The sequence below is a fragment of the Macaca thibetana genome, chromosome 4 (genome assembly GCF_024542745.1).
Source record: "Macaca thibetana thibetana isolate TM-01 chromosome 4, ASM2454274v1, whole genome shotgun sequence".
NCBI classification, from domain to species: domain Eukaryota; kingdom Metazoa; phylum Chordata; class Mammalia; order Primates; family Cercopithecidae; genus Macaca; species Macaca thibetana.
This window is the reverse complement of record NC_065581.1, coordinates 36,846,285-37,859,816: the sequence shown is the minus strand read 5'-3', so window position 1 is coordinate 37,859,816 and position 1,013,532 is coordinate 36,846,285. Positions and strand designations below refer to the sequence as shown.

Here is a 1,013,532-nt window from a genome sequence, read left to right as displayed (position 1 = left end):
CCTCCCGCCTCAGCCCCCCAAAGTGTTGGGATTACAGGCGTGAGCCACTGCGCCCAGCCTGTCTCTTCTTTTTCTTATAATGATACCAGTCATGTTGGATTAAGGCCCTCATGACCTCCTTTAATCTTAATTACCTCTTTAAAGGCCCTATCTCCAAATATAATCACACTGGGGACTAGGGCATCACCATATAGATTTTAGGGGGACACAGTTCAGTCTATAGCAGCACCTTTACTGATTTGCTGAGTAATCTTGGGACAGTCACATATCTCTCTGAGCCTCAGTTTTCTTATCTGTTTAATGGAGATATACAACATTTCCTCTTCCTCTTTCTCAACGGGTTGTCATGACAAATTAGATAGAACCTGTGGAACTGAGCGTGGTGGCTCATGACTGTAATCCTAGCACTTTTCAAGGCCGAGGCAGGAGGATTGCTTGAGCCCAGGAATTTGAGAATAAACTGGGCAACATGGTGCAATCTCATCTCTACAAAAAAATTTTAAAAAGTTAGCCAGGCATGGTGGCATGTTTCTGTGGTTCCAGCTACTCAGGAGACTGAGGTGGAAGGATTACTTGATCCCAGAGGGTCAAGGCTGCAGTGAGCCACGATCATGCCACTATACTCCAGCCTGGGCTACAGAGCAAGACCCTGTCTCAAAAAAATAAAAGGAACATGTGAAAGGGTTCTGGAGAATATAATTATTAACACATAAAATGCTCACAATTTAGGTCTCAATTCTGAGTTTGCACGACATGAGATACCCTTTGTTGACCTGAGTGGTACATTGATAGTGTAGATGGATGTGTCAGTTATGTAATGCTGTGTAACAAACTATTCCTAAACTTAGTGACTTAGAACAGCTGTTTATTATTTCTTGCAATTCTGTGGGTTGGCTAGATGGTTCCCCTGCTGTTTTCATTCACATAGCAACAGTCTGCTAATGGCTTGGCTGGGTTAGGTAGCCTAGACTGGCTGGGGTGCCTGGGCCTCTCTCTTCCTGTGGTCTTTCAGGCCAGGTTCCTCACGTAATTATGAAAGCACTCCAAAAGCCCAAAAGCAGAAGCCCAGCCTCAGAAACTGCCCAGCATCACTTTTTTTTTTTTTTTTTTTTTTTTTTTTTTTTTGAGATGGAGTCTCACTCTGTCGCCAAGGCATGCAATGGTGTGCTCACAGCTCACTGCAATCTTGGCCACCTGGGCTCAAGTGATCTTCCCACCTCAGCCTCCAGAGTAGCTGGGACTACAGGACCATGCCTGGCTAAATTAAAAAAAAAATTTTTTTTTTGGCCAGGTGTGGTGGCTCACGCCTGTAATCCCAGCACTTTGGGAGGCTGAGGCGGGTGGATCACCTAAGGTCGGGAGTTCAAGACCAGCCTGACCAACATGGAGAAACCCCGTCTCTACTAAAAATACAAAATTAGCCAGGCATGGTGGCGCATGCCTGCAATCCCAGCTACTCAGGAGGCTGAGGCAGGAGAATCGCTTGAACCCGGGAGGAGGAGGTTGCGGTGAGCCGAGTTTGCGCTATTGTACTCCAGCCTGGGCAAAAAGAGCGAAACTCCGTCTCAAAAAAAAAAATTTTTTTTTTGTAGAGGCTGGGTTTTACCATTGCCCAGGCTGATCTCAAACTCTTGGCCTCAAGCGATCCACCCAGCTCTGCCTCCCAAAGTGCTGGGATTTCAGGCATTAGCCACCATGCCCGGCCTACTCAGCATCACTTCGGCCACATCCTATTGGTCACAGCAAGTCACAAGGCCAACTCAGATTCAAGGGGAGGTGAAATAGATTCCACCTTGTGGTAGCGGAAGCAACAAAGTTACATTGCAAAACAGCATGGACACAGGGAACTTGATTCTGTTTGGGGCTATTATTGTTACAATTCTCCATGGGGACCCTTTGCAAAGCCCATATGCATCAGTCCCCATACTGAGTCAGCATGCCCCACACGTTCTCCCAGAGACTAGTGGAATTTGCCCTGCCCTTATTCTCTCTCTCTTTTTTTTTTTCTTGCTCTGTTGCCCAGGCTGTGGTGCAGGGATGCAGTCTCGGCTCCCTGCAACCTCCACCTCCCTGGTTCAAGCGATTCTTCTGCCTCAGCCTCCCAAGTAGCTGGGACTACAGGCGTGCACCACCATGCCCGGCTAATTTTTGTGTTTTTAGTAGGGATGAGGTTTCACCATATTGGCCAGGCTGGTCTCGAACTCCTGACCTCCTGATCCACCCGCCTCAGCCTCCCAAAGTGCTACGATTACAGGGGTGAGCCACCGCGCCCAGCCAGACTTTGCCCTTATTCTTGGCAATGATCCAGTGTCTCCCAATTTGCATCTAAGCCCATTCTCAGCCAGTCCAGCTCCAGAGCCCTGCCCACTGGCTGTGGCTCTGGTTGGGGGCTCTGTTTATACCCTCTGGCCTTGCTGATGTACCTGGGGATTTGAATTTGCATCACCTTGCTAGCCCTCCCACTCCTGACTAGCCCCTACTCTGTTTCCTGGAACTCAGCCCAGCCCAGCTCTCTCAGCTGCCTTCTGGCAGGGCCAGACCTGCTCTTCCCAAGAAGTTCATACACCACCAGTGGATTCTCTTGACCAATTTCCTAGGAAAACTGCTTAATACATCTAAAAGGGCAAAATAGTTCTTTCCACTTTGATTCACCTCAACCTAATAAGTTCCAATAATTCAGGCCTTTGAGAAATTCCACAATTTATGCTCCAAATTTCAGTCATATTTTTGTGTGTGTCTTACACATGTTCTTTAGAACTCATGAGTTATTGCTAATATAAATCTGTGTGGTTATTATTGATAAGAGCTATAAAGGAAGAGGTAATACCAAGACGGCAGCATCTCACAGCACAGTTTATTGGGAGGACTGCCGAAAAGTTAACATGAATCACGTTTTCCTAATTGAATTGCATTTTCTGATGTAGCAGCAGGGCTTGCTGCCTAAGGACCTTCGGAGGGCTGTAAAGCCAAGCATCATCGAAGTGTTTGGTAATGAAGGTTTCAATTTTTACAGACCAACTCTTTTGTAAGGGGCACTTTTTGGTAAATTTATTAATTCGCTAATTATTGAAATGATTCTAGCATTGTAAGTTGTATTGTTAAGTACACAATTGACTAGTTACATATCTTTTGTGTAAAAAGGTGAGAAAATTAATATAGTATAATATGATATGATATAATATAATATATAAAGTGTGTGAGGCCGGGCGCAGTGGCTCAAGCCTGTAATCCCAGCACTTTGGGAGGCCGAGACGGGCGGATCACGAGGTCAGGAGATCGAGACCATCCTGGCTAACATGGTGAAACCCCGTCTCTACTAAAAAATACAAAAAAACTAGCCGGGCGAGGTGGCGGGCACCTATAGTCCCGGCTACTTGGGAGGCTGAGGCAGGAGAATGGCGTAAACCCGGGAGACGGAGCTTGCAGTGAGCTGAGATCCGTCCACTGCACTCCAGCCTGGGTGACAGAGCGAGACTCTGTCTCAAAAATAAAATAAAATAAAATAAAATAATAATAAAGTATGTGTATCTCCTTTCTTTGGAGGTGTCTGCAAGAAACCAGTAACATGTTCTCATGGAAGAAAAAATGAGGCTGGACGCAGTGGCTCATGCCTGTGATCTCAACACTTTGGGAGGCTGAGTTGGGCAGATGGGTTGAGCCCAGGAGTTTGAGACAAGCCTGGACAACATGGTGAGACTCTGTATCTACAAAAAATACAAACAATTCGCCAGGTAAGGCTGAGCTGTAGTCTCAGCTACTCAGGAGGTTGAGGTGGGAGGATCACTTAAGCCTGGGAAGTTAAGGCTATAGTGAGCCGTGATTGTGCCACTGCACTCCAGTTTGGGTGACACAGCAAGACTGTCTCTCCCCAACCACTCCAAAAAATGGGTGTCTGGCAGCAGGATGGGAGGGAGATTTTCTAGTTTACCTTTTGTACTTTTCGAATTGTACCATGTGAATGTATTGCCTATCCAAAATTAAATCGCTGCTGTGGGAGTGGGTACTGACTGGGAGGGGGCACAAGGGAGCCGTCCGGGGCCCTGCACATCTTCTGAGCCTTTGTCCTGGATCTTGATGGTTACGTGGGTGAACACATGTGAAAAGTCATCAATCCATACACTTCAGTTCTGTGCACTTTATTTTAAATTATGCTTCACAAAAAGTGATGTATTTTAATGAAATGATAAAATACAGCCAGCCCTCCATATCTGTGGGTTCCATATCCATGGATTTAACCAACCACGAATCAAAAATATTTTTTAAAATGGATGTTTGCATCTGTACTGAATACATACAGACTTTAAAAAGAATCATTATTCTCCCAGCCTGAGGAACATGATGAAACCCCATATCTACCAAAAATACAAAAAATTAGCCGAGTGTGGTGGCAGTGTCTGTAGTCCCAGCTATTCAGGAGACTGAGGTGGGAGGATTGCTTGAGCCTGGGAGATGGAGACTGCAGTAAGCCGAGATCATGCCATTGCACTCCAACCTGGGTGAGGGTGTGAGACCCTGTCTCAAAAAAAAAAAAAAAAAAAAAAAAAATTCTCTAAACAATATAACCTAACAACTATTTACATACAAAAACACACACACACACACACACACACACACACACACATATATATACACACTTTTTTTTTTTTGAAACAGAGTCTCACTCTTTGTCACCCTGGCTGGAGTGCAATGGTGTGATCTCGGCTCACTGCAACCTCTGCCTCCCAGGTTCAAGTGATTCTCCTGCCTCAGCCTCTTGAGTAGCTGTGATTACATGTGCCTGCCACCACACTCGGCTAATTTTTTTTTTTTTTTTTTTAATGGAGTCTTGCTCTGTCACCCAGCCTGGAGTGCAGTGGCGTGATCTCAGCTCACTGCAACCTCCCCCTCTTGGGTTCAACCATCCTTCTGCCTCAGCTTCCCCAGTAGCTGGGATTACAGGAGGGCACCACCACACTGAGCTTATTTTTATATTTTTGGTAGAGATGGGGTTTTGCTATATTGGCCAGGCTGGTCTCGAACTCCTGACCTTAAGTGGTCCACCCACCTCGGCCTCCCAAAATGCTGGGATTACAGGCGTGAGCCACCATGCCCAGCCTATTTGCATATTTTTTACAGTATATTAGACATTATAAGTAATCTAGAGATGATTTAAAGCAGCAGTCCCCAAACTTTTTGACACCAGGGACTGGTTTTGTGGAAGACAATTTTTCCATGGACGGGGGCATAAAACTGTTCCACCTCAGATCATCAGGCGTTATAGTCTCAAAAAGAGTGCACAGCTGAGATCCCTCGAATGCTCAGTTTGCAGTAGGGTTTGCGCTCCTCTGAGAATCTAATGCCCCTACTGATCTGACAGGAGGGGGAGCTCATGTGGTCATGCTAGCTTGCCAGATGCTTGCCTCCTGCTATGTGGCTCCATTCCTAACAGGTACAGGCTGGTACCGGTCCACGATCTGGGATTTGGGGACCCTCCCGATTTAAAGTATATGGAAGGATAGGCATAGGTTACATGCAAATACGATACCGTTTTATATCAGGGACTTGAGCACCCGAAGATTTTGGTATCCGCGGTGGGGAGTGGGGGTCCCAGAACCAATCTCCCATGGATAGCAAGGGATTATTGTATATTACAAATAATTTTATTTATTTATTTATTTATTTATGTGCCATGGTGGTTTGCTGCACCTATCACCCGGTCATCTAGGTTTTAAGCCCTGTATGCATTAGCTATTTGTCCTAATGCTCTCCCTTTCCTTACCTCCACCCCCCCAAAATAATTTTAAAAATAAAGTCAGACCAGTATATATTGCCTTGCTCCACAAAAATAAATGTGTTTCTAAAAAGTTTACTCAAGCCCGTTTCTAGAAAGCGAAGCATAACTTCCAACTGGCTTCCATTGTAATGTCTAAGATGTATTCATGTACTGACTTCATTCAAGGAGTGCCAGTACTGGTGCTGGTCTGAGCACTAGGAGCCTGCTGGGGTGAACCCACCCACTCTCTGAGTCTGGGTTTGGTGATGGAAAGGGAAAAGGAGAGGTGAATTGAGTCTCCTTGAAAGACTTGAGAAATTAGAGCCCAGCACCAGGCGCAGTGGCTCATGCTTGTAATCCCAGCACTTTGGGAGGCCAAGGCGGGAGGATCACCTGAGTTCAGGAGTTCGAGACCAGCCTGGCCAACATGGTGAGACCCTGTCTCTACAAAAATACAAACATTAGCTGGGCATGGTGGCATGTGCCTGTAATCCCAGCTACTTGGGAGGCTGAGGCGAAGAATCACTTGAACCCAGGAGGTGGAGGTTGCAGTGAGCCAAGATTGTGCCATTGCACTCCAGCCGGGGTGACAGCAAAACTCCATCTCAAAAAAAAAAAAAAAAAAAAAAAAAAAGAGAAATTAGAGCCCAGCAGAGAACACAGGAAGAGAAGTCAGCACTGCCTGATCGCTTCCACATCTGGGAGCTCGCTGGGCACTGTGCATGCTGGTACAACAGAAGTGACAAAGAATTCTTCCGAGAGGCAAGAGAGGAATTCAAAATTGGAAAACAGAACCATATACTAATAATCCACTCATTTGCTGAGCACTTTACCATTTTCTTTTCCTTTTCTTTCTTTCTTTTTTTTTAAATTTTTAAGATGGAGTCTTGCTCTGTCGCCCAGGCTGGAGTGCAGTGGCATGATCTTGGCTCACTGCAACCTCTGCCTCCCCAGTTCAAGTGATTCTCCTGCCTCAGACTCCTAAATAGCTAGGATTACAGGCATGCACCAGCACACCTGGCTAATTTTTGTATTTTTTAGTAGAGACAAGGTTTCGCCATGTTGGCCAGGCTGGTCTCAAATTTCTGGCCTCAAGTGATCTGCCCACCTCAGCCTCCCAAAGTGCTGGGATTACAGGTGTGAGCCACCGTGTCCAGCCCACTTTACTATTTGCTATATCCTTTTACACCTGTTACATAATTTGACTTTGAGATCACCCTATGAACGGATGAGGTGCATGTTCATCATCCCACCTTGTGAATGAGGAAGGAAGCTGAGACCTAGAGAGCAAAGTCACAGGAGGTGACAGAGCCGGTATTCAAACCCATGTTTTACAATTCTAAGTCTGACGTGCTCATTGCTGCTTTCCAGAGAGGTCTCAGATCATCTACACTGAGTTCTGGCTTCCCTATTTACCAGCTGTGTGATTTTAGGCAAGTTGCTGAACCTCTCTGTGCCTCCCTGTTCTCATTCTGTACAATGGAGCTGGTATAAGGATTACATGAGCCAATAAAAAGAAAGCACATGGTAAATGTTCATCAAAAATTAGCTTTTGTTTTTATTCCTAGAAAAAAAGAAAGTGAGACATGATGAGAATGGCAAAGATAAGAAATCTGAGAATCATAGAAGAGGGTGAGAAGAACAGTTCTAGCATGTCAGTGCTCAGTTCCCCCAGGCGTAAGAGTAGGAATAGGGTGACCAGGCAGAGGCCAGGGCAGGCCAGCAGTACCAATAGGAAGATGCCCTCATCCCCACCTTGGCCTTCAACCTGAAGAAGCTTATTGTTTCCCTAGGCCCAAATCTAGCTGGCAGCCAGCCCAGGACAAAGATTGAGGACAGGAGTGGGGAAAAGAGATGGATAAGGCATCTTGGCCACCCTCGAGGGGCTCATGGTCTGGTTGTACGATCAAGACAAGGCTATGTGAGCAAAGATGGCTTCTCTCAGTCTCGCCTGAATGCCAGGTTCCCTGTCCAGTGAGGTGCTGGTAAAAATGGAACAACTAACTCTTTGTTGGGGGATGAGAGGTCAGAGGGGCTGATATGCCGATTTTCATGTTTGCCAATTTCCATGGTGTAAATACTCTTATTGTGGCCATCTTCAAAAAGAAACAGGTCCTGGCATCAAGCCATGAGGGCGGGACAGGCAGTAAGGTGAGGACAAAAGTGTGGGGTCACGGTGAGAAGTTGGAGACCCGCATCCTGGTCCCTAAGAGAGTACACAGAGATGCTACATGCCTTGGACACATCATTTTACCTCTTTGACCTCCAGTCACCTCAAGGAAGAAAATGAAAACATACCGTGTTGGAGGGTGGACAGAGCTGGTGTGAATCCAGGCCAGAGGGTATTTTTCAAGCACTTGCTATGTGCTAAGCCCTGGGATACAGAGATGAATAACAGACGGTAGTGCTGGGGAAGTGGGAAGATGTGAAAGTCCCATGACCTCATCGACACAGTGGTGGCGATGATTAGTAAGTACGAGGTGATGGGCTTGTCGTGTCTGAGTCACACAATTCATTCTGTCAGTCCCCAGATCTTTTGTTTTGTTTTGTTTGAGACAGAGTCTCACTCTGTCACTGAGGCTGGAGTGCAGTGGTGCCATCTTGGCTCACTGCAACCTCTGCCTCCCAGGTTCAAGGGATTCTCCTGCCTCAGCCTCCCATGTAGCTGGTACTACAGGCATGCACCACCATGCCCGGCTAATTTTTATATTTTTTGGTAGTGACAGGGTTTCACCATGTTGCCCAGGATGGTCTCAAACTCCTTACCTCATGTGATCCTCCCGTCTTGGCCTCCCAAAATGCTGGGATTACAGATGTGAGCCTGTATGTATTTCTTTATATCAGAAACTTTTAAAAGGTCATGAGCCCTATACACTCACCAGAATGTCTAAAATTATTAATTAAAAAAAAACAAACTTCAAACCTGACTACACCAAATGCATGAGCAGGGGGAACTGTCAAACATTGCTGGTAGGAATGCAAAATGGTACAACTGATAATGGAAAAGAGCATGGTAGTTTCTGATAAAGTTAGACACTTACTCAGTGACCCAATATTAGGTATTTACCTGAGAGAAAAGAAAATGCGTGCTCACACAAACACTGAACATGAATGTTTATAGTTCATAGAAGTATTATTCATAATTGTCCCAAACTGGAAATAACCCAAGTGTACTTCACCTGGTAAAGAGATGAACAACTGTGATATGCCCATGCAATGGAATACTACTCAGCAATGAAAAAGGAATGAACTACTGACATGGGGAACAAAGTGAATGAATCTCAAATATATAATGCTGAGTAAAGGAAGCCAGGCTCAAAAAGCTGTGGTTCCATTTAAAGGACATTTGGAAAAGGCAAAATTATCAGTCAGAAACAGATCAATGGTTACCAGAGGCAAGGAGTAGGGGTGTGTGTTGACTACAAAGGGTGGCATGGGGACACTTACAGGGGGATTGTGGTGGTGGCTGTATGACTGTACTCTTCTGCCAAAACTTAGAAAATATACCAACAAGGGTGGATTTTACAGTCTGTAAATTACACCTCAATAAACCTAACAATGACAACACAAAGGTTGTGTGCCCCGCTTCCCTCTTCTGACAGCTACCTCATTTTGTTCCACGGTGAAGCCACTCCCTATACTCCCACTCAGACTAACCCCCTGGAAAAGCTTAGGTACCAGTGCCGCAGTTTGACTCTGCTGTCACTGAGCCAGCTGCCTTCAGCATCATTGGCGAGTTTTAAAATGCTGATGCAGGGGCCGGGCGCGGTGGCTCACGCCTGTAATCCCAGCACTTTGGGAGGCCAAGGCGGGCGGATCACGAAGTCAGGGATTGACACCATCCTGGCTAACACGGTGAAACCCTATCTCTACTAAAAATACAAAAAATTAACTGGGCGTGGTGGCGGGCGCCCGTAGTCCCAGCTATTCAGGAGGCTGAGGCAGGAGAATGGTGTGAATCCGGGAGGCGGAGCTTGCAGTGAGCTGAGGTCGCGCCACTGCACTCCAGCCTGGGCGACAGAGCGAGACTCCGTCTCAAAAAAAAAAAAAAAAAAAAGAAGAAGAAGATCCAAAACTTCAGTCAATTCAGTGCTTTCTAACAAATGGATACCAGGCCGAGCGCAGTGGCTCACGCCTGTAATCCCAGCATTTTGGGAGGCCGAGGCGGGCGGATCACGAGGTCAGGAGACGGAGACCATCCTGGCTAACACGGTGAAACCCTGTCTGTACTAAAAATACAAAAAAATTAGCTGGGCGTGGTGGGCGCCTGAAGTCCCAGCTACTCAGGAGGCTGAGGCAGGAGAATGGCGTGAACCGAGGAGGCGGAGCTTGCAGTGAGCCGAGATGGCGCCACCGCACTCCAGCCTGGGCGACAGAGCGAGACTCCTTCTCAAAAAAAAAAAAAGAAAGAAAAAAAAGAAAAAAAAATGCTGATGCAGGCTGTGCGCAGTGGCTCATGCCTGTAATCCCAGCACTTTGGGAGGCCGAGGCGGGTGGATCACCTGAGGTCAGGAATTTGAGACCAGCCTGGCCAACATGGTGAAATCCCGTCTCTACTAAAAATACAAAAATTAGCCAGCCATGGTAGTGCACGCCTGTAATCCCAGTTACTTGAACCTAGGAGGCAGAGGTTGCAGTGAGCCGAGATGGAGCCAGCCTGGGCGACAGAGCAAGAGACTCCATCTCAAAAAATAAAAATGAAAATAAAAAAGAAAATAAATAAAATGCTGACGCTGTCCGGGAGCGGTGGCTCATGTCTATAATCCCAATATTTAGGAGGCCATGGCAGGAGGATGCTTGAGCCCAGGAGCTTGAGGTCAGTCTGGGCAACATAGTGAGACCCCATCTCTACAAAAATTTCAAAAATTAGCTGGGCGTGGTGGCGTGTGCCTGTGGTTCCAGACATTCAGGAGGCTGAGGAAGGAGGATGGCTTAAATCCAGGAGGTCAAGGTTCTGGTGGGCTCTGATCACACCACTGCACTCCAGCCTGGGTGACAGAGCAAAACCCTGTCTCAAATAAACAAACACTCTACAAGAGGGAAGTGGCCTCAGGTTGGAGGCAGGCAAGCTGTTGAGCCTGTGATGGGACAAAAACCTGTGACTCATCCATGCTTCCTCCTTTCAGGGCAGAGCCCAGAAATGGCTGGACCTGCTGAGAGCAGCTGAGGGTGTTCTGGCCACTGCTGGGGCCACTCCATGTGACCTGCTGACCACTGCCACCCCCTGGTGGTCTGTTATGAAAAAGCATCCTCACCCACCAGCGAGGTGGGGATGAGGGAACAGGGATGCTCCTCCCATCCCCCTTCTTCCCACCATTCACCTTTCCCTCTTGTCTTCCCAGCGTTCTTCACTCTCTTTCCCTCTCCTTTCCTTCTCACTCTCCTCCCCTCTCTGCTTGTCTTATTGTTCTGCTACGTAATGGAAAGAGCTTTGACCTTAGTTCACTGGGTTAAAACCTGGCTCTCGCATCTATGAGTTACATGACCAATTGAACCAATTACTAAACGTCTCTGAGTCGGTGTTCTCATCTGGAAATGGGGATAACTATGGATGGTAAAATGACATAATCCACATAAAACACCTTGCACAGAGCCTGGCCAATAGATGTTTATTATTTTTATTATTATTACTACTATCATGACTGGCACTTGATAGGGGCTCAACCATCGGTTGTGGTAGTTTGCTTTCTTTATTCTTCATCCCAGGTAACCCAGGCTGTATATCAGACTCCAGTGTGTACTCTTAAAAAGTACACATGCGTCTGCACACGTATGTTTATTGCGGCACTATTCACAATAGCAAAGACTTGGAATCAACCCAAATGTCCATCAGTGACAGACTGGATTAAGAAAATGTGGCACATACACACCATGGAATACTATGCAGCAGTAAAAAAGGATGAGTTTGTGTCCTTTGTAGGGACATGGATGCAGCTGGAAACCATAATTCTCAGCAAACTATCGCAAGAACAGAAAACCAAACACCGCATGTTCTCACTCATAGGTGGGAACTGAACAATGAGATCACTTGGACTCGGGAAGGGGAACATCACACACCGGGGCCTATCATGGGGAGCGGGAAGTGGGGAGGGATTGCATTGGGAGTTATACCTGATGTAAATGACGAGTTGATGGGTGCTGGCGAGTTGATGGGTGCAGCACACCAACATGGCACAAGTATACATATGTAACAAACCTGCACGTTATGCACATGTACCCTAGAACTTAAAGTATAATAATAAAAAAAAAAAGTATGCATGCGTCAGGTACAGTGGCTCACACCTGTAATCCCAACACTTTGGGAAGTGGAGGTGGGAGCATCACTTGAGGCCAGGAGTTTGAGACCAGCCTGGGTAACATGGTGAAATCCCATCTCTACAAAAAATAAAAAAATTAGCTAGGCACAGTGGCACACACCTATAGTCCCAGCTACGTGGGAGGCTGAGGTGGGAGGATCGCCTGAGCCTGGGAGATGGAGACTGTAGTGAGCCATGTTTGTGCACTCCAGCCTAGGCAACAGAGTAAGACTCTATCTCAAAAAAAAAAAAAAAAAAAAAAAAGACCCCGTGCCTCCCCCATCGCAGACCAATTAACTGGTTGGTGGTGCTTCAGTACAGGCATTGTTTTCTACATTTTAAAATTAATTTACTATGTGTTTTTCACCAGTACTCTTTAAAAGCTCCCCGGGAGACACAAATGAGCAGCCCCGGTTGAAAACCACACTCTGGTACCACCAGTCCGGGGTTACCTGGGGCTTTCCCAGTTTCAGCACTGGAAGTCCCATGGCCCAGGAGCCCCCTCCCTGCAAGGCAAACTGAGACACTTGGTTGTCCCCTTTCTAGAAAGGAATGGACCCATATTTTCTGCATCCCAGATCGGGACACATGGCCTGAGCGCAGATGGCTGAATCAATTCTGTGAAAGCACCCCTTGGGGCAGTGGGTCCTGAGGCCACAGGGTCAGTCTGTGGCAGGAGCTGGGTTCAGGGTGGGGAGAGGTGGGCAGGATAGTGGCTGGCAGTGGCTCAGTCGGACAGGTCCCCATCGTTGGGCCAGCTGGGACTCCATCCACTGGCCGCCCGCTCCATGGCCTTCACCCAGCGGCCCTTCAGCTCCTCCGTCTCGGCCTTGAAAGTGTAGAGTTGGCCTGACTGCTGTAGCTGGAAGACCCGAGGGTCCCCCTGGGGCCCAACGGTCACCTGGTAGCCCAGCAGGGGGATGGAGGTGTGAGCCCTCATGTCCTGGGGGGAGGAGAGAGCAGTGGGCCACTATCCTCTCTCAGTCCTACTGCCCCAGATGGCCATTGTGAAGGTAACAGCCACTCACGCACAGCTCACACCTCAAACCCCCATGGGTTGGGGGTGGGCTGGTGAAGGCCATTGAGGAAGAGGAGAGAAGAAATGGCTGCCTCTGAGGGCAAAGCAGTGGTGACCTAGAGTCAGGGCCCAATTCTGAAACTTACTAACCTTGAGACTCCAGGATACCACATCCTCATTGGGCCTCAGTTTCCCTACCTGACATATGGAGCTAGCAATATTCACCGCTGACCCCCACCATACACATGCTGTGGGAAGGCCAGGGCCTGGTGGGGGATGGGTAGGTGGTGGCCTTACCTGAGGGGCAGCGTAGACATAGAGCACAAGGGGGTCATCTCGAGGGATCACACACCAGCCCCGGGGGCCACTCTTGCCCCACTTGTCCCCGATGAGCTGCAGGAAGCTGCACATCAGGCTCTGGTCAGGCGTGGCTGAGGACCCTTTCTAAAACCAGAAGGAGGGACTTTCAGGGAACAGAGCAGCCGCAAGTGCCAGATGTTGGTCTGGGGGCTTGACAATTACTATCTCCAATCCTTACAGCAGTACTGAATGGAGAGGTCCTTGGTCCTTGAGACTCAGAAAGTCCCATCAAGTGCCTGTGGTCACACAGCTAGCTGGCCAGTGGCAGAGCTGCGGCCAAACGCCAGCCTGCCTGAACCTGTCGTGTGTGTGCCCACAAGGGGCAGGTGCCGGGAGGGTGCCTGGAGCTGCTCCAGGAAACAGAATTGGGCCTCGAGAAGGGGCTGAGCATCTCCAGCAGCAGGCTGTGTTGCCTGTCGGTCAGGGGGGTCCTGGGCCTGGAAGAATGAGGAGGATTGGAAAGGGGGCAGATGCTCATGGAAAGAGGCCAACTTTTTTTTTTTTTGAGATGGAGTTCCGCTCTTGTTGCTCAGGCTGGAGTGCAATCGTGCAATCTCGACTCATTGCAACCTCCACCTCCCGGGTTCAAGAGATTCTCCTGCCTCAGCCTCCTGAGTAGCTGGGATTACATGCATGCACCACCATGCCCGGATGATTTTTTTTTTTTGTATTTTTAGTAGAGACGGGGCTTCACCATGTTGGCCAGGCTGGTCTCGAACTCCTGATCTCAGGTGATCCATCCACCTTGGCCTCCCAAAGTGCTGGGATTACAGGTATGAGCCATCCCACCTGGCCAAAAGAGGCCAACTTGAACCTGGGAGTGAATCTCAGCTGGCACAGGCTGGACCTTCTCCCACCTCCCAGGGACAGTAGGATATCAACCTGGCCTTCATGAGGGAGGGGCAGTGGATGGTGGTACCGATGCTGGGCTGGGTGACATTGTATTTGTGGTGCTTAGCTGAGCACAGTTGTACCCCCACAAGGGAGCACCTGTGGGGGCAAGTGTGGCTCAGTGAGGCCCCCAGGGCAACAGAAAGAACATCTGTGGCTGAGATCAGAGAGCTGGCTCCTAACTTGCTGTGTGATCTTGGGCAAGTCACTTCTCCAGCCCTGGGTCTCCATGGGATAAGACTGACTGGCTCCTGGAGTCCCTTCCAGTTAGAATGGTGTCTCCAATCTGTCTGACCTGAAGCCTCAGTGTTCCCATCTGTAAAATGGAATTAGTGACCAGCTCTTGTCACCCTGGGACTGTTGGGGCAGGACGTGGGGATGTGAACAGGAACTGTCCAGAGGGGGCGTACTATTGGATGAGGACATAGAGGAAGCGCAGAAGAATGTGGGTGACAGCCTGCAGCCAAAGGGTACCTCCATTTGGTGACAGGCTCCGCACTGCCTGGGCTGTGGGGAGAGACCCGGGTCTGTGGGCAGAGAGAGGAGGAGGGAGTGGAGGGAGGGTGTGACCACAGCTGGCTTATTCCTCAGCACTGGACAGTGTCAGCCCAGGGTGGTTACTGGGCACACATTCCCTGAAAAGAGGACGGATGGTGAGCATGGGGACAGTGGCCCTCACCTCCAGGATGCCCCGCCTCTTGTCCTCCTTGGCCTCAGGGAGCACGTTTCCAGTGAGGAACGTGTAGCAGTGGAGGCAGACTCGGTTTGGCCTATTGTCGTTATATTTCAGCTCGGCCCGGTAGTCGGAGCACCTGGCACACACCACCTGAGGAGGACACACACACGGGGGCGTGGGGCTGAGACCAGGCACCGGAGGGCTGGGCTCCTGCCTTGGCGGGCAGGTGGGGGCATGAGAGCAACCAGGGACTGGGGGAGGAAAAGGAAGCTTCGAGAGTGGAATGGAGGCAGAGCGGGAATGGTGCCCGATGCTGGTGAGGCCCAACTGCCTGGAGGCTGCAGTGCATGGGGGAGCTCAGACTCGGTGCTCTTAGGCTGAGAGTTCAAGACCCGGCCCCCATCGCAAGGGCCATAACTTCTCTCTCCTCCAGGTTCCCTCCGAGTGAGGGTAACCGTGAACCCAAGGGCTTGCCCCAGACAGACCTCTGCATCTGATTCACTTTTCCAAGTGCTGTCCTCTCTGCCATCTCACCTGACTCTCCCAAAGACCCCCCCAGGTAAGCAGGGCCCAGCTTTTGTCCTCTCCTGACCCTGAGAGCCACACTGTTAACTGGCAGACAGGCCCTCCACAAACAGGGTGTGTCTTTCAAGACCCACAGTTTAGCTTTAAGACTCAGGTGGACTTTGTATTCTGCGCCATCATGGAGTCAAGTGTATGTTCATCTAAAAATGATAGGCTGGTTGTTTTTACATGGGTACTCTGTGGAGCGGGGCCCACCCTCAGTTCACCACGAAGACATCCCCCCAAGGCTGACATGGATCATGCTGGGAGACCAGGTAAAAGGGGCCTGGGAAGACTCAGAGAGGAACTCTGGGTGCCTCAAGGCATGACTGCAAGGAAGACTTGGCACCACGGGGAGCCCAGATGTGGGCTTGGAGATGGAGCGCAGGAGAAAGGGGCAGAGCAGGGAGTGTTGTTCGTCAGGCAGCCCCAGCCCTCAGGGAGCTCCTCTGTGTGCCTAGCACAGAGCATGGCCTGGCAGGGATGTGGAGAAGAAGGCCTGGCCCTGCCCCACCCTGACAAGGATTCCCGTCTGGCAGGCAGGGGAGACAGAAACTGGCACCCGAACCACCGAAAGGATGACTCACTGGCTCAGCAGGCACGAAGGTCTGCACAGGCACGAGAAACCCACGGTCAGGGCACAGCCCCACACGGGCTTTGGTTACCTTAGGAGCATTTTATTTTTTTATTGAGAGATTTCAATGTTTAAATATAATTAGTAATTTTTTTTCCTCTAACAACTTTTAATTTTGAAAAATTTCAAACCGACAAATTGAACAAATAATACAATGATACCACCCACTGAATTCACTAATTATTAACATTTGTGCCACATTTGCTCTCTGTCTCTCTCTATGTGTGTGTATTTTATTTTTTTCTGATCCGTTTGAGGATAAATTACAGTCATCATGACACCTCACCCTTATATATGTAGCTGGTGTCTCCTAAGAACAAGCCATTCTTCTACCTATCACAGTGTCATGGTCACACTCAGGAAATTTCACATTGATACAGTATTATTATTTTTATTTTTTTGAGATGGAGTTTTGCTCTTGTTGCCCAGGCTGGAGTACAGTGGCGCGATCTGGGTTCACTGCAACCTCCACCTCCTGGGTTCAAGCGATTCTCCTGCCTCAACCTCCCGAGTTGCTGGGATTACAAGTGTACACCACCACACCCGGCTAATTTTTGTATTTTTAGTAGAGATGGGGCTGTTGGCCAGGCTGTTCTTGAACTCCTGGCCTCAGGTGATCTGCTCACCTTGGTCTCCCAAAGTGCTGGGATTACCGGTGTGAGCCACTGCACCCAGCTGATATAATATTATTATCTAGATATGTTACAAAATCAAATATCTCCCAATGGTCCCAAGAGCGACCTTGATGGCTTTATTTTACCCCAGAAAGAATCCAAGCAAGGATCATACCTTTAGTTTAGTTGTGAGAATGTTTTCTATCTTAAGCTGGAAGGCAGCTACATGGGTGTTGTTATTCTTTGTGCCTCTTTGTAGTTCACTATTTTAAGTAATTTTTAAAGAACTACTTTCAGTCACATGTGTGAATCAGTTCAACTCTTATTTACAGATGTGAATCACCAGGAACAGTAGCCAATCCCCACATCCTTTCTATTTGGCTTCGGGATGTAACTCATCACGGACATCTGAATGCAGGTGTGTTCCCAGTCCTAGAAATGGACTGTGTCCTGATTGCAGTTTAACACGTTTTGGGGACACCTCCCTGACTGGCCCCAACCTGTCCAGCTAGACTCCTCCTGTCCTCTAGAGGTCATCAAAGACTGAGGTTGCAAAGGGCTTCTCTGTTTGCAGAGTAAACAGAGGGGGTTGTGATGTCAACAGAGTACAGCTTAAGTACAGCAGATGCTTAAAAAGCAAAGCGAGATCTGCCTCTGATAACGGGGCCTGGGTTGATAAGAGGAGGAACTGGAGGGACACAAGAAGCTGGTAGCTCACCTGCACTGGATGCCCTACCTGAGCTATGGAGGAGGGGGAAAGAGAAAGAGAAGGAGAGAGAAGGGAGAGAATGTTTTTTGGTTGAATCCTCACTGCCACACTGGAGGTGGGTTTCATGATCCCCATGGTGGAGGTAAGGAAACTGAGGCCTGAACCAGTAGGCAGAGTTGGCAACAGAATCCATCAGGTGCCAGGGTGCTGAGGGCTTGCAGAGAAGAGAGGACAGTTAGCCAAAGCAGGTAGAGAAGAGAGGATGACAGGGGTGGGTGGGTGCACAGTGGGCATGGGCCTGGTGTGGTGGTGGGGCAAGGCCTGAGGGGGTACGGGGCTGGATGACCCTCCACTGGAACTGGAGACCATTTCCTAGCTCTGGGTCTCAGGGTGATGGAAAATGATGATAAGAAGGCAGATAAATTCATAGGATCAGCTTTAGAGGTGCCTTGAACAAGTAATTAAATCCTCAATGGGTCTCATTTTCCCATTTATAAAACGGGAGCATAGCAGCCCCCTGAGGTGTGCTGTGAGGGCCAGATGAGCTAGTGCCCAACGCCACTGGGCTGCACTGGTTGAAGCCAGCAGATTTGGCCAGGATGGGGACAGCAGGGCCTGAGCTGGGAGTGTAGAGGCCCAGGTGGGGCAGGTAGAGGCCTAAATGGGATAGGTGGAGGCCTGGGTGACACAGGTAAAAGCCTAAGTGGGACAGGTGGAGGCCTGGGTGACACAGGTGGAGGCCTAGGTGGGACAGGTGGAGGCCTAGGTGGGGCAGGTGGAGGCCTGGGTGACACAGGTAGAGGTCTAGGTGGGACAGGTAGAGGCCTAGGTGGGACAGGTAGAGGCCTAGGTAGGGCAGGTGGAGGCCTAGGTGGGGCAGGTGGAGGCTGAGGTAGGGCAGGTAGAGGCCTAGGTGGGACAGGTAGAGGCCTAGGTGGGGCAGGTGGAGGCCTAGGTGGGGAAGGTGGAGGCCTAGGTGGGACAGGTAGAGGCCTAGGTGGGGAAGGTGGAGGCCTGGGTGACATAGGTAGAGGTCTAGGTGGGACAGGTAGAGGCCTAGGTAGGGAAGGTGGAGGCCTAGGTGGGGCAGGTGGAGGCTGAGGTGGGGCAGGTGGAGGCCTAGGTGGGACAGGTAGAGGCCTAGGTGGGGCAGGTGGAGGCCTAGGTAGGACAGGTGGAAGCTGAGGTGGGACAGGTGGAGGCCTAGGTGGGACAGGTGGAGGCCTAGGTGGGGCAGGTGGAGGCTCAGGTGGGAAAGGTGGAGGCCTGGGTGGGACAGGTGGAGGCCAAGGTGGGGCAGGTGGAGGCCTGGGTGACACAGGTGGAGTCCTGGGTGGTGCAGGTGGAGGCTGAGGTGGGACAGGTAGAGGCCTAGGTGGGACAGGTGGAGGCCAAGGTGGGGCAGGTGGAGGCCTACGTGGGACAGGTAGAGGCTGAGGTGACACAGGTGGAGTCCTAGGTGGGACAGGTGAGGCCTAAGTGGATCAAGGGGAGGCCTAGGTAGGAAAGGTGGAGGCCTGGGTGGGGCAGGTGGAGGCAGGAGTGCTGGCAGGAGTACTCACATAGCCGCAGGCCCGGCAGTGGTGGCGACGGCGCGTCAGAGCGTTGAAGGGCTCCTGGCAGCGCATGCACATGGTCACCATTTTGTCCCGGACCCACTGTGGTGCTCGGAGGCCCAGCTCCTCAGACTGCAGCTGTGGGTTAAGGGGAGTTGGGCAGGAATGGGCCCTTGGTGACCCTCTTCTGCCCATCCTCCGAGGACCGGAGGCCCTGTGTCCACCTGCTGTGGCAGGGATTCTGTGTGTTGGGCTTCCCTGGGGCTTTCACAGGAGGCTGACTGACCTGATCAAGGCCTTATGATAGATTAGTTACCATTATTCCCATTGTATAAGTGAGGAAACTGAGACCCAGAGAGGTCAAATGACTCAGCAGTCACCCAGCAAGCCAGAGTTGAGCTCAAATCTGAACTCAAACCACAGATATCCTCCCCAGCCCCTACCCCACTCACCTTCCATCTTCCCTGAGACTTTACATTTGTCAGATACTTTCAAACCCAAAACCCTGCTGCCCCCTGCGGCTACAGAGACATGAAACCCTTCCCCATGACAGCCGTACAGAGAGGCTCCCAAAGGAAGCGTTGCTAACGGGGAATGCTCAGGCACTGAGTCGGGGGATGCGCTGTGAGGGCTTCCCCTGGTCCCTTCAGTCTCTCCTGGCAGGTGACACTCCCTGTCCCTCCAAGCTGGTACAAGTAGAACAGAGAGGGAACAAGCTCTGTTTGGGTTGGTGGCTCCAGCAACGGATGAAAAAGCTTTCATTTACCTCCTGCTCCTGGGTGTCTCCCTCAGGCCCCTGGGCCGCCGCCTTGAAGGTTTCATTCCGCTTCTCAATTTGGTCAACAGCTGCTTGGAAGGCCTGGGGTGCAGGGAGAGGGAGGGTTGGGGCTTGAGGTGTGGGAGGGAGGGGTTGCTCCTCGGTCCATCCAGCCACACATGCAACAGACAGGGCTGAAAGCCCACTGGGTGCCAGACGCTGGATTCTACACACACACAGGCCACCTTATCAGAGGAGAAACTACCAACCCCAGGTTACAAATGTACAAACTGAGGCTCAGAGAGGGTAAGTGACTGGCCCTGGACTGCCCAGCTGGGCAATGAGAAGCAGCAAGATAGGAACCCAGATCTGTCTCCAAACTACCACAGAGCAGCTCCTTAGGAAGAGCAGGGAGCAGCTGGGCACACGCAGGTGTGGGAGCGTGCACACACACACGCACACACACACAAACACAGACACACAAACGTATACACACAAAGACACATACACACATGCATGTACACACACATACACACACATACACACAAACACATGTACACACATGCATGCACAGAAACACACATATACATAAACACACACATACACACATGCATGCACACACACAAACACACACAGACATGCACACACGGATGCACAAACATGCATACACACATGCACACACACACATGCATACACACACCACTCCCTGCCCCTCAGCCCGAATAGGCTAGGGAGAATCCCAGGAGCTTCATCAAGATAACCCATTACTGCGAAAGAAAAAAAAAAAAAAAAGAGAAAGGAAAAAGACTCCCGGAAGGCCTGGAGCGTTCCCATACCTGCATCCAGGAAATCTTTTCCTCCTGGGACCTGCTCGGAAAGTGAACACAGGTGTTGAGGAGATCAGCCCCTCCCAGTTTTCCCGCCTGGCCCTGGGCTGCCACCCAGCTGCTTTACCGGGCTTGCAGCTCCAGAGTGCGCTGCTTCCCAGACACCAGGAAGGAGTGGGGGAACTCAGCGTCCATCAGCTCCCGCACCTGCCAAGAGGAGGGAGGCAACCGGCTCAGACTCGCCATCCCCCGGGTCCCAGGCGCAGCACTGGAGAGGGGAGGGAGGTGGATTGTGCCCAAGGGACAATTCATATTCGAGAGACAGGGATGCAGAGCTTGTTCGCCACCTCCCTAATCCTGTTGAGCCAAGCAAATGCTCCTACAACTGGGCCTCCCTCCAAGCAAATGGACCTATGGCTCCTGGAATTTTAGCAGCAGCTAAGTTGACCCAGTGTGAGGTGGAGATGACAATTTCTGACAATAGATTCAACAAAAAAGGGGCAAAAGAAGGATTCCACCCCAGGTTTTCAGCCCCCAAAGGTAAGATGGAAGAACATCTATTTCCATCCTACCCCCAGAGTCCTGTAAGCGCACTTCCTCCAGACAGCATGGAGAGAGATTTGCAAAGAGAACCGAAGACACAGGCCGAGAGCACAAGAGCCTCTGTGCGGGGGAACTTCGTTGCCATTCAATTCCTCGAACACTTGAACTCCTCTGCTGCCTCCCATGCGGTGGCCAGGTCTTTGCACACTTCCAGGGCGGCTCACCATAACCCAGACAGCACTGAGTACAAGCACATCCTTCCCCAGCTTAGTCCTAGTCTGCAGCCTCACTCCCCAGTCTTTGCCTTAGAGGGGGCTGATGTGATTTGGTATTCGATGCCCTTGGCACTGGGGAGGTGGTCATGTGGAAAGAGGTATTTGGGAAAGAGCCAAATACCTCTTTGTGTGCAAGGGATGAGGGGCTGGATCTGGCCAAAATGGGACAGACCTGTGGCTCACAGGCCAGTTAGGAAGTGACATCATAGACGGCCCCGGCCTGCCCAGGCGCACTGGAGAGACAAAAGAGGTTTCTAATTGAGTCAGGGAGAGGGGAAAGGGAAAAGAAGGAGAAATCCCAGGTTTGCAGTCCAGAAATAGGAAGAAATATCATGCTTTTGACAGAAAAAAGGGAACTGGGAGCTCCTGACCTGAGGGTCTAGGCTGCCCCAGGGATGTTCATACAGAGGCTTCCAGCTCCCCAGCAGGTTTCGAGAGGAGTTTCCCAAGCTCTGCTAAGCTGAGCCTCAACCACTCTCCCCAGGGCTGGGTCAATTCAATCCCCTGCTAGTCCATACTGTACCTTTGTAATAATTAGAAAAGGACAGCCTTCCTCAAAACACTTTACTGACATCTGTTGGCAAACTGGCATAATACCTAGATATTGTTGGAACAAGACATTTGACTGCCATCTGCCGGACAATTCTCACCATAAATATACCATCTATGATATTGTATCAAAATCTGCTAATCTGCAGTTGGCTGCAGAAGACAACCTCTTAGATGAGGTATCCTTGTGCAGTGTACAACCTGCACAACTGTACATGGAGCCTCTGGATATGTGTGCCCACACCCCTTCCTTCTTCCCAGGCTGGTCCTGTGTGGGATGGCAAAACTGCTAAGACCAAGTCAGACCTTGGGGAGAATCAGCTGCTGTGAACTAGGCCTCCCTGACACCTAGGAAGGAGGAGGCCAGGGAGTCATGGGCCAATAGGAACCATCATGATGGTCAAAGGCGAGATTTGCCTCCAAATCTTAGACTCAGAAAATAGTTCCTGCACAGAAGTAGGGTGAGTGGACAGCTCTGCGCTTGCCAAGCCCATGCCATCCAGGAGAGGGTGCTCTGCGGCTGCTGGAGTATCAGACATGCTAGCCAAGACTAGCAGACTCCAGAAACCCAGCACACACAGGGCCGGTGAGCTCTCAACACACACCCAAAGCATCTGATGCTCTCAGGCTCGGCTCTCTCTGTTTTCTCTCTATGACTCTGTTTTGGTTTCTATATTTCTTAGCCTTCCTATCTGTCGATCTCTATTTTTCTATGCCTGGGCCTCTGACAGTCCTTTGGCAGGGCCACCTGTCTCCATTTCTCTGTCTGTAGCTCTCCATAAACCTGCCTTTCTCAGCCTCATTCACCAAGGACTCCAGACATACAAGCCTGCACACGCCCTGGTCTATGGGACATTCTGGTCCCTTTAGGATGGAAAGCTAGATGCCAGGGCCAGGGCTGCACTGGTAAAAGACTTCAGTCAGCTCAGGTGTGGGGGTGAGCTGTGAACCCATGTTCCCTCATCAGCCTTCATCATTCCCAGGCTGCACGCCACCCCCAGGCCCTGGATTGCTCCAAATGCCAAGCAACCCCAGTCAGGAGCAGGGAACGGGCTCTTTTGCTGGGGTCTCTGGAGGCCCCAGGGGCTCTAGAGGGTAGAGCATTCTGGTTCAACTCCTGCCTGCAGCTCCCTTCTGGGGCTGAAGCAGGTAGGGGTGATGGTGGATGAGAGAGTGCCAAAATGGGCCACACCAGACCTCTGCTTCTTCCAGCCCCAGCCCTCAGGACACACCAGGACTCAGGAGCCAGCAGAGACGGGTGGTTAGGAAGCTTCTCTGACCATGTCCTCCATGATGCCAGAAATCCCATCAGAGGCTTTAACCCTCTGGATTGAAGCCTTAATAGGCGACAGCAGAGCGTGGTGCAGAAGCGCCAGCCTTTGTTACACCTGCATCTAAATCCTGGCTTGGTCACTCAAACTAGCATTTGCGATATGACCTTGAAGCAAGTTACTTAAGTTAGAAAGGTTTTCTAGGGCCTTGGTTTTCTCATGTTTAAAAATGGGATTAACTACAGATACACTCACACACAGGCAGGCTGTACCAGGCTATTCACTGCAGCCTCATTTGCAGCTGCTGACAACTGAAAACAATCGAAGTGTCTCTCAGCAGAAGACTGAAGAAATTCCGGTGCATCCGCACGGTGGGACGCAATGCAGCTGGGCAGAAGGATGAGGAAGCTCTCAAGTACAGGGACACCTCAGTCTCCAGCATTTGCAGTTAGTTAAAACAAGCAAAGTGCAGAAAAATGTGTAGAGTATACCACTGCTTCTGGTATAAATGAGGAAACAAGCCTATTATATATTATTTGTTTGCTAGGCGAAGGCCACCTCTGGAGGGCCTCACAAGAAGCAAGGGTTGCCTTCAGGAAGGGGACCTAAGGATAGAGTGGGAGGAGACTTTTTTTTTTTTTTTTTTTTTTTTTGAGACGGAGTCTCGCTCTGTCGCCCAGGCTGGAGTGCAGTGGCGCGATATCGGCTCACTGCAAGCTCCACCTTCCAGGTTCACGCCATTCTCCCGCCTCAGCCTCCGCGTAGCTGGGACTACAGGCGCCCGCCACCACGCCCGGCTAGTTTTTTGTATTTTTAGTAGAGACGGGGTTTCATCATGTTAGCCAGGATGGTCTCGATCTCCTGACCTCGTGATCCACCCGCCTCGGCCTCCCAAAGTGCTGGGATTACAGGCTTGAGCCACCGTGCCCGGCCGAGACTTTCATTGTATATATTTTTTATATTATTTGACTTTAGAATGTGTATAATCTGTATTTTTTAAGTAGTAAAATTAAAATATTTTTAAAAGATAAAAAACAGGCTGGGTGTGGTGACTCACACCTGTAATCCCAGCACTTTGGCTAAGGCAGGTGGATCACTTGAGGTCAGGAATTTGAGACCAGCCTGGGCAATGTGGTGAAACCCCATCTCTCCTACCAAAAATACCAAAATTGGCCGGGCATGCTGGCTTGCACCTGTAGTCCCAGCTACTTGGGAGGCTGAGGCAGGAGAATCACTTGAACCCAGGAGGCGGAGGTTGCAGTGAGCCCAGATTGTGCCATTGCACTCCAGCCTGGGCAACAGAGTGAGACTCCATCTAAAAAAAAAAAAAATCCAAAAGATTCTAACAGCCCCTGCATCATGAGGCTGCTAGGAGGATCTGGTGGTCCCCCATGGGGACACCCAGTCAATGGGCTCCATGACGAACTACTGGCCCTGCTCATTTGCCATTATCTCTGGATGAAGTAGATGGGGACACACATAAGCCAGCCGCTGAGCTGACACTGGAGACCTTTCCTACTGAAAACGTGGTCTGTGCTCCTACAGTATCAGCGTACACTGCCCAGGACAAGTCTCATTTCACTTAATTCCCACAATCCTGCAGGTGGGGTCAGTTGTCTGTCCATCTTAACTGGGAGCTGGTTAGAAATGCAGGATCTCAGGCCCCCCACCACCTAGACCTCCTGACTCAGAACCTGCATTTTCACAAGATGCCCAGAGCATTCTCACATACATGAAAGTTTTCGAAGCAGTGGTATAAACAGTAGGGAAAGCAGAGAAAGGCCCAGCTGGCTCATGCAGTGCCCCAAAGGGAGGGCCAGGCCTGTCGGAAGCTGGGAAGGACGGGGCAGGAGGGCTAGGAGCCCAGAGGGGAGAGCTCTAGCCCCACACTCTTCCATCTCCACATTTGTCCAGGCCCTGCAGGGGTTTGGTTCTCTGATTGAGAACCTGGTTGGCCCCTCCTATTACTCCCTGTACTCAGTCCCACCTTTGAGGTGGAGCCTCTTACCTTCATCCCGGCCACGTCGATGCGGGTCCTCACCTGGAACTGGGCACCCACCTGGATCACCCTGGGCACGCAGTAGAGCAGCATGTTGTTGAACTGCAGGAGACACAGGTGTGAGTGGCCCGTGGCAGGGGCAGGGAGGACGGCTAGGTGGGGCCTCTCCGAGGGTGGGCTGAGCACCACTGGACCCCCTCCCCTTTGACCACACTCTGGCCAGCTCACAGGACGTCACAGGTGATGATGCGGGTGATGAGGAAGGGGCTGTCAAGCTCCTAGTTCCCCTAGGATGGTTACTGGAGGGTCACCCTACAAGGGACCCTAGCAGACCTTCAGAAACCTACAAGGCCTTTCTCAACAGGGGCTCAGGCTGGTAGGGGTTTACAAGAGGTTTTAGCTCCATCCCCCAGACCTCCAGGCAGGACCACCTTTCCAGATCGCAGGAGATCCCCCCAGCTTCTTCCATGCAAACCCAGGGCAGTTCTTCCTAGTAGCTAACCTTACTCCCTCCTGCTGTACACTCTCTAGAGCACAGTTTAATACCACAGGCTTTGGAGCCAGACCAGGTTCAAACTCTGACTCTGTTGCTTCCTAGGACATGTCTGGGAAACCTGTAGGTTGGAAATCTCTGAGGCTTGGAGGCAGCAGGTGACCTGTCCAAAGTCATCTGGGTGCCAAAGCAAAAAAGGACAGAGAAGCGGTGTCTTCCCTGTCCCCCTGCAGTGCCAGGTAGAGGCCAGGCAGCATGACTCAGGCCAGAGTGGCTCCACTTCCCTCCCTGGTGTGGAGAGGAGCTCCCAGCACCCTCCTACCAAGAAAAGGTAGCGCTCCATGGGATCGTTGCGGCGGAAGGAGATCTTGAAGACCGGGCCCTCACGGAGCAGGGTGTTAGAAGGGTCTACTATGTCGTCCTCGAGGCCCAGGCGCTGGTACACCTCCCACAGGTCCTGCAGCCGCTCCTGGGGGGTTGGGGTGCATCCTCAGTCAAGTCTGGGCAGGGCTCACCTGCTTCTGGAAGGCTTGCCTTGTGGGGACGGGGATTGGGGTGTGAGAGCAAGGGCAGCAGTGGGATAGGTGTCATGGGTGGGACCAGGCTGAGACTTGCAGGGACGGGGACAGGGCTCCAGGGGAGGGCGGGCTGCTCACCATCTCAGTGATGGCTGCATTGGAGTGCTGGGCAGCTGAGAAGATCATGTCCAGGGCTTCTGAAAGGGGCATGGCCAGAGTTTATTCCCTGAAAATCGGGGCTGGTGGCTGGGGCAGGAGGTCCTTGAAGTTCCACAAAGGGCCCTCAGGACCTGCCATGACAGCCCCCAGGAGCAGCCCTGCCTGTGCAGCCCAGCCATGGGGTGTCTGAATGGTGGCAGCCCCCCAGGACTGAGAGACTAGAAGCCACTGAACGTTAGTCATTAGGTGTTTGGCTTTGGTGACTCTCACTGCTCCCCAAAACAAGCCAGACCTAGAGGGTATAATGGAAGGAATATGGGCTTTGGCATCATATAGGCATGGGTTCAAATTCCAGTTCTGCTACTTTCTGGCTGTGTGACCTTGAGCAAGCCACTAAACCTCTCTGGGTCTTAGTGTCCTCATCTGTGAAAAATGGCTAATGCTACGGATAATGTGTATGAAGTGCCAGCACTTGATGTTGATGACTGATGGTTGTCGTAACTATTTTAGCAGGAGCTCAATAAGTATATGGGAATGACTTAGGCCTCCCCAGCCCTCTGGAACCCCTGGGGGTGTCCTCACTCTGAGCATCGGCCCGGTCTGGGGCCTGGGCTGGCAGCTTCTGGACGTACTCCTTGAGCAGCAGCTCGTAGCGTGGAATTCTCTGCACTGGTTCCAGCATGTGGTGCTGCAGGGTCAGGCTGCCCGAAGCCTCACCGCTCTTGGGGAGGGATGTGGGGAACAACAGGGAGAGGGTGAGAGAAGGGAGGTGGGTCAGGCTGCCCCTGAGGGCCAGACAAGTGGGCAGGGACCTGTGGAAGCACCTGAGCCTGGGAGAGGCCCTAAATCACTCAAGGCAACCTGAGCCACTGCACGCTGGGAGTGGCAATGCTGACTCCAGCCCTCCTGCAGCCTCACCTGGATGCGAGTGAGAACCTCCTGGAAGAGTGGAGACTTCTCGGTCCAGGTGGCCAGCAGCTCAGCCGCTCGCTCAAAGTTCTTGACATACTCACCGTACATCTTCAGGAAGGGGGCCAGCTTCTGTATCACGTCGCCGATGCGGGGGTTGGCTGTCCTGCAGGGGGGGCACAGGGATTGCCCTCAGGCTAGAGACCTCCTCTCGACTCTAGGTAGGGCCAGGCGAGGCCAGGTTCCCTGAATCCCCCAAAGCAAGCTTTTCATGGCAATTCTGGGTGTGGGCGGGGCACAGGGGTGTCATCTTTACAAGCATGTGCCCCTCTACTCCTTAGACTATAAGCCTCCTGAGGCCAAAGGCTGTTCTGGTCCCAGGTTGGCCTCATCCACAAGGCCCAGCACAGTGTTGGGCCCACAGCAGGTGTTCAGTAATTGCTCAATGCTTCATTATGTAACAATAACAAGGGCCACCTGCCAAGCACTACCCAGAACATGCTGCATGTCTCATTCCATGTAATTCTCAAAACCCTGCAGGTGGGGACGGCCACTAGCCCATCTTAGAAGTGAGGAAGTGGAGGCTCAGAGGCGCAAGAACTTCTCCAGGATTGGCCGGCCACAGTGGCTTACACCTGTACTCCCAGCACTCTGGGAGACCTGAGGCAGGCAGATAGCTTGAGCCCAGGAGTTCAAGACCAGCCTGGGCAGCGTGGTGAAATCTCATTCCTTGCCCCCGACGCTAAAAAAAAATATATATATATAAAATATATATATATTAAAAATAATATATATATAAAATATACAAAAAACATAAAATAAAATAAAATATATAAACATAAAATGTTTTTATAAAACATTTATTTTATAAAAATAAATATAAAAAATATAAAAATATATTGAAATATATAAATATATATCAAAATATCAAAATATATAAATATATAATACATAAAAAATAATTATAAAAATGTATTATATACAAATATATACATATAAAATATATAATATATAAATACATTAAATATATAAAAATATATAAATATGCATATATGAACATATACATATATAAATATGTATATATGTAAACATGTGTATTTAATATATAAATATATAAATATGTATATATTTACATATACATGTGTAAATATAAATAAGTAAATATGTATATTTATATGTTTATATATAAGTATATATAAATACGCATATATAAAAAGATATATAATATATTATATATTAAGTATATATTATATTATATATTTATACATATAAATATATTATATATAACATATAATATACTATATGTATATAATATACTATATGTTATATATAATATAAATATATAATATATATTTATACATATTATAGATGTATATATAAAATATATATTATATATTAAATATATTTATAGTATAAATATATAAATATGTATTATATATTAAATATATTTATACATATAAATATATAAATATGTATTATATATTAAATATATTTATACATATAAATATGTAAATATGTATTTTATATTAAATATATTTATACATATAAATATATAAATATATATTTTATATAACATTATATAATATATTTATATATTAAATATATTGTATGTAGTATATAATGTATATATTTATATACTTATATATAAATAAGTAGATATACATATTTATATATTTATATATACATGTTTATATATTTATATCTATATTTAATGCATTTATATAATGTATATTATATATAATATATATTTTATATATATAATATATTATATATAATGTATTATAGATAATACATGTATTATATATATATTATATACACACACACACACACACACACACACAGAGAACTTTTCCAGGATCATCCCATGGCAGGACTTGCTAGAGCAGAGCAGCAAGGAGCCATGGCCTGGGAGTGAGGCTTCCTGAGCCTGATTCCTGAGATGCACAAATCATGCTAGCTGTGTTCCCGGGCAAGTCACTTAACCTCTTTGTACCCTAATTTTCTCATTGAAAAAAATTGGAATGATGACAGGCGATCTTATAGGGTTTTTCTTTTCTTTTCTCTTTTCATGTCTTTTTCTTTTCTTTTTTTTTTTTTAAGACAGGTCTTATTCTGTCTTACAGGCTGGAGTACAGTGACGCGATTTTGGCTCACTGCAACCTCTGCCTGCTGGGTTCAAGTGATTCTCCTGCCTCAGCCTCCCCAGCAGCTAGGATTACAGGCACATGCCAAAGTGCCCGGCTAATTTTTTTGTATTTTTAGTAGAGACAGGGTTTCACCATGTTGACCAGACTAGTCTCGAACTCCTGACCTCAAGTGATCCACTCACCTCGGCCACCCAAAGTGCTGGGATTACAGGCGTGAGCCACCACGCCCGGCCTTTTCTTTTCTTTCTTTTCTTTTTCTTTTTTTTTTTGAAACGGAGTCTCGCTCTGTCGCCCAGGCTGGAGTGCAGTGGTGCGATCTCGGCTCACTGCAAGCTCCGCCTCCTGGGTTCACGCCATTCTCCTGCCTCAGCCTCCTGAGGAGCTGGGACTACAGGCGCCCGCCACCTCGCCCAGCTAGTTTTTTTTGTATTTTTTTTTTTTTTTTAGTAGAGACGGGGGGGTTTCACCATGTTAGCCAGGATGGTCTCGATCTCCTGACCTCGTGATCCACCCGCCTCGGCCTCCCAAGCTGGGATTACAGGCTTGAGCCACCGCGCCCGGCCTTCTTCCTTTTCTTTTCTTTTCTTTTCTTTTTTTTTTTAAGTCAGGGTCTCTCTTTGTCACCCAGACTGGAGTGCAGTGGGACGATCATGGCTCACTGCAGCCTCGACTTTCTGGGCTGTAGCAATCCTCCAACCTCAGCCTCCTGAGCAGCTGGGACTACAGGTGTCTGCTACCACGCCTGGTTAAGTTTTGTATTTTTGGTAGAGATGGGGTTTTACCATGTTGCCCAGACTGGTCTCAAACTCTTGAGCCCAAGTGATCCACCCTCCTTGGCCTCCCAAAGTGTTGGGATTACAGGCGTGAGCCACTAAACCCGGCTATTCTTTTCTTAAAAAAAAAGAAAAAAAAGAGTTTATTATAAATGTTTTAAGCAATCAATATATCACTAGGTTTAACCATTACTAACATTCTTCTTTGCCAAAGATCTTAAAGGACATCCTAGACTCCGTGGCAAACTATATAATGCAAGTAACTTCACTGCTAAATGCTTTAGTAGCCGTCTCTGAAAACAAGACGGTTTCTTGCACAACCATGATGCCATCATCACACAGCAGGCTGATATGAAGATTGAGTGAGTTAATAGGTGGAAAGCCCAAGGTCAGGCCTGTAGGAAGCCCTCAGTTAGCACTGGCTATTTTCACTGTTCCCAAAGTCACTTGGTCACTTGACTTGGCCACGTCCTGATCCACCCCTTTCCCCAGGAAGCAGTCTGTACACATACAGCCTCTCAGGGCGCGTTCACCCAAGCCCCTCGCTGTGCAGACAGACCAAGCCCCGCGGAGGAGACTGTCACGGCCACACAACAAGGGCCTGGCCCTAGGAGCTGAACCCAGTGCCCTGGGGGCTCTCCCCACCTCCACCTGGCCAGGGCTTTGTCTGAGACCTCAGGGGCTCCCAGAGGACCTCACCAGTCATCCAGGCGCCGCTGCAGCTCTGGGAGGAAGAACTGAGAATGGAACTGATAGATGGAGGAGATGTTGGAGAAGATGACCCTGACCACGTCCTCGGGGAAGGCCTTGCTCCTGCGGGCCGCCCTCAGCAGCTCCTGGAAAAACACCTGTAGCCGCCACCACTGGTCACTCACTGCAGTGACAGGGAGCCACCCACACACCAGCTTGGGGGAACTAGGGTCCCACCCAGCCTACTGCATGCTTCCACCTTCCTGATCTCCTGGCATCCTCACAGCAACCGCAGGAAGAGAAGGCAGGGGAGGCTGTGTTCTGGCCACTTTACAGAGGGGCAAGGCAAAGCCTAGAGATGCAGGGACTTGGCCAAAGACTGGAAGCTGATGAATGCCATAAACAGGCCCAACCTGGGTCTATGGAGGTCTTGGACTTCATCAGAATAGAGCTCCCTGCGACGATGAATAACCCTCTAGCCTTAGGGGTCCTTAAAAACTATGAAAGGTAAGGTCGTTGTGAAGTTGTGGGCATTGAGATGACAGATGAGGATACTGTGCGGGCCTGCAAGGGCCAGATGGTGTGTTCTCTGCTATACAGGGGCCAGCCTGGGCACCACGGGCAGAATAGGGAGTGCTGTTAACAAGACCTCCTGATTCTACCCCAACCCCAGTCGTTGAGGTTAAAGGGCTAAGGCTTCCTGGAAGCCTTAGCCAGGGGTCCTGACTCAGCTCTGGTGAGTGGGGTGGGAAGGCTGAGAAGGGGTCGGGTGAGGAGACCCAGGGCTGGGGCTCTGGAGGGGGGTGTCCTGGCCACTGGCCTGGTCTAGCAGGTGGAGGCGTGCCACGTAGGCCTGCTCTGTCTCCAGCAGCTCCTGGACGATCTTCTTCTCTGGCTCCTGCGGATGATTGGAGGGGAGAAAAGAAGAAAAAGGGGAAAGACAGCTTTGGTCTCCTCTGATGGGGACCTCAGTTCAGTCTCCAAAGTTGCTGCAGTGAAGCACACCTCCCGGGATTCATGCCCTCCCGCAGTGCATCTGGGCCGGCCCTGGGATGGCTTTCACAGAGAATGCAGCTGAGTAAGGCTGTGCCAGTTCTCAGCCTTAGCCTTAAGAGGCCCGGAAGCTTCCACCTGTGCTGTCTTAGGAGCTGTGAACACTACATCAAGGGGTCTGGCACCTCTGATAGGGAGACCTCATGGACAGGCCACGTGGAGAGGAGAGGCCTGGAGAATACACGGAGAAAGAGCCCAGCCCTGCCAGCATCCCAGCTGAGCCCAGTCTTCTGGCTGTCCCTGCCCAGATGCCAGACTAGCGAGCTGAGCTGTCTTGGGCATTCCAGCCTCAGCCGCCCTCTGACTGCAGCTACTTGAGAGACCCTGTTAGGAACTAAACTGTGTCCCCCAACCAAATCCCTGTGTTGAAGCCCTAACCCCCAATGTAAGTGTATTTGGAGATGAGGCCTTGAATGAGGTAATTGAGGTTAAATGGGATGATAAGAGTAGGGAACTAAACTGGTAGGATTAATGTCAGAAGAGGAAGGCACACCAGGGATGACAAAGAAATGGCCATGTAAAGACACACTGAAAAAGTGGCAGTCTTCAAGCCAAGAACAGAGACCTGCCCAGAAATCAAACCTGCTAGCACCTTGAACTTGGCCTTCCAGCCTCTAGAACTGTGAGAAAATAAATGTCTGGTGTTGAAGTCTGGGGTATTTTGTTACGGCAGCCCAAGCAGAATCATACAGACCCCCAAGTGAGGCCAGTAGAGAAACCTCCCGGCAGCATCCCAGGCAACTCACAAAATGTGAGAAATAATAAAGTTACACTCAGCCCCTACATTTTTTCTGTTTTTTTTTTTTTTTTTTTTTTTTTTTTTTTTTTTTTTTTTTTTTTAGACAGAATCTTGCTCTGTCACCCAGGCTGGAGTGTAGTGGCATGATCTCAGCTCACTGCAACCTCCACCTCCTGGATTCAAGTGATTCTCCTGTCTCAGCCTCCTGAGTAGCTGGGATTACAGGTGCCCGCCACCATGCCCAACTAATTTTTGTATTTTTAGTAGAGACAGGGTTTCCCTGTATTGGCCAGGCTGGTCTTGAACTACTGACCTCAGGTGATCCACCCACCTCGGCCTTCCAAAGTGCTGGCATTACAGGCATGAGCTACTGTGCCCGGCCAGCTGCTACATTTTTGAGAGGTTTATTCAGCAGTGACTGAAAACCAGGACACATCACTACAACCACCATCCCCATTTTACAAATGAGGAAACGGGCACAAAGAGACTCAAGTGACTTGACCCAGGACACACAGTTAGTAAGCAGAAGTGCTGGGATGTGACTCCAGGGAATTTGGGTGCACAGTATTTGCATGTCAACCCTTGAACTCTACAGATGAGAAAACTGCAAGCCACAGAAGAAATCAGACCGGGCTTTAGTCTAAGGGCAGGACAATTCACACTCAGACCTCTATTTCTAGGTTGAGATTGTTGTCTCCTCCAGTGGGTAAACTGAGGTCCCACCTGAGAAGAGTATCAGGTTCACAAGCTGGAGACTGTTCCAAGCTGTGTGGCCTTGAATAAGTTCCTTAAAACCGTCTGTGTTTCAACTTCCTTGTCCAAAAACCTCCTACACGAGGGACTCGCGAAGTGATCCAGCACAGTCCGTAGCAGGCAGTCAGTGAATCAAAGACCATTAAGCATGGGGAAATCTAGCTCCCAGCTGACCTCTGGTCACACAAGATCCCCACCTGGGGAACAGCTGGCTCTGGCTAGGGAAGAATGTGTGGAGGAGAGGTCAGGGAGAGCTCCCCACCACAGCACCCCACACCTCTACCTCAGCCCTCAGGCACCTGCATCCCCGATCCTGAGAGGGTCACAGGCTGGCAAGATTTCCTCCAGGCTCCACTGGACAGCTTGTTCTTCAGGGAGTTCAGGTACCTCCCGCTGACTGTCCTGGGCTCAGACCCCATGGCCTCCCCAACATTCAGCTTCTCCCACGGTCCTGGGGACCTGGGAGGCCTGCACTCAGGGTGGTGATGCGCGTCCTCTAGCCTGTGGCCTCTGGGTGCTGCTTCTGGAGTCCTGAGGAGAAGAGACAGACCTGAGGGTTTCCTCCCTGGAGAACAGGGAAAATACCAGCAAGTCCCTGGTGTGGATGTGGTTGCCTGGTGCAAATCTCCAGTGCAGGGAACCCTGGGTGCCTGGCTTTCTTTGGAAACATGCTAAGTAAGACTTTCACTTCTCTCCCAACACATTCTTGGGAGGAACTCAGTGTTCAAAATGAGTCAGGGTGGACTGTATTTTATTTTCTGGGGAACTACATACTTCCTTGTTTAAAATGAAACCACAGTGTCCAGGAATCCTTTCTGTATATAGGGGTTTTTAAGCGGTACCCCCTGGATCATCCTCACCTTTGGACCTCACCTCTGTTTTCAGTTTCCACATCGGTAACCTATACATCAAGGGAAGGTGGGAGCCACAGAACAATCTAAAGTGAGAGAAGGCCTGCAAAAGCTGGGGCTTTTCAATGGGATCAACACTCTCCACATGTACAGAAGCAGGAAGACCCAGCCCAGCAGCAGATTCTCTGTTCTCCCAGGGATGGGCCTTCATAGGGCACCTTTATTGCCCTGTGTACTGGGTTCTGCAAGCCAGTCAAATTCTTTAGGTAACAGAGCCCACCCTTGCTGAATATACCCAGCGTTGCCCTCAGTGTGGAAAGGCTCATGATGACAGCACAGGGCGGGCATCCTTATGAGAAAGACAGGCCAGGAAATGGAAGGCCAAACAAATGCGAAATCTCCAAAACTCCACGAGAAAGGTTTTCATTACCCATGTTTTGCAGTCAAGGAAACTGAGGTCTTGACAGGATAAGTAACATGCGGCTCGGAAGTGGCAGAGGTGGGATTCAAATCAGGCAACTGCTTCCTGAGCCTTCACCCTAACCTGCCCCTCCCCATTTGAGTAAAGGAGAAACAGGTCCGCAGAGTCAAAGTAACTTGCCCCAACTGACACATTTGGGTTTGTGGCAGTGAGAGCATTGGGACCTAGTGCTGTGTGGCTACTCCAAGGCTCTCCCACCCCTCCCTGGCACCCCAGTCCCTGGTTCCTCAGCCTATGGGTCTGCAGCTCATGGGCGTTGCTGGTTCTCAGGCTTTCTGTTCTACATGTGGTTTCAGGTTCTGCATTTCTGTTCTAGTGCCCCTGGCCAGCTTCTGTTTCCTCTTAGACCCCTCAGTTTCAGATCAGCTGAGGTGCTGGAGACCTCATAAAGAAGCCCAGGCCAAGGCAGTTGGCATGGGTCCCCTCACTCAGTAAGGAGTGGCTCTCACCCTCTGGGACCTAACTCCCGTCTAAGGGCTGCCTGCTCCTGCAGGGGTGTCGCCTGGGCAGAGCAGAGCATGCTGAGGGGCTCCACCCAAGTGTGCCTAGTCCACATCAAGCATGTTGAGTGAGGTGGTGCCATCCACTCACACCCAAGGGGGTGGTGGGCAAGGTGGCTCCCAAGAGCTGTCCTTGGTGCTGAACAGGACGAGCTTGGCAAAGACCCCGGGAAAAGCAGGGGAGAATCACCCACCTCAGGAAGTTGAAGACTTCTAGGTCTACATCTATGCCACCTCCACCCTGAAGCCTACAGGAAACATTGCCTGCTATGAGTGCCCTCAGTACAGCATCCGGGTCATTCCTAGGACATCTATTGTCTTGCATCGATTGACCTTGCATCATGGTTATTGGATGAGTTCAGCATCCAAATATACAGAAACGCTTCTTCATCCTCTACAGTTCCTGTAGGATGCTGTCCTGTGCCTCCCATGTCCCTCCTTCAGGAGTGAGGGCTCCCCACACCATCCCCACCAGCTGCTGGTAGTACTGGGGGCTGACGGGTAATTTATTGGCTGAGTCCCTCTCTGGTAATCACTCTCTGGAAGAAAGAGCTGCCTCACCCAGAGTCTCTTGTCCAGTTCACATGGAGATACAAATATGCAGCCCTCTGCCTCAGTTGGAACAACCAAGAGGCGTCCCAGCTCCAGAGCTCCCTGGGACAGGCTGAGGCCTCTGTGGCAGGTGCACTGCAGTTCAGAATCTCCCCCTGCCCAGCCCTGCTTCCCTCACACCCACAGCTGTTGTTCCCAAAGCTCTCCCTGATAAACCACCTGTGGCAAACCTCCGTCTGAGTCTATATCCAGAAAACCCTACCTGGGATAGCCCCTAACACAGTCCTGAGCTTAAGAAATGCCTGCAGAATGGATCGATGCCGCGTATAACATACAACACACACACACACACGCGCACACACACAAACACACATGCTCCCAGGGCTACCAATGACTCCACGCATTTGGCCCAGCCTTTTCCCTCCAGACAGACAGCCCAGCATTGCCCCAGATACTTAACTTAAAGCACTTGGCATCCTCACCTCTCTGTGTCTCCATTTCCTCATCTACAAGATGGGAACAGACATAGAATCTACCCCTGTTAGGCTCAATGATTAAATTAAATGAGTAGGGACATGAGCCTAGAGTAGGGAGTACCCTATCAGTAGGCTGCCCATACATTCTGGTTTGCCTCATATGGTCCCAGCTTTGCCTGTAATGCCTCCCCTGCAACCACCACATTTTATTGGCATTTACTTTCAGTTTCAATTGTGTGCTGAGTGACAAATTATATGGCTATCCTAATCATAGGGAGTGAATGCTTGGTGAATAGCCACTTTTTCTGCGAGGTGCTGGCAGGCATTGGGTGAGGTCCTGTGCCCACACACAGGCTTTGATCTGCCCGTGCTTGCTCGTAACCACGCCTGTCTGGACTCTCCCAACACATACTGGCACTCTCACACCTGCCTGGCTCCTGGTGTCCCACCAACACTCTCCCATGCTCCAAGGAATCTGTGACCGAGGAACGTGGGGCTGCCCCAGCAGGAGGAGGGTCCAGGGCACGGCCCAGGGAGAGAGCTGCCAGAAAGGTTGGAGGGTGGCTGCCAGCCCACCATGGTGACCCTCCCAGCCCAGCCGCCCATACCTGCTATTCTCAAACACAGTGACCAGGTTGGACACAGACGCCAGCTTCTCCTCACTTGCCTCCTTCATCCTGCCGGTTTCCGGGGTGGATCTCAGCTACCCTTGAAGCAGAGAGAGAGGCCTCCAGCTAGCACATGCAGCCACCTTGGCCTGGGACAGATAGGCTAAATCACCCGTGAATCTGTTCTCATCTTTCTTGAGGCTCAGCAGGTCTGCTCTTGGCTTCAGAGTGAAGAAAGAGGAAGTGGTCCCAGAGCCACAGCCCTGCAGGGGAAAGGCCAGCGCTCCCGCAGTGGGAGGAGCCTACTCGGGCCCCACCTCTCCCTCATGGGGGCTGACCTTTCACGCCTGTAGACCCCAGTTCCAGAAGCCACCTAAGAGGTGGCAACAGGGCCCAGAGGTAGTTTCTGGAGCCCAGTCTGGGCTGGTGCAGTGGCTCGCACCTGTAATTCCAGTGCTTTGGAAGGCCGAAGCAGGAGAATTGCTTGAGCCTAGGAGTTCAAGACCAACCTGGGCAACATAGTGAGACACCGTCTCTAAAAAAAAAAAAAAAGTCCACCTGGAGCCAGACCCTTGGCTGGTTTCTTGGCCTAGTGGTTCCAGCCAACCACACTTTCTCCCTCGGGGGTCCAGTGGCTTTTACTTGATCTCTTTCTCAACACCTTTTCTGCATCTGCCCCTGCTCACAGCTGTAAGGAAACAGCGTCTTTTTTATTCTTTAGAGACGAAGTGCAGTGGTGGGATCTCAGCTCACTGCAGCTTCTGCCTCCCAGGTTCAAGCTATTCTCCTGCCTCAACCTCCCAAGTAGCTGGGATCATAGGCGCCCACCACCATGTCTGGCTAATTTTTTGTATTTTTAGTAGAGATGGGGTTTCACCATGTTGGTCAGGCTGGTCTTGAACTCCTGACCTCAGGTGATCCTTCTGCCTCGGCCTCCCAAAGTGCTGGGATTACAGACGTGAGCCACCGTGCCTGGCCAGGAAACAGCTTCTTTTATTTAAAATAATCGCAAACCTGGTAAGGGTGGCAGGGAGTACTGTGATGTTCCCACCTCCCCACCGGGGTTCTCTCGTTTTAGTTGTTGCTGTCATCACCTCGTTACCCCAAGGGAGGGCGGTTTCCTCCCTGAAACTCAGAGGATAATAACAGCTAACATACACTCTTTTTTGTGCTTTATGAGTATTTTCTTATTTAATCCTATAACGACCTCATGAGGTAGGTACTACTCCTATCCCTGTAGCAGGACGAGCCGTAGACAAAACTCCTCAGACACCGGATTAAAGAAGGAAGTGATTTATTCGGCCGGGAGCATCGGCAGATTCGCATCTTATGAGTCGAGTTCCCTGGAAAAGAAATTCTTGGCCTTTTTAAAGGCTTACAACTTTAAGGGGTCCACGTGAAAGGGTCGTGATAAATCGAGCAAGCGTGGGAAACGTGACTAGGGGCTACATGCATCAGCTAACAGAACAAAAAGTTTTACAATGCTTTTTTCATACAGTGTCTGGAATTTACAGATAACACAAGTAGTTTAGGTCAGGGGTTGATGTTATTATTATTACTTTTTTTTAACTCCTAGGGCCGGGTGGTGGTGCCAAGGTTGTCTGGCTATTTATCTTACTTTTGTTTTTTTCCAACTTTTTGCTTTCTCTCTCCTCCTGTCTTGTGAACTAGGCAAGGTGGGGGAAGGAGGGCAGCAGTAGTAGTAATGGTCTCCTTTCTTATCCCCACTTTACATAGGAAGAAACAGAATCAGAGAGGTTAAGTAACTTGTCCAAGGTCACCCAGGAAGAACAGAGAAGCTGGATTTCCAAAGCAAAGGTGGGTGTCCTACAGTTCCAGCAAAGGTTCACTGGGAGCCTGGATGACCATGTTCTTGCTGCTCCATCCCCAGGCCTCCCTGCTCCTAGGACATTGGGTTGTCTTTGCCTGAGGCCTCCTGTACCACCTGGTCTCCCGACCTTTGCAGAACAAATGGCCGCTGCCTCTGTTCCCCTCCTTCAAGCCCCACAGTCCATTCAGGGCCCTCCCACTGGGCTCTGGTCCAGCCAGGGCTCTCCATTGAGCCTGGTATTTGTCCTGAAATGCAGGGCCTGAGCCTCGGTGTTCTTGGTACGTGAAGCTCTGGCACAGCTTCGCGCTCCAGCAACTGTGAACCCCTGGGGCTTCACATGCCCAACAGCTGCCCTCACCCCGAGCTTTGCCTGAGTGGTTTCTCTCACCAGATACCGGGCTCCTGCCCCAAACCCTAAGTCTCACTAATCCTCTGTTTTTATTTTTTACTTTTTATTATGGAGAATTTAGAACATATGCAAAACTAGACAGAATTGTATAATGCATCCCATGAACCCCTAATCCAGACCATACAAACCTCAACTCACAGCCAGTCCCCTGTCCCTGCTGCAGTCACATCAACTCTGCCTTCTCATGTCATTGTGAAGAAAATCCCAGATGTCAGATGACATTACCCATAAACATTTTAGTGTGTTTCTAAAAGATAAGAACTCTTTTTTTTTTTTTTTTTTTTTTGAAACTGAGTCTTGCTCTGTTGCCAGGCTGGAGTGCAGCGGCGCGATCTTGGCTCACCGCAACCTTCACCCCCCTGGGTTCAAGCGATTCTCCTGCCTCAGCCTCCTGAGTAGCTGGGACTACAGGCGTGAGCCACTACACCCAGCTAATTTTTGTATTTTTAGTAGAGAAGGAGTTTCACCGTGTTGGCCAGGCTGGTCTCGAACTCCCAACCTCAGGTGATCCACCCGCCTTGGCCTCCCAAAGTAGTGGGATTACAGGCGTGAGCCACCGTGCCCAGCCAAGAACCCTTTAAATAACTAAATATACACACACACAAATGTATACGCATATATACACCTGTATAATAGTAATATTGTTTTATACAGACATACATGTTTTACATGATATAGCCATGTGTATACACATATGAAATAATATTACCATTATCATACCCCAAGAAATATTTAGCAGTAATTCCTCAATATAATTAAATATCCAGGAAACATTCCAAGTGCCAATTCCTCATAAATGTTAAATTAAAAAAAAAAAATCAGAATCCAAATAAGGTCCACACATTCCCTGAGCTGTTACATGGATGAATTCACTTTTCATCCACAGGTTTCCCTGGTTCTCTCTGTTTTCCCACACAGTATAGTGGAGGGGACACTGGGTTGTTTGTCCTATAGATCCCACAGCCAGGACTTTGCCCACTGCAGCGCCATAGCCTGGATTTCCTGTCGATGGTAGTTAGGTCTAGAGGCTCGGTCAGAATCACCCTTAAATGCCACTTCCCTGGCTGGGGGTGCCTCCCTCCCTGGTGTTCCTCTCCCGGGTTTCCTCCTCTGCCTCCCACCAGTCTGTCTGCTCACTGCCTGGCTTGCTCCCTCCAAGCAGGCATACCTTAGCATGTGCACTTCCTGGTGGGTCCCCAACCCCAGCGCCCTTCCTGCATACAGGGGCGCCTCAGAAGGCATGTGGAATGGACAGACATCACCCCCCAAGCCTCAGAGGATTGTCTTACCCCTCAGCTGCCAGTGCTTTGAGCCTGAACAATGGGTCCTGCCCCTCCCATGGGGGCTGGAGGGTGGGTAGGTGGGTCTTCAAGAGGCCTCCAATACCCCAACCCTGAAGACGGCACAGGCACCATCAGAGCTGCTTCCATCCAAGAGAAAGAGGCCAAGATGTCTACACCCCCAAAACAACCTTCCCTCATCATCCAGGGCTCTGCCTCCCCTGTCCCCTGCCACTCTGACTTGGGCCCCTTACAGTCTGCCAGCCTTTCTGCCTGTGCCTGCAGGCATCACCTGAAGCTCAGCTGCGGCCTTCTGGTCTCCTCATTCACACACACCTCCCATCCAATTCAGAATTTACCCTGGAGGTCCCACTGGTACCTTTTCCTGCCCTTCTACCCAGCAGATATGTCCAACACCTTCAGGATATCACCAGGTAGATGCCTACCTTTGCTTCCAACTCAACACACAACTCTCTAAAGCCGGCACCATTATTGCACTGAAGTCATCCCAAACTCACTGGGCAGCCATCAAGATCCTACCGGTTGACACTCTCAGCTACTTCTTCCCTACACACACCCAATCTGGGTTGGGATCCAGACCTGCCAGGTACTGTGACTGAACTAAGCTGAGCCACAGCCCCAGAATCCCCTTCCCTGCATGGTGTGGACTACTGTTAGCCATGGATGCAAGAGGGGATATAGCAGCCCTGTTCGGTTCCTGAGTTGGTGCAGGGCTCCAGCCCTGTTGCAGCTCACGCATGTTGATGTAGGTCTGTTTCTTCTCCACTGATCTTCTTCCTTTTCAGCTGTCCAGCTCCTGGGCCAGGTGCATGCTTAGCTACAGGACAAAGATAACCTGTGTCATCAAAGTTGATGGCTTGCAGGTGGCCGCCTGTCCATCCTCCACAGTCCCAGCTCTTCCTCACTAGTTTACTTCCTCTTTGCTCCCCCTGCCTCACTGCCAGCTTCTCCTCCCCACTGCCTGCCCTGCTTACTTTAGACTCAGAAGCATTAACTCTTTAAGCAGCTCCCACACTGTATAAGGTCAAATTCTGTATCCTGTATTGGATCCCTGCAGTTCTGGCTTGGGTATCCCTCCATCACACTCTTTCCCTTCCACCTTTCCCCATCTGAGCTGCAGGGAACTGAGCTCTTCCATCTTCTGTATTGTGTCACTCCCGGTCCTTCTGCTTCTCTGTAACACCTGGGACCAGTAACAGAACGTCCCTTTCCTCTTCTGCCACATGGGATTAATTATACTGCCAACCTCCTGTGGCTGTTATGAAGATTAAATGGGTTAATAATATGTAGAAGAGCTTAGAGTAAGGCCTGGTACTGAGTAGGCACTCGGTGACTGTTGGCTACAAGCATTCTTACTCTTACTCTTGAGAGAAGCCTTTGCTATAGCTCCGCTCTGCCTTGACCAATCAGTTCCCTTTGCCTGGAGCACTGGTCCTCAACCTTTTTGGCAGGAGGGACTGGTTTCTGGGGTTGCGGGGGCGGTGGGGGGGGGGGGAGACGGTTTTGGGATGAAATTGTTCCACTCAGATAATCAGGAATTAGTTAGATTCTCATAAAGATGGAGCAACCTAGATCCCTCACATGCACAGTTCACAACAGGATTCGGGCTCTTATGAGAATCTAATGCCACTGCTGATGGGACATGAGGCAGAGCTTAGGCGGTAATGCTCACCTGCCACTCACCTCCTGCAGTACGGCCCAGTTCCTAACAGGCTACGGGGACCCTGGCTAGAATGTCTTCAGTCTGTCAACAGCCTGTTCACTTCCTCCAGGGAGCCTTCCTTGATACCTACTGCTGGAATTTCCTTTTCCTCCTCAGAGACTTCGTGTTCGTCTCTTTAATTTTGTCTTTTCTGCCCTATTCATTAAGTCGCGCATTCAGTAGATAACTGTTTCTTGAGCACCTACTATGTGTCAATACTATAGTAGAGGTTGTAGATTAAACACATTCCCTGGCCCTTTAGCTCAAACTCTAATAAGGAAGATGGGCCTGTTAACCACTAAAATAGGATGTGATGAAAGCTTTGAACAAGGGAGTTATGAACATTCAAAGAAGGGTCATCAGAAGGCTTTGTGGCAGAGGTGACCTTGAATGATGAAAGATGAAGGATGGGCTGTGTGCGGTGGCTTACACCTGTAATCTCAGCACTTTGGGAGGCTGAGGCGGGCGGATCACGAGGTTAGGAGTTTGAGACCAGCCAGGCCAATATGGTGAAACCCCGTCTCTATTAATAAAAAAAAAAAAAAAGAAAAAGCCAGGCATGGTGGCAGGTGCCTGTAGTCCCAACTACTCAGGAGGCTGAGGCAGGAGAATTGCTTGAACCTGTGAAGCGGAGGTTGCAGTAAGCCGAGATCGCGCCACTGCACTCCAGCCTGGGTGACAGAGTCTCAAAAAAAAAAAAAAAAAAAAAAAAAAAAAAAAGATGAAGGATGAAGAATGAGTTAACTCTGTGTGGACAAGACAGGAAGGGGCATTCAAAGCAGAAGGAACAGCGTGTGCAAAGGGATATAAGCTTGAGAGACCATGGCTAGACTGGGAAGAACACAGGGCCTCACACACATGGGTGTCCAGGGCCTGGGAAATGGTGGAACCTGTGGCTGAAGGGGTCCTGGAAGCCGGGCCTACTAGGCTTTGTCTGCCAAACGGAGGTGCTTATAAGGTTAGGGGGTGAGTATAGCGTTTTCAGCAGAGTAGCCCTTGATCCAGTCTACAGACCTCCCTCTGGGCAGGGGCAACGTCTCCATTTCAGGGATCTTGGGGTCTTTGGCATGAATAAACTTCTTGCTTTTTTCTCCTCTTCTCTGCTGCTTTCAAGCCCAAGGGAAGATGGAAGAGCTCAGTTCCCTATAGCTCAGATGGGGGCAGGTGGCAGGGAGGGTGAGGGAGGGATGCCCAAGCAGAACGGCAGGGCTGGGCGGGGCCACAGCTGGCAGAGCTCTACCCTGGGGCGCAGAGCGGCTTTGTGCGCAGATTGGAGGCGCCCAAACGACTTCTTGGGGCAACTTTGGGAAAGCAGAAGGGGCATTTGGAGGCTACCAGGGAGGAAGTGTCACAACTTAGGATCAGGAAGCTATGAGTATATACGTGTGTATTTGTGGGGTGTGTGACACATGTGTGTATCTGGTGTGTGTGTAGGTTGTGTGTGTGCATGTGCATGTATGTATGTGTGCATTGTGTGTATGAACGGTGTGTGTGTAGCAAATCTCCAGGGGTTCACAAGGTGTAGCCTTTTCAGGAGACAGTGAGGACTTCCCAGAGGAGCATTTATCCTCAGGCTGACAAGGCCTGGGAGGGGACAGGCTGGTGTGTTCCCAGGCTCCCCCTTGCCCACCATCCCACCTCCAGCCTCGGTCAAGCACAGAGCACCTGCCGAGGGCTTAATGGCCCGTGACAGACAGGCCTGTGAGCTGGATGATGTGGCTCCAGGGACCTGTGCCAGAGGCTGCTGCAGCCCTTGCCACCCCTCCCAGTCTCCGCCTCACCTCCTCCTCCTGCCCACTCCCGCCCCTGCTTTTGGGAGGCCCTGGTGAGGGCGCTGTCTGGGTAGTCACATGGTGGGCGGAGGCCACACCGCCAATAGGAGGGATGGACACCAAGGGCCTCTGATGCCTGGCTTGGAGGGAGGCAGGTGAACAAAGCTGGGCTCCCTTGGAGACTCGTCTCATCTGTCCCCTCCCCCAAGCAGCCAGAATTGTTCCACTCTGTCCCTCTGCCGGAAATTCCACCCTTTGACGAGGCTTTCTTCTGGGAGGGTGCTGGCCCCTTCTGTGGAAAGCCGGCCGGCCTTCCTGCTTTCACTTTTTCCAGGAACCTCGCTATATTTTGCCTGCTATATGCCCCTGACCCTCTGTGGCCTGGGTGCTCCTAAATGTTATTGTCAACCTGAGGAGTGGAATTATTCCGAGTTGGTTCAGTCCTGTGAGGAATACAGGGAGGCAAAACCCACCTCTGTCAATACAGGCTCCTTGCGGCTCACTGCCCAGGAGGATCTGCTCTGAGAGCACAGCCCAGATAGCAAAGGGGTGTCAGGCCTGACGTGGGTGGCAGATGGGTGTCAGGCCTGACGTGGGTGGCCAGAGGATGTCAGTGACGAACATAAACAGCTCTTTCTTCTTCAGCGTGTGAACTATCTAGTTTCAAAGTTGGCATTCTCAAGGATTGGGCAGGGCTTGTGCCAGGCCCTGGCACCCACCCTGCTATTCAGGAAGGACTCAAGGTCACCAGCAGCAGAGATCAGGTGGGGCCCAGGAGGGAAACCAAGAGTGAAATTGCAGGCGGGCTGAACCCACAGTGAATGTGCAGGCTGGCAGGAGATACGCCCCCGGGACACTGGGAGATGTCAGAGGCAAGGATTGTGTTTCTAGGGGAGGAGAGGGGGCCTGGCAGAGCCCCCTCTGCCAGGGGGTCTGGGCATGAGGCGCCAGAAGGGAGCCAGTTAAGCAAGGCCAGAGCCCAGCAGTGGTGCCAGGCTGTGCCCGAGAAGGCACCCGGAGTACAAGCACTCGGCCGCCACACAGGGGCCTCACACCCGGCGACAGCCTCCTTCTCTATCCAAATAGGTGTGGGCTTTTCTCGGGGCCCTGACTGCTTGGTTCTTCACAGCAGCTCACAAAGAAACATGAGTGGCTTGGAGAGAACTGACAGGTTTCCAAGTGGAGAAAGGGAACAAATTGTTCCTGCACAGCCAGCCCGCTGCCCTCCCCACTCACAACCTTTCTCCCACGACCCATTTCCCCACCTGCACTACCTCTCTGCTATCTTCCCACACAATAGCATGACTTATTCTCTGCCTGTGATTCCAGCGTGAATGCATCTTGTTACTAGGCTCCTCTTGTACCTTCTTCCAGGGAGCTGTTATGTAACAACCACACAGAAGCCCACTAACAGACCATCGCTCCCATCAAAGAGCTGCCGAGTTCCCGCCCCTCCTCCCACCAGGTCCCTTCCTTCTTTGCTCTCAGCAAATAGCCCCTGTGCTGGGACCTTGGGAAACAAGGAGAAATGAAACCTAAATCCCATCCGAGGCCTCAGTCCTCACAAGACCCAGAAGAGGCAGGACCTTGGCTCATTTGTCTCTGGGTCCCCAGAAGTCAGCACAGTGCGTGCCACACAGGAGGCCCTCCACACCTCTTTTCTTGGGGGGAGCAGGATGTTCCAGCATGCGGGACGGGGTTGCAGAAGGTTCTCTTTCCTCCACCTCTTGCCTTCCCTGAGTTTGGCTTTTGGTCTTTCCTTGGACCAGCTCCCATCAAGCCAAGCCCCGGACCTGTCCCCCACCCCCACCCAGGGCCTGGGCCTCTGGCTTGACAAATGCATCTCAGTTTCCCACCAGCTCTGGCCTCAGGGCTCCAACGTGAGTGAGCCACCTTTCCTTCTGTCACGCTCCTATTCCCTCTGTCTGATTCCTAGGAAACAGAAGAAAAAACAAAACAAAAAACCCCCAAACATTCCCAGTCCTCTGCAGGGCAACTCAGGAAGAAAGCTGGCTGGATGGCCCTACTCTAGCCTCAGTTTCCCCACTCTTTTCAAGGGTCCCTTCCTCTGGTCTACATTAGTGATATATCTTTTTTTTTTTTTTTTTTTTTTTTTGAGACAGAGTCTCGCTCTGTCGCCCAGGCTGGAGTGCAGTGGCGCAATCTCTGCTCACTGCAACCTCCGCCTCCCAGGTTCAGCCTCAAAAGTGGCAGTCGCCTGTAATCCTAAGTTTTGTATTTTTAGTAGAGGCAGGGTTTCACCACGTTGGCCAGGCTGGTCTTGAACTCCTGACCTCAGGTGATCCACCTGCCTCGGCCTCCCAAAGTGCTGGGATTACAGGACATTAGGGATAGTCTGAATCAGGATAGTCTGATTGCTGTCTCACTGGGTGTGACTGCCATGTCCACAGCCAATGGCCTGCAAAGTCCAACTCCCTGACCTCAACTAGGTCACTCTCCCCTTTCTCTTGGCTCCAGGACCTTGGCTTTCTCTCTGCCCTCCACCCTGCCAAACTCCCACCTCAGGGCCTTTGCTCTTGTCCTTCCTCCTATCTAGAACTGTCTTCCTGCAGGCACAGTGGCTCACACCTGTAATTCCAGCACCTTGAGAAGCCAAGGCAGGAAGATCACTTGAGACCAAGAGTTCGAGACCAGCCTGGGCAACATAGTGAGACATCTTTACACAAAATTTAAAAATTAGCTGGGTGTGGTGGTCAGCACCTGGAGTCCAAGCTACTTAGCCAGGTAGGAGATCGCTTGAGCTCAGGAGTTTGAGGCTGCAGTGAGCTACGATGGTGCCGTTGCATTTCAGCCTCGGTAACAGAGTGAGATTCTATCTCAAAACACCCCAAAACAAGGAACTCTCTTCCACCAGATATCTGCGTGGCTCACCCTCTGGTCACCTTCAAATCTTTACTTAAATGTCACCATCTCACTGGCCTTTCCTTTCCTCTGGAGACTCCCTGAGCTGCAGCAGCACCGCACCTTCCCAGTGTCCCTCCTGCTTAATTTTTCTGATGTATCACTTTCTGAGATACTGATTTATTTATTATATTTGTTGTCTGTCTCCCCACTAGAATATCAGCTCCATGAGGGCAGGCACTTTTGTCTATTTCGTTCTCTGCTGTTTCCCCAGCATCTACAACAGTGCTTGGCACGTGGTAGGTGCACAGTGAATATGGGTCAAAGAATTGTGGGAGAATTCTTGCTTTCTATCTCTCCTGAGCTCTCACAGGACAGAGGCTCCAGGACACCCAGCTTCACTGCGAGTCAAAGCTCATGCTGCCTCTGGCCTCTGCTGGAACCGCAGGCCCAAGTCTCCCATACAGGATGCAGCTTCCACCTGGTACCCAGTAGGGGTTGAGGTGTGGCAAGCCACACTTCCCTTCCTGCCCTGCCCCTTTATTAGAGGTAGGAATGACAACCTAGCTAGGGAAATTAACTTAAAACTGGATGCTACATGTGACTTTTCCCTTAATCTAAAGGAAAAAGCGCCTTAAATGGTGCCTTCCTAAAATGGGGAGGGCCTTCCTTGGTCTCTCTTTGAAAGTGTCATCTTCTGTGCATCTATGACTCCTCCAACCTGGGAGGCATCACTCTCAGGTTGCAAGATGCCAGCCAGATGCAAGCCAGCATCCTGGCCACTGCAGCCCTTGCCTCTGAGCACGCCATTGTTTTTCGTCTGGAACAGCGGGTCCCAACCCTCCAGCACACTGGAATCATCCAGAGAGTCTTACTCAAATATTTTAGTTTCAGACCTCATCCCCAGAGATTCTTAGTCACCTCTGGGCTGAGGAGTGGGCTTATTTAATATTAAAAACAATAACAACAACAACCAACCACCCAACTCCTTTGGTGATTCTAATGCTCAGCCAGGGTTGGGAATCCGGTGTCCAGGCAATTCCTTGGCTGGATGGTGGCGACCTTTTGTGTACCAAGTCCCACGGAGCACCCAGAGTGAGCATGAGTACCCCAAGATGCCAAGTCTGGTTCCTCCAACTGGGGAAATTGTGGGTATGCATGGGTATTCTTCAGCTCACCCAAAAGTTAACTGTTGACACAGACACACCCAGCCAGGATTTACAAACTCAAATGATGACTAGAATCACACAGATAATGTATCAGGTTGCAGCAGGTGCATTGTTAAGACGCAGATATTATGGGTGGAGAATCCACGCCCTTCTCACGGGGCAGGTTTTTACCCTGTTATAACCTGTTGTTACCAAGAGGGGATGCAGACACTGTGGTGCCTGATTTTGCTCTTTGCTCTCCCCAAGAGAAATCAGGATTCAGGAATTTTAAATGAAATAACCCATATTTTTTTCTTAAAAATCCTGATCTTATGAATGGGTTGCTAACTTCATCCAAACTGCCACACCTTGCAAGGCTGACCCCACAGTGGGGTATTTCATATTATCACTTTATTTCTTTATTCTTTTTTTAGATGGAGTCTCGCTCTGTCATCCAGGCTGGAGTGCAGTGGTGTGATCTCAGCTCACTGAAACCTCCACCTCCCAGGCTCAAGTGATTCTCCTGCCTCAGCCTCCCAAGTAGCTAGGATTACAGGCATGCACCATCATGCCCAGCTAAGTTTTGTATTTTTAGCAGCGGCAGGGTTTCACCATGTTGGCCAGGCTGGTCTCAAACTCCTGACCTCAAGTGATCTGCCCACCTCAGCCTCCCAAAGTACTGGGATTACAGGCGTGAGCCACCACGCCTGGCCTCATATTATCACTTGAGGACAATGTCAGTTTCTTTACATCATCCTTAGCATTCAGACTAATAGGAAATGGTTATTTGCTCCAGAGTAAGACGCTGTTTAATGTATTCTCAGCTCCACCAAGAATCCCTGAACCTTCAAAATAAAGGGTTGTTGCAGTGATGTGCCACAGTTGGCTCACACTGGCTTGCGAAATTCATTTGTGCCCAGCTCTTCCTAACTTCATGCTCAGTGACATCACATCGGCAGCTTGAAATCAGCCATGGCCAGAGTATTTATATCAGATGAATTGGTAAGTGCTATAAACCAGAACTTTTTTCCCCCCTAGATAGCCAGTTGTTAAATGCTTGCCAGCACAGCACTGCTTATAAAGATTCAGACTCTTTGCCAAAGAGTTGTGGAGAAGCAGTAAAGAGAGTCGTCCATTTTTCTGATTACATTAGGATTTACATGAGTGTGTGCAGTCCCTTCCCTTTAAAATCTCCAGATGCCCACTAAAATGTGAAAATGTATTCTTAAACTTTAACAATTTTAAGAATACATTAAAATATATTCTTCCTTAATTAAAGAATAATGTTTGCACAATAAGATGCCCAGATTTGGCTGGGCGTGGTGGCTCAAGCCTGTAATCCCAGCACTTGGGGAGGCCGAGGCAGGCAGATCACGAGGTCAGGAGATCAAGACCATCATCCTGGCCAACATGGTGAAACTTCGTCTCTACTAAAAATACAAAAATTAGCTGGGTGTGGTGGCGCATGCCCATAATCCCAGCTACTCAGGAGTCTGAGGCAGGAGAATCAGTTGAACCAGGTAATCAGAAGTTCCAGTGAAGGCCGGGCGCGGTGGCTCAAGCCTGTAATCCCAGCACTTTGGGAGGCCGAGACGGGTGGATCACGAGGTCAGGAGATCAAGACCATCCTGGCTAACACGGTGAAACCCCGTCTCTACTAAAAAATACAAAAAACTAGCCAGGCGAGGTGGCGGGTGCCTGTAGTCCCAGCTACTTGGGAGGCTGAGGCAGGAGAATGGCGTGAACCCGGGAGGCGGAGCTTGCAATGAGCTGAGATCCGGCCACTGCACTCCAGCCTGGGCCACAGAGCGAGACTCTGTCTCAAAAAAAAAAAAAAAAAGAAGTTCCAGTGAGCACAGATTGCACCATTGCACTCCAGCCTGGTGACAGAGAGAGACTCCATTTCAAAACAAAAAAGCCCGGATTTTAAGAGTACTGTCTAACGGACTTCCACTATTACATATACCATGTAACCACCACGTTGATAAAGATGAAGAACATTTCCATTCTTCCAGAAAGTTGTTCATGGTCCTCTCCAGTCAGTCCTCCACCATGGGCAAGCACTGTTCTGATTTTATCCTGATAGATTCATTTTGCCTGTTTTAGAATTTTATATAAATGGAATCACACAGCAAGTCCTCTTTTGTGTCTAGATTTTTTTTGCTCAGAATAATGTTGTTGCCTATATCAATAGTTCATTCCTTTTTATTGCTGAATAGTCTCCCTTTGAATTAACGGTCCTGATAAAATCTTAATCCTGAAACTCACCCAAATGCTACGCAAGAGCCCATTAAAATTTGATTTTTACTGATTGCCGCAAAAGAAGAAAACTTCTTTCCACCTCTTAGGATAAATAGACTGGGTCACAGATGATTTAGGTGAACTTGCCTTTTTCCACCAAGAGAATGACAGAGCAAAACACAAACCAGGGATTTGATCCTTTCTGACATGGGGACAGTATTGGACTCATTGCAATGTACCACATCTCCCTGGAGTTTAAAGGCCTTCACTTCCTTTCTTTGCTTTTGTAAGTTTCATCCCAAAGTCTCTGGGCCTCTCAGTACCAAGTTGTCTTCTGTGTTTCCTCATTAAAACTTGGCAAGCCAAGCGCGGTGGCTCATGCCTGTAATCCCAGCACTCTGGGAGGCTGAGGCGGGTGGATCACCTAAAGTCAGGAGTTCAAGACCAGCCTGGCCAACATGGTGAAACCTGTCTCTACTAAAAATACAAAAATTAGGCAGATGTGGTGGTGGGCACCTATAATCCCATCTACTCAGGAGGCTGAGGCAGGATAATCACTTAAACCCGGCGGGTGGAAGTTGCAGTGAGCCAAGATTGCGCCACTGCATTCCAGCCTGGGCGACCGAGGGAAACTCCATCTCAAAAATAAGTAAATAAATAAATAAATAAAAACTCTGCAATTATTTGGCTTAGCAATTCCTCATGCCAATACACTTCTGGTGACCTGCATGGTATGCCAGAATTCCTGAGATGACTGTAATTCTAATGTATCTTCTTTTAGCGTAATAAGGATAAGAGGTATTTTTTTAATTGAATGGCTCGATCTCATAATAATTTTCTCCTTCTTTATTTCAGAGTGTCCCCTTAGAACTCCCGGGGCTGGGCCAGGTGCAGTGGCTCACGCTTGTTATCCCAGCATTTTGGGAGGCTGAGGTAGGCAGATTATGAGGTCAGGAGTTTGAGACCAACCCATCCAACATGGTGAATCTCCGTCTGTACTAAAAAATTAGCCAGGCGTGGTGGTGGGCACCTGTAATCCCAGCTACTTGGGAGGCTGAGGCAGGAGAATTGCTTGAACCTGGGAGGTGGAGGTTGCAGTGAGCCGAGATTGCGCCACTGCACTCCAGCCTGGGTGACAAAGCAAGACTTTGTCTCCGTGGCAGCGGAGGGGGAGGAGCTGCCAGGGCTGTCACCAGCTAGTAAGAAGCCCCCTATTACTCTTTGGGTAGAAGTGGTCCCACACCACCAAGTTAACCAACCTGCTTTGTGCAGAAAAGGGCTGTGTTGTACAAATAAAGAACCATCCACAAACAAGGGAGTGATGGGAGGCTGGGGAAATATTTAAAACAATTTACAGAGAAAATTCTTAAATCCAAAGACGAGGCATTCCCCCTGGATGTTTTTGCAGCATTTTAGACGCATGTATTGAGTGGTGGCTTTGCCACTCTGTAGCATCCCTTATCCCCACTGCTTACAGCACATCTGAGGAAAGAGAGGCTCAGAGAGGCTCTCAGGGCCACACAGCTGTGAGCAGCAATGCCAGGATTCAGAGCAAGCTGCCATTGACTCCCATTCCCATGTTTCCTTCACCAGGTAGGTTGTTTCTAGAGAAGTGAGCAACTGCAGAGCTCCCAAGGCCAGACATGGATGCAGAGTATAATTTCAGAGGGAAAGTAATGACCCTTTAAGAAGGGGCTGTCTCAGGCCAGGTGCGGTGGCTCATGCCTGTGACCCCAGCACTTTGGGAGACTGAGGCAGCCAGATCACCTGAGGTCAAGAGTTTGAGACCAGCCTGGCCAACATGGTGAAACCCTGTCTCTATTAAAAATACAAAAATTAGCCAGTCGTGGCAGTGTGAGCCTGTAAACCCAGCTACTCGGGAGGCTGAGGCAAGAGAATCACTTGAACCCGGGAGGTGGAGATTTCAGTGAGCTGAGACCGCACCATTGCACTCCAGCCAGGGCAACAAGACTGAAATTCCATTCCCTCCCCCGACCCCCCCCAAAAAAAACAAACAAAAAAAGAAGGTGCTGTCTCCACAGGTGGTATGATGACATGAATGAGCAAGATCAGAGTGAGGCTGTCCTCTGGCTCGCATATACATGGTACCCACTTTGAGTGTCGTTAGTACATGTGAGCCACCAGGGTGTGTGTCTCAAATGCCGAAATCTTGCTCTCTTCACAGCCTGTACATCCAAAAGACCTTTGTGTCAGCAACACCCTTGAAGTCACTGGACTGCCTGGCAGCAGCAGCTGGAGGTCCAGGGTCATCACTCTGCATGCTTGTCCATTTTCTGTCTTTGCCCTCCATTCAAGAGCGTAGGGCATCAGATTCAGGCAGAGCTGGACTCAAACCCTGGCTCCACCTCTTATTAGCTGTGTGATCCTGAGGAAGTTACTTAACCTCTCTGGATCTCAGTTTCCTCATCTGTGGAATGAGGATAATCATCATAGCCCTGGCCCCATACTGTAATAGTAAGAGGAGTTAATACTTGAAAAGCAAACAACAGTGTCAGGCACAGAGTTGAACACCTGTGCAGGCTGCCTCACTTCATTTAGTAGAAGAATCCTTGACTATAAGATAATTACTTGAATTTATGTATTAAAATTTTTCAGGCTGGGCACGGTGGCTCTTGCCTATAATCACAGCACTTTGGGAGGCCAAGGCGGGTGGATCACTTGAGCTCAGGAGTTTGAGATCACCCTGGCCAACAGGATGAAACCTTGTCTCTACTAAAAATACAAAAATCAGCCAGGCGTGCTGGTAGCCACTTGTAATCCCAGCTACTCGAGAGGCTGACGCACAAAAATTGCTTGAACTGGGAGGCGGAGGTTGCAGTGCACCGAGATCTTGCCACTGCACTCCAGCCTGGGCAACAGAGTAAGACTCTCTCATAAACACATAAATACATACATAGTTGTTCAGTATAATCCTATGTTGTTGTTGTTTTCTTTTTAAGAGGGTGGGGAGAGGCAGAGGCAAGTGGAATTGGAACCAGGACCTAAAGTTGGCTCCTTTTGCAGCTTGGCTTCTGGGGGGAGGTTGATGTCTGAGTGTGGGACTCCAGGGATCCAAAGGCAGAAGAAAAGCCAGTGTTCCCACTCCCAACTTGCCCTCACCCCAGACAAGCAAGATCAGAGGCAGCAACCAGAACTAGTTCTCACCCAGAACTAGTAACAGGAATCCTACATCGAAATGAGCCCATCTTCTTTACACCAAGGTGGATTCTCCTCACACCTTGTGCACCTTCCCAGGAGCTATGGTTTAAATATTCCTGCCAAAACTCTTGTTGAAATTTAACTGTCAATATAATGGTATTAACGATGGGAACTTTAAGAGGAGATTAATGTTCCTATCTCAGGAGTGGATTAGTTATCTCAAGAATGGGCTTCAGAAAAAAGGACAAGTTCAGCCCCCATTTGATCTCTCTGTCTAGTGTGCTCACTCCGCCTTCCACCTTCTGCCATGGGATGACCCTCACCAGACAGTGGTGCCACGTTTTTGGACTTCTCCACCTCCAGAACTGTGAGAAATAAGTTTCTTTTTTTTTAATAACTTACCCAGTCTGTAGTATTCCGTTAATAGCAGAAAACATCAGGTGAGGCCAGAACACTCATGCTGCCCTTGACATCACCTCAGTTCCCTCCTGACTGGATCAGTATGATGTCAAATTAATTGCAATGGTGGGTACTTACTATTTTGCATTTACTTTTCATTACAACATATCCCACAGGATTCCAGGGACCTGGGATGGTCTATATTGGCAATTCTCAAGATTTACAAGAGTCTTATTTCTTGTTGACTTTTTTTCTTTTGCTTGATCCTATTGGGCACATGGATCTTCCTAAAGTTTTGATTCTGTAATTAGTGCTACCATAAAAAACTGTACAATTTTGGAGAGTGTCTCTGCTTAGTCATTCATTTTCTAGTAATATTTGTTGTGTTCCTATCATGTGCCCGGCATTGAGCCAGACTTGGGGTTCAACCATGAATAGAACAGTCCTGGCTGTCAAAGAGCTTACAGTCTAACAAGGAAGACTGACAAGAAAACAGGCAGTCACAGTGCAGTGTGGTCAGCACTGTCAGGTGGCATATGCAGAGGGTGGTGGCACCAAAGTGGGGGGCATTACCCAAGCCCAGAGCTAACAACTTTTTTGTTGTTCTTGAGATGGAGTTTCACTCTTACCGTCCAGGCTGGAGTGCAGTGGTGCGATCTCGGCTCACTGCAACCTCTGCCTCCCAGGTTCAACTGATTCTACTGCCTCAGCCTCCCGAGTAGCTGGGACTGCAGGCATGCGCCACCATGCCCAGCTAATTTTTGTATTTTTAGGGGTTTCACCATGTTGGCCAGGCTGGTCTTGACCTCAGGTGATCCACCCACCTCAGCCTCCCAAAGTGCTGAGATTACAGGTGTGAGCCACCGTGCCTGGCAGAGCTAACTCCTTTATAGCTCTAAAGATTTACTGCCAGACTGCTCACTAGCTTGATTGCTGAGGAAGATTTTCTTTCATTAAATCATTTCAGTGAGTATACTTTTCATTTCTAGACGTTCTGTTTGGCTCTTTTTCAAATACACCTGTTTTGTTGTTGTTGTTGTTTCCTTTACAATTCCTATTCTTTTTACTAGTACTTCCTATTATCTTTGCCTTCATTTGAAACCTGCTTTTTTCCTTTTAATGTTGAGATGGTACCGTTACCTCAAGTTCTTCCTGTTTTGTCCATTCTGTCCCATGATGGCATGTTTCTTTGAGTGGCTCATACTTTTATTGTGAGGATTCTTTTTTTCTTCTATAGAATGAGACCACCACTTCTCCTGTTGTCTTTCCGGGCTTTTCCCCGTCTCCCCTTTTCCCTAGTTTATAAAACAGGAGAAGGGGAAGAAAGCAAAAAGTTGGAAAGAAACAGAAGTAAGATAAATAGCTAGACGACCTTGGCACCACCACCTGGCCCTGGTGGTTAAAATAATAATGATAATATTAACCCCTGACCAAAACTACTAGTGTTATCTGTAAATTCCAGACGTTGTATGAGAAAGCACTGTAAAACTTTTTGTTCTGTTAGCTGATGCATGTAGCCCCCCGTCACGTTTTCCATGCTTGCTTGATTTATCATGACCCTTTTACATGGATCCCTTAAAGTTGTAAGCCTTTAAAAAGGCCAAGGGAGCTCGGCTCTTAAGACGCGAGTCTGCCGACGCTCCCGGCCGAATAAAAAACGTCTTCCTTCTTTAATCCAGTGTCTGAGGAGTTTTATCTGCGGCTTATCCTGCTACACTTTCTCTTGGAGTCTCTGTGAGCCCTGAGTTGTAGAAATACAGTCATCGTGCAGTTTAACATTTGCTTCTGCTTGGTACCCTGTGGGTCTAACTGGTTTAGCTGATCTATTTTCCTTCAGTTTCTTCACTTGGAGAAATTGTTAGATCATTTAGAAATACTTTACTGAACTTGTACTATGTGTATAGTCCTATATCTGGTGCTGTGGAAGATACAAAACAATGCAAGACAACACACAAGTTGCTGCTTCACATGAAACTACAGTCTGAAAGGGCCAAATACAGTATAGGCCCAAAGTTAGGTGACCATGTAAGGCACAGTAAAAGGCTCAACGGTGAACAGCCAAGTTCAGAAGGAAAAACAGACAGCTGGAGAAAAACCGGGACGAAAAGCCCAAAGAAGGAAAAGGTTCCTGTGAGGAAGTTTCAGAAGGATGGGGAAGTAAATCATCCTCCCCTACTCCCACCCCCAAACTAAAACCTATCGCCTCTTCTTGGTAGAGAGTTAGTGTGGCACTAGGAATTTGACTTTCAGGTCCTTATTGAGAAAGCTAAATCAGAACCTAGGCAAAAGGAAGTCATTTAAGGTGCTCCTGGGGGATGTTCGATGAAAATTGTGTTTGATGGAGAAAACACAGCAAGTTGAAAGGGCAGGCTTTGCAAGTGATTTCACTAGGACAAGCCTGGGTTAGGGAGGCCAAGGCGAGGGAGACAGGGAGTGTGGCATGCTTTGAACGTGGAAAGTGCATAGTGTTCATTATCAAGAGTGGGAAAAGGGGAGGTAGCTTTTTAGGAGGTAAGGCAGGGAGTCAGAAAGGACAGACTGGGAAACCTGGACTAACAGTAAAAGTGGCCAGAAGGCAGGTGTCTCACAATAAACTGGCTATAGGGTAAGTACAGACAAAGGGACCAGGTCTTCCATTGCTGTGTCCCTGCACACTCTAGGATTCATTCAAACAGAAACTTTTATTGCGAACCCCCACAACTATCAAGGTTCTGTTGTAGGTATTGTTGCAGGGTGTAATGCACGCTTACAAACAGGAACAGGGCACTTGCTGTCCTATCTTCCTCGCAGGGTTCTTGTGAGGATTACACTTGAATCAACACGTGTAAAGCATTTTAAAAAGTGCCTGTCACACAGTTCCTGCAAATTAAGGTCTAGTTATGATTATTCACTTGTATTAACTAAGAATCAACTACAGGCGCCCAGTAGTGCCTGCGTGTGCTCACACCGAGGGACTCACTAAAACCCTCAGGATCTAGTGAGGGAGACACTCAAATACTTTAGAGAAAAACAAATTTTACAACCACGGACTCTGAGGAAGGCGTGCGAAGGCTCCACAGTTGGGGAGGGTGCCCACAGTCGCCGAGGGGACATCTGGATTTGCTCTGGTGGGGAGAGCATTCCTGGCAGGGGAGATGGGAAAGGGGTCGGACAAAGAGGCTGGGGCCGCGGAGGGGCTCGGGTTCGGGCTCGGGGTCGTTCTGCAGCAGGAGATTCAGCTCGCGCAGAGTTCCACGCAGGCCGCGGCGACTGGGATCTGGGCCGCAAAGGGGCGGGCAGAGAACTACAGAGAAAAATCCCGAAGCCAGGGAGGGAGCTTGGAAGCGCCTCAGACCATATTGGGGACGTCTGGCAGCCGGAGGCACCGAACCCCGCCCCCGCGTGCTCTGGGCCTCCCGGGGGAGCGCCCCGGCCTGCGACAGCCGCCACAGCTCCCGCGCCCGGGGACCCGGCTGCCCGCCACCATTGATCCCCGGCCCGCAACCCAGTGTCCTGCTAGGCCCCCACCGGCCCGGGGGCCACATCCGGCGTGTCCCACCCGCCGCGCCACGCTCCCGAGCTCCCCCGCGGCCGAGAGTGGTGCGCCCCGGCCCTGCCCCCTGACGCCGGCGAGGGGCGCGGCCTCCGTCACGTGACAGGGAGTGACCTCGCCGCCGGGTGCCATGGGAGCTTTGGACCCGGAAGTGGCGCCCTGGGCTCGCGGCGGTGCCGCGGGGATGGCGGGAGCCGGAGCTGGAGCCGGAGCTCGCGGCGGAGCGGCGGCGGGGGTCGAGGCCCGAGCTCGCGATCCACCGCCCGCGCACCGCGCACATCCTCGCCACCCTCGGCCTGCGGCTCAGCCCTCGGCCCGCAGGATGGACGGCGGGTCAGGGGGCCTGGGGTCTGGGGACAACGCCCCGACCACTGAGGCTCTTTTCGTGGCACTGGGCGCGGGCGTGACGGCGCTCAGTCATCCCCTGCTCTACGTGAAGCTGCTCATCCAGGTGGGGGACCAGAGGCGCCGTAGGGAGATGAGAGACTGATGTGAAGGTGACAGGCCAGGATTTGGAGGATTGGGGCGGGGAGTCAATGGCGACGGATTTGGGGAGAGGGGTGGGGACGGCGGGTTTGGGGCGCCGAAGTGGGTGGGAGGGGAGGGAAGCCGTGTGGGAACGCAGAGGTCACGGGTTTTAGAATGCAGAAAGGGTTAAAGTAATAGCGGATTTGGGAGAGGGTGGAAGGAACAAGCGATTTGGGGGGTGCCAAGGAGGGGGCGATGGTCTGGAAAAACATATTTGGGAAGTAAAGGAGTGGGGACGATGGACTTGGGATAGGGAAGGGAACGAATTTGGGATGAGGGAAGAAGCAACATAATTGGGGGAGGGGCGAGAAGTTTGGGTGAAGAGATGGGGAGGAAGGTTGGGGGCCCGGGCGAAGTGTTTAGAGGCTGAGGAGCACATATTTGGGGTAGAGGGGAACGGGGGCTCTGGATTTGGTAGAGATGGATGTAAAACGTCGTGGGGTGGGGACAAAGTGGGCACCAGGGCCAGAAATTTAGGAGGGAAAGAAGGACACCAGACTGGGGGTGGACAGAGAAGACAGGTCTTGGGTTTCATTGTGATTTAATTTGGTGGGAGAGTGCGAAGGCAAAGAATTTTGCAGGGGAATGCTATCGGTTTACCGGAGATGGGGGCTCTGGATTTGATGGCGACGACAGATTTGGTAGGAGGAGGGGACAGGGTGACGCGTATGGGGGGAGGGGAACAGATAGGGCCAGCATTGGGGGAGGGGCGTGGCAGCGATTTGTCTAGAGAGGGAAGCTAGGAGCAGGCTTTAAGCGGGGAAGGGGATGACGCATTTGGAGGAGGAAATGGAAGTCAATAGTTGGGGTCAGAGAGGAATCACAGTGCTTGTATCTGGGCAGATGAGGAGAAGGAGGACGGGAGTATTGAAATTGGGCAGAAGGGACAGTGGAGACATAGGTGGCAGGATAGGTAGGGATTACCAGAAATTGAGACCGAGGTAGGGATGTCTCTAGAACGGAGGGATGCATGGGCACTTGGCAGATTTGGTGGTGGCCAGCAATGCGGAACAGATGAAGTGTGCTGCTTGAGAGGAGTGAGCTGGAATGAAGGGCGTGTGGAGGTGTGAGAATTAGGTGGGTGTGGCTGGGATGGGTACAGTTTTGATGGGGGTCATTAGGCCAGAATGTTCCAGTTAAGAAGAGTGGGAGGAGGAAGGTTAAAAATTGAAGTGGAGACCCATCCAAGATTTCAGTTGAGGCAGGTGGGTGTCAGATTTTACCATCTCTATAATTGAACTGAGAGAATGCAAAATACAACTGGAATGAGAAGGCCTTGAGAATGAGAGTAGTTGAAATCTGGGATCTGAGGAATGGTAATAGATTTGTGGGTGTGACCAGGAATATGACAAGGAATGAGGAGATTCAGTCAGGGGCATCAAGGTGCCTGACTAGACCCTAATTGTGACAGATTTGAAAACTGTTGATGGCGGAAGGTGTAGACCAAGACTGGCATTTGGTTGTGATTTGGAAATGAGGGCTGTCTTACAGGGGTAAGATTGTATTTACAGCAGTTGAACTCGAAGTTTGGGAGATAAATTGGTGCTTTGGAACTGGTGGGACCTGAGAAGTGAGGGTTCTGGAAACTGATGGAATGAGACTGAGGGCTAGGAGTTTAGGGTACAGGTGGGAGAGTCTGTGGAGTGAAGGATGCTAGAGCACAAGGGCTCAATGTGAGGGAAATGAAGTGTCTTCATCATTTGGACAACGGCGGATCTGGTTTGAAGGAACATTGAAATAAGGGTGGTTTGGGAAGGGAATGGGGTAATGAAGGACTCTAAAGCATGAGAAGAACTAGATGGTGGGCAGGTAAGGATGGATGAGCCCCATTGAAGGACCAGAGAGGTGCCTGTCTGATTTGGACCCCGTTGGTGTTGAGTGTAACATATATTAAGGTAAGATCTTCAATGGGTATAGCTTGGGAATCAGAGTAATATCTTGCAGAAAGGCAAATTACTGGGAGTGGAGGTGTCAGGAGTGGAGTGACAGATTGGGGATTAGGTACATAAGAATGCAGTGCCTTACATCAGGGCATGTGGCTGTCAGTTGGGAGCTGAAGATTTTAAGATGACAGACTGTCCCTGCTGGTATCTGATACAGGGCCACAGCATTTGCCATAGTTAGGACTGGGTTAACAGATTTGAGGATGGAATTGGGTTTAATGACTTGGGAACAAATAATTAAAACTTGAAGGCGAGAGGAATGCGGATGAGATACAGCCAGCGTGCCTATGATAACCCAATAGAAGTGAAGAAAGTAGATTCAACAGATTTGGGAGCCATGGGGATATGGGATAATGTTACAGATTTAAGGATGAAATTGGGGTCAGTGGGATTCCCAAATAGTGTTGACTAAACTGGGTAAGGACGGCAAAAGAGCAGTGATGGCGATTTGGAGTGGAGGTATAAAGGAGTACCATCTGTATTTAAGAGAACACAGATCAAGACAGAACTTAACTCAGAACTACCGTGGAGCTTTTAACCTAGAAGGGAAAAGGTCTAGAAGGAAAGTACTCACTGCCTGGGTCAGCTGACTCACCCCTTTCCTCCTTTAGCTCCACTAGGTCAAAATTTTTTTCTTTTAAAGACAGTCCCCATCATAGAGGAGTTTTTACATTTACAATCATTGATCTGTTAGGCATCTCAGAATCACATCCATAGGAGATAGCCTGAACTTTCAAAAGCACTTGCTTGATAAAGGCAAAAGGGGACAGGGGTGATCCCAGAAAGCGTTGGAAGCATACCTAATCCAGTTTACAAGGTAGCGCTTTCAAACCTGCCACTTCTAGCGCCTCCCACAGCTGCAGGTCAAATCCCCTCCCACATCTCAGAGGAATCACTCTGGTCCATGGGCCCAGCTGGCCTGCTTAGATGGCACAGGGCTGGTATCCTGGCCCCTTGCCAAGGGAGGAAGGGGCCTTCTCACTCCCCACCTAGGTGCTGGTCTCCTTGGCACCTTGCCTCCTCCCTGGCATCAGGGGCTCTCACCCCTCGACAGGGACTTCCTCCTCCTCCTCACATGGATATGGATGGTCCTTCACCCACCCATGGGTTTAATAAATATTGCAGGCCAGGCACAGTGGCTCACACCTGTAATCCCAGCACTTAGGGAGGCCAAGGCAAGTGGATCACCTGAGGTCGGGAGTTCGAGACCAGCCTGACCAACATGGAGAAACCCCGTCTGTACTAAAAATATAAAAAATTAGCCGGATATGGTGGCGGGTGCCTGTAATCCCAGCTACTTGGGAGGCTGAGGTAGGAGAATCATTTGAAACCGGGAGGCGGAGGTTGTGGTGAGGCGAGAGCATGCCATTGCACTCCAGCCTAGGCAACAAGAGCTAAACTCTGTCTCAAAAATAAATAAACAAATACATAAATAAACATTTCAGATATAAGAAGCATCTGTACAGCAAGAACTGTCATAGCCCTTCAGAAATGAGGGGGTCATTTTTTCACAGGGATGTAGGGTGATTGAGGAGAGAACGCAGCTGAGGATGTGTTTGAGGAGCACCTGGAATTTGAGGTAATAGTTTGCTAAGCCTGGGAATGGGAGGAATAGACGTGGAGGTGTCTGCAGTAGATTTGGTAAGAAATTTGAGTTTGGCGTGCACTTTGGAATGGACGACTTAATGGCTGACCTGTCTGAGGTTTGGGTATGATGTGTTTTCTTATTGCCACATTTGGAATTGAGGTTGGGGTGAAGTTTTTCATTGGGAGATGAGAATAACTGAGATTTGTTCTGAGATGGGAGTAGCGTTTGAAGTACATACAGATGTTTCTACTGGGAATATCTGGGATTTGAATATAAGAATGTTGGGGTGTGGGTGTGACTTGGACTGTGGTTGGGCAGTGTCTGGGACCAGGCATTTCTGTTCATTGGGAGATTACGTGCTGCCTGTGGTTAGAGACACTGACGAGCTTTCTGGTGTTTTGATGGGGAAAACACGAACAAGAGCCACATTAGAATTTGTGGGAGAAGAGGGCAAAGGGGACAGGAGGTGTGAGGAGAGGTGGTGAGGCTGAACGTCCCTTTGTCTTTGTTCATTCTGAAGGTGGGTCATGAGCCGATGCCCCCCACCCTTGGGACCAATGTGCTGGGGAGGAAGGTCCTCTATCTGCCGAGCTTCTTCACCTACGGTGAGTGTGCCTCCCGAGCAGGAAAGCCCACGCCAACAGAAAAGAGGCCTCAAGTGGGGAGCAGGACCAGCTGGCCCTGGGGAACCCACCGCGCAGCACGGCATGCAGAGTCGAGCTGGCATAGAGGAGGGGATCTAAGCATGTCCAGAGAGGGCATGGTGTCGGGGTGGGAGCAGGTGAACCATACAGCTTTCGTCCAGCTCCTCTGCCGGTACTGCCAGCTGCCAGCCCAGACAGTAGGAGGGGACAGACACAGGTGCCTGAGAGAGGACACTGGTCCCTGTTATTTCTGTTGCCCCGGGTTGTGCCTGGAACAGGCGTGGGGGTGATTTCCTTTTGCCCTGTGAGCAGCCTGGCCCTGCTACTCCAGTAGAAGGCCTGTGGGGCTCCTCCTGCGTTCTTTTCTTTCATCCCACCTGGGTGTCTTGTTTCCCCTGCATTCCTCAGGCAGTGAGTGGTGCTCACTCGCTCTGGTGTCTCCATCTGTTGGTTACAGAATGGTGTGCAGTGAATTGCAGCTTCACTTCTGTGTGCTGCGTGAGCTTTGGCGGGCCACTTACCTGCTGTGGCCCGGCTGCACCCCTTGTCTGCAAAGTAAGGTCAGCTTCTCCTGCCCAGGCCTTCCTGCAGGCTCCCCATCTGTCATCAAGAAGCCCACCTTGCTGCCTCTGCTGCCCATCCCCTGGCCCACAGGTGCCGGCTGGCCAGGGCCTTGTCATGTTCCTCTCCCAGTCCCCACCCTCACCAGATGACCATGATGAGGACCTTCTTTAAACGTGCCCTTTCTCTCCATGTTCACAGCTGGAGTTCCATTCCAGGCGAGTCCCCTCAAGTTTCCTGCACCTCTGCTCTTACCTGAGAATGTTCTCCAGAATCTATCTTTCTGTTGAGTAACTTGGGGCTTGGCCTCTGTGTTACCTTTTCCACTTCACATGCTGTTGGCAGAATTGGGTGTCATATTTCTCTTCCAGTTTTGTCCCTGTGTTGTTGAGTGCAGAGTCTAGGGCCAGGTGGAATGTGTCATCTTGTGAGGAAATGTGTTTGTGTTGTTTTTTACTTAAAACTTGTCAGCGTAGTGGAGTGGGGAATGACAGAAGTAGGAAGGCACCCTACCATTGCGTAGTGAGGCAGTATACAGAGAGGTAAGGCAGCCCAGGTGGAGGGCTGCGGCCCTGCACGGGGCCTTCTCTGGATCTGGTTGCACCTGCTATGTTCTGAGAGGTGAGATTAGAGCCCAGATCATCTCTATTCATGTGACACAGCCATTCCCAAAAGGACACAGAGCAGAGGGAACTTGACCCTCATCTTACTGCCTCTTGTGAGGATGAGCAGAGTTCTGAGGTGTGCCCCCAGCCTTGTTTATATAAGTGTAGCTTTAATCTAGGGGTGAGCAGATGTCCGTTGGGGATCTCCGGACACTAGGCCTACTTTGGAGTCAGGGAGGGGACCCGCCATTTGGCTCTCTGGTACAGCGTGGACAGTGTCTGCTCCTCTACTTGTCATGGCTGAAAGTACTGCAGCTGTCGTGACATTCTCTGGTATAGAAGAAAGAACTTCCCAGAGGGTTTCCAGGCACTGCAGAAAGACCCGGAATGAGGGGGGCCCTGGCCAGCCTGAGGCCTTAGGACCCACAGAGGCCCCTGCAGGCGTTTCAGCACGCCTCTCTCCGCTCTCCCTTGTTCCCCAGGCCCCTCGGAAATGGAGAGAAATGAAGGTCCTTATTCCATTTTTTTACAGGTGGCCAGATGGAAGAGGGTAGATGTTTTGCTCAGGATCACACACAGAGGTCCTGAGGCTCCCTCTCCTCTCTAGGATCCACCCTCCCCCAAAGCAAATTTTCCTCTGTCTGTTCAGTCTGTGAAGTAGGGCACCTTGCCAAGTCACCCAGCATCCCCTCCCTTCCTCCTCCTCTCTTTCCAGCCCACCCCCATCTCAGGAAATCACATATACAGGTAACAGGTGTTCTCAGCTCGTGAAAAACCCATGCTAGCTGTGACATTGAATTGCTGGGCTGGCAGACATCTGGGAGGAGCAAAAGGCAGATTTGCTTCTTCCTGCCTCTGCGCGGTGCCAGAGAGCTAAAGTCATGGTCTAAAAGAGGGAGCATGCTGTCTGAGAGAATGTTCTGCTAGCTTCCAGATGCACAGGTTTATAAAAATACCACCCTGCCATTTAAAACATGTTTAAAGTGTTGATAGAAAACAATGAATCGTATCCTTAGAAAGAGAGACCCTAGTGAAAGAAACACTAACTCACACAGGTAGGGTCTAGCTTCCATAACATTTAAGTTTATTCTGTGGAATTGTTCATTGGTACTTCTGTTTTAGTTACTTCTCCATAGACTTGTTTTTCCCTTGACTAATAAATGCCAACAGGTGCCAGGTGGTATCCTGGTTGTAGCACAGTAACAGGGTGGAGACTACCCGGGCCGTCGCGTGTGCAGGGGGCGTTCTTGAGCCTGCCTTCCGGGAGCCCTTCCTTTTCCTTTTTCCCTCCTTTAGGTTGCAGACTTCATCATTCCCTGTGGGCAGTTTCTCTGTGTTTCCTATTTTCTTTTCGTCAAGAAAAACATAACTTTTAAGCAACAGAATTGTTTTCTGTGTTGCGGCATTTAAGTTGCTGAGTTGAGAAATCACGACTGAGTTTGCCAAGTAGAGTTTTTAAAGCAAAAAGAGAAAGAAAGAAAAGAGAGAGAGAGAGAGGGAGAGAGGAAGGGGGAGGGAGAGAAAATGGAAGGAAGGAAAGGAAAGGAAAGGGAAAAGAAAGGGAAGGGAAGGAAGGAAAATGTATGAACTTGTTTGTTAGAAATAGATTTTGAGGCTTTTACTAAAAGAAATGGGCTAGAAGACATTTGGGGGTTAGGGCCTGACCGCTTCCAGGTCCTGGACAGATGCTCCCTTCTGTGCCTGTAGTCAGCAGTTACCTGAGGGACAAGCCGAGCCTGGTCTGGGTGTGTGTGACCCAGGAGTGGGTGCCCCTGAACTGGGTGTAACTCCTCTTCCACCTCTGTTTTCTTACAGCCAAGTACATTGTGCAAGTGGATGGTAAGATAGGGCTGTTCCGAGGCCTGAGTCCCCGGCTGATGTCCAACGCCCTTTCCACTGTGACTCGGGGTAGCATGAAGAAGGTGAGCCCACACAAAACCAGGAACAGTGGCCCGAGGTTTCCTCATACTCCCAACCACTCCTGCAGCAGCCAGTTACCCTGGTCCTGCCTCCTTCTTCCCAGACCGTTGGAAGCCCCATGGGAGAGCTCCCACCCCACAGGTCTGCTTTCCCACAGCTGTGACACCAGATGGTGGCTTTCTTTTTCCCCCACGCTCCAGACCTGACCTGGAGGTCACCTGAGGTGGGCTCAGCCAATAGACACTGCAGAGGAAATATTTGGAGCTGGTTCCTGCCGCCCGAGTCCCCGAAGAGTTCCATGGAAGAGGTGTAGCTGAACTTGGTTCTTTCCCTTCCCTGTTTCAGGTTTTCCCTCCAGATGAGATTGAGCAGGTTTCCAACAAGGATGATATGAAGACTTCCCTGAAGAAAGTTGTGAAGGAGGTGGGTGTTGAGAGTTGGAGAGGGAGAGGCGTGTGGCGGGGAGCCTAATGATTTCTCACCCCCAAGTTGGGCAGGTCATTGACAAGTGGAAGAGTTGGGTCCTCGTGCATGCATGGGTGGGATGCTAAGGGAAGGAGCCCTGGCCTGGGTGTGCAGGGAACCCCGGAAAGCCTTCTCAGCCATTGTTGGGCCTAGCCTGGGACCCGGCAGCACTCCTGGGTGGGGGACTGGGGAGTGGGGCAACAGGTGGAGCCATCCTTGGCAGACCGACCCCACGTGCAGTCCCTGGGACGGGTTTCTCCCTCCCAAGCACTTGTAGCTCCCCTCGAGGGCCAGTTCCAGAGACAGGCCGCGGGTGGCGAGTCCCCACCCCATGCTCTCTTCCAGACCTCCTACGAGATGATGATGCAGTGTGTGTCCCGCATGTTGGCCCACCCCCTGCACGGTAAGCCCCCCCTTCCCCGAGACTCTCTAAGCCGGGGTGGGGACGTGGGGTGGGGGCGCCCCCTCGTGGACTGTAGATAGACAGTCTTAGACCGGTTGGGAAGTGGTAGTGGGGTGGGAGGTATTCTACTGGAACCCACCCCACTGAGGAGAGATTGGAATTCTTTCCAAAGGGAGGTGGGGCTCTTCCCAGGCAGAAGAAATGGGGCGCTGTGGTCATGGGATGTGACAGGGAACCCCAAAGTCCCTCTTCCTCTCCTGCTGTCTGAACAGGCCATGTTGTTCAGTGGCCACTCTGCACCCGGCACCCGGCGGCTGGGGCATCATGAGGTTTGGCCCACCACATCACCTGTGTGTGTTTTGTTTTTCCTCAGTCATCTCAATGCGCTGCATGGTCCAGTTTGTGGGACGGGAGGCCAAGTACAGGTGGGTAACTCTTGGGACAGGCAGAGTGGCCCTGTTACCTTTTCAGAGTCTGCCAGGGCAGGCTGTGCTGGGGTTGGTTGCTGCACCTTTTCTGCTCTAGTCCTGTGTGAGTTCAGCCTGCTGCCTGGCTTCTGAGGAATGCTGCAGTGGCTTCCATAGTCTGTCCAGGGGCATTTGCTCTTCTCCATCTCTTATCAAGGGCAGCCCTGGATGAGCCTAGATGTCTTTGCAGAGGGGTGAGTGGGATTGTAGTCAGCTTGGATTAGGATTTCTGGCACCAGAGCTGATTCTGCCACTTAGGACTGAGCTGGGGTCTCCTCTTGGACTCCCAAGGTAATGCTGTAATGATTTTTCCGGCCGTCATAGGCTGATAGCTCTTTTTATCCCCTGTGAAGAAGCCATCCACCCCATGGGCTTGGGGCTCATTCCTTCAACTGTGTACCAGACCTTCACCTAGATCTGCTGTGTGCAGCCCTGGGCAGGTGCCAGGGGCATATGTGTTGACAGAGGTGGGTCCTGGAGGCATGTGGCAGAAGGACACACCTGGGTTGCCCTTCCTCGCTTAAGATTCTCATTTCCTGGGGTCAGCGTTTTTTGCAGCCGTCCTTTGGGGCCACCACCCCAGGAAGCTCAGCTGCCATGGTGCCTCATTTTGGGGTCATTAATGGGAAATTGGCCCATTCCCCTAGACTGAAGTATGAGGTCAGTAGTTGGGACCAGGCGGGTATAATCTGGCAACCACTGTTTTGAGAGGTGGGGCCGGGCCTGACAGGGCTGGGATGATCTGGGTCCAGGGCTACCCAGGGCTTTGCCTTCCACTGGCTTCCTCTGTTAGGTTGCCCCTTCCACCTGGGCTTTGTGCAGCCTCCATTCAGGACAAGCCAATTGTCATTTCCAGCCATAGGTCACAAAGGTTGTTATTGAGCTTCCTTGGCATTTCACGCCTAAGAACCCGCAGCCTGTCCTCTCATCTCTAACAGGGTGCAGTGGCCAGGGCATGAATCCCCGGCTCCCTGCTCAGGAGTGCCAGATGTCTTCTCCTAGGCTGGTTCCAGTGCCTCCTCCTGCAGGGCCCTGTATTCTTTCTCTGCCCTCTGGGAAAGTAATTCTCTCGGCTCACTACCGCCTTCTACTCTTACTCTCTTGGGCAGGCCTGTGGGCTCCTCTGGTGGAGTGTTGTTTAACCAGAGATAAGTGTGAGGGCCAGGTAAGAGAAGGGCCTGCCATCTCCGCAGCAGTGGCCGAAGTCGGGAGATGCATTCCTAAACTCCGACCTCACAGAAAACACCAGTATAGGACTGCTAGTGGGCTGCTCTCGTGGGTGGTTGGGCTTCCCCAGTCTCCGTGAACTGTGTAAACTCCTCCTCACCCCGACCAAGCGCTCTCTGTGCCTTTCTACTTGGTTCTTCCTGGTAATAATCCTCCCCACCCCACCAGGACTGGCTGGATCTGAGCAGAGCTCGGGGGCTCAGCCCCACACCAAGGGGTGGGCTTCCGGTAGGTGACTGCATGACCCTGTATCTCTGTCTTGTCTTCTTCACAGTGGTGTGCTGAGCTCCATTGGGAAAATTTTCAAAGAGGAAGGGCTGCTGGGATTCTTTGTGTACGTGAGTCTATATACCCCATAACTGGCTACGGGTCTGGCTCTGTTAACACGTGTGTCCTCAACCTCTCAGACCACAGCTGCTGGCCTGGGACTAACCACGTGGCCCTGCCCTAGCCCAAGTGCTGTGGCCAGCTCTCTAGAGCTCCATGGCGTGTCCAGACTGCTTAGCCCTTTTCAGGCCACGGCTCATGTAAAAGTGGAACTGTGTGTCTAGTACATGGGGGAGATGAACTGATCAGCCCCACTGGGCCTCATCCAGCTGCGGTGGGTGTGGGGCTGGTCTTCGTGAGCTAAGTCACTGCATAGTCCTTGGCCTCACTGCTAAAACATGACTGAATATCTGACTTGGACTGAGGGTGGAGCTCTGGAAGCTCACAGGCTGACCACAGCCAGTGGATTCTGTTTGACATTGCTTTTCTGATAAATTAGTTGTTGACGTTGACGTTTAAGGTATGTTGCACAAAATTCCACATTTCTAGCATCTCTTTGAAAAGTCAGAAAATCTTGTCCTGCTGGGTAGTTCTTTCTGTAGAGCAGCCATTGGCCAGGACCCAGGACCTGGTCCTTTGGCAGGGCACATGGTCTCCAAGGGCCACAGACACTCTGCACTTCGTCACCTCACGTCCAGTTTATTTCACCTCTAAATAAAGCGCATACTGAAAAGACTATGTTCAGAAAGAATAAAGCACAGACAGAACCCAGAAGCCAGGCTTGATGGCTGTTTTTTGATTTGCTGTTCTAAGGTCTAGGCAATGACGTATATGCTGACAGGTACGTCACAAATGTGGTAGACACATGGTATACAGCAGTGTCCGCTGTACTAGACACAGGGCTCCATATTATTCGTACGAAGTCTTTATATCATGGTTTTCCAGTTTGTCAGATGTTTTTTATTTATGGCCCCTTGTTTAACCAAGAAATGACTACTTGTAGGTGCATGTGCATGTATGTGTATATAATACAGAAATATATATACAGTTCTCAGCAGGAGATGATTTTGCTCCCCAGGGAACACTGGCAGTGTCCGGAGACATCTTGTAGTTGTCACAACTGGCATCTAGTGGGTAGAGGCCAGAGACGCTGCTAAACATCCTACAGTACACAGGACAACCCCGCAACAAAGACTGATTCAGCCTGGTGTGGTTGCTTGCATCTGTGATCCCAGTTACTCAGGATTAGTCTCAGTGGTTTCTGCAGCTGTCCGGAGGCCAAGGCAGGGGGATTACTTGAGGCCAGAAGTTCAAGACCAGCCTGAGCAACATAGCAAGACTTCTGTCTCTATAAAAATGTTTTTAAAAGTTAGCTGGGCATGGAAGCACTCACCTGTAGTCCTAGCTACCTGGGAGGCTGAGATGGGAGGATGGCTTGAGCCCCGGAGTTGGAGACTGCAGTGAGCTATGATTGCACCACTGCACTCCAGCCTGGGTGACAGAGTGAGACCCTGTCTCTTGGGGAGAAAAAAAAAATTATTCAGCCCAAAATGTCAATAGTGCCAAGGTTGAGAAACTCTGATTTATATTCATGCACACATATATGTATGTATAAATATTTATACATATATATATTTGCGCATGTACCTGGTAACAAACCAACATTCGTGACATGCCTATCAGCATGTATGTCACTATCTAGACCTTAAAACGGCAAATCAAAAAACGACTCACCAAGCCTGGCTTCTGGGTTCTGTCTGTGCTTTATTCTTTCTGAACATAGTCTTTTCAGTATGCGCTTTCTTTAGAGGTGAAGAAAGTTGGATGTGAGGTGACAAAGTGCAGGGCATCTGTGGCCCTCAGAGACCGTGTGCCCTGCCAAAGGGGTAGCCCCTGGGCCCCGGCCAATGGCTGCTCTACAGAAACAGCCACCCATCTTGAAACACTGCACATGACCACCTCTGGCATTTTTCACACTGCGTAGTTCTCTTCTGGTGTGTGAATAGGATTCCCACACAACAGATGCCTACTCTTTGGGTTCTTTTTCGCCATGTGATTTTGGAACAGGTGATATGCATACATGTTACAGTGCATAGAAAGCACCAAAGGGTATATAGCACATAGTCAATCTGAGCACAAGCAGGAATGACAAGATTAGAAATTGCATTCACAGAGGTTCATTTTATTAATACTCCTTATGGATGTATTACATATATTCTTTTGAGTTTTTCATATATTTTATAAGATTTTTTTTTTAATTCAAAAATAATAATTCTGCTTTTCCTCCCAGGAGACAGCCATCCTTCTCCTGGAGAGCCTCCCAGGGCACTCCGTACCTAAACAAGCAAATACACTGAAAAACACACAAGAGGCATGTGGGACCCACTGACCTCAAACTGGCCTTTTACCCTCAGCGCTGCATCTTGGGGAACCTTCCTTAGCAGTTTAAAGGCCATCACTTAAAAAGTTAGCCCTCATTGTAAATGCTTGCATAGAATCTTTTTGATAGAATATTTTCAGGGGCGAAGAGAACAGATGCATTGAGCAATGTGTCTTCTGGGAGTTGGTTAGGTAAAGAGGCCAGGAAAAAATTACCAACACGTCGACACTGTTGTTATCTGTATTTGGAAATTGCAAATTTGGCAGTATTCACATCTTGATCCCTGGCTTCTGTGGTTTGAAAACTGCTTGAGACTGTTAACTAATTTGTGGCATCCAAAGTGCCATAGAACACCTCCCCATGGGAAAGGAGCACTACCTTCCCAGTGTGCGAAGCTGCTGGCCCCTGCAGGCTTCCTTTCTAAGGCTGTGCCATTGGATATGCTAAGATTTTGAACTTGGAACATCCCTGCCTGCTTCCTGGGTGTGGAGCCCCCAGGGACTGCTCCTCTCCCTCTCCTGCTCATCTCTGCTTACCTTGTTTTTTAGTGGATTAATCCCTCACCTCCTGGGCGATGTGGTTTTCTTGTGGGGCTGTAACCTGCTGGCCCACTTCATCAATGCCTACCTGGTGGATGACAGCGTGAGTGACACCCCAGGGGGGCTGGGAAACGACCAGAATCCAGGTTCCCAGGTTGGTTGGAACAAGGACTTGTCCTTCTTTCCGTGTACTGCTGATGCCCAGGGTCTGGGACAAAGTCGAGGATTCTGGGGTTCTGAGCATCAGGCCCGGAGGGTGAGAGAGGACCTCTCATTGTCCCTGGGGTCATCTTTGTCTAAGGGGAGTATGGCCATGAGAGGCGAGATTCCAGATTAGTACCCAGACCTGGGAGGAATTAATGGAATGCTTGTCCCTGGGAAGCCTTAGAAACCAACCCCAGCTTATCTAAGGCTGCTCCGAGGCAGTGACCCAACTAGGGCTCAGGAAGTCAGAAGATAGACCAGCTAATAGTGAGCACCCTTTGACCATTGCATCACGTCTTTTGCTTTTCAAAACCCTTTTGTGAACATTGTGGCCTTTGATCTGACGGCATCCTAGTTGTGAAGGGAACAGGTCAGGTATAATGTTCCGTTTACCAACACAGAAATTGAGACCCAGAGATCACAAATTCTGGAGAACTCTGGGCTCTCCAGAGTCACTCAGCTAGAACTGACAGGGCTGGAATTAGATCCCTGGCCAGGCTAAGGGTACATTCCTCTGAGTTTTTTCAGATCGGCTAGGGAGTATACAGCCCAGGCCCACCCTCCTATTTTGTTAGCTGTGGTCTACACAGCCTAGTATACATAGACCTTTCAGCAGGTCAGGTCAGGCATAGGAAGGCCTGGTCCTTCTACACAGCACTAGTTGAAGAAGGCCGTCCAGGTACCTGAGGGGTGGACTGGTTCTGCCTGAACCAAGATAAGAGGTGGGGAGCAGCGATGGCTGGGGATCGCAGTGTCCAGACATTCTCACAGTGGGGATCGCCAGGCCCAGGAGGCTAGGAGGGCCTGGGGACCTGTCCGCCAGAATCGCCTGGGTGGGAAGGGGTTCATGTTCCACGTGTGTGTGTCTGGCACCTGTCTGTTCTGTGTGGTGAGGAGTGCCCCATCCCAGATGGGAGCCTCTGCTTGCAGGGAGACTGGCCACTTGACCTGGGCAGGTGAGTCTTAACTGGCCTTTCAGTGTAAGCAAATTAAAGTGGCTCCATAGAGACCCACCCCATCTACAATCACAGTGGCACATTCCTGCAGTTCTGCCTTTCTTGGGGGCCTTGTGGGTGGGTAAGCTGTGCTGTCACATACAGAGCAAGGGTGGCCGGGAGTGCACAGCTCAATGTTTCTCATCTAGGTGGGCAGCTGTCTGACCAGAGGCTGCTGTGCTTACATCAGCAATAACAGCAGTCAACAGATTTGTTTAAAGTGTGTTTAGAGTGCTTTTCTGTGTGTGGCTTAAAGGCTGAGATGAGGCTGCCGGGCTATCAAAGCCACTCAAGCAGACCTCTGAGCAAATCTCTGCCCAAGGCCCCAGGGCATCGATCTGGTGGGATGGCCGCTCCACAGGAAGCTGAGGCTGGGGGAGCCACCTTTCCTCACTAGGAGCTGTTTGCTTCAGCAAAGCAGGATTTGAGGAGTTGGGGTCTGAAGGGGGAAAAGCTTGCCGAGGTGGAGGTGGCAGTAAGCCTGGAGTTGCCCTCACCTCACCCCACAGGCCAGGATTTGCCTTTGGGTGTCAGGGTGCATGTGTGTCTTAGCGCCGACTGCGTGCCAAGCCCTGGATGTTGATCAGGCAGACACAGGTTCAGCCCTTGAGGCTCACAGTCTGGTGGGGTTGCACAGGCAGCGGCAGCTGATCCCTCTTACCGGGTGTCCTTCTCAGGACTCCCTTCAGTCCACTTAGCCTGCTTCTGCCCCCAGGCCTTCTCTGGGCAGTGACTGTGAGGCCCGACAGGAAAGGCATGTGTGGCGTGCTTGCGAGGAGCTGAGCGCAGAGGGTGGGGTGAGGGCATGTGGATCTGAAGTCTGCGTCCTGAGGTGCCTGTGGCAAACCGCTCCTCCTTTCTGTCTCCTCAGTTCAGCCAGGCCCTGGCCATCCGGAGCTATACCAAGTTCGTGATGGGGGTAAGTCAAGCCAGCTGCCCTTCCTTCCCACTGCTTTGCGGACCCAAGTGGGGTCTAGGAGGCCAACCCTGGTAATGGCTGGAGGCAAGTCTTGGTACAGGGTGTTGGTGTGGTGTGTCTCTGCTCGCCAGGCTGGGGTGGGTTACTGGCACTCAGGCCTCTCTGGGTTTCAGATTGCAGTGAGCATGCTGACCTACCCCTTCCTGCTAGTCGGCGACCTCATGGCTGTGAACAACTGTGGGTAGGTGTGCGCCCTTCTACTTGTCACTCTACCTACCAAGGCTGTGGGGTGGGGGAGACCCAGCAAGCCCTTGCAGCACTCTGCCCCCTCCCACCTGCTCTGCGTATAGGCTCAGCCTGCCAGGCACCCTGGCTTCCGCTGGGATTTCCCAGCACCCCCTGGGGTGAACTATGGTGTCAGGGTGTGGACGGGTGGTAGCCCGAAGGCGTTCCTTCTTGAAGTGGCTTTCCCATGGCTGTCTCCCACTGTTCTCTGCATCTACACTCTCCTTCCTGGGCAGGCTGCAGGCTGGGCTTCCCCCTTACTCCCCGGTGTTCAAATCCTGGATTCACTGCTGGAAGTACCTGAGTGTGCAGGTGAGCAGGCACTGGACGGAGGAGGCCTTTCCTGTTCTTTGCCACATCCTTCAGCTGAAATGATTTTGTGGATGCTTCATTGCATGCAAAGATAAGTGGTTTCATGGAATCTAATATTGTGAGGAGACACTTGGTGTCTATAAGGCATTTAAGTTTTCATCTTACCTAATTTCAGAAAGGATTTGAGGTGGCTAAGTGTGGGTTTATTTTAAGATTAAACATCATACAAGACCTTTTCTTCTTTGAGTCTTAAAGACTCTTAGGATAAGGATAAGAGAACTCTGGCCCAGGTGGCAGGTGGCAAAGCCCAAGAACTGCTTCTCCTTCAAGTAACATGGGCTGAAAATTCGAGGGCTGTAACCAGTTGAGCTGAGTTCCTGGGTTGTTAGGGCAGCTGGCATTGGAGACCAACTCCTCCCTCCTGCAGGACATTCCTGGGCCCAGGGAAGCCTGTGGGTGGAGCTGGGCCACGGGGGGACCTGGCAGCAGTACCAGCCTTGGGTTCTCATGTTCTGTGCCGAAGCTACCTCTCCCTGGCTGGAGATCTTGGGCCCAGCAGTCAGGTCCAGGCTCTGGTCAAGGGCAGAACCTTGCCTTTTCCTGGCCTTGGTTTGCCTCGCAGTGAAATGGGGCAGTGGCCTGGAGGGAGCCAGAGCGCTGACTGGCCTCAAGGCTGAGAAGAGGACAGATGGGAGGGAAGCAGGGAGGAGAGCCACAGTTCTTCCCAGCGGCCCTGGTCAGTGTCAGTGTGTCTCGTCCTCCCTGTGAGCATTGAAAGAGTCCCAGACCACTTGGGCTCTGAAGCAAGAGGGGCAATGAGCCTCGTCTCTGGGCTCTCCTACAGAGTAGCCCCAAAGACACCCCTGGGCAGGACATGAACCGCTCCCGTCTGCTTCAACACAGGCAGATTCTGCCCTCCAGGGATGTAGGCCGAGGCTGTCCACCCCAGAGCTAGGTCTTTGAGCTCCTGGACCCTTCTTTGCCTGACACTGGCCTTCCTCTCGGAGGGACAAGGACGCGTGGCCTCCCTTTCACTCACCCTCTTTTTCCTTCTGGTCCAGGGCCAGCTCTTCCGAGGCTCCAGCCTGCTTTTCCGCCGGGTTTCATCAGGATCATGCTTTGCCGTGGAGTAACCTGAATCATCTAAAAAACACGGTCTCAACCTGGCCACCGTGGGTGAGGCCTGACCACCTTGGGACACCTGCAAGACGACTCCAAACCAACAACAACCAGATGTGCTCCAGCCCAGCCGGGCTTCAGTTTCCATATTTGCCATGTGTCTGTCCAGATGTGGGGTTGGGCGGGGATGGGGCTGTACCCAGTGGATTGGGTCACCTGGCAGACCTGGGGAAGATGAGGCGAGGTGGGGAGTTGGGAGAATCCCCATACCTCCCAGATTTGCTGAGTCTGTCTTGTGCAAAGGGCCAGAGAATGGCTTATGGGGGCCCAGGTTGGATGGGGAAAGGCTAATGGGGTCAGACCCCACCCCCTCTACCCCTCCAGTCAGCCCAGCGCCCATCCTGCAGCTCAGCTGGGAGCATCATTCTCCTGCTTTGTACATAGGGCGTGATCCCCTGGCACATGGCCACCATCATGTCTAGGCCTATGCTAGGAGGCAAATGCCAGGCTCTGCCTGCGTTTTTCTCAACACTACTTTTCTGATATGAGGGCAGCACCTGCCTCTGAATGGGAAATCATGCGACGACTCGGAATGTGTCCTCCTCATCGAATGCTCACATGTTTAATGGTGATGCCTCGCGTACAGGATCTGGTTCCCTGTGCAGTTGTGAATACCCAGAGGTTGGGCAGATCAGTGTCTCCAGTCCCACCCAGTTTTAAAGTTCATGGTAAGATTTGACCCCATCTCCCGCAAATAAATGTATTGGTGATTTGGAGTTTTGTGGGGAGTCTCTTATTTTTGTAAGCTTAAAAATCTATCTATAGAGTCTGTCTTTCCAAGTCCTTCCTGTTGGTGTGAGAAGGGGCTGTAAAGAGGCAGGGCAGGGGGCTGCCCGATTGGAGATGTAGGTACCAGAGCTTGGTGTAGCTCAGTCTCCGGGGAGACACTGGGTGATGAGGCTGGGGTGTCAGTTTCCACAGCAGCAACCAGTGCGCAGGTCTGTTGCCAGGGAGACAGGCCTTTCAGAAAGTGTTCCACCCACACCCCTGACTGTCATATCTTAGCACTGTTCAAGGATGACGTATCTTCAGGTTTTACAAAGTGTCACTTGGTATAGTGGCCACGGTTACATCAGAACGGGCAGACCTCCCTTCCATTGAATGGTTTTTGCCCAGCACTGGGGTCTGTAAGCAGACAAAGCTTACACATATTTTGAGGCCCAGCTAGGTTCCCCCAGGTATTTCTCTGCCCTTGCTCAAGGTATCCTGGCTTTTGAGAGCTGGGTTCTGGTAGCTTTTAACAGTGGACTCACGGACAGTTTCACTTCACATGTCCTCGTTTCCCAGGAACACAGAAGTGTGCCTGTGTGGGTGTTATGTAAATGTACACTGATTGAGGCCACCAAGGTCTCATAACTTTGTCACCCATATTAACTTTTCTAGGGAAACACCCCAGAGGGCTAAGGTAGTGGGAGGAACACATGTGGGGGTGGGCAGGGCAAGCCTGTAGAGGAGGACCTTGGGTTCCCAGGTCCTTCAGAGGGGAGTCTGCCCCGTGGCCTTTCTCCAGCCCGGTGTGCTTTTCCAGAGACAGACCACTGTTCTGGGGTGTCTTTTCTTCCTGTTGCTCCACCCTCAGATCCTGTTTTTGCATGGATTAATTCCTAAGGCCCCCCCTAGATTGAGGGGCACCTGTATCTCTGGAGCCTGAGCTAAGCTGGATCTGAAGAGCTCCTCCCAGAAGTTCAGAGAGGCTGCCCGGAGTACAGAGCAAGGTTTTGATGGCCTTGGCCAGTCACCTCAGGGAGGGCTGCTGTTGTCTCCCAAGTAATTTCCTGAATTTGGGGGTTTCAACTTCATTTCCCAAGCCATCTTCCACACCCAGAGATGGCATGAAAATGTCTTTTGATACTGTGTCCCAGTTACTGGTTGAGCAAAGTACAGATTTTTAATAAAACAGGAAGTTTTCAGTTCATTCAAATTCTTGTGTGTGTGAAATGCTTCTAGACCCTTTGATGTTTGGGGGCTGAGGCCCTGTTCATCTGCCTTCCTAGCACTTGGCATGTTTCCTGTTGACTAGTCCTAGAAACTAGGATGCTGGGTCCTCATCTGAGAAAGGAGATTGGGTGGGATTGGGCAGGAGGAGAGCTCAGCTGCTGGCAAAGGGAGGGGTGACGGGAGGAGGAGTGTCCTGTGGAGAGCTGATGACCTCCACTCCTGGGAAATCTCATCCAATGGGCAAAGCTAAAAGGCCTCTGACAGGCCTTTGGGGACTTCCTTATCTATACCCCTAGGTATATACCCAAGATAATTGGAAACTTACGTTCACACAAAAGCTGGTACATGAATGCTTAGAGTAGCATTATTCATAGTAGCTCAGGAGTGGAAACAGCCTGAGTGTCCGATGACAAATAAAATGGAAATGTTCTATAGAATGTAACAAATATTCCATAGAATGGAATATGACTTGGCAATAAAAATGAAGAAGTTCCAATTCATGCTACGACATGGATGAACCTTGAAAGTATGTTGGCTGAGAGCAGCGACTCACAACCATAATCTCAGTCCTTTGGGAGGATTGCTTGAAGCCAGGAGTTCAAGACCAGCCTGGGCAACATAGTGAGAACTTGTCTCTACAAAAAATTTAAAAATTAGCTGGACATGGTGGCATGCACCTATAGTCCCAGCTGCTCAAGAGGCTGAAATGGGAGAATCACTTGAGCCCAGGAGTTGGAGGCTGCAGTGAGCTATAATCCTGGGTGTCAGAGCAAGACCTGGTCTAAAACAAATTATATGTATTTATATGGTAAGTGAAATAAGCAGTCACAAAAGACCATAACATATATGATATGTCAAGAATTTATATGGGATGTTAAGAACAGGCAAATCCATGTAGACAGATTAGTGGTTGATGGGGGCTGGGGAGGTTGGAGGGAAATAGGGAGTGACTGCTAATGGGTATGGGTTTTTTTTGGGGGGGTGATGAAAATGTTCTAAAATTGTGATGGTTACACAACCTTGTGAATATAGTAAAAACCATTGAGTTGCATACTTTAAATGGGTGAATTTTATGTTATGAGTTATATCTGAATAGAACTGGAAAAAACATACTAAGTAGGCTAGGTGTGGTGGCTCACGCCTGTAATCCTAGCACTTTGGGAAGCTGAGGTGGGTGGATCACCTGAGGTCAGGAGTTCAAGACCAGCTGTTGACCAAACTCTGTCTCTACTAAAAATACAAAAATTAGCCAGGTGTGTTGGCGGGCGCCTATAATCCCAGCTACTTGGGAGGCTGAGGCAGGAGAATCACTTGAACCTGGGGGGCGGCGGTTGCAGTGAGCCCAGATTGCGCCACTTCACCCTAGCCTGGGTGACAGAGCAAAACTCTCTCTCAAAAAAAAAAAAAAAAAAAAGTAAAAGAGGGAAGTGTCCTCCTTGGTTACAGGTTGGTTCCCAGCCCTGCCCTGACTTGGGTGGTGTCCTGTTTGACTGCTCACCCTCCAGTGGTGGTCTGGAGACTTGCCCTGCCCCTCCCTACCATCCAAGCCACCCTCAGTCACCCACCACTGCTACTCCAACATATGTGTGCCTTTCTGATCCTCAGCACCTCTGGACAGTCCTCCTGTGCTCCCCTGGGGAGGGTCTGGGACTCCAGATCCCTTTCTTAGGACTCTTCCAAGCACCTGGGGCTAGCAGAGCCTTGCCTGACGTACATTTCTGACCTTGTGTCCCAGACAGGCCTGGGCAGCAGCACCCTTGTGAAGAGGCTGCATGCCATGCTTTGATCCCGGGCTCCAAACCCGTCTAGGCCCCGCTGGTGACTCCTGAAGCTGGGAGAGTCAGTCCAGCACCCTTGGCCTTCCTTTGGCTCTTCCCCTTCCTGGCGGCCGCCTGTGATTAGGGGGAGGGGAGAGTTATAGGAAGGAAAAGAAGGGTGCGTCCCAAAGAGGAGACACTAAATGGAGTGTTTTAGAGGAGGGGGATGTGAAAGAGAAAGAACAGTTGCACAGGTTGGACTGGTTTTTATTGGAGAGTCAGGAGTTGCTTTCCTTCCCTTGTCCCTGCCTCCCCACCCACAGAACCCCACTCCAGTGGGGCTTGTCCTTCATCTGCCCCTTGCAATCCCCGTCCCCAGCTACACAGGCACTCAGGGAGAGCACTCATACCGTGTGGGCAAGACAGCCCCAGGCCAGGTAGGCAGTGAGCTCCCTCAAATCCTCCCACCCCCAGGACTCAGGAGGGAGGGGCAGGAGAGGTGTGGGCCTGGTGTGCAGTCCTCAGGCGGCCCCATGCGCTCGCAGTCAGCCAGGCCTTGTGCCTCCAGGATGGTGTGATGAGGCACATGCCCCGTAGCCTTTCCCTTCCAGAGGGCCTTAACCAAGAAGCATCTTGTTTAGGGGCTGGGGACAGGGTGGGGAAGATGACAGGAGGACAGCTGACCTCTTCACCCTGAGAAGGCAAGAGGCACTTCTGGGGAACAGTCCTGGATTCAGATGGCTCAAGGAAGAGGCCAGGGGACTGGAAGGGGCCCAGGAGTTCCTGGGAAGCCTGAGATCCTCTGTCTAGGAGAGAAGCTAATAGCCACAGGACAACCTGAGAGTGGGTACGTGTGAATACCACTCAGAACAGTCTGCAGCCAGCTGAGGGATGGGCCTACCCAGATCCAAGGCACTCCTGGGGCAGTGCCAGGGGCTGCCCCTGTAGACGCCTCCCAGGAGGATAAGAGTGCTAGCCTGGAATCTGGCCAGAAGTTGGGGTGAAGGGGGGCTGCTGGGCCACAGAGCAGGACCTGCCCAGGAAGCTGTGGCCACTTACTTGGAGGAAGACAATCTAGGTGGACATGAGGCCAGGGCCCCCCGCACCAGGCCTTGCCTTTGAGTGGTATCCCCTTCAGAAGATTCCAGCCAACATCAGGGGAAGCAGGAGCAGTAGTCCCAGGAGAGGGCCCCACACATGACCAGGGCCTGGGTTCAGCCCTGACACAACGCTAGGCTTGTCAGGGCCCTCTGCACCTGTGGGAAGAAAGAGGCTTTGCCTCAGCCTAGAGATGGCTGTGCCTGCCGTCCCACCCACCCCACCATGCAAGGAGGTGGGGCAGCAGCCAGGGCGGAAGCTCCTACTCACAGGGCGCATGCCCCACCGTGCTCATACCACCTACAGCTGGGGCAGGACACTGCCATTCCAGAGCCAGGAGGGGAGTGGGACCGATGCCATGGGCCTTACCTGGCAAGGACGACTGCAGAGCCAGGGCACGCCCACCCATGGCATTAGCGGTGGCAGAGGTATTGGGGAAATTGGGCAGGGACTTGGAGGAGGTGTGCCCCGTGTGGTCCAGTGTGGCCTGCAGCTCACCTGGCTTGTCCTGGGCTGGAAAAACTGAGGCCAAGACCTCACTGGAAGGAGGCAACTCAGCCTCAGCCTCTCCCTCAGCCTCAGCCTCAGCCTCCTCCTGGGCATGGGGTAGGAGCTCCCTTGCCCCTGTCAGGGACATCTTGGGGTCCAGAGAGTTCTCTGGGCTCCTGAAGGGCACTTTTGTTTTGTCTGTCACTTTGTCTGCTGATTTTGGGATAGGAACATGGGTCGATTCCGGGAAGGTAACTGGCTCCTCATCCAAGGAGGGCAGGCTGTGGGCTGCCAAAATGGAAGGCACCTCAGTTGTTACAGAAGGTGGAGCCTCTGTTGCCATGGAGGGCGGGTCTTTTGTTGCTAAGGAAGTTGGGGCCTGGGTTTCCACAGCAGGCAGAGCCTTGGTTGCCAGGGAACCTGAGACCTCTGTTACCAAGAAAGCCGGAATCCCCGTTGCTAGGGAAGGAGTACCCATTTTCCTAGAGTCTGAGGCTTCAGTTGCCAGGAAGGATGGGGCCTCAGTTACCAGGTAAGGCAAATCCTGGGCGTCTTCCGGGCTTCCGATGGGTTCTGATAAGACAGAGGAGAACTGGCCTGAGTGCTGCAAGCAGGACCTCACATCTCTCACTACACCGCAAACCAAGCGACCCGATCAAATGTCCTACTAGGACACACAAACACACACACTTCTCCAGCGGATATGCCCCTCATTGAAAATAAAAGTTACAAGCCAGGCGCAGTGGTTCACGCCTGTAATCCCAGTACTTTGGGAGGCTGAGGCAGGCGGATCACCTGAGGTCAGGAGTTTGAGACCAGCCTGACCAATATGGAGAAACCCCATCTCTACTAAAAGTACAAAATTAGCCGGGTGTGGTGGCGGGCGCTTGTAATCCCAGCTACTTGGGAGGCTGAGGCAGGAGAATTGCTTGAACCCGGGAGGCAGAGGTTGCAGGTGAGCAGAGATCGAGCCATTGCACTCCAGTCTGGGCAACAAGAGCAAAACTCTGTTAAAAAGAAAAAAAAAAAATAGAAAAGAAAAGAAAAGAAAAGAAACGAAACGCTACTTCTGGTGATTGACACAGTTGCTCCTCTCTCCACCTCCTGGTCCAAGTCTCTCTACATTCGTACTTGCCCTTTTTCAGGGTACTTCTCCAGCGGGATCCCGGTCCCTCCCACGGCTCCGGCAAGGCCGGCCCCGCCCTCTTGAAGCCCTCTGACCATGCCCCCCGGCCTGGCCCCGCCCGCTCCTCAAGACCCTAACGATTGGCCACGTCCACCTCACGCGGGTCCCCCGAAGCCGCCAGGCTTTCTAACATCCTCCCTTTGAAGGGTTGAAATCCGGCCACTTGGAACGACAGGGCGCCAAAGTGGCTGCGTGTGGAGGGCTAAGGGAGCTGCCAGGGACCCCCGGTGGTCGCATCCCGCCCGGCCCCTCCCCTGCCCACGTCCCGCTCAGTCCAGGGAGGCTCTTAGACCATCCAGTCTGCATCGCATCCCTTCCACACTCCCCGCCCCTACCCATCCACCCGTGGACTCACCACAGAGGGAGTTCTTGCAGCGATAGCCAGAGGGACATTGGGAGCACGGAGTCCCCTCCTGGTAGGGCCGTTTCCCCTTCACGTTCCCCCTACAGGAGGTCAGGAGGATGCTGAGGGGAGGGGGTCGACCTCTCCCAACCCTCTCCCCAACTCCTATACACACATCTACTCTGGACGTGCCCTTGGGTCTCCTGACTGCCAGCCACTGACTTGCTAGGCGATCTTGGGCTCCTCCTGGCCCTCTCTGGCAGATGAGAGCAGACCACCATCGGAGCCTTCACAGCTCCCTGGATGGTATAGCTGCAGACTGACCCCTCTTCTCCCACTCCCTCAGGCTGTGGCCAACTCTGCCCTCCCCTGGGCTCTGCCTGTGCCTTCCCCCTCTCCATCTCCAGGGTTCCCCCCAGCACTCACGGGGGCTCATAGTTGCACACCAGTAATTCGATGTTGGTTTCCTCAACACCCTGGAGCTTCTCACAGAAGTGGGAACCGCAGCCGATCCTCTCTGTCTTGGCCCAAACCACCTGAAGGAGGGCAAACCTAGCAGCTCAGCCCCATGCGAGGTGGCATGGTGCCTTCCTGGCATCCCACTACACCCCTTACAGGGGTGGGGAGAAGAGGCACCCTATAGCCTGTGACGTTCATGTTCCCAAAGCCATGCAGGTTCAGGACAAAACTCTGACCAGGGGGAGGGATGGGGGAGTTTGTCCCTAACGGTCTACTCTCCTCTGCTAACCACACATACCACTTTGCCAGGCCTCTTTTCCTCTCAGAACCTTCCCTCAGCTCCAGGACTGTGATACACCCTCATTAATTTTTTCTGTGGGCTCTTCCTGGAGGCCCTTGCATTTTAAATGAAGGGTATATGCAAAGGAAAGAATCTCAAATGGTAGAATTTTAGACCTCAGCAACAAGGAAAGTCCAAGGTGGGGAGCAGGAGGAGCCATTTTGAAAGTGGAACTTCCCCCAAATCACAGGTGAGCAGGACCTGTTCTGGTTGTTTCTCAGTGTGGGTCTCTTAGCTGCTAGAATGACTTCTGTCTTTATCAAACAAAAAATCCAACAACATTTGTGTGCTGCCATGGGGTGAGACCAGCAGCCTTTCCTTGCTGGTTCTAGGCCCAATCTGCCCAGGAATCTCTGCTGAAATCAGCTGAAGGTCTCCTCAGTGTTGAACACCTTCTGGGCAGAAACAACTCCAGAGTACATGCACCCTCAGCCCCAGAGAAAGCTGGGGTGGAGCTGCGCTGACTTACTCCCTGCTGGGTCCTGATAACAATCCCTGCACAAGCAAGTGGGTGAGGGTGGAGGGAGAGGGAGGGGTGGCAGGATCCAGAGGGAAAGGGCCAGGAAGGGTGCTGGGCCCTCACAACTTTCTGACCTGGGTGGGTGCTGCTGGGATTTCCTCCCTAAAGATGAAGACTAAAAAAAAAAAAAAAAAGATGAAGACTAAAAATACCATGAAAAAGAAATGGAATTGGTGGGTGTGGGTGGGAAGATGGTTGGTTCCTTTTCTTTTCTTTTAATTGTTTGTCATGTTACTATTTGTACAACACATAAGCACTGGGAGGAGAAAAAATAATTCAGTTACACTAATGTTAATTCCCCTACACACACACACACACACACACACACACACACACACACACACACATATCTTATCTGCAAGCCCAAACTTTCAAAATGCAGTGAGAATCCAGACAGGAGCAAAGTGTGATTGGGGAGCAGGAAATTCTATCAGAAATCTCCCTGAAGCCTTCATTCAGCCACAATTTGCTGTTCATCGTTACGTATAATTGTTAAATGCAAAAGAAAAACTAGACAAAATTGTCTATTTGCTTTATTAGTCCCTGGCAGATGACAAGTAGCAAATTAGACACCATAATAAATGCGAAGGAGCCACAGAGAGAAGTTAAGGGACTATCTGCTGCTGGGGCAAACAGCCCTGCACTATCTGGGGCAAGAGGGGCAGGACCACTTGGAGCACCGTACAGTATTGCCTAGGTCAATAACCACGATCCATAAAACTGGCTCTGTGACACCTAACATGTCCCACCGCCCCCACCCCTTTTTATTTATTTTATTTTTTTTGAGACAGGGCCTCCCTCTGTTGCCCTGGCTGGAGCGTAGGGGCGTGATCACGACTCACTGCAGCCTCAGTCTCCCGGGCTGAAGTGATCCTTCCACCTCAGCCTCCAGAGTAGCTGGTGCGCGCCACCGCGCCCAGCAAAGTTTTTTGTATTTTTTTGTAGGGACAGGGATCTCGCCATGTTGCCCAGGCTGGTCTCCAACTCCTGGCCTCAAGCGATCCTCCCAGCTCGGCCTCCCAAATTGCTGGGATTACAAGCGTGAGCTACCGCGCCTGGCCTAGCGGCCTAGGTTTTCAAAAGACTGTAGAGAAGCCGACTCCGTCAGAGGCTTAGACAGCATATTAGCTGCAGTGAGAGGACAAGATTTGCAAAGTATCTGAGGGGACTTGGAGTGAGGCCCGCCTCTTGTAGCGAGGACGCTTAGGAACGGTGAAGGCAGAGGTGGCCCCGCCCACGGAGCACGTGGCCCCACCCTCACGCCGCGAGGCTCCGCCCTGCCCCGCCCGCCTTGCCCACACCTGCGTGTAGTGGCCGCACATCTGGCCCGGGCTGCAGGTGGCGGCGCTGAGGTTGTAGTGCTCGCGCTCGTGGTGCCACTCCTCCATGGCCAGCGGCACGTCCAGGCCCTCGTCGGTGATGGCGAACAGATTCTCGCCGCGCCGCCCGCGGTCCTTGTTGTGGCCCCACACGCACTGCTGTGCGTAGGCCTTGGCGAAGGCGGCCAGCTCCTCGTCCCATCTCTGCAGGGCAGGTGAGAGAAGGGAGGTGAGGATGCCCACAGATGCTGTGGGGACCAAGCAAAAGGTCGAGGAAGTCGTGGGGAAAGCCTTCCGGCACCTCCTTAGCGGGGTGACTCTTGGGCATGGCCTGGAACAGGTCTCAGCTCTGGGTGGGCTTCTGTGGGGAGGTGGAGGCCGCCACCCCAGGCCGTGGAGCCGGACCGTTCACCAGCTGTGTGACTGCACGGATTGTCTAACCTTTCTGCACCCTCAGAGGGCTGAGCAGAGTGGATGAGATGGTGTTGGTGACAGTGTCACATAAAAAGCCTCATGTGAAAAAAGTGGCCACACATGCCCCTGCCTACCTCCCAGGCCTCCTTGAACTTCTCTGAAGAGCACAGGATGTCTGGTGAGATCGATGTTGAGGGGCTGGGTTGTTTATTCAGCCCATTTCACCCCCACTCAACCAGGAACCTGACTTGAGGGCTGGCACCTTCCTCTCCCTCTAAGCCCCCACCCTCCCCTTGGGACACCCAGCCCCCATGCCTTTACCCTCTGCAGGCTCCCTCCCCAGTGCTGTTCCTAACTGCTCCCAACCCTTGTCAATGGCAACCCCCTTTCTCCAAGAAAATTAAGTGACTGTAGGTGACACTGAATGTCACAGGCCTTTCACCAAGGGGCCTACTTTCAGAGCCTTGGTAACCCACCGTCAACCCCAGTGACAGTGTTCTCCAGTGGGGACCTCAGGTGAGATGGTGGGAGGGGAAATTTTAGGTTCAGGGCCTCTGAGATTGTGTCCCTGGCTGAGAGGCAGGCCGAGTGTGGGTGGGAAGAGGGATTAACAAGGCATCCAACCCAAAGGATTGAGGAGGGGAAGCCTGGATCCCATTAAATGCTGTCCTTGGCTTCTCCTGGAAATCCATGGCCTGGAGGCAGCTTTTGCTCCACCCTATGGGGGCCCAGCCAGCTGTGGGAGCCAGACAGCCCATAAAGCGCCAAGAGCTTGGGTGACCCTGAGGGGAGGTGGCTGTGTGGCCACACCCACTCCCCACCCGCTCAAGGCTTTCAGGAGCCGCTGCCTGGCATGGGGATGGGTGCACCTGGCTGGGATGGCTCCACAGCTGTGACCTTGGGTGAGTATCTTTCCCTCTCTGGACATTTTTGTCCTGAATCACTGGTCCCTGAGATTCTCTCAACTCTGGCAACAGTGGGAGATTGGGAGTGGGAAAGGGGCAGGGTGCTGGCGACCAGAGTCAGGGTGTCTGAGATGACCTGTGAGGTGCCAGGCTGGACTGTAAGTGCTGTCAGGATAGGGTATGGATGGATCTCCAGTGTCTGGTGCAGTACTAGCACATAGTAGGTGCTCAACAGATACTTGTCAACTATTGATGACTGAGATAGGGCCCTGCTTAAAGCAGTCTCCCCCTACAGAGTCTGCCTGTAATTTCCATTCTGACAAAATACCTGGAGCCCCACCATTAGCGTCATTGGTTTGGTCTTAAGGATTCTCAGTCAGTCATCCAGAGCCCCCTGTGGAGTTGTAAGACTCTCAGCATCCACCCACATTGGCCACATGGTCACCATCTAGAAGCAAGCCCATTCATTCATTCATTCATTCATTCATTCACTCGTTCATTCATTCATTCAACAGTCCTGGGCATTGTGTCAGCCCTGGGACAACAGCAGGAACCAAGAAGCCCAAGCTTCCATTGACAGAAAAATCATTTGGGCCACCACATGGTAAATGACAGATGTGCAACAAGTACTATAGGGGCACCAAAGAGGTCCATCTAGCCCAGCCAAAGGTGGAGAGGGAGACACCAAGCTAAGTGTTAAAAGATGAGGCATTAGCCAGCTGTGGGGAGAGGCGTCCTAATCAGAAGGCACACATCAGCAAAGGCATGAAGCTGGGAAACATTTTGGCTGGAAAAAGACAAGCTGTTCAGGTTACAGAAGAACAAAGGGCAAGCGGGAGAGGAGGATGGAGCGATAGGCAGGGGCCAGAACACACAGAGCCTTCTCAGTTAGGAGCCGGAGCTTTATCCTGAGGCAGTAGGGAGCTGTGGGAGCCACTGAAGGATTTTGAGCAGGGTCAGGCCCATGTGTTGGATTATTCATTCTGACAGCAGAGGCCAGAAGCTGGGGAACAGGTAGGGGCTATCCTAGGAGTCCTTGGGTTCAAGAATGAAAGAACCCTGAACCAGGGTTGTGCCAAAAAGAGAAGGGGGTAGGAGGAAGGGTTAGATTTCAAGGACAATTGAACCTTCAAGGGGGCAAAACTGGTACTGATTAGACCTGGAGGCTGAGAGAGAAGCGTTCATGATAACCCCCACCTGGCTCACCCTGGATCCATTCCCTCTTTTGTGTTAATCAGACACTTATTGAGCACTTACTGTGTGCCAGGCATTCTTCTGAGTGCTTTACACATATTCACTCATTTAACCCTACAACTACCATAGCTACAAGGGAATTATTCCACTGTTATCATCCCCATTTTACAGATGAGGAGACCGAGGCACCGAGAGTTTAGCCAAGGTCACAAAGCTAATAAGTAACAAAGGCAAGATTTGAACTCAGGCCATTTGGCTGCAGAGTCCCTGCCCTCGTCACTACTGAGGTTGAACCTGAGTCTTCTCCTGAATGTTTCCTGGCATCCCAGCCCCAGCCTCATCTCCTCCTCCTCAAAACACTCCCCATTAGGCAGCAGCATATCCCCTCAGTATCCCAACTGCCTCCCAGAATGTTGGCCCGCTCCAAGGTGCACCTCTGTCTGAGAAGTGGCTCCCAGCCTGTGTGGCCCCCATCTCAGCCAGCAAGACTGTAGGCATCAGGGATCTACAGGTGGGGAAACTGAAGCCCAACCATGAGTCACAGGCCTCAATCAGCGCGCTGTTGACAGAGCTGCGTCTGCGACTCCTGGTTTGTTGTCTACCTTTCCTGGATGCCCAGGCTGGCACAGCTGTGAACGGCAGTGCTGGGTGTGTGTGCAGAGCTCTTCCTAGATCTTTCTCACATGTCATCCTGTCTGACACCCAGGACAGGGATCGCCAGCCCATGTTTCCATCCGGAAACAGAGGCCTTTGAAGGGAAAGGGGTCCACCCAGAGTTAATTCAGTCAGATCACATGGGACTGAGGTTAGAACTTAGGTTTGGGGCCCCAGGCTCACTGTTGTGTTCCCCAAGGAGCATCTGTTCTCTCAGGCACCAGCTCCAGGGGTCCCTGATCCCTAAACACTGCCCAGCAACCTCCCCAGCCATCTGAGGGTGGGTGGAGGGGACAGGCTAGTTCAGCCCTCAGGGAGGGCAGGAAGGGGGTGAATTTCTCACTTTATCTCCTTTAATCCTGCATATAGACAGCCCGCCTCTCACCCTGCCATAAATAGCTCTTCCTAAGAGAAGTAACCAGCCCTAAATCTGGCTCTGTCTCCTGTGTGCATGCACATGTATGTTTACTACATCTGCGTGTTTCACCGGACATAAATAGTATTTTTACATGTCTTCAGACTTCATGTAAAGAGACCCTACTGTGTATTTTTTAGAGATTTTATTTCCTCCCCATTCAGTATGATATCTGTGAGATTCAGTCCGCACTGGTATATACATAGCTCTAATTCTGACCGCCTTTTACAGATGAGACACGGGATCGGCAAGGTTACAGGACTTGCCTCGAATCACAGGTTTTGTAGGCGACCAAGACAGAATTCGGACTGTGTGATCCAGAGCCCTCTCTGCTTCTGGATCCTGCTGTCACCTACCTCCTTAGCACCTGCATCCTACCCCAGGTGCCCATGCCCATCCTGCTGCCCTGCTTCCTCTTGTCCTCTTCTTGGCAGGCATATGAAAGACCGTTTTCACAAAGGTGTTAAGAACTTCCCGGGTTCCCCCACCGAGGGCACATGCATTTGAGGAAGTGCTGGGGAAAGGTCATTGGAGTGGGAAGCCAGGGTTTTGGGTCTGGCTCTACCAGCTGTGTGACCCCAGCAAGTCCCTCTGAGCCTCACTTTCCTCATCTGTATTATGAGGTTGCTTATAGGGGCCTGTGAATTTTGTTAGGCGGGTGCAAAAGTAATTGTGGTTTTTGCCATTAAAAGTAATGTAACATAATGTCAGGGACTCAGGGACTCTGTCACTGACCAGAGAAAGGAGAAGAATTCTGAAATAGCTTCAGCATGTGGAGCAGGGTAAGAGGGCCTGGTGACAGACCCTGGCCAGCACCCCTTCTATCCCAGCCAGCAAGCGCCGTGGCCACACTTACCATGTGCAGCATGTCTGAGGCTGGTGGGGATACCTGGGCCCGGTAGAGGTTGTGCAGCTCCAGCATCAGACGTTTCTCCTCATCTGTGAGGGCTCCAGCGGGGCCTGTGGTGGCCACCAGCACTAGCAGCAGCGGCAGCAGAAGCATCAGGAAACTGCAGGAGCCGTGCATGGTGGCCAGCCGTCTCTCCTTCTCCCGTGCAGGGGTCTGGCAGCTGGATTTAAAGTCCTTCCCACACAAGCACCACCCTGGCTGGGGTGGGGCAGTGGGGGCTGTGTCTGAGGCCCAGCCCGACTCACACAATGTCTCAGGGAGGGCTGGGTGCCTTGGGTCCCGACCAGCATCAAGTGCACTCCCCTTGGAGTCCTTGGCAAAAAGCTCCTTTCTCTCGGTAACGGGGGCTCAGGCCAAAAGCTGTTAGAGTTCCTAAGTTGTGGACAGATCCTTCAGGGGCAAAATCATAGTAACCTCTGCAGAGCTGTGACTGGTTGCACCCAGGTCACACCCACTGTGTGTTGAGGATAGATAAGAGAAAGGAAACCACAGACCCTACCCGCAGAGGAGTGGACAAGATGAGGAAGCTATAGGCTTTTGAAAGGACAGAGGAAGACTACATGTATTTGATAAAAGGCTGAGCCAACCTGAATCAGAATCCTGGTTCTGCCCCTTGTTATCTGTGTTTTGGCAGCTTTCTCAAGTGAATCAGCGACAATAATAGTACCTACCTCATAGGACTGGAGGGAAGATTCAATGACATATAATGTATGTAAAGTACCTAGTATGGTATATGGCACAGAGTAGGCCCTCAGTAACAGTAGACAACCCACCCATGTGGCTTGGGCCTTAGCAGGCTACCAGCCCCATGGGGAGGCAACACTCTTGCCTGTGTGGGAAGGGGCCAAGGTCTTCCCCACTCTACCTGTATTCGGGAATAAGGCCTTTCACTATGGCAATATTTTGGCTTCCAGGTGTCTTCTCTGAATGCAGGTGCTTGACATGCTCATTTGGAAGTGGGATGCTGGGACTCCTGTGCTCTGAATACGTAGAAATATAATGTGTCTGTTTCTTAAATCAAGAGACAGCAGAAAAGCAGGAGGTTGAACGAGCTGATGCACCAGGAGCTCTGAGGGGAGCGTATTGGAAGGGAAATAGGCTTAGCAGCCAGGTGCTGGCATTATAATGACCTTGACCTTGCAGGGGCCATGACCTAGGCCTTGGCCTTCATGAAGCAGGAAGCTGAAACCAGTACTCTTGAAGACAGCTGGGATCCTTGAAGCCTGCTTCCTCAATGAATAGGGAGCTAGAAAAAGCCTACCCACTGGCTTTGGAAGATGACAAGAAAACCTGTCCCTGCCTGAGTCTCCAAGTAAAAGTAAACATAAAACCAAGATGGATTACACACACACACACACACACACACACACACACACACACACACACTTATTAGAATTAATAAAGTCAGCAAAGTTGCAGGATACAAAATTAACACATAGAAATTAGTTGTTTCTATACACTAATAATGAAAAATCCAAAAAGGAAACTAAGAAAACAATTTCATTTATAAAAGCAATTAAAAAGAATAAAAGTATTACCAATAAACTTTTTTTTTTTTTGAGACGGGGTCTGGCTGTGTTGCCCAGGCTGGAGTGCAGTGGCGCGATCTCGGCTCACTGCAACCTCCACCTTCTGGGTTCAGGTGATTCTCCTGCTTCAGCCTCCCGAGCAGCTGGGACTACAGGTTCCTGCCAATATGCCCAGCTAATTTTTGTATTTTTAGTAGAGACGGGGTTTCACCATGTTGGCCAGATGGTCTTGATCTCTTGACCTCGTGATCCGTCTGCCTCGGCCTCCCAAAGTGCTGGGATTACAGGTGTAAGCCACTGCGCCTGGCCCTTAGCAATAAACTTAACCAAGGAAGCAAAAGACTTGTACACTGAAAATCACAAAATGTTGCCAAAGTGAAAGAAGACACAAATAAATGGAAAGACATCCTATATTCATGGATTAGAAGACTTGATATTGCTAAGGTGTCAATGTTGCCTGATGCAATCTACAGATTCAATGCAATCCCTATTGAAATGCAAATCATAATATTTTTATAGAAACAGAAAAATCCATCCTAAAATTTATATGGAATCTCAAAGGACCCCAAATAGTCAAAACAATCTTGAAAAAGAACAAAATTGGAAGTCTTACAGTTTCTGATTTTAATATGTAACCACAAATCTACAATAATTAAAATAGTGTGGTATTAGTATAAAGACAGACATTTAGACTAATGGAATAGAATAGCCCAGAAATAAACTCTTACACATATGGTCAAATGATTTTAGAGAAGGGTCCCAAGACCATTCAGTGAGGGAAAGGCAAGTCTTTTCAAGAAGACTTAGAAAACTGGACTTCTACACGCAAAATACTGAAGTAGAATCTTTACCTTAAGTATATATAAAAAAATATACTTTACCTTAAGTATATTAAAAAATTAACTCCAAAACGGATTAAAGACAGAAACATAAAAGCTAAAACTACAAAACTCTTAGAAGAAAATATAAGAGGGACTTCCTGGCATTGGATGTGGCAAGGATTTCTTGGACATGACACCAAAAGTATAGGCAACAAAACAAAAAATAAACTGGACTTCATTACAATTAAGAACTTTCGGGGGCCGAGCGTGGTGGCTCACGCCTGTAATCCCAGCACTTCGAGAGGCCAAGGTGGGTGAATCACTTAAGGTCAAGAGTTTGAGACCAGCTGGGCCAACATGGTGAAACCCCATCTCTACTAAGTATACAAAAATTAGCTGGGTGTGGTGGCGGGCACCTGTAAGCCCAGCTACTCGGGAGGCTGAGGCAGGAGAATTGCTTGAACCTGGGAGGCAGAGGTTGCAGTGAGCCGAGATCCAGCCACTGCATTCCAGCCTAGATGACAGAGTCTCAAAAAAAAAAAAAAAAAAAAAAAAAAAAAAAAGGACACAATTTCCCAAGAAATGGGAAAAAATTTTTGAGACAGGGTCTCGCTCTGTCACCCAGGTTGGAGTGCAGTCACGTGATCTTGGCTACTGCAACCTCTGCCTCCCGGGTTCAAGTGGTTCTCCCACCTCAGCCTCCCAAGTAGCTGAGACTGCAGATGTGCGCCACACACCTGGCTAAGTTTTGTATTTTTAGTAGAGACAGGGTTTTGCCATGTTGGCAAGGCTGGTCTTGAACTCCTGACCTCAAGTGATCTGCCCGCCTCGGCCTCCCAAAGTGCTGGGATTATAGGCATGAACCACCACACCTGGCCAATATATAGGATATATTTTTAAAATATAAAATATATTTTAAAACAACAACAACAAAAACAATTTGAAGTTGATTCAGTGGCTCAGCACTTTGTAATCCCAGCAGTTTGGGAGGCTGAGGCGGGCCGATCGCTTGAGACCAGGAGTTCAAGATCAGCCTGGGCAACAAGGTGAAACCTCATCTCTACAAAAAATACAAAAATCAGCTGGGCATGGTGGCATGCACCTGTAGACCCAGCTACTAGGGAGGCTGAGGTGGGAAAATTGCTTTGGCCCAGGAGGTCAAGTCTGCAGAGAGCCGAGATCGCACCACTGCACTCCATCCTGGGCAATAGCGGGAGAGCCTGTCTCAAGAAAAAAAAAAATTGATTAAATAGGCAAAGGACTTGAAAATTCACTGTTTACTTTTTCAATTATTCATGCAGTTATTCATTGTTGAAAGACATTTTTCCAAAGAAGATATACAAGTGGCCAATTAGCACATGAAAAGATGATCAACATCACTTACCATTAGGGAAATGCAAATCAAACCACAGTGAAATACCACTTCACACTCATTAGGATGGCTATTATTAAGAAACAAAACAAAACAGAAAATAGCAAGTGTTGACAAGGATATGGAGAAACTGAAACCCTCGTACATTGCTTCTGGGAATATAAAAGGTGCAGCCACTGTGGAAGACAGTGTGATGGTGTCTCAAAAAATTAAACACAGACTTACTATATGAGGTAGAAATTTCACTTCTGGGTATATACCCAAAAGACTCAACCAGGCACGGTGGCTCACGCCTGTAATCCCAGCATTTTGGGAACCCGAGGCGGGCGGATCACCTGAGGTTGGGAGTTCGAGACCAGCCTGACCAACATGGATTTACTAAAAACACAAAATTAGCTGGGCGTGGTGACACATGCCTGTAATCCCAGCTACTCGGGAGGCTGAGGCAGGAGAGTCGCTTGAACCCAGCAGGCGGAGGTTGCGGTGAGCCGAGATTGTGCCATTGCACTTCAGCCTGGGCAACAAGAACGAAACTCCGTCTTAAAAAAAAAAAAAAAAAAAAAAAAAAGCAGAGACTCAAACAAATATATTTCTACACCAGTGTTGATGGTAGCATTAGTCACAATAGACAAAAGGTGGAAACAACCCAAATGTTCATCAATGAATGAATGAATAGAGTAGTATACACAAAATGTACGATCACATATACAATGGACTATTATTTTGTCTTAAAAAGGAAGGACATTCTGACACATATTACAACATGGATGAACTTTGAAGACATTAGGCTAAGTGAACTAAGCCAGACACGAAATAACAAATCTTACATGATCCCACTTATATGCAGTACCTAGAGTAGGCAAATTTATAGAGACAGAAAATAGAATGGTGATTGCCGGGGGCTGGAGGAAGGAGAGAATAGGGAGTTAGTGTTTAGTGGGTGTAGAGGTTTGGTTTCGGAAGAGGAACAAGTTCTGTTGATGGATGGTGGTGATGGTGACAACACTTTGAATATTCATACTTAATACCACTGAACTGGACACTTAAACATGGGTAAGATGGTAAATTTTATGTTCTATATTTTACCACAGTAACGACCATCACCACAAAAACAGGATTTCTTAAATTGGCCCGGAGTACAGTGACAAAGGAAAAATCGTGTCTGGAGGGAGCCTTCACAACCCAGGCCACTTGAGCCACCGTGAGAAAAAAAAAAATCCGACTTTAGCTCACAATCAGAAAGTATCAAACGCATCAGGAACTGAGTCACCATGAGCAACAGACAGACAGCATACATCACAATAGGAGAATTTCTGTTCCCGAAACTTGAGATAATAGAACAATCTGGAAAAGACTTCGAATAACTGTATTTACAATGAATATGGAAATAAATGGGTAGCTGAAAAGGGGAGAAGAAAGACTTGGGGGTAGAGAGGAACAAGGTGTGGAAGAGAATCAGAAGAATTCAGGAAAATGGATTAGTCTGGGGAGAAAGGGACGTTATTTGAGAAAAATCCGAGTGGAAGAAAGAAGACTGACCAGATTAGACTACAGCCCAGACCCCTGGGCAGCTGTCCCAGGGTGTTCAGGTGGCAGAACCATGAGATGGATCTCTTTCCTCCATAGATGGGAGAACTCAGTGAGTTCCTGACAACTTGGGCTTGAGATAGAAATAAGGGGACTTAGTGGCCGGGCGCGGTGGCTCATGCCTGTAATCCTAGCACTTTGGGAGGCCAAGGTGGGCGGATCACCTGAGGTCAGGAATTGGAAACCAGCCTGGCCAACATGACGAAACCCCGTCTTCACAAAAAATACAAAAATTAGCCAGGCGTGGTGGTGTGTGCCTGTGGGCCCAGTTACTCAGCAGGCTGAGGCAGGAGAATCACTTGAACCCGGGAGGCGGAGGTTGCAGAGATCACACCACTGCATTCCAGCCTGGGCAATAGAGCAAGACTCCAGTGAGAAGAAAGAAAGAAAGAGAGAGAGAGAGAGAGAGAAGAGAGAAGAGAGGAGAGAGAGAGAAAGAAAAGAAGGCCGAGCGTGGTGGCTCACACCTGTAATCCCAGTACTTTGGGGGAGGACACGAGCTCAAGAGATCGAGACCATCCTGGCCAACCAACATGGTGAAACCCTGTGTCTACTAAAAATACAAAAATTAGCTGGGCGTAGTGGCACACACCTGTAGTCCCAGCTACTCGGGAAGCTGAGGCAGGAGAATCGCTTGAGTCCAGGAGGCGGAGGTTGCAGTGAGCCTGGGCGACAGAGTGAGACTCTATCTCAAAAACAAAAAAAAGAAAGGAAGGAAGAAAGGGAGGGCGGGAAGGAAGGGGAGAGAGAGAGAGAGAAAGGGAGACAAGAAGGGAGGGAGGGAGAGAGGGAGGAAGGAAGGAGGGAAGGAAGGAGAGAGGAAGGGAAGGAAGGGAGGAAGGGAAGAAAGAAAAAGAAACACAGGGCTGGGTGTGGTGGCTCAGGCTTGTAATCCTAGCACTTTGGAAGGTAGAGGTGGGCGATGGCTTGAGCCCAGAACTTCGAGACCAGCCTGGGCAACGAAGTGAGACCCTTTCTCTGTTTCTAAAAACTTTAAAAAATTACAATGAATAAAATAAAATAAACACAGACTTCCTAAGGAGTTAAAGTGCTGACCTGACCTGGGAAGTGCTGGACTCAGGAGTGGAAGGACACAGTTCTCAGATGCTCCCTGGGTGGAACCAGGCGCTGGTACTACAGGTTGCCCTGGTGTGGTCACCTCTGTGGCCTCTGCCTCCAGCCATGCCCCTTCAATAGCAGGGAAAGCAGCTCTGCAGGTGCAGGACAATGGGCAGCATTCGTTCACTCAACAAACACTTACAGAGCTTCTCACTGTGCCAGGCGCTGAGCTGGGTGAACAAGAGCAGGAAACCCACCAGCAACCATGGGCAGTGTTGTGGACGAGAGTGTGGGGCTTACCGGCGGGTGGCCTGGGGCAGGTGATTTCTCTGTTCACTGGCCTGTTTCCACATCTGTACACTGGGGAACAGAACCTACCTCCTAGGATGGTTGTGAGCATTAAATGAGTTAGTATATGGGTAGGGCCTGTGATCACCCCCGGAACATAGTAAGTGCTCATTGAGTTAGCCAGTATTCACATACAGCAGGTCCTTGAATAACGTCATTTCGTTCCATGTCTTTTCGTCATGACATTGGTAAGAAAAAAATTCGATTCCTGCAGGGGCCACTGTCTGCGTGGTGTTTGCATTCTCCCCACATCTGTGTGGGCTTTGTCCCACGTCCCAAAGCTGTGCACGCTAGGCTCATTGGCGAGTCTGCATGGTCCCAGTGCGAGTGAGTATGGGTGTGTGAGCACCGTGACCTGTCCAGTGTAGGTTCCCACCTGGCGTCCTGAGCTGCCAGAATGGGCTCCAGCCACCCACGACCCTGAACTGGAATAATTGGGTAAATAATTACCTTACCTGCCTTTCTTTCTTCCTCTTTCTTTCTTTCTCTTCCTTCCTTCCTTCCTTTCTGTCTTTCTTTCTCTCTCTTTCTTTCTTCTTCTTTTTTTTTTTTTGAGATGGTGTCTTGCTCTGTCGCCCAGGCTGGAGTGCAGTGGCACGATCTCAGCTCACTGCAATCTCCACCTCCCGGGTTCTAGTGATTCTTGTGCCTCAGCCTCCTGAGTAGCTGGGATTACAAGTGCCTGCCACCACACCCAGCTAATTCTGTATTTTTAGTAGAGATGAGGTTTCACCAAGATGGCCAGGCCGGTCTTGAACTCCTGACCTCAGTTGATCTTCCCTCCTGGGCCTCCCAAAGTGCTGGGATTATAGGCTTAAGTCAGTGCACCTGGCCTAATTATCTTGTTTTTCTTAATTTTTCTCAAATGTATATATAGCTCACATTCATTTCAGTGTTTAATATTAGAAGTGTTTGATCTTTAGAAGTCTGGTGATGTTTTTGTCACCAGAAATATATCACAGGAATTCTATTCATTTATATCAATTAGCCTAAGGTAAAAATGGTTTTCTCTTAAAGTTGCAGTTTCCAAGAATCTCTCAGCAACTTAAGTGAGAACTTACTGTATTCGTTACTACATATCTTCCACCCACAGGTGGAAAAGTTTTCATAGCCTGAGGCTATAGCAAAGAAAAACAAATACAGCAACCTGACTTGGCCTTTCCCCTGGGGAGGAGCTGCCTTGGCCTGGGGGAGCTCCTAGGAAGGGAGGACACACCCCACTCTGAGGGGCAGGGGCACAGGTGTAAGTGGTGCCAAGATGTGGGCTGGGGAGGCCTCCTGGGAAGGGCATTTATGTGGAGGCAGAGACACCTGGCTTGCCTGAGATGGGAGGGTGAGATGGGAATGAAGACTGGGAGGCTGACCAGAGCCAGCCAACGCATGTGGGGACCCAGGTGTGCAGACAGAGTCCACTCTGCGTGTGCATACGTATACCTGGCTCACAGAGCTTCTCCCGCCTGAGTGACCTCACCCACTCCTCACAGGATGGCTCTCCGAGGTGGGTCTCACTGTCACCTGCATAAGGAAACTGATGCTCAGAAAGGTAAGGTGATTTCCCCAGTATAGGTCGGGGAGGATCTGGAGCAGTGACAAAGTGGTGGGACCAGAGCCAGGGACCTGCCACTAGGAAAAGAGAGCGGTTAAGGCAAGCAGGTGGAGGAGAGAGAGGAATGGAGGAGGTGAAGTTAGGTGAGGGTGAGAGGGAGCAAGAGAAGACAGCATCAGGGTAGATGGTGTGTTTTATCCATAAATCCAGACTTGGGGAAAATAGATTTTCTTCTGTATTATTATTTCTGTATATTTTAAATCAAGTTTTATTTCGAACAGCAGTATAACTCCATAATAAAAAAATAAGCCAAAGAGGAAAAAAAAATAATTCCACTTCTGGCATTTGCTTCTAGTCTTTGAGCAGGTGGTCCACAGCCACTCAAAGTGCGGTCCACGGCCCGGTGCTGGTCTGCCGGGGATTCACCACTGGTTTTCAGTACAACAGGCCCAGAAAATGGGAGTGAATGTTTAGAAACTCTTACAGTTTCTAATTGTAACATGGTTGTTTTCTGCCTGTTGAATCTATGATTTAAAAGTTGGGCTTGTATTTCATGTATCCACTTTTCATTTCATTTTTATTTTTTATTTATTTTATTTTATTATATTTTTTGAGACAGGGTCTCGCTCTGTCACCCAGGCTAGAGTGCAGTGGCACAATCTCTGCTCACTGCCACCTCCACCTCCCAGGTTCAAGTGATTCTCCTGCCTCAGCCTCCCAAGTAGCTAGGATTACAGGGATGTATCACCACACCCAGCTAATTTTTGTGTTTTTAGTAGAGACGGAGTTTCACCATGTTGGCCAGGCTGTTCTCGAACTCCTGACCTCAGGTGATCTGCACCTGCACTGTCTTGGCCTCCCAAAGTGCTGGGAATACAGGCGTGAGCCACTAAGCCTGGCCTGATAACTTTTTATTTTGAGATAATAATAGACTCACAGAAAATCATGAAAAAAGTACCTAAAATCCCATGAGCCCTTTACCCAGATTCTTCCAATGGTGACATCTTATATAACAATAATACAGTACACAAACCAGGAAATGGACATTCATTTTCCTAATGGGTAATGATATTGAATATCTTTTCCTGTGTTTTCTGCAACCCACATATCTTCTTTGGTGGAGTATCTGTTCATGTCTTCTAGTTCTATTTGGATTTTTTTCTGTTGAGTTTTGAGAGAGAGTTCTTTACGTATTTTAGATACAAGTCCTTTGATGGATATGCATTTAATCATTTATTTTTATGATATTTTATAAAACTTTACATTTGAGATGGACTGGAAATTTTACGAAATCAAACTGGTCAATCAATCACCGCTGGTGGTTTGAGAAGCAGTCTTAGCGTCTTCTTACCTTAATGAAATAACCGCACCTGCACCATATTGGGTCCTGACTTTTTTCCCCAGATAATTTATTATAAATAATTTCTCCAGCTTGCTCCATATCTTTATAACCACCACTTACAAGGTTTGCAAACCTTCCATAGAGCAGCTGTACTGAGATTTACTCAGCTAATTCCCAAGGTTAGACATGATGTTATCACCCATTTCAGGGTCTTACAGAAACTCTGAGTCACTCCCTTTGTCACAAGGCTTTTTCAAACATTTTGGATAGAATGTTCTTAGTTTCCATTCTCACCATGGTAGTTCAACTTGCTCTTTCGTTAGAATTTAGGCATCAAGGTCAGACCAGATTGCTGGTTGGCCACATTCTGTGTTCTCACGGAAACCAAAGGTCAGCGGCACTGAATCCAAACCACCCGAGCAACCCGGCATTTCCAGTCCCAGATGCTTGACCGCACGGCAACAGTGGAGTCACTAAGAGATTTTCCTTTGGTTCTATCACAGCAAACTCCAAACCAGGGGTAGCAGTCATTTGAAAAATGCAGAGACTATTTTAAAGGACAGACAAGTGCCTCAGATAGCATCAGAGAACAATGCCTAAGGGCCATGGATGGAAGCCAGTCTGCACAAAATGCTGAAAATAGGTCGTTCTGAGCAAGGGGGTCATGGAGAAGAAAGTGCCAGCCCTCCATTCCTTACACCCACTAGGCAGGTGCTTCTTCCCTTGCACCCAGGCTGACCCCTCACCTGGAAACTACCTCCCTCTCGGGTTTTCACACCTGTCTTGTCCTTTTGTCCTTCCCCTTCTCCTTCCCTCCCTTCCCTCCCTCACTCCTTTCTTTCTTTCCTTTCTTTCTTTTTCTTTCTTTCTTTCTTTTCCTTTCCTTTTTTCTTTCCTTTCTTTTTCTTTCTTTTTCTTTCTCTTTCTTTTCCTTCCTTCCTTTTCTCTTTCTTTCTTTCTTTTCTTTTTCTTTCTTTCTCTCTCTTTCTCTTTCTTCTTTTCCTTCCTTCCTCCCTTTCTCTTTCATTCTTTCCTTCTTTTTCTCCTCTTTCTCTCTCACTCTTTCTTTCTCTCTGGTTTCTCTTTTTTTCTTTCTCTCTCTTTCTTTCTTCGGTTTGTTCTTTTGACAGAATTTTGTGCTGTCACCTGGGCTGAAGTGCTTTCATGCAGTCTCAGCTCACTGCAGCCTTGTCCTCCCCGGCTCAAGCAATTCTCCTGCCTGAGCCTCCCAAATGGCTGGGACTACAGGTGTGTACCACACTCAACCAATTTTTGTATTTTTTGAAGAGATGGGGTTTTGCAGATTGATCTGGAACTCCTGGGTTTAAGTGATTCTCCCACCTCGGGCTCCCAAAGTGCTGGGATTACAGGTGTGAGCCACCATGCCTGGCCTCACACCTGTATTTCTGAGACAGCTGCGCCCACCCTGCCTCCTTTTCTTTTCCCTCTCTCCTGAATTGTGGTATTGCTCCTGCTCTGGTTTCTCTGCTCCTGCTTCTCTGCCCTTCTCCTTAGCCCTCACTTTGAGGCAAGCCCTAGATGTGAGGTCTGCAGCTTGTCGTGCACCAACCACCTGGGCAGGTCTGACCCTTCCCAAGACTCCTTTTGTCCAGCCTTGTTGGGAAGTAACCATGAGGGGAACAATTTGGGAATGGCCCCACCTAAAGGCTAGTCTTTGCTGTCATTACAGGGCTTATGTCTGGGATCCTTACAGAGACTAGAAGCGTCTCCCATCCCCCTCACGGTGGCACTTCCTGGATTGTTGAGCTGCCTCTGCCTTTTTGTATTCAGAGCTACAGCCTTGCCTCCCCTGTTCCCATCACCCTGACAACCCCTCAGCACCTCCCTCCTGTCAGCTCCACAGCCAACTGAGGTGACACCTGTTCATGGAAACTCTGTGAGCCTCTTCCATATCCATATACATTATGTAATGTTGCTTTGCATGTTTCAAAACATCAGTGCTGTCCAACAGAACTCTCTGTGATGCTGGAGATGTTCTCTGTCTGTGCCGTCCAGTGTAGCAGCCACAGACCCACAGGCGGCACATGGCTTTTGAGCACTTGAAATGTAGCTAGTGTGACTGAAGAATTGCCTTTTGAATTTTGTTAAACTTTAAATAGCCACATGTAGCTAGTGGCTACCACACTGAACAGCACAGCCTAGATACTTCTAAACCTTGTTTTTTTTTCTTCATTTTTGAGATTTGTTGATGTCAAGGCATGCAGATGTACACCACTCATTCTCCTGCTGTGTGGTCCATCGTCTCAATATACGGCCGTCTATTTATCCATTTTCCTACTGATGGACATGGGGCTCTTTTCTTTGTTTCTGTTTTTTTTTTTTTTTTTTTTTTTTTTTTTGCTGATACAAATGATGCTGCAGCGATCTTTTTGTATATGTCTCCATGCGCCTTTCCTAATATCTTCATTTCCCCCGACGGTGGTTGGTCCCATGACCCCATGCCCAGGTGACTCAGCAGCCTCCTACGTGCCTACCCAGCCCAGGTCTCTTGTGCCACCACCCCCGACCCCCCACCCACTCCTCCACTGGCACTCGTCAGCCCAGTCAGCTGGGGTGATGACTCTGGAGTATCACTTTCATCCTGTGCCTTTCCTGCTCAGGAACCCAGCACAGCTCCCATTGCCTGAAGCATCAGACCTCAGCCCTTTGCTTGGCCTCGGGCCCCCACCATCAGGTCCTACCTTATGACTCCCTGAGTTTCCCAGCATCCTCCCTCAGCCTCCACTGAGCCAACCTCCTTCTGGTCCTCTGCACACATCCTACTCTTCCTACCTCTGTGCCTTCATTTTTGACGGGAATCCCCCATGCCCTCATTCTGGAATGTTTTGCTTCCTGCCCCTCCTCCACCTACTTCAATCCACTCAGATCCTTCAGGGCCCAGCTCAGGCCTGGCCTCCTCTGGGGTAGATTTTCATTCTGCAGCATTCATTCAGGAAGCACCCATGAAGAGCCTACCAGGTGCCGGCCCTGGTCTGGGGCTGGGACTAGAGCCGGGGCAGGATGGCCACAGCATCTGCTCCATGCAGCTCACAGCCCGGCCTTGGCTGGAAACTCCAGTCTGCCCCAGTTTCCAGCTCTCTGCATTCCCCTTGCAGCTCAGCATGGATTAAGCTTTGGAATCCAGAGAAGATCAGGGTTGGGATTATGGCTAGGGTTCAACAGGAGTGGGGGGCTGGGCGTGGCTGGTTTCCAGGAGACCTGAAAAGGGGGCCTGGAAGTGGGAAGATCAACCCCAGTGCAGGACCGGCCCTTACATCACAGGATCACTGCCGAGAGCCTGGAGGTGCGTGATCCTGTCAGCACCACCAAGCAAGAGACTGACTCCATGCGCAGGAATGTCAGGGTGCAGATGACACTTCTTTCCCAGAGGCACACTACGCGGGAAGCCAACTGCTATAGTCTAAATGTTTGCTTCCCTCCAGAATTCGTATGTTGAAACCCCATCTCCAAGGTGATGGTACTAAGACGAGGGGCCCCTGGGAGGTGATTAGGTCATGAGGGCAGAGCCCCTATAGACGAGATTTGTGCCCTTATAAAAGAGACCCCAGAGAGCTGCCCCTCCCCTTCTGCCATGTTGGGACACAGTGAGGACACTGCCATCTATGAACCAGAACGCAGGCCCTCACCAGACATTGCATCCGCTGGTGCCTGGATCTCTGGCCTCCAGAACTGTGAGAAATAAATTTATGTTGTTTATAAGTAATTAGTTTACGGAATTTTGTTATAGCAGCCCAAACAGACAAAATACCAATTTATTAGAAGGTTGCCTGGTGAGCAGGAAGGCAGAGGAAAGTGCTGCTTGCTATAGAATCTGAAGCTTGTTGAATCTGAGGCTTGCTATAGAATCTGAGGCATCGCCACCTGTGACACCATCCATGCAACAAGAGTAGGCCTGGCCAGGGCCAGGACACTGATGCCAGCCACCCAGGGGCACTGTGTCTCCTGATCAGATGGCCACTGCCAGCCTCTGTCCATGAGGTTTCCCCTTTCTGAGCTTCCATTGGTGGCCACCGTCCCCCTCTTCTGATGGGCACCGTCTTTTTTTTTTTTTGAGACGGAGTCTCACTCTGTCACCCAGGCTGGAGTGCAGTGGCACGATCTCAGCTCACTGCAAGCTCCGCCTCCCAGTTTCACACCATTCTCCTGTCTCAGCCCTCTGAGTAGCTGGGACTACAGGTGCCCGCCACCACACCCGGCTAATTTTTTGTATTTTTAATACAGACGGGGTTTCACCGTGTTAGCCAGGATGGTCTCGATCTCCTGACCTTGTGATCTGCCTGCCTCGCCCTCCCAAAGTGCTGGGAGTACAGGCATGAGCCACCACGCCCGGCCCTGATGGGCATCATCTTTAACATTCCTCTGTGCTGTAGCTCCATTCTGACCACTTGAATCTGGAAATCATATCTTAAGGTGACTTTGTATATCTCTGTTCTGATTCATTTTGTATTGTTTTATGGTTTAATTCTTAGACAGCATCTTACTTCCCAATGTGTAGCTCTTACAATGCACCTTACACTTGCCCCTGTGTCTCAACAAGATTATAAAACCTTAGGGGGCCAGGACCATCTTCCTTTCTGGCCCAAAGTTGGACATCTGGACAAGAGCCCAACACACACAGCCCTTGATGCTTTGCTCTGCTCTGGACTTGGGATGCCTAGAGACTGGCAAGCACAGAGGGTGTGGGGTGGCTGGGAGCTGAGCAGTATCTTCTGGGCCAGGATAGTTCTCCCCGAGGCCTCCTGAGCATGCAGTCAGGGCTGTACAGCCTCAGTTTTGTCCTCAGCCAAAAAGGGATCTGTGTTGGTGGAAGGCGAATGTGGCTGTCTCCACTCCTGTGAGCTGCCTGAGGGAACAAGAGGGCAGGAGGGAAACAGAGCACCTCCGAAGAGTACCTCAGGGCCCAGCCCCTAGAAGGAACTAGGCATGGGCGCAACCGAATGAATGAGCTTTGTCCTCACCCCTCAAACCTAGGCCAGACAGGTGAAGAAAAGCATTGAATGCTGGGAGTCATCAGCAAAGAGGATAAGAGTTAAGCTTGGGGCTGTGGGGAGACTGGATATCCTCTGGGTGATATCCAGAGAGTATATCATCCTGAACAGAGGCTTCAGGATGGAATGGGGCAAGGAGAGAACTATGAGGGGGTCAGAGAGCAGACACGGACGGTGTTTCCACACACTGAGGAGAACTGGGTGAGTTCTGCTCCTCATTCAGCCACCAGCTATGGGCCTCAGCTTCTTCCCTATTCATAAGGAAGGAAGGGGTGGTCAGAGAATCTTCTGGGTCTAGTCCAGCTCTGCCATTGGTGGCTTGGAGGAGGGCTGTCCACAGAGGAGGGCAGAAGCAAACACTGGGGGATATAGGCTGATAAGAGGGAAAGGGTATTTGTCTGGGCGCCGTGGTTCATGCCTGTAATCCTAGCATTTTGAGAGGCCGAGGTGGGCAGATCACGAGGTCAGGAGATCAAGACCATCCTGGCCAACACAGTGAAACCCTGTCTCTACTAAAAATACAAAAAATTAGCTGGGTGTGGTGGCGGGCACCTGTAGTCTCAGTTACTCGGGAGGCTGAGGCAGGAGAATGGCGTGAACCCGGAAGGTGGAGCTTGCAGTGAGCTGAGATCGCACCACTGCACTCCAGCCTGGGTGACAGAGCGAGACTCCATTTCAAAAAAAAAAAAGAGGGAAAGTGGACAGCAGCCTGGCGTCAAGTACCTGCTCTGTGCTGGGACACAGCTGGGCACTTTGCACACACTGTCTTGGGTATTTTTGTGCTGACCCCTTGAAAATGGCATTTATTTGCTGCATTGATTTAGGGGTGAGGAAACCAAGGAGCAGAGGGATTGGCAGAACCCTCCAAAGTCACTCTCCTGGTAAGCCAGAGCTAGGATTTGTACTGAGGCCTCTGGTCCCCAAGTCCCCAGGCCTCCACATTGGTGGGTGGGCTCCTGAAGGGTAAGTGGCCCTGTGTCTGGGTATGTGCCTGAGTGGCTGAAAAGGAAGGGGTTATTGAGTTGGTTTTTAGATTAGTGCTTTGTTTCTTATATTTGCTAGGCTTTTTTTTTTTTTTTTGAGAAGGAGTTTCGCTCTTGTTACCCAGGCTGGAGTGCAATGGCACGATCTCGGCTCACCACAAACTCTGCCTCCCAGGTTCACACAATTCTCCTGCCTCAGCCTCCCGAGTATCTGGGATTACAGGCATGCACCACCACACCTGGCTAATTTTGTATTTTCAGTAGAGACGGGGTTTCTCCATGTTGGACAGGCTGGTCTCAAACTCCCAGCCTCAGGTGATCCGCCTGCCTCAGCCTCCCAAAGTGCTGGGATTACAGGCGTGAGCCACCGAGCCCAGCCTATTTGCTAGGTTTTTGCTAACTTGGTTCTCAGTAATTTTCCTTAGTGGGGGTGAAAAATAAGGATTTTTCTTTTTTTAATGAACAGATATGAGCCACCGTGGCTGGCCCTCAATCAAGAGTTTAAAAACCACAACTCAGAAATGAAGAAGTGATGGCAAAAACACTGGTGGTGAGCCACAAAATCATTTAAAAAACAAAAACAAAAACAAGTGAAGATAGAAAATGGTAGGCAGTGAAGAAAATCTTACCTCCTGATTAGGACAAAGTGAAGAAAGGGAAGGTCAACTGGAGGTCAGGAAGGGAAGTACAGTTTCAGTTGTTTACCTGCTGAGGAGGTGCCTCAGTTACAAAAGAGTAAAAACAGGGTGGGGTGGGGGATGGGGGTGGGCATTTCATGGCAAGTACTCAATGGGTTGCCTAAAGCAATACTTTTTTTTTTTTTTTTTTTTTTTTTTTTTTTGAGACAGAGTCTTGCGCTGTCGCTCAGGCTGGGGTGCAGTGGCCGGATCTCAGCTCACTGCAAGCTCCACCTCCCGGGTTTACGCTATTCTCCTGCCTCAGCCTCCTGAGTAGCTGGGACTACAGGTGCCCGCCACCTCGCCTGGCTAGTTTTTTGCATTTTTTAGTAGAGATGGGGTTTCACCATGTTAGCCAGGATGGTCTCGATCTCCTGACCTCGTGATCCGCCCGTCTCGGCCTCCCAAAGTGCTGGGATTACAGGCTTGAGCCACCGCACCCGGTCGCAATACTTTTAAAATACAGTAAAATGTTAACATTTGTTAAATCTAAGTAGTGGCTACAGATACTTTTGTTGAATTAGGAATGTACCCATATTTTACAGAAGCAAACAAAACGTCTGGCCAGAGCCAGAAGCATGAGACATATAAAAGAAATGACATAGCAGATACACAAACATATGAAAGGAAAACAGTGAAAGGAAGGAACATGCATGTGATTGATGAGAGCCAAGTCCAGAAGAAAATGTAATCCAAGGAACAGGAAAAAAAAATTCCCAGTAGTAGTCTGAGCTATAGAAAAATGTAAAAAAACATGAATTCAAGAAAGTAGGCACTCAAAGCTGAAACAGATGAAATAACAAGAAACTGATAGCACTTCTTCAAAACTCATACATGAGAAATAGCAAGAAAAGGAACAGATATGGCTAAAAATCAATCTGATACTGAGGAAAGGCCTCAGATAATCATGGTGAATGAAAAGAAAGAAGACATGCATTAAAAAGAGAGATAGCTGTGAAAGGTATAAAAAAGATCAAAACAATGAAAAAAAAGAATAAAAATAGAATTTAAAACAGAAAAACACACACATGGAAAAGAAAAGTATTCATAAAGAAAATACAAGACATCTTCCCTAGAATGAAGAATAGAATTGCAACTCTAAAAAGCACACTTTGTTCCAGGAAAAACTGATAAAGAACAAGAAAGAATTATTAAGACATATAGATTTAAAAAGAGAAAGAGAAAGGAAGAAAAGAAAGAAAAAGCCAAGGGAATATCTCATTAGAGGATATCCTCTTAGAGGGGATTCTTTGGCTGGCGTCAGTATTGTCCCTACCAACAGTCAATGCCAGATGACAATGGAGAAATGTATCCAAATTCTGAGCAAAAGAAGGTGTCATGCAAGAATATTTACTCAGCCAAGGTGTACGCAACTATAAAGACCACAGAAACATTCCCTAATGCAGAAAATACAGAATTCGTGAGCCATCACTGAGTCATTCTTAATGGTGCAATTCAGTCAATCAAGAGTTTGTTTGATTGTTTGTTTATTGAGACGGAGTCTTGCTCTGTTGCCCAGGCTGGAGTGCAGTGGTGTGATCTCTGCTCTCTGCAACTTCTGTCTCCTAGGTTCAAGCTATTCTCCTGCCTCAGTCTCCCAAGTAGCTGGGATTACAGGCGCCCACCATCATGCCCAGCTATTTTTTGTATTTTTTGTAGAGACATGGTTTCGCCACGTTGGCCAGGTTGGTCTTGAACTCCTGAACTCAAATGATCTGCCCACCCAGACCTCCCAAAGTGCTGGGATTATAGGCATGAGCCACTGTGGCTGGCTCTCAATCAACAGTTTAAAAATGACAACTCAGAAATGAAGAAGCAATGGCAAAAATACTGGTGGTGAGCCACAAAATCAGTTTAAATATAAAATGAAGACCGGGTGGGGTGACTCATGCCTATAATCCCAGCACTTTGGGAGGCTGATGGGGGCAGATTACTTGAGCTCAGGAGTTTGAGACCAGCCTGGCCAACAGGGTGAAACCCCATCTCTACTAAAAATACAAAAATTAGCCAGGTGCGATGGTGTTTGCCTGTAATCCCAGCTACTCAGGAGACTGAGGCATGAGAATCACTCAAACCCAGGCGGCGGAAGCTGCAGTGAGTTGAGACTGCGTCACTGCACTCCAGCCTAGGCGACAAAGTGTGATTCTACCTCAACAAAATAAATAAAAATAAAATAAAATGAAATAAAATGAAGTCCCAGCTACTTGAGAAACTAAGGCTGGAGGATTCTTTGAGGCTGGCATGAACAACAGAGTGAGATCTTGTTTAAAAAAAAAAAAAGACTAACTATGGTGAGAATTAAGGTTTCAGAGCAGAAAGAAATGCATAGACTTTAAAAACTATCAATACAGGAATAAACAAATAGAGGAGAAAGAGCAAGCTATTTCCTCATCTTCAGAGCCTTGAATTATGCCATCTAAAAAGGAAACCTTATTAAGAACAAGTCTAGTTTCTTAATGTTTCTCATAATATTAACTTCAGGGAGATCTTTTAGGAACTATTAATTTTTGTGGGGAAGAAACACCTACTTCAGTTTCTTTTTCTCTTGTTAGATTCACATAAAATTAGATTCAGATTTTTTTTTTTAAATAGCATTTTAATATAAGCATTTCTATTTAGCCTTCTACCTAGAAATACCTTAGATATACCTAGAATGCTGTTCACCTAATGTTAGTAGTTATCTCTGGGTGGTTTTTGGTTTTTTAAGAGACAAGGTCTCGCTCTGTTGCCTGGGCTGGAGTGCAGTGTTTCTATCATGGCTCACCGCCTGAGTTCAAGCGATGAGGCTGAGGCTGGGACTTCAGGTGTGCATCACCACACCCGGCTAATTACATTTTGTTTGTTTTTTTTTTTTTTTTTGTACAGACAGGGTTTTACTATGTTGCCCAGGTGGGTCTTGAACTCTTGGTCTCTCACTTTGGCCTCCCAAAGCATTGGGATTACAGCTGTAAGCCACTGCGCCCGGCACTGAGTGGAGGTTTCCATAAGATCACCCAAATTGTCTTCAGTTCTTTATAATAAGAATGTATCATTTTTACAAAAATAATAGAGTCATTATTCTGAAAAAAAACAAGATTGGTGAAACGTCTGTCTTCAGCATGGTGTCTAGAGGCTTGTCAGTTTGATTTAGTAAGAAAGCCTAAAGGACGTGTGTCATGTCACAGGAATGTGCAGTAATAAGATGGAATTCAAACTAAGCACAAAAAGGACATACTGAATTTCAAAAACATCATGGACTAGGAATTATAACTTCTAATTAAAACAGCCTGGGTGCAACTTGATCTATAGATTCAATGCAATGCCAATCAAAATCAAACACAAGCTATTCTGTGGATATCAACAAGCTGATTCTAACATTTAAATGAAGAAGCAAAAGACTCAGAATATCCAACTCAATATTGAAGAAGAAGAACAAGGTAGAAGACTGACACCACTCTGTCTTCAAGACTCAAAGCTATAGTGATTGAGACAGCGTCCTATCAGCAAAAGAATAGACAAATATATCAAAAGACCACGAGAGAGAGAGAGCCTAGAAACAGATCCACATAAAGATACTGATTTTTTTTTTCTTTTTTGAGATGGAGTCTCGCCATGTTGCCCAGTCTGGAGTGCAATGGCTCGATCTCAGCTCACTGAAACCTCTGCCTCCTGAGTTCAAATGACTCTCCTGCCTCGGCCACCCAAGTAGCTGGGATTACAGGTGCCTGCCACCATGCCCAGCTAATTTTTGTATTTTTAGTAGAGATGGGATTTCACCATGTTGGCCAGGCTGGTCTCGAACTCCTGACCTCGTGATCTGCCCACTTCGGCCTCCCAAAGCACTAGGATTGCAGGCATGAGCCACCGCACCCGGCCAAAGATACTGATTTTTGACAGAGGAGCAAAGGCAATACGATGGAGCAAAGATGGTCTTTTCAACAATGATGCTAGAACAGCGGGACATTAACATGCAAAAAATGAATCTATACCTTCCACAAAAATTCACTCAGAATGAATCTAAATGTAAATATAAAATGTAAAAGTATAAAACTCTTAGAAGTTAACACAGGAGAAGGCCCTAGATGACCTTGGTTATAGAGGTGACCTTTTAGATACAACACCAGAGGCATCATCCATGAAGAAATCAATGATAAGCTGCACTTTGCTGAAATTAAAAACTTCTGCTCTGGAAAAGACAATGTCAAGAAATGAGAAGACAAGTCACAGAACTCTTGTAACTCAACAGTAAGAAAACAACCAACCAGATTATAATTTAAAATGAGCAAAAGATCTGGAATCCTCACCAAAATAGATACATAGATGGTAAATAAGAAAACATGTTCAACATCGTATATCATTAGGAAATTGCAAATTAAAGCAGTAAGGTGTTACAAACCTATTAGAATGGCCCAAACCCGAAACACTGACACATGCTTGTGAGGCTGCAGAGCAACAGGAACTCTCGTTGCTGGTAGGACTGCAAAATGGTACAGCCACTATGGAAGACAATTCAATGGTTTCATAAAAAGCTAAACATACTTAGGCCAGGCGCGGTGGCTCACACCTGTAATCCCAGCACTTTGGGAGGCCGAGGTGGGCAGATCACGAAGTCAGGCGATCGAGACCATCCTGGCTAACACGGTGAAACCCCGTCTCTACTAAAAATACAAAAAATTTGCTGGGCGTGGTGGCGGGCAACTGTAGTCCCAGCTACTCAGGAGGCTGAGGCAGGAGAATGGTGTGAACCTGGGAGGCGGAGGTTGCAGTGAGCCGAGATCGCACCACTGCACTCCAGCCTGGGGGACAGAGTGAGACTCCGTCTCAAAAAAAAAAAAAAAAAAAAAAAGCTAAACATACTGTTACCATATGATCCTATTATTGTACTCCTTTGTATTTACCTATATGAACTGAAAACGTATGTCCACACAAAAGCCTGCAAGTGAATGTTTTTAGTAGCTTTATTTACAATTGCCAAAACTTGGGAAGCAAACAAGATGTCCTTCAGTAGATGGATACATAAATTCTGGTATATCCAGACCATGGACTATTATTTGGCACTAAAAAGAAATGAACTATTGAGCCAGAAAAGATGGTGAGGAAACGTATGTGCCTATTACTAAGTAGAAGAAGCCAGTCTAAAACAGCTATAGGCTGTATGATTCCGACTATTTGACATTCTGGAAAAGGCAAAACTATGGAGACAGTAAAAGATCTGTGGTTGCCAGGGGTTAGCAGGGACAGAGGGATGATCAGATAGAGCTTAGAGGATTTTTAGGGCAGTGAAACTACTCTGTATGATACTATAATGGCAGACATATTATTATACATTTGTCCAAACCCATATAGGATGTAAAACACCAAGAGTGAAGTGAACCTAATATAAACTATGGACTTTGGGTGGTAATGACCTGTCAACATAGGTTCATTGACTGTAACAAATGCACCACTCTGGTAGGGATGCTGATGGTGGGGGAGGCTGTGCAGATGTGGGAACAGGGGATATATGGGAACTTGCCATACTTTCCATTCAGTTTTGCTGTGAACCTAAAACTGCTCCAAAAATTAAAAAACAAACAATAAAAACCCCAGCCTGTACGTTTCCAGGAATTAGGATGGTCCAGTAGAGGAGGGGTACAGGAGATGAGAAGGGGAAGCAAAGGAGTGAGATGAGGGAGGAGTGGTGGCCAGGACTTCTCCTGTGGGCGACGGAGAGTCACTGAGGAGCAAGGAAGGGAGGTGACCAGACATCGGGGCAGCTACATGGACGGTGAACTGGGATAGGGAATGTGTGGCAAGAAACCAATGAGGTAATTACTGGCAGAGTCCAAAAGTGAAGCAAGCTCCTAGATGGAGACAGCAGCAGTGGAGCTCGATATGTGATAAGGTGGCAGGACTGTCCTGAGCTTGGTCCTGGTCAGAAGTAGAGGCTGAGAAAAAAGAGAAGAACCCCTTGCAGCTGCCACGGACGTTTTAGACATGGTGATATAGAGGTGATTTGGAGTTGGCAGAGATGACCTCCCGACACGTGGATGCACAGGGCTACTGCTCAGGTGAGAGGTGTGGGCCGAGCATAGACTGGAGGTGATCTGCCCATGGCTGGAAGATGAAGCATGGAGTTGAGATACCCCAGGAAGAAACCGCGGGCAGAACCGTCGGAGAGACCAAAGTTTCAGAGACAGGCAGAAGACGACGATCCTACAGAGGAGACAGAGTGGGAAGAAGAGGCCTACGAAGGGGAGTGAGCATCACAGAGGCCAAGGGAGGGAGGGAGGGGTTCTCTACAAGTCAGTGTCAAATGCTGCAGTCGGGTGGAGAAAGAAGGGGATTGAAAACAGGCTATCTCACCACGTTTTAACAGGGAATCCAGCCCTTACTCCCTGCCCCTTTTTTAGGGAGGGCTGAATTCTGGTTTGCAAGCAGGTAAATGAACAGAATTGTGGAAAGGGATGATTCCTAAAGAAGATGTATTAGGGTTGGAACAAACAAGAATGGACATTCTGTAAAAACAAGTATTTTAAAGTGGACTCCAGACTTCTTGACTTACAACCCGAATAATCATTTAACAGGATGTGACATACCATCAATAAGACAACAGCAGAATAAATGACAGCACAGCCACGCCACGGAGTATTAACCATTAAGAAGAAGGGACTGGAGCTCTACCAGCTGACCTGAAGAGAACTCTGTGAGGTGTTGAGTAAGAAAAGCAGGACACGGAAAGGGCCTGTAATATGATCCCATTTTTGGTACAGCAGTAACAAAACCTTGTTTATGATTAGACAGCATGGAGGAAATTATGGAAAAACACACAGCAGGCTATGGCTGTGTATATATCACAGTTACCCGACTAGGAAAAGGGGTGGGGTAACATGGGGGAAGAGGTAGGGGCAGCAAGTAATAGAGAAAAATTAAACAGGAGGACACTTAACAGCATATAAGAAATGGTCGTATTTATGCATTTATATGAAACTGTATATATATATACACACACACATAAACATATACACATATAAAATGGTAAAAAAATGCACACACACACACAGTCTTGACTCATATCCACCGAGTTAACTGAGTGCTGAGAGCAGCCTGTCATCTGGGGGCAGCTGGGGTGAGCCAGCAAGGAGCCTGGAGTCCTGTACATGTGCCTGGCTGTCCCGCAAGAACCAAGGACGCCGTGGGTGAGGCATCACTGGGAGGGCATCTGGGCTGTGTGCAGCAAGCTAGTGAAAAAGAAAAAGGTGTCCAGGGGCTCACCTGCATTCTGGGTGAAGTGCATGGACAGGGGAGCGGGAGGGTATTAACCCTCAGGGGAGGACTGAGATTTGAGAATTCATGGGAACAGCAGATGAGAAGCCGCTGTGGGTAAGGGCTGGGGTGGGGAGAAAGTGGAGGCTGTGAATGCAAGGACAGTGCTGGGTGCAAATGTTAGAGATCAAAGGCAGGCGGGCACAGAGGAGCCCCACAGGCCGGCCTCACGAGCAGGATATGGCTAGAAGTCTCTCATGTCATGGGAGAAGAGGAAACAAGAGAAAACTGGAAATTAAAGAATGACACCAACAAGAGGAAAGTTCTTATCAACCAACACTTTTAATGGCAAAAAGTAAAAACCTTCATTACATGAAACTTTAATTTACATACATTCTTCACACGGTGGACATCTTTACCAGTTTGCAGTATCCTGCACTAGAACACATAGTAAAAGCTCAAGCCATTCGGAGCCCCTGTGGCTGGGACGGCTGCCTGCTTCCCTCTGCTCCCTGGGACAATCCAGGCCCACCACACCCTGCTCCCTGAAGGAGCTGCAGCTGACCCTGGCACCTGCCCCTGATGATGGTGGGGAGCACTGTGCTGAGTCCCTAGCTTGCCTGTGCCTCCTCTGTCCCTGGCCCTCAGCATTGGTTACTGAGCCCCCACCTGGGGTGGGGGTGAAGGAAGGGAAGACTGCAGACAGCATTTTTTTTTTTTTTTTTTTTTTTTTTTGAGACGGAGTCTCGCTCTGTCACCCAGGGTGGAGTGCAGTGGCCGGATCTCAGCTCACTGCAAGCTCCTCCTCCCGGGTTTATGCCATTCTCCTGCCTCAGCCTCCCAAGTAGCTGGGACTACAGGCGCCTGCCACCTCGCCCGGCTAGTTTTTTGTATTTTTTTTAGGAGAGACGGGGTTTCACCGTGGTAGCCAGGATGGTCTCGATCTCCTGACCTCGTGATCCGCCCGTCTCGGCCTCCCAAAGTGCTGGGATTACAGGCTTGAGCCACCGCGCCCGGCCTGGACAGCATTTTTCTGAGGGTAAAACTGTGGAAACAAGTATGGAGGGAAGGCTGTCTATGATAAGATGGGGCTCTCTGGGAATGCCATGTGTCTGCTGGCTCCTGTCACCTTCCTGGAAGGGTCCACAGTGCTGAGGGGTTGCAGTGTGAAGAATGGAATGCTACTGTGAGTAACGGTGGCTGCACAGGTGACCACCCTGCCCCAAGGAGCTGCTGTGGGGAGTGATGGTGTCAATGAAGCCCGGCACAGAGATGTCCCAACTCCCCAGTTTCTGTCTGAAACTCATAACTCAGCTGGGTTCCCTTCTCCACACGGTGCTTGCCGCCGTGGCTCATTCTTGGACTGATGGCTGCTGCCTGCCTGACAGACACACTAGGTAGAGGCGGAAGGGTCTCTGGTCCAGCTCTATCAAGTCCTGACAGTTCCAGGCCTCCACTTAATTACGTAACATTCCTTCCCTCCACTAGTCTGAAAAAGTCTGGACATTTCACGGTCTCCAGGGAGAGGAAAATGACAGATGTATTTAGCACTAATGCTCAAATTATGCAGGGCAGGGAAACCAGAGATACTGAGGGACCTGGACAACAGACAAGCTGGCTAGACGGTTTCTCTTCAAGGCCAGCATTTAGTCATACTGTGTCCACGGTGGGTGGACTTGGATGTGGTGCACGAGAGAGACAGCACCTGTCTGTCTCCCTGACATGCTTCTGGAAGAGGCCGCTCGGGATGTGGAGACTGGGGGTGGGGAGGACAGGGAAATGCCTGCTGCTGGTGACACAAGCACATTCCCGGAGGCTCCCGTGTTTCATTCGCCACAGGGCCGTCTCCATAAGCGCCTTCACCCTCCTAGCTTCCTGACCCTGACACGCGTCGGTTCTGTACACAACATCTGTAGGTCCAAACATGGAGAGAATGTCTGCCTAAAGTACAATTTTAAAGCACATCTCTGACACTCCCTTCCTTCAACGAATTCTAGTGGGTGATGGCTCACCACTGAAAGGTAATGAGTGTGGGACTTGTATACTCAAGAGAGCTTTTCCTTCATTGTTAGGAGAGCTCAAAATCCTAAGAGGTCCTTCTGTTTAATAACTGATTCTTGAAAGGTAGACAAAATTGCCTCTCTCTGTGCAAACAGACACGCACCTTTCCCTCTCTTTCTCCTATAACCCAGCTTTCTCCTTTATGGACAAGGAGATGCAAATATTTGCTTTGGGGTTTGAACATTCACTGTGAAAGTGATTGGGTAATGAGCAAACTCATTCCAGGCTGTATTAAAATGACTGAGGCCATCACCTGCAGCTAAGAAACGTGAGTTTTTGTTTTAACATAAGTGTACACCGAGGCCTATGCTGGGTTTTGGTAGACAGGAACAGAAAATCAAGAATTGAAAAACAAGTGATGTAAACTCCAAGGGGACCCACAACTGGAATGGGGCAGAATCCCTCCCCTGTCACACATCTGGAAGAATGTGGAGACAGGAAAATGGCTGGACACAGTGTGTTTCAGCTACATTTACTCTTAAAAAGAGTTTTCAAATGGGGAGGGGAAAAGTGAAAGGATTTTTATAAAAGTCATATGGTTAGATTCTTTCCTCCTCCACTTCTGCCCAGCAGTTTTAAAAACAAACCCTGCGGAGTTCCTGGCTTGCTGTTCCCCATCCCTGGGTTCTCCCACTCCAACGGGGACACATGTGAGTCAACGACATCCACCGCTCTCTTCCTGGGCACCATGCTGTGATGCAGCAGGAAAATGATGAGCTGTGGAACCAGCTACCCACCTGCCAGCAGTTGACTGCTCTCAGCCTCCACTTATTTCCTTGTAAACTGAGGATCTAACACCTACTTTACAGGATTGGGTGAAGATTAAAGGAGATCATGTATATCAGGCACTTTGTATACTGGAATGTACTAGACAAGTGTTATTACTCCTTTCTCTCAGAAAGCGAGCCCCCCAATCTTCCCATTTCATAGACTGTTTTGTATTTCACTGAATAGTGGATTTCTGTTTTCATAAACCACTATTATTATTTTTTGAAACAGGGTCTCACCCAGGCTGGAGTGCAGTGGTACAATCACAGCTCACTACAGCCTCCACCTCCCAGGGGGGTAAGTGATCCTCCCACCTCAGCCTCCTGAGTAACTAGAACCACAGGAGTGTGACACCACACCTGGCTAATTAAAAAATTTTTTTTTGTAGAGACGGGGTTTCGCTATGTTACCCAGGCTGGTCTTCAACTCCTGAGCTCAAGCAATCTGCCTGCCTCAGTCTCCCAAAGTGTTGGTGTTACGGGTGTGAGCCACCACACCTGGCACAACTACTTTTTTTTTTTTTTTTTTTGAGACAGAGTTTCGCTCTGTTGCCCAGGCTGGAGTACAGTGGTGCGATCTTGGCTCACTGCAATCTCCACCTCCCGGGTTCAAGCAATTTTCCTGCCTCAGCTTCCCGAGTAGCTGGGATTACAGGCGCCACCATCATGCCCAGGTAATTTTTGTATTTTTAAGAGAGACAGGTTTCACCCTGTTGGCTAGGCTGGTCTTGAACTCCTGACCTCAAGTGATCTGCCTGCCTCAGCCTCCTAAAGTGCTGGGCTCACAGGTGTGAGCCACCGTGCCCAGCTTGAATCACTTTTATTTTATTCCCTCTCTTCCCTAAAAAAACTGGAGGACAAGCTCTGCCTCCTTTCATCAACCATAGTAAGTATGGTATCCATTCACTACTTGACTGCTGGAGAGCTCAGGACATTTGGACAGAAATGCTTCAAACTGGGGCCACAGTAGCCTGTCTCCTCAGAGAGCTGACTTCTGGGCACAGGCGTCTCTATGGCGGGAGCCTACAAGAAAGTGAACCTAACTCATGCGCAGAGGTCATCGCCATGTCACCTCCTAGTAAATGCTCAATAAACTTATAAACCACCCCCTCTCTTTAGAGCCCTACAGTTTTGTTCTTATTGTGGTGGTGGAGGTGGGGAATTGGTGAGGTGGTCCTGTCGTCACCCTGCAAGCTTGCTTTCTCATCCTGACAACCCTCTTTCCCACACCAGTCATGCAGAGGGACTTCCGCTGCTTCCAGCTAGATGGCAGGGGCATCCTGTGGCATCCTGCTGCTCAGGGCCTTGATCATTAGAAAGGGACTGGCTGGCAACCCCTAGCTACTCCCGTCGCTCTGGCCACTAGTAGATTCTGTTTATCAAAATTAACTTGAGAAGCTGAACTGCCTCTGTCTATCTAGAAAACCCTCTTTGGAGAATTCTCTCCTAATACAAGTTTACATTCAAGTCTGAACTGGGTAGATTGTAAGTAAAATGAGTAGCGTATGCATGAAAGTCTCTACTTTTCTTCAGCTACAGTCATTTTTTTGTTGAAGTACAAAATGGGGCTGGCTTAGGAGACTTTCCCGGGGGATGCCTCAGAATATCAACACATGCAAGGGTTTCTTCGTTTTCAAAGTTTTGAGCTGAAGTGGGTATTTTATGGACATTTAAGATGTGAAGGGCAGGAGTGAAATGCGGAAAGGAACACAGAGTAACTCACAGAAACAAAACAGAGATCTCAATAATCAAAACAGTTGCTTTGTTCCTAAGAAACCCTCTTTTTTGTTAACAGGTCTAATTTTTAAAAACTCTCAGAGGCCTCTAAAGCACTTGTTTACATACAGCCCTTCCCCATGTGCGGCCAGGGTAAGGACACTGCAGAAGGCTGTAAAAGCTTACGCAAAGCCGGCCTCTACATGATCCCTCTGACTTAAAACCTCTTAAATCATAGCTGCTTAACAGCATGACTTTTATATGTATACAAGTTTTGTTTTTCCTGTATTCATCCACACAAGGGGTTGATTAAGAAAAAATTCCCTCAGGTACAGTTCATCCTAGTTTCACTGAAGCCCGTGGAGGAGGCTCTGATGTTTCCACCCTGAGCTCTGTGAACTCTGCTTGTCCTCTGTAAGCCCGCAGACAAACAGGTCATTCAAGTGCGCAGTGCTCCCCACTGCTGGGCATGAGACCCACAGAGAAAGAGGGCCTGGGAGATGAGATGCAGGCTCCTCCAGGAATGAAGAGGGCTTCACAACCATCTTCACTCATCACTGTCTGCCTCTGATCCATAATTCTGACATCGACACGTAATGTATCCATTTGATTTCTGCAATTCAGAACCAGAGGTCAAAGTGTAGATTGCTTTTTCTTCATCCTGGCATTGGCATGACCAATGGCCAGGTATCTAGCGGTGTCAGTAAAAGAATAATAGAGAAAAAAAAAAAAAGGAACAGGAAAAGAACATCCTTATTTACACCATTTGATTGCTATATACCGAAAGCACTTGGGAGAAAACAATGCACATAGTGAATCATCCAATCAGAAACACACAGCTTTATATTATTACAAAAAAGAAAAATACCTCACCTTGTTTTTGTTTCCCAGCACAGACAGAAATCATTTTAAGACAGAGGATCACACAGTCATTTGTACACCCAGCTGACAAACACTTTGGGTCTGGATTTCCTCCCCCAACCACATTACAACATCAGCTTTGACACATCTGTAAAACATCTTCTCTGCAGAAAGTCAGACCCTAAAGATCAAACCCAGGGAGGCACCCTCTCCCCCGGCCAGCTACTCTAACTCATAACCCTCTGAAGACACTTGGTAAAGGCAACACAGCTGACAAGAGCAGTGCTGCCTCAGCAGTAGTGGGCTCTGGCCCTGCCAAGGCAGGGAGGACTAGAGCCAAGCTTCCAAGAAGCCATTCAGACAGGCAAGGGAGAAGGGGAGGGAGTGCAGTGGGGATATAAGAACCTGATGAAATGGAAGAAAGCATTACCTTGGGAGTTACCACTTTGAATTATTATATGATCAGACTCTAGCCTGGCATCATAGAGACTCCAAGTGCCACGGACAATGGGAAAGAAGTGTACTTCTTGAATGCAATTCAAAGTTATCTGACCTTTTTTCACTGCTTTTAGATTCCATTTCGTTTGGGAAACTACAAGAACTTCTTTAATCAGCCATGGCTTTCCAAAAAGTAGAGTGATGTGGCCAGGAAGATGGGGACGAGCAGGCCCACCTGGTAAAGGATGGCTCTGACATCAGAACCTGTTGGCTGCCCTCTCCACTGCCAGGGAAGGAAGCTGGCAATACAGGCGAAGGCAGGCACCAGCCCTGTTTCCTGCCTAAGGGGCAGCATCAAGGTCTTAGTGCCCAAAGGCCCGGAAGAGGTCAGTCTCAGATGGGTGCTGGCAGAGTCCTAGCCAAGTGGCCAGGCTGAATCCTTCCTGAGCCATCTGCAGGAAGAGTCAGGAGGGCTAGGCCCTGGCCACTGCCTTGCAGCTCACAGCTGGTTCACACATGCATGCAAAGGGCAGGTAACTAAGTAACCAACCCCTGGAAAGCAGTTTCATAGTTTTTTATTTTTCCCCTTTCAACCTGGTTTTCGGCTCTGGAAGCTGTTCCTGTGCACAGTTCTATTTCCTACAGTTCTGAGAAAGTGGTTCCATCGCAGATGACCAAAGGCTGGACCCCTCTGGCTATAATGTAGACCTTCCAGTGAGTGGTGCTGGCATAGCCTTGAGGGGAAATAGCAAGAGGAAAACATGTAAATGTTAGCGGGTGGACACACCTGCGGGCAGGGCAAGGCGGGTCTGCCAGAGCTGGCCCTCAGGGCGCACTGCAGAGCCAAAGACAAATCTTTTTCTATTTAATTTAGTTTCTTTTTTTCTTTTTCTTTTCTTTTTAAGAGATGGGGTCTCACTATATTACCCAGGCTGGTCTTGAACTCCTGGGCTCAAGTGATCCTCCTGCCTCTCACTCCCAGAGTGCTGGGATTACAGGTGTGGACCACCACTCCTGGCTTAAAGACAAATTGCTCTGAAAGTCTTTTGGCACTTCCTAGTTATTATCAGTCCTCTTTAAATGCTTTATCACCGCCCCTCACCCAGGGAACTATGAATCACAATTCAGCAGGCTTACAACGGCAGGATGCTCTACATGAGGCTGGTGTTGGGCATCAAGTCTCAGCTTTTACAGCAAGAAGACAGAATGGATTCTGAGGGGGCATAAGACCTACTAGCCAATTTTCCTGTGTCTTTCTATAATGCGGTTTCATTACACAACATCCAGATTAACCTAAACCTAAACCAGCATTGCCCAAATTGGGTTCAGCAAACAGTAGAGTTCTGTAAGATATTCCAAAGAAAATAGGTTCTAGAGTACTATGGGCCCTGCTCATCTTTAAACGAAGAGCACTGAGTAGAATTCAACTTTTACTTGGCGACTCCGGAAGGGTCATGATGGGCAATGACTGTCCTGTACAGTGACTGCAGATATTGTACCTGACCCCCGAAAGGTTTTCTGGTGATCTGGAACCCTTCTTTCCTCCATCTCCACAGAACAATGTATGTTTTGTCAAAAATCATAGAACTTGCATGTTGTGGTGCCATTCTTAAGGGTCCCTAAGGTAGAGGAACCGCCGTCTGTCCTGCAACACTAAATGATTCTTCTTGGCCAGGGTCTGCTTTCCTGTCCTTACTGTTAACCGTGGCAGCTACAGTCATCACGCCCATTTCTGTCACTGCTTCAGGTGCTCGCTGGCTTCCCCACCCCTCCCTGCCCCCATTCTTCTCCCGGGCTTGCTCTCCTATTCTTCTTCTCTTCAGTCACCATCCCTCTCTATGTTCTGTCATGTGACTGGCCTTTTATAGACACTGCCAACTACAGGGATCCTTTCTTTCTAGTCAACAAACCAGTCAGGCACAGCACAGCAGGTATCACGCACTGGATGTTAGGCTAATCTGGACTATCTGCACCAGCATTTGATGCTCAAGCTTTCTTGATTACTGCCAGACATTTCTTTTTTTTTTGCCCCCTAATTCTGTAATTGGTATTCCGGTTGCTCGTGGGAGCCGGAAGTCTGGAATTCAGATAACTAAGGTGTTTCTGTAGTTGTCTGAATTGTTAGGCATTTGTAAAATATAAGACAGAAACTTGTTCAAGCACAACCACATGCTCCAAACCTAAATATGCCAGAGAGATTTTCGCAATAGTCATCTCTTGTGTTAAGAGTCACTCCATTACAGGAAAAAGGTTCAGAACAATTTCCATACAAGAATCTTCCTTTTTGTAGGAAGTGTCCCAAGAGCCAGGCCAGCTGTGCTCCATTATTAGTTAATGCTTGATTTGCACATTATTTTTATTTTTCATTTCTAAATTGAAATAAAAGTTATGTAATTTAAATTAAAACTTGGCATAGCTTGCAGTCCAATTCCTACCCTCATATAAGATGCAAGGTTTCTAGGGATTTGGGGGTCTTCTGAATGGGTAAAATTAAAGAAATCAATTGGAAAACCCAGTCTGGGCTCTGCCAGAGACTCCAGGTCTTGCCTAGGTTTTGTGAGGCAGGAAAAGCAAGGAGGTCAATGGTGACACTTGCTGATTTATTTGTTTCTTCCAAGAAAACTCGGCTGTCAAACTGATTGCTACTGACAGCAGTGGATTCAAACCTGTTTCTTTGGAACAGATTTTTAGGATATAAGGCACAGGACAAGTCACATTTGGGAAAACACTGAGCCAGGGCCAAGGGTGAGTCATCAATGTGAGGCTGTGACTTGGCTGTGGCAGCCACACAGAAGGTAATATTTCCTTGTGTGACCATTGCCCTTATATACTGCTTGGTATTGGTTTATTTGCAACATGGGTGTATATTCCTGTAGTCCTGGATTGTCCCTCTCCTGGCTTGACTGTGTCCAAGCAGGCACTTAAGACCTGATGCTCTGCTCAACAGATAGTGGGGCCTTGGGGTGGTCACCTCTCCTCTCTGGGTCTCAACCTTTTCATCTATAAAACGAGGGATTGGTCTAAATACTTTCCAGAATCCTTCCTAACCTGAAGTTTCTACGGTCAACAGACACATGCATTCTATATGTTGTACGTACAAGACATTTCTTTCTGCTATGTTTTCTCATTAAGTTGTTTCATTTCTAAGCATAAATATTGAGCCTGTTAATAGGAGAATGTTATTTTTGATTCTACTAAATAAAACTTCTGTGAAGGCAGTACACGATTCTTAAAATAGCTTTTGAATTAAAAACTAAAAAGACTCATGGCTGACCCTGCCCTCCTGGGGCCCTCCATACCGATATCTCCCGGCTCTATTGGCATGGCCACAGACTGACAATGTTTTCGGCACTGGAAGGGAGGGATAAGCTGCAACATGGCCTCGCCGCTGCCCATGATAAATAGGTCACGCATCTCATGCATCTGGAGGAAAGAACGAGGAGGGGAGGAAAAGGAAGGCAAAGAAAACAAAATAAAACCAGGGGCTTTAGTAAATAAAAATGCTTTCACATATGGCTCTGAGTTTTCTAGCCTGAGCAAAGAGGAAATAGAACCAATAACAAAAATTTGCAATTATGTCCAAAAGACAAAAACAAACGACTTCTCCTAACAATGGCATCTCTTGGCACTAAGACCAGAGTACAATCTCTTCCATGGGTCTCCTAAAGAGGCACTGTGTGATTTAGTGGGCAATCCCCTCAGCGAGAGCCCCAGAGCAGATCCTGCATGAGCTTCATAATTTGCAACTGGTTTTAGCCACAGCTTCAAAGTAAGCCAAAGGAAAATACCTAATTGCAATTTAACAAAGGTAGTTCTAGCAGAAACCAACAAATGGTGGCTGAAGTATACAACATTCTGAGATTCTGGGTTTGATGAAAACTTTTTAGATAAATAGATAATCGGGACATCGGTTCGGCACTCTTCCATGGAATGTTATTTCTTACTACCAGGGCTCTGATAAGTATTGCACAGCAGGAAGTTTAAGTTTATATTGCCTGGCAAGACCCAGGGGAGCAGGCAGGCCATGCTACTGATTAAAAACTAATGACACTAAGACTGGCCTCTGATTCTGAAAACTAAGGAGACAACCAGCATATGCACCTGCACAGGTAACTACTGCCCCTCTGAGGGCATGCTACTGCCGGCAACGGGCATTAAATGCAACCTGCTATGTGCCAGGGAAGGAGCTGTGAACCCTGGGGATGGGGCTGGGACCAGGGCAGGGAATAGGGATAAAGAGATGGGTCTTGCTGGGACATTTCTCCTTACCTTGATGATGACAGAAAACCCCTAGGGTCTCTTCTCTCATCTCTTCCTCCTATCTCCTGCCCTTCAGAGAAACCCTTTATACGCCCATATAAAGTGGGAGCCAGAAGTCTGACTCCCTGGGCCATGTCTTGGTTTTTCTCTTCACCATTCACGGCCTCCAGAGTCTTGGGTTTTGGCCCCGTCTTCCCCTGTCCCCAGCCCTGGTCTCTCTGCTGCTGCCACAGGCCTTGCCCATAATGTTTTCATGGCAACACTAGAGCCATTTCACCTGCTAATGTGGTGACAGGGACAAGCCTGGTCTTCCGCCAGCCTGCAGTTGACTGGCACTCACATTGGCGGAGGCCTTACCATCTGTAGTCCTCACAACAATCTCAGAAGGACCAAAACAAGTGGCTGTATCCTTCTTCACACAGGCCTGAAGCGGGTAGGGTCACAGTCATCCATTCCCAGGATGGGAAGAAACAGACAACAGGGCGGCACAGGTCAGCCCTAGGCCACACTGTGGAGTGGGTGAAGTGGGCCTTGGAGCCCCTCACCATCTCCCCGAGTGCCACTTAACAATCAGCTTCCCACTTCTGTCTTAAGGCTGCCTTTGGATACTGGGCCCACAGACACGTGACTTTAACAGGGCCCAGGGATGTGGACAACAGGGTGGGGTTACAAGGCTGCAGGGAAAGGAGAGCTTGGGCCAGGGTGGGGAAACAGATTCTCTAAGAAATCAGGCTCTCAGGAGTTTTGCCTGTTTGGCCACTGCCCTTCCCAAAACATCCTCGAGAACCACAGTATGACTTTGGTAAGCATTTGAGTAACTCTGTATTTACTCCTTTGGCTGGGCTCCTTGATGTTGCACAGGCTGGAGAAATTAACTCTGGTATTCAAGTGGTAAAACCAAGAGAAAGATAAAGGCCGTGTCCCAGAATTATATTTATGAAGATGAAATCATACAAGGGCCTGGAATTCTAGCCGGCGACAGCAGGATAAACTTCTTTAAAATCTGAGGCAAGAGCCCAGCATCTCCACCCCAGTGCTGGCAGACAGAACTTCTTACTTCTAGACAAAATGATTGTTTTTATAGACTTTTAAATTCCTTTAACACAATTCAGCAAATTTGGAGCCAAGCAATAGTATGAGGAGGTGGAAGCCACGGTCCAGAGTTGGTAGGGGGCCACAGTTTGGGAAATTTTTTTTTTTTTTTTTTACCAAGGAAAATGCATGCTTTTAATTCTCCCAAACCAATCCAGGCTCAAAAACCTTCCTTAGGAATGAGACTTAACAAAAGGAGCAATTCAGAGAAAAGTAAACAGACACAAATGCAGAACAGCTTCTCCCAGTCCACTGGCCCCAGAGAGGCAACTTTGGCTCTGAGCACTTGGCCCCAGACTGAAGTGGGAAATGATGGGAGCAGAGTGGGCTTTTCCACCCCAGCTGGGCTGCCTGCCTATCAAATCTTTCCCAGGCTCCCACACTTTTTGCCTTTCAAGTTCTCTACCTGAAATCTCTTAATTGTTTATTTCTGGCAAAAACCACCCTGGGGGTTAGAGGGTAAAGGGTGTGTCCTTGGGCAACTCACTTAATCTCTCTGGGGCTCAGTTTCCTTATCCACAAAATGAAGAAGTTATTCCGTTCTTCAAAATGAAGAAGTAAAGCTATTCCTTTATAGCTTTCTTTTCTTTTAAAAAAAAAATAGGGACAGGGTCTTGCTATATTGCCCAGGCTGGTCTGAAACTCCTAGGCTCAAGCAATCCTCTTGCCTCAGCCCCGCCAAGTGCTGGATTACAGGCATGAGCGACCACCATTCATGGCTGCTTGCCGACTTTCTAATTTAAGGTAGGAATTTAAGGTAGGAAAGCCAGACTAATTGTACACTGAAGTCCTTCAAATTTTAAGATTTTACTTCTTTTAATATAGAAAAGTAGCTTGCCTTAGGTGTTAAGCGCAGGAGGCAGATTTGCAAGGTAACTAGACTTTCTGGAAACCTGCCTTCATGACAAGGTGTGCCCCTGCAAGTCTCCTGGCTAGCAGCAGGAGGGGAGAACTAGACTGTGTGGGCGTCCCCTCAATTCACCCTCTAAGCCAATATGCAGGGAAGGCCTTGGTTATGACATCAGTCCAGATCCCAAGTAAAGAAAATTCTAGATCCAAGTCCTCTCAAAATTTCCTACCTTACTCCCCACAACAGGTTCCGGGTGAAGAAGGAAGCACTTGTTTAAAGAGGCATCTTTTGGAAATGGCAGGTGAGTGAAAACAGGAAAAAGCTCACGTAACATTTGTGATCTGTTCAGAGGTCTTCTCCTATAGAAGTTTGAAATAGAAAAAAAGTAATTAAACTGGTCAAGCCAGTCCATGACTAAGAGAGAGCCAAGTAAGGGTGGGAAAACCGTGGGCGGTGGGTAAAGGAGGGAAAAATATGAGTACAGTATCTTAAGTATTAGGTCCCTGAAGAATAGTTGCACCGAGTCAATGAAGTATAACATGGACACAAACAGGCATTAACTCTACAGCCATGATTTGAACATGTGGGTGGAGTGTTTTTAAACTGCAGCTAAAACAATATATAGAGGAAGGAAAGAAACAATCTATTCATTCTATCTTGGAGAAGACTGAAGTAACAGCAGGCCAGGAGGGGGAAGGGAAGAAGAGAGAAGGAGGAAGGGACAAAAAGCATGACCCTTCTTCCGAGGCAGAGGGAGACGCAGGGGAAGCCTGCTCAGCTTGTTCAACTGGGCACTCTAGCACGCAAACAAACAGCACATTTAAAGAAAGATAGAAGCATTAAGACATTAACAAAAAGCCCGAAAAAGCCATTTTAATTATTTTGGAACAGTTCTAAGATGGAAACTGGCTTTCTTTTCTTACTAGGCAGCAACTTTAACCACAAGGAATGAACCATGTCTTCCGCTGGGCACAGGAAGGAACAGCAGGACAAACTGGGGTTTCGATCGTGGCTGGGTAATCTTAGGCAAGTTACTTAACCTCTCTGTTTCCCATTTTTCTTTCTTTCTCCCCCTTCCTTTTTTTTTTGAGACAGGGTCTCACTTTGTCACCTAGGCTGGAGGGCAGTGGTGTGATCATGGTTCACTGCAGCCTTAACCTCCCAGGCTCAAGCCATCCTCCCAACTCAGCCTTCCAAATAGCTTGGATATTTTTTGTAGAGATGGGGTCTCCCTATGTTGCCCAGGCTGGTCTCGAACTCCTGGGCCCAAGTAATCTACCTGCCTCAGACTCCCAAAGTGTTGGGATTATAGGCATGAGCCACCACGCCTGGCTACTGATTCCCACTTGTCTGATCTGAAAAATGACAACAATCATTCCTACTTTCCAGAGTTATTATCAGTGTCTCCAGTGAGCCACAGACACTAAGCACCAACGCACACTGCCTGGCAGAAACAAGTGCCAAAAAATGCAATTCTCCTTCTAATATTTGCACTCTCTCTTCAGCCCCCTGCATGAGGCCACATTCTACATATAATGCTAAACGCATACTTACAAATAAATTATGACTCTATTAGACAAACTTGCTGTCTCCCGCTGGTGGCGCCCCTCCTTCTGACACACCTCTTCATCCATCCCCTTTCTCTCTCATCATTGGTTTATCAGTGGGATCCCAGCATTGGATTTGTAAAATGCTGGGCCTGTGGTAGTGGCTCAGTGATAGCTATTACTGTTTTGCGAGTATTTCTGGTCTGCCCCTTTCCTACTCACAAGCTAAGTGCCCCCATAGCCCACCCCCCACCCATTTTTTTCTGAGACACAGCCTCATTCTGTTACCCAAGCTGGAGTGCAACAGCGCGATCTCAGCTCACAGCAACCTCTGCCTCCCAGGTTCAAGTGATTCTCGTGCCTCAGCCTCTAGAGTAGCTAGGATTACAGGCACGCACCACCACACGTGGCTAATTTTTGTATTTTTAGTAGAGATGGGGTTTTGCCATGTTGGGCAGGCTGGTCTCCAACTCCTAGGCTCAAGTGATCTGCCTGCCTCGGCCTCCCAAAGTGCTGGGATCACAGGCGTGAGCCACCATGCCCGGCCCTTTTCACACTCACCATGGGTAAGGAAATGGGAACCACCGTTCAGGAAAGCAGCGCCACCACTTGGCGAAAAACCCTTCAGTGAAGCCTTCTATCACCTCAGGGTACTGGCACAAAAAATGCTGAATCTCCTCCGACGACAGGGGCTTTCCCGTCTTGGCAAGGCAGGAAACAAAGTAAAACAAAACAACACAGAGTTACTTGTCAGAAATTTCCTAGAGCTTGACCTAGCCTTTAAGCAAGCAGCCAATCAGTGGGAGACTCAGGCTTCTGCTCACCTTGATCACCAGTGGATGGAGCCTCTCAAATTTCCTTGGGGCATCTTCCAGGAGCATCACCTTCAGGGGTTTTTGGGCACAGCCAGTGCAGTTGGCAGGAATGGGCTCTGACTCATTCTGCTCACAGTCCTTTGTCCACCAGGGGTCAAAGTCTGAGAGAGGAAGGCATATGGAGAAAGCAGATACTGAAAGAGCAGAAAGCAGATACTGAAAGAGCACAGCCGGTACATCCAGTAGCTCCAGCAACGAAACAAGAAAGGAAAGACATCAGAATGACCTTTATTTATTTATTTATTTATTTTGAGACAGAGTCTCACTCTGTCGCCCAGGCTGGAGTGCAGTGGCACTGTCCAGCTCACTGTAACCCCTGCCTCCTGGGTTCAAGAGATTTTACTGCCACAGCCTTCCGAGTAGCTGGAACTACAGATGCATGCCATCACACCTGGCTAATTTTTGTATTTTTAGTTAGAGCGGAGTCTTGCCCTGTTGCCCCGGCTGGTCTTGAATTCTTGGGCTCAAGTGATCTGCCCAAACATCGGCCTCCCAAAGTGCTGGGATTACAGGCGCAAGCCACCGCATCCAGCCCATAATAATTTTTAAAACACACAATGATAAGCCCTGGAGACCGCCGAAAAGGTAAGGTCCACATGAAGCAGCCTCTGAGGAGGGAGTAGAGGAGAGGGGCAGGAAGGAGAGGTACTCTTCTCTGTATACCTTTTTACACTTTGTGGAAAATATCTTTTAACCTGTACATGCATTTCCTAAATCAAATCAACAAATAAAGCGTAACAGCTAGGAAAAACTATCAGCAGCGTGGAGCTAAAAATGTAGTTCTCCCAACATTTTCTAACCTATGACCCATAGGGCCGAAATGTCTACAGCACAGGGGGTATGGTGTGGATAGAAGGGTGACCCCATCATCGCTGTGCCCTAATGCACTTCTCACACATGCTGGATATGTGCCTAGACCCTTGGTTCACAAGTACACATGGGAGCCAGGACTCTGGGAAGGAAGAGTGAGAAAAGGGCATAGAAGAGGGAAGGGATGGAGAGGGTAGACAGGACTTTTCTGGAGCCATCTTTGGAATAAAGTGAATTGCATCTGTCCATAAGACAGCCCTCTATACCAGCTCAGGACGGGGTGGGACCGCCGGCCATAGTTTCCAGCCCCACATGCTGGTCAGAAATGGAAGACTCCCAACCCAGACCCTGCTGTGAGTGACAGCGGCTCCCTGACACGCCTGTCTGGTTTGGCTCCTTCTCTGAGGGGCTCTTGTTTCTGCACAGCCTTTCCCAGCTTCCCTCTGTTGCCATGCTGTTTATAATGTTATTTCATTATTTCTTGTTTACTTTCTGTTCCATTTTGGATTTCATCTGTGTTCTCTGAGAGATGTGTTTGTTTTAAACTCTGCTTTGAATCTAAAATGTTTCAGAAGATGGTTCTGATTAAAACCCAAAGGAAACCAAATCAGGAGAGAGCCTACAACAAATGATAACAGACAACCAAATGTGGCTGAAACGAAGTCAAGTTTTTAAACCAATAAACATACTTGGAAACTGACTCTTAACCACAAAACATTTTCTGTGGTTGGCAGTAAGCACTTTATCCTTGTTTTCTCTGAGGCAGTAGTAGTGGGGCATAGGAAATCCTTGTCAGGCAAGGACCGTGTTTGTTCTTGGCTGGTCTCCTGAGCATCCTCCATCTCTTGCAGATAGTATCTGTGTTTCCGGGAGGCAACTGCCACCTACCTTTCTCAGCCAGTCCCAACCTGCAGGAAGATTATTAGCCAGAGGATTACTGATACAGTCTGCTCCTCGGAGGGCACCTCTCCTCCCACAGTGCTCCGGGGGTAGCTGACAACCCTTTAGTGCCACCTGTTTCAGTGGCACACTGAGGCTGCAAAGTTGCATTTTTCTTCTCTAATATTTTCAAATGTTTCCTATTCAGGGTCAAATACAATAAATTCTTGCCAATATGCAAAAATTCTGGGTAATGGACACACCATGAGGCATAATCATAACAACATGTTACAATTATATAGCATTTCAATTTCCAAAGTACTTGCAAGGAAGGGGAAGGAGAAAGAAAGCTAACGCACTGAGTGCTTGCCCTATGGTAATCACTTTCCCATGTTATAGCATTTAATTTTCACTGTGTAATTACTGAGTAGGAATCACTATTCTCATTCTGTGGATGAACAAACTGAAAGTCAGAGGTGATAGGAAGTTCCCGAGGTGCCAGAGTGCGGCAGGAAGAACACAGGAGATGCTGGGCGTGCAGTGGGGGTTTGGGTAAGGAAACAGGCTGCAGAGGGAGATGTGGTGAGGGCTTCCAGGGCTTGAAGCATGTCTGACTCCACTCAGAACAAAAAGAGGAACTGTTGGAGGCTTCTGAGCAGGAATTTCTCCATGTTCTAGGAAGATTATTCTGGATTGTGATTAGGGTGCCCTAGAAGAGAGAGGCTGGGAAAAGAAAGACCTGGTTATATTTTAGTTTTGCCTGTTTTTAGGGAAAAGTGGGGGGGGTTCCACTGTGATGAGAAGTGAAATATAATGAATGAGGCAGTGAGAATGGAAAAAAGGGGTGGATTCTAGAAGCAGTGAGGATGAAACCTACAGCCCCAAGCAGCACTACTGTGAATGTCTGCACTACGCTGTCCTCTTGGTCAGTGTCATCATAAACCTGCAGATCTCTGCTATCGCCCATGTCTAGTGCTCATCTAGGGAACGTCATCTCCAGATTTATTATGACACTTTTCTGTAGTAGTGTGTCATATTCCAACAGAATCAGTTAATTATGACAATCTTCCCAGGAGATGAGAGTAAAGCACCAGGAGAAAGGGGCACCTTCCTCGAATTTGTACAAAGGTGCTGCATGGGCTAGCAGCGAACAGCTCTTAACCTAAGAGTTAGGATAATTATTTTAACTACAACTTATTATTTATTTTTTTTTTTGAGATAGAGTCTCGCTCTGTCACCCAGGCTGGAGTGCAGTGGCACGATCTCTGCTCACTGCAACCTCCGCCTCCTGGGGTCAAGCGATTCTCCTGCCTCAGCCTCCCAAGTAGCTGGGATTACGGGTGCCTGCCACCAAGCCCGGCTCATTTTTGTATTTTTAGTAGAGACGGGGTTTCACCATGTTGGCCAGGCTGGTCTCAAACTCTGGACCTCAGATGATCCACCAACCTCAGCCTCCCAAAGTGCTGGGATTACAAGCGTGAGCCACTGCACCCAGTCTAGCCTAATTTATTTAATTTTAATTTTATTCTGAGCTTTAGATATTCTTGGGATTTCCAGGTGGAGATGCCTTTAAAAAGCAGGTAGAAGAAAACCCAGTAAAGGGAAATCAAGAAAGAAAAAGAAAGTAGGAATAGCAAACTGAAAGAAAAACTTGGAGGTGGTGTTCCTTGAGGGTCTAAGAACACAAGTAAAAAACTGTTAGTACTAAAAAGAGAATTTAGTAAGGTGACAGAATACAAGATACAGATTTTCAGATACAGATTTTTATAAGAAACAGATTTTCTGTCTGTTTTGTTCACCGCTTTGTTGAGAACAGTGCCTGGCATATAGAGCAAGGTCTCAATAAACATTTATTGAATGAGTGAATGAAGTTGGGGAGAGGGAAGAAGGGATGGAAGGAGGAAGAGAAGGAGGGAGGAAGGCAGGAAGGCAGGTAGGAAGGCTGATTTTTCAGAAGTTTTAACAATAGAATCAAGTCCATGGGGAGAAAAATCAAATGAGCAATCTGGATTCACAGAAACCTCAAAATAAAGATTAAATAAATATAACCTCATGATTTCTTACATTATAAATGCACCCAAGAAAAAGCTACAAAGCCCATGACCAAGTTCCCATGACGTTAACTAGTGTGTCCTCAGTATTTAATCAGGCGGTTCTCCGGAAGCTTGTTTTTGCATAGCACCTCTTCTAGCACCCTGGGCATGAGGCAGGGGTGAAGCCTTGACAGTGAAGGAGGCTTTTGCCAGGTCCCTGCATGTGTGGCACCATGCCCAGAGCCATTTTCACACACTGCAGAGAGGGAAAGAGCCCAAGAAATCATTTCACCAACAGCCTTGCCTCCAGGAAGCAATGCATTTGAACCACTCCAAACCATAGACAGAGTCTATTTTCATGAGTTCTCACTTGTACAAAAATTTGTTTCTAAATGTGAAAATTTATTATCAAAAATACAGCAAAGGAAAAAATTAAAAATAAATAAACAAATGTAAGACTTTAGATAAGTCAGCCAATCCCCTTGCACATTAGTTTCCTCATCTTTGAAATGAACATAAAAACAGTATCTACCTTATGTGACTGCTATGAAGACTGAGAAATACATATAAAGTACACGGCACAGTACCTGGTATACAGAAAGTGCTTGACAGAGCCATTATTATCACAGAAGGTAAGCTTATTTTGCAAACAAAAGAGTAAGGTTTTCCTTGAGGTCTAAGCAGTTCATCTTTGAGCACAGGTCTGGACTCTCTAAGTCTCACTAGGTTCTTAGTTTGAGGCCAATAAATGATCTGTTATTTCCAAAACTTCTTGATGTTGCTGGATCTACTTCATCCTTCCTTTGAAGGTCACTGGATGCATCAAGTTCCAAATGTGTGCCTTTTCACTGTATGTGAGAACTATCCCAGGCTTCCTCAGTAAAAATGAATGTGTTATTTTTAAATTGGCCAGAAAATGACCAAAGTAAACAAAATAATTGGCCGAACATGCTGGTGCTTGGCTTGACTGAGGGCAGAGATGGCAGGCAGTAAGTGTGGTATCTTGGACAGAATGCTAGAGGGGGTTAAGAAACTAGGGTTCAAGTGTGATTTTGTCACTTTTAGCTGGGTAAGCAAGCTCTTTTACCCCTCCTGGCCTCAGTTACCTCTTTTATAAAATGGGGTATGTACCAGATTAAATCTAAAATTCTTTTTCAGCTTTAAGACTCAATGATTCCATGGAAATGGTAAAAACCAAGGGGATGGTTGGCAGGAGTAAAGGGACTATAAAGATATGAGTCCAGGAGGGGAGAAAAAAACTAAGAATGTGAATGTAAAGAGAAAACTCTGGGTAAGAGGAAGGATTAAGTCAGTCAAATATTATCCATAAGGGTGCAGACTAGGAGGATGAGCTGGACTGAATGTCTAAGACAAGACCAGGTCAGGAAAATTCTAAAGGGTCCATAGCTTGAAAGACCACTTATCTTTGGAACAGCCAGAAAGAACATTGTCTCTTCAGGGACTAGGGAGTTAAGAGAAAGTAACTGATGATCTGAGAGAGAGAGAGAGAGTGTAGAACTCCAACATCAGACTTAAAGCTAGACTCTTCAGGTCTACCGCATGGCTACAGACTACTCACATCAGAGGTGAAGGGCTCAGACTCTGAAGACTGGCTGCCTGGGTTCAAATCATGGCTCCATGACTAGACTTGGGACCTTGAGCAAGTGACCTAACCGTACTGTGCCTCAGTGTCCTCATCTGTAAAATGGGCATAAAACCTGAAGCTACCCTATAGGGATGTTGTCAAGATTAAATAAGCTGATATATGGAAAGTCCCCTGAACAGGGTCTGGCATCTGGTAAGTAATAAACAAGTATCAGTTTTTTTTTTTTTTTTTTTTTTTTGAGACGGAGTCTTGCTCTGTCGCCCAAGCTGGAGTGCAGTGGCGCGATCCTGGCTCACTGCAAGCTCCGCCTCCTGGGTTCACGCCATTCTCCTGCCCCAGCCTCCCGAGTAGCTGGGACTACAGGCGCCCGCCACTGCGCCCGGCTCATTTTTTGTATTTTTAGTAGAGACGGGGTTTCACCGTGGTCTCGATCTCCTGACCTTGTGATCCGCCCGCCTCGGCCTCCCAAAGTGCTGGGATTACAGGCGTGAGCCACCGCGCCCGGCCACAAGTATCAGTTTATTCACTTATTTTTTGCTGCAGAGTGGGATGTTTCCATGACTCGCTACGAAGTCACTTCATTCTTCTTATTGAGAGCATTTAGGGGCAGGATTTCCTATCTAAGGCTGAAATCTAGAAAAAGAACCCCACTTCTGTCACCTTTTTGTTCCCTGGGTGGGGTCGGGGGAAACTTCTAGTCACTGGTGGTGGTGCCTCTTATATATCACCAAGGCTGCAGCTGCCCTCCATCATTCCTGAGGTGCCACTGCAAGGAGCACCAGATGACCCTGGGAGGGTGAGACAGGCCAGCACTTCAGGAAACCATATGGGGTTTCCTTTGGGGAATCTGCCACACCATTCTCCCCTTGCATTTACTTTAAAAGTACAGCTAAGTAATCCTAACTTGAAGGTAGTTGTTTTCTAACACCAGGACATTAAAAATGATCTATTTTTACTTTTCCTGCCCTCTTACAGGCCCAGATTAAGTTGCACTTAATTCTCCCTCATGTGTTTCTGTTGACCCTTCATATAATTATGCATTTTTAACTTTTCTTCCAAATGCTATGCAAAATGCTGTTAGTTTCACATGTCTACAACTTCCCAGAATTATCATACATAGGAAAATATGGTGCTTCCACGTCCACATTTACAAGTAAAAACAGCACTTTAATAGAATCAACAACATTAAAGAGCTAAAGCCACACCCTTCCAACGCTCACTCGCTCTCTCTGCAACTGAGCTCCAAGGACTTGTTTTATTTCCATCTGCAAGGCAAAATATTGATTTGAAGTGGTCCAAATCATCCAGCTTGTTGACAAGACACTAATGTTTCTGGAATGTTTAAACTATGATTTAGAGAAGGAGCAAGCAGTGTTCATTGACGATGCCCCATTTCTCAATTCAACCGTGTATGGAGATGTACTTCACAGGACCAGGGAAGAAGATAATGCCATCAACCAGATCGGGAAAACTCATCAGGAGTTGCCGTTAGGGAGGTTGTCGGGGGAAGACAGTCAGGAAAGGAGACTGGTATGTCTGAGGAAGAGGCACAGACTGGCCCAACTGACAAGTTTCTCTCGCTGTTTCCTCCAAATGCTCTGAACCGTTCTGATAGGAGTTTGAGACTGCATTTTTTTTTTTTCAGCTCTGTTGATGACATTTCAAAAACAACCTTCCCAATAAATTCAAGGAAGTTATATCTGGAATTTTCAAATGAAATATCTGAGCTGTTGATTTTTAAAAAAACAAAAACTCATGAGGTAGAGTTCTTGTCTTACAATGTTCCCTTCCTCTGAGTTTGATACAATTTTGGAAACCTTTCCATGACTTCCTCAAGTGTACAAAAATAGCTTTCAATGGAGACCCAATCCAAGGGATGATTTTTATGACTGATTAGGTCTTAAAGAATGACATTATGATTATAAAGCTTAAATACATTTTTTCTGAAAGCATTTTTCCTAAAAGTTATGACACATTCTAAAAGTTTCAGAACATGGTTACACAATAAATTCTATAATCCATTTGTGATATTAATATACATATTATTCTACATTGCCAAATAAGATAAACATCACCAAAAAAATCCCAAAATAGGCCGGGCGCGGTGGCTCATGCCTATAATCCCAGCACTTTGGTAGGCCAAGACAGGCAGATCACGAGGTCAGGAGATCAAGACCATCCTGGCTAACACGGTGAAACACTGTCTCTATTAAAAATACAAAAAAATTAGCCGGGCGTGGTGGTGGGCGCCTGTAGTGCCAGCTATTTGGGAGGCTGAGGCAGGAGAATGGCGTGAATCCGGGAGGCGGAGCTTGCAGTGAGCTGAGATCACACCACTACACTCTAGCCTGGGTGACAGAGCGAGACTTGGTCAAAAAAAAAAAAAAAAAAAAAAAAACCCAAAATAATATCCCCCTTTCTCAAAAAGTAAATTTCTTTTCACACACACACACACACACACACACACACACACATACACACACAATTGGAGGCAGGGTCTCGCTATGTTGCCCAGGTTGGTCTTAAACTCCTGGACTCACTCAATCCTTTTGCCTTAGCTTCCCAAATTGCTAGGATCATAGTTGTAAACCACCGCATCCAGCCCGAAAAAGTAAATTTCGACTCGTATTACATGTTACACTATTCTCAAAAGGAAACCCCTCAAATAGTCTGTCAAACTATGAATTCTTACGCCACTGATGCACTGTTACTAAATTTATGTGTTTTTAAAATTCTATTTACTGGCAAAATTGATACACTTTTGAGCACTAAATTAAATGAGCTGTGACAGACAGAAGGACTAAACTGAAAGAGTGGGATATACTTAGGCAAAAACCTAGCCCAATAGGCCAAGGACTGTTAGAGGACCTTTAGAAGCAAGCTGAACTCAGTTGCTTTCAATAAACCAATACCTATGTACTAAATATGCATTATGGACAGGAATCACAGGAGAGAAAAGGATGAGATACAATCAAATCCTTTTTATGGGCAACATATTCATCCCCATCATGTGTGTTCTGGCATTTGGGGGTGTGAATTTGGCTCTACCAGATGTTCCTCTAGCAAGTTTCTTAATCTCTCTGAGTCTTGGTTTCTTAATCTGTAAAATGGGGATAATAAACCCCATCTCACAGAGTTTTAGTGGAGACTGAATTAAAGGAGACAATATAGGAAGGGTGCCTCTCATTAGGTATCAATAAATGTTACTTCCTTTCCTATCACATACTGTCAAGAAAACTGTATCTAATAAGCAGTAAATGTTGCATTTTACCTGGAAAGGGTCTGTCTTCATCACCCCCATGCAGAGGAACTCCCTTGTTTTCTGACATGTACTTCTTCGTAATGGGCAAGGACATCAGTCTAATGTGATGGATGAGTGAGCGCCAGGTGTGAGCTCCAGAAAGCACTGGCTCAGGTGCTAATGGGCTGAAAGGTTGAATCACAAAGTAGGCAGTGAGCAAGATTAATCCCAAGGTTGCGAGAACCTACAAGGAAAGGTAGAAAAGGCATTAATAATCATCCCAGCAAACAAATACCTTAATACCAAGAAAAACAAAACAAAACAAAATAGGCCTCTTCTGCTATTTCCAATGTGCCTTAAGAACCAACCCATTTTCATAAACAAATCACTTATGTTTACTTCTGGAAGAATTTAGAATTTGAGAACTATGGAGACTGCAAGGCTCACCAAGCTGCTACCATATAATCAGTGTATTTTTAAATCCACCATTTAAAAATACACAAAGGGGGCTGGGCGCAGTGGCTCACACCAGTAATCCCAGCACTTTGGGAGGCTGAGGCAGGTGGATCACGAGGTCAGGAGATCAAGACCATCCTGGCTAACACAGTGAAACCCCGTCTCTACTAAAAATACAAAAAATTAGCCAGGTGTGGTGGTGGGCGTAGTCCCACCTACTTGGGAGGCTGAGGCAGGAGAATCACTTGAACCTGGGAGGCAAAGCTTGCAGTGAGCCAAGATCACACCACTGCACTCCAGCCGGGGTGACAGAGCAAGACTCCATCTCAAAAACAACAACAACAACAACAAAAGCACAAAGGGGCTGGGCGCAGTGGCTCACACCTGTAATCCCAGTACTTTGGGAGGCCAAGGCGGGTGGACCACCTGAGGTCAGGAGTTTGAGACCAGCTTGGCCAACATGGTGAAACCCCACCTCTACTAAAAATACAAATATTAGGCCGGGCACAGTGGCTCATGCCTGTAATCCTAGCACTTCGGGAGGCTGAGGTGGGTGGATCACCTGAGGTCAGGAGTTCGAGACCAGCCTGACCAACATAGTGAAACTCCCATCTCTACTAAAAATACAAAATCAGCCAGGCATGGTTGCGCATGCCTGTAATCCCCGCTACTCGGGAGGCTGAGGCAGGGCAATTGCTTGAACCTGGGAGGCAGAGGTTGCAGTGGGCCAAGATCATGCCATTGCACTCTAGCCTGGGCAACAAGAGTGAAACTCTATCTCAAAAAACTAATAAATATATACATAAAGGCTGGGTGCAGTGGCTCACGCCTGTTACCCTAGCACTTTGGGAGACTGAGGCGGGCAGATCACTTGAGTCCAGGAGTTTGAGACCAGTCTGGGAAACATGGAAAAACCCCACCTCTACAAAAAATAGAAAAATTAGCCAGGTGTGGTGGCGCATGCCTGTGATCCCAGGTACTTGGGAGGCTGAGATGGGAGGATCACCTGAGTCTGGGAGTTTGAGGCTGCAGTGAGCCATGATGGCACCATGGCACTCCAGCCTGGGCAACAGAGTGTGACCTTGACTAGAAAAATAAAAATTTGGCCAGGCGCAATGGCTCAGGCCTGTAATCCTAGCACCTTGGGAAGCTGAAGCAGGCAGATCACTTGAGATCGGGAGTTCAGGACCAGCCTGACCAACATGGAGAAACCCTGTCTCTACTAAATTTTGAACCTGGGAGGCGGAGGTTGCAGTGAGCTGAGATCATGCCACTGCACTTCAGCCTTGGCAACAGAGCGAGATTCGGTCTTAAAAAAGAAAAAAAAAAAAAAACACAACGAGGACAGGTGTGGTGGTTCATGCCTGTAATCCAAGCACTTTGGGAGGCTGAGGCAGGTGGATCACCTGAGGTCAGGAGTTCAAGACCAGACTGACCACCATGGAGAAACTCTGTCTCTACTAAAAATACAAAATTAGCCCAGTGTGGTGGTGCATGCCTGTAATCCCAGCTACTGGGGAGGCTGAGGCAGGAGAATCACTTGAACCCAGGAGGTAGAGGTTGCGGCGAGCCGAGATCGCGCCATTGCACTCCAGCCTAGGCATCAAGAGTGAGACTCTGTCTCAAAAAAAACCACACGCACACACAACAAACAAACAAACAATAATAATAATAAAATAAATAATAATAATATGCAAATATAATTTAACTATAAATATGCAGCTTTCATCTAGGACCTTTAACAACACAGTCAAATTTCCTAGTAACACACAGTAACAAGAGCAAAGGCTAATTCATTCACAGAAAAACCAAGGCTCAGTGGTGGGATCAGTCAACAATAGCATTTGTGAAGAATGTTGAAGAGTTTGTGCTCTGTTGAAGCAATTACCAACTCAGGAAACATTTTACCTTATACACAACTATAAGGAGAGGATGTTGTGGGGGGGGCCTCTGAGGTTCATTCTTTTCCAGCAGTTGTCTGATAAATTTTTCAATTGCCTTCTCTGACATGCCACACTGATGGCCTGTCTGTCTCACCAAATCAACAGTCTCTGAAAGTTTGTCATAAATGCTGACCTCGTTGGCAGCAAGATCCATGTCTTTCAATATAAAATCCCTGAGAGAGACGGAGAGAAAATAAATGTAAAAAGAAAGGTGGTTTATTTAGGTACTTCCTCTTCAAAGCTACTTGACCATCTGTAGAGAAGGACCTGTTTTGTGTTTTCTGCAATCCTCTACAGACCAATACTTTTATAAAACACAATGAATACGTAGAGACAATGTCAAATTGCCAAACAAGTTTTAAAATACTAGTTAACTGTGGGCCAGGAACAGTTTACAGACCTGCACTAGTTCCCAAACACTGAGGAGCACTGGTCTAGAGCACAATATATCCTAATGGGACTCTGAAGCACTAACGACATCCAAAAAAGATTTCTGACACCAATGATGGGAGATCTGCTACTGGTGATTTCCTAAAATAAAAAAAATGGATTATGCATAGTGTTGTTATCAATTATTTCTTTCCAATTATACCAGACAGACTTTTAGCAACACAAGAGGAAGAACTGATCACTGAAGATTACTGAAGGTGACTGCAGAGCAAAGATTTCAGACAACACAAAAACCATGGCATGCGGCTTGCAGTCCTCACACTTTTCTTTCTACTTTTTTTTTTTAAATTTCTTCTAGAGCAAACAGAGTCCTCATGCTTTTCTACAAATACAATTTTAGAAAATAAAGGGCATATTTTATTTGTATTTTATATACTTAAAAGACTTAAGATTTTTAACTAATTTAAAAATTCAATTTGTGTTCTTATAGTTATTTTAAAGCCAGATTGTTTCATCATGTCCAGAGAACAAAAGGTAAAAACTAATGGGGCAAAGTAGAGTTCTCTCTGTATCATTTGTAAAATGAAATTAAATAGTTCCAAGGCTGGGCGCAATAGCTCATGTCTGTAATCCCAGCACTTTGGGAGGCCAGGGCAGGAGGATCGTTTGAGACCTGAAGTTTAAGACCAGCCTGGGCAATATAATGAGACTTCGCCTCTACAAAAAAAGAAAAGAGGCCAGGCGCGGTGGCTCATGCCTATAATCCCAGCACTTTGGGAGGCCGAGGCAGGTGGATCACCTGAGGTCAGGAGTTTAAGACCAGCCTGACTAACATGGAGAAACCCTGTCTCTACTAAAAATACTAAATTAGCTGGGTGTGGTAGCGGGTGCCTGTAATCCCAGCTACTCGGGAGGCTGAGGCAGGAGAATCTCTTGAACTCGGGAGGTGGAGGTTGCGGTGAGCCGAGATCACGCCATTGCACTCCAGTGTGGGCAACAAGAGCGAAACTCCATCTCAAAAAAAAAAAAAGAAAGAAAGAAAAAGAAAAGAAAAACAAATTTCAAAAATCAGCTTTGCCTGGTGGCACACACCTGTAGTCCCAGCTACTTGGGAGGCTGGGGTGGGAGGATTGCTTGAGACTAGGAGTTTGAGGCTGCAGTGAGCTATGATCATACTACTGCACTCCAGCCTGGGAGACAGAACGAGATCCCATCTCTGGAGAAATACAATAAGATAAAATAATTAAATAGCTATTTTAAAAAGTGTTTATGTTACAGAACAATAATATTTTTCTTCATTTACAGGAGGAAGAAGAGTGCTTCTTTGGGTTTGTGCTCTCTTCTACTGGGCTTTATGTATTTATTTATTTTTAATACAGAGGGTCCTTTTATATTACATACTTCATTCCTACAGTGCTTCTAGCCTCAAAAAGTACTGGCATAGTACATGTGTATTCTCTCAGTAAGGAGATGCTGCCACCTGTAGGGTGGAGGACATAGTCACGTTGTTACAACACAACCCAGCACACACCAGCACATCTCCTCTTCCAGCAGTGTGCCTCCCAATCACTCCTTTCTGGTCCTCTTTATGACTATTAAGTGTTTAGTTCATTAGGTCTTAACCTGGCTTGCACATGAGAATCACCTAGAAAGCATTTCATAAATGCTCATATCTGGGCATCAACTCAGACCAATTAAATCAGAAGACTTCTAATGGTGGATTAAAAGGCATGCAATCTAGACTTTGAGGAACTGAGGGAATGAGAGAAGAGCCCACCACACTATACCCCCCACATTCAGATAAAAAGCCAGTAGAAACTACAGTTGAGACTTCAACAACATGGGTTTGAACTATGTGGGTACACTTAAAAGCTGTTTTTTCCTACCAACCCAGGATTGAAAATACACTATTTTCAGGATGCAAAAACTGCATATACATATACAGAGAGATGACTTTTTGTATAAACAGGTTCTGCAGAATTGATTGTGAAACTTGAATATGCAAGGATTTGGTGTATGTGGAGATCCTGGAACAAATACCCCACATATACCAAGGGACAGCTATATATTTTTTAATGTATTATTTTCAATACATGATGCTAGGACCACTGGATATCCACACATGAAAAAATGAAGTTAGACCTTTCTTTTCTTTTCTTTTTTTTTTTTGAGACAGAGTCTTGCTCTGGTCACCCAGGCTGGAGTTCAGTGACGCAATCTTTGCTCACTGCCACTTCTGCCTCCCAGGTTCAAGTGATTCTCCTGCCTCAGCCTCCCAAGTAGCTGGGATTACAGGTACCCGCCACCACGCCTGGCAAATTTTTTTGTATTTTTAGTAGAGAAGGGGTTTCACCATGTTGGCCAGGCTGGTCTCGAACTCCTGACCTCAGGCAATCCACCCACCTCAGCCTCCCAAAGTGCTGGGATTACAGGTGTGAGCCACCATGCCCAGCCCTTTCTTTATACTATACATAAAAATTAACTCAAAATGGATCAACTACCTAAATTTATAAGCTAAAACGATAAAACTTCAAAGAAAACACAGGGAGGGAGGCTTCATGATTCTGGGATTCAGCAATGGTTTCTTAGATATGACACCAAAAGAACAAGCAACAAAAAAAATAAATTGGACTTCATCAAAATTAAAAACTTTTTGTAGAAGACAAGGGAAGGGGAAAAACTTTAAAAATTCTGTGTCTCAATACCATCAAGAAAGTAAAATGACAACCCACAGAATGGGAGAAAAATTTTGCAAATTATGTATCTGATAAGGGGGTGGTCTATATAGAATACATCAAGAATTATTACAAATCAGTAATAAAAAGACAACCAAATAAAAAAATAGACAAAGGATTTGAATAGCCATTTCTCCAGAAAAGATATAGAAATGGGCTGGGCGCAGTGGCTCACATGTGTAATCCCAGCGCTTTGGGAGGCCAAAGTGGCAGGATCACTTGAGGTCAGGAGTTCGAGACCAGCCTGGTCAACATGGTGAAACCCTGTCTCTACTAAAAACACAAAAATTAGCTGGGTGTGGTGGCGGGCACCTGTAATCCCAGCTACTTTGGAGGCTAAGGCAGAAGAATCACTTGAATCTGGGAGGCAGAGGTTGCAATAAGCCGAGATTATACCACTGCACTCCAGCCTGGGTGACAGAGTGAGACTCCATCTCAAAAAAAGATATACAAATGACCAATAAACACACAAAAAGATACTCAACATTATTAACCATCAGAGAAATGCAGATCAAAATCACAATGAGATACCATTTCACATCCACTGGGATAGCTACAATCAAGAAGTCAGACAAAAAGTGTTGGTAAGGACATGGAGGAATTGAAACTCTTGTAGACTGCCAGTAGGAACATAAAATGGTACAGCCACTATGGAAAACAGTCTGGCAGTTCCACAAAAAGTTAGGCACAGTTACCATATGACCCAGCAGTTCCACCCCTAGGTATGTACCTAAGAGAACTGAAAACATATGTCCACACAAAAACTTGTGCACAAACGTGAATAACACTATTCATAACAGCCCCCAAATGGAAGCAATCCAAATGTCCATGAACTGATGAAAGGATAATCACAATGTGGTAGATCCATATAATGCAAAATCACTGGACGATAAAAATGAATGCAGTACTGATATATGATACAATATGGATGAACCTTGAAAACACTGTGCTAGGTGAAAGAAGACAGTCACAAAAAACTACAGATTATATAGTTGCATTTAGATGAGAAGTCAGGAATAGACACGTCTTTTTTTTCTTAATACCTTTTTAACAAACCTGCAAGGAACAGGCAAATCTATAGAGATATAAAGTAGATTTCCAGATGGGAAGTGACTTATCTGAGACCACCCAGTCAGTGTCACCTGAGCCTCATCTGGACCTCACATTCTTTTCACTAAGCCATTTTTGATTAGCAGCCAGGAGGATGGATTAGAAAGCATTAAGAGCCATACTAACAATAACACCAAAAAACCCCCAGAAATTAAGATGCAGCATTTCCAATTAAAAATAAGTCAGGAGTAGACGATCTCTGGAAAATGAGATCACCGCTGATTTTTAATTTCTTTGTGATTTTCACATTTCTCAAACTTTTCCTGCATCAATTTTGTAATCACAAAATTCTCATGGTCACTTCTAAGGAACATCATTGGGCACAAAATGAGTCAGAGATGTACAGCAATGCATGACCATGGCACTACAGGGAAGAAGCAAGGCATGATTTGCCATGCCAATGACTTTTTGGTTCTCCATAGAGTTGTATTCAAATATTACAGCTGGAAAAATGAAACAGCACTGAACTTGGAGACAAGCTTTGCCAATTGCTAGTGAGATGATTTCAGTTAAATTACTTGGTCTATTTCTGCATCCAAAAAATAAGAGGATTGGATCACAAATTTTAGAGTCTCACTCTAAAATTCTAAGAATCTATGAACACTTCAGGAAGGAGAAAAATTCAATTCATTAGAAACTAAAGATTCATGTTCAATTGCATTCCTATTCCTATTCCCACCCTATATGCCAGGTGCTTTGCTAAACACTCTAGAAACATTATCTCAGTGAAACCACTGTGATCCCATAAGGTAGCTGTGATCGATTCCATTTCATACATGTTCAAGGCTCGGAAAGGTTTCATAACTTGCCAGGATATGAACCCAAGTGTCCTGAATTCAGGGTTGGTGCATGCTGCCTCCCTTACCAAGTATTTTCCTATTCTGAGCTGGCAGTTCGGAAACCATGTGTCTCTTGATCACAACCGAGCGGCTGAGAACTGGAAAATGATTGACTACAATGATTCCTGCAAATAAAGCAAAGTGATAACTTATCATTATAATATTTTTCACATCTTGGTTTTGTGATTAGTGATTCTGAGATGCCATTTTCCTGTTTAAATTAACAAAGACATTCTATGAAAGCAAGCAGGAATAATATTCATTTAAATACATTACAATTCATTATCTAACAATACCCAGTCAAAACCCATTAAAACTCAGTAGAGGACCAGAATGGAAAGGATCTAGAAAGGACTTCTAGAAAAAAAATTCCAGTGAAAAACTAGTGTGCATGTTGGGAGGTGGGGTCACATGCAGGTATCCCTCAGGCAGAAGAGAACATCACATTGGTGTGCCGGTAGGAGAATCCTGAAGCGGACTGAAGTACAGGTGAGGAAAACAGGGTTAATCATCATCATTTTTGATGGCTGTTTTGCAACCTTTGTAAGCCCCCTCACGTCTTTTTTTTTTTTTTTTTTTTTTTTTTGAGACTGTGTTGCCCAGGTTGGAGTGCAGTGGTGCAATCTCGGCTCACTGCAAGCTCCGCCTCCTGGGTTCAAGTGATTCTCATGCCCCAACCTCCTAAGCAGCTGGAATTACAGGCTGGGATTAAAGGGATGATATTTTTTGTTGTTTAATTACTATCATATCCAACCAAATGCCAACAGTATCCCTCTAGCAAGACAATACAAAATGGCACATGCCACCATACCTAGCTAATTTTTGTCTTTTTTGGAGAGACAGGGTTTCACCATATTGGCTAGGCTGCTCTCAAACTCCTGGCCTAAAGTGATCCACTCACCTTGGCCTCCCAAAGTGCTGGGATTACAGGCATGAGCTACTGCGCCTGGCCTGTAAGCCCTTTCCATATACATAAAAATCTTTTTTTTTTTTTTTTTTTTTTTGAGATGGAGTCTCGCTCTGTTGCCCAGGCTGGAGTGCAGTAGCCGGACCTCAGCTCACTGCAAGCTCTGCCTCCTGGGTTCACACCATTCTCCTGCCTCAGCCTCCCCAGTAGCTGGGACTACAGGCACCCGCCACCACGCCCGGCTAGTTTTTTGTATTTTTAGTAGAGACGGGATTTCACCGTGTTAGCCAGGATGGTCTCGATCTCCTGACCTCGTGATCTGCCCGCCTCGGCCTCCCAAAGTGCTGAGATTACAGGCTTGAGCCACCGCACCCGGCCTAAAATTCTTATTAAACTCCCAGTTTGTATCACAAGAAAAAAAAAAAAAAAGGTTTCTTTTCTTGTTGGGTAATTCAAGTTAGAATGATATTACAACACTGAGTATATTTTTGCAAGCCGTGCATCCTTCTTTCCAGAGATTGTGACACATTTCTCAAATTATCAGAAAGGTAGTTAATGGCAACTTGACAACGTTTCTAAGAACAACTGTGGATTTTGATGATAAGCCCTCTTTCTGGCTTTGGTTATATCAGTAGTCCTAAACTGGAAAAGATTCTGTCCCCAGGGATGCCCGGAGACATTTTTTACTGTCTTGCTAGAGGGACACTATTGGGATTTGGTTGGATACGATGGTAATTAAACAACAACAAAAAATCTCATCCCTTAAAAAAAAAAAAAAAAAAAATCAAGGCCAGGCGTGGTGGCTCACACCTGTAATCCCAGCACTTTGGGAGGCTGAGGCGGGCAGATCATGAGGTCAGGAGATCAAGACCATCCTGGCTAACACACTGAAACCCTGTCTTTACTAAAAATACAAAAAATTAGCCGGGCATGGTGGCGGGCGCCTGTAATCCCAGCTACTCAGGAGGCTGAGGCAGGAGAATGCAGTGAACCCAGGAGATAGAACTTGCAGTGAGCCGAGATCGCACCACTGCACTCCAGCCTGGGTGACACAGCGAGACTCCATCCCCACCCCCCCCCAAAAAAAAAATCAAACACAAGGTCATTGCTATGCGTCAAGCATGAGAGGATTGAGTGAAATCAGCTGAGGCTTGATGGCAATCCATTTACCTGCAGAAAGTAATTCCAATTCTGGTTGAAGTGAGCTTTGCCACGGGGGAAATTCTGACGAGTTAGCCTGATTCTAACACTGGCATAGACCTGCAAGGGCACAGGCAGGATCACTAGAGGACACTACTTTAGAATAATAGTTCTCAGGGTAATTCTGCTCCAAAGGGGACATTTGGCAATGTCTGAAGACATTTTTGATTATCAAAACTGGACAGGAGTTGGGCACAGCAGCACATATCTATAGTCCCAGCTACTCAGGGGGCTGAGGCAGGAGGATCACCTGAGGCCAGCAGTTAGAGGCTGCAGTGAGTTATGATCACGCCTGTGAACAGCAACTGCACTCCAGCCTGGGCAACATAGGAAGGCTCCAGGTTTAAAAAAAAAATCATAAAAAAAATAAAAATCAACAAACTGGAGGAGTACTATTAGCATCTGGTGGACAAAGACTAAACATCCTGCAATGCACAGGACAGCCTCCTCCCACCCCTCCTCAAAACGAGGTTGAGAAACCTTGCTTTCAAGAGAGGCCTGTGGGACGTAAGCCCGAGAGTTGTTTCACTTCTGGAGTACTTCAGAAATAGGAGAAGACGAGTGAGAGCTCTGATGAGATGTTCTCCACAATTCCTTCTGGGTCTCTGTCTATGAAGAAACAGGGTAGAGGCATATATGACAGAAAAACTCGGATAGAACTTACCAATACAAATGTTTGTTTAAAGCAGAAAGCAAGTTAAGAGAAATGTAAACTTCTCTTTTGCCCTGTGTAACAGACAACTAATTCCTCTATAGAGATAAGTAAGTTCTGAACACTCATATGTCATTACCCTGGAGTCTCTGTTTTCTGAAAAGCTATGCCAGCGAGGCAACTCTAAGATAGAAAACTGATTCATCTAGTTAAAGCACAAAAGGGGAAACAGTACGGTTCAAAAGAAAGTTTCAAAAGTCCATCAAGATATGTCCAATCTTCAACACTAGGAGCTATATTCAGAGTAAATTAAATTTTCTTTTTTCCCTACTTGGCTCTTTAATATTACACTACCCATGTAGTATGGTATCCATTCTTTAGTGTTATGAATATATTCCATTCTATTTTATCCAGTGATTCCCATTAATTTAAGATATGTTCTAGTAAAGAAAAAGTGCTCCTTCAACCATTGTGGAAGACAGTGTGGCGATTCCTCAAGGATCTAGAACTAGAAATACCATTTGACACAGCCATCCCATTACTGGGTATATACCCAAAGGATTATAAATCATGCTGCTATAAAGACACATGCACATGTATGTTTATTGCAGCACTATTCACAATAGCAAAGACTTGGAACCAACCCAAATGTCCATTGATGATAGACTGGATTAAGAAAATGTGGCACATATACACCATGGAATACTATGCAGCCATAAAAAAGGATGAGCTCATGTCCTTTGTAGGGACATGGATGAAGCTGGAAACCATCATTCTGAGCAAACTATCACAAGGACAGAAAACCAAACACCAGGTGTTCTCACTCATAGGTGGGAACTGAACAATGAGAACACTTGGACACAGGGTGGGGAACATCACACACCGGGGCCTGTAGGGGGGTGGGGGGAAGGCGGGAGGGATAGCATTAGGAGATATATACCTAATGTAAATGACTAATTAATGGGTGCAGCACACCAACATGGCACATGTATACATACATAACAAACCTGCACGTTGTGCGCATGTACCCTAGAACTTAAAGTACAATTGAAAAAAAAGAAAAAGTGCTCCTTAGATTATAATAAGAACCACTACGAAGAAACAAACATCAATTAAAAGGAAAAATAACTGATAAAACATTAAAATGATTAATATGATTTAAAATAGTAACTTAAAACTATAATAAATGCTTAAAATTTACAATCAAGGTACAGGCAGAGCACAGTGGCTCACACTTGTAATCCCAATACTTTGGGAGGCTGAGGCGGGTGGATCACTTGGGGCCAGGAGTTCGAGATCAGCCTGGCCAACATAACATAGCGAAACCCTGTCTCTACTAAAAATACAAAAATTAGCCAGGCATGGTGACGCATGCCTGTAATCCCAGCTACTTGGGAAGCTGAGGCATGAGAATCGCTTGAAGCTGGGAGGTGGAGGTTGCAGTGAGCAGAGATCACACCATGGCACTCCAGTCTGAGCAACAGAGTGAGACTCTGTCTCAAAAGAATAAAAAATTTAAAAAGAAATGTCGTATATACATACAATGGAATATTATTCAGCCTTAAAAAAGAAAGAAATCCAGATATTTGAAACAACATGGATAGACCTGGAGGACATTATGCTAAGTGAAATAAGCCAGACACAGAAGGATAAATACTACATGATACCACTTGTACAATTAATCTAAAATAGCTAAACTCATAGAAGCAAAGAACAGAATGGTGGTTACAGGAGGCTGCAGGCAGGGGGAAACAGGGAGGTACTGGGCAAAGAATACAAAGTTTCAGTTATACAATATGAATAACTCCTAGAGACCTACTATACAGCACAGTGCCTAGAGTTAACAATACTGTATTGTATATTTAAAAATATGCTAAGAAGGCAGGTCTTACGTTAAGTGTTTTTATTGCTAACAGTAATAATAAATAAGAAGGCAGGAGGAAACTTGGAGGTTGATGGATAGGTTGATGGCACAGATTGTGGTGATGGTTTCACAAGGGTATGCTTATGTCCAAATTCATCAAGTTGTACACATTAAATATGTACAGCTTTTTGTACAAAAATAGTACAATGAACATCTGGACATCCTTCACTTAGATTCACCAGTTATCTCCATTTGGCTATATTTTCTTTCTGTTTTTACCAGAACTACTTGAAAGTTACTTGCAACACATTATGAAATCATTTCTAAATATTTCAACATGCATCTCCTAAGAATAAGGACGTTATTCCGTACAACCATTGGCATTATTACCATACCCATTAAAATGAGTAATTCTCTTAATATTACCTAATACTCAGTCTATAGTCAAATTTCTTTAACTACCAAATTTTTTAGAAAGACCACATAGCTATTTAAAAATCCAGGATCCAACCAATGACCACACATTGAATTTGGCTGCCGCGCCTCTCTTTAATCTACTCAAATCCAGAACAAGTCCCCAGCATTTTTTTTTTTTTTTTGCCTTTTATGACATTGACCTATTTGAAGCAGAAGTCTCCACATTTTAAGCTTACCTTTACTTGCTTCCATCCTCACCTTTTCCAGTTTCTACTATTAGAAAAATGCCATAATCCTTCCTTTCTAAGTTTCTGGTACTCTTTCCCTCCCTCCCTCCCTTCAGAGGCAAGTTCCTTTGGGGGTTGGGGGAGAAAGTCACTCACTTTCTTGTTTCTCAGGTTTCCATTATTAACCTGTTGAAGTCATTTCTGCCTCCTCACTCCAACAACATTGCTTTCACTGAGGCCACAAATGGCTTTCTAAACGCCAAGATCGAAGGACTTTTTTTCAGTTATTACCTTATCTGAACTCTCTGCAGCAGCTGCTGTTGCTACCCCATTATCTCCCACAAGTGTACTCAAACCTTAACGTAATTCTCTCGTTCTCTTCCCAAGTGCTGGTATCCACCACAGTTATCCTTGACCTTCTTATTCCCTCCAACGCTTTGACCACCAGCTATTAGTGATTCCCAAATCTCTTCTCCAGCCTACGACTCTCTCCAGGGTTCAAGACCCATTTATTTACCTGCCTACCAGACACAATGATCCAAGTTTCCCATAGCTCCCTATATGTAATGTGTCAATAACCGAACTTACTGTTTTTCTCCTTTAACCCATTTCTCCTACTGCACTCCTTTTCTTAATGGAAACACTAATCCTCCAAATTTAAAAACTATTCTCCTCCTACCTCATTCCCACCAATGAAACTATCACTAAGTCCTCTCGATTCAGCTTCCTATATAATTCTCACATTCATCCCCTCCTCTCTACCTCTACATTAACGGCACAGTTAAGGCCCTCAACGTCTTTCCTAGGGACCAACACAAAGGGTAGTTAATTTCTATACTTCCAGTTCTCCTCTTCCCCAATCCATCCTCTACCTTGTCCAGTTTTTTATTTTTTACTTTATTTTTATTTTTCGAGACAGGATCTCACTCTTCGCTCAGGTTGGAGTGCAGTTACACAATCTCAGCTCACTGTAACCTCTGTCTCCTGACTTCAAGAGATTCTCGTGCCTCAGCCTCCCGAGCAGCTGGGAGTACAGGCGCATGCCACCACACCCAGCTAAATTTTGTATTTTTTTGGTAGACACTGGGTTTCACCATGTTGGTGAGACTCCTGACCTCAAGTGATCCGCTCACCTTAGCCTCCCAAAGTGTTGGCATTAGAGGCGTGAGCCACCACACTCGGACACTTATTTTTTTGAAACACAAATTGGTTCATGCTAAGCACCTTCCAACACTCCCCATCCTCTGCAGGAGCAGTTTAGCATGGCGACTAAGAACACAGATACTGGAGTTGGAAAAAGCTGGATGCAAATTCTAGATTTTACCACTTAGTGTGTGGCCAGGAGACACTACTTATCCTCTCTAAGCCTCAGAGTTCTCATGTATAAAATGGGGATAATTATTTCTACCCCACAATGTTTTAAGAGAATTATAAAATGATGTAACACCTTTGTTCCAATAGCCAGACAAATTAAATACCTAATAACAATTATTTTAAGATAAAGTCCCAAGTCAAGCATGGTGGCTCATGCCTGTAATCCTGACACCAGGAGGCTGAGATGGGAGGACTGCTTGAGCCCAGGAGTTCAAGACCAGCCTGGGCAACATAGCAAGACTTTGACTCTACAAAAAAAAATAAAAATAAAAATTGGCCGAGTGTGGTGGTGCACGCCTGCAGACCCAGCTACTCGGGAAGCAGAGGTGGGAGGGTAGCTTGAGCCCAGGAGTTCAAGGCTGCAGTGAACCATAATCGCACCACTGCACTCCAACCTGGGTGATGGAGTGAGATTCTTTTTAAAGATAAAGTCCAAATTACTTACCATGGCCCTTTATGATCTGGTCACTGCCTACCTGTTCAGTTTCATTTCCCATCAATCCTTCTTCACATTCTACACTGTTACATGGTTTCATATCTTTTTGCTTTTGCATACACAATTTCCTCTGCCTAAAAAGCCTAATCTCCAGTGCTTTGTCCAATAAGTGAACTCTTTAAGACGCTGACCTCAGTTTTTGTCCTATGAACCTCTAGGGCTTTGTATTACATCTATTTTCCTGTCTACCTCCCACCCTAAATAGTGTTTCTTGAAAGCAGAGATAAATGGAGAAAACACAAAAAACTAAGAACAGACATGGGAATTCACCTCAGATGTCGAATCAGATCAATGTTGAACAAATTTATAGAAAGGACCTAAAGTTATCATTCCGAACTAACTGAATGTAACTCATGGTTCATGGTTTATTCACGTTTTATTCTTTTATTCTTTTTTAAAAATGCAGAGGTCGGGAGGCTGAGGCAGGAGAATGGGGTGAACCGGGGAGGCGGAGCTTGCAGTGAGCCGAGGTCGCCACTTCACTCCAGCCTGGGCGACAGTGCGAGACTCCGTCTCAAAAAAAAAAAACAAAAACGCAGAGGTAGCATCAATGTGATGAGGGTTTAACGTTAGCAGGTTAGCAATCTAGCATTTGGACATTGTTTTTGGTTTGTGGAGTAGCTGTCGAGGAACACGTATTCAAAGCAGGTCTTGAAAAATGCTTCAGTCCAAGGCAGAAAAGGTCTGACAGAGAAACAGGACCTCTTTCTGGTACGCAAGTTGGGCTATTTGAACCTTTAGTCAACACTTTAATGTAGCAGAATTGGATTTATTAGTTTTTATTTTAAAGGCATGTTGTTCCCTAGAGGGAAATTTTGACAACTCAAATTCAAATAAACGAATTTGTTAAGGGAGAGACGTCTATAGAAGATTCCACCACAGGAACTACCAAATGAGCAATCAGAAAAGCCAGAATACTAAGTATCTGGAAGTAGTCTCCGTTATAAAGTGATTGATGGCTAAATACTTTAAAAGAAACATATTTGCGAATACTATGGCTATGAGGGCTCTGAGACTAGAAAAAGTGTGGCCTGCACAGTTAACAGTCATAAAATACTACAAAACATGACGCAGGCAAATTTCCTTCTACTAAGAGGTGATTACAAACAACTATTTTACTGGTGTCAATAAACCAAGTCATATTTCTTTCTGAAATCCAAGATGCCAGGTTTATCACATACCAAGTACACGCTTGAAGGAAAAAAAAAAAAATCCCCCTAAAAATTATTAGAAAAACATCTTTCAGAAGGGGGTGGGGAATCTACTCTTAATTTCTTAAAAATTCCGTCAAAAGGGCAGAAATCTGGACTTCATTAGCAACGCTCAAGTTTTGGACACTGCTGTGATGCCTGAGAAGCAAGTGCAAGCAAGGTCGACCTCGTTTTGCTCTCCCCGGCGTGGTCAAGGAAAGTGACAGATGTCTTAAGGGAGTCGACCCCGCGGGAGCTGCCAGGGGATGCTGTCAGTCTACAAAACTGGAGAGGCTCAGAAAAGGGATCAGCGCTGGGATAGAGGGTGGTAGCAGCGGCGAGGAGCGGCTGCGCGAGGATGTCAGAGACGGGCGCGGCGGCGAGGCTGTCACAGGGCGGCCTCCCCCCACCCAGCCTCGGGCCCCAGTCACTCACATGCGGGGCTCGCGCCCCCTCGGGCTCCTCCCGCCTCGCGGACAGCTGCCGCCGGGCAAGGAGGATGGGCAACTTCCTGTTTCCGGGAGCGCGACCCGGAAGCAACCCCCACTCCATGGGCGAGGCCTTGTCCCTATAGTAGTTTCTCCTCTCGTCCAGCGCTTCCGCCCAAAACGGAACACTCAACGTCGTGGCGAGCGCGGGAGCTCTCGCGATATCTGGAGAGTGCAGGTTATTGCTCCCCCTGGCGTCCTTCTCCCGATCGGGCTCTTTTCGCCCTAGTCCTAAATCCTTGTCTCCCTTATTTACCTGGACTGACACACAGACTTCATAGCTGAACTGACCCATTGAACGAGCATTTACTGAGTCCCGTACTATGTGCCAGGCAGTGTGTTAGGCATTAAGGGATGGGAGTGGAAGGGAAACGTAAATGAAGAGCAGCCCCTTCCTTCCGGAAGTTCCTACTCTTGAGAAAGACAAACAAATCCCTCCAATTTACACTCAGCCCATTCATTACTGAGAGCTTACTCTGTTGGTGAAAACTTCAGGCGAATTAAGTTTAAAGGAGTTTAATTGAGCAATGAAAAATTCGCGAATCAGGCAACTCCCAGAATTGCAGCAGATTCACAGACTACCAGGGTGCCTCATGGTCAGAACAAATTTATAGACAAAAAAAGGCAAAGGGAGGTACAGGAATCGGAAGTAGGGTACAGAAACAGTGAGGTTGGTTACAGCTCAGTGTTTGCCTTCTTTGAACGCAGTTTGAATATTCAGCAGGCTGTGAGTGGTTGAAGTATGGCCACTGGGATTGGCCACTACTCAGTTATTATTACAGATGTATGCTATTAGGTTAGGTTTTCAATTTTGTTTGACTATTAAGCTACATTACAGTTCATCTACAAGGACTTAAATATAGAAGGACAGAGTCCTTCTTAGGCCATACTTAGTTTGCCTTAACAATTCCCCTGTTTTGGTCATTTTCTCAATTTTGAGAGATTGACCAAAACCTTAGTCACTGATGTTATCACTGTCATAAGTGTACCTATATGGTTTTGAAACTCACTAGGAAACAGTAGAACAGTGGGTTTTGCAGGGAGAGAATAAGGACTGAGTAGAGGATACCTCCTTATGCTGGAACATCCTGTTTACAGGAGAAAAACAAAACCTGGTCTGTTTTAGCATTTATGTGTTTTTTTAAAGCCTTAGTTTGATTATGTCACATTTAGCATGAGTGACTCCATTTTAGTTTGGTTTGTTGGGGCCTAGTGCATGAGCTCAGTCCAAAATAATGGCCTCCCATAATTTTGTTTAAAAAAAATTTCCCACTTTTGGCCAGGTTCTTACTTAGGTGACAGTGTGACCAGAACTTAGGGCCTTAGCACCACTCTCAGTTACCACCATTTTGGGTTTCTGGTCTCAGCATGTCATTCATAGGTTACGGTGCCCTCATGGTCACACATTTCTTTCAGTTTTCGTTATTCCAGTTGAAGAGAGACCATTTGACATTCTAGAGATGGCTGCATGGAAGCATTTAAAACCTTTGAAAGAATACAGTGCACCAGGGAGACTATTATGATTATTGGGTGGATAATAGCAAGAGTTAGGAGTATGTTCCTTACCCAGGGTCCCCATAAGCCAAACCACCTAAAATTAAATAGATAAAAGAATGAGCTAGATGAAGAGTCTACTTCCTTGACTAACAGGTCTTTTCACTAATCCCCTACAACTGAATATTTATTTTTATTGTATTTACTTTTTGAGAGGGAGTCTCGCTCTGTCACCAAGGGTGGAATGCAGCAGTGCGATCTCAGCTCACTGCAACCTCCGCCTCCTGGGTTCAAGTGATTCTTCCACCTCAGCCTCTTGAGTAGCTGAGATTACAGGCACCTGCCACCACGCCAGGCTAATTTTTGTATTTTTAGTAGAGACAGGGTTTTGCCATGTTGGCCAGACTGGTCTTGAACTCCTGACCTCAGGGGATCCACCCACCTCTGCCTCCCAAAGTGCTGAGGTTACGGGCATGAGCCATCATGCCTGGCCAGAATTGTTTATAATTTACATTTGCTTTTTTCTCCATAGGCCACAAGTGTCAGCAGCTGCACAGGTACTTCTCTGTTTAGCCAATTCTATTATTTAGTATAACTTTCACAGGAGAATTTAAAATCTGTTGTATAATGATAGCCTTTAAAGTAGAATTTGCTGTAGAGCCTATTATGAGGGAGACATTTCAAATTATTGCCTCTTTTATTCTAAACCATGGAAAAAGGACCTAACAAATGATGTCTTTCTAGAAGAGTGAAGGCCTATTGTCAATGTTCTCTTTAATTCATGATGTGGGTTAAGAGGAGTTTTGACTGGTTATGAGGCAATATATGTACCACTAAAGTTTGTTACCTACTTGGGCCTTCATCTTTTATCTATTGAAGTATAAGGTTATTCATGTTTAAGGCTGGTTGCAAAATCCTTCACAAATAAAAGTATACCCTATAAGTGCATATAATAGACCCCCTTTTAATTTCTATTGTTCATAGAGGCATAAACAAGGAAAAAATATTCAAAGATAAGAGTCTTGTGATAGTAGAAGTTTTGATCTATGATCTTGGAAAAGCTCTTCACATCAAGGATGCCATCTTCTTCTGGGGAGAAACTTTTCTGGTTAGTTTTACCTTAAGGGTTCCAATGGGTGTACAGTTCCAGGAGTGTGGAGGGACCCTCCTCAGTTGTGAGATTATGAACCCAAGGTTTAAAGCTCCAAAGTTTTGCTGTAGTGTGGATGGCAAGGACAGTCTTTCTCTTTCTCTGGTGTTCTCAGACGATCCAATCTGCAGGTTCTAGATTGTGAAGGGATTGTCCTCAGTGAATCATAAAAAGTTTTCTTTGCCTGGTGAAAATACACTATAATCTACATCAGCCCTGTTGCATGGGAAAGCTTTTATACAACCAGAAAACATGCATTGAAAATGACAATTGAATGAAATCCCTTTATAAATGTTTAAATGGCCCATCAGGTAGCCAAATGCATCTAAAGCTTTGATTGTCTTTCCAGGAATATGGAACCAAACACTGGATTTAAACTATTTCTGCAATGTATAAGTCACCACATCAATATATTAAATTTGGATTATTTTATCTTTTCCAGAACCTTTAATAAAAGCTTTAAGGACTCAAGAAGGACAAGGTGGCTGTCCTGGTTCTTCATGAGTCCATGCTTAACACTGGACTTATGTCCTCTTGAATACCAGTTGTTTCTCCAATTTAGGTGTATAGCACTGATAAGTAATGGGTTATCATAGGTAATTTGACTTAGATCATGGAGTTCATTCAAATTGTATATTTAAACAATTTTAGTATTGGCTGATTTAGCACGATAATCTAGAGCTTGATTTTGAAAGGTCTGTTAAATACCAAAGGTTTAAAACACTGGATATTACAAAATAGAATCTTAGGTTACCGGCCAGGCGTGGTGCCTCACGCCTGTAATCCCAGCACTTTGGGAGCCCGAGGCGGGCGGATCACGAGGTCAGGAGATCGAGACCATCCTGGCTAACACGGTGAAACCCCGTCTCTCCTAAAAATACAAAAAAATTAGCCAGGCATGGTGGCGGGCGCCTGTAGTCCCAGCTACTTGGGAGGCTGAGGCAGGAGACTGGCGTGAACCCAGGAGGCAGAGCTTGCAGTGAGCCGAGATTGCGCCACTGCACTCCAGCCTGGGCGACAGAGTGAGACTCCATCTCAAAAAAAAAAAAAAAAAAAAAAAAAAATCTTAGGTTACCATAAGTCATTCATTTAGCCAAAATGATAACCTAAAAATAGGAAGGAGACTTAGCTTTCCAAACAAGATCCAATGAGGATAGCATGAGGCCAACTGACTGTCTCCTTTCTTTCCTTCCCCCACCAATATTTTTTTTTGTAGTTTACTTAAAAGGTAAACAAAAACCTTTCATTATCTTTTAATATTAAATAAAAATCCTTTCTAAAAGAGAAAACCAAATTTTATGTTTCCTTTAGTGTATTTTTAATGTTAAAGCTAGTTTTTAATAACATTTTATAAATCTATTCAGTTTTAGTTAGTTTGACCATAAGGTAAGATTTTTATAAACCTTTTATAATCCTGTACTATTTTTTTTCTCAGAGCAGAAAAATCTTCTAAGAAAACTCTCTTGTGCTTTTATTCCAATGTCCAATTTATGGAAAAAAAACCTGAATAATGCCATTTTAACTTTAGCCAATATGTTCACACATAGAATCCTTATAATTAATTTTTTTTTTTTTTTTTTTTTTTTTTTTTTTTTGAGATGGAGTTTCGCTCTTGTTGCCCAAGCTGGAGTGCAATGGCGTGATCTTGGCTCGTTGCATCCTCCGCCTCCTGGGTTCAAGTGATTCTCCTGCTTCAGCCTCCCCAGTAGCTGGGATTACAGGTGTGCAATACCACACCTGGCTAATTTTTTGTATTTTTAGTAGAAACAGCATTTCACCATGTTAGCCAGGCTGGTCTTGAACTCCTGACCTCAGGTGATCCGCCCGCCTCGGCCTCCCAAAGTGCTGGGATCAGAGGCATGAGTCACTGTGCCCGGCCTCTGTAATTAATTTTTATAAACCTTCCACAACTTGTTCAAACCTTTAGCTTTATTTAATTTAAAACAATCCTTTAACCCTCCAACCTAGGCAAAAATTTACATTCCTATATTTTCTTATAATCTCTTACAAAAAACACATTTCATTCTCCTTATACACCTTGCATGTAAACCTATTTTTTCAGTAGTCTCAATTACATATTACAATGTTAACTCTTAGCAACTTTTACTTTTGGCGAAAACCTTGGTAAGTAAGGGATTTTAATTATGTACTCGGTGTGGAGCCCAGGACCCAGACAGAAATGCAGATAAAGGTCCGACTTTTTCCAGCATCTAACTCCAGGTGTCCCAGGCCTTAACTAGCTGTGAAGCAGGCAGGCTGTACAGTTAAGAGTCATGGTGACATTTTATGAAGCATTTAGGAAGCCTAATCACCTTTAAATTGTACAACATTTCTGGCATAAATTCCTTTTCATCAATTATTTCACAAGTTACACAAACTATGTATGACATGTTTAGACTTTCTGACTTGCCCTAAACATCCCTTTTTTTAAACAACTAGTCATTTTACTTTAGGACAAGAATTTACCATACAACATCCTTTCTTATATAAAACCTGTTTTCTTTATATTCTTTGTATAACTAGGGGGCATGGCTAATTCCATATATCCCCAGGCCTTATTTAGAATTTAACGTCTCCAAAATAAGTCGAACGATTTTCAAAAGTCAAAGCAGTTTATGACCTTAAAGCATATAGCAAAGCTAATATCTGACCTGCATAATTTAGACAAAATGTCTTTATTTTATCAATAATATTTAAAACTGTTTTTATTTCCCAAAGATTACTAAAGTTACATGAACTAAAAGGCATTACAGTTTTTGCTTTCAAAATATTTAAGTGCTTCTTTTTTGTTTAAGCCAATTAATTAGAGCTCTTTTATATGAACATTACACACAACACATATATAGCTAGACAGACAGACAGAAGAAGATTACTATAGTAGTTTTAAGATTTTTCATTTGCCAGTTTTTAAGTTTCTTAATTGGGTAGTGGTTTTATGGTGGAGTCCTTGGAAGAACAGGGCCAGGAAAAGGGTTTCTGGTGCCTCCTGTTTTTCCCATGGATTCCAGGCCATTAGAGCCTGAATATCCACTTTTAGTTAACCTGACTTTTAACCATAGCACTCTTTAATAAAGTCCTTTTAAAATTTCTTTTTTTTTTTTGAGACGGAGTCTCGCTCTGTGGCCCAGGCTGGAGTGCAGTGGCCGGATCTCAGCTCACTGCAAGCTCCGCCTCCCGGGTTCACGCCATTCTCCTGCCTCAGCCTCCTGAGTAGCTGGGACTACGGACGCCCGCCACCTCGCCCGGCTAATTTTTTTGTATTTTTTAATAGAGACGGGGTTTCACCATGTTAGCCAGGATGGTCTCGATCTCCTGACCTCGTGATCTGCCCGTCTCGGCCTCCCAAAGTGCTGGGATTACAGGCTTGAGCCACCGCGCCTGGCCTTAAAATTTCTTATTACTGATTTTACTCAGGCCAAATGGTTGATATTTCTGGCTTTTGAACTTTACCAAAGGTAACCTCCTAGGTGCTCAAGGAAGGAAAATTTAAGATAGTCTGTGGAGGAGAAAAGACTAGACAAGGTTATGCAGATATTAAACCAGAAAGGACTTACTTCCTAAGCAGGGAATGAAACTGGAACTGCCAGTGTGAAAGGTCAGTGAGCCACAGCACAGAGCAGTCTCTACTGCCCTTCCCAGAAGGAGTCTAGAGTAGTTGATTTTGAGCTTGCAGAGGCTTTAATTTTTAGAGCTAACTATGCATAAACCGTAAAATTCCTGTTCCCTGGGAAGTGGAGACCAAGAGAAAGTACTGCCATGTGGTTACAAGGTCAAGGTCCCAAGGACATAAAACAAGATGGAGACCCCATCCAGTTTTTTTGTTTGTTTGTTTCAGGGACCTGCCGGAAAGTTTGTTATTGACCAGCGAGCTTATGGGGTCCTAAGCCCATGTTTTATCCTAAGGTACCCCTTGACCCAGAAAAACAAATTCATAGCACAAATACATCAGTTTAAGACTAGTCTGAGAATTTTTTTCACGTTACTCAAAACCTTACAGAAGAGATAGGTAAATAAACAGTGATTGTTACCATTCATTCAACCATTTGCACAGAGAGAGAGAAGCCAAAAATCCGGTAAGAAATTCTTATCCTTTTGCCGGCATGCCAGGCTTCTGGGTTCCCTTTCCCTCAGTGGCCCCAGTGTCCCAACTTGCTACACCATCGCACTGGGGGCCAAGCCGCATCATAAAGGAAAAAAAATTTTTTTTTCTGACCAGAGCAAAATACATGTGATAAAACATAGACATCAGCCACTCTGCTTAGCACCCAGTATCATACTGGCAAGGTTTATATTTGCCTTCAGATGGGCCCCATCATCTTTAATCCAGTCTCTGACTAGGGGTTTCAACACGTGGTCTCTGGGCAAGCTGGTTGCCCTGAGTAATAGAAAAGATAAAAAAGGGAAAGGAAAGAGAGATCCGAGAGGAAGCTTACCTGTGATCCCCAGGTGCTGTGAGAGATCGATGGACACAAGTGGGTCCTGCAGGTACCTTGCATCTTCACTCAGTGCTCCTGGCGGTCGCTAGAAGCTCCACTTTGGATCCCACTCCTGACACCATCTGATAAAAGAAAAACTTTGGCCAAATTAAGTTTAAAGGAGTTTAATTGAGCAATGAATGATTCGCAAATCGGGCAACTCCCAGAATCACAGCAGACTCACAGAGACACCAGGGGTGACTCGTGATCAGAATAAATTTACAGACAAAAAGATAAAGTAAGGTACAGCAATCGGAAGTGAGGTACAGAAACAGCGAGATTGGTTAAAGCTCAGTGTTTGCCTTATTTGAACATAGTTTGAACATTCAGCAGTCTATGAGTTATTGAAGTATGGCCGCTGGGATTGGCCAACATTCAGCTATTGTTACAGGTATATACTATTAAGTTAGGTTTTCAAATTTGTCTGACTATAAAGCTAGGTTACAGTTCATCCACAAGGACTCAAATATAGAAGGACAGAGCCCTTCTCAGGCCATATTTAGTTTTCTTTAACAGTGTGACAGACTGTACTAAGCACTTTCAATTCATGGAGCCACTTCATCAACTCTATGGCATAAATAGCCCCATAACATCCTCATACAAACAAAACTGAAGTTTATGGAGAGGTTAACTCGCTCAAGATTTTACAGATAAGGAGTGGAAGGATCAGCATTTGAACCTAGACTCCTTATTCTGCCCTGTGTGTAGCGCCAAAGCTCTTAACTGCTTTCTACAAGAAATCTGCAAACAAAATACTACTGGGTTCAGACTAATGCTATAGCTACAGAGGTAGTGTGACAGTGATGTAAATGTATGAAACCAATGAAACAGAATAGAGAGACCAAAACCAGAAAACACATACATGGACACTTGATTTATGACAAAGAGGTGAAATAGAGGAGTGAGGAAAGGATAATGCTTTCAATCAATGGTGATGGGTCAATTGTATATCCATATAGAAAAAAATGAAACTTGGCTCCTACCTCATACCATACACCAGAATAAGTTCTAGATGCATTGCAGATCTATATGATAAAAACAAGGCCAGGCACCGTGGCTCATGCCTGTAATCCCAGCACTTTGGGAGGCCGAGACGGTCAGATCACGTGGTCAGGAGATCGAGACCATCCTGGCTAACACAGTGAAACCCCATCTCTACTAAATATATAAAAATTAGCCAGTCGCAGTGGCGGGTGCCTGTAGTCGCAGCTACACGGGAGGCTGAGGCAGGAGAATGGCTTGAACCTGGGAGGCGGAGCTTGCAGTGAGTGGAGATCACGCCACTGCACTCCAGCCTGGGGGACAGAGTGAGACTCCGTCTCAAAACAAAACAAAACAAAACGGAATTATAAAGCTATAATATTGAGATGTGCAATAATGTCTGTCCAACACTGAGATGTTCTGCAAGAGAGAAAATGCATATGTTGGACTACATTAAAATTAGAAACTTTCCAGTGTTATATTCTGTCCAGGATACATAAGGAACTTTACAAATAAGAAAACATAGCCAAATAGAAAAATAGGTAGAAGATTTGAACACAAAAAGATATCACAAAGAGGATATCTAAATGGCACACATATGGAAAAATAATTCAACTTCATTAGTCATTAGTTGTTAGTGAAATTACTACTGAGATATTGTTGTAGAGGCTTCAGGATTCCTTAAACGAAAAAGACTGGCAATACTAAGAGTTGGCTCAGAAGCAGAGCAACAGCAATTCTCACAGGCTGCTGGTGCATACATAAATTGCTACAGCCACTGGCCGGGCGTGGTGGCTCATGCCTGTAATCCCAGCACTTTGGGAGGCCGAGGTGGGCAGATCACAAGGTCAAGAGATCGAGACCATCCTGGCCAACATGGTGAAACCCTGTCTCTAGTAAAAATACAAAAGTTAGCTGGATGTGGTGGCGTGTGCCTATAGTCCCAGCTACTTGGGAGGCTGAGGCAGGAGAATCGCTTGAACCCAGGAGGTGGAGGTTGCAGTGAGCCGAGATCGTGCCACTGCACTCCAGCCTGGCGACAGAGTGAGACTGTGTCTAAAAAAAAAAAAAATTGCTACAGTCACTTTGGAACAGTCTAGTGTTAACTACTAAATTATACATGTTACCTATGACCCAGCAATTCTGCTTCTAGGTATATACTCCCAAAAATTCATGCACAAGTGCACTAAGATACATACACAAATATCCATCACAGCACCATTATACATTGTGGTATGTTTGTACAACAGAATACTACACAGCAAGGAAAAATGAAAAATGGCCACTACATACAACATGAATACATCTCACAAACATATTGCTAAGGAAAGGAAGCCAGGCACAAAAAAATACGTACTTTATAACTCCATTTATATAAAATTCAAAAACAGGGAAAACCAATCTATGATATTAGAAGGCAGAAAGTGATTTACCCTTTGGGAGGAAGGATTGGGTAATGATTGGTAGGGGGGCTTCTGAGGAATTGGAGACATTTTATTTCGTGATTTGATTTGACCCCTCATGGCTTCTGGCTAACTCCAATTTATTTTCTGGATCTCAACCCAGGCTATCACTCCAGGGGAAATTTTTGACTGTTCAAACCTACTCTGGAGTAACCAGAGCTCAGGGAAAACTGTGTGTTTCTTTTTCTTTTTTTTTTTTTTTTTTTTTTTTTGAGACGGAGTTTCACTCTTGTTGTCCAGGGTGGAATGCAATGGCAAAATCTCTGCTCACTGCAGCCTCCTCCTCCCGTGTTCAAGTGATTCTCCTGCCTCAGCCTCCCAAGTAGCAGGGATTACAGGCATGCACCACCATGCCCAGCTTATTTTGTATTTTTAGTAGAGACAGGGTTTCACCATGTTGGTCAGGGTGGTCTTGAAATCCTGACCTCAGATGATCTGCCCGCCTCGGCCTCCCAAAGTGCCGGATTACAGGTGTGAGCCACTGCACCCAACTTACTGTGTGCTTCTTATTACAGTCCTCATTCCACGCTCCTTTAGCTACGTATTTATTTGCCTATCTCTCCTAGAATGTGAGTTTCTTTAGGGCAGGGCACTGTGTGTGTGAGACTCATCCCTGTCTCCTCAGTGCCAAGTGACTGGTAGGAGCTGCAGTAAAAGATTTAGGAAGAAAGTGATCATGATCTTGGGGGTGGCTTTTCAATATTCAGACATTGGAGCCTGGGAATGGCACATGCCTCCCAGGATATACAGTAAGGAACTACATAACGTCCAGAGAAGGGCAACTCAAATTAACAACAGACTAAACAGACCAAGGATTAAGACTTTTTCATCCAGCTCAAGGGCCACAAGGTGGGCATGAACTTCAGATTGCAGGAGGTGTAAAAATTATACTTTAGCATTTATCAGTTTAAAATGTAGTGTTCCGTTCATTATTCATTCAACAAAAGCTGAGCACCCTGTGCTCAGTACTGTGCAAGAAGAGCACAAAGATGAAGGATGCCCAGCTCCTCTCTCAAGGAACTGTCTAGTTTATCTTTACAACCTTGTACATCCTTATTCCTTGTTGACAATTAGGGACACTACAGTTGAACTGTCGTTAAGAGCACAAGTGCACCAGCTGTAGTACTTTAAGCAAGTTATTTAATCTGTAAGGCTCAGCTTCCTCAAAGTAAAATGGGAATAGTAATATCTACCTTGTGGGGTTTTGAAGATTAAGCGTGAAAATACGCAATAAAATGCTTAGCTTGATGCCTGGCACATAGTAAACATTCAACCATCATTATTAAGTGGTGTGCAAAGCATTTACAGCATAAGTTTAGTTACTCTATTTCATTCTTGTCTTCCCTCCAAACATTATAGCTCCTCTAATTTGCTTCTCTTCCTCGGGCCCTGCGCAAACCCTCCTAACAACTTTCAGGTACCATCTATCCCAACCAATGATGTTAAGCCTTGTTCTTGCTCTGATCCCTTTGTCCTGCTTTCTCCTGTGTCTTCCTTTCTTTATCTCCCATTTTCTTCCTGCCCTTTCCCTCTCTCTTCTCCTCAGACTCCTTGTCTTTGGATTCTGCAGGCTCAGATTTGCTTTATGCCTATGTAAAAACAAGTATTTAACTGCCGAGTCTGTTTTCAGATCTGAAAAATGGGAATAATACTATCTACTTACAGAATTGTTTTGTGGAGTAGATGAGATAAGAAAGTGCAAGCACCGTGTACATCGTACAGCGCCTTACAAAAATTCTTTACTGGCATCTCTAAACTGTTCCCTTTCATTCTCTGCCTCCCCTTCCCGTCCCTGCCCAATTGTGAGGCTAAGAAATTCTTCGAATTTAATGTTAGGACATAACTCCAACCAGAGCCTAGCCTTTCTGGTTGTTCCCGCCTTCCATGCCTAAACGAACCAATCAGATCGCCCAGAGTGGCGCCACTTGGAGACCACCGCGAATGAAGTTTGCATTTTTCTCTGTTCTCGCGCCCAGCTTCTTCTCGCCTCCCACCTCAGCTTCCCGGCATTGGAAGAAGGGACCGTCCTCTTCCTCGTCCTGGCCACCCAAATCCTGGTATCGAAAGGGTTGAACGGCGGGGACCGGAAGTGTGCAGCAGCGGCGGGTCCCCAGCTAATCGACGCCGGAAGTAGCCATTGCTAGAGAAGCATTCCGCCGCCGGCTTCGCTATGGCGGCAATTCCCCCAGATTCCTGGCAGCCACCCAACGTTTACTTGGAGACCAGGTGAGGGGGTTCGGGCCTCTGGGGCTGGCAGAGGAGACACGGAGCCCGGGCCTCACCACGGGTCTCCGTTCCTGGCGCGTTCCTCCGGGAGCCCGGCCTCCACGTGGAGGGGCGTGGAGCAGCGGCCGAGACGGCCCCCAGAGGGTTGAGAGGGGACCGCCATCGCCCGCGTCCAAGCTCCGCGCGGTTTTCTGCTGAGGTCTCAGCAACAGCTGCCTCATTGTCCTCCTTCCTCCAGTCCACTCATTCATTCATTCATTCATTCGTTCATTCATTCATTCATTCAACAAGCGTGTAATGAGGCCGCAAGCCAGGCACATAGGATATAAATTCTGAGGAGATAGCGGTAGATAAAAAACACACAGCCCTGCCTTTAGGAGCTTACGGTATAATGAAAGAGACAGACATGTAAACATTACGTGATAAGTAGTACAGTTGTAGAAACAAATTCCAATAAAATACAGGAAGAAGCACATTTTCCCCACTATCAAAGGGTGATGTGGTAACCAGCCTGCTAGCGCCATGCCCCGCTGTATGTCATCTCATTTAGTTTAATCTTAGCAACCCAAATCATGAAGGTATTATTTAACTTTCTCCCTTTCAATATTAGCAGGAGGAAACGCCGAATTTACAGATTAAAGCCTTGACCAAAGCCACACAGCTAGTAACTGGAAGAACCTCGTTTGGAGCCTGGTGTGCCCGTCTCACCTTGCAAGTTCTTTAGCTCTATTCATTTCATTGCCTCTTTGGAAAAAGCTCAAAGTGATCTTTACAAAATAGGACAAGGAAGGGATCCTGCTCAAAAACCTTTAATAATGTCTTGCTGCTTTAACAGTATAAAGTAAAAACGTATTAATCCTGGCATTCAAGGTGATTTTTTTCATCTGGCCCTTGTCTACCTGCCATGCCCCCTTCAGCGGCCAGAGACCAGCTAAGGTCCTCTGCCTTTCTGTTCTTGCCCATTGCTGCTTTCAGCCAAAGCAGAGTTCTGTCAGTCCTCTCTATATTTGCTCATGCTGTTCATGCTCCCTGGCCATCTTCCCCACCTTCTTTTATGGTAAAATTCTACATCTTCAGGCTCCAACCTGTAGTTTCTGAATTCTCCTGTTGGTATTTTTTAAAGTTGCAAAATAAATTGTTAAATCCAAGCAATGTGGACATACAGAGTAAGAAGTGAAAGCCACCTCCTTCCTGAAAACACTATCAACGGTTTGTTGGATAATTGTCCAGACCTTTTTCTATGTACACATAAACCTCTTTTTTATGCTTTTTTTAACATAAAAAAATGGGATCATATGATCATACTCTATGTATGTTTTTTCTGTAACTTGGTTTTCTTTCACTCAGTAATTCAGCTAGCTGCCCATAGGATGGATAGTTGATATTTTAGGTATTTCCTATTTCAAGGACATTTAAGTTGCTTCCTTTTTTTTTTTTTTTTTTTTGGCTATGACAAATACTGAGATGAACATCCTTGCACATATTGTATCCTTAGGCAGTTTTGTATATTTTCCTAGAGGATACTTGGAAGTTGAAATTGCTGAGGTATGCACATTTCAGAAGTGTATATGTACTTCCTGATTGTCTTTCCAAATGGCTACTTCCTGTATGTTGAAAATATCCACCAGAATGTAAGCTTCATGAGGGAAACAGTGCCTAAAATAGTGCCACGCACAGAGTAACTGTTAGTCTGTGTTGAATGGGAGCAGTGTGAAAGATGAATTGCAGGCAGGAAGGCTGTTAGCTATTTTCTAGCACATTCCTCATATACTAATAGAGTGTTTACACTGTGCAAGTCACCGGGCATTCAGACTATACAGAGATACAGAGTTGACTCAATTCTCACATCTGGCCTGGTGCCGTAACTCACATCTGTAATCCAGCACTTTGGGAGGCCAAGGCAGGTAGATTGCTTGAGCCCAGGAGTTCAAGACAAGCCCGGGCAACATGGCAAAACCCCATCTCTACAAAAAAATACAAAAAATTAGCTGAGCTTGGTGATGCGTGCCTGTAGTCCCAGCTACTCAGGAGGCTGAGGTGAGGGGATCACTTGAGCCCGGGAGGCAGAGGTTGCGATTAGCTGAGATTGTGCCACTGCACTGTAACCTGGGTGACAGAGGAGACCCTTTCTCAAAAAAAAAAAAAAAAAAAAAATTGTCACATCCTTGGAGCTTAAAGTCTAGGTATGTGTTGGAGTAGAGGGGAAGGCACCTGTCCTTTCTCTTGCCTGTTCCTTATCTTTTAGTAGTACTGGGGAGGAAAAGCACTCATCCTATTGGGAGGTGCAAAGATTCAAAGTTATCAGGTTTTGCCTTTGTTATACTCTCTCCCAAACAAACACAAACTATACCTTTTATTAAAATTTTTTGAATAAGTAATATACTTACTTGGATCAAAAATACAAAAGTTTTTAAAAGGTATTCATTAAACATCTTCCTATTTTCCATCTACCCAGTCCCTACCCCCACCCAGAAACTTCTAAATAAATATGAACTCCTGATATTTTAATGTCTCTTTTTTAAAAAAATTAAAAATTAAGTGTAATAATTTTTTTCCTAATTTAGGGGTTGGTTATATGGTTTCAGATAATCAGATATATATAGAGAGAGAGAGTATTAGAATTTTGAGTTCTCCATGCTTGTAATTTTGCTGAAAAGAAGTACCCAGAACACCTGCATGTTTTACTCAAAAAAGATAATTGGTGTTTATGTTACTTGCATTGTGGTGTTTTCCTTTGCTGAGCATGAAATCCAGTGGTTATCACAATTTCATGACTTACAAGCTTGAAAAGCAAGAGTCCTGGAGCAGTCCCGTAATATTCCTGTCTGCCCTGACCTTGTTCTTTACTGGAGCTGTTGTCCTCTCCCTCTGCAGCATGGGAATCATTGTGCTGGAGCTGTACTGGAAGCATGCTCCAAAGACCTGTAAGAACTTTGCTGAGTTGGCTCGTCGAGGTTACTACAATGGCACAAAATTCCACAGAATTATCAAAGACTTCATGATCCAAGGAGGTGACCCAACAGGGACAGGTACAGTTAAGCCAACATTAGTTTATGTTTTCTTTTTTTTTTTTTTTTCCTTTTTGTCTTTTTTTTCTAAAGCCAACATTAGTTTCTGAAGTCTCATAAATAGGCGATAAGGCAGCCAGAGCTCTCTTTTCCACTGACTAAGGTCTGTGTTGGTTGATTCTGGTGACAACTCCTTCCTTCATCAAACACACATGTGTGGAATTGACCAGAAACCAACCTTTATTCCTAGGCTTGGTAGAGATTTTCGTAACTTACATGTACTGCTTACTAAGGACAAATAATATTTGTCTGAATTATAGTGATGCAAGTAGTCTGATCAATAAAAAGGAAAGACTTTATAATATTTTGAGAATAATAAAATCCTGGGTTCTTTTATCGATTCATTCATTTAACAAATGAGTGTCTGTTTTGTGTCAGATACTTTTTTAAGCTCTAGGGAGATACCTATAAAGAAAGAGACAGAATTCTTGCTCTCTATAAAGCAGGAAAAGGGTGTGGGGATGGAATTTTAGTAGAAAAGTCAAGGAACTCCTCTCTGACATTATTGGAGAAGAGATCTGAAAGAAGTAAGAAAGTGAACCTTGTAACTCGGGGGAAAACATTTTGGATGGAGGGAAGAGCAAACACAGAGGTCCTGAGGCAGGAACCTGTGCTGGAAATCATAAGGTATGATACCTTACAGGGCATGGTAGAGACTGGGTTTTACTCTGAGTAAGATGTGAGCCTTTGGAGAGTTTTGAGCAAAGGAATGCTGTGATCTGATCTATGCTTTAAAAGGATCACTCTAGGCTGGGCACAGTGACTCACGCCTGTAATCCCAGCTCTTTGGGAGCCCGAGGCAGTTGCATCATTTGAGGTCAGGAGTTCAAGACCAGCCTGACCAACATGGTGAAATGCTGTGTTTACTAAAACACAAAAATTAGCCAGGCAGGGTGGTGGGCACCTGTAATCTCAGCTACTCGGGAGGCTGAGGCAGGAGAATTGCTTGAACCCAGGAGATGGAGGTTGCAGTGAGCAAAGATCGTACCACTGCAGTCCAGCCTGGGTAACGGATCAAGACTCCCTCTCAAATAAATAAATAAATAAATAAATAAAAGGATCACTCTAGCTGCTGTTTAGAGAATAGATGTAGGGGCAAGATGTGACCACTATGTAAATAGTTGTACTGTATTGTTTGGGGAGTAATGACAAGAAAAATAGTTCTATACATGTTCAGTACAGATGCTTGATATTTTCAATCGTGGTTAGTTGAATCCATGAATGTAGAATCCACATGTAGGGAGGGCCAACTATGCTCGTGAGTAAGTAGTTGGATAGGAATATGGGGTTCAGGGAAAGACCTGGTATGGAGGTATTAATTTGGGAGTTACTGGCATTTATATGGGGTTTATTAGTGAACTGGTGGAACACTTACTCATTTCAAGGGCCCTTGCTTCTCAGTCTGCTTTTTCTCTGCTAATATCTGCTCGTTTGCCTTTAAACAAGTTTGGTTTTCTCTGTGGCAGAGTCTTTTCTCAGTCTTGTTCTTTTTTGTCATTCTCAATTGTCTCATGATTTATCTAAACTATGGCCAGAAGCATTCAGGTGTTTTTTTGTTTTTTGTTTTTTGTTTTAATGTATATGGATGCATTTCAAAATACAGAATATATAAGCAAAGAAAAGGGGAAAAATCATTCATAAGCATAGCTCCTAAAGATTTCTAACCATCATTAACTAATCCCTCAATATCCCACCTTTCAGAAAGGAACAGTGTTAACTTTTGGTGCCCATCATTCTAGACGTGTTTCTTTTCAGATGTCTGGTTTTTTTTTTTTTTTGAGACGGAGTCTCACTGTGTCTCCCAGGCTGGAGTGCAGTGGCGTGATCTCGGCTCACTGCAAGCTCCGCCTCCCGGGTTCACACCATTCTCCCGCCTCAGCCTCCCAAGTAGCTGAGACTACAGGCGCCCGCCACCACGCCCGGCTAGTTTTTTGTATTTTTAGTAGAGACGGGGTTTCACCATGTTAGCCAGGATAGTCTCGATCTCCTGACCTCGTGATCCACCCGCCTCGGCCTCCCAAAGTGCTGGGATTACAGGCTTGAGCCGCGCCCGGCCAGATGTCTGGTTTAAAGGATAACAAGATAAATGGAAATAGTTTCAAAAAATAGGATATATTATATATGCTATTGTTTTTAAAGCAGAACATACTACATTTAATTTCATATACAGAGAACAGAATATTTGACTTCCTACAGTGAAAGATGAGGCAATTAGTACTTAAATTTCTACCCATTCTTATCTTTCCCCGACCTTAATTTTTGTTGTTAGTCTTATTATTATCTGTTCTGCACTCATCATTCCTTCAGCTACAGTGGGGGTCCTACATTTCAGTGTATTTCGTGTTCACAACTTACTTCGCTTTCACCTTCGCAAGTGCTGGAGGGCAGGATTTCTTGTGTGGTGGTTTTTTGTGTTTTGTTTCAGAATGCTCAAGGATCACAATTGTCCAGTGGTTTTTTATTATTAGAGCTGGAATGTGTTGTATTTTTAAGCTCATTTATGTTTGAGAATTTCTGCCTGTTACCTTTATACTTGAAAAGAGATAGCATGCTGGCATGCTCAGCCCCCTCACTGTGCGATACACTGTGCCGCCTTGGGACTTCACAGAGTCCCCACCAGCAAGAAGGCTCTCACCACATGTGGCCCCTTGACCTTGGACTTCTCAGCCTCCACAACTGTAAGAGATAAATTCCTTTTTTAAAATAAATTTTTTAGGCCAGGTGTGGTGGCTCACACCTGTAATCCCAGCACTTTGGAGGCTGACGTGGGAGGATCACTTGAGTTCAGGAGTTCAAGACCAGCCTGGGCAACATAGTGAGACCCCATCTCTACAAAAAACAAAAAATTAGCCGGGCATGGTGGCATATGCCTGTAATCCTAGCTACTTGGAAGACTGAGGTAGGAGGATCACTGGAACCTGGGAGGTTGAGATTGCGGTGAGCCATGATTTTGCCCACTGCACTCCAGCCTGAGTGACAAAGTGAGACCCTATCTCTAAATACATAAATTAATTAAAAGTGTTTAAAGGGAAGAAAAAAAGACCATAACTGGGTATACTGAGATCTTTTTAGACATTTCTGATCAATTGCCTTCTGGTTTGGTTTTTTATTGTTGTTTGTTTTTGTTGTTGTTTGGTTTTTTTGGAGACAGGGTTTTGCTCTGTCACCCAGGCCCGGGTTCGAGTACAGTGGTACAATCATGGCTCACTGTAATCTCCATCCCCTGGGATCAAGCATTTCTCCCACATCAGCCTCCCAGGTAGCTAGGACTACAGGCATTCACCACCATGCCTTGCTAATTTTTAAATTTTTTATAGAGTTGAGGTCTAATTGTGTTGCTGAGGCTGGTCTCAAACTCCTGGGCCTAAGTATCCCTCCTGCTTCGGCCGCCCAAAGTGTTGGGATTATAGGCATGAGCCATCATGCCTGACTGCCTTCTGGTTTTTGAATATGGTTTTGGAGAATACTGAGGCCAGATTTACTCTTTCCTTCAAATCAGGGATAATTTTTTGATTTCTATTTCTGAGTATTTTCTCTGTTATACTTACTGGATTTTCTATTTCAGGAAATTAGTTATTTGTTTCATCACCTTTGCCTTCCATATTTATCACATTTCTTTTGATTGTGTGATAGGATTTTTTTTCTTTTTTCCCTGTATTCACTAAAATAATTTCAGACCTTTACTCTATGCCTTACTCAATTTTCAGTCATGTCTATTTTGTTCTTTACTGCTCTAGTTTATCTACTAGCTCATTACGGGTGCCATTTGGATCTAAATTTGTTTCCTTCGCTCTGCAATCTTTTCATCTTATTCTGTGGCATATTATCTTGTCTTTGAGCTTTTGTTATATTAGATTTTTACTTCTCTTGAATCATCCATAGCTTGAGATAGCCATGGAGAAGCCACTTTCTCCCAGACTGAGTTCCTGGGTTTTCTTTTCCTTCCTCCCCTCCTTCTTTCTGTCCTTCTGTTGGTTGTGGTATGTTTGCCTAGTTTCCATGCCATTTGTTTTCATCTTATCCATGCTTGATGTCAGTACCTACATTATCCCCACCTTTTACTTGCTCAGATACAGTGTGTGGAGTCTCCTTGTCATTCTCCCCACTTACGTGGAACTGGTTGTCTTCCCCACTTCAAATGTTAGGTTGCTTTCTCTCTATTCTATTCTACCCTGAAGAGGTGCAGGAGAGAACCGGAGCTCAGCTCATGCTGAGTGAGCCCCTTGTCGGAGGGCTAGCCTCTGTTCTGTCTTCCCAGACTCCATTAAAGTCTTGTCCCAGAGCCCCCTCCACCAGCCAGTGGTGTCCCTCTGTCACCACTCCAGGATCTGGGTAGTCCTCAAGGATGGCCCAGCACCCTGGAAGGTGGCCTGCCCTGCTTGCCTGCCCTGCCACTCTCGAGCATCTGTGATATGCATGGGCTTCTGCCCTCAAGGGCTTTCCTTAACTTTTTCAGAGCTGCTCACCCATTCCCCTGTTGGCTTCTCACAATTGGAGGGTATTTATGAGAATCTCAGCATGACATTTCTTTCCTGGTTATTAGTTTCAGGGAATACAGGTGGAAGAATTTTCTATTTTTTCCTCTTGGCTGACTCTTTTTACAATTTTAGCATGTTTGTTTCCCTTATTTCATTGATGCTGGTGAACTTTTGGCTTTTTAATTTTTAATTTTTGTGTCTTCACTTTATTGGGTGTTGGGAGCATGTGGTAAACGTGCCTGATAGCAATAACTGAAGCATACATACCCTTAGAATGACCCTGTATAGCAGACGCATCTGAATGTGTGTTCTGAGCTAGGGAATCCAGGAGTAGCCAACCTGGAGGTTCCTTCCTTGTCTATAAAGGGACATCTGAGCCCCTGGCTCGTCCTTTGAAACATGGGCCGCACACAGGTTGAGGCCCTGAGTTTTGGGTTGAGTGAAGTTTGCCAGGTAGATATTGTTAGGGAGAAGGTGCTAAGTGGAAATGCTATGTAAACTGCATGCTTTTTGCAAGCCATTGTGGTTCTCCCGTCCAGCCCGCCACCACTGGGCTCTCTCCCCTGTATGTAAGTCCCCAATAAAACCCCATGTCTCATTTGCTGGCATTAGGTCTCTTCGGCCTATTAAACCTGGTGCCATCCCCATTGGAGTCGATAGGGGTTCAGCACAACAGGGAGGCAGAGTCTAGTCCTGCTTCATTCTACTTTCTTTGTCTGAAAGGGTTCCATCGATATGTCGATGTACTTCTTTCCTGTCTTCTTCCTCTCTCCCCGTCATGTTGTTATGAAATAAATTTTAATTCTTAATACCAGTGAACCGAGAGTCCATGATTAGGGTACAAGTATTGGAAGTGACTCAGGTGTGAGTTGCTCATGCCAGAGCTTTTCTATATTTCTGTAGTTGGTTCATGATCCTTCATAATGTCACATTTCCATGCTGTAATTTTAATGAAATTGAATCACTCAAAAGATCTTCAAATAACTGCACCCAGCCTCAAGTAAAATGAATGATTGAGCAGCCCACTGGCAAGTCTGTGGTGGAAGGCAAACAGGAGTTAGGCTCTCCTGGGTCACTAGTTCATATTTTCTAGCTGATTAGGTGACGCATTTTTTGCTAAACATCTCAGATGGGCAGCAAATGACATCCTGGGCTCTTCAGCAAGTTGATGTAGCACTTCCATTCCTCAGTCTGACTACTGTGGAACCATTCTTTCCACATGCTTTCTTGTAATACATCTTTGCCAGATGCTTTGTCAGTTCAAATACCCTTTGACTTCCTGCTTCATTTCATTTTAAACCATTTTTCTACCTTCAATTTTCCCATATTATAATAACTATAGAAGCTCTTTCCTCAGCCCTCTGAGTGTCTTTTATCTGTTTCTACTAACCTTTCTCTCCTCTCTGTAAGACATAACATCCTGGCAAGCTCTTCCTTTAGCTCTTCCTGCTCTGCACTTGGCCTCACAGTGCTCACCAGCTGCTGTGATTGCTGTGATTAATTATATGCTGATTATCCTGTGCGTCACTCTCACTTTGATTTCATCTCTCCTCTTAGTAGCCCCAGGAACACCTGAAATTTACCGTGTTGAACAGCAAGCTCTGTTAATTTTATTCATTTGATGAGTATTTGCCAAGAGTCTGCTGGGTATCCTGTGCTATTCTAAGGCCTATGAGAAGCACTTAAGCATTAAAAGCCAAGGCATTTTCTTTTTCCTTGCAGTTCCCTGCCCTGCCAGGAAACAAACTATTCATTATAAGAAACAACTAGAATGGGGTAATATAAATATGCAAATGTATGATAGTATGATGTGGATTATGTGTATAATATAGGTTGGAGTAATTCATAATAAGGGGAAAAGTACAATGGAGTGAGATTAGGATGGGAAGGAGGCATATGCGAGATGGGTCTTGGGAAGTAGAGGGAAGGGCATTTTGGATTTAGGAAGAAGAGTGGGTACAGGGCAGGAGTGACAGAGGCAGGGGGAGGGAGGGAGCCCGCCACCCCAGGTGTCACATCTTCCACTCCAGACTGGCTCTTGTGACATCACCCAGCCACCTCTCCACACCTAGAACAAATGCATCAAATGTGATTCTAAGGCCTCTACCAAATTTATAGATCTCCAAACTGCCTGTTTAGGGGACAGTAAAGAGCAGTTAGGGGGCCGGTTAATGGAGACTCCTAGACAGAAGAGCTCAGATTTGATTGAGCATGACTCAGGGACCATTTGGGACTCTTGAGCCCAGCTAGGATAAGACATATCTGAGGAAATTTCATCCAGCTGTGGACTATGGCAAGACAGTGTGGTGCAGGGTGGAGAGCAGGACTGTGGAGCTTGGGCTTGCCTTGTGCTTCACATGAACACTTACTAAATGTAGAGGAGTTGCGTTACCCTGCTGAGCCAGCTCACCTGTCTGGAGTGTGGTTACATGCACCTCCTAGGCTGGCTGTGAGTAGTAAATGAGCTGATGTTGGTACAGTGGTTAGCATGGGCTTGACACAAAGTGGGAGCTCCAACGAATGTGACTTTTATTTATTTTGATTGTTAATTCATTTAGCAAATACCTATTAGACTCCTTCTGTAGGCCAGGCACTCTTCTAAAAGCTGGGGATATAACAGTGAATAAGAAAGCCCTTGCGGAACTCTCATTCTGGTGAGAGACGGAGAATGAAAAAGTACATAATGAACTGTCAGGGATGGCAGATGATATGGAAAAAAGAAGGTACTGCTGGGATGGAACAGGATTTCTCAACCTAGGCACTATTGACATTTAGAGCTGGATGATTCTTTGTTGGAGGGGGTGCAGTCCTGCACATTGAAGGATGGTTAGCTTCACGCTGGCTTCTACCTACTCGATACTGATAGAACCACTCAGTGTGACAACCAAAATTGTCTCCAGACATTGCCCACTGTCGCCAGGGGTCAAAATCACTCCCTGTTGAGAACCACTAGGCTAGAGGGTGAGGGAGGGGCTGGTTTGGTGAGTGTGGTTAGGGAAACCTCTCTGACAAATAGAGAGCATTTGAACATAGTTGTGAAGGAAATGAAGTGGTGATCCATGAGACTGTCCAGGCCAAGGGCGCTCCGAAGAGAACAGCAGCCAGAGGCCTTAGACCAGAGTGTGCCTGGCAGGAAACGGCACAGGGGCCAGTGTAGCTGGAACACCTGAGAGAGTGGCGGGAGAGAGCTCAGAGAGTAGCAGAGTGCCCGACTGTGGGGCGTCTTGTAAGCTGTGGTGAGGATTGTGGATTTTGTTCTAAGAGTGATGCAGTGTTGATGGAGGGTTTCAAGCAGGGGAGTGCTGCGATTAGGCTTGTTTGAAAAGGATCCCTCTGGCTACCTTGTGAAGAATAGAGGGAGGCAAGGCTGGAAGCAAGGAGACCAGTGGGAAGATTTTACTCCTATTCAAGCTGGAGATGGTTGTCGTTTGAACTAGGGTGATAGCAGCTGTGTTAGTTCTGGTCCTCTGGGAAGCAGACACCAAGATAGAAGTTTATTGGGCTAACACCTGTGAAAGATAAAGGGGTGGGGAGCCAGGGTTGGAAGGCAAGGGCTTCACACAGCAGCGCAGGCCTGACTAACACCTGTGAAAGCAGAGGGGCGCAGGAGGAGCAGCTGCCAGTGAGCAGCGAGGAACACCAGGAGAATGTGGAGCCGTGGAAGCCAAGGGAAGGCAGCAGCTCAAGCAGAAGGGTGACATCGAGTGTGGATCAAGTAAAGTGAGCGCTGAGGATTGACGACTGGGTATAGCCACGTGGAGGTCACTGGCGACCTTGACAAGAGCAGTTTCAGTGGAGCAGTGAGGGGCAAAAGTCTGAATGGAGCATGTTCCAGTGAGAATGGGGAGAAGTGGAGACAGTGGGTGTTGACAGCTTTTTCAAGGAGTTTTTCTGTGAAGGGATGTAGAGAAATAGGATACTTGGAAATAGAGTTTCGTTTTTTAAAATAGGAAATATCAATAACATGTTTAAATGCTGACAGGAATGCTCCATTAGAAAGAGAAAAATTGGTCTACTAGAGGGGGAGGTTGTAGTTGCTGAGTTCTTTAAAGGTGAGCAGGATTGGGTACGTGGTGGTGGGATAGTCATGGACAGTTTATTCACACAGTGTTTTAGGGAAGGGAGGTGGGTAGAGGTGTAGGAAGGGAAGGGGCTTTGGTAGTGAGAGCACGTGAAAGTTCTCTTGTGAAAATTCCTTCTTCTCAGTGAAATAAGAAGTAAGGTTCTCCTCAAAGAGTGAGAAGCAGCGAGGGAGTGGTGGAAATTGGAGAACAGAGGAACTGAATAAACCCAGGCAGGCTGGCTCCTGAGGTGGCAGTTTGAATCTTGACCAGCAGCTGCTTCTCAGGGACCATGCTCGGGTTACCTCAGTTAAAGGGGCTCTTCATCACTGACACTACTGTGTGTTTGCCTCATGTTATACATTCAATGGCTTCCATATGCTGTCTCATTTACTTCTCATAACAAGCCTGTGAGACGTAAGTGTTACTGCTACTCCCATTTTGCAGACGGGGGAACTGAGGCTTGGAGAAAAGTGTCTTGGTTAAGGTTAAACAGTAATTGCTGGAGGCAGAACTGGAATCCAGATCTCTCTGACCCCAAAGGCAAGTGAGAAAGAGAAGACCGCATCTTTAGAACCACAAAGCCCCTTAGAGGACTGGGGCATTGTTCCCGTCTGGTATATTAACAAAGTGATTGTGTCAAGTAGCAGTGCTTTTGGCTACAACTAACAGAAAAGCTAATCCCATGGGCTGTTTTTTCTTACACAACAGAACGTCTGGAAGTGAGCAGTTACTGTCATCTCTTCACCTGCCCAGAAGAGTTGTCAGGGATCTGGGCTTGCCGTATCTTTCCACTTCATTCATAATGTGTTGGCCTTTGGTCTTGAACTTGTTAGTCTTATGGTTGCAAGATGACTGCTGCTGTTCTGGCGTCACCCTACTTTCAAAGAAGGAAGATGGGGAAAGAGCTGTAGATGAAAGACAAAAGAGTATGTTTGTCTGTTTTTATCAGGAAAGCTGTAGCTTTCTCAGAAGCTTGACTCAGCGACTTCTGTTTATATCAGTAAGTCTGAACTGGGTCATCTGGCCACGCCTGTCTGCAAAATGGACTTGTCAGCACCTGCGTTTTTTTCTCTGAGGTTGAGGCAGGCTGTGGAGGAGGAGGTTGGGGGTGCTCAGGAGACTGCCGACGGACAGTGTCTGTTAGAGGCTCTCTTGCCAGAAGAGAGGCTTTGATTGGTCAGTTACCCTCTGGTGTCAAGTGCCCCACTGGATCTCCTTATAGGCCACTGCCCATCTGTGGGACTGGATATTAATCTATTATCCCATCAACTGTGGCGTGGGAGAGGCAGGGACAAGTAGCACCAAGTATGGTCATCTTGGTGTAAGACACTGCATCATGTCGCATGCCTTAGACATCATTTTGACAGGTTTCCACAGTGACTAAGAGGAGGAGGAAGGGACATCACAGGAGTCATGGGGACAAGAAAAGGGTTTTTTTGCATTTTGTTTTTAAGAAACAACACAGGCCGGGCACGGTGGCTCACGCCTGTAATTCCAGCACTTTGGGAGGCCGAGGCTGGCAGATCACCTGAGGTCAGGAGTTTGAGACCAGCCTGACCTCAACATGGTGAAACCCCATCTCTCCTAAAAATACAAAATTAGCCAGGCATGGTGGCGAGTGCCTGTAACACCAGCTACTCGGGAGGCCGAGGCAGGAGAATCATTTGAACCCGGGAGGCAGAGGTTGTGGTGAGCCAAGATGGCGCCATTGGACTCCAGCCTGGGCCACAAGAGCAAAACTCTGTCTTAAAAAAAAAAAAAAAAAAAAAAAAGGAAAAGGAAAAAAACACACACACACAGATCATAAAGAAGTTAAGGAATTTTAACTGCAAAGGTTCTGTGCACTGGAAGGTCCCATTAAAAGAATGAAAAAAGTTAACTGGGAAAAGGTATTTGCAAAACATTCACTGACAGAGGATTACTATCCATAATATACAATTGAGCCTTGACCAACATGGGTTTGAGCCATGCGGGTCCATACAGGTTTCGCAGGGCCCGCAGCGGGACTTGAGAAATGCAGGGATTTTGGTGTCACAGGGATCCTGGAACCAATGCCCTGAGTATACCAAGAGATGACTGTATGTATCAATTCCAAAATGTCATACCACTGAGTGGCCGTTCACAGAGGGGACAAGCTAAGTAAGCCAGTGAACATGAAATTATGCCAAACTTCAGAGAAATGCAGCTTAAAACACCACAAGAGGTCTCACACTTCTCAGACTGACAGAACGACCTAGAGCAGTAAGAGTGAGAGTGCTGCGGGGAGGGGTGCACATTGGTTCATCCTTTTCAATAAGGCATTTAGAAAAATCTAGCAATGATGAAATACTCAAACTATGACCCCATGTATCCCCTGTGAGGTATTGGCCCCCGAGAGCTCTTGCACTTGTGTTTCAGAGACAGTATAAGACTAGTTTTTATAGCATGGTCGATAATAGCCAAAACATTGGAAAGATCCTCGATATTAACACCAGAAAAGATAAGACAGAGCATTATGGTCATGCAGTGAGGTGAACACGACAGAGACCCGCCTGGAACAAAGTACGTGAGTCTCTCAAACAGTGGTGAGCAAAAAGCTAATTGCAGAAGAATATATAAAGTGTAATACCACTTATGTAAACTTAAAAACATGCAAAACAGCAATACTTTTTTTTTTTTAGGGATACATATATGTGTAGTAAAGAAGAAAATGCATGGAAATGCCAAATTCTTGTCAGACTAGTGGTTACCTGAGAGGAAAATGTGATTCTTTGAATCAGCTGTTAGCTCTTAGGAAAATGAGTGCTGGGGAGGGCTGCAGTGGCGTGTGTGCATGGAGTCTTAGCTGGATTTGCAATACTTTATTTCTTGGGGGCAGAGGTGGTCATAGATGTTGGTCATATTATTCTTTGTATGTTTGCGTGTCTGAAATAAATACATTGAATAAATGATCCCAAGAGAGGACAGAGGTCAGCAGAGGAAAAAAATCTTTTTTTTTGGAGACAGACGGGAGAGCAATGGCGCAATCACAGCTCACTGTAGCCTCAACCTCCTGGGCTTGAGTGATCCTCCTACCTCAGTCTCCTGAGTAGCTGTAGCTGGGACTACAGGCACGCGCCACCATGCCTGGCTAATTTTTGTAGAGACGGGTTTCACCATGTTTTCTAGGCTGGTCTCAACTCCTGGGCTCAAGAGATCCGCCCCCTTTAGCCTCCCAAACTGTTGGGATTACAGGTGTGAGCCACTTGCACCTGGCCAGAAAAGAATCTTGAACGTTCTTTTCTAACCTGTAATCAAAGGTTAGAAAACAGGTCTTGGCCAGGCGCGGTGACTCACGCCTGTAATCTCAGTACTTTGAGAGGCCGAGGCTGGCAGATCACAAGGTCAAGAGATTGAAACCATCCTGGCCAACATGGTGAAACCCCGTCTCTACTAAAAATACAAAAATTAACTGGGTGTGGTGGTGCACGCCTGTAGTCCCAGCTACTCAGGAGGCTGAGGCAGGAGAATCGCTTGAACCCGGGAGGCAGAAGTTGCAGTGAGCCGAGATCACACTACTGCACTCCAGCCTGGTGACAGAGCGAGATTCCGTCTCAAACACACACACACACACACACACACACACACAAAAAAATAGAAAACAGGTCTGTGCCTATCTTCATTGTGTCTGTGCTAGACCAGGCACAGAACCTGCAAAGCTTCCAAATTGTTGACTTTCTAACTGATAACTGACATCTGCGTAGCATGCTGTGCACTGGAGAGCTCTTTAATCATTCTCTGTACCTCTGCCACCTCTCACCTATTCCACGTGCCCAGAGGAACGTTTGAATTGGAATGATTTGTCTTTCTGACATTTTGCTGCAAACCCTACTGAGTTGAATTGGGTTATGAAAAGATAACGTATTATGAGTAAGATATTATGAAAACTCTGCCTATTGAGTAAAGGGGGTCTCCATGTTCTTTCCTCCTGTCTCCTCTGATTCCCACTTCATCTGTGACTTTTTTTTTTTTTTTTTTTTTTTTTTTTTTTTTTTTTTTTGAGACAGAATCTCACTCTGTCGCCCAGGCTGGAGTGCAGTGGCGCAATCTCGGCTCAGTGCAACCTCCACCTCCTGGGTTCAAGTGATTCTCCTGCCTCAGCCTCCCAAGTAGCTGAGATTACAGGTGTGTGCCACCACGCCTGGCTAATTTTTGTATTTTTAGTAGAGACGGGGTTTCACCATGTTGGTCAGGCTGGTCTCAAACTCCTGACCTCATGATCCACCTGTCTCAGCCTCCCAAAGTGCTGGAATTACCACGCCCGGCCCATCTGTGACTCTTGACCGACCTATTCCTTAATGTACTTCTTGTTTGTGGTGATGTTTATGTGATGGTTTTCCATTCCTAGAGGGCAGAGCCCTGGGGGTTTTGTTCTGGCAGCCCTCAGGTTGCAGGGATCACACTTTGAAGGCTCAGGCCACAGATTGACAGTGTACTACTGAACTGAATCCTTAACTTGCTCACTCAAGTCCTGCACGCAGAGCCTGGCCTGTGTGGCGTCTGGCCCCACACCCTCTCCCTCTCTCTAGTCTCTGGTAACCCCAGCCAGGAACCTTGACTCTAGTGGTTGCCAAAGGACCAAGCAAAGGGGAGGATCAAGTCAGAGGGAATGTATTGGTTATATAATTGCTGTTTGGAAGTATACTGACAGGTTGGAATTTTTGGAATGAGTTTTACACAGTTTAGTATGGTTCAGTATTTTTCCAGAAGCATAGGTAGCCTGGGCCAAGTGGGAGGTTTCCCCTAGTCTGTTAGGATTCACCCCCATTCTTGTTTGCATGAGAACATCATTTTCTTCCGGAAAGGAAACGGGGGCTGTGACAGGCTCCCTGTGGTGAAGCCGACTAAAAGGTAAAGCAAAAGATTTTTACCATGGAAACACCTTAGCCATGCCCAGGGGCCTTGGGGGTGGACTTGGTGCTACTTTTATAGCAGGCAGTAGAGGAAGTGAGCTGCCAGCACTGGGCTGTGGGGCAAGCAGAGTACCCGTTGATCAATCCAGTGTTTACTTTGTTCTAGGCTGTTTTGTCATGACCGTTCAACTTGGAGAAACCAATGTAGTTCAGTAAGGCATATGATTGACTACATAATTGATTAGTATTCGTTAAGAAAGTTACCTCCTGTTATGACATGTTTTCCTGTGAGGAAACCATGTTTAACTTACATCCTTTTTTTTTTTTTTTTTTTTTGAGACAGTCTTGCTCTGTCACCCAGGCTGGAGTGCGATGGTGTGATCTCAGCTCACTGCAACCTCCACCTACTGGGTTCAAGCAGTTCTCCTGCCTCAGCCTCCCAAGTAGCTGGGACAACAGGTGTGTGCCACCTTGCCTGGCTAATTTTTTTTTTTGTATTTTTAGTAGAGACGGGGTTTCACTACGTTGGCCAGGCTGTTCTGGAACTCCTGATCTCGTGATCCGCCTGCCTCGGTCTCCCAAAGTGTTGGGATTACAGGCGTGAGCCACCGTGCCTGGCCTAACTTACATCCTTTTGCTCTTAGAACAAAACCTGCCTGAGCTTAGGGTATCCAGTCCAGCACCCTGCTCTTGTGGACATAATATAAATAACATTTGGTGATGATGCTGCTAGCAAATAATTCCCAATCCCATGTTTCTTCATTTTCTCTGTATTCATTTATTTAGAGTCAAGGTTTTGCCTCTTGCCTAGACTGGAGTACAGTGATGTGATCATAGCTCATTGTAACCTCAAATTCCTGGGCTCAAAGCAATCCTCCTGTTTCATCCTCCCAAAGAGCTAGGTAGGCATGTGCCACCCACCACATCTGGCTGAATTTTAAAATTTTTTTGTCAGTCAGGTGCAGTGGTTCATGCCTATAATCCCAGCACATGGGAAGCTGAGGAAGGAGGATTGCTTGATGCCAGGAGTTTGAGACCAGCCTGAGCAACATAGTGAGACCCCATCTCTTAAAAAAAAAATCTGTGGAGTCAGTGTCTCGCTCTGTTGCCCAGCTCAAACTCCTGGCCTCAAGCAGTCCTCCCACCTCGGCCTCCCAAAGTGCTGAGATTTTAGATGTGAGCCACCACACCTGGCCCTGTTTTCTCTTTATGATGTACTGCCTCACCTCTCGGTGACTCTGCCTACTGTAATGTCCCTTTCTGCCATGTTGCCACTTACCACTGTCCCTATTTCTCCTTCAGCTGGATAGCTTTAACTTAAATGAATTTTATTTTCCATCATCTAGGTTAAGGGTGGCAAATAGGTTTCAACTCTTGGGCTATTACTGATTAATTAATAATGGCTGCCTGAGTTCTGGGTTGGTAACGTTCAGAGGCAAATCTATCTGAGCAGGGAAGAATACTGATTGATTAGCAATGTCTGTGATGGGCACAGGGTTGGGACTTGGGGCACTCATGTCTAAAATACTCATAAAAATGTTAAAAATCAAGAAACCTCTTAACACATCAGATTATGAATGGTGGTTATCTCTAGATGGTTAGGTTACAGGGGATTTTAGTGTTCTTTTGATAATGTTCTATGTTTTCTACCTTTTTGATAGTGAACATGTATTATTTTAATGTGCAGGAAAAAATAGCATTATTTTGAAAAGGAAAGTCTTATTGGAATGAAACCAATGATTTGAATATGCTATTTGTGCTAGATTCTGTAGTTGCAATATGCCTAGCAGTGGGGTAGGTGTCACTGCCTTTTCCTTTCCTCCACTCTGAGAAATCCTTTGACCCTGGGCCATCATTCTTGCTGTGAGATAGAATGTGTGACTGGCTGATTCATGTATCATCTTCTAATCGGGCAGGTCGAGGTGGTGCATCTATCTATGGCAAACAGTTTGAAGATGAACTTCATCCTGACTTGAAATTCACGGGTAAGTGTATAATTTGGCTGGACTGGTTAGGAACGGGGATTTTAAAAGCTCACTCTTTTGGCCATGATTCAAGGTGAATGCCTGACACCGTGGCATGGTGCCAGATAACTGCCCAGCCATGGCGCCATGAAGTGCCCTGGTGGATTAGAGAAAGCGGCGCCTCTCACAAAGTTCTGAGCAATTCTGAGTGCTGGTCGGGGTGTTCTAGACTCTAACTATTTGTTAAAGGTCATAGGATATCAAAAGTGTCCTCAAAGAAACAGGAAACCTTGCTGGGTTTTTGAGGGCAGTCAGGAACATGGTCCACAGTTAGTGAGGAGCATCAGGGGTCAAGGCTGGGGAATAGGTGAGGACAAGGAAGATGAAGTCGTCAGAGTAGTGTAGTGATGGCCTTTGAACAGGGCAGAAAGCCTGCCTTGAGTGGTTGTCCGGGTCTGGACAGAGGCCAGAACAAAGTCCTGGCTTCTTTTTCATCCCTAGGCTGGGGCAGCAGCTCTACACTGGACCTGTGGGGTTATTTATACTCTTTCCTTTCTTCCCTTTTCCCACCAGGGGCTGGAATTCTCGCAATGGCCAATGCGGGGCCAGACACCAATGGCAGCCAGTTCTTTGTGACCCTCGCCCCCACCCAGTGGCTCGACGGCAAACACACCATTTTTGGCCGAGTGTGCCAGGGCATAGGAATGGTGAATCGCGTGGGAATGGTAGAAACAAACTCCCAGGACCGCCCTGTGGATGATGTGAAGATCATTAAGGCATACCCTTCTGGGTAGACTTGCTACCCTCTTGAGCAGCTCTTCTGAGATGGCCCCAGTGGACCAGCTTCCAGATGACATAGAATGACATGTAATGCTAAATTTCATTTTGGCTTTGCAAATCATGAAGCTTAGGAGGCCTGGGGTCTTGGGAGAGTTAGAGATGGAAGTACATTTTAATAGGATGCTTCTTTTCTCTTCCCCCAGTGCCTAGGTTGCCAGAGCATTTGCACAAATGCCCCTGTTTATCGATAGGTGACTACTTACTACACATGACTCATAATGCTGTGTCTTGTGCATGTCTGCTCTGATATACTTCGAACAATGTAGCAGACACTGTCTTTTCTCAGTGGTTTTGCCTAACCAAACTTCTTCCTAAGGAGATTTGTATTCTGGCCTACACTGCAGTCCTTGATTGTTGACAGTCACAGAATTCCAAACCAAGTAGTGTCTATCAGCCCTTTTAACTCTGTGCACACCCTATTTACCCTATTTCAGTCTTACATTTGTTCTTCTAGGGAATGTATGCATCTCTATATATACTTTCCCTCTCAAAACCAGAACATCAACACTGCTGTTTCTGACACTTCAGACATCCCACGCAAAGCCACATTGAATTTTTGCCAAATGAAAAATGCATCCAACAATCAAGTTTCTAAGAAGGTGTCAAGTGGGGAATAATAATGTATAATAATCAAGAAATTAATTTATTAAAAGGAAGCAGAAACATTGACCATCTTTTTCCCAGAGAAGAGGAGAAATCTGTAGTAAGCAAAGGACAGACCATGAATCCTCCTTAAGAAGTAGTCCTCTCAGAAAGGAGAAGCGCCACTCAAGTTCTTTTAACCCAAGACTTTAGAGAAATTAGTCCGAGATTTTTATATGTTCAGTTGTTTATGTACAAAAATAACTTTCTGGATTTTGTGGGGAGGAGGAGGAGAGGAAGGAAGTTAATACCTATGTAATACATAGAAACTTCCAAAATAAAATGCCATTGATGGTTGAAATTGCTGCTGTGGTCTGATTCTAAATATTGTATGAGGTTCCAATAGTCATTTTAATCCCAGTCATTTTAAGTAGTATTGCAGAGATCGTATGTTCAAGATTTCACATCATTTTAGGCTTGTGGATCTCCAGTAGACTTAAGAGCAATTGTAACTTAAAAAGGGCAGAACCAGAGAAAGAAGTTAAATGACAGAAATTGAGATTTCTGAATAAGGGGTGTATTAGTCCGTTTTCACATTGCTATAAAGACACTACCTGAGAATGGGTCATTTATAAACGAGAGGTTTAATTGACTCACAGTTCCACATGGCTAGGGAGACCTCAGGAAACTTACAATAATGGTGGAAGGCAAAGGAGAAGCAAGCACCTTCTTTACAAGGTGGCAGGAGAGAGAGTGAGCACAGGGGAAACCACCATATTTAAACCATCAGATCTCGTGAGATCTCCTTCACTATCATGAGAACAGCATGCAGGGGGAAAATGCCCCATGATCCAGTCACCTCCCACCAGATCCCTCCCTCAACACAGAGGATTACAATTCGAGATGAGATTTGGGTGGGGATACAGAGCCAAACCATGTCGGGGGGATTGCCTGTAAGTGAACCGGGTGGATGTGCTAAGAGACCTGCACCATCCCTGGAATTTGCAGAGGGCCCACCTGTACATTGTTGTGGGACCAAGGGCAGTATGTGTTGTGGTGTTTGCTTCCTTAAGCTGGTAGCTCCTTGAAGAGGGGATTATAACTTTAATGTTTCTTACTACTCTATCAATTTTGGAAATGGTGATTTACTTTATGGAATGGCCAAACAAGGTTCTGTTCCCCAAGCCTTCCCTACCTTCAACCTCTTTCTCTACCTTTCTCTTTTCTCTCAGTAGCAAAAAAGCAAAACCCAACAACAAACTATATAAATGACTTTGTAACTTCCCAGAGATGATTTTTGTATGCAAAGTAATGTTCTACACTCTGGAAAAAATAGAAATATATTTCTTTCAGCCTGAACTGGGTGGACATAATTGGATCTGCCTCTGAGAGCAAGGAATAGCACCTGTTCACTAACCTCCCAGATTCGTAATCCTGAAAATCTCCACTTTCATCCAGGGCACAGGGGTGGTGGAAACATATCATGGCTACTCTGAAGCAAAGAAGGTTCTGCATGCCTTGGGAGGAGAGCCACACAGGCACAGTTCCTTTTTTTGGAAAGGGACACCAAATACATGTCAAGGCAGTCATGTGGGCCTGTGCCAGTTTTCATAGAGGATATGACCTCAAAGAGTGAAGCTTGAATTGCTTCACAATTTGTGGTTCTGCCAATTAGCCAGAGTTGTAGAAGTTCCTGTTTCCTTATAAGGGAAGCTTGTCTAAAAGGAATCCTGCTTAATTCTTTGGTCGTATGAGTGTTTACATCCTGTCAGGATTAGTACCATTGAGACAGGTCTCATAAAAGTGGGGTGTACTAGGGATAGCTCATTTTTGTTATATCTCGTCAGAGTGAGGATGGCTTATCAGGAGAAAGCAAGGATAGGTTTAAAACTTGGATAGAGATTATCGAAGATAGGTATGGAGGACCACTGAGGGCTCATCAAGGCACAGGAGAGAGACAGCTCTCTGCTGCTTCTCATGTGGGAAGAGAAAGAGATTCTAGACATTTGGAGAATGCGTAAAGTTGGAAGTAGATAAACCAGTGGAAAAGGCTTTCAAACAGGTGCCCCTGGGATGATGGATAAGAGAAGCTTGGCACTCAGACTATAAAGAATATGGTCCAAGGGCCCTAGCCCAGGGCTTCCCACACTTGACTACATGCAGGAATCACTGAGGGAGTCTGTTAGGAAGCAGCTTCTGACTCAGCACTCAGCCAGAGTCTGCAGTTCTTGCCAGCTCCCAGGAGATGGTGACTGCCGGTCCAGACAACACCCTTTGAGTAGTGAGGTCCTAGAGGTCACATTTGTCCAACATGAAACTGGGGAGGGGGATTTTCCTAAGAGCAAGGGCAGTCAGGACCATGAGCCAATCTTCTGCCTCTTGGAGCAGAGCTCTCCACCTCATCCTGGTGATCTTGGAAGAGTGAAGAGGTTCAAGGCACAGGATGAGCTTCAACAGCTGCTGGCTTTCGCTACTAGGATTGAGCTTTATGAAAGTGTTCTGTTCCCACGACAGTACAACATGGACTTCAGACCCTGGTATGTGGCACTGAGATACCCTGTGTGGACACCAGGGTGGGTAAGATTGTGTGGTCAGTAGACATCACAGAAAATGCAGGGAAAAGAGCATCAACAATGATGACATTGAGGGAAAGAGCTCTGGAACTTGACTGTCGGGGTTCAGATCCCAGCTCCACCACTTACCAGCAGCATGAACTTAAGTTTCTTAATTTCTCTGTATTTTACTTTCTTCCACTATAAAATGAGAATAATGGGCCAAACCTCAAGGGCTAATGTGAAGATTAAATGAGCTAGAACAGGTATTTAGAACAGGAACTGGCATTTAGAAAACACCCCCAAAATGCTAGTTGTTATTACCAGTGGCCCTGGAAGCCACCACACACCTCTCCTGCCTCTTCATCTCAACATGTCCACAGCCTGACCTGTCTCAGCCTCTCACCTCACAGTCTCTCCCTCCCACTGGGCTAACCTCTGAGAACAAGGACCTTGTCTAACTCCCATCTGTGAGTCTTCCCAACACCTTGTGTAGTGCTTTGAGGTTATTGCTGAATGCATCAAATAAAATGTTCTCCATCAGAAAAAGATTGAGATCCTCTTATAGAAATCACTGTACCCCAACTCTCCAAATCCAGGCTTCAGCTGGTATGGCAGCCAAGCCTTTCCACTGAGCTCTCTGGAAGTCCTCAGCCTGATGTATTTTTGGATTGTGTCTCCAGAATATGTCAAAATAGCGTTCCCCACACAAACACGATTGCTACCCCCAGATCCTCGAGCCAGTCAGAGCCGTCACTGGGGCCCCTTTTGGCACCACATTCTTGCAACATGTGGAGGAGGGAGCATTGAAAAGCACGGTAAAGCGGTGGAGTTTACTGCCTACAAAGAAGCACTTTGTGGTCTCAGAGTCCTGTCACCTAAAGAGTGAGCTACTACTTTTTAGGTAAATGCCAAGATAGGGGAATCTTCCAGCAACACTCTTACAGATGAGAGAGAAGCAAAGTGGGAAGAAAACATGTTAGGGTCTTACCCTAAGGTTGGCTTGGCCTGATTTGGGAATTGGGTTCCCGATTGTCCTTCCAAACGGATAACTCAAGATACTTAATTGCATCTGAAACCACAACCTTGCCAGTTGTGGGCAAGGTTTATGGACCGAGGGCTGTGAGGCCTTTTTGTGACCTTGGATGAATCACTTTACCTCTGGAACTTGGAGTGCTCATTCATTAAGGGAAGATTTGAACTAGCCCCCAGTTTGGGAATCTAGGTCATTCTGAGAAGATTCCTCCAGCTGCCAAGTTTCCATTTAGCATGCTATTTTGGAAATTTGCCACTAGAGGCCACTGTGAATATAGTTTAGCCTTGCAGCTTTTTCTAAAGGCAGAAGCCTGCGGAAGCCTTTCGTGAGTTACTAAGACATGCCTGCTATTTCTTGGTTGTGGAAAGCCAGCAACTGATCAGATTGTGAGAGGGTAGAGTTGAGACGTCCGCCTGGCACAGAATGATCCTGTAAATGTGCTCTGTTGGCACAGGCCGACCAACCTTCTTTATTGTCTGCGGGGCTGGATGGAGGAGCCCTCTGTGCATGGAAAGGTTGGCTGAGTCCTGTGACTGGGTGCTGGTTCTGTAGCGTACCTTCTAAAGGGCTAGTTCCCTCTTGGCTGCTTAATATTCTGCTTTACAGTTGAATTCATTCAGTCAACAAGTAATTTTGGAGCTCCTCTTGTACATCCACCACCAGTAAATATTTTCATAGAATCAGAGAAAGTCAACGAAAAGGAACCTTAGAGGAAAGCAAAATGTTATTGTCCCTTCTGTGTTTCATGGTCTGTGGATGCTCCTTGTACGTATTTTTCTCTCAATCCCCCAAACCAGCCTCCCGAAGTTGATATCATTATGCCCAATTCCTGGATGAGCAAACTGAAGACCAAAGGCAAGTAGCACAAAGCCTTGTACAGACTGAATGGATGGAATAAAGGGCCGGACCTTGCAAGGCTAATAAAAGGCAGGGTTGGGGCTTGAATATGGGAATTTGGATCCCAAATTCTGCTCTTTTCCTATGATCTCCACCTTTGACATACAGAGGAGGAAGATGAGGTGCAGGAAAAGAATAATTTGGTGGCAGGACAGAGGTTAAAACCTGAATCTCCTGCCTTACAGGCTGGGGGTGTTCAACTGACTTCTCCATCCTAGAGTGTCCCCAGTCCAAGCTGGCTGGCTGGCCCTAGCCTTAGCTGTCTCCACGCTCCTTCCAAGCAGAGCCTGAACCAGGCCTGTGGAGACGCAGCAGGAGGGAGGGCACACAAATGACCCTCATCAGGATGTTTATTGGACCATAACTGTATTATCGTCACCACTCAGCTAATCTCATAGAAATCACTTTCCTCTCCGTGAGGATCTGGCCACAACTCCATTAAGAGCTGCTGCCCTGCATACCTGTGAGGAAGCTCTTGTACAGCAGAAATAGTGGAGAGGAGGGAGAAATCATATTTCTACTTCCTCATTACACTGACGGGAGCAAGTGGCAATTTCACATTCACTGTATAAGAAAGGCCCTCAAAGGAAAGGGAGTTCGAAGTTCATGATTTTGGGGGCAACATTCGGCTCTGAAGGAAATGTTTCCTTTGTGCTTCCCTTTTTTTTTTTTTAAGACAGAGTCTCGCTCTGTCGCCCAGGCTGGAGTGCAGTGGCGCGATCTTGGCTCACTGCCAGCTCTGCTTTCCAGGTTCACACCATTCTCCTGCCTTAGCCTCCCGAGTAGCTGGGACTACAGGCGCCCACCACCACGCCCGGCTAATTTTTTGTATTTTTAGTAGAGAAGGGGTTTCACCGTGTTAGCCAGGATGGTCTTGATCTCCTGACCTCGTGATCCGCCCGCCTTGGCCTCCCAAAGTGCTGGCATTACAGGCTTGAGCCACCGCGCCCGGCCTGTGCTTCCCTTTTTGAAAGCATTTGTGTTGCTGTTTAAGATCAAATAAGAGAAGGGAAGGAATTTGTGTTTGAGGAACTCACGATATAATAACTCATGTTATTCCATTGATCCTCTCTGAAGAGCTGTGGACCCGGCATCACAATGCCCCTCTCATAGATGAGTCCATCTCATAGATGAAGGCACTGCCTTAGTTGGCTGGGCCTTGGCAGGGCTGAGCTAGGAGTCTATTCTCTCCCTCTATTGCACTCTCACTTCACACAGGGATGGTTTCCCTTCCATTCTTTTTCCCCTTCTCACTCCAGCTGAAAAAATATGGAAACTAGTTTTCAGGCCAGGACTAGTCACTGTCTGACTTTGGTAACTTCCTTTCCCAAGCCTTAGTTTTTCCATCTGTAGAATGAGAGGCCCAGACTCTCATTCTAACTGCATCTAGTTTAAACCTCTATGATTTTATAATGGTATTTTTCTCCCAGAGAGCTCCCAGCACATCCTCATCTAATTGGAATCTTATGCCAACTCTGGAAGGAATGGTAGTATGGTTATATTGTTAACCCCATTTTTAAGCTGGAGGAAGAGACCAGAGAACCCGGCACTCTGTTGCGAACTCCCCCCTGGCCCCCGCCTCAGCAGGCCCATTATCTCTAAGGAGCTGTCAGCAGCAGCTCCCGAGCCTGACACCTGAGCCTCACCCAGGCTCCTGACAGAATTATCAGAGAACTGGGGAACAAATACTTCCCGTCATCAGGGCAACGGTTCTTAGCCAGAGGTGGAGGAAGCAAGATGTGAAGTGTGTCTGATGAGTTCCTCTCCCAGTGTAGGGTCAGAGCTAATAAAACCCAAGGAAATCTCGGCGGACTGCTGGAGATGCGAGCAGGCGAGCGCTGGGGGCAGGGCTACCGGGACTTAAGCTTCCACACAAAGCCAGGCTTGTGGCATTTTGTGCATGTTTCAGTTACCTTCGGCAGCCAGGCAGGAAAATACAAGCAGCTTGGCATGAAAATGAATTTAGAGCTTAAAAGAAAAAAAGCGTTTCACCCTCAGTGGCTTCTCAGGCTGCCTGGGACAGGTACAGCCAGGGGAGGCAGTTCCCAAGGAGCAATGGTGACAAAGAATCTAAGGGCTGGAGTGAAATGTCAGTTCCCTTCCCCTCCCACACACATGGCCTGAGGGAGGGAGGGGTGGAGTCCTGCAGCTTGAGCCGAAGACCCTCACAGGCTGGAGCAGGAGAGAAAATCAGCTGCTCCGTCTCCGCCCTTGATGCCAATCGGGAAAGCATCAAGTGTTGGGAGGCTGAGACTTCAGGGTGGGACCTAGTTTGCTTTTAAGCATCCGAAGAAATGTGAGGACTCATTTTCCATTTCCCAAGATGCTCAAACAAGAGGAAATGAGTTTACATTGAATGGAGAGAGAGAGTTCAGGAGGCCTAAGAGTAGACTGGCTGGCTGTGGGGGTAATGTACTTAAATGAAATTAAACCCAGCACAAAGAAAGAGAAGGAGGCTGAGGCTGAGGCTGGGAAAGGCCAGGCTGTGGAGTACGAGGGTTAGAAGGCCCAGTCCCTGCCTTCAGGGCACATCCCCTGCCAAAGGAGAAAGGGGGAACAGGTCCACCAAAGTGAAGAGTTTGGGTGTTCAGTGGAAAAAGAAACTTGGTTAGACTGGGAGAATCCAGGCTAGCTTCTTGGAAGAGATGGTACTTGAAACATGGGTAGGATTTGGGCCGGGCAGAGAGGAAATGGCAGGAAGAAAGGCCCAGGGGCAACCATATGGGACTGGTTCCAGTTGGATATACCTGGTAGTGAGGGTGGGGCAATGAAAGGTCACTTTGGTCTTCCTTGTGCCAAATGGCACAGATGGCACATCCCTGCTTATCAATCAACAGAAAGTCAAGGCAACCCATCCCCCTTTGAAGGAGCTGAGGTGAAGGAAGAAAGGATCCAGGAGACCAATTCCAATCAGGGTGTCTATGAGCTCTTGGCTCTAATTGCTGCTTTTAACCAAACAAACAACGTTGGTTGAATTTCTTTCCTTCTCTAGACCTCAGTTTCCAGATCTGTAAAATCTAGGTGAGTTGGATTATCTTTAAAGTCCTTTGCAGGACTGAGGCCTCTAATCCCATGACTGACAATATTAAGCTAAACATTGGGTTAAATGTGTATGAGGTTGGGGGTGGATGAGGTTACAGACTGGGATGTCTACACTTGGACATAGTGAAGAGTGGAAGGGTCACGGCCTGGGCACAGATACTGTGGCGCTGGGCTAGGCACTGCAGATGTGTGAGGGGCTCAGATCTGGGCCTGGGCCATGGCAGAGGCTGAGGCTTCTAGACAGGCCCCTGAGCCAGGCCGGGGAGCAGAGGCACTGCCCTAAGGAGCAAAGACAGCAGCTTTGGACACACATCGTTCTAGGTTTGCACCCTGTCTCTGCCGCTGACCTGTGTGAGCTTGGGCAAATTAAATTACTGAACTACTTTGGGCCTTAGTGTCCTTATCTGAAAAGATGAAGCAAGTAATGCCTATTATTCTCCTACAGATTTCCTAGAACATAAACTCAAAATTCATGCTGTAACCCCACTGGACCGAGCTTCTGAGGAGACTGTGTCTCCCTCATCTTTCTCTCCCTCATGGTGAACTATGCACAGCACATGGTACAGAGGAGCACAGTTTTGTTAAGTGGGACAATGAGCTTATTGTGAGAATTAAATATGTGATGGAGGCCAGGCGCAGTGACTCACACCTGTAATCCCAGTACTTTGGGAGGCCGAGATAGGAGGATTGCTTGAGGCCAGGAGTTTAAGACCAACCTGGGCAACACAGTGAGATCTTGTCTTTAAAACATTAAATTTAATTTAAAAAATAAGGTTGGGTGCGGTGGCTCATGCCTGTAATCCCAGCACTTTGGGAGGCCAATGTGGGTGGATCATGAGGTCAGGAGATCGAGACCAGCCTGGCTAACATGGTGAAACCACTTCTCTACTAAAAATACAAAAAATTAGCTGGGCGTGGTGGCGGGCGCCTGTAGTCCCAGCTACCCGGGAGGCTGAGGCAAGAGAATTGCTTGAACCTGGGAGGCGTAGGTTGCAGTGAGCCGAGATCATGCCACTGCATTCTAGCCTGGGCGAGAGAGCAAGACTCCATCTCAATAAATAAATAAATTTTTAAAATAAAAAATAAATGTGTGATGGATGTTAAATTCGTACATGCTTATTGCATGGTGGGTCCTTAGTAAACACATAAGAATCCCTTCCCTTCTCTGTGGTGTTGGTCACAATGTGATAGTTGTTAAACAACAAGTAAACAGCTGAATTCATGACAGATGCTGAATAAATGCTTGGGGGTGGGGAGATAGAGAAGATGTGTGTGGTGGGGGAGATTCAGGCCCTGTCTGAGACTGACACATGGTCACCAGGGGTCCTCATGAAGGAGTCACTGTTTTGAAAGCCAACAGTGGACTTGGATATAGTCACCTCACAAACTGGGCACCTACCATGTGTCAGGCCCTGCCCTAGGAGCTTGGGATGCAACAGTGAACAAGACAAAGTCCTTGCCTGCAGAAAGCTTCTATCCTAGTGGGGGAAACAGACAAGGATCATGCTATGAAAAAAAAATAAAGGTGTTTAAGGGAAATGAGAGCAACACGGTACTATGTTGGGTAGTGTGGCCAGGAAAGCCTCTTCAAGGAGAGGGCATTGAGGCAGAGACCTGAGGGGCCTGAGCGACCCAGAGGAGAGTGGTCTGGGCTGAGGGAGTAGCAAATAGAAAGGCCCTGAGGCAGGTGCCTGCAGGGCCAGTGAGGGGCCAGTGTGGCTGGAATGGAGTCAGTGTCAGGGAGAAAGCAGAGATGAAGTCAGGTCACGAGCAGAGCCCAAAGTCCAGCAAGTCCTTTTTCCGCAGAATGAGATGGGAGCCAGGGGAGGGTCTTAAGCAGAGGAGCGACATGACCTGACTTTGGTTCTAAGTGGATACCCTGGTTGCTGTGAAGGTTCTGGTTTCTAGATTGTAAGCACGGGGGCCTCCCTCACTTGGAAAAGCAGGAGTGGCTGGAAGGAAGAGGAGGCTAAGAGAAGTGAGCAGGGAGCTGGTGCCCACCAGGTTGCAGACAGATGCCAGGGCCAGGCAGGGTGGAGGGGTGGATCCTGGGGGCAGAAAGGGCTACTGGGCTGGCAGCAGGAGGGCCATGGGGCTTCTTGCCCAGATAGAACATGGACTGAGCTAGCTGACACTGTGACACAGGGAGAGGCGGAAGGGAGGGGCTGCATGGGCTCTGGTTGGGATGGTGGGTCATTAAGCAGGGAGGCTGCCACCCTTCCAGCAGGAATGAGGGACTGGAGACATGGAGAGCCCCGTGGCTGGCCTCTTGCCACACCTTCGGAGACAGGTCCTCATTGCTCTTCAGAACCTGGCCTCGCTGTTATTCATGGAGTTTCTTATCAAGGGAAGAGTCGGATGACCTTGAGTCCATCACTCATCCTCTTTAAGCTTTTCAGTAAAAGAAGGAGTTTAACCTGGATGGTCTCCAACCAAGTCCCTTCTAGGATTTCTATTAATGGGTGGAATCAGACACTGCATCTCCCCTGCCTCTCTAGTGCGATGATGGTTTCAGTTCCCGCCATGCCCTGTCTTTCCTTCTCTCCCTGGGGCTACCATGAATAGTGGTGCAGGGTGTTTAGTGCACAAGGGCACCCAGCCGAGGGCGTGAGTGAAGGCTCAATCCAGCCCACGTTCTGCCCAGCAAACCGTGTGCCCTGCCTGACTCAACGTTGCATTTACCCAAAGTAAAGAATGCCTTTTTCTAGTTTGTTCTAGGTGCAGCTGGGCAGCCCCACTTTCCTGTCCCCTGCACAACCCCGCTTCTGCTCTTCTGTGCCCTTTTCTCCCACCATCCCCAGCCTCAAACAGGGGAGAGGAGGGCAGCATTTATAAGTAGTGCTTCGGGAGGGGTGAGGGACAGCAGCTGTCTCTTCTGTGAGGAGCTCTGCCCCCTAAGCCCGGTGGTGCTTTTCCTCTCCTTATCAATGCTGTGAGTTGCCTCTCAAAATTGCTCTGCCGTCATTAACACCGTGGATTAGGTCAGATGAGAGCATGTTTGCAGTCTTGGATGGCAAAGGCAAAACGCTGATGCTGATTATTCCAGATCTTCTGGGCATGGCCCATTCCGTGCTTGACGTTCTTAATCAGAGGGACGAGCGGTAGTTACGTGGCGGGTGGGCCAGGGCCATGGTTGTTTCTAATCTGGCTGCCGGGCGCAGACGGCACGTCTGCAGCACCTGCCAGCCCACGCACTGGCCTGCCTGGACATCACAAGTGACCAGGGTTACTCGGCACTATCGTATCTCTCAAAGAAGAAACAGCTCCTCCAATGGCAACATCTGTGGAGCTGCTTTTGAACCATCAGCAATTCATTTGAGCAAGAGCTGGGAGCATTTCTCCCCTGGGCCTGATCAGTAAGTTTTTTTCTTTTTTTTTTTTCTTCTTGAGGCAGAGTTTCGCTTTGTCGCCCAGGCTAGAGTGCACTGGCGTGATCTCAGCTCACTGCAACCTCCACTTCCCAGGTTCAAGCAATTCTCCTGCCTCAGCCTCCTAAGTAGCTGGGATTACAGGCATGCGCCACCACGCCAGGCTAATTTTTTTGTATTTTTAGTAGAGAGAGGGTTTTGCCATATTGGTCAGGCTGGTCTCAAACTCCTGACCTCAGGTGATCCATCTGCCTCAGCCTCCCAAAGTGCTGGGATTACAGACGTGAGCCTCTGTGCCCAGCTTCTGATCAGTAAGTTTTATGTTCTGGTTGGCCACACAGCAGCAGGGTGTCTTTCAGACCGCCCCTCCTCCAGTGTCCCCTTCTGAAAAGGCTCTGTGCCCAGCGGAGGTTGTGGCCTTGCATCACGGCCCCTCACCTCCTAGCCTCATATTCTACCTCCACCAACCCTGACCCTGTGCTTCAGCCACACTCCAGCCCCCAATCACAGATCTCTGGCCCTTCCTCATGCTGGTCCCCTGCCAGGAATGCCTGCACAGCCTTGTCCTCCAGGCAGAAGTTCATCATCTGTAGCAGCCGCTGCCTTGCCAGTGCCCACCGCAGCCCCTAACTTTTCCCACTGCAGTGTGCTTCAGTCCCACGCCAGACTGCATTTCTTTGCCTGAGGCTTTCTCTGGCTTCTGGAACCTGCATTGCCCCTGTGCTGGTTAGGCCAGAAATGCCAGGAAATTAATATCCTCCAGAAGCAGCCCTCAGCCACTGAGCCAATGACTGGCAGAAGTTGATATAAACATATCCCAGCTTCCTCACCCCTCTGCAGCCTAAGTTTGAAGTGTGTCCTACAGTCTCTCAGAGTTCTGCAGCAGGACTATACTCTAGTTGCCTAGAGCGATGACTGGCTTGATAAAGCACCTTTTATTGTCTACCTTCCCTTCCCCGTCTCACTTCTGCCCTCATGAATGGATTAATGCCCTTATTAAAGGCATTATCCCTGAGCTAGGCCCTTTTTTGCCGTTCTGCCTTCCACCATGTGAGGAAGTGTTTGCCCCTCTGGAGGACACAGCAACAAGGACCATCTTGGAAGCAGAGACCTGGCCCTCACCAGACGCCATACCTGCCGGCACCTTGATCTTAAACTTCTCAGCCTCCAGAAGTGTGAGAAATACATTTCTATTATTATATAAATAATATTTATGATTATAAAGTATTTTGTTACAGCAGCAGGAAGAGACCAAGACACCTCCCGAATGTACTACTCACATACAAATCTTTGTCTCAGGGTCTGCTTCTAGGGGAAACAAACTTCTAAGACATCATCTCAATGTCCATCTCAGTATCACTTCCTTTTTGCAGTTTCCCCTGACCCTGACCCTCCCATCTTCCCATTCCTGGGGCAGAACCATTTGGTCGGTCACTCTTCTCTGTTCCCAGAGCACATATTTTTTTTTTTTTTTTTTTTTGAGACGGAGTCTCGCTCTGTCGCCTAGACTGGAGTGCAGTGATGCAATCTAGGCTCACTGCAACCTCTGCCTCCCAGGTTCAAGCAATTCCCCTGCCTCAGCCTCCCAAGTAACTGGGATTACAGGCGCCTGCCACATACCCGGCTAATTTTTTTGTATTTTTGGTAGAGACGGGGTTTCACCATGTTGGCCAGGCTGGTCTCAAACTCCTCACCTCGAGTGATCCATTCACCTCAGCCTCCCAAAGTACTGGGATTACAGGCGTGAGCCACTGTGCTGGGCCTCCCAGAGCCCTTTCTACCTACCTCAACAGCATTCCTCATGCTGCATTGCAGTTTCTCCCTCTTCATGTCCTGGGGCCCCCAGTAGCCTGGGAACTCTTTGGGGATAGATACTGTGTCCTTTTTGCCTTTTTATTATCTGAGCCTAGGACTGCACCTAGCACACAGCATGTGTCATATACTTACATATTTTTCTTTCTTTCTTTTTTCTTTTTTTTTTTTGGCCAAATAGCCACCAGTGAAAGTGCAATGACTTAAAGGGAATGGAGTGACACAGACAAGTGTCTACATTTTTCTAGAAAGAGACCCTGGGGCTGCTACTCCAAATGCTGTCACTTTGCAAGGTTACTGGATAGAACTTCCATCTTACTACTCATTTGCTCAACAACCTGCAATGGCTTCATTTCATGGATGACTTTCCATTGTCTGGCCCTATCCTAAGAGAGAGTGAAACCTCTTGCTCAGAGTCAGGCTTTGGTCTCAACTGCCTTGTTTCGCATTCTCACTATGCCAATCCCCAGCTGGGTGATGATGAGTAAGTTACTTAGCCTCTCTGGGCACTGGCTTCCTTACTTATTAAATGTAGACAATATTAGGTTGGTGGAAGTAACTGCAGCTTTTCCCATTAAAAGTAGTAATATCTCACTTATAAAATTATTTTGAGAATTTAAAATCATGCGCGGTCCCTGTGAATATGCTATAAACCACTGATTTATACAGTTTAAAATGGTAATTTTATGGTATGTGACTAATATCTCAAAAAAAAATTAAGCATGGTGTCTGGCCCAGATCTTTGAAAATTAAACGATGCTAATTATTGTTATGAACAAGGTTTCCCAAAGGCCCTATCACTGGGCCAGGCACACAGCAGATGCTCAGTAAATACTCCTGGAATGAATGGAGAAAATATTCCACAAGTATGCTTTGATCATTGTTTATGCCAGGTATGTGGGGGATGGGGAACATAGAGATTCCGAGTTCAGTTTTGCATCCTCAGGAAGGGAAGACAGAATTATTATCCGTGGAGTGGGGCCTCCTGACCCAGCCGTGCCAGGCTGTCAGAGGAATTACAGCCTCTGCCCCTTGCTGCCTGTTCCAGGAGGCAGAACCCAGTCCAGCTGATTCTGAGCCATGGGTAAATTGTCCTAGGCAGAGGAATGTGTTCTTGTATTTATCTTTGACTGACAGTATATGATGTTCTGGGAATTGAGTTCAAACAGAATCCGGAGGAGCCCCTTATAGTCCCGCTGCCACAGACAAGGCCCAGAGGGCGCAGCTCTGCCCAGCCCAGCACCAGGTTTTTGGCCTCCGCGCCAGCCCGAGGCACATCGGCTTCGATGTGCCAGGAGGTGGATGAGGAAGTGGACGCTCCAGCTCTGCAAAGCTTAAGCTGAGGCTGAGGATGGGCTAGAGTCAAGTCTAGGTGTGCAGCCTTACTCAGGGAGACGCCTCTGCGCTGCAACCTCAGGCCCGGGAGGGCAAGGCTGGGCTAGGGAGGGGGATCGCGAGGGGCTTGGCTGGGAAGAGGACTGCAGGAGAGGTGTCCCAACTCTCCCCTCGCTCCCCAAGCACACAGCACGCGCCTACTCGGTGCTGGTTGCATAGAAGCCCAGGGAGCTCGGGCCGATCTCCCAGTCTGGTTGCCACCAGACTGGGTGGCAGGAGCTTCTAGACCTGGAGGCTGGCTCAGTCGTGTGGTCACGACGGGCGGGGGAGTGGAAGGGCGCTGGCGCGTGGTTTCGGCAGCCGACTTGGCGAGGCCGCGGCTGGCGGGAACCACGGATGGGGGAGGCGCCCATGCACCGACCCCACCTGGGCCACTGGGAAACCGAGGTAGTCCCTCCTGGCACCGGGGTCGCCCCCACACACCTCCCCAGAAGGAGATGTAGGGTCTGTTTCTGGACTGAGACCTGCCCCCGAGTAGGGCGCACACTTAGCAGAGACCCTCCTCCCCAAGCCCCTGGGAAGGGATCTTTTTTGCACACCTCCCTCCCACTTATGCCCCCTCTCCGCCTTGCATAGACCTTTCTCAAAAAAAAGAGACCTCTCCCTCCCCCAGGATGGAGTCCCCTGATGGGAGATAGGGGTGGTGAGTGGGGGCGGGAGCACACGAAGGCGCGCGCGACCAGGACCACTTCTTGCTGTCACCACGTCCCCAGCATCTGGACCGCGTCCCCCGGCCCGCCACGCGCGCACACACACACACACACACACGCGCACACACACACGCTCACACTCACCCTGCGCGCAGACCCCGCCCGCGGCCCCGCCCCGGCCCCTGCGGGCGCCCCCTCTGGCGCTCCCGGGTGGCGGGAGGCTGCGGCTTCGGGCAGATTTGATTTTCCCGCAGCCCGGGCGCCCAGGAGCCGAAGCCCGAGCCGAGGAGGTGGCGCTCGCAGCCGCGTCCCAGCCCCGTCGCCGCCGGCGCCGAGACCCAGGGAGAGGCGGCGCAGCCCGGGCGCCCCGGGCTCCGCGCTGCCGGCGCCCCGCCACCCCCGCTGCCAGCGCCCCATCCGGCGCCTCCCGCCCCTGACGCCCCTCTCCCTGTCTCCTGCATCCCCTCTACCGCTGCCCACAGACGCGCGTCCCTCTCCTGGTGCCCCTCTCCACGACTCCGCGCGTCCCTCCCGGTGCCCTCTCCCCGCGCCCCTCTGCCCGCGCCCCTCTCTGCCTTCCCCGCTGTGGCCCCGCTCCCTGGGCTCCTTGCCCTTCCCCGCTGGGCACCTAGCCTTCTCGCAGCGTCACCCGAGCCCCCACCTCGATCCGCGGCCCCCGCTCCCTCCGCCCTCTTCCCTCTCTCACTTCCCACGCCCCCTCTTCGCGCTCCTCTCTCCTCCCCTTGCCGCCCAGCCCTGGCTCTGGAGTTGGGGGAGAGCCCAGGGCTCCAGTCGCTCCGGAGGAGGCGTGAATCGCGCAGGGATTGACTAATTTGGGGTGGGGGGTGCGGTGGGCGATGGAGCAGCCTGAGGACATGGCGTCGCTGAGCGAGTTCGACTCCTTGGCGGGCAGCATCCCGGCCACCAAGGTGGAGATCACCGTGTCCTGCAGGTGAGCCTCCCGCTGGCCGGGTCCCCTTGCCCCCGGCTCTGGTCGCAGAGCCCCGAGGCCCCTGCCGCTTCGATCCTAAACCTCCGCGCGCCCCCTTGCCAGAGTGTCCTGGTCTCCAGGACTGCCCCCCTGCCGATCTGCCAAGAGCCCCTGTCCAGCTGCGGGTGGCGACCGCAGAATAGGAAGCCAGGCTGGGGTCATATCCCAGAAAGTTTGCGCTCCAGGCTGTTGCTTCGAGGAGCTATCAAGATACAGGAACAGGGGGTCCAGGCACCCAAGTGGGGAGAGGCAGTTGGTAAAAGGCTGTACTATGGTCTCTGCTCAGGCTATCTCTGATCACCTCATCCTCAAATCACGAAGTGAGTGATATACTCTCATCCCTCCCAGGCTTCTCCAGCCTCTCCCTTCTATGCCCTCCTCTCTTCTCTCTTTGCCCCTTTGCCCCAGCATCCCGATCTCCCCTCACCACTCTCCCCCACCCCACTGTCCTAGACTCTAGGATTTTAAAGCCTTCCTTCATCTCCCTCAACAATGAAATTGACTCCTGGAAAAAGATCAGATTGACTCGTTCATACTGAGGTGTGGATACATGATAACAACTTAAAGTGGCATCATTAAAAAAATAACTTGGGTCAAAAATGTTAAGCCAAAGGAATAGAACACTGATTGTGAAATTGTAGAGTCCAACAGAGGAGGAGGGGGAATATTTTTGTGGGCTACCACGCCCAAATTCTCACTCATGTCACACAGGGTTTGGGGGTAACTTCTTTGTCTAAGAACTGGGTCTGCCCCAGGTTCTCCTAGCTCGGGGGAAGGCTGCCCCAGGCAGTAAGAGGGTATGGGTGGCAAAGGGGGATTTTTCCCTAGTTCACTCTCTGTGGTTGGCCTAGGATCATGTGCTACAACGCAAGCATCACCCACTTTGAGTTTCCCCCACAGATGCCATGCCCCCTGCCCCAAATAACTGGCAGCCTTTCTGGAGCCCTGGCTGTGCCCTTGTTCCAAATCACCCATCTCATCCTCTTCCAGACTGCTCCCTGGTCAGACCCTTCATGAGAGGTAACCTTGTTGCCCCCAAGCCTGTATTACAAAGTTGTGGCATTGATGAGGTGTAGGTAGAGCCAGAGAGGCTGGGCAGGGGCATGAAAGAGGGAAGGACTCAGGGTGACTTTCTCTTGAAGACTTGGAGGTAAGTGAGAGTGAAGGCTGATCTGGTTGAACGTAGCTGCCCTCCTAAGCCAGGCCCTCCGGGGGCTCCTGTAATAGCTCCCAGGTCCCATATACCATGTCCTCAGGATCATCTCCCAACACCATTTGCATCTTGTCATTACTCTGCTGGGCGATTCCTGATGGCCCATTAGCTCCAGTCTCACCTCCTCAGCCGTCAAAAGTAGCACGGCCTCCCCTCCCTTATCCTGCACGCATATCCCTGCGCCTGGGGCTCCCTCCCAGCCTTCAATCATGCCTGTCCTCTTCAGTTGTCTTGGGATCCTTCCCACCTCCAAGCCTCTGAACAGCCCATTCCCCAACCAGATTTCACTCTTCCTTTATCTCTGCAAGTTCATGACCCCCTTCCCCCGAAAAGCCTGGCCTCATGCTCCCCACTTCCAGGCATCCTCTCAACCATGAGGCACACAGCTCAAATCACTGTCTTCTGGGTCCCCTGGGCCCTAGGTACTCAGCCTGGGCCACAAGGTCACTCACATACTGAGGATGAAACCTCTTGAGACATCTCAGGTGTGCAGACGTCATCCCTCCCCTCTCAAAGCAACTGTGTAAGCATTTGAGGGCAGGGATTCCCACCCTGAGACAGACCCATGCACCCTCTACTCCAGTGGAGAGGAAAGGAGATGGAGGGCAGATATTGTGGCTTTGGAGTCAGACACCTTGAAACAGAATCTCTGCTTCACCACTTGGGGCAAACTTTAAGCCTCAGTTTCCCCCACTTGTCAGGTACAAACAATAAGCAGCATGTACTCATGGAGAAGCCTTGTTCACCAAGGTAGCTTGTGTGTTTAGAGCAGTGCCTGGCACTGTGCCAAATACTGTTGGAGGAATTAACTTGCAGAAGTGGAGGAGCATGAAGCACCTAGCAAGCTACTTTGCACTTGCTTGGCACACAGTAGGTGCTCAATAAGTAGCTACAATGATCACCAGAAGGCGGTAGCACCTGGCCCCTCCTGTCTGCTTTCTGAAAGTAAAGATGTCCAAAGGACTCAAACCTCTTGCATAAGAGGCCTTCCCGGGGGATGTGGTTCTGGGGCTGACCCTGGGTCAGTTCCCTTTCGGGGGACATGATCCATGAGCTGAGGAAGACCCTGAGCTGGGCCCTACTCATGTTCTCCAGAAAACCAGAGGTGGGGGGAAGTGGGTTTTGGTGGGGAGGGATGAGGAGGGAACAGTCACTTAGAACAGAGGGGAGGTGAGAAAACAGTCTGGGTGGCCTTGAAATTGTAGATGCATCTCTTTGCCTCAGCCTGGCCCAACTATTCAGGTTCCAGAACAGAGAGAGAGGAGGAGGAGGAAAAGGAGGAGGAGAGGAGCACAGGGAGGAGGAAGAGATGCAGAGAGTGGCTTTCTCCAGCATATTCTTCACTCCACGGTCACCAGTTAAGAGTCAAGTACCTCCCCCCTGCACTCTGTGGTCAGTGCTGTCGGGGACCCAGGAGAGGCTGCTCTGGGATGCTCTGCCTTGAGCATCTAAGTGACACCTGCTGGTGGGCACAGAACAGTAGGGCAGGCAGAGGGGCTGGCAGGGTGAGAACTCCAGAGGGTTTCAGGATAGGCAGCTGGGGTAGAAGGGCCAATATTTCAGGGAAGATTATGAGTTCCTACCTCTGGCTCCCAGGAACACTTGTTTCCACTTGCCTTCCTCCGCATGAAGGGGCCTACCATTTCCTGCAGCCCCAGGAGCCTTCTGCTCTGTGCCTAGGGGAGGATCTGGCACCTGCTGTGCCCATCCTAGGGCTCAGCTAGCTAAGCAAAGCTGCCTGGCACAGGGGCACATCTGAGTCAGAGCACAGGGCCACCATGGGGCCAAGTCTCCACTGAAGGCAAATGACACTGTGGGATGGACAGTTTCAGGCCCCTGATTCAGGTAGAGTATACGATACTCCCAAACAATTATTTTTACTGACTATAGTAAACTCAGGCCCCAAGATTAGAAAGCCTTTGGTTATTTGGCACAATGGTTATGAATGTGAGCCCTGGAATCTGTCTCCTTGGTTTCAAATCCCAGCTGTCTTCCTATGACCTTGGGTAAGCTACTTAAGCTGTCTATGCCTCAGTTTCCTCATCTGTAAAGGAAGCATAATGATCCTTATCAGTTATGAGGCTTAAATGAATTAATCCATGAATAGCGATTGATGTTGTTGCTTATTTGACACCTGGAAGTTAATAAAAATTTGCCTCTATAGCTGGCTCCCAGGGTCTCTGTGTGTCCTGGAAATCTGATCAATCTAGAGATTTTTTTTTTTTTTTGAGATGGAGTTTTTGCTCTGTTGCCCAGGCTGGAGTGCTAGAGCGCAAAGGCGCAATCTCAGCTCACTGCAACCTTGCCTTCTGGGTTCAAGCAATTCTCCTACCTCAGTCTCCTGAGTAACTGGAATTACAGGTGCCTGCCTCTACACAGGGCTAACTTTTGTATTTTTAGTAGAGACAAGGTTTCACCACATTGGCCAGGCTGGTCTCGAACTCTTGACCTCAGGTTATCCACCCGCCTCAGCCTCCCAAAGTGCTAGGATTACAGGCGTGAGCCACTGTGTCCTGCCAATTTAGAGATTCTTAAGGGTTGTTTTGGGAGTGAGTAGGGCAGATGGTTTGTGGAACTAGATACCAGTAGACATTGTAAAAAATGTGACTTTAAAGACCCTCCTCCCTTGAGCCAAGAGCTCTTCCTTCCTCTGATGGCCTGTTCTAGACCCTTCCTGACTGTGCAAGCCATCCTGCAGTGTCAATCAAAACTTACCTGTCCGACGTTCCATTATCCAAAGGCCCCACTATTTTTCAGCTCTCCATGCAGGAATCTGGCCCAGCATGTTGGTTAGAAAGAATGATTTGCATTTTTTACATAACAAGAAACCTTTGCACTTGCGCAGGGTCCTGCTGGAGAAGCGATGCACATTTCCACATCGTGGGTTCCCAAGACCCAGGGAAGATGGGGCGGGGCAAGCTGGAAGCAGCCGATTGCTTAGCCCTGCTGGCTGCCCTCTCCCCACCAGCTGGTATGGGGCTGGTGGGCAGCTGTTGTTCTGCCCCAGAGATATTGTTTTCTGCTCTCTGTTCGGGTTGGCGTTTTGCTGCCCTGGAGCCCGAGAGGCAGCCCGGCTCAGGAGCTGTGCCCTGGGCCTCTCAGGAGGGGTGTGAATAGCTCTGAGCGCTTTCTTCTGACAGGCAGGGAGAGGGTGGTTTGGGGGAGGGAGGAGCCTGGGGGAGTGCGGCAGCTGTCAAAGCCAGTGCTAGGAAAAGAAGTCCACTTAGCCACTGAATACACCAAGGTACTCAGGTCAGTGGAGCTAGGGGAATAATAACAGTGGCATTTGCTGAGTGCCTACTGCATGCTAGGCACTTTACATTGTATTAGGCTGAACCGTATGCAATTTCTACACTCAACTTTTTAATTTTATTTAATTTAATTAATTTATTTATTTTTTTGAGATGGAGTCTTGTTCTGTCACCCAGAGTACAGTGTTCTGTCAGCTAGAGTACAGTGGCCCAATCTCTGCTCACTGCAACCTCTGCCTACCGGGTTCAAGCAATTCTCCTGCCTCAGCCTCTTGAGTAGCTGGGATTATAGGCATGCACCATCATGCCCGGCTGATTTTTATATTTTTACTGGAGACAGGGTTTCACCACTTTGGTCAGGTTGGTCTCAAACTGCTGACCTCAGGTAATCCGCCTGCCTCGGCCTTCCAAAGTGCTGGGATTACAGGCATGAGCCACCACACCCAGTTGATCTGCTTTTAACCTATTCAAATAAATAGCACCACTTGTTTTTCTTTTCTTTTCTTTCCTTCCTTCCTTCTTTTTTTTTTTTTTTTTTAAGATAGAGTCTCTGTCGCCCAAGCTAGAATGCAGTGGTAGTGGTAGAGTCATAGCTCAATGCAGTCTCCAACTCCTGGGCTCAAGCGATCCTCCTGCCTTAGCCTCCTGAGTTGCCAGGACTACAGGCACACACACCACCACACCTAGCTAATTTTTAATTTAAAAATTTATTTTTATTTTTTAATTTTTTTGTAGATGTGAGGTCATACTCAATTGCCCAGGCTGATTGGCTGATCTCAAACTCCTGATCTGAAGCAGTCCTCCAGCCTGTGCCTCTCAAGTGCTGGGATTAGGTGTGAGCCACTGCACCTGGCCTCATATAATACTTTTACATAATTCAAACTAAGATTATTATATTAGTTCTCAATTGCTACGTGACAAATTACCACAAACCTAGTGGCTTCGATCTACAGCCATTTCTCATTTCCTAGTTTCTGTAGGTCAGAAATCCAGGCATGACATAAAGTGGCTTTTGTCATGTGGCTCAGGGTCTCACTAGGCTGGAATCAAGGCATTGGCAGGGCTGTGGTCTTATCCAAGGCTCTGAGTCCTCTTCCAAGCTCACTAGTGGGTGTCAGAATTCAATTTTTTTTTTTTTTTTTTTTTTTTTTTTGAGACGGAGTCTCGCTGTGTCTCCCAGGCTGGAGTGCAGTGGCGTGATCTCGGCTCACTGCAAGCTCCGCCTCCCGGGGTCACGCCATTCTCCCGCCTCAGCCTTCCCAAGTAGCTGAGACTACAGGCGCCCGCCACCACGCCCGGCTAGTTTTTTTGTATTTTTAGTAGAGACGGGGTTTCACCATGTTAGCCAGGATAGTCTCGATCTCCTGACCTCGTGATCCACCCGCCTCAGCCTCCCAAAGTGCTGGGATTACAGGCTTGAGCCACCGCGCCCGGCCCAGAATTCAATTTCTTGCAGCAGAGAGATTAAAGTTCTGTTTTCTTTCTGGTTATTGGACCAGAGTAACTCTCGGCTCCTAGAGGCTGCCCCCAGGCCCTTGCCACATGGCCCCCTCACAGTATGGCAGCTCACTTCTTCAAGGCCAGCAGGAGAATCTCTCCCTAAACTGCTATGACAGAGTCTTATGTAAAGTAACTGTAATCACAAGAGTGAATATCTGATCACCTTTGTTATACAGCATAACCCAATCACCTGAGTGACTAACCTATCATACTCCCAGGTCCCGCCCACTCTCAAGGGGAGGAGATTATACAGACATGTGTGCCAGGAGACTGGAATCTTGGAGGCCATCTTACATTTCTGCCAATCACCATTGCTATGTCTTTTAAACTAGGATAGATAGATAGTAGTATTTTCTCTTTTTGTTGATTAGGAATTTGAGGCTCAGAGAGGTTAAGAGATCTGCCCAAGGTTACACAGTGAGTACATTTTAGAGAGAGGGATCCAAATCCTATTCCCTCAGACTTCAAGGCCTTGAGGGCTTCTTGAGATTGGAGGTTGGGTTCTCCAGGAGGATGGTGGTGGAGGCCTGAGTACCAACTGTGGTAGGTGTGACCAAAAGGTAGGCACTCTCTCCCCAGGGATGGGAGAGGCTTCCTTGCTAACAGATGCCTCTGGTTCTGAGCAGCAAACCAGAGAGAGTCACAGGACGGAAGTCAGCCTTCAATGCCATCCAGACCACACAGTAGTAGCTTACCATCCCTCCTCTCCCAGCTCACAGTTCACCCTGTTCAGACTCAAGGCGATCACTGGAGATGTTCTACCATTGGGAAGAAAGGGTAGGGAGGAGGCTGGGGAATTAGGCTGGAAAGCTCTGGGGCAAAGAAGAATCAGGCTTGGGTAGGAATGATTCAGATGTAGGTAACAGAAAATCTGACTAATGGTGGCTTAAACCTGAAAGGCATTTATTTTTCTCAGATCACAGTGAGTCTGGAGGTAGGTTATATCAGGGCTACTTTGTCAGCTCACTTTATCATCAAGGACCCTGTTGTCTTTCTGTTTTGCTATCATCTTAGCAGTAGGCCTCATTGTTACAAAATGGCTGCGTCTGCTTCAGGCATCACAACTGCATCCAAAGACAGGAAGCTAGGCACGAGGCCAGAGTCCTTGCTCTGAAAAGTTCTTTTTACGGGGAAAGTACAATCCTTTCCAAAATCTCTCAGTAAACTTTCCTTTCTATTTCAGAGGCCAAAGCTGGGTCTCATGTGTACTCCTAGACTAGGGACAGGGGCCATCTTCCTGGATTTCAGGGAGTCGTCATCGGATCTAAACACTGTAGATTCTGTCAGCAGGAAGAGAGTGGGCAATGTTTGCTGGATGGGCAACCATGGCATCTATGGGGCCATTTGGAAAGCAAGGAGGCTTTCCAAGAGCCTAGAATTTGCATCTCTGAGGCCTGCTCCTCAGGGTTTCCTATAGTCAATGGACGGTGGACAGTATTAGGTGACTGACTCTCCAAGCACCGCTTGGCTGGACCCATGACTGCCTCTCTTTCTGCCAGTTTGCCAGCCAAGAATAAAAAGGCTTAGTGTGATTTCAAAACATTGCAAGGTTCCCTAAGGTCTCTTCTGCTGGCCTCACAGACACCTCACAGTAGCAACAGGACAGCTTTATACCTTAGGGTATGCAAGAATCCTGACCAGGACACTGAAAGTCAGTGCCACTCCTGGCTTATCTTCTCTGGGATCCCGGCCAGACCGTTTAAGTTCTCCAACCTCAGTTTCTCCATTTGTAAACTGGTGAAAAATACTGGTCCTGTCCACATCCTCTGTCTTCATTGTTCTCAAGACTAAAGAGATTAAGTCTGTGACATTCTATATAAACTGCAATGTGCTAAATCAGCTTAATTGTGGTAATAGGTACCAATAACTGAACACTACTGACACATTCATTTATTTGATAATTGATATTGATCTTCATTTGCTATTGAGAAGCTTTTTTTTTTTTTTTTTGAGATGGAGTCTTGCTCTGTCACCTCTCCCTGGCCAACATGGTGAAACCCCGTTTCTACTAAAAATACAAAAATTAGCCGGGCGTGGTGGCGGGTGCCTGTAATCCCAGCTACTCGAGAGGCTGAGGCAGGAGAATTGCTTGAACCTGGGAGGCGGAGGTTGCAGTGAGCTGAGATTGCACCACTGCACTCCAGCCTGGGTGACAGAGCAAGACTCTGTCTCAAAATAAAAAATAAAAAGAGTCCGGGTGTGGTGGCTCTAGCCTGTAATCCCAGCACTTTGGGAGGCCAGGGTGGGCAGATCACTTGAGGTCAGGAGTTCCAGACCAGCCTGGCCAACATGGTGAAACTCCATCTCTACAAAAAATACAAAAATTAGCCGGGTGTGGTGACACATGCCTATAATCCCAGCAACTCTGGAGGCTGAGGCAGGAGAATAGCTTGAACCCAGGAGGCAGAGGTTGCAGTGAGCTGAGATTGCACCACTGCACTCCAGCCTGGGCAACAGAGTGAGATTCCATCTCAAAATAAATAAATAAATAAATAGAATTCTGGTCATCATGAAGAGAAGGGGCTGGTGAAGGGTAGAGAGAGGCAGGCATGGAAGCGCATTGCTAGGCAGAAGACTACTGAGGCCTCCAAGTGAGAGATGATACTGATGGTGGCATGGGGAGGAGTGAACAGATTTGGGGTATATTTTGAAGTAGAAATATTTAAGACTTGATGATGGGACAGGAGGGGGAATAAGGGAAAGAGAGGAATTGAGTGTGTTTCCTACGTTTCTGTTTGAAGCTGTTGACTTTACAGCAACTCCACAGGCAGGTATGTGACCCCATGCCCAGATGAAGAAACTGAGATGAAGTAGTTTGTCAGGGCCACATGTGGCCATGTGGGGACTCCAGTTCAGATGCATCTGAGGCCAGAGCTCCTGCTCCCTTCCCTTGGCCATGTAGTGTGAGAGGGACAATTATTACAATAATTAATAACAATAAAAAAGCAAATTGCCCCAGGAAGGAGAGCTCTTTAAGCCATGTGAAAATTGCTTTTTAGACCTTGGTGAGGTTGCTTGGCAGGGAAACAGAGCACACGGGTGAGAACGGGATCTGAAAGGGGAGATGGGTAAATGCCAGGGGCTACGTGCCAAGGCCTCTCTCCTCCCAGCTCCCGCCCTGCTTTCCTCGGATTACTTCTGCCTTTTAGGTCTGGGAGCCGGGCGGGAGGAGATGGGAAACCCTCCAATTCTCCTCCTCAGTCATTTGTTTGGGAGCAGCTCTGAGAGGCTGAGGATGGGAAGCAGGACAGTGAGGATAAGAGGGAGCATTGCTGGCCCAGATGGTGCTTTGGGAGACCTTGGCTTTGGTAGTGCAAGCACTCCCCAGGGCACCTTTAAATGAGCTTGAGTTTCAGAGTTCAGAGTTCAAATTTCTGCATGCCTTTTGACAAGCCGGTGACACCAGGCACATCACTCAGCCTCAGTGGCCTTGCCTATAGAATGGGAGCAAAGTCTACTTTCTGGTATTGATATGGAATGTAAATAGAACGTCACAGGCTAGGTACATAACAAAGGAATTGGCACAGATTATATACCTGATGGGTGTCATCTGTCTCCCACCCCATTTGCCAGATGTTTATGGTGAATTGCTCTATCCAGAAATGGGGTGATGCTGGTCGGTACCTCAGGGGCCTCTGTGGGACCATCAGGATTCCTGTTTTTGTTGTTGTTGTTGTTGTTGTTGTTTTTTGTTTTCGCAATTCCTACACTCAACTTTCTCAACTTTTTTTTTTTTTTTTTTTTTTTTTGAGACGGAGCCTCACTCTGTCGTCCAGGCTGGAATGCAGTGGTGTGGTCTCGGCTCACTACAACCTCTGCTTCCCGGGTTCAAGTGATTCTCCTGCCTCAGCCTCCCAAATAGCTGGGACTACAGGTGTCCACCACCATGCCTGGCTAATTTTTGTATTTTTAGGAGAGACTGGGTTTCACCATATTGGTCAGGCTGGTCTCGAACTCCTGACCTCAGGTGATCCACCTGCCTCGGCCTCCCAAAGTGCTGGGATTACAAGTGTGAGCCACCGTGCCCAGCCTTCTGTTTCTTTTATTTATGTATTTATTTATTTTTGAGACAGGGTCTCGCTCTGTCACCCAGGCTGGAGTGCAGCGGTGTGATCACGGCTCACTGCAGCCTCGACCTCCTGGGCTCAAGAGATCCTCCCACCCCAGCCTCTTGAGTAGCTGGGACTACAGATGCACACCACCACACCCGGCTAATTTTGTTTATTTTTTGTAGAGACAGGGTCTCCCCTATATTGCCCACGCTGGTCTCAAACTCCTGGCCTCAAGCGATCCTCCTGCCTCAGCCTCCCAAAGTGTTGGGATTACAGGCGTGAGCCACCAGGCCCAGCCAGGATTCCTGTTTCTACCTGACCTTGGCTCTCCTGTCCCCACTCTCTCCTCAAGGAAGGCTGTACAACCAGTGGGCAGTGATGGGCAAGGGTAGTAGGGCTTGGGTCCTGCTAAAGCCAGGCTTTAGGGAGCAGAGAGGGGAGAATGTGGAGCATTCTTAGGTGCCATCTTCATTCTCCACAGGCCTTTATTGAGCACTTATTGTACACCAGGCACTGCATTGCAACTTACTATGTGAGTTTAATCTCAGAAAACTCCTGGGAGGGTGGGACTGTTATTACCCCTTCTTTACACATGGGAATACTGATGCGCAGAGAAGCTAAGTGACATGCCAGAGGCCATACAGCAAGTAAGGGACAGAGTTGGGTGTTGGATCCAGAGAGGAAGCTTGAAGTCTATGCTCTCAATGCCCCCACTTTTCACCCAGGGTTGGAGGGATGCTTAGGGTGAGTTGTTGGGAGGAAGATAAACCATCTTTTCTTGACCTTTTTAGACTCATGAATGTCTTTGGGTATCTAATGAAAGCTCTCCATATGTATGGTATCCATATATACCAATATGCCATACTTTGCTTATTGGGGACCCATGATCTCCATTAGGGGTCTTGCTGCAGGAAAATGTTTCTGTCTATGCTGCAGCCAAAGCCTTTGCTCAGTGCATTGATGCAGCACTAATGGGCTTTGTTTAGAGACAACCAGGGATGGTCAGTTCACCCAGCATCTCAGCTCAAGAGCACACATGTCTCCTCTCTGGCTGAGGAGTCCCTGAGGCAGAGGCTATGTCTCCCGGTCAGACTGGGCTCCCTGAGGGCAGGGTTGTATCTCCCTCTCAGACGGGTACACCCCAGCCCCTACTGATACCTTTCTATTTTTTTTTTTTTTTTTGGTTTGTTGTTGTTTTAGAGATGAGTTCTCACTGTGTTGCCCAGGCTAGTCTCGAACTCCTGAGCTCAAGTGATCCTCCCTCCTTGGCCTCCCGAGTAGCTAAGACTATATGTGCCCAGCTTCTTTATTAAGCCCCCCCAGATGGGAGGTGTTACCCTGTGGCCCCCCTTTTAGCACCTGCCAGGGGCTCTCATTTTGCCCTTCCAGTGCTTTCTGTCCTTGCTGGGGCCTTAGAGACTTCTGACCTCACAGTCCAGTGAATGACCGTTTTCTCACTGCCAGTGAATTGGAAATGGTTCCTCAAGGGTAAGCGGGGAGGAAAGGGGCTCTTGGCTCTGCTTCCTTGGCCTTGATTTAAGGGACAAAAGAAGCCAGGCTCCAGGCTGCTGTGCAGACAGCGGAAGGGTTGTATGCTCTTAAAAAAAATAATACGTTTTTCCTGTTAAAAAAAATTTCTCTTTGTGCTCTCCAAAGACAGAAAGTGGAGAAAAAGTACTTGTGGTCTGTTCTTGTCTGTGCCCTGGTGTCTCGGGCCTTTCCTCAGGGCGGAAGACCCGGTTTCCTCCCCCAGGCTTTTGGCTGTGTGCCTGTGGGCAAGTGACTCGCTGCCCCTGGGCCTGGAAGTCCTCAGTGGATCAGGGTGAGGATCAGTGGGGGAAGGTGCTTTACCTTGAAGAACCTTCGCTGCACATGTGTGTGGTGTTGTCTGTGACTTTGCAGCGGGGGAAACTGAGGCCCTAAGAGATGGTGTCTCAACATGTGGTATTTGGACGGCTGTCATCAGAGACATAATAGTGGGATATCTGGGGGGCACTTGTGTAAACATAGCTTCTGGAGCCCTGCTTCAGACCTACACAACCAGACTCTGGGAACAGAGCCAAAGAACTGCCATTTTATACCTGAGGGCAGGGGTGAGCCCCAGAAGTGCGAGGCCCATTGTTCATGGGGAGAAGCCACCTGTCCAAAGCCAAGAGAGGAGGTTTGGCAGGCCCTGAGGCTTCTGTCTGGACAGGCAGTTAGGGAGAGGGATGGATGGAGGCACGTGTGGACGAGGTGTGGGATTAGAGAGAGTGTAGGGTGCAGGGACCTAGGTGAGAGGCAGAAGGCCCTCGAGGCTGAGAGTGGGGAATGGAAGGGAGGCTGAAGAGGGGCTGAGTTGGGGAAGGGACTCAGAAGGGAGCCCTGGAAGTGTGTTGAGGCGGGCTTCTTCCTTGGACCTGCGAGGGTGGAGGTTGCTTGTGCTGTGCTTGTTACCAAGTGTGCCTGAGCATCCACTGGGAGAGTGACGGCTCCGCTCAGCACTGGGCCGAGGACGGCTGACCTCTCTGACAAGGCTGATGAGGCCCCAGGTGCTCCACATATCGAATCTCCACAGCAGCCCTGAACTATTTTTACTTCCCCCACCCCGCTTTACAGATAGGGAAACTGAGGCACAAGGTGAGCAAACCCAGCTTGTCTACCTGCAGAGCCCATGCACTTAACTACTACATGCCACCACTGAGAAGAAGTGCAAGGGGCTGTCCCTGAGCTTGACCGTGCGCCACCCAGGTGGGCCACCCAGGTGGCCACCCATCTGGCCATTCTTTTTGGTCGTCCTTCATCCATCCAGCTTGCCAGGCCACTACTCTGACTCAGGTGCTAGGCTGGCCTGTGGTAGGGTGGAGAACCCTGCCGTGGGAGGCATGCACAGCCTGTGTGAGAGACAGATACACCCATGATTTTGCAACCGAGCGTGTACAGAGTATGTAATGGGGTCCCACAAGTCACAGGGCTGCACACTACAGTCCAGAGAGCGCTCAGGGGAGAGAGAGGAAGTAGCTGTCCATCAGTGTCCAGGAAAGGCAAAACTGAGGAAGGATAGGAATAGTCTGGAAGGATGACAAGAATAATTTCAGGAGAGTGGAGGAAACAGGGTTTGCTTTATCCTTGGGTGCTGGTTGCCAGGGTGACCCACGTCACAGGACTCAGTGAGGGTCTTGAGGTCATCGGGCAAGGAGCCAGGTGGTTAGACTGTTTCTTAGTCTAGCTGTGTGCCTCTAGCCCACCTGGGAAGTGGGCAGGACCAGGAAAAGCCCCATCTACTTGTCTGATAAGACCTCCCCCTCCCACCCCCCATAACATAACACACACGCGCACGCACACACACACGCACATACACACACGCGCACGCACACACACACGCACATACACACACGCGCACGCACACACACGCGCGCACACACACGTGCACGCACACACACACACAAACACACACGTATCTAGGCTGACGTCCAGGGTCTCACTCTCTCCCTAGCCTGGATACGACCAGACCCGAGTTCTAGAACCACACTTGGAGGAGACCCAGACCTTGGAGGAGTCAAGTGTTGCCCCTCGGAGTCTCACAGTCCTGATTTGTAAAGGAGTTGGGAAAGGTGACCTCTGAGGTCCTCTCCAGCTTGAACATTCGAGGATTTTATGTCATTGCTGAATTTCATTATAGAATTCAAAGATAAACCTAAAGCGCTTGCTTTAGTAGAGAAGTCCCCCTCCTCCTTATCACTTTCAGTTCCTCACTGTGCCTCAGGTTCCACTACTGCAGAGTCATGTTTGGTCTCAAGGCATTTGTCCTTTGTTTAAATCAGGATAGACACCCCTATCCCCAAATTTAGCACACTTCAGGATGAGAATGTAGGCCCAGGGATGTCAGCCCGCCTCGGTGTGAATGATTGTATGTAGAAGTGGTGTCTTCAGAGAGACTGTGGTGACTTCGGAGAGACTGTAGAGTAGAGCTGTCTCCAGGGTGAGTGAAGTAGCAGCCCCTGCTGCCTACTTCTCAGAGCTGCCTTGTGTGTCGTTCATCTGATGCTGTCTGTGGAGGGCTGGGAGGTTTATCAGATGGTTTCCAGAGTGACAGCTGACTGGGAGCAGGTCTGATCTGGTGGAGGGGCTGGTTGGGGCCAGGAGAGAGGTGGTTGCCTGTGGGGTCAGGGAGGCCTAGCTTGGGGCGGCTGCCTTGGGGGAGTGGCCCCTGGATGTAGAGACTGGAGTCGGGGAGGGGTGAGAGTTCTCCAGGGACTGGTTTCCTGAAGCTGTTTGGGAATTCCTCTCTTGGGGGCATCTGTGGAAATGTGCTCAGGGACTGGAGCTGGGGGGATTCATGAATGCGATCTGGGGCTTCCCCAGGCACCAGAGGATGCCATGTGTAGGCCTCAGGTTACTGCTGCGTCTGTCTGTCTGTTGGTTGATCTTTGGCTCCCACCTTAGGGTGCGGGGCATGAGTGGTAGGGTTGATTACGGGGTCAAGTTGCCCAACAGACTGTCACTGCTGAGGGCTTTGGTGACAGTGACTCAGGGTAAGGCCTCCTTCTAGACCTTTCTGTCTCTACCACTGCTTGCCATGGGCCATGGCTGCCCTTTGCCCCTCCCTGGTCTTTCGTGTCCCCATCATGGAGGAGAAAGAGGAACAGATCCTCCTCAGGGCCTCATCTAGCTCTGACATTTGTTTGTTTTGTTTTGTTGTTGTTGCTGCTGCTGCTGCTGTTTTGAGAAAGGCTAGAGTGCAGTGGTGTGGTCTCAGCTCACTGCAACCTCCATCTCCCCGGTTCAAGTGATCCTCCTGCCTCAGGCTCCTGAGTAGCTGGGATTACAGGTGCACACCACCATGCCGGGCTAATTTTGTATTTTTAGTAGAGATGGGTTTCATCATGTTGGCCAGGCTGGTCTCGAACTCCTAACCTCAAGTGATCCACCTGCCTCAGCCTCCCAAAGTGCTGGGATTACAGGCGTGAGCCACCGTGCCCGGCCTAGCTCTGATATTTGAAGTTGGCTTTCACGAAGCAACACAGACAAGTGTTGACTGTTTCTTTTCTCTGGAAAAGCAGTTCAAGTGGCAGAGGCACCTGTGAGGGGTTTGGGAGTGGAGAAGGAAGGTGACAAGATCCCTTGGGACCTCTGGAAGGGAGGCAGGACAAGGCTGACATGGTTGGGAAAAGAACCAAGACTTGAGGGCAGTGTTGGCAGGAGCGGCCACACAGGCAGGAAGGGCTTGCCTGGCAGCTCACCAGGGGAGCAGGGAAGGGGAGACCTGGTCAGCATGGGACACATTCATGGGTAGGTCTCCTGGCGGCCCCTGGGGCTCAGTCCTTCTGGGACTTCAGAGAGACTGTAGGGCAGAGCTGTCTCCGGGGTGAGTGAAGAAGCTGAGCAGTTCGTCCTCTAGCACCTTCCTGTTGGTTGAGTGCTGCCCTTTGGGAGCATAAACTTTCCAGCTCTTTTGGACAGCCTGCCCGAGAAAGCCCTCAGGAGAGAAATAGACACAAGAGGAAACCATGGGTGTGTACAGGAACTGTGAGGGCTAAGGGGATCCAGGCAGGGCATCAACAGCCTTCAAGACTGATACTACCGTCTTGTTGCACTGATGAGGAAACAGGCTGAGAGAGGTTGAATGACTTCCCGGCCAAAGACTGCGTTTCCACTGGGATGTGTTGCTTCCTGATAGCAACAGGTCACTGTGAAACGAGGGATACCAGATGTGCAGGATATAGGCGCTTCCCCTCCACTTCCACATCTTTAAGATGGGACAACGCCTGCCCAGGACCAACCTTGAAGGGCAGCATGAGAATCGGGGAGCTCATGTTTGTAAAACAGCACACTGCCTGACCCGTCACTGGGGCTCAGTAAGTGGGAGCCTTTATTGCATGGAGGCAGGACAATGGGAGCTTAGCACCTGTTGAAAGACAGTTCTGTCCCCAAATGTTGTGTCCATCATCTTGCTGCTGTGTCGTCCAGTCTGATTATCAGGGCCATGTATTAGCCTTAGCCCTGGTCTTGACCACAGAAGGACGTTATCCAAATGAGTCTCCTTCCCCTGGGAGGTGTAATTCATTAATCCATCAGCACAGATGAGACCATCGAATAAACTGACTGTAAGTAGAGCCTTGAGAAAATGGGAGACTAGATGGATATGTTCTGATTGCTTTATTTTATTTTTTTGAGAAGCAGAGAAGTAATTAAAGGAGAGCTTCCAGAAAAGGCTAAGACATTGGGCAGTTTGGGAAATCGCCCGATGGTGAGGGGCTGTGTGACACAGGGCACCAGGGCCAGGGCACCTACCTGGAGTGCTTGTGGTGATGATGGAGGTGGGAGGTAGGGAGCTCTGCACACCTTAGGCAGGTGGGCTGAGGAACCTCCAGGGCCTGCCCAGTGCCTGGCTTTTAATGAAGTCTAATAAACGATTGTGGAACTCTTTTGCTTGAGGCAGGCCAGAGGCAGCCTCCAGGTCTCAGTAACAGCCTGAATCCCCTGAGGTCGCCTCCTCTCAGCTGGCCGTGCTAACCCCTCCTCTCTCCTCCTCTTTCAGGAACCTCTTGGACAAAGACATGTTTTCCAAGTCCGACCCACGTAAGTCCTGCTCTGACAGTAAGAACGGTAACAATAATAGTGACAACGCTATGACTAATTACAGTGGCAATGCTTGAGCCTTTACTGAGTGCTAACCATGTGCCAGGCGCCGTTCAAAGTGTGTCAAGCCTGTTTAATGTTTCGCCCATAGTGTCTGAGAAAGATTACTGCGGAGATTTGACCATTCCCAGCCCACAGGCTTGTGAAGCCTCAACACAACAGAGCAGGCTGGGAGGAGCTGGAGGTCTGGGGCCACAGGGTCCCAGAGAAACCAGTATGCCTAAGAGCTCCAATTGGCTGGCAGGTGATCTGGTGGGATGAGCACTGACTTTGGAGTTTCCAGGTTCAAGCCTTGAGCAGTGCCACCCAAGTGTGTGACCTGGATGGGTCTTTGGCCACCTCTGAGCCTCAGTTTTCCCGTCTGTAAAGTGGGACTGATGATAATCAGAGGCCTCATGAAACTGCCCTGGGCTGTAAAGGAGCAATGCGGGTTTCTGATGCTCTCCCCCACCACACCTCTGCCTGTCCTCCATCATGCCCACCTGTCTACCTGCCTCACACTTCAGACCCTTGCTGTGGCCTAGAAGCCAATGGCCCTGAGCCTCCTCCTAAAGGTTGCCCCTTCCAGGCACACCTAGTCTCCCTTCTCCAATGCAACCCCTCTGAATTGGTGTATCTAGAACCCTGTCCAGGCTTGGGGGGCCAGATTCCTAGACTCACTCACCAAGATCTCAGCCACCCCAGGAGACACCCTCTACCCCTACCCAGATCCAACAGTGCTACCCAGGCTGGGTCTGCTGAGGCGCCTGCCCATCCAGGATCCTTTTCATCTGGGACCCCTCCTTCCTCTTGGCCTGAGGTATTAATCCATTGTTTCTCCTCTCCCTACAGTGTGCGTCATGTATACCCAAGGGATGGAGAACAAGCAGTGGCGGGAGGTAGGTGCAGTCCCTTCCCACACCAGAAACACCAGCTTGTTCCTGTCTGTCTGCCTGTCTGACTCTAATTTGGGAGCAATTTCCCTGACGTGTTTCTAACTGCAGCATCTAAGCCCTGCTGAAGGCTAGCAAGGTATGCAAACCACGGAGTCCCATCCCTGTTGTTGCATGAAGAGACTGAAGATGGAGGGGATGGTTCCTGCCCTCAGGAAGCCCCAGTCTGAGGGGAGACATAGCCATGTCCTCAGGGAGTCCCAGTCTCAGGGAGATGCAAAAGGAGTCCGTGCCCATTAAGACCTTGTCTGCTGGCTGGAGGCATGAGTGCAGCTTCTAGCACCAGGCCTCATCCACAGCAACCTTCCTTCCCACGGTTTCTGACTACGGTGAGCGTGGCTTCAGTGAGGTGACTTCCCTGCTCAGAAAACTTTGTTGACTCCCTTCTGCATTGAATCAAGTCCCAGCTCCAAACCCCACCCTGGCTTCCAAAACCCACCCCAACCCAGGATGACGCCCTTTTCCAGCCTCATCTCATTTCCAATTCCCTCCCCACCCCCACTCCATGTGCCTTTTGTCCCTTGTAACAGGGAGTAGGGGGAGAGGGCTGACTTAAAGGGCCCACTCCCAAGAATGGCAGGGACATTTGTGAGGTGAGTGGGGTCTCCTAGATACCCTCACTCTATTCCCCACCCCGCGGCCAGAGGAATCCTATTAAAATCCAGGTCAAATTCTGTCTCTTTTCTGCTCAGAGCCTTCCTGTGGCTCCCATCATGCAAAACCACTGTGCCTTCATGGCCTCCAGTCCCCACACGTTGTGACTTCCTTTCCCTGCCGACCTAATCTCCTGACGCTGAGCCCCTCCCCACTTCAGTCACACGGCCCCTCCCGCCTCAGGGCCTTTTCACCTGCTCTTCCTTTTTCCTGGAGTGCTCTTTTCCCGCATGGCTTAGTGGCCCTTCCATGCTTCCCTAAGGTTTTAACTCAGATGTCACCCTGTGGAGGCCTCCTCTGGCCACCCTGTCTGACGTTCCAACCTTCCAACACTTCTTATTCCTCTTCACTGGTTTTTATTTGAGACAGGGTCTTCCTCTGTCGCCTAGGCTGGAGTGCAGTGGTGTGATCACGACTCACTGCAGCTTCAAACTCCTGGGCTCAAACGATCCTCCGGCCTCAGCTTCAGGTATTTAGGACTGCAGGCACATGCCACCATACCTGGCTAATTAAAAAAAAATTTTTTTTTTTCTTTTGTAGATATGAGGTCTTAGCATGTGTCCAGGCTGGTCTGGAACTCCTGGACTCAAGCAATCCTCCTGCCTTTGCCTCCCAAACTGCTGGGATTACAGACATATGCCACCCTGCCAGGCTGCTTATTTATCTTGTTTATCATGTTGTCATGTGTCAGCTCCATGAGGGCAGAGATTTTCATCTGCAGTATTCACTACTACATTCGGAGCACCTAGAACAGTCCAGCACACAGTAGGTGCTTAATACATGGTTGTTTAAAAAATGAATGGATTAGGAATTAGCCAGGCGTGGTGGCGCATGCCTGTAGTCCCAGCTCTTTGGGAAGCTGAGGCAGGAGAATTGCTTGGACCTGGGAGGCGGAGGTTGCAGTGAGCCAAGATTGAACCACTGCACTCCAGCCTGGGCGACAGAGCGAGACTCCATCTCAAAAAAAAAAAAAAAAAAAAAGAATGGATTAGGAAAGGGAGCTGGGCCTACAGAGGCTGACAAGGCCATGGTGGCTGTTGCCACATTGCTACCTCTGCCTCCTCCCTCCCTCACTGAGTTCTCGCGGGAGAATGTTTTCAGGTGAAAAGAGGAAACAGAGGAAGGGGAACTGGGTGAGGATGCGGGGTCATGGGAGCCTCTAGCTCCTGTTTGAACAACAAAACCTCCCTCCTTTCTCTTGGAGAAGAGGATCTGGCTGAGCAAGGACAAGGTTGAAGTCCAGGAGGTGAGGGGCCGAGGGAGGAATGTTGTTTTCTTCCACGGTGGGAGGTGGGGTGCGCTTGCTGGGCGGCAGAGCTGAAGCTGGCTTGCAGGGGCCTTCATGGCTGCCTGAGCTGGCTGGAGATTGCACTTGCTCCAGGTGATCAGAAGAGGCACCAGAATGGGGGGAAGAGGTGATTTACCCAAAGGTGTGGCCCTATTGGCCTTGGCAGCCCCACCCCATGCCCATCTCCACTGACTCCTGGGAGGGAGGCTGGTGGGCTCCTGATAGAGACTCTGCCTGGGGTCTCCACTAAGAGATGGGTAGGAGGCAGCTGTGAAGAACAGAAGGATGCAGGCTTGTCCCCAGGGTCCAAGGAAAGGGGAAGGGAGGGGGACAGTGCACAAAATGACCGATGCCGAGAGCCTGAGGGTGAGGAGGCCTTCCCAGACTTAATAAAGGCTTAATAAAGTCTTAAATCAAGTCTGAGTGACACTTCAGTAACCCAGGCTTTGTTAATGAATTTCCCTTCTTCGTTGGTGGACTGGCCGGAACTGTCTCCCTCTGCCCCCGGTCCCCAGACTTGGTGGGACCAAGAGGTTGAAAGGGGTGAATTTTATTCATGAAACATGTGGGAAGTTCATCTGTAAAACAAATACAAAAAAGAAAGAAAGAAAACATGTGGGGGCCGGGCTCAGTGGCTCACACCTGTAATCCTAGCACTGTGGGAGGCAGAGGTGGGCGCATCACTTGAGGTCAGGAATTCAGGACTCGCCTGGACAACATGGAGAAAGCCCATCTCTACTAAAAATACAAAAATTAGCTGGGTGTGGCCCATGCCTGTAGTTCCAGCTACTTGGGAGGCTGAAGCAGGAGAATTGCTTGAACCCGGGAGGCGGAGGTTGCAGTGAGCTGAGATCGCGCCACTGCACTCCAGCCTGGGTGACAGAGCAAGATCCTTCTCAAAGCAAAAACATTGCCATTGCACCTGTAATCCCAGCTACTCCGGAGACTGAGACACGAGAATCGCTTGAACCCAAGAGGCAGAGGTTGCAGTGAGACAAGATCGCGCCACTGCACTCCAGCCTGGGTGACAGAGCGAGATCCTGTCTCAGAAAAAACAAAAACAAAAACAAAAAAATGTGGCAAATATTTCCACAGGGGCTGGGCTAAAGTTTACTATTCCACCCTGTCCAAGAGTCTATGCCAATTTAAGCATAAACCAGATTGCTAGGGAAACATTTAGCCTGCTTAAGTGAACTACTTACTTTTGAGGCCTTTTGGCTGCGCTTCATAGAAACGAGGAATGTGTTAATGTCTTCGTGATTCTTGAAGGAAAGTCTGGAAGGGCTCTTCAGAAGGGCACTCTTTGGCGAGCCATTAATTACATTCTGTAATTGAGAGTTGTCTCCATTTGGTTGAGGGTTTCTAATTATTCAAGTCACATCTTGTTACTACACCCGCCGCAGGGTGGAGTAGAGGCAAGACCGGTGGCCTTGGTGTGCAATACACCTGTGCTTGCTCCTGACTCCAGCCCTTTCTGGAGGTGGGACCTAGAGCAAGTTACTTAACCTCTCTGCACCTCAGTTTCCACATCTGGCATCAGAGGGTAACTCCTGCCTTATAGGCCTATAGTGAGGGTGAAACGAGATGACGGAAGTAAAGTGCCTTGGTGCATGGTCAGTGCTTAGTAAATATTCATTATACAGCATCATCCAAAGTGTTTGGGGCCTTGCTAGTTGCTCTTCCCATCTCAGTTAATATTTGCAACAGAAAGCATTTATGAAGTGCCAGGCAATATACCAGGGGCTGGGGAAGATAGGGAGATGGGTCAAAAGAACAGAGCATCACCAAATGTATGAATTGGAACTAGATATGCAGCCTGGGAGGGGAGATGCATGTGGATGAACAATCCTAATAGGAAATGATGAGAAGGGAAGTATGGATGGAAGAAAATGGGAATTCAGGGAGGGAAAGTCGCAGCCGGAAGGCCACGTTCAACTAAGGCATTTTGACAGGTCATTTGGATTTTTTTTAATGGAATTTGAGCCCAAATACAAGCCATTTGCCTGGGGTGCATGATGTGGAGCAGAGGAGGTATGGGTTGGAAGGAACTTTCAGGATCATCTGGCTCAACCTCCTCATTCTACAGATGGGGCAGGACTGGCCTCAGTCTGTGGAGAAGCTGAGTTGAGCTGGGTTTCAGGTTTCAGTGATGTGTGAAAACCCAGGGGCCCAGTAGCATCCTGCACTGTTGAGGGATGTAATAAAGGGGTGGATAGGGTTCAAGGAAATCAATGAAAGACGGTGAGTCTCAAGGGTAGCAATAGGAGGGAGCCATTACTACTCCAGGCCTGGGGAGGAAGGGGAATCCTGGTTTCTGGAACCCCAAGGGACTTCCAAACAGGACCAGGAGCCCCAGTGGAGGGACGTAGTCAACTCAGGCAACCTCATTCTCTTCCTGCCCTCCTATCTCCTGCTGGTGCCTCCCATTGGTGGAACCTCACTAGGAGACCTAGGGCCAACAGATCACTGGGGCAGTCAACTTGGGTCAGCCTTCCTGGGCACAGAGCAGTGTGGGGAAAGGCCGGGAGTGGAACCAGAGGGGCCAACGGAGGCCGTCCAGCACAGACAGAGGAGCATGGCTGGTGTTCAGGGTGTGAGGCTTGCAAGATAGAGGAAGAGTCAATACAGGGAGTTCATGGATGTCAGGCTGAGGACAGCTGGAGTTGTAGAGTGAGAATATCAGAACAGAAGGGTCTGTAAAAATCAAGGAGGCTGACCTCATTTATGAGAGGTGAGCAGGACCCATGCCCAGACTCCAGGAGTGAAGATGGCAGAGCTCAGCCACATGGGCCACCCCTAGGGCACATGCTGTTTCACACAGCTTTATTTATTTATTTATTTTTGAGTGAAGTTTCATTCCTTTTGCCCAGGCTGGAGTGCAATAGCATGATCTCGGCTCACTGCAACCTCTGCCTCCCAGGTTCAAATGATTCTCCTGCCTCAGCCTCCTGGGTAGCTGGGATTACAGCTGTGCACCACCATGCTCAGCTAATTTTGTATTTTTAGTAGAGACAGGGTTTCACCATATTGGCTGGGCTGGTCTTGAAATACTGACCTCAGATGATCCATCCACCTCAGCCTCCCAAAGTGCTGGGATTACAGGTGTAAGCCACCACACTCGGCCTTCACACAGCTTTTTGTGGAGAAAGGAAGATGCATTTAAACATACTGGGGAGAGCCTAGCCAACATGGCAAAACCCCATCCCTACTGAAAATATAAAAATTAGACGGGCATGGTGACGCACACTTGTGGTCCCAGCTACTTGGGAGGCTGAGTCAGGAGAATCGCTTGAACCCAGGAGACAGAGGTTGCAGTAATCCTAGATTGCACCACTGCTCTCCAGCCTGGGCAACAGAACGCGACCCTGTCTTGAAAGCAAACAAACATACTGGGGATGGCAGAGGGGCTGTAATTCCTTGCTTGATTCTCTGTGCGACCCACAGAGGAAAGTATCAGAAATGGAGAATGAAAGAAAAGTCCAGATTGTATCTATGGAGCTGCCCCTGGATGGAAGACTGCCCTTGCAAATAAACAGGAACCATTCCCGCCACTCCTCCATCTAGTTCATTGCCCTTCAGGAACAAATCACCTCTCTGTTACCAGAATCTTGGCCGAGATATAATAATCCTGTGATCGGTGGTGGGGGGAGTCAAGTGCAGGCACAGCACTTTCTCTGTAGCGGGGTTTGCATGAGGCTGCAGATAAGCCAGTCCCGGGAGGGATGAAATCTGCTCTCGTGGCCCCTGGCTGCTGGCTTTCAGCTGGTTTTAACCATTTGGATCATTTTTATGCCTTCTGAGAAAGCTCCATCTTCCCAGCACCTAAATATGTCACCGCATTTCATGAAAATTGACTCAAGATGTAATTTTAGCCTAGAAAATCAAGCACTGTTTGCATCGAGGCGGGCCAGGGCCTGCTGCATGTCCTGGGGAAGGTGGGATGGCCGGGTGGGAAGAGTCCCAGAAATGCTCTCACTGGGAAGAGGGACACGAGAGGGAACCTTTCTAGGCTCCCCATTTGAAAAGTGGGTATGGAGATACCTACCCCTCCCTTACCAGGCCGCTGTCTTGGCTGAGGGCCTGTTGGAAAAAGAAATGGGAGTCACAGAATCTTAGGGTGTCCGGCAGATCGCCCCATACCACTGCAGTCATGTGGCCCCAGCCACCACACCCACATGTCCCTGCCAAAGCGCTCAGTCTCTTTTTTGAGCAAAATTATCCTGTTTAACTTTTCACCAGCAGCTGAGATTGATGGTTCATCTCTAAATATTCTGAACCATCTTCCTCGGGGCAACTTGACGTGTGTCTTCGAGCATGTGTTGGGCACCGTCTCAGTCTTTTCAGGCTGCTATAACAAAAATACCATAAACTGGGTAGCTTATGACCAACAGAAATTTATTTGCACAGTTCTGGAGGCCAGTAAGTCCAATATCAAGGCACCAGCAAATTCAATGTCTGGTGAGGGCCGGTTCCATCTTGCTGTGTCCTCACATGGTAGGAGGGACGAACACACTCTAATCCCATTCATGAGGGCTCTGCCCTCCTGACCTAATCACTTCCCCAAAGCCTCACCTCTGAATACCATCACAATGAGGTAAGAATTTCAACATGGATTTCAGAGGGACACAAACATTCAGACTACAGCAGGCACCTACTATGTGCCGGGGAATGAATGTTGGGGGTGCAAAGGGGGACCAGACACTGCCTACAACCGGAGGAGCTCACTTTCAACCCAGGGAGATGATACCAACAACAGTAATGATAATGGCAAACATGCGACAGTAATGTGCCGGACACTGTTCTGTTCTTTTTGAGATGGCGTCTTGCTATGTTGCCCAGGCTGGAGTACAATGGCACAATCACTGCGCACTGCAACCTCCACCTCCCGGGTTCAAGCGAGTCTCCTGCCTCAGCCTCCTGAGTAGCTGGGATTACAGGTGTGCACCACCACGCCCGACTAATTTTGTATTTTTAGTAGAGATGGGGTTGGTTTCAGGCTGGTCTTGAACTCCTGACCTTCAGTGATCCACCTGCCTCGGCCTCCCAAAGTGCTGGAATTGCAGGCGTGAGCCATCGTGCCCGACCATAGACACTGTTCTAAGTACTTTATCTGCATTAACTCAATGAATCCTCACAACAATCCTATGAAGGAGGTATTATTATTATTGGCCCCGTTTAACAGAGGAGGAAACTGAAGCTTTTTATATCACTGTTTCCTGTCCCTTTACCAACCTGAGCACTCCTCCTGGACAGCATGTGTCCCCGCCATCCCCTTCTGCAGCCCAGAGCATCATGGGCTGGCTCCCTCCACACAGGGGCTCGCCCTAGATCCTCACTGTCCTCCCTGCTGGCCTCTGCATGTTATGTGTCTGCTTCTGAGGATTGCACATCTAGCGACACTATCTGGTATCCCGCTGATCTTTTGGCAGGTGTTTTTGACTTAATTCCTATTGAGTTTGGGGACTTCTGTGTCTTTCTCCATGAGTTGCTGTCCAAATAGCATTGCCAAGTTCCCTACCTCGGACTTGGCAATGAGTTTTTGAACCTAAATCTGTGATTTCACATTTATTGCCTCATGTGTCGTTTGTTGGATTCAGTCCGTTGTTACAGTTTATGGAGACCAAGGTGGATTACGATTGTTCATTCAGCATCTTGGTCATGCCTCTTGGTCCTGGGTCAGCTGTAGTCCTCACCCACACAGATGACAAGGAATTGAATGGGATGGAGTGCTGGGTTCCTCCACTAGAGACCTTTTCCCAGATTGACCTCAGTTTTTTAATTGACCTTTGGGGTGGGTCGTTCAGTTACCTATGTGTGTATTTTCCCATTTGGTCCCTAAAGACATCATGAATAACAGTCAAATGCATTTGTCAGATGAGGCCTGAACTTGATGTCCAAAACCCTGGGTTTTCATACCAGCTCTGACATTTACTAACTGTGTGACCTAGGTGAGTTATTTATCTTCTCAAGTCTCAGCTTACTAATCTATAAAATGAGGCTGAGAGACCTTCGTGGGTAGACTAAGGTAATGCTTGTGAAAATGCCTGGAAATATTAACTGCAATCTACCATTGACCTGGGCTCTCCATCACAGTGGGAAAGGCCACCCTTGGAGGTCCTGTGAACTAAGCCAACCCTGGTGGCACTGGAGCTGCGGCCTGAGTGGTGCCATGCATCATTCTGAGGGGCAGGGTGCTCTAGGTGGAGGGAACAGCGAGTGCAAAGGCCCTGAGGCGGGAGCAAGCTTACAGCATTTCAAGGACAAAAACAAGGCTGGTGTAGTTTGAGTGGTATGAACAATGAAGACAGTGGGCAATACAGTCACAGAGGTCATCAGTTTCAGATCCTGTAGAGGCCATAGAAAGAGTTCCAATACTGATCTAAGTGTGATGCTAAGCTATTTGAAGGTTTTATTTTGTTTTGTTTGAGATGGAGTCTTGCTCTGTTGCCCAGGCTGGAGTGCAGTGGCTCGATCTCGGCTCACTGAAACCTCTTCCTCCCGGGTTCAAGTGATTCTCCTGCCTCAGCCTCCCAAGTAGCTGGGACTATAGGCATGCGCCACCATGCCCGGCTAATTTTTGTATTTTTAGTAGAGGCGGAGTTTCACCATGTTGGGCAGGCTGGTCTTAAACTCCTGACCTCAGGTGACCCTCCCACCTCAGTATCCCAAAGTGCTGGGATTACAGGTGTGAGCCACCACGCCTGGCCTATTTAAGGGTTTTAAGCAGGGGAGTGATGCAGCCTGGTTTATGGTTCAGAAAGACAGCCCTGGCCACTGTGTGCAGAGTGGACTGCAGGGGAAAGGGCAGAAGCAGGAAGATAATTTGCAGTCTTGTGGAGGTTTTGGAATAAGACTGTGGTGGGCAAGGACACTGGGGATCCAGTTTGTTGAATGCCAAGAGTTTAAATCTGAAATGAAATAGCCCTCTGCCTGCCAGGCCTTGAGCCCAATTTAGGCTCCCTGTTGACCTGGCCTTGGTCATTCCACATAGACCATAATCTAAAGATATAAAGGAATGAGTGGACCATCAGCATTGCTAAGGCACAAAGCGGAAGGCAGGCCTCTCAAAGAGGTGGACTCCAAGGCAAGCTTGGGGTTGTCTTTCTGGACTCTCCGCTTTTTGCAGAGAAGTCTGCCTCTGCAAAGAGAGGTCCCTCCTGAGCCTTAGGTCACTTGGAAAGCCTTTAGTGGCCTTCGCTTTTGTCATGCAGCTGAATTTTCAGGGCTCTGACTCCCTGTGATCGGGGTTAGGCAGTCTAAGACCAAAGCTTTACTTTAGGGACTAGATGGGTCTATGGGCACCAACTCACAGTCTTAGGGTTAGGGCTTTAAAACCTGCTTTGGCACAGTGAGGTGCTGTCTGGGATGTCCCTTCGAATCCTGACTTTGCCACTTTCTCCTTAACCTCTCTCTGAGCCTTGGTTTTTTTCATCAGTAAAATGGGATCCCAATGCCTGCTTAGTGGACTGTGGTAGGGACCACATGGCAGAATCACTTAGCAGTGCCTGCCTGTGCTCAGGACTTGTAAACATTCTTTTTATTATTATACAGTACCATCAGGCAAGCTGTAAAGAGGCTGTATCCCCTTTCCTGCCCCTCCTTAAATAAGAGGGTGACTGACATGCCTTCTACCCTGTACAGTCTCCACATCAGCAGCACCCCATTGTCTCCCTTGGCCCTCACCACACCCAGATGAGGAAGCAGAGCTCAGAGGGATCCTGGCTTCGCCCAGCAACTCAGCTAGAAAGTGGCAGAGCCAGGATGTGAATGTGGTTTTCCAAGTCGGGGTCCCTGGTTTTCTCCTCTGCCCAGGCCACTGACTTTCAAAGTGGGCTTCTCTTGTTTGTTTGTTTGTTTTTGAGACGGAGTCTCACTCTGTCGCCCAGGCCGGAGTGCAGTGACACAATCTCGGCTCACTGCAACCTCCACCTCCTGGGTCCAAGCAATTCTCCTGCCTCAGCCTCCCGAGTCGCTGGGATTACAGGCACACACCGCTACCCCTCGGCTAATTTTTGTATTTTTAGTAGAGACGGAGTTTCACCATGTTGGCCAGGCTGGTCTCGAACTCCTGAGCTCAGGAGATCCACCTGCCTTGGCCTCCCAAAGTGCTGGGATTACAGGCATGAGCCACTGCACCTAGCCCAAAGTGTGCTTTTCTATCCCCAGGATTTGAGGGTGGCAGCTCCAGGACCAACTGTGAATGTGTGTGTAGCTCCTGCCTCCCTTTCCTCCTTCAAGCAGAGGTGTTCATTATTTCTGGGTAATACATTAGACATGAGCCTGAGATTTCATTTGAAGAAAGGAGTTGGCTTTTCTAGTAAACCCTGAGTTCTAGGCCAGGTCCCCTGGTGGCTGATAGATCTGCTTGCTTTTCAGTGTTAGTGTCCAGGTGCACTTTAGAGTTGTGGCTGAGCTGTTGAAAGTGTGCACTCCAAAGTCAAGTTTAAAAATGGGCCTGCCACCTGCCCAGCTGGGGGATCTCGGCTGGTGCTTAGGCTCACAAGCCTGCTGTGAGGAGTAAATAAGCTAATTCGTGTAAAGTGCCTGGCCTGCAGAAAAAGCTCAATAATGGCTCTTCTTATAAGAAGCCCTAAGTGAGAAACCAGTGCTTTATCTGGAGGAAGGAACCATTGACAGTATCATTTCAGACATCGTGATGCCATTGGGCAGGAGCTATCAATGTTTTGGGGTGAGCTGGGGGACAAGTCCCAGGACCCCCTCGATGATGCTTGCCTTCCTTTAGGGTGGGGACTGCTCAGGCCTCCCACCCTCTACAGTCAGACCCGGGGCTAGAAGGCTGGGGGTGGGGACAGGGCGGTGGAGAGTTTTGTCGGTAGCTTGGCAGCCAGGCTCATTGGCAAAGGGTCATTCCCCCAGGAGCTGGGATGATTGAACAGATTATCTGAAACAATGGCTAATTAGGAACTAAGCTTCTTGGCAGGAAGTCTTTCATTCTAAGCTTGGTAAAGTTTCACAACCTACCCTGGTCGCTGGGCAAGATACCGAGATATGGAGGCTTCTCTGTCCAGGCCTGAGAACAGGGAGGCCTTTAGAGCCTGGGCTCCCCTAACTCAGGGTCCCTGTCTCCACCTCTGCCCTGCCTTACCTGGAAGCCATAACAAAACAGGCAGCCATTTGGGAGGTCACCGGGCCAAATAAAGGAAAGGTGCCAAGGTCATGGCTCACTCCCTGTGATTTTAGGCAAGCCCCATCTCTCTCTGGACCTGGTTTTCCTCACTGCAACAAGGAGGGGTGGCCACAGAATTCTGGACTCCTTCAGTGACAGAACCAGAGAGAACCTTCCAGACCCAAGATGGTGGCCCGCCTGGCATGGCCAGATCCTCCGTGCTCCTCCAAATCCCCAGGCCCTCCTTTCCTGTCCCCAGATCTCAAGCCACTCTTCCCAGCCCCTGGGCTCCCCCACCTGGCTCCTGTTCCCAGGGCCAGCCTTGGAAAGCACATTCCCTTTTTCCGTTTCTATTTGAGTCAGGTAGCTTTCTGGCCTCTAATTTTAATCCTGGTGAACATGATTCATGAGGGGCCAGGGCTGGGCTCTGCAGCCAGGCTTTTAGAATCCCCAATTAAGGAGCCATCAATAATATATGAAAAGATCACAGGGAGTTACAGCTGGGGAAAGGTGAGAAGCTTGTGAGGTGGAGAGCAGTCTGTCAGCTCCAGCCTCCTATCCCACTGGCACAGCCCCTGGGGGCTTTGCAGCTGGGGGATGGCTCCGAAGCTCCATCCAGTTGTAATTTGTAAAAAGGCAAGAGCTGCCTAAATCCAGGCCTGTGAAGATTGTTCAGGCTTGCGGTGAGCCACCAATGCAGGCCTGAGGTAGGGGCTGTGGTGAGCACGAGGGATGCTCTGCCTTTCTCACTCCTGCGAGTCCTGGCCCTTCCTCACCCACCATGGGTTGCCTCTGGGAGGGCTTCTCTGGCCTCCAAGAGCTCTGTTCCTTCATCGGTCAAGTGTGGATGATAATAATTTCATCTCCACGGGGTCATTGGAGGGGTTAAATGAGATCGTGGATGTGTGGAAGTGTTTTGAAGCTGAGAAGTCAGGATACCAAGTGGAAGGAGGAGGAGGAGGAGCGGGAGGAAGAAAGAAACCTGAGCAGGAGTGTCCCCAGACTTCTGGGTGAACCAGGGCTCCACTTAGCGCTGGGAGCCCCACCGGCTGGGTTACTGTCAGCATCCGTTTTCTAATGAGCTGTGTGACCTGGTCAGAGCAGCCCCCCGCCCACCCTTTCTGCCTTTGTTTTCTTTTTCTTTTTTTTTTTTTTTTTGAGACGGAGTCTCGCGCTGTTGCCCAGGCTGGAGTGCCGTGGCCGGATCTCAGCTCACTGCAAGCTCCGCCTCCCGGGTTTATGCCATTCTCCTGCCTCAGCCTCCCGAGTAACTGGGATTACAGGCGCCCGCCAACTCACCCGGCTAGTTTTTTGTATTTTTTTAGTAGAGACGGGGTTTCACCGTGTTCGCCAGGATGGTCTCGATCTCCTGACCTCGTGATCCACCCGCCTCGGCCTCCCAAAGTGCTGGGATTACAGGCTTGAGCCACCGCGCCCGGCCTTGCCTTTGTTTTCTTTATGTTCATTGAGAGGATTTGGTTCCTTCCAGCTCTAAAATCAGGTCCTAGGTCAATTTGGGGGTTTTTTTTTTTTGGTTGTTGTTTTGGTTGTTTTTTATTGTTGTTGTTTATTTGTTTGTTTGTTTTTGAGACAGGGTCTTGCTCTGTCGCCCAGGCTGGAGTGCAGTGGCATGATCACGGCTTACTGCAGCCTCAGTCTCCTGGGCTCAATTGACCCTTCTGCCTCAGCCTCCCAAGTAGCTGGGACTACAGACGTGTGCTTCCATGCCTGGCTAGTTTTCTTATTTTTTGTAGAGATGGGGTCTCACTGTGTTGCCCAGGTTGGTCTCGAACTCCTAGGTTCAAGCGATCCTCTTGCCTCCCAAAGTGCTGGCCCAACTTGTTAATATTTTTAAAAGGAAATTGCAGGAGAGTGGAGGACTATCTCTCTCCTCTCTCTCTCTGTCAATCTCTCTCTCTCTCTCTCCTCCCCCCTCCCCTCTCTCTCTCCTGTCTCTCTGTGTGTGGGGGCTGCAGGGAAAGGGATAGAGGTTGGGCAGGGTATTAGGTCAGGGACACTCACATTATCACCTGATCTATGGGTCCACCCAGACCCACAGGAAGTGTTAACAAGGGAGCTGGCACAGTAATCCCAGAAGTTCAGAGACTGCGCTAGGGAGTAGAGAAACTACAGGGAGGAAAACTGTCAGACCTAGTCCCAGCCTCCATTCACAGCATAAGCCTCTTACAGGTTAGTTAGCACCCAGGCTTGCATGGCGATGGGAGAAGGCAGTGCTGCTCTCTGAGAGGGAGGTAGAGGGCCTGCCTCGTGGGGTCTGTGGTCCTCGAGGGAAGCAGCCCCTCCTAGAACCATGGAGCTGAGGCTGGGCAGGAGTGGGAAGAAATACCCCAACCTCTGTCTCTTCCGTCTCCCATCTGCCAGTGCCTCCCACTGGCCAAACCCCACTGGAAGCCACAGGGTGAGGAAACAATAGTGATCCTGTTCAAAGGAAAGCAATCTCCTGGAGGATGAAGATGGGAGCTGGGGTGGGCAGCAGGCAGCAGCACGAGACTCTCAGCCTCCAAATCAGCCCAGGCCCGACTGCCAGCCCCAAGAGCTCCCTGCGGGCTGGGCGCCTATGTCTCGACAGAGGCTGGCCCCTCCTGGCCCCATAGTTGGATGTGGGGCAGGAAGACCTTGCTTGCCCCACCTGGGTTCTCAACCTCAGCCCTGCTCTGGGCTTCCCTCTGAGGGCGGTCTGGTGACACAGCTGCCTACCTGCCCCATACCTCCCAGCTCTCCTGTGTGGCAGAGTCCCAGGGAGTCACCTAATTTAGTCTCCAAAGAAGTTTCAAGTCTGCCCCCACTTTGAGGGTCTCGCTAGAACTGATGGTATGTAATTAATGCTGCTTCATTGATATTCATGGAGCTTAGTCATAGAGGTTTTAGGAGCATCTTTTGGGGCATGTCAGCTTTTTCCACTGAGTTTTGTTGCCAGGGAGAGAGCCTTTCAGAAGGCAAACTCCCTCATTTCCAGGCTTCCTTCTCATTTGTACTTTTTCTTTCCTTCTGCCCAGTAAGAGGCCATCCCAGCCCCGGGAGTCAGGGAGGTCCCCTGTCACCTCCCCTGTCACTCAACCTCCTGCCTAGTTTTCATCCCTCAACCTCCCCAGTGCACACTTGCCCGCCTTCCCTAACAATTCTCTAGGGCTCTCTGCATCACATCCTGCATGCAGATCTCTGGGTATCCTTCAGCCTTTTTCATCAGAATTCCTGTGCTTACCAGTGTTTGGTGGTCTGTGAGCAAAGTGAGGATCCCTCACTCCCAGTATCCTCAGAGCCCAAAGTGTGGACAGAGGGCTCAGAAAGGCTTGGAAGCATGGACAGGCACGCCCAGGGAGCTGGCAGAATGAACAGGGCTGGCTGCGCTCCGTATTACAGGTGGTGAGGGGTTAACCCCCCTGCTCCTTCCCTAAGCAGGATTTGCTGTACAGCAGTTAGATTGCATGCCTTCCTGTGGTTCCCAATGCTCGGGTGCTAATATCTCATCTCTCCAAGTCCCTTCTGGCTTGAAAACTCTATAAGTCTATGTAGAATGAAATACAGCCGCCAAATTGATTTTTTTTCAATGTCTCTTCAGTTGTGTTTCTGCCATCATTAATGGGGTGTACATTGGGCCTGACGGGACCTGGTGGCTTCTCAGATTTTAAAATCCAAGTTTTAGCATTTTTTTCCCCTTTGTTATTCATCCAAGTAATGAAGGCTATAAAACATCTCCAGTAAGTCCCCAGATTGTGGATTTGGCGGTTGTTTGTGATCTGCATGTCTTAACTACCTCTGAGGCTTAGTAATCTTTCACTGTCCAGCCTAGCTCGTGTGCCCCTTTCCTGCTCTAGGAGATATTGGGAATGGGCTTGCAGTGTCCTGTTTCCGGGGGAACTCCATTTTCTTCTTAGGCAGAATCAATCTCTAGGGTATTCCCCTCTATTGAAGCTGCAAGTGCCATTTTAAAAGCAGCCTTGTCATCTTCCTTAATGGGTGTTTTCCTTGGAGCCTATGCTGGGGGTGGGGCGGGGTGGGGAGGGAAACTGCGTAAAGGATGCCTGCTCCTTCTGGGCTGGGGCTTATCTAAAATCCTGCTAGAGGGATGCTTTGAGGTTGTTGAAGGAGGAGGGCAAGTGTACTGAGAGGAAGGAAGGAAGTCCCTTCCTTAAAGGAGGATTTTCTCAAACCTGGGTGTTTACCTGGAATATTTTGCAGGAAAGCCATTAAGAGACATGTTCCTTTTGTCTGAAGGCAGGAGGTATTCATCAAGAAGAAGAGCAGGAGAGGAGAATGCAGGAACTCTTTTGGAACGGGGTTATGCATTGTAAGATTGTTACTGAATTTAGGGGGTGGGAAAGGAACCCAGTCTTATTCAATCTGATGTCCTCTCCATTGCTTGACACACACTGGGACTGGGATAAATGCTTGTGAAGGAAACCTCATCTTTATTTGATTTTCATAATGCTTGATGACTCCTCACAGTTAGATGCAGTAGAAATATAATGGGCTTTGGAGTTAGATATACCCGGGTTTAGGTCCCAGCTCTGCCTTGCTGTGTGATCTTGGGCAAGTTACGTAACCTCTCTGATTTTTAGTTTCCTCGTGTGTAAAATACCTCACAAGATTTTTGTGAGAATTGAATGAGATAACTTAATGATCCACTTAACCTGGTGAGCATTTAGTAGGGGCTCAGTAAATGTTAGTTTCCTTCCCTCCTCCTGCTATATTCTCATTTGTTAGTGATTCTCAACTCCATCTGCACATTATGATCAGATGGATCACATTATGATCCCTTTTTTAAAGGAAACTTTAAAAAAGCAGTTGTTCAGGCCCCACCCACTGAGATCTGGATTTAATTGGTCTGTGGTGGGGCTTGAGCATGAGCTTTAAAAAGCACCTGTTAAAGCATATATTTTTTAAAAAGATAAAATCATGACTACCATACAAGTATAAAATTAGCATGACAAGTATTTATTATCAAAGCTTGTTAATTAATGAGGAAACCAGTAAGATGTTGCAACCAGTTCAAATAATTCAAACAACACACACATATAGATGATCAGGAATGCTGAAATGAATTTACACATAGATGCAAAATTGGTCAATATCCATATGGCACAAAATGTTTAAAACCGCTCCTCGTGCATTGTATATATTCAATAAACAGCAGCTGTTATGATCTAAACTTGCGACTGTGTATTAAATGCTGTTAGGTCCTGGGCTGCAAAGATGAGGAGAACTTGGATTCTCCTGCTGCTTGAGAAGCTCACAACCTAGAGGGGTAGAAAGAGACTCAAAAAACTCAGTAGATCATTATCAGGCCACGCAGTAAGTGCAGCCTTAGAGATGCAGGAGGACAGTGGGCGCGCACAGGAGGGGTGGGGAGTTGGAAAACAGGATGGCCAGGGAGCTAAGGCTCCAAGCATTAGGAATTGGCACATGTGGGGCCCCTTAGGAGGCTGCCATGGTAGTCAAGGTGACAAGGTGAGAAAGTGATGAGGCCGGACCAAGGCCACAGCAGAGGAAGAGATTTAGCAGATGAGATTGATTGGAACATGAGATTGACTCGCCAAGGGAGTGAGGGACCACAAGATGCCAAATCTAGTGTTCCATGTTACCTGGAGTGGGAGCTTCCCTCTCTAGTGAGATGGAGTCTTTCTCTGTCACCCAGGCTGGAGTGCAGTGGTGTCATCTCAGCTCAGTGCAATCTCCACCTTACACTGGGTTTAAGTGATTCCCCTGCCTCAGCCTCCCAAATATCTGGCACTATAGGTGTGTGCCATCACGCCTGGCTCATTTTTGTGTGTGTGTGTTTTTAGTAGAGATGGAGTTTCACCATGTTGGCCAGGGTGGTCTCAAACTCCTGACCTCAAGTGATCCGCCCGCCTCAGCCTCCCAAAGTGCTGGGATTACAGGTGTGAGCCACCATGCCTAGCCCCTTTGGAAGTTTCTAACTTAATTCAGGGTAGAAGGGACACTCAGGGTAAGCCCCAGGTAACCCAGGGCCTCATCTACCACATGTGTGAGGGACCCATGTGCTGGTGTTTTCCTGGACTGCAGAGCCCCATCAAGGAAGACTGACACTCTGACACTCAGGATTATTAAAAAGAATTAACAGCCCATTTAAAATATTTTGCTTTGCACCTGCCTGTCTTACTGTTTTGAGACTCTGGTAAATATTGTAACGAACAGCACCCCTGCCTTCATGTAGCATACAATGTGGTGGGTTTTTCGTTCATTTGCTTTTGTTTTGGGAGACAGGGTCTCTCTCTATTGCCCATGCTGGAGTGCAGTGGTGTGATCATAGCTCACTACAGCGTCACCCTCCTGGGCTCAACCATCCCCTCACCTTAGCCTCCTGAGTAGCTGGGACCCCAAGTGCATGCTACTATGCCTAGCTAATGTTTTTCATTTTTTAATTGTGGGAAATAAAAGCACATAGCATAAAATTTTCCATCATAACCTTTTTTTTTTTTTTCTGTTTTTGAGATGGAGTCTCGCTCCGTTGCCAGGCTGGAGTGCAGTGGCATGATCTCGGCTCACTGCAACCTCCACCTCCTGGGTTCAAGCAATTCTGCTTCAGCCTCCCAAGCAGCTGGGTCTACAGGCATGCGCCAACACACCCAGCTAGTTTTTGTATTTTTAGTAGAGACGGGGTTTCACCATGTTGGCCAGGATGGTCTTGATCTCTTGACCTCGTGATCCGCCCGCCTCAGCCTCCCAAAATGCTGGGATTACAGGCATGAGCCACCGCGCCCAGCCACATCATAACCATTTTTAAGTGTACAGTTCAGTAGAGTTACAAATTTGCATTGTTGTGAAACAGGTCTCTAGAACGTTTTCATCTTGCAAAACTGAAACCCTTAACCCATTAAACAACTCCCCCTATACCCCTCCACCCTGCCCCGATCACTGCCATTCTACTTTCTGTGTCAATGAATTTGGCCACTTTAGATACCTCCTGTAAGTGGACACATACATTATTTGTCCTACTGTGACTGGCTTATTTCACTAGCACAATCTCCTCAAGGTGCACCATGTTGTAGCACATGACAGGATTTCCTTCCTTTTTTAAGGCTGAATGATAGTCTATTGTAAATGCAGTGGTTTTGAACTTTACCTCTTAGCCCCCACCCCTTTTTTGAAACAAAAATTTTGCTCAAAATGTCTACTGTATTGAGCAGATACAAAAGAGAGCTGCTTTGATGGGATGGTTGGCCTGGACTCATGCCCACTCTGCCCTCCTCTAAGGCCTATGGAGCCTGCAGGAGACTTGGATCCCAGTGGACCACCACCTAGCCCAGTGGTTCTCAAAGTGGAGTCCCCAGACCCACAGCATCAGCATCACCTGAGGACTTCTAAAATGCAGATTCCCAGGCTCCATGCTAGACCTACTGAGTGACAGCTTCTGGAGTGAGGCCCTCCACAATCTGTATTTTACCAAGTTCTCTAGGTGATTCTGATGCCCAAAGATGGAGAGTGACTTGGCCTAAAGTCATTTGCGAAACTGATTGGGGTTCAATTATTGACTGCCTATTATGTACAAAATTCTAGAATATCAGCTGCAAGGGCAACCAAGACAATTCAGTCTCTGAATTAGTTAGCTATTGCTGAGTAATAAATCACCTCAGAATTTGGTGGTTTAAACAGCAGGCAGGAATCTGAGTGCAGCTTTGATGTGTCCTCTGGCTCAGGGTCTCTCACAAGATCACAGTGAAGGTGTGGGCCGAGGCCTCAATCATCTCAAGGTTCAACTGGGCAAGATTTGCTTGCAAGCTCACCCAGTGGTTGTGGGCAGGATTTCAATTCTTACGGATGGGCAGATTGACAGCCGCTGTTCCTCACTGGTGTTAGCCTGGGGCCTCCTCCTTTCCTTGCCGCCCTCTTCATAAGGCAGCTCACAACATGGCAGCTGGTTTTATTAAGTGGGCAAGCAAGACAGAGCAAGAGAGGGTGCCCAGACGGAAGTCATAGTTGTTTATAACATAACCTTGGAGGAGACGTTCTATGACTTGTGCGATACTCTGTTCAGTACAAGTGTGTCACTAGGTCCAGCTCACATTCGAGAAGAGGTGATTATGCAAGGGCATGAATACCAAAAGGTGGGGATCTTTTAGGAGGTGGTCTCCTACGGTCCCTGCCTCTGCCCTTGTGTTTGCAACTGGGGAATCCAATAAGTACACACCTAATTGTGGAATCAATTCTCAGTCATGGAGTGGGCACCAGTCAGAGAAATAAAATTCTCTGGCTGGAGGAATCAGGAAGGCTTCCTGGAGGAGGTGGTATTTACATCAGGCCTTGAGGGAATGAGGATATGCCACTGGCAGAGACGGGGAGGCCAGGTGAAGGGAAGGGCCTGCTCAGGTATTAAGACCATCAGCTTGCATGGAGATGGGGAGAAGCCATGTGGGTTGGAGCCATACTGTACGTGGCTTCCACTGTCAGATGCAAGAACTCATGCTTTGATTGGGAGGGGATGGATGTCAGGAGCCTGGAGAGACAGGGCTTTCATAACTGCCAGAACCAGGACTAAGGGGCTCTGAGCCCAGTGCTCTCCCCGGCCCTACCAGCCCAGCCCTGAGGTTTACCCTCCAACTTCTCTTGCAGTTCGGGCGCACTGAAGTCATTGACAACACGCTCAATCCCGACTTCGTGCGCAAGTTCATTGTGGATTACTTTTTCGAGGAGAAGCAGAACCTCCGTTTTGATTTGTAAGTGGAAGATGGTGCTGAAGATGCAGCCAGGTGGGGAGGAAGATTGCTGGGAGGTAGGACCACAGGCCTGTGGTTGGGGGAGGTGGGAGGAGCTGAGATATTAGCGGGAGCCCAGGTTGGCCTGGGATAGAAATGGCAATTAGCTGAAGTCTGCCTGCACCCTTACCAGGAGAGACAAATTTAACAGTTTGTCTCAGTTAAGTTGGGAATGGCATCAGGCAAGCTTCTTGGTGCCGGGGAATGTCCGCTGAGGAAAGATCCTGAAGGCAACTCTTGGCTGTGCCTCTGGGAGCCCTTTTCTCCCCTGGTAACCAGGAGGGAGCCACTGGCTGCTTCCTCTGTCTAAGCGTGTTCTGGGAGAGGGTCCCTGCAGCCTCCCCTCCCGCAGAGGTGGCCTGGCTGGTGGGGCTCAGGCATCCAGCAGCCACTGGAAGATGAGAGTGCCTTTCTCCTGACATTAAAGATCAGGGTGGGATTTCAGGCTTGGTAAACAGGCCGGGGAGTTTGTGATGTTGTTTTTATGGGGTATGGGATGGTTTGAAAAGTCTTTGCCCCACAGAAGAGTGGTCAGAGTGGGAAAGAAGGGGGTTTGGGACCTTAGGGAGCAAAGGAAAGAATGCAGTGGAAGGAAATAACTTTGGAGGGAATGATGGGAGGTATTGAGGCTGAGGAGAGTCAGCACAGCCCATCGTAGAGAAGTCACCTGGTGACATTTTGGAGAGGGCTGATAAGAGAGTGACCATCCCTCAGCAGGAGTCATCTGGGCCTGGCATGGCTGTTTGGCCACAGAGATGCCAGTGGGTGGGTGGGAGACACTGGGGGAAGGTGGCAGGTGAGGCTCCAGGTGAGCAGACCCCAGGTGAGGGGAGGAGGCCAGCTGCAGCATCACGCTGCCTGTAGATGGCTGAGGTGAAGGTGTTAATGCCTCCCTCCTTCTTGAGTGACCAGGCCCGTGGGCAAGCTCGGCAGGCCTGGGTAGGGTGAAGCCATAAGGGAAGGTCAGAAGCAAGGTATTAGCACCACGGGCAGCCAAGGCTTGGCTGCGAAGATCAAAGATGGGAAACTCTGTAAGTGAGGGGAATGAAAGGTAAGGTGGCTCAGCCACCTGTGAACCAGCCGGGCCAACAGAGCTCATTGATTTAATTTTTTCCATTTTTAATGAGGTGTAACATACACATAGTGAAGTGCGTAAATCTTAGCGCCTACTCCACGATGCATTTTTACATCCATTTCCACCCCTCTGACCATCACCCAGCTCAAGGACAGAACATGTCCAGCACCCAGAAGGCTCCCTTTCATGCCTTCCAACAATTACTCCTGGAAATATTCACTGCGTTGGGACCTGTTTTTGGGGGACAGGGGCCCTGACTCAACTTGAGAACCCAGGCAGGATTAGGCAGAACATCCGCAGCTGCCTTCATCATTTCTCTGTGTTCCCTGCAGATACGACGTTGACTCTAAGAGTCCCGATTTATCCAAACACGTGAGTTCTGCCAGTGACTGCTCGGCAATTCCACGGTTTCTGAAATGCCATCCTTCGGGTGGGCCTGGGGCTTTGCTGGGACGGAATGTGTGTCTGAGGCTGCGCCCTGTCATTTGAGGGCTCTCACGCTTCCAGGAATTGTGCGATGGGGGAGGTGGGATAGCTGTGAGCAGAGTGGGTGACACTGGTCTCTTCTGTTCCCTGGACATGCAGGATTTCCTGGGCCAGGCCTTCTGCACCCTTGGAGAGATTGTGGGGTCCCCTGGGAGCCGCCTGGAGAAGCCCCTCACGTGAGTGTCTAGGTTGCTTTCCCGGTGGTGGGCCAACTTCCTGCCCATTCTGCTGGGAGCTGGCTCAGGGCGGGGGCAAAGCAGTCAGCTGGCTATGACTGACATCTGCAGGTTGTTAGGAATAAAGAGACCCCATGCATCACTGCTGTCACGGGGCTTCTAATCCAGGTATTTCAGGGGAACCCAGGCTGGGTTATTAGAGCCCCATCTCCCGGGAAGGCTCAGGAGGGAATAGACTAGACACCATATAATCTATTCCCACCCTGACCCCTATCATAGTGTGGAAGAAGAAACTGAAGCCCAGAGAGGGGAAGTGACTTGCCCAAGGACACACAGCTAGAAAGAGGGACAGCTGGGATTTGAACCCAGGGCTCTACACACATAGCATATTCCTAAGACTGTTCACAGTTTATAGGCCAGAGCTGGCTACAGTGAGGCCCCTCCCATCCCATCCTGTCCCTGGCAGTCCCTGAACTTAATTTGCTTTTAGGGAAAAACTGTTGCTCTGAAGCAGGCTCTGGGATGAGGAATCCCAAGGCTTCTCATAGTGCAGCCTGAGGATGTCTTCAGGGACAGCCAGGGCTGGCCAGGTGGTAAGGGTGACCTCTCTTGTCCCTATTACTCAGGAAGTCCCAGGGGCAGGACCTGTGCCTGTATAAACAATTCTTACCTTTCCCCACACTGGGGAACACTGGTCACCATTTTTTGGTGTCCATGTTTCTCTGGACGGCCACCCTCACACTTTGCATTTAAACAAACTAATTTAACTGGATCCCGAGCCTTTTGAATATTTTAGGTTGACACTCATGGGCAGGGCCCAGGAAAGAGAGGGCAGACTGGGACGGGCATCCAGGCCACAGGGCAAAGAGCCCAGGAAAGGGAGATCATTAGCCCCCCGCTTGCTTCTGCCAAGTTCCCACTGGATGCTGTCCCCTCACCATGATCAATCATTGCAGTGTGAACCGGGCATGGTGGCTCACACCTGTAATCCCAGGGCTTTGGGAGGCCAAGGCAGGTGGATAGCCTGAGCTTAGGAGTTCGAGACCAGCCTGGCCAACATGGTGCAACCCTCTCTCTACTAAAAATACGGAAAAATTAGCTGGGCATGGTGGTGCACACCTGTAGTCCCAGCTACTCGGGAGGCTGAGGCACGAGAATCTCTTGAACCCAGGAGGTTGCAGTGAGCTGAGATTGCACTACTGTACTCTAGCCTGAGCAACAGAGCAAGACTCTGTCTCAAAATAATAATAATAATAACTGCAGTGTGTGTGTGTGTGGTCTCTCTTCCAGATCCTTGCCCGGGACCCCCAGTAACTCATGGTCCCAGGGCTCCTGGAAATGTTTCCTTGGCTCCCAAAAGGTCTCATCTCTGGGTTCCTAGAAAACAATGAAAATAGCTATCATTTATTGAGAACAGGGGGAAAACCCCTGTTTTGGGGGCCTCTGTAGCTTATAGAATTTGAGGGCCTCTTGAAAAAAAGGATACAAAATTCACATTCATATTTGGTAGGCCCCTCCCTCTTAGGACATATTTCTAACAGGTTTTATTCATGATTTCATATTCTTTCTCTAGGGACATCTGCCCCTGTGCCCACTTCAGTGTTAACATGTGCTAAGTGTAGCACACCCATTAGCATCTGCTCTTTCCAGCAGCACCCCCACCCATGACTTTACCTGGGTTGCCAGGTTGGAGATGCCCTACCAGGGAGGGTGTCTGTGCTTCCCAACTCCCAGCTACCTGGGTCCAAAACCACTAGTCATTTGGGTCTGTTTCCTGCCTGCTGTCACCTGGTCCACCGTTGATGACAGGGAACTCTTTCTGGGGGTGGGGGAGTATTGAGGGAGACTTCCTATGGAGATGGCTTTTGAAACTGAGCCTTAAAGGACATGCAAGATCTAAAATATAGAGGTTGGCGGGGCACAGTAGCTCACGCCTGTAATCCCAGCACTGTGGGAGGCCAAGGGGGGCGCAGATCACCTGAGGTTGGGAGTTCGAGACCAGCCTGACTAACATGGAGAAACTTCATCTCTACTAAAAAATACAAAAATTAGCCCGGTGTGGTGGTGCGTGCCTGTAGTCCCAACTACTAGGGAAGCTGAGGCAGGAGAATCGCTTGAACCTAAGAGGCAGAGGTTGCAATGAGCTGAGATCATACCACTGCACTCTACCCTGGGTGACAGAATGAGACTCCCTCTCAAAAATAAAATAAAATAAAATAAGATAAAATAAGATAAAATAAAATAAAATACAGAGGTTGATGGCAATATTGGAGGAGGAGGTGGACCTTTTACCTCATCAAAGATTTTATGTGTCTTAGTGTAGTTGTCTTCCTGACTAAACCCTGTGAAAATCTCCTGTTTACTGGACATATATTTTGGGCCAGGCATGAGGGTCAGTATTTTGTTTGTGAAATCTGTGTTAGTTCACTGGGGCCGTTGTGGCAAATGCCACAAACTGAGTGGCTTAAAAAACGAAAATGAATTTTCTCACAATTCTGGAGGCTAGACATCAGAGATTAAGATGTCAACAGAGTTCACTTCTTGTGAGGATGGCTGTCTTCCTTCTCATCTCTGTGTCTTCACGTTGTCATCTCTCTGTGCACCTCTGTGTCCTAGTCACCTCTTCTTATGAGGACACCAGCCATTGGATTAGGACCCACTGCCATGACCTCATTTTACCTTAATTTCCTCCTTAAAGACCCTATCTCCAGGCCGGGCATGATGGCTCATGCCTGTAATCCCAGCACTTTGGGAGGCCAAGGTGGGCGGACCACCTGAGGTCAAGAGTTCAAGACCAGCCTGGCCAACATGGTGAAACCTTGTCTCTACTAAAAATACAAAAATTAGCCCAGTGTAGTAGTGCGTGCCCGTGGTCCCAGCTACCCAGGAGAATCACTTGAACCCTGCAGGTGGAGGTTGCAGTGAGCCGAGATTGCGCCACTGCACTCTAGCCCAGGTGACAGAGCGATACTCTGTTTCAAATAAAACATAAAAAAATAAAAAGAAAAAGAAAGACTCTATCTCCAAATATAGTCCCATTCTGAGGTCCTGGAGATAAAGATTTTAATACATGAATTTTGGGGGATACAGTTCAGCCCATGTCATGATCTCATGTGATTCTTCCAGCAGTCTCCCCATCTCGCAGTCTGGATGCGGAGGCTAGAAAGGGAGAACAGGGGTTCCCAAACTGCAGCAGGCACCAGTGTCACCACAGATTGCTGGGTTCCACCCCGCAGAGTTCCTAATCCCGCGGGTATGGGCTGGGCCTGGGAATTTACATTCCTATTAATAACGTTCCCAGGACACGCTGGTGCTGCTGGTCTGGGCATCCCACCTTGAGAACCACTGAGGGAGAGGAATTTGCCCAGAAGAAGGGCTCTGCTTGCTCTGGCCTGTGACTTTGATCCTGTTTTAATGACTTCCGGAGCAGTCGCTTGTCTCCAAGCATCTGGATGCCAAGTGTGCTGGCCTGTCTGGATGGGGGTACTCAGCTCATGGCATGCTCTCTCTTCCCCTCTCTCCACAGGATAGGTGCATTCAGCCTGAATTCCAGGACGGGCAAACCCATGCCAGCCGTGTCCAACGGGTAGGTCACCAGACATCTCTGGCCCTGGAGTCCTTAGACATTCAACCAGCTCTGCAAAGGGGGCCTCAGAGTCTGGGCCTCGTCCCTGCTCCCATCCCTGTGAATCTGGCCCTGATCCAGGGGACAGAGAGTCCTAGGTTCCTCCTTAGGCACCCAGGCTCTTTGGGCCCTGAACAGAAGCCCCGACTTGGCAGCGAGCCGCTCCCCCATCCAAACTAGAGCTTGGGCATCTCAAGCCCCGGTGGCTCCTGGGACTTCAGGGAGAGGGTGGGGCTTACAGGTGAGGGATGTTGTCTAGGAATAGCGGGGCTGGGCACTCTCTGTTCCCTTCCTCTCTCCCTGGCCTGGTTTCTCTCGGCCCCCAATCCCCACCCTTCTCTCCCCCTCTTTCCTCCCCTCTCTTTATCCTTTCCCCCCTGTTCCCCTTCCTTGTTTTGGCTGCTGGATGTCCGCCTCCTCCTCACCACAGAGTAGATCCAGCTGAATCCCCACTTTTCACGTTTGCTCGTTTGCTAGCCAGCTGCGGTGGGCCAGCCTCACTCCACCACCCTGACCATCTGGTTTCGGCTGGCCTCATGCAAATGTGGCCAACGCAGAGCCTCCCCCTCCTTCCCTCCCCTTCTTTCCCGGTTGGGGAGTTCCCACCCTGGCTTCTTTCTCACGCCCACTCGCCCACTGGGGCTGGGGGTGGGGGAGTGCAGGGCAGGGAACCTCTGCCTGCAGGGGCCTCTGCAGAAGGGCATTTTATTGGAGTAAGCAGAGCTCCCCTGGCCTTCCCTGAAAGCTGTCAGGAATTGAGGTTGCAGCAGCTGGATATGCCACTGGGCCAGCTGCAGGTGGGGAGGGGGCCTCCAGGGGGCCTGGGATGCTCACCGCCCAGGGAGAGCGTGAATGCTAATTCACCGGGAGAGTAGAGAAGCAGCCACTGGGGAGGCAGCGGGAGGCAGACAGAGATACAGCGGCAGGGAGGGAGAGAGAGAAAGGAAGGCCAAGAAGGTGGGAGCAGGTTGGGGCTGGAGAGGAGGGAAAGAAGGATCGGAAATAGAAGAAGGACTCAGAGGCAAAGAGAGGAACAGATGGAGAAACATGGGGCGGAGGAGGCTGGCGTGGAGGATTCTATCTCCCTGGGCAAACAAATCATGTCTTTACTACCATGAAGGACCGGACCAGGGGGTGGGGAAGGGCTTTGAGGCACTCAGCTCAGCTGCTCAAGTCTAGAGGGACAAGCTGGCAGGCACTGTCCCCTGTCCGTGGCAGGGGATGCCCCAGATGTGGCCCCTGCTCTGCTCACCTGATTTGGAGAGATCTGGGCTGTCCTGTCAGCGCCCCAGGGCCGGCTTCCCTTCCTCCCCTGCCTCCTCTGTTTGAGAGCCTCTCCCTCCAAGAGCTGGTGCTGGGAAGAGCTCCATCAGTGGTTCTCAAAGTGTGTTCCACAGACAACATGCTGGTGGCCCTGTGGCTGGCCTGAGGTGTGAGGCTGGATTTTACCGGCATTGCACAATTGTGAAGCAAAGGGTGCGGGGAGGGGGATGCTGCTCACTGCGGACCTTCTCTGTGCCAGGCACTGTGTGGGTATATACAGTCACATTCATTATATAGGGGAGAAAACTGAGGCTCAGAGAGGTACAGGAATGAGCCCAAAGTCACAGAGCTGCTGGACAACCCGACATTTTCCTCTCCCTCCCAGTGGCCCCTCCCCCACCTCTGGCTTAGTCCCAAACATCGGAGTGGGCTGGGCTGGTGCCCAAAGCCCATCTAACCAGGGGGAGAGGTGGTTCAGGTCCCCTGGGTGGAGCCCCAGCTGAAGAACTGCCCTCCTGGAGGGATGTGCTGGGGTGGACCGACTTCATGGACCTTGACCTGGTTGCCCATTTCACTGGGGAGCTGTACAGTCGGCTGGGATCTCTCACTCCCAGGGAGACCCCAGCCAAGGCACTCAAGGGGACGTAGCCATGGGACAGAGCCTGGGCAAGCTACCAGCGAGGGTCCACCAGCCCTCCTGCCTTCCTGCCTCCCACGACACATCAGAGTGGCTCAGAGCTGGACTGTCCTGGGACTCTGGGGGTCAGCTGGGTGTGAGGTGGGGTGGCTAGCCCATGAGGTCTTTTGCCCACAGAAGTGGTCTTTGGATGGAAAGTTTGAGAACCACTGGTCTGGAAGCCTCCGGGTGAGTCTGGATGCTTTTCCAATTCTAGGACTTTCACTGCAGGCACTACCCTTCCTGGTGGGCTCTCGGGGAGCAGGGGGTGGGGCAGCTCCAGGCTTGGGGACCCGGCCCCAGGAAGCAGTGCACTAGGCCACACTGCCACAAGGATTTCAGGAGACTCTGTCTTCTCAGGGGCTTTGGGGCAGATCTGCTGGATGGTAGCGGGAGGGGGAGGCTGGGCAGGGATTGATTGAGGGAGTATCAGGTTTATGGCTCTGTCTTTGTCTGGCTTTCCATTCTTTCATCTTCTCCTCTCCCAGTGGTGTCCCAGGAAAGAAATGTGGCACCATCATCCTGTCCGCTGAGGAGCTCAGCAACTGTAGGGTGAGTGGCAGAGGATTCCAGCACAGGACGTGGTTGGGGTGGGTGGTGACGGAGTGCAGGTTGGCCTCCCTGAGCCCCTGGAGGGAACCAAGGGTAGACAGGGCTCCTGATGCTGACCTGGCTGTCATAGAATTCTGCAACATCGGAGCTAGTGGGTGTTTTCCCTTTTTATAGCTGAGCAGACTGAGGCCCAGAGAGGAGAAGGAACCTCACCCACAGTCAGCAGCAGAGCCCAGCTGAGCTCCGTCCCCTGGCTCCCATGCCAGGGCTCCCTCCCCTCCCCATCACGGCCGCCACTCACGTGTCCTTGAGCCGAGACTGCCTTGGCACCAACATTGTGACAGCAAAGACCTTTTCAGTCTTGAAGGAAGCCTGGGTGCTTGACATTTAGCTGTCATTTTTCACTTTCATCTCTGGAGTAGGGTGACACCCCGCATGGGGCGGATGGAGAGTGTCTGTGCGCGTGCATATGTTGGGAAGAAGTCTGCAGTACCAGGCAGCCCTTGGTCTTGCTTTTTCTGTAGGACTGTTGGGGATCAGGAGATGGGGACAGCTGAGCACACCAAGAAGGGGCTCAGGGGACCTCATGATTAATAATAATGATAAAGTATCATAATGGTGATGGTCAGTATTTGTCAGGTAATAGCACTTTACATAAGTTATCACTGCTCTTGACAATCATGCTAAGAAGTAGGTACTAAAATGTTACTCCCATTCTATGGATGGAGAAATTGAGGCTCAGAGAGGCAAAGTCACCTGTTCAAGGAAGACAAGCAGCAGAGCCACGATTCTAGTCCAGGTCAGCTTGATTCTAAGATCTGGGCTCAGCCCCGAAACCGCCGCTATCTTAGGTTACTAAGAGTGGCTATAAAAGTGGGAAAGTGGTGGAACTTGGAGAGAAGAGGAGGAGGCTGGGACAGACGCAGGGAGGGGCAGGGTGCAAGCATAAACAAAGCCTGGGCTACCCTGGGAACACAGCTTCCCACGGGGCTGGGAGGGATGACCAGGAGAAACAAGATTTTCCTACCTTCCTGGGAGGTCAGTGCTACGGATCAACTGTCGATCAATATTTACCCTACTAGAAATTTAAACAGAATTTTTAAAAATGTATGTATTAATTCCTTTAGAAATAACAATAGTTGAACCCATTATGGGTCAACATAAATAACATATATTTTGAGGCCGGGCGCAGTGGCTCACGAGATTGCAATCTCCACCCGCTCACTGCAGCCTCTGCACTCCAGCCTGGGTGACAGAGCGAGACTCCGTCTCAAAAAATAAATAAATAAAATAACATATTTTGAAAAACAACAATAACTTACAATAATCATTTAATGAGAAGAGTGGCCGTGTTTTACATTTTTGCAAATCTCCTTAATGTCTGACTTAATGGAAGACATCCAGATTCTCATGGCTGCTTCTGTAGTCAATCTATTGTGATATCCCTGTCGAATAACCTCTGGAAAACTCTTCATCGAAATTATTACGAAAATAGTGTTGACCCCACAGATCCCCCGGGGTTCCTGGTCCATACTTTGAGAGCTGCTGGTATAGAGATATAACAGTGTTAGAGAACATGAATTGAGTCATTATTTTGGGCCATACACTGTGCTAAGTGGTTTACATGTATTGACTTATCTAATGTATTATAATACATAATGTAGTATGTAGTATGATGTGTTGTAATATCTGATGAATTACGGTCCTCATTAATTTTCCTCACTTTTATAGATAAGGAAACCGAAGCACAGAGAGGTTAAGTGACCTGTCCAGGGTCACACAGCCACTGAGTAGAAGAGATTTGAAACTTGGCAGTTTGCTTGTAGAGCCAAGGTCTTTAACCACTGGGCTGTGGTGTTACAAACTCTGTTTCCAAGGACTTCCAGTGGAAGAATAAGACACGTGAACACAGAATCGATAGTACAGGGCAGTATAGAGATGACCAAAGAAATTCATATGCAACTGCTCACCCTGGTTGCTCTGCTTATCTGTTTATCTCAGTGGATCTGAAGGCACTTGGCAGCGGGAATGAACCCTACCCAATGTGTACACCCGGGGCAGGACTCGGGGTGCAGTAGGCGTTCCTGAGGACCCATCACGAATATGTGGCTGAATGCTTAGAAAGCACAGACCTTGTGTTCAACACCGGGTCATGGACAAAACACACATGTCCGCTGAGGATCTGGATGCCACTGGAGTTCAGACAAGGGAGAGAATTCAGTTGCCCTGTGGAAGAGAGCTGTTGCAGCTCCCAGAGCCTCCGTTCTCCACCTGCAGCTTGGCGCTGATAGGGTTAAAGGAGTTCATGAATGTGAGTGTGTCTAACAGATGCCTAGGAAAGGGTGCATCCAAATTCCTTGAACCTAAATTCAGTGTTTCCCCAAGCTTCTAGCCCAGCTGGTGACTTTCTTACTAGTTTGTAACCAAATAAAGTCACATACATGAAAGCGCTTTGGAAATTCTAACGCTCTAGACAATGCTGGTGGCCGTTACTGGTCTAGCATTCCAGGGGTTGGTAAGCAGTCTTAGGTTTAATACTTATCAGGTATTAAATCCTCCTTCTTCCTCCTTCTTTCCCAGTCCTCCCTACTCCTTCACCCGGGGATGGCAGCCGTTTTCTTGATTTAAGCTCTTCCAGCACAAGGGGTCTATGTCGGAGGCAGGGAGCGCCCTCCCTTCTTCCTGAGATTGTCAGCTCCTTTGCTTCTGGGGCATCTTTAGCTGAGTTCTGTCTCTCCCTAGAATCCTTGCAAGGAAAAGAGACTAATTCCCAGCATCTGGCTGAATTAAAATAATTACATCTGAACAGCTTTGCTTCGTCTTTCCAGCTCAGCATTCAGTGGGAGGATCAAAGGAAGAGGGTGGGGTCTGAGAGATGATTTTTCACCAGAGCAGGGCTTCCTGCTCAAATGAATACATTTTGCCGAAGTAGACAAACCCTCTCTTCATCCATGGGGACGGCGTGGGCGGGTGGCAACCAGCAAAGGATGACAGTGGACTCCAGCATGTCACCAGCATAGTTTGACAGGTTATAGAAAAGCCTTGTTCATCTGGAATTTAAATGCCAAAGAAGTTCCCACAATCAGAATTTGATCCAAATACTATCGAATGGTACTTGATGTTGACAGTGATGAGGCTGGTCTCCCGAAGGGCCTTCTGAATCACCCAAGGTTCAGTTCTGCTCAGCAGTAAAGCGCTTGTTACTGCCTGTAATACTGGCCAACATTTTTTTACCGAGACTCTCTTATTTAGTCTTATTTGATTCTGACCGCAGGGCTGGGGGGCTGGGTAGGTGTGAGTGGCCCTGTTTTATGGATGCAGAGAAGTTAGTGGCCTGCCTAAGATTGCTGGGATTCTAGCTCAGGCCTTGGACTCCTAATCCTCAGTCTTTCCCTCACCCTGGGAGCCTCGAGCCCTCACGGTACAGGGAACAGTCACCAACCTTCTGTTCCTTGTGGGGCTATTGCCCTCAACAGGCAGGCTGGCTTTGAGCAGTGGAGGCTGGAGTTCACGCCTATAATCCCAGCACTTTGAGAGGCCGAGCAAGGCAGTAGAATAGCTTGAACTCAAGAGTTCCAGACCAGCCTGGACATCGCAGTGAGAACCCCCTGACCATCTCTACAAAAAAATATTTTTTTAATTAGCAGGGCGTGGTGGTACATGCCTGTGGTCCCAGCTACTCAGGAGGCTGGGGCAGGAGGGTCACTTGAGCTTGGGAGGTCACAGCTGCAGTGAACCATGATTGCACCACTGCACTGAAGCCTGGGGAACAGAGTGAGACCCTGTCAAAAAAAAAAAAAAAAAAAAAGTAGGGATTGTTGTCAATACAGAGGGTTGGATAGCTCTTTGCCCTTCACTTCCCAGCCCCTTGGTTCCCCCTAGAGACCTGTCAGCCACCCAGACCTGCCTTGCTCTGGAGTCAGGATAGTATGTCCATTCCACCTCCTAGTCAGGTCCCTCCACCCGACTGGCCGTCCCAGCCAGGATGGTGGTGGTGGTCATGGAGGAGGCAGTGATGGAGTGTGCCTCACCTCTCTCGAGCAAAGGGAGTTAGAACTTCACACCATAGTTGCCCCTCGAGTCCTCGCCACCCCTTAGGTATCACCAGCGTGCTCATGTATTCTTTCATTTCAGTTCAGGAAATATGCTTTGACTGAGTCCCTGCTCTCCCAGAATTTTTAGTTAGTGTGAGAGATGGAAATGCCAACCAGCAATCACATTAGAGCAGTGGTCCTTAGCCCTGTCAGATCCAGTGCCTCTTCTTACAACAACTATTTGATCACACTCTTGACTATCCTGAAGGAAAATGTGTAGATACAATGTAATATGTCAATATATAGAGACAGGTGGGAGAATGAGCCCTTCCAGTTACCTGGGGAAGATTGGTCCAGGCAGACAGAACAGCCTATGCAAAGGCCCTGGGGCAGGAGTGATGGATGATGAGTCAGAAAGATGAGACTGTAGGTGTTGATGGTGGGAGTCGGGGCCAGATTGTGTGGGACCTCAGAGCTGGGGAACTTAGCAGCCTGGATCCCAACACAATCAAAACTTTCACTGTTCCAAAGACAAGCTTCAGGGAGAGGCCAGTTTCTCTACCTGAGAGATGAGGGAAGAGGGAAGAGTCATGGAGAAAGAGAGATGAGAAGGAAAAGTCAAGTTAAGTGGGGGAGGTGGTGAAGGTTCTTTGAGACTCAGAAGTATGCAGGTTGATACATAGGAGAGACGTGTGTTGTGGCTGGGACTGATATGAGCATCCAGTGTAACCAGCATTCAAACATCACCCTTCTTAAGGTTAGTTTGAAATTTTTTGGTCTCAGAAATAATTTATCTGGCCTTAAAAACCAAAGCAAAACAAAAACATTTTTCCTGATGCTAAAAAAAAATAACATGTTCATTATGGACAAGTTGGAAAATACAGAAAAATATAAGTAGCATGGAAAAATCACTCAGAGATAATCACTGTTGACGTTTTGATGTGCTTCCTCCAAGGCTTTCTTTGAGTGTCCATGTACATAATTTTTCTTATAATTGATGTAATATAGTGTCTAGTTTTATAGCCTGCCTTTTCCTATATCATTATACATTTTTAGAAAACATGTAGTTAATAGCTACATGTTATTTCTCTATTGTATGGATGGGCTATAATTTATCAAAGCTGTTCTTTTTAGGAAACAATATAAACAATACTGTAGTGAACATCTTCATATCCAAATCATCCTGTTTTTCTTTTGAACTTCAGTTGACAGATTTTGGTTAGTATCCCAGAAACACAGGCTCAATGGGTGGGAGGGAAAACGGTCAATCTGGGGTTTTCAGCCTCTGAATGACCAAATCAACAGATGCACAACTGATTGGATTGTTTGGGAAGTCCGTCATTAATAAACAAAGAAAAGCCAGCTTGGCCTCAACATGGTTATTACAGTCGATGCATAAAGACAGGCCCAGCCTCTCAGACCAGCTTCTGTGCCCACCATCTGTGTATGAATAACCTCCGGCCTGTGGGGTGTTCGCTGACGTCCCAGGTTTCCTGCTTCTGCCGTCCTATCCCATGAGCCCAGCTCCAGCCTCTTCTTCCTAGAGGGTCCTACTCACAGAATCACCCCCAGCTCGCTCCTGGTATGTTTCCTCCTGCTGGAGTGCTGAATTTCAGAGTTGTGACTAATGATTCCTTTTCTTTTTCATTGATGTCTTATTTTTTTTCTGACTAAAAAAGATAATATGTTAATTCTAGGAGATTTGGAAAATCCAGCACATTTTAAGGAGAAGACAATAAATGTACTGTGGCCCCAACCATCTATCTAAAAGCGCTTTTTAATTTTTTTTTTTTTTTTTTTTTTGAGATGGAGCCTTGCTCTGTCACCCAGGCTGGAGTGCAGTGGCACGGTCTCGGCTCACCGCAACCTCCACCTCCTGTGTTAAAGCAGTTCTCCTGCCTCAGCCTCCCGAGTATCTGGGATTATAGGCGTACATCACCACACCTGGCTAATTTTTGTATTTTTAGTAGAGACGGGGTTTCACCATGTTGGCCCGGGCTGGTTTTGAACTCCTGGCCTCAAGTGATCCGCCCTCCTCGGCCTCCCAAAGTGCTGGGATTACAGGCGTGAGCCACAGCGCCCGGCCTACATTTTTTAAATTGTTATTTTTTTAGAGATGGAGGTCTCACTATGTTGCCCAGGCTGGTCTCAAACTCCTGGCCTCAAGTCATACTACCGTCTCAGCCTTCTGAGTAGCTCGGATTCCAGGTTTGAGCCACTGTTCCTGGCTTTAAAGGTGCTTCTTAGGGCATGTAAGTTGTAGGGCACGGTGATTAAGAACTTGGGCTTTGGATCCAGACCAAAAGCCACTGCTTACTCCCTGTGTGACCCTGGCCTTTTCTGTGCCTCTGCTTCACTTATAAAATGTCTTCATTTAAAATTTTGGTATAGCTTTTGCATTGATTTTGATTTTTTAAATGTCACATTAAAAAATTTTTTTTGATGACTGAGATTTTGGGCCCCCTTTAAATTTGACACTCACCTCATACTTGTTCTGAATCTGGAAGCTGCCAGTGAGACCCAACAGCCTTCTTCTGTTCTCCTCCTGCTGGGGGTTGCTGCCCTGTCTCCAGCCTTCAGCTCACCTGCTAACTCCCCCCTCCCCCCGGCCTGACCTCTAACCTTCATAGCCCTCTTCAGGGCAGGGAGGGCTAAGGTGCCAGAGCAGGCCTGGCCGCCCTGGAGAGCAAGGCTGTTTGCTATCATCTCCCCAGCAGCCCCATTAACATATGGAGAGATGCAAATGGAGGCAATCCTGATGTTTTCGAAGAACTTAATATGTTTTTTAAAAAGTTAGGGTGAAAGACAGAAATTGCAGGAAATTATATATTGCAGGAGCTGCTTTATCTTCTCTGTGATTGATTCCAGTGATGCTTCTGGTGGGAATGGAGTTTCTTTTTTTCTTTTTCTTTCTTTTTTTCCCCTCTCTCTCTCTCTCTTTGTTTTTGAGATGGAGTCGCCCAGGCTGGAGTACAGTGGCCTGATCATGGCTCACTGCAGCCTCCACCTCTCGGGCTCAATCCTTCCACCTCAGCCTCCTGAGTAGCTGGGACTACAGGCGCACACCACCACACCTGGCTATTTTTATGTATTTTTAGTAGAGATGGGGTTTCACCATGTTGTCCAGGCTGGTCTCGAAATCCTGGGCTCAGGTAATCCTCCCACCTCGGCCTCCCAAAGTGCTGAGACTACAGTTGTGCACCATCATGCCTGGCCAAGGGGATGGCATTTCATGAGATCAGAGAGCATGGCTCTCAGACTGAGGCTGTCAAACAGCTGAACCTCTGACCCTCAGCCAGAATTTGCTGCTCTGTTATCCTGCTGGTCCTGTCCATCTTATTGCCACTTTCTCCAGCCTCTTCTTGGGTTCACACCTATGTCAAGGGGTTGAACTATTCACAAGCTCCCACTTGTTTCTGTGACTGTTGACGAAAGGCAGAGAGACCTTCCAAAGCGCAGCCCCCAGGCGGTTAGTTACATACTCTTTGTCTCAAGGACTTCCCTGTGGCATGGGTACCCATGAGGGAGGAAGTTTGCCTTCGTTTCAGTCTAGAAATTTCTCTGAAGGTCTGTTTTATCCCCCACGGATTCTACAATGGTGCAACAACACAGATGATCACAGTGGGCTTCTGGCAAATGTTCCTGAGCCTAGATTGTGTTAGGGAGGGCAGATAAGGCTAAGGAACAAAATCAGCCGCCAACCCCCAGCAATGCCTCACTTATCTGCCATCAGGGTTAGGGGGAGAAAGTGTGGCACACTGGCCAATTTTTCCAGTTAGCTGAGTTTCAGAGCCAGTCTTTTTTTTTTTTTTAACTAGTTTGCACAGAGGCCTTTCTAAAATGGATTTCACACTTCTCTGACTTCTCAAACTGAGATTAGAACGTAATTAAACTTATCTTGATGATTTGAGGTCATCATTTGGAATCTCAGTTATTAATCTTTGGAGCCAGACTGTCTTGTTCTCATTTCAGCGCCTCTTACTAGCTGTGTGCCTTCAAGCAAGGGTGTTAACCTCTCTGTGCTTTGGTTTCCTCATCTTTAAAATGGGAATAATAGCCAGGTGTGGTGGCTCATGTCTGTAATTCCAGCACTTTGGGAGGCTGAAGTGGGCAGATCGCTTGACCTCAGGAGTTCAAGACCAGCCTGGGCAACATAACAAGACCCTGTCTCTGCAAAAAAATTTAAAAATCTAGCTGGGCATGGGGCATGGTGGCACACATCTGTGGTCCCAGCTTCTCAGGAGGCTAAGGCAGGGGGATCGCTTGAGCCCAGGAGGTTGAGGCTGTGGTGAGCAGAGAGCACACCACTGCACTCCAGCCTGGGTGACAGAGAGAGAGAGAGAGACCCTGTCTGAAAAACAAAACAGGAATAACAACAGTGCCTCCCTCATAGGGTTGTTGAAAGGATTCAGTGAATTAATACATATAACATTATATCTACCTACTATAGCACGTACTAGGTAGAACCATTTTTTTTTTTTTTTTTTTTACTTTTATTGCAAGTTCAGGGGTATATGTACAGGTTTGTTATGTAGGCTAACTTGTGTTATGGGGGTTTGTTGTGCAGATTATTCCATCACCCAGGTATTAAGCCTAGTACCCATTAGTTATTTTTCCTGATCCTCTCCTTCCTCCCACCCTCCACCATCCGATGGGCCCCAGTGTGTGTTGCTCCCCTCCGTGTGTCTTTGTGGGTAGACCCATGTGATATTGCCGTTTTCATAGGCAAACAACAGCTGATTATGGGCAGTTTCACACGGTTCACCCCAGTATGAGGTGGCACTCTGCAAGTGTTACCTCCTGCTCTGTGTGAGGCACTGTGGACCAGGATGTGACACAGGCCATCTCTTTTCGCCTTCTCCACAGGCTTACAAGGGGGCGCTATTCTTAGATGGCAGAGCTAGGATTCCAACCAGGTGGCCGTTGGCTCGTTTTTGCTGTTTTTGTGTGTGTGTGTGTGTGTGTGTGTGTGTGTGTGTGTTTGTTTTTATTTTATTATTTGAGACAGTCTCCCTCTTGTTGCCCAGGCTGGAGTGTAGTCGCGCGATCTCGGCTCACTGCAACCTCCATCTCCCAGGTTCTAGCGATTCTCCTGCCTCAGCCTCCCGAGTAGCTGGGACTACAGGCATGAGCCACCATGCCTGGCTAATTTTTGTATTTTTAGTAGAGACAGGGTTTTGCCATATTGGCCAGGCTGGTCTCAAACTCCTGAGCTCAAGTGATCCATCCGCCTCGGCCTCCCAAAGTGCTGGGATTACAGGCATGAGCCACCGCGCCCCCCGCCCTTTGTGCTGTTTTTGGCCATCGGGTGCTAGGCTTAGACAGCAGCCCTCCCAATGGAGCACTGAATGTCCCTGGAACTTACGGCCTGTCAAGTTCTTTTATTCTTTTCTAATATTTCTCCCCCATTCGTGATCTCACAGGGACTAAGGGGTTCCTAGGAAGCAAAACTAAGTGCTGTTGCCTCTGGGTTTTGTGGCCTCTATTTTGGTTGTTCCAAGTGTATGCATTTTTTTTTTTTTTTTGAGACGGAGTCTCGCTGTGTCACCCAGGCTGGAGTGCAGTGGCCCGATCTCGGCTCACTGCAAGCTCCGCCTCCCGGGTTCACGCCATTCTCCTGCCTCAGCCTCCGAGTAGCTGGGACTACAGGCGCCCGCCACCACGCCCGGCTAGTTTTTTGTATTTTTAGTAGAGATGGGGTTTCACCATGTTAGCCAGGATGGTCTCGATCTCCTGACTTCGTGATCCACCCGCCTCGGCCTCCCAAAGTACTGGGATTACAGGCTTGAGCCACCGCGCCTGGCCCTAAGTGTATGCATTTTATAGTCAGCCAGTGCAGGCTGAACAGGTCCTGGGTGGTTTGCCTGTGTTTATTCAGGTAAGATTGTCACTCAGGCGACCTCCAGATTCGTGCGAGGTCACAAAGCCTGGCCGGGGCTGGGAAGGCTGGGGGGGATCCTGGCTTTCCTCACTGTCCCCTGAGTGTCAGTGCTCCCCACAAGAGATGGCTATTTCAATGTTCCCCATGTGGCATCAACTGCTCAGCTTAAAAGGATCGTGGTGGTCATCCCATTCCACACTCCACAGACGAAGAGACTGAGGCTCCGAGAGCTCGGGTGACCTGCTCAAGGCTATGCAGAGCCAGGACTGGAGCTCTGAACTCTGAGTTCCTTGCTGGGGCCATCGCCGCTGCTCTCCTGGGCAGAATCTGGGCCTCTTGGTGCTTTTCTGATGCCACTGCGGGTCACCTCTGTGGGAAGGAGACAGGGCCAGCTTCACAGGCGCGTGGCCTGTGTAGTCACACGGGGACCTGTGCTTGGTTTCATGCTTTGCTGTCACTATCTTGAATCTCCTGATTGTTTTTGAACAGAGGGCCCCTCATTTTCCCTTTGCACCAGGCCCCCCAATTTATATAGCCAGCAAGTCGCTCATCAAGTCCTGGGCCATGTTCCTTTCCCAGGCCATGGATGGGGCTCTCTAGGGGGGCATTTAAAGTGCTCCTTCCATCCAGCATGGGACGGGATTCGAATTTTCTCCTGAGGAGGGTGTGCCTACCCTGCTGCTTTAGAAGCCTAGAGATTTTTCTGGAGGGATAAGAGTGAAAACTCTGAAATCTGACCGTCTGAGTTACGCACTCTAGGACTTTGGGTATATGATTTAACCTCTAAAAACCTCAGTTTCTTCATCTGTAAAATAGGGAAACAAGAGTTATTTTGTATGGTTGTATAAAGTACGAAGGCTTAACACAGGTCCTAGCATCTAGTTAAGTGCTCAGTAAGGCAGCTATTCTTTTATTCCAGGCCTGAGGTCCTAGATTTCTCTGGAGGCTCAGGGATTCTTGGAGCTTCTAGGGCCTTGGAAGCCCCCAATCCAGCTTCCTTCTCCCTGTCTGGTGGGCGATGATGAGAGGCATAATACAAGCCATCATTACCTGGGCATCTCCTTGGGCAGGTCATTCTGTCTCCAGCACCACCCGTCCTTACAGCCTCTTCCCCATCCCAGTGTAACGGGAATGCAGCCCCTCCCTGCCCACACAAGTCCAGAGTCTGAAGAAATCAGCGGATTCTAAAGAAAGCAGAGAAGTGGTGGAATGTAATTTGTTCTCTCTCAGCGGGGCAGAGTGGCATACTGGAAGAGGCATGACTTTGAAATTAGTTTATTTATGTGTAAATTTTCTGCTTTACCAGTTACCAGCTGGTGATCTCGGGCAAGTCACCTAACTTCTCCAACCTCCAGCTTCCTCATTTGTGAAAAGTAACAAAGGATTATTTTGAGGACTAAATATGATAAGGGGTATGAAGTGCTGAGCTCAGTGACTGTCCTACACAGACGGCATCTAATAAATGTTGAATGAGTGAGTGAGTGAATGAATGAAGGGAGGCTGTGTTTGTTGTCATCAGATGTCCCTGAGGGAAGGCATGTGAGGTGTTGGAGGTGGGAGTGAGGCAGGGACAGAGGTCACACACACTGTGACTGGGTGGGGGAACAGGTGTTCAAATAATAATAGCTCACACGCACACAGCGCTGTACTCCTATGAACTCATTTTATCCTCATGAGCCTATGAGAAAGGCACTGCCATTACCCCCATTTTACAGATAGGGAAACTGAGCACAGAGAGGGTGAATAACTTGCCTTAAGTCATGCAGCTAAGGAGGAATGGGACTGGGACTGAAGCAGGCAGCCTGGCTCCAGCAGCCATATTCCTAACCACCGTAGCCACCGCTCAGTCTTGTCACTGAGAACTTCGACCTCATGGGAGCTGCGTCTTCTTCTCTGCCACTGTTTTGGTCCTCACTGGGCTATGGGTCAGCCTTCTCAAGGCACTCCCCCTCATTAAGAGGAAGGGGGATGTGTGAGGGAACAGAGTGACCCCAAGAGTAGGGCAAGTCCTGGCGTCTGGACACCAGAGCCCTGAGCTTAGCCGGTTCGAAGCCAATTTGTCAGGATGCAGAGTTTTCAAATTGCAGAGGCCACACAGGAGGGGTGAAGGGGACGACGGGGACATCTCTTCCCAATGCCCCATTGGCCCCAGCAAGCTGAGGGACTGAGGGGTCCGGAGATCCGCACCAGGGCCCGGACACCTTCTGTGTGTGTTGGGTCAGCTGGGGCAGGGGGCAGGGCTGGGGACTCAGCCGGTGGGCTCTGCTTGGTGAACTTGGGGAAGCCACTCCCTGCTCTGAGCCTTTGGCTTCTTAGCTGTGAAACGGGCCACAGACCCCACTGTATCTACCTGAGAGCACTGGGTGAGCCTCCTATGAGCTGGTGGGTGTGAAAGTGATGCTGAAACTCGAACTTCCTCCAGGAACCACATATGGGTGTGAGGCGGTGAGGCAATGTGGCCAGAGAGAGGGCTTTGGGGCTTGCAGATCAAGCTCAGACTGGCCTTGGGTTTGCTCTGTCACCTTTCCAAGCCACTCAGTGAAAGTGTCATGAAACCATGTGTGTTCACATCTATCGAGGGGTTGCCACGTGCCTCACTCTGCCACGTACGTCACACCCTTGATCTCATTTAGTCCTCATGACAACCCCGCAAGATGTGTGCTATCATCAGCCCCATGTTTCAGAGGGGAAACTGAGGCTCCAAGAGGTCACCTACCTTGCCCTAGTTCACACAGAGAACGTGGCAGAGCTAGGATTCAAACTGAGGCAGCTGTGGACTCCACATGCTTCCCCACCCAAGTGGTCTGCTAGGCCTGCTGGGGGGCTGTCTGAGGATGGAATAAGGGCCTGGCACTTAGTCAGTGCATTCCAACCAGGGCTGGTGCCTGGACTCCTCATGCTTGCCAGGGTCCGGGAGCTGTGCTTCCACATTCTCCTGCCTCACACCCTGTTCTCCCTCCCTCCCACCAGGACGTCGCCACCATGCAGTTCTGTGCCAACAAGCTGGACAAGAAAGATTTCTTTGGGAAATCTGACCCCTTCTTGGTATTCTACAGAAGCAATGAGGATGGAACGTGAGTTTTCTGGTGGCACTTGTGCACTGTGCCTTCTTGTCCCTTCTGGAGTCAAGGATGGACGGGTGGTGGTGACTTACCGGGCAGGGTGGCTTGGGCTCATCTCCTGCTCTAGAGAGGGCAAGGGCTCCAGGTGGAAGTCCAGGACGCCAGGGTAGTGCCCTGGGCAACTAGGTGTGGTCAGTGGGAGGTCGGGGCAGCCTCTAAGCTAGCGGTGCCATTCTGTAGGTCTCAGCGTAGTACTGAGTGGTGGGGGCTAGGTATTTGGAGGGTGGGGGACTAGGCAAAAACAGGGCTAAGGCAGGAATAGGGGGCCAGTCCCTCATGGGAAACCTCTGATAGCTCCTTCATTCTACACAAATCAGCTCCTATCTCCAAGCCCAGCCCCCTGTCCCCACAGCCCTCTGAGCAGCCCCCAGCCTGGCCCCCCACTACTGCCCACACAACAGGGCCAGTCTGGACCCTTTCCCCTGCCTGGCCCCACACAGGCTTCATTTGAAACTCCAGACTTTGAAGCCCCTGTTTCCTCCTCTCTTCTCCCTAATCTAGAAGCCACCCACAATAAGATGGAAGCGTACACAACATGTTGGCAAATGTAGGTCAGCAATATATGCCGGGAGACAGATTCTGGGTGGAAGGTCTGGGGACCTAGGTCCTCCCCAGCAGCCTGTTGTGTGACCCTAGGCAAGTGAAGACCCCTCTCTGGGCCTGTTTTCTCATCCAGTTGGATTACGTGGTCGCCACGGTCTCTTTAAGCACCACAATTCTGGCAGGCTGTGGCCACTTACAGGCTGGATTCTGCAGAATGAGGAAGCGATGGGGCCAGGGAGGTTAATTAGAGAAGCGCTGCTGGAGAAGGGAAACTTGGAAGCGGGTTTTGAAGGAGAGGAAGAAAATGGGTCCCCGCCTTGGGGGTGGGGGGAGCAGGGAAGAATAAAGGGCTAGAGAGGGGAGAAACGTTTGGGCAAAGCAAGTGTGCCCGGAGGGCAGAAAGACCTTCCCCCCAATTCCCCTTGAAATTTTGTGTGTGTGTGTGTGTGTGTGTGTGTGTGTGTGTGTGTGTGTGTGTGTGTGTGTGTGTGTGTGTGGTGGGGGGGCAGGGGAGTGGCGAGGAGGAGGTGTGTTTCAGTTCAAGGGAAAACTGATTTAAAAATCAGTTTTCCTGAACGTACAAAACAAGGGAAATTAGGTATGATCATTTGCATGACAAAAGGATTCTTTGTCTCACCAAAGGACTCCCAGAAGGATTTCTTTAAATAATTCTGTTGACTTTGACTTGACTTGACTTGATTGGGGGAGGAAAAGGCCTGCATATTGTTCTGGGCATCCACACAGGTCTCCTCCAGAGAGGCAGAGCCAGGGTCAAGCTGGGCTTGTCTGGCTGAGGCCGGCTGGGAGGAGGAGAGGGATTTGGGAGCAGGAGAGGGGTGCACTGCAAGGGGTGTTTGGGAAAGATTGCTCTAGCAGAGTGATGTGTAGGATGGGTGGGGAGGGTGCGGGGAAAGGGAGAGCCTTGTGACTGACATGGTGAACAGGTGGGAGGTGCTACCAGCTCCCACCCTGGATCTGTGCCGTGGAAATGCAGGGGAAGGAAGTGGGGAGGGGAGGAAGGGGGCAAAAGGACAATGAGGGGACCTCAGTCGGCCGGACTTGGATGGGGACCGAAGTCAGAGCTCTCTCCCTGGCAGTGGAGCCAAGGGAACCCAGAGTGCTTGCAGAGCAGCCGGGGAGCTGGTGGATCAGACCGGGGAGGTTGTGGGAGTTTATTTGGGGCAAGTTTCATTCCAAGTGTGAACTGGAGCATTCCGGGGGCAAGGAGAAACTGATCCCTCACGGGGATCCCGTGGGGGCACTGAAGAAACTGATCCGGAGGCCCGCCTAGAGGTGGGCCAGTATCCGGCCCCTGTGAAAAGGCAATGGCTGCGCTGGTGAGAACAGAGTGGTCACTGAGGGTCTGCGGGGAGAAGACTGGAAGGCCTGTAGAGACACCCCCAGTTAGGAAGAAGGTCAGTGAGGGAGCCAGGAGAGGGAAGTGTCACACTAGCCACAGGAGGAGGGAGAAGGCAAGGGGGCACCTGCTGTGCCCCTGGAGCTGCACTTAGAACACCTGGTCAAGCCTGGCTCTCAAGTGAGAGGAGGGAAAGGGAGAAGTCAGTGGTTCCAGAGGTGGGAGGCTCCAGAGGGCCCACAGGGGTCTGTGTGATGGTCGGGGGGTAGTATTTGGAGCCCAGCAGGGCTTCTGCACAGTATCATCCTCTCTCCCTCCAGGACCACCCATTCCCTACTCCTTGTTGTCCCTCCAGCTCTCCTCCCCCCACTGCCCCAGGCTCCTCTTCCTGCCTCACCTGCCTGCCCCAGCCCTGGGCAGCTGTGGCCCCTCCTGCTCCCATCTCCATTCCCATCCTCGCCACCAGCTCTGGGATGTGTGGGGAGGTCTCCCACATGCATCTCCACACTCCAGTGGGTGGGCGAGAAGGAGCAGAGAAGAGAAATGCTAAGCCATGGTGACAGAATGACATTTTGACTTGAAAATTGCCAGAGAAGAAATGACACCGGCTGTGTGGGTATGGGCGGAGCCCAGGCACTTATTCAGCTGACCTTTCCAACCAGGGATGTAGCTGGGGCTGGTGGTGGGAGATCTCAGAGAGACGCCCCTGCCCCTGGCTCAGCCCTGGCAGTGGCTGCCCATCCATGTGGCAGGGCTGGCTTCCAGGATGGGGCCAGCCAAGCATGGCGTGGGGCGTGGGCAGGGACACCAGATTAGGGCCCATCTGGGATAAGTCAATTCTGTACTTTTAGTTTGCAAAGCGGGTTCATGGATTCAGACGGGAAAAGCAGAAAGGGTCTTAGAGCTCATCTAAGTCAGGGGCTTTAATTTCATTGGACTGACACACCAGTGAAAGCTATGGAAACTCGCCCCCAGAAATGCATTGATTCATTTGTAAAGAATTATTGAATACCTACGAAGTGCCAGGCACTGTTCTAGGCACTAGGGATGTGCCAGTGATCAAAAAAGACAAAAATCCTTGCTCTTATGGAGCTTACATTTTAGTGACGGATCATGAGCAGAATAAATAAGGAAAAAATAGACTATATCAAAATGTCAAATGGTGACAAATGAAGTAGAAAAAAAAAAGTCTGGGAGGAGTCTAGGGGATGTGACAGGCAGGAGACCAGGCAGCTGTCAATTTTAGATATGGTAGTCAGGGAGGGTTTTGTGGAGATGGTGTTTGAAGGTAGTGAGGAGTGAGTCATAAAGATGGAAATGGGGGAGAGAATATTCCAGGCCAGGGGAGCAGCAGGCACAAACAACCCATACACCTAATTTCTCCCAGTGTTTCCGGGATTCACAGACCCCTAAAATTCATCTGCTCATCCTTCTGTGGATTGCAGATGGAGAATCTTTGATAGAAGGTAACTGCCTGGGTTTACAGGTGAGGAGCTGGAGGCCCAGAGAGGAGAGAGCTTGCTCAAGGTCACACAGTGAGGTGGCCCCAGAGTAGGGGCTAGAACCCAGGGCTCCGGACACCCTGGGATTTGTCCCCACCTCCAGGTCCTTGCCTGGTACAGGAACCCTTTCTGCAGCATCACCAGCAGATGGCCAACTAGTATCAGCTTGGCTCCTGTTGGTGACGGGCAGCTCATCACCTTTTGAAGCCATCATTTCCATCGTCTGGGAACCAGAGATGTGAACCAGTTGACTGCTCTGTTGACCTGCATTCACCTCCCTTGGTTTGGGCCTGACAGCCTTCCCTCTCTTCTTCCTCACCAGGTTCACCATTTGCCACAAAACGGAGGTCATGAAGAACACCCTAAATCCAGTCTGGCAAACTTTCTCCATTCCCGTGAGAGCCCTCTGCAACGGTGACTATGATCGGTGAGATGAGAAAATGTCCCTGCTTTTTCCCTTCTGCTCTGGGCCCGCCCCAAGCACAAGTGAGGGAGGCCTCGTTCATATCAACATGGTCAGTCCCGTCAGCAGGAACCAGGCCTTCTGGAGCTGTGCAGTGGGGGATGCCCTGCACAGGCTGGGGCTTGGTGAGCCTCTCCACTCTTCCCCTGCTGCACCCGGCAATGTCTGCCTCTTCACAGCCTCACAGATCCTCCTCTCCCCACCCGCCCCACCTCTTTCCCCTCTGTCTGGCATCCCCACGGGTGGGAAACTCCCAAGGCTAGGGGGATGGGAAGTGCCAATGATTCCAGGGAAACCCAGATGGGTGCCCCGGGTGCCCAGGCCTGGAGCTCAGCAGCTTGTCTTTTCATTGTTCCCAGTGGAGGAGCAGATGGCAGCAGGGAAGCAGGGTGTTGATGCAGACAGAGGCAGCTGGTCCCAACTCCTGGCCAACAGACTGGGGAGTCAAGATCCCAGGGATACATCCTGCCAGCCTAATTGCCATAAACAAACGGGGTAGGGGTGGAATGCAAACAGCTCCTGGGATTTCTTTCTCTTTTTTGGACAGGGTCTCGCTCAGTCACCCAGGCTGCAGTGCAGTGGCAGTGGCGCCATCACAGCCCACTGCAGCCTGGACCTCCCAGGCTCAAGCGATCCTCTCATCTCCGCCTCCTGAATATAGTTGGGACTACAGGCACCTACCACCAAGCCCAGCAATTTTTTTTTTCCAGTACAGACTAGTTTCACCATGTTGTCCAAGCTGATCTCAAACTCCTGAGCTCAAGCAGTGCACCCGCCTCTGCCTCCCAAAGTGCTGGGAATACAGGTGTGAGCCACCATGCCTGGCAGATTTTTTTTGTTTTTTAATTGAGATGGGATCTCACTCTTTCACCCAGGCTGGAGTGCAGTGGCACAATTTCAGCTCACTGCAGCCTCCGCCTCCCGGGCTTAAGCAATCCTCCCGCCTCAGTCTCCCGAGTAGCTGGTACCACAACCATGCACCACCACGCCCAGCTAATTTTTTGTGTTTTTGGTGGAGATGGAGTTTCGCCATGTTGCCCAGGCTAGATTTTTTGTTTTAACATATGCCCACTCTTATTACATGTTGGCTATCATCTTCATCACCATTTAAGCGTAGATTGTGGAGTGTGGATACCATATACCTGGTTGCTAATCCTGACTCTGTGACCAAAAAGCGCCGTCAACTTGGGCAATCCTTGACCTGTCTGAGCCTGAGCTTCCTTATCTGTAAAATGGGTATTTAAATGTCTGTCTACTATACAGGACTGCATTGACGCTCACACGACACAACCTACACAACGAGGCTCTGGTGTGCCTAAAACACCAAATTTAGCGTCTCATCCACAGATGTTTAGGGAACCCCTGTCATGTACCAGGCACTGTGCTAGATGCTGGGAAATCAGCAGGGAACAAATGTGCAGTCTCCACCCTTCACCCAACCTCGTGGAGTTTACATGCCAGTAGGGGAGGCAGACGTTAATCCAATAATCACATAAGGAAACATGTAATTATACGTTGTAGCAAGTGCCCGGAGACAGTGGGGCCACCCAAAATGGGAGCTGTGAGACTGTGTTGGTTTCTGTTGAGTCACGAGAACCTATGCCCGTCTCCTGGTGATTGCCACAGCTCAGGTGGGCGAGCTGGTAGGGGGCTCAAGGGCAGGGCTCTCTGGACAGCCAAGAAAGCTGGGCCTCTTCAGGTCACTCCGACAGGAACACTAGGGTGTCGAAACAGACACCTCAGGTCAGGTGTGGTGGCTCACACCTGTAATCCCAACACTCTGGGAGGCTGAGATGGGCTTGAATCCAGGAGTTCAAGACAAGCCTGGGTAACATAGCAAGACACCCATCTCTACAAAAAAAAATTTTTTTTTAATTTAAAACTAAATTTTAAAAAATTAAAACATTACAAAAAATTATCTGGGCGTCGTGGCGCACATCTGTGGACCCAGCTACTCAGGTGGCTGAGGTGAAAGGATCATTTGAGCCCAGGAGTTCAAGGCTGCAGTGAGCTATGATTGCACCACCACGCTCCAGCCTGATGTCTCCAGAAAAAAAAAAAGAAAGAAAGAAAGAAAGAAAGAAAACCTTAAAAACAAAAAAAGAGAACAAACAAGCAAACAAAAACACAGGTACCTGGGGGCAGCTGGGAGCCTGACAAGGCGTGTTAAGGGGATGATGGGCAGATGAATGGCCTCTAGGCACCCCTGTTTCCCTCTGAAGAAACCCCCAGGCTGCCAGTTTGAGACATGAGCTTGCTCTTTTCCCTGCCTCTTGGCTGGGACAGAAATGCCACAATCTGTTCCACAGGTGGTCATTGAGTGCCTCCTGTGTCCCAGCGTGGCGCCTCTAGCTGTGCGGCATTTAAGCGAACGGAGTCGCATTCCCATCTTTAAGGAGCCTGTGGTCTGACCACAGGGAGCACAGATGTGCACATGTATTTTAGACAGATAAATAAGTGCACAAAATAAGACTGGGAACAAAGACTGTCTTAGCGCTGCAGTCAAACAAGCCTCTGTTACACGTCTAGCTGGCTCCTGGGGCTTCTAGAGTGGGTGAGGGGATGGGAGGACAGGCTGGTTGGAGCAATGAGTTCTAAAGAAGGCCCAGGAAAGGCTGGAAATTCAGGGGAGGGGGATCCTGGGGACAGGGGCATGGGAATAAAGGGAGATGGAAACAAAGTGAGAGGAAATTCAAGGTAGGGGGATGGAAGAGTGGGCCAGTTAAAGTCTCACAGGGCAGAAGGAATTGGGGATCCCTGGCACAACTGCCCTGAGGTTGCTGGGGGCCCAACTGACCCCCCACAACCCTGTATCTCTAGGGAGGAGCTCCCAGGGTTGCAGAAGCCAGCTTTGTCAGGGACAGTGAAGGGGGCAGCACGGCTCAGAAGCCTGGCTTCACCACTGGGCCATTGGAGGAGGTGGGTATTTATTTGGTGGGATGGGCAGGCTCCCACCTCCCGCTCTGAGTCAGAACCTAGCCCCACCTCCCTGCAGGATGGCTCTCCCCCATGTCCAGAAACAGATCTGCCATGACGTGACAGACAGTAGTGTTAATCAAGGAGGCCAGGCATGTCACTCTGGCTCTGAGAGCGGTCAGGCCTGTCCCCCCACCCCCCAGCCCTAGTGTAACCCTGTAACCCACGCACCCAACAGCCACTCAGGAGGTGCCAGCATCGGAAGGCCCTCCAGGGTGGGCAGGGGAGGGCCCTGTGCAGGAAAATGAGGCCACCGTCCCCTCCTTCCAAGGCACCTCTGGGAGCCTCACAGAACCATAGTTGATTTAACCCAACAACCATGTCTTCCAAGCCAGTCAGGCCCCAGGCACTGTGTTGGGTGCTGTGGGGGCCTATTGAGCTATTGGACCCAAGCCTCGCTCTTAGGTTGCTCCCAGGCCAGTGGGGAGACAGACAGGTCATAATAATAGCGAAGACTCCTATAGCACTTAACCATGGGCCAGGCCCTGCTCTAAGTGCTATGTATAGGAACTAATTTAATCCTCCCAACAATTAGCTCGTTGGAAAGAGGTGCTGGTGCTATCCACATTTTACAGGTAAGGAGACAGACAGGCCCTGAGAGATTAAGTAACTTACCCAGTGTCTTGCTGCCAGATGATGGTAGAACCAGGATTTGGACCCCGGCAGGCTGGCTCTAGGTTCTGTGTTGTTAATCCCTATGCTCTGTTGCCAAATAGCCAAGACATGGCATGACAGAGCTGTGACCAGGGTACATCTGGGGGAGGCTTACTAATGAGCACCTTGCTCAGGGGTTAGGGACAGTTCTGCTTTCTGATTAGAGGTAGGGAAGCTGCTTGGATTGGTTTTAGTCCTGAAAGCATTAACGTCCTTCTGGCTTTAATACCAAATAATTCAGAGGGGAGAGGAGAGGGGAACGGCAACAAGAAAGAAGAAGACCCAAAAGGCCTTGATACCTGCCTGGGTAAGGGAGTGAAAGAGGGGAAGGGATAATGGTTCAGCGTTCGACGGCAGGAAAAGGCGGCACCACCAACAGAAATGGGCAGTGTGATCAGGAGCCAGATTCTCACACACACAGATTTGTGTCATGCAGTTCTTTTCACAGCCTATCTGCAACCATTTTTTAAAAAATTATCCGTCATAAGTTATAAAGATTATGTTTGTTGTTTGAACACAAGCTGCTGCTGTTGAGAGGTTGGGGAAAGAGAGGTAAACATGGTTTCAGCCACATTGAGAGGAGGCAGCTGTGGACCAGGCACAGCTAAAGCAGGAGGGGACAACAGTCTGGGGGTTCCCAGGAGGGGGGTGGCCAGAGATCTGGTGCCCTGGGAGACACTAGGGGGGGTACCAGAGGCCAGGAGCAAGAAAGAAGAGGAGATGGTCAGAGGGATAGCAGGAAACTAAGAGGAGGGCGGCACGGTCAGGGAGCATCCCTTCCTATTGTGAGAAGAGGTACAGGAGGATGAGAACCAGGCCTGATGAGAAAGGTCATTGTTCTTGGAACGATGGGTGTAGAAGCCAGGTAATATGATTACAGTTACTGAGGACTTAGGACATGGACCAAGTTGTATTCTAATTGGTTTAAATGCATTATCTTATTTTGCGAATTTAAATTTTACAATAACCCTAGGAGCCACGTACTAGTGCTGTGCCCATTTTACAAGGGAAATAGAGGAGAAGATATTATATAACTTGCCAGAGTAAGGAGAAGCTGCATTTCCCTCCTGTTGAAATTGCCTCTGGCCTGGCCCTCTGGCCTGGAGTCTCCCTGCCTTTGCCATGTGTCCAGTCCACACAAGGCCAAACCTGAGTGACCCAGCTGAGCAGAGCTGAAGTCACAGGAAGTGGCATCAGGGTCAGAGACAATCCAGCCTTCCAGTGGGGTAAAGTGGGGTGATGACAAAAAGCACTTCCCCTGCCTTCCTGGAATTCGCCCTACTCTCTTAATCGTTCTGTGACTTGAGGATTTGTCCCTGTGAAACCACAGTTGTCTGGGTCAGGCTGCTCACACCTTGATGCTGAATGAGTAGATTTTAAAAGGGTGTTAAGTGTGTGGAGTCCTCACCTGGAGAGAGGAAAGGAGTCACCACAGCTTCGCACTTCTGCCTGGCACCCTTGATGTATGACTTGCTTCTCTTTTGCATCTGGCCACAGATGAGCTTCCAGGAGGGCCAGGCACCCTATCAGGCACCTCCACTGATGGCCTCGATGAAGGGTGTCTTATCATTCTCGGTTTTCACATGCAGAAGCTGAGGCTCAGACGGGAGGCACAGTCACGGCAGCACTGCCCAGTGTTGCATGGTGCAAGCTGGGGGCCGAGATGGTTGCCAGTCTCACTGCCTGCCCCAGGTGAGGCCCTGATGCTCCTCTTCCTGAAGAGTTGAGTGTTAGACTGACTCAGGTCCATTTAAGGCAAAACCCCTCAGGGCCTGTCAGCTCTCGGGACTTGTAAGCCTGCAGGGAAACCTTCCCCCTGCCAGGCAGAGGCTCATTAGGAGGCAGACCTTACCGCTCGGCTGGGAGGGAACTAGAGAGAGAGCTGGTTGGTGTGCAGTGGGGGGCAGCCTGGCGTTTTGGCTGGTGTCTCTCATCCCTGCTGACTTGACCAGGCTCACACCTATCTGGCTCTGTCATTGCGGCCGTAGGTGTCCAGAGGCCCAGGTCACTGACTCCTGGCATCACCACTGACCAGCTGTGTGACTCAGGGAAAGCCACATACTCTTGGCCTCCTTTTGTGATGTTGTAGAATGAAGGTATTATTACCTTCACAGCCCATTTCATAAAGTTGTTAGGAGCTCTCAGTCAACCAGCAAATATGTATACAGCACCTGATATAGGCTAGGCACGGTTCTAGAAGCTGAAGATACAGCAGTAAACAAACAAACAAAAATCCCTGGTCTCATGGAGCTGATATTTTCAAGAAGCATGGGAATTGTTTGGGAGACAGGAGCTTGGATAAAGGGATGGAGTGTTGTAGACAGGAACGGAGCAACTTTATGTGTCCAGTGCTGACTGTATGTGGAGATACTTCACTTGCACAGCAGCTCCAAAGTGGGTGTGACTTTTCTCGATTTGGAAAGGAGGGGAGTGTCTGAGGGTTAAGCCAGTGGCTCAGGGCAATAGACCTAGTACTTGGAAGAGCTGGGACTGCCAGCCAGGGCTGCTCACCCCGGAGCCGAAGGTCTTTTCTGCCCACCTTGCCACCTCCTAGGTTAGGCCTCAGTTCTAAGCCTTTTTATGCCAGATAAGGTGTTCATTGGGTGATCTGCAGAAGCTCATTTCATTTTCCCACACCCAACAAGCCTGTTATTTTGGGTGCTGGCCCCAGAAGTCACGGTCAGCCAGACTGCAGCTTTTGTTGGCCCTGTGCTAAGGGTTTGGGAGCCAAGTCCAGCAGGTGACAAGTAGCATCTGCAATGACTTCAGGCAGCCCAGCCAGGGTGGACGGCCACAGAACTGTGAATATGGCTGGGCACGCTGGTTCATGCCTGTAATCCCAGCATTTTGGGAGGCCAAGGTGGGCGGATCACTTGAGGTCAGGAGTTTGAGACCAACCTGGCCACCATGGTGAAACCCCATCTCTACTAAAAATATACAAATTAGCTGGATGTGATGGCATGTGCCTGTAATCCCAGCTACTCAGGAGGCTGAGGCAGGAGAATTGCTTGAACCCGGGAGACAGAGGTTGCAGTGAGCTGAGATTGTACCACTGCACCCCAGCTTGGGTGACTGAGTGAGACTCTGTCTCAAAAAAAAAAAAAAAAAAAAAAAAAAAAAAAAAACTGTGAATAGAGTAGTGAAAGCCTTATTTGCCTTATCCCCATGGCCTTCCCCTGTCTCTGGGCACTATTTCTCTCACCTCCTTCTCTCCCAAGACTGGAGTTGCAGCCTTTGAGCTAATCTGACCTCCAGGCTGCAGCCATCCCTGGAGCCTTAATGGAGGCCAGGCCGAATTTGCGCAGGAATCTCACACTCAGTGCTCTCAACCTGGGTTGCAAGTTCAAATCCCCTGGGGAACGTTTAACAATTCCCATGCCCAGGTTGTACGCCAGACCAATTGATCATGAATCTCTCAGGTAAGACATTGGTGTCAGTATTTCTAAAGCTGACACCAATGTGTCATCTTGGGGGATTTCAATGTGGAATCTTGGGGGGATTCCAAAGTGCAACCAAGTTTGAAAACCAGTGCAGTCTTCTAGAGAAGGTCAGTGGCTCTGGCTGCAGGCTAGAATCCATCACAGAACTTTTCAAAACTACCCGGGCCTGAGTCCCATCCACACCAATTAAATCAGGCCATCTGGCCTGGCATTAAAAGTTTCCCCAGGGATTTTGTGGATATCCAGGACTGTCACCACGACTGGGGTCCTCCTCCAGCCTCTGAGCATGTGGCCATCACCCATCTAGTCACCTGATGTTGGTGGTCAGAGGAGAGCTATTCTTTGCTGGGGTCTCTGAAGGTCCCCTGCAGAGCTTAGCAGGCTGGGGAAGGACTGGGAGGCCACTAGGCAGGAGTAGAGAGATTTCAGCCTTGTGGGGCCATGACCGAAGTCCTGGACTGGGAGTCAGGGACTTGCTCTTCTTCTGGCTCAGACCCTCAGCTGGGTGACTCTGGGCAAGTCACTGGAGGCTCTTAGGGCTCAATTTTCCCATCTGCCAGTGGGGTGGAGGCCATCACTCCAGAGCACACACAGCACAGTCACTAGGGAAGCCTTGCAAACGGATTCCTGAGTCTTGCCCAGAGCTGGGCCTGGGAGTCTGTGTCTGAAAAACTGCCACTGATTTGGCCAGGCAGTCAGGCTTGAATCCAGAGTTGCAAAGCCCAAGTACCTGGGCTCAAGTGTCCCCTGATTTAAGTAAATTTCATATGTAAGACTATCAGAGGCCAGGCACCATGGCTCATGCCTGTAATCCCAGTAGTTTGGGAGGCCGAGATGGTTGGATCACTTAAGGTCAGGAGTTTGAGACCAGTGTGGCCAACATGGTGAAACCCCATCTCTACTAAAGATACAAAAAATTAGCTGGGCATGGTGGCACATGCCTGTAATCCTAGCTATTCGGGAGGCTGAGGCAGGAGAATCACTTGAATCCGGGAGGCGGAGGTTGCAATGAGCTGAGATTGTGCCACTGCACTCCAGCCTGGGCAACAGAGCAAGACTCCATCTCAAAAAACAGAAACAAAACAAACCAAAAATCCTATCAGAGAGCAGATGAAGTGGAGGGAAGGCGGCGTTTTTGTAGAGGCCCTCCCATGCGCAGGCAGGCTTTACTGGCTTGTTCTTGAGCTGTTCTGCAAGGCCCTTATTACTTCTCCTTCCAATGGTGGTTTATGGCTCAAGGAGGTTAAGTGACATTTCAGGTTCCATAGTGAGGGGCCCAGGTCCAAGCCTAGGGCTGTCGTGGTCTTTCCACTCTTTCCAGCTCATCAGCCCACCTTCAGGGGCTTAGGTGATTTTTTTCCCTTTCCACAATAACTCATCTCAAAGAGACATGGTTTTTTGTTTTTCACAAGAATTTAAAGGATTCCTTTAAATGGTGGGCTTCTAGGCCTGCCCCATTGTACAGGAGTCCAGTGCACAACCTATCGGGCATTCCTTGGTTCAGAACAGTTTCTGCCCTGCTTCGGTGGATCTGTCCCCTACCCCCAGTCCTGAGGAGGCTCATCTGAAAGGAGACAGCGCCTCCTCCTGGGGGGGCCCCAGAAGCCCAAGGCTGACTCCTGGCAGGCCCGAGGAGATGGGCGAGATGATGGGACGTTAACAGAGACAGGCCCAGGGAGCTGCCTCTGTGCACCCCACTAAAAACTGGAGGCTGAAGACCCCAGCTCCCCAGGCCCTTCCCACCTCCCCAAACCTGACCGTGCTGTGGGACCCTTGCAGCTCCCCTGTCCCTGGGCATCCCTGGAGGACCGAGCAGCTGGCGCCAAGGGTTAACTGCAACCCTCCACCTCCCTCCTCCCAGCTCTGGTCCGCTAGCCTGTTGCCATGGGAACGTGGCTAAAAATAAAATGGGCTCTCAAAGCCCATCCTCATGCATAGGAGTCAAAACAAACTAATTAAAGCAGCCAGGCTAAAATATGAAGATAATTACACCCTCACTCAGGAGCCAGTCGTGGGGATGGAAAAGCTCAGCAGGCCATCCCCGAGCCAGGGCCCTGGGCTCCTCCCTGATGTGCAGGGCTGGCTCCCACACCCAAAGCCCTCAGATCGTTAACAAGCAGTCTTGTCCCCCTCCCCTCTACCCTGCCGGAGCCTGAGATCCGGGGAGCACCACACTCCCACTCTCCCGGCTCCTCCACCCCTGGTGAATCCACAGTGTGGCTCCATGCTGGGCTTAGGCCCCTTCTGCAGTGGCCAGGAAGAAGGTGGGGTGAACTGAAGTCTGCAACTGTTTTTCCCACATCCTCCTTGAAATTCTGGGTGGTCCCTACGCAGCCCTGGCTGCCCTGTTCCTAAGGCCTTTCCTAAAAGACCTCAAGGAGATCCTTGTCTCTCAGGCTGCTGCCTCCCCACCCAGGGCTCTGGGGCCTAGAGGGAGTCCTGGCCTCCCCATCTGGTCTGGGAACATGAAGAGGGCCCCATCCTCAGCCACGTGGGTGTGGGGTTGGGCCCATCCCAGCAAAGGCCTTTGTTTTGCAGGACCATCAAGGTGGAGGTATACGACTGGGATCGGGACGGCAGGTAAGCAGGCAGGAGGGCGAGAAGGTGGTTGGGGATGGGGACAGCCACTGGGGAGGGGTTTGGGCGCTGCCCTCCCGTGGGGAGCTGTGACCAGGCTCCCACCCGCAGCGGCTCTGCGGGTGAGGGAGCCTGGGTTTGTGTGTGTGTGTGTGAGGAGTCCTCTGCCACAGTAGCTCCTCCCCCTCCAGCTCCACAGAGGCACCAAAGGACCTCTTTCCTGCAGGATATGATGTGAGGGGCATAAGAGGCCTCCTTTTCCCCAAATAGCTGCCCAGGGGCCTGCCAGTACCCGCAATCTCCCCACCCATGGCAGAATTTAGGGCTTTCTGAAGAGTGCATGCTCTAGGGCACTAGTGAACCTCGAGCATTCATGGACACATTTTCTGTGTGAGGCCTTGGGCTAAGCATTGTGGGGCGACTGAGACACAGATGAGCCCAGTCCTCCGAGACCCCCCACAACCTGGCGGGGAGGCCAATTGTACCCGTACAGCCCTCAGCTCATCAGAGGAGCTGTTTGCAGAGAGCCAGGACTGAGGGAATGGGCCGTGGGAAGGGTGAGCTAGGAGGCGTGAGTGGACTCATGGGCCGTGAGACAGTGCTTGCGTAGGGCTGTGCCTGGCTGCTGGGAGGGTGCTCCCCACTCGGGGTCTTTGGGAGGCCAGTACTGCTGGGAATCCATAAAGGAGGACAAGAGCAGGCCTCTCAAAGTTTCAGTCCAGAAGCCTCCCTCGCTTCTACTTGTCGGTTGAGCCAAATCCAAATATGTCACCCTGACTTTTGTGACATTTCCATTCTGTGGCACTGCCAAGGAGTGACTTAGGAGGACTTCAAGGTCCCCCCAGTGTCCTCTGCTACCTCCCAAGTCTGTGATATGGACAGGGGGTTTGTCTCATCTTATGTAAAGTGCTATGCAAATACAGCTCCAGGTGAGACCCAAGCCCCCTTCCAAGGAACTCGCCTTCCCCTGAGGCCAACCATCCTACAAGAAACTCCAGAGCCGCTATGGCCTCCCCTCCTTGCCTCTCAGCTACCTCACAGTCAGCTTCTTGTTTCCACCTGCAATTTGCCTGGTCTTACCCTGGCGTTCCCATACTTCTTTGCCTGGAATAGTCTCCTCTTTTGTGGCAGTTGGGGCCAGCCACCAGATGCCACTGGGTCCCACCAGGAAGTTGCTCACAGTCAGAATGCTGAGAGCTGTAAATATGTAGACACAATACAGTGTAGGCTCATGGGGGAGGGCGGGGCCCCAGAGACACGTCTTGGGCATCAGTCTCCGGCTGGATGCCCCAGGCCAGCACGTTGACCACGGCCCTCTGGCAGTGACCGGGAAAGCTAAAGGAGCCAACCCTGGGGTCAGTGGGAGTTCTGCCGTGTACAAGTCTTGGCCGTGCTTGATGTAAGCACTCCAGAGGTGTGGGCACTGCAGAAAACACTTCTAGACACCCAGCTGGACATTGCTCTATTGTGTTTTAAAAATAATCTTATTAGAGAAGGGTTTAATGAACACTTTTAAACCCATCACCTGAATTTAACATTTGTTCAATTTTATTGTATTTGCTTCATCTATGTTTTGCTAATGTAGCTTAAATTATAGACATCATGGCATTTTACCTTTAAATACTTCATTGAAAATGTCTAAAAAATAAGGGCATTTTCCCACTTACTCACAAATGCCATTATCATACTTGACACATTGAACAATATTCTTTCTTTTCTGAGATGGAGTCTCGCTCCATCGGTTGCCCAGGTTGGAGTGCAGTGGCACGATCTCAGCTCACAGCAACCTCCACCTACTGGGTTCAAGCGATTCTCCTGCCTCAGCCTCCGGAGTAGCTGGGATTATAGGTGTCCGCCACCACGCCCAGCTAATTTTTGTATTTTTAGTAGAGATGGGGGTTTCACCTTATTGGCCAGGCTGGTCTCAAACTCCCGACCTCAGGTGATCCGCCTGCCTTGGCCTTCCAAAGTGCTGGGATTATAGGTGTGAGCCACCGCGCCCAGCCACAATATTCTTAAATACCATTCACTATTCACTTCATATTCAAATTTCCCCAATTGTCCCCCAAATACCCTTGGTCAAACAAGCATCCAAGTAGAAGTGGGTGCCGTTCTTCCAGGGCCCTGTTCTGTGCTGGGTGACAATTAGGTTTCTTCCTCTGTGGGCAACACTGGGCTCTCTTCCCATGGACCCAGCCTGTCTGCTGGCATGTGCCCCTGGAGTGGAGTCTCAGGTAGAATTGGGAGCCAGAGAAATATGGATGTGTGCAAGGCTGGGGCTGGGCAGAGGCAGAGCCCAGCCTGGCCTTGGTCTCAGCAGCCATCTTCCCTTGCAGCCATGACTTCATTGGGGAGTTCACCACCAGTTACCGGGAGCTGGCCCGTGGGCAGAGCCAATTCAACATCTATGAGGTGAGGTGGGCACCCGAAATCTGGGGTTTGCACTGCTAAGTGGCCCAGTCACTGAGGACTATAGTGAGCCATGCACTGGGCTGGGGGCTTTGTGCTTCCCTGAGAGATAGGCGTTATTGTCCCATTCTACTGTTCAGGAGACCAAGTCTTGGAGAAGTGTGAGAACTTGCCCAAAGTTCCACTGTTCAGTAAGTGACAAAATCAAGACACAAACAACCCAGACTTGGCTGATTTCCAAGTCACTGAGTTATAGTGCCCCCATAAAGAGCGCTTCCCACAAGCGAGAGAGATAGGAGCACGGGGGACCAGTGTACGAAGGTTCTGGGCTTGAGACCTGAGGTCCTGAGTTCAAGGTGGCCTTGTGCTTTCAATCAGAACAGTTTCAGGGCCTGCTGAGTATCTTACCCGTTTCAGTATGAAAGCTTCAAGAGAATGAGGTCAGGATACCTTCTTTGTTCTAGCCCCAGAGCTGGAGAGCCTCGGACAAGGCAGCTGATCTCTCTGGAGGTGTAACAGTAGCATTTGCCCCCAAGGGACAATATCCGCGTGTGTGTGTGCATGCGTGTGTGTGTGCGTGCGCGCGTGTGTGTTGTGTTCTCCCTCTTTTTTTTTTTTTTTTTGAGACAGGGTCTCACTCTGTTGCCCTGGCTCACTGCAGCCCCAATCTCCCAGGCTCAAGCGATCCTCCCACCTCAGCCTCCCGAGTAGCTGGGACCACAACATGCACCACCACGCCCGACTAATTTTTAAAATTTCTTGTAGAGACAGGATCTCACTATGTCGCCCAGGCTGGTCTTGAGCTCCTGGGCTCAAGTGATCTTCCTGCCTTGGCCTCCCAAAGTGCTGGGATTACAGGCCTGAGCCACCGCGTTCCACCGTGTGCTCTCCCTCTTGCAATTCCATCCCCACCTTCCAAATCTAGCTCAGGTCCTGCTCTTCTGAGAGGTCTTCCCAGCCACTCTTGTCCCCGTGCTTTATTTCTTGTCTGAGCTTCCACAGACGTCATGGTTCATGCCAAAACCAGTTAATGGCAGATACTTATAACCCAAATAACTGCTTGGGTTCATATCCTGACTCTACCACTTACTAGCTATGTGACCTTGGCTAAGTCCCTGAACCACTGTGTGCCATGCAAACTGAGAATTAAACAAGTTAATGGAACAATGCCTGACGCAGAGGTCAGCACTGTCTTCTGTCATCATCTGCTGAGCACTGTGTGCCCAGAGACTCACATTTTACAACTATCCTACCATCCTGGCACTGTCCTCACGCTAGCAGCCACTCAGCCAGCGAAGTTGAAGAGCTGGCCTTGAGTTCTATTACTGAATCCAAATCCCATGCTACCCCCACTCCTTTGCCCTGTATGTCGGTTCTGCGTGGGCAGGTCTTGTGTTCCAAGTAGACTTTCCAAGGGCTGGTGAGGTGACAGACCTTTCTGTTGCCTCCCCTCACTGGCCAGGGCACTGCCGGGCACACGGTAGGTGCCCGTTATACATTCACATGCTGAAGGAGATTGAACATGGCTATTGTAAAGATGGAGTGTGGATGAATTTCTTTGAAAGGGCTCTAATACAGTACATTGCTTTGTTTTCTGCATCTGCAAAGAGAGAAGCTGTCTTTGTCCCTGCTCTCCCGCCCCACCCCAGGCAAAGAGAAGCAGACGCCACCGTTCTCTGGCCTCCTTTGAGGAGATTTTAGGGAGGTGAAGGGAAGGGGTCAGATCTCTCGGAGCTTGGCTGGTAAAGGTGCTTGACAGGCGCGGAAGGAGCCGTTTCTCTCAGGCCAAGAGCAGAAAGCATTCGATTAACTTGTTTTCTCAGTTGTTGATCCCTGCTTCTTTGTAATTAACAAGAGAACGTACCACAGTGGGAGGCGGAAGCACTGTCTTCACACTTCGGAAGGCCATCAGCTGAAAAAGGAGCTCAGCTCTGGCAGTCCCGCAGGGAGGCCGGTTTGGGGCAGGAAGGCCTTGCTAGAATCAGAACTGCCTGAAGAGGGAAGAGGCTTCAGCCAATAAAGACCCATGCCTCGGGCCCTGGCATTGCCCTGGTGTCAGGCTCCTATGTCCAGCTGTCTGCTGGCCCCTCCTGGGGCTCAGCCTTCCAAAACTGAATGCATTGGCTAAACCTCCCACAGCACTCCCCTCCTCCTGGCCAGCCAGCTTCATCTCAAATATTCCCATCATGGAGGCTCAGGGCACCTGGGGATTCATACTTAACATCCCCATCCCTCACTCCATATCCAGTCCACAACCAAACACTGCCCTTCTACCACCCATGTTTTCTGACATGGTTCCCTTCATCTCAGGCCACCACCACCACCAACCTCATCATCTCCCCCATGTGGGGCTTTGCCACAGCCTCCTCACAACCTGCTTTCTTCCTTCTGTCCTCTACACAGTAACCAGAGTACTCCACCAAAATAGTGATCTGACCACATCGCTCCCCTGCTTAAAACCTGTCTAGGGCATTCCACCCACCACCTTAGCCTGGTTCACATACGGGAGGTGGGAGGAGATACTGAAAGATGCTTCCACCCCAGCTGAGATCCACTGACCTACAAGGTGAAGTCCAAGCTCCTTCATTCAGGATGCCATTTCCCCAGCCAGCCACCCGCAATCTGTGAATGCATGCTTTTTGTTTTGTTTTGTTTTGTTTTGTTTTGTTTGAGACGGAGTCTCACTCTCATCGAGGCTGGAGTGCATTGGCACAATCTCGGCTTACTGCAACCTCTGCCTCCGCCTTCAGGCTCTAGCTATCCTCCCACCTCAGTCTCCCGAGTAGCTGGGACCACAGGCACACACCACCACCCTGGTGATTTTTTTTGTGTGTGTATTTTTGGTAGAGACTGGTTTTTGCCATGTTACCCAGGTTGGCCTCTAACTCCTGAGCTCAGGTGATCCACCCGCCTTGGCCTCACAAAGTGCTGGGATTTCAGGTGTGAGCCACCACGCCTGGCTGTGCATGTAAATAGAAACACACATCTCATGCCTTTGGAGGCCCCTAGGAGTGGCCCCTGCCCCTTCCCTCTGCCCATTTCCACAATCGGCCCCATCCTGCCATTTGAGGCTCTCTGAACCGCCGTACTGTCTCAGTCTACAGGGCTTGATTCACACGGGTGCCTCCACCTCCTGTCTTCTCCTGGGTAGGAGCTGTTGGTCCACGGAGCCTCCCTGTGGGTGTTCCTCCTCCAGGAAGTTGTGTCCACCTGCACACCTGCTGCACCCCAGAGCTTGGAGTGGACACTTGTCCGTGTTCCTGGGGTCCCCTCTGGCTATTTTCTGTTTGTGACACTACCCACTCCCTCAAAGACCATGAAGTCCTCAGGGTGAGGGTTGTGTTGCACTCGCTGCTGCTCTCCTGGCCCCTAGGAACCCCTCAGTGCCCACCACCCCACCCCACCTAAGGTGCATAGGAGGGAGGATTCCAGACCTGATTCAGACCCGGCCTGACCACCAAGAAGAGAGAAAAGAGGCGACCTAGTGGAAGGGCGGCTCCTGGGCTGGCCCCTAGGTGGCGCTGGCCCCCCTGCATGGGATTCACCATGGCGGGACTGGAGAGGCTGAGGCTGAGGGCATGAAACTTCAGGGTAAACAGGGATCTGAGAACAGAGCATTGCTTTAACATTAAAGCAGTTATACTAGAGAGTGGAAATGTGGAATACAGGCTAATTTAAAGATAACATAGAAAGCTTAGAAGAAATGTGCTTGTGGCCAAATCTTTGGTTACTCTCAGAACTCCAGGTTCGTTCTCCCCAGCTAGGAGGGCTATGTTGGAGCAAAAGTTTGAGATGCTCTCCAGCCCGGCCGGGCGCGGTGGCTCAAGCCTGTAATCCCAGCACTTTGGGAGGCCGAGGCGGGCGGATCACAAGGTCAGGAGATCGAGACCACAGTGAAACCCCGTCTCTACTAAAAATACAAAAAATTAGCCGGGCGCGGTGGCGGGCGCCTGTAGTCCCAGCTACTCAGGAGGCTGAGGCAGGAGAATGGCGGGAACCCGGGAGGCGGAGCTTGCAGTGAGCCGAGATCGCGCCACTGCACTCCAGCCTGGGCAACAGCGTGAGACTCCGTCTCAAAAAAAAAAAAAAAAAAAAAAAAAAAAAAGAGATGCTCTCCATTCCGATAGTTCAACACCCTCAAGGGAGAGATCGGGAAACTGAGGCACAGTGCAGCACTGGGGCTGCCATTTTGCCCTCATCTTAACAGCTTGCCTACTTAAGCTGTTTTCCCATGAATGTGTCTGTGAGCACCTCACCATCCGGGTAGCCCCATGGAGGGGGCGTCCTCCAGTGCTAAAGAGGGTGCTCTGGTCTTCTCTCCCAGGCTCTCCCACCATCTCGCCCAGGCTCTCAGTTTCTACCTGCACAGCTTGCCTGCCCTCCCACGTGAACTTCCCACCTGTGCCCAAAATTCAGTTGCTTCCATGTCTACCTGGTCACCCCAACCCCTCCCTCTCTTGAACCTCTATAGCCACCCTCAGGGCCCAAGAGGCGTGGTCACTTCTTGACGATGCTGTTCCTACCATAGCTCATCACCTGTCCCAATACCCCCAAGTCCTCATTACCTCTTGTAGGGACTAGTGGTGGCAGTAATAGTAGTAGTAATAATTTTAAAAAATAGCAACTGAGACTGGGTGCAGTGGCTCACACCTGTAATCCCAGCACTCTGGGAGGCTGAGGCAGGAGGATTGCTTGAGCCCAAGAGTTTGAGACCAGCCTGGGTTACGTAGTGAGATCTTATCTCTACCAAAAAAAAAAAAAAAAAAAAAAAAAAAATGGCCAGGCATGGTGTCATGTGCCTATGGTCCCAGCTACCTGGGAGGACTGCTTGAGCCCAGGAGGTTGAGGCTGCAGTGAGCTATGATCCCACCACTGCACTCCAGCCTGGGCCATAGAGCAAGACCCTGTCTACGAAAAAAGCAACAGACACTTATAGATAATACTTACTACATTCCAAACTCTGTTCTAGGCATTTTGCTTGCAATGGCCCACTTAATCCTCATACCTTTCCAGGAGGCAGGCACTTCTTATTCCCATTTTACAGATGAGGAGACTGAGGCACATTGAGGTTAAGTAACCTGCCTACGGTCACACAGCTATTATTAGGTGGCAGAACCAGGCAAATATTTCCTGGATGTGCTTCCTCCTCCCCTCACACTCACCTCCACCAGGCCCCAGGGTCCTAGAGCCTGCTCTGATTTTGTCTTCTACCAGCTTGGAGGTCATCAGAGTTCCCTGCAATGCCCTTCAGACATTTTTCACTGGGCATTCTAGGCTCTCCTCCAACCAGCCCAACTTACTTTTCCACCCTGTGGTTCTGCCATCAAACTGGGCCTGGGTTCTATGCATTTCTCCCACAGAACCTCCTCTGACATCCATCTCTCCATGCCCAGAGCCTTCCTGTCCCTCTAAGTCTGCCTTCAAGACTGCCTGCTCCAGGGAGCCTTTGCTGACACTCCCACCTAGAGTCGTCTTTCCTTCCTCCAACTCCCCTGACACTTCTGTGATCCCCCTTTTTCCGTGGCCCTTGTCACTTTTTGCCCTGAGGATATATCTTCTCTCTCCAACAGAGGTGATGATGCCAAGGGAGAAGAAACATGTTGTCACCCATCCCATAAATATATGTCAAAGAGATCTGTTTGTATCTGTTATCAAGGTGGCACCAATGTATGCACCACTGGCCTGGGGGCAGGAAACCTGGTTTCTAATCCTGTCACTACCCAGATGGCTGTGTGACCTTAGGCAAATCACTTGGTGTCTCTGAGCTTTAGTTTCCTTCTTTCTGGAAGTAGATAGCGATACTCACCCAGACAGAAGAGACCATGGCAAAGATCAGCTGACAACCTCTGTGGCAACAAAGACAGGGAAAGGGGAAATGAGTTCACCAGAAACCAACAGGCAGCACAGGAGGTGTGAAAATTGCCTGGATTTGTTTGATGGGACATTAGGGAAAAGTTGTGCCTTAGACTTCCTTTATTAAAAACAAAACAAAGAAAAACTGGTGAGGGTCAAATGAGAATACAAATACCAAGTGCAGAAGTCTGGCGGGGGTCCGCAGTGCTGGGTGGCTCTCGTCACTGAGCCCAGTCTTGGCTTTGGCACCACTGGGATTCGGGGCTGCATCATTCCGTGCCATGGGAGGCTGTCTTGTATACTGTAGGATGTTTACCAGCATCCCTGGCCTCTACTAAGTCCCTCAGTTGTGAAAACCAAAACTGTCTCCAGAGGTTACCAAATGTTCCTGGGGGTACAATCACCCCCGCTTGAGATCGGTGAGTTAGCCACCAACAAGCCTTCTCTGAGCACCTACTCTGAGCCTAGCCCCACGGTTTGTCTGACGCAGGTCTGCTTTGGAAGTTAAAGCTTACACTCAAAGAATAGCTAAAGAGGTTCCTGCTGCCAAGTAAGAGGGATGGTGATGGAGAGGGGAGCCTCAGAGGCCCTGGGCAGCCCTTGGGCTGGGTCCCAAAGGAGAAACAGGGGAGATTGGAACTGGCTGAGAGAGGAAGGGGGTGCATTTTGGGTGAGGGGAGCAGCCTCAACCAACACAAGGGACAGGTACGGACAGGGCTGCTTTGCAACACCAAGACTTCTTTGGCTGTACTGATGGAGGGTGTGTTCCAGGGAGCAGTTGGAGAGAAGGTTAAATAAATATTCCTGGTTGATCGTGGGACCCTGGGTCTGATCGGAGAGCCCAGTTGTGTAATCCAGACTCAATACCAGTCTCCCACAAAACCTCCTTAAACCCTACTCCCCTGGCCCCCGTGGTCTTCACACGCCACACTCTAATGGGGCTGGGCTTGGACCACACCCAGGGGTGGGTGGAAGCCCTCAAGACCCACTCTGACTGCCTGGAAGCACGCCTTACCTGGTAACTGGTTTTTCCTGCAGGTGGTAAACCCGAAAAAGAAAATGAAGAAAAAGAAATACGTGAATTCTGGCACAGTGAGTAGCCACACCCCTCTCTGCAGCCGGGTGTAGACATTCTGAGCCCCAAGCTAGGTCTGGTATCAGGGAGGCCCGTGCGTCTGTGTGTGTGCACGGGCGGAGTGTGGGAATCAGACGTGGAGGAATCAGACGTGGAAGAGAGATGGGGTGGGGAGGGGTGGGGAGGGGTGGGGAGGGGTGGGGAGGGGTGGGGCAGATGGAGCAACAGCCGGGGGAGGGAGTTGACTTGCAGACCACACAACAGGCGCTGGCCGTATCTACCATGAGGAATCGCAGACACCCACGGGACTTCCTGCAGGAAGGAAGAGGAAGAGAAGTCGTATTTATTGGGCCCCTACCTTGGGAAATTCCCCATGCCGGTGCTTTTCACAGGTTGTTGCCCTGAGAGGCAGATATTATCATCCCCTAGTCATGAAAGAGGAAACCAAGGCTGCAAGCAGGAAAGTGACTCAGCCAAGGTCACACAGCTAGAAAGTGGTAGAGACGGGAGTCAACATGACATCTCACTCCAGAGCTGGCAGCTGCTACGGGCGCTGCCCCTGCTTAACCGTGGGATGACATTTCCTGGGATGACACGCCAGCCTAGTGGCTTCTGGGGGCTGGTCTTCAGGACATTCATATGTTTATTCAACAAATATTTACTGAGTGCTACTGTGTGCCAGGCACTGTTCTAGGCACATCGGACACAGCTGGAAACAAGACAGACCCAAATCCCTGGTGCTTATATTCTAGTGGGGGGAGACAGAGAACAAACACACACACACACACGCCTGTGTGTGTCAGTTGATCATGAGTGCTATGGAAAAAGTATAAAGGGTAAAGGGACAGGCAATGGAGGAAGTATTGAGGATACCGGGAAAAGGGAATTCCAGCATTCCTGCTGTAGAGAACAGCACGTGCAAAGGCCCTGAAGTGGAGCTCACAGTGCATTTCTAGAACAAGCCACTGTCTCTGCTGTGCAAACACACCCAAGTTCATCCTCTCTGTGTTCCTTCCTCACTCTAGAGGCCCATGGCTAGTGCAGCCAAGCCTGGGCATTTGAGTCAGGCAGACTGTATCTCCAGACCTAGAAGAGGTCTTCGGGAGCTCTGGGGTTCCTCTGAGGAACCTCATTTTCTCTGTCTGTAAAGTGGGACTAATAAATTATCCCCACCTTGCCACTGCACAGGGCAGCTGTGACAGACACATGGGAGATGCAGGCTTGTGAACTGTAAAATTACTCTGCTCATTCGAAGGGGACTGAACACCATTTCTTTGATTGTAACTGCTTCACAGACTGGGGCTTGGAATCATATTTCCTTTGTCCCAGGCTGCGGCGTTTCTTAGTGGGGATGCTGTCAATGTTGAGGCAGGGAAATTATTCATCTCACAGGATGTTTAGCACCCCTGGCCGCTGCCCATAGCTACCAGTAGAGTCCTAGTCATTATGAGAACCCCTAAAACTCTCCCACAGCTTCCCAAATTCCCCTAGGAAAGATAGCACCCCCAGCATTCCCCAGCTGGGAATAAAAAGATTCAAAAACCACTGATCTCATCCAGCCTTCTTACTTTAGAGATGAAGAAACTGTGGCCTGGAGAGGACATGTGATTTGTCCCAGGTCACACAGTGAGTTGGAGACAGAGCGGGTCCTTGTCTCTTGACTAGGCCCAGGTCTCTTGACTTTCCTTTACTCTAGCATTTCCCTATCTTCACCAGGAAAAATCACCCAGAATGCAGAAAGCTTGTTGCAATACAGACACCCAGGCCAGTTCCCTGGGATTCCACTTTAGGAGGCCCAGGAATCTGTGTTTAGTGGGCCTTTCATCCCTTACTTACGGTCCACAGAATCCCCTGGGGATCTTGTGAAAATGCCAAGAATCTGCATTTCTGCCTTTCTACCTGGCATCGAGGTAATGCTGATGCTGCTGGTCTAGGGACACTACACTTTGAGGAGGGGAAAGTCTGCTTTCACCCTGAGAGCACCTGGGTGAACCTGCATGGTTAGGGCTGTTAGGGCATTGCTTCATCCTGAGGGTTGGAATAGGGAGTGGTCATTCCATGCAGATTAGACTTACGTGAAGAGCTAAAAATAAAAAGATCTCTGAAACGTTCATGCAGCTCCAGAAACTCTGCTATAATGGGTCTGGGCTGCAGGATGATCTAAGAGCTCCCCAGGGCATCTCATGGTCATCAGTCAGGGTTGAAGCCACTGCCATGGTCCACTCCTAGTGAGTCTGAGCTGCCACACTTGGAAGGAGGCCTGCGGTTCATCCAGGTGCCTAACACCTTAACCGCAGTAGGTGGGGGTCTTACTGCCAAGTAAGGGTGGTGCTCTCACCTGGCCCTCCCAGTGAGCCTGTAAAAACGGCTGAATCTTCATGAATAGGGGGCTCTCAAACTACCAGATAGGAGTTCGTTCTCTTACACAGGTGAAACATCCTCTGCCCTAATCTTGCCTCATTTAATTGGCCTAGGATGCCAGGCTTTCATTTGTCTCCTTGATTCTAAATTGTTATGACACTGAGCTGCCAGGTAGCTGCCTGTCTTGGCAAAGCCAAAGCTAACTTTGCCAGGGCATAGGTTAAAAGGCCTCTGCTTGGGGGAGGGGGCCTGGGGTGGTCAGTTGCCTCTGGGGAAAGGATGGGCTGCTTATGAGGGAGGGTCTTGGGTCTCAGAGGAATGAGATGGGACCAGTAAGATTTAAGATAAGCACAATCCAAAGAGGCACATTTCAGGACTAATAGCTCTAGGCACATGGAAGCCTGAAGCTGGTCAGCACTGGCAGTTTGTTAGGCCTATGTCAGGAGGGCCCCCTTGTCCTCCACACCCCACCCCAGGCCCCTGGGGCTGGAGAGCCAGTGCCCACTTAGAGGAAACTAATGCCCTTGGCTTGGACTCCAGCTCCACTGACACAGATGGGACCCTTCCGTCCAGGTCAAGAGTGCAGGCTCTGAAGTCAGACACACCCTGGTTTCAGATCTCCTTTCTGCCCTGGCAGTGTCCTTGGGCACATTGCGTCACCTCTTTGAGTTTCAGTTTCCTTGGCTATAAAGTGGGGATAATAATAGTACTTCATGGGGTGGTGTGGGCAGTGCATGCAATCATGCATGCAAAACTGGCACATGCCGAGTGTTTTGTCAATGTCAGCTCTCGAATCGTAACCCATCTCCCCTGACCCCAGGCTCCCCACTGACTAAGCTCCCTTTTGTTTTCAAGGTCACCCTGCTTTCTTTTGCTGTGGAGTCAGAGTGCACCTTCCTTGACTACATCAAAGGAGGGTGAGAAGAGATACAGCCAATTTCATGGGCCTTGGGGAGAGGGAAAGGGCCCCACACACCGACAGGACCAGCTCTGGCCCCACCCTGGCCTCTTCAAAGCCCTGGTTGAAGGCTGCAGTGCTGGGCTCTGAGCAAACCCTGGTGTCTGGGCTGAGACAACTCACCCAGAGCCCTGCACATCCCCAGATCCCGAGCAGCTTGGAGGGAACTCCTGAGCCAAGGAGGCTGGCCTGGGTCATGTCAGGTCTCCATGCAGAGACCGGACCTGGAGCTGGTAGGGACTCCGTGACAGAGAGCCAAGGACTTGGGGAGGTAGAAAGAACCCTGCAATAGGAGTCAGAAGGCCCAGGCTCTAGAACCCTCTTTGTCATTAATTTGCGGGGTTCCTTTGGGCGAGTCATTTTTCCTCTCTGGGTATCAGTTTCCTCCTCTGTACACAAAGAGAACAGAGTAGGTAAGTGTTAAGGTTCCTTCCAGCTCTGAGCTTCTGACACCTCTGATCTGTCTGGTTGGGGGAGGGGACCATGATTGACCTGCTCACTGTTATTAGGGCCCTGTAAGGGCAGTAGGATTGGGGATAAGCCAGGGGTTGGTCCTGGGGACAGCAGGTGGTCAAACACGAGTTTAAGGAGCAGAAAGAACCACCAGGGACAGTGTCTAGGCCCAGACAGATGGGGGAGCCAGGAGGCTCCAGCCAGCAGCTCATGGAAAGAGCCTGGCTCTAAGGATAGAGCCTACCCAGCGTGCTCCCTGCCAGGACAGGTGCCAGGTCAGGGCGTGGGCAGCCAAGAGCCCGCAGGTGAGTGACTGCACCTGTCTGGAAAGGAGACAGGCAGAAGCAGCTGCCAAAGGCTCATCCCAGCCAAGCGGGCCCTTGGCTGCCTGGTTCTCCAGGGCAGAGAAGTCAGGTCCTGGGAAGCCACACTCACTTTCCCATGACACCACTCCCTGCTGCCTTGAGCTTATAGTCTCTGCAAGCTCTCCTCCTACCCACTGAGCACACACCCTGCCTCCAGTCACTCAGGGGCTCCTCTGCTCTTACCTGCCCCTCCTCTGGGCTGACTCCAGACCCTGCCTTTGTACTCTTCCCCCATCAAAATTGCTTCCCTCTCAATCCCATAAGCAGCCACCCCTTACAGTCCATAGCACCTGGCAAGTCTCAAACACCCCTCATCCTGTTTATTTTTATTTATGTTTTTATTTTATTTTATTTTGAGACAGAGTCTTGCTCTGTCACCCAGACTGGAGTGCAGTGGCACAATCTCGGCTCACCGCAACCTCTGCCTTCCGGGTTCAAGCGATTCTCCTGCCTCAGCCTCCCAAGTAGAGTAACTGGGGCTGCTACAGGCGTGCACCACCACCCCCGGCTAATTTTTGTATTTTTAGTAGAGATGGGCTCTCACCATGTTGGTCAGGCTGGTCTCAAACTCCTGACCTCAGGTGATCCACCTGTCTTGGCCTCCCAAAGTGCTGGGAGTACAGGCGTGAGCCCATCCTGTTTATTTTTCTCATTTGCATAGTACCCCCAACTTACAGAACACAGTGGGCAGGATCAGGACAGTTATCCCCATTTTACAGAGCTTGCCTGAAGCTACACGCCTAGATGGTGGCAGGGTTCCTTCTCTCATAACATGCTGCCTTTCATTCTATAGCAATGACTCAGTCTTGGCTGCCTGACTCGCAGTTAGCAGGTGGGGTGGGATGAAGATGGAGGCTGATGAGTTAAAGGGCTGGATGCTGTGAGGTTTCATGGAAAAGGAACCCTCAGAGGCTGAGCTAAGCTGGTGCCACCCATACTGGGCAGATTGTAGCCCCAGAGCCAGCCCTCTCTTTAAACTCTCTGGAAAACCTGAGTGAGGGAGCTGGCTGCAGGGACTGAGAGCCTGGCATGCATGCCTGGGCAGGAAGCTGATGTCTAGGGATCCTCTCCTCCCTGGCCTCCCTCACCTGCCACCTGGACCCAGGAGGAAGGGTATGGGTACCCTGGCCTCACCGTCAGAGGAGGAGCTGGTTGCTCAGCAGCCTGTGTTCTACTCTTAGGCAGAAGAGACTAGGCTGCTGCGAGTAATTTTCCCACAAGAGTATCTGCTTTCCAATTGCTTCCTTTCCCAAGGCTTTTCAGAACCCAGAGCAGGGGAGGACTAGTTAGAGTAAGGCCTGCCTTTCCCCTCACCTTGTGTTTGGAAGAGCCAGTCCAACAGTGTCCTTCCAGTATAGTCCCACAGCCCAGAATCATCCTCCCAAGAGTGGCCCTGGGAGCAGGACTTTGACCCTCCAAATGTCTCCCTACCTCTAACAAAGGCATGTGTTCTATATTCCACACTGAAAGGTGACAACGAACAGCAGATGAGTATGGTAGGTCAACTGCTGTAACACATAATTCCCTAATCTTAAGCCTTCATACAAATAAAGGTCTGTTTTTCATCTGTGGGATGGCAGGGTTGGGTGGGGAGATGATCCACGCAGTCATTCAGGAACCCAGGCTCTTGCTAGCTTGTGGCTCCTTCTCTCCTACTGCCTGGAATCCTCTGGATGCTCTGCCCTCAGCCAGCAGAAGAGGGTAAAGAGGGTGGAGATGACTGTCTGTGGTCAGCAGACCCTGGCTTGGGTCTCCTGCTAACCATGTCCTTGACATTTCCCTGGGGGTAAGGGTTCCATGAGCAGCAGCTCAGCTGTGATCAGGTGGTTTCTGATAGGGACCTTCTGCTGACAGAGCTGTGGTTTCTTATAGGCACCTTCTGCTAAATGCAAGTGAGGTGAGGCCTACCTGATCTTACATCATCCATGGTCCCAACAGAATTACTAGAACGGAGTTTCCCCCAATGTGATCCCAGCCTCTTGTCCTCGTAATCCCTGGATGAAGGCAGTGGACGTTTGTTCAAGAGGCAGATTCTGGGCGCCACTCCAGACCAACTCAGTTGGCATTTCTGGGGTGGAGCCCTGGAATCTTCTTCAGCAAGCATCCCTGGTGATTCTATGCTCACTGCCATGTGAGAACCATAAGACTAGACTTTATCAGGGACTTGTGTTTGTCAGCTTTGTTCTGTTTGGACCCGGCACAGAACCTGGAATGGCCAAGCCCTCAGAAAGTCTCAACCGTGAATCTGAATCCTCAAAACCTAACTTTTTATTATAGAAAACGTCAAACACATGCAAATGTGGAGAAAAGGTATAATCAACCCCCAAGTAACCTTCACCCAGTTTCAGCCATTACCACATCATAGCCAGTCTTGTTTTGTGCACGCTCCCCTTCATTCAGTTATTTATTATTCTTTTTTATTTTAGTGGGTTTTTTTTTTTTTGAGGTCTCACTATGTTGCTCAGGCTGGCCTTGAACTCCTAGTCTCAATTGATCCTCCCATCTCAGCCTCCTAATATACAATTTGAAGTAAATCCCAGCCATCATATTTTATCCCCAAATGCTTTAGGATGTCTCTCTAAAACATAAGGACTCTCTCTTTATAAAACATAACCACAATACCATAACCACACCTAAAAAATTAACAATTCCTTAATACTAAATATCTAGTGAGTGTTTATATTTCCCCAATTATCTTATAGTTTTAAAATTGGTTTGAGTCAGAAATCCAGGCAAGAGCCATAGGCTGTGATTGGTAGGTTGATCTCTTAATTGTCTTTTCATCTATTAATTCCCCCCAAGCACCTGAATGGCTTGCTAACACAGATTCCTGTACCCCACCAAGGGAATCTAATATTCAGCCAGATGTGGTGGCTCACATCTGTAATCCCAGCACTTTGGGAGGCTGAGGCAGGAGGATTGCTTTTGCCCAGGAGTTCAAGACCAGGCTGGCCAATATAATGAGACCCATGTCTACAAAAAGAAAAAAAAAAGTTAGCCAGGTGTGGCAGTGTGTGCCTGTGGTCCCAGCTACTCAGGAGGCTGAGGTGGGAAAACTGCTTGAGTCCAGGAGGTTGAGGCTGAAGTGAGCTGTGATCATGACACTGCGTTTCAGCCTGGGTGACAGAGCAAGACCTCTTTTCAAAAAAAAAGATTCAGGAGAGCTACATGGAGTCTGAGAGGCCCAGCATATTCCCAGGAGATGGTGCTGCTGCTGACTCTGGTAGTGCTTCTACAGAGTTTCCCAAAGACTGGATTTTGCTGGCTGCATCTTCTGTGGTGTCATTTAATGTGTTCCTCTGTCCCCTGTATTTCCTGTAACTGACTAGACAGCTCTGGAGCCTCAATCAGAATCAGGTTCAATTTTTTGGTAAGACAACTTCATGGGTGGTATTCTATACTTTCTCTAGGAGATGCATAATGTCTATTTGAATCTCTTTTTTGTCAAATGAGTTTTTGTCCCGAATCTCACTCCAAATTTGAGCCAGCAATCCAATGAGACTCAACCTCACCCAGCCTGCTCAGGTGGGCCCAGGGGGCAGGGTTTGTGGAGGAAGTAAGTGATCATAGCCGCATGCCCACACAGAACACAATCATCTTCAAAGAGCTTTCCTGCTGCCTAACTCTTCTGATGCTCATTAACCCTTTTAGGGGAGCATAGCTGGCATTACTATCTCAGCACTCCAGAACTAGAAAGAGATGAGTGACTTCACCAAGGCCACATACCTGGCAAGCAGCAGAGCCAGGGTGGTAGCCAGTGTCTAGCACTGTCCCCTCTCCTACAGCCCTGCCTCCCTCAGGTGACTCCCCTGCTGTTCTCCCTCTTCTAGGACCCAGATCAACTTCACTGTGGCCATTGATTTCACTGCCTCCAATGGTGAGTTGGGGGATGGGCAGAAGAGCAGGGTGGGAGGAGAGAACTTTTAAGGGCTGTGGTGTCTGGCCCTGGCTGGGACCATGATCCTCATACTCTCTGGCCTCTTCCTCACCAAAGAGGAGGTACCTAGGTCTGGAGGACCAAAGATACAACCAAGATGGCAGAGGTATCCCCAGGTTGGACCACTGACATAAATCTGGGCTCTGAACCACAGCCTTGTCCTTGAGGAACACCCAGTCTCCCTGGAGGAATGGGGTTGTGTGTACTCTGGGCCTATGGAGAGCCCTGGAGATGTTTTACCCCGGGATCAAATCTCAGCTCCTCTGTGCAGTCCAACCCACAGGCTGGAGTGGAGAACCACAGCCAAGACTGAGCTCTGTGATGTTCAGGGAGGCAAGATCCAGCCCAGGGACCCCGGTCTTTATCTGGCTGGGGCTGCCCTGGCTTCTTTCCCTCCTCCCAATTTCTCCAGTGTCAGCCTGTGGCTGGGTCACTAGGAGCAATCACAGTGCCAAACTTCACATGATTAGAAACATCACAACCTTCCTTGGGCTCTAGACTCTATTAGGGGTGCTCAGTGCTCATTTTTGCGCCAATCAAAAATGCCCAGGTCCTGCCCTTAACAGGTGTCAGGAGCCCCTCTTATAGCTGTAGGTCCTAGCATCATAGAGCACTGGGCAATCAGAGCCGGGAGGGGCCTTAGTAATAATAACACTGAGGATCATTATCATAATATTGATAGCACATGTTTAATACTCACATCAATCCTATGAAGTAGGAACTATTATTGCTGTCATTTTACAGGTGAAGAGACTAAGGCTAAGGTTAAGGAACTTACCCAAGATCACATAGCTAGTAGGAGGTAGATAGGATTGGTATCTTGGCAATCTGTGCTGTACTCCCTCTCATCAATGAACAAATAAGTTAAATATAGACTATATTCATAGTGAAGAGGGCTCTGGGGGGGAAATCAAGCCAGGAAGAAGGATAGGAAGGATTGGGGGAGGCTGTAATTTTTAATAGGCTGCTTGGAAAAGATCACACTGAGGAGGTGACACTTGAGCAGAGACCTGAAGAGGCCAAGGAGCAGGCCATGTGGACATCTGGGGAAAAGTGTCCCAGGTAGAGGGAACAGCCATTGCCAAGGTCCTGAGGTGGGAATGGCGAGGGGCTGGTGAGGCTGGGACTGGTGAGTGACAGGGAGGAGGGTAGGAGATGACCTGGAGGCCAGCTCATGTGTGCCTTGCGGGTTCTCGTGAGGACTTTGGGTTTCATTTTGCGGGAGGTGGAAGCGTTGAGCGTTTTGGGCAGAGGAGAGGCATGATCTCTCTGAGGCGGATAGGCTCAGTCACTGCCGTGCTGGGTATGGGCTGGAGGCACAAGGGCAGAAGGAAGCGGGGAGATCAGTTAGGAAACTGCTGCATCCTATAAGCAAGAGGATGGTGGTATGGGGAGGAGGAGAGAATGAGGAGGGATTCCGGATCTGTTTTGCTGAAGGATTTAATATAGGATATGAAAGAAAGAGAGGAGTCAAGGATTAATAAAAGTTAGGGGTGCCCTTGGACACCCCCTTCTTCATTCTGAACCCAGGGTGACTTGGTGGGTCCAGATGGTCAAAGGTTCCCATGTCCTGTATTGCAGGGAACCCCTCACAGTCCACATCTCTGCACTACATGAGTCCCTACCAGCTGAATGCCTACGCGCTGGCCCTGACCGCCGTCGGAGAGATCATCCAGCACTACGACAGCGACAAGATGTTCCCTGCCCTGGGCTTCGGGGCCAAGCTGCCCCCCGATGGCAGGGTGTCCCATGAGTTCCCGCTGGTAGGAGGTCCCGCTGGTGGGAGAGAGGACTGACCAGGCTGGGGGTGTGGTGACAAGCTGGGGGTGGGGGGACATTTCCCTTCCTCTGAGCCCAGGGACTTAAGGCTCAGCCTCAGTGGGGGTAGACTGCCTGCTGTGTGTAGGGGGCTCCAGAAACCCACCCCCTTCCCTGATCACAGATGCTGCCCCTCCACATCTGAAGTGCCTGCCCATAGCTGGCTCTGGCCTCCTTGTTCCTGACAAGACGCAGGCGGAGGTGGAGGCGAGCTGTGGCTGACCCATCCCTCAGGGCCCCAGCAAAGCGGACAAGGTGGTGTGGGTTGGGTATCCCTGAGTCAGTGCTGAGATGGGATGAGGTGGATCCCCGGGGTGATGTGGAGCGTGGCATCATCTGGGCGGCCTGGGCCCTGTGGAGATGACTGCACAGGCCACCCCTTTCCCTGGCTCCCATGAGCTGGGGACACTCAGGCACAGCAGACGTCCCTCCCATGCCTGAGGGTGCAGGGTGCTGTGCTGGGCCCAGTATGCATGTGGACAGATCAGCCACAGCTCCTTCCTGAGTTGCTCAGACCCACTTGGGCAGAGTGGGTTTACCCAAGGTTCCCTGAGGGAGGCAGCCAGGGATCTTAGGGCGTCTCTGAACAGGTACAGGGAGCTGGGTAAGGAGCAGGTTTGGACCCAGCTCACCTGAAGCACGTGCTGCTTCAAGATGGGCCCTGGTAGCTCCCTCCCCTGCCCCACCACCCCACACCAGAGAAGAGCTGGGGGAGCCCAGGCCTGCTGACCTCCCCACCCGGCTCTGTTCCCACACATTGCGCACTCCCGTCCTTCCTTCCTGGGCTCAGCCTCCCCGCCCTCTGTCCCCTAGAATGGCAACCAGGAGAATCCCTCGTGCTGCGGCATCGACGGCATCCTGGAGGCCTACCACCGCAGCCTGCGCACGGTGCAGCTGTACGGCCCCACCAACTTCGCCCCCGTGGTCACCCACGTGGCCAGGTGAGTGCCACTGCCACCGCCTCCAGGCACTCACAAGGCCTCCGTTTCCATACTGGCTGCCTCTGGGTGGTGGGAGGGGGTGTCTCTTCCCACACACTTGCCTTTCAGGGAGCCCTGACCCTGAAGAGATTCCCCCAAGAGCTGTCACCCTCCAAAGTGTTCAGGGTCCTTGTTTAGTGGGGAACATGCCCAGAGGCCCGGCAGACAGACCTTAGTCCCTGCCTGCCCCACCCAGGAATGCAGCGGCTGTGCAGGACGGCTCGCAGTACTCGGTGCTGCTCATCATCACAGACGGGGTCATCTCGGACATGGCGCAGACCAAGGAGGCCATTGTCAATGTAAGCAAGGAGTGTGCAGTGGGGAGGCAGTTTGAGGGGTGTCTTCCTCCCCCTTAGGGGAACCCTGGGAGTGTGCCTACCTCCTTGACTTTAGGGAAATGCTTGGAGGTGACTTGGGCGGGGCTTCTCCTTTCCCTCCCTCACTGGGCCCCACTGCCCTTGTCCGCCTCCTGGCCTCCGGCTGCAGAGTCCGGTGCTGGATAGTGGATTCTGGGGAGTGGAAGGGGTGCCCGGATCATGAGAGATCTGGCTGCTGAGCACTGTTCCCACCTCTTAATCACAGTGGGTTGTCTACTCCCCCCAGACCCCGATGGCTCCCTCATTAACCCATCTCTAGGACTGCTTCCCCCTTCCCCAGGCCGACCTGGCCAGGTCAAGGGAGTGGGAGGGGAGGCTCAGAGTTGGGGAAGCCCAGGAACATGGCTCTCTGAGCCAGTGGTCTCCCTGTAAGAAGGGATGGGGTGACTCACCAAAGCAGACCTATGACCCATTCCCCCCACCACCCTCCCTCTCTCCTCCGGGCCACAGCCTGGTTTCCCTTGCTTTTTTATCTGAGTGCCCTCCCTCTCCCTACCCCCATCCCCCCTTTTCTGTGTTTCTCTGTCTCTACATGTTCATTCTCCCTTTTCTTTTCTGCCCACCCTTTCCTGTCCCTGCCCCTGATTTCTCCTTCCTTTTAACCGGGTCCCAAATGGGTCCAACCTTCCCCTGCCCCCCATGCTGTCTCCCAGGCTGCCAAGCTCCCCATGTCCATCATTATCGTCGGCGTGGGCCAGGCAGAGTTCGACGGTGAGTCCAGCTGCTGCCCTCCCCTCCTTTCCTTCCCTAGCCACGTACCCCTGCCCCCACCCCAGATGTTTCCCCAGAGGCTGCGGGCCCTTGGGAATGATCCCTCCCGAAAGAGTAAGAGCTCCCCCCTGGGCGTGTGTGTCTGGGTGAGTGTGCAGGGTGTGGGGTGCGTTTGTTTGCTCAGGGAGGGGTGTGTCAGATCTGGGTGTGCACCCACACCCACATCCCAAGGCTGTGGGGAGGAGGCCCCAAGTCACTTCTTTCTCCTCCAGCCCTGGGAGTCTGGGGAGTGTGGGGAGCCAAAGCACTGGGCTCGAAGTCAGAGGCTCACCTGATCAGTGAAACTGGCCCCGGCCTCAGTTTTCTCGTCTCTAACATGGGGCATGGGCCAATGGTCTCAGCCCCAGATTGGCCCGGGATGGAAGGACAAGTCCACTCTCCTGCCAGGCCCAGGGGTCCACCATTAATCTCACCCCCTCCCCCCCATGACACTGCTCCCCTCACAGCCATGGTGGAGCTGGATGGTGACGACGTGCGGATCTCCTCCCGGGGGAAGCTGGCTGAACGCGACATTGTCCAGGTGAAGCCCAGACTTTGCCTGCCCCACGGGAAATTCAAGAGTCCCTCTAGCCAGGCGGACCTCACACCCCCTTTGGGGGCTTCCCTGGGGAAGGGCCTGGGAGGGAGGCACCAAGAGCCCCAAAGTGCCCCAGTCGTCACCGAAGGGAGTAGGAGTCACTCCTCAGCCATGCTGTGCTCTGGGCTGGGCCCCTCTCTGTCACACCTGGGACACACTCCTAACATTGTGAGTGCCCAGCCAGAGGCCAGAACCCTCTGCCAGCCCTTCCTCAGCCCCCAGGCCTCTGTGGTCAGCCTCGTTCTGTTTTTTTCTGCCCCTTGAAGGCCGAGGCAGTGTCTTTAGCGTTGCTGCAGCCTTCTCCAAGAATGGGCATTGCTTGGTTAACTGAATCAATGTAAGCATCTCCATGAAGGATGCAAATATAATGAGCAGAAAGATCTTTGTCCTCAGGGAATTTCCGTGCAGTCACGCGGAAGAATGCACCCTCCGCAAGCACTTCCCCCACTCATCCCCTGCAGAGGAGGCCCCAGTGCTCAGGAGATGTAGAAGACAAAACTGACATCCTCCATACCCCCTTGTCTTAAAAATTGGGGCCCAGTATCCCAGGGGTGGAGACCAAACACAGGAGGCTGGAAACCAGAGCAAGGACAACCTGGGAGGCGGGACCAGCCCATGCCAAGGCCTGGAGGCAGGAGTGAACCGGAGGAGGCACTCAGGATGGAGGGCACCCTCTGGGAAGAAGCCTGGCATTAGGCATTGGCCAGGTTAGCCCCAGAGAGAAAAGGAATGAAGAGAGGCCAGAGAGAGAGAGGGCTCTGCTGGACAGGTCGGGGGAGACCCAGGAGGGCACATGCCCCAGGAGTCAGGGATTCAGCTGGTATTTTGGAAGCACCTACTGAGTGCTGTGCTTAGTGCCGAGGTGGAGAATCTTGTTCCATGGTGTGTCCTGGTGTGGACTAGGGCTCAGTATTTGTCAAGTGAATGAAAGAATAGTGACTATGACTGTAGTTACTTACTGCCCAAACCCAGGGAGTTGGGGGATACAGTCCCTCAGGTCATTCACAAAGATGGGGGGATTGAGTCAAGTGAGCAGAGGCTGGGATTGGGGTGGGGATGCAACACCAGGCCTGGAGATTTTGGGGACCAGGGTCCCATAGGAGGCACTGCCTGACCCTGCCCTCCCGTTTGCCAGTTTGTACCCTTCCGGGACTACGTGGACCGCACAGGCAACCACGTGCTGAGCATGGCCCGCCTGGCCCGAGACGTGCTGGCAGAGATCCCTGACCAACTGGTGTCCTACATGAAGGCACAGGGCATTCGCCCACGTCCCCCACCCGCAGCACCAACCCACTCGCCCTCGCAGTCCCCAGTCCGCACGCCCCCTGCGTCCCCCCTGCACACACACATCTGAACCTGGTCTCAGCAGGCAGGTGGCTGGGGCCTGGGAGAGGCCAGGTGAACAGGAGGCCGGGGCCCCAGACTCCCCGAAGTTGGCCTGCCCGGCCTTTGGGACATCTGTGTGCCTGGGAGGCTGCCAAGGGGTGGGACTTCTGAAGACCCCCTCCTCAATTTCTTGGCCTCACTTATTGCCCAGACCCAGGGAGTTAGGGGCGCACAGTTGACAGCAGGGTACACAGGGACCTAGCCCTTCTCTTCTTCACCAGTACCTGGCTCTAGCCCAGTCAGGAAGGTGTAAACAATAGGGGTGATTGGGGGTCCCTGTCGCCCACCCCCGGCAATCCTATTTGCTTCCCTGTCACCCTGAAGCCTGGGGTCGGCCTCCTCCAGCCCCCCATCTCCGTCCCATCCACCCATGGTGTCTACTATCACTGACCCCCGCCCTGTGGTCTATCCTGTGCCCAATTTCCAGTGAACCCCATGAAGCTGATGGGTTTGCAGGAAGGCCTGAACATGTGCCCCCTCCCAGGGACACTGGATGCATTGGGAGCCCCGGGGACCCACGGGGTGCTGTAATCATGGACCGTCAGCCATGTGATGGGCCTGAAGTGGAGGCTGCTCAGCACTGAGCCCTTTCTGTTGCCTCTTGAGCTCAGTACAATGCAAGTTCTAGACACACAGCCTGTGGAGGCCTCTCCCTGGTGTGGGCCCACAGGCACTTCCACGGTTGACTCCTGGCTTCAGGAATCCCCTCCTCCCTCCAGAGGCTTCCCAGGGCCCTCGGTGCCCATGCCTCTGCCCACCTGGAGGCCTGAGTAAGGAGTGGCTCAGCCCCATGCTCCCACACTGCCCCTGCTCTTTGCCCTGTATCCCATGAGGCTAGGAGACAGGAGCCCTGGGTTTGAGCCCTGCCTCCCCCAACTGCCTAATGTGGGAACCCAAGCAAGACCCTTCTACCTTTTGGCCCTCAATGACAAGAGGGTTGACCAGATGGCCCCACGTTTTCCTTTAGATCTGACATCCTGAGGGTCATTCATCCCATGCCCAGCTCCCCCACATCCTACTCCTAACTGATGTGACCCTACCCGAGGCCGCCTTGGCTTTTGTGTCACCCTGTTCCATCCCATCACCCCAAACACACCCTAGTCCTTCAGCCTTGGGCTCTGGCATCTGAGCCTGAGCGCTGCCCCTGCTGTGGGAAAGGTAGGGAAGAAGGGGATCTCCCTCCTGGGCCCACCCAGCCGCCTTTGCCCACTCAGGGAGCAGGTCATGCATGCCAGTCCCTGTTGCCGCATGGAGCTCCTCAGCCCACTGACCTCTCCGTGCCTGGTGCGGGCCAGGCCCCCGTCTTCTGCCTGCCTCTGCTTCCCTGTCATGCATGGTGGTGGTGTTTCTACGGTGTCTGGTTCTGTGCCCGTCTCTGAGACAGTCTCTGTGTGGAATTTGCCTTAAACTGAAGTAAATTTGGTTCTTTTAGTAAAGCATGATGTTTTTCTTTCTTCTCTGAAAAATAGCACTGACGTTGCTGTTTGACAGGGTCCATGTTCTCCTCTGTGGCTTCCTTCAATTGTTTGATTCAGTAGGATTTACAAGCAAAGGCCACGTGCCACGCTCTGTGCTAGGCATGGAGGATGCAGCCATGAACAAAGCACAGGCCCTGTCCCCACACAGAGCTTACAACACACACACAGATAGTATGGGAGAGACACAGCAAACACATCAATAAATAGGCTAGTAACATCATTTCAGGTGGTGGCAAGAGTTCTAAAGACACATGAGGGAGGAGGGTGATGTGTTCCATGAGGTGGTTGGAGAGGGCCTCTCAGAGGAGGTCATGGTTGAGGTGAACCCCCAGGAAGTGAGACAGGGAGCCACGCTGATATCTGTGGGAAAGGGGCTCTAAGTAGAGGGACCAGCAGGTACAAAGGCCCTGTGGTAGGAGCATCCTTGGTGCGTTTGCAGGAGAGCGGGGCAGGTGTGGCTGGAGCTGAGTGCAGGAAGGGAAAGTGCTAGAGATGGGGTTGCAGAGGTGAAGAAGCCAGAATGCGTGGGCCGTGTAGGCCATGATGAGGCCTTTGGCATTTACTGAGTGAAACGGGAAGCCATTGAGGAGGTGAGAGAAGTGAGTAACATCATCAGAATTTCCTCTAAAATAAATGGATTGCTTTATTGCATTTGATCACTCATTCACTCATCTCTCAACAAGTATTTACCAAACATGAGTGCCTGGCCTCACTCAGGCATTGGAGACCATGCTGGAGATGCACACACAGAATTGCACCCTCAAGGGTGCCCCTGCTCTCGGGCAGTGAGCGAGGAAATCCTACAACCATGGTGTACTGACACCAAGCCATCAGAGGCTGGGTAATCTGTGGGCACCAGAGTCACTGTGCCATGAGGAGTCTGGCGTCCCCTGTGCAGTGGGGTCGTCACCCCCACCCCCACCCTTGTAGGGTCATCGCGTGGCCAGAGTGACGAGTACATAAGGTTGCACATGACGTACGTGACATGCACCCAGGACCCACTGCATTTTAGGTGCCCAAGAAACACTGTTTTCCTCTTGTTCCTCTTCACATGTAAATCCCTGTGGCCATGAGGGACCAGGGATCATAGCAAAAGGGGATTTCTCCCTTCTCTGGGCAAGTCTGTTCCCAGATTAGCCCTCCAGGCAGCCATTCCCACCCTGAACATCACAAGAAATTTGGAACTAATTATACCAAAGTTTGGGACTTGTTTACTTCTTATGATTTTATAGTAAATGGGTGCTGATTCACGGTTGTCCCTATAATTAACATGCCCCTGTGACTTACATTCTGATACGCTTTGAGTGGGAACAGGGTGGGGTCACAGCTTGGAAGGAGGGAAGTTCCCATAACCAGCAGCTCATGTCGCCTCACCACAGGGGCCATGGGAAAGTGTCAGGAGAGGGTGCTTGCCTGGCAGAGGGACTGAGGCGCAGAGCCACTGCTGGGGGCGGGACAGGACGCCAAGAGCATCTTTGCTGTGCCCGACACCGTAGCATCTAGTGGATTCTTTCCCAAGGTGTGGTCCACAGAACACTGGCTCCCTGGCGTGGAGCTTGGGAACCTGCCTGCTGTGCTTCCCTCTCGAGAGTTTCAGTGGCCTTTTGGGTATTCAAGGCTCTGTTAAGTCCTACAGCAAAGGGACCAGTTTGCTCTGGTTCAACCCAACGTTTCTCAAGCTTTGTATCACAGAGTCTGTGTGTGTGTGTGTGTGTGTGTGTGTGTGTGTGTGTGTGTGTGTTTCGCTGGTAACACCGTCACTAAGCAGAACATGCTGTCTTGGGAATTTCAGTAGAGACAATCTCCCGGGTTTCCAGGCCAACACAGAAGACTGAGGCCTGCCCTGAGCAGGCCAGAGGGAGGGCACCGAGGGTGGGAAAGATGGGGACCTCAAATTGGGCTCTGGAGAGAAGAAAAGGGCTCTGAAAGGGATCCCTGCCCCAGGTGCTTCAGGAAGAGAAGCCACAGGGAAGAAAGGAGGGCTTCAGACATTCGCAGTCCCAGACTCATGGCTGCATGGTTGACTGGATTTTTGTCCTGCTATTGGACTGAGGAGTGTGTGGAACAGAGCTGGAGGGGTGGGCAGAGAGAGGAAAGGCTGTCCCGCCTCTGAGCTCACCGCCCAGGCTGTGGCTGGTCCTCTGCTCCCCCTACTTAATCTCCTGGCCTTCAGGATTAAGGACCGTAGGCTATTACCCCCCAGATCATTCTCCACCCACTTCTCTGCCTTTGGAAGCCCCTCTGCCTTCCTCTTGTCCACTCACCTCAAATGCCCCTGAATTAATACAAATAAAATAGTAATAGTAGCAATGACCAGCACACATATGCACTTACTAAGCATCTTTCTAAGCACTTTACATGTGTTTAAATTCATCTTCATAACAACCCTGTGAAGAAGGTATGTACTATCGTCATCCCATTTTCCAGATGAGAACACCGAGACACAGAGGCTCAGGGTCACACAATTAGAGAGCCGTGGAGCCTACAGGTATCTGAGCCTGAAGGTGGAGTGGGAGGATCCACCTGGTTACCTAGAGATGTGAGCTCTCACTGAGCCATTTGGTTGCCTTGTGACCTTGGTTGGGCCCTCTGCCCGCTGGGTCTCAGTCTCTCCACTGGTAAAATAGAGGGGGTGGGCTGTCAGGCCCCTAAGGGTCTTCCCATCTCCCTTGAGTCTCAGACCATCCATCAGCCTATACTCTTAGACCCCTGCCAGGCCCCACAGGCCTCCTGGGGCCCTGTCATGGCCAGGCTGGACAGTCACCATCACTGTGGCTGCCACTCCCACATCTCTGGGATGCCTGGCCATCATCGGCCTGCAGAAGAGGTCCCTGAGTCCTGCCCGGAAGGGGCGGGAGAGGTAGAAGCAGAGGATAGGGCTGACAGCACACTTGGAGTAAGCCAGGAAGGTGCAGAGGCTGGAGGCCACAAAAGCAGCCGGTGTGGCAGGCAGGTGGCCCATGGCTGTGTTCTCTTGATGCTCCTGGATGCTCTCTCCCATGGGACCTCCGGGCTGTGTCCATAGGAGCCAGCCCACGTGGCTGAAAGAGCAGCCCAGCCCCAGCATGCATGGCAGGAAGGCCAGGGCTCCCAGCAGGCTGAAGTAGTAGCAGGAGGTCCCAGCAGGGCTCAGGAGCAAGAGGCAGGCCTGGGTCTCGGGAGCCCCCACTGTCTCCTCCTCCACTGCCACCCTCTGGAACAGCCAGTCGGGCAGGGATGCAGTAAGGCCCAGGGCCCACATGGCCCCACAGAGCAGCAAGCAGCTGCCCCAGCCAGCTGGGAAGTCCAGGTCAGGCAGGGCCACAGCCACGTGGTGCAGGAGAACCGTGGCCACCACGCTATAGAAGGTGCAGAACATGGTGGCTAATGGTGCAGATGGCAAGGCCCAGCCACCAGTCGTGCTGCAGGAAGCTCAGCAGCAGCACAGGCACCACGCAGGCCACGAAGAGCAGGTGAGATAGCGTGATGTTCATCATGAGGTTTCGGGTCAGGGCGTGGAGCGGGTGGGGGGCGCCCGGGTCCCGGCCCACCACCAGCAGCATGAGCCCATTAGCCTACAGCCCCACCAGCAGGACAAGGCCACAGACCCCGGCAAAGATGAGTCGGAGCAGTCACTCAGGTGTGGCCGTGAGCTGCATGTCGAACGTGGCATTGGGCTCCATTCTCCTGTTTCAGACACACAAGGACAAAGTAGAAACCAGTCAGCCCCAGAGGCCGCCTTCCCCGTTCCTGCTGAGCCTCCTTTTCTCACAGACCCCTACATGTAGTGGGCCCAGATACATGCCTGTCCTTGGCACACATTAGCCCCTGCAGACCTCATGACAACCCCATGGGATGGACTCCATCAGTGCCCTGGGTTCAAATCCTGCCTCTGCTACTTGCTAGCTCCAGTACCCTGGGAGTTATTTATTTATTTATTTAGAAACAGAGTCTCACTCTATCACCCAGGCTGGAGCGAGATCTTGACTCACTGCAAACTCCACCTCCTGGGTTCAAGTGATTCTCATGCCTCAGCCTCCTAAAGTGCTGGGATTACAGGCCTAAGCCTCTCCCCCTGGCCCCTGGGAGAGTTACTTAATGTTTATCTACCTCAGTTTCCTCAGCTGTAAGAAAGCAAGGAAATAAAAGAAATAAAACAGATGTCGATAGTAACTGTTATAAGTGATAAGACTAGGATAATTTTCATTTTCTTCTTTAAAATTTACTTCTAAAATTTCTGCAAGGAGTACACATTGCTTTCATAATCTGATAAATACATATGTGCATACATACATACACACACGTATCTATTTTTTGACAAAACCCTGCCCTGTGAAACAAGCAGGTTTAATCTGAGGTTCAAATGGGAAAGTGGGTCTGAAAGGGCTTTGAGAAGGTGTGAAGCCCCTCCCAGTGGTTCCCAAGCGTCTCTGCACGTTGGGACCACCTGGGGAATTTCACAAATACAGAAACCTGGGTCCCACCCCCAGAGACATGACATAGTTGGTCTGGGCTTTGGCATTTTTGAAAGACCCCAAATAATTCGAAGGGCAGACCAGCTTGGGAATCACTGCCCTCTAGGTTATGCTGTGCAGGCCCCTGGCAGGATGGGGGAGTCTGCACCCAGCGGTCAGACCTTTCTCCTCACCCCCACTGTGTCCCACATGTCAAGGGCAGGGGGAGCCCCCGACTGGGAGGACTCTGGCTAGAAGATGGAGTGTAGACATACTAGAGTCAGCCCAGTGGCTGACGTCACCACTGGCCGCCCTGCAGGCCAGGCCAGGGCCCGGGAGCTTTAGCTGGAGAGAGGCTTGCCTGCTAACTCAGTACATATTTCCTGAGCATTTGCTCTGGACCAGGTTCCGGGAATCCAGCAGCAAACAAGACACAGCAGAGGAGTCCTCATTGGAGTTGCCCTCCCCTTTTCTCCCACACTGGGGTGGGGACTGGAGACACCCTTCTCCTGCAGGCTCAAAGCCAGGTTTGAAGGAGTCTCTGAGTCCCTCCTGCAGAGCCCCAGCCTGGGGGACTTAGCTTGGTCTCTGGGGCCCCAGGGCAGCAACGTGCCTGAGGGCAGCCGAGGAGAGACTGGAGAGGGGGCGTCTGTGAATTCTGATGTCGACCACCCTCCCGGGTCCCACCGGCTCCTGGGACTGCAGGAGGAGGGGCAATGAAGGACCTGTCCTGGATGAAGGCTGTCCTCCAGCCACTTTCCTGGCATTTGTCACTGCCTTTTTTGTCACTTTTTCCTGGTCCACACCCACCAATGACACGGACTATTACTGGAGAGGAATTGGCAGGGAGCAATGCGAGGCTTCAGGGGCCTGGCCCCTGCTTCCCGGAAGCATCCGCATTTTCCTGTAAACAGTTGCATAACTTCAGGGCTAAGTCTGTGGGTACCGGCGTTTGGGTTTAACACCGTTTCCAGCACTTACTTGCTACGTGACTATGGAGAAGTTACTCAGCCTCCCTATGCAGTAGTCTCCTCTTCTGTAAGATTGGGGAACACGCCTGATGGTGTGAGGGCTAAATGAAGTAACAAGAGCTAAGTGCTCAGAACAGTGCCTGGCATGCGGTAGGCACTGGGTAAAGGAGGGATGTCATTCTGCCCCTGCTCCCCCTCAGTTCCAAAAAGCCCTCTTCTCTTAGAGCTCCTGCCCAGCCTTCCTTCTCTCCCCCTGCCCTCCCTTCTCACTCAGCAGCCTGAGTCCCCTTAGCCCAGTCCCACCCTCCTTTTCTTAATCAGACTCTGGCTAAGCCTAAGCCAGAGCCCCCTTGGCTGACATGCCCCAAGAACTCACCACTTGCCTGGAAGTTCACTCTGAAGTCTACCTCAAGTTTCTCCTGCTGCTGTCGTTGCCTGCTGTATGCTACTCTGAGGTTTCTGGGTCCTGTTCTCTGGCTTGTGAGCCCTTTGACAGTAGGAAAGGCTGGTGGTCCTTGCACAGTTGTGCCCTGCCCAGCAGGTGGATCCGGCCCAAGAAAGCCAAAACAGGGTTCTGGGCAGTGTGGAGTTTCTCCCAGAACTCTACCTCCTGGGAATCTGAGTTGCTTGAGGCCAGAGCAGAGCTGAGATGAAACGGGGAGGCCTGGGGGCCACTCCTGTACCAGGCCCCCAAACGACAGGAGCTATGTCTGCTCTACTGCCTCTCCCAGGAATCACACCCTGCCTATCTGCCTCATTAACTCCCTGGCCCACAGGACAGAGATGTTGGTGCCTGCCAGGTCCCTGGGCCCCAGAGAAAGAGCCATTAGCAACTACAGGACCTGTCTCCCGTCCTCACCCAGGGCCAGCATCACTCACTCCAGCCCACACCCCTCTCTCTCTCTCTGAGCACACCACAGTCTAGAAACTGTTCAGTTCAGGGGTAGGCTTGTGGGCTGTGGGAGGGGACCTGAGATGGGAGAAGACATTGGGGTAAAAAAGGATCAGTGAAGTGCCCAGTAAAAGAATCAGCTAGAGGGCCGGGCGCAGTGGCTCACGCCTGTAATCCCAGCACTTTGGGAGGTTGAGGTGTGCAGATCATGAGGTCAGGAGATCGAGACCATCCTGGTCAACATGGTGAAACCCCGTCTCTACTAAAAACACAAAAAATTAGCCGGGCACGGTGGCGGGCGCCTGTAGTCCCAGCTACTCGGGAGGCTGAGGCAGGAGAATGGCGTGAACCCAGGAGGCAGAGGTTGCAGTGAGCCAAGATTGCACCACTGCACTCCAGCCTGGCGACAGTGTGAGACTCCGTCTCAAAAAAAAAAAAAAAAAAAAAAAAAAAAAAAAGAAAAAAAGAAAAAAAGAATCAGCTGGACCATGGGAATCATCCAGATGGAGTCTGGAGGTTGAATGGGGTCCGTTAAGGGAATCTAATCCAACTTTGGTGGATTCAGATGCTGGGATCTTCTCTACCTCACCTTTTGCCAAGTATTACCTGGCTTCTGCTTGTGTGCCTCTAGTGATGGAAGGCTCACTGCTGCTGAGACGTTCCTTTCAGAACTGAGAAGAGGGGTTGGGGCCAGGGTCTAAGACTGTGTGATTCAACAGGCCTCTGTTGCTCCCTCTTTCTCCTTCATTCTCTCTCTAACTCTGTTCCTTGAACTGTCTTTGCTTGTCCCTCTATGGGGTTTCCATTGATTCAGCCAGGAAATTCCCCAGTACCTGAAGGATTACAAAATACCAAACTCAGGCTGGGGGCGGTGGCTCACACCTGTCATCCCAGCACATTGGGAGGATCACTTGAGCCCAGGAGTTTGAGACCAGCCTAAGCAACATAGCAAGACCTTGTCTTTGCAAATAACTAAAAAATTAGCAAGGTGTGGTGGCACGTGCCTGTGGTCCCAGCTACTTGGGAGGCTGAGGTAGGGGAATCGCTTGAGCCCAGACAGTTGAGGCTGCAGAGAGTGGCGATCATGCCAATGCACTCCAGCCTGGGGAACAGAGAGGGACCCCTGTCTCAAAAAACAATCAAACAAACTCACTGCCTGGCACATGTTGTCTATTCAATTTGTGATGATGGTAAGATGTGACAGACGCACAAACACAGACCATGGCAGTCTCTCTAAGACTCTAAAGCAAGCTCTCCAAGGGCACCGGAAACCCCAGCCCTGGCCGATAAGGTGCAGCCGCCATCCAGGAGGTGAATCTTATGGAATTCCGGAAACTTCTGCAAAAGCTCCAAAGAAGAGTGTGTGAATGATTCTGAGTCTAGGCTCCCCAGCTGTTTGGACCCCCAGCCACACCCTAGCTGCCCTTCAAATACATCCATAGACTGACAACTCAGGCCGAAGCCCTGTGCTTGGGGACACCGTGGCACTGGAGCAGGGGATGGGACCCTTGAATGTGACCCCTGTGAGGTGTGTTTCGTATCATGGGGAAAGGGAGTGAGGTCGGGGCTCTGCAAGACAGGAGGGCATCAGGGTGTATCAGAGGCCTTCGGATCATCACTCTTCCCAGGAACCGAAGAAAGCCCATGCCTGCAAATAGAAATAGCGAGGGAGACCAGGCCAACAGCCCCCTGCCAGGCAGAGCACAGAGGGACCGCTCTAACACTGAGCGGTGATTAACAGGTTACACCAATTAGGAGCCAGCAGCACCCGAGGGAGCTCCTTGGAAAGTTTCTCTCCTCCTCATCTCTTTTTTTCTGATTATGTAATGAATATCGTTATTGTTGAAAATCTGAAAATACAAGTATGTGTAAAATCGAAAGTAACACCCCCCCACACACACATTCTCGCTATAATTTTATCACCCACAGATGTGTGGCCAATATTTTGGTGTATTTTCCTTAAGTTGTTTTTCCAGACTTTTTCTTTCTTTGGAGAGTTTTGCCGTACTCCTGCCCCCCAAGTCTTGTTCACTCAACAAAGCCCTCCTTTGGAGTTTGAAAGGCAGAGGTGATGCAGCCCTGCTTTGGGATCCGAGTCCCTGATTTGAGAAGGGTTTTCCTGAACCTCCAAGCTGGTCCTCTGTTTTGTTGCTGTCCAGGAACGAAGAACAGGAGCTGAGGGACAGGAAACCATGCGGGTGTCCATCCTACCCGGGACAGGACAAGTGGTCAGGAGCAACAACCGAATTTCTTGGGCTGCTTCTTGGGGGTCACCTCCACCAGCGAGCCCTTCAGGCCTTCTTCTTGCATCCTGAGTGACCTATGTGACAATGCCGAGCATCAGTCCTCTTTCTCACCTCCTAGGGGCAGCATGGATGGGCCCATGGGTGCAGCTGGGGGCTGGGAGGCTGCACCCGCAACCCCCACACCAGCTCTGCCTCTGCCCTGCATTCCACATGAGACCAGAAGAATTGAGTCCCTGAGACTTTGACCTTCTCTCTCTGGCCTACTATGTGCCAGGCACTGTGCAGGACTCTGACTACGACAGAGAAACCACTATTCCCTCCCTTGAGTAGTGAGAGAGACAGACAGGAAAAGGGGTGACTGCAGCCCAGGAATGATGGGGAGGCGCACAGGGACTTCATACCAGGTCCTGGAGGGATCTGGGGAGGAAGGAGATGGTGACTGAACTGAAAACTGAGCCATGGACAAGGTTTGCCAGCAGAAAGGATGGGGGAGGTGCATCCCGGGCAGAGGGCTATGGCTCAGTGCCAAGAGAGAGCTTGGGGGCTGGGGAAGCAAAAGAAGTCCCTCCCTTTCTTCATGATGCATTTACTGCGTGCCAGACGGTGCCCATCTGATCTAGCTCCCCTCATCCCTCACTCATTGTATTCATTTTTGGAGCACCTGGGTCCCAGGCATGGGGAGAGGGACTGAACGGAACAGACATGGCCCTGCCTTCCTGGACAACAAGAAAACAGATAAATGCATATACCATTAATATGTGTCGTGTCAAGAAGGGCCATGAAGGACACAAACAGGGGCCGGGATCCAAAATAGTGGTGAGAGGTGGGTGATCAGGGAGGGAGTCTCTGAGTGGCTGGAACTTAGTGAGTGTGTGTGTGTGAGTGTGAGTGTGAGTGTATGTGTGAGAGAATGTGGGGGTGTGAGTGAATGTGTGTGTGTGTGTGCAGGGGTACGGGAGATGGCACTGGAGATGCTGCAGGCCATTGCAAAGCATTTGAATTTTATTTTAAATCCATGGAAGCTACTAGAAGTTTGGGAGCAGAAGAAAGACACTCCTTTTCTCAGCCCTCTTTGCAAGTGAAAAAACTGAGGCTCGGAGAGCCTGAGTGCCTGTGGGGAGTGATTCAGCGAAAGGGAATGGCAGAGCTGGAGTCAGGAGACTCAGTGCAGGGCTCTCTCTCCCCCGCTCAGACTGGTGAGCCAAGGTCTTTAACTAGGTGCTTCTCTGACCCATTTCCTCAGAATGGGCCTTTCAGTCCCACCTGGGAGTCAAGAGTGGGGCTGGAGCTGTCCCAGAGGATTCGGTGGGGCGGTGGGGGGTGGGGGTAGGGCGGGGGGTGGGGGTGGGGCGGAGGGGTGGGCAGCACTTACCTGGCCAGGTTTACCACAGGCTCCAGGATGTTGTGACCCAAGGCGGCACTGCACTCCCCAAAAGAGACCCCCAGTTCCTGCAGGCCAGACAGGGAGGGGCATGTGTGCCTTGGGAGAGACAACTGCAAGGCCAGGCTGTACCCCACCGCTAAAGTCCTGGCCATCAGAGTCCCAAGGCATCCCCAAGCCGACCTCAGTGGCGAGCAAGACAGCCCCGTCTCGGCGTGGGCCACCATCCCTGGCTGAAGCCCTTTGCCCACTGTCCCTTCACCCCGGCTGGCCAAGGTGTCAAAGAATGCACTGAAACGACACTTCACAGCCTTCGGAGTAGTGTGGGAAGCCTGCATCCCAACTTGGAGAAAGGTCTCTGGAGACATTTTATAAATGTTAGTTTTTTTTTTTTTTTTTGAGACAGAGTCTCGCTCAGTCGCCTAGGCTGGGGTGCAGTGGCGCGATCTCGGCTTACTGAAAGCTCCGCCTCCCAAGTAGCTGGGACCCCGCTTCACGCCATTCTCCTGCCTCAGCCTCCCAAGTAGCTGGGACTACAGGCGCCCGCTGCCACGCCCGGCTAAGTTTTTGCATTTTTTTGTTTTTAGTAGAGACGGGGTTTCACCGTGTTAGCCAGGATGGTCTCGATCTCCTGACCTCGTGATCCACCCGCCTCAGCCTCCCAAAGTGCTGGGATTACAGGCATGAGCCACCACGCCCGGCCAGTTATGTTTTTTAATTTCAAAAATATTTCATTGGGAGAATATTGGAAGATACAGTATAAGAAAGTACATGCTCAATATCTAAACCACTGCTGTTAGCGTTTGGGAAGATATTGCCATTCTGTTTTATATAACCCTTTTATGGGGCGGGGGCTAAATGTCCTGTACAGTTAGGTTAAACCAGATGAAATTGCTATTTTTGGCATGCCCCAGTCAAATATCAGCAATTTCATATGTTTCAACCTAATCTATATCTAGATTTGCAGCTGCTTATATGATTTTCTATTATATTGTAAGCATTTCCCCCACACCCTTAAATATTTTTCCAAGACGGGATTCTTAATGGCAAACACCTCTCGTATGAACATCCACAATTTAACCACCAATTGCTGCCAAATGTTTGTTCTTATAAATAATATTTGAAAGCCCTCATATAAACATGTGCGATTGTACGTTATACATGGGTATCCATTAGGTGTTCCTTTAGGGATTATTACTTCCGAGTCTTCCCTTAGGATAAATTGCTAGAGGATAAATTACTATGTCAAAGGGTTGAGTTACTACTTTTAAGAAAAAGGCCGAGCACAGTGGCTCACGCCTGTAATCCCAGCACTTTGGGAGGCTGAGGCAGGCAGATCACCTGAGGTCAGGAGTTCCAGATCAGCCTGGCCAACATGGCGAAACCCCGTCTCTACTAAATATACAAAAATTAGCTGGGCCTGGGGGCGCGCGTCTCTAGTCCCAGCTACTAAGGAGGCTGAGGTGGGAGAATCGCTTGAACCCTGGAGTCGGAAGTTGCAGTGAGCCGAGATCATGCCACTGCACTCCAACCTGGGCGAAAGAGCAAGATTCCAGCTCAAAAAAAAAAAAAAAAAAAAGAAAGAAAAAGAAAAAGAATAAACTTCCTTTCAGGCAGGAGCCACAATGATGACCTCACGACTTATGGGAAGTGGGAAGAGAAACAGGAAGAAAATGCGGTATGAAAACGCCAAGAGGGGTTGCGTGAGAGGTGGGGCGAGGAGTGATTTTCCCCTCTATTTTTATTCTCTCCAGATTTTCTGGAATGTGGTTAAATGCTATTCATGAATAAATAGTATTCACTGTCTGGCAGTGGAGCTTCTGATGTAATCATCCCAAGGGAGAATTTGAGTCTTAAAATAGGAGAACTTAGAAGGCAGCACGTTAATTAGAGACCAGAGATAAAATTAAAATTTGATTGGGAATTTTAAGCAAAGCCTTTAAAACCTTTTTACTCTGAAGCTATTTCTTATGTAGGTGGGGACATGGTGTGGGAATGTGCTAATTCAACAATGAGGTTCAGTATCACCCTCGCCACTCTAGCCTCGGGTTTGGGCTTAAAACGCATCTCCAGAGGCCGGGGCTGTGTGGGAGGCAGAGGCGGCCAGGCTGTTCGCTCTGAGCAGGGCTTTGGTTGGGGCAGGGGCAGGAATGGGCCATGGGTTCTCCTCGGCTGCCCAGGTCAAGTGACGCCTATCCACTACCCGCCAGGGAGGCACCTGCCCGGTCCACACACAGAGAGGGGCTGATGCCCAAGTGCTTACCCGGGCCAGTTGCTGCCCAGCTTCTGTGGACACTTGCCGTTCTTCCTCACAGTCCATCTTGTTTCCCAGGAGAAGGATGACCACCCCATCCGACCCTGCGTCCTGCACACAGAACATGTTCTCTCAGCCACAACCACTGTGTGCCAGGCCCCTGGCACATTTGCCCTCCTAGAAGCTGAAGTGTGTCCCCCATGTTCCCACTCTCAGGCCACATCCACTCCATATCCTTCTCACCTGGACCCTTTCCCCCATCCTTCCTTTCTGCTGATAAACATCTCACCTATTTTCCAAGGCCAACCTTAAGAACACCTCCCCCAGGAAGCCTTCCTGGATTGTTCCTGCCCATGCCCTCTCTTCCTGCCTGTGTTGAACAGTCCAGCACTTGATTATACATTTTCCCAATTGTTTCATGAATAATAATAATAATACTTTCTGATTAATGAGTGATTGTTATACACCAGGTGCTATGCTGAAATCAATTATATCAGTTAATCCTCACAGCTCCCCTATGAAAGAAGTCAGGAAATTGAAGTTCAGAGAGCTCAATTCACTTGTCCAAAGTCACAGAGTTGGGGTGGGTGGGATTCAAATCTAGGTCCTATCAGACCCCAGCGCTCAGCTCCCCTCTTCACACATTACCTTATCCTGCTTCTTTTGCTAAACTAGAAACTTCCAGAGAGAAGACAACATGGCTAACTTCACACCCCTCTGCTGTGCTAGTACACACTGCAGAATTTCAGTATATATGCTTTGAGGAAGTATGCAGGGGAAAAACTAGAGATGTGTGAACAGAGGAATTATCACGTGGCATGGCACTAGAACTACATTAGCCTCAAGTGTAAGAAGAAGACATTATAAACAGAGCTGCCATATGTAGGAAGAGAATGTTCACAGGATAAAGGAAGTAGTTTTGTTTGAAGGCTATACTATGTGGTTGTCGTTTCTTTGTACTACTGCATTCCCAGCTCATCCAACCACATGCCCTCAGTGGGTGGTGTCACCCATATGTCTGTCATGTCGTTTGTAATCCTAGGAGAAAAGAGGGAGTGGCAGGATATAAGGTCCCTCTTGACTGGAGGGACTGGGGCCAACCCCAGCAGCCATCTGCTCACCTGGAGACAGTCTAGCCAGTAGCGCACGTGGCCAAAGCTCTCCTGGGAGGTGATGTCGTACATAAGCACTACCCCATCAGCCTTGCGGAGCAGCTGCCGCGTCATGCTGTGGTACCTGCCCAGAGAGTCTGCATGAGGCCACACCAGGCATCCCGACCCCAGGTCCTGGCCTCTGCAAAGTGGGAGAAGTAACTTATCCTACTTCTAATTGCTTCCCACAGAGCACGTCTGTATGCTTTCCTTCGTACGGTGTAGTTCTTGTTGACGAGGTAACAGTTCTCATGGCCCAAATTTCAAAAGGTCTCAAGGAGAACTCAGTGAAACGTCTCCTTCCTTCTGCCCCATCCTGAAGCCACCTAGTCCCCCTCCCCAGAGGCAACCAGGGTTATCAGTTTCTTAAATATTTTTCCAGAGGTATTTTATGTATATACATATATATACACACACATATATACACCCGTACACATACATCTTTCCGCCTCTATTTTATACAAATACAGTGTAAAACATTCATCATACTCATTAATATTCAGTGTTCTGCATTTTGGTTTTTTCCAGTTAACAGGATGTCTTAGAGAAATTTCCCTATCGGGCTGGGTGCAGTGGCTCACGCCTGTAATCCCAGCACTTTGGGAGGCTGAGGCAGGAGGATCATTTGTGGTCAGAAGTTCCAGATTGGCCTGGCCAACATGGTGAAACCCCGTGTCTACTAAAAATACAAAAATTAGCTGGATGTGGTGGCGTGTGCCTGCAGCCCCAGCTCCTCAGGAGGCTGAGGCGCAAGAATCACTTAAGCCCTGGAGGCGGAGGTTGCAGTGAGCTGAGATCACGCCACCACACTCCAGCTTGGGCGACAGAGCAAGACTGTGTCTCAAAAAAAAAAAAAAAAAAAAAAAAAAAAAAATCCCTATTAGTACATAAAGACAGTCCTCAGTCTTTGTGTGGCTTTACAGTGTTATATTGGGTGGACTGACCCTACTTTATCTAACTGGTCCCCTATTGATGGACATTTAGGTTGTTTCCTATTTTAATAACACAAGTGATAATACTACGAATGGTCCTGGTCTCTTTGTTATTATAGTCATATATGAGTCTGTCTATAGAATAAATTTCTAGATGTGGAACTGCAGAATCAAATAAGATATGCCTTTTGAGTTTTGATTACTGCCTGGTGCAGTAGCTCATGCCTGGAATCCCAGCACTGTGGGAAGCCGAAGCAGGCAGATCACAAGGTCAGGAGTTCGAGACCAGCCTGGCCAATATGATGAAACCCCATCTCTACTAAAAACACAAAAATTAGCCAGATGTGGTAGCGGGCACCTGTAGTCCCAGCTACTCGGGAGGCTGAAAACAGGAGAATCGCTTGAACCCAGGAGGTGGAGGTTGTGGTGAGCCCAGATCGCGCCTCTGCACTCCAGCCTGAGCAATAGAGCGAGACTCCATCTCAAAAAGAAAAGAAAAAAGTTTTGATCACTTCTGCCTAGGTTGAAAATAGAAGACCAGCATTTTCAGAAGGACAGGTGATTGGGTGGCTGTCCACTAATGACCATGTTGGGACAGCCCTAATATATGCCCTGCCAGGCTGAGGGACCTCTGGCTCTGCTGCCCTCTCTCCCCTGCCTTGGCCTTGACTCATCTCTCCTTCCCTGACCTCCTGAATCCTCGGGGGGCAGTTGCCTCCGGCCCATGTTACTGGGGCTGCTGTGTGTCCCTCTGTACCTAGTTCCTGACACCACTGATACACATTGCCTGTTACCTCTCTTGGCCAGCCGTGTCCCAGAGCTGCAGCACAAAGCACTTGTTGTCCACCAGCAAGGTTTTGACCCGAAAATCTACTCCTAGGACACATAAAGAGGGGTGAAGCCTACTAAGTTACCATCCAGGACTCCTAGCCAAGGCCTACCCCAGTATACACCTGTTCCCTGTACCAGCTGCAGTGCGATAGAGCCCTTGGCTGCTGGGCTTCCCTTCCGCTCTGCATTCCATCCATCCTTGAGGACCCACTTTCTCCAGGAAGCCTTCCCAGACCTCCCTGCCATACTGGCAGTTTGTGCCAACCCAAGGCACCTTGTCTACGATGTTTATTCCTTAGGTCACCCAGAATACAAGTTTCATTATTTTATTTTTACACTACTCCTTTTTCCATTCCCTAATTATAGCATGCACCTTCCCCTCTCAACCAGACAGCAGGGGAGACAAGCAGCCCAGAGGGGCATAAGGAATGCTGGCTTCAGGCCACTGTTACACTGGTTACAGGACCTCAGGCAGGTCATTTCACTTCTGTGAGCCTCTCTTTCCTTGTCTGCAAAGTGGCAAATTAGAAAGACCTACACTGCAGAGTGGCTGGAGGATTAAAATGCTGTTTTAATCAGCCGGGTGTGGTGGCACACGCCTGTAATCCCAGCTACTCGGGAGGCTGAGGCAGGAGAATCACTTGAACCCGAGAGGCGGAGGTTACAGGGAGCCGAGATCCCGCCACTGCACTCCAGCCTGGGCAACAAGAGTGAAACTCCGTCTCAAAAAAAAAAAAAATAAATAAATAAATAAATAAGGCCGGGCGCGGTGGCTCACGCCTGTATTCCCAGCACTTTGGGAGGCCGAGGCGGGCAGATCACGAGGTAAGGAGACCGAGACCATCCTGGCTAACACAGTGAAACCCCGTCTCTACTAAAAATACAAAAAACTACCCGGGCGTGGTGGCGGGCGCCTGTAGTCCCAGCTACTCGGGAGGCCGAGGCAGGAGAATGGCAAGAACCCGGGGGGCGGAGCTTACAATGAGCGGAGATGGCACCACTGCACTCCAGCCTGGGCGACAGAGCGCCTCAAAAAAAAAAATAAATAAATAAATAAATAAAATGCTGTTTTAAGTGAGCAGACCCAGAAAAGAGGATAAAACTTCTGGTGTGGAGGCAGGGCTTTTAAGGTAGGTGGCCTTAACTTTGGGGGCCCAGCTAGGGCAAGAAACTTAACCAGGTCTTCAATTCTCTGCTTTCTTCATCTGTAAAATGGGGATAGATACGGAAAATGTACATTCAAATATAACTCCGTTGGCTGTAATTCTCTATCTGGTCCCGTCCTCAAATGCAGGCAGGGTAGAGGTAGTGGGGTGGGGCAAGAATGGAGGGAAGGTGACGCCAGGTAGGGAAATAATTGACCCATGAAGGCAGGATCATTTCCTGTGGTATTTAAACCGGAATAGACGATAGCCACCAGGGGGCAGCAAACCGTAGCTGGGATTGGGACAGATCTGGACCAAGTACTTGAATCTCGGGTACTCCCAGCCGGCTAGCAGTGCATGCCGGCTTGCCTGGTTGGTTGGTTGGTTGGTTGGTTGGTTGGTTGGTTCACAATTATGCAGTTTGTGTTTTTCTTGATTGAATTTTGTGGGAACTTCTCACCACATAATAAAAGGGGAGGCTCCATTCTAAGGAAGGCTGTTGTAAGGAGTAAGACATGTATGGAAGATGCCTAGTGCATGGGAGGTGGTCAGTAAACGGTAGCTTAGGTGACTAATAATGGTAGCCTTGGCTGGGCATGGTGGCTCATGACTGTAATCCCAGCACTTTGGGAGGCTGAGGCAGGTGGATCACCTGAGGTCACCAGCCTGGCCAACATGGTGAACTTCATCTCTACTAAAAGTACAAAAATAAGCCAGGTGAAGTGGCACACACCTGTAGTCTCAGCTACTTGGGAGGCTGAGGCAGGAGAATCACTTGAACCCAGGAAGCAGAGGTTGCAGTGAGCAGAAATTGTGCCACTGCACTTGAGCCTGGGTGACAGGGCGAGACTCTATCTCAATAAATAAATAAATAAAATAATGGTAGCGTTGTAGAACCTGTGACCCCACTCAACATCAGGCCAGCCTGCTATAGGTTTCCTCTTCCTGAGGGAATTGCATTTTTAACTGGCTCCCAGGTAAGGCTTCTTGGGCAAGAAAAGTTTGAGAACCTGCCCCAGGCCTCTCTTGTGGGGAGCTGTCATTTACCGACTGGTCTGGCACTGATCCTCAGTCGGCATGTGCCCTGGTCTAATATAAAGACAGGCATGGCATGACGTCTTCGTCCCTAGGTGGGTCTCCCCTCCATTCCCTCGGGTTTGCTTTTCTGTAGCTCTGTATGGGGTTCAGTGGCCGCATATGCTGATACTTTTAGGGAGGGAAGGTTCTCTGCTTTCAGCCATTTCTTGCAGGAGCCACTGAGTTAGACATGATCAAATATTTACTTATAATAATCATAACAATCATAATAACTAATACTTACGGAGTACTCGCTACATGTCAGTTATTATTCTAAGATCTTGACATATCAACTCAACTAATCCTCAACCGCTCTAGGAAGGCAGCACTACTGTTGTCTGATTATGCAGATGAGGATTTGGGGGTTCGAAAGGGTTAAATCATTTGTCCAAATTCAGACCCCAATAAGTGGCAGGACTAAAATTTGAATTCAGGCACCTGGGTTCCTAATTTACCACACTCTACAAACACATTCTGTGTAAAATATCCAGCTTGCCCAAGGTGACTTCCTGCCAGACCATCGCCGCCCAGCCTGGAGCTAGTCATGAGCAAATCCAACCAGCACAGACCCTGCTCTGGCCTGCCCACGGGCCACATGAGTGGAAACTTGCTTGTTTTCACCATCAACTCTCGCAGGCACCTAAATTGCAGGGTGCATTGTTGATGTGGCACATTATAAGCTAATCAGATCAATGCAGAAAAAGCAAATTACCTGTAATTAGAGACGATTAGTGAAATAGTAAGGTTATGCCCATATAAAACAATGTCTAATGCAGGGCCTGTGGCCAGGGCAGAACCTGCAGCTTCCTCAGGGGTGGCTTGGTCTGGGCCTGCTGCCACTCGTTGGCCCTGGCCCCTGCATCTCCCCTCCTCCCCGCCGCCCTCCTCGGTGCCCTTACCCACGGTAGCTGTCAAGCCTGTGGCGAAGGAATTCTGGTGCAGCAGGTGCAGGAAGGATGTTTTGCCCACGTTGGAGTCTCCCAGGAAGATGACATGGAAGAGGTAATCAGGGTTGGCCTGGGGTTCCCCTGCAGCCATGGGGTCTCCCAGGGATGGGGTCAGCCCAGCCTCCCTGGAGTCCGTTCCTGGATCTTCAAGCCTGCTCTCTGCCCTTGGTTCTCTGGAGTGACGGGGGCCTTGTTCTTCCTCGTGAGCAGTCATGAGGGATGGCCTGGGTTGGGCTTCCTGCTCAGCCATGGTGGGAGGGGTTCGCGTGGGTTCCTTGGGTCCTGCTCCAGCCCCAGGCTGAGCCCCTCCGGGAGGAGAGCCCCTTGGAGGTGCCGGTTTTCCAGGAGCGGCGGCTTCTGCTTCCACCTGAGCCTGTGGTGTGGCAGATGGGAGAGAAGCAAGCAGAGAATCTTGCTGGGGGAGTTGCGAATGCGCAGCTTCCAGGCCGTGAGCCTCAACTGACTGCTCTGAACTGAGGTCCTGTTCACCTCGGCCCTCTTGTTTTCCTTCCTCAGACCTGGGTTCCTCTTCTAGCCCCTGGTGGGGGAGGGCAGGCAGCTCACCCAGCCCAAGGACCCGGCCATGAGCTTCTCTTAGCCCCTCAGGAAGGCCCTCCTGCACCACTGGGCCTGTGTAGCCCTGCTCCAACCTCTCTGTGGGCAGTGGACCCACAAACTCCAGGCCCTGGAAGGGCTCAGTTGGCCCCAGGGTGAGGGCTCTGGCCCTCTGGGCCCCCGGTCTTGGCTCAGAGCCAGTGGCATGCAGGTTCTGCTGGAGGGTATCTCTCTGCCTGGGCGGCTTGGCTGGGCCCACTCCTGTGAAGGCAGTTGTGGGCGAGGGTCTGGGCTGGGTTTCCGGCTCAGTCATGGTGGGAGGGGTTTGTGTGGATTCCCGGGGTCCTGCTCCAGCCCCAGGCTGAGCCCCCCTGGGAGGAGCCCAAGACCCAGGGTCCTTGTCATCTGGGTCTGAGGCCTGGATCTGTTTGCTGGACCCAGCTGGGGCCTGGGGAGGGGGAGGGGGCCCATCCTCCAAAGGAATGAGCACTTTGAATGCAGGTGCCACCAGGCTTCCTGAGAGACCCCAGAGGAGGCGGCCCTCGGGTGTGGACCCCGGCTCCTGGTTGGGGTCCAGGTCGTGCGGTTCGACAGGCTGCTCTGCACTAATGTCCTGCTCATCTGGGTCCACTCCTTTACTGTCCTTGGCGCTGAAAGGCACCCCAGGGGGGGTCCTCGGAGCCCCATCTGGATCTGAAGATGGCTCCTGACCAAATAGTAAAGCCTGTGGCTCCGAGATGGAGATCTGCCTGACCACACGGGGTGTCTGGGGGCCTGAGGCGGCTCTTGGGGTCGGGGGCGGGCTCCAGCAGAGCTGCAGGGCTCCGTGCGGAGGGCTGCCAAAGTTGCTCAGGAGCTGGTCCCAGTCATCATTGTCCCCAAATAGCCCAGGCAGGGGGGCCTCCTCAGGGGAGACAGCCCGAGGGTCTGGGGTCTTCTCACCCACTCCAGGAACACTGGAAAGGAAGCAGGGAAGCAAAGATCAGGGGAGGGGCAGGTAGGTGGTGTCACACCCATCCTACCTGCAGCCTTCACCATCCCTTGCTCTCCCCATGGCCAGGCCTCCTCCCAGTCCTTGCTCAGGCAATCCTTCTCACCTGGTGTGTGCTCCCCACTCCTCCTCCTCATCCAATCTCATCCATCCTCAAGACCCACATGAAGCCTCACCTCCTCCAGGAAGCCTTCCTTGATCATTCTGGCCCATCCCACTCCTCTGAGCTATAACAAGTAGAGTGAGTGCCTGCTAGGGATCTTGCACTGCACTAAGCCTTTGTGTGTGTGTGTGTGTGTGTGTGTGTGTACATGTACACCCACACATGTGCATGTTTTAATTCTAGCCATGTGGTCTTGGGCACAGGTGTTTCCCTTTTTTGTGCCCCAGTTTCCTCATCTTAGAAATGGGCGTGATAGTTCCAGCTTGGCAGAGGGTGGGGTTTAAGGAAGGAAACTGTGTGTGCACTGTGTGCTAGCTAGATTCTTAGAGAACTCAGAGTTCCCCACTGGTTCCAGGAGGCCCCTAGAGTCCACCCCAGTCCAGGGATAGCAGCCACTTGCCTCAGTTTCTCCTCCACCTGCCAGGACACTTGGCCCCTGGCGGCGTCCAGGCGCCCCCTGGTCACCTGCAGCTGCCCCTGCACCTCCTCCAGCCGCCCAGCCAGGTCACGCTTGGCCTCCCACAGCTGCTGGTTCTCTGAGGCAGCCTCCTGATGTGTGCTCCTGAGGTGGGAGAGCTGGGCCTCCAGCTGCAGGGTGGAGGGTGAGGCGGAGAGAAGCCCAGATGCCCTCCAGGGCAGCAAAAAGCCTCCCAAGGCCATTGTGAGACACCCCCTGTCCAGACTCCCACCCCCTGTCCAGGCTCCTGGAGACCCAGCTTAAATCAGAGTAAGAGTGGACGGTTATCCCTCCTTGGCCTAACTAGCTCCATTAGCTCCTGTCCAGGAGGGGCATTGGAAATCCTGAGGCAGGGAGGGCAGGGAGACTGTGTGAGGAACAAAAACCAGCAGTGCCACAAAAGCCCCACACCTAAACCAGATCCCACCCTCCTCTACTCAGAGCCCTGCAATGGCTGCTGGCCTCTGAGACCATCTGGTCTACAAGGGGCTCCTGATCCAACAGCAAATCACATGACCGAGAGAGGGAACGCTGCCTGGCCAGGTGTAGGGAAAGGCAAGCCCTTGTAATGGCCTCCGGGACCCTGAAGAGTCTCCCTGCAGCCTCCTCACCTCCCCTCATGACCCTCATCTCCTTTCCCATGGCTGTTCCCTCTCAGTCTGTTCCAGTCCACAGCTCTGCTTACTGTTCCGTGAACTTCCATAGCACATGCCCGCTCAGGGCCTTCGCACCTGCTGTTCCCTCTGCCTGGATGCCCTTCCCCAGCATATCACACTTCTTCAGGTCTTCGCTCCAATGTCATCATCTCAGCCAGGCCTTCCTTGACTCCCTTCTCAACTTACTTGACTACGATTCCAACTCTTCTATCCCCCTTTCCTGTTTTACTTTATTCTCCTTAGCACTGATCACCATCTCCTATGTTATGTATGTCACCTGTCTCCCTGACTAGATGGTAACTCTGTGGGCAGAGGTTTGTGTCTGTCATGATCCTCAGAACCTGGAACAGTGTCTGGCACATAGTTGGTGCTGGATAAGTAGTTGTGGGGTGAAGGAATGAATGGTTGGAGGGAAGAGGCTTCACCTTCACAGGGGACAGGACAAAACGGCCCCAGGTGTAAAGCCCTATCTCTTCTCTTGGCAGGAGGGGCCTGCCTCAATTTCCAAGGAGCAGCTGCAGAGGCACCTGGGAAATCAACATGGTAACAGGGCCAGCCCAGGCCATGGTGAGGAAGGCTCCGGGAATCTTGTCCCAGGCTGAAGGGATGCTTGTTGTCCTGGTTACAGCAGAGGACAATTTTACCAAGGTCAGAGGTCCCCAAGTTGAGGAAGGAAGAGACAGTGGGGCAGGGTCTCCGAACAGTCAACCACAGTGCCACCCGTAAGTGACTACAGGCTATAAGACCTGCAGTGTCAGGGCAGCAGGTAACCTGACCCTAAGCAGGAAGCTAGGTCAGTTTCAGAGATGGAACAAGTGATACATAAACTACTATGTACCAGGCACTGTCTTAGGCCCTCCCATGTAGTACCTCTAATCATCACAGTACCTACTAAGGCAGGAGCTCTGATTTCCATGTCTCTGATAGGAAACTGAGGCTCATAGATATTAAAAACCTGTTCGAAAGTGGGTTTCTGGGAAATCCTGTCACTCACCTCCCTCTGGCCCTCAGCTAGTCGCTGCACCTCGCGCTCCTTGGCTTCTAGGACGTCCTGCATCTGGGAGGTGAGGGCCAGGCCCCGAGAGTCGCTCTGTGGAGTAGGTAGATTCAGCCCTCACCCTGCAGACTCTTAAGAGCCAGCTGGGCAGGCCAGCCCTTCTCACACTCCACCTCCACCACCTGGGGTGCCTGGGCCAGGATGTCCCAGCAGGGAGGGTTCTCAGGACAGCTCCCCCAGTTCCAGCCTAGATTGTGGCAACAAGGAGACTTGGCAGAGATGGGAAGGGGGCCCAGGTTCGACATTCCCCACCCCATCTCTCTGGGGAACACAAGCTGCTCAGGGCAGGGAGAGGATTTACTCCAGCAGCCGCCTGCACCCCACCCTGGTCAGTCACTGGCCCCACTCCTCAGCCAGCAGAGGTGTCCCGGGCAGTGGGAAGGAGGCAGGCTGCCAGCAGGAGCCCACCTCGGCCTGCAGCTGCTGCTTCTCCTGGCGGATCTGCTGCTCCATCTCCTCATAGAGCTGCTGGACCTCGCGGTGGTGGTCAGAGTCACACCTGGGAGGAGCAGGAGTTGGGGCCAGGCAGCCCATTAGCGCCTCTGGGAGCCTGCTGCTGGCAGGGGCGGTCTGGGCTTGGGTGTGGAATCCATCCTATTGCTTTCCTCACTCTGCCAGCAGTCACTGACCTCTGTCACTCTGAGAACAGCCATCCCAATAACAACCCGCTGACCCATACTGGACTTTGACATTGGTCCTGCTGATCCCACCATGCCGACCCTTGTAACCATCACCAGTTCCCCTGGCCAGGGTCTCATTGTCCTCATCACCCCATCACTCAGTCCCACCTCCCTCTTTCACCATCCTCCTGCCCCTATAACCCAACTCCAGGGTCACCACATGCATTGCAATCTACGGGAGCAGGCCCCCTGGAGTTGGGCGTCACAGCGGGTCCTGTACCAAGACACACCCTGCCATTCCCACTCCTGCCATTACCAACTCTGTCCTCCCCGCCAGGTCCCCTGAGCCACCTCTTCCTCCAGCGCAGCTCTGCCCTATCCAGCTCACAGGCCCGGCTGTAGAAGGAGCTGGGGAAATTCAGATTCCACTGGAATGTGAAGAGCACCTACTTCAAGTCAGGCACCCGGCCGGGCCCCCCACTCACTTCTTCAGGGTCAGCTCCAAGGCCTCCTTGTCTGCCTGGGCCTCCTGCAGGCGGCTGGTCATCTTGGCCAGAAAGCCTGCCAGGTTGCCTGCCAGCTGGGGCTCCTCCTGCCGCAGCTGCCCCCACAGCTGCCAGATTTCTGTCTGCCTGGGGAGGGGAGGACAGCCAGAGATGGGAGGGTCAGACACGAGGTGGGATGGAGAAGCAAGGGGAGCCCCACTCCTCAGTTTTCACGACAGCGCTCCAAGAGACTTTGGCACCTGGGCCAAATCTATTGACACCCTACAAGATGCAACTCAAATGCCACCTCCTCCAGGAACCGTTCCCAGGTGTGCCCTCTCCCTTCCTGAACCCCTGCCACACTTTGTCTCTCTATGATTCTGTAATAGTGGGATGGGAGGATTTGGGATACTGATGGCCCAGGGCTTCCATCTGCCCTCTCTCTTCTCTCACTCTGAGGCTGTGTGACCTTCAGCAAGTCCCAAGCCCTCTCTGGGCTCATTTGTAAAATGGGGTGGGGGCTGATTCCTGCCAAGCAAGGTCATTGAGGAATGAGAGACGCCTGACGAAAGCACCAGCTCAGGGCCTGCTACACGGTTGGCACCCGATAAAGGCTGCTTTCACATGGATTTAATTAAGTCGTGAGGACAGATGCCAGAGGGCTGAGCCTAGGCCAAGCTGCCAAGTGAATAAAAGGCTGCCCTGCCAGTCTACACCCTAAGTCCCACCCTGCCTGCCTCACAGCACCTGGCCCCACCCTCCCGGAGCCAAGCGTGAGGAATCTTGTCCTCACAGAACCCCACGGGTGCGGTGAGCAAACCTGGGCCAGTGCGTGAGGGTGATTCCCCCACTGGTTCTAACAGACCCTGGGAGTCCTAGAGAGGGATGTTTGCAGGCAGGGCTCCCTTTCTTTCTCTCTCTCTCTCTCTCTTTTTCTTTTCTTTCTTTTTTTTTTTTTTTTTTTTTTTTTTTTGAGACGGAGTTTTTTTGGAGTGCAGTGGCCGGACAAGAGCCATTCTCCTGCCTCAGCCTCCCGAGTAGCTGTCGCGCCCGCCACCTCGCCCGGCTATTTTTTTTGTATTTTTTTAGTAGAGACGGGGTTTCACCATGTAGCTTTTGAGCAGAGTCTCGCTCTGGCCCACGTGCAGTGGCACGATCTCAGCTCACTGCAACCTCTGCATCCCAGGTTCAAGCGATTCTCCTGCTGCAATTCTTCTGCCTCAGCCTCCCGAGTAGCTGGGATTACAGGCATGTGCCACCATGCCCGGCTAATTTTTGTATTTTTAGTAGAGATGGGGTTTCATCATGTTGGCCAGGCTGGTTGGAACTCCTGACCTCAGGTGATTCACCCGCCTCGGCCTCCCAAAGTGCCGGGATTACAGGCATGAGCCAGGCCAGGGCTCCCCTTCTCTAAGCAAAGGCAACTCCCTATACCCAGAGCCTCAGAAGGATGGGAGGAAATGCATTTCTGTCTCCAAACCTGTTCAACCCGGGGCACAAAATGCCTGAAATCACCCCCAACTCCAGGAATCCTCACTGAGTTAAGAAAGGCACCCGCAGGGATTCCCATGGTTTTAAGAATTCAAGGGCCCTTGGGAAGCTGAGCCCACTTGTTAGTCCTCCTGAAGAGTGACCCTACAGGGCAGGATAGGGCAGGGAGGTGCGGGGGTGGGAATGACTCCCCATAAGCAGGCATCCTCTGCATGTGGTTTTAACCCCACCACAGCTTTTAGGCTCATTCTGCAGCCCAGGAAACAGAGGTCAGAGGCGAAGCCATCCCTGTGGTCACACAGCTAGCCAATGGCCAAGCCGGGATTTGCACCTGGCTCTACCTGGCACCTGCCCCCTTGACGCTGTGTCCAGGGGAGCCCCTGCTGTCAATGGCTGGCAGAGCCTCTCCCTGTGCACATGCTGCCCTGGCCTTACTTGGGAAGTAAGTGTCCAGTCCCCAGCTGCTCTATGAAGGCAAGGAACGCCTCCTTCTCCTCAGCATCGGCCTCCTCCAGAGCCGGGAAACTGGTGGTAGCAGACACCCGCTTAGAGGGCAGTGGCTTCCTTCTGCGGAGCCTGTGGGAGCTCTGGCTGGAGCCAAAGATGTTTTCTGTGGACAGAGACGGACAGAGGGGAGCACAGTGGTGTTGGGCCCAGGTGCCTGGCCTCCCACCCAGCCCTGCTCCAGCCCTCAGGGAAGGAATTCTACCTGTGCCAGTCACATTTATACAGGGCTACATTCATGTATTTCTCATATCAACCTTAGGAGTCTACTTAAGGTAGTCATTTTACAGATGAGCGTCTGAGGCCCAGAGACACCAAAAGACTTGCTGGAAATCACACCGCACCTCCAAGGCAGTGAACAAACCCTTCACGCACTCAATCAAGGGATGTGTATTGAGCATCTACGTGACAAAATTAACCAAAATCCCTAACGTGGAGCTGACATTCTAGTGCAGGTTGAAAAGAATATATATATGTATATATTTTAAGCCAACTTGCTAAGTGAGCCAAAGGAATATAGGAATATGCAGGGTAATTTCCACTGAGAGACTGGGAGGATCGACTTAGATGAGGTGGCTAGCAGTGGCCTAAGGAGGTGACACTGGAACTGAGATGTGAATCCCAAGAAGAAGCAAATCCTGTGGACTCCAAGAAGCGTGTGCCTGGCAAAGAGAACAGCACTGCAGGTGCCCTGAGGCAGGACCGGGCTAGCAAGATGGACGGGGTGAATGGCACTGAGTGAGCCAGCGAGGTTGGCAGCGTCTGGAGGGTGCAGGCCCTGCAGGCCCCAGGAAGGGGCTTCCAGTTTGTCCCACAGGCACTGGGAAGTTCCTGGCATGGCAGGCATGATTTGATTCACGAATGAAGACGGCCCCAAGGCTGTGTGGACAACAAGCTCCCTCTGCACTGCACTCCCACCGGCAACTCCCCTTGCCCAGCCCTTGAGTTTTCCTCCCAACTCTCAGCTTCTCCATTGCCAGAACTGGAGGAACCTTCTGCTGGAGTGGGCCCACGCGTAAATGCAAATTCCTGGCCTCCTTCTCTGCGGGTCTCCAGGCTTTTGGAGACTCAGCTGACCTGAGAACTCTGGGTGGCTTTGTGGACACTGAAGGCTGATCTGTGTCCATGCAGGGGCTCTGTGAAGACACCACACCTTTCATTGCCTGGGCCGGAAGGTCTTCCCACGGAGAGGATTGGCGGGAGGATTGTGCCCTGCTGGTCCTGGGCTCCCTATGTCTTGTCAGCCCTTCTAGAGAGGCAGGTGCTGGGGCGGCCCTGCCCAGCGGGGGCTCAGCACCTGGAAAGCCCCCACCCCTAAATATCACCCTCTGCTGCTCCCTGGCCCATGGAATTCCCCTAACCAAAGCCACAATGTTACTCTCCTCAGGCGGAAACAAATCTGTGGTGTCAAGACCTCTGGCTCAGGAGAGGCCTTTTACTGAGGAGAAGACATGGGATGAGCAAGCCCAGAGGCCTCCCTGGAGGCGGGGGGGTGGGGGGTGGAATGCATGGGGGAGGGCCCCGGACCACTCTGGCAGCCAGGGATGTGGGGTGAAAGTCCCTGGGAAAAGGGCTGCCTTTCTAACAACCCAGTCTAGCCCCATGCAGGGCACACTGCACGGGACACCTGGGTGCCCAGAGGCCCTCCAAGGACAGACATACTGAGTCCAGAGCTGAATTCTTCAAGTGACAGATGTCCCTTCCGCTCCACGTCCACCCAGTCGAAGATCATCTCTGACTCCTCCTTGCTGCCCAGGAAGCTGAACTTGGCCACCTGGAAGGAATGGGCAAGGTGGGCAGGTGTTCCCACCTGGGAAGATTCTCACCCTCCAAAACGGAGAGATGTTTGTCTTCAGCCACCCCTACCTCACCTCGCCCTCATGTCAGAGTCCCCCCAGTAACCTGACCCAGGGCCTAAGCTTGACGTTCCCAACCCCACCCAAGGCAGCCCTCCCAGCAGGGCCATGAACTGGCTCCAGCCCTTTTCACTCTCTCCATCCAAAATCAAAATGTACCTGTCCTAAGTCCCATGTCTTTAGAAACTTGATAAAGGACAGCAGCCAGCCCTCCCCCAGAATGTCGTGATCAGTGTCCAAAAATTATCTGAGGCCGGGCATGGTGGCTCATGCCTGTAATCCCAATAGTTTGGGAGGCCGAGGTGGGCAGATCACCTGAGGCCAGGAGTTCAAGACCAGCCTGGACAACATAGTGAAAATCCGTCTCTACTAAAAATACAAAAATTAGCCGGACATGGTAGCGGTGGCTATGTTCCAAGTTACTTGGGAGACTGAGGCAGGAGAATCACTTGAACCCAGGAGGCAGAAGTTGCAGTGAGCCAAGATGGTGCCATTGCACTCCAGCTTGGGTGACAAGAGTGAAACTCCGTTTCCAAAAAAAAAAAAAGTCAATGAGTTACATAAAATCTTCTATAAGAGTTCAGTTTATATATCACAGCCTACAGGTCATGATTTTACCTTTTTGAAAATTATAACAAGTTTTGGACTGAGGTCTATGGAGACGGCCCAGTGGGCTCATCTGGCAGAACCCAGTAGCCTGCATGGCTGCACAAGCGCATGTCACGGGCTCTTTTAGCCCACGAGCTTTGGCTCTCAGAGGGAATCCCAAGCATAATAGAACTTGGAGTTTGCTGATTCTGTTTCTCTAGTTACTTTGTTTTCCTTTTTGTAAATTTCGTGTTTTTATCTGGGGCTGCACATGAATGATAAGTTATTCCCCATTGGTGGCAGCAGTGATGGTCTGGTCTAAACCAGCGATGGTCTTTATGTTCTATTTGGTGATCTCTGGGGGATGCATCATGGAGACCTAATGCCTGTTGGTTGAAAAATAACGGAAAAACTGGTTTGCTAATCGTTTTGTTGTTGTTGTTGTTTGTTTTTCTATTTGTGATCTCAAATTAGTGAAGAATTCCAGGCTGGGCACAGTGGTTCATGCTTGTAATCCCAGCACTTTGGGAGGCCGAGGCGGGCAGATCACTTGAGGTCAGGAGCTGGAGACCAGCCCGGCCAACATGGTGAAACCCCGTCTCTACTAAAAATACAAAAATTAGCCAGGCGTGGGCGCCTGTAATCCCAGTTACTCGGGAGACTGAAGCAGGGGAATCACTTGAACCTGGGAGAAGGAGGTTGCAGTGAGCCAAGATTGCACCACTGCACTCTAGCCTGGGTGACAGAATGAGACTATATCTCAAAGAAAAATAATTTTGTATCCACTGGGAAGGAGAACAGCTGTTTGAGATCTGAGTTGGTGAGGTTTCATGTTGCTGTTCACTTTTTTTTTTTTTTTTTTTGAGACGGAGTCTCACTGTCATCCAGGCTGAAATGCAGTGGCGCAGTCTTGGCTCACTGCAACCTCCACCTCCCGAGTTCAACCTATTCTCCTGCCTCAGCCTCTTGAGTAGCTGGAACTACAGGTGCCTGCCACCACGCCCGGCTAATTTTTTGTATGTTTAGTAGAGACGGGGTTTCACCATGTTGGCCAAGCTGGTCTCAAACTCCAGACCTCAGGTGACCCACTCGCCTCAGCCTCCCAAACTGCTGGGATTACGGGCGTGAGCCACCATGACCAGCCTGCTATATTTACTTTTGATCTGTGGCTGGAACTGTAGAAATGAAGCAAGATACTCTCTGTGCGTCTGTATATCTATACATCTGCAATAGAAAGGCCTTTAACTCTTTTTTATTTTATTTATTTATTTTTTGAGACAGAGTCTCACTCAGGCTGGAATGCAGTGGCACAATCTCAGCTCACTGCAACCTCCACCTCCTGGGTTCAAGCGATTCTCCTGCCTCAGCCTCTCAAGTAACTGGGATTACAGGCATGCGCCACCACACCCGAAAGGTCTTTAACTCTTGTTGTCAGCGTGAAATACTCTTGTACATCTGGAAGGTATTAATAACTTAGTGTACTATGTCTCTTAAAGGAGTTCTGTGTTGATTAGTTTATAGAGACAAATAAGTGATTATATAAATCTAATGCTCCTAAAAATAACAGAAAATAACTGAAATTTGAATGCTTTAAATGTGTTAGACTTAAAACAATTCTTCTTAGAAATCGCTAGCTCAGAAAATTTTTCAGGAGCCAGGTCCATATAATTAACATGATTCTTTGAACAAATTATACTGGTTTAATAATTGTTTTGACAAAATACATGTAATAGCTATCTGTCTTTTCTGTGCTTTATGTTAAGTATAATACAAGTATACATTCTGTTTTTCATAAGTCTATATTTATTTTCTGTGAAGAAACTAGTTAATCTACATTTCCTATACTTCTCATTTCGACTTTCAGATCAAACAAGTCAACTTTATCTTATGTTTAAGAGTATAAACATGTAAATTTGTGCCCCACTAAATTGATTAATTATTCTAACAAATAAATTTTGTATCAACAGTAATTATATTTTTTAGTGTGTCACCTTAACCACAGTTTCCAAGATTCTTAGATAACTTTAGAATTTTGAATTAATATTGAAGTACATTAATTAATAAATAATTTTTGACTATCTGGATAATTTCTAAAACAAATTTAATACTGAAACATTGGTTGCTAATCATAATTTTAAGTTGATATATTTTTTACTTCTTATTTTCACATGCTAGAAAGTAGCTATATCTTTGGGTAATGTTAACAAATGAATTCATTATTTTCTGCTTTAAAAAGTTGTGCAGGCGGCCGGGCGCGGTGGCTCAAGCCTGTAATCCCAGCACTTTGGGAGGCCGAGACGGGCGGATCACGAGGTCAGGAGATCGAGACCATCCTGGCTAACACAGTGAAACCCCGTCTCTACTAAAAATACAAAAAACTAGCCGGGAGAGGTGGCGGGTGCCTGTAGTCCCAGCTACTCGGGAGGCTGAGGCACTAGAATGGCATGAACCCGGAAGGCGGAGCTTGCAGTGAGCTAAGATCCAGCCACTGCACTCTAGCCTGGGCGACAGAGCGAGACTCCGTCTCAAAAAAAAAAAAAAAAAATTGTGCAGGCTGGGTGAGGTGGCTCATGCCTGTAATCCTAGCACTTTGGGAGGGAGGCTGAGGCACTAGAATGGCATGAACCCGGAAGGCGGAGCTTGCAGTGAGCTAAGATCCGGCCACTGCACTCTAGCCTGGGCGACAGAGCGAGACTCCGTCTCAAAAAAAAAAAAAAAAAAAAAATTGTGCAGGCTGGGTGAGGTGGCTCATGCCTGTAATCCTAGCACTTTGGGAGGCCAAGGCGGGTGGATCACCTGAGGTCAGGAGTTCAAGACCAGCCTGGCCAACATGGTGAAACCCCCCTCTCTACTAAAAACAGAAAACTTAGCCACACGAGGTAGCGCGTGCCTGTAATCCCAGCTTCTCTACTCGGGAGGTTGAGGCAGGAGAATCACTTGATCTCAGGAGGCGGAGGTTACAGTAAGCCAAGATCACGCCACTGCACTCCAGCCTGGGCGAGAGAGGGAGACTCCATCTCAAAAAAAAAAAAAAAAAAAAAAAAAATGTGCAAAAGAAAGTGGTGGAGACTCAGATATTTGTATGCCCATATTCATAGCAGTATTATTCACAATCACCAAAAGAATCCACCCAGGTGTTCACTGACAGATAAGAGGATAGACAAAAATGACATATATGTACAACGGAATATTATTTGGTCTTTAAAAAGAAGAACATTTGGACACATGCTATGATACAGATAAACCTTGAGGGCATTCTGCTAAGTGAAATACAACAGTCACTAAAAGACAAATACTGTATGATTACATTTCTATAAGGTACCTAGAGTAATCAAAGTTATAGAGACAGAAAGTAGAATAGGGATAGCCAGGGGTTGGAGAGAGGGAAGTATGGGAGTTAACTATTCAATGGGTGCAGAATTTCAGCTTGGCAAGATAAAAGAAGCATTGGAGATGACTGGGGAAATGGTGGTACAACATCGTGAATGTACTTAATGCCACTGAATAGTACATTTTAAAATAGTTAAAATGATACATTTTCTGTTACATATATTTGACCACTTTCTTTTTAAGTTGTGTTAGGGATACTCAAGGCTGTAGAAAGTTGGCTTATGTGTATTTGTGAGCTTTGCTTGTCTGCTAAAATTCTTGTATAAGACAGTTCTCAATTATTTATCCTTAGTTCTTCCTATGAAGGAGGTTAATTACACTGGTTAAAAGTGCAATTAATACAGGCTGGGCATGGTGGCTCACACCTGTAATCCCAGCAGTTTGGGAGGCCTAGGCAGGTGGATCACTTGAGGTCAGGAGTTCAAGACCAGCTTGACCAACATGGTGAAACCCTGTCTCTACTAAAAATAGAAAAATCTTCCTGGCATGGTGGCGGGCATCTGTAATTCCAGCTAACTGGGTGGCTGAGGCATGAGAATAGCTTGAACCCAGAAGGCAGAGGTTGCAGTGAGCTGAGATTGTGCCACTGCACTACAGCCTGGACAACAGAGCAAGACCCTGTCTCAAAACAACGGCAACAACAACAACAACAAAAGTTCAATTAACTACAGATGCTTGAGGCTTTGCTAGGAGCAATAGCAACAGAGAAACAAAACTTTGTCTGCAAGGAAAATGGGATGCATTGTTGTGTGAAAGTGTCTGGTTATTCTAGAAAATGAAAAAGGATAAAAAGGCAAAACTTGAATAGATATAGAATGTTGTAGAAAGTTTGCTGAAAGAAAATTTTATTTGCCTTGATTTATAATGCCTGAGTCTCAAAATAAACTATGAAATGTATTAACATTTTGCCAAATTTGGCCCAGTTTTGATGGGCTTAAAAATTGATAATAAATAGGCTTGGCACAGTGGCTTACGCCTGTAATCCCAGCATTTTGCGAGGCCGAGGCGGGTGGATCACATGAGGTTAGGAGTTCAAGACCAGCCTGACCAACATAATGAAACCCATCTCTACTAAAAATAAAAATAAAAAAATAGCCGGACATGGTGGCAGGCGCCTGTAATCCCAGCTACTCAGGAGGCTGAGGCAGGGGAATCGTTTGAACCCAGGAGGCAGAGGTTGCAGTGAGCCAAGATCACGCCATTGCACTCTAGCCTGGGCAACAAGAGTGAAACTGTCTCAAAAAATAAAAATAAAAATAAGTAAATACATAAAAATAAGTAAAAATAAATAAATAATAAATAAAAACTCATGAAAATTTTACAGCCACATGTTCTATTAATGCATAACTAGAATTTGGCTTTATCTCTACTAAAATAATAAATTGGTCTTAGAGCTCTTAGCAAGGGTTAAAAAGAGGCTACTGTTTAGCTTCTGTGTAAGCCTCCCAGATAACAGAGATTCCCTATCTCACCAGAATCATTTCCTCTGCTTTGTTTTGACCTTACTACGTCTTAAATTTTTTTTTAAAAAAGCAAAGGTATCTCCCTTATAAAAAAGCTATCTACTCTTGCAATCATATTACCTTCTTCCATATTTATTTCAAAATCTTTTATTTTATTATTACTTTGATTAAATAGATAACAAAGTAATATTTCTTGGTCTCCCATGACCTCTTAATCTAGTGCCCAAATCTTCTCTAACGGCTCTTTTGATTTTGCCTTCCCAAGATTAGAGTCTAAATTTAGAAAAAAATACAATAAAAATTTGAAGATATCTTTCTCTATATTTTTTAAATACTTCAACACTATTACAAGAACATCATGGGACGAACAATCAAATCAGAAGAGATGTTCAGGCTTTTCTAGGCTAAATTTTCATGGGCAAAGTGCTATTAATATCAATATTTCAGAAATTGCATGCTTTATGGGAAGGTCCTGGAGATTTCTCAATGATTGTGCTATTTATAATACGTTCTTTTTTTTTCTTTCTTGAGACAGGGTCTCACTTTGCCGCCCAGGCTAGAGTGCAGTGGTGTGATCATGGCTCACTGCAACCTTGACCTCCCAGGCTCAAGCAATCCTCCCACCTTAACCTCCCAAGTAGCTGGGACTACAGGTGCACACCACCACACCTGGCTAATTTTTTAAAACTTTTTATAGGATGGAATCTCGCCATATTGCCTAGGCTGGTCTTGAACTTCTGGGCTCAAGTGATCTTCCTGCCTTAGCCTCCCAAAGTCCTGGGATTACAAGCAGTATGTTTTTATCATCAGGGGAAACACTGATCAAACCATTATGAAATAGTCGTGCATTGTACCCCAGGAGAGAATTTCACTCTCCTCCATTCTGATACTATTAGGTAGTGTAATAAATAACCACAGCCTTTCAGTCTCGTTACTGGACACATTTCTCCTTTCCAATGCCTGCCTGAAGTCTCTGTTATAAGCTGCAGGCCACAGATTGCATCTTCAACAAAGAAAAACAAACTCAAAGTCTAGAGAAAAAGGACTGTACCAGGTTCTATGAACTATTTATGCTTCACTTGGTGTAGGCTTCCAAGCTGACAATGGATGACCTTCTGACTGAGTGAGTAGACTGAGAATTCCTACAACTGAGTCCAAAAGCAGACAGCTTACCCAAGATCCAGCAGAACAATAATTAATTACATGGTGTTGATTGAACAGCTGAAGGAAATCTAGTTACGGCTCTTTGTGGCAATACAGTTGATATTATTTTTTATTGTTCTACTTTAATAGATCTGTGAGGAAGTTCTTTCCTGGTCTTGAGCTGTCTCTAACCCTCAGTTTAGTAGATTATACTTTTTTTTTTTTTTTTTTTTTTTTTTTTTTGAGACAGAGCCTCACTCTGTTACCCAGGCTGGAGTGCAGTGGCATCATCTCAGCTCACTGCAACATCCACCGCCCAGGTTGAAGCGATTCTTCTGCCTCAGCCTCCCAAGTAGCTAGGATTACAGACACAAGCCACCATGCCTGACTAATTTTTGTATTTTTAGTAGAGATGGAGTTTCACCATGTTGGCCAGGCTAGTCAGGAACTCCTAATCTCAGGTGATCTGCCCGTCTCTGCCTCACAAAGTGCTGAGATTACAGGCGTGAACCACGAAGCCCTGCCAGATTATACTTTTGTAAACTGAAATTCAACGTTTCAAGTGGTATCTGAATCTCATTGATCCCCTCATGATTCAGAAACCAATACTTTTAAGCCTGGGCAACATGGAGCAACCCGCAACCCTACCTCTATAAAAAATACAAAACATCAGCTGGGCATGGTGGCGCATGTCTGTAGTCCCAGCTACTCAAGAGGCTGAGGCGAGAGGATCCCTTGAACCTAGGAGGCGGAGGTTGTAATGAGCCAAGATCGCACCATTGCACTCCAGCCTAGGTGACAGAGCACGACTCTGTCTAAAAAAAAAAAATTTACTTTTACAGACTCTCCTTACTTTTCATGGCAATATAATTATTTGCACGGGTTCAACAGACTCTGTCCTCCTTTTTTTTTTTTAATCAAGATATAATTGGATAAATCAATTGTGTAATCAAGGCCCTACCTGGAGTGTGTTTTATGGGATGTCGTCATTTAATCAGGTGTGACAAGCCTACTAGGAGGAATGCCCATGGAGTCAATCCCTACAAAACCCTACCAGGAAGCTGGCCTGGAACCCCATGGATTGCTTCCTGGCAGAAGAGGGACCTTAGAAAAATCAGGGACCTCAAGAAGAGAGGAAGTCATTTAAATTTACAGGTGATGCAAGTGACATCTGGTGAAGAGAGTATCTTGGGCTTGCTTTTCTAGCCTTAGGATAGAAGTTGGGTGACCAACTCATCCTAGTTTTCCCAGGACTTTCCAATTTTAGCACTCAAAGTCCCATATCCCAGGTACCCCATTAGTCCTTGGAAAACTGGAACAGTTTGTCACTCAACTTCTATCCTAAGGCTACAGTTTGGGCAACATAGCAAGACCTCATCTCTACAAAATTTTAAGAATCGGTCAGGCATAGTGGCATGTGCCTTTAGTCCTAGCTACTTGGGAGCCTGAGGCAAGAGGATCTCTTCAGCCCAGGAGCTTGAGGCTGCAGTGAGCTGTGACTGCACCACTGCACTCCATTCTGGGTAACAGAGTAAGATCCTATCCCTTAAAAAAAAAAAAAAAAAAACCAACCTAAGATTATGTATGAAAGCTTCTAAACAGAAGCTAAAATGTCTCAATACTGTCTCTATTTGTGGGGCAAATTCAAAGAGACTCATGTTTAATTATATCCTTGTTGCTCCTATGGAAATAAGCCAATGTAATGACAGCAGCCTCTTATACATCAAGAAAATTTTAGAGATTATCTATGATCATAGAAAAATTATCTGGCCAGGTGGAGTTGCTCATGCCTGTAATCCCAGCACTTTGGGAGGCCAAGGCACGTGGATCACCTGAAGTCAGGAGTTCGAGACCAGCCTGGCCAACATGGTGAAACCCCGTCTCTACTAAAAATAAAAAAATTAGCCAGACGTGGTGGTGGGTGCAGGTAATCCCAGCTACTTGGGAGGCTGAAGCAGGGGAATCACTTGAACCTGGGAGGCAGAGGTTGCAGTGAGCTGAGATCATGCCTCTGACATAGAGCTGAGAAGAAGGAAGAAAGGAAGGAAGGGAGGGAGGGAGGGAGGGAGGGAGGGGGAGGGGGAGGGGCGAGGGAGGGAGGGAAGGAGGAAATCTGAAACTTGGATATGAGGCAAAAAGAATGCTGGCGCAACCCATTGTTTACCTTTCATGAAAAGTCCCAAACTTACTGAAGTTACTAGTAGAACAGATAGCCTGAAAGATTTATGGCCTGTTAGACATTAGCCATTTTAAGAATTTAACTCAGTAATTTCATCCTAATACTTTTCTGTCAAATTTCTGGCTTCTCAAATGCTCTTTGAACCAGTCATAACATCTTACTGGTTCCCCCACTCTTTTTTTTTTTTTTTTTTTTTTTTAGAGATGGAGTCTTGCTCTGTCACCCAGGCTGGAGTGTAGTGGCACGATCTTGGCTCACTGCAACATCCGCTTCCTCGGGCTCAAGCAATTCTCATGCTTCAGCCTCCCAAGTAGCTGGGATTACAGGCACCCACCACCACGCCCGGCTAATTTTTGTATTTTTAGTAGAGACGGGGTTTCACCATGTTGGCCAGGGTGGTCTCGAACACCTGACCTCAAGTGATTTGCCCACCTCAGCCTCCCAAAGTGCTGGGATTACAGGCATGAGCCACAACACCTGGCCACCCTAAGACTCTTTACGGGGACACACAACCGTGGCTGATCTTATGTTTCATTGACGTTTACAATCGTTGACATGGTTTGATTTCCAGGGCTCCGTCTGCTTCCCAAAATAAATGTCCTTGCTCAACGAGCCGAAAATTATAACATTTGCAAATTACTTATTTGGCTTAAAGTCCTTTTACTGGTTAAAAGACAAATGTTTCTGGAAAAGGGCAACACATAAAGCCTTACCAGTCATTTTCACATTAGTATAAACACATCCCTAGCGTTTTCTAAATGAGAGAAAGGGGCAGGGGTAGGCAAGCCTTGCCTTCCTGTGATGGGGGAGTGGGGGTGTCAGGAGCTGCGGAAAGGGGGTTCAGAGTTCCAGTGGGGGCCTTGGGCTCACCGCCAGGTCCTCGCGGGTGACAAAGCCCCTCTCCTTGGCACCGCAGTCCTGGAAGAAGGCCCGTAGTTCTGCCGCTGCCTGGGAGGACCAAGACTCTGGCTCTGGGGCCACCTCAGCATCTTCACCATCAGCCGGCTCTCTTGTCTGCCGCCGCCGGCTGGAGCCCAGCTTCCGGACTTTTCGAGATGTTCTCTGTCCTGTCTCCATGGTTCGTTGGCCCTGGGGACAGAGGAGTGAGGGGCACTGGGCTGCTGGACAGTCACACCCTCTCATGGCTCAAAACCTTCCCCTGGCTCCCATCACCTCTGGAAGAAAATCCACTGTGGCTGCCAAAGCCCGGCCTGATGGTGCCCCGCCGGGTCCTCTGATCTCGTCGCCCAGCCGCCTCACAGCCTCTCATCCATTCTGCTCAACGCCTTTGCCCTTTCTAAGTTTCTGCCTGGAATGCCCTTCTCCAGGCTATCCCCCTGCCCTCATCTCTTCAGGCTACTACTCAACTATCGAAGTCTTCTCTGACCATCAGAGAATTTATCCTCTTCACCCCATGCAGAATCTCTCCCATGTTTTGACCTGGAGGGTGGTTACGCAGGGTTTTCCAGGATCTAGCTGTCTGAAGGCCATAAGCAGCTTCCTGAGCCATCTGTCTGGTGACTCTTCTCGCTCATTGACTCATCCCAGCTGCATCAGGGATCCTTCCACTGACGCCTCCTCCCTCTCTCAGCCTCACCTCTCCTCCAGCCTTTTTTCTCCAGCACCATGTCTCTAGTCCTTCGACACATGCAGCATGGAATCAGTAGCGCCCCATGCGGCTGTTAGGGCCCCACATGATGTGGCCTCAGCTTCATCCACCCCACCCCTGTGCCCTTGGGGTCCATGGCAACACTATTGAACCACTCATGGCTCCTGGAATTCCTCCCAAACTCCACAACTGTCTCACTCCCTTACATAGTTAACACCTTTTGCTTCCTCACTTTACAGGCTGCCTCCTCCAAGAAGCCTTCCTTGCAGTCACCCCGCATTCAAGTTGGGCTCAGTGCCCCCTTGTCTGCGACCCTGCTGTGGTTTGAATGTGTTCCCCAAAGTTCATGTGTCGGAAACCTGATCCCCAATGAGGCAATGTTGGGCGGTGGGGCCTGGTGGGAATTGTTTGGGTCATGGGGGCACCATCCTCATGAATGGATGAATGCCATTATTGCAAAAGTGAGTTCCTTATAAAAGGATGGACTCAGACCCTCATGCTCTCTGTCGTCCTTCTGCCTTCCACCATGGGAAGACACCACAAGAAGGCCCACGCCAGATTCTGCCTCCTCAGTCTTGAACTTTCTAGCCTCCAGAACGATGAGGAAATACATTTCTGTTCTATGTAAATTTCCCATTCTATGGTATCCGCTATAGCTGTACAAAACAGACCAAGGCAGGCCCCATGCTGCCCCGGCTGTGGATAACACTGTTTATCGAGGTCCATACTGCTCCCCGCCCCTTAGCACATGTTAGGTGCTCAAGTAAGGGGCGTCAAATTCATCATTCATTCACCAGTCACTGAATGCCTTAGTTCAGTCAGTCAATTGATAAGGATTTGGATGGTTGGGGATTCATCCAGGCGAGACCCCTGGGATGAGGAAAAGAGAGGCTGTGGTCTGGAAGGGATAAAGTCTGAGCCTGCCTTGGGGGAACAAGTCTGGGGCCCATAAAGCTATGGGATGAGAAGGACTTGATGTCCAGACAGGGCAGCTTCCTGCAGGTGGTGGGACTTGTGCAGGTTCTACAGGAGGCATGTAGGATATGGAAGCAGTAAACAGTGTGTGTGAAGGAATCGAGGCAGAAGAGCAAGGCTCATGCCCAGGAGATGGAGGAGACATCTCCCCTGGGCGTTCTCTGTTGACGCTGAAGGCCACAGACAGGCTGGGTGGAGTGGTGCGAGGGCTCTGCTTTAGGCATCATGGGCTCATTCCAGGGGGTCATTCCACAGCCTCCCCTTGGGCAAGCTTCCCATGGGGAACTGCACCGGCTGCACAGAACTTGGATGAAGCAATTTCTTATCCTGAGGAGGCCCCAAACTTCAAACAGAAGTACATTCTCTCTCTCTCTCTCTCTCTCTCTCTCTCTCTGTCTCTCTTTCTCTGCCCTCAAAGTCTGTTTCAGAAGCAGTTTTTTTTTTTTTTTTTTCTGAGACGGAGTCTCGCTCTGTCGCCCAGGCTGGAGGGCAGTGACACGATCTCAGCTCACTGCAAGCTCCACCTCCTGGGTTCATGCCATTCTCCTGCCTCAGCCTCCCAAGTAGCTGGGACTACAGGCGCCTGCCACCTCACCCGGCTAACTTTTTGTATTTTTGGTAGAGACGGGGTTTCACCGTGTTAGCCAGGATGGTCTCGATCTCCTGACCTCGTGATCCGCCTGTCTTAGGCGTGAGCCACCTCTCCCGGCCGTCAGATGCAGTTTTAAGATCATAAATGTAAAACCACAGTGGTGTGCTGGGGCTTGTGAGGGCCGACTATGCACACCTCTTCCTATCTCGGCAGCTTGGAATCAGCCACTGTGGGAGTATTGGTACCATGGGAATCAGCAAATGCTATGAATCAGGTCTCCTGCCCCCACCAAAGAACAGTAACCAGCACACCTCTTCTGAAGACTTCATCTGCCCCAACCCTTCCCACCCTCTGTCATGCACATAAGCAACAACCATTTACCGAGCGCCAACTGAATGCCAGTACAGTGCTAAGCAGGCCTGCCACAATCCATATGTTTCCTTTAAGCAAATTAAGAAAAGATATTTCCTGCTGGCAGACACAGCCCAGTGCCAGGGCTCATGGTTTAACAAGTGGAATGTGGACTGGATTCCAGTCCCCATGCACCTCCTTGGCTGGGCATCCTTGTGCAGAACACCCCTGCACACCCCAGCAGAGTCTCTGGCCCTCCAGGTAGAGGTGTGACTAACTCCTGGTCTCCCCTGGGGGACCTCATAGCCTCATGCAGGAGACACAAACATAATTACAGTGTAGCACAGAAGGAGCAGCACACCTGTGTGTCAGGTGCTGGGAGAGCACTGAAAAAGGAGCAACTCACTGATCAGGGTGTCAGAGAGGGCTTCCTGGGGGAGGTGACATAGCTTAGCAGTGAGCTCCAGGGCAGGAGAGATTATACTTAACCCTGATGCCCTCATATATGCCCAGCCTTGCTTAGGATATGTACTGGGCTCTCAACCCACTTCCTCTGCTGACTCACTGTCCCCAGAATGTGGAATGTTCTAACAGACAACTGAATAGAATCAGAAAATATCAGGGCCAGACACAGTGGCTCACACCTATAATCCTAACACTTTGGGAGGCCAAGGCGGGTGGATCACTTGAAGCCAGGAGTTTGAGACCAGCCTGGGCAACATGGTGAAACTCCATCTCTACCAAAACCAGAAAATTAGCCGGGCATGGTGGCGTGCACTTCAAGTCGTAGCTACTAGGGAGGTTGAGGAGGGAGAATCCCTTGAGCCCAAGAGGCAGAGGTTGCAGTGAGCCAAGATTACACCGCTGCACTCTAGCCTAGGCAACAGAGCGAGACACTGTCTCAAAAAAAAAAAAAAAAAAAAGTCTTTCTACTAAAAAACATGGAGGCTAAAAAACCAAGAATGAGGAGTAAGATTCTAGGGGTTAGAATAGGGAAGTCCCCATGCTAATCTAACTGGCCTTCACCCGGTATCTCTCACCCCTAATTCACCCCATGTTGCCCCATGGAAATAATGACCACATAGACACCCCTCCTTGGGTCTAGAGGCCTTCCACACCTAGAGAGGCCTTCCACACCTAGAAAGTCACCATTTATCTCCATTCCCCATCCCCCTAAGAGGGGAGCCCCTTCCTTCCATGGGCTGATGACCCTTCTTCAGGTTTGGCCTAGCAGTTCCAGCCTTGTAGGTTACACTCAAAGACAGACTCCCTGTAGAATAGAAGGAGATTAAGAAACAAAACAACAACAAAATAAGCTGGGCATGGTGGCCTGTAATCTCAGTACTTTGGGAGGCTGAGGCAAGAGGATCACTTGAGCCCAGGAGTTCAAGACCAGCCTGGGCAACATAGCGAGACCCTGTCTCTACAAAATAAAATAAAACTAGTTGGGCTTGGTGGTGTGTCTGCAGTCCTAGCTACTTGGGAGGCTGAGATGGGAGGATCACTTGAACCCAGGAGGTCAAAGCTACAGTGAGCTATGATTCACCACTGCACTCCAGCTGGGGCGACAGAGTGAGATTCTGTCTCAAAAAAATAAAAAAGGGAAAATAAAAGAAAGAGTCACTGAGCCTCAGTACTAGAAGAGGGTCAGTCCCACTCTCTTGACCTGGAGTTGCAGAAAAGGAGGCTCATGAGAGAAAGTGACTTCCAGTCCCATTGCTGTGAAGTCAGACAGGCCTCTGCTTCTCCCAGCTCTGCTGCCCATGGGCTGTGCAACCTTAGGGAAGTCAATCAGCGTCTCTGTGCCTGAGCTTCCTCACTGGAAACTTAGGACTAATAGCTCTCACACAGGGTTGCTATGAGGGTTAGGCAAGATAATTAAAGTTGAAACATCAGTTCCCATTTCCCAGGATGGCCCACCTCCCTTTCCAGATTCACTTTCTCTTAGCACTTGTCACCTTCCCAGAATAGAGAGCCTTTTGCTCATTTTTGTTGTAAATTTTCCTTCTCCTTATGCTGATACAGAGGCCTCACCTGAGTAGGGAGTTGACCATTCTGTTCACTGCTCTATCCCAAGAGCCTAGAACAGCGCTTGGCACACAGTTGGTACTCCGTAAATATTTGCTGAATATATGATCCACATAAAGCACTTTGGAGTGTGCTTGGCATCCGTGACTACCGGGTAAAGGTAGCAATGACAACAGTGGTGATGACATTGATAAAGTTGAATTCTATTTGAGGCACATAAAAGCCAGGTTCCATGCAGATACAATTGATCCCATTTGACAAATGAGGAAACTGAGGGAGGTTCCAAGAGGCAGAGTGACCTGCCCAAGCCGTGATGTCAGTGGTAGAACTACACCGGATTCTGCTTTTCTGGTTGGTCATGAGATGGACTTCCCCAAGGCTACATCCTGGAGAGGTGGCTCTTCCCTGGGCAGAAGGCCCCTCTGGGGATGACAAACGCCCAGTGGAGTAGCCCTGAGCGGGACAAGGGCTTTGGAGCAGGGTGGGCGTTGACAGGCTTGGCTCCTGTGGTGACACCCAGTGTCTCGTGTACTTCTGGTGATGGAGATAACACGGCCAAGGGAGCAAGATAAGATTCCCTGTGCAGAAGCCTCCGGAAGCAAAGTCCACTGTGATATGAGTGTCTCATCACAGCCTACCGAGCTCCCACAAGTGTAGGAAGTAAGAATCCTGGAAGAAATTCCCTGCAGCCACATCCTAGGACATGTGGTGTTCTTGACATTCCTTTCTGGGAGTTCCTAGCCCAGCTGCACCTCCACAGCCCATTTCCAGAAGTCCACTGGCATTATATAAGGAAATAGCACCTTCCAGATACCTCATCTGCCCCACTCCAGCATCTGCCCTCTCTGCCAGTCAATCTTTCTCTCCAGGAGGGGCATTCAGCCACCTGCTCCTTGCCTGTCAGGTGGTCTGGGGCAGGAAGGCAGCAGATGCCCTCCAGCCATCACCACCTCAAAATCAGTCACTTGTCACCATCAGGTGGGATGGTGCGCTCACCCCTTGTGCCTTCATATTCAGATCCCTGACAGCACCCCACGGCCTGACAGCATACCCTAAAAACAGCCTGTGTCCCTTTTAGGCCAGGCCTAGTCCCTCAGAGACAGTAAGGACATCCTTCAGTCAATCCACAAAAGTACACATGCAAACGTGCACGCACACACACCCTCCTCGGCCATCACCCTCACCCTCCACTCCCTCACCGTCAGCCTCTCGGTCAGACACAGCACCCCTCATGGCCATTCCATCATTCCATTCTGCATGTGCAAGTGCCGTCGCCCAGCACACATCCCTCCGAGTCAGCCAGCAGGGCCACCCTGCCAGTGCCCTTCTCCTCCACCACTTTCCCCTTAGTGCATCCTCATGCCTCACATCGTTAAGAGTGGGGGACCCCTTCATGGCTAGGACACACATACAGCCCCTCAGCATGATCACCTCTCCCCACATCCCTCACCTAAGAAATCGCATAAAGCTTGAAGCCAAACATGAGAGCAAATGAATCCCACTCCCAAGCATCCAGGGGAATCCACTCCCACTGTGGTATTCTGTGAGGCAGCAGGCACCACAGGCTGCCCACCAGGAAGTAGAAGCCAGAGAAGAAGGGTGGGGTGGGGCAGTGGCAGATTACAACCTGGCATGGGCCCTGCCTGGGGCCTCCGGGTGTCCATCACTGTCTCACCAAAGAGTGCTTAGAACTGGGCCTGCTGTGCACTCGGCTGGCTTCAATAGCTATAAATAATAACCATACTCGCTAAACCCCAATTGCCCAAGTCGGTGGGCCTGAGAGACCACCTAGTGTCTTGTTCCAGTCTACTTATCCTCACTTCTCCCCTCCTAATAGAGAAACTGAGGCTCTGAGAAACCAGGTGCTTGCCGCAGCTTGCACAGCCATTTACGGGTGGTGATGCACCCCAGCTTCCTGCCCAAGTGCCTTCCCATCCCCTCCCTTAGACCACGCAGAGAGCTCCAAATGCAGGGGAAAAGAGGGCTCTGCCCCTTGCACCCTTGACATAGAAGCTAAACAGGGACCCCAGCTCCCTCCCCCATCCTCATCCTTCCAAAGAAAAAGAAGCATTGCAACCTTGGGATGGCTCCTACCTCTCAAAGGCTCCCAGTGGAACACGCAGCCCTGGGCTCTGGGACCTGGTGGTGGGGTGACTGCTGCCCTACAGAGCCCACGAGCTCTAGAACTGTTAACAGTCTTGTCTTGCTTAATCGCCCTTTCCGTTCCCCAGCGAGCCAATCTCTGTGCTCATCTACAGGACTTCCTGTGGAAGCGACCACTGGCAGCCCTTTCACAATTTTGCCTGGCACCCCCAGGCATCCCTGCCCTGATTGGTGTCTTGAAGTGGAGAATGCTGGAGCTGGCAGGGAGGCCTTCCTAAACAGAGGCTCCAAAGAGTGAGATGGACTGCTCAAGATCACCTAGCCCTTAGTGGCACAGCCAGGACTGGGCCTGAGTCTCTGGTTGCCAAGGCAATGCCTTATCCCAGACAGCAGCAGGTTGATGAGCCCAGCCGTGGCTGAAGCTAAGTATCTCAGATGCCCCAGGAGAACTGCCCACCCTGCCTCACTTCAGGCCCTCACTCTCAGACAGTGTCTTTGAGCCTCAGGGGAGGCTTTATATCTAAATCACCTTTTAGGGAACAATCTAATCTGATACCAAAATACATTGTAGAGCTACAGCCATCAGAATGGTGTGGAATTGGAGCATGACTATAGATGGATGAATCAGTGGAACAGAATAATGAATAGACAGAAATAGACTCGAATATCTGTAGGAATTTAGTGTATCATAAAGGCATCATTTCAAATCATTGGAGAAGAGATAGTTTATTCAATAAACTGTGTTGGGAGAATGGGCTAGGTATCTGCAAAAAACAAAGTTAGAGCTCTAACTCTAAAGGCATTCCAGATGGATAAAAGCATAAGCATTTTAAAAATCAAAATCACACAATTATATGTTGTTTGGGATTTACTTCAAAAGTATTGAAGAGTGGGGAGAATAGGTAGGACATAGATTAAACAAGACTGGCTCTGGCCCTGTTCTGATCCCTGATGGAATTGATGAGGGTACCGCGGGCTCATTATGTTCTTCTACTTTTCTGTATGTTTGAACAAATGCCATAAGAAATCATGGCATAGTTCATTTGCCATGGTTGCAGAAGAAGGAGGGAAAGAAAAGGAAGAAAGAAGGGTGGGAAGGAAGGAAGGAAGGAAGGGAGGGAGGGAGGGAGGGGGGAAGGAAGAAAGAGAGAGAAAGAAAAAAGAAAGAAAGAAAGAAGAAAAAAGAAAGAAAGAAAGAAAGAAAGAAAGAAAAAGAAAGAGAGAAAGAAAGAAAGAGAAAGAAAGCAAAGAAAGAAAGAAAGAAAGAAAGATCTGTCATGGGATAGCCTGGGTGTGGTGGCTCATGCCTGTAATCCCAGCACTTTGAGAGGCTGAGGCAGGAGGATCGCCTGAGCCCAGGAATTCAAGACCAGTCTGGACAACATGGTGAGACTCCGTCTCTATTAAAAAAAAAAGAAAAAGAAGAAGAAAGAGGAAGAAGAAGAAGAAGAAGAAGAAGAAGAAGAAGAAGAAGAAGAAGAAGAAGAAGAAGAAGAAGAAGAAGAAGAAGAAGAAGGAGGAGGAGGAGGAGGAGAAGAGGAGAAGGAGAAGGAGGAGGAGGAAGAAGAAGAAGAGAAAGAAGAAAAAAAAGGGAAGAAAGAGATCATGGGATAATTTTTAAATAATCTTCGATTAGGCAAGGCCCTTCCAGATATATCACAACGCATTAGAAGCCACAAAAGAAAATATTGAGTCATTCAACCATACGGAAACTTTTTAAAAATAAATAAAACTGAATGGCAATAAAAGGTCACCATTGACAAGTCAAGTCAAAAGGCAAATAAACTGAAAAAATACTCACATATCATAGAAAATAAGTTAATTTCCTCCCTCGGTAAAGAACTCCTACAGATCAATGAAAGACCAATAATGCATTAGAGAAACTGGCACCATATATGAATAAATAATCCATGGAAAAATAAATATCAATGGATTTAAACATATGAAAAATGTTTATAAAAATAATACATTGAGATATCAATGTAGTTTTATTCAGCTATTCAATTAGTAAGACCAAAAAAGTGATATACTATATCATAAAGGATGTAGGAAGCACATTCACACAATATTGGCAGGAATATAAACTGGTACACCTTTTATGAAAAGAAATGTATAATATCTGTCAACATTTAAAATGCAAAAATCTTTCTACCCAGCAATTTCACTTTCAGTCATTGGTTCCACAGATGATATACAATATGACAGTATGGAAGGATATTCATTACAGCATTGTCTGTAGTACCAGAGGATTGGAAATGATCTAAATTTCCATCAGTAGGGAGCTGGTTAAAAGAGCTCTGATACATCCGAACATTGGCATACTCTGCACCCGCGAAGAAAATGAGAAAGATCCAGGTGAACTGATATGGAATGACCTTCAAGATATTGTGTCATATGAAAAAAGTAGGTGCAGAACAGTGAGGATAGTGTGCTTTTTATGAAGAAAAAAGTGTATGTGTGTGTATGAAATATATGCAATAGATAAGGGCCGTGATATAGTTAGGTTTTATGTCCTCATCCAAATCTCATCTCGAATTATAATCCCTATGTGTCAAAGGAGGGAAGTGTTTGGATTATGGGAGCAGTTTCCCCCATGCTGTTCTTGTAACAGTGAGTGAATTCTCACGAGATCTGATGGTTTTATAAATGGCAGTTTTTCCTGCGCTTATATAATTTCTTCCCCTGCTGCCATGTGAAGAAGGTCCTTGCTTCCCCTTCACCTTCCACCGTGATTGTAAGTCTCCCGAGGCCTCCCCAGCCATGTGGAACTGTGAGTTCATTAAACCTCTTTCCTTTGTAAATTACCCAGTTTCCAGTATTTCTTTATAGCAGTGTGAAAATGGACTAATACAGGCCAGGTGAGGTGGCTCACGCCTGTAATCCCAGCACTTTCGGAGGCTGAAGCAGGCAGATTGCTTGAGCCCAGGAGTTAAAGACCAGCCTGGGCAACAAGGTGAAACTTTGTCTCTATAAAAAAATAAAATTAGCCAGGCATGGTGGCGCATGACCGTAGTACCAGCTACTCAGGAAGCCAAGGTGGGAGGATCGCCTGAGCGCTGGAGGTCCAGGCTGCACTGAGCTCTGATTGCACCACTGCACTCCAGCCTGGGTGGCAGAGTGAGGTCCTGTCTCAAAAAAAGAAAAATAATAGATAAGCACACACATTCATATGTTTGTAAATGCATAGAATATTTCTGACAGGATATACAAGAAACTAGTCAGAGTTGGGCTGGATAGAAGTGTTGGGATGGAGGAGGGGGGCAGATTTATGTTTCACTCTTTACTTTTAATGTATTTTATGTTTTTACTATCTGTGTACATTACCTATTCAAAAAGAAACTTAAAAATAGTGTGTACATATACAAAGAGAGACTGATGAAGGAAACATGGTAAAATGTTAACATTTAGGAACAATGGTAAAGGGTATATGGGGATTATTTTATTACATTTGCAACTTTTCTGGATGTATAAGATTATTTCAAAACAAAAAGTTTTTAAAATTAACAAATTTAATTTATAAAAAAATGAATATTATCACAACCACCTATCTGAGGACATTGATACTCAGAGAGTTTCTGAGGCTTTATTGAACTAAATAAGCACTCATTTATTTATTATTATTATTATTTTTGAGACACGGTCTCACTCTGTTGCTTAGGCTAGAGTGCAATGGCACAGTCACAGCTCACTGCAGCCTCCCGGGCTCAAGTGATCCTTACACCTCAGCCTCCCAAGTACCTGGGATAATAAACATGCACCACCACACCCAGCTAATTATTGTATTTTTAGTAGAGATAGGGGTTTCACCATGTTGTCCAGACTGGTCTGGAATTCCCGGACTCGAGTGATCCACCCGCCTCGGCCTCCCAAAGTACTGGGATTACAGGCACAAGCTACCGCACCCGGCTTATTTATTCAACAAATGTTTATTAAGCACTTCTAGGTGCTGGACACTGTGCTACGAAATACAAAATGTAGAAAGTGTAGAATAAGAAAATGTAGAAAACATGAAAATGTAGAAAACTGTAGGGAAAACAAGCCATATGTAATATAATGCCAAACAGTGGTAATTGTTTTGAAGAAAAGCAAAGCAGACAAGGGCTGGAATGGTGGTGGGAGGCGTATTTTAGATGAGGTGCTCGGGGGAGGCCTGAGGAGGTGATGCTGGAAAGAACAAGTGAGAAACAAGATCTGGAAGAAGAGGGCAGAGGGGCCCCGAGGCAGGAGCAGGCTTTGTGTGCAAGAGAAACAGTGAGGAGAGCCCCGTGGCGGGAGCACGCGGGGGAGGGAAGTGCGGGCGGGCGGCGGAGATGGAGACAGAGGTAACAGGCAGGACCCGTAGACCATATGGGCCCATTTGGAGGGCGACACGAACCGACTTAGGTTTGAAAGGGATCCCCTCCCCGCCCCCCGCTGCTTTCATTCTGGAGAAGAGACTGTACTAGGCAAAAGCAGCAGCAGGGAGACCCGTGAGGAGTTAACACAATCCAGACAAGAGACAGTTGCTTGGAGGGCAGGGGTGGAGGTCATGATGAAAGGTGGCTGGACTCGGGATATGTACTGAAAATAGGACCAATAGGGCTTGCTGCTGTATTTGGGCAAATGCAACAAATCCAGGACCTTCATTCCAGCAAAGGACTCTCTCCACTCCTATAAAAACAGAGTGAGGTTGGATTTTTAAGACCCAGCCCTCAGGATCTCAAGGCATCCTCAGTTTATTTGTCTCCCAACCCTCACGGGCCCTGCTCCCCACCATGGAAATAAAAGGGACATGGAGAAGGCAAGAGTGGTCACACCCTCTCGGGTGCAGCCAGAGTGCCAAGGAGTCCTGCAAGTGGTGAGAACTCAGCTTGGCCTTGTCCTCGGCACCAGCACCAGGGAAAAAACCTGCCAGGACATACCAAGTGCTAGGAAAAAAATTAGATCCAGGCACGTTTGGAAACGATGGCGCTAACTGAAAAATACAGTGTTACTGAACTGAAAAACACTGTGCTCAGAACTAGGTTTTGCAAAAATAGAATCAATGGACAAGGATCAAGAGCAGTGAAACTGTTTTACAATTAGGAAAGTTTTCACACTCACTAATTTTTAATTCCTTACAAGTGCTTGAAGACTCTTCACAGCTTGTTAAATCCTGAAGCAAGATATTCTCCATTCTAGGGCCCTGCAGTGAGAGCTGAGGTGTAAGCTAGGACCTGAGCCTCCCTGCCTCCAGCTACTGGCTCCAAAATAGCTCAAGAAGCTTAGGCAGGTGGGCAGTCCCACAGAAAACCAGGGTCAGGGAGCTTGCTTCAAAGCTGCATTTGGGTAGCGCTTTACGTAAGATTGAGAAAACCTAAATTACATCAAAGACTGAGGAGGTGCACAGAAACAGATAGGTCCCTGCAAGCCTCCTCTTAGAACTGTCACAGCGGCAATGACCCTGGGCAAGGCACTTCCCCTTTCTGGTGTATTGAGCAGGCAGTGTGATCTGGAGTCATCAGCATGGACATTCTGGCCCCTCACCACTTCCTAGGGCCATGAGCTTTGGTAGATATGGATCTGTGTTCACCTAAAGCTTTGGTAGATAATTCCTGGCAGGCTAATGATTTCCCACCTCAAATGTCTTCATCCCTCTGGTTTTCTTCAGCATTACAGGAATTTGTTCCACCCCGTGAGGAGCAATCTGGACTAGGCCCTGGAGGCAGCCCTATCAGTAATGGACAGTGTCCACAGATACGTAGCCTAGGTAGCCAGATAAGTACTCCAGAGAGAAAATTGTAGGGTATGTTCCACACGGTTTCCTTGAGGCTCCCTAGCAGGTTTAAGCCCCAGTTGCACACAGTGGAACTTGTTCACTGACAGCTTTATTGGCCTTCTCCTTTCTCACATTCTCTACTTTCCTGCTGTGCCTCCAGGGACTACCTCCCAGGTAATCCACCTGCACACAAGTCCTTGTCTCAAGTTGTTTGGGGAGTAGGGGTGGTGGGGGTGACTAAGACAGTTTCCAGAAATGGCAGAAGCAGGATGGGCTTCTGAAAACAGAAGTCACCAGTGAAGTGACAACGTGGACCCAAATGCTGGTGGTGAGTAAGGTGGTGATAACCCTTGGCAGGCTACAGCATCACAATGTCCACAATGTGTGTAGTGGGTTGGTAAGAGGCACAGGTAAAATTTCAGGAGCAACATTGACTTATGCCATAAGTCTAACACCTGAAAGATACAGGGCAATAGTAATGATAAGGATTGTGGGGTTGGTTGGCTTTTGTTATTTGCCCTAGAAGCCTTGAAGAAAGACAACTCAGGGTATGTTGTGAAGACAGGAGAACTCCATAACAGCATTCTAAATGACCCTTATCTCTCATGGCCCAAGAGTAGGCTGTGCTGAAAATCAGGCCCAGGATCTGATTGTAAAAGGGATGAAGTTTCAAGAGAGACTAAAAGCACAGCCTCAGCAGACCTACTACCCCAGGGTCAGAATTCTGATAGGGAAAGAATGGGGCACTAGGACTTGTATGGAGATATTTGGATAGATGCACTTGAGAAGCTTGTACCCTCAGCTTCCTTGAGCCTTCTAGGCCTGTAGAAGGACCCCTTCCTTTACTAGAGAACAATCTCCCATAACCTAAAGACCATGCTAAGGACTCACCTGAGGTGGATGTCTCACAAGGTGATGCTTATCTTCCTCAAGACCCTTCCCTCCTGCCCTCACTGCCTCTAGACCAGGATCAAAAAACATTTTCTTAAAGGGCAAGAGAGTAAATATTTTAGATTTGCAGGCCATGTGGTCTCTGTTGCAACTATTCGATTCTACTTTTGCTCTTAAAACGACAGTGCAAAAACAACCATGGACAATAGGTAAAAAAATAGGTGTGTGTGCATTCCAATAAAACTTTATATACAAAAACAGGCAGCTGGTGCATGAACTATGGTTTGCCTACCCCTGTTCTAGACCAGTAATTAGGGTCAGGTCTTACCATTGCCCAAGCAGGAAAGTATATAGTCCCCATTGCTGGAGGAAATAGCTTATTCACAATAAAAACTACAGGTCTGGTTGATATATGTTAGTAGGAACAGGAAAACACATATAGGAAGAGATCTTGAGGATGTGGGACTGGGGCCGGGGGGAGCTGAGGAATACAAAGCTAGATAAACAGGGTTTTATGGAGGGACCCTTCTTTTGACTCGGAATTTAACATCCTGGCGAGACCTCTGGAGCTGGTCTTAACACACTACTGAATTGATCCTTAAGGTTTAGACACAATGATGGCAGACAGTCAGCGAGGTAGCAATGCTGAAACAGCCTTGGAAGAGTACTAATGAGGGATTAGAAGGCTCAGAGAGGAGGGTCCAAAAGGCCTTCCTTTTGCAAAGCAATAAAGAAGTGCCTAGTGAAAGGAGCTCAGTGCTGGTTGTCCTCCATAGCCCAGGTTGACGGAGGAGATACTCCCATGGAATGCCATGGCCACTGTCAATGGAGACATTAAGGTTCTGGAAGAGCAGAGACCACATAGGGCCACTTAATCATCAGAGGCAAGGTGGACACAATTACAATGACAGGCAGCAAGGCCTGAATGGTGACCAGGGTTCCTTGATCTGCAGGGCTCTGCAGCAGTGGAGTCCCTAGGGCAAGAGAGCTGAGCATTTAATGAGAGTCTTGCCTGACTTAACCACAAAAATCAAGGGTGAGTGATCAGAGGCTGATGTCACCTGCCGAGATAGAAAATTGCAATATCTTACCTAGTTTCCAGCATTGAGCCAGTTCTGACCCAGGACACACTGATGGAAGAGAAAGATCCATAATGCCACTATAAATATATAAAATAAATGTTTCCTTGATTCTTCCCGAAAGTGCCCTCTGGCTATTTACCAGAATAGCTGTACAGTGTGGAACAGGGAATAACCAGATCATTTGAGGTCTGTTAGATAAAAGGTCTGAGCTTTCATTGCTTCCAGGTGACCCAAAATGCCATTATAGCCTCCTTTTAGAGAGGGAGGCCATAGAAGGCCAGATGATAAATAGAGTTCTAGCCAAGCTCATCTCCCAATGAGTCGGTGGACCTACTCTATGGTTATTTCCTAGCCCTTGAGTGCAAATTGGGATGCATAACTTCGCAGATGGCAGAACTCTCACATTCTGCCACATTCTCACATTCTCTGTCATCTGTGGAATAAGAGCCATTATGGAAAGAAAGACTAAGTAGAAGTCTCTAAAATTATCCCGCTGGTCAAGGTCGTAAATCAGAAGTAATAGCATATCCCAGGTGGGTAGAAATTAGTGATACCCTCAGAGACTTAAAGGATACTGAGGTGGTCCCTATAGTATCTCCATTGGTTCCACCCCATACTGCCCCTGTAAAAACCAACTGAAGCATGGTGATTGGTGATTATCCACGTGGCAGCCCTAATCACAGCCATGATCAGATACAGTATCCTTACTATAATGGTCTACACAGCCTCTGATGGTAAGAAGCCAATACTACAACAAGTGTGTTCTTTCCAATCCATGCCAGGAAAGGGGATCAAAAGGGGTTCACATCCACTTTCCCTACAACAATTTAGAGATCTATCAAATTTGTAAAGTTTTAAGTGGTCAAATAAACTGGGGCATTGCTGGGTCATTCCCTCTGTGGTAAAGGACAACTTAGTGTATCTTGCACCTCTTACCACTTTTTTTTCTCTTTTTTTTTGTTATTATACTTTAAGTTCTAGGGTACATGTGCACAATGTGCAGGTTTGACACATAGGTATACACGTGCCATGTTGTTTTGCTGCATCCATCAACTCGTCATTTACATTAGGTATTTCTCCTAATGCTATCCCTCCCCCAGCCCCCTACCCCCTCTTACCACTTTTTAATTTGGATTTCAGAGGCAGTGTACTAAAGACCACTCCAGCCCATTTATTGGATGATCTGGTAAGCTGCCATGTTTAAGCGGTGGCCGGAGCGAGAGAGGGTTCTGGAACAGGTGCAGGCTATGGGACAAGCACTTGGGTCACACGCCCCAGCGTATGCCCTGGTCCTGGACTTTTATCTGTGGAGAAGCAGACAGTGTGAAGTCCCTGGAAGTCCCCTCGGGCGGGGAGAGTCTCGTTTCAGAACTCTATGATTCTAGTAGAAAGCTCTGCCCTGTGCAGCAGAGAATTATTCCACATTTGAAAAGTAGTTCTGGGCCAAATTGCAGTATTGGGAGCAAATAAATGATTATTGTTTTAAGCCACTCCGTCTTGGGGTGGTTAATTATTAATAGATAACCAGAAGATGCATGTAACAGTACCTTGTTCTTTCGAATGTTGGACAACTTTCCACTATATAAATATACCACAATTTGCATATCTATTCTGTTAGAGACATTTCAGTTATTTCTAGCTTGGGTCTGTTAAGAATAATGCTGCTGGAAACATTCTTTTTGTTTTTTCTTTTTTTTTCCTTTTTGAGAGGGACAGACAAGGTCTCACTCTGTTGCCTAGGCTGGAGTGCTGTGCTGCAGTCAGGGCTCACCGCAGCCTCGACTTCCCAAGCTCCTCAAGTGATCCTCACACCTCAGCCTCCCAAGTAGCTGGGACTACAGGCACCCTCCGCCACGCCTGGCTAATTTTTTTTTTTTTTTTGTAGAGATAGAGTCTCACTATGTTGCCCAAACTGGTCTCAAACTCCTGGACTCAAGTCCTCCTCATGCCTCAGCCTCCCAAAGTGCTGGGATTATAGGTGTGAGTCACTGTGTAGAACATTCTTACGTGTCTTTCAGTGGAAATATGAACTCATTTCTCTCGAGAACAGATCTAGGAATAGAATTACTGGGTCATGAGGTAGCCATGAAGGTAGGCATCTTTAGAAGATATTGTCAAACAGTTTGTATTTATTTATTTATTTATTTGAGATGAATCTCACTCTGTCACCCTGGAAGAGGCTGGAGTACAGTGGTGTGATCTCAGCTGACTGCAACTTCTGCCTCCTGGGTTCAAGCGATCCTCCCACCTCAGCCTCCCAAGTAGCTGGGATTACAAGCGTGCACCACCATGCCCAGCTAATTTTTGTATTTTTAGTAGAGACAGGGATTTCACCATGTTGGCCAGGCTGGTCCCAAACTCTTGACCTCAAGTGATCTGCCTGCCTCAGCCTCCCAAAGTGCTGGGATTATAGGTGTGAGCCACTGCACCTGGCCCAAACAGTTTTTTAAATAAGAGCTCCAATTGCTCTACAACCTTGTCAACACTTGGCATTGTCAGTCTTTTTAATTTTAGTCATTCTGGTAAGTATATGGTGGTATCTTATTGTGGTATCTTAATTTGCATTTATCTGATGAGTAATGATGTTAAGCTGTAATATATTCTTTACAAAAAGATTACACAACAAACCAAAATGTTGACAGTGGTGATCTTTGCAGAGGTGTGACAGCAGTTTTTGTTTTGTTGTTGTTTGTTTTCTGCAGCATAGTCTTTCTGTTTGCTAAGTTTTCTGCATTCTCTAAATTTAAATGCTTAATTTTTAAAATTATTTTTTAAATTATGAAAGCCTTCCCAAAAGCCCATTTATTTATTCTTATAATAAGGTATAATGACCACAATAGTAATATTACAAGTAAAGTCACTAAGAATCATTTATTGAGCACCTGCTGTATATTCAGCACTGTGGGAGGAGCTGTGAAAGACACAGAACAGTACAGGGTGTGGTCCCTGCCCTCGAGAGGTTTACAGTCTAGGTGGAGAGACAGGGGAACCAGGACACATGGGGAATTGAGAGAAAACAGTCCAGGCCAGTATGATACAGGAGCTGGAAGGTGTTTGGGGTCAGACCCCAACACCCCAAGTGCACTAAGCACTTCAGTGCCTCCAGGGGCTCAACGTTAGTGCCAGGAAAGACAACCACTCCCAGCCCCATGGGAGCCCACGTGACATGCCCTGTCTACAGCCTCTACTGCCACCATCTTAAAATGTCTGACTCCTTGTTCAGCTGCTAATCAAAGTGCAATGAACTGGGGAGGGATGGGGTGGATGAGGAAGGTCGCTGGACGATTTGAGGGGCCAGTGTCTCCCTCCTAGAACGATCTACTCCCATGGGGTGTATGATGGCATACACCCCTAACACAGAGATAACCCCACTCAAGGGGGCCTGTGCCACCACACGGGACCCTCACCCCAGAGCTAAAAGAGGAGGGGAGTCGCTGCTTGAGCTGCCTGAGGTAGAACTAGGGTGCCCTTCTTGTGTGTCCCTTCCCCTTCCAGTCCATTGAGCTGGGGATGGGGGTGGGACGGGCACCTCAGAGCCACCTGGAGCTGAGAGGGTACTGGAGGAAAAGGGCAAGAGGGAGGGAGAGCAGCAGAGGGGAACTGCAGAGTCCAGCTGGAGAAGAAGCGTAGCTGGGGCTCCTCAAAAGTTACAGGGGGAGCCAAAGAGGGAAAAGGTCCAACACTGAGACGGGCTCCCAAGTGCAGGTCAGAGGGGCCATGAGGGCAGGTGGGGTGGTCTGCTCCAGGACCCCACCTTCCCCTTGCCTTCAAAAGACAGAGGGGGGTATCAAGAGCCAGGAGGGTACCAAGTCCCCAGCTCAGCCCTAGGCTGTGCTCACTTCAGGGTCACCCTGCCCAACCTTAGAGGAGGTGAGGGGAGTCCAAAGTTTTTGATGATGCCCCCACTCAGTGAGGCCCCTTCAAAGTGCCATCTGTTTACTTCTCAAATTAAAAAGAATTCGTTCTGAGTGTCCAGGAAAGGGGGTGAATTTCATAACCCCCTGTGACAACGAGGGGAGGGAGCCACACCCCTCCAGAGGGTACCACCCAGCGGACGAGTGGGGAGGAGGAAGTAGCTGGCATGAAGCCGGCCCACCCGACCTCCAGGAGAGAGGAAACGGAGAACATGGGATGAGGAGGCTTTAAATAGTATTTCATAAAATAAAAATGCCCAGCACTCTTAGGAACCTCTCATTCAACTGCTTAGTTTTTGTTTAAATAATTCTAAGGCCAGAGGCTGGGGGGCAGGGGGCAGCCAGGGTATGTACATGAGGAGGTGTTTAAATTAAAACACAAATAATAATTAATACACACAAACTTAAAGACTAAGGCAGAAGATGTAGAGAGGGCCTTTGAGGTCCTCGCGCTTCCAGGACTGCAGGCCTCCTGTGGGCTGATTAGGGCTTCCTCTTGGAGAAGATCAGCCGGCGTTTGGAGTGGTAGAAATCTGAGGAGAGAGAGAAGTCAGCCAGGCCAAGAGGAAGAGGACGCGGCAGAGCTGCCCACCCAAGGCAGACAGCAGGAGGCCAGGACACCCTTCCCTGCGGCCGACAGGGCCGACTGCTGAGGATAGGAAGAACTCGGGGAACGCTCACTCTGTCTCTTAAGGGGTATTTACGGAGTGTCCCACCATGCTTCACGGATGTGATTTTGTCAGTCACCACACCTGCACCCAGGGGTCTGCTGTAAGCCAAGCTGCCCAGTAGAGGAGCCACTACTAGCTCTGTGTGCTTGTTTAAACAGACTAAAATCAAATCAAATGAACAATTCAGTTCCTCAGTCACATGAGCTGTGTGTCAAATGCACAACAGCCGTATGTGGCTCGTGGCCCCTGCACCGGACACTCCCATCCCTGCAGAGTTCTACTGGACAGTGGTGATCTAGGGATTCTGTTACGAAATCCATGAAAGTGTTCAGCACAATGCCGTGCCCATAGAAACGTTAGTAGTTGTTATTATAATCAGTCCTGACCCAACTGCAAATTCCCTTTGAGACCTTAGACAAATCACTCTACCTCTCTGAGCCTGGTTTTCTTGCCCTAAAAGGATGGCAAGGGGCCGGGCACGGTGGCTCATGCCTGTAATCACAACACTTTGGGAGGCTGAGGCAGGAGGATTGCTTGGGCTCAGGAGTTCAAGACCAGCCCAAGCAACATGGTGAGACCTTGTCTCTACCCCAACTCAAAAAATTAGTGTTGTGCATAGTGGTGTGCATTAGCGGGCATAGTGGTGTGCGCCTGTAGTCCCAGCTTCCCAGCTACCCAGGAGGCTGAGGCAGGAAGATCGCTTGAGCCCAGGAATTTGAAGTTGCAGTAAGCCATGATCACAACACTGCACTCCAGTCTGGCCAACAGAGTTAAGACACCTGTCTCAAAAAGAAAGGCAGGGAGGGTGACAAGAATGTCTTATGGTATAACATTGCTACAAGGACTAAATAAATCTACCTTAGAAGCTTGGCAAAGGGCCTGGCATAATGAACATTCCCAATAAATGTTAGCTAGTTGGTCTTTGCTGCCTACTTGCTGTGTGACCTCAGGGAGGTTGCTTCCCCTCTCTGGGCCTGTTTCCTTCTACCTAAGGAGCACTCTGGACTAGGACCAGACAGGTCAGCCCTTGGACCATGGATTCTGAGAATCCTGGTCCCTTACAACATCCTTCCCTGCACATGTCCTCACCTGTCATGCTGGTCTGCCGCCGTTTTCGACCCTGAGAATCTCCAGGTCCACCTGGGGACTCTTCAGGCTGCTCCCCTGAGCGAGGCACAAGGGTACAAGATAGCGACAGGTCCACATGGTCTTCCTCTGCTGTGCCCTGCAGCAGAGCAGGCGAGGTGCCAGGCCGCCTGCCTCCTCCCAACTCATCCCGGCCCCGCCGGGGCCCTGTGGGAAGGTAGAGCTTGGGCAGGCCAAGGCCCCGCACACGCTCCCAGGCGAAGTCACCCTCCAGTGGTGTCTCGGTGACAAAGTCGAAGTTCCATCGCTCACGGGCCTCCTGGATACAGCCCGCCATTAGCGCATCACAGTCGCGGCTCAGCTGCTCGCTGTCCACTGGGCCGAAGAGGCGGCGGCAGGCCTTGCTGCCGCATGGGTTCGGACGGACACTGCCAGCCTGTTCTGACATGGCGCCTGCAGCAGAGACACAAGGAAGGCCCTGGTCACCGTGGAGACTGGACACTATGTTACCTGGCCGGGCTTTGCTGTGTCACCTCAGGTGACGTCTTCCTACCAGAGGGTCTCTCTCGCTCCTTCCAGCTGGTCTTCCTGCGTCCTTCCCACAGGAGGCCTGACCCCCACCAGCAGAGCGCAGCCAGCCTGGCACCCCAAGGTCACTGGCAGAGCAGGCAACTGAAGGGCAAGCTAATGTCAACAAAGGCAAATTTACTGCAAGAGCAAGGACCAGGGTACTGTTTGCCACCAGGTATTTTCAGCTAAAATCAATTTGTTTTCCCCCCAGAGGTGTCCCTCATGGGTGTGAATGCCCCTCAAATACATGTGAATTGCCAGAGTCCAGCAGTTTCCTAATCCTAGCCATGGCCAGGCGGTCAATTCTCAGAAGAAGAAACAGTCGGACAGTTCCTCCAGCCTCCTGAATCCCCCTACCCAGATCCCCAAGTAGGGTAACCCTGCTCGACCAAGTAAAATTACCCTGGACTTTGGGGCAAAAAACACCCGGGTTGTGGTCCTAGCTCTGCCAGTTACTACGTAAGCTTTAAAAAACCACTTAATATCTCTAGGTCTCAGTTTCCTCACCCTTAAATGGGCCATGTGCAAGTTTAAAGAGCATGGCTACGGACACCTACTCAAGCAATTGATCAGGGAGTCCATGCGCAAGGCAGACAGAACAGAGCTGAGTGAAAGGCTGTGTCTTGGTGGTTAAGCAGGAGAGCTCTGGACTCAGATCATCTGGGTTGGAGTCCAGGTTTTACTAGGTGACCCTGGGCAAGCAACTTAACTTGTCTGAGCTCTATTTTCCTTGTCTATAAAATGGGGATATTACTGTCTCAGAGGATAGACATGAGAATTAACTGAGTTAATGTAGGTAACGTGCCATCAGCACTTCGTATACAGAAGTGCATGGAAAACAGAAGTATGATTATTCCTCTCTGCCTTCAGTTTTATTGAGCCTCCTCCCTATCACTTCCCCCTGCCAACTACCTCCTTCAGACAGCAGCTGACAGGTGCTGTAGGCTGAGGGCCTTTCCCAAGGATGTCGTCAGGCGGGTGGCCTAGGGGTAAGGAGGGGCCGGGCGGGGCAGCGCAAGGGATGATTTCTCCCAGGCTGAGCCACATCCTGCCAGGCACATCAGGTGATCTGAAGTCTAGACACCTGGCAGCCTCTGCCCCGTGTTGCCTGTGTCCAAGGAACCCGTTTTGCAGGCAAAGAAAATTAAAGGTGGCTGGTCTACCTGGCTCCTCTCCTCCCACTTCAGGAGAGGGAAAACAGAGGGTGAGTTTGCCCATGAGGGAGCCCTGGCACCTACCTGCCTGCTCTGGCTTGACTCCAGGGCTGAGTGACTGCACGACCTTGGCAGCAACTGGGTTTTCCTAGGGACAAGTCCCAACTTGCAGGCTCTGGGGGGGAAAGCTCTGCTGAGTCCTCCTGAGGCAGGAAGCCCGGGACACATGCCACATCTGCTCCACCCCACCTCACCCCACTGCTTGTGATCAGTGCAGCCCACAGTTTCACGTCCCAGCTGGTTGGAAGAGGAGGCTCTTGGTAACTTCACACCAAGTTTAAACGGCAGGAGATGGAAGAGATATGAGACTTGTCCCTAAGTCATACAGCTAAAAAGGCCAAAGGCCACTGTCCCATAAAGGGGTCACCCAGTACAGTGGACAGAGCCCTCAAATAACCTCTGTCCACCCTCCGCTAGGCATGAGTTGGGATTTATTTATATATTTTTATGTTTGGGGGCTGTTCTAAGCAGTTTAAAAATATCAGTCCTCCTAAAAAGTGGATATCTATTAGCTCCCTTTATACAGAAGAGGCAACCAAGTCTCAGAGAAGTTAAGTGACTTGCCCAACATCACACAGTTCACAAGTGGCACAGCCAGGATCTGAACCCAGGCCTGCTTGCCCTGAGTCCTGTGCTCTAGTGTTGAACCCCACTCCCTCTCTAATTTTGAGGTTTCTTAACCAGAGAGGCCCATCAGAATGACTTGGGGAGGCCGGGGCAGTGGCTCATGCCTGTAATCCTAACACTCTGGGAGGCAGAGATGGGAGAATCATTTGAGCCCAGGGGTCCAAGATTAGCCTGGGCAACACAGTGAGACCCCGTCTCTACTAAAAATAAAAGTAAATAAAAATTAGCTCGGTGGCTGGGTGCAGTGGCTCACATCTGTAATCCCAGGACTCTAGGAGGCCAAGGCGAGCAGATCATCTGAGGTCAGGGGTTCAAGACCAGACTAGCCAAGATGGCAAGACCCCATCTCTACTAAAATTACAAAAATTAGCCAGGCGTGGTGGTGCACACTTGTAGCCCCAGCTACTTGGGAGGCTGAGGCAGGAGAATTGCTTGAACCCAGCAGGTGGAGGTTGCAGTGAGCTAAGATCATGCCACTATACTCCAGCCTGGGCAAAAGAGTGAGACTCTGTCTCAAAAAAAAAAAAAAAAAAAAAATGCTGGGCATGGAGGGTCACACCTGTGGTCCCAGTTACTTGGGAGGATGAAACAGGAGGACTGCTTGAGTCCAGGATGGTGCCATTGCACTCCAGCCTGGGTGACAGAGTGAGACGAACGAACGAACGAACGAACGAACGAACGAACGAAAGAAAGAAAGAAAGAAAGAAAGAAAGAGAAAGAAAGAAAGAAAGAAAAAGAGAGAGAGAGAGAAAGCAAGCAAGCAAGCAAGCAAGCAGGCAGGCAGGCAGGCAGGCAGGCAGGCAGGCAGAGAAAGAAAGAAAGAAAGAAAGAAAGAAAGAAAGAAAGAAAGAAAAGAAAGAAAGAAAGAAAGAAAGAAAGAAAAAGAAAGAAAGAAAGAAAGAAAGAAAGAAAGAAAGAAAGAAAGAAAGAGAGAGAAAGAGAGAGAGAGAGAAAGAAAGAAAGAGAAAGAAAGAAAGAGAAAGAAAGAAAGAGAAAGAAAGAAAGAAAGAAAGAAAGAAAGAAAGAAAGAAAGAAAGAAAGAAAGAAAGAAGCACCTAGGGAGCTTTTTCAAAATATAGATTTTGAAAAATCCCTGCCTCTTGAGACCAACTTAATCCAAATTGAAGTTTCAAGCAAGTGTTTGGCACCATTCCTCAGATGGGCACTCTTGGGGTGCCAGCCAAAGGGGGACACACTGGTGTGTTTGAAATGGACATTCTTGGTCTCAATACATCATAGGCACAAGGAGGAGGAGCCCGCCTAGGGCTTCATCAAGGAGCTGGATATTCCCTGGCTCCGGGGAGCTCAAGACAGGACTAGGATCTAGGCAGGTACCCTCTTCTCTTCTACCACCCATCCTTCTCTTATGGCTCTTATAGGCCTCTCCTCCCCCATCAAAATCTGCTCTCATGCTCATTGTCATAATAACTTTCAGCCCAAAGAAAACAGAAACGTAAACCCGTGTTTTACAAACAACTGAAAATAGCCTCCTTTATTGGCTTTGCTGCCTTAGACTTCAGCCATATTTTAATTTCCAGTAAGAGCTCAGTAAATACTGTTGAATCTAAGGAGTGCTCCTTTGAAGGGGTGGTAATGGCATAGGGGTTATTCTCGGAGTAGCCGCGGCGGTTCGCGCCGGCCAGCCCCACTCCGCGGGAAAGCCGGTGTGCTATTACCGCCAGGGCCGGGAGGGGGCGCCGGCCTCCAGGAAATCACGCGCGGGGTGGGAGGTGCGTGGGCAGAGCCTCGGACTGCGGGAGGGAGTAGTGATGAGTCAGTTTCCTGCAAGGCGCTGCTCGCCCGCCAAAACTCTGCTTCCACTCCGGCTGCGCGTCACCCTGGGGTGGGGAGGGGGAGCATGGGAGGGGACAGCGGGGGGGCGCCGCGAACACGTCACGCTGAGCCGGCCAGGCTTCCGAAACTCCCGCCGCTGTTGGGAAACCGCGCGCTCTTGTGCCGTCTCTGACACACACACACACACGCACACACGCGCGCGCGCGCGCACACACACACGCGCGCCGGGAGCCGACCCCTCCACCTTATCTCCACGCCCAAAGCATGGGATGAGTCAGATCCCTGGAAAATAAAAATAGACGGGAGCAACGAAAACAAAACCGCTCGCAAGTCCTCCCAGAAACGCGACGTGGAGGGAGGGAAGGAGAGGGGAAGCTGCCTGGGCGCCCCAAGTTCCAAACCCAGCTCCAAGATGCTTTTCCGCACGAAGAGGGCGCAAGTGTCCCCCAGGGGTTCTGGACCGAGAGGATGCGCTGTGATCCGCGCCAAGTGGCGGCGCCCCAGGGGGCGACTCGCCCCCCTGCTCCGCTCAGCCCTGTCGCTTTCCGAGAGGGAATCTGGGCTAGGTCGGGGCGCCACCGAGGCAGCTGATGGAGGCCCTGAGCAGCGTCGTGCCCCCCAGAATCCCCACCCCGCAAAGACCTGACCCCTTACCACCTCCCACCCAGGCGTGGGCTCTGCTCTCGCCCCGGAGTCCAGCGCCCCGACCCGAGGGCAGGCTGGGCCGTGATTCTCCCGGCCGCGGTGGGAAAGAGTTAGAGGAGACCCTTGCCCTTCCCCGACTGACAGGCTGGTTGGAGCCCGCCCAGCGCAGAGTCGTGACTCCCCGACCCCTAGCGAAGCGGGGACCCGACGCGGTGTCCTGGACCTCCGGTGCCCTGCTTCCCTGGGAACAAGCTGTTCCAGCCAAATAGGTCACTGTGCCGATGGGAGGACGGAGACCGCGGCGGGGCAGGGGAGAGGGCTTCGGGAGTCCCACTGTACCCCTTCCCGGGCGGGGTTCTGACCTCATACAGTCCGTTCCCTGGGGTCTCCTTGTCACAATGAGTCACCTCCTCGTTTGTCCTTAGGGGACGTGTCCTGGCACACTCCCAAGGGCCGGGAAACAGCCCGCGCTGACCTCAGTGCCCAGCCAGGTGGTGGACACAGTGGCGTAGAGGACCTGAACCTGGGACCTGGGCCAGGGCGGCGCCAGTTGGATCCGAGAGCCGCCTAGGACCGATCCTAGACGAATTTACTCCACTCCGCTTTCCTCGCCCCTCCTGGGCCCCTCCAGGGACACGGACTTCATCCCCAGGCCGCGAGCAAAGTGCGCCTGGGGCCTGCAGCCAACCGCAGCCAAAGGCGAGCTCTCAGAGCAGTCCGGTCCACGCCCTCCCTCGCCCCAGCTGGGTTTCCAGGGGCGGGGATCGTGACCGGGGATCCCTGTACTGGTAATCCCGCTCTCTGCCCGGGGTCTCCGGCACATCCCGACCCCCGTCACCCGCGCACTTACAGACACCGTGTGCGCAAGCCGAGCGCGCACCGATCCACGCCCGTCATTCACCTGCCACAGAAACACCTGTGAACGCAGCGCACACCCGCGAACACGCATCCTCGCGGACACGCACGGACACACGCGGGCACGCTGGGCTCGGCTCTGGGCCGCCGGCCCGGGGTCCCCTGTTGTCTGCCGCCGCTCTCTCACCTCCTCTGAGTGCCTCGGTGCCTCGGCGAATCCGCGCCCAGCTCTGGCCCCACAAGGAACTGACTTCGGCAGCTGCTCACACCTCAGCTGGCGCAGCTCAGCGCGGCCCTGATATACCACCGCCCCGCCCGGGCCCGCCTCAAGGAGGCGGGACCCGCGCTCGGCCCACCGCGCCGCCCGGGACCGCCCTCCCCGGGGCCCAGGCTCCTGGCTGCCCAGCGCCGAGCCAGCTGAGCCTGGCCGAGTTCCAGCAGGCCAGCCGGTCCGGAACCTCGCGTGCTGCAGGAGGGCACTTCCCTCCTCCCCCAGTCCCTCGCCTGCGTTGGTGCGCTGGACATATTTCCCCACGAAGTGAGCCACAAATCTGGCTTTTTTTACTTGGAGAATGAGTTGGCACTCCCCAGGAGGACACAGCACTGTTAGAATGAGCCCCCTTTCTGGCCCACCGTTGACCCACTCTGGGGGTCGGGGAGTCCGACCTGGCAGGCAAGGATTTACCCAATGCAGCTGAAAAGATCAGGAGGATGACATTAATAAATAAAAATTCATAAATAATAAAAACGATGCACCTCTCTGCAATTTCCAGAAAAGTTCTATAATATCACCTCTATTCCCACTGATCCCTCACTAGGTCACCTCTCCCAGAAGCATCTGGAGCACCTAGACACCCCAACAAAGCATCTTGAGGCCGGAATGCTTTTCCAGTCCCGTTTATTTCACAGATGAGGAAATTGAGGTCCACTGAACTTAAGTATACAAAGTTGTTGATTGTCACATGCTTCCAGGAAGGAGGCAATTGGAGACACTACCAGAAAAGGGCAACCTGATCTCCAGGGAAACCGAAGAATTGGACATTGAACCAATCTCTGTACACCCTACACTCACCTCAACAGACGAAACCCCTGTGGTTGCAGCAGCTTTGTTGGCCAGGAAGGGGAGGATTTGACGAGTGAGTTGTCTGTCTCCTGAATACTCCCCACATAGTCCCTGTACGCTTCTGGGGAAACTGGGGCTCAGAGAAGTCTAGTGACCTAACTCAGATCATGCAGCAAAGAAATGACTATAGTTGGAACACAGGCCTTTTGCCTCCTGCCCAGGACTCTCTGCTTGTCATCCTTTATTTCTGTGGCTCCAGAATGACAAAAATGCCAAATAACCCTCATTTGCAGATGGTTTATGGAGATGACATAAATAAAGGACAACTCTGGAAGTGTCTACTGGTGCTTCTGACAGACACAGAGATGAATGACAAGTCTATCCGCTCCCATCTACCGCACACCCCTGCCCTCCCTTGGACTTCACCTTTGCCTCCTTTCTGAGCCTGAAACATTTGCAGTTTTGCTTTTAAAAAATTGCAGAGGATGGATTGTTCATCTGAACAGAAATCCCACTAAAAAACAGAACCCAGGCTTGGAGCAGCTACAATTACTTACATCTCAGGCTGCTCAGAGTCTGGAAATCTCTGCCCAGACATGCCCAGTCTTCTTCCTTTAACGCAGCTGACCTCAGGGAGGACAGGCTTCTTTCTCCTCTGCTGTGTGAATGGGAGCCCGTAGGGGTGGGAGGACACAGCAGCAGACCCCCTCGGCCTGCCTGGTCCTAGAGTCAGGCCAGGATTGTGGCTAAACCCCAGAAAGGCCACAGCACGGCCTCAGGACCCCACTCTAAGCCCCACTGCTGTCTGCACCTTCCCTCCTATACATCCAAACCATCCAAAGGGTGGGTTGTCAAATGTCCAGCAGAGGATAGGCATCTCCTCCCACGGCCTTGAAGCCCCTCTGCTTTCAAGCATTTCAAATAGACTAGACATTGTCTGTTTACTTTGGGGGAAAAAAATTTTTTTAATAAAGGCTTGTAATGAATTATTTACAGTTTTCTGGTACTGAGCTTCACAATGAAATAATTCTTTTTGTTGTTGTTTTTGGGAAATAATTTTTTTTTATAATTTCTAGCTCACCACCACCACCACATTCAGTATTTCTTAAGTACCTACTAAGTGTCTAGTACTATTCGGTGCTTTAAAAAAAAAGTTTGCAACCATGCACTTGAATGTGTACACAGACACACTCTAAGGGAGGACCTCTGCCCTGAGGAAGGCAAGGGAGCAGGTTGTTAGAAGTCACACACAAATCTGACTCCCAGCACACATTCACACAAGCACACATGCACCAGATCCCAGCCCTGTCCCAAGGATCTGCCGGCAGATCACATACCCTATTGAGAGTAACAGGCCAAGGTCTACCTGGGGTCTCTAGAGGTCTCCTGTCTCCTACCATCCCCTTCCTCACCTGAAAACAGGCAGTCCAAGGACAAAATAGCCACCAGCCTCTTCTATGCCAGAGCTCAACATGTTGGGACATGTTCCTGACGGTCAGAAAGCCAATCAGAGCCACAGCCTGCTGCCCAAGCATGTTCCCAGGAAGCCGGCAGCATAGGGATGGAGGGAGGCTCAGCATGGGGGACAAGAGCACCCAGACCAGCCCCCTCCCCAGACTGCGGTGGAGCAGCGTGGGGTAGGGGAATGGTGAAAGGTGGAAAGCCCAAACCTGAAGAAGGAGGATGTGAGGAAGGCTCAGTGGTGGCTGCAGGAGCTGCCTAGGAAGGGAGAGGAAGTGCTGGGAACAATATCACCATTTCTCAGAAAGAGACTGGGGAGTCCCAAATAGGGGCAGTCAGCTTTCAGAGGAATTCACCTCCACACAGGCTCCCAAGAAGTGAGACCCCAGAGAAGAGGCGGAACAAAGATAGAACATTATTGAGCAGAAGCAGCCTTGGCTTTTTGTTTTCATTTTATTTTTCTATTTTGTTTTGTTTTTTGAGACCAAGTCAGCAGTGGTGCAATCTCAGCTCATTGCAGTCTCTGCCTCCCGGGTTCAAGCAATTCTTCTGCCTCAGCCTCCCAAGTAGCTGGGATTACAGGTATGCGCCACCGTGCCCAGCTAATGCTTGTATTTTTTTTTTTTTTTTTGCACAAAAAGTTGGATTTGTTGTTTCTGACAAGTGCATAGTAATTTTCAGTTTGCTCATGTTCCTAGCATCACAAATCCGAAGTACAATTTTGCTTCTCAATTAAAAACATACTGGCTGGGCTTGGTGGCTCACACCTGTAATCCCAGCACTTTGGGAGGTCAAGGCGGGTGGATCACAAGGTCAGGAGTTTGAGATCAGCCTGGCCAACACGGTGAAACCCCATCTCTGCTAAAAATGCAAAAATCAGCTGGGCATGGTGGTGGGCGTCTGTAGTCCCAGCTATGCAGGAGGCTGAGAGGGGAGAATCACTTGAACCTAGGAGGCAGAGGTTTCAGTGAGCCGAGATGGCGCCACTGCACTCCAGCCTGGGCGACAGAGCGAGACTCCATCTCAAAAAAAAAAAAAAAAAAAAAAAAACACATAAATCTTTGTTTAAAATGAAAAAAAAAAATCAAGGCATAAAAATTTCATTGTGTTCTACATTTTTAAATACCATTCTTTGTCTCCTTTAAAAGATTTTCATCCATTCATTCAAAAACCTTTTAAGTTCAACTGTCCAATTTAAGACAGAGTGAAGACATTTTTGAGTATCTGAACTAAGCATTGTCTTGACTGAAACTAAGTAAGAACTCTATGAGAGTTCTGTGGGCCTCCCGGTCATGCCTTTCCGTAGATAGGGAACCTCATCTTTGTTGGTCATCATGCCTGCTGTGTCTAAATGTGCCCACTTAGGATGAGTCACGAATTCTTTCAGGAATGCCGCAGCTGTACATGCCCCCGCAGATCTATATTTTCCAATGTTGTTAACATCCGCCAGCTGGCAATCTACAATCTGTCTTGTATAATGTTTGAAGAGAGGCATCCTCCAGACGCAGTCCCCTGTTTCAATGCTGGCCTCAAAGAGCTTGTTCCAGAGCCAGGATAAATTGGTAAAGACCCCAGTGGCACCTGACCCCAAAGCTACACTTTAATGTTAAGGTGGTGGCATTAAGGATGATCTTCGGGTTAAACGTGTGCATGTAACAGAGCACATCAGCCAGTATGAGCCTCCCCTCGGCATCAGTGTTATCAGCCTGGATAGTCTTCCCGTTCCTGGCTCTAACAACATCCCCCAGCTTGTTGACCTTGCTGCTAGGCATATTTTCACAAAGAGGGGCCAGACCTGTAATATTAATGGGCAAATTGAGCTTTGCAGCAGACACGATGCCTGAGCATATAGTTGCAGCTCCTCCCATGTCAGCCCTCGTGAGGTCCATATTTGCAGAAGCCTTGATGGAGATACCACCACTGTCAAAGGTAATTCCTTTCCCAACAAACACCAGGGGTGGTTCGTTTGCATTGGGGCTGCCTTTGTAGTGAATTTCCAAGAAGACTGGGGGCTTGTCAGATCCTTTGGCCACACTGAGGAATGGTCCCATTGCCTGTTCCTCAATCCAAGACCTGCGTCTGATATGAACCTCAGTTTTACTATTAGCACTTTTGAGATTCTTCTCAATAATTTCAGCAAATCTGGTTGGCATCATCTCATTGGCTTGTGTCTCCATCAAGTGGCGTGCCAAGTTCTGCCCACAAGCAAACAGGACTCCTTTCTGCCTCCTGAGCCCCACTTCCATAGAGCTTCGCCGACATGGCCATCTTCTTCTTTTGCTTTAGGTCATCTTATTCATAGAGACCAAGCACCGCTCCCTCCTCAGCAGCCTGAGCGTCTCCACAGGGATCCACCTCCACGGAAGAGAGCTCCAGGTCTTGAATCTGCCTGCATCCCGCTGCAAGAGCAGCTCTGATGTTTTCTTTGCCTTCACGCCAGTTTCCCTGTTTGTCGATTCTGGCTGCCTTTATGCTGAGGCCAACTAGCACCACGCTGGGGAGGTCCTCATGCAGACCATAAAAGGTTCAAGTCTTGCCTGCCTTCAGAGGTGGTCCAGATATGTTCAAAGTTCCTCTCAGCTTTCCAGCTATCAATGTATCAAAATTCTCTCCTGCACTTGTGAACGGTGGCACACCATCTTCTTTTTCTTGGGAATAGATTCCTAAAACAAGGCCCTTCGTCATGTCTGCGGCGGAGAGACCCCAGCTCCAGAAACATCTCACGGCCAGACGTCGGATGACGACTCACCCCGCCTAATGTTTGTATTTTGGTAGAGACAGGATTTCACCATGTTGGCCAGGCTGGTCTCCAACTCCTGACCTCAGGTGATTCACCTGCCTCTGCCTCCCAAAGTGCTCCAAAGTGCTGAGATTACAGGCGTGAGCCACCACGCCTGGCTTTTTTTTTTTTTTTTTTTTTTGAAGAATAACTTTGAGAACTAACACTCTGACCTGCTGGGAGCTTTACCCAGTCAACATAAGGATCAGGACTGAGCATACATTAAGGCAGGGAAATTTGTGACAGAATTTGTGCAACACAAACGCTTCCAGATTCCCAAGCCTACTACTGCCTAAGCCTGAAATTTCACCATTAGAAATTCATTTCTTTAGGTTGGTCTGAGTACAGTGGTGTTTACAACTAATTGATCACAACCAGTTACAGGTTTATTTGCTCCTTCTCCACTCCCACTGCTTTATTTGACTAGCCTTAAAAAAAAATTGAAAATAAAAATAAATAGGCCTGGCCAGGCATGGTGGCTCATGCCTGTAATCCCAGCACTTGAGAGGCCAAGGCAGGTGGATCACCTGAGTTCAGGACTTTGAGACCAGCCTGGCCAACATGGTGAAAACCGTCTCTACTAAAAACTACAAAAAAATTAGCCAGGCATAGTGGCAGGCACCTGTAATCCCAGCTACTTGGGAGACTAGGGCAGGAGAATTGCTTGAACCTGGGAGGCAGAGGTTGCAGTGAGCCAAGATTGCGCCATTGCACTCCAGCCTGGGTGACAGAGCGAAACTCCATCTCAAAAATAAATAAATAAATAAATAAATAGGCCTGGCATGGTAGCTCACACCTGTAATTCCAGCACTTTGGGAGGCTGAGGCAGGCAGATAATTTGAGGTCAGGAGTTCGAGACCAGCTTGACCAACATGATGAAACATGATGAAACCCCCGTCTCTGCTAAAAATTCAAAAATTAGCCAAGTATGGTGGTACATGCCTATAATCTCAGCTACTTGGGAGGCTGAGGCAGGAGAATCGCTTGAACTCGGGAGGCGGAGGCTGCAGTGAGCCGAGATTGCGCCATTGCACTCCAGCCTGGGCAACAAGAGCAAAACACTGTCTCAAAAAAATAAATAAATAAAAGAAAAGAAAAGACGTGTATTCTTACTGTGAGGCTGTGTTCCTCATTAAATGTGATCTTAAAAGCAAAGTGCTTAGCCTGGCACATAGAAATCACTCCATGAATATTAGTTATAATGATAATTGCTTTGCAAACATCCCCAGGAAAGGCATCTCTTGGAATTTAGTAATTATCTGTATTTTAGTGGATATCTTAGGTAGGTTTCCCAGAAAACACATAAGAGTTTTGCTTGAAGGAAGTTTATTGGGGAGTGCATTCACATTCAACACTTGTCTGGATATAAAAGAAACAGAATTGGGCAGAGAGAAGAACTGGGGTCTGCTGGAGGCTGGAGGCCCAGAGAGGCCTTGGCTGATCCCACCAGGACTCCTGCAGCTGGGATGGTCTTGCAGAGTTCGCTGAGTTGAAGCATGAGAGCTAGGTCCTTACACCCTGGGTTTCCAAACAGTCATCTGGATGTGGATGTGGCTGCCCCTGCAGTAGGGAAGTGCATGACCTCAGGCAAGACAGCTTCCTCCTCTAAGGCCAGGGAAGGACTTGGCTGTAAGCATCAGCAGTCATGGCAGCCACTGTGGAGGACAAGTGCCTGTCTCTTGCAGAAGGTTCTGGGTGGTGCAGTGCAGAGGGAGTAAGTTGATCAGATCATTTAGGGACTAGAAGGCAGTGAGGAAATGCTGTGAACACAGGCCACCTGAGGGGTGAAGGCCTCTTTGTGCCTTTGCACAAATCTTCCTCTCTGAGTGTCCCTGACCAACTTGCCCCATCTCCACTGCATTCTCCACCTTTTGAATTCCTATTGATTCTTCATGACCCAACACATGTGACTTGGGGTGAGGCCTTCTCCAGGCTCCCTCTAATTCCCAGAGCTTCCACTGAGCAAGAATCTCCACTGTGCTTTGCCCACCTGCTTGGTTTATGTGTCTACTGAATCCTCTAAGCTGGGCACCTGGAGGGGCTGAGCCCATATTTTATTCATCTTTGTACCTTGGAGAGGTCTACCAGCTTCAGCTGGGAACTCAGTGAATGTTTATTGAAGGGTCATTTTTGGCCTGTACTCTGAGGTTAGGCTTCAGTGCTGCTGCTTCCGAACCCTGTCTTTTATTTATTCATTTGTCTATTCATTCATTCATTTGTTTTAACAAATAATTAACACTCACCGCTCAAACCAAAAACTAGAATATTACAAATCACTGACACTTTCTTGTGTGTTCCACCCCTACCCCAAAGTGAGCACTACCTTGCATTTTATCTAAAACTTTCTTTTGTTTTAAATAGTTCTATCACATGTGGCCAAGACAGTAATGCTCAGCCATTTTTCCAGATGTTCTCCAACATTTCCCAGCCCCACTTACAGTGTAGATGGGGTCGTGTGACTGGTCCTAGCTGATGAAATGTGAACATAAGTGACATTTGTCTTTTTAGAGCTAAGGCCAGGTGAAATTCTCGAGCCTTTCTGTCCTTCACAGTTGTGGCAAAAGTGAGGTCCCGTGTCTCAGATGGTGCAATGGTGCCACTACAACATGGTGGAGCCTCCATCAGCCTGGATCCCTGAGTGAATGTGTGGAGCAGAGTGCCCCAGCAACTTCTATTGGATATGTATATAAGAAAAAATTAACCATTTGTGTGTGAAGTCACTGAAATGTAGAGGTTATTTGATACTGAAACATAACCTAACCTAATATTTATGCATATGGTTGTGGATGGTTGTGGTTTGTGGAAGTCAATGTCACCCAGTGAGGTATACCTCTGGCTATTCACACTCTTTTGTAGTTGCCTCCCCTTGAACATTTCTGGCTTGTGACTCTTTTAGCCAATAGAATGGGACAGAAGTAACCCTGTGCACATTCCAGACCTAAGCCTTAAGAAGGTATAATAATTTCTGTTGCTTTTGGATTCTTAGGGACCTTAACCCACCATGTAAGAAGTTCAATTACTCTGAGACCATCATGCTGTGAGAAGTCTTGTGGAGAGGTCACATGCAGCATAACCAAGGCCCACTAACTAAGAGTTCCAGCAGATCTCCCAGCAAACAGTCATCATCAACTTGCCAGCCATAAGAGGACCATCTTGAGAGTCGACCCCCAGCTCCAGTTGAACCTCCACAGGTGGAGCCAAACCCCTGACTGAATTATATAATGTGAGCAAACAAATGATCGTGGTTGTCACTGTGTTTTAACATGATTTGTTGGGCAGCAATATATAATTTAAACATGGTTCAATCATTTTCCGATTTTTATTTTTATTTACCTATTTGTTTTGAGACAGGGCCTCACTTTGCCGCCCAGGCTGGAGTACAGTGGTGTGATCATGGCTCACTGCAGCCTTAACCTCTCAGCCTCAAGCAATCCTTGCACTTCAGCCTCCCAAGTAGCTGGAACCACAGGTACACACCGTGGTGCCTGGCTAATTTTTTTTTTCAATAGAGATGGTGTCTCCCTATGTTACCCAGGCTGGTCTCAAACTCCTGGGCTCAAACTTCAGCTTCAGCCTCCCAAAGTCTTGGGATTACAGGCATGAGCCACAATGCCCGACCCATTTTCAGTTTTTTAAATATCCGATGATTCGTTCTCCTATCAATGGGCATTTGGGTTATCGCCAGTTTTTGTTATTATACATAGGGCTACTATAAGTATTTTTATTCATGTCTCTAGGGCACATATGTAAGAGTTTCTGGATATACACCTAGGAGTCGAATTGCCCCATAATCACTCTGTCAGAAGAAGCATGATTGAAGAAGTAGCCACACCAGGTATCTGGGCCTCACTGTCTATCTGTGCCTTTTAGGATTATTGGAACAAGTCTAAAACCCTGAACACATTGGGGATTATCATTGCTTGCATTTTTGTGTAGAACAAAAAGTAATTCAAAGAAATGAAGCCCTAATGGAGGAATTTCAACGATTGTGACACCTGAGAATAGACATTTGGCAGCAAAGGGAGCTGCTCACAGATTCTGAATTCAGTCCTTTGAGCTGCCTTCAAAGCTCCCAAGACACCCCCTCCAGGCCCCTTAGCACACAACGGCCTTCTGGATGATCCCAAAATAATAGGAACTGTGCACTTTGATTTTTTTTCTTCTCTAACATATTTTTTAAGCCCCTCCCAAGAAAAAGCCTCAGCATAGGCTGAGGGGCTTGGGTTCGGGGCCTCTGATTGCACAGTAGTGTGGAATCTCAGTGATGTCAGGTTTCAGATCCATTCTCTCACTCCTCACCATCCATACACTCCTCCCTCCCCCATCCAGGACAGGTGTATTAGACTCTTATACAGACAGAGAAATGGAGCCCCTAGGAAGTGCTGGCTTCGGCTGAGGGGACACAGACTGGGGTCAGGGCAGATCCAGGGCTCTGGCTGTGGCCCCAGCCCTTCTGCTCCCCATCCCATCAGCTGCTTGTCCTTGCCTCTGCTTCCCTAGAGTGGCTCTAAGTGTCATCTGTAATCGTAATGCCACTGGGGCCACTGTGGAATGTGACAGCTGCAACCCCCACGCCCCAAATGCTAGTGGTCACACTGGAGCCAAGCTCAGAGCCAGGGAGGAGGTGTTATTCCCTCTTCCCTATCCTCAGTGGTTTCTAACAACCCTGTACCTGCTGGGAGCAATCATTGCTGATGTCTCCTCCAACGTCCATCCTAGCAGCTTAGGATTGGACTTACGAAGAAAAGTCAGGGTGTGTGATAGAATGACATTAGCTCCTGTAATAAACAAACTCTCACATTTCAGTGACAAGCCAATACAAGTTTATTTCTCACTCACATATGAATCCAATAGAGGTATTCAGGTGGCTGCCCTCCGTGTGGTGATTCAGGCTCTTAGGTTCTTTCCACCATGTGGCTCCACCATTCCCTGGGGCCTCATGATCTCTGATTCCAGCTGCAGGTAGGGGAAAGTGCCAGAGAAGCCATGTGCATTTCTTCACATCAGGCTCAGAAGGGACTGGCATCATCTCCTACCTACGTTCCATTGGTGAGAACTTGGATGCACCCCGGATGCACAGGTCAATGTAGTCCCTGGAGGTCCGCACAGATTTGTGAGGACCCACTAGCCATCTCCATCACAGCTGGGAGCACGGCAGACGGGACTCCCTCTCCCCTGTCTGCCGGTAAGAGGGTCTTTTCCTGCTGAGTCTCTGGATGCGGCCACAAGAATAAGAAGAGTGCCACCTGGGCAGAACATGAACTTGGACCTCAATATCTTCGTGTCTAAAATGGGTGCTTTCATAGCTATAATCTTACCATTCCCCAGAGAGACTGAGAAAAATGAGGTAGGCATGATCCTCTTCAGTTCCCAAAGGAGGAAACCAGGCCACAAAGAGACAGTGAGACTAAAGTTACACAGCAGGACCCATTTCCTCCTTCTGGTGCACAGCTTTTCCTTTTTCTTTCTAAACTAGTCAACATCAAAGTCTGAGAAGTCATTGGACTTAAATGCAAGAAAATCCCTTAGTCAGCAAATCCACCTGAAAATCCCCTGAAGGCCTGGGAGAAGGATTATTAAGAAAAGTTCTTTTACTGCCAGAAATGCAGGTACATAGACCCTGACAGTTTCTTTTCTTTTTCTTTCTTTCTTTTTTTTCTCTTTTGAGACGAAGTCTTGCTCTGTTGCCCAGGCTGGAGTGCAGTGGTGCAATCTCAGCTCAGTGTAACCTCCGCCTCCTGGGATCAAGCGATTCTCCTGCCTCAGCCTTCCCAGCAGCTGGGACTATAGGCACGTGCCACCATGCCCAGCTAATTTTTGCATTTTTAGTAGAGACAGGGTTTCACCATATTGGCCAGGCTGGTCTCGAACTCCTGACGTCGTGATCCACCCACCTCAGCCTTCCAAAGTGCTGGGATTACAGGTGTGAGCCACTGCGCCCGGCCTGACAGTTTCTTAATGGGGTGTGTGGGACTCCGGGAGGGTGGGGGCTTGCTGCAGTGAGACTTCAGGGCAAGCCCAATTCTCCTTTCTCCCTTTTGAATATGCCTGAAATCACCCCCATTGGACCTTCCTCCCTCTAGCTCAGTGATTCTCAACATAGGGGTGGGAGAACCCCTTGTGCCAAATGCTCAGGTCCTGTATACATATAGATTCTCTCTGCAAGAAGACACAAGAGGGGCCGCATACTGCATCACTCCTGTAATCCCAGCACTTTGAGAGGCCGAGGCAAGTGGATCACTTGAGCCCAAGAGTTAGAGACCAGCCTGGGCAACATGGTGAAGACCCATCTCTACAAAAAAATGCAAAAATTAGCCAGGTGTGGTGGTACATGCCTGTGGTCCCAGCTACTGGGGAGGCTGAGGTAGGAGCTCAGGAGGTCGATACTGTGGTGAGCCAAGATTGTACCACTGCACACCAGTCTGGGCAGCAGAGTGAGACCCTGTCTCAAAAAAAAAAAAAAAAAAAAGAGAGAGTGAGAGAGGGACAAGAAACGGTGGCAATGGCTGCCTCTGGAGAGAGGAGCAGGTCCACTGTGTTACCCCCTCCAGGGCACCATTAGGAAGTCTGGGTGGACAGCACTCCCTGGGGTTGTGCTGTGCACAGCCTATCTATCTTGGGGTGTAAAGTAGGCTTATTCCTCTTAATATATATTTTAAAATTGTTAATAACATCGTAGATAATAATTAACACAATTAAAATATATATTCCACATGCCAGCCCTATCTGAACCCAGTGAATTAAAATTGGATGAGGGACCGCCGGCTGCACAAGTGTACAGATATTTTGAAAAAATCTCCCCAGGTGATTGAAAGCTCCCCACCCTCCATCCTCAAGGCTTGGGAAACCTGATTTAGTCTCTCCTTGCACAGGCCCCTCTATCTCACTTCTAGAAGTCTCATTGGACCCTTTCACCCCTGGGAGAGTGAGTGAACTAGGAATAGATTCTGCCACTGAGCAGGGAGGAGGGAAGGAAGGAAGGAGTCAGGGTTTGGGGTGGAAAGGCTCAGGGCTGAGTGAGCAGGAGGCCAGTTTTGCCTCCTGGGGAGTCGGGGCCTCCCACTTCCCTGCAGCCCTGAAACGCCCTCCCCACACCCGTGCATCGCCTCGAATCAGCAACTCTGGCCGGCAGATCTCCCGCTGGCCTTGCCCGGGCTTGCCTTTTGTTGCATTGTTGCATCATCATGCGGCCTTGCCGGGAGCCAGAAGAGTGAGCCACCCACTCAATGCTGGAAGAAAACAGCTAATTATATCACCAAGAGACCCAGGGCATATGGTCACTCTCAGCTGGCCCAGCCTGTTTCTACTTGCTTTTCATGATTGTTCTGAATTTTTCAAAATAACAATAACTACCAACCAGGAAAAAAAAAAATCACCCCTGACTGTGGAGTGTGCTGCTGAAGTAAGAGCTTTAGTCTACCTGCTACTCTAGGAGAGACCTACACAGCCCTCTGAGCTCAGAAAACCAAAAGCCAGACTCCCAGACTAGTGTTCAATAGACAAGCGGCTCTGAGAACAGGATACATTGGAATCAGCAGAATCCGAAAGACAAGCATTGCTTTGACAGCATCACAGTAATTTATTTTTCCAAAAACTTTAAAATTCTATTTGTAGTTTAGTCAAAAGTGCAGAGCGTTTTGTTTGCCCATAGTTTCCTGTATTTATTTTTTGAGTAGATAATACATTCCATGGTCCACAGTCAAAAGATGCAAAAGGCTATTCAGTGAAAACTCTCCCTCCTACCCCTACCCTCCAGCTACCCGTTTTCTTCCCAGAGACTGTGGCTGCTGGCTTGTGTCCCCTTCCCAGAGATAGTCTAAGAACATCCAGGTCCTTCAGCTAAAACCCTTGGGCACAGATGGGTTGCAGAATCTAGAACTTTTCCCATTTTAGACAGGTAATAAAGTGCATACAGCCTGTATTCCACAACACCAGCAGGCTCCACCTAGGGAGACCAGTCATCCCAGTTTGCCCCAGACTGTTCCAGTTCCACGTCCAGGGAACCCCTTCAGTCCTAGGCAAACCAAGGCAGTAGGTCCCATTAGGTGTGGGCTGTAATGTGTTCATACTAACAGGGATAATTAAAAACTGTAAATGGCTTCACATTCTTTTAGCTCTGGTTTTGCTACCAGATAAATTTGCCACAAACCAAAGAAAAAAAGTTTTGGTTTCCAGAGTCTTTTGGATTTGGGAATTGTGGATGAGGGACTGGGGAACTATAGGCAATATACATATATTTTTAATCTGCTTGAAAGGAAACACAGTGTTGGGCACATTGTTTTTTCACTCAATTTATCTGAGTGGCTTTCCACCTCAGTACATAGAAATCCTGCCTTTTCCTTTTTGCTGCTGTGTTGGACTTCATCACATGGGTGAACATTTAGGATGTCTCCACATATAGTTTTACCTGCTGCTAACAACATGGGCAGAGGAGGAATGGGATCTTCTTTTTTTTTTTTTTTTTTGGAGACGGAGTCTCACTCTGTCACTCAGGCTGGAGTGTAGTGGCACAATCTTAGCTCACTGCAGCCACCGCCTCGCGGGTTCAAGCGATTCTCCTGCCTCAGCCTCCTGCGTAGGTGGGATTACAGGTGTCTGCCACCACACCTAGCTAAAGTTTTTGTATTTTTAGTAGAAATGGAGTTTCACCATGTTGGACAGGCTGGTCTCGAACTCCTGACCTCAGGTGATCCACCCGCCTCAGTCTCCCAAAGTGCTGGGATTACAAGCATGAGCCACCGCGCCCAGGCAGGGATCTTCGTTCCTAATGCTTGTTTATGACCGAAAGTTTAAGTCCAAGCCTGCTCAGAAGTTGAGGGGCAGAAACAAGACCTACTGAGGTCTCCCAGACCAGTTGCCCCGCCCAAGCACCCACATCACAAAGAGTCACTCCCATTCAGAATGATTTTTCCAAACAAGAAGACAACTTACATTCAGACCTACTATATTAGTCAGGGTTCTCCAGAGAAACAGAACCAATACAACAATATATTCAGATAGATATAGACATAGATAGATAGATAGATAGATAGATAGATAGATAGATAGATAGATAATGTTCCTCAATTTTATGATAAAGTAAAAAATTCATAAGCCAAACCATCATAAGTCAGAGACTATCCATCTATATATAGGCTCACATGGGCAAAAATACCACCCAGGGAGGGTCTCTGGTTGACCAGGTCCAGTTAATGAAAGGGGCTAGATTTCAGCTGATGGGGCTGTGGAAATATGAATTGGGAGCCCTCTTCCTAAAACCAAGAGAAGATTCATCCATGTGTGGTGGGGCTGAAGTTTATGCAATGATAGAGGCCTTCTTCACGAAAAAGAAGGCAATTATACTGGGCGCCTCCATCCAAATGAGAGTCCTAGAAGCTTCGTTTCATCAGTTTCACCATTAACCCACCTCTGCGTGTGGCTGAATAAAGATCAGGGAAGTAGCGGTCTCTGAGGGGCGTGGGTAACACCTGGGGGGCCACAGTTCTAAAACTTGAAGGACCAGAATAGCCCGGGCTGAAGGAGGACAGAGGAGAGGCAAGAGAGAGAGAATGGGGCCATCCTGCAGTGCCCACCACAACCATCTATGCATCCTGGACCCCAGGCTGGCACTACACAGGGTACTGTGCGATTCCTCACCCTCATTCTCTGCCTCCACCAAGAGTAACAGGCTGGGCGTGGTGGCTCACGCCTGTAATCCCAGCACTTTGGGAGGCCGAGGCGGGCGGATCACTTGAGGTCAGGAGTCCAAGAACCAGCCTGGCCAACAAGGCGAAACCCTGTCTCTACGAAAAATACAAAAACTAGCTGGGTGTAGTGGTGGGCGTCTGCAATCCCAGTTACTTGGGAGGCTGAGACAGGACAATCGCTTGGACCCAGGAGGCAGAGGTTGCAGTGAGCTGGGATCGTGCCACTACACTCCAGTCTTGGCGACAGAGCAAGACTCCGTATCCAAAATAAATAAATAAATAAATAAAGAGTAATAATAAAAATTAAAGTAGTTCACACTTACTGAGGACTGGTTCTAAGTACTTCATCCATAGTTACTTGGTTAATTTTCACCATTACGCATTTCGGGAATGAGGCACCATTACTTTTATCCCCATTTTACAGATTAGGAAACTGAGGTAGAGATAGAGATGAAACCACTTCCCAAACCAGACAGAAACAGAACAAGGATTTGAACCCAGACAGGCTGGCTCCAGAGGCAAAGCTCTTAACCACTAACGACAATAACCACTAACGACAATAACCACTAACGACAATAACCACTGACACTCAGGTTGTGATTATCCTGTATCGGTTGTTCTTCTTAGTGTTCACATGTATCAGCTCAACTAATTGTTACAGGTACTGTTATTATCTCCATTTTACGGATGAGGCAACTAAGACACAGAAAGGTCAAGCCATTTGCCCAGGTCACACAGGTGCAGAAAAAGGATTTGAAACCAGGCAGTGTAGTTCCAGAGTCCATGTCCTTCTGCACTGAACTGTACCTCTGTGCCATGTCTAGAGTTAAGAGCAACAACGACTATGGCTTCCAGCCTCCACATCACATGTGGTGTCATCACTGGAGAATTTAATAAGCACTCAATAAATAATCAATGAATCTTCCTCTGAAACAACCCTTTTCATGATATTAAAAAAAAAATCATATTCCAAGTTCATTGAAGAACATCTGAAGACTATAGAAAGGCTCCAAGAAGAAATGCAAGTCACCCTTGATACAGCAGGGATAAGCACCACTAATGTTTTGATGTCTTTCCAGCTATTGTTACAAAATAGGGATCTTACTCTATGTTCTGTTTTTTATTCACTTATCAACAGATCACAAACATTTTCCCATGCCATTACATTTTTTTCCCTCAACTTCCACAGAGGAATGCTCTGTGATTGCCTATGAACCATAACGCCCCCCACAAATAGCCCCCTCCTCAGGCACAGACTCATACTCCCCAAAATATGCCCATCCTATACACTGAGACCTTTTTTACTTCCTGTCATCTCTGGAAAGCTCGTGTAATCCCTCTACCCTCCTTCTTAGAGTCAAGGTCTCCTCCACTTCTGCCAAGGACATGTCCCATCCTTCCCAGCACCCTCTACCTCTTCTATCATGTTTCCCTCTCACTAAGTCACTGACCCTTCTCACACCCTCCACCCAGGATCAGAACTGTTCTATCCTATGCCCCATTCCCACAGGTCTTGCTAGAGACAATCTAATTCTGTCAGCAAGCTGGCATTAGGCAATGTCTGTTGCAATGCACAGAGTGACAGGCAAGACAATGCCAGTGAAGGTGCTGGAGGCTGCAGCGTGGGAGTCCTTCCCAGGGACACAGGTGCATTTTGAACATGGGTCTTTGAGGTACAAAGCCTTAACCTAAAAGGGGACTCTCCTGGTATCATTTCAGGCTACCAGGCAGGGCCTGCAAGTGCTATTTTGGTGCAGGGAGCTCTTTTGATGTACCTCCAACAGGGAGGCGGAGGCCTAATCCACCCCTAGGGTGGGGCAGCCTTGGCGCCTTGCCCTATTAGGAGGGAATGAAAGGCTTTTGAAGGTTGTAGCTCAGAACGGGTGGCTTCTTGATTCCAACCACGGTGTCTCAGCCAGGATGGGAAATAAAGCAGGGTGTGCAGACAGCTGACAAGAGAGGAGGAGTCTGGGTAGGGGAAGTAGGGGGATAGGACTCCTCCCAGACCTGATCTGTCTGACCTGGACTTCTCTGGCATCGCTGCCATAACAGCACCTATGCTCATATGTTTTTGTAAGGATCAGATGAGGTAAGTACAGTAAAAGTGCTTTGCCAAGGGTAAAACCCCAAAGTCAGGTGTGGTTAGGCCTCTCTGCTTCTTTCCTTTTTTTGGAAGGTGTTGACAGCTCCTCATTGTTCTTAAGGCGTTTCCTCTTTGAAACACATTTCACCCTCTAGACAGGAGGTAGGGGACTTGGTACTCAGGGAGGCACACCTGGGTTCCCTTAGCTCCAGGCCACTGCAGCTCCCATCTCTATTCCCGCACAGCAGCTCAGGTTTTGTGTTTTTTGAGACAGAGTCCTGTTCTGTGGCACAGGCTGTAGTGCAGTGGCGCGATCTCAGCTCACTGCAACCTCCCCCTCCCATGTTCAAGCGATTCTCCTGCCTCAGCCTCCCGAGTAGCTGGGATTCCAGGCGTGCACCACCATGCCCAGCTGACTTTTTGTATTTTGGTAGAGATGGGGTTTTACTATGTTGGCCAGGCTGGTCTCAAACTCCTGACCTCAGGTGATTCACCCGCCTCAGCCTCCCAAAGTGCTGGGATTACAGGCGTGAGCCCTGCACCTGGCAGCAGCTCAGGTTTTATAACTGGTGTTTACTGGGGTCCCAGGCATAATTCATCTAAACAATGTATAGGGTGACTAACTGTTCGGGATTGCACAGAATTGAGGGGCTTCCAAGGGCACAGGACTTTCAGTGCTAAAACCGTGCCAGTGCTGGGCACACAGGGATGGCTGGTCATTCTAGGTGTAGGTAGGGAGGTGTAGGTGAGATGTGGGTGTGATTTTGTTTGGCGTGGTACATATAAGTAGTGTGTGCTGAGGTGTGGTTACACGTGTGATTATTTATGTTTGGCGTAGAGGGTTTAGTGTGGATCTGGTGGCACATTTGGATTTGTGTGTTGGATTTACTTTGCTACGTATGTGTCCATGTTGTTTGTAAGATGCATGCATATGTTAGGGCTTGTATATATGGTGTGTTGGATTTGGTGTACATGGGTAACCTTCATACGCATGCCATCTGTGTGCGATGAACGTGTTTTTTCAGCAGTGGTGTAAATGTATGTTTTGTATTTGGTATAGTGTGGAATGTACGTGTCATTCGTGTGAGGACGGAATAATGCCCGTGGTGTATATGTGTCTGGTGTGAAACTCAGTATGTGGGTGCTAGTGACTCGTGTAGTCTCTTGCCTAAATGCAGGTGTTTGTAGTGTGTGCATATATAAGCACTAATGTGTGTATTGTGTATGCTGTGTTTGGTGTGTCAAGGGACATATTCGTGTCACTGGTGAGCAGAGTTGAGTGTTGTGTATGTATTGTGAGTTGTGTTTGGTGCGGAGGCTGAGATGTGTGTGTCATCTGCATGCAGATGCGTTTGTGCGGCCAGCAAGATGTAGGGTGTGCAGTGGTGCGTGGCCTTTGTTGGGCTCAGAGAGACGTGTGTCATTTGCGTGTTGTGTGTGGAGGTGAGTGCTAGTGTATCTGTGCCGGGCGTGGGGTGTCCGAGTCTGCACGCTACGCACATGTGTGGGTTGCAGCGAAGCGCTGAGGGCGGAGGCGCAGCGGGGGCCCAGACAGTGTGACCTCAGGCGGTGTGACCTGGCGGCAGTCCAGTGCCGGAGCTACCGCGCCGCGGGAGGCGGGGCATTCTGGGAAGCGGCCACGCCCACCGCGGGGGAGGCGGAGGGCCCGGGGACCCCGCCGTGGCGACGCTGTGGTCGCTGCTTGCCTCCTGAGCTCCGGCAGCTGTTTACCTCTTACTACTTAACAGTGACTCCTAACCAACCAGGGAACTATTGGGAATAAAAATGAAGACATGAGGCCGGACGCGGAGGCTCACGCCTGTTATCCCAGGACTTTAGGAGGCCGAGGCGAGTAAATCACGAGGTCAGGAGTTCGAGACCAGCCTGGCCAACATGGAGAACCCTTGTCTCTACTAAAAATACAAAAAAGTAGCCGGGTGTATTGGCAGCCGTCTGTAATCCCAGCTACTCGGGAGGCTGAGGCAGAAAAATCGCTTGAACCTGGGAGGCAGAGGTTGCAGTGAGCTGAGACCATGCCATTGCCCCAGCCTGGGCAACAAGAATGAAACTCAGTCTCAAAAAAAAAAAAAAGATTGTGGCTCCTGTCGTCCGTGTACTTCCTTGTTTCATCCTCTCAACTGCCTAGATGGGAGTCGTTATCCCCCCCTCCCCGCACCGCTGAGTTCCCTGGGGGTCCTGGAGGTGAGGGAGACTGCCCCACCCAGGTCTCGAACGCCCCGCTGGTTGCCAGCGAATTGACAGGAGAAAAACACCGCGGGGAAACTGAACTCCCTGGATAGCGGGACCCTGAGGGTCCCCGCAAAACCGGTCAGGTGCTCGCCAAAATCTTTCCCCAGACACCTTTCTGAATTTCTCCCCAAGGCTGGAAGAATGAGGGTGTTAGGTAAGCTTGTATGGTATAATATGATGCTTCCAAGAGGGTATATAGTTGAGTTAGGACAGTAAAGTTGTGAATTATCCAAAATTAATACTTTTTTGGATTGAGGGATTAACATCGCTTTAAAAACTCCAAATGCTCATGCTTCGGATTTGCTTCTGGTAGGATCTACCTCCTCCTCCACCTCCACCTTCTTCCTTCCATCCTTCCTCCTCCTGACATATTTTCATGTGTATTTGATCTATTAGGTTGAATCATATGAAATTGCCCTTGATGTAGATCAAAACTGATCAAATACTTGAAATTTCATATGTCCAACCTAATACATATGGAAAGCTCTTTTTAGATACACTAGCACTCACCTCCACATGCAACACACAAATGACACTCATCTCTCCATGCCCAGCAAAGCGCACACACCACTGCACACCCCATCACATCTTGCTGGCCGCACACGGAGCATGCATAAAGCACAGCACAAACGCATCTGCATGCAAATGAAACATGCGGGAGAATTGTTTGTGTCTGATGAGAGTTGCTAAAGTCCTGAGCATCACACTGATTGGAGCAGTTTGCACTTACTCACGGCTGGAGAGGTGGCATGTGGTGTGCTGGAGCCTGCTGGTACTAGCTCACCAGGCCATTGTTAAATATTTGGGAACTTTGCCCAGCCAGTTGGTAAACCACTGGTAGCTCGACATTGTCCATGAGGGAGAATTTACAGCATGGAAACTTGGGCTTCCCTCCCCAACCTCCTGGGAGCTGGTTTACCAACACACTACTGGTTGTTTGGCTCATATGAGGCCACATTAAGTCTCAATGAAATCAGTTTCCTCAGAACCATATAAATCCCCAAATACAAATTGAGAGTTGTGGGAAGAGTGGAAGGGATGCTGGGGAGGTGTCTTAATCGATTCAGGCTGCTATAACAGAGTACCATAGATTGAGTGACTTATAAGCAACAGAAACGTATTTCTCGCAGTTCTGGGGACTGCAAGTCCAAGATGGGGGTGCCAGCGTGGTGGGGTTCTGGCGAGGGCCCTCTTCTGGGTTGTGATCTTGTTATGTCCTCATACGAAAGAAAGAGAGAGTCAAAGAGTTCTCTGGGATCCTTTTTATAATGGCATTAATCCCATTCATGAGAGCTCCTTCCTCGTGACTTTATTACCTCCCAAAGGCCCAACTTCCCCACCTCCTTATACTATCACATTAGGGGTTAGGATTTCAACATATGAGTGTTTGGGAGGACACAAATATTCAACCCGTTATAGGAGGCAATCCACAAGTTCAGTGGTTGTAGGAGAAAACATTGGAAATTTGGGAATGAACCATGTCAGTTCATAACTGTAGCACTTTGGGTAATATTTATTAAACATATGCCAGGCACTATTTGAAGCACTTTACATATGTTAATTCATTTGATCACCACAATAACCTTATGAGGTGGATATCATTAATATCCCCATTTTACAAATGGAGAAACTGAGGCTCGGGTAACTTGGCCAAGGTTATAGGGCTAGTAAGTAGTAGGGCTTGGCTTTGACCCCAAGCTGTGTAACTCCAGGGTGCATGATCTTGACTGCTGTGCTATGCTGCCTGTATTCTATCTTTTAGGTTAGGTTGCAGAAGCAATCCCAAAATCTGTGTCCTAAAATAATAAAGGTTTGTCCTTGTTCATATTACATGTTAGCTGTCTGTCAGCTGTGGTTCTGCTTGACCTGTCTTGTTCTGAGACCCAGGCTGAAGGAACAGCCCCTGTCGTGGTATTTCCCCAGAGAAAAGACCAATTCCAGGGCTGGGCGCAGTGGCTCACGCCTGTAATCCCAGCACTTTGGGAGGCTGAGGTGTGCAGATCATGAGGTCAGGAGATCGAGACCATCCTGGCCAACATGGTGAAACCCCATCTCTAAAAATACAAAAAATTAGCCAGGCGTGGTGGCGGGCACCTGTAGTCCCAGCTACTCGGGAGGCTGAGGCAGGAGAATGGCGTGAACCCAGGAGGCGGAGCTTGCAGTGAGCTGAGATTGCGCCACTGCACTCCAGCCTGGGCGACAGAGCGAGACTCCATCTCAAACAAACAAACAAACAAAAGACCAATTCCAGTAGCATGTGATGAATATGAAGAGTCAAGTAATGTATGGCATACAGTATTTTTTTTTTTAATCACATTCCATTGTTCAAAGCACCACATCACATGGCTGAGCTTGACTCAGTGGGGGCTGAGGAATAGATTCCTTCTCCTCCCAGGCGCTGCAAGTCACATGGCAACCTGTTTGGTAGTGAATAATTGGGAACTGTTTCAGGATAGGTTCCCCAGAAGTGGGCCCTGAGTTAAGGACTGTGGACAAGTGATTTATTAAGGAAGTGTTCCTAGGAGAATCCATAAAAGGAGTTTGGAGAGCAGGACAGAGGAGAAGACAAAGCCAAGAAAGGCTATAATTTCAGGCAAAGTCCTGGGCTCAGCCTGCCTGGAGTTTAAATTACACCTCAGAGTTTATCTCAAGGCAAGGAAGCTGGGCTTTCATGTTTCCACAGCTGTCAAATTGGTTAAGTACTTAAGATGGGCTAAGTACTGCTCCAAGGGGACGTAAGCAACTAGTTTCTGAACCTGGGTGAAGCAGTTCCAGCAGCCCTGGAGTAATCCTCCAAAAAGAGTCACAGGTGCATGGCTGTTAGAAACAAAATCACACAGAAACTGGAAGAGAGAACGGAACCTGAGAGATCTGAGAAGATCTGGGCAGACCACCAATAATGCCTCTTTTTATACTGTCTTATTTTAACATTAAAGGTAAGACATTATTTCTCCCATAGTTAATGGCATGTCTTTGATGCTAGGCAGAGGGGCCAGGGTGCGCTCCCATTGGAACAAGAGGCAACAAAGAGTCATTACAAGTTTTTCAGTAACCCAGTATTGTATTTACTGGGCAGATGTGTCTAACACAAATCTTTCCAAAGTGGAGAAAGACGCAAGCCCTACTCCTGTGCAATTCTGGCAGTAACCACCTGGAGTTAATGCAGACTCCACTGGTTAAGGGCACAGTCCCCAATAAGACTGCTCTACAAAGATGCCAGCTGCAAGATCAGGGATCCTCAGGCCAATCACACTTCTCATGAACTGGCTACCAATTCAGGGATTCCCATGACCCTCTCAGCTTCCATAATTTGCTGAGATAATTCACAGAATTCACAGAAGTGCTATATTTACAATTGCAGTTTTATTATAAGGATACAAATCAGGGTCAGCTAAATGAAGAGAAACATAGGGTGAGGTCTGGGAGCATCCCAAACACGGAGCTTCCGTGCCCTCTCCCTGTAAAATCAAGACATGTTGCTTTTCTTTCTCTCTCTCTCTCCTTTTTTTCTGTTGTTGTTGTTGTTGTGAGACAGTCTCACTCTGTCGCTCAGGCTAGAGTACAGTGTCACAATCTTGGCTCACTGCAACCTCCGCCTCCTGGGTTCAAGCAATTCTCCTGCCTCAGCCTCCTGAGCAGCCGGGACTACAGGTTTGCGACACTACGACTAGCTAATTTTTGTATTTTTTTTAGTAGAGACAGGGTTTCACCATCTTGGCCAGGCTGGTCTCAAACTCCTGACCTCAGGTGATCTGCCCACCTCGGCCTCCCAAAGTGCTGGGATTCCAGGCGTGAGCCACTGCACCCAGCCAACATGTTGCTTTTCTAGCACATTGATGTGTTCACCAACCAGGAGATTCACCTGAGCTTTGGGTGTCCAGGGTTTTGAGGTTTCATTATATATGCATAATTGATTAAATCATTAGTCATGAGATTGAACTCAATCTCCTTTCCCTGAAGGAGGTTGGGCTGATACCATATGGCTCAAATCTTCAACCCTGTAATCACACAGTTGGTCATTCTGGTGCGACCTGCCCTTACCCTGAGTCATCTCATTAGCATAAATCCAGCTGTGGTCTGAGGGCACCACCATTATTAGCCAAGACATTTCTATTTCTTCAGAAATTCCAAGGGTTTAGAAGCTCCTTCCCAGGAAATACTGGACACATTCTTTATTATAGAACATGTATCATCAGAATGAAGAATCATATTGAGCCCTGAGCAGAATCATTTTTCTAATTCCACAGGTAGATACACATACATGAGCAAATGCATTACACCAAAGACAAAAAGAAAAATCTTACATGCCTCTGGGGAAATAAGATGATGACCTACAAAGGAACTCAAATAGTGTAACAACAGACTTATCCTCGATATCAGTAGAGGCTGGAAGATGATGGAATGATATCTTTTTTTGTTTTTGAGGCAGAGTCTTGCTCTGTCACCCAGGCTGGAGTGCAGTGTGTGATCTCAGCTCACTGCAACCTCCACCTCCTAGGTTCCAGTGTTTCTCTTGCCTGAGCCTCCGAGTAGCTGTTATTACAGATGTGTGCTACCATGCCCGACTAATTTTGTATTTTTAGTAGAGATTAAAATTTTAGTTTCACCATGTTGGTCAGGCTGGTCTCGAACTCCTGACCTCAGGTGACCTGCCCGCCTTGGACTCCCAAAGTGCTGGGATTTTAGGTGTGAGCCACCAAGCCTGGCCTGGAATTATGTCTTAAAAAGGTCTATAGGCCGGGCACGGTGGCTCACGCCTGTAATCCCAGTACTTTGGGAGGCCGAGGCAGGCGGATCACCAGGTCAGGAGATTGAGACCATCCTGGCTAACACGGGGAAACCCCGTCTCTACTAAAAATACAAAAAATTTGTCGAGCATGGTGGCGGGTGCCTGTAGTCCCAGCTACTCGGGAGGCTGAGGCAGGAGAATGGCATGAATCCGGGAGGCGGAGCTTGCAGTGAGCCAAGATCGCACCACTGCAGTCCAGCCTGGGCGACAGAGCGAGACTCCGTCTCAAAAAAAAAAAAAAGGTCTATAAAGTAGGTTGCTCTTTCTCACTGGAAGGTAAAACATAAAATAATTATTGGATATTGTAGTAATATTTATCTATCATTATAAGGGAAAGTTAATCTCATGTCATTGAAGTCATCCATTTAAAACCCAAGACATTATTTTAATAATTTCTGATGTAAATCATTCCAAAATATATCACCCCATGTTTACCTTCCTAACAGAGGGCTTAGGTTCAACATTCTATGCTGTTGAATAGTGAGAGTTTCAGGCGTTACTGAGGTCTGCTAGGCAGCTTGCACCTGCACTGAGTGTGTCACACATCCTTTTTAGAGTTCTGTCTCCTCTCTGCACTTTATCAGCCTCTTAATCTGCTGCGACATTTCATATGCAGTTGTCTACATGTGGGCCAGGGGCTTTCTCCACGCTCTCCATCCTCCTAACATCTGTAGCTCATTAGCTATATGTGGCAGATTATATTTTCCAAAAACAAGCACTGCAATATCTCCCATCCAACATGCAATGTAATGTTAACACTCCACCCATTATTTATGCTCTCTCCTCTTAAGTCGGGTGTCTTCCAAGGCTGGGTCATAAAAGGTGATATGGTTTCCACCCAGTCCTCTAGGAATGCTTGTTCTTGGAACCCAATTACCATGCCACAAGGAAGGGGAGAAACCACATGGAGAGACCATGTGTAGGTGTCTGGCGGACAGCCCCAGCCAGGGCCCCTTTCAGCCAGCACTAATCCTCAAATGGGAGCAAGTGAGTGAGTGATTGAGGCTTCCATGATTCCACCCTAGCCTTTGAATTTCCCTGCTGATGCCAAGTGGTAGAAACAAGCTGTCTCTACCAAGCCTTGCCCCAAGTATTTATGAGCAAAAGAAGTGATGGTTGTTATCTGAGCCTCCAAGTTTGGGGTGGTATCATTCACGGCAATAGATAACTATATGACACCACTTTTTACTGTGCTTAAAAGCTGCTCCAGGGTCGGGAGTGGTGGCTTACGCCTGTAATCCCAGCACTTTGGGAGGCCGAAGTGGGAGGATCACTTGAGGTCAGGAGTTTGAGACCAGCCTGGCCAACATAGTGAAACCCCGTCTCTACTAAACATACAAAAAATTAGCCGGGCGTGGTGGCAGGCACCTGTAGTCCCAGCTGCTTGGAAGGCTAAGGCAGGATAATTGCTTGAACCTGGGAGGCGGAGGTTGCAGTGAGCCGAGATTATGCCACTGCACTCCAGCCTGGGCGACACTCTGTCTCAAAAAAAAAAAGCTGCTCCATGTGACGTGTTGGTTTGGTTGGAGTCCTTTGGGAACCCTTAAGCCAGAGGTTCCTTTGTCAATTGTAAAGAAGTTCAAGCCTTGTAAATTATTTCAAGTTTCCTCCTACTCTAGACGAAGCCTCTTCGGTTTCAAGGAAAAAAAAGAAAGAAGAAAAGGAAAAATAAATTAGCCTGCTTTGGTGGTGCATCCCTGTAATCCCAGTTACTTGGGAGACTGAGGCAGGAGAATCACTGGGACCCAGGAGGTAGAGATTGCAGTAGCTGAGATCATGCCACTGCACTTCAGCCTAGGTGACAGAGCGAGACTCCATCTCAAAAAAAAAAAAAGGAAAAAAAAGAAACCCATCCATTATCTCAGGAAAGGGGGGTTTTAGGCTTTGTGGAAGGATTCAGAGGGGCTTACGGAAATCGAAGAACAGCAACTTCTGCACAGCATGGCCTCATGGCAATTGTTGTGTATGTATATACACGCACACTATACACACACACATATATGTATATATGCATACACACACACGCACATATATATACACACATATATACAAGTATTTATAACTTTTCTGTTACCCTCTGCACATATACTCTATTCTTTTCTCATTTCATAGGCATAGGCTTGGTTTTCTAATTCATCAATTCACTGGTTCATTAGGCCCTTTTCCACTTTCTAGTTCCCTATGTACATCACAGCCTATGATACAGGTGCCACTACTGATCAGTGCCCAGTTCCAAAATTCCCAAAAAGATATCTAATTAACACAGCTCCTCTTTGCTAAGCAAGGTCCCATAAAGCACAAGTAGCTGGACTAATTACACCTCAACTGACCTTGGTCAGGTGTCCATCACAGAGCCATCAGCTGGGGCCCTGGAGGGCCTGTTTGGAAGCGAGAAGTCCCCTAGAAGGGATTTGGGTGGGACATGCAGTGATTGACATTTTCAGGACACCTCCCCATTAAGGTTGTTTACTCCTCCACACCAGAAAATGAAAGCTGAGATGGGCACAAGTGTGACCTCCAGATAACAGCAGGACATAATCAGAAACTGCCAACCCAGGGAAGGATCTGGAGCAAGGGTGGATGAAGGGGAACCATGTCTGGCAGCAGATGTTGGGACCAGTAGGTAAGGAAATGAGCCTAAAGGCAAAAAGTCCCCCCAAGCAACCCCTGCAGTTGATTTAGAGAGAACGTTACTAAGACTCGCAGATAACCTTTCACTCTTTAAGGCTTCATGATGTCCTAGATACAGAATCACTGGAGTCCAACAGGCTCTGAACTCAAGTACCAGGTCACCTCATTTAAAAACTGTAAGACCATGGCCGGGCGCGGTGGCTCACGCCTGTAATCCCAGCACTTTGGGAGGCTGAGACGGGCGGATCACGAGGTTAGGAGATCGAGACCATCCTGGCTAACACGGTGAAACCCCGTCTCTACTAAAAAATACAAAAAACTAGCCGGACGAGGTGGCGGGCGCCTATAGTCCCAGTTACTCGGGAGGCTGAGGCAGGAGAGTGGTGTGAACCCGGGAGGCGGAGCTTGCAGTGAGCTGAGATCCGGCCACCGCACTCCAGCCTGGGTGACAGAGCGAGACTCCGTCTCAAAAAAAAAAAAAAAAAAAAAACAAAAAAAAAACCTGTAAGACCTGAGGCAAAGCTATATGAGCCTTGATTTCTTCATCTGTAAAATGAAGATAATAGTACCGACCGGCTGGGTGTGGTGGCTCACACCTGTAATCCCAGCACTTAGAAAGGCCGAGGCGAGTGCATCACCTGAGGTCAGGAGTTCAAGACCAGCCTGAACAACATGGTGAAACCCTGTCTTTAAAAATACAAAAATTAGCCAGGTGTGGTGGTGGGCACCTGTAGTTCCAGCTACTTGGGAGGCTGAGGCAGGAGAATTGCTTGAACCAGGGAGGTGGAGGTTGCAGTGAGTTGAGATTGTGCCACTGCCCTTCAGCCTGAGTGACAGAGTGAGACTCTGTCTCAAAAAAATAAAAAAATAAAAAGTACCAACTTTGCAGGGCAAGGGTGAGAATTAAATGCAGTAACTCTGTCCAAAGGTTTAACACAGGCTCAAGTTTATCACAGCTACTCACTAAACATTTGTGAACTCCCTTTCTTCTTCTACTGGGGAGTCAGAGTTCCCCCTTTCAGGTTGTGAAATGGGATGGGACAAAGATCCCAGAAGTCTTTTGACTGGAGGTCAAAATTTCAATTTTCAATTCCTAAAAATCTTCAGGGGCTGGGCACAGTGGCTCATGCCTATAATCCCAGCACTTTGGGAGGCCAAGGCAGGTGGATCACTTGAGGTCTGCCATTCGATGCCAGCCTAGCCAACATGGCAAAACCCCATCTCTACTAAAAAGACAAAAATTATCTGGGTGTGGTGGCGGGCACCTGTAATCCAGCTACTTGGGAGGCTGAGGAATGAGAATCGCTTGAACGCGGGAAACAGATGTTGCAAGGAGCCGAGATGACTCTACTGCACTCCAGCCTGGGTGAGACAGCGAGACTCTGTGAAAAAAAAAAAAAAAATCTGCAAAACAAAGAATTAGATTATAAAGAGTTTACAGAGTCATAACCAAGAAATGTGCACATTAGAAATCAAGGGGTAGAGTTTATGGTGCAATGACATTGAAGCAATGCCCTGGATGGGCCCCACTCGTCTTAAGAACTCAGTGAAATTGTGAAACCTGTGGGGCAGACCTCAGTCCCCTGAAGACCTCCACATTCCTCAGGGAGTTCAGCGGCTCAGAAGAGTGGCAATTCCTAAATGTCTAGGATGGCACATCAAATGCCAGAATGGAGTCACCAAGGCTGAAGGGAGGAGCACTAGATCAGGAGTCCAGGCCTGGGTTCCATTTCCAGCCTTGCTGCTGACTAGCTGTGTGTCCCTGGGCAAGTCATTTTCCTACTGGGTACAAGCCCGTATCTCCACAGCTATAAAATATGAAAGCTGGGCCAGATGATTTCCAAGAGGCCTCAAACTCAAGTAGGTAAGGGAATCTTAGTGATTCTAAGATCCTACGAACTCCAGACCTGAAGTGATCTGCCCGCCTCAGCATCCCTAAGTGCTGGGATTACAGGCATGAGCTACTGTGCCCAGCCCCTGCAGATTTGTAGGAATTGAAAATTAAAGGCTAACGTCGGGCATAGTCTCACACCTCCCAAAGTACTAACTTTGGGAGGCTGAGGCGGGAGGATCAAGTAGGATCAAGTAGGTAAGGGGATCTCAGAAAACTTTTAGAGTTACACAGATTCAGCTCAAATCCTGGCTTTTCCCGGAAGGACAGTGATCCCAGGCAAGTTGTTTAACCTCTACATGCTTCACACTTCCCTTATCTGTAAACTGGGGGTAATAGCAGTGTAAGGTTGTGAGGATTAAAGGAGAGAATCCATGAGTGCATGTAACACAATACTTTGCACATAGTAAGTTCTCAATGAATTAGATATTATTGTTAGTGAAGGGATATTTTAAAATACATTTTTGAAAGCATATCTCCTTTAGTCACCTTGGCCTCCGGGGTTCCCCAGCCCAAAATCAACAGGTTCCCTGCGTTAAAAGAGGAACAGATACCAGTTTGAAAGACAAAGTCATTGCTTTCCCTCAACTAGCAAGTTTCCTTTATCTGGCAGCGGGGTGGGGTGGGAGCTCTTTGTAAACAATAATCTTGAAAGCCAGGCTTTGAGGCAAAGGGAATTGTCTTACAGTGTTTGAAGTTCCTGTTCCCTTAACAAGTCGGCCTGAAGGATTTAGCCACTGAGGTTACTGAAAGCCTTGCTAGAGAGAACTCAGTATCTGGCACAGAGCAGTGTGTCTCTAACTTTCTGGGAGAGAACTAAAAAACATGGATTCCTGGGTCTCTCCTCAAATCTACTTAATCAGACTCTCTGGGGGAGGCGCAGAGAATGAATGTTTTATTTTATGTTTTGTTTTGTTTTGTTTTGTTCCGAGACAGAGTCTCGCTCTGTCTCTCGGCTCCCTGCAACCTACATCTCCCGGGTTCAAGTGATTCTCCTGCCTCAGCCTCCTGAGTAGCTAGCTGGGGCTACAGGCACGTGCTACCATGCCCTGCTAAATGTTTTGTATTTTTAGTCGAGACGGTGTCACCATGTTGGTCAGGCTGATCTTGAATTCCTGACCTCAAATGATCAGCCCACCTCGGCCTCCCAAAATGCTGGGATTACAGGCATGAGCCACTGCGCCCATCTGGGACTGAATATTTTAAACCAGTGCCCCAGTTGCTGCTTCTGGTCAGAGAAGCCTAGGAAGAGACAAAGTGTCTTAGGCAGAGACAAAGGGTCTGCTCCTCAGGTCCCGGTGCATCGTAGGGGGAGAAGGGAAAGAGGCAGGGAAGCGGTAGTTTCCATGTGTGACCGCTCTCCAAAGTGGCATGGGGACAAGGGGGTAGGGAAGGGAGAAATGTCCCTATTCATGTGGCCACTGAGTGTTTACCCGTTAGATACACTTCAAATGGGAGTAGATCAAGGCACCTACTTGGCAAGTTGTCCCCTTCCCTTCCCAGCTCCAACAGCCAGAAGTGCGGCTCGTGGGAGAGATCGAATCAGTAACAGGAAGAGAGAATATCTTCTTTGTGCATCTTGTGCATCTGAGCGTCCTGTGGGTAAATTGCTCTTGTTATGTCACTTCATCATCATAAAAATGTTGCATCATCATTGTCACCAAAAAGTCTTCACCCAAGAGTGCCTCCAGCCCTGGGGTCACTCAGGAGCTAAGCCAGGTGTGTGCCCCTTTTGGTTCAGGAAGCTGCCCCTTTGCCCTCAGGCAGGAACCAGGAAGCACGGTCTTCCAGTCTGGCTGGGAAACAGTGTGGGCGCAGGAAGCGGGGGATGAAATCTCTCCCAAGGGATCACACAGCCACCAAATTAAAGGGTGAGCCCACGCAGATGGAAGTTGAAATTCCCAGGTCAGTGTGCCTCCCCGGCCTCGTCACTCCGGGTTTCCCCTCTGGCCACACTTCTCCTGGGCTGAGCCTGCACAGTGCCTGTCTCTGGAGCTCTGCACACTTTCAGGGTGGGATTGCCTTTTGCTTTGTTTTTCTAGTCATTTCTTTCTCTGCCCTAAAACAGAGGAAGAACTCTGAAATTCTGGACACTTATTCTTTTGATTATTAATTGTGGAAATAATAATCATAATAAACTCATATTTGAGCCATCTTTTATACTTTTTTTCAGTTTTTAAAAACTGTGGCAAAAGACACGTGACACAAGATTTACCATTTTAACATTTAAAGTGTGCAGTTCATACAAAGAAAACAAGCAAAAAGAAAAAAGTATACAATCCAGTGACATTTAGTATATTCACAGTGTCTTGCAATCATCACCACTGTCTAGTTTCTGAGCATTTTCATCAACTCAAAAGGAAATCCTGTACCCATTAAGCAGTCACTCTCCATTCCTTCCCCTGCCCAGCCCCTGGCAACCACAAATCTGCTTTCTGCCTCTACGGATTTGTCTATTCTGAATATTTCATATAAATGGAATCATACATATGTGGTCTTTTGTGTCCGGCTTCTTTCTCTTAGTGTGACGTTTTCAAGGTCCATCCATGTTGTAGCATATATCAGGACAGCATTCCTTTTTATGACTTTTTATAATATTCTGTTGTATGGATATACCACATTTTATTTATCTATTCATCATTTGACATTCTTTACACTTTTTTTTTTTTTTTTTTGAGGCAGAGTTTTGCTCTTACTGCCCAGTCTGGAGTGCAGTGTCATGATCTTGGCTCACTGCAATCTCTGCCTCGCGGGTTCAAGCAATTCTCCTGCCTCAATCTCCCAAGTAGCTGGGACTACAGGCACCCACGACCACACCCAGCTAATTTTTGTATTTTTGGTGGAGCCGGGGTTTCACCATGTTGGCCAGTATGGTCTCGAACTCCTGACCTCAGGTGATCCGCCTGCCTCGGCCCCTTTACACTTTTAAAGTGCTTCATGGCCGGGTGTGGTAGCTCATGCCTGTAATCCTAGCACTTTGGGAGGCCGAGGCAGGTGGATCACTTGAGGTCAGGAGTTCGATGCCAGCCTGGCCAATATGGTGAAACCTGCCTCTACTAAAAATACAAAGAAAAAACTTAGTCAGGTGTGGTGGTGAATGCCTATAATCCCAGCTACTCGGGGGGCTGAGGCAGAAGAGTTGCTTGAACCCAGGAGGCAGAGGTCACAGTGAGCTGATATCACACCACTGCACTCCAGTCTGGGTAACAGGAGACTCTGTCTCAAAAAAAAACAAAAAACAAAAAACAAAAAACAAACAAAAAAAAAACAGTGCTTCTATGTACACTGCATCACCTGATTGTCACAGACACTCTGTGAGGTGGAAAGAACAGATATGATTCATTATTATTATGATTCTCTGCATTTTACAGATTGAGGAGACTGAGACTCACAAGGTGAAATGATTTTTCGAACATCTCACAGTTGGTTAATGGCAGATTCAGAACCAGAATCCAAGTCTCTTGAGTTTGGATGACCAAAACCGTTGGGCAGTTTGCTTTGTAATCATTAGTGGGGTTTTTCCACCAAGAAGATTCTGGGTGGACATGTGCTCACAATGGCAAGGCAGGTGAGGACCAATGAGGCTTTGACCCCTGGACAGGCCTAATTTTGTCCATTGGTAAAGTTGGCCACTTCCTACAGGGCTTGGTCTTGCAGCCTCTGCTCAGACCTTGAGGGTGCCCCTTGCCCTAGGATGCCATAGAAGGCTGGCGCTCAGGTTGGGCAGGAACTGGGTCTTCCTATCTTTGTACTCCCCCAGCACCAAGCCGGGCAACCGGGGCTCCATGAAGTGTTTGCTAAGACATTTTAAGGGTTTAAGGGTGTTCTGATATTTTGCTTTCTTTCCCCAGCAACATATTACTGGTAGCAATTTCCTATCACCCAAGTAACTTCTGAGCCTCTTCACTTGGAGTGAATAACAAGCAATTAGGAGCTCTAACTCTTTAACACAAATCAGCAGGACTTTGGGGAGTGGAATCCCGCTCTGCAACAGTGAGGGTTTTGTTCCTGCTAAAATAACAACAAAACCACATAATGAAAAGTTTGGAAAACTGAACAAAGCAACAAAAATAACCATAATCTTACTACCCTAACACAACTGTTATTTTCAAGAATTCCCTTTACTAATTCCCTCCTTTTCTTTCTCCCTCTCTTCCTTTTTCCCTTTCTTCAGTCCTTCTGTCCGTCCGTGATGAAAGTAGCACAAGATCACTGCAATATTCTTAAAATCACCTATTATCTGATACCCAGAGTCAATCACTGGGAACATCTTGCACATTTCCTTCCATTCTTTTCCAATACCTTGTTTAATAATTGAGATAATGCAGGCCGGGCGAGGTGGCTCACGCCTGTAATTCCAGCATTTTGGGAGGCCAAGGTGGGTGGATCACGAGATCAGGAGTTCGAGACCAGCCTGGACAGCATGGTGAAACCTCATCTCTACTAAAAATACAAAAAATTAGCTGGGCATGGTGGCTCGTGTCTGTAATCCCAGTTATTGGGGAGGCTGAGGCAGGAGAATTGCTGGAACCTGGGAGGCAGAGGTTTTAGTGAGCCAAGATCACGCCACTGCACTCCAGCCTGGGCAACAGAGTGAGACTCCATCTCAAAAAATAATAATAATAGGCCGGGGCGGTGGCTCACGCCTGTAATCCCAGCACTTTGGGAGGCTGAGGCGGGTGGATTACGAGGTCAGGAGATCGAGACCATACTGGCGAACACGGTGAAACTCCGTCTCTACTAAAAAAATACAAAAAACTAGCCGAGCATGGTGGCGGGTGCCTGTAGTCCCAGCTACATGGGAATCCCAGCTGAGGCAGGAGAATGATGTGAACCCGGGGGGCGGAGCTTGCAGTGAGCAGAGATTGCACCACTGCACTCCAGCCTGGGTGACAGAGCGAGACTCTGTCTCAAAAAAAATAATAAAAATAAAATAATAGGCCGGGCGCGGTGGCTCAAGCCTGTAATCCCAGCACTTTGGGAGGCCGAGACGGGCGGATCACGAAGTTAGAAGATCGAGACCATCCTGGTTAACACGGTGAAACCTCGTCTCTACTAAAAAAAAATACAAAAAACTAGCCGGGCGAGGTGGCGGGCGCCTGTAGTCCCAGCTACTCGGGAGGCTGAGGCAGGAGAATGGCGTAAACCCAGGAGGCAGAGCTTGCAGTGAGCTGAGATCCGGCCACTGCACTCCAGCCTGGGCGACAGAGCGAGACTCCGTCTCAAAAAAAAAATAAAAATAAAAAAAAATAAAATAAAAAAATAAAATAATAATAATAATGAAGATTATGCAGAATGGACAATTCTCTTAGTATTTCCTATGTCACTAATTTTTTTCTAATAATGAGAACAACATATGTATATTATTGAAATTTATGGAAAAAATTACAAGAAAGAAAGAAAAATTCCCTAGAATGTTTCTTCTACAGACAGAAATTTTAACATGCATTTATTATATATGGTTGTAATCCTACTGAATATATAGCACATCATTTTTTAATCCATTTCCAACTTATAAGCATTTTTCCATATTGCCTCAGAGTCTTTATAATTTTTTTATTTGTAATAGATAACACATTTATATGATACAATATTCAAAAGATTCAAATGCGATTCAGTGGAAAGATTTCTTTTCACCCCATTCTCCCACTAGCCCATTTTTCATCCCTAAAGTGCCCACTGTTACCTGTTTCTTCTATGTCCTCCGTGAAAGATCCTTCTTCCTTCTATGCTTTATCTAAACAAATGCAGGTGTATTTAAGTGTATTCCTTCCTCATCTCCCCACTCCTTTTTTTTTTTTTTTTTTTTTTTTTTTTTTTGCGACAGAGTCTCGCTCTGTCATCCAGGTTGGAGTGCAGTGGCGTGATCTCGGCTCACTGCAACCTCTGCCTCCCAGGTTCAAGCGATTCTCTTGCCTCAGCCTCCCGAGTAGCTGGGACTACAGGTGCACGCCACCATGCCTGGCTAATTTTTGTATTTTTAGTAGAGATGGGGTTTCACCATGCTGGCCAGGCTGGTCTCAAAATCCTAATCCATGATCCGCCCGCCTCGGCCTCCCAAAGTGCTGGGATTGCAGGTGTGAGCCAGCACACCCAGCCCATCTCCCCATTTTTTACACAAAGAATAATGAGTTATATACACTGTCCTCACCTTTTCCTTTTTAAAATTAGTTTGAGCTGGGGTCTCACTATGTTGCCCAGGATAGTTTCAAACTCCCGGGCTCAAGCAATCTTCCCACCTCAGCCTTCCAGGTAGCTGGGACTACAGGTGAAGGCCATTGTGCCTGGCTGTACCTTCCTTTTAAACTCTTAAACTCAAAAGTATATCTTGAATGTCTTCCTATTTACATTCAAGACAGCTTTCTTATTTTTTTTTTACAATAGTATTGGGATCTGTTCTATATAGATAGGTGTACCATGATTTATTAAAGTAGGCCCCATAGATGAACATTTAAGGTTCTTCCAATTTTTTTTTTTTTAAGAAACAGGGTCTCACTCTGTCACCCAGGCTCAAGTACAATGGCACGATCATCACTCACTGCAGCCTCCAACTCCTGGGTTCAAACAATCCTGTCACCTCAGCCTCCTGAGTAGCTAGGACTACAGGTGTTTTTTATAACTACAGGTGTTTTTATAACCCAACTAATTTTTAAATTTTTTTGTGGAGACAGGGTTTATGTTGCTCAGGCTACATTATTTCCAATCTGATGCAAACAATACTACAGTGACTACCATGGCATGTTTATCATTTCACATGTTTGAGCGTCCATCTGTCAAATAAATAAAATAAAAGTGGAACTGCTGAGTCAGAAAGTGCACGCATTTATAATTTTGATAGACATGGCCAAATCGTCTTCTGTCGGATAGCAGCACGTATTCTTTAACCCAGCATCTAGCCTTAAGTACTCTCTCCATCTTTTGTTGTCCATAAATAACAAAGTTAGGACTTAGCTTCAGGCATAAACCACCTCCTCTGTTTGTCCACTCAAATGTAATCTGCAATATGTCAAAGGCCTCTTAGGTGACAGACACTTGCTGGGTGCTGAGAAACAAAGATGCACAAGACACAGGTGCTGTCCTTGGAAGTGAGTCTGGAAGCTGGGGGGAGGAAAGGCAAGAAGGAAGGGATGTGCAAGAAGAGTTCCTACTACTGTCCATCAGGCCCTAAACACGCGCGGAGGAATGGACCTCCTTATCCCATCACCCAGCAGAGCAGGGCATGGATCAGGTGCCCAGTACACACCGAAGGGGTGAAAGGTTAAATCACTGAATGTCTGGTGTGGAGGAAACAGGGAAAGGCAGCAGATTGGAGCATCCACTGAGAGTCTCGCTCTGTCGTCCAGGCTGGAGTGCAGTGACGCAATCACAGCTCACTGCAGCCCTGACCTCCTGGGCTCAAGCAATCCTCCCATCTCAGCTTCCTCAGTAGCTGGGACTACAGGCACATACCACCATGCCCAGCTAATTTTTGTATTTTTTGTAGAGATGGGATCTCATCATGTTGGCCAGGTTGATCTCAAACTCCTGGGCTCAAGTGATCCTCCAAACACGGCCTCCCACAGTGTTGGGATTACAGGTGTGAGCGACTTTTCTTGAGGATTAATTTCATCATATGAAATTCTGAGTCAGAGGAGCTAAATGTCTGCTGGCTTCCTGACTCACGAAGGTCAGTTTGAGACCAGGCGCGGTGGCTCATGCCTGTAATTCCAACTCTTTAGGAGGCCAAGGTAGGCGAATTAGGATTTCAAGACCAGCAACATGGTGAAACCCTGTCTCTACAAAATACAAAAATTAGCTGGGCATGATGGCTGGTGCCTGTAATCCCAGCTAGTCGGGAGACTGAGGCAAGAGAATTGCTTGAACCCAGAAGGCAGAGGTTGCAGTAAGCCGAGATCACGCCATTGCACTCCAGCCTGGATGACAGAGAGAGCCTCCATCTCAAAAAAAAAAAAAAAATTAATTAATTAAAAATCAGTTTGATTGGTGAGGAGGTGTGAAGGTCAGGAATGATCTGGAGGCAGATCTGAGTGAGTGGAGTTTGGGAGGTCCTCTGATTAACCCTGGACAATGGGCATCTCCACCAAATAAGCCAGAGGACCTCTGAGTTGAGACAGAGGTGAAGAAGGGAGGATACTAGTGCGAGCTGCCCAAGAGAAGTTCCCCATTTCCCCACTCTGGGGTGGAATGCAGCTGCTGTGTGGGATACAACCATTCTCCCTGCCCGCAGCAAACTAGGGCACACCCTTTGCAGTCCAGAGTCCGCACCCTCCTGGTGTGAGCTATGGAAAGGATGCCCATCCCCTGCCCTACCAACCAGATTCCAAGCCTCGGAAATTGATCTGACAGTTTGGAAACTCCAGCTGCAACCCCAGGAATGCAGGTACCCATTTCTCTATTTGGGGAAGGAAACCAGCATAGTTTCAGCTCCTCTGGTTCATGTCCTAGAATTTTAGATAGAACGGTAAAATATATAACGCTTACAAAAAAAAAATCAAAAACCAATCAAATCCACCCCTGTTTTACAGATAAGGAAACTCAGTCCCAGAGAGGTGAAGTGGGCTGCCTGAAGTCACACAGAGGGTAAGAGGCCGAGCAAGATCTGGAAACAGGGCTCCTGGCTCTGTACCCAGTGCTCTCTGCTCTGAATGAGGGGGTGGGGGTGGGGATGGTGATCTAGACGTGGCTATGGGAAGCCAAAGAGAAGAGAACTGTGCCAGAGCTGGAGGCAGGTTCAGAGCTGGGGTCGTGGGTGGGAGTCATCTACCTACACCTGTCCCAGTTTCTAGATTGTAAATCCTTCAGGAATTCCTGATATTCCACTTATGTCCAAGTTCCCTGCTTGGAAGCAGGTTTGCCAGCGTGGGTTTCAGAGTGTTGTCAGCCCTGAGAAGGGAGGCATGGTGTGGGGAAAAGCAGCCTGCTGTGGGCTGGGGTTGCTGGGCAACCAAGCCCAAGGATCACCTTGAGGGAGAGCTGTCCCAGCTCTGTGCTCCCCATGGGCGCAAGGTGGCTTCTAGTAGTGACTCAGGGCTCATGGTCAGTGTTCCTGGGAACAGAGTAGGAAGGGGTGGCAGCCAGCCCGGATCTCCTGTTCCCTGGACAGAGGCTGGTGGACATCTCCTCCTGGTCTCTTAGGACGTTGACTCCCCTTTGGAAGCTGCTTTGAAAGTTTTCCAGAACTTGATTTTACCTGCATTAAATCCTTAGGAGAGTCTCACCTTGGAATTGAGCTTTTGAAATACTTTTCTGGGTACCCTTGAGCCCCTGGCCTAGCCCCAGCCAGGGATTCCAAGGGGTGAGGGACATGTGTCTTCCTTTCTCCTGAGGTGGAAGAACAAGAAAACAATTTCCCTCCTACAGCAGACAGACGTGCATGAAATGGTGAAATAACAAACCACCTCTGACATCAGCAAGGGCCTTCAGGTACTTCAGCTCCTGGTAATCCTCACAGCACCCCTACAATAGATTTTTAAAATCCCTTCTACAGGTAGGGACATTGAGGCACAGAGAAGTCATGTCACTTGCCCCAGGACACAAAGAGGAAAGAACCCAAGGACAGGGCTCCATAGCTCTTTGCCTGGAAAGAGTGACTTAGATCCATTTCAAGTCGTTGTCCCGGAGGCCCAGCCCTCACTCCCATAGACTCCAAGCCTCCCCAAGAGCTGACTAGCTTTATTTTCAAATTTTATTTTATTTTATTTTTTGAGATGGGATCTCGCTCTGTCGCCAGGCTGGAGTGCAGTGGCGCAATTTCTTGCAGCTCACCGCAACCTCTGACTTCCTAGTTCAAGCGATTTTCCTGCCTCAGCCTCCCGAGTAGCTGGGATTACAGGCATGCACCACCACGCCCAGCTAATTTTTGTATTTTTAGTAGAGACGGGGTTTCACCATGTTGGCCAGGATGGTCTCGATCTCCTGACCTGGTGATCCACCTGCCTCGGCCTCCCAAAGTGCTGGGATTACAGGTGTGAGCCACCGCACCCAGCCCTGACTAGCTTTTTAACCACAAACTCACTCTAAAGGAAACTGGAAAACACTGGTAGGTCAGTGTTTTCAAAATTTTGGGGCTGAAACTCACAGTAAGAAATGCATTTAGGCCAGGTGCAGTGGCTCTCCCCTGTAATCCCAGCACTTTGGGAGGCTGAGGCCGGAGGATCACCAGAGCCCAGGAGTTCAAGACCAGCTTGGGCAACATAGCGAGACCCTGTCTCTATTTTTTTTTTTAAAGAAATGTATTTAACACCACAATGCAGTAACCAGACACACAAACATGATCATAGCTCTTACGATAATTTGTAATTATTCTGTTTATTTATAAATATGTAAAATCAAAGTTGCATGAAGTAACACTTTTACTGCCCGTGAAACACCCTGGCATTTTCTATTATCTGCTGTTCTATCTCATTATTTCTAAAAAGTACTCAAGTGGCTCCCTAAATTATTTCCATGACTTGAATTTTGAAAAGCACCCTGGTAGATAGGAGTTTGGATCCCCCCGCCCGACCCTTGTCAGCAGGAGGGCAAAGCTGGCAGTGAGGACAAAGGTCTGATTCTGTGTACTTAGTGCCTGGCATTGAACTGCACCCTGTGGGGACACAGGAAAAATACTCCTTCCTGGATGTCGCCCTCAAGTCATTTACAAGCAAATGAAAAAAGGCCACACATAAAACAAAGCCAAAGCAAGTTAAAGGCAGAAAGAATAGGTGCCTCTGAAGGACTGTATTATTTTGCCAGGACTGTCATTGCAAAATACCACAGGCTGGGTGGTTTCAACAATAGAAATTTATTTTCTAACAGTTCTGGAATCTGGGTGTCTAAGATCGAGGTGCCAGCAGGGTTGGTTTCTCCTGAGGCTTCTGTCCCTGCTTGCAGACGGCTGTCCTCCTACAGTCATCCCTCTGTGCACATGCACCCCTGGGGTCTCCTTGCATGTCCACACTTCCTTTTCTTAGAAGGACACCAGCCATATTGGATTAGGACCCACCCTGACGGCCTCATTTTACTTAATTGCCTCTTTAAAGGCACTATCTCCAAACAGTCACATTCACAGGTAGTGGGAGTTAAGACTTCAACATATGAATTTGGGGGACACAGTTTAGTGTCCTACTATGTGTGCAGCACATTAGCTCATGTGTTTTCACCCTAACCTGGGCGCTGCAGGCCTTATTCCTACTTTTTTGGGGTTTTTTCTTGAGACAGAGTTTCGCCCTGTTGCCCAGGCTGGAGTGCAATGGTGTGGTCTCGGCTCACTGCAACATCTGCCTCCCAGGTTCAAGCAATTCTCCTACCTCAGCCTCCCAAGTAGCTGGGATTACAGGCGCCCACCACCACACCCGGCTAATTTTTGTATTTTTAGTAGAGACAGGTTTTCACCATGTTCGCCAGGCTGGTCTTGAACTCCTGACCTCAGGCGGTCCGCCTGCCTTGGCCTCCCAAAGTGCTGGGAGTACTAGTGTGAGCCGCCACACCCAGCCTTATTCCTATTTTAAAGATGAAGAGTCTAAGATAACTGTTTTGGAAAATAAAGAAAAAAAAAGGCCAGGCACAGTGGGTCACGCCTGTAATTCCAGCACTTTGGGAGGCCAAGGCGGGTGGATCACCAGGTCAAGAGATTGAGACCATCCTGGCCAACATGGTGAAACCCCGTTTCTACTAAAAATACAAAAATTTGCTGGGTGTGGTGGCAGGCACCTGTAGTTCCACCTGTTCGGGAGGCTGAGGCAGGAGAATCGCTTGAGCCCAGGAGGCAAAGGTTGCAGTGAGCCGAGATCGAGCCACTGCACTCCAGCCTGGCGACAGAGTGAGATTCCAGGAAAAAAAAAAAAAAAAAAGAGAGAGAGAGAGAAAGAAAAGAAAGAAAGAGAGAGAGAGAAAGAAAGAGAGAGAGAAAGAAAGAAAGAGAGAGAGAAAGAAAAGAAAGAAAGAAGAAAGAAGGAAGGAAGGAAGGAAGGAAGGAAGGAAGGAAGGAAGGAAGGAAGGAAGGAAGGAAGGAGAGAGAGAAAGAGAGAAAGAGAGAGAGGCTGGGCACGGTGGCTCACGCCTGTAATTCCACACTTTGGGAGGCTGACTTGGGCGGATCACCTGAGACCAGGAGTTCGAGACCAGCCTGGCCAACATGGTGAAACCCTCTCTGTCCTAAAAATAAAAAATAAAAAAAAATAAAAAAATAAAAATAGTTGGGTGTGGTGGTGCATGCCTGTAGTCCCAGCTACTCGGGAGGCTGAGGCACAAGAATCACTTGAACCAGGGAGGCGGAGGTTGCGGTGAGCTGAGATCACACCACTGCACTCCAGCCTGGGCAACAAGAGCAAAACTCTGTCTCAAATAAAAAAAGAAAAAAAAAATGAGGAGGGCCGGGGCCAGTGATTCACACATAATCCTAGCATTTTGGGAGGCCAAGGCAGGTGGATCATCTGAGGTCAGGAGTTCGAGACCAGCCTGATCTAAAAATACAAAAATTAGGCATGGTGGTGCATGCCTGTAGTCCCCACTCCTTGGGAGGCTGAGGCAGGAGAATTGCTGGGACCTGGGAGGCGGAGGTTGCAGTGAGTCAAGAGTATGCCACTGCACTGCAGCCTGGGTGACAGAGCGAAACTCTGTCTCAAAAAAAAAAAAAAAAAAAAAAAATTAGGCTGGTGTTGGGATCAGCTGGTAATGGCCAGTGGTCTCCCAGCTGAGGAGGAATGTCGCAGCATTTGGGTTCACACTTTGCCCCTCACATGTCACCTTGCTGTGGTTGAAGCAGGTGGGCTAAGTTTTAAAAGGCCATCCTATACTTACCTGGCAGGGGAGATACTATGATCACGAAAGTGGTTTTCCCAGGGCGAGGCTTATCCATCACACCCTGGATGTGCTGACCCCTGCGATTTCCCCAAATGAAAAAAAATTCAAAGAAAGTAAAAGGCCATCCTGCTATGCAGACAGGAGATGGATGAAGCTGGAGGAGTGGCAGGAGGAAGTGCCTAGGCCGGGCCTCATAGCTTTGTCCAGATGGAAGGAAGAGGAGAGCTTTCCAGGCTGGGACAGTGGGAGCTGAAAGGGCCCACTGAGAACTCCTCCCATGTCATTGGGGTGCCTGGCCAGGGGACTGAGGCCTGGAGAGGAGGAAGTGATGCAGTGCTCGCATGTTTATCTCATGTGAAGGCTTGTCTTCTCACTCTTCTCAAGGCCAGGCAGTGCCATTCATTCCTCTGTGTTCCCCATCCGGCCTAGCGTGCCGTTCAGAATGAAGATCTCCGGGTATCCATAGAACCCTCTAGACACGAGACCGTGGGAGGAAGTGGGGCAGTGGGTCTCAGTCTTATGCCCCTGACCTTTAAAGGTGTATAAGGTGTGTACCTGAGGAATAAACAAGCAATTGCTAGTTACAAACACTCCTAGTGCATGAGGGCACGGTATATTTTTCCCGCTGTTTTTAACTTTCCACGAGAGACACCCTTCCGCCAGTATGGAGTCAGCATCAGAGGGTCCTTTCTGTCTTCCGGCTCGTCTTCCTTTCTTCCCTGCATCCACTGGAATTCGCCAGGTCCTCCCATGTTTCTTTGAGTGAGGTTTTTGCTAGACAAACCCATCTTTCTTTGACTAAAATCAGTCACCTCTCATGCTGCCTACTATTTCACCAAAAGTAGGTGGTGTGCTGGTAAGTGTTGCACATCCAGCTCTCCAGAGGAAAAAAGGCATATCCATTACCCCAAAAGAATCAATAATAGTAAAGTGCAGCAAAGTAACTAGGAAGTGCTGTGCTGTGAGTATATGTTACCTTTGTTTTGAACATAATTTATTTAATTCTGAGTTTATAGCATGCATTCTCAACGGAGGCAAAAACTGATTCTTGGTAGGGAAACAAAACAAAAAATCTTGCTGGGTGCAGTGGCTCACACTTGTAATCCCAACAATTTGGGAGTCTGAGGAGAGCAAATCGTTGGAGTCCAGGAGTTTGAGAACAGCCTGGGCAACATAATGAAACCCTGCCTCTACCAAACAAATACAAAAATCAGCCAGGTATGGTGGTACATGCCTTAGTCTCAGCTACTCTGGAGGTTGAGGTGGGAGGATCACCTGAACCTGGGAGGTGGAGGTTGCAGTGAGCCGTGATCGCACCACTGCACTCCAGCCTGGGCAACAGAATGAGACTCTGTCTCAAAAAAAAAAAAAAAAAAAAAAAAAAAAGCAAAAAACTTAATCCTTTTATGTATAAAGCACAGATATATATCCAGTACTTCAGCAGATATGTAGTATCTGTGATATTGAATGTTTATGAGAGAGTGATGGTAGGAGATTGGAGGAGAAAAATGTCTTGAAAGTCTTCTCAGGAGGCAATGATGAACAAAAGGTTGAGAAACACTGTTCATATAATTTATTTTAATTTTAATGATGGCTGAGTTTAACAACCAGTTCACTAAATTCCTGAATATTTAACCATCTGCTCTTGCAAGCCTATGTGAGCTGGCTCCAACACACTCCCAGACCTGCCCCCTTGGGGTGAAAGATGCCCCCAGGCCCCTGCCACCCAAGCGGTACATCTCTTCCACCAGAAGAGATGGCGGTGAGTGGTGCTGCTGGGGCTCCAAACAAATCAGTGGGGGTCACCTCCCCTGTCAGGCGCTGAGTCCCTGCCTGAGCCCCTGGCCCCTGGGTCACGTCATCCCGCCCCTCAGCGGTTCTCCTCTCTAATAGCCCCAGGACCTAATCAGCATGGCAGATGGGTGGTGGCATCCTGCAGGCCCCCCAACCCAACAGGGCACAACAGGGATTTGTGCACACGCCCTCACCCTTGCCCTGGAAAGGAGGCTCAGGGAATCCAAATCATCTTTGTTCGGAGCCTCTGGTCGGGTGGTTCTGCTGAAAGGCCTACCTCAGGCATGGGGGTCAGGCAGGGAGGGGCTCACTTCCCATTGGGAATCAGAGGGGCCCATTCAGCGATGTGCCTCCTAATCAGATGCTCCCAGGGAGAGTAATGAGGATGACACAGTCCTCAATGCTTGATTAGATTGAGCCCATGGAAACTTGAATAGCTATCGGGCACCCTTTCAGTGCTAGCTGGAGTGGGGGAGGGGGCTTGGGGACAGGCCAGGCATGCAGATCCCAACAGACACAAGCATGGGGCCCCCAATTGGGCCTTCAGCTGCTGCCTGGAGGGAGGGGGCGCGATGGGGGAGGGGAAGCTGTTCTTCCTGGAGCATTGACAGTGGTTGCTCTAATTGCTTTGGGGGAATCGGTCCAGAGTCAACCAAAGGCACTTTGTTTTCTGTAAACAGGGCGGAGAGGAGGCACAGGGAACCAATGGAGAGGTGGTTCCCTTTCTTCCTTCTGCTCTCTGCCTCTCCCCTCTTTGAACCAGTAGGAGTCTAGGATCTTGTCCACTGATCCCAAAGGCTCTCTGGATCCCACACAAAGACACGGTGTGACTCCTCAGAACCTCATTCTCCAAAGGCCTAGTGGCCTCCTGAAAGGGTCAGGCTGAGAAGCTGCCCCAAACAGCGATGTTCCTCTCCAGCCTTGTCCTTGGCCTGCGTTCATCATTGCCCTCCCATGCAGTCAAGGAGTGGGAGTTAATTCGTGTGCCTTCCGTACTGCAAGTCTCCTAGTCAAAGCCCTCATGGTGGGGTGGGGTGACTATTCGAGCCCCCCTCCCTTGAGGCTTCATTTATATGGTGCACTCAGTTACTCTCCAAAGACTCACTGGGAACTCCCCACTTTCTATCCCAAAGGACTGCCCCTATTGTCCCCGGAGCAGCTTCCGGCTTTGGGGCTTTTTCAGGCCTCCCTCAAGAGTCCCCTGAGCCCACCCTGTTCCTTGGAGCTGTGGGAGGCTGGGATCCAACTAGAAGGCGATGGCTGGCCTCCAGCGTGATGCAGGAAGGGCTGGCTACAGGGCTCCAAACTGGAGTGGTGGGAGTCTTGACGGGTGCGCTGCATGCCAGGGAGGGCTGGCCGGAGTTCAGGAGCAGGACTAGCAGTCCTCACACTCACCATGACCCTAACCCTCACCCCAGGGCCTTTGCACATGCTGTGACCTCTGACCAGACCTCTTTTCCTTCTTCTCTCCATTGAATTAACTCCCACTCATCTTTTCTGTCCCAGTGCAATTATTACTTCCTCCAGGAAGCAAGTTCTCTCATTTCTATGTTTACAACAAACCCCCGTGATTACAATTTTCATAGCAAGAACCTGGTGGCATCCTGCAGGCCCCCCAACCCAACAGGGCACAACAGGGATTTGTGCACACGCCCTCACCCTTGCCCTGGAAAGGAGGCTCAGGGAATCCAAATCATCTTTGTTCGGAGCCTCTGGTCGGGTGGTTCTGCTGAAAGGCCTACCTCAGGCATGGGGGTCAGGCAGGGAGGGGCTCACTTCCCATTGCGAATCAGAGGGGCCCATTCAGCAATGCTCCTCCTAATCAGATTTGAGACTGGTTGGAGCTTGCTTTTTTTGGATATGAAAATTTGAATAATATCTGTGTCTCCACTAGAAGCTTCCTGAGAGCAGGTAGAGTGTCTGCTTTTGTTTACCATCACACCCCAGTCTAAAGACTTATTGAATGAAACTGGGCACGGTGGCTCATGCCTATTGTCCCAGACCTGCCTACCTGGGGTGAAAGATGCCCCCAGCCCGCCGCCACCCAAGGCCGAGGCGGGCGGACCACCTGAGGCCAGGAGTTTGAGACCAACCTGGCCAACATGGCGAAACCCTGTGTCTACTGAAAATTTAAAAATTAGCCAGGCGTGGGGGTGCGTGCCTGTAATCCCAGCTACTAGGAAGGCTGAGGCAAGAGAATCGATTGAACCTGGGAGGTGGAGTTGCAGTGAGCCATGATGATCACAGCACTGCACTCCAGCCTGGGCAACAGAGACTCTGTCTCAAAAAAAATAAAAAAGACTTGTTGAATGAATGCATGAAATGAGCTACCACTTCTGTGAGGCCCTCCCATCCATCCCAGTGGCATTCTCCACCCCGTGCTGTGGTCAGCTGTGTATAGTTCTGCCTTTCCAGGTCTTGAGGCAATGAGGGGGCTTAGTGAGAATGTGGGTCGTGGAGCCACTCTGCCTGGGTTCATATTCGGGCTCTGCCAATTACTAGCTAAAGAATAACCTTGGGCAAGCTGCTAAACGTCTCTGTGCCTCGGCCTCCCCATCTGTAAAATAAGGGTAATAGTCAGTGTATTCATGCATATGACATGCTTAGAGCAGGGTGGGGCACTACGTTTTCCAATGAATGTGGATGCTGTTACCATATCTATAGCTGAGGCACCCAGACCCCAGGGCGGGAGCAGCCTAATAGGTGCTCAGTAAAGCACATTATTGATTGAACCAGCAAAGTTTGGGGTAGGTCCTGGAAAAAAAAAGAATACTGAGAGGGGAGTGTGAGCCTGCAGGTGAAAAGGGGTAGACCCTAAGGGCAGGGAGGAATGAGACAGCTGGAAACCCAGCTGTCCCCCGACATGCCCCCACCCTAGAAACGTTTTTTCCATCTGACAGCAGCAATTCACTCAAGGAGCAGCAGTTGATTGCGGTTTGTGTTTTTTCCAATACTCACAGAACCAGCCTCATGGTTTCCCCTCAGAGACACCAGCACCACCAGCAGGCAACCCATCCCCAAAGGTCTGAGTTTCAGCACTATGGGTACTCCTGCAAGCTTCTAAGTTTTAACAATTCTCACTGTTTCCCTTTGTTCCTCCAGCCCTAGGGAAGCCCTGGCTGCTTTCTGCGGCTGTGACTTCCATAATGCTTCAGCGTTCTCTTTTTGCCTTTTCAGTTCTTCAGTACCTAATGAACAATTTGGCACATTCGATTCTCGCTGTTAAAATAACTGGTGTGGGCCGGGGCGCGGTGGCTCACGCCTATAATCCCAGCACTTTGGGAGGCCAAGGCAGGTGGATCCCTTAAGCCCAGGAGTTTGAGACCAGCCTGGGCAACATGGTGAAACCCAGTCTCTACAAAAAATACAAAAATTAGCCTCATACGGTGCCCGGCATGTAATCATGTTCACAGGCTACTTGGGAGGCTGAGGTGGGAGAATGGCTTGAGCTGAGGAAGCTGAGGCTGCAGTGAGCCCAGATCGTGCCACTGCACTCCAGCCTGGGCAACAGAGCAAGATCTTGTCTCAAAAACAAGCAAACAAACAAAACACTGGTGTGGTTTCTGTCTCCTGACTGGACCCTAACTAATAGACTCACTGAATCCTCAAACTCAAGGCTCAGAGTGTTACAGCAGAAGCAGGAGCCAGGCCCCCTCTACCTCTGACTTGCCTCATGGCTAAGAGAAACAGTGGTTTCAGCCCTTTTTTCAGGAATCCTGTGGACTAGAAATGGATGTGCTGCTCACGGGGATATCTAATCAGCTCTGGAAAAACTGGGCCAACAGTTAAACCACACAAACAAAAGAGCCACAGCTCCACACAGAACTGTCTGCTGGGCAAATGCCAAAACAAACGGCCATGGTCTCTGGGCCTCATCAGGGCTGCAGGCTTCCTGGGCCCTCACGGAGGCCTCTCAAGAAGTAGGGGCTAAGGCCGAGTGCAGTGGCTCATGCCTGTAATCCTATCACTTTGGAAGGCTGAAGCGGGAGGATACTTGAGCCCAGAAGTTCAAGACCAAACTGGGAAACAAAGCAAGATTCCCCATGTGTACAAAATTAAAAAAATAGCCAGGTGTAGTGGCTTGTTCCTTTAGTCCCAGCTACTCAGGAGGCTGAGACAGGAGGATCACTTGAACCCCAGGAGGTCGAAGCTGTAGTGAGCCATGATCACAACACTGCACTCCAGCCTGGGAAACAGGGCAAGACTCCGTCTCAAAAAAAAAATAAAATAAAATAATAATAATGAAGAAGAAGGGCCTCAGAGTCTCTCCTTTCTGGACTCCAAGTCTTCTCTCATTCCCACCAGGACTGAGGAACAGCCAAATGAATCAGGCTGCCCTGTTCTGCTCCTCTAGAACATTCTGGCCAAACAGGGAGCCTTCAGTGGTTATTGTCCTCAGTGCATGTCAATGGAGTGACGTGCTCATTACATTCGTCTGGGGAGCTGCTAATCTCATCCTGGACAGCACTAGTCATTATGTCACTAAAGTTCCCCAGGTAATTCTACTGTGTAGTCAAGATTGAAATTTGGCTGGGCGCGGTGGCTCACGCCTGTAATCCCAGCACTTTGGGAGGCCAAGGCGGGTGGATCACCTGAGGTCAGATGTTCGAGATCACCCTGGCCAACATGGTGAAACCCTGTCTCTACTAAATATACAAAAATTAGTTGGGCGTGATGGTGGTCGCCTGTAATCCCAGCTACTTGGGAGGCTGAGGCAGGAGAATCACTTGAACCCAGGAGGCAGAGGTTGCAGTAAGCTGAGATTGCGCCACTGCACTCCAGCCTGGTGACAGAACGAGACTCCATCTCAAAAAAAAAAAAAAAAAAAAAAAAATCCACCAATTAAAGAATGTATTTTGATGGCAATTCTCAAATTTCAGAGTGCATCAGAATCAGCTAGAGGGCATATTAAACCAGGGGCTGTAGAGCCTCGCCCCAAGTTTCTTAGCAGGTCTAGGGTGGGGTCTGAGAATGTGCATTTCTCAAAAGTTCTCAGCTGATGTTCCCGGTCTGGGACTGTACTTTGAGATTGCCTGGGTACAGAGTCCAACAGCCCAGGTTCAAATCCCAGCTCTGTCAGATGCAGTTGACTCTCCACCCGAGAGGGTTTTGGGAGGACTGAAGGGCAAAACTTGGATAAAGAGCCTCATATGGTGCCCGGCATGTAATCACGTTCAGGGAATGTGTTTTCACCATGATATGGTTATTAGTAGGAGAGGCTGCAGAATTCTTGAGCTATAGCATGTGACTTTGAACTATCGTTTTAATCAGAGCCTCAGCTTCCTTATCTGTAAAATGTGGTAATAATATCCTGTGGCTCAGCCCTCCTACAGGCTGTGAAAGGATCAAAGCCGTTCCCAGATGTGAAAGTGTTTGGAAAGCTGGAAAGCCCAGTGAGGGGGTCTGATAAGACGGGGTAAGGTGGGAACGCTTCGTCCTGCAGCCATCGTGTAGGGTTCTCTGCTCTCTAGGGACACTGAAGTAGCAGTTGCACATGCTTGTGAAGCAGGTTCCAATGCCCCTCTCCAGCTGCTCATACGCCTTCCCTGCCACCCCTAGCATTTGGAATGCCAACTTGACATGCCTGGAATGCGGGAGTGGCAGGTTGGCTCTTCAGACATCTAAGGGGAAGAGATGGGGGCGTTGTCACACTCCCAGCTCACTCCCTATCCCAGCAGTATTTCTGCCAGGAAAGGGAATGTGCTGGAAGGGACCGAAGCTGTTCCATCGAAGATTCCCTCCACAGGCCCGCACCACACAGTTCCCATCTCCGTGCCCTTCCTCCTCGACCCTTCACCTCCCTTTCCATCTGCCCACCCATGCCCCTCTGTCCACCTGGCTCCAGGGAGGGGAGATGGGCAGAAGCTGCACCCCCAGCCAAGCCAGGAGGGCAGCGAGGAGACAACCGTTCTCAGGTCAGGAGCTCATCCACTTGGTTTCACAGCCTTTCAGTTCAACTTGCAGACAGATATTGCACATCTGCTAGTATACAGCTAGTTAATATTAATGCTCTGTATTTTCTAAAATATGTATTCCAGAGGAATGTCCTCACAGGGCCTGAGTTGGAAAGAGCTGAGAGCCCTTGGCTGTAAGGACATGAGAAGTGAGGGGCCCCCACACTGCCAGTGGGGACAGGGAAACAAGTGGGTTTGACTTAATTCAGGGGCAGTTTGGCAGAACAGGTCAAAAGTCTAGAAATGTACTTGCTATGACCCAGGGATCCAGGCCTAGGTATCTGCTCTAAGGAGATATCACAAAATGATCAGCCTGCTGGGCAAGGTGGCCCATGCCTGTAATCCCAACACTTTGGGAGGCTGAGGCAGGCAGATCACCTGAGTTTAGGAGTTTGAGACCAGCCTGGCCAACATGGTGAAACCCGGTCTCTACTAAAACTTTAAAAATTAGCCGGGTGTGGTGGCTACTTGGGAGGCTGAGGCACGAGAATCACTTGAACCTGGAAGGCGGAGGTTGCAGTGAGCTGAGATGGTGCCACTGCACTCCAGCCTAGGCAACAGAGTGAGAGTGAGACCCTCCCTCCAAAAAAAACATACGAACAACCGAACAACCAAAATGATCAGCCTGGTTTGAGTCTTGGCTCTAGTGATGGGTGACTTTTTAGCTTCATCCCTAAAATGGGACTTCATGGCATTCCACCACACAGGTTTGAGGAAAAACTGAGACAATGCCTGCCTGTGAGGAGCCTGGGACACAGTAAGTGCTCAATAATATAAGCATCTTGGTTTGGGATCCTCCGGAGGCCAACCCCAAGGCAAGGATTTTGGAGGTAAGCCCAGGAAGCACAAGTGGTAATGTGGGGAATTAAGACCAGGACGAAAGGAAGTCCAGTTTCACCATGTTGGCCAAGCTGGTCTCGAACTCCAGACCTCGTGATCCACCTGCCTCGGCCTTCCAAAGTGCTGGGATTACAGGCATGAGCCACTGCGTTTGACCTTGTTTTGTTTTTTGAGATAAGGTCTTGCTCTGTTGCCCAGGCTGGAGTGCTGTGGTGGAATCACCACTCACTGGAGCCTTGACCTCATGGGCTCAAGAATTCCTCCCACCTCTGTCTCCAGAGTAGCTGGGATTACAAGTGCATGTCGCCACGCCTTAGCTAATTTTTTTTGTTTTTACTTTTTGTAGAGATGGAGTGTCGCTTTGTTGCCCAGACTAGTCTCAAACTCCTGGGCTCAAGCGATTCTCTCTCCTTGACCTCCCAAAATGCCAGGATTACCGGTGTGAGCGAGCTACCATGCCCCGGCATAAGTCCTAGCTTTGTGTGCCTCCGTAATTATTTTATGTGAAACAAAAATCAAACTTTCTCTGGTTTAAGCGACTGACTTGCCTTTTCGGTTACATGTGGCTAAATTTAATCTTTATCTGATGCTGGAGACCAGTGGCTGTCTCACCAGGAAGTTGTCCAAGGGACCCACCCACCTTGGAGACCCAGTGTCATGGTCAGGTGCTATGATGCCAATATCACACCAAGGAGATGATCTCACCAAGAGACGCTACTTCCTCTTGGAGCCTTATTATGCAGTGAAAAAAAGGCTTCCCAGGCAGGGATTTATCCTTTTGGCCCAAATTCCCAGGTGTCTGTTACCTCCTCACTGTCCTCTAGCTGCTCAGAGCTCTGTGGCACCTCCCCAAGCAAGTACTCCACACACCCCCAACCCTTCCCACACTCTCCCTCGAAACGTAGCTGTTCCCTCTGCCCTTCTATTTGATCTCTGCTTGTAGGCAACAGCTAGCACATCTGACATGTGAATTGGAGTTACTGGGTTAATGTGTCATTCTCCCAAGTAATAGATGTGCATTTTTGACAGGGCCCTTCTGGAAACAAGGCCTTATGCCCAGAGCTGAATGACGTAAAAATCCCCAGAAAAACAAGAGGCCGCCCTGGTGCTGGTCTCACTTCCTCTGTTCCACTCCTGTTTCCTCCTTTTTTTTTTTTTTTTTTTTTTTTTTTGAGACAGAGTCTTGCTCTGTCACCTAGGCTGGAATGCAGTGGCATGACCTTGGCTCACTGTAACCTTCATCTCCCGGGTTCAAGTGATTCTCCTGCCTCAGCCTCCCGAGTAGCTGGGATTACAGGCATGCACCACCACACCCGGCTAATTTTGTTTTTTGTTTGTTTGCATGTGTTTTTTGTTGTTGTTTTGTTTTGTTTTTTGAGATGAAGTCTCACTCTGTTGCCCAAGCTGGAGAGCAGTGGCACAATCTTGGCTCACTGCAGCCTCCACCTCCCAGGTTCAAGTGATTCTCCTGCCTCAGCCTCCCAAGTAGCCGGGATTACAGGCATGTGCCACCATGTCCGGCTAATTTTGTTGTTGTTGTGGTGGTGGTGGTTGTTTTCCTTTTTGAGACAAAGTCTCACTCCGTTGCCCAAGCTGGAGTGCAGTGGTACCATCTCAGCTCACTGCAACCTCCACCTTCTGGATTCAAGCGATTCTCCTGTCTCAGCCTCTCGAGTAGCTGAGACTACAGGCACGTGCCACCATGCCCGGCTAATTTTTGCATTTTTAGTAGAGACAGGGTTTCACAATGTTGGCCAGGCTGGTCTTGAACTCCTGACCTCGTGATCCGCCCACCTTGGCCTCCCAAAGTATTGGGATTACAGGTGTGAGCCACTGTGTCTGGCCTAATTTTGTATTTTTAGTGGAGACGGGGTTTCTCCATGTTGGTCAGGCTGGTCTCAAACTCCTGACCTCAGGTGATCCGCCCGCCTCGGCCTCCCAAAGTGCTGAGATTACAGGCGCGAGCCGCTGCACCCAGCCCCGTTTCCTCCTGTATCCTGTCCTCTCCCTTGGCACAGCTGGCCTTGGCCACAGCTCCTAACTCAGCAAATGCCAGCTCCCCACCCTCCTCCACCATTCTGCCTGAGCTCCCGTACTGAAAGCGAAAGGAGGAGTTGGAACAGAAAGAAAAAAATAATAAAACCACTGAAAGAGAAGAAACAGCTGGCAGAATATTGGAAAGATTCCCAGGCGGGAATTCCCAGCCCTCAAGGCCTATGCCAGCCAGGCTGAGGAAGTTCTTAAAGAACAATCTTGAAATCAGCTCTTGACGTCGTTCCCAGCTCATGGGAGCACCTAACCCCTTGTCCCTGCCCTGGCCGGGAGGGAGGTATGTTCCTGAAGTTGGAGTTGAGTTTTGAGGGACAGAGCAGAGCTAGGGTGGGAGGGAGAGGGGAGGGCAGGGGGGGACTCCAGGGAAGAATGGACCCTGGTGGGTAGGGTCACAAGGTGCCTGAGGGTCCAGGCCCTTCTGAGCTTCCGGGAAGTGCACAGTGAAAAGGAGGTTTGGCAAAGCCATGTGCCCAATGGTACGTGTGAAGGTGTGGGGAGGGGCACTCTAAGAGGCTGAACTGACAGCAGCCAAAAAATAAAGTTGGCTGCTCTTGCCTAAGGCACAGTGAGATCCTATATCCATTCAGGAAGCACGGAGGAAAACTGGAAGAGGCTGAAACAGGGGTCAGGCTTGTGCTTGTGGGAGTCTGGATCAGGTGTGGCAGTGATGGGCAGACAGGGAGATAAGAGCAGTGGTGTCACCTGCGTAAAAGTGTGGCTCTGGCCATGCAAGGGGTCTGCAGACTGGCCACCAAGGGGCTGGTGTCCGGATTTCTCAAAAAGAAATGTGGGCCAGGCACAGTGGCTCATGCCCGTAATCCCAGCACCTTCAGAAACCAAAGCAGGCAGATCACTTGAGGTCAGGAGTTCAAGGCCAGCCTGGCCAACATGATGAAACCCTCTCTCTACCAAAAATACAAAATTAGCCAGGTGTGGTGGCACACCTGTAATCCCAGCTACTCGGGAGGCTGAGGCAGGAGAATCACTTGAATCCAGGAGGCGGAGGTTGCAGTGAGCCGAGATCGCGCCACTGCACTCCAGCCTGGGTGACAGAGCAAGACTCCATCTCCAAGAAAAAAGAAATATGAAAGGCCCAGCCATGCACAGAAGGGAAGAGGGGATGGGGGTGGGTTAGAGTGGGGCATGGGGGTGCGTGTATGACTCACCTAAACACCAAGTTTGGGGATCGGCTGAAAGAATCCGGAGAGAAGGCCGGAGGCTGGACATTATGCAAAGAATCATCACATCATCTGGCCAAGCCTGGGAGCCCCAGAAAGGCCCTCTCTCTCTTCATGAATTTCAGTGAATAAAAATAAAAACATAACCCACGGTGAACTGGTAATCAGTCCACTTTGACCAGGGAGGGAATGATTTCTGCCAAGTTCACTAATTCCTGTTAAGATATGGCCTGAGAAATGTTCCAAGCCCTATACTGATTCTTCTCTGTCTTCACTCTTTTTCTGCTCCCGAACGAGGCCCCATATCCCTCCAGCTACCTGTCCTCCCATCAACTCCACACATTTCCAGATTAATCTTCCAAAACCACCAGCTCCCCACTCCCCCTGCCCAGCGTTCACCACTCTCCAGACCTGCCCTTATTTCCTGGCCAACTGGACTTTTGGCCACTTTCTTATTGAGGGTCGTGGAGTAGGGGAGCATCATGGTCACCACATGGGCTCTGGGTTTGAATTCTGCCTCCACCATTCAATGCCTTTACTTCCTCATCTGTGAAATGGGAATAATAATGCCACTACTTCGTGTGGGTGCTTTGAGGATTAAATGAATAAATATATACTTAAAATAGTGCCTGACATGTTTTGAGCTCCCAATAATTGTTCATTTTTATTGTTTATATTGTCGTTAGTCACTAAAACGTCCATAGAGGATGGATTTTGCTTTGTATACCAAACCTATCTTGGTGACTAGAACAATGTTGAGCATGTAGCAGAGGCTCAATTAATAGTGTTGATTTTTTCTATTCTGTGAACTCTGTTCCAGCCAAACTCTTTCCCATGACATACCTTGTACATTGCCACCTCTCTGCCTTTGCTCATGCTGCCCCCACCTCTTACAGGGCCCTTGTAGCATCTCACATAACTCCTACCAGCTCCAGCGGCCCCTCCCCTCAGAAGCCCTCCCTGGGCTCAGAACCTGCACAAAACAAATGTTCAGTGGTCTGTGGCTAAGGGTTTTTTTTATGCTTTGGCTCCAAAACAGAGTTTCCTCTCTTCCTGGCACTTAGTGCTCACCACCTCCAGGGATGGCCCCTAAGAAGTGGAGCACACTAGCTACTATATATACGTCCTTTATCTTGTGGCTATGACATCCAGAAAGGGCTTCCCAGGTGAAGCCATCTGAATTACTAGACATAACCAGACATGTGGTCTCCAAGCCACATTTTCTGGGCTTCCTAATTGGTGAGTTGAGAGACACGACATCTGTTTGCCCAAGAAATCTGAGCCAGGCAGTTCCACATCAACAGGCTGCTTTCCACCCTGGACGGCACAACAGCTGCCTAAAACTTAGCTGTTTACACACTAAAAAAAGAAATTCCATGGAGACCAGTTGACTCAAGCCAGCTCCCAGTGTGAGGCAGAGAGGGATTTCAAAGCAATCCCCAATGACACCAAAAGCTCCCCACCCAGTTCTCCATAAAAAAGAAAAAAGAAAACAAGAGCGAAATTAGAGCCAAGAACGAAGACTGCCTGGAGGATGAGGTGTTGGAAGCTGGAGCTGGATTGGGAATCAGCCTGACAGTCCCCTCCAGGCAGGCTTGTCCACTGCCACCCCTGCCCCCACCCCAGGGATGGGACCCTCACCACTTCTTGAGAAAGCCCATTTCGCCATTGGGAAGGTCCTCTCTGGAAGGCTGGGAGTGCAGAGGACAGGAGACTGACCTTGCTGAGTGGAAGCCATGGGCCAGGCTCTCCCCAGGCCTCATTGCCTAGAATATCTTCTCCACATTCACCAGACGAGTACCACTCACACTCTAGACCTTCTTCTAAGTGCATCATGTACATAGCTCTTTTCATCCTCACACACTGCTGGGAAGGTAAGCTTGGTTACTTCTGCCATTTTACAGGTGGGGAAACTGAGGCTGAGAGGTTAACTTCTGCCGGCACCACTTGGAACTGGTTGGTATGGTTGGAAGCCAGTACCACCGGGTCCAGGGTCTGGGGCTAAGTGGAATTCAGTGTGGGCCTTTCCTTTCCCATCAGAGCCCCTCAAGTGTCAGACCCTCTGCCCCCCCTCGCAATACCTCCGCCTTGCCTCATGCCTCCCAGGCGCTATCTCTGTGAACTTTGAGCTCTGCCCCTATTGCCCCAGAAGGGCTCGCTGATGAGGAGGAAATTGCCCAGGTTTATAGTTTCCTCCCAGCCTCTCTGGCGACACCTGAGCCTGCTGCTTCTCCCCTTCCGCCTCCCCTCACAGTCATACACACAGCCACTCATGCGTACTCACATCACACCACACTCCAACCAGCACTCCCCACGCTGCCAGTCACACATAATTACACACATATAATCACATATGTTCCCATATAGACACATTTGCACTCATACCTTCACACATGCACACGCGCGTGCACACACGGTCACTTATTTCTGTGTTAGAGATTGGGTGAGGACATTCAATGGGTGAGGACCAACAGGTGTGAAGATTGCTTTCTAGAAAATGACGCCTGTCTCTGCTGTTCTTCCCAATCCAATGGAGCTACTAGGCTTTTCCCTCATTTCATGTTTAATAAACAAGCCACTCTTGCAGGACGATGGTTGGTTCCCTCATCAACCACCACACACTCCCGACCCCACCCTGCTTCCTGCCCCTGCCAGCAAACCTGACGGGTCCAAGGCCTGGAATTGAGAACCTGTTTTCTACCCCATCCTGCCCCCTTGTGACGGGAGCCCAGAACTGCGGGCTCTGTGCCCAGAGGTTAACCGCATTTCTCAGGAAGGTTCCAGTAGCCAGGCGGGTTGTTAGGAGAGGTTTGTATCCAACTCCTCTCCTCCTGCAGAGGGGCAAACTAACTAAATGAAGATCCTCTCTTCCTTCACCCTGATCCTCAGGGCCACCAGAAGAGCTGACTGCTGTTTCACAGGCACACTCCACTGGCACTGGAGGCGGGTGGGCGCGCCAACTGGACCAGCGTATGGCAGAACCCTTATGATGATCAAGCCTACAGTCATCATACAATCATAGGATTGTTGCCCTATATCCATATTTTCTTGACATCCTAATAGTGCATTTGGCTAAACCTTGGTGAAATAGGCGTGACAGCAGGTGACTGTGCAACCTCTGACACTGACCACCCAGGCCTTTCTCTTCACTCCTTCCCTAAGGCCTTGGAGGCTCTGCCTGTGGCCTTTGGTCTGCTGTTTGAGCTCACAGAACTGGGTGTGGTTGACCCTCCCTTTGTCCTCACCCCCTCCACACACACACAGGGACGCTCTTGCAGACTCCTGGTTTGATGAGGCAGCCCAGGATGTGTCCCCACGTTTCCTCTTTGAGCCCAGGGCCAGTGTATTTCAGGCCGAGTGATTTCATCCAGGGTCTTGTTTCCATTCCATTTTATTTTTAGTCCTCAGGTGCAGTGGGATGAGTCCCTCCTATTCCCCAGGTGATGGCTGGCTGTCATCATTGGTCCTGGCTAGTCACCTCTTGCTTCATGTATTCCCCCCTCACTCTATTGTCATTTCCATGCCCCCACCCCACAGGCAGCCATTCTAGTATATCCTTTATTTGTGTGTGTTCTTGTGCAGTGCTTTGTAGGCATGGATTTTGGTATTGCAAAGTGTTGCATAGTACACATAGTATTGCATAGTGTTGCCTTATTACTATTTCTGTAACAAACTGAATGTGTTACTTTATGTTTTTGGGGACAGGGTTAATGGATAAAACATGTTGGAGTGTGGTGGCACCTTAAGAGTTTATTGAGAATCTCTGCATTAATGATTATGAAAGTGACCGCACGTTTTCACTGACTCTTATTTCCTGAACATAAACTCAAGATCCTGGACCACGGACATGTGGGAATAGCAAGAGAACTAAAATTAGAGCTTGTCACATCTCCAGACTCCACTTTTAGTTCTCTTGCTATTTCCACCACATCTTTCATTACTTCCTCCACTAAAGTAGTTGAACTCTCAAAGCCATCCATGTGGGCTGGAATCAACTTCTTGATGATGGATGAAGCCACTTCCTTGTGGCTGGAACCAACTTCTGTGTTTCCTAAAATGGGGATAGCAATAGCACCTACTCTCTAAAATTTTTGTGGGCCGGGTGCGGTGGCTCATGCCTGTAATCCTAACACTTTGGGAGGCCGAAGTGGGAGGACCACGAGGTCAGGAGATCGAGACCATCCTAGCTAACACAATGAAACCCCGTCTCTACTAAAAATACAAAAAATTAGCTGGGTGTGGTGGCATGTGCCTGTAGTCCCAGTTACTTGGGAGGCTGAGGCAGGAGAATCACTTGAACCTGGGAGGTGGAGGTTGCAGTGAGCCAAGATCATGCCACTGCACTCCAGCCTAGGCGATAGAGGGAAGACTCTGTCTCAAAAAAAAAAAAAAAAAAAAAAAATTTATGAATATCAAATGAGTTAATACAAATGAAGAGTGCCTGGCACTACTAGTGCTCAGTAAACATTGTTTTTGGATGCTTTTTTTTTTTTTTTTTTTTTTTTTTTTTTAGGCCTTTTAATAGCCCAATGAGGTAATATAATTAGTTCCATTTTACAGATGAAGAGAACAAGGTCCAGGGAACAAAGTAACTTGCCCAGGCTTGCATCATGATACTGCCAGAAGCCAAATCTAGATCTTCAGATCCCGAGACGGTCATAGGACCTCGATCCCCATGTGTTCCCTAGAGGTGTTGTTCAGAACCTTCCTGATCCCGATCTGGGTGACGAGCGGTCACCCACAGGCTGCTGGAGATGAATCCTGGCCTGGGTGGCCTTCAGTCCTCCTTGGTCCTTCTCCCGCACTGTGACCTTGACACCCACTGGCCATTTCTGAGAAAGAACCTGCCTTCTCCAGGGCTTTCGTGGGTGTCCATGTTCACCAAGCAGCCTCTCAAGTGATGTGAATCCTAGCGCCAGGCCTGTTAGTAGCACATATGCATGGTAGATGCCTGCTGGAAAAGCAGGAGCCCTAGGAGCCTGCCTTGGGTTCTAGTCCTAGCCATCCATTGCCTCACCCTGGGGTCTCATTTTCTATCTCTAAGCTTCAGTTTCCACATCTGCACAATGGGGATAGGAACTTTTCTATGAGGATCAAGTAGGTTTTAGGAGAATATTCCAATCTTGATCAAATACTAACATTCGCCTGACCCCCGCAGAACAATCCCTGTTTGTTGTACAGCCTGATGCCACTTCAGATGAACCATCACCCACTGTACGCACTGAACATTTTCCTCTCCTCTCCAGGAAGATCATCCTCTGGATCTGCCCTCCTCACAACGGCCTTATTGCTCTTCTGGAGTCACCGAATCCTAGAATATCGGTGCTGGAAAAGACCTTGAGGACCATCTAGTCCCAGTGTGGCAGACTTATCTCCTTATCAAGGACCCCCGCTGCCTCAAGCAGTGGTTGAGACTCAGTCATTGCTCCCCTCACTGCAGGGTGCAGCGTGAAGAGGGGACAGATCATCCTGTGAGTTACGGGCCACCTTCAGCCCAAATACCCCCTTTCTACAGATGGGTAAACTGAGTAAATGATGATCCCAACTTCCTTCACCTGACCCTCACTTCAGGGCTACCGGGAGATATGAACCCCACCACCTTCCCCTTGGGCAGAGCCCTATGGGGGTCACATCTCAAGTGATTACTTACAACCATCAAACAGTTAGGGTTTACTGGCAGATGTCTTTGTCTTTTTGACATTCTGTAGAATTATGCTAACAGATTTTGGGAAACAATTTGCCCACAATCTCCGTGACTTCATCCTTTGTTTTTTGTTGTTGTTGTTTTGTTTTGTTTTTTGAGACAGGGTCTTGCTCTTTGCCCAAAATCTATGTGACTTCATCCTTTGTTTGTGTTTTTGAGACAGGGTCTTGCTCTTCACTCAGGTTGGAGTACAGTGGCGCCATCATAGCTCACTGCAGCCTTGACCTTCCAGGCTCAAGTGATTCATGTGCCTCAGCCTTCCAAGCAGCTGGGATTACAAGCGTGCACCACCACGCATGGCTTTTTTTCTTTTTTTCTTTTTTTTTTGAGACAGAGTCTTGCTCTGTTGCCCAGGCAGGAGTGCAGTGGCGCAGTCTCGGCTCACGGCAACCTCTGCCTCCCGGGTTCCAGTGATTCTTCTGCCTCAGCCTCCCAAATACCTGGGACTACAGGTGCCCCCCAACCATGCCCAGCTAATTTTTGTATTTTTAGTAGAGACGGGGTGTCACCATATTAGTCGGGCTGGTCTTGAACTCCTGACCTCGTGATCCACTGGCCTCGGCCTCCCAAAGTACTGGGATTACAGGCATGAGCCACTGCATCCGGCCATGCCTGGCTCCTTTTTGTATTTTTAGTAGAGACAGGGTTTCGCCATGTTGGCCAGGCTGTTCTCGAATGTCTGGCCTCAGATGATCTGCCTGCCTCGGCCTCCCAAAGTGCTGAGATTACAGACGTGAGCCACAGCACATGGCCTTGATTTTTGTATTTTTTGTAAAAATGCAGTTTTGCCATGTTGCCAGGGTGACTTCACCCATTTTCCATGCATAATTTTAACATTGGAGTGTACTTTAGCCAGTGAAATGTGCATGCTTACTTCTTTTAGGAAAAAATGGAAATATTTGCTGGGAACCCCAAGACAGTTGCCACAGGAAAGACCAGAAGAAAGCAAAAACAAAAACAGGGTAAGGAGCATCCTTTAAAGTGAGGGGAGGCTAAGCTCATGCCTATAATCCCAGCACTTTGGGGGGCCAAGGTGGGCAGATCACTTGAGGCCAGGAGTTCGAGACCAGCCTTAGCAACATAGCCAAACCCTGTATCTAATAAAAATACAAAAATTAGTTGGGCATGGTGGCACACACCCATAATCTCAGTTCATTGGGAAGCTGAGGCGGGAGAATCACTTGAACCCAGGAGGTAGAGGTTGCAGTGAGCCAAGATCACACCACTGCACTCCAGCCTGGGTGACAGGGCAAGACCTTGTCTCAAAAAATAAAAAAAATAAAAATAAGTGAAGGGAAAGCCCAGAATGATAGCACGTACATGCTGGCAAATCCACGGACGGTGCATACTTAATGTCCCTGGGGGAGCAAAACTCAGGGGCCAACACCCTTTACCTAGTCAGGCAGTTTATTCACAAACTGTCCACTCCCAGGACTTCAGGATGGGGCAAGCCACAAAGCAGGATGTCTTCAGTGGCGAATGTTTAAGTACTTCAGGGGAAATACCGTATCATGGGCTTTTCAGGGACAGGTATCTGTGACCCACCTGTGTACAATGCCTCTGTAGTCCTGATATTCTGGTGCTGGGCTTGGACTCAAGCTGTGGGTTTCAACCCAGCTTAACCTTATCTGCATGACCTTGGGGAAGGCACTTCCTCTTTCTGGAATTCAGTTGTCTCGTTTGCAAAGTGGGACCATGATATCATCTCTACAACACCCTCTAAATACAAATGAAGAAACTTCCCATACCAAGCACCCAGAATAAAGAAAACAGGCTAGAAAAACCAGAAGCTATCGGGTCACTTTTTTCCTTTTTCTGCTTATATGTGCTCTCCAATTTTTCTACCATGGTCCTGGGTTACCTTTGAATTATTATAAAAGTGAGTAATTAAAGGGGGTGGAGCAGAGCTGATAATGTGAAGGAAAACGCTGAGCCTGGCAACTTTCAGGGCCCTCCTCTGTACCAGGCACAGTTGTTGATGCTTACCTATGTGACTTCATCTTTTTGTCCCAACAAGCCTGAAAGGGAGGCATATGGCTGCCACTTCCAGCTGGGGAGACTGAGGTTCTCGAAGGAGTCAAGCCCTCACTATTACGAGAGCCCCAGGTGATGGTGCTGTACCAGGAAGGGGCACACAGATGTGTGGCGGCAGCAGCAAGGTGAGCACTGCCACTCCGAGAGAGCAGAGCTTCCTCTCTCTGCTGAGACACTAACTCAGAGCCTCTGAGAAAAGCCTTCCCCACTGGTGATCCGCTAGGAACCTGCTCCCGGGGGACCTGCTCTGGGTTCTTCTAAGATCAAGAAAATGTATTATTAAATAGCAGCATTGTGTCCAGTCGGAAAAGTTTCAGTGTATGAACGTACTTTTTTTTTTTTTTTTTTTGGAGACGGAATCTCCCAGGCTCTCTCTCAGGCTGGAGTGTAGTGGTGGGATCTCGGCTCACTGCAAGCTCTGCTCCCGGGTTAATGCCATTCTCCTGCCTCAGCCTCCTGAGTAGCTGGGACTACAGGCACCCGCCACCACGCCCAGCTAGTTTTTTGTATTTTTAGTAAAGACAGGTTTTCCCCGTGTTAGCCAAGGTGGTCTCGATCTCCTGACCTTGTGATCTGCCCGCCTCGGCCTCCCAAAGTGCTGGAATTACAGGCGAGAGGCACCGCGCCTGGCCTGAACGTACTTTTAAAACATGTTTCTGCTGCCAGGCGCGGTGACTTACGCCTGTAATCTCAGCCCTTTGGGAGGCCAAGGTGGGTGGATCACTTGAAGTCAGGAGTTTGAGACCAGTCCAGGCAACATATCGAAACCCTGTCTCTACTAAAAATACAAAAATTGGGCATGGTGGCACATGCCTGTAGCCCCAGCTACTTGAGAAACTGAGGCAGGAGAATCACTTGAACCCAGGAGGCAGAGGTGAGCCGAGATTGCACCACTGCACTCCAGCCTGGGCAACAGAGCAAGACTCTGTCTCAAAACAAAAACAAAAACAAAAACACGTTTCTGCATAAAAGCACTGTTTGCATGTCATATTCTCCTTCTATTGAGTAGCAACACAATTCATCCTGTAAACAAAAAAATGCTAATTATACTTTGCTAAAACATATCTCCAAATATGGACTTAATAAAATTTTAATAAATGCTTTAATAAAACGCTTTTCTCAAAAAAGAAAATAAAAAGGGTCCTGCCATTTGTAAGTAGATTGCTTCTTTCAAAAGGCAAATGCCATTAAATGGCATTTTATCCTGGAGGTGTGTAGTCCACCTGTTCTGTGCCCCTGAACCACCACCTGTTGCCAATGTGTCTGCAGCCAACAGGGCTAGCCCTAGTAGCACGGTGCCCCACCCTACACCACTGCCCCACCCTGATACTGAAACTGCAGCTGATGGGGTAACGCTCTGAGCTACCCAGAGGAATAAGGCAGACAAGTTCTGCCTCAAAAAAGTCTCAAAAAAAAGCCAGTGCAATTCTCAGGATCACAGGTATCTGCCTGTTGCTCAAGACTCCCAACCTGGCCACAGTGAGGGTAGTGAGTGAGAGAAGAGTGGAAAGCAGACAGCCTGTAGGGCTGGCTCGGGCACAAACCGCTGGTGAATCAGACCTGAATTGATTCCTGGAGCCAAGTACTGTTTGCCATCTGTCTGAGGCTTTATCTGCCAGGGAGATGGGCAAGTGGCCAGAGCCCTCTCAGGGTGAGGGGTTGAACAGCCAAGCTCTGTCTGGCACACTGCCATACCAGATGTCATGACTGGTCACTCAGAAAGAGCACTGGATGGGGTGGCAGGAGGCCGAGCCCCTGGAGATGGCCCCCCTACGCTCCCTGAGTCTCAGCCACCCTCTCCTCCTCCCTGGGCCTCAGGCTCTTCATCTGTAGCATGAAGGTGTGGGCAGTATAAGGACTTCTCCCACTACGGCTGCAGAGGGCTCACAGGCACTTGGTTGAGTTAAAAATATATACACATCTAACAATTTTTAAGTTTTCTGGGTTTTTTCCCACATAAAGCCTATTCAACCAAATGCCTATAAACATGTTGGGGTGATCTTCTTCTGTTGTTTGTGCTTCTAGGTTGTTTGTGGGGTGGGCCTTCCTATCCTGTCACCTCGGGGATTGCAAAATAAAGTGTTAAAAAATGTTACCATTTGTACTTCTCTGTACAACCAAAATAACAGAAGGAAATTGGATTTTTCCTGTCTTTATAAGCCAATACTATCTATTAGAACCTATACTTTTTATAGTTGTACCATTTTTAAGCTGTTTTATGTATGCTACATAAGATTTCATTCCAAAAATTTTAACTATATTTAAAGTTTGAAAATCACCATCCCTGGCTGGGCGTGGTGGCTCACGCCTGTAATCCCAACACTTTGGGAGACCGAGGTGGGCAGATCACCTGAGGTCAGGAGTTCCAGACCAGCCTGGTCAACATGGTGAAACACCATCTGTACTAAAAAAACAAAAATTGGCCGGGTGCGGTGGCTCACGCCTGTAATCCCAGCACTTTGGGAGGCCAAGGCAGGCAGATCACATGGTCAGGAGATCGAGACCATCCTGGCTAACATGGTGAAAACCCATCTGCCCATCTCTACTGACAATACAAAAAATTAGCCAGGTGTGGTGGCGGGTGCCTGTAGTCCCAGCTACTAGGGAGGCTGAGGCAGGAGAATGGCGTGAACCCAGGAGGCAGAGCTTGTAGTGAGCTGAGACTGCACCACTGCACTACAGCCTAGGCGACAGAGCAAGACTCAGTCTCAAAAAAAAAAATTCGCCAGATGTGGTGGTGGGCACCTATAATCCCAGTTACTCAAGAGGCTGAGGCATGAGAATTGCTTGAACCCGGGAGGCAGAGGTTGCAGTGAGCCGAGATCATGTCACTCTACTCCAGCCTGGGCAATAAAGTTAGACTCAGTCTCAAAAAAAAAAAAAAAAGAAAAAGGAAATCACCATCCCTGATGATCTCTAAGGTCCCTGTAGCTCTGACATTCTACTAGTCTACCTACCATTCTAAAGCTCTGAACAAATTCATAGGGCTTTACACCCGTCAACATGGAATCTTTTAGTTTCCTGCCTTTGTGTTTTTATGCACCTGGCTCTTTATATATCCAACTTCCTATCCAAATCCCATTCTTCGAGCACTTCAGTAAAACCCCTTCCTCACAAAGCACTTAACATGGGTCTTGGATCTAAGCCTTGGTTTCAAAATAGTTTGTAACAGAGCCTCCCTCAAGTGGTTAGGTTCAAGTGAGTGGGTGGTATGTAAAATGCTTAGCAAAATGCTGATACAGCTCAAGTATCAGTAATTATCGTTACCATTATCTTTGTTAATGTGTTATTATTGTCATGGTGGAAAAGTCAATGCAGACTCAATTCCTGAAGAGATGTGCAACCTCAGGCAAAAAGTCTGGCCCATTCTTGATGGGGTAGTACTGCCTCCTAGTGGGTGGCTGAGCATTTTTTTTTTTTGAGACTGGGTCTCACTCTGTCACCCAGGCTGGAGTGCAGTGATGCAATCACAGCTCACTGCAACTTTGACTTCCCAGATTCAAGCGGTCCTCCCACATCAGCCTCCAGAGTAGCTGGGATAACAGGCACGTGCTACCACACCCGGCTGATTTTTTATTTTTAGTAGAGACAAGGTCTTGCTATGTTGCCCAGACTGACTCCTGAGCTCAAGCAATCCTCCCACCTCCGCCTCTTAACGTGCTGAGATTTCAGGCATGAGCCAGTGTACCCAGCCAATTTTTTTTTTTAAATGATTGTCACACTGGCCAGGAAGCTTAACTGGCTGTAGGGTGAAGAGGACAAAGATATTTAATGTCTGGCACACAAAGAATTGCCCATGCCCACAAGACTGAATCCGTTACAGGTATAAAATATAAGAAGTGCTTTAAATTTTTCAAAACCTGGCTGGGCGTGGTGGCTCACGCCTGTAATCCCAGCACTTTGGGAGGCCGAGGCAGGTGGATCACCTGAGGTCAGGAGTTCAAGACCAGCCTGGCCAACATGGTGAAAACCCGTCTCTACTAAAAATACAAAAAAATTAGCTAGGCATGGTGGCAGGTGCCTATAATCTCAGCTACTCAGGAGGCTGAGGCTAGAGAATCGCTGAATCCCAGGAGGCAGAGGTTGCAGCGAGCCAAGGTCGCGCCATTGCACTCCAGCCCGGGTGATGGAGGGAGACTCCAAATTAAAAAAAAAAAAAAAAAAAAAATCCAAAAGCTGGAGAACTTAGTGCAAGGAAACATTATGTGCACACTTCACATACAGACATACCTCAGATATACATGGGTTCAGTTCCAGACCACTTCAATAAAGCAGGTCACACAATTTGTTTCCCAGTGTATATTAAAGTTATGTTTACACTGTACCATAAGTGTGTAAAAGCATTATATATTTTAAAATGTACAGGAGCTGGGCATGGTGGCTCATGCCTGTAATCCCAGCACTTTGAGAGGCCGAAACAAGTGGATGGCTTGAGCCCAAGAGTTTAAGACCAGCCTGGGCAACATGGTAAGACCTTGTCTCTAAAAAAAATACAGGCCAGACACAGTGGCTCACGCCTGTAATCCCAACGTTTTGGGAGGCCGAGGCGGGTGGATTACCTGAAGTCAGGAGTTCAAGACCAGCCTGGCCAACATGGTGAAACCCCATTTCTACTAAAGATACAACAATTAGCAAGACATGGTGGTGGCTGCCTATAATCCCAGCTACCTGGGAGGCTGAGGCAGGAGAATCACTTGAATCCAGGAGGCAGAGGTTGCAGTGAGCCAAGATCGCACACTGCACTCCAGCCTGCGTGACAGAATGAGACTCTGTCGCAAAAAAAAAAAAAAAAAAAAAAGCCAGGTGCGGTGGCTCACACCTGTAATCCCAGCACTTTTGGAGGCCGACGCGGGCAGACCACAAGGTCAGGAGATCAAGACCATCCTGGTGAAACCCCATCTCTACTAAAAATACAAAAAATTAGCTGGGTGTGGCGGCGGGCGCCTGCAGTCCCAGCTACTCAGTAGGCTGACGCAGGAGAATGGCATGAACTCGGGTGGCAGAGCTTGCAGCGAGCGGAAATCGCGCCACTGCACTCCAGCCTGGGCAATAGAGCAAGACTCCATCTCAAAAAAAAAAAAAAAAAATTGCTAGGCATAGTTGTGTGGGCCTGTAGTCCCAGCTATTCAGGAGGTGAGGCAGGAGGATCACTTAAGCCCAGGAATGCTTACAATCGTATAAGCCTTCAGCCAGTCATAACCTTGCTGGTGGAGGGTCTTCCCTCAGTGTTGATGGCTGCTGACCAGGATTTCGGTTGCTGAAGGCTGGGGTGGCTGTGGCAATTTCTTGAAATAAGACAATAATGAGGTTTGCCACATTAATTGACTCTTGTTTTCCCAAGGTGTCTCTGTAGCGTCTGATACTATATGCATCTTACCCACAGTAGAACTTCTTTCAAAGTTGGAGTCAATGCTCTGAAACTCTGCCATTGCTCCTTCAACTAACTTTATGCAATATTCTAAATCTTTTGTTGTCATTTCAACAATATGCACGGCACCTTCAGCAATAGATTCCATCTCAAGAAACCACTCTTTGCTCATCCACTGAAACAAGTCTTCATCCGTTCAAGTTTTATCAGAGATTACAGCAATTCCGTCACATCTGTAGGCTCCGTTTTTAGTTCTCTTGCTATTTTTTCCATCACATCTGTCATTACTTCCTCCACTGAAGTCTCGAACTCCTCAGTCATCCATCTGGGTTGGAATCAACTTCTTCCAAATTGCTAATGTTGATATTTTGACCACCTCCCATGAATCGCAAGTGTTGTTAATGACATGTAGAGCAGGGAATCCTTTCCAAAAGATTTTCAGTTTACTTTGCCCAGATCTATCAGAGGAATAAATATCTATAGCAGCATAGCCTTATGAAATGTGTTTCTTAATAAGACGTGAAAGCTGAAATGACTCCTTGATCCATAGGCTGCAGAGTGGATGTTGTGTCTGCAGGTATGAAACCACTAATCTCCTTGTACATCTCCAGCAGAGCTCTTGCATAACCAGGTGTATTGTCAATGAGCAGTAATACTTTGAAATAAATCTTTTTTGAGCAGGTCTCAACAGTAGGCTTAAAATATTCAGTAAACCTGGCTGGGCACAGTGGATGACACCTGTAATCCTAGCACTTTGGAAGGCTGAGGCAGGCGGATCACTTGAGGTTAGGAGTTCAAGACCAGCCTTGCCAACATGGTGAAACCTCAGCTCTACTAAAAATACAAAAAATTAGTCGGGCGTGGTGGCAAGCGCCTGTAATCCCAGCTACTTGGGAGGCTGAGGCAGGAGAATCACTTGAACCTGGGAGGCAGAGGTTGCAGTGAGCCGAGATAGCACCACTGCATTCCAGCCTGGGCGACAGAGCGAGACTCCGTCTGGGGAAAAAAAAAAAAAAACAGTAAACCATGCTATAAACAGATGGGCTGTCATCCAGGCTTCGTTCCATTTATAGGGCATAGGCAGAGTAAATTTAGCACAATTGAGGGTCTTGAGAATTTCAGGACGATAAATGAGCATTGGCTTCCACCAGCTGCATTAGTCCTCAACGAGAGTTAGCCTGGGTGGGGCGTGGAAGCTCCATGCCTGCAATTCCAGCACATTGGGAGGCCAGGGAACCCAGGAGTTCAGGAGTTTGGAGAGATGGGGTCTCACCAGGCTGGTCTCCTGGGCAACATGGAGACCCCATCTCTACAAAAAATTTTTACAAATCAGCCGGGCATGGTGGCATGTACCTATGGTCCCAGCTACTCAGGAAGCTGAGGCAGGAGAATCGCTTGAGCCCAGGTTGAGCCGTGTTTGTGCCACTGCACTCCAGCCTGAGCCACAGAGCAAGACTCTGTCCCAAAAACAAAACAAAAACCAAGAGTTAAGACTGTCCTTTGAAGCTTTGAAACCAGGCATTGGCTTCTCCTCTCTAGCTATGAAAGTCCCAGATGGCATCTTGTTCCAATGGAAGGCTTTTTTCTACAATGAAGATGTTTAGTGTAGTCACCTTCATTCGTTATCTTAGGTAGATCTTCTGGATAACTTGCAGCTTCTACATCAGCACTTGCTGCTTCACCTTGCACTTTTTGTTTTTTTTGTTGTTGGTTTGCTTTTTTTTTTGAGACAGAGTCCTGCTCTGCCACCCAGACTGGAGTGCAATGGCATGATCTTGGTTCACTGTAACCTCTGCCTCCTGGGTTCAAGCAATTCTCCTGCCTTGGCCTCCCAAGTAGCTGGGATTACAGGTGTGCACCACCACGTCCAGCTAATTTTTGTGTTTTTAGTAGAGACGGCGTTTTGCCACGTTGGCCAGGCTGCTCTCAAACTCCTGACCTCAGGTGATCTACCCACCTCAGCCTTCCAAAGTGCTGGAATTACAGGCGTGAGCCACTGCGCCCAACTCACCTTTTACTTTTTTATGTTATGGAAATGGCTTCTTTCCTTAAACCTCATGAACCCACCTCTGCTAGCTCCAAAGGTTTCTTCAATAAGGCTGTTTCACTTATTCATGTATTCACTGAAGTAGCACTTTTCATTTTCTTCAAGAAATTTTCCTCTGCATTCACAACTCAGCTGGCTGTTTGGCACAAGAGGCCTAGCTTTTGGTGTATCTAGGCTTTTGACATGCTTTCCTCACTAAGCTTACTCCTTTTCAACTTTTGATTTAGTGTGAGAGATGTGTCACTCTTCCTTTCATCTGAATACTTAAGAGGCCATTGTAGGGTTATTAATTAGCCTAATTTCAATATTGTTTCTCAGGGAATAGGGAGGCCCGACGACAGAGTAGAGGAGTAAGGGCTGGTTGGTGAGGCAGGCAGAACACACATTTATCTTTATTATTTTATTTTTGAGGTGGAGTCTCACTCTGTCACCGAGGCTGGTGTGCAGTGGCATGATCTAAGTTCACTGCAGCCTCCGCCTCCAGGGTTCAAGCAATTCTCCTGCTTCAGCCTCCAGAGTGGCTGGGACTACAGGCACCCGCCACCATGGCCAGCTAATTTTTGTAATAACACACAAATTTATCTATTCAGTTGACCATCTTGTATTGGTGTGGTTCACAGAACCCCCCGCCACCCACAAATCACAATAGTAACATCAAAGATCACTTATCATCATAACAAGTATAGTAATAATCATGAAAAAGTTTGAGGTCAGGCATAATGGCTCACACACATAATCCCAATGGGAGGCGAGGGCAGGCAGACTGCTTGAGTCAAGAACTTGAGACCAGCATGGGCAACACGGTGAAACCCTGTCTCTAAAATAAATACGAAAAATCAGCTGGGCGTGGTGGTCTGTACCCATATCCCAGCTACTCAGGAGGCTGAGGTGGGAGGATCAATTGAACCTAGGAGGTTGAGGTTGCAGTGAGCAGAGATTGCATCACTACACTCCGGCCTGGGCAACAGGCGGAGGCTCTGTCTCAAAAAAAAAAAGTCTGAAATATTCCAGGAATTAACAAAATGTGACACAGAGATACAAAGTGAGCACGTGCTGTTGGAAAAATAATGCCAAACACTTGCTTGATGCAGTGCTGCCACAAATCTTCAATTTGTGAAAAACACAATTATCTTTGAAGTGCAAAAAAAGGAATGCCTGTATTAATCCTCATTAACTCCAAGATAGGTACATCATTACACCACCCGTGTTAAAACGGGAGTTATTTGACATAACAACTTTAAGGCCCAGTTTATGTGTGAAAAATATCACACTTCCTCATTTTCTCCAGTTCAGCAGTCTGTTTGTCCTGCTATGTTATCCCCACTTCTCTGGCTTTTTTCTCCTCTTATTACAGTCAAATAACTTTTCTATCATGACTTTCTGACTCGAGTCTCCACGGTGGTTTTCTACATGTGCCTCCCCTCTTTTCCCGTACACTCTTAATTTTCCCGTAGGCACATGAAAGCACAAAATGGCTTCAAGTGGGTTCAAGCGTCTGACTTACATATTTTTTTTTTTTTTTGAGATGGAGTCTCGCTCTGTCGCCCAGGCTGGAGTGCAGTGGCACAGTCTCAGCTCATTGCAACCTCCTTCCCCCTTCTGGGTTCAAGCAATTCACTTGCCTCAACCTCCTGAGTAGCTGGGATTACAGGCGCCCGCCACCACGCCCAGCTAGTTTTTGTATTTTTAGTAGAGACGGGGTTTTGCCATGTTGGCCAGGCTGATCTCAAACTACTGACCTCAGATGATCCACCCGCCTTGGCCTCCCAAAGTGCTGGGATTACAGGTCTGAGCCACCATGCCCCGGCCTGACTTACATCTTCTGGCACACTCATATCTGATATTTACATACAGAACGTTTATTTTATAAACTGTTTTTTGTGTATTTTTATATTATTGTTAAGGCTTTGCATTTCTATAATCCATATAGAAAATGGATTTCACTTCAGAAGAGTCAAGGGTCATTACCAAATTTTTTTTTTTTTTTTTTTTTTTTTACAAAAAAGGGGCCCATGTCTGATTAAGTCAAGACCACTTTTCCTCTCTGAGCTTCTTGAGTACTGGGAGATAATTCCAATGTCACAAGGTTGATGGAAAAAAAGCATCATTCATGTGCTTGGCATCTATTAATTCTACTTCAGTTTTCTTCCTATCTGGTTGGCTACTTTTTCTCTCCTACACCTTGCTCAGGGGATATCCCCAGTACTGGCAATATGAGTGTGTTTAACAAAGGAGCAAAGGAAAGCATTTTCTGGTGACAAGTCTCATCTGGCTGTTCGGTGACACCAAGGCACACGCCCGGGAAACTGGTAGTTTCCAGTCTGGCACCACAGCCTCTAGAGAAACAGAACTAGGCACCTTTCCCAGCAAGTTTATGGAGCAAAAACAGGGATGGGCAGGTATCAGGCAGCAGGGGCCCAGGCTGAGGGCAGAGATGTGGCTTGTTTCCTATCTAGGCATGCCTGGGGAGAATTAGGGTAAAAAGGCAAACAGCAGGTCAAGGTAGCTTATTTGGGCCAAGGTTGAAGATTGCAGCCTGAGACACACTTCCAGGTTGCCTTAGAGAATATTCCATCAAAGGACAGGCTCAAGTTTTTACAGAAAAAAAGATGAATCAGAAGACAGGTGATTACAAAAGTTGTTCGTCAGAAATGCTCATTGGTTTACAGAAATAACATTGGTTAGTGATTGGCTATCCACTGTTGAATTTTAGGACGATGGCATTTTATGGTACTTGGCGTCACAGTCTAGAATCCACATGGCAAGTGACTTCAAGAGGTAATTATTTAGCTCAAGGAAGGAATGAAGACAGGACTGCTGTTAAATGCCTCTCTGGTCCTAATAATTTAAAAGGAATCACATTCCTCAGATTAAAGGGTGTTTTCCTTCCTTACGACAGACTGGGTCAAAGTGACCAACTGCACTTCTATGGGATCAGAAACACACTTTAATCTTGACTGCCCAGGCAGGATTGCAGTGGCACGATCTCAGCTCACTGAAACTTCCGCCTCCCAAGTTCAAGCAATTCTCCTGCCTCAGCCTCCCCAGTAGCTGGGACTACAGGCGTGCTCCACCACGCCCAGCTAATTTTTTTTTTTTTTTAGTAGAGATGGGGTTTTGCCATGTTGGTAAGGCTGGTCTCGAACTCCTGACCTCAAATGATCCGCCCGCGTGGGCCTCCCAAAGTGCTGGGATTACGAGCATGAGCCACCGCGCTCCAAGTGATTCCAATGTGCAGCAAAGGGGAGAGAAGACAGCATGAATACCCTGTGAAGTATATTGTTATCCCCCAACTTTTCAAACAAGGAAACTAAAGAAGTGATTTGCCCTCAGCACACAGCCAAAAAACAAAAATTTGAACTCAAGGCAGCCTCATTGGAAACACAGTTTTAAAACAGCTATTTAACAGTTTTAACCCACGCCATCTTTCCTACCTGCCTATCCCTTCAGAATCCCCTTTCTTAACATATGCCCAAACTTGTCTGTCCACAAATGTCCCTCTTGACCTTGGACCACTCGATTCAGTAGTCCCCCTTCCGCACTCTTCAAAACTGGACAGATTCAAAAGTGGTTGAGGAGGAGCAAGGTCAGTGGAAGCACACTCCCAGCAGGCAAATTAGGGTCATTTCTGCCTGCCCAGCACCCAAAGGAGCCATTCTTAAGCCATTAGCTGAGTGCTTACTGCATGCCAACACAAGCCTGCACAGAACACCTGTTATTTACTGAGCGGTGTGCTATGCCCTGTGTTGACTGCTTTACTTGCATTACACTATATTCTTGATATTAACAATAGGGGATAGTTGCTTCCTATTATAACCATTTTACAGATGAGAAAAATGAAAACCCAGAGATCACACAACTGGCCCAAAGTCACAGAGCTGTAAGGAAGCAAGGATTCAAATCTGGGCTGCTGTTTCCAAGATTCACGGCCTTAACATTACACTGCTCCCTGTAACAAGCCCTGGATTTGCTGTTGAGGCACCAGAGCCCTTCTTTGCCACTGTGTCCCTGTGTGACCTTGAACAAATCCACTTTCTCATCTCTAAACACAGAATTTGCACTATCGATTCTGAAGCCCTTTCCAGTTTATCTACACCTGGTCCTGCAACCAAATTTACAGTTCCAGCTCAATTACCACTGGGCTGCGAAGTTAGACAACTTGCCAAGCCCCTCTGAACTTAAATCTCTTCCTCAATAAATGGAGTTGCTCACATCAACCTTACTACTAACACCCTTTTGAATCATTTTATTCCTGCCAACTGCTGTCATACCCAAGAGCTGGCATTGGTTCAGGTACCAGTCTTGGATGACACACACAGTAAGTAAAAACCTTTCCTTCCATCCACTTCTGTTGAGAATTAATCAAAATTATTTGAGGAAAGGAATGGAGCTTTCTTCCAGGTCAACAGTTTGCCAGCTGCTGTAGAGAGCTTGGTTTTGTTTTTGTTTTTTGTTGTTTTTGAGACAGGGCCTCACTCTGTCACCCAGGCTGGAGTGCAGTGGCACAATGTGCGCTCACTGCAACCTCTACCTCCTGGGCTCAAAGCGATCCTCCCACCTCAGCCTCCTGAGTAGCTGGCACTACAAGTACATGCCACCATGCCCAGCTAATTTTTGTATTTTTTGTAGAGACGGGGTTTTGCCATGTTGCCCAGGTTGGTCTCCTGAGCTCAGGCAATCCACCTGCCTCAGGCTCCCAAAATGCTGGGAAGAAAAACAGCTTTAATTACCAAATAAGTGAGCACTTAAATTTGTCTACTTAACTTTGACCACTAGTTTTTCACCAACAACTCAGAAATAAGACACAACAGTCTCCTAACTTGGGCTATCATTTTGAAACAAAAGAGCTCATGAATCTCTGGGGGAAAAAAAAAAAGAGAGAGAGAGAGAGAAAAGGTTTGTATACTTTTCTCTGTAAGACTGAAAGCTAATTTAAAAGTCTTGCCTGTTTGATGTTTACCAGTTCTCATCCAAAACTCAATACTCACCAATGTGTTGCCCTAGCATGTCTAACAGTTAAAACTAGAGTGGAAACCCAGACTACTGTAGCAACAGCAGCTAGTTACAGCTTTCAATCATGCCCACGAGATTAGTAACATGGACAGACTGAAACAATGCCAACCGTTCCACGAGCACAGCTTCATCTTCCCTGACAACAGCAACATTGTTGTATTAAATTGTGCAGCCCTTTGGCATCCCTCAGGACAAAGCTAGGCAGGCCTGTCAATAAACGTCTTGCCGGGCACAGTGGCTCACACCTGTAATCCCAGCACTTTAGGAGGCCAAGGCAGGTGGATCATAAACTCGGGAGTTCGAGACCAGCCTGGCCAACATAGTGAAACCCCATCTCTACTAAAAATACAAAAAATTGGTCGGGCGCAGTGGCTCACGCCTGTAATCCCAGCACTTTGGGAGGCTGAGGTGGGCAGATCACCTGAGGTCATCGGGAGTTCAAGACCAGCCTGACCAAGATGGAGAAACTCCGTCTCTACTAAAAATACAAAATTAGCCGGGCATGGTGGTGCATGTCTGTAATCCCAGCTACTTGGGAGGCCGAGGCAGGAGAATCGCTTGAACCTGGGAGGCGGAGGTTGCAGTAAGCCAAGATCGCGCCATTGCACTCCAGCCTGGGCAACAAGAGCAAAACTCCATCTCAAAAAAACAAAAGTTGGCCGAGTGCAGTGGCTCATGCCAGTAATCCCAGTACTTTGGGAGGCTGAGGTGGGCAGACTGCGAGGTCAGAAGTTCAAGACCAGCCTGGCCAATATGGTGAAACCCCGTCTCCAATAAAAACATTTAAAAAAATTAGCCGGGCGTGGTGGCACTCGCCTGTAGTCCCAGCTACTAGGGAGGCTGAGGCAGAACTGCCTGAACCCGGGAGGCAGAGGTAGCAGTGAGCTAAGATCACACGACTTCACTCCAGCCAGGGTGACAGAGCGAGACTCCATCTCAAAACACACACGCGCACACACACGCACACACACACACACACAAAGTTAGCCAGGTGCCTGTAATTTCAGCTACTCGGGAGGCTGAGGCAGGAGAATCGCTTGAACCCAGGAGGTGAAGGTTGCAGGGAGCCAAGATCCTGCCATTGCACTCCATCCAGCCTGGGGCACAAGAGTGAAACTCCGTCTCAAAAAAAAAAAACCGCCAGGTGAGGTGGCTCACGCCTGTAATCCCAGCATGTTGGGAGGCTGAGGTAGGCGGATCACGAGATCAATATCATCCTGGCCAACATGGTGAAACCCCGTCTCTACTTAAAAACATACAAAAAATTAGCTGGGTGTGGTGGCACACGCCTGTAGTCCCAGCTACTAGGGAGGCTGAGGCAGGAGAATCACTTGAACCCAGGAGATGGAGGCTGCAGTGAGCCGAGATCACCACCACTGCACTTCAGCCTGGCAACAGAGCAAGACTCCATCGCAAAATAAAAAAAAAGAAAGAGCCGGGCGCGGTGGCTCACGCCTGTAATCCCAGCACTTTGGGAGGCCAAGGCGGGCGGATCACGAGGTCAGGAGATCGAGACCATCCTGGCTAACACGGTGAAACCCCGTCTCTACTAAAAATACAAAAACTTAGCTGGGCGTGGTGGTGCGCGCCTGTAGTCCCAGCTACTTGGAGGCTGAGGCAGGAGAATGGCGTGAACCCGGGAGGCGGAGCTTGCAGTGAGCCGAGATCAGGCCACTGTACTGCATCTCAAAAAAAAAAAAAAAAAAAAGAAACGTCTTAACTGACTGCTTAAACAATTATGGTACCTGCCCATATAATAGCATATACTATAGGTCTATACACTATATATACACCTTAGATTTACATGCTTCAGATGTATAAAAAGGAAGCTGATACAATGATTAGCATTTCTATCTGTATAAATACTTGCTCATCATAAATGCATAACTTTTAGAATACACAATTACAGATGAGTTGACATGAGAAAAATACACAAAAGTTACCTTTATAAAAGACTGGAGGAGGTAATTATTTTCCAGTGTTTGTACAATTTTTTTACTACAAGCATGCTTTATAATTGAGAAGACATGCTCTGAATCCTGACAATCAACGAGTGGCAACAAAATGGCATTTTATGATTGGGATGAGAAAGTTAAAATGTAATGGAACAGAAAACAAGGGTTTTGGAGTCAAGGCTGCCTTGGGTTCTAAACACAATCATTATTTATATTTAGTAGGACACGTAAGGCATATGGAACATTTTCTGCCCTTTTAACAGATAACCTCGGGCTGGGTGCGGTGGCTCACACCTATAATCCCAGCACCTTGGAAGGCGGGTGAATTGCTTGAGGCCAAGAGTCCAAGGACTAACCTGGCCAACATGGCAAAACCCTGTCTCTACTTAAAAATACACCAGATACCTCTCAAGTGGTTCAACAGCACATATGAAAATGGCTCTACCAAAAAAAAAAAAAAATACTTTATCATCAAAAAATAAAGAAAATGGCCCTCATTTGGCAGAAATGGTGCGACATAGTTTCTTTCCTGACCACTCCAACTGTCTTCACTGAAATGTCCAGCAACCTAAAAGGCAGATACTTTTTTTTTGAGACGGAGTTGTTGCCCAGGCTGGAATGCAATGGCACGATCTCAGCTCACTGCAACCTCCGCCTCCCAGGTTCAAGCGATTCTCCTGGCTCAGCCTCCCCACGGTAGCTGAGATTACAGGCATATGCCAACACGCCTGGCTAATTTTTTTTTTTTTTTTTTTAAGTAGAGATGGGGTTTCTCCATGTTGGTCAGGCTGGTCTCAAACTCCAGACCTCTGGTGATCCACCCACCTTGGCTTCCCAAAGTGCTCAGATTACAGGTGTGAGCCACAGCGCCTGGCCTAAGGCAGATACTTTCAATGATTCAGTTCTTAGCCCTCTCCTTGTCAGCGTGTTCATACTCCAACTTGCAAAGCACGTGACCTCTTCAAACCTCACTCTTTGAGGCCAATTTCATGTCAAATGGATTGCTATATATTGCCAACTGAAATCTAACCAAGACTGCCAGCTCAATAAACCTGTCCTCATTAAACTCCAAGCAGCTAGAATGAGTGAGCCAGCTATTTCATCGATGCACTCTAATACTCCCAACTTCTTGGTTTTCCTGTTAGTATTAAAGCTGGACAAGTTGTCTTAAACATGCTTGTTCAAGTACCTGGCTGAAGGAAAGTAAAAAACCCATCAGATTTGGACCCACTTCAAACTCATGGCTTAAATAAACCGTTTTACCTCAATCCTAGTGCAGTTTACATTCTCAATTGTTTCTGCCTCTAAACCCGTATTTCATGATTAAGGCATTTATTTCTTCCTCTTCACCTCAGATTCGTTAGTCTTTCCTTATCATTTGAATGTGAGCTCCGGAATTGGGATGGCCAGTTGCAGTGGCTCATGCCTATAATCCCAACACTTTGGGAAGCCAAGGCTGGGGGGGGTCCTTGAGCGTAGCCTGGGCAACAGTGAAATACCATCTCACAAAAAACTGCCTGGGGCTGGGCGCAGCGGCTCACACCTGTAATCCCAGCACTTTGAGAGGCCAAGGTGGGCAGATCATGAGGTCAAGACACCGAGACCATCCTGGCCAACATGGTAAAACCCTGTCTCTACTAAAATACAAAAAAATTAGCCGGGCATGGTGGTGTGCACCTGTAGTCCCAGCTACTCGGGAGGCTGAGGCAGGGGAATTGCTTGAACCCGGGAGGCGGAGATTGCAGTAAGCCCAGATCATGTCACTGCACTGCCTGGCGGCAGAACGAGACTCCATCTCAAAAAAAAACTAGCTGGGTGTAATGGCAAGCATCTGCCACCCAACTGCTCAGGAGGCTGAGGCTGGAGGATCACTTGAGCCCAAGAGGTCAAGGTTGTAGTGAGATATGATGGTGCCACTGCACTCCATCCAACCTGGGTGACAGAGCAAGAATGTGCTTCAAAAATACAAAAATTTAAAAACTGGGGTGAGATGAGGCATGGTGGCTCATACCTATAATCACAGTTATTCGGGAGGCCAAGGCAGACAGATAACTTGAGGTCAGGAGTTCCAGATCAGCCTGGCCAATAGGCTGAAACACCGTTCTCTACTAAAAACACAAAACTAGCCAGGCATGGCGGCTCATACCCGTAATCCCAGCTACTCGGGAGGCTGAGGCAGGATAATCACTTGAACCTGGGAAGCAGAGGTTGCAGTGGGCTGACATCACACCACTGCACTCCAGCCTGGGTGACAGAGAGACTCCGTCTCAAAACCAACCAACCAACCAACAACAACAAAAAACAACTGGGGTGAAAATGAATTGCTAAAGGTCAACAGCCTAAACTTGCACTCCAGTCAAACACAAATATTATATAGATTTTTATTTCTAGATATTGAGCTGGTGTTATGATTTATCACCATATCCCATTCCTAAGTGGCTTGTGTCATGGTCTTTTGACATGTGAGGAAAATATGAAAAAATTAAATGACAAATCAACATTCCAATTTGTATTTATAAAATACTTTCATTGAAAACATAGGTAGTTTTATCTAAACTAAAAATAAATGTAACTATGAGATTCTGGTGGCAGAGAGCCAGCTGGACGAGGTGTTTAAAAGTTACCAGCTGCCTGAGCTTAAGATTTAGAATTGTTTCCCAAAGGAGTTATTCTTTCAAAAATGAAACTTCTAGGCTGGGCGCAGTGGCTTATGCCTTGTAATCCCAGCACTTGGGGAGGCCGAGGCAGGCAGATCACTTGAGATCAGGAGTTCAAGACCAGCCTGGCCAACACGGTGAAACCCTGGCTCTACTAAAAATACAAAAATTAGCTGGGCGTGGTGGCACATGCCTGTAGTCCCAGCTACTCGGGAGGCTGAGGCAGGAGAATCACTTGAACCCACGAGGCGAAGGTGGCAGTGAGCCGAGATCAAGCCACTGCACTCCAGCCTGGGTAACAGATTGCATCTCAAAAAAAAAATTTAAATAAAAAATAAATTTCTATGTCTCAAGACTTATACAACTTTTTTTTTTTTAATACTCGAAGATTTCCTTCTCCAAATGACCATCTCCACCCCACCCCCTCCCGCCGCTGCCCTGCTCCAGGCGGAAATTGCACATTTCCTTCTCCAAATGACATCTCCACCCCACCCCCTCCCGACGCTGCCCTGCTCCAGGCAGCATTAGGCAACAACTTCAATAACATTCCCCTTAGGTTGACATTTTGGGGCTTTGTGAGCAAATAAAAAAACAGTAAACAATGCTAACTTGGCCAGGGCAAGGTGACTCAGGCCTGTAATTCCAGCACTTTGGGAGGCTGAGGCAGAAGGATCGCTTGAGGAGTTCCAGACCAGCCTGGGAAACATAACCACATCTCTTAAAAAACATATTTTTGTGGCGTGTGACTGTAGTCCTAGCTGCTAGGGAGACTGAGGTGGGAGGAATGCTTGAGCCCAAGAGGCCAAGGCTGCAGTAAGCCATGGCAACACTGGTCTCAAAAAACAAAACACAAACAAGAATGCTAACTTGCCCCAGATGAAATCTGAATGAAGCATATACTGAAACAAAGGTGCCCAACCACAAATTATCAAGGCTTTCAAAAGCAGACTCCAACCTATAGACTTTTCCGGAAGGTTTAATTTTGCCCTGTAAATAGTCTCCATCTCGGGATCTTCCAAATGATTAGGGAGAAGTATCAATGGTTTGATATTTCCATTTGCTCAAGACACATGTACTCACTTACAGTGAGGCACTACATGGCCATATTCTACATCTTTTGTAGTAAAACAACCATACAATGCCTTATATCAGAAATGAGGAAGACCTAAAGATTAAAAAAGCAATGTTGGTGGAGTTCCAGTTCCATCGGCTCCCATCCGGGCCATCCTGCCGCCTTATCCGCTGCTCCTCCCCAGGATGCGGGCAGAGGGCCTTTCTCCCACTACCCCCACACCCATTTCTGAGTAGCAACAGGGGTTGGAGGCTTATTTTATGGGGTAGGGGGCCGCTGGTTGGCGAAGATTGTCAGAGGGAGAGTGGGAGGATGAAGCCAGTGCGTGGCAGAGACCTGCCAGATGTTGATGCCTAAGAACCAGATTGCCATTTATGAACTCCTTTTTAAGGAGAGAGTCATGGTGGCCAAGGATGTCCACATGCCTAAGCAACCGGAGCTGGCAGACAAGAATGTGTCCAACCTTCATCTTTATGTCATGAAGGCCATGCAGTCTCTCAAGTCCCGAGGCTACGTGAAGGAAGTTTGCCTGGTGACATTTCTACTGGTATCTTACCAATGAGGGTATCTCCGTGATTACCTTCATCTGCCCCCGGAGATTGTGCCTGCCACCCTATGCTGTAGCTGTCCAGACTGGCAGGCCTCGGCCTAAAGGTCTGGAGGGTGAGCGACCTGCAAAGCTCACAAGAGGGGAAGCTGACAGAGATACCTACAGACGGAGTGCTGTGCCACCTGGTGCTGACAAGAAAGCCGAGGCTGGGGCTGGGTCAGCAACCGAATTTCAGTTTAGAGGCAGATTTGGTCATGGACCACGTGGTCGGCCACCTCAGTAAAATTGGAGAGGATTCTTTTGCATTGAATAAACTTACAGCCAAAAAAAAAAAAAAATACACCAATGTTTTGCACATGTATTTCATGTGTTAGTTTAGGAATCATTTTTGGTACCTTCATCAAATCCATAGAAAATACGATACTAAATGAGAATCCAAATACTGTATTATGAAGTACTACAGTCCAACAAGGGGAAAGTTGCATGGACAAAACTAAGCAATTATACTAGGCTAACTAAAAAAATTTTTTTTTTTTTTTTTTTTTGGAGACAGAGTTTCCCTTTCACTCAGGCTGGAGTGAAGTGGCTAGATCTCAGCTCACGGCAACCTCCAACCACCAGGAATAGCGCTTCTCCTGCCTCAGCCTCCCAAGTGGCTGGGATTATAGGCGCCTGCCACTATGCCTGGCTAATTTTTGTAAGTAGAAACAGGATTTCACCACGTTGACCAGGCTGGTCTCTAACTCCTGACCACAAGTGATCCGCCTGCCTCAACCTCCTAGGGTATGGTGATTACAGGCATGAGCCATCGTGCCCAGTCAAAACAAATTTCAATGATCTTGGTCTCAGAACCTTAAGGGGTCTACAGCTGCATTCTCTTCAGGTACCCAATGAATCCTTAATAAAACAGGATGAAAAAAATTAGTGTGGACATATAAAATCAAATTCAACACTACTGGATTATTTAGAGAAAAATATACTTCCAACCCAGTTTTTCTTCAGTAACTTTAATTAGAAATCTTTCTCGAAAAGATGGAAAACCAGAAGGCAACAATCTGGCAATACAAAAATATACAACTATAAGAGATTACCACCAACTAGATATGACAACTAAATCTCATTCAGAACTCTGAAAAAAACATACTTGGACAATATACTAAACTAGTGGTTCTCACATCACCATGAGTATTTATCATGTAGAACTCCTCAAAATTACACAGGGTTAGGTCACCCTGAAAAACTAAGTCAATGAGCCAGGAGTCTGGCTGTATCTATTCTGAAATACCTCTTCAATCCAACAAAATTCCTAATTAAGCAGCACTGTACTAAAATCAATATAGTAATAACCTGGATTTCCCACTCACATATGGGTTTGAGTGAGAGCGACTGACTGCAGTCTAATAAGGTGGGGGTGTCATGGACATTGACAGATCGCATGTTTGTAAGGATCTCTAAGACACTCATATGGTAGATACAGGGTACCTGTGCTTGGTCAACTACAACTTCCTTATTTTCAACTTTCTGTGAAAGACATGGAGGTCAGAAGCAACCCACAATAAACTGTGAACCGGATCAAGCTAAATATTCCTTTAAAAAAGAAAAAAAATTGAAATGTAAATCTTGTCATGCTGGGCAGACTGGCCTCAAACTCCTGGCTTCAAGAGATACTCCCACCCGCCCTAGCCTCCCAAAGTGCTAGGGATTACAAGCATGAGCCACCACGTTCAGCCAGTATCTTTGAAAACATAACCAACTATAATCCTTAATGTTTCTTTACATTGCCATCAAGTGTTAATAATAGTGATTTCTAGTGAACACCTTAACCCTTAAACCACAGGTCTGAGTTCAGTTTTGTGATTTCTTTCAGTTTTACACTCAACCCAGAATATGGACAAGACTGGTTAATGTGACCTGTTATTTTGGAAATTACAGGAACTTTAAAACTTCCAAAGAGCCACAATCTAAATGTGCAATTCAAAGCTTTAACAATTTCCATGTTCTAAAGTTTAAGTCTTGAGGTTTTGCTAGGGCTTCTAAAGTAACTGCAAACTGGGACTGTAAGTCACTTAAGTCAGGGTAACTCCCTGGTAAAGTCACTTTTATTTCAGGTTCTGTATTATTCCTCTTAGCCATATTATACCCATAACTAACTGTCCTTTTTACAGAAACCCTTCCAATTTAAGAGCCTGCATATTTTGGGCATATAGTTCCAAAAAATGCCCATGTAAGTTCTCCATTTATAAGAGCAATGTAATTGACATATTGCGTGGCTTCCATAACTTCTTAGCTATCTTGCCTTGTTCCTAACAGGAACAGTTTTTAGGCTATGTGGGAATACTGAAAGACAAAATGCCCAATGCTAGAGTTCGCAGTAAATCAACAGGCAGTCTGAAAAGTGTCTTTCTTGAACATGCTTTCACTCAGGCTGGAGTGAAGTAGCTAGATCTCAGCTCTTAAAGTTAACATGCTTAACTTCAAGGCTGAATCTTCCTGACACCAATTCTCCCCGCGAGATTTGTGTAAAAGGTGGAAATAATTTAATAATTATTTCGGCCATGTATCTTAATATATTCATATAGCTTGAACTCTTAATGCAATGACTTATCTTTCATATTTAAGACAGTCAATACAGCATAATCCAAAACTATCTTGAAAGAGCATATTTAAGGAAACTAAGCCACAAGACTGTTGCATTATGATTTAATCTAATTGCACAAAAATTTGAAATTACAACTCCTCCCATTTTCTAAGAGGAAGGTTATGCATGCCTCCATATTCAATTCTGCACTGTTACATTTGAACCATATTGTGAACTTTACATCATGATGGATCAGCTTAGAATTCCCATGCAACACCTCAAATTAAAAAATGGAAGCAATTTTTAGACCTGTGGAAAGTTTTCATGCTAAAGATAAAAACGATTGTTAATGGGCAATTTACTTTGTGTTTAAGTACCAGGTTGCTGCTATACTTTAAAATGTTGGTCACTAAATAACATGGACCCTGAACTGGCTTCTACTCCTTAAAAAAAAAAAAAAAAAAAGGTGTTAACTATCACTTAGGTGACATCTATATTCCCTTCACTTCAGAAGACTAATCCATAGTGCCTCTCAGCTGTGTTTCTTATAAAATAAGAATCGTGTAACCAACTGCTTCCCATGGGATAAGAACAATGGTTAACAGTGGGTTCAACTGACTATTACACCATTATGCTAATATTTTATTAATTCAAAAGCACTTTACAAGAAAATATAAGTATGGCTTCCAATAGGAATGTTATACCTGGACTTGGTACCAAGCTCACAGATTTGAGTTTGCAAGGAAAAACAGGCTTTCAAGTTAAACAATAATTTGTAACCAAAACTTTAATCCCAAGGATTCTCACAAAACATATTACAAATGACAGCATGAAAAAAAAATCTCGCACAGTAACTCAAAGTTCGGCTCTACAATGTACCCTTAAACTGCAGGACATTTTTTGAAATCTCAAATTTGCACATAAAGAATGTCAAGAACAGCCATGTATCCATATACAGCAATCAAATAAGGAACTTACGACCTAAAGCAAAGGTAAACTTTCTTGAATAACAGATTCTATACCAACTAGGCAACCTCTGCCCAGGATGAAAGTTGGATTTTTCAAAAACCTCTAATTTAATAGTTCAGCGTTTCTTTTTACCTGATGGCTTGTGTTTCACAGCAGTTTTTAAAGACTGCTTATTCAACTATAGCTGCATCCTATATCCCAGCTATGGAAAAAAAGTAAATCTTAGTTTTTTTGCCAGTTGTTTCTGTATTTAAAAAAAAAAAAAATCAGACTTCTGCTGGGCAGGTTTAGAGGTTTATTATCAGTCTATGCATAACTAAAGTTCAAAGCAAATTCAATTTTGCTTAAGGGAACATTGTAAAGTAACAATTCTTGGTATTACATGCCTCATATGATCCATTTCAAACCATAGAGAATCACACCTTTGTGTCACTGTTTCAAGAGACAAACAGATTTTGAACAGCTAAAACATCTTAAAAATGCACCAAGCTTATGAAGTCTCAAACAAAACTTGAATTTCCTGTACATACTCCCGTCAAATGAAGTAATTTCCTGTACACCACTTCTCTTGCAAACTGTCTTCTATTTCCTTTCATTTGACCTAGATCGGCTAAAAAAACAGAAAACAAAACATTACATTTGTAACTTGGTAACACTTAGTGATGTATCAAAATAGACTTTTAAAGTAAAAAATTCATGGCTTACAAAAAAGGTCTTAGCATACTATGTATGCAAAGTCTTAAATATAAATTATCTTAAGATCTTACCTACGAGACCTAGAGAAGGATCGGGACGGCTTGTGATTTCTCTCCCGAGACAGCGATCTCTCTCTTCTCCTATCTCTAGAAAGGGACCTAAACGACAGAAAAAACATTAGGACCAATGAGGTATGGTAAAATTATACGTAAATATTCTCTTGATCTGGCATGGTGACTCATGCCAATAATTCCAATGTTTTGGGAGGCAGAGGCAGGAAGCTCACTTGAAGCCAAGAATTTGAGAACAGAGTGGACAACAAAGATCGATCCCATCTCCACAAAAAATAAATTAGCCAGGTGTGATAGTATGTGCCTGTAGTCTGAGCTACTCAGGAGGCTGAAGAGGTAGAATCACTCCAAGGACAGGAGTTAAAAGGACACAGTGAGCTATAATCACACCACTGCACTCCAGCCTGCACTCCAGCCTGGGTGACAGACCCTCTTTTTTAAAAAAACTAAATACTTTCTAAAAAGTCTTTGAAAACTCAAAGAAAAGTGACTCATCCTTACAACCTGTTCACTATTAAAGCCAAGGTTTATTCCCATTAACCAAGCCATCTGGAAAAGTTTAAGAACAGCAGAAACACTGCCATTTCTAAGAATGTAGCCAAAAAAGGTAGTCGTTTACCTGCTTCGGCTGCGAGAGAAGCTTCTCCTTCTTGGAGATCTAAAAGCAGAAACAGGAAAATTAGGCTCATCATCAATTAGTATTTATGGCGTGAGGCATTTCCCAACTTTTCAATCTCACTGTTGGGCCCAGTGAATGTGCCGAAGAACTGGCACCCATCGTCCAAAAAAAAAAAGAAAAGAAAAAAAAGGCACAGAAGGATTAAGGAACAAAAAGCTCAAGTGAAAAGCAGGTATTCCAACCATGGATTCACTTTAACAAAGAATGCTTCACAGCAGATCTGTCCAATGCAAAACTTCATGTCAAACTAACCTCACTACCCAAACACCACACCAAAATATAGTCCCACAAGTAGTTCCAAAAACAGTACCATAAACCAGTATTTGGAACCCATGCAAACCTGTAAGTCCATGACAAGACTTAGGTACCAGGTGGATAGTGTAATTTTGTGAAAACGCGGTAGGTGTAAATATTGATGCCATTAAGTGGTACATTAGAACTGCATTTGTGATCGTCACATTTAAGAGTGTGTTTAGGCTTACCAAAATTACCTTAGCTTGGCCCACACTTCAACCCCAAAATTTTAAATTTTGAAACTGTTAGTAAAACCATTTAAAGGTGATAGGATTCAACAAATTTTTGCCAGAAAAGAAAGCTAATCTGTTAGAGATATTAAAATTTTTTAGTTTGGCATCTCGCACATGCAAATAAGTTTCACTTGAAGGTCTAGTTACATTACAGTTCCCTATCACCCTTAAAAGTTTTTCAAGCAATATATATGTACGTTACCATTCAATTATGCACAGCCAGCCTTTGATCCAGAAAAAAGAATTACTTTAAGCCGCTTACTCCTTATTTTAACCAGCAGTAAACTGTATAAGCAGGAAAAACTTACTAGTTTTGGGTTTCAACAAGCTAGAAATGGTGAGGTGAGGCTGCCGGACTGACGGCCAGGAAGAATTTGCTGAAAAGGTTTTGCCAGATGTTGCGTTGGATTTAGTTGGTTGGCGAAGGGGGTGTTGTGGATTTTTCCTGCTTTTTTGTTAGCCGAAGGCTGCTGCTGTAGTTGTTGTGAAGACATTTGGTAAATAAACAGCTGAGCTGATTGGCCAGGAATGTGTGGGCGGTCGAGGTGGCTGCTGCCGATTTGGTTAAGGTTGGAGAGAAGGCTGAGAGAAAACAGCATGCTCGGGAACCAAAGGGCGGTGCAACCTGACGACTGGCCAGCCTGGGTCATGTGAAACGACACCAGCCAAGCTGAATGGGGCGCGCTGGTCACATGACGCTGAAAGGGCTAGTTGACTGGCTAATGCAGATTCAGAGGGTGGTGAGAAGAGACATGATGGTGACTCTGTAACGGGGTTCATTTTTATTAATAGATGGACCAAAAAGCACAAAAAAAATGAAAAACAAGCCATCAGTACAACCATCTATTAGCTAACAAATACTCTTTATTATGATGGGCAACAGTGTGCTGTTGTTTTTCAAAATAGCAAAAGGGGCAAGATTTTGAACTCCTGTCTCCTAGAAGGACTCCACTCACCTGTAAGAGGTAAATTTAGTCCTATAGAAACTATTTTGGAGGTCTGAGGAGATGTGGAGTTAGCAACCAGACAATACTGCCTGGTCCAAGAATGATGCCATTTTCAATTATAAAAAAACTGAATTTTCTCCTATTTGGGATTGAAGAACAGATGACTGGGATTACGTCTTTTTTAGCCCCCTTTATTGGTCAGTGACTTAAGTTAGTTTCAGAATGATTTCTACTTTACCAGTTGTAACATTAAAACAGCTGCCTGTTTGATAAATATTACAATTGTGCTAGTAGTAGAAAACACAAATTTGTGAAGAGCTAGAGTTGAATGTAATGTTTGTCATTATGGAGCCAAGAAATGGAAAAAGGCCTAAATTGAAGTATAAGGGAAGATTTGGAAAGATGCAACTAGAAAGATGAACTAGAAGACAGATCCAAGATAGAAGTTACTGACTACCAACATGAACAGTGACCTAAAGACAAAAGCCAACACTCAGCACAACTCACATACCCCAAACTACACCCAACAAATGTTTCATAGAAACCTCCGATTCTTCCAAAGTTTAAAACCCACCAACAAACTTTTAAGAGAAATACCTGCTCCTACTAGCTACTCCATTACACCAATACCTCTAAACAAGCTTTCTCTCAAGTACCTGCGACGAGGTGGAGGACTCCTCCTACGATAATCATCTCGAGGGCGACGACCCCAAGAGGGAGGTGGGCCACGATTTCTACTTCTTTTTTCACCATTCGACAGTTCCACTCTTACACGGCAGCCACATAGTGTTCTGAGGAAGCGAAGATATTACACTTAAAACAGCCTAACTTTCTGACTTGTGTATTAAAGCCAAAAGTACTCCCAGTTGGCTATTCTGCAAAGAACACATCTGAATGTCTGTGAAATTTAATACCAAATTTCTAGCTCCCTTATTTTTACTAATATAAAGTGAGCTTTGGCCGGGCATGGTGGTACATGCCTGTAATCCCAACACTTTGTGAGGCTGAGGTAGGCGGATCACTAGGTCAAGAGTTCGACACCATCCTGGCCAACATGGTGAAACCCTGGCTCTACTAAAAATACAAAAAATAGCCAGGTGTGGTGGCACATGCCTGTAATCCCAGCTACTCAGGAGGCTGAGGCAGGAGAATCGCTCAAACCCAGCAGGCAGAGGTTGCAGTGAGCCAGGATCACGCCACTGCACTCCAGCCTGGGCAACAGAGCAAGACTCTGTCTTGAAAAACAAAATAAGTTTGTTTCTCAGTTTCAAATTAAAATTTCAATTAATTTCAAATTAAACAATTAAATAGGATTTTCTAAAGTACCAATTCACAAGGAAGCCAACTTCTATTTTATTGCCTAATTGTTAGAGCCAGTCTGACTACTGAGCTCAATATTAATTTGTTAACAGTTGCAATTTAAGTGTGAAGATCCATTTATCCTTGAAAAACAAGTTCTTCTGTATCTTCATTACGACGACTTCTTTTGAGGTCCCAGCACTTATTTCAGTTATTTGTCAGGCTGTATTTATTGGTCTCCCCCCGCCCAACTCCAAGTAAAAAATGGGCTCAAGACAAGACAACCATTTTGGCCATTTTACAGTACCCTCTCCCCTCAATAGTCAGCACAGAACAAATTATAGCTGTGGCCAGGTGAGGTGGCTCACTCCTGTAATACCAGCGCTCAGACAGACTGAGGTAGGAGGATGGCTTGAGCCCAAGAGCTTGAAGTCAGCCTGGGCAACATAGACCGCCATCTGTATTATTTTTTAAATATACATTTTTTAAAAAAAAAGAAATTATAGCTCAGAGTAGTAGAAAAGACCATTACTTCTCACCCTTCATACAACTCGTCATTAAATTTAGATAAGCTATCATATTTGGACAGTGACTGGGAAGAGGTGAGCCCTGGAAAACTTTACTACGACCTGCTTGAATTGACCAACCTTTCATGTAGCTTTACAGTGAACGCTCAGACCCTTTTTTCCATTATATTTCCAAAGATGAGGAAAGGGGGGTGGGGGGCATGGAGGTCAATACTCAGGCCTTACTTAGCCAGCTAACAGGACACTATTAACACAAAGGGAGATAGTAACTGATTCACTTTCTGGAATAAGTATTTCAAATACATAAAAGTAAAGATACAACAAACCCGCATAACCATTTTGTAAACAATTTTTTAAACAAGTATCAGTTCACAACTACTCTTAAAAATATTTGATCCTGGCTGGGCAGAGTGGCTCACACCTGTAATTCCAGCACTTTGGGAGAGCGACCCAGGCAGGCAGACCACCTGAGGTCGGGAGTTCGAGACCTGCCTGGTCAACATGGTGAAACCCTATCTTTGCTAGAAATACAAAAATCAGCCCCACATAATGGCACATGCCTATAGTCCCAGTTACTCAGGAGGCTGAGGGAGGAGAATCACCTGAATCCAGGAGGCAGAGGCTGTGGTGAGCCGAGATCGTACCACTGCACTCCAGCCCAGGTGACAGAGCAAGACTCGTCTCAAAAAAAAAAAAAAATCCCAATTGTATCTAAAGATACAATTGGCCAGTGATTGGGAAAGCCAGATCTAAGAGCCACATATCCTGTACATTTTAAATATGAAAAATACAAGCAATACATTTGTATCAATTTAAATCACCTTCCATCTAGCTCTCGGACCGCATCAGCTGCATCTCGGGGATCTTCAAATTCAACAAAAGCAAAGCCGGGTGGGTTTCTAGCAACCCACACACTTCGGAGTGGTCCATAGTAGCCAAAAGCCCGTTCCAATTCGGTCTTGTTGCCATTGTTTCCAAGATTGCCTACATAAACCTTACAGTCCAATGGACAGGAATCACGATGCATTTCTGTAATGAAAAATACCAAAAATATTCATTTATCTAAACATCTACAGTTAAAACCACAGATCCTTAGAAAGAATTCCATTATGGTGCACAAAAGAGTTTAAGGTAGCATGTAAAGAGAAAAAAAAACTTAATTCCAAAATGCTAGAAACCAAACAAGAAATGTTACTGCTAAGCACCTGTTCCCCCATAACTTTTACTCTCCTGACCCTCAGGAAGCCAGCAATTAGTGAAGGAAAAAACAGCTTCCTTGGAACGTGAGAACACTGGAGGAGCATTTACCATCATCTGGGCCGTGAGTTAAAGACTTAACCTGTTATTTTATTTAATCCCCCAAATAAAGCATTTCTAGAAAAGTATAAAAGAGTTCTGTTGGGGACTCAAAACCAAATACAACAATGATGAAGAAAGCTAGTCCTTTAGGTTACACTACCAGAAAAGGGATTCAAAGTGCCTACATAAGCCAAAACGTATCAGCTTTAATAAAAAGCCAACTTTTCATTTAAAAAAAAAATGCCCATGGACCGGGCTCACGCCTGTAATCCCAGCACTTTTGGGAAGCCGAGGCAGGCGGATCACGAGGTCAGGAGTTCGAGACCAGCCTAGCCAATATGGTGAAACTCCGTCTCAACTAAAAATACAGAAATTAGCCGGGCATGGTGGCGCACACCTTTAGTCCCAGCTACTCGGGAGGCTCAGGCAGAACAATCGCTTGAACCCGGGAAGCGGAGGTGGCAGTGAGCCAGATCGCGCCACTGTACTCCAGTCTGGGCGACAGAGCGAGGTTCCATCGTCAAAAAAATAAAAATAAATAAATGCATGCCTATTTTGGTCATTTGAAATCATAGGAACAAGGAGGCTATCACATGTCATTAAATAGACCAAAGTCTTACGCAGTAAGAATTTCTCAAGCAACGAGACCAACTTTCCAGTTTTTTTTTTTAAACGTAAGCTCATAGCAGCACTTATTCACAGTAGCCAAAAGGTGTTAACCCAAATGTCCATCAACAGAAACGGATAAGCAAAATGTGGTATAGACATAAAATGAGTATTGTTCAGAATGATGTACTGACAAATGCTCCAACGTTGGAAAACCTTGAAAACATTACGCTAAAGAAGCCAGACATAAAAATACACGATTCCATAAATACTAAATATCTAAAATAGCTAAGTTCAGAGAGAGACATTAGTGGTGGCTAGTGACTGGAGGAAGTGGGACAGGGAAACTGGGAGTAAGGGCTCAATGGGTAGGAGTCTCCTGGGGGCGGTGGGGGGTGACGGAAATGTTTTGGAACTACGTGTAAGTGATGATTACACAACACTGATTATACTAAATACCACTTTGGGATAATTTTACTTTAATAAAAAGTTACAAAGAGGTATTTGCTACTCAAAAATTCACTGCACTTTGGGGACTTATTTTTTTGTTTTTCCTTGGCGGACTTACATTTGATTAAGCTTTATTACTTAGTCGTCACTTTGGCGATGAATCTGATAAACTTGTAGACCAGTTTCAATTACATAAAAACCATATACTCAATAATTTAGCTGAAGTGCTTTCCATAAACACCACGTTCTTACTCTGGGCTTGTCTAATTAAAATATCCAGTCCAGACACATCCTACTTGCTGTGACCACACCCTGTGCCCAGGAGTTCTAAGATCAAACCACTGGTGAAAATCTTTAAAAACACTGGTGGCATCTGTCTTAAGCCTACATTTTAATGGGAGGCGGCTGAAAGAACGAATCTTAATAAGTTCAAGGAAGATCGTTCGGTCTTAGAAAAAAGTGATTAGATTCAGGCTGCGAAAACTGAAACTACATGAAAGTAAAAGTGATTACGGGGGCCATTTAACATGAATTAGAAGGTCCAGTCTTGGTTAGTGACTTTACAAAAGCATTCCGAGGAGCTTCCCAATTAAATGATGGGCCCAAAAAAAAGGCGCCATAAACATAAAAAGGCTGCGACCTGGAATACAACTCGGCTATCGGTCCCCTTTGTGGTTCCCAACTCCCGGGTAACCCCCTATCCTGGCTCATCACCCACTGAGGAATATAAACACCTCCACCCCAAGACTAGGAAACCCTCTGATGGGCCGGGAACCCCCGCCACCGCCCCGTGCTGAACGTCACAAAATGGCGGCGGCGCCTCTTTGTCTCAATCTGGCGCCGCCATTGGGCCTGGCTCCTCCTTGGTACGGTTAAATTCCACTTCCACCTCACTCCCTCTTTCGCTGGTCTCTTACCGAGATCTAGGATTAAGAAATGCAGCGGCTCAAATCCACACGCTCCGATGGGTCTTCCTGCTTTCCTCCGACCCAACACCCACCAACGCTCTCGCTCACCCGGCGTCCACGAAATGGCGGACCACCGCGTTCTCCTCGCCTTTATTTATACGCCATACTGGAATCACATGATTGGACGGACTCGCCCAATGAGAAGCAGAAGAGGCCGTGACGTAGTGGCTACAAACGCAGCGAGAGCCGCGGTTGCTGGGAGCGCGCTCTGGCGGTTGCGCCGGGTGGGTGGAGAAGTGCGCCGGCGCGCGCGCTCGTTGTAACAGGCCTGGCGCTCCCTCGAGCGTTCTTCCTAGTGTGTCGACCTTCAAGTTACCCACAGACACCTCTTCCTAACCTCCAAATGGGCTGGGACTTCATAAACAGCACCGTCCCCGTCACGCCCAAACACTAATCGGAGCCGTTGGCTCCTAACAAGATTAAGAGATGAATTAATTAAGTGCTTCACCCTTGTGAGCGGTTAGGCTGGACCTAAGAGCATCGCGTTTACAAACAGGTCACGGAGCTGTTTGTGACCCAGCTGGCACCAGACTGTGGCCGCCTAGATTCCACCCTGAAGGAAAAACCTGGTTTGAAAAGTTTGCCCAACTCTTGCTGGTTTCTCGCCTCTCACGCAAACTTGCAGGACTTGGCGCTGACAGCAAAGGAGACCGGTCAGGTGACCTGGAAACTATCACCTTTAGCAAACACCGGGAAAAGGAAGTTTCTGAAGAAGATTGAATGTAAATTGTGGGCCCCCAAGCGAATGCCGGGAGGGGTATCTCGGGCCTTTCTCCTAGCAGCCCTTGCACTGCCTGGCATGTATTTTGTCCGGACCACTTCCCTTAGGAACACAGAGCCACAAGAATAATTAACTCTAAGGGGAGAGAGACTGTGATAAGCTTAGAAAAATCACCAAGGGCCGGGCGCCGGGCTCACGCCTGTAATCCCAGCACTTTGGGAAGCCGAGGCAGGCGGATCACTTGAGGTCAAGAGTTCAAAACTAGCCTGGCCAACATGGTCAAGAGTTCAAAACCAGCCTGGCCAACATGGTGAAATCCCGTCTCTACTAAAAATACAAATATTGGTCGGGCGTGGTGGCGGGCGCCTGTAATCCCAGCTACTTGGGAGGAGAGCAGAAGAATCACTTGAACCCAGGAGGTGGAGGTTGCTGTGAGCTGAGATCCTCCCACAGCACTCCAGCCTGGGCCACAGAGCGAGACTTCGTGTCAAAAAAAAGGAAGAAAATAAAAATCACCAAGATTTCCTGAACAGTTCAGCTAGTCTCCTGCCCCCAAATATACCCCCACCCTAAACCCCTTTCAGTCTAGTCTGACGTATTGCTAAATTTACTTGTTATATCTGCTCTAAAAAAAAAAAAGAGAGAAAAAGGCTGGGTGTGACGGTTCACGCCTGTAATCCCAGCACTTTGGGAGGCCAAGGCGGGCCCATCACCTGAGGTCAGGAGTTCAAGACCAGCCTGGCCAATATGGTGAAACCCCCATCTCTACTAAAAACACAAAAATTAGTCCGGCGCGGTGGCACACACCTGTAATCCCAGCTACCCGGGAGGCTGAGAGAGGAGAATTGTTTGAACCCGAGAGGCAGAGGTTGCAGTGAGTTGAGATCATTCCATTGCACTCCAGCCTGGGTGACAGAGCGAGACTCCGTCTCAAAAAAAAAAGAGAGAGAGAAAGAACCTGTGTTTTTATTTATTCCCTCTTAGCTGAAAGATATGCCAATTATTACGTTTTTCCGTTTTTTGTTTTTTTAGAGATAGAGTCTTGCTCTGTAGCCTAGGCTGGAGTGCAATGGCGTGACTTCGGCTCACTGCAACCTCCGCTTCCCGGGTTCAAGCAATTCTCCTGCCTCAGCTTCCTGAGTAGCTGGGATTACAGGCATCTGTAAACACACCCGGCTAATTTTTGTATTTTTAGTAGAGACGGAGTTTCACCATGCTGGTCAGTCTGGTCTCGAACTCCCCACCTCAAGCAATCTGCCCGCCTCGGCCTCCCAAAGTGCTGGGATTACAGGCCTCAGCCACAACACCTGGCCAGCCAATTATTATGTTTTAACTTTCCCAGGTATTTTTCTTTTGAAGCCTTACCTCTTATTGTGGTTCTAAAGGTTTATCTGTAGCGAAGGAAAAATACAGATTTATTACATCTCAGCCTAGTTTCCTCACCTGTAAAAGGGGGGTAGGGGTTCCTAGCAAACCTTTTCTTATTTCTCTCTCATCTAGATTTTTTTTTCTGGCTCATTTATATTTGCCTTGATTTGTTCCCCTCCTCTATGTAAGCTTTTCTCCTCTTTTTCATTTTCTTTCCTTCTATCAAATCAAAGGCTCTGGAGTCAGGCAGTCCTGGATTTGGCCCCAGCCCCCACTGCTAGTTACTAGCTGAAGCGTCCTGAGAAGAATGTTTAACTTCTGTATTTCCTCTGTATAAAATAACCCCAGTCTTGCAGGGTTACAGCTGTTAGGTTTTGTCACTTTGGCCAATTGTGGTCACACCTGCATCCCCAGGGCTTGGAAACGACACAGCAGTCAGGCAATACATAGTTGTTTATTTTTATTTATTTATTTTTGAGACTCTGGGTCTGGCTATGTCACCCAGGCTGGAGTGCAGTGGTTCGTTCTTGCCTCACGGCAACCTTCACCTCCCAGGCTCAAGCAGTTCTCCTGCCTCAGCCTCCCCAACAACTAGGACCACAGGCGCAAGCACAAACGCCCAGCTAATTTTTGTATTTTTTGTAGAGACAGGATTTCACCATGTTGCTCAGGCTGATCTGAAACTCCTTAGCTCAAAACCATCCACCATCCTCTACCTCCCAAAGTGCTGGGATTACAGCCGTGAGCCACAGCACCTGGGCTTTTTTTTTTTTTTCCTTTCTTTCTTTCATTTATTTATTTATTTATTTATTTATTTTGAGATAGGGTCTTACTCTCTTACTCAGGCAGGAGGGCATTGGAGCAAACTTCACGCACCACAACCTGGACCTCGTGGGCTGGACCTCATAGGTTAAAATTAGCCACCGTGCCTGGCTAATTTTTTGACTTTTTATAGAGGAGTCTCACTTTGTTGCCTAGGTTGGTCTCGAACTCCTGGCCTCAAACGATTCTACTGCCTTGGGAGAGTTGTTTGAGTTGTTTGAGACCAATCCAACTCCTGAGATTGGTCTCTAATTCCTGACCTCAAACAAGTCTCCGGAAGTGCTGGGATTACAGGCATGAGCCACCGCGCTGGGCTGTTAAATTATTTAATTAAGAGAAATGATGTATGTAAATCGTCTGGCACAATCACTGCTTTTCAAACTGCTGGCCGGCTGGGTGCAGTGGCTCACACCTGTAATCGCAGCACTTTGGGAAGCCTAGGCTGGTGGACCACTTTAGACCAAGAGTTTGAGACCAGCCTAGGCAACATGGGGAGAACCTGTCTTTACTAAAAATACAAAAAATTAACCGTGGTGATGGGAACCTGTAGTCCAGCTACTCGGAAAGCTGAGGTGGGGGAATCGCCTGAACCCGAGAAGTTGAGGCTGCAGTAAGCCAAGATTGTGCCACTGCACTCCAGTGCATTCCAGTGCAGTCGAATGAGACCCTGTCTTATAAATAAATAAATAAATAAATAAATAAATAAATAAATAAATACATGCTGGCTTTTTAAAACTTTGACCATCTCATTTTCCCATTCTTTCCCACCACTTTTCCTGTTTTTTGTTTGTTTGTTTGTGTGTGTGGTGCTAGTCAAGTGTGTTGTCTTTCAGTGGAACTCTCTTAATCCCTCCACCTCTAGTAACGAAAACATTCTGAACCTCCCCTGGCCATCCACAGCTTTTCATCTTCTAGTGACTTCAGACAAATAAATTGTCCACTTGCTGTAGAGGTTTTTTTTTTTTCTTTTCTTTTTTTTTTTTTTTTTTGGTCTCACTCTGTTGCCCAGGCTGCAGTGCAGTGGCACGATCTTAGCTCACTGCAACCTCCACCTCCCGGGTTCACGCAATTCTCCTACCTCAACCTCCCGAGTAGCTGGGACTACAGGTGTGCACCACCACGCCGGGCTGATTTTTGTGTTTTTAGTAGAGATAGGGTTTCATCATGTTGGCCAGGCTGGTCTCAAACTCCTGGCTTCAAGTGATCTGCCCACCTTGGCCTCCCAAAGTACTGGGATTACAGATGTGAGCCATCACACCTGGTCCTGTGGAGTATTTTAATCTTCCTTTAAACTTATATGACCACTACTCTTGTCTGGACCCTCGAATACGTGAAGCTTCAAGGAGACATATCAGAGTTTTTGGTACAGACACAGAATGGGAATCATTATGTTGTAGGAATATCTCTTGATTTTCTTTGGGAAACCACCCTTCTCACAAGTAGTACATATTATTGATTTGAATGTGGTTGGGTCCTATACCCCTCTTTTTCAGGGGTAGGGAGGTAACCATTCTGGATTAATTAAATCACCCAAGTTCTTAGTCCCTCCCTTGCGCCTCCCCCACCATTAGGAATGAGGATGAATAATCCAGTCAGACCAGTCAGCTGCTGAGTCCAGCACTGTTCACAGGCCAACCAGAGAGAGGTGTGCTATTTCCCCTCATTAGCACAGTCCTGAGCTGGGCAGCCAGCCTGTTTCCAGGAGGGAAGAAGCAGCCTGAGGTAGACCTAACACAGTGGGAAGGAGAACTGCAAGGTGGGAAATAAGGAGCCATGGAGAGTCTTGTTTAAGAAGCCTTGAACCCAGCTCCACTTTCTGAATTCCCAATTATTTTTTCTTTTTCTTTCTTCTTTCTTTTTTTTTTTTTTTTTTTTTTTTTGAGTTGGAGTCTTGCTCTGTTGCACAGTCTGGAGTGCAGCAGAGAGGTCTCAGCTCACTGCAACCTCCGCCTCCCAAGTTCAAGCAATTCTTGTGCCTCAGCCTCCTGAGTAGCTGGGATTACAGGCATGCACCACCACATCTGGCTAATGTTTGTTATTTTTAGTAGAGACGGGGTTTCACCGTGTTGGCCAGGCTGGTCTCCAACTCCTGACCTCAGGTGATCCGCCTGCCTCAGCCTCCCAAAGTGCTGGGATTACAGGTGTGAGCCACGAAGCCCAGCCTGAATTCCCAGTTATTTGAACATACAGTCAGCCCTCTGTATCCTCAGGTTCCTGCAACCAACTGCAGATCAAAAATATTTTTTAAAAGAATAAAAAATAATACAACAGTATCAATACAGCATAACAACCATTTACCTATATTGTGTTAGCTATAATTAATGTAGAGTTGATTTAAATTATAAGAGGATGTGCATAGATTATATGCAAATACTACATTTCATATAAGGGACTTGTGCATCCTCGGATTTTGGTATCCTCAGGGGTCCTGGAACCAGACTCCCTACCACAGAGAGATTACCATACAAGTTCCTACAGTTTCCTCAAAGTAGCTTAAGCCACTTTGAGTTGGGTTTTTTCTTGTCACTTGCCATCAGAAAGATTCTAAATACAAAAATTCTTTTTTATTTTATTTTACAGAGGTGGGGGTCCTGCTATGTTGACCAGGCTGGTCTTGAACTCCTGGGCTCAAGTGATCCTCCTGCCTCTGCCTCCCAAAATGGCCACCACACCAAGCCAAGATTTCAAATACAAAAATTATTCTGACACAGACTTCTCACTATCTCAAGTTGAGAGCATGGTACTAAGTTATCTTCCAATTCTAAAATTCACCTGTTACCAGTTCACTACATCTAAGATTTGTTTGTTTGTTTGTTTTTGAGATGGAGTCTCACTCTGTTGCCCAGGCTGGAGTTCAGTGGCGTGATCTTGGCTCACTGCAACCTTTGGCTCCTGGGTTCAAGCGATTCTTCTGCCTCAGCCTCCCAAGTAGCTGGGATTACAGGCATTTGCCACAACGCCCAACTAATTGTTTTTAGTAGAGACAGGGTTTCACCATCATGGCCAGGCTGGTCTGGAATTCCTGACCTCAAGTGATCCACCCGCCTCAGACTCCCCACTCCCAAAGTACTGGGATTACAGGTGTGAGCCACCGCACCTGGCCGCATATATATATATATATATATATATTTTTTTTTTTTAATTTAAAATTAAAAACAAAAAATGCTGAGCACAGTGGTTTGTGCCTGTAATTCCAGTACTTTGGACGGCTGAGGCGAGAGGACCACTTCAGACTGGGAGTTTGAGACTGGCCTGGACAACATAGCAAAATGCCCCCCGCACACCTACAAAAAAATACAAAAATTAGCTGGGCATGGTGTTGTGCACCTATAGTCCCAGCTACTCAGGAGGCTGAGATGGGAAGATCACTTGAGCCTGGGAGGTAGAGGTTGCAGTGAGCTGAGATTGCACCACTTCACTCTAGCCTGGGGCACATAGTGAGACTCTGTCTCACAAAAAAAAAATATTTTCAGAAAAGAAATAAATTACTGATGGCCAGGCACTAAGAGTTTTGTATAAGGATTAATGTTTTTGTTGTTGTTGTTTGTTTGGGATGGATTCTTGCTCTGTCGCCAGGCTGGAGTTCAGTGGCGTGATCTTGGCTCACTCTAACCTCCACCTCCCAGTTGCAAGCGATTCTCCTGCCTCAGCCTCCCAAGTAGCTGGGACGACAGGCCCCTGCCACCACGTCCAGCTAATTTTTGTATTTTTAGTAGAGACGGGGTTTCACTATGTTGGCCAGGATAGTCTTGATCTCTTGACCCCGTTATCTGCCCGCCTCAGCCTCCCAAAGTGCTGGGATTACAGGCATGAACCACCATGCCCAGCCTGGTTTAATGTTTTATGTTTTGGGGGGCCAAGATGGGATAATCGCTTAAGGCCAGGGATTCTGAGACCAGCAGTTTTGTTATTATCTCTACAAAAAAATTTTTTAAAAAGTTAGCAAAGTGGTGCTGTGTGCCTGTAGTTCTAGCTACTCAAGAGGCTGAGACGGCAAGGATCTCTTGAGTACAGGTGTTTGAAGCTGCAGTGGGCTATGATTGTTTCACTGCACTCCAACTTGGGCAACAGAGCAAGACCCTGTCTCAAAAAAAAAAAAATTTGGCTGTAATTCCAGCACTGTGGCAGGCTGAGGCGGGCAGATCACCTGAGGTGTCTCATCTTTTAATGAGTTCGTGACCACCCTGGCCAACATGACAAAACCCCGTCTCTACTAAAAATACAAAAAATTAGCCAGGCATAATGGTGCGTGCCTGTAATCCCAGCTACTTGCGAGACTGAGGCAGGAGACTCGCTTGAACCCAGAGGCAGAGGTTGCAATGAGCCAAGATCACACCACTGCACTCCAGCCTGGGCAACAGAGTGAGACTCTGTCTCAAAACAAATAAATAAATAATACAATATTTAAGGTTTTTTTTTTTTTTTTTTTTTTTTTTTTTTTTTTTTTTTTTGAGACGGAGTCTCGCTCTGTCGCCCAAGCTGGAGTGCAGTGGCCAGATTTCAGCTCACTGCAGCTCCGCCTTCCGGGTTCCCGCCATTCTCCTGCCTCAGCCTCCCGAGTAGCTGGGACTACAGGCGCCCGCCACCTGGCCCGGCTAGTTTTTTGTATTTTTTAGTAGAGATGGGGTTTCACCGTGTTAGCCAGGATGGTCTCGATCTCCTGACCTCGTGATCCACCCATCTCGGCCTCCCAAAGTGCTGGGATTACAGGCTTGAGCCACCGCGCCCGGCCAATATTTAATGTTTTAAGTATTGTGATTGACTTCAAGTACCCATGAAGGAAAGTCTTAAAGAGTATGAACCTTCACAGGCTGGGCATGGTGACTCATGCCTGTAATCTCAGCCCTTTGAGAGGCCAAGGCAAGTAGGTCACCTGAGGTCAGGAGTTCGAGACCAGCTTGGCCAACATGGTGAAACCCCATCTCTACTAAAAAATACAAAAATTGGCTGGGCACAGTGGCTTACGCCTGTAATCCCGGTACTTTGAGAGGCCGAGGCAGGCAGATCACAAGGTCAGGAGATCGAGACCATTCTGACTAACACTGTGAAACCCCATCTCTACTCAAAATACAAAAAATAAGCTTGGTGTGGTGGCACACGCCTGTAGTCTCAGCTACTAGGGAGGCTGAGGCAGGAGAATCGCTTGAACCGAGGAGGCGGAGGTTGCAGTGAGCTGAGATCATACCACTGCACTCCAACCTGGGCAACAAAGAGAGACTCCATCTCAAAAAAAAACTCAAAAATTAGCCGGGCATGGTGGCTCACACCTGTAATCACAGCTACTCTGGAGGCTGAGGCAGAATCTCTTGAACCCGGGAGGCAGAGGTTGCAGTGAGCCAAGGTTGTGCCACTGCACTCCAGCCTGGGCCACAGAGTGAGACTCTATCTAAAAAAAAAAAAAAAGAAAAAGAAAAAGAAAAAAAAAAGAGCATGAACCATCACAACAGTTCACTAACGACATGGTTCAGTCAAGATCCTGGCAGGAAACAGATGGCACACTTAAACGGTTAACCATATAGGGAATTATGTACAGGGGTGTGGGCAGAGTTAAGGAAACCCATAGGAGAAAGGGCAATCCCAAAGGCAGCTCTTAGGCCCAATGGGGCAAGGAAGGGAGCAGGGTTACCAAAAGCAGCCAGGTGCTGTAGCCATGGGAGATGAGCTATTATAGCTTTAGATAGAGGAACTGTGGCAGCCCAGTTTTGGGGGTGTGGGGCTAGAACCACTCTCTCCATTGTCCCATCTTTTAATGGTGACATTTTTTGCTCAAAACCTACTGGAAGCCTGAGGGCAAGAGAGCTGAGTGCTACAAGTCTAGAGGTTGGTTGGCCAGGGCACAGGGCAGGGCTGAGAAGGCTAGAGAACTGATCTAGGATTGTGCTGTCTGATATGTAGCCACAGGTACCTGTGGCAGGTTTAGTCCTAATTGAGATGTGCTGTAAATGAAAAATACATGCTGGATTTCAAAGACTTTGTATTAAAAAATAATAAATTATTTCATTTGATTTCAAGTTCAAATAGTTTTGATGTACTGAGTTAAAAAACTAGATTAAGGGCTGAGTACAGTGGCTCACACATCTAATCCCAGCACTTTGGGAGACCGAGGCAGGCAGATCGCTTGAGCTCAGAAGTTTGAGACCAGCTGGGCAACATGGTGAAACCCCATCTCTATCAAAAATACAAAAATTAGCTAGGCATGGTGGCAAACACCTGTAATCCAAGCTACTAGGGAGGTTGAGGTGGGAGGATCACTTGAACTCGGGAGGCAGAGATTGCAGTGAGCTGAGATCACGCCACTGTACTCCAGCCTAGACAACAGAGAGATACGCTGTCTCAAAAAAAATAAAAACAAAAGTAAACTATATTAAAATTAATTTCAGCCGGGCGCAGTGGTTCACATCTGCAATCCCAACACTTTGGGAGGCTGAGGAGGGCAGATCACCTGAGGTCAGGAGTTCAAGTTTATTATACCGAAAATAATAAACAATAATTCCGTATTACCAAATATTCAATCAGTTTTCAAATTTCCCTTATTGTTTCGTAAGTATTTTTATTTTTATTTTTGAGACGGAGTCACTCTGTCTCCCAGGCTGGAGTGCAGTGGCATAATCTCGGCTCACTGCAACCTCCACCTCCTGAATAGCTAGGGTTTTAAATGATTCTCCTGCCTCACCCTCCCAAGGCACTTACAGGTAAGCGCCACCATGCCTGGCTAACTTTTGTATTTTTGGTAGAGATGGGGTTTCACCATGTTGGCCAGGCTGGTCTTGAATTTAACCTCAGGTGATCTGCCCACCTCGGCCTCGCAAAGTGCTGGGATTACAGGCGTGAGTCATTTGCCAGCCCAATTTTTTAAAAAGTTCATCAAAAAATGAGTAAATGAAAGCTCCCATTCACAGTCTTCCCCAGAGACTTTGCCACAATCCTGTAAACCTTGGTTTTAGAATAGAGACTGATGCAAGGACCCATAGTGATTGTACCTTTGCTCCCTGTTTCTTTCTGTTCTATTCAAAAACATCTTGATAGCATCTGATTGCTTGTCACGTTTTTAAATTTAAATTACAAATTTACCCAGATCTTTATTCTATAGCCAGAAACCTATAACTTGCTTTACAAAGTGTTCTTGTTGATATTTGTTTTTGTTTTAACATTTTAAGGATGGTGTCAGCATATGAGGGCTCGTCATTTCGGATTATAGTTTATGATTCTATTCAAATTATACTTCCTGTCATTTACCATGTTGTGTCCTGTGAAAGTGTAGTCGTCTCGAAGTATATTATAGAATCAAAATATTAGAAAACATTGAATCAGCAAAAGAGGATTTATGTATGTGAGGAAACTGGCAAGGTTAGGGGCCACTGAGTGGGTTTGCTTGTTTGTTTGTTTTGAGAAGGGTCTCACTCTGTCGCCCAGGCTGGAGTGCACTGGTGAAATTTTAGCTTACTGCAACCTCTGCCTCCTGGGCTCAAGCCATCTTCCTGCCTCAGTCTCCTAAGCAGCTGGGAATACAGGCTCGAGCCACCACATCCAGCTAATTTTTTGGGGGGGGTGTGTGTTTTATTTTTTGTAGAGACGGGGGTTTCATCATGTTGCCCAGGCTGGTCTTGAACTCCTGAGCTCAGCGATCCACCTGACTTGGCCTCCGAAAGTGCTGGCATTACAGGCGTGGGCCACCACTCCCCGCCTTGAGTGGGTTTTAAGAAGATTCAGAGTTCTTCTTTTATTTTCTTTTGAAACAAAGTTTTGCTCTTGTTGCCCAGGCTGGAACGCAATGGCATGATCTCGGCTCACTGCAACCTCTGCCTCCTGGGTTCAAGTTATTCCCCTGCCTCAGCTTCCCAAGTAGCTGGGATTACAGGCATCCGCCACCATGCCCAGCTAATTTTTTGTATTTTTAGTAGAGATGGGGTTTCACCATGTTGGCCAGGCTGTCTTGAACTCCTGACCTCAGGTGATCTGCGTGCCTCGGCCTCCCAAAGTGCTGGAATTATAGTCGTGAGCTACCACGTCTGGCAATTCAGAGCTCTTCTCACCATTCCCCCTCAAAGGGTGCAGAACAATGCAGGCATGATCCGCTTTCCAAATATACAGTATTTATATGTGTATATGTATGTCCCTATGTACATACATATAGACACAGAAAAAAAGGTATGAAAGTTTAACACTTAGCTCTAGATGATAAGACAGTTGAGGATTTTTTTTTTTTTCCTGTTTTCTGTTTGGTCTAATTTTTGTTTTTCTTGTTTCTTGTTTTCCTTTTTGGAGAGAGGATCTTGCCCTGTCACCCAGGCCTGGAATGCAGTGGCATAATCACGGCTCACTACAGCCTCGACCTCCTGGGCTCATGCAATCCTCCCACCTCAGCCTTCGGAGTAGCTGAGACTACAGGCATGCACCACCACACCCAGCTAATTTTTTCACTTTTTGTAAAGACGAGGTCTCACCATATTGCTCAAGGTGGTCTCGACTCCTGGGCTCAAGCAATCCTCCTGCCTCAGTCTTTCTTTCTTTTTTTTTTTCCCAAGACTGAGTCTTGCTTCTTTACCCAGGCTGGAGTACAGTAGCGCAATCTTGGCTCACTGCAACCTCCGCCTCCTGGGTTTAAGCAATTCTCCTGCCTCAGCCTCCCCAGTAGCTGGGATTACAGGCACCACCACCACGCCCAGCTAATTTTTGTATTTTTAGTAGAGATGGGGTTTCACCATGTTGGCCAGGCTGGTCTCCAACTCCTGACCTCAAGTGATTCGCCTGCCTTGGCCTCCCAAAGTGCTGGGATTACAGGCATGAGCCACCATGCCCGGCCCTGCCTCAGCCTTTCAAAGTGCTGGGATTACAGGCATGAGCCACCATATCCAGCCTAATTTTCTATGATTAGATTTTGGTGCAAAATTAATAAAAGTTCTTTCTACTGAAGTAGAGAGCCAAAACACCTAAAAGAACAGGTTGGCTTTACAACTTTCATTTTAAATTGGTCCACAGTTAGTTTCCAACTATTGTTAGTTAATTCTCTTATTTCTCCCAATCTGGGAATGGGAATCTCACAAACACCGAAGTGTGGGAGTTTTCTGGGCACATTTGGGTAATTCTACTTTCCTGACACACCGCCCCCTCAACACATTTCTCCACATGCAACCACACCCCACCCCGACACACACATGCACACACACTAATTTTCACCCTGTCGTTTTTCCTGGAATGTACTTGATTTATAAAATGTAATTGTAGTACTTGAAACAAATGAAAACTAGGACACAGAGAAGTTAAGTAATTTGCCCAAGGTCTCACAGTTTATAAAGGACGAAGGTGGAGACCGGGCTCAGTGGCTCACGCCTAAAACCCCAGCACTTTGGGAGGCCGAGTCAGGCGGATCACCTGAGGTCAGGAGTTTGAGACCAGCCTGAGAAACACGGAGAAACCCCTCTTTACTAAAAATACAAAAGTAGCCAGGCATCGTGGTACATGCCTGTAATCCCAGCTACTTGGGAGGCTGAGGCAGGAGAATCGCTTGAACTTGGGAGGCCGAGGTTGTGGTCAGCCAAGATCGTGCCATTGCACTCCAGCCTGGGCAACAAGAGCGAAACTCTGTCTCAAAAAAAAAAAAAAAAAAAAGGATGAAGGTGGGATTCAAATTCCAGGTGAGACTCTGGAGCCTGACGTCCACTTGAGAAGCAGAAAGCAGCTATGATTGGGCCAGGCGCGGTGGTTCACACCTGTAATCCTAGTACTTTGGCAGGCCAAGGTGGCTGGATTGCTTGAACTCAGGAGTTGGAGAACAGCCTGACCAACATGGCAAAATCCTCTCTCTACCAAAAAATATATATATATAGCTGGTCATGGTGGTGCATGCCTGTGGTCCCAGCTACTCGGGAGGCTAACTCAGGAGAATCACTTGAGCCCAGCCATAAGGGAGGCTGCAGTGAGCTGAGATCGCACCCCTGTACTCCAGCCTGGGCAACAGAGGGACTCTGTCTCAAAAAAAAAAAAAAAAAAAAAAAGAAAGTAAAAGAAAGCAACAATGCTTGGAAATTGCCTGCGTTTGGTGTCTCTGGGGGATGTCCGTTTGCTTTTTCAGCCCCCCCTTTCCTTCAGGGAGCCCTAAGGAACACCATGTTACATGGACAGACGTCCTTCCTCGCGTGCTGGGCCCTCTGAGGCAGCACAGTTCCTAAGCTCCAAGACTCTTCCCAGTTTCGATTTCAGCCCCACCCTCTTTTCCCCCTCAGTGGCGCCTGGACTTCAATGCCTGCCTCGTGTGTGTTACCTTATTTGGTTCTCAGACCTACAAAGAGGTCTGGCAAAGGATCCAGGCTAGAATAAAAGGATTGCTTGTGCAGCTGGAAGATGAGAAACCTTTGTTTCGGTGACCCTAGCTGGCACTCTGGAACTCACAAATACAGGGAAGTAAGTTTAGCCTCAAAAGCAACCACAAGAAGCAACTGAAGAGGGCAGAGTAGAGATGTCAAGATGTCACAATCTTTAGTGTGTGCTTAATTCTGTGTTTTGAAAGATATTTGTCTATTTAGCTCCAGTATGGCTTTCTTTCTTTTCTTTTTTTCCCCTGAGTTTCTAGAGTTTACACACTAATCTAGTTTGTAGCCAAGAAAACTCAGGCCCAGCAAGTGATAGCTGTCATAATTCAGCATAAGCTTGTATGTAGCATTTATCACTTTTTTTTTTTTTGATATGGAGTGTCTGTCGCCTGGGCTGGAATGCAGTGTCAGATCACTGCAACCTCCACTTCCCAGGTTCAAGCGATTCTTTTTTCTTTCTTTCTTTTTAAGTATTCTATTGTTTTTATTTTTATTTTTTATTATTTTACTTTAAGTTCTAGGGTACATGTGTGCAATGTGCAGGTTTGTTACATATATACACATGTGCCATGTTGGTGTGCTGCATCCGTTAACTCATCATTTACATTAGGTATATCTCCTAATGCTATCCCTCCCTCCCCCACTTCTCGGCTGGCCCCAGTGTGTGATGTTCCCCACCCTGTGTCCATGTGTTCTCATTGTTCAGTTCCCATCTATGAGTGAGAACATGCGGTGTTTGGTTTTCTGTCCTTGTGATAGTTTGCTCAGAATGATGGTTTCCAGCTTCGTCCCTGTTCCTATAAAGGACATGAACTCATCCTTTTTTATGGCTGCATAGTATTCCATGGTGTATATGTGCTGCATTTTCTTAATCCTGTCTATCATTGATGGACATTTGGGTTGGTTCCAAATCTTTGGAACAAAGTGAATAGTGCCTCAATAAACATATGTGTTTATGTGTCTTTATAGCAGCATGATATATAATCCTTTGGGTATATGCCCAGTAATGGCAGGTTCAAGTGATTCTACTGCCTCAGCCTCCCGAGTAGCTGAGATTACAGGCAACTGCCACCATGCCCGGCTAATTTTTGTATTTTTAGTAGAGATGAGGTTTCACCATGTTAGCCAGGCTGGTCTCCCAATTACTGACCTCAAGTGATATATCCACCTCGGACTCCCAAAGTGCTGGGATTACAGGTATGAGCCACTGCGCCTGGCCCATTTGCTACATTTTTTTTTTTTTTTCTTGTGACGGAGTCTCACTCTGTTACCCAGGCTGGAATGCAGTGATGCAATCTTGGCTCACTGCAACTTCTGCCTCCTGGGTTCAAGAGATTCTCCTGCCTCAGCCTCCAAGTAGCTGGGATTATAGGTGTGCAACATCACGCCTGGCTAATTTTTTTGTATTTTAAGTAGAGATGGGGTCTCACCATGTTGGCCAGGCTAGTCTTGAACTCCTGACCTCAGGTGATCCGCCCACCTTGGCCTCCCAAAATGCTGGGATTACAGGTGTGAACCACCACGCCTGGCTCATTTACTACTTTTTAAACCTGGTTCAGAGCATCTCTCTCTCAATCTCCCTCTCTTTCTGGCTGTCTTTCAGTCTCTATCTTTTTCTCACTCCCTCCTCTACACACGCACACATGCATGCACACACACACACACACACACACACACACACACACACACACTCATCCAATCCTTGAAACTCAGGTAAATGTTATTATCTCCATTTTATAAAGGAAAAAAACAGAGGCACAAGAGGTTAAAACACTTGCCGAAAGTCACAGAGCTCAGAATTACCAGAGCCAGATTTGACCCCTGCAGTCAGGCTACCTAACCATAGACCCATACTGCCTCTGGGGCCCAGCAGATGTCTGAGTCCTTATCTTACTGGACCCACAGCATCTCAACTGGTTAATTCTCCCTCCCAGTTTCCACGTTCCCATCTCTCGGGCACCTCTTCCTCAGTGCCCTCCAGCGTGCTCTTCCTCCTCTGCCTGCTAATGCAGGGGGCCCATAGGATTCCCTCCCATGCCCCTTCCCAGCTCCCTGTGTGCCTCTCTCCATGAAGGACTTCATCGGCTTTCAGGACCTCTGTTCTCTGCTTTATCTTTGGAGGAGTGGGGGCTCTCCCTGACCCCGAGCCATACATCCAACACACATGCTTCTTTTTCACATCCCCAACATGCTTCAGAGCCCCAATTCACCATCTTTCTATTCTGTGTCCCATATCGGAGTGTCACTGCCTCCTGGCACTCTCCACTGGGCCTCATGGCCTTCATACCTAGCCCCTGCCTACCTCCAAGGCATCTCATATTTCCTCTCCAGAAACAAGCTGTGTATCTCTGCATTCAGTCCCCTGTACCTGGAATACTCTAATCTGGATTTTTCAAACTTTTTGATCACAACAGTGAGAAATACATATGACATCACCAGTACCTAAAAGTCTGTGACCCAAGGGTAGACAGAGTTGAGGCTGTCTGAATGTTCGCAAACAGTGGTTGGTGACACTGTGTTCAAATTAGAATACCGTTGCCAAGCCAGGCACGGTAGTTCACGCCTGTAATCCCAGCACTCTGGGAGGCCGAGGCGGATGGATCATGAGGTCAGGAGTTCAAGACCAGCCTGGCCAATGTGGTGAAACCCCTCTCTACTAAAAATACAAAAAAATTAGCCGAGTGTGGTGGCACGCACTTGTAGTCCCAACTTCTTGGGAGGCTGAGGCAGGAGAATCACTTGAACCCAGGAGAAGGAGGCTGCAGTGAGCAGAGATCACGTCACTGCACTCTAGCCTAGGCAACAGAGGGAGACTTGTCTCAAAAAGAAAAAAAAAAAAAAAAAGAATACTGTTGCCAGGTCACACTAGTTAGAATTCCAATCTGGTTTGTGTCCACACCCAAGGAAGTTATTCAAAATATTTAACCACAGTTCAGCCTGGACCCTAACTAATCAAAACAGTCATCAGAGGGTGGCAAGAGAAGAGACTGGGTGCCGGGGATGGGTGGAAGATAAGCACTGGCGTGAGGTCTCAGAGCAGCTGCTATCTACCAATGAACACACAACTATTTGAATATTTTAATGATTGCTACTCTGTTCCAGAGCCTTCCCATCACCCTGTCCACCCTTTAGCTTCTTTTTTTTTTTTCCCCCCCCACAGGCAGCCTTCTGAGCCAGGGCAGGCTCAGAAACTCCCTCCCGCTTAGCTTCTGAGTCCCTCGCTGACTCCACCATCTAGTCCCTCTTTCAGATTCCTGGCTTTTCTGCCACTTGCTACTTTTTTTTTTTTTTTAACAAGATGGAGTCTTGCTCTGTTGCCCAAGCTGGAGTGCAGTGGCACGATCTCGGCTCACTGCAACCTCTGCCTCCCGGGTTCTAGCAATTCTCCTGCCTCAGCCTCCCAAGTAGCCAGGATTACAGGTGGACTCCACCACGCCTGGCTAATTTTTTGTATTTTAGTAGAGATGGGGTTTCACTGTGTTGCCGAGGCTGGTTTCGAACTCCTGAGCTCAGGCAATCCACTCGCCTCGGCCTCCCAAAGTGCTAGAATTACAGGCATGAGCCACCGCGCCCGGCCACTATTTTCTACCTCTATTCTTGCTTGGAAAAGAGCCCAGGAGGTCTAATTAATTTTAATTTCTGAAAGAAAAACAGAAAACAATGAACAGGGCTTTCATGAGAAAGGCCTGTTGGGTAATAGTGTTCAGTTTCTGTCTTATGCCAGCAGGTGCTGGAAAGGGGAACACAACAGCCTGTGAGACACAGGACTGTAGAGGCCTTGCCCAGATGAGGGAGTTCATGGAAGGGAGGTGAATGTTTCTCACTAGACTCTGACCATGTTACTAGGAAGCAGGTGTCCAGTAACAGGCATGCAGTTACAAATCTTCAAAGTACCTTGGCAACTGAGAGCTTTTATTTTATTTATTATTATTATTATTTGAGACAGAGTCTTGCTCTGTCACCCAGGCTGGAGTGCAGTGGCACGATCTTAGCTCACTGCAACCTCTGCCTCCTGGGTTCAAGCAATTCTCGTGCCTCAGTTTCCCAAATAGCTGGGATTACAGGCGTGTACCACTACACCTGGCTAATTTTTGTATTTTTAGTAGAGACAAGGTTTCACCGTGTTGGCCAGGCTAGTCTTGAACTCCTGACCTCAAGTGATCCTGCCTTGGTCTCCCAAAGGGCTGGGATTACAGATGTGAGCCACCGCACCCAACCGAGAGCTTTTATTTTAGAAGCAAATTCTTATCAGGATTCTTGGTTGTTGGCTGGGATTAAAACCTTGAGCAACTCCTTTTTTTTTTTTTTTTTGAGAAGGAGTCTTGCTCTGTCACCCAGGCTGGAGTACGGTGGTGCGATCTTGGCCCACTGCAACCTCCGCCTCACGGGTTCAAGCAATTCTCCTGCCTCGGTCTCCCGAGTAGCTGGGATTACAGGTGCTTGCCACTATGCCCGGCTAATTTTCGTAGTTTTAGTAGAGCTAGGGTTTCACCATATTGGCCAGGCTGGTCTCGAACTCCTGACCTCGTGATCTTCCTGTCTCGGCCTCCCAAAGTGCTGGGATTACAGGCGTGAGCCACCGCGCCCCGCCAAGCAACTTCTTTAAACTCTTTTGAGTCTCATTGTCATATATTTTGTATTGTAAAAGGAGAAAACAAGAACGACCTAAAGCTGGGCTGATGCCTGTAATCTCAACACTTTGGGAGGCCAAGGCAGGGAAATTGCTTGAGTTCAGAAGTTGAGACCAACCTGGGCAATGTGGTGAAATCCCATCTCTACAAATAATACAAAAATTAGCCAGGCGTGCTGGTCTCAGCTACTTGGGAAACTGAGGTGAGAGGATTGTTTTAGCCCAGGAGGTCAAGGCTACAGTGAGCCAAGATTGTGCCATTGCACTGAAGCCTTTGTGATAGAGCGAGACCCTGTCTCAAAAAAGAATAAAAATAAAAAATAAGGGCCACGCACAGTGGCTCACGCCTGTAATCCCAGCACTTTGGGAGGTCGCAGTGGGTGGATCACTTGAGGCCAGGAGTTCGAGACCATCCTGACCAACATGGCAAAGCCCATCTCTACTGAAAATACAAAAAATTAGCTGGACATGGTGGGGCATGCCTGTAATCCCAGCTACTCAGGTGGCTGAGGCATGAGAATTGCTTGAACCCGGGAGGTCGAGATTACAGTGAACCAAGATCACACACCACTGCATTCCAGCCTGGGTGACGGAGCAAGATTGTCTTAAAAAAAAAAAAAAAAAAAAAAAGAGAGAAAAAATGAATGACCCACCTGAATCAAAAAGGTGTGTGAAGATTAAAACAACTCTTTATTTTGAAAACTGGTAATTAAAAAGACATGTTACCTTCCTTTCCAGTGGGAAATATATTTAGGGTAACTACATCATATCAGTTGATGAAAGAAGGCTCTATTTTATCAAAGAATGCCAGGTAATCCATAGAGAAATAATGTTAGAAATACAAAATCAGTATTTTGCAAGCTTTTTGCAAGCATTTTGCAATCCTTCAAGCAAGAATTATCCATAGGTTTTTAAATCATGAAGTGACCTACCTATTTAGGTCAAATTAAAATGTGAAAGCCTGACCATACTAAGTGTTGGTAAGGATACGGATGAAATGAAACCCTCAAGCATTGCTGGTATAAATGTAAAATGGTACAGCCACACTGGAAAACAGTTCGGCAATTTCTTAAAAAGTTAAACATACACTTACTTTGTGACCCAGGCATTCTACTCCTTGATATTTGCTCAAGAGAAATGAAAGCGTATGTCCACACAAAGACTTGTACATGAATGTTCATAGCAGCTTTACATGTAATAGCCAAAAAAGAAAAAAAAGGAATCAACCCAAATATCATTTAGTAGGTAAATGGATAATGTGGTATATTTGGGATATTACTTAGCAATAAAAGGAATGAACTACTATTATATGCAACAACATGGATCAATCTTAAAATATGCTGAGTGAAAGAAGCCAAAGAAAGGTGCATGATTCCATTTACATAAAACTCTAGAAATGCAAACTAATCTATAGTGACAGGAAACAGATTAGTGGCTATTTGAGGATGTGGAGTGGGAGGAGCAGAAGCAAGGAATTGTTATTATTTATTTATTTATTTATTTTTTGAGGCAGAGTTTCACTCTTGTTGCCCAGGCTGGAGTGCAATGGCACAACCTTGGCTGACTGCAACCTCGGCCTCCTGGGTTCAAGTGATTCCCCTGCCTCAACCTCCCAAGTAGCTGGGATTACAGGCGCCTGACACCACACCCGGCTACTTTTTGTATTTTTAGTAGAGACGGGGTTTCGCCATCTTGGCCATACGCGGCTGAAGCAAAGAATTATTAAGGGGCAAGAGAAAACTATTGGGGGTGATGGAATACACACACACATACACACACAGTCATGCATTGCTTAAGGACGGAGGTACATTCTGAGAAACACATTGTCAGATGATTTCCTCATTGTGGGAACATCATAGAATGTAGTTACACAGGCCAGGTGTGGTGGCTCACGCCTGTAATCCCAGCACTTTGGGAGGCTGAGGTGGGCGGATCATCTGAGGTCAGGAGTTCGAGACCAGCCTGGCCAAAATGGCGAAACCCCATCTCTGCTAAAAATACAAAAATTAGCCAGGTGTGGTGGCGTGTGCCTGTAACTCCAGCTATCCAGGAGGCTGAGGCAGGAGAATCACTGGAACCTGGGGGGCAGAGGCTGCAGTGAGCTGAGATTGTGCCATTGCACTCCAGCCTGGGCGACACAGCAAGACTGTCTAAAAAAAAAAAAAAAAAAAAAAAGAATGTACTTAACAAACCTAGATGGTATAGAGTATCACATACCTAGATTATATGGTATAGCCTATTCCTCCTAGGCAACAAACCTATGCAGCATGTTACCTACTGAATACTATAGGCAATTTTAACACAATGGTATTTGTATATCTAGACAGATTTTAGCACAGGAGAGGTACACAAAAACACAGTAAAAAAGATTTTAAAATTGCACACTTCTATAGGGCATATGTCAGGAATGGGGCTTGCAGGACTGGAAGTTGCTCTGGGTGAGTCAGTGAGTGAATGTGAAGACCTAGGACACTACTGTAGACTTTATAAACACTGTACATTTAGGCTACACTAGATTTATTTAATTTTTTTCTTTCTTCAGTAATAAATTAACCTTACCTTACTATAACTTTTTTTTTTACTTTTTATCCTTTTTTTTTTTTTTTTTTTTTTTTTTTTAAGAGACAGGGTCTTGCTCTGTTGCCCAAGCTGGAAATCAGTGGCGCGATCATAGCTCACTGCAGCCTTGAACCCTTGTGGTCAAGGGATCCTCCCACCTCAGCCTCCGGAGTAGCTGGGACTACAGCATGTGCCACCAGGCCCAGCTAATTTTTTTTTTGGCGAGATGGGGTCTCCCTGTGTTGCCAAGGCTGGTCTCAAACTCATAGACTCAAGACATCCTCCTGCCTCGGTCTCTCAAAGTGCTGGAATTACAGGCATGAGCCATAGTGCCAGGTGTGCTACTTTTATAAGGTTTTTTTTTTTTTTTTTTTTTTTTTTGAGACAGAACTTTGCTCTTTTGCTCAGGCTGGAGTGAAGTGGCATGATCTCAGCTCACTGCAACCTCCCCCTCCCGGGTTCAAATGGTTCTCCTGCCTCAGCCTCTCAAATAGCTGGGATTATAGGTGCTATCATGCTGGGCTAATTTTTGTATTTTTAGTAGAGACGGGGTTTTGCCATGTTGGCGAGGCTGATCTTGAACTCCTGACCTCAGGTGACCCACCAGCCTCGGCCTCCCAAAGTGCTGGGATTACAGGCATGAGCCACCATGCCTGACCATCTTTTTTGTGTGCGTGTGTGTGTCTTTTTTTTTTTTGGAGACAGAGTCTCACTCTCACTCAGGCTAGAGTACAGTGGTGCAATCTCGGCTCATTCCAACCTCTGCCTCCTGGGTTCAAGTGATTCTCCTGCCTCAGCCTCTGGAGTAGCTGGGATTACAGGTATGCGCCACCATGCCTGGCAATTTTTTTTGTATGTTTAGTACAGATGGAGTTTCACCATGTTGGCCAGGCTGGTCTCGAACTCCTGACCTCAGATGATCTGCCCGCCTTGGCCTCCCAAAGTGCTGGAATTACAGGCATGGGCCATCGCACCCATCTAGACCACCATCTTATACGTGGCCTGTCATTGACTGAAACGTTGCCACGCACTGCATGACTGTATATCAAAACGTATCAAATTGTACCTGTGATCGTCCTTTTGAAGTGTCAATTTAGCTAGGCTATAGTGCCAGTTATTCAGCCAAATATATCTAGGTGTTGCTGTGATGGTCTTTCGTAGCTATAAATTCCATAATCAGTCGACTTTCAGTAAGAAAGATTATCCAATCTGAGTGGGTCTGATTCAATTAGTTGAAAGGCTTCAAAAACAGAATTGAGCGCCATTTGTGGTGACTCACACCTATAACCCCAGCACTTTGGGAGGCTGAGGCAAGTGGATCACTTAAGCTCAGAAGTTTGAGACCAGTCTGGGCAACATGGTGAAACCCCATTTCTACAAAAAATACAAAAATTAGCTGGGCATGGTGGCACACACCTGTAGTCCCAGCTACTCGGGAAGCTGAGGTGGGAGGATTGCTTGAGCCCAGGAGGTCAAGGCTGCAGTAAGCTGTAATTGTGCCACTGAATTCCAGCCAGGGCAACAGATCCTGTCTCAAAAAAAAAAAAAAAAAAGAAAAAAGGAATGATCAGAGAGATGCAACACTGCTAACTTTTAAGATGGAGGAAGGGGCCATGAGCCAAGGAATGTGGGCAGCCTCTAAAAGCTAGGAAAAGCAAGAAATAAATTCTGCCTCAGAGCCTGGTCTCTTGGAAAGTCAATATCATGACAAAAGCATTAGAAGAGACTAAAGGCCATGACAATTAGATCAACAAATAGTCCTACATCAATGCTGGTTTCAGGTCAGGCGCAGTAGCTTATGCTTGTAATTCCAGCACTTTGGGAGGCCAAGGTGGACAGATCACCTGAGGTCAGGAGTTCCAGACCAGCTTGGCCAACATGGTGAAAACTTGTCTCTTGTAAAGATACCAAAGTTAGCGGGGCATGGTGGTGCCAGCCTGTAGCCCTAGCTACTCGGGAGGCTGAGGCAGGAGAATTGCTTGAACCCGAGCGGCAAGGTTACAGTGAGCCAAGATTGCGCCAGTGCACTCCAGCCTGGGCGACAGAGAGACTCCATCTCAACAACAACAACAAAAACTGATTTCAACAGATTTGATCTAAAGGACATTTTGGGGCCGGGCACGGTGACTCATGCCTATAATCCTAGCACTTTGGGAGGCCGAGGCGGGCAGATCACAAGGTAAGGAGATAGAGCCCATCCTGGCTAAAACGATGAGACGCTGTCTGTACTAAAAAAGAAAAAAATTAGCCGGGCGTGGTGGTGGGTGCCTGTAGTCCCAGCTACTCAGGAGGCTGAGGCAGGGGAATGGCGTGAACCTGGGAGGCAGAGCTTGCAGTGAACCGAGATCGTGCTACTGCACTCCAACCAGCCTGAGCAACCCAGCGAGACTCCGTCTCAAACAAAAAAACACAAAACAAAAAAAGAAAACAACAAACAGATAAAATAATAATACTACTACTACTAAAGGACATTTTGGGGGAGATCTGAATATGGTATAGATATTAGATAAAGTGAAAGTTTACAAGAGTGAAAAGGAAGAGTTTGTTGACCAAAAAAGAAAGGTTACAAAATAGTACAAAGCTTATTATTTTATTTGGGTGAAAAAAATGTGCATTGAAAAAGTCCAGGCCAGGCACGGGGGCTCACACCTGTAATCTCCACACTTTGGGAGGCCGAGGTAGGTGAATCATTTGAGGTTAGGAGTTTGAGACCAGCCTGGCCAATATGGTGAAACCCCGTCTCTACCAAAAAATACAAAAATTAGCCGGGCATGGTGGCAGGCACTTGTAATCCCAGAAACTCGGGAGGCTGGGATTACAGGCACCAGCAATTACAGAATTGCTGGAACTCAGGAGGCAGAGGTTGTAGTCAGCCGAGATCACACCACTGCACTCCAGGCTGGGTGACAGAGCGAGACTCTGTCTCAAAAAAAAAATAAAAATACAGTTTACAGAGCAATGCAGTACACTCATGCATACACACATACTTATATACTTTCTTTTCTTTTATTTCTTTCTTTTTTTTTTTTTTTGAGACAGGTTCTGGCTCTGTCACCCAGGCCATGGCGCAGTGGTGCAATCTTGGCTCACTGCAGCCTCAACCTCCCAGGCTTAAGTCATCCTCCCACCTCACCCTCCTGAGTACCAGGACTACAGGTGTACGCCACCACACCTGGCTGATTTTCATATTTTTCTGTGGAGATGGGGTTTTGCCATTTTGCCCAGGCAGGTCTCAAACTCCTGAGCTCAAGTGATCCACCCACCTTGGCCTCCCGAGTGCTGAGATTACAGTTGTGAGCTACCGTGCCCAGCCTGCACATACTTTCATACCGTACACAACAGAAATAAAAGCTTTCAGAAAATAATTACCTGCCCTGACTATGTAACACATTCTGAGTTCTTGTATTTGATTATATTCTATCCAATTCTATTTTATTTTTTTAAAAATCTGGTTAATCTATTAAATCAATCTCATGGCCCACTAATGGGTCTTGACCTGCAGTTTGGAAGACTCTTTTAAAACTAATTTAATATGTGTACACACAGACACATACAAACCCCTATGAGGTAAGAACTATTATTGCACCAATTTTTCAGAAGAGGAAATTCTGGCATGAAGAGGTTAAATAACTTGCCTAAGCATACACTGCTAAGTAGGAGAAACAGGGTTCCAACCCAGGGAGCCAGGTCCAAAGTCTGTCCTTCGAACAGTCTGTCCTGTCTCACAGAGCCTCTCTCATTCCATCAGGCACATGTTGATAAATAAATATCTGCTTGGGCCGGGTGCAGTGGCTCATGCTTGTAATCTCAGCACATTGGGAGGCCGAGGTGGGTGGATCACCTAAGGTCAGGAGTTTGAAACCAGTCTAGCCAACATAGTGAAACCCCGTCTCTATTGAAAAATACAAAAAATTAGCTCGGTGTGGTGACGGGCACCTGTAACCCCAGCTACTCAGGAGGCTGAGGCAGGAGAATTGCTTGAACCCAGGAGGCAGAGGTTGCAGTGAGCCGAGATCATGCCATTGCACTCCAGTCTGGGCAACAAGAGTGAAACTCCATCTCAAAAATAAACAAATACATAAATATCTGCTGATACATATTTGACCCTCCAAAGGGGTGATGCAAGTAATATTTTAACAGAGAGCTCTGTTAAATTTATTGGAGTGTTCAAGTTACAGCAGATTTAGGGAGCAGAGGTTGTATTTTCTCACTTTTCTATTTCATGATGAACAGTACTACTGTGCAAAGAGCACAGACTTCAAAGTCAGATAATGCTGGGTTCAAATACTGGCTCCACACCAGGGACAGATCCAGATTCTGTGGGGACTAAAGCTTATGCAATTTTGAAAGCTCCTCTTAAGAAGAATAGGCCAGGCATGGTGGCTCACACCTGTAATTCCAACACTTTGGGAGGGTGAGGTGGGCGGATCACTTGAGCTCGGGAGTTTGAGACTGGCCTGGTCAACATGGTGAAACCCCATCTCTACTAAAAATACAAAAATTAGCCAGGTGTGGTGGCGCATGCCTGTAATCCTAGCTACTCTGGAGGCTGTGGCAGGATAATCACTTTAACCCAGGAGGCAGAGGTTGCAGTGAGCCAAGATAGCACCACTGCACTCCAGCCTGGGCAGCAGAGCAAGACGCTATCTCAAAAAACAAAGACAAAAACAACAAAAACAAAATGATGGATACAGAATTAGGTATAGGGCCTTGAATAGAGCCTATCTAAAGAAGAGTGCTTGAGGCTTGAGCTTCATTCGCTTTCTGGTTAATCTGTGTCTATCTGCCATTCATTTCTGACACTCGGTTTCTAATCTCTGAAATAAGGGTAAAAATTCCTATTTCTCATGGTTGTCAGAAGATCAACTGAGACAACCTAACTGAAGGGCCTAGTACAATGTTCATGGAGCAGGCACTCAATATATGATTGTTGACAATAATAATAATGGTAATAAATAATAAAATACTTCAATTAGAGGCCAGTTGTTTTGTTGTTTGCTTGTTTGAGATGGAGTTTCACTCTTCTTGCCCAGGCTAGTTGCAGTGACACAATCTCATCTCACTGCAACCTCTGCCTCCCAGGATCAAGCGATTCTTCTGGCTGAGCCTCCCGAGTAGTTGGGATTACAGGGCACCCATCACCACGCCCAGCTAATTTTTTTGTATTTTTAGTAGAGACGGGGTTTCATCATGTTGGCCAGGCCGATCTTGAACTCCTAACCTCAGGTCATCCACCCACCTTGGCATCCCAAAGTGCTGGGATTACAGGTATGAGTCACTGTACCCAGCCAGAAGCCAGTTTTTAATCATGGTTTTAAGATAAGAACATAATATGGAGAAAAATTATTTTGTCAGTTCATTTACACTTCAGCTCTGCAACTGCTCTCTCTAGAGGCTAATTATTTTGGTTTATCCGAAGCTGCCTCTCCAGAGAGAACACTAAGTGAGACAAGAAAATACAGCATCCAAGAACAAAGGCAGCCAGGCATGGTGGCTCATGTCTGTAATCCCAGCACTTTGGGAGGCCAAGGCGGGAAGATCACCTGAGGTCAGGAGTTCGAGACCAGCCTGACCAACATGCTGAAACCCCCTCTCTACTAAAAATACAAAAATTATGCTGGGCGCGGTGACTCACGTCTGTAATCCCAGCACTTTGGGAGGCCAAGGTACGTGGATGGTGAGGTCAGGAGATCGAGACCAGCCTGGCCAACATGGTGAAACCCCGTCTCTACTAAAAATACAAAAATTAGCAGGTCATAGTGGCGGGCACCCATAATCCCAGCTACTTGGGAGGCTGAGGCAGGAGAATCGCTTGAACCCAGGAGGCAGAGGTTGCAGTGAGTCGAGATCCTGCCACTGTACGCCAGCCTGGGCAACAGGGAGAGATTCCGTCTCAAAACAAAAACAAAAATTAGTCAGGCTTGGTGGTGGGCGCCTATAGTCCCAGCTACTTGGCTGAGGCAGGAGAATCTCTTGAACCCAGGAGGTGGAGGTTGCAGTAAGCTGAGATTGCACCACTGCACTCCAGCCTGGGCGACAAGACCGAAAATGTCTCAAAACCCAAAATATAAACAAAAAAACAAAGGCAGATAGAGTATTATGGGAGAGAGTCATTTGCAGGAGCCTCAAAAGGCCAGATTTCTACCATGTAGATGTCAATAAGAAAAGATACTTAACCATTTCACACCTTTGTAGTCTTTCTCAGCCTAAGGAAGGCAGATTTCAAGGTGCATTTTGGTGTTGCGAGAGAAGGCAGCTGGATAGACACTATCCTGCAGCTTCAAGTTCTTAGTTACCTGCAGGCAGACTCTTGGCACTTATTCTGCTGTGTCCTGAGGGATTATCTAAAAGTAAGAGGCCCCTGGGGTCGGTTCCTGCCCCTAGAGAACCAAGAGTATTTGCAGAAAAGTTTCCACTTACATCTTATATTCTCTTCCTAGGGTTTGAGTTTCTTAAAAAGGAGGTATCTTAATTCAGATTTCAAAAACAACATGATAGGAGTCCTCCCCTACCTTGTGGCTTCTCTTGGTTATCTGTGGGCTTTTTGTTTAGCGTGATTGGGTTTTGTTTGGATAAGAAACAATAAATGGGGTATGTGGACGAGAAAGGTTGTAGGTAGGAGGCAATTAGATTAATTAGGTAATTAAAGGGACATCTGTGGGTGATTATTAACTTTGTTGCTAGCTACATTTAGGCATCAGTACATGTCTTATTTTTGTTAATATTTACAAATGACTTATACCCTTTGCTACTCAACAATCACAAAATATTCACATTTCTCCTCAGAAATTCCTCTTTGTAATATTGAAGATGAAACAGACCTTCTTTTTCTTTTTCTTTTCTTTTTTTTTTTCCAAGATGGAGTCTTGTTGTGTCACCCACGCTGGAGTGCAGTGGCGAGATCTCAGCTCACTGCAACCTCTGCCTCTGGGGTTCAAGCAATTCTCCTGCCTCAGCTTCCCGAGTACTTGGGATTACAGGCACCCGCCACCACACCTGGCTAATTTTTGTATTTTTAGTAGAGGCGGGTTTTCACCATGTTGGCCAGGCTGGTATCTAACTCCTGGCCTCATGATTTGCCTTCTTCGTCCTCCCAAAGTGCTGGGATTACAAGCGTGAGCCACCACACCCAGCCAAGACTTTTTTTTCTAATCTCTAGCAAAATGATCCTTTCTCTTCCTGCTATACCTATTTGTTTACTTCTTAAGAACATGGGGATTCATGTTCTTAAGAAGTAAGAATTGGATTCATCTATTGTCTCCAAGCCCGTTTTCCCTAGATTCTCAATATCCACAGTACACGCATGGTGCCCTGATGCTATTTTAGCATATCAACTATGGGTTTCATCCCCAGGATTTTCTTTTCTCCATAGCCTTTCCCCAGTGAACTAAGTTGTCTCAACTTAGGACAATGTGAAACCAAAGAGAAAGGAGTCTTTTGTTGGCTTTTGGACCACGATCCTGTGGGAAAGAGAAAGGACTCACGCTCAAAGACAACACATGAAGCTTGCAGGAATCTACCTCCAGATGAGATCAGGTTCTCGGACTGAGGGGAAGGTGACTGGAGAATTCAGAAGCTTGTGGCTCCCAGGCCCTGGGCTGTGCCCCCACATAACTGCACCTGGGAATTAGGAATGGGGATGAGAGGAATTCCCTGAAAACTGTTTTGGTGTCTTCAGTGGTTGTTAGGTGAAATCTTGTACAAGGAGGGTGTGTGGCCACTATCAGGCCACCGTGGGGGATTGCTGCTTTAATAATTTCCAATTATGACTTTGGACAATGTCTGGAAAAACACAGTGAAATTTGCATGCAAACAGTCCATTAACAAAGAAACACGGAAAAAATGAAAATTTGTGAGAATGAGGGGGAACATTCAGATCACTTTAATCTAGTGTGCGCGAAGACGGTGCTCGTTCAGTACATTTCAGCCCAGCCAGTATAACAGATGATATGCAGGAGCAGAAAGCACCCTCCCCCATGTCTTGCTATCAGGGAAGTCCCTGGAAATTAAATACAACCCAGGGGAAAATCTGGGAGTGTAGAATGACCTTAGCATATCTAATTGCAATCTGTGATAATTGCTACTCTGGCAAAGCCCAGGAAGCCATGCAAACCAGTCCAGGGGGACAGGGAAGGGCTCCCTGAGCAGAGACCTGAAGGGTGAGTTAGAGATAACTAGATGTTTGTGAAGGTAGAAAGAAAATCCAGTCCCTGGGCTGGCAATTACCTGGTGAGCCACTCAGAACCATTTTTAAAACATTGTCATGAGGAAGATGATGAGTAAACAGAGAACTTCAGGAAGGGACTGGTCCGTGGTGGCAAATGCTGCAGAGAGGCCAAGCAAAATAAAGACCAAGAAGAGCCCATTGATTGAAATACCATGGAGGACACTGGTGCTGACCTTGTCAAGTACAGCTGGAGCAGGTTGTGGGAAGAAGGCAATTTTTTTTTTTTTTTCCTGAGATGGAGTCTTGCTTTGTTGCCCAGGCTGGAGTGCAGGGGTACAATCTCGGCTCACTGCAACCTCCGCCTCTTGGGTTCGAGCAATTCTCCTGGCTCAGCTTCCCGAGTAGCTGGGATTACAGGTGTGCACCACCATGCCCAGCTAATTTTTGTATTTTTTTTTTTTTTTTTTTTTTTTTTGAGACGGAGTCTCGCTCTGTCGCCCAAGCTGGAGTGCAGTGGCCGGATCTCAGCTCACTGCAAGCTCCACCGCCCGAGTTTACACCATTCTCCTGCCTCAGCCTCCCGAGTAGCTGGGACTACAGGCGCCTGCCACCTCGCCCGGCTAGTTTTTTTGTATTTTTTAGTAGAGACGGGGTTTCACCGTGTTAGCCAGGATGGTCTTGATCTCCTGACCTCGTGATCCGCCCGTCTCGGCCTCCCAAAGTGCTGGGATTACAGGCTTGAGCCACCGCGCCCGGCCAATTTTTGTATTTTTAGTAGAGACAAGGCTTCACCATGTTGGCCAGCCTGGTCTTGAACTCCTGACCTCGTGATCCGCCTGCCTCGGTCTCCCAAAGTGCTGGGATTACAGGTGTGAGCAACTGTGCCTGGCCAGAAGTCAAAATTGCAGGGGGTCAAGACACATGGAAGGTGTAGAAATAGAGATGGTAAATGGAGAAAACTCTTCCCAGAAATTTGGCTGTGAAAGAAATGGTGAATGGCAGTAGTGAAAGCTGGACTTGAGGTCAAAGGAAGAGGCTTTTCCGATAGGGAGCCTTTGCATACGTACAAACATTAGGAGGAAGCAGCCTGTTCAGAGGGCAGGTAAAAGACAGGATGGAGACTCCTAAAGAGCCAGGAAGTGACACAAGCCAAAGCCGAGGTAGGAGCGTGGCCTAAAAGGGAGGAAAAAAGAATGGGAGTGGAGGCAGATGCCTGTACATTTGGTGGCAGAAGAGGGAGCTGTCTACAGCCTCTACTTTCTCTGTGACATGGGAGGCAATAGGATCTGCTAACTGGGGAGGGGACTCAGGAGTGTGGATGGGTTGGAAGGGCTGGCAAAACCAAAGAACTGAAGAAGGTGGAAAGGATTTGAACTAGCCATTACAGTGGTTACAAATTCCAGGTGTATAAGAAAAACTTCATCTTCCTATACTTTTCCAGTGTTTCTATTTGAAGCGCTCGTTCCTTTCGGTGGCCAATGTTTCATCTCAGTCTATTCATGTAGAGGACAGGGAGGCAGCTGGGTACATGGGTCTGGTGCTCAGAAGAGGAGTATGGGCTGAACATGTCAATTTGGGATTCATCAGAATAGTTTGTCTTCTCGAGTCTTGGGAAGTATTGACTCAGCTCAGGGAGATGGAAGAGGCTGAAAAGCCAAACTTGGGAAAACCCCAACATTTAAAGACCCCGTGGAAGAAGAAGAATCTGCGGAGAGTCAGAAGGCAGGAGGAAAAGCAGGAGAGTACCATGTCCCAGAACTAAGGGAAGCGAATATTTTAAGTAAGTGGAAATAAAAAATCAACTAGCATTAGAATTATAAAATATCCACTGGGCCAGGCGTGGTGGCCCATGCCTGTAATTCCAGCACTTTGGGAGCAGAAGTGGGAGGACTGCTTGAGGCCAAAAGTTTGAGAACAGCTTAGGCAACATAGTGAGGCTCTGTCTTTACAAAATATTTAAAAAAAAAATTCACCAGGCACGGTGGTAGTGCCTGTAGTCCCAGCTACTCAGGAGGCTACTCAGGAGGCTGTAGTCCCAGCTACTCAGGAGGGTTACTTGATCCTCAGGAGGTCGAGGCTGCAGTGAGCGATGATAGTGCCACTGCTCTCCAGCATGGGTGACGGAGTGATACCTTGCTTCTAAAAAAATAATAGTAATAGGCCAGGCGTGATGGCTCATGCCTATAAATCCCAGCACTTTGGGAGGGTAGACCACTTTGGTGGGTAGATCACCTGAGGTCAGGAGTTCGAGACAAGTCTGGCCAACACGGTGAAACTCCATCTCTACTAAAAATACAAAATTTAGCCACGTGTGGTAGCACATGGCTGTAATCCCAGCTATTCAGGAGGCTGAGGCAGGAGAATCGCTTGAACCCGGGCAACGGTGGTTGCAGTGAGCCAAGATCGTGCCACTGCACTCCAGCCTGGGCGACAGAGCGAGACTCTGTCTCAAATAAATAGATAAAGAATAGTAATAATAATTAATTAAATATCCACTGGATATCCTGTATTCTTCTTTCTTTGGGTTGAGGCACAAAGAACAGTGAGAAGATATCGTCATGGCAGTAATCATAATATCTACTGTTTATTGAGGACATAGCTCCTAATTATGTCATCCAACTAGCCAATCAATCAATCACATATTAACTGAGAACACACCATGTGCCAAACACTAATGACAGTGTTTCCTCTCATGGTGCTCATTAGAGCGTCTCAACCTTTTTCACTGTCACACATGAAAAGTCATACCCTTTGTACATCCCCAGAGGTAAATGAATGTTGAGGCTACTCAAGGCTGCCTGAGCCCCTTGGCTGCCCTGAGGGCTGGGAGATCAATATCTCATCATCCCCTGCCTCTGATCAGAATTCTTTCTTTCAATATCTATTCTGATATTGAATGTGACTGTGGAGGAGTTTTATTATTATGAGGGCAGAGGTGAGGACCAGCATAGGGTAAAAGCTGATAGTAGTCTTCAGTGGGTTAAGTAAGAACCTTGGAGAATGGGGCTGCTTTCAAAAGCTTGGAGCCGAAAAGAAAAAAATAGAAGCAGGATTAGCTTGTTCCGCTTTCAGTAATGAGGACAGAAAGAGAGAGGGAACCTTTTTCTAAAAATCAGGAAATGGAAAAAGTTACTCTAAAAATTAGGAAGATTAAACTGAGGATCTTTAATCTGAGATTCACTCCTAAGGTTTCAGAGGTGAAAACACTTGTGAGTTTCTGTTGGCACATCCGTTTGTAGATACTGATGCCTGCTCATTGTGCACTGTGCACAAGTGGAAGCACCCTGAGAGAATCTTGTTTCCTGCAATAGAGTGCAACTGAAAATAGGGCTGCAGGAATTAAATCAGACTGTCAATATAATAGTTGAGTTCACTGTGAAAAACAACCCCGTTTAGGTAAAATTCATTTTGATCTATCTGTCGATGGAAAATTATGAAGCCCTTAAAAAAAAAGAAGGGGGCCAGGCACAGTGGCTCACGCTTGTAATCCCAGCACTTTGGGAGGCTGAGGTGGGTGGATCACGAGGTCAGGAGTTCAAGACCAGCTTGGCCAACATGGTGAAACCCTGTCTCTACTAAAAATACAAAAATTAGCTGAGCATGGTGGCATGTGCCTGTAATCCCCAACTACTGAGGAAGCTGAGACAAGAGAATTGCTTGAACTGGACCTGGCAGGCGGAGGTTGCAGTGAGCCGAGGTCACGCCACTGCACTCCAGCCTGGGCTACAGAGCGAGACTCCATCTCAAAAAAAAGAAAGAAAGAAAAAAAAAAGGACTGAGGCATTTCTCCTGATCTGGAAGGCTTTCCAAGGTATATTTTTCAGGAAAGGATAATAAGGTACAAAATTGTATGTTTAGAGTGTTATTAAAAAAATATATGTATAGCTATGTTTGCATATGCAAAGAATACGGAAGGATGCGGAAGAAACTGGTAAGAGGTGACCCATGGAGAAGGGAGCTCAGTGGCTGGAGATCAAGGTGGAAGGTTTTCATTGTATACTCTTTTGAATTTTGTACCAGGTATTATTTATTTAGTGAATAAATATATGCAAATACAGAAAAAAACTTGTGGTGAATCATTTTTGCAAGGTTCATTTGTAATTCAAACAGCCACTCCCTAATTTGCTTTGGAAATGTTGACATTTGTGTACTGGATTTTCTTAAAGCATGAAATACCAGTGTCTGCAAACCACACCCCGAGTGCTTAAATTTGAGGTCACTGACAAAACCAGCCATACAAGTGTGACTTTCCAAAAAGCCAAACATTGTTGAGAGAAGCAGAGTGAGTGCCAGGGCTTGATGCATCCCCAGCATCTGAGAATCTCAGAGAGAAGGGACTGTGGAGAGTTGGAGCAATCTCCTTTTTTTTTTTTTTTTTTTTTTTTTTTTTCTGAAATGGAGTCTTGCTCTGTCACCCAGCCTGGAGTGCAGTGGTGCGATCTTGGCTCACTGCAAGCTCCACCTCCCGGGTTCAAACGATTCTCTTGCCTCAGCCTCCCAAGTAGCTGGGATTACAGACACATGCCACCACGTCTGGCTAATTTTTTGTATTTTTAGTAGAGGCGGGGTTTCACTGTGTTACCCAGGATGGTCTTGATCTCCTGACCTCGTGATCCGCCTGCCTTGCCTCCCAAAGGGCTGGGATTACAGGTGTGAGCCACCGCGCCAGGCCCACAATCTCCTTTCTTCAGAAATCAGGAAATGAGGGTCCAAACAGGAAGAGACTTGCCTAATAAAAAGATTGTGCCATTTTGTGTACAAAAAGTGAGAAACGTAAGTCTCTATATTTGCTTCCAATTGCATGAAGAACTCCAGAAGGATACACAAAAACAAATGGGAAACTGTACGGAGAGGGAAGGGGAACAATGAAAGGATGCGAGACAGAGGTAGAAATGAGATTTTCACTTTTAATCTTTTATAATCCTTGATGTATTCTTTAAAAGAATAAAAAAACATTAAAAAGAGAGATGGACCATGCCATCTCTATGACCCACAATGCAGTTTTCAAGAACGACATCATGAGACTGTGTTCAGAGACAAATTAAGAATCCTGTGTTGGGTGCGGTGGCTCACGCCTGTAATCCCAGCACTTTGGGAGGCTGAGACGGGTGGATCACCTGACATCAGGAGTTGGAGACCGGCCTGGCCAACATGGTAAAACCCCGTCTCTACTAAAAATACAAAAAATTAGCCGGCTGTGGTAGTGGGCACCTGTAGTCCCAGCTACTCGGAAGGCTGAGACAGGAGAATCACTTGAACCAGGAGGCAGAGGTTGCAGTGAGCTGAGATCGTGCCGTTGCACTCCAGCCTGGGCAACAAGAGCGAGACTCTGTCTCAAAAAAAAAAAAAAAAAAAATCCTGTGTTGAAATCACAGATCAAATGCTACTGCTTCAAATACCAATGACTATCTAGAATATTTTGTCATATTGAAGTTTTGTCTTACTGAGATTTGTTTGAGATAATACAGGCCATCAGCTGGGCTTAAATGCCATTTTTAATTACAGGCAAATTTGTCAAAATTCTGTGATAACAGCCCATTGCTAGTCTGTGAATTCAGCCATATGAGGAGGTACCACAGGGCAGGAGAAAAATCAGTGGACAGGAAGTCAGGAAACCTGATTCTAACCAAGTTTTGTAATTTAACTAACGTTGTAATTTTGGGCAACTTAATTCCTCTCCTTAAGCCAGTTTCAACAACTGTAAAACAAAAGGACTACATGAAATGATCTCTAGGTTCCCTCTTAGCTCTGATATGATTGGATTCTGAAACCATTTATTAGCAATTTAGAATGAAAAGGAAATTTACGAGGTCATTTTTGACATCTAGGAGACAGTAACAGGCAGTTGGGCCTCCTTTTGCTCCTTTGACTTGTAACTACATGAGAACTAGCAGGTGATCTTCTTGGCCCCTTTCTCTTGAGCCCACACCCTGATGGTGATTATCTAGATCCAGGTTCCTGAAAGCATGAGTTTAGGAAAATGTTAATCATTCTCCACAAAGCATCTCAAAAACATCTGGGAAATCCTGTACAATAAGTGTTCCTGATGGAGGGTCAGAATGCAATTAAAGGTCCTGAGAAATCCTGCAACAAAGAAACATGTAACTTTTACCTAACCCAGCATTCTGCACATTTAAGGATATAAAATACTTTGGGGGGAGAGACAGAGAGCAAGCGAGAGAGAGAGAGAGAGAGCTGTTACCTTTATTTGGAACAAATGGGATCCAAATGCTTCCATTTTTAGGAAATTTATGAGATCAGTTATCGGATGGCAATTAGGACAATTCTGGGGCCTCTGCAAATATGGGAGGTTTAGCACGTTCCTAAGGGAGGCTGAGAATCTTGTGATTCATGCAGCTCTCTACCCCACCAGTTTTCTTTCAACAGTGGGAGTCTCAGAATCTCTATTGTTTTACAGGGAGGTTCCCATCTAAGCACAATTAGGTCAACGGACATCTTATCCCTTTCACTTCTGACTTTCAGAATTTTTCAGAACTATAATTTTTATTCAGAAATTATAATTCTCTTTCCTTCCCCCCAAGGCCTTCAGTCTACATTTGCATATATATATATATTTTATATGTGTGTGTGTGTATATATATATTCCCTCCCTCCTAATATCTGCAATCCCCAGTGGGTAGGTGGGAAAAGTTACTTACTTAACATCCTTTATTAGTTTTTGAGATTTTTCACCCTCAATTCCCAAAGAAACATTGACTCATCACAACACACACACAGTCATTTGGAAAAAATTAACTTAAAATGTGTATCTCTTAAGACTTCTCAATTATTTTTGTCCCATCTTTAAGCATTCAATTTAAAGACAGCAAAAAAATCTCTAAGCAGGCACAAACATATAGTCAAAGTTCTCATTGTTTTCTGTGTTGCTATATCTCCAAGTCTGAAACCAAGAAACAATATGAAATGCTATTTTTGTATTTAGTGCTTTCTTTACTTGAAAGTTTCCAGGCTTGTAGTTCAAGCATCAGGATAAAAATGACCAGCCAGGCAGCTGTTGCAGGCCCAGCTAATTATACTAGTACTTCCCTGAAGGGCTTGAGCTGCAAATAAATTCTTTTTCTCCTGGCCAGACTTGGTTATTGGCAGTTACTTTGGAGTGTACACTGCCTGGGCTCAGGACTCTCCCTCCATTTTCCTAGAACAGTGGAAAAGAAATGGAGGTGAGGAGGCAGCTGGATTGGGGTGGAGGATGTGCCCACTGACTCTCCCATCCACCCTGTGGCATTATTTTTTTAAACTTATTTTTTTTTTTCAGATGTAGTCTCGCTCTGTTGCCCAGGCTGGAGTGCAGTGGCGCGATCTTGGCTCACTGCAACCTCCGCCTCCCAGGTTCAAGCAAGCAGTTCTCCTGCTTCAGCCTCCCAAGTAGCTAGGATTACAGGCGTGAGCCGCTATGCTCAACCAATGTTTTTTTCTGTTTGTTTGTTTGTTTTTGAGACGGGGTCTCGCTCTGTCACCCAGGCTGGAGTGCAGTGGTGCAATCTCGGCTCACTGCAAGCTCCGCCTCCAGGGTTCAAGCCATTCACCTGCCTCAATCTCCCGAGTAGCTGGGACTACACGTGCCCACCACCACGCCCAGCTAATTTTTTGTATTTTTAGTAGAGACGGGGTTTCACCGTGTTAGACAGGATGGTCTTGATCTCCTGACTTTGTGATCTGCCCGCCTTGGCCTCCCAAAGTGCTGGGATTACAAGCGTGAGCCACCGCGCCCGGCCCTTTTTTTTTTTGAAAGGGAGTCTTGCTCTGTCTCCCAGGCTGGAGTGCAGTGGCGTGATCTTGGCTTACTGCAAGCTCTGCCTCCCAGGATCACGCCATATTCCTGCCTCAGCCTCCCGCACAGCTGGGACCACAGGAGCCCGTCACCATGCCCTGCTTTTTTTTTTTTTTTTTTTTTTGTATTTTTAGTAGAGACAGGGTGTTTAGTAGAGACACCGTGTTAGCCAGGATGGTCTCGATCCCCTGACTTCGTGATCCACCTGTCTCAGCCTCCCAAAGTGCTGGGATTACAGGCATGAGCCATCGCGCCTGGCTCCAGTTTTTTATTTTTTTTTTAAACACTGTCTTTGTCTACCCTAGCGCAATTCCCTGATGGGCTGTCTTGTTTTTTTTTTGTTTTTTTTTTTGTTTTTTTTTTTGTTTTTTTTTTGAGACAGGGACTCACTTTGTCACCCAGGGTGGAGTGCAGTGGTGCGATCTCAGCTCACTGCAGCCTTGACCTCCTGGGTTCAAGCCATCCTCCAACCTCAGCCTCCAAAATGGCTGGGACTACAGGTGTGAACCACCATACCCAGCTAATTTTTTTGTTTTGAGATGGAGTCTAGCTCTGTCACTTAGGCTGGAGTGCAGTGGCACAATCTCAGCTCATTGCAGCCTCTGCCTCCTGAGTTCAAGAGATTCCCCTGCCTCAGCCTCCCAAGTAGCTAGGATTACAGGCATATACTACCACGCCCTGCTAATTTTTGTATTTTTAGTGGAGAAGGGGTTTCACCGTGTTGGCCAGGCTGGTCTCCAACTCCTAACCTCAAGTGATGTGCCTGCCTCAGCCTCCTAAAGTGCTGGAATTATGGGCATGAGCCACCACCCTCTTTTTTTTTTTTTTTTTTTGGCATTTTTCATGGAGGTGGGCTTTCGCCATGTTGCCCAGGCTGGTCTTGAACTCCTGAGCTCAAGCAATCCTCCTGCCTTGGCCTCCCAAAGTGCTAGGATTACAAGTGTGAGCCACATTGCCCAGTTGATGGGTTGTCTTAATTCACCTAGGAGTACCTGCTGAAAGCTATGGTTGATAAATAAAGGGAGGACCATGAAATTAAGCAGGAGGTGGGGACACTAAAGAGAAAACAAAACAAAACAAAATATTGTTGGGGAGGGATTATTTAGGAGGACAGAGGGTGGTTAATTTCATGTGTCAAATTTGTTAGGCTATCGTGCCCCATTGTTTGGTCAAACACTAGTGTAGACGTTGTGAAGGTATATTTTATATGTGATTAACATTTATAATCATTTGACTTAATTTTTTTTTTTTTTGAGACGGAGTCTCGCTCTGTGGCTCAGGCTGAAGTGCAGTGGTGCGATCTCAGCTCACTGCAAGCTCCGCGGCCCGGGTTCACGCCATTTTCCTACCTCAGCCTTCCGACTAGATGGGACTACAGGCGCCCGCTGCCAAGCCCGGCTAATTTTTTGTGCTTTTAGTAGACACGGGGTTTCGCCGCGTTAGCCAGATGTTCTCCATCTCCTGACCTCGTGATCCGCCCACCTCGGCCTCCCAAAGTGCTGGGATTACAGGCGTGAGCCACTGTGCCCGGCCCATTTGACTTAATTTAATTTAATTTAATTTAATTTTTTTTTTTTTTGAGACAGAGTCTTGCTCTGTTGCCCAGGCTAGAATGCAGAGGCATGATCTTGACTCACTGCAACCTCTGCCCCTGGGTTCAAGCAATTCTCCTGCCTCAGCCTCCTGAGTAGCTGGGATTACAGGCATGCGCCACCACACCTGGCTAATTTTTGTATTTTTAGTAGAGATGTGGTTTTGTCATGTTAGCGAGGCTGATCTCAAACTCCTGACCTCGTGATCCGCCTACCTTGGCCTCCCAAAGTGCTGGGATTACAGGCGTGAGCCACTGCACCTGTCCTCATTTGAATTTAAATTAAGCAGATTACCCTCCATACTGTGGGTGGGCCTCACCCCATCAGTTGAAGGCCTTAAGAGCAAAAACTTAGGTTTCTTGAGGAAGAAGGAATTCTATCTTAAGATGGCAACATAGAAATCCCAGCTGAGTTTCTAGCCTGCTGGCCTACCCTGTGGATTTCAGACTTAAAACTGCTATATCAACTCTTTCGAGTTTCCAGACTGCCCTGCAAATTTCAGACTTTCCACCCCCAACAATTGCATGAGCCAATTCCTTAAAACAAATCTCTGTATCTCTATATATTCTCTACATACTTTCTATATAGCCTTGTGATTCTCTTTCTCTGGAGAACCCTGACTAATACAGAGGGTTCCAGGGAGGATGACCCTAGAGAAAAAAATGGAGCTGATAACTAATTGTGAGTTTGACCATAACCTGAGAACATTTTTTCAGTTTTGACAAAGAGCTTGCAGAGAAGTCAGTGATAGCTATTTCAAAATGAAATTATGTAAGAGAAAAAAACTGAAGCAACTGTTAACTCCAGGGAAAACAAAAAGTGGTACATGAAGATAATCTGACTCAATTGTAAACACTGACTATTGATTTAAGAGGGATGGCAGTGGTAGAAGAAGTTGTGGTATAAGTGAATTAAATTCTCATCTTAATTGAGGAAATTCAAAAGATTTAAAAATAAAAACTTAAGAAATAGCAATGTTATTTCAAAACAAGGAGATAAACGGCAGAACAACAACTAAAAGCTTGGAAAGCATCTGCTTCTGCTGAGTGAATCCGGGGGGAGTGGGTGGGGCAAGGAATTGCTGTTTATCATTATGAGTCTTGTAGATCATTTAATCTTTTTCAAGTCTGTACATGTATTACTTTGATAAAAATAAAAACTTAAAAAGTTATGGGGGTCCAGTGTAGAAAATTTGGAAAGTACAGAAAATTATAAAGAAGAAAATATGACCACTCACAATTTCTCCACTCAGAGAAAGCCACTGGGCATATTTTAGAGGAACAAGATTAAATGCATTTGTGAGATTAAATAGAGCTTGAAGATTTAAAACATCACAATTTAGATATAAATGAACAAATAACAGTATAATACCGGATATGTGTAGATATAATTACATACAATATAAGCATATATACTACGATTCCATGTGTTTATATGTGTATTAGAAAGTAGTCTCAGCTGGACATAGTGGCTCATGCCTGTAATCCCAGCACTTTCAGAGGCCAAGGTGGGAGGACTACTTGAACCCAGGAATTAGAGTCCAGCACGGGCATCATAGGGAGACCCCATCTCTTCAAAAAATTTAAAAATTAGCCAGGTGCAGCGGTGCATGTCTGTACACCAGTTACTTGGGAGGCTGAGGCAGGAGGATCACTTGAGCCTAGGAGGTTGAGGCTGCAGTGAGCCATGATTGTGTCACTGCAGTCCAGCCTGGGCAACACAGTGAGACTCTGTTTTAAAACATACACACACACACACACACATATACACTCATGCACACTAGTCTCAAGGCCAGGTGCAGTGGCTCACACCTGTAATCCCAGCACTTTGGGAAGCTGAGGCAGGTGGATTGCTTGAGCTCAGGAGGTCAAGGCTACAGTGAGCTATTATCACGCCATTGCACTCCAGCCTAGGTGACAGAGTGAGACCCTGTCTCAGAAAAAAAAAAAAGATAGTCTGGAGGAATACCCACCAAAATGTTACTTGGTGGTTATGTTACCAGGGTGGGACTAGGCTAAGGCAAGCAAGGTTCCTAGGACACTCAGGTAAGGCTGCCCTCACTCTCAGGGTTCTGCAAATGCAGGAGTAGCACCTGAAAGTGAGTGTTTTCTTAAATGTTATGCCCTCACATGCTTCACCCTGGTCTTGGCCTTGGTTGGGACCTACGGCTGCTGGAATATGGGCACTTTCTCCTTTTTACTTTTTACTTGGATATATGTTCAAGTTCCTTGCTACTCTAAGTGTGGTACATGGACCAGCAGTGACAGCATCACCTGGGGGCTTGTTTGAAATGCAGTATCTCAGCTCTGCTCCAGACTTTAGCCAGATCTGCACTTTAACCAAATCCCAGGAGATTTATGTGCATGTTACAGTTTGAGAAGCACTGGGCTAGCAAGCACCTAAGCATAGTTCCTGTCCTCTTATGAAAGGAATATTCAGAGGCAATTGATGCCACTGCCCCAATGGGTGGGGCACACACTGCTAGGGGGTAAGATGCCTGTTTTTAAAAAGAGCTGTGGTTCTTTCCAAGCGGCTCAGTTTTGGCTGGTGAAGCAATCATAGGTCAGCTTGATAAAGGAAAGGCAGGTGATTCTTGGGACAAGAACGGGCGAGTTGAGCAGGTGAGCAAGACACCCACCTTGGGCACAAAAAACTCAGTAATCAAGATAAAGACTATATTAATGCAATGTTTTTCAAAAATCAAAATGAATGCAAAAAATCCATGATGAACAAGACATCAAAATTTAAAATAAAGCTCGACTCACTGTGTAAGGTGGTTCATGCCTGTAATCCTAGCACATTGGGAGGCCGAGGTAGGAGGATCACCTTAGAACAGGAGTTTGAGACCAGACTGGGCAACATAGTGAGATCTGTCTCTACAAAAAATTAAAAAACTAGCCGAACAAGGTCATGCGCACCTTTGGTCCCAGCTACTCACGAGGTTGAGGTGGGAGGATTGCTTGAGCCCAGGAGTTCGAGGCTGCAGTGAGCTACGATTGTGCTGCTGCTCTCCAGTCTGGATGACAGAGTGAGACCCCGTCTCAAAAAACAAACAAACAAACAAACAAATACTGGGATGTGACAACATCAGAATTATGCAGGTCGGATCATTCTAATTTCTAACTCAGAGTCTGGGATGGGTATAAGTGATTTCAGTTGTGGTGGTGGTGACAGGAAAGGGATTCAGATGCTTGAGTGGCCAAAAAGAATGACAAATGTCCATTATAGTTATTGGAATCTTGGTAAAATGTCACCTTTTGGGTTCCTGCAGAAAGAGCAGCATAATTTGGCTGGGCTGTTTTAAGGAAAACTTTAGTGCTTATTTGAGTTGTGGTACAGATAAATTAATATAGGAGGAGAAGGCCGGGTATGGTGGCTCACACCTGTAATCCCAGCACTTTGGGAGGCAGAGGCGGGCAGATGACGTGGTCAAGAGATTGAGAGCATCCTGGGCAACGTGGTGAAACCCTATCTCTATTAAAAATACAAAAAAAAGAAAAGAAAAGAAAAGAAAAGAAAATTAGTTGAGCATGGTGGTGTGTGCCTGTAGTCCCAGCTACTCAGGAGGCTGAGGCAGGAGAATCGCTTGAGCCCAGCCCAGGAGGTGGAGGTTGCAGTGAACTGAGATCGCACCACTGCACTCCAGCCTGGCGACAGAGCAAGACTCTGTCAGAAAACAAACAACAACAAAAACCCATATATATAGGAGGAGAGAAGATAAAGTGAAATTCCTCTTCTGAAACTGGGAAAGCTCCAGGAGGAAGATAAGGTTTGAGCTGGGCTTTGGAGGAAGGAAAGGGAAAAGGAGAAAGAACATTGGATTTGCAGACAGGAAATGGGGTTCCCCTCTTGGTTACTTGGCTTACTAGCCGTGGGAATTCAGGCAAGTCACTTAGCTTCTCTGAGTGTCAATTACTTTATCTGCAAAACCTCCTGTGTCACTGCCAAAGTGAGGACCTAGTGAGATGAAATAAGTGAAAGTTGTTTGTAAACTGTAAAGCATTATGCAAACATCTTGGACTATTATTAAAAGCTTAAGGATGGGTAGGACTTTGACAACAGGCATTTGGGGAGAAGGGCCTCTGGGCAGAGAGAATGAAAGGCGAAGTGATTGATTGATATGTATGTAGTGATTGACTGAGACAGGATCTCCCTCTGTTGCCCAGGCCGGGGTGCAGTGTCATAATCATGGCTCATAGCAGCCCTGAACTCCTGGGCTCAATCAGTCCTCCTGCTTCATCCTCCCCAGTAGGTGGGACCACAGGCACGTGCCACCATGCTGGCCAACTAAAAACATTTTTTAAGAGGTGGAGTCTCCTATGTTGCCCAGATTGGTCTCAAACTCCTGGGCTCAAGAAGCGATCCTCCCACCTGGACCTCCCAAAGTGCTGGAATTACAGGCACGAGCCACGGTGCCTGGCCAGAAGTGATTTTTGTAAGAGGCTAGACAAAAGGAAACTGGGCTTTGAAGATGAAATGAATTAATGACTCGCAGCACATGCTTCCTTCTCTCCCTAGACGACCCCTTTGCAGGCAGTCAGGGACCATGTCTCATTCATCTTAGTTTCCAGGAGCCTGACACTTTGTAGTTGAGGGCATTGTGCTCCATTCTCAAGAAACGAGGAGTGCCCAAAGGCCATGAAACTTGGGACCTCTTTACCCCCTAAAGTAGTACAGAATAAGAGTTGGGTGGCCTTGAAAAGCACGTTCTTCTGTCCACACTGGGTCGCCCTCTGGGCAACCTCCCAAACCTATGAGAGCTCACCTTATCCCAGGTAAGGTCCTTACTTTGAGGAAGAGGAGGGGGGCCAAAGGCTCCAGCAGACCTGCTCTACACGGGGTAGGGGAGTAGGTGGCAACTATACAGGTGATAACATTTCATATAACTACACACACATACACACGCACATGACTGCATGCCAAACAGGTTAAATCCGAGTATGGTCTGTAATGAAGTTAATTGTATTGGTTTAGTTAACTGTATTGTGACAATGTCAATTTCCTGGCTTCGAGAACGTTGTATCTTATGAAAAATGTTGAGGTAAGCTAAGTGGGTGACGGTATACGGAACCTGTATATATTAATTTTGCAACTTCTTGTGAGTCCATAATTATTTCGAAGTAAAAAGTAAAATAAAAGAAAACAAGGGAACTTCCCCCTCAGCCCAGCCTACTTCGCGACCGCCCCACACTCACACATCTGGCCTCACCCAGGTCCCGCCAGCTCCAGGCTGGGGGAGAAGGGAGGGGCAAGGCGGGGCCACGCACGCGCAGTCCCTCAATCCCGGCCGCACCGGGAAGTCGCGCATGCGTAGTCTCGGCCCCGGGTTGCCGCTCCAACCCGTCTCCGCGGCGGGGGACCGGGCTGCCTTGGCCCCTTAGCGCTCCCGTCTTTTCCGGCAGTTGGAACGCTTCCTGTTGTCCTCACCCGCAACAGCCCGTCGCCCCCTGTCTCAGAGACCCTCACGCGTCCCCTCCCGTCTTTGGCTCGTTGGCTGCCGCCGCCGGGGCTTCGCCAGCCTTCACGTCGAGACTACTGGTAGAAGGGGCGTCTGCGGCTCTCCGCCGCCCCCAGCCCTGCCTCTCCCGGGGCTCTGGTGAGTTGCTTGCTGCCGACGTCTTCACTCCATCCCAGGGTTCTTCCTTTATCTCCTCCTTCCCCAACCGCCGACTCCTCGGGCTTTCTCCTTCTCGCCGACGCCCTCTTTCAAGCCCTAACCTCTCAGCCTCTCGTCCCCTCTCCTCCCCTGTCCTCAGCCCTCTTCTTCCCCCGTCTCCAGATGCCCCTTGTTGGCCCTCCACATTTTCCCAGTCCCAGCCTCTCCACCCCGTCCTTTCTCTTTCTCCTTCTGCAGTTGGAGCGGGAGCCAGGCTCTCCTTTCCATGTTGCCACCTTTGTCTGCTCCCTGCCACCAGTCAGTCCCTCAGGGATCTCGGTCATCACCAGTTTTCATCTCCTTTTCCTTCTGGGGTCTGTGAACTGTAGTCTGAGGCAGAGATGTCGAAAGCCCCCTTGGGGTGTGGTATCTTTGAGTCGGCTCCTTTCTCCGTTAGTCTTAAGATACTGGGCTTCAGATAAGCTTAAAATCACAGGAAAGGCAGGGAAGTTTCTTAAGAAGAGAGTGGAAAAGCAACAGCCAGAGGAAAGGAAAAAGTCGATAAGGGCTGAGAGGAAAGTCTGTGTCAGAAAGCGGGCAGCACGGCCGGCAGAGAGACCAGATCTCTCAGTTCACTCTGAAACGACTAAAAGACACGGAGAGAAACTTGTTCTTTTTGAAATGCACCGAGGAGGGTTGGAGTGAAGTAGACCCTGAGTGTCTCCACCCTTTCAACTCACCCTGCCTCTGAATTAGCCAGGCAGTATATTTGGTTTCCCTAAACATAAAACAACCACCACTACGATAACAGACTCTCCTCCCCACCCTAAACGTTAGATACTAGCTTCCTCGTAAGAGGAGAGAACGCTATAGCAAACCATTTCATGTCCCAGCCCTATCCCCCATCACACATAAACATCACACATAAACACCTCACGCTCGGAATGGCCATCAAAAATGGGTATTTTTCCTAGTTAATCTTTCTTAAGGTGCTAAGTGCATGGCACTGTGCATGAAATGGGGGACGAACATTAAAACAAGCATAAGACGTGGTGCTTGCTTTCTAGTGTAGGTAGGGATTACTGTTCAGTAGGATTTACAGTTCAGTGGGAGAAATTAGACGTGCGGCTTAAGCAGTAATCTTAGCTTCAATGTTGAATCGTCCAAATGAAAGATAATGGGTTGTCAGCCGCAAAGAAATGAAGTCCAGATTGTTGCGAGAGGGTTATTTATAGTGATCATAGAGTACCATTGTAAAGTCAATCAGTTAGCCAGGCATAACCATATAGATTGAATCGCATAATGCTTTTCATTTGACTTCCTTTTGAGTTTGCAGGCCTTAGCCTGACTTTTATGAGGATCAATTCCTTTTGTTAATTTTTAAAACTTTGAAGAATTTCTCAGCCACCTGTTATTTCCTAATTGTGCAGAGCTGAAGAATGAAACAAACAGGGCAAAGGCCTCCAATGGCTTCTAGGTCAGGGCAGGAAGGCTTGAATTATGGAAAGCCTGAGGGATAGTTCTGTCTTAAGAAAAGTTGGCCGACCCGTAAACCTATGAATTGCTATAGGGCAATATTAATTACATCTTTTGCTTAAAGGATATTAGAATTAGGCTAAATTTTTAATATTACAATAGAGGAAGTGGAGGAGGGTTTAAAAGGTCAAAGGGAAGGAGAGTGCAATCTTTATCATTTTATTAGAAACTCTAAAAGTTGAAAAACACTCTGCTTAAGAATTTGTTGGTCTAATATTTGAGCATCTTTGAGTTCATTTATTGTCCTTTTGATCTTTTTAAAAGTTTAGGTAGTAATGCCAGCTACTTAAATTAGTCAAAACATTTTTGATATACCCATCAGTGTAAATGTAGTCTTTATTCTTTTTTTTTTTTGAAAAGGATTCTCACTCTGCCACCCAGACTAGAGTGCAGTGGTGTGATCTTGGCTCACTGCAACCTCTGCCTCCAGGGTTCAAGCGATTCTCCTGTGTCAGCCTCCTCTAAGTAGCTGGGATTACAGGTGCCCGCCACCATGCCCGGCTTTTTTTTTTTTTTTTTTTTTTGTATCGTTAGTAGAGACGGGCTTTCACCATGTTGACCAAGCTGGTCTCCAACTTCTGACTTCAGGTGATCCACCTGCCTCGGCCTCCCAAAGTGCTGGGATTATAGGCATGAGCCACTGTGTCCAGCCATCTTTATTCTTTAGCTTTGTTGACAACTAAAAATCATTAACTTGTTCAACTTACATTTATTAACTGCCTGTTATATGGATGGCACTGTGTGCCTTAGGGTTAAATATTAGCAGATTGTTGTGTTTTGTTTGTTGTTGTTGTTGTTGCTGTTTTTAAGACAGGTTCTTGCTCTGTCCCAGGCTGGAGTGCAGTGGCACAAGCCGAACTCACTGAAACCTCTGCCTCTCCAGCTCAAGCAATCCTCCCACCTCAGCCTCCTGAGTAGCTGGGACTACAGGTGTGCGCTACCACACCTGGCCAATTTTTTGTATTTTTTTTGTAGAGACGGGTTTTGCCATGTTGCACAGACTGGTTTCAAGCAGTCTCCTACATCTCCCTCCCAAAGTCTGGGATTACAGGCATGCACCAGTGCCCTGGCAAATTGTTACATTTTTATGTTGAAGTAATTTCAGTTGTTAAAATGTAACTACATATATGTAATTTCTTCAGGAATTTTCAGACAAGGAAATACAAAACTCTCACTTGCTTTTGACATGTTTTTAGATCTGGTTTTTAAATTTCTTCACCAAACACACTTAGTGCATGTGGTTTTCATTGTGGGTGGAGGGGGTACAGGCTGACAAATAAGGAACCACACCCAAGCTTCACAAACCAAACAGAGGTTTTTTTTTTTTTTTTTTTTTTTAAATCCTTTAGTGATACTGTAAAACATTTGAGTTTGCTTTGGTATTAGTTGAAACTTCCCCATAGAAAATAATGTGATATTTTACAGTAAGGTAGCTCTGAATACAGTGTCTTAAATTTGTTTTTACTGATCTTTTTGGCACATGATGAATCAAAATGTTTGACTCTCAAGTAGAGCCTTGGTTTTGAATCTCTGCTCTGAAGGGATTATTTATGTGATTTTTGTCTGAGTATCTTTTTAAATAATTGCTTTTTAAATAATTTTAAGGCTTTTTTGAACAAGTGTTTTATAAGCCTTAGTTTAATCCACAAAACAATTTAAAAAGCTACTAAGTATTAAGGGGAAAACCTTAAAGGTTTTCTTAAAATGCACTATCTTTGAAAATGGTCCTTGGCTGGGTGCGGTGGCTCATGCCCGTAATCCCAGCACTTTGGGAGGCCCAGGCAGGCGGATCATCTGAGGTCAGGAGTTCAAGACCAGCCTGGCCAACATATGGAAACCCCGTCTCTACTAAAAATTAGCTGGGGGTGATGGCATGTCCTAGTAGTCCCAGCTACTTGGGAGGCTGAGGCAGGAGAATCACTTGAACCCAGGAGGCGGAGGTTGCAGTGCACCGAGATTGTGTCACTGCACTCCAGCCTGGGCGACAGAGCGAGACTCCATCTCAAAAAAAAAAAGAAAGAAAAATGGCCCTTTGTCTCTCATGATTCTTTTTTGCCACAGTTGTGGGGGGTGGTAGAGACAGGGTCTTGCTATGTTGCCCAGGCTGGTCTTGAACTCCTGGGCTCTTGAACTCCTGGACTCAAATGATCTCCCTACCTCACCATCCCAAAGTGATGGGATTACAGGCATGAACCACAGTGTTCAGCCTCTCCTAACTTTTACTCAGCTTTATATTAGGATGAAGAGACAGAGAAGTAGATCATGTGGGAGGTAGGAGTGGTAAAAATAAAATATTGAGCACTATTGGCTGGGTGCAGTGGCTCATGCCTATAATCCCAGCACTTTGGGAGGCTGAGGTGGGTGGATCACAAGGTCAGGAGGTCAAGACCATCCTGGCTAACACAGTGAAACCCCGTCTTTACTGAAAAATAGAAAAAATTAGCTGGGCATGGTGGCGGGCGCCTGTAGTCCCAGCTAGTTGGGAGGCTGAGGCAGGAGAATGGTGTGAACCCGGGAGGCAGAGCTCACAGTGAGCCGAGATCGCGCCACTGCACTCCAGCCTGGGTGGCAGAGCGGGACTCTATCTCAAAAAAAAAAAAAAAATTGAGTGCTATTGCCAATGCTACAGTGAGTCAATGTTAGTGAACAGTTTGGCCAAGTGTGATAATGCAGGTTAACTGAAATATCTGAAGGAAAATGAGGTTTTATTTTATTTATTTATTTATTCTTTGAGACAGAGTCCCGCTCTGTCGCACAGGTGGAGTGCAGTGGCATGATCTCGGCTCACTGCTCTGCCTCGTGGGTTCAAGCAATTCTCCTGCCTCAGCCTCCCGAGTAGCTGGGATTACAGGCACCTGCCACGATGCCCGGCTAATTTTTGTATTTTTCATAGAGACGGTGTTTCACTGTGTTGGTCACGCTAGTCTCCAACTCCTGACCTCAGGTGATTCGCCTGCCTTGACCTCCCAAAGTGGTGGGATTACAGGCGTGAGCCATCGTGCTCAGCTGATTTTATCATTTATTTTTGAGACTGAGTTTCGCTGTGTAGCCCAGTCTGGAGGGCAGTGGCGTGATCTCGGCTCACTGCAACCTCTGCCTCGCAGTTCAAGCAATTCTGCCTTAGCCTCTGGAGTAGCTGGGACTACAGGCGTGCGCCACACAACTGGTTGAAAACGAGATTTTAAATTTAGGAAAAAAATATTCTATAACTTATCTAAACCCATTGGTGGTGTTTTTTTCTTGTGTAAAATGAGGAAGTTAAGATCTCTCGTTTTTAAGATATTGCTACTTCTACCACTAGAATTGTGATTCAGGTTTTTTTGTCATAGTGTTCCCTTTAAGACGTACATCTTTATTTTAACTTGTAAATTCAAATAAACGGCAAACATTTATCAAATACCTTAAGGCTGTGTCAGAGCATGTATGTATCAGTAGATTACCATTTTAATAATAGATTTTTCATTTAACTGTGGATAAAGAGTTATTGGTAACAGTATATGCTGATGGAAGAAAATACAGAAAAACTTGGACTGGGTGCAGTGGTTCACGCCTGCAATCTCAGCACTTTGGGAGGCCAAGTTGGGCGGATCACTTGAGGTCAAGAGTTTGAGCCCAGCCTGACCAGTGTGGTGAAACCCCGTCTCTACTGAAAATACAAAACAAAACAAACAAAAAAATTAGCTGGGCGCGTTGGCTGGTGCCTGTAATCTTAGCTACTTGGGAGGCTGAGACATGAGAATCGCTTGAACCCGGGAGGCAGAGGTTGCAGTGAGCTGAGATTGCATCACTGTACTCCAGCCTGGGTGACAGAGTGAGACTCCACATCTCAAAAAAAAAAAAAAAAAAAGAAAAACATGGGAAAAGCACAAGCAAGAATAAAATTTTCTGTTTTCACTACCTACAGGTATGCCACTAATAACATTTTGATTATATTTTCTAATAATTATGTGCACATACAGTAAACACATAAAGAAAATTGAGATCGTGATATACATTCTGCTTTGTTATCTGTTCTGTTGACTTAGAGTGGAAACATTTCCTCTGATGTTAACTATTTGGACATATTTTAATTGTCCACACATTATTTTATTGAAAGGCTTTTTCATACTGAGTTAATTCTATTGTGTATATTCAAGTTATCCCTAATTTTCCTTTGTGATTACAACGCTGCATTGAATCGCCTTGTGATGAATTTTTATGGGTCCTTGATTTCTTCAAGGTAGATTTTTAGATGGCAAAGAATTGTACTGTATGTGTACTATATGTATATATATTTAGGTCTCACTATGTTGTCCAGGCTAGTCTTTTTTTTTTTTTGAGACGGAGTCTGGCTCTGTTGCCAAGCCTGGAGTGCAGTGGCACGATCTCAGCTCACTGCAAGCTCCGCCTCCCAGGTTCAGGCCATTCTCCTGCCTCAGCCTCCTGAGTAGCTGGAACTACAGGCGCCCACCACCACGCCGAGCTAATTTTTTGTATTTTTAGTAGAGACGGGGTTTCACCGTGGTCTCCATCTCCTGACCCCGTGATCCGCCCGCCTTGGCCTCCCAAAGTGCTGGGATTACAGGTGTGAACCACCACACCTGGCCCAGGCTAGTCTTAAACTTGGGGATTCAAGCAGTCCTCTGTCTTGGCCTCCCAGGAAGCTGAGATTACAGGCGTGTGGTTTACTATATATTCTTAATTTACCTATATGGTATTGTGATCTTGTTCTCTTTTTAAAAATGCAATACGCACTTGCACTAATATGTTTTAAAGATATATCTGTGGGCCGGGCGAGGTGGGCGGATCACGAGGTCAGGAGATTGAGACCATCCTGGCTTAACATGGTGAAACCCTGTCTCTACTAAAAATACAAAAATTAGCTGGACGTGGTGGCGGGCACCTGTAGTCCCGGCTACTGGGGATCCTGAGGCAGGAGAATGGTGTGAACATGAGAGGTGTAGGTTGCAGTGAGCAGAGATCATGCCACTGCACTTCAGCCTGGGCGAAAGAGCGAGACTCCGTCTTGAAAAGAAAGAAAGAAAGAGAGAGAGAGGGAGGAAGGAAGGGAGGGAGGCATATTTGTGTGGGCCGGGCGCGGTGGCTCACACTTGTAATCCGGCACTTTGGGAGGCCGAGGCCGGCGGATCACCTGAGGTCGGGTGTTCAAGACCAGCCTGACCAACATGGAGAAACCCCGTCTCTACTAAAAATAAAAAATTAGCTGGGCATGGTGGCACATGCCTATAATCCCAGCTACTCGGGAAGCTGAGGTAGGAGAATCACTTGTGGTGAGCCAAGATCATTGCATTGCACTCCAACCTGGGCAACAAGAGCAAAACTCCATCTCAAAAAGAAAAAGAAAAAAGATACATTTGTGTGACTTACAGGTACAGGTAGAGTTGCTTCTGGTTTTCTGGTTGTTGCATGCATGGTATCTCCTATGCAGCCACAGCTCTTTATTTTCTTACTTAAGTGCCTCCAACTTCCCATAACACAAATTAAGGCATAGTGAACATCCTGTCTGTACTGAACATCCTGTGTATGTCTTTTTAGAAGCCTATGTGATGGTTTCTCTAGTCTTTATACCTAGGGGTGGGATTTCTGGGTCATACGGCAGTAATTTATATTTATTTTCACTAAGTATTCTCTTTGTCTGGCTTTTGTTTCATATTACCTGTTTGTCTTCCAGAAAACTTGCACCAAATTACATTCCTACCAATAAGGTAGGAGAGTGCACAATGGGTGGATTCTAACTCCAAATCTAATACCTGTTCTTTTCTTTGTTTCTAGCAGCCATGGCAATGACAGGCTCAACACCTTGCTCATCCATGAGTAACCACACAAAGGAAAGGGTGACAATGACCAAAGTGACACTGGAGAATTTTTATAGCAACCTTATCGCTCAACATGAAGAACGAGAAATGAGGTAAAGAATTTTGTTTGAAAAAATTGTGTCATGATTGTGGCATTCCTTTCTCATATTGTAAAACACTTATAATGCTGAAAGGAGGCAAGAATAGTAGCAGCCTTATTATAGACTATCACAATGGAATGACAGTGAAAGGGTTTTCAAAGTCCCTGCCATTAACCCACTTATGCCTACAAGTCAATAACATAAACTTCTATTGAAATCCAAGAAAAAAATGGTACTTGGGAGGTTGAGGTGGGAGGATTGCATTGGCCCAGGAATTTGAGGCCAGCCTGAGCAACAGTGAGAGTCTGTATCTTTAAAAAAAAAAAAAAGGCCGGGCACGGTGGCTCAAGCCTGTAATCCCAGCACTTTGGGAGGCCGAGACGGGCGGATCACGAGGTCAGGAGATCAAGACCATCCTGGCTAACACAGTGAAACCCCGTCTCTACTAAAAAATACAAAAAACTAGCCGGGCGAGGTAGCGGGCGCCTGTAGTCCCAGCTACACGGGAGGCTGAGGCAGGAGAATGGCATAAACCCGGGAGGCGGAGCTTGCAGTGAGCCAAGATCCAGCCACAGCACTCCAGCCTGGGCGACAGAGCCTCAAAAAAAAAAAAAAAAAAAAAAAAAAAAAAAAAAAAAGGCCCAATCCTAGGAGTTAATTGTTAAGGCAGTGTGGTATAATGGAAGCCCTTTTGGAGTCAGACCTGGGTTTAGAGTCCTGCCAGTTTCATTGCATAGCTGTATGAAGCTCTAATAAGTTCCTTAGTCTCTCTGTGAATTGGTTCCCTCATCAGGAAAATGGGGTTAATACTACTTGCCTTGCAGGATTGTGTTGGGGATTAGATATAACATATATGAGTATGTACCATAGTGTTTCACACATAGTAGTCACTTAGTTAATGGTTGTACTATCAGCTATGTTATTACTAATCTGGTGTATACTGTCCACTTGGTAACTCATTATTTATTTATTGTTTTTTTTTTTGAGATTGAATCTTACTCTGTTGCCCAGGCTGGAGTGCAATGGCATGATCTCAGCTCACTGCAACCTCCACCTCCTGGGTTCAAGCGATTCTTGTGCCTCAGCCTCCTGAATAGCTGGGACTACAGGTGTGAGTCACGCAAAAATGCGTGGCTAATTTTTGTAGTTTTAGTAGAGACGCTTGGCCGTAACTCATAATTAAAAAAATTTTTTCCCAGCCGGGCGCGGTGGCTGTCGCATGTAATTCCAGCACTTTAGGAGGCTGAGACGGGTGGATCACGAGGTCAGGAGATCGAGACCATCCTGGCTAACATGGTGAAACCCCGTCTCTACTAAAAATATAAAAAAATTAGCCGAGTGTGGTGGCGGGCACCTGTAGTCCCAGCTACTTGGGAGGCTGAGGCAGGAGAATGGCGTGAAACCGGGAGGCGGAGCTTGCAGTGAGCCAAGATCAAGCCACTCCAGCCTGGGGACAGAGCGAGACTCCGTCTCAAAAAAAAAAAATTTTTTTTCCCCAATATTTTACTGTGAAAGTATTCAGAAGTACAGAAAATTTATAATAATTATACAGTGGATATATACATATATATCATCTAGAGTCTATAGTGATTATTTATGGTATTTGTTTAACTACATATCCATCTATCCATTCTTGTATCTGTTCGTTAATCCATCTTAATTTCTTTTTTTTTTTTGAGACAGAGTCTTGTTCTGTCGCCCAGGCTGGAGTGTAGTGGCACAGTCTCGGCTCAATGCATCAATGCAACCTCTGCCTCCTGGGTTCAAGCAATTCTCCTGCCTCAGCCTCCCAAGTCACTGGGATTACAGGCAGGCACCACCACTCCCAGCTAATTTTTGTATTTTTAATAGACAGGGTTTCATCGTGTTGGCCAGGGTGGTCTTGATCTCTTGACCTCGTGGTCCACCTGCTTTGGCCTCCCAAAGTGCTGGGATTATAGGTGTTAGCCACCGCGCCTGGCCAGTCCATCTTAATTTTTGCCTCACTTCAAAGTATGTTGTAGACATCAGTATACTTCTGAATATTTCTGCTTATATAACATTAACTAGAGTTCAATATTTATACTTTTTGGGGAAGGGTGTAAAATTTATATACAATGAAATTCACAAGTTGAGGGTTACCATTTTATGAGTTTTGACAAATGCGTACACTTTTATAACTTAAACCTTTATCAAAACAGAGAGCATTACCTCTCCCAGAAAGTTTTCATGCCTCTTGGTTCTTCCATCTTAAACAACCACTGTTGTGATTTTATGTCTTTCTTTTTTTTTTTTTTTTTTTGAGACGAAGTCTCGCTCTGTCGCCCAGGCTGGAGTGCAGTGGCACGATCCTGGCTCACTGTAAGCTCCGCCTCCCGGGTTCATGCCATTCTCCCACCGCAACTTCACAAGTAGCTAGGACTACAGGCGCCCACCACCATGCCCGGCTAATTTTGTTTTTGTATTATTAGTAAAGACGGGTTTTCACCGTGTTAGCCAGGATGGTCTCAATCTCCTGACCTCGTGATCCACCTGCCTTCACCTCTTAAAGTGCTGGGATTACAGGCGTGAGCCACCACGCCCGGCCATGATTTTGTTTCTATCATAGTTTTGCCTATTTCATGCAAGTGGAACACATAAATGGAAACGTAGTATGTACTTGTTTGAGCAAGGCATCTTTCATTTAGCATAATTTTTTTGTTTTTGAGACAGGATGTTGTTTTGTTGCCCAAGGTGGTGTGCAGTGGCACAATCATAGCTTACTGCAGCCTTGACCTCCCAGGCTCAATCGATCCTCCTGCCTCAGCCTCCCAAGTAGCTGGGACTATAGGTGCATGCCACCACGCTTGGCTAATTTTTAAATTTTTTTGTAGAGACAGGGTCTCACTTTGTTGTCCAGGCTGGTCTTGAACTCTGGGGTTCAAGTGATCCTCCCACCTTAGCCTCCCAAAGTGCTGGGACTACAAGTGTGAGTCACCACACCTGCCAGCGTAATGTTTTTGAGGTTCCTCTGTGTTGCTGTATGCATCAATAATTTGTTCCTTTTTATTGTTGGTACTATACTGTCTTCTGACTATATCTTCTTAGTTTGTTTATCCATTCTCCTGTTGATAAACACCTGGGTTCTTTTCAATTTTTGGCTATTTTGAATAAACTTCTATGAACATTTTTGTACCAGTCTTGTGAACATTTGTTTTCAGTTCTCAGGTAAACATCTAGAGGTGGAATTTCTGAATCATATACATAGGTATATGTTTAGTTTTATAAGAAACTGCTAGACCTTTTTTCAAAATATTACTAATATATGAGAGTTCCAGTTACTTTACATTTTTGCTAACATTTGTGTTGTCAGTGTTTTAGTTATTTTGGTGGATATTTAGTGATATCTCACTGTGATTTTTAGTTTGCGTTTCCCTGATGACTAATGATGTTGAACATTTTTATGTACTTTTTGGCCATTTGTGCATCTTCCTTTGTGAAATGTTTGTTCAAATTTTTCGAGCATTTAAAGAAATTGAGTTGTCTTTGTTATTGAGTTGCAGGAGTTCTTTGTCCTACATATCAGACCTTTGTCATGTGTATGTTTCGTAAGTAATCTCTCCCAATCTGTGGCTTTCCTGCTCATGTTGTTAACAAAGTCTTTAGGCAAGCAGACATTTTAAATTTTGATGAAATAAAATTTGGCATTTTTTAAATGGTTATTGTATTCTGTGACCTTTCTAAAAAAACCTTTCCTCTTTTTAAAAAATTAACTAATTTGGGGCCAGGCATGGTGGCTCACACCTGTAATCCCAGCACTTTGGGAGGCCGAGGCGGGTGGATCATCTGAGGTCGGGAATTAGAGACCAACCTGACCAACATGGAGAAACCCCGTCTCTACTAAAAATACAAAATTAGCTGGGTGTGGTGGTGGCGCATGCCTGTAATCTCAGCTACTCGGGAGGCTGAGGCAGGAGAATTGCTTGAGCCTGGGAGGTGGAGGTTGCGGTGAGACAAGATCACAGCATCGCACTTCAGTCTGGGCAACAAGAGTGAAACTCAGTCTCAAAAAAAATAAAAGTAAAATTTAAAAAAACTCTAATTTTTTTTAGAGTCAAGGTCTTGTTATATTGACCAGGCTGGTCTTGAACTCCTGTCCTCAAGCGATCCTCTCGCCGCAGCCTCCCAAAGTACTGGACTTACCAGGTGTTAGCTACTGTGCCTGGCCAGAAACCTTTATTTATCCCCAAGTCATAAGGATTTTCTCGTATGTTCCATTTTAGAAGTTTTTTAGGTTTAGTTTTTACATTTAGTTCTGTGATCCATATTGAATTAATAGGTGTGTATGATATGAGGTGGGGAGTTGAGATTGATTTTTATCCTTATGATATCCAGTTATTTTAGCACCATTTGTTGAAAGATCTTCCCCCATGAGATTGCTTTGGCACTCTTCTTGAAAATCAACTGACATATAGATGTGAATTCATTTCTGGGCTTTCTTTTTCTGTCTCATTGATCTCTTTGTCTATCCTTTGCCAGTATCACCCTGTTTTGATTACTGTAGCTTTGCAGTAAGTTTTGAAGTCAGGTAATGTGTAAGTCCTCCAGCTTTGGTCATTTTATTTTAAGATTGCTTTGAATATTCTGTGTTCTTTGCATTTTATTATAAATTTTAGAGTCATCTTATTCTACAGAAAAGCCCAATGGAATTATGTTGCTTTTTTTTTTTGAGACGAAGTCTTGCTCTGCTGCCAGGCTGGAGTGCAGTGGCGTGATCTCAGCTCTCTGCAACCTCTGCCTCCTGGGTTCAAGCGATTCTCCTGCCTCAGCCTCCCTAACAGCTGGGACTACAGGCACGCGCCACCACACCCAGCTAATTCTTGTATTTTTAGTAGAGATGGGGTTTCATCACGTTGGCCAGGATGGTCTTGACTTTGTGATCCACCCGCCTCGGCCTCCCAAAGTTTTGGGATTACAGGTATGAGCCACTGCACTCGGCCTGGAATTACTATTGGAATTATATTGACTCTGTAGATCAATTTGTGGAGAATCAACACCTTAACATTATTGAATCTTCTGTTATACAGACATTGCATATCTCTGTTTTTTGTTGTTGTTGTTTGTTTTCTTGTTCGTTTGTTTGTTTGAGACGGAGTTTTGCTATTGCTGCCCAGGCTGGAGTGTAGTGTTGTGATCTCAGGTCACTACAACCTCCGCCTCCTAGGTTCAAGCAGTTCTCCTGCTCCAGCCTCCTAAGTAGCTGGGACTACAGGCACCTGCCACCACCCCAGCTGATTTTTTGTATTTTTAATAGAGATGGGGTTTCCCCATGTTGGGCAGACTGGTCTCGAACTCCTGACCTCAGGTGATCCACTTGCCTCGGCCTCCCAAAGTGCTGGGATTGCAGGCATGAGCTACTGCGCCTGGCCCATATCTCCATTTTTAAGGTCTTCTTTAGTTTTTCTCAACGGTGTTTTCGTAATTTTTAGTGTGTGCATCTTACATGTCTTGTTAATCTATTTCTAGTATTTGGGGGTTTTCTGGATGCTGTTTAGAATTTCATTGTCCAGTTGTTTGCTGCTAGTATATAGACATATAACTGAGTTTTGTATATTGATCTTGTATTCTGTAAGTTTCTAATTATTCTAGGTTTTTTTTTAATTTGCGTATTTAGAATTTTCTATGTAAACAATCTTGTGATATTCAGGTAGAGACAGTTTATTTCCTTTTCAATCTACTCCCCTTTCTTTTTCTTTTTCTTTTCTTTTTTTTTTTTTTTTTTGAGAGACAGTCTTGCTCGTCGCCCAGGCTGGAGTGCAGTGGCACGATCTTGGCTCACTGCAAGCTCTGCCTCCCAGGTTCATGACATTCTCTTGCGTCAGCCTCCCGAGTAGCTAGGACTGCAGGCGTCCGCCACCATGCCTGACTAATTTTTTGTATTTTTATAGAGATGGGGGTTCACCGTGTTAGCCAGGATGGTCTCGATCTCCTGACCTTGTGATCCACCCACCTCGGCCTCCCAAAGTGCTGGGATCACAGGCGTGAGCCACCATGCCCGGCCTTTTTTTCTTTTTCTTTTTTTTTTTTCTTTTTTCATTGCCTTAGGGCACTAGCTAGAAATTCCAGTAAAATGTTGAATAGAAGTAGTGGGAGTGGATATCTTTGTTTTCTTCTTGATTTCAAGCTAACGTGCTCACTGTTTTACCAAAGATGCCCTTTATAGGTTGAGGCAGTTTCCTTATGTTCTAATTTGGGTTAAAAAAATTTTTTTTTGTTTTTTTAGAGACAGGGTCTTGCTTTAACCCAGCTTGGAGTGCAGTGGCACAATCATGGCTCACTGCAGCCTTGACCTCCTGAGCTCAGGTGATTCTCCCACCTCAGCTTTCCAAGTAGCTGGGACTACAGGTATGTGCCACCACACCTGGCTAATTTTTTTTTTACCTTTTTGTAGAGACAGGATATCACTATGTTGACCAGGCTTATCTTGAACTCCTGGCCTCAGGCAGTCCTCCTGCTTCAGCCTCACAAAGTTTTGGGATTGGAATTGTAAGCCACTGTGCTCAGCCTATGTTCCAATTTGGCTGAGAAGCTGAGAATTTTTATCATCAGTAGGTGTTGAATTTTTTCTTTTCATTATTATTTTTTTATTTTTGTCGTTTGTTTCGTTTTGATTGTTGTTTTTTTATGGGTGTTGAATTTTTTTCAAATGCTTTTTGAACATCTTCATAATGGTCATATTGTTTTTCTCCTTTATTCTTTTAATATGGTGAGTTACATGGACTGATTTTTGAATGTTAGACTAACTTTACATTTCAGGGGTAAAAACCTTGATGACATTGTATTATCTCCTTTATGTTGCTGGGTCGATATGCTAATATTTTGATAAGGATCTTTGCAATCCTGTTCTTCATGAGGGTGTAAATGATAATTTACATGGGATATATAATTTGACCTTAAATATGCAGTTCTGTATGTGGAATAGTCAGATATTTTATGCTTGGTGGTGGCTAGCTGCTGTTCACTGGAGTAAACAAGTGTCTGCACACTGTCCCGTGTTAGGATCATGGGGAATTCAAACGTAAATCTGTACAGGATATCTTTAAGCAGGTGAAACCTGTGGAGGTAGTTATTTCAAATACAGTCACTTCTTGAAATCATAGCTACTGGGGTAGTAATTATAAAGCAAATGTTTATGAGTTTTGATTTAGCCACTTGTTTAGTAATAGTCCTCTGGGTTTTATCCTACTGGTTCTGCCCTAGCTATGGTTTATTATTGGTATGTATCACATTCTGCAGGAACAAGATGATGTATGGTTTTGTTTACATTATTAATAAATGATACATTGTGATTAACACTAAGATTGTACCCCAAAATGAGCAGACAGCAGTGCTTTGCATTCTTTGGATTCTCAAGATAGAAAAGCCGTCTAAAAGTTTCAGTGGTTCCAGAAGCAGAGAGGGTTATATAAAAATAAACAAAATTTAAAAAATACAGCATTGGAGGCCGGGCGCAGTGGCTCACGCCTGTAATCCCAGTACTTTGGGAGGCTGAGGTGGGTGGATCACGAGGCAGGAGATCAAGACCATCCTGGCTAACATGGTGAAACCCTGTCTCTACTAAAAATGTAAAAAGTAGCCGGGTGTGGAGGTGGGTGACCCCCAAGTAGTCCCAGCTACTTGGGAGTCTGAGGCAGGAGAATGGCGTGAACCCGGGAGGCGGAGCTTACAGTGAGCCAAGATCGCGCCACTGCACTCAAGACTGAGCGACAGAGCGAGACTCCATCTCAAAAAACAAACAAACAAACAAAAAAGCATTGGTGGTTTTGCTTTTTTTGAAAGACCAAATTAATCAAAAGACAGAAGAGAATGTTAGATATTTAAGAGGGTTAGAATGTTTGTTTTTGGTTGTTTATAAAAGTGCCATTATTTTTTATTAAAGAATAGTAAGCCACGTGTGGTGGTGTGCACCTGTAGTTCTAACTACTCAGAAGGCTGAGGTGGGAGGATCTCTTGAGCTCAGGAGTTTGAGGCTGCAGTGAGCTATGATTGTGTCACTGCACTCAAGCTTGGGCAACTGAACAAGACACCATCTATCTCTTTAAGAAAACAACAATGCACTAGTACTTTGAGCCTTTCAGAATTAATATATCCTTGTAGATCTTTTTTGTTGAGTACCCTCTTTTTTTTTTTTGAGATGGAGTCTCACTCTGGCACAGGCTGGAGGGCAGTGGTGCCATCTTGGCTTACTGCAACCTCCCGGGTTCAAGCGATTCTCCTGCCTCAGCCTTCTGAGTAGCTGGGATTACAGGAGCGCGCTACCACTCCGGGCTAATTTTTGTATTTTCGTGTTGTTTTTGAGACGGAGTTTCACTCTTTTGCCCAGGCTAGAATGCAATAGCATAATCTCCGCCTCCTGGGTTCAAGCGATTGTCCTGCCTCAGCCTCCCATGTAGCTGGGATTACAGACATGGACTACCATGCCTGGCTAATTTTTGTATTTTTAGTAGAAGCGGGGTTTCACCATGTTGGCCAGTCTGGTCTTGAATTCCTGACCTGAGGTGATCCGCCCGCCTCATCTTCCCAGAGTGTGTGAGCCACAGTGCTTGGCCTAATTTTTGTATTTTTAGTAGAGATGGGGTTTCACCATGTTGACCAGGCTGGTCTTGAATTCCTTACCTCAAGTGATCCACCCACCTTGGTCTCCCAAAGTGCTGGGTTTACAGGTGTGAGCCATCATGCCCAGCCAGAACCCTCTTTTTTGTATGAACTGCTAGTTGGTTTTGGATTTACTGATACAGCTCAATAAAACTTTCAGGCTTTATTGTTCCTAGAAAAATTTTTAAAAAGGGATTGACAAGAATTACCTCAGAAGTAAACTAAGAAGCTTTTTTTTTTTTTTAAATTTTATTTTACAGACAAGGTCTTACTGTGTCACCCAGGCTGGAGTGCAGTGATCCGATCATGGCTCACTGCAGCTTCAAACTCCTGGGCTCAAGCCATCCTCCACCTCCCAGAGTGCTGGGATTACAGGCATGAGCCATGATTGGCCTGAGTTTGCAAGCTTTTTAATGTTCTGGAGGGATGCATTGCGGGACCTTGATGAATAAACAGTTTTAGTGATATGAGACAATTGATAATGAAGAGATAATATATGATGGAGATTTGAAATAATAAGTTTTGGGCTAACAAATTTTGAGACCAAGTTGTAATACAAATCTTCATTTTTTTTCTTTTGTGTCTTGTCTAGGTGCCTTTAAAATGTCTGTTATTCCTAGCATTGCTGTGCAACTCTTGCCCTGTTCCGTCATAGTAGAACACTAGGTTATAGTTGAAGCAAAGGACTTACTGCAGGGGGATATGTGTCCAAAGCCCAGAGATAGAAGAAAGAGTAAAATTCATCTGGAAATTGTTTCCTGTATAAACATAAAATATGAGAACTTTGAGCAGTTTCATAGAAACACTATAGCAGCTTATATAGATTGGTTTAAAAATAATTAAACCCCCTGAATCTAGTGTCCATCACACAGCACTGCGGAATGCCACCTGATGGTCTATTAATACCACTGTTAGATCATAAGCACTCAGTAGGGCAAGTGCATCTGCTATATTCCTTCAGTCTGTGTTTTGCCTTCAATGGCAGCCTCGGTTGTGACCTTCTCGAGGAGCAGCAGCTCTCCTTGTATTCGTTCTGTATGTGATCCTAGGTACCTAGTAGGTATTGACAGTTGTCTACTTATTCATTAAAAAAATGTTTTAGATAATTCATAGCAGTTTGAAATCAAATCTGAGGAAACAGGCGTTTCCTTTTACAAAATATTTTCAGTTGTTTCTTTTCTTCATGAATACTGTTTAGGTGGGTTAATTAAAACCACAAACACCTAATTTAATAAATAACAATGGTAAGCTTTTTTCTCCCCAAATAAAATAGTTTTTCATACATTTTACTGAGAACTTCTATGTTCTGCAACTCCTCTTAGATTTTCTCATCTATGTTTTCTTAACTGTAGAAATTCCTCATTTGGTCTTATCTAATACTAAGTAGAGATACGTGATTATTATTAGTGATCCCGTGTCAGTTTTATTTAAGCCTCAAGAATGAGTAAGTCCAGACCTCCTAATGGTCTTCACTGAGCAGATATCAGTCAAACCAGAGTGTAGAATTGAAGTAATTTGTGGAGATTTTAAAGAATCTGTGTAGTGTTAATTTTAGGGTATTTCTGGCTGGGTGCAGGGGCTCACACCTATAATCCCAGCACTTTGGTAGGCCGAGGTGGGTGGATCACTTGAGGTTAGGGGCTCAAGACCAGCCTGGGCGACATGATGAAACCCCGTGTCTACTAAAAATACAAAAATTAGCCGGACATGGTGGCATATGCCTGTAATCCCAGCTACTAGGGAGGTTGAGGCACAAGAATCACCTGAACCCAGGAGGCAGAGGTTGCAGTGAGCCAAGATCGTGTCCTGCACTCCAGCCTGGGTGACAGAGCCGGACTCTTGTCTCCAAAAAAAAAGAAAAAAGGAAAAAGGCCGGGTGTGGTGGCTCACGCCTGTAATCCCTGTACTTTCAGAGGCCAAGGTGGGTGAATCACTTGAGGTCAGGAGTTCGAGACCATACTGGCCAACATGGTGAGACCCCATCTCTACTAAAAATACAAAAATTAGCTGGACATGGTGGTGGGCACTTGTAATCCCAGCTATTCAGGAGGCTGAGGCAGGAGAATCACTTGTACCGGGAGGCAGAGGTTGCAATGAGCCAAGATAGTACCACTGCACTCCAGCCTGGGTGACAGAGTAAGACTCTTGTCTCAAAAAAAAAAGTATTTCTTAGGCATTTTCTGAATTTAGGCATTTTTAATCATGGCGATATAATCACAGCCCCTCCGCCTCCCCTCCTCTCTTCTCTTGCTGACAGAATCTCACTCTGTTGCCCCTCTTCTCTTTCTGACAGAATCTCACTCTGTCACCCAGGCTGGAGTGCAGTGGCACCATCTCGGCTCACTGTAACCTCTGCCTCCCAGGTTCCAGAGATTTTCCTGCCTCAGCCTCCTGAGTAGCTGGGATTACGGGCACGTGCCACCACGCCTGGCTACTTTTTGTATTTTCAGTAGAGACAGAGTTTCACCATGTTGGCCAGGCTGGTCTCCAACTCCTGGCCTCAGGCTATCTGCCAGCCTCAGCCTCCCAAAGTGCTGGGATTACGGGTGTCAGCCACCATGCCTGGCCCTATTTCTGTTAAATACACTATTTTTCCTGGTTTTCAGTGTCTCACCAAAATACTATCTATTTTCAGTTAGGGTGGAATAGCCCTATTTTCTCATTCCTGCTATCTCCGAATCAAGCTATGCTAAGAGGGGACCCTAAATTAGAAAAGGGGGCTAATTGTAAGTAGTAGTCATGAATGTGTCTGCACATTGCTACTATACATTCTACTTTTTAAAATTTAGCAGCATACATTTAGAAAGTAGCTGTGTACAAAGCACTATTCTTAGTGGAGATGGGGAATTCAAATACAGTCCCTGCCTTCAGAAGGTCTTACCACTCTCTCATACAGGAAATGAACACACACGAAAATAAATGGAACGCATGGAAGGCATCACTGGGGTGAGGCTGGATATGGCCTCTAAGTGTGAAAGTGACTTGGTCTCTCTCCCAGGGTTCTGGTTTGGAACATTGGAATTGAAGGGAAGAGTGGCTCCACCAAAGGCTGGAGTGTTAACCTGGCACTCCTATAAGAGAGCATGCCTGTGTGGAGAGTCCTGCTATTTTTCACTATGAACAATTTTAAACATAGATAGAATAATATAGTGACCCCGTTTCAATATATTCATCCCTCAGATTTAATAATTTTAGGGCTTTGGTATCTTTTCTTCATCTATCCCATTTTGTTTTTTCTTGCTATTGTGTTTTAAGGTAAATTCCAGACATCTGTCATTTTAATCCTGCATACTCTCAAGTATGCATTTCCAAAAATATGGCCATTTTCTTGCATAATGCAAATGCCACTATGAATCTAACCAAGTTAACAGTAATTCCTTTGATATCATCTCACAGAGGATGTCATTTTTAAGTCATTTCAGGCTGTCCTTGCTGTTTTTAGTGTCCTCAGGGTCTTTGTGGACCTGGTCCTAATCGTTATCATGGATAGGCTTTTTTTTTTCTGGATACTTTCTCTAATGAAATAATCTAATTGCGTTCAAGGAGTTAACTTTACTCTCAGGCAGGCATTCTGCTGCAACAAATTTGATTACACTTCAGTAAAGCTGTGGAAAACCTCTTAATTTGTATTTAGATTTAAAATATAATCAGAAGGAGCCAGTTTTGTGACACAGTGGATAGTGCATTGGACTTGTAGCCCATTCTGATGTAGTCATTCAAAAACATATAGTCAGGAGGTGTGATGGTGTTTAGTACTCAGGGCACAAAAAGAGCTGACCACAGCTGTGTTCTTAGAGCTTTGCCTAGCATGTTATACTTTGACTTTTCTTACTCTTCTCTGCTTCAACTACCTAACCACTGCAATGGAATTAATTTACACTCCTGAAACTACTAAGAGTACAGCCTTTTCTCTCCAATACATGTGTACACATAGATGCACATGTATCCCAAACTATTCTGGGAACTGGGAGAACTGTTAATGTTCCTCTCTCTGCATTTTCTATCTTGATTAGTGGCATCATATACCTTTAGACAGGAAATTCTAAGGCTTTTCTCTTGACTCCTGTTGTCAGTTGGTCATCTTTGCAATAGCTCTATTCACTTCATTCTGGTTTTCCTGCCCTAGTTCCAGATCTTTACTGTACATCTGAATCATTACAGTAACTCTCAACTGGCCTCTGATCTTTCTCAGTTGCTTTCCCTGCCAGTCCATCAGATCCTCATTACTGCTGGTTACCATTCTAAAATAGAAATCTTATCACATCACTCCTTTGCACACAAGCCTCTTTTAGCACTCAATTGTCTACAGAATGAGATCCAACCTTCTTGGTGTGGCTTTTGAAGTGCTGTGTGTGTCAGCCACAATGGACTACATGCTGTTTCTGCAGCATACTGTACACTTTTTTTTTTTTTTTTGAGATGGAGTCTCGCTTCGTTGCCCAGGCTAGAGTGCAGTGGCGCGACCTCGGCTCGCTCCGCCTCCCAGGTTCACGCCATTCTCCTGCCTCAGCCTCCTGAGTAGCTGGGACTACAGGTGCCTGCCACTATGCCCGGTTAATTTTTTTTTTTTTTTTTGTATTTTTAGTAGAGACGGGGTTTCTCTGTGTTAGCCAGGATGGTCTCGATCTCCTGACCTCGTGATCCGCCTACCTTGGCCTCCCAAAGTGCAGGGATTACAGGTGTGAGCCACCGCACCCGGCCAGCATACTGTACACTCTTACCCTTTTTTGCTCTGTTTGTATGTATTGCCTGTTTATCTGGAATGCTGATGAGTGGTGGAAGAGAGATTCTAGCCCATGTAGTTTCATTTATTGTGCTGAGTAAATGAAAGTTCTGTGGAATTGGTTGTAAGGAAGTTTTACTGGCTTCTTTTAGTTTTATGAGACTATAGATCAAAAACATTATTGCATGCACTTTCTAAAGTTCAGTACTCCAAAAGTCTGATATCTGAATGTTTTTTTTTTTTCTTCGAGACAGAGTCTCACTCCGACATCCGAGGTAGAGTGCCGTGGTGTGATCTTGCCTCACTGCAACCTCTGCCTCCCAGGTTCAAGTGATTCTTGTGCCTTAGCCTCCCAAATAACTGGGATTACAGGCGCCTGCCAGTACACCCAGCTAATTTATATATATATATGTGTGTGTGTGTGTGTGTGTATACATATATACATATATACATATGTACATACATAGAGAGAGAGATACAGATATATGTTTTTTGATACAGAGTCGTGCTGCGTCACCCAGGCTGGCGTGCAGTGGCATGATCTCAACTCACTGCAACCTCTGCCTGCCGGGTTCAGGCAATTCTTCTGCCTCAGCCTCCCGAGTAGCTGGGACTACAGGCGCTCGCCACCATGCCCAGCTAATTTTTGTATTTTTAGTAGAGATGGGGTTTCACCATGTTGGCCAGGCTGGTTTCGAACTCCTGACCTTATGATCCGCCTTCCTCGGCCTCCGAAAGTGCTGGGATTACAGGCATGAGCCACAATGCCTGGCGTTTTATTTATTTATTTATTTATTTTATTTATTTATTATTTTTTAGACAGGGTCTCACTCCACTGCTGGAGTGCAGTGGCGTGATCTCTGCTCACTGCAGCCTCCACCTCCCTGGTTCAAGTGATTCTCCTATCTCAGCCTCCCAAGTAGCTAGGATTACAGGGGCATGCCACCATGCCTGGCTGATTTTTGCATTTTTAGTACAGATGGGATTTCACCATGTTGGCCATTGTGGTCTCAAACTCCTGACCTCAAGTGATTCACCCGCCTTGGCCTCCCGAAGTGTTGGGGTTACAGGCATGAGCCACCGCACCCAGCCTAATTTTTATATTTTTAGTAGAGACGGGGTTTTACCATGTTGGCCAGGCTGGTCTTGGACTCCTGACCTCAAGTGACCCATCCGCCTCACGTCCCAAAGTGCTGGGATCACAGGCATGAGCCGCCACACCCAGTCTGATGTATGATGTTTTGATAGTGGTGCCAGTCACCTTTTTGATCACTTTTTCCCGTTAAATTTCCAAATTCTGCTTTTACCTTTGTTGTTTGTTACCCATTGCTCATGGCAGGGAGGAGGAGGAAGATGCAGAAATAAAGGAAGTAGATTTCAGTCAGAGAGAGGGAAAGTAACACCATGATATAAGAGTTTATCAAATACCAGCTGTTTTGTGGTTTGGTAAGGAGGAAATAACTGAAAAGAAAATTAAAAAAAAAAGCCAAAACCGAGAGAGGACATTTTTTGAAACAAGATTCTTTGTTGCATTAACATCTTAGACAGGCTTTTAAAAAATGTAGACCTAAGGATGGGGCATGGTGGCTCACACCTGTAATCGCAACACTTTGGAAGGTCAGGCTGGAGTTTGATACTAGCCTGGGCAATATGGTGAGACCTCATTTCTACAAAAAATTTAAAAATTAGCCAGGTATGGTGGCATGCACCTGTAGTCCTAGCTACTTGGGAGGCTAAGGTGGAATTGCTTGAGCCTGTAAGGTGGAGTTTTCAGTGAGCTGAGATTGCCCCACTGCATTCTAGCCTGGGTGACAGAACAAAACTCTGTCTCCTCCCGCCACCCCGCCAAAAAAAAGTAGACCTAACAAAGGATGGAAATCTTTTTACTTGTCTTAGTAACTGTAATTTTTTTGGTTTTAATGAGACAGTTCGAGATTTACCTGTTTGTGTCATTTTTTAAAATGCAATTACAATATTAAGTTACAGAGTTTTCAGAAAGTTATTCAGGTGTGATTTCATGTGTCTTTTGTTTTTGTTTTAGACAAAAGAAGTTAGAAAAGGTGATGGAAGAAGAAGGCCTAAAAGATGAAGAGGTAATTAATATTGGCAGTATCTTCCTTAAAACCCAGCATGGCAGGTTGTATCTTGTCCAGCAAGTTGTTAGCCTTGTTACACATGAGAAGGGTTTCGGCCCAGTAACAGAGGAACTTGAGGGGTAGTGTGCTTCTGGATTTGGGTGTTAATGCAGAGGGACAGATTAATTATTAAGTAACTAGGAGAGGAAGGCTTCTCTAGATGCAGTTATAGTAAACTAGATTTAGAATTCCAAGAGAAAGAAGGAATGAAATCAAATTAAAATTTAAAAGAGCAAGTTATAGCATTTTTATAGAATTCACTGAAAAGTCTCCGTAGGAGTAGGGCAAGTTTTTGAAATATTTATTTACTTTACTTTTTCTGGGATACATGTGCTGAACGTGCAGGTTTATTACATAGGTACGTATGTGCCATAGTGGTTTACTGCACCTGTCAACCTGTCATCTAGGTTTTAAGCTTCGCATACATGAGGTATTTGTCCTAATGCTCTCCCTCCACTTTCCCCCCATGCCCCGACAGGCCCCAGTGTGTCATGTTCCTGAAATCTTTATTAAGGCAAAATATCCATCTCAAATCAGCCCTTCCACCCAGTGCCCACAGATATAGTAGGAGAAAATATAGTTAACAAGGGACTGTGCAAGAAACTGGAATGGCAGTGGAAATGCCTTCGAAAATAGGATTGGCTTGCAGAACCCAGGACAGTGGTGAAAAATACCCAATACTTGTAGAAATAACAGAAAGTTAGAGCATATAATGTGTAACCAACCCAGAGGGAAAGATAAGAACACATTTTTAGTTTATATTAAACAGGATAAAGGAAAATGTTGTTGATTATTTATCCCTTCCTTCACCAAAAATGTTAGGATAGTGGATTGCTGAAGTAGGTTAGTCAGAGTTCCCAGAGGAGGCACTCATCTGTTCAGTGTGGCTTGAATGTTGTGTCTAAAGGCCGGGAAATGGAGAAGTGACCTCTTAAGAGTCCTTCTGGGGTGCTTCCATATGTGAAAAGATTATCCCTAGTCCACTGTGGACCTGTTTTCCAGCTGGGTAAGTGACAAACATGACTTGTTATCAGAATTTCAGCTCCTTCCCCTCTTCTCCCTTCCTTATTTAAATATTAGAAACGACTCCGGAGATCAGCACATGCTCGGAAGGAAACAGAGTTTCTTCGTTTGAAGAGAACAAGACTTGGATTGGAAGATTTTGAGTCCTTAAAAGTAATAGGCAGAGGAGCATTTGGTGAGGTAAAAATCACAGCTACTTGTCAAGTACAAAAATAATTGCAAAACTTCAAAGCTTCTAACCTATCATCAACTCGTAATTGTTGATATAACTGAAATGTATGGAATTACATGAGTCAGGCATGTCATCGCCACATCCTAATTGCTTTGTCTGTCTGCTTTCTCTTTTTCTTCTCTCCAAGGTCCCAGATCTCTGTTCTCTGTTTGCCAGAGATGATCTTGGTGTTTAAATATTGACTTAGGGGGAGAGTTGAAAAGTAGAAGGAAATCAACATTTATTATTTACAGGCTGCTTTTTCCCCATAATCAGGACAGTAACCCATTTTATAGATGATGAAATTAAGACTGTAAAGGTATATATAATGTCCTGTTATCACACAGCCATTAAGCACTGGGACCAAAAGTTGGGCCCTATTTCCTGAACTTAAAGCGCTTGCTTTTCCCCATACTGCACTGCCTCTCCAGAAGGAAACTAACTAATTAACAGTGTATCTCCACCCTTTATTTCTCCCCACCAGATTGATACAGCTCTAAAAAGATGACCCTAGGAGGTAGAATTTACAGAAAGGAGTTATGTAGGTAGTGGTGGAGATTTGAAAGCATTTGCGACTTTGTCCCCACAGTTCTTGGAAATGATCCTGCTTGGGCACAAGAGCAGTTGGTTGGGGAGAGTTTGAAAGAGCCCATGCAAGGTCATTCCCATTAATGAAAAATGCCCAAAGTAGATGACCTACTGATGCAATAGTTGCAAGTATAGGCCGGGCGCGGTGGCTCAAGCCTGTAATCCCAGCACTTTGGGAGGCCGAGGCGGGCGGATCACAAGGTCAGGAGATCGAGACCACAGTGAAACCCCGTCTCTACTAAAAATACAAAAAATTAGCAGGGCGCGGTGGCGGGTGCCTGTGGTCCTAGCTACTCAGGAGGCTGAGGCAGGAGAATGGCGTGAACCCAGGAGGCGGAGCTTGCAGTGAGCTGAGATCGCGCCACTGCACTCCAGCCTGGGCAACAGCGTGAGACTCTGTCTCAAAAAAAAAAAAAAAAATAGTTGCAAGTATAAAAGGAATAGTATGTTATTAAAACCTGGTACCCCAGGGCCAGGCGCGGTGCCTCACGCCTGTAATCTCAGCACTTTGGAAGGCCAAGGCGGGTGGATCACGAGGTCGGGAGTTCGAGACCAGCCTGACCAACATGGTGAAACCTTGTCTCTACTAAAAATACAAAAATTGGCTGGGTGTTGTGGCACGCACCTGTAATCCCAGCTACTCAGGAGGCTGAGGTAGGAGAATCGCTTGAACCCAGGAGGCAGATGTTGCAGTGAGCCGAGATCTGCCTCTCGGGTTCAAGTGATTCTACTGCCTCAGCCTCCCGAATAACTGGGATTACAGGCACCTGCCACCACACCCAGCCAATTTTTGTATTTTTATTAAAGACGGAGTTTCAGTATGGTGGCCAGGCTGGTCTCAAACTCCTGACCTCAGATGATCCACCTGCCTCAGCCTCCCAAAGTGCTGGGATTACAGGTGTGAGCCACTGCGACTGGCCTGAATTTTTTGTTTTTCTTTCTGGACGTTTTTCCTATGCATGAAGTTTTACTTTGTTATTATTATTTTGATTAAGTGACAAGGTCTCACTGTGTTGCCCAGGCTGGAGTTTTGGCTGTTTACAGGCACGATCTCATTACTGATCAGCATGGGAGTTTTGACCTGCTTCATTTCTGAACCGGGCCTGTTTGCCCTTCCCTTAGGCAACCTAGTACCCCCCCGGCCAGTCCCACTTCTGGGAGGTCACCATATTCACCATATTATGCTGAACTTACTTTAGACACCTGATCAGCATAATACACCATAGCTCATAACTCCTGAGCTCAAGCGATCCCCCAACCTTAACCTCCCAAATAGCTGGGACTACAGGTATACAACACCATGCACCGCTACTTTTTTAATTAAACATCGTTGTAATCATTTACTTAGATTTTCTGAGCTGACTGGATGACATATGTCAGGGGTATAATGAGTCCTTAAATTTGAAATTGAAGGTTTTAAATTAGATTGGTTTGTTCAACTAAGGAACCAAAGCTGTTCAGATGTAGAGGTATTTGAGGATGTTTGCAGCATCGACTTTACTGTGTATAATGTATTCATTTTGGAACATTGAAAAGCATTTTCTTCTGCTTTGTTATTACTAGTTGCTCCTGTTAAAATTATAATACTTTTTCAGTTAATTATTGCATCCTATAACACATGAAAGCATTAGCTTGGTAGTGTGAGTTTTTGACTTGGCATTTCTTTTGTAACTTTTTAGGTACGGCTTGTTCAGAAGAAAGATACGGGACATGTGTATGCAATGAAAATACTCCGTAAAGCAGATATGCTTGAAAAAGAGCAGGTAAAGCACAGTGGTAGCAGTGCTTTTAGCTTATTAATTTTTGTCTCCTAAAACTTTTCTTTTTGTTTAATTGAAATATATATTTTTATTACAGTTTTCTTTAGTTCTGTCATGTATGACTGTATATATAATACTACCTTTTTCCCCCTACAAAGAAGCAGTTCATATTTAAAATCACAAATAATTCCTATAGGTTATATGCAATCTTTTAAAAATTGAGAATCTGTTCGAAAAGCAGCTGTTACTTGTGTCTTCCAATGGATCACAAAATGTCCTTATTTTGAGAGCCTTTTTTTTTTTGAGGTCATACGTGGTGTTGGTAGTGTGTTTCTTACCAAATGCTGAGAAATAGAAATTGTAATATATATCTCATAACTAAGGACTAGGAATTAGAATTTGGAATTTATAATCTAAAATGTGTCTTTATATGCTTCATTCTGTTTACCTAAACCAAAGTTGAGTCTTCTAGGTAGCTCATGAGTACCTGAAAAAGACCAGCCTTCCAATTTCTGATTGAATTTGAAAAATATAATGCAAATGGCAGAACAATGCAAATTCTCCTTTAATGATAAAGGATATTTTCTAAAACCAAAACCTGGTTTGCAAATCGATTTATAAAGTGCCTTATGCAAAATAAATAAAGTTTTAAATATTGGAAAGGATAAATTAAAAAGCAAGAATAGACTTTCTATAAATCTAGTCTAATGTAGCTGGTTGCTTAAGAACAGATTGCGATGGGTGATGACTGCAAATGTCCTGTAGAAGATTTGATGTTATAGGAACATGGAGACCCTGTGACAAGAACTCCCAATTTAGAGCCAAAGAGGAAGGATGGAGATTGGCCCCACATCCAATCCTTTCTACCTCTTGAGAGGAGATACAATCACTGGTCTTCCCTGTCTTCATTTAAATGCCACCCCAAAATTTGGAATTTTTATTTTCTCTCGAATTTTCATGTGTTACCGAGAAGCTTTAGACTCCCAGGAATTTCAGTTGAGAGTATCAAATACCCGGGCAGTAAGTCTTCAGACACTATACTTTATGCAAACACCAGCCTTTTTCAAAATTCACAGTAAGCCGGCCTACTTACATACTATCTACAAATTAGTTTGTGGTATGGGTGTGTAGGCACTGAAAAAGTGTCAGTTAATCTTGAGAAGGAAATTATAAGGCTTCTGCATTAATTAGTATGTTTGCATCTCATGAGTAAGTTTTGTTTTTGCAAGATATATTTCTTACAGTTTTAACCAAGGCTTAAGGCCTCTTTTTATCAAATGTTAGCAGTCAGAGTAAAACTGCAAAACAAAGTACATATGATTTTCAGAGTTAGTAATTTTATGTTTACCTGGTGCCCCACATGGTTTCTAAAAGAGGATGGTCCAGACATAATGTGTAAAAAGCCTTTCTCAAATACTGTGCCTTCAAAATCAGTTTCTAAAACTTTTCTAAATGAAAGTAAAGGAACTATTATAATTAACATTTTAAATGATGCATTAACTTATGGATTAAATGGTACATTAACTTAAATTGTTTAGCTCACATTAGCTGAAGACTCAACTCCTCAACTTAACAGATCTCATTATGAGCCAGTTAAAGTCTCTGGCCACAGACTCTACCTGGCTCAGCCATCTTGAAGAAGCCTGCATTGGGTTTGTGCTAGATAAAAGATGGAAGTAGACCAGTGCAAATCCATCACCATTTTGGGGTAGGGCTGACAAAGTACAGGTACAGAGGTAAAATTGCTTTTTTGTTTGCTTTTACTAAATAAACTGGGTAGGAATTAAAGCTACCCACTGAGAGTTCAGGTTATTTTTCTGCTCCACATGATGGAAATTTTTGCTACCTGGAAAAATTTAAAGGGTGAGACATGACATCTAGCTAGCTTCTGATGTTTCTCTTCCAGTGCAAAAGGAAAACCTTCAGTTGTGATGCCAGTATATAGTTATTGATGGGACAAAAAACTGGCTTTTATTTCTGCTTTCTTAGGGCATAGGATAACAACAACCCTCCCCCCACCTTATTAAATATTTATGGAATAGGGGAAAGATAACCTTTTTGTATGAATTGCACCTCAGACTCTTCCCTCCCTTAATCTATATTCAGCCAACTCCACTTTCAAACCATGAGGTTACTAGCTACTGTTTCAGCCTCAAGAGAGAAGGGCAAGGTGTGCTCACAGTAGCTTTCCCCTTGACAAACAGGAAATATTGTGGTCACCATTCTGTCCTCCAGGGTGAGTGACAAGTGGTAATTGTAGTGCCTCCCCTTTTCTTTGGCTCCCTGCAGTAGGTAGAGACCTTAATGGGAGCCAGGGGAGACAGGCAGATGAAGGCTGCCTTCTAGTGTATTAATGTCTTATAGTGACTGGGTCTTAGCCATGGCTGTGGGGCAGCAAGCAACATTGCTGTTTCCCAAAAGCTTTGATCCTTTACTTGGCTTCATTGTGTTTCTTTTTTTTTTTTTTTTTTTTTTTTTGAGACGGAGTCTCGCTCTGCCACCCAGGCTGGAGTGCAGTGGCCGGATCTCAGCTCACTGCAAGCTCCGCCTCCCGGGTTCACGCCATTCTCCTGCCTCAGCCTCCCGAGTAGCTGGGACTATAGGCGCCCGCCACCTCGCCCGGCTAGTTTTTTGTCTTTTTTAGTAGAGACAGGGTTTCACCGTGTTAGCCAGGATGGTCTCGATCTCCTGACCTCGTGATCCGCCCATCTCGGCCTCCCAAAGTGCTGGGATTACAGGCGTGAGCCACCGCGCCCGGCCCATTGTGTTTCATAGCACTGTTTCTTTTCACCCTTATTGTCCATTTTTTTCCCACCCCAATACCATAAGTACAGATGTAAAGATGTAGGTTTTCTGTACAGTTGCAGCTTTTAAAATAATTCCCCAAAGAACGATTTTAGTAGACACTGAAAACTCAAATACATAAAGTCAAATGCCTCTGGGTCCCCAAGAGTTAGCATGGAAGCCTGAAGCAAGTTAGGTATAAGACCAGGGGAGAGGGTGGGATCTGTGTTGAAATGGAAGAGTGCCTTGTCTCCCTAAAGATACGTCAATAAAACAAACAACCATCGTATCAAACATTGTATTAAACCAAACAACAGCCATGGACTAAATTTGCCAACAGAAGTGCCAATTTGTGAATCTTGGTACATGTTTTACTTCAGAACATATTGTAAAAAGTCAAGACCTGTAGCATATATTAAGACCAAAACCGCTACTCAGGGATTGGACTGAGTCTTAATAAATTTAGATCTGAATCAACCCAATTTAGAACTTGTGACACTTAAAAAAGAGGGGAGGGGCCAGGTGTGGTGGCACGCACCTGTAATCCTAGCTACTCAGGAGGCTGAGGCAGAAGGATCACTTTAGACCAGGAGTTTGAGGCTTCAGTGAGCTATGATCACGCCACTGTACTCTAGCCGGGGTGACAGAGTGAGACCCCATCTCGTTTTAAAAAAAGTTTGGGGGGGGGGAATTTGATAATATGCAGTGATGTTTGATTACTGTTCTGCATTTAAATTAAATAAAGTAAATTTGATAATAAAGCATTGCTTTAACAAAATAATTCCAGTTCTCTCAAACTTTCTACAACTTGGTCTCTTTAGCTAGATATTTCAGTGAAAGTATAAAACTGGAAATGTCATTAATTTGAATCTACAACTTTTCTTAGGTTTTCTTATATTTCAATTCAGTAAGGATTGATTGAGCTCACAACAGTGAACTAAATGCTGTGGTATCGTAGCATTCTAGAATTTTCAGTGAGCTCACTGTCCTTGCAGATACTATTGCAGACCTGAGGAAGGAGTCTCACTTTGGGGACTTATTTTTATCATAAAAGATTATTAGACAAAACTGTATGCAGAAGAGTAGTAATTTTAATCAGAGATTCAGTTTATAGCAATGTTAAAGTTGCTATTTGCATTAAAGCCATTCATTTTGCCATTTTTTAAAGCCTTTCATCACTCAAGTTTTCATCATTGAATACCTTCAAGTCAAATGTCAATTTTGAGTTAGTAGGTTTGCCTAAGCAGAAATTGGATCTTTTGTATCATCACGATTAAATACTCAAAACAGTATTTAAACACAGTATTTAAATTGTTTAAGCAAATATACAATCTAATAAAGCAGAGCAAGCTTTGTCATTAATCAAATGCATATACCTCCAGGTTGGCCACATTCGTGCGGAGCGTGACATTCTAGTGGAGGCAGACAGTTTGTGGGTTGTGAAAATGTTCTATAGTTTTCAGGATAAGCTAAACCTCTACCTAATCATGGAGTTCCTGCCTGGAGGTAATTACTTGACGATGAAAGGTCATTTTTTCTTTTTGTTCTGTGGTTTCTTTCTCTCACATCACAATTAACCCTCCTTTCTACTTTTAAATGTACTCACAGAGTTGCTTTCTATATCCTTTTTTAGGTCTATAAAGGAAGTCAGTAACCTGTCTTGTGCTGGGGTGCCTTTCTACAATCTTAGTGCCATAAAAGTAACCTTTTCATTCATTCACATGATTTCAGATGGACATTTCTTTCTTTTCTTCCCTTTTTAAAATATATAGGAATAAACAGGGTGCTCTGCCTGCTCTTCTGTCAATGAGAATCATATATGATCAATAACCCAAGTGGCAACATTGAAGCTATAACATTATTTGCTCCAACTTTTTGTTTCTTTTTGTATAACATATTAATAAGGAGTGAATTTTTTATTACCTATATTAGTAGCCAGAATCAATTTCTCATTTCTGAAATTTTAAGTTTTAGTAACTCAGCACGAACATCTAAGACAGCTCCAAAGTAAACCCAGAACAGAACATGCCATCTGTTCTGAGGAAAGCAGTCTGTTTCCCAGTGAGCAGATGAACTCTGAGCAAACTCTGGTGGGAAAAAAAAAAGAGAACCTTTTCCACAATAATTATATTGTGGCATAATATTTTGATTTTGTGACAACCCTTAGATTTAGGGTCATCAATACTTTTTAATATTTAATACATTTAATAAAAAATAAACAGTTGATTAATGTTAGAAAAGAGTCTGGTAGAATGAGGAGAAACTTTTTTAACATTTAGATGCTAGTTCTTTTTTTTTTTTTTTTTTTTTGAGACGGAGTCTCGCTGTGTCGCCCAGGCTGGAGTGCAGTGGCCGGATCTCAGCTCACTGCAAGCTCTGCCTCCCGGGTTTTTACGCCATTCTCCTGCCTCAGCCTCCCGAGTAGCCGGGACTACAGGCGCCCGCCACCTCGCCCGGCTAGTTTTTTGTATTTTTTAGTAGAGACGGGGTTTCACCGTGTTAGCCAGGATGGTCTCGAACTCCTGACCTCGTGATCCGCCCGTCTCGGCCTCCCAAAGTGCTGGGATTACAGGCTTGAGCCACCGCGCCCGGCCTAGATGCTAGTTCTTAAATTGGAGTAAGAGCCAACTTGGTTACCAGCTCCTAATGTGTCCTCAAGACTTAACCTGTACCATCTTCCGTAGCTTCTCATGTCTCCTGGACCCTGCCCTTTGCACTTGGTGGAGCTAGCCTCCAGAGCCATAGAGCATCTGGCCTGAGCTTCCCAATCATCTGGGCAAACTTGCACAGGTGAGGCCCCATTGGCTGCTCTCCTGAGCCACAGAACTAAGGCCATATAGCTACCTTACTGGGGTAGCAGCCCAAGTGCACTGTCTCCATGTGTCTGGTGGGACTCCAGATTGAAGGGCTGCCAGGAGTGATTAGGGAATCATATTTTTTATGTCTTGGACTGAAAAAGAGCACTTTAATAAACGGTTTAATTTTTGCCTGAGGGAAAAATAGCTACTTTTCTCCAGTAATAAAAAACATAATGTTCTAAATGAAATGAAATTGAAAAAGCAGCATGATGCTCTGTTAAAATCAGAGGTTTCTTTCTCTTTTCCTTGTTTTCTAACCTAAGTGGTTTTATGTGAGGTCTAAACTGAATCCTGTTTCTCTTAGTTTTAAACTCCTTATACATATTTTCTTTGCGTTTCTCACTGTTGAGTTAGGATCTGAATCTTTCTCTGCCATTTTATGTTGCTGGTATTAGACAGAAATGATGAAATTTTGACTTTGCAGAAAGCTAACGAGGTTACCTTTTAACTGCTAGAATACCGATACTGTGTTTTAAAAGTTACATAAAGGGTACTGGTGTCCATTTAAATACCTGTAATAACACACTAGAGGAAAAAAAAAAAAAAACTGACCTTGAGAGATGTCCATTGTACTCTTCTAGGAGGCAGTTATTGCACATTCTAGTGTATAGCATTTTCAGTTCATTTTTAGCTTTTGTTGACTAATGCTTTGCTACCCAAGTCCCTCCTTTTTATTTGTTTGTGTTCTGTGAATAGAAGTTGGAAAGCTTGTTTTCAGCCTCCCCAAGTGTTTACATTTTTATTTGGCATTTCAGCCTCTCTATAACAATGGCAATACAATCTATGTGGAAGTGCCATTTAGTTATAGATGTAGAAAAGCTTGCAGATATTTGTTCAGGCAAAGTGAAAAGTAAAGTAGCTTTTTACCCCGAGTCCAAAAAATTATCCTAAGCAAATATAGTTGTTTTTTAAAGTGTGGCAAGAAATTTTCTTTTTCTCTCAAGAGTAAAATACAAATCATACATTAATGGTCAACTTTAGCTAGCTTAGGTGTGAAAATCCCATTTCTTCCCATGTTGGCAATGTGAGTCTATCTGTGGTACACAGAAGAGGTCTGTTTAGCTGCCTTATGTTGGCAGATAGGGAAGACATATCTGAAAATTGGTACTCACTCGTACGTTGTTTGTGTGTGTGTGTGTGTGTGTGTGTGTGTGTGTGTATATGTGTGGTGGCTTTGTATCTTCTTGTTTCCAGGGGATATGATGACCTTGTTGATGAAAAAAGACACTCTGACAGAAGAGGAGACTCAGTTTTATATAGCAGAAACAGTGTTAGCCATAGACTCTATTCACCAACTTGGATTCATCCATAGAGACATCAAACCAGACAACCTTCTTTTGGACAGCAAGGTATGAGGGGGCATTGGCATGAACTATGCACATTTACTGATCTGAGCAGCCTCTGCTTTAACACCTGCACCCCTGTGGTCATCCCAGTGGGTGAGCTGTGACCTACCTTGTCATGATTTTCTTTTTTTTTTTTAAACAGGTAAGTTTGCTGTCACTTCCTTTCTCCGAAAGGCTGTGATTCTATAATTTGGTTGAACCTTCTCTTAAAAATAAAGGAAACTCTTGAAAATAAGAGCAAAATTGATGTAGAAGGTAATTTTGTAATAAAGCCAAAGATAGTCATTTTCTCTTAGCATGTAATTAACTGTACTACTAATACATCACCTATCTAGAGCCCTTCTGTTGGGCAACCTCATCAGTTAATGAGGAACCCAGCCAAGAAGCAGGAAGTGAGGCAATAACAACAAGAACCTGTAACAAAGTCCAGGTTCCAAATCATGCTCTCTGCTTAAAGAAGGGTCCTACCTAGCTTCTTTTTTTTTTTTGAGATGAAGTCTCGCCCTGTTGCCCAGGCTGGAATGCAATGACACGATTTGGCTCACTGCAACCTCCGCCTCCTGGGTTCAAGTGATTCTCACTGCCTCAGCCTCCTGAGTAGCTGGGATTACAGGTGTGCGCCACCACGCCCCTGCCCAGCCTCTTAAATGGCCTGTTTATATTTATTTTTAGACTTGCAGATAAGCTTCATTGCTTAGTTCCTAAACTTACAGCAAATTAGAAGATAATCCCTGTGCTGCCAGCTAAATTGCTAGATAACCCTTGGCAAGTCTCTTTACCACCTGGATCTCATTGTTCTTTTCCATAAGGTGAAAATACAGATCTAGGAAACCCGTGAAATCCCATTCACCTCTAAAACTTTAGAATGTTGTTTTCTGTTAAGCAGAGTTGTTGTCTTGACTGAATTTTCTTGTAAGGTGAAAAGTAAATTTATTTTCTAGGGTACTTTTCTTCTTTGCTGTCTTTTGATAACTTTCTTGCTGTCCTTGAAAAACCTGAAGTTGTTTTTTTTGTTTGTTCGTTTTTGTTTTTTGAGACGGTCTCATTCTGTCATCCAGGTTGGAATGCAGTGGCACAGTTACAGCTCACTGCACCCTAATTCTTGGGTTCAAGGGATCCTCCTGCCTCAGCCTCCCGTGCAGTTGGGACTACAGGTGCATGCCATTGTACCTGGCTATTTTTTTTTGAGATGGAGTCTTGCTCTGTCGCCCAGGCTAGTGTGCAGTAGCACAGTCTCGGCTCACTGCAAGCTCCACCTCCTGGGTTCACGCCATTCTTCTGCCTCAGCCTCCCGAGTAGCTGGGACTACAGGTGCCTGCCAATACGCCCAGTTAATTTTTTGTATTTTTGGTAGAGATGGGGTTTCACCATGTTAGCCAGGATGGTCTCGATCTCCTGACCTTGTGATCCACCCGCCTCGGCCTCCCAAAGTGCTTGGATTACAGGCGTGAGTCACTGTACCTGGCCTTTTAAATTTTTTTAATTTTTAGTAGAGATGAGGTCTCACTTTGCTGCCCAGGCTGGTCTCAAACTCTCTGGTTTAAGTGATCCTCCCGCCTCAGCCTCCCAAAGCCCTGGGATTACAAGTGCGAGCCACCACCTGCTCTTTTCTTCATTATAATGCACAGAAGTGGAGTAGAATAGTAGACACCAAAGGCTAGGGAGTGTAGCAGAGATGGGGATATGGGAAGAGGTTGGTTAAAAAAAAAAAAAAGGCGGGGCCGGGCATGGTGGCTCACGCCTGTAATCATCCAAGCACTTTGGGAGGCCGAGGCAGGCGGATCATGAGGTCAAGAGATCAAGACCATCCTGGCCAACATGGTAAAACCTTGTCTCTACTAAAAATACAAACATTATCTGGGCATGGTGGAATGTGCCTGTAGTCCCAGCTACTCTGGAGGCTGAGGCAGGAGAATCACTGGAACCCGGGAGGCAGAGGTTGCAGTGAGCCGAGATCACACCACTGTGCTCTAGCCTGCTGTAATCCCAGCACTTTGGGAGGCCAAGGTGGGTGGATCACGAGATCAGGAGTTCAAGACCAGCCTGGCCAACATGATAAAACTTTGTCTCTACTAAAAATACAAAAGTTATCTGGGTGCGGTGGCGGGTACCTGTAGCTGGGAGGCAGAGGCAGGAGAATCACTTGAACCCAGGAGGTGGAGGTTGCAGTGAGCTGAGATCGCACCACTGCACTTTAGCCTGGGGGACAGAGCAAGACTCTGTCTAAAAAAAAAAAAAAAAAATGCATTAACATGGTAGAAAATTTGAACAATACAGACAGTATTAAAGAAGAAAAATTATACTGGCCAGGTGTGGCGGCTCACGCCTGTAATTCTAGCACTTTGGGAGGCCAAGGCAGGTGAATTACCTGAGATCAAGAGTTGGAGACCAGCTTGGACAACATGGTGAAACCCCGTTTCTACTAAAACTAAAAAATTAGCCGGGTGTGGTGGCACGTGCCTGTAATCCCAGCTACTCGGGAGGCTGAGGCAGGAGAATCAGCTTGAATCTGGGAGGCAGAGGTTGCAGTGAGCCAAGATTGTGCCACTGCATTCCAGCCTGGCCAACAGAGTGAGACTCCGTCTCCAAAAAAAAAAAAAAGAAAAATTACCTATAATCTCATCACTGAAAGATAATCATTTCGTTGTAATCACTTTGATGCCTTTCTGTTTGTGTCAATCATTTATATAAAGTTAGCATCCTAAATGTAAATAGCTTTGTATTCTGTGTAAACATTAAAATATTAATGTTAGATATTTCCTATGTCATTAATATCAGATATATTTTTAATAAAACACTGGCCCTACCTTGTGTGATTCAAAGTTCAGATGCCCTGGTTGGTGCCCTAGGTACCTTAGTGCTGACTTCTTTGTCCCCTGTAGTCTATGTTCAGATCCAACAACCATATTAAAGAACTTGAGAACTTGGTCTAACTGAAGAGGAATGGGGGATCCTGTTAGGTGCAGGTTTGCCCTTTATATTATGCTAGCTCACGCTTGTAGTAAAATGTTCTCATGAGCAAGTTGATTTGTGTTCGGCCACATAGATTATAGTCCTAAAAATGTAGGAGTTTTGAGTTCCTGTTGCATACTCAGAATAGCTATAGAATTCCCTGAAAGGCTAAGCTTGAATAGCATTTGCTCCAGGAACTGCTTTTAAAAAGTTTTTCTTTTTTTTTTTTTAATGTTTGTTTTTGAAGTGGAGTCTCACTCTGTCACCCAGGCTGGAGTGCAGTGATGTGATCTTGTAGTCCCAGCTCACTGTGAACCTCTGCCTCCCAGTTTCAAGCAATTCTGCCTCAGCCTCCCAAGTAGCTGGGATTACAGGCGTGCACCATCACGCCCAGTTAATTTTTGTATTTTTAGTAGAGACAGGGTTTCACACTGTTGGCCAGACTGGTCTTGAACTCCTGACCTCAGGTGATTCCCCGCCTTGGCCTCCCAAAGTGTTGGGATTACAGGTGTGAGCCACTGTGTCCAGCCAAAAACAATTTTTCTTAGTCCTTTCTTAGAGTTGTCCAGGTAAGATATGTAATCATGAGAACTATAAACTTCCTTGGCTTGTAGAATAAGTTACTTGCAAATCTTCAAAAAAAGATACTGAGGCCAGGCGTGGTGGCTCACTCCTGTAATCCCAGCTCTTTGGGAGGCCAAGGTGGGTGGATCATGAGGTCAGGAATTCAAGACCAGCGTGGCCAAGTTGGTGAAACCCCATCTCTAGTAAAAATACAAAAAAATTAGCCAGACCTGATGGCGGGCACCTGTAATCCCAGCTACTCAGGAGGCTGAGGCAGAGAATTTCTTGAACCCGGGAGACAGAGTTTGCAGTGAGCCAAGATGGTGCCACTGCACTTCAGCCTGGGTGACAGAGCGAGACTCTGTCTCAAAAAGAAAAAGAAAAAAAAAAAAAGATACTGAGTTAATAGGCTCGAAGCTGTCCCTGTTTGGCAGTTTACCTTGCTGTGTACATACGTACATACACACATCCAAACCTAATTGGATTTCTTTTAAAACAAAGCATAATAAAATTTGACCCATCTGAGAAGGGCTCCTATAGCCTTGTATCTTGGAAAATGTGTATGTTTAAGCCTGATAATGTCCTTGAGAAAGGTGATATTCTGGAAAGACCACAGACATTGAAGTCATTTGGGCTCAAATTTTGGCCGCACCACTTCTGATTGTGTAACCCTGAGCAAGGTAGATCTCTGAGCATCAGGATTCCCTCTTATGTTTTTTATTTCAACTCTCCATCTAGTTAAAATTTTGCCACCCCAAGAATGCCTACTTTTTCCTTAGGGCTAGTTATGTGCCAGGTACTGTGTTAGGAGTCTTACATGCATTATTGCCCATTCCTGCCAGAAAGATATCTTTACTTTCATTTTCCAGATGAGATAAGATGGCAGGGTAAAATAATCCTGGTCTGGGAGGAAGAGCATGGGCTGATTTCTGATTTTGGTTCTGCCATTTTTTTTTTTTCCCTGAGACGGTGTCTTGCTCTCTTGCCCAGGCTGGAGTGCAGTGGCACGATCTCAGCTCACTGCAAGCTCCGCCTCCCAGGTTTACGCCATTCTCCTGCCTCAGCCTCCGATGTAGCTGGGACTACAGGCGCCCGCCACCACGCCCGGCTAATTTTTTTTGTATTTTTAGTAGAGACGGGGGTTTCACTGTGTTAGCAAGGATGGTCTCAATCTCCTGACCTCGTGATCTGCCCGTCTCGGCCTCCCAAAGTGCTGGGATTACAGGCATCAGCCACCGCGCCCGGCGGGTTCTGCCATTTTAACGGCAAGCCGTTTAACAGCTCTAAGTCTGTGATGTGTAGTTTAAGGGTTTTAAATGAGACAACACAATTAAAGCATCAGTCAAGGTGCCTGACTCATAGAAGGTGTGAGTTTTCCTTTATGAAAATTATAAAGTTAGAGATTTATGATTGGAATACAGTATTGTGATGGCAGCGGTGGCCTGTCTGGAGCCTCTGCTGGGAAGATGCCAGCTGCAGTGGGGGAGGCACAGTCAGGGCTGTGTGCTCCATGGAGCTGGCAGGAGCAGGGAATAAGTGGGAGCCCTGCCCTCCCAGGCACAGCTGCAGCTGCCCAGCCACAGCTGCAGACCTGGGCATCCCTGCGCTTGAAAGTGCCTGTTCCTGCTGCCTGACCTCTCTGTGCTCCTGGTGTCCACTCCAATTTCAGAGCAAAGTTGAGGCTGAGCCTGGGTTCTATTGAGACCTGATCGAGTGTGCGCACGCTTGGGGCGGTGCTGACGCACCAGCCCCCTGCAGCCTCAGCCCCCTCTGGACTTTGGGTGCCAAGAAGCAAGAGAGGGAGGCCAAACAGGGGAGGAGGGCAGTTGGGTGCAGGTCTGTAGATGCCCCTTTGCACCAACAGCCTGGGCACTGTGGACAAAATGGTTGATGGCCATAAGAGGCAGACAGGCTCCTGGGTGGAAGGGGGTGGGTCCCTGGTGAAGCCCCACCTTCAAGCCAGGGATGGCCTGAAGCCTGAGGGCCAAGCTGTCAGTTCGGGCTGGACTCTATGGCCCAGAGTAAGAACTTGTGGTGTTTTTTCCGGGCCTGCCTGTGACCGCCCATGGACCAATCAGCACACTCTTTTTCTCTTTTGAAACCCATAAAAACCCTGGACTGAGACTCTGGCAGATGTCAGACAACCTGCTGCAGAAAGGTGCTGTCTGCTCCGGGTCTCCTAAGGGCTACAGACTTGATGGGTGCCGGGTCCAACCTGCAGACTGCGACCCCAGTGATGGATGAAAAAATGCACTCTGACACAGATACCCAGTGAAAGAGCGGGCTAGGGGACTGGGCTGCCTGCAGAAAGAGTTGTAGCAGCCTCGGCCCTGAAAAGCTGGTGCTGCAGGCAACTATTTAGTACAGATTTAATGACAAAGGCCTCAGTCAACACACTTGTGGGTAATTAACATGGTTGTCCCCCCCACCGCCCCCGCCCCCAACCCCACCCCATCTCCGGAGAGAGCAGTCCTGCATTTCGATTATTAAAGGCCAGGTTCTGAGGCCTAAGTAAACTAACTTATCTAGATCAGTTTCTTTACATCCCCTTGTTATCTAACCTAAGCCTTTAGGCACCCGATAAGAGAATCTGAATGCCTTCAGCCAAATCCTTTTCTGAAGCTTTTGTAAAACTTCCTGGCCTTCTAAGAAGGTTTGCATCTTTCTACAATTTTTCCCACCACACTTACCGAATCCCTACAGATGGGATGAACTGCCTGTGTATGGGAGGTACCCACTCTGGGTCTTTTCTGCACTGAGGCTGCACAGATGCCAGGACGACCTGCCAGCGGAAAGGAGCAACCCACTTGGGGTCTCCTGAGAGCTGTACTGTCACTCAATAAAGCTCCTCTTCACCTTGCTCACCCTCCAGTTGTCCGTATACCTCATTCTTCCTGAATGCAGGACAAAAACCTGGGACCTGCCAAATGGTGGGGCTGAAAGAGCTGTAACACAAACAGGGCTGAAATATGTCCCCTTGCTTGCCGTGTTGCAGGCAACAAGAAGGAGAGAAGCACTGTGGCCCTTCTGGGAGCTCAGACCTAGGGGCTTCCTGAGCCAGGGCTGTGACACCCTCTTTAGGGCTCTGCAGTTTCTGGCATCTCCAAGCTTCCAGGTGCCACTACATTCCCCTCGTCCATATGCAGGTGCCCACTGCAGAAGCTGCTTGCAGTGCATCTCATCCAACTGCAGGCTTGCATGGAGCCAGCACCTGTGCTGGCGCCTGGAGCTGCCTGCTGTGCCTGGCTGTGTGCAGTGGCCGCCAGTGTGCCTGGCTGTATGCAGTAGCTGGACCCTGCACTCACACACTCCTTGCCTCTCTGCTTGTCTTGCCCTTGGCAGACCTGGGATCTGGGCTGGTAGCACAAGCCTGCCAGGCTGAGTGGGTGGAATGAGCCCAGCGGACCTGAGTAAAACTCGGGTAAAAGGCACCAGTGACCACAGAGGCTTCCAGCTAGAAGCCCAAGGATCTCGTGGGAGTAGCATTTATCAAGGACTATCCAATAATATTTATTCCCTTTGTCTTTGAAATAGTTTACTGCTGGAATTTATTCCAATGGAATAAGAGGAGAAAAAGCTATATGAACAATTTTGAAAAGATTTACTCTTCATTTAACAACGATTTATTAAGGTCATCCTGAATCATGCCCGGTTAGGTCTGGGAATATAGACTGTCAGAGGGCACCTGATAATCCATGTTGTATGAGAGCTAAGAATTGAAAATGAAATGCACATCCAGTATTAGGGGATGGTAAGGTAAACAATGAAGTGCCAAGTTAATTGAATATTATGGAGACCTTTAAAGTGGTAATTTTGGCCAGGTGTGGTACATGCCTGTAATCTCAGAACTTTGGGAGGCTGGGATGGGAGGATCACTTGACCTCAGGAGTTTGAGACCAACCTGGAAAACATAGGGAAACCCTTTATCTCCAAAAAATAAAAAAAATTAGTCGGACGTGGTGGCACGCACCTGAGGTCTCAGCTACTCAGGAAGCTGAGATGGGAGGATCGCTTGAGCCTGGGAGGTCGAGACTGCGGGGAGCCATGATCACGTCACTATACTTCAGCTTGGGTGACACAGCAAGACCATGTCTCAAAAAAAAACTGAAGACCATTTAGAAACAGAGAGGAATATTTGATTGAGTTAAAGAAGTAATAAAATTGTCTCTAGATGCTAAGGAGGGGTCAAGACCTGTGTTTAAAAATCAGTATTTGGATAAAACCAAAGATGATATGCAGAAATGAAAATAGCTTTATTAGTATAATAGGATTTGGGATTTTAAAAAAATTTTGGCTGGGCGCGGTGGCTCAAGCCTGTAATCCCAGCACTTTGGGAGGCCAAGACGGGCGGATCACGAGGTCAGGAGATCGAGACCATCCTGGCTAACACGGTGAAACCCCGTCTCTACTAAAAAATACAAAAAAACTAGCCGGGCGAAGTTGCGGGCGCCTGTAGTCCCAGCTACTCGGGAGGCTGAGGCAGGAGAATGGCGTAAACTCGGGAGGCGGAGCTTGCAGTGAGCTGAGATCTGGCCACTGCACTCCAGCCTGGGCGACAGAGCAAGACTCCGTCTCAAAAAAAAAAAAAAAAAAAAAAAAAAAAAAAAAAAAAAAAAAAAAAAATTTTATCTGCAATTACATGATTTTTCCTATAATAAAAGAAGGAGCAGTGTACTGTGGCTGTAGAGCTGTAATGGATGCTGGAAGGAGTAGAAGGTAATGTTCTGTTCTACCTCCAAGAATACTCATCCATCTGTCACCTTGTTTCTTCCCCATAGGGCCATGTGAAACTTTCTGACTTTGGTCTTTGCACAGGACTGAAAAAAGCACATAGGACAGAATTTTATAGGAATCTGAACCACAGCCTCCCCAGTGATTTCAGTAAGTAGTAACAATTACGTTAGCCTTTTCATTCTAACTGGGCCTAGAAGAGCTGTTTCCCTTGTAACCAAATTATGCAGGACAGATAGGAGATTCTCACAGCATGAGTGTGTAGAGAATAAAAATACCTTCCCAGGTTTGCCTGTGATTTGTGTTGTCTGGTGAGGCAAGATGAATGAATGGTACCAAATGTGTGAAGACAGAGGTTGAAAGGGGTCTTCTTTAGAGGTCTACTGGGAAGGTCACTGGGGATGAGTATGGGACAGGCAACCAGAAGTAGTAGAGGAAAAACTCCTGGGAACAGCTCTGGGCTAGGTTTATCCTGGGTGCTTCTTTCCTTCACGACAGAAAGAAGTTTATCCTTATGACAGTCACTTCCACTTGAACACTATGAAATCATTGACAACTGTGTGGTAAAATTACATTTCATCCTAGAAAAGCTTATGTCAAATCATGTATTATAAATTCAGATGTCCCTGATCATATAAGTTACTACTACTTGGAAAATTGATGGTAATTTTGAGAAATTGTGACTGTTGTAGGTCCACGTTAGGACCTCGGTTCTAGTTGAGACTGAATTCCCTGTAATTCTGATTAAGTCCTGTATCCTCTGTGGCCAGTTGATCCACATGGGAGTACCTTTTACAACCCTGTGTGAGTCTTTTAAGTTAATGCTTTACAGCCTCTGATTTGAGCTTACTGTAAACTTACTAGGATACGTGTCATCTGGAGCTTTTGATGTATGAGTAGAAAGAAAGCAAGACTTTAGGGTTTCATATGACTTGAAAGAGCCTACTAAAAAAAAGTAGTAAACAGTTTGGTCTGAACTTTGACCGCAGCTTGTATTCTCTACTTTCAGCTTTCCAGAACATGAATTCCAAAAGGAAAGCAGAAACCTGGAAAAGAAATAGACGTCAGCTAGTAAGTAATATCTGTGGCTTCTGAAATGCTACAAACGAAGTATGTATAAGTTCTAAAGATTTGCACATAAAATTGCATTTGACAGGTATTTGCAATGTGTCCCTTGCTTTTAAGATTACCTAAAGAGAGTGCTGTTGTTAGGTTGATAGGACCCAAAGGAATCTTTTGAAGGAGGACAGGTAATATTAGGTTGTTTTCATTGTGACATTTTCCGTGGGTGACCTCATTCTGACCTTTTAGCTTGGTAACAATACCTTTCCTTCCTGCCCCACCTTTTCTCTATTTTTGTAGTGGTAAGGGGGTTGTATTTAAGTTGGAGACCTCTCAAAACTAAGTACAAATACCTACCTAGAGTTTTCAGGCATCAGTTCTCAAACTTCTTAAAAATTTTGATCCACTTGGGCAAGGGCAAATCAAGACTCCTCAATTCATTTGCCTCACACTTTCTGACTTTGTGATGTGAAAAAGAACCTACTTATAAAGATTGGAGAGAAATATAAGGGGAATGCTTATTTATATGCATTTGACTTTGTGCCCATGTAAAATTATGTCCTACAGGCTGAAAAATAAGAAACATTGTGTTTACCTTGATAGTATGTTGGAAGTACAAATTTACCAGTGAAATATTGCTGTCTAGGCAGAATTTATTTTTTAGCAATAGCTGATTAATTGGTTCTTGTTTGAAGTACAGTGTACATGTTCTGGTGTCCAGTTACTGGAGTTATTGGCCAGATAATAGAAATGTGTATCACTACATTCTTAAGCTTTGCAAGAAACCCATAGCAAATGAAACTGATGATGGGTAAAGCCAAACTAACATTTGGTCATTGGAAAGCAGAATAGCAGCAATGGGAAACTGACTAACTTGGAATGATGGTCATGCAAATGTGTTGTCTAGAAATGGCAGCACTTCTGTTTGTCCACATATATGGTAGTAACTTGGCAAGTTTACCAAATACTGTGTTTCTGTTAGAATTCCTAGTGCAATACTGATTTACAGTTCTCTAGAGTACCTTTAATAACACTCTTAGTAAGTCACTAATAGGTGGATGTCAGTTACATGTGAAAATGGAAACCTATGGGATGGTTTAAGAAAGAGTCAAAGGAAAGTTGTGCATTCGTTTTGATTTATTTGAAGCCCACCCATCAGTGGGGCCTCAGACAACATTTACTTGGGAAATCTTCAGTTTAGGACAGTTAGTTACAAAACAGTCTCCCTTCCTTGGGAACTCTGCTACTCTTTAAACTTCTGAATTCTGTATGTGGTTGAAAAATATTTTATGTATCTTGTTGAGGATTAGGGAATGTCAGGAACAAATTTGGTCAGGTGCTTCTATTATGTCTCTCCACAGAGAAGTAGTTTTTAACCTTGGCTGCACAACAGAATCACTTGGGGAACTTCAGAACATGTTGATGTCCAGGTTCCACCCACAGAGATTATGATTCAGTTGGTCTGGGATATACTCTGGGTATCGTATCTGATTTTTAAAAGACTGATTCTACTGTGCAGTGAATGTTGAGAACTTCCACGAAGAGGTTATGTCTTAAATAATAGCTCCTGCATTGTTGGGCAACTAATACTTATCTATTTTTTGGAAACAGAAGGTGAGGAATCTGTGATTTCTGTTCTTTTCTTTTCTTTCTTTCTTTCTTTTTTTTTTTTTTTTCAAGCAGGCCAGCATTTAACCTTTGGCTCCTGTACTAACAAGTATTTTGGGGATAAGGCTTAAGTGTCTTGAATTGTCCCTTATATTCCAAGACAAGCTTTGTGCTCTTGATGTGTACCCCAGGGTCTTGTCATGATTAGAGGAACCATTTCTGTAGTTCTATAAGGAAAGCAGTTTCACAATTTTCGTGTTTGCAGTTAAATGTCATTTAATAGTTAAAAACATTTTTGAAAATCTCAATAAACTTAAGGCCCTGATGCTGTGATTAAGGTTCTTGCCTTTTTATACTACATGCAGTAGAAATGGGAAAGTGTAAATTAAGGTCATCCTCATATTATCTCTTTTCATAACTTGAAGAAAATGAAGCCACCTCTCAGTCTTCTAAATGTTAATTAACTGTGTTACTTTGACCTTTTCTAAGTGATCCCGTTCAGGTAGTACCAAGCTGAAGATAGATATTCGTTAATACTTAATATAAATTTACTGCTCTAGGTTAAGCCTAACATATGTAATTCCTACCCAGCCTATTACTTTTTAGTCCATTGGGAATCACTAAAAAAAGTAGAGGCTTTAGCTTCATTCCTTGGCTGCTTAAATAATATTGTAATGTTTTAAATTGTTATGTGGTCCTATATAACATTAGGCCCTAGTACCTGATTAATATGAGTCAGCTTTAAGTTAATCGCAGATATAAAAGATAATAGACACATAGGCATCCGATCTTGGTCAGTTTATTTTTTTAGGGTAGGATTTACAGAAGTGATTAGGAAATTAAATTGCTTTATTTCTCTTAAAACCCTGACACAAAATCATAAGGTTAGAACACATTTGGTTGAAATGACTGTTAACAACCGACGGAGCTATTCCAGATTGCAGCTTTCATTGACACTTGAAATACCCAGACAAGAAAAGGAAAAACTGGAGTACAGATTTATGAGGTTGGAGTTGGAGGACAGCCTGGTGTGGAAAACTACAAAGGTTTGGGAAGGGAGCAGTCCTTAGATTGGAAAGGACACACCTGGTACAGACAGTGTGGTAAAAAGTGTGGTAAAATACGAGTGAGCTCCTACGGCAGACTCTAGTTTCTGGAATAAGAGCAATACTTTTACCTTGACAGGTTTGAGCCTGCTGTTTGCTATATTTTATAACTCTTAAGAGTTTTTCTTTTTAATGCATTGGTAGCTTGAAGGAGTTCTTTTCCTCTGGCAGTAGACCTCTGGTTTTATCATGGAAATCTTTGAACAAGTAAGATCTGCTTAGATTTACATTCATCTTTGGTAGAGTAAACCTCGTCTCTAAATTAAAGGGTATTTGTATTCTTACCTTTATGATTAGAATGAAAATTCTTAGAGAGGGCCTAATCCACGTTTCAGTCTTTAAAGCTTAAAGACAAAAGACAACACTGGTATTTGTGTTATTTAATATCTGCATTTAAATATATATTATACATATATATACACACACATGCATACACTTAGCTATATGGAAAAAATGGATCCCTACCGTACAGTATATGCAAGTCAACTCTAGATGGGAAATTTTTTTTTTTTAATTTATTTATTATTATTATACTTTAAGTTGTAGGGTACATGTGCATAACGTGCAGGTTTGTTACATATGTATACTTGTGCCTTGTTGGTGTGCTGCACCCATCAACTCGTCATTTACATCAGGTATAACTCCCAATGCAATCCCTCCCCCCTCCCCCCTCCCTAGATGGGAAATTAAACTTTAAAAATTTTTAAAGAAAATACAGGGCAGTGTCTTTATGACCTCAGAGTAAAGAAGGATTTCTTAAATAAGGTGCAAGAAGTACAGCTCATAGAGGGAAAAGTTGGTTTATTTTATTACTTTAAGGAAAAAAAACCTTCTGTATATCAAAAGACACAAAGAAATGAAAAGACAAGCTACACGGTACAGCTACTTTGGAATTACCTTTCAGAGTTCGTGTGTACACCCTACAGCGCTGCAATTCTACCCCTAGTCATAAGCCCTGGAGAAATTGCACATGTGAACCAGGAGACATGCAGAAGAATGTTTATTGCATTTTCATAATAGCAAAAGACTGGGAATAACCCAGTGTCCATCCACAGGAAAATAGTTACATTCTGGAATAGAATATTTTGCAGCAGTAAAAATAATTGAACTACAGCTACGTGTGACAGCGTGAATCAATTTTAGAAACATAAAGTTGAGAGGAAGAATCTAATAACAGAAGACTGTATATAGAATGGTACCATTTTAATAAAGCTCAAAAATAAAATCTCATTTAGAGAGATACCTGGCAAAATTCTTTTTAAAAGCTAAGGAGTGACAAAACATGAAATTCGGCATAGTGGTTAAGAGAAGCAGGAGAGACAGGGAGGAGTACATGTTTAGCTTAATATTGTTATTACTTGGTTCTTCAGTTGAACTCATGGGTATTCATTTTCATGATTATGCATTATAATTTGATAATGTATGTAATTAACACATGTATATATGTGACATATTTTGGTAACAAATACTACTTCATTAAAAAAAAAATCACAATAAAAATAACAAGCCTCATTCTGGGAGAAGATATTTGCAGTATACAAATATCTTAAACAGATTAATGTCCTGAATTCATAAAGAATTCCTATGAATCAGTAAGAAAAAGACAACACAACTTAAGCAAATACTAATGGACAAAGGATCTCAACAGGAATTCATAGTAAAAACCTGGATGGCTAATTAAAATACGAGTGTGCTCAGCCCTACTTGAGATAAAGTAAATGCAAATTAAAACAAGATCCCAGCCATGCTGGCACATCCCTAGAGTCCCAGCTACTCAGAAGGCTGAGGCAGGAGAATCCCTTGAGGCCAGGATTTCAAGGCTACAGTGAGCTGTGATCATACCACTGCACTCCAGCCTGGGTGACAGAGCAAGATCCCATCGCTTAAAAAGAAAAAAAGGTCCCATTTCATATTCATCAGATTGGTAAAAATAAAAATTAAAAATCTGACAAAGCCAAGTCTTGGTGAGATGTGGAGCACCAGAAGCTAATCCCCACCAGGATTGGTTTAAATAGGGACTAACTACTTTGGAGGACTTGGAAGATACTTCAAGTTTAGATGCTTATAACCCAAGGCTCAGCAATATTCTAGTTTAGAGAAATGCTTGCACAGTGCCCAAGAAGGTATTACAAGAATGTTTATTCAGGTGTTACTTGTCATAGTGAAATACTGGAAGCAATGTAACTGTCCATTACAGAAGAACGGATAAAAACTATTGTGATTAATTTATATAACAGTATAGCATACAGCAGAGAAGTGAGTGAACTAGAGTGAACTACGTGAATAAATCTCAAAACTAATGTTAAGACAAACAGGGCCGGGTGCGGCAGCTCATGCCTGTAATCCCAGCACTTTGGGAGGCGGAGGCGGGTGGATCACTTGAGGTCAGGAGTTCGTGACCAGCCTGGCCAAAGTGGTGAAACCCTGTCTCTACTAAATACCCTGTCTCTAAAAATACAAAAAATTAGCCAGGTGTGGTTCATCTCAAAAAAAAAAAAAAAAGACATGATCTGAGACAAATATGGCAAATTATTAATCTCTTTAATACGAGTAATGGGTCTGTATTGTCTGTTCCTTTTTTGTATATGTTTGTAATATTTCATAATACATGTTTTAAAAAACAATACAACTGTAATTTAAAAATTTATATAATATATAATATTTAAAGCACCTAGATCAGCGCCTTACACATGGTAAGCCCTCAGATGTTAAGTACATTAGGAGGCTTTGATTGTACTTTCTCCTCTTATTTTGCAGTCCTGGTATGTTAGAGTAGAATACTGGGATGCAGAAAATGTTTCTCTTGGTCGAGTATGGTGGCTCACACCTATAATCCCAGCACTTTGGGAGGCTGAGGTGGGAAGATCACTTGAGCCTAGGAGTCTGGGCAAGATGGCAAAACCCCATCTCTGCAAAAAAATTTAAAAATTAGCCAAGTGTGGTGGCATGCACCTATGGTCGTAGCTACTCTGGTGGCTGACATGGGAAGATCTCTTGAGCCTAGGAGTTTGAGGTGAACTATCATTGTGCCACTGCACTCCAGCCTGGGCTACAAAGGGAGACCCCGTCTCTTAGAAAAAGAGAACAGTTATCCAAGAACTATGTACAAAAACAATTACGTTTGGTAAATAGGTATTTATAAATGTTAACTTATAGGATATAACTTTAGCTTTTGATCATAAAGCTTCCCTTTATGATTGTGTCAAATCAAAGAATGTGTATCATAGAAAGAGGGATGGTTTGGAGTAAGATATTATAATTTCTATCTTTTTTTTTTTTTTTTTTTTTTTTTTGAGACAGAGTCTCACTCTGTCACCAGGCTGGAGTGCAGTGGCATGATCTCGGCTCACTGCAACTTCTGCCTCCTGGGTTCAAGCGATTCTCCTGCCTCAGCCTTTTGAGAAGCTGGTACTACAGGTGCACCCCACCATGCCCAGCTAATTTTTGTATTTTTAGTAGAGACTGGGTTTCACCATGTTGGCCAGGATGGTCTCGATCTCTTGACCTCATGATCCACCCACCTTTCAGCCTCTCAAAGTGCTGGGATTACAGGCGTGAGCCACTGCTCGCAGCCAGATACTTAATCTCTAAACTGGGCTGTACCACCCAGAACCTGACTAGTTCTGGGGTCTTGGGCAAAGCCATTTTGAGCATCAAATTGTATCTGCAAAGTTAGGCTAATAAGGTCCTCCTTGGAAAAGTTTTGTCGGGATTAAATGAACTCATGTATATGAAATTTTATATATATGTATATATAACTCATGTTATATATAAAGTACAGAGCCTGGTACTTAATGGGTGCTCAGTGAATTGTAATACTAGTTATTATGACAGAGATGCCTTCGCCGTAGTGACTGATAGTTAAGAAGGGTCTCCCACCTCATTAACAAAGTTTTCTTGTTCATTTTGGAAAGTGCTTTGGCAAATCAAGCTTGCCGTTAAGCTACTGGGCAGTCCCGCGTATTTAGCTTGGGGGTAGCTTCTGGTGGTATTCATAGCCTTTGGTTTCTAGAACAGAACTCTGGGCACCTCCTGCCTGGCTGGGCCTCCCTGATGTGTGGTCCATGTTTCAGGCCTTCTCCACAGTAGGCACTCCTGACTACATTGCTCCTGAGGTGTTCATGCAGACCGGGTACAACAAGCTCTGTGATTGGTGGTCGCTTGGGGTGATCATGTATGAGATGCTCATCGGTAAGTTGCATGGTTTCAGAGGACTTTTTCTGTGCATCCGTGACAGACTTCTACGTTGGTATCAGCCTCTGTTTCAACTGGCAGTGATCTAAGTGATTTCCCCACTTGTCTTTCAAAGTGAATTGTTTTAGACAGATGACAACTCTTTCAGTAAGATGTATCCCACTCCATTCTTAGGCTTACTGGCATCCTGCAATTGCTTTGTTGATCATTTTTTATGTTTTTCTTTCTCTTATACCTTCATCTTCTCCATCTAGAAGCTCTTTCAGTCACTAGCACTTATTAACATCTGTTGTATGCAGAGCATTTTAACTGGGCATTGCCTCACTTTTCTAATATGCTGCCCCCTTCCTCTGTCAAAGCCTTCAAATCATGGGACCCTGTGGCCTCTCTCCCTCTTATTGTATTGGTGTATCTCTGTGTTTATGGGATGCATCTGTGGGGGTGGTCATGTGCCAGCGAGCAAGTATACCCTTGTTGGTTCCGAGTGAGTCTATCTGGCTGCTTTGGCTTCAGGAACATGGGAACAATGCCTTTGGAGGTGGGCGTATACCATCTGGAGGGAAGATGGGGTGATACGGTGTGTGCGTGTTTGTCTTCTTGCCTGTAGTTCTCAAAAAGACGCATGGTGGTCCTTTTTAAATCTATGCTTTTTTCTTATTCACGTTATTTGGTACTTTACCCATATAAGGGTATTTCTGGAATGATACTGTTTCATCCTTTCATTTCTTCTTTGGGCATGGTGATTCCCACACCTGCAATTCTATTTATGTCCTCCTTTCTTTTCCCAGCTCTACCTATTAGCTGACTTCCTAGTGGTACCAGAAGCATGATTTCACTTTGGGTCTGGGAGTTTGGGGGAAAATGAAAAATAGGTTTAGATATTTTCTGGGATAAGTGGAAATCCTGTCTATGTCATGGAGGGATGGCCATACAGAGTAATCCAGTAGTCATTAAAGACATACAGAATCGGGCCGGGCACAGTGGCTTATGCCTGTAATCCCAGCACTTTGGGAGGTTGAGGCGGTAGGATCGCTTAAACCCAGGAGTTCAAAACAAGCCTGGTCAACATAGCGAGACTCTGTCTTTACAAAAGAAAAATAAAAAATCAGCTGGGTGTGGTGGTGCTCTTCTGTAGTCCCACCTACTGGGGAGGCTGAGGCAGGAATTCAAGGCTGCAGTGAACCATGATTGCACCACTACACTCAGCCTAGGTAACAGAGTGAGACCCTGTCTCAAAGAAAAAAAAAAAAAAGACATATAGAATTGTATTAAGGAGAGTAATCTTGGTCAGATTCAAAGTTCTGGAGTGTAAAAGCTCCGAAGTTCCTTTTTATTACAGGCTACCCACCTTTCTGTTCGGAGACCCCTCAAGAGACATACAAGAAGGTGATGAACTGGAAAGAAACTTTGACTTTTCCTCCGGAAGTTCCCATCTCTGAGAAGGCCAAGGATCTAATTTTGAGGTATTAGAGAACATCCCTCCACCTTCTTTCTCAGCTTTTTCATATGAATAATTCCATTTTTTTTAAACTGTTATTATCTCCTGAATCTGCTTTCTGTTTCCTCCTGTTCCTCTCTTTAAACAAATAAAAAGGCTGTGTGTGGTGGCTCACACCTATAATCCCAGCATTTTGGGAGGCTGAGGCAGGGGGATCACTTGAGCCCAGGAATTTGAGACTAGCCTGGACAACACAGCAAAACTCCACCTCTAAAAAAAAAAAAATTGGCTGGGCATGGTGGAACCTGTGGTCCCAGCTACTTGGTAGGCTGAGATGGGAGGATCACTTGAGCCCAGGAAGTTGAAGCTGCAGTGAGCCTTGATTGTGCTACTGCACTCCAGCCTGGGTGACAGAGTGAGACCTTGTCTCAAAAAAAAAAAGTTTTTCTGAAGAGACTGCTTGAGGTGTGCTGAAAGGCCTCTGTCTTTTCCAGATTCTGCTGTGAATGGGAACATAGAATTGGAGCTCCTGGAGTTGAGGAAATAAAAAGTAACTCTTTTTTTGAAGGCGTTGACTGGGAACATATCAGGTATATCCATATAAACACTTTCAGAATTATTTCAGAAAGTCTCTAGTTTACTTAATAATAATTTGGAAGGACCATCATTGGCAAGCCAAGTAAGGGAAGAGAGCTTCTTAGAGATTTAGGATCTTTTCCTGATTTTCATTCATGGTGATTGGGCGTTGAGTTTTTTGTCAGCCATGTGTCATGGAATATATTGAATCTAGCAGTTATTTACAAAGTGAAGTGAACTTTTGTTTTTTGTGGTGGAGGGAGCATCTAGGAAGTGTATTACCCTTTACCTAGAACTCAGCAGCCTCTTAGGGCCCGCCAGCGGGCCTGTTCCTGCCCACAGGGTGGAAGGTATCACTGAAACATAGAGAAGGGAGAAAGGAGTGGAGGAAAGATTGGAGGGGTGAAAGTGGAGAGGGAAAGGGGAGAGTGAAAATTTTTATGGTGGGGGTCGTAGACTATGGCCAATAGCCATGAGAGCCTAGACCACCTGCTGTAGTCCAGACCTTCTCATTCAGCAGTCATTGGTTATTAAATAGAAGGTGAAGAAGTTTTCATTTATTTATAATTGTGTTCTGATGTGCTGCTTGTAATTTTTTACCTTTGCCACTTTTTAAGCTATCCTACTCGTTGGCACCTCCAGTAGAAGAAGGGCAGAGCCCTACACAAGGGGACATTTAGAGGCTCAGTTTCCCTTTTTAGTAGACAGGACAGGCCATTGGGAGAGTTGCACTAACTTCAGGTTTTAGTTATTCTTGTCTTTTTTCTAGCTATGAATGATTGAGTTTTTTTTTTTTTTAATCATAATTTACTTTGTTTGGGTACAGTCAGTTGGCTTGGTTGGTCAGTTTTTGTAAGTTTTTCAGAGAAAATAAATGCTGCCTGCCAGTGAAGAGTCTTCTCATGTCAGACCAGGGGTCTTTTTTGGAGAAAGACTTGAGTGGTATGATCCATATGATTACTAACTTAGTAATTTTTGGCATGTGTATTCTTGGCAGAGAGAGACCTGCTGCAATATCTATTGAAATCAAAAGCATTGATGATACTTCAAACTTCGATGAGTTTCCAGAATCTGATATTCTTAAGCCAACAGGTAACACCACCAGCATTGTCTCCTGCTGCCTTATAAGCACATTATTTACCCCCAATTTTGGGATGATGTTTACAAGTCAGGGTAGTGAACATGGAGAGGAACTTCAGTTCTTCACGTTCTTTGTAAGTACTTTTCCAGTTCTAATGCTAGGTAGTGGTGAAACCTTGGTGAATGGAAAATGAATATCAGCTCCCATGTTTAGACTGCTCAACTGGGTAAGTTACAAAAATCTGTTCCTTTGTTATTTACTGAGTGTTAGGTAATCTGAAATGACAGGAATGGGAAAATAAAACATTAAAAAATTTGTGAAGAAATACGAGATTTAAAGAACATGAGCAAGAAAATGTAGAAAATTCATAGCGTGAGGCCAGGCACGGTGGCTCACGCCTGAAATCCCAGCACTTTGGGAGGCCGAGGTGGGCAGATCACGAGGTCAAGAGATTGAGACCATCCTGGCCAACGTGCTGAAACCTCATCTCTACTAAAAATACAAAAATTAGCTGGGTGTGGTGGTGCATGCCTGTAGTACCAGCTTCTCGAAAGGCTGAGGCAGGAGAATTGCTTGAACCCAGGAGGCAGAAGTTACAGTGAGCCGAGATCGTGCCACTGCACTCCAGCCTGGCGACAGAGCGAGACTCTGTCTCAAAAACAAAAACAAACAAACAAACAAGAATATTCATAGAGTGAAAAATAAGCTTTGCCAAATAGAAACTGGTATGTTCTTCAGAGTGCCGTCTTCAGCACCGTGAGTAGTCCTTTGGAGGTAAGGCAGTGAATCAACTCTCACATCTGTTTCTTTCCCAGTGGCCACAAGTAACCACCCTGAGACTGACTACAAGAACAAAGACTGGGTCTTCATCAATTACACGTACAAGCGCTTTGAGGGCCTGACTGCAAGGGGGGCAATACCTTCCTACATGAAAGCAGCAAAATAATTCTCTTGCCATGGAATCCTACATGGAACAGAGTTCTTTGTGCAACATCATGCTTTTCCTCCCACACTCTTGAAGAGCTTCCAGGAAGTTGATGGAACCCACCAGTATGTCATAGTAAAGTCTCCTGAAATGTGATAGTAAGAGGATTTCTTCCATAATGCATCTGAAAAACTGTAAACAAAGACAACCATTTCTACTGCATCGGCCATAAACGGCTATCCTGCTTCTTCCGAAGCATCATGAGCCAATTTGGTAGGTGTTTTAAAAACAACTTGAGTTTTCCTAAGTTCATCAGAATGAAGGGGAAAAACAGCCATCATCCAACATTATTGAGATTGTCTTGTATAGTCATCGAATATCAGCCAATTCCTGTGATTTTGTGACACGCTATCTGCCAAGCCCACCAAGTATTTCCTTTATAGCTGAAAGTTCCATAGTACTAAGGAAATAAAGCAATAAAGACAGTCTCAGCAGCCAGGATTCTGGCTGAAGGAAATGATCCACCACCCTGAGGGTGGTGATGGTAGTTTCTACCCATACCTCAGCCTCAGGCAAGTGGCTTATAGCCTCCATTCATGGTGCACTTTATTATATGGTACTAAGATAAAGACTGTCAATCCATTGATTTATCTCCTCCCTGTCCCCATCTAAAATATCCATGCTGCTTTTCTGAGTGTTGATGGGGGTTACCAGCTTGATCCATTGTTGCTCTTAGAAGGCCCAGAAAGTCTTTGGGCATTGCCAAGGAATCCCGGATTATGTGGAAAACCCTCACTTTCTCTTCACGGCTGTACCAGAAAATCCCTAAGACAGATGTTGCTGTGGACCAGCAATACCTGCAAGTGCTGCCAACGGGAACTCAGTTTATTCCTGGGAACTTAACAAGGAGAGCCCAGGCCTAGGCAGGAGGCCTGGAACCCTCTTGGCTAAGGTGCTTTTCCTGTTCCTGCAAGGTCTCCAGAACCTCTTTGGAAATGGTGAAGGAACCAGCCCAATAGAAGTAGAGCCTGCTGACAAGTCTTTGTAAAGTTCACTCCTCAGTCCTTGGCACAACCATGTTTTGTCTTCTCTCTTGGTATTTCTTCTCTCTCAACTTTAAGTAGCCATTTTGCCTTGGAATCATGATTACAATTTTTTCCTTTGCAGATGCCTTCCTGGGGGATACTCTTCCCCACCCTAAAGGGTCGCCTGCAACTTAGGCGGATTGGGTCTCTCTGCTGTGTCGTTCTCTCATGAGAGACCCTCTGAATTGTATAGCACAAAGTGCCTTCTGTTTCACAGCTGCCACCACCTTTAGAGGAATTTTGTCAGAAAAATGTGGAGGCTCCATATTAATGCATTATTTTTTAAAACGTTTTGATAACTCTTAAAGCATCATTTGCACCTGTGTGGGAACTTTGCCTGCTGCAGAGCATTGTGGCCGAGCTGCAGCTGGGAGCCTGCTTTCTGCCAGTAATGAGGTTGTGAAGATCAGTTTTGAAAGGAAAGTATGTCCTAGCTTAGCCATTCAGAAGAGAAAAATGGAATATCAGAGTTACGGTTGTCAGTGAAACTGCTTTGGGTTTTAACCTCTTAGAGGAAGAAAAAAGGTTAGGGAAGTCTCCACTCTGGATGAAGGTGATGTGTTTGCCTCTCAGTCTTTCATTCATAGCCTGCTAGTGAAAAGGAAGTAAATGAGATTCTTTTGTGTAACTTTGTAGTCTCTTTGTATTACCAAATATTTGGGGTGTTGACTCCTGTGTGTTTTGCAAGAATGTTTGGTAAGCCTGGGTAAAGAGAAGTAACTGCAGTGTTGGGAGAGTCTTTGTGTGGGGGAGTGGCAGGGGATGATTCGTTTTAGGGGAAAATGCCCACATTTTAACTTTTAAACTTATGAATAAACTGTGTGAAAACAGTAGTGGAAATATGTGATGTGATTTATTAAACTGATAAGAACAGATACTGCATTTGATCTTAGCAAAAAGGCCAAGAAGGGATTGTGATGTGATTTAAAGCAAATAGTGGCATATAACTTAGAGGCAGAGTGCTGGTGGCTGCTTTTAACTAACCCCTTTGTCCACAAACCATTAGAACGCCTAATTTCAAGTGTTAATTTCAAAACTGTATCACCATCTTCATGCAAAGTGCTTTTCCATCTCAGGGAAGCTGGGACTGACTTTTGTTCTTAGGGAGCTAGTCTCCTGAATCACTGTGCATATGAAGAGACTTCTCTTGCCCCGACTGCATGTGCTGCTTCCACCCATCTCAGTGTTGCAGGGCAGTGGGCCCTCCCCTCACAGTAAGGCCAAGGGCACATCCTGACAAAAGTGCTGTCATCTGGTGGACCTTTTGTACAGCCCTTTACAGCCTAGCCCCATTTTTTCCCAGCCTGGAGTCAACCAGGAATCTCATGAGCTCGTAAGATGGAAATGTTGGCCAGGTGCAGTGGCTCATACCTGTAATCCTAGGACTTTGGGAGGCCGAGGCAGGGGGATCACAAGGTCAGAAAACCGAGACCATCCTGGCTAACACAGTGAAATCCCGGCTCTACTAAAAATACAAAAATTAGCTGGGCATGGTGGCACGAGCCTGTAGTCTCAGCTACTCAGGAGGCTGAGGCAGGAGAATCGCTTGAACCCAGGAGGCAGAGGTTGCAGTGAGCTGAGATCGTGTCATTGCACTCCAGCCTGGGCGACAGAGCCAGCACTGTGTCCATCAGAGCAGGGTTCTGTCTCTGAGATGTTGTGTACTGAAGGAGTCCCATATGCCCCACTTATTAGCCCCTTTCTGGGTAGGGAAAAGCACCTCAAGGAGTCAAGAAGGGAGGGGCAAAGACCAACTAAGAGTAGAAACTGCAGGCAGAGAAAGCTAAATGCAGCCAAAATGGGTAATGTCTTTCTAAGGCTTATGAATCCTAAGAAACATGTTGGGCAACACTGGCTCAGTGTTGATCCTGTTCACAGAAATTGTTTCCTACTCTCATTGGGGGAGTGAGAAAATAATATGTAACTATTGCATACTAAAATGAAACCATATCATTCGGTCTCCCAGTTCAGGAGTGCATCACCATTTTCTTCAGTACCTGTTTTTCTTTTTAGTTGGCTTGGTTGATTGGCATTTATTTCATACTCCCCTCCCCTGCATCTCATTTACCCTGGCTGCTTTTCTGAGTGTTGATGGGTGGTTACCAGCTTGATCCATTGTTGCTCTTAGAATTACTTTCAAAGGGCTGGGTATGACGGCTCACGCTTTAATCCCAGCACTTTGGGAGGCTGAAGTGAGTGGATCGCTTGAGCCTAGTTCAAGACCAACCTGGGCAACATGGCAAAACCCTGCCTCTACCAAAAATACAAAAAATTAGTGTGGTGGCACGTGTCTGTGGTCCCAGCTGCTCAGGAGTCTGAGGTGGGAGAATCACTTGAGCCTGGGAGGTGGAGGTTGCAATGAGCTGAGATCGTGCCATCATTGCACTCCAGCCTGGGTGACAGAGTGAGACTGTCTCAAAAAAAAACAAAAGGTCAGAAGTAAGATTCACATGAGTTGCTTCAGGATTAATACTCAGATTCTGCAAAACAGATTGCCAATTTGAAAACTCATCTATACGGCCTAATAGGAGTCCCCCTCTGCCATCAGTGGGTAATGCTCTTTGTCAGACTTACTTCCTTGGAAAGCACTTTTTTAGATCGCCTTGTCCTGGTTCTCCTTGGCTTCTGTGTAACCCAAGTGGTGTTTTTAATTGAATTCAGAAGGATTCAGTGAATGATATTTTCATTTCCTACAGAGCATATTTCTCTGGAATGATCCATCAAAGCCAACACTGACAAAAACGGCCTCCGTGATGCTTTTTCACGCACATTTTCAGAGATAAGACACCTTGCCCAAGCAACATTCAAGCGTCTGTGACTCAGAGCTCAGTTCCAGGCAGTCTGGTGAGGCAACAGGGAGCTCACTGTGGTTCTGAATTGCAGATCAGTTTGAAAGAATTCCTACCAAGTGGCTTAATGGAATGTAGCATCACCTTATTTACATTAGTGTTGATGTTGACTGTGATGACAAGCCAACCCAGAGTTATGAGTAGCTTAGTGAAGCATCCCAGAGATGTTTTTATTTAGGCAGCAGTGATTTGGCAGAAGGAAAACAAGTAAGCAGTCCAGGGTTTTGTAGGCTGGTCGTTACGCTCCTGTTGTGGTGGAGGCATGGATCTATGAATAGGTATTACTTTTGTGAAGAGCATAAGGAACACTCTGCAGTCACTTTTGTTTCTCACTTCCCCACTTTAATCCATGCTCGTCTGGTCTCTGCCCCATGTGTGAAATGTTAGTATTAATTATCTGCTGTGTAAAACATGCTTGTATTTGTTATCACTCCTCTAGTCACTGGTGTTCTGCCATATCCATTGGGTTCCCTTCAGTCCTCATCTTGATCTGCTGCATTCATACTGTTAACCTTTAAAACAAACAAACTCTCCTTCCATCTCCCTGACTTCCTTACTAGTTCCACAACACTTAAATGTTGGTGCTGGTGCCTTTGCCCTCTTCAGTCGTGTGATCTCTTGGTGATCTCCATACTGTGGCTTCAACTACCACCTTGGCAGGGAAGTCCTCAAAGACCCACCTACTTTTTTTGTTTTTTTTTAAGACGGAGTCTCACTCTGTCACCCAGGCTGGAGTGCAGTGGCACAATCTCGGCCCACTGCAGCCTCCACCTCACAGGTTCAAGTGATTCTTCTGCCTCAGCCTCCCCAGTACTTGGGACTACAGGCACGTGCCACTACGCCTGGCTAATTTTTGTATTTTTAGGAGAGAGAGGGTTTTGCCACCTTGGCCAGGCTGGTCTCGAACTCCTGACCTCAAGTGATCCACCCGTCTGGCCTCCCAAAGTGCTGGGATTACAGGCATGAGCCACCGCGCCCAGCCCAAATCTTTATTTCTAATTTTACTTTCTGCTAAAAAAAAAACAGACACTCAAATGATAATATTTTATTATAGAAAAAGCATCCCAAATACAGGATTTTGTAAACACTGGTAGGTGAACAAGTGCAATTTTAAAAGTAAATACAAAGTAAAGAGGCAAAACCTACAAGCATTTTGCCTTCAGAAGAAAATGTAATGTTCTCCTGCACTAGTGATCCCACCCAGAACACAAATATGGCTCCGTCTCCCATGAAGGCATCAGATTTGCTTTCTGAGCTCAGTATACCCATTTCAGCAATTGCAAAGTGATGGCAAGAAGTGGCATTGAATACATTACTACAAACCTTTGACTTAAAATGCTGAGACAGGGTCTTGCTCTGCCATCCAGGCTGGAGTGCAGTGGCGTCATCATATCTCACTGCAGCCTCATCCTCCTGAGCTCAAGAGTCATCCTGCCTCAGCCTCTTGAGTAGCTGGGACTACAGGTATGCACTACCATGTCCATGCCTGGCTATTTTTTTATTTTTTATGTTGCCCAGGCCAGTCTCAAACTCCTGACCTCAAGTGATCCTCCCACCTTGGCCTCCCAAAGTGCTGGGATTACCGGCATGAGCCACTGCACCCAGCCAAAACCTTTTTTTTCTTTCTTTCTTTTTTGAGACAGAGTCTTGCTCTGTTGCCCAGGCTGGAGTGCAGTGGCACGATCTTGGCTCGCTGCAACCTCCACCTCCCAGGTTCAAGCAATTCTCCTGCCTCAGCCTCCCAAGTAGCTGGGACTACAGGCGCTCGCCACCACACCCAGCTGATTTTTTTGTATTTTTAGTAGACACGGGGTTTCACTGTGTTGGCCAGGCTGGTCTCAAACTCCTGACCTTAGGTGATTTGCCGGCCTTGGCCTCCCAAAGTGCTGGGATTACAGGCGTGAGCCACCATGCCTGGCCAAAAACCCTTGCTTTTTAACTTCAGAACACTTAAATGTTAACAATACATTATAAGCCTTTCCAGGGCCTAGGGGAAACCATTAAATGATCTGACTCACTTTAACACTGTCATCTTGCCCGCCCTCCAACTCCTCAGTGGCAAATGTTTCCTCATCGAAACAGCATGGTATGATGCAGATGCAAACTCAAGATTCTAAACTTCAGATTCGGGTTAATCTCGGCTTGCCGATTACTCTGGCTAAAACCATTTTCTTATGAAAATGTTTCTCTGTCAACAGCCTGGCTTGCTTATTTAGGCACTTAGAAGAAAACACCAAACCCAAGTTCCACCTTTTTACGATTACAAATGCCTCTTACCCATCTGGCCAGTAACCAACTATGAAGGGGGTGACTTCAACCCAGCCCTTGTTTCTGTGAGGACTGAGAGGTCCTGCTTTTGCAGAATGGCCTGCCCCTGGGAATGGAGCAGGCTTGGGTGAGCTCCAGGTGGAGGGTGATGGGTGGGGCATAGACATAAATCTTCCTCTCCACCAGAAGGAACCTGTGATCCCAGCTTTTCCTTCAGTCACCACCACCTCGTGACACTAGAAAGCCTACCATCAAAGATTTCCAGCTTACTGAAACCCCACAGGTTGGGGTTAAATGCATGTTAACCTAACTTGGGGGAAAAACCTCAATCTGGAAAGCCTGAGCAAAGTAAAGGGTTACACAGAACAGTGTCAAGTATATGCCATACTTCATACCTGGTATTTTCCCTAAGCAAGAACTAATTAGTTTTCATATTTAAGTGTTAGTTGTGGCATGTTTACACTTAAATGTTAACAATACCTAAGCTGTGAAACAGAAGTTATACATACTTATTATGGAATATACAAACACTAGGTAATTCAAATTTCCTTTGTAATGGCATGGAAGTCTACTGAGAAGCAGAAAGGAAGCACCATTTAACAATTATCTGGGCTAGTCAACTGGTAGTGGGTATAAATGTACTGGTAAGGTCAAGGCCAAACCTGACCTCAAATATGAGCCAATTAGTTTCATAGAAGTAAAATTACCTTCTAGCTACAAATAATCCTAACCCTTAATCCAGGCCATTGGCCTTGCAAATGGATGCCAATAGTCATCTGGTGGGGAATAGCTCAATTTAACCACTTACTACATCCTAGTGAAGAACAGAGTATTAATTTCCACAGTGATGCCAGTCATATGTAGAGAACATAAGAACACTTCTTCAGCCCTGGAAAGAGCTTTCAAATCTACCCGGCTTTTAACTTTGGATGATTATGACTAGGTCATTACATGGAATTGAGTAGCCTCTCCTACACAGGATGAGCATCCCAAATCCAAAAATCCAAAATCTGAAGTGCTCCAAAGTCTTTTTTTTTTTTTTGAGTGCCGACATGATGTTCAAAAGCCTTTCAGATTTTGGGTACTTAACTGTTAGGTATTCCAAAATGTGAAACCTGAAACCTTTCTGGTCCCAAGCATTTTGGATAAGAGATACTCAACCTGTATTCCAGTCAGCTTCTACCACAAACTGGGAGATAATCCCAAAATACTTTTATCTGGCTCTGGACTCTAAATTTAGCGGTACTATTAATAGCCATGGAGAAGAGGAAGGAAGATGGTTCAGCACTGTGGGGGCTGAGAAGGGTGATCTGGGTGATCATGCACTGATAATAGAGCTGATAGATCAAATAAAATGACTGGGCTTAATTTCCATTCAACTCACCCTTCCTTTAGGGATGACATTGGTATAATTTTCTTACCCAATGTGTGAGCAGCTATTAGGCTATTTCAAGAACCAAAATACACTGATATCCAAAAATCCCATGGTATGAAAAGATAAGAGAAAAATCCTGCTAGGACAGCGACTGTGCAGATGATGCTTCCCACCCAGCTTCACTGCATACACCCCGTGCTGGCACTCTTACAAGTCTTTCTGTTGAGAAAGTGAGCAATTGTGAGCAATTTCTGTCCTCATCTTAAAAGCCTTTAAGCCATATCTAAGGTCTCCTAGCCACATCCACAGCAATGTGCTGCTCCAGAGTGTTAAGACTTATGGTTTCTCACCAGATTCCAAGCCAGGATAACCCAATTGGCCTGATTTGGAGGTTCTTCTACTTGTGAGTTTCATTCCAAATGAATCATCCATTTGTTTTTAGACTCCAAAACCTTGAAGCTAAAAAGGTCTCATCAACATTATTATTCCATTATCCTTCCTGCCAAAGAATCTGTGGTTTTGAATTGTTTGCTGCGTTAATGAGAAGCAAATCTGAATTTAACCTCTTAGGAATTTCCTTTTGGACATTCTGAATGAGACCCTAGTTCTTTCCAGATGCAATTTGGGTGCAGAGGCCACCAAGAATGGCATCTTCATTAACCTCTAATGAGCATCCGATTGGTGCCTGTTTTTAAAAGTTAGAGATTGTCACCTTTTAAGTTTGGTCCCTTTGCTACTAAGCAATTTGCCTGGTATAAAACAAAACAAAAACAAAACCCAAGAACAGAGTATAAAGGATAAGGACTGCTTTGCTAAACACAAGGCAACAGTCTTGACTTCCTTTCCTGCTTTTGCCGTTACACAAAGACTCAGTGAACAGCACCAGACCCAAATTTTTCAAGTTATCAGGGATGCTGCAAAGATGGTAGCTAATTTGAGTACTTCTTCATCCCCTGCCAGAGGCACAGACTTACTGGAAAGGACACATGTTAATTATGGGAGAAAGGAAAAGGATAGGGGAGAAGCATGATTCCTACTCAGGGTGAGACAAATCATGAGGGAGGGCTGGCTGCAGGCATCTTAGGTGAGATGGGCTCCCACAAGGGGTAGACCCACAGCTGGCCCTAATCCTGAAAGTCGTTAGAAGCCATCTGAGAAAGTGGGGCATTTAGCCGGTCAAGTTCATCCACTTGGGGTGGGTGATGCATTAATATTTCATGGTCCTCCAAGACATCATCTCCAGCAGCTACCAGATTCGTGAGGGATTTGCTTCGAACACACTGGAAATCCACATGGCGACTCTTCCCTTCTTCCTTTTCCCATGACATCTGGATGAAGGGGCGTTGTACATAATTATAGATGACTTCAGACCGGCCACCAGGCCTTCTCTTAATTTTTTCTTTACAGGTAGGGTAACCTGCAACGGAAAAAGGCCATTCTCATGACTAACACATTGTGCTCACTCTGCTGTCCATACTTTCTCCTTTGTAACCACATCAGTTTTCTCCCAAAATCACAGCACAGAAAATATGTGGGAAGTGACCAGTCCCTGCCCCATGCTCTCCCAGCCCCAGTCACTTACATGTTCACTTCCTTTTAGTCAGATAGTAGGTCTTGTCCCTAGAAGGAACTAATCTGAGAAGTAACAAGAATTCTATCCCTTCTAATGGAAAGGAGAGAAGCCTCTAACTAGTTCAGGAGCCTGTTGTTGCTGGCAACAATACCATAGAACAAAAATCCTGCCAAGGCATGGCTACCCTAGTCCTCTTAATTCTGTTGCTTAGAGGGCATACTGTATGAGAAATAGTTAAGGAAATGTGGAATGTTTAGCCTAAAAAAACAAAGATGCTGCCTAAAATATGTGAAAGTCTGTCACATGGAAATGGGAAAAATAGTCAAAGTAGCTTCAGAGGCTATTAACTAGAAGGCACGCAGGAGAGGGAGGCCGTTATGTATTAAATATGTATGGCATAATGTTCTAATGGTAAAACAGTTTGATGGGTGGTTCTGGGAAATGCACCCAACAGACAAGGGAAAGACCGAGTAGGAGGAGATTTAATAATCTCAAAAATGTCTTCCGGCCGGGCGCAGTGGCTCAAGCCTGTAATCCCAGCACTTTGGGAGGCCGAGACGGGCGGATCACGAGGTCAGGAGATCGAGACCATCCTGGCGAACATGGTGAAACCCCGTCTCTACTAAAAAATACAAAAAACTAGCTGGGCGAGGTGGCGGGTGCCTGTAGTCCCAGCTACTCGGGAGGCTGAGGCAGGAGAATGGCGTGAACCCGGGAGGCGGAGCTTGCAGTGAGCTGAGATCTGGCCACTGCACTCCAGCTCGGGAGACAAAGCGAGACTCCGTCTCAAAAAAAAAAAAAAAAAAAAAAAAAAGTCTTCCAAGGCTGGGCACTGTGGCTCACACCTGTAATTCTAGCACTTTGGGAGGGCAAGGCAGGAGGATCACTTGAGTCCAGAAGTTCAGAACCAGTCTAGGTCAGAGGGAGATCTCATCTCTTAGAAAAAAGGTTAAAAAAAATAATAATGGAGCACAGTGGTGCGTGCCTGTGGTCTCTGCTACACGGCAGGCTGAGGCAGGAGGACCAGTTGAGCCCAGGAAGGCAAGAATGCAGTAAGCCATGATTGTGTCACTGTACTCCAGTGTGAGCAGAAGTACTCCAGTGTGTCTCTTTAAAAAAAAAAAAAAAAAAAAGTCTTCCAACTTTATATTCAACTTAAGTCAGACACAATGAAGCTTTGACAGGTTCTGTGGGCAGAAATGAGGCCACAAGAGTAGCAAAGCACAAGAGTCAAACAAAGATTCACGTAGGAGGTCAGGCGCGGTGGTTCCCACTTGTAATCCCAGCACTTTGGGAGGCCGAGGTAGACGGATCACGAGACCAGAAGATCGAGACCATCCTGGCTAACATGTTGAAACCCCATCTCTGCTAAAAATACAAAAAAGTTAGCCAGGTGTGGTGGCGAGTGCCTGTAGTCCCAGCTACTCAGGAGGCTGAGGCAGAAGAATCGCGTGAATCAAGGAGGCAGAGCTTGCAGTGAGCCGAGATGGTGCCACTGCACTCCAACTGGGCGACAGAGTGAGACTCCATCTCAAAAAAAAAAACATCCACATAGGGGAGACCAGATGACTTTAGCACTCTCCAGGAATCAGTCTCTTGAGAGCCTTCCATGGGGACCACAGGCTGGGAGCCACTGCTCAAGATCATTCAAAGTAGTTCTGTTAATATATTCAGACATTCCTCAAAAGTATGGAATAATCTTTTTTTTTTTTTTTTTTTTTTTAGACGAAGTTTAACTCTTGTTGCCTAGGCTGGAGTGCAATGGCACGATCTCAGCTCCCTGCAACCTTTGCCTCTCGGGTTCAAGTGATTCTCCTGCCTCAGCCTCCTGAGTAGCTGGGATTACAGGCATGTGCCACCATACAAAAATACAAGTTTTATATTTTTAGTAGAGACAGGGTTTCTCCATGTTGGTCAGGCTGGTCTCAAACCCTTGACCTCAAGTGATCCGCCTGCCTTGGCCTCCCAAAGTGCTGGGATTATAGGCATGAGAAACTGCGCCCGGCTGGAATAATCTTAAATTTTGAGTCCCCAAGTTATTTTTTCAGAAGGACCCTTCCAGATGCCAGAAACATCTTCACCAAGATTGGTGGCAGAACGACGCTCTCACCTGGTGAGCCCACAAACCCTGCTGTATCTCCCTACCACTGTCCTTTGCCCTCACTGCTCTTTATCCTGAAGTAGTAAACTCGAACTTGTTTCTGTGGCTGCTCTGAACCATTTTCAACTGGAGATAAAATGAAAAGAAAAATGACAAAAACAAAAACAGGAACCCTTCAAACTTGAGTAAGAATGTGGTTTTCATGTATGCCTATTTTCTAGGCCCTCTGGAGGCTAAATTTTGAGGACATAAGCTGTGGCCATAGACCCAACCTGAATATTGACTGGGATTTTTTTTTTTTTTTTTTTTTTACCTTCAATTCCAATGCGAATGTTTTTCAGGCCCCGTTCCTTTAACACTGTTTTTGCAACATCCCTATTCTCAATATATTTGAAGAATCTGTACAGCTTGGAGCTATAAAGAACTGTAAAAGAAAAAATAGGGGTTAGCCATGGAGTAAAGACCTAAGAGGAAAGAGATAAGCTAACAGAATCAAACTAATGAAAGATATACTTGACCACTAATCCCAAATAATCCAGATGGATCAAAGATTAAATGTTAAATAATACATAAACCATAAGAGAAATTTTTATAGTCTCAGGGTGGGGACCTTCTGGGTACAACGTTAAACCTAGAAGTCATAAAAGCTGATGATTATAGAAATACAACATCTCTGCATAGCCTAAACCACCATTTACCAAAGCTAAAAAGACAACCGAATGAGAAAATATTTGCAACTCATAAAAGGCTAATTTCCTTAATTAGAAAGAGCCGCCACAAATAGAACTTTCACAAATCACTAAGTAAAAGGACTAACAATCTGATTTCATAATGTGGCAAAAGGCACAAACACCATTAACAAAAAAGGAAATTACAATGGCTCTTGAAAACTAAAAAGGTTTTGGCTGGGTGTGGTGGCTCACACCTGTAATCCCAGCACTTTGGGAGGCTGAGGCAGGCAGATCAGTTGAAGTCAGGAGTTGGAGACCAGCCTGGCCAACATGGTAAAACCCCGTCTCTACTAAAAATACAAAAATTAGGCATAGTGGTGGGTGTCTGTAATCCCAGCTACTTGGGAGGCTGAGGGTGGAGAAGCAATTGAACCCAGGAGGCGGGAAGTTGCAGTGAGCCGAGATCATGCCATTGCACTCCAGCCTGGCCAAGAGAAGGGAGATACCATCTCAAAAAAAAAAAAAAAAAATTTCAGCCTCACTCATGAAATAAAAAATGTAATTAAAACTCATGCCAATCATGAGATTCTGCGGTTTTTTACCTATTAAGAAAGTAGCAAAGATAAAAGTCTTAAAAACACTGTTTTGGGGCCAGGCACAGTGGCTCACGCCTGTAATCCCAACACTTTGGGTGGCAGATACGGGAAGATGGCTTGAGGCCAGGAGTTTGAGACTAGCCTAGGCAAGGCAACATAGACCCCATTTCTACACACACACACACAAAATTAGCCAGTCATGGTGGCACACACCTGCAGCCCAGGCTACTTGGAGGCTGAGGTGGGAGAATCACTTGAGACTAGGAGTTTGAGGCTGCGGTGAGCCATGGTTGCACCACTGCACTCCAGCCTGGGTGAAAGAGCAAGATTCTATCTGTAAAAAAATTTTTTCAAAAGCCACTGTTGGCCAGGCATGGTGGCTCACGCCTACAATCCTAGCACTTGAGAGGCTGAGGTGGGTGGATCACTTGAGGTCAGGAATTTGAGACCAGCCTGGCCAACATGGTGAAACCCTGTTTCTACTACTAATACAAAAATTAGCCAGGCGTGGTGGCACACACCTGTAGTCCCAGCTACTTGGGAGGCTGAGGCATAAGAATCACTTGAACCCAGGAGGCAGGACTCTGTCTCAAAAAAAAAAAAAAAAAAAAAAAAAGCCACTGTTTTGGTGAGGGGGTGGGAAACAAACCTGTCATGTATTGTTTTGTGAGTGTAAATTGGTACAAATTTTATGGAGCATAATTTGGCAACATCTATCAAAATTATAAAGGTATAATTTTTTTTTTTTTTTGAGATGGAGTCTCGCTCTGTCACTCAGGCTATAGTGCAGTGATGTGATCTCGGCTCACTGCAACATCCAACGTCCACCTCCTGGGTTCAAGTGATTCTCCTGCCTCTCAGCCTCCTGAGTAGCTGGGATTACAGGCATGAGCCACCACGCCCAGCTAATTTTTGTATTTTTAATAGAAACGGGGTTTCACTATATTGGCAAGGGTGGTCATGAACTCCTGACCTCAAGCAATCCGCCCACCTCGGCCTCCCAAAGTGCTGGGATTACAGGCATAAGCCACTGCACCTGGCCAATAGTTTAAATGTCCAGGAATGGCTGGTTAAATCAATTATGGCACATTTGTACAAGGGAATACTATAGAGCCACAGAAAAAGAATGTCGAAGATTTTTTTTTTTTTTGAGACGGAGTCTCACGCTGTCACCTGGGCTGGAGTGCAGTGGCGCGATCTCGGCTCACTGCAACCTCTGTCTCCCAGGTTCACCTGATTCTCCTGCCTCAGCCTCCTGAGTAGCTGGGACTACAGGCACACACCACCATGCCTGGCTAATTTTTTGTATTTTTAGTAGAGACGGGCTTTCATTATGTTGGCCAGACTGGTCTCGAACTCCTGACCTCGTGATTCTCCCGCCTCAGCCTCCCAAAGTGCTGGGATTACAGGCGTGAGCCACCGTGCCCGGCCCATAATATCGAAGATTTTTGTTAACACATGGCACAGAAGAGCTGTATAATATGGTACATGAAAAAGGAGGAGAAAACAAGTAATTGGTTATCTATGTACATTGAATATACTTGGAAGCCTGTAAAAGAAATTGAGAAGCAAAACTGGATGGGGCAGGAGTGAGAGTAAGACTTTTTAGTGTATATCCTGTTATGTTTTTTGAATTCTGATTACCAATTCAAAAGGATTTAAAAATGAATTAAGAGAAGAATGACACCATCATTTAATGTGCTGCTTCAGTATCTTACACAGTACGAGACACCAGAGAAAGAGTGAATGGTGTAACAACATTCCCTGTGTTCCCCAGCATAAAGGCTAGCCCTGCATCACTAAGGATTTGTCATCCAGGTGAGTGTGCTCATCACAGGCTCAACATTGATATTCACAGTGGTTCTAGGATCAAGCTGCTACTCCAGGTAGCGAGTTTCTTGCTGAAAACATCTACACCATGCCAGAAGCTCCTACTTTGGGAATATTCCTCCCCCATTGGTGGAGGGTGGTCTTCATCCCAGTCCACAGAATCCTCATCCGTCAGCACAACAATGTGGCACTCTCGCTCTCCTTTCTTGGCACAGCCCACCATGATAGGCAAGATCAGCTCTTCGAGGTAGTGATCAAACTGCTTATGAGCACCGTCATTGGACAGTTCATGCAGTAAAGCACCTGCAGAGAGAAAATGTGGGTGAACATGCTTTCTGCCTAAATGCACATATTACTGGAGAGAAAAAGACTATGAGGGAATGGCTGTTATCATTGATGAGGTTCAGAGAAGTGGCACATTTAAAGGCAAAGAGATTGTTTCCTGCTCCAAGGTGATAATTAAGCTTTGTTAAGGTATGTCTCCTATTCTACCACTCTTCAATTTACTCATGTTTAGTAATCCTTGAGCATTCTGATCAGCTGGGGTTTTGTTGGACATACAAGGTCAGACCATAAATGTTCATTCTGTAAGAGATGAAATCATCATTTGTAGTACCTCTTCTGAAGATGGTTTGGATCCTGATTTCATGGAGTTAGAGTACCATAATAGAGGAATAATCTGAATTTTGGTGACACCAAAGGACTTACTCTAAATGTATAATACACTCAGTAGAGAAATCACATGTACTTCATGCAACATGCAGGGAAATGTATCATGAAATTCAAAGAATAGTTATTTAAATAATTTCAGGAAGCCCAGGTAATAAGAGCATGGAATTTGCAGTCAGACAATCTGAGTTCTAATCCTAGCCTTAATGCCTAGAGCTCTGAACAAGCTGATTTCTTAAATGAGGTTATCACCCATCTTTCAGGATTGTTAAAGATTTAAGCAAGTCCATATCTATAAAGCACTTAGCAAACACTAAGTTAATAATTATAGGCTGGGCGCAGTGGCTCATGCCTGTAACCTCAGCACTTTGGGAGGCCGAGGTGGCAGATCATTTGAGGTCAGGAGTTCGAGACCAGGCTGGCCAACATGGTGTAAACCCTATCTCTACTAAAAATACAAAAATTAGCCGGGCATGGTGGCATGCACCTGTAATCCCAGCTGCTCTGGCAGAAGAACTGCTTGAATCCAGGAGGTGGAGGCTGCAGTGAGCTGAGATTGTGCCACTGCACTCCAGCCTGGGTGACAGAGTGAGACTCTGTCTCCAAAACAAAACAATAATAATAGCCAGGTGTGGTGGCATGTACCTGTAGTCCCAGCTACTCAGGAAGCTGAGGTGGGAGGACTGCTTGAGGCCAGGAGTTTGAGACCAGCCTGAGCAACATAGCAAGACCCCATCTCAAATTAAAAAAAAAAAGGGGGGCAATATAATGATCAGGAGAACCTGGCCAATTTGTGCTATTTGACTTTTTTAGTGAACTGTTCCTCATGTTGGACAATCAGTATCCTTGTTTGTTAGAGTTGAGACACCAAAGTCCCAAGAGGGAAGCTGTCAGCTTGGTCTCCCACTGGTCAAGCTCCATTTAGAAACTACTATCTGTTTTCCTTTGTCTGCTCCAGTTTCTCACAGTGCTTTGAACCAAGAGAGGAAAAGGGTTAGTCAGTATCACATCTCTGCCTCTGCAGAAGATTTTCAACCTACACGTGAAATTCCTTCTGTTTAATAATAGAAAATGTCAGCTGGGCTTGGTGGCTCACGCCTGTAATCCCAGCACTTTGGGAGGCCAAGGCGGGCAGCTCACCTGAGGTCAGGAGTTCAAAACCAGCCCGGCCAACATGGCGAAACCCTGACTCTACTAAAAATACAAAAATTAGCCAGGCGTGGTGGCAGGCGTGTGTAATCCCAGCTACTCGGGAGGCTGAGGCAGGGAGATTCCCTTGAACCCGGGAGGTGGAGGTTGCAGTGAGCTGAGATCACGCCACTGCACTCCAGCCTTGGCAACAGAGCGAGACTCTGTCTCAAAAACAACAACAAAAAAAAATCAGTGACTTACAAGAAAACACAAAGTTCAGCTGGTTAAGTGCAGCTGGCAGCTGCTCCTGTACTTACTCAGATCTTGACATCGGATAGTGTTGAAATCAAAATTAATGCAGAGATAATCACATGTATCTCTAAGATCTGGGATAGAGATGCCATCAGGACAATTGATGATACCGGTTTTGTAATAGTCCTGTAAATAGATTAGGAAGAAAAAATGTAGGCAAAGAACAAGATGAAAAATTACTTCTTCATCCCTATGCATTCCTGGTTGTTAAAGCAATGAGCTACCGGAATTATCACCAAATTGGATGATTCATTAGATGGCAAAACAGCTCCTGGCTATCTTGACTTGTTTAATCAGAACTTGGTAACTGATAGAGCTCACACACAAACAAGCAAGGACTTAAAAGTTATAGGAACAGAAAACAAAGGGAGAAAGGAAACAACTGGAAACCAGAGACCCTAAAGTCAATAACATAGTTGATGGAACTCTCAAGGATATTGATCACACATGCCCCTGGGGAAGAGAATGTAACAAAAAAGGCTACCACACACCAGCACTGTGCGAAATACAGTTGCACTGATGCCTTCAGCAATCTCATACTCTCCCTTCTCATTGGGCCGAGTGAAGTTGTACTCTCTTCCTGGTCCAAACATCCTGAAAGATACCCAGGCAATAATGTTATCTTCTCCAGCATGATTCTTCACAGATGAGACTTCTCCTTTCTCCACCTCATTCTGGAAGACTCCATCCCACTCTTTCATGGTATAAATTAAAAACATAGCACTGGGACCCAATGCCTACAAGACAACTCAAGTCTTAGGAAACTCCCTTCAGACAGGAAAAGAAGGCAACTGCTTTAAGCATTTGTGTGCAAAGAAGAATGAAGGATCAAGTCCACAAAGTTCATCTGTAGTGAGTTTCTTTGGCAGTAAATGCAGTAAACAGCAACTGCAGAGGTGGCCCTTGGAAAATATCTGTGTTGAGATGGTGGCCTTTCATGCCCTCCCCACTGCCCAAGAACCTGCTTTTCTATACTGACAGCTCAGGAAGACAGCATCTAAGCTCCCTTTTATCCCTGTCTCCTCGTCTGTCAACACTGACCTATCTAATATGCCATTCATCAATATTTCTGAACTTTACTTTTCAACATCTCATCTTCTGTTAGATGCAGCTATGTTAATGCTTTACTGGTATGTCTTAATAGTGGAGCTCTGGGGGAAAAATGGCCTTACTCAATACAAAGAATAACTAATGATGGGATTTTCAGATCGAGTAGAAGAGGGTAGGCATTAGGCTTATCAGCAGTTTACTGCATTTCAGAGAGACAGGCTTGCTGTTAGCATGAACTCAGAAGTCATGAGAGTACAGGGAGGAGAGCTTTTCTTATTCGCCTCTCCCCATCCTTCCTCCCTCTGTCAGATCCCCTGCAGTCTAAATGACCCCATGACTTCCACTCCTGCTGCACTTCTGTGTATGAGCTGTGGAATGGTTAGATAACACAAAGGATAGAGCGGGCAGCTGCTATCTTCAACCAGCCTAAGATTTGACTTCCCAATCAAATGGGGGCTTACTGCTATTTCCTTCCTTAAACTGCTGGGAAGTGTTGCTGTTCAGCTGTTCACAACTGTTGTCCTCCAGCCTGAACTGGCTGCTTTTCAAAGGTCTGAAAATGATTCCATTTCGGCCAGGCGCGGTGGCTCACGCCTGTAATCCCAGCACTTTGGGAGCCAAGGCAGGTGGATCACGAGGTCAGGAGACTGAGACCATCCTGGCTAGCATGGTGAAACCCCATCTCTACTAAAAAAAAAAAAAAATACAAAAAATTAGCCAGGCGAGGTGGTGGGCGCCTGTAGTCCCAGCTGTGCAGGAGGCTGAGGCAGGAGAATGGCGTGAACCCAGGAGACAGAGCTTGCAGTGAGCCGAGATTGTGCCACTGCACTCCAGCCTGGGTGACAGAGCGAGACTCTGTCTCAAAAAAAAAAAAAAAAAAAAAAAAAGAAAGAAAATGATTCAATTTTACATGTTTCCCAAGTAACTGTACCACACATAAGAAATCCATCTTGATAAAAGTAGCCTCCAAAGAATGCAGATGTTTTTCTGGAATGCTCTGGTTGAATGAAGTCTAGCTTAGAGAGCTTTGAATAAAAATAGTGAACATATTGTAAATATAATCCTCCCTATTTATCATCAGTAGGACTTCAGCTCAGAGTATTTAGTAATGGCATGGATCTGCATTAATCCATTCTCTTTCTCTCAGCTTCTCCCCTTGTGACTAGTGGCCCACATCTGTAAGCTCACTGGCTAGGCTCAGAAGTACTGTATATAATCACAGGACAGGTAGCCACAGAACAGAACAAATCTAAATAACTTACAGAATTTACGACCTTGCCAATTCAGCTGAATGAACCATACAGATAAAGAACCAGACTCTCTTCTTCATGGGACAACCCATTCCAAGGTTCAGAAAACCAGTTTCACCCAAGAATATATTACCCAGAAAACATTTGCCTTTCTTCTCTTGATCACTACTTTCAGAGGCAACATACCTAAAACAGCCAGCCTGCACTGAGAAACACTTTTTTCAAGGGGTGGGAATGCTGGTAATATCCAAACTGAGAACAGGAATTCAAGCCTGATAAAAAAATACAGGGCCAGTCTGGAAAATGTGTTAATGTTCTACTTTTATCTTAATTCAGATGTTTAAGAAATATGTAGACAGGTTTAGCTCTAATTAAAAAGTGGTTCACTGTGGCCAGACACAGTGGCTCATGCCTGTAATCCCAGCATTCTGGGAGGCTGAGGTGGGCGGATCACGAGGTCAGTTCAAGACCAGCCTGACCAACATGGTGAAACCCTGTCTCTACTGAAAATACAAAAATTAGCCGGGTGTGGTGGCACACACCTGTAATCCCAGCTACTTGGGAGGCTGAGGCAGGAGAATTGCTTGAACCCGGGAGGCGGAGGTTGCAGTGAGCCGAGATTGCACCACTGCCCTCCAGCCTCGGTGACAGAGCGAGACTCCATCTCAAAAAAAAAAAAAAGTAGTTCACTGTGAATTTATATGTTCAAATACACATATATTTGAATAGCTGGATTCTATTTAGCCTAGAATTCAATAAATTAGTGTGATCGATTCAAATTTCTAACTCAGTTTAAATTAATTCAAAGTCCTGAGGTTAGATCTCTAAACAAAATAAAATCTACTTCTAAGTAGATGAAAATGATCAAAAGCCAAATCTACATGTATAATATCATTATTATTACTATTTTTACTCTTATCCCAATTTGCTCTTCCTTGGGTTAAGGTCTATGGTTGGCCAAAAAGACAATCTCTTAACTCCTAGCCCAGGCTCTGAGACTCCTTCCTGGACAGTTTTCCTTCTTAGTAGGCTATTTCCATTTCCTAAACTCTAACCTTAAAAATCTGAGGGCCAGAGATGGTTAAGAAGAGGGTAAATCTGAATGAAGCAGCACAGAGAATGGACCATGAAGAATAAAGAGGGCAATCGTGAAACAAACAACAAAGCAACTAGGTTTAAAGACTCCACTTAAAGATTACATTTCAAAAAACTTGAATAGTAATGGAAGCATTAGAAAATGACAGCATAGCATCTGTTGCCAAGCATAAAACTTGCAATAGATGGCAGGGAAATGGTTTTCAGTAAAATGGCTTTGTTCTTGGGCCATGTAGAACATTTGCCTAATACTGTTTTTTTTTTTTTTTTTTTTTTTTTAAAAGGGAGCAAGATTTAGGTCTCACCTTACCCCCAGCATCTTTGACCTATGAAACTCTGAAAACATTACTTAGAGTGAATTTGTAGAGGAGCAGAGAATGAGATTTAGCAGGTTATTTTTTCATCGTTTCCAAATAGGTTTTATTTTCTTTTGTGGGGCTCATTTTACTATACTGGCTTTGTAAATGAAGAACTCTCCCCACCCTGAAATACCAACACGTATTAGGCTTTTACCAGCTTGCCCTCCCTTCACAAATGTATGAGGGCAGAAAAATAAAAATACAATGCTTTTTTTTTTTTTTTTTGAGATGGAGTCTTGCTCTGTCGCCCAGGCTGGAGTGCAATGGTGCGGTCTCGGCTCACTGCAACCTCCACCTTCCGGGGTTCAGGCGATTCTCCTGCCTCAGCCTCCCAAGTAGCAGCTGGGATTACAGGCACCTGCCACCACACCCAGCTAATTTTTGTATTTTTAGTAGAGATGGAGTTTCACCATGTTGGCCAGGCTGGTCTCCAACTCCCGACCTCAGGTGATCTGCCTGCCTCGACCTCCCAAAGTGCTCAGATTACAGGCATGAGCCACCGCGCCCAGCCTATGCAATGCTTTTTATTGTTATATCTAATGCAAGATAAACAGCAGGTATTTCTATTTATAGAGAGCAGAGGGAATCTGGAAGAAAATTATCAATTACCTTCCCAGCATGGTATCCGGATGAGCAGTGAAAATCTGTGGATTCACAACAAAACGTGTGCCATCTACAAGAAGCGTCACTTTCTCTGGTGCTTGGGAATGGGAATTACTGCCAAAGCCCACACTACTGTTTCCAAATCTTTCTGGAGCAATAAAAGGTTCATGGTTCCGTTTATTCCCACTTTGGAAGCAAGAACCTTTGATGTCTTCAGCAAGGGACATTATGTGAGGGAACTGAAGATTTGCTGGCTGAGAGGCATAGTCAAGCGAGAGGTCTAAAAGAACATACAAAGAAACCAAAACAACTTGAGAGCAAAAGCCTTGAGAGAAAAACCCTATCTTCTTTAAAACAACAAGCAAACACACAAAAAAACCCCCAAATTTTAGGTGTTGACAGGCAAAAAACCTCTTGCCTACAGCTAGTAAAAAGCAAGCAAACAAACTAGAGACTCATATTGGATCTCCTCCATGTACACGTGAGAGTTGGTGGAGGGAGGGGAAGAAGGCAGAATGCTCACACTTGAACATTATTTAAATCTTCTAAAGTAAACTATGTATATGGTTAAGAAAAACAGTAGAGAAGAATTTATGTGGAGGCCCAAGAGTCTCCCCTGTTATTCCCTGTACCTTCCCTGGTGTTGGTTCAGACGCAGTCGCTTTTTACTTTTCACTTCTATTGCTAAATAATACTTTTATATTTCCTGTGTTTTATTTAAGGAACCTGCTATTAATATGTGCCAAAACTATTCATTTTCAAATTCTTCAAAATTGTTTTAAAATTTATTTCCCAGAAGGGATAATGATAGTCTTTAATTTTCCAATATATTACTTTTCCTAGAAATTCACAGTAAAAGGCATTTTCACTATGTACAGGAGAATCCTAACATCACCTACACTATTTTTTCAAAAAGGCAGGTCTTACTCTCAGCAGAGAAGTTCCAGTGCAAATGACATTAGAATTCATTCGTAAAATCTGTTTCTCAGTATCACCAAAAAGCTGTTTTCTTTAAGCAATTTATTTAATTTTTTTTTTTTTTTTTTTTTTTTTTTTTTGAGATGGAGTCTCACACTGTCGCCCAGGCTGGAGTGCAGTCGTGCAATCTCAGCTCACTGCAAGCTCCACCTCCCGGGTTCACGTCATTCTCCTGCCTCAGCCTCCTGAGTAGCTGGGACTATAGGCGCCCACCACTACGCCTGGCTAATTTTTTGTATTTTTTAGTAGAGACAGGGTTTCACCAAGTTAGTCAGGATGGTCTCGATCTACTGACCTCGCAATCCGCCCGCCTCGGCCTCCCAAAGTGCTGGGATTACAGGCGTGAGGCACTTTGCCAGTTAATTTATTTAATTTTTCTACCTGGCCCATCATCTATAAAATGAGGATAAATAATGTTCACTCCATCTACCTCACAGGGCTGTTTCAATTATAAACTGAAATTAAGGATGTGAGAGCACTTAAAAATAGGCCGGGTGTGTGGCCTGCAAAGTGTTGGGATTACAGGTATGAGCCACCACACCCAGCCCTATTTTATTTTAATGTAAAAAAGGTTTTTAATGAAAAATTCCAAACATAGGAAAGCACAAACTTAATACATAAGCCCTATCACCTACATTTGGTAAGATTTGTTAACATTTTTCTACCTTTTCTTCAGGCCCTTTTTGAAAAAAAAGAAAAAAGAAAAAAATGTTATCAATACAACTGAATTACTCCCACCTGTCATGTTTATAAAATTTGTAAACAAATTCAGGAACATGATTAATGCCTATGACCTCTGGGAAATTAGTCTGATTTCCTACACTCAAGACAACCAAATAAATTGTTGGGCAGAGGACACTTAGTTTTTTTTCCCATTTGTTTGTAGATAAAAGGCAACAAAAATATAGACCAAAAACCTATTTAGAGTTCACATCCCATAGCTTCTCATAAACTTTCAATGTGGTCTCATGTTTGCACACCAAAAGCTATGCTTCCAGGTAACCCACAGGCAAGCTTGTAGCAAGAAACACTTGGATCACCAGGATAGGCTTTCACACTTGAGGTGCTGTTTATTAAAAATGAAATAGATACCTGGGCCAGGCGTGGTGGCTCATGCCTGTAATCCCAGCACTTTGGGAGGCCAAGGCGGGGAGATCGCAAGGTCAGGAGATCGAGACCATCCTGGCTAACACGGTGAAACCCCGTCTCTACTAAAAATACAAAAAATTAGCCAGGCGTGGTGGCGGGAGCTTGTAGTCCCAGCTACTCAGGAGGCTGAGGCAGGAGAATGGCGTGAACCCAGGAGGCGGAGCTTGCAGTGAGCCAAGACTGCGCCATTACACTCCAGCCTGGGCGACAGAGCGAGACTCTGTCTCAAAAAAAAAAAATAGATACCTGAATTACTAATTCAGTTCCTTATAATGCTTGATTTCTCCCCAATAATGAAGCAATTAAAATGGGTTTATTCCTAAACCCAAGGAAGAAACCTCAGGTTCTATCCTGCTTAAATGGGTGAGTAGGAAGAGAGACTCCTTGCACAAGTTCTCCCTAATGGTGTACTCTTTGACGGCAGTCATATGCTTTTCTGTCAGTTAATACACATATAGAAATAATCTCAGCCCACTCCCTCCTAGCAATGTGAAACTGGGCAAGTTACCTAAGCTTTCTAAGCCTCAGTTTCCTCATCTGTAAAACAAGGATAATAGTTGTAAGGACTAATCTGAAGTAGAGTCAGCAAATTTTCCATAAAGGGCCACAAAGTAAATATTTTAAGCTTGTGGTCAGTCTCTGCCACTACTGTAGCAGGAAGGCAGCCATAGACAATATGGACATGATGGCTGTTTCATTAAAATTTTATTTACAAAAACAGACAGATTTGACCAGTTTGCCACCCCTGATCGAAAGAATGTATGTAAAGTTCCTAGTACAGTGAATGCTCAATAGATGGTAGTTGCTATTATTGGTGCTATTGTTTTACTTAAAAGTTAAAAAGAATCTCAGTTTATTAGGAGCTTTCACATCTATTAACTTGTTAATCTACTATTCTTGTGAGGTAAGAATAATTTCTTTTTTTTTTTTTTTTTGAGACAGAGTCTCGCTCTCTTGCCCAGGCTGGAATGCAGTGGTGTGATCTAGGCTCACTGCAATCTCTGCCTCCCAGGATCGAGCGATTCTCGTGCCTCAGCCTCCCAAGTAGCTGAGATTACAGGCATCTGCCACCACGCCCGGCTAATTTTTGTATTTTTAGTAGAGATGGGGGTTTTGCCACGTTGGCCAGGCAGGCCTTGAAGTCCTGACCTCAAGTGATCCACTTACTTTGGCCTCCCAAAGTGCTAGGATTACAGGTGTGAGCCACCGCACCGGGCCTAGATAGAATATTAATAGCCTTGTTTTCCAGATTAAGAATGTGAGGCTCGCCAGCCTGGGCAAAATGGTGAAACCCTGTCTCTACCAAAAATATAAAAAATTAACTGGGTGTGGTGAATACACCTGTGGTCCCAGCTACTCGTGAGGCTGAGGTGGGAGGATCACTTGAGCCTGGGAGGCAGAGCTGCAGTGAGCCAAGATCACGCCACTGCACTCCAACCTGGGTGACAGAGTGACACCCCATCTCAAAAAAAAAAAGAAAAAAGAAAAAGCAGGGCTCAGAAAGACTAAGGATCTCATCCATGGTTACAACTAATAAGCAGCTGAGTTAGAAGTTGAATGTCTTCTGACTCCAAACCTGTGGCTGTTTGTTTGTTTGTTTTAATACCATTATCACCACATTAGATATGCTAGACTGATTAAATAAGTGGAGATTTTCTGTGAAGGTCAGCTTTATATAATTGTGATATGCAAGCTAAGCAATTAATTGGATAATTTATTTAGATTAAACACATTCATGCCTTCTGGGTAGAGTAGCTGCTTTGGTATTGGAAAGCCCCCCAAATTAAGTCAAGAGCTAATCACTGTACCTTCATTCCTGGGACCTAGAGGATAAGTAAGATTATGAGGACCAGATGAAGCCAGGCTATTTGCTTCTTTTTCTTGGGCTGCAACTGAAGTATCATCCACTAAGCAGCTGGCCTCCTGCCGCAATAACCTGTCACTGTCACTGCCACGGTGAACATTCATCCTTAGATTCTGAGTCCTGAACTGTCCGTTTGATCAGAGAGAAATCCTGGAACACAGGAATATGCATGATTTAGAACTCAAAAAACAGATTTCTAAGGACTTCCATGATATGAAAGCCAGACTAGAAAACTGACAGCTAGCATTCCTGTTCTCAGGAGAAACAGGCATCTTACACATTTTTGTGATTTTTAGATTAATAGGAATTGGGCTGATTTAAATGGTCTTTATCAAATCACTAAGAATGCAGATAAACTTGTTACCAGGGAATAATTTTATCCATGAACAGACATCAGATTCACTGACTTCGGCCACATTCATGATCAATTCTACATTAAATGGTGGTACAATAATTTTGTGGTATTCACATTACAGAGACATAGGGTAGCAGGGAGTTCAAATTTCAACTAAAGAAAACCTATGTTTTTCTAAATTGACACATATGCTTTTGCAACAGTTAAGCACTAGGATATTAAAAAACAATCACAACCTTAAAGCCAGTATGAGAATCATCTGAGCTGAAGAAAAAAGCTAATTCTGATTGTAGTGCTCAAGTTCTCCTTTTTTATCTCCCCTTTTCTCTCTTTCACTTTGTATACCTTATGCTCAATCCCGAAACCCCACCTCAGAATCACACTGACTACAAAGCTAATCATGTCATTCATCTCTCTCGAAAGCAGTGCAAAGTCCCCATGACCAACACACACTATGTAACTGCCACGTGCAAGACCCCCAATGATCAGGCAGGATGGAGACGCCACAGCAGCCACACAGGGGTCTTCATAACTTTCTGCTGGTTAATCATGCCCTGCAACCCCTCCATCCTCGATGGTGGCTAAACTACTCAAAATATTCCTGAAGTTCACTCTACTTAACACTTCCACAGTTTACACTGTACAAGTTTCCACTGGCATTCTGGTGGAAGAATCATCTTAAATCATCAGTAATTTGTATGCATACGGATTACATGCGTAATAATATTTTAGGAAACAGGAAGCTCACTAAGGGCAGTAATGCTTTTTAATGCTCTGAATTTCCTGGTATACCAAGCATGTGGTAGGTGCCAATAAACATCTATAAAAAATAAACATGATATCTGTAATGTAAATTAAATTTTGAATCCCTTCATAATGTATATTAAAATATTTTTAGCATAAAATTGATCAGTTTATGCCCTGGTCCAAGTTTTCACTTAGATGAAATGTAAAAATGACCACTTTGATAAGATGGATAGAGGAATACGCCTGAAAATAAATCATGCTAAAGAAGAGATACTTTCAGTTGATGAAATCTTTCTCAGACAATGGCTCTTATAAAGCAAATTGAAGGAATAAAGTGAATGTATTGATAGAAAACCTTCAATGTGACTACAGCTTTTTTCACAATTATCCTTTCTTAAAAAAAAGTATTTATATTACAAAAATGCAGTCATTTAAAGTTGATGCTTGGCGACTGGTAAAGTCAAACAGAACCACAGATGCCTTCAAGTTTGGCTCAGATGTCAAAATCAAGTCTAGAGAATAAGATAAAGAATGAGGTCCATGGAATTGGAAAGAACATTACCAAAGACGGTCTGCTTCTTTAATCTTAACTGGTTTTAAACCATAATGTTCCAATCTACTTACAGCTCCTCTAGCTGCTCAAGAACCAAGTTCAAACTTCTCTTTGTTGTACTCAAAAAGATCTCTTGAACCAACACACAATAAGCTTGACTAAGCCTGCCTCTTGAGAACGTGCATGGACTAGACTGTATAAGCCACTTAATTTAATCTCATAATGTAAGAAAATCATTTTGTTATCATGGAATAAAAAATGTCCTAGTTTATAAAACCAGGGCTCCAAAATCAGTTTAATTTATATATGGTGAATTAATAAATGGATGTACTTGGAGTTTAGCAGGGTAGGTATCACCAGTGAGGGAAAATAAAGTAACTTTCTCAGCACTTAAAAGGTATTTGCATTTAATTAATTTTTATTGTAAGTAATACACAGATATATTCCCAAGAAAATTCAAACCTTATAGATAATGTGAAAAAGGACCTTTTGATCATCATTCCCAATCCCAGTCATTTCTCCAAGTAACTATCATTACTTGGTATGAATCCTTTTAGACTTCATTAAAATGCATATTTATTATACAGATATACTGGGGAAAGCATATAGTTTTTTTAAAAACACACAAATTATACACTATATGCATCATTCTCATTCTCTAATGTTTTTCTAAATGTTCTTGAGAACCATCTATGATTGAAGATTGAGATCTAGTTCATTTGTTTTTAAGGGCTGTATAATATTCTACTAATACAATTTTACTCTCCTCCCTATGAATATTTAAGTTGTTTATAACAAACAAATGCTTTGATGAATAAGATCAGAGTGTACTATGGAACTCCAAGAGAGGATTCAATTTGCAGAGTTTTCCCAAATGGATTTGGTTTCAGAATTTCTTTTTTCAAGAAATCCTTCAGGGCCGGGCGCAGTGGCTCACGCCTGTAATCCCAGCACTTTGGGAGGCCAAGGTGGGCGGATCACAAGGTCAGGAGATCGAGACCATCCTGGCTAACACGGTGAAACCCCATCTCTATTAAAAATACAAAAAATTACCCGGGCGTGGTGGGGGAGCACCTGTAGTCCCAGCTACTCAGGAGGCTGAGGCAGGAGAATGGCGTGAACCTGGGAGGTGGAGGTTGCAGTGAGCCAGCCTGGGTGAAAGTGCAAAACTCCGCCTCAAAAAAAAAAAAAAAGAAAAGGAAGAAATTTATTTTTTTCGGCCGGGCGCGGTGGCTCAAGCCTGTAATCCCAGCACTTTGGGAGGCCGAGGCGGGCGGATCACAAGGTCAGGAGATCGAGACCACAGTGAAACCCCGTCTCTACTAAAAATACAAAAAAATTAGCCGGGCGCGGTGGCGGGCGCCTGTAGTCCCAGCTACTCAGGAGGCTGAGGCAGGAGAATGGCGGGAACCCGGGAGGCGGAGCTTGCAGTGAGCCGAGATCGCGCCACTGCACTCCAGCCTGGGCAACAGCGTGAGACTCCGTCTCAAAAAAAAAAAAAAAAAAAAAAAAAAAAAGAAATTTATTTTTTTCAGAGACAGAGTCTCTCACTCGTTGCACAGGCCGGAGTGCAATGGTGTGATCTCCGCTCACTGCAACCTCCACCTCCCAGGTTCACACCATGCTCCTGTCTCAGCCTCCCGAGTAGATGGGATTACAGTCACCCACCACCATACCCTGCTAATTTTTGTATTTTTAGTAGACACGAGGTTTCACCATGTTGGCCCGGCTGGTCTCAAACTCCTGACCTCAGGTGATCCACCCACCTCAGCCTCCTAAAGTGCTGGGATTACAGGTGTGAGAGACCACGCCCAACCCAGGATTAATGTTTAATGGCACATACTTTCAGATAGCACCTAACCCAGCATTTCCCAAAGTCCCCTATAAACTCTATTTCCTCTAAAATCCCAGAATGATGGAACAAAAATCTCTTGACCTATGGAACCTAAGAAGCAAACTGACACCGAGTTCTTCAACAAACCAGAGCAGGCAGTTTAAATATAATAGTAAGGTTTCTATTCCCTTTCCAGCATGGATGCTTCATTCAACTTTGAATGATATTTTCATTGCCTACCCTGGTTCACTTCTGTAGCCATCCCGCAAATGAATCTTGGTCCTCAGAACAGATTGAAGGGGGGAAAAAAAAGAAAGAAAAAAAGGCAAGGCGCAGTGGCTCACACCTGTAATCTCAGAACTTTGGGAGGCCAAGGCAGGAGGATCTCTTGAGCCTGAGAGTTCAAGACCAGCCTGGGTAATACAGTAAGACCTCATCCCTAAAAAAAATTTAAAAATTAGCCAGACGTGGTGGCGCATGCCTGTAGTCCCAGCTACTTGGGAGGCTGAGGCGGGAGGATGATTAAGCCCAGGAGGTTGAGGCTGTAGTGAACTGTGTTTTACCACTGCACTCCAGCCTGAGCAGCAGAGCAAGACCCTGTTTCAAAAAAAAAAGAAAGAAGAAAAGAAGCAAAACACAGCCAGGCACAGTGGCTCACCCCTGTCATCCCAGCACTTTGGGAGGCCGAGGCAGGCAGATCACGAGGTCAGAAGATTGAGACCATCCTGGCCAACATGGTGAAACCCCATATCTACTAAAAATACATTAGCTGGGTGTGGTGGTGTGCACCTGTAGTCACAGCTACTCAGGAGGCTGAGGCAGGAGAATCGCTTGAACCCCGGAGGCGGAGATTACAGTGAGCCGAGACCACTCCAGCCTGGGTGACAGAGAGAGACTCCGTCTCAAAAAAAAAAAAGAAAAGAAACAAACAAACAAAACACTTCAACAACAATATAATTCTCTATTGCTGCAAAACTATTTTTTGATCAACAGAACTCTGAAGGTCACAGCAATGTGAAAGAACCAAAGGTTCACCACCCTCTGTTATAGCTTAACAGTAACTGAAGAGACTGCTTTGGAAAAGCAGCAAGAGTTAAAAATATATTAATAATGGAACCCAGAATATACAGCTGTGAAGCAAAGAAAACTTAACATCCAGCAAGCCCAGTTTATGCTTCACTTCCATACATTCTGTGAAAGCATTTTACATACTCTAAAGAGCTATATATTTTAACAGTATATATTTTATTATTTATTTCACAGGCTTCCCATGAAGGCCCATAATTTGTTGAATCTTGATTTTACTGACCTGGAACAGCAAAACAGTTTTAGCACCATCATCTATCCATCTTGGAAAATTTACATACAGTCTTTGATAGTGGAATTATCTCCACATATTCCTTGCACCTAAAAAAGAATGCACTGGTTTCTCTCTAGAACAGTCATCTTGAGTATGAATCTACAATAACCTGTAGATAATAAATTTGTATATTTTCTTATTTGCAATTTCTCCTAGTCAATTATTTCTGAACAAGATATTTACCTAGATCACTATTCCCTTAAATTCAATATCCTACCATTGAGCTACTCAGATTTAAAAAAAAAACAAAAAAACTAGTTGGAATGGGGTGGGGGCAATAATATTGATGTATCTCAAAAGTATAATGCTTTCATACTGTTTTTTTGTTTTTGTTTTTGAGACGGAATCTCGCCCTTCTTGCCCAGGCTGGAGTGCAGTGGTACGATCTCAGCTCACTGCAACCTCCGTCTCCCCGGTTCAAGGGATTCTCCTGCCTCAGCCTCCCAAGTAGCTGGGATTACAGGTGCGCACCACCACACCTGGCTACTTTTTGTATTTTTAGTACAGACGGGGCTTCATCATGGTGGCCAGGATGGTCTCGATCTCCTGACCTCGTGATTCATCCGCCTCAGCCTCCCAAAGTGCTGGGATTACAGGCGTGAGCCACCGTTTCTTAATAGTGCAAAGACATGATCTTTTAAAAAGCAGTACCCTCATTTATACTTAAGACCATATCTCCACTCTGTGTAGGAAGTGGAAGGTGAAGATGAAGTAGGATGCCACAGAATTTGGTAAATAAGCTAATTTGCCCTTAACCCATACCCCATAATCAAACTTAAGAAGTAATTATATCTTTGCCAAACCTTCATTCCAAACTGAAAAATCCTAGCCCTTCCAGTCTGTTCTTATGTGAAAACCACTTGGTCTAGTTTCATTGTGCTTTTCTTTATGCATGCTAATATTAGAGAACTCTGCTAATGTTTTCTATTAAGCAGGTTTTCTGTTTTGCTGCACATAATGCTGTCTGGTGACACCCAGAATTTCTGGGAATAGGTTAAAATGGGATGACGGTTGGGGGAGGGGAAACGGAGGGGGATGGGGGAAATCTAAAATGTCTACAAGACCTCCTTCTAGTACTATTATTAACTCACAGTAAGAGGCTACCATATTCCAAAAGTACTGAGTCTCTACAAAAGATAAGAAATTAGCTGGGTGTGTGATGATGTACACTTGTCTCAGCTGCTCAGGAGGCTGTGGCAGGAGGATCACTTGAGCCTGGGAGGTCAAGGCTGTAGTAACCCATTATCATGCCATTGTACTCCAACCCCGGGTGACAGAGCAAGACCTAGTCTCTCTCATTCATTCATCAATCGAGTTTATACTGGTATTTTCAGTTCAAATTTAATACTGGTTTTTCCTAACTCATTTTATATTAGTGTATCTTTTCCCTCACATTGAAATTCTTGATTCATAGACTAGTTTCAGAATTATAATGTCAAATTACTAGTAACAATAAACCTAGTACGTTTAGGTGTTTTGATTGGGGGGGGCAGTTCTTTTTGTCCTTAAAGCATATCCCACTAAGGATATAGTCAGCATGCTATATTCAAAAGTTACTGTATATTTTTTCTCTGTATGTTCTGTAAGGTAGGTTCATTTGTTTCCCTTTATATTCAATTATTGCATTTTTCCATTATTTTTAAAATGTATTTCCTGAATATGTAAAACATTTACACGGTTCAGAAGTTGAAGACCCATAAAAAAGGAATGTTCAGAGAAGTCTCTGTCCTTCCCCCTTTCCCTCTCAATCTGTTCCTATTTATTCCCTGCAGATAACCAGTTGTCTTAGTCCATTTGTGCTGCTATAAGCAAAGTGCCTGAGACTGGGTAATTTATAAAGAACAGAAATTTCTTTTCTCACAGTTCTGGAGGCTAAGAAATCCAAGCAAGATTAAGATGCTGGCAAATCGGGTGTCTGGTGAGGTCCTGTTCCTCAAAGATGATTGTGTCTAGACATCCTCACATGATGGAAGGAAAAGGGCTAGCTAGGTTCCTTCAATCCCCTTTTATAAGGCCTGATCACCTCCTAAAGGTCTCCCCTCTCAATGGTGTCACCTTGGGGGTTTAACTTCCAACATAACAATTTTGGAGGGACATATACATTCAAAATACAGCACTGGTTTTGTTAGTTTATCTTGCATGTTTTGTATGTTTCTCTTTGCAGATATAAGCAAATATATGTGTATATATACATATATTCTTAACTCCTTTTTTCTCTTATACAAAAGATAGAATACCATATTCTACCAAATAAAATACTCTATTTTGTACCTTGTTATATTACTTAACAGTATATCCTAGAGATCACTCCATGGGAGTTCATACAGATCTTCCTCGTTCTTTATTATGTCTGCGTAATACTACACTGTGTAGCTATTAATATGCAGAGATTAGATACAGAAAAGGGAAAAAGGGCATTCCAGGCAAGATGAATGACAAATAACTGGCAGGTAAATAAGAATAAACAAGGCTTTATTAGTATATGAAAGAGAAAGTAAACCAATCAGGCTAGAGTGAAGGATTAATGCAAAAGGGTGGGAAAAATCAAGGTTACTACTATATCATACAATTCTAGGGAAGACCATGCACATCGTCATCTAAGGAACTGTATAAAGCACAGCTTAGATAGTTGTACACACTACCTTGGGTAAAGCTAAAGACGAAAAGTTGGGGCCAGTTTACAGAGGCACTTAGATTATAAGGTAAAATAGGATTTTGTCTTGTAGCCAAAGCTTCTGCAGGAAGGTGTCATGTTCAAAATGTTGCTTTAAGATAAGTAAGACCACAAACAGACTGGAGGGGGCTATAAGAGGAGGCTACTTAAATTGTCTAGGTGTGAGGTAGTAAGGATCTTATTGGGCTGACGGCAAAGAAAAGGGTATTACCTAAGACACGGTCTTGCTCACCTTCAAAGAGCTTACAATCTAGTTGTTGAGATAATGTATTATTTTTAAGAGTTACATAATACAGAAGTGATATTTTAGAATCAGAAGAGACCTCAGTGATCATATTGTCCAGTGGTTCTCAAATCCAGCTGATAATCAGAATCACTGAGAGGAACTTGTTAAAACATCTTCTTGGGCCCCATTCCCCAGAGATTCTTATTCAATACGTCTTTAGTTGGGTCTGGAGAATCTGAATTTGTGACACACTCCTCAAGTGATCTCCCACTGACTGGCGATGTCTGTGGACTGCTGTTCCAGTATCATCTTTTCATTTCATGGACGAAAAGTTGAATCACAACAATATTCTTTTCCAAGAATATTCAAAGAGATTACAATCTAGGGGTTGGGAAGCCTTTTTAATCAAGACCCAAAACCCAAAAGCTAAATGAGAAAGACAAATCTGACCACAAAACATTTAAAAACTTTTGTATGGCAAAGGATCCTGTAAACAAAGACAAGAGACTTGAAAAACTGTATCTGTAACAGACTACGAAGAGTTGTTATCATAATACTCCACAAGGGTTATGAAAATACATGAAACTAACACAACAGAAAAATGGCGAAGGATGGAAAAGGGGCAAATACCCAAAAGAGAGTTGGTGAAGCTATATTAATAGCCTACAAAATAGAATTTAAGGCAAAAAACTACACAAGCTTGGCAAGGCAGAAAATTCAAAGGATATCTGTGGACAGGACTATTTCTGTTCCTCATTTCTACCTTGGAAAAAAATCGTAACAAGAGAAGTAGGAGAGAAGAAGGCATTACAATTCCACAGGAAAGCTGGTACTCCTCTGACTCCACTTCCCTTTTCCTTCCTTCTTCTCTACAGATCACAGGCCAGGCTAACAAGCTGACAGATAAAAGTACAATGACAGAGTGACAAGATTAGAATTGCTTGGATAAATTTTCCTGTCTCCTCTATTTGACACTCCTAACTTACTACCCTCAGAACTTTTTTGTCAATATAACTTACGTTGAAAGACAGCTTTTGTGCACATAAAAGACTATATGAGTTACTTGGATTTACATTAAGACCTTAAGTTCAGTATATTAACAGTCTAAAGACCCTTAAATATTTTTTATAACTGTATCAGCCTAATTACCTAATTTAAAAATATTAATGTACTACATATAAAAAGATTTAAAGAACCATATAATAAAAACTCTTGTACCCACCTCCAGTTTAAATATAAAACATGAATCCCCTAAATTTGGCATTCCCATCAAACATCTTCAGTACATTTAGCTTAATATATGCTCTTTTCCTATGTTAGCACTTCAAATGCCTACCAAGCAAATCTGTAAATACTCAAAAAGCTCTGGTAGATGTTTAAAAAATTAAACTTATAAATATAGTGTACATAAAAAGGTCCTAAATATTACAACACTTTTCAAACTTAGCAAAGTTTTCTGGCATTCTTAAACTAATAATCAAATCTAAACGCAATTACTCAAGACCATATCTTAAATGAGAATCACAAATTAATCTGCTAGATTCTTTCATATGTCAAATTACTGCAAACATTACATCCTAAGTCCAGATGGACTTAAACTTTATTGATTTAACACATATCATGCACTATATATTATTTAAGTACTTTATAAATATTATTTAATACTCAAAAAACTTTATGAGGTAGATGCCATTGTTACCCTCATTTTACACATAAGAAAACTGAGGGAAGAAGGAGGTTAAGGAAAGCTCCCACAGTCACAAAGCTAACAAGCAGTGGAGCCAGACTTCTGGCTTCATAGTCTATGCTGTTTACCACCATGCAGTGCCACTGCTTCTTACAGGTATAATTCACTTCAACATTTCTATGTAAGTTTTACAGGACTGGAAATATGATTCCAAGAAGAGCTGGGGCTAGGACATATAATCTTTCTGTGCTGATAATGGGCACATCTAGCACCTTTCCTCTTTAAATAATTGCTACAACAGAGCCTCTAAATCAAATACCGCTAGATGGGGGTTGATTTTACAATCTGAATTCAAATGAAGATCTAATTGTGAGGCCGGGTTCGGTGGCTCATGCCTGTAATCCCAACACTTTGGGAGGCTGAGGTAGGTGGATCACTTGAGGTCAGCAGTTTGAAACCAGCCTGACCAGCATGGCAGTTCGAGACCAGCCTGGCCAACATGGTGAAACCCTGTCTCTATTAAAAGTACAAAAAAATTAGCTGGGTGTGGTGGTGGGACCTGTAGTTCTAGCTACGCAGGAGGCCGAGGCAGGAGAATTGCTGGAACCTGTGAGGTGGAGGTTGCACTGAGCTGAGATCACGCCACTGTACTCCAGCCTGGGCTACAGGCTCCATCTCAGGAAAAAGAAAAAAAAAGATATCTAATTCTGCTGTAACTTCTTTCAACTTTATTACCTAAATACTGGTTAGATGGAATTCTACAATTTCCATGTGGGGTGCTTCCTCTTTTGATTGAACTTAACTAGTTAAGGTCATTCTAATGAAACCTTAAGGAGAACAATCCGAGGCACATAATAGGTCAAAGAAAGCTCACAACTCCTACGAAAAAGCTGGTCAACATACAATAGAATTTCCAGGGTAACGTCTTCAATGTCCAGGATACTCCTCTACTTGGCTATTACCTAAAACTCTCTAAAGGAACAACTACATAGGCTGTAAAGAATAATTCAAAGACAAACTTCTAGGAAATCCAAGGGATATACTATTAGTAATAACATTTTTTAAAGCAGTGCAATTAAAAAATTGAAAGTATATTAGCCAATACAGTAGATTATTTTATAGAAAAGAGCTAAGCATTTATATGGCAAGAAAAGAGCTGAAGGCTTTAGAGGACAGATCCATAAATCAGTACTGTAGTAACAGAGCTAACATGTAGAAAATTCATGTTTATAGACAATCCACAAATCACTGTCAGAAGACAGTGTAAAGGTCATCTAGTTAAAGGACCAGCACCAATTGCTGTCAAAAGCTTTCATGCAGTCTTGTCAAAAATTAGTCCAATGTAGATAATGTAACCCACACACCATTTTCTGAGTCCTAAGACACTTGACACTAAGACATCATCAATCTAATAACTTTTTAGGAAAAAGAAGCACTATTATATTTTTAGTAGAGATGGGGTTTCACTACATTGGCCAGGCAGGTCTTGAACTCCTGACCTTGATCAAGTGATCTACCCACCTCGGCCTCCCAAAGTGCTGGGATTACAGGTGTGGGCCATGGTGCCCAGCCATCTTCACTTCTTTTTTAATATTAAAAATGTTTTTTTTTCCTTCATTAGTATAGTGGTCAGTATAAAAAAAGAAAAAAGAGACTTGGACTCCCAGGCTCAAGCAGTCCTCCCACTTCAGCCTCCCAAGTAGCTGGAACCACAGGTACGTGCCACCACGCCTGGCTGATTTTTTTCCCCCTTTTTAAATTCTGTAGAGGCAGGGTGTCACTATGTTGCCCAGGCCAGTCTCAAGCTCCTGGGATCAAGCCATCCTGCCACCTTGGTCTCCCCAAGTGTTGGGATTACAGGCATGACCACCTCACTTGGCCAAAAATGCCTTCTTTAAAAATGTAATAGTCCAGATACCGTGGCTCACGCCTGTAATCCCAGGTCTTTGGGAGGCCAAGGCAGGAGGATTGCTTGAGCCCAGGAGTTCGAGACCAGCCTGGGCAACATAGCAAGACCTTTCTTTCTTTTTGTTTTTGAGATGGAGTTTTGCTCTTGTTGCCCAGGCTGGGGTGCAGTGGCACCATCTCGGCTCACTGCAACCTCTGCCTCCCAGGTTCAAGCAATTCTCCTGCCTTCGCCTCCTGAATAGCTAGGATTACAGACATGCACCACCACGCCCAGCTAATTTTTTTTTTATTTTTAGTAGAGACAGGGTTTCTCCATGTTAGTCAGGCTGGTCTCGAACTCTCGACCTCAGGTGATCCGCCCACCTCAGCCTCCCAAAGTGCTGGGATTATAGGCATGAGCCACCACACCCAGCCTAGACCTTTCTCTACAAAAATAAAAATTAAAAAAATTAGCTGGGCATGGTGGCTCATGCCTGTGGTCCCAGCTACTCGGGAGGTTGAGATGGGAGGACGGCTTGAGCCTAGAAGGGTGAGACTGTAGTCAGTCATGATCATGCCACACTGCATTCCAGCCTGGGCAACAGAGCAAGACCCTGTCTCGAAATACAAGGCTAGATTTTTTAATGCCCTTACATGACAAAATAAAATGCCAGCAACCTTATGATAGTCTCCCAATCACCCACCCGCCACAATTTTACCAATCATGAACCTCAAAATCTGGGATCCCAAACCTTCCACCCAAGACTACAAAACACCTCTACTAGTTCATCCCAGTCTACCTAAAAATATCCAAAAATAGTCTATTACACCCACCGTGACTTCCATGCACTAGTTTAATCCCATCCCCTGGAAAAACATATCCTTCCATCACTTCCAACCCTTTAAATATTAAAGACAAGTACCATAAATTCCCTTTTTTGATCAGCATATTAAATCTACAGTTCTTGCCACGGTTTTGCATTTAACACTATTTCCAGACTTCTTGACATTTTTGCAGTGGCAGATCATGGCTCACTGTAGCCTCCAACTCCTGGGCTCAAGCAATCTTCCTGCCTCAGCCTCCCAAGTAGCTGGGATTACAGGTATGCACAACCACGCCCAGCTAATTTTTTAAATTCTATTTTAAGTAGAGATGGGAGTCTCACTATGTTGCCTAAACTGGTCTCTAAGTTGTGGGCTCAAGCAATCATCCCACCTGGGCCTCCCAAAGCATTGGAATTATAGGCGCGAGGCCCCTTACCCGGCCTCAATATTTGATTAGGATACAGATTTAAAAATAGCAAGGCCTTCTTTAATGCTCAGCATTAGTAAAATTACAAGAAACCATCCCAATTCTCAATTCCACAATATGACTGAGGAAGGTAATGTGGGAATCTCTGAAAAGCATCAGATGAGTGATTTAAAGGACTACATAGTATCTTCATTAATTCAAGAATACAGCCCCCAATGGCTCACACATGCAATCCCTGTACTTTAGGAGGCCAAGGTGGGAGGACTGCCTGAGCCCAGGAATTTGAGACCAGCCTTGGCAACACAGTGAGACCCCCATCTCTCCAAAACATAAAAAATTAGGCCGGGCATGGAGGCTCACACCTGTAATCCGAGAACTTTGGGCAGGTGGATCGCTTGAGACCAGGAGTTCCAGACCAGGCTGGGCCACATGGCAAAACCCCGTCTCAACAAAAAGAAAGAAAAAAAATTAGCCAGGCACAGTGGCATATGACTGCAGTCCCAGCTACTCATGACACCAACATGGGAGGATTACATGAGACTAGCCTGGACAACACACCAAGATTCCCATCTCTTTACCATCTCTTTTTTCCAGATATGGTTGTGCACACCTGTAGTCCCAGCTACTCAGGAGTGGGCTACAGGCTCCACAGGCTCTTTACCATCTTTTTTCCAGGCACGGTTATGCACACTTATAGTCCCAGCTACTCAGGAGGCTGAGGCAGGAAGGTTATTTGAGCTTAGGAGGTCAAAACTGCAGTGAGCTGTGATAGCACCACTACATGCCACTGTGGGTGACAGAGCAAGACCCCGTCTCTTAAAAAAAAAAAAAAAATGGCTGGGCGTGGTGGCTCAAGCCTGTAATCCCAACACTCTGGGAGGCCAAGGTGGGTGGATCACCTAAGGTCAGGAGTTCGAGACCAGCCTGGCCAACATGGTGAAACCCTGTCTCTACTAAAAATACAAAAATTAGCTGGGTGTGGTGGCACATGCCTGTAATCCCAGCTACTTGGGAGTCCGAGGCAGGAGAATCGCTTGAACCCAGGCGGCAGAGGTTGCAGTGAGCCAAGATTATGCCACTGCACTCCAGCCTGAGGGATAGAGCGAGACTCCGTCTCAAAAAAAAAAGTTAATTTTTTAGCGATGGGTTCTTGCTTTGTTGCCCAGGCTGGTCTCAAGCAATCCTCCTGCCTTGGCCTCCCAAAGTGCTGGGATTATAGGCATGAGCTACTGCATCTGGCCTCAGAATATTTTCTAGAACACCGGGATTTCTGCTGCTACCAATGGGCAAGTTTCTATCAGAATAAACCTCCTACTGGAGAGTGCTCAGAAAAGCTGAGTGAAACAGAAAAAAAAAATCTGTCTGAAGGCATCAGACAACTAGTAAAGTGGCCCAGACTCAAGAAGTCAATTCCTACAGAGAGGATGTGATGGTCAATTTTATGTATCAACTTGGCTAGGCTACAGTCCCTTTATTCAAACAAGTGTTATTCATACAAGTGTTGCTGTCAAGGTATTTGGTAGATACAATTAAAGTCTATAGTTACTTACTTTAAGTAAGGAAGATTATCCTAGATAATCTGGGTGGGCCTGATCCAATCAGTTGCTTTAAGGGCAGAACAGAAACTTCTCTGATGAAAAAGAAATTCTGCCTGCAGACTGTAGCTTCTGCTCCTATCCGAGAGTTCCAGCCTGCCCCTCCTGGCTGCAACCTGCCTTACAGGTTTCAGACTTGCCTAGCTAGTCCCCAACACTGTATGAAGCAATTCCTTGCAATAAATATCCTAATACATATGTATGTTGTGAACACACACATACACACACACTACTGGTTCTATTGATTTGGTGGAACGCTAATAGAGAAAGCAAATAAATTAAGGTAAGCCCAACACTCTGTACCACTTTTCTCCTCCAGATATTTGCCAATTTGGAAGCAGCTGCCAAAAGGCTGTAAAGCTAAGTAGAAAGCTGCTAAAAAGTTGAGAAGTTTTTTGTTTGTTTTGTTTGTTTGTTTTTTTAGATGGAGTCTTGCTCTGTCACCCAGGCTGGAGTGCATGATCTTGGCTCACTCAACCATGCCCGGCCCAAAAGTTGAGAAGTTAAACAGAGCTTTTGTCAGCATCAAGGTGCTGGAGAGACAAAAACTGGAATGGGTCTGCAGAGGAGGAAGGATCCTGTGAAATACCCCAAGTTTTCCACTGGGAGCCTAAAAGTAACACTGTAGAATGGGGTGGCAAACTTTTCTGGTAAAAAGCCATAAAGTAGGCCGGGCACAGGGGCTCACGCCAGTAATCCCAGCACTTTGGGAGGCCAAGGCGGACGGATCACCCAAGGTCGGGAGTTGGAGACCAGCCTGACCAACGTGGAGAAACTCCGTCTCTACTAAAAATACAAAATTAGCCAGGCGTGGTGGTACATGCCTGCAATCCCAGCTACTCGGGAGGCTGAGGCAGGAGAATCACTTGAACCTGGGAGGCAGAGGCTGCAGTGAGCCAAGATGGCACCACTGCACTCCAGCCTGGGCAACAGGAGTGAAACTCTATCTAAAAAAAAAAACAAAACACCATAAAGTAGCCTGGACGAGGTGGCTCATGCCTATAATCCTAGCACTTTGGGACACCAAGGCGGGCGGATCACCTGAGGTCATGAGTTCAAGACCAGCCTGGCCAACAACATGGTGAAACCCTGTCTCTACAGAAATACAAAAATTAGCCTGGCATGACTACAGGCAGGTGGGTGCCTGTAGTCCCAGGTACTTGGGAGATTGAGGCGGGAGAATTGCTTGAACCCAGAGATGGAGGTTGCAGTGAGCCGAGATCGTGTCACTGCACTCCAGCCTCGGGGACAGAGCAAGACTCCGACTCAAATAAGAAAAAAAAAAAAAAAAGCTGGGCACAGTGGCTCACGCCTGTAATCCTAGCACTTTGGGAGGCCCAACTGGGTGTATCACCTGAAATCAGGAGTTCAAGACCAGCCTGACCAATATGGTGAAACCCCATATCTACTAAAATCACAAAAATTAGCCGGGTGTGATGGCGTGTGCCCGTAGTCCCAGCTACTCAGGAGACTGAGGCAGGAGAATTGCTTGAACCCGGGAGGTAGAGGTTGCAGTGAGTCGAGATTACGCCACTGCACTCCAGCCTGGGCAACAGAGCGAGACTCCATCTCAAAAAAAAGAAGAAAGAAAATAAAGATGCACATTACAAGGATCACAGATGAAAAAAGACTATCATTACAGATCCCATGAGATTAAAAGGATGAGCACTTATTCTGTACAACTTGTGCCAGTAAATTAGAATTTGCAGATGAAATGAATATTCCATAATTTATTGAAACTGACTTAGAAAAATTAGAAAATCTGCGAAGTCCTATATCTAGTAAAGAAATTTAATTGATAATTAAAACTTTTCCAGAATCAAATGGCTTGACTAGCAAATTTTCCCACACTTTTAAGGAAGAAATTATATCAAACTTTCTCATGAACGTAATCACAAAAATCCTAAACAAATTATGAGAAAATCAAATCCAGCCACATAAAAAAGGGTTATACATTATGGCAAAGATTGGCTTAACATTCAAAATTCAATTCATATGATTCACCAATGAAAAAAATAGGCCAGGCACGTTGACTCACACCTGTAATCTCAGCACTTTGGGAGGCCAAGGTGAGCAGATGACTTGAGGTCAGGAGTTTGAGACCAGCCTGGCCAACATGGCAAAACCCCGTCTCTACTAAAAATACAAAAATTAGCTGGGCATGGTGGCACGTACCTGTAATTCCAGCTATTCAGGAGGCTGAGGCATGAAAAGCACTTCAACCCAGGAGGAGGAGGTCGCAGTGAGCTGAGATTGTGCTACTGCACTGCCTGGGTGACAGAGTGAGACTCTGTCTCTAAATAAATAAATAGAAATCTGTTTGAAAATAACTAAAATAGTGCCAGGCGCAGCAGCTTATGCCTGTAATCCTAACATTCTAGGAGGCCAAGGCAGGAGGATCGCTTGAGCCCAGGAATTCAAGACAAGCCTGGACAACACAGTGAGACTTCGTTTCTACAAAAAATAAAAAAATTAGCTGGGTGTGGTGGCACATACCTGTAGTCCCAACTACTTGTGCAAGGCTGAGGTGGGAGGGCTGCTTAAGCCCAGAGGTCAAAGTTGCAGTGAGCTGAAATCTTGCCACTACACTTCAGCCTAAGTGACAGAGCAAGACCTTATTTCAAAAAGAGAAAATAACTGAAATAGCATGAAATAGTATGGATGTATTAGATTTTTTAAAGGCAGATTGAAACAATAAATGTATCCACAGAAAAAAAGATGGAAAAGATTATTCTCCCTTAACTGTAGAATCACGTGACTTTTCTTTTAAAAAGTTATTGTCTTACTGAATATTCTAAAGTCTCTAAAATGAATGTGTTATTATCTTTAAAATAAGGAAAAATGAAAAGTATCTCAAAAAACAGATACCTCCTCAAGAAAATGTTGGAATCATTGGAACAGTTTCTTAAAAACTGCTTGTAGCTAGGTTCAGTGGCACACTTGTAGTCCCAGCCACTTAGCAGGCTGAGGTGGGAGGATCACTTGAGCCCAGAAGTTCTGGGCTGTAGTGTACTGTATCAATCAGGTGTCTGCACCAAATGTAGCATCAATGGTAACCTCCCAGGAGCAGGGTCCACCAGGATGCTTAAGGAGGGAAGAACTGACCCAGGCTGGAAACAGAGCAAGTCAAAACTCCTGTGCTGATCAGTAGTGGGATCAAGACTGTGAATAGCTACTATACTTCAGACTGGGCAACATAGCAAGACTTCTATCTCTTAAAAAGTAAAATAAAATAAAGTAAATTTTTAAACTGCCTGAAGCAGTTTAAGAGAAAATTTTTAAAGTTTAATCAGAAAACAATATATTATCACATAAAATAGTCTGACATTCTTCCATCTAGATTAAAGAAGAAATGTGCTTAATAGATGAATTAGGAATTTAGGTTAATGTATGGAATAGATTTTCAAGCACATTATTCAGTAGGCTAACAGGATAATCTTAAATATAACACAATGATTTATGCAGAGGCATAATATGCTTCTTAGGATATACAAAAGTAAGCATGGTTCTGAAGAACAGGTAAAGCCAGTCACAAGAAAACGAATGCTGCCTGGGCCTCATGGCATAGGACATAGTGATAACAGCAAGGGAGCATTCAGAGTACCCAACACATAACCTTTTTTTTTTTTTTTTTGAGACGGAGTCTCGCTCTGTCGCCCAGGCTGGAGTGCAGTGGCACAATCTTAGCTCACTGCAACCTCTGCCTCCCAGGTTCAAGTGATTGTCCTGCCTCAGCCTCCCGAGTAGTTGGGATTACAGGCACGTGCCACCGTGCCCAGCTAATTTTTGTATTTTTAGTAGAGACAGGGTTTCGTCATGTTGACCAGGCTGGTCTAGAACTCCCGACCTCAGGTGATCCACCTGCCTCCGCCTCCCAAAGTGTTGGGATTACAGGCATAAGCCACTGCACTAGCCCCAACGCATAACTTCTTAAACAGACTGTCAGGGCTGAACTGTGTCTCCCTCAAAATTCATATGTGAAGCCCTAACCCCTAGTCCTCAGAATGTGTCTATATTTGGAGACAGGGCCTTTAAAGAGGTAATTAAGGTTAAATGAAGTCATTAAGGTGGGCCCTAATCCAATACGTCTGGTGTCCTCAAAATGGGGAGATTAGAACACATAAACAGAGGGATGACAATGTGAAGATGAGAGGTGAAGCCAGCTGGACTTCCTGGGTCAAGTGGGGACTTGGAGAACTTTTCTGCCCAGCTAAAGGATTGTAAACGCAATTGGAGAACTTTTCTGCCTAGCTAAAGGATTGTAAACCCACCAATCAGTGGTCTGTGTCTAGCTAAAGGATTCTAAATGCACCAATCAGCACTCTGTAAAAACGCACCAATCAGCAGGACATGGGTGGGGCCAAATAAGGGACTAAAAGCTGGCCACCCAAGCCAGCAGCAGCAACCCACTCAGGTCCCCTTCCACGCTGTGGAAGCTTTGTTGTTTTGCTCCTCACAATAAATCTTGCTGCTGCTCACTCTTTAGGTGTGCACTACCTTTAAGAGCTTTAACACTGACTGTTAAGGTCTGCGGCTTCACTCCTGAAGCCAGCGAGACCATGAACGCACTGGCAGGAACAAACAACTCCGGACACACCACCTTTAAGAGCTGTGACACTCACTGCAGAGGTCTGCGGCTTCACTCCTGAAGTCAGCAAGACCACGAACCCATTGGAAGGAAGAAACTCCGGACACATCTGAACATCTGAAGGAAAAAACTCCGGACACACCATCTTTAAGAACTGTAACACTATAGCGAGGGTCCGTGGCTTCATTCTTGAAGTCAGTGAGACCAAGAACCCACCGGAAGGAATAAATTCCAGACACAAAGACACAGGTAAAAGAAAATGGTCATCTACAAGTCAAAGACAGAGGCCTCAGAAGAAAATAAACCCTCCTGACACCATCTTGGCCTTCTAGCTTCCAAAATTGTGAGAAAATAAATTTCTGTTGTTCAGACCACCCAGACAGTGGTCCTTTGCTTTGGCAGCCTTAGCAAACCAATACACAGATATAACTGCAAAAATTAAATTTCACCTTCCCCCTGTAAAAAAGAGATTTGAGAACACATGGAGGATGTCTTAGATAATTTTAAGATATGTACTGTGATCTTCACATAGAGGTGTAAGTTACTACCTGTTTTATTCTAAGGAAATTGAACTTCCAATAATCTATGCAACAATAATTCATTGTAACTTTCCTCCATAATTTTTAAGATGGTATTTTACATTTGTATAGCATATAAAATTCAAATTTCATCCCTATTTGTCACTTTATTTGATCCTCACAACTTTCTGTATAAAACAGAAATTTTGAACCTAGAAACACAGAGCTAGCAGTGACAGCGACAACTAGAAGCAAATCATCTGACCTGGATCATGGATTTTTCCACTACATTCCAGTGCTTTCCAAAATTTTAGTAATGTTCCTATTTTAGTAAGGGCAGAGATAAAGCTTACTTTATATCTATACTTATCATTAAACCTCAGTTATTTCAAATATATATACAAATATATATTTGGAGACAGGATGGTGCTCTGTCGCCCAGGCTGGTGTGCAGTGGCACCATCTCAGCTCACTGTAACCTCCACCTTCCGGGTTCAATTGATCCACCCACCTCAGCCTCCAGAGTAGCTAGGATTAAAGGCGCACAGCACCACACCTGGCTCGTTTTTATATTTTTTGTAGAGACAGAGTTGTGCCATGTTGCTTAGACTGATCTCAAACTCCTGGGCTCAAGTGATGTGTCCACCTCAGCCTCCCAAAGTGCTGGGATTATAGGTGTGAGCTACAGCACCCACCGTGAAATATATTATAGATATGTTTTCCTTTCTAAGCACACCGTATATCAAAAATTATAATTTTTTCCTTTTTGTTTTTGAGACAGAGTCTCGCTCTATCGCCCAGGCTGGAGTGCAGTGGTGCAATCTTGGCTCACTGAAATCTCTGCCTCCCAGATTCAAGCAATTCTCATGACCCAGCCTCCCCAGTAACTAACTGGGATTACAGGCGCATGCCACCATGCCCAACTAATTTTTTGTATTTTTAGTAGAGACGGGGGTTTTGCCATGTTGGCCAGGATGGTTTCAAACTCCTAGCCTCAAATGATCTGCCCACCTCAGCCTCTCAAAGTGCTGGGATTACAGGCTCGAGCCACCCTGCCCAGCCTAAAAAATATTTTTTAAAACATTAATGGCCAGCATTTCCTGAAAACTTACAGTTTGTGAGGCACAGCTCTATTAACTTTACATGAATTAACTCAATCCTAAAAATCCTGGGATAGGTAGGTACTATTACTGTCTATTTCAGAGACAGAAACTGATAAAGTACTTTATCCAAGCTAGTAAATGGAGGAGTCAGGATTTGAACCCAGGCAACATTAACTCCACAACCCACATTCTTTTTTTTTTTTTTTGAGACAGAGTCTCGCTCTGTCGCCCAGGCTGGAGTGCAGTGGCGCAATATCGGCTCACTGCAAGCTCTGACTCCCAGGTTCACGCCATTCTCCTGCCTCAGCCTCCCGAGTAGCTGGGACTACAGGCACCTGCCACCATGCCTGGCTAATTTGTTTGTATATTTAGTAGAGACGGGGTTTCACTGTGTTAGCCAGGATGGTCTTGATCTCCTGACCTCGTGATCCGCCTGCCTCGGCCTCCCAAAGTGCTGGGATTACAGGCATGAGCCACCGCGCCCGGCCCACAACCCACATTCTTAACCACTTCGCAACGAAATACAACTAGGACACTCTTAAGCGTATATTTTAATGGCTTTGAAGTCAAGTGGACTTAAACTTTACTACAGGCTCAGCCACTTATTAGGTACATTATTTGGGGCAAACTTAATCTCTTATATCTTAGAGTCTTTATCTATAGAAAGGAGATAATTAAATGGGACAGTGATGTAAAACCATTTAGTAAGTGGCTGGTATAGAATGTATACTAATTATTAAGCCCTTACTATTTTTATTTTTATTTTTACTACTTTCATGAATATACAACAGCAATCAATCCTACAGTGTCTAATTTGGGGATTCCAAGCTAAAACATCAAAAGGCCCTCTTTCTTCATCCGTAATTCTCTCCTTCCTATTCTTCCAGAAATATATGTACTATTCCCAATAATCTCATTTTCCATAAGTTAAGAAATATCGCATTGGATGAGGTTAGTAGTTAGATGAGTCTTAAATTCTTTGTTCACTTTTTAATTTTTAAAATAACACAGACAGGATCTCCCTATGTTGCCCAGGATGGTCTGGAACTTCTGGGCTAAAGAAATCCTCCCCCCATGACCTCCCAAAGTGCTGGGATTACAGGCGTAAGCCACCACACCCAGCCATCAGTCTTAAATTCTATCACAGGGGTACCTAGTAAGTTTGGTAAGGACAATAGTTATACTCTTGACAACAACTTCCAAAGATTCTGGGCATTGCTCAAGCATTTAACATATTTTAAAAATCACCAAAGTAGTTATCTAAGCTTTTATTTAATCTTTTTTAAAAATACTGAGTTCAGGCCTGGCGCGGTGGCTCACACCTGTAATCCCAGCACTTTGGAAGGCCCAGGAAGGCAGATCACCTGAGGTCAGGAGTTTTGAGACCAGCCTGGCCAACATGGTGAAACCCCGTCCCCACTAAAAACACAAAAAATTAGCCGGGCATGGTGGTGGGTGCCTGCTGTAATCCCAGCTACTCAGGAGGCTGAGGCAGGAGAATCACTTGAACCTAGGAGGCGGAGGTTGCAGTGAGCCGAGATCGCGCCACTGTACTCCAGCCTGGGCAATAAGAGCGAAACGCTGTCTCAAAAAAAAAAAAAAAAAAAAAAAAAAAAAAAAAAAAAAAAAAAAACTGAGTTCATAACATTTCTTGGGCTTTACAAGATAGCTATCTCTTGCTCTTATTTGTCCTTTCACTACTTATTTCAAGCTTCAAAGAATTCCTTAGCAGTAGTACTCCCACTTTTTATGATTTATATGGTTACATCATATCCTCCTTCAATCTCCATTTTTCCAGATAAGATACTATTGCTTTTGTAGTCACATGAAAGTCTCTCCATTTTCTCCATCTACTTACAATTTCTCTGGACCTTTTCTACTTTTGAAGCATTTTTCTTGAGATAATTTGGTGGGAAGAACACTGGGCTAGGAGCCAGAAGTCCTCACTCTGCAATCTCATCTCTCAGATTCTTTATCTGAGAGGATTGCACTTGATAAATTTGTAATAGGCTCCTTTATATCTCTAAGCCTCATATATCTAAGACTCTGGATCTTCCAACTAAAAATCATTTGGTATTCTAACAATTCCCCTCAATTTTTTACTCCATTTAGCCAAAGAGGGGCAGGAAGATCAGATTGAAGGGTAGAGGAAGACACAACAATCAGGAAGCTCAGGGCTACAGAAGGAAGACATGACATTTTACGAATCAACAGAAAAAGATTCAATAAGAGAAATCAGACACCAAAAAAAGGAAAAAAGTCAGAGAAACACATGGCCTAATTCTAACCTCATCTCTACACATCTATTTGAAGGGGGAATAAATACAAAAATGTGTATATTATTGTCCTTACTAAAGTTATTAGGTGTCTCTGTTACAGAATTTTTTTTTTTTTTTGAGACGGGGTCTCGCTCTGTTGCCCAGGCTGAGTACAATGGCGTGATCTCGGCTCACTGCAACCTCTGCCTCCCAGATTCAAGTGATTCTCCTGCCTCAGCCTCCCGAGTAGCTGGGATTACAGGTGCCCACCACCATGCCTGGTTTATTTTTGTATTTTTAGTAGAGACAGGGTTTCACCAGGTTGGCCAGGTTGGTCTGAAACTCCTGACCTCAGGTGATCCACCTGCCTCGGCTTCCCAAAGTGCTGGGATTACAGATGTCAGCCACCATGCCCGACTTCCGTTACAGAATTTAAGACTGACCTAACTACTAACCTCATCCAATGTATTTCTTAACTTCTTACGGAAAACGAGATTATTGGAATAGTACGCATATTTCTGGAATAATAGGAAGGAATGAATTATGGATGAATAAAGAGAACCTTTTGGCAGCAGTGGAGTTTATCCAACCCTCATTTCTGCCTCAGAGAAGCAATGCAACTCTGTGCCAAGATATATATGTCTATATCGCTATGCTGTTGATAAAACGGCCTATGACAGTGCTTTGAAGAAAATAGGCATTACGCAGATATTTGATGACTAAATTAATGTCCAGCTGAACTGGAAGCCCTCATAATGCTACTAGTACTGCTACATACCGGATAATATGACAGTCAAGGCCATGGGAATTATATGGCATTGGCTGCCCTGGTTCCATGGGGAGACTGAGTAAACTGGGCGGAGGAGATTTGGCCTAATGGCATTAAGCTCTGACGATACTAGAAGCAGCCCTCAGAAGGAAAAGATAAATGGGCTATCTCTAAACCACCAGAGCAATATCGGAATATGTATGAAAATCATTTCCTACCCCGTGTCAGGGTCAAAAAAAAAGCACTATGTTTTCTCATACTGGCTTCTGGAGAGTTAGAGCTTCTTGTCCTAGGACTGGTTTGGGGCAGGCGACTGGTTTACGACAGGTTTGGGGAGGAATACATCGACAAAGGGTTAAGGTTGTTGGGCAGCCCAGCCTAAAGGTGGTGTTTCTCAGCGTGTGGTCCCTGGACCAAGAGTGGGGGTGCCTGCTTAAATCCCAGACTCAGGGACTCATCACAAATCTCTAGAATCAAATTTATGGAAGAGGTGCTACGGTACTGCAACCGTATTACTAAGGAACAATCTTCTGTTTCAGAACTATGGCCTAGGATTTGGGGTTTCAGGTGGGGGCCTTGAGCGGAAGTCCTCTGACTGGCTTCATCACATCCGACAGACATTACTACAACACTTTGTTTTGGAGACCACTAAAAAAATACCTCAACTTCTCACAGGGCGAACAGGAACAAAACTAAGGACTCTGGAATGTATTTTCATAAGCTGGTTAAACACTAGTTCCTTTACAGCCTTGTTTATTACGTTAGTTTGTTCACTAGATTCTTATTTAAAAATAAATCTCTTCAACCGTAGAATTTTCAGAAAGAATCACAAACTCCAAAACAGAAGAGGTTTTCTCATAGTACAGAACTGGGCTTGTAAACCTGAAGACACTGCTATAAAAAGCAAAGTTTTATTTAAAAGAAAATTGCTGGTTAAGGCTTTCCCCAGCGCTTTTGCACTCAGAGCCACGAATGAAAGCTGGCAATTTGCGGGTGGCAGGGAAGGAAGACGAGGAAACAGGGCTGAAAAGACCGGGCAAAATGCACCCGGCTCCAGAGTTCAGGAGGAAGTCCCACCAACTACCTAATTTTTAATGGAGCCAATAAATTGCCAGAAGAACCGCGTCTGCAAATGTTTTGCCAGTCAACACTCCAGGTTCTCGCCATTCCTCTCGGGATGAACCACCCGAGGCCTGCAAAAAGCAGTCAAGTTATACTTCAGCTGTGCCCACCACCTCGGCGCAGCGTCGCCTCCCTCCCCAGGATCACCAGACTCTGCCCTCCACGCGGAAACAGGACCCCATCACGCCGGTGCCGACAGGTTCCTCGCGCCCAGCTTAGCCCCGCGGCCTTTTGACTTGGGGGTCCGAGCCGCCGCCGCCGCGTGCGGAGGAGAAGCCCCCTCGGCCACAAAGGGGAGACTCGGGCCACGCCCGCCACCACACTCGCCCTGCCCGGTCTTCGCGCCCGAAACCGTCCCGCGCCGCCACTTACTCGTCGCTCCCCGCCGCGCTGTCGCGCTCGGGGATGGAATCCGCCCGGGAGGCGCGCGCAGACCGCGCAGCCAGAAGCCGCAGCCGGGACCGGCTGTGCCGCAGCGGCGCGCGCCCCCCGCCCCAGCCCGCGCGGCCACGCGGCTGAGTCACCCAGCGCTTCACGTTAAGAGTCCCCTCCGCGCGTGGCACGCCGGGAAGGCCGTGTCGGGGGACCCCGCCCGGGGCCGCACCGTAAATGGGAGTCGTCTTTCTTCCAGTCCACTCTGCACCCGACCGCAGCGGGCGCACTTTTCTGAGTTGCGCATACCCTCTCAATTATTAAAGGTTGCAGACGGAAAAGTTAGTAGTTTTCGGAATTGTAGAATGCGCTCGCGCAGCGCCAGGACGGCTGATACTTACCCGAAAATGTGGAACCCTGATCTCCCCATGCTTGGAGCGGGATTGGGGGCAGCGTAGTAAGAATACTGGAGTTGCTTAAACGCATTTGCTCGAAAGTCACTACCCTGGACATACATTCTGGCCAAAAGAAAGGGGGAAACCTCCACGTTTTTTTCAAATATTGAGTTTCATGAAGGTACCTGCTATGACGAAGTTATATTACAAATTTTAAATCCGCCGGAAGCAAGTTACTGGGAAAACTGTGTTATGAGTAAAATATTTCAGCATTCAAAAAACATCTATGTGTGGTCCATGTCCTATAAACCGAATGCTGGAAAACCCAAAAGGAAGTTCTTATTGTCATGGTTTCTAGTGGCTTTTGTACTTTTAAAAATTACACTAGGCCGGGTGCGGTGGCTCACGCCTGTAATCCCTGCCCTTGGGAGGCCGAGGCGGGCGGATCACCTGAGGTCGGGGTTTCCCAGACCAGCCTGGCCAACATGATGAAACCCCGTCTCTGCTAAAAATACAAAAATTAGCCAGGCATGGTGGCGGGCGCCTGTATGATTCTAGCTGCTCGGGAGGCTGAGGCAGGAGAATCACTTGAACCCAGGAGGCAACTGGGAAGTTGCAGTGAAGTTCCCTCTCAAATATATATATATATGTCTCTATATACTAATTAAATATACTAATTATGCAAGCTATTGTAAATTGTTGTTGAAAGCTATATAAACTAATAATAGCACAATTTTTAAAATTCTGGGTCGATTTTCCTTTTCCTTACAAGAGTCTCTAAAAACTAATTTGGAACTAAGGATTAAAATTGGTGTTGAAGTGGAAAGAATGTAAGAAAATAGTTTGACTCATTTCAGTGGGTTTCACATGGTTAACGGATACTTGTATAGCAAACTTGTTTTATCAGGGTCAAAAACTTTAATTTTCAAAACTGAAGACATAAGTTGTTTCATTATAATTTGGTCTTAGAGGCATAGAGGGTCATTTTCCATTTCTGTTCTCCCTCGTTTATGACTGTAAAGTATGCAAGACTGTATTGTGTTTATCTCAACATGGGCTAGGCTGTGAGGCTGCACACTCGTCATCTGTAAGTCAGTCTCACGTCCCCATGGTGACTCAGCTTCCCTGCTGCTTGCGTCTCTGGCTCTGCCATCCTAGCACTTCCGGGCTGGCAGAAGAGCTAGACTGGAGAATCTGTAAGGGCTCTCCTTTGCCTCTGCCAGAAGTGAGTGGCCTTTTCACTTCTGCTGATGTGTTTCACTGTCCTGAACTGGCCACCCGACTCAACCTGACTGACTCTAAGAAGGCTGTGAGATATAAATTCCTGCATGCCTGGAGAAAAGGAATATGAAAAAAGATTTGGTAAATACATGGCTATAAACCAATTTGAGTGAGTTATAGTCTCCAAACTTTACAATAGTAGCAGCATAGAGGATTGTTCAAACTAATGCCTTTATTTCCGTTGTTATAAAGTACAGTGTTACGGCCTTTGAGTCAAAGAAAAAAAACCCTTCTGATATTCCTGCAAAACAGTTCTTGAAACAAATTCTTCCTTTCTGGAAAGATTCCTTCCTGCAGATTTGTATATTGTCTTTCTTTCTTTTTTTTTTTTTTTTTTTTTTTTTTTTTTTTTTGATACGGAGTCTCGCTCTGTCGCCCAGGCTGGAGTGCAGTGGCGCAATATCGGCTCACTGCAAGCTCCACCTCCTGGGTTCACGCCATTCTCCTGCCTCAGCCTCCCAAGTAGCTGGGACTACAGGCGCCCGCCACCTCGCCCGGCTAATTTTTTGTATTTTTTTTTTAGTAGAGACGGGGTTTCACCGTGTTAGCCAGCATGGTCTCGATCTCCTGACCTCGTGATCCGCCCATCTCGGCCTCCCAAAGTGCTGGGATTACAGGCTTGAGCCACCGCGCCCGGCCTTTTTTTTTCTTATTGTGGAGAACGGAGTTCTTATTCTATTGCCCACGCAGGTCTTGAACTCCTAGGCTCAAGCTATCCTCCAGATTCTGCCTCCCTAAATTTGGGGATTACCGGCATGAGCCACTGCACTGGCTGCAGATTTGTGGTTTACAAAAATCTGGCCTGAAGTTTGGAGAATCAGGCTAACTACTGGGTCTTATTTTTTTTTTTAAATACTTTCATTTTGGAAATTAAAGCATACAGAAAGATATAATAAACACTTGTTATCCATCATCCAAAATAAATAAGTGATAACATGACTTTTAATTTATAGTTAATGGTTCTACTTTTGGCTAAAATTTCATGTAATGAACAGCATATCAGACTGGGTACCTTTTTTGGGCAGACTTCAAGGAGACAGGATATGAGAAATGTATATTCACAGAAAGCATAGGTGTTTGCTGATTTTTATCATTTTATTTCTAATTTAATGTAGGTATCTCAAGACCCTGAGTCTCTGAGATGTATTTATATCTGAAATCAAAACCTTTTTTTTTGAGACAGGGTCTCCCTTTGTTGCCCAGACTGGGTGCAGTGGCGTGATCACCACTCACTGCAGCCTCGACCTTCTGGACTCAGGTGATCCTCCCATCTCAAGCTCCAAGACAGCTGGGACTACAGTCATGAACCACCACACCCAGCTAATTTTTAAAATTTTTTTGTAGAGATAGGGTGGGAAGGGGGAGTCCTAGGCTCAAGCAATCCTCCCAGTTTGGCCTCCCAAAGTGCTGGGGTTACAGGCATGAGCCCCTGGGCCCCCTACTGAAACCCTAATGTCAAATTGGTAGACTTGGAGTTTTCAATTGACATAATGGCAATATAGTTCATCTGATTTGCTGAATTATTTAAGTCTCCTTAAACAGCATCTACTACCAGTAAAATTACAAAGCACTCATCCCAACATTTTATATCATTTAGGCTTCTTAATAACCATAGAAGATAGATTTTATTACTCTTATTTACAAATGAGGAAATCAAGACATAAGCATGAAGTGTTTAAGGTCATTAAACTACTAACGAGGTGCTTGTGGGCTGAGAACTCAGTCGTCTAATTTCAAAGTTCTTGTTCGTCATACACTAAATAGTGACAATTCCAAACAACTAATTTAAGGTTGACTCTTAAGAATAAAAATATTTTTTAAATAATAGCTATTGTAAATTGTCGTACAAAAAGCTAATTCTCATTTCTACTGACTAATCTTATGTAGTAAATGTAAAAACTAACCAAAAATCCCCAGATTTTGAACTATCTCTCTCAAAGTAATTACATTTGCTAAATGTTGGTTTTGTTTTCTGAGACAGAGTCTTGCCCTGTCACTCAGGCTGGAGTACAGTGGTGGGATCATGGCTCACTGCAACCTCAGCCTCCTGGGCTCAAGTGATCCTCCCACCTCAGCCTCCTGCGTAGCTAGGACTACAGGTGCAGGCCAACACGCCAAGCTAATTTTTTAATTTGTAGAGAGGAAGTCTCACTATATTGCCCAGGCTGGTCTCAAAGTCCTGTGGGGAGTCAGGATAGAGGAGCCAGGAAATGTGGAAATGTGTTACCCTGGGTTTCGGCGAAGGCTGGGCGTAAACTGATAATGTTTATCTCTTGTTATTCCTGTTACTGGTTTACGAACGGGCTCTGGCCTTCCTATCCCATGTACCGGCTCTGACAGCTCACATGACCTCTTGTTTATGAACATACAAGTCTCATTCTTAAACCTAATACTGAGAATGCCTAGAAGTTTTCTTTTCTTTTTCAGCTTTATGTGAGTGTTGTTGTTGACGATGTTTTGAGACAGAGTCTCCCTCTGTCGCCCAGGCTGGAGTGCAATCTCTGCTCACTGCAACCTCCACCTCCCGGGTTCAAGTGATTCTCCTACCTCAGCCTCCCAAGTAACGGGGATTACAGACACACGCCACCGTGCCCAGCTAATTTTTATATTTTTAGTAGAGATGGGGTTTCACCAGGTTAGGTCAGGCTCTTCTCCAATTCCTGACCTCAGATGATCCACTGGCCTCTGCCTCCCAAAGTGCTGGGATTACAGGCGTGAACCACCACTCCCAGCCACCTTATATGGGTTTTAAATAAACAGCATTTGAAAAAGAAAATAGGCAGGACACGGTGACTCATGCCTGTAATCCCAGCACTTTGGGAGGTCAAGGTGGGAGGATCACCTGAGGTCGGGAGTTTCAGACCAGCCTGGCTAACATGGTGAAACCCTGTCTCTACTGAAAATACAAAAAATTAGCTGGATGCGGTGGTGCGCCTGTAATCCCAGCTACTCGAGAGGCTGAGGCAGAAGAATCGCTTCAACCCAGGAGGCAGAGGTTGCAGTGAACCTAAGGCAGGAGAATTGCTTGAACCCAGGAGGCGGAGGTTGCAGTGAGCCAGGATCACACCACTGCTCCAACCTGGGCGACAGCGAGACTCTGTCTCAAAAAAAAAAAAAAAAGATTCCAATAACCCACTGAGCCACCACAGAAAGCTATGAGATATTTATTTAGTAGATAGGTAAACTTTATTTCGCAAGCCCAAGGGGATAATTTACTTTCCATCCCCCTCTCTTTCAAAATAGAGAACCTCCAACAAATGGTATATAAAGGAAAACAAAGCAAACAAAAGAGGGAAACTTTGCAGTTTATTAACTCAAGCATGAAAGTACAGAAAATAAGCAGGGCTCAACATACTTGGAAAAGTAAGTCTGAATTTATTGCATTAAAACATGGTGTTGCACTAATCCAGCCGGGCGCAGTGGCTCACGCCTGTAATCCCAGCACTTTTGGAGGTCGAGGCGGGTGGATCACGAGGTCAGGAGATCCAGACCTTCCCGACTAACACAGTGAAACCGCATCTCTACTAAAAATACAAAAAATTAGCCGGGCGTGGTGGTGGACGCCTGTAGTCCCAGCTACTCAGGAGGCTGAGGCGGGAGAATGGTGTGAACCCAGGAGGTTAAGCTTGCAGTGAGCCGAGATCACACCACTGCACTCCAGCCTGGGAGACAGAGTGAGACTCTGTCTCAAAAAATAATAATAATAATAATAAAAAGAAAGCATTAATAAAACAGAACCTACTTTTACTTCAGTCATTTGGTCCCTAGGAATTCAAAATAATGCGGAAGGAGATGAAACATAGTAGTTTATAAACAATTTTGAGACCAGCATGAAATGACTAAGGACTATGATATAATTTCCTTTTCAGAAAGCATACAATTCAGGACAAACAGTTATCGATGGAATAAATAAACAAACATACAATTATCAGACACAGCCATAAGACTTATTTAGAAAAGAATAAATAACATATCTTTATCCTAGAGTTAGTTCTAGAGTTATTCTACTACATTCTGGATGTGGTTGAGGGCAGCATTTCCTATAGCTGAATGAAATTAGTGAAAAGATATAGGTTATGCTTTCAGTAGTGAAAAGTGAAAATGATTTATTCTAGAAACCTTGATTATATTATAGTACTGTCAAATTATTAAAATATTGACAAATTATGTACAGTTTAGTAAGAGCTGGCAGCTCGCTATGAGATTCTTTTATTTTGCTCAAATCATGTCCTCCTCCTTTCCCCAAACTATGAATAATTGAAAACATGGAAAATCTGTTTATCAAAACATGTGTCCTCCTGGCCCCTATGTCCACTGTAAGAAACTTCATCATAAGGAACAAACACATAAACAATAAGATAAATAATGAGAACTAGGTAAATTCAGAAAGATTTCTTTGGCTTACTAACTAAGAGTCCAAACAGAGCTTTCTCTTTGCTTATTCAGAGTTGTGATGCCTACTTGGAAACAAGTCAGTGTTTGTGAATATATATATATAAAGTACATGAAAAGGGAAGAATTAAACACATGAAGTGATGGCCAGGAGCAGCGGCTCACACCTGTAATCCCAGCACTTTGGGAGGCTGAGGCGGGAGGATCACTTGAGGTCAGGAATTTGAGACAAGCCTGGCCAATATGGTGAAACCCTGTCTCTACTAAAAATACAAAAATTAACAGGCATGGTAGCACATGCCTTTAAGTCCCAGCTACTCGGGAGGCTGAGGCAGGAGAATTGCTTGAACCTGGGAGGCGGAGGTTGCAGTGTGCCGAGATCATGCCATTGCACTCCAGCCTGGGCGTTGCAGCGATACTCCATCTCAAAAAAATAAACAAAAACAAAAAAAGAAAAAAAATGTTATATCATTTTTATAAGGCAGTATGATGTAGTGAAAACAAATATTGGAAAACAAGCCAGAGGACCTGTGTTTGAGGCTATTTCACACTTACTGATTAAACAAGTCACCCAGAAGGTTAGGTTTCCTAATCTGTAGGTAACTGACCTACTTTTGCCATGAGGTTGTTATGAAAAAGGAAAAATCAAAATGTATGCAAAAATATTTTATAACCTCTAAAAATTAGCTGGGCATGGTGGCAGGTTCCTGTAATCCCAGCTACTCAGGAGGCTGAGGCAGAAGAATCGCTTGAACCCAGGAGGCAGAGGTGCAATGATCCGAGATCACGCCCCTGCACTCCAGCCTGGATGACAGAGCAAGACTCTCAAAAAAAAAGAAAAAAGAAAGCATTGGCCAGGCGTGGTGGCTCACGCCTGTAATCCTAGCACTTTGGAAGACCAAGGTGGGCAGATCACGGGGTCAGGAGATTGAGACCATCCTGGCTAACATGGTGAAACCCCGTCTCTACTAAAAATACAAAACATGTAGCCAGGCATGGTGGCAGGCACCTGTAGTCCCACCTACTCGGGAGGCTGAGGCAGGAGAATGGCATGAACCCTGGAGGTGGAGCTTGCAGTGAGCTGAGATTGCACCAGAAATTTAGATCGCGCTAGAGAAAGGTAAGGTACTACTAGTATTAATATGATATATATACCCCATCCAAACTAATATTATCTTTTTCCTGAGGTAAAATTGTCCTCGTTAATGTCGACCTTAAATTGTTTGCATATCAAAATATACCAGTTAGTTTTCTTAACATTTGTTCTGCAGTTTTTTGTTTGTTTGTTTTTTGAGCTGGAGGCTTGCTATATTGCCCAGGCTGGTCTTGAACTCCTAGAATCAAGAGATCCACCCGCCTCAGCCTCCTGGTTAGCTGGGATTACAGGCACGTGGCACCATGTCTGGCACCATGTCTGGCTTGTTATACAGCTTTAATGAAAATAAAAACATGTTACAGTGATGAAATATTTTCAATTTTTTTCTTTTATCCATAATCATGAAAAACAATAGAATTACTATTTTAAAGAGAATTAAACATCACTGTTTTTTTTTTTTTTTTTTTTTGAGACCGAGTTTCGCTCTTGTTGCCCAGGTTGTAGTGCAGTGGCATGATCTCAGCTTACTGCAATCTCCACCTCCCTGGTTCAAGCTATTCTCCTGCCTCAGCCTCCTGAGTAGCTGGGATTATAGGCGCCTGTCACCACATCCAGCTAATTTTTTGTATTTTTAGTAGAAACTGGGTTTCATAATGTTGGCCAGGCTGGTCTTGAACTCCTGACCTCAAGTGATCCACCCACCTCGGCTTCCCAAAGTGCTGGCATTATAGGTGTGAGCCACCAGGCCCGGCCTAAATATCACTTCTTAAGGAGATATTTGGTTTTCTACCGGATGTGTCCTCTTTAGTGCCTTTTAAAAATCATACACTAAATAATTGTCCTTACAGATTCTTATTCTTAAAAGATTGTCAAACACACACACACACAGTCAATGTCCTAGGCTGAATCTGGAAGGAATTATTAGGAATTGCTAGCTCATTGCTTCCTCAGCTACTCTTTGATTTTTAATATACTATATGATAGCAACATATGAATAAGGCTGACAGCTTTTGGAAAGTTCCTCTTCTTGCTTTGAATCTCTGTGCTTAAGCTAGTAAGTGGGTTGGTCTCTCTTGGTTTTTATTTACTGTAAATGGAAGTAGGTCCATATGATGCTGAAAATTAGTGGATACTCTACCTTGAAATGGGAACCATATGCTTCGAAATTGACTTTAAGAAGGATCCAGGTGAGAGTAAGCTGAATAGGAACTAAGAAGATCTGACAGCCTGGTCACCTTTAGATCAGTCATTGCCTCTCTGGTCTCATCCACTTTTATCTAAAAATGGGGAAGTTTAGATCAAATGATACCTACCATTTGTTGAGTGCATCCCATGTGGTGGGCAGGCACTAGCTCTAATTGGCAAGCCTCATTAGTTCCATATTACAGATGTAGAAATCAAGGTTTAGGCTGGGCGCGGTGGCTAACACCCGTAATCCCAGCACTTTGGGAGGCCGAATATGGATCACTTGAGGTCGGGAGTTCAAGACCAGCCTTACCAACATGGAGAAACCCCGTTTCTACTAAAAATACAAACTTAGCCAGGCATAGTGGTGCATGTCTGTAATCCCAGCTACTCGGGAGGCTGAGGCAGGAGAATTGCTTGAACTGGGAGGCAGAGGTTTCAGTGAGCCGAGATCACACCACTGCACTCCAGCCTGGGTGACACAGCGAGATCCCATCTTAAAAACAGAGGGGAAAAAAAAAAAAATATATATATATATATACACACACACACACACACACACACACACACACACATATATATACACACACACATATATATACACACATATATATATGAAGAAAAAAGAAAAGGAGAGAAACAAACATAGGAAGAAAAATGTAGAGCTGGGGAGAAGGGAAAGAAAAAAGAGTTGCAGGCCTGACGCGGTGGCTCACTTCTGTAATCCCAGCATTTCGGCAGGCCAAGGCGGGCGGATCACCTGAGGTCAGGAGTTCGAGACCAGCCTGACCAACATGGAGAAACCCTGTTTCTACTAAAATTACAAAAAGTAGCTGGGTGTGGTGTCACATGCCTGTAATCCCAGGTACTCGGGAGGCTGAGGCAGGAGAATCGCTTGAACCCGGGAGGCGGAGGTTGCAGTGAGCCGAGGTCGTGCCATCGCACCCCAGCCTGGGCAACAAGAGCGAAACTCCATCTCAAAAACAAAACAAAACAAAAAAAAAGCCCCAGCACTTTGGGAGGCCGAGGCGGGCGGATCACGAGGTCAGGAGATCAAGGCCATCCTGGCTAACACTGTGAAACCCCGTCTCTACTAAAAAATACAAAACAAAATTAGCCGGGCGTGATGGCGGGCGCCTGTAGTCCCACCTACTCGGGGAGGCTGAGGCAGGAAAATGCCATGAACCCGGGAGGCGGAGCTTGCAGTGAGCCGAGATCGCGCCACTGTACTCCAGCCTGGGTGAGAGAGCGAGACTCCGTCTCAAAAAAATAAAAAAATAAAAAAATAAAGTTGCAGAGAGTTAGAGAAGGAGAAGGAGGAATCAGAATGGACGAGAGAAACAGAGTGGTCCAGAATAGGAAAAATCTGGTCTTAGAAGGCAGAGAAAGACTAGAACAAAGGGGAACCACAGTGGAAGCCAGGAGAGATAGGTTAAAGGAGTTCATTTTTTTCATTCAACAAATATTTATTATCCAACCACTGACTGCAGAGTACCCTGATAAATGCATGTCCTGGGAGAAAAAAAAAAATGCATTACTCATGGTCTAACCCCAAATAGAATTTCATTTCTTAGTAACTTGGGTTTTCTTTTCTTTCTGATAATAGAAATAATTTATGCTCATTTAGAAAATATGGAAAACAAGAGCTGAAATAAAGAATCTCTCATTCTAGCCTGGGGCTCAGTTTGAAGGGGCAGCACCACCGAGAGAAAACTCTTCTCATTAAGATAGCAGAGGTGCAAAAGAGCAAGCAGAAAGTAACCAGGCCTCTTTAGACTTAGGCTCGAAATAGTGCATTGTCTCTTCTGTCTCTGTCTCATGAAGCCACTGCAAAGGTGTGGACACAGGGAGGGGTAAAGAAATGGGGCCAGTAATCAGGTATGTATAGAGAGAATATACATATACATACATATACTATTAAAATTAGTAACTCAAGTACCATGTGTGGTCTTGCGGTAAATGATCTGATTTTCTGATACAATGAACAAATCTTGGTAAAATTCAGAAAATCATTAAACAACAATAACAAAAGTATAAGTTTCCCTTGATTTATACCATAGATGCATTCCTGGAAATCTGGTACATATAAAACCCACACAAAAAATATTTTTTATTTATATGTGAAACAGACAAGTTCTAGATTCAGATCATTATGACTGGATTTTTTGCCTATGAGAGTATCCAGAGGGACAGTCAAAATACAGAACGTAGGACAGTTTTTTTGTGGAGGGCAGGACCTTTACAGGCATTGGAGGAGGTCTAACATACCTGACTCTACCTATTAAATTTGGGTTTTGTAAAATTTTGTTTGTTTGTTTTGAGATGGAGTCTCGCTCTGTCGCCCGGGCTGGAGTGCAGTGGTGTAATCTCAGGTCACTGCAACCTCCACCTCCTAGGTTCAAGCGATTCTCCTGCCTCAGCCTCCCAAGTAGCTGGGATTATAGGCCTGTGCCACCACGCCCGACTAATTTTTGTATTTTTAGTAGAGATGGGGGTTTCACCATTTTGACCAGGCTAGTCTTGAACTCCTAACCTCAAGTGATCCACCCACTTTAGCCTCCCAAAGTGCTGGGATTACAGGCGTGAGCCACCGCACCTGGTCTCTATATTTGAATATAACCTCATATTAATGTAACTGTACAATTGCACCCCAACATTTTGAACAATGCCCCCTAGAGACTAGTACACCCTAGTTGAAGTCTACTTATCAAATATCCCATATTGTGAAATTTTTGTTCACTATTGTAACCTTGCATCTAGTTTGATGCCTGACACATAGTAAGAGTTTAATAAATATTTCCTAATGAACACAAGAGTGTTCCTTTTACTTACATGGCATTTTTCATATTCCTTATGATAACGACTCGCATTTGTTTTTCCAGTCCTGACCTCTCTTCTGAGCTCCAAATCCATATTGGCAAATGCCCACTTAACATCTTTACTTGAATGACTTTCACATACCTCAAAGACTAAGTATATCCAAAATTGAACTCGTCATTTCCTGCCATTGCATCCCTCCCCCAGATAAAACCTAGTACCAAACAAGGCAAAATGTTAATTCGTGCTGGTGCTCTCTGGTTTAGTAACTGCCACTATGACCCACTTACTTAAGGGATCATCAGAACCCTGGCATTATCCATGATTATTTTCTACTTATCATCCCATTTTCTAGTCAATCAATTCTAGTTCCTAAATCTAAAATTTATCTCCTTTCCATCTCCAGGGCTTCTACCCTAGTGGATGATTGAATGACTACAATGGTCTCTTGCCTACTTCCAAACCACCTCCATCCAGTAGCCAAAGACATCTTTTAAAACAGAAATCCCATCAGGTCATCCCCCTGTTTAAATTCCTTAAAGAGTTTCTCACTTTTTTTAAGGACAAAATCTAAAACCCTGCATGATTTGGCCCCTGCCTATGTATCTTTTCTTATTTTGTGCCACTTAGTACTCTCCAATCATGCTGAGCTTTTTGTGTGTTTTTTTTTTTGGCTTACATTCTTTTTTAAAATTAATTTTTATTAAATGAATCCAGACACATCATTTAAAAACCAATCATTGTTAAACAGTTTGTTTTTTAAAAAGTTTATGGCACAGTCTTGTTTTCCAGGATCCCTGCTTTCATCTCTGTTGACTTACTCCTTTCTTTTTGTAGAGCCCTTCCCTTCTCCACTAGCTTCCTGATGCAAGGGAGGTTAATTTTTTGAGATGTTGCATGAAAAGGGGGTTTATTCTAGTCTTACTTGTTTGTTAGTGTGAGTAGGTGTACACTCTAGATTGGAAAACATTTTCTCTCAGGATTTTGAAGGCTCTGCTGTCTTCTAACTTCCAATAGTGCCGTCGAGTTTGTTCTTAATTTATTTTTTTCAATCTGGAAGATTTTAGGATTTATCACTGATGAATTCCAAGATGCGTGTGTGTATATTGGTTTCGGTCTTTTCCATTTGTTGTGCTGGGCCTTTTCATCCTGGAGACATATGTCCTTTTGTTCTTCGATGTTTTCTTGCATTTGTTCTTCCCTTCTCTTCCCTTCCCTTCCCTTCCCTCCCCTCCCCTCCCCCCTCCCTTCCGCCACCCCCCTCCCCTCCCCTCCCCTGCCTTCCCTTCCTTTGGGACAGGGTCTTACTCTGTCACCCAGGCTAGAGTGCAGTGGTGTGATCATAGCTCACTGCGGCCTGGAACTGGGCTCAAGTATCCTCCTGCCTCAGCCTCCTGAATAGCTGGACTACAGGAGCAGAGCACCATGTCCAGCTAATTAAAAAAAAAAAAAAAAATTGTAGAGATGGGGTCTACCTATCTTGCCCAGGCTGGTCTTGAACTTCTGAGCTCAAATAATCCTCCTGCCTTGACCTATCGAAGTGCTGGGATTACAGGCGTAAGCCATTGTGTCTGGTCTGGTTAATCTTTTTAATTTTTTGTAGAGATGTGGTTCTCCAACTTCTGGGCTGAAACAATCTTCCCTCCTCAGCCTCCCAAATGCTGGGATTAAAGACGTGAGCCATCACACCTTTGTTTCTTTGATAATTTCTTCTCTACAGCTTTTGCTAGTTTTTCTTTTTTCTTTTCTGGAATTCTTATTATTCAAATATTGTAACTTCTAGATACTCTAATCTTATCTTTTTTTATTGTCCATGTTTGTCTTCTGTGACAACTGAGTTTTTTATTACCTTCAAGGGTGATTTTCAACCACATAAAAGTACCTTTCAGAAAAGTTAATCTCCCTAAGCTGTTAAAAGAAGCATAAAGAGAAAATTATAACATTTCAGCTGATATATTTTATTGTTTTAGTTAAAAGGCTAGCAAATTTTAGCAATCAATTGAAAAGGGACTTTTGCCGCTTAACTAAAGACAAATCGTTTCAAACCACAGGCATTTCAAATATTTCATTTCTTCTTTATATACCTGAATTGTCTGACAAACCTTCTCATGTACTTAAGCATCTATTATAGACCTAATAATGTTATAAATATGCATGATTATTGGTTCTCTTATAAACCAACATCTCTTGGAAATTACAAGTATAGATTTGATTTTATTTGGCCTTTATACACCCAACTATTTCACCAAAACTAAGGAGAATTTCAGTTACGTCATTAATGTTCCAATCCGATTGGAACCTATAATGGCTACCTCATTTGGTTGGATTCAACTAATTTATTTATTGCTTTTCAAAATAGGCCACAACTCTTAGAGACATTAACATAAAATTTTATTAAATTTTAGATCTCTCATGACTTTTTTGTTACGAAAAATTTCAAAGATAAAAAGTTGAGGGTATAGTATTTCAACAAGTATACCCACTACTTAGATGCAATAATCATCAACATTTTGATGTGTGTGTACATTCCAAGATGTGTGTGTATATACTGGTTTAGGTCTTTTCCATTCGTCGTGCTGGGCCTTTTCATCCTGGAGACATATGTCCTTTTGTTCTGGGATGTTTTCTTGCATTTCTTTGTTTCTTTTCTTTTCTTTTTCTTTTAGAGACAGGGTCTTACTCTGTCAACCAGGCTGGAGTGCACTGGCATGATCATAGCTCACTGCAGTGCGCTCCCAATATTTGCTTTATTTCTATGGCTGTTTATTATGAAAAAATTCAAATATAAAGGAAATTTAAGACTAATACAACCAACACTAGTATATCCACTACTTATAATAGATTAAACAATTGCTAACATGTTCTCATATTTTCTTTATTTTTATATTTGTCTATTTTGCTGAACTATTTGAAAGTAAGTGGCAGACAATATGACATCTCACTCCAAAATTGCATTTGGTTTTCTTATCTCTTTAGCCTCTTTTCTTTTTCCTTTTTTTTTTTTTCTTTTCTGAGATGGAGTCTTGCCCTGTCACCCAGGCTGGAGTGCAGTGGCGTGATCTTGGCTCACTGCAATCTCCGCCTCCCAGGTTCACACCATCTCCTGCCTCAGCCTCCCGAGAAGCTGGAACTACAGGTGCCTACCACCATGCCCAGCTAATTTTTTTTTTATTTTTTAGTAGAGACGGGTTTCACCGTGTTAGCCAGGATGGTCTCGATCTGCTGACTTCGTGATCCACCCACCTCGGCCTCCCGAAGTGCTGGGATTACAGGCGCGAGCCACCACGCCCGGCCTAGCCTTTTCATGTAGAGCAGTACCCTTCCCCATCTGCCTACCATTTTGTTCCCCCATGACAATGATTTCTTAAGGACATCAGAGCAGTTTTCTTGTAGAATCTTCTCATGACTTTTCCTGACTTGTAACAATTTCCAAGGTCATTCTCTTTTGGAGCATTTTTTTTGTCTTTATCTTTCACAATGTATATATTTTTACAGATTTCTAATTATAGTATTTGTAATTTCCAGCTGCTCTTGTTTATTCTTAGAGTGTTTCTTCTTTTAGCATCCTGTTCTTGTTTCATGGATATAATATTTCTCTGATGATATAATTTATTTGAAGTATTTTTATGCTCCTTGCATTGTCTCAGTTTTCTGTGATTTTTTCCCCCCTGATTTTTCCATGCTTGAGGTTTAGAATTTTTTTTTATACTGCAGATTTTCCTCTAGTAGCTGATGATTTTTGTACATTTATATTTTAAGAATAAAGTCCTAAAAGCTAATTGGAAATTCTAAGTATATGTTTGCGTCTTATCAATTGAAAGAATTCACTGGAGGCTTTTTCTATGGGAGCCCCCAAAATGTCAGGTTTTTTTCCCCTAAGAAGTACTTTTTTTTTTTTTTTCTTGCTAGAGAGTAGAACCTGGCTATGAAGTTCTATATCTATGCAGAAGAGGCCTGGGTGTTTTCTTTTCAGTAATATGTCTGACTCCCACTCTGATCTATGCCAAGTGTACCGCTATCTGTAACTCCTTTAGTTTACTTTCTCCAGAGATGGCATTTCCCGTTTCCTATGGAGGTAAAAGTATAGCTTGATTACATTAGATGGGGTGGGGCTCTGGGAGACCTGCCTACTTCTTAAACAGATTTTCAAACAAGTTTCCTTTTCGAAGCACTACATTTCTCCCACTTCACTGCTTCTGATACCTGAGTCTTTCCAGGGCTCCTCAGGGAGACGTGCCTTGCTTCTCCTTGGTTTCTCCTTCTCTAAGCACTTAGGCTTGACCTTCCTTGGATCTGCTAAGTCCTTTAATAGCCTCCATCCATTTTCTATTTTCAGGCATTGTGGTTTGAGGTGAGTCTCAGTTCAAGAAAAATGAAATGAGTGTTTCTAGGTGTTTCCCCCCACTTGTTATTTTTGAGAGAGTTGTGCGGGGAATATCTCAGCTATTTTGAATTGAAAGTTCTGTTTTTATTTTTAGTTCTTTACATGCCTTGAATTATTTACTACCTTTGGGCTTTTGCATTTGGTGTTCAGCTCTCCCGGACATTCTTTTTCCCTTGCTCATCCTCCCTCCAGGCTAATTCCAAGTCAAATTTTAGGTCCTAACTTAAACATCATTCCTAGATGAGTCCTTCCTGATCACCTAGACTAGGTTAGGTCCACCCCTCATGATATATTATATCTATCAATCTATCTGTGTGTGTATACATATGTTTTTTATATTTTAATTTGTTGAGACGAGTCTTGCTCTGTGGCCCAGGCTGGAGTGCAGTGGCACTATCTCAGCTCACTGCAACCTCTGTCTCCCAGGTTCAAGCGATTCTCCCGCCTCAGCTCCCTGAGTATCTGGGATTACAGGTGCCCACCACCATGCCTGGAAATTTTGTATTTTTAGTAGAGACGGGGTTTTCCCATGTTAACCAGGCTGGTCTCAAACTCCTGACCTCAAGTGATATCCTCACCTCAGCCTCCCAAAGTGCTAGGATTATAGGCATGAGCCACCACGCCTGGCGCATATGTGTGTGTATATGTGTATATATATATATTTTTTTAATTTTATTTTTTTAGGCAGGGTCTCACTCTATTGCCCAGGCTGGAGTGCAGTAGCCCAATCATGGCTCACTGCAACCTCTGCCTCCCAAATTCAAGTGATCCTTCCACCTCAGCCTCCTGAGTAGCTGGGACCACAGGCACATGCCACTACACCCAGCTAATTTTTCTATTTTTTGTAGAGACACGGTTTCATCATGTTGCCCTGGCTGTTCCTGAACTCCTGATCTCAAGCAATCAGCCCACCTCAGCTTCCCAAAGTGTTGGGATTACAGGCATGAGCCACTGTGCTGGGCCGATGTACTCTTGTAACACCCAGCATGACTCTAATATAGCCTCTTTCTTCTGCTAGACTGTAGCTCCGCAAGAAAAGGAAACATGTGTGTCTTGTTCACTGCTATATCCCCAGTGTCCAGAGCAGTGCCTGGTATTCAGTAGGAGATCAATATATATTTTTCATTGTCAACCAACGTATGTTGATTGCTGTAAAGATTTGTAGCTTAATTTACAGTTGCCATCACTAATAAGTAATTATTTAGAGTTCAGCATTCCTAGTTATTATGATCATCTGTTTATTGCTATGGACAAGAGCCCATTTTATAGTATAGTGTTTCCATAATTACATTTTCAAATTTATCTTACAATGAACACTTCTAAAATGACAATTTACGGCCAGGCACGGTGGCTCACGCGTGTAATCCCAGCACTTTGGGAGGCTGTGGTGGTGGGCTCCTGTAATCCCAGCTACACAGGAGGCTGAGGCAGGAGAATTGCTTGGGCCCGGGAGGTGGAGGTTGCAGTGAGCCAAGATTGCGCCATTGCACTCCAGCCTGGGTGACAGAGCAAGATTTTGTCTCAAAAAATAAAAAATAAAATAAAATGATAATTTACTAACAATATTATGCACTGAGATTAACATAGTATATAAATTTTCTACTGCTGCTGTAACAAATGACCACAAACTTAGTGGCTTAAAACAATACAAATTTATCTTACAGTTCTAGAGGTCAGAAGTCTAAAATGAGTTGGCAGGGTTGCATTCCATCTGGAGGCTCTAGGAGAGAATCCATCTCATCTTTTTCAGCTTCTAGAGGCTGCCTGCATTCCTTGGGTTATAGATTCTTCTCATGTCACTCGGACCTCTGCTTCCATTGTCACATTTCTTTCTGTGAATCTGGCCCTTTTGCCTCCCTCTCTAAGGATTATGTGATTAGGTTGGGCCCAGCTAATCCAGGATAATCTCTTCATCTCAAGAGCTTTAATATAATTACATCTACAGAGTCCATTCTGCCAGGTAGGGTAACATATTCACAGGTTCTGGGAATTAGGATGTGGATATTTTGTGAGGCTGTTATTTAGCCTACAACACATAGACAGCAAAATGTGAACCCATAGATGAATTAATAATTAACAAAAGAAATGATAGGAGATTTACTTTTTTTTTTGGAGATGGAGTGTCGCTCTGTCACCCAGGCTGGAGTGCATTGGTGCAATCTCACCCCACTGCAACCTCTGCTTCCTGGGTTCAAGCGATTTTCCTGCCTCAGCCTCCCAAGTAGCTGGGACCACAGTCATGTGCCACTATGCCTGGCTAATTTTTGTATTTTTAGTAGAGACAAGGTTTTGCCATGTTGGCCAGGCTGGTCTCGAGCTCCTGATCTCAAGCACCTATCTGGGCCTCCCAAAGTGCTGGGATTACAGGTATGAGCCACCATGCCTGGCCAAAAGCTTTACTTCTAATGTATTTTAAGCTTTATATCAGAACAACCCACAAAGAAGATAAAATAAATTATTTTATTAAGTAAAAGCTTTCATAAATATATATCAAAATAATAAGACTTGGCCCGGCATGGTGGCTCACGCCTGTAATCCCAGCACTTTGGGAGACTGAGGCAGGTGGATCACTTGAGGTCAGGAGTTCGAGACCAACCTGGCCAACATGGTGAAACCCCATCTCTACAAAAAATAAAAAATTAGCCAGGCACGGTGGCATGCACCTGTAATCCCAGCTACACAGGAGGCTGAGGCAGGAGGATCACTTGAACCTGGGAGGTGGAGGTTGCAGTGAGCCGAGATTGCACCATTGCACTCCAGCCTGGGCCAAAGGAGTGAAACTCCATCTCAAAAAAAAAAAAAAAAGTAAAGGAAAAGAAAATAATAATAATAAGACAAGATACCTAACATAAACCAGTAATTATTAAATTGACAACATACATCAACTAAATGGTTGCTGAAGCATGTGCAGATACATTCTCATGCTTTCATGAATTCTGAGATTTCCTGGTTATATATAATATTTTCAGGTAGGGCCAACATTTCTTAAGGGTATTTATGCAATTTTTTTTTTTTTTTTGAGACAAGATCTCACTCTGTTGCCCAGATTGGAGTGCAGTGGTGCCATCTTGGCTCACTGCAACCTCTGCCTCCCAGGCTCAAGCTATTCTTCTGCCTCAGCCTCCTGAGTAGCTGAGATTACAGGCATGCGCCACCATGCCCAGCTACTTTTTGTATTTTTAGTAGAGACGGGGTTTCACCATGTTGGCCAGGCTGTTCTGGAACTCCTGACCTCAATTGATCCACCCGCCTCTGCCTCCCAAAGTGCTGGGTTTACAAGGGTGAGCCACTGTGCCCGGCCTGGTAATTATCCAGTTATACTAACAGTTACATAAAACAGCATAGTGTTTTTCTGACATTTATGTACATATATATGTATATATTTTTTCTTTCTTTTTTTTTTTTTTTTTTTTTTTGGGACAAGGTCTCACTTTGTACCCCAGGCTGGAATGCAGTGGTGTAAACACGACTCATTGCAGCCTCAATTTTCCAGACTCAAGTGATTCTACCTCAGCTTCCCGAGTAGCTGGGATTACAGGTGTGCGCCACCACGCTAAGTTTTGTATTTTTTTATAGAGATCAGATTTCACCATGTTGCCCAGGCTATTCTCAAACTCCTGAGCTCAAGCAATCAGCCCACTTCGGCCTCCCAAAGTATTGGGATTCCAGGCATAAGCCACACCACTTCTGGTCCTGACATATATTTTAAAATAAGTTTTAGGCTGTGCACGGTGGCTCATGCGTGTAATCCCAACACTTTGGAAGGCCGAGGCGGATGGATCACCTGAGGTCGGGAGTTTGAGACCCGCCTGGCCAACTTGGTGAAACTCCATCTCTACTAAAAATACAGAAATTAGCTGGGCTTGGTGGCACCACTGCACTATAGCCTGGGTGACAGAGCGAGAGACTCCGTTTCAAAAAAAAAAAAGGTTTTAGATGAAAAATATAATTAGCATTAATTATTTTCCATAAGTACCTATTAACATACTGCAGTATTGTTTGAGGGAAATTATAATAAAAACCTACTTGGGAAAAATAAAATCCAACATTCTTGATAGTTTAGTTTAAAAGGCTGTGGTTAGATATTTTATTCTCAGTTGTCTAGCAATGTTACATGAATGACTAGTACAAAATTACAGTTTCACAATAGGCTGATGAGTAAAGCTGTCAGCCAGCTCTTTCAGGTAAGAACCTCGCCTGGTAGCTGCATCTTGATGATCAACTTTGCTCATTTAGGAACAGTTTTTTTTTTTTTTTTTTTTTGAGTCTCACTCTGTCGCCCAGGCTGGAGTGCAGTGGCACGATCTCGGCTCACTGCAACCTCTGCCTCTAGGGTTCAAGCCATTCTCCTGCCTCAGCCTCTTGAGTAGCTGGGACTACAGGCATGTGCCATCACACCGGCTAATTTTTTGAATTTTTAGTAGAGACGGGGTTTCACCGTGTTAGCCAGGATGGTCTTGATCTTCTGACCTCATGATCCGCCCGCCTTGGCCTCCCAAAGTGCTGAATTACAGGCATGAGCCACCGCACCCAGCCAGGAATTTTAATACTTTCATCAGTTCATCCAGGTCTGATCTGGCTCTGACACATGAGCTGAACAGCATGTCTTACTTGACAAATCAAATTAGGGTCAGAAGTTTGCCTAATGAGTCCAGTTAAAATGCCAGGCTGCCCAAGGCACTAAAAATGCCCAGAAACCCACAACAACTCATTTCTCAGCTCCCTTTCCCCCAGTCTGGCCTGAATTACAAACTTAAGCAATATATTGAGGTAGCATTCTACACTGGAAAATGTGGTACATTTGAAAAACGATGAGTCACAATTCTATTTGACAGTCTTTCTCCCCTTGGTTTGTATGGCTGGCTGTCCGGCAAAGTACAGTACAGTAGCCACTGACTGCATGTGGCAGTATACTGAGTACCCAAAATGTGGCTAGTCTGAATTGAGATGTGCTGTAAGTGCAAAATGCATACCAGATTTTGAAGACTTAAATTAATAAGAATGTAAAATAATTCATTAATAATTTTTTATATTGATTACATGTTGAAATGATAATATTTGGATTTATTTGGGGATAGAGTAAATAAAATATATCATTAAAATTAATTTCACTCACTTCTTTTTACTTATTAAATGTAGCTACTAGAAAACTTAAAACCATATATGTGGTTCACTTATTTGTATTAGACAGCACTGATGTAAGGCTCCTGAAGTCCGCCTCTATTATCTTAGCAGCTCATTGTGGTCTTATCCATTCTTTGCCTTTGCAGTAACTTAGATTTAGAAGTTAGAATAGCAGGTAGATTTAGGAGGTAGAATAGAAAGTTTTGAACCCTGTGGCCACCCTTCAAGTCAAAAGAATTAAATGCCCAGGAAGACAACAAAAGTCATAATGCGGCCGGGTATGGTGACGACTCACACCTATAATCCCAGCACTTTGGGAGGCCGAGGCGGGCAGATCACGAGGTCAGGAGTTCAAGACCAGCCTGGCCAACATGGTGAAACCCCGTCTCTACTAAAAATATAAAAATTAGCTGGGCGTGGTGGCGCACACCTGTAATCCCAGCTACTCGGGTGGATGAGGCAGGAGAATCGCTTGAACCTGAGAGGGAGAGGTTGCAGTGAGCCGAGATGTGCACTTCAGCTGAGATGTGCACTCCAGCCTGGGCAACAGAGCAAGACTCCGTCTCAAAAAAAAAAAAAAAGTCTTAATGCAATTCTTCATCTCATTTGGATTTATTCTACAATATTGGAGGGGAAAAGGGAAAGGGGGCAGAAGAGTAATTTTCATATAAGTGTTTGCAGAGACAGAATGTGTGTGTATGAAGGATCAAAGAGGACTATGAGAATTATTTTGGGGAGGAAACACACACACCCACGAGGAAATAGGACAAAGAGTGTGTTGTATTCCATCTCCACCCCTCTCCACCTCTCTAGGTTTTGATCTACTTTATTTTGGCTATACCAATTTTTCTCTCTTTTTCTCAGTGTACCAATTTACACACTTCCCCTGATGGAATGTGGCTCTTGAAAAGAGGCCAGGCGCCATGGCTCACGCCTGTAATCCCAACACTTTGGGAGGCTGAGGTGGGTGGATCACCTGAGGTCAGGAGTTTGAGACCAGCCTGACCAACATGGTGAAACCCTGTCTCTACTAAAAATACAAAATTAGCCAGGCATGGTGGCACATGCCTGTAATCCCAGCTACTCAGGAGACTGAGGCAGGAGAATTGCTTGAACCCAGGAGGCAGAGGTAGCAGTGAGCCGAGATGGCGCCATGGCACTCCAGCCTGGGCAACAAGAGCGAAACTCCGTCTAAGAAAAAAAAAGAGAGAGAAGAAAGACTAATGGGAGATAAGGATGCAGGCAGGTGTAATAGGTGATAAGGATGCAGCAGCCTAGAAAGATGTTTAACTAAATTGAAAAAGACCTCACTCTGGTCCACCTTCTACGCTAATCCACCTTCTACTCTAATCCATAACTCTCTTATATGTGGAATAAATGCTGCTGATATTGTTAAAACATTAATATTTATCCAAAATACCAAATATTTAACTGAGAAATGGGGGAAAGCCTCTGAAAATATGTTTTTCAACAGGGAAAAAACAAGAAGAAAAAACATGATGGCATTGTTTATGAAACTAAAGAAGTTCTCAATCCATCTCCCAAAGTAACAAATTGTTGCAAATCACTGTGGGTAAAATACAGTTTTCAGAAGGCATACATGACCCAACTTGTCAGCTCCCAGCCAGTTCCAGCAATGTCAAGGAACTCAGGTAAGATCTTATTTGGATTAAACTAAGATAAATAGTTTACTTAGCATGTGTTTTTCTTGATATTAAGACCATAAAATTGGACATTTTATATATATATATATATATTTATTTATTTTATTATTATTATTTTTTTGAGATGGAGTCTCACTCTGTCGCCCAGGCTGGAGTGCAGTGGTGCAATCTCGGTTCTCTGCAACCTCTAGCTCCTGGGTTTAAGTGATTCTCCTGCCTCAGCCTCCTGAGTAGCTGGGATTGCAGGCGCCCGCCACCATGCCTGGCTAATTTTTTCATATTTTTAGTAGAGACGGGGTTTCACCATGTTGGCCAGGCTGGTCTTGAACCCCTGACCTCAACTGATCCCCCCCATAGGCCTCCCAAAGTGCTAGAATTACAGGCGTGAGTCACTGCGCCTGAATCACATTAAATATATTATTTAAATATGAACTATAAGAAAATCTATTCATCCCGGTTCTTAGGTGGCAAAAATCTAAAAGTGACTTTGCTTCATGGTACTAAATCTCTTTAGTTTCTATTAGCCCTGAATCATTGCTGTGACGACCAATTAAGGTAATCCCAAATGGGCTAAAAATAGATCAAATTTATCTTTTAATAAAAATTAGTCTTAAATTGGACCTGATAGTGTCTGTATTGTTAAGGTAGGGAACATTCAGATTAGATTTCTTCTTGATTTTGCCACTAGAAGAGAGAACATGAAGGAAAGATAAATTTGAAATTTTACGTTGCAAAAATGTGATTCCTAAATGTCCCAGAATGCTGGAAAAGTAGTTTTATGTTTTGAAGAGCATTAAAGGGCAGTGTTAGGTAAATTTATGAGGTTTTAGACTTTTAGATAAAAAATATGCTAGATACCCGAGAGGGATTATGAACATTAATTTCAACCTAATATCTAATTTTAAAATAATTACATGCCTCCTGAGAAAGTGGAAATTTCAAGCATCCTGATAGTTGCTTGCCACCACACCAAATACTTTTTTTGTTTTTGTTTTGTTTTGTTTTTTTGAGACAGAATCTCACTTTGTCGCCCAGGTTGGAGTGCAGTGGTACAGTCTTGGTTCACTGCAACCTCCGCCTCCCGGATTCAAGTGATTCTTCTACCTCAGCCTCCCAAGTAGCTGGGATTACAGGCGTCCGACACTACGCTGGGCTAATTTTTATATTTTTAGTAAAGCCAGGGGGTTTCCACCATGTTGGCAAGGCTGGACTCCTGACCTCAAGTGATCCGCCGGCCTCAGCCTCCCAAAGTGCTGGGATTACAGGCGTGAGCCACTGCGCCCGCCCTGCTATCCCATTTTTTAGAAAGCACTGAATTGACTGAAATTTTGAATCTTCTTCTTTTTTTTTTTTTTTTTTTTTTGTTTTTGAGACGGAATCTCGCTCTGTCGCCCAGGCTGGAGTGCAGTGGCGCGATCTCGGCTCACTGCAAGCTCCGCCTCCCGGGTTCACGCCATTCTCCTGCCTCAGCCTCCCGAGTAGCTAGCACTACAGGCGCCCGCCATTAGGTCCAGCTAATTTTTGTATTTTTAGTAGAGACGGGGTTTCACCGTGTTAGCCAGGATGGTCTCGATCTCCTGACCTCGTGATCCGCCCGCCTCGGCCTCCCAAAGTGCTGGGATTACAGGCGTGAGCCACCGCGCCCCGCCTGAATCTTCATTTGTTAATTCCGTTGTCAACAATTATTCCCCAAAGTCTGAGATTGTGTCACCTATGTACACGTTCTAGGAACTTGTATTTATTTTTGAGACGTAATTCACTTAACATAAAGTTCACCCTTTTAAAGTGCACAGTACAGAGGGTTTTAGTATACTCACAAAGTTGTGCAAATCGTCGCCACTATTCTAAGATTTTATATTTTATTGTAAACCCTTTCCAGTATGTTTTCACACTCCACCTCCTGATCCTCAGATTCCTTGTGAAGCTGATCGCTGTCTTCCGAGGTTTTCCGTGGGCGTTGCTACTTTTGCCTCAAATGCTTTTCTAATTACAGTTTCACTTCAAAAGAAGAGGCAGGTGAAGAGTTACTAACGCTGCTGCCCTTGATTATAGAGTAACAACCCACTAGCTAAAGTACATGCTTGTTTTCATACCTAGAACTCTCGTTTTAACATACGCGAGTTATATGTCAAATCTTATTTTGACATATGACTGGTAGTCTGGTGAGCCACCAATGTGCTTTCAATGCCTCCCAAACAATTAGAAACCAGGGATCTCCCAATAAAGAGGTGCCTCCCATGTCCTTCCACTTCTGGCCCAGGAGACCTAAGTTGCCTTTCTGTTCAGGCAGCAGCGCATTTCTCCCTTTCATCTTTATGATACCACTGAAGAAATGAGGGATGTGCGGAATGAGAGGGCGCGAACTTGTTATTACTGCGTCGAGAACGCCAGAGTAACCAAGGACGAATAGAATAACGCTGGTGCGCATAATTCGGGTACCGCGCCTTCCTAACTCCAGCTCCCGCCAGCGGCCCGAGGCGAGCTACGCGCGCGCGGCCGCGGGCCGCGCCACCATGCGCCCTCCCCATTGGCCACAGCTGGCCCACGTGACCTCTATCGCCTAACCTGCTCGTCCGCGCGCGCTTTTTCCTCCACAGAAAGCCTAGGGCGGGAGCGGGCGTCTCACGGGTGCGCGAGGTCGTTCGGAGGACCTGGGGGTGCTCTCTGGCGGGTAGCCTGAGACAATGCCTAAGTACTGTCCAGAGGAAGACTCTTACTGAGGAAGCGGAAGATTGAGGAGGTCCACCTCTCCCCTCAGTGGCTTCTGTCCCGGGCTGTGACACAGACAGACTGAAAATGGAAATCACAAGCCTTTCATTGGCAGGAATGTGACTCGCTGAAGCCAAGATTTATCTCTTTGGGGGCGCTCTACACATACAAACCTAACTCTTCGGGGGAAAATACATAATTTTTGTATGGGGAATTCAAAGCCACTTTTTCTTAGAAGAGTTGAGGGTCGTGGGAAATCCGGAGCAACCATCCTGATACACATCATTTAAGGGAAATTAGAAACTCCTGGGAAAACAAAGATGAGTAAAAGCAGAAGGAGGCCCTGCGCACCATTGCTGTGCGGGAATGGAATGATTTGACAAGGGCCAGTAGTGTAATAATTACAGATAGGAAAGGGCTAAATAAATGTGTGTGCATGTGTGTGTAAGTAGTATAAATGGGAAATATAATTGTAGAATTCAGTAGAGTTCAATTTAACTTATTTTTCTCTTTAAGAGTGCTTTGCTTGCTTTTGCTTTTTTTAATTTTTTGCTTCGAAGGCTTACCAACCCTTCCTCCTCTAGATAAACATTTTCTTTTTTAATTCGTTCATTCCAGAAATACTAGGACCTACTATATTCCAGGCACTGTGCTAGGTACTGAGATGACAATGATAAATAAAAACAGTACCAGTTCCTTCAATCATGGAGCATATGGTCTGGTAAAGGAAGCAGACAGTAGTTAATTGCACATATCAATGTTAAATATAATGTGATAAGTGCTAAGGAGAGGTCTAGATGCCATAATGGGGGATTTGACCTAGCAGGGAGATCAAAGAAGGCTTGCCTCAAGATACAACCCCTGACATGAGACCTGAAGGGGTTAAGGGGGTTGGAGGTTGCAGACAGAGGGAGCAGCTTGTACAAGGGAGCACTGGGAGCCTCTCCCCTTCCAATGACTGCCCACCTCACCCATTTCCACTATACATACATTCATCTTGCCCCTCAGTTCTCAGAAGACATTTGTTCTCTTAATTCCAAGTTCTTAGGGAGTGCCTGGTTGTAACCTACAATGATTGTTAAAGACAGTGTTACCCAATAGGTAAGTATACATATCTAATATAATAGCAATATACATTTAATATACAATATATATTAATATACAGTCTAATATGCGTTATCTGTTGTTTTGTATAAGAAAAATATACAATGACTGTAACAAATCGTAGGATATGATACATCCCAATAGAACTAAAAGTGCTGTAGACAAAGTAGTGAGAGATCACATGATTTTGGAAGACTCAAAAAAGGCATCTTAGCGAAAGTAATTTTCAAAAATCATTGAGTTAAGATTTGGTCAGATAAAGATACAATTTAGTTAGAGCATAAGGTTCTAAAAGAAGAGTAAGGAGGTTGAACCAATCAGTTGAAATACATTCCAAGGGCCTTGAAAACCAGTCTAAAGAGTTTGTAGAAACCAAGCTAGTGCAGTGGCTTGCCTCTGAAATCCCAGCTACTCCAGAGGCTGAGATGGGAGGATTGCTTGAGCCCAGGAGTCTGAGATCAGCCTGGGCAATGTAGCGAAACACACTGTCTAAAATATTTTTAAAAGTCTGTAGAAACTAAAAAGTTCTATTTAAGTTTTGAGAACTTTCCTGAGATACTTTTTCTCCCCTAATATTTGTCTTGGAAAATTTTAAATCTACAGAAAAGTGACAAAATTAACTCTATGGTTATTCATAAACCCTTCCCACAGATTAGTCAGTTTTGTTTTGTTTTGCTTTTTTTGAGACAGGGTCTTACTCAGTCGCTCAGACTGAAGTGCAGTAGTGCGATCATAGCTCATGGCAGCCTTGAACTCCTAGGCTCAAGTGGTCTTCCTGCCTCAGTCTCCCAAGTAGCTGGGACCATAGGCATGCATCACTGGGCCCAGCTAATTTTTTGTTTTTTTGTAGAGATAGCATCTCACTTTGTTGCCCAGGCTTATCTTAACTCCTGGGCTCAAGTGATCCTGCCTTGTCATCCCAAAATGTTGGGATTACAGACGTCAGCCACACCTGGCCTTGGTTTTTTTGTTGTTGTTGTTTGATTTTGCCTCATTTGCTTTATTCTAAGAACAAGGATATTTTTCTGCATAACCACAATACGACACTTGCGAGGTACTTTTTTTTGAGACAGAGTCTCTATCTGTTGCCCAGGCTGGAGCGCAGTGGCACAATCTCAGCTCGCTGCAACCTCCGCCTCCTGGGTTCAAGGGATCTTCTTGCCTCAACCTTCCCAGTAGCTGGGATTACAGGCACACACCACCATGCCCAGCTAATTTTTTTGTATTTTTAGTAGAGATGGGGTTTCACCATGTTGGCCAGGCTGTTCTCAAACTCCTGACCTCAGGTGATCTGCCCGCCTTGGACTCCCAAAGTGCTGGAATTACAGGTGTGAGTCACCGCGCCTGGCCCTGAGATACTTTTAAATTTTGAATAAGTACTTATTAATTAATAAGTGACTTACCAATTTTAATTTCATACTACATTGTAAGTGCTATATGTTTGCTTAAAAATACATTTTCTTGGCTAGAAAAATAAAAAATATGAAAAGGCATACAGTGAAGACTATCTCTTTCATTCTTGTCCCCCATCTGCTCAGTTCTCACTCCCCTAGTTCCCTATCTTAGGCAACTATTGTTCTTAGATTCTCAGGTATTTTTCCAGAATTCCTTTATGCAAACATGGACAATTGTGAATATGGATTTTTGTTCCTATTTTTGGATGAAAAGTATCGTATTAAGCACACAATTCTTACTTGCTTTGTCACTTAATATGATTTGGAGATCCTTCTGCATTAATGCTTAAATAACTTCCTCATTGTTTTTTTACAGTGGCATAGTATTCCATTGTGTGGATATACCATAATTTATTTAGACTGTTCCCTATTGACTTACACTCGGGCTGTTTCCAATTACTTAATATTGAAACCAATGCTGTAACAGATAACCTTAGACATATTTCTGTTTGTAAAATTTGATAGATAGATAGATAGCATTGCTCCCTACACAGGTTGTACCAATCTAAACTCCCACTAGCAATTGTGAGAGTATCTCCAAGCTTTTACAACAGTGGCTGACATATTGTAAGGGCCATATAAGTGTTTGCTTAAAAACTAGATTTTCTTGTTTAGAAAAATAAATAAATGAAAAGATGTACAGTGAAAAGCCTAGCCCTAAACCCACCTACTTGGGTGCTTACCCTTGGGCTGAGGTGAATCAATGCTTTGAGACCCTGGCTCTTTCTTCCCACACTATCTTCTCCCTCCCACTCTTGACTCTGTTGTAGGGTCTTGGAGATTTGGGGACCATCGTTGATCAAAGGCCAAATATTTCACCTGGTTCTAAACCGAGAGCTTTAAATATATGAATGTGCATTATTGTTGCTGTTTTACAACTTTAAATGAAAGGAGAGCTGACTTCAAGACAAATGGAAAGGTAGTGCTGTTTTTAGATAAAGTTACAGAGTAGCTGACCTTTTTCATCCAACTCTAACCTAATCAACAAATATCTATGGAGTACTTCCTATGTATAGGGCACTAAGCTAGGTCTTAAGAGTTATGAAATAGATACTTGCCCTCAAGGATTTCACTATTGTTTAGACTGGCACAAAATATAAATAATCATTATGTCAAGTTTCAACATGCAAAATACACCTCTTGCTTTTGGCACACTCACTGCTTTCCTTCCTGTCTCCTTCCTCCTCTGCCTCTTTGCCTACCTAACTGCCCTGATCACTGAGCTGCCCAAGCCTTGTTGGTTTCCTTGTAGCTCCTTCATTTCTCCCAGTGTCCATTATTGAAACTTACCCAACTTGTATTTCACTTTCCTGATGCAGATATTAGAGTTTGTATTTCTCAAGTGATAATTAGTTATGATTAGTTATTCTGTTAAACTAATAGTTACAAATCAATATGCTTTTGATTGGCACAGGCAGGCCTAGCCCATTTGGAAGTAGGTGAAATTTGTTCAGTCTTCCCAGTTGATTCCTGTGTGAGTACCTTCTCTCCTGGGTGAGCTCTCAACCCTCATTGATATCCTCACTTTTTTTTCAGGTGATTGTCATCTAATCATTAGGGTGTTATTTCAAAATGGTTTGAAGTGAGGATCTCAGGAGTATGTGTTATGTTTCAAGATACAATTTTATAGAAAACTGAAATGACAGGCAATAGGGTTGCAATTTTGATCAGAAGGCTGTAAGCCACCGACTTAGGGACTTACCCTTGGCTGAAGTGAATTAATGCCCTGGCCCTCCCTGCCCCACACTATCTTCCCTCTGCCACTCTTTACTCTGTCATAGGGTCCTGGAGTTTTGGGGACCATTACTGTCAGAGATCTTCGAACCCAGCTGGCAGCTGTTGCTCGGTGGCCTCTGGAGGAGAGTGGGAATGTAACGGTGGAAGTGAGTGGGTACTCTCCAGTGCTCTTAGGCACTCTTCCCTTTGTCTTCTCCCGGTCACCTTGCAGCCTGGCTGCCCATGGTGAAAGGTGATTTTTTTTTTTTTCAATCTCTATCACTCTGTGTAGGTGGCTGCCTTTTCCACTCAGCAGAAGTGGTTCTCACTAGTTGCCCAATGTGTTTAAAAGTGTGGATTTGTATAATGATGCTGTTGTATAATGATATTTGTATAATGATATTTGTTGCATTAATTTTAAAATCAAAGCAACTCAGGTTCATGGAAACAAATCAACAGTACAGAGAGTTTATGGTGAAAAGGGACTTGGACCAGCGCCTGGCACATAGAAAGCCCTCTATTTGTTGAATGAATGAATGAATGAATGAATACAAAGTCAGTGTCCAGCCTGTCCTTTACACCTCCACCCCATCCCACCATTCCTTTACTAGAAGTGAAATTCCTTAATTGGTCATGTTTTCCGGTTTTCTAGATCCATGATTCTTATCCCTGGGTGCATGTTAGAATCAGCTGGGGAGCTTAAAAAACAAACAACAACAACAACAAAAAAATCTATGTGTAGTCTCATTCCCAGACTAACAAAATTACTTTTTAAGCCTCCAAGCTGATTGTCTTGTGCAGCCAGCATTCAGAACCAGTATTCTAAATAATGTGCCTTTACATTTATTCCTCTCTTTTTTTTTTCTTTTCTTTTCTTTCTTTTTTTGAAACAGGATCTCACTGTGTCTCCGAGGCTGGAGTGCATTGGTGCAATCTCAGCTCACTGCAGCCTTGACCTCCTGGGCTCAAGTGATCCTCCCACCTCAGCCTCCCGAGTAGCTGGGACTGCAGGCATGCACCACCATGCCTGGCTAAGTTTTTGATTTTTTTTTTTTTTTTTTTCTTTTTAGAGACGAAGTCTCACTATGTTGCCCAGGCTGGTCTGAAACTCCTGGGCTCAAGTGATCCTCCTGCCACTGTCTCCCGAAGTGCTGGGATTGCAGGAGTGAGCCACCATGCCTGGCCCGCTATCTCTTGGTTAATCATATTCATATCATCCATTGACTCCTTGACATGACAGATGAGGTTTAGCTCATACCGCACCCTCCTTTTTCTCATATTTGATGTTAAATTATTATTATTATTTTGAGACGAAGTCTTGCTCTGTTCCCCAGGCTGGAGTGCCATGGCGCGATCTTGGTTCACTGCAACCTCTGCCTCCCTGATTCAAGCGATTTTCCTGCCTCAGCCTCCCGAGTAGCTGGGATTTATAGATGCCCGCCACCACACCCGGCTAATTTTTGTATTTTTAGTAGAGATGGGGTTTCACCATGTTGGCCAGGCTGGTCTCGAACTCCTGACCTCAGGTGATCTGCCCGCCTTGGCCTCCCAAAGTGCTGGGATAACAGGCGCGAGCCACTGTGCCTGGCTGTTAAATTATTTTAATATTTCTCTCTCTTGTCTTCATAAACTTAAATAATTTGCACTCCTATTTCTTATTCAATCCATTTTCAGCAATGTCACATGAACTCTCATTTTGTAAGATGAAGATACTAACTTCCATGTCTTCTCACCCAGTCTTCTGGAGCCTGCTATTTGCTCCTCATATTTTTTAATTCTTACATTTTTGAAGTAGTTAACATTTGCATTCTGACCTCCAGCCACAATCAGCTCTTCCATGCTATCCATAAGTTGTTTCTTAAAGTTACAAACCAATAAACTTGGTTTACATTATAGTATTTATATAGTGTCTATCACCAGGTCTAGTGATAGTAGCTGACATTTATATAATACAGAATTTATTGTATAGTAAGTACTTTATGAACATCATTGTTTAGTTGTCATAATGATCAGAAGGTCCCTTTTTTAAAATGGGGAAACTGAGGCACGGAGTTGAGGCTTATTTAAGAACAGGAAGTCAGAAAGTAGTTGAGACAGAACTTGCACCATTTTCTACAGAAGGATAGGATGAATTTTTTTTCTTTAGGTGCAAGTTTAGGACCCTTGCCAGATGAAAAGATAATGCACATCAAGGTCAAATACATATTTTTCTCTTCTCTGTTTCGGGGAGGAATAAGGGTGGTCTTTGGGTCTTGTCAGTTTTCTTTTTTCCATTTCTGTTTATTTCTTCTTTTTAGAGATAGGGTCTGGGTCTTTGTCTGTTGCCAAGGCAGGAGTGCAGTGGCGTGATCATAGCTCACTGTAGCCCCCAGCTCCTGGGCTCAAGCGATCCTCCCACTTCAGCCTTCTGAGTAGTTAGGACCACAAGTGCACTCCATCACACCTGGCTGGCTGGCTTTCTTTCTCTTTCTTTCTTTCTTTCTTTCTTTCTTTCTTTCTTTCTTTCTTTCTTTCTTTCTTTTTTTTGGTAGAGACAGGGTCTTGGTCTATATTGCCCAGGCTGGTTTCAAATTCTTGGGCTCAAGCGATGCTCCTGCCTAAGCTTCCCAAAGTGCTAGGATTACAGACATGAGCCACCCTGCCCTGCCACTTTTTAAATTTCTGGTAGTGACTAATTTCAAACACTTCAGGATCTCTTTCCTTCTTAGCAGATGGACCAGTCTCCTGTTTCATATACAAAATTGATGTCATCAAGGGTAAATACCTGAATCTTCCTCACTTCTTCCAGACTTCCTTAAATGAGCATCATATCTTATCTCCTGTCCTGTCTCAAAGGAAGGAGGAACCCTCCTCCTGTTCAAAACTAATCCTCATATTTGTATTCACATTCCTCCTTAACTTCTGGGACTTCACCTCAACAATTTGCCCTACTGTATCTCCCATTTTCTGTGGCTCCTAATCTAATTCCTCTCCTCAATCTGCAAACCTGCTCAAGACTCAATTGAGAAAGTTCCTGCAAGACACCTCCTCCAGCTACTGCCAATTCTCTCATTCCTTCATCAGGACACTTTAGAAGAGCAGTCTACACATATTGATGCCAGGTCCAGTTTGGTAACTCAAATTCATGCTCACTGTCATGAAAATTTCCATTCATCCCTACTGCAAGACCAGTTCTCTTTTCTGATACTTAGAGCCTGGGTTATACCAGCAATTCTTTTTGTTTTATTTCATTTATTTATCTATTTATTTATTTTTGAGACACAGTCTAACTATGTTGCCAAGGCTGCAGTGCAGTGGCGCCATCTCAGTTCACTGCAGGCTCCACCTCCCAGGTTCAAGCAATTCTTCTACCTCAGCACCCCCTAGTAGCTGGGATTACAGGCATATGCTACCATGCCTGGCTAATTTTTGTATTTTTAGTAGAGACGAGGTTTCACCATGTTGGCCAGGCTGGTCTCGAACTCCTGACCTCAGATGATCCATCTACCTCAGCCTCCCAAAGTGCTGGGATTACAAGCGTGAGCCACCATGCCTGGCCAGCAATTCTTTTTAAAGGATCAATTTGTCCTTGGCAAGAGACTTTGAGCCTTCCTGAGATTGATTTGTAGGCCTGCTAAATTTAAGCAAATTATTTTGAAATTATTATTCAGACCAAAGATTGTTAAGAATTAAACTTCTAACTATAATAAGTTTGATTATGAAAGGACATGCCTTTTGAGATGGTGCCATAACTATTGATTTTGTACTTGAAATATTTGCATCTTCAAAACGATTGAATTTAAAGCACTAGCTAATGCTCTAAAGTCCTCATAAAAGAAACCACTTTCCTCAACTAAAAGAAGAGGTCACTTTGAGTTTGACATGAAGCCTTGAGTTCTGGTGAGGTGGTTTGTCTCTGAGAAAGGGAGACATACATTTTCCAATCTGTCAGCAGATGGCCCAGAATGTGGAGAGGCCAAGACTTCCAGTACTTTCAACCTAATTTTTTTCCACATTGTGTCAACATTCCAAAGGTAATGTTCAAATACTTTCTTGAAATTCCTTTTAACAGTCTGGGACTTAGGGGTGGTGGCTACCAGCAGTGAAGACTCTATGTCCTAGAATGACTTTACCTTGAGAAAAATCGCCTGAAATTATGCCTAGTTATACAGATAAAGCGCTGCCAGGTTTAACACAGAGGAATATCTTTTTGGAAGGAAGTATAAAACAATCCCTTCAGTTTAAACTTAAGCCACATTTTAATTTGCTTCATATTTGGACTATAAGCTTCCTATATGATCTTTTATTATTTTCCGGACTTTATCATTTCCTTTCCTCCCCTCATCCATGTGATTTGTAATTATTACATCCTCAAACTTCCCCAAGTTCTAAACCATACAGTCGCTTCCACCAAGTCTCCCTTTCCACTGGGAACTACCCTTTGAGAGTTGTTCTCTTGCGCCAATCTGGTTACTCTCTAGGCACATTGCACCATTGAGATCCTGGGACTTCCGTACACATGGTTGGACCCACCTGTTGTTAAATCTTGTGGCTTTTTCTTTCTTAATTTAGTCTTACTCTATTTATTGTGTTTTACTGGAATACTTCCTCAAGAGACTTCCTAACAAATGGTGTATGGGAGAAAAATTCCTGAGTCCTTGCATGTGTGCAAATGTCTTCATTCAATTCTCACATATTTTTTATTTTTATTTTTATGTTTTTAGAGACAAGATCTCACCCTGTTTCCCAGGCTGGAGTGCAGTGCAGTGATCTTTAGCTCACTGTAACCTTGAATTCCTGGGCTCAACCTATCCCTCTGCCTCAGCCTCTTGAGTATCAAGGACTACAGGCTCATGCCACCACATATGGCTAATTTTTAAATTTTTTGTACCGATGAGAGTCTCACTATATTGCCCAGACTGGTCTCAAACTCCTGGGCTCAAGCAGCCCACTCATCTCAGACTCCCAAAGTGTTGGGATTACGGTAAGCCACTGTGCCTGGCCCCACCTTTCACATATTATTGACAGTTTAGCTGGGCATATAATTCTAGATTGAAAATAATTTTTTATAAAACCTTTGAGGGCATTAAAAAATTTCTCCCACTATATTCTAGTATCCATTGTTGTTGATGGGAAGTCCGTTGCCGAATAAATTCCTGTTTCTCCTCAAATGCTTTAAAGAGTCTCCTTATATTTATCCTTGGTGTTTTGAAATTTCAATATGTTCAAAGGGTAAGGTTTTTATTTCCCCATTTGCTGTCCTAAGAACTTGGTAGGATTTTCTAATATGAATGTTTGTGCCCTTTAGGTCTGGGAAGCTGTTTTGCATTGTTCGTTTATTTCCTCCTCTGTTTCACTCTTCCTGGAATTCCTATTAATCAGATGCTGGTCCTTCCATATTGTTCCTCTGTATTGCCTATCTTTTCTCTCATGTTTTTCAACTTCTGATTTTTTTTTTCCCCCGCTGAGATTTCCTTGACTTAACTTTTTTCAGGCTATCAATTGTATTTTTAATTTTGGCAATCATATTTTTGAAATCTGAAAGATTTTGTTCTAGGATTTTTCTTTTTTTATAGCATTCTCTTTTGTTTTATGAACGTAATATTGTCTTAAGTCTCTCTCTAAACAGGCCAGGTGCAGTGGTTCATGCCTGTAATCCCAGCACTTTGGGAGGCCAAGATAAGAGGATCGCTTGAACCCAGGATTTCAAGAGTCTCTCTTTTTTTTTTTGAGACGGAGTCTCGCTCTGTCGCCAGGTTGGAATGCAGTGGCACGATCTCGGTTCACTGCAACCTCTGCCTCCCAGGTTCAAGCGATTCTTCTGCCTCAGCCTTCTGAGTAGCTAGGACTATAGGCGGGCACCACCACACCCAGCTAAATTTTGCATTTTTCGTAGAGACGGGGTTTCACCATGTTAGCCACGATGGTCTGGATTTCTTGACCTCGTGATCCGCCCGCCTCGGCCTCCCAAGGTGCTGGGATGACAGGCGTGAGCCACCGCGCCCGGCCTATTTTTTTTATTTTTGTTTTTATTTTTGAGACGGAGTCTCGCTCTGCCACCCAGGCTGGAGTGCAGTGGCGGGATTTCGGCTCACTGCAACCTCCACCTCCTGGATTCAAGCGATTATCCTGCCTTAGCCTCCCGAGTAGCTAGGATTACAGGTGCACGCCCGGCTAATTTTTCTTTTTTCTTTCTTTCTTTCTTTTTTTTTTTGAGACGGAGTTTCGCTCTTTTTGCCCAGGCCAGAGTGCAATGGCGCGATCTCGGCTCACCGCAACCTCCGCCTCCCGGGTTCAAGCGATTCTCCTGCCTCAGCCTCCCAAGTAGCTGGGATTACAGGCATGCGCCACCATGCCTGGCTAATTTTGTATTTTTAGTAAAGACAGGGTTTCCCATGTTGGTCAGGCTGGTCTTGAACTCCCGACCTCAGGTGATCCGCCCACCTCGGCCTCCCAAAGTGCTGGGATTACAGGTGTGAGCCACCGTGCCGGGCAATTTTTCTGTTTTTAGTAGAGACGGGGTTTCACCATGTTGGCCAGGCTGGTCTCGAACTCCTGACCTCAGGCGATCCTCCCACCTCGGCCTCCCAAAGTGCTGGGACTACAGGCGTAAGCCACTGCGCCTGGCTCCACTCTTATTTTTAAAAACCTCTCTAAACACATACATTAGAATTTGCAAACATTATTTTCTGTTCACTGAATTATGTGTTTTCTTCAGGATTACCGTTTTGTTTATCTGGTATTTATTTTTTTGGCAAGGTCTTACTCTGTTACCCAGGCTGGAGAGCAGTGGCAAGATCTTGGCTCAGTGCAACCTCAACATCTTGGGCTGAAATGACCTTCTCACCTCGGCCTCTGAGTAGGTGGGACTACAGACACACATCATCATGCCTGGCTAATTTTTTGTTTGTTTGTTTTTATTTTGTAGAGATGGGGTCTCACTATGTTACCCAGGCTGCTTTTGAACTCTTGGCCTCAAGTAATCCTCCTGCCTTCATCTCCCAAAATGCTCGGGTTACAGGCATGAGCCACCTTGCAGGTAATTCTTTGTTATTTTAGTGAAAGATACAGTGGGTAGCTAGTGTGGGTTTTTTCTGCTGTTATGTGAGAACTGTTCCCCCAGGTGGGTAGTAATAACTAACATTTATACAGTGTTTACCTGCGTTCTAGGCACTGTTCTGTGTAGTGTATTAACTTATTAAGTCATCTCAACAACTCCTCTATGAGGTAGTTACTATGGTCTTTTCTTTTCTTTTCTTTCTTTTTTGAGATGGAGTTTCACTCTTGTTACCCAGGCTGGAGTGCAGTGGTGGGATCTTGACTCACTGCAACCTCCACCTCCTGGGTTCAAGCAATTCTCCTGCCTCAGCTTCCCAATTCTCCTGCCTCAGCTTCCCAAGTAGCTGGGATTACAGGTGCGTGCCACAATGCCCGGCTAATTTTTGTATATTTAGTACAGACGGGTTTTCCCTATGTTGGCCAGGCTGGTCTCAAACTCCTGACCTCAGGTGATCCGCCCAACTCGGCATCCCAAAGTTTTGTGATTACAGGCATTAAGCCACTGTGCCTGGCCATAGTATTTCATTCAGTTTACTATTCCATCAATTGTAAGATGAACCATTATTTTGTTTACTACTAAAAAGGTAAATAATGCTGTTGAAGTATGACATGTCTTTATAAGATTATAAGACACATACTGATTATGCATGTATTAAAAATCTTAGAATGAATGAATAATACATTACTATTGCCGTTTTACAAATGAAGAAACTGAGGCATGGACAGAATGGATAACTTGTGGCAGGTTACATAGTTAATATGTGGCAGATTTTATATTTGAACCCAAGCTTTCTGGCTTCAAAATTCTACCACTATACCTGAATGCCTCTCCAGGACTCTCTCTAATGGAGGCTCAAATGGTGCATAGGAGGGTTTTGAGTTGTCTGGGATTTAGGGAGATGAGTTAGTTTCTAGCTCCATGTCCCCCAAATGCCAGAACAAAGAGACCTTTAATTTGAGGTGCCAACATCCATAAAGAAGCTTCTGCTTTCACCACAGGGTTTGACCTCTTCCGTTAAATAATGGTCTGGATTCCTTCCCTCCTTCCTTCCTTCCTTCCTTCCTTCCTTCCTTCCTTCCTTCTTTCTTTCCTTCCTTGCTCCCTTCCTTCCTTTTCTTTTTCTTTCTTCTTGCGTTCTTCCTTTTTTCTTTCTTCCTGTCTTTCCCTTCCTCCCCTTCCTCTTTCTCTCTTTCTCCCTTCCTCTCTTCCTCCCTTCCTCCCTTCCTCTCTTCCTCTCTTCCTCTCTCTCTTTCTCTCTTTCTGCCTTCCTGCCTTCCTTCTTTCTTTCTCTCCTTCTCTCTTTATTCTCTTTCTTCTTCTTCTTTTATTATTTTGAATTTCACCCTAGTTGCCCAGGCTAGAGTGCAATGGCTCATTCTCGGCTTACCGCAACCTCTGCCTCCTGGGTTCAAACTATTCTCCTGCCTCAGCCTCCTGAGTAGCTGGGATTATAGGCATGCACCACCACACCCGGCTAATTTTGTATTTTTAGTAGAGACAGCGGTTTTCCATGTTGGTCAGGCTGGTCTTGAACTCCCAACCTCAGGTGATCCACCTGCCTCGTCCTCCCAAAGTGCTGGGATTACAGGCATGAGCCACCGCATCTGGCCTCTCTCTCTCTCTCTCTCCCCCTTCTCTCCTTCCTTCCTTCCTGGTCTTGAACTCCTGACCTCAGATGATATACCCGCCTTGGCCCCCCACAGTGCTGGGATTACAGGCATGAGCCACTGCATGCCCCCCCACCCCACCGGCTGCCTGCTTGCTTGCTTCTTTCTTTCTTTCTTTCTCTTTCTCTTTCTCTCTCTTTCTTTCTTTCTTTTTCTTTCTTTCTTTCTTTTTCTTTCTTTCTTTCTTTCTTTCTTTCTTTCTTTCTTTTTCTTTTTTTTTTTCTTTCTTTTCTTTCTTTCTCCTCTCTCTTTCTTTCTCTCTCTTTCTTTCTCTTTCTCTTCTTTCTTTTCTTTTCTCTCTTTCTGTCTCTCTCTCCTTCCTTCTCCTTCCTTCCTTCCTTCCTTCCTTCCTTCCTTCCTTCCTTCCTTCCTTCCTTCCTTCCTTCCTTCCTTCCTTCCTTCCTTCTTTCTTTCCAGACAAGGTCTTGCTCTGTCATCCAGTCTAGAATGTAGTGGCACAATTATGGCTCACTGCAGCCTCAAACTTCTAGACTCAAGTGATCCTCCCACCTCAGCCTCCTGAGTAGCTGAGACTACAGGCACACACCACCACACCTGGCTAATTTTTTGTATTTTTTCTAGAGACACGGTTTCGCCATGTTGCCCAGGCTGGCCCCGGACTCCTGGCCTCAAGTGATCCACCCACTTGAACTTCCCAAAGTGCTAGGGTTACAGGCCTGAGCCACCTTGCCTGGTCTGAATTCTCTTTTCTTTCGTTTTATTTGCCTGAACTCTCTGCTGGGTACAGTGAGCTGGGGGCACCAAGTGGTGCAGTTGGTCCCCATCAGACTTCCAGTCAAGGGTGCGTCTCCCTCTTCCAGTCTCTGGGTCTTGGCTGGGTAGATGGGCTTCCAAGCATCAGGAGCTCCTGTGGTGGGTTCTCTGTGCTTTCTCTCCTGGTTTGTTTATCTGCAGCTTGTTTCGTCTGCTTTCTGCCTTCCAGAAACACATATAGGTCTCTCATCTGTTGTTTGACCTGCCTCCCATTCTCTTCGGTGTTCTGACCTTGTTCTTTTTCATACTTTCATTTTGGTGAGGTCTTGGGGGAGATTAGGAGAGATGGAGAAACCAGTGCTTGTGCTCAGTCTTGAACCAGAAGCCCCTAGACCCCTATTTTTAGTGAACAAAATCAGGAGTATAAATGGATGACCACCATGTGAGAAAATAAAATATTAACATTATGCCTGGCAGTGGAAAGGCACTTATAAATCTTCACAGCATGTTTGCTTCAAAGCTTTCCTAAATGCAACTGAAAGACAGGTGGTGGGAGGTCCTTACATAGGATTCGCAACATACAATAATATATTTTAAAGTTCCGACACATTGAGGCTGATTATTTCCTTTACAAAGGATTTTTTTTTTTTTTTTAAACATGGTGTTTGTCACCCAGGCTGGGGTGCAGTGGCACGATCATGGGTCACTGCAGCCTCGACCTCCCATGCTCAAGCAATCCTCTCACCTTAGCTTCCCAAGTAGCTGGGACTACAGGCACTACCATGCCCAGCTAATTAAAACTTTTTTTTTTTTTTTTTTGTAGAAACAGGCTCTCCCTATGTTGCCTAGGCTGGTCCTGAACTCCTGGGCTCAAGGGATCCTCCCACCCCAGCCTCCCAAAATGCTGCAAAGTACCTGGCCTATAAAATTTTTTTTTTTCTTTTTTGAGAAAAGATTAACCAAGGCCAGGCATGGTGGCTCACTCCTGTAATCTCAGTACTGTGAGAGGCTGACAAGGGAGGATCACTTGAGCCAGGAGTTCTAGACCAGCCTGGGCAACATGGTAAGACTGTCTCTACAAAAAATAAAACATTAGCTGGGCATAGTGGTACATGCCTGTAGTCCTAGCTACTTGGGAGGCTGAGGTGGGAGGATTGCTTGAGCCTGAGAGATTGCAGTGAGCTGTGATTGTGCCATTGCAACAGAGAGAAGCAGAGAGAGGCAATAGAGAGAGACCCTGTATTTAAAAAAAAAAAAAAAAAAAGGCTGGGTATGGTGGCTCACACCTGTAATCCAAGCACTTTGGGAACCCGAGGCAGGCGGAACACCTGAGGTCAGGAGTTTGAAACCAGCCTGGCCAACATAGTGAAACCCTGTTTCTACTAAAAATACAAAAATTAGCCCAGTGTGGTGGCGGGCTCCTGTAATCCCAGCTACTCAGGAGGCTGAGGCAGGAGAATCACTTGAACCCAGGAGGTGGAGGTTGCAGTGAGCGAAGATTGCACCATGGCACTTCAGCCTGGGCAACAGAGCAATACTCAATACTCCATCTAAAAAATGAGAAACTTTTTTCTCCTAGATATTAATATTTTAATGCTTGGAAAATAATACAGAGTTTTACTTTTTTCATTCATTTTGATAATCTTGCTAAAGGAATTTTTTTTTTTGCCTCCAATATGTGACTAGTTTAGAACTGTGATCTAATGATTTCTTCCCTGTTACGATGTTTCTTACGATATGGTGGTATAGCTATCTTAGTGCATAAATGTCTATAAGGCAAGTGCACCAACTCTCTTTAGCTAGCAAATAATGTCATATATAGGTTGAGTACTGCACAGCTTTCAATCTGTTTTACATTGAACTTTTATAAGGAGTGGCAAATGACCAGAACTAAAAACACAACCTACTAGTATCACGAAGTTAATTTTTAAATTTCACTTCCAGAGTCTGTGCTGAAGCTGATTTATAGCCAACGTATACTCCTACAGTTTTATGTACATTCGACAGCTCTGGACAATGGAAATAATGGATATAGATATTTAAGATGTTTAGCTGCAGGGAAGAGAAATCTACTTCAGTCACCTCCAGAAAGATGTGGTTTCTGGTGAGGATGCTTATGAAAATGAACTGAACTTGAAGGGCTTGGGCTCTGAGGCAGGCTGGCACTGGGGGCCAGTCTTTCTTGAGTCTTCTTTTCTTTTTTTTGGGACAGAGTCTCACTCTGTCACCCAGGCTAGAGTGCAGTGGTGTGATCTCGGCCCACTGCAACCTCTGCCTCCCAGGTTTAAGCGATTCTCCTGCCTCAGCCTCCCGAGTAGCTAGGATTACAGGCATGTGCTGCCACATCCAGCTAATTTTTGTATTTTTCCTAGAGATGGGGTTTCACCATGTTGGCCAGGCTGCTCTCAAACTCCTGACCTTGTGATCCACCCACCTCGGCCTCCCAAAGTTCTGGGATTACAGGCGTGAGCCACCGCACCTGGCCTCTTGAATCTTGGTTTCTTTCTGATTACCTGTTCAGTTCTCCTCTATTAACCAGCATCCCGTGTCTTTTCAATGCTTTCTTCCTCTTCATAATTTTTACTTGCAAGTGGCTTCAACTCATCATGGCCCCAACACAGTCCTGTGGCATTTGTGATCCCAATGCCACCCATTCCCTTAGTCTCCCGAGTCTATTGAGCAGAGAGGAACCTGACTCACCCTGTTCCTTTTGGGACTAGGTTGTAAGTACTTGGCCAGGCAATGGATTATTTGTCCTTGGGTCAGGTGTCCACCTCTGATCCAAATCACTTTGGCCTGGGGTTGTGGTGGAAACATGTAGGAAAGAACCTGATTGCTTAGGCAACAAGATAGATTCTCTTGGAAGGGCGTGTGGGCAAATCAGATAGTGATTGGCATCTTTAAAACAAGGACCTTAAGTTGTGTTTTAGGATTCTGGATCATCATTATTATCACACTCAAACACTCAAATCATTACACTAGTCATGTGTCAATGATGGGGACAGGTTCTGAGAAATCCGGTGATTTCGTCATTGTGTGCACATCGGAGAGTCTGCTTACGCAAACTCAGATAGTATAGCCTACTGCACACCTAGGCTAGATGGTGTAGCCTATTGCTCCTAGGCTACAAACCTGTACGGCATGTTACTGTACTGAATATTGTAGGCAATTGTAACACAATGGTGTTTGTGTATCTGAACATAGAAAAGGTAGAGTAAAAATATTGTATAAAAAGTAAAAAGTGGTTATCTTTTATACCATAAATTGAGCCTGCAGGACTGAAAGTTGCTCTGGGGGAGTCACTGAGTGAGTGGTGAGTGAATGTGAAAGCCTAGGACATTACTGTACACTACTGTAGATTTTATAAACACTATACTTAGGCTACACTAAATTTATTTTTAAAAGTTTTTCTTCAGACCATTCTGGCCAACATGGTGAAACCCGGTCTCTACTAAAAAACTACAAAAAAGGTGTGGTGGCGCGTGCCTGTAGTCCCAGCTACTCGGGAGGCTGAGGCAGGAGAATTGCTTGAACCCAGGAGGCAAAGGTTGCAGTGAGCCAAGATCACACCATTGTACTCCAGCCTGGGCAACAAGAGCAAAACTCCATCTCAAAAAAAAAAAAAAAGTTTTTCTTCAATAATAAATTAACCTTAGCTTACTGTAAGTTTTTATTTTAAAACTTTTACATTTTTAAGTCTTTTGTAATAACACAGCTTAAACACAAACACATTGTACAGCTGTACAAAAATATTTTCTTCACATCTTTATAAGATTTTTTCTATTAAAATTTTTTATGTTTTACTTTGTTAACTTTTTGTTAAAAAGTGAGACACAAACACATATATTAGCCTAGGCCTACACAGGGTCAGGATCATCAACATCACTCTTTCCCACCTCCATATCTTGTCCCGTGGGAAGGTCACAATGCCTTCTTCTGGAATACCTCCTGAAGGACCTGCCTGAGGCTGTTTTCAGTTAACTTTTTTTTTTTTTGGAGGCAGAGTCTTGCTGTGTTGCCCAGGCTGGAGTCCAGTGGCACAATCTTGGCTCACTGCAACCTCCACCTGCCAGGTTCAAGGAATTCTCTGCCTCAGCCTCCTGAGTAGCTGGGATTATGGGTGCACACCACCACGCCCGGCTAATTTTTGTATTTTTAATAGAGACAGGGATTCACCATGTTGGTAAGGCTGGTCTCAAACTCTTGACCTCGTAATCCACCCACCTCAGCCTCCCAAAGTGCTGGGATTACAGGTGTGGGCCACTGCGCCCGGCCGTTTTTTTGTTTTGTTTTGTTTTGTTTTGTTTTTGTTTTTTTTAGTAAGTAGAAGGAGTATACTCTAAAATAACAGGCTGAGCACGGTGGTGCACACCTGTAATCTTAGCACTTAGGAAGGCCAAGGCAGGTGGATTGTTTGAGCTCAGGAGTTTGAGACCAGTGTGGGCAACATGGCAAGACTCCATCTCTACAGAAAATACAAAATTTAGCTGGGCATGGTGGCTTGCACCTGTGGTCCCAGCTACTCAGGAGGCTAAGTTGGGAGGATTGCTTGAGTGACTGGCAGCACAGTAGATTTGTTTACATCAACATCACCAAACACATAAGTAATGTGTTGATGATGTCACTAGGTGATAGGAATTTTTCAACTTCATTGTAATCTTATGAGACCACCATTGTATACGTGATCTGTGGTTGACTGAAATATGGTTATACGACCCTTCTCTGTGTTCTTATACTGTAGTTAACCAAGTAACAGTGTCCATTAATACATTTTAAAAGGACATTTTCAACAAGACTTGAAAGATGCCTTTCCTGACATCATTTTCTTGGTTCCCTTTTTACCTCTTTGATTTCTTCTCAGTCATTTCTGTGGACTTTTGTTCCTTTGTCTATCTTGTTAACCATCTGGTTTATCCAGAGGTCCTGTCATCACCTATATAAACTCTCCCTCAATCACAACCACTCTCCTACATTGTTATTGAATAAATGAATGAATGACTCTTAAATCTTTATCTTAAGTTCTACATCCTCTGTGCTCCGAATGTTATCCAAATGCTTGCTAAAATGTCATAAAGGTACCTACGATTTATTTAGTTATTTTGAGACAGGGTCTTTCTCTGTCACCCAGGCTGGAGTGCAGTGGCACAATCTCAGCTCACTGTAGCCTTGACCTCCTGGGCTCAGGTGATCCTCCCACCTCAGCCTCCCAAGTAGCTGGGACCACAGGCGTGTGCCACCATGCCCAGCTAATTTTTTATAGTTTTGGTAGAGATGGGGTTGAGCCATGTTGCCCAGAGTAGTCTCCTGAGCTCAGGCAATCTGCCTGCCTTGGCCTCCCAAAATGCTGGGATTACAGGTATGAGCCACCATGCCTAGTCGGTACCTAAAATTTATAAATGAACTCAAATTTTCTTCTTTCTCTTTCTGCTGGCCTCCTCTGCCTTCCACACCTGCCCTCTCTCCATCCCATTCTCTGTACAGGCTGATGCTGCCTTTGCCATTTCAATACCTCGAGCCTAAAAAGTGGGAGTTTCCCTTTTCCTCCCTTTCCCTAGCTAATACTAAATCCCAGCCTATTCTGTTTCCTAAATATATAATCTGTTTCCACTATTACATCCCTATTAGTACTGCTTTAGTTCAGGCTCCATGCTAAGGTTAAGTGCATGAGTTTTGCAGCCAGACATACTTGAGTTTAAATCCTGGCTCACATTCACTGGCTTTCAAACCCTAGGCAAGTTACTCAACCTCTCTAAACCATCAATCCTCAAACTTGGCTACACATGGGAACCACCTGTGGAGCTTAAATAAAGTACTGGCCAGGTGCAGTGGCTCATGCCTGTAATCCCAGCAGTTTGGGAAGCTGAAGTGGGCAGATCACTTAAGGTCAGGAGTTTGAGACCACCCTGGCCAACATGGTGAAAACCCATCTCTACTAATAATACAAAAATCAGCTGGACATGGTGGTGCTGAGATCGCACCATTGCTGGGTGACAGAGTGAAACTATTTCAAAAAAATAATAGAAAAAGAAAAAGAAAATTACTGATGCTTGGTCCAACTTCAAGGCTCCTGATTTCACTGGAGCGGAAAGAGGCTTAAGCATTGGGAGTTTAAAAAGTCTCCCCTCGGGGAGCTCTCCTTTATCTCTACTGGATAAAGTTGAAGCCTCTTCTTGTGCTGTCTCTATTAGCTTTGTCTCCTATGTCCCTCCCTTTCAATAACAGAACTACTTAGAGTTTATGCATAAAACCTTCCTGTCTGTCACCCCCAAGCCTTTGCTCACCTGATCCTTCTGCCTGGAATGTCCTGTTTGCACTCTCTCAGGGGGCTCTTCCCCAGTCTGTGTCTTCTCCAGGCTAATTCTTAGTCATCCTTCATCTTTCAAGACTCAACTCAGATATAACCTACTTCGTTTGGGATGTCTTCCTGACCCATCTGTGCAAACCTCATTCTTACTCTAACATGTTGAATTGTAGTTTCTGTCTCTCCCACTCGACTCTTTGAGTTCAAGGCTGAAAATCAAAGGTTCTCCAATTTTATTGAAATGAAACAGGTTCAACACAATTCTTGCTTTCCTATGAAGCCATACTTATGTCTACTTTAGCCCAAATTCATTTCCTTCTCTTCTGTAGTCCTAAAGCACTTGGGAATTGTATCATCTCTAACCTGTGGGTTCTAAGTGACTAAAGGACAGAAACCTTGTTGTATTCTTTAGACCTTCCCCAAAGCACCTAACAAGTGTTAACTTATAGTGTTGCTTAAAAATGCTCATTGGTTGCTGGAAGCAAATAAAGTTTAGAGAGCTCATCAAGGAGAGTGCATAAAAATATTAAATGGGGCTGGGCATAGTGGCTCATTCCTGTAATCCCAGCACTTCGGAAGATAGAGGTGTGAGAATCGCTTGAGCCCAGGAGTTTAAAACCAAGACCAGCCTGGGCAATAAAGCAAGACCCTGTGTCTATTTAAAAAAAAAAAAAAAATATATATATATATATATATATGTGTGTGTGTGTGTGTGTGTGTGTGTGTGTGTATACACACAGAATTTTTATATATAGTTATTCAAAATAGATTTTCCATTTTATATATGTGCACACACATATATAATATATACTACATATTATATATATAGTGGAAAAATCTATTTTGAAAAGCTATAAAGATCTATTACTACTTGTCCAATACAATAGCTACTAACCACATTTGGTTATTAGCACTTGAAATGTGGCTGGTGCAATTGAGGAACTGAATTTTAAGTTTTAATTAATTTTAATTAATTTAAGTTGAAAACTGATAATTGATTTAATTGTTGGAGCCCTTTTAAGTATGTTTGAAATGACCTGGATATGTGAATCTTTTTTTTTTTTTTTTTTTTTTTTGAGGCAGGTCTTGCTCTGTTGGTCAGGCTGGAGTGCAGTGGTGTGACCATAGCTGGCTCCAGCCTCCCCTCCTGTGCTCAAGCAATTCTTCCATGTCAGCCTCAGTCAAGTAGGTGGAACTACAGGTGTGAGTCACCACGCACAGCTAATTTTTTAATTTTTTGTAGAGACAAGGTCTCACTATGTTGCCCTGGCTGGTCTGAAATTCCTGGGCTCAAGTGATCCTCCCACTTTGGCCTCCCAAAGTTTTGGAATTATAGATGTGAGCCATGGCGTCTGGCCTGAATCTACTTTTTAAACTGTCAACTTCATGAAATCTAAGTATAGATCAAGATTTTCCGGTGAAAAGTTAGCATCTAAATTGAGGTGTCCTGTAAGTACAAAATAAACACTGAATTTCAAAGACTTAGGTATAATTTTAAAATGCAAAATACATCATTAATCATTTTATATTGATTAATGTTATAATTATGATATTTTGGATATATTGATTTAGGTAAAATAAATTACTAAAATTAATTTTACCTGATTTTACTGCTAGAAAATTTAAAATTACATGTGTGGCTTGAATTATATTTCTATTGGAGAGAGCTGACCTATTCCAATAGATAGGCTTTGCTTTTTGATAATTATTATAAGAACTGAATTTCAACTCTCTCTCTCTTTTTTTTTTTTTTTTTTTTTTGAGATGGAGTTTTACTCTTGTCACCCAGACTGGAGTGCAATGGTGCAATCTTGGCTCACTGCAACCTCTGCCTCCTGGGTTCAAGTGATTCTCCTGCCTCAGCCTCCCGAGTAGCAGGGATTACAGGTGCCCGCCACCATGTCCAGCTAATTTTTTGTAGTTTTAGTAGAGATTGGGTTTCACTGTGTTGACCAGGCTGGTCTTGAACTCTTGACCTCAAGTGATCCACCCACCTTGGCCTCCTAAAGTGCTGGGATTACAGGCATGAGCCATTGCACCCAGCCCACCCTCTCATTTTCTAAGACAGTTTTTAGTAACTAGTGGTGATTTTACAGATAATTAAGTAGGATTATCTCTTTTGAACTCTTTTTTTCTCAATGCAGATCATAATCTACCTTCTCAGCCCAAGGAGCATAGCATTGGTCAGAAGCATCACCAGGAGGAAATAATTCACAAGTTGGCCATGCAGCTGAGACACATTGGGGACAGTATTGATCATAGGATGGTTCGAGAGGTGAGGCTTCAGTTTCCCCAGCCAGGGCCTGTCAGGTAGGAGGAAAGAGCAAACAAAACCACAGCTGCCAAGTGTCTGAGATGCCCAGGAATTATCAGAATTAATGGATTAATACTGTCTGGATTACCACATATTAGATCTAAATATTGTGAACCTGAGCCAAAGCTGGCATTTAATCTCATACTTGTTACTCAGACTGTGGTCTGTGGACTGGCAGCATCAGCATCACTTGGTTAGATGTGTAAGATCTGAGACTCCAGCCCACACAATCAGAATCAGAATCTACCTTTTTATGCATTCCTCAGGGGATTTGTGTGATCACATGCGCTCTGTGACAGACGGGGTGGCGGACCCCTCAGAGCCCAGTTTCTTGCTCTTAGATTCAACTATCCTGTGAAGCTTTCTTGGTGCAGCTTCCACCATGCTGTCCTCCACCATGCATGCCACAGGGAGTGCCGTGTCCTCTTTTATACTCAGGTCCAAATGTGGACAACACACAGCCTTTTCCTCAGATAAAACATCCTGGAGACAAAACATGGATGGGAGATCCCAACAATAATGCTATAAAAGCAAGAGGGGGCTCATGCCTGTAATCCCAGCACTTTGGGAGGCCAAGGTGGACAGATCACTTGAGGTCAGGAGTTCGAGACCAGCCTGGCCAACATGGTGAAACCCCATCTCTACTGAAAAACACAAAAATTAGTCACGCATGGTGGCACACACCTATAGTCCCAGCTACTCGGGAGGCTGAGGCAGGAGAATCTCTTAAATCTGGGAGGCAGAGGTTGCAGTGAGCCGAGATTGTGCCACTGCACTCCAGCCTGGGTGACAGAGTGAGACTGTCCCAAAAAATAAAAATAAAATAAAATAAAGCAAGAGAGAAATAAAGAGAAAATAAACATAGAGAACATAGGCAATCAAATAAATATTTGATAGGCCAATTTCATTCCAACAAATATTTATTGAATGCCAGACTCAGTTCCACGCATTGGTGGCTACAGCAGTGAGCAGCAGTCTCATAGAAATGATGTGGGGAGGGAGCAGATAACAAGGCAGATGAACAGTAAACAGCCAAGTCAGACAGGGATGTGAGCTCCATGCAGGATCAGGGCACACTGATTGATGGACAGTGACTTCCTATAGGCTGTCGGGGAAGGCGTCTCTGGGAAGGTGATATTTAAGCAGATACTGGAAATGAGGGAGCTAGCCATGGGAACACCTGGAGTGGGAAAGTGTTCCAGGCAGAGGGAACAGCCAGTGCAAAGCCCGGCCCCACCAATCTACGTTGTGTCTCTGTGGATTTGTCTATTCTGGACATTTTATATAAGTGGAGTAACACAATATGGAACTTTGTGTATGGCTTCTTTCACTTAACATACTTTTTTCAAGGCTTATCCATGTTGTAGCATGTATCAGTATTTTACTTTTTACAGTTGAATATTCTATTGTACAGATATACCGCATTTTGCTTATCCATTCACCAGTGGTTGGACATTTGGGTTGTTTCCACTTTGTGGCTGTTATGAATAATGATGCTATGAACATTTGTATATAAGTTTTTGTGTAGAAATGTTTTTAATTCTTTTGGGTACATACCTAGGAATGGAATTGCTGGGTCATGTGACATCTCTGTGTTTCACTTTTTGAGGAACTTTCAGACTGTTTTCCAAGGTGGCTACACTATTATACACTGTGGTCCACCAGCAGAGTATGAGGGTTCCAGTTTCTACACATCTTTGCCAACATTTGTTATTAACTATCTTTTTGATTATCGCCATCCTAGTGGGTATGAAGTGTATCTCATTGTGTTTTTGATTTGCATTTCTCTGATGAATAATATGCATCTTTACATATGCTTATTGGTCATTTTTCTCTTTGAAGAAATGTCTATTCATATCCTTGCCCATTTTAATTGACTACTTATCTTTTTATCATTATATGAGTCTTTTTTTTTTTTTTTGAGGCAGGTTCTTGCTCTGTTGCCTAGTCTGGAGTGCAGTGCTGTGACCATAGCTCACACAGCCTTGAACTCCTGGGTTCAATTGATCCTCCCACCTCAGCCTCCTGAGTTGCTGGGACCACAGGCACGTGCCACCACACCTGGCTAATTTTTTAATTTTTATTTTATTTTATTTTTTTGTAGAGACAGGGCCTCACTATGTTGTCCAGGCTGGTCCTGGATTCCTGGGCTCAAATGATCTTCCTGCCTTGGCCTAGGAGTCATTTGTATATTCTGGATGTAAGTTTCTTATCAGATATATGATTTGCAAATATTATATCCCATTCCGTAGGTTGTCCTTTTACTTTATTGATAGCATTCTTTGAGGTACAAAAGTTTTAAATTTTGATGAAGTTCAATTTATCTACTTTTCTTTTTGTTGCTAGTGCTTTTGCTTTGGGTGTCACATTTATGTTTTCTTCTAAAGGCTTTTTAGTTTTAGTTGTTAAATTTAGGTCTTTGATCCATTTGAAATTAATTTTTGCATACATTTTAGTTGAGTCTGTCTTCCTTTTTTTTGCATATGGATATCCTGTTGTCCCAACATCATTTGGATTTTGTTGTTGTTTGTTTATTTGTTTGAGACGGGGTCTTGTTATGCTGCCCAGACTGGCCTCAAACTCCTGGGCTCAAGAGATCCTCCCACCTCAACCTCCCGAGGAGCTGGGACTATAGGTACATCTCACTGTGTCTGGAGTACCATTTGTTGAAAAGACGATTGTTTCCCTATAAATTGTTTTGGTGTTATGGGATCTTTGGGGTGTCAATTTTCTGGCCAGAAATCTCTGTGGCCATGGCATCTTTTCCCCAAGTTCTTGTCCTGCATCCAGGAAGAATGAGGTATGCAGACAAGTGAAGGGTAAACAAGACAAAGATGAGCTTTATTGAGTGTTACAACAGCTCAGAGGAGATCCGCAGTGGGTAGCTCCTCTCTGTAGGCAGGTTATCCATTGAGTGTTCAGTTCTCAGCAGAGAGGAGGCCCTGGAGAGAGTAGCTCCTCTTTGCAACTAGTCCTCCCAATGTCTGCAGCTCTCAGTGGAGAGGCGGCCCTAGAGAGGGTGGCTCCTCTCTGCCAGCAGGTCATCTCTGCAGCTGTTAGCAGAGAGGGCAGTTCCTCTCTGCAACTTGTTGTTGCCTCATCTCCAGCTATCAGCAGAGAGGGTAGCTTCTCTCTGCAGCTGATCATCCCATTGTCTCTCTACCCTCTTTGTCCTAAGGACGTCATCTGCCCTGCTCTGGCTGAGCCCAAGGCTTTTATGGACCTCAGAGGGGAGGCAGTGCATGCTGATTGGTCCATGGGTGGCCATGGGTGGGTCTGGAAGGGGCAACACCAGTACCCACTCTGGTCCACAGGACTGGTAGCCTAGCCCCCAGCCTTTAGACCCTCTCTGACCTGAAGGTGGGGTCTCACTGGGGACCCACTCCCTTCCACCCAGGAATCAATCTGCCTCTGGCACCATGAGGGACTTGGCCCCCACCCCTACTCAGAGATTGGAGCAGGCTCTGGGAGCAGAGAGAGGCCAGGCAGTGGGAACAGACACCCCTGAGCCTTCAAGGGTAGGGGTATGTCCTTCCTGGGGCCCCCAAGGGTGCAGGCTGCAGAGATGCCTGAGTCCTGCAACTGGGAGGGTGGCCAGAGTGTCACCCAGGGAGCTCCTGCCCCAACTCAGAAGAGGTGGGGCTCCCACTGGCTCCATGGAGCATGCGGCCCAAGCTGCACCTTCCTGCTGCAGCCAGTATGAGGGCAGCAGCCATTGCCATCATTGGCACCCTTGTTGAAAACCAATGGGCTGTAAATATGAGAGTTTCTTTCTGTACTCTCAGTTCTGTTCCACTGATCTGTATAGCTATCCTTATGCCTGCTCCAGCTTTTCTTGCAGAACTTTACAAAGCTGGTTTTGACCTAGACATTTGTTCTGTACTATAAACCTATAAACTTGCACTTTAGAATACCTTTTTTGTTGTTGTTTTTTTGACAGGGTCCCACTCTGTTGCCCAATTTGGAGTGCAGTGGCACTATCTCACTGTAGCCTCAACTTCCCAGGTTCAAGGAATCCTCCCACCTAGGCCTCCAGAGTAGCTGGGACCAAAGTTGCCCACCACCACACCTGGCTAATTTTTTTTGTATTTTTTTTGTAGAGACACAATTTCGCCACGTTGCCCAGCCTGGTCTCAAACTCCTGGGCTCAAGCAATCTCTGCGTCGGCCTCCCAAAGTGCTAGGATTACAGGCATGAGCCACTGCGCTCAGCCTAGAACACCTTTAAAAAGACCACAACACATTTAAAAAATAATAGTTTGAAAAATTCCAGCCGAGTGTGGTGGCCACAGTCCCAGCTACTCGGGAGGCTGAGGTGGGAGGATCACTTGAGCCTATGAGGTCAAGGCTGCAATAAGCTGTGATAGTGCCACTGCACTCCAGCCTGGGTAACAGAGTGAGACCCTGTCTCAAAAAAAAAAAAAAAAAAAAAAAAAAAAATCCTTCTAAGTTTGGCTCTGAAATGCTAAAGGCTTTGCTGCTTCGAAGTTCAAATCAAGGAAATTAACAGAATTTCAAGTCTGGCATGGTAACTTTCTTTCATATATAGTCATCATTTATTTACCTTTTGTACTCTGTTTAATCAAGCAGTCACATCGATTCTCTAGATGCCTTCCTGCCACTGATGTATTTAAAGAAACTTTTATTCTTGCTCTTGGAACTGCCTATCAAGCAGCTCATCAAGTTATATTTTTATATGCTAAATGGATTGTTGTTGAGCTGCCAAAGTTTTCCTCTCTTGTTCTTTTTACTTAAGCAAGTGCTCTGTCTTTTTCAAAAGTGTTCTGTGTTTCTCAAAATAACATCTTTTAGGCTGGGCACAGTGGCTCACACCTGTAATCCCAGCACGTTAGGAGGCTGAGGCCAGGAGTTTGAGTCCAGCCTGGGCAACATAGTGAGACCCTGTCTCTACAAAACAATTTTTTAAAAAATTAGCCAGGTGTGGTGGTGTGTGCCTGTAGTCCAGCTACTTGGGAGGCTGAGGTGGGAGGATTGCTTGAGCCCAGGAATTCGAGGCCTTAGTGAGCTATGATTGTGTCACTGCACTTCAACATGGGTGACAAAGAGAGACCCTGAATCTGAAAAAGGAAAAAAAAAAAATCTCTATTTTACCATTGAGTTGTGTGGGGTTTGGGTTCAAGTATGTTTTTTTAAATCCAGTTTTTTTTTTTTTTTTTTTTTTTTTAAGCCCGGGACATATACATTTCTAGATATAAAGCATGTTTTAAAATAGTTAGGCTTCTCATCACTTTTAGAATTTTAAATATGCCTTCGAAATTTTTCTCTCCTTCTGGGTTCTGGAAACTGCTCCCTCCCTGTCCTTACGCCCCTAGGAGTGGTGACAACTCTGTTGTCACTGGGTCTGGGTACTGCCCCATCCTCTGTGGTTTCTCCACACCTTTGTAGAGTCTCTCTATTTAACTCACCTTGAATTAGCCTAATTTGGGTGTGCCATCTGTTTCCTCTGGGAATCTGACTGATGTCATAATGCATAGGGAATTTCTCAGTTTGTTAGGAGGAAGGGAGGGAAACAAACATTTATTAAATTTTTTTCCAAGTACTATTTGAGACACTTTTTCATGTTTCATTTCATTCTCCCAGTAACCCTATGAACTGCTGTCACAGGTATTTCAGGAGAAGCAGTGGAGTTTCAGAGAGATTACAAAACTTATCAAAGGGCACTTAGCTTCTAAGTGACAAGACTGGAATTTAAATATATGAGCATCTGACTCAGTGTTCTATACTTTTTCTTGTCTGCCATGCTGAAAGGAAACTCATTCCATTTTCCTAGCTGATATCAACTATAAGAGGGAGAGAAAAACATTTATTGATTTTCAGTTACTAGCAGGACAAAGTCTAAGTTCCTTAGCCTACTGCTAATGGTTTTCCATTCCTTTCTCCATTCATTTCTTCAACTTTTATCAAGCACCTACTGTATGTCAGGCTCTGTTTAAGTACTGGAGATATGGGAGTGATCAAAGAGACAATATTCCTGATCTCACAGAGTTTGTAAGGGAGACAAACAGTATCTACACAAATAAAGTAGGTAGTTTATCAGATAGTGATACATGCTTTGGAGAAAAGTAAAGCAAGGAAAGGGATAAGGAGTGTTGGGGTTTGCAATTTTAAGTAGAGATGTTAAGGGAAGGCCTCACTGAGAAGGTGACTTTATTTTATTTTATTTATTTTATTTTGAGACAGTCTCACTCTGTCATCCAGGCTGGAATGCCGTGGAACAAAGTCATCACTGCAACCTCTGCCTCCCAGGTGCAAGCAATTATCATGCCTCAGCCTCCCGAGTAGCTGGGATTATAGGCATGCCACCACACCAGCTATTTTTGTATTTTTAGTACAGGGGTGTTTCACCATGTTGGCCAGGCTGGTCTCAAACTCCTGGGCTCAAGTGATCCACCAGCCTCGGCCTCCCAAAGTGCTCACAGGCGTGAGCCATAAAGAAGGTGACTTCTGAGGAAAACCTTGAAAGAAGCATGGGACTGAGCTGTGGGTATCGGGGAGGAGGCAGAGGATTGGAGGCAGGAGGACAGCAAAGCCCCTGGGGAAGGAATGCATCTCATGTGTTTGAAGAATGGCAAGGAGGCCAGTGTGGCTGAAGCTGAGTGAGGGAGAAAGTCATAAAAGATATGGTCAGGGCCGGGCATGGTGGCTCACGCCTGTAATCCTGGCACTTTGGGAGGCCGAGGAGGGCGGATCACCTGAGGTTGGGAGTTCTAGACTAGCCTGAACAACATGGAAAAACCCTGTCTCTACTAAAAATACAAAAAAAATTAGCTGGGCTTGGTGGTTCACGCCTGTAATCCTGGCTACACAGGAGGCTGAGGCAGGAGAATCGCTTGAACCTGGGAGGTGGAGGTTGTGGTGAGCGAGAGTGCGCCATTGCACTCCAGCCTGGGCTGCAAGAGCGAAAATCCATCTGAAAAAAAAAATCTATCTATCTATCTATCTATCTATCTATCTATCTATCTATCTATCTATCTGTGTATGGTCAGGGGTGGGTGGTGGGCAGATTAGGTAGGGCCTTGAGGTCACTACAAGGGCTTTTTTTCTAGTGAGGTGGCGCCATTGGAGGGCACTGAGCCGAGGAACCACATTTCAACAGTCCACAGAGGGAGCTGTGCTGAGAACAGACTGCAGGGGGCAGGCAGGGGGAGCATTTGTGTCTGACCCACAGTCTTTTTCTGATGTTCTGACATAAACAGTTGTTACTTTCTGCTCCAAAGTACTTAATATTCACCTCACCTCTTTGCCCATCTAAGTCCTAGACATTATTTACGGTTATTATTATTATTATTATTATTATTATTATTATTGAGACATGATCTCCCTCTGTTACCCAGGCTGGAGTGCTGTGCACAATCACAGCTCACTGCAGCCTCGACCTCCCAGGCACAGGTGATCCTCCCCACTCAGCCTCCTGAGTAGCTGGGACTACAGGTGTGTGCCACTATGCCTGGCTAATTTTTTCTAGAAATGAGGTTTCGCCATGTTGCCCAGGCTGGTCTCAAACTCCTGAGCTCAAGCCATTCACCTGCCTTGGCCTCCCAAAGTGCTGGGACTACAGGCGGGAGCCACCATGCCCAGTCTTCTCTCCATTCTTCTATCCTCAAGGCAAATTTGCTTACCCCTTTGAGAGGACTAAGAAAGTGTTTTGGGAAGCCAGGGGAATAGGTTATCAGCCCTGAAAAGGGTGTCCCAGTTTGCTGATGAGCCCCAATTTGTTGAGACCAGCCTAGGCAACATAGTGAGACCCTGTCTGCACAAAATATTTTTTAAAATTAGCCAGATGTGATGGCATGCATCTGTGGTCCTAGATACTGGGGAGGCCGAGGTGGGAGAATCTCTTGAGCCCAGAAGTTTGAAGCCAGATGGGAAAGATGGTCAGATAGGAAAATATGTCCAGAGGCAAACTTCCAAGGCGATGTGAGGATATGGCCATATGGAAGGTGCTGTCCTTCAGCTCATACTATTCATAAAGCAACCCAAGAAGCTTGTTTGCAGCATGGATTGAATTACTATTTTCCATTGGGTTGAATTTTTAACTTTGGATTATTCTATCACTTAAAAATAAAACCTTTCTGTCTCTTTTTTTCAAATAGGATCTTCAACAGGATGGCATAGATGCACTAGATGGTTTTGTCTTCTTTTTCTTTAGAAGAGTTCAGGTGTTGTTGCATTTTTTCTGGAACAACCATTTGCTGTAAAAGGAAAGTAAAGGTCAAGTTCTGCTTTCTTTTTACCCTCTGAGAAACATGAATCCCACTGGGACAGACAGGAAGAACACCCTTCTTCGTCTCCCATCACTGTTGGTCTACACCTGGTTTGTTGAAGAACTGCAGGCTCACGAGCCATTTGTCTCTTCGGAGGAACTAGCTATGAGATGTCTGCAATCACGTCATGATAAAGCCCAAGGAGTAAACCCCAGGAAGCCTTGCTGCCCAGAAAATGCCAGTGCTGTGGATGGTCCCAGGGCTCCTTGTGAAGAAACCTTGAACATTTCCTTCCAGGAATGAAAGAGAATCTCGTCCTCAAACTAAAGATCACAGAAATGGGCACTTTCTCCTGGGCCACTCCCTGGGCACCATGCCCTCTGGTGACCTGTTGGCTCCACTCTCGTTACTCATGTCCAGATCTGCAGTGACAGCTTCTCCTTCTCAGTGACATGTCACCTCCCTGCCCCAGTCCTGGCCCCAACTCTCTCTGGAAAATCGAAGTGAAACATTTGTCTCTAATACTCAAATCCAACATATGGTCCATCTCATCTACCTTCCCATTTCCATGCCTAGAGGCCCCACGACTACCACTAGCACCGTTGGGTGTTTCCTTCTCAGGCTCTGATTCTACAACATTTACGTTCTTGTCTCACCTTTGATCCTCTTACTCCTCTGTGACCCCCTTCAGGTCTTCCTTCAGCACTCCAGTGTTTTCCCATACCACTCAACCCTGCTCCAAGGTGTCTTTCCCTGCTCTGCCATCCTCTTTTAGGCTTGCCTGCTTAAAATTGGGAGTGCTTAGTCCTTAGCCAACAGTCCTGCCTTCTAGAAGAGTGTAAGACCTGACAGAGTTATGAATCCATCACAAGGCAAAAACTTCTCTGTTCCTATTGCTGGATGGTTTTTCTGTTATTGGTTGGTGGGCCCTTTGCCTGTTGAATGTATTTCACTCATTCTCTCCTGCACGCTCTGACGCAGTTCTTTCACCTCCATTCTTCTCCTTTTACGTTTTTGTCTACCTCATAGTCCCTCTCTCCCCTCCTTTAAAATAATTATAAATATTAAGAAGGTTTGTTGTTATAAATTAAAAGTTTATGTATCTTGAGCTCTTCATAGTAGTGTTATTTTTAAAAATTCTAAAACAGAAATAAATATTGTTATTTTATTAAGCATGAAACCCCTGTGCATATTTCTTTTTTTTTTTTTTGAGACGGAGTCTCGCTCTGTCGCCCAGGCTGGAGTGCAGTGGCCGGATCTCAGCTCACTGCAAGCTCCGCCTCCCGGGTTTACGCCATTCTCCTGCCTCAGCCTCCCGAGTAGCTGGGACTACAGGCGCCCGCCACCTCGCCCGGCTAGTTTTTTTGTATTTTTAGTAGAGACGGGGTTTCACCATGTTAGCCAGGATGGTCTCGATTTCCTGACCTTGTGATCCGCCCATCTCGGCCTCCCAAAGTGCTGGGATTACAGGCTTGAGCCACCGCGCCCGGCCTCCCTGTGCATATTTCTTTCTTGAAGGAGGAACCCCATGGCAGGGTCTAGCCACTTATTCCTGCTCATATTGGTTTGTAGACTTTGATTATACATACCATCAACTTTGTCCTTCCAAAGGGAAATGTCTCCATTTTTAGTCTGTCTCAGGCAGTGCCTATTTATTTCTATTACTACTTAGGTTCTGGCAGACTAGCCCTAAAACTTTCTTTTTATAATGTATTTTGAATAGGTTTTTATTTATATGATTCAAAAATCAAAACAAGGCCGGGCACAGTGGCTCACGCCTGTAATCCCAGCACTTTGGGAGGCCGAGGTGGGCAGATCACAAGGTCACGAGATCAAGACCATCGTGGCCAACATGGTGAAACCCCGTCTCTACTAAAAATACAAAAATTAGTTGGGCGCGGTGGCACGTGCCTGTAGTCCCACCTACTCAGGAGGCTGAGGCAGGAGAACTGCTTGAACCCAGGAGGCGGAGGTTGTAGTGAGCCAAAGTGATGCCACTGCACTCCAGCCTGGCGACAGAGCAAGACTCTGTCTTAGGGGAAAAAAAAAATCACAACAATATGAAAAGGTTTACAACAAAAACCCTTTCTCTTATTTTCTACTCTAAATTCCAGTTATGCTTTTTAGTTTTTATGTATTCTTCCAGAGGTTCTTTGTATAAACACTAGTTAATACATACACACACACACACATATATACACACACATATATTTACATACAAGAGGTAGTAATACACACTGTTTCGTACCTTGATTTTTTTACTTAGCATGGGTGGTCAGGCCCTGTTCTGGGTGTTTTACAAATGTTAACTTACTTATTCATAACAACCTTATGAGACAGGTATTATTATTTGCTCTTTTTCACTGTTAAAAAATTGAGGCAGTAGTTAGTAGAGGGAGGCAGTAGAGGGGTTAACAAACTTGCTCAAGGGCACACAGCCAGTAAATGACATGGTTGGGATTCCAAACCAGGCAGGTGTTCCTAAGTCTAGATTATTATCCACTATGCCATACTGCCTCTTGGAGAGCTTGCCATGATCCACAGAGAACTCCATAAAGTGTTGAACTGTATTCAGTTAAATGAATGTACATAATTTGGCTGGGTGTGGTGGCTCACATCTGTAATCCCAGTGCTTTGGGAGCTGAGGTGGGAGATCACTGGAGCCCAGGAGTTGAAGGTTAAGGTGAGCTTTGATGGCACCACTGCACTCCAGCCTGGGTGATAGAGTGAGACCCTGTCTCTAAAAAAAAAAAAAAAAATTTCTGGTGGGCAGATTGCTGGGTGAAAGGAAAATGCATTTGTAACTTTGCCAGACCTTGCCGTGGGGTTGCACCACTTTACACTCCCAGTGGAGTGCCTGTTCCTCTCAGCCTCTCCAGCAGATTATGTTATTAAACTTTTAAATTTTTGCCAAATTTATGGGTAAAAATTTTTGTCTCAGAATAACTTTAATTTGCACATTGGAAATAGTGAGTTCGTCTGAGCATCTTTTTCTTTCTCTGCTGCCCAGGGTGGAGTGCAGTGGCACAATCACGGCTCACTGCAGCCTCCAACTCTCAGGCTCAAGCGATCTTCCAACCTCAGCCTCCTGAATAGCTGGGGCTACAGGTGTAGCCCCACCAAGCCCAGCTAATTTTTAAAATTTTCGGTAAAGACAGGATCTCACCATGTTGTCCAGACTGGTGTCCAACTCCTGGGCTCAAGCGATCCTTCCACCTTGGCCTCCCAAAGTGCTGGGATTACAGGCATGAGCCACTGCGCCCTGGGCATCTTTTCGCATATTCAGGAGCCACTTGGCATTTCCTTTTATGTGGACTGTTTATTCATATCCTTTGCTCATTTTTTTTCTACTGGGTTTCTGGCCTTGTTCTTACTGGTTTCTTATTGCTGGCCTAGAGCTGGTGATAATATATCAGCGCTAAGCCTACTTTGTAACAGCATCTACACCGTCAGATTTTCAGCAGAAGGTTGTTAATGCTTTTCTTTCCTTTTCTTCAGTGTCTGCTGGTTTGTTTTTATGCGCACAACCTCTCTTGAGACAGGGGGAGCTGAGACAGATGGAAAGGGTGATGGGTGGCCAGGCACCAACTCTGGAGCACTCAGAGGCCCAGGAAAAGGTGTCAGTCGGGATCTCGGAGTAGTCTGGTCCCGCTCAGGAGAGCACAGCCGCTCTGATGGTGGCGCTACGGTTCCGGACCTGTGGGGCCTCCGCGGGGCCAAACAGCAGACCGAGACAGTATCTATCGGGGCCGGGAAGGTCACCCACCCCTAAACGGAGAGGCACCAGGCCCAGGAACACCCCATGGGCGGCCCCTTCCCATCCCATGTGCGGAGACTCACAGGGTCTTGCTCCTGGGCTCGGGACCATAAGAGAGGCAGCTGGTCCCGAGTTCAGGACTAGGGGTCCCCTTAGCTCCTCAGATCCTGCAGAATCCCACCTCTGCCCCAGTGGGAGCCAAGGCCTGGTCGCCAGAGGGGCTGTCCACCGGCAGGAGGCTGTGTGCAGGATCCACGCCTCCCAGGCTGGCGAGCGGGAAGCGCCCCGGGGTTGCGCTCGCGCGGGGCGGGCCCCTGCCCTGCCCCTAGCCCGCAGCGGCGCGAGTGGAACCGCATCCCGCTCTTTCGTTTTCGTTTCCCGGAAGGATAGCGATTACCGGAGCGCCTGGCGCCCCTGCCCGCCTGCGGGGGACCCTGGCGCACACGCCTTGGCGCTTCTCGAAAGACATTTCCTCCCACGCGACCTTCCAGTTCTCGGAGCCAGGTTAGGGGTTTGGGGGAGGAGGACTAGGAGCGCGGGCCTAGGGCCCCAGCAGCCACAGCCGGGGAAGCGCTCACGACAGAAGGCCGGTGGCTTCCTCACCTCCACCTGTAATGCAGGTAAGAGCCTGGCGGCTGAACACGCAGCGCGCACGCGGAGCCACCTGCTCCCTCATCCTTTCCCCACTATCCAGATTTCCAAACCTATTTTATCAGACCTTTTACCTGGCGGGAATCTCTCTTTCCAACACATTCCTAAACCTCACAACCCTTTCCACCTCCAGACGCGGGTCACCGCCCCTGACTCAGTGTCATACACAGCTCTGAAGGCATCACGCACAGCCCCTGCAGGCCCTTTCTGCAGCCCCCTTACCACTGGTCGTCCCTACACCAACCAAATGTGAGGTCCTTGGAAGTTCCTGCGCAAGCCGGGTCCTCACAGCTGGTGAACGCATTCTCTCGCAGGGAGCCCCTCTTTAGGAGCCCCTCCCCACTCGCCGGTTTCCTGGGAGCCTCGGAACTGCCCCCAGAGCTGGGGCCCCGTCCCACTCCAAGGCCTTTCTCCACTCGCTTCTCGCCAAGACCCATACCCGTTTATCAGACCCTTCCCTGGCCTCCATGCTGAAACCCAGGAGTCTGATCCTCAGCAGCTCCATGGCTGGCGTTTCTCACGCAGTTACAGCCCCGGAATTCCCCGCTCCTCTTACTTGGATGGGGATAGAGGAGTAGACAAAGAGCCTCCTGCAAGTCCTAGGCAAGTCCTAGGCAAGTCCTGTGACTTGAGCCCCTTCTCCAGCAAGGTAAGCTTTCCTTTCCCCGTTAGGAGGCAGCCCCTGAGGTCTGATTACTTGGGAAACAGCACCAAAGGGGGTCTGGCTGGAAATGAAGTGAGAACGACCCTGGAAGGTGTTGAATCCCCTTTCGCAGCAGCCAAGGCTTCTGGAGTTCTGCTGGCTCCGATCCAAATTCTTTCTCAGCAGATCGCTCTCCTGGGATCCCAAGAGATGAATGTAAAGCTTTTGACAATCCTAGAGTGAAAAATGACTTGATGGAATTGGTTTCACTTTTCCTTTCCGTGCTGTGGCAGCCTGTGGCTGGGCATGAGCCCCAAGGAGCCTCCTATTCCTACAAAATCCTGCCACCTTCTTCATTTTCTCATCTGGATGGATGAACCCCCGTCATCTCTGGGGGCCAGGCTGATTGTTGAATTGTAAAGATACAGGCTTCCCGTGGTGAGACCTTAGGATTCAGAAATTTATCCTTTTTTCTCTTTTGAAAATGGTGTGTGTTTGTTCTGAGACGGAGCCTTGCTCTCTTGCCCAGGCTGGAGTGCAGTGGCGCAATCTTGGCTCACTCCAACTTCCGCTTCCCGGGTTTAAGTGATTCTCCCGCCTCAGCCTCCTGAGTAGCTGGGATTACAGGCGCCCATCACCACGCCTGGCTAATTTTTGTATTTTTTCGTAAAGACGGTGTTTCACATGTTAGGCTGGTCTCAAACTCCTGACCTCAAGTAATCCACCCGCCTCAGACTCCCAAAGTGTTGAGATTATAGGTGTGAGCCACTGCACCTGGCCTGTTTGTTTATTTCTGATTTAAGGTCTTTTGATACTGGCCTCTCAGGTTTCCTGTGTTGTCCTCACCAAGGATCCAGTGAGTATCCCTAGGCTCTCAGATTTCAATCATACAAGTCTTGACAGGGGATCCCTCTTGGAGTTAGGCACATGCATGGAAAGCTTGAATTGGAAGGATGTCATTTATTGTGCCCACTGGGTACAAGATGTTGATGGTACTGGGTTGAAGATATACATGGTTCCTACCTTTAAGGTTGATGCAGTCTATTGGGAGAGATAAACACTCTTTCCCTTCCAAAAAAATTCTTAAGACATTTAAAGATGGCTGAGCCTTCACCAAGACGCTCTTCTTCTGTCCTGGTTTCTCTCTCTCTAGGAGGGAGAATTGGCTGGTTCTCCTATAAGCCCTGTGGCAGCCATGCCTCCCCTAGGCACCCACGTGCAAGCCAGATGTGAAGCTCAAATTAACCTGCTGGGTGAAAGGGGGATCTGCAAGCTGCCGGGAAGACTCCGTAAGTAGAGGGGAGGAGAAAAGCTGAGTTTTTAAAGGTAAATTTTTATTTTGTTTTAGATCCAGGGTCTTGCTCTGTTGCTTAGGCTAGAGTGCAGTGGTGTAATCACAGCTCATTGCAGCATCAACTTCGAGCTCCTGGGCTGAAGTAATCCTCCCACCTCAGCCTCCCCAATAGCTGGGACTACAGGCATACTGACTAATGTTAAAATTTTTAGTAGAAATGGAAATCTCACTATGTTGCCAAGGTTGGTCTTGAACTCTTGGGCTCAAGCTATCCTCTCACCTCTGCCTCTCAAAGTGCTGGGATTACGGGGTGTGAACCACTATACTTGGCCCTTAAAATTAATTTTTTTTTTTTTTAAATAAGAGACAGGGTCTGTCTATGTTGCCCAGGTTGTTCTCAAACTCCTGCGCTCAAGCAATCCTCCCATCTCGGCTTCCCGAAGTGCTGGGATTATAGGCACGAGCCACTGTGCCTGGCCAAGATTTTATATATATCTCATAACATAACTTTGGACCGCATAAATATATACAATTATTATTTATAATTTGTCAATTAAAAATTTAATTTTGGTCAGGTGCCAAAATTAAATTACCTTCCCTCTGTTTGCTGCTTCTTTGCTGAGTTTTCTTTAGCTTTTCCTTTGTGATGGAGTGTTGCTCTGTCACCCAGGCTGGAGTGCAGTGACATGACCTCAGCTCACTGCAACCTCCGCCTTCCTGGTTCAAGCTATTTTCCTGCCTCGGCCTCTCAAGTAGCTGGAACTACAGGTGTGCGCCACCACGCCTGGCTAATTTTTGTATTTTTTAGTAGAGATGGGGTTTCACCATATTTGCCAGGCTGGTCTCAAACTCCTGACCTCATGATCCACCTGCCTTGGTCTCCCAATGTGCTGGGATTACAGGTGTGGGCCACTGTGCCCGGCCAAGGTTAGAAATTTTAACACAACTTCTAAGAAATACTTTCTAATAGTGAAGCTCAAGCACAAGACCCACAACTCTTCTCTGAGCCCTGGGAAATCCTATTTCCCTAAGACTAAACTTCGTAAGTTCAGAAGCTCACTAAATATCTACTGAATGAATGAATGCATGAATGACTCGGGATCTCTGTCAAGAACACCAGGACCTCCAAACAATGCAGGGTCACTTCTGTGGGCCCTTCTGAGATGGCCACCAGATATTCCTGCACACTTCTAGGGACAGGCATTTTATCATCCCCTCTTGAGGCAGCCTATTCTCTGGTTGCATAACTCAGGGTGCAGGTCATCGTGACCTATTTTCTCCTAGATTAGAACTCCTGAGCTACCAGTTCTGTTGCCTTGGGTTAGATTTCCCCAGGAGCAAACCCTAAAATACTGGTGAGGAGTGGGGAGGAAAGACAAATAAGAGAAAGAAATCCCAGAGGTGTTCTTTTGGGCCAGTTAGCACCATGGGGTCTCTGGGGACAGTGAATCCTAAGTTATTCCAACCAATGGGTAAGGGGGTTATCCACTCACTTCCCTTCCATGACAGGACGAATGCTGTTTCCAGGGGTATTGGCTCTCCAGCATTTCCAAGTTACCCTGTACACTGGCTAAGGGCTTCCCGCAGCCAGAAAGAACCCAAGGCAGAGTCAGATGGGGCATTTGGCAGCCTTCAGAGTGCGGAGGTGAGAGGCAGTGCCTATGGGCAGGGCCCCAGCAGCGTCTGCTATACCTGTCATCTTAGATTCCATGACTCATATTTATTGGAACATCTGCAAATATTCAGACAATACAGTTCTGGCCCTTAGTAAATATCTGACAGTTTTAAAAGATAGGGGATGCCAAATGACTCATTTTCCTGTCAACAGCATCCCAAACAAGCCAACTGCTGACACAAAATGAGGGTTCGACTTTTCAGCCCTGTTGGGGGTGATCTCAGCCCAGTTTCCCAAATTTCTGGAAGCTGGATTTCCATCTCTGTCCATCTCGCTTGTTTATACCCCATCACCCACCCCATTCCCTCCCCTACCTCCAGCCTCCCTTTTAGCAGTCAGGACTGATTTGCCTCAGCAGGAAGTGAACAAACAAAACACATCTTGTTTAGCCTTGTGAGCTGACGCTAAGAGGAACACGGAAGTTATTTTCCTGCAGAGCTCCCTGTTTTGGTGTTGATTTTCCTGACAAAGATGTGTAGTAAAGCCGTGGAAAGTCCACTCTGAGGACAACTGTGATGTCCAGGGTTGTGGCAAGGGACATGAGGTCTACTGGGATGGAGGAGTGGGATTCATGGAGATTCACAACTATGCTTCCCTGTATGGAAATGGGGAACAAAAGAGGATTCTCACCTCCCCATCCCTGGTCCACGGCCATGAGGGTCTGCCCAAGGCCAGAGTGAGTCAGGAGCTATGGGGGCGGGGGGATGCAGCTGCAGGGCAGGGACAGCTGGCAGTGCAGACTCTAGGACCACTTTCAGAACTGGGCTGATGTCACAGAGGAGTGAGTCTGGGAGGAGTTGATGTATCCTCAAGGGACAACTTGGGAGAATTTTGAGAGGAGGCAGTTCAGAGATGGTCACCACCATGGCCTCATTCAATGACAGAGAAACTGAGACTCGGGGAGGGCAAGGGTCATCTGTGATGCTACCGGCCAGACTAGGCCTCCAACCCAGGACTCTTACTTCTCGGTCCTGCATCTCTTCTTTTCCCTGGAGCTTATTCCCCAGAGAAAAGGTCTGTGAACTTCTCGCTTTGGATGCAGAGGAAATGAGACTTCTTTGTGTTTTGAAATTGACTTTCAAAGCTCCTAGCTGTAAATAAGCCACGGGAAGAGACGTAGAGTGCCATGTCCTATATTCAGAATCACAGGGAGAGGGATAATACCTCTCTGTGACTCCCTGGAAGTGTAAAGCAGGAGAAATGGGCCTTTGGGAAGCTTGAACAGATTTTGGGTGCCCATGCTCAAGTTCACATCCTTCACGTGTGAGAGAGTTCCTGGGCACTTCATTTAATAGATCAGCGTTAACAATTGTGGCTTCCTGGTATTCCAGACCAGGGCTTCTCAGAGTTTAATGCACACATGAATCTCCTGGGAACCATGTTGAAATGCAGATTCTGGTTCAGCAGTAGGTCTGGGATGGGGACTGAGATTCTGGAGATTTCTAATAAACTCTGCAGAATCTAATAAACTCTGCAGAAGGTAATGCTGATGCTGCTGGTTTGAGAACCACATTTTAATTATTTTCAAAATGCTGGTCAAGACTTACTAAGGAAGTGAAATCAACTTAGTGGACCAAGATAAATATTTTAAAAAATTGAAATAGAACAACACATCAGGGTGCATTATAAATAGTAAAGGTAGCTGAGATTTGTGACTACTTTGTTTAGGCTATTTATATATATATATGTGTGTGTGGGTACAAAATGTATTTGTTTACCATGGGTTGAGGTCAAAATGGTTTGAGAAATGCTGCCCTAGATCATGGCATATGAGAAGCAGGAAACCAGATGGATGTGGGTGTAAAACACCAGAGAGGTGGGGTGGAATGGGAGGATGGAGATTAAAAGCGAATGTTCTAATTCACTGGAACGTGTGAGTGTTGACAGTGACATCATCACCTGGCAATGAAAAGGAATATGGTGGTGAGGACCCAAACAAACAGATGGGGAATTGCAAAAACTATTAATATGAGGATAAAGAACCTCTCTCCTCCCTAAACACAAGGTCAGGGCTAGATCATATGCATCTTTGTGCAAATTGGAAAGACCCCTCCTTTGGGGAGAAGCCAATCAAAGTCCTGGCTGGATTTCACCTCCATCCTCCCATTCCCCTCCTCTGATGGTATCTTTGTGCAGTAGACAATGTGAACTATATGCACTGGCCCCGACCCCCACAGTGATGACCATAAAGCTTGGTGTGATTACCAAGAAAAGGATTATCGGCTAAGAATGGGGCCAAGTAGTGGGGTGACGGATTTAAGGGGTCTCTGGAGACACAATGACATACAATAAACTAAGGACATGGTAATTGATAAGCCGTAGTCATCACGGCAGAGAAGCAAGCTAGTCTCTCTGTGTTCAGGCTGGGCTCCGCCAGTGAGGATGCTGATAATCAGCATAAAGGCCATGGTTTGAGTTTTCACTCTTGACTAGGCATTGTGATGGGCATACCGTATTTACTATCTGATTGAATATATTCAGTAGGCGTGGAGAGTAGCTTCTTTTGTTATCTCTGCCTTACATTTGTGAAAAGTGGGCCTTAGGTGAATTATCTTGTCCAAAGCCACCCACCAGTAAAATGGTGGAGCTGGGATTCAAACTGGCATCCCTTAGACCCCACAGCTGCCATTTGCTTTGAGAAACTGCCTCTAGCCTCAGGTTATGATAGCTCCCGTTTTTAGCATACTGGCCAAGCACTTTAACTGTCTCTTGCATTCTTCCTGCGAGAGGATCCTGCAAGGTAGGGAAAAGCCAGCTGTTCATTCTGATTTGGTTGCTGAATGCTGGTCAGGCTCTATGGCTCCTGGAGCTCACTAGACCCAGTAAAGTACAGGGGTGTGGTGGGAAGTGGTGGGAAATAGCTTTGGTCAGGTGGGGAGGGGCACTTTGAGGGGTCTTGAAACCAGGACAGAGGGTTTTTGACTTGATGGGCTTGATAGTTGGGAGCAATAGTTTCTTCAGCAAGAGAGTAAAAGGGATGCTGTGGGAAGAGAGGTCCAGTCGGGGTGGGAGTCAGGGGCTGGAGAAAGGGCAGGCAAAGAAGCCCTGGGGGTGACTGCATACTGCTTTGCTCAACTCACTTATTTAAGCAATTTATTTTTGTTGAGCAGTTACTACGTGCCAAGCATTGCTGTAGGGGCTGGAGAGACCACAGTGACTGAGCCAGGCAAAGTCTGTGCCTCCTGGAGCTTACATTCTAGTTGGGGATTCAGGTGACTACGTAAAGAAGCACTATGTTCACAGATAAGGGCAGTGGAGATGATACAGCTGGGAGGTGGAGGGGAGCCCCCACATCTAGCTCTGCTCTGGAAGGAGGTAGGGGACACAGTGGTGACTCTTCAGGGAGACACCTGAGCCCTCCAATTGTGTCCTGGACAGGCAGCTCCTCTTGCTGCCCCAGCCAGGGGGCTCTGTCCATATCTGCCTTGGGAGCTGGGAGTCAGGAGCTGGCCAAGCTGGAAATCCTCAGTAAGCAGGCCACTGGGCCAGGAGAGTGAGGTGACAAGGTGACATTTGCCTGGAATCTTGAGAGACAAAGATGGTGAATGGGAAAGAAGTGAAAATGCAGTGGATTATTGCCAAGAGAGGGAGAGGCCGGGGGCCGATCTGCAGGGGAAGTCCCACATTCACCTTAGATTGGGAAGGGGAGTCCTAGTTGCTCTCATCCCGGCAACTAGGTCAGGGAGACTTCTTGAGGGTGATTGACGCCTTAGTTAATACCCGCCAGGTGTTGGACCCTGTGCTACGCATTTTACACATATTACCTCATTGACATCTATAGCTCCATGTATGTCAAAAAGCACATGCCACATGCCAGATGCTGCTCTTTAAATGGATTATCTCATAGCATCCTTGTGACAGCCCTGTGTGGACGGTACAGTTTTTTCCATCATCCTTGGTTTTACCGATGACGAAACTGAGGTACTGTCATTTAGGTCACATTATTTACAAGTGGCCTGGCAACATCATCTATGCTTTCTGTTGCTGTTCCATGTTTTTACTTTTTTTTTTTTTTTTTTTTTTTTTTTGAGATGGAGTCTCACTCAGTCACCCAGGCTGGAGTGCAGTAGCTTGATCTCAGCTCACTGCAACCTCCACCTCCTGGGTTCAAACAATTATCCTGTCTCAGCCTCCCAAGTAACTGGGATTACAGGCACGTGCCACCGTGCTTGGCTAATGTTTTTATTTTTAGTAGAGATGGGGTTTCACCATGATGGCCAGGCTGGTCTCAAACTCCTGACCTTGTGATCCACCTGCCTCGGACTCCCAAAGTGCTGGGATTACAGGCGTGAGCCACAACACCCAACCTTCTTCCTTCTTCTTTCTTCTTCTTCTTTTTTTTTTTTTTTGTTTTTTTGAGACAGGGTCCCATTCTGTTGCCCAGGCTGGAGTGCAGTGGCACTATCATAGCTCATTGCAGCCTTGAACTCCTGGGCTCAATCCCTCCCTCCTCAGCCTTCTGAGTAGCTGAGACTATAAGCATGCACCACCATGCCTGGCTAATTAAAAAAAATTTTTTTTGTAGAGTCAAGAGTCTTAACTATGTTATCCAGGTTGGTCTCAAACTCCTAGGTTCAAATGATCCTCCCTCCTCTGCCTCCCAAACTGCAGGAATTACAGGCCTCAGCCACCACAACTGGCCAGGAATCACAGTTTTGAATTTTCAGGCTGACAGCCTCCAATATGGTGAACTAGGGGAACTACACAAAAAATATGAGTTCAGGTACAATGCAATTGGCGGTTGACCCCCTAGCCGCAGAAGCCCTGGCTGGCTGTGGAGGCCTGCCCTCGACCCCTCAGGAATCTGCCCATCATGTGGCCTCCACATTTTACACTAAGTCAGCTTTCAGCATCTAATGTATCACCAGACTCATCTCCCAGCGAGGCTCCAAATTCCTATCTTCACCAGCAAGGCATCCTTTTCCCTGCACTCCTGCTATTAAATGATATCTTATTCTTCTCTGATGGTACCTTTCCCTGACTATTGAGGTGACATGTCTTGTCACATGCTTATTGGTGGATTTGCTGTGCTGCAGGGGATCTCACCTGGCAGCAATTTTGCTGCTCCCTTCCCCCTGGGGACATTTGGGCCGTGTCTGGAGACATTTTTAGTTGTTGGAACTAGGCTGGCGTTGAGTGGATAGTGACCAGGGTATTCCTAAACATCCTACAACACACAGGATAGGCCCTCACAGCAAAGAATTATCAGTCCCAAAGCATCAATAGTGCTGAGGCTGAGAAATCCTGCTTTGCTGGGATTGCTGGGAAGATTTTTTTTGTCTTTAAAAAAAATCAATTTACAGATGCTCTTGACAAGGCATTAACCTTTTATCTATCATCTGCATTGCAAATATTTCCCCGAAATCTATGTTCTTTTAGTTTTGTTTATGGTATCTTTTGCAGCAAATACAGAAAATTAATGTAGTCAAATGTGTGTTTCGTTTTTATTATAGCCTCTGTGTTTCCTGTCATGGTTGAGGTCCCCTCCGCTCTTATTGAGTGCATATGGTTTTTGATTTCTACTATATTAAGATTTGTATTGTTCTATTCTTTAGGCCTTTAATCTACCTACAATTGATTTTTGTGAATGTGAATGGTGGGAGGTTATCGGGAGAAACCCCACCCCCGATATTTATTGTGGGTTATTTTCTATTTCCTAAGTGTCTCAGCTGGTTTGAGAAATAAAGGGAAAGAGTACAAGAGAGAGAAATTTTAAAGCTGGGTGTCCGGGGGAGACATCACACTTTGGCATGTTCTGTGATGCTCCCCAAGCCATAAAACCAGCAAGCTTTTATTAGCGATTTTCAAAAGAGGAGGGAGTGCACGAATAGGGTGTGGGTCACAGAGATCACATGCTTCACAAGGTAATAAAATATCACAAAGCAAGTGGAGGCAGCGCAAGATCACAAGACCACCAGATGGGGTGAAATTAAAATTGCTAATGAAGTTTCGGGCATGCATTGTCATTGATAACATCTTATCAGGAGACAGGGTTTGAGAGCAAACAACCTGTCTGACCAAAATTTCTTAGGCAGGGGAATTTCCTTGTCCTAATAAGCCTGGGAGCACTACAGGAGACCGGGGCTTATTTCATCCCTTCGGCTTCAACCGACCGTAAAAGGCGGCCACCTTAAGGAGGCTGTCTATAGACCTACCCTCAGGGATGTTCTTTGCTGAGAAAAAGAATTCAGCGATATTTCTCCTATTTGCTTTTGAAAGAAGAGAAATATGGCTCTGTTCCACCTGGCTCACCGGCAGTCAGGCTCCAAGTCTTTTCTCCCTTGCTCCCTGAAGATTGCTGTTATCCTGTTCTTTTTTCAAGGTGCCCAGATTTCACATGGTTCAAACACGCATGCTCTACAAACAATTTGGCAGTTAATGCAATCATCACAGGGTCCCGAGGCGACATTCATCCTCCTCAGCTTACGAAGATGACGGGATTAAGAGATTAAAGTAAAGACAGGCATAGGAAATCACAAGGGTATTGATTGGGGAAGTGATAAGTGTCCATGAAATCGTCACAATTTATGTTCAGAGATTGCAGTAAAGACAGGTGTAAGAAATTATGAAAGTATTAATTTGGGGAACTAATAAATGTCCAGAAAATCTTCACAATTTATATTTGTGTTCTTCTGCCGTGGCTTCAGTCGGTCCCTCCGTTTGGGGTCCCTGACTTCCTGCAACAGGAGGTGAGGACCCAAAAATATTTTTTTCCAGGGGGAGAATCAGGTTTTTTTTTTTTTTTTTTTAATATTAGATTAACTATCCTTTCCCTCTGAATTAAAATCCTACCTCTGTCATGTATTAACTTTACAAAATACACATACACACATTTGTATGCATGTGTGTGTGCATGAACACTTACTTACTCCTAGGATCCACCTTTTTTTCCCAGTGATACTTGCCAATCTTAGCATAAGACCTTTCAATCTTAGTTACATGGCTTTGTCATATGTAGTACCACAGAGGCTAGTTCTCACATGTATTCTTTCTTCCCGTCTTAAATCATTTTTTTGGCCATTTCAGACGTTTACTTTTTTCTCTTATTTATTTTTAGGTCCCAAAATAGAAGTAAAGGAAACCCCTCCTCACTTTTAACCTGGGCTCTAGTGCCTTGCTTTCTGTTTTCTCGGCACCATGAGCACTCCTCGCATGCCGTCAGGAGGACTGTCGTTAGAGTTACCGGTTGTGGGACTCCTCCCTCCTGCCAGCCTGGTTCTGTGCCATGTCCCTGGCCCTGCACGGTGACTGACACAAGCTGGTGCTCATTAGATATTGGCTGAATAAATGAACAGTGAAGGATGCAGATCTCCTTTGTTTTAAATGTTAAAATTAAGTTCATTTCTTGTGTTGCTTTGAGTATAAGGGAGCAGAGGCTGGTCTGGTCTTTGTCATTGCCAAGGTGTGGCCTTGGACCCTTGCTTCTCTCTTCTGCCTCAACTTTCTTACCTGTAGAACTGAACCCAGTAAGCTCTGAGTCTTTATACCAGTGCAGTCATAAAATAGGATGTAAATTTATGTATTTTTTTGAGACAGGATCTCACTCTGTCACCCAGGTTGGAGTGCAGTGGTGCAATGATGGTTCACTGTGACCTCCCAGGCTCAAGAGATCCTCCCACCTCAGCTTCCCAAGTAGCTGGGACCACAAGTGTGCATCACTATGCCCAGCTAAATTTTCTTTTTTGTATATTTGGAGAGACAAGGTTTTGCCAAGTTGCTCAGCCCGGTCTCGAACTCCTGGGATCAAGTGATCTGCCCACTTTGGCCTCCCAAAGTGCTGGGATTATGGGGGTGAGCCACTGCACTCAGTCTATTTTAAATATTTTTTGCCCACAAAGGCAAATGTGTCAAGGGCTCATAAAGTCATAATGTAGCCCTGCTAAACACCACCCAAAACTTGGCATTAGGAGCATAGCGGTCCCAGGCAGAGTGGAAACGTGGGGAGAATCAGCAGCCATTTGTCTGGCTACTGCCAGAAATAAAAACACATGCACTGAAGGTGAGTGTAGGAGGCTCCCTTGTCCCCTGGGCTGTTCCCTGAGCAAACCTGATTCCAAGTTGGCACAATGGAGCAGAAAAATTCAATAACCAGACATCCCAGCTGTGCCTCATGCTTCCTGTGTGAGTGTGGACCAGTCACTTAACCTCTGGGAGCCTCATTGCCTCATTTGGGAAATCATAACACCCCTTCCTTTTTCTTTTTTTAGACAGAGTCTCTCTCTGTCACCCAGACTGGAGTGCAGTGGCGCGATCTCGGCTCACTGCAAGCTCCGCCTCCAGGGTTCACGCCATTCTCCTGCCTCAGCCTCCCGAGTAGCTGGGACTGCAGGTGCCCGCCACCATGCCCGGCTAATTTTTGTATTTTTAGTAGAGATGGGGTTTCACCATGTTGGCCAGGATTGTCTCAATCTGCTGACCTCATGATCCGCCTGCCTTGGCCTCCCAAAGTGCTGGGATTACAGGCATGAGCCACTGTGCCCGGCCAGTAACATCCCTTTCATTGGACTGTTCGGTCATTCAAGTAATCACTCAACATGTGTTTTTTGAGCACCTACTGTGTTCCAGGCACTGTTCTAGGTGCTGAATACACATAACATTGTGCCCCAGCACACCTAGTCCAGTGCCAGCACAAAGTAGGTTCTCGTTAAACACTTGTTGAATGAATGATTGGAAAACAGGTGGGGAGGAGGTACCAACAATAAATTAGTGAATACATGCATGATACATATATAATGATAAACACCAACATATGGTTCTATCCAGTGTAAAATGTCATTACAAAGAAGGTAAGGTGCTAGGAAGGAAACGAACAGGTGCCAGGGACAGAAGATGATGGGGGTTGGGAGCCAGGACAGGGGAGTATCTGCTCAGATGGAGTGCTCAGGGTAGGCTTCTTTGAGGAGGCCTACGGGGAGTGATGGGACTGGTTCTTGCTGGTTGCAGGCATCCAGCCCGCACTGTGGAGCAGGGAGGACGTGCTGCACTGGCTGCGCTGGGCAGAGCAGGAGTACTCTCTGCCATGCACCGCGGAGCACGGGTTCGAGATGAATGGACGCGCCCTCTGTATCCTCACCAAGGACGACTTCCGGCACCGCGCGCCCAGCTCAGGTCAGAGAGACTCACAGGTTTTCCTCTAAGTAGGAGCACTGGTAGGCCAGGACGGCCCAAATACCCCAGGGGGGTCCAGGGAGGGAGATGGAGGAGGTCTTCCTTGGGGAACCATGCTCATTTCCAGCACTGCAGATGCCCCTCTGCACACGCGTGTGTCTGGTGGGTCCTAGCTAGAGCAGGCCTTCGAGGCGAGGGAGTCCATTTGACCACGTGTTTTCAGAGCTGTAGGGGCCTGTTTTGCTGTCTCACTTTCTCTTCCCCTTATCTGTGGCCCTTGTCTCCTTTACCCACTTCCATCCTATTGCCTCCCACCCCCTACCCCTACTGAACAAAAAACCAACTAGAGAAAGATCAGATATTCATTCACACTGAGGTATAAATGGCTGGTAACAGCAAAAGCCTTAACTCTCAATATGACTTTTGATTTTAACCAGAAACTAGGTCTGAGGGCAAAGGAATGAACGTCAGATTACGGTGTTCCAGCAGCACGAAGTTTGTGGGGAGGGACTGGTGGTGGGAGGGAGGGTGGCCAGTGGTAGCGGGCAGCAGGGCCTTCCAGGAATCTCTAGAATTGCATTTGAGTCTTATTTGGCTTGTTTTCAGGTGGCTCTTATGTTTGTGCTGATTTGGTGTCTTTTTTTAAGAATTCGCTGATGTTTTCTGTGTACGCTGTCTTTTGGTCAAGCAGGCCCACAGTGTATGTGGCAAAGAGACGTTCTAAAATCTGCTGATTTGCTCCTTTTCTTCTTAACACGCACAGCCAGTCTCATGTCACATCCCAAGTTTTTTTTTCTTTTTTTTTTTTTTTTTTTTTGAGACAGAGTCTCACTCTGTCGCCCAGGCTGGAGTGCAGTGGCGCGATCCTGGCTCACTGCAACCTTTGCCTCCCAGGTTCAAGCAATTCTCCTGCCTCAGCATCCTGAGTAGCTGGGATTACAGGCGCGCGCCACCATGCCTGGCTAATTTTGTATTTTTGGTAGAGATGGAGTTTCGCCATGTTGGCCAGGCTGGTCTCAAACTCCCAACCTCAGATGATTTGCCCACCTCGGCCTCCCAAAATGCTGGGATTACAGGCATGAGCCACCGCTCCTAGCTGACATCCCAAGTTCTATCACCCACTTCCCTCCACAAGCCTCCCACCCACTTCCCTCCTTGAGCCTCTTGTAGCAGCTGCTGGAACTTTCGTCCCTCTAAGAGTTTGGATTCAAGAGCTCTAGTGGGAGGTGAGGGGAAGGTAGGGACAGAGAGACAAGGCTTCCCCACAGCCCTAATGGTCCTGTGCCAAGGCAAAGCGGGGAAGCAGGTGAGCTTGGGGCTGGTCCCCTTCATGCCCTTGTTCATCTCTCCATCTTCCTACAAGCACTCCTGGTGCTCGAGTAACCACTCTCTACATTGTATCCCGGTGGGTGCCTGGGATCCCCAGGTTGGCTCTCTACCCATGGATCCCCTCTTTCCTGTCCTACTATCAGCACCTTAGTCCAAGGTATGAGTCAAGGGAAATTTCTGGGACCCTGGACACAGCCCAATTCTGTTTTTTTTGTTTTTTTTTTTTTTTCTTTTTGTAACAGGGTCTCACTCTATTGCCCAGACTAGAGTTTGGTGGTGTGAACACAGCTCACTTCAGCCTCAACCTCCTGGGTTCCAGTGATCCGCCTGCCTCAGCTTCCCAAGTAGCTGGGACCACAGACATGTGCCACCATACCCAGCTGATTTTTAAACTTTTTGTAGAGACAGGGTCTATCCATGTTGCCCAGGCTGGTCTCTAACTCCTGGGCTCAAGCAATCCTCCTGCCTTAGCCTCCTAAAGTGTTAGGATTACAGGTGTGATCCATCGCACCTGACCTTTCTTTTTTTCAACCATTTATTGAAGCGGCTACTAATTCTGCCTTTTAGGAAGAGGCTAAGGCAGCTTTGCTCCTTAGAAGGCAGGGGCAGACTTTTTAAAAAGCTTGGAATCCCATGAGCCTTAGAACTGTCTCTGCCCCCAGAAACGTGAGGTACAGTGGTACAGTTTATGCACTGTGCACAAGCCCTCAGCCAAGGGTGTGTGCGGGGATTGAGAAGCAGCCTGACCTTGCAAGCTGCATGCCCTGGAGGCGGCCGCGTCTACTGGCAGGATAGGTTGTCTTTCTAAAATTCATCCACCACGGGAGCAGCAGCGTCCCTGCCCATCGCCAGCCCAGCCTCCTGTTAGCTGCAGCAGGAACCCCTTCGCCAGCAGCACGAAGCTGTGACAGGACATGCCAGCCCTCACCCTGAGGCAGGTGGCTGCAGGGGGCCAAGGCTGACCCTCCCCACGTGGCCTGTTCAGCAGCCTGCCCTCCCTCCCACCCATGTCCAGGTGACGTCCTGTATGAGCTGCTCCAGTACATCAAGACTCAGCGGCGAGCCCTTGTGTGTGGGCCTTTTTTTGGAGGGGCCTTCAGGCTGAAGATGCCCACCCAGCACTCTCCAGTCTCCCTGGAAGGTGAGGAAGCTGTTTGTGGTGCTCTGAGTACCTCCCTCAAATCAGCCTCACTGGGAGGGCAGGACGTCCTCAAGGCAAAGCAATGAAGGAGGTGGCCAGTGTGGGCAAGCTCCCCTCCCTCCCCGCCCCCACCTCCTGTCTGGGGTGCTCCTGGCAGCCCTCCCTCTGTGCTGCACCCTCCCTGCCTCCCACCTCCCCGTTTCTCTGCTCTCTCCAGCAAAGAGCTGTTGGTATCGTGTCTCAGTTTCCTCTCTGGAGCCCTCCGTGGAAACCACTCTTGTCAGGGTCTCCAGAAACCTGAAAATAAGGATGTCCATGCCATGGCCATTCTCAGTCCTGATTTACTGTGGCCTCTCACAGCCTTCGACCCTGGGGGTCACCTCTTCTTCCCCCAAAACTCTTTCTTCCCTTGGCTTCCAGGACACCCCACTCACCTGGTCTCCTCTACCCCACTGGTGTCTCCTCGACCTCCTGGTTTCTACTCTTCTCGCCTGCTTCTAGAAGTTGGGGTACCCCAGGGTCAGAGGACCTCTCTGCTTCTCTATCTGCACTCAGATGCTGGGAAATCTCATCTGATCCTGGATCTTAAACACCATGTGGTGCCAATGATTCCAATACATGCCTCAGCCTCTCCAAATTCCAGATATGTGCACCCACGCTGCCTGCCCCACCCCTCTACTGGGGCATCTAGTGGGCATCTCAACCCCCACAGCCCCTAAACCAAATGCCTGATATCCTGCCCTTTTCAGTCTTCCCCAGCCCCACAAACCCCGCCTCCACACTTCCAATTGCTCAGACGTCATTTCTACCCCCACCCCCACTCATCCCACTGTCCACAAATCCTGTCAGCCCTACCCTCAAATCTATCCAGAATCCAGCCTTTTCTCATTCCTCCCCTGCTGCCCCGTTCCAGTCCCCACTGCCTCTGGAGAACGTCCTCACTGGTCTCCTTGCTTCTGCTCTTGACCTCCTGTGATCTGTTCTCCACAGCGCAGGGAGATTCAGAAGTAGGTCACATCACTTTTCTGCTCGGCATCTTCCAGCGGCTCCCTTCTCACTCGGAGTCCAAGTGCAGTTCTTCTGCTGACTCCTGCCCCTGCCTTCCCCTTGCAGCCTTCTCTCTCTTGCTCCTGCTGCTCCAGTCACATGGGCTTTCTTGTTCATTGGACAAGCCTGAGATGCTCCTGCCCCAGGGCCTTTGCAATTACTGTTCCCTCTGCCTGGCATCCCCTCCCTGCTCTAGAAACCCACAGATCTCACTCCTCTACCTCCTTCAGGTCTGTTCAAATGCTAATGTCAGGGAGGCCTGAGCAGCCTCTCAAAAGTGGCAACTCCTGCTCCTTTCCCAGATCTCCCTCTCTGCCTTAGGGTGATTTATTTTGTTCTCCCCACATTGTATACTGTTTCTGTTTCCTTTTTATTTTAACCATCCATCTCCCCTGCTCTCAACTAGCATAGAAGCTCCCTGAGGGCAGCGGCTTTTGGGGGCTCAGCGATATATCCTCAAGATTCTTAGAACAATGCCTGGTTCATAGAAGGCTCTCAATAAATACTTGGGCAAATGGAGAGGTGGGATAGAGCGCCCATGGGTTCTAGACCTTTCTCTGTCACTGCTTGGCTTTGCAGCCAGTTTCACAGATGAGGGAACAGGCTTGACAGATTGTTACTTGTGTGGGAGCTGGGGTTAGCACCTAGGCTGTCTGGCTCTCACCCACTGCCCCCCACTGCCTCCCTGACCTTCTAACCAGGGGTTGGACAGAGGAAGAGCATCAGGAGTGCTGCCCCACAGGGCTCCCAGGCTCACCATTGAGGGATTGAGTTGGGGAGGCTTGGGGCCCACTGCCTGCTACCACTGGTGCTCATCTGCTTGCAGAGGTGACTGGCCCTTCTCAGATGGACACCCGAAGTGGCCACCTGCTGCAGCCACCAGACCCAGGGCTTACCAGCTCCTTTGGCCATCTGGATGACCCTGGCCTGGCCAGGTGGACCCCTGGCAAGGAGGAGTGCCTCAACTTATGTCACTGTGCAGAGCTCACCTGCAGGACCCAGGGGGTCTGTGCCTTCCCTGCGATGCCACAGGCCCCCATTGACGGCAGGATCGCTGGTGAGTGGGAGGCTGCTCCTCTGGCCATGGGAAGGTGCCCTGAGTCTGAGTCCCAGCGTCACGAGTGATAAGGACAGGGCTATTTTGACCTGGTGATGGGAGGTCTGTGGCTGGGGGATTTCGGAGTCCTGCATGACAGGACAGCATGACTGTCCTGTGTGCTGGCCACAATCTGGTTACAGCGGGCAGTGATACCTGGGATCACCAAGCCTCACCCTGTCTCCCACAGAGGGACAATTTACCAGTCATATTCTGACACTCACATTAGCATGGAGTGCCACACCTGCCTTTTAAAACTTTATCTATTTTAAAATAATTGAGCATTCGTTATGTGCCAGGCATGGTTCCCAGGCCCTTATTTAATTCTACAATGGCCTTTTGAGTTTGGTACTATTATTAGCCCCATTTCACAGATATGGAAATTGAGACACAGAAAGGTTAAGTAACTTCTCCAAGATCACACAGCACTGGTAGAGTTGGGATGTGAACCCAGGCAGTCTGGCTCCAGAGCCTGAGTGCTAACCAAATGATACACTTCCTCTCTGCATTCATTGTTAAAGGATTAGCAGGCAGACAACCTGACAGACTGACAGGTAAGCTGAAGGGTGTTTTTCTAGTCATAATATTTACACTGCATTTCTTCTTCTTCTTTTTTTTTTTTTCCAACTTTTAGGTTCAGGGGGTACATGTGCAGGTTTGTTACATGGATAAATTGCGTGCCACTGAGCTTTGGTGTATGAATAATCCTGTCACCAAGATACTGAGCATAGTACCTGATATGTAGTTTTTCTTTTCTTTTCTTTTCTTTTTTTTTTAAGATGGGAGTCTTGTTCTTTTGCCCAGGCTGGAGTGCAGTGGCAAAATCTCAACTCACTGCATCCTCTGCCTCCCGGGTTCAAGCAATTCTGCTGCCTCAGCTTCCCAGGTAGCTGGGATTATAGGCGCCCGCCACCACACCCGGCTAATTTTTGTTTTATTAGTAGAGACAGGGTTTCACCATGTTGGCCACAGGCTGGTCTCAAACTCCTGACCTCAGGTGATCCACCCACCTCAGCCTCCTTTGGCGCTGGGATTACAGGCGTGAGCCACCGCACCCAGCCTGTGATAGGTAGTTTTTCTGCCCTGGCTCTTCCCCTGTAGTGGTCCCCAGTGCCCAGAGTTTATCGTTCCCATCGTTATGTCCACACATTTATTCTATGAAGCCACAGAGTGGGCAGAAGCCTGGCTTTTGGGTTGGAAATGACTAGAAGTCACTAAAAAACAATGATTGGCCCAAAACATAGAAATGATGAATACTTGAGGTGATGGTGTCCTGAATACCCTGACTTGATCATTATACATTCTATGCATGCAACAAGATCTCACATGTACACCAGAAATATGTACAAATATTATGTATCAATAAAACACACAATGATTCACAATAATTGGATTTTTTTTTTTTTTTTTTAAAGAGACTGAGTCTCACTCTGTCGCCCAGGCTGGAGTGCAGTGATGCAACCATAGCTCACTGCTGCCTCAAATTCCTGGGCTCAAGGAATCCTCCCACTTCAGCCTCTTGCAATTACTGTATTCTTCAATTATAATGCTTAACATTCTTCGTGCACTTACACTATCCCAGGCACTGTGCTGAAGGTTTTGTGGTCTATTATGTTACCTAATTCCCTCACCACCCCATACCAGGAAACTGGCTCAGAGGCGGTTGTGTAACTTGCCTGCAATGACCCAGCCGACAGGCCCAGGTCCTGGGATTCAAGATCACACAATTGCTCCCAGATGCCCACTTACCCTCCCAATGGCATGCTTGGTTTTCCTGAACTTCACCATTAGGGAACTTGAAGGGGTGGATATTATAATTAATAGAAGTCCAGGGGGCTAAGTGGGCCAGGGGCAGAGAGGGACCTGCGGTCAGGGGCCTGGCCACTCGGCCTGTGGGCCCAGCACCTACCCTCACGTGGCTCTGATGTCGGGTGGAGCCGGTCAGACTCCCCGCTTTGCCTGCCACTTAGGAGCTGGGCAACGTTAGACACCTCTGCACCTCTGAGCCCATTTCCTCACCTCTTCCTGGGGATAAAGGTAGCCACTTCCCAGACTCATGAGACAATGCATGAGGAGCCCCGTTAGTGGCCGTTTCTGTGGATACCATCATTTTCACCATTCTGCTGGTGCTCCCAGGGCTCTGGCCAGGAGGCCTCCAAGAGCGCCTTTCTAACACCTGTCCTCACAGCTCCAGTGAAGCTGCCTGCACTCCCTGTGCTAAATTGCAGACTGCCGGCTGCTGTGGGAATATGTGTATCAGCTGCTCCTTGACCCCCGGTATGAGCCCTACATCAGGTGGGAAGACAAGGATGCCAAGATCTTCCGAGTTGTGGATCCAAATGGGCTCGCCAGACTCTGGGGAAATCACAAGGTGAGCCTTGGCCGGCAGGATGGTCTCGACGTAACCAGAAGGCGACAGAGTTGGGAGTCAGAGTGAACCGCTAGCACTATGGGACAATCATCAGCTGATGGCGCCTTCACCAGCAGCCCCAGAAGTGTCAGGATAACTTTATTTGGGGAGCTATTGAGGGACAGGCAGTTACCTCTTATGGACGGGGAATGTCTCTGAAACTGAACAATTGTGTCTTCTCATTGCTTAATCTTACCTTTGCTTAGCATTTTAGCCTTTAGAAGCATGTTTACATGAACTGCACAGTTAGGCCAGATGAGGAAGCTGCTTTCCTGCGGGGAGCTGGACAGAAACCCAGGTCTCAGGCCCAACAGGAGCATCCGATGTCAGGCCTGGAAAGGCCTGGGGATGACTGAGGCCAGCATTCCCATGAGGAGGAATGCCTGTACCTAAATGGGCGTCTGCAAGATGATCTTAGGTGGTTTAATATCCTTATAATTATTTATTTTTGAATTACGATTACAAAATGTATCTACCGTGACTATCTCATGATTTATAGCAGTGATATAAGGAATGTAGCCTTTTAAAATAAATAGATTTCTTTAAGTAAAAAAATCTTTTAAAGAAAACTATTAATGATAATGATAATCATCAATTTATAGCCTTTCCTAAGATGTAATAGTGCCTGATTGCCAGGCATTGCCCTGAGAGCTCCACTTGTATTAATTCATTTAATTCTCATACCAACCTCATAAGAGGTTTTATCAAATGTGGAGACTGGGGCTCAGTGAGGGCTAACAACTTGCCCCAAATTTACCTGCTATGTAAGAGGCAGAGCAGGGACTTGAACCCAGGCTGTGGGTTCAAGAGCTAAGAGCAATATTCTATTACTCTTAGCAGTGCTGGTGGCTGGAAGGATGCAGATGACTAAAGTTCAGTGGATGTATTGGTCTAATCCTCATATAGAACAGGGAGGAAAACAGGCCCAGAGAGCACCAGTTCCATTTAATGAGCACATACTACATGCCATACATTGTGCTAATTGCCTTCATGGATTAGCTATTAATAATTTAATCCTCGACCTGTGCGATGGGTGTTCTTCTCATTATGTAGCTGGGGAAGCAGACTCAGAGTGGTCCAGAAACTTGTCCAAGGTGACACAGCTGCCAAGCGCTGGAGCTGGGGCTGAAATCTATGCCAAACCCCAGGCTCTTTGGCCCTACCTCATACTGCCTATCCCTGAGAGAGAAAGAAATGACTTGGCCAAAGTCATCCAGGGTGTGGCCTGGCAAGGCCATCCATGCCACCCCACCATGCTGTCTCTCTGGTTGCATTTCCTGCAAATATATCTATATCTATATCTGTATCTATAGAACAAATATATATATTTGTTACTGTTGTGACATTTGCTATTTAAAAGTAACATGCAGTTCACTCCCACACTATGTTCTCAGCCAAGTAGGCAAGAGAACGCTTCTTTCCTTCCTTCCTTCCTCCCTCCCTCCCTCCTTCTTTCCTTCCTTCCTTCCTTCCTTCCTTCCTTCCTTCCTCCCTCCCTCCCTCCCTCACTCTTTCTTTCTTTCTTTCTTTCTTTCTTTCTTTCTTTCTTTCTTTCTTTCTTTCTTTCTTTCTTTCTTTCTTTCTTTCTTTCTTTCTTTCATTCTTTCTTTCTTTCTTTCTTTCTTTTTCTTTCTCTCTCTTTCTTTCTTCTTTCTTTTTGTGATGGAGTCTCACTTTATTGCCCAGACTGTAGTGCAGTGACACGACCTCAGCTCACTGCAACTTCTGCCTCCCAGGTTCAAGGGATTCTCCTGCCTCAGCCTCCCGAGTAGCTGGGACTACAGGCATGCACCACCACACCTGGCTAATTTTTGTATTTTTAGTGGAGACAGAGTTTCACTATGTTGGCCAGGCTGGTCTCAAACTCCTGACCTCAAGTGACCTGCCCACCTAGGCCTCCCAAACTGTTGGGATTACAGGAATGAGCCACCCTGCCCAGCCCCATCATTTCTTCCCCAACCTTCCCCCTCCTTCCAAACTCAAGTGAGCACTCATAAATCCTCACAGATCCCTGGAATGAGAGGCTTAAGAAGCTGTCCAGTCCACCCCGCTCCCTTACAGGGTGGAAAGTGAGGCCTGGAAGGAGTGGGACATGGAGAGCAGGGCTGATGTGGGGGCTGCTTTGCTTTCCAGAACCGGGTGAACATGACCTATGAGAAAATGTCTCGTGCCCTGCGCCACTATTATAAGCTTAATATCATTAAGAAGGAACCGGGGCAGAAGCTCCTGTTCAGGTGAGTAGCCTAGGGGATGTGGTGAAAGGGGGACACAGAACTGGGGTTGGGTGGGCTGAAATCCCCCTGCAACTGGGGCAGGAGATGATTTGCAGTTGGGGCCTGAATTCTAGATTTCTAAAGACTCCGGGAAAGATGAGCCAGGACAAGGACATCCACCTGGAGCCGCTGGAGAGCCACGAGCAGGACAGAATGGAGTTCAAGGACGAGAGGCCAGAAATCTCTCCATGAGGGGCAGGTGGACTCCAGGCACCCGGTACCGATGGGGCAGGGACCGAGTCTCCTATGAAGGCAGCCTCCTCCTCCCAGCAGAGCAGCAGGATCCCCAGCTAGACTCTATACCCACAGGATTACAGCCATTGCTTGGGAGGGCTGGGAGGCCTCCCATCCAGGACACTGGGGGCAGGAGGGTCATCTTTTGGGCAGGGCGATCCTGGGGCTAAACGGGGTACAGGGGAGTGTTCTCTTTCCTGCTGCAGCCCCGGGAGAGGAAGCCAGGCACCGGTAGAGCATCCAGCCCCACCCCTGTAAATGGAATTTCCAGGATGAAGGGAACGAGGTCCCTCAGTGAGCCTCAGATTTCCTCACCTGCTCCTGAAAACCCCGCGCTCAGGGGCTGATGCAGGAAATGGGAAAAGTGTCAGTGCTTTGAGGCAGCACGAACAGCCTCCATAATAATAAAAACAATGCTAGCTGACGTTTCTTTCTTTTTTCTTTTTTTTTGAGACAGTCTTGCGCTGTCACCCAGGCTGGAGTGCAGTGGCACGATCTCGGCTCACTGCAACTTCTGCCTCCCGAGTTCAAGAGATTCTCGTGCCTCAGCCTCCCGAGTAGCTGGGATTACAGCTGCCCACCACCACCCCCAGCTAACTTTTGTATTTTTAGTAGAGACACAGGGTTTCACCATGTTGGCCAGGCTTGTCTCGAACTTGCGACCTCAGGTGATCCTCTTGCCTCAGCCTCCCAAAGTGCTGGGATTACAGGCGTGAGCCACTGTGTCCAGTCGATGTTTCTTAAGTGTTTGCTATGTGCCAGGCCTTGTGCTAAGGGCCTCTCGGATATCTTATCTCATTTAATTCACTCGGCACCTCCCTCGGGCATGAAGGTGAGGACACTGAGGGGGAGGCCTGCGGAGCTGGCCTGCCTCTCCAGAACCCAGGGCTTCGACCTGTTTTCTTTCAGCACCTCTGACTGTATGTGGGCGCTTCTTAACCAGGCCCCGGCCCCACCTGTCTGCTCGTGGCATCTTCACTGGATAGTCCATTTCACTTGGCCCAGCCCCCTCATCCTCAGTTTTCAGTGACTATGACCCAGTGAAGACTGCCCCCCGTACCCCCGTACCTGTGGCTTCCTATGCTCCTGTCCCTGTATCTGCTGTGGGACTTTGGGCAAGGTGTTCCGCCTCTCTGGGGCCTCAGGTTTCTCGTCTGTAAAATGGGGCTCCTTCTCCTCACCTGACCTCCGCGTTGTCAGAAAGCTTCCATAAGGCCATACTTGTGAAATGCTTAATATTTGCCTGCTCTGGGGGGAGGGCTTAACCTGTGTTAGCTGAGACATCTCTGCAGACCAAAAGCTGCTCTGAAGCATGAAAACACCTCGGTCCAGTGGGTCAGCTTCTCCCTCTGTGCCCCAGCCCCAAGTACTCACTGGGGCCTCCTGAGGGCCAGAGCCTCTGTCCTTGCAAGCCCTCAGGTAAAGCTCGGGGAGGAGAAGGGAGTATTTTCATTTAACCAAGAATAGAACTCCCTGGATTCACATCTTCTTTCTCAGAAGGAGGAAACTACCTCAGCCTCTTGCCCCCAGCCAGTCAGGAAATCCCCCTGTCTCTGCTGGAGCCTGCACTGGCCTTGAGTCACTGCAGAGAAGTTCTTGATAAGGACTCTTGGATTTTGGGGCTCAAAGCTGTGATAACCCACAAGCAGGGAAACTCCAGGCTTAGTCTCATCTGGAAGCCTCGATGGTCCTCACCAGCAGGGGGCAGGCAGGTGGCTTTGGAAAAAGGATCCATGGGAAAATGCTTTGCCCCTTTCACTTTCCCTCTGAGACTGTTCCGGCTCCTTGACTTTGCTCTGGGATGAGCCCATGCACCATGGCCTCTCTTATCACCTCCTCAACCCAGAGCTGCATACCTGGCCCGGGAGGGACTGTCGAAATCAATTTATTCAGGCCCTCATTTTACAGAGAAGGGAACTGAGGCCAGAGAGAAGTGACTTGCCCAAGATCACATGGCCCAGCCCAGCTTCCTGGCTCCTGAAGCCACCTCATTTCCTCACCTCGGCATTGTGGTTGGGTCCAGGATGAAGCAGGAGGATGGATTCCTAGATCACTTCTTTCAGTTGTAAGTGGTGTTTTGCCTGCTGGTGGGTTGACGGATGTCAACAGCTACATTTCCCAGGGACGAGGCCTTAACTCAGGTGATGAATCTCACCCAGCACGGAGACCATCAGGGCCAGGGATGGGCTACCAGGAGAGCAAGTGAGAACCACTGCCGGAGATCCTGACTCCGGAACTCTGCACTCAGCCCTGGGGCCATGCCACCTTTTCTCCATCTCCCCAGGGAGATCAGGCCCTGGGCTGGGGATGGGCCCCTGGGTGCCAGGAATAAAGGGGTTCATTCAGGCCTTCCTTCTACAAACTTTAATTGAATACCTGCTATGTACCGGGTACCAGGTGAGGCATTGCGTTTATATCCATTTTTCATACAATTAAAGTCCTGAAAAGTGGCAGGTCATTGAAAATGACATATGTCAAAGTGGACTTCTCACAAATAATTTTTTTTTTTTTTGAGGTGGAGTTTTGCTCTGTCACCCAGACTGGAGTGCAGTAATGCAATCTCAGCTCACCACAACCTCCGACTCCCAGGTTCAAGCGATTCTTCTGCCTCAGCCTCCTGAGTAGCTGGGATTACAGGCACCCGCCACCACACCAGCTAATTTTTGTATTTTTAGTAGAGACAGGGTTTCACTGTGTTGGTCAGGCTGGTCTCGAACTCCTGACCTCAGGTGATCCGCCTGCCTCAGCCTCTTAAATTGTTGATTACAGGTGTGAGCCACTGTGCCTGGCCAACAAAGAATTTTAAAAAGCAGGAAATACATTCTCATGGTTCAAAAAAGTAGCCAGTGCTCTCTTTTTGTCAGATTACATTACAATTAAAGAATTGACAATAAAGACAATTGATAAAGAATTAATGAAAAAATAAGTATAATAAGAAGTTCATTAATGAAACAAATGATACAAGTCACTGTCTTGGTCCAGTTGAGCCATTTATAGCATGAACCCATGAGCATGAGCTCTGGTCTTCATCTTCTCTATTCGGTGCATTCTTGCCTAGAAAGGCTTTTTCCCTCATAGGAAAGTTCCAGATCTAGCACTTGATTTAATCCTGGTGGCTCTGCTGGGTCTTGGGCTCTTACTGCAGGAAGCCTGCGCTGATGCCGGGGACCCATCCTCTTTGTCCCAGAGGATCCCAGGGTGACAGTCTTCCTTGGCTCCCTCCTCTGGTCCCACAGTGTTAGTGATCCACATTTTCTACTCAAATGTTCTCACAAAAGGTTTGTAGAGACACACAGAAAACACGGACCTTTACAGACCAAGGGCCTGTACCGCAGAAATGTCCAGATCTGGTGGTAAATGGGAGGGCAGTGTGGGCTCAGAGGGAGCCTGCCGAATGCTGGTGTCAGGGCCCCGCGCTGCTGGCGAGCTCCCTCAGTGAGACCTCGGCGCTCAAAGGACCTCAGCAGGAACTAAGCCACCAATGGGACAGCCCTAGAACCTGAGTGAGGAGTTTAAAGCAGGTTGTTCTGAAACCAGTATATGCAACTCAGAAATATTTTAATCGTGATCTTGATTTTTTAAAGTCCAAAATTCTTGTGAGTTACTTGCTCACATACCGGGGATGGGGAGTGATGGTGAGTAAACAAAGGGGAACAGGGCCCTGGCTTGGAAAGTTTGTACAGAAGTAGGGGAAACAGAGGTAGCAGATGAGCAAACCATTGCAGTCCCCAGGGAGAGATGACGTGAGAAGTGCACCCACTGGGGACAGTGCTGGGCAAAGTGGTGCCGGTGAATTCGGCTTGAGAGGCACCAGGGAGCGTTTCCCTCCGGAGAATCACAGGTTTCTGCCCTCTTTTTCCAACTTCCCTTTTGGAGGGCTGAGGTCTAGAAGCACAGCGGGGCTGTGGGCCTTCCGATCCTTGAGGGGTCAGGGAGACTGCACGGGAAATGGGATTCTGGGCTGTGGGCTTCTCTCCACGGAAAGGCCTGCAGTTTATTTTATTTTATTTTATTTTTGAGACGGAGTCTCGCTCTGTCGCCCAGGCTGGAGTGCAGTGGCCGGATCTCAGCTCACTGCAAGCTCCGCCTCCCGGGTTTACGCCATTCTCCTGCCTCAGCCTCCCGGTTAGCTGGGACTACAGGCGCCCGCCACCTCGCCCGGCTGGTTTTTTGTATTTTTTTAGTGGAGACGGGGTTTCACCGTGTTAGTCAGGATGGTCTCGATCTCCTGACCTCGTGATCCGCCCGTCTCGGCCTCCCAAAGTGCTGGGATTACAGGCTTGAGCCACCGCGCCCGGCCAAGGCCTGCAGTTTAAAACTATGTCCACTAGGTGGTGCAAAAGCCTCTTTTTGTGTTAGTGTGGGGCCGGGCGGTGGCTGGCTGCATGTTCTGTGGACAGCAAGCCTGCCGTCTCTCACGGGGAGTTGTACTCTCCAGCTCAGGCATGCTCTGTAAGTAGACATCCAGGCCCTGCTTGAACACCTCCAGTGACGGGGAACTCACACCTCCAGGGGACAAAGTAAGTAGCAGGGGTGGGGGTGGAATTGAGGGGCACCAAAAAGCCAACTGTCCATTGATAGTGTCAGCCTCCTCTCCTAACCCACAGGACACTGGTTTCTGCAATTCCTATTTTCCCAGTCTCTTTATTGGGAATAACTTCTTATCTCCTCTTCTTATGATCACTTTATCCTTGAGTAGTTTGTCAGCAGGGGCCTGGATGAGGCCTCTTTCAGATCTGGGACATCTGCTAGGGGCGTGTCAAAGCCTCTCTACCCTCACCCTACCCATGTAGACCTGATTAGGAATCAAAAAGACTGGCCGGGTGCAGTGGCTCACGCCTGTAATCCCAGCACTTTGGGAGGCCGAGGCAGGCAGATTATGAGGTCAAGAGATCGAGACCATCCTGGCCAACATGGTGAAACTCCGTCTGTACTAAAAATACAAAAATTAGCTGAGCATGGTGGCACATGCCTGTAGTCCCAGCTATTTGGGAGGCTGAGGCAGGAGAATCACTTGAACCTGGGAGGTGGAGGCAGTGAGTTGAGATCACACCACTGCACTCCAGCCTGGCATTAGAGTGAGACTCCATCTCAAAAGGAAAAAAAAAAAAAAGAGGACTGAGGCTTCCTTAATTTTCTGCTGGCTTTAGTTACACTACCCTTCTAGGCCTCACTTTTCACTTTTGTAAAATGAAAGACAACATCCTTTGCCCTGCTTAGCACATGGAGTTGTTGAGAAATTTCAAATGAAATAATGCATTCATTTAGTTAGCATTCATCGAGCACCTACTGTAGGTTAAGCACTGTCTAGAAACAGGAATATCGTGGTGACCAGGACAGATAAATAAACAAATCAAAACAGAATGTAATGGCAGGTGGTGATATGTGCTGTGAAGGAAAATAAAATAGAATCAAGTGAGAGCGGCCAAATTTAAATTGAGCTGTTGGAGATGTAAAAACGTATAAGTAGGAACAAGTCAGCTTTATCTATGTCATTTTCTCCCCTGTAGTCTGTCTGTCCCCTTTCTTTCTTTCTTTTTTCTTTTCTTTTCTTTTTTTTTTTGAGACTGAGTTTCACTCTTGTTGCCCAGGCTGGAGCGCAATGGCGCGATCTCGGCTCACCGCAACCTCCACCTCCCGAATTCAAGCGGTTCTCCCGCCTCAGCCTCCTGAGTAGCTGGGATTACAGGTGTGCGCCATCACGCCTGGCTAATTTTTGTATTTTTAGTAGAGACAGGGTTTCTCCATGTTGGTCAGGCTGGTCTTGAATTCTCGACCTCAGGTGATCTGCCCACCTCGGCCTCCCAAAGTGCTGTGATTATAGGTGTAAGCCACTGCGCCCGGCCTGTCCATCCCCTTTCTATTTAACCTGCAGGTCACACCATGAAAGATGGACACTGTTGTTAGTTTGTTATGTGCAATCCAATGCAATCTTAATGGATATGAATAACGTAGACAGGCTGGGAGGAGAAGACCACCTTGGCCTAGAGCTCCCCTCTCCCATCCTCTTCCTTTGGGGGAGCCATCAGCTAAGACCACTGAGATCATAAAGTCTCCTGAATAGACCTCAGCTCTCCAGATCCGGCCTATCTAAACATCCCAATTCAAGGAAGCACGGTGTATTATTGAAAGTGCTCTGGCTGGAAAGCCCCAGAGTTCTAAACATGGCTCTTAAAATTCCAGCAATTCTGAGCAGGAAGAGATTTCCCCTCAGTCACATGATCATATGCTCCAGCCAGTGACAAGCTCAGGTTCTTGACCTGTGGTGTGGGATGGGGAGTACATGTCAGATTCTTAGGGGACAGCTGATTGTGGGTGGCTGACCGTGGCGTGCAAATCTCTAGAGAGCTTCTAAAGCACCAACAAAGGCACTTTCTTCTCCACCACCCCCACGAGCGTCAGTGAACTGACCCAGTTTTAGGGTTTTAGGGATGGGGAAACTGAACACCAGGCGGACCTGGAGAGTCTGGGATTCTGGACTTTCAGCCAGGGACCCTTCCAACCTTAGGGACAGAATATGCCAACTCTAGCCCTCTGCAAACTCTAAAGTGATTTGCAATAAGAACATTATTTTTTTCCTGATTGACCAGTGAGTAATTTACCAAGCTGGGTCTTGATCAGCCACCAAAAGGAAAAAGGGCCTATGACAAAGCAGGAGACCTGAACTGGGCATGGTGGCATGCGCCTGTAGTCCCAGCTACTCGGGAGGCTGAGGCAGGAGAATGGCGTAAACCCGGGAGGCGGAGCTTGCAGTGAGCTGAGATCCGGCCACTGCATTCCAGCCTGGGCAACAGAGCGAGACTCTGTCTAAAAAAAAAAAAGAAAAGAAAATAATAAAACAAAAAATAGATAAATTGAATTCCATCAAAATTAAAAGCCTTTGTGCTTCATAAGACACCATCAAGAAAGCAAAAAAAAAAAAAAAAAAAAAAGCACCATAGGATGGAGAAAATATCTCCAAATTATATATCTGATAAGAGAATTGTATACAGGACTGATAAAGAGTTCCTACAACTCAATAATAAAAAGACAAATAGCCCCAAATTGGGCAAAGGACATGAATAGAGATTTTTCCCAAGAAGATACACAAATAACCAACAAGCACATGAAGAAATGCTAACATCATTGTATTAGTCCGTTTTTACGCTGCTGATAAAGACATACCCAAGACTGGGTAATTTATAAAGAAAAGAGGTTTAATTGACTCACAGTTCCACATGGCTGGGGAGGCCTCACAATCATGGCAGAACACAAGGAGGAGCAAGTCACAACCTACATGGTGGCAGGGGAGAGAGAGCCTATGCAGGGAAACTCCTTTTTATAAAATTATGTGGTCTCGTGAGACTTATTCACAATCATGAGAACAGCACGGGAGAGACCTGCCCCCATGATTCAATTACCTCCCACTGGGTCCCTCCCACAACATGTGGGAATTGTGGGAGCTACAATTCAAGATGAGAATTGGCGGGGGTTCAGGGGGACACAGTCAAACCACAATAATCATTAATCATTAGGGAAATGAAGAACAAACTACCATGAGATACTACTTCTCGCTCACTAAGATTGTTAGGGAAACAGAAGCATAGGAGAGCCACAGTGACATCATTTTAAAATCAACTCCATCTTAAAAGTATCAAGGCACGTTCCTTGCTAGTCATGACTCATGGTCCTAAGATGTTTACAGTTGAGGAAACACCTTAAAAATACCTGCAAGGACACACTCCTACAATAACAAAAAATCCAGATGTCCCACTATCCTTAACAAGATATGCTTTTAAGATGACTATAGTCATGCTTTGATGTACTTATGCACTAAAATGCCAAGGATAACTTTCTTTACATCAACAAAGTACTAAATTTTATCATGCTGTCAGCCCACTCACACATAGACATAATTTATCTTAGCTTTTACATAGATGAGACTCCTGTATGAGAAAAGTTTAAGACAGAGATGGCATGTTCCTCCTCTTGCTTTCTGAGGATGCCCTATTCTGTAACTGAATAGCTTTCAATAAACTATCCTCTCTCTGTACTTTGTAACTTGCCTTGAATTCCTTCCTGTGTGAGATCCAGCAATCCTCTCTTGGGGTCTGGATTGAGACTCTTTTTCTGGCAACAGCAGAGCTATAATTAAAAAAAAAAAAAAAAAAAAAAAAAAAAAAAAAAAAAAAAAAAGATGGACATTAACAAGTGTTGGAGAGGATGTGGAGAAGTTAGAACCCTCATACATTACTGGTGAGAACATAAAATGATGCAGCTGCTGTGGCAAACAGCTTAGCAATTTCTCAAAAAGCTAAAATAGAATTACCATATGACCCAGCAATCCTGCTTCTAACTATATACCTGAGAAAATTAAAAACATATGTCCACATAAAAACTTGTACATAAATGTTCACAGTAGCATTATTTGTAGTTGCCAAAATGAAAACAACCCAAATGTCCATTAACTGCTGAATGGATAAACAAAATGTGATCTATCTACACAATGGAACATTATGCAGTCATGAAAAAGGAATAAAGTTCTAACACATGCTGTAACACGGGTGAACCTTGAAGAAATAGTGTTGAGTGTAAGGAGCCAGTCACAACATGTGCTTGTATGATTCCATTTATATGAAATGTCCAGAGAGGCAAATCCACCCAGCCAGATGGGAGATTAATGGTTGACTGGGGTTGGGGGTGAGAGGGCCTGGGAAGGGACTGGTAACGGATATGGGATTTCTTTCCAGGGGTATGAGAATGCTCTGGAAGTGGGCAGTGGTGGTGATTAATGCACATCTCTGTGAATATACTAAAACCCACAGAATTGTATACTTTTAAAGAGTGAATTTTAGCCAGGCATGGTGGCTCATGCCTGTAATCCCAGCACTTTGGGAGGCCGAGGCAGGTGGATTGCTAGAGGCCAGGAGTTCGAAACCAGCCTGACCAACATGACAAAACCCCATTTCTCCTAAAATCACAAAAATTAGCTGGGTGTGGTGGCACATGCCTCCAGTTAAAGCTACATCAGGAGGCTGAGGCATGGAATTGCTTGAACACAAGAGGCAGAGGTTTCAGGGAGCCAAGATCATGCCACTGCACTTCAGCCTGGGTGACAGAGTGAAAAAAAGAGAGTGAACTTTATGGCATGTGAATGAGATCCCAGTGGAGTTATTATTAAAAAAACAAAAACAAATTTATGAGCAAACAGAGGCTCTGCATAGAGCGGCAGCTCCCCCAAAGAGGGCAGCAAATCAGGGGGACTTTCCTAGGCCTGGCAAAGTGGGATGTAGCATGAGGATTAAGAACCCAGGCTTTGAATCTGATGGTTGTGGGTTTGAATCCTGCTTCCATGTCTCATGAACTGTGGAATGTTGGAAAATGGACTCAATCTCTCTGAACCTCACAATTGTCACATGAGAATAACTCCTACTTTGTGAAGTTCTTATGAGGGTTAACTTCTTGGTAGCTTTGAATATTCAGTAAATGATAGGTAGTTTTATCATTTTTTTTTCTCTGGAAAAAAGAAGGAAAGGAGTCTCTGGAAGGCGACTTTGACCTTAGACTGAAGATGGAAAGAATAGGCCCAGTTTAAATAAGTACAAATAGATTTCAGGTTCTAGCATGCGCTAGAGGGATACGGAAGACCCTCTCCAGGCATGGTGGGTGGTCAGTAGGGGTTCAGGGACGGTGACTGGAGGCAGAAAAAGTACAGACACTCAGCCTCCCGCTAGGCTGCCAGGTCTGTGGGTTAGAACTGGATGCTCTGGTATTCAAGTTTTCTGCCAGGAGAAAAATGAGATAAGTTATTACCATCGCGTTTTGTTGCCACAACTTTTCCCCTCACTCTCGGAAAGGAGCTGGGAGCTCCTCTGCAGTCTCACATCAGATATTAAGTGTGAGCCCAGATCAGCGCAGGCTGTCCTCAGCTGAGCTGCTGAGTCTGCGTTCGGATGAACAGCAGCTGGCCTGCTAGACCCAGCATCTCAGTGGGGCTGGCTGTTTTCTTCTCGTCAATATTTGATTCTTGTGGAATAACAGATGATTTTTATTTCATTCTTTGTGCCTCTGCTTAGTTTTCACATTGTCTAAAGGGACGAGGTATCTAATTAAAGTGCTATTGGGAAAACCGTAATAAGCGTGATTCATGCCCGTGTTGCCCTTTGTCTAGACTTTTCTTTCTCTTATCTTGCATGGCTGCCTCCGTCAAGATAAAGCATATTTGTGAGCTGCATCAGTCACGGTTCAGCTGGAGGAAACCACAGCAGCTAATTTTAGCGGGAAAGGCATCAGGGGTTTACAAAGTCATTGGAAGAGGGGAGGAGCGGGTTCCCGGTGGGGCTCCTGGGATGAGCCGGAACCTCAGCACCGCAGCAGGGAACCAGCCGCGCATGGAGGCGTATCATCAGCACGCGAGCCTTGCTGGAACGCGCAGCTTCTCCTTGACCTTGCTTGTTCAGCAGCACGGGATCCGCAGGCAAATGTCCTCACCTCACTTCCTGGGTGAGGAATCCCAAGACAGTTGACAACACATCCAGGTCCAATTTTTTTTTTCCTCACTTGGAGCACTTGAGAGGGAACCCGGGCCAGGGCGTCGAATTGTCAGATCCTAATTCACATCAGAAACTCCAGCTGCTAAGGGGCCAGGGGAGTTTACTTTTCAGTTTTCCCGCCTCTGAGGGAGAAAAAGGGCCTTTGATGGTGTGGTCCAAGCCAACCCACCAGGGCCTTACGTCAAGATTTTAACATGTACTTTGGTTCAGTACTTACTTGAGACAACTGACAATCCTTTTATTTTTGTCTGTATAAAAATTATATTTGCGGTGTGAAGTGACTTCCTCCTGTCTGTGGCGTCTGTAAGTTGATCTCTGAAGTCCTGTCTGTGAACACAGGTGCCCTCAAAAGCTGGAGAAGCGGCTTCCTGTGGAGCAGTCCTGGAATCGGCTCCCGGCATGTGGCATTGGTGGGTGCTGACATCAACAGTTTCCTTTTCCCCGCGAGGTGAGAAGGGTCTGTGTGCCATAGGAAGACAGGGCTTCCACGTATTCTCTTGGTTATAATGAGCACTTCCAGGAGGAAACAATAGAATTTGTAAGTGGATTTTTTTTCCCCCAATAAAGAATCTGCTGCTCAGGAACAAACTCAGAGGCCAAGAAGCATTTGAGGAGATGCTTAACTTCACTGTGAAAGAAAGGCAAATCACATCCAGCACGGTGGCTCATGCCTGTAATCCCAGCACTTTGGGAGGCCAAGACAGGAGGATTGCTTGAGCCCAGGGGTTGGAGACCAGCCTGGGTAACATAGCAAGACCCTGCCTCTACCAAAATAATAGTAATAATAATAAAAAGAAAGAAAGAAGGAAAGAAGGAAAGAAAGAAAGGAAGGAAAGGAAGGAAAGAAAGGAAAGGAAAGAGAAAGGAAAGAAAGGAAGGCTGATTAAGACAAGAGTGGCTCATCTGATGGACAGCAATGAACAGGCTCCACAGTGTCCACAGTGAGTGTGAGGGTGAAGCAGCAGCCACACTCATTGACACAGCTGGTGGTGGAAAGAGGCACGCACTTTTGGAAGGAATTCAGCAGGGCCTACCCAGGTTGTAAGTGTGTCTCCCTTGTGACCCAGACATTCTGTTTCTGAGAATACAACTTTCACAAAACTTCTCACATATGTGCAGACATATATTTATAGAGATGTTCTCTGGAGCACTGGTTATTCTTACAAAACATGGGGAAAATCCAAAGGTCTAGCAATGGGGTTTGGGTAAGTAAATACAGTGGAAAACCCTGCAGCTCACTTAAAGAGAAGATCTGCAAGAACTGATGGGGAAGGACGCGTGATGCCTCTGCAGGTGCAAGGCTGGGGCTCCTGGACCATCTGCCAAGTGGTGATGCTGCCCTGTCTGTGAACATGTAGAGCTGGTAAAATGGATGATGATTCAGAGAACATGGCACAGCAAGGCATAGTTGCTTTTGTTATATAAGATAATTTCTATAAATTATTTCAAGGAATTAGACTAAAATTATGGGATATCCTCTAGTCTGTATCTCTTCCATATGTCATGAGAATTTTACTTACCTCTCAAGTGCCCCAAGATAAAAAAAAAAATTGGACTTGGATGTGTTGTCAACTGTCTTGGGATTACAAAAGGGAGGAGCATTGCCTTGGGGAGAGAGGCAGTGAGTGATCTTGCTGGGGACAAGCTGATTTGGGTTCACCTGCTTGTCCCCTTACCCTATCCCTGTCTGCCTAAGCTGGAGTGGGAATAGGGGCTGCAAGTTCCACTCCAACTTTGCAAGGTTTCAAAGAGAAAAGTCATCAGCGGAAGGTTGAGAAGTTCATGTGGGTGAAATGCAATTATTCCTAATGTCCCCTTCTGTGGAAACCCGCCTTCCTGAGAAGTGATGGTCTCTTGGAGTTCTGAACCCGTTCCCTCACTAAGTTTTAAAAAAGATTTGGGACTTGGAAGAGAGAAGGGAGTCTTCCCCACTCTGTGACCAAAAGCTCCCTTAGGATAATGTTTTTTGGGAACTGCCACCACCACTAGAACAAAATACAACACCACTAACAACAAACAGGCCAGGCCAGTAGCTCGCGCCTGTAATCTGAGGTGAGGGAAGCTGAGGTGAGGCGAGTGGATCACTTGAGCTCAGGATTTCAAAACCAGCCTGGGCAACATGGCAAAACCTATCTCTACCAAAAATTTAAAAAATTCGTGGCTGGGCACAGTGGCTCACGCCTGTAATCCCAGCACTTCGGGAGGCTGAGGTAGGCAGATCACAAGGTCAAGAGATTGATACCATCATGGCCAACAGGGTGAGACCCTGTCTCTACTAAAATACAAGAAATTAGCTGGGCGTGGTGGTGCATGCCTATAGTCCCAGCTACTCAGGAGGCTGAGGCAGGAGGACCGCTTGAACCCAGGAGGTGAAGGTTGCAGTGAGCCGAGATCATGCCATTGTACTCCAGCCTGGGTGACAGAGCAAGGCTCCATCTCAAAAAAATAAATAAATAAAAATAAAAAAGTCTTGGTATAGTGGTGCTTGCCTGTAGCCCCAGCTACTTGAGAGGCTGAGGTGAGGGGAGGTTGAGGCTGCATGAGGTGTGATGATGCCACTGCACTCCAGTCTGGGCAACAGAGTGAGACCCTGCATTAAAAGAAAAAAAAGAGGAATAATATGATGCTATGTGCGTAGAAAAAATATCCTGGAAGAGTTTTTTCTAAACAGTGGCTATTCCTAGGCAGGAAAGTGGCAAACAAGAATCACAGTAACAAAACCCTCAGTGGCCATCGCTAAAGTGTGGAGCCTCTGGTGTTGTAAATGAGACACAGGCATGTACTAATCGTTGCAGTACAACAGCCTGGCTCCCCGCAAGCTGTTTCGACAGGCTGTCTGCTCCTGCTTTGATAAGACCAAAGTCTGTCTTGGACAGCCCATTTTCTGGTTAATGGGGTGTTCTTATCAACTGAGAGGACTGTCACCCGCTAATGCAAGGGCCCGCCCCTTCCCTGAAATATGGCTCCTTCCCTGAAATACAGCCCCTTCCTGCCTGGGCCTCGTGCCTGAGATCCCGCCATCTGATCATACTTCCTGGGAATTGCAGTTTGTTGAGCTCAGAGGGCCTGGCCCTCAAGTTTCACCTTGTGGGCAACCTCTGTGCGTGGAAACCTGGTCTCACCCTGGACTTGAAGGTCAGAGCTGACTCAGAACAAAAGTCACCAAGGGTAGGAAAAAGGGCAAGGAGGTGCTTTAGGGATCAGCCTCGGCATTGGTTTTACATTTTTTACTTCAAGATTAATTATTTTACATCATTTTATTTGCTTATTTTTTAGGGCCACAAAGGGAACACTTTTGAGAGTGACAGGATGGAAGATCTTCAGGCTCTGCCATCGGCCTGGCATCCACCCCTTCAGCAGGACAGTCAGGACGATCAAAGTCAGTGCTCCTGAGGGCCCCTGCCCGCCAGCAGGAAGGGGGACACTCCGGTTGACAGGCAGCTCAACCACGAGCCTGAGCGAGCTGGGTGGGGGCTTCAGGACCTGGAGACCCAGTCTGCTGCGTGGCTGGGTGTGAGAGAGAGAGTGTTATTTTCCTGGGGTGCTGTAACAAATTACCACAAACTTGAGGACTTAAAACAATGGACATTAATCGTCTCACAGGAGGTCCACAATCAAGCAGAGATTGATTCCCTCTGGGCACTCTGACAGGGAGTCCCTTCCCTGGGTCTCTCCCAGCCCCTGGCCTCTGGGGTTGGCGGGCAGACCTTGGCATGCCTTGGTTTGTGGCTGCATCACTCCCATCCCTGCCCCCATCTTCATGTGGCCATCTTCCCCCTGTGTGTTTCTGTGAACCTCAGGTCTCCTCCTGCCTTTTTTTTCAGGACCACTCTCACTGGATTTATGCCCCCTCCAAATCCCGGATGATCTCATCTTGAAATCCTTAATTATGTCTGTGAAGACCCTTTTTTTCCCAATCAGGTCACATTCACAGGTTCTGAGCATTAGGATTTGGACATATCCTATTGGGGCCGTTCTTCCGGCCATGACCGAGAGGGACCCGACACAGCTGAGCCCAGTTGCTGCTCTCCTTCCCTCAAGCTACGGTGATTAATTAGTCATGGCTGTGGCGTGATGGCGGCCAACCTCTCCTTGCCTAACCTTTCATGTAACCTCGTATCTGTAAAAGAGGTCCCAGCTCCAGAGGCCTCAATTACATCCTTTTGATGCAGGGCAGGTGAACCTAATATTGAGGCTTAGCCCAGGAAGGTTCTTGGCTCTGCCCCAGAAATAATCCAAAGTCAAGCTGGTGGTGTTAAAACAGCAAATTTTATTGAAGCGACAGTGTACATCACCAGCAGAGGTCCTGCTCCCCGCAGAGCAGGGCTACCCCATTGGCAGCGTTCCCAGAGCAGCAGCTGAGAGGCAGGGCTGCATTTATATTTATACCCACTTGCATTATATGCAAATTAAGGGGCAGATTATGTAGAAATTTCTAGAAAAAGAGTGGTAACTTCCAGGTCACCAGGTAGTTGTCATGGAAAGAAGCAGTAACTTCCGGGTGTTGCCATGGCAATGGTAAGCTGACATGGCGCACTGATGGGCGTGTCTTATGGAAAGCGGCTTCGCTCTGTCCTGGTTTTACCTAGTCCACAATTTGGCCTGGCGTCCAAGCCCCGCCTTGGCAGTTGAATCCTGACTCCTAGGACTCAACTTACTGTCAGTCAGTTCACACCTGGCTGGAGGGTGTATATAATGGGGCCCATTTGCAGAAGAAACTGTGATGCTCAATGGAAAGAGAAGTAGATGGGCATTTGGGGCAGACAGTTAACTCCTTCTGGAATCCTCTCTCCTCCTCTGTGCTCATAGTCATTCCCAGGCCTGTGCTGGTGGGGAAATCCCTCCACATTCCCCAAGTGTCAGGGCTTGAACTGGATTTGCTCAGTCTCCAGAGAGCTGGAGCCACAGCTTCACTGTGAGAGAGGAGGCCTGGCCGTGCAGCTGGAGTTTCTCTGTGATACTGAGAGGGCCCAATGTGTGAAACCCAGAGTGGATGGGAAGGAATCTTTCCGTGAGGAAGAGTGACCTGGAAACTATCACTGTGGCAGGTACTCCTGGAATCAAACAGCCTTTGACAAAAAGGGCCTGTTTCTATAATTTACCTGGTTGGGGACAGAGCCAGAGAAACACTGGTAACTAATTTTCTTTTTTTCTTTCAGACCAAATCTCGCTCTGTCACCCAGGCTGGAGTGCAATGGCACCATCTTGGCTCACCGCAACCTCCGCCTCCAGTGATTCTCCTGCTTCAGCCTCCCAGGTAGCTGGGATTACAGGCACCTGCCACCATGCCCGGCTAATTTATTTTTTGGTATTTTTAGTAGAGACAGAGTTTCAACATGTTGGCCAGGCTAGTCTCGAACTCCTGACCTCAGGTGATCTGCCCACCTCAGCCTCCCAAAGTGCTGGGATTACAGGCGTGAGCCACTGCACCTGGCCTGTGTAAGAATTTTTTGGGAATATACATGCAGGAGTGGAATTGCTGGGTCCTGGGAATATATACACCAGTTTTGACTAACAGTGCCTGATTGTTTTCCAGAATGGCTGCACCAGTCCATATACCCTCCTGCTCTAGCAGTGCATGGAAGTTCTATGCCCCTGTGAATGTTCTGGCCAACACAGGAAATCTGGTTTAAAAACAACAAGAGGTCAGGCGCGGTGGCTCACACCTGTAATCCCAGCACTTTGGGAGGCCAAGGCAAGCAGATCACAAGGTCCAGAGTTTGAGACCAGCCTGACCAACATAGTGAAACCCCGTCTCTTCTAAAAATACAAAAAGTTAGCTGGGTGTGGTGGTGGGCGCCTGTAGTCTCAGCTACTCAGGAGGCTGAGGCAGAAGAATCGCTTAAAAACCCGGGAGGTGGAGGTTGCAGTGAGCCAAGATCGCACCACTGCACTCCAGCCAGACCAAGACTCTGTCTCAAAAAAACAAAAAACAAAAAACAACAACAAACTAGCATTATGGGAAACCCACCCTCACTCCTATTTCCCACCCTCACTCCTATGCCCTAAGGACAACTAGTCTCAGTTAATTTGTTTTCAATTTTCCAATGGCTACTGTGTTAGTCAGAGTTCTCTAGAGGGACAGAATTAATATTATATATTATATATTTTTATTAAGTATTAACTCACACAATTACAAGGTCCCACAATAGGCCATCTGCAGGCTGAGGAGCAAGGAGAGTCAGTCCTAGTCCCAAAACTGAAGAACTTGGAGTCTGATGTTTGAGGGCCAGAAGCATCCAGCACAGGAGAAAGATGTAGACTGGGACATCCCAGCTACTTTCATTAATCTAGATAACGTTTTGAATATCATTTCAGAGAAATCATTTTTATGGAAAAGAAATATCCTTCTGCCTAGTTTTTAAAATTTCCAACAGAATTGCATATAGAAATTATCAAACATTTTTGTTTGAACCTATTGATATTGTTCCCTGATAGTAACAGTTTCCCAGTCTTAAGTTAATCTTTTTTTTAGTTTTTTCAATTGAGATGGAGTTTCACTCTGCCTCCCAGTCTGGAGTGCAGTGGTGCGATCTGAGCTCACTGCATCCTCTACCTCCTGGGCTCAAGCGATTCTCCTGCCTCAGCCTCCTGAGTAGCTGGGACTACAGGCGCCTGCCACCAGGCCTGGCTAATTTTTTGTGTTTTTAATAGAGATGGGATTTCACCATGTTGACCAGGCTGGTCTCCAACTCCTGATCTGAAGTGATCTGCCCACCTCAGCTTCCCAAAGTGCTGGGATTACAGGCGTGAGACACTGTGCCCAGCTCCAGTCTTAATCTTAATCTTTGATTTCCTAAGACACAGTCTTCTGGGTTGTGATGGCTAAGTCATTTAATGCACTTTCAAATTTAACTTACTGCTTGATCTTAAGAAATACTGTGCATTACTGCTTTATGCGATCCTGTTGTATCTTTGAGAATGACCTAGAAAATCCCAAACATGTGACTCTCAGTATTAATCAGGGTTAGCAAACTAAGGTCCATTACCTGTTTTGGTACAACCTGTGAGCCTTTAAAAATGGTTTTTACATTTTTATATGGTTGAAAAATTTTTAAGGAATAATATTTTATGACATGTGAAATTCATATGAAATTCAAATTTCAGTGCCCACAAATAGAGTTTTATTGGAACACAGCCATGCTCATTTGTTTAAGTATCAGCTATGGCTGCTTTCTCCCTCCAACCGCAGAGTCGAATGGTTGCAACAGAGATCATACAGCCCACAAAGCTGAAAATACTATCTGGCACTTTGCAGAGCAGCTTTGCCAACCCTTGGTATAAATGATTCAAACAATAAAAGTTTACGGAGAACTTAAACTTTGGTGAAGGACAAGCTGTTCTGGTCTCCATGGGCATTTCCTGTCCTGCTAGGGAGACAGTCACAACACAGGGTGATAAGTGCTAGGATGGCGCAGCACAGGTGACCAAGACCTGGAGCCACACTGAGGAGATCAGGGAGGGCTTCCCAGAGGCAGTGACATCTAAGCTGAGACCTAGGAGTGACAAGGAGCTGGCCAGCTGAAGAGGGGTGAGGGGAGGTTAGAGGTGGCAGGAAGAATGTTCCAGGCAAGTGGAACAGCATATTCAATGGCCAGAGGGATCAGGGCTTATTGGAGAAACTGGGAGATGTTTGCATTATTATTTGTATCAAAGGCTTATTTGTAATTAGACAAGTTAATTTGCATATCGATAAATAATCACCTACTTAGGGCTCTTAGTGATATAAGCAAGGAAGGGGGAAGGTCAAATAATTGATCAATTGATCGATTCATTCATTCAACGAGCATGGAGTAAACACCTTCTAAGTGCTGCACACGAGGCTAAGTTCTGAGGATACAGAGGAAAACATGTGGATCCCTGTCCTGAAGCCTTAGTGAGGAAAAGTAGATAGATTTAAAAATAATTTCTGCAAGTATGAGGAGTGTCTATTCTGCCAGGTCAGGGAGGGCCCACCATTTCCATCCCTCTTCCCCCTTGCCACTTAGTCATTTTCCCAGCTCCCTTGCTGCTAGGACTGGATATATATCCAAGTTTTGGCCAATGAGACATAGGGGAGATCTGCTGAGAAGTGTTTAGGAAAACTGTCTAGTTTAAAGGTGATGCCACAGATGACACCATCGCTTTCCCCCTCTTGCCTGCCTTTGAGTGGGACTGTGGTGGTGGCACAATGGGATCTGTGGCAGCCATCTTGTGATCATGAAGTGATGAGCATTAGGACAACATTGGTGCTTATTGGCATCATCAAGCTGCTGCCTCAAACCTGGAACTACCTGCCTTCAGGGACTCCTAGTTAACCTGAGATCATTGCATGTTGTTATTGCTTATGCCAATAGTTCTTAGCTGGGCGAGATTTTGCTCTCCAGGGGACTTGGAGGCATTTTTGGTTTTCACTACTGGGTGGGGTACTACCATCATCTAGTGAGTAGAGGCCAGGGATGCTGCTAAACATCCTACAATACACAGGACAACCCCCGTCCCCTCTAGCAAATAGGTGTCCAGTCCAAAATGTCAACAGAGCTGAGGTTGAGAAACCCTGCCTTACCCAGGTGCTTCCTTTACTGGCACAGTGTGAGAGGACTTGCTGGAGCCACTGGAGGTTGAGGAGACCAGTGTCCACCTTAGGGCCCAGGAAAGAGGAATTTGGGAATTATCCTCGCTGGGCTCAGCCATGTGACAGTGTTGGGCTTGGAGCAAGTTCTGTGAGAGAGCTGTGGGCCCCAGTCCCGTGATGAGACCTCACTGTGGGCTCCTCTACAGCAAATGCTCCCACTACCCAAGTGCCCACCAGCATCCTGTGCCAAGTGCTCACTGCATTGCCTCACTCCAGTTTCCCGCAAGGCTGGTATCATTTATTCCCATTGTAATGGTTTGAAAATTGAGGTTCAGAAGAACAGTGGAGTGTACTTTGGAGACTGGCACATTTTTATTTTTATTTTTTGGAGACAAGGTCTTGCTATGTTGTCTAGGCCAGATTAGAATTCCTAGGCTTGAGAGATTCTCCTGCCTTAGCCTCCTGCGTAGCTGGGAACACAGTTGCATGCCACAAGGCCTGGCTGACTGGCAGGTTTTAATCTGCCGTTTACTAGTATCACTTAAGCATTTTACTCTTTTTTTTTTTTTTTTTTTTTTTTTGAGATGGAGTCTTGTTCTTGCCCAGGCTGGAATGCAGTGGTGCCATCTTGGCTCACTCACTGCAACCTCCGCCTCCCAGGTTCAAGCAATTCTCCTGCCTCAGCCTACCGAGTAGCTGGAACTGCAGGCGCACGCCACCATGCCTGGCTAATTTTCGTATTTTTACGAAAATACGAAATGTTGGCCAGGCTGGTCTTGAACTCCTGGCCTCAAGTGATCTGCCCGCCTTGGTCTCCCAAAGTGCTGGGATCACAAGTGTGAGCCACCGCACCCGGCCTATTTTATCTTTTTGAGCCTTAATTTCCTGATCTGTAAAATAGCAATATACGCTTTATGAACATCATTGTGGGGGCAAAAATCACGTATTTAGAAGCCCCTGCTACGGGCCTAAGGTCTGTCTGGTAACCATTTTGCGAATGGCCGTCGTCTTTGCAATCACCAGCGCGCCCCCTGGGGGTGGGCAGCCGGAGCTGCGGCGCAGGTGTGCCTAATGTCAAAGCCACCGCTTTCCCACTCCATGGGGATGCGCACTCGAGGCCCCCACTTGCAGCGGGGACCCGCAGACCGCCGAGGGAGAGGACAGTCTAGGAGTGCCTGGGAGCCACGAAGCAGGGGAGCCTGGAGGGGAACTGGGATTCACTGAGCACTTCCGGCACAAGACCTAAATCAGGCCTCACACACAGCAACCGAGGGGATATTCTGAGGCTATTTTCGGGCTGGGGACTTTGGTCCTGGGTCCTGACGGGGCTTAAGAAGGAGTGAGGTCATAGTCTTTCAGGTACCTCTCACTGAGGACAGGGAAGGAGACTTAGGGAAGGCCGGTGGGTTGGAGGCCGGAGGTCGAATTACCAGGCGCCAGGCAGAGGGTGTGGCCCGGGAAAGGAGTGAGAGTTCACCAGCTTGCTCTTTGCTCTGCGGTGAGCAGGAGCCGCAGAGCAAATGAAGGCCTGGGCTCATTTCCATATGTAGATAATTCTGGCGGGATGGGGACCGATTTCTGGGAAGCAGCGTTCACACTCAGAGAGGTTAGAGGGTGCCCTGTGAAAATCCTTCTGAGGTTTGTTACTCAGAACCACCACATCCTGCGCTCCTGAGACTGGGGACCTGTGTTCCACCCACCCCTCTCCGTTGGCTACCATCATTTTTATCTGAGACCACTTTTAAATTCCGTGCCCCGCGCTGCACACCCAGGCCACACAAGCGGGTGAAAAATCTTTCTAAACAAATGTACAGACTCTCCGGGAAAAAACAAAAAACAACAAAATCTCAAATTTGTGAATATGCCACTGTTTATACATTTTCCTGTTAATGGGCATTTAAGTCGTTTCAAGTTTTTGAGGGTTTGGCTATCACAGACAGCACTGCTATACACATTCATATAAAAGTTTGGCGGGGGCCATGGGAATGCATTTCTGTTATGTATCTATCCGTGGGTGGAATTGCTGGGTCATAGGGCAGGTGTTTGTTCAGCTTTGGTAGATATTGCCAGCCGATTTTTCCAAGTAGTTGCACCATTTTCCACTCCTACCAGCAGCGTATGAGAATTCTGTTTGCCCCGCACCGGCTCTGACACTTGGGATTGTCTGTCTGAGAATGACAGCACAGCAGTATGGCTGAGTCCCGCAGACATGCAGTGAAAAAAGCCAGGCGTAAAAGAAAACATGCAGACTGATGATGCTCCAAAATAGGCAAAACTAATCTAATCTGGAAGTCATGAGGGGAACAAGGCGGGTTCTGGGGTGCCAGGAATGTTCTCTTTCTTCATCTGGGTGCTGGTTTACACGGGTTTATTCCCTTTGTGAAAATTCATGGAGCTATCTCCTTGTGATCTGCGTACCTTTTTATATGTTATACTTAAATAAACATTTCAAAAATATTCTCTCTCAATCTCCCTCTGTCTCCCTCTCGCATCTTCCCTCCCAGCACATGGTTGGGAACTGTCACCTTCAGAGCCCCCTTCAAGGCTGTGTGACCTGGACAGTTGCACAGGGTGTGCACTCAGAAGGGCCTGGTGCTTGGTTTAAAGTTCTGCTGTCTGTCTTGAAACTATTAATACTTTTTGAGCAAGGGTGCTTTGTTTTCATTTTGCATGGGGGCTCACACATAGTGTAGCCGACCTTGGCCCCGGGTCAGGTAGCTGCCAGAGTCTGTCTCCAGATTTCCAGCCCAGGACGTGATCTTTGGCAGGCACTGAGGGCAGGGCTAGGTTGCTCCCCCGGACCCCTGATGGAAAAGGTGTGGAATGCTCAGAGCGGCCCATGATGGCTGTCCCTCCCGTGAGAACCTACGAGCGCATGTACCTGCAGATGGGATTGCTGGGTACATGGGAGGTGCCTGCACAGTGTCCCACGTGGCTCTCCGCCCCTCCCCTTCTTTTTATTGTGGTAAAATATGCATGACATAAAGTTGACTGTTTTAACCTTTTTAAAGTGTACGGTGCAGTGGCATTAAGTACATTTTGATTGTTGTACCACTCTCCACCACTGAACCATCTCCACAACTCAAAAGTTGAGTTTGAGTTTGCCTTGTGAAAATCCTCCACATCTCAAAAGTTGTGGAGATGGTTCAATGGTGGAGGTGGTGGTACAACATTCCTCTCAAACTGAAACTCTGTATGCATTAAACAACTTCCCATTCCCTTCTGCTTGCTTGTATGGTTTTCTCTGTGTGTTTCTCTCTTCCCAACTACTTTGTGGACTCTGTGAGGGCTGGGCCAGGCCAGGCATATTCACCTCAGAATAAGAAAGAACACATACAATACACACAAGGCCTGGAAGAAGTGGGTGACAGAATAGTTTCATTAAATAAATGAAAAATATGTAATATTATTTAACCTTTGTTTGAAGGCTGGGTGACTTCTTGACTAATAAACTCTAAATTTAGTGCTGAGACAGTGTCTGGCACACAGCTGGATCCAAAACCTGTTGACAGAATGAATGAAGCATTAATAACTCTGTTGCCCGTAATAAAATATTGGGCCTTTATTGAACCCTTACAAGTACCAGGCACTGTTAATACACAGAAAGAAAGATGTTTGGCACTCCATACCCTCCCTCCCTCCCTTCCTCCCTTCCTTCCTCTCTTCCTTCCTTCCGCCCGCCCTCCCTCCCTCCCTTTCTTCCTTCTTTTCTTTCTTTTTTTCCTTCCTTTCCTTCCTTTCTTCTTTTTTCCTTTGACACAGGATCTCACTCTGCTGCCTAAGCTGGAGTGCAGTAGCATGATCACGACTCACTGCAGCCTTGACCTCCTGGGCTCAAGCAATCCTCCTGCCTCAGCCTCCTGAGTAGCTGAGACTACATGCATGTGCCACCATGCCTGGCTAATTTTTAAAATTTTTAGTAGAGATAAGATCTCACTAGGTTGTCCAGGCTGGTTTTGAACTTCTAGGCTCAAGCAATCCTCCTGCTTTGGTCTCCCACAGTGCTGGGATTAGAGATGTGAGCCACCATGCCTGGCCTTCTTCTTTTCTTTATAAGCATTAGCACATTTGGCCCTACAACTACCCTCTGAGATGACCATTTGTTTTATAAGTGAGCACAAGCTCAGCGACATTGTGTCCTCTGCTGAGGTTACATAGCTGGCAGGTGTCTCCAGACGGGGCTGACTCCAAAGTCTGGTGCCTCCGTATTTATTTTGTAATGCCTCCCTGCGTTAATGAACCAAAATAGAATTTCTTAACTTTTTTTTGAGACAGAGTCTCCTCTGTCACCCAGTCTGGAGTGCAGTGGCGTGATCTCAGCTCACTACAACTTCTGCCTCCTGGGTTCAAGTGACTTTCCTGCCTCAGCCTTCTGAGTAGTTGGAATTACAAGTGTCTGCCACCACACCCGGCTAATTTTTGTATTTTTAGTAGAGGTGGGGTTTCACCATGTTGGCCAGGCTGGTCTCGAACTCCTGACCTCATGTGATCCGCCGGCCTTGGCTTCCCAAAGTGCTGGGATTACAGGCATGAGCCACCGTGCCCGGCCTTTGCTTTCATTTTAATAAAACTAGTTTTTCTTTTCTGATTATAAACATGTATTTACACTCTTTTTTTAAATAAGGCATTACAGAAAGTGGAAATCTGACTTTAAGATCCATGGCAACCCTTCCCGGGCGCAGCAGATCTGGAGCACGTGGCTCTTGTGGGCTCTTTCTTCTGGGCTGTCTCCAGGTCAAGGGACATATGTATCCCATCGCTGACCTTTCTTTCTAGGTACCCACTAATCTTCAAAGATAACTGAGGGATGTTGTAAAGGCAGTAAAGCTACCTCCACTTTCTTCCCTAACCTGCGTTTCCCATTAAGGCTTGTTTTCAACTCTAAGGTGGGGCTTTCCCCAGCCAGACCTTAGGTTATTTTCTGAGCTTTGGTTTCTTATTGGGGTTTGGGTGCAATAAGGAAGTTGTCAAGTGAAACTGTTTTTTCCAGGGTAGCTGAGCTAAGCCTCCTATCATTGGAGGAGCGGGGAGCAGTCCTGGGATGGGTGGTAACAGGTGGAGGCAGGTGAGCCAGCCCATGGCTCTCTGGATTGGCTGCCATGAGCTCAGCTCCTGGAAGATACTATATATATGGACGGCCAAAGCATCTTCTGAGACACTCAGAAAATTGCCAGCACCAAAGTCGTGGCATCTTCTCCCTGGGAGAGCTGGGTCTGACTTCTCATTGGACACAACTTCCAGCTGACAGGGGGGAGAGCCTACCACAGAGACCTCCTGTCTGAAGATCCCGGCCCCGGGTGTTCAGGACAAAAGCGATTTCTGTGGTCCAAGGTTGGTTGAACAATACCCTCTCCTTTGGGGGCTGGAGCAGTGGGTATGTATCTTGGGGTCCGGAGAGGAGTTTAGTCCTGGGAGTCAAACCAAGAGACCAGTTCCAATTCTGCTTCCAGCATGCTGGGCCCTCCCAGAGAAGCAGCAGGGGTGGAGGTGGGGGAATCAGTTTTCTTATCTCTAAAAAGATGAAGCAGGGTTCAGTGACATCATCTCAGTGGGGTGTTTCTCAAAGAGCTCTGGGCTCACTTGGACTTAAAACTCTGCATTCAAGTCCCAATCCTGCTTATTAGCCGGCACCCTGAGCAAGGAACTTCACTTCCTTGGGCCTCAGTTTTCTTGTCTGTAGGATGGGGCAGCATTACATAGCTCACCTGCTAGTTTCCCTATAGGATGTGGTAGAGGTCGAGTTCTAGACTTTATGTGAAGGTACATGAGGGGACCCCCGATAAATGGGAGGTGTTATTATTACCTATGGTTGAATTAAGATTCTACGAGTTTTAAGGTTTCGGAAGTTAGTCCAAGAACGGGGAGATCTTATTAAAAAAACTCATGGTCTACTGCTTTCTCAGATGGGAATTTAGAGGCTGGGGGTGGATTATAACCCACAGTCCTGACCGACTCCTCACGCAGTGTTGCATTGCCCGTGGTCTTGGATAGAGGACAGAATGGGGTGGGGAGAGCATGGGTGTCTATACCTAGGCACACGTGATTGTGTGACTCTGTGTGCACAGGTCACTGTAGGTGTGTATGTGAATGTGGTTATTTCCATCAGTGTGAAAGAGCAGGTTTCTCCCCTCTAAGTCTGTATGTAAGTGTGTGCATGTGTATCTATGCTTACATGAGGCCATTTGGTGCAGAATAGAGAAGATAGGATTCAGATCAGGAGAAGTGAAATCGAGTCTCAGCTCTCTGCTTCCCGGCTATGTGACCTGGGGCGTGTCTCTTAATGGTTGAGAGCCTCAGTGCACCACTGTTAGCCCATCTGAGTCACAGCCCTTGGCAAAGATGGAATGAGATCATGTAAAGGAAAGGGCTCTCTGGATGCCGTGTGGCTGCATGAAGGTGAGATGGTTCGGGTTTTCACGTGCCTATGTATCATTTATTTGTTTCACGAACACCGAGAGCCTCCCAGGCTCAGGTCCCCTCTCACGGAACTTAGAGTTAGCACCGATGGCAAGTAGTGAGCTTGGTCATATAATTATTCCCTTACACTTGGGACAGGAGAAATACAGGGCGTCTTGAGTCCGTGTAGGTCTGTGGTGTGCACAAGTGTGTTCTGGTGACACGTGGATGTCTGTGGTGTTGACTGTGGGTCCACGTGTGTGTGCCACACACTCTGTCCCTCAGGGTGCTGCTGTGGGTGTGCCGCAGGTTTTCTCTCTGTGAAGTTTCTATTGTGTGAATCATGGGTGGAAAAGGGGAGCCGCAAAGTTATCTCCATGAAAGGCACCAGAGCAGTTAGAGGGTAAGGCGGCCAGGTGAACAAATTAGCAAACAGCATAGAGATGAGGTCACCGTGCAACTTAGAAAGTAAACAATACACAGCAGTAAGCTTGGGGAAGGCAGGCAAACTTCCTGCTCCAGGGTCAGCTTCGTGAGCCTTCTCTGGTTCTTTGTCGCTGTTGCTGGACATGTCACCAGTAAATGCCACATCTTATCAGAAGAAGTCTTGTGATCTGTAGATCACTCGGGTATTTCTGAGCTGATTTGGACTTTGCTCTGACATCCACAACAAGTTTACGAGAGCAGCTGGGTTTCCGCATAGTGAGGCCGCGCTGCTGGCTTAGGGTTCCTGGTCTGGAGCACAGCCTGCGCGGGGTGGGATTCCCTGGTGGTCGGGCTGAATGTAGTTGAGCACCTGGGGCACAAAACAAAGAAGAAGAAAGGAAAGTCTTGCTTTGATAAATCCTGGATAGCAGAATTTTATACTTGGAAAGTCTTTAATTTTGGCACAGGTAGGAAAGGGGAGGTTATTAGGATTAAAAGACAAGCTTCCCAGGGCTTAGAGACTTCAAAAGTCTGAGGACACACCATCCACAGAGGTTCTTCAGGGGTCTTCCTGGGGGCGTGTTGGTGTGTCTTCCCCAGTCAGCCGCACTCTCTCAATCCCTGGCCCAGAGCTGAAGACAATCTTTGAAACATTACAGAGGAGGAGCAGTTGGAGCGGGGGAGAGGGAGGAGAGAGCTGGACTGAGCACAGTCACAGCCACCCAGGGAGGAAAGAGAAAAGAAGGAAGTAGGGCTGGTATCAAATGCTGCAGCACGTTAGGGAGGACAAGGCATGGGAAGAGGTCACTGGATTTGGAATTAGGAAGCCTTGGGAGACCCTGGAATCTCTTCATTGGGGAAACTCTTGGGTAGCAGAGGCTGGGCATCACCCGGCCCCCTTCCTGCCTCTGGGCTGCAGCAGCAGCTGTGGGGCTCCTGACCTTAGTTTCTCGCATCTCCCCATGGGCTCAGGGCACCGGTTATTCCAGGGAGGGAGCGGCCAAATCACAGTAGCTTTCCTGAAAAAACGTCAGGGAAAGCATGTGCTGGTGGGATTGTGTTAATGTTCTGATCAGGAGGAGCAGCGTGTCCTTGGAATGCATTAGGAGGATACTGCCGCCATTGGCAGTGGCGAAAACCGTTTCCATGGCAATGACAGCTCTTTAAAAGATGACTGCGTCTCTCTTCCCGTTAACTGGGTAAGGAAGCGCTGGCCCTCCGTGCGATGGGTCCCATGGAGCCAAATCTGTGCAGACGGAAGAGAGGCTGAGCTGAACAAGAGTGTCCTGGTTCTGTGGTTTTGTTAATGAACAGCTTCTCTGCCAACCCCATCCAATTTGCCCTGACCACAGGAACATATGGAAAACGCAGAGAGAACCCTGACAGCGTTCAGTAAATATTTCTGGCTCGGCTTACTTTTTTTAAAATATGATCTTAAATCACATAGAACTTCAACCTAAATTTATCTTCTTTTAAGACCATGTGCTTCTGAAGAGACAGCAGATGCAGGGGAATGGAACATTGCTGTCATCACTGTGTACTCACATCGTTATTCCTGCGCGTTCAGAGAAGACCAGAATATTCCCTCTGGGGGCACACACTGCATCTCGTTCATGATTGTATCCCTAGCACCGAGCATAATTTCTGGTGCAGAGTGGGTGCTTATTAAATGTTTTTTGAGAGAAATAAGTGAGAACAAACATAAATTTTTCCCCATGACTTCTTCTCCTTGTCCTACCCCCCGTTGTCTTCGGAAACACAACCGTAAGGCAGCCAGTCTCTGAGTCTTTCAGGAATATTAGTGAATTTCCATATAAGGTACAGATACATACTGCTAAAAGTTTCCGTGTAGCCCAGATGTTCCTTTTAAGGAACATTAAATAACAAATAAGTCCTTTTAAATTGCCTGCCTCCACCCCGACCTGATTTCTCATTTCCTCCAAGGTCATCCACGTGTGGACACTTGGCTCCAATGGCCTCTGGCCTTGGCGACCTGGGGCTGCAATATCGTCTGGTTTCCTTCCCAGACGGGTGCTTGGAGGAGGGAAGGCATCCCAAATGTTCATGTCACCTTCAAATATGTGTGTTCCCATTTCTTTTCTTCTTTCTCTGTATCTTCTTCACTTTCCTGTGGATCCCACACATAAGAAATTGCAATTATAGATTCTTATTTTTGCCTCTAAGCTGAGCATAGCAATAGAATACATTTTAGAGTACATCCCATACCACTAAACATTACTTGGTCAATGCATGCTAAAGCTGTAATGACAAATTAGAGCAGGCAACCTGTGGTCCTAAACTCCACAGGACTCTCCAGGGGCTCAGGTTTGGCATTCAAAACCATATTTTATTTTTCTTTTACCTTCCACTGAAGGGAAGAGGCCTTCTGAACAACTCTGGAAAAATTGGAAAGCCCCAGCAGTTTTAGATTAAATTAAAGACACACAAATGAAGTGCACCGCCCACACCCAGGCCTGCTTGAAATGCTGCCCGGGAGGGAAAGGGTTTTTTTGTCTTTTTCCATTGGCCGCTGCTTCATTCTGGATGGAGAATGGAGGAGTCCCTACTGCTCTAAGATGAAATTGGCCTGAAAGCAGTGATTTCATGTTAACTACACATCCAAAGATACCTTATGTGTTGTGCCATTTACTAAATGTTATACATCTATGCATTTGTTTAATAAGTGCTTATTCAGTAGCAGTGATATGCTAGACATTGTTCTAGGCACTCAAAGACAGAAGACCTAGCAAAATAGACACAGGAGATGGAGAGAGACTCAGACAGAAAACACCTAAACACATAAAGACACGACATTGCACACCACCAGCGCATAGGGTAGGAGGGGAAAGGGTGCGCTGATGGGAAGTGGGCAGGGAGGGCCTCGATGGGAAGGTGACAGTTGAGTACAGCCCCAAAGGAAGTGAGGGAACAAACCATGAACAAACTCATTCTTTCCATGAGGGAAGAATGTTCTAGAAAGAGGGACTGGCCAGTGTGAAGGCGCTGAGGCGGGCGGGCCTGAAGGACAGCAAGCAGGGCTGTGTGTGTGGAGTGGAGTGAGAGAGATGTGGTCAGAGGGGTGATGGAGGCTGGTACGTGTGGGACGTGCCTGCTGCTGTAAAGACTTTGAGTGAAAGGGGACCCTTGGAGGAAGGGAAGTAACTTTTGTTTTAAAAGCCCCCATAGCTGCAAAGAGGAGAAGTTACTGGGGAGGGCAAGAGGAGAGCAGGGAGGTCAGTTAGGAGGCGGTGGTAACAGTTCAGGTGAGTGCAGATGGGGACCTAGAGACCCCAGGGGGCTGCTGGGGTGAGGACAGGCTCTATGTGAGTGAGGCCAACAGGCTCTGCTGATGGGTGGATGTGGGAGTAAAAGAAAGAAAGGAGGCCAGGCGCAGTGGCTCATGCCTGTAATCAGCACTTTGAGAGACCGAGGTAGGTTGATCGCTTGAGCCCAGGAGTTTGAGACCAGCCCAGACAAACACAGCAAGACCCCATATCTATTTTCTAAATAAAATTATTTATTTTTTAAAAAAAGAAAGAAGTCGGGGTGACTTTACATTTTTGGCTTGAGCAGTTGGAAGAAAAGAGTTGCCACTGACAGAGCTGCCTCATGGAATATTCACGACAGCCTGTGAGAGAGGGCAGGGCTCAGGCATGCTTCAGATGAGCACATGGGGCCAGAAGAGGTGCCTGAGCTGCCCAAAGTCCCGAGGCTAGTGAGGGGCAGGACTAGGCCTCTGGCTCCGGCTGTATTCATTTTCCATTGCTACTGTGAGAAAAGCCCCCAGACCCAGTGGTTTTGGACAAGATGAATTAATTATCATGCAGTTCTGGAGAAGTCCCAAATCAGTCTTGATAGACTAAAACCTAGGTGTGGACAGGGCTATGTTCCTTTCAGGGGCTCTGGAGGTGCAGCTGACCAGCCCTGAGATCTGAGCACGATCTTCCTGTGGTCCAGTTTTATCCTCTGGAAAATGAGAATAATGACCCCCATTCCCCGAGGGTTTTGGGGGAATTTGCACAAGACAACAGCTTTGAGAAATTGTTGACATGGGAAGTTGACATTACTCACATTAGCAGGCAGGGTGAATGGGTCCGCTGGTCAGTGCCGGGAGCCAACTTCGGCGTGCCCAGGAGGCCTCTGCTGAGGGAGCTGTTGGGCCGGGCACAGTGGCTCACGCCTGTAATCCCAGCACTTTGGGAGGCCGAGGCGGGCGGATCACCTGAGGTCAGGAGTTCAAGACCAGCCTGGCCAACATGGTGAAACCCCATCTCTACTAAAAATACAAAAATTAACCAGGTGTGGTGGCGGACACCTGTCATTCCAGCTACTCGGTAGGCTGAGGCAGGAGAATAACTTGAAGCCAGGAGGTAGAGGTTGCAGTGAGCTGAGATTACACCACTGCACTCCAGCCTGGGCAACAGACCGAGCCTCCGTCACAAAAACAAAAACAGAAAAACAAAGCAAAACGAAACCAAAAAAACTAAGGGAGCTGTTTGTTTTTGTTGTAGCCCGATGGAGAATCCAAGGTGCCCAAGGAAGCCCCTGGCGGAGAGGAAAGCCAGGTCTCTGGACAGGCCGCTGGCCCCCGGGAAAGGCTTGGAGCCGTGGGACTGCCATTGCCTCTCCCTGCCCACTGCCCCCTCCAGGAAGGCGCTTCACTGGGCGACCAGTGATTGGGCCAGACATTCAGACAGCCCAGCTCCGTCTGCTGAGGCTCACTGCACCACCACTGCAGCCCCCACTCCCGAGGAGACTGGAGAGTTTCTCCCCAGTGAGCAGAGGCCTTCACAAGACACCAAGAAGGGGTGGCTGAAGACCGTGCTGAACTTCTTCGTGAGGACGGGCCCTGAGGAGCCCAGAGAAAAGGCCAGCAGGAGGCCAAGGGGGAAGGAGGGCCTCTCCCAGCCTCTGGAGCCCCTGGAAGCAGCAGGGGAGCCAGCCCTCAGGAAGAGAGCCCACCACGACAAGAAGGCCAGTCGCAAGAAGCAAGGTCACAAGAAACATGCAGCCGAGGTGACTAAAGCAGCTCAAGACCAGGATGCCAGAGGCCAAGAGGAAGGGTTGTCCAAGGCGGCTGCTGCCTCACGCTCTGGGGAGGCTGACCTGGGCCCAGCTCGCAGGGGTGAGTGGACCGTGCCTGTTCCTGTGGAAACCCCTAGGGTGCTCTAAACTTGCTCCAGGAGCCTCTCCACAGAGTGACAAGAATAGTCAGGGGCCGCACCGCTGTGACTTCCTTCCTTCCTTCGTTCCTTCCTTCTTTCCTCCCTCCCTCTCTCCCTCCCTCCCTCCGAACCACTGTGAATCCCTCCCTCCCTCCTTCCCTCTCTCCCTCTTTTCCTTCCTTCCTTCCTCCCTCCCTCCCTCCGCACCGCTGTGAATCCATCCCTCCTTCCTTCCTTCCTTCCTTCCTTCCTTCCTTCCTTCCTTCCTTCCTTCCTCTCCTCCTCCTCCTTCTTCCTCCTCTCTTTCTTTCTCTCTCTCTTCCATTCTTTATCTCTTCCTTTCTTGCTTGCTTGCTTTTTTTTTTTTTGACGGAGTCTCTGTCTGTTCCCCAGGCTGGAGTGCAGTGACGCAATCTCAGCTCACTGCAAGCTCTGCCTCCCAGGTTCACGACGTTCTCCTGCCTCAGCCTCCCGAGTAGCTGGGACTACAGGCACCCGCCACCATGCCTGACTAATTTTGTATTTTTTGGTGGAGATGGTTTCACCATGTTGGCCAGGCTGGTCTTGAACTCCTGGACTCAAGTGATCCAGGGGCCGTGGCCCCCCAACATGCTGGGATTACAGGTGTGAGCCACCACGCCTGGCCCACTGTGACATTTCTTTGAGGTAGAACAGCACCACGGCTGAGCGCTCCAGGGAAAACCACTCGCCCACTCGCAGTGCCGCCGTTCACAAGCTGTGTGGCCCAGGGAGGCAGGTTTCCTCGCTGAGCCTCAACTTTTTTCATGGATAAAATGAAGATAAATAGTTACTGTCTCATGGAGTGGCCACAGCCCACAAGGAAAGTGCTCAGTGCACAATAGCTGTTACTGCCAACTCCTCTAGTTTCAGGAGCACAGACCTAGGAGAAATGAGAAGGCAGGGAGTCAGGCGAGGAGGGAAGCCCTACTCCCACCCCACTGGTGCCTGTGTGCTTCTGGGCTGCTGCTTCCAGACCTTGGTTCTAGACTTGGCTCCATCAGGAGTAAACTTGCTGTGTGACCTTGAGCTTGAGCTGCTCCCTCTGGAACTTTTGATTCCCCGCAGGTAAATGAGGGTGCTGGCTCCCAAGGTGCCTTCCTATTCTGCCTCGCAAGGCTCTGGAGCTGAATGCCCACTGGCACCTAGAGGGAGGGGGGCTCTGCCTCGTGGCACTCAAAACTCGGTGTTTATGATGGGGAGAAGATTGAGGGTTTGCGGGGAGGGGGTTAGCAAGAGAGGTGTCTTGGTGGAAGTAGCCTCTTCTCAGATAAAAACCTTGGTGGGTTTCTAGTTTTTTGGTTAGGCTTGGAGCAGGCTGCAGCAGTGCCTGTTGCACTGTGAATTCTGTGCTGTTTTCTCGTGTTGATGAACAAAGTCGGGAGAATGTCACTGACACACACACATACACACCTACATACCGTTTGCTTTCGTCTCTATTCCAGGTGGGGAAGATTCTGATTGCCACTCCTTCCTCATCAGAGTGGATGGTGCTGGAGCTTTGGATGTTTCTCCCCATGCCACAGGTCACCAGCAAGAAGAGGAGCTCAAAAAGCCTGATAGTGAGTCGGAATCTCTAGTGACCTTTTTGCCTCTGACTGAGGTGGCTGTTACTGAATGAGATGGATTGTTCTGAATGATTACTGAGACCTTGGATAGTGGCTCTCAAAATACATGCACTGGCCTTTCTTGCCTCTTTTGGTGCTTCTGGCCACGTTTGCTTATTTTAGAATTTCACAGAAGGGAGGCTAGGGAATTGGAAAGGCTGCTGGCAAATGCTTCTGCCTTATGTGTTAATGAAAATGGAACTTTTCTTAGTCTTTTAAAATGTATTTTACTTTAAAAAATATATAGAAGAGTGAAAAGTATAGTTCAATGCTTTGTATACTCAGTTGTTTACACTCTGCCAGTTTGCTTTGTGTGCGTATCATTTTGTTGCTGAATCATTTTGGAGTAAATCATGTTCATCCCTAAATACTTAAACATGCATCTCCAAAAAATAAGTACAGTCTCACACAAAACCACAATACCATGAGTGCTCCTAATAAATCGAGAATAATCCCCTATTCATCTAATTCCCTGTAAAAAAAGATGAGCATATTTTATAACATGTGAAATGAAGGAGCTATGCATGTGTCAAAGAATAACTAAAAGGCATTGAGTTAGTTATTTTGCAGCTAATTGTTTTCTTACATGAGAGGGAACCAGCTGGTAGCTGAGTCAAGCAATAAAAGCCAAACAATTTATAAGTGAGGGAAGTGAGAGAGGGAAGTTAGGAGTAAAAAAAAAAAAAAAAAGCAAACCCACAGATAGCCTCAGAACAGGGAACCTTGTTTGCATCTCTTTTCATGTAAACTCATCAGCTGGTACCTATCAGAGGACAGTGTGGGCACATTGTCCTTGAAAAGGCTGACCGGAGTATCAAAGGAAACCATTTCCATTGTCAGTGGCTTCTCTGTGCAGAGATGGGGGTGTGGCTGAGGCATCAGCGTGGCAGGCTCTCTCTGTGTCATCCCTGCTGATGTCCTTTCATCCTCCACCTTAGTGAGGCCAGGTATCCACCATTTTCCCACTGGAATTTTGCAGGTTGGAAGATCAGCATTAGCCTTGCAAAGTGTTCTCAAGCCCAGTCCCTCATATGACAGCCTGACAGCCTTCTGGGGGAGGCAGGACACAGATTATGACCCACATTTCACTGGGAGCGATAAAGGCCCAGAGAGGTTAAGAAACTTATTCAAGGTCACACAGCTTACTGAACCCAAAGTAGATGTTCCGAGATCTGTGACTTTCAAAGGAAACAGTGGGGCACAAGTTGAATGCCTAAAGGGCTGACCTGAAATGTCTTGCATGAAGTGTCATGGTTTGGCTCAGTGCCTTTCCCGTGGATCTTCCAGCTTTCTCTCAGAAGGACCTGCCCCTGGGATGTGGTGCTTTCCCTCCATTGTGTGGCCAAAAGAGTTGTTTAAGAGAACTGTCCAAGACGGTAATTTAGAAGGAGTTGTCTGTGCATTTAGAAAGAATAACCGAATGCGTTTGCTTTCTTCCAGAGGATGCTATCATTCAGATGATTGTGGAATTGCTCAAAAGAGTGGGAGACCAGTGGGAAGAAGAGGTGAGGAGTAAACTTTGCAGGTCTCCAGGGGCTCTCTGCCTTCTCCTCCTCCTCTGTCAAGCTCCACCTGTCCTTACAGGCCGGGCTCTAGTCCCTTCCTTCCCTGAAGCCTCCTGCAGCTTCAGAACTCAGCCCTCCCCCTGCTCTGGCCTCTGCTGCCTCCCCTCTCCTGGGGCCATCCTGCAGCTTGGCTACCCTTCACTTTGCATCCAGAGAGCTTTCCCCCTCTCCTCAATGTCATGAACCTGACTCAGTTTTTCTCCTCTCCCGGCAGCAGTCTCTGATCTCACAGCTGGGGGTGGCCCTGCCAAACCCAGCACTGGCTGTTAGGAAGCAATCCCAAGAGAAAAAGACAAGCCTCAAGAGCACCTTTTCTCTTAAGAAACACGGCTCCGAGGAGGCCAAGAGGAGGGCCGCAGATGTTTCCAGTCCAGAGGCCCGGCCACCCAAGAAGTCCAGCTTTCTGCCCCTGTGTGTTGGCGGCCATCGGCCTTCCATCTCCAGCAGCTATGGTGAGCAGGCTCTGCAGTTGCCATAGCAACCCTGCAGCTGCCTCCAGCTCTGGAACCTTCCCAGGGGATGGAATTGGCCACTTTAAAGGTTGCGTTGCGCCTGGTCTGACTTTTGCTGTCTGCCCTGAGCGGTGTGAGGATGACTGTGGGAAGAGAGAAAGAATGCCAGCGGGTCACGTCCACACACAAAACCTCAGCGAGGTCTAGGCAACCCCAATAAGCCCTTGATGGAAATTATGTTCCGCAATTCCCCAACTATCCACATTTCTTGGCTGCCTCAGCTTCTGCGCCCTGGCAGGGAGGGGAGTAGTGTGTGCAGGAAGGAGCTGGAGCAGGGGAGGCAGTAGACCTGGGTTCTAGCATATTGTCTATGTCATTCCCCATCTTTGTGCCTCGGTTTCTTCACCTGTAAAGTGAGACATTTCCCTGCTGCATATCGATAACTCAATCAGTCCTCACAGCCATCAGATGAGGTACAACTATTATCCCCATCTTACAGATGAAGGGACTGAGGCTTTGGGAGGTAAAACAATGTGTTCAAGGTCACGTGGCCCATGGATGATGGGCCAGAGCTAGAGGGGGAAAGGATCAGACGAGTCATTTCTTCCTGGGCATCAGGGAGAACAGGCCATCCTGTTAGGTCATCCTGGCTGGGAGACTTTACAGCTTAGAAAGGAGGGGTGATGGTTAACACCAAAGAGGGGAATTTCAGGCCACGTGGGAGATATTTTCATGCAGGGGGATTCTGGCTGTGATTCATTAATTCATGTCATGGGACATGACAGGCCTCTACTATTCAACTTGTGGATCAAGTCAAAACGGTGGAGGGAGGAGAGGGCAACAAAGCCCAGGAAAGCCAGTTCTATGGAAGCACAAAGGGATAAGGGAGCTTGGTCTGGGCCAGTAAATCAGAGACACGACCCTGCCCGGCAGCTGTCTTCCAGCCCCATAAGGCCTTAGTGTGATCCAGCCACGGAACCCACTATAGAGTCTGTGCTAGCTTCTGTGCATAGTTGACAGCCGCAGGCGGACAAAACACACCCCTTTTTCTTTCTGCTTCTCAGGCTTGGAAGAGCCTGAAGTCCAGGAGGCCCCATCTACAGAGGCTGGCGCTCCAGGTCCCTTCGTGCTTCCCACCCCATCAGAGAGCTGGGGACCTAGAGAGGAGCTTCAGCTGGACAGAGCCTCGGAATACAGTCAGTACTCCTCTCCTTTTCTCAGACACCCCTTGCAAAATTTCTGCTCTGACTCCCCCACTTGCAAAGAGACACTGAGCCAGAGAGAGGCAGTGACCTGTCCAGACCTCCCTCTGAGTACAGCAGGCTGGGAGGCAGCTTGGGGTCCAGAGCCCAGGCCCAAGCCAGGCTGCCTGACTGAATCTCGATAAATGGCAATAGTGTTGGTGCTCACCCTGATAAGGCAGACAGGAGGCAACGGGAGGCCCACAACAAGTGCTCAGCCGATGGGGTGATCTTACGGACCTGGGTTTGAGTCTGGGCTCTGACCCCTTTGAGCCGTGTGGACTTGGGCAAGTTACTCCGTCTCTGGTCTCAGTTTCTTCATCTGTGAAATGGGGACAGCAAGTACCTACTTTCTAGAATTGTCAAAGCATTTAGGACAGCCCCTGTTAGTGGCTAATATGTGTTAGGTGCCATTTGTTGCTCTTATTGTCATTGTTGGGTGACCCAGCTTGAGAGCAGAGCTCAGAAGTAAAGAGGATAGGGAGAGGGGTAGGAGCCTTAGGAGGGAAGCTCAGCTAATGGCATCTCCCATCACTGTAATTATTATTCTACCATTGGCAGAGCCAGGCCTAGAAATATATATATATATATAAATAAAATCACTGGCAGGTCTGAAAAGACCTGGAAAGATCTCTGCCCCCTACCCCCTGCCATTCTGCCTTGTTTGCTTTTCATAGAAAATATGCCTTGAAGGGGGATTCTGCCTGGGCAGGGAGAAGGTGCATGGTGAGGGCACCTGTAGGGAATGGGCCTTTCCAGATGGCCCTGAGGGGTTCCTCCTGGGCATCTATTTAGAGGCCCTCACTGGTAAAGTGAATGTGTATCCCATGAAACCAGCTCCGCCCTCAGGCCACCTCTGGCAGCTCTTTAGCCCCCTGGAGAATCACCCAGGAAACCACCAGGGCATTAGGAAATGAAGACTGATCACAGAAGAGCTTTTCTAGCACCACAGTGTAACCATGCCTGTTGATCTTTTTCAGAAGAATTCATTCAGAAGATCATTTCCATGCTCCAAGATTCGGAAGAACAGCAGTGGGAGGAGGTGAGGAAGACGCTCCCCATGTAACCGTGACCTCACTGTGGGCTCCCCAACCCTGCCTTCCCTGTCCTTGCCAAACTCTTCTGTGTCCTGCCAAAGCCCTACTCCAGTCCCTCTTTTTTTTTTGGAGACGGAGTCTTGCTCTGTCGCTCAGGCTAAAGCACAGTAGCTAGATCACGGCTCACTGCAACCTCCACCTTCTGGGCTCCAGCGATTCTCTTGCCTCAGCCTCCTGAGTAGCTGGGACTACAGGCATGCATCACCACACCCAGCTAATTTTTGTATTTTCAGTAGAGACAGGGTTTTACCATATTGGCCAGGCTGGTCTCGAACTCCTGACCCCTGGTGATCCACCTGCCTCAGCTTCCCAAAATGCTGGGATTATAGGCGTAAGCCACTGCACCAGGACCCAGTCTCTCCTTCTTGAAGCTTCTCCAGCCCTCTCTAGACCACACATATTTCCCCAGCGTTGAGCATCAACCACTCTTCTCTGGGCAACGCCTCCTAGCCCACCGTGGGTCTCCTTCCCCAGCTCACCTGAGATCTCCTCAAGGTCAGGGGCCCCGACTCAGTTTCTCTCATCTCCCCCACAGCAACCTCAAGTCCAGGAGGAAGAGGTGGGTCTAGAAAACCTGGCCCCACACTGCAGAAGGAAATCTGTAGAAAAAAAGTCGAGCTTCAGGAGAGCGTTTTACCATAAGAAACACAGCTCCAAGGAACCCAGGAGACCGGGGGCTGCCAGCCCGGAGGCCCGACGGCCCAAGAGGCCCAGCTTTCTGCCCCTGTGTGTCGGTGGCCATCGGCCGTCCACCTCCAGCAGCCTTGGTGAGCAGGCCTGGTGTTGCCATGGTAACAGAGGCTTCCTCTTGGGCAGGGCTGCTGTGTGGCCTGTCGCTGACAGGCTGGCATAGTGGGGGATGTCCGCTGTTGCTGAAAGCCCTGTTTATTTCCTTGCTGAGCAGAGTGGGGGATGTGGAAGTGTGGGGAGAGGTGAGGGGCCAGGTGCCAGCAGGACCCCACCCCTGGTAGCCCCTGCTCACAGCACACGCCCTCCCCTCCGTCTCCACATGCAAACACTTAACAACAAATGTGGTGAGAGAGCCGTGCCACTGTGCATCAGAATCACCTGGCCAGTTCATAGAAAAGCACAGAGACTGGGTTTGACGAAGTAGGAGATGGTGTGGGCCTGTTTTTTCACTACACCAAGGCATGAGGGCCACTGGTGTACAGTAATTCCCCTGACATCACAGAGTGCCTACTATGTGCTACTTGCACACATATTATCTCATTTAACCTGCTCGCAGCCCTGTGAGGTCAATCTTATCACTCCCACTTAACACTTGGAGAAAGTGAGGTTCAGACAGGCTAAGGGACCCAGAAAACCTGGCAGAGGGAGAGGGTTTGTTTGGTGGGCCCTGTGGGCACACCTGTTTTAACTGAGCCCCTCCCAGACTGAGGAGGCAGAAAGGGTTGGTGGGCAAAAGTCAGGTTTCTGGAGAAGGCCAGGAGCGCACCACGAACTCCTCTGAGGCAGAGCCGGGGACAGGAAACTCACGGAGGAGCCTGGAACCAGCCCCCGCTGATGCTCGTGCCTCCGAACACCTTGTCAGGAACTAGATTCAGCTCTCTGCAAAAACACTCAACAACCGTTTTTTGCCCTAGATCCCGAAGATCTCTCGGGCCGGGAGCCCCTGCCCGCAGAAGAGGAGCCAGTTGTGATCTCAGAAGCACCTTCCCCGGCCAGAGGCCACACGCCAGAAGGGGCACCTCAGCCGAATGGAACATATGAATCTAGTCAGTACCACCCCTGCACTTACCTGGACAGCTTCCCGGGCGCTTCTCTTCCACATGGAGTTCACAGGCTGAATAGGGGAGGGTTCTGAGGAAGGAATGGGGAAGGCAGCAGGCAAAGACCCCAGGAGACTCTAGGAGGGGGCAGAGGGCACAGGCTTGGCCTTAAACTGGGGCTGTTGGGGCAGAGTTGCAGGTAGAGGACACCTGTCTATCCTGTGGGATGTAATTAACACCCCCCATTCGTTTGCTTGAATGTTTCATATGAAATTCCTAGCTTGCTCCAGGTCTCATAAGCAGTGGTGTGCGGGCAGACAGGTTCTCCATTGGGAGGAGGATGCCCTACTTTGTAGCATTTGCAGATTTCCATGGCATAAATATTTTTACTGTGGCTGATTTCAAGCTGCTAACAGTTTGTAACAACTAGTCCACAAATTAATTAGCCTGGCATGGTGGTGTGCGCCTGTAGTCCCAGCTACTCGGGAGGCTGAGGCAGGAGAATCACTGGAACCCAGGAGGCGGAGGTTGCAGTGAGCCGAGATCGCGCCACTGCACTCCAGCCTGGGTGACAGAGCGAGACTCTGTCTAAAACAAAACAAGACAACTAGTCCACAAATTTCCTGAATATTTACAGTGAACTTAGTACGACCAGGCCCTGGCACACCGCTGCTTAGAACCCAAGTGGACGGGTGCATTCCTAATGGGTCAGTAGCCCTGGCATGTCCCCTCCCTGCATTCTGATGTGCTGCTCCTCGTCCAAACTCCCATTCTTGACTGTGCTACTCTGTAGCCTAGATAAGGGACACTGGGAGGCCTCAGTTTCCCACCTATCAAATGAAGCTGAATGTGGTTACAGGTGAGGCCCAGCAAGCCAAAGTCCCTTCTGTTTCTATAAAGGGAACCCAAACAAGGCTCTCACACTCCAGCATTAGTTTAAGGCAAGAAGTGTCTTGGTCCATCATAACTAATGTGTGTGCTGGGTTTTAGAGAAAAAATACTGTCTTTCCCAGGTGGATGTGTCGTTGCAGCACTTTGTTTTTGGAAGGGAACCGGGCATCACCCAGTCGATAGTCACTCAATTCTCCTTTCTTTTCCTTAGAGGAGATCATCATCCAGAAGCTTGTGGAGCTTCTCCAAGAAGTGGATGGCCAACTGGGGCAGCAGGTGAGCACCACTCAGCCCTCCCCAGGCCAACCCCAGGGCCTCATCTACCCACAGCTGAGACCTGGGTTCCATCCCCAAGTCTGCACCTCTGGGCAACTTTGAGCATGTCCCTTCACCTTTCTGAGTCTCGGTTTCCTCTTTTCCAAAATGAGAGATGATTACCTCCTTGACCAAGCTTAATGCACATGTAGAAAGCGCCAGACATGTAGCAGATGAGGGAACTGTTTAAAATAACACAATGCTCATGTGACCTCCCTGCCCCAGCCAGGACCACTCCTGTCCAAATCAGCTATTAAAGTTCGGCTCATGTCCCCCGTCCTTGGAAGCCGCCTCCCACCTGCCCCACCCGCCCAGCCGATTCCATTCCCTGTGGTCTCCGGGTTCACTCTTGGTCTTGCCACGCCCTTCAGCATTTATTTGGTCTCCCATTCTTTCAAGTTGATTTTCCTCCCCTGATAGGCAGTCTATAACAGAAGGTTCCCCACCCTTGGAAAACACAGTCTATCTGGAGAGACAAACACAGATCACATGTGAAGAGGTCAGGTTAAAGATGAGTAATCAGCATAGCGGACGCTCTGGGTGCCTCTCTTCACCACCAGAGTGCACACTGGCCCGTCCAGCTGCCAGCTCCTGCCTCCTTGTGCCTGAGGACACAGGGCCATTTTGCAACCCATGTTGGGGGCACAATTAACAGCCTCCACTTCCGCATGAGCAGCCCTCAACCAATGGCTGGTGGGAATTGGTGGATAGAGACCCCAGCTCCCTCGCTTTTATGTGGTATAACTGAGGAACGTGCTCTCAGCTGGCTTCCAAGATGCCCTGAGTGGATTAAGCTCCAGTTGCCACCCCTTGGGCCGCCTTCCCATTCTTGTTCCAGGTCTCCTTCTCCCATCAGCATTTCCTGGGATCATTTAATGAATAAAATGCCTATACCCAAGTCCTTGTGTCTGGGTCTGCCTCTGGGGAACTCATTTAGTTATTAAGAGAAAGGAGCTTGTTGGAGGAGGCTTAGAAGGAACTAAAATTCCTCTAACATCTACTCGGCACTAAATCGTTTCTGTAAACTCTCTCATTTCATTCCCCCTCCAATCCCCCCCAGCAATCCTGGGGCTGGGTGGATATTTTACATTTTACAGATGACCAGAGGCTCACATACCTAGTAAGTGCAACTCAAGCATCCCAATTCTAGACTGTCATACATTTAAATAATAAAGTAAGATTACTTGTCAAATAAGGAGTGGCTAGGGTAGATGAGAAGGCTCTGTGGGGTGTTTGCTTCTGAATTATCTGAGTCTAAAGACCTGTACTTCCACCTTTGCCCTCTACTTTGTCCTGCTGCTTTGAGCTGGACCTTGCAGAACAGATTCTGAGAGGCTAGGGGCAGTGGAGGGATGTAACAAGCGGAGCTCATCCCAGGGAAGAGGAGGTGCCCCGCCTGGCTGCATGGAGTTGCAGGAGGGGCAGTTGGCGGGAGGGATACTGCCAGCAACACTAATGACCTGCTTTCATTTCCGCTTCCAGATCAGGCGCCACCCCAGCTTTAAGAGGTTTTTTTATGAGTTCTCAGACTCCTCCCTCAGCAAGCTGGTAGCCACCCTGCGCAGCCAGGTGGCCCACTCCTCTAAGCTGGACAGGAACCGCGCCAGGAGACTCTACCAGTTTGATGTTAGCTTAGCTAACAAATTTGCTGGCAACAACAGCCACGCCATGTGCATCCTCATGGGCCTAAGAGACCACTACAATTGCACCCGGTTCCCATACAGGGAGGACCAGCCGGTGAGAGAGGGCGGGGAAGACAATGGCGATGTGGCATAAGTGACAGCAGGCTCACAGCTGGCCTCCAGTGGGATCTATTTATTCTCCTCTCCCCTCCCCTGCTCAGTTCAGAATTTTGGGGTCTATTTCAAATGCCACCTCCTCACTGAGGCCTTCTGAGACAATTCTAAACCATGACGACCTTTTTCTTTTCTGAAACCTCACTGATTTTACTCCATAATTAGCATCTTCTTTATTTGGCTTTAGTCTTCAATTACATGTACATTTCCATGCTTTTTTGATAGAATGGCATATTGGACGGGCTATGATCTTAGCTTGCCTTGTTATTATTTTGTGGGCTTTGTTGCTTGCCTTCTCAATTCTAGGCTGTCATAAAATGTAAATAACAAACTAAGGTTATCTATCAAATAAGGGGTGGCTGAGGTAGACAAGAAGGCTCCATGGGCTGTTGGTTCTGGAAGGCTTCCAGGAGGTGATCACTCACTGACCTGGCCTTGGTTGCCTAATGAACAGCCTCTCTCCTGACGTCACCTTCACTGTTCTGAGTGCATTTATGCTTTTCCTAATAATTTCCCCTCCTCCAAGTCTCTGAGATATTCCCTTCAGAGATGATGCTTGTCAATGATTTTTTTTTTTTTTTTTTTTTTTTTTTGAGACAGGGTCTTGCTCTGTTACCCAGGTTAGAGTGCAATGGTATAATCACTGTTCACTGTAGACTCAACCTTCCTGGGCTCAGATGATCCTCCCACCTCAGCCTCTCAAGTAGCTGGGACTACAGGTGCATGCCACCATGCCTAGCTAATTTATTTTTTATTTATTTATTTTTTTTGTATAGAGATGGGTTCTCACTATGTTGACCAGGCTGGTTTTGAACTCCTGGCCACAAGCAATCTTCCCACCTTGGCCTCCCAAGGCCAAGGTTCATGCTGGGATTACAGGCATGAGCCACCACACCTGGCCTGATTTTTAAAAATTCTGATCTCTCATATTTTCTGGTAGACTCTGATAAAGATTTCTTCATCCTTTTCTAATTCACTTAACATAACCTGCTTACAAACATTTGACCCAGATCCACAGTGCAGAAGCCACTGAATGAAGGTGTGACTTTAGAGGAATGAAATGTTCTGTTTGCTGGTGTTGGACCAACAGGACCAGAACTTCTACATCCAAGTGGTCCCCTGGGAAAGCAGACCCTTCTGCAATGATGCTACTATCACCCGAAACACTTCTGTCTTTCTTGGAATTACCTTTAGAAGCCATTTGAAAAGTCTCTCAAGACAGCTGGCTTATTTCATGATAGTTGTATCTTGTCATTCGAATGCTCTGCTCTACTTTGGCTCATTTTCCTGGTGGGAAATCCTCCTTACCATAGACCTGTCTCTCTTCTTGGCCTCACTGTCTTCTCTGAGAGAATAGGAAGGTTACAGATAATTTGCCCTCTAGGGTGGTTTAGGTAATAGCTTACAGGTTGATCTGAGTTATTTGTGAAAGATACTATAGAAACATCAGTTGTGACATCCTCAGTTGCCCTGACTCCATCTTCTGGTTTTACTAACCATTCATTCATTCATTCATTTAACTGGTAGCTGTTGACAGCCTCCTATGTGCTTAGTTGTGCGAAGTGCTGTGAGGCTCTGTGGAAGGTTCTGCCTTCAAAAGCTTCATCTGCCAATGGAAAAGACAACTGTTTGATGACAAAATTAAATAGCAACCAAATGCCAAATGAGTGGTAACTGAGGCCCATGAAGCAAGTTGGTCCTGGGAGCCTTCCAGGAGGTGGAGGTGCTGATTTTGACCTTTGAGAATGGGGAGGCTGTCTGGGGAGAAAGGATCAGGAGAGCAATGTCAGCAGGAGGTGTTGCAAGAGCAAAGACCCAGAGATGGAGGCTGGGGTGGGGTGTCAATGGGGTAATGGGAAGTCTGGTGTTTCCAGAGTGAACCCATAAATAATTGAGCTGTGGCTAATATCTATGTTCTTTTTCTCTTCCCAGAACATCACAAGTCCTGAGATTCAAAGTCCAGATTGAAAGCTGTGTCTTGCACTCAAATTCTCTTGAACTAGCCGAACGGTTTGCAGCTTTAGCCAGGAGACCCTGAAGATGCTCTGTGATGTCCCAATCCCTGCTTCACAAACGTAATGGAAGACAAGAGCAGACAACCATTCTGTGTCCATACCCTAGTATCTGAGAAGCACAAAGCATTCTTCCACAAGGCAAGACACAGAGGCCATGTCTGGGGAAATCAGCACTGGACTGGGAGTGAGGAGACCAGGGTTCCACCTGCTGGACCTACCCCAGAATTGCTGGGTGACCCTCCACACATCCCCACTCCTCTCCGGAATTTGGAGTCTAGGATCCTACCCAGAAGGCCTACTGATATTTTCTCAGATGTTCGTTTTAACTGAGTCTAGTTTTTAAACTAAATTTTTATTTAATCTCCAACCAGAACATTCACATGCATCCAAGCAGATGTGCATCGAAGTGTATCCCATCATTTCTTCAGTTGACCGGCAGTTCTTCGTGCTCATATGGACTTGTAGATGCCTCCCAGGAACTCTGCAGGCCCCAGATGGAAAGACCTAGAGACTGCGGACCCTTGGTCTCTCAGAATCCTTCTAACCTGTGTCCTGACATTCTGTGACTAGAGAAATGGAGCTGATACCTTGCACCTCTCCCATCTCATGGGATTGGCTAGGAGTCAGTGAGAAAATGGGTGTGAAGAGTTCTGAAAATTACCTAGTGCCATGTCCATGTATGTACTATAGCTTCTTTTGGGTAGTTTTCAGGAAGCGGAGGAGGGCTTCAGTGGGCTAGACTGCCATGGATTGTTGCACAGGGGTGGATATGGATTGTTGCACTGCCCAAGAGCACCATACTCCAGGAGGTGCTATTCATATCCTGGACATTGTGGGTTTGTAGATTTATGATGACAGTTTTGTAGCTGGTAGCAGTAACACGTCTTGAGAAAGGGCTGTTTTCTGTATTTGCACAAAGGTGAAGTGTGGGGGTGCCATAGGCTTTGCCTTCTGTACAGCTCAAGTTTCAACAGCTTGACTCAGGCGTGAAATTTGCCACATGTTCATATCTATGTGCAGGAAGGACAAGACTATAGACAGACAGCCGGCGCCCTTGGACACTGCCCAGAACATGTGGTCACGGGGGAAAGGGTGTTAAACCTGGATGGCAAGTGAGATCTTGTGACCCTTGGGGACATGGTATTGCTGTGTTGAACCTGCTGTCACACCATGGGGTAGGACTGGGGAGGAGGAGCAGCCTGGGGCAGAGAGGCCCTGGGTGCTTACATGGGACTGGCCTCCAACCTGAGGCACCGGCTCCATAAGTTCAATTCAGCCTATCTGGAAAGCCATTTAGTTTTTATTGCTGCTTCTGAGAAGTGGGGGAGAGGTGAGCTATTTGTGGATTTGTTTTAGGCAGTGTTCACGATCACCCAAGTATGAAGGGTCAGAGTAAGTTATGAAATGAAGGTCAGGAACCTTTTGTACATAGTTTCTTATTTGGAATGATGTTCTTGAAGCCCTATGAGTATTTGATATGTGCTTCTGATGCTGGCATCTGAGTCTCATTTTTGTACTGTGTTATTTGAGCAAATAAAGAAATTAACTTGCGCAAAGGTGTGATCTGGGTTATTCACCATGGAAGCAAGACAGATACCCACCTGCCACATCTATGACAGTCTGGTGCTTGCAAGGCTGTGGGGGTTGGCCTCCCTGTCCCTGCCTGGATCCCCTCCAGGTGTCCCATCCTTGGAGTGCCAGCTCGCTGATGCAGTAAAAAAAAGTGTCCTGGGCTGGGTGTCAGGAGACTTGGGTTTTAGTCTAGCTGCCCCCAGGCTGGGTGACCCTGAGGACAAGATACTTGCCCTCCAGACCTGACATTCTACAACTCACTGACTCTCAATGTGACAGTTCATAGTATGTCCAGGAAAATCAGGAGCAGTACTGATTCTACCTTGTCTCTTATTAGTCCCCCAAATCTGGTGCTTAAATTCTGTCACTCAGAGCCAAGATAAAAAATTGTTAGAACACAGCATTAGGTTTTTGGTCCATAAAATGTGGTCTCCAGGGACAGATATTGACGATGTTCTTTCTCCTCTCAGGTGACACACGAGTATTTGTTCCTCAGTCCCCGAAGGCTCACCCTAATGCTCCAAGGATAGCAGGAGGAGGCGACATTATTATCCTCCTCTCACAGATGAGGAAACAGAGGCTCAGAGTGGGGAAGCGCCTTGTTCACAGTCACACAGCCAGATACAGACAGAACCCAGCCAGGATCAGGCTCTGATAACTCCTATTTTAGTGCCCTTCCCTCCCCTTATGATCTTATCCATTAGTTCATTTATTCAACCAATGTTTATTGAGCACTTACTGTGTACCAGCTCTGGTGCTAACTGTGTGGAATACACAAATGCAAAAGACATAACCCCTGCCCTCAGGATGCTCACAGGCCCCACTGGTTATGGGGCTTTTGTGCCAATATGAATATAGGGCACCATGTGCGGGTGCTGTGGAGGGGTGGGGCCCCTCAACTCCCACCATAGATGTTTTTGGTTTTTTTCCCCCAAGTGCTGGCAAGTATGTAGAGCAACACAGATGGTTTTTACAAGAGCACTGAGGTGCATGGAGGTCCTGCTGCTTTGCATGGCTTTAAAAAGGTGGGCAAGTAATATCATAACATAATTAACCTAATTCCCTCCCTCTGAGAAGTTAGAAGCCTAAGTGGGTGAGTCAGAGATAATGGGGTCAGCTGAGAACCGGTTGAGCTGGAGGTGTGAACTGGAGGTGTTAGCTGGGTTACAGCGGGGTTGTGCTGTGGGTATCAGTCAGAGGTGCTTGTCTGGAAGAAAAGACAGCATTCTGGTGTTGCCCCTGGTACAAGCGAGGCCTCCTAGTTTCAAAGCACAGTGGCTGACATGTAATAATCCATTCATGTTGATTAGGAAAAAAAAGAGAAAAAGGAGAAAGAAACTAGTTTGGGTTGCCAGATTTAGCACATAAAAATACAGGAGACCCAGTTAAATTTGAATTTCAGATAAATTATAAATAATTGCAATATTGAGGACATACTCTTACTAAATAATTATTCATTGTTTATCTGAAATTCAAATTTAACAAAATGTCCTCTATTTTATCTGGCAACTCTGAAACTAATGTAAGAACAATTATTTTAATTACCTCAAAACAAGAAAAATAATTAACCCAAGTGAAGGGAACAAGTGGATGTATTAATACTTTAACATAAATGACATTAAGAGCATCTGAGCTCTAAATACAGACTTTGAATTAAAACAATAATTATGATTAAGTTCTAGTCTTCCTTGGGTCCCAGGGAACAAGCATTCCTGGGCTGTGCAAAAGAGGCCACTCTCCTCCCCCTAGTTCCCAGGCCTCAGGCTTCTGCAAACATGGAGGCCACTCCTGGAAGAAAGGCCTGCGGCCAGGCGGGCCTCTCTGGTCAGTCTCCCCCCAGCACACACCTCCAGCTGCTTCCTTTGGCTGGTCTGGTCACAGATCAACCAGAGTAGGCAGAGGATGCAAGACCCCTGGGACTTTGACCCTTTTCAGGGTCTCAAAGGTACATTTTATTCCCTGAAAAGGCCATGTTAAGTGGGGTCTGTTGCCACAGCTGAGCCCCAAGCCCCTAAATCCCCAACCCCACCAGGCTTAAATTTGCATATGGCCTCCTCAGGCTCCTAAGGCCAGTTTAGCATCGTCCTCCACCCATTCATTCTGGGTTTTGCATTTCAGGATTTGGTAAGCAAATGTACCTGAGGCCTGTGGGCAGCTGGGGCTTCCTTGCTGGGCCTGGCGGTGACTGGAGATTGTCTGCTCTCTGGGGAGGTGGGGGGCAATTATTTTCTGGACAGGCTGGAAAAATTGAGGCTGAAGTTGTCTTCCTCATGGAACATTTTCACTGAGGTGTGAACAGCAGACAGAGAGTTAGCCCTCATTTGTGTTGGCTGCAGGGGAGGGACATTTGGCCTCCTTCTTCCTCTACAGCCACCCAGGACTTCAGGGCAGCCCGTCTCAACACCGCAGCACCACAAAATCCCAGGGGAGCTCGAAAGATCTCGATGCCTGGGCTGCCTGAGCAATTTCAGCCAGTGATTCCAGTGACCAGCTCAGGCCAAGCCGTTAGTACACTGTGAGAATTAAAAAACAAACAATAGAACTTGGGCTCCTGCCACCACAGGAAAGAGGGAGTGTGTCGTTGGCTCAGTCCTGCTGGGCCCCCAAGAGTTTTGCCCTTGGACAGGATCCTGGGGAGAGTAGAAATGATCCGGCCCATCTCAAAGAAGCAAGCTCAGGCCAAGGTTGGGAGGAAGGTCCATGAGCGCCGATCAGTGCTGGCGTCCATCAGTCTGTCCAGAGTAGGGTAGTGGAAGGGTTGAAAGGATCGCAGGGAAGCTGAGATGCTCACCCTGGAAGGGAAACAGATCTTGCGCACCACTGGGACTGGCAGTAGGTCTTGTCCCCGGTCCTCAAAAAGGCCTAGAGTCAGGGGAGTGTGCCGGACAGCAGTGAGAAGCAGGCTTGGCCTCAGGATCCTCAGGTTCTCTCCCATTCCAGCTCCAGTTCTCTCTCACGGCTCACAGCTTCCTAGGAAAAGGACAGATTTGTCATTTCTGAGTCCCCCATCTAGGGCTTCCCTAACCTGAGTTCCACCAAGGATCACCCTTACAGGTTCATACACCTTGGGCAGCCCTGAGCAAATAGCCAGGCCTTTTATAGCCAATGCACGGAAATTGGAAATCTCAAGTTACACCAAAAGCCAGTTAGGGGGTTCATTTCATTACCCAAGGGTCTTTTGCTGCTTGCAAATGTAATCTCCAGTGGGAGGTGATACAAGGGTGTTTGAAACATCATTCCATGTATGAAAGTTCAACAGATACTTGTTTTTTTAGGAAGGGGATAGGGCTGGAGTGGTCTCCGGATGGCTGAGTACAGTTGTACAGAGTTTACACTATACAAGGATACAGTGCCATATAAAGGGGGTAGGCGATTCATAGACTTATGCATGTCTTTGCATGTTCTTTGTAGTTTTCTAAGAGTTGTCAGTCAAGTATCTTACTCTAACAAAATCAGTATATTATGACAATTTTCCAGTGGCTGGTAGTCAGGTTCTCCAGGTACATTCCTGGATGTCATTCTGTTGCTTCAAGACTCCCCAGCACCTGTCCAGCCCTACCTTCCACCACATCTCCAAGTTCACTTCCAGGCCTCTCCGCTACCTCCATCCTTGCAACCGCAGTTAACTGCTTGCATAGACTATTTCCTTGTTCTGGGCCATCCCATGTGCCTGGAATACCTTCCCACACCCCCATCCTTAGTCTGACTAACTTCTGCTCCTCTTCCACACCTCCACCAGGTTCCCTGAGATCCCCAAGCTAACAGAGTGAATTAGCTGCCTCTCCTCTGTGCTTCTCTTCCATAGTAATCCAGTGGTTCTCAAACTCCAGCGTGCATCAGTCATCTGGTGGACCATGCACAATACACACTGCTGGGCCACAGCCCCGTTTCTTATTCAGCAGGTGCAGGGTGAGCCCAAGAATCGGCATTCCTAAAAGCTCCTAGGAGGAACCACGCATTCAGATACCCTCTCTCTGCTCCTTTGTCTTGTGCCCCAGCCTACACACTGCCTGGGACCCTCCCAAATGTCCCATACAGGCCTGGGCACTGGTCATAAGGTCCTGACATGTCTTTGTTACCAGAATCACACAGGACGCTTCCACATTCAGCCTCTCATTTAAGTCCTAAATAACCATGGGTTGAAGGCAGGGCCGATGTTATAGAGAAAAACTGAAACTCCCACTGAGTAACTTGCCAGAATGGAGAAACCAGTGCTTCAGGCACACTCACATTGTAATGGGGGAAATTACACAGAAACTCAAAGAAAAGGATCTCTTATGGTGGAAACGGCATCTCACAGACTTGGTAGGAATTAGGAGGATTTGGGGGCAAGATGGGGTCCTCCTTCTCCACTTGTAGCCTGTAGGCAGCCTCTCAATTTCAGATGACCACTGAACTCTTACTGGAGGAGAGCCAAGGCTAGCAGAGGAAAGCTAGGCTGATACGTACACCCACCCACGCTCCAGGAGAAGAGCAAGTCTGGCATCACTGCTGGTCCTAGAATGAAAGGGGCCTGGAGCAGACTTAACCCAGCCTGCAGCCTAAATACAGCTATCCCAGCCAACACATAGCCCCATGAAAGAGAAACACAAATGTTTGTCCTTGTAATCCACTGAGATTTGGGGGATTGTTTGTTATGCAACGTTATAATAGCAGCAATAACTGACTAATACAATTTGCATCAGAGTATGAATTTGGACCTCTGATTAAAAAGCAATACTGATTAGTGTGTGGGACATCTACACTTTAGCTTTTGTTCTAGCCTCTCTCTGCTTGTCAGCAGGGATATCAGCTGGGGACTCGAAGTTTGCACAGGACTAGCCCATGGATGTGACAGTAGTTGTAGTTTGGGAGGAAATGAGCAGGTTTCTCCTCTTCCTGAATCACTCCCTGCTTCTCTATCCCTAACATTTTTGAGCTTCTCTTTTCTACCCCTTACCCCAGCCTTTGGAATTGCTTAAGACCATCAGTTGGTAAATTGCCACCTCCAGGCAGGCTCATCATCTGTTCTGTGAAAGAACGCAGCAGACAACCACCTGCCTGGTGCAGGAGGTGTGACCCAATGACAACAGTGCTTCCCACAGTTTATGAATGTTGTCTTGTTTGTTTCTGTCACAGCCTGTTTCTTTGTAAAGCACCTTCATTCCCAGAAGGTTTGTCGACCAAAGCGGCTCTTGCTGAATTTGACAGTTCCTGCTTCTCTGCTGCAGTGGGAAGAGAGCTGGCCCTGGAATCAAGGAACTGGAGCCTGGGCTTGGCCTCCAGATAGTGCTCCTAGCCCCAGGGAGGCTCCCCACACCCACCGCAGACCTGCCTGGCTTCCCACGACCGAACTTGACCATGAGCTCCTAGAGACAGAGATAAGGACACTCAAAGGTCAGGAAAGCATTGGGGCTGGAGATCAAGAATGAGTGAGAAGAATCCCAGGCTGGGATTGTTGATCCCATGAACCCAGGGACCTCTAGCTGCCATCCTGCACGGTCCCTTACCTACCTGTCATCCAGAAAGAACATGTGGTTTGTTCCACTTCCTGCAGCAGCTCTGAGAATCTCCTCCTACCATACTGCTTCCCACCACTCACCAAGTGCATTGCTTAGACTTCGAGGTGGGTCTTTGGCCACCAGGTGAGCCTCTGACCCTTGTCTGTCTGATAAATCCCTGTGCTCATCCAGGGACCCCACTTGGGACAAGAACAACCAGGAAGGATGTTGCTCAGAATGATTAGAGGTTTCTCTGACCAACAAAGACTTGAAGCAAATTAAATAGCAGTGTGGGTCTGTTCCATTCAGAGAATACTGTGTTGCCCAGGCCAGACTCCAACTCCCGAGCTCAAGCAATCCTCCCGCCTCAGCCTCCCAAATAGCTGGGACTACAGGCACATGCCACCATGCCTGGCCAATTCAGAGAATACATTGATAACCCAATGAAATAATTGTAAATAATACCTGGCTTGGTTTGAATTTGAGGCTGTCATTTGAATTTGTGAGTGTGTTTGTATACCTGCATGAGCCTTTAATTAAAATATGATGACTCAGTAAAAAAAAATTAAAACTTGGTTTAGGTGAGGCTTAGAGCCACCGTGACTGGCCTGTCTAGTTTTGTTTTTAAGTAGCATCTCTTCAGAAGCAGAGAGGCAACCAGCTAACCTCTGGGAATTATGTAAACATAACATCTACTTATTGTGAGCTATTACACATGCTGCATTCTATGAGGCAATTTACATCATTGATCACATTAAACTCTCACAACTTTGTGAAGTGGTATCATCCCCATTTTACAGGAAATGGAGGCTCAGGGAGAGCAAGTGTCCCAACCATGATCCCTGAGTGGAGTTGTGGCAGAGCAGGAATTTTATGTCGGATGTGTCTGTTCCAAAGCCCAACCTCCCACCCCTCCACTACTCCTCTACTCTCCCCTCCATTCCTCAGAATCTCCCTGAACACAGTTCCCAAAGCTGCTCCTCTCCGTGGGATTTAAGGAACATTAGTCATTCTCACTGCACTTTGCCGCTTGGTTTTTTGGATCGCGGATGTCTTGGGAAACCTTTTCTGGTGCCACTTGTCTTTTGCTTGTTCTTCTTGAAGACCTTATTCACCCAGTTTGAGTCTTCAGCAGGGCTCTCCCTAGGCAAAGAGATTAAGTGGTTCATTATGGGCCTGGCCTGGGCCCTCCAACATCCGGGCCTGCTCAGCTCCGCAAGTGGGCACACCCGTGCTATGGTTCTCAACCCTGGCTGAGCATTGGATTTCCCAGCAAACTTTTAAAAATATAATCGATGAATATTTATCTAAGTAACATCATGTCCATGAGTCAACTGAAACTCAGACTTTTATACAGTTATACGTAAATTTAAAAAGGTTTAAATTATGTGAACAAAATGCATAACTTATGCCTAAGCTCAAAATTGTTAAATTCATACAAACTCTTTCAAAAAGTTTTATGGTTAAAATTATACTTAATGTGGGAAGCAGGTAAATTCTAATACGCTTGATGTGAGAGAGAGTGCAAACATTAAAAGCAAGAATGCCTTGGGCCCTGCTCTCTCAATACCTGCAGCTGTGGTCATGGAGAAACCCAGCCACTGCCAGAGTGGCCCCAAGGCAGGGAGGGATCAGAGGGGGCTGGGGTTGTGGGGAGAAATACCCTCGACCCAATTTCTGATCTCCTGCGGTGCCTCCCCCACTGCCAGTACAAACGGCATTCAGCCAGCAAGGGAGCCTGGGTAATGTGGTCCTCAGGGATGTTTTAAAAAAATGCAGATCCCCAGGCCCTCTCATAGTTATTGCAAAGATACAATGGAGTGTATGTTGCACAACCCAGACACTTGATGTGCATAATAAAAAAGATTTTCTGGGGACAGTCTACAGTCTAGGACTATCAGGTCATTATGAGGCTAATAGAAAATAGTTCGAGTAAGGAAGGCCTTTGATAGAGATCCTTAATTCATGCCATGCAGGAGCTGCCTAAGGCTGGGAGGTAGGATGCCTGCAGGCCTTCTTGAACGGTGGTATCACCGGAGAATAAAATATGAGGGCAGGGGATGCGCATTCTCACACTGCACTCAGAGAAGGAGCATTCCCAGTGTGCAGGAGAAGAGAATGACATCAACACGGACAGGCTCCTTCCCCACACACTGCCCTCACTGAACAAAAGAAGGCGGCTTTGTGAGACGTAAAGGGGTGGACCTGTAATCACACAATCACACACACCAGAAAAGGATCCCAGGGTTCCTGGGGCAGCTAAGGTGGTGGAAGATATGGCTTAGCCGGGCTCCCTTCTCCCGCCCAAAGGAAAGAACGTGCTCCATGGAGAAACTTACATGACATAAGGCTTGCTGACGGTTTCCTTCACATGAACCAGAGGCACGGCGCTTTTTGGATTTGAAGAGACAAGAGGAGCTACAGCTAAAAGTAAAAATATAGGAAACGAGAGGGAGATGGGGAGGGGGGATATGGAGTCATTTTTGAAATAGCAATAGTAAGTAAATGAGAAGGTTTAAAAACAGCAAAGAACTCTCTTGTCCTCAAATTCTCATCTTTACAACCAGAGTCATGCTGTGAGACTTGACTGAGATGCAGGCCTGCGGCATCTGTGGAGGGGCTGACTCGGACCCTTGGTGGAACATTAGAAACAACTCCCAGGGAAAGTGCAGTGGCTCACGCCTGTAATCCGGCACTTTGGGAGGCAAAGATGGGTGGATCACTTGAGGCCAGGAGTTCGAGACCAGCCTGGCCAACATGGTGAAACCCTGTCTCTACTAAAAATACAAAAATTAGCTAGGTGTGGTGGTGCATGCTTGTAATCCCAGCTACGTGGGAGGCTGAGGCAGGGGAATCACCTGAGCCCCAAAGGTTGAGAGTGTAGTGAGCTGGGAGTGGGATACTGTCTCAAAAAAAAAAAAGAAGGAAAAGAAAAAAATAGCGCCCTCACAGAAAGCAGTGTGTTAGGGAAGGTTTTCAGGAAAATCCCCTGGAGGGGGCTGGACTTTCCATCACATGCTTCATGTAATGCTTTTTGCTTGTTTCTTGGAACAGAGTATTAATAGTTTCACAACTGTTGCTCTTAAGTGAGCTCTTTGCATGTTTCTAATGAGTATGGGGGTACATAATATATGAAGGTTAATATGTAATTATGTATTATATATAAATAAAAGTAATATAAAGTATATGTAGGTTCCTCTGAAGTTATTTTGTTAGAGGCCTGTTGTATGTCCCTAACTCTCCCAAATCTATTCACATTGAGGCTTGTCCTTCTGTTTTTGGATTTTCCTAGGGCTTTTAACAATTTTCCTGTTCCCCAACGCCACCAATGGCCATCATTAAATGACTGATACTACTAAACTCTAGGGCAGGGGTGTCCAGTCTTTCGGCTTCCCTGGGCCACACTAGAAGAAGAATTGTCCTGGGCCACACAGAAGATACATTAACAGTAATGATAGCTGATGAGCTAAAAAAAAAAAAAAAATCCAAAAAAAATCTCACAATGTTTTAAGAAAGTTTATGAATTTTTTATAGACTGGTGCATTCAGAGCCGTCCTGGGACGCGCATTGGATAAGCTTGCTCTAGGGCGTCTCAGCTCTGCCTAACTCGCATAGATGGCCTAGGATGTCACCGTTGAGGCTCAGTTGTAGGCTATAACATGGTTTCTCAATCTCAGTACATGCTATTGACACTAAGAGTTAGCACTTTTTACAGAGGCTATTCTGTGAATTACAGGGTATTTTTCAGTGTCCCCAGCCTCTAACCACTAGGTGACAACCAAATGTCTGCAGACATTGCTAAATGTCTCCTGGAGACAAAATCACTTCCAGTGGAGAATCACTAGACTATATATGCCCTCTATCCACCCCCAATATGAGTGAAGATGCCAACTTGGGGCCCAGGATTGCTCAGGTACGTGAAGATGGCCACCTTCATGCACAGGTATGATTAATGTAAAATAAATGTTTTGCATTCAACAGGAAATAAGAGAGCAGGTAAAACACTGTGACCTATTTTCTGACTCTTTTTTTTTTTTTTCTGAGACGGAGTCTCACTCTGTCGCCCAGGCTGGAGTGCAGTGGCAAGATCTCTACTCACTGCCACCTCTGCCTCCCTGGTTCAAGTGATTCTCCTGCCTCAGCCTCTTGAGTAGCTGGGACTGCAGGTACCTGCCACCATGCCCGACTAATTTTTTGTTTTTTAGTAGAGATGGGGTTTCACCACGTTGGCTAGGCTGGTCTCGAACTCCTGACTGAAAGTGATTTGCCCGCCTCTGCCTCTCAAAGGCATGAGCCACAGCCTAATTTTCTTAATGGCCTTTTGTTTCTGTCTCATTAAAAGAGTCAAAGTAAACCTGTTCCAAAGAAAGGGCATCTCTGCCAACTTGGGGCTAATTCCCAGAGGAGGAGACATTGCCGATCTGTGACGTTTACTATAATAGCTCTGGAAATTTGGCTGAGGACCATGAGCACCCTACAATCTGGCTTCAGTCCCTCATCTGGGTCTCTGTCCCTCTGTCCCCACCCAGACCATCCATGGTGGCCACACACATGTCCTCTCCTTCCTAAAGTACCTTGAAAGTACCCTGCACATCCCTGCACTGCAACTGAGCGTCTTAAATAAACAAAATCGGAAATGCTCTTTCTACTCCATCCCATATATCCCACAAACCATGATGTTCAAAATCCTGCCCATTTAAACTCACCTGTCACCTCCAAGAAGCTTTTCATACTCCCCCTGATCTCCTGCGGTGCCTCCCCCACTGCCAGTACAAACGGCATTCAGCCAGCAAGGGAGCTTGGAGGATCTTATTCTCTACGAATACCCTCCAACACTGTGTTTTTGTTAGTTATATAGTACTTAATACTTCCGTTTTTTTTTTTTTTTTTTAATGGATTTTCACTCTTGTTGGCCAGGCTGGAGTGCAATGGAGCAATCTCGGCTCCCTGTAACCTCCAGCTCCTGGGTTCAAGTGATTATCCTACCTCAGCCTCCCAAGTAGCTGGGATTACAGGCATGCACCACCATGCCTGGTTAATTTTTGTATTTGGTAGAGATGGGGTTTCACCATGTTGATCAGGCTGGTCTTGAATGCCTGTCCTCAGGTGATCCACTCACCTTGGCCTTCCAAAGTGCTGGGATTACAGTTGTGAGTAACCACACCCAGGCCCTGACTGTATTTTTGAGGTTAGTATCCGTGTTATCTCCTCTGCTGAAAGGGAGATTTCCTGAGTAAGGAATTGAGAACAGTTTATCTTTGCAGCCTATATAGTGGTGCTTCTGAAATCATCTGTAGTAGTAAGGAACCAGTTTTTTAAAAATTTCTTTGTAGTCTAACAAACTCGTACTTTTGTGAAATACAATGCAAATAAATTAGTAAAAAATGGTCAAGCTCCAGGATGTTGTGGCAATACCTTAGTGCTACAAACATTTTAAGTGATTACTCTTAATTTCTGCATTCACTCCGTGGTGGGCTAGTAACACACAGTTGAGGGCTGGATTGGTCTGCAGACCACTCTTTGAGTAGCATTGCCCAGCACAGCAGGTTTCACAGTAAAAATCTACTGGCCCAGTGGTCTCAAATGTGAGCAGGCAAAAAAATCACCTGGAGAGCTTGTAAAAAAGACAGGTGGGCCCCCCCTCCAAAGTTGGTGATTTAGTAGGTCTGCAATAGGACCTGAGGATTATAATTTCTAACAAGTTCCCAGGTGATGCTTTTGCTGCGGGTGGGGGGACCACACTTTGAGAAGCACTGCACCAAGGGAATGAACCAATGTCCTTTATACTGCCCCCTTGTGGCGGAATGTCCTCATAATGAACAGAGGCGCTGAAGCTCACTGCTAACTTCATCCATGCACCCCTAGAAAAGCAGTTATCGGCCCTGGTGTCCTTGCTCTCTTGCCGAGGGGCTCCAGGAATGAGAAAGCCATAAGAAGCCAGAAGGGTCCATACCTTGGGGCTGTTCTGGGCCTAGTTCCTCCACAGGTGGCTGAGCAGGGAAGGCTGAAAAAGAACCTCGGGGCGGTGTTTGAGGTGCCCCCACAGTTGAAGGCCCCAGGGATGGCCTGGGTGAAGTGAGTGCCTGAGAGTGTGGGGATCTGGGTGGTGATCCAGACGGTTGTACCTGCTGCTGAGGTGACACAGGTGACAGTCCAGGTGGTGTGCTGGGCAGTGATGAGCCAGGTGTGGAGCTGGGTGGCTTGTGCACAGCTGGGAATGATACAGGTGGCATGTTAGTTGGAGAAAGTGGCGTTGAAGAGGCCAGTGGCTGCGCAGGTGGCTGCTCAAGTGGAGAGACTGGTGCTGAAACAGGTGACTCGCATGTGGATTCAAGTGTCTGCACAGGTGGGGACACAGGCGGACTGTGGCCGCCCCTTCCATCCCCTTTGGGAACCCACTCCGTGTGAGGTCGTGGGGCTCCTTCCAGACTGGCCTGCTGTGCTTGAAGGCTTGGTTGACTGCGTTCAGGGCACTCATTGCCAAGGGCGAGTTCTATCTGGCAGTACACTTCCACCCGGGGGAAAATCACTCTCTTGGAGGGAGAATTAAGATAAACAGCATCTAGGAGAAACAACAGCATGGGGTGTTACTCAGCCCAGGCAGCAGCATGGCTTTTGCGAAAATGGTTTCTTGAGTTATTTTCCTAAACAGGATCAGTGCTTTTCAAAGGTCTTTCTGTACTTACTTGAATTTATCGCGAGTGAAAACAAACGTGATGGTTCCTGGCACTTACGGTGTAGTGTGGGGGAGCAGGCGTTGCCCACCCAAATCATCTAGAGTTTCAGCTGAGGCAAGTGCAGGAAGAGAGGAGTGTGGTGCTGTGAGAGACGGCAGGTCATCTGAGGGACTGGCAGTGAGCAGAGATATGAAGGGCACGTGGCCCAGGATGGTCAGGGCGGGGTGGTGAGGGTGTTTCAGCAGAGGGAACAGCACACACAAAGGCCACAAAGTTTGAGGACACTCCAGGTGGTGGGGGCCTGAAAGGTCAGTGTGGGGTGAGGGGACCATGCTGGGGGAGGAGGCTGAGGAGGCAGCAGGGGCCAGACCATGTCAGGGCTGTAGGCAGCAGCTAAGATCCTTGGTTTTCATGGCAAGCATTATTGTAGCACGACTTTTAGGCAGGGGAGGCAACCAGCTGAGGCTGGTTCTGAGAAGGTCACTGTGGTTGTAAGACTCTTGAGAAAGGTAAAAGGGTTGCTTGAGTCTGAAGCTGAAGCTTCAGTGAGCCATGATTGCGCCACTACACTCCAGCTTGGGTGACAGAGTGAGACCCTGTCTCAAAAACGATGGGTGGGGGAGGGGCATTTATCTAGACCATACAACAGCCCTTAAATAAGAAAACAAATAATTCAGTTTTTAAAATGTGTAAAAGAGCCAACTGAAAGGGCTCTCGATGGCCAAAGCTGGAACAATTTGAGGAAAAAGATAAAGTAGTATTGAATAATAACCCAAAGTATAACATAACCGTGAATCTATACTGATATAAACATATGATTACCTAAGTAAGTAAATCAGGGAGAAGAGAGAAAGCTCCCCTGCAGAAGAATTCTAAATAATTTGTGTAGATACTTGACCCTTTAGGGAGTAGAGCATAACTTCTCACTCCTTAAGTATGAGCTGTGCACAGTGACTTTCTTCTAAAGACTGCAGTAAGGATAGAGGGAGAAAGAGTACTTTACAATGGAGAAACCCAATGGACGCTACCTCAGTCAGGTGGTCACAGTCAACGTCCGCAGGGATACGTCACGTTGGCAGCATGTGCCTGTGAGGTAATGCAATGTGAATGGCACCTTACCTCTGTGGTCTCCTCCCCAGAATTCACAACCCCAGCCTAATCATGAGAAAAACATCAGACAAACCCCAACTGAGGGACATTCTACAAAATACCTGACCGATAGTCAACTCTGTCAAGGTCATCAAGAATAAGAAAAATCTCTGTAATCCCAGCACTTTGGGAGGCTGAGGCGGGTGGATCACGAGGTCAGGAGATCAAGACCATCCTGGCTAACATGGTGAAACCCCGTCTCTACTAAAAATACGAAAAACTAGCTGGGCATGGTGGCGGATGCCTGTAGTCCCAGCTAACATGGTGAAACCCCGTCTGGCTAACATGGTGAAACCCCGTCTCTACTAGAAATACAAAAAACTAGCCGGGCATGGTGGCGGATGCCTGTAGTCCCAGCTACTCGGGAGGCTGAGGCAGGAGAATGGCGTGAACCCAGGAGGCGGAGCTTGCAGTGAGCTGAGATCACACCACTGCACTCCAGCCTGGGCGACAGAATGAGACTCTGTCTCAAAAAAAAAAAAAAAAGAATAAGAAAAGTCTGAGAAACTGTTATAGGCAAGAGGAACCCTAGGAGATGTGACAATGAAATGTAATATGATCCCTGGGTGAGGGTTCTTGGAACAGAAAAACGAATTAGGTAAAAACTAAGAAAACCTGAATAAGCAATGGCTCTTACTTAAAAATATATCAAGACTGGTTCGTAAGTTGTAACAAATGTACTGGACTGAATACCATGGTATGTATGTATCATTCTGTAACATATAACAGATGTGAAACAAACACCCTGTATTATTTTCACAAGTTATCCATAAATCTAAAACTACCCTAAAAACACAAAGCTTATTAAGAGTCTAGGTGAGAAATGTGCAAAAGAGTGGAACGAATGCTTCACCAAAGAAGATCTATGGCAGGCAAATAGGCAAATGAAAAGATGCTCAAAGTCATTAGTCATTAGGGGAATGCAAATTAAAACCACAATATGTTACTGACATGCACCTCTTAGAAGGGCTAGAATGAAACATTCTGAGCATTAATTAAAAAGACCAAAAGTTGGCCCTGCACGGTAGCTCAAGCCTGTAATCCCAGCACTTTGGGAGGCTGAGACGGGCGGATCACGAGGTCAGGAGATCGAGACCATCCTGGCTAACCCGGTGAAACCCTGTCTCTACTACAAAATACAAAAAAAACTAGCCGGGCGAGGTGTTGGGCGCCTGTAGTCCCAGCTACCCGGGAGGCTGAAGCAGGAGAATGGCGTGAACCCAGGAGGCGGAGCTTGCAGTGAGCCGAGATCTGGCCACCGCACTCCAGCCTGGGCAACAGAGCGAGACTCCGTCTCAAAAAAAAAAAAAAAAAAAAAAAAAGACCAAAAGTTTTGGAGGAATGGGAATGCTCATCCACTGTTGGTAGGAATGAAACATGGTACAACTGCTTTGGGAAACCATTTGGCAGTTTATTAAAAAGTCAAACATGTATTCTGATTATATATCCAAAAGAATTGAAATAGCATCTGGAAGAGACATGTATACATCCATGGGCACTGCAGCATTATCCACAATAGCCGAAAGATGGAAGCAACCCCAGTGTCCCTTGTCAGATGGATGGACAAAGAAAACGTGGAATATATTTAGCTTTAAAAAGGAAGAAAATCGGCTGGGCGCAGGGGCTCACGTTTGTAATCACAGCACTTTGGGAGGCCAAGGCGGGCGGATCATGAGGTCAGGAGATCGAGACCATCCTGGCCAAATGGTGAAACCCCATCTCTACTAAAAACACAAAAATTAGCTGGACGTGGTGGCATGTACCTGTAGTCTCAGGTACTTAGGAAGCTGAGGCTGGAGAATCGCTTGAACCCAGGAGGCATAGGTTGCAATGAGCCGAGATCGTGCCACTGCCTGGGCAACAGAGCGAGACTCCGTCTCAAAAAAGGAAGAAAATCCTGTCACATGCTACAGCTGCAACATGGATGAACCTTGAGGCCATTATGTTAGGTGAAATAAGCCAGTCACAAAAAGACAAATACCACATGATTCCATTTATATGAGGTACCTAGTGTAGTCAAAACCATCAGCATAGAAAGTGGAATGGCGGTTGCTGGGGGCTGGAGGAAGACAAAAGGGGGAGTTGTTGATCAATGTGTGTAAAGGTTCAGTTTTGCAAGATGAAAACATTCTAGAGATCTGCTGCACAACAATATGAACATAGTTAACACAACTGAACTACGTGCTTAAAATTTGTTATGTGTTTTTTTACCACGATTAAAATATTTGTGGATGTATGTTAAACATGCATGTACGACGCAATCCCGTCATTCCATTTCTAGGTATTTACCCAAGAGAAATGAAAGCATATGTCCACACCAAGACTCATGTATGAGTGTTCACAGCAGCTTTATCCATAATAGCCCAAATCTGGAAATGACCTAAATGTCCATCAACAGGGGAATGGGTAAATGGGCTGTGGCATATGCGTACAGTGGTATATTCAACTCTTTTGGTAGGTGAGCTGTGGTACATTCATACAGTGGCACGGAACGTAATAAGGAACAAACTATTTATACATTCAACAACATGGATGAATCTCAAAATAATTATGCAGAGTGAAATAATTCAGATTTTAAAAAAAGAGTTCACATTGTAGTGAATTAATCTGTGATGGCAGAAAGCAGATCGGGGTTGCTTGGGAAAGGCAGGGGGTGAGGGAAGGTGGGAGGGATCATGAAAGGGCATGAGGAAATTTTGGGGATGACGAATTATTCACTATCTTAATTGTGGTGATGGTTTCACAGGGGTGTGTGTGTGTGTGTGTGTGTGTGTGTGTGTGTGTGTACAGAGAGGGAGACACTTACCAAACTGTGAGAGGGAAGAAGGGAGTCGGGGAGGAAGGCGGAAAAGAGGTTTGGCCAGGCATGCCTGAATGCCGGATGGATATTTTAGACATGGCATCCTCTGAGCTCCAACCTCACTCAGCACCCACGTTCATACATCTGTGTGGGGAATGCGGATTTTCAAGCACGCCAGCGTGCACTGCCCTTCCCTTTGGCAGGAGGCCGCTGCCAGGATGGGCCGAGTGTAGAGAGAGTGGCTTGCCTGGCAGCAGGAGTAATTAATTCTCCTCCCTTGGGTGGGAGGAGAAAGAGGTTGTGAGAATGTGAGCTGAGAAATGGAGGGTGACACCTTTTGGGGTATAGTTTCCTACTGGAGGTGACCCCCCACCCAGAAAGGAGCCTGAGGGAGGCCAGGCGGACTCCCATTTTCTGTTCCCAGATGGCAGGTAGGGATAAGGGTGTGGCTCTGGAGACCAACTGCAATTTCTCAGTATGTGTCAGTAGTTCCTGTTCACATCTGATGCAGGGAGAAAAATCCACTCCCACCAAATCCAAGAGGACTGAGGTGGTGGAGGTGAAATCTGTGCTGAAAAAGCCGTGCCGTACACTGGCAAATTGGAAGAGGAAGCAAAAATAGTTGGTAGTCAGCACGAGACCATTTCTCCCTTAGGAGTTGTATCTGTTCCTACTTGGAGTGATTCCAGGGCCATTGAAGAAACCTGCCCCATCCATATACTGGCTCAATTCTGGGGGCGGATTCCTGAAGTGCCACCATCAGGTTTCACCCTGCAGTAGGCTGGACTGACCGTGGCTAGGACTCAGCACGTCTCATGAGAGCTACCATTTATTTGAGCATTGTGCTAAGGTCTTGTGGCTTCGCTCCTTTAATCTTCGAAATAAAACCATAAGGTTCCATGATTAGGCCCCTTTTACAGATGAGGAAACTGAGGCCCCAGGAGATTAATTACCTGCTCAAGATCACACAGTTAGTAAGTGTCAGGAGCTAGGATCTAAACCCCCTTTTTCATAGGTTAGGAAACCAAGCCTTAGAGAGGGGAAGCGATTATCCGGAGGTCACACAGCTATGGGTGAGGTGGGGGCCTAGAGCTACTTGCCTCTAGAGCCCAGGTTTTCTCCATCCTGCTCTCCTATCTGTCCAGCCTGTCCACCCCCCTTGTTGGGAGAAAGGACCCAGGAGAAAGCAGAGACAGGATAAGGGGAGTTTGGGAAGCAGGAAGGAATTTTGAAGAAGGGAAAAATAAGTGAACACCTCCTAGGAAGAAAATCTCATCCAACCCCTTAATCTCACCCACAGAGTATTTTTTAAAGCTACATACACAAAAAGTTTACCACAGAATTACTCATAATCACAAACATTTGGAAACTCAAAGGAATGATCAAGCAAATTTTTCTGTACAGCTATGATGGAATATTATACAACTGCCAAAAAAGACAGTCACAAAGACGTGTGGCAACAAGGAAAATGCTTCTGATGTAACATTAGGTAAACCCTTTGATCTAGTGATCCTTTTTTCTGAAAATAATTGATTCTAAATATGGCAAAGCTTTTGTTGATTTCTTTCTTTTTTTAAAGACAGGGTCTTGCCTGTAATCCCAGCACTTTGGGAAGCCCAGAAGGGTGGATCATGAGGTCAGGAGATCGAGACCATCCTGGATAACACAGTGAAACCCCATCTCTACTACAAAAATACAAAAAACTAGCCGGGTGTGGTGGCGGGCACCTGTAGTCCCAGCTACTCGGGAGGCTGAGGCAGGAGAATGGCGTGAACCCAGGAGGCGGAGCTTGTGGTGAGCTGAGATCCGGCCACTGCACTCCAGCCTGGGTGACAGAGCGAGACTCCTTCTCAAAAAAAAAAAAAAAAAAAAGATGGGTCTCACTCTGTCGCCCAGAGTGGAGTGCCGTGGTGCAGTCATGGCTTGCTGCCGCCTTGACCTCAAGTAGCTTGGGCTATAAGCATGTGCCACCATACCCAGTTAATTGTTTAATTTCTTGTAGAGATGGGAGTCTCACAATTGCCCAGGCTGGTCTCAAATTCCTGGGCTCAAGTGATCCTCCTGCCTTGGCTTCCTAAAGTGCTGAGATTACAGGCATGAGCCACCACATCCAGTCTTGTTCATTTCTTGTAACAAAGATGTTTGCCATGGAGTTAGCACATAAAAGACATGTCATTGGAATTGTTTCTTCCACCCTGATAAAGCACAGAGAATATATAGGTGGAGGGACCACCATTTCAAACCTACACAGGGCAAAGGCTCTTCTCTGTGATTTGCTGGTCACTCAGAGTCTTACGCAAATATAAACTAGTGACATCCAGTTCTACCTTAATAATGCAATTTTACTGGAAAGAGAATAAAGTGGAAGAGAATGAAATGACATGAAAATGGAATTCTCCAGGGAGATCTGAACTCTGGATTTCCTAAATAGAGTTTTTACATTCATAAACATACATGTACAACTGTCCTAGACACTGTGCCCTTAGTTAACCCCAAAGCCCCCTTTACATGGAGATCCTATTTTCTAGACCCAGCGGTCTGGGCTGGGTGATGCAGCCTGTTAGATCCCCACCCCCATTTCCAGCTCTCCCAGGTGAAGGGCATCTCCAGGTCACAAATTTGGGGGGAATATTCCTCCACTCAGCCCTTCTACGGTTTGAACTGTCCCTACCCTCCAACACTGCCCTTGCCTGGGGCCCCACCGGTACTTACTCAGTCGCCTCAAGTACAAAACTGCATCCTCGTACCCTCGGTAGTAGTAATCGTGCAGGATCTGGGGGCGGGGCACCGGGAGAATAACCAAGGCTGCGGTGATGAAGGAAGCCACAGTTCCCCTGACCCAGGGCTGCTACTCCCATTGCTCTTGAACTTTATTTGATGGACTTTTCAAAACATACCCATCCAGTGTCCCATCCCTCACTATCTACTAAGAAGAATTGGGGAGCAATTCCTGGTCACACGCCCCAGTGATGCTGCGTTCATGAGTGACACTATTCATGGTGGATCCTCAGCCTCCCCTGGGCAGGAAAGTGTTGGGTGCTCATGGCAGAACCAGATGAGGTGCATTGGGGCCATATGAAGAGCAAAGTTTGGAGCCTGAGTTCAGGTCTCTGGGCTGCCCCTTATTGGCTGTGTTGCTCTCACCTCTCACAGCCTCAATTTCTTCATCTACAAAATGGGGACAGCAATAATATTGGTCACAGAGGATGCTAGAGGATTACATGAGGTATTACCCACAAAGCCTTTTCTGTAAAGGGCCAGATAGTAAATACTTATTTTGGGCTTTGCTGGCCACATGCAGTCTCTGCCTAATGTTCTTTTTCTTTTTCTTCTTTTTTTCCCCCATAACTCTCTAAAAATGGAAACCCCTTTCTTAGCTCACAGGCTGTACAAAAACAAGCCATAGGCTGGATATGGCCCGTGGGCTGCAGTTTGCCGACCCTTGCTTTGGTACATGAACTGTCTGAGTGGAAGGGTTCAGTTAATATTTCTATCAGCACTTCTGACATCATCTCGCTTTACAGGGGAGAACATTGAAGCCGGAAGAGCTTAAGGCACTTGTTCAAGGTCACATAGCTAGTTAGAAGCAAGGCCAGTAGGCAGGTCTAGGAGGAAGTTTAAGGGATCATTTGAGGGGAGGAGACTCAGATGGAACTTGAGTGGGCCCCAGTGGCTCTCTAACCCCACCCCTAGTCCCTGGTACCTTCCCCTACTCCCCAGACCCCTCCTGCCTCTCACCACCAGGTCCGGGGGGAACAATGCATGGGTCATCCTGGCGATGTTCTCCAGGGAGAACTGGAAGGAGCAGTTGAACATGCGAAAGTCGTGGAAGATGGCGGGGCAGTCCCGGGGACAGATGTCCTGCTGCCCACTGAAGGTGGAGATGGTGATGGCGTCGGTCCAGAAGGCGCAGGGCTGCATGCCTGTGAAGCCCCCATCAATGTACCTCTGTGTGGGGCAGAGTGAGAAATGCTCACCTGGGGCCAGAGTTCTCAGCCCCACTCGGAGTACCTCAAAATGGCCCATAGGACATGGTACCAGCTTCAAGGGCCCATCAAGGAAGGTCCAGAAGACCCTTCGGGATAAGCCTGGAGATGGAGGTCCTGGTGGGTGTGTGGTGTGCCCCTGGTCACTTGGTGAGTCCGCACTGGCCTCTGGACTCCCAGCCTGGTGCTCTGTCCTGCACTGATCCTCCCTCCGCTATCTTAGTGGTGCTGAGACTGGGGCTCCCAGGGCTCGTGTGCAGGGGACCCATACTCTGGGTAAAGCAGGAGACGTGCCCCTCTGCCACAGCCCCACCACCTGTTCACCCACAAGCCCCGTCCTTTCTGGGGCTTCTGTTTTCTCACCTATGAATGAAGGATGATAAATACTGAGGCTCTAACTCTCAGGCTGGCTGACGTGCAATACGGGCTCCATCTACTACCTGAATCCTAGTCTCTGGCCCTAACTTTCTCTGCATATAAAATGAGGAAGGGGCATGAGCTAGACCATCACTACTCAGAGTGTGGCCCACCCACCAGCAGCATGGGCAGCACCTGAGGCTGGTTAGGAGCGGATCCTCAGGCCCTGCCGCAGATCGCCTGGATCAGAACTTGTGTAGTTTTACGAGACCCCGAGTGATTCACGGGCACATTAAAGTCTGTAAGGCCCTGGCCTAAAGGGCCTCAGAAAACATCCTCATCATTTGAGGTTCCAGGTCCCAGCGCTTCAGGGTCCACCTCCTCTGTTCCGAGAAGTCTGAAAAAGCCTGCCAAGCCTATGGAGCCTTGATTTGCCGGGCTCGGCAGTGGGTAGGCGGATCCAGAGAGGAGCCCACCCCAGCTGGAGAAGTTCATCTTAAAGACCCAGAAAGCCATCTACATTGGGAATTCTGAGTAACAACACGAGAAATTCTCCAACTCTAGGTCCTCCCACTGCATTCTGAGACCACCCTCCTGCTCCCCCAGGTGTGAGTCACAGGGACCCGAGGTCCCCTGGATCCCGGTTCACCCCTCACCATGCTGGAGCACTCACCACACCGCGGTAAGTCGGGGGGATGAGGCCGCAGTACACGGGGACGAAGCAGCTGCAGTATAGGGCCTGTATGGAGAGAACAGGGCTGAGATGCCGGAGGCCCAGGGGGCGGGGTGGGGACGGCTCGTCTGTCCGCTGCTGGGCCATCCACCACCAGGCCGGACCTCCTTAAATCCTAAGTGAAGGTGCCGCATTGGGAAGCAAAGCTCCGAGTTCAATTCCTGGCCTGGTCCTCACTAATGGGGTCCTTGGTAACCTACTTGGTCCGTCTGGCCCTGACATCCCAGCATTAAAGTGGGAGGGGGTCCTCAATAGCTTCAGGGTTCCTTCTGATGCTGAACTTTCATGAATCCAGTGGGATTCAACAACCACTAATGTGTGTCAGCAAAGGAGGCTGAGAGGCCCACCCTTGGGAGTGCTCTACAGGGGGGAGTGAGCAAGTGGGTGACGGTGCAGTGGGGTGACAGGGGCTTGGTGGAGGTGAGCATGGGCACTGTGGCTCCACAAGAGGGGTGCAGGCAGGGTGGGAGGGGATGAAGGCAAGTGCCCTGGCAGGAGGGACTGGGTTTCAGCAGCAGGCAAAGCAGCATAGGAAGGAGGGAGGGGATCCCGGGCAGAGGGAGCGGCAGGTAGGAAGGCCCAGAGGTCTGGCTTGTGTGTGGTTTGCTAGGGTTGGCATGGTAGGAATGGAAGGTGGCAGAGAGGGCCGGGGAGAGAAAACTGCAGCAGTGGGCGATGAAGTCGGAACGGGGGTGGGGGTGAGGAGGCAGATCTGGAAGAGCCGGCTGCTGATAAACCCAGGGGGCCATGAGGAGTGGAGGAGGTGTCCGTGCACACTGCCTATTAATCCCTCATCCCCAGGATTACTGCCAGGCCAGTATGGGATGCAGATGGGGAGGCAAAGGCCCTGTATGTGGGGAAGGAAGGAGAGTAGAGATGTGGGGTGGAGGCCATGCAGCTTGACCCCTTTGTCCCGAAAGACAATGGGACCTATCTGCAGCCCTCTCCAGCAATCATTGTTCATAACTAAAGTTCATATTAATGAGCTTAGGGCAGTGCACTCAGGATTAGCATGCACTTTTCTTTTTTTTTTTTTTTTTTTTGAGACGGAGTCTCGCTCTGTGGCCCAGGCTGGAGTGCAGTGGCCGGATCTCAGCTCACTGCAAGCTCCGCCTCCCGGGTTCATGCCATTCTCCTGCCTCAGCCTCCCGAGTAGCTGGGACTACAGGCGCCCGCCACCTCGCCCGGCTAGTTTTTTGTATTTTTTTAGTAGAGACGGGGTTTCGCCGTGTTAGCCAGGATGGTCTCAATCTCCTGACCTCGTGATCCGCCCGTCTCGGCCTCCCAAAGTGCTGGGATTACAGGCTTGAGCCACCGCGCCCGGCCTAGCATGCACTTTTCTAAGAGATAACTGATTTGGTAGTAATTCAATCCCTTATCAAGGGCCACTGGAAGTGAGGAGGCAGAAAGGGGGCATGGGGGCCCGTCTCCCCTGACTGTTCTCACAAACTGTGAGTAATTCAGAGAGGACGCAGGGCAGCCCAGCCTGGAAGGCCCTGAAAGAGCCCCGGGCCCTCTGCAGGTCACACCTGGGCCTCTGGGAAGCTTCAGACAGGACGGACGTGAAGGCCAAAGCATTGAGGGTGGTGGTCAAGCCTGGTTTGTCCTGGGCTTCTGTGTCCATCTCATCTAACACTGCACCTTGCACAGGGAGACACTGGGGGCATGAAGCAAGGGAAGGACTAGGGAAGTGAGGCAGATGGGTGAGGCATCGGGCTGGGTGGTGGAGAGAGAGCAGGAGCAGCCCTCCCACGCCCCCTCTTTGGCCCTCCCTCCCTCCCAGCCCCCTTGCCTCAATGAGCTCCTCCTTGGACGTGAACTCTGAAACCACCACACTCTCCCCGTCCGTGAAGCGGGTGAGGCTCACATGGAGCTTTCCCGTGGTGACCTTGTAGGAGTCCTCGGGCAGGACCCGGTACAGAAACTGCCTCATCATCTGCACCATCTTGCAGGACGGGGACAAGGGCCCCAGGAAGGATTTCTTCACCTCGGCCACACCCACATTGAGGACTCTGAGGTACTCATCTGCAAAGGAAGCAGAGAAGAGGGGGTGGTCGGCGCCACCCAGTGGCCAGGGGCCAAGGGAGGTCTAGGGTGGTTTCTCCAACTCATCCAACAAATGGGGAAACCTAGAATTCGGGAGCTGGGAAAGCCCCAGGAATCGGCCTGCTGTCCCGCACATGAGGAAAGCAAGACACTGAGGAAGGAAGTCGCTGGCTCCAGAGAGCCCAGAGCTAGGCGATGGTGGAGCTGGACCCAGGCGTCCTGACCTTTGTCCAGGAGTTGCTACGTGACAGACACCTTCTTATCAACAGCTAAAGGAACACTTTACCCCAACCCCAAATAGCTTTCCGCAACTTCTTGTCACTCTGCCTGGAAGTCCACTGCCAGACCACAGTTCTGGGATCCTGTATGAGATTCCTATGAAAACACTGGTGCAGTTGGAAGCTGTTCCCAAGTGATGCCCTGGGATACTTGCTTTGTGCCCATTGAGTCTGTGGGCAGGGAGGGGGTGCTGGCCTTGGGCCGGTGAATCACGTGGAGGAGGTGAACTTTGTCTTGAAACCATTGCGTCACCTTTCCTTTATGGCCCTGGTCCAGGTCTGAGAGGGAGATGACCCTGAGATATGGAGTACGTAAGGCTCGCCTGTGCCATGTGCTCAGAGGGCAGATGTGCTATTCAGGGTGGCAGAACAGGGTGTAATGTTCCCCACCCCAAGTCCCCAGAATCCCACCAGGGAAGTCTGTGTTGTCAGCTTAATAAGAAATGATAACTTGCTTAATTCCCACAACAATACTGGGAGATAGGTATTTCTATCTTCCTTTTACTGATCAGGAAACTGAGGCTCAGATAGGTAATATAACTTTCCCAGGGTCAGCGTCAGCCAGTTAGTAAGTGGATAAAGTTAGCATTTCAACCTAGGTTGTGTGACCCCAGAGCCTGGGCTCCTTCTACTACGCTAAGCCAAAAGCTTCTTCTGGAGCTGAGCCCACACCTACTTTTTGCTGACCACTGCTCATCTCTACCCTGTGCAAGCCTTTGGGAAAATCAGGAGTGAAGATAGCTCTGGAAAGGATTGCTAACTTTTTTAAACAAACATTTATTTGTAAAACATGCTGTAATACGCTATAGTGAAGAACTTTCTTATAGTTAGTGTCATGTAGCAATGGCTACAAGGGAAGCTGTGTGGTCATGAGTTTTCCGCCATGGGAGGTAACCAGGCAGAGGCTGGATAAGTACCTCTGTCAGAGAGTTTATCAAAAAGATTCCTGCATGAGTGGTAGGGCTAGGATTCCTTCCAGTTTTGAGATTCTGGGATTCTCACAGGCACCTCGCAATACATCTGGGAAGTAATCAGTGTGCTTTACTCGCCTATTTATAAACAGAGCAGCTGAGACACAGAGCGGTTAAGTGATTTGCCCAAAGTCACATGGCAATTTGGGGACAAGCCAAAACTAAGGACGCCCTACTCCTCTTGTATTTTACAGTTTACAGATTATTCACCCCAGTCCTGGAGGTAAGATAAGAAGCTTCAGCACCATTTTACAGATGCAGAAACTCACACAGAGAAAAGGTAAGTGTCTTGCCTGAGGTCAGGCAGCCAGGCAGTGATTTTTCTGACTCCATACCCCACCTTCTTTCCCTGGGATTTGGACTGATCTCAGGAATGAAGAGGCTGAGCAAGCCTGGATTGCCATGGTGACAGCCTTTTTTTTTTTTTTTTTTTCCAACCTTCAGAATTACACCTGCTTATGTGTAGTAGGGACCGCCCTGAGCAATGGAGCATCATAGCTGTTACCCTCCTACAGGGGAGGGTGCTCCTGGGAGGCAGAAAGGCCCTACAGTTTTAGTAAGGTTAGACTTACCATGTGCCAACAGTGGTAAACAGTGTCTGCCCTCAAGGGAGGGCAGAGGCTAACCCACTCACAGGTGATGCAGCAACTGCTCATTTGGATACCAAGGTGTTGGATCACTGAGGTCTCGCCCATAAGACCAGCCGGGATGGGGAGTCAAGCCGGGGCAGGGAATTCTTAGTGACCAGCTTAACACCTTGCAAGGGTCAATGGCTTTTCCCATGATGCCTGGGAGCCAGGAATGCCTGATCTCCCAGCAGAAGCCACCCCTGGGAGGGAAGCAAGGAAATTTGTTCTTATTACAAAACTCAGACATGCTCATTATGGAAAAACTTTTAAAAATGCAGATAAGCAGAAAAAAAATAAAATGTCTTGGAATCCCTCCTCCTAGTGACTAACATTTGGTCTGTCTCCTTAAACTATATATTTTATTTTTATTCATACTTATAAAGGGTCATGCAATACATACTATTTGTAATTTGCTTCTTTCACTTAATCTGTTGTGAATGTTTTTCCAGGTCAACAAATATTCATTTATAACCTAATTTGTTTTTTCAAATAAGGTTTTGTTCTGTCACCCAAGCTGGACACCATGATAGCTCACTGCACCCTGGAATGCCTGGCTCAAGCAATCCTCTCACCTCAGCCTCCTGAGTAGCTGAGATTACAGGCATGTGCCACCATACCCAGCTAACTTTTTTATTTTTGTAAAAATAGGGTCTCATTATGTTGCCCAGGCTGGTCTTGAACTCCTGGTCTCAAGCAATCCTTCCACTTTGGTCTCCCAAAGTGCTGGGATTATAGGCATGAACCACTGCACCCAGCCTATACTCTAATATTAAAAGCAGTATGGAAAACTGTTGTAAGGTTATACCATTATTTATTGATCAGGAAACCAAGAGTGGTTGGCTATTTAGTTTGTTTCATTGCTTTTCTAAATAAATGATGCAATGAACAATCTCATGCTAACTTCTTTATCCATATACTTATTTTCCTTAGGATAAATTCCTAGATGTGAGAATGCTAGGTCAAAGGCATGCATATTTAAAGTCTTATAATGTTTACTTTAATGGTGGCTTTAGTATATTATTCATCTACAGTCAACTCACCTATTCAGTGGTGGGAGTGGGTGACAGGAACAAAACATGGGACAAAATAATGGAAACAGTGTCGACATTCCAAAGTACTGACATCTGAAAATGGTGCTATCTGGAAATTAGCAATGCTCTAGCCAGTCATGTAGCCTGGGAGGAAGAGGGCAGGAAGTTGTCTGATACTCTCAGTCTAGCTCTGCTGCTGCTGGCTGAAGCCACACACCAAAAGATACTGTTAGCTCTGCATCTTCTTAGTTCTCTCCAGGTGTGTGTGTGTGTGGGGGTGTGTGTATGTGTGCGTGTTCCTGTCTGTCTTCAAAGTCTCTGTCTTTCTCTGTGTCTCTCTTTGTCTCTGTCTCTGTCTATCTCTCTCCTTTCTCTCTCGCCCAGCAACTAATCTGGTTAAACAAATCTATGCTAGTAGAAAGTTAAGTGTTAAGCATAGCAATTGCTGGGTGCTGAGAGAGGGGATAAATTTAGCTTACTTCTTTATGTATTACCATATTTTCCAGCACCTTCTCCCATTTAAAGGCCTCCTTCCGAGCTGCATGCTGCCAGGCTCTGAGACACAGAGTCCCATACTAACCACAGCAAGGTTATTAGAAGCAGCACCGCAGACCCAATGTGTCCTGATCAGGGTACTCAAGGTTGACTGTTCCCACCCCTCAGCCCACCCTAGGCACATCCACTTCTGCTCAGAGGAGGGGTTTCTCTGAGGGCAAATCTGGTTCTCCTCCTCCTCTCACAATAGCCTATCAGTGAGCTTTGCCCATACAAAGGTCTTCAGAAACCTCCCCTGAGGGCTGGAAATTCCTCCAGGGCAGAGATGGGCCATAATCTATGCCCATCAAGCCTCTCAGTATGTGAACAAAGGAATACAAAAACCTGAGAGCAATGGAGATGCCCCCAAGGAAGAGCTACTTGACTTAATTACCCAATAAAAGCTTGAAGGCAAGATCATCCCAGATAGATGGGTAGACAGCAGAGTTAACAATATTGATTAGTGTGGTCAGCTCACCAGGTTTTATGAGTCTAATGTGCCAAGAAAAATAAGTAAATAAGATGCTGGGTCAATGCTGGGTGTGGTGGTTCATGCCTGTAATCCCAGCACATTGGGAAGATGAGATGGGAGGATCTAGCCCAGGAGTTTGAGACCAGCTCTGGCAACATAGCAAGACCCCTGTCTCTACAAAAAATAAAAATAATAATAATAAAATTAGCCAGGCATGGTGGCATGCATGCTGCCGTCATCCCAGCTACTTAGGAGGCTGAGGTGGGAAGATCACTTGAGTCCGGGAGGTGAAGGCTGCAGTGAGCCATGATTGCACCACTGCACTCCAACCTGGATGACAGAGTGAGACCCTGCCTCTAAAAAATAAAATGTAAAAAGATGTTGAGACCGGGAGATTTTTGAAGGGCACTTGGAAGCTATATTTCCAAGTTTCAGCCACTCGGAGAGTCTTTCTTTTTTTAATTTGATTTAAATTTTTTTTTAGAGATAGGGTCTCACTCTGTTGCCCAGGCTCCTCAAAGTATCCTCCCACCTCAGCCTCCTGAGTAGCTGGAACTACAGGCATGTGCCACCATACTGGATAATTCTTTTTATTTTGTAGAAACAGGGTCTCTAGCCCTGTTGCTCAGGCTGGTCTCAAACTCCCTGGCTCAAGCAATCCTCCCACCTCAGCCTCCCAAAGTGCGGGGGTTACAGGCATGAGCCACTGTGCCCAGCTGATCAGAGTCTTTCCGTGACCACATCCATTTCTTGGAAAGAGCTTAGGCTTTGGAGCCAGGCAGATTTGGTTCAAATCCCAGCTTCACCACATGCTATCTAGATCATCACTGGCCACTTAAATAACATCTTTCATCCTCAACTTCGTTGCCTGTAAAATTAGTCTAAGAATACCTACCTTACTGGATTATGAAGAGGCAGACAGCTTTTAAAGTGCCTGTACACAGTAAATGCTCAAACATTGGGTATGGCAATCATTCCTTATGTGACAAAGCGTTTGGATGTTTCGGACTCCCTACTCATCTGAACAGAAGACAGTGATCCCAGCCCCCACATCCTTATCAAGCTGTGGTCAGGCTCAAGTGTGGAATCAAAAGAGCAAAATACGAGCGTGGAGCGAGAGGGTGCGCCCCAGTTTCAGAATAGTGTAGGCCTGACTGGGAGAACACTCCCTCTCCTGTCAACTTGGGGGATCCTACAGATATAGTAGGGGGAAAAAGGGGCTAGAAAAATCATCAAAGGGGAAGAAAAGGGATAATTGTACATGCGTTTATTTGTTTAGGTGGATAATGTTCCCCCCTACACAAGGGCAAGGATGGTCTCTGTCTTGTTCATTCCTTTGTCCCTAGCACTCAATATAGTGCCTGGAATACGGTCGGCACTTAAGAAACATGCACGCAGGCATGAATAATGGATAAATGAACGAACTCCAGAACCTGAAGCGGGATACTGAGGCCCAGAGAGAGAAGTCGCTATTCAAGATGACCCAGAGGATGAAAACAGAAGGCTTTTCTTCCCCATCTCCACGTGGCCTCTTGCTAAATGAAAAATCATAGAAAGACGGGCTCTTGGGGCTGATAATTTAAGCTGCTGAGGATGCCGTTCACAGGGGGCCGGAATTAGGTCTGCAGCGAGGGATGGATCAGCCACAGAGGATGGGACTGCGGGGCCCCAGGCTCAGGGCGCACTGGTAGCCTAGCAACAACCTCCGGTTCAGCCAATCACTGCGAGGCGCCGCCGCAGGCCCTGCTCCCAGAGCAGCGTGCGTGGTGGGCGCGCGGGGAGCGGGGGGCGCAGCAGCCCCTGGGGAGGCGCCGACAAATGCTCAGAATCCCAGCATGGAGCACCTGAGAACTGGCTGCTCCTATCTGGTCCCTAATTGCAGACTGAATTGTAATCTGCATTTTCCTGTGGGTATATCTTGAATACCCGACCCCAACGTAATAATAATAATTGTTATCATCTTAACAACAATCGTTTCCCTAAGCAGGCTTTCCCACCTATTATCTCAGTTTATTTTCACAGTGACAGCCAGCCTCCGAGGAGCAGTGACCCTGGTTTATTTACCATTTTATTTCTATGCCCTACACTGCAGGGGTATTGATTGAAAAACAGTTTGGCTTGAAGCTACAGTGCCACTACTGGAAGGTTTACAGAGACCCTTTGGGGCAGTGAGTTTTCAGTTAGGGAGCCTTTGTTCAAAAGAAATCTTAAGTGGAAACCCAATATATAAAACAACAAAAAATGTGGCTGTTCTGGGTTGAGGCTGTTCTGAGACTCTGTCCCATCACCCCACCCTCCCTAGGAAGGTAGCCCCCAAAACACTGCCCTGAGACTCCTAAGATTCTGGGATCCTAGGTCAGAAATAGGAATCCCAGCGAATTCTCACATTTTACAGGTAAGAAATCCTGCCCAGGAAAAAGGTGAGGCTCAATAAATATCGGCCGGATGGATGGATGAGTGGATGGATGTTTGGATGGTTGGTTAGATGGATGGATGGATAAAGGAAGGATGTACCCTGGGACCTAGGTCACACAGTTTCTGTTTGCAGAAATAGAACGAGAATGTATGTGAAAACTCACATTTTTCTCTCTGTACTGAACGCATTATAGGCTTTCGCCAACAGCAAAACAACTCTGACCTATTTAGCACTTCAAATCAAACCAAACAAAACAATGTTTTTAATGGATAATAACAATCCTCCACATAGACCTTCTTCTAACGCTAAGAGTTTACTAAACAATTGGATTTAAAAGTTCAGACTGGCTTATATCCGGTTGTCATGGAAACAGAAGTGTCTTCCGCTGATTCATCACCTATGCTCCTAGCAAGGTGTCCACAGGACTCTTTGCTTGCCCTCAGGTAGAGGGCCTGGGGCCTCAGCCCTCAGCCCACTATGAGCTTTTCCCCCCAGAATTCAGGCACAACCTCCAACATCCCACTGCAGGTTCTTACTGATCACCCTGAGGTGAAACAGGCAGAGAGGGAATGCATCTAGAAAGTTCCCTGGAAATGATCATGTATTCAGGGCCATTACCCCTGCTCTTTTCTCTGTTTTCTTTGGTGGACCCAGAAGTCCTTTTGGGGTCCTGCTCCAAGGTAGGAATTAATACTGCCTCCCATCTAGGCTGTGGCCTCTCCTGCCCTATAGATTCTCCCTGCACTACCCAGGGGACACTGGGATGATGCCACAGCTGTGAACTGAGTCACCCCCTAGTCTTAAGACTCAGCTGGACTTGAGGTCTGACAGGGCAAACCACAGGCAGTGTGCTCTATCAACTCTGCTTCTAACTTGTGCTCCCACAGGGATGCATACTAGACTCTGAGTTAGAGCATAGCAGGAGATTCTTTCTTTTTCTGTTTTTTCTTTCTTAATTTTTTTAGAGATAGGGTCTCACTACATTGCCCAGGCTGGACTTGAACTCCTGGGCTCAAGTGATCCTCCTGCCTCAGCCTCCTGAGTAGCTGGGGCTACAGGTGCATCACCACACCCAACTGAGGAGATTCTTCCTTACGTGCTGATTTCATGATTACAGAGTTGGGTTACCCACAGGATTCAAGGGTGAACTCCTAACTCAGGGGAACCAAAGAAGTCTGGAGGTTTATTTACCATTTGTTTGGCTGTCTTCCCCCTAGAATTGGAAAAAGAGCTCAACTGTCTTTCTTGAATTTGAGCCCAAAGTGAAGCAAATAAAACAATGCTATTTTAATACTAAGTGAGTGGGTTTAAAAATGGATCCACCAAATGCAGTGTGGAATCCTGGATTGGATTCTGGGACAGAAAAGAGACATTAGTAGAAAAACTGGTGACATTCTAATAAATCTGCAGTATAGTTAATAGGAATGTACCAATATTAATGTCTTAGTGTTGGCAAATGGGCCATGGTTATGTAAGATGTTAACATTAGGGGAGACTGGGTGAAGGATATGCAGAACTCTGTACTATTTTAGCAACTTTTCTGTGAAGCTGACATTATTCCAAAATAAAAAGTTTATTATTAAAATTTTTAAAAACACAGATCGACCATCCTGGCTAACACTGTGAAACCCCATCTCTACTAAAAAAAAAAAAATACAAAAAATTAGCCGGTGCGGTGGTGGGCGCCTGTAGTCCCAGCTCCATGGGAGGCTGAGGCAGGAGAATGGCGTGAACCCAGGGCGCGGAGCTTGCAGTGAGTGGAGATTGCGCCACTGCACTCCAGCCTGGGCGACAGAGCGAGACTCCGTCTCAAAAAACAAAAAAAACAAAAAAAACACACACACACACAGATCAAGCCAGGTGTGGTGGCTCACGCCTGTAATCCCAGCACTTTGGGAGGCCAAGGCAGGTGGATCATGAGGTCAGGGGTTCAAGACCAGCCTGGCCAAGATGGTGAAACCGTGTCTCTACTAAAAACACAAAAATTAGCCGGGCGTGGTGGTGGGCACTTGTAATCCCAGCTACTCAGAAGGCTGAGGCAGGAGAATTGCTTGAACCTGGGAGGTAGAGGTTTCAGTGAGCTGAGATCTTGCCACTGTACTCCAGCCTGGGTGACAGAGCTAGACTCTTGTCTCAAAAAAATTAAATTAAATTAAATAACACATACACATACACACAGATGAAGCAAGGCTGTTGGGGATACAGTGTCTTGCACTCACAGGGGCTCAGTTAGCACCTTCTGATACCAGGGGGATGGATTAACATATGTCACCTACGTGAGTTGTTTTCCAAATAGATGTTTCTACTGCGTAACGAACACATTCAGAGCTTTACCAGATCTTCCATTCAATGTTCTACTAAAAAGTCCAAGGGATTGTTTGGGGAAAATGAATCTTTACCCATTTGGATGGAGAGGTTTAAACATGTAAAGCATAAGTTCCTTTGAGTGAGATGGAAGATACTGGGTCCAACATGGTAGTGGGAGTTACAACAACTACACAATGACACCATCTCCATAATATTGTATAAAAAGTCCTTTTGTATTTGTCATGCCATTCGATCTCACTTTCTTTCTTTTTTCTTTTTTTTTTTGAAACAGAGTTTCTCTTTTATTGCCCAGGCTGGAGGGCAATGGCACGATTTTGGCTCACTGCAACCTCCCCACCTCCTGGGTTCAAGTGATTCTCCTGCCTCAGCCTCCTGAGTAGCTGGGATTACAGGTGCCTGCCACCATGCCTGGCTAATTTTTTGTATTTTTAGTAGAGACAGGGTTTCACCATGTTGGCCAGGCTAGTCTCAAACTCCTGACCTCAGGTGATCCACTTGCCTTGGCCTCCGAAAGTGCTGGGATTACAGGCATGAGCCACTGCACCCGGCCTGATCTCACTTTCTTAACCAATGTATAAATAATTGCTTGACCCATGGAGTGTAACAAGAAAACTGTCATGTTGCTTGCAAAGCAATTTCTGAAATCATGATTAGAGAGGATGTAGAATGTAGACATTTAGAGAAATACCAGTCTTGGCTCTGTTGTATAAACCTGGGAAAATTATCTAATCTCTCTAAATCCCTGTTTCCTCATTTGTAAAGTGAATATAAATATAGTATCGCTTCATAGGGTTGTGAGGGGATTAGAGTAAATGATGCATATGAAGCACTTAGCACGGGACCTGGCACATTCTAAGTGCTTGGTAAATAGCTGTTATTCGAAAGACACTAGGATGTGAATTTGAGCAGAATACCTTTTTAGAGAAAACACTGCCATCTCAGATAACTAATTTTTGGAGTGATTTTTAATGAAGACATTTTGATTCTGAAAGTGTCCCCAGCAGCCAGGACTGAAATCCAAGTTACATCTGGGCAACATATACATGTACACACCCACTCACACTCACCTACATACCTGCAACAGGAAAAAATGGAGGTTCTCATTCAGGTCTTAAGGAACTTCCAGCTCCAGTAGTACGGTGGGCTGAGCTAAAGAGGAACCTCTCCAACTTCAGAAACAAGAGATCAGGTGCTTTGGCTCATGCCTGTAATCCCAGCACTGTGGGAGCCGGAGGCAGGCAGATCGATTGAGGCCAGGAGTTCAAGACCAGTGTGGGTAACATAGTGAGACCCTGTCTCTACAAAAAAAATTAAAAATTAGCCAGACATGGTGGCACGTGCTTATAGTCCCAACTACTCAGGAGGCTGAAGCAGGAGGATCGCTTGAGCCCAGGAATTCGAGGTTACAGTGAGCTATGATGGCGCCTCTGCACTCCAGCGTAGGTGACAGAGACCCTGTCTCAAACAACAAAAACAACAACAATAACAATAAAAAGCGCAATATTAAATAAAATATAAAACAAAGTTGTAAGACATGGTTGAACTCACGAGAAAGGAAGAAATGAAGAGGGAACTGAAAGTCAGTGACATGAGAAGGAAAGCTGATAATGTGGTAACTGCGGGGACTGTTACCAGACCAGAAACTGTCAGGGACAGGGACTGCATTCTTGGGCTGGGTGAACTGAGACCTCTGCTTAAAGCTAGGACCGTCCAAAGGCTGCTGGGCTATTGCGAGATGCCAGTGGCTTGTGTCTGCACAGGGATCTGGGTGAAAAAACAGTTTCCCATAAAAATGGAAGACCCAAATCTGTATTACATATGGTTTAGAGCTTGAATTGATACAACCTACAGAGTAATTAACATGAAAAGTGTTCCCAAGTCAGCAATAATCCTAGGGTGTTTGGCCAGAGCCAGTGCAGACTAGCTGAGATGGGTCCTTCCACTGCTGGGGCCACACAGAATTCCCGCAGAAAAACCAAGTCCTTGTGCAGATGAGCTCACGATTATCATGAAAAACATTGCTTAGACCAGGCTGGATTCCAGTCATTTTTGTTTTTGTTTGTTTTTTGTTTTTTGTTTTTTCTTTTTGAGACGGAGTCTCACTGTGTCGCCAGGCTGGAGTGCAGTGGTACAATCTTGGTTCACTGCAACCTCCGCCTCCTGGGTTCAAGCATTTCTCCTGCCTCAGCCTCGCAAGTAGCTAGGACTACAGACACATGCCACCATGCTAATTTTTGTATTTTAGTAGAGACGGAGTTTCACCATGTTGGCTGGGATGGTCTTGATCTCCTGAACTCGTGATCTGCCTGCCTCTGTCTTCCAAAGTGCTAGGATTACAGGCGTGAGCCACCGCACCCGGCCTGTTTGTTTTAATAAGGTTTAATTCGTTCTCTGGGACATTCTTGAGTTTGGAAAGTGCTGCTTTATCTATGCTTTTCTATTTCAAGGTAATTTTCCTTTCACCTATTCATCCATTCATTCAACATTCATTCTTCAAAGACTTATTTTGTGACTAATATTTGCCAAGCACTGGGCCAGGAATGCATCCATGACTTCTTTTGTCTTTCACTATAATGTCCAAGAGATGTGTTTCCAATTATCCAAGTTACAGATGGCAAAACCAAGGGCAAGATGGGTCCCTGGCCAGCCAAAAACCCACGGAACTCAAGGGCAGAGTTGGAAGTTCAGCCCCAGCCCTCCTCCTTTCTGGGAACTGTATTCTCCACCAATCCTGACCATGTCTCATTCCTCAACTGAGTGACAAAGATGGGTGCATGAGTGACCAAGGAAAGGAGTTACTAAAGCGAGGTTCTCACAGAGGAAGCCCAGTGCCAGTCCCAGTGGATCAGAATACACCTTGAGCCACCTATCAATGACAATAACCAGCCAGCCTCAGCTCCAGGACTCCAGGAGAATTTCAGCTACTGGACGGGCAGGAGCTGCCAAAGGAAGCACTGGCCTGGGTGTGGGAGGCCAATCAAAATACTTCTCCAGTGCTCTGTCTCCACAGGAGGAGTTGTGCTGGGTCCTGTTGTGCACACATTTGCGGGGCAGGGGGCAAAACATACAGCTACTCTGGATCTCTCATGTGTTTTGCAAGATCCCTTTGAAGCCTGTTTCCTGTCCAGAGGGACAAGCCACCTCCCTTTCTGAGAACACAAGCATGTTTGCACCGGGGTGTAACTACCCCTGCAGATCTCTCAGCCTGGAACTCTCTTCCCTCAGTGCACATGGCTCTCTCCTAGCTTCATCCACCTCAGAGGGGCCTTCGCAGGCCAGCCCACCCAACACTGTGCCCTTGTGTCATTCTCCCATCCTTTCCCTGCTTTATCTTCTCCTTTGAGCACGCATGCTGGCCTTTTTTATATGTTTAATTTTCTATGGTTTAATTTCACCAAGAGAATGTCAGTTTCATGAGGGTGGACATCCACTGCTTTGTTCACGGCCAGATCCCCAGGACCTAGAATGAATGAGCTAATGAATCATCTATTTCATCACCGTAATTCAGCCAAAATCTGATCCTCAACCTCCTTGTCTGCATCTTGTGGGAACCGGGCTCAAACAGCAATTCTCAAACTTTAAAAGAAATTACTGAAAGATTTTCTTCAAATATAATTTTAGAAAGATCCCCCATGTATGAGATGGACAACAGCAGGGCTGTACTAGTGCAGCCAGGGCTTCAGACGTGTCTGTCCCCTGCTTTTCCTCCCCATCTGCAGAACCCTACGGATCCCTGGAACACAGTTTGGAAACTATTGACCTAAGTGAGGTCTGTCTCCAACTAGTCACTTTCTCTCCCAGGGTCTAAATACAATTACCTGTAAAATGAGGGAGTTGGACTTGCTGACCTTGACACTGTAATATCCTAGCATTATCCATATCCATAACTACAGAAAATCATCCAAGAGCCAGGGAAACTACAAAATACAAATTGCAAAGACACATTCAGTGTCACACTGGCCAATAGCCAGCAAACACCAGGACGTTATCAAGGAGCTCTTGTTTTATGAGCAGTTTGTGGGAGCCATAGGACCCACAAGATCTCAGCTTGCTCAGCCAACCTAGTGGATGAAATGAGACACCGTATCTGTAACAGTTAAGACTGTACAACATCAAATGCTAGAATAGGTGGACAGATTTTATGGGCAAACTGGACATCATGGAAAAGAGAGATGGAGTGGGGTAAAATGGGATGGTGTCTGGGGAGAAGGTTTTCTCTCTGAAAGGGGGGCAGAGGGTCATTCTAGGCAGGGGACACAACAGGTGCCATGGTACACTGCCCAGGCCCCCTGCTGCAGGACCGAAGCTCTCATGCTTCCACTGCCAGAAGGGCAGCTGCTGGTGGGCCAGAGCTGAGCCTTTTCCCAGACAACAAACTGGACTTGGCTTTGTGATTGTTTGTTTGTTTGTTTGTTTGTTTGTTTGTTTTTAGAGACATGGTCTCACTCTGTCGCCCAGGGTGGAGTGCAGTGTGGCACAATTGTAGTTCACTGCAGCCTCAGACTGCTGGACTCAAGGGATCCTCCCACCTCAGCCTCCTGAGTAGGTAGGACTGTAGGGATAAGCCATCACATCTGGCTAATTATTTTATTTTTTGTAGAAACAGGGTCTCACTTTGTTGCCCAGGCTGGCCTAAAACTCTTGGCCTTAAGCAATTCTCCCACCTCAGCCTCCCAAAATTCTGGGCTCACAGGCACGAGCCAAGGCACCTGGCCAACTTTGTGATTATAAAGTCATGGTCTTGGTCTCAGGCAGGGGCAGAGTTTCTCCAGGATCCTCATGCCATTGATTATGGTTGTTGCAACGCAGACTGCTCGTTGTCCCCAATACCCATTCTCCCCTTCTTCTTTCGTAATTGAACTTCCGATTTTTAGCTGGCCACATGGCCTCCCAAAATAAAGTCTACATTTCCTAGGTTCTCTTGCAGTCAGGTGTGACCATGTGACTAAATTGCAATCCATGGGATGTAGCTGACAGGACGTGTATCACCTCCGAGTCCTGCTCTAAAGGACTGTGCCCTTCCCTTTTCCCTTTCCGACTAGCTGGAGTGCAGACATGGCAGGGGCACTTGGACCACAGGAGAGGCTACACCTTTCAATTCCCGACGTCAGTTGACTTGCACTGTTTACCATGCTCTGGAGGCACCACGTTTCCCCACTGCGTGGCTTTGTCGTGTTGTCATGCTACATCCCTGCTGGAAGCCTTGGTTCCTGCCCAACCTGTCTCTACCTGTCCAACTTCTACTCACCTTTCAAGCACGGACTAGCCCAAATGCCACTTCTATGAGGCCTTCCATGTTTGGAAGTGTTTTCTCCATCCCTCTGCACTCCTATGCCTTATAATTCTCTAACATTCCATTGCAACTTTCTTTTTTTTCTTTATTCTTTTTTTTGAGACAGAGTCTTGCTCTGTCGCCCAGGCTGCAGTGCAGTGGCGCGATCTCAGCTCACTGTAAGCTCTGCCTCCCGGGTTCACGCCATTCTCCTGCCTCAGCCTCCCGAGTAGCTAGGACTACAGGCGCCCAACACCATGCCCCGCTAATTTTTTGTATTTCTAGTACAGATGGGGTTTCACTGTGTTATCCAGGATGGTCTCGATCTCCTGACCTTGTGATCCGCCCGTCTCGGCCTCCCAAAGAGCTGGGATTACAGGCGTGAACCACCGTACCCAGCTCAATTGGAACTTTCTTGCATTATAACTATTTGGTAGCTGCCTTTAAGTTTGAGTGGACTGTAAGCTCCTTGTAGCAAGATCAGAGTTTCATTTTGTGTTATATCTTCACATCCTCTGCAGGGCCTAGTATATGCTCAACTAACACGGAAGGAAGGAAAGAAGAAGGAAGGAAGGAAGGAAGGAAGGAAGGAAGGAAGGAAGGAAGGAAGGAGGGAGGGAGGGAGGGAGGGAGGGAGGGAGGGAGGGAAGGAGGGAGGGAGGGAGGGAAGGAGGGAGGGAGGGAGGGAAGGAAGGAAGGAAGGAAGGAAGGAAGGAAGGAAGGAAGGAAGGAAGGAAGGAAGGAAGGAAGTAGGGGAGGGAGGGAGGGAGGAAGGGAAGGACGGAGGGACAGACTGGCTTGCCAGTTTTTTATGGAGAGAAAGGTGCCAAGAAGTAGCTTAAGTGGGAGTAGGGTTTTAAGTCTGCCAAATCACTATTCTTTTATAAGAAACATTTTATTTTTCAAAATTATGCAAATGCAGCTTCAAGGCATGTTTCCAACCCCACTTCTGACAAGATTGGAAACTCTGGACCCCCCAGTGGCAATCACGGAGACCACCCCTCCTAGGTGAATGAATGGGTTAATGAAGGTTACCACCTCTCTAGTAAAAACCAGGCACTGTGTTAAGTGCTTTTACAAACATTTGCATGTGACTTGCACTGGCCTGGTCGCAAAACTGGGCATACATGTCAGAAGATGCACCTCTGCCACCTCAGCTTTCACAGAAAAAAAGCACAGGATCTCAGGACAGAAAAGCCCCAAGCTGGCTACAAAAGTGGGGACATGACCTTGAGGAGGGCCTCAGAAAATGCTAGCTGGGTGCGGTGGCTCACACCTGTAATCCCAGCATTTTGGGAGGCTGAGGTGGGTGGATTACTTAAGGTGAGGAGTTTGAGACCAGCCTGACCAATATGGTGAAACCCTATCTCTACTAAAAATACAAAAATTAGCTGGGTGTGGTGGGGGGTGCCTGTAAGTCCAGTTACTCAGGAGGCTGAGGCAGAAGAATCTCTTGAACCCAGGAGGCGGAGGTTGCAATGAGCTGAGATCACACCACTGCATGCCAGCCTGGGCAATAGAGCAAGACTCTGTATCAAAAGAGAAAAAGAAAGAAAGAAAGAAAGAAAGAAAGAAAGAAAGAAAGAAAGAAAGAAAGAAAGAAAGAAAGAAAGAAAGAAAGAAAGAAAGAAAGAAAGAAAGAAAGAAAGAAGGAAGGAAGGAAGGAAGGAAGGAAGGAAGGAAGGAAGGAAGGAAGGAAGGAAGGAAGGAAGGAAGGAAGGGAAGAAAGAAAATGCTATAGGTAAAAAAAAAAAAAGATCCCATTTCCCATAGCAATAAAAAATAAAACTACAAGGGAAAAATAAATCTAATAAAACACACAAAATCTTTACTGAAGGACAAAAAAAAAAAGACCAGAATAGAAAGATCAACCGTATTTATAAATGAGAAGATGCAATTTCAGTCAAAAGCCCAGCAGAGCTTTTCACATGGGGCGGGGAAAGGGCCAAACATAATGGAGGCAATATTTGAAGAAGAAAAAAGGAGGAGGAAGAGGAGGAGATTGCTCGCCATAGGTGATGAACCCCTTATTATAAGACTATAATGATTACAACAGAAATAGACAAATGAGCCAACAGAATAGAAGAGACACTTGAATATTCCAGAAGCAGCATTTCAAGTAAGTGTGGAGATAGCCTCTAATTGGCTATCACATGGCAAAACAATTTAAAAATTAGATCTCTACCTCAACCATCAACAAAATGAATTCCTGAGGAATTAACCTAAATATGAAAACTTTAAAACTTTCGAAAGACAATGTAGAAGAAATAATTGTAATAAAGATATTTTATAACACGTATTATATAAGAGGATGGCCAGGCGCAGTGGTTTACACCTGTAAACCTTGCACTTTGGGAGGTTGAGGAGGGAGAATCGCTTGAACCCAGGAGTTCAAGACCAGCCTGGGCAACATAGTGAGACCCTGACTCTACGAAAAAATTTTAAAAATTAGCCGGGCGTGGTGGCACGCACCTGTGGTCCCAGCTACTCAGGAGGCTGATGCAGGAGGATCACTTGAGACTGGGAGTTCGAGGCTGCAGTGAGCCATGAATGTGCCACTGCACTCCGATGTGGGTGAGAGAATGAGACCCAGTCTCAAAAACAAAACAAAACCCAAATTGTAAGATGAAAAGATGGATACATTTGAGAGCATTAAAATTAATATCTGAGTAACTAAAGACATCAAAGCAAAATAAAAATACAAGACATAGAGTGGGAAAAGAGAGGTGCATTGTGTATAACTGGTGAATGATAAGTGTACAGAATATATAAAGAACGTCTACACATTAAAGAAAAAAGATAACTCAGTAGGAAAAAATAGGGAAATGTGGTGAGCAGGCAAGTTGCAGAAGAGGAAACGTCTAGTGGTCAATAAGTACGTGGGGATGCTGAACATCACTAGCAATCAGGATAGGTAGATTAAATACAGTAGATGAGATACAATTTCACATTTGTTAGATTGGCATAAGATTTTCAAGTGTGACATTGTGGGGAAATTAGAACTCGTATCTGCTGCTTGTGATTAAATTGGTACAACTGCTTTGGAGAGTAACTTATCAAAGTCATTAACAAAGTTAATGACACAAATACCCTAGAATGATATACATTCCATGTGAGCATGGGAGACACAAACAAGCACGGTTGTAACAACAAGGAAATTTGTCATATCCATCAATAAAATGACTAACTGTACTGTGGCATAGGAATACAGAGACTTGAAGAAAAACCGGAGACCTAGCCCTGGTTCCTTTTCGGCTTCTAACTAACAAAGGGACTTTTGCTTTACATAGAATGCTGTCCCCAAGATATTCTTGGGCTCATTCCCTTACCCACTTCAGTTCTGTGTGGAAATTCCACCTGCTCAGAGAGACTCCCCAACCCTGCCTCTGCACCCCTTAACATTGCATTGTTAAGCAGGGCAATTTAAAGGATAAGAATGTAGACTCTGGCTAGACTGGGTTCAAATTCTAGCTTTACCAACTGCTATCCATGTGACTGTAGGCAACTTATTTAAATTTTCTGTGACTCAGTTTCCTCCTCTGTAAAATGGGGTAATAACAGTTTTCACCTGGGAGGGCTGTTGTGAGGACTGAATGAGTTAATATGCCAGAGGTAGAATGGTGCCTGATAGAAAGGAAGTGCTAGTTAAGAGTAAATTGTATGGCAGTTAAATGAGTGAATGAACTAGACTGGAGTGACACTGACAAGTCTCATAAACATGCTACTGAGTGGACAGAGTGAGTCCCACACACACCTCCCTCACCCTTCCCTGGACTTCTGCCATCATTATGAGCAGCCCACAGTTTAGTCCTTGATTACACCCCGCTGCTTGATGTCCTTTTTATAGGTTTTAGTTCCCACCACTGCCGTCCGTGACCATCACAGCCTGGTCAAGTAGGCTTGCAGCGGTATTCAAACTGAATGAGTTAAATTAGTTCTGAAAAGTCTTTTTTCTTTCTTTCTTTCTTCTTCTTCTTCTTTTTTTTTATTATTTTTTTTAATTTTTAATTTTTTTTTGCGATGGAGTCTCCCTGTATTACCCAGGCTTGTCTTGAACTCCTGGACCCACACAATCTTCCTGCTTTGGCCTCTCAAAGTACTGGGATCACAGGCAAGAGCCACTGCGCCCAGATGCTATATTTTAAGATGACATAAAGACAGAAAAGTGAGAGTAATGGAGCAGACGAGCAACGCAGGTGCCTGGAAAAGGAAGGAGAATCCCTGCACCAGGTGTTTCAAGGCAGGAATTCTGTGACTCCAGGACAGAGTAGGGGTTGTCACCCTAGCCCCATTCTGAAGGCCTGGAGTTCACTGTGGAAGAGCCATTAACGGCTACATTCACAGAAGACAGTGCGTTAAAAAGATCTGGAAAGATCCATGCCTAGCCCTTAGCACTGGCTAGAGGAGGGACGGTGGGATTAGGCGCACCCAGGCAAATGGAGGCTTTCTTTCTACTCTTTATTTATTTATTTATTTATTTATTTATTTATTTATTTATTTGAGACAGAGTCTGGCTTTGTTACCCAAATTGGAGTGTAGCGGCACGATCTCACTGCAACCTCCACCTCTGGGGGGTTCAAGCAATCTCCCATCTCAGCCTCCCGAGTAGCTGGGACTACAGGTGTGCACCACCACGCCTGGCTAATTTTTGTATTTTTTTAGTAGAGAAGGGGTTTCGCCATTTGGCCAGGCTGGTCTTGAACTTCTGATTCACCTGTCTCAACCTTCCAAAGTGCCGGGATTACAGGCATGAGCCACCGTGCCTGGCCTCTTTCTACTTTCTACTTTTACTCTATACATTTTCACATTGTTTGAATTTTGTCCAGTGAGAAAAATGTGTTTATTACTTGTGAGATATTAAAAAGAAAAAAAATCTTATATATAGAGGTACTCAGTGAATGGGCATTACTATTATTCTTTAAAATAAAGACTTTCCACCCAGCATAGAGGTCCCCAGCCAGGAAGTACCCTGCTTGGGCTGGGAGGAGGCTATTGTCTGCAGCCTGTCCCTCACACAGCCCAGCCGGCCCTCCAGTAAGTCTCATGGCCTCTACTTTCAAAGCACATCCTGAACCCAATCTCTTCCCTCATCTAGTTTCCACCTTGCCCCCTCAAACACACTCTGCCCATCGGTCAGAGATCTTAAGAAGCCTAATCAGATGGTTGCCACATTCCGAACACTTGCCATATGCCAGGTATTGTTCTAAGCAGGGATTCATATTAGCTCAGCCAATCCTATAACCAGGGGTTCCCAACCCCCAGGCCATGGCCCCGGGTCTGTGGCCTGTTAGGAACCACGCCGCACAGCAGAAGGTAAGCAGCAGGGGAAGCTTCATCTGTATTTACAGTGGCTCCCCATTGCTCACTAACTTACCGCCTGAGCTCCGCCTCCTGTCAGATCAGTGGCGGCGCCAGATTCTCATAGGAGGTGAACCCTCTAGTGAACTGTTCATGGGAGGGATCTAGGTTGCACACTCCTTATGAGAATCTAATGCCTGATGATCTGTCACTGGCTCCCATCACCCTCAGGTGGGACTGTCTACTTGCAGGAAAACAAGCTCAGGGCTCTGATTCTACCTTATGGTGAGTTGTATAATTATTTCATTATATATTAAAATGTAATGATAATAGAAGTAAACTGCACAACAAATGTAATACGCTTGAATCATTCTGAAACCATCCCCCACCAACCCTGGTGTGTGGAAAAATTATCTTCCACAAAACCAGTCCCTGGTGTCATAAAGGCTGGAGACGGCTGCTATAACGATGCCGGGAACCAGGCACGACTAGGATCTCACTTTTCTAGAGAAACAGAGGCGCAGAATGTTCAATAACTTGCTTTGGGCACGCGTCATGAAACGGCAGAGCTGGGATCCCACGTGAGGAGCTCACGCTCTCTGCCCCTCCCCACCCACTGTCACAGCCGCCTGTGCTCCCCTCTCTTAGGTGAGATCAGAGCTTGCTACTGAGGCCACATGACCTGGCCCGGGTTGACCTCCCACCACTTTTTCCACACCACAGGCTTTGTGGCTGCTCCTTCACCAGGAATTCTCCTTTTCAGGAGCTCCCAGTAGCTTGTTCTGTCACCATACCCAGCTCTAGGCTTCAATGTCACCTCCTCAGAAAGGCTTCCCTGACCACCTTCCTAAAATAGTCTCCATTTTATTCTCAGTCCTTTTCCCGCTTTAATTTTATTCATGGATCATATCACTTCCTGACCTTATCCTAGAAGATGCCTTGTTTCGATGTTTATTATCTGCTTCTTTTCTCTAGAATTTCTGCTCCAGAAGGGCAGGGACTTTGTCCTCAGTGCCTGGAACATGGCCCCGTCTAGAACAGGAGCTCCGTAAATGAATAAATACCCCTCCAAGGTAGCCCACTAGGCTGTTGGGCCTGTTCCTCGGGGCTGCTAGACGCATCTGCTCCCTGGGACAGTTTCTCTCTCTGGGTGAGCAACGTAGCAGTCCTTCTCGCTGGGGCTCCTGGACCAGCAGGACAGAAGGTGAAGTGAGAGCTTCTGTCTTCTCTCCCCACCCCTTCCTATTCTTCTCCCACTCTGGGCTCTCTCCTGTCTACCCTTCCAGCCTCGGGGCGTTCGTCTTTCCAGCCACCTGGAAATGGTGGACAATACATCCCAATCGGGGTGATAGAGATTTGAAGAGTTGCCTCTCCCAAGGGTATTTTCATTTTGAAAGAGGCCAGGCAGGAGCAACACTGAACCCCAATGTATGACTGTGCTTCGGTGTAGCTTCTGACAGCACCATGTTCAATGTTTGAGGGAGATACTGCCCTTCACTCTCCCAGGCGCTGGGAGACAGAGCATCTCACAGGTAAGGGCACTGAGGGAGAGGGACAGGGGTCCAGGCTCACCCTGCAGGTCAGAGACTGGGGCCTTGCAGACCTCAACCTTCAAATGTCACAGCTGCTGCTGTCCTACTCCAACCAGTTCTTCCCTTCCCTTCCTGCCATCCAGGCCTGGCTTTGTCCCCCAAAGCATCCCCAGCCTCCCTCAGGCTCCTTCTGTCTCTGTGGAATCCCCCAAGAGACTTCCCAGGGGACCCAGAACACAGGCCTTACCCATTTCAATCCCGCAGATGGCCAGGGCGGCGATCACAGCACCCGCCGATGTCCCCGCGAAGCGGTGGGCTGTTTCCAGCATCCGGGGGGCCAGGTCCCGCAGGGCGTCCACGGCCCCGGCCTGGTAGAAGGAGAGGAATCCACTGCCCGAGAAGGAGATGGAGTGAGGGGTGTCCGGGTCCCCCTTGAACACCTGTTCTTCCATCTCCTCGGCCTCTGGCTTTCCGCGGAAGGAGGAACCACCCTTCAGTGCTTGCCTGCCCAAGCCTGGGCTGCCGCTCCCTGTAGGAACTCCCTGCCCAGCTTCCCTGCCACCCCGGAGCTTGGAATGTGGCCGTCTCTACCCAGCTGGAGCAACCTCAGGCTGCTCAGGAAGCTGCCTCGGCCTGTTAAGCTCCGCCAGGAGGCAACCCCAAAGGTTGGAAAGGGGCCCCAGGATGAGATGCAGACGGCCCTCCGGTGTGTGAGCAGGGTCCTGATCCCGTGAGCCCCCCGCTGGCTTCATTTCTTGGCTAGATTCATCTCGGGCACAGGATCCTCAGCCCTCTGCCCATCTGTGGTACACCAGGGCGCATTCACTGCTCCCCGACACAGGGCCATGCCCAAGGAGGCAGGCTCTGCCCAGTCCTCAGCTGCAACATTCAGTTGCAAAACCTCCGTGATGGTTATCGGCGGACACCTCCCTCCCCAACATGCTCCTGCGGCAGTGAAGGGCTTCCAAGCCCGCCTCCCTCCAGGAGGACGGTGCCCACCCTGTCTCTTTAGGACATCCCCAAAGAGATGCCCCTCCTGGGCTCCTTCAGGCTGTGTGGTATGTGTGGTGTGTTACACAAGCATTTTTATTTGTTTTTCTTATATAAACACCCCTTTGTTTATTCACTTGTCTGTTTATTTACATGTTAGCATCGGCCCTGGGTAAAATTGTAAGAGAAGTTTGACTTTGGGAGCCCCACCCACCACCGCCTCTGCACCTCTCTCTGTCTCTGCTCCTGGGCCCTTCACGGACCCTGTGACCTTGGTCAGTACCCTCTCGCGAAGCCCCAAGCCCTCATGCTATCTTCTAAGTGTGCGGGAAGAAATCAACCTGAAATCTAGATCATTCTAAGTGTGTGAGGCTTCGTGTTGCGTGCTCTTCCTCCCGCTCAGAAATGAGAAGTTTGAGATAGCAATGTTTAACCCCAAGGAGGAGCAGCTGGGGAGGTCACCTGTGGGGATGTCGGGGTCAGGGCAGACAGACATTTTGGTAAGGGAGGTGGTGTGAGAGGACCAGGGTTAGCTCCAGGGGCTGCGGTTCTGTTCCCTGAGGAGCTGTATCATGTGGTCCTGATGGTGGGGAGTGATCCTCACACCCACAAAATGTCCCCTCATGGAGATATAACAAAGACGGTAAGACTGTATCTCCCGCTCCCCTCAAAGACCACACAGCAACAGGACCAGAATCAGAATCAAGACGCCAAGGCCTCCACCAAGTGCCAATCCAGCCCCAGCCTCTCTGTCAGGATGTGACATCAGTAGCTTCCCCGCTCCTGGGGAGCTCACACCATTCTGGTGGACTCAATGATCTGCATGGGAATTCCGCAATGAGGGCAAGGCCAGGCTTCAGTTAGGAGGGAGTTTTCCGTCTTGGGTAGGTAATTCCAGGCATATCATTGCCTCAGGTTGAAAAGAGAGCTTTAGATGAGATAAAGCATGTGTGCGTACATGTGTGTATGCATGTGTGCGTGTGTGTGCAGATATCTGAGGCGTATTGCTGGCGTGGGGGCGGGTGTGTCAGGGTGGAATCCAGTCAGTTTTGGACAGCAGAGACCCTGCCCCCTTCCTGGGAGGTCAAGTCAGCTCCACTGAGTGCTTGTGTGCCCAGTCCTGTGCTGTGTCGGGGCCCTGTGCTGTGTGGGGGGACAAGAGAACATAGAAGCTCCATCCCCAATTCAGACATTTGCAGGCTTCTTGGGAAAAAGACAGGCAAATGTGAAATAAGCAGAGAACCGTACAAGGCAATCTATAATTAAGTACTAAACTGTGCAGGGCTGAGATTCCTGCCAGAAAAGTTAAGAGGCAGGGCTGAGCAGTGTGGGCTGGAACATCTGAGGAGCTGTGCGGAGGTGTGGGCTGCGGGACTGGAGGCAGCTGGGAGGAGCAGGCAGGGCACTGGGACAAGGCACAGCAAGAGCCCCTGGTAGAGGAGGGAAGGGGTGTAATGGGACCTGTTTCACAGGATGAAGGACTTTGGATGAGAGCCCTTCTGAGTCATGACGTTGGATCCCAGTTCTGCTATTTACAGGCAGTGTGACCTGTGCATGATCTCTCTGGGCCTCAGTTTTCCTCATCTGTGAAAGGGACAATACTGTCATTCCTATGCTGCACAGTAGCTGTAAAGGCTAAAGGTAATGGCTGTAGGATGCCTGACACACGGCACGTCTGAGGTTATCAGAGGGTAGTAAGAGTCAAGGCTTCTGGAACAGATAGACCCCAGAGATATGGTGGAATAGAAAGGCAGGGTCCAAAGGGGAAGGCCCACATGCAACATGAGGAGGAGCTTGGAGAGGTCTCAAGCAGCAGAGCGTTGGAAGGAAGATGAGAATGGGGATGGAGAATGAGGAAGGAGGATGGTGGCCCATTCTCCTAGGATGATGGTGGCCAGGCCAGGGTGGCAGCTGCAGGAAGACAAGTTAATGAAGTTATTGCTGCAGAAGACTCTCAGGACGAGGGACTGGTTGGATGGGCAGGGCGAGTCAAGGCTGAGGCCTCACTTTTAGCCTGGGGGTAGGGAGGAGTGGGGCTGTCTTCAGCAGAGTTGGGGAAACTGGGACAGACGTGGGGAAGCTGGGTGGAGGATGCTTTTACTTTAAGATGCATCTGAGATGACAGCAAGACATGGGCACTGTCCATGCGGGGGCAGGAATGGCACCAGAACCAAGGACAGAGACCCCTGCCACTGAGCAGCAGAGAAGGGTAAGCGGTGGAGGAGGGCATGGGGTCATGTTAAGGGGAAGACAGCTATGGATAAGTTTCTTTTTCTGGGTCATCCCAGTGAAACAGAAAGCAAGGCCACCTGCTGTACATGAGCTGCAGGCACCTGGGGCCGCTGGGGACGCACCACCCGTTCAGAGGCAGTGCATCCTGACATGGCCCCCATTGTCCCCACCTCCTTGGACCTGGCTGACTTCCACGAATGCACATACGTTTCTGTTCCCTGTGGACGAGGAGACAGCAGTGCCGCACAGTCTCCTCCATGCAAACACGTCAGCCAGAAATCCGTGACTGTGCCTGGGAAGGCCGTGAAGGAGCTGCTAACCTGGACCCCAAAGACTGAGCCTGCCAGACCGGTCTCCACAGCTAATAAGGGCTGGTGAGTAGCAGGCCTCAGCCTGTCCTCTGCTGGGTGCTAAACTCCTGAGAAGGTTCCTTTCATTTGCCCTCATTCCTGACCCTCTGCTCACGCCCTAAGAACTTCAAGCGAATGACATCGAGGAAGAATCGCTTTCCAGCATCTCTGCATTTGATTTTTAGTCGTCTCATGATCTTCGCAGGTGTTTTTTAACGAAGTTAACACTGCTTGTATGACTCATCCATCCCAGGAAATCACGTGGGAGAAACAGATTGCTTATCACACACACTTCCAACAAGACAACCCAAAATGAATTTCTAGAGGAACCTGGACTTCCCATAAGTTTAAGATATGTGAAGCCACCCAGGACAGATACTGGGGAGAAAGATGCACATAGATTCCAGATTGGCTTTTGCCTGATGGCGTATTACCCTCTGCTTACATCCTGAAAATGTTAATTTAGTGAAGAACCTGGTAGTTTCTTGATTCGGTAGAGTAGGAAGGTCACAACATCACTTGTGAATATTTGTGCCAAAACGATGTCACCTGAATCTAATTGAGGCCTAACGTCCAGCTTACAGTAATACGGAGTATGAAGGATGCCAGGTGCAAACAATCAGATAAACGGAGCCCGTGGGAGGCTGGCAGAGACTGTTGCTGGTTACCAGCAGCCATCTCCGGCCCACTTGCTCCTTGCTCACCTCCCTGTAAAGCAGCTGAAAGGCCTGGTCCTCGGTTTCAGCTAAGAGTGAATCATGAGCTCACGGTGATCATCAGACCCCACCCCCTGGACATGAGAAGTAACAGGGACTCTGCTGGATTGCTTCTTGGAAAGATTTCCCTCCTTGATAAAAGGTAAAAGGCACATAGGAAGACTCCGGTAGCTCCATCCCCTTTTCTTCCTGCCAGAGACACTGTCCTGGGATCATATGGTGTGTGGATCTATAATAGCTGTTTTACCTCCGTTAGGGGAAACGTGGCAGACACACTGAGTGTATTGGTTATCCATTGCTTCATGACAATTTACCCTGAAACATGGCACTTTCAAACAAGCTTGTATTATCTCACACCATTTTTGAGGGTCAGGAAACTGCAAATGGCTTAGCAGATGGTTCTCGCTCTTGTCTCTCAAGGTTGTATTCAGGCTAATAGCCAGGGTTGCAGTCATCTCAAGGCCCACTGGAGCTAAAGAACCCACTTCCAAACCCACCCTTCTGGTTGCCAGTGGGTATCAGTTCTTGGTCAATGTTGACAAAAGCTTTAGTGCCTCATCAAGTGGGCCTCTCCATTGGGTGGCTCATGACTTGGCAGTTGACTTTCTTCAGTGAGAGATGAAGAGAGTAAGAGAGAGAACAAGGGAAGGAGAGCATGTGAACCCAAGACAGGAGCTGCAGCCTTTTTATAACCTAACCTCTGATGTAATCTCAGCTATATTCTATTGGTCACACAGACTAGCCCTGGTAAAATGTAGGAAAAGTGAATACCAGAGGGTAGATATTATCGAGGGCAAATTTGAAGGCTGGCTAAGGCACCAAAAATTGTATAAGAGAAAGCAACAAAAATCCTGGGTCTGGATGAGATTCTTGTGTGACTGCACCAACCCCTACACCATTTGTGTGTGTGCTTCCTATTACGACAGATAACTCAATGTCTTTGTTTCTAGTCACTGTTCCCTTGATATTTGCTGCTGAAAACCTCATGGCCAATGCAAGGGCTCTTAAATATTTCTGGTAAAATGTAACTCTTATTTTGAAAGAATGAATGAAATATGCCTTTTGCTTTTGGTAAAAACAAAAGAAATATTTTAAGGTATAGATACTTTGTTATTGTAGGTAAAATAACTCTGATTCATGAAAATTCTGAAGAACTTAATTTGAAAATTTTTATATACTTTTAGAAATTGTTTACCAACTTATTTTTGTTAGAAGCCGAGAAGTAGATTTTTTTTCTCTTCCCTACCCCTCCTTTTCTCTGAGTGGCTTGTTCTTAGCCTTTTGTCTGGGCTGAGTAGGGGTCTGATAACTTTTTTCTTTTTTTCTTTTTGAGATGGAGTTTCCCTTTTGTTGCCCAGGATGGAGTGCAATGGCACTATCTCGGCTCACTGCAACCTCCACATCCCAAGTCCAGGTGATTCTCCTGCCTCAGTCTCCCAAGTAGCTGGCATTACAGGTATGTGCCACCATGCCCAGCTGATTTTTGTGTTTTTAGATGGGATTTCACCATGTTGACTAGGCTAATCACAAACTCCTGACCTCAGGTGATCCGCCTGCCTCAGCTTCCCAAAGTGCTTGGATTACAGGCATGAGCCACCATGCCTGGTCCCGATAACTAATTAAACAGCCCTCCAATGTAGCACTGGCCTTTTGAGGAGTGTGACTTACTATTTGAATACTTGACCAAACATGTAGACATATCCATGATGGGGGTAGAAGTGTTTAGACGTTTCCAAAAAATCAGGAAGTTTTAAAGATATGATGTAAGGAGAGAGGAGAAAGTTTGACACAGCTGAGATGGGCACAGTGGAGAAGCTTGCTGGCTTCCTGAGCTGTTGTTATTTTGTAGGACCTTGAGATTATTCATGCAGCCTAAATAGTATCTTTTTTCTCATAATGAAAGAGCTCTAGCGTAAAGTATCCAAACTAGTGCAGCAAACATTCATATACCCACCAGCCAGACTGAAGAAGTCTTAACATTTTACTACATTTGGCTCAGCTCTTTCCCTGGTTTTAAAGCAATGAGACGTCACAAGTAAAGGTGAAACCTCCTCAAACTGTTTCCTAATCAGTATCACCCTTCACTTTCCTTCCCATGAGAACCGTGTTCCACGTTGAAAGGACTCTTTCCCTTCCATGTTTTTTATACTTTCAGTACATGGATATGTTTTGTAAACAATATATACTATTGTTTTATAAACCTTTTTAAAAATTTCACATAAACAAACACGTTGCATTTATTTTGCAAATTGCTGTTTTTACTCAGTATTATGATCCCTGGCTCCAGGCTCTTCCATTTTCCTGCTTTCTGGTGACCCATTATGAGACCACGGGACAACATGTATCATTCTCCTCCTGATGGACATTTGGATTGTTTCTAGTGTTTTGTTGTACCCAGCAATGCCACAGTGAATGCTCATGTGTACATCCTTCCTTGGCCCTGCACAGGAATTTCTCAGGTCACAATGTGGGTTTATCAATGGTACCCACAGGACTTCAGTTGATGAAGGTGACTGAGTTACCACATGGAGAGGCTAGTGCCATTGAAGAGATTTCTATTACACGTATTTACATTTCCTTGCCATGCAGGACCACATGGGAAAGCCCCAGTATCGCTCAGGGGGCAGAAGAGACAAAAGGAGAGTGCAGCCCAGAGCCTCTACAGTGTTTTCCGTGGAAAAGGCAAGTCGGGGCAGGGAAGCAGCTTAGGACTGGTTGGTTCAAATCAAGGTGGCGGGCTCTGGATCATAGGGGTGGTCTCTAGTTGACTGGTGCCTGGCTCTGGGTGATTTTGCCTCTTGGAGTATAAGAGCCAGATAGAGAGGGTGGATCAGAGCATGGGCTCTGGACAGGCTAGTTTACATATGAGAGGCGCTGCTGCCGCACCCACCCCAGCCCTCTGCCATCTCTAAGAATGGGGTAGCCCTGGGAGGGGCAGCCTCTCCCTCATCAGTGAGGCCACAAATGCCAGAACATCAAAAATGCACAAAATAGGCCGGGCGCGGTGGCTCACGCCTGTAATCCCAGCACTTTGGGAGGCCGAGACGGGCGGATCACGAGGTCAGGAGGTCCAGACCATCCTGGCTAACATGGTGAAACCCGTCTCTACTAAAAATACAAAAAATTACCCGGGCGCGGTGGCAGGCACCTGTAGTCCCAGCTACTCAGGAGGCTGAGGCAGGAGAATGGCGTGAACCCGGTAGGAGGAGCTTGCAGTGAGCCGAGATCGCGCCACTGCACTCCAGCCTGGGTGACAGTACAAGACTCTGCCTCAAAAAAAAAAAAAAAAAAAAAAATTCACAAAATGAGAAAGCGTGGTTAGTACAGTGGGCATTTCTACAAGGAGCTGCTCGATTGCTCTCTAGAGTTGGCGTGCCAGTTTCCACACCCACTGCGTGTTTATAAGAGACCTAATCACGTCACTTCTCTTGTTATTGCCAGATTTGAAATGTTTTGCCAGTCTGAAGGGTGCGAAATGCTATCTCATTGTTGTTTAATTTACATTTTCCTTATTTTTTGGTGAAGCTGGGCACCATTTCGTTCACTGGTTGTTCCAGTTTCCTCTTCTCTGAATGGCTTGTTCTTAGCCTTTTTCCATTTGGGAATGCGGGGCGGGGGGAGTGTTTGTCTTTTTGTTAATAACATGTAGACATTGGTACTAATATCGGCTCCGTTGACTGCATTGCAAATATCCTCTCCCGGTGTGTGGTTTTTAGTCAACATTTTAATGGTGTCTTCGGTGATACAAGGTTTTAAATTTTAGTGTAATAACATATATCATTCTTTTCTTTTATAGTTTATGTTTTTGTGTTAATGGTTTATGTTTTAAAGGCATCAGGATTCTCTCCCATATAAAATAAAGTCTTGGTTATTTTAAATGATTTGACCATCAAGCCTAAGCTATTCATTCAGTCTCCTTTAAAATGTTGCAGTCTGATGGGCAATTTGGCACCGTCTATTTAAAATCAATACTTGCAGGAATTTATTCTACAGAAATACTCATAGGAGTCCTCCAAAAATATATGCACAGGATTTTTAAATACAGCATCAATTGTAATAGCAAAGATCCAGAAATAACCTAAAAGTATATCAATGGCAAGCTAGTTAAATGAATGATGGTATAGCCACATAATGCAATTCTCTACAGCTATTGAAAAGAATAATTGTGGACCTGGGTGTGCTCATAGGGAAAGTTCTCCAAGATATATTGGTAAGAAGGAAAAATAACGATAAAGAAACAAGGATTCAAGCAATATAGTATGCTACCATTTATGTCTAAAAGGCAGGGGAAGCGCTTCTCTATGTATATGCACGTAACATTTCAGAAATAAAACTGCTGAGGATGGTTACTTCTGAGGAGGGGACTGGGGCTTGCGAATGGAGGGAAACCTATTTTTCACTGCCAGCCTCTTCTGTTGTTTTCATTGTTACTTCCATTACAGTAAACAAAGAAGGATTGCTGTGGATGGTCACATTTTCCGTGCGCTGCTATTTGTTTTGGCATTTGGAATATTCTGAGGTGAAGAGGGCCTTTTGTTCCAATAGCTATGAGGAAATTGAATTATTAGAAATGGGGCAGGAGGTTTCATTACATGTGCTGCGTAGCCCCGCCTGGCTGACAAGATTTAGGCTTGCTTTGTCTGGGGACTGAGGGCAGAGTGGGAGCAGGGGGCATGGGAGGGTTGTCTGTGGGACAGGAGTGGGGTGGGCGAGGTGGGGGCAGGGGAAAGTGGATGGAAGGTGGGACGGTCTGAGCCAGAGGATCAGCCTGGGCTTCTGTAGCTCCAGGACCACCTGTGTGAGGTCTGGGTCACCCCTAGGCACTCACTGTCCTCGCACTGCCTGGCTGCAGGGTTGGAAGAACCTGCAGTAGAGGAGGAGAATCCCAATCTCAAAGGTTCTGGCAGGTGATTCTCCCCAGAGGAAAAAAAGCCATGCTCCTCCTAGGAAAATGTTCATCCAATAAACGAGAAATAAAGGCACCCTGAGTTTACCCTGGTTTAAAGAAGAGAAAGGGATGGGGTCAGCATCCATGGAGCAAAGACAAGATGTGCCGCCAGGGTTAAGTCCAGCTGCCTTTCTCAGGGCCGTACAGTATGGCCACTTAGGGAGTCCGGCTGTCTTTAGTTCAAGACACAGCTATGTTATTTGCACCTTTGACAAGTTATTTGACATCTCTGTGCCTTAGTTTTCTCATCTAGAAAACGGGAAAATAATTAAACTTGCCTCCCCTGGCACATGGCAAGTGCTTACAAAGTGTTAATTGTTTTTATTCTTTATTTCTCACTTTCGTGAGTTTAGTGCAGCTAGGAGCTAGGACAGTGATATGGTCAGTGCATGAAGATTCGAACTGCGTCTGAGGTGGACACACATTCACCAAACTCTCAAGCCTGATGAATGAATTGTAACCTAACTTGATAATTTACACTGGCCTGAACACCTAGGTAAACCCATCAACACTTTCCTCCCTTTTCCTCATGTGGGAGCCCAGACTGTCCTCAGAGGCTCTTTGCGGGATGGGAGCACTTCTGTGCCTTATTTACTTCCCCGGCTGTTCCTGCTGTTTGACTGTAAGCCCCTTAGGGGAAGACACTTTGGTACGCAGGAGGATTGCCATTCATGGTGGTCAGAAAAATATCTGTTGAATGAGTGATGGTCATCACAGTGCTCTCTGTCATAGCAAAACACTGGAAACAATCTAAGTGTCCAACAACAGGGATTTTTTATTAAATTGTGGTCTAGTCACCTCACAGAACTGAACAATCATTAAAAATGATCATTAAAATGATCGTGGTCAAGCTTGGTGGCTCATGTCTGTAATCCCAGCACTTTGGGAAGCCGAGGAGGGAGGATTGCTTGAGCCCAGGAGTTCAAGGCCAGCCTGGGGGACATGGCAAAACCTCACCTCTACAAAAGACATACACGAAATATTAGCCGGGTGTGGTGGTGCATGCCTGTGGTCCCAGCTACTTGGGAGGCTGAGGAAGGAGGATCGCTTGAGCCCGGGAGGTTGAGGCTGCAGTGCACTGTGATGGCACCACTGCATGCACTCTAGGCTGGGCGACAGAGCCTGCACCCTCCTCCCTGCCCCAGAAAACAATCATGTGGAAAGATAGAGAAATGCTTATGATGTAATCTTAGAAAAACAAAAGAAAAATAATCGAAACAGACCTGATGTGGATTCATCTGTATGATATTTTAGGTAAAAAATGAGGTTCAGAAGAAGGTGTATAATATGCTACCATTTGTGTAAAAAAGGGAGCAAAGAACATAAGACTTCATTTGCAGATATAAGGATAAACTACCTCTGAATGAGACACAAGAGATTGAAAACATTGGTGGCCTCTGGGGAGGGGACCAAGAGATGGAGAGCTGGGAAACCTGTCCCTGACAATACTTTTGCACCTTCTGAATGTTGAACCATGTGAATGTGTTTCTGATTCAAAAATTAAATAATTTAAAACACTTCCTGATACATAGTAAAGTAAAATAAATATATTTTTCCATATATTTCTCAATCCTAAGGCACATATTTTCCCCTCATGTTGTAAGGTTTCTGATATTAAGATGTATCTCACCATCAATTGCCATTTTATTATTTTTTTATCCTTATTTTACATTTTAGGAACAGGGTCATACTCTGTCACCCAGACTGGAGTGCAATGGTGTGTCGTAGCTCACTGCAGCCTTGAACTCTTGAGCTCAAGCAATCCTCCTGTTTCAGCCTCCTGGTAACTAGGACTACAGGCGCACACCACAACACCTACCTAATTTTTAAATTTTTTGTAGAAATGAGGTCTCGCTATGTTGCCCAGCCTAGTCTCAAACTCCTGGCCTCAAGTGATCCTCCTGCCTCAGCCTCCCAAAGTGCTGGGATGATAGGTATGAGCCTGGCCTCAATGGTCATTCATTTTTTAAAAAATAATTTCAACTTTTATTTTAGATTCAGGGAGTACATGTGCAGATTTGTTACCTGGGTATATTTTGTGATGCTGAGGTTTGGGGTACAATTGATCGTGTCACCCAGGTACTAAGCATAGTACCCAATAGGTTTTCAACCCTTGCCCTCCTCCCTCCCTCCCCAGTAGTCCCCGTATCTACTGTTGCATCTTCATGTCCTTGAATACCCACTGTTTAGCTCCCACTTATAAGTGAGAACATGCAGTATCTGGTTTTCTGTTCCTGAGTTAATTTGTCTAGGATAATGGCCTCTGGCTAAATCCATGTTGCTGCAAAGGATGATTTTGTTCTTTTTTATGGCTGTATAGTATTAATGGTCATTCTTATTAGGTTCTTGCAGTGTTTTTTTTCTCCTGAAAAACTTTTACTAAATCAATGTTGGATCTTAAAACTGATAGCATTTTATAATCAAGGAAATATAGGACATAAAAATGTGGGTGTGTGGAGAGGGACTGTACAATGAAAACCATTGTGTGGTGGGACTACGGGGATCTTTTTTTATCAAAATAGTCTTTATTAGTATATTTATATCATCTTTTCAATTTTTTTTTCTTTAAACATAGTTTTAACTGCTTTCAGCAGATAATCGATGGTTTTGGGGGAGTTCCCTAGATAACCTGCAAAGCAATAACCCCATGAAAGTCACCACCTCCTCAGCTTAGTTTAGCTTAAATATAATTAGCAGAATAAACCCCGGAGTCCTAAATTCAGCTGTAGTTCCAAGGAAAGACCCTTTGTCTTTGGATTTTTCATGAGAAATCCACCTTCTAGGAACAGATTGTGCAAAACTGAGAAAATACTCACTTAGTCACCAGGAGGGTCTGTTCCAGCAATTGGTTCAGACCTCAAGTTTTGCTCTGAACCATTGCTGCGGTTCATAACACATGATGAGTTGGAAATGGTGATACATCTCAGAGCCTGCTGGCCAGACTGGCATAGTGGGGTAGCACACTGAGCATTGTAACTAAAGGGTGGCCTTGAAACCTTGCTGCTTCCAGAAGTTCAGACCAGTCCTGACAAATCTCTGTGGATAAAAGACTTCTAAATCAAATAAGTATGTTTAAGGACGATTGCAGGTGAGATTGGGATAAGCACTTGGAGAGCGACAATGCAAACCTTCATATTAAAGGCACTGAAAAGTTCTGTGTGGCAAGTTTCATTGGATTCTGGTCCCTTTCTTCCTAACTAAACAAGTCCTAATTCTGTTTACCTTCTTTGGGGCAGCCAAGCTCCCCAGGACAAAAAGACCCCAGAACAAAGGAGTTTAAGAAAGAGCAGATGAAAACAATTCTGGCCCATAAGACAGAGAATAAACCTGCTGGGGAATTCTGAGAAAGATGTCTTCACTCCTTAAAAAGACACTAACAAAAATTTTGCATTCAGTAGCGGCTGAGTAGCTCCCATGGGACCACAAACCTCCCACATGACAAAATTATGAAAAGCAACTATGAAAACCCTGAAGAGCAATCAAAAGTCATGGATATTGGAGGGGAGTCAATACTTGGAAGAAGGGAATACCAATGAATTTTTTTTTTTTTTAGTTTTTTTGCTGAGGGAAGCCCCTAGTCAGGGACATGTGGGGTAGATAAAACTAGGATATAAAGCTCACACTTGTACTGGCATGAAAAATCAGAGGACAGAGTTCTGGTGACTACACAGCTGGAAAGTGAGGAAGGAAATCCTGGAAAGGAGAAGGAGCCACAAATGAGTAGCCTCAAATTCTGTGTATAGACTCTGCTCAAATCTCTGAACCCCACATGTGCGGGACAGACTCCAAGCTGCATGGCTAAGGCTAAATGATCTAAACTAAGATTTCAGCTCCCAGCTAGTACAGTGACTCACACCTGTAATCCAGGCACTTTGGGAGGCTGAGGCAGGAGTATTGCTTGAGACTGGGAGTTCTAGACCAGCCTGGGCAATGTAGTGAAACCTCATCTCTACAAAAATTTAAAAAAATAAGATAAAGATTTCAGCTCCTATTCAGCGGAGGGAAGGGCATTTGCAGTTTGAGAGTTGAGCCAAGTTAACTGCTAGCTAAAACAAATAAACACAAACAGTAATACTTTTCAGAAGACCAAAAGAAATCCAGAGTTCCTACACTATACACTTGCAATATTCAGGAGACAGTTCAAAGATGCTTGACATTAGAAGAAGCAGGAAAATGTGACCCATACAAAAGAGAAAAAGGAATCAATGGAGAACAACCTTGAGATAACCCAGATGTAAAAACTAACAGACAAAAATTTTAAAGCAGTTATTATAAACATTTTCAAGAATGTAAATGTGAATATGCTCACAATGAATTAAAAGATGGGAAATCTCAGCAGATAAACAAAAACTGTAAAAAGACCTCAGTGGGAATTCTAGCACTGAAAAATACAACATCTGAAAGAAAAAAAACAAGCAATAACCCATTTTTTGCCTCTGGCCATCATCAGGATGTAACGTTTATTTTGCTACAGTCAACTTCTGGTCACAAGGATAGCCATACTGAGGACAAGGCCTACGTGCTGTGCCATCTATGGCTGAGCAAGAAGATAGAAGGAATCTGGGTCTTTAATCATGTCTCTGAGCCACTGGATTAATTAGAATTTCCCTGCTGCCAGACTTTTTGTATTGGGAGAAAAATAAAATATCCTTATTTAAGCAATTTCTGTTTGGATTTTATGTTACTAATATGAGAAAGAAAGCATTGTTAGGGTTCAGAAAATGATATCCTAAAGTATGCTGTTTTGGACTTCAGACTGAGAGTACCTGGGGAGCAGCAAATGCAGGGAAGGGTTTTCTCTGAAGTTCTCTATCTAAAGGTTCCTCTGGAAGATATTTAATTGCTGTGAATCCCTTCTCCACATATTTCACCTACTGGAGGAAACTGACGCATATTGCAAAAAGGAAGACTAGAGTTGACACCACACCCAGAGCCCAGGCAAAATTTGTCCCAGGCTATTTTCTGTTCTTTGGAACTATTTATCTCCCCTAAAAATCATTTACTCTTCTTCTAAAATTGCCTATATCCCCCTACATCCTCTCCCCTATGAAGAGGGTATTTAAGCTTTAATCATCTTGCCCTTCTTTGAGTTTCAAGCTTTGTGTGACTCCCATTCATTTGCATGTTAATAAATTGGTATGCTTTTTCTTCTATTAGTCTGTCTACTGTCTGTTTATTTCAGACGAAATTATCAAACCTCAGAAATGTGGTAGGCCAGGCACAGTGCTCATGCCTGTAATCCCAGCACTTTGGGAGGCTGAGTTGGGTGGATCATGAGGTCAAGAGGTCGAGACCATCCTGGCTAACATGGTGAAACCCCATCTCTACTAAAAATACAAAAATTAGCTGGGCTTGGTGTCACATGCCTGTAGTCGCAGCTACTTGGGAGGCTGAGGTAGAAGAATTGCTTGAACCTGGGAGGTGGAGGTTGCAGTGAGCCAATATTGCACCAATGCACACTAGCCTGGCGACAGAGTGAGACTCTGTCTCAAAACTAAATAAACAAATAAATGTGGGGGTAACTTCTCAGAGCATCATAAGTGATAACACTCTGAAGTAAAGAATTTGGCTTGATTTGTTTAACCTAAGGTTCACCAAATGTATGTGACTACATGTTTTTTGTTGTTGTTGTTGTTTTTTCTAAGACAGGTTCTTCCTATGTTACCCAGGCTGGTCTCGAACTCCTGAGCTCAAGGGATTCTCCTGCGTTGGCCTCTCAAAGTGCTAGGACTACAGGCGTGAGCCACCATGCCTGGCTGACCACATCTTTTTAAAGTAACATCCATTGACATATCAAGCACACTTAGGAAAATCTTGTGTAGACCCTAGTTCCTACCTTAAAAATCTGCATCATTCAATTATATCACCTGTAGGATATTAAAAGCCCAGGCTATTTTGACTGTATAACAAGTGAGATACACAAACAACTGGTGACTAGAAGTCTGCTAGGAACCTACTGTTAGAAATTTTCATGTTTGCAAATTGCTGGAAACTCTTGGTACTCAAAGTGTGGTATGTGAACGGCAACATTTCAGCCCAAGCCCAGATCTACTGAATCTAAGATCTGCATTTCAGCAAGACTCCTCGGTGTTTCATATGCATGTTAGAGTTTGAGAAGGACTCCTGTAAGCTATAAACTGCAATAGAGATGTTAGCGGCACTGTAATTAATGAAAAAACTACTACTACTAATTTCTCAGCCTGCTATTTCAGAGACCTTCACAGAATCATCTCATTTGGCTTTCACAGCGATGCTGTCAGTTAGATTTTTGTTTGTTTGTTTGTTTTTTCAGACGGAGTTTCACTCTTGTTGCCCAGGCTGAAGTGCAGTGGCACGATCTTGGCTCACTGCAACCTCTGCCTCCTGAGTTCAAGTGATTCTCCTGCCTCAGCCTCCGAAGTAGCTGGGATTAGAGGCGTGTGCCACCATGCCTGGCCAATTTCGTTTTGGGTTTTTTTGGCGGGTTTTCTTTGTTTTTTTTTTTTTTTGAGACGGAGTTTCACTCTTTTTGCTCAGGCTGGAGTGCAATGGCACGATCTTGGCCCACTGCAACCTTCTCCTCCCGAGTTCAAGCATTTCTCCTGCCTCAGCCTCCCAAGTAGCTGGGATTACAGGCATGAGCCACCTTGCCCAGCTACTTTTTATATTTTCAGTAGAGACGGGGTTTTTCCATGTTGGTCAGGCTGGTCTCGAACTCCCAACATCAGGTGATCCACCCACCTCAGCCTCCTAAAGTGCTGGGATTATAGGTGTGAGCTACTGAACCTGGCCAATTTTGTATTTTTTTAGTAGAGAAGGAGTTTTACCATGTTGGTCAGGCTGGTCTCGAACTCCTGACCTCAAGTGATCCACCTGCCTCTGCCTCCCAAAGTGCTGGGATTATAGGCATTCGATTTTTTTAAAACCTCTGGGTATAGAAGAGGAAATAAGATTCAGCAAAGTAAAGTGACAGATTATATTGAGTTATGATTAGTCCCGTAGTTGAGAAAGAAGTTGCAATTCATTGTCCAGGCACTATGTTATTGTTTTCAATGATGCAGGCATTTGATGCCCAATTAAACTTGGAGACAAGCCCCTGCTATCCCTTTGAACATCCTTTTGCAGTCTCTACTTGGATCGTGCTCCTCTCTCAATGCCCAGGGCTGTCCTGTGCCCCAGAAGGAGAGAAATGATAATCCAGTTCACCCAAGCAGCCGCTTCTGTCTGTCTACTAATGGCCCAGAGAGGTCTCAGCCCCTGAGAGGGGCCTGAATCCAAGGCTCAGAGTTAGGTAGACCCAATGGCCACAATAACAAATTCCTGGTGGAGAAAGCCAGGCCCGTCCCTACAGCCTGCAAGGACTTTTAAAGTCCACTCCAGTTAAGATGGCCCATTCTTTTCTTTTTCTTTTGTTTTGTTTTGTTTTTGTTTTTGTTTGAGACAGGGTCTTCCTCCATCGACTATGCTGGAATGCAGTAGTGCGATCATAGCTCACTGCGACCTTGAACTCATGGGCTCAAGCGATCCTCTGCCTCAGCCTCCAGCATAGCTGGGACTACAGGCGCACCCCACCACGCCCGGCTAATATTTTAAATTTTTTGTTGAGACAGGGTCTCACTATGTTGCCCAGGCTAGTCTCAAGCTCCTGGGTTCAGGCAGTCCTCCCACCTCAGTCTCCCGGAACGTTGGGGTTATAGGTGTGAGCCACCCACCCATCCTAGGATGGCCCAATCTAATCAATTAGGGAACCAAGACCAGGATGAGATTAGGATGTGATTGAAAAGAATTCATGATTAGTGAGAAAAGAACAGAAGCAATTAGTTTTTAAGAAATTTAAGTATTATTTAAATTTAAGTATTATTTAAGTATTATTTAAATTGTTTTTAAAAACAATTCATGATGCATTCTTTACTTGGCTATTTAATGGTTGTTTAGCTGTTTAATAAAGGCTTGCAATTTTGTTTTTTTATAAGGGGAGAAAACATATTGCTTTCTAGCTCAGTTAACAGTAGCTACGACTTTAGCTCTGTATTCAGACCATATGACCTCAGAATGGGAGCAGCATACCCTAACTGTAAGAAATCTAAGATGAGGACAGTGCTGAGGGCTGAGCTCACATGGTGAGAATACAGCCAAAAGACACATTAACTTCTTCCTGGTTCAGGTTAGCCAGTCTTGCACTTTAAATGTTGAACAAAATTCTCATGTGCAACGATAGAACCATTCTAAAAAGCAATTTGCTATTTATCAAGAATTCTGGCCAGGAGCAGTGACTCACATCTGCAATCCCAGCACTTTGGGAAGCTGAGGCGGGAGGATCACTTAAGGCCAGGAGTTCGAGACCAGCCTGGGCAAAATATCAAGATCCAGTCTCTACTAAAAATTTTTTAAAAGTTAGTCGGATGTGGTGATGCATTCCTGTAGTCCCAGCCACTTGGGAGGCTAAGGCAGGAGGATTGCTTCAGCTCAGGAATTTGAGGCTACAGTAAGCTATGATCACACCACTGCACTCTAGTCTGTGACAGAGCAAGACTGTCTTTAAAAAAAAAAAATTTTTTTTTTTTTAAATTATCAAGAATTATAACAGTCGTGCCTTAGGTGAGACTCACTGTTTTCAATATTTCTTTGACTTAGTTATCCCATTTGTGGAAATATATTCTAAGGAAATAACCTAACTCTAAACAAAAGAGCTCCCCGCAGCATTATTTTAACTATTCAAGCATTGTAAAGCTACATTGCAGAGTAAGGGAGTAGTAAAATGATCTACAGTGTATCCACCCAATGCTGTGTTGAGTAGCCATATTTTAAATGATGTTGACATTCATAGTATATTTGGTATTGAACTAGATTTCCCCCTCTATTGCCTTTATTGATTGATTGATTGATTGATTTTTGAAGACAGAATCTCACTCTGTCTCCCAGGCTGGAGTGCAGTGGCCCAATCTCGGCTCACTGCAACCTCCGCCTCCCAGGTTCAAGCATTTCTCCTGCCTCAGCCTCCCGAGTAGCTGGGACTACAGGAGCACGCCACCACGCTTGGCTAATTTTTTGTATTTTGGTAGAGACAGGGTTTCACCATGTTGCCCAGGCTGGTCTCGAACTCCTGAGCTCAGGCAATCCACCAGCCTTCGCCTCCAAAAGTGCTGCAATTACAGGCGTGAGCCACCATGCCCAGCCCTCTATTGCCTTTCTGTCCAACAAAGGAAAATGGTTGAAACAAAGTTAAAAATGAAAATTGCAAGGCAAAGATTTTTTGTGAAGTACTAGCTGTAACATTTGGTCTAAGATACACCAGGAAGGGCCTACCTAGACATTACCATCTCTTCTATCCACTCAAATCTGAAGCCCAGACATGCTTCATGTCCTGCTCTCTCCACGAGGCTTCCCCTGAATCCTCAGCCCTCCTTTCACAACTCCTACAGCACACTTTGGTCCTCAGATAGACTGTCTTGTGGAGTTGGTGTCTTCATTAAGTACCTGTCTCTTCCCTTGGGCTCCCTGACATGTGCCCGGGTGTTTTTTGACCCCTTTTGCTATGCACACACACAGCCCAACCCCTGAACCCAATCGTTCACCAAGTCCTACCAATTCCGCTTCCTGCCTTCCTTACTCCATCCCCACCTCTCTCTCCCCTCCATGAAGGTCTGTGTTCAGGGCTGCCTCATCTCTCCCTGCGTTACTGCAGCAATCAATGCTGTCACTGTTAGGCTGCTTTGGGCTGCAAGTTACAGAAAACTCAATGTGCAGTGGATTACACAGCAAGACTATTTGTTTTATTGGGGAGAAAAAACTCTTTCTAGAAAGCCCTCAGGATCTGCCAGCTGGAACTGGGTCATGCATCCATGCCTGAGCTGCAGGGGAGGCTGGGAAAGCCCTCATTTGGCATTTTCCATCTCTACCGTGACGCAGCCTCTGCCTGGAGGAAGGAGAGAAGGCAAGGGGCAGTTTCTATTAGGATAGGGAGCTGACAGTTCTGCCTCAAACTTCCTTACCTTGGGTCTCCCCACCCCTTTGCTTCATTCCTGACACTGCCACTATTCGTTCATTAATTTAACTAATCGTTCATTCATTGCATTAGTCAGCTTTGGCTAGGTCTTTTTGTGTTTTTGGAGACAGGGTCTTGCTCTGTCATCCAGGCTGAAGTATAGTGATGCCATCATAGCTCACTGCAACCTAGAATTCCTGGGCTCAAGCAATCCTCCTGTCTCAGCCTCCCATGTAGCTAGGACTACAACTTGCACTACCTGGCCTGGCTAATTTTAAAAAAACATTTTTTTTTTAAGAGACAAGTCTCTCGCTATGTTGCCCAGGTTGGTTTCGAACTCCTGGCCTCAAGCTGTCCTCCCACCTCTGCCTCCCAAAATGCTGGGATTACAGGTGTGAGCCACCCCCTGGCTATGTTGTGGTAACAAACAATCTTGAACTACCAGTAGCTTGGAATAACAAGTTTATATATTTGGCCATGGTATCAACTAAACCTTCACTGGCAACAGGGGGAAGAGAAAAAAAGACCCGTACCAGCTCTGAAATGCTTCCACCTGAACTTGACATGCATCACTCCTGCTCGCATCTTACTGGTTAAAGCAAGTCACATAGCTACACCTAGCTTCAAAAGGGCATAGAAGAGCAATAGAGCAATCATCCTTTGTGCAGGATGAACAGAAGTAACAGTTACCACACTCAACACGTATTTATTAAGCATCTACTATGACATTGCTAAGCAGAGAAGCCTACCCCAGCAGCCCAGGAGTTCTAGGTTGCAGTGAACTATGATGGCGTCACTGTACTCTAGCCTGGATGACAGAGAAAGCCTGTCTCCAAAAAAACAAAAAGATCTAGCCAAAGCTGACTAATGCAATGAATGAATGCTTAGTTAAATGAATGAATGAATAGTGGCAGTATCAGAAATGAAGTGAGGGGTTCGGGAGACCCAAGGTGAGGAAGTTTGAGACAGAACTGTTGGTTCCCTACCCTACTAGAAACGGCCCCTTCGCCTTCTCTCCTTGCTGGAGATGCATTGGTGAGCAAAATGAAGTATGTGTTCTGAAAGCCTTTTGTTCTGAAGGCCGGGCGCTGTGGCTCATGCCTGTAATCCCAGCACTTTGGGAGGCCGAGGCGGATGGATCATGAGGTCAGGAGATCAAAACCATCCTGGTCAACATGGTGAAACCCTGGCTCTACTAAAAATACAAAAATTAGCTGGACTGGTGGTGTATGCCTGTAATCCTAGCTACTTGGGCAGCGGAGGCAGGAGAATCACTTGAACCGGGGAGTCAGAGGTTGCAGTGAGCTGGGATCGCGCCACTGCACTCCAGCCTGGCAACAGAGAAAGACTCTGTCTAAAAAAAAAAAAAAAAAAAAAAAAAAAAAAAAAGCCTTTACAAACAAAGACAGAACAGTTTACCCCCTCCTTTGTGCCCCTATGCTAACATATAGAGACTTCAGTTGTACCACCTCTTACATTTCTTTTTTTTTTTCTTTTGTTGAGATGGAGTCTTGCTCTGTCACCCAGCCTGGAGTGCAGTGGCGTGATCTCGGCTCACTGCAACCTCCTCCTCCCAGGTTCAAGCAATTCTCCTGCCTCAGCCTCCCAAGTGGCTAGGATTACAGCCATGTGCCACCACACCCAGCTAATTTTTGGATTTTTAGTAGAGACGGGGTTTCACCATATTGGCCAAGCTGGTCTCGAATTCCTGACCTCGTGATCTGCCCATCTCAGCTTCCCAAAGTGCTGGTATTACAGGTGTGAGCCACCGCACCCAGCTTGCCTCTTACATTTCTATTGCATTAAAACAACAACTTGCCTGTCTCCCTGAATAGACTATAAAACTTAAAGATGGTTATCTCTTCTTATGAACTATACTTAGAATGGTGCCTACCACTAGTAGACACTTAATAAATATTTGTCGAATGATGTATGAGACAGGATGAACTCAGCTACAAGGAATAAGATACCCAACTGTCATTGGCTTAAATAAGCATGGGTGGTGGTGGTATTTTTACAGAGCAAAAAGTCTAACACCCAATAACTGCTGGGGTTGGTTTCTCTGCTCAGCAATGTCACCCAGCACCCGGGCTCTTTCCAGCCTTACACCATAATATTCTCAGCTTTTGGGCTTTCCTTCCTGTGACTGTGCCTCATGATCACAGGACTGCTGCCACAGCTCCAAATAACATACAGTATTCATATTTAAGGTGGGAGAAGCAGAAGGGACCACGGGGGCTCTTCTCTTGGGACTGTCACTTTAGCAGGGAACAAAAGACTTCCCAGAAGCCACCCAGTAGCTCACATCTCACAGCCAAAGCATGATCACGTGGCAGAACAAGGCCAGGAAAGAGAATATCTGGATTTCCAATCTCTGTGGTTGCAGATGGCAAGGAAGGGGCTGGGAATGGTTTGGGTAGCCAACCAAAAGCATTCACCGCAAATCAGGAATATGTGCTTGATAAACATTTATTGGCGGAGACTCAGATTTTTTTTTTTTTTTTTTTTTTTTTTTTTTGAGACGGAGTCTCTGTCGCCCAGGCGGCAGTGCAGTGGCGCCATCTCGGCTCACTGCAAGCTCCGCCTCCTGGGTTCACGCCATTCTCCTGGCTCAGCCTCCTGAGTAGCTGGGACTGCAGGCGCCTGCCACCACGCCCGGCTAATTTTTTGTATTTTTAGTAGAGACGAGGTGTCACCGTGTTAGCCGGGATGGTCTCGATCTCCTGACCTCGTGACCCGCCCGCCTCGGCCTCCCAAAGTGCTGGGATTACAGGTGTGAGCCACTGCGCCCGGCCGGAGGCTCAGATTTTTATGGTCTGCTTCTTCCTTTGTTTGTAATAGCATATAAAGAACTCATCATTGTAATGACTAACCACTATTGAACACGTTTTCTGTTCATCTTGAACTCTGTGCTAAGCAAGTTATATGAATTTTCTCCTTCTGTCTTTGCAACCCTAGGACAGAGATAATATCAATCTCTGTTTTACATATGAAGAAACTGGATCTCAGAGTCGTTAAGCAACTTGTCCAACTTGTTCACTTACCAGCTAGTAAGTGACGAAACAGGGATGTAAACTCTCATGGTCTGAGTCCAGAGCCCATGTTCCTATCCTAAAATGTTAGTTAGATCTCAGGGGAGCCTAGAGTTCATCACACACAAACCCTTTACTTCCATGGTACTGAAGCTGAGGTCCAGAGATGGCTGGTGACCTGCTCCAAGTCACAGCACAAGCCTAAGTCAGAGCCAGGCCCAGAACCCACGAGTCCCAACACCAAGGCCATTGTTTTATTTTCTGCCACACTGGGCATCCTCTGTTTAGAAACTCCACATCAGTTCACTAATATTTAAAAAGAAAAAATGCCAAATTTGGAATCTTGTGGACAATTTGGTTAAAAATAGAACTGTATTTGACTTAAGGTTTGGCAAATTAGAACAAGTTGTTTCCTTTTTCGGAGTCAAAACCTGATGATAAGCTGGTTCCAACTCTTTTATTCATCTCAGTGGAAACTCCAGTGTGTATAATATTTTTTAGTTCTCAGGAAATAAAAGGAAGAATGTAAGGTCAGAGCCTCAGCTGGGATGTACTGAGATGACTTCCAACCCCAAGCTCACGACCCAGAAATACCTTATTAGTAACGTTTAATCATGTCCTGTGTAACACAAGCCTTGGGAAGTCTCTTGGAGGAGAAAGTGTGCAGGTTATACCACCTCCTAGCTGTGGGACCCCATGACTCGGCCCCTAGCGAAAACTAAGCAGCACTAACGGACAGAAACACATGGCATGAAGTGGGACTCTGTAAGAGCAAGTTCCCTCTCCCCTGGTCTCTGCACCTTCCCTGTTGGGCCTCTCTAGGGCGATATGCAGCCAGCATCCAGTGCAACAAGCAGTACCGACCTTGCCCACACCCATCCTGTTTCAGAAGATCAAGTTCTGGCCGGGCGCGGTGGCTCAAGCCTGTAATCCCAGCACTTTGGGAGGCCGAGACGGGCGGATCACGAGGTCAGGAGATCGAGACCATCCTGGCTAACACGGTGAAACCCCGTCTCTACTAAAAATACAAGAAAATTAGCCGGGCGAGGTGGTGGGCGCCTGTAGTCCCAGCTACTCGGGAGGCTGAGGCAGGAGAATGGCGTGAACCCGGGAGGCGGAGCTTGCAGTGAGCCGAGATCACGCCACTGCACTCCAGCCTGGGGCACAGAGCAAGACTCCGTCTCAAAAAAAAAAAAAAAAAAAAAAAAAAAAAAAAGAAGATCAAGTTCTTCTCAATAGGACTCAGTCTTCTGGGGGGGAAGTTTGCTTAAATTGAAAAGTTGGCCAGGTTCAGTGGCTCACACCTGTAATCTCAGCACTTTGGGAGGCTGAGGTGGGCAGATCACCTGAGATCAAGAGTTCAAGACCAGCCTGGCCAACATGGCGAAACCTTGTCTCTACTAAAAGTACAAAAATTAGCTGGGCGTGGTCACATGCACCTGTAATCCCAGCTCCTCAGCAGGCTGAGACAGGAGAATCGTTGAACCCAGGAGGCAGAGGTTGCAGTGAGCTGAGATCGCGCCACTGCACTGCAGCCTGGGCACCAGAGCAAGACTCTGTCTCAAAAAAAAAAAAAAAAATTGAAAAGCAATTTTGATGCAGCATTTAAGACACCTAAAGAATAAGGTTATAAAGCATGAGCCCGAGTAAAGCAGGGTTTGAATTCAGGCTCTGTCACTTCCTAACAATGTGTGTGGTTACACAACTTCCTTACTTCCTTGTGTCTCAATACAATAGACATAATAATAACAGCCTTCCTCAGAGGGTTGCTGGAGGAGTAGATGAGGTGCTACATGCAGAGTCCCGAGAACTGTGCTGTCGCCCAGGAAGTAAGTTTTGCAGGTTCACCAGAGCCTTGTCGGATCCTTCAATCTGTTCTCCGCTGCATTTTTCTTTTCTTTCTCTTTTCCTTTTTTTTTTAACCATCTCCCTCCCACAGCATTGTTCATCTGAGTGTTCAGTGTGGATTACACCAAACATTTTCTCTGCTTCTTTTAAGGGTGTGGACAATCAGGCAAGTGATTGCATGTGACAACAGAGAGAGGGCATGGCACACGGTGGCAGACGAGCCGGAGACTGGAGGCAGATCTGGGTTCCAGTTCCGGCTCTACCAGCAGCACCCATGTGTCCTTCTGTTCTCTGGGCTCAATTTCCTGTTGTAAAATTCAGAACTTGGAAGAGGTAAATGGTTAGTCACTCCTGAGACATCCCAGATAATCACAGCCATCCAAAAGTTGGCTCGGGAGCCTTGAGTAACCAAGACTGGAGGAAGCAACAGTTTAGTAAAGGTTCAGAATCCTATGATTAGAGCTCAAGAATGAAATACTCTTCTAAGATCTTCTCTCAGACCAAAAAGAGCTAATTAGGAAAGAATGGTGGCATTCTCTTGGGCAAACTGAAGGAGCCCCTGGGCTTTGCCTCCTTATACCTGCCTCCTCGACCTTCCTCTAGCCCACTTGGACACAATGCAACTTCCACCCTCTACTTTTTTCCAGATACTATGGTAAACCTGCTCTCAGATCCTTCTCCACACCCAGGAAAAAAATCATTCTTCAACTATATACTTTAATGAATATGCACTTACTATGTACCAGATACTCTTTGGCTGCTAGGGCAGAGTAGCAGGGACGTAGCCCCTGTCCCCGTGGGGTCAACATGCTGGTGGGGGCGTCAGAGGTAATAAAATACGCAAGTAAGACACACAGTAGACCAGGCAGAGCTGGCAGAGAGCTGGATCTAACTGGATTGGGGTTTTTGCCAAGCGAGTACAGTCCAGCTTGGGATGCAGAGGGGAGAGTACAGAAAAGGTAGGGACTAGAATAACTAACCCTGGAATTTAGGCTGGTAAAGGAGGGAGTAGGGATTTGAATGGGGGTGAGGTCAGTAGACTGTAGGGCCCTGAGGGGGCGATGGCTTCAAGGTAGGAGCCGGAAAGACATTTGACAGTGGCTTCTCTGGAGGGCTCAAGCTTGATGGTGAACCTGAGTGCTGAGCCCCAGAAGATCACTGGGGAGAGGAGGTCAAAGAACTGGGAGGCCAGGGCACCATCAGCGGGGCTGGTAAGTGGATGGTGAAACCAACATGCAGGAGGCAGGAGGAGCTGGAGAGAGGACACCAGATGGGAGCTAAAATCTGCAGGGAGTGCGGAAAGCAAAGACAGCGGTAAGCGCGCCGGAGGCTAGTCCTGAGTCTGGGATGGGGCAATGGAGTTCGAGAAGACGTATTTAAGAGTACTGTGTAATTTTACATGTGGGAAGAACCTTTTGTTTTCATAATCAGAACTACAGAAAGGGACAGAGCTGTTTGTGTCACGAAAAGCAGGCCTGAGCATTAGAAGACTCAGAAACACCTGGCAGGATCTCGTTTCAACAGGGCTCAAAGTCATGGGCGAAAAGGATGGAGCTCGAGTTGTGCAATTGTGAGTGACTCGAAGCTGGGTGGGAAGGCGTCTAGTTTCTTATGCGTAAAGGACCTTCCTGTTGTCTCTGAAATCATACCAAGTAGATCGCCACCGTTTCAGCAGAGGCTTGAATTACATTGATAATGACAATTTATCAGTATCATATAACTAATGTAATTGATTGGTAGGAGGAATTAAGAACACGGGATCTGGCCAGGCACGGTGGCTCACACCTGTAATTCCAGGCCAAGGTGGGTGGATCACTTGAGTTCAAGAGTTCAAGATCGACCTGGACAACATGGCCAGGCAACATGTAAAAATACAAAAATTAGCTGGGCGTGGTGGTGGACGCACCTGTAATCCCAGCTACTTGGGAGGCTGAGATGGGAGAATTGTTTGAACCTGGGAGGCGGAGGGTGCAGTGAACCAATGATTGTACCACTGCACTCCAGCCTGGGTGACAGAGAAAGACCTTGTCAAAAAAAAAAAAAAACAAATCTAAAACTGTGGGATCTGTTTAAACCCTGGCTCTGCTCCCTGCTACTTGTTATCCTCATCTGTGCAGCAGGGGTGATACCAGCCCCCACCCCTCTGTTTCTGAGAAGTAGATGAGCACATATGTGCACAGAGACCTGCCTGCAGTGTTGTGAGGACTCACAAAATGTTGGCTAGATATCCTAATCTTTCTCATGTTTGTTGGCAAACAAAAACAGGCTGAGATGGCCCTGTGCCATTGGTATTTCTGTGTGTGGAATAACAAGACAGTATAAAGCTGAAAAGCAGGTCCTTCCTTGACTAATTGCATTTCAGCAGCCGCTGGGAGGCAGTGTGGAGGGGCGGGGCGAGGAGTGAGACTGTGTGGGGAGTCAGGGGGCCTGGATTTCCTCCTCAGCCAATGAGGCCAAGGCCAAATCAGGATGTCCCTGAGCCCCTGTTTGCCCACCTGTAACGTGGGGATGACGGTTCCTGCCAGGTACCCACAAGGCTGTTGTGAGGACCGAATGAGGAAATGCTCCTTGAAGGTAAATGACAATGCCCCAGAAGAGCAGATGCAGCTCCCCCATGCTGAGTGCCCACTACTGTGTGCTGGGCACAGGGGCAGAGCCACCCACCCCTCCCCGCAGCAGTGCCCGGAAGACAGGACCAGCATCCAGATAGTCAGAGTTGAGACAGAGTTTAAGGGCCTGCCAGGCATAACTCCCTTGCCAGGAATGGAAATAAAGGAAAATCTTGAGTTCTTTCAAGGGAAATTCCAGGCACCTAGCTAGTCCTGAGAGTAAATGAACACAATAAGCAAGAAGGTAATAATAGCTTTTTTAAGAAAATAGCCAAGGAAGTTAGTCACAAAATACTTGGTTCCCTATTGAAACTTAAGATAACATCTTAATGTACGTTTCTGAGTTGTTTTTCAGAAACCCAGGCCCCCCACAGTGGAAAATGCCATCCACTGGCACGGAGACTTCAGTTGGGAGCCGAGGACTGAACTCAGACCACCATTCTTTGTTCAACATTTCTTCCTGAGGGGCCTGGAGGAAGTCACGCCCACAGTCCAGAGCTCAACATTCCTTTCTGCTGACCCCAGGTTTTTAGACAAAGCTTTGCCTCCTTAACCAATCACAAATCAGAGGGTCTTTGAATTCACCTATGACCTGCAGGCCCCGCTTCAAGATGTCCCACCCTTTTAGGTCAAACCGATACACAGCCTCCACGAATTGATTTATGACTTTGCCTGTAACCTCTGCCTCCCTGCCTTTAAAAACCCTTACCTGTGAGCCACTGAGGAGTTCAGGACTTAAGCATGAGCTGCCTGACTCTCATTCCTTGGTGCCCTGCAGTAAATGCCTCACTTTCTCTCGCTGCAAATCCCAATGTCAGTGCTTGGCTTTGCTGCACCTGGTGGGCAGACCCAAGTTTGGCAACAGAGTCTGTGGGAGAAAGTGCTGTCAGAGGAACATGCCTGAGCAGCCAGATTATAGAAGAAAGAAGTGTCATTATGGTTAAGTCTGTGAGCAGATTTGAGGAGAAGGTAATGAGTGGCACCAGCATCTCCCCTTCTAGGGTGTTATCTGACAGATGTGTTATCTGACAGATGTGCTGCTCATGCCTTCTGCACCTGAGGTCAGGGATGCTCACACAGAATGGGTTGTAACTGCGTAAGGTCGGAAGCCCCCTCTACATCCACCAAATAGAGGATAAGTTGAATATGCAGATAATAAACAGAATAAGGAAAGGCTCTTTATGAACTGATACAGAAAGACTACCAATAAATACTAAGTTAAAAAAACACACACAAAAAAACCTCAGTGCCAAACAGTACATATAGGATGCCACCTTTTTTTTTTTTTTTTTTTTCTTGGTCTAAAAAATGGGGAAGAATATCTATGGAATATACTCATTTATATATGAATAGAATATTCTAAAGCTAGTTGCAAGAAACGAGTACCGTTAGTTTTCTCTAGGAAGGAAAACTGGGAAATAGGAGGAGGAGGATTATCACTGTATATCCTTTTGTACCCTTTGATTTTGAGACCATGTAAATGCAATATCTAAAAGAGAGAAAGGAAGGAGGAGGAGGAGAAAGAGGAAGTGGAAGAGGAAGGGAGAGAAAGAAACACTGTGCATGGGCTCTAGAATCAGATGGACTTGTGAATTCCAGCTCCACTACTTCCCAGCTGTGTGACCTTGCCCAAGCTACTCAACCTCTCTGGGGCTCAATCTGTGCAGGAAAGGGGCATGACAATTACATAATGCCTCCAACCCTCGTGGACTGTTGGGAGATTGAGACTAATGAGTTTAAAGCTCTTAGCTGGAAATGGTTGCTATAGATGTTTAGTCAGCCCTGGCTTCCCACTCTCCAGGCTGGCTTCCAAACTTCCTGGAGGGCACATGCAATTCATCTTTTCCTTTCCCATGCAATGCCCCAGGCGCCAGCTCATGGCAGTCCTTATGCCTGCAGGATACCACATCAAAGCAGAGTTGGGGGAGGTGAGTATCTTGAGTCAAAAGCAATACCAGCCCCCAGGCTTCCTCCCAAAGCAAAGCCCCCTGCAGACTAACTGCTGGGCTCTCTGGTAGTAGGGTCCTGCTCTACTGAACCCCACATCCCTTCATCCTGGGCGGCACCTCCTTCCTCAGATGAAAATAGCAATTCTCAAACACAAGTGTGCATCTGAATTTCTGGTGCAGGGCCAATTCCTGGGCCCACCCCAGGACTTCGTTTTGCCCACTGAGTTCTCAAAGATGGAGCTCTTGCCACCTCTCGGGCAGTAGGTCCTACACCCTTTACAATCCACATCTCTCCCCACTTACGCACTGGTTCCCAAACATGTCCAAATCTTTCCTCCCTCACTCTTCATGCTTCTGATTTTGCAGATCTCTCCTTCAAGAATCTTCTCACCATCCCCTACCATGTATTCATGCACATTTTCCCACTTGCCTATACAATGCTTACCTTGATAGAAGCAGCTCAATCATCTCCTCCTCCAGGACGCCCTCTGATGTGGGCTGCCCTCCAATGTGGGCTCCCCTCTGGCTGATTTTGTGTCTGTCATAGCCTCTTCATAGCTTGCTCGAATTAGAATTATCATTGACAACAATGAAAGCTTGGACTAGTGAGTGCATGAATGTGAGTGGTTTATTAACATTGGCCCTCATCTGCCTCACACCCACAAGAGGTAAGTGTTATTGTCCCTTTTCATAGAGAAAGAAGCTGAGTCTGAGGGATGTCAGAGGGTTTGCCCAGGGCATAGCACATAGGGGATGGGTTGGGATTTGTCTGCCTTTACCTGTTTTTTTGTTTGGTTGGTTGGTTTTGTGTGTGTGTGTGTGTGTGTTACTGTGCCCACTTTTGAGACTAAACACTCTCTAGAGTGGTGGTCAGCTTATTTTTCTCTCTTTCAGGGCCAGGCAAAGTCTAATCCCTCAGTTAATACTAACTTGAATTCTCGAAATGGGGGTGTTCATAAGAAAGTTGTCTGGCAGTGACTGGGGACGCTGAGCAGGGAGGATTGCTTGAGCCTAGGAGTTTGAGACCAGCCAAGGCAACATAGCAAGACCCTGTCTCTATAAAATATATAGCTGGGCATGGCGGCGAGCAGCTGCAGTCCTAGCTATTTGGCAGGCTGAGGCAAGAGGATCGCTTGAGTCCAGGAGTTTGAGGCTACAGTGAGCCATGATTGCACCACTGCTCTCCTGCCTGGGTGACAGAGCAAGACTCTGATCAAAAAAAAAAAAAAAAAAAAAAAAGGAAAAAAAGAAGGAAAGAAAAGGAAGGGAGGGAGGGAGGGAGGGAGTAGGGGGGAAGAAGAGAGAGAGAGAGAGAGAGAGAGAAAGGAAGGAAGGAAGGAAAGAAGGAAGGAAGGAAGGAAGGAAGGAAGGAAGGAAGAGAGAAAGAGAGAAAGGAAGAAAAAGAAAAGAAAAAGTAAGAGATGCTGGGTAGAGACAATTCCTGAGGAGTCTTTGTGGAGGTGGGGGTGGCTCGAAGGGATGTAGGTGGGAGAGGAACATCATCACTGAGAGAAAAGATGGTGCAGTACAAACAGGACAGGATGGATGTCATTCTGACCCTGAGGCACTCATGGAATTAAGGGAATTTGCTGAAAATAGGGAGGCACAGGGCCAGGGGGAGCAAACACTATCTTTCCTTTTCTTCTAAGCATCTCAGGAAGTTCCTGTGAAAAACCTACATGTCCACACCCCCATGTGCAGCTGCGCCCTGCTATCTATACACAAAGTTATGCATCGCAGAATCGACTGCAAAAGGCTGGAGCCCACTCAGTGTCTATCAATAGGGAACGGGTTAAATTGACCACAAGATTTTCATATGACGATGGAACATTCTCCAGCCAAGAAAGGAGGAGGAAGTCCTCACTGCTCTGATATGGAATAGTCACCAAGACATATTTTAAGTAAAACAATGCAGCATGCATAACCAGGGAAATGAAAACTAAAACCACAGTGAGTTACAATTTCACACAAAACCATCTACAAAATTAAAAAGCTGATAATTGCAGGTGTTGGTGGGAAGTGGAGCCAGAGGAATGCTCAAACTACTAGCGGGTGTGTGAATGGTTATAACCACTTTTTAAAACTTTGGCATTATCTACTGAAGTTGACAATGTACTTTCTCAGTGACCTTGCAAATGCCCTAGAGAAGTTCTTACCCAACCCCCACCCCCCAACATTCCCCCCAACACACACCAGAAGAAACAATTAAGAACATTTGTACCAGCTCTGTTCCTAGAAGCCCAAAATTGAAAGCAACCCAATGTCCTAAAATAGTCCAGTGAGGCCAAGCACAGTGGCTCATGCCTGTAATCCCAGCAGGCATAAGCCACCCTTTGGGAGGCTGAGGCAGGAGGACTATTGAGGCTGAGAGTTCAAGGCCAGCCTGGGCAACACAGTGAGACCTCTTCTCTATAAAATAAGTTTTACAAATTAGCCAGGTGTGGTGGCTCATGCTTGTAGTCCCAGCTAATTGGGAGGCTGAGGTAGGAGGATCGTTTGAGCCCTGGAGGTTGAGGCTGCAGTGAGCCATGATTGCACCACTGCATTCCAGACTGGGCAACAGAGTGAGACCCTGTCTCAAAAAATAAATTAGAAAACAATAATAATTATTATTAATAAACAGTCCAATGAAGATAATCATAGTATCCCCGTGCAATGGAATTCTATACAAGAGTGAAAAATGAACTAACTCCAGACATGCATATCAGTACACTGAACTTCAGAACTATAATTATGGGTGAAATAAAAGCAAGCTGTAGAAAACTGTTCATAATCCAAAAAAGTGAGGCGGTATACCATATTAATGTGTTATATATATTTATGTCTGTTACATATAATGTTTATTACATTTATCTTATTTAGTATAAAAATATAGTATATTTATTGTAATCTATTATAAACAAGCAGTAGGATTATAAAGAAACAAAAAGTGCAGGATAAGCGTAAGATTCATGGTAGTATTTAGGGGAAGAGGAGGTGGGCCTGGAGAGAGGTACATGGTTTCAAAAGCCCAGCTTCTTTATCTAGAACAGGGCGTGGGTACCCATGCTGGCCTATTGTATTGTGAATGTTTTTAAAATGTATATATATTCTATACTATTTTTGTATCTACTCGATATTTAATTTTAAAATTTTAAATGAGGCCTAGAACAGTATAAAAACTATGCTACCATTTGTATAGAGAAAGGGGACATGCACATCATTCATGTGCATAAAGTATCTCTGGAAAGTTACACATGCAACTGGTGAAATTGGTTTCCTCTGGGGAGGAGAACTGGGAGGCTGGGGACAAGGAGGGACAATAAATCAATTGAACTTAAAAATCACAAAATTTAAAGAGAAGGAGAGGCCGGGCGCGGTGGCTCAAGCCTGTAATCCCAGCACTTTGGGAGGCCGAGACGGGCGGATCACGAGGTCAGGAGATCGAGACCATCCTGGCTAACACGGTGAAACCCCGTCTCTACTAAAAATACAAGAAAATTAGCCGGGCGAGGTGGCGGGCGCCTGTAGTCCCAGCTACTCGGGAGGCTGAGGCAGGAGAATGGCGTGAACCCGGGAGGCGGAGCTTGCAGTGAACCGAGATCGCGCCACTGCACTCCAGCCTGGGGCACAGAGCAAGACTCCGTCTCAAAAAAAAAAAAAAAAAAAGAGAAGGAGATAGGGGAAGGACGAAGAAAAGGGAAGGTAGAGGGGAGAGGCCAAGTCCTGGTCCCGGGAGGGACAGGGAGCAGAAAAAGGAGGACTGGCGAGGCTCTGGCTATCAAAACCTGTGTGTATGCCACAGGCACGAGTGGAGCCAGAAGCCTGAGGGCCCGCCCAGGAAAGCCTGTGTCCTCCGCACACAACTCAGGCCTAGACCCAGAGGATGCTCTTTCTTGCACCTGAGGATGGGGCCGGCTTCAAACAGTTGCCCAGCTTGACCCTGGCTCTGCAGTCTTGTTTCCAGAGCTCTGCTTCCAAACGAGGCTCCCTTGGGTCTTTTTCCCTGGCCCTGCCTTCTTATCTCCAACCTTCACCCCACCTGTGATCCGAGCGATTCCTTTGAAGTTGCTTCAGAGTCTTCTGAGCCTTCATCCTTGATGGCTGAAATGTGCGTCTGTGGCACCAAGGTCAGCCAGCCGCAAGTAGGCCCTTTTCATCTCCTTTTAAACCTTCCCCTCAAGGACTCAGTGTCCTTGCTGTATTGCCTTATCGAAACCTGCTCACACATCCTTTGTTCACACTGGGATACCAGTCACTTAAAGGAAAACAGGCCCACTCTAACCAGGGTCACTGCCATGTCCCCAAGGATCATGCCCTTGAGAGGTAAAAGCATGAAGCACTAAGGGTAGAATTTTGGGCATCAGCCAGTAGACAAGGACACAATGGGTGCGATGCGCAGGGGTCCTTTCTGCGCCACCGGTAAGTATAACACCTCAGGACACAGGCTGGGGTCTGTATTCAAAAATGGGTCCCTCAGGCCTGGCACAGTGGCTCACGCCTGTAATCCCAGCACTTTGGGAAGCCAAAGCCAGTGAATCCCTTGAGCCCAGGAGTTCGTGACCAGCCTGGGCAACATGGCAAAACCCCATCTCTACAAAAAATACCATATTAGTCTAGTCGGGCATGGTGGTGCACACACCTGTGGTCCCAGCTATTTGGGAGGCTGAGCGGGGAGAATCGCTTGAGCCCCACGAGGCACAGGTTGCAGTGATCTGTGATCGAACCACTGCACTCCAGCCTGGGCAACAGAGTGAGACCCTATCTCAAGAAAACAAAAACAGAAAATAAAAAAGCAACCCTCGAGCAGAAGTGGGTCCTCAGAGCCCAATGGCAGTGACGGGGAGGATGAGGTGGGAACGGTTGTGTTGCTCTGAACTAAAAAGGACTGTCCAGTGTGACCCTATTTCCCAAACAGCCCATGCAGGGATCTGGGTGGCACCATAGTACGGAAGTGGGTGCTAAGAGAAGCCTGGGCTGCACAGCCAGGTGCATTCATGCCCTGGCGTCCAGGACAGGATCAGCAGCGAATCCACTCCAGGGAGCTCTCCCCGCTCACCATCCTCTTAATCAGAATTCCCCAGTTGAAAAGCACCTTGGCAGTTCATAACTCTCCCTCTAAAGCCAGAAAGTACTATAAAGGAAAACAGAGGCCTTGCTGCACAGTGGAGCTTAATGGAAGTCACTCAACAAGTGGGTCTGGAGCAAACGCCACAGGCCGGCAGTACTGTGTGTTGGCACAGATGTGGAGCAACTACACTCTGATATGGCCTGGATATGTGTCCCCACCTAAATCTCATGTTGAATTTTAATTCCCAGTGTTGGAGGAAGGGCCGGGTGGGAGGTGATTGGATCATGACTCAGATCTGGTTGTTTTTTGTTTTGTTTTTTTGAGACAGAGTCTCGCTCTGTCGCCCAGGCTGGAGTACAGGGGCATGATCTCGGCTCGCTGCAAGCTCCGCCTCCTGGGTTCATGCCATTCTCCGGCCTCAGCCTCTGGAGTAGCTGGGACTGCAGGCACTTGCCACAGCACTTGGCTAATTTTTTGTATTTTTAGTAGAGACAGGGTTTCACCATATTAGCCAGGATGGTCTCGGTCTCCTGACCTCGTGATCCGCCCGCCTCGGCCTCCCAAAGTGCTGGGATTACAGGCGTGAGCCACCGTGCCCAGCCAGATCTGGTTGTTTTAAAGTGTGTAGCACCTCCCACTTTGCTCCCTTCCTCCTGCTCTGGCCACATAAGATGTGCCTGCTTCGCCTTCCCCTTCAGCTATGATTCTACGTTTCCTGAGGCCTCCCCAGCCATGCTTCCTATACAGTCTGCAGAACCATGAGCCAATTAAACCTCTTTTTTTCTTTATATAAATTACCAAGTCTCAGGTATGTATTTATAGCTGGGAGAGATCAGACTAATACAGGTGGGGAGCTGTGCAAGATCAGATGAATACAGGAGGGAATGTAAATTGAACACCAAATGGGAAACTGGCAGAATCCACTAAAGCTAAACATATATCTGCCCCGTGACCTAGTAATTCCATTCCTGGGACATACAAGCACTTATGTCCATCAAATGACATGTACAAGAATGTTCACAGCAGTGTTATTTATAACAGCCCTAAACCAGAAATAACCCAGTGCCCATCAGCAGGAGAATGGATACACAAACTGTAGTGTGTTTGGATGATGGACTATTACTCAGCAACAACAAAAAGCAAACTATAGCTACATGCAAAACAGGGTGGAGCTCAGAGCTACAATGTTAAATGAAAGAAGCCAGACACAAAAGAGCACAAGCTGTGCGATTCCATTAATGTGAAGTTCAAGAACAAGCAACACTAACTCAGGACAATGCAAGTCTGGATGGTAGTTACACTTGCAGAGGGGGTCCTGACTGGGCGGGGTCATGAGGAACCTTCTGGGGCACTGGAAACATTCTGTATTTTGGTCTGGGTCCCAGTTTCATGGGTGGGTACACATATAAACACTCATAGAGATTAAACTTAAGATTTGTGTGCCAGAGTTACTATATGTAAAACTATATCTAAAACATGCAAATACTCAAAGTTCCGGCTCTGTTCCTCCTGCTCCCGACCTGACTACTCCACTAACTGGTCCTGCCCTCGGAAGCATGTTGTATCTGCTGTGGAGTGATCTTCGTTCCTGATGCTGATGGCTGTACTCGAAAGCAGAGGTGGGAACTTCTCAATCAAGAGGAGAATTATATGGCCATATGGTAGCTTCCTCACTCATTAGGTGTTTGTACATGGGGCAGAATTTGGTCTAGGACTGAATTCCATGGAAATTGACCTGAGAGAGCAAAGTTGTCAGGATGAAGATATGTAGCTCCCATCTAATTTCAAATGCTATGGAGACTAGCAATATTTTAACAAAACAGAGGAACAAACAGGCAATGCTTGGTTTGGGCCAATCCACAATCCACAGCAAGCGAGAAAAAGCCAGACTTAGGCTGAGGAGGTGTGGGGAGGACTTGCATTCCCGTTGTACCATGAACTTCCACAGTGATGTCAGAGAGCTAACAGACTTCTCAACTACCCAGTACAAGAAACTAAAATACATGCTCTACCTAGAAAAAACAAGAGACCATTAAAATGGTAATTTCTGCGTGGTCAGAATAAGGGTAGTTCTTAATTTCTCCTTTGCACTTAAAAATTTTCCCACATTACATACAAAAACTCCCACAAATTTTATAATCTTTCATGAACAGCTTAGATAAAATCGCTTTCAGGTGTCACCTGGGACTGTGAAGCTGGAGGGAAGGGGTCTACCCCTGGGTCCTTATGTGACACTCCCTGCCCATGAGGAACCATCAACGTTGCATCCCCAGTATGGCTTCTGCATCCCCCAAAGGGACCAATACCAGGCAGAAAGGAAGGGGAAGGGATTGAGACACAGCTTCAGGAGTTCAACTGAATCCACCCTCTTCCAACCAGCCTTACGGGTGTCAAGCAAAGGACACAAAATGTTTTCGGAAACAGCACCACAGCCCTTCTGAAATTTGGGGACAATTAGCTTTTTTGACTCTATGTAGCCTGTGATGGGGGTAGAGCTCAGTAGTAGAGTGTTTGACCGCGTGTAGCCTGGGAGTTCTGGCCTTATTATTAAAGTTGAAGAGAATACATATGTATAGGTACACACACACACACACGTACGTATCCCGATTACCTTCTGCCACCCTCGAAGGGAAAGGGCAGACAGAAGGTCACCCCAGGTGCCAGTGAAATGGGAAAAGTTCCCTTATCCCCCTCGCTGGGCATGCGATGGGGTTGTGGCTCGCTTCTTTGGTGCCCCGTAGCTCCAACCCCTAGCGGGAGCATGCAGACAGGCAGGTCATGGGGAGCGTGGGCTCCGACCCCACTGCAGCGTCTAAGGTTTGAGTGTTTACGGCTCCGGAAGCCCCAGTGGGTGTATGTTACAGTGTGCTCTTCCAGTTTAACCACCTGCAGACAGTTTGTGTTAATCGGCTCAATTAGACCCTCTGCCTTATCACAAGGACAGAGGGCTTTCAGTATCCTGGGTTCTTGCCTTGGTGTGGCAGAAAAATAGGATCACCTGTGGGCTTGCTTGGATGATGGGTGCAAGGTTTTATTGAGTGGAGGTAGCTCTAATGAGGTGAATGGGGAGGCCAGAAGGAGGATGAAGTGGGAAGGTGGTGTTCCCCTGGAATTGGGCTGCCCGGCAGCTGAACTCCGACCGCCCCCCGCCAAATTCCACGTCATCGTGCAGTGGATAGCCTGTCGGCATCTGCTGGTGCCTTTCGGTGTGTTCTTCCACTCCTCTGGACTTCCAGCCGCCTGTGTGTGTGTGCCCAATAGGGTCTCGCGGGTTGTATAGGCCCAGGGTCGGGAGCGTGGTGGGTCAGAGTGGTCTTGGAAAATGCAACATTTGGGCTCAAAAACAAGAGCGCCTGTCCTCACCTAGGTCCGTGGGCCAGGTCTGAAGTTCGCGCCCTCACTAGGGGCCCGGCCCTTCTCTCCCCAGCACTTCCCTGCCGCGCTCCCCTATCACCAGGGTGGAGCCAGCACTCCCCTCCAGCTCTAGCCCAGCACGTATCTCCCTGGCACTTCTTCCTCACCACAGAGTAAGAAACTTCTGCCCCACCTTTTGGAGAAACCACTTCCGTCCTCCAAAGACCTCCTTCCCTCATCCCAGCTTCAGGAGAGGCCAGAAGGCTGCAGCCAGCAGGACTAGAGACCTGCACACTTACTGCCCTACTGCAGACACTGTGGGAGGCCTGCAGACTCGGGGTAGTCAAGGCCCACACCCTCCATCTCTCCTTCAGCACTGCTCCGATCTTGGCAGTCTTGCCACTAGCCCCTGCTCTTCTCTCAAAGTGAAGCTCAGAGCCTAGCCAGGTCAGGAGAGCCCGTCTGAACACCGGCACATTCACACTCAGGTGCTAATGGCATCTAATACATTAATGGAAGCAGCCAAGCTGACCAGGGATTTTGGCAAATGCTTTCAATGATTTTTTTAAACTTGTTAGGAGAATGGGATTCTCTATTCCAAGAGTCAGAGTGTCTCCAACACACGTCCCAATATCACGGTATCATTTTAGACTTGAGTTCATGAATTTCAATCACAACATTGATAAAATTTATTAAGGACACTTTTGCCTACTTCGAGTAATATGTAAGTCTGTGGAGACCAGGAAGGGCTGGGTGCTGAGTTCTGGTCCAGCCTTGCCTTTTCCTGTTTGTGATGCCGAGCACATCTGACCTGCCTCTCCCTTCCATCTGTGGCATGAGGGCTTGACATTCCCTGTGAGGCCCTCCCTGGAGAACAGACCCCTCAAAAGGTGCTGTCTCTCCCTCTCCCCAATCCCAGACTTTAAATGTAAGGGGCTTTCCTCGGGTCTGTCCTTCGCCTTCCTTGCTGTCCTTGGCCATTCTTCTAACTGCCCAGGTGGTCTCCAGTGTGCCCACATTTCTGTCATCTGCTCCCATCTTTCTCTTGAACTCTGGGCTCAACTCTCATCTGCTTGCTGGAGGTTTTTCTTAGATGTCCCATAGACAACACAAACTCATCAAAAAACTATACTTTCTCCTCCCTTCAAAACCCACAGTGATCCCTCCAGCAGCCACCCAGTATCCTGTCTCAACACTCCTGCTTTTTAACTTTGAGTTTAGTTAGTTGCCAAGCTCCAGTCAAGTCTCTGCCCTGTTCAGATCTTTCAATGAATGCTGCTACCTGCCATATATGAATGGCACCCACCTTGCCCTGTCTTCGGGATCCTTTATTACATCAGTCTCAGAGAGGCCCAGGGTCACACAGTGAGTGACAGTGACAGGGCTTTTAAGCCCAATATACTGCTCGCCACCTCAGCGGCTTCCAGTCACATGGGAGGTCAGCTAGTCACTGGAGCTGGAATATACACAATCCCTCTCTTGACTTTGCCTCCGCTTCTTAGCCTCACGTGCTAAAATCCTACCCATCTGGCCACTTTTATTTCTAAAATGTTTTATAGAATGAGCTTGTAATTTCACCCTAAATATTTTGTAAATATTTTGCAAATGTCTTTTTAATTCAACTTACAATTCATAAAGTCTTTCTTAACCCCATTTGTCAAGGCTTGAATTAATTGCTGCTTCTGAAAGCTTTCATTACTGCCCAACCAAACATGGTTTCTCCTAAACGCTTCCACATGTCTGAGACTCTCACGCTGGTCTTACGCGGAGTTATGTGAGATGTATCTTATAAATCAGGTTGTGAGTGTCTTGAGACCAGGGTGTGTGTCTTTGCAGCCCCAACACATAATACAAGGATTATCAGCACACCGGCCGTACTTTATCAGTTAGGCCAAAACGAGAACTTCAACACTTTTTTGACTTCAGTGACAAGGCTGTCAAAGGCCCCATCGAGGAAGTGATCAAGAGACCACTGAGTCCTCAGCCACACCACTGAGACAAGCGTAGGAGCCAGGTAGGACCAGAATGGGATAGGAGTAGGGACAGGGGAAAAGCTATTCCATGCCCAGCAACTAAGCAGTTTGTCTCTGGGAACTCTCCTCTGCTTCTGCTTTTCAGGACATTCCCACCCAGAAATGCCAGAGCCACAGCCACTGAGAGACGAACACGATACAGAATAGGCCAGTGGAGTCTTGAAATGCTGTGGAGTCCATAAAGAAAGCCTTGGCCAGATCCTTGTCCCAGAATTCTGCCACAATTTCTCAGCTGGCTGACCTTGGTCTTTTTATTTTGCTAGTCTGTTCCCTTGTCTTTAAAATGAAGACCAGGTAGGCTCAAGGATGCCTTCCAGCTTTAAGAGGAGTGAGGCCTATATTCCCCTGTGTGTGTGTCTCAGCTACCCATCTATAGAATTAAAACAGCAGCAATGAAACAGGAGGTGTGCGCATCCTAGACTCTCGAGTTCAGCAAGCTTGGTAAGTAAGTGCCAGGTGTGTCCAAAGGGTCACTCTCCTTCTTAATGAGGAGCAGAGGCTCCTAAAGGAACATGGCCTCAGGGAAGGCGAGGCATGGGAAGGTAGGACAGACCTTCCAACAGCTACCAGAAGGTGCCAGCGCTGTGCAGGAGGGAAGCAAAGTCAGAGAACATCTTCACACTGCTCCCAGGGGTCCAAGAGATAGAGGCTGGGCATGGTGGCTCCCACTTATAATCCTAGCACTTTGGGAGGCCAAGGCGGGAGGATTGCTTGGGTCCAGGAGTTTGAGACCAGCCTGGGCAACACAGTGAGACTCCGTCTCTACTAAAAATGACAAACACAAAATAGCTGGGCATGGTGGCACGTGCCTGTAGTCCCAGCTACTGGGGAGGCTGAAGCAGGAGGATCTCTTGAGTCTAGGAAATTGAGGCTGCAGTGAGCTATGATCATGCCACTGCACTCCAGCCTGGGCAACAGAGACCCTGCCTCAAAAAAAAAAAAAAAAAAAAGATACAGCCCTCACTAGCTAGGAAACTGCAACAGCTAAACAACCCCATTCTTAATGGTCCTGGCCTGTTGAAGAGGTGGCTGTAGGGAACGGGAAGAGAAGGGTGGGGGGTAGGTCCCTACTGATTAAACACAACACAGCAACTACTGCCCATTAGAACATTTATTTCTCAGAGAGAAAATAAGTTTCAGACAGTCATATTATAGTAGGTAAAATTAACTTTTGTATTCTTTACAAGCATAGATTTTTCTCTGTTTATTACCTCTCTTATACCATCTGTTATAAACAATTCTAGAAAGCAAATAAAGTCACTTTCTACAATAAATAGAGCATCATGTGCTTCACAGCAGACGCGACAGAGACACATAGGCCCCATGCCACAGCAGGATCTGAGCCGTTTCCCATTCTAAAAGAGCATTTTAAAAAATGAGACTCAGAGAGAGAGACTAAAAGATTCAGAGACTGAAAAATAAAGAGAGACTAAGAAGAGAAAGTGTTGGGGGGAAGAGATAGACATAGAAAGAGAGGGAGAAAGTCCCAAGATCTTACAACACAGGTTTAGACAAAGGTCACAGAGTCCACAGCTGACCAACTACCTGGGGAGAGGGGAAGCACTGGCTCCTTTAAATCAACGACACTGTGTGGCCACACAATGGAGGACTCCAATAATGGAAACTATAGGCCTGAATAATTTAGAACAGTATTTTACAATTATATACACCATGTCCTTCCCTAGCCATATGCTGTATTGTTTTTATTATTATACAAAATCCAAAACCCCATCCTTTTAAGTTATAGTGTTTTGTTGGTTCCCTTTTAAACTCTGGCTCATGTCCCAAATGTATAAGAAGTTGTGGTGGTTGGTTGGTTGTATTTTTAAAAAGTCAAGTGTGTAAAAATGGCAGTGATCTCCCCAGTGACTTTGTTTTGTCCAAAACTCCCCTATGAAAAATTTAAAACAATTAAAAAGAATATCAGGTTAAAAATCAACATGGCAATCAGCAGCCTGCAACTGGCCCTGCGACTTTGGTGCTCAGGAGGTGAAAAGAAATGTCTAGAGAACAGACACTGAAGCCTCTGAAAGTTGTGTTGGTTTGTCAGTCAGCATTCCCCGTTCACAGTTTTTTTCCTTCCATTTTTGAGAAGGTGAAGGTGGGGAGGGGGTTGAAGAGAAAGAAGGAAGGAGGCAGAGAGTTTGAAATAAAAGTAATGCATTCCCTGAAGTTGGGAAGTAGGAGTAGCAGAGGCTAGGCAGGGCAGGGCAGAGTGCAGGCCAGGAAGATGTTTGGTGGCAGGCGCCATGCCATCCGGGTGGTGGAGAGTGAAGCTTAAGACTGCAATTGCAGAAAAAGTCCATGAGGAGAGAAGAGAGGAGAAAAGCGGGGAGAGGGCAGACCCCACTGACGGGCACAGCTCCATCCCAACCACCCTCGACGTTCACGTGGACAGATGGACACTCGCACACCCAGCCTGACAGGAGCCTACTCTGGAGGCTTGGACCACCTCGTGGCAGCAAAGGAAAACAAGAGGGGACCCGCCTTGATCCAGGGGGCACACTCGCAGAGCTGGTAAGTTGTGTCGACAGCAAAAGGGAAGGTCTGTGGGTGGGAGGTGATGTCCTGGGGGAGGGGGTCACAGGTTGTGGGCTGGCCTCTGTCTGGGCCCTGAGGAGCCTGGCAGAGACACCACCTGGCATAGCAGCTGGCCTCAAGGGGAATGAGACATTACAGAAAAGGACCAGTGTGGTGACGGTTTCTGTCAGTTTGGCACAAGAGAAAAAGAAAAGGTGAGCAATGGGTACAGAAGATGGGACAGGGAGGAGGTGTGAGAATGGGCGATAAGCGGGAGAGACAGTGAGCTTGGGGAGATTCCCCTTGGGACCCTGGCATATCCACAGCATCTCTGGGATCAGTGTCAGAACCTCACCCGCCCTGAGGTGTAGTTAGTGGGAGCAGGATGGAGGGGGCCAGGCAGCCCCTCAAGAAGGAGCCCAGGACCTCTTGCCATCTGGGTGGGGTCCATCTCCTAAGTTGGGCCCAAGCCCCACAGCTCTTTCTACTTCTAACTGGTTCTTCAGTAAAAAATCCCCTGAGGGATCTTGGGTGGGAGTTTTTGGCACACAGCAGGCCTGCCAGGAGAACCATGCAATTGGTCAAAACTGGGGCCTTGCCCCTAGTGGGGAGGAAGCCCAGTCCCTGGCCTACCTTAGAGGGGGAAGCTGCCGGCCATACATCTGGCAGGGGCAGAAGAGGATTCTCTGTGCCCCGCGGGACGGAGGCAGGGCAAGCAGATGCAGGCCCAGCCCCGCCCTCACAGGTAGCTGGAAGTGACGAAGGAGTGGGGCCCCCGGACTCTGCTCAGGTGGATCATCGCACGGTCATAGGCCACCTGCACTGACTTGCGGATGCTGGTCTTGCGGCCTTCCAGCATCTTGAGCTTGTCCACGGTGTCTTCCACACCCAAGGGCAGGACTTTGTCCCTTGGAAGCCACTGCCTGAAATGCAAGCACAGTAAGAGGCTGGGCAGTAGTGGGTCTCACAGGGGGCTCCTGTGGCCCCACTTGGCCAGGACCAGCAAAACCAGGGAGAGGGTACAGGGCAGAGGGAAGTAAATTGGGAGACTCCATGCAGGAGGCCACCAAGAACCTAGCAGGTCAGGGCAGCAAGCAGGATATGCAGGAGTAGGGTGGGGGAATGGCATGAAATCAATTTTGCAGCTAGGTCCTTCTCTGGGGCCTCACTCTGTTTGGAGAGTTGTCAGGGTCCATAGGCTAAGAAAGGCCCACCTGCTGCCCTCTGGGGCCAGCTGAGCCACCCTGGGGGGCTCTGAGCCTCGCCTTGCCTTGGAGAATTAGGGGGCAATGGCTAGCAAGTACAGCTGATGCCAGGAACTGATAAACTCATCTGTAGTGGGGCCTGCACACTGTGTGTGTGTTTTTAAAGCTTCCCAGGTGAATACAACATGTGGCTAAGAATACAGCCTTTGGAACAAGATCTTGTTTTGTATCTCAGTTCTGGCTATAGGATCTGGACTTTCTGAGCCTCAACTTCCTCATCTGCAAAATGGATTATGAGGGGATTAATGAAGACTTAAATGAGGATTAAAAGAGATCAGATATATAAAGCAATCTGCATAAGTACATGCAGTAAGCACTCAATGGCAGCTGCTATTATCACTATTTTTATTAGCTAGTTCTCCCTCCTCACTCTATAGAAGCTAAGGTGAAAGTACTCTCTTGATGGTGCTAAGAGAAACCTTAAGTACTGTAAACCATAAATGAGCAAGTCTCCTGTAGTGGACACTCCACTGGCCAGAACCCCCCTCAGGATGGAAACATGCTTCCCAGAAGCTACTGGAAGTGTTGGAAGCCGACAGGCTCTCATCTGAGTCCCTCACTAGGAATCACCCTCCACCAAGGAAGCCTCTGGCCCAGGCCACACCCCTCCCTTGGGGCAGTGGCATTCAATTACTAGTTGGCACAGGGCAAAAAGGCACAGCCCCAATTCCTGACATCTCTATCTTGTTGAGCCACCCAGCTCCAGATGTGCCCAATGGATGAGGTGAGACAGCAAGTGGGCTGTATTGCAACTTCTGCCCAGTGCTGCATCACTCCCACTCCACAGCTCTCCTCAATAAGCCTCCTGATGCAAGTCTCGACCTCAGAGTGTTTCCCAGGGAATCTGATCTGCAACACCCCTCAGTTACTATTAACATGGCAAGTACAGGCCTGTTGCTGGCAAGTAATGCCTTCCCCTTCACCTGGGTGGAAACCAGGGTAACTGCATCCATGGCCCCTCTGTGTACCTCACTAGCACAGACCCCTGGCGTGCCCCTCAGCCCCCTCACAGCAGCACCCACTAACCAGGTGCGCTTGTTGTCAAAGAAGAGGACAAGGAAGAGCTTCTCTCCAGCCTCTGCCTGTTTCTGCTCTCCCAGCTTCAGCACGTCCAGCGGGGGGACAGGGATGGGAACGCCATTGTGCAGGAGGCCCTCCCGGGGCATCTTGGGATCGATGATCTGGAGGCAGAATAGAACATGGGCACTCAGTGAGGGAGGCCAGGGTGAGCAGCACCCCTGCTGCAGGACCAACTGCTGAAGCACCTACATCAGGGGAGTATCAGGTCTGAGTGGGATATCTTTGATGTCCAGACCAGACAGGCAAACCTCTTCCTCCAATGTCCCTTAGGACAGAAGAGTACAGGTCACTTTTTTTTTCCTGTCAATTTCCCTTTAGTACCTTTGCAATTCACCTCAAATGCTCGGGGGCCTTCCCTAGGTACCACGGCTATGAAGAAGGCTCTGCATCAGGAAGGCCATCCAGTTGGTTCTAACAAGGTCTCTGGTTACCCACTACCTTTCTGTCTGACTACAATCCTTCCTGATACATGGACCAGGTATATTTGTGACACCTCCATGGTAAGATCAGAGAGGAGGCTCAGTGTATAGCTAGAGAATGAGCTTGGAGGTTGATGGAGAGGGGGATGATGTGGGTGGAAACAAGGGCCACTGGATGCATTAATCCTTGAGGCAACAAGCTCCACAAGGGCAGCAGCTGGGCCCTTCTTCAGGTTTGCTTCTGGCATCCAGCCCCGCCTTGCCTGGCTCAGAGAAGGCGGGTGCTCAGCAAAATGCCCGGCAGCATCAACACAACAATCAAAATCCAGGTCTAGGGAGCACTTTCAAAGTTTCCAGAGCTCCTAATTATTCACACATCATCTCATTTCAATCTCTTGCTGATGCTGAGAAGTCTGCTGACAGGTGTTAGCTGACAGAGGAAAACACCAAGCACAGAAGCAGGATGTAGCTGGCTAAAATCACACCGGGACTAAAACCAGACAAGGCTTGGGCCTCCACAGCCCACTGCCTCCTACGCAGCCCCTGCTTCCAGAGCAGAGAGCTAATAGCTCTGGGAGCAAAGACTGGGAACTTACTGAGGAAGCAGCCTTCTCCAGAGACAGAGCAATCTTACTTCCCATATGCTGTCCCATTGGGCCCCTTCTCATAATAAACTGCTCTCATTATTTACCTTTGCACGTCTGCCAATTTCACGACATCCCTCTTAAGATAAGCAGCTGAAAGCAGTTGTTCTGGTTATGCGTTTACTCTAAGGAAGAACCACCTTACCCCACCCACCGGGTGTGTAATTTGATCAAAACTCTCTCTCCCAGGCTGTCTGTCCCTCCTGGGATTGAAGAGTCCTAACAAGAACCACCATACAAGCCCTTGTAAGCTTCCTTGATTACCAAACAAGACAGTGAGGCTACTCTGATATGTTTCCTCTTGACTAAGGCATGCTGGCTCCTGCCTCGGAACCCAGGGTGCTTGCAGAGGGTAGATTGTGAAAAATTTCCCGAGGGCAAAAGCAAGGTGGATAAGTCTGCCATCTGAGGAGAGCTTTCATGTCCCAAAATAATAAATGGTCCATTCATTCAATGAATACTATGCAAATGTAAAACAGCATGGTAACAAAGCTTGTGATAAAACTTAACATAAGTGTACATACACTATTATTACAACTATAATATGAATATGTGAACAATAAATAGAACGATACAAAATGCTTGGAGTCAACACTAGAATGGTGGGGTTTGTGTTGTTTTTTTCCCCCTGTTTTTCCAAACTTCTATAATGCAGTATATTACTCTTACCCAAAAAAAAGAAAAAATGTTTAAAAGACAAGGAAAAAAACAGACAAGAGCCAGAAAAAATTAAAAACTTTATATCCACTATCTATGGATGCAAATACATACTGAAGAATGCATAGGAAAAAGACTAGGAGAGCATACACCAAAATAAAAACACAGGTTGTGTTCAGGTGGTGGCTGAATTTCTTTAATCGTAACAGAAAATGTATAATTAAGAGGGTAATTTAAAAAAAAAAAAAAAGATGAATTTTAGGCTAGTGTTTTTGCATTGTGAGGTATTCTGTTTGTTTTTTAAATCCAAACCTGCACAGCTTAATCACTTCTTTAATGACTGAGCTGGGAGTCCTGCAGTTTCACCGCTGGCAAGGCAGAGAGCCCTGTGAAGGCAGGCAGCCCCAGGCCCTAACTCTTCAGTTGCTAGATCAGTATGAATTTTTCCCACCTGCTACTGCTAAGGAGGGAGTAGAGTAGGCAACATGGTTTCCAATATGGCTCCAACAAACTGTATTAATACAACCTCTTTGGACTATGATTTCCTTATCTGACCTAACAGGATCAGAATTCCTCCTCTCCATTTCTTAAAAGGCTGCTGTTAAAGTCACAGATACGAAGGGGCTGGGAGAAACCCAGAGTCCTGTATACATGTAAGAGCTTGGTGGGGTGGTTCCCAATCCTGGCTACAGATCCTTTAGGATGTTTTCTAAAAAATATTGATGCCTCAGTCTGGCCTCAGAGAGTCTAATTTGATAGTGCTGGGGTGCAGGTGACTTGACATGGGTATTGTTTTAAAATTTTCCCCAGATTATTCTGACATGCCTCAAAGGTTTAGTATCAGTGGTATCTTCCAGAGCCAGACGGACACTACCTCTCTAACTGAGACAGAGTTCAGAAATAACAATCAAGGTGGCAAAAATTGAATTTTTAGCTGCTGCTACTATGAAAGAAATGAAAAGTTTAGTTACTGCTGGTGTGAGTATAAACCAAAATGAACTTTAGGCAACTTGGCAACTTGTATCAGAATTCTGCATAGACTTTGCCCCAAGAAGGGACTCCTAAGAATTCACTGTAAGGAAATAATCATGGATGTGCACAAGGGTAAAGCTACAATGAAGTTTATTGCCAACTGTTTATCATAGTGAAAAATTCAAAACAATCTAAGTGACCAACTAGGGAATGGTTAAAATATGGTACATGCATACAACTGAAGACGATGCAATCATTAAAAGTGATGTTGACAAAGAATGTTTAATGGCATAAGATGTGCATGTTCATGATATGCTGTTAGGTGAAAGGGAGGCTAAAAGCAGTATGGTCTCATATATATGCATATTTATACATTTTCTATAAGAGTAAGTGGATATACACCCCAAATTATCCTTGAATAGACAGGACTGTGGATGATTTTGAACTCAGTGGCTCAGAACACAGGCTTTCACGTCACACATTTTAAGCCCTGGGCTCAAATTCCAACCCTGTCATTTATTAGCTGAATGACCACAAATAGTCAGTTTTCTTCCTTAGAAAATGGAATAATCATACTTTCCTCAGTATTTCAAGGACTTAGCGTGACAAATATTTAATAAAACGTCTAAGCATTATCAGTAGCTTTAAAGATTCTCTAAAATGGGCCCTGTTACTTTTATGCATAAGGAAATAAATAAATGCTATTAAATGCCATTAAAACTCTAAAAACCCTGGCCTTCATCTGCATACTTTTAGCCTATTTTTAGTGCCCCAAGCTGGGAGCCTTGCTAGTTTGACCCACTCAGGCTGGGGCAAAACCCCCCTCCCATCTACAGCTAAAGACATTCTGACTCCCACCATACTCTGCTGGCTTAATCCAATCAGATTAGCCCCCAAGGCAAGGCAGGGGAGGTAGGAGGGTGGCGTCTGGGGCAGACTCACCAAGGCAGGGTAGGAGGGGTAGCCTCGGCACTTGGCCCACACCAGCTCCAAGGGCTCCAGGTCTCCGCGGTCTTCAAAGGGCAGCAGGAGGCTTCTGCCTGGGGGGTGGGGGAGGGGAGGAGACAGCACCCAAAGGGGACTTGGAATGGTACCCAAAAGGCCTGCCTGTGGCCTCCATTTGACTGGGGCAACCCAGGAATGAGTCACAACATCCCCTCCACCCTTCCTTTTCCCTCTCCTTTCCTTAGAAGTTAGACTGGATCAGGGGTCAGCAAACTAGTTCTGTAAAGGGCCAAATAGTAAATATTTTAGCTTCTGTGGGCAACACGGCCTCTGTTGCAATTACTCAACACTGCTGTTATAGCATGAAAGCAGTCACATACACAATCTATAAATGAATGAGCATGGCTATGTCCCAATAAAACTTTATTTTTTGGACACTGAAATTTGAATTTCATGTAATTTTCACGTTATGAAATATCATTCTTCTTTTGATTTTCTTTTCAATCATTTCAAAACGTAAAAACCATTCTTGGCCCATGGACCATACAAAAATAGGCAATAGGCCATAGTTTACCGACCTCTGAACTAGAACACCTAAGATGGCTTTCCCTGGAAAAATGTAACTGCTTCATCCTCACAGCCTTAGGGAGAAGGGCCAAAATCCAGCTTGGGCAATGCCACATACTGCTCTCTGCGCCTCCCTGAGTGGGGAGTCCTCATGATGGAGGCTTCATGGACAAAGATGCCAGGGAAGACATCCTGGTAAAATTACTTGCTAACTGAGCTCTTTTCTGACAGGGTCACACCTAGCCACCTAGGTCACCTGGATGCACAGCACTTAGCAGAGCTAAGCAGTCTGCAAGTCCTTCGCATGTCTTCTTTTGTCAGAACCTGATACTGGGTATCCCTGGGGCAGGCACTGCATCTTTTCATCTTACTTTGCTCTGCACTCAATGCACTAGCACATGTGAATGAGTGCTTCACAGATGCTTCTGAACACACAGAAGAACCTCTCTTTCCCTCCCCCCATCTATACACTGGAATGGGCAGGTGACCACACTCAACCAAAGAAAAAAGTCCAAATCTAACAGAGTGGAAATTGTTATTTCTAAAGAAATATTACTACCTCACTTTTTAAAAAATTTTATTTATTCATTTTTTGTAGAGATAGGATCTCACTATGTTGCCCAGGCTGGTCTCAAACTCCTGGCTTCAAGCAACCCTCCCACTTCAGCTTCCCAAAGTGCTGGTATTACAGGTGTGAGCTACTGTGCTTAACTCTACTTGTAATTTTAAAAAATGCACTAAAATTATAAGATACTATTTTGCACCTATTGAATCAATAGCAGTAACAATAGAAAGATAAAATCCAATACCAAAGAGGTAGACTGAGTAGAAACTGGTGCAATCACATACTACTAATGCAACTGCAGACCAAACCCATCCTTATGGAATGTAATTTGGCAGTATTTCTGAAGAGCCATTTAAAAAATGTATGAACCACCTGTTCCAGTAAATTCCTTCTCTGGGAATTTATTCTAAGAAAAATAACTTTCAAGATGAATAAAAGGATTTTAAACAAAAATATGGGTTCACTACATTACATATAATGTTAAAAGCTGGAAAAAACCCAAATGCCTAACAATAGAATGGTTAAGTAAATTATAATGCGTTGTTAGATACATTGTTCCAATAACATGAGATATATAAAGATTATGTGTCAACATGAAGAAAGTACAAAAAAAATTGAAAACAGTAGAATACAAAAGTACATGTGTTTGGATCAGCATTTTGTTAAAAATGTGCCTAAAATAAACAGAAGGCAACACAGAGAAATGAAGACAATCATGTTACGGTGATGGAACTACGGAAGGTCAATATCCTTTGGCATCATTTTAATAAGCATGTGGTTTTAAAAGTAAGAATAAGATGTCACCACCAGAAGCACAAAGTGTGCCAATCCACTCCTGGCTTTGTGTGAGATGCTGTACAAATTCATCTTGACATGAGCCCAGCCTTTTGGGCACTGACAATTACGGAAAGCAATGAAACACACAGGCATGCATCCATCAACACACATACGAGAAAGAAACTGATGCTAAGGGAAAATAAAGTAGTTGGGTAAAGGAAAGAAGGAAGAGAAGCCCTGCAGCCTGTGTGTTAGATGGAAACTTCAAAGACAGGGCATCCAGGGAGCACACACCCCTGTACAGCAGGGCTGGACAGAGGTGAGCTCAGAGAACAGCCTGCTCTGCACCTGTCCCACCTGAGCACCACCCCAGGCCTCTCCCCCAGGTCCTGCCCTGCCCTTTATTCCCTTTGTCCAAGGAGACAGGGCCCATAAAACTACAGGGTTATGTATGTGCGAGATTCAGTGATACAGGCTATCACTGATAACGTTTGTGAATGGGGACAGCCAGTATCCATGAAAATTACAAACATACACTTCCTTAAATTCAGTAATTCCACTTCTATGGATAGGCTCCCTATGGATATAAAATTATCTATGCATAAGGTTGCTCACTGCAACACTGGTTATGATAATAAATGAAAACAATCTAAAAGTCCATCTTTGGAGGACTGGCTAAGCAAATGATGGCATTCCTATATAATGGGACACTGGGAAGCCAATAAAAAGCACAGAAGGATTTCCAAGATATATTACTAGCTGGAAAAAAGGAATGGTTTAGAGGAACATGTGCATATTAGGCTTCTCTACTCACTCTCTTAATTATTCATGCAAGTTTTGGCTTGTATACATATGGATTACCTCTGGAAAGATAGAAAAGAAAATGCTAGCAGTTGATGTTCCAGGGAGGTGAGTGCTAGCTTTCATTATACACTCTTTTGTACTTTTTTGATTTTTATTACTATGGGCATGTATAACCTATTCAAATTTAAGATGCAATTAAAAGAAAAAAAAAAAAAGAGTATGATTGGCCTGGGAGAGGGCCATCTCCCTGCCCAAGGGCCCAAGAGTTTGGGGGAGCTCAGGGACTGGCTGCCTGGTACAGAGCCCCAGCAGTGCAGCAGCCTGAAGAGCTGGCTCCTCAGAAGGCCTGGCCCCCTCAGCTCTGCCTGAACACTGCTCCTCACCTGAGCCATTGTAGTCAGAGTCTCCGTTCACACCTTCCAGGAAGGGCACTCGAGACAGGGCTGGCTTCCCACGGCTGCGTTTGGGGGGCGTCAGACCACTGCACACAGAGCAGGGAGAGAGGGGTGAAATGAGCAATTTCAATGACTAAAACGCCCACTCCCCTTCTCCCTTCTACCCTCTCTGACAGGAGTGGAGCTACAAAAACTCTTCAGGGAGGACAGTTCTCACCTTCCCCTAAAAACTCACACTAACCCATGTTTTTGACTGCATAGTTCCCATGAGGTTTTGAGGAACCATTTCATCTACATGGAAGGACTGAACCTGGAAGGAGTTGCTCGTTCCCTGCTCAGGAACCTTGGACTTCATCCAAAGGAAAGGTCACATCAGTCATCTGTCCATCCTTCCAGAGTCTAAGCAGCCTTGCCATGACAGGGGCCATCTTACATCTGCCCAGAATTCTTTGCTCTGGTTCACATTGTGTCTTCTTTAGAAACCAATTTATTTTTGAGATTCAAAAATTTGCCTCTTTGCCAAATTTTCTAAAGTGGACATGTCATACTTCCTTAATTAGAAAAGACATTTTTAAATTGGAAAAAAAAATGCACTTCTCACTTCCAAATGGTTTATGTGTGAAGTTTTTCTTGGATAGAGAGAAGTGGATTTTTTAAAGTAAAAAGTGGGCTGGGTGTGGTGGCTCACGCCTGTAATCCCAGCACTTTGGGAGGCCGAGCTGAGCAGATCAGGAGGTCAGAAGATCAAGACCATCCTGGCCAACATGGCGAAACCTAATCTCTACTAAAAATACAAAAATTAGCTGGCCGTGGTGGCACGTGCCTGTACTCCCAGCTACTTAGAAGGCTGAGGCAGGAGAATCACTTGAACCTGGGAGTTGGAGGTTGCAGTGACCCAAGATGGCGCCACTGTACTCCAGCCCGGCGACAGAGCGAGACACCATCTCAAAAAAAAAAAAAGAAATTTTTTTCATGGCTATTTCAAAGAGGCAAAATATATATTACACAAAGACTAAAAAGTGATAAGTAAAAATTAGAATAGCAATACCAAAGCAATGTTGTAACTGAAGCCCACCCACGCATCAGTATTTTCAAATTGTTCCCCATGCAGTTCTAATGTATACTATAGCTTCTGGGCAAAAATGATATGGCTAGGGCTTTTTTCCATCCAAACTTCAAAAAATATTACTCCTATATAACTTTAATTTTTTTTACTAATAAAATGCTTAAAGAATAGGTCGTCAATCTGCAGAAAAGCAGAAATGCTTAAAGAAACCCCCGGTGGGATAAGCAGCAGCCAGGAGTAGGGACTGGTTAGAGAGTAGGGTACTCCTGTTTTACTGAATCAGAACTGACTTTATCAGGACTGTATGCTAAGAAAACTTTGCTTAACTAAAACCCAATGAATCATGATTTTTCAGTAACCAGTAGTTAAGTTGGTAGTTTTTATTGCTAGTCAAACTAGGAACTGTTTGGGAAAAAACAAAAAATACCCAGTTTACATTTAGGATTTAGTTCCCACTTACCCTACAAAAATCTGCCAACATATTAGAGACATTGAGTCCTTGTACAAATGTAAAGTGCTAGTAATTTTATCAGGAAAGCCTCTCAAAGTTCACATCAAGATGAGAAAAAGAAAAACAAATCAAAGTTCACATCAAGAATCTGGGGAGACATCTTCAAATACAACAGAAGAGAGCACAGCAAAGCAGTTAAGAAATTAAACTCTTGGAGCCTATCTGGGTTCAAAACCCAGCTCTTTTTAACAGTTCTGTAACCTTCAGCAAGTTACTTAACTTCTCTGAGGCTTACACTCCCCATGTGTTGTTGTAAAGATTAATGAATGAACACACATAAAGCTCTCAGTACAGCACATACCATGCATTCAATAAATAGCAGCTGTAGTTATTGTCATACGAAGGGTAGTAAATTTTAATGTCTTACTTAAAGTATTACAAACTGCTAATACTCTACTATAGAATGATGAGCTCTCAGAAGGATGAGCTCAATAAAATAGGATGCAACACCAAAAATAGGTCTGTATGTTCCTGATTTGTAGAAAAAAGCACAACTGACTCAATCATGGCCTGCATTTCAGCCCTTTCTCCAAGTTACCCAGGCCTAAGGAGACAACCCAACCTACAATTATCTTATTTACTGATTTAACATCCATATCCATGAGAACAGACACTTTAGAAGATAATCTTCATGACAACAGGCACCTTAGTGCTTAGAACAGTACCTGGCAAGTCCTTAGAACAGTACCTGGCACACAGTAAGTGTTCAGTTACCAATATTTGAATGAGTGACCTATAGAAAGCACGTGTAGCACCAACCTGCTCAGAAAATCGTCACAAAAGATAAACCAAGGGGCAAGTGAAAAAGGAGGTGTGGGGGATGGGTTAGTGACCAGTTCTTTCAAGATTATTTCTAATTCTGGGATTATATGATTCTGGTCTAATAAATAAGGTCTTCCCTTATGTACTTATTACCACAGTATAGGGGGAAAAAGAAAAACAACGCTTGCAGTTGAAGCCCTTGAATCTCCTATTTTAAACCCTGAAATCCTAATACACACTTCCTCCAAGGGGCCCCAGATAAATCAAGGGCATTGCACTGGAGTTCTGCAGAAAGGCAAACACGCCACCTGAATCAGCAGGCTAACCAGAGCCTGGCCTTGCTTGCTCTTATGGCTCATAGCTGAAAAGAATGCCCTTCATAGAAGAAGGGGCCAACACACATTCCACATTTAGTCAAAAGCTAAAAAAGGATAGTTTGATGGGTCCAATCCTACCCTGACCCCAACAAATTGGGCTTCCAGGTACCTTATCTTTGAAGGGAGTCAGGAACTTCAACCCAGGTCCAGGACAGAAGCATCCTGTAAGATTACGAAATCTCTTTCTCTTTCCTGTGCCTGATAACTTTTTTCCATCTACTTTCCCTATATCTCTGGAGGCTGCAATAGGAAGCTAGGGCAACTTTGAGGGTTGGCTGGGGGTAGGGGAATCACAAAGAAACCACAGCAGGGAACCAGTCCAGGCCAACGAGTAGCTGGGGACCCCCTCAGCCCTACCAGTAGTCCCACAGCCCAGGCAGACTGAATGCCTAAAAGAATACATGCCCAGTCTGCCTTGGAAGCACTTCAAATACAAATACATAGTCTTCTGGTGCTGACCTGGGACCTTTGCTCCCCTACTCTGAACCTAAGATCCATTCAGCAGTCATATGGTGGGGTCATGACATTAGCCTTCAGGACAAGTCACTTTTCCTTTGTGGCACTAAGGGTTTCTCATTTATAAGAGTCCCCCCCACCCGCCCTGGTGTCTTGCAGAATACAGAACACAGAACAGGGGCTCCATAAACTCTTGGGCCTGGAATAAACTTTAAGATTCTGGTCTGAGAAATCCTCCCTTCAGATAAAAGAATGGGAAGAAGTCCATCCCTTTTCAGCTCAAGGATAGTAGAAGAGCTTTGGGACCTTTGTCTGAATAAAAGGCAATTCCAGGCCAGACACGGTGGCTCACACCTGTAATTCCAGCACTTTGGGAGGCTGCGGCAGGCAGATCACTTGAGGTCAGGAGTTCAAGACCAGCCTGGCCAACATGGTGAACCTTCATCTCTACTAAAAATACAAAAATTAGTTGGGCATGGTGGCATGTGCCTGTAGTCCCAGCTACTCAGGAGGCTGAGGCAGGAGAATCACTTGAACCCAGGAGGCGGAGGTTGCAGTGAGCCGAGACTGGGCCACTCCACTCCAACCCGGGCGGCAGAGCCAGAGTCCGTCTCAAAAGAAAAAAAAAAAAGGCAATTCTAAATTTCCTACTTGGTCATTTCATATACCTACACCACACCTCTATAAAGAGGCTATGACACCCCAAAAGGCAAAGAGCAAAACCAAGTCTTTAACAGGCTGGGTTGTCTAAGTATGTGTGTAGGGGCAGCAGGGGACTTTGGCTCAAATGTTAATTTCACTGAGCAATACGAGATTTAGCTTTCCCTATCCTCTAGAGTCCAAATTCAGTCACACAAACCCTGTAAAGCATCAGCACTACTCTTCCTCTCTCAGATCAGACCTGAGAGTCAAGGGTCACCCTGTTTCCTAGGAAATCCCAGAGTTACAGATAAGAGGCCTCAGGAAATAGCAGGAGTTGGGGGAGAGAAAAAGGTAAGCAGGAGAGGTTCAACCTGTAGCTGAATGGAGAGTAAAAGGAGGGGTGGCAGAGCTGCTGACAAAGCTTTAGGAAATGTGTTCTTACCTGCAAGCTTCAAATGCCAGTCCACCACTGAGACCCAAACTACATTCCGAGTCAGACCCGCTTTCGGTGTGTTTTCCAAAGCCGTTGGTCATGCCTGCCAAGGACACACATAGTGAGTCTGAGTGCAGAAATCCCCCTTCCCAACACATGCTACAGGGTGAGGCAGCCACCTCAGGAGGGCTCAGTGAGGAGTGAAGAGGATGGCTATTCCTTTCCCTGTGAGAAATGGGTCTTGGGTGATAAAGAAGATATGATCAAGACAAAAGTTTGGGGGGAAATATTGCTGGCTAGGGCAAGGAGCAGACACTGCAATTTCCTTCCCATCCTTCTGCTTTTACTTTAAGGAAACCATAGCACACAGCTCACTCAGCTACTGTCATTTGGCTACACAGGGAGATACTAAGACTTCTCCCACCCTGGCTTGCTCACAAGTCCCTAGATTTGCTTCTAATTTCAAATCTCAATTATCAGGTAATCTCTGCCTTTTTCAGGAGCCCACCCACCTTGCCTCTTCAGATAAACACTCACATAACCTATGCCTCACATAGCTGGCAATAGCTAGTTTGATTCTTTGGGGGTGATGTCAAGAGAGACTAGAGAAGGATAAGGGCCCTTTGTCAACCACACCCTGAGATACCTCGCAGGGCTAATCCAAATTGAGGATGGGGGTACTCTTCAGCAGAACTAAAGCAGCCCAGAACTTCCTGGCAGGGAGAGTCAGAACCTGGGGTTCTAGGCTGGGCTCTGAAACACAGGTTCCTTTTCTCTTTCTTTGAGGTCTCTTGACCTCTCCTTTTGTGAAGTGAAGATAATACCTTACTTACTATTCAGTATGTATGAGAGAAGGTCTGTTTACAGTGGGGAGTCCTTCAGAGGCGAATGAAGGCTGTTGGTCATCCCAGGTATGTGACCTTGAAGTGAAGGCTTCTACTCTCCTATCTATCCACATTTATTTTTCTATTTTTTTGAGATAGGGTCTCGCTGTTGCCCAGGCTGGAGTGCAGTGGTGTAAACAAGGCTCACTGGGGCCTCAATAGCCTGGGTTCCAGTGATCCCCTGCCTCAACCTCCTCAGTAGCTGTGACCACAGGCATGCACCCTATGCGCAGCTAACTTTTTAACTTTGTAGAAACCGGGTCTTGCCATATTGCTCAGGCTGGTCTCGAGCTCCTGGGCTCAAGTAATCCTTCTGCCTCAGCTTCCCAAAGTGCTGGGATTACAGGCATGAGCCACTGTGCCTGGCCTTTATCTAATTGCCAACCACACTAAAAGTCCTATAATTCTAACAGCTGAGCCAAGAGGTGTGCGGAGATGGACCAGGCACCTGATTTGAAAGCTGTAAATTACAGACACCTTAACTAGAAAACTGTGAGGCAAGTCCCTTCTATAAGAGCAGGTGTCTGAGCCACAATGTCTATCCTGTGACCTGGTTCTGCCTCTAACATTATTACCACAATTTAAATCACTGAAGCCATCTGTGTCTTGGGTGCCTCACTTACAAAGGATCAACACCTCTTTTTGTGAGATTCAACTAAGATTGTATAGAAGTATTCCTGAGTGCCAGGCAATTGGGATGGTGAGAGAGAGACAGGATTCTAGCAGTATCTCCAAGCAACAGGCCCCCTCAGGTTGGATGGGCCTCATGTACAGTTACTTCCCAATAGCAGGATCTCTCATTCTTTTAATGCAGTGTTCTCAGCACTGTATGGCTAAGCCTGATTCAGCTGAGAGGATGACAGTAACTGCCACCATCTACTGCTATATGCCAAGTGCTTTATAAAGGGTATTTCTAGTTCTTAGAACCCTGCAAAAGGTACGTATCAGAAACCCCCTATTAGGAATAAGGAAACAGGCTCAGAGAAGTTAACTAATTTTCCTGTGGTTACACAGCCAGTAAGAAATTGGGGATTTGAGCACAGGTATGCCTAACTTCAGGCCTTAGGCTCTTGCCTCTATATACCAACTTACTCCCCTGACACAGAAAAGTTTTGGCCAGATGAGATGGGAAGGTATTGTTGAAAACAAAATGTCAGGCAAGAAGACAGAAAAGCAAGTGCTGGCCACACAGTCCAAAGTCACCACATAAAAGTACATGAGGGACACAAAGAGCAAAAGCCAAGAGCAGCCCTCCCTGCCAAGAAAGTGGGTCTTCCCTAACCCACCAAGACCTAAGTACTCTGCCCGGCTTCAAAGTCCTTCACATTCAGTCCCATCTTACCCATCCAGTCTTGGCTCCTGATGCTCTGCGAAGCCCCTCTCTAAGCTGTCCCTCACAGAGATTCTGTCCTCCTCCTTGTTCCCACAGACCCAGGCCTGAGGCCTTCATAACCATTCCTTGCCAGTCTGCCCTCATCCCACAGGGCCAGCTCAGGCCAACTCCTACAGCTCAAATTCCCTGAACACCTCTAGCAATGCTACCTCTCACCTGACAAATAACAACATACTGTTCACCACTGTGATTTCTCTACATTTTGAGAGACTCATTTGCCCAATGGCCTGTGAACCTTCCAGAGCTGGAATTAAGTCTGACTTATTTTATTACTTCCCCACACCTACTCATGACTAGCTCTTGCTCTTGCTGGATGTATATTAAGAACACTTTAGGCGGGGCGCGGTGGCTCACGCCTGTAATCCCATCACTTTGGGAGGCGGATAAATCACTTGGGGTAAGGTGACCAGCCTGGCCAACAGGTGAAACCCTATCTCCACTAAAAAAAAAAAAAAAAAAAAAAGAATTCTCTTTAGTGATGGAACCTCCATTATCTACCTCTATCACCACCTCACCCCACTCCAACCCCTCTGCTGCAGCCAAACTGGTTCCCTCACTGTTCCTCAGACATGCAGGCATGTTCCCACCTCCAGGGCCTGTGTACTTTCTAGTCTATCTTTTTGGAATGTTCTTCCCCTAGACATACAAATAGCTCATGCCTTCAATTCCTTCAGATCTTTACTCAAACGTTACCTCTTTAGAAGACCTGGCCACCATCTCTAAGACCACCCTAGAATTCCTTCCCTGCTAGATCGTTCTCCAAAGCTTCTAATACAAGATACAGTTTACTCATTTGCTTTTAATGTATTCCCCCATAAGAGAGGATATTTTTGTCTGTTTTGTTCATTGATTTTTTCCCCCAATGCCTAGAACGGTGCCTGACACAAATATTTGATGAACTGAAATGAAGGTAGGAATCATTTTACTTTATACAACATTGCTTTACCCTCAGGGCCAATGAGAGTCCCAGACACAATCTGGCTCTCTGGAAAATACCTGCTCAAAGCCTATTTCCCCTGGCTGCTACTCACATGCCAGGCCCAACTGTGAGCTATGGTGCCCTCAATGCTACTATTGCTGTCCAATGGGGCCAACTGGGGAAGGTGCTGATTGGCAAGGCAAAGCAGAAAAGCAGATGCGAAGTATCAAGAGAAGTCACAGGCAGGGTCACCTGTCTCTTCCTCCTGCTGGGGGGACCTCTCCCCTTCGCTCTCACTACAGCTCCTGCTCCTTGGCCGCTTCCGGGAGTGGCGCTCATCCTCGATGCTGGCTGGAGAGGCAGGAGAGCCTGCCACACCATGGTCCTCGCCATTCTCCAGGGCCCTGTCTGGGCTTCTCTGTAGCTTAACCCCATTCTTGGCCTTCTTGAAGAGGACTGATGTGCGGCGACCCACACCACTAAGTGGGGTACCGCCCGGGGTGTCAGGGGCCATGAGGGATAGTCTGTTGATGCCATTGTCACTGAGCAAGCGTTGCAAAGGCTCACTCCCTAGCTGCAGCGGTGATTTTTCCAAGAGCTCATCTTCTTCCACCTTTCTGGGCTTTAGGAACCGGCTTGGAGGTTTGCTATCATTGATGGGTTTCAGAGTTGGGGGCTCCGGGGGGGATTCTTGCTCAGACAAGGAAGGTGCAGGCCCAGTGGGCTCCAGGGTTGGTGGAGGAGGCAGTTTGGAGTCATCTATTAGAAAAAAAGAGAACCTGCTTGAACATTTTAGAAAGAGTCTGCTCCTACAGGCTAGATACTGACACTGATAACCAAGGACCAAAAGCATGGGCTGTTATAAGGCTTGAGATGCATTCAAGGTCTTAGATCTGAAGCAAAGAGAAAGGAGGATTAGGTTTGTTTTCTTTCAGAGACAGGATCTTGCTCTGTTGAGCAGGCTGGAGTGCAGTGGTCTGATCACAGAGCACTGCAACTGCAAACTCCTGGGCTCAAGTGATGATCCTGCCTCAGCCTCCAAAGTAGCTAGATCTACAAGTACACACCACCACGCCTGGCTAATTTTTTAAAAAAATTTTTGTAGAAACAGAGTCTTAGTATGTTACCCAGGCTGGTCTCAAACTCCTGGTCTCAAACAATCCCCCTGCCTCTGCCTCCCAAAGTGCTGGGATCACAGCGATGAGCCACTGTACCCAACCCCAGAAGAAGTAAGTTTTATCTACACTAGTAGTTCTTAACCCTGGCTATGTATAAGAATCACATAGGAAGTTTCTTAAAAATTCCAGTGCCTAGGCTCCATCCCATACCAACTGAAACCAAATTTGTAAAGATAGGCTATTTGTTTTTTAAAGCTTACCAGGTGAGTCTAATGAAGTGAGGATTGCAAACCATTGCTCTACACCCAAGAAAGTCACATGCTTAATCAATAAATAGGTAAGTCTCAGCTTGACAGATTAGGTATCTACAATTCTCACTGGACTCAAGAGTTTTCTCATCGTCTTTCGAGTTTATTTCACATCACCCAAGTGACAGCAAGTACAGCATGCAGAAAAAGTTCAAAAATGTGAAAAACAGAGACCAAGTAAGTTAAATCAGTGGTTGCCAAACATGTCTGCTCACCTACCACCTTGAAACTTTTAAAAATTGAGACTTCCAAGCCAAAGCCCAGACATCCCTAACTGAATCTATGGGAGGTGAGGCTACGACATGTTTTGTTTTGTTTTTTTTTAATTTTCTAGGCGATGCTGTTGGCCTACTGGGCACAACTCTGCACTGCCACAGCCCCAGAAGTAGGGATACAAGTGGCATGCTGACTGTCACATGGGGAGTCCAGAGGAATCACAACGGACACAAAGCCCTCTGATGACAAATGTGATCTCTCAACCACGTCCCCATTCTCTGCCAACCTGAAATAAAATGGGCTGTTACCTACAATCTGGGCCCCTATCCATTGGAAGTAACTTCCAACCTTTTGAACTGTGTGTGTGACAGGCTCTCCCAACCTGTAGGCTCAGATCCAAAGGCAGGTATGAGGGAGACAATTCCATCCCCAATGAAGGGGAAGAATGAGAAGCAGCTTAGCTTATAACGTTCCTGGGTTTCTGAGAATCACTTCCCCAGCTGTCTTTTCTTCTTTTTTGTCTTTTCTCAAGATTAAGAAAATCTGTGGAAACCAACTATCTTTTATAGTCTGGCCTCTCTACTTGAGATGGGCCTATAGATTCAGCCAAATGGGGTAAAAACCATGAGGTGGCTCAAAAGCCCGGGGTCTTTCCTTCTCTGCTATCCCCTCACATCCCAACCTAACCTGCTCTAAGAGTCTCTCCACATGATGATACAAGGTAGGCTGATATTTAACTGGTATGTACAATATGGCTGTATCAGGTGCAAAATACTGACATACTTAATTGGCTAATAAACAGCTGCTGGGCTGCAGCACCTGAAACTCCCCACAATCCAGCAACTAAATATCCACATCAGAAGCCTTTGGGAGCCCACTCCAATACAACAGCCAACATTTACTGAGATGGATAAATTTTGGTCTCTATTGATTGTTAAATATTTTGAACATCATCCCTGCGTATACATGGCAATGTGACCCTTCCAAGGGCTTTTGCTTGCCCATAAGTGTCAGATCTAAACTCGGAAAGGATACCCCATTATTAGATTTCAGCTTAGCCTTTATCCCTCTTTACCCTCCAACCCCCTGCCTGCCTGTGACTATCTCTCACCTCTGTCCCCATCGTCTTCTGGCTCCTCCTGCAAGGCCTGCTCCAGCACAGCTGCATCCCCCTGGGGCCCTGCTGGCAGCTCCCCATTGGATACTGTCTTGTTCAGTGATGGTGGCTGTGGTGGTGGTGGCTGTGCCAGCTTCTGCCGAAGGGTATTGATCTCCCGGCGTAGCAGGCGGACACGGCGGGTGCGGGCCCCACTGGACCGCATGGCGCTCACCAGGTCCAGTTTCTCCAGCAGCTCCTTCAGCTGCACCTCTGGGGACAAATGGGCCCGGTTCTCTGGGATGAGGATGTTGTCCACTGCCAGGGAGAAGGGAGGACAGAAGGGGCTGAAGGACCTGCCCAGCACAGGGCAAGAGAAAGGGGCCGAATCCTTCGGATGCAAAACTCTCTCTTGGAATGCCTGGGCCAGCAGCTTCCAGCAGCGTCACTGTGGGCCTTGGCCCTGCAACACCACTGCCCAGAAGGCAGCCACAGGGACAAGGTCAGAATCTGGGAAACGTCTGCAGGAAGCAGTTCACAGTCACGATTATGGGCTCCATGGAGCAGGCATGAGGCAGCTTGGCAATACCCTGGCCTGAGTGACTGGCTGCTGCCATCGAGAAGCAGAGAGCAGGGACAGGCAGCGTGTGGGGCTCAGAGGCAATTCCATTTTTCTGGTCCTCCACCTGCAATCTTCTGAATGAGCCAGACACACACCAGCAATGCACTCTCCCTGTCCCATGCTCCAATGCCATACAGAGGGGATCCAAGAAAGGAAGACCTCTGATGAGGCTTTAAGCTTTTCAAACAGACCACTAGTACCTGATTCCCCTTTTCTACCACTTAAGAAGTGCTGAGTGCGTTAGTTAAACTTTAACCCTTAGAACTATTCTAGCCACAAAGGTATACCTCAGTCTGTGCTCACCCTCAGCTTTGCTCCTGGAGTCTACCTATAGTCCCAAAGACCACCCTGATCCCTCACTCTGTAGACTCTGTTCCTGTGCCTCCTCCTGGCCCCTCTCCTCCCCACCCATCCAGGCCTCTCACCGTCTTCCCAGGAGAAGCGGTAAAAGTCTTCCAATTTGGGTGACTCGGGCAGGTGAGTGCCCCTCTCGGGGTCATAGCCGATGTTCTCTGCCTGCCGCCGGGCATGCCGTAGGATGGCCCCTCCCAGGTCCCGCAGGCGGACAGCTGCTCGGTGGAAAATTGTGTCTTTAGCATTATACTTCATGCAGTTGGTAACTATAAGGTTAAAGTCCTCCTCAAACTCCTCCAAGGTGCGGTACAGGTGGGACTCCAGCTTCCGCCTCATAGTAGAAAAATCCATTGGCTTGGATATGAATTCCAGGTAATCTGGAACCTAAACATATAAAACCTGTACAATTACAACAACCATTTACTAGCCAAACAGGCACACCCTTCACCAATACTCTTGGCCTCCTCGGTTTCTGATTTGGCCAAGCCAGGCTAACTCAGAGTCCTATGGTCCTGGCCCACCCTGGCCTGCTGACCCCTCATCAAGGGCAAATCTACTAGCTTTGCCAGACCCACCCTCCTACCCCTGGTTTTGTACACCCTGTGGCCCAACTCCTTCCTACCCTACTCAGACCCTGTTCCAGTTCAGGAAGAATTTACTACTTGGAAAGTGGGGGGAACTTGCCTCACTCAAGTTGACTGGTTCTGCGAAGATGTGTGCAGGATCCTTCTCCTGCAGCAGGTCCAGTGTTGTCCTCAACAGAACATTGAATGGCATCAACTCCAGCTCCATGGCAGCCTGCTGGACTTTGACCTGTGGGGAAGGTGGGGTGAGATCAGATCAGGACATCTCCTGCAAAACTGTGCTGAAACTTTTTCGTGATAGCTTGACTTTTACCAATCATGTACAACAAATTTTCATAGAATATTAAGCTGACCAGTATGAGGAGCTATCACTCAACCTTCAGCCTAGGAATAATGATACCAACAGCTACTATTTTATGATTGTTTCCTATGTACCAAACACCATACTAAAATTTACAGTAATAATAATTATCATTACAATTACAATAATTAACACTTCTATAGCCCTTACTAAATGCCAGGTAATGTTCTAAGCATTTTATGTAAAATAAATGAGTATATGAGGTAGGAACAGATGAGGTATTTTACAAAGAGGAAACTAAGGCACACAACAACTAAGTAACTGGCCTAAAGTCATAGCTAATAAGGAACGGAGTTGGAATTCAGTACCAGACAGTGGTTCCACAGTGAGTGCTCTTGACCATTATGCCACACTAACTCTGTACTTGTATTACCTCTATTAATCATCACGATAACCCTGAAACAGAAATTATTATCCCCATTTTACAAATATAGATCAGAACAAGGATCACCAAGGACTAAAAGAAAAAAATACAAATTAAAAAAAAATATATACGGAATCTGAGGATTAGAGAGAGCATGATGCAAGAGTTATTACTCTAAGGTTATCTGGCTAGAAAAGAATAGAGATAGGATTTGAACCCAAGTCTGACTAGTCCAAGGGACACAATGATGATGTAAAATGTGCTTGAACCAGAATTTCCCATTCAGTGTGCTGAGGTACTGATTCCATCAGCCCTTGGAGCATCTGGGTCAGCATGGGGTCACCAGGGCCTCCAGGTTTACCCCCACAAGTGGCAAGTAGCTTCATATATTTACAGTAGTATGCTGTACAAATGCTATTTTCTACATATGCCCCAATGTGAAAAGTTGGGAAGCCACAAATTAAGACTATAGAAAATTCCCACCTTTTGGCTATATCAAAACAGGCCTGCCTACTTCCCCAGGACCAGGGCCTTTTTCTCTCTCTCATTTCTCTGAATCAGAGATGAGATAAGAAGTTCAGCTGTGGGATCATGCCTGGGATAGCACAGACATTTTGAACCCTTGAAGAAGGTCCTGAGATGTCCTCCATGGCCACCCATGGTAAATATGGCATGAGATGCCCAGGCTATGAGGAAGAAACTCAGGCTACTGGCCTGCTAGAAAAGGGGTTGTGCTAAGGCTGAACAACGAATTAGAATTTGGAGAAAGAGAAAGAAACATCTTTTTTTTTCCTCCCTTTTTATGGAGAACAGGTCTTGCTTTGTTGCCCAGGTTCGTCTCAAACTCCTGGACTCAACCTATCCTCCTGCTTCTGCTTCCCTAAGTGCTGGGATTACAGGCATGAGCCACTGTGCCCGGCAAGAAAGGAACATCTTTAACCCGGGCCTCTGAAGCATGTGAGCGACAGCTGCTATTCCTAGCCCAGAGAGAACAGTTTTGGCTTTTCATCTACTCAATTAATAGTATTTGCTCTCTGCCATGTGCAGTAGACACTGCAGGGAAGCAAAAAATTGATAATAATAATAATGACAGCAGCTGACACTTCTCTGTCACTATGTGCCAGGCACTGTTCTAAACTCTTTACATAGACTAAGTCTTCTAATCCTCAAAACAACCTTATGATGTAGGCTCTATAATTACCCCCATATTCCAGGTGAGAAAACCGATGTATTAAGCGATTGAAGAACTTGCTTAACGTCACATAGGTAGTAAGTAGAAGAGGCAGGATTTAAACCCAGGAAGTCTGGTGCCATAGCTCGTGTTCCTAAACCACTATATTACACTACCTACCTCAACATTTCCTATGCTCAGGGGCTTAAAATCTCCTAGAACGGAGGATAAATAGAAAATTTAAATGATTCAAGACCATAAGTGTTTAAGAGTCAAGTGGGAACCCTCAGAAGTTCCCAGGCCAGAGGCTTTCAACTGATGATGCCCATTAGAATGGCCTAAGAAGCTTTCCAAAATCCTCAAGGCCAGGCTCCCTCTGAGACTTCCTGAATCAGAAATTCCAGGGACGGGCCCAGGCATATATATGATATTAAGCTTATGCTTGAGGCTACCAGGAGCTGAAACCCAAAATATAGAAACCACCAGTAGCACCACAGCTAATACAAAGTAGGCAGCTCTTGGAGCCTACAATCCTGGGTAGGGAGGGGAGAAAGCAAGCTAGCATAAGGCAGGGGCTCCCAGATTTCCCAATACTAGACTAATAGTGGGAGAAAGTGACCTTGAACTAGGGCTCTAGGGCTGGGGGCTCCTCCTTACCTGCTCCCGTTTGAGCTTCTCTCTCTTCCGAATCAGCTCAATCAGCAGCCGCGCCCGCTCCAAGTCATGCCGGAGCTTCTGCCAATACTTCAGCTCTTCCTTCACTGCACTTGTCTTCTCATCTTGCTCTCGCTGCAGGAAGGAAGAGAAGAGGGACTAGGAATCTCCTTCTTGCAAAAGTCCTCTCCCTGTTCACACCTCCTGGGGCTGCAGCAGGTAAAAGTCTTGTCCCCTTCCTTAACCCACAGTTCCAAGAGCCCTTCCACCCTTCTCTACCCCATGCCTTCCTCCTGAGCTGCCCCAGTATTATAGCACTGTTTCTTCATTATAAAGCAATAACCTTTGCTGGAGTAGGATCTGGGACTGCTTCCCCCTACCCCCAGGTATACCAGAGAGCAGCTATGGCCCTTTGGTTCAGAAAGAATTTCATTAGAAAACTGACCTCAGGGGTGAAAAGAATTTCACCCTAGAGCTTTCACTTGGCTAGAAAACAAAGTGAGGTTCTTACTATAAGCTTGAACATACTTTGGTAAAACAACAACAAACAAATTATGATTCCTGCCCTAGAAAAGATTACAGTGGGAGTCAGGGGAAGGGAAGAGACCTAGAGCTTGAAGCACAAGGGCATATTAGCATAAAGATAATAAAAACTAATAATATAAATGCTAAGAGGATACAAAATAGAAGATCTGAGTAGGTGGAGGTTAGATCAGAGAAGCTTCCTGGTGAAGAATCTTACTAGAGTTTTACATATAGGTAGGTGACAGACATGGATGGACAAAGTAGTAAGGAAGGTCTCTCCTGGAACCAAAGGGATGAAAGGGGTAGAAATGTAGAGGCAGAATTAGTGATTCTTTGCTTAGTAAGCAAAACAGGCTGACCAGAACAGAGATGCTGGAGAACTACAAAAGTCAAGGAAGATCCAGGATACAGCTAATAAGAAGCTTCAAATGTAAGGCAAAAGAGCCTTAACTTCACCTGCCTAGAAAGAGGAGTATACTCTGGAAGAGGAAGTAAGAGAATGGAAGAGCAGGACATTGCTCACCTAGGCCTTGCTCCTCTCCATAGTCAGACATTCCTGCCCCAAAGCCAAGCTTATAAAATCAAGAACTAGGCCTTTCCCCAAAGGACAGATCCCCACGAATGTCCCTGCCAAGCACACCTGCCCAGATGTAGGCAGCACCCTCCCTCTACAACCTCTTGGCCATGGAGGATCCCAACAGCATGTGAATAAGAAACTACCAGTTGTAGAGCAAAGAAAGAATTAGAGGCTAGAGATCACCTAGAAAGCTACTGCTGAGATTAAGAGGGCATGGATGAGCAGGAGAGCTGCAGAATGAAGACAAAAAACCATGTTGAGAAAGCCCCCAAAGCAGCTTAAGGGATGATTAACAGTGGCCCATTAGGGAGTAAAGAGTCAAAAGTAACTCCAAGGTGGGGAACTCTTGATATGAGTCAGGAGGGAGGGGAGAGCCATAATGATGGGGAAATAAGTTTACTGAGAGGAAAAAAGATAATTAACGTCCAATATTTGAGTTACAAGTTAACCACATCCACATGGAAACGTCCCTGAGGGACTGATGGCAGAAAAAAGGGATGAGGACAAGACAAAAAGTCTGGAGCTGGTATTATACAGTTATTGTCAATTATGAGAGTGGACATGTTCTCTAAGCAAACAAGCAGATAACAGAGCCACTGGGAATGTTACCATTAAAGAGCAAGAAGTGGGATCAGCATAGGGTATGGTCAGAGAGGTAGAAGCAGCAGGAAATGGTATCACAGAGAAGCTCTTAGACAAAGTGATTTGTGGTGTCAAATGCAGCCCAATGATCAATCAGGTGAGAATATAAGGAAAGACTTCCTGGGACAAGGTAGCTGATGTTTTAGGGGAGGCTTCAGTGAAGCAGGTGGACCAAAAGGTTCAAGGGGGCCAGATACAGGCTTATACTTCAGGAGTTTAGTTACAAAAGGCAAAAGTGAGATCAGACAGAATGCAGAAGGCACCAGACTCACATAAAGCTTTGCTTCATCTCTGGAGCAGCAGTGTGGGAACACTTAAAGGCAGAAGGAATAGAACAGGTGAAGGGGGGAGAAAGAACTAAATAGTTCAAATAAGGGAAATTAGAAGCAAAAAACATTAAACATGCAGCAACTCCAGTTGCTAATGGCTAACAGCCACCACAATTGGACAGGCTGTGTGCTACAACTTAGATCGTAAATTTGTGTATTTACTATGAAACATTTTTTGGCAGATGGCAGTATAATGTCTTGAGGAAAGGGCGCCTTTTCCTAATTAACACAATGTGGCCACCCTGGCTCTCATTCAGCCTACTTCTCGCTTTCTGCCACATCTAGAGGATTTTCCCCACATATATGGAAAGCTGGGCGTGCTCTCCACTCTCCCCTAGAATTCTCTACAAAGTCAAGCCTCATCCATTCAGAAGGAGCTGCTTGACGATCTCTATAGTGCTGGGGGTTGTTCCTGGGATGGGCCACCCAGACAGGTAGGCAAAGGCTCCATGGAGGGATCAAGGAGGGATGCCAGCCCCACCCCAACCACCATTCCCTTTCCTTCACTCTCCACCTCCCTCTACCAGTCTCAAATCACCACTGCACCTACCTGCTCAGCATTTCTTTGGGACTGCAGATGGGAGTGCAGGCGCCGGATAAGAGGGACACCATTCCGTGCCTGCCGCTTCAACAGCCAATAGTTGTGAAGCCGCTGCATAAACTGGTTTTTCCTCTGAAAGGAGAGACCACTACAGATCTTGTTCAACCTTAAGTAGAGGCACATGGAAGTGAAAGACAGGGTCAGTAGGCAGCCCAGATTATAGCCCATGCATCCTATCCAGACCCTGGTTCATTTCTGAACCTTATACAGGAAGACAGAATAAAATGGCCAAATACCTCACCTCAGAGAAAAGCTTGAAAAGGACAGTAAAGTTAAGCAGCTCAGATTCAGCATGAGGTATTTCATTTGCTTTTCCACCTCTTGCCTTGCAGTCCTAATCCTCCAAAAGAACCCTCTCCCAGAACCCCATTTCCTATGGTCCTAGACTTCTTCGTTCCAGGTATGGACTGAGAAACAAGCCTATGCCTCAATACCCCCACCCTCCTCTTATAAAAGCAGCGAAAGGGAACAGGAACTGGGGTAAGCTATGGTTAATGTGGCCACTATTTCCTGCCTTCTACGGCTGAGAGTCCCATCAAACCAGGGAGTAGCCCACAACCAGGTTGAGCCCAATGCAACCCCTTAGAGTTGTTTGACCTCTGGTTTTTCATGGTATAAACCTCAGCAGCCTAAAAATGTTAATTTTGAACCAAATGAAAAAAACAATTGGATCTAAAGATGTAAGAGGACGGGAAATGTGAAAATGCAGCTGGCTAAACTACTCAAAAGTCTTAAGGTCAGGGTTTAAGCCAGTAACTCCTTGGGGGAGGAAAGGGTACGAGAGGAATTAATGCAAGCCTATAATATCTGTCTTTAATATCCATATTGCAAGGTGGGTATCATTATTCCCATGTCACAAAAGATGGAAAGGCAGCATAGGAACAGAAGCAGAATAAACTGTCAAAATAACTAATGCAGCTAATAAGATGGTGGACCTGAATCCACGATCTCTCTGCTATACCATGGTACATCCCCAGACTGGTTATCCACAGGGTAAGCAAGGCCTCAGTGCTCCTGTGATGTTTCCTCTCCTTTTTTCTCTTCATGCCACTCCATTGAAACAAAGATAAGCACAGCTAAACAAGTTGAAACCTTAGAAGGATGGGCATGTTGGGCACGACATTGCTCACCTAGGCCTTGCTCCTCTCCACAGTTAGACATCCCTGCCCCAAAGCCAAGCTTATAAAATCAAGAACTAGGCCTTTCCCCAAAGGAGAGATCCCGACCAATGTCCATGCCAAGCACACCTGCCCAGATATAGGCAGCACCCTCCATCTACAACCTCTTGGCCATGGAGGATCCCAACAGCATTTGTGCAGGTAGGGAAAAGAACAGTAATGATAAAATAGCAGCAGCAGCAGCAGCCACCATTTATTGAGCACTTACTATTTGCCAGACACTGTGCTAAGTGCTTTACTTATATTATCTCATTTATTTCTCACAACAGCTCTATGTGGTGGGTTCATTTACAAATAAACTAAGGCTTAGCACAGTTAAACAACTTGCCAAAGGTCACACAGGTACTAAGTGATAGAAATGGGTTTCAAATGTCAGTTTGTCTGGTTCTTAGCAAGCTCTGCTGGCCCCAGCAAGAGGCATCTAGAACAACCTACATGTCAACCAAATATTCTAGCCTCAGGGTAAAACCTCCCTACAGATGGGAACTAAGCATCCACCCACTTACCTCAGGAAAAAGAATAACCTAGAACAGCTCGGTGACTAGAAAACACATTCAGAGTCACTGAAATTCTAACTTGGGTAATAGCTGGCACTAAGAGCCTCCCCCTTCCGATCTTGCACTTATGTCTTCTTCCCAGCCTGGCAAGTCTGGTTGCCTATTCATAGCTCTCATACAACTCTTTCCCCAGCACTCCTTTCTCTCTACGCTTCTCATCAAGAGAGATGGACTACAGGAATGCAACCTAGAGGCATCATGAGACCCAGCTCTTGTGGTATAGGGTCTGTTACTTTCCACCTGGTTCCACCCCTTAGAACAGGACATGGCATGTATTAAGTGCTCAATAAATAAATCATTGAATGAATAAAGGAGTGAACAACTTTACCTCCCGTGTTCGCAGTTTCTTCATCTGGGGGTGTGGGAGAAGGTGCAAGGACTACATCAGATGAACAATCTCCAAGACTCTTTCCTGCTCTAACAGTGTATACTGTTTAATGAACACCACCCAAGATAAGCCTCTGCTAGGAAATCTTCCCTATTCTCTTGCTTCTCTGCTAAGCTCCCATCCCTCCAACGGCTCCAGATACCTCTCTGATTTTTTTTTTTTTTTTTTTTTTTTTTTTTTGAGACGGAGTCTCACTCTGTCGCCCAGGCTGGAGTGCAGTGGCGCGATCTCGGCTCACTGCAAGCTCCGCCTCCCGGGTTCACGCCATTCTCCTGCCTAAGCCTCCCGAGTAGCTGGGACTACAGGCGCCCACAACCGCGCCCGGCTAATTTTTTGTATTTTTAGTAGAGACGGGGTTTCACCGTGGTCTCGATCTCCTGACCTTGTGATCCGCCCGCCTCGGCCTCCCAAAGTGCTGGGATTACAGGCGTGAGCCACCGCGCCCGGCCACCTCTCTGATATTTTAAAACAGGTACCATGGGCTCTCTACAGACTCAATGGGGGTCCACAGAGCTTAGCTACACAGCTGAACTGAATGATCCTCTTATCCCTAAATCTAAAGCTTCAAAAGGAGGAATACCATGTTCTCTCCACACCACCACCCCCTCATACCCAGGACAGAACTTGCTGGACAGCAGATGGCCATGCCAATCCTCTGAAACAGTGGTTCTTCACTGGGTAATTAGTTCTACCCTCCCCAAGCATTTTTGAAAACATGCGTGAAGAGTGTTTGAGGTTGTCACAAAGACCAGGCAATGGGGGAGATGATGCAACTGGCATTTACAAAGACCAGGGATACTAAACATCTAGAAACATACAGGACAGTTCCAATAATGAAGAATTATCCTGTCCAAAATGTCACTTAGTGCCCCTATTGAAAAATACTGTCTAAGATATCCTATCAACTGAGTTTCTAAGTAACTTAAGTGTTTTATTTCACTTTGAAATAAAGGAAATACATTACTCTGAGGGCACAATCAAAACCACAAACCAGGCCAAGCGAGCCTGGGTCAAAAAAAAAAGTTTAAATTTGGGGAAGAGAATAGTGTCCAACTGTGTTTAGGGAAGGCCTGGCACAGGGCCAACACCAACCCAAGAAGAAACCATGAGTCCCTAAGGAGCCCTTCTGGGCATGCTTACCTGTAAGAGGGTATCTGTGGCACAGTGACCAGGGGGAGAGTGGAGGGTGTGTCTTGGCCTGCTTCCTCTGGCTCCTTCTTGATCTTCTGCTTCAAACTCATCTTGTTCTTCTTGGGCACTCCCTTGAGGGGGCCACTCACCCCGCCTTGGCCTTCCTGCTCCTCTTCCTCCACTTCTTCCTCTTCTTCCTCCTCTCCATCACCCTCCTTTAGCCCTTCCTCATCGCCAGTCTCACTGATGCTTCTAGGGGAGTCGCCCTTCCTCCGAGCAGTGGCAGTACTTGGTGGCGAGTGGGCCTCACAGTAGGCAGTCTTGCGCACTGTAAAGATGGTGCCATTGAGGCTGGTTTCGCGCATGGGCTCAATCTTCATGAAGAGCCCAGCCCGCTGTGCACATGTCACGTGGAATGCTGTGTAGCAGTTCACTTTATGGCACTGGATGGCTGCACCTAGCCCCTTCTGCTTGCAGATATAGCAGGTTAGTTTCCAGCGGGCAGGTGGGATATTGTCAATGCCCTCAATAGGTTCCAAGAACACGGTGTTAGCAAAGCAGACTTCAGGGATCCAGATGGCACACACCACATGGGCCCAGTGCCCATCACTGGTCTGTTTGAAGGCGCCACCCTTATTGGGGCAAAGGACGCAATCCACAGGCCGGGAGGGAGACTGCAGGCAGCAGCGGCATAGCCACTGACCCTCAGGGATGTAGGGGACGCCATAGCACTCCTGGTGTACTGCCAGGTTGCAGATGTCACAGAAGAGAATAACGTTGCTATTGTGACATTCATCATCTAGGCACACACAGCAGAAAGCGTCTTCATCGATGAGTGACTGTTGGGCCCCACTGCTGCGACTCTCCAAGTATGACTCTTTCTCAAGCCGGTCTACCAGTAGCTCAAAGGTGTCTGCAGACACCAAACTGTGCCCATCTACTCGCCGCTTTTCATTCACCATGTCCAGCCAGGCAAGGTCCTCCTCATCCATGTCATACTCTACCTCTGCATCCAGGTCTTCAGGTGGCTTCTCAATGTAGCGATAGTAGGCAGCAGGCAGCGGGGGTGCTTCTGGCTGGATGCCTGAGTCCACCATCCGGAAGCTGGGCTGTGGGAGGTGGAAGGAAGTACCAGATGCATGCTTGGAGCAGGATTCCTTCTTTTTGCCCTTGGATGAGGGTTTCTTGGACTTGCCAGGGAACTGAGGCTGTTCACTGTTTTCCTTGTTACTATTGCATTCAGTGATATCCTGGGCAGTTAGCTCATCCTCAGTGATGATTTTGAGTGGGTCATAGATGCTGATACGATGCAGGCGTCCATCAATGTCTACCTCGACAATCCGCTGGGCCTGGGCATATGTTAGGGTCTCCCGGGTGGGTGAGCACTTCAGACTGTAGGGGGACGGGGAACGCCGGCCCTCGGCATTCTGCCGGGACTTCCGACGAGGCTTCCTCATGGCACCTGGGGACTGAGAGGACAGGCCTAAGGAGAGAAGACCAGGAGACTATGATTTGGATGCCCTTATGCACCCATTCATCCTCCTGTATGATCAAGCATCCACCAAGAGGACTGGCTTTTCCCTCTGTCTGAACAACCTGCCCCTCAGGCATCCATATGGCTTGCTCCTTCACCTCCTTTGAGTCTTTCACTTCTTCAAGTGAACAACACTACTCAGTGAGACCTTCTCTGACCACTTTATCTAAAATTGCAAATCCTTTTCCTCCACCAGCAATCTACCTTTCATTCTGCTTTATTTTTCCCTTTAACACTCATCATCTTATACCATGCTACATAATTTACCTACTACTACGTTTATTGTTTCCTTCCTTCCACTAGAATGTAAGCCCCATGAGGGGAAGAATTTTTGTTTGTCTTGTTCACTGCTGTATCCCCAGTTCCTGGAGCAGTGCTTAGCTCCTAAGTAAACACTCAATAAGTATTAGTTGAATGAAAGGAGAAATCAAACACACATGATCCCTGCCCTCAAGGAGCCCTGTCTAACTGAAAAGACAGAAAAGTAAACAGATTATTACAGTGTAACATGGGGAAAGATCTAAATGTTCTAATGATGTACATAAAGCTGTGCAACAGCTAACTACGGAAAAGCCATGAGTAGTTAAGGGTTTAGAAAAGAAAACAAGAACAGCATCCACTGTTAAGCTCTGTACTGAACAATGGGCCCCGTCAGAGGATCAAAAGTCACAGGTCTAGAGTCTTCTCCCAATACATCTTACCACGATCAGAAACCCTACTCCTTGACCCTGCCTAGAGGTGAAGGGGTGAAGGCGTCTGAAATGCCTATAACACATGGTCTAAGGGCTTCAAACTACAGTATGCAGGGTATTCCCTACAAAAGGCAGCATCCAGGACAGCGGTCCCCAACCTTTTTGGCACTAGGGACTGGTTTCATGGAAGACAATTTTTCCACAGATGAGGGTGGGTGGTGAACACTGTTCCACCTCAGATCATCAGGCATTAGTCAGATTCTCATAAGGAGCATGCAACCTAGATCCCTCACATGCGCAGTTCACAGTAGGGTTCCCGCTCCTATGAGAATCAATGCAGCCGCTGATCTGACAGGAGGCAGAGCTCAGGTGGTAATGCTTGCTTGCCCGCCACTCACCTCTTGCTGTATGGCCTGGTTCTCAACAGGCCACAGTCTGCGGCCTGGGGGTTGGGGACCCCTGATCCAGGATACACCAACTAGTACATTTTAAGGCAGAAACAAACCCTAGAAGCTCTGAGAGTGGCTCCAAGAGATCTCTGAAGTTGTAGTGGCCTGTCTAGGACCTTCATTCACCTAAGGCCAAGATGATCTGGGCAGTATCTGAGGTAAACTCTCAATGCATTCTGCTACCTCAAAAGTCTCTCTTAGAACACTTATATCTAGTCTATCCTTGTACAGCCAAGAGAAAGTCCTAGTTTCCCACATCATTCTCTGGATGACAAGCTCATAAGGAGCTGCGGTAGGCAGTTACCAAGGCTGTCACCACCAGGAGAGACCTTTGCGGATACAGGGCCCCATGGTGTGGGCAGACTTGGAAGGATATGAACAGGGAGAAGATTTCAAAGAGAAAAACAATTCATCACCTTGGTTGCAGGGTCTACCATCTATATAAAGTAGGGACAGTGATGATAAAAGCACTTTTTCCAAACTACAAAGCCCTCTTAATATTTCTCACAACTACCTTAGGAGATGGTGTAGCTACTATGATCTACACAGAAGCTCAGAAAGATGTCACTCAACCTAAAGCGAGTAAGTGATAAAGCTACAATTTGAACCCAGATCTTCCAATGCTCAATTCCTCTCGGTGGGAATTAAGAACACCACAAAGGTGCTATGGTCTGGTACAAAAAGAGGCTCTGGGGCAATCTAGGTTCTAATCTTGGCCCTCTGTGACCTGGAGAAAGTCCCTTAAGCTCTCTATGCCTCCATACTCCATCAGTAAAATGAGGGTAATACAATCTAGCTCTCAAGGTGCTACTTGTTAATAAGGTATTATTAACATCCTTATTTGAAAGGCCTTCCAATACCAAAGTGTGACTGAAACAAACAAAAAACCAATTTGGCTGAGGGGCAGTGCCAGGCGGGCTGGCACACCCCATTTGGAGCCAAAGGAAACAGAATCATCGCAGCAATTCTGTCCGGGTTCCAGAGGCCCTTGGCTACTGGATTCCTTAGAAATGCCAAGTCCCTGGGGGCAGACAGGGCCAACAGACCTGCTTCGTCACCCACTCCTCCAAAGGCATCGAGGCCCTAGGAGAGGTGAGAACATCTGCCTCCACACCGACCCCAAACAGCGCAGACAGGCGATGCGGCGCCCCCTTTCATGAAAGCCGCTCCATCTTCTCCCTCCCCACCTGCCACCTCCTCGGCTGCTCAAGCATCTCTCGACCACGCAAGACTCTATACACAGACGTGTTTTGTCCCACCCACGCCTCCAGACACCGGGGAGAAACTCTAGAGGGGGAAAGGCTGCTGCTGAGGGAAATGAAATGAGTTTCGCCCACAAGGAGCTTACAGTCTAGACGAGTTTTTTGGCGGGAGTTTATCAACCTACACAGCCCTTCCCACATACACACCTCCAACACATCTCCAACATCCCCCATCCCCCAGATTTCCTCTCGGCACCCCCTGACCCTCCGCTCGCCCACCCCACCCAGGTCCCCGAAGAATGAGGATCTTCTGCAATCAAACTGTATCTCCTGCACCCCACACAAGCTACTCAGGAGACAAGGAGGACCCTAGCCAAGGCTCCTGCTCCTTTAAGGGGGCACCTCTTCCAGAAGAATCTTGACCCCTCGGAGAAGAAAGGAGGGAAATAACATCTCCTCAGAGGGGAGGGGGCGAGCGCACCAGAGACAGCCTGACGTGGAGTCCGACCCTCAGACAGAGAAAGCGAGCGCCAGCGAATGAGCGGGGCAGAGAGGCGAGAGCCCATTGGTCGCCTCATCTGCCCGTCAGAGGGACCCAGGGGACCAAGGGACGCTCAAGGGGCGGAACTCTCGTCTGGCCAGGCCAATTGGAAGGCGTGGTGGGGGCGGGGCTTGGCGGCTCGGAATCCAAGGCTTGGGGGGAGACAAGATGGCGGCGGCGGGAGGGGGTCCTCGCTTCTCAGCTCCCCCGCTCACCCGCCTTCTCCTTCCCTGCCGCCGCCCTCGCTCCAGGAGAGAGCTTTCGCACCGCCCCCGCCCTGCTCGGAAAGCCCCCCGCTTCTCCGGTTTCCCCCCGTGCAGTCCCTGGTCCCCGTAGGCCCCGCTGCCCCCGCCCCCGCTCTGTCCGGCCCCGCTGCCGCCCCCATTACCTCAGCCGCCTGCCCGGCCCCACCGTTCGGGGCCCCTGGGCGCGGGCGGGCCGGCCGCCGAGCAGGTCGGCGCGGCCCGGGAAGCGGAGCGCGGTCTCCTCCCGCGCCTGCCTCCGTGGCCTCCGCCGTGCCCCCTCCCGGCCCGCGCTGGGGCCCCGGCCCGGCCGCCGCCGCCGCTCCCGGGGGAGGAGGGGGAATGGAGCCGCCGCTGCTGCCGCTGCCGCCACGGAGCCCGGCCGAGGGGAGGGAGGGATCAGCCCCCAGGCAGGATCCGCCCCTCCGGCCTCCCCCCGCCACCTCCACCCCTTCCCTCGCTCCCTCCCTGACTCTGCGGGCTCTCCCGCTGAACAGGAGCGAGAGCGCGAAAGAGGGGGAAACGGGAAAAAAAATCCCCCCGCCCGTGCCCGGCGCGGCGGCGGTCGGGGCGGTGCGGAGAGGAGCGCGGAGGCGCCGCCGCCGCCGCCACGGGGCACCGTCCCCGGCTCGGCCTCACGGTGGCGGTGCGGGCGCGGCGGGGACACCGAGCAGAGACCGGGTCTGCACCCGCCGCGATCCCTGCGCACGACGGCCCTGCCCGCCACGGGGCGAGCCCGACAAGAGGGTTGTGGACGTTCGGGTCTAGTTGGGAGAGACAGGGGTCCCTGACTCTTGAGCGGTCAGTCATTTCCTCCCCAGTCCTTGTGGGTGACGTGGCTACGGTTTGGAGCAGCAAGCCCCTTCCCCGAACTAAAGGGCCTCTCCAAAGGTTAAGCCCGGGCAGTCATTGAGGTCAAAACCGGTCTGTAGTTTCTTGGGTGCAGGTGCCTACACGACTCCCAGAAAGTCGCGTCTCCCCCAACCCCCATGCCCAGGACCTGAGGACAAAGGTCTAGCGATTGTCCGTCCCCTCCCCCAGTGAGGACAGCCGAGAAAGACCTGCCTTTGTTGTGTACAGGTGAGCGTCTTGTTCCGCACCAGACATTCGTTTTTTAAAAAAAAAAAAAAAAAAAAGATCTGACTTTTCGTTTAAAAAGAGTAAACATAAAAGTTTGACAGTCTGCTTAAGTATGCCTGATAGCTGGTCTGTCACTGTGGGCATGGGAAACACTTTAAACCTGACTTGGTTAATTCAGTGCACTAGGCGGCTTTCTAAAAGATGCTTGATAAATGGCAGCATCAGACCAAACTGGCTTTTGTTTTGATCTTAAAAAGAGAGAGAGAGAGGGAGGGAGGGAGAGAAGGCCTCCATTACCACCTCCTTTTGCCTATAAACTGGAAAGCTTACCTCGTATGACTGAAGTCTTAAGCACCAAAAATAATGATGTTTATAAAGGACGTATGGATAAGCTACCTATAAATGTGGAGATCAATGACAGTTTGAAAGTGTTTCCTCTGCCGGCACTTGTGGTGTAGCTGGTGAGACTCAATTTCTTGTTGGTTCTGATGATCAAGGACATGTATTCTAGAGTCAGGAGGATGAAGGATAAAGTCTTAGGATCCAAGTTTTCTGAATGTTTGAAGTGAACATACTGCTACTTTTGAAGTATAGATGTTTGTTATACTAAGGAATTTAAATATAGAGAGTTTCAAAAGTTTGATTAAGGAAGCTAATTTGTTTCCAAGTAAATAGCATCTTCTGGCAAAGAGATAGTGCAAAAATGCTTCTGTTAACCAATTTTTTAAATGCAAGGGGGGTGGCTTGTGGAGCTAAGCACGGGCAGGGCAATGTTTTGAAAGCTGTGAAGATGAAATAGTATGAATTAATGTCAAGTGTTCTGAAGCTTGGGGGAATAATCATTTGGAGGGAAGGTGTGGAAGAAAAAGATGATTAATTGTGGAAGGGAAAGCCCCAGAGGCAATTACAGTACTTTTAGTTAAGAAAAAAAAAGTCTGAAAACTAACAGAAACAATATCGAATTTCTTGTTCTTTTAAAACATGAAATGTAATAATCATTTACACATATGACTAGTAACTTTTATTTCTTGATGGTTGTTCTCAAAATTTATTTAGCACAATTCCCATTCGTGTGATCAGGAGCTATCTTTTTCCACTAAAATGAATGGATAAATACTTTGAGAAAATGCATTGGTTTCTATTTGTAAGTCAAATGATTTAAATGCTGTTGAAAAGGCATTAAGTCAACCTAATGCGTGTTATTTTTTTTCAGATTTTTCTGTTTAAAGCTTTATTTAAAGTTTAATAAGGTCTGTTAAGACCTTATTCAACCTAAGTGTTTCTCTTCCATTTTCAACATTTTCAACTTCTATTTTTTTAATCATAACATTACAGTTGCCCTCACTTTAATTTTTGACATTTGGAATTGGTTTCTATGAGCATAACTGCACAGGTAACCAGTTCCCTGTTATGGAATATTAAATGTAACATGGAACAATTATATTATTAAAAACAAATTTGGAACATATATCAGAAATCCCAGAGGCACTACATTTAATTCACTTTAATCTTTTGCTATTTTAAACGGTTTAAATTCACTAGTCCTTGACCTTTTCAATAAACCATACAGCAATTAAATTCAACAAACAGGGGCACGGGCCTTTAATTCCAAATAGTTGTTTTTAAAAATCGTCCAGCTGTAAGTAGAAATCAACTTATTTGGGATAGAAGGTTTTACCATTTAAAACTAAAAGAAACATGAATACAAAAAAAGATCACCTTTTCCCCACTTCTTTCTTTCACACTTCCGCCTCACACTTTTTTTCAGCCTCTCAGGATATCTTTGTTAATGCTTCACTATTGTCATTAGTTTATCAGGCCAAGAAACCTCTCAAGGGTCAGACACAATACCCACTGGATTAATAACATGTGGATGATGAGAAAAAAATAGGCCTTGACTGATAGTTAAATTATTTTTAATAGAATATTCCTTCCTTAGAAACTTGACTAAAAGGATTCTGAAACCACAGTTGGAAGGAATATTTGAAGTTGGAATCATTGTGATACTTTTACACTAATTAAAATGGTTTAAGAATGTAAAGTGTGCTTAGAAAATGGGAAAAGTTTAGCTAGGTTAACAACAGGTCTTAAATAGAATAACATACCACACCCTGTAGATTTAATTCCATTTATGTATTTCTAAAACATATTCATTGACCACTTAGAGTGTGTCTAATACTGCACAAGTTTCTTAGGAAAATAATGACAAAATCTCAATCTAGAAAGGGACTAATGATCACAAGTATAGATAGAATATATTTTTTCTTGCCTTGAGTAGTGTGCGATCCAGAATAGTAGAAATAAGTAGAAAACACATACAAGAAAAAATAGATAAGGCAGTGAAGAGTATGGAGCCACCATTATTCAAAGAAGGCTTCTTGGAGAATGGGAGATTTCTTTAAGCCAAGTTCTGAATCGTGATGGATGTGAATTGGTGAAAAGAGTGTAAAATGTCCTGTCGGACAGTCCAGGCAAAGGGAAAATGTGCAGGGAATAATAAGGAAATTATCCTAGCTGTATGTATGGGCAGATGATAAGAAAAAGGTTGAATTTGGTAGGAGGTATGGCAAGGGGACAGGGATGATAAAAATAATACCTAACACTTATGTACAAGGTACTGTGCTTAGTGCTTTACATACTTCATTTATTAAAGATCTTTGTTGCACTTAGCAGAAAACCAACTTAAGTGAGTTTAATAAAGAAAATCAACTCTCATAACCAGAAAGCCCAGGGGTGCGTCTAGCTATAGACAAGATCAAGTCAAGGGACTCAAATTATGTCATCAGCATAGTGTATCTTGCAGTTTCTCAGCCATCCTGAGCCAATAACTGTGGCCAGAGGGACATGCTGCTTGTCATGTATCAACTCCTGAAACCAGAGGACATGAGCAGGAGAAGATTCTACAAAGAGATAGTAGGTACATGTACAAACTAGGTCCAATATGCACACCGTATCTTATTTATCAACTTACTAACTCTATAAAATGTTGTTATCCTCTTTATGTATTGGAGAAAGTAAAACAGGAGATCCAGTAAACCTGGAAGAATTTACTATAGGTAATTAGGCATTATGAAAATAAAAAGGCATTAAGCAGAATGATGGAAAATGTGGTAGAGAAAGAGGAAAAGGAAGGGTCAAATCAGATATCAGATGACAAAGCAACTGTTTTGTCTGATTGGACATAAGAATAAAGGAGAAGATTGAAGAAGAATCTAAGTTCAAACTTGGAAGGTTTTCACAGTTTGGTACAATCATTGCAAATTAAGAGGTAGCAAAGGGTCGCTCGGGAGCTCCTATTGGAGGTGGGAACCTGAGGATTGAAGAAATGATGGAATCAGCTCAAGTTCTCTGGAACCTCTTTTGGTCACACTGAAATACCTATTTATTCAATTATTATTTGTGAGCTGCTGGTAAGGTTCTATTTTATGCCTGTAAAGGCCACAAAGGTGAAAAGAGTATGCTTTCAGACTTGAAGGCACTTACATTCTAATCACAGTATAAAGCAAGGGTATTTATAACTGGAACATGCCGCAATATAAGCACTTCAAGAGAGATGCCAACAAAGTGGCAAAGTTTGGAGAAGGGAGTAAGCTCGTCCGTTTGGGAGAAGAGGGAAGGCTCTGTGAAGAAAGTGCTATCTGAGCTCCACCTGAAAGCTCTCCGGTAGGTGTCAGCTAGAAACATGGTGGAGGGAGTGTGGTCCAGGCTGAGCCACCAGCATGAGCAAAAAGAAAGAATGCATCAAAGAATAAAATTTCAACAGATGAGTCCCAAAGATCCAATTGGCTTTTATTAGCTGTTTATGAACTGAGCAACATCCAGTCTACAAAATAGAAAGGAGCTCCTATGAGCTAAACAAGTAGGTGAGTTTTATAGGCAGGAAAAAGTGAAATGAATCAGGAACAATGAGCAAATAGCAGATTGGTCAAGACTATTTTTCTTTATAGGAATATAAATGAAATCTTGTTGGTTTCATGGGATTTGACTGTCATCTCTCTCCTGATTTCTTGAAGGGTCAGATCTTACAGTAAAATACAGGTTTTGGTTTGGTGTCATGGAACCTCTCAGCATGAATGACTCCATTTGGGGTCTGCTGTCTTATCTTTAACACATGGAATGCCATAAGATTGATTCAGGAAACAGTTACCCATTGACCCAAAAATGAGGGATATGAGAGAGAAGGCTGGTAAGGTAAAGTCAGAGCATGAAGACTGTTGGGTAGGGAGCTAGACATGAAGGGGCAGGAGACCCTGATAGTTTTTAGAACTGGGAAATGACTTCAATTTTCCTGCTTTAAGTTCTAGTCAGGCTTGAGTGTGATACAGTGTGGTTTAAATTAGCTATCCAGTATGGCTTGCATTATCCTCTTTGAAGTTGAATTCTAGCTAGAACATTTTGCCATATACTCAGTGGAATGCTAAACCAAGCAAGCATGAGAGCAAGTAGTATGTGACAAGTATAAATTGTTCAACTTGATCTAATGTCTTATCATTTCAACCTTTAGTTAGGATTTCTATTAAATCCTAAACTCTTAACTGTGAGTGAAGCCAGGACACCATAAAATATAATTCCATATTTTAGCAGAAGTACCAACCCTGAAAGTAGCCATCTTCTTGGCATAATTTTACTGAAGGGAGAGAAAATACACAAAAATAATAGCACATAGTAAAGTAGAACCTACATTTCTGTAAGTGATTTATACACATATTAAAGTTGAGAAGCAGTGAATTAGAGGATTTTAGAGAATTCCAGGATTAAAATACTCTCTGAGAAAAAGGTAAAGTTAAAGGATTAATATTAGCTTTTGATTACTCAAGAATACCTGTAGTAATAAAATATATGTTTCCATTTATATGAAATTCTGGAAAATGCAGACTGCTCTATAATGATAGTAGATTGGTGGTTTCCTGGATGTGGAGGGGAGGAGGGACTATAAAGGGCATGAGGAAACTTTGTGGAGTGATGGAAACATTCTGTAAGTTGATTGCAGTGGTGGAGAAACAGGTATATTCCTTTGCCAAAACTTAAACTGTACAGAGTAGCTGTCTTTATTTTACATAAATTTTACCACAATTAAGTTGATAAAGCATACCTGTTGCAATTTTTAGACTAATCATTAACATTAAAAGAATGAAAAAATGAGGATGCAACTCACAAACTAGTACAGAGGAAAAAAAGAATAAAAAATTCGACCAACCTAAAAGAAGTCAAGGAAAGAAAAGGAAATATAGTAAAAGTGAAACAAATAGAAAACAATGAAATGATGGCAAATTTAAATTCAATTTATAATTTACATTGTACACTGTAGAAAGAGTAGTCCACAATGAGTGGGACATTTCTGGAAAAGTTTAATGATTGGATGGTTAAAATGTCTGGCTTGACCACATGCATTTGTCCCCACTCCCTCCCCTAACTTCAATAATGTTAGTAAAGAATAAAAGAAATCCACAAGACAATGAAATTCACAAGAACAAAGAGAATGGAGGAAAAGAACAGCAGATGAGATTTACTATCTCAAGAAATTGAACTAAAGAAGTACTAGACGTGGGGCCACCAGGAACCAATGAAGACAGGGATGAAGTGTCACACTGAAAACGGAAGTTAAAGGAAAACTCTACATACTAAATAATAAGATGCTCCCCTCAGCCCCAATCATCACCATCACATTTCCTTGCCTAGACTGATGAGGAAGGGGAAATCTGATACAAATTACTGGAATCTGGTGGTCTAGAAGGGGGCTAAGAGGAAATTCCATGAAAACATTTCTAGTCAGTCCATCCTTTTAGTTGAAATAAATGTTTCATAGATCAAAATTCTTAGGGGTCCTGCCTCTTCCCCCAGTCACATTGCAAAACACTGGAAGCCAGGTTTATTTTAGAACTTTGCTGCTGTTTGTTTTTGTTTTTTGAGATGGGGTCTGGCTGTGTTGCACAGGGTGGAATGCAGTGGTGTGATCACAGCTCACTGCAGCCTCAACCTCCCAAGCTCAAGCGATCCTCCCACCTCAGCCTCCTGAGTAGCTGGGACTTCAGGGACACAGCATCATGCCTCGATAATTTTTTTTTTTTTAAGAGACAGGGTCTCACTTTGTTGCCTAGGCCGGTCTTGAACTCCTGTGCTCAAGCAGTGCTCCCAACTTGGCCTTCTAACATGCTGGGATTATAGACATGAGCCACCATCCACAGCCAGAACCTTGCTACTTAGATTATTGTCCAAGAACCAATAGTATTGACATCTCCTGGGAGTTGGTTAAAGATGTGGAATTTTAGGGCCCACTCTAGACCTACCAAACCAGAATCTGCATTTTAAGATCTCCCTACATGATTCATGTGCGTATTCAGGTTTGAGAAGCAATGGATTACAGAATGTTAGAGAATTCCGTGATTCCTCTCTGAAGATGGAGAAAAGACCTATTTATGAATACTGGTGATGGAACATCTTCACTAAAACATCCAGCCTGTCACCTTTTGCCTTATGCTGAAGCTCACCTGGTATCAAACATTCCCCACCCCTACCCCAACACACAGAATTTTAAACAGCTTTTAAAAAAATTACCTCAACATTGAATAAACAATCAAAAACCAACAGATATATGAGGAAAGTATCATGAAGGTCAGAATCCAAGAAAAAAGAACAGGGAAAACAGAAAATATAGAGAAAGAAAACAAACAAAAATCTCTATGAGCCTCAAAGAGTAGCTGGCTAGGGCTAATGGCTCATGCCTAGTAATCCCAGCACTTTGGGAGGCCAGGGTGGGAGAATCGCTTGAGGCCAGGAATTTAAAACCAGTCTAGGTGACATAGAAATACCCTGTCTTCGTTTAAAAAAAAAAAAAAAAAAGGTGCTGGGCGTAGTGGCTCACACCTGTAATCCCAGCACTTTGGGAGACCAAGGTGGGTGGATCACCTGAGATCAGGAGTTCGAGACCAGCCTGGTCAAAATGGCAAAATCTCATATCTAATAAAAATACAAAAAAATTAGCTTGGCATGGTGGCAGGCACCTGTAATCCCAACTACTTAGCAGGCACCTGTAATCCCAACTACTTAGGAGAATTGCTTGAACCAGGGAGGCAGAGGTTGCAGTGAGCAGAGAGAGTGCTACTGCACTCCAGCCTGGGCAACAAAGGAAGACTCCATCTCAAAAAAAAAAAAAAAGATGGGGAGGCCAGGCTCTGTGGCTCACACCTGTAATCCCAGCACTTTGGGAGGCCGAGGTGAGTGGCTCAGTTGAGCCCAGGAGTTCAAGATCAGCATGGGCAACATAGAGAAACCTCGTCTCTACAAAGAAAAAAAAAAAAATAGCCAGGTGTGGTGGCATGTGCCTGTGGTCCCAGCTAGTTGGGAGGCTGAGGCGGGAGGATTGCTTCAGTCCAGGAGGTTGAGGCTGCAGTGAGCCAAGGTTGCACCACTGCACTCTGGCCTGGGTGACAGAGACCTCCTCTTAAAGAAATAAAGATAGCAAGGGGAGGGGAGAGAGAGAGAGAAAGGGAAGAAAGAAGGAAGAAAGGACAGAAAAGAAGGAGTCAGAAAAGAGCAAATCTTGAATATTAAAAATGTGAAAAAATTTTAAAGTCTGTAATGGAAGAGTTAGAAGGTGAGGTTTAACAAGTCTCCCAGAGAGAAAAGGAGATGGAAAATAGGACAGAAAAGAGAATAAAAAAGAGAATTTGAAGATGAATTTAAGAAGCTCAACATTCCATTTACAGTAGTTCTAGAAAGAGATGAGAATTTTTCCCAGAAATGAAGGTGGTGAGTTTCCAGAATGAAAGCCTCCCCCAGTGCTCTGGTACAATAAATGCAAAAATATCTAAACCAAGAACACTAGTGATAGAAAAGGAAAGAATCCAAAAAGTTTTTGGAGAGAGAAAGCAGGTCAGATACAAAGAACTAGGAATCAGAATGGTATCAAGAAGCTATAAGGCAATTAAAAAAACTCTTTCAAATGCTGAGAAACAATGTTTCCAATAGAAAAGTATATGCCCAGCCAAAATATCAAGTGTGAGAATAGTATAGACATTTTCAAACATTCAAGATTTCACATTTATCTATGCTTTCTCAGGAAATAACTGCATGACATTTTTCACAAAAAATGAGGTAGAAAAAAAAAACAAGAAAAGTAAAATACATGGGATCCAGGAAATGGCTTTGGATCTGAGTCCCTGCCGAAATCTCATGTCAAATTGTAATCTCCAGTGTTGGAGGTGGGGCCTGGGTGGGAGGTGATTGGACCATGGGGACAGATTTTCTGCTTCCCCTTGTTACTATCATCACAATAATGAGTTCTCATGAGATCTGGTTGTTTAAAAATGTGTGGCTCCTGCTTCCACCCTTCCTCCTGCTCCAGCCGTATATAGTGTGGGCTTCCCCTTTGACTTCCTCCAGGATTGTAAGTTTCCTGAGGCCTCCCCAGAAGCAGGTGCCACCATGTTTCCTGTATAGCCTACAGAACTGTGAGCCAATTAAACCTCATATGTATACACACACACACACACACACACACACATATAAAATTAACCAGTTTCAGGTATTTCTTTATAGCAATGTGAGAATGGACTAATACAGGATTCAGTATAAGAAAGAAGCAAAAGATATCCCCAGGATTATGGATTATGATGAAGGGAAATTCAAGGAAGAGAATTGTGTGGCAGGTCTAAAGTGAAACCATTGGAGTAAGAAGACAAAGGACTCCAGAAACAATCGGAATGGATAGATTAACACATACATTTGACCATATGAGAGGAAGTTTTTCAATATTGATGAAGAGTTTCTGGATGGATTTAATAATGTATACATAGAAAATAAAAATTTTAAATCAGAGAATTACTAATTCCAAGAAAGATAACTCATATTGTTTTAGTCTGTTCTCATACTGCTGTGAAGAACTGCCCAAGACTGGATAATTTATAAAGGAAAGAGGTTTAATTGACTCACAGTTCAGCATGGCTGGGGAGGCCTCAGGAAACTTGCAATCATGGCAGAAGGGGAAGCAAACACATCCTTCTTCACATGGCAGCAGCAATAAGTAGAATGGACAAAAGGGGCAAAAGCCCCATATAAAACCATCAGGTACCATGATAACTCACTCACTATCACAAGAACAGCATGAGGGTAACTACCCGATGATTCAGTTACCTCCCACTGGGTCCCTCCCATGACACATGGGGATTATGAGAACTACATGATTAGATTTGAGTGAGGGCACAGCCAGACCATATCACACATGAAAAAGAAATATAGACTGGGTGCAGTGGCTCATGCTGTAATCTCAGCACTTTGTGAGGCCGAGGTGGAAGGATCACTTGAGGCCAGGAGTTTGAAACCAGACTGGGCACCATAGCAAGACCCTATCTCTAATTTTCTTTTTTTTGTTTTTAATTAGCCAGGCCTGGTAGTGCATGCCTGCAGTCTCAGTTTTCTCAGGAGGCTGAGGTGGGAGGATCACTTGAGTCAAGAGTTCAAGGTTACAGTGAGCCAATCTTGTAAGCAGATCCTTCAAGGATGGTAACCAGACCAGGCACATAGTTGGCATCTGGAGACTTGGATTGTAGGCATGTTCTCCACCACTCTAACCGATAAGAGTGACTCCACTGCGAGAGGATTCATGAAAGCCTGGGCCTGGTTTCCTCTGGACTTCACTCCCTGTGTATTTTCCCTTTACTGATTTTGCTCTGTATCCTTTCAATGTGTCACAGTCATGAGTACAGCTGTACACTGAGTCCAGTGATTCCTTCTAGAAAATCACTGGACTTGGGGGCAATCTTGGGGACCCCAACACACATATTTTAATCCAAATATCTCATTAAAATAATAAGGTTGAGTGCAGTGGCTCATGCCTGTAATCCTAGTGCTTTGGGAGGCTGAGGCAGGCAGATTGCTTGAGCCTAGGAGTTCGAGACCAACCTGGGCAACATGGTGAAACCTTGTCTCTGCAAAAAAAATACAAAAATTAGGCAGGCATGGTGGCATCTACCTGCAGTCCCAGCTACTTGGGAGGCTAAAGTGGGAGGATCGATTGAGTCCAGGAGGTTGAGGCTACAGTGAGCCATGATGGCACCACTGCACTCCAGCTTGGGTGACAGAGTTAGGCCTTGTCTCAGATAAAATAAAACTAAATAAAATAAATAAATAAAACATCAAATAGTGTAGTTACAGGATGTGTGCTTGCAAGTAAAAAAAAAATAATTCAACTGATCTAATTTTTTTTTGAAAGGTGGGGTCAAGGCTGGGCTCAGTGGCCCACTCCTGTAATCCCAGCACTTTGGGAGGCTGAGGCAGGCAGATCTTTTGGGGTCAGGAGTTCGAGACCAGCCTGGCCAGCATGGCAAAACCCCATCTCTACTAAAAATACAAAACATTAGAAGGGCATAGTAGTGGGTGCCTGTAATTCCAGCTATTCGAGAGGCTCAGACATGAGAATTGCATGAACCCAGGAGGCAAGGTTGCAGTGAACCAAAATCACGCCACTGCACTCCAACCTGGGTGACAGTGCAAGACTCTAAGAAAAAAAATTTTTTTAAATTAATTCAACCTTTTTGTGCCTCAAGCACAAAAAGAATTTATTGGAAATTCTAGGGTTTAAGGAGGGCTCACAGAATTGACAGAAGACTGGAGGAGGAAGCTAGAAAGCAAATTTTATCCAGCCTGATCATTGCCACTACTGCCTGTAAGTAGTATCTTAAATTTTCTCCTGTTAGTTGTATTGAAAATATGATTTATTTTTGCATATTCATTTTGTATTTAGCCACGTTGCTAACCTTTATTGTTTCTAATAATTTGGCAAGTTAAGAGTTTTCTCTATAGAATTATATATCTGTGAATAATAGTTTCAGTCCTCTCTTTCAAACATTAGACCTTTAATTTCTTTTTCCCCCCAGCTTTACTGAGACATGAGAAGTAAAAATTGTACATATTTAAGGTATACAATATGGTGTTTTGATATTTGTATACATTGTGAAATGATTACCACAAGCCTGTCTCGGGCTTATTTCACTTAGCATAATGTCCTCCGCATTTGTTCTATCTAGTCAAGTCCAGTGCTGAAGTTCCCACAAAAGTGGCAGCAGAGAAGTTCTTGCAAGGGACTGACCAAACCATCCTGACATGGAGAGAGTAGGGATTCCAAAGAAAGAAGCATTAAATGCCAAAATGATCAGTCTAAAGCACTAATCAGGGGAACTTACGTGCAGAGTGCATCAGCAGTCCTCATGATGGACAGTGAGAAAAAAGATGTTCTACCTAGGTATGTCAACAAAGAGGTTGGGTTATAAAGCTTATATGGGGGTTTAAGGAGTTTAGCTCAGGGCCAAGGCTATTTTCTACATATTTAGCAATTTGTTGATGTTTCAGTGTTTTGGACAACAACCTAAACAAATATATCAGTTCATGGAGACGTTCAAGGTCCCAGCTTGGGTTCAAGCCCGTACGAGAAAATATGCAGCTGGCCAGGCCATAGAATGGTCAAGGCACTCTGTCTCTGAGTCAGAACAAAGAAAGAAAGGGGAAACTGGGGACCCTACAAGGTTCATCCATGTTGTCACAAATGACAGCATTTCCTTCTTTAAATTTTTTTAGAGACAATGTCTTACTATGTTGCCCAGGCTGGATTCATCTCCTAGGCTCAAGTGATCCTCCCACCTCAGCCTCTCAAGTAATTAAGACTACAGGTGTGAGCCACAACACCTGGCTATTTTTTTTTTAATTTTTTGTACAGATGAGGTCTCACTAGGTTGCCAAGACTGAACTCAAACTCCTGAGCTCAAGCAGTCCTCCCACTTCAGCTTCCCAAACTGCTGGGATTACAGGCATGAGCCACCATTCCTGGTGGATTTCCTTCTGTTTAAGGCTGAATAATATTTCACTGTGTGTGTTTATCACATTTTCTTTGTCCATTTATCCATTGATGGAAACTTTGATTTCAAATCTTGGCTATTGTCAGTAGTGTGGCAGTGAATAGTGGAGTGCAGATATATCTTTGACTATGTCCTTTTGTTTCACTTTGAAGAACTTTCCTTAGCATTTGTAAGGCAGGTCTAGTGGTGATGAACTCCCTCAGCTTTTGTTTGTCTGGGAAAGTCTTTATATCTCCTTGATTTGTGAAGAATAGCTTTGCTGGAGTTGGCAGTTTTTATTGTTGTTGTTTTCTTTCAGCACTTTGAATATATCATCTTAGTCTCTCCTAGCCTACAGGGTTTCTGCTGGGAAATTCACTCATAGTGTTATGGAGTTTCTTTGGATGTGACAAGTCTTTTTCTTTTGCTCCTTTCAAAATTCTCTCTTTGGGAATTGGAGTACAATGTGTCTTGGTAAAAATCTCTTTAACTATTTGGGTTTTGGGGGGAATTAATGGACCTGGATGTTCGTTTCCTTCTCCAGATTTGGGAAGCTCTCTCTCATTATTTCTTGAAATATTATTTCTGTCCCTTTATCTTTCTCTTCTTCTGGGAATCCCATAATACATACATTGGTTCACTGGATGGTATCCCACAAGTCCCATGGGCTTTCTTCATTCTTTTCCACTATTTTTTCTTTTTGTTTCCCTGGCTGAATAATTTCAGATGCCTCTTTTTGAGCTCACAGGTTTTTTTCTTCTGTTTGATGGAATCTGCTATTGAAGGTGTCTATGGAATTTTTTCAGTTCAGTCATTGTGTGTTTCAGCTCCAGAATTTGTTTGGTTCTTTTTATGGTTTCTATCTCTGTTGAACATCTCACTCATTTTCTTTATGTCTTGTTTTCCTGATTTTGCTTAGTTGTCTGTGTTCTCTTGTAGCTCACTGATCTACTTTAAAATTATTATTTTTAATTTCTTGTCAGGCAGTTCATAGATCTGTTTCTTTAGAGTTAGTTACTGTGCTTTATTTTGTTCCTTCGGTGGTGGTGTCATGTTTTCCTGATTATTCTTGATCCTCATTGCCTTGTGTTGATGTCTGTGTATTTGAAAAAGTAGGCGTCTCTTCCAGTCTTTGCACACTGGCTTCAGCAAGGAAAGCCCTTCACCAGTCAGCTTGTCCAGAGATTCTGGGCAGGCCAGCTGGTGGGGTCTATGAGAAGGCTTATTGCTGGAGTCCCTGGACAGCATGGCCTAGTGTCTGAATCAGTGGGCAGGCAGGCCTGGTGCCTGGATCTAAAGGGACCAGCCAGAGACTGGGGTCCACTGGATGTATATGGTATCATTTCTCTCTCTCTCTGTCTCTGTCTGTGTCTTTGTCTCTGTCTCCACCACCCCACTCCAACTTTTAGCACAGTTTTGGATAGAAAAAGTGATAGTATAAATCTTTATCTTGTTACTTATTTTATTTATTTATTTATTTGAGACAGCATCTTGCTCTGCCACCCAGGCTGGAGTGCACTGGTGTGATCATAGCTCATTGCAGCCTTGAACTCCTGGGCTCAAGCAATCCTCCCACCTCAGCGACCTGAGTAGCTGGGACTACAAGTGCATGCCACCACACCTGCCTAAATTTGTGTATTTTTTGTAGAGACAGGGTCTCACTATGTTGCCCAGTCTGGTTTTGAACTCCTGGGCTCAAGCAATCCTCCTGCCTCAGCTTCCCACCATGCCCAGCCCTGATTACATAGTTAAGAGGAATGCTTCTGACATTTCCCTATCAAGAATGATGTTTTCTATAAAGGTATGTTAGATACTCTTTAATAAATTAAGGAAAATCGTTTCTACTTTTAATTGTTTTATCATCACAAAATGCTTTCTCTGCATCTATTGAGATAATAATTGGTTTTCTCCTTGTGATATTGTGAAGTATATATTTGGTCTTTATTCTTGTTTCCTGACATACAGCCCCTAAAACCCTTGAAATCTCTGGAGGGGATTTCATGATAAGGGGGTTATAATCATAATTGATAAGGGGATGCTTTGTATGCTAGTGAGATGACTAGTGGCTGTCAGCTCATAGGTAGCTTCAGAATGGGAGCTGGTCACAGGAAAGACCAAGGCATTATTAGAGAATTGGGATATTTAGCCCACCTCCCAACATCCGAGGAGGGGAGAGAAGCTGAAGCTCAAGTTGATCACCAATGGCTAATGATTTAATCAGTCATGTGTATGTAATGAAGCTTCCATAAAAACCCAAGAGGACTGGGTTTAGAGAGCTTCCAGATAGGATTCCTGGAAATTGGCAGGCCTGGAGAGAGCATGGAAGCTCCATGCTCCTTCTCTCATACCTCATCCTATGCATCTCTTTCATCTGGCTGTTATCTATATCCTTTGTAATATCTTTTGTAATAAATGGATAAATGTAAGTAAAGTGTTTCCCTGAGCTGAGTGAGCTGTTCTAGCAAATTAATCAAACCCTAGGAGGGAGTCATGGGAACCCTCAATTTACAGCCAATTGGTCAGAAACTCAGGTTGCACAGTGTAAGCACAATCTATGCTTGTAACTTGCATCCAAAGGAGAGGAGTCTTGTAGGACTGATCTCTCAACCTATGGGTAGAGAACTCCAGGTAGATAATGTCAGAATCAAATAGAACTAAAAGACACTCAGATGTTATCTGCTGCAGAACTGATTGCTTGCTTGATGTGTGGGTATAAACCCCCGCACATCTGGAGTCACAGAAGTGTTGTGTGTTGTAAGGATATAGTAGGAGAAACTGAGTTTGTTTTTTTCCATATCAAGTACTCCTTTAATCTGTAATGTGAAGAATTGTTTCTCTAATATTAAACCATTCTCTTAGCAATGGAAAATTCTGCTTACAAAAAATATATAATATATATTAAACCATTCTTGCATCCCTGGATTAGCCTGACTTTGTCATTATATATTACCTTTTTAAAATATCTCACTGATTTGGTTTGCTAATACTTTAATATTTTTACATATAGGCTCCAGAGTGAGATTGTCTTTTACCTCATAAGTGAGTTGGGCTTATTTTCTCTTTTTCTATTTTCTGTAAGAGTTTTTATAAGATTGGAATAAACTGTTTCTTAAAAAGTTGGTAGAATTCACTGTCTTACTGCGTTTCTGCTGCTGTAACAAAATACCTGACACTGGATAATTTACGAAGAAAAGAAATTTATTTTCTCACAGTTCTGAAAGCTGGAAAGTCCAAGATCAAGGTGCCAGCAGGTTTGGTGTCTGGTGAGGACCTAGTCTCTGCTTTCAAGTTAGCGCCTTGTTGTTGCCTCCTTCAGGGGATGAACACTATGTCCTCACATGGCAGAAGAGGTGAAAGGGCAAAAGGAACTGACTAGTTCTTTGGGCCCTTTTATAAAGTCACTAATCCCATTCATGAGGACTCCACTTCATGAATTAATCATTAGCTAAAGGGGTTACCTCTTTGTTTTATTATCCTCCCTGTTTTGACACAGACGAATTACCTACCTCTTAATACTATTATATTGGTGAGACTGCTTCAACATGAAATAACATGAGTTTTAGGGGACATTCGGATCATATAAATTATGTAATTTTGATGGCTTCATTGTAAGAAGATTCTTACTAACTTCAATTTCTTTACTCATCATAGGACTTATTTCTTCTTGAAGTATGTTTTCCTAAGATTTTGTTCATCTAAGTTTTAAAAACTTTTTTTTTTTCATCTGTGGTTCATCTGTAGTTATGCCCCCTCTGCATTACTAATATTTTTTTCTCCCTCTCTCTTCTCCCCTCCCCCTGCCCCCTGTAGTTTGTCAATTTTATTAGTTTTTCCCTATATAACAAGCTTTTGGTATTGATCCCCTCTATCGTACTTTTTAAAATTATTTTTTAAAATACCATTTTATTTTGTTTTTATAGATAGTATCTCACTGTGTTATCCAGACTGGACTCAAATTTCTGGGCTCCAATGATCCTCTTGCCTCAGCCTCCCAAGTAGTCAGGACTACAGGTATACACTACTGTGCCTGGCTATTGTATGTTCTTGATTGTTGCTTTAATAATTTTTATATGCTTCCTTTTACTTTCTTTGAGTTCATTCTTTATTTTCTACTGTCATCAGTTGGGTGCTTAATTATGTCATTTTCAGGATTTAATTTCCAATATAAGCATACAAGACTATATAAGTTTACCTTGAATTACCACTACTATTTTGTTTCCCAAGTGCTGATACTTAGTATTTTTAATATTGTTCACTTCTAAATAATTTTTACACTTTTATTACAGTTTCATCTTGGACTCAAGTATTGTTTCAGGAGTATGTTAAATTAAATTTTGAGATAATTATAGATTCACATGCAACTGTAAGAAATAATAGAAAGAGATCCTATGTACACTTTACCCAGTTTCTCCCAATTTGTAAAATTTCTCCTAATTGTAAAACTATAGAAAATATCACAATCAAGATATTGACATTAATGAGAAATCAGCTGGTAGTTTTACCAAGGATCCGTTATATGTGATGAATTACTTCTCTGTCACTGCTTTCAAGATTCCCTTTGTCCTTTGCTTTCAACAATTTGACTATAATGTGTCTAGGGGCAAATCTTTTTGAGTTTATCTTATTTTGAGTTTGCTGAACTTCTTAAATGTGTCATGTTTTTCACAAATTTGGGGAGTTTGGGCCTTTTTTTTTCCAGTATTATTTTTAGGTCACTCTCCTGTGCTTCTTTGATTTCCTTTATATGTATGATAGTACACTTCATGGTGTTTCACAGATCTCTGAAGTTCTGTTCATTTTCTTTATTCTTTTTCTCTCTGTTTTTCATATTGGGGCATCTCAATTGACCTTTCTTCCAGTTTGCTAATACTTCTTTCTGCTAGCTTGAATCTACTATTGAGCTCTTCTAGTGAATTTTTCATTTCAGTTATTGTACTTTTCAGCTCTGGAATTTCTGCTTGGTCCTCGTTTATAGTTTTATCTTTTTATCAATATTTTCTTTATAGTGAGACATTATTCTCATGCTCTTCTTTAGTTCTCTAGATACAGTTTTCTTTAATTGAACATCTTTATACTATCCTATTTAAAGTCTTTGTCTACTAAATCCAACATCAGGGCTTCCTGACAGTTTCTATTCATTGCTTCCCCTGACCCAGCCCTCACTGTGTATAGGTTATTTTTCCTGTTTCTTTGCATATCTCATACACTTTTATTTAAAACTGGATGTTTTAAATAATAAAATGTGACAACTCTGGAAATCAGATTCCCCCTCCTCCCCAGAATTTACTGTTGCAATTGCTCTTGCTTCTGTTTGTCTAGTTACTTTCCTAAATTAATTCTGTAAAGTCTGTGTTCTTTATAACGTTTGGCCACTATAGCCTCTGCTTGTTTAGCTTAGTGATCAGGTAATAAATGGACAGATACTTTCTTAAATGCTTTGAATTGATAAGTCTCCCAGCCTTTGCCAAAGGTCTCTGTGTGTGATGGGATATATCCATAAAGCTCTACCACACACTAGACAACTCTGCTTTAGTCTTTACTTCTGCTTGTGCAGAACCTCAAGGTCTGCCAGTGGTTAGAGATTAAGGTCTTCTCAAACCTTTCCTGGGTACACATAGTTCTGGGCAGGAATACAACCTGTACATGCGTGTGGTCACCTGTATATGCATGTGGTTGTCTACATTTCCAGGAATCTGATTAAGTTTTCCAAACACACTTATAAATTTCTTAATCCAGCTGGGCCCAGTGGCTCATGCTTGTAATCTCAGCACTTTGGGAAGCCAAGGTGGGCAGATAATTTGAGGCCAGGAGTTCGAGATCAGCCTGGTCAACATGGCGAAACCCTGTCTCTACTAAAAATACAGTAATTAGCTGAGTATGGTGGTGCATGCCTGTAATCCCAGCTACTCAGGAGGCTGAGGCAGGAGAATCACTTGAACTCAGGAGGCAGAGGTTTGCAGTGAGCAGAGATCGTGCCACTGCACTCTAGCCTGGGCAACAGAGCAAGACTCCATCTCAAAAAAAAAAATCTTATTCCTCAGTTTTTCCTTATAATCTTTTCTTCCCGCAACTGTTATCACCTCAGGCACCCGAGATGTTAAACAGTTGCCACTAATCGTTTTCAATAAATACTCCAAAGAAAAGGCTGTTCACAGTGAATTAACCCTGAGTCAGTTCCAATAAAGACCAACCCTGAGAGCCCCTGTGGTTTCTGGGAAACTGCCAGACAAGTCAAAGATTAACTCATGGAAGATGAGCATTTAGGGGAACTCCAAGCCCATTCTGCCCCCTTCAGTGACTGCTAGGTTGCTGATTTTCAGGGTTACCATGATTGAAGATTGTTGGTTTCCAAGGCTACTGTGGAACTGCAGAAAGAGGGATGGCAATAGGACAAGTTAAAATGCCATCAAGCTTGCTCTTCTTATGAGATTTAGCCATTTGTGTGTGTGTGTGTGTGTGTGTGTGTGTGTGAGAGAGAGAGAGAGAGAGAAAATACTCCTCAGACTTTTGTGAGCCTTTGGTTAATTTTCAGAGTTCTAAAAATACTGATTTTAATAATTTTTTTGCCAGTGCTCTCATTGCTTTTCTGGAGAAATCAGTTTTTGGCAATCCTTACTCCACCATTCTAAATGCAGCTCCAATCTTACTGACATTAATGCAGTCAAGATACAGAACAATTCCATCACCACAAGGATCTCTTCTTGTGTTGTTCTTTTACAGCCACTTGCATTTCCTTCCTATAACTGTCTTAAGCCCTGGCAACCGCTAATGTGTTCTCTATTTCTATAATTTTGTTATTTCAAGAATTGTATAAATGGAACCTTGCAATATATAACCTTTTGGGATTTTTTTTCACTCAGCATCATTCCCTGGAGGTTTATCCAGATTATTGCCTTTATCAATAATTTGTTACTATTGCTAAGGAATAATCCATAATATGGATGTACCACTCTTTATTCACCCACTGAAGAACATCTGAGTTGTTTCTAGTTTAAGGATTTACAGATAAAGCTGCTATGAATATTCATATACAAGTTACTAGGTGAATATAAGTCTTTATTTCTCTGAGATAGATGCCTAGGGGTGTAATTGTTGAGTCATATTTCATTTAGTTTGTTTTTTTTTTTAAGAAACTGCCAATCTGTTTTTCAATTCAGCTCTACTATTTTACATTCCCACCAGCAATGTATGAATGATTTGGTTTCTCTGCATACTTGCCAGCATTTGATGTTGTCAAAATTTTTTATTTTAACTAGAGAGAGTATATGCTGATATTTTATTGTGGCTTTAATTTGCATTTCCCTAATGGCTAATGATATTAAACATCTTTATATGTGCTCATTTGGCATCTAATTGGATTATTTTTTACTGTTGAGTTTTGAGAGTTCTTTTGAGAGTGTATTCTGGATACTAGTCCTTTGTTGGATATGTGGTTTTCTTCAGTTTTTAGCCTTTCTTTTTATCTTGTCAACAGGGTTTCTGAGAGAGCAACAGTTTTTTTTATTTTTGTAGAGTCCAATTTATCGATCTCTCCTTTTATGAATTACGTTTTGGTGTCAAATCTAATAAATCGTTGCTAGTGCTAGGTCTCAAATATTTTCTCCAATTTTTTTTCCTAAGTTTTGTAGTTTTATGCTTTTCACTTAAGTCTGTGATCTATTTTGAGTTAATATTTGTAGAAAGTATGAGACTTACTTCAGAGTTCATGGATTTTTGTTTGTTTGTTTTGCATATGGATCTTCAACTACTCCAGTGCCATATGTTGGAAAGGCTATCTTTTTGTCATTGAATTGCTTTTGCACCTTTGTCAAAAATCAGTTAGACATTTTTGTGTAGGTCTATTTCTGAGTTCTCTATCCTGTTATATTGATCTGTATCTCTCCCTCTTCCAGTACCACACAGTCATGATAGGTGTAGCTCTATAAAACTCTTGAAATTGGGAAGACTGGTTCCCCCACTTTATTCTTTTTTCCAAATTATTTTGGCTATTCTAGTTCCTTTGCCTTTTCACATAAATTTGGGAATCATTTTGTGTATTCTACATAAAACCTTGAGGGATTTTAGTAGAAATTTTATTAAGCTTATATATCACTGTGGGGAGTATTGACATTTTTAGGGGTGTGTTTTTAAATTTCTAAATACATGGAGAGTTTCTTCTTTCTTTTTTTTTTTTGAGACAGAGTCTCCCTCTGTCACCCAGGCTGGAATGCAGTGGTGTGATCTTGGCTCACTGCACCCTCTACCTCCTGGATTCAAGTGATTCTCGTGTCTCAGCCTCCCACATAGCTGGGATTCCAGGCATACACCACCACACCTGGCTAATTTTTGTATTTTTAGTAGAGACAGGGTTTCACCATGTTGGCCAGGCTGGTCTTGAACTCCTGACCTCAGGTGATTTGCCCACCTCAGCCTCCCAAAGTGCTGGGATTACAGGTGTGAGCCAGCACAGACAGCCTTTTTCTTTATTATTAACATTTCATTTAATTATAGTATCATCAGAGAATGTTATTATTATAGCAGTTATTTGAAATTTGCTGACACTTTATGGACTAGTAGGTATTTAATTTTTATAAATGTTCCACATGTGCTTGAAAAGAATGAATATTCCCTAATTGTTAGATGAGGGGTTCTATTGTATTCTATTGTGTGATCAAAAACTAATCGTGCCAGCCTGGCCAACATAGCGAAACCCCGTCTCTACCAAAAAATACAAAAATTAGCTAAGCATGGTGGCACATGCCTGTAGTCCAGCTACTGGGAAGGCTGAGGTGGAAGAATCACTGGAACCCAGGAGGTAGAGGTTGCAGTGAGCCGAGATCGCACCATGGCACTCCAGCGTAGGTGACTGAGACCCTGCCTCCAAAAACAACGCAAAACAAAACAAATTAATTGTGCTATTCAAATCTTTTTTATTTTTTTAACCAATTTTTTGCGTACTTGTAAACCCCTGGCATATTTTTAAAATTATATAACAAACTTCTTCCTTCCTAATAATGTTTTTGTCTTAAAATCCATTTTCTCTAATGTTAATATAACTACCTCAGCTTTCTTTTGTTAGTATTTGTCTGAATTAGTCTTTTTCATCTTTTTACTTTCAACCTCTCTGTTGACTTATGTTTTAAGTGAGCCTATTGTACAGTATATTATTGGACTTTGTTTTTATTTCAAATTTAAGTATCTCTGTCCTAAAAGGCACTTTTAGGTCATCAACTTTATTGTAATTATGATATATTTGGCCTTATTTCCATCACCTTGCTTTGCGCTTTGTCCCCTTTTCACTATATTCCCCCCACCACACACATATACACATTTCTTGTCTCATTTTAGATTTTTGCCCTTCCTTCCTTCCTTCCTTCCTTCCTTCCTTCCTTCCTTTCCTCCCTCCCTCCCTGCCTCCTTTCCTCCTTCCCTCCTTCCCTCCTTCCCCCCTCCTTCGTCCTTTCTTTTCTTTCTTTTGTATGTATCTTCTCTCTATTGGTTTGGAAATTATACATTCTAATTTTATTATTTCGTGGTTACCATTAAAATTTCACCATGCATACTTTAAAATGTCTTGAGCTAATCAAATCAATAAGTCTTCTGAACAACATAGTCTCCCTCTGAGGTTCTGAATCTTCAGATTCAATCAATTGCCGATTTAAAATATTTGAAAAAAATTTGGCCAGGTGCGGTGACTCATGCCTGTAATACCAGCACTTTGGGAGGCTGATCACCTGAGGTCAGGAGTTCAAGACCAGCCTGGCCAACATGATGAAACCCTGTTTCTACTAAAAATACAAAAAGTAGCCAGGCGTGGTGGCAGGCATCTGTAATCCCAGCTACTTGGGAGACTGAGGTACAAGAATCGTTTGAACCCAGGAGGCAGAGGTTGCAGTGAGCCAAGATCGTACCACTGCACTCCCGCCTGAGCGACAGAGTGAGACCCTGTTAAAAAAAAAGAAATTAGGCCTCAGTAAACCTGATATTTTTAAAAAGAAAAAAGAAATTGTATGAACACTTTTACATACCAAATATAAATAGTATAAGTGGGGATGAAGAATTTTAAAATTCATTAAAATGTATAAATATATACCCAATGAGGAAAGAAATATGGGTAGAGGTGATAGTCTCTATTCTGTAATTGCTTATGGGGCTGTGGTTGATATGCATAAATTTTCCTCTCCATAATTTGTGTCATGTTCCCTTTGCCTTCACAAAAGAACTCAGTAAGTTGGAGTTTCTTACCAAACTCAGCTCATAAGAATTACTTCCTTGGTAAATCTGTCCTTACAGGGATATAGCAGTCTTCCATTAACTTTTTCCATTGGATATGGTTGTTTAAGACCTCCTCTAGAATAGCAGACCTGAGTTCTATTAAGATTTTCCTATCCTGAGGTCAAGGCTACAGTGAGCCATGAAGGTGCCACTGCACTCCAGCCTGGGTGAGAGAGTGAGACTCTATATCAAAATTTTAAAAAGATTTCCCCATCCCCATTTTGAAGCAGCAAACTTCTTTCCCACGATGATCAAGATTATTCAGGATCAGTCATCCCAGTCAACATCATGACCTTCTTTTTTTTTTTGCCTGTCGTATAAGAGCCCCAAATGACCAGCAGTGGAAACATTGCTTTGTCTTCTTATAGAAGCAGTTATCTCTTGGATCCCCAAATGCCAAGTCAGCAGAGCCCCAAGTCATGGAGAGGAGAAGCAATAATTTGATGAGTAATAAACACATTAGACTTAATCGTGAAAGGTACGATCCCACTTCCACCCATTGTTTCCGTAGCTGTATATTCTAATTACAGGAGAAGCCACACATACGCATACATTGGTTCATGATTCAGAACATATAATAGATCCTGCATGCCATTGCCCCATCCTCATGAGGTGTTGTCCCACCTGGCACAATTGGCTCTTCAGCAGGGCATTCTGCTATTCTCTAAGGCAAGCTGCCAGAGTAGGCATGGTGGGAGCATGTGTTACTTATATTCAGACAGCTTATTGTATCTTCAGCTATGGCTGGAGCCTCATTCTGTATTTTATACCTCTTATAGCTTATGTTAAAATGTTGCATAGAATGCCCAACTTCATAGCTAGGTAGCTGAGACAACTCACAGTGGGCAGTTTTGACCTTAGCCCTTGGACTCCCCCAGATTCCCAGAGCAAGGCTAGAGCAGTTTTCCAAAGTGAAAAGAATCACTTGCTTATGAGGCAGTGACTTTGCTCCATTACTCTAGGGGCCTCTGCTGTAATTCCTATTGAGACCTGTCACAGATTTCCTATCACATTCACAATTGCCACTCATTTATGGAACACCATTGGATCCATTGGCTCTGGCTCATAAATGCTAAGGGAAGGAGCTTCCTATGTACTTGTGCATTATTTCAAGAAACTTCTGGCCCCTCAACTTAGTGTGGTCCATTGTCAAGTGAACACCAGGGTGGGTCTGAGTTTTGGTTAACCAGCTGAGCATATTGTTAGAACTATTCCCTGCTGCTAGCATAATGAGTCCAAAATCGTAAGGACATCCACATCAGTAAATTCAGTCCCAAACTAAAATTATATTCCTCCTTATTTAGTGGGCAGACACAGAATCCAGTTCTGCTATAAAAGGACAATATCCCTATATTTATTTTTGTGTGTAAAGCTTTTCCTAGATTTGACTTGAACTTTTATCTCTAAAAGCTTACTGGGATTTGCCTTTAGTTAGAGAGGATTGTCTTTCTCTTGCAAAGAAAGGGGATAGATAGATGTGTTTTCAAGCAAGGGAGAGACAGCTTCATCAGATAAGGGAGGAGAGAGAGACTGCTTCAGTGAGTAATGAAAGTGGAAGTGAATGTTGAGGCTAAACACAGAAGGGTAATTGAAATGACAATCTCTTCTACCCAAGTCCTAGCACAGACAGCCCAGAATATTTTTCTAAAAAGAATAGAACACAGAGTCTGGAGGCAGCTAGTGTGATGTCGGCACCTCACCTAAAGCCCTCCTCATTCTGTAATTTGAGAACTTCATTGTAAAGCAAGATTCCTGCACTTTACCCAAAACAATACAGGCCTTCCATGTACCTGGTCCTCAGTGAGATGTCTTCTTTTCTATTTTTACAATATGAGTAGAAAACCAAAGATCACCAGACATTGAGAAAGATCTATAGCATACAATTGGAAAATCAAAATAAAAATAGAAAAAAATCTGACACCAGAGACAATTCAGGAAATAGATTAGAAACAACAACAAATAATTCATATTCTCAAAGATACAGCTTTTTTTTTAATTTAAAAAAGAGTTATAATGTGAAACAGTAACAAAGAACAAGAAATAATTCTTGAGAATTAAAAACATGATTGCTGATTTTAGGAAGATGATGGTAGCATAGTTTTTTTAAAGCAGCTTTATTGAGGTATACTTGGTATAAAATAATCTGCACTTGTTTAAAGTATATAATTTATAAGCTTTGACATATGTATATACCCATGAAACCATCACAGTCAAGATTATGAACATACAGTCACATCCAAAAGCTTGCTCCAAAAGTGTGTGATTCCTTTTTTTTTATTCCTCTGCCTCCCTGCCTGGTAACCAATGATATTCAAATGAAATGATATAGTATTACTGTTTTGTCTGGCTTATTTCACTGAGCATAATTATTTTGAGATTCATCCATATCATGGCATGTATCAATAGTTAATTCCTTTTCATCACTCAGTAGTATTCCATTGTATGGTTATACCACAGTTTATTTATGCATTCACCCATGGATGCACATTTGGATTGTTTTCATTTTTTTGACCATTACAAATAAAGCTGCTATGAATGTTCAAGAACAAGTCTTTATGGGCATATGTTTCCTTTCTCTTGGATAAATTCCTATCAGTGGAATGGCTGAATCATATGGCAGGCTTATGCTCAATTTTTTTTTCTTTAAGAAACTTCCAAATTGTTTCCCAAATCTGTTGTATCATTTTTACATTCCCATCAACAGTGAATGAGAGTTCTAACTTTTCTACATCCTCACCAATACTTGGTATGGACAGTATTGTAAAAAACTTTTTGGGACAGGGTGTCACTGTGTTGCCCAGGCTGGATTGCAGTGGTGCGATCATGGCTCACTGCAGCCTGGACACCTAGGCTCAAGTGATCCTCTGCCTCAGCCTCCTGAATAGCTGGGACTACAGGCATGCACCACCGTGCCTGGCTAATTTTTTAAAAATTATTTTTTGTAGAGATAGGGTCTCACTATGTTGCCCAAGGTGGTCTTCAATTCCTGGGCCCAAGCAATCCTCCCACCTTGGCTTCCCAAAGTGCTAGGATTATAGAGGTGGGCCATTACATCTGGGTACTAGTTTTAATGGTTTAAAACAACTTTATTGAGTTGTTATATAACTTACATACCACAAAATCCACCCATTTAAAATATACAGTTCAGTGACTTTTTAGCATCACAGAGTTGAGCGATCAACATGACTATCTGATTTTAGAATTTTAGAAAAAGCGTCATCCCCATTAGCATTCACTTCCTACTCTGCCCTCTCCCTGACTTCATCTCCCATTCTAGGCAGTCTCTAATCTGCTTTCTATCTATAGATCTGCCTGTTCTGGACATTTCATGTAATCTGCATCATACAATGTGTGGTTTTTTGTGCCTGGTTCTCTCATGTAGTATACTGTTTTCAAGGTTCATCCACGTTATTGCATGTATCAATACTTCACTCCTGTTTTAAACATTTTTTAAATTTTGAAATTATTATAGATTCACAGAAAATTGCAGATAGTACAGAGAGGTCTGGTGTATCCTTCATCCAGTTTCCCCCAGTGGTTACATCTTACATAATTATAGTACAGTATCAAAACCAGGAATTTGACGTTGGCAAAAATAAAATGATGTGCACCATTTTATCACATGTATAGATTCATATAACCACCACTTCACTCAACATACAGAACTATTCTATCACCATAACACTCTTCCCCATTACTGCCCTGCACAACATCTCTAAGCCCTAGCAACACTAATCTGATTTTCATCTCTATAATTTTGTCATTTCAAGAATGTTATATAAATGGAATCACACAATGTGTGAGATTGGCATAGTGAATTTTCCCTAGTGTTCAAATAAAGACAGAGTAACTAGATAGTGAAACCAAAACCATGTAGATCATACTTATAAAAAAAACTAGGTGACAAACCCAGAAAATATCAGGGAGCGGGCCAAAACAACAGCCCCAAACCTCCACAGTATCAGCATCTGTGTGAGAGGAAGCAGAGGAAAGATGGTGTGCCTGGGGGACCTGAGAAAATGAAAACCCCAAAATGTTCCCAAGAAAGTATTACTGGAAAGTGAACTAGGGCATTCTGAGAACAGCCACAGAAACCAGGAGGAGTTCTGCTCACTCCACTAACTGGCAATTGTAAGGCCATCCCCAAAAAAGTCTGAGAAGGCTGTGGAAGTATAGCACCTTATTCTCACGAGACTGACCTCACAGGACTTCCACATTGAAGAAAAACTGAGGAGTGTAATTAAAATTCAGCAGGACAGGGACAATATCGGGACCAAAGGAAACAAGGAAGAGCAGAACAAAATTTGGAGGGTCAAGGAGATAGAGCCAGGAAATCCCAGAAAGTAAGCTGCCATTTATTTGAACAGTACACAAAAACAGAAGAAAGAACTCTTTGAGGTTGGAACACCTCATCTGAACCATACTGCCTTCTAAAAGTTCAGAGAAACAAATCTCAGATAAAAATGAGCAGCAGAGGCTGGGTGCAGTGGCCCACGCCTGTAATCTCAGTGCTTTGGGAGGCCAAGGCAGGAAGATCACCTGAGGCCAGGAGTTCAAGACCAGCCTGGGCAACATAGCGAGGCCCTGTCTCTACCAAAAAAAAAAAAAAAACAACTGGGCGTCGTTGCATGCACCTGTAGTCCCAACTACTTAGGAGGCCTAGGTGGGAGGATTGCGTGAGCCCAGGAGTTCCAGACTACATTGAGCCATGATCTTGCCACTACATTTCAGTCTGGGAGCCTGGGTGACAAAACAAGACTCTGACTCAAAAAAAAAAAGAAGAAAAAAAAATGCAACAGAAAGTATCCAGATCAATCTGATATAAAATTATTGTAATAAAAATGGAATAATATATAGGATAACATGCCTACAACTAATGAACACATGCCAGGATGAGCCTATGCAATAGATCAAAACTGTAACTTGTTACTTTAAAACAAGCTAAAAGACATTCAAATAAAATAATACATGGGATGAAGAAACATTAAATCAGAATTAGAAAAACAGCATGAGTGACAAAATTGAGAAAATAATTAGACATAAAAGATCATTTCATAAATGAAAACCAAATTAAAAGAAACACAAGTAGAATAAACAATAGATGATGCCTTAATGTGAAAAGAAAGAAAATTTGCACATAAAAAGAAAGATAAAAAGGATTTGAGAGAAAATAGCCAATATCGAAGATCTCTCCTCTTGAAAATAAAGAAGAGCCAACATATATGTAATAAGAGTCCCAGCAGTTTTAAAAAATCAGGGAATATAACAAATACGAACAACTATAATTCAACAAAAGCTTTCTGATTTAAAAAAACAATGATTTAAAGCTACATATTGAAAAAGACTTCTCCATCCTCTTGTGCCTCTTCCAACACATGTTCTGTGCTGCATATTGCTGAATGTTCTGAAATCCTACGATCATGCTTTATTTTTATACCTCTGTGCCATTGCTTAGGTCAGTCCTATGCCTAAAATGTCTTTCACCATTTCTTCACTTGGCACCCTACAATGTATCCTTCAAACTCAATTCCAACATCACTTCTCTACCATGCATTACCTGAGTCCTCTTTCCCCACCCCATCCCCAGTTCTGGGTTACATGCCCTCTTCTGTGCTTTTATAACACTGTGTAAGTATGTTTTCAGAGCTGTGTCTATCATATCTTCACATATAAAACTAATTATGTGCTTATTGACTGTGTCCAGTCCCTCTCCCTGACTGTAAGTGTTCCAGGTCACAAACCTATCATTTTTTTTAAATCCTCTTTATCTGGCACAATATTTAGCAATCTGCCACTGTAAAATGAGCAAAAGATAATGAATTTTGTATAAGTTACTAGTAGAAAGGTAAAATAGCTCGACTCTCCCATTTGTTATGGTTTAAGAAGGTATGAGAAGAGAGCATCATCCTATTACATTTACACGGCCACTATAATTATATCAGAAACAGTTTTTGCCCTAATCTAGCAAATAATTATAACATTTTATCAGAAAAAAGTATTAAGTAAAAACACAAAATTGTGATAATATATTCTCGATGATGGAGGAAAATGTATTCATAAGCCAAAAGAATGGATTTTTAAAATTTTTATTTTTTCCATAAGTTATTGGTGTACAGGTGGTATTTGATTACATGAGGAAGTTCTTTAGTAGTGATTGGTAAGATTTTGGTGCACCCATCACCCAAGAACTAACTATACACTGCACCATGTTTGTAGTCTTTTATCCTTTGCCCTCCCCCCACTCTTCCCCCCAAGTCCCCACAATCCGTTGTATCATTCTTATACCTTTGCATCCCTGTAGCTTAGCTCCCACATATCAGTGAGAAGATACAATGTTTGATTTTCCATTTCCGAGTTACTTCACTTAGAATAATAATCTCCAGTCTTATCCAGGTTACTGCAAATGCTGTTAATTCAATCTTTTTTATGGCTGAGTAGTATTCCATCATATATATACCACAATATCTTTATCCAGTTGTTGATTGATGGGCATTTGGGTTGGTTCCACAATTTTGCAATTGTGAATTGTGCTGCTATAAACATATGCGTGCAAGTATCTTTTTTATATAATGACTTTTTTTCCTCTGGGTAGATACCTAGTAGTGGGACTGCTCGATCAAATGGTAGCTCTACTTTTAGTTACTTAAAGAATCTCCACACTGTTTTCCATGGTGACTGTACTAGTTTACATTCCCACCAGCAGTATAAAAGTGTTCCCTGATCACCACCACATCCATGCCAACATCTACTGTGTGTTTTTTTTTTATTTTTTTATTATGGCCATTCTTGCAGGAGTAAGGTGGTATTACATTGTGGTTTCGATTTGCATTTCCCTGATCATTAGTGATGTTGAGCATTTCTTCAGGTGTTTGTTGGCCATTTGTATATCTTCTTTTGAGAATTGTCTATTCGTGTCCTTAGCCTGCTTTTTGATGAGATTGTTTTTTTTCTTCTTGCTAATTTGTTGTGTTTGTTGTAGATTCTGGATACTAGTCTTTTGTCAGATGTAGAAATTGTGAAGGATTTCTCCCACTCTATGGGTTGTCTCTTTACTCTGCTGACTCTTTCTTTTGCCATGCAAAACTCTTTAGTTTAATTAAGTCTGAACTATTTATATTTGTTTTTATTGGATTTGCTTTTGGGTTCTTGGTAATGAAATCCTTGCCTGAGCCAATGTCTAGAGGGGTTTTCCCATTGTTATCTTCTAGAATTTTTATAGTTTCAAGTCTTAGATTTAAGTCTTTAATCCATCTTGAGTTGATTTTTGTGTAAGGTGAGAGATGAGGATCCAGTTTCATTCTCCTACATGTGGCTTGCCAATTATCCCAGCACCATTTGTTGAAAAGGGTGTCCTTTCCCCACTTTATGTTTTTGTTTGTTTTGTCAAAGATCAGTTGACTAAATATTTGGCTTTATTTCTGGGTTCCCAATTCTATTCCATTGGCCTGTATGCCTATTTTAATACCAGTACCACGCTGTTTTGGTGACTATGGCCTTATAGTATAGTTTGAAATCAGGTAGTGTGATGCCTCCAGATTTGTTCTTTTTGCTTAGTCTTGCTTTGGCTATGCAGGCTCTTTCTTGGTTCCATACGAATTTTAGAAATATTTGGCATTGGTGTTTCTTTTCTTTCTCTTACTTTTTTTGTTTTTTGGAGACAAGGTCTCACTTTGTCACCCAGGCTGGAGTCTGGTGGCACAATTATAGCTCACTGCAATCTCAAACTCCTGGGCTCAAGAGATCCTCCAGCCTCAGCTTCTCAAGTAGCTGGGGACTACAGGCATGTGCCACCATGCTTGGCTAACATTTGTATTTTTTGTAGAGACGGGATCTCCTATGTTGCCCAGACTGGTCTCAAACTCCTGGCCTCAAACATTAGGAGTATGGGTACGAGCCACCTTGCCCAGCCTGAATTGGTGTTTCAAAGGCTTTCACCCTCTGTGTTTGGATCTCTACCTTCTAACACTTAAAAGGGGTCTAGTTAGAGAGCCAGAGACGACATGGAAGAGCCTCTTCCTGTTCATAGTGGTCCATATTTAAAATGACTGAAAGACTCTCATGTCTCATATTTTTTTAATCTTGAGTCCCTTTGTCTAATACATCCTTTAACAAAGAAGGAATTAGACACATTTGCAGTCATTTTGGTCTAAACTAGCTGATAGAGCAGGCAAATCCATTGTCTGTCATTATTCCAATAAAAAATGCCACACTGGGATAAACACGAAAGAGTCTGGGGAACCTGGAGAGACCAGTTTGTACTCCAGAATGACACAGTAACATTTAGTTGGCAAGAATTTGTGTTTATTGCCGCAGAAAAAAACGGTTACTCCTCAGCAAGGGTGGAATCAGTTAAAAGAATAAAAACAAAGTTACAGTTTTTTGTATGCCTGAGTTATAATTGCAAGTTTTCTTTAAAACTGTCCCTTTCTTTTGTCTAGTATTCTTCCTGGTCATGTATAGTAATTCACTAAAGGTATTCCTAATGGGAACAATCAATTATGACTGAGAGCTGTTTTCTGTATCATGAGTATCAGCGTTCATATTCTCACACCGTAGTGGTGCTCTTTTTGCTAACATTTGCTCATACTGTTCTAATGTTCTGAACAATGATACAGCTTCATGACACCTTCCCGAGGGCTGTCTCCTTTTGCCCTGCACTTCATCTTATGTTATCGTTACACTCACTTAATTTTGTACCCCTTCTCCAAGATTTATAAAAATGGTAAATATGATTATATCTGCATTGATTACTAGGAAACCCCACTGAAACATCTCCCTTTAAAGAAGGATCCATTTACCCCTGTGCTTTCAGCCTGAATTTGCTCTCCCCTAATTTGAGTCAGATAACTCTTAGAGTTCGTCATTTCCCTAAAAAGTTAAGCATAAAATTACCAAATGACCTAGCAATTATACTCCTAGCTATATTCCAAAAAGAATTTAAAATAAGTGCTCATATCCTTGTAAACAAATGTTCATAATGGAACTATTCACAATAGCCAACATGTAGAAATAACCCAAATGTCCACTAATGGATAAATGGATAAACAATTTTGTGGTATGTGCATGCAGTGAAATATTATTCAGCCTTAAAAAGGAATGAAGGGGTCAGGCACGGTGGCTCACGCCTGTAATCCCAGCGTTTTGGGAGGCTGAAGCTGGTGGATCACTTGAGCTCAGGAGTTCGAGATCAGCCTGGGCAACATGATGAAAACCTGTCTCTACAAAAAGTACAAAAATTAGCCATGTGTGGTGCCACACACCCATAGTCCCAGCTACTAGGGAGGCTGAGGTGGGAGGTCCACTTGAGCCTGGGAGGTAGAGGTTGCAGTGAGCTGACATCGTGCCACTGTACTCCAGCCTGATGACAGAGTGAAAACTCAGTCTCAGAAAAAAAAAGAATGAAGTACTGATACATGCTACAATGTGGATGAACCTTCAAAGTATAATGCTAAGTGAAGCTGGCATTCAAAATTGCATTAGTCCATTTATATGAAATATCCAGAATAGATAAATTCATAGAAAGCTTGGGGGTTGCCAGAGGCTTTAGGTAGGAAGGAATGAGGAGTAGCTGCTTAGAGATTGCAGGATTTATTCTGGAATGATGAAGTGTTTTGGAGCTGGAGAGAGGTGGTGACTGCACAGCATTGTGAATGTACTAAATGCCACTTAATTGTTCACATTATTTGTTATTTTTTTATTTTTTTGAGACAGAATCTCGCGCTGTCACCCAGGCTGGAGTGCAGTGGCGCAATCTTGGCACACTGCAACCTCCGTCTCCCAGGCGCAAGTGATTCTCCTGCCTCAGCCTTCCAAGTAGCTGGGACTACAGGCGCCCGCCACCCCGCCCAGCTAATTTTTGTATTTTTGGTAGAGACAGGGTTTCGTCATGTTAGCCAGGCTGTTCTTGAACTCCTGACCTCAAGTGACCTGCCCGCCTCGACCTCACACAGGCGTGAGCCACCGCACCTAGCCTGTATTGTTCACATTAAAATGGTTAATTTTAGGGTCTCACTCTGTCATCCAGGCTGGAGTGTAGTGGTGCAATCTTGGTTCCTCGCAACCTGGACTCAGGCTCAAGCAATTCTCCTGCCTCAGCCTCCCTAGAAGCTGGGACTACAGTTACGCACCGCCGTCCCTGGCTATTTATTTATTTATTTGTAGAGACAAGGTGTCACTATGTTGCCGTACATACAACTTGTCACTTAAAGGAATAACTTTATGGCATCTCTTTGGCATATCTGAATTATCAGTATTACTACTTTTGCACTTTGGGACCAGTATTACATAAAATAAGGATTACTTGAACACAAGCACTGAAATACAGTGATATAATGATATAGTGGTTCAACTGGAAAACCCAAGGGAACCAATTTGAAAACTACTATAAATAATACTATAAATAATAAGAGACTTTAGTCAGGGGACTGATTACAAAATTAATATTTAGGAATCAATAGATTAATAGAAAAAGTCTTACAATAGTCACCAAAAAGATAAAATTTCTAGGAACAAGTTTAACACAAGAAATGTGCAATTTTCTGAGTGACATAAAAGAAGATTTGAACAAATGGAAAGGTGTACCTATTGTGTCTTCTGGGTTTGATTTTTTTTTTTTCAAAAATAATACTACTCAATATTTTGGTGAGTATTTGAAGTAAAAGGCATTTGGCAAAATACGGTAAGATGTGATTTGGTGTACATCTCCCTAAGGTCAGGTTGGCAGTATGTGTCAGTGTGTAAAACATACATGCTACATTTTGTGTAACAAAGGAATGAATAAGAATATATAATATATATTTGCATAAGTGATGCAGGGCAGGTTCTTGACTTCGCCCAGGAAGGAATTCAAGTTCAAGAGCTAGCCGATGGTAGCAGACAGTTTTATTGAAGCTGTGGCAGGGTTATAGCTCCCTGACTGCTCCTGCAGAGCAGGGCTACCCCACAGGCAGTGTGCTGAGAGTAGCAGCTCAGTGACAGTTCTGCAGTCACAGTTATACCCACTTTAAAGTACATGCAAATTAAGGGGTGAGTTGTTCAGAAATTTGTAGGAAAAGGGTGGTAACTTCTGGGTGCTATCATGGCAGTGGTAAACTGACATGTCAGTGGCACTGGTGGGCGTGTCTTATGAAGAGGTGCTTTTTTAAAAAATTATTTTGAGACAGGGTCTGGCTCTGTTGTCCAGGCTGGAGAGCAGTGGTGCTATCTCAGCTCACTGCAAACTCCGCCTCCCGAGCTCAAGCAATCCTCACACCTCAGCCTCCCAAGTAGCTGGGACTACAGGCGGGTGCCACCACACCTGGCTAATTTGTTGTACATTTTGTAGAGATGAAGTTTTACCATGTTGTCCAGGCTGGTCTCGAACTCCTGGGCTCAAACCATTCACCCACCTTGGCCTCTCAAAGTGCTGGGACTACAAGAGTGAGCCACTGTGCCCAGCCTGGAGAGATGCTTTCACCTCTTCCCTGTTTCAGCCAGTCTTCAATGTGGCCTGTAGTAAAGTCCTACCTCCTACCCCATAAGGAAGCTTAGGAAGTCTTCACAATAAAATAATAGGTAAGGTGTTGGTGGAAATGGGATATAGGGGGGCCGAAAAAAGTTTTAAAACCCTACCAGAGCTAATAAGTGAATTTGAAAAATCTGTCAATTCAAAAGATGATAAATATTGTATTGTTATTATAATTAATAATCTTTGACGTTTAAAGCCACCCTCTGTAATCTCCAACTCTGTGAGAGAGTTGAGACACTGCAAGACCAGCAGGTTTTAGCTTCACCTTCCCAATCATACTCAGAAGGCACAATATCCTGTGCAGACCCAAGGTCTTTCTCCACTGCACTCCCCAGATGACTTATGTGCCGTGATAGCACAGCCAGTACTTTGGAGACTTGAGCAAATGGTGGAGGGAAATGCCAATCAGTAATACCGATGATAAATGTTTACCAGATGTCTGATCAATCAATAATGAAGCAAAACAGAAACAGGAACAAAATGAAAGAAAAATTAAGGTAGGGGCAGTGCATTGCCTGTTAGTGCTTGACTGGTGGCCAGCTATGAGACCTCACCTCTCGCACCCCACCATGTTCAGCTGCAATTATGCTTTAAATTTTTACTCTCTCTGACAATTTCCATTAGTTAATGTTGATGATTTGGGTTTGCTATTTTCTTAATTATCCTTTTCAAGGCTAAAGTCAAGCATATTTAGACTACACTTCTCTATGTATATTTACAAGAGGCACTTTCTCAGACTGAAGCAGCCTCTCTTTAAAGCAATAACCGCACACCACGCATACCTCCAATTCTTCTTCCTGAAGCATGTTTTATTCTGTTTTCTCTCTCTAGCATATCTCCTTTGAATTTTATTCTTATGCCCTAGGCCTTATAGCTTCGCTCTGTTATGTGTTGAATTGAAATCCTAAACCCTAATACCTGTGGCTGTGACCTTATTTGGAAATAGGATCCTTGGAGACATGATCAAGTTAAGGTGAGGTCACCCTGGAATAGGGTGGGCCCTAAATCCAATGACTGGTGTTCTTATAAGGAAAAGGAGATTTAAAGACACACACACACACACACACACACACAGGGAAGACAGCCATGTGCAGACAGGCAGAAATTGGAGTGATGCAGCTGTAAGCCACGAAGTGCCAAGAATTTCCAGCAACCACCAGAAGCTAGGAAAAGGCAAGGAAGAATTCTTCCTCCCTTAGAGCCTTCAGAAGGAGCACAACTCTGCTGACATTTGACTTCAGAGTTCTGGCCTCCAGAACTGTGAGAGAATGCATTTCTATTGTTTCAGGCCATCAAGTTTGTAGGAATTTGTTATAGCAGCCCTAGGAAACTCATACTCACTCTTCATCACAGCTTGTCTAAATTAAACATGTCAGACAGAAACACTACGAATGATTTGGTGGGTTATCTTTGTAAGAAGCATACTTGGGCCAGGTGTGGTGGCTCACACCTGTAATCCCAGCACTGTAGGAGGCCAAGGCAGGCAGATTGCTTGAGCTCAGTAGTTCAAGACCAGCCTAGGCAACATGGCAAAATCCCGTCTCTACAAAAAATACAAATAGCTGGGCATGGGGGCACACACCTGTAGTCCCAGCTACTCAGGAGGCTGGGGTGGGAGGATCACTTGGGCCTGGGAGGCAGAGCTGTAGTGAGCTGAGATGGAGCCACTGTACTCCAGCCTGGGTGACAGAGCAAGACCCTGTCTCAAAAAAAAAAAAAAAAAGCATACTTAAGAACCAGCAGTTACTTACAAAATCAGTTACCTAACAAGTCTATCAAATACATTTCTTTCTTTTTTTTTTTTTTTTTTGAGACAGTCTCAATCTGTCATCCAGGCTGGAGTGCAGTGTACATTTCTTACAAATATTGTTTTAAATGAAATAAAAGTGTGATTGTTAAAAGCCATTCAGAACTGAAATTACTATTCCTGATTCCATTCAGAACTCCATTACACAAAGAAAAGGCAAATGGGAAAAAACTAGTTAAATTTTCTTTGATGCAAGAGATGTTGTCAGTTTAAATTCTGTAACAGAGAGCCAGGTGTAGTGGTTCATGCCTGTAATCCCAGCATTTTGGGAGGCCAAGGCGAGAGGATTGCATAAGTCCAGGAGTTCAAGACCAGCCTGGGCAACATAGTAAGACCCTGTTTCTACAAAAACTAAAAAAATTAGCCAGGCATGGTGATATATGCCTGTAGTCCCAGCTCCTCAGGAGGCTGAGGTGGGAGGATTGCTTGAGCCTGGGAGGTTGAGGCTGCAATGAGCCGTGACTGTGCCGTGCCTGCCAGCCTGGGTGACAGAGTAAAACGCTATCTTAAAAATAAAAAATAAATAAATAAATTCTGTAACAGAAACCTTTTCTCTCTTTTTTTTTTTTTTTTTTTTTTGAGACGGAGTCTCACTCTGTCGCCCGGGCTGGAGTGCAGTGGCCGGATCTCAGCTCACTGCAAGCTCTGCCTCCCAGGTTTCAGGTTTACGCCATTCTCCTGCCTCAGCCTCCCAAGTAGCTGAGACTACAGGCGCCCGCCACCTCGCCTGGCTAGTTTTTTGTATTTTTTAGTAGAGACAGGGTGAAACCTTTTCTTATAGAAGTTTCCTGGCTGGGCGTGGTGGCTCACACCTGTAATCCTAGCAGTTTGGGAGACTGATGCAGGAGGATTGCTTGAGGCGAGGAGTTCAGCCCAACCTGGCCAACATAGTAAGATCCTGTCTCATTAAAAGAAAAAATTAAAAAAAAAAAAAGTTTCCTTACTAAGGCTGCAAGAAAAATCGGTGAAGAAGCTATTAATTGACAAGTGAGCACTTCATATAAATTTGGGCCAAACAGGCGGGAATTGCAAAGTTAGGGAAGTGTTTGCTCATTTATCTCCTGAGGTTGGTTCAGGAAATCGGCGACTGCTACCTCCATATCATTTGTTCTCCTTCCTTTTAGAACTCCATGGCAATGTTTTGAGGGTTAAAGAGGAGAGTGATGACTATCCAAAAGTCAGAGAACACAACTATGAGACTAGAGACACTAGAAAACTAAAAAAGTAATGGGCCTTTGCTGACTCAGGGAGATGATTTCCCAAGAGGGAAGAAAACTGGAACCTGAGAAATAAGTGATTTAGTAATGTGGCTGCTAACATACGGAAAAACTAGAATGAATGGCTTACAAATTTTTGAAATGAAGTTAGAAGAGGGTTATACTGTGAAGAAGAATGAAAAAGCTAAACATTTCATTCAGGTAAGCATATCACATAGGAGAAACTCTAGTTGACTTTGGTTTGGCAGTGAGTTTTTAGATACAACACCAAAGCACAATCCATAAAAGAAAAGAAAGATAAGTTGGACTTCATTAAAATGGAAAACTTCTGCTCTGCAAAGACACCATTAAGAGAATGAAAATACAAGCCACAGACTATGAGAAAATATGTGCAAAACACCTATCTGATAAAGGCAATATGTCTAAAATACAAAGAACTCTTAAAACTGAGCAGTAAGAAAACGAACAACCTGATTAAAATATGGGCAAAAGAGCTGAATGGAAACCTCACCAAAGAATATATGTAGATGGCAAATAAACATATGAAAAGATTCTCAACATAATATGTCACTAGAAAATTGCAATTTAAATAAGATACCACTCTACACTTATTAGATGAGCTAAAATCCAAAATACTAAGAACAGCAAATGCTGATGAGGTTGTGGAGCAACAGGAGCTCTCATTCATTGCTGGTGGGAATGCAAAATGATGCAGCCACTTGGAAGACAGTCTGGCAGCTTCTTAAAGAGTAAACAAAGGCTTACCAGACACTCCAGCAATTGCACTGTGTGTGTGTGTATGTATTTATGTGTGTGTGTATTTATGTGTGTGTGTATACGTGTATGTGTATTTATATGTGTGTATTTGTGTGTGTGTGTGTATGTGTACAGTGATCCCTCGGTATCTACAGGGGATTGGTTCTGGAAAGCGCCATGGATACCAAAATCTGAGGATACTCAAGTTTCTTACATAAAATGGTGTGAGATTTGCATATAATCTATGCATATCCTCCTGTATACTTTATTTTTTATTGTATTTACTTATTTTTTGAAACAGCTTCTCACTGTCTCCCAGGCTGGGATGCAGTGGTGTGATCACGGCTCACTGAAGCCTTAACCTCCGGAACTTCAGCAGTTCTGCCAGCTCAGCCTCCTAAGTAGCTGGGACCACAAGCATGCACCACTACACCTGGCTAATGTTATTTTTTGTAGAAATGGAAGTCTCACCATGTTGCCCAGGCTGGGCTTCTGTATACTTTAAGTCATTTCTAGATCACTTATAATACCTAATACAATGTAAATGTTATATAAATAGATGTTATACTGTATTTTTAAATTTTGTATTGTTTTTAATTGTTATATTGTTATTTTTTATTATTGTTGTTCCTGTTGTTTGGAATATTTTTTGTCCCAGTTAGTTGAATCCATGGATGTGGAACCCATAGATATGGAGGACCAACTATATTTATTATTTAGATCAAGATATATTTCAGTATATAAATTTAAAAATATTTTCTGAAATAAAAGAAGATTGACTCTTCTTTTCAAGGAAAGGAACTTACCATGAGCCAGGGAAAATTGATTCAAATATATCCTAGTAAAACTAATGGACTAGGGATCTTTTCTTGCTACCTGAGTAAACAGTGTGAAAAATATGGTAGTTGAAGAGACAAAGTATCTGTCAAAAGGAATTGTCCTTTTGATAAATTTCAATTTTGTAAGAGATTATATATATTTTGTATATATATTTTGCATTATTTGTATATATGTATATTTTATATATTTTATATGTGTGTGTGTTTATATATATGTGTGTATATATATATTTGACTCTCTATATCCATGGGTTCATCTAATTACCTCTGCTTCTATTTAACATTGTACTGGGCTGTTTTGAAGTGACGTTCAGGGTATACAATCAGGACAGTGCAGAAGTTCTGCTCTGTAGAGGAGTTGTATGAGTGGATGTTGAAGTGCCTCAAGTCACCTTCTCAACCCTCCTACCAATATAGCTTCTCCCTGACTGGTTGAGATGAAGACTTAACCTGAAGATTGGTTTCTTGTTACTGGTTTTCTGGTGCCCAGGTTATATGGTTTGGCTGTATCCCCACCCAAATCTCATCTTGAATTGTAGTTACCATAGTCCCCACATGTCGTGGGAAGGACCTGGTGGGAAGTAATTGAATCATGGGGGTGGTTTCTCCCATGCTATTCTTGTGATAGTGAGTAAGTTCTCATGAGATCTTATGGTTTTATAAGGAGCTTTCCCCTTCACTCACCTCTCATTCTTCTCCTTCCTGCCACCATGTGAAGAAGGACGTGTTTGCTTCCCCTTCCACCATGATTGTAAGTTTCCTGAGGCCTCCCCAGTCATGCTGAACTGTGAGTCAATTAAACCTCTCTCCTTTATAAATTATCCAGTCTCAGGTATGTCTTTATTAGCAGCATGAGAACGGACTAATACACCAGGGCTCTCTTAGTGTTTGTTCTTCCCCATCATACCCTTCACATCTTTCTCTGTCCTATCTTTCTCACACACACATATACACACATACACACACTTTAGCTCATTACTGTGATACTGTGGCTTCTGTCCTTCCACAGTATTCATTATTGGACAGAGGAGCTAGGGGATATGAGTTCACAGACCAAACTAAGGTATCTGAGTAAAGCAACCACTTCAAAAAAAAAATCATGGCCAGATGACAGATACCATCAGGAGATGCATTAGAACAGATGAACCAAGAGTTTAGAATAAGCATAATAAATATATTAAAGTATGTAAGTGAGGATATTAGCAACATGATAATAATGAAATCAATACATTGTATATGTACAATTCTGGGTTTCAGGGTTTTACTTTTAGCACGTTAGATATGGCATTCCATTGTCTTTTGGCCTTCAATATTTCTGATGAGAAGTTAGCTGATTTGTCTACTCATGGTTCCCTGTATGTAGTATATGCTGTTTTTCTTGGTCATTTTCCAGATTTTCTCTTTTTTAGTAGGTTGATTATGATGTGTTCAAGAGTAGTTTTCTTTGTATTTATCAAGTTGTGTTGGGCTTCTTGGATCTGTAAGCTTATATTTATCATCAAACTTGTGAAAATTTTGGCCATTATTTCTCCAAATAATTTACTTCTCCAAATTTTTCTGTCCCATTGCTTATTTCTTCTCCTTCTAGGAACTGAATTTTGTGTCTATTAGATGATTTTATATTGTCCTATAAGTTACTGAAGCTTTGATTATCTTTTCAAATATTTTCTTCTCTGTTCCTCAGATTATTATAAATTTTATTGATTTTTATTCAAGTTCATCTTTTATTTCATCTTCAATATTCTGTTAAGCCTGTCTAGTGAGATTTTTCACTTCAGATATCATGCTTTTTAATTTTGGAATTGCCATGTGGTTCTTTTTTGTAGTTTCTAGTTCTTTGTTGAAATTGCCCATCTGTTCATTCATTATGACTGTGTTTTTAAAGTCCTTGAAAACATATATTTGCTCTAAAATCTTTGACTACTAATTCTAATAGTATGAAGTGTTTCAGAATTGGTTCTCATTGACTGCTTTTCTTTTCTTTTCTTTTCTTTTCTTTTCTTTCTTTCTTTTTTTTTTTTTTTTTCTTTGAGACAGAGTCTTACTCTATCACCCAGACTGGAGTGCAATGGCGCCATCTTGGCTCACTGCAGCCTCTGCCTCCCTGGTTCAAGTGATTCTCCTGCCTCAGCCTCCTGAGTAGCTGGAATTATAGGCACGCACCACCACGCCCAGATAATTTTTGTATTTTTAGTAGAGACGGGGTTTCATCATGTTGGCCAGGATGCTCTTGATCTCTTGACCTCGCGATCCACCCGACTCAGCCTGCCAAATTGCTGGGATTACAGGCATGAGCCACTGTGCCTGGCCGACTGCTTTTCTTTTGACTATGGATCACATTTCCCTGCTTGTTTTCAAGTTTAGAGTTTTAAAAAATCTTTATTATTCTAAGCATTATAGATAGTATGATGTAGAGAATCTGGATTCTGTTACCTTCCTCTGAAGAGCATTTATTTTCAGGCAGCTAACTTGGCAGGCATAAAATTCCAAATTCTGTGTCCCTTGAGATGGGCAGCAGCTAAACTTTCTGCTCAGTTCTTTCAACTTCCTGTCTTTTACCTTCTGCTTGTTTCTTGCTGGGCTCCTTAAAGTATCCCCTATGCATGCACAGGTCAGGAGTTGACCAAGGATTTAATCAAATTTTATATGCACTTTTAAGAAGTGGTTAAAAGTGCATATAAACTCTGTGGTTTCTTCATTCCTAGATTTTCTTTCTAAATCCCATTCTCTGACTTGCCAAACCAGTAAGACTAGCCGCTTTCTGGCCATCCTGTGCTACCTGTTCTGAAGAGTACCCTCAGGCAAAAGCCTTGTGATCACAAATCTTCTCCACTGCACTCCCTTCTTCTGGTGGTTTCCTCCCCGTCTCGTTTCTGCCTGCTTTTGGTCTCTCCAGTGCCTTCCAATGGTTGTGTTTGTTTATTATCTCTATAATGACTATAATACAACACAAGCGACTCCACCACTACTAGAAGCAGAACCTCTGACTTTTGATTTAAAACACTCAAGGGAAGACGTTGACTTTTCTGAAATCAAATACAGACACCCAAGGTAGAGATGTGCCTTTGCTAGTCATCAGCATATGGATGGTATGTAAAGCCAGGAGAGTAGAAGAGACCATTTAGAGGGGAGCATGAACAGAAAAGGGCAACCAAGGAGAGAGCCATGGGCACCATTAGGAGATGCATGAGAGGAGTTGGAAGAGACTGAAAAGAAAAAACTGCAGTAAGAGGAAAACTTTGGGGGAATTAAGAAAAAAAGAAACTCTTAGAGATTCAGTTTCTATATTTGTTAAATTGGAATAATTGCTGTGTAATTAGTGTGAAGATTAGAAATGATATATTTAAAGTACCCAGAAGAGTCCACCTCGAAAACATGCAACAAAAGGATAGCTACACTACCCATGACTTATATCTGTTATATTTTGTTTCCTTATTTCATGCAAATAGAATGAAGGTCCCCTACATGTCCTACCAGGGGATAGGTGGTGTTGGAACGGAAAAGGGAGAGAGGATCAACAACCAAGGAGCCAGATGAGAGGGGGAAGGGCCTCCAGGGTGCCCGTCCAAAGTGGACTGTGGATTAATCAGCATCAAAATGGGAGAAATGAAACATGTTTCCCCCACCCCCAGGACTCTGTGTGTTTGCATGACTACTGAGTTGACTCCCTCTGGCTGTGAGCAGTACCACCCGGTCCTTTCAGGGAAATGGGCTCAATTCACACAAAAGGAAGTAAAGCCTACAAATCAAGTCAAAAGGTAGAGCTCTTTAAATATTTATTTACTGGCCAGGCGTGGTGACTCGCGCCTGTAATCCCAGAACTTTAGTAGGTCAAGGTGGGCAGATCACTTGAGGTCAGGAGTTCGAGACCAGCCTGGCCAATGTGGTGAAACCCCGTCTCTACTAAAATTAAAAAGTAGCCGGGCATGGTGGCGGGCACCTGTAATCCCAGCTACTCAGGGGGCTTAGGCAGGAGAATCACTTAAACCTGGGAGGTAGAGGTTGCAGTGAGCCGAGATCATATCACTGTACTTCGGCCTAGACAACATAGTGAGACCCCGTTTCAAAAAAAAAAAAATTATTTACTGGCTGGGCACAGTGGCTCATGCCTATAATCCCAGTACTTTGGAGAGGCCAATGCAGATGGATCGCTTGAAATCAGGAGTTGAAGACCAACCTGGCCAACATGGTGAAACCCCATCTGTAATAAAAATACAAAATTAGCTGGGCATGGTGGTGGGTGCCTATAATCCTAGCTACTTGGGAAGCTGAGGCAGGCGAATTGCTTGAACCACAGAGGCAGAGGTTGCAGTGAGCTGAGATTGTGCCACTGCACTCCAGCCTGGGGTTCAAGCAATTCAAGACTCCATCTCAAAACACAAAATTTATTTACTGCTTGTATTAGTCCATTTTCACACTGGTGATAAAGACATACCCGAGACTAGGTAATTAAGAAAAAGAGGTTTATGGGCAAGGTGCCGTGGCTCAAGCCTGTAATCCCAGCACTTTGGGAGGCCGAGACGGGCGGATCACGAGGTCAGGAGATCGAGACCATCCTGGCTAACACAGTGAAACCCCGTCTCTACTAAAAAAATACAAAAAACTAGCCGGGTGAGGTGGCGGGCGCCTGTAGTCCCAGCTACTTGGGAGGCTGAGGCAGGAGAATGGCGTAAACCCGGGAGGCGGAGCTTGCAGTGAGCTGAGATCCGGCCACTGCACTCCAGCCTGGGCGACAGAGCGAGACTCCGTCTCAAAAAAAAAAAGAGGTTTAATGAACTCACAATTCCATGTGGCTGAGGAGGCCTCACAATCATGGAGGAAGGCAAAAGGCACTTCTTACATGGGGGCAGGCAAGAGAGTGAGAGGCAAGCAAAAGGGGAAACCCCTTATCAAACCATGAAATCCCATGAGACTTATTCACTACCTCCAGAATCATGGGGGAACCTCCCCCTGATTCAGTTATCTCCCACCAGGAACGGGGACCCTCCCACAATACATGGGAATTATGGGAGCTACAATTCAAGATGAGATTTGGATGGGGACGCAGCCAAACCATATCACTATTATTACTTATTTTTATTATGTTATTTATTGGATTATAACCAAAGTATAAAATAAACACCTGTGGGCCCATAGACCTAAATTATTGAGAAAAATCGCCCATGCAGAAATATTCCAAATAATTTATCTAGATATTCCCTTCTCAAAGAAGTGGAGTACTCTTCCCCTCCTTAAATATGGGCTGTGCTTAGTGACTTGTTTCCAAATATTATAGTGTGGGAAGAAGGGGGAGAAAATCACTTCACAGTGGAGAAGTCTGGCAAACACTGCCTTAGCCAGGTGATCAAAGTTAACATCAGCAGTGCTAAGTCATATTGATAGGATATAGCCTTGATATGATGTGATGAGAAGGTTACTTTACTACTGTAGTCTTCCTCCAAAACCACATTACCCGAGTCCAATCACGAGAAAAACATTAAACGAGTCCCAGTTGAAGGACATTTTACAAAATCCCTGACCTCCTCAAAACCATCAAGTTCATCAGAAGCAAGAAAAATTTGAGAAACTGTCATGGCCATGAGGAGTTTAAGACACATCATGACTAAATGCATATGGCATCCTAGATGGGATCCTGGAACAGAAAAAGAACATTAGGTAAAACTTTAGGAAGTAAGTTTCACTGTAGAACTTTGGTGAAAAACAAAGGAAACTGAACAAAGTATGAACTTTACTTAATAATAATGTATCAGGCCAGGTGTGGTGGCTCACGCCTATAATCCCAGCACTTTGGGAGGCCGAAGTGGGTGGATCACCTGAGGTCAGGAGTTTGAGCCCAGCCTGACCAATATGGTGAAACCCCGCCTCTGCTAAAAATACAAAAATTAGCCAGGTGTGGTGGTGCGGGCCTGTAATCCCAGCTACTCGGGAGGCTGAGGCAGGAAAATCACATGAACCCGGGAGGCAGAGGTTGCAATGAGCTGAGATTGCACCACTGCACCCCAGCCTGTGTGAAAGAGTGAGAATGTCTCAAGAAAAATAAGTAATAATATATCAATATTGGTTCATTAGTTGTGAAAAAGTACTGTACTAAGATATTAATAAGAAGGAAGCTGGGCGCAGCATATATGGAAATTCTCTGTACTCCTCTTGCAGCTATTCTATAAATCTAAAATTAAAAAGTTGTTCTTTGTATAAGTTTTTGTTTGTTTTTTAAAGGATGAGGTCTTGCTGTGTTGCCCAGGCTGGTTTTGAACTCTTGAGCTCAAGTGATCTTCCTGCTTCAGCTTCCCAAGTAGCTGGGAATACAGGCATGCCCCACTGTACCCTTAAAATAAAAAGTATATATGTATATATTATATATATTATATATATATACACACATATATATATATATAATCTTAATACTGTACACAGAGAAGTTCTTTTGAGATCATTTTATTCCTGGTTCTGAAAGACGCAGCTGAAGTAATGGCTTCACTGTTTAAAAAAAAAAAAAAAAGGATAGGAACAGGTAGGGCTGGTGTGGACAAAGGCAAGCAGACTCCTAGGCAGGCAGAGATGGGTGCCAATTAATTGGGCAAAAACAATGGAAAGGTCTCAGAGAGAGAAGCAAAGAAACCCATATCCCATCCCACCTATTTTTAAAAATTGATGCCTAGGCTGAACACATCAGAAGTAGTCAGTGGCCAACACTGGTTTAAAAAAAGAAAGGAGGGAAGAAGGAAGGGAGAGGGGTAAGGGGGGGAGAAAGAGAGGGAGAGAATTTCCATTTATAAAAATTACTCTTATTTAAAACAGCTTTTTGGAATGTTAGCAGGATTTCACAATGCAGACATCTCAGTTTGAGACAGCTTGATTGATTTCCTGATTTCCAGGAAAACGGAGCTATCATCTTGTTCCTGCTTCGTTGTTTACTGGCATAAATATGCAGTTCTTACAAAATGTGAAATGGCTGCTGAAGAAGTGAAATTTAATTCTTTTTGATATATTGTTCCAAATCCCCTCAAAAATGAAGAAACCAGTGGAGAAACTTTCTTCCTCCCTTCACAAAAAAAGAATGTGAAGAATTCTGGAAGATTTTGTTCCTTTGGGAGTTTGTACATGAACTAAAGGCTCTGAACCAGTCTGTTGGGGTACAGAGTCAGATGGGAATAAGCACAGTTCACCTCCGTAGTTTCGTGTTATACCTGCACAACCCAACCAAAAACTGGAGGGCAGCAGCCATGTTTTGTAGGTCCCATATTCCCAAGAGTATTAACATCATCCGCAAGTTTTTTGAGTACCCACTGATACAACCACAACAATAGTAAAAATAGCTAATATTTACTGTGCACTCTGTGTATGCACTTTGCCCTCACTAGTCCTATGAGCTAAGCTCTTCCAAGATTCCATCTTGGAGAAGGAAAATAAGGCTCAGAGGAGGAAAACAGCCTGCTCCAAAATGCATAGTGTGACAAGCAGGCTTACATGCCCAGTTATTTGGTTAAACAGTCTAGATGTTGCTGCAAAGAAATTTTGTAGATGGAATTAGCATTTACAATCAGTTGGTTGTAAGCAAAGCAGATTACCCTCCCTACTGAGGGTGGGCCTCAACCTACCAGGAGAAGGCCTCAAGAGCAAAGGGGGAGGTTTCTAGAAAAAGGAATTCTGACTTAAGACTACAACATAGAGATCTTGCCTGAGTTTCCAGTCTGCCTGGCCTGCGCTATGAATTTCAGATTCAAGATTGCAACATCAACTCTTACCTGAATTGCTAGCCAGCTGGTCTGTCCTACAAACTTCAGACTTGCTAATCCCTGGCAATCTTGTCAGCCAATTCCTAAAAATAAATAAGGATGGATGGATGGATGGATGGATGGATGGATGGATGGATAGATATATAGATAGATGAATGATACAGATATAGATAGATGATAAATATAGATGATATAGATAGATGATAGATATATATATAGGTGGATATAGATAGATGATAGAGATTTTTGCAAGTTCTGCATATATCCTGTTGGTTCTGTTTCTCTGGAGAACCCTAATACACATGGCTAGTAAGTGGCAAAGCCAGGATGCAACCCCAGGTCTTTTTGAATGCAAAGCTGAGGCTCTTAACTCCACACTCTGCAGACCTTGCCCAAAAGGCTACGTATACCAGGGTTGTAATATAAGCAAGAGCTGCTGTAACCGAGGTGTGTTCCTACTGTGGGAACTAACACAACCAGGCAGGATATGGTACCTGGTGCTGTAAGCAAGAGGGGGCTATTTTTGGCTTTTGAGCAAGGGGATGTGTCTCAGCAGCATTAAGGAAGAAGAATCTGGCAGCAGAACAGATAAGGAAGAGCCTAGAGGGAGGAAATCATTGTGTATTATTAATCTTATAATAGAACAGGTGCAAAGGGGCCTAAAGTGGCCAACACAGAATAGCTGGGAGGAGCATTATCACAGAGGGGCCCCTAGATGTGGGACGAACAGGGAAACAAGGCAGAGGCAGGGAGGAGCCAGCAAGGTGGCCCTGCTAAATGGCCAAGAGACAGAGGGCATCGTGGGCCAGAGTGGGGGAGTCTGATGGGAGAGCTGGTCTAGGGAGGTTAGTTTAGGAAGGTTAAGTGAGAAGAGATGGGGTGGCTCGGTGGGAGGATTCCACAGAAAGCCTCCGGAGTCAGATCCAGGCTCTAGAGAGAAGACCAGGCTGGAGGGCCAGTACGGCTGGGAAGAAAGGAAAGCCACAGGCTAAGGACTTTGCTCTGTGAGCTAGGTCAAAGGCAGCAGGAAGCTGGCCCAGTGACCAGACTGGGGAGATAGAGCTGGAAGGCACTAGGGGGTGGGAGACAGTCACGCCACTGAGGCAGAGGGGCTCCCTGTAGAGGAGGGTGGCAGGCATGGTGGAGAGGCGTAGGACCCAGGACAGCAAGATTTGTTGATCAGAGACTGCTGTAGAACATGACAGATTCCTTGTGGACGAAGGGTAGATGCCAAAGGCAGGTGTCAGGGTGTTTGCTAGGGAGTCGTGGTGAGAAAACAAAGGTGACAAACACAGACTCCTCTTTGAAGACAGTTTGTCAAGAAGGTAAAGAACCCAGGTGGGAATAAGGTAGTAGACCCATTGAGGAGGGATTTAACATGGACACAAGGTGAATGGGAAAAACTGCTACTGAGAAGGAGGAAGTGGAGATGTCAGGAAGATGGGGTAATTGAGGAGGGAAGAGGATGTGGTAGAGAAAATAATAAAAATAACAGTTAATGCTTGGCAAGCACTTCCTTTGTGCCAGGCACTGTTCTGAGTACATTCCTTATTTTTATTTCTTTAGTGTTACTGTCCCCATTTTACAGATGAAGAAACTGAGGCCCCAGATCACAGGGCTGGTGAGAATAACATGTCGTATGTCTCCAGAGCTAACAGTTAACTACTATAGTGTGTCACACAAGGAGAGAGCAGCAGTAGAGAGGGGTGCCACTTCCTCTGATGGAGGATAAAAAAGAAAGATTGCCAGTATGGGCAACATAGTAAGACCCTGTCTCTACAAAAAATAAAAATAAAAAAATTAGCTATGTATGGTGGCATGTGCCTGTAGTCCTAGCTACTTGGGAGGCTGAGGTGGGAGGATTGCTTGAGCCCAAGAGTTTGAGGCTGCAGTGGGCTGTGGTTGTGCCACTGCACTCCAGCCTGGGCAACAGAGCGAGACCCTGTGTCTAAAAAAGAAATAAGATAAAAGGAAAGGCTGAACTAAACTCAAATTTCTAAAGGCAATGCCCCATCCTGCTGGGCTGGAGGAAATCCAACTGTAACCTTTACTGGGGTTCTTCCTTGGAACCCTAGAAAACTTCTGCATCTTATGGACCCCACAATCTGGAGAAAGCCCCCGTGCGTATGAGTCTGTATTGAAACCACTGAGATGCTGTGCCAGTTAAGAATGTGTGGGCCATACATACAAGAAACCTGCCTGATAGCAGCTTAAGCTAAAAAAATGATTTAGTTATTTCACGTAGCAAGAGGTCTAGAGGCAGGCAGTCCTCAGAGTGGTTTCATAGTTCCCTGATGTATCCAAGCATTTAGGATCTTTCTATCCTTGCATTCCATTGTCCTCAGTGTGTGGGCCTTTTACCCTAGGCTTGCTATCTCATGGTCACACCATGGCTGCCAGAGCTGCAGAGCTCACAAAACCATCTTCAGGGCAGGTAGCAGGTACAGACCACCTGTATCTCCTTCCCAGACTTCTCCCAAGTTCTCTTGGGCAGGACTGAGTCCTAAATCGATCCCTAGCAAAGGGAAAATCAGCACACTTGGTTTAGGGCTTTCATGGGTCACCCTCTGGAGTTGGAGGAAAGGCCCACCTTCCCGAGCAAGCGGCATCTAGAATAAAATGTGGGTTCTTTAAGGAACATGGGAGAATGGCTGTTGGGTGGGTAACCAACACTTCTGTCTCAGAAGACCACTGACCCAGTCCACAGGACTGTTGGGGGTCCATGGTCTGCTGCCCCAGGCCACACTCCGGAGACAGAAATTTCAGCCAAAACCAGGAGCCCTGGGCTTAGGGTCCAGCCTCCCCGGGCACACCCAGCAGCTTCTTCCTGGGCTTTGTCAGGGTGTTGTGGGGAGCTGGCACCGTCCCAAATGCATATGGGTACTCAGGGGCTGCTTTCTACCTCCTTCTGGTCAGGAGAAACCTCCTATCTAAGCCACAGTGCTTCTCAACCACACTTCCCTTCCTCATCCCCTACCTCGTCCCGTCCCGGGGTCCTGGCCAAATATTCTCAATAGTGAGACCTTTGGGAACACAGAGAGGAATGTCTTACGGCAGCTCCTTCTCTTGGCCAGTTAACACAAACCTGTCCCAAGGCGTGGCTGCCTTTGTGCCTATGGTGGCCGGGGGCTCGGGGCAGTAACACAGGGAGCAAAAAACACACATTCATCTCCATCGTGCCCACACCACACTGGCAGCAGGAAGAATGGTGCAGTGGTAAATTGGAGACCTGAGCCCTGGCCCTACTCTGGGCTTAGGTGTCTTCATCAGTAAAATTGCTTAGAGGGACCACGGCGGGGCAGGAATGAAAGAGTTCCACCCATTCTGCAAACTAGATACAGAGGCCTCCACCAATTCCCTAACACAGGGGTCCCCAACCCCCAGGCAGGGGCTGATACCTGTCTGTGGCCCGTTAGGGACGAGCTGCACAGCAGGAGGTGAGCTGCAGGTGAGCATTACAGCCTGAGCTGTGCCTTCTGCCAGATCAGTGGCGGCACAAGATTCTCATAGGAGCACAAACCCTATTGTGAACTGCGCATGCGAGGGATCCAGGTTGCATGCTCCTTATGAGAATCTAATGCCTGATGATCTGAAGTGCAACAGTTTCACCCAAAACCATTCCCCACCACCTTCCATCCTTGGAAAAATTGTCTTCCATGAAACCAGTCCCTGGAGCCGAAAAGGTTGGGGACTGCTGCCCTAGCAAAATGCCCCAGTCATGTCCATTTCTACCTGGATGGTGAGGTTGGGCGGTCCAGAGGAGTGGGCCCTGATGAGTGTGTGGGCGTCCAGGTGCAGTGCTGGAAGTTTCCAACCTGGCTCCGTGATCATAGAGAGTGGAGCTGGGGGGTTTGTTAGGAATTCAGAGGATACCTAAAGCCTCATTTCAGTAGCTAGAACAGCCTCATTCCAATAGCTTATAACTGGGGTCCATGAACTATAGAATTCAGGGGTCTGTGCACTTGGATTGGAATAGAATACAACTTTATTTTCAGTCGTTTCTATTTCCTGGGTTATGAACAAAGGGAGCAAAGTGCAGTTGTATCAGCAGCGCCAATAGAAACCACAGAGTTTTTCATATCCCTTTACAGTTTGCCACAGGTATCTTAGAATATTGTTTATACTCATCTCTACTTCAATTTACCATTGTTTAATAGGCCCACCCCTAGATCTTGTTATTCAATATGTTAATAAAGAAACCTATGCACATAGTACCATGTTACACATTTTAAAAATATTTTGACAACTGTATATAAATATAACTAGCTTACTTTGTAATCCTACATATTTTATGTGTATGAAAATATTATTCTGAAATTAGCCAGGCATAGTGGTGCATGCCTATAGTCCCAGCTACTTGGGAGGCTGAGGTGGGAGGATCACCTGAACCCAGGGAGGTCGAGGCTGCAGTGAGCCGTGATTGCACCACTGCACTCCAGCCGTGATTGCACCACTGCACTGGGCAATGGAGTGAGACCCCGTCTCAAAAGAAAAGAAAAGAAAAGAAAAGATGATTTTAAGAAGCAATCGAGGGCACAAAAAATGGCCAAAAGCCCCTGACTGAGTGTCATCCACCCAGAGTGAGGGCTGCTGTCCAGCTGCCGGGACCCTGCAGGAGGAACCAAAGCAGGAGAATCTCTGGCACCACCCTTGCTCCAGGATATACCCCTGGGTGCTCAACAAAGAAGTGAGGACAACTTGCCACCATCTTCAGTTTGATGGAATGGCCTTAGGCCTCTGCTGCCCATTGTGAAGTCACCAGCCTCTTACCTAAAAGCTCAGGAGGATTTAGGGAGAATGCAGATAGAGCACCTGAGTTCACTGTGTCATGAAAGAAGGGAAGCCTCCCAGCATTAGATCTTAGGGAATTGTTTCAACCAAATTTAAGGATGCAAAAGCCAAGAGTTGGGAGGAGAGGCAAGGAGAGATACCTCCCTCCTCACCTGTGGCTGCAGCACTGCTTGGGGGCATGGAAAAACAGTTTTCCACACCCTAGCAGACAGCAAAAGCTATTTCAATGTGCCAAGTGAAAGTTGAGCCATGCCCTCATCCAAACTAGCCTCCAGCCTCATGCAGGCAGCTCGGGGCACCTGTGCACACTGGGCTCGCCCTTAGGGAGCTGTTCCTCCATCAGGTAGTTCTGGGCACTGGTGTATACTGGGCTTGCCCTTACGGGGGCTGTTCCTCCATTTCTGTCTCCCCTTGTGCTGCCCCTCACTGGGAGCAGCACCACCCCAATCCACACCAGGCAAGCCCTGCCCTGGGACACCGCTGCTCTCTGTTCTCATGGATGACTCAGGCCCCAGCAAAGATACTCTTTGTTCCTCAAAAGAGGGAATGGAGGGCACACTTGCTGTTAGGAAATGCCCCCCACCTTGCAGTCTGGCTTCCTGATCTCTCTGTTAAGATCTTTTAAGCCACCCCATCAGCCACAGAACGAAGCCCATCCACCAAGAGTACCTGAGCTCAAATCTCCCCCTCCCCCACCCCGCCAGCTCCTCTGCCCGCAGACAGCAGGAGAATGGACTTGTTTCCTATCACACAGGCCATGTGCCCACTGGGCAAGACCCAAACCCATGGAGCCCCCACCCCCTCCACCCCCTCCACCCCCCACCTTGCGCTGCTGAGCATTCCACCACCTTTTGTAGAAACTTCACAGGTTTGAGAAAATTCTGTGGGAGGGGGCTGAGGTTTAATTCCGGAGTGGGGACAGCCTAGGGGGACAGCAAAGGATGATGGGGAGGAGTGCGGTCTGGGAGTCTGAGAGAATAGAGATTCTCAAAGGTACAGCCCAGGGTCGCCCACTTCTGCTTCCTGCTGTGCTCTCTGCCACCTTCCATATGACATTGGCCTGGTCGGGGCAAAGAAGTGACCGACAGGCCCCTGGGGACATCATTCAGTCATCATTCATTCATTCACACACAGATATTTGCTTACAGTGGGCAACGGGAAGGGGAGGCCAAACCACACACTGTAAATGCTGCCCACAGAGGGGGCCTGCAGCCCAGGGGGGATGATGGACCACAGCTGCCTGGAGGGAGGCCTAAGGCAAAGCCTTGAAGGCCAAAGAGAATGGAGAGGAGAATGGAGGGCCTTCCACCCACGGGCACTAAAAGAAGGCCAAGCCTACTTGGGGAGAGGCAGTATCGGGACCTGTGCACTGGGCTGCACTGGGCAGAAAAAGGCTATGAGTGTCATGCTGTTGGGAGAAAACGGGTCCTGCGGTTAAGTAAATTTGGGAAGTTCTGGATTAAATGAGTTGAACAGTTCTGTGTACTGCAGCACTTGTCAGGACTTTTAACCTGTGAATGATGCAGAATGAACCTTATGGTGGCTCCCAGGACTGGTGTCTCACACTGACATAAGGACCAGGGGAGGCAGTGGGAGCTGATGAGATTCAAAACACAAGAGGTTTTGAATGCCAGGCCAAGAAGGCTGGACTTTTTCCTTGGGGCAGTGAGGACTCTCAGAAGGAGACTTAGAGGGATCTAGACTCAGGGAACCTGGGGCAGTTTAGTAACCAGCGAGGCCAGGGCTGTGGCAAGACTAGCCAGTCCCAGTCAAGGACTCCCCAACTCCTTGACAGCAGGGCCTTTCTGTGGGAGAGAAAACAGAGACCATGGACACAGTCAGCAGTAAGGGTCTCAGAGAGACCGGCGAGAAGACAGAAGGCTGGGCAACCCTGAATTCAAGCTGGGCGCAGTGGTCAAGCCTACTTGGGTTCCAATCCTGACTCCACCACTTCCCAGCTGTGGGTATCTGACCTAATGTCTCTGTGGCCTCAGGGTATTTGTTTTTTGTGTTTTGAGATGGAGTCTCACTCTGTCACCCAGGCTGGAGTGCAGTGGTGCAATCTCAGCTCACTGCAACCTCCACCTCCCAGGTTCAAGCAATTCTGCCTCAGCCTCCCGAGTAGCTGGGATTACAGGCATGCACCACTACACCCAGCTAATTTTTGTATTTTTAGTAGAGATGGGGTTTCACCATGTTGGCCAGGCTGGTCTTGAACTCATGACCTCAAGTGATCCGCCCGCCTCAGCCTCCCAAAGTGCTGGGAGTACAGGCGTGAGCTACTGCCCCTGGCCCTGTTGTTTATTTTTTAGAGCAGTTTTAGGTTGGCAGAAAGTACAGAGGTTCCCATGTACTTCCCGCCTCTCTCCCCAGTTTTCCTGATGAGTAACATCTTGCATTAGTGTGGCACAATTGTTACAATTTATGAACCAATACTGATACATTATTATTAACTGAAGTCCATAGTTTACTTGAGGGTTCACTCTGTGTTATCCAGTCCTACAGATTGTAACAAATGCACAATATGTATCCACCATTACAGTATCATACAGAAGAGTTTCAAGGCCTTAAAAATGCTGTCTGGGCCGGGTGCGGTGGCTCAAGCCTGTAATCCCAGCACTTTGGGAGGCCGAGACGGGCGGATCACAAGGTCAGGAGATCGAGACCATCCTGGCTAACAAGGTGAAACCCCATCTCTACTAAAAAATACAAAAAACAACTAGCCGGGCGAGGTGGCGGGCGCCTATAGTCCCAGCTACTCGGGAGGCTGAGGCAGGAGAATGGCGTAAACCCGGGAGGCGGAGCTTGCAGTGAGCTGAGATCCGGCCACTGCACCCCAGCCTGGGCGACAGAGCGAGACTCCCTCTCAAAAAAAAAAAAAAATGCTGTCTGGGCTTGCAGGGTGGCTCATGCCTATAATCCCAGCACTTTGGGAGGCCAAAATGGGAGGATCACTTGAATCCAGAAGTTCAAGACCAGCCTGGGCAACATAGAGAAACCCTGCCTATACAAAAAAGAAAAAAATGTTTTAATTAGCCACCTGTAGTCCTGGTGCACCTGGGTGGCATATACCTGTAGTCCCAGCTACTTAGGAAGCTGAGGTGGGAGGATGGCTTGAGCCCAAGAGGTTGAGGTTGCAGTAAGCTGTAATTGTGCCACTGCACTCCAGCCTGGGTGACAGAGCCAGACCCTGTCTCAAACAAGCAAACAAACAAAAAGTTGTCTGAGCCTCAGTTTTAACACCTGTAAGATGAGTGTGAAGCTCCATCTGAAGCCCCCCAGTCTTCTGCTGTAGGTTGATTTAGGCCTCCCAACAAATCAAGTATGACTGAAATCCACTAAATGTCTGATATCCATCAGAATCACTAGGCTTGGGTCAGGGCGAGAGGTCCTCATTCAAATGCACATTCTAAGGTCTCAACTCCAGACCTGCTGAGTCACAAGCCCTGGGATGGGGCCCAGGAATCTGCATTTTAACAATTCCCCTGGTGCACAAGGAAATTTGAGACCCACTGTGCCCCTGATAGCTTGTGCACATGGAAATTCGTTTCTCAGATAAAAACAGAGGTTCTAGCCACTGTCAGGTCAAAGCTCTGGAGAGCTGTGCCATCTCCCAAAGGGAGCAGAACGGTTTGCCATCAAGCCAAGCAAGAGCCCATTTCTGCCTGTGCAGCTCGCAGTCTCCAAGCCTGCTGTTGTTTCATATCTTGATTGCTTATCACTCACCCAAAATAACCTGAATGCAATCGCACCAGCTGCAGCTCTCTCCGCAACTCCCTTAATTTAGCAGCCAAACACATTTGGTTCCTTCACAGAGCACAAGGCCTCAGCACAGGGCCCAGGAAGGGGCCCCTCCCTCCCAGCTATCTGTAGTGAGTTGAATCATTTCCCCCTGGAATTCATGTTCACCTGGAACCTAAGAATATGACTTTATTTGGAAATAGAGTATTTGCAGGTGTAATTAATAAGGATCAAGATAAGATCATACAGGATTAGGGTGGGCCCTAAATCCAATGACTGTTGTTAAAAGAGGAGAGAACGGAAAAGACAGAGACTGGAGTGATGCAGCACTAAGCCGGGGAATGCCACGGACTGCCCACTGCCACCACGAGCTAAAAAGAACCAAGGAAGGATTCTTACCCAGAGCCTTCAAAGGGACCACAGCCCTGCCAACACCTCCATCCCAGATTTCCAGCCTCCAGAACTGTGAGGGAATCAAGTTCTGCTGTTTCAAGCTACTCAATTTGTGGTAATTCGTTAGAGCATCCCTAGGAAACCAATGCAGCATCACTGCCATAGGCCCCTGGCCTGGCTCAGCGCCCTCTCAGCCCCACTCCAGTGGGAAGGAAAGGTCCCCACCTGCAGGCAGTTCTCCAGATGGGCAGTTTAACATGGCCCATTAGGATCAGAGCTAGTTTCTCCCAACCAACATCTTTGAACTCTGCATCTACTAGGCCCATTCCCCACATAAGGAGAAGGACCCTTCTGTCCTCTGCTTGAAAGGCTGTATTCCAAGAAGGGCTGAGTTTGGTAGTGACAAATAAATACTGGTCCTTGGGCAGTGTCTGGCCAGCGGTGCCATGTGAGATGAGTCCCTACAGTTTCATGCCACTCCGGCGCCGCGAGTCCTTCCGGGCAATGGGGCTGAAGTTCACAATCTCCTTGTAGATGTGCTCTGAGAAAGGCAGCATGGTTTAAGGTGGGTAAGGAGGTGCTGAGGCGAGAAAGTCCACCTCCCTTCAGAGAGAGCATGGAGGGCGAAGTCAGCTCAAGGAGAAAGAAGCACCTAGGAGACAATGCCCACCAAGAAGGAGGGGGCAGGAGCCTTAGGTGGCAGGTAGGGCTGGCAGAGGCCAGGCATAAAGATGGAGGAAGCAAGGAAGAGAGGCTGCAGGTGGAGGCGAGGAAGCCCGAGGCCCCAGCTCTTACGCTTCCATTCATCCACTGTGAGTTTCTCGTGTTCTAAGGAATCATCAAATGGCTGTTGGGCCTCCGTCTCTTCCTCAGGGTCCCGGAAGGGTTCAAAGAAGGGATGGGTGAGGGCCTGCGCGGCTGTCAGGCGCTTGTCCACATCTAGCTCCAGCATCTTCTCCAGCAGGTCCACGGCTGCAGGGGCAGAGCCATGAGCCTCACACCGGGGCGGGAGAGCCCGCCCTTGGGGATGCACTGAGAGGCCCCTGGGGAGCGAGCTATGAGACTCACCCTGGGGGCTGGCCCGCGGGAAGAGCTGAGTGAAATCCTTCTTGGGGGTCTGTGGCAGGGACTGGATGTAGGATTTGGCCTGGAAGACAGAAAAGCATCAAACCCCTTAGGGCTCTGGCCTCAGCATGTAGAGCAGGGATTTCAGAAAAGCCTCAGAGCAGGGCTGAAGGCTCAGGTCCGGGTCCACGGTGAGGTGAAGACAAGAGCGCTTGCCAGGGTAGGAGGATGCTGCGGGAAGGTGCGGGTGAGCCTCCAGCCCACTGGGCCCAGTCAGTCAAGCACACTCCCAGGCCAGGCTAGGTCCCATTTACCACCCACCGCTTTGTCGTTCAGCTTCTGCACAAACTCCGTGCCTGGCACCCCGGTCACTTTCAGGATCTGGGTCAGCTGGTCCAGGTCTTGGTGGCAGGTTAAGGCTTAGCCTTGCTCTCCTGGTGGGTCTGAGACTGCCCTTCCCACGACCCCACCATCACTTCACCTGGGCACCGTGGCAACTGATTGTCCAGGCTCCAGCCCTGCCTAACCACCTCCTGCTCTCAGGAGAGGCTCATTCTTCAGGGCTCAGGGCTCTGGAGAGCTTTCCAACATGCCAGGCTGAGGGGGTTCCCTACTGGACAAATACATGTGGACTTCTCAGCCTTCATCCAAGTCACTCTTTTCTGTTTCCTCATCTTCTCACCAAAGGCCTGTCCTGCACACACAGTCACTCAGTTAATGTGTGCGGTGCCAAAATGTATTTTCCACGTGGTGGTAGAATTATAGGTGACCCATTTTTCATCATTTTGCTTATCTATCTATCTATCTATCTATCTATCTATCTATATATATATATATATTTTTTTTTTTTTTTTTGAGACAGGGTCTACTCTGTCACCCAGGCTGGAGTGCAGTGGCATAATCTGGGCTCACTGCAACCTCCACCTCCTGGATTCAAGCAATTCTCCTGCCTCGGCCTCCCGAGTAGCTGGGATTTGACCACGTTGGCCAGGCTGGTCTTGAACTCCTAACCTCAGATGATCTGCCCGCCTTGGCCTCCCAAAGTGCTGAGATTACAGGCGTGAGCCACCGCACCCGGCCCATGTCTGGCTAATGTTAAAAAATTTTTTAGAGATGGGGTCTCACCCTATTGCCACCTCCGGTCTCAAACTCCTGGGCTCAAATGATCCTCCCACCTTGGCCTCCCAAAGTGCTGGGATTACAGGCGTGAACCACCGCATCCAGCCTTATCTGCATTTACAAATTGTTTTACAGGGAGTATACATCACTCTCACATTAAGAAAAAAAAGACAGTTGTTTAAGTAAAGTGTCTGTTGAAGGAAGGAATCCCTAGATGGAATTTGGCTTTTCCAGCAAAGGATACAATCTTTCCCCTTGAACAGAGTTTTCCCTGTCAGCATCTCTGCCATGATACAGCCCACAGACCAGATGTCCACTGCAGAGGGAGGGGGAGTGTCACCTGGACTGTCTGACTGGGGCCTGGCAGTCAATCAGCACCGAGTGACCAGATGGCCCCAGGACTGCCCTCTCAGGCGCTGACCACTGACCTGTCTGGTTGTAGTGCATCCAGCTGAGGATCACCTCGGGGGCCCGGTACCAGCGGGTCACCACGTAGCCAGTCATCTCGGCATCTGCATGCCGCGCCAGCCCAAAATCCAGGATCTATGGCTCGGGATAAATGGAAAAGGAACTTGCTGAGAGGAGGAGGCTCTGGGAGCGGCTTCCAGGGGCTTCCCTGGGGGAGGGCCCATCCCGCCTCTGGGCTGAGCCTGCAGCCCACTCACCTTCAGTTCACAGTCCTCGTTCACAGCTAGGTTGCCTGGCTTCAGGTCCTGGGGAGAGGACAGGGAGTGCATGCTAGGCTGAGGCAGAGATGGAGCTTGTCCTAGCTCCACCACCACCCAGGGGTGTGACCTCAGCCAGGCCCCTTCCCCTTCTGGGCCTCAGTTTCCTCATGTGTAAAATGAGGGTGGGACTAGGTGTTCTCTCGGGGCCCATCCAGCTCTAAAATGTTCCTGATTCTTGAAGCCTAAAACACTCAGCTCAGGGCTCACTTTGTCCGCAGCAATTCCCCATGAAGTCCCCTGGGACACAGCGACTCTGTGGAGCAGGCCTTCCTGGGCCGTGGCTGGGTCTGAAAACTCCACATTCTGGGCTTCTGGGAAGTGTCCTCTCCCTCCACCTTTCCCATTCCTTGATTACCAAAGAACCCCACACCCAGGGATGGGACAGGGGCCTCTGAAGACCATGGCAGAGAAAGCACTCACCCTGTGCACGACCCCAGCCGAGTGGATGTACTGTGTGTGGGAGAGAGAAGGGTGAGTCCATGGCCCAGTTTCCACACCAGGCACTTCAGGCTGGCTCAGAAACCTCCTCCGACCTGTAACAGTGTGCTCCCTCCAGCCTCCCCCAAACCTCAGGTCTCGACAGCAAGGCACCCCTTCTGCCACCCTCCAACTCCCCACCCACCTTAAGGCCTTTGAGCATCTGATACACCAGGTACTGGATCTTCTCCTCACTGAACTCCATCCCCATGATCTTCTGCAGATCCGTCTGCATGAAGGGCATCACCAGGTAGCTGGAAGGCATGAGGGCTTCTTGGGACAGTGCTGGGTCCCACCCAGCCCCAGGTCTGTGCTCAGAGGAGGGGCCTCAGGGCAGAACAGGGGTCATAGAGACACCCTCCAGTGTGCAAAAACCAACCCCACCTCAGCCAGCCAGATCACCACACAGGCCTCTGGGCTCCTGGCTCCCAGCCTTCCTGTGGCAGGCCGCCCAGCTGGCAGAGCTCAGAGTAAGCGCTGCAGTCGGAGCGTGCTCAGGAAAGCCACATGGAACTGTGTTCCCACTCTTCAAAGGTACTCTCTCCTTGCCCTCCTCCACACCCCAGGGAAAGCCACAGCTAGGAGTTAGAAACATCTGCCAGTATTTCCTTTGGCTTCTGTCCAAATATTTTATCCCTCAGAGGGTCATGCCCAGCTGAGATGGCTCCACAAATAATATGTCCACCTTTCCAAGAAGGAAACAATACAACAGTTTCCAGGAGGGTGGAAGGGGGACATGGGGAGGCTACTGCAGCCTCTTAGGGAATTGCACAACAGGATAAGGCCAGCAAAATGTAACTGTTGTAGCAACAGCAAAGTCCAGGACAAAGACAAAAAATAATAAAAATTATAAAATAGGCCAGGGGGCATAGCTCATACCTCCAATCCCAGTGCTTTGGGAGACGGAGGCTGGACAATCGCTTGAGGCGAAGAGTTTGAGACCAGCCTGAGCAACATAGGGACCCCATCTTTTCCCTCCCTCCCTCCCTTCCTTCCTTCCTTCCTTCCTTCCTTCCTTCCTTCCTTCCTTCCTTCCTTCCTTCCTTCCTTCCTTCCTTCCTTCCTCCCTCCCTCCCTCCCTCCCTCCCTTCCTTCCTTCTTCCCTCCCTCCCTCGCTCCCTCTCTCTCTCTTTCTTTCTGATGGAGTCTCGCTCTGTCGCCCAGGCTAGAGTGCAGTGGTGCAATCTCGGCTCACTGCAACCTCCGCCTCCCAGGTTCAAGCGATTCTCCTGTCTCAGCTTCCCTGAGTAGCTACAACTACAGGTGCGTGCCAGAATGCCCAGCTAATTTTTGTATTCTTAGTAGAGACGAGGTTTTGTCATGTTGGACAGGCTGGTCTCAAACTCCTGACCTCAGGTGATCTGCCTGCCTTGGCTTCCCAAAGTGCTGGGATTACAGGCGTGAGCCACCGCGCCTGGCCTGGACTCCATCTTTCAGGAAAAAAAAAAAAAAAATAGCCAGGTGTGGTGGCATGCACCTTTAGTCTCAGCTACTCAAGAGGCTGAGGTGGGAGGATCACTTGAGGTCAGGATTTCGAGATCAGGATGAGTAACATAGTGAGACACCATCTCTATAAAAATTTAAAAACAAAACAAAAAGCTGGACATGGTGGCATGCATCTGTAGTCCCACCTACTTGGGGGTCTGAGGCGGGAGGATGGCTTGAGCCTACAGGTTGAACTGTGTTTGTGCTACTGCACTCCAGTCTGGGCAACACAGCCCTATCTCTAGAATATAATTTTTAAAAATTTGTAAATAAATATTACCTTAAAAATTATAAAATATATATATATTTTTGAAAGGACATGCTGGAGGCATCTCCAGGAGACTCTGGATTTTGGCAGCCCTCTCCTGCCTGACCACACACCTCCCTCGGGGCCCTCTCCATGCCCAGTCCCCTCCTGTCTTTCCCCTCCACTCGGGCACTGGTTTTTTTCATCTTGGCGACAATCTTCCTGAAGCCTCTCTGTGCTAGAACCACATTCCCTTGATTTTGCGCCTTCAACTGACCACCCCTTCTCCCTCTCTCACCACCAAACTTCTAGAAAGGGCGGTCCACATTCCTGGATTCCACTGCCTTAACTCCCAGTCTTGAGATAACCTGGTTTCTGCTTCCCTCCTACTGCCAGACTGCTCAGCTCAAGATCACCAGTGAACACCCAACAAACACACCATGACTCCCTTTTCTTCTGACCTAACTTTTCACCAAGTCTGAAACTCCTGGCCGGGCGCGGTGCCTCACGCCTGTAATCCCAGCACTTTGGGAGGCCGAGGCAGGAGGATCACAAGGTCAGGAGATCAAGACCATCCTGGCTAACACGGTGAAACCCCATCTCTACTAAAAATACAAAAAATTAGCCGGGCGTGGTGGCAGGTGCCTGTAGTCCCAGCTACTCATAGTCCCAGCTACTCGGGAGGCTGAGGCAGGAGAATGGCATGAACCTGAGAGGCAGAGCTTACAGTGAGCCGAGATCACGCCACTGCACTCCAGCCTGGGCAACAGAGCCCTAGACTCCATCTCAAAAAAAAGAAAAAAAGAAAGAAACTCCCTCTCAATTCTTTGCTGACTCTCCTCTGCCTCCGATCAGGCCCTCTCAGCTTCTTCCATCTGCTTATCCTCTCGGATCTTCTCTTTCATGTTGATATCTGAATCAATACTATCTTACCGCATTCTATAACTATCTGTTCCCAGGTGTCAGCTATAATCCATCGGTGATTATTCCAGCACAAATCCACATCCCTAGCCCAGACTTTCCTCTGCTGAGGTTCATATTTATTTGCAACTGTGATTAAACATTGGAATGTTCACAGTCTCTTTAAAAGTAAAGTGTCCAAAATGGAGTTCATTATCTTTCCCCCAAGATCTGCTCTTCCTCCACCTTGTATTCCAAGCAGAACCTGCACATCCCCCTACCTCTGCCACCTCACTTAGCCACTGCACCCCAACAGACGGAACATTGTGTTGGCCCTGCCTCCCAAATGCGGCCTCAAGTCTGCTCTTGGCATCCCATCACCTCTACTTTAGATCACTAACACTGACCTTCAGGCTCTCCCCTCTGCCCCAGAGCTGCTTCCTACTCCTTTCTTGGTGCTGCCAGAGTGCATCCCCCAAATCCCATCTGAACAGATCACCTCCCTGCTCAAATCCCCAGGTCTTGAGGCTGCCTGTAGGATCAATCCAGATTCAGCTTGACCAAGCCAGCTGCTGGCCTCTACACACCACACTGACTTCTCCATCTTGTCCACATAGTCCAGTCTCATTCAGACACTGCACGGGCAAAGCTATACATTTTGCAACTAAATGTTCTGGTTCTCTGCCATTCTATGAAACACCCCCATCAGCCAGAGGCAGCCAAGGCTTCTTAATCCTTGCTTCGTGCTAGAAAGAGTTCCAAGGTCCAGACTCACATCTGTGTCCCCAGGAAAGGTGAGCTGGTGCTAACCCTGTGAGGACTGGCAGATGTGTCTTCATGGTGTTAAAACTGGGTAAAAAACAAAGCAGCTGTGCAGACCTCCCCCTGCCAGGCAAGCACCCCACAGAGTCCTTCCTGCCTCTTCCTGCCTGCCTTTGGCCAAAAGCATCTTTCCAGAGAGAATCACCCTTGACAGGCAAAGGCACTGGACTGCCAGGGAAGGAGTTTCTCCCCACCACACCCAGAACAGAAACCCTGGACCCTCCCCACCTTGCTCTCCGGCAGCAAGTAAGGCCTGCAAATGCCCCAGAACCCAGTGCAGCCCGACTCACAAGTCATGGAAGTTGCGCAGGGAGGAGGCTGGGGTGAAGACATCCAGGAGCCCAATGACCTGGGAAAAAAGTCACCTGTGAGGGCTAGACAGATATTTCCTTCTCCTCCCACCTCCTCCTGGGCCCTGGCCATGCACAGGGCCATCCACCCTTTCCTAATACACCACAGGCAGCAGGAGGCATGTCTCCAACCTTCTTGGAAGCAGTAAAAAGGGCAGAGGCCTAGAGGAATCCCCTGGATTTGGTGGGAGTTTGCAATAAATCATGACAGAGAGTCAGGCTGAGGAGAAGGGAAGGTGGGGAGAAGAATGAGGTGTGCTCATTACTTTCAAGTCTGGTGTTCAGGGCAAGCAATGCAAACCCACTCTCAACTCACACAGGCAGCAGGAAAGCATAAGGGGAGGGCGGAAGGGAAAAAGGAGGGAACAGGGAAGGAGCTTTCCAGCCAGCAAATGCCCTGCCCCGACCTTGGGTCTCCAGCCACATCCATCCTTGCCTGCCACAGGGCTGGTTCAGAGCCAAGGGCAAGATCACCCTGGCTGGAGGAATAGGGGAGGGGTTTGCTGGAGAAGGATGGGCTTAAAATGTGCATAACATTTTGAAATGATTCTTTGAAATGTCTGCCCTCCAATCTAGGTATCCTGCAGCAAAGCCTGCCTGCCAGCTGAGCTGGGCCCCTGGTTTTCCTGGCTGCTTCTATCAGACAAGCCAATCTGATGGTCATGTGCTTAGACCCTGAGCCTCGCTGCCCAGATTGAAACCCCAGCTCTGCTACTGACTAACCATCTAACCTGTGAGACTTGCTGTGCTTTAGTTTCCCTGTCTGTGACACGGGGCAATAGAACTCATATATCATTAGGACCAGATAAGTTAGTGTATGCAGAGCTCTTAGAACACAGGAAGTGCTCAATATGTGTATATTGTTGTTATCAGGGTCACGTGGACACAACACTAACTAGGATTCTAGTCCCAGCTAGCCACAAGTTCTCAGACATGGAACCAATTACAAAGTTCCCCTGTGCCAATTTCCTCTGTAGGATGAGACAGTCTGTACCTCACAAAGTGTGTCCTGCCAAAAATACCCTTTGACCCCTTCCTGGAAAGTGGGCAGGGCAGGTCCCAGTACCCCCTCCTTTCAACAGTGAGGTGAGAGGCACCATCGGGGAGCAGGGAGGAGACTGTCCCGAGCTCTCCACACCGGAGGCCCCGCCTGCGCCTGCCCCTGACTCCCCAGGGCAGCCCCCGCCCCATTCCCCGGGGCAGCCACCGCCTACGTTCTCATGCTGCATGTGCTTCATCAGCAGCAGCTCCCGGTAGGCGCGCTTGGCGAAGATCTCGGACTGAAAGGGCCGGCTCAGCTTCTTGATGGCCACCTTCTCCCCTGACCGCTTGTCGATGGCCGAGCTGTGGGGCACAGGCAGGTCAGCAGGCGAGGCTCTCCTCCTGGGCCGTATCTCCCAGATCGCCCTGACCCCTCCCACTGGGCAGCTGGGCTGAGAGGGGACGATGCCCACCACCTAGAATATGGGGGAGCCCCGGGACGCAGGGCAGGGAGTGGGAAGTCAGGCAGGAGCTGAGAGAGGGGCACAGCGCCAGGGGTAGCAATCGTCTCATTGCGACGGGATCCACAGCAGGGAAGGAGTCTCACTCTCTCTGCAACTTGGCGAGCCACCTCCCCCTCTTGGGGCCTCGGTGTACTTGTCTGTAACAGTGAGGATCTGCCCGATGAACTCCGGGATCTTGCAAGGGCATAGTCCTGGAGAACCAGGCCCAGTCCCAATTCGACCCACAGAGACCGCACTCAGCCACCCGGTGAGAAAAGGGAGATGGCGGCTGAGTGGCCCCGGGGAGGGCGCTGCGCCTTGAGGTCCGCGGTCAAGGTGGCGCTGGCGAGGGGCCAGCCCAGGGCGGGCTGGGAGGAAAGGGGAGCGCACTGCGCCAGCCCCGCCGCCCCCCGCGCCCCCCCCCTCGCCCTCCAGCGGCCCGGGGGTCTCACCACACCGCGCCATAGGCCCCGCTGCCGACGTGCGTCGGGGACACGTAGGTCTTGGGCAGCTCCCAGGCGGTCTTGTTGACGTCCTGCTTGTAGAATCCCTTTTTCCGGATGAGGCTCATCCCGGGCACCCGATGTCGGCGGCCCCGGCGTGGCGGCTGCGTTCGCGGCCCAACGGGCTCCCAGCGCCCCGGCCCCCGCTGCGCCCGCCCCGCGCCGCCCGCTCCTCCCCCGAGCGAGGGCGGGGGCCCCGGGCCGCGACGCTCCCACCTGCCGGCTCGCCCAGGTGCGCTGGGGCCGCCACGCCCGGGCCTGCCCAGCCCTGCGCTCCCGCGCTTCCGCCCGGCCCGACGGAGCCCCGGCTGCAGGTGCGGCCCAGGCACGGGGTCAGGGCTGCCCTGCGGGACCCCGGTGCCTCCCGACCGAGCGCCGGCCAGCGGCGGGGCTAGTGGGTCCAAGCAGGAGGCAGGAGCCGGGAGGCAGCGCTTCCCAGCTCCCTCCAGCCCTGGTCTCCGTAGGAAGAGCTCCTCGTGACTGTGAAGACACAGGAAAGCAAAACAAAACCCCACAACCTCTTAATTATGGAAAATGTCAAACATGCAGGAAAGAAGTGAACAGAGCAAGCCAGCGCTTCTCACACTCGAGTGTGCTCAGGAATCCCCTGGGCATTTTATTTGATTAAAATACGGATCCTGACTCAGTAGGTCCGGGGTGGAGCCGAGAGTCTGCATTTCTAGCCAGCTCCCAGATCTGAGGCTTCTGGACCACATCTGATAGGAGGGTCAATGAACCCCCGTGACCCCGATTCCTCAGCAACCGCAACTCATAATCAATCTTATTTCATCTACATTCCTCCCCCACCATCGTTTTGAGGCAAAACCCAGGCGTCATATCATTTTCTTCATAAATATTTTTGTATCTCTAAAAGGTAAGGATTTTAAAAACTACATATACACAATACTTTTTTTTTTTTTTTTGAGACGGAGTCTCGGTCTGTCGGAGTGCAGTGGCCTGATCTTGGTTCACTGCAACCTCCGCCTCCCGGGTTCAAGGAATTCTCTGCGTCCACCTCCCGAGTAGCTAGGATTACAGGTGCCTGCCACCACGCCCGGCTAATTTTTGTATTTTTAGTAGAGATGGGGTTTCACCATCTTGGCCAGGCTGGTCTTGAACTCCTGACCTCGTGATCCACCCGCCTCGGCCTCCGAAAGTGCTGGGATTACAGGTGTGAGGCACTGCGCCTGGCCCACAATACATTCTTAAACCTAAAATTAACAGCACTAATTCTATAATGCCAAATATGCATGCAGGTTCAAATGTGCAGAATTTTTGTTTGTTTGTTTTTGAGATGGAATCTCACTCTGTCACCCAGACTGGAGTGCAGTGGCGCCATCTCAGCTCACTGCAACCTCCACCTCTGGGGTTCAAGCAATTCTCTTGCCTCAGCCGCCTGAGTAGCTGGGACTACAGGTACACACCACCACTCATGGCTAATTTGTGCATTTTTAGTAGAGATGAGGTCTCACCATGTTGGCCAGGCAGGTCTTCAATTCCCGACCTCAGGTGATCTGCCCACTTCAGCCTCCCAAAGTGTTTGGATTACAGGCGTGAGCCACTGCACCTGGCCCAAAAGTGCAGCTTTGAAGACAGTTTCTGTGGGCTTCCTAAGGCCCTATGAGGACAATGACAAATCAAGGCCCTTGCCACCTGTCTGGTGGCCTGTGCAGCCTGTTGGAGATTCTATGCTCAAACCACAAAGGCCTCTGAGGAGCAAGGTGGGGAGGTGGGGGAGGAAATGGCTGCAAGGGCTCTGGATGCCCAGCCTGACTTGTCCACCCCTCTCTGGCCCAGGCATGGGGCTGCGGAAGGGGCGGGGACCACTTGCTTCACTTTGTGGAAAAGAGAAAAGGTGTACTGAACAAGGAAAGAAACTTGCTAGGGGCTTACGGCAAGCCTGGGGTCCACACTAGGGAGTCTGCAGCCCCCAGACTCTGTGCCCCAAACCCTCCCGGGCAGTCCTGCAGCCTCAGGCACAACTTGGAAGACCATTCTGAGGTGAGGGTGGGGTGCCGGCATCACACAATAACGCCCGCCATTATTTCAGTCAGGCAATCTGTCTTTTCATTTCTGGCACATGGCAATGTATCAGCAAATGTGTGGAGAATGAATGGAGGAGTCAGCCCATTAGATGTAAAAAAGTCATTTAATAAACACTTGTGTTTGCCATGTGCCAGTCATTAAGTGTTTTATATAACTCACTTAATCCTGGTAAGAGGCCTATGAGTCAGTACTATGATTATCCTCATTTTAGAGATGAGAAACCCGAGGTACAGAGAGGCTAAGTAATTTGCCCAAGGTAACACCGCTGGTAAGGGCAGAGCCCGGTTGTAGAGTCCCTGCCCTTGGTCGTGAGGCTCTGCAGTGGCCTAGAGTTAAGAGAAATGCTCCTCAAAGGAAATGGCCTTGCCCACATCATAAGGACATGTCTACTGATCCAACTGGGTCTCCCTAGTCCATCCTGCCCTGGGGTATCTGATATTTTCCCCAACCTTTTCCCTCCACCCTCTACTCTGACCCTGAGATCCCATGGGAGCCTAAGGAATGGGGTTGCTTGCCTGGGAGTGCTGCAGGAGTTTTGGACCTTTGGGATCGGTGGCACCAGTGCAAGGTACCTTGATTCCAAAGTTGCGGTGAGGTCCAGGAAGCCAGATTTTAGGCCGGACGCAGGCAAAGGAGAGTAAGTACGCTCAGAGATTCAGGTTTTCTTCTGGTTTGAGGATCCAGTAAGGAAAGGGGCTAGGATGTGGCACCAGGTCAGGATGGTGCTGCATGTCTTTTTTTTTTTTTTTTTTTTTTGAGACGGAGTCTTGCCCTGTCGCCCGGGCTGGAGTGCAGTGGCGCAATCTCAGCTCACTGCAAGCTCCGCCTCCCGGGTTCCCGCCATTCTCCTGCCTCAGCCTCCCGAGTAGCTGGGACTACAGGCCCCCACCACCATGCCCGGCTAATTTTTTTTTTTTTTTTCATTTTTAGTAGAGACGGGGTTTCACCGTGTTAGCCAGGATGGTCTTGATCTCCTGACCTTGTGATCCACCCGCCTTGGCCTCCCAAAGTGCTGGGATTATAGGCGTGAGCCACCGCACCCGTCCGGTGCTGCATGTCTTAAACACCTGAGCGGGGCAGAGTTGGGGAAGGTGGGGATACCAAAGACATGCTCATGGCCCAAGTGGGTGTGACCTTCTGAGGGCACGAGTGGCCACTCTGGCTGTGGCTCCAGATGCTCTTGAGCAAGGGTCAGGAAGTGACTCAGGCCTCCGACTCTGCTGACACTGACCCCCACTCTGGGCCTGACTGGCCCTGTGTTACTCAGCAGCCAGGTAGCCTGGGAGGGAGCCCTTGGAGGATCCAGCTGGGGGAGTCATGAAAGGGATGGGAGGAGGAGAGGGTGACTCAGGTCATCCTCGATACCCTGCCTCTCCAGCCTGAGGCTCTCTTCTTTTGAGTTCCAAGGGCCCTTTGCTCTTCTCCTCCCCAGACACCAACCCAAGGTTGTCCTGTTGGCTTGTGCCCTATGAGCATGGAGGCAGGGGTTCAGGAAACCAGCTTTGGAATGAGACCTGAATGTACATCCCTTCTCTGTCATTACCTCCTGTGTGACCTCGGGCAAAGTTTGGTCCTCTCTCTGAACTTCAGTGTCCTCCTTGTGAAATGGGGATAATACTAAAGTGTGACAAGCATATTGAAAGAGCCTTAGAATTGTGTCATTTCAAGTATATTCCTCACAACAACCCAATGAGGTAGGAACTTTCAATGCCTCTAACCAGAGATCACCAGAAACACGCGTGTGGGGGAACAAGCTGAGCTGATGACTCCTTGCAACAAGGGAGAGCATGCACCATGGGGGTCATGGGGCGCCCCAGGAAGGGGCGTTACTGATGTTTGGAGCTGTGTTAGGTGATTGGGAAGGGGTTAAGGAAGCGAGGTTTTGTTCTGGGTTGATGCTGTCAGGAAATGGAGGTAACACTGTGATTGGGAGTCTTAACACATCTTGCCTAGAAGGAAAGCAGACTAGAGCAAGGCTGAAGCTACAGCTGGTAAACCAGCAGCCTCCACTCAGCTTAGCTCTACAGGGGGATTTGGGTCATTTCTGTGGTTTGACAATATTCATGTTTTGTCTGTGTTCAGATATGATTATGGAGTAGTTTCATTTTTGTGTTAGTCTGCCCTGTTCACGGATGGCCTTGTTCGATGCTGATGTCTGTGAAATTGTCTATATTCAGCACAGCAAGACCGAATTGCACCAAGCTGGACAGCTCTGAGTAACCAAGTCCTGGCTGATAGGACCAGGCAGCTCCCAGATATCAGGGCTGCTCTGGTCTATTCCAATATAATTATTCCCCTGGTACAGATGGAGAGACTGAGGCCCGGAGAGGTTAAGTAATTTGCCCAAGGTCACACATACCTAAGAAAGTGGTGAATATGATCTTCATATCTGGCATCTGGCTCCTAACTCTGCACATTTAACTGCCAACTAGAATGCCTGGTGCCCAGCTAGTGCCTGAGAAGTGGCTGCTGTTGTTGCATTGTCTTCCTAGTCAGCCTGTGAGCCTCTGGAGGCAGAGACATGGTGTGGGAATTGATGACTGGTTTCTTAGAGATTGAGACAAAAGCCCCACAAAGCTATGAGACTGTCATGTCCCCTATCCTGGCCACCTGGACCCCATCTTGCCCCAGGAGCACAGCAGCCACCCTCTCTGCCCGAAATAGCAGGACCAGCATGAACCTCCTCGCCATAATGAGGATGGGCCAGCACGGACATCCTCACCACGAGACCGCCACAGAAATGAAAAAGCATGACACATCTGGGGTCCTATGGGGGTAGGACAGGCCAGGGAGCCCTGGAGCTCTGGCCCCAGCTCTAGAGATTCCCATGCTCTTTCGGGGCTGTCAAAACTCCATGAAACAAGCAAAATTGCAAGGAGGCAGGGAGATGCAGAAGAAAGACTGCAGATGTGGGCTGCTCTGTGGGGTGGTAAGCTGTGTGATCTTACACAAGTTACTTAGCTCCTCTAAGCCTCAGTTTTCTCATTTGTAAAATGAGAGTGGGTGATAAGACCCATGTCACAGGACTGTTGTGAAGACTAAAAGAGATGACTAGAAAAGTGTCCAATTCAGTGCCTGGCACACAGTAGGTTTCTCACCAGAGGCTCCTTCCCCAGTGGACTGTGTCAGCTCTGCCCGGGTACTCCAGCTGCCCAACTCCAGCTCCTGCCCTTTGGCTGTCCAGTCCCTGCCCCAGAAATGGTCCCCTCGGTGAGAGTCAGCTCCAACTCACATCCAACTCCTCTATTAAGTTTTTTGCCAGATAGCCCAAGGATTCATTGACCCATTCGTTCAACATTTATTTGTTGGCTGGGCGTGGTAGCGCATGGCTGTAATCCCAGCACTTTGGGAGGCTGGGGCGGGAGGATCACTTGAGAACAGGAGTTTGAGACCAGCCTGGACAACATGTTGAAACCCCGTTTCTACTACTACTACTACTAATAAAAATTGGCCAAGTATGGTGGCACATGCCTGTGGTCCCAGCTACTCGGGAGGCTGGGGTGGAGGATTGCTTGAGCCTGGGAGGTTAAGGCTGCAGTGAGCTGCACTCCAGCCTGGGCAACAGAGGGAGACCTTGTCTCAATAAACAAATGATTTAAAATGCTGGTATTTAATACTTTCATATGGGTCAACTAAATGTAATGGCAGGTGGTATTAAGTGCAATGAAGAAAATAAGGCAGAGTAAGAATCTAAAAGACTAGTGAGTACTGTTTGATCAGGGAAGGTCTGTCTGCGGAGGCAACATTTGAGCAACCATTGAATGGGTCTGGGAGTAAGCCCAGTGGACACCTGGGGAAAGAGCAAGTGTCTGCCTTCCAAACCCCTCAGGGGACACTTGACCCTGTAGACCAGGTACCCAGCCTCATTCCTCCTGTGCCCATTACTTCCTACTCCAGCATCCCCTGGTAAGTCCCTCAGGGGAATAGCTTAGAGCGCCTGGGACACCTTACTGACCTCTGGAAACTTTTTTTTTTTTTTGAGACAGAGTCTTGCTCTGTTGCTCAAGCTGGAGTGCAGTGGCACGATCTCGGCTCACTGCAACCTCTGCCTCCCAGGTTTAAGCGATTATCCTGCCTCATCCTCCTGAGCAGCTGGGATTACAGGCATGGCCAGGTAATTTTTGTATTTTTAGTAGAAATGGGGTTTCACCGTGTTGGCCAGGCTGGTCTCGAACTCCTGACCTCAGGTGATCTGCCCGCCTCGGCCTCCCAAAGTGCTGGGATTACAGGCATGGGCCACCAAGCCCAGCCAGCCTCTGGAAACTTGATGGGGAGCTGGGCTTCTCCTGTGAGGCCATCTCCCCAACCTTGTGTCCCCATTACCTCTTCCCCTTCTCAAGGGCAAGGGCTGGTCAGCAGACTTAGGGCTCGAGCAGAACATCCATCCCAGCAGCAAAAGATAAGGTGCCATCAGCCAGGTGCGGTAGCTCACGCTTGTAATTCCAGCACTTTGGGAGGCCAAGGAGGGCAGATCACCTGAGGTCAGGAGTTTGAGACCAGGCTGGCCAACAAGTTGAAACCTTATCTCTACTAAAAATACAAAAATTAGCCGGGCATGGTGGTTTTTGCTTGTAATCCCAGCTACTTGGGAGGCTGAAGCAGGAGAATCACTTGAACCCAGGACGCAGAAGTTGCAGTGATCGTGCCACTGCACCCCAGCCTGGGCAACAAGAGTGAAACTGCATCTCAAAAAGAAAGGAAGGAAGAAAGAGGAAAGAAGGAAGGAAGGAAGGAAAGAAGGAAGGAAGGAAGGAAGGAAGGAAGGAAGGAAGGAAGGAAGGAAGGAAGGAAGGAAGGAAGGAAGGAAGGAAGGAAGGAAGGAAGGAAGGAAGGGAGGGAGGGAGGGAGGGAGGGAGGGAGGGAGGGAGGGAGGGAGGGAGGGAGGGAAGAAAAGGCACCCTCCCCCGCACCTCCTGCACCTCCTCCTCTCTCCCCGCCCTCAGCTTTAGCACCCCCTGGTGGAAGACGGGGGTGGGGACAGCTCTGTGAATCGAGCACCTCTCAGCCAGTCTTCTGGGTTTCGGATGACAGGCTTCTCCTCTTCACACCTCCCTCCCCACACCGTCCGGTCCACACTCCCCTTTCCACTCCACCCCAAAGGCCTGCCTCCCTGCACCCAGCCCACAGGTCAGCCCCCTCCACTCCACCCTACAAAGATGTGGCTGGGGGAAGGTCTGGTGCCCAGGCCTCCGCTCCGTTTGATCTTGGCCTTGTCCTTGGTAGCATTCAGCATATTAATTAATCTGCATTGTCTCCAGTGACATGTCCCTCTCCACCACTGGACAATGACTCTGTAAGGGCGAGGGCAGTATTCTGGCCACTGCTGAGCCCCCTGGCACTGTGCCTGGCCCATTGTAGCTGCTCAGTAAATACTTAGTGACTGAACGAACCAAGGAGTTTTGTGTCTCTTCTGGGTACTACCGACAGGAGGAAGATGTGGCTTGAAGACCCAAATGGTGGGACGGACTAAGCAATAGTAGAGGAATACGCCTGGCTCGCCTGCCATGGGCTGGGTGTCTGGGATGTGTGGTCACTGTTCAGCCTGATACAATCTGTCCCAGGATGTTTCTGACTTTGCTGTGTTCTTCCCTTGCTCCCTGAGGCAAGGCCTAGAGGCCTCATCCTTGTGGGGCCCCCAAGGTCCTAGCATGAGGCTGGACCTTCGAATAGTGGTGAAAGAACCAGATTGTACAACCTGAATCTGAAGCCTCTTCTCTTGCCATGAATTTGCACCAAACGTCCACTCCAAAGCAGGTTCCTCCCTGCGGACAGCCCTCCTCACCACTCCCGCTGAAGCTCTGCATGAGCCAGATCCTCTCCCTGTGGAACTGTCCGCCCCTCCTTCCTTCCTCTTTCCCTCCCTCCCTCCCTCTCTCCCTCCCTTCCTTCTTTCCAAGCTTAACTCTAAACTCAGGTCTACAAGGAGGCGTTCCTGAGTGAACTCTAGATCCGCTCACCCCACTAACCCTGTGCATATCCCCCTCTCCCCATGACCCCCATCGCACACCACCTGCTTCCCCCCCACAGGCTTCGTGACGTCCACATTCTGGAAGCGTGCTTGTACTCCTGTGAGCCGGTGGAGAGGTAGCCGAGTTCTGGGAGACGGGGCTGAGTCCGAATCTCATGCCTCCACTTGTGGCTACAGGTGAGCGCATGTCTCTGAGCTTCCTCATCAGTAAGATGGGAGAATGTCACTTGCATAGCCAGGGACACCAGGAGGGTTTACTGAAGCAACACATGCCAGGTTGCAGCACTGTGAGTGGTGGTCCCTCTGGTCCTTCAGGACTGCTCATGTGTCACCTCCTCTGAGGTCCCCCCGACCTCCTCATTACAAGCCATGCTCACCTGGCCTCATGTCCTTCAAGCCCTGTGTACCTGTTTATCGTCTGCCCCCCTCTAATAGAATGTCATGAGGTTGGCGAGGGTAGGGGCTTTGTCTATTTTGTTCATCGCTAAATTCCAAGTACCTAGAAGAGTGCCTGGCGGCCGCTGACTGGCTGAACGGCAGAAATGTAGCAGGGCCTTATCTCCAGCAGCCTTGTTATCGCCACATCTCTGTCTGTGCAGCTGGTATGCAGGCCCAACTCGCCTTCGTGCCTGGGGCAGTCTCTGCTCTACTGACCTGACAAACCGCAGTAATGGGGTCAGGTCCTGCCTGGACTTCTGTGTGCGGCCTGCCTCAGGCGGGGGAGGCTGTGCACCCTGGAGGCCACCTCGACAACCTGCCTGTCGCAGGCAGAGGCCACGGGGTCTCCCTGCTCCACCCCTTCTAAGTAAACTATCCAATATCAGGACACATAGATCCTCCCCAGAAGCCCTATGGACCCTGGTCAGGGGCAGATGACCCCAAACAAGACTAGCAGGGCTACCTGCCATGGCAGAGGTTCGGGCTCTGATTCCAGCTCTGTCTCTAATTTTCTATGTGACCTCAGGTAAGTCAGACTGCCTCTCTGGATACATTCATTTTCTTTTATATGCATTTAATAAACATGGAAAGAGCACTAATTACTTGGCAAAAGTTGTTATGAGTTTTACATACATGTAACTTAATCCTCCTAAGGACTCTATGAGATGGGTTAACAGTACCCCCCATTTTATGTATAACAATGAGGCACAGAGAGGTGGAGTGACTTGCCCAAGGGACACACAGCTAGTAAGTACTAGAGCTGGGAGTGAAGCCCAGGCAGTCTTGCCCAGGGTCAGTGCTGGTAACCACTATGCTTAGCTGTGCTGGATGATGCTTGTGAAGGGCCAATCTTTCCTAAGAAATAAAATTAAGTAGAAAGAACATTGCGAGACCCTGTCTCTAAAAAACTAAGAGTCACAGTGAGAGAGCTCCAGCACACCACTGTCACTGCCAGCCCGAGCACAGGTGTGGTGACAGAGATGAGTAAGGGGCTGTGGAGAGGAAGCCACCAGCTTGCCCCTGATCCTGGTGACTACACTTTCCTGACAAATAGCTTCTCCCTGCTTCTCAGGCCTGGTCTTCACTCCCTCACACTTGCCCAGGGCTGCCCTTCCTAAGCCAGGGGGCATCCGGATCCAGCTTTGGTCACCTGGAAAGCGGGTGCTCCAGGTGGGCAGCTTGAGGGCAGCACAGCTCCCGTGTGACAGGCAGCCAGCGGCAGCCCAGCTGTGATCAAGCTTCCTGTTTCAGAGCAGCCTTGCCTCCCCGTAACGCCCCACCCCTGGTAGCTCTCAGTGGCCTCCAGGATAAAGATTAAACTTCTTAGTCAGTTGGACAAGGCTTGCCCCCATCTGGACGGGCCCTGCCTTTCTTGCTAATCAGATCCTCCAAGATGTCTGTGCCCAGGCAATCTCCATTCTAGCCATCCGCAAGCGCACCTTCCTCATCCCCGTCACCACGACTTTGCTTGAGCTGTCTGTGGCCTGTCTGGAACGCCATTCCTCTGCTTTGCCAAGCACTGGGGGGAGTCCTTGTTCCTTACAACCTGCTCAGCAGCTCTTCCTGGGCTGGCTTTGCCAGGCCACTCTCACCAGCGCCCCTAGACTTGGAATTCTCAGCTAACTTTCAAACAAACCTAAATTGTAAGTTCTTGAGGGCATGAGTGTCTTATTTTTCTCTATCCTCCTTACCTACTTGGTGATTAAGGTAAAGCCTTAATCCATTCAACCAAATTTTGCCAGGCACCTCTCAAGACATTGAGAATACACAGACAAATGTCACAGTTCCTGCGTCAAAAAGCTCCTATCCTAGTGAGGGCGGCAACAGGAAACAGTAACAACACTTGTTGGCAGGTGGGAGTGCAAACTGGGGCAAGCTTTTAGGAGAACCATTTGGCAATGCTGCCGAAGTGTCAAAATGTGCACCTTGTTAATCCTGGTAATCCCATAGCCATCAATTTGAAACAGCCGAGGGACACACACTTGTCACCGCATTGCTCATCATCTGTATCAATAAAGAGAAGTTTCCAGCATCATGGGGGCGGCGGGGTTGGGGGAGAGGAAAAGGAAACACAGTGCTTGGATAAGTTGTCTCAGATTTGGAGAGAATGTTTGGGATGGCCTGCCTTAACAGATACAGAGTAAGTGCTGAGGCTGAAATTCACTCGGCCGGTGGGGGTGGCAGGAGGAGTGAAGGTCCTTGTCAAGGCAGAACGCTGAGCTGTTTCACACACATGCCATATTCACTTCTGATATTTTAGAAATAGAACATCATAGATATCATCATGATGAAAATGGTGACAAAAACATATAGTTCTTACTATGAGCCACACACAGTTCTAAGTGCTCTACGTTGGTAACGAATTTAACCCTCACCACAATCCTGTGAAGAAAGCACTATTACCAATGTCATCCCATTTTACAGATGTGACAACTGAGGCCCTGAATGATTAAGCAACCTGCGGAGGTTATACATTGTCAGTGGTGGAACCGGCATTAGAACCTAAGCTGTCTGGCTATTGACAGCCGAAGCCCTTTCATGCCCCTCTCTGATTCCATGCCCTCTCCCTCCCTAGAGGTGACCCCTCTACAAGTTGGTGTTTATTATTATTTTCTGCTTTTAGTTTTACTGTGTATGTATGCATCTGTAAACGATGTCAGATAGATCGTTTTGTAGCCTCCTTTTTCACTTAAGGTTGTTGGTGAGATCTGCCAAGATGTTGAGTCATCTCTCAGTTTCTCAACCTCGGCACTGCTGACACGTTTTTGCTGGATAATTCCTTGCTGTGGGGGCCGTCCTGTGCATTGCAAAATGTTCAGCAGCATCCCTGGCCTCTGCCCACTATTACTCACCACCCTCATCTCCAAGTGTGACAACTAAAAATGTTTCCAGACATTACCTATTGTTCCTGGGACAGAGACAAAATCAGGGGTCTGGGGTGGGGGGTGGGGGATCATTCTAGTTCATTTGTCTTCACTGCTGTTTAATATTTCATTGTATGAATACATGCTGCAGTGTATTTCCTATTCCCCGATTGATGGAGTTTGAGGTTTGTTCCCATTTCTTTCTGTTATTACAAATGATGTTGAGTGAAAAGTCTCTGTACTCTGTTCCTTGTGGACATATGAGAATGCTTCTAGAAAGTTCTAGAATAATTACCTAGAACTGCAGCTATGTACAGCTTCTGCCCTTACTGAATCCTGCCAAATGGACACCAATGTATGAAAACTCTATAGTTTCTGTATGAGCAAATTCATTTGCCTTTTCCTGCATGATTTCTAGGTTTTGGGACATGCTTTGAAAGCCTTTCTCCATTTAAATCTTTGATCTGTCTGGAAATGATTGTGGCTGAAGGAGGAAAGTGGCTATCCAGCTGTTTCAACATCATTTGACACAGATCACTGAATAATAATGAGTTTTAAAAGCAATGTATTTTTCCAGATTTAGGAAAATTTCCAGGAGTTACACCAATCTGTCAACAGCTATTGTTTCCAGGTAGTGGGATAATAGATGTTACTTACCTACATTTAAACATTTTCAACAATAAATATGTTTTGTGTCATGAAAGAATAATAGTTAAAGTAATGTGGTAAGTGCTTTGACCCTAGAATGATCAGCACAAGTTACATAAACACTTGCGGGGGCACCTGACTCAACTGCAGGCTGGGGACAGGACTGGTTGAGTGGGGGCTGTTTCCTCACCGTGAAGCAGGGTGGGGTTTGTGGAGGGCACAGCAGTCACTTGGCTGTGCCTCCAGATAGGGACACTCCCCACCACAAGCACTGTGTCAGCAACCATGATCAGAGAGTCGTTGCCTGTCTCACTGGGCAGAGCTGTGAGTGGCTGAGTTTCATACAGGACAATCAGCTCTGTCACACTTGAGCAATGGTCCGGGGGAAATGGGTCTTCGTGTAATGGCAGTGGATGGTGACCTCACACCTCACACTGGAAACACACAGTGGAGCCAGCTGATGAGGTCGAGGTAACCCAAGAGGACATGCAGCCCTGGACACCATGAGAAATTCTACTGTCTGTCCGTTGAGTGCCAGGGAGGTGGATCAAAGGTGCACCGGCCCAGAAATGGCCTCCAGCAACAGGTGCTTAGAGGTTCTGTTCTAGGGGTGCCAGCGAGATGGTACGGTCATTGTTTACCACTGCCTTCTCCCATGAAAGCAACGAACAATTCCATGGGGACAGGAATTTGACTTTTATTCTTTCCCATATTCCCAGTGCCTGATAGATGGAACGTACCTAATAGAAATTTGTAGAATGGCTGAATGAGGGTGCAAGAAACCATAGTGCCTTCCAATTCTCTTTCTTTTTCCTTGCTATTTTCATTTTAAAGTGGCAGATGGATGGGGACACAGTAGGAATTATCTAGATTATGGCCATCAGCCACTTCCAATAATCTTTTGGTTCTTGTTCTAATTCATTAAATTGCTGTGCATCCAACTTAAATTACACAGCAAGGCATAACAAAGAGAATCAGAAGCCAATTTTTCTAACACGTGTCTCTTTTTAAACAAGGAAATTCCACACAGCACCGTTTCTTAGGCAAGGCAGATAACCCATACATATTTGGTTTCTTTCTTTAGATGATCTTTGCTTCTAAAGACTATTGATTGTAAAAACAGGAAGCAAAAGACAAGGTGATCTGCAAGGGATTAAAAGCCGACAGTCATTTACTGACTCGGTCAGTAAGGACTGAATGCCTACTGTGTGCCAGGTACCAAGCTAGGTGAAAGGGACACCACAGTGAATAAGACATGATCTGTCCTCGATGACATGCAGCCTTAAGCCAGTATTTAGCATTTTCTGTTATGCTCAGGGCTTTTCATATCTTAACTCATTTAGTCCTCACAACCCTACAAGACAGACTCTGAGAGACTGAGTAATTTGCCCAAGATCATACCAATAGGAGACAGCAGGGCTGCGATTTGAACAGTCCCACTCTCTACTATTGGTACAATCTTGGGCAAATTACTTAGTCCCATCAAAGGTTCCAGAGCCTGTATCCCTAACCTTTATATGTTTTTCCTTTTTGAGCAGGTGGTACAAACAGCAAGCAATGATAAAGCAGTGTGATCAGTGCCACCACTGATCATTCCAGAAGATTACAGTGTGCACGCAGATGACACACCTAATCCAAGCTTGGGAATGGTCAGGGATTTACAGAGCGAGTGATGTCAACGCTGAACAGAAGAACGAATACATTAGCTCAGAGGAATGAGGAGGAGGAGAGGGTTCTAGAGAGAGGGACTATCATGCACAAAGACCAGGAGAGAGAGCAAGAGCACACAATGACCTTGTCCCATTAGAGCAGTGCTATAGACAGTCAGAGGGAAGCGTGTTAATCTTCTAGGACATACAAAGCGAGTGCTGGCTGAAGACCTTTTGGCTGAAAGAGGGAAAAGGTAGTTCCTCTTCAGAGGACTGGAGGTGCATTTCTATCCCAGCTGAGAAGCGAGGGCAAGGGGGCTGGGACTAGGGAGAGAGACCCAGTGTGTGCTGAACGAGATAAGGCACCAAGTGCCTGGCTGTGGCTGCCAGGGACTCCTCCCCAGTTTGGCCAGCAGCAGCCAGAGAGTCCTTATGGAAATTATGCTGAATTATTTTTTTTTTTAATTTTCTTTCAAAAAACCAAAAGAGGTGTGTCTAACACCAATGCTATAAAACTTTGGAACCAGGAGTCTTTCAATGTTGATACCAGGAGAGTCTGTTGAATCTAGCCTCAGTTGTAACGTGACTGAGAAAGAGACATTACTTGTATAGAATATGCAAGAATGTAAATTGCCTTACATACAGTAACAGTTCATTAAAATAACTACTTTTTAGTAGGGAGGTAAGGAAAGTAGGGGGAAGGAGGTGGAAGAAGGAGGAAGACAATAGGGAGCCAGGTCTGTCCTGCATTGTGGAGGTTTCACTTCTTAGGACTCCAGGTGTCCAGGGTCATTTGGTCTGTCAGCAGTTCTCAGCGGGTGCACTGAAATCTCTCGGGTCATTTTGGCTATCATACTGATCAGGAGTATTACTGCTATTTGAGCATGCAAGGGCCACTGTGCAGAGTGGGATTCTTAACAAGAATTGCTTCACACGACAAACATCCTGCTGAACATTCATGAAGGTGGAAAAAACTATTTATGGTTATCTGAGCCTAGACTGTAACTTGGTTTTACATATAAAACAAATACTTTTCTGCATATTAATATACTTAAATTTCCCAGGATCACAACTGCATAAATCAAAAAGTTCTCCAGGCTGGGCAACAGACTGAGACCCTGTCCAAAAAAAAAAAAAAAAAAAAAAAAAAAAAATTCTAATTGTTTTTTTTTTTAATTTTCCCAAGAGTTGCTTACCAGTTTCAGAAAAATCATGACTGACGGCAGTCAGCCATGGTATTTGAGTTGCCAAGACAACACAACTGTATCAGTATGCCTGTGGAGCTGTCATATTCAAGGTGATTCTATGTATAGGTACAAGCATCTAACTACTTTATTGTATCTTTTATGTAGTTATGCTTGAGCTTTTTTTTTTTTTTTTTTTTTTTTTTTTTTTTTTTTGAGACAGGGTCTCACTCTGTCACCCAGGCTGGAGTGCAGTGGAATGATCATGGCTCACTGCAGCCTCAACCTCCAAGGCTTAAGCAATCTTCCTGCCTCAGCCTCCTCAGTAGCTGGGACTACAGGTGTGTGCCACCATGCCCAGATAACTTTTTATTTTTTCATTATTTATTTATTTTTGAGACGGAGTCTCACCCTATTGCCCAGGCTGGAGTGCAGTGGCACGATCTCGGCTTACTGCAACCTCTGCCTCCCAGGTTCAAGCAATTTTCCTGCCTCAGCCTCCTGAGTAGCTGGGACCCAGGCCTGCGCCACCAAAGCTAACTAATTTTTCTATTTTGTACTAATTTTGTATTTTTAGTAGAGATAGGGTTTCACCATGTTAGCCAGGCTGGCGAGTGATCCACTTGCCTCAGCCTCCCAAAGTGCTGTGATTACAGGTGTGAGCCACTGTGCCCCGCCCCAGTTAACTTTTTAAAAATTTTCTGTAGAGCCGGGTTTCACCATGTTGGCCAGGCTCGTCCTGAACAACTAACCTCAAGTGATCTGCCCGCCTCAGCCTCCCAAAGTGCTGGGATTACGGGTGCGAGCCACCATGCCCAGCCAGCACTTATATATGGAAATGTATTAGTATTTTTCCTTTGTCATTTATGTTAGATCATTATATTTCCTTTTTTTTTTGAGACCAAGTCTCGCTCTGTCGCCCAGGCTGGTGTGCAGTGGCGCAATCTCGGCTCACTGCAAGCTCCGCCTCCCGGGTTCACGCCATTCTCCTGCCCCAGCCTCCCGAGTAGCTGGGACTACAGGAACCCTCCACCATGCTCGGCTAATTTTTTTTTTTTATTTTTTAGTAGAGATGGGGTTTCACTGTGTTAGCCAGGATGGTCTCGACCTCCTGACTTTGTGATTCGCCCGCCTTGGCTTCCCAAAGTGCTGGGATTACAGGCATGAGCCACTGTGCCCAGCCGATCATTATATTTTCTTTGAAATTGTGTGAATTATCTATGAATTTCACCTCAGGATTATAAAAGAGGTATTATGAAATATTAGTTATGCAAAGGGTAATGGATCTGATAAGAGTTCAGAACCACTGGTTTTTGTTAAGAATCTAGGCTGGGTCTGTGGTTTTACATCTTATTTTTTGCTGCAACTGACAATCAAATGGTGGTGGCATAATTTTTATTTTTAGTTGCAAAACTGAAGGTTACTTCCTTAACTTATAATAACTTCTAAACAAAGCACTTAACTGAACTACTCAAATAGGTCTGCAATATAACATTATCCCACTGGCTATGAGTACTTAGACCACAGCCTATGGCTTCAATAATGGGTTTTCCAGAAACTGCCTCAGGACCATTTGTCCTCAGGAGCTCTTTTCCCAGTTGGCTTCAGAGGCACGAACTGTTCCCAGATGCAGAAGGCTGCAAACTCCCCCTAACAAGACAGCCTCGATGTCCAATGTCAACTTGTGAGATGCAGACTAACCAGTATCTTAGGTGTCCACAACAGGCACATTGAGGTTTGTTATTTCATTACTGGTCTAAGAAAATCTTGTAGTCATACCCCAGTTTAATTACCAGATTTTCTGTCTGTGGATAATGGCAAAGAGCTTCTGAACAAAGGATAACTTAATTTACTCAACATCTACATCTACTTTTTTTTTTTTTTTTTTAAAGAAATGACCTTAATTCAGTACCAAACATATTTTCTTCTAAGCTACCATCTTCCTTTTCCCCTAAAAATATTTTGAGTCTAAAAAGGCCTTTCCAATTTGTACTTTCCCTCCAAGATGTCAAGCTACTTTTTTTTTTTTTTTTTCAAAAGGCATTCCACTCTTGTCGCCCAGGCTGGAGTGCCGTGGTGTGATCTCGGCTCACTGCAACCTCCGCCTCGCAGGTTCAAGCAATTCTCCTGCCTCAGCCTCCTGAGTAGTTGGGATTACAGGCGCCTACCACCAAGCTTGGCTAATTTTTGTATTTTTAGTAGAGACAGGGTTTCATCAAGTTGACCAGGCTGGTTTTAAATTCCTGACCTCAGGTGATTCACCCACCTCGGCCTCCCAAAGTGCTGGGATTACAGGCATGAGCCACCGTGCCCGGTTGCCAAACTACTTCTTTAAGTTACAACAGGCTACTGGGTGTTAAATTTTTTTTTTTTCCAAGAAAAGAGGCTTTGGTGTTCTGCAAGACTAGGAGGGATGAAGTGTTAGATTCGTGGTTTTCAACCAGGGATGATTTTGTTCCCCAGAGGCCATTTGGCAACAACATCTGGAGACATCTCTGGCTATCCCAGCTGGGGGAAGGGAGCATGTGTGCTACTGGCATTAGTGGGTAGAGGCCAGGGATGCTGCCTAACACCCTACACTGCACAGAACAGCTTCCACAACAAATACTTATCTGGTCTGAGATGTCAATAGTGCCAAACTTGAAAAATCCTGCTTCAGATTCTTAAAATACACCCTTCTACTGAAGAAGAAATCACCAAATCCTCCCAGCTGGGTGGAGAATCCCGCTACAAAGTACTGGTGCAGCTTTGCTTGCCAGAGGCCTAATAGCTGGGTGCAATTTCTTTCCAGCAACTGTTCTCCTGCCTTGGAAGGCTGGGCTCTACCCTGGCAAAACTGAAATTTGAGAATGGTTCTCCAGGTCACATAGACTTTAAACACCTTTCTCATTAAGAAACAAAAGAAAGAAAAAGTTTCTTCTGATCACAAAACAAAACCCTCAGTGTAAAAAAAGGCATACATTACAAAAATAGCATAAAAAGTAAAGGCCATTGGCCAGGCACGGTGGCTCACACCTGTAAATCCAGCACTTTGGGAGGCTGAGGCGGGCGGATCACGAGGTCAGGAGATCGAGGCTCTCCTGGCTAACACAGTGAAACCCCGTCTCTGCTAAAAATACAAAAAATTAGCCGGCGTGGTGGTGGGCGCCTGTAGTCCCAGCTACTCGGGAGGCTGAGACAGGAGAATGGCATGAACCCGGGAGGCGGAGCTTGCAGTGAGCCAAGATTGCACCGTTGCACTCCAGCCTGGGCGATGAGCAAGACTCCATCTCAAAAAAAAAAAATAAATAAATAAAAATTAAAGGCCACAATCCCACTACCTAGAGATGGTTGCTAACAGTTCAATGTATATTCATTTCCTAGCCATGCATTATCTATCAACAAAAAAGGGGGCCAGGGTACTATAGTTTGCCACTGACTTTTTCTCCTTGCTGGATGGTATTCCACTGCACGGATGACCATCTTATTCAATCAAGTCCTTATTCATAGATATGTGGGTTACTTCCAGTATTTTGCTGTACAAAGAATGTGACACTGAAAACATTCTACGCTGTGCACTTAAGACCTTTTATTTTTTTGAGACAGGGTCTCACTATGTCACCCAGGTTGGAGTGCAGTGGCACAACTATGGCTTACTGCAGCCTTGAACTCCTGGGCTCAAATCCTCCCACCTCAGCCTCCCAAGCAGCTGGGACTAACAATGCATGCGCCACCACACCTGGTAATCAAAACAAAATTTTTGTAGAGTCAGAGTCCCCAGCTATGTTGCTCAGGCTAAAGGCTTCTGAGAAGTGTAAATGCTAAGTTCAAAGGGCATGTACATTATGAAAACATATCTGCATTATAAATAAAAGGGGGTCTTTATTATTTGCATATTCATTAACCAAGTCCTTGCAGCTACCAAATTGTATACAAAAGTGAAAGTCATCCCCATGTGAAAACATTCACTAATGAGCTATTTATAAAAAGTTAGTCTCTCTTTGCTTCCTAAGTACCTGAAGCCAAAGTATTTATCCTGCCCACTGTATTCTGGTCTTCTGTTAGTCTCTATGGTTATATTGTAAGTATATGACAAATGACACAAATAGAATGCAACTTAATTGCAATAATCACAAATCTTGCAAATGGTGGTGGATTTGATGAATAATGCTAGAAAACTACTCAAACCTTAAGCAAAAGCCCTAAAAAGTGTGGGTGACAGACTCAGACCAGTTAACAATAAAAGGAAAGTGGAGGAGGTGATCACTGATACTTATAAAAAAGAATGTGAATATCAAAATATTAAGAGACTCTGAAAACTGATGAAACTATCAAATATTTTTGCAAAACTCCCTTCTATGATCATGTTGCAAAAACCAAATAAGATTATTGTAAGATGCAAAAATCAGTTTCACTTCAAAAACAACTTAGTTTCCTTCTTTGTCAGAATTAATATATCTTTAAAATTATGAACATGCTTTCATCATTATGTTCCATTTTCATGATTAAAGTTCCATTCAGGCTTCCCCCTACCCCCAGTGTCCACCACATTCTATGAAATTTTGGTCCCCATTTTAAGTGGTTTCACTTCAGGGGAGCTTTTTCTGGTATCAACTCTCCTTGGGCTAAGCAGGCCCTCTTCTCAGAAGCCTAGGAGGAAGGCTGCTGTCATGTCTGGTATGTGAATGCAAAATACTCCCTACAACTGTCTGATTCTTACAGGAGCTAAAGGACCCCATGTAATAACCAGGGCCCTTTTCTCTCACCTCCTTACGAAGTCACTGGGGATGGAAAGGAGACTATGCTTGGTCTGCCTTCTATCACTGCCTTCATTCCCCGCTGCCAGCCAGGGCCCAGACAAAAACCCAGCTCTCAATATCCTCACAGGCTGAGCCCCACGGTCCACCCTGGGACACCTGCTGGCTGTCATTCCAAGGACACCAAGAAAGGAAGCACATCAGCAAAGTCCCTGAGAAATCAGCTCTGAGATGAGACCCTGTGGCTCTTTCATCCCGTGATGCAATTCAGTCATTCTGAAGAGTATTTTCAAGGACCGTAGCCAGCTAAGAAAAACAGTCATAAAATACATTCGCCTAAAAGCTTACAAACAATGTACATATATATATATACACAAACCCAACCTTCTCTCTGGCAGTTTTATAATAAAAATATATGGCTTATAGTCTCGAATGTTAAAGATGAAGAAAACTTGAGCTTCACTGTATAGATGAGAAAACTGTAGCCCTGGGCCAAGGGTCAGCAGACTTCTCTAAAGGGCCAGATGGTAAATGGTTGACATTTTGGAGGTCGTATAGTTTCTGCTGCAACTATTTGCCTCTGTCACTGTAGCACAAAAGCAGCCACAGACAATACATAAACAGATGAACATGGTTCTGTTCTCATAAAACTTTATTTATGGATACTGGAATTTAAGTTTTACATTACTTTTTACCTGCTACAAAAACTACTACTTCTTTTTGTTTTTCTTTCCCAACCATTTAAAAATGTAAAAGCCATTCTTAGCAGACTACACCAAACGAGTGGTGGGCCAGATTTGACCTTCAGGCCACAGTCTGCTGAGCCCTGTCGTTTCGGCCACTCTTACCTTTGCGTGTAGATAAGACAGGCCCCAGTGCTTAATACCTTGTCATTTGCTCCTTGCTTTACCCATCCACAGCAAAGACCTGGATACTCTTCACCAAAAAATGTACAACTAAGGAGCTTTATCAACATTTTCTAAATGTTAGGAGTAATATTAAGATGTGTCAGACAAGTATGCCAGGTCACAGTTTAAAGGATATTGATATAATGCCATATTGTGCATTAAATAAAAACAAGAGGAAAATATAATAAACTTGAGAAACTCACTGAATTTGAAAAATAGGCTTTATTTTAACCAGTGGTATTGTCTGACATCCTATATGGCATAACTGATTACAGCCAAGTTCATGGATACAAATAAAATAGCAATTTCCCTCATTCTCTCTTTTGTTTTCTGTTCAGAGAAATCAGGAGATGGGAGCATTATGCTCAGAAACCGAAGAGCTCTTCCGAGAGCTCCAGCTTAAGAGTCCAGGCTTCCGGAGCATGCAGCCTCCTAACACGTATGTGGTCACATGTGCAAAGACCTTTATTACAAAATATTCAGAGCAGTATTTCTGAAGGAAATCACACTAGCATTTACAACCAAAACATGGCTGACAAAATTCATCTTGCTGTGGATGGTGAGGATTTGAACTGCAATAAAGGAGATGAGGCCTTTACGTTCACTCTCCTTGAAAGGGGGAGAGTCCCGGCTGAGAGGGAATCAACATCAGTCTGTCTCCTTCCTTCTTGCTCCAGTTGACTCGGGGGTCCACCCGGTCCCTCTGGAGTACGTTTATCACTGCACTGATTGAGAAATGGAAACACCGTGGCCCAAATACAAGATTCTGTCACACAGCCAACACTGGAAGTGACTTTATACTTTCTTATTACACAAAAGGCTTAAATATACGAGTCCTCATGTAGAACAAAATGCCTGAAATTCAGCAAATTATGAAAACAACTCTTCTCCACCCCTGAGGATATTTTATCTTTATAAAGTTGAAAATACAAAATATTAAAATAATTTGCCCTTTCTCCCCATCAAAAGGAATCACATTTTCAAAGGATTCCTGCAATATACAAAATTCTGAAACAAAATTTATTTCTCCCCAAACCAAGAAGTCAATGATAAGCTGCCAAGAAGACCCTTTTCCATAGAGGAGTGGAAAAGACACCTTGTTACTTTTTTATTTTAAAGTAATCATATTTAGAGGAAGATAGCAGTTTTCTGGCCTTATGGGCTTTAATTTTTTACTTTGATTTTCAGCATTTCTTAGCATTAGTTATTGGGAGTGAAGAGAATAACTTGTTTCTGAAGTTTGGGATATTCCTGGGAAAAGCCCTGATCTTTCCCATGATAACTCCTCAAAAATAGTTGGTTGAAAACAGATGGCATGAATGAAAATGCTGTACATCCATCTGTTCCTCTTTTCATGATTTTCACATCAAAAGCACCTGAAGTATCAATTGTGTTCAACACAGAATAGCACTAGGGGCTGAAGAGAGGATGATGTCACTTGCCATAATATCAGCTGAGGTGACATGGGATCTAAACTACCCAAGAAGTCTTCACTGGCAAACCTGCCTGACACCAGGGCCTCCTGAAGAGAGCAGGACAAGCAGCTGTGCATGCTCAAATAGCAAGACATGCAAAACACATCCTCACTCTGCTAGAAATAGAGTACACAGGAAGTACATGACATCAAGAACCTGCTTCTGACTACTGGGGCAGATATTCAAGAAACCTCTGCACCAAAGGTGAAGGGTAAGCAGAGAAATGGCAACACCTGGGGGTGAGGGAGAAAGAGAGACGCACATATACGCATGCACTCACATGCACACATGACCGCCTCTGAAGGCTACCTGGTTACTCCGGGCCCACAAGCAGCCGTCCAACAACCCTCTCGACTTGCCCAGCTCAGAACTTCAGCAGCTGCAGTCTTTTAACTATCTACACTTTCTTCTCTCCTTTTAAGGCACAAACATATTTACAGTTTCAAATACACCTGTCAAGATCTGAGAACCATACGAAGCAAGTTAATCACAGGCTAGTGCACAGAAGCCGGTTGGTCCTTTTTGGCTGTACGCATCACTGAGGGACAGCGTTGGGTCTGAAGCAACCAGAAGGTGTGGGCCTTCTCTTGTGCCACTGTGGGATGTTGTCAAGTCTATGCCCCACCGTCAAGGTGGGGGTCACAGGAGAAGCCAAAGTGGCAAAAGCATGACCAGGATTGGGGACAATTCATATTTTTTTACTTTGCATTGAACATATTCCTAAAAAGACAGCAGCTTGCCTGCCTGAGCCAACTCTCAGAAAGAAGAGCAAGGTGGAGGCTGCCCTGAAGCATCCACAACCTCATGTAAAGTCACTGTGATCATAGTTTGTTCATATTGTCTTACCTTCCCACAAAGACAAACACACACATGCACACACACTAACACGCGCACACACACCCCCTTCCACCATGGAGGAAATCTCTGCAACAAGAGGCACTTGAATGATATTTGGAGAGTTCCCGTGAAAAGGCCTTCCCCTCACAGTGAAGTGGGATCGACAGAACAGAAACCAGGTGCTCAGGACTCCATCTCTTCTTGGTCGAGGGGCGGTGGCACAAAGCTGACGACTTCATCATAGGTCAGGCCTAGACATCGGGAAGGAAAAGTAAGACGTGAGAGTTTAGGCTGTTCTCTTTGCTGGCGAGCACTCTGACTTCACTCAAGATCCTTCCTCCCTGTCCAGGTAGTGGTATGATGGGCTACCTCACAGCTTGTATGTAATATTCTAATGGAGCACGTTATCACACAGAAGTTCGAGGGACATAGAAAAGAACCTTTTTTTTTTTCTCATGTTTTTCATTGCTGAATGCCTCTTAAGTTCTCTACGGAGGTGCTCAAGAATGAAAGAGCACTCTCACAAGCTACGGCAACAGATGGTCTTGGCTCTTTGGATTTAACTGGAGTTCTGAACTTGTGTTTTATGGAAAGAATATGGGACTGGACACAGGATCCACGGGTTCCATTCCTGGCTATGTCCCTAACTAGTTCTAAGTTAACTGATAAGACATAAATTCTCTTTGCCCCAGTTCTACTAACTGTAAAACTGTAAAAATATCCTATTCTTTACTTAGCTCAGAGAGATGTTGTAAATGCAATAACTCTGAAAACCTCAAATCTCCATGCAAAGCTCCTGTATGTGAGGGGCTGTGCATAAAATCAGACCAGATGTTAAGTATCTCAAAGGTCCAGAGAGTATCACTGTCTACAACACTTTCCACCAGAGAACATATTCATTCTGCATTACAGACCTCAACTACAAGCTTTAGCAAGTTGGTTATGACCATTCAGTTTTTATTTTTCCCACCGCTTTCGGTTAGTGGTACAAGATGTTAATCCTACCCTTAGGACTTACTTTTCCACTCATCTATAAGGAGGTCCCTGCTTTCAAAGGACTGATCATAAGGATCGGCCACTGGTTCATCATCAGGATCGTGGTACTGAGCAAAGTAGGCATGTGCAAGGGCTTGGGCTGCTGTAATTCTCTTATCTGAGTCCAATACAAGCATCTTCTCCAGCAAGTCGACAGCTATCAGTACCATAGACAGGAAGGAAAATAGTTTTTAATATGTTACAAAAAAGTATGCCTTATTAAGCAAACATAGTTTTGACCCTTCATATCCAAACAAGGAATTCTCCTCCAAAAATACCTACTCTAGGATATACTGGCCCTTTTCTCCTTTACGTGTGTGTGTGTATCTGTATTTTGTATGTTTAAAATGTTTTATTTTTGATTCGGGGGTACGCGTGCACATTTGTCACATGGGTCTCACGGATGGGGACTGGGCTTCCAGTGTGCCCAATAACCAAATAGTGAACATTGTGCCCAACAGGTTATTTCTCAACCCTCACCCTCCTCCTGTATTTTGTATTTTTAAAGAACATGTTACTAAAGAAGAATTTTTTTAAATGACTAGGATTGTGTTTGAACAGGCTTTTGTGGAACGTCAATGTCAAACTGCTACCAGTGTAGTCAAACTGTATAAAAACAAAAGCCTACAGCTACAGTAATCTAGAATAGGTAGGCAGGACTGTTTTTTGTGTGTTTGTTGTTGTTGTTTTTTGTCGCCCTTCGCTGTTTATTTACTAACATAAGACAAATAAATATTCATCAAACAGATCTTCAAACAGTGAATAAACTGGGGGTTTTACATGGTGATGGGGGTGAGACATGGTATTAAAATCAAAGGGAATTTTATTTTAAAAAATTTCACTATGAAAAATTTCAAATATACAGAAACAGAAGAGTAAAAACAAGGATAAAGTGAACACTCACATGCCCAGCATACAGATTCAACAATTAACATTTTTGTATTTATTTATATGTTTTTCTGAACTGTTTTAAAATAAAATTATAGACATGATACTTTACCCTCCCCAAATATTTCAACACAAAGACATCTTCCTATATAATCATAATACTGTTATCATCTCTGACAAATAATTTCTAAATATCATCTAAAATCCAGTTCATGTTAAAATTTCTCCAATTATTCCAACGTTGTCTTTTAGAACTAGTTTGTTCAAACCAGGATTCAATTAGGGGCCATGCACTGCAACTAACTGGATTTCTTTAGTCTCCCTTAGTCTAGAATAATCTCCTTACTTCTAAGCCCTGTTCTTTCCCGATTCTGATCTGAAGAGACCCTCTGGTTGTCCTGAGAATGACTGTTTCTCGGGATGTGTCTGATTTTGCTTCTTTTGCTGTCATGTGTCTATACCCTGCTTTCCACTATCCCCTGTACTTCCCAAAAACCAGAAGTTAGGTAAGAATCAGGTCAAACATTTTCAGCAAAAATACAGGTGATGCCATGCATGTGATAATGCATTAAGGCCATCTGTCCCACTACTAATGAACTAAAATTGGTCACTGGGTTAAGATGTTTCCCCTTTGACCAAAGCAAGTAATCTGTGGGATATTTTGGTACCAAATAAATATCCGTTCCTTTCACTTATGGCTTTTTGCATTCACTGGGTTTCCTTTCCAAAAGCAATTATTTCTTTCATAAGGGGTTACAAAATGGTGATTTGTCTAACTCTGTATTTCAAATGAGTATTTTTGTGTTTCAGCATGGCAGCACTTGGGAGGATAAATACTGCCATATAACCAGTTATCACTGTGGTGAAATAGGCTTTTGAGACTTTGCAAATTACTTCTTAAATGTGGAGCGGGTGGGGGTAAATAGTGAAGAGGACAGCTTTCTATGGAGATCGACTGCTGTGTATACTGGAGGCTGTAAAACACCCCTGTCCTACAGCTTGAATTCCAGAGTAATCCACTGGAGAAATATGGGCTTCAGGGGGATACAGAAACAAAGTGAATATTCATGTGTCAATTCAAGTTCATTAGTTTACACTTTACAGTACAGTACTAGGTGAATGCCTGGATTATATATACATATATTCTTCTGATGGTCTTCTCTTCTTAGAAAAAGAAACCTTATCAGCTGTTGATTTTATAATTGAACACAGATTATATGACAAGTCTCTATTACCCCTAGGGTAAAAACTACCATGTTCTTATAACCAATAAGGTCAGGGGCAAGAAAAAGATTCCTCAAAGATATTATTAGCTGGGCATGGTGTTATGCGCCTGTAGTCTCAGCTACTTGGGATAGGGAAGAGGAAGGATCACTTAAATGCAAGAGCTTGAGGTTTTAGTGAACCATGACTGTGCCACTGTACTCCAACCTGGGTGACAGAGTGAGATGCTATTTCTTAAAAAAAAAAATCTTGACAGATAAATATATACACTAACATCAAGGGGTAATTTAAGTTTTAATTCATGTTTTGGGAATAGCAGTGAAACAAAGTCAGTGGCTGACGAAACAGAGCTGTTAATATTTATATTGCTGGCATGTTCCTGCTCAGTTAATATGCTGGGCATGAGCTTGTGAGAGTAACACTGTACTCCATCTGCCCGGCAAGGGGAACCTCATTATATGACATCACTGTTTGGCAATGGGCTGTAAGGCACGTTTAAATGCTGAGAAGTACAGTGCTGAGCACCAGATGGACCAAAGCCTCCTTTCAACTCATTGGCAAAGTGGTATCTAGTTCTTTTGGCGGTTTCAACGTCATGATTTCAAAGAATGGGAAGACCTATCAGGAGCTATGTGACCTAAATAAGCTGCTGGAACACAAATATCTCCCCTCTCCCACTAAAACATGAATTAACAAATCTTTCTGAGTCCGTTAAGAGGGTGTCAGTGAGTACTGCCCTGTTTAAAACTTAGGGCTTAGGGCTGTTCTGGACAAATTCAGAACAGAATGACAGACAAGAAAGAACACAACGGGCCGGGTGCAGTGGCTCATGCCTGTAATCCCAGCACTTTGGGAGGCCGAGGCGGGCAGATCACGAGGTCAGGAGATTGAGACCATCCTGGCTAACACGGTGAAACCCAGTCTCTACTAAAGATACAAAAAATTAGCCAGGCGTGGTGGCACACGCTTGCTGTCGCAGCTACTTGGGAGGCTGAGACAGAAGAATCACTTGAATCCAGGAGGCGGAGCTTGTAATGAGCCAAGATCGTGCCACTGCACTACAGCCCGGGCGACAGAGCGAGACTCCGTCTCAAAAAAAAAAAAAAAAAAAAAAAAAAAAAAAGAAAGAACACAACATCTTTTCCCAACATCCTGTAGTACTTAAGGCTCAAAGAAAGCTTCTCAGCTCAAATAAATCATACAAAGTCAATTAGAGCATGCCAGGGCAGATGCAAACCTAAACCAATCTCAGTAGAATCGTACCTACCCCTGATGAGACTGTGGATTCATCCTTGGGCAGGAGAGCAACCCAGCTGAGATATGACATACTCTCCGTCTCCAAGGCTGACACGAACTCATCCACAACTGCCCAATACTTCAAAGAGCATGAGCATCTCTGCTATTGTAAGAATTATCACTGCGACACTAAAATTCCTCTTCATAACCACTATGGATGAAGTACTTAAAAAGGTAAAATCACCTAGCCTTCACCCCAGCTTCTAAAGAAGTCAGCATGGCTGTCGGCCCTCAAAAAGATAAAACTAAACCTGAAGCATAGCTGCCAAGACCCTTAAGAAGACACATGACCCACACAGATGCAAAGAAATGCAGTGAGATTTTAAAACATACCACGCAATACAATCTTAAGAAAAGTGAGAAGGTGGATTATACTCGTTATCATAGCATAGCTCCCTTCCCTATTGTAGGGAGGTCCTGGTCTGATCTTTCTGTGTCTACCATTAAACAGCACTGTCCACTGCCCTCTTCTAGAGTCAGGGAATGAGGCTCAGGCAAAGCAGCTTTCAGGGACCATCTGAAGCACACATCAGTCCTCCCCTTCAAAGAATATAGTCAGCCAGGCATGGTGGCTCACATCTGAATCCCAGCACTTTTGGAAGTTGAGGTGGGCAGATTGCATGAGCCCAGGAGACAAAGATTAGTAGATGGTGAGACCCTGTCTCTACAAATAATTCTTTAAAAAATTAGCCAGGCATGGGGATGCATGCCTGTAGTCCTAGCTATGTGGGAGGCTGAGGCAGGAGGATCACTGGAGCCCAGGAGTTTAAGCCTGCAGTGAGCCATGACTGTGCCACTGTACTCTAGCCTGGGTAACAGACTGAGACCCTGACACTACCAAAAAAAATAATAACAATAATAATAATAATAAAGCAATTGCATTTTTAGCCAAGGCAACACATATCTTCAACTGCCACCATCACTTCCCTCTGCCAAGGATCTTGAAGGCATATGAAGCCATTTCTTTAAGTTTAGGTAGCAAATAAGCTCCACAAAGAGGAGAGGATAGTTACACCTCTGAGGGGCAGAGAAAGAATAAGGGAGGGGAAAAGTTCATGTGTGTGGAAGATGACAGGATCTGTAGCAACGGCAGCTACCGACAGAGCAGAGCACCCTGCAGGGAGTTCCTGGGTGGGTCCTCTAAACACCCACCTGTACTTCAGTGGTTTTTGTCCTCCACTCAGGGACACCATGAATCCACAGCAGTTGTGAACAAGCTACAGCTTTCTTCTGTATCTGCTTCTTCCTGCCTCTCCAATCCTTTATCTCAACATTCCTATTACTTTCTCTCCTTTCTCCACTGTACCTGCCCATTCCCCCGACCCCAAGGTCTGTGATCATTTAAACATATAAGCATCTCATGTAATTAAAAAAAAATCTGACAACACAAATAGATAATAAAAGCCATATTTATCACCTTCCAAGATTCAACTAATGGTACGTTATTTGGTCAAAAGGAGAAACTCTTCTTCATATCCCCAATTTATATCATAACCAATTCAATATCCATGAGGTGAGGATATTTTCAACTTACCCAGGGGATTGGCACCAATAAATACATTCGCAAAGTTCATCTTCGGCATCTGCGTCAAAGACTGAATATAGTTTCTTGCCTGAAAAAACAAGGGTTTTCAGAATTACTTTGTTCAATAATGTTACTTCTCTCAAAGAAAGAATCTTGGTCCTGCTAAGGAACGAGTGTTAACTGACAAAGTCCACTAACTCCAATGTTTATAACTGTCTTTGATAAAACTTCTCCCTTACTGCCATCCTAACTTCCTAGTTATGATCATCACCTTCTTTATTCCTGCTATCTCTCACAGTTGCATTTCAAGTGAACGAGAATACTCATCAATCAAATTCTCTTTCATCAGGTTTCTGATCACAGGATGAGAAGTTTAAAAACTGAGGCCGAGATATGTAAGAAGTAGCCCTTTCTGAGACAGCCTTCTCAAAAAGCTAAAATTGTTAGAAGGGTTGGTATTCCCAAAGTAAGTCTTGGACCAGCAGTCTTTTGATAGTGCTGACTTCAGTAGGTGCTCTTAGCACATCAAAGGACATCAATATTAAACCTTGCTAACAAAGTAACACTGGTAACAAAAAAGTTAATATAAACTTAATATAACAGTCCTACCTCACAGGGTTGGAGTGAAGATTAGAGATAACAAACCTAGTACTTTCTTAACACAGTACTTGGTTCCAAGTGAGAGTTCAAGAAACATTATCTGCTATCCTACTATGACCTTCAGAGAAAAGCAAAGTCTGCTGTCTATCTTAACCACCTTTTTAAAATTTCTGTTTTAATACAGTCCAACAGTAAAAGTATGTATGTATATTTATGTTTACACATACACACACAAGGTTGTAAAAAGTTCTGGTTGCCCAGACACGGTGACTCACGCCTGTAATCCCAGCACTTTGGGAGGCCAAGGAGGGCAGATCACTTGAGCCCAGGACTTTGAGACCAGCCTGGGTAACATGGTGAAAACTTGTCTCTAAAAACACAAAAAATTAGCCAGGCATGGTGATGCATGCCTGTGGTCCCAGCTACTTGGGAGGCTGAGGTAAGAGGATCACTTGAGCAGGGAGATGGAGCCCAGGAAGCTTGAGCACAGGAGCTTGAGCACAGGAGCACAGGAGTGAGCTAAGATTGTGCCACTGCACTCCAGCTGGGGTGACAGAGTGAGATCCTGTCTTAAAACAAAACAAAAACAAAAACAAAATCTGGTTGCTTGGGCAAGTTCACCTTATTTATTAAAAAAATTTTTTTAGACACACAGTCTCTGTTCTGTTGCCTACGCTGGAGATCACTGGCACAATCACAGCTCACTATAGCCTCAAACTTCTGACTCAAGCAACCCTCCTGCCTCAGCTTCCCAAGTAGCTGAGACTGCAGGCGTGTGCTATCATGCCGTAATTTTTAAATTTTTTTGTAGACCTGCAGTATTGCTGTGTTGCCCAGGATGGTCTCAAACTCCTGGGCTCAACTGATCCTACCATCTCAGCTTCCAAAGTGCTGAGAATTGCAGATGCACGCCACCACGCCCAGCCTTCACCTTCTTAATGATTGCATGTGGAGTCAGGAGGAAAGGTCTGCTTTGAAAAGCAACTGAGAATCTTTCTGATTTGAAAAGAAAGTTGTAGGAATTGAATATATAAATGGCTGTAATCCCTTTCTACTTGAACATGTAAATAAAAAGATGAAGGGAAAACAGGTAAGAGACAATTATCTCATTCAGAGAACAGTCATCCCTTTAATAAAGATAAATCAACAGATGACCTGAATATAGCCGAAGTAGAAACAAAGTTGCTGGGAGGGGCTCTCTGTGATGCCAACCCGGTTCCCCAAAATATTAAGGGTATCTTAGAAAGAAAGAAGTGCCCCAATGACCTCTGATAATAAAACAAGAGTTAGACTAAGTAGTTAAGAATAAAGAAGGTACCTAACTGTACCAAAGTGTTTGTATTTATTTTATATTATTTGTGTATTTTCTTTTAAATATAGTATGTATAAGTACTGGATATTTCAGTTTTGTTTTGTTTTGTTTTTAAATAAAGAATTCTCTTTTGGTCATTAAAAAAGTGGATGAATTAGAAAGCATGCTAATGGACTTCAGTTAACTACCCTTCTGATAAAGGACATGATAGTAGCACACCCTAGCTACAGGCATAGCACCTAGAAAGAAACCGCCTCACGAGCACTAAATTCACAAAACCAAATATAAAAATAACAATTTTCCATTTACAAGCTTACTAATTATATCCCCAATCTCACAAGACTGGATGACATTTTATCCCAAAAGTCAACATCTTGCAATAGCACATAGGCAGGCCTCCAGGCACATGCAAGCATCCAGTGATGTTAAAAACTGTTGGTTATACAGTGGCAATAAAATGAGAACGTGGCTTCAGTGCAACATCCCTGTACAGTCTCTTTGTTCTCACCTCATGGCTTGGCATCCTGTTAATGAGATAAGCGGGGGGTGTTCCCGTCAGACGCATAATCTGCTGAAGCTGGTTAATATCTTAGATGCCTAGTCAAGGGCATTGTTAAACATACAGTGCAAAAAATAATTTTCAACTCAAGTTTTTAAAAAGGTCAAAAAGCCACCCCTAAACAAACAAAAAAACCTACCCCCCATTCACCCTACCCGAGGACCCAAGGCTGCATTGTTAAAGCTTCTGTGAATGACATGAGTCGCTTCTGTGAATGACATGAGTAACTAGGCATGTAGTCAGTGACTGGCCATGCAGATAAGAAAAATTACTTTTCTTTGGTTTTAGCATCATCTTTACTGTTAAATATTTTAGGTTCCCTGGAAACAGACTGCCCCTTGATCCAGGATGCCAGCCAGAGAACTGTTTTCAAGTACTGACGGCCAAAACCTGTTTGTGGGAGAAATATAGATGATTCTAAAATTTTTGACTCAAACTTTGAACAAAATAAAATATCCAACATATCCATTCAAGAAAGAGACTAAACTTTTGCAGCAGGGGTTCTCCAAGGCACCATCCCTCCGAATTAAGATACACGTGGGCATCTGGGTTAATAAGCAATGCCACATTTCAAAGATATTATTTAGTGGTACATTTAAAATACTTGCCACAAACACAAAATGGTAAATGAAGAAAGAGGAGACGGGCAGAAGGTTAGAGGCTAATGGCAAAGGCAAAACAGAAGTCACAGGCTGCTGACAGTGTTAAAGCATGCCACATGATTTCCTCCACAAGTCTCTTCAACAAGCGAACAGACTAACCTCACTTAACAAACAGGTGGAGGGAAGTCTGCAAAATACTCTGCAAGTATCTGACAAGGGCAGAACTATGAGATTTTCTATACGTATAGGCACATATGTAAGCTGTACCACAACTTCTCTCTTTTAACTGTTCTATCAATGTTAATACAACTCGCCCTCTTCTAAAATGTAAGAACTGTTTATCATGTTCCTACTAAGAGCAGAAGTGAGGAGATTTTAAAAATCTTCAATGTAATTCAATAAACCCCTTTTCTAGTCCTTTTCTTGTTAACTACTAATTCCCTCATTCAGGTGAAGCATCATCTTCAATAAGCACCATGGCCAAGCAATTTTACTTCTTTGTGGCTTTCCCAAATAATTTTTCTACTTTAGCTCGTCCTCTGAACTGAACTCCCTAGTGGTCAGATGACTTAGCAGTAATCTGTTTAAGGCTGGCCACAGGGAGAGAGCTAGAGCCATGTGCTCCACGCTGCCTTTCACGCTCCCTAAACCCAAAGACAGAGGCCAGTAAATTCCAAAAGAGGTTGTAATTACACTTTGATTTGTGGTCCTTTTAAGAAACGTACCAGATCCATACCAGATGATGGAATTCTTTGTTTTGTTAGGAGTTTAGGAAACAGAATTTAGAGTTACCTTTAACAAATCACATAACAAATGACACTTTTCATGCCAAGAGAAGTAACAAAAAGGGGCCACAAAATAAACCAGCAATAGCAATATACCAGTTGGGTCTTAAAATGTAAAAATCCTCCACTTCTCCTTCCTTTCTGTGAACAATACCTGGCCTGCGCATTTTCTGTCTTTGTCTCCTTTAGTCAAAGAGGTTATTTTTTATATCCCCTTTCTGTCAAGAAGTTAGAAAGATTCTATTTCTGGAGGAAAATATGAATGAGTCAGGTCTTTGCTTTTTTATCTAATTTAATTAATTAGTTTATTTATTTTTAAAGACAAGGTCTTGCTCTGTCACCCAGGCTGGAGTGCAGTGCACGATCACCACTTCCTGCAGCCTCAAACTCCTGGCCTCAAGTGATCCTCCTGCCTCAGTCTCCCAAAGTGCTGTGAGGACAAATGTGAGCCACTGTGCCCAGTCTGCTTTTGCTTTCTTAATATGATTTTCTTGTTCTTTCACTGATTATTACAAAAACTGGGACATTAACCAAATGAATTCTCTTTCCTTGGCCTCCATCACAACCCATTTATACCTTTTCCTATGGCTCATCCTAATAGGTTCTCAATCCATTACTGCATTCTCTTACTCAGCATTCAATTTCTTCATAATTATTGGCATCGCTACTTCACTACTTTTCAGGAGAATGAAAATAGCTGTTGGCTTTCTATTTTCTGCATTCCTTCACTAATGTCTTTTTTCTTTAATTTTTAAAATTTTAAAAATCTCTGAACAATTTTACTCACCTGGCCTTATTTATCCATTATGTTACCATAAGATAAACAGGTACTTGGGCCGTGTCGTGAACACGAAATTAATCTTGTCTACCCCTTAGGATGTTTAAACTACTTTTATCCACTTGCCCCAATTATGTAGGAAAAAACAAAAAAAACTTTCTTATTCTTACACTCAATATAATATTATTTGAGTCAAGTTCTGTATTCTGGTACTCAATTTCAGTAGAGCTGTTGAAATATATAATGTGCCTCATTTCACAGAGGGACCTCCACTATTAGGCTGTGCACCTAGTGTTTCTTTCTTAAAAATAAGTGATGGATTAATGAGAGATAAATACTATTGACTATTTTACCTAGACTTTGGTTTGAATTCCTTGCGACTAATAGCACATATCTATAGGGCAGATGGCTGGGATGGAAGAGAAGACTAAGAAAGGGCTGCTAAGAGTCACTCTCAGGAAAGAAATGAATTTGCTTGGTCTCATTAGCACTATTTATTAATTGAGCTCCTTCCCAGCCCTCCCTCTGCCCTTAGGGCCTCTTACTGTAAGACAGTGTTTCTAAGAAAAAACATAAAAAAAAAAAAGTACTGCCCTTTCTAAGCATCATCTGATATCTTTGATTCACTCTAATCCAGCTTCTATATATCATAAAGGGGGAAAAAATACCTCTTTAGGTTGACATTGTGGTAACACTGACAACGACTTCCAAAATAGTATGTAATCACATGCGATTATAGTTTGGATCATGTTATCCAGCATCTGGGATCTATACTCAGCTCTGCCACGTGACTCAGTGCATGACGTGGAAAAGTCACTGCCTTTCTGGGCCTTTGCTTCTTTATCTTAAATAAGTAAATGAAACAAAATTCAGAGTGGAGGTTCAGAAATACACTGGGCTTTGGCATCCTTTCAAGAAATGTACCGGATACATACCAGATGACGGTATTCTTTATTTTGTCAGGAAGGTGAATGAACAGTTCCAACTCACCTACTTATGCCTGCCTCAAGCTACCCAGCAGTCTTCCCAACTAGGCAAAGGGCCCCGTTAGTCATAAATGTTGGGAGGAGAATCCAGGAAGGCATAACTGGAGCTTGGCTCCGTAGCTCATTTTTTCTTTTGTTCAACTGCCTGGCAGCAGATTGAGGGAAAAAGGAAAAAAAACTGGGCTTTCATGGCTTCTCTCATGCCTCTGGCCCAAGAAAATGACCAAGAGCAGGAAATCAAGCAAAAGTAAGCCAGAGTCACATTCCCATGGCTTCTGTCTAAGTCCCTGCTTAGAAGCAAGAAAGCACTAGCTCCAAACTCTGTCTCGGGTTATTTAACTTATAATTACAAGGCAATAGGAGGAAAATTTATAACCACATTCCTGTGGATCTGAGATATCAAGAGTGGAGTTGTTTCTTCTGAGTGGGGTCTAGGGGCTGGGTAGAAAGGTCCCTCTGTTGGGAACGAACATTTTACGTAGGATATGTGAGTATCTATTCTAAAACAATAAAAAATAACTTATGGGAAGGGGCAACAGTGTGCAGACAATGTACATTTTATTCTTTTAGTGATTAAGTTACACTAAATACATGGTGAAGTTCATGCGCTGAGAACAAACACTAGAAACAGTGAAAAGAGCTCTAGAGCATACGTGAAACTTCTGAGAAAGATGAAAGTCAGAGCTTGAGGACAGAGACACACATTTTGCATTAATCTCTTGGATTAATGAATTAGAATCTCAAATCTCATTGCTTTACTGGGATACTATTGCCTAATAGAGGCTCCCATGATCTTAGTGTGTACCCAGATAGAGAATAAAACACACTTGTGCATGCAAGCAGGCACACATGCGTGCACGCGCACACACACTCACACTATCTTATACCTCACTCATCCTGGAAGTCAGCACACAAAGGGTATGTGTGCTTACAAACACACCCAGGTCAAAGTACAGATTGGTAGAAGGCAAGTGGCAGAGGCTCCCAACAGGGCAGATAATTACAAAGCATCAACTCACAGACTCTGAGGAGATTTTCTTCAAAAGCTCAGCCCCTGGGGTTCCAACGAGTCTTAAAATGAGCTTCAACTGATCAATATCTAATGGTGGACCATAAAGGAAAATGTTGGGACGAAATAAAAATGAAAAACAAACAATGACAAACAAAACAAAAACAAACAAACAAAACACCCCGAGAACAAAAATGAAACACCCCAAACCTAGCCAACACGGTGAATCCCTCTAGGTCAAGGTTCCCGCAGGATGATCACTTCACGTAGGACATGCTCCTCCTGTACAAAGATTCAAAATGCTACCACACACGTATCCACTTTATATTCATTTTGTGCATCTGTCAACAGCACGTATCAGTAAAGTGAGGCAACGTTAGGTGGTTCTTAGCTGCCAAAGATAGCAGGTGAAAACACAAGAGCTTCACTCAGTTTACATTGCCCTCTTCATCTGCCATCACAGTGTCAGTAATCAGTCCAGGAAAGAGCACTGGTAATTAGAGGGCCACAGATAAGGAAAAAAGCAACAGAGCACAGGAGCTAGGGATGTACAAGTCTATTTATGAATATTCTCCTAAACATGACCTAAAGAGCTTATGATATGACAGTGGAAGGCCTGTGAGACCCCAAAACCTGACCACTGGAGCACACCCTCTGGGAAGCCTCGCCTCTCCCACTGGCTACAGTAGGCAGAGCACGATGAGGGAGAGTCGCCAGCAGAGGGCGCTCTCCCACTGCATGTTCCTTCAGGAGCGCCATGAGAACACAAACACAGGCAGTTTCAACCTTATAAAATGCAAATGAACAATGCTTAACAAATTCCACACATCCCAAAGGCTCTAAATAATAGGCCACAATGCTAAAACTTTTATCCTGGTAGCCAACACTTCAATGTATACTCAGAATGTATGTGCATGTGTTAACCAGAAGACAAAAATTTCCATTTGTTCTCATTGCTTTTAGTCTTACCTAAAAAGGAAGTTAAAAAGAGGGGGGAAAATATTATAAAATAGCTTTTAATATTTTATCTGAAAATGTGAATAGTTTATCCACGTTTATACTGACTGACATTCCACGGAGGGAGAAGGGGAGGATGACTGTCTTCTGACCCATCAGGTTTTTCACATGACTAAATCCTCTTGGCCTCAGGTCTCAGCTTCAACTTCACCTCCTCAGGGAGGTCTCCCCTCAACACTCTATATACATGATACCCCACTCCCCCCCAATTCCTTCTCAGCATCATGCTTGATAACATCATAGTGCTTATCACAGCCTAGAATTACTTTGTTTGCTTACTGTCTGCCCCCTGTACTGGTCTACAGCTCTGTGAGGACAGGAGCCACTCTGCCTCTTCACCATTTATCCTCAGCCTAACATCTGGTACGTGACGGGTAGTCAAAATATTTGAGGAAAAGGTAGAGCAGGATGAAAGAAATTTTTGCTTATGGTTATACATATAAAGGCAACATAGCAACACTTAAAAACAGCAGTCTCTATAAGCCACAGGTGCCTACGTTATAGGAATAACTTATGCAGTAATTTGACATCTTGTCTTTTACTTTCTTTTAGATATGAAATCAGCTTAAACAGAAGAAAATTCTAGGCTGAAGTCAGCAAACCCCAATCTCTTCCTGTTTTATATATAAAGTTTTATTAGAACACAGCCATGTCCATTCATTTATGTACAGTCTACAGGTGTTTCCAATTACAACAAGCACAGTTACCATACGGTTCCCAAGCCTAAAATATTAACGACCTGGCCCTTTCAGAAAAGGTGTGCCAAACCCCATCCTAAACCCAAACAACTTGTGTTCTTTAGCAAGCAAAACAAACTAGAAACAAGTCCACTCACGTAAGTTATTTCTAAATTAAGAATAACAGGGAATTCTGTCATCTGCAAATGGTAAAAATCAGTGTGTTATAAAGGTTAAGATTTAAATACTGGCTTCTCAGTTCAAGATGTTGACAAGACAAAAATTTTGAAGCATATGTTCATAGGACAGAGCAGGAGTGGGGGTGGGATGGATACTGTCTTGCTCTAAAATAATCAGATTAATTATATCACAATAGAAATCTGTAAAAAAAAAAAATTCTTGCTGCTCTAAAATGACTCAATTTACAAAAATTTAGTTCCCTCACATTAACACTCTTCAGGAATATATTTAACTGGGTAGCCACCACAAGATAAAGTAAATCATATATGGGAAAAATCTCAATGACTTCATATCTCAAACAGGTGGCTTTACAATATATGCATCAAAAGTAATCTCTAAAATGAAGCGTTTGATATTAGTATTCTTAAGAGACTTCTGACTACTTACAGTGAGAGTCAATTTTTATACTCTCTCTAAGGAAGACAAGCTCTCTGAGCTACGAATTTCTCAACTACCTGAACTTCACCCCAACCTACCTGAAGAATATGCAATTTCCACTAGTCACAGTGGCTCATTACGTCAATGAGCTGGGAAACCCTCTCTCTCCCACCTCTGCTGGCATGAAACAATACCAGGCCTGAAGAATCAAGCCCCAATTCCTCAGCCTCACATTCACAGCCGTCTGTGATTTGGCATCAAGCTTCTTTTCTGACTCTGGCTCAAACTACTATTCTTTAATGCACTCAGTGCTTCAACTCACACCAGATATTCCAGGCACTTCTAAGCTTCCAAGTACTTATTTATGTAACTCATAAACCAGAACACCTCCCCTCCTCCCATCCTTCCAAGCCTTTCCTATTCCTATTTACTCTTTGAAGTCCTATTCAAACAAGAACTCTGCCATGAAGTCTTGGATATATTGAGGTGGAACTAATTCTCTACTTTTTTTCCAAAAGCTTATCTATTATTCTAGTGTATTTATCACTCCATCTTATTTTATAATCAGGGACAAACAGTTGTTCAAGTAACTCTTGTAACTCTCTTTCCACTGAGTCTGATCATTCTGGTTTTAAGGACAGGTACCATCCTGTCCCCACACCTTCCACAGAGCAGCTTGATAAATACTGGTTGACTTGAAAAGATGAGCCATGGCACATCCTTTCAGCACCTCGGTAGGCACCGGTGTCTCCAGCCGTGGCACTGGCACCTGCTGACACTGCTGCCTCCAGTAGTTCTTTCATTCTCTTCCCTTTGTCACCCCTACACCTTGGAGGTAAACTTCTCTCCTGAGGGCTGTAAAGACTAGTTTGAAAAGGGACAGCCAAGAACCAACTGAATCTTCTCAGAATGGAAACACTGTATTATTTTGGAGGAGTTAATTTCAGAAGGAAAATGGGTCAAGCTTGAAAAAACAACGTAGGTGGCTCCTACTGGTAAAACTGGAACTTGGGACTCAGTGAAACGTACAACCAGGAAAGAACAGACTGGTGATGATGCAGCGATCATCCCTGTGCTGCAGAGAACGCTTCACTACGAGTGTATCATTCTGGTGAAACAGTCCTGACGACCAACAGGTGGCTACTGCATAGAGTTCCCTGCAGGTCTCATAGATTATGGTGAAATCCCAGGAGCAGCTGCTCTTCGGGAGCTTGAAGAAGAAACTGGCTACTAGGGGGACACTGCCGAAAGTTCTCCAGTGGTCTGTATGGACCCAAGTTTGTCAAACTGTACCACACACATTGTGACAGTAATCATTAACGGAGATGATATAGAAAATCTAAGGCCCAAGCCAACGCCAGGGGATGGAGAATTTGTGGAAGTCATTTCGTTACCCAAGAATGACCTGCTGCAGAGACTCGATGCTCTCATAGCTGAAGAACATCTTACAGTGGATGCCAGAGTCTATTCCTATGCTCTAGTGCTGAAACATGCAAATGTGAAGCCATTTGAAGTGCCCACCCTGAAATCTGAAGGCCAAAGACAACACTGGCCATTTTTGTAAACGAGACTACCAGGCCTTCTTCACAAAGACTTTGTATTCAACTTAGTTTAATGTAGATTTGAATTAGCTTTTTCGTAAAATAAAAGCAGCACAAAATGCAAAAAAAAAAAAAAGAAAAGAAAAGATGAGCCATATTACGCTTTTCAACTCAGTCCTACCCCACTGCCTTGCCCTCAAAACACAGAATGACCATACTCCATGGAAAAATACACAATGTAAAATAAAAATCTTAGTAGCTAAAAGCATTTGCATGAAGGAAGTTAAAACATGCAAACCTCAGAAGAAATCACCATGGGTTCTTCAAAAGTTGGCAAATCCACTGAAATACAGGCCAGTCTTCCAACAGTACCAGCTACTATAAGGCCATTATGATTTGTCCAGGCAGTTAAGACCAGAAGGAGCTTCACGTAGCCATATTAGCGGAGTAAAGCAAAACTTACCACATCATGATAATCAGTATTTCCACAGTGAGTCATCCTTTGTAACAGGTTTAGCCCTTTTTCTCTTAGGTAGAAAATATTTTTACTATTAGTTTAAAATGTGTTTTAACTGTAATGATCACAACGTCAAAATTTAAATCATAAATCTCCTGAATCCTTCTAAAACAAATGAAGAAAAGAACAACTTAAGCCTAAGATTACTCTTTAGATCAAGTCATCTTTAACAGAAGCAACAGTCAGAATGAACAGGTAAAGAAAAAAAACAAAAACAAAAACTAAGTATAACAGGATATTTCTAGGGAAAGTAAAAGAGGGGTATTTTAGTCAGTTCTAAGTGCTCCAGGCAACTCCTAAAAAACCTCCACAGACCACAAAGTTGAAGACGAATAAAAGGACCAGTTGCAGGACCTACCTGCCATGAGCAGCAATTTTCAACGAAATAAATCCACATAGGGGCAAAATGGAGCACTAACCTTTGGAAAAGTAGGAAACCTTCCTAGTGACAGACAGGATAGATGAGAGTAAGACTTAGCCTAGCTCCTTATCTTCCAGGTTGTCAAAATAGTCATTTTCACTGTAACACAAAGAAAATGTCTTAAGGTACCCTTGGTTTATGGACAAATCTGAGGATTCTACCTTTTTCTGAGAAAATGTATTCTCAAGTCAGAGAAGAAAGGGCAAATAATCTAATAAAATATTTTTCTTCTTCAGTGTTTACTAGGACACTTGCTTTTAGTGTCTAAAGTGAAACTGCTTTTTAAAAATGAGAGAACATCCAGGCTGGCCAACATGGCAAAACCCTGTCTCTACCAAAAATACAAAAATTAACAGGGCATGATGACGTGCGCCTGTAATCCCAGATACTCGGGAGGCTGAGGCAGGGAGAATCACTTGAACCCAGGAAGTGGAGGTTGCAGGGAGCCAAGATGAGGCCATTGCACTCCAGCCTGGGCGACAGAGCGAGACTCTGTCTCCAAAAAAAAAAACAAAAAAAAGAGAGAGACAGAGAATATTCGGCAGGGTGCAGTGGCCACACCTGTAATCCCAACACTTTGGCAGGCCAAGGTGGGCAAATCACTTGAAGTCTGGAGTTCTAGACCAGCCTGGCCAACATGATGAAACCCAATCTCTACTAAAAATACAAAAAATTAGCTGGGCGTGGTGGTGTGCGCCTGTAGTCCCAGGTTCTTGGGAGGTTGAGGCAGGAGAATTGTTTGAACCCAGGAGGTGGAGGTTACAGTGAGCTGAGATTGTGCCACTGCACTCCAGCTTGGGCGACAGAGCGAGACTCTGTCTCAAAAAACAAACAACAAAAAAAGAATATTTGAAACCAATGACTGAAAGTGATGGGCAGATGTGAGAGAAGGGTCTCCAGAAACTTTAGCTCTACTGCCAGTGTTTTAACCCACAAGCAGGACAGTATGAACAGAGGTGTTCATTATATTACTATTTGTCTACTAGTATGTCTGAAATATTTCAAAACATGTTTGCAAAAGAAATGGAAAAAAAAATAGAAGCAGCAAATTTAATACACTAAGAAAATTCCTATAGACCAGGGCAGCAACTGATGGCAAGTGGATTTTAACTCAGCTCCATTAACCCATAAGAGCACCATTTCTGTTAAAATTAAAGGTTTTACACATAAAGGAAATTCACTTGATTATGTAGAAAAGGAAAACAGCAGCAAGCCAAGGCTGTGATCTCTGGTAGAAAAACAGTATTTGATGAGTAACAGGGCTATGAAACTTTCTCTCTTCCTTAAGCTGCAGAGTGTTAAGTGTCGATAACAGAATTTTCTAAGTGGCTTATTCATTTCAAGATCTATGGTATTTGAAGTAAGTTAGTACTATACCCGAAGAGACATTCTGTATCCTCCCCCTCCTTTCTAGTACAAAGTTCTGTCAGCTGTGTCCACTTGAGATCCCTAGTCAACTAGGCTTTTAAGAAAGGGCTTCATTCTTTAAAAAATACTACTACTATTATTAGGCCAGATGGAAGGGGTTCTGCAAAGTCACAAACAAGAATTTCTAATCTGATAACACATAATTGGCTTTAAGACAAAAATGAGTATTTCTTATATGTTTTTTAAATTAAATTAAAATTCTGAGATACATGTGCAGCATGTGCCGGTTTGTTACATAGGTAAATATGTGGCATGGTAGTTTGCTCCACCTATCAATCCATCACCTAGGTGTTAAGCCCCACATGCATTAGCTATTTATCCTGATGTGCTCCCTCCACCTGCCCCCCACCCCACCCCACCCCACCCCACCAACAGGCCCCAGTGTGTGCTGTTCTCCTCCATGTGTCCATGTGTTCTCATTGTTCAGCTCCCACTTGTGAGAACATGCAGTGTTTGGCTTTTTGAGGAAAATGGCTTCAAGCTCCATCAGTGTCCCTGCAAAGGGCACAATCTCATTCCTTTTTATGGCTGTATAGTATTCCATGGTGTATATGTACCACATTTTTTTATCCAGTCCATCACTGGATAATGGGCATTTGGGTTGATTCCATGTCTTTGCTATTGTGAATACTGCTGCAGTCAACATACACAAGCATGTATCTTTGTAACAGAATGATTTATATTCCTTTGGGTATATACCCAGTAATGGGATTGTTGGGTCAAATGTTATTTCTGATTCTAGGTCTTTGAGGATTTCACCACAGTGTCTTCCACAATGGTTGAACTAATTTTCATTCCCACCAACAGTGTAAATGTTCCTATTTCTCCATAGTCTCACCAGCATCTGTTGTTTCTTGACTTTTTAATAATCACCATTCTGACTCGCATGAGATAGTATCTCATTGTGGTTTCCATTTGCATTTCTCTAATGGTCAGTGATGTTGAGCTTTTTTTCATGTTTGTTGGCTGCATAAATGTCTTCTTTTGAGAAATGTCTGTTCATGTCCTTTGCCAACTTTTTTTTTTTTTGAGACAGAGTCTTGCTCTGTCGCCCAGGCTGGAACGCAGTGGTGTGATCTCGGCTCACTGCAAACTCCGCCTCCCGGGTTCATGCCATGCCCCAGCCTCCTGAGTAGCTGGGACTACAGGCGTGCGCCACCATGCCTGGCGAAGTTTTTGCGTTTTTAGTAGAGATGGGGTTTCACTGTGTTAGCCAGGATGGTCTCGATCTCCTGATCTCGTGATCCCTGCCTTGGCCTCCCAAAGTGCTGGGATTACAGGCATGAGCCACCATGCCTGGCCCTTTGCCAACTTTTTAATGGGGTTTTTCTCTTGTAAATTTGTTTAAATTCCTTGTAGATTCTGGATATCAGACTTTTGTCAGATGGATAGATCACAAAAATTGTCTCCCATTCTGTAGGTTGTCAGTTCACTCATGACAGTTTCTTTTGCTGTGCAGAAGACCATTCGTCAGTTTTTGCTTTTGTTGCCATTGCTTTTGATGTTTTCATCATGAAATTTTTGCCTATGCCTATGTCCTTAATGATATTGCCTAGATTTTCTTCTAGGGTTTTTATAGTTTTGGGTTCTACATCTAAGTCTTTAATTCATCTTGAGTTAATTTTTGTATAAGGTGGATGGAAGGGGTCCAGTTTCAATTTTCTGCATATGGCTAGCCAGTTCTCCCAGCACCATTTATTAAATAGGGAATCCTTTCCCCATTGCTTGTTTTTGTCAGCTTTGTTGAAGATCAGATGGTTGTAGATGTGCAGTTTTATTTCTGAGATCTCTATTCTGTTCCATTGGTCTGTGTGTCTGTTTTTGTACTAGTACCATGCTGTCTTGGTTACTGTAGCCTTGTAGTATAGTTCAAAGTCGGGTAGTGTGATGCCTCCACATTTGTTCTTTTTGCTTAGGATTGTTTGGGCTACATGGGCTCTTTTTTGGTTCCATATGAATTTTAAAGTTTTTTTCTAATTCTGTGAAGAATGTCAATGGTAGTTTAATGGGAATAGCATTGAATCTATACATTACTTTGGGCAATATGGCCATTTTCATGACACTGATTCTTCCTATCCATGAGCATGGAATGTTGTTCCATTTGTTTGTGTCCTCTCTGATTTCCTTTAGCAGCGGTTTGTAGTTCTCCTTGAAGAGGTCCTTCACTTCCCTTGTTATTAATAGCTATAGTCCTGCGTATGTTGTTCTCTTTTAGCAGTTGTGAATGAGTTCATTCATGATTTGGTTCTCTGCTTGTCTATTGTTGGTGTATAGGAATAGTTGTGATTTTTGCACTTTGATTTTGCATCCTGAGACTTTGCTGAAGTTCCTTATCAGCTTAAGAAGCTTTTAGTCTGAGACAACAAGGTTTTCTAGATATAGGATCATGTCACCTGCAAACAGAGTTTGACTTCCTCTCTTCCCATTTGAACACTCTTTCTTTCTTTCTTTTGCCTGATTGCCCTGGCCAGAATTTCCAATACTATGTTGAATAGCAGTGGGGAAAGAGGGCATCCTTGTGCCAGTTTTGAAGGGGAATGCTTCCAGCTTTTGCCTATTCAGTAAGATACTGGCTGTGGGTTTGTCTTAAATGACTATTTTGAGGTATGTTCCATTAATACCTAGTTTATTGAGAGCTTTTAACATGAAGACATGCTGAATTTTATTAAAGGCCTTTTCTGCATCCATTGAGATAATCATGTGGTTTTTGTCTTTAGTTCTGTTTATGTGATGAATTATGGTTATTGATTTGCCTATGTTAAAACAGCCTTGCATCCCAGGGATGAAGCCAACTTGATCGTGGTGGATGGATAAGCTTTTGACGTGCTGCTGGATTCGGTTTGCCAGTATTTTACTGAGGATTTTTGCATCAATGTTCATCAGGGATATTGGCCTGAAGTTTTCTTTTTCTGCTGTATCTCTGGCAGGCTTTGGTACTGGGGTAACACTGGCCTCATAAAATGAGTCACAGGGAGTCCCTCCTTTTTGTATGTTTGGGATAGTTTCAAAAGAAATGTACCAGCTCTTCTTTGTACCTGTGGTGGAATTTGGCTGTAAATTTGTCTGGTCCTGGGCTTTTCTTCCTTGGTAGGCTATTTATTACTGCATCAATTTGAGAATTTGTTATTGGTACATTGAACATTTTCCTGGTTCGGTCTTGGGAGATCGTATGTGTCCAGGAATTTATCCATTTCTTCTAGATTTTCTAGTTTATTTGCATAGAGATGTTTATAGTATTCTCTGATGGTTGTTCGTATTTCTGTAGGGTCAGTGGTGATATCCCCTTTATCATCTTTATTGTGTCTATTTGATTCTTCCTTCTTTTCATTATTCTAGCTGGAAGTCTTATTTTATTTTAAAAAAAACAGCTCCTGGAGTCACTGATATTTTTGGAAGGGTTTTTTGTGTCTCTGTCTCCTTCAGTTCCCCTCTGATCTTGGTTATTTCTTATCCTCTGCTAGCTTTGGGTTTGTGTGCTCTTGGTTCTCTAGTTCTTTTAGCTGTGATGTTAGGGTATCAATTTGAGATCTTTTTAGCTTTCTGATGTGGGCATTTAGTGCTATAAACTTCCCTTTTTTAAATTATACTTTAAGTTCTAGGGTACATGTGCACAACGTGCAGGTTTGTTACATATGTATACATGTGCCATGTTAGTGTGCTGCACCCATTAACTCATCATTTACATTAGGCATATCTCCTAATGCTATCCTTTTTTTTTTGAGACGGAGTCTCGCTCTGCCACCCAGGCTGGAGTACAGTGACGGAATCTCAGCTCGCTGCAAGCTCTGCCTCCCAGGTTCAGGCCATTCTCCTGCCTCAGCCTCATGAGCAGCTGGGACTACAAGCGCCTGCCCCCACGCCCGGCTAATTTTGTTTTTGTATTTTTAGTAGAGACGGGGTTTCACCGTGTTAGCGAGGATAGTCTCAATCTCCTGACCTTGTGATCCGCCCGCCTCAGCCTCCCAAGGTGCTGGGATTACAGGCGTGAGCCATCGCGCCTAGCCCTGCTATCCCTCTTAACACTGCTTTAGCTATGTCCCAGAAATTCTGGTATGTTGTCTCTTTGTTCTCATTGGTTTCAAAGAACTTCTTGATTTCCGCTTTAATTTCATTATTTATCCAAGAGTCATTCAGGAGCAGATTGTCCAATTTCCATGTAATTGTGTGGTTTTGAGTGAGTTTCTTAATCTTTTTTTTTTTTTTTTTTTTTTTTGAGACGGAGTCTCGCTCTGTCACCCAGACTGGAATGCAGTGGCCGGATCTCAGCTCATTGCAAGCTCCGCCTCCCGGGTTTACGCCATTCTCCTGCCTCAGCCTCCCGGTTAGCTGGGACTACAGGCGCCCGCCACCACGCCTGGCTAGTTTTTTGTATTTTTTAGTAGAGACGGGGTTTCACCGTGTTAGCCAGGATGGTCTCGATCTCCTGACCTCGTGATCCGCCCGTCTCGGCCTCCCAAAGTGCTGGGATTACAGGCTTGAGCCACCGCGCCCAGCCTCTTAATCTTGAGTTATAATTTGATTGTGCTGTGGTCTGAGAGGCTGTTTGTTATATTTTCAGTTCTTCCACAGTTACTGAGGAGTGTTTTACTTCCAATTACGTGATCAATTTCAGCCTAAGTTCGATGTGCTGCCGAGAAGAATGCATATTCTGTTGTTTCTGGATGGAGAGTTCTGTAGATATCTATCAGGTCCAGAGTTCAAGTGGAGTTCAAGTCCTGAATATCCCTATTAATTTTCTGTCTTGATGATCTGTCTAATATTGACAGTGGGGTATTAAAGTCTCACACTCTTATTGTATGGGAGTCTAAGTCTCTTTGTAGATCTCTAACAACTTGGTTTATAAATCTGGGTGCTCCTGTATTGGGTGCATATATATTTAGGATAGTTAGCTTTTCTTATTGAATTGAACTCTTTACCACTATGTAATGCCCTTCTTTGTCTTTTTTGATATTTGCTGGTTCAAAGTCTGTTTTGTCAGAAAATAGGATTGCAACTCCCGCTTTTATCTGCTTTCCATTTGCTTGGTGAATTTTCCTCCATCCCTTTATTTTGAGCCTTTTGTATGTCTTTGCGTTAGATGGGTCTCTTGAATACAACAGCATACTGATGGGTCATGACTCGTTATCCAGCTTGCCATTCTGTTTTTTTAAATTGGGGCATTTAGTCCGTTTACATTTAATGTTAACATTTTTTATGTGTGAATTTGATCCTATCATCATGATGCTAGCAGGTTATTTTGCAGACTTGTTAAGGCAGTTGCTTCATAGTGTCACTGGTCAAAGAAACAGTGTGCTTTTGTAGTGGCCAGTACATTTTTCCTTTCCATATTTAGTGCTTCCTTCAGGAGCTCTTGCAAGGCAGGCCTGATGGTGATGAATTCCCTCAGCATTTGCTCATCTAAAAAGGATTTTATTTCTCCTTTGACTATGAAGCTTAGTTTGGCCAGATTATGAAATTCTGGGTTGGAAATTCTTTTCTTTAAGAATGTTGAATACTGGCCCCCAATCTCTTCTGGCTTGTAGGGTTTTTGCTGAGGTCCACTGTTAGTCTGATTGGCTTCTCTTTGTAGGTGACCTAGCCTTTCTCTCTGGCTGCCCTTAGTATTTTTTCCTCCATTTCAACCTTGGAGAATCTGATGATTATGTGTCTTGGGGTTGATCTTCTCATGGGGTAGCTTACTGGGGTTCTCTAGGGATTTCCTGATTTGAATGTTGGCTGGTCTTGCTAGGTTGGGGAAGTTCTCCTAGATGATATCCTGAAGTGTGTTTTCCAATTTGGTTCCATTCTCCCCAACTCTTTCAGGTACCCCTATTATTCGCAGGTTCAGTCTTTTTACATAATCCCATAGTTCTCAGAGGTTTTGTTCATTCCCTTACCTTTTTCTCTAATCTTGTCAGCAAGATAGTCTTCAAGCTCTGAAATTCTTTCCTCCACTTGGTCTATTTGGCTATTGATACTTGTGGTTGCATTATGAAGTTCTGATGTTGTGTTCTTCAGCTCCATCATTTATGTTCCTTTCTAAACTGGTTATTCTGGTTAACAGTTCCTGTAATGTTTTATCATGGTGCTTAGCTTCTTTGCATTGGGTTAGAACATGCTCTTTTAGCTCAGTGAAGTTCATTACTATCCACCTTCTGAAGAATGGAATTCTGTCAACTCATCCATCTCAGCCTCAGCCCACATCTGTGCCCTTGCCAGAGAGGTGTTGCAACCATTTGGAGGAAAAGAAGCACTCTGGTGTTTTGAGTTTCAGTGTTTTTTCATTGATTCTTTCTCATCTTCATGAGTTTATCTAGCTTTGATCGTTGAGGCTGCTAATCTTTAGAGGGGTTTTGGTGGGGACCTTTTTGTTGATGCTATTGTTGTTGCTTTCCATTTGTTTTGCTGATGCCAGTGGGCACACTCTTGTATAAGGTGTTTGGCGACCCCTGTTGGAGGGGTCTCATCCAGTCAAGAGGCACGGGCCCACTTAATCAAGCACTCTGGCTGCCCCTTGGTGGAGGGGGTGTGCTGCGCTGGGAGGAATCCCAGTCATCCAGATTGCCTGGATTCCTCAGAGCCAGAAAGGGGAAAGACTAAGTCTGCTGATCTGTGGAGACCATGGCTACCCCTCCCACCAGGGGCTCCATCCCAGGGAGATTAGAATTCTGTCTGTAAACCCCTGGCTGGAGTTGCTGAAATTCCTGCAGAGAGGCCCCACCCCGTGAAGGGGTATGAGTCAGGGTTCAGCCTAAAGAGTCAGTCTGGCCATGACCTGCCACCACCACTGTATGGTCTGCACTGTGGGAAATTCCTTCCGGGTCCCAATCGCCCAGTCTCTCCAGCACCAGCAGGTGAAAATGGCAAACTGGAGCTACAGTGATGACAGCAACCCCTCCCCCAAGGAACTCAGTAGTCTTATGTAGTCTCCAGTCAAGAGGCCACCAAGAATTTACACAGCTCTGTGCTTGGGACCCAAGGCCCTGGTGGTGTGTGCTCATGAGGGGGATCTCCTGATTCACAGGTTGCACAGATCCTTGGAAAAAGCATGATTTCCTGGGCAGGGTAGCACAATCACTCACCACCTCCCTTGGCTGGGGGTGGGAGTTCCCCCTGCCCTTTGCAGCTCCCAGGTGGGCTGTCGCTCCACCTGCTTTTCCTCACTCTCCATGGGTCATGCCAACCACCTAGTCAGTCCCATTGAGAGAAGCTAAAGACCTCAGCTGCTGGTGCAGGATTCACTCACCGTTTTCGCTCTTCTTGTTGGGAGCCTCTGACTGCAGTACTTCTTATATCTTTAAAGGAAATCCAGGAATTACTAACAACCAGTACCAAAATAATCTTTCAAGAAGGAGACTAATTATAAAACCCAAGAAAAAGTAGAACAGGAAGACAACTTGAAGAGATCTAAAAATGCATAAACCATTACCACTAGCCATGTGTAATTAAGTTTAAATGTAATCTAAATAAAATTTTAATGACATTTAAAATTCAGATAAAAATACTCAGAAGACTTTGAACAGAAGGTGATAGGATCTGGATGTTTTGTCCCTTCCAAGTATGTTGAAATGTGATCCCAAATGTTGGAGGTGGGGCCTGATTGAAGGTGTTAGGGTCTTGGATCCTTCATGAATGGCTTGGTGCCCTCCCCACATTAATGAGTGAGTTATCGCTCTATTAGTTCATGCAAATGCTGGCTGTTTAAGAGTCTGGCATCTTTCTTGCTCCCTCCTTTGACATGTGAAATGCCTATTCCCCCACCACAACTGAAAGCTTCCTGAGGTCCTGACCAGAAGCAGATGATGGCACTATGCTTCTTTTACAGCTGTGCAACTGTGAGCCAAATAAACCTCTTTTCTTGATAAATTACCTAGTCTCAAGTATTCCTTTATAGCAATGTGAAGTGGACTACCAAAGAAGAGAACTTCCCCAACATGATAAAGGGCATTTATGAAAAACCAATAGCTAATATCATACTCAACAGGAAGAGACTGGCAGCTTTCCCCCTAAGACAGGAACAAGACAAGGATGCCTACTTTCACTGCTGCTATTCAGCATTGTAGTGGAAGTTCTAGACAGAGCCATTACATTAGATAAGAGAAAGAATTAAAAGCATCTAAATTGGAAAGGAAGAAATAAAACTATCTCTGTTTGCAGATGACATGACCCTATATATAGAAAATCCCAAAGAATCTAGAAGAAAGCTGCAGAGCTAATAAATAAATTGAGCAAATTTGCAGGGTGTACGATCAACAATCAAAAATTAATTTTGTTTCTATATACCAACAAGGAACACATCAAAGAAATTCCATTTATAATCGCAGCAAAAAGAATAAAATACCTAGGAAAAAATTTAACCAAGGTGAAAGACTTTACAACCGCAAGCTATAAAACACTACTGAAACAAAATTAAAGACTTAAATAAATGGAAAGAGATCCTGTGTTCATGAACAGGATGACTTCATAGTGGTTAAGATGTCACTATCACTTAAAGTGATCTAAAAATTTCACACAATCCCTATCAAAATTCTAAAGCCTATTTTGCAGAAATAGAAATGCCAATTGTTAAATTCATATGGAATTACAAGGGAACCAGAATAGTCAAAGCAATCTTGAAAAAGAAGAACAAAGCTGGAAGACTCACACTTCCTGATTTCAAAGCTTACTATAAAGCTACAGTGATCAAAACAGTGTGGTACTGCCATAAGGATAGATATACAAACCAATAGAATAGAATTCACAGTACAGAATTAAACCCACACATGTATTGCTAATTATATATACCAAATTTCTAAGAAACAGGTAAAAGGTGAATGAAACCAAAAACAAAGGAGAAATCCTACCACATTGATTTGATGGGGGAAGTAATAGTCGCTTTATGGTGCTAGAATAACTGGACTTCCAGATGCAAAAGAATGAAGTTGGGCCCCTACCTCACATCATCTATAAAAATTCAAAACGGATCAAAGACCCAAGTATAAGAGCTAAACCCTATTACATTCCTAGTAGTTATAAAACTCTTAGTAGAAAACATAGGGGCAAATTCTTCACGACCTTGAATTTGGCAATATAGTCTACAACATGACATCAAAAAAGCATGAGCAATGAAAGAAAAAAAAAATGGAACTTTATCAAAATTAAAAATGTTTCGTGTGTCAAACGACATTGTCAAGAAAATGAAAAGACAACCCACAAAATACGTGAAAATACTTGCAGATCATGTAATCTGATAAGGGTCCAAGATATATAAAGAACTACCACTCAACAACAAAAAGACAAACAACCCAATTAAGAATAGGCAAAATACTTGAATAGACATTTCTCCAAAGAAGATATACAAATGGCCAATAAGCAGATGAAAAGATGCTCAAAATTGTTAGTCATGAGAGAAATGCAAATCAAAACCACAATGAGATACCACTTTGTAACTACTAGGATGGCTATTAAAAAAAAAAAAAAAAAGAACAAGTGTGGAGATACAGGAATCCTCATACATTGCTGGTGGGCATTTAAAATGGTGCAGCCACTATGGAAAAGAGTTTGGTGCTCTTCAGAAAGTTAAACATATGACGCAACAATTCCACTCCTAGGTGCATAACCAAAAGAACCAAAAGCAGGGACTCAAACAGATGCTTGTATGACAATGTTCACTGCAGCATTATTCACAACAGCCAAAGGTAAAAACAACCCAACTGTCTACCAACAGATGAACAGGTTAACAAAATGTGGGATATATTAAATACTTACAATGGAATAGTATTCTGATACATGACACATCATGGAAGCACCATGAAAACATTATACTAAGTGAAATAATCCAGACACAAAAGGACAAATATACTATAATATGATTCTACTTCTATGAAATATCTAGAATAAGCAAATTCACAGAGACAGAAAGAACAGAGGTTACCAGAAGGGAGAATGAATGGGAAGTTACTGTTTCATGGGCTGAGTGTTTCCATCTGTGGTGATGAAAAAATTCTGGAAATAGATAGCAGTCGTGATTGTAAACCATGAATGTAATTAATGCCACTAAACTGTATACTTAAAATGGTTAAAATGGGGCCGGGCACAGTGGCTCATGCCTGTAATCCAGCAATTTGGGAGGCCGAGGTGGGCGGACCACTTGAGGCCAGGAGTTCGAGACCAGCCTGGCCAACACGGTGAAGCCCCATCCCTACTAAAGATACAAAAATTAGCCAGGCGTGGTGGTACACACCTGTAATCCCAACTATTTGGTAGGCTGAGGCAGGAGAATCGCTTGAGCCTGGGAGGCAGAGGTTGTAGTGAGCCAAGATCATGCCACTGCACTCCAGCCTGGGCAACAGAGCAAGACTGTCTCAAAAAAAAAAAAAAGTTAAAATGGTAAATTTTATGTTATGTACATTTAACCACAAAAATATTTTCATTTCAATTTCCAAGTTAAACTAGCTACATTTCTTGTTTTCTTCTCCACAAAAATGTTACTGCTCATCACTAGCTGCATTTCAATTGCTTAATAACTAGCCACAGGCAGCTGGTGCCTACAACCACCACACTGGATAGCACAGATATAAAACATTTGCAATACCATTTGCAATACCATTTGCAATGCCTAGTTCTTACTTACAAGCCAAAATCAACAATTCCAAATGCAAAATGATCAATAAATAAGGAAAACAGGGAGAAAACTGGACACTCAAACAATGAGTACCTTCCAGAACAAGCTTTTCCAACCCAGGGCCTGCGGGCTGCATGTGGCCCAGGATGGCTTTGGATGCAGCCCATCACAAACTTTCTGAAAACATTATGAGTTTCTTTTTGCAATTTTTTTTTAAGCTTATCGGCTATCATTAGTGTATTTTATGTGTGGCCCATGTGGCCCAGGGAAGCCAGAAGATTGGACACCCCTGTTCTAGAGGGTGCATTTAAAAATCATAAATAAGTGGTAGTTGCATGTCTTTCAGGCTGAAGGAAGAGGGTATGAGGCCAATACATTCTCCAAAGGTTTTGAAAAGAGGAGTTCTACAAATTAGAAGAATAGCAAAGAACAGAATATTAGAAAAGAAATTGTGGCCTACGTGACCGGTAGCTTTGGATTATATTCTCTGGGTCTTGGTTTCCTCATCTCTTAAACAGGCGATTCAACTAGATGTTTTCTAATTAACCTCCTGATCTCATTGGTACTTTTTTAAAAAAAAGAATAAAGATTACTAACATCTTCAAGATCAGTCAAGATTAAACTAAAATTCAACTGGGTTAAACTCTAGTTGTACTCAACACTAGCTGCAAACTAGAAGACTGTGCTTTGACCCATGACAACAAAATGGAGTCTTTAGGGTGGGGCCAAGGCATCTAGAGTTGTTAAAAGCTCTGCAAAGTGATTCTGACACACTATGAGGGTTAAGAACCACTATGCTGGAACACAAGTGACTGTATAGTTCAGGCAGGAAAAGATAATGGGAAACATTTTCCTCTTTTCTTCTTGTCAGGCAATCGAAGCTGTATCTACACAGATGGCAACTTACAAGAGAAAGGTTAAGTATATTACAAATAAAAATCCTTTGAATTCGACTTTTACAATCCAGGAGAGAACATCTGTCTGAAAAAGAGCCAAGTAGAATAGAAACAATAAATAACTCAAACCAAAATTTTGAAATGAATTCTCATGTATTAAAAAATGAATCCCCTATTAATAAGTTGAAACACTAGGTTGTTTATCTAAAGTTCACAGAAGAAAAAGACGTAAGCACAAAGGGAAGATTTCCTATAGGCGGAAAGTCAGCATTTAAAAGGGTCAGGGAATAGACAGGTGTCTGTGAGACCGGACCACAAAGGTGCAAGACCCACATTGCTTTGAAAACTTTTTAACATTAGTCTGCCAAGGAGACTAATTCTACCTATCACAGAATTAAAAACAAAACAAAACATTAATGATTCACAGGTAGACAATAAAGTGGGAGGGTGAAGGGGTAATCTGTTTTGCAAGGTCATTACTAAAGATGATGGCTAACATTTACTGGCAGGCTCGTCTCAGTACTTTCCAGTTACTATCTGGCTGAATTCTTACGACAACCTTGTGAGTATGTATGATTACTATCATTTTACGGTTAAGGAAACTGAGAGACATAGAGGTTAGAAAACTTGCTCAAAGTTACACAGCTGGAAATAAAAGAGCTAAGCTCTAAACCCAGGAAGTCTGGCTCCAGAGCATGTGCTTAACCTGTATGTTATACTGTTTTTCCCTCTCTGCCACCTTGTATGTCTACACCGGCATGGAGGTCTGTGACTGACTGAATGGTAGCTGGAGATACAGACACAAGAAGAGGAAGGGGAGTGGGGAACAGAGAATAGCATCAGGATAGCAGCTACTCCAGAGGACAAACCAAGGATGGGACTCTGAGATATGTACCTGAGGAAAGGGGGAAGTATAAATTTTCCCTAATTCTCTTACCTTGGACTGTAATATATATATACCAAATTTCTGAGAAACAGATATAAGGTGAATGAAACAAAGGACAAAGGAGAAATACTAGGTATTCAACTAACTTAAAATCCAGAGGTAGGGAGTAATAAGGTAAGCTATGTACAGGGAGACTGCATTCTGTATCAATCCTAATATTCAGAGAAAGAAACAGCTTTACCTGAGAAATAGAGGATTTTTCAGTTCATAATGCAAGTACATTCTCTCTAGCAGAAGACAGTTAGAACACATGGGCAGATATCACAAACATCACAGCCATTATAGAAGTACATCCCAAACTGTAAGCAAGTGAACTGACATTCTGGTTTATAAACTCAATGAGTTTATTTAGGTAAGGGACTAAAACGACTTTTAGATCTCTAGGCATAATAGATCAGAGGTAACTGTAGCATGTCTAATAGCCCAACCAAAACCAACTGAAGGCTAGTTAACTCAATTCTATAGAAAAAAAAAAAAAATCCCTAAAACTAATTCTAGATATATATTTTAACATTCTTTCTCACCTAAACATCTTCCATAAGTAGAACTGATAAGAGTTCCAACAAACCACATTTCTCATAACATTATTACTGAACAATGAAACAAGCATACTGCAGATAGGAAAGGAACTAAAATAAAGGGGCTATAATAAACCGTAAACTAGACAGTAAGTCTTGGAGTAAATTAGGGTTTGGCTGCAATCTGGGAAAAAGTTTGTGCTGGAAAAACAAAAGTACATTACATGGTAACCTTTTCACTTCTTGCTTTTACTCTTTGTTGTCAAACAACAAACATAACAAGTAAGCAGTATATCATTGCAGGTACCAAACATAGCCTTTTTAATACACAAAACAAACATACTAGCAAGATGTCCTTCATTTAGAAACAGGTATCTTGTGCTCATTAAGTGTTTATACAAGCAGACTAAACCCGTCATTGGGATCTGGAGTTTCTCATGAGTATGCTCAGGTCTTAGAACTGCTGTGGGATGATTAATAAGGGATTGCTGCAAAAAGAAGACAGATTTGATGGGTTTTTCAACTTATGAGGAATTTTTCCAACTCATAAAAGTAAACTGAAGCCTCTTTCTTGGCAAGGCAAGCTACTCAGTAAGAAGAAAAACTTCATAATGCATTATCTAGACTATAAAAGCAAAAAACTGAGAGCCTTCCCTAGAGATAAGTAAAAGGAGTATACATCCATGGACACTGGAATACAGATAAGAAACAAGAATCCAAAACTTTTTAAAGGATACGGTCTGTGCCAGGAAACAATGTTCTTCCAGTCAACAGCTCGGCCATTATGCATCCCACTGACCAAATATCAACTGGCAAAATTAAAGAGAAATAAAAGTACATGCAATGTCACTGTTACTATTCTTGGCAACAATGGCAACAAATGAAACCGTAACTAGGGGTGAAATATTCAAATTACTATTTAAGACATCTGAGGCTCAACAATCATAGTCATTTTTACAGAAATAAATAGCTTACTAAGATCACCTGACTAAAGGGCTATTCAAAGGTGTGGTAAGTCAAAACATACTTAAAAGAAATAAGCTGTTTAAAAAGGGGTAAGTTTCGTATTAGCAGAATGGTAGATTCTTCTAAGTAACATTGAGGGGTTAAAATTATGGATTCATTGTCTTTAGGTATAAGTACTCAGAGAATATATTAAAATCTAAATAAATAAAAACCCAATTGCTAAATCACAAGATTTAAAGGCTGTGTATAAAACTCCACTTCCCCATCTGAGGAAGTGAAATATTTTTACTTGTAGGCTTTAAAAGGATCACTGAGGGAAGAAAAGATATTTCTTCCCACTCCCACCATCTCTACTTCTGAGAATCCCAAATGCATCCAACATGGAATTAAATAAGGCCCTAAATAACCAAGGCAAGTAATACCTGTCTGGTTGTAATGCATCCAGTTCAGCATGATCTCAGGAGCCCTGTACCACCTAGTGGCCACGTAGCCTGTCATTTCATCATCTGTGTGCCGAGCCAGTCCAAAATCCAGAATCTAAAGGGCAGAAGAGGAACAGACAAACTGCTAAGACTGAGAAACAGGCAGGGGAAACAAACAAACAAACAAACAAACTTCTGCCACCTTATTAAAAAGGAGAACAAAATAGCACTTTCATAAAGAGATTTCCTGGTCCATGCTTAGAATGTATGGGAAATATACAGCAAGAACTTAAACTGAAATTACAAAAAGCAAAACAAAAACCTAGGTATTTAATCAAGTGCAATGAGAACTTATGTCCACACAAAGGTTTGCACATAAATGTTTACAGTTGCTTTACATAGCCTCAAACTCAAGCAAATGTCCATCAGCAGGTGGACAGATTTAAAAATTCTGATATGTTCATAAAACAAAATACTATTACCAATAAAAAGGAAGAAACCACTGACACACACAATACTGAATCATTACACAAAGCAAAGGTCAGACACACAAGAATACACACTATATGATTCCATTTACATGAAACTCCAGAAAAGATAAACCTAATCTATAGTGTTAGAAGCAGATGCATAGTTGCGTGGAGCCAGAATTAGGGGTGGAGGGATAGGGATTGACTAGACTAGGAAGGGACACAATAAACTTTTTCTTTTTCTTTTCTTTTTTCTTTTTTTTTTTTTGAGACAGGAGTCTCACTCTGTCACCCAGGCTGGGGTGCAGTGGCGCAATTTCGGCTCACTGCAAGCTCTGCCTTCCTGGGTCCATGCCATTCTCCTGCCTCAGCCTCCTGAGTAGCTGTGACTCCAGGTGCCTGCCACCACGCCAAGCTAAATTTTTATATTTTTAGCGGAGATGAGGTTTCACCGTGTTGGCCAAGATGGTCTCTATCTCCTGACCTCATGATCCACCCGCCTTGGCCTCCCAAAGTGCTGGGATTACACGCATGAACCACTGCGCCTGGCCATAAACTTTTGAAAGTAATCCAAATGTTCTTCGCTGGGAGCAGTGGCTCACACCTGTAATCCCAGCACTCTCAGAGGCCGAGGCAGGTGGATCACGAGGTCAGGAGATCGACACCATCCTAGCCAACATGGTGAAATACCATCTCCACTAAAAATACAAAAATTAGCCAGGCGTGATGGCATGCACCTGTAATCCCAACTACTCAGGAGGCTGAGGCAGGAGAATTGCTTGAACCCGGGAGGCAGAGGGTGCAGTGAGCCAAGATCTCACCACTGCACTCTAGACCGCAACAGAGCGAGACTGCATCTCAAAAAAAAAAAAGAAAAAAAAAAGAAATGTTCTTTATCATAAATGTGATAGTTAAGTGGATACATAATTTTGCCAAAATGAAAATGGTGCGTTCTAATGTATGGAAATTTTTTTTTTTAAGTTAAAAAAAATGAAATGGAACAAAATAAGTTCTAGAGCTGCTTGCTCTTTAGAAAAAATTAATTCACTTATCTTTTATTTGAATTATTTTGAGTGGGTTTCTGTCATTTCTCCTCTTAGAAATGTATTTAATGTAGTTATCACCTCTTTAGGACCACTTACTTGATATTTGACTATTATCTTCCTTTATTATGAATATATTAAATTTATAATTTAACTTTATGTTAAAATAAAAACAAGTGATGCCACTTTCAATGTCACTTAGCTTACTCAGAAATGGTTTACATTTCAAAGTCTGGTAATAAAAATAATATGAATTTCGGATAGTCATGGCTCATAAATCTACTCCCTATGAAAGTCTGCCTGCTTAGTCAAACATACAATCTCAAAGTAAAGCAAACAATGAATACTGTCTCTTCATTTTACCTTCAGCTCACAGTCTTCATTCACAGCTAGATTACTAGGTTTTAGGTCCTAGGAAGCAAATACAGGGAAGACAGGATCAACTTCATGATGCATGATCAATTTTCCCCCTACAGGTAATAATGAGGATCCAGACATAAAAGACTTCATCCAGCTATCAAAACATAATCTCCATCCTACAGTCAATATCTAGTCCAAGTTAGCTTTACATAGAACAAAACTACACAACTTCTTTCTTTAATCAGCCTAAACCTAGAGTAAAGTTGCAATCAATCAACATTTCAATGGCTAAAGTAAGTTTAGATTAGGATCTTGGCTAAATCCCATTCTTCCACTCTCACCCCGCTTCCCCAAAATAATGTAATCAAAGTCATAATACATACCCTGTGAATTATGTCGGCTGAATGTATATACTGCAAAAAAGAAAAAAAGTCAGTTACCTCCAACCTTCTATTGTCACATTATATAACATATTTGCTGCACATTTTCATGAATCAGTAAGAACTGCTAGTGTTAACAGTAAGATTAGAAATCAGCGTAAGTAACTATCAGTATTGTGTACATTTACCATAACTATAATTTCCACAGCCATTGACTCCACTCAGTTGAGCTTTTTATCTATTTTCTGGTTGGCACTCTGGAGCTCAATAAGGACTCAAAGCAGCTAAATATCAAAGATGGTTTAATTTTAAAACACTGTTTACCTGCCCCTCCAACAAATAAATTAGTCTTTCTTGAGGATTTTTTGAAAATCTCAACATTACACTGACCAGATATTAGATCACATCAATAAATTATTGTTTAGATGTAAGAATGAAGAGTCCTTATCTTTCAGATGTGCATACTGAAGTATCTATGGGTGGTATTATATAATGTCTAGACTTGCTTTAAAATAATCCAGGGCTTGGGAAATACAAAAGAAACATGATTGGCCATATGTCGGTAACTGTTGTCACTGAGTGAACATGGCAGTTTATTGTACTATGACCTTTACTTGTGATTTTATGTGTTTGAATTTTCCATAAGAAAAGTTGTTTACTTGTTTAAGCCCTAAAAGGAGGGGAGAAAGGCAGAATTAATTTTTTAAAATTATTACTTATATTATCTGTACCTTTAGACCTCGGAGAATTTGGTAGATAAGGAACTGAACATGGTCATCTGTAAGCTTCTGACATTTCACAATGTTGTTCAGATCTGCCCCCATGAGATGGGTCACCAGATACCTAGAAATTAGTGAAAAGTTACATAACAATCTAGAACCCCTAAGATAACTCTTATCTTCACAAGACTTTTATAAGTTTTCTGTTTTTTTTGTTTTTGTTTTTGTTTTTTTTTGAGACGGAGTCTCACTCTGTTGCTAGACTGGAGTGCAATGGCGCAATCTCGGCTCACTGCACTCCACCTCCCTCCCAGGTTCAAGCGATTCTCCTGCCTCAGCCTCCCGAGTAGCTGGAACTCCAGGTGCCCACCAACACACCCAGCTAATTTTTGTATTTTTAGTGGAGACAAGGTTTCACCGTGTTGGCCAAGATGGTCTCGATCTCCTGACCTCATAATTCTCCCGCCTCAGCCTCCCAAAGTGCTGGGATTACAGGCATGAGCCACTGCACCCGGCCCGACTTTTCTAAGTTTTTAAGGGAAGGCCACCCTTCCCTTAAAATGGTAGCTGTACCACGATGACACCTAAAAGTTAACAACTACTCGTTTTTTGAGGGGAGGGGCACCTCATTACCTCATTTTCAACATTGCTATTCTTTTACTTTTCTTTTTTTAGAGACGGGTCATGCTCTGTCATGCAGTGGAGCAATCATAGTAACTCACTGCAACCTCAAATTCCTGGGCTCAAGCGATCCTCCTACTTCAGCCTCCCGAGTAGCTAGGACTAAAGGTGTGCACCACCACGCACAGCTAATTTTTAAAAATTTTTCTGTAGAGATGGGGTCTCACTATGTTGCTCAGGCTGGGCTCTAACTCTTGGTCTCAGGTGATCCTCCCAATTCAGCCTCCCAACATTACTATTCTAACGTTAACTACCTGCCATCTATTCTAAACATTTACATACTTATTCCTACTTGACGTAACTTTTTTCAGGTTATTTCAAGAGAAAAGAAAACAGGCCAAGCTTTGTGGCTCACACCTGTAATCTTAACACTCTGGGAGGCTGAGGCAGGAGTTTGAGATCAGCCTGGGCAACATAGGGAAACCCCATCTCTACAAAAAATAAAAAAATAATAATAATAATAATAAAAGCAAAAGTAGGGATTAGAAAGATACATGTGTCAGTATCAGTTTTCTTAAAAATATTATTCTTGCATGACAAAATATACAGTATAACTTAGTGCATGGCTATAATTAAGTATCTTGTAGTTTTAAATCCACCAGTACATTTTCACCTTATTATAAGCCTTCCACGTTGTAGGTTCTAAAATAGGAGTATTTTTTTATTTTCTTTTTTTTTTTTTTTTCTTTTTGAGACGGAGTCTCACTCTGTCGCCCAGGCTGGAGTGCAGTGGCCGGATCTCAGCTCACTGCAAGCTCCGCCTCCCGGGTTTACGCCATTCTCCTGCCTCAGCCTCTCGAGTAGCTGGGACTACAGTAGGCGCCCACCACCTCGCCCGGCTAGTTTTTTTTTTTGTATTTTTTAGTAGAGACGGCGTTTCACTGGGTTAGCCAGGATGGTCTCGATCTCCTGACCTTGTGATCCGCCCATCTCGGCCTCCCAAAGTGCTGGGATTACAGGCTTGAGCCACTGCGCCCGGTCTATTTTTTGATTTTCAAACTATAATTCTTTTTCAGGAACGACTAGTGAAAGGATTTTGTTCATTGACAATATTCCTGCATTTACCTTAAAGGAAGGAGGAACATATTTTATCTGGAGGCAAGATGAGGCATTCCAGAATTTCTCCTCACAGGTGTGGTGCTGGTTATTAATTCCATCTTTATGTGGTAAGATTAGGGAATGATTACATTCAAGTCCAACAGGTTCACCACACATATTCTAGACACAATGTCTTAAGCCACTCATTACTGTATTACGCAGTTATGGAAACATAAAAAGTAGATCAGTACTAAAAAGGCTGAATTTTTTTTTTTTCTTGAGACAGTCTTGCACAATCTCGGCTCACTGCAATCTCCACCTCCCGGGATCAAGTGATTCTCGTGCCTCAGCCTCCCGAGCAGCTGGGATTACAGGTATGCACCACTGCGCCTGGCTAATTTTTGTATTTTTAGTAGAGGCAGGGTTTCACCATGTTGGCCAGGCTGGTCTCGAACTCCTGACCTCAAGTGATCCTCCCACCATAGCCTCCCAAAGTGCTGGGATTAGAGGCGTGAGCTACTGTGCCTGGCTAAGAGGCTGAATTTTTTAAAATATGTGTAAGTTTTATTTACTGTCTAAGAATCATTCCTATTCCTAAGGTTGGGTAATAATATATATCACCTGAGCTATAAAGAATGCTGATTTCATTTCATTTCTATTTTCATTTTTTATGAATTTTGGAGGGAAGAAAGCAGGTCAGTAATTTAGATCTATTATTAATGTATTATAAGAATAAACATGCGTGTGTGTGACCTCTCTATATACCTACACACACAACTCCAAGAAGAATGGAATTTTTTTTCTCTATCATAATTTCCCTGTAGGGCTGCCATGGTTAGTTCTCAATTTCATGGAGATCAACAGGACCTAATCTAGTTGTAACCTTAAGATTTTAGCATTTCATATTTTTAAAACTTACATGTTTATACTGCCTTGAGGAAAGAGTAGACTCTAAATGTAATTTAATAAGTAAATGAGATTGAAACGTTTTAAGAAATGTTCCAATCTCAACATAACATAACCAAAGACACTAACTAGCACTTATTCTGTGTCCAGCACTGCAGTAAGCAGTTTATTATGTCCACGTCTCATATACTCCTCCCAATAACTCTGTGAGATAATGTCCATTAGTGTTCCCATTTACTGACAAGGAAACAGAGACAGAACAAGGATAAGCCATCTACTGAAGGTCAAAAAGAGTAGTAATGTCAGGAGTTGAATCTAAAACTAACTGACCCCACAGACCATGATCTTAATCACAGCACATATCTTCCAACAATTCTTTCAGCTGATACAAAATTTACATCAAGGGAATGACCTTTTTAAAAACTCTTATAAATGTCACAATAACTAGCGAAGCAGTATGTCTGAATAATGTCCTTAATAATTCTAAACACTGTATTTACTATCAAAGCTAATCTTAACTAATAAAGAAGGCTGGCAAGAACATAGCAATATTCTGTCCTAATCACAGTTACTATATTCTTTAACTCTAAATTGATGCATAAGCTGAGGAAGACAGAATCCAATTTCAGTATTATAAGACTACTTTGCACATAATTATATTTTTTGACATTGGAAAATAAGAGGGTTATTCTTTCAACTTTTCTAAATAATTTTATGGAGAAGGGACAAACATAACTTATCTTTAAATAAAACCTAAAAGTCCTAACTAATATGCCTGAGCTAGTTCACAAAGGTTAGGCAAAATTACTAATGAAAGTATAGCAACTTCAAGTACAACTATTGTGTTTAAATGGTTATCAGTGACTTAAGAAATCTTAGGCAGCCAGAGGACCACTGACTGCATGGCCCGAGAGAGAGACAGTGTGCTTTTAGTTAGAACATTTTACCACGATGTAATTTCTCTCAAACCCTTTCCCCCTCAGAGACCACATCCATTTTATCACCAAAATTTAGAGAAAGGGTGAGACTGCCAAAACATGTAAGTTTGTAAGATTAATCACTCTATATAGTAATAACTACCAAGCATTACTACTAAGCTACAATGAAATAAAATGAAAGGCATTATTTATGGCAGAAGTGTCTTGCAGGAACTAACATAATCACTATACTTGTTTCCAGGAGGCCCAAAGACCAATCCATGACCACCAACTGTTACATTCTAACTCCCATATAGAAAGATTTTCAAAATAAGTCTTGCAACAGAGGACAAAAGCAAGCATCATACAAAGTTGCTGACTGTTTATGGAAGACGCACCAACTTCTAAAAATAATGAACAGGATGGGGGGCAAGGAATATAGATGAGCACATTTTAAGTAAGTACATTCCAAAGGAGGCATTAATGGAGAGTCACATAATTTCTACAGTATTTGTTTCTGGAAAGCATAGTCAATTACATTTTAAAGACATGCCTAATATTGTCAATGTATATAACACCTAAAGTAAATTAAGGAAGGTCAGACTTGAGTATGGTTGGAAAGCTATCTAGTTCTCACATCTTTACAACGGAATTAAGTAAGTTGGCCTTTGTTAGGCTAAAAGCTGAAAACAGAACTTCATGGACTGATACAAATCTTGTTTTTCACTTTCCTTGTGAAGTTGGTCTTCTTTAAATTTAATCAAAGTATAGAGATCACAAATCACATTTCTCAAAGTGACTCCTGTGAGTAAAATGTACTGTGACAGCAAGAAGGAAGAACTCTGTCATAAATGCTTTTCAGTACTCTAGACAGCACCCCATTCTACAGCTTCATTTATACTTCTTGGATAATATCCAATTGTTAAGACCAGTACCACCGTCCCTGCCCTCTTTCTCCCCACCCTCCACTTTTTAAAGCACAGAATAATCAGAAAGAACCTATGTAGAGGGCGGGCGTGGTGGCTCACGCCTGTAATCCCAGCACTTTGGGAGGCTAAGGCAGGCAGATCACAAGGTCAGGAGATCGAGACCATCCTGGCTAACATGGTGAAACCCCGTCTCTACTAAAAATACAAAAAAATTAGACGGGCGTGGTGGCAGGCACCTGTAGTCCCAGCTACTCGGGAGGCTGAGGCAGGAGAATGGTGTGAACCCGGAAGGTGAGCTTGCAGTGAGCCGAGATCGCGCCACGGCACTCCAGCCTGAGCGACAGAGTGAGACTCCGTCTCAAAAAAAAACAAAATAAAAATAAAAAAAGAGAAAGAACCTTTGTAGGAAAAACTCTTCTATATCTGTATCTACAGACTGGCATCTCTTACCACTATCAGTCCTATTCAAAGAAATTATCAAAAGGCAAAAAAAAAAAAAAATTTATTCCATATTTAAACAGCATGCTTAAAACAATCACAGAGATTGACAATTTGTAAGCACAACCTTCTGCAACTCACCTAGTGATCCCTGGGACTTACTACAGTCTATTCTCAACGCAGGGGAAGAGTGATTCTTTAGAAATAAAAATCAGATCAGGGCATTCCTTTCCTCAAAAGGCTCCCTATTTTACTGAGAGTAAAAGACAAAATTCCTTTCAATGGCAGAGAAAGCCCTACCTAATCCAGTACACTGCCCCCAATTATGTCTCTCATTATTTCATAGTCTACATCTCTCTCCCTTGCTCTTAGCTCCACACTGGCCTCCTTGCTCCAGTTCCAATATATCATGCAGTCTGCCTCAGGACCTTAGCACTGACTGCCTCTTCTGCCTGGAATGCTCTTTCCCTAGATATCCCCAGGTCTAATTCCTCTGCTTCTTCACATTTTTGCTCAAAATTCATCTCAATAAGGCCTATCCTTACTCCATTTAAAATTCTATCTTCCCCCCGCCCTTGTACTCCTAATTCCCCTTTCCTGTTCTACCTTTTCTTTTTAGTTATAGCATTATTGTCTGCTAACAGACTATGTAATTTCCTTTTTTATATGCTCACTGTTGTTTATTGTTATCTGCTTGTACAATGTTCATGGAGGGCAGGGTTATTTTTTGTTCCCTGTAGTATCTAAAGTACCGAGAACAGTGTCGGATAGATAGTAGGCACTCAATTACCACTGAATGACTCAGGACAACTCATACAGCACTACTAGTAAGACAAGACAAGGGCTCATTTTATTGAAATATGTGTGCCAAAGGTTTTATCTGTTAAGCAGACCAGACTGTTCTAATTTAGGGGTAAAAGAACCATTCAGCAGCCAAGTAGGCAGCTTAGTAGGCTTATTTCACAACAAATTATTCTCACTTGAAGCAAAGATTACTAAATGATGCCCTCTACATTACCTGCATCAATGAAACTAGACTCAATATTTTAACATATAGTCTACATTACAGGAAGAAAACAAAAAAGCTAGTCAAAGGAGAGAGCACTGAGCATGCTTTCAGACAACCAAATCCTCAACCAGTTATAAACAGTGACAGCGCAGTCATTTATTCATTTTATCACTCCATCAACAAATATGTATTTCTGGGCCCTCAAGATGCAGCAGTGGGAAAGGCAGATACAGCATTTAGATGAAAGGAAGGCATATATGAATATATAATCATAATAAAAGGACATATAGTGCTGGAGAACACACAGGAGAGGGTCCCAGCACAGACTTAGGAAGGAGTGAATTAGAGAGAGATTGCTGAAGGACTCAAACTCTAAGCTAGGCCTTGAAGCTTCTTTACCTTTTAAAACTAGCTAATCTGAGAAAAAAGTGGCATCTTACTGATCATGTCAAGCAAAAACTGAATGATATTTTCTTGAGATAGGTAACTTATTTAAGATTTCTAACGTGAGTTTGTAAAAACACCTACAAGGAGTTTCACCACCCACCATCTCCATTTCAGCAGACCTCTCTGATAAAAAAAATAAATTGTAAACACAAATGTTAATAGTTAACTCATTAATCTTTTTCCCAGACCACTTCTCTTCCTGTGTTCACTAACTTGAGCACTTAGCCTAGTTTCAAGCAACTAGGCTAGGTATTTCTTTCAGCATTATTTCCAAAAATACCATTTTAGTAGCTAAATTAGGAAATAACCTATAAGTCCAAGCAACCAGGCTAGGTATTTCTTTCAGCATTATTTCCAAAAAGATCATGTTTATTAGCTAAATTAGGAATAACCCTAAACATACACATATGCGCACACACACACCCAGAATTCATTAATGCACAATTTTCATCCAAGTACAAAAGAAGAATCAATAGTTATTTTCATTTAATACTCTCCATTCCATACAAATCTCTTTTCTGTATACTTTACATATTTCCTTCATTCTCTGTCTGGAATAAATTTCAGCTTCCACATCCTATTCCCTGTTTGCTTCTTCGGACAGTTATTACCCTCTTTAGAGGCTTTTCTCCACTAAGCTTCTCTAATATTCTGAGTTCATGCAGCACCCTGTAAGTTGTCTAGACATTACAGATTTGACTCACCCCTTCAGTTATTTTAGGTAAGCATTTCTTAATAAGAAATGCCTCATTTCTTTAATAAGATCATAGCAATTGGAAAACGAGACAGGCCCTTAGTTTCGGCATCTTACATAGAACTTAACACAGTATTTACTCAATAAGAAGGGGTAGCAGACTTTCAAATAATAATCATAGCCTTAGATCAGAAAAATGTGATGAGAAATAGGTTTAGAGCCAAAAGACCAGGGAGAGATGCAATTTTGTATGTGATATTATACAATTAAGTTCATCTCTCTCAACCTCAGTTCCCTCATCTGAAAATTAGAGATAATATCATCTATTTCACAGGGTTGTTGTGTCAAATGAGATTATGTGAAAGCCTTTTGTACCCTACAAGATGTTACTGAAAAAAAGAAAGCTGGTGTTACAGAACTGCTCACCCACATGTTTTGTCAGTTTCACTCACAAGCATAAGACCCTGTTTTTAAAGAAAGGACATAGTTGTAATGTTGGCAAGAAGTCAAACCAAAATAAATTCAAGTCACATATTCACAATGAGAAGCATCATTACAAAAATTTAAGTTCCCAGAAAAGTCTTAAATCCATTTCAGATTTTCAACTAGTATGCTCATCCAAAATATTTCCTAATGTGTTAAGGATCCAGAAGAAAACTGCCTCTGGTAAAATGATATCTTTTTATCACACACTATGGAATGTGTTTGTGTGGGGAGGAAGGGGGAAAGAGTTGTAACTATGTCATCCCACATAAAAATAAAACCTTTCATCCTTTTTCCAATTCCATTTCCAGTTCCCAGTACCCTTTGATCTCTTCTCTAAAGCAACCACCTTAATGAGGCTTAGCTTACAAAGCCCCAAAGATCTAGTCCCTCCCCATTCCAGCTTCATCTTTTGCCATATACACATCTATTCCCACCAAACACACACATACACACACACACACACACACACACACACACACACACACACACACACCCCTCTTCTGCCCTCAGCTCCCTCTCTTAGCCCCTGGATGAACTTGCACTTTCCCCACCTTTCCAACTCTCCTTCATCCCTTAAGCCCTCTATGTATACATCTTTTTTGCAGAGGCTTTCCTGAAGACACTCCATGTCTGGGTTAGGTGGCCATACTATGCAGTCCTTTAGCACTCTATACCTGCCCTATAATGGCAGTTCTTGTGTTCACCTGTTTAACAAACAATAGAGTGCATGTTACTGTTCTAAGTGCTAATGATTCAGCAATGACGAAAACAAACTCCATGCTCGAAAACAAACTCCATGCTCGAACAGAACTTACAAACGGAGGGAGAAGACAGACATTAACAAAATTTGCTAAGAACAAAGCAGGGTAAGGGGTAAACAGTGACCAGTAGGGATACTATTTCAGTTAGAGTGGTAACAAAAGAAGAACTTCTAATGAGAAGACCCTTGGGTAGAGTCCTGAAGGAGACAGTCATGTAGGTATGTGGGGAAACAGTTCCAGGGCAATAACAGAAACTGGTGCAAAGGTCTTATTGCAAATGTGGTTGTCTGTACTCAAAGAACAAGAGGCCAGAGTGACTGGGGTGGAGACAGAGTGGAAAGAGGACTAGGTGAGGTTAGATTAGAGAGTACACAGGAGACCAACTCATATAGGACCTTTTAGATCTTACCACATGGTATTTTGTTTGATCATTTACACTGTTCTTCTCTCCCGTTAAGAGCCTCAACTCTTATTTATTGCTGTATTCCTCAGAGACTATTACTGTGCCTAGCATAAGGTATTCAAATATTTATTGAACATCATCAGGTTAAAATGTAAATCTAGAAATTTCCTTTACCAATTCAGTGTTTTCAGCAACTTTTACATTGAAATAAAAAGCTAAACGTATTAGTTGAGCAATCATTGTCAGTAGGTGGAAGAAGTGATCTCTCCTCATTGGTTTTCACTATAACAAGGGCTGCTGATTAGCCTTGTTGTAGGTCTTCTGCTCTACCACGGTAGAATCCAAAACCCCACTTCAATTTCACTCTTCAAGAATGAAGCAGAGATAAGGAATTCAGTGCAAGAAACCTGGGATGGGAACTTGTAAAATAAAGGGAAAAGTATCAGAAGACTAATTTCCACTTATGACAATTCAGTTTCCATGAAATTTGAGGAAATAGTTCCCAGGAGGAATCAAAAAATTCTTCACTGCCTACTAGGCTTGTGCAAAGAACCACTACAGTTAAGAAAAGGCGGGGGCATGGTGGCTTATATCTGTAATCCCAGCATTTTGGGAGACCAAAGTGGGAGTACTGGTTGAGTCAAGGAGTTCAAGAACAACCAAGGCAACACAACAAGGCCTCAGGTTTACAAAAAAATAAAAATAAGCTGAGTCTAGTGGTGTGAGCCTGTAGACCCAACTACAAAAGGAAAACACACACACACATACACACACACAGAGAAAAGGCAATACTGTAATAATACTAAATTACAGCTTGCTCTGGTGTTAGGTTCAAATATTGGCTATTTAAGATTTTTGCATTTCTACTGGTAATATTTGCTGCATACACAGGAATATATATGCATGCAGTCTCTTGCCAAACATTACTATCAAAAAGCCAACAGAGAGGCCCAAATGATTTCCAATCATTTAAGAGATCTAGATATGCTGTATCTTTACAAAATGTTGCCATCTGTACAACCACATCCTATGGCGGTCAAGAGCAACTCAGTATATCCATCTTTTAACACTACATTTTCCAAAAATAATCTCCATCTGTTAGATTCAGTAACTGTATATTGTTCCTAATGTTCAAAAGGCACTACCTATTATTCCTTTCTCAAAGGTATAGTCTTCATTTGTAAGAATTTAAAACATAGCAAAAATCTGAAGTAGTCATGTACCACAAAACAATGTTTCAGTCAACAGTGGACCACGTATATTACTCTGTCACCCAGGCTGGAATGCAGTGGCGCAATCACAGTTCAATAAAACCGCCGCCTCTGGGCTCAAGTGATCCTCCCACCTCAGACTCCCCAGTAGCTGGACTACAGGCATGCACCACCATGCTCAGTTAATTTTTTAAATTTTTTTGTAGAGAAGGGGTTTCCCTATGTTGCTCAGGCTGGTCTCCAGCTCTTGGGCTCAAGTGATGTGCCCACCTTGGCTTCCCAAAGTGCTGGGATTACAGGAGTGAGCCACTAAGTCTGGCCTATAGTACCCTATTTTTACTGTATGTTTTCTATGCTTAGTTATGTTTAGATACATAAATACATAGCACCATGTTACAGTTACCTATAGTATCCAGTACAGTAACATGCTGTGCAGGTTTGTAGCATAGGAGCAACAAGATATACCATATAGACTAGGTGTGCAGATTATACTATCTAGGTTTGTGGAAGTACACTCCGTGATATCTGCACAATGACAAAATCACCTAATGACATATTCCTCAGAACACATCCCAGTCATTAACTGATGCATGGCTGTATATAAATTAAAAGTGCTAACCGAAACATAAAGGCACAAATACACGTACCACATGATTAAAAGTCAACTGTAGGCCAGGTGTGGTGGCTCACACCTATAATCCCAGCATTTTGGGAGGCTGAGGTGGGCAGATCACTTGAGGTCAAGAGTTCATGACCAGTCTGGCCAATACGGTGAAATCCCATCTCTACTAAAAATACAAAAATTAGCCAGGCGTGGTGGTGTGCACCTGTAATCCCAGCTACTTGTGAGGCTGAGGTAGGAGAATCACTTGAACCTAGGAGGCAGAGGTTGCAGCGAGTTAAGATCGTGCCACTGCACTCCAGCCTGGGTGACAGAGAGAGACTGTCTCAAAAAAAAAAAAAAAAAGAAAAGAAAAGAAAAAAATCAACTGTAAATCTGAAAGTAATTAGAGATTTTGCTAATTACCATTTAAAAATTTGTGTTCAAATTATAGCCTGCTCTAAACAGGCGGCTTGTAGAACCACTCTAGCCTAAATTATGTCTGGCTTGGCTGGAAGTGTAGGTTTTTGTTTACTTGTTTTGTTTGAATGTGAATTTGAATACTTTTAGGAGGTGCAGATGTATTTTGCCACAGACCCCACCACTCCCAATTGTGTAACACTGAACCTCATTTATGTTCTTTGTGTGACCCTAAATAACTTTAGAAAATACTGAAACTGCCGGGAGTGGTGGCTCATGTCTGGAATCCCAGCACTTTGAGTGGCCTAAGAGGGAGATCACCTGAGCTCAGGAGTTCAAGACAAGCCTAGGCAACATAGCGAAACCCCATCTCTACCAAAAATACAAAAATTAGCTGGACGTGGTGGCCCACGCCTGTAGGCCCAGCTACTTGGGGGACTGAGATGGGAGGATTGCATGAGTCTGGGAGGCAGAGGTGGCAGTAAGTTGAGATCTCGCCACTGCACTCCAACCCGGGTGACAACAGGGCAAGACCCTGTCTCAAAAAAAAAGAAAACACTGAAATAACTATTGTCCTGAACTACAGTGATTTTTTCCGTGATATGAATGTCACAGAAAAAGTAAACAATGGAATATTTTTCTAAGGGCAAACAAGTTCATTCTATTTTCAGAGACTTTCTGTAATTTGAAACACCTCAGAAGTCAACGACCTCAATTCTCATCATTTTACAGGGAAATGACTGGGCCTATAGTGGTAAAGTGACTTGTCCAAGGTCATACAGCCAATTGGTAGCTTGGATACAACACTGCTTTGAATTTGTTTCCCGCAACCAGACACTTTCATCAAAAGGAAGGGCGACTGTTTCTGATTATTCTGAGCCTGTGCCAACACTCTGCTCCGTGTTCTGCACTCAGTAAGTATTCAACAAGTAGTAATGAGATTTGCTTCCAAGAGGTAAACTCAGTTATTGTTTATAAAGAACAGAATCCAGCTAAAGTAGAAAAAACAGATTCCTGCTCATCAGCCATAGTATTTGTTGAATGAATTAATAAATGAATGAATGGTTGAATGAATGAATGAATGAAACTTTAGCTCAAAGGTAGACTTGTAGTTGCTGGGTCCTTACATGGATAAAGGATCCAAACAAAGGCAAAACTATCAGTAACATTTAACCTTTTAAGAAGACACTGGCCTTAATTAAGGTCTTTTCACACAGGAAAAATAGGTTCTCAATACAGTTCCAGACTGTCCAGTTAGGCCAAAGTACAGCATTTTGCACTTTGCACAAGTCAGCAAATAATCATTTCCTTTGTTATATAAATCCATCCTTAGTAGACCTAAAATTTTGGGATCTAACAGCTCAGATCTAACTCAAATGTTTTCCAAAGTAATTCACTAACACATTACTTCAGCATTTCTTCCACATTTAGGGAAACTATTTTTTAAAAAACCATCATTCTGCAACATTCCCTTTTCCAACTACAGCATACAGTAGGGCTCAACAAACTGTAATATACATGCCCTTGGGTAACATCCAGTAATCTCTGGAAGCCTCCATATTCTTGTACCAAGCAAGGCTGCAAGAAGAACAATTTTTCTTAGTTATTGGCTATTTTTTTCCTTTGTTTCTTAAACTTTCATTAGCAGGGTCAAAGTTAATGTGGCCAAGGAGATCTTGTAGGTAGACCAAATTCTCCTCTCTCAACTTCTACTCTCAGCCATACACTGTTCCAACTAAATTCAAATGGTGGAGAAATGTTTTTGTCACCTTTCCTCCTTCCCTTTCCATTTCATCTTCTTTATTTCTTTCTCCCTTTCCTTAGACAGAACATACAAGTTCAAACAAATCCCCTGTGTGTTCTGTGGGAAAGGAGTAAATGGTGTTTGTGATCAGTCCAGGATAAGAATGGGAGAAACTGAAACCAGGATAAGGGTGAAGAGAAACTGGTTAGGTTCAGCACCGGAGTCAATGGGGGAATGGAGGTTAAGGAAGAGAAGTAATGATCTTCAATTCTGTTTTGGCTTTCATAACGTAACCGTTTCCATTTAGGAATGCCAAAATTTCAATGGGACCAAAAGTATAACTGCATTTAAGGTTTTCTTCTCTTTTATGGTATAGTGTATCTGTGAACTGGGGGCAGGGAGAGCTGTGTCAACTCAGATACTAGAAAAGCTATTATAGTAGAGAGCTCACACATACATGGGAACAGTTGCTGGAATCTGTCTTATGCTCACCAATGTGCAACCTGGGCATGTGAAGGCACTAATGACACATGTGGCAACCCCTGCCAATGGGGTCAGGAGCCAGTGGATTCATGATCCCTATCTGAGACGCATTATGTACAGCTTCTTAGATCTTAGCAGTTTTCAGCCCAGTTGTCCATAGTGGTGACCAAATCAACATATCCTCATAGAAGCTTTCTCTCCTTCCCTGTTTCATTTTCCCTAGCCCCTACTACCAGTTCCTGAGAATCCCAGGCTCTGCTTTCTAGGGGGATCCCAGGTTAAAATAACAGAGGTGGTTACAAAGCTGGGAGAAGCCTTTCTCAACATGTCTGCCCCTTATCCCAGTGTAGCAATCTAATACTTCAAGGATCAGTATGTAGTTCTAGTATCACCACCCACATGCATGGGCGATAAAAGTGGAGGGAGTTTATATGACTGGGGCTCCATTACATTTCTTGAAGAGCACTTTAAAAAGTTGGGAACGGCCAGGCATGGTAGCATGTGCCTGCAGTCCCAGCTACTCAGGAGGCTGAGGTAGGAGGAACATTACAGCCCAGGAGCCTGAGTTCAGCCTGGGCAATATCACAAGACCCCGTGTCTTTTAAAACAACAACAACAACAACAAAAAAAAAAACCAAACCTGGGATAAACACTTTGAAAAGAAAAAATCCATAGTCAAAACTCTCTACTCCTTTCTCCATCGAACTTTTGTAAGAATTCAAGACTGACCCTTCAGTGGGGTACAATGTGCCTGAAATGATGCAAATACTAACACACCCCACCCATAACATATATCTTCTGGTATCCACCCCTACACCCAGAAAGAGTTGCATGATAGGAATAAAGAATTTTTTGAAGTCTGTATGTTGCTAAATGGTTCAGGAATAGAAATGGGCTATTAGTCTTCATTCTGTAGACCAGGAAGGCAAATGCAAAAGATTTACTCACACATCATTGAATTCCTCCAGAGACCTTGCAGGTGTAAAAACGTCCAACAGACCAATCACCTGTAAGAAAATATAAAAATTAAACAGTAAATAAATATTAAACTCAGTAGAGTACCCATCAGGTCTTAATCTTCTTTTCTTTTTTTTTTTTTAAGAGTCAGGGTCTAGGCCAGGAGCAGTGGCTCATGCCTGTAATCCCAGCACTTTGGGAGGCTAAGGCGGGTGAATCACCTGAAGTCAGGAGTTCAAGACCAGTCCGGCCTACATGGTGAAACCCTATCTCTACTAAAAATACAAACATTAGCCAGGCATGGTGGTGGACGCCTGTAATCCCAGCTACTCGGGAAGCTGAGGCAGGAGAATTGCTTAAACCTGGGAGGCGGAGGTTGCAGTGAGCTGAGATTGTGTCACTGCACTCCAGCCCGGGCGACAGAGCGAGACTCCGTCTCAAAAAAAAAAAAAAAAAAAAAAAAAAAGAGTCAGGATCTCACTCTTGACATGCAAGCTAAAGTACAGTGACACCACCACAGTTCATGGCAGCTCAAGTAATCCTCCTGTCTCAGCTTCCCAAGTAGCTGGGACTATAAGCACATGCCACCACCATGCCTAGCTAATTTTTCTTTTTTTGTACAGATGTGTCTCACTAGATTGCCCAGGCTGGTCTGGAACTTTTGGCCTCAAGGGATCCTCCCATTTTAGCATCCCAAAGTGCTGGGATTACAGCAGTGAGCCACCATGGCCAGCCAGGTCTCAATCATTTTAATAGGAACTAATTCAAAACCAGCTACCTCAGTTTCATAACATCACGTCACATCCTTAGTAACTCCAACTAATTTTCTACCCAAATTATGCTTTTGTTTTCTACTTGTTAACATCAATTCTCATATTAACCCATTTTACCATTAAAAATCTTCATCTCTTTAGAATTTAATCATATGTAGTCAGTAGTTTACCAGAAGGCAAAAAGATTTAGGGTACCTGCGTTACGTATGTACTAATGGTCTAATGAATTAATCCAACAGGAAAAAAAGGTCACATGTCCATGGTTGTTACCATAATATTGTTTTTAAAAAATGTATTCCATGAAAAATTTCCATCTTAACTGTATAGCCTTCAAAACTGACATATTTATAGCCTCAAAATATTCTCAGTATATTCTTGGTATTATTCTCACAAAGTCTTAATGGATCGGGTATTTAAATCAGACAATTTAAAAATGAAAAAAAAAAGTCTATCTTTACACAGGGATAAAGCAAAGAGCTACTTAATACTCAATAACCCAAGGTCTTTGAAAAGTTTTCTGATCATGAATTCATCCACATACAGCACCTCCATCCCCCACCTCCCATTCATTTTCCTTAAAACCCAGGCCATTCGTTTCTACAGAGTTAGGTATTGACAAGACAAATAAGAAATATTATAATTCATTTGTAATACGCCCAGCCATATTTGAGAGTATCTGGATATGAAGCAAGACTGTGGCCTCACTAGCACACTGTTCTAACCTGCCAACTTAAACACGAAGCTCTAGAAGTAAGATATGTTAATACTCAAAACATTATCATGAAAAAGATCTTCTAATTAGGATGTTACTCCACTCATCCAAATATCAGGCTTTTTTTTTTTTTTTTTTTTTTTGAGACACAGTTTCGCTCTTGTTGCCCAGGCTGGAGTACATGGCACAATCTCAGCCCACTGCAACCTCTGCCTCCCAGGTATAAGCGATTCTTCTGCCTCAGCCTCCCGAGTGCACCACCATGCCTGACTCCAAATATCAGACTTTTTAAAAGCAACTTCAATTTTACAGTCTGAACCTGAAAAGGAGGTGGTGGGACACATACTTGGAATTTAAGAATAGGTTTCAAGTCCTTGAAAATTGTTCCAAAGGAAATAGAGTCACTTTCAGATCCCTACCCAGACAACAGTATACAAGAAAATCAAAATTACCCATAATTGTACCACCCATTATAACCATCATTAACATTTTGAGATATATTTCCTTTGATTTTCTGATGTACATAAATTAAATTGGGGTTATACCATGCACAGTTTTATATCCTGCCTTTTTACTTAATATTTAAACATTTGTATACAGCATATCTATCATTTGTGTATACCATAACTTAACCAATTTCTTATCTTTAGACATTTAAGGAATACTGCAAGAAAAATATATGTATTTTGCACATCTCATATTTTCTTCCAGGAAATAAATTTCAAGAAACAGAATTACAGAATCAAAGGACATCAATATATTTAAGAATCTTAATATTGTCAAATTGTCCTCCATAGAGGTAAGGCCAACTTACATGCCCCCCCTCCCAATACAGTACCTGTGACCTCATTCATAATAGTGCTTTAAATTTAAGTCAAATCCATTTTCTTTTACCTTTTCCATCTAAACTGTAATTGTTTCCCTTGAGTTTGGTACACTCCTGGCTTAAGACCTCTGGACTTTTAATCATTCTCCCTTACACCCACTTCTACTTAAGGTAACTGAGGTCCAGAAGCTAACTTTATTCACCTGTTCCAATATTTTCTAATCAAAGATTCTTGTTATTTGAGATGCCCATCTCCTCAATATAATAGAAAAGTTTACAACTATTTACATTGTTTTACATTGTTTCCATTGTGATTGTGAAAATCACCCTCCTATGGAAATTAAATCATTAGAGATCCGATTTACACATGCAAGAGTTACCTCAAAGACAAAAAAAAAGTCAAAACTATTTTCAAATAAAAACTCCAATTTCAAACTGAAAACATAACAGACATTTTGGAACCAAACAGCTATAAGTTTGAACCCCAGTATCAGTCTGTGATTTCTTAGATCCAAGAGCTTATAATTTCTTCATTCCAATAACCTTGGCACTTGGAACGGAGCCTGGCATTCAACAGGAGCTAAAATGAATGGCCATTATGTAAATAATAATTGGCAAATACATTTGGTATCTTCTCTTGAGTTCCATTTTCCTCGTATGAAAAACATGAGGACATCATTGCTTATTTTCACAGTCCTGACAGCAAGACTGAGCAGATAACGTATCTGAAGGTGGCTAGGACAAAGGACTGACCCACTGTGGATCATCAGAATAAGTGGTGACCACAGCCCATACAGCTGAATAGAGAATTACAAAATACAATATACCTAAGCAAACTATCTAAAGCAGCTACTTCCATTAACAGAATTTAAGACATAAAGCTCAACTATTCAAATGATTAAAAAGCATGACTGCAAGAAGAAAAACAAAGTAACCCGAAAAAAAATAGAGAAAAGCCAACTAGTAAATACCCTAGCAAATTTTAATTTCCTAAAAAGGGCAATATTTATAACATTTAATGTATTTAACATAAGGACACCAAAAATAACAATTTTGAGATTAAAACTACTCATGTTAAATCAAAGTACTTAAATTTTTGATGGGTTTTCACAAAATACCCCTCCCTCCATTAATCATATTTATGAAATATTAATCATAAGGAAAATACTGTAAAACAAAAAATTCTCAGCATTAAAATAGATCTGGAAAATATTTTAGGAATCTATTCATTTCTCATTTCTTTTTTTTTTTTAATATAATAATAGAGACTGGGTTTTGCCATGTGGCCCAGGCTAGTCTCAAACTTCTGGGTTCAAGCAATCCACCCACCTTGGCCTCCCGAAGTGCCAGGATTACAGGCATGAGCCACTGCACTCATTTCTTAAATGGAAATTCCCTTCTAAATCAAGTCATATTTTAGTCTATTTCCTTAACTCCTTCTGCTGTTACATGACTTCAGTCACCTCAAAGTAATCCAGGAATAAAAGTTTTAGAAAAGACATTTATAATACAAATAAGCAGCAAATATCTCTAATGATTATCCCATCATGGTCCAAAGCCTGGCAAATATAAGTCATATTTTTTATCAAATTAGCACACATCCAAAAAAAATACTTTAAAACTCAGTATCCAAAGACCATATTTAGCATATTTAACAACAGCACATCAAAACAATCTCTTGGTCTACAATGGTAAGGTTAAATCTAAGGTTCCCAAATAAAATTTACAAAAGAATTTCTTTGATCATTTTTAAATTCTAAAATGTACAGATCTCTAGACCCGTATGTGGGCCATTTCTGTAGTGTCTGCCCAGACAGCAAAAGGATGCAGCTGGCAGGCTGCCTCCCTTTAATCTTTCCTTAGAGCAGGTGTTAATGAGATCAAGGTCAGAAGTTCAATCAGGAATGGTCCAACTAACTTTGTTCAGAGAGAAACTCTCACAGTCACAGAGGACATCCCCTAGCTTCAGTCACTCACCTAATAAATGTTTTATTTATTATTCATGATCACTAACAGAAGAGACAACTCAAGATGAACTACCGACTGTGGGTCAGAGGCATTTTTGTGTAAAAGATCACATGTGCCCTCTGGCACCTGAAAATTGTATTGTTACCAACACTTAAAATGGTCACAAGTTTTAAGCTTCTGTTGCTGCTGCCTGTAGGAGGTTTGGCAGCTATAAAAATTGGATGGTGACCCAAAACAGTAATTTTTTTAAAAAGAAGAGGAAGGTAAACGAGACAAATTTCTCTGAAAACCCTCAATTAAACTTACTGGAAGTTTTGGTTCTTTATTGGGTAAAATTACTTTTACATTGTAAGCACCTAACAAATGTTTTTAAAATAGGCTAAAATGCAGGAATTTTTCTACATTGAGTCAAGTCTTTTGGCTTCAAACATTTGCCAACGGAATAGAGAACTATGAGACATTCAGCCATGTATCTTATTTTGTTTAAGTAACAAATCACTGATATCTAGGTGACCATCTACCGCTAGTAAGCAAGACACTTATAAAACAATACATGGAAATTAAAATCCTATTTTTCTAATACTATGATCCCTAAACACTGGCTTAACATATTTAGGAAGAAAAGCAGAACAATCAAGTGTAGCACTGATAATCTCTTAAACTAGATGTTCTTAAATTAGTGTAGCCACATCAATAAGATCCTAGGGGCTCCCAAAGGTGCTCTGGGGTTCCATAAATGCTTGGCTTGCATTTCATTTTCAAAATATCCTTTATACTTGCAAAGCTGTGACACTATCTCTGTCACATATAATAATGTGTAATGAAAAACAGCATACACACTCAAGTGTGTTAAAAATCAAATGCAAACACATCCCTTAAAGCTGCCAGGCCACCTTGATTTTATGCAGACCTAGGAATAAAGTTTCTGCTGCCAGCTTTTTCCGCATATCTCAACTTCTTGTAAACATGTCACTGATTAGGAAAGCTGCAGCTCCACACTGAACATTCTTAAAACTCAGGTTTGCACATAGCTACTTATGTAAAATTATATTCAGGAATAGAAGTTTTCTGTAGAAATAGGATTTCCTCGATACTATACAATCAAAATAAAATGTGAAAATAAAAAGCAGCAGCTGTGATTATAATGGTATCCATAATCCAATTACAAATTTAAGTCTTAATGTTCTCAATTTAGAAGAAATTTGCACTAATGAAACAAGTGTATGCTAATGAAGAATCACTTATCTGTGACTTTTTTCTCGCTATGAAGAAGTTAAATTACTAAAACAGTCTAAATAGTCAAATAATAAATTCACAGATTTTGAATTTTCTTCTGCACAAAAAACAAGCAGTACAGCCAAAGGACTTTGAAATCTCTATGGCCAATGCTTCCACGATGCTACAAACTCCACAGTACCCTTCATACAGCAGTCACAGAAATTCACAACTTGATTTTGAAGTTCAGTAAAATGTCTTCAGTCAACTGTCTTTTTACTTTCAGTTAATACTCCAATTATATCCACTTATTTACCGTATTAGAATTTGTAAGCATCTTGGCAGAATGGCAATGTCCTCGAATTACCAAATTGGTAAAAAATAAAAAGTTATAATTAACTTAAACAATGCCTCCGACATATTTATTAAAATAACTGAATCTGGAAAAAAAGAAAAATTATTAACAAATATATAAAATAATAGCCCTCTTTGATAGGACCTTCAGTGAGCCTAGGGCACTCTTCCTCAGATTTTTCCACTTAAAAATATTAAGGCTATATTATGAGAATATGGGAGTCTGTGGCTATTTTGTGTTTTGATAGCCACAGACTCCCACATTCTCATAATAGAGCCTTAGGAAAACCAGGCAAAGAATACACAACCTTTTAATATTTTCTCTTAACAATTCTTGTGAATTTTGTGTTATATTTCATAATATATCCTTTTACTTTAAAATTTTAAAGAGTTCCTTCCCCTCTAAAAACCTTTGAGTAAAACTAGAACTCCAGGAAGATGCATCACTTTCATTCCAAGTCTTTGACCTGACATAACCAAGTGGCCACTAACACCCCAGGACAAGAAGCAGGGACCAACATTTGATGCACTCCAATGCATTTCCATCTGCAGTAATTAAAACATTTTCCCCAGCCTATTCAAGATCAAAATTTATTCTTCCTTGAATGAATTAACTTACATTTTCATGTTTCATATGTTTAAGTAACCGCAGTTCTCTGTAGGTTCTTTTGGCATGAATGATGGACTGAAATGGTCTGGAGAGCTTCTTCACTGCCACACGTAACCCCGTTTTTGTGTCAAAAGCGGCACTAAGGAGAAAAAAGGGAAAAAAACCATTAAAAAGGTGTTCTAAATACCATTTTGGGGTATTTATACGGCTATTTCCAAATTAAAGGGTCTATAACAAAATACAAAAAAAAAGCATAAAGATAAAAAGCAAAATGACCTATTATCCCACTATCCAAATAAAGCTTATTATTTTTGGTGTTTTCTCCTTGTCTTTTCTATGTATCTAAATCAGGAGTCAGCAAATTTTTTTCTATGAAGGGCCAGATAGTAATATTTTCAACTTTGCAAACCCTAAGACCTCTGTCACAACTACTCAACTCTGGTTGTAGGAGGAAAGCAGCCAGAAAATAAGTTTAAAAATGGGTGTGGCTGTGTTCTAATAAAATTTACAAAAACTGGCAGCTGCCTGATCTAGATGAGCCAACAGATTAATAAACAGAGTTGAATTCTGTCTTCCCTGCCTAGGCCTCACTGTCGTCACCTTGCCACATACACTGCCTGATTAGAGTCAAGGCCCAGGAAACCGTGTTTTCAGGACAATAAATTGCCACAAACATTTCTGGAGCACCTACAAAGTACTTGGCCCTTCAGGGAATGGGGGAAGAGCAAAACAGAATAATAAAATAATTTCAAATGGTGATGAAAATACTATGACTAAATAAAAGGGTAATGGGATAAAGAGTGACAGAGAGCCAGCGGAGTTATGACACTTTAGCTAGGATGGCTAAGGAATCACATCTGACCTGAGAAGGAAACAATGTAATGATTAAATTCCCTATATAAATATATAAGAAAAAGAGCTTCAAGCAGAAGAAATAATAATATTAATGTTTATTGAGTCTTTACCCACACATACAAGAAATTATTCTAAGCCCTTTACATTAATTTGTCTCAATTCAGCTTTTGTAATTCCCCGAATCTCCTATGAAAAAACACTATTATCATTCCCCAACTTACAAATAAGCAACTGAAGCACAGAGAGGTTAAGTAACTTGACCATGGTCACAAAGCTTAAAAGTGGCAGAGCAGGGAGTCTGGATCCAGAGCTTATGCTACTGACCACTTGACTCTGCTATCTCTCAGAAGAGCAAGTGCAAACAAATGAAAAAAGAAACAGAGGTAGGAAAACTATGGCATGCTGGAGTGAGTGACAGAAAGACGGAAGGGCTGTGTGGGTGGAGCACAGGGTGCAAGGGGAGAGTGGGAAGGGATGATATAAGAGATGCAGGCAGTGGCTAGATCATGGAGGACATCTACAGCAAAAATGAGATGTGTATTTTAATTATTTTTAGAAATCATCACCAGGCATGGTGGCTCACGCCTGTAATCCCAGCACCTTGGGAGGCCGAGGCGGGTGGATCACAAGGTCAGGAGTTCGAGACCAGTCTGACCAACATGGTGAAATTCCGTTTCTACCAAAAATACAAAATTAACCGGGCGCAGTGGCGGGTGCCTGTAATCCCAGCTACTCGGGAGGCTGAGGCAGGAGAATCGCTTGATCCCAAGAGGCAGAGGTTGCAGTGAGCTGAGATTGCGCCATTGCACTCCAGCCTGGCAACAAGAGTGAAACTCTGTCTCAAAAAAATATATAATAGTAATAACAGAAATTGTCTGGGCCAGTTCCATTATGCCTCATCCTCCAGTTTGTCTCGGTCTCTAATATGTATCTAAGACTTTCTGGTCATCTATTATCACCAAACTCTCTGCCTGCCAAACTTGCTTTTACAACTCTGTACCTACTCCAGTTCCCTTCCTTTCACTCCCAAACTTTTATGCCATGCCCTCAATCTTCAAATCCCAATTTGTGATAAACTCCTATAAATCTGCAACCTCTTTTCTGAACCTTCCCTCCATCTCTGTGAAACTAGGCCATTTCTAGAAGACACTGCTTCTCTTATAGCCCTGCCATTAGAAAGCATTCTCTAATAGCCCAGATACCTCCTGGATAGCAGGTGGGTAGGAGTCTTCCTTGGCAGCCATTATCACTTCAGGACCATTACTTTCCATTTGTTCTGTAAAATACCTCCTGCTCACAACCCTGATAAACCTATCCCTCTCTGCTGCTGGTATCCACTAACCTGACATTTTCCATCATTCATTGAAAAGTTAGTGTCTATCCAGAAGATCTCTCTACACTCCCAACTTCTGTCATCACTCTTGGCAACTTCAACATCCAGGTGAACGGCACACCCAACATCCTGTTTCCTGATCTCTCTAGGAAACTCCACCACACCCAGCCGTCTTCACAGTCACACTCTAGACCTTTATTCCTACCAAAAACTGCCCAACCTACAAAATTTTGAATGCCAGCAGCATTTGCTTTTCATCACACACCTAGTTACTTCTAGTTTACTTGCACCCTGAATACAACAATTTGTTAACCTCGTCATTGTTTGTTTCTATCCTTCAGCCCTCTTCTGTCTTCATTTCCCTTCCTGTTCCATGATTATAATCACTTCCTTGTACTTCTCTCTCTCTCTCTCTCTCTGATGTACTCACCTGGATAAAATTTAACCTTGGGTAATCTCAACCACTTAATTCTCCCATGACTGAATCCAAAGAACTAACTGAGGTTGAACAAAAAAGACCGTAGAATCAGATTTTCATTCTTAGTTTCTGACCTTAATCTCAAAGAGGCTCTCAATAAAGCCATTTTCTTCTAGTAAGTTCATTTTCCTACTCGAAAATGATCATTTGACATGATCTCTCTCAAATCTCCAACTCACCCTCTTCCCTCAAGAGTTGCCCTTACCTTCACTGAGAAAACAGAAACCATCAAGAGGGGAGCTCCATTTGCTTATCCCCAAATCTATAAACCCATCGTCTCCACCTTCCCTGTTGCTATAACTAAGAATATACCCTTTCTTATCAAAATTCAAGACCACAATATATGCTTTGGAGCCACCCTCCTCATCTTCTCAAGGATTTCCCTTCTTCCTTCCTCTTCTCCCTTGCATCATCAGTGTCTCCCTATCTACTGGACCATTCTCATCAGCAGAAAGGCACTCTACTTGTTTGCCACCTTCAACCAACAAACAAAAGACTTCCCTTGACAGTTCTCCATCACAGTTAAAATTCTCCAAAAAAATCACCTACACCAGAGGTTCCCAGATCAGCAGCATCAGTTTCACCTGGGAATTTATAGGAAATGAAAATTCTCAGGTACCACCCCAGAGTTACGGAATGAGAAACTTTGAACTAGGTCTAATAATCTGTATTTTATCAAGCCCTCCACATTAGTCTGATACATATTACAGTTTGAGAACCACTAATCTATACCTTTGCTACTCAAAGTGTGCTCCATTGCTCCATGGACCAGTAGCACTGGCATTATCTGGGAGCTCATTAGAAAATGCAGGATCTCTGCAGACAACAGGAAAGGAGAAAGGAGAAAGGAAAAGGAAAATGAAGAGGAAAAGGAAAGGACAGGACATCTTGGGCCCTAAAATAGAATCTACATTTTGACAAGATTTCCAGGTGATTAATATACCTCTTAAGATGTGAGAAGCACACATCTACACAACTGACTCATTTCAATTCCATTCTTCCCTCAATCCATTCCACTGAAACTGCTCTTCTCAAGGTCATTAATGATCTCTGCTACCAAATCCACTTTTCTAAGATTAGTAATTGACATAGTCACCACTTTCTCTAAATACTGTCCATCCTGGAGTCTTTATCAACACTTCTATTGGTTTTCTATGACCCCTGTGGCAGCTCCATCTCTGTCTCCACTGCATGTGCTACTTCTACTCAAACTCTCTATGTTGGAGTTCTTCAGGACATGGTACTGGGCCCTGTTCTCTCTCCCATATTCTCTTTCTAGATAATCTCATCTATGTCCACAACTTTAAATTAAATGCCATCTATATATTGAAAACTCCCAAATTTATGTCTCTCACTGAAATCTCTTCTCTGTGTCCTGACGTCTCCATGAGAAAGGCACATAAGCACCTGAAACGCAGCAAGTACAAAACACCCAGAACTATTCTTCTCCATGTCTCTGTTATCCAATAAATGGATTGTTCATCCAGTTGCTCGAGCTAGACATTTGATTGTCATCCTTGATTTCTCCCTTTCCTCAGTCCCCATTCAAATCTATTGGCAAGTCTCATGGTTTTCACCTCCAAAATACATCTCAAAGTCAACTGCTGTTCATTTCACCACTATCATATTAGTCCACGTCACCAGCCTGCCGGTCCTTCTAATATGCTCTCCAAATGCAGCCAATACAGTCTTTTAAAAATACAAATGATGCCAGGCACAATGGCTCAAGCCTATAAACCTAGCACTTTGGGAGGCCAGGGTAGGAGGACTGTTTGAGCCCAGAAGTTTGAGATCAGCCTGAGCAACACAGCAAGACCCTGTATCTACAAAAAATAAAAAATTGTTTGGGTGTGGTGGCTCACGCCTGTAATCCCAGCACTCTGGGAGGCCAAGGCGGGTGGATCACTTGAGGTCAGGAGTTTGAGACCAGTTTGGCCAATATGGTGAAACCCGTTTCTACTAAAAAAATACAAAATTTAGTGGGGCGTGGTGGCACACACTTGTAACCCCAGCTACTTGGGAGGCTGAGGTGGGAGGATCACTTGAACCCAGGAGGTGGAGGTTGCACTGAGCTGAGATTGTATCACTGCACTCAAGCCTGAGCAACAAAGTGAGACTCTGTCTCAAAAAAATAATTATAAATAAATTAAAAATCAGTCAGGCAGCCAGACGCAGTGGCTCACGCCTGTAATCCCAGCACTTTGGGAGGCCATGGTTACGAGTTTGAGACCAGCCTGGCCAGCATGGTGAAATCCCGTCTCTACTAAAAATACACATTAAAAAAAATTAGCTGGGTGTGGTGGCAGGAGCCTGCAATCCCAGCTACTCAGGAGGCTGAGGCAGAAGAATTGCTTGAACCAGGGAGGCGGAGGTTGCAGTGAGCTGAGATCACGCCATTGCACTCCAGCCTGGGCAACAAGAGCAAAACTCCATCTCAAAAAAAAAAATTAGGCATGGGCCACCATGCCCAGCTACTTGGGAGGCTGAGGCAGGAGGACTGCTTGAGCCCAGGAGGGTTGAAGCTGCTGTGTGCCATGATGGCACCACTGCACTCTAGCCTGGAAGATACAGTGAGACTGTCTCAAAACGAAAAATAAAAAATAGCAATTAAAGTACAAATTAGATCACACCGCTCCCCTCCTTCAAACCGTTCAAGAAATCTCCTTGGCATACAGAGTAAAACACAAATTTCTCATGATGGCCTACAAGGCCCAGGTGATCTGGCCACCACTGATTATTCTACCTGCTCCTGTGCTACTCTTTCCCTCTCTCTCGGCCACTGTGTTCTGCTAGCTCCTTTCAGTTCTTTTAACTATTCAGACAGGCTGCTCCTGGTTCCTAGGACTTTCTTCTCCTCCGCACCCATCCCACTCCATAGCTAAATCCTTACCCTTCAAGTATTGGTTTAAATAGTCACCTGCTCAGGAACCTGTCAGGGACCTCTAAGAAGCAATTACTCTGTTACAACGCCCTCACTGACTCCTTCCTTATCCCACATAAAGGAGGGTGGTTGTTCTCTTCTTTCCCACTCCCACTGCTCCTACAGACCCATAAATTAGTAACTTCTTCTCTCTCAAAAGTAGCAAGTAAATGTATACTCATCTCTAAACCCAGTTCTCTAAACTAGCTCTGGTGAGACTGGAAAAATGGCCATTGCCCCTGCGGGACCCAGCTTCTTCAACTTCCCACCTCAGAGTTTGCCTGCCACCTGCAAGTTGAGCACTTTCTTCTCTCCTCCGCTGGTAAGTCTGCTGGGGAGCAAGGAACAGCAGTAGTTTTCTAGCTGATCTGACTGATTAAGTGTGCAAGTTCAATTAACTAGGGAAGAAAGAAGCCCACTTAAGTTGCCTGTCCAAGCCACTCTGCATGCCAGCTTTACTAATAAAGTAAATATTTTTATCTCTATTTGACTCCTGAATCTATTCAGCAAAAGGCAGGCTAGAATTAATCAGTACCCTACAGACCCCAACAATCACAATTTATTATTACATGTTTATAATACTCCAACAGAGTGATTAAATAAGAGCCGAGACTTTGGAATTAGACTATCTGGATTTTAATTCCAGTTCTGTCACTTAATAGCTATATAATCTTGAGGATGTTAATTAAATTTTTTCATGAAATGAGAATTATGTTTATATTTCATCTGTAGGGTATTTGTTAGAACTAAATGTGATAACTTTTATAGTGGGTTTGGCAAGGAGCTTGGTCCATGGCAAAGCTGGAATACTCCTCTCAATCACATTTGTAAAAGTAGAGCTACAAGTAAAACCTTGTTTTCATGAACAGCATTATAAAATGAAATTATCTTTATGATAAACAGGTTCTCCAAACTAAAATTCAGGACATACTGTTTAACAAGTTTTTTCCCCAATTGTGAATTTACATGAAGCCTTCCAAAGTTATCAAATTAATTCACATCTTATAAAATCATTGGTATAGTAAAAAATAGCTGAAAGAAACATAAAAATTAGAAGCAGTTATTACAATATTAGGATGTCATTGTCACTCATCTACTGCTGTGAATCCAGTACATAACATACAAGGATAATCATTAAATAAACTTCAATGTTTTGTTACACATTCATACTTGCCTCCCCTTGTGTCACACACACATAGAAAATCTGGGTTACTAGATTCTTCATATATCCTAATAAAATTGTTTAACTTCTAAATTTATTGATGCATACCTTCCTTTATTCACAATGGATTTAAAGCAGACTGGAATTGCATATATAAAACCTGACAAAATGGTAAGAGATTACGGGAAAATAAGAAAGTCTGTACAGGTGAGGTTAGCATATATCATGAGGTCCTTTCTTTCTTTTTTTTTTTTTTTGAGACAGAGTCTTGCTCTGTCACCCAGGCTGGAGTGCAGTGGCACGATCTCGGCTCATTGCAAGTTCCGACTCCCCGGTTCATGCCATTCTCCTGCCTCAGCCTCCCCAGCAGCTGGGACTACAGGCGCCCGCCACCACACCCGACTGATTTTTTTGTATTTTTAGTGGAGACAGGGTTTCACCATGTTAGCCAGGATGGTCTCAATCTCCTGACCTCATGATTCGCCTGCCTCAGCCTCCCAAAGTGCTGGGATTACAGGCATGAGCCTGCAAGTTCCAAATGAAAATAGAATGATAAGGTATTTCTTGCTAGGTGCAGTGGCTCACACCTGTAATCCTAGCACTTTGGAAGTCTGAGGCAGGAAGACAGCTTCAGCTCAGGAGTTCAAGACCAGCCTGGGCAACTTCATGAGGCAGTGAGACCTCGTGTCTAAAAAAAAAAGAAAAAAACATTAGGCGGGCATGGCGGCACACACCTGTTGTCTCAGCTACTTTGGGTGGCTGAAGTAGGAAGATCGCTTGAACTCAGGAGTTCAAGGCTTCAGTGAGCCATTGATTGTATAACTGCACTTCAGCCTAGGTGACAGAGCAAAACCCTGTCCCCCAACCCAGCAAAAAAAAAAAAAAAAAAAAAAAAGATATTTCTTCATTGTACCTTTAAAAGTTGATTGTTTATGATCTCAAGGAACTAAGAAATCTAGCTGAGGAGTCAAAATGAACAGAGGGACACGTAAATACATTTACCAGACTTTTACAAAGCAATACAATTGTTTCCTCTAATCCATTCTTTACACTCCAGCAAGACCAATTTAAAACAATTTTACTCAACAGTTCACAACTCAAGAAACTCCAACAGCTCTCTACTACCTAAAGAACCATTTGTAGACTTTTTAGAAAAGCAACTGCCTAAGTCCACTCCAGACCTCATTATTAATTTCTGGGGGTATGTTTAAAAGTTCCACAAGTGAGTCTGAAGCACAACAAGAATGAGAACCACAACTGGGTTCACCCTACCTGAGATGTTCCTCCTGTCAGGACAGTCCTTTTCATATCCATTCTCTTGGTTTATGTTTTCTCTTGTCTGAAAATGTTTGCTTTTCTTCTGTCCAAATATCCATCTTTTTAAATAATCTTCAAATCCTTCCTCCTCCATGAAACCATACTGACCACTATAACTCACAATGTCTCCACTTCTCTGTACACATCAATACCTTCATACATATATACACAATTTATTAATATTTTAGGTCTATTTCTTTTACACACTGGTGGGCATTTAACACTGTCTGATGGACGACTGGCAAATTTCCTTCACCACAGTAAATCTAACATGTAAGCATCAATATTTACATCCATATATTTCAAACTTTCAAAATACGTTGCATTAATACCTAGAGTTATTGAAAACTTCAGGTAACTTCTGGTTCATTCCTGACTGGAATTTTTAAAACTACTGTCAATCATCAGGCTAATGATGATATCCGCTTCACATATCTAAACTGAATGAACCATTCAAGTTTGTAACATCAATCCCATTCCAAGAGAAGTTAGTGCTACATCTTTGGTATCTTCAACAAGTGTGTAGGAAAGTAATCAAGGGAAAGCATGAAACATTACATCTCAATAGATTGAGAATCCAAAGGGTCAGACATTCTTGAGAATATGTTTGAAAGTACAAATTTGGAAGTATAGTATATGAACAAGACCATTGTTGAGACTATGAGATAATGAATTCAAAAAGCATATGCAAAGAGAAAAGAAAATTTAAGAATGGATCATGGAGCAGAAAGAAAAGAGGCAGGAAAAACTGACCAATGGATGAAATAGGAGAATTAGAGAAACACAAGGAAAAATCTGAATACCAGAGTACTTTAAGGGGGTGTTAAAAAAAAATAAAAGAGCACATTAAATGTTAAGATGTATACATCATGACACTAAAGTTAGTTACCGCCTCACAGCCTTAAAGTAATTAAAGCAGTAGCAATGATAATTCAGGAAAATGCATTGTATCTTCTAAGGTATCAGAATATATAATGTGCCTAAATGACATTCTAAATCAAAGAAGGCTGATCTTCCTGAGTTCCTGCTACCGTGGATCCATAAGATCTTCAAAATTTCAGTCTGTTATTACCTAATATTTTTAAAACTAAGCAAGCCTTCCCAGATGCAAGAGCCTTCAAAAACGTACAGAAAATTAATACACAATGGACTACTTCTTTGTGTAATTCACAATGGACTAGCTCTCTTTGTGGACTTCTAAACAGCATTTCATTTCTAGGAGTTTGAAAATGCTAAATACTGAAAGACAGGAGACGAAGGACACAGAATACCAGAAGAGACACTACGGAAAATGCTGCCTACCTACCAACTGGGACTTCATGCTAATTTCCTTTCCAGAAAAAATTCAAAACACCCAAAGCTGGGGCCATGACAATGACAAAACACAATTGTTCATGAAAACTGGGTCTCCCTCACTAATCAGTTGTTTCTCAAACGTGCCAGTGATACACCTGGCCTCTTCAAACATGCTTGTGCAAGTTCTCCCATCCATTAAGCTTATCGGGTTATAACTAGGACCTGGACCATTAGAAATGCTGCTATTCTCCTAGAAATAATAAAAATCATGTTTAGAGGCCGGGCGCGGTGGCTCAAGCCTGTAATCCCAGCACTTTGGGAGGCCGAGGCGGGTGGATCACGAGGTCAGGAGATCGAGACCATCCTGGCTAACATGGTGAAACCCTGTCTCTACTAAAAATACAAAAAAAACTAGCCGGGCGTGGTGGCGGGCGCCTGTAGTCCCAGCTACTCAGAGGCTGAGGCGGGAGAATGGCGTGAACCCGGGAGGTAGAGCTTGCAGTGAACCGAGATCGCGCCACTGCACTCCAGCCTGGGCGACAGAGCGAGACTCCGACTCAAAAAAAAAAAAAAAAAAAAAAAAAAAAAAAAAAAAAATCATGTTTAGAGAGGCCCAATTTATAATGCAAAAAGTATAGCATTTCTATCTTTTTGCAGGTGGAAGGTTCATATTATCCCATCTAGTTTTTACTCAGGACCAACCAATCCAAATATATAGGGTTATACAAGTGATTCTCAACTAAAGGTGATTTTGCCCTCTCTACCCCTCAAGAGGTATGTGGCAATGTCTAGATGTTTTTGGTTGTCACAACTGGGAACCGCTATTAGTATATAGCAAGTAGGAGACAAGGATGCTGCTAAACATACTACAACGCACAAGTCCGTACCCCACAACAAAACATTATCCCACCTAAAATGTCAATAGGTTGAATTACTCTGGGTTATACAGGTTGAGTAACCCTAATCTGAAAATCCAAAACCTAAAATGCTTCAAAATCCAAAACTTTTTGGGCATCAACATGATGCTCAAGAGAAATATGCATTGGAGCATTTCAGATTTTGGATATTTTGAAAAAAGATGCTCAACTGGGAAGTATAATACAAACATTCCAAAATCCAAAACATTTGTGATCCGAAGCATTTTGGATAAGGAACACTGAACCTGTACTATATTTGGGAATGCAGAAAGAGCTTAATAGATGCTCATAGTACTTACTGCCTGTTCTCTTAATTTGCTAACTTTTTTCTGTTTGCTCTAGCATCAGTATCATTTAATATTGAGATTGCTCATTTCACAACAGATCATTCAAAGCATAACGCACTCAGAACACTAAACTAGGAATCAGAAAATGAGGCAAGCCAAACTTAATGTCAAATGAGGGAATGACATAAGAAGTATATCAGTATAAGAAGCCAATATCAACATTTCACTTCAACTTAATACTATGCTCATTAGTACATAATGGTTTATTACATTGAATGAGCAAGACAACTAATATTTTCACCAGCATTTGGTAGCCTGTAGAAGAAAACATAAATAGAAACTATTTATTTAAAAGCCTAAGTTCCAGAAGGTTCATGCCAGCTAAAGCCCTAAATAAAAGATTTGACAGGAGAGAAAAAAAGAGATAGCTATTGGAGATATTAAAAGCAAAGCAATTATTTCGAGAATCAAGTTATACCTACTACAGGGATGAGGAAATACAAGAAAGATGAGTTAAATATACACTTGCATAAGCCAGACATCTCAACCGCGTGTCAGACAAAAGTAAGGGTATGATTAGGGCCACATGTTATAGGTGAGAAGACTGTCACAGCCAGAGACATTACCCCAAGTGCAAGTATAGGGATGGGTTAAGGAACTAAAGGACTCTTACCCTCACAGTTCCTTTTTCCTCCTAAAACATCCTCCCTGAGCCCTTGGCAGATCAAAAGATGTTGTTTTGACTTCGTGTGAACACATGCTGATGTCATCATTTCTACATCTGAATCATCAGATGTAAAGGCTTATCTGACACAAATTTCCAATATATACCTTTGCATAAAATTACCTTAGATGTAAAAAGTGACCAGTATGTCAATCTTAGTCCATTTTGTGTTGCTATAATAGAGTATCACAGATTGGATAATTTATAAAAAAATAAACTTATTTCTCACAGTCCATGAGGCGGGGAAGTCCAGTATCAAGGTGCTGGCATCTAGTTAGGGCCTTCTTGCTGTGTAATCCAGTAGTGGAAGGCAAGAGGGTGACAGAAGACAAGAGACGGTGAGAGAGAGAGAGCAAGAGGGGACTGAACCTGCTTTAATAATAAAGCCACTCTAGTGATAACTAACCCACTTCCTTGATCATGACATTAATCCAGTCAGGAGTGCAGAGCCCTCATGACCTGATCACTTCTTAGGCCCCACTCCCCAACACTGTTGCATTGGGGATTAAGTTTCTGACATATGAACTTTGGAGAATACATTCAAACCACAGCAGTCACTCAATTTGAGACATAGAAAAATCTAAAAAGATCTTAAGAGAAGAATTAGCAATACAAAGGTAGATTTCAAATGCCAACTTAAGCAGGAAGAATGCAGAAAATAAAAGCTACAAAGGACTCCTAAAGCCATCTCTGAGGAAACATAAATATGTCTCCTCTGGACTGATACTTTTTTTTTTTTTTTGAGACTGAGTCTTGCTCTGTTGCCCAGGCAGGAGCGCAGGGGTACGATCTGGACTCACTGCAACCTCCGCCTCCCCGGTTCAAGCGATTCTCATGCCTCAGTCTCCCAAATAGCTGGGATTACAGGCACACACCACCACGCCCAGCTAATTTTTTCAGAGACGGGTTTCACCATGTTGGCCAGGCTGGTCTCCAACTCCTGACCTCAAGTGATCCGCCCACCTCAGCCTCCTAGAGTGCTGGGATTACAGGCGTGAACCACCACACACAGCCTGGACTGATATTTTCGAAAGCAGGTACCCTTCTTCTGTTTTAAATCTCTGTAAACAAAACACCTAGTATAGTGCACTGGAAATACTAAATTAATGAACTTATGAAAACAAAGGACAAAACTGGTATTTTTTTTTTTTCTTCACATGCTCACATGTTGTGTGGTGTCTACATTTTAAGCCATAAGCTTGAAAATGCAATCAATACATACTTTTGAGTAGAATGACAGTAAGGCACACATACTCACACACACACCTTCCTTCATATCACAGGCACAGTGACAATATCATGAAGGTCTAAGAGAAGTAAGTTTTGAGGAAAATAAGGAATTTGTAACCACACATTCAAGTAACAGGAGCCAACATGTTCAGGGTCTAATGTTACTCAGACAGCAGGTCTAGACAAAATAAACATTTGTTCTATTACCTTTCTGTTATGTTGCCATGGGAATCTATGTTTGCAGGAAAACTTATTTTCTGCAACTTGATGATAGAGCAGTAAAAGAGGGAGAGCTCTGATGAAAAGAGGAGGGGGGCTTACATCTGTAAAGGCAGGGACGACAATAAATGATATGGGTTTTTATAGGGTCACATGTCTGTAGAATCTTTCAATCTATACAATGTATTCAAGTTTAACAGAGAAGTCCTTGGGACCTCAAAGCCAAGATATTAATGACAGATAACAATGGTCCAATCTCTACTAAAAGTATTATAATGGGGAAAAGGCAAAGGAATGTAAGTCAGAAAAAGAGTCAAATAAAATCAAATAAATAAGATCTTAAATGTTTAACTGTTGAAAGAAGGTAAAAATGACTTTTAAAACACGATCCAAAAGTAAGAAAAACCCTAAAAGGCAAAGAAGTTAAAAAACAATCTGCCAGCAGACTCATCTTCCTTTTCCAGCTGAGCTAAGCTCTGCTCCCTTCCTTTTGGCAACAAAAACCTGAAAAAGTAAAGGAAGCCCATGTTATTTAAAGAGCTGGACTGGAATACCCTAAATTTCTAGGGCCCAACAAAAATACTGGCTCTGGCACTCTGGGACTGCTGGAATGACAGTTGTGAGCATGGGTCAGAGCTCTGCATCAATTCATCTAACTCCACCATTCTATCCTATTCACAGTAGTCATTTAGGGTAGAATGGGTAAGGAACCGAAATGAAACACTTGGGACCCTAGAGCGCAGTGATCTGTCAAAACATGATTTAGGTCATGTCCTTCCTCTGGTCACAACCCTCCAAGGCTTCCCCTCTCACTCAAAGGAAAAGTCACAGTCTTTATAAAGGCAAATAAGACCCTACATGATCCCTGAACATCTGCGACCCATCCCTCACTCCACTTTTCTCCCTATATTTGGCCCCTGGTTCATTTAGCTCCAGCTGTACTGGCCTCTTAGCTATTTCCTGGAACACAGGGCCCTTACCTCAGGGCTTTTGCACACTTGTTAATCCTCAGCCTAGAATGTTCTTACATCCTCACCCATGTCCAACCAGTGTTCTATATCACCTTCTTCAGGTTTTTGCTCAATTGTTACTTTATCAATGATGCTTACCCTGTTCACCTTGCTTAAAAGTGCAATAGGCATCCTAGCACTCACTCTCCTTCCCTTGTTGCATTTTCTCCACAGCACTTACCTCACACACTATAAATTTTACTTGTTTATTATATACTTCCACTGCCATCCCCATTAGAATATAGCTTCCTTTTTTTGTTTGTTTCTGGAGACAGGGGCTCACTCGGTCACCCAGGCTGGAGTACACTGGCAGGATCACAGCTCATTACAGTCTCAACTTCTCAGGCTCAAGCAGTCCTTCCACCTCAGCCTCCCAAGTAGCTGAAACTACAGGAGTGTGCCACCAAGCTTGCCTAATTTTTTATTTTTATTTTTTAGTAGAGGAGTCTCCCCATTTTGCCCAGGCTGCTGGTTTCTAACTACCGGGCTCAAGGAAACCTCCTACCTTGGCCTCCCAAAGTGCAGGGATTACAGAATATAATGCCTCACTGTACCTGGCCAGAATATAGCTTCTTAAGGCAGAAATTTTTGTCTTTGTTATTCATATTTCATCTCCAGCACTTACAGCAAACCATACATGGTAGACACTCAAGGTATAATGAGTCCTGTCCTCAAGGAGATTACCATGAACCTATGTTCCTTCCCCTTTCTCTCTATAATCTTGTACCCTGTAACACTCTTTGTAACTTTGTAACACAAAGTTCAGAAAACGGCACTAAAATATATCCATTTGCCCAAGGCCAAAACTTGGAAATCCTAGACTCCTCACTCTCGTATACTTCTTTCCCCACTACATTCAGCCTTGGAGCCAAGCATGCCCAAAACCCAGTATTTTGTTAAGTGCAGAATTTACAAACCACCACTTCTTCTTCCCTAGAATAAATTATTAATAGACTTGAACACTGCATGAGAAAACTGGTTAATTTTGTAAATCCTTAACACATACATCCAAGTGTACCTCAGAGATATCATGAGTTCAGTTCCAGATAACCACAACAAAGTGAGTATCACAAAAAAATGAGTAACATGAATTTTTTGGTTTCCCAATGCAAATACAAGTTATATTTACATGATACTGTACTCTATTAAGTATGCACTAGTAGTATGTCAAAATATATATATACACACACACACATACACACATACCTTAATTTAAAAATATTTTATTGGCTAGGCACGATGGCTCATATCTATTAATTCCAGCACTTTGGGAGGCTGAGGCAGAAGGATAGCTTGAGGTCAGAGTTTGAGACCAGCCTAACCAACATGGTGAAACCCCATCTCTATTAAAAATACAAAGATTAGCTGGGCATGGTGGCGCATACCTGTAATCCCAGCTACTCGGGAGGCTAAGGGGGGAGAATTGCTTGAACCTGGGAGGTGGAGGGTGCAGTGAGCCGAGATTGTGCCACTGCACTCCAGCCTGGGTGACAGAGCGAGACTCTGTCTCGAAAAAATAAATGAATGAATGAATAAATAAATAAATAAATAACACACTTTTTTGCTAAAAAATGCTAAGGGTCACCTGGGCCTTCAGCAAGTCATTATCTTCTTGCTGGTGGAAGGTCTTGTCTCAGTGTTGATGGCTGCTGACTGATCAAGGTGATAATTGCTGAAGGTTGGAATGACTATGGCAATTCCTAAAAATAAGACAACAGTGAAGCTTGCTGCATTGATTTACTCTTCCTTTCGTGACAGATTTCTCTGTAGCCTGCAATGGTGTTTGACAGCATTTTACCCACAGTAGAACTATTTTCAAAATGGCAGTCGATCCTCTCAAACCTTGCTGCTGCTTTATCAACTAAGTTTATGTAATATTCTAAACCCTTTGTTGTCATTTCAACAATGTTCATAAGCATCTTCACCAACGGTAGATTCCACCTCAAGAAACTACTTGCTTTATTCATTTCTGAGAAGCAATGTCTCATCTACGGAAGTTATTATTATTATTTTTTTTGAGATGTACTCTTGCTCTATCACCCAGGCTGGAGTGCAGTGACACAATCTCGGTTGCCACTTGGTTGCAGTGGCTCACTGCAACCTCCACTTCCCGGGTTCAAGCAATTCTCCTGCCTCAGCCTCCCAAGTAGCTGGGACTACAGGTACACGCCACAACACCAAAAAATACAAAAAACAAATTTTTGTATTTTTTGTAGAGGCAGAGTTTCGCCATGTTGGCCAGGCTGGTCTCAAACTCCTGACCTCAGATGATCTGCCTGCCTCAGCCTCCCAAAGTGCTGGAATTACAGATGTTAGCCACCGCCCCCAGCCACCTTGCACTATAAAGTTATGCTATGGAGACAAGTTCTTTCCTTAAACCTATGAACCACCCTCTGCTAGCTTCAAACTTATCTTTTGCAGCTTTCTCACCTGTCTCAAACTTCATACAATTAAAGAGAGTTAGGGCTTTGCTCTAGATTAGGCTTTGGCTTAAGGGCATGTTGTGGTTGGTCTGTTCTTTTATCCAGACCACTAAAACTTTCTCCATCTCAGCAACAAGGCTGTTTTGCTTTCTAATCATTCATTTGTTTACTGGAATATAACTTTTAATTTCCTTCAAAAACTTTTCATTTGCATTCACAAATTGGCTGTTTGGTACAAGAAGCCTAGCTTTCAGCTTATCTCAGTTTTCGACATGCCTTCCTCACTGTTTAATCATTTCTAGCTTTTGATTTAAAGTAAGAGACATGCAACCATTCCTTTCACTTGAACACTTAGAAACCACTGTAGTGCTATTAATTGGCCTAATTCCAATATTATTGTGTCTCAGGGAATAAGGAGGCCTTAGGAGATGGAGAGAGGCAACAGCTGGTTGGCAGAGCAGTCAGAACACACACAATGTTTATCAATTAAGTCTGCCTATGGGCATGGTTCCAGATACCTCAAAACAATTACAACAGTAACATCAAAGATCAGTGATCTCAGATCCCCATAACATTTAATAAGAAGAAGAAAGTTTGAAATATTGCGAGAATTGCCGGGCACGGTGGCTCACACCTGTAATCCCAGCATTTGGGGAGGCCGAGGCAGGCAGATCACAAGGTCAGGATTCGAAAACTGCCTGACCAACATGGTGAAACCCCATCTCTACTAAAAATACAAAAATTAGCTGGGCGTGGTGGCACATGCCTATAGTCCCAGCTACTCGGGAGGCTGAGGCAGGAAAATCACTTGAAACTGGAAGGCGGAGGTTGCAGTGAGCCGAGATCGCGCCACGGAACGCCAGCCTGGGCGACAGAGCGAAACTCCGTCTCAAAAAAAAAAAAAGAAAAAGAAAAGAAATATTGCGAGAATTACCAAAATGTGACATGGTGACATGAAGTGAGCACATGCTGTTGGTAAAATGATGCCAATAGACTTGCTTACCACAGGGTTGTCACAAACCTTCAATTTGTTAAAAAAAAAAAAAAAAAGCAATTATCTGTGAAGCATAAGATGAGTTGTGCCTGTACTTAATTTATGGGAGCACTGTGAAAGACAAACAACTCCAAATACTGATGTTTCTTTTACAAAAAACATTTCCAAGTTTAAAGAAGTTTCTGGTTATTTTTCTGATGAAATAGGTGCATGACTTCCATAGCAGCCATGAGAAGAAATTCCTAAGCTCTAAGTCAGGGGCACCCACTTTATAATGAGACACTTCTGAGCACTGCAGTAATTATACCTCTTAGATAAGAACAAATCAGTTTTACAACAAATTTTACTGCAAAAAGCAAAAATCTAATATATTTTCAAAGGGCTGGAGAGGCAGTTATTTCTATTTATATCCTATATGTACATAACACAAACATGTATGGACAGTCCCAACTTTACATAAATGTACACTAAAGAATTTCAAACCAATAGGATTCATATATTCAGGAATTAACTATTTGCACTGCCTAATAATTCCTTCAGAAAAAAATTTAATCTAGGCAATGAGTGCATTTTTGGTTTATCAGTTCTGAGAAGGAGACATGACTTTAATGGGTTAAATTAAGTCATTTCCCCTCACATAAACTGGGCAATGACACTGGTGGGATTGCTTTCCTACACTCAAGCTCTATTCCGAGTGACTCAGCAATCCCTTTTTCACAACAGGAGGCGAACTGCATAAGAGAAGGTGCCACCACACAACCTCAGCAGCCCACATCTATCGGAAAGGAGACTACTAAAAGTAGCACTGACAAGTATGCCATTCTTTTAATGAATGAGTCCATCTATAAAATGGGGTTAATAAATATCAGCCTCCATGGAGCTAGTGAGAACTGATTGATAACGCTTTGAATGAAAACACTTTATAAACTGCAAAAATCCCTAAAAATGTCATTTAATTCTAAAGTGAGGGTGATCTACCCCAGTGAATTCTTCCATCTTTGAACTGTAGGCCCTAGAGGCTCAGCAATATCTGTACTCTTGCCCATGAAAGGCAAAGTCAACACAGATCATCTCTGAGACTGGGCTAGGAAGAAATCAAAAGCAGAGTACTCCTCAGTATCAAGAAATCAAACTGCCAGAATTGAAAACCTGGAGATCCCAGATAAGCTTATTTTAAAGAAGAACCAGTGGAGGCCAGGTGCAGTGGCTTACTCCTGTAATCCCAGGACTTTGGGAGGCCAAGGTGGGCGGAGCACGCGGTCAGGAGTTCAAGACTAGCCTGACCAACATGGTAAAATCCCATCTCTACTGAAAATACAAAAATCAGCCAGGCGTGGTGGCGTGCACTTGTAATCCCACTACTCAGGAGAATTGCTTGAACCCGGGAGGCAGAGGTTGCCGTGAGCCGAGATCGTGCCACTGCACTCCAGCCTGGGCGAAAAAAAAAAAAGTGGAAAAATGGGATTTGATAAATAAAATGACTTTACAGTCAGCCTCAAATGAACTCTTTCTTAAAACAATCTTTATACATAAATAATATAAATGTTTGCCATTAATTATGTTTAAAGATTTCTTATTGACTAGCACTGGTAACATACAGGCAACTACCTTACTTTTGGTTACAAAGAAAAGAATGGAAAGCTCAGCATGGACCTACTATCACTACTAGAAAAGCAGACCTTCTCACTGGTCAGGAGTCAAGAAAGTCACCCTTGTATACTTAATAATGATGCATTTTTATTTCTTTGCGCCCTGGCTCATTCTAAAAAAAATAAAAAATAATTTAAAAAAAGATTTAAAATGGTGAATGGCCACTAATAGTTTTAAAAAAGTTAGCTTCATTTATTTTTATTATACTAGAATAATCTTGTTCCACAAAGCACTTAGGAAGTTGTATTTTATTTCTTAGCAAGTTTTGCTATCCTTTTACCAAAGGTTTTGTTATATACTTTCTATGCTGAAGATACAGTGCACACCACAATGCTAGAACATAGCAAGCAATCCACAAAATGTAGTTATTAAACCCACTAGACTATAAGCTCCAGTTGAGAATGGATTGTCTTGTTTCTGTCTTGTTTAGCACTCTACTTCCAGAACCTAGCTATCTGGCCCATAGTAGGTATTCAATAAACACTGTTGAATAAACAGTTGAATATGATCTAAGAGTAATTCTCAACTATCACCTCCTATTTTATGGTTACCAGTGCCCCACCTCCTCTAATCAACAGCAAGGGCCTGGAAAAACAGTACCCCAGAGGAAAGGCACTTTTAAGTTCCTGTTTGTATTTCCTTAAACTCACCACAAAGATTCTCCCCTTCTGTCCCAAAACCCCAAAATCAATGCTTTGCAACAATGTATTCTTAAACAATTTTGCTTCATTTCCCCTCACAGACAATGCATAAAGTTCCTTAAAACTGCAAGACCTAGTCTAGTTCCCTTTACTCTTTAAAGGAAAGGCATATATGTAAAACCTTATTTTGATTCATAGTTGGTTATCACACAGGCTGCTACTTGTTTTTTTACTATACTTAGTATAAATTAAAATAATATAGGCTTAAAATAATTTATAAATGTTACACATCAAAGTATACCGCACTTCAGAGCAATAATTAGGAAACTGACAAATATTTCAATGAATGAATTTTATTCATTGAAATATTCTATTATTTTCATTCTTGAAAATAAAATTCAGGGACTGGGTGTGGTGGCTCATCCCTATAATCCCAGCACTTTGGGAGGCCAACGTGGGAGAAATGCTTGAGGCCAGGAGTTTGAGACCAGCCTGGGCAACACAGTAAGACCCTATCTCTACAAAATAAATAAATATTAATAAAATAAAATTCGGAGATATTTTTGGAAGCAGACTTCACGTCCAGTTCAAGAAGTCACACAAAAAATGCTGTGTCATTACTTTATAGTTGTAACTTCTATCTGACCTAAAACAGTAGTATCACCAACCTGATTGCCTAATCTTTGAGTCCAAATTCCCTAAATTATTTGGATTCAAATGGACTGTTATTCCCTAAAATCAAATCTGCTCTCAAAAAAATGAAGATGGATGGCCAGACACAGTGGCTCACCCCTGTAATCTCAGCACTTTGGGAGGCCAAGGTGAGCAGATCCCCTGAAGTAAGGAGTTAGAGACCAGCCTGGCCAACGTGGTGAAACCCTGTCTGTATTAAAAAATACAAAAATCAGCCGGGCATGGTGTTGCACACTTGTAATTCCAGCTACTTGGAAGCCTGAGGCAGGAAAATCGCTTGAATCCAGGAGGTGGAGGTTACAGTGAACAGAGATGGTGCCATTGCACTCCAACCTGGGCAACAGAGTAAGACTCTGTCTCAAAATAAAAAAAAAAAAGAAGAAGAAGAGTATCATAGGCTCCAAAGTGGATTCTAAAAGAAGTTCCAAAAAATGTTTTCTGCCACACATAAAAAGGTACTCATTGAAAGAACAACTTCAGGCCGGGCACAGTGGCTCAGGCCTGTAATCCCAGCACTTTGGGAGGCCAAGGAGGGCAGATCACTCAAGGTCAGGAGTCTGAGGCCAGCCTGGCCAACATGGAGAACCCCATCTCTACTAAAAATACAAAAATTAGCTGGGTATGGTGGAGGGCACCTGTAGTCCCAGCTACTCGGGAGGCTGAGGCAGGAGAATCGCTTGAACCCAGGAGGTGGAAGTTGCAGTGAGCCGAGATGGCACCACTGCACTCAAGCCTGGGCAACAGAGTGAGACTTCATCTCAAAGAAAAGAACAACTTCAAATAACTACACCGAAACTCTGAATAAGATAACACTTAATTGTAAATCTAAATTCTGGTATTTTCATTCCAATATTAGTTATAATTGTTTATTGTTAACTGTCAAATAATTTCAGTTTCAGTTGTATTTTCCTTCACCAATATGCTGTAGGTTACATCTTAAATCCCTTTAGTAGAAAGACTACTAAACAAACAAGCAAATAAAAAAACTCTGCCCCCCTGGAAAGACACAAGACACTTAACAGCGCTTGTCTTTGAGAAAGACAGTAGAGTGGCTCTGGAGAACAAAAAACGAGACTTTTCACTGAATACCTTTTTTTTTTTTTGAGACAGAGTCTCGCTCTGTCGCCCAGGCTGGAGTGCAGTGCCGCGATCTCGGCTCACTGCAACCTCCGCCTTCCGGGTTCACATCATTCTCCTGCCTCAGCCTCCCGAGTAGCTGGGACTACAGGCACCTGCCACCACACCAGGCTAATTTTTTGTATTTTTAGTAGAGATGGGGTTTCACTGTATTAGCCAGGATGGTCTCGATCTCCGGATCTCCTGATCCACCCGCCTCGGCCTCCCAAACTACTGGGATTACAGGCTTGAGCCACCGCGCCCGGCCCACTGAATACCTTTTTAAAACTTTCAAATTTTATACAATGTCAATATATTACCTATTTTTAAAAATCTGTTCAATAAAAGTACTTTTAAGTGTCAGATACTGCTGGCTTTTTTTTTATTTTGAGACGGAGTCTCGCTCTGTCGCCAAGGCTGGAGTGCAGTGGCGCCATCTTGGCTCGCTGCAAGCTCCGCCTCCCGGGTTTACGCCATTCTCCTGCCTCAGCCTCCCGGTTAGCTGGGACTACAGGCGCCCGCCACCTCGCCCGGCTACTTTTTCGTATTTTTTAGTAGAGACGGGGTTTCACCGTGTTAACCAGGACTTTCTCGATCTCCTGACCTCGTGATCCGCCCGTCTCAGCCTCCCAAAGTGCTGGGATTACAGGCTTGAGCCACCGCGCCCGGCCTCTGCTGGCTTTTATACCACAGAAAAATATACCACTAAAGAAATGTGGAGTTAATTTTAATGGTACTTCACTGTAAATCTGGATCTCCTGTTCCAGTGCAGAGCTAGTCACCAACAGTACTGAACCTTGCGAGGAATTCAACTGGAGTTCACCCAAACCCTCTATAGTTGAGTTATTCTGCTGTTATCACTCCATTAAAATTTAAATAGCATTGAAAACAAAAACGTGATACTACAGAAATGAATGTGTCAATTCAAGAATGAAAAAATGGAAGTATATTAATGAGCTATAAAATATTAAAAGAACAATGATCCAAATACATCTTTGAAAATTAGCAAATCAACTAGATATACATAATATGTATATACTGAATGGATATACATATATTAACATGTATATATCGAATGTAAAATGCTGCAAATCAACTATACACACACACACTCTGAATGTAAAATCCTGCAAATTCCTTTAAAATGTAAACTGCCATGCTGTAAAAATGGGAGAAAGATGTCACGCACGGTGCCATCTGCAACATAACTTAAGCAGCTTGAACTAGAAAATGCAATATGATCTGTTACTGGACACAATTGCACAATCTCAATTACCCAGAAGATTCTACCAAACAGGAAATTCATGATGTGACTTTGGGAAACACAGAAATCATATTTAAAGATTAACACATCCAAAAGCCTGGAATTTGTTCCAAAACAAAAAACGATTTTACAGGCCCCTTTTCAAATGACGCATACAATACGAATTACTAAAACACAGAAAAAGCTAACAGTTAAATCTGATATTTAGTTTCAGATTCGTAGCTTTTAAATTATAGAAAATCTAAAATACAGGGTATAAAACCTTGAAAATTAGAGAGCAGTTAGTGAAATATTTCAGGTCTGGAAATTACATGGTATCGACTTAATTTAAAACACACTCACGGTGTAAATTAAAGCTAAAAAGTATCTCTTCCCTTCCTTTTCTATGTGGTTCCATATCCTTACGAAAACCATCGTGTACCTCAGGCCATAAATGCAGATAACTAGATAAATCCCTGCAAACTCTGAAAGGGACTTTTAAAACACAGTATTCGCAGGAATTATCTCAAAAAATACTTACAATACCTCCTACCACTGTTAATAATTTTTTGATCTTGAGGGCGCCTTACAGATCTGAATCTTTCTTGCTCCAAATGAAAAAACTGTTTTGTCGAACAATACTTAAATGAGCAGTGGTATGTGACTAATCAGTGAGACTGCCAGTTTCTCAAGCTGCAGCGTTCTTGCAGGCACTACCACCGCCGCCCCTCCACAGAAAGGAAATACGCTTTCAACCGAATCGGAAACACACCACTCAAGCTGGCACAGTGTTCACCGAGATAAAGTCGGTATTTTAAGCTCTATGGATCGCTGCTAATTCAAGTGCGAATTCAAAAAGAACACTTCTCGAGATGGGATTTCGACAGAGGTTTGGGGAAAAAAAAAAAAAAAAAGGCCCGGAGAGAGCTCCCTTCCTGGTCAGTTTTGTTTAGATGACCGCAGTCTTCGGGTTGCGCTCTGCCCTTCTGCTTCTCCCGGCAGCTCCCCAAGCTTGTCTGCTCAGAGGACAGGGTCCGGCGCCACAGCGTGGGCGCATCGCGGGAGAGGGTCCTTCTGCTCCAGGTCCGGAGGGAGACCCCCAAGGAAGCAGCCCTTCTCCCGGTGCCTGCCGCCGAGCAGCAACCTTCCGAGAGGCGAAGGCGCAGGGTGCTAGCCAGAACCGAGCTCCAGCACCACCACCTACCTCTCGCAGCGGACTTGAGCGCTGCACACGGTGGACCGCAATACCCGCGTGAGTGCAGGGCGAGGGGTGCAGGAGGTGCAGAACAGGCAGAGCTCGAAGGGGCAGCAAGGCCCTCCCCCGAGGAAAATTCCTGCCACTTGACGCAACGCAGAGCAGTGGTGCAGGCCTGGCTCTCGGGCGCGAGGGGCCACCCTGCCCACAGCGGCCCCAGGCCCGGCGACACTCACCACACAGAGCCATAGGCGCCGGAGCCCACTGGAGACAGGTTCTGGTAACGCTCGGGCACCTCCCAGATTGTCTTGTTCAGCTCCTGCCGGTAGAACGTGGGCCTCTCCTGAGACATTTTCCAGCGGCAGTCGCCGGGCAAGAAGGTGGCCCTATGGGGCCCCCGCCTGCACCCGCACCCTCTCCCCGGCCCTTGCTGCCCGCCCAGCCGGGCGGGGACCTTGTGCTGGTCGCCCGCGCAGGTGCGGCTGCCGCGACCCCGCAGACTCCCGCGCGCGGCTGCTGTCAGCCGCCGCGGCTGGATGCGCCCCTGCGACTGGGGCAAGCCCCGCTAACGGCAGGGACGCGCTCCGGCGCTCAAGGCTGCGCCCGCCGCGATCTCCCTGCACCTTCGTCCCTACAAGGCCGACTCCGAGCTGCGTCGCAGTACTCCGGATCCAGCTGCTGCGCCCGCTGAGGCTCCAGTGGTCGCGGTTCCACAGCCAGCAAACAGGAGCCTCCCGGAATACTCTCGCGAGAACTGCTCCCGGGACTCTCCGAGAGCCGAGATTTTACCCAATATGGAACCTCTTCGCGGGCGGGGCTTCGTGAGAGGAGAGGATGAGAGGAGCAGTTCTCGCGAGAAGAGAGCAACAACTGGAGCCCAAAGGCAGAAACTCCCAGGAACAGTCTCCTTAAGGGCGCGAAGGCGGACCAGGGAAGGAAGAGATAAGCGGGCAGCACACGCCGCGCGCGCCCCACCGTGGCCGGCAGGGCAAATACCTGGCTCTGTGGTGGAAAACGACAGTGACAAATAGCGTGTCGGGGAAAGAGTCAAAAGATCTTTAACTGCGAGTAGTTACCAGCAGCGGAGCACCTGCTCAGCTGAACCCCAAATTCCAAAAAACACTTGCATGAAAAAGAGACAGGTGGCAGGGCGCGGTGGCTCACGCCTGTAATCCCAGCACTTTGGGAGGCCGAAGCGGGCGGATCACCTGAGGTCGGGAGTTCGAGACCAGCCTGACCAAAATGGCGAAACCCCCGTCTCTACTAAAAATGCAAAATTAGCCGGGCGTGGTGGCGCGCACCTGGAGTCCCAGCTACTCGGGAGGCAGAGGCAGGAGAATCGCTTGAACCCGGGAGGCGGAGGTTGTGGTGAGCCGAGATCGCGCCATTGCACTCCAGCCTGGGAAACAGGAGCGAAACTCCGTCTCAAATTTAAAAAAAAAAAAAAAAAAAAAAAGTGAGAGACAGGTTCTGACCAGAAGGCTGTTGCATTCCCATCTGCTCAAGGACATATGGGTTACTCTACATGTGGGTTACTCTTCGAGATGCTGACGAAATATGTCCCAAAGGCAAATGTTAACCCTGCATCAAAGCTGAGGCTTTCCAGGGGCTGGGGCGGTGGCTCACGCCTGTTATCCCAGCACTTTGGGAGGCCGAGGCGGTCGGATCACGAGGTCAAGAGATAGAGACCATCCTGGCCAACATGGTGAAACCCCGTCTCTACTGAAAAATACAAAAATTA

At 46.3% G+C, this 1,013,532-nt stretch overlaps 18 protein-coding genes, 1 non-coding gene and 5 pseudogenes across 50 annotated transcripts; 10 read left to right on the top strand and 14 right to left on the bottom strand.

Moving 5' to 3' along the window:
* Positions 1-4,144: 4,144 nt before the first annotated feature.
* On the bottom strand, positions 4,145-37,232 carry FGD2 (FYVE, RhoGEF and PH domain containing 2). Of its 4 annotated transcripts, none has more exons than XM_050787623.1 (16): positions 36,994-37,225; positions 33,825-34,056; positions 31,801-31,878; positions 30,990-31,138; positions 27,380-27,536; positions 27,044-27,182; positions 26,441-26,499; positions 26,107-26,253; positions 25,301-25,393; positions 20,782-20,861; positions 20,664-20,694; positions 19,837-19,929; positions 19,077-19,208; positions 14,997-15,143; positions 13,364-13,510; positions 4,145-4,516 (listed from the first exon to the last, which is right to left on the bottom strand). In XM_050787623.1, the coding sequence occupies exons 1-16, from the start codon at positions 37,059-37,061 to the stop codon at positions 4,301-4,303; spliced, it is 1,968 nt and encodes a 655-aa protein (XP_050643580.1). In that variant the 5' UTR covers positions 37,062-37,225; the 3' UTR covers positions 4,145-4,300. The 4 variants fall into 4 exon arrangements, with proteins under 4 accessions (XP_050643580.1, XP_050643581.1, XP_050643579.1 ...); XM_050787624.1 differs by having other exon boundaries at positions 4,341-4,512; XM_050787622.1 differs by lacking the exon at positions 4,145-4,516 and adding an exon at positions 11,345-12,991 and having other exon boundaries at positions 36,994-37,232.
* A 20,216-nt stretch (positions 37,233-57,448) lies between these two features.
* On the top strand, positions 57,449-75,496 carry MTCH1 (mitochondrial carrier 1). 2 transcript variants are annotated; one of them, XM_050787776.1, is made up of 12 exons: positions 57,449-57,800; positions 61,929-62,013; positions 65,034-65,140; positions 65,484-65,561; positions 65,949-66,006; positions 66,380-66,431; positions 67,975-68,034; positions 70,896-70,989; positions 72,957-73,004; positions 73,178-73,245; positions 73,526-73,601; positions 74,663-75,496. In XM_050787776.1, the coding sequence occupies exons 1-12, from the start codon at positions 57,480-57,482 to the stop codon at positions 74,732-74,734; spliced, it is 1,119 nt and encodes a 372-aa protein (XP_050643733.1). In that variant the 5' UTR covers positions 57,449-57,479; the 3' UTR covers positions 74,735-75,496. The 2 variants fall into 2 exon arrangements, with proteins under 2 accessions (XP_050643733.1, XP_050643732.1); XM_050787775.1 differs by having other exon boundaries at positions 57,450-57,800; positions 70,896-71,040.
* A 3,228-nt stretch (positions 75,497-78,724) lies between these two features.
* PI16 (peptidase inhibitor 16) lies at positions 78,725-127,805 on the bottom strand. Its single transcript, XM_050787699.1, has 8 exons — positions 127,802-127,805; positions 88,668-88,864; positions 84,212-84,433; positions 82,018-82,127; positions 81,604-81,692; positions 79,943-80,635; positions 79,592-79,731; positions 78,725-79,168 (listed from the first exon to the last, which is right to left on the bottom strand). The coding sequence occupies exons 2-7, from the start codon at positions 88,836-88,838 to the stop codon at positions 79,610-79,612; spliced, it is 1,407 nt and encodes a 468-aa protein (XP_050643656.1). The 5' UTR covers positions 88,839-88,864; positions 127,802-127,805; the 3' UTR covers positions 78,725-79,168; positions 79,592-79,609.
* C4H6orf89 (chromosome 4 C6orf89 homolog) lies at positions 117,588-151,669 on the bottom strand. 6 transcript variants are annotated; one of them, XM_050787789.1, is made up of 11 exons: positions 151,490-151,659; positions 145,315-145,443; positions 144,805-144,894; positions 142,754-142,852; positions 137,619-137,826; positions 135,285-135,498; positions 126,635-126,786; positions 126,372-126,511; positions 124,493-124,622; positions 121,361-121,484; positions 117,588-118,795 (listed from the first exon to the last, which is right to left on the bottom strand). In XM_050787789.1, exons 5-11 carry the CDS (start codon positions 137,805-137,807, stop codon positions 118,701-118,703), a joined length of 1,044 nt encoding a protein of 347 aa, XP_050643746.1. In that variant the 5' UTR covers positions 137,808-137,826; positions 142,754-142,852; positions 144,805-144,894; positions 145,315-145,443; positions 151,490-151,659; the 3' UTR covers positions 117,588-118,700. The 6 variants fall into 6 exon arrangements, with proteins under 6 accessions (XP_050643746.1, XP_050643744.1, XP_050643742.1 ...); XM_050787787.1 differs by lacking the exons at positions 144,805-144,894; positions 145,315-145,443 and adding an exon at positions 138,054-138,184; XM_050787785.1 differs by lacking the exons at positions 144,805-144,894; positions 145,315-145,443.
* An 11,282-nt stretch (positions 151,670-162,951) lies between these two features.
* Positions 162,952-186,299, top strand: PPIL1 (peptidylprolyl isomerase like 1). Its single transcript, XM_050787850.1, has 4 exons — positions 162,952-163,331; positions 166,206-166,360; positions 181,729-181,797; positions 182,350-186,299. The coding sequence occupies exons 1-4, from the start codon at positions 163,276-163,278 to the stop codon at positions 182,568-182,570; spliced, it is 501 nt and encodes a 166-aa protein (XP_050643807.1). The 5' UTR covers positions 162,952-163,275; the 3' UTR covers positions 182,571-186,299.
* Positions 186,300-198,181: 11,882 nt separating this feature from the next.
* On the top strand, positions 198,182-295,472 carry CPNE5 (copine 5). 6 transcript variants are annotated; one of them, XM_050787630.1, is made up of 22 exons: positions 198,374-198,902; positions 215,478-215,518; positions 216,410-216,456; positions 236,172-236,275; positions 237,722-237,761; positions 237,975-238,051; positions 241,578-241,637; positions 243,754-243,804; positions 244,104-244,167; positions 257,053-257,156; positions 260,929-261,033; positions 270,678-270,719; positions 273,053-273,128; positions 280,017-280,070; positions 283,270-283,331; positions 288,021-288,067; positions 289,709-289,890; positions 290,759-290,886; positions 291,122-291,224; positions 291,956-292,013; positions 292,520-292,593; positions 293,786-295,472. In XM_050787630.1, the coding sequence occupies exons 1-22, from the start codon at positions 198,808-198,810 to the stop codon at positions 294,002-294,004; spliced, it is 1,833 nt and encodes a 610-aa protein (XP_050643587.1). In that variant the 5' UTR covers positions 198,374-198,807; the 3' UTR covers positions 294,005-295,472. The 6 variants fall into 6 exon arrangements, with proteins under 6 accessions (XP_050643588.1, XP_050643583.1, XP_050643584.1 ...); XM_050787631.1 differs by lacking the exon at positions 243,754-243,804 and having other exon boundaries at positions 198,182-198,902; XM_050787626.1 differs by lacking the exon at positions 293,786-295,472 and having other exon boundaries at positions 198,186-198,902; positions 292,520-293,047.
* STK38 (serine/threonine kinase 38) lies at positions 271,599-548,541 on the top strand. Of its 3 annotated transcripts, XM_050787703.1 has the most exons (15): positions 271,599-271,602; positions 492,646-492,923; positions 500,232-500,367; positions 515,733-515,784; positions 516,907-517,029; positions 519,328-519,411; positions 523,575-523,698; positions 526,245-526,399; positions 534,691-534,793; positions 535,653-535,714; positions 542,493-542,610; positions 543,953-544,076; positions 544,546-544,641; positions 545,625-545,719; positions 546,524-548,541. In XM_050787703.1, the coding sequence occupies exons 3-15, from the start codon at positions 500,237-500,239 to the stop codon at positions 546,652-546,654; spliced, it is 1,398 nt and encodes a 465-aa protein (XP_050643660.1). In that variant the 5' UTR covers positions 271,599-271,602; positions 492,646-492,923; positions 500,232-500,236; the 3' UTR covers positions 546,655-548,541. The 3 variants fall into 3 exon arrangements, with proteins under 3 accessions (XP_050643660.1, XP_050643657.1, XP_050643658.1); XM_050787700.1 differs by lacking the exon at positions 271,599-271,602 and having other exon boundaries at positions 500,235-500,367; XM_050787701.1 differs by lacking the exons at positions 271,599-271,602; positions 492,646-492,923; positions 500,232-500,367 and adding an exon at positions 504,209-505,291.
* Positions 298,216-299,176, bottom strand: LOC126953370 (galanin receptor 2a-like; annotated as a pseudogene).
* RAB44 (RAB44, member RAS oncogene family) lies at positions 303,610-339,303 on the bottom strand. The gene is made up of 14 exons (XM_050787906.1): positions 339,022-339,303; positions 332,243-332,461; positions 322,416-322,527; positions 320,685-320,859; positions 318,759-318,905; positions 318,062-318,152; positions 317,591-317,686; positions 315,884-316,071; positions 313,727-315,285; positions 310,569-310,650; positions 308,813-308,927; positions 307,701-307,802; positions 305,429-305,505; positions 303,610-304,130 (listed from the first exon to the last, which is right to left on the bottom strand). The coding sequence occupies exons 2-14, from the start codon at positions 332,447-332,449 to the stop codon at positions 304,040-304,042; spliced, it is 3,042 nt and encodes a 1,013-aa protein (XP_050643863.1). The 5' UTR covers positions 332,450-332,461; positions 339,022-339,303; the 3' UTR covers positions 303,610-304,039.
* CDKN1A (cyclin dependent kinase inhibitor 1A) lies at positions 349,593-445,766 on the bottom strand. Of its 2 annotated transcripts, XM_050787857.1 has the most exons (4): positions 445,757-445,766; positions 358,118-358,169; positions 352,415-352,864; positions 349,593-351,187 (listed from the first exon to the last, which is right to left on the bottom strand). In XM_050787857.1, exons 3-4 carry the CDS (start codon positions 352,857-352,859, stop codon positions 351,138-351,140), a joined length of 495 nt encoding a protein of 164 aa, XP_050643814.1. In that variant the 5' UTR covers positions 352,860-352,864; positions 358,118-358,169; positions 445,757-445,766; the 3' UTR covers positions 349,593-351,137. The 2 variants fall into 2 exon arrangements, with proteins under 2 accessions (XP_050643814.1, XP_050643813.1); XM_050787856.1 differs by lacking the exons at positions 358,118-358,169; positions 445,757-445,766 and adding an exon at positions 358,304-358,438.
* Positions 361,870-363,389, bottom strand: LOC126952754 (cytosol aminopeptidase-like; annotated as a pseudogene).
* Positions 399,522-399,681, top strand: LOC126954124 (U1 spliceosomal RNA). The gene has a single exon (XR_007725559.1). It is a non-coding gene; the product is annotated as a U1 spliceosomal RNA (small nuclear RNA).
* On the top strand, positions 437,523-438,088 carry LOC126952831 (40S ribosomal protein S10-like; annotated as a pseudogene).
* On the bottom strand, positions 440,938-841,545 carry SRSF3 (serine and arginine rich splicing factor 3). Its single transcript, XM_050787833.1, has 7 exons — positions 841,527-841,545; positions 449,316-449,433; positions 446,865-447,072; positions 444,874-445,008; positions 442,684-442,722; positions 442,065-442,151; positions 440,938-441,907 (listed from the first exon to the last, which is right to left on the bottom strand). The coding sequence occupies exons 3-7, from the start codon at positions 447,068-447,070 to the stop codon at positions 441,880-441,882; spliced, it is 495 nt and encodes a 164-aa protein (XP_050643790.1). The 5' UTR covers positions 447,071-447,072; positions 449,316-449,433; positions 841,527-841,545; the 3' UTR covers positions 440,938-441,879.
* Positions 548,476-548,631, bottom strand: LOC126954131 (uncharacterized; annotated as a pseudogene).
* KCTD20 (potassium channel tetramerization domain containing 20) lies at positions 551,598-607,540 on the bottom strand. 6 transcript variants are annotated; one of them, XM_050787714.1, is made up of 9 exons: positions 596,342-596,446; positions 576,240-576,337; positions 571,386-571,591; positions 567,457-567,730; positions 563,585-563,687; positions 563,099-563,219; positions 561,087-561,284; positions 558,198-558,308; positions 551,598-555,627 (listed from the first exon to the last, which is right to left on the bottom strand). In XM_050787714.1, exons 3-9 carry the CDS (start codon positions 571,543-571,545, stop codon positions 555,335-555,337), a joined length of 1,260 nt encoding a protein of 419 aa, XP_050643671.1. In that variant the 5' UTR covers positions 571,546-571,591; positions 576,240-576,337; positions 596,342-596,446; the 3' UTR covers positions 551,598-555,334. The 6 variants fall into 6 exon arrangements, with proteins under 6 accessions (XP_050643671.1, XP_050643670.1, XP_050643672.1 ...); XM_050787713.1 differs by lacking the exon at positions 576,240-576,337 and adding an exon at positions 574,150-574,271 and having other exon boundaries at positions 596,342-596,439; XM_050787715.1 differs by lacking the exons at positions 576,240-576,337; positions 596,342-596,446 and adding an exon at positions 607,523-607,540.
* Positions 618,515-653,101, top strand: PXT1 (peroxisomal testis enriched protein 1). Of its 2 annotated transcripts, none has more exons than XM_050787873.1 (4): positions 618,515-618,667; positions 632,570-632,680; positions 643,528-643,658; positions 651,811-653,101. In XM_050787873.1, the coding sequence occupies exons 1-4, from the start codon at positions 618,616-618,618 to the stop codon at positions 651,913-651,915; spliced, it is 399 nt and encodes a 132-aa protein (XP_050643830.1). In that variant the 5' UTR covers positions 618,515-618,615; the 3' UTR covers positions 651,916-653,101. The 2 variants fall into 2 exon arrangements, with proteins under 2 accessions (XP_050643830.1, XP_050643831.1); XM_050787874.1 differs by lacking the exon at positions 618,515-618,667 and adding an exon at positions 621,853-622,489 and having other exon boundaries at positions 651,811-652,960.
* Positions 655,433-679,003, top strand: ETV7 (ETS variant transcription factor 7). Of its 2 annotated transcripts, XM_050787793.1 has the most exons (8): positions 655,433-656,298; positions 658,126-658,261; positions 668,885-669,049; positions 671,394-671,519; positions 673,393-673,623; positions 675,891-676,033; positions 678,206-678,306; positions 678,420-679,003. In XM_050787793.1, exons 1-8 carry the CDS (start codon positions 656,293-656,295, stop codon positions 678,535-678,537), a joined length of 1,026 nt encoding a protein of 341 aa, XP_050643750.1. In that variant the 5' UTR covers positions 655,433-656,292; the 3' UTR covers positions 678,538-679,003. The 2 variants fall into 2 exon arrangements, with proteins under 2 accessions (XP_050643750.1, XP_050643751.1); XM_050787794.1 differs by lacking the exons at positions 655,433-656,298; positions 658,126-658,261 and having other exon boundaries at positions 668,961-669,090.
* Positions 702,935-723,016, top strand: BNIP5 (BCL2 interacting protein 5). The gene is made up of 12 exons (XM_050787638.1): positions 702,935-702,996; positions 708,999-709,612; positions 711,116-711,232; positions 712,718-712,782; positions 713,057-713,294; positions 714,359-714,490; positions 715,516-715,577; positions 716,168-716,399; positions 717,237-717,368; positions 718,465-718,529; positions 720,051-720,305; positions 722,297-723,016. The coding sequence occupies exons 2-12, from the start codon at positions 709,003-709,005 to the stop codon at positions 722,330-722,332; spliced, it is 1,944 nt and encodes a 647-aa protein (XP_050643595.1). The 5' UTR covers positions 702,935-702,996; positions 708,999-709,002; the 3' UTR covers positions 722,333-723,016.
* On the bottom strand, positions 725,530-797,477 carry PNPLA1 (patatin like phospholipase domain containing 1). 3 transcript variants are annotated; one of them, XM_050787708.1, is made up of 9 exons: positions 797,024-797,477; positions 746,926-747,158; positions 745,074-745,139; positions 743,796-744,005; positions 742,770-742,830; positions 735,385-735,993; positions 731,771-731,855; positions 730,449-730,574; positions 725,530-726,921 (listed from the first exon to the last, which is right to left on the bottom strand). In XM_050787708.1, exons 2-9 carry the CDS (start codon positions 747,076-747,078, stop codon positions 726,912-726,914), a joined length of 1,320 nt encoding a protein of 439 aa, XP_050643665.1. In that variant the 5' UTR covers positions 747,079-747,158; positions 797,024-797,477; the 3' UTR covers positions 725,530-726,911. The 3 variants fall into 3 exon arrangements, with proteins under 3 accessions (XP_050643665.1, XP_050643667.1, XP_050643668.1); XM_050787710.1 differs by lacking the exon at positions 725,530-726,921 and having other exon boundaries at positions 728,332-730,574; positions 797,024-797,476; XM_050787711.1 differs by lacking the exons at positions 725,530-726,921; positions 797,024-797,477 and adding an exon at positions 768,188-768,496 and having other exon boundaries at positions 728,332-730,574.
* Positions 808,112-843,877, bottom strand: BRPF3 (bromodomain and PHD finger containing 3). Of its 3 annotated transcripts, none has more exons than XM_050787554.1 (13): positions 843,651-843,877; positions 838,854-840,327; positions 835,540-835,696; positions 832,920-833,051; positions 830,467-830,595; positions 829,854-830,166; positions 828,822-829,124; positions 826,321-826,827; positions 822,882-822,975; positions 818,614-818,711; positions 815,515-815,612; positions 811,827-811,981; positions 808,112-810,458 (listed from the first exon to the last, which is right to left on the bottom strand). In XM_050787554.1, the coding sequence occupies exons 2-13, from the start codon at positions 840,299-840,301 to the stop codon at positions 810,275-810,277; spliced, it is 3,618 nt and encodes a 1,205-aa protein (XP_050643511.1). In that variant the 5' UTR covers positions 840,302-840,327; positions 843,651-843,877; the 3' UTR covers positions 808,112-810,274. The 3 variants fall into 3 exon arrangements, with proteins under 3 accessions (XP_050643511.1, XP_050643512.1, XP_050643513.1); XM_050787555.1 differs by having other exon boundaries at positions 838,854-840,313; positions 843,651-843,665; XM_050787556.1 differs by lacking the exons at positions 808,112-810,458; positions 815,515-815,612; positions 843,651-843,877 and having other exon boundaries at positions 811,831-811,981; positions 838,854-841,508.
* A 55,355-nt stretch (positions 843,878-899,232) lies between these two features.
* Positions 899,233-909,546, bottom strand: MAPK13 (mitogen-activated protein kinase 13). The gene is made up of 12 exons (XM_050787778.1): positions 908,582-909,546; positions 907,860-907,989; positions 906,586-906,644; positions 902,987-903,095; positions 902,785-902,814; positions 902,302-902,349; positions 902,065-902,179; positions 901,881-901,952; positions 900,839-900,918; positions 900,521-900,599; positions 900,248-900,424; positions 899,233-899,993 (listed from the first exon to the last, which is right to left on the bottom strand). Exons 1-12 carry the CDS (start codon positions 908,698-908,700, stop codon positions 899,914-899,916), a joined length of 1,098 nt encoding a protein of 365 aa, XP_050643735.1. The 5' UTR covers positions 908,701-909,546; the 3' UTR covers positions 899,233-899,913.
* Positions 909,547-929,278: 19,732 nt separating this feature from the next.
* On the bottom strand, positions 929,279-1,012,587 carry MAPK14 (mitogen-activated protein kinase 14). 4 transcript variants are annotated; one of them, XM_050787780.1, is made up of 12 exons: positions 1,012,028-1,012,587; positions 988,098-988,227; positions 981,622-981,680; positions 967,518-967,629; positions 966,790-966,819; positions 966,410-966,457; positions 964,534-964,648; positions 963,883-963,954; positions 943,995-944,074; positions 937,363-937,441; positions 932,404-932,577; positions 929,279-931,636 (listed from the first exon to the last, which is right to left on the bottom strand). In XM_050787780.1, exons 1-12 carry the CDS (start codon positions 1,012,141-1,012,143, stop codon positions 931,569-931,571), a joined length of 1,083 nt encoding a protein of 360 aa, XP_050643737.1. In that variant the 5' UTR covers positions 1,012,144-1,012,587; the 3' UTR covers positions 929,279-931,568. The 4 variants fall into 4 exon arrangements, with proteins under 4 accessions (XP_050643737.1, XP_050643738.1, XP_050643739.1 ...); XM_050787781.1 differs by lacking the exon at positions 943,995-944,074 and adding an exon at positions 939,774-939,853; XM_050787782.1 differs by lacking the exon at positions 1,012,028-1,012,587 and adding an exon at positions 1,011,801-1,011,972.
* LOC126952224 (ADP-sugar pyrophosphatase-like) lies at positions 944,841-948,326 on the top strand (annotated as a pseudogene).
* Positions 1,012,588-1,013,532: the final 945 nt, after the last annotated feature.

Bases quoted from the DNA above. Each gene is read 5' to 3' on its own strand.
- PXT1 (XM_050787873.1), top strand. From the start codon at position 618,616: ATGACCCAACTTGTCAGCTCCCAGCCAGTTCCAGCAATGTCAAGGAAC. The intron at 618,668-632,569 runs GTAAGATCTTAT...TTTATTTTGTAG, and splicing joins AGCAATGTCAAGGAACTCAG to AGATGGGGTCTCACTATGTT. The intron at 632,681-643,527 runs GTAATTCTTTGT...TTCTCAATGCAG, and splicing joins AGGCATGAGCCACCTTGCAG to ATCATAATCTACCTTCTCAG.
- CPNE5 (XM_050787626.1), top strand. From the start codon at position 198,808: ATGGAGCAGCCTGAGGACATGGCGTCGCTGAGCGAGTTCGACTCCTTG. The intron at 241,638-243,753 runs GTAGGTCACCAG...TTTTGCCCACAG, and splicing joins ATGCCAGCCGTGTCCAACGG to AAGTGGTCTTTGGATGGAAA. The intron at 243,805-244,103 runs GTGAGTCTGGAT...CTCCTCTCCCAG, and splicing joins ACTGGTCTGGAAGCCTCCGG to TGGTGTCCCAGGAAAGAAAT.
- MAPK14 (XM_050787780.1), bottom strand. From the start codon at position 1,012,143: ATGTCTCAGGAGAGGCCCACGTTCTACCGGCAGGAGCTGAACAAGACA. The intron at 981,681-988,097 runs GTAAGTTAATTC...ATTTTCTTACAG, and splicing joins AACATATGAAACATGAAAAT to GTGATTGGTCTGTTGGACGT. The intron at 937,442-943,994 runs GTGAGTTGATGC...TTGTTTTTTCAG, and splicing joins AGAAAATCTCCTCAGAGTCT to GCAAGAAACTATATTCAGTC.
- STK38 (XM_050787703.1), top strand. From the start codon at position 500,237: ATGGCAATGACAGGCTCAACACCTTGCTCATCCATGAGTAACCACACA. The intron at 526,400-534,690 runs GTATGAGGGGGC...TCTTCCCCATAG, and splicing joins ACCTTCTTTTGGACAGCAAG to GGCCATGTGAAACTTTCTGA. The intron at 534,794-535,652 runs GTAAGTAGTAAC...CTCTACTTTCAG, and splicing joins CAGCCTCCCCAGTGATTTCA to CTTTCCAGAACATGAATTCC.
- PNPLA1 (XM_050787711.1), bottom strand. From the start codon at position 768,392: ATGGAAGAACAGGTGTTCAAGGGGGACCCGGACACCCCTCACTCCATC. The intron at 744,006-745,073 runs GTGAGTGCTCCA...TGCCCCACACAG, and splicing joins CCCCGACTTACCGCGGTGTG to AGGTACATTGATGGGGGCTT. The intron at 735,994-742,769 runs GTAAGTACCGGT...TGTTTCTCCTAG, and splicing joins TTTGTACTTGAGGCGACTGA to ATGCTGTTTATCTTAATTCT.
- SRSF3 (XM_050787833.1), bottom strand. From the start codon at position 447,070: ATGCATCGTGATTCCTGTCCATTGGACTGTAAGGTTTATGTAGGCAAT. The intron at 445,009-446,864 runs GTGATTTAAATT...TCGCTTCCTCAG, and splicing joins GTCCGAGAGCTAGATGGAAG to AACACTATGTGGCTGCCGTG. The intron at 442,152-442,683 runs GTAAACGACTAC...TCTGTCGTTTAG, and splicing joins TTCTCTCGCAGCCGAAGCAG to GTCCCTTTCTAGAGATAGGA.
- BNIP5 (XM_050787638.1), top strand. From the start codon at position 709,003: ATGGAGAATCCAAGGTGCCCAAGGAAGCCCCTGGCGGAGAGGAAAGCC. The intron at 711,233-712,717 runs GTGAGTCGGAAT...GCTTTCTTCCAG, and splicing joins GGAGCTCAAAAAGCCTGATA to AGGATGCTATCATTCAGATG. The intron at 713,295-714,358 runs GTGAGCAGGCTC...TCTGCTTCTCAG, and splicing joins TTCCATCTCCAGCAGCTATG to GCTTGGAAGAGCCTGAAGTC.
- MAPK13 (XM_050787778.1), bottom strand. From the start codon at position 908,700: ATGAGCCTCATCCGGAAAAAGGGATTCTACAAGCAGGACGTCAACAAG. The intron at 906,645-907,859 runs GTAGGCGGTGGC...CTTTTTTCCCAG, and splicing joins AGCACATGCAGCATGAGAAC to GTCATTGGGCTCCTGGATGT. The intron at 899,994-900,247 runs GTAAGAGCTGGG...TGCCTTTCTCAG, and splicing joins CACAGTGGATGAATGGAAGC to AGCACATCTACAAGGAGATT.
- BRPF3 (XM_050787554.1), bottom strand. From the start codon at position 840,301: ATGAGGAAGCCTCGTCGGAAGTCCCGGCAGAATGCCGAGGGCCGGCGT. The intron at 815,613-818,613 runs GTGAGGAGCAGT...CCCACCCCCCAG, and splicing joins CTCTGACTACAATGGCTCAG to GCAGAAGCCTCCTGCTGCCC. The intron at 811,982-815,514 runs GTGAGTCTGCCC...TTCTGCCTCCAG, and splicing joins ACCCCTCCTACCCTGCCTTG to ATCATCGATCCCAAGATGCC.
- FGD2 (XM_050787622.1), bottom strand. From the start codon at position 37,061: ATGAAGGAGGCAAGTGAGGAGAAGCTGGCGTCTGTGTCCAACCTGGTC. The intron at 31,879-33,824 runs GTGCCTGAGGGC...AATCATCCGCAG, and splicing joins TCTCAGGATCGGGGATGCAG to GAGCCAGAGAAGAAGATCGT. The intron at 20,862-25,300 runs GTAAGAGGCTCC...TCCTCTTGGCAG, and splicing joins TCGACGTGGCCGGGATGAAG to GTGCGGGAGCTGATGGACGC.
- PPIL1 (XM_050787850.1), top strand. From the start codon at position 163,276: ATGGCGGCAATTCCCCCAGATTCCTGGCAGCCACCCAACGTTTACTTG. The intron at 163,332-166,205 runs GTGAGGGGGTTC...CTCCCTCTGCAG, and splicing joins AACGTTTACTTGGAGACCAG to CATGGGAATCATTGTGCTGG. The intron at 166,361-181,728 runs GTACAGTTAAGC...CTAATCGGGCAG, and splicing joins AGGTGACCCAACAGGGACAG to GTCGAGGTGGTGCATCTATC.
- CDKN1A (XM_050787857.1), bottom strand. From the start codon at position 352,859: ATGTCAGAACAGGCTGGCAGTGTCCGTCCGAACCCATGCGGCAGCAAG. The intron at 351,188-352,414 runs GTGAGGACATGT...CTCTCTCCTCAG, and splicing joins GCGGCAGACCAGCATGACAG to ATTTCTACCACTCCAAACGC.
- PI16 (XM_050787699.1), bottom strand. From the start codon at position 88,838: ATGCACGGCTCCTGCAGTTTCCTGATGCTTCTGCTGCCGCTGCTGCTA. The intron at 84,434-88,667 runs GTAAGTGTGGCC...CCTGCCCTGCAG, and splicing joins CCTCAGACATGCTGCACATG to AGATGGGACGAGGAGCTGGC. The intron at 80,636-81,603 runs GTGAGTCCACGG...CTGTCTTATCAG, and splicing joins CTGCAAGAACTCCCTCTGTG to AACCCATCGGAAGCCCGGAA.
- RAB44 (XM_050787906.1), bottom strand. From the start codon at position 332,449: ATGGAGACAGGACAGAGAACATCTCGAAAAGTCCGGAAGCTGGGCTCC. The intron at 310,651-313,726 runs GTAAGGGCACCG...TATGTGTCCTAG, and splicing joins AGGCTTGACAGCTACCGTGG to GAGTAGATTTTCGGGTCAAA. The intron at 307,803-308,812 runs GTGAGCAGATGG...TTCTGTGTGCAG, and splicing joins ACTGGCTAGACTGTCTCCAG to GACGCAGGGTCGGATGGGGT.
- MTCH1 (XM_050787775.1), top strand. From the start codon at position 57,480: ATGGGAGCTTTGGACCCGGAAGTGGCGCCCTGGGCTCGCGGCGGTGCC. The intron at 62,014-65,033 runs GTGAGTGTGCCT...GTTTTCTTACAG, and splicing joins GCCGAGCTTCTTCACCTACG to CCAAGTACATTGTGCAAGTG. The intron at 68,035-70,895 runs GTACGTGAGTCT...CTTGTTTTTTAG, and splicing joins GGGCTGCTGGGATTCTTTGT to TGGATTAATCCCTCACCTCC.
- KCTD20 (XM_050787715.1), bottom strand. From the start codon at position 571,545: ATGAATGTTCACCGTGGCAGTGACAGTGACAGGTTATTGCGGCAGGAG. The intron at 563,220-563,584 runs GTGTGTGGTAGC...ATCTATTTACAG, and splicing joins CTGTATTTCGCACAGTGCTG to GACTATTACAAAACCGGTAT. The intron at 561,285-563,098 runs GTAAGTACAGGA...TTCTCTCTGCAG, and splicing joins TATCCGATGTCAAGATCTGA to GTGCTTTACTGCATGAACTG.
- C4H6orf89 (XM_050787784.1), bottom strand. The intron at 124,623-126,371 runs GTGAGTGTGAAA...AAACTTCTATAG, and splicing joins TTCCCATTTCCTTACCCATG to GAGAAGACCTCTGAACAGAT. The intron at 118,796-121,360 runs GTATGGAGGGCC...TTTCCCCTCAAG, and splicing joins AATAGAGCCGGGAGATATCG to GCTATGCCAGCACCACTCAC.
- ETV7 (XM_050787793.1), top strand. The intron at 669,050-671,393 runs GTCAGAGAGACT...ACCCATGTCCAG, and splicing joins GCACCGCGCGCCCAGCTCAG to GTGACGTCCTGTATGAGCTG. The intron at 673,624-675,890 runs GTGAGTGGGAGG...GCTAAATTGCAG, and splicing joins CATTGACGGCAGGATCGCTG to ACTGCCGGCTGCTGTGGGAA.